The sequence below is a fragment of the Trachypithecus francoisi genome, unplaced genomic scaffold (genome assembly GCF_009764315.1).
Source record: "Trachypithecus francoisi isolate TF-2019V2 unplaced genomic scaffold, Tfra_2.0 Lachesis_group11, whole genome shotgun sequence".
Lineage (NCBI taxonomy): Eukaryota > Metazoa > Chordata > Mammalia > Primates > Cercopithecidae > Trachypithecus > Trachypithecus francoisi.
Window position 1 is genome coordinate 3,335,276 of NW_022681456.1, and position 1,129,586 is coordinate 4,464,861.

A 1,129,586-nucleotide genomic window follows, 5' to 3' on the forward strand; every position below is an offset into this window, starting at 1 on the left:
ACATAAGACTACACAGAAATCTTTCCTCTTTTCTGGGGAGGACAGCTGATTTCACACAAATCCCAATGTTTTTGCATTCTTATTTTCTGTCAGCTCTTAGGACACAAGCTTTATGCGGAGGGTGATCCTAGCAAGGCTCACTAACATTTTGCTTGAATGGGAGATTTTAAGGCCTGCTTTAGCAAAGTTGATATTTTAAAAAGCATCATTATAAGGTAGAAAAATTAAGGTGTCTAAAAAAACAGAATTCTTCATTTTAAAAAATAACTGACCAACAATGAACTTAAAAATACCAGACTCCCTGTGTTAATGTGAGAGGCTGTACACTTTGCACCCTAGTCTCTGCAAAGAATTGACCAACAGTGGACTTAAAAATAGCAGATCCCCCGTGTGAATGTGAGATGCTATACACTTTGCACCCTGGTCTCTGCACCCGTAACTGTACAGGGAGCAGGTGTACTCTTCGATTCCCTTGGGAAGAACATGGTTTTGCATCTGGAAAACCTATTAGTTTCCATTGGGGGCTCGGGGTGGGGGTGGCCGGCTAGCTGATTCCTTAGTGACTGTCCACAGATCCATGCCTCCCAGTTCTGTAAGGCTTCACCGCAGTGCTCTAAGACAGACACCAAGGTCTGTAATTTATACTTTTGCCCAAGCTAAAAATTATAGTGACTTTCATGTGACACAGCCCACATTTGTCTGATAACCGGCCTGTTCCTACTTCCAAGCCCAAGCTCCTCCGCAATTTTCAATGCCTCGGTTCTCTGAATGAATTGATGAATGGCCTTAAGTTCCCATTTACATCTGCCCTGGAATCCCTCCCTCGCTGAGGAAGGCGGAACTGCACCAGCCAGCGCCGTTCAGTTCCATCAACATGCAAAGCATGTTGTGATGTGTTTCTGTTCTGTGGCTGGGCTGCTATGGCTTTTTTTTTTTTTTTTTTTTGGACGAAGCTAATCTTGCTGCTGCTTAAACATCAAGCTTTTAGTCTAGGCTGTGTCAACTTTCAGTGGTGTTTTTATTTTATTACAATGGAATGGTTTTATCCAACATGGGGGTAAATGGCTTGGCTAAGTGCTTTTGAAGCCCAGACTCATTCTCTGTGTATACTTGTGTCCACTCTTAATGGAATTCAAATAAACAGTCCTCCGGCATGAAAGGCGCTCTATTAGATTTATTTCTAAATTCTTTTAAGGATGTCAACATGCAGCCCTTGGATGTGATGGGAGAGGCATAGCTGATCAACCCCCATGGCTGCCGCGAATTAGTCTGAACCTATTGGAAATGGAAAGTTCAGAGAGCACAGATGGAAAAGATTGAACTGGTGGCTCAGAGTGAATTGAAAGGGCAGGTTTGCCCTGTGCAGAGAGACACCTGTGCAGTGGAGTGTCAGCAAACACACAGCCCCCTGGAGAATGCCTTCGCTCTTGGCTCCTGAAGGCTGGATCTGCTTTCAGCATGGAAATCCTCAGGCAGCCCCAGAAAGGATTAATTTCCCCAAGTTTGAGGTTTCCACCTGATTTGAGGCTTGAAATTGAGAGTTGAGAGCATCTGTATTCTGTGGCTTCCTAAACCAGCCTTCAAAACCATTCTGTAACTGACCAACAGGTTTATTTTGCCCACTTCCCAGACAGACCTGATTTATCAACCCAGGGGAATTGCAAAGGAGAAAAAGTATCATACACTTAAAGCCAGCTAAACAGGAGACGGCAGCTTTATTATTACTCAAATCAGCTTCCCAGAGAATTTGGAGGCCAGTGTTTTTCAAGGATGATTTGGTGGGCGGGGGACTAGGGAAGGGGTGTGCTGATTGGTTGTGAATGCAATTGTAGGGATATGGCCCTTGTGTGCTGAGTGTGGCTACGGGAGCAGTGAAGTCAAGAGTCTTGGGTCTGAGTGGGACCATCTAGTCCTCAGAAATGCAGAAACCTGAAAGGACATCTCAAAAGGCCAATCTTGGGTTCTACAATAGACATCACTATTGTAGATAGTGATGTAAATAGATAACATCATATCTGCCAGAAATTGGGGAAATTGCAAATCTTGTGACCTCCAGAATAATGGCTGGTAATCCTTTTTTTTTTCTTCTTTGAGACAGAGTCTCTCTCTTGCCCAGGCTGGAGTGCAGTGGTGCAATCTCAGCTCACTGCAACCTTCACCTCCTGAGTTCAAGTGATTCTCCTGCCTCAGCCTCCCTAGTAGCTGGGATTACAGGAGCGCATCACCACGACCAGCTAATTGTTGTATTTTTGGTAGAGATGGGCTTTTGCCATGTTGGCCAGGCTGGTCTTAGAACTACTGACCTCAGGTGATTCACTCACCTTGGCCTCCCAAATTGCTGGGATTACAGACGTGAGCCACCGTGCCCAGCCTGGTAATCATTTAACTAAGCCTACATCTTAGTGGAATTCAGGCTCCTCTCATTTTCCTAACATGGCGGCCTTTCACTGGTTTTACCAAGGAGGTTTAGTTTTGGGGAAGGGTTATTATCATTCCAACTATAAACTAAATTTCTCCCAAAGTTAGCTTGGTCCAAGCCCAGGAGTGACCAAGGGCAGTTTGGAGGTTAAAGGTAAGGTGGGGGTTAGTTAGATCACATCCTCTATGTTTCTTATAATTTTCTCAGTTATCAATTTCTAACTGTTAAAATGTTTGGAAAAGTGGTTTCAACTCTACAAGGCAGATCATTTTTCATTTCATTCCGCTGGAATAGTCACAGATTTCTCAAAGTATAATTCTATAAAAAAGATTTTCAGAAAGTTAGAGTTTCAAAAGGTTAAAAACATAACACAGTGAAGGAGTTTCCAATAATTGCTTCATTTATTGATATGCAAACTGATGTGGTTTGGCTGTGTCCCCACCCAAATCCCATCTTGAATTGTAGTTCCCATAATTCCTACGTGTCGTGGGAGGGACCAGGTGTATGTAATCGAATCATGAAGTCAATTTCCCTAATGCTGTTCTCGTGATAGTAAGTTCTCATGAGATCAGATGACTTTATAAGGGGCTTCCCTCTTTGCTCAGCTCTCATTCTTCTTTCTCCTGCTGCCCTGTGAAAAAGGAGACGTTTGCTTCCCCTTCCGTCATGATTGTAAGTTTCCTGAGGCCTCCCCAGCCCTGCAGAACTGTGAGTCAATTAAACCTCTTTCGTTTATATAAATTACCCAGTCTCGGGTATGTTTTTATAGCAGCGTGAGAATGGACTAATACAGAAGCCAACAAGATGACATAGCTAGATAAAATTAGGTTATGAGAAGTTTTATATATATACACACATATGTATATATATTTATGCATACATATACACAGCGAAAAAGAATGCTTCAAGAGATTGAAAAGTTTGATGCAGAACAGTTTAATGCCCTAGGGCAATAAAACAGTCCCGTTTGAGGCTTTCTTTCCTATAAGACATAAATTATTCTCATCTCTACTGGACAAAAGTCATTTGTAATGTATCAATCTACTCCAAGTTAACATCTAAATTGACAGAGTCTGTGCCCTGATCAATAGTAAATGGTATGTGAAAGTTCTCTTTCCCTAGAGTCTCCCATGACATTTCAGTGGACTTGTCGAATTTTCTAGCGTGATTTTGAAAGGGCATGCAGCAATCATTTTGCCTTATTTCCAAGTTTTGCATAGTTTTCTTAGCAGGTTGCAGTCTTTTTTTTTTTTTTTTTGAGATGGAGTCTCGCTCTGTTGCCCAGGCTGGATCTCAGCTCACTGCAAGCTCCGCCTCCCGAGTTTTATGCCATTCTCAGGCCTCAGCCTCCTGAGTAGCTGGGACTACAGGCGCCCACCACCTCACCTGGCTAGTTTTTTTGTATTTTTTAGTAGAGGCGGGGTTTCACTGTGTTAGCCAGGATGGTCTCCATCTCCTGACCTTGTGATCCGCCTGTCTCGGCCTCCCAAAGTGCTGGGATTACAGGCTTGAGCCACCGCGCCCAGCCTAGCAGGTTGCATTCTCAAACGTCCACAGAGGCAGAGTGGGGCCGTGTTAGTCTAGGGTGTGTGTTTTCTGTCCAGGGGCAGCTGCTTCTCAATGCCAAGGGCAGTGTGAGTCCTCTGTGACCAGGACCCCAGAATTTCCATGAGAAAGTATAAATGCACATGTTTATGTGAAATGTTCTGTATGAGTCAGGGTTCTCCAGGGGGACAGAACTAACAGGAGATGTACACATGGAAGGGAGTTTATTAGGGAGAATTGACTCACATGATCCGAGGCAAAGTCCTGTGATAGACTGTCTGCAAGCTGAGGAGCAAGGAAGCCAGCAGTGGCTCAGTCTGATCACAAAACCTCAAAAGTAGGGAAGCTGACAGTGCAGCCACCAGTCAGCCTGCGGCCAAAGGCCCCAGACCCCTCAGCAAACCGCTGGTGTAAGTCCAAGAGTCCAAAGGCTGAAGAATCTGGAGTCTGGGGCAGGAAGCATCCAGCATGGGAGAAAGATGAAGGCCAGAAGATTCGGGAAGTCAGCTTCTCCCACCTTCTTTGCCTGCTTTTTTCTAGCCGCGTTGGCAGCTGATTGGATGGTGCCCACCCACACTGAGGCCGGGTTCCCAGCCCACCGACTCAACTGTGAATCTTCTCTGGCAACACCCTCACAGGCACACCCAGAAATAATACTTTACCAGCTATGCAAAGTCTTATAGGCATCCTTCAATCATGTTGACATCTCGTATTAACCATTATATGTTTTAATTTTAAAATATTGGCAATTAATTCAGAGAGAAGAAAAGACAACATTGTCTTAATCATTTTGAGCCGAGTATGTTGGTGCAAAAGTAATTGCGGTTTTTGCTTTTAATGGCAAAGCTGCAATTACTTTTACACCAATCTAATAAAATTCCATAGACTGGTGGCTTATAAACAACAGGGATCTATTTCCATGGTTCTGGAGTTTGGGACTCCAGGATCAAGGCAGCTGCAGATTCCGTGTCTGCTGGGGACCTGCTTTCTGGTTCAGAGAGGGCACCTTCTCACCGTGTGCTCACATGGTGGAAGGGATGAGCACACTCCCGCAGGACTCTGTCATAAGGGCACCCATTGCGTTCCCCCAGACTCTGTTGTAAGGGCACCCATCGCGTTCCCCCAGACTCTGTTGTAAGGGCACCCATCGTGTTCCCCCGGACTCCGTCATAAGGGCACCCATCGCATTCCCCCGGACTCCGTCCTAAGGGCACCCATCGCGTTCCCCCGGACTCCGTCCTAAGGGCACCCATCGCGTTCCCCCAGACTCTGTCGTAAGGGCACCCATCGCGTTCCCCCGGACTCTGTCATAAGGGCACCCATTGCATTCCCCCGGATACCGTTCCCTGATTGTCTTGCACAGGGCTTGCCGTCTAAGAGCATCACCTTGGTTAAGATCTCAGCATTAATTTGGGGGAGGGGCATAAACATCCGTTGCAAATTCCATGTGGGCAAACAAAGCAGGTCCAAGGTTGCTGGATGGTCCCTTCTGAAAAGTCATCTGGTAGACCCGAGGCTGTTTCAGAAAGGCAGCACAGTCAGGAGTGAGGGAGTCTCCAGCCAGATGGCTCGGCTCAGATCCCAGCTCTGGTGCTTGATAGCTGTGTGAAGATGAGCTGGGATTTTATCTAACTGTGTCTCATTTCCATATCTTTAAAATGGGTGCTAGCACAACACCTACCTCATCCACTTAGGAGGAGCTGATGAGTATCAATGATCCAGAGAGTTTCTGGCCCGCAGCTGGCACGCAGTCCACGTTACTGTCAGACAGTGCGAGAAAAGAGTTTCGTCATTCTCCTGGTGGGCCGTTCTCCCTGCAGTGTTGCTTTTGTTCCACGAGGTCAGTTTTTTCTCACTCTTTCATGAGACTATTTTTAGAAAACGCAATCCATTTCAGTGCTTTTCCCGAAGGACTGTGGGGAGTTGTGGGGAATGATTTGCTCGCCCCACTTGACGATCAGGGCTTGACATCCCACTCGTGGGCAGTGACTGTGTGCCGAGTTCTGGGGCTGACTCCTGCTCCTCTGAGTTCCTTGGCCTGTGACATTGGCTCCGTGTCGCATTTCCTTTTCTGTAAAATGAGGCGATGGTCAAGCCTGCCTCAGAGGTCGGAGCGATAATTTCAAGAGTGAAATTTGGAGACAGCTAAGGACAGTGCCTAGGACATAGTAAAAGTTCAGTGATAGCTGAACGTTTTGTGTCCCCAGGGACCGCTGTTTAAGCCTTAACCAACTCCTGCTTTATTCCCCACATTAAGCATTGTGCGCTCAGAACAGTCAGTGACGTAACATGGGAAACGGGGGGTAAAAGTGACAAGGACTGCCGTGGGCATCAGTAGAATCCCCGCTTGGAGTTACCGAAGAGGAAACGGAGGCCCATCCCCAGGACGTGGCTTTTCTTTGCGTTATTGCATTGCTTTTCCACCTGCCCGGGACTCTGATTCAACACTCTGTTATGTGGAAACTTCTGTGTGTTTCTTGACTTGCAGTAGGTTCAGTCCTGTTGCATGTGGAGGGATGCAGGGGAGTTGTGTGGTGAGTGTATTCCAGTAAACTTACGAACCAAATCTAAGACTTCCCTCTTCCCCAGAACACATCCTCCACTCCCTGGAAGATGCAACTCCTAAGGAAACTGAGTCCAATGATCAAAGTCATTGGCATTTGGAGGGGACCCACTGACAATTGCCACCTGCACAGGAGGTCTCTTCCGTAACTCCTCAGAGAGCATGTGGGCCGCTACAAATGCAAATCCAGCTCAGGCAGGACCTCCCGTGTGCCAAGTGTCATGGGATTCATGCTTTCAAACCATCGGTTCTGGTTAAGACTCATATAATGAAACAGATGGATTCACAAGATTTTAGTTTATATGGGAAGAAGCTTTAGACTAAAGCAGAGGGAAGTAAACTTATCGGCAAGAAGGAAGGCTTGAAGGCTTGAGTGGTCTTGGAGGCTCTCGGCTGGGTGCAGGCTGACCTTGGGTGAGAGCCCTCGCTCATTGCCCTATGGCGCTGTCCTTCCCGTGGGTTCAGACAGCCCCTTGTTTCTGGTCAATATCCTCTGTGCTTCTCTTTGGGGATTTAGGACACCATGGCATTCTCCTCATTGTCCAAGGAAACCATTCCCCTCATCTAGAAACACCATCAATTTCTGAAGTTAAATTGAGACCAGAATGGATTCTGCACATCAGTCTCCCCTTTCCCTCTGTGACTGTGGACTCTGGGAGGGTTAGAGAGAGGTGGTGCCAACAGCAAAGGCAAGCTCTAATGGGGCGGCTTTTTCACAGGCCTTTCTTAAGCTGGGACTGGGTCTCAGATCTTTCTTCAGACATGAGGGATGTTTAGAGTGGAGAATGTTTGCATCCATCAGTCTTCCATCATGTTACACTGGAGTTTCGTGGCAGTGACGTGAATTAAAGAGTAGTATTTTAGATTTGATATTTTATTGCTGCATAGTTTATTGTAATTTTTAGTGGTCAATCTCAGCATCCTGATTCAGCTTCAGAAAAGTTTGGAGAGTCTCCCAAAGAATGAGGAATGAGTAGCCTACCACAGAATCTTCTTTTGGAGGCACAGTGAAAAGCACATAAAACACAAATGACAGTTTACGATTTACTATAAAGCATTCCCTTGTATAAGCATGATGCAGGGTCATGAATGAAACTTTGTCCTCACCCCTCGATGTTCTGCTTTCAAGATACCACGCCTTCCCCATCTCCAGAGATCACCCCTGATCTGACTGCCGTGGGACTCTCTGCTCTCTAAATACACAGTAGGCTTGAGAACCATTCATTTTTACAAAGAATTGGTTGTGCATTGTTTTTTGTTTTTCTTTCCAGATGGGGTCTTGCTCTGTTGCCCAGGCTGGAGTTTAGCAGTGTGATCACAGCTTACTTCAGCCTCAACCTACTGGGCTCAAGTAATCCCCCCACTTCAGCCTTATGAGCAGCTGTGACTACAGGCGTGCATCACCAAGCCCAGCTCATTTTTGTATTTTTTGTAGAGACAGGGTTTCGCCATGTTACCCAGGCTGTTCTCAAACTCCTAGGCTCGAGTGATCTGCCTGCCTTGGCCTCCCAAAGTGCTGGTATTACAGGTGTGAGCCATGGCACCTGGCCTTGGTTGTGTATTTCTATGGATAAAAATATATACACTCAGCAAATAAAATAAAACTTGTATCCTCTTCATCCTCTCTCCCCGTCCCCAGACCCTAGAGGTACCAGCTGTTCAGAATTTGGTGCAGTGTTTTCAGGCTTTACACATTTGCACAAGGCTTTTGCGTGAGGTTGTGCAGGTTGTGGGTGACGTGACTTCAGTTGATGACATCCACATAAACCAGGGGCTGCAAGCTGTGGCTCGAGGGTCAAGTCTAGCCTGTGCCACCTGTTCTTGTATGTTCTGTGAGTTTAAAATCTTTCCATTTTTTAAATGGTTAAAAAGTCAAAATAAGGTTTTACAATGTGAAAATTGCACAAAATTCCAATTATGGTGACCAAACACAAAGTTTTATTAAAATGTAGCCATACTCATACATTGGTGGCAGAATTGAGTAGTTGTGGCAAAGACCCTATGACTCACAAAGCCTAAAATATTGACTCTCTGGCCCTTTATGGAAAGTTTGCTGGCCCCTGACATAGAATGTATTTGGAGTTTTACAGTGCGCAGCATGCACCGCTGTAGGGAAGCAGGGCTGTGAACATGGGCACACACATCATTTAAAAATAAAACAGTGTTAATGTACTGTAATTCATTGTATTACTGCTAACACTTTGGTTGCCTTGAATTTTTCACTATTACAAATCATGCTGCAGTAAACATTCTTGTACTTTTGTACAGCCCTTCGCATGTCACTGAAGTTCCACTTATCTCCAACCGAGAGCAGTGTTAATGCTGGCGTGTGTACAATTTAATCTACAATGTGGCAACTTGTGGTAAATGAACAATTTTTCAATTTAATATTTATTATCGTAGCCTGCGAGAAGGAAATCTGTTCTGACTGGTTTAAAAGAGTCTCTATAATGAGCTAGGAGATTTTAAAATTCTAAATGTGAAAAGCAAGTCAACTAATTTCCAAATAATTGGGAAACTGTTCAGCATAAAGAAAATGTAGTTTTCATGTGCTCAGATTGGCTGCTGTATATGCAAATTTGATGCTGATTAACTTTCTAGAAGTCGGTTTTCCCTGTGGATACCAACATCTACTTGACTATATCTGTGCTAGATATTTGGAGAGAAGCATTCAGAATGAAAACTATATTTTCCGAGCTAATATTTGCATGAATATTGAGATGTTGTTCCCTTTGTGAAGTAAATATTGACCTCAGTTTCACCTTTATTTCTATGCTCTGATCCCCACGCACCAGTAACTGCTGATGACTGGGTGTTCCTCCTGGTGGAATCTGCTGGAACCAATAAAAACTGCCTGGCTGCTGTTATTTTTGGTGAGCTTTTTCTTTCAAAGGAATCTAATTAAGAAAAGTATTTATTTTGTGTCCTCGCATGGAAAAGTCCCCCCCACCCAGTGTGTGTGGCATTGCATAAATATGAATAAATTGTCATTGGTAACAATTAAAAGCATTTGTACTAAACATGTAGCCTCAGCTTGTCCTTTTACTGGAACATGCTGGTGGATTTGCAGAAAGCTTTCTGATAGAATGTTGCCAATTTCTGATCTTTATTCAACTCTAGGAAGTATTGTAGATAATGTCCTGATTCCTACAGAAGACATATGTATAAAATACCCTGTCCATACCCAGACCCCTGCAAGCAAACAAACCAAAGCAAGATAATGTGAACAACAACGGGAACCAACCCTTACCCACCCCGACGCCCTTGAAATGTGCATTGCATACTGACAGGAATCTTGATGTCGCCTTCGCTGATATTTTTGCCCCACCCACATCCCTTAACATGTTTCATCTTTGCATGGCCAAGTTTCCCGTGAGCTTGGAAATAAGTGCCTGGGCACATCCGCCATGCGGGCAGGCCTGGCCCCAGTAAAAGATACGTCTATTAAAGGGCTCAGGGTTGAATGATGACTTGGGGGCCCTGTGGAGTGTTCACCCAGAACTGGAAAGAACTCCCCTAGCTCCTTCCTCCTGTCTGTGAGTCACGTGTTCCTCGTCCTTCCAGATTGGAGCTTTGCAAAAATCAATGTGAGCACAGGAGACATGGCGGGGGGGGGGGGGGTAGAGAGAGAGAGAGAGAGAAGAGAGAAGAGAGAGAGCGAGAGGGGAGAGAGAGAGAGAGAGAGAAAAGAGAGAGAGAGAGATCCACCACTTCTTTCCAACTTGGGCCTTTCACTTCCTCAGCTCTCACACAAAATACCTTCAGAAAGAAACTAGGTCTAGGATCATGGTTTTCAAATCTACAAATATATGGGAATTCCACACTTCAGTGGAGGCTCTTACCAAATAGAAGACTATTGCTATATGCTTGAACATTTTTCTCTTGCTGTTAAGAACTTCTGCAAATATCCCCATCCGTTTGACAAGACCGGCAGGGTGAGGTGGTGTGGAGTAGCGCGAAGCCCCTGGGTTTATTCAGGGGTCACGCAGCACCAAGATAAAACCTTGGCTCTGGTATTTATTATTGTTTAATCTGAACATTTTCTGACTCAACTCCCTTATCTGTGTAATTGTGTATACTGATATCATAATTTGTAGGACTGTTGAAAGATTCAGAGGAGAGAATGTTTATGCAATGCCTACCGCATTGCCTGGCAGGGAGCTGACCTCGGTAAAGCTCAGTTCCTTCCCTGCACTTTCACTCCCCTGCTTTCCTCACCAGCAACAGTCATGGAGTGACCAGTTAGCTTTTGTAGATGATGAAGCCATATCCCTTTTTTGGTGGGAATGTCAATGATATTGCAATTTAATAATTATGTGGTATAAATAGTCATCTATAGCTGTGTTCACATGACTAGCAGATTCACATTCAATTATTATATATAAAGGAATTTGATTTTTGTGAAGTCAGAGCAAACTGCATCTCAAGGTTTTTATCTTCAGTTTTGGATTGATGACTCAAACTAAGCTGGGAGATTTGCTTTTCCCCTAGAGAAACAGAAGTATGGTTTATGCTTGTATTTTTTGGTATTTAGGTATATATTTTAGAAAAGCTTGCTTATATTCTTAAAAATGTTTTAAAAAGCAGCATATTTATATAGAGAGATATCAAAATGGAATACACTTGGGTTTGGGAAATGACAGTTGATTAAACATGACTAGACCACTGTTGAAGCTCTGAGATGTCCCTTTGTAAAAGTGGAGACTGGAAAACCAGGGATGCTTAAGGTCTAACTGGTTGCATTATAAACTCCTGTCGGTGATCACATAGAACATGTTTTTCTCTGGAACATTTCTCCTTAATTACTAAGCCCCTACTCCAATCTTGGGAGTGAATGAATATTCCAGCCTTAAAATAATAATTTGCAATTCTACAAGAGACAGGAGGGGGAAATACACTTGGCTGGGATGAGGCAAGAGGATGTGAACAGGAACAGTGGGATGAAGTTGAGGGACGCAAGGAGGAAGATGAGTAGGACAGATAGTGGTGATAGAAGAATTCACTTCTTCACATGGCTGTCCCTCCCACTTCAAGGATGTGTTGACTCACATGTGCTGATGGGACCTTAACAACTCATTGGTTTCAACTCAAGATACTCTAAGAATCAATCTTTGGGAGTAACTAAAATGATCCCTCAAAATTATTTTGAATTTTTGTGATTTATGAAATTGAGAAACAGGAGAAATTAAAATAACTCATCAAAAAGACAAACCCAGTGAAAACACCAAAGTGCCCACATTTTCCTAAACAGAAACTATCTAATTTGCAAGTGACTATCCTACACCTCTACCCAGTACAGGATAGTCCTTGCTAAGAGTCAATGTAGACTATTTTACCTTCTCGATACCATTTTCTACGTTTTCCCCCATTGGAAAACGAGTCTTTTTGATGTTCAGAGTTTTTAAGTGCTAAGACCAACCTACCCAAACAAGACATTGTTATCTCAAGACTAAGCTGAAGCATTCCTGTACTGGGAAACAGTTCTCGTTATCTATTGAAGAACAAAAATTGTCACTTCTCTGTCCCAATTCCTTCATGCTTCATTTCAGGACAGATCCTTTAGGGACGATATGCACTTGAAATCTTTACAGAATCGCTGTGATGGTTTCCAAAGGAACCATTAGGAAATTATTTTTGAGTATTTTATGGGCAAAAAACTGCAATTACTTTTGCACCAACCTAATAGATGTCAGAGACAAAGGACACACTCTTGGTTCGGAGAGGAAATCCTGCTGGAATAAATCGCCATGCTCAGCATCCAGAGGGGAGTCAACTCTCACTTAGTTGAGTTAATTGAACACATCAATCAACACATTATGCAAAATCATTGCTAAACTAGAACTTACATAGAGTGCTTTTAATTTGAGCAGACACACCCCCATTTCAGGTTCTTGGAGCTGATGAGTTCAGCTGTGTCATTCTGCTTGGCGTCCCTAACACTATTGCGGCCAGGTGGTGGATGTGGCTGGGGTCCTCTGAAGGCTACCCCATCCATGTCAGGTAGCTGCTCCCGTGGCTACCTTGGGATTCCTCATTGCATGAGTTTTAGGTTGTCAGACTTCTTGCACGACATCTCTTTTTTTTCCAGGGCAAGTATTCCGAAAGACAGGAAGTGGAAACTGCCAGTCTCTAAGGCTTGAGCCAGGAGACTAGCAGAATGTCACTTCAGTCCCATTCTGCAGGGAGGTCAAAGCAGTCACAGAGCAAGGACGTAGACCTCACCCCTGAATTAGAGGATTGTCAGATATCTGTACTCCACTACAGCATGGAACAGCAGTGAGTGTTCCTAATATTTGGAAATGCCTTTTGAACCAATGCCTTTGCTGATTTTAAGCTATGGCCAAGGGTGAACAGAGCTGACGGGAGCTGTTGGAAGCCCCTCAGACATGGGAAGACTAAAATTGAAGTTCAAGGCTACCCCAGCAGCCGAGACTGAGGGTAAGAACCTGGAGAAGAGGGAAAAGCCTCGGAGTGATTCCAGCATTTTGCACCCCTGTTGCTCTTGAAACATTTCCAATTTATCACAGCAGACAAAAGGCTGGGGAATTGAACAGAGAGTGCCAGCTAAGAGGCCGAGGAGGTAAGCAACAGCTCATAATAATGTTGACCTACAGAGACAAAAATGAAGTTCAGGACCTGCCCAGGAGGATGGGCCAGTCAACATTCGGGCTCTTGGTTGCAGTTCCCAAACAGCCAGAAGCCTGGAACATGAGTGAACCAGAAGCCTGGAACATGAGTGTACCAGAAATAATTCATCCTCACTGAAACTCAACATCTACTTTGAAATAGTTCAAGTACAGCCTGGATTAAGAATCTCTCCTCTTACTCTATTGCCTGCTTGCAACAAAATAAATTCTCTCTGGGGTAAATTAATGTAATCCACAGTATTTATAATTTTTCGTGTACATTGTCTGGCGTCCAGTGAAAGATTTCACAGGCATACCAGAAACTAAGGCCAAGGGAGGGGGCCAGAAATTGACTCATGAATGATCCAGATACTGGAATTTTCATAGTGGATTTAAAAATAACTATAATAAATCAATAAAAGGAAACATGACAAGATTAGCAGGAAATTAAAATATATACAGAGAATCAAATAAAAATTCTAGAACCAAATAATAGAATAACCAAAATTAAAAATATGGTACTTTGGCTTAAGAGAATTTTAGAATTAGTGAACTGGAATACAGGTCAGGAGAAAATATTCTGAAGAGCAAATATGAAAGAGAGAAACAGAGAATTTTCCAAAGCTAGTGAGCAACATCAAGCCACAGATTCAAGAAGTGGTATGATGTCCAACCAGAATTACTGTAAAGGAAATCACACCTGGGTATATCATGATGGATTTGCTAAAAAGAGGAAAATGACAATTAACTTATAAGAAGCAACAATAAGATTAAAGTTGACTTTTCAACAGAAATAATGACATTCAGAAGACAATGGAGTGATGTGTTTCAGATGCAGAGAACCCAAGGACCTAGAATTCTGTATATAGAAAATATATTCTTCAAAAATGAAGACTAAATAATAGTATTTTTGAAAAACCAACCAGAAAGACTTTGACACAGCCTTCAGTGAAAAAGATGCTAAAGTCATTTTCAAATAGAAGGAAAACCAGCTCTAAGCAAGCATGCAAATGCAGGAATGAATGAAAGGCTGTGATAAGTGCATGGGTAATTAAATGAAAATTGATCACACAGAGTAATAATTAGATAAACTTAGGTCAGTTTGAAGTAGGAGGTGAGACTTGACTCCAAAGGTGGGGCTTAGGCTCTGGACCAGATTGAAGACTACCTGAAACAGGGACAAGGCAGAAGCACCTCCCCATAAGCAACGCCCACCAGTCCATGTCAGGTTATCATTGCCATGGTAACACCCAGAAGTTGCTTCTCCTTTCCATGGCAATGACCCAATGACCTGGAAGTTACTACTCTCTTTCTAGAAACTTCTGCATAATTTGCCCTTAATTTGCATGTAATTGAGAGTGGGTATCAGTACGACCACAGAACTGCCTCTGAGCTACTGCTCTGGGCACACGGCCTGTGGAGCAGCCCTGCTCTGCAAGGAGCAGGACCTCTGCTGCTGCTCTTCACTGCTGCTTCAGTAAAAGCTACCACTGATTCACCGTTGAATTCTTTCCTGGGCAATGCCAAGAACCCTCCTGGGTTAAGCCCCAATGTGGGGGCTCACCTGCCCTGTGCCAATTTGATTTGAATTTTACTGAATATTGTTTATAATATAGTGATATTGCTTTGAGAATCAGTTTAATTTGGGTTAAATCTAATATGAACTTGTAATGAAATTTTGAGACAGACCTTACCAGAGGGGCAGCTGAGGGGCTTTTGTAGGATAATATTTAAACACAGTCAGTATCTCTGGAATTTCCATGTAGTAAGAGAAAAAGCAAGTATAGTGATTGCAAGCGTGACCCTTTCCATCTCAGATGTGTTTCATTCCCCAAAAAGGTTGTGAATGGTTTTGTTGTGATTTATTTCTGACTAATGTAAAATATGTTGCTTTTGATACCTCCAAAACAGCAGCACAAAGAAAGACATTCAGGTTTTCTCTGCCTTTAGAAGTTCTTCTTAGGCTATGACATTTCTCAGGAACTTAAATCTGCATTTAAACATTCTTATAGGGAAATGTTGTTTTGATTATTAGTTATCCCTGGGATATTAGCCACAAAACAGATTTACTTGGTATGCATATTTTAAATACATGCATCCATACGTATTAATTTCATGTTTATTTCCCTTGAGTACATATATTTTTCTTCTAGATATTGAAATAAAATGAATAAGGAAAGTACCTGATCTCACCAGTTCTCTGTACACCAAAAGGTAAACTTCTCGTTTTGAAAACACAGGGAAAGGTAGCACTTTAAGTATTTTACCAGCTAGCTCCATGGGAGTTTGTTTGATCGTGTTGCACTTGCATCAGAGGTAAAGGAAGTAGAAATGTCAGCTGATTATAGAGCATAATCATCACCAGATGTTTTGAAATCCCTCCTGTCTCGTGAGTAGATGACTCTATCCTTCCTTCAAATGGATGGTGCTTAGTGTGACCTCCACCACTCCAAGCCCAAATGGAAAGTGGATTTTATGACTCAAAATTCTGTTGTGACTAGTTCATTAAGGACTGTGATTCAGCCCCTTGACAATGCAAAAGATGAGTTCTGGGACCATAGAAGGGAGAGGTTATGATTCTGTTGGAACTGAAAGCATTGATTTCACTACGTGGCCTTAAGACACCTGCTTATACTGAAGAAATTTCTCCAAGTGCAGCGTTGTTCTTCTCGTTATTTAGAGGTGCATAAGGGCTCACAGGCTTTGCTCAGAAAGTCCAGCACTGCAAGGTTTTCTTTTAGACCTGATGAGCTTTGTCTGTTCCGATGAACATCAGTGAAATTGTTGGACTCTTTAATAGTGGTAAATAATCTCCCTAAATATTGGGATTACATTCGTCTTGGCAAGATACATTACAAGAGAGACGAGGGATCCTGAAAGTAGAATGGATAGGCATGAGACCTCATCTCATACACACTCCAGGTCAAATGCCCACCTGGCAGAGTGACTTGCAGGCTCACCTCTTCAAATTATATGCTTCTCATGCAAGCGCTCTCTCCTTCCCCCTTCCCTCAATTTTTTCAAGCATGTAAAGTTAAATTGGCATAAGTTACTGTATTTCATTAAAAATAAGATGTCATAAGATTTATCCCCTCTTCAGATATGTTGAAATATGCAGGCTAGTATTGACCCAATGTAAGAATGCCTGTTCCATGACATTTCATAAGTTTTTTTTATTTGTTGGTTTCCGAGACAGAGTCTCACTCTGCCACCCAGGCTGGAGTGCTGTGGCATGATCATGGCTCACTGTAGCCTCCACTTCCTGGGCTCAAGTGATCTTCCTACCTCACCCTCCCATATAGCTGTAACTACAGGCACATACCACCATGCCCAACTAATTAAAAAATTTAAAAAAATTTTTAATTTATTTTTTAATTTTTTAAAATTTTAATGTACTATATTGTCCAGGCTGGCCCTGAACTCGTGGGCTCAAGCAGTCCTTCCACCTCGGCCTCTCAAGGGGCTGGGATTATAAGCAGGAGCCATCATGCCTGGCCACTTGATAAGTTCTGATAGGTTCAGGGAGAGGGCAGTTAGATGGTTGTGAAAATGTCTTTCAATATCTCTTTTGTAGTGTGTCAGTAGTAGTTTTTTGTGTAGCTGGTATTTTTTTGGTTACAAATGTGACATGTTTGTATTATAGACTCTAATACTGTGAGGTTCTCTTCCTGCCCATGCTCTTGTTTCCACTCATACAAGGTCAGCACCTCTTGAGATTGTTTGCTCATTTTTGTTTCTGCAGGTTAGTTTGATCCTTTTCCCTTTTGATTGCATAAATAATCTGTCAATATCGTTTAGCATGTAGTGGTTTTCAATAAATCATTTTTGCGTTCTACATTCCGTGTGTTTGATTTCTCTCTTGTGATTCAATGCAGTTATGATCACTTACGGGGTGGAATCATGTCATAAATTTGACGTGTTCTATATGAGTAAGAATATAGTAAATATTTGACAACGTATTTATAGACTAATATTTTAGATAGATTTGTCTTCTAATTGAGGCTTTCAGAAAATTCTTAATCTATTATTTGGTCATATTCTTTTTTTATTAAAAATTTTTTTTTATTTTGGAAAATAGTAGTCTTATGTGGATTAATTATATGGAGATTCTTCTTCAAAAAGTGGGTTCTATGGGCAAGTATATTGAAGAAATACTGTGAGAATTAAACAACGTCTTAGAGGCAGTACTATTGGTATAATACACTATGTTCATAACATTGTCAGAGATTTGCAAACTTAACTCATTTGTGTTTTACATTTTTTGCCATATCCGGAACTAACAGTACTATTTTTTGCTGAATGTTCTCTTTTGTAATGAGATACTTTTTCTTTTTTTTTTTTTTTTTTTTTTGAGGCGGAGTCTGGCTCTATCGCCCACTTTTTCAATAATAAAATATTTTATCATAAAATTTTACATAACTAATATAAGTGGAAATCCAGGATTATTTATGAAAAATAGAGGCTAAAAATTGAGCACAACAAAAGCAAACAGGATGACTCGTCTCTTAGTAGATACGGTGTCCTGCTCTGTCTCCACTAAAAGGGGAGATTGGCAATGCTAGGGGAAATTAAAGATGCACCAGCAGGAAGCAGAAATCTCTCCCTTGCCTCAAATCTCAGATCTTTGGGAGGTCAAGGCTGGAGGATCTCTTGAGCCAAGGAGTTCTAGACCCGCCTGGGCAACATGGTGAGACCCCATCTCTGCAGAAAATTAAAAAATCAGCTGGGCGTGGTGTCATGTGCCTGTAGTCCCAGCTACTTAGGAGTCGGAGGTGGGAGGACCGCTTGAGCCCAAGAGGCTGAGGCTGCAGTGAGATAAGATCACACTAATGTGCTTCAGCCTGGGAAACAGAGCAGGACTCTATCTCAAAACAAAAAATAAAACAAAGAGAAATATTTCTGCATCAATGGCATCAATAGGATTGGCAAGAGATCGGAAAGAGAATGATTTCTTCACAGAATGACCCAGTCCTATTTAATGCCAGTTTTTTAAACCACCTAAAATCTCTGTGTCTATCCCCAGGGTCTCCATCACTTTGAGAAAATGAGATGTTGCAATTGTGGAGTTAGACATCCAGGTTACAACACACGCGTGCTTAGAGCAGGGGCTGGCTCTTAGGAGGCGCTTAACGAATATCAGCCATTACGATTATTACTTAATGTTCCTATATATTAGTTTTATTTTTATTAAAGGGACCGGAACCCATTTATCCAGTAGACTATTCCTGAGTTGATTGCTTTGGTATTCTGGGGAAAAGAGAGGACATTCTCATTTAAATACAATTAATATTTTAGCAGCGACACATTCACCTTCACCATTTCCTCGTTGATTTCTCCATCTGTGCCTCTCACTTCGCAAAACATCACTTTGCCTATTAAAAAAAGAGAACTTAGGGCAAAAGTTTCAGAAAGAGTTTAAATGAACATCCCAAGTAATATTAACATTTCAGGGCACCTCATTACTATTACAGAGGGAAGAAGGAAATACAGAAGCTAAAATTAACACACTCTTGGCAGAAGTTCATGGTTTTGAGAAAAAGTTTTTTTCTGAGCAGCCCTGGGACCAAGGGTTGATTAAACTGGGATTTCATCATCTCTCGGCCCTGAATGAATGAAATAAAAAGTCATTCAATCTAATTAGACAATCTTACGAGGGCTTCGAAGCAACCACCTACGGCAATTTCTTTTTTTTCTTTCTTTCTTTTTTTAATCTTAAAAATAGATTTTTTCAGAATTATGTGAATCTTTTCTGTCTTCCTTTTGAGATTTGATACTCTCCAAGGGGGAAAAGAATAATTCAGAGCACGTTGAAAACTTTTGGTAACTACATTGTTGAGACTTTAAAAAAGTAGAATTACGTATATACATGGGTGTGTGCATATGTCAAATACAGTATTTAATATGTAATGTGTTAACTCTGTGTGTTTATACATCGCAGTGCCCAGATTTGATTATTTTTACATTTCATTGTGATAAAGTTGAGTACAATTCATCTGTATCCTGCTAGAGACTCCCCCAGTTCCGCAACCAAACAGCACACTCAGCTAATGATTGTTCTTAAATTTAGTCATCATTGACAATAACAATTCTAGGTGATAATTATTAAGCATTTCATGCTTTCCTTATTAAGCTGTAATGCTCTATTTATTAAGCACTAAGCAACCATTGCATTCGAGTGTTGTCGTATTTAATTGTTACAAGTCCCATGAGGCAGGGGCCCTTGTTGCATGTTTGAGTATTAGGAACTGAGGCACTAATGGCTTCAGAAGCTCGCTGGCGTTGCTCAGGCCGCCAGGGTCAAGCTGGAACACAGCCTGGAGCTGGCCTGTGAAGCGGGCAGCCTCACCGGGAGCCGCCTTGCTGGAGGAGGGCCTGAGGGCGGGCTGCAACAGGCCCCGCGCTGGCCGTTTTCCTTTCCGTGTGTGCATTCTCCAAGGTCTGGATTACCCGGAGGAATAAAAAATAGATATATAAATATTTTTAAAATTATAGAAACTTAAAACTAAAACATTTTATTTTCTCATTATAATTCATTGTATGGATTGAAGTTAGAGAATGTTTGAATTTTGATGTCCACGGAACTGGTCACTGAGAGCTTACAATGAAGGGCCACAGGACGGGTGCTCAAATGAAGGAATTCAACCCTGGGTGCCCAGGGACTTGGCATAGGCACTTTCGTGAACCCTCAGACAGCCTGGGAGGGGCGTCCTTGGGGCCGTAGTCGGGGAGAGGCCAGAAGCTCTGTGTAGGGGTCAGTGCCCAAGGTCACTGGAAAGCCCGGCAGGTGTGCTCCATGCCTCAGCCCACACCTTTCACCACACCAGGTGTGTTCTGCAGAGGAAGAAGAGCCTCCGGGAACGGCGGTCTCTCACCCAGGGAGTGTACAAGGAAAATAGAGCTTTGATTTGTATGTAATTTACATTTTATCCTAAACACTTAAAAACTTGAGGTTATATTTTGTAATGTGCATGATATATTAGTACATTCATGGGTGTCATAATACACATATTTAGGGACCGTATTAAAATAGTCTTTACTGATCAGGGGTGCATTTGAATTTGGCAATGAGGAGTGTAGCTGCCAGTGGGTGACACACTGCATGAACCCTGTGGGAGTCAGACACTCACGGACGTTCTGTGTGGGAGCTGGGTTTGATCAGTGCTCACCTCACCTCCCAGTCGCCGCAGGCTTGGCTCTGCAGCGGGTGATGGCCTCAGACATAACTGCACAGCATCCACGTGGTTCCTTTGGGTCCAGATCGCCTCTGTGGAAGCTCCTATTCTCTTTCCCTTCAGATCTTCCAAGTGACCTGCTATGGACTGGCTGGGTGTTTGTAGTGTTTTTAATAGTGTGCTATGATAGCTCTCCTTATATTCATATATGTTTTTCAAAATATGCTCCATCTTTTTTAAAGGCATATTCCTAGAAGGGGAATTCCTGGGGCCAAGACTACCTACCTACTTTAAGAGTTTGAAGTTTAAGGCCAGGTGCAGTGGCTCAGTTCTATAATCCCAGCACTTTGGGAGGCTAAGGCAGGCAGATCACTTGAGGTCAGGAGTTCAAGACCAGCCTGGCCACCATGGTGAAACCCTGTCTCTACTAAAAATGCAGAAATTAGGGCCAGGTGCAGTGGCTCACGCCTGTAATCCCAGCACTTTGGGAGGCCGAGGTGGGTGGATCACAAGGTCAGGAGTTCAAGACCAACTTTGCCAACATAGTGAAACCCCGTTTTTACTAAAAACACAAAAAATTAGACAGGTGTAGTGGCACGCACCTGTAATTCCGGCTACTCGGGAGACTGAGACAGGAGGATTGCTTGAAACCGGGAGTCGAAGGTTGCAGGGACTGAGATCACATCACTACACTCCAGCCCGGGTGACAGTGTGAGATTCCGTCTCAAAAAAAAAAAAAAAAAAAAATAGCTGGGCATGGTAGTGGGTGCCTGTAATCCCAGCTACTCGGGAAGCTGAGTCAGGAGAATCACTTGAACCCAGTGGTGGAGGTGGCAGTGAGCTGAGATTGCACCACTGCACTCCAGTCTGGGCAACAGAGGGAGACTTCATCTCAAAAAAAGGAAGAAGAGTTTTAAGTTTAAAAGTTCCTATTCTAAACTGACCTCCAAAAAATGACGGTAGTTTATACTGCTAAATGGAATATACCAGTGTGTGGAATATCAGTTACATTGTTCCCTTGCCAACAGTAAGTATTATAATTAAGGGGAAAAAAGAATATCTCATTATTCTTTTAATTTGCTTGTCTTTGATTACTACTAGGTTAAATCGTTTTCTTGTTTGCCGCTGGCATTTTTTTCTTTGGAGAATCACTCTTTCCTATTCATATCCTATGAATACTATTTTTTAGTGTTAGGGTATTTCTCTTTTTGATTACTTTCTAAGAGCTCATTCTGTATTTAAAATAACACTTGATCATATATGGCACAAATATTTTTTACCCAGTTTAACCAACAGTTACAGAGCCACATCTGCATTAAGCCTGTCTTTTCTTACTTCTCTTTCCTTGGATTCAGTGGAAGGGCGATGGGCAATCTAAAATCTAAGTAACTAAGAAATCAGATCTAGGGAAAGGTGCAATGCCTGAACTGGCCATTCTGACAGACAAAGTTTTACAAATGTTTTGTCTCTCTCCTTCCAGATAAGAAACCGTTGCATTCTCTCAAATTCCATCTAGACCATAAATGCAGTCTTTCAGATGTTTAGGAAGAGACTTGGAAAGACGCTTTCTATTCTGGAGCATACCTTGGGCAATCCTTTTTCCTTGATCGTACCTGGGTTGATGAGTGATTTAGAAAAGACAGTGTGGACATTCTGAGTTAATAGCAGCTCACCCATGGCTTTTAATCCTGATTTATGGTCATCCTTTAAAAAGACCAGGAATCCAGTGTAGCAGTTTCTGTAATGGAGAGAGCAACTCCTCCTGAAAAGCACATTGAATGATCAAATTTTATTGGTGCATGAAAACATCAGAGGTGAATATCCTTGTTTGGTGGGGCAGCTGTTTAGGCTTAGGTCTGGGTAGTTGCTTTATTTTTGTCTGAAGAGAGAAAGAAAAAAATAGATGTTTTGGATTACATTTTGTGGGTAATTATATATGACAGATGTATTAAATTAGCCATTCCAGGGTTTTTGGAAATCTGCCTCTAAACTATAAATTTTATTTGACTTTCTCATTTGCAGGTGGCACAAAACCATTTCATGTATATTTCATGGGCTCCGGAGAGGCAGGAAGTCCAGGAACTATTGCGATGTTTTCGTTCATTCATTCTGAGAGAGACATGGGCGGGTGGTTGGGAAGTAAATCATCTGCGTTTATGTTTTGGGTTAAAAATATTAACAGCAGATCAAAGACATTGAAAGCAAGCTTTTCATTTGGTGGGGGGAAAATCACTATTAGAAAGGTCTGAGCAACTTTGGAGTGGGAATAAATTACTTCTCCTTAGTTTTCATCTTTTAAAGCATAAATGCTTCTGTTTGGAGAAGTTGCCTCATTGAGGAAGAAAAAGGTGCTATTCTTTTTTGTGTATGTGTGTGTTTTTTGTTTGTATTTTGCCTGCAACTGTAGAAAATTTTAAAAAGCAATTGTTTGTAAACTTAGCAACTTAACAAAATTCATCTGGACATATGAATTTTGTACTGAGGTCTTCAGTACAGTCCTCTCTGCCTTGTAAATAGCACCGTGGACCTGTGTTTACTTTCGGTATTTCCAGCTCCCATGAAAAGGGAATATCCTTGAGAATAAATTATTTTAGGGAGATGTCAAGAAAGAAAATTGTCACAAAATACTTTCCACAAACATGCATATTTCAAATAATGCAAGGAGTATCTATAAAAAAAAATTACTAGACTTAGGTAGCACATATGTTACTGCCTAGATTACATAATTATTTCTGGAATACATTCCTTTAAGTGGCAGTGGTCTCACAGTGCTGTGTATTGACAACAAACATGTGTCCTGGTTTCCATTTCCTAGAGAGTGTCTTTGAACCCAACTCCTTTCTCCTATAGGTTGGGAATAGATTTCTTTTCTTTTTCATTTACATTTTCTTCTTTGCTTTGCAAAATTTGGAATCAATTAGAGGGATAGATTTGTTAATGATTTCCTTAATTAGTCTGTTAACGGCTAGAACTACAATGTATTTTTTTAACAAGCTGTCCAAATCTTTAAGTTTGTAGAGATGTAAGTACTGTACAATAATCGTTGCCTCAGACTGCTGGATTTTAGTAACTGTGTGTGTAAATATCAACAGACGCCTAGAGAGTCATTTTACTGTAGTAATTCATCTCTTTTTATGATTTTGGGGACCGTTTTTATGATTTAATGATTCATGGGAGATGTTTATTTTATGCACATAGAAGGAAGGTAGTGTCATTATGTTGTTATAGAAGCACTACTTTTACTTCATAAACAGCTAATGTATACATCTTTACATTTATGAAATGTAGCATGTACTTGGGTAATATGACATTCTCTCAGTTAGTATTCGGAGGTACACACACACACACACTCTCTGCATTCCTGGAGACACAAGCAATCCACTTAATTATCAGAATCATTTAGTTAACAAACACCAATTCTGTTGATCATAGGAAACACTGCATAGATATTGAGATTCAGCTGATGGAGAACTCTCTCTCTCCTGTCTCGAGAGGATGCTGAGGTCACAAGGTCTCAGCTCCAAATGTCTGCAGAGGTCAGGGAGCACATTAGACCAGAGGATTAAGCCAGATGTGAAATGGTAGTTGGAGCAGACGGGGCTTTTTAAAGGATTTTGCAAGATCTAACCATCCTTCCTTTGAGAGGCTCCATCACAGGCATATTAAACATGTGACATGCACTCACCCTCCATATGAAATATGACTAATAGGTAAATATATAGCCATTCCATGGCAGTTGATGCATTGACCCAGCTACATGAGTTGGGATTGTTAGGATGTGCTGGGTACTGGGCCATCCCAGGACTTCACAGAGTTGTATTTCTCAGTTCAGTTATATGTTTAGTACAAGACAGTGAAGTCCTGCTGCTCAGAGAACAGGCTGATGGAAGCTTGAGCATCTGGGAGTTGTACCATCTGTCCCAGGAGGGCTCCACGCCTTCCCATAGTGGGGAAGAGAGCCCCTAGAGGGTCAGACTCAAGCTCTGAGGTGCTCCAGCAATGAAGGGGCTGGACCATTTCTGCTCAGAGTGTGTAGGAGCACAGCTGGTCCCAGGGACTCATCCCTGCAAGGCATTGGGAAAATATGGGAAGACACGTGAGTATGAGGTGTGCCATAGATGTCCCTGCCCCATTTAATCAAACAACTATACTATACATTTAAAGGATTTAGCGTTTTTCCAACCAACATAATAATTTTTCATATCACAGTCTTTTTTGCCCATGATTTTTTAAAACCTCATGCACAGGCTGGGTGTGGTAGCTCAAGCCTGTAATCCCAGCACTTTGGGAGGCCGAGGCAGGTGGACCGTTTGAAGTCAGGAGTTTGAGACTAGCCTGCACAACATGGTGAAACCTTGTCTTTACTAAAAAGAAAAAAATTAGCAGGGCATGGTGGTGCTTGCTTGTAATCCCAGCTACCTGAGGGGCTGAGGCAGAAGGATCGATCGCTTGAACCTGGGAGGTTGAAGCTTCATTGAGCCAAGATCGCGCCACTGCACTTCAGCCTGGGTGACAAAACACAAACAAAAACGAACCCCCCAAAACCCTAAAACCTCATGCACAGAAAATTGAGTTAACCTCAGTTTGAGGTCAGACTCTCATTAACCCCAGCAAAGCCCTTTCCTTTCTGTATTTTCTACTTTTCCTGCATCTCCTTGCACTGGGGCCATTTCTCATCTCCCATGGGTGCCGATCCTAATGCCTTTGCTATCAAGCCTCAAATATCCCTGCGTCTTTGTAAACCAAAGACAGACGCCATGTGCGCATGTGTCTTAGTGCGTACGGCTGATGTTACAGTCTATCCTGTCTTCCTTTTTTACCTGCTTCATTCAGTAAGCAAGTGTTTCCTAAGATCTGGGCACGTTGCTGTTTGTTCATCTCCCTTCTCTTCAGTTCTCCATAGTATCCATCTTTATCAGTTCCTGTTCGGATACCAAAAAGCTCATAGGTTCCATCCATTGTGCCCCAAGTTCCTGATGAGTAAAACGGCCCAGAGTGCTGCCTGTGGGGAATAGAGCGTGTGCTTTCCACTTCAGATGGTGCGATTCAGATGATTTTAAGACAGTGCTGGCCTGAGCCCTCTGTGGACGGGGTTCCATCTGTGGGTCTGCACTGTGAGCCCTGCCGCCTGATGCCTGCATCACAGGAATTGTGCTCATCCTGACACAGACTCAGGTCCTGCTGCTCACAGCCGGGGGCCAGAACAGAAGCGAGGAGTGGTGAAAGGAAAGCGGCTTTATTCAAGTGCTAGCAGCTGGGGCATGGTTAGGCTTAGGTCCTTGAAAGACCATTCGTCTTTCAGGGCTGAATGAGGGGTTTAGGAAGAAAAACTGTATGGGAGGTATGCAGGAGTGGTATGGGGCGCGGGGTGTAGGTCCACGGGCCCTATTCCAATGGCTATCTTGAGAAATTGCCTGTGCGGAGGTTTGCTTGCCATTCTCTTGATGCTGGCCCGATGGTGGTGGTGGACTCATTGTCTATAACTCCTTTTAAGCAGGAGGATTCTGCAGCTGGGTCTCGGGACTGGTTTGTGTCAAAACGAGCCTCTAGAATTTCTAAGCGAGTGCATACTTAGAGGAGCGAGCATAGCACATCGGAGTGCCTGGTGGAAAGGAGGGAAGTGAAGTCTGAAAGCGCATTTCCAGGCTACGTTCTGAGATGAAGAAGGAAAGGAAAAAGGAAAAACTGTAAAATGTGTTTCAAGTCTGGGCCACTCGGTTACAATTCCTTATGGAGTGGATGGGTCTCAGTCCTTGAGCAGTGACTCGAAGGGTCCTGGGGAGGAAGAACAGAGCTGACACCCCCTCAGTGATTCCCCAACCAGGCTGGGTGTGGAATCTTCTGGAGAGCACATTTGAAAGTGAGGAATCCTAGGAACTGCTCATATGTGACATGCTGGAATTAAAAAAAAAAATAGTTTTAGGCATGTAGGCATTAGAAACAACAGCCAAGATCCCCAGACCTACTTATGCTATTTGCTGGAGAGGAATTTCTTGTAGACGACACCGACTTGTTAAATGCCTTGCCCGTGGGCAGAGGAGTGGAAACTAGAGCTGAAATTGGGGACGGTGCCTGTGGCAAAGGGCTGCGAATTTCACATGGGTAGAGCTTTACTCTTAAAAAAAGCACAAATTCACATTAAAAACAGGAATGAAATGAAACAGAAATATTCTCAGTTTTTTGATTTTTTGAGATAGGGTCTTGCTCTATTGCCCAGGCTGGAGTTCAGTGGCGTGGTCATAGCTCACTGCAGCCTCGAACACCTGGGCTCAAGCAATCCTCCCACCTCCTTCTCCCAAGTATTTGGGACTACAGGTGCACACCGCCACACCTGGCTTTTTTTGTTGTTTGTTTGTTTTCATTTTTTTGTAGGGATGGGGTTTCATCACATGGCCCAGGCTGGTCTCAAACTCCTAGGCTCAAGTGATCCACCCACCTCAGCCTCCCAAAGTGCTGGGATTACAGGCATGAACTACCATGCCCAGGCCAGAAATATTCTTTCATGGTGAAGGAAGGAATTCCAAGAGCAGAAAGGAAACAAGGTTTGCCTTTGTGTGTGTCTGAGTGTGGCTTACTTGAGGTATGTATTAAAAACAATTCAGTTGCACAGGTCATGCATAAATGCAAGGACAGTTTATCTGGAAAAATATGTACGGGGCCTACGAAAGCCAAGTAGAATTGTGTGTGGAGCACACACTAAACCACAGGACAGCTTGGACTCAGGCACAAGCATCTTCAAGGTCAAACTCTGGACATCGGCCAGAGGCATTTGTAATTTGCAAGAGACAACGGTGTGAAGAATCCCGTAGGTCAAGGGTGACTTTCTGAGAGTGACCAGCTAAGGTAGGGAATAGAGGCGGATCGCTAGAAAGAGTTAAATGAGTTTATTAGTTCTTAGCAAGGTGGAACTTGGATTGAAGGGGTTGAAAGTAAATTCAAAACAAGCTCTCTGACAGGTAAAAGTGGGATTATTGGAGACAGTGCCTTTGAACGACTTTCCCAGGATTCAGAAAAGTGACAGCTCCATAAAGAAAGCCTTCCTCTCAGATCATGGCTGGGTTTGGGGCAACAGTGACAGGTGGAACGGAACAAATCCCTGCAGCGGCCCCTGGCCATCTCTGAGCCTGCGCACCTCAGCGCTTCACCTGTGGGGCAGAGGCCTGGGAGGAGGCAGAGGTGGCCATGCTGGCATGGACCTAGCGCTGCAGAAGCCACAAAAATACTCGGATATGCATCATCTTGTTTGATGCTCCCAGTCGCCCTATAGGGGAAGCTGGGAGGATGTCGTCTCCCCATTTCATAAGCAAACAGGCTCCATGGTTGAGGGAAGGGTCTGCAAGCTTTTTTGTCAAGAGCTATGTAGTAAATATATATCCTATTTGATATGTTATATACCATGTTAGAGAATATAATATATGTTTATGATATATCCCTTTACAAAAATATTATATATGTGTGTGTGTGTATATATACACACACACATATATATATATAATTTGTAAAACACATGTGGTCTCTGTTACATCTCCTCCTCCTCTGCTTCCTCCTCATTCTTTCCCTCCCACTTTTTCCTCTCCTCCTGTTCTTTCCCTTATTCTAAATCTCTTCCTCCTTTTCCTTCTTCCAACCCTTTAACAATGCTACAAAATGGCTGGGCGCAGAGGCTGACACCTGTAATCCCAGCACTTTGGGAAGCTCACGTGGGCGGATCACGAGGTCAGCAGATTGAGACCAGCCTGGCCAACATGGCAAAACCTCGTCTTCACTAAAATACAAAAAAAAAAAAAAAAAAAAAAAAAAAGCGGGCATGGTGGTGCTACTCAGAGGCTGAAGCAGGGGAATCTCTTGAACCCAGGAGGCATAGGTTACTGTGAGCCGAGATTGTGCCACTGCACTCCAGCCTGGTGACAGAGCAAGACTCAGTCTTAAAAAAAAAAAAAAAAAAAGAAAAAAGAAAAAAAATGCTACAAAGCATGCTTAGTTGGAGGTCCTGCACAAACAGCCTGGGGGTTGTTGGGAGGCTGGAGGGCTTACCATAACTGAGTTTAATGGCTTGCTCCAGTTTTCTGCTGGTCAGTAGAAGAGCTGAGAGCTGGTGAGGTCTGTCAGCTCTAAATCCAGCTGTTTTCTACTGAAACTAGATGCAGGTGGCTAATCATTGTTTTAACTGTGTATTCATTCCTTAGAATACAGAATAATAGAGAAAACTGCTAGGTCATGGTCTAAAGCATCCACACGTGTTGTCTCCTTTGGAATCCACCCTGTTTTATTTTTCACAGCCGAGCTGGCCGAGGCACCGGGTGCATAATCCCCATCTGGGGTCGGAAGCTGTCTGGCCTCAGAGCGCCTCTCAAACCCACACTCACTTGGCTTCAAAGACCACAGCCTTTCTGTGTCAAACATCATTGCGCCTTGTGATGGAAGCAGACACACACAATCGCATTTGCATATTCAGTGGTGTGCGTGTGTGGGGGGGACAATGGCTGTCTGCCCTGAGGACTGCAGCCTTGACAGCGTCATCTGTCAGTGCCCATGTCAGCGTCTGTTCTCTCTTCTCTGGATATCAGGGTCTGGAGTTCCCTTTGGGAAACCACCTTTCTCCAGCCCTTCAGTGATGTGCGGGTGAGTGGGCTGGGTCCCAGTTCCTGGCTCCAGAGGTGGGTACGTGACTTCGGGGGCAGGAATAACCAGGCCAGTGAGATTCCATTTCAGGACTCGTGGTGGAACTTCTAGAAACTAGAAGCCTAGAGAGAAAGACCTTGGAAAGAGAGAGTCTGCCTGTGGGTGGAGCCAGCTCCCAGCCTGAGCCTAGGAGGGAGGGAAGGGGAGGAGGAGAGCCAGACAGAGAGTCCTGGGGTGTCTCCAACACTTGACTTAGAAATTTGAGTAGCATGCAGTAGTAAAAATCACTTCTCAACTTAACACCCAACCAAGTTGACTTTTCTATCACCAATTATTGAAAGTCCTGAGTTAAACACTCAGGTTTGAGTTTTAAAATAATCGTTGTAATAATAATAACTAACTTTTAGAAAGTGCTTTCTACATAGAGAACAATGACGAGACAAGGCCCAGTCATTTCGGGAGGTTTATTTCCCAAAGTTAAGGACGAGTGCCCATGACACAGCCCCAGGAGGTCCTGACAACTTGTGCCCAAGGTGGTCGGGGCCCAGCTTGCTTTTATACGTTTTAGGGAGACAGGCGACATCAATCAATTTATGGAAGAAGGATACTGGTTCCATTCAGAAAGGCGGGGACACTGGAAGCAGGGCGGGGGCTTCCAGGTCACTGGTAGGTGAGAGAGGAAAGCTTGTGTTCTTCTGAGTTTCTGGTAAGCCTTTCCAAAGGAGGCAATCCGAATATGCATCTGTCTCAATGAGCAGAGGGCTGACTTTGAATAGAATGAGAGGCAGGTTTGTCCTGGGCAGTTCTCAGCATGAATTTTCCTTTTAGCTTTTAGTGATTTTGGGGGCCCAAGATATTTTCCTTTCACAGCTCTTCTGGATGACATATTAGTGTGTGTGTTGTCATCTCTCTCTCTCTCTCTCGCTCATGTGTCTGTATGTATTGATGGATATGTGTGTGTATCACATATATATGTATGCATGTGTATGTGTGTGTGTATGTGTATGTGTGTGTATGTGTGTGTATGTGTATGTGTGTGTATGTGTGTATATGTGTATGTATATATATGTGTGTATGTGTGTGTGTGTGTGTGTATGTGTGTGTATGGGTATATGTGTGTGTATGTGTGTATGTGTGTGTGTATGTGTATGTGTATGTATGTGTATGTGTGTATGTATTGTGTGTGTGTGTATGTGTATGTGTGTGTATGTGTGTGTGTGTATGTGTATGTGTGTATGTGTATGTGTGTATGTGTGTGTGTATGTGTGTGTATGTATGTGTATGTGTGTATGTGTATGTGTGTATGTATGTGTATGTGTGTATGTGTGTATGTGTGTGTATGGGTATATGTGTGTGTATGTGTGTATGTATGTGTATGTGTGTATATGTGTGTATGTGTGTGTATGGGTATATGTGTATGTATGTGTGTATGTGTGTGTGTATGTGTATGTGTATGTATGTGTATGTGTGTATGTGTGTGTGTGTGTGTATGTGTATGTATATATATGTGTATGTGTGTGTATGTGTGTATGTATGTGTGTATGTGTATGTGTGTATGTGTGTATGTGTGTATGTATGTGTATGTGTGTATGTGTGTGTATGTGTATGTATGTGTGTGTGTGTATGTGTGTATGTATATATATGTGTATGTATGTGTATGTATGTATGTGTGTATGTGTGTATGTATGTGTGTATGTATGTGTGTATGTGTGTATGTGTGTGTGTGTGTGTGTGTGTGTGTATGTATGTATGTGTATGTGTGTGTGTATGTATATGGTTCTTCAATCCTTCCAGTGACTGAATGGAGTAGATATTGCCGTCAGCCTTAATTTGCAGTTGGAGGATGGGGGTATGGGTGCAAATACCCTGTGTCTAAGGAAACGGCTCAGAGCCTGAGTTCTGTGCCACTCTGTATCTGAGAGGCTTAAAGCTGAGTGAGATCACACTCGAGATTCTTTTTCACAAGTAAGTAATGAAATATAGCCTGAAAGGAGACAAATAAACTTAAAACCTGAGGTTTTAGCTGGAGATTTGCTTCAGCTGGTTGCAGCAGTCTAAGATCTGACCTGGGTGAGCATCATTCTCATTGATGGTAAAAGCTCTGGGCTTCTCAGAAAAGACACCCTTATTTTTTGCCCTCTTGACTTTGGGTGATTTCAGATGAAGTGTGGAGAATCACCTACCCTTCTTTCAGGCAACAAGGTTGATGCTTCAAAAGCTTCCCCCTCTCCTACACTCTGTAGTGAAGCTTTCCAGCCTCATTTCAGTTTGCACCTGAGACTTGGTCCTGGCATTTCCTGGCAGAAGCAGGAATGAAAACCAAGGGGCTGAGGTGACTCAGCTGTTACCCAAAGTCTGGAGACTGTTCCAGGAGTGGCTCAGGACAGACATTGACCTCTGTAGACAGGGAGACCCTGAGTTTGGGTGAGCTGGTGTGCTTGGCGAGCTTTAGTGTCATTCCGTAGGGGAGCTTTGGGTGCCAACTTCTCCACCTTTCCAATCCCATAAAAGCATATTTGTCATAGCAAAAATTGTGCTGTACTCAGTAGTGGAATTGGATTTCACAAGCTTTATTGCCACCACCCCTAAATTCCAGGGAAGAGGAAGAGGAAGTGTCTCTTTCTGGGGTGATGCCAATCCCTGTGGCCATCATGTTTCAGAAGAACCACTGAACTGTATAATAACCACGATTATTATAGCCATGATTCTGTTTTGTTTTTTTTTCATTTTCTGATTCTCATTGTGCTTTGATGCCACTGGTTTGTTACAGGAAGAACATATCAGCTAGGAATGTCACTGGCTGCAAATAACAGGAAATTCAATCAACAGAGCCTTAGCCATCTCTGGGCTTGTTTGTCTCACATAAAAAGAAGTCTACAAATCAGTAGCTGCCAGCATCCTTGGTTCAGAAGCACAGTGGCGTTGGAGATTCACATTGGTTTCTTGCAATTAATTCCCTCAGCCACGTCCTCACAGCGACAGTATGGCTTCATACCCTTCCACCTCTGTCAAAGGCAAGGTGCAGAAGGCTCTGGGATAGAGAATTTTGCCTGTTTCTCTCTTGAAATAATTTTTTCCTCTAGAGGATACCTTTCATCCTTCTCTTCTCCCTCCCTTTTTTCTCCCCTCCTTTCCTCCCATCCTCCCCCCTTCCCTTCCTTCTTTCCTTCCTTTCCTTCCTTTCCTTCCCTTCCTCCCCTTTCTTCCCTTTCTTCTCTTCCTCCTTACTTCTCATTAGTCCACAGGGAGGATAAAATGTATTTGAGTAGCCAACCAACCATATCTCCCACAAATAACATGAATTTAATTTGAGTGCTCATATTGTACCAACATAATAGGTAATGGTTGTGATATTGGGAGGGGAAGGAAGACTGCTGTGAATGCTAATAGATATTTGGGGTTTATCTGCATGGATAAATCAGAATTGTTAACATTATTTATACAGATAATAATTACATAATTTCTAAATTCACAAAAATAGTTTGGCTTAATGATTTCTAAATGTATGCAATATAACATTAGGTGGCTTTTATTAATTCTGTTTATGTAATGGAGAAGCAAAGACTAATAATCCTGAATCTTAAATATGCCCAAAGAACAAGCTAAGGAAAATTCTCTGGCTCTGTGAGATGAATTCCTGAGCCTTTGCAAAGAGGGTGAGAGATCATTTCACAGAACCTTTGCCAATAATTTCTCTGTCCCAGGCCCCCTGCTTAGCCTTTATTTTGCTACTGTGGGTATCTTTGCATATGATTTGCATACAATCATTCTCATTGCAGTAAAAGAATAAGTTATTAATGTTCCTGCTGTAAACTGGGTGAGCATAAGCTTTCATTTGCAGAGTCTGTCTTTAGGGCACACTTCATTTTACTTAGAATAAATTATCATACATTTATCGTTAGTTAGCAAGTTATTAACATTAATATAAACAAATATGTGGCCCATTTCTTTAGGAAGATTATGGTTTTAATCACTTAGTGGCTGTAGCAGGCAGCTTATACATATTTTATTTTTTAATGGATGTGCTTTCTCAGTTTCCATACTCACATTAAAAACATAATTCCAAGCACTTTGCATCTGTTAGCTCGGAATGCACTTAACTGAGGTGAGGGGGCTAAAAATTAACTTCTCCAGTGACAAACAAGAACTTCCTCAGACCCCTTTTTACACTTGAGGCTTGCTGGAATTGGTTTGGTAAGGATGTCTGGGTCTATGGCAAGGAATGTTTTGAAATTTAATTTAGTGAACTGTTATAGTGGGAAACACAGCAGGCTTGATACCTGCTCAGAACTTGGGTTCCAGCAACCGCTAATGAGGAAGGACAGAAATGACCATGGACTCAGTCTAATCAGCCGTAACACTAAAATATTTAAAAAGTTGCAAAATACCCATTAGTATTGTGCAAATTCTAGTCCTTGCTTATATGAGGACCGTGGATGGGAGAAGAAAGCCCGTCTTGGTTCAGCTGCTTACAGTTTTTAGCCAGTGCTCCAGGGTTCTGCCTCAGGGTGTGAGCATGAATTTGGGGCTTAGAAACTGGAGAGGACTCTTTGTTAATTGGGTGCCCTTGGGCAAGTTACTTAGTTCTTCAAGCCTCAGTGTCTTCATCTGCAAAATAGGAATAATCATAGCACTTACTGCATAAGACAGCCTTAAGCATTTAAGAAGGTCAAGCCTGGAGAGAGCTTAGCAGAAGACCAAATATAGAGACGTGCTTAATTATTAATTGCTATTATTAAGAGTGATTATTATGAGATGTTAAATTGCCTTCTGAACCACCAAATAAGGATCACTAAAATCAGTCCATAATTTAGTATTTTGCATATTTCATTATGGTGTAATTTTTAGAATAGTTATTAGCGCAGACCCTTTTTATTTTTGCATTTCAGTTCAAGACGACTTATTTAGTCAGCTTCTGAGAAAAGACATCATCAAACAGCTTTTCACTCTATTTTTCTTTCACAACTAGGTCAAAGCAGGGTTTTGATTTTTTTCCTTTTTTCCTTTTTTTCTCCATCGTTGTTGCTGGTTGACCAGTGAGGCTTCTCCCGACACTTCGATTCAGCCAGTCCTCCGATGGATCTCGCTGTCTCAGGCCTCTGGCCCTGCTAGTCCATTCTATACCTTGTTACCAGGCTAAAATGTGTCCGTACCTACAAAATCCAGTCCAATCCCTATCTGTTGGCTTTTGAAATTCTTTAGGCAAATAGCCTTCTGGTGTGGGGCATTGGAATCATTTTCCTGACTGGGTCGCTATCACAGCGGGAGGATTCCAGCACTTCATGAGTACAAAGTTAAGTTCAAAGGAGATCTTTTTCTTCTTGATAAAAGACTCTTGTGTCCCAGGAGCAAGGCGGGCTGAACTCATTCTGTGCCTTTACCACTAGAGACACGAGGAGCTACAGGCGCGGTGAAAGGCTGACTGAAGGGAACTTGTCATGTGTACTGTGGGCTGTTTCTCTTGTCTCTTTTCTGTCAGGAAATCAGCTGTGTCATTGCTGTATCAAACAAAACGTGTGACACTTCTAGGCGGTTTAACTCAAAGAAGATTTATTTCTCACCCATGCTGTGTGCCCAGCTCTGGTCAGCAGGATGGGCCCCTCTTTTGAGGGTCACTCAAGGACTCAGGCCGATGAAGGCTGCCTTCTGGCCCCTGCTCCTGCGGTCACAGTGGAGACACGTGTGGCCCTTGAAGTTGTCACCTGAAAGTGACATGTGGCTCTTCTGCACAGTTCAGGGATGCAGCAAATCTCAGCAAATCTGACTTTATACTTTTTATTTTATTAACTTGGTTTTTTTAGAGACTGGGTCTTGCTCTGCTCCCCAGACTAGAGTGCCGTAGCGGAATCACAGCTCACCACAGCCTCTGCCTCCTGAGCTCACGATTCTCCTGTCTCAGCCTCATGAATAGCTGCAATGATAGGCATGCACCACCATGCCAGCTAGTTTTTAAAAAATTTTTTGTAGAGATAAGGTCTTGCTGTGTTGGCCAGGCTGGTCTTGAACTCCTGGGCTCAAGTGATCCTCCTGCCTCATCCTCCCAAAGTGCTGGGATTGGAGGCGTGAGGCACTGCACCTGGTTACACCCCTCACTTTGAAGTGTCGGCCTGGAAGGAATGTCTGTGTGTAGCCTGGATGGCAGCCACGGTGGGCATCCCGAGGACACAGTCCACCCATACCATGCAGCCCCTCCTGGGTAATTGTCTGAAAGTGGTGAATCCACCCACCCAGCAGCACACACAATGGCTCCAGATGCATGAAGTGGCAGAGAAGAGACACTGGGCTTGGGAGAGTGCAGGTGGAGGGCCTTGTGTCCCCAGGGTATGGCAGGGGAGGCTGGTGTCTCCGATGGGTCAAGAGGACATTCTGGAAGGTGGGTGGAGCTTAAGCCTCTCACCAGTAAACCTGTTAGCAGAGAAATTGATGAGTAAATGAGGGACAGCAGCGGTGGAGTGCACTGCCCAGCTGGTGGATGGGAGAGGAGCTTGAGCCTGAAACAGTCGCCAACCCAGGGAGACACAAAAGAAAATGGGCTGCGTGCAGTGGCTCACACCTGTAATCCCAGCAGTTTGGGGGGCTGGGCAGTGCGAGCAGATCACCTGAGGTCAGGAGTCTGAGACCAGCCTGGCCAACATGGCGAAACCCCATCTCTTCTTAAAATAAATTACAAAAATTACCTGGGTGTGGTGGCCTGTACCTGTAATCCCAGCTGCTTGGGAGGCTGAGACAGGAGAATCGCTTGAACCTGGGAGGTGGAGGTTGCAGTGAATTGAGATCATGCCACTGTACTCCAGCCTGACAGAATGAGCCTCCATCTCAGAAAAAAAAAAAACAAAACTGTCCTTGTGTGTTAAAGGAACAAAGTGAGCAAATCGGAAACAGTTATTAAAGATCAACAGAGAACAACCAGTTATCCAGGGGCCATCCCTTAAAGAAAAAGGCCTCTCTCGCCCGCTGTCTGCCTCAGCAGTAGAAGAAATACTTGCTGGATAGTGGGAGGGTGATGGAAGAGTAAGATCCTCTTACCCATCTGGGCCTTCAAATGGCTAATCTGTAAGAGTCAGCTCAGGCGGTGGAACAGGTGCCACAGACTGGGCGGCTCAAACAACAGACGTTTATTTCTCACGGTCTGAAGGCTGCAAGTCCCAGATCGAGGTGTCTGCCGATTGTTTCTGCTGAGGGCTCCCTGCCTGTCTTGCAGACGGACACTTTCTTGCTGTGCCCTCTCATGGTGGAGAAAGGAAACTCTGGTGTTTCTTCCCCTTCTTATAAGGAAACTGGTCCCATCCCCCGTGGGCCCCCACTGTTGTGACCTCATCTAAGCCTCATCACCTCCTAAATGCTTCACCTCCTGAATCCGTCACACTCAGGGCCAGGGCTTCAACATAGGAATTCCGGGGGTTGGGGAGGGCACAAGCATTCAGTCGGTAACATAATCTAACATTGGTTAGAAGCTGATAGCTTAAAATATGATGAACAGGACTGAGTCTTCCTAGCCATAATAAACATTTTTTAAAAATCAAAAAGTGCCTGAAAAATTATGGAGTTGCCTGAAATATGGATGATAGAGCCTGCTACTTAGTAGAAAGAGCTTTGATGGAATACAGTTGAGAGCCATTACTGGAAGAAGACTAAAACTGCTTCAGAACTTTACCGTATGAACTGAAATTTGGTAATCCAGCTGGTTTTGTGTATGCTGTGGTGGGCTTCCTGGCTTTGGGTTCTTGCGCAGCTCTCAATAGCTATGTGATCCTGGACCAGTGCTCTGTGCCTCAGCTGTCTCACCTGGAAACAGGCCCACAGTAGAGTGTCCCTCACAGGGCTGTCATAGAATGGGATGACTTCACCGATGAGAAGCACTTTCTTACATCAATGCCTGGCTCATGCTGAGGCCTCTATTCATGTTAGTTATTTCAGTGGGAATGAGATTGAATCAGCCCTCAATTTAAAACAAATAATAAGATTTACTATATTATGTTTTAACAAATATGTGGGCACCCTGCTTAATACCTTACATTAAGACCTGTGAAATAGGGATTGTTCCCATTTTCCAGATTAACAAACCGAGGTTTGGAGAAGTTAAATGTGACGTAGCTAGCAAGTGATGGAACCTCGAATTTGTTCTCAGTTCCACCTCCACCTGCTTCCTCTCCACAATTCTTCCTACAGCTGAGTTCTGAACACACAGGCCTGCCTCTGTGTTCCTGGCCGTCTGCTTTTGCTTCCCTGGGGCCCTTGCACAGAGGGAGCATCATGGCTGAAAGGCCAATTTGCATAAAAGAGTTTGCATCACAAGCCTGAGCCCACCCTCCTTACAAAGGCTGCTGGCAAGGCTGGCCCTTGGCTGGTCCGTGGAAATGTGGGTTTTAGGAGGACTCTCAGCATTCCCTAACTGATGAAAGGGGCTCATCATGACTAAACTCTTTGCATAAACAATATGGCTTATGCAGTACACGTGCTTTTCTTCTAGGAGTCTGGAATTTCAGCATATGCTGGGCAGAGATGTCCACATGACCAGCCCCCCAAAACAACTGTGTTAGGCCATTCTTGCATTGCTATAAATAAATACCTGAGACTGGGTAATTTAGAAAGAAAAGAGGTTTATTTGGTTCACAGTTCTGCAGGTTGTGCAGGAAACATGGTAGCTTCTGCTTCTGGGGAGGCCTCAGGAAGCTTCCAATCATGGTAGAAGGTGAAGGAGGAGTAGGCATGTCACATGTTAGCAAGGCCAAGAAAGAAATGTGGGAGGTGCCACATACTTTTAAACAACCAGATCTCACAATGTCTCACTCACTACCTCGAGGACAGTACCAAGTGGATGGTACTAAACCATTCATGAGAAATCTGCCCCATGAGCCATGTCTCACCAGGCCCCATCCCCAACATTGGGGATGACAAGTGAACATGATCTGCGTGGGAACACAGAGCCAAACCATATCAGTGTGGATCTGTGTCCCCCGAAAATCGTGTCTTGAATTGTGATAATCCCCGAATGTCAAGGGCAGGACCATGTGGAGATATTGGAATCACGGGGGTGGTTTCCCACATGCTGTTCTCGTGATGGTGAGTTCTCACAAGATCTGATGGTTTTATAAGGGACTTCCCCCTTCGCTCGGCACTCATTCTCTCTCCTGCCGCCCTGTGAGGAGGTGCCTTCCACCATGATTGTAGGTTTCCTGAGGCCTCCCCAGCCGTGTGGAACTGTGAGTCAATTAAACCTCATTATAAGTTACCCAGTCTCGGGTATTTCTTCATAGCAGCTTGAGAATGGACTGATACACAAACCCTATCAACAACTCGGGATGCTGAGTCTCTGACAAGCTTCCGTGGTAGGGGACACTTTAGGTGTTGTCAGAGCTCAGTGCTGAAGAAGTTAAGTGCCTCCTGTGTGACTCCCTGGGGAGGGACTCTTAGGAGCTTGAGCTTGACTTGCCCTGACTTCCACTGTGTACCCTTGTCCTTTGCTGATTTTGTGGTCTGACCCTCTGTTATAATAAGTCCCAGCTGTTTGTGCAACCATATGCTGAGTCCTGTGAGTCCTCCAGTGAGACAGCTAACCTGAGGGTGGTCTTCAGGACCCCAGCATATCTCTCAGCTCCTCTAGCCACTCAGCCCTTCTCCCCTCCAACCCTGCTGCGTGCCCCATCCTCAGAGATGGTGCCCCTGGTCACCCTCTCCATGGCTGACTCTTCCACTACTGTCCTCTGTCCTGTCTCTTGGTTTTGTTTCTGTCTTTGATCCTCCAGCATGTGTCTCAGATTCTCTCTCTGATGTATTTATTTCCTGTCACCCCCTACTGAATTTGCTCCATGAGTACAAAGATCACGTCTGTCTTTTGCACTGTTATATCGTCAGCACCTAGCATGGTGCCCAGCATACAATAGGAGATGAAAAAATATTTCTTCAACAAAGGAAACCTGTGGTCTTGGCCATTTAACAGCAGCACTCCTGCCCCCCAACTTCCAAAGACCAGCAGGCTTCACCATTCCCTAAATCCCAGGGGTCGTCCAGTAATCAGTATCACATATCCTGGAAACTGGCAAGAAATGCAAGTTCTTGTCCTTCTCCCCCAGCCCGCAGACTGGCAGAGTCACAGGCTGCATTTTAATAAGATCCCAGGTGATGCACCTGTGTGTTGAAGGGCGCGTGGCACTGTCCAAATGGGCTGTGTGCGTTCTGCTGCACGTTTTTGTTGGCACTTTTGCCCCTGCCTGAAAGGCTGTTCCAGTGTTTCCGTATTTCTTCAGATTGAATGGGTTTTTGAGGCTTGCCTGCAGTCCAGCTTTCCCTGTGGGAAATCCTTATGTGACTTCCTTTCTAGGCAACCGATGTGCAGACCTTGAAATTATGGGCTGGCAGACTGACCTCTGGTGCCTTCAAAGTAGTTCCATTGGCCGGTTTTCTGAGGACGAAGATTTGATCTGACAGCTTTGCCACCTGTTAAAATTCAAACCCCCTAGAAGGCCAACCTTTTGGAGTCCTTTAGTCATTCTCCAGCTGCGGGGAGCATCTGACGTGTGTTTCAGAGAACACCAACACCGTGGAATTCTCCAGGAAATTAAGTTCTCTGTGCCCAAAGATGCTTGACAAATGCAAACTCACAATACACACCATTGTGTTAAATAATCTAAGTCTTGCTGTGAGAAAATCTGTCTTAATTTCTCGAACCCACTATTTCCTCAACATTTTTGATCATGGAATGTTTTCACTCTGGAACACAGAAAATCAGAATTGGAATCAGAGAATGTTGCTTTACAGTGGCTGATTTCAGATCCATTGTTAGAACGGGTTTAGATAGGAGAAAGGAGGAGGGAGAAGAGAATGAAGAGAGGTGGTTGAGAAGCAGGCCAGAGAGGCTGAAATATAATCTTTGCTACTTGTCAGACTTACCAGCACTTGGTTTGAGCCTTTCTTGCGTCCCTTAGGAATTTTTAATTAAAATCTGGGGCAACCAGATGTGTTGGTGCACACTTGCAGTCCCAGCTACTTGGGAGGCCAAGGCAGGAGGATGGCTTGAGCCCAGGAGTTTGAGGCCAGCCTGGGCAACGTAGCAAAATCCTATCTCTAAAAACAAATAATAAAATAAAATAAAATTTGAGGAACAGTTTGTTCAGTTTTGCCTTTTCCTCTAGCTTTTGCATGCATATAGATCATTTCTTTATACCTGAACTATGAGCTCCTTCATGATGGAACCATTCATCCCATATATTTTCAGTCGATGCTTCCAAAAGGCTGCTGAGAGTATCAGGCATAAAAACATAAGTAAATATATTTTTAATTAAATGGGTTTCTGGTATACCTCCGATTAAGAACACTCCACTCAAATAAACCTGTGGCTGTATCTGTGCTTGAGATATTTATAATGTATGGTTAAATGCTCCAGAGGGGTGCCCACGCTGAGTGTGCCTCAGAAAACCTGGCTTGTGCCGTAGCTCTGCCAGACCCAAGTAACCACGTAGATTCTCTGTGTCTCTGTTACTTTACCTGTGAAAGAGCACTGATGGTCCCCATTGTCACACACAGTGGCTGGGACCTGCAAATGGAATAATGGGTGGAGGGGGGCCTTGTAAAAACATCGAGTGGGTGGAAAGCATCATCTTTCCAACAAGTGGTGCCTAAATTCCTAAGGGAGGTCTTTGAAAGGAACTCCTGAAAAGGACTCGGGGTGCTTGAGGGACTTGTCTCTGCTATGGCCAAGGTTGCAGAGATGGAGAACTTCCCTGTGGAAGGTAAGGAGCTTGCTTTAGCTTCAGACAAAAAAGAGTGCCAGGTGAGAGGAGCCAGGGGAGGAGGAGGTGCTGGGCTTTTCGTGGAGGAAGGCCTGAGAGAAACCTCAGCTGCCATGAACAAACTTCTTGAGAGGCATGTCCATGGTGCGCGTACAGTCTTGGAATTCTGTCCCCTGCTCCGGCCTCAGCCCCAGGACATGGCGTCTCCCGCTCATGGGTACTTTGGGTAGTGGCAGCACTTTTCTTTCTGGTTGAATTCGGTGAAAGACCTGCCTAGAATAGGAGGAAAACATGTTTATTTATTATTATTTTTTTTAGTTTTCTCGATTGCGTGATTTTTTCACATTACCTTACAGAGGTCACAAAGCTGATTCTGCTGTCCTAATTTTTTTTTTTATATACTTTAAGTTCTAGGGTACATGTGCATAACGTGCAGGTTTGTTACATATGTATACTTGTGCCATGTTGGTGTGCTGCACCCATCAACTCGTCAGCACCCATCAATTCGTCATTTATATCAGGTATAACTCCCAATGCCATCCCTCCCTCCTCCCCCCTCCCCATGATAGGCCCCGATGTGTGATGTTCCCCTTTCCAAGTCCAAGTGATGTCATTGTTCAGCTCCCACCTATGAGTAAGAACATGCGGTGTTTGGTTTTCTGTTCTTGTGATAGTTTGCTAAGAATGATGGTTTCCAGCTGCATCCGTGTCCCTACAAAGGACGCAAACTCATCCTTTTTTATGGCTGCATAGTATTCCATGGTGTATATGTGCCACATTTTCTTAATCCAGTCTGTCACAGATGGACATTTGGGTTGATTCCAAGTCTTTGCTATTGTGAATAGTGCCGCAATAAACATACGTGTGCATGTGTCTTTATAGCAGCATGATTTATAATCCTTTGGGTATATACCCAGTAGTGGGATGGCTGGGTCATATGGTACATCTAGTTCTAGATTCTTGAGGAATCGGCCAGGCGCGGTGGCTCAAGCCTGTAATCCCAGCACTTTGGGAGGCTGAGGCGGGTGGATCACGAGGTCAGGAGATCGAGACCATCCTGGCTAACATGGTGAAACCCCGTCTCTACTAAAAATACAAAAAACTAGCCGGGCGTGGTGGCGGGCACCTGTAGTCCCAGCTACTCGGAGGCTGAGGCAGGGGAGTGGCGTGAACCCGGGAGGCGGAGCTTGCAGTGAGCCGAGATCGCACCACTGCACTCCAGCCCAGGCCACAGAGCAAGACTCCGTCTCAAAAAAAAAAAAAGAAAACATGTTTAAATAATACTGATGATTATGTTAATAATAGTAGCAGGCCTAGTGCTGGTACTAGGAATAATAACACGAACAGCAGCACTGGCAGCAACTAACACTTAGCACTAACTATATGCCAGGCACTGCAGAGCATGCCACATGTACCATTAGCAATGAGGGTTAATTTGATCCCCATTTCATACAAGGAGGAAATGATGCATGAAGAGGCAAAAGTGTGACTCTGGGTCAGGGTCCACAGACTCCAGAGTCTGCACAGTGAATACAGTCTACACAAGCAAGTTTTGTGCTGAATGCTGCAGGAAGAACTTGGGGTGTGTTATGTGTGTACCTCCATCCCTGGTGGAACTGGGGGCTTGCTTGCACTGGGATCTCAAGAGACAGCAACTCCCCAACTTAGCAGCTAAAGTAACTCGTATATGGTATTATGATATTTTAGCATGTTTTATTTACCCAATTACTATAAATATCACAATTGATGGGGAAACTAGATACCAGTTCTCCTTTCTAGCTCCTTTTGATACTCTCATGAATCCATTCATCAAATGCTATGATCAAAGTGCAGTGCTTGGCACTGTGGGGTGGGTGTGAGAAGGGATGAATAAATGTCATTATCTTTATGGAATTTCCACTCTGAGAGTGTGTTATCGTGTGGGGCAGCGTGAACCTATGTTTTCATTCCCTTTCTAGGCTTTCTCCAGCAAGACAGCAGTTGTGAGCATTTAGCAGAGGAGGAAAAGAGAGATGGGCATTTTTTTCTTTCTTTTTTTTGAGACAGAGTCTCGCTCTGTCACCCAGGCTGGAGTACAGTGGTGCAATCCTAGCTCACTGCAGCCTCGACCTCCTGGGTTCAGGCAATTCTCCTACCTCAGCCTCCTGAGTAGCGGGGGCTACAGGTGCAGGCCACCATGCCCAGCTAATTTTTGTATGTTTTGTAGAGACAGGGTCTTGCTATGTTGCCCAGGCTGATCTCGAACTCCTGGAATCAAGTGATCCACCCACCTCGGCCTTCCAAAGTGCTGGGATTATAGGTGTGAGCCACTGCGCCCGGCACGTTCTGCTTTAAGTGTCTAATTCAACCGCAGTCTGTGTGTGCAGGTACATACGCCCACTGATGTGGCTGTTCAATGAAGGGCAACCTGCTGTCTTGAAAGAAAGTATATACATACACACACCTCCTACACCACACACACACACACATACAGACCCCACACACATACACATACACACATACACCTCACCACATACATGCATACACCCGAACCACATACACACAGATGCACACACATGTACACATACATACACACACCACATACCACACACACATCCCAAACCACATACACACAGATACACATACACAGACACACCCCCCACACCACACACATACACACTTAAAACCACACACACACCCAACACACACCCCACACACATACACCTTACACCACAAACAACCCCAAACCACATTCACACAGATGCACAAACGTAGACACACACATCACACATACACCCCACACTACACACACATATACACACATACACCTCACACCACACATACACACCCCAAACCACATACACACAGATATACATACATAGAAACACATACACCCCACACCACACACACCCGACACACATACACACACACCTCACACCACACACATACCCCACACCACATACAGATACACATAGATAAGACACACCACACACACATATACTGCACACACATACACACACACCTCACACCACACATACCCCACACCACATACAGATACACATAGACAAGACACACCACACACACATATACTGCACACATATATACACATACACCTCACACCACACACACACACCCCAAACCACATACACACAGCTACATACACGTAGGCGCACACACACACATACACCTCACACCACACACACACCCCAAACCACATACAGAGATACACACACACACGTACACATACGTACATACACACCCCATACCACACACATGCACACACACGCCTCACACAACACACACACGCACCCCAAACCACATACACACAGATACACAAACATAGACCCCCGTACACACACCACACACACCCCTAAACCACAGACACACACACATAGACACACACACCCCACAGCACACACAGATATCTTACACCACACACATACACCCCAAGCCACATATACACAGATACACACACATACACACACTACACACATACACACACACACATCCCACCACATCCCCCCAACACACCCCATGTTACAGACACACCCATTACACAGATGCACACCCCACATTACACAGATGCACACCCCACATTACACAGATGCACACCCCACATTACACACACACACACAATCTTATCTTTATGATGTGACTCTTTCCATTGTCCCAGCTTGCTAAAATGTGGCTTTGGGTTCTCAGACTGAAAATGGAAGGAGTGAGATCTGAGGTTTTACCAAGAGTTCCTGGAGAAGTGGGGACAGAGAGCAGTTGGTGCCCCAGAGTCAGACTTTGTTTCTCCACGCTCTCCATTGCAGAGACTAAATTTATGAACTTCTTGTTATGGCTTCTGATTCTGTGTGTTCACGGTGAAGGCTGACTTAGCAGAACTCTGGGGACCTGGTCAAGTGCTCAGTTCCTTGGTCCTTGCAGAAAGAGGTCATCTGCACAGCTATGGAAAATCCCACTATGTCTGATGCTGAGCAGGTCTTCAGTAAATGCACACTAAGTGCATGGATGCTTGAATATGTTGAGGTGCAGTCAGGATTGGACTGCCAGGAACTTTGACTGCAGCCATTGCATATTTAGGAGAAACTCATTAACTTATCATTGCTCCAATTTCACGCATTATACCAGCTTTCACCATTCTTTTGCAGTCGTAAACAATTTTTCATAGAACCCATTTCTATTCTTATAAATGCCAGCCAGTTATTAAACTGACTCCTGTCTAATTAGCCAAGTGCTATTCTTGATAAAATTAGATGACTATAATAAGAGCTGACTCATTATTTGAATAGGAAAATATGGTATCTATTTATGTTCCCGTTTGTGATTAAATTCCAGAATTCTTGTCTTTGATGAAACTATCTCGGTATTTTAGAAATATTCATTCACACATGGGAACATCATCTGCATTCGTTTTAGCAAATGCTGTAATCAAAGTCTTCATATCAGTGAAGAAACATAAGCTATGGAATAGATGGTGTCAGGATGAATTCACAATAAGTCCGTGACACACGTCTTAGAAATGAACTTTTCCCTAAGACTCAGGGGGACTTGTGATGACAAAATAGATCTTTCTTCCATTTCGTCTCATAATTATGGTTTTTATCATTTGTGTCTTTCGTTTATGGGCTCAAAGATGGAAATTGCTGCTCTTTTATTTTGACTTTTCTGTCTGTGTGTGTTTTATTTTACTCCTGTCTTCCTGTTATGAATACTTAGGCTTTCTGTGATATAAGCTGGATAGGCAGTTGTGTAGGCCTTTTGCAATAAATAGGCCCAGAGTTTTTCAGAAGCAGGCGTTGGTGATCTCACATACGGAGGAAGTCACCCAGCTGTTCTGTCTGAAGTGGAGCTCATGTTTCTCCCGGTTCCACTTCACCAGAATTTATTGTGTATAAATGACAGATATTTTAACAAGTGTAATAAATGATAATCAGAGGATGTTGAAGTTTTTATACAAATATTTTATACAAATATTTGCATTCTGACTGACATCATTTTCTGCATTCTCAAAAAAGATGAACATGGTCCTAGCAAATATATTTTTGAAGTGTTGAAGTGGAACTAGGAAGTTTTTTTTTTTACACCCCGACTCCAGTTGCCTGCATGGCAGGTTTTATTGTTTGGATTAAATGACAGGCAAGTGCACACCGTGAGCAGAACAGCTGTCCTGCAGGTACACTGGGTCACCAGCGTGTTCCACACAACATGGGCAAGGAAGGGTAGAAAAACGAAACCCAACAAAATGCCATCTATCATTTGACTTGCGGTCACCACGTAGAGGTTTCCTGGACTATCTGGATTTAGATGAAGAGCTAAGCCTTCCTTAACTTACACTGAATTCATAGGAGTATTCAATCATGGCATTTGTCCATATTTCCAAAGGCAAATAGCTTCCATTTCTAGTTATTAAAAAATACAAAGTAATTGTAGAAAATTCAAACAATGCAGACTAAGCCAAAAGCAGAAAATAAATAATACTTGAAATATCATCACTTGGAGAAAATAAAACTAACTTTTGTAATTGGGGGAGCATTCAGACAGCAACACAGATCCCCCACACACATAAGCACATCCTGTAATAAAGAAAAATTAAGTCCTTGACATCTGTTGCATATGCATGCAATTGAAAAGATGTGCTTGCAATGGTCTGATTTAAAATGTCGGCGAGATGGTATTCTAGAAACGCGATCGGACCCTTGCAGGACGGGGGTCGCACCTGGAACGGTTAGACAGTCACCCCCCAGAATAGCTGTACGCTTGGGTTGGGTTGTGATTTCTGCACACATGTGCAACTCTATGTAGCTGTACCGCTGTGAGAAGTGGCAGGGAATTACTTATTTCTTGTGTTGCTTAATGAGTCTCCCAAGCAATGCCTGGGAGAGTCACATGTATACTATTTTGAAAACCTGCTATTTTCACTCAACAATACATTCTGGATTTTTTTCTGTGGCTTGTTTTTTTGTGGTAGAACTAGGAGCTAAATTTCTCTCTTAATAGCTGCATATGAATCCATCACATGTATATACTAACCTTGACTTAGCAAACACCTGTAGGTTAATTACTTAGCACAATTAAAATCCTTGAAGACATCTTAAAATATTGTTACCAACAGATATTCATTAAGCATCTAATATGTTTCAGGAAAAGGCTCCAATCTCAGGGAGCTCTTAAGCTCATGAGGGAGCTTGATGACAGATTTACAAACAGATAAAAAAGTAATTACAAATGGAAGGGAATGAGGATATAATTTGATTGAGAATGTGGCATGTGGGGGCTTATGCTAGGCTTGTCTGGAACAGCTCCTGTGAAGGCAACATTTAAGCTGAACCATGAAGGATAAGAAGGTAGCAATTAATTGAATAGCAGGAGAAAGGCATCTTAGATGTTGAGAACGGAGCCACAGTCCTGGGAGGAGGAAAAGCTTGGTGGGTTAGACCTAAAAGGAGCTCAGAGTGGTGAGAGCTCAGTTAGAAGAGAGGTTGGTTGCTCAAAGGAAGGCTTGGAAGCCTAGCTGAGTTCAATACATACTCATAGGACCCTACACCAAAAACTTTAGATGTGTTTTACTTAGTTTTTTTTTTTTTTTGAGACGGAGCTTGGCTCTTGTTGCCCGGGCTGCAGTGCAGTGGCGCGATCTTGGCTCACTGCAACCTCTGCCTCCTGGGTTCAAGCCTCAGCTTCCCAAGTAGCTGGGATTACAGGCGCTTGCCATCACGACCAGCTAAATTGTTTATAGTAGGGACAGATTTTCTCCATGTTGGTCAGGCTGGTCTCAAACTCCCAACCTCAGGTGCCCTGCCTGCCTTGGCCTCCCAAAGTGCTGGGATTACAGGCATGAGCCACCGCACCTGGCCTTAGTTTTTTTTCAAATTGAGGTGAAAGATGCATAATTAACTTACCATCTTTACTATTTTTAGGTGTACAGTTCAGTGCTGATACCAGTTAGATTCTTTTTTCCCCTTAATTTCTCACCCCTTCCTGGCCTCTGGTCATTGCCAATCCAGTGTACGCTCTAGCTCCATGAGAGCCACTCTTTTAGCTCCCACGTTTGAGTGAGAGCATGCAGTGTTTGTATGTCTGTGGTTGGCTTATTTCGCTTAACATAGGGACCAGTTCCGTCCATGCTATAAATGATGGAATTCCATTCTTTTTTATGGCTGCATAATATTCTGTTATATATATATATATATATGATGAGGGCAGTGTGGACTAGGGTGGCCGCTGTGGATTTAGACACAATTGAACAGATTCCAGAGGTATTTAGCAGGTGAAAATGATAAGATTTACAGATATATATATATGACATTTTCTGTACCCATCCATCCATCAGTGGGCACTTAAGTTGATTCCATGTTTCGCCTATTGTGAGTAGGCTGCAGTGAATGTGGGAGGGCAGATTTGCCAGAGTGGCTGGACTCACTACTTTACATTCCCACCAACAGTGTATCAGGTTTCTCTTTCTTCACATCCTCACCGGCATCCATTACTGCCTGCCTTTTATTTTATTTGCAGGAATACCTTAGATTTTACTCACAGGAAAATGGGAAGCCAATGAATGGTGTTAAGCAGGGAAATTGGATGGTCTTATTTATGTTTGTTTCAGGTTCTCACTGACAGTTGTGAAGTCTGCATTTGGCAGAGGTCGGGGGTATGTGAGGAAACCAGTGACACATTTTGGCAACGGTCCACTGTGAGATGAGGACAGCATGGACTAGGTTGACCACTGTGGATTTAGACACAACTGGACAGATTCCAGAGATATTTAGCAGGTGAAATTGATAAGATTTACAGATGGATTGAATGAGAAAGTGGGAGAAAGGAAGAAATCAAGAACGACTCAACTATTTCTGCTTTGAGTAGATGTTGCTATGATGGTGCCCTGCGCTGAGATGGAAAGAAGTGGAAGATGTAGGAGTAGGGAGAAATGCATAAGATTTTTGTGGACATTTCAGAAACTTGTGTGACTCCAAATGGGTATGTCTCCTAGGCATTACATTTACAAATCTGGGGTTTAGCAGGATTGTCAGGCTTGGGGACATACATTTGAGAGGTGACAACTTGTAGATGGCTTTAAGAGTGAAAGAACGGAAGAACTGTCTTAGGGAGACAGTATGGAGAGGTTAAGGGGGGCCACATCTTGGTTGGATCACAAACGATGGCCCAGGAAAAGAGATTGGCAAGCGGTGATCTGTGGAGTAAAAGAAAAGCCAAGAATTTGTGGCATTATGGATTTCAGGAGAGAAGCATGTATCAATACAACGAAAAGAAGCAATGGTATCAAATGCTGTTTAGTGGTCAAGAGAAGACAGACACTGTCCGTTTGGTTGGGAGACACAGGTGAATAGTTTTAACTATGTGGTGGAGACAGAGCCAGACTGGAAAGTTTTGAAGACTAATGAGGAAACGGGGACAGCTTCTGCAGACGATTCTTAGAGAAGTTTGCCAAAAAGGAAGATCGAACCATGGCAGAGTGTTAAAGGGAAAATGCATTTTTTAAAAGGTTGCATAACACTAGAAGATGACTGTATTAGGTTTTTAGATGCCAACAAGATAACCCATCCTGGCAAATTTCAGCAAATGAATGGTTTCAAACATTGATGTTACACATGGTGTCAGTGATAGCACAGTCTTTTTTGGTGAAAACACCACTGTCAGAGACACACAGAGAGAGGTCAGTAAAGGTGGAAGAGAAAGAGATAAGTAGAAGAGGGAGAAAGGTTGGGACTGGAGTTGATGGTGATGACACATTATGGGAATGTATGCGTTTGGTTTGTAGGGTTGCATAATGGTGCATTCTCAGAATGTAACTGTGGAAGTAAAGGTGTCTTAGTTTTCTATTGTCGTGTAACAAATCACCACCAAATTAGCAGCTTGGAACAGCTGGTGCTTGTTAGCTCCAGTTCTGTAGGGCAGGCGTCCAAGTGGGCTCAGCTGGGCTCAGCATCTCACCAGGTTGAAATCTCTGTATCAGGTGGGTGGGTTCTGAGATGTGGGCGCTGGAGGAGAGCTGGCTTCCAGGCTCACTCAGGCTGCAGAAGAATCCAGTGTCTTGGAGTTGGGGGACTGAGGTCCCAGTGCTCTGGCTGGCCATCAGCTGGGGTGGCTTTCTGCTCCTAAAAGTCCCCTCCATCTTCAAATACAGCATGCTGCGCCCTGCTCCCCATATCGGTCTGGCATCTTCCTCTGGCTCATGTGACAGCATCGGGTTCACAGGATAAACCTGGAGGATCGCCCTATTTTCAGGTCAGCTCATCGGGAACTTTCTTCATATTTGCGAAGTCTGGCTTGCCAGATAAGGTCACACACTCACAGAGGTGGCGGCTTTGTATGCACAGGCCCTGGGATTTGGGCAGGAGTCTTCTTGGAGTCCCAGTTCTGCATTCCCAAATGATAAAGATCGGGGGAAGGAACTGAGAGCCATGAGTTGGATAGTCCTCTTGCTTGAGGTCCCTGAGAATGTGGTCCTGGAGCATCTGGATGACTGGAAGCCAGGACTTCAAGCGTTGGGCAGTGAGGGATGGAGGGAGGGGCCTGAGGCAGGAGCAGGATGAAGCCTGCTGGGTGTGAACGTCCAAGGAGGAAGAACGAGGAAGGAGGCAGGGCCGAGCCCGCCCCACCTCATCCCTGACACTCACTAAGTGTCAGGCATACAGATTGCCTTAGGAGAGAATGGATATCTTTATAATATTGTACCTTTTTACATAAATCCAGGCCATTTTCCCCAAACATTTTGTGTTCTTCAGTGAGGCCTAAACATTTTCTTAAAAAGATATGACAAATTTCTTGTTAACTCTGTTCATTGGTATTATATTTTTATTGAGTATTAAAATGGAATATTTCTGTCCTTGCATTTATAACTGCTTATGATTTTAGATAAACACATTCTTGCTTTTATTTTAGTTGTGTTGATGCCCTTGTTGAATGATCTTATTGGCCATAACTTTTCTGTTACTTTGAATTTTCTAGACACGCAATACCATCAGTGCCCAATATCCATGGATTAATTTGCTCTTGACAAATATCTATTTCTTGTATTTTGCTTGGGGCTTAATTTTTAGTTAGGAATAATTTTGATTTTCCTCAACTGGATTTTTAGGACATTGCTCAAGACTATGTTTTTTTTTTTTTCTTCAACCTATTAACGTGTCGAAAGATAAAGTAATACTTGTTTGAATGTTTTGTTATTCCTAGAATGATACCACTCAGTCAAGATACTGCTGAAACTTATTTAGATTTTTAGAAAATTTTATTTATTTTGCACATCTTTGCATTGGTATTTTGGGGGCTGCTCTTCTTTCTGTATGGTAAGGTGCAGGTTAGAGAGAGAGAGTATGTGTGTGTGTGTATGTATATATTTTTCTGGAATATGTGAATTTATTCATGTGGAGAACCACTAGGGCCTCATTTCCCATCCTCATTACCTTGTTTTTGGTAAATGTTACAAAAACAATGTAGCCGTCACTCATTTACTGACCATCCAAAATGAATAAATGTTAACATTTTGTGATTTTTTTCTTTAGATTTTTTTAAAATAAGGAAAAACTTTTCAGACTTGTCAGTGGAGTAGCTTGCATTTTTAAAAAATATATGGACAATCATTTTATCTGAAACTAGTGATTTTTTATCTTCCAAATTATGTTGCTCATTTATTTTTTATTGGTTTCTTGTCTTCGCTACAACCTCCAGTGCTGAGTGCTGGCGTTGGAGATATTCTGCTTTTGTTCCTAATAAAAATGCTAGTGATATGGCACTGCCAACTTAATGTTTGTGTGTTGCTGCGGGGTTTTGGTAGATTACGCTGGGAAAATTGCTTCTCCCTTTGGCTAGCTGGAGGTTTCCCTTTCTCCTCCTACTAATTATACGTGCTTTTTCCATAGTGAGGGCTCCTTGATAGCTTTTTACAATTTGTTAGACATTGACTTTCCATTTTAGTCGTGTGTTTTCCAGAGTGCATTTTTGTGTTCTACAGTTTCCTAGAAATATTTCTTTCCTCCAGATTTTCAAATTTATTAACACAGGGTTTTTTTTTTTTTATGATAAGTCCTGAAATTTTCAGAGCATCTGTGTTTATTTACCCTCACTCATTGCTAATTTTCATCATATATATTTTCTGCTCATATTTCCTAGATTAGGCTAACTGGAGGCTTATTTTTTTATTATTAGACTTTTTAAAGAACCCTCTCTTTTAAAAAAACAAATATATACATCGGCTTCCATTTTCCTCAGAATTTCAAAATCACTTACAAATGAGCTAGAGTAAGGTCAGAAAATTCACAAAAACAAAGGACTTGATAATGTTAATGATGTGTTCACTTAGAAGCGAAATCTTCGAGGAAAACTGCCCCACTTCATGCAGGAAGTGGCGGGAGGTTACCTTCCAGCCCAGACAGTCGTCTCAGAAACCCCGCACGCACTGACTCTCCCAGCTGGCACCTCGGGGTGTCCATCCCGGCTCCCATGTTCCTTTCCCTTGGAGTGATTTATCCCCAACCTGCATTCCAGTTTTGGTTTCCAACTGGACCCAGGGTTTGCTTGGAGCGTTCATAAATCTTTTTCTTTCTTCTTTTTTTTTTAATGGTGTCTCGCTCTGTTGCCCAGGCTGGAGTGCAGTGGCATGATCTCGGCTCACTGCAACCTCTGCCTCCCGGGTTCAAGCGATTCTTCTCCCTCAGCCTCAGAATAGCTGGGACTACAAGGCGCCCGCCATCACACCGGGCTAATTTTTGTCTTTTTAATAGAGATGGGGTTTCACCACATTGGCCAGGCTGGTCTGGAACTCCTGACCTCAGGTGATCCACCCGCCTCAGCCTCCCAGAGTGCTGGGATTACAGGCGTGAGCCACTGTGCCCGGCCACATTCATAAACTTCAAGTGGTTGGCTTATTGCTGTTATTTCTTCTTCTTTTAAATTAACTTATTACCACATGGCAGTCCAAAAATCTATTCTATCCTAGTTTTACTTGAGGGAATTACTGATGTTTCTTGTGGTCAGTTTTTCTAAATGTTTTTGGACACTGAAAAACATATTCTCTAATATCTTTGTCTTCTTCATTAAAAAAAAGGTATTCACTCAACTTTATTGCTTATTTTATTCCTGTTCTGTATGGCTTCCTTCCTTCCCACCTTTGTTCATTCTGTTCTTCCTCTCCACGACCTATCAGAGCTGAAAGGAGTTTGTTAAATATCTGGACTTTTTCTCGGTTTCTTGGTTTCAGGTTTGAAAATACTCGGAACTTCTCTTGTGTTCTGGCCAATCTCTCCTTTTCCCATTCTTATCAGCTGTTGCTTTATACATTTGAGTGCTCTTCAAGGAAACCCTGACGAGGTGATATTCCCTGTGTCTTCATCATACGCTTTATCCTTCACATTCATAATGTGACTTTCTTGGTGTTGTTTCTTTTGATCTGGAATTTAACTTTTTCTCATATTACTGTTGCAGCCCCTGCTTCCGGAATATCCCTGTACCCATCTTTATTTTTATTCTCTCCCAGTTTCACATAGAGTTTGTTTTTCTTTTAATATGTGATTCTGACAATGTGGAGTCCCCAATTTTATTCTGCATCTAGATTCTCGATCTAATAGTATTGACTTCTGCTATTCTCATGACTTAAATAAAGGGTAGGGCTCATTCGTTAGAGACGGTGAGAGAGAGTGGTGTTGATGTGTGTGATTAAGCTGTGCTCCACGATTTTTATGTAATTTAAATTTCTTTTATCATGAACAATCATGTTTGGCACGCACCTAGTTCCTTTCAGCTTAGAATCTAAATCACCATTTCCTAAATCGAGTTCTCTATTTTGTAATGACATGGTATTAAATAAGAAGACAACCCTACTCTGAGTTTTGCTAGCAAAAATAATTACATTTCTTATGGTTTTTTCATGCAAATGCCCAAGACTTGCTGCTGCTTTGGAGCTCATTGTTCAGTCTTCACCAGCACCCTTAGGTAAACGTCCTCCTGTGATGCTGAATACTAAGCCAGGACGCTATCTCAGCACAGATTGCTTTAAGAGGAGTAATAGTGGAATAATGGAGGGTGGCTGGACGTGAATGGCTATTTGGTTGTTTATCAGCTGCAGGTGGACTTCAACCAATGGGCTATTTCCATCTAGATTGGCCGAACCTAATCAGAATTGCTCCAGCCTGCCCAACTTTCACACCTGAATTGCTTACAGGTAGAAGACAAGGAGAATCAGAAGACAGATGTTAACAATCAATGCATTGTCTCTTAACTTTGCAAAAATACACATATTAAATTAAGCATCAGCAAGTGCCAAATATAAGCAGTTCATACATGAGCATCGTGAGAGAGAAGAACTACAACATGTGGCCTGTGGATAAGGAACGTCCTAGTTTTATTTTAGTAAAGGAGTCTGGAGACTCGGGCCGTGGTGGGGATTGGGATGGTGATGTCTGCCCACCTGTGAACTTTAGTGGAGACTGAGGAGCATTGTGGCCTCTTTAGTGGCTGCCACCTGGGGGAGACATTGATGGCCAGAATCACAAACTCAAACCTGTCATGGCCAGGCAGGTGACAGAATGCAGGCGCAGATGGAGGCCAGAAGCAGGACACTGGGGAGAGTGTGGGTGGGCTCCGCTCCCTGGGGACAAGCTTGTCCTGGCTACAGGGGTCGCGGTTCCAGGGTCCTTGCTAATTACAGTCACAACTGAATGGACTTCCATTGTGGTCACGTTGTCCCATCCTGTGTGCTCAAGGGAATTCAGAAAATCTGCATGTTCATGTAAAATCCTCTCCCATTTTTTTTTTCATTTGGTAATTACTTTATTCATGTATTCATGTATTCATGTATTCATTCATTCATTCATTCATTCAGACAGGGTCTTGCTCTGTTGCCCAGGCTGAAGTGCACTGGTGCAGTCTTGGCTCACTACAACCCCCATCTCCCAGGCTCGAATGATCTTCCTGCCTCAGCCTCCCAAGTAGCTGGGACTACAGGTGCGTGCCACCAGGCCTGGCTATTTTTATTTATTTATTTATTTTTGTAGAGTTGGGATCTCACTATATTGCCCAGGCTGGTCTCAAACTCCTGGGCTCAAGCAATGTGCCCCACCGTGGCCTCCCAAAGCGCTGGGATCTCAGGCCTGATCCACTGCAGCTGGCCTGGTAATTACTTTAAACAGGCAAATAAAAACCTGCTGGTTTCAAGCCAAAGCATGTTCTAGTGATCCTGCAGTGATGTCTGGGAGCAAAGGCGCTTGGGGGGAGGGACGTTTCATTTACTGAGTCCTACAGCCTCTAGAAGGGGTAGCCACCTATTATAGCATTCTATGGCCTCCACCGTTTCCATTTTGTAATACTAATAGAGACATAATTACATATTCAGCATCTGGGTTTATAACTGCACAGCTCCCTGGAGAGGGGCCAGGGCTCTCATCTCTAGAGCACCTGAGTCTAGCCCAGGACCTGGCATATCATAGACTCAATATATAGCCCCTGCCCTGCTTTTTTTTCTTCTTTGCTGCTTTAACCCTTGATTTTCTTCATCCTTTTGACACTCTCTGCCCCCACTCCCTTAAGCTAGGAGCTCAGGACTTGAAGTTTTGGTTCTGAATATACCCTGTTCTCTATGCATTTCCTCTTCCCCTTTAAAAACTCAGAAAGATCATAGCAAGATTTGTCCCCTACTTAAATCCACATCCTTTCTGGGGAAATTCCTATCCAGCCACAGATTAAATTATATGATAAGAGACTCTCTTGTTAGGAGAAATTCAGACATGGCAGGGGAGACGTGCTGGGGCTGGATGCTAGGTCACCTAGAAGACTTTTTGAGGATTCGATGATCAAGGACATTTTCAACTCTAAAGCTCGTATAATGAGTGTATGCAAGTGCCTGAGGCAGCCTGTCCTGTGACCCAAGTATTTTTGTGCCACCATCTCAGGATGGGATGAGTTTTGGCAGAAAGATGACAGACTCCTAGGGAGAGCCTCCTAAAAAGAAGACAGCCTGTGCCCCCAGGCTGCAGAGCTGTCTAACATGCGAGATCTTCAGAGGACAAGCCCCAATCCCTTCTGTGCCCAACCCTTGTCCGCAGGGGAAGAGTCTCCCTCTGCCCTTCAATGGGGTCCTGCCAGTTTTCCTGCTACTCCCCAGTACCAAAGCCTGTAGATTCTTTTGCATCAGGGATGGAAAACACAGGTACTAACGAGGACCAGGCAGATCATGAGAACAAGTGAAGTGTGCAAGTGTGAGAGACCGACCGGCGACCTGGGTGACCCATGGCAGCTGACACAAAACACCATCTGTGCCTCACTGTGGGCCACGTGCTCTGCAGAGAGGAGGAAAATCCGCAGCTCCAGATGATGGCTGACCTCTGAATCTGAGCCCAGAACTTTCTCCATCCAACAGAAGTTTGACATCTATATATATGGAGATATATATATGTGTGTGTGTGTGTGTGTGTGTGTGTGTGTGTGTGTGTGTATTTTTTTTAGACGGAGTCTCGCTCTTGTCGACCAGGCTGGAGTGCAGTGGCGCAATCTCAGCTCACTGCAACCTCCACCTTCCAGGTTCAAGCGATTCTCCTGCCTCAGCCTCCTGAGTAGGGATTACAGGCACCTGCCACCACACCCAGCTAATTTTTGTATTTTTAGTAGAGACGGGGTTTCACCGTGTTGGACAGGTTAGTTTCCATCTCCTGACCTCATGACCCACCTGCCTCAGCCTCCCAGAGTGCTGGGATTACAGGCGTGAGCCACCGTGCCTGGCCAACATCCGTATTCTTATGTGAACTCTTCCAGTCGTTAAGAGTTTGTGACTAATTGCAAAAATGTTTGAAATCTTGTACAGACTAAGCGAAAACAGTTGGTACATTGGATTTGGCCTTAAGATTGTCAACTTGCAACTTCTGCTCAAGCCAGAAACTAGGAATTCTGGAACAAGCCCTCTTTGGAAAGCCAGAACCCTGACTTCCTTCTCAGTCTCATCTCCCTCCACCCCATCTCTCTTCTGCACATTCATTGCCTTCCAAGGATGCTCGCCCAGGTAGGGCAACATGGGCAGGAAGACCCAGGGAGCTTACCGTGGATCCTTATCTTTCATCTCCTAATGGGCACAGTGCATGTGCCAATTACATTAGCATGTGGTAGAGGACAATGATCCTGTACCATTGAACTTCTTAATTTTGTTTGCTTTAATTTAGCTGATTTCATATAGTTAAATTTATAAAAATTAAAGAAATGTAGAATATGTTTCTACTCCATCAGCTTAGCTCTTCTAATTATTTTACAGACTTGAAAAGCAGTTAACCTGCTTGGGTCTTGCAGAGTGTTTATAAACACACATCTATTTAACCCTTTCCATGTCTTCTGCTAAACTATTGAGAAAGACCTTTAAAAAATCTCACTTTGTTTTTCTGTAAAGGATTGTGTTAGGCCATTTTCGCATTGCTGTAAAGAAGTGTCTGAGACTGGATAATTTATAAAGAAAAGAGGTTTAATTGGTTCATGGTTCTGTAGGCTGTACAGGAAGCATGGTGCTGGCATCTGCTCAGCTTCTGGTGGGATCTCAGGGAGCTATAGTCATGGCAGGAGGGGACTGGGAAGCCAGTACCTCAGATGGCAAGAGTATGATCAAGAGAGAGAGGAGGAGGGTGCCACACACTTTCAAACAACCAGATCTCTCAGGAAATCATTCACTATTTTGAGGATGGCACCAAGAGGATGGTAGTAACCATTCATGAGAAATCCATCCCCATGATCCAGTCCCCTCCCACCAGTTCCCACCTCCAACACTGGGATTACAATTCAACATGAGATTTAGAGGGCACAACGATACGAAGGATGCGTCGTCCACTGATATGCCCGAAATCTCCTATCTCCAGCTTCATTTACACACTGAGTGTTCACCGGATACTCTTAGCAATCTAGGTGTGCAGCCCAGAATTCAGAAGCTGTTGGCAAAGCTTGGATGAAGCCCCCAGGCACAGTGGTTTCCACCTGGGTTGGGGAACAACACAGAGGAAGACTGGATCTCCATAACTCAGAACCATGTGTGACGAGTGCATCCAACACACATAGGGTCTCTCATGTAAGTCACAGCCGGGACTTTCAGAACTTTACCTGCCTCCCGACCCGGAGCCCCTCCATGAGCACCACTCTGGGTCTGAGTCAGCTGTGTAACGAAGCATCCTGCAGGTGGATGCACGCAGTGACCCCTATGGGAAGGCTGAGCCCGGCAGGTCCCTGCAAACTGTGTGCTCTGGGTGTTCCTGTGCAGGGAATGTGAACGTTACATGGCATACGTTGTATTGTTTGCAACTAAGACTCCATGCTTCAAGGAAAGGCTGCTATACAATGGAATGAGGGAAATTATTCCAAAGGGCAGCAAATTCACACAAAACAGGTAACTGAAAACATTTAGCTGTGGGTAGCCCTCCAGGGAGAGACGCAAGTGGAAGACCCTGAAAATAAAGAGGAGACGGCAAGACAGTGTCCTCAGAAGCCATTGCCACCCTCCCGCGACGCCTGGGCTGGGGAGAAATTCTACTCACCTTTGAAGAAAGAGAAACAGAAACAGAACTTTGAAATATGAAGTGATTTGGTCACATGAAAGATGAAGAACATAGTGTGGAGAGGAGGCACAGTTTGGAAAGAAAGTGTCCCTGCAGAAAACAGGTCGGTGTGGAAAGATGCCTGGCTAACATTTGAGACAGGCCTTCTAAAGCAAGAGATCGTTGTTGAGATGAGGTAGTGGAATAAGATGAAGGCAAGATTAAAAGAGCTGGATTTATTTATTTATTTATTTATTATTTTATTATACTTTAAGTTCTGAGGTACACGTGCAGAACATGCAGGTTGGTTACATAGGTATACACATGCCATGGTGGTTTGCTGCACCCATCAACCCGCCGTCTACATTAGGTATTTCTCCTAATGCTCTCCCTCCCCTTACTCCCCACCCTTCAACAGACCCCGGTGTGTGATGTTCCCCTCCCTATGTCCATGTGTTCTCATTGTTCAAATCCCCCTTATGAATGAGAACATGCAGTGTTTTGGTTTCTGTTCCTGTGTTAGTTTGCTGAGAATGATGGTTTCCGGCTTCATCCGTGTCCCTGCAAAGGACGTAAACTCTTTCTTTTTTGTGGCTGTATAGTATTCCATGGATTAATTAATACGTACAACAAACCTGTGTGACAGGAGTTTTCCTGTGTAACAAACCTTCACATGTACCCCGAACCTAAATGTTTAAAAATACATAAATTAAGAAAAAAGAGTGAGATTAGATTACAAAGGTATTTATAGAAATGAAAACAACAGAAGCAGTAAATGTTATCCATAGGTTAACTTTTTTTAAAAATAAAAACAAAAATTGGAACAAATGAGTAGGTGGGAAAGATTAAAACTGAATAAAAATATTGTTACATTCATCATCCTCCGCCAAAAAAGATTTAGCCCAAAGAGTTTTATATGATGTTTTCCTTTAATTTTAACATTCATTAATTTTTATTTACTTATTTATTTAGAGACAGGGTCTCAGTATGTTGCCCTGGCTGGTCTCAAACTCCTGGGCTCAAGCAGTCCGCCCTCCTCAGCCTCCCAAAGTGCTGGGATTAGAGGCGTGAGCCACCGCACCTGGCCATCTTTAATTTTTAAAGGGATATTTATTTCCATTTGATGTAATTAGGAAATAATAGAAATGGAACATGGGAGAAAAAGAAAAAACATTTTAATGAATTTTAGGAAGCCAACATAATCCAGGCACTGAAATCTGAAAATTATAGTAAGAAAAATTGTGAAGAAAGATCTCATTTATAAAAATCATTAAACTCATCCATAAAGCCTCCAAAAAAATAATAACAAGTCAGGTGGGATAATATAACACATTCATGACACCAAATGGTGTTGACAAGCATGTAAGAACGATGTCATATTAAGAAACGTGTTACTAAAGGAGACCTCTAGATGTATGTCAACTACAATTCTGATAAAACCCTACATACGTTTTTGATGTAAAGAGATAAAAACTGTAAGATAGGAGTGGACTCACACTTTCCCCACATTACACACAGTGTCTGTCTCAGTCCAGCAGCCGGCGTTATATGTTACGGCAAAATATAAGTGACAACAAAATGCAGGAGGTTGACCCCAGGATTTAGCAGGACGTTTATAGGTGAAGCCAGCAGCCTTGGCACCATGAGACACTGTTTTGTCAGAGTCCGTTGTAAGTCTGGTCAACATGAAATTTTTAAAATATATATCAATTTCTTTAGATGACTGACTTTAAGGGATCCAGTGGAATCTGTCTGATTGTGTCATTCCCACCCGGGTGAGAAGATGCAGGTTTTGCTTGGGAAATGCTGCTTTTAGCCATCGCCAGGCCCAGTGCACACTGGGAGGGCTTCCGTGAGCCAGTGTCCCATAGCATTGGTGCCGAGGTTAAAAACACGCAAGACACTTCGTTATAGTCAACACAGTGACGCAAGAAAAGCATCATGACCAACTCCCGGAAGGGATGAAAGAAACTGTAATTGAAATGGAGCATCATGTTAAGTGGTTAACAATGTGTTTCAGGTAAGGAGGTTTTCAGCATAAAGAACACTATGAAATAGTCAACTTCCTCAACATTAAAAAGTATTCAAACAATACATATGCGGTTTCGAATATTCAGACAAACCTGCGTAGGCTGGTGCCAAAGGAGAAGCTGAAAACCACGTTCCCTCTGCCTGCTCGCTCGTGTGGCACACTTTTAGTATGATTTACATTTCTCCCGGAAATGCATATAGTGTGTCTGCTTTTCTGTTTACATAGGAGGAAATCGTTCTTAGCAGTGATATGATTCTCTTTATGGGGAATTAAAAAAAAAATCAAACATCTGCAGCAGAGCCACAATCATCATTTTCCCATTAACAACCAAAATTATTTTGCAAATAATGTGGATAAAAGATCTCATGCACAAATAGTAAAAATATAAATGATCCAGAAATAATGGAATACAATGCACAAAACTGAAGGAACTGACCAATAATACTAAAATCTATAAAACATAATGGGGAAAACAACACAAATTATGGAAGGCTCAATATCATACAATATCATTTTCTGGAATTAATCTATAATGCTACCTTTTTAATCAAAATAAAAGTATTTTCTTTAAGGTTAACCTGACAACATGATTCTAAAGTTTATCTAGAAATAGAAATGAGTAAGTATAACCAGGCAAATGTTTCAAAGAAGAATGTTGTATACCTGCACTGTAAGATATTAAAACACACTAAAGGCTGGGCGTGGTGGCTCATGCCTGTAGTCCCAGCACTCTGGGAGGCCGAGGTGGGCTGATCACCTGAGGTCAGGAGTTTGAGACCAACCTGGCCAACATGGTAAAACCCTTTCTCAACCAAAAAAAAAAAAAAAAAAAAAAAGCTGGGCATGGTGGCGCATGCCTGTGATCCCAGCTACTCCAGAGACTGAGGCAGGAGAGTTGCTTTAACCTGGGAGGTGGAGGTTGCTGTGAGCCAAGGTTGCACCACTGCACTCCAGCCTGGGTAACAGAGCAAGACTCTGTCTCAGAAAAAATAAAAAAAAAGAAAGAAAAAAATCCACACACTTTAAAAAAATAATAAAATACTGCAGTATAAACTCAAGAATAAGGATCTCCATGGAATAAGTTAAAAAATCCAGTATGTGTGTGTATGTATTTGTGTGTAAAATAACACCTTTTAAACATCTTGGTAGTTCTTAATACTTAGAAACAAAAATTAAGTTCCTATGTGTCTAAAACACAATAGACAGAATTGAAAAGTAAGTTTCAGGTCTGTGATGTTTTTAGAACACCGACAATATGTAATGTGGGCCAACTCGGTGCCGTTTTCAAGAGAAGTTTAAGGCATGTTTTGGAGAAGGGTGAGAAGGGTACTCCTAAATTTCAGATACGTAGAAACTGGAAAATGGTACAAACATTTTAAAAGGCAGTTTGGCCGTGCTGATTCGTGATTTAAAAGTATTCCTATCCTGGCTAGGTGTGATGGCCCACTCCTGTCATCCCAACACTTTGGGAGGCCAACGCGCGAGCTCAGGAGTTTGAGACCAGCCTGGGCAAAACATCATCTCTACAAAAATACAAAAATTAGGTGGGTGTGGTGGCACATGTCTGTAGTCCCAGCTACTTGTGAGGTTGAGGTGGTAGGAGGATCTCTTGAGCCGGGGAGGTTGAGGCTGCAATGAGCCATGGTCTTGCCACTGCACTCCAGCCTGGGTGAGAGAGTGAGACCCTGTCTCAAAAAATAATAATAAAAATTTCTAACCTTTCGTTTCCCACCTCCAGCTGGTGAATTTATCTCATGGGGAAAAAACCCAGGAAGATATGCTAAGATCCAATTTCAAATATATTCTCTATATTACTAGAGAATTCTTGAGGGCATAGGGAATTGTTGAAGATATACTACGAAGATCAGGCTGGGTGAGGTGGGTCACGCCTGTAATCCCGGCACTCTGGGAGGCTGAGGTGGGAAATCACTTTAGCCTAGGAGTTTGAAACCAGCTTGGAAAACACAGTGAGACCCTGTATATTTCTTTAAAAAAAGAGAGAATAAAAAATATTAATTTAAAAATGATGTATTTAATACACACATACACGTGTATAGTCATCAGTGTGTATGTGTGTGCACATAATATTGTCTAATCTGTATCGTCCCAGAAAGAAAGATTGAGTAGAAGGAACACCAATTTCCCTCCTGGTAGTAGGATTATGGGTGGCATTAGTTTTCTTCTTTTTATTCCGTGTTTTCCATACCTTCTAAATGGAAATTCAGTAAGTTATGGTCAGAAAAACATGCCAAATGTAAACTCTCACCAGCTCTTCCCTTTGATAATGTCTGTTCAATTTTTAGTCTTCACCTTAAACTTACTTCTTAAAGAACTTTTTTTGGAACCCCCCGCTCCAAGTTAGTCCTCTTACAAAACTCTCAAGGAAAGAACCACTTTCTTTTCTCAGCACATATCGGAGATATTATTTATGTATTTACTGGTGGATTGATGTATTTACTGCCTGACCATCAACGCCCCATTGTAGGAGGCACTGTGTCTCATTTGTTTCCCATGCTCAGCACAGCGCCTGGTGCCTCCCAGGGTTTCAGTAGATATGTACTGGACGATGAATGAGACAATCCATGGAATAAACACTCAATGGTTATAAAAATAGCTAACATTGATTGAGTTACTCTCACATGCTTATTTAATATTTTCTGTCTCATTCCAGCAATAACCCTGTACATACACATTGATCCCATTTTACAGGTGAGAGAGTTAAGGCCCGTAGAGATGAAATAGCCTATTCAGGATGATATCAGTGGTGAGAGGCGTGGTTGGTGTTTGACATGAACTGCAGAGCGGGGCCTTTTAACCACTATCCCCTACTGTCCCCAACGCAATAAGAAGGAAAGCAAGAGAGCAACCTATGCATGCTAAGCAGGGCTGGCCCCGGCAAGAGCATCGTTGACATTGGGGTGTTGGGTCCCTCCCGGAATCAGTCATGGATCTCTCTTGCCTTTCACTCAGAGCAATTCAAACATTTGCTTTGGAATGTGAATGGCCCCCTGAGAAGTCAGTCCACTTATCCCCAAAGCTTTGCCCTCTCACAATGTCACTCTTGAGAAATAAAAGATGGATTCCTTTTCCTCTGCCAGGGACAGCATCAGCTGAGGAGGCTCCATAACTTCTTTTGGTCTTTGCCCTAATGTTTAGGAAATACAGGAGTGTGTGTGTTAAACAGCCTTCTGGAAAATAGATCTGTGGATTGTCTAAGTCTGCTGATGGCTGTTTGACTATTTGCTTTTCAAATTGATTTTTTGCAGCCAACATTCAAAGAGGATCATCAGTAGGTAACAAACTCAAAGCTGGGCTGAAATGGGGACATTCATTTAGTAACTGGATTTGGAAAAATCACAACCTTGGTTCTGGAAATGTGTGGAGAAGCACAGATTGGTGACTGTGGAGGTTAACTCTGTGTCTTCCTTCCAAGCAATAGGATATCTGTGATTGGAGGGGGAAGCGAATCTCAATTAAAATATCTTTCTTGCATATTTTAAAGTGGTCAGAGTTCAAGGCAATGACAGCTTTTTAAGCCGTTTAAAATTTTTTCACCACCTCTGTTGCTTGACAGTGAGTCGGAATGAATAGCTGTATTATTCTCCACTGTTTTGCTTTAAAATCAATATTTATCTTAAAAAGATGAAACATTATGTAATTTGATGAGCTATATTTAATCTATTCCACAAAATTGTTAGAGGTCCATTTCTCTTTTGTTGTCAGGCTGCAGGGATATTTCCATAGTTTTATTCCTACTTTTTTATTTTTGATCAATATATTTTCAGGCCATGCTTCCTAACACAACTCACATAAAAATGTAGGCTTTTGTGATTCTAATGAGATAGGACCTGCTGATTTCACTCTCTTGTCTGCCCTGCCTCTGACCAGGCACTCCTAATTTGATTGTGCCTTGCTGGGCAGTATTATGCAAGCTATTGAAATTAAATAAATGTATGCAATTGACATGAAACTTACAACACCTCCAGTGGAGAATGAAATAAAGATATGTCACTAGAATAGAGATATCGGAAATGAAATACTAAAGGTCTTCGTACTTTTGACTCTTTGACAATTGCTGGCTTTCAATTTCTTTCCATTGAAAACAAATGCAGCAATTTATAGATGCAGATAGCCTGAATATTGGTAGAGTTGTTAAAAGGCATTTTAAACAACATCTATTAAACATATTTCTGGTTTAGACACTGTGCTTGCTATGGAGGATACAAGATGTTTATTTGCAGAGAAAACAGAATTATGACTGATAGGGACAGGAGGCAGAGAAATTCTGAGCAGAGGAGGGTGGATCCCTGGTAAGGGCCCCACCCTCAAGCCAAAAAGCCTCATACTGTGGCCCAAAGCGAGAACATGCATTCCCGTTTTCCTGCTCAAATGTTACCTTTTCCAAAACTACCCTTGGCCTGCCCTGCCTCCCATACTGTGCCATAAAAACCCCAGGCTCCACCTGTAGGGAGCAGAGGAGAAGAGAAGCAGTTGGACATTAGAGAGAAGCAGCTTGAATTCAGAGGGACAGCTTGATGGTGTTGCTTTGGAGAGCAGTCATACTCCAGGGAAGGATTATATTCCCACTCCGTACCCTTTTCAGCTCGCCTTCCGGCTGAGAGCCACTTTCATCGGCAATGAAACCCCCCACATTTACTATCTCCAATTTGTTCATGTGACCTCATTCCTCCTAGAGGCCAGACAAGAATTCAGGTGCAGGTGCAAAAGGCTGCCACGCTGACCCTTCACTGAGCTGTTAACACTTAAGCCATCCACCAACGGCAAAGCTAAAAGAACATTGACTGTAACACTCCTACTGGGGCTTCAGGGGTCGTGGGCACCCCCCTAGATGCGGCCGCAGGGCTACACAGAGTTTTGCTCCTGCTGGTACCAAAAAGCACTCACCCCAGCTCCTGCATCTGCTCACTTGTGCTCCCCCTTCTGCAAAGGGTGGAACACAGTGGGACCGAACGAGTGGAGTCCATCCCTACTGGCGCTGTAGCAGCCCGCTAGTGCTAGTACCTGTGCTTCCAGTTCCCTTCCACAAAGGGGTCAGAGACATTTCCTGCTTCATGATCATAATACCATACCTAGTGCAAAAAAAAAAAAAATCTGATTTGTGCTTATTTGTGGATTTTAGAAACAAGTGATGTCCTAATAGATGACCCTATGATAGAAAGATTAAATGGTTTCTTAGATTTAGAAAGGTTATAGAGCAATTTTCATGGATAAAAGATTGTGTGGCTCCCTATGTTGTCACTAAAGGGTGAAAATGTAGGCAACACTGTGCGTCTTCTCAGTGTGTCCCAATCCCTGGCTGCTGCCTGCTGGTCCCATCTGGACTCTGACCTTATCCATCATATTCTTGCTTGACACGTGTCAGAGACTTCTCAGTGGTCTCTTTTCTTCAATCCATGCCCTCTGCAGTCTTCTCTGATCAGCAGTCAAAATCTTTCAAAGTATACAAATCGAAATTGTTGATTCCTTCGTTTATAGCTGGGTGGTGTTCCATGGTATATATTGCATATACCACGTTCTATTTATCCACTCTTTGGTTGATGGTCATTTGGGTTGGTCCCGTATTTTTGCAATTGTAAATTGTGCTGCTATAAACATGCGTGTGCAAGTATCTTTTTCATATAATGGCTGCTTTTCCTGTGGTAGCAACCTGGATGGAATTGGAGACCATTTAGAATAGTGAATTAACTCAGGAATGGGAAACCGAATATTGTTTGTTCTCACTTATAGGTAGGAGCTAAGCTGTGAGTACGTAAAGGCATAAGAATGATATCATGGATTTTGGGGACTTGGGGGGATGGTTGGGGGGTGAGGGATAAAAGACTACATGTTGGGAACAATGTACACTGCTCGGGTGATGGGTGCACCAAAATCTCAGAAATCCCCACTAAAGAACTTATTTGTGTAACCACAACCACCTGTTCCCCCCGAAAACTATTGAAATAAAAATAAAATAGTTGATTCTTGATTAAAACCCTCTGATTTGCAACCATATTTAGAGCAAAACCCCAGATCCTCCGTGTTGCTCAGCACGTGCGCTGCTGTTCCTCTCTCTGACATCTCCTGTCGTTCCCCCATCACTCACGGTATCCCCACCTCATTGCCCTCCCCTGTTCCGCACACATGCTAGACTCCCTTCTGCCCAGGGCTCTTCCATCTAACTGGGAGGCTCTTCTCCGAGGTCTCTCCCTATCTTGGCTACCTGTTATTTATGTCAATTGCCAACTCCTCAGAGAGAATCTTGGCTCCACGAGAGCAGAGACCAGTGTCTTGTTCCTTGGTGAGTCATCATACCTGGCACAGTGTCTGGCACGAATTTATACTCAAAATGCTTGTTCACTGCATGAGTCAATCAGCCCATCCTGTAGTTCAGATTTCTCTCTCCCTGAAATAAGCTTAGTCATATTGGCTTAAATGTTTTGTGGGCCAAAGTCTTTTTGAATACTTGAGACATCCATGTTGATTTTTCTTCTACTTTCAGTTTGATGATCTGTATTTATATCTATAGGTATCTCTCTATATCTCTTCTGCTGAAAAATCTTGATTATTTCCTTTGAAAAATAGGTTGAGTGGCGATCAGAGGGTCATTGGTTTATTCTTTATGTTTCTTACAACTCTGTGCAAGCAACTAAACAATATGCATTTGAAGATGTAAGTATTTAAAAGACAAAATCCCTACCCTCACAGAGCTTTAATCTGATATTTGGAATTGATCCCGGGGCGTTTGTGAGATCACAGGAAATAGTAGGTTAAACTGAGAATGCAAGAGCTCTCATAAACTACCTTTCAGGAAAGTCCAATTCTAGAAGTCCGTGCAAGTAAAAGAGAAAACAAACATACTCTGTTTCACCCGCATTCCTACTGTTTGCCACAGCTTAGTATCCCCAGCTGTTGATGAATTCAGAGATTGCACTATATCGGTCGCTTGGTTTCCCTCACATTCAAGCTTGTGTACATCCCCTGTGCCCGAGTGGTTGGGCCAGGATGCCTGGGTGGGGGCATCGTCCGAGGGGTCTGGATGGTTGAGTGCGGAGGTGTAATGAACCATCTCTTCTGTTTTCGGAGTCCTGCCTTGTCCAACCTGCCCTCTCATCTGATGGTTTGTTGGCTGGGCCTTCAAAGGGCCGCTCCTCTGTCCTGCAGCAGCCTCCTTCTCTGCGGGATCCAGCTGCTGTGGATTGCTCCAGGAACCCAGCTGTCCCTGCCTCATTAGCATTTCTCTTCCCCCAAGGGTGGTGAGGCATCTGGTGTGGCCTCCATGCCCTCTCTTTTATGCCCCCGGTGGCGTCTCCCTCGCTCAGCTCTGTTATGCTTTGTCCTGGTGATGAAATTTTGGGAGGGAGCAGATATGACCTCAGGAATTCCCTCCTGGTTTGCCAGATACCTCGGGGATGGTTTGCAACTCATTTCTCTGGAGGAAAGTGGCCCTTCTTGAAATGGATAGGACTGAGGTTTTGGGAAAGAGAAGTAAATATTATTTCTACTTTCCATCTGATTCAGGCAAATAAAACGTCGCTCTTTCTGTAGATTACGAGACAGAATTTTAGAGATGATCTAAGTGCAATGCTTCCATTATCTGAGGGGAAACGGAGGCTTGGAAAGGAGATACAATACCCTCAAGGTCACAGAGCTTGTCTGCTGAGCTGGTTCTGGAATTCAGAGATGCTCGAATGCCATCGGTGACATGAGAAGGTCTTTTCAAAGAAAAACATTCTTTTTCCTTCTCTCCTTCCTATCTTCTACTTACTTCCCTTTAGTCTCTCCTCCTTCCTGACTTTGATCAACTGTAAGAAGCCAAAAGGTTAATATCTATAAATTAAGGGTCAAAACTGAATAAATGAAGGAATTTCAGAGTAGCATGGTTCACATTTTGGCAGGGGGATAGAAATTATAATGAGGAAGGGGAGTGGCATTTTCTTGGTTGAATTTCCCCTGATTTGGGGCAAAGCTTTTCACAGCCCCCAGTGTCCTGCACAGACCCTCTCACTGCACCAGCAGGGAGCCTGGTGGCCTCACAGCCCCTCACCATTCTGCAATTTGCCTGTCACATTCCGATGCTCCTGGAGCTTATGCCGTCACTGTTCCTCTCATGCTCTCTTTATATCCCCTTCCCCTTCCCCTTCCCTTCCCTTTTTGAGACAGAGTCTCACTCTGTCGACCAGGCTGGAGCACAGTGGCACTATCTTGGCTCACTGTAACCTCCACCTCCCAGATTCAAGCGATTCTCCTGCCTCAGCCTCCCAAGTAGCTGGGATTACAGGCATGTGCCAGCACGCTCAGCCAATTTTTGTATTTTTAGTAGAGACGGGGTTTCACCACGTTGGCCAGGCTGATCTCAGACTCCCAACCTTAGGCCGCCCGCCTCGGCCTACCAGAGTGCTGGCGTTACAGACGTGAGCCATCGCGCGCAGACACTCTCTCTTTATTTCTTATGGCAACATGAAACCATCCAGTTGGATGAAGAGCATTTCATGCCCCTGGAGTGTGGGAAGAAACACAACATTATACATAATGCCCATGAAGGTTCTTCTTCGCTCCTTTCAGGAAGCTGATTAATTACAGGTCCCTTTTCTGTATGTTTTTTTTTTTTTCCCTTGCGACAAAACCAGGCCCCTTTCTCACCATGAAGTGTTACCTCTCTTGTGCATTTGTGTTGCTACTGGGCCTTATGGGGCCACTGCTGTGGAAGTTCAACTCCACACCTATAGTACAGGGACTCATTGGAGCCCAGATTTAATCAGAGGAACCAGAGCTTCTACAGGTCTAGGCAGGTTGAATGTGGGCCCCAGGGCTGCTGCAGCTCCCATTACAGGGGAGCAAGGGAAGCGGGGGGCATCCAGCCCTCCACCTGGAAGAGGCAGGGCAGCATGAGCCTCAGAGGAAAAGGAATTCTGATTTACAAAGAAAGGGAAGAGGGCAGGTTAAAATTTAGAAAACAAAAAACTGTGCACCAATCATAAACTGCTATTTCGAGTGATAAAGTTATTTTTTATCTGATATTTATGGTGGCACTTGGTTGAAAGAGTTGGCTTAAATACTGACCACAAGAAAGAGCCAGGTGGTCCCTTTTGCCGACATACATTCCATATAAGGTGTTACATAAGGTAGCTCAGGCTGCTGAAACAAAAATACGATAGGCCGTGTGGCTTAAACAACAGAAATGTATTTCCTCACAGTTCTAGAGACTAGAAGCTGGAGATCCAGGTACCAGAAGGATTGGTGCCTGGCTGGGGCTGTCTTTCTGGCCTGCATTTCAAAGACCCCTCACACAAACACCACATGAGGAAAGCTGTAAATCTAAGCAGACTCTGGTTTCTAAAAGTTACTTGGCTTAGTGCATACAATGTTCATTGACAAATTTGGGAAGTGAGGGAATGATGGTGATTGGAGTCAAGAAATAACATTGATTTAGCTTCTCCTGTGTACTAGGTCATCCTCAGGGTATCTTAATCCTTACAAATCCCCCAGAGGTAGATTTTGTTGTTTCCTTTTTACCTATGAGAAAGCTCAAGTCCTAAAGCTATATAAATGCAAACGTCAAACCCAGTTAGTGGCAGAGTTGAGAGGGGAACTCGGTAGTAGCAGTGGTTCTTAGAGTCTGATACTAAGTAGAGCAAGGAGTATGTCAGGCTGAGGATGACCAACCTGGCTGAGGGCTCCCCGAAGGCCAGGGTGCTGTCTGCTTGGCTCATTGCTGCAATCCTGGCCCCTAGGATGGCAGCAACACACAGCAGCACTCAGTGATCTTCACCATAGGAGCCCACTGGTCCCAGCTGGTGCAAGGGAATTAAGAAAATTGAATTTTAATATGAAAGCTCATGGTTGTGAAAGTTCATGATACGTCAATGGCAAAACAATAAATCTGCCACTGAGTGGGCTTAAAGAAACACCCCCAGGCCTCATAAAATTCACACTGCTGAATTTTAGCCTTCGTTTGCCATTGCTGGTGCCATAGATGATAGTGAAGTTAGACAGAAAGCTGTGATCCATCCCTCAGAAAATTGCCTGTGTGCATTCAGTGTGACATTTTATATAGAATGGCTTCCTCATCATGTATGGACAGTGGCGTGGAAATTGCATTCCTCCGCTCCACACCTCAACACTCCCCACTTCAGGGTGAGCCTCCTGGAAGACTGGGAAGGACAGAAAAGGATGGATCTTCAGTTCACCCAGGGGATGCTTCCTGCTAATACGAGGGAATGGAGTGACACACTTTTCAGCCGAACAGACTTCAAATAATATACTTTCCAAGGAAGGAGAGAGAAAACAAAGATAAGAGAAAGAAAAAGCGATGGAAATTGTGTGGGCTTTGTACACATGGCCAGCACAGGTGCTGAAAATGGACTTACCTTAGCCCTAAGGCACGCAAAGAATCATGTGCTCCGCCTTTTGTCTCTGGATTTATGAGAATAAATAAGTCTGAAAAACATTAAGTAAAAATAAAATAGATTTTTAAAAGTTAATTTAAAAATTGAAAAAAGAAATATTTAAAAAATAAGTCAGTGACCTCCACTAGTGTCTATTTGTGACCCAGAGTGAACGTGAGATGGGACACGTGCTTTGCTTTTTTCTGTTTTGATATTAAGTTTGCATTTAACATTCCTGGAATGAGCTTCTTCCACTCAGAGAGTACTTTCAGGATTTCAAGATGAGTTTTTCCCACAGAGTGAGCCCTAAATGCCGGCCGGTGGTCTCACCGGGGGATGGCCTCAGTTACCAGATCTTCCAAAGCTTGTGTCTGTTATTTTTGCAGTTGTTGCAGCAGGTGGGTGAAGCCTTTGCTAGTTAAGGTCACCCTAAACTTAAAAATCATAACATCATTCTGCTTCTCTGAAATAATAGCTCCAATTTCCAGGGCTCTTGAATCATCTAGGATTTCAAGTGCTTCAATGCCGGAAGAGGGAACGGGATGGGAAAAAACCGTAAGAAATCAAACTCTGTTCACATTACTCAAAGATGTGATGATCATTTAGAATGGGGTGGCTTGCTCAGAGACGTTCAGATAGAATTTACGACCCTTTCTGCCTCACAGGCAGAAGTGATCTTTGCTTATATGCGAGAACACACCTTACAGCGAGCGAGGATTTAGCCAGTCGCTAAATATCACGGATATTACTCCTGCTTACACGCTGGTCTAGTGCCATCCACTGACTTTATTTTCCATAAATCTCAAATAGAGATATTTGGGCTCAAACCAAAATATTCCAAAGGGCAGACGTTCTGAACATTTGGTTCTAGTGGAAACACCTATCAGATCTTGAATAAATGAGACCACTTTTCCAATTGTGTTTTTCTCTTCAGCACTCCCTCCGCACATCAGGGCCCTACAATGAAAACACGTATGCCCGGAATGTCATTCTGATTTTGTCACACATAGGTCCTGTGAGGAAACAGGCAATTCCAACACCAGCACATGGGAGTGTTCTAAGAATACTGTAGGATGATTTGTATGTCGCAAAGGAATTTATTAATAGTAACATTATTTGCAGAATTAAGATGATATTTATAACCATATGTGTCTCTGAACATGAGACTTTCTAGAGTGTTACCAACCCTCTGACCCTCCAAAGGGTGATGGATGCTCAACCATCGTGACTTATCTGCACATTCTGAATTGACTTAAACAGATTCTGGGGCTCTCAGGGTTGTACATTTAAAGAGTTTTACAAAGAGATCTGTGCATCTAAATGTGGTGGCAGTTCTTCCTCTAAAGCACTTGCATTAATGTTGAAATCCTAGTGCTTCAAGAGCCTGAGAAATTGGAGCTACTGTTTCAGAGAAGCAGAATGATGTTTTGATTTTTATGTATAGGGCGATGTTTACTAGCAAAGACTTTACCAACCTACTGCAACTACTACAAAAATAACAGACACAAGCAAGGAGAATCCAGCTCTGAAAATATGATTAGGGGTTTATCATGAACATGAATTGAGCCATATTACAGAGAGCCTGTCTCCTTCTCAGAATATTGAGAAGGAAAAAAAGTGCTAAGGTGCCACTTCTCTGCCTCCCACACCTCGAGGGGAGGCTGTGTGACTTGCCTGGATTTATCAGGAATACATCTGAGCTTCCTTTTCCCTTCCTCTTTTCCTACTGGCTGGGGCACAGGCAGGATGGGACTGAGACCAGGCACAATTTTAGGGCCTTTGCAAGCATTATGTTACTTAATTCTCATGATATCCTATGGGCCAGGTACCACCAGTCAGCACCCCCATGGGCACCCCACCACATTTTTACAAACAAAAAACAAAGGCCTGGAAAGGTGAATCAACTTGTCTGAGATCAAACTGCTACAAGGTAGTAGCAGAAGCAGTATTCCAAAACAAGGTTTCCAATTCCAGAGCCCATGGTCTAAAATACAGTTGAACATCTCCTGATCCGAAAATCTGAACTCCATCATGCTCCAAAATTGGAAACCTTTTGAGTGCCGATGTGATGCTCAAAGGAAATTTTCAATGGAGCCTTTCAGATTTTGGATTTTTGGATTAGGGATGCTGAACCAGTAAGTGTTATGCAAATATTCCAAAATCTGAAAAAAATCCAAAATTGAAGACACTTCTGGTTCTAAGCCTTTCGGGTAAGGGATACTCAGCCTGTACTATGCTATATGTTTTCACATGTCTTTTCTTACATTGGGGATCATATGAGGCATTAACCTCATCATGAATGCTCCCCCATCCTGTTTTCCAAGAGTTAATATTGCATTACATACAAGGTTGTGTGCAGAAAGGATAGCATCTTGAACTTCTTAAAAAAATTCAAGGTCTCCTGTCTGTAGTGTAAATGTGACTGCTAGTTGCCAAACAGGATCCTTTCTCATGTTTTCTTTAATAGGTTAACTCCCAAATTTTAGCTGGGCCCATGGATGCCCAGCTAAAGATTACATTTCCCAGCCTCTGTTGGATCTCAGTGAAGCCATGCTGCAATTAAGCTCTTGCCAATGTGATATGAGAAACAATTCACGTACTACTTAGGCCTTTCCTTTAAAAAGACAAAATGTGTATTGCTGGGTTCTTTGCTTCCTACAGGCTGGGATGTAGATGTGATAGTGGGAACCAAGGCAGCCACTTTGGATCCAGAGGTGGAAGCCATATGTTGGGAGTTTCAGAACTGCCCTATTAGACCAGGAGGACTCTCTACATGAAGGGGAAAAAAGAAAGCAAACTTGTGTCTTACGTAAGCTATTGTGTTTTGGGATCACTTTATTATCGTTTTAAATTGATAAATAATTGTATGTATTGATCATATACAACATGTTTGAAATAAATTACAATCACTTGTTTATGGTACCCCAGTTAACATGCTGAGAAACATGTCTCATACCTGACCATCATCAGAGGTTTCTCAGCCTGCTTTGTAGTGTCTGTCTGATTTGGTGTTTAGAACTATTTGTATGAAACACGAGTCAGAAATCTTGCAACACAACCATAGATTAAGACAGATGAACCACTAAACATTTATGTGTAAAGAGCCAAGAAGAAGAGATGTAGTGGTTTCTGTACTGTTAGTATCTGTACGATCATTAAGAGACTTAAAACCAACCTCTGCTCTTAGGATGTTATAGATTGAAAATATGTTTTACAACAAAGCTTTTGATGACATAACTCCTCATCATTCACTTTGTGTCCCCCAAAATATGCCTTTGAGCCCACAGAGCTCAAGCTACTGTCACCTCCCAGCAGGGAGTGGCCGGACAACTCAAATCATCCTCTCATTTATGGATTCAGGAGCTGGTTAGAAATTAACTTACTACGAGTGTTCCTGACAATGGCTGTTACTGGAATACTGCTAAGTTCCGTGTTAATCAGCTCTCTCCCCAGAAGCATGGTTATTAACATCCCTTTGCTGTAGATCAAAGAGAGATCCCAGCCACTGTTTCAATTTTCTCTTCAATTTAATGATGGTAAAAAGGTACTGGATGAAGAGCCCTGAGGTCCTTTTCAGTTATTTATCGATGCAGCAGGTACAGGGGGCTTGTGGTAGCCTGAAATTCAGCAATTACAGACATTTCCCGTAGCATAACTATCTGTGTCTTTGCTCCCCGCTTCCCACGGGTCAGACACTCAAATGCCCTCAAAGCCAGGCAAGCAAAGCAAAGTTCGGTGAAGCAGCCAGGTGGTAGCAGGGTCTCCAGAGAGACGCCTCCTGGCTGGGAGTGACAGCTGCCCCTCAGCTCCCACAAAAGTCGCTATCCAGGAATGAGGGCTCCAGGTTCCTGGATCTTCCTCTCTCCTGAGGACAGGTAGATGTTGAGATTTCTATGCAAAAACTTCCCATTTTAAAAGGTAAATAATTTCCACAAAAGATTTAAAAACATTTTTTGCCCCCCTACCCCCAAATTCTACAAGCTAAGCCAAAGCCCTGAGTGTCCTCTTTCAGACCTCTCTGCCCGCCTGTCCATACTGCGGGGAGGACGGTGTACACTGTCCACAGTGCCCGGCACGCAGCGGGACGGGGTGATCAAACTGTGTCTTTCAAGTGAGAAATTAAAGGCATGAAAGTGACCAGTCCTTGGGTTTGGGCAAGAGGCATCTCAGGCCCTTTGCGGGTGGGTGTGGGAGAAGCGTCTTAGTTGAAGCTAAGAAGGCTGCTCTTAGCTTCAGGGTGTGGAGTCGGCTCTTTACACTCCTAACTGTGAAACCTGGGGCAGTTTAGTCTTCTGGGCTCCTGATTCCTCATGGATGAAATGGGGCTGACAGTGCTTTTTGGGAGGATGGTGATAAAGATTTCTAGAGCCAATGCACATAAAAGCATGTGCTTAATAATAGTAATGTGCTTTACCTGCAGATTCTTTTAATTATTGTCATCAGAGCTCAGTTCATTTCTCTCTGTCTTCCCCAAATGGCTTAGACCTTAAGGCCATCATGAGTTTGAATGGGGAGGCGACCCCTTAAATCCTGTTCCTATAATAAACCGTAAGTCATGAGATTTGCCAGAACAGGAGCTGTGTCTAAAAAGGGGTGGGGCCTGACTATGGAGGAACCTTCTGATGGTCTCTTCCAATACCTGTTCTTCTCCCTTTAAAGAAACAAAACAAACAAAAAACCCCAAAACAACAACAAAAACCTGGGCCGGATGTGGTGGCTCACACCTGTAATCCCAAAACTTCTGAGGCAGGCAGGTGACTTGAGTCCATGAATTTGAGACCAGCCTGGGGCAACATGATGAGACCTCATCTCTACAAAATATTAGCTGGGCGTGGTGGTGCACACCTGTAGTTCCTGCTACGTGGGAGGCTGAGGTGGGAGGATTGCTTGAACCCAGGAAGTGGAGGTTGCAGTGAGCAGAGATAACACCACTGCTCTCCAGCCTGCGCGACAAAGCGAGAGCCTGTCTCAAACAAACAAACAGAAATCACTGAGCACACGGCCAGCTGGAATAAAAACTTCATTTCCTGATACTCCTTGTAGCTGGATGTAGCCATTTGACTCTGCATGTTAAAGCATCAAATGGGACCTTCCAGATGGATCCTTCCAAAGGCTTTGTATCCTTCCTGCTGGGTGGATTTGGAATGTGATGTCTGGAGCTGTTGCAGTCGCCCTGTTGTATGAGAATGCTAAGGACATTAATGGAAAAAGAGGCAAGGGGCCAGGCTCCCTCCCAGCCTGGGAGGCACAGTTCTAACCTAGGAGTGCTTAGCACTAGGTAGTATTTACATGAGAGAGAAAGAACCTTTTATCTTTTTGAAGCCGCTGTTCCTTTTTGCTCATATAACCTTTATCATTGTCCTTTTATTCACAAATCCAGAATCTCTTGCCACATGCAGAGGTAAGGGGCTATATAATGATGATGGAGATGCCCAGATGTGGCTAATAGAGACATAGAAGAACACCTCCCTCCCAAGACAAAAAGCAAAATAATACAGAAAAGTTTAAGCAAAGTTTAAGCACCACAGTATTAGGATTATAGCAATTCCCTCCACACTGCATCCTATCCAAGTAAGCCAAAATAAAACCATGCCTGGGTCAGAGTTCAAGCTACATTTATTGTTCACAGTCACCAATTCTGAACATGTTTTTAGTGTTGAAGTCTCAGATTGTCTAAAATTATCCCAGTGCAACAGCAACTTGCAAACAATTTTCTAAAGCATCTTCAATGCCCAGGACGACTGTGCCCAGTAGTGGAAGAGAGCCGAACTGATGTGTGCCTGATGGTGCCAAGTGCTCACGCGTCTTTTGGGAGTCACAGAAAGCTGGAAAGAACGGCTGCAGAGTCTCCAGATGCGTTTTTCTTGTGCATCAGCAGCTGCATTGAATCCAGATCAGGGCAGGTTATGAAGCCTTTTATAGGATGGAGCTAAAAGTATATTCTGGGTTGGAGCATCAGGTGTAGGGATGATATAATCAGTGAGGTAGGAGAGTTGGGATTACACAGTAAAATTAGGAAAACTTTGAAATTTAAAGGGGGCAATTTCTGGTTATTTTTTTTTTTAAAGAATGGGGGAAATAAAAAATATTTGTGTTAGTTTATCTTTTTTTTTCTGATTCCTTCTTTTCTTAGATTGTTAAAAATTATATAAGGCTAAAGAGTGATTTTTTTTTTTTTTTTTTTTTTTTTTTGAGACAAGGTCTCACTCTGTTGCCTAGGCTGGAGTGCAGTGGCATGATCATGGCTCACTGCAGCCTTGACCTCCTGGGCTCAAGTGATCCTCCTGCCTTAGAAGTAGCTGGAACTACACACCTAGCTATTTTTTTATTTTTATTTTTTGTAGAGATGTGCTATGTTGCCCAAGCAGGTCTTGAACTCCTGGACTCAAGTGATCCTCCCACCTCGGCTTCCCAAAGTGCTGGGATTACAGGGCTGAGCCTCCGCACCCAGCCTAGAGTGATTTCTGATCTGTCATTTAAAATTTATTTTTTGAATGAAATGAAATTTGATTTATTTGTGTTTGAGATTTTTTTTGTTTTATATGTGGGGTGCTCTTGGCAGTAATTATAACGCTTGTGTTTTGTAAAGGGGTGGTAAAACATTGGTATATGATAAGAAAAGAGGAAATTCCTCTAAGTTATTCTATAAAGTCCACACAGATTACCATATATACATGGTAAGTGGTTGTTCTCTTTATGTTTACAATAAACCCCTGATCATATTTCCAGAGCTGGGTTCTTCTTGTATGTGTCTGTTATTATTTCTGCAGTATTTACAGTAGCTTGCTGGAGTCTCTGCTTGAACCCTAGGAGCCAGGATGAAGCAGGCTGGGTGGCTGTTCTGGTACAACAAGGAAGCTGTTAACCAGAGGTTGGGAAAGTAGGAGCTTGCAGCGTGAATCTAGCTCACAAGTGGATTCTGTTCTTCCCATGCAGAGTCTGTTTTAAAGTTTGGATTAATCGCCAATTTAAAAATTGTCTAGGTGATATCACATAGAAAAAAATGGGTGTCTGGCTTCTTGATGATGAGCAGGGCTGAGCCCCAGCTTTCCTCTGAGACAGGGCGTGTGCCCTCATTCTCTGCACCTCCTGCCTGACTCGCTTTTCACCTTCGTGGTGTGGGACCAGGCCTGAATCGCCACTCTAGGAGACAGTTTCCTATTCCTGGTTAAATAAATGTCATATGAAATAACAGTAACAAACATCCCAAATGGCACTTTGCTCTGGGGAAGGTTTACAATTTATAGACCCAGCTGCTAACAACCCTCGGCCATTCTCTAGGGGTTTCTAAAGTGACTAAATCAAATATATATATGGGACAGATATTTAACAACACCTTTGTTAATAAAAAAGAACACGTCTCAGAGCCTCACTCTCTTGTTGGAAATGGCACTATTCAAACATATAGATTTATTTTCCTACCCAAAGGTGTAGATATCGATTAAAAACAGCTCAAGAAGGAACAGATTTTGTGAAAAAGATGTCTTTTTTTTTCCTCCTGAAGAGAAAGGGATTTTGTTTTTGAAGCCCATTATTTAAAAATGTAGCTACAGACCTGACATGTCGTTCCCACTATTTCTCTCCTAGTTAAGAAGCTAGAACTTGCATAAATGATTAAGGAACACAGTCTTTCATTGCTGAAATATTCAGTTTAAATATGTTTATCACCAAGTGTGTTACTGCTTGGAAATGGATTAAGCAGTTTTTCCAAAATACAAGCAGCAAAGTAGAGATGTGGTTTCCTTGTGTTGGGTGAAGCATGAGGGGTGAATATTTGGCTCTTTCCTTTTTACTAGTAATCAACCACTGGTCCCTGAGAAAGAACCAGAAAAGAGATGCCTTGGGAAATTGGGGTGAGGTGGGTGACAATGAATATTTGACAAATAAAATACAGCATCAGGCCGGGTGCGGTGGCTCAAGCCTGTAATCCCAGCACTTTGGGAGGCCGAGACGGGCGGATCACGAGGTCAGGAGATCGAGACCATCCTGGCTAACCCGGTGAAACCCCGTCTCTACTAAAAAAATACAAAAAAACTAGCCGGGCGAGGTGATGGGCGCCTGTAGTCCCAGCTACTCAGGAGGCTGAGGCAGGAGAATGGCGTGAACCCGGGAGGCGGAGCTTGCAGTGAACCAAGATCCGGCCACTGCACTCCAGCCTGGGCGACAGAGCGAGACTCCGTCTCAAAAAAAAAAAAAAATATATATATATATATACAGCGTCATTGGAAGGGGCTGAGCTTCTCTGTTTTAACTTCCAAACAACTTCCCGAGCACCACCTTCCATCAAGTCTTTTTAGCAGTCGGCCTTAGAACCTCAGCTAGCAGAAGGTTTACCTGTACGCCCAGGGGCAGTGTTTACTCTCACCTTGTATCTCATGCTTTTTGTGGTTATGGAGCAGCTGGCATGATGGATGAGGTTCCAGCCTTTACAGCCCAGGATTACCATCTTTACTCTGGACTTCTTTCTCATGATTTTGCTTTTAGGCAACCAAAGGGATGAAGATAGACCCGTTTTCCAGCCTTCCTGGAAATATTCGGTTGAAATCACCAGCACAACACAAAATTCATTACAGCTCAATTTGAAGGCTCATTAGTTGCTGAATCTTGTTTTTTCACCAAGACAGAGGAAAATGTTTTTTTCTTATTATTGCAGCAGGATAGTCTAGGATACTGATTATCAAATGGATAGACGGATTGCTGCATAAAATTCCTTATGGATAGAAGATTGATGGAATCCTTTACAGTTAAATAGACAAATGAATAGATAGATAGAGATAATTATGTTTTCACCATATTTGGGACTCTGAAATTATGGCAGGTGCATATTTCTGTGCAATGGGTTTAATGCTGTAGGTGCTGATCTGTGGGGACAGAGTGTAGGAGGAGGGGCCTGGAAGGCAGGAATAAAGTCAGAACCCTTTTAACAGATCACGACTGGATGCGCTTTATGGCTGTTTTATCCTTTTCTCTTCCTTGATTTTCTCCTGCATTTTTCTGTTTTTATTTATCTTCTGGCATCCCTTCTACAGACACTGGTTCCATCCCTTTGTTAATTGGCCTCACTTTCTGTGACAGAAATGCTAACGGATGCAGAAATGTGACAGCCTGGAAAACTGCAGCGACACTCACCAACGAACAAGGGCGATTTGTACTTTTCTCCAGCAGCTTGAGAGGGGCCTCTGCACAGTGCTGGTGGCTCTCCCATGCCTGGTTCTGGTGGAGCGGGAAACTCACTCCGGCAGGAGACTGGGCAAGATCGCTGCTTGTCATGTGCAGCTGGGGTGGCATTCCGCCCAAATGTTTGATATTTCTTGGTGTTCTTATGAACATCCAAAGCCTCACTTGCAGAAAATCAGGAGTGGCATGGATAGGAAAGAGAAGGAATACTTTGAATAAATACACGATAAAAATCAGAATCAATAGCAACACTTTTAATGATTAAACAGCTAAAGAATACATCTTTTCCTCTTTAGATTATTACCCTTTTATGTGGATTAAGGCTAGGCATTTATTGAGATTGTTTTGTTTTGTATTTTAAGAAAAACCTGAAGAAAGGAAGCTATACTCCAAATAAATGTATCTAACAATAATGGTTAACATTTCCCTAGTGCTTTCTGAAGGCCTGACATGGTTCTCTGCCCCTGATTCGTCCACACTTACTGAATCCTTGCACTTCTGTGAGGTTGGTGCTGTCACCATCTCCATTTTGCAGCGGGGGAAACTGAGGCACATATCCATTACTCAGCATGTCCAAGGTCAGGCTGCCGAAAGCGGTGGACTGGTTAGAATCCCAACAGGCTGACTGTAGGGGCTAATGCAGGGACAGTTTGGGTCCTGTAGAGTGTCTTCATTTTTGCCTCTTCCTTTGCAGTCTTGGTCCACGTCTGTGCATTCTGCCTCATAGCTGTGACCATTGTGTATAGGAGCTTTCTGCTTTTGTTCATGTCACGTTCTATCAGAGACTTGGTCTTAGTTTCTGCTCTTATTACAATTACTGTGTAAATGCAGCAGTCATCTATTTGGAGTATCTGCCCAGGTTAAGGTTTGCTCCCTCACTGTTACTACTGATCTCCGGTATTTACTGCCCCATTCCACCATCGACGTGATGCAATGGACCCCCCACCTACTTGGTGAAGATGGACCTTACCTTCTTCAGGTTACACCCGATCTAGGCAGCAGCCATGAAAATTCCTTCCTGGCAAACACAGAGTTGAAACCAAGACAGGTTCGGTCACTGTTCATGAGGTCGGACCCAGGGCAGGTCACCTTGAGATCTGAAGGGTGGGCCCAGAAAGTAGAGGGAGATGAGGACATAAAGAGAAAGAAGAATGAATCCAAGCCCTCAGAGAGGCAGAGGTGAAAGACAGAAAATGTATCCCAATGGCCGTGTACGATGTGTTCCCACGTGGCCATGAATAAACTGCCCCTTCTTTGTGGGGGGCCTGGGACACACCCCTGATCAGGCAACACTCCCCATGTCCTGCAATTCTCATCCACAGAACTGAAAACAGACAGAATTTTACATTTCTGTGTGTGACTATTTTAATAGCCTCCTGCTTTTTGGTTCACCATGGTTTCCCCAACCTCATCTTAGGATATAGTAGCAGACATGTGTTCAATGTGTCCTGTGTTCCGGGCACCATGCTCCAGGTTTATATGCATCGTCTCATTTAATAACCAGAGGTGTATGTCTTAGCATTCCCATTTAATGGATGAGAAAATGGAGGCATTAAGATATTTGCCCAAGTCTTCATGGCAAGTAAGTGGCAGAGCTGGGATTCAAATAAATACCTCTCAGTGAGGCACCATGTTCTGTATAGCAGCCCAAGTTGATTTGCGTTACTTCTGACCAAGAATGTCCTGGTGAATGTGAAGTATTCTATCCAGTGATGTGCTCTTATTGTTTAACCATTCATAGACATTTAAGGGTGCTCTTATGCTGACTTGGTCTAGTTAATCCTGCTCTGAGCATCTTTAGCGGTGGAAAAAGATACCCTCCGTACATACCCTCCAGACACGCAAGCCTCTCTCTGTTCTAGGGAGAAGTCAAGCTTGTCTCTCCCTCTGTGATTTTGCACTAATTGTTCCTTTGCCTGGAACATCCTGCTGCTTCCATGTCTTCACTCAACCAACCACCCTTTCTCAGTACCAGCCCTCACCTCCAGTGTCTCCAGTGAGTGAAGACTCTGCTGAGTCCACTGAAATCACCACCACCACCCTTACGTGTCGCTCATCTGCCATCTCATGTTGTTGTCTTCATAACACGTGGCAGTCTCCACAATTAAGTTGTTGGTTGTCTACCTGTTTGTGTTCTACCTCACTCCACTGCAACGCTTCTGCCTTGCTCACTGCTGCCGCCCTCGCACCTGAAGTTTGCATAGCATGCAGGAGGCTCATGATGTCGAATGCGTTAAGTGAATGACTGTGTCTTTTTTTAATGTAGCCCATTATTTCGTCAGAATGAATCCCCTAGGAATGGAATGCCTAAAGGGCATTTGTATCCTAGATCCTTGGGTACCCAGGAGTGGCTGCTGCCCAGAAAAGCAGCCTGTGTTTCCCCCGGTTTGTTCTAACAAACCCCTGACTCTTCCCCTCATGATTTTCTGCTCCGCAGGGATGAAAAGAGTCCTGTCTGCTCTTGCTTCCATTTCTCAGTGGTACAGCAATGAATCTTGCACACTCTGTCAGCATCTGTGTCTTCTCCATTCCTCAAAGATGCTAAATAAGATCAATGATGCAGGAGGAAGTCCGAGCCAGGAGTTGCCTCAATGCACAGCAGCTTCCGCCCTCACGGGTCCCTAGGACCTGGGCTCAATGAGCTTTGAAAATGGAAGGAAAGCACTTACAGTCCTGGGCCTCCTCTGGCTTAGAGGCTCTCTTTTGAGGCTCTGATATGTCCTTTGACTTTCTCTTCTGCTTTTAGAAACATCTAGATGCTGTTATCAGGGGAAATGGAAGAGTAGGAACAGACAGTAACTCACGGTATGCTGCAGGAGAGCCCTGTTTTCAGAGGACCTTTGCAGACCATGCCGCTGGATTTATGACTCATGGGAAATGGAATGCAAATGTTATGTGGATAGGAAGCCCTTTCCAGGAGTCGTTGACTGGATTTCCGTAGTTAAAATGGAAAGACACATTTGCTTTCTTTAAAATACGCAACTTGTCCTCCCTATGTGATACTGGACTCTTCTTCCAGTTTAAATGACTTAAATTTCTTACTATGTATGAAGTCCACATCATTCAATTAAAAAGTTACAGTTTGTCTTCTTACAGAAGTTGTACTTTCTTACCGTAAAGCCCTCAAATTATACCTATTGAATTTTTGATGCATCTCTTAATAAATTGACATTGTAAGTGTGTGAAAGTATTCAAAAAATTCTGTTGCAGCTATGCTTTAGAGTGGTGTGTACCTGTTGAAAAACGAGACGGGTCAATAGTGTATCACACAGAGGTAGTTTTACAATACATTACATTTTACAAGCGGTTTCAGCCTCTGTGTGTTCCCACTTGTGAAGGATGAAAGGCACACCTCCGGGCAAGTTCTCCCCTAGGGTTGCCACTGGTGGAAACGCAGCACTCTGCTTTCTTGGGAGATGTCACTGCTGTCCTCTGTTTATATAAGTTAGGTTATTTAAGCTGTATGTGACTCAGTTTCTTTGTCTGTGTTATAAGCATAATAGTGCTGACTTCGTAGAGTTCTTGTGTAAATGGATGAGCTAATATTTGTAAAGTCCTAGAGGTTCTGTTAAACTTTCATGCATGTATATGTGTGTGAATATGATTGACAGGTTTACCTGAATTCTCATCATCAGAGAACCACACACTGTATTCAAGGCAGAAGTAGTAAACGTCCCATTGCTAGCTGGGATTACCCAATAAAAATGGCTGTTGAGTGCCGAGTGCATTGGATACCTGGGATTGCAGGACCATTTTGACACTCTTCTTGCTCTTGAGAGTCGACATTCTTGGTGTTAAGGAACAAGGTGCCTTTAGCAAACATGAACTCTCAAAATTACTCCAAAGCACACACATGGCCCCAGTTTGCAAATAGGCAGTCAGCAGTGGCAAGATGAATAGCTCCATCCATTCAAGTAGCAATTAAGGCCCATTGCTGTGTTTTGTCATGCTAATGATAGAGGCAGATGCTTACCTGGCAATTACTAAGCACCCAGTGCAGGTTAAGCAGCTTAGGTATGTGATCTCCTGGAACCATCACAGAAGCCCATTGAGGCAGGGACTGTTATTATCCACATTTTACAGATGAGGAAACTGAGGCACAGAGTGGTTAACCCCCTCAAAACTGCACAGTTGGTATGCGGTAGAGCCAGGAATGGAACCACTGTCCTGTGCTGCCTCTCAGGAAGGACAAGAATACATCATCCGCCTGGGGGGTGCTGTTGTCATTAGTATGGTGAGCGTGCTTGTGTACGCACATTCTTTAGACCTGAGCTCTTTGGGGAGAGAGGAACACAGCCGGAGCCCGGGTGCGGGTTGCACCCTCCATTCTGCTCATGAAACCCTGAAAGGAGCGCAAGATGGAAGGCAAGAAGGGGTCATATCCTCAGGGACCTCCCATCACCTGTGCCTCTCCCATCTCAGTGAGATGCCAGTATTTTACTAAACACAGGACAACTACAGACAGTCCTCGGCTTATGATGGTTTGACTTACAGTTTTTCTACTGTACAATGGTGCAAAAGCAGTACACATTTAGTAGAGACCATACTTCGAGCAGCCATACAACCGTTCTGTTTTTCACTTGCAGTACAGTATCCAATACGTTTCATGAAATATCCAAGACTTTATTATAAAATAGGCTTTATGGTGGGTGATTTGCCCACCTGTAGGAAAATGTAAGTGTTCTGGGCCGGGTGCGGTGGCTCAAGCCTGTAATCCCAGCACTTTGGGAGGCCGAGACGGGCGGATCACAAGGTCAGGAGATCGAGACCATCCTGGCTAACATGGTGAAACTCTGTCTCTACTAAAAAATACAAAGAAAAAAAAAACTAGCCGGGCGAGGTGGAGGGCGCCTGTAGTCCCAGCTACTCAGGAGGTTGAGGCAGGAGAATGGCGTGAACCTGGGAGGCGGAGCTTGCAGTGAGCTGAGATCTGGCCACTGCACTCCAGCCTGGGTGACAGAGCAAGACCCCGTCTCAAAAAAAAAAAAAAAAAAAAGTAAGTGTTCTGAGCATGCGTAAGGCAAGCTAGGCTGAGCTGTGATGTTCTGTAGGTTAGGTGTATCAAGTGCATTTCTGACTTCTGATATTTTCCTCTCTCATGGGTTTAACAGAAGGTAGCCTTATTGTAAGTCAAGTGGCATCTGTATTTCCCTGATTCTCAGTGATATGTTCCAGTGCCATATTAGATGAATTTCTGTCTCCATTGTGGTGCATAAATATGGCTGAAAAAAAAGCACCTTCTCCACTGTCTCAAAGGAATCCTGGGGGGACACCGTGGCTCAAGTCTGTAGTCCCAGCATTTTGGGAGGCTGAGGCAGGCAGATCATGAGGTCAGGAGTCTGAGACTGACCAGCCTGGCCAACATGGTGAAACCCTGTCTCTACTAAAAATACAAAAATTAGCCAGGTGTGCTGGCATGTGCCTGTAATCTCAGCTACTCAGGAGGCTGAGGCAGGTGAATTGCTTGAACCCAGGAGTCAGAGGTTGCAGAGAGCCGAGATTGCACCACTGCACTCCAGCCTGGGTGACACAGCGAGACTCGATCTTGGAAAAAAAAAAAAAAAAAGAAGAATCCCACGGACCCTGTGCAGTGGCTCACACCTGTAATTCTAGCATTTTGGGGGGAGGATTGCTTGAGCCCAGGAGTTCGAGACCAGCTTCAGCGACAAATCAAGACCCCATCTCCGCAAACATTTTCTAAAAAAGAACATTCGTCGGGTGCGGTGGCACAGGCTTGTAGTCCCAGCTTTGATCACACCACTGCATCCTAGCCTCAGCAATACAGCAAGACATCGTCCCAGGGGTTAAAAATCCCAGTCTAAGTGTGTACAATCCTAACTCATAAGCAGATCCTTAGTTTTCTGCTTCCCTGGACAATTATGTGAGTCCTTCACAACTTTGAATATTTTTTTTTTTTTTTTTTTTTGAGACGGAGTCTTGCTCTTTCGCCTGGGCTGGAGTGCAGTGGCCGGATCTCAGCTCACTGCAAGCTCCGCCTCCCGGGTTTTACGCCATTCTCCTGCCTCAGCCTCCCGAGTAGCTGGGACTACAGGCGCCCGCCACCTCGCCCGGCTAGTTTTTTGTATTTTTAGTAGAGACGGGGTTTCACCCTGTTAGCCAGGATGGTCTCGATCTCCTGACCTCGTGATCCGCCCGTCTCGGCCTCCCAAAGTGCTGGGATTACAGGCTTGAGCCACCGCGCCCGGCCAACTTTGAATATTTTACCCCCTGGATAAACACCCCTTAATAGATTCAAAAATCCTTACCGGTTAAGACCTCTTTCAAATGCTTGTGGCCAGCGCTTGTTTTTAATAGCCTTCCCAGGATTGGTTAACTTACAAGATAATTCTTCCCCAAGACTCTCTTTTCCTGAGAGTCAGGGAGCTTTTATCCCTCCCTTCAACAAGGTTGCTTTGAAGGGCAGTATTATGCACACAGGTATGGAAGAAAGCCTGACCTTCTGATACGTTAGGGACTGACATGGGTTGGCTGTGTCCCCACCCAAGTCTTACCTTGAATTGTAGCTCCCATAATTCCTCTGTGTCATGGGAGGGACCAGGTGGAAATAATAGAGTCATGGGAGCAGTTTTTCCCATACTGTTCTTGTGATCTCGTGGTAGTGAATACGTCTCAGAAGATCTAATGGTTTTATAAGGGGTTTTACCTTTTGCTTGGCTGTCATTCTCGCTTGCCTGCTGCCATGTAAGACATGATTTTTGCCTTCTGCCATGATCGTGAGGCCTCCCCAGCCATGTGGAACTGTGAGTCCATTAAACCTCTTTTTCTTTATAAATTACCCAGTCTCAGGTATGTCTTTTTAGCAGTTTGAGAACAGACTAATACAGGAACCTAGGGGAGGGGGCACCAACTTCAGGCTAATGAGTACGTCCCTTCCCTCCCTACAGTGAAGTTCTTATGAAATGCTGAAATCTTCTCTTCAAACTCTGAGTCTGTAAGCATTTTCTCCACCATGGCCACAGCTGAACAGTCCTACAGGTGCTGATTTACACGCACCAGTCTTACTGTACTTGATGTGGGCTCGAGGAGTGTTTCAAGGATAATTGGAAACAAATGTGATTTTTTTCCTTAGCTGGTACCTTTAGAACTGAACTGCCAACATCAGGTGCAATCTCACCATATCCTAGAAGTTTGTTGAAAACCCACAATATATCTATATCACCTGATGTACGTAAGAATGCTTTTGGCTAAAAATAGCAGAAAGCCCAATTTATATGTGGCTTGAGTAAACAGCAGTGCATTTTTATAACTTAACAGGAAGTCTGGAGGGAGGCTGTTGGCAGCGTCGGCGGAACTGCTGACAGGGCCATCAGGCTCCCCAGCGCTGTCCCTGTTTTGGCTCCACCATCTTTCATGTTGATTTCCTTCTCATCCTGTCATTGTGAGGTCTGGAAGTAATGATGTATAACTAAGCCTCATTCCAAGCAGAAGAAAGAAGAAGAGGTGATTCTGTTTTCAATTCTTTTGGATATATACCTAGAAGTAGAATTCCTAAAGCATATATTAATTCTACTTTTAATTTTTTAAGGACGGTTCCTTAAATTTTTTAAGAAACCGTCCTTAAAAAATTAAAAACCACCTTATCCTCACCACAATGAGATAACTGCCACCTTACACCCATTATGATGGCCACTGTCAAGAAAAGAGAGGATGTGATGACAGCAGAAACCTTGCATAATATTGTTGAGAATGTAAAATGGTAAAGCTGCTATGGAAACAGTATGGTATTACCTTAAAAAATTAAAAGTAGAATCAATATATGATCTAGCAATTCTACGTCTAGCTATATATACAAAAGAATTGAAAACAGAATCTCAAAGAGAAATTTGTGCACCTTTATTTTGTAGCAGTATTACTCACTGATATGGTTTGGCTGTGTTTCCACCCAAATCTCTTCCTGAACTATAGCTCCCACAATTCTGATGTGTCAGGGGAGGGACCCGGTAGGAGGTAACTGAATCATGGGAGCAGGTCTTTCCCATGCTGTTCTCATGATAGTGAATAAGTCTCACAAGATCTGATGGTTTTATAAAGGGGAGTTTTTCTGCACAGACTTCTGTTCCTGGCAGTCTGCTGCCATGTGAGATGTGCCTTTGCTCCTCCTTGCCTTCTGCCATGACCGTGAGACCTCCCCAGCCATCTGGAACTGTGAGTCCGTTAAACCTCTTTTTTCTTGTGAATTACCCAGCCTCGGTAATCCTTTATGTCTTTATCAGCAGTGTGAAAACAGACTAATACACTCACAATAGCAGAGAGATGGGAGCAACTCAAGTATCCATTGATGGATGAATGGATAAAGTGTGGCATATCCACATAGTGGAATATTATTCAGCGTTTAAAAACTCTGACACATGCTACAATGTGGATGATCACGGAGGGCATTATACTAAGTGAGAAAAGCCGTTCATCACAAGACAAATGCTGTGTGATCTCAGCCATTTGAGGCTCCTGGAGAGAGCAAATGCATGGAGATTAGAAGTAGAGTGATGGTTGCCAGGGGCTGGGGGGACATGGGGAATAGGATTTGTTGTTTTCTGAGGACAGAGTTTCAGTTTCTGAAGATGAAAAGAGTTCTGGGGGGTGGGTGGTGGTGATGGTTGCAAAGCAATATGAATATACTGTAGGGAAAGCTGTGGATCACCTCTACCCATCTTACTTCTTAACTGGGATCTTCAGCTGGGTCTAGGAACCAACATGACAAGACAGATTAACTGGAGAAAAGCATACATGTTTTATTAATTATGCATGTACAACTACATGGGGACCCTCACAAGAGAGTGAAGGCCCAAAGAAATAGCCAAAGCAGAAAGCTTTTATACTTTTCAGAAAAAGAACAATACATTTTGTGGAGCAGTTGATACAGGGCAGGTTCTTGGCTTCTCCTGGAAAGGAATTCATGGTGGTAGAATGAAACAGCCTCATTGAGGTGGCAGCAGGGTAACAGCTCTGTGACTGCTTCTGCAGAGCAGGGCTACCCCATGGGCAGTGTATGGAGAGCAGCAGCCCAGAGGCGCCTCTGCAGTCATATTTATACTCACTTTTAATGATATACTAATTAGGGGGTGAGCTATTTGGTATTAGCTGGAAAATGGGTGGTAAATTCTGGGTGTTGCCATGGCAATAGTAAACTGTCATGGTGCTGGTGGGTGTATCTTATGGATCGGGGCTTCCTGCACCTCTTTCAGGTTTATCCAGTCTTTAGTCTGGAGTCCTGCCTGCCTCCTACCTCACAACGGCAACACAGAGGGGTCTGGGCCAGGGATGTTGACTTTCAGGACAGTCACTAGGAGGTGCATAGAGGGGGTATAAGACCTCATAAAGGATTAGGGTTATTCAGTAAGTTTATTTATACAGACCCTTGCAGCCCCAATTCCCAGCCACTGGAGACAAGGTTATCTCCCTGTGTTGATACAGGGAAGATTGCTTTCTCTTAGGAATTTTTGTGGCTTGCTATAGGTAAGAAAGGGCAGCTCAGATAGACCTTTTTATAACTTCTGCTTCTTAAGTGCTTTCAGCTCAAAAATATTTGTGTCAAAGAGGCATATTTTGGGGTGATAGATTCTGATTTCCTTCAGTACCTAACACTGTTAGACTATACACCAGGAAATGAGGAAGATAGTAAATTTTATAGTATGTGTATTCTAATACAGTTCAAAATTTCAAAGAACACAGAAATGAAAAGTTACAGGCACACAGAATTCTCCTGAAAAGCCTTTACCATTTTATTGTGGGGAGGGAATGGATTCTAGTCAGTATAAGTCAGGGCTAATAACCTCTAAGTAGCAGTAGCTAAAAACAAGTAAGGCTTAATTTTGTCTCATGCTTCATGTCCATCATGGGTCAGCAGGGAGCTTCTGTTCCTGGCAGTCAGTAGGGGTCCAGAAGCAGCGCCCCCATTTCAACCTTCCTGGACAATGTGTAGGAAGGAATAGAAGAAGTCAGCATAGTGCAGGAATGTTTAACTTTCCACCCAGAATCATACCCTGACCAGAGGACAGGGTACTTCTGGTCCTCCTCATTGGCCAGAACAAGTCCAAGGGCTCCACCCATCCACAAGGAAATCAGGAAGTGCAATTCTACCATGTTCCCAGAAGGAACAGAAAGCAGACACTGGTGAGCAGAACAGCCTACTGCAGAGCCCTTCCCAGCACATGCTGCTGCACAGCTCATCGGCCATGTTAAAAGATGATCTTCAAAGAAGGGCAAAATCATGATTCTCCTGTGGATATCAAAATGAACATGGTGTAAAATTTATTTAACTCATTAGGACACCAAGAAGATGTTATAACCAGGACAAAAGAGAATCCAAAGAACAGGTACAAGTGTAGATGAGTGATATTGAAACACATTTAAAAAGGAAGTACACAAGGATATCCACAAAAGGAGATGGGAAGAGGGAATTTGTCTTAACCTCTTGTGAGCAGAACAGAATTTGAATTTCTTTTTCTGTTTTTTTTTTTTTTTTCTTTTTTTTTTTTTGAGATGGAGTTTTGTTCTTGTTGCCCAGGCCGGAGCACAATGATGCAATCTCGGTTCACCGCAACCTCCGCCTTCCAGGTTCTAGTGATTCTCCTGCCTCAGCCTCCTGAGTAGCTAGGATTACAGGCATGTGTCACCATGCCTGGCTAACTTTGTGATTTTGGTAGAGATGGGGTTTCCCCATGTTGGTCAGGCTGGTCTTGAACTCTCGACCTCAGGTGATCCACCTCCCTTGGCCTCTCAAATTACTGGGATTACAGGTGTGAGCCACCGCACCTGGCCCAGAATTTGAATTTCTGTAGACAAATTATTTGCATTGCTATAAATTACCTACAACTTTCGGAGTTGTAGAATCACCTCCACAGAATCAGATAACTGAAGGATGCCCTCTAGAGTCTAGAAAATCCGCACTTTTCCACTGAAGCACAAATATTTTCCTACAGCCAGAACTAGGTCAAGTGCCCACCTTTAGATAATCACAGACCAAGAGGGATGCAATCCTCATGATTGAATTAGAGCAATGATTTGACTTTAGGGCTCCTGGAGGGCTAGCTGGTGCCTGACAAAGGCTGTGTTTCCTCACTGGTTGAACAAATAGGGTATTTTTCTTCAGGACATAAATGGGGTATTTTCTTTTTCTTTTTGAGGCAGGGTCTCACTCTGGCCCCCAGGCTGGAGTGTGATGGTGTGACCACAGCTCACTGCAGCCTCAACCTCCCAGGCTCAAGCGATCCTCCTGCCTCAACCTCTTGAGTAGCTGGAACTATAGGCATGTATCACCACACCAGCTAATTTAAAAATTTTTTTTGTAGAGATAGGAACTCACTTTGTTTCCCAGGCTGGTCTTGAACTCCTGGACTGAAGAAATCCTCCTACCCTGATCTCCTAAAGTGCTGGGAATACAGGTATAAGCCACTGTGCCCAGGCAGGGTTGGTTATGAGGAGGCAATGAATAGAGTTTTCTATATTATCACATAAACACACACACAGAAACACACGTACAAATACACATACGCTCATGCACACACACACACACACATAGTAGCATTTTTTTCACGAGGAATGTGATATTGATTTCTCAGAAACTGGTTGTTCCTAAAATCTTTATAACCATTTTGTGTGCAATGAAAAGATTACCAGAAAGAAAAGCCTGTAATTTTTGAAGCTCTTTTAAAATTATTTTCCTGTTGTGCTGAAATAATTTTGCTTTCAACCTTTCTTAATCCTACTGTAATATCGTCGTTTGAGTTTTGGGTACAAGTCCAGGAAGACGTCCTACAGTTTCACTTTTTCCTTCTTCCTTTCCTACGCTGAAGGGGTATCAACGCAAATTGGAATTATATATGTCACACACTTCTTATGAGGCAAGAGAAAGAAAAATTAATATGATGACATTATCACAGCTTTGTGTTTCTAAAAGCAGGAATGTTGTTACCAAGTGATGGGCTACCTGATGACGTCATTAGTATGGTGCATGCTTTTGAGAAAAGAAAAGGCTTTATTGAAAGGTTAACTGGCAAGGAGATATGAGGCAATACTCAAAGCTGGGGCAGGGGGGCAGGTTTTCTAGGCAGAGGGTAACCATGAGAAAGGTAAGAAAATGCAATGAGGCGTGCTCTGATTAAATCATACCAGGAGGCTGTGCAAGTCCTTGGTTCTAAAGTTCCTACTGCAGCAAAACAGGGCACCCCTCGATTGTTAATTTGGTTCCTGTTCCTTTATCTGAGCACTTACGTTCCACCTGTGGTTGACTTTTTCATTCATGCCAGCTCTGAGGTCATGAATTGGGCACCTTTGGTTCATCTGGACATGCTCAGGTGACAGGACCTGCAGCCTGGGGTCCATGGTGACTGAAAAGCAACTCATCATTGAATCCCATTGGACTGAGTCTGTAGCTACAATGTCATTGGGAAAACTTTTCTGGGCAGTCAAATCTCTAAAACCCAGAAACAGTAGCAAAAAATACTAACAGAACATGCTTTAAAAGAAGGTGCTATCAACTTACATAATCTCTGGGGCCAGTTACCCACGGAGTGTCAGGTAGGGCTTAGAGCTCAATGTTAGTCAATTATTGGCATTCCAAGTGCCAAACCTAAATCTGCTGATATTTTACTGTTTCAGAAAAAAAAAAAAAAAAAAAAAGCCAGAAATCGAGATCCTCATTGGAAATTTCTCAATTTTTAAAAGTTGAGTACTTGGTTGGGCATGTTGGAACATGCCTGTAACCCCAGCACTTTGGAAGGCCGAGGCAGGAGGATAGCTTGAGCTCAGGAGGTTGAGACCAGCCTGGCAAACAAGAAATACAAAGATTAGCCAGGCATAATGGCACGCATCTGTAGTAGTCCCAGCTATTCAGGAGACCGAGGTGGGATGATCAGCTGAGCCCAGGAGGTCTAGTCTGCAAGGAGCTGAGATTGCCTCCCTGCACTCCAGCCTGGACCGCAGAGTGAGACCCTGTCTCAGGGAAAAGCAACAACAACAAAAAACTAAAGATGGCCAGTTTACAGCCTATGGTTTAAGAACTGGGAGGCGTATTTCTCCTTTTACATGCAAATATTAGAAAAGGTGCCTTGGGGGCTCTGAGTTAGTGGGCTGTTGATTCCATCTGCATAGAATGTTTCTTTTTGTACATTTCAAGCAAGGTGTAGGAAGAACAACAACTGCAAAGTTCAATAGCTGCTTTCCACCCACCCTAGCGAGTTTGCACGGGTGGTACAAAACATATTAGACAGCTTTTTCAGCTCCTCCATGCACAAAACTGTTATAGTGATAACAGTTGCTTTCAATTCATCTCCCCAAACAAGTATAAACCCATTGATTTGTACAATATATGTTTAAAGGCTCCAGAAACAGACTTCCTGGCTCCGGTGAATTGGGCCAGGTTCCGTGTCAGGAGAAGTTATGCATGACAGAAAGCCCCAGGGTTTGCAGCTTTGATGGTGCATCCTCAGCCATTAGTACTGTCTGTTTCCCCTCTGTGCTTATGAAGGCAGAATGGTAATGCTGCGCTTAAAATGAGTCTACCTGCCTGAGACTTCAGAAGCGTGAAAAGAAGACAGAGCAAAACACCTACACAGAACAGGGACTTGAAACATCCTGGGAATGATGGTCTGCACATGGATGGGCTAGCCGCTGAATAGTGTCTTGTTCTGGGATTTAAAGAAACAAATCTTTTTGGAGAAGTATCAGCTGATTTTTTTGTTTTTTTTTTTGAGACGGAGTCTGGCTCTGTCACCCAGGCTGGTGTGCAGTGGCCGGATCTCAGCTCACTGCAAGCTCCGCCTCCCGGGTTTACGCCATTCTCCTGCCTCAGCCTCCCGAGTAGCTGGGACTATAGGCGCTGCCACCACGCCCGGCTAGTTTTTTGTATTTTTTTAGTAGAGACGATGTTTCACCGTGTTAGCCAGGATGGTCTTGATCTCCCGACCTTGTGATCCGCCCGTCTTGGCCTCCCAAAGTGCTGGGATTACAAGCTTGAGCCACTGCGCCTGGCCTCAGCTGTTTTTTTTTAAATTCCATCTGTCTATCTTAACGAAGCAGAGATTGGCAGTTCACGTTCCCAGTGGGAGTAGGAAATCAGTTTTGAAGTACTTTAGTCAATCACGTATCCGTCCCTGCCCTCAGCTAGGATGTTGTGTTTGCAAATAACAGAATAGGCAGCTCAAATCGGTTTAGACAGTAGAAAAAAATGGACACACATAATTGAAACATTTAGAGCTCTTTTGGCATCAGGGACAGATTGATCCAGGGGCTTCAGTGTGCAATCAGAGTCCCGGGTTCCCTTCTCTCGTTGTCCTGGTCCTCTTCTTCAGGTCTCATCTTTCTCTGTAGGCTGGAGTTTCTCAGGACAGAAAAATTGCAGTGCTGATTCCAGGCCTGAGGTGTCGTGAGCACTTTAATCCAGTATTTGAATATAACATCCTGACATTCACTCTCCTAGGACCCATTCTTGCCATGGGCTTACTTGTGTGCCAGTTGCTGCCGGTCAGGAAAATTAAACAGTCTGGTGACTTGGCTGAGATCTTGCAGATTCATTTCTGGGGTAGGAATGTTGAAGCAGCTTCCTAGGAACCTGTTGTAGCTTCAAACAGAAGTAGGAAGTTAAAAGGGGATAGAGGCTTATTGGAGGGCTTATTGGGAACGATCTTAGCCCCAATTCCCTAAAAAAGCAGACCGTGTGGGAATACTTACATGTTACACTTTATTGTGGAAGGGAGGGGAGCTGTGGCCAACCCTGGAGAACCGAAAGAGCAGAAGAGTGACAGGGAACAGGGAAGTGAGTGGGAAGCGTTGTCCGGGAAGCTGCCAGACCTTGGCCAGAAAACACAGCAGGGGCTTGTTCACGCACTTGTGTCCGGAGAGGCCCTCAGAGGCCGGGGAGGATGGGAATGGCTCATCGTGCCAACCTTCCTGACTCCCGAGTATCGCTAGTTGAAAGCTCTGTGGACAGTGACTTCTCTATAGTTCCAGGCAGTTACTGGCCCTTTGGGGCAGCCAGGTGGGAGATCAGTTCCATGGTGGTGCTGAACCTGCCTCCTGAAGTGGTGCAGGAGCTGTGCCTGCCCTCGTTCATCATGGTAGCCCAGCCCTAGCGCCCATCCTGGGGTCTAAGATGGGGGCTGGTGATGGTGACTGAGGCATTGAACAAACAGTCAAGGCTTACGGATCCAAGTGACTTTAGGGATGAGGAGGATGACACGGGAACGAGGTCCTTTATGGGAGGCAACCAAACCAGTGTTCAACACATTTCCAATCTCTCCAGTTCCTCCCGCATCCAGTGTCTGCTCCTGAATGAAAACCCCGCCTGTTTTTTTTTTTCCTAACATTAAATCAGTATGTGTAGAACTTACAAAGAAACTGTTATGGCCTTTGCAGGGACATGGATGAAGCTGGAAACCATCATTCTCAGCAAACTAACACAGGAACAGAAAACCAAATATCGCATGTTCTCACCCCTAAGTGGGAGTTGAACAATGAGAACACATGGACACAGGGAGGGGAGCATCACACATCGGGGCCTGTTGGGGATTGCAGGGAAAGGGGATAGAGAGCATTAGGACAAATTCCTAATGCACCCGGGGCTTAAAACCTAGATGAGGGGTTGATAGATGCAGCAAACCACCATGGCACGTGTATACCTATGTAACAAACCTGCATGTTCAGCACGTGTATCCCAGAACTTAAAAAAAAAAAGACTGGGCGCGGTGACTCACGCCTGTAATCCCAGCACTTTGGGAGGCCTAGGTAGGTGGATCATGAGGTCAGGAGGTCGAGACCATCCTGGCTAACACAGTGAAACCCCGTCTCTATTTAAAATACACAAAATTAACCGGGCATGGTGGTGGGCGCCTATAGTCCCAGCTACTCTGGAGGCTAAGGCAGGAGAATGGTGTGAACCCGGGAGGCGGAACTTGCAGTGAGCCGAGATCATGCCACTGCCCTGCTGCCTGGGCGACAGAGCGAGACTCCGCCTCAAAAAAAAAAAAAAAAAAAAGAGTTGGAACTTATGATTGGATCCTCCAACTCCATGTGGAATGGGTTATTCACTTACTACGTGTCGGGCGTTTATCCCCTGATGGACTGAAGAAAGTAGATGTGTGAACTGTGCGGTGATGAGTGCTTCCTAAATGCCTTCCCTGTGCTGTGTGCTGTACCAGATGCTGTTCAATACACTTAGATAAATGGGCCCCTGCCGGGACGGGGATTTGTCTCATTATTCAGATTCCTGTACTTAGAGCCCAGATACTCTTCCTCATCACATCATCACAGCCACACGCATGATTTCTCTGTCTCCTAGCACCGTAATGACTCCGATGAATTTAATGCCAAAAGTTTACCCCCCACAGTGGATTTGGCTGGGTTTGATTTTATGAGTGTTTATTATTGGTATGATTTATTTTGAAATTAAATATGACTTGTTTATGCAGGCTGTATGCAGCATAATAGACAATGGTTATGATACGGAAAAAATAAAGAACAAGAAAAATTCACTTAGTTTAACACTCAAATACTGTTAACGTTTTGCTGAACATCCTTTTTCTATGCCTATTTATGGCTTTTTATCAATCTGGGATCATAAATACTTATTTACTTGCTATTTTATTGTATGTAATTTTGACATAACTTAATGAAGATAGGATAGACTGCGTTGCGGTAACAAAACCCTAAGATTAGTCATTTCATACGACAAATATTTACTTCTTAATTATGCAGTGTCTTCTGCATGTGAAGTTTCTGGTTGAAGGCCATCTCGAGAAGAACTCCTCCAAGCCCTGACCCCAATATCTGGGCTGCTCACCTTCAAAGTTATTCATCTGAGACATGTGGCTTCCAGGAGTAAAGTGACAAGGGACGAGTGGGAAATGCGGAAGGGGATGGTGTTAAGGGCCAGGTTTGAAAGTGGCTTACATCATTTCTGTCTCTTGCCCTGAGACTTAAGTCACATGGCATCATTCAGTTTTCAGGGGAAACTGGGAAAGGTAGACTTCCTGTGTGTTCAAAAAGGGGACATGGGCTGGGTATGGTGGCTCATGTCTGTAATCTCAGCACTTTGGGAGGCCAAGGCAGAAGGATTGCTTGAACCCAGGAGTTCGAGGCCATCCTGGAAAGCATAGTGAGACTCCATCTCTACAATAAAATAAAAAAATTAGCCAGGTGTGATGGCACACACCTGTCGCCCCAACTACTCAGGAGGCTGAGGCAGAGGATTGCTTGAACCCAGGAATTAGAGGCTGCAGTGAGCTATGATTGCACCACTGTATTCCAGTCTGGGCAACAGAGCAAGACCTTGTCTCCAAAAAAAAAAAAGGCAAATAAAGAGGCATCCATGGCCCACAGCACCACCACGTATTTAAATGTCTTGAGAATCTGATTTTCATGGCTTATCTTGTGTTCTCCCATTGCTCTAGAAAACCTGTGGTTTCATGGTTTATGAAAATGACTTTGCTTCTAGTGTTTATTGTTAATAATACGTCAGTAACGTGGTGGTGTACATCAACATTTGTCTATCTCTGATTTTTCCTTTAGGATCTATTTAGGATAGATTTCTAGATATAGAATGGATACAAATAATAGCTAAAATATATTGAATTATGGAATATGTCTGGCACTGGCACTGTGACTTTTACCTACTGTCTCATGTAATGAGCAAGGCATTGGAATAAACTCTCTTTTCCAGAGAAGCAAACTGAAGCTTGAGCAGTAAATGAACCTGCCTACCTTCCCATGGTGACTAAGTGCCTAATCTAGCATTAGCATTCTGGTATCTCGGGAGTAAGGCTTCCTTCCATTCTTAGCTGCTAGTTCAAAGGGCCTTTGGATCTTAAAGCTGATTTCTCTCTCATAAAGATTGTCCTAATTTATGCTCTTATCAACAGCATGTAAAAATGAATGAAGACCAAACCCCAACACATTTTTTTCTTAATTTTTTTTCAAATTAATAGTCACAATACAGTAACAGAGCTCACTGGCTAAGAAATGAAACACTTGGCCAGGCGTGGTGGCTCATACCTGTCATCCCAGCACTTTGGGAGGCTGAGGTGGGTGGATCACCTGAGGTCAGGAGTTCAAGACCAGCCACCAACATGATGAAACCCCATCTCTACTAAAAATACAAAAATTAGCCGGGCATGGTGATGTGCATCTGTAATCCTAGCTACTGGGGAGAGTGAAGTAGGTGAATCACTTGAACCTGGGAGGCAGAGATTGCAGTGAGCTGAGATTGTGCCATTGCACTCCAATCTGGGAGACAAGCGTGAAACTCTGCTAGAAAGAAAGAAAGAAAGAGAGAGAGAGAGAGAGAAAGAAAGAATGAGAAAGAGAGAGAAAGAGAAAGAAAAGAAAGAAAGAAGGGAGGAAAGACAGAAAGGGAAGGGAATAAACATGGAAGGAAGGAAGGAGGGAGGGAGGGAGGGAAGGAAGGAAGGAATTAAACATGCACCACAAAGGATTTATTGCCTTTTGAGTGATTCAGTTAGGGAGGGAGGGAGGGAGGGAGGGATTAAACATGCACCACAAAGGAATTATTGCCTTTTGAGTGATTCAGTTTGTACCTCTATAAAATTACTAGATCACCTCAAGAGATTTGAGGCTAGGACATTATACAGTACTGCTCTGAGGCTCCAAAAAATGTCCTCCAAAAACAATAGCTATGAGCAGAATTTTCAAGGCACTGAAATTTTAATACTCCTAATTCTGGAGCCCTTTAGAAAATATTTAGGTTGGAAGGATTTTAAACAAGTACAAAAGCTGCCAAATTTCCTGTTATTAAAGGAATTGGCACTACCTATAATATGTGTTAGATACATTCATTCACTTTCTTATACAACAAGTGTATACTAGGAGCATGTATTACCAGGCACTTTGGAATACTCTTGGAAATAGAGAGGCAAGTAAAACAGGTGTGACTTCTCGTGAACTGTTTATTCTGGTGTTGAAAGCAACAGACAACATGCTAGAAGGGTTCACATTAATAATTAATTTTATTAAGGAGAAGCTGTAAGAGCTTACAGCATGCAATCTGCTATAATCCGGATAAGAGAGCATTTCCCTGAGTAACTTCCACTTAAGTGGAATCATAAAGAATAAGTAGGAATTATGCAAATTGAAGAGGAAGAAAGATCTTCATGCCAGGCAGAGGGAATAACATAAGCAAAGGGTTTGAGGCAGGAGGAAGAGTGGTGTCACTTAAAAAAAATAAAATACAATTGGGCCAGACGTGGTGGCTCACGCCTGTAATCCCAGCACTTTGGGAGGCTGAGGCAGGAGGATCACCTGAGGTCAGGAGTTTGAGACCAGCCTGGCCAACATGGTGAAACACCGTCTCTACTAAAAATACAAAATAATTAGCTGAGCATGGTGGTGGGAGCCTGAAATCCCAGCTACTTGGGAGGCTGAAGCAGAATAATCGCTTGAACCCAGGAGGCGGAGGTTGCAGTGAGCTGAGACTGTGCCATTGCACTCCAGCCTGGGCAACAGAGTGGAATTTTGTCTCAAAAAAATATAAATAAATAAAATAAAACAAAAATAGAGCCAGTATGGCAGACACAGAGAGGGTAGAGGCGAGGGGCAGGTCAGCAAGGTTCTGGGTGGACACATTTTGGATTTTTTCCTAAGCTATGCGATCCTGTTGAAGGCTTTCCAGCCAAGTGGAGACATGGTTATATTTGCATTAAACACACAAAACATCGCTCTGGCTGCATCGAGTAGTTTTAAGGAAGGACCTCAGGAAACCCTTTAGGAGGTGGCTGCTGTAGGGTGGCAGCTCTGGAGACAGTGATGAGGATTTGTCCAGATTTCCACCTTTTCCTAAGAAAATACTGGAGAAGAAGTAGGTGGGAGTGGAAAGATCATGGGGCTGGCTTTGGGCACGTGAAGTTTGGGAAGCTATCAAGACGCCCAAATGGAACTGGTGTGTAGGCAGTGAGATGCAAGGGTCTGGAGCTCGCTGGCAGAATTTTGGCTGAGGGTGGGAATTTTTGAGTAATTGGCATATAGATGGCATTTGAAACCGCAGATACATAGTCAGAAAAACAAAACTGGCAGCCTTTAAGCAACGACCCCTCTGCAAATGCATGAGATTAAGGGAAAAAAAGACATCTCATAATGGGTTATTCTTTAATAGCAGAATTCCATCATCCCACAGGCATTAGTAATTTCTGAAATAATGACAGGGTCTGCAAGCTGGTAAACTGGGGCAGCATTTAAAGCTCTTTTTTGATGTGAAAACTTTAAGGCATGCTTTATAGTTGCAAAAGATGAGTCAAATAAGCAAATTGGAGAACGTTGTTCTCGTTTTTCCTATGACCCCAACTCCAGCCTGTATTCCTTTTCATAATTATTGCAAAAGATGATGTTCCCTTTCTGTTTATTTTTAACCCCCAAGTATCTGCCATGACAGGACCTAGCATCTATTAAGGAATAGCATTGGTTGGAAAGGTGGTATGGGAAGTGCTAACAGGAAGAATAACGGAGACAAACGTGGGGAGGGAGAGAGACTGACGTCTACCATCTACCAGAAAAGGGAACACCAGGGCACAACCTTCCACAGCCTGAAGGTAAGCAAGGGTTGCAGAAAGTGGAATGCTGGAGCGGCATGGACAGTTGTGCTGGATAGCGAGGCAGGTAGTAAACAAGCTAGGTTTCAATTATTCTGGAATATAATTCTTCTTTAGAGAATCGGTTCTCTTTTCTTTTTAAAATTTTAATTTTAATTGTAGTAAAATATACATCCCACATAATTTACCACCTTAACTAATTTTAAGTGTGCAGCCCAGTGGCATTCGGCATGTTCACATACGTTGTGCAGCCATCACCCCCATCCATCTCCAGAACTCTTGCATCCTCCGAAGCTGCAGCTCTGTACCCCTTAAACACGAACTCCCTGTTTATGACTTCCCCAGTCAGCCCTTGACAGCCACCATGCTACTTTCTGTCTGCATAAATTTGACTAAGGATCTCTTATAAGTGGAATCATACAATATTTGTCCTTTGTGACTGGCTTGTTTCACTTAGCGTGGTGTCCCCAAGGGTCCTCCATGTTATAGTGTGTGTCAAAATTTCCTTCCTTTTTTTTGAGACGGAGTCTCGCTCTGTCGCCCAGGCTGGAGTGCAGTGGCCGGATCTCAGCTCACTGCAAGCTCCGCCTCCCGGGTTTACGCCATTCTCCTGCCTCAGCCTCTCGAGTAGCTGGGACTACAGGCGCCCGCCATCTCGCCCGGCTAATTTTTTTTTGTATTTTTTAGTAGAGACGGGGTTTCACTGTGTTAGCCAGGATGGTCTCGATCTCCTGACCTCGTGATCCACCCGTCTCGGCCTCCCAAAGGGCTGGGATTACAGGCTTGAGCCAAAAATTTCCTTCCTTTTTAAAGTTAAATAAGATTTCATGGTGTAGTTATGCCTGATTTAGAGTTTGTTTTTCTCTTCTTTATTATGGTAAGGACATTTAACATGAGAGCTACCAACTTAATAAATTCTTAAGTGTACAATATGGTATTGTGAACTCTAGGCACGTCTTCACGCCTTCCAGCAGAAGATCCCCGGAACTTACATATTTTGCATAGCTAAAAAGCTAAACCTGTTGAACAGCAACGTCTCATTTCTACTCCCTCTATCCCCTGGCTACCACTATTCTGCTCTTCGCCTCCCTGAGTCTGACCAGCTTAGCTATCTCCTATGAATCGAATCATACAGCACTTGTCCACCTCATTATCCTGGGTGAAATAGACCTGTCACAGGACAAACAGGGCACTTGTTCTTGATTTTATTCAGATTTGTGTATTATGGACATTTTTGGATTCTATGTGAGCTCAACTACTCTGGGGAATTTTCCTCATGTGTGTTGGACATAGGGTGGGCAGGACCAGAACCTGAGAAAGTTCGACTCTAAGAAGAGAGATGGGGCATTGGCGAAAGGTAGGTTTTACCAGTGCTTGGGGCAGGAACAGGTGAAGGTGGAGAGAGGTTTCCTCATCTGCTTTACCTTCTCTGGAACAGAGTATGTTCTCTAAAGTCTAGCCCATTCCCTTCCCTATCTTTCCAGATTTGAATTAATAAACTAATGACAGGGTGCTAGAGAAACAGTCTACTTTCTTTCTTTACCTAATAATAGACAAAAGGGGCATAAAAAGATAACTAGTGCCTAGAGGCCAGCTCTGAATTTTCATGGCACCAATTTGCTTTGTTTGCCTCTGAAACCACCAGGCCCTGATGAGTGATCGGGTCATAGGTGCTCCCACTCCCAGGACCCAGATCACCCCGATAGTCTAAGGGCAGCCATTCCAGCTGCTGTCCATATAACGCACTAATCCAGCAACCTATCCCCCTTGTAATGTCAAAGCATACTACTCCAAAGTGTAATAGCACACTTTTCATAAAAATAGAACATCAGTATATGTTAAAGATTCTATGCACCTCATTCATTAATGAGAGAACCAGAGAGATGGTAAGACTGGCTCAAAAAACCTTTGGAGAGGTAGACATTTACCAGCAATTTGGAAAAGGAATATGATACTGATCTTGCCAAATTAGCTGCAACACTAGTTAGTGTCCAGCTGGGCAAAAAGCCACAGTTACAGGTTAGCATGTGGCTTCACTGTGTATAAACTCCAATGCAGTGGCAAATAGCAAAGTCAAACACAGGTGCGTTCTCCTAGCTAATTAAATAATCCTTGGGGGAGCCTAAGAAACAATAACATCGAAAGGACAGGAGTCACCATCTTGCTTTGATTCCAAGTTTTGGATAATTTTTTTTATATTATTGCAATAGGAAAATGCATAGATGTCACTGCGTGGTCGTGGTGACAAATGTGGTGGCCTTTTTCAAACCCATTTCTGCTTGACTTTCTAGAGATAACGCAAGATGCCTCCAGTCCTCATGTAAGTGTCAGTTGAAATGTTTTTCTATTTTAGTCTCGGAGTCTTTGTCTAGACTACGTGGTATCAAAGGCAAAATCACTGTCCCTTTGGTCTTTCTTTGAACTTCCTGAATGTAATAAATGTGATTTTTCAGGCTCCTTAAGTTTAAAAGCACTTTGGTTTTAAACTTAATCTTTCGAATTTTATGGCCATCTCTTTTTCTCTGGAAATGCATCTAAATTTCAAGTCAGGGGAAGGTGTCCTCTACCCTCTACTGTGTCCCGCCTGATCTCAGCCATGACTAACCTCTCCATGTTGACGTCATCCAAGAACCCCACCTTCTTGTCTGGTCCCTGGCTGTGTCTTCTTGTCTGGTCCCTGGCTGTGTGGTCCAGATCTCATCCAATCACAACCTGGATTCTTTCAGAGCACGAACTCTTTTGGTAACAGCTCTCCTGTTCTTCCTTGGGGTCATGAGATTCTGAGTGTTTTTGCCTTAGTTTCTCAAAGTTCCAGACTTAGCATCCAGACATATCAACTCTCTGATTGTCTTGCTATGGTGGACTGGGGGAACTCTGATCGCTTTTGATGCCTACGATTCTGCATATTAATTTAGGGCATATATTCTTTCCACTTTGGACCTGGATATCTGATAGGGATTCTGTTTCTTCTCTATCCAGCTTCCCTTGAGGGAGCTTTAAGGTCAGGCGGGGTGAAGAATCCTTCTCGGAAGCTGTTGCCGGCATCTACTTTTCCCGCTGTTTTCTTCATATCTCTTCCTCTTCTTCAAACCAGAGAATTAATCTCTAAGACTTGGGATAAGACCTGTATTCTCCAAAATCTATTGCATAGGGCTGGATGGACCTTGGTGTTTAAAACTCAAAAGTCAAAGTTTGCTTTTTATTCTTCACATCTATGCTAGAACATAAAGGGGAATTTGAAGCCTGGAGGTTATCAGGCTCTAGTGGAGGAATAATAGGGAAAGACATCAGGAAAAGGAATAAAGCGAAAGGTTATGACAAAGATGAGAAAGAATTATAGGGGGAAAAATGAAGTAATCCTTGAAAATATTTTCCCAGCACGGTTAGCAGGATGCCCTGCATGCAGAGAGATTCCTGTCCTGTATAGTCATCAAGTGGCAAATGTGTCTTGCATAATAGGAAACACACAAAAAATGTACCATTTTAATTTCCTTTTGATGAGATTGATAGATTTTAAGTGTTTCATTTCCAGTACTTGCTGAATATCGTATGATTGTGTATTAGTGTGTATGTCTTTTTTCAATTAACTTGTCAGTCTACCCTTATTTTTAGGGGATAAGAAAAGCATTTTAAATTATTCTAAATTGTTTAAATAAATGTGCTCACTGATTTGTGAAAGTCCAGGATTTGGGCTGCAGCATTTTCACCAGAATCTTTTGGGATTTGGAGAACATTTGCAAGACTTGTACAAAACAATTCTTGCTTTAATCAGTTAGATTAAGTTTAGAGAAAAAGACACTTTCTGATTTCTTTTAGATCTGAATAATGCAAGAGCCATTGGCTTTAAAGGCCTCTTTACATTGCTTGCATTTGCGAATTTTTCAGTGTTGCAACCCCTTGTACACTTTTTGGACAGGGATGATGAAAAACATCACCCATGAGGCCTTCGCCCCAGGAGGTTCTGATATGAATGCTGGACACATCCTTAGATCCCCGGATAGCTGCACCAATAGACAGGGTTCTGGTAGACCCGGGTTTACAGAGAAGCCCACGTTTAAACATCCATCTACAGCGTTGTAGGAGATGATGTTTCACTTCACTTGTCCTGTTAGCCATGTCTTTTGGTCTTGAAAGTCACATATAACAAGGGCATGAAACTGGACTAAAATCCTTTTGCATAGGGCAGAGGACATCTGTGTCTTTTGCCTGTCCAACATCCACTCTCTTTTTTTCTAATAACTTCTCACCAAAGTTGCTTTGAGGGGACCACCCTTCCTCTTTGGATGAGGTTTTGGTGGAAGTGTCAGTTAGGATACTTCCTTCCTCCTCGCCAAGAAGTAAGTGGTCCCATCCGAGCCACTCCCCAGTGGAATGACATGTAACACCAGCCATGATGAGAGCTTATGTATCACAACTGTGACATCTTGGAGATGATCCTTCCTGGTTCTCACACCTGGATCCCCATGCACATGCACAGGGCCATGTCCTTTCCCGCAAGTTTAGTTTTGTTTCAGAGACCATTGTCCATAGCATAGCTGAAACTTCCTCCCTAAGTGGCATAGCTTTGGCCAGCACTGTTGCTCTTGCTTGCAGCTAGACAGGCAAAATCAGGGCATTTAATTTGAGTAAAAGAGAGGAATAGTATTCACAAAGAGCCATTTGACTTAAGGATAGATTATCGTATATGCTTCCTAACTGAAGCATAGATTATCAGGTAAAACCTTCTGGATGAAATATGAGAGGTTTCAAATTTCCAAATCTCATGGAAGGATGCTTTGACAGAGCTCACCTGAATATAAAGGTCTTTTGACTTATTCTACACTGTGTTCTGATGCATGAACATTCACTTTGTTGGCTTTCTTTAGAAATTCCTGTGTAGAGATGTTGGCAAAATCAGGGCCTTTAATTTGAGTAAAAGAGAGGAATAGTATTCACAAAGAGCCATTTGACTTAAGTCTCACACTCTTGGAGTGTTTTTTACATTTGTATATTTTCAGTTATATTCCAATAATGCTATACATGCTTTGAGGGTGTGTGTGTGTGTGTGTGTGTGTGTGTGTGCATGTGTGTGTGCCTGTGTGTGTGTGAAATTGTAAACATTGCATTTAAAATATAGCAACATTTTCACACCTTTTTGATATTTCTTTATTAAATATTGAAGTCATATAGATTTGTCTCCCCATCTGAATGACTGGGGTTATAATCCATTAAAAAATCTTTCCAGTAGTGTGAAGGGATGGTGTGTGGGCAAATTGATATTTCTCTCATTATCATTTTAAAGAATTGGGATTTTGTTAAGCAAATAATAGTTGAAGTTCGATGACACATTATACAAGATTAACGTTGTATGAATTAGAGTCCCTGATGAGATTAGTTTTAATTAAGATCTCAAGGAAGAGAAAGTATTAAGAAGGGAGGATAGTGCAGCGAAAAGACGTGAGACTGTACTAATATCAGCTTTATTTCCAAAAGCGCTTTTTAGAAATGCCTTTAAACTCTCCTAGGATTCCACTTTAACAGAAGACAGTCATCCCGGTGTTTGTAGCAAAGTTGCAAATCCTAGTCAATTATGCAGACATGGCTTTATTGGACAATCCATATTTAATGCACCAAAAAAATGCACTTCTTTGCAGTTTATCACAGAGTGATAATGAAAACATCTGCCACCCTGGCTGGGGAGCCCCAAAGCAAATGCCTTTGAAAGTTATCTTTATGTTTTAACCAACAACGTGAGGGCAGAGTCCTGAGTCCGTGCCTTCCAGGACTCTGGTGGATGCAGGGAGCATGGAGGCTGGTGGGGCAGGCATAGGAAATGCTGTGGGCACTGATGGTTTGGCTGTGTGTCCCTACCCAAATCTCATCTCAAATTGTAATCCCCGTGTGTCAGGGGAGGGACATGGTGGGAGGTGATTAGATCATGGGGCGGATTTACCCCTTGCTGTTCTCATGATAGTAAGTGAGTTCTCACAGACATCTGATGGTTTCAAAGTGCGGCAGGTCCCCGCTTACTTGCTCTCTCCTGCTCTGCCATGGTTAAGACTAGCTTACTCCTCCTTTGCCTTCCACCATGATTGTAAGTTTCCTGAGGCCCGCCCCAAGTCATGATTCCTGTACAGCCTGAGGAACTGTGAGCCAGTTAAACCTCTTTTCTCTATAAATTACCAGGTCTCAGTCCAAACCTTCTGAATTTTCAGAAACCAGAAATCAAAAATTTTAAATGTGACACTCTTGACTTTTTTTGTTAAAGTATGATTGACACATAATAATTGTACATGTTTATGGGATACAACATGATTTGATACATGTACACATTGTATGATGATCACTTTCATTGCCTTAAACATTTATCTTTTTTTGGTGAGACAAACATCCAAAAACCTCTCTTCTAGCTACTTCAAAATATATATTATTGTGAGCACTAGTCACCCTACTATGGTGCAGCACAGCATAACTGATGCCTCCTCTAGTACTGTAGCTTTGTACCCGCTGACCAGCCCCTTCCCAGCTTTCCCTTCTCCTCCTCTCCCATCCTCTGATAGGGAGTGAAATTCTTGGCTTTTAAAAGTCAGCCAGTAAGATAATTCCATCACCATCACACAGCTCTTGTGGTCTCTGAATTCCATTCTTTACCACTCACGAATAGGCCTGTTATTTGGAAAGACTGTGATTCCGCAGTGTTGGTCCATCATAGTCTTTCACCGTATTAATGGAACCGAGAGGTCAAACCATAAGTAGATACAGAACCAACACCATTTATGATGAAAATTCTTAGAACACTAGGAATAGAAAATAACTTTCTCCATCTAATAAAGGGCATCCTCTGACAAGCCACAGGCGTCATCCTCAGTAGAGATGCACTGAATGTTTTCTATCCAGGAGAGGGAACAGGGATGGGATGCATCTTCTCCCACTCCCTTCAACATTCACTGGCTTTGCTAACCACTGCCACAGGAAGGGAGAAGGAATACAAGGCATATAGACTGGAAAAGACGCACTAACTGACTTTCTTGGCAGATGACAGAACAGTACACAGACAATTCTCAAGAATCTACAGTGCCGTGAGCCAGGTCTGCATACTCCGTGTCTTTCTTGAAGAAAGTTTCACACATTAAGAGAGAGATTCTAGGCTGGGCGCAGTGGCTCGTGCCTGCAGTCCTAGCACTTTGGGAGGCTGAGGCAGGCAGATCATTCGAGGTCAGGTGTTTGAGACCAGCTTGACCAACATGGTGAAATACCATCTCTACTAAAAGTATAAAAGAAAAATAATAATTAGCCGAGCATGGTGGCTCATACCTCTATTCCCAGCTACTTGGGAGGCTGAGGCAGGAGAATTGCTTAAACTTGGGAGGCAGAGGTTGCAGTGAGCTGAGATCATGCCACTGCACTTGAGCCTGGGTGACAGAGTGAGACTCAAATAAATACATAAAGGCGTCTTTTCACTTCATTTGTAAACAAAACATGCTAAGAATTAAGCTGTTGCCTCACCTGAATAGACACCTCTGGCTAATGACAGTTCACGAAGGTTTTACTTGTCTGAAGGTGCCTCTATGCACATGTGTGTGTGGCCTCCACACCTATAGAGAGGCAATTGTAGTTCAGCGTGGAGGCTCTGGAGCTGTGCTATGAGCTCTGGCTCTGCCACGTTCTATCTGAGGCTACATTTATGGCTGGACTTTGACTCTGATGCAGTGTGTCAGTGTGCACGTATGCAGAGTCAATTAGCATCCATCTAAGTGTGAACGTTCTTAGAAATACAATCAGTAACCATGATAACAGTTACAAACCAATCGTAGCAACTTAAGAACTGTGGATGGAGTACAGCAGCATCCCTTTCCCACCGTTCCTCTCTGCTGATCTCTCCTGTGTGATCTCCCCTCATCTGTCTCCTTAATTAGCCTTTTCTCATCAGTTCTTTCTTTAGCTCAGAGGTCCTGAACACAAATGGACGAATGGTCCAGGCAGGTGTCTGCAGTGTTTGGAGGTGCAGGTACAAAAAGTAAGGGATTTGGTGAGGGGTACAGTGAACATGAGCCCTGTTTCTCAAACCCTCTGTGGTGAAGGACTCACTTTTATTTCTTAATTTCTTGGATAGACACCTGTCCACTTCCAAAATTTTGAGCAACCCTGAAGGAGAAGGTGCTTGTCAAATCATACATATCTGCAGCCCACTGGCTCAGCAGGTGTAGGTTGTGGTTGCTCTGGGAGCCCTAGTTTTTCTTCTCTTCTTACTTTGTTTTTCCTCCATCAGGGAATTCACCCATTCCTCTTCATTCCAGAACTTTCTTTCCAGCTATATATTGAACATCTTGGTTGAAATAGTGCTCATATACTTCAAAGTCAAGAAGAACTTGTACTTTTCTATGAGCCTTGCTTCTCTTCCTCGGACGCTTTCTCTCTGTTAATATTTAAGAACATCACATGTACTCAGACAAGGTCAAAACCGTGAAGTGCTTCCTCTTTCACATCCTCCCTGTCAGTGTGTCCTCAAAGCCCATTTGGTTTACCACCACAATGAAAAACCTCCCTCCTCAGTCTCATTCTCTGTCCTCATTGCCAGGACATTCAATCAAAGCCAGTCGGTATCTTCATGCTTTTGACTCCCTCTTTTTCTCCCCCACGATCTTTCTTTCTGCAATGCGCCTGGAAAATCCTAATTCATTCTTCAGACTCAAATGCCTTTTTGTATCATTCTCTAATTCCAGCAAGCAGAGATAGCCATTGTTGCTTCTACGCCAAGGTTGTTCTGCAAACCTCCATTGCACTGCTTACCACTGTCTCAAGAATCATCCATGTATCTGAGCAATGCTAACATTTATCAAGCAGATACCATGCGCCAAGCCCTGTTACAAATGCACAGAAAACAGGGTCTTTCCTGCATGGATACTGCATCCTAATGAGGGGGAACAGACACTACCCAAATAAATAAGCAAATACGCATCACCTGTCCACGGTGATGAGTGCTAGAAAGAAGAACAAAGCAGGGAGATGAGTTCAGCTGTGTGTGTGTCTGAATGTGTGTGTGTCAAGTGTGTGTGTGTGTCTGTGTGTGTCTGTGTTGGTCTGGTGTGTGTGTCTGAGTGTGTGTTGAGTGTGTGTGAGAGTGCATGTCTGCGTGTGTGTGTCTGTGTGTGAGGGGGTGTCTGCGAGTGTGTGTGTGTCTGTGTGTGAGTGTGTATGTGTGTGTCTCAGGGTGTGTGTGTGGAGCTTTCAAATGTGTAAAAGTGAGAAACTAGCAATTGGGCAATGTCCCGAAGGAGACGTTAGAATGAGCTATGTGGACATCAAAGAAAAGTCAACTTGAGGCAGATGGAAAGGTCTAAGCTGGGCTGGCAGCTGCCTCGCCTGGGTCACTGTGAAGAGGACAGGGTGGCTGGAGGGAGGAGTGAGAAGGAGAGGGAGGAATGGGAAGGAGAGGGAGGAGTGAGAAGGAGAGCTGTTGGACAAGCGACAGGAACCGGATGGGCTCAGGACCTTGTGGACGGTTATGAGGACCTTGGCTTTTACTCTCAAGGAAGTAGAGCACCCTGGGCTCCACAAACTGACTGACCTCTTAACGATTCACTCTGGCTGCTGTGCAGAGAAGGGACTATCAGGTGAATGGGCAGGAGCAAGGTGCCCAGATGAGAGATGGGGCCAGAGAAGTAGCAGAGCAGTTGGGCAGACGTGGTGAATGTGGAGACGATAGGATTGGATGATAAATTGGACGAGGAGCGTGGGACAAAGAGAAGAGTGAATGATGGTCGCTAAGCAAGTTGGATGGGTAGAATTGCTGTCTCCTGAGTCGGGAAGGCTGGGAAAAGCAGATTCAGGAGGGGAGACAGCAGGAGTGCAGAGAAAAACTTCTTCAGGTGTGTCTCTTCACGACACTGTCGCTTCTGCAGGGTATAAAATTTTTTACCCTTATCACCAAAAACGTAAGTCTTGGGAGACCCTCGATAAAGGGTTACATAAGTGATGAAATCTCTTTCCTCTTACCAAGTGTGGCTTATGTATATAAAAAATAGCATTTCTTTATTGAGAGAGAAAAAAGTAGAACAGTAGAACATGCTTTGTTCAGTGCTACAAAGCATTCCAACCCACTGGCCACCCCCACGCCTGGCAATGCTTTTCAAGTCCTGAGCTCTCCTTTAATGTGTTTTAAATCTGGTGACATCCTCCCATCTCCTAATTTCATGACCCTGGTCCAGGATGCTGTCTTCTTACTCATCAGCCTCCTAATTGGTCCTCCCAGTTCTACCTTACAAGCCATTTGTCTCACAGCAGGAAGAATGATCTCAAATGCAAATGAAACCACATCACTCTTCAGTTTGACATCCTTGGATAACTTTTCATTGCAGTAAAGAAGAGACATAGACTCTTTACCTGTCAGGTCTTGTACACCTGGGAACTGCCCACCTTGACGCTCTGCCGACTCTCTCACTTGTTCCCTTTGCACTGGCTCATTCTCCCCGCATCGTTCAAACCTTTTGTTTCACCAAGGCCTTTCTAAGTGTTGCTTCTCTACCTGCAAAGTGGATTCATTGGCCTTTGATCATTCATTCGTAAATGTTGTTCTGGAAAGCTCATTCCTCCTTCTGGATCTCTCTTATGGTCCAGGTCCCTAGGTGAATGTCACCCTTCTAAGAGACCTCCCCAGACCTGGGCCTGAGTCACCAAAGAGTTTCTCCAGGATTCTCCTTCCAAAGGACTGGGGTGGCTCTGTTTGCATGTGGGGAAGATTGGTTTATGAATCACAGAATCAGAGACCTTAACTCTACACAGGTGAACAGTTTACATCATTTTTACTCTTTGCTAGTTGGTTCCTCTGTTTATTTATTTGCTTTTTGTTTTGTATATTTAACAAATGTCATGTTAAGTGTACCTGGTGCTGTATTTCAGAGTTATCTCAAGGCAGGAACTCAACAGGTGATATTTTTTATGGTGATACAAATAACTGGCTCTAGACAGTCCTAAGTGCCAGACCCACATGGCAACTGTTTAATGTTAATGGCCCTGTGAAGTGGGCTATCCTGTTATGAGTTCCATCTTGAAATGAAAGAAGTGAAGGAGGGAGAGATTAGTAAGAGATAGAGGGGGGTTGATTCCGTGCACTCACAGGTTAGAGGACACTTGGGGGATGGCTGGAGTGAAAGGGTGATCTGGGGGCCTGGTCATGAGAAGGTGGTTATAACCAAATGACCTGGTATGTATCACCACCCCCCCAGATCTATGATCTATGGACTTGGGGTCTTGTAACAACGACCACATCCGCATTTGCAGATGTTGACTTTGGAAGACTCACTATCACAAGGAAATATTCTAAAAATGAGCAAATACTATGAAGTAGAACATTGTCTGCCCAGCACTTCCAACCAACCTCTAAGGATTGGTTTTGAAGGGATGTTGTATAGGCATATTAGTTCTTTTTCACATTGATATAAGGAAGTAGCCAAGACTGGGTAATTTTTAAAGGAAAGAGGTTTACTTGACTCACAGTTCCACATGGCTGGGCAGGCCTCAGGAAACTTACAATCATGACAGAAGGGAAAGCAGGCGTGTCTTACATGGTAGCAGGACAGAGAGAGAGCATGTGTGTAGGGGGAACTGTCAAATGCTTGATAAAACCATCAGATTTCATGAGAATTCTCTCACTATCACGAGAACAGCATGGGGGAAACTGCCCGGATGATCCAATCACCTCCCACCTGGTCTCTCCCTGGACATGTGAGGATTATGAAGATTATAATTCAAGATGAGATTTGGGTGGGGACATAGAGCCAAACGATATCAATAGGGTTATATATTAATAATTTCCTTGCATTTGTGTCATTGCATGCTTTCTCCTAGCAGACTTTATGAATCTCCAGTTTGAGGCCTTTTCTACTCATTTGTGTTTGCTCAGGACCTAGATTAGGGTGTATTAATCTAGTGAGGTACCTGGACACAAAATTTAGGGAAGTGCTCACTCTCAAGTTTACGCAGTCCAGGGTGTGTGCCTGAGAGTGCGCTCCATAAATTTTGAGGCCTAAGCAGCTCAGTCTCACCCTAATCCCAGCCCTGTATTTGCTAGAAGCCCGGAGAGCTTAATGACACTGTGATATTGGCAGGGCTGCAGAATACACATTGTTTGTACTGAGCACTACTTTTTATAATTACTTACAGGCATATATTTGTCACAGGCTCCATTTCAGACAGTCTGCTCCAGCTGGGGGCAATATGAAATCTTCCCACACCCACTTTTGATAATTAAATAGGAATCTTTGGGGCACATGAGATTCTGGAGTGGAAACTATAACACTAATACCTTTGGTACAGAGTTGAGGAAAGTATATCCCTGTAGCGATCTCAATGTTGTAACATTTGCAATAGTAAGCAGTTGAACATTGATATTAAATATCACAGTAATAGCTAACGTTTATGTAATACTTGAAATGAGCTGCATACTGTTTTAAGGATAATGGCCATTAAAATAACTCATGCGACAGGAGCCACTGTCACCCTGTTTTACAGATGTAGAAGTTGAGGTCACTTATCCACACAGTTAGTGAGCATCTCAGACAGAATCCACACCCAGTCCCCCTCCTGAGCAAGGAGGCAACACTGTAGTTAGCTGTATGGGTTTCCTATGGCTGCTCTAACAAAATGCCATAAATGCAGTGACTTGAAACAGAACACACTTTTTTGTCTCTGACATCTCACAGAGCTAAAGTGGAAGTGTAGGCAGAGCTGTGTGTCTTCTGGAAGCTCAAGGGGAAGATCTGTTTCCTTGCCATTTTCAGCTTCTAGAGGCTGCTCCTGTTCAAAGCTCTGCTTTCATCATTATGATGTCCCCTCTTTCATCATGATGTCTTCCTCCTACTGGGGCCTCACTGATTTGAGCCCACCCTGATAATTTAGGATAATCTCACATCTCAAGATCCCTAACTTAATCACATCTGCAGAGTCACTCTCACCATGTAAGCTAACATGTTCACAGGTTTCAAGGATTAGGGCATGAACGTATTTTTTTGGTTGTAGGGGGATGTATTAGTCCATTCTCATGCTGCTAATAAAGACATACCTGAAACTGGCAAATTTATAAAGGAAAGAAGTTTAATTGACTCAGTTCAGCATGGCTGGGGAGGCCTCAGGAAACTTACAACCATGGTAGAAGGGGAAGCAAACACGTCCTTCTTCATATGGTGGCAGGAAGGAGAAGTGCTGAGCAAGAGGGGGAAAAGCCCCTTATAAAACCATCAGATCTCCTGTGAACTCACTCACTATCATGAGAACAGCAGCATGGGGGTAACTGCCACTATGGTTCAATGATCTCCCATTGGATCCCTCCCACAACACGTGGGGGTTATGGGAACTACAGTTCAAGATGAAATGTGGGTGGAGACATGGCCAAATATATCAGGGAAATATTATTCCATTTGTCACCATCATTAAGAACAAGTTGGGAATTTTCCAATACTACAGAGGCTGTGTGGACGTGGGAAGATTTTGGAAGATGCAGAGAGCAGATTTCTGAACCCAGGAGGGCAGAGGAGGTTGGGATGGAAGGCCCAGGCCATGAGGGCAGATTATTCCTTGTGGATTGGGATGTGCTTTCTAAAAACTTTCCTTGGGACCCTTACACAGTGTGATTCCCCCAGTGGATCTTCAGTCAATTTAGACAAAAGCAATGTGTTCATTTTCTCAATTTTACCAGGTCAGATTACTTGGTCTGGCTTCCCAGTGGGTTCTTATTCTGGAAGCCAGAAGGCAATTGAAATTGATGAAATTCTTGCATTCCAGTGCTGCAAAGACTTGGACTTTCATCAGTTTTAATCACAGGGATGGAGCCTATCAACAAAGTCACAGAGCTGGAAGACACTGGGTCTGTCTCAGGTGCACGCAGACAGCAATTTGTTTTAAAGAGTTCTGAGGGGTAAAGCTCACAGGCACACCAGGGACACAGACTCATGGCACACAGTGTTTGTGTTGTAAGTATCATATTTTCTGCAGCCACTCCTGGAGCAAAACTTAATTGTTTAAGAACCCAGAATGAAAATGTTTTCTGTATTGCCTACTTTTTTCAGATGGTGATATGGTTTGAATGTGTGTACTTTAATCTCATGTTGAAATGTGACTGCCAATGTTGGAGGCAGGGTCTGATGGGAGATGTGTAGATCATGGGAGTGGATCCCTCATGAATGGCTTGGCTTGTTAATGAGTTACCATGAGATCTGACTGTCAAAAAGAGTCTGGGACCTCTTCCTCTCTTGCTCTCTCTCTCACCATGTGACATGTTGGCTCCTTCTTCACCTTCCACCATGAGGAAGAGCTTCCTGAAGCCTCACCAGAAGCTGAGCAGATGCTGGTACCATACTTGCACAGCTGGCAGAACTGTGTGCCAAATAAACCTCTTTTCTTTATAAATTACCCCGTCTCAGCTATTCCTTTATGGCAATGCAAAATGGACTAACACAGATGGCTATTATTAGAACCGTTTAGTATTTGAACACTAAAACTTATTTCATTGGAAGCCGTTCTGAAGTCTCTGACACAGCACACTAAACCTTTGTGAGGACAGCACACCAACAAATCACTTAACATTCTCTTACTTGGGGTCATTATTTTGCATACTTTGTGGTATGCTAAATGTGTAGGTGTTGTTAGTTTGGGAATAAGTTATGACCCCAGTCATGGACGTGAATTCAGCTTTCCTTAAAAAGCCTCTGAAGTCAGCAGTGATTATTTGCCATTTTCTCTCAAGGATGAAACTTCAAGACTCCCTAGTCGGTGTATCAACATCTCAGACATTCAAAGCTAAAATAGCACCTTGAAGACTTTCCTCATTTTGTAAATAAGCTACGTAAGCCCCGAAGACTAGCATCACTCATGTAAAGTCTCACAGATAGGACTTAAAGTCTTACTTCCCAATTTCCAATTCAGTGACCTTTTCAAAAATCCCAGGCCTAATTGCCACAGTGGTGTGATTGTAGGGATGCCATCTTGCAGATTATATGAGTTCACAGTGAGGTCGCTTCTTCCCTTTTATTTTCTTGCCATCCAGGAAGAGAACATTCTTCACAGTTGCTGTGGTTGAGCATTGACTTATTCATATTCTTCAGTATACTATTGATTCTTTCAGAGTCTCTCAAGACCCTGTTATTTTCCTGCTACTCCTCTTTTTCTCACGAGTAGCAGGTGGTTAAGGAATGCATTTTTCTTTATTGTTCTATAATAATAGCTTCTACATATTGAAGACTAATAAACAATGTGTCAGGCATTAATTTTCATGGATTAACACGTCCAATGAAACAATCCTAGGAACCAGTTTCTGTTAATACCCATAGTTGACAGATGAGAAAACTAAAAGAGAAGTCAAGGAAAATTATCAAAATTACAGAGCAAACATGAGCTAGAGCCAAGATTTGCAGCCAGGCAGTGTAGTACCAGGGTCGATAAAATGAACTACTGCACAGTATACCCTCCTTGTGACTTGAGGCCATTTCTATTCTGTATCCCATTTCACAAGGGTGGCAGAGATGGGAGATCAGGATTTTGGTCACCCCAGTGCCTCTCTGCACCCCCAAGGCTTTGTCTCATTTCTGGGGAACATATGAAGGGTGCCAAATTGTGTCTGAGGGTGAGTGTCTGATTCCTTGTGTCATTTATCTCCATTTGCATCTTTGGAAATGTTCATCACCCCCACTCCAATCCTTGCACATTGATCTGTGCGTCTTCCTGCTAAATCATATGTCATTTTGCACAAGTTTCTTTCAGAGCTGGTGCGTATTTCAGCTGCATCCTTGCTTCTCAAGGCATGGGAGCTTCCTGGAGGTTCTCTGAGGCACTGATTGCCATTCCCGCTTGGATGTACTCTGGAGTCAAAGACAGGTCTCCTCTGCTCTCTGGTCCTGTAAAACTAACTGGGACTTTTTCCCTCCCCTTTCCTGGCTTAGTCTAGGAACAAGGCATAGGATGCCTTCCCAGGGAGTTTCCATCGAAGTCTGTCCCCTGTTTCCCCATTCCCTGTCCTGGATGCCTCACTGTCCCTCATCTGTGGAGCACTCTGTGGCTCCTTTCATTTCCTTTAGAAGCTTTTAACTAGAGAAACAAACCTTTCTTTTTCTCTCTCTCTTTTTTTTTTGAGACAGAGTTCTGCTGTTTTTGCCTAGGCTGGAGCTCACTTTAACCTCTGCCTCCTGGGTTCAAGCGATTCTCCTGCCTCAGCCTCCCGAGTAGCTGGGATTACAGGCATGCGCCACCACCCCGGCTAATTTTGTATTTTTAGTAGAGATGGGGTTTCTCCATGTTGGTCAGGCTGGTCTTGAACTTCCAACCTCAGGTGATCCGCGTGCCTCGGCCTCCCAAAGTGCTGGGATTGCAGGCGTGAGCCACCGCGCCCAGCCCCTTTTCTCTTTTCCTCCTTTGGTGACCCTTTCTGTTTTCTTGATTACAGAGTTAGTGTTCAGTGGTTATGCAAGATGAATGAGTCCTAAAGATGGGCTTGTGCACTTCAGTATTCATTAGGAGGTTAAATCTCACCTTGTGTTCTTACCACAGAAACCAAAACTTTGCATCTGTGCCCTGGATTGTGGCGATGGGATCATGGGGGTTTTCAGTGGCCCAAACTCATCAAATTGTGCATGCGAATATGTGCAGCTCTTTGTGTATCAACTGCACCTGAAGAAAGGTGTTTAAAAATACAGAGAAGAAACTCTCAGGCTGTTTTCTCTCCAGTCTGTCTTCGTGTGAGACAATAAGCATGAAATGGTATATTAATCCCATTCATATATTACTCCCCACTAGAAAATCGAGGCTGAAGGTACCAAAGGCTTATGGCCATTAAGAGAAGAGATCTCTTGATGTTTCAAAAATACTATCCTGCTACATTTGCCCTGTATGTATTTGTCCATGGGCTATGAAGTAACATCTGTCAGAATTTTAAGAAGTTGTGCCCTGCTACATGGGGAACACTTGACATCAAAGTCAATGTAGAAATTCTTCAGGAGATGACACTTGGACTGAAATGACACAAATCGTCATTTCCCCATAGCCCTCCATAAAGCCTTCTGTTGGACATAATTCAGGACCCTAAAATGTGAAAATTACATCTTTAATGTCATAATTAAATTGAAAGGCCTGAGGACACCTGAATAGTGTGTACAGTAAATCCTTGAGATTACAGACAGTGGCAGGAAAGTATAAATACATTCTTGCACCATCCACTTACTTTATCAGTGTGAGCCCTATATCATCTTATCATAGAATTACCCTACTAATTTTTAAGGAACTGAGTGGTTTTGAAGTGATTTTTTTTTTTTCAGGAGGTACAAAAAGAGTGTGTAGCACAAACCAGAAAATAATATAGTGTTCTACTCATGCTTTAATCTGCGCTTTGTAATGTTGGGTATGTGGCATCCTTGAAAGCCTTGCAATATTTTCTTCAGTCATAAATGATTAGGTTCCAATCAGTAGAACTAGTTTGTGCAAGAATATGAAAGATACTTACACCTGAGTGATTAAAATTTCCACAGCTAGTCAGATAGACATGGAGGTATATCGTGAGAAGAGAATAATATTCCCAGCAAAGACAATGACCACCTTCAGGCAAATACCTTGCATTATCCATTTAAATATATAGGGCCCAGCAACAGTACCTGGGCCATAATAACTACTAAAAGCATGGATGTTTGTTGAATGAATTGTAGACAGGTTTCTTAAGATAGAGAGACCTGACTATCTTCAAGTTTTGAACTATGAAAGTCACAAAGTTCTTCTGCACTTGTGTTTTAGTCAAAATCCTAGAAAGAAATGGACACCATCCTCCAAGGGGTGATTGAAGAGATTTTGATGATGGGGCTGATTACAATGATGTGGTCAGGGTTAAGGAAACTGACCCCAGGGTAGCAGGAGTGGTTAATAGTCACTACCATTTGGCCAACAAAGGTGGGAAAGAGAATGGGATACTGAGACCAGAAGAGAGAGGCCACATTAGGAGAGGGGCCAGTCCATGGGAGCTGCGGCCATACGTTGAAGAACATCGTTTCGGCCACAGCTGCAACTAACAAGGAGATATGATCATTAAGACCAAGGCTCATTATTTTTAGGGTTCTTTAGCATGAAAGAAGGCCCAGGAGAGAAGTAGGTACTCCTCAAGCACAATAGCACCAGAGATGTTTATTACCAACGGAGAAGGGTCAATGCCATCTTAATAGTAGAACCGGCTTGCATTTTGCTAGACGACTTTATTTGCAGAAGACCTTGTATCTCCTGCCAGCGCCTCCCACTGCCTGAACTCAGCCAGAAGCCAGAGGACAAGGAAGCCCAGTTGGCACAGTCCATGGGGACCAGGCCTCCGAGGAATGAATGTAAATGCACAGAATATCCATCTCATTCATTGGCATGCATTTACCAAGTGCAGCTTTCTAAAGCAGCAACTCACTATACCTTGCCATAAAGGAATTTCAATTAGATAGCATTATAGGCGTGACCCAGCAGTCCAGGAAATCCCATTTCTGTCCCCAGCAGAGGGTTATTCTTCTTCTATTTTGTTAGAAACAGAAGAGAAGCTGAGGTGGGTCAGCTTGCATCCATCTGTTCTTGTCCTGCCTGGTGAACCACAGGGGAGAGTTGATGTCTTCTCTGTCTTTCTGGCCGCAGCCCCCTCCATCCCTCGCCTTGCCTTGGCTGGAGGCTCATCAGTTCATCAGGAGGTGGGAATTTTTCCCACCTGGCGTCCACCCACACCTGTTTCCCTGAATGTGAACTTGGATGTGTGTTGAAGCGATTCTTGTTCTGAAAGGCTGTGCAAGAATTGAAAGCAGAGCAGGGCAGGTTGCAGGACTGGGACCTGGGAGCCAATATCCATAACCCACCCACCTCCTTACGACACCACCTAAGAGTGAGCTGGATTAGGGCAGAGGCCAGTCCTGTTCCTTTTTCCAGCTCAAAAACACTGCCCTTGGGCTGGAGCAGATGCTGATGGAGCTTTTGTCGTCATCTTAAGAGGAATGGAACAGTCTCTGGCCCCATGATTTGGGGTAAGACTATGAGAGATTCTGTGCCAAGTAAGTCTCCCTACCAGTTATGGCACCCCTCACTCCTTCTAGATCACTATACCCATGAGGACAAGTATTAATTGTCTTCTACAGATAAAGTTATCTCACAGAATGAAAGCAGGTTCTACTATTAAACGGCATTGACTCTTCTCCTTTGGTCATTAATATCTCCAGTGCTACTGTGCTCAAGGAGTATTTACTTCTGTCCTGCACCGCCTTTTGTTTTCAAGGGCCCTAAATCGCTGAGACTTGGTTTGAAAGAAAATGGGTCTGACTGAATCATTCAGGACAGCTGGCTCTGTCTCCAAGAAGAGATCTATAGATTTCCAATTTCCTCCCCCAATATACAGTGAAGTTTTGCAATGTGTCTTGCCACATGAATGTTTTCATGTCTTGCTACAGCGTGTTGGGGTTTTCTCCTTTTCTGCATCTCTGCAGTCTTTACTAAGGCTACACATCAAAGACTTGCTGTCTGTTGTTGCATTCACACAACCAGCCTCTTTTGTTTTCCTTTCCCACCCCTTCTTCCTTTTTTCCTTACTTTTCTTTGTTCTTCCTCCCTTTTCTCTCTCCTCCCTTTTCTCCCTCCTCCCTTTTCTCTCTCCTCCCTTTTTCTTCTCCCCTTCTTTCCTCCTTCTTCTCTGTCTCCTGTTTTTCCTCCTGCAACAGAGTCTGCTCTATGTATTTGGAGGAAGTGTGCACTATGGAGGCAGCTAGTGATGATTTTCATTTCATTATGCAGCAAGGAATAACATGGCCCCTTAAGCTTAGCAGGAAGATTTCTAATCTCATTGATTTTTTTCCCCTGGTATTTGGTAGAATATTATAGCAGAGACATTTAAAATAAGATTTTGAAAAATGAATGGAGGAGTCATTTAATCTCCTTAGCTTGTTCAGTAATAGCCGATCAATATGGTGCATTATTGGCTCTAGAATTGCTGTAGACTTTGTTGCGTGATGAATGATCCTTATAAATTATCAAATGGCAACAGATTTTTAATTATAATTGTATTGGTTGCAGGTGAGTCTTTGTGGCATTGCCACAATAGATACAAACCAAAGAGTTGAACCATCAGTGAAAGCATGGTGCTCATTTTCACCCAAAAAATCAGATCCTGGGCAGCTATCCTGGGCCTCTGTGAGACCACGATGAGTATTTTGAATGTTGACTTGAGATAATTTCCATTACTGCTCTTTGTATTTTATTTGCTAAAAAGTCTATATTTTGCTTATAGCAGAAGTTTCTAGGTCCTTTGCTTTTAGAGTAGATGCTGCAAATTCAGATTTTACAGGGGTCAGAGATGGTTTGTACATGAGTGAATCAGGCAGGTGCAAGATGAAAAGGACAACATCAACTGAGTGGTGCGTGGCAGTGGACACAGTTGTGAGACAATAGGGAGTGGTGTGGACAGTAGGAAACCAGAGGATGCGTACCCTTTCTAAGTGGGGCTAGGATTTGTGTCTAGCTAATTTTTTCTGCAGTGGAATGCAAGCCTGGAGATTCCATATCTTCTGATAACTCAAGAGAGAGAAGAAATTAAGGTTTCAGTGTGAAATATTTCAAGTGTTCGATCGTGTCAACTAATTAGGAAATATTAAAATACCACATGAATAAGCATTGGGAGGGCCAAGCAATACCTCTTGCACGTTAGTGGTTGTCACCTGAGGTGGGTATTTGGCAATGCATGGAGACATTTTTGGTTATCACACCTGGAGGTGGGCTGGTGGCATTTGTGAGTAGAGGTCAGTAATGCTGCTAAACATCCTACAACATCAGGACAGCCCTCCACAACACAGAATTCTCCAGTCTAAGATGCCAGTCATGCTAGGTTAAGACACCACATCTTAGGTTGACTTAATGCATGGACCACAAATATATTAATGCTCCTCTGAATATTTAGGCCTAAAACTTTTTTCTGTCTTAAGAGGTATGAATTCATTTTCATGGGAAGCAGTGAACAAGAGCATTTTTGTCTCTCCTAGAACATTTTTTTTCTTAAAATTTATATGTGGCAAATTAGAAAGTTCTTTTTCAATACTGTAAAACTTATCATTGTTTTTCTTTAAAGTAGTAATTCCTCAAGAAGCCTTGTGGCTCCGCCTTCAGCTGCCAACCTTCTGTCTCACTGGACAATGAATGACTCCTGAATTACCAGATCCCTTTTCATGTTAATTTCCTTGCAATCCCTGGAACATAGTATATTTGTTTCTGAATTATTTGACATTTTATTTTATGTGTAAAGTGCTTATAAAAATACTTGGGAAGAGTGATATTTCAGATACAAAATACATTTCTCTCCACGTGAGTTGTATTTCTATAGCCAGTAAAGTCATATTTACTTCTGTTTATGTGAAACCAACATCAAGAGAAAATAGTTCTACGTACCATAAAAAAGAAGTATCACACTGTTATAAATGAGAAATCTATAAAGAAGGAGACTTTTGTAGGGCATGTTCCTCTTTAGAGAAACAGCAATAAATGCAATTTGTTTTCAAGATTGTCTATTACCTAAAAGAAAGGAAACAATGGAAATGAAAGGAAAACACCATTATTGAGCAGATATCTGGAGACAGGCGAGATGAGGATGCCCATTCTCAGTGCAGGGAGAGGGAGGGGTAAGCAAAGTGTGTGGCATCCATGGCCCAGGTTCCGTGGCCTAGGACAGGAGACAGTGGAGGTGGGCAGATGTGCTGTAGTGGGGGTGGTCAGCATCCTGTTGCTGCCACTCATTCCTGCTTCAGCCATCTCCACCTTGCTTTATGCCTCAGGAGGATGATCTTTATAGGTCTGTAAGGACAATGGCATGCATAAATGGTTGCAAAGTCACGTATTCATGGTCAAGAGATAGAATATCCTTGATACCCTCCCCTCACCTAATTCTAGTAATCACCCCTTGTTTTCAAAGATAACTGTTATTCTGACCATACATTAGTTTTGCCAGTTTTTGAATTTTATATAAATGGTGTCTTACAGCATTTGCTCTTTTTTCTATGGCGTTTTACACTCTACGTTATTTTTAAAGAGTTTTATCTAGGCTGTTATGTCTATTTAGATCTTTGGCCTAAATTCCTGTTTTCTATTTTGTTAATAATGTGTTCTTTCATACATGTTTATTTTCATAAGTATATAGGGTCCTGCATGTTTGTTTCTAAAATATAGTATCATTTATACATATATGTTTATTGAAAATATTCCCACACCATTACATGTTTTATGCTAATGTATAATTTGAACGGCTCCCTAATATACATAAGTACTGTACTTTATTCAACAATTATATATTGGATGGGGGCCTTTTAAGTGCCAGGTGGTGTGTAGGATGCTGGGAATAAATGTTGAGCAGGACAGGTAAAGTTATTGCCCTTTCAGTATTCTGTTCCCAGATCATTAAGTAAGCAGTCATGCAATCTGTGATCAAGACTGCAATAGGGAATGTAGCATAATTTCATTAACCGGTTTTTCATTTCTCTGTAATTAAGAGGTGTCTAAACACTTGCTCTGCATTTGGTGAATTTTTTAAATTGTAATATTTTAAATATTTAACTTTTCTGAGAAAATATTATTTTCTCAGAAAATCTTTCTGGCCTTTAACTTTTAATTCTTTTTGTCGTCATACTGTAAAATGGGCAATTCCTATTTATTTCTGCATCTAATGGACGATGGAAGTAACCTTGAATCTTGATCCGTTTTGTTTCTATGATTATCAGGTTACTTGCCTTTTATATTTCCAGTTTCTTTGTTACTTGTCTTCTCATCTTTTTCTGCTGTTACCACTGAGAAACAGGATGTTTGTTTAAATTCAGAAATTTAAGTTAGGGATGCTTTCAGTGGGAGGCTACTTTTCTGTGATTAAAGAAACCACTTTCTCCAGTACTTTAGAGTTTAACCCCTTGCTTTTGTTTCCTGAAGCAATCGTATGGACTGGAATTAATTTATTAATTAATTTGTTTAATTAATTAAACAAAATTATTTCCATTTTTGTTTATATATATTTTTATTGTAATCAATGTGTCCAACTAATATAAGATCTCAGTTGGGCAAACTTGCTTTTGGTTGAATTTATGGGCTTATGGATTTGATAAAGTATTGCGTTACTCAAAGCGATGAGTAATCTAAACATCAGTTCTATAGTAATAGAAGGAATACCACACGGAACTCTGGCTAATTCCACATTGTACTGAACAAAGAGTAATCGCTATAGAAGTTTAGAGAAAAATAGGGATGGTCAGAAAGAAAAGCTTCACTGAGGAGATGGCATTTGACCTTAAAAGTAAAGTAGAATTTTGGTTAAACGAGCAGAAAGTCAACTTTGAGGAGCTAGAACACCGAAAACAATCGGGGAAGGTTCTTTTGGACATCATGGTGGCCTCTGTAAGTGCATTCTCTTTATTCACGACATCTTATACTTTCCTTAGGTCAGATACCAGGGCAGGATGAGTGGCGTGGACAAGACAGCTAATTAAGGCAATTAAGTAGCAGGTTGTTTATTCCTCCAGAGGAACAGGTACAGATCTCCCCTTGCTGGCCAATATTGTTCTTTTTCAGTCTTGAGCAACCAATGTTCTTAGTGCCAGCCTGTTTAGAGGACATCTTCTCTGACACTGGATTGCAGCTGTGGGAACGAAGGAGTCAGTGCTCCATTTCTTCATCTTCTAGTTCTTCCGTTGTACCTTGCAACGGAAGGAAGATACATCCAGACGATGGAATTCAAGCTAAATCTGACAAAGACCAGCTTGGCTGCGTCCATGGGGAGCGTGCCTCACACAGTGTGTCTAATCCATCAGCAAATCCTGTCGGCTCTGCCTTTGAAACAAACCCAGGTTACGGCCCTTTCTCATCACCTGCCCAGCGACTGTCCCAGTCCAGGGCACCATCCTGTCTCACTGGAATTATTGTGACAGTCTCCTGACTTATCTTCCTTCTTCACTTTTCTTCCCCCATCTCCACCTTGTCTCCATTTAGTAACCAGAGCAATTGTTTTCAACATGTCAGATCCCATCACTCTGGTCTAGTTATCTAATGCTACATAAACATCAGATATGTCAGGTGTGCCCAAGACGCCCATACTTTCACTCAGCTGGCTGCAATCTGGGCCTTCCTACACCCCCTCCGGTTTGATAATTCACTAGAATGAAACTAGACGAGAAATTCACTAGGCACACAACTCAGGAAATGCTGTCCCTATGATCAAAATTTTATGGTAAAGGACACAGATCAGGACCCACCAAGCCAAGAGTGTGAGGTCAGGGGGCGGGTGACACAGAGCCTCTGTCTCTCTCCCCATGGGATCCATGGCACCCAGCACAGCCATGTGTTCCCCAGATGGGATGCTCCCTGGAGCCTCCGTGTCCAGAGATTTTATTGAGGTTTCATTACAGAGGCCTGATTGATTACATCATTGGCCATGTGATTAAACTCTGTCTCCAGCCCACCCCCTATCCCCTCCCTGGATGTGGGCCTGGCCCCAAATTCCCATGCCGTAACCAAGGTCTTGGTCTTTGTGTTAGGCCATTCTCACATTGCTATAAAGAAATACCTGAAGCTAGGTAATTTATAAGAAAGATTTAATTGGCACATGGTTCTGCAGGCTGTATAGAAGGCATAACACCAGCATTTGCTTCTGGGGAGCCCTCAGGAAGCATTTATACCTCATGGAAGGGGAAGTGGGAGGGAGCAGGCATCTCACATGGAGAAAGCAGGAGCAAGACAGCAAGGTAGGGGGAGGCACCACAAACTTTTACGTGACTAGCTCTGGCCTTTTTACTTTACTCTTGTGAAGACAGCACCAAGCTCTGAGGGATCTGCCGCTATGATTCAAACGCCTCTCACCAGGCCCTACCTCCAGCATTGGGGCTGACAATTCAACCTGAGGTGTGGGTAGGGACAAATATTTAAACTATTTCAGTCATTCTGGTGACCAGTCCCCATGGTAAAGCTCTCCTGGGGCCATTAGCATAACAAAGACACTCCTATGACTCAGAAAATCCCAAAGATTTTTAGTAGCTTTGTTCCAGGAACAGGGACAAAGAACAGATACATTCTTTATAATACTGCCAGCATTGCCACATGTGGCTTCCCCATACGATCTGGGGAATGGCAAGTGGCTGGGTTGGTGGTAGCTGTGTTCCCAGGGCAAGTGTCCCGAGAGAGCAGGTGCCATTTTGACAGCCTTGGGAGTTGGTCAGCATCATTTCTACTGGAGTCTATGAATTAGAAGCAAGCCCCTAAGGCTGGCCTATACTTAATGATGGTAGCATCTGAAAACCTGTGGAGCTGTTTTAAAACCATCACAAACTCCTATACTAAAAAAAATTTCTGGCTGGGCGCGGTGGCTCACGCTTGTAATCCCAGCACTTTGGGAGGCTGAGGGGGGCGAATCACGAGGTCAGGAGATTGAGACCATTGTGGCTAACACAGTGAAACCCCGTCTCTACTAAAAATAGAAAAAATTTGCCGGGCGTGGTGGTGGGTGCCTGTAGTCCCAGCTACTTGGGAGGCTGAGGCAGGAGAATAGCGTGAACCCGGGAGGTGGAGCTTGCAGTGAGCCGAGATAGCGCCACTGCACTCCAACCTGGGTGACAGAGCGAGACTCCATCTCAAGAAAAAAAAATTTCCAGTTCCTTCAAGTCTGAAAACATTCAAATTCCTTATATCGGCCCACTGCATCTTCCATAACATGTTGCATTTCCCTCTGCTCTTCTCGCAACTTGGATCTCCTTGCTATTATTCACACACACCCAGCAGGTCTTCAGTGTCCTCTCTGGATATACCCTTGGTTCCTTCCTCCCTTATTTTGGTTTCTTCTCAAATGCCATGTCCTCTGAATGGTCACTGCTAGCCACATTGGAGAAAATAGCATCCTCTTCCCCCTGTCCACTGTACCCTCTTATCTACATTACCTGCTTTTTCTCTTTTTACAGCACTTTGAAACACCTGAGATACTCTGCATTTTTTTTTTTTTCAGTTGTCTGTCTGCCTCTGTGAGACAGTATGTTTCAAGAGGACGGTAGTCGTGTGTTTGGGTCATTGCTGAGTCTGGCGCATAGGATATTCCGTCAGTGGGTACTGAGTGAACGAATGAATGAGTGAATGGGCAGGAAGCCAAGGTGTGATTCAGACCCTATAAAGCATTACATAAACCTTCCACCGTGGACTGAGTGGGAAAGCTCTAAACCAATTGAAACAGCATCTACCCTTAGGGAGCACACCGCTGGTGTATGAGTCAGGGTTCTCTAGAGGGACAGAACTAACAGGATAGATATATATATATAAAGGGGAGTTTATTAAGGAGTATTGACTCCCACGATCACAAGGTGAGGTCCCACAGTAGGCTATCTGCTAGATGAGGAGCCAGGAAGCCAGTCCGAGCCCCAAAACCTCAAAAGTAGGGAAGCCGACCATGTAGCCTTCAGTCTGTGGTTGAAGGTCCAAGAGTCCAAAAGCTGAAGAACTTGGAGTCCGATGTTTGAGGGCAGGAAGCATCCAGCACGGGAGAAAGGTGGAGGCTGGAAGACTCAGCTAGGCCATTCCTTCCAGGTTCCTCTGCCTGTTTTTATCCTGGCCGTGCTGGCAGCTGTTAGATGGTGCCCATCAAGATTGAGGGTGGGTCTGCCTCTCCCAGTCCACTGACTCAAATGTTTATCTCTTTTGGCAGCACCCTCACAGACACACCCAGGAACAATACTTTGCATCCTTCAGTCCAATCAAGTTGTCACTCAGTATTAACCAAGATATTCAACCAGTGTGTGCTGAGTGAATGAATGAATGAGTAAATGAGTTGTGATTCAGACCTTACAAAGTCTTATATAAACCTTCTACCATGGTCCGAGTGATTGACGGTTTATATAAAGCTCTTCACCAACGGAAACAGCATCTACCCTCAAGGAGCGCACCCCTGGACTGGGGATTTGTAAATGCATAATTACAATGGCAGAGTATATTTATAATAGAAATTGGAGATATCCTGGAGGTACATACAAATTACTAACAGCATTAAAATAAAGTGTACAAAAAAGACAAACTATAAACAATTCATTGTCACTTCCTTTGTCCAAATTAGACTTTGGGCTCCTCAGAGAAAGGAAGGACATGACTGAGAGAGTAGGAGGGAAAAATATGACATTTCTTAATTATTACATGCATCTGTCCATATAAGGGACCATCTGAGCAGGCTTAGTGTGAGCAACAAGGCTGTTTATTCACTAGGGTGCAAGGGGTCTGAGTCTGAGAGAGGAGTCAGTGAAAGGTAGTTGGCTTATCATTGGTTCTTAAAGTTTTGGGATAGGCGGTGGAGTTAGGAGCAATTTTTTGCAGGCAGGGGATGGATGTTAGAAAGTACATTCTCAAGGGTGGGGAGGATGTTACAAAGTATATTCACAAGGACAGGGAATATCACAAAGTACATTATCACAAGGGCGGGGGAAGGTCACAATGGCTTGACCATGGTGCAGCCAGCTCAGAAGACCTTACATTAATGTTTTGGCTTCCAAAGCGTCAGGTTCTGGTGATTAAAACTATTTAAAATAATTTGAATGGCAATTTTGATCATATACAGCATTCACTATACACCCTAACCAACTTCCTTGTAAACTGTAACACAACTCAAAGTCATAGTCAGAAAAACATAAACACTTTATGCCAGTAGAAAGATAAGCATTACGGAGGAGGGAATTGTGGAGCTGGGTTTTGAAGTATGACTAGGAGTTTTTCAGGCAGATGTTGGAGACTCAGAGCTGGAAAAAAAATTGCAATCTTTGACAGGAAAGAAAAAAGCGTATTTCAGTATGGCTAAACCAGTGTTTTTTCATCTGGGAGTGATTTTGCTTTCCGGGGGCAATGTCTGGAGACATTTTTATTGTCATGACTGGGGTGCTACTAATGTGTATTGATGAGAGGCCAAAGACGATGCTAAGTTTCCTATAATGCATAGAACAGTCCTCTCACACCAAATAATTATCTGGTCAAAATGTCAGTAGAGTCAAGGTTGAGAAACCCTGGACTGAGTTATTAAGCATATACAAGGGAATAGAACTGTATTATATTAAGTGTTTTTGCAAATGACTGTATGGTTCAGAGATTTTTTTTAAATGCCTGTGGTGGAAAACAGGTAATACAAATGAGGCATAAGGGCTGGGTAGAGACTGTGGAAAACTAGTGAGTTCATGCGCTCAAGGGTGCTATTCTGTTGATTTTTGCAATATGGAAATGGATTGACAGATTTAACAAATCTTGAAATGTTTTAAATGAAAGCTTAAGTCAAGATTTTTACATAAAATCTTTTGTTTTATAAATACTGGCATTAAAAATGAATTATAAATTTAAATAACTCCCTGCAAAGTCAGATAAAACAAGCTTTGGAGCCAGATTCAGCTCAGGGGCCTTCAGCTGGTAATATCTGCTGTGGGCAATGAGGACATTGTGAAAAGGGAGTACCATGAAGACCCGAGGGGCTGCCACAATCTACCTGGGTTTCCTCCTAAGCACTGAGTTTTGGCAATGTCTGTTTCCTCCTGGGATGGCCAAGAACCAGGGCTGCATTTTTCCCTCTTCACAACTATAGAAGCCCTTTTACCAGGTGAAGGAAACCCTGAGGTTTAATCATTAGAATGTAAGGCAAAAAAGGATTTGAAGTGAAATGTTTTTCCTTCCACATGGCCAGAGCCTGAACCTGGGGAAACAGAATTTACTCCAAAAATTAAAGGAGCCATTACTGCTCAGCTCTTAGAAATTCGAAATGAGACTCATGCCCTGCAGGCTGTGGTTTTGTTCATATTCCCCAGTTCCTTACTGCGTTTTGCTGTGTGGTCAGGAGTTCTCAAAAGAGAAAGTGGCTGTTTGTTCTAGAAGAAAGAATTTCCAGGCAAAACTGAGTGGACACCCCATTAATTATAATTACTCATATTAAGGAGTGAAAATATGCTGTTCTCACTCAGAAACAAAATGTGTTGGCAAATGAATTTGGAAACAAGAAAAATATGTCAGATGTGAATTTTTGTCATTGATAAGGCATTAAATAAAATACAGTTTATTTTATTTCTGTCCTGATTTTAAGGAACTTTCTGTGCTGATGGATTTCACCCCTGATTTATTATCCTATTGCATTCTTTATATTCAGTGTCTATATTCTGTTTTATGATGGATGTTTTATGATGTGAGACACTCTTGAGAGACCCTCCTGCTCCCCACACCCAGTACCGCCAAAGGGGTGTCCATCCTTCTAGCTTCTCACTCTTTTTAAAAATAGTTTTTAACATGCAATACAAAGAGATGCAAAAATAGAGACAACATAATGGACCTAGTAGAGAAATGCTGGCAAGCTGGATACAGCCGGTGATCAGAAAAGAACATAATTTCCTGATTGAAAAGGATGGTAGTGGGAGGGTAGGGAGATTGTATAAACGTATGCAGGGTTAGCTGTCTGCAATGTTAATAGGGGTCTCTTTTTTTCCTTGCTTTTGCTCAGGAAGCTTAGCATTTTTTTTCATCATTCAAAATATATGTAAGGCTTTTAAGGCTGCTATTTCACATTTTCTTCCAGTGATACCTATTAATCCACCCACACTTAACATTCCACATTTGAATCATTCATTTGACTGCAAATCACCTCAGGAAAAAAGTTGTCATGCTGGGTAACTGGATCTTAGCAATGAAAGTCATCAGGAAGCTCATGGGAGCGGGAGGAGAGACCCACTGTTCTTTCCAGCTCTCTCTCTCGCCCTTTCTCTGACCTGGGATATATGCCCTTTCTTCCTTTCTTTTTAGGGTTAATTTTGGTCATTTCTATGGTTTGAATATTTTCTAGGAAATTCATGTCGAATTTTGTGACAGCATTAAGAGGTAGGACCTTTAAGAGGTGATTAGATAATGAGGGCCCTGCCTTCATGAATGCATTGATACCATTATCGTGGAAGTGGGTTAGTTATCTTGGGAATGGCCTCCTTACAGAAGGACGAAGTTCAGCCCTCATTTTTCTCTCCACCTTGGTGCTCCCTTGCCCTTCCACCATGTTTTGACAGAGCACAGAGGTCCTGGCAGGATGCCAGCGCCATGCTCTTGAACTTCCCAACCTCCAGAACCATGAGCCGTATAAACTTCTATTCTTACAAACTCCCAGCGTATGGTATTCTGTTATGGCAGCAGAAAATGGACTAAGACATTTGACAAGTCACCAACATAGGGACAATCACGCATCAAAGTAAAAAATCTAGAATGGAACTTTGGAGATCATCTAATTCATGGCTATCCGTCCTAACTAGGCTTTAGAATCACCTGGGAATTTTTTAAACTTCTGATGTTTGGACCACGCCCATAGCAAATAAATCCACACTGAGGCAGGGAGGCACTAGTATTTCTTTATAACTGCCCAGCACACAGCCACAGTGGAGTATCCCTGCTATAGCTCACTCCTCTCACTTGATAGACAGGGATACTGCTATTCAGGGTCGGAGTTGGGAACAGAACTCCTATTCCTAGGCAGGTGTATCAGCTAAGAGAGCTTCTCAGACCTGCTTCTGTGAATTTGCTACAGTTGGCGACTTATCCCCCCAGGGCTCCATGCTAACTCTTGTTACTGGTTGTTCTCACTTGGATTCATTACTACAGTTGCCACCTAACTGTGCTCCCCACTTTACCCTCACCTCTCTATCTACCGTCCTGCACACAGCAGCAAGACAGCCTTTCACGTCATAAATTCAATTCCTTCACTCTCTGGCTCTATAATCACATGTAGATTAAAGTCCAGCATCTTCACTATGGTCCACAGACACTTTGTGATCTGGCCCATGACCATGTCTCTGACCCCATCTCTCCCTCTTCTTTTCCCTCCACACACATTCTCTTTTTACCATGCCTTTCATGAGCTGAGGCTGTTCCTGCCTCAGGACCTTTGCTCTTGCTGTTCCCCTAATCCAAAGGCACTTCCTTCTGTATTTGCATGGCCACCTCCTAGCTTTCTCTGGGTCTTTTTTCAAATGTTATCTCCTCAGGGACGCTGTGTCCAGGGTCCCACGTCCACCTTTAGCCTTGGGGATTTATTGGAAGGACTCACGGGGCTGTACTCATGGCTGTGATTTATTACAGTGAAAGGGTTTAAGCCTAGTCAGCAAGGGGAAAAGGTGCATGGGGGATCCATGAGAAACCAGGCCCAAGCTCCCAAGAGTCTCTTCCCATGGAGCCACACAGGAGGACTTTAATTCCTCCAGCAATGAGTTCAGACAGCAGCTGGGAAGTGTTGTCTATCAGGGAAGCTCATCAGAGGCTCAGTACTCAAAGTTTTTACTGGGGACTGGTGACATGCATACCCTCTACCTGGTAAGTACCAAAATTCCAGACTCTGAGAAGGAAAGCACGTGTCTGGACATGCATCTGCTTAGTAAATATTGTGCCAAAAGACTATGCACATTGAAAACCACTATTATCATTTAGGGAAAGTCTTTTATTAATGTAGAAAACTGCTTATCAGCCAGGTTCCCAGACGTCAGCCAAGGGCCAACCTCGCAAGGAGCCTTTCCAAGGAAAGGAGTCTCTGATCTGCTGTGTTAACTTTTCTGCACAGGTGCCCGCCTTATCCATTGGAAATAAAATAGTGGTTCTCCATTTCTCTTTATCTCCCCAAATCTTGTCCTTACCACTCTTACTATTGCCTATTATATGTGCTTGTGTGTATGTGTGCCTGTGTTTATACATATATTGGTACACATATGTACACTGTAAAATTATTTTCCTTGTAACACTTTCTCTACAGTGTAAGTCCCATGAAGGTGAGGGCTGAGTTTGCTTGTTGCTATATTCCCAACACGTAGCACTTAATAGATAGGCCAAGGCCAGCTTATCCTAGCATGAGAGCCAACTGTGTGCCTCTCCTGCCAAATCCAAGTTCAGTGGCATCCCCAGTGTTGACTGAAACAAGTCACAGTGATGATATTTACACCACAGAACTTGGAAAATGCTACAAATAAGTGAGCTTTTGTTTTTTATTTTTTGTGATAAGCCAGATAACACGCTTATTAGCACACTATCTGTAGGCATATACAAATACATATTGAATGATAGGCTCCTTGTACCATTATTTACTTTGTTTCCTTAAGTTGACTTCTTAACCGTAATGAGCTTATTCAAGGATACTTGCACCTTTACACCACAGTAAATGAAAAGCCATGTCGCTTACCAATGATTCATATCTAATCATGGTTGGTTCCACAGAAACATTCAGGGACCCAGGCTGATGAAACCTCCACTGTCCTGGGCACAGTTATCTCAAATGTGGCTTCTGCGCTTAGTGGAGTAGGGAAAAGACAACCAGAGGGTGGCCCAGGGACTCTGTGGCCAGGCCTGGAAGTAGTTTCTATCACTTTCGTCAATATCTCATTGATTAGAAGCGAGGCACATGATCCCCCACCTAGCTGGAGGGGAAACTCCACAATGCTATCTTCCCATGTGCCTAGCTGTGTAATTTCCTATTGCTGCTGTAAGAAATTGCCGCAAATTTAGTAGCTTAAAACAGCACAAGGCCAGGCACGGCAGTGGCTCACACCTGTAATCCCGGTACTTTGGAAGGCGAAGGCGGGCAGATCACCTGAGGTCAGGAGTTCCAGAGCAGCCTGGCCAACATGGCGAAACCCCATCTCTACTAAAAGTACAAAAATTAGTCAGGCACAGTGGTGACAGGCACCTGTAATCCCAGCTACTCAGGAGGCTGAGGCAGGAGAATCGCTTGAACCCAGGAGGCGGGAGTTGCCATGAGCCAAGATCACGCCACTGCACTCCCGCCTGGGCGACAAGAGTGAGACTCTGTCTCAAAAAGCAAAAGCAAAAACAAAACACGAAACAACAAAAAACCCCCAGCACAAATGTATTACCTTATAAAGTTCTGCAAGCCAAAAGTCCGAAGCCACTCTCCCTGGGATAAAGTAAAGGTATCATATGGATTTTGTCTTTCTGGCATCTTTAGGGGAGAAGCCGTTCCCTTTTTTTTCCAGCCTTTAAAGCCACCCACGTTCTGTGTCTCCTGATCCTTTCTTCCATCTTCAGTACCTGTAGTATTCATCTTCAGATCTCTCTCATGGGATGGGATTCCTACCTTCGTCATCAAGGATCGTTACACCACAGTAAACGAAGAGCAGTGCTGCTTGCTCAAGGTGCATATCTAATCAGGGTCAACTCCATAGGAACATTCAGGGACCCAGGCTGATGAAGCCTCCACTGTCTCGAGCACAGTCATCTCAAATGTGCCTTCTACTCAAATGTGGCATCTCCTCCTTTGACTCCGACTTTCCTGTCTCCTTCTTATAAAGACCTGGTGATGTTATTGGACCCACCCGATAACACAGAGTAATCTCCCCCATCTTAACATCATCAGAGCGGCAAAGTTCCATTTCAGGGGTAAGTGACATAGTCCTGGGTTTTGGAATTCTTTAGAATATGGACATCTTGGTAGTGGAGGGCAGGCGTTATGCAGCTTGGCACACTTGGAAAAGGAAAACCACACTGTATTTTGTGTCTCTGTCTACCTTTGTCATCAAGGGATGGTAACTCCTTTGTGCTGGTTCCTGGCATGGACAGAACGGACTGCAGCTTCAGTGAAAGGACTACTTCAAGAGACGAGATGTAGACAGGATTAAAGAAGAGAAGAAGGACTGTGAGGTGTCCAGAGGCCAGCAACAAGGGAGGCTGTTATCAGCCCTGCGAGCAAAGGTGGGGACAAGGTCAGGGAGCTGCATCACGGACCCCGGTGAGGACAGAGCCGTGGAGGAAGGACTGTTGGCAGCAGCTGAAAGTACCGGGGTCTGCGATGGTGGCCAAAACCTCAGGAGGGAAGAGAAATACCCAACCTCTTTGTCCCCTAGTCCTGTGACAGCCTGCTGGTTCCTCTCATTGGCCAAACCCCACCGGAAGCCAGAGAGCAAAGGGCCTGGGTGATGCATCAATAGAGGACGGCTTCCTGGGTGCAGAACAGGGCAGCGGAGGGGCAGAGAGAGCATCTGCATGGATGGACAGAGTGACCAACACGGTCACTGAAAACCAGTCCGAGAACGCAGAGGTACGAAAGAGCTGGCTGCTCTTGTCTAGACAAAATGTCGAGCTTCTCCATCTTCTGTTAAATGAAAGATTAGCAAATGTCGGGAAGCATTAAAAACATATTAGCACAAAACTGTAACATTCTCCTAGACTTAAACAGAGTGATGGAAAAGTAATTGAAAAGGGATTTTTATTTCCTGCCAGTCCACGTTAAGCCGTTTCCAGAGACCACTTAAATTCTTCTTACTTGCCTGACGCAGAGGGTCATTGGAAATAGCAAGGATTGGCCAAGCACAGTGGCTCACACCTGTAATCCCAGCACTTTGGGAGGCTGAGGTGTGCGGATCACTTGAGGTCAGGAGTTCAGGACTAGCCTGACCAACATGGTGAAATCCTATCTCTTCTAAAAATACAAAAAAATTTAGCTGGATGTGGTGGCACATGCCTGTGGTCTCAGATACCCGGGAGGCTGAGGCAGGAGAATCTCTTGAATCTGAGAGGCGGAGGTTTCAGGGAACTGAGATCACACCACTGCACTCCAGCCTGGGTGACAGAGCAAGACCCGGTCTCAAAAAAGGAGCCAGGATTGATGAAAACAACCAGGAATATGGTCGTCACTCCGGTTCTCCAGCAGGACCATGATTCACAGAGCCACAGTCCTCACCCCGGGGACCCAGTAGGTTTGACATTGAGAAAGACCGACTGAGTTACACCTAACTCAACGGGGAGAAGCAGCTTAGGTCCATGTTCTGGTGTCCAGAATCCCAATCCAGAGACAGAGGACCAGGCCTTTCCCTAATCTCCAGATGTTCAGTGTTCTTCGCCTTCTCCCATCTTAGAATTCCAGTGCTGGGGGTAGATTTGGAAAAGCCTTGGGAATTTCACACCGATGTGACGGGGGCTTGCAGCAGGCCAAGGCTGGTGTGGCACCAGCTGGGGGAAGAGTGACAGGCAGTCGGCATTTCGTCTTCTACCGGAGGCACAGCCACGAGCCAGTGGCTCCCTCGGCCCCACCCGGATGGGCTCTGACAACAGATGGTGCGTCTGCAGCAGCCTGCGCTTCAGGGATCCCACAGTTTCTCATTGGAAAGGAGGAGTTAGGAAACTAACGGCTTATTGATAGGGGAGAGGGGAAAATTGATAAGATTAGTTACAGGAAAAGCAGTGTGGGACCTAAGTAGGTTTTCTGTCATGTGGGTTCTCGGGCACTCCATCTCCAACACACCCACCATGAAGCTGGCCACAGCAGCGAGGCAGGGAACTGCAAAATGACTGAAATTAAGTTTACTCCATGCTGCAGGATTAAAATTTACATGGGCAATTAAGTTGTGGTTATACACAAATTAAGAAGATTGGGTTTCCTGGGACCCATATCTGAGAAGTAAGCTTTATATCTTCTACATAGGAGGATGGCCGACTGGCTGGCGATGTGCGGGAGAGCCGGCTTGGAAGCTGGCTGGCTGGATGTGCTCTGTAATGGGATGGATTTGCTGGGGTCGGTTCTCTGGGATTAGGCCCATGGGTGATACCCCCAGGACTCTGTTGTGAGGGTCCGTACATGCGAGATCCCCACGGGGCAGAGCTTCTGCATATCTGCCTCCCATGCTCCCATGGTCATCTGTCACTGAAGCCCCCAGCAGGCAGTCCTGGACCCAGGTTCTCAGAGGAGATCAATGGGAAGGCCCAGGGAGAGGACGGGCTCGGCGAGACCACTCACCTAGGGCATCAGCAGCACATCCTCTGCCCACTGGCCCCACCCAGGTGACCCCAGGAGCTAGTTTCAGGGACCTGCTAGCATTGGTAAGACCTCCCCTTTCTGGGCAGGACTATAATTAGTTTCTTATTTGTATCACCACAGTGTTGGTATTTCTGGGCACCAAGAGAAAGACACTGTGAAGGCATCCCACCCTTCTTTTGCATCCCATAAAATTCAAAGCACATCCAGGTAGGACTCCCTTGTGGTTGGATTCCTTGGTGGACAGGCAGTCCTGGGCGTGGATCTGATGACTTGGTGATGAGAGGGAACACCAGGCCAGCCTCCTGAAGTCACAAGTGGGTATCCTTTGCAATGGTACAAGTAGGATGAAAACACATGTGCCCACCTTCCCTGATGGCCCTGTGTCCCTGAACTCTACCCCTTTACTCCTTTACTCAGTTATCACCCTCAAAAACACCTCCCCAATACCTATCCTAACTGAATGCCAATGTCCAGCTCAAATGCCACGTCCTCAGAGGACTTCTCTGCACCTGTGGTCCCTCCACAGGCAGTTGCGGCCCCATCTTCCCCTGCAGTGATTCCTCACCTCTGAATCCATGACCTGACTGTCAGCTCCTGGAGGGTGGCGCGCATGGTGAGGAATGCCTTTCTACCTCCTTCAGCCGGGTAGAGCGCCTTCCCTGAGGCTGGGAGATCACTCAGTTCATCTCTGTTAGAGGAGTTGATTATTGATTTATAGGTGATTAATGATGATTGATCATTGATGTGCTGATTATCACCTCTGTGGAATCCCAGATCTAGAAGTGAGAAAGCATCACAGTACTCTGTTAAGCAGATTCTGTTCATTGCTGGCAGAAATTCAGAGAGGATGACTAGGGAGATGTGTCTGGAGTGGAGGTCTAGTGTAGGAGGCACATCTGCAGCCCTGTTTCTGTAAACCAGCTTGTGCCAACGTCTTCCTAGAGGGCACAGCCATGGCACTGTCATCATTTCAGAGCAAGCAAAGGTAACCTCTGTATCTTAACATTCACAAAATGATGAACAGGCTGCCTTTGAAAGTAATTCAGTCAGAATAATCTTTCAACTTTTTAAGACTTTGGCAAATTGTTGGCATTACTTATGCTCATTTTTTCCCAGTATTTGCTGAAGAAAATGCTGCAACCAAGCAATGCCGGGCAGGTTCTAGAATCCTTAAGTGAGGGAGTGCCAATGTTGAATGTTTAGGAATCAGTCCGAATGGGAATGTTCTTCCTCTCCACGAATTTCTTGCGTAGTGACTGAAAGGTAGAGGGTATAAGAATAACACATTTTCTGGTCCATCCACGCGAGTCACTAGGAATGTTGCTGCATCACTCCAATATTTTATTTTAATTTAGAACTTTGCTGTAATTAGCCTGACACCAGGGAAGGACACCGTTCCTGTGTGCAAGGTTTTATTGAAACCATGATTCTAAAGAATGGTGTGATGCATGTCTGACATGGATCCCTTCCACATTTAGGGCAACTCCAAGGCTTGGTTCTATCAGAACATTTACTGTACTCTTGATCTTGAGTCTTTTATGGCCCACTTGAGATTTTTTATTTTAAAGTGGAATAAGACACCCAGATCACTCATTATAAAATTTGAATGGTAAATTCCAGCCGTTAAATAGCTTTGAAGAAGTCAGTAAACAAACAAGTAAGCCACAAAAGCCCTATTTTTAAGAGACTCTCATAAGCTTAGAACCAGATATTTCCTTTGTCAGGGTGAAATAAAGTTGTCACAGAGAGGCATAACGTTTCATCAAAAGTTTAAGGTGATGATGGTTACTGTTTAAAGCAAATTCTTCACTGCAGAGCTGCAGGCTCTGAAATAGGCACTTTCTGGTCGAATAGCTAATTTACTGACTCATTTTCAAAGTGTTTCAGCTACCTGATGTTTATGGAATTCAGCACTTACAGAAGGGTTTTCCATATGGGAAACAATTGGCTATTTCTCAAGGCCAGAAATGTGTCCTGTGTGGTTCAGTGTCTCCCGGGAAAAATAAACACGGTTTTCCTGCATCTGTCGCTCATATGAATTCAGACCTTTACAGACAGGAGCTACTGAAAGATAAATCATTTTGTTATTGTGCTGTACAAGCACAGCATGCCTCTAGTTCTGTTGTATTTAGAGTCTAGAACATTTTTTTTCCATTCAAGGAAATGTATTTTTATATTCTTGAGCTGAATTAGATGGAACAATTTTTCACCTCTTTATTTTTTTTAGGTTACATCTAGAGTATGCAGGCAGCTTTGGGTGGGGTTTTTTTGTTTTGTTTTGTTCTGTTTTGTTTTTGAGACAGGGTCTCACTCTGTCACCCAGGCTATACTGTAGTTCTGCGATCTCGGCTCACTGCAACCACCACCTCCTGGGCTCAAGCGATTCTCCCACTCAGCCTCCCATGTAGCTGGAACCACAGGTATAGGAATGCGCCACCACATCCAGCTTTCTTTCTTATTTTTTTTCTTTTTTCTTTTTTTTTTTTGGAGAGAGGAGGTCTCGCCATGTTTCCCAGGCTGGTCTCAAACTCTTGGGATCAAGCGATCTGTCTGCCTTGGCTTCCCAGGGTGCTGGGATTACAGGCAAGAACCCCCATGCCCAGCCCTCAGGTGGCCTTCATATTAAGATAGATGATCATTTCTGAAAATATTAATATTAATAGTATACTAACTAAAATGTATTGAGTATCACATGGAATAACTTGTATAATTCTTCCAACAACTGTGTGAGGCAGCTACTGTTGTTATCCCCATATTATAAATGAAGAAATTGAGGATAAAAATGATTAAATGATTTGCCCAAGCTACAAGGCTAGCAAGAGGGAAAGCCGGCAAATGGCTGTGCTGGGATATCGTTTTTTTACCCTATAAAATGAGGATAATAAAACACCACAATATTATGGTGAGCACTGAACAACATAATAAATCAAAGTGTCTGACATTTGCAAAAACACAGGAAAGCTTTCACGGTAACATGGGCACCAGACGTCAGTGTTTTGTTAGGCGTCAGCTCGTTCCTCCACCTCCTGGGGGGAGCCCCCTTCGCCCTCCCTCCCACCTCGGTCCAGGGACATGGGTGAGACTTAGTCCATCCCCAGGGTCAGGTGGGCATGTGACCCAGCCTGCGTGACCCGTCCTGGCCACTTGGCCCATTCCATCTCCCTGACCACTGCAGTTGGCTTCATGATGCGCACAGGACCCAGTTTGGGCTAATGATCATCAGCCCCCAGATCTGAATCTCTTCCAGGAAAGAAGCCTTCGTTTTCGCTGGACTTGTCCTTGGCAGGGGTAGGAGATCAACCTGGAGCTGCTCAGGGGCCCTAGCAGGAGTGAGCTACCCTCCTAAGAAATGCATTGATTTTGAAGGCAACAGCCTCAAGAGATGGCATTGCTAGAGTTCTTGGATCCTAAGTTTTGATACCTCTGGGTTTTTTAGATTTTGATAAAACCTAAAATTTTATTAAATATTTTATTTTATCAAATATGTTAACTATTTTATTAAATATTTTAATATAATAAAGTATTAAAATTTTAAAAATTGTTTATTTTTCCAGGGAGACATTGAATCACACTGGACACAGTTCTGTGGGCCTTGAGAAATATCCAGTTGTTTCCCATATGGAAATATTTATTAAATATTTTATCAAAATGTGATTTTATTAAATATATTAAATATTTTATTAAATGTTAAATATTTTTGTTAATTTTATTAAATAAATTTCTAATTTTGTTTACATTGCTTAGCTTTTCTGCCAGTTTTTACCCAAAAAAAGGCAAACGAGAAAGCAACATATATGAAATACTTGGGATATCATTTCCGTGTAACTTCAGTGCAGATTGTAAAGAGACACATGAAGAATCCATGTGTCAAATCTGAAGAGGGCTACAAGGTAATCGATTGGGAAGCACAGAATGACGATGTCACATCACCTAAGAAGCAAAACACACCCTTCTTTTTAGAATGCAGATTAAATTTCTTCATCTGTACGCAGAGAAATGGCCTTCCGGGATTAAGATGGCTATGCTTCCCTCGCAGGGCTGTCATGTACCGTTGTTCAGGTTGTGAATGCCTCAGGTGTGCTTTGTGCTGGTGGAGTTGAAGGCCAGTCTCCATTCTGGTCACTGAGCTGTGCTGGTCACCATGAGACTGCACTGGCCTGGATACAAGGACACTCCTAATCAACACAAAGGTGTGTTGCGTGTTAGCTGCGGGCCTGGCACAACTCCACCTCAGAGTTGGCCTGCACCATTTCTACCTGCAGATACTAAATGTCTTTCTCCACAAATGCCTATGACCATGAAGATGGGTGCCACTGTTTGTTTCTAGTTGTCTTCTAGATTCGTTTTCTATTGGTTCTGTAGCAAATCACCACAAACTTTGTGGTTTAACCCAACACACATTTTTTATCTTACAGCTTTGTGGGTCCCGGCTCCACTCCTACCTCGCTCTTCCACTCTTAACCACCCTTGCAGATTACAATGAGCCCACCTAGATAATCCAGGATAATCCTCTTGTTTTATTTTCCTGACTTAATCCTATCTGCATGGTCCCCTTTGCCATGCAAGGTAACTTACTCACAGGTTCCTGGGATTAGGACATAGACATCTTTGAGGGACCATTGTTCTACCTACCACTCTACTCTTAGGAAATCTGGTCAATGATATTAGGATTCATTTTGGCGCTTCTAATTTCTGGGCTAAATTAAGTGCACCTTGTAGCTCAGCCATGGTTTCCAAAGAGATGCATGTTCTAATTTAACTGCTTGTTCAGAGAGGTTGCCTTGACCCTCACAGGCGTTCCCACATGTTCTCTGGACTTCTGAAGCCCTTTTTACAGGCTGTTTGGTGATGGGAACCTCGTTGACCTTTCCAAGGAACTGAGCCAGAGCATGTGCCTGAGCAGATCTGATCGATTATGGGGGACTCCCTTGCATACAGGAGATTGGACCATTTCCCAGGTGGCATTGTTTTCCTTCTGTCCAAGTTTCATCTCTTTAAAATTGCACTCAAACCACACTTCAGACTACAAGTCTGAAGCTACTCAGAATAGAAAAGCAGTTCCTGAAATTACCCCAGACGCTGCCTTTGTCTGGAATTAGGAGACTTTAGGACAATGCCCATGAAAAAGTGAGATTTAACTACCACTTGGTACCTGGACACTTACTGGTCCAGTTTTTCAGAGAAGGACTTTCGTTTAGGTTGATCGTCTATCGCCTCCTGCAATTGCTGGCCTCATGACTCTGCATGATGATGTGTGTGGCCTTAACTACAGATCCCTGATGTGCCCCAGTGGGTAATTCAGTGGGCAGCAGGCATGTCTGGCAGGAGAGAACGGAGTGAGACTCCTAGCATCATAGCCTCACAGGCTTGGACACTCGAAGATGCCACCAGCATCTCCTCTTTCTCTTTGCTAAAAGACGATTTTCACAAAAAGGTAAAATCATGAACTCATATAGATATAAATAAGCATACATGAACATTGTTGTTTAACTCATTAATTGAGGACATCAGGCAGATGTTATACCCTATTCAAAGGAGAAGTCGAAGAGGCACAGATTTCCGTGGAGAAAAGGAACGTTGAATTGCACGTGTGCAGGTTGATCCCACTCTGTACAGGTGGGTTATTCCTGTACCAGATAGAAATGATTTGCATGACTAGGAGCAAGAATCATTTTGAATTTGTATCAGTTATCTACAGTCTTAAAATAACTTCCATACAATCAGAACTGGAAAACCTAGAAAGGTGTGCATCATTTTTCACTGAAGCACAGATTTTTCCTTCATTCTCTCCTGGTAAATAAACTCTCCTCTGAACCACCCGTGAAACGATAGACACCTCTGACCTTTTCCTGATGCTGAGTTGGTCTTGGACCTCAGCATGAACTTGGCCTGGGGAAGGTAGCTACTTGCTATCATTTCTGTTTTGTGGTTTGTTCCTTTGTCTCTCCTCCTGCTCACGCTCCTCTTCCTCCTCCCCTTTCCTTTCTCTCTCTCTCTCTTTTACATTCATTCAGGAACTGTGGCATATTGATTGCATCCCTCAAAATGACTTTGCCCTCAGAAAATGGAGAAGGAAAAAAGTTGTTTTGTGGATTTCTTTAGGCTGTTAAATCCCTAAACAAATTAAACATTAATATAAGCCATTTTTAAAAAATTATGAGATGTAACACTCTACTAGTTTTAATATAAAGCAGCTTAATGAAGTTCTTTCACTGCATACCTGATGGGGTGCCTGATGGGGGTGAGGACGGGGAACGGCTTACGCATTGTTAGGCTAGAGACAAGGTAAAGTCAGCGCTCTGTGTCCAAACTGCACCCTCCTCACTAGACTTTGTCTTGATGGGCTTTCAGGGGGATTCCGTGTTGATGACATTCCCAAGGACAGGCCTGTGGGCTGCTGACCGTGAGACAGAGCTCTGAGTTATTGTCTTCAATGTCTGTTCCTTTATCCATTCATTTCTAAAATTTATTTCCCAGATTTATTGAGGTATAATTAGCCTCAATAAAAGAAAAATTCTATATATGTACAGTGTACAGTGTGATGTTTTAGTATGCATATACACTGTGAAATATTACCAGAATCAAGTTGATTGTTATGATCTGATACTTTAGCCAATTGCAAGTATGTGACACATATTAGTCTGTCTACTGTAGTCTCTATGCTGTACATTAGCTCTCCAGGACTGCTTCCTCCTGCATGGCTGGAAGTTTGTACCCTTTGACCAACACCTCCCCACTTCCCCACCTGTGTTGTTCAAACCCTGGTCCGGTGTCCATCTGTGCCCTGGCATTGTCCTGCAACTGGAATGACAGTCTTGAATGAGGCAATCCAAATCTCTGCTTTCACTGACCCATGAAAGGGGGCTCTGCAGATTTTACTTAAGAAAAAAAAAAACAGAAAATACCATTTCAGATATGAATGAACTAACCAGGGCATATGGCAGCAGGAGGAAGGGTTACTTCAGGGGTCGTGGAGTGCTGCTCTGGGGAGGGGCCATTTGTATTGAGACTGGATGAGGTGAAAGAGCTCATGCTGCAAAGGGCCTGGCGATGGGCACTCCAGGGGCAGGAAACAGCCAGTGCAAGGGCCCCGGGGGCAGGACTGAGCTCAGTGCACGTGAGGAAGAGGATGAAGAGCAGTGTGGCTGGAGGGAGGTGGACAAGGGCAGGATGCCACAGTCAGAGAGAGATGCTTCCTCCTGTAGGACTTTGTCCATCCCCGTACCCGGGGTCCCAAGGGTGCCACTAAATCCATCAGTCTTCTCTCTTTCAACAGTTTCGAGGTGAGTTTCTAGACCTAGGAATGTAGTAGGACTTGATTCTCAAAGCAGGGTCCCTGGACCAGCCACATCAGCATCACTTGTTAGAAGGCAAATTCTTGAGTTCCACCCCAACCTGCTGAGCAGAAGCTCTGGGGGTGGGGCCCAGCCACAGCAAGCCAGCTGGGTCGATGAGTCACATGCAGGCCAATGTTTGAGAAGCACTGAACTCAATGGAGACCAGAAGGTTTTGTCTCTCTGTTTGTTACTTTGCAATCACACAGACGGTGGCTAGGACTCACATACGTGCCTCTCACCCACAGTTACCAGCTGAGTTCATCAGTGCAGCTGTGGAAGCTGTAGGTAAAAGCTCAAGCAAGACACACAAGGTGAGGACGGGACCAAAGCTGCCCATCAGATTGTCTGCTATGTCTGGCTGGTTCTGGTTTTAGAAAAAAAAGTTGCTTTGGATATATTTTCCCTCCTTCTTTCCCAAAACACACAAAGCTCCTTTGCATACATTACTTGAGGTAATCTTGCAAAGTTTATTAAAAAAAAAAAACCAAAAATCTGAGATGAGAGGGACCTACATTGAAGCAATAAAAACATTCTTCTGCAAATGGATTTTTATGTATTTGTGTAGTCAGGTATCCATGTTTACATACTACTCTACAGAAATTGGCTTGAATAGTGTTTCTCACACTTGAGCACATATCAGACTCTTGGGATATTCTTAAAGCAAATACTGTGGAGGTTGGACCTGTAGAGCATCTGAATCAGTGGGTCTGGGGAGGGGCCTGAGAATGTTCCTCCTGGTGCGTTCCCAGGTGCTGCTGCTACTCCCGTGAAGACCACACACAATTACGTGGCCTGAACATAGTTCCTCAAAGTTGGACTCTGTCTTAAAGTCAGGATTAGGCTCAGCTGTGAGTGATGAGGCCGCTAAGTAACAGTGGCTAAATCGAAGTAGAAATTCCTTCTCTCACGTGAGCATCCAGGCTCCCATGATGGCACTGAGGTCACTTGGGTTTGCAGCCCTTTTGTGTCTTGTCAGTCTTCTTTTTTCAACATGAGGCTCCCTCCTCAAAGTCTGAGATGTTCCTTCCGGCTGCAGCCATCCGGTCTGCTTCCTACACAGCAGGAAGGAAGAAAGTGAAGGAGAGAACGCAGCCCACAGCTACCCCACCCAGCTACTTCTCGGACATTCCAGACACCACGCTGCCCACGTCCCATTGACTAGTGGTATCCAGTATGGTAGTCACTGGTCGTATGTGGCTCTTCAAATTCAAGCTTGAATTAGTTGAAATTGAAAAGTCAGTTTCTTAGTAGCACCAGCCATATTTTCAGTGGCCAGTAGCCACTGGTGGCGTGTGGCCATTCCACTGCACTGCACAAAGACGTTTCAGGAGTGCAGCAAGCTTCACCAGGCAGTGACGGAGGTGGCCACTCCTACCTGCAAGGGACACTTGGAAATGTAGCTCTTCCCTTAATTAAAACTTGAGTTCTATTGTTAAAAAGAAAGACGAAGGCCGGGGGCGGTGGCTCACGCCTGTAATCCCAACACTATGGGAGGCTGAGGCGGGTAGATCACGAGGTCAGGAGATTTAAATCATCCTGGCTAACACAGTGAAACCCTGTCTCTACTAAAAATACAAAAAATTAGCCAGGCGGTGTGCGCATGTAATCCCAGCTACTTAGGAGGCTAAGGCAGGAGAATCGCTTGAAACTGGGAGGCAGAGGTTGCAGTGAGCTGAGATTGTGCCATTGCACTCCACCCTGGGCGACAGAGTGAGATGCCGTCTCAAAATAATAATAATAATAATAATAATAATAATAATAAATAATAAAGATAAAAACATATTGTGTGGAATAGCTTTTTGTTCCTGCCACAGAGCCCTGCCAAGGGTATTTACTAATAAGAAATAACCTGAGGATGTACTGAAGGCCTTCCTAGATGCGCCACAAGGTGGTTTCCGACTCCAGGGCTCAACATTCAAGAAGCCCTTGACTTCTCTCACTTTTAGCACAACCCTGGGACTTTGATCTGAAGGACACTATCAACTTTTACCAATTATCTTCCTATTTTCATTCATTATACATATGGATTTTTAATAATCCTTTCTATAATAAATATATAATGTAAATATACAATATTTTTATAATATGAATATATGATAATCCCACATCCTTTATATAATCCCATCCCTCTTTTTTTTTGGAGATGTAGTTTTGCTCTTGTTGCCCAAGCCTGAGTGCAGTGGCCTGATCTCAGCTCACTGCAACCTCCACCTCCCAGGTTAAAGTGATTATCCTGCCTCAGCCTCCCAAGTAGCTGGGATTACAGGCCTACACCACCACGCCTGGCTAATTTTTTGTATTTTTAGTAGTGATGGGGTTTCACCATGTTGGTCAGGCTGGTTTGGAACTCCTGACCTCAGGTGATCCACCCCCCCTTAGCCTCCCAAAATGCTAGGATTACAGGCATGAGCCACTGTGCCTGGCTTATATAATCCCATTTTTAAACAACCGCCCATTTGAGCAGGCCGAGTGCTTTCCAACTGGAACCTGATAGATACAGAGCACTGCTGGGAGTGGAGAGGAGTTCAGATTCTAAATATGTTTATCACATAGAACCGAGAGCTTCTGTGTGTGGATTGTACACGGATATGAAAAGCAGAGAGGAGCCATGCATGGCACCAAGGTTTTATCATGTGATACTGGAACAATGGAAGTTGCATTTTCTGAGCTGGGACAAAGGTGAGAAGAGTGGTTTTAGGGAGACCCATGCAAATATATTTAGGGGCCATGAAGAGTTACATGTCAAGTTTTGGATGCTTGTGAGATCTCTGAGGGAAGGTGCTGAGAAGGACGAGGGATGTTTTAGTGGAGGTCGAGGAAGCGTTCCAGTCTGGTGATGCAAATGGAAGCCTAGAGAGTGGATGCGGTTACCCAGGGAAACGCACGGTGGGTATGGGAGAGGCAGCATGCGCACTAAGGCTGAACACACCCAGGGAATGCGCATGGGTATGGGAGAGGCAGTGTGTGCACTGAGGCCGAACACACCCAGGGAATGCGCCTGGGTAGGGGAGAAGCAGCGTGCGCACTAAGGCCGAACACACCCAGAGAACGCGTGTGGGTATGGGAAAGGCAGCGTGCGCACTGAGGCTGAATACACCCAGGGAATACGTGGGTAGGGGAGAGGCAGCGTGCGCGCTAAGGCCGAACATACCCAGGGAACGCGCGTGGGTAGAGGAGAGGCAGCATGCGCCCTGAGGCTGAACACACCCAGGGAATGCGCGTGGGTAGGGGAGAGGCAGCGTGCGTGCTAAGGCTGAACACATTGACATTGAAAGGAGGAAGTGGCAGGGAAGAATACCAAAGCGCGAAGCGTGAGGGGAGAGGACCATGGCTGCAGACTTTCAAGTATTCGCCCCTCTCTCTCTGGACCTAGTTTGTCTTACATTCAAGTTTTAAAAGTGATCCTAAGAAAGACACTCCGAAATACACTTAAATGTTTGCAATAAAATAAAATAAAATGAATGGGCAAGAGATATTTTGCATAATGTTTTTTCCAATTAAAAATAAATAATGGGCAGGGCATGGTGCTCACACCTGTAATCCCAGCAGCTTGGGAGGCTGAGGTGGGTGGATCACCCGAGGTCAGGAGTTAGAGACCAGTCTGGTCAACATGGCAAAACCCCTCTCTACTAAAAATACAAAAAATTAGCCAGGTGTGGTGGCAGACACCTGTAATCTCAGCTACTTGGGAGGCTGAGGCAGGAGAATCACTTGAACATGGGAGGCGGAGGTTGCAGTGAGCTGAGATTGTGCCACTGACTCCAGCCTGGGAGACACAGCCAGACTCTGTCTCAAAAATAAATAAATAAAAATTAATAATGACCATTAGTGATAATGGGAAAATTTAAAGGAAAACACAACACTTAGGAAGAAAATTAACACCCCAAAACCCACCAGGCAGATACAACTATTATTCATGGTTGGTATACTTCTCCCTGGTTTTTCCTTTATGTGGATATATACTATATACATTTCAGTGATTCTGAGACTTTATTTTCATATGTGCTATATCTGAAATTGGAATATGTCTTAAAATTTATGGTGCTTTCACATTTCTTTTGTCCTGAAATTACTTGGGATTCAGTTCAATTGCTAGGGTTGGTCATAAATGTTCATGTTGTCAGCACTTCTATATGTAAATGCTTTTAAAATAAATTTTCTATCAGTATAAAGTAAAAATTCTAAGAGATTACAATTTTTGTGTCATAGCTTAGCCTCTTCGTGGTACATAAAATAATGGTTTATTTTAAATTAATAGGATCTGAGATTCCATGAAATATGATACACATTTTTGTGTTAGAAGCTAAACATCCTCTTTCTTTTTTCAGTCAATAGTAATTTATGTGATATCTGCTTCAGGCCACTAGGTCAAACCTCCTACTGAGAACAAGTAGAAAAGCTGAAGAATACAACAACAAAAACACATGCATTAAAGGCATGAGAGAGCTTTGGAGGCACAGAGGATATTAAAAAGCCAAGACGTCAGGAGGAAGGAGGCGCACTCTGGTGAATCCAGCGTTCGGAGATGTTTTCCTTGGGGGAACATTTGCTTCTACTTCTTTGGTGCAAGGCAAAAAAAAATCAGAATCTGAGGAGAAGGTGGTAGTTAAGAGGAGGCTGAATAGAGTTTTTTACAGTCTTATAAGACAAAAATTGTAGTTCTTTTTTTTTTTTTTTTTGAGACGGAGTCTCGCTCTGTCACCCAGGCTGGAGTGCAGTGGCACAATCTCGGCTCACTGCAAGCTCCGCCTCCCGGGTTCACGCCATTCTCCTGCCTCAGCCTCCCGAGTAGCTGGGACTACAGGCGCCCGCCACCTCGCCTGGCTAGTTTTTTGTATTTTTAGTAGAGACGGGGTTTCACCGTGTTAACCAGGATGGTCTCGATCTCCTGACCTCGTGATCTGCCTGCCTCGGCCTCCCAAAGTGCTGGGATTACAGGCTTGAGCCACCATGCCCGGCCTAATAGTTCATTTTCTACCAAGAAATAGGTTTACCTTATCTATTCCAATAAATGGTTACATATCCTTTCTTTGGATCTATATTTTGTAGCTGATTTTTCAACTTTATGGCTGGCACTGCACTCAATATTCTTATACATTTTTCAGAGTATTTCTGTATTTCCTCAGAATAGATTCTTAGATATACAATGAATGGGTCAGAGAGATGGGAAATTTCAAGCCTCTTTTAGGTATGGTCAAATCATCTCCCAGAAATTTGACTCTGACTATGATTCTTCTGGAGTTCCGTGAGAGCGTTGCTGTGATGAGACTCACAGCAGTGTGGTCCATCGCGGTGAAAAAACTCTTGGTCAATTTGTAAGGAAAAAATGCATCATTCTGAGCTTGGCTTGACGTTTGTTTCTATCTTGAGAGTCCGCTGTAATAGCGCCTGATCTCCATGGTCTCATTTGAGTAGGTCTTCTACACACATTCTGTCTGGAAGTTCTGATACAGCCATTCCCTGTCTAATCTGCACGGTTAGGACATGTGATGTGGTTTTTCAATGTATTATCCATGACGTGCCATCTAGGTATGTACTGTCTCCTCAGCTGTAAAGCAGAAGCACCGGCTCTCCAAGTGGAGTGGTTTTTCTCCCTCAGTTGTGTTGCCCGATGAAGCAAATGAAAATACATCATGTCCTGTAAAATGTTATTTTCAGATAAAAATAATGTTCCCTGGGATACTGGGGGACATACCCTACAAAGTATTCGAAATTCCTGGTTAAATGGGTGCTTTTTTTTTTTTTTTTTTTTTTTTTTTTTAATCTGAGCCTCTACCTGGAGGGGACACTTGACAAGGTCTGGAGACATTTATGATGGTGACAGCTGGGCTGGGGGTGGCGGCTGCTGGCACCTAGGCAGAGGTCAGGGAGGCCGATAAGCATTCAGCAAGGCACAGGATGCCCCACGACCAAGGCTGGTCTTCAGCGGTGCTGAGGCTGAGAATCCCTCATGGAGGGTGTCTGGTTTCCACTTTAATTTCCAGGCTTTGTATTTAGCTGGTGAAGGCTCAGGACTCACAAAGGCTAAATAGGATTAGTTTGTCTGGGAATGGATCACTCCTCTCTTCCTGTCTCAAGTTGGTCTTCAGCGTATTTGATTGGCTAGATAACTTTTTAATCCTCTCACCCTGTTTTCTTTTTCTTTTTTTCTGTTTTTTGAGATGGAGTCTTGCTCTGTCATCTAGGCTGGAGTGCACTGGTGCTATCTCAGCTCACTGCAACCTCTGCCTCCTGGGTTCAAGCGATTCTCCCATCTCAGCCTCCTGACTAGCTGGGATTACAGGTGCGTGCCACCACGCCCAGCTAATCTTTGTGTTTTTAGTAGAGACGGGGTTTCAACATGTTGGCCAGGATGGTCTTGATCTCCAGACCTCAAGTGATCTGCCTGCACTTTGCCCAAAGTGCTGAGATTACAGGCATGAGCCACCATGCCTGGCCCTGTTTTATTTCATACTTACGGTTTTATGAAATTATATGACAGGTGTTTCTTTTCTTTTTTTTTTTTTTTTGAGACAGAGTCTCTCTCTGTAGCCCAGGCTGGAGTGCAGTGGTGCGATCTTGGCTCACTGCAAGCTCCGCCTCCCGGGTTCACACCATTCTCCTGCCTCAGCCTCCTGAGTAGCTAGGACTACAGGCGCCCGCCACCGCGCCCGGCTAATTTTTTGTATTTTTAGTAGAGACGGGGTTTCACCATGGTCTCGATCTCCTGACCTTGTGATCCGTCCGTCTCGGCCTCCCAAAGTGCTGGGATTACAGGCGTGAGCCACCACGCCCGGCCGACAGGTGTTTCTTTCTTTCTTGATATTTAATTGGTCCCCCTCACTCCAATGGCAGCCTCGTGAGGATAGTGGTCAGGCTCTTCCTGTTGAATTCCATTTCCCCTGCACCCAGCACTGCATCTGGCACAGACATCTGTGTTGGGAATGACATCATGAATCGATAAAGATAGAAATGTATCTTGCTTTTGAGATACCTTCATGATCTCCAAATACTCACCCATAAGAAATTATTCTGTATGCTCGAGGGCTTCTCCCGTGGATGCCCCCGCAGAGGGGCGCTCTCTTGACCCCTGGCTATGCTCCTAGCCATCGCATACTTTTTTAGGAGATGTGATAAAATACTGCTGTCCTGTATCATTCAAAGTATGAAAATGTACCAGAGAGAGAAATGAAGACAAACTCCCTGCCAAAATCTCTAAAACAACACATTTAAGTGTTTCAGAAGTGAAGTGAGGACAGTGTGTGTCACATCATTGGGTCTGGCCTCCATGGGAGCTGCTCCAGTACCCCCAGCGAAGGGAAAGTCCTCTAGGAGCGTTCTCAGGTAGATGCGGATCTCCACAAAATAACTTGTGCATTTGCCTGGGGCTAAAATTTTCTCCATTCATGAATATGAGATAAACCCCTAAAAATGTCCAGCTCTGTCATCACACGCACCATCTTCACAACTTTTGTAGCAGCTACGTCTCTTTCAAACCTTCCACCTGTAACTCACGCAGCCAGTGTAGACAGATGACCAGAGTACCACCTTTAGCCTCAAGCTAAACAGTGATACCTGTGAATTTTGGGCTTGATGTGTGAATTATAATTTTTTCTAAATTCATTGAGAGAGGCATGGACAATCACAATTTAACGATATATAGACAGTCCCTGACTTATGATGGTTCAACTTAATGATTTTAACTTTATGATATGCAAAAGCAGTATGCATTCAGTGGAAACCATGCTTCGAATTTTGATCTTTTCACGGGCTCACAATTTGTCCAAGGGTACCCTCTCATGCTGCTGGGCAGCGGCCACCCAGCCATGAGATCACGAGGTCAAATGACTGATCCTCTGCCATGTCCTGTGCTGCCAGGGGATTTTGCCCACCTGCAGGCTCATGTGAGTGTTCTGAGCACACTGAAGGTAGGCTGGGCTGAGTTATGATGTTTGTAAGCGAGGTGTATGAAATGCACTTTTGACTTCTGAGATTTTCTATTTGTGATGGGCTGATTGGGAGGCAACCTCATCATGAATTGAGGTGCATCTGCATATGTTTTTCTGGGGATCCCTGGGAATTATTAGCATAGTGCTGTCGGTACTTACACCACATATTGAGAAGGACATGATTTGAAGTGGAAAGGAGAACAGCACAGGGCCGGATCCAGAAATCACTCATTGAAAGGACATGTTGCTAACCGGTCACGGAGCCAGAGTGTCAGGTTTGAATCCTGCCTCTGACACCTAGCACCTGTGTGACTTTAGGCAAGTCACTCAGCCTCTCTGAGTCTCAGTTTTGTCATTGTGAAATGAGGATAATAGCGCCTAACACATGGGCCTGGCTAAGAGGATTCAGTTTGCTCATCATTGTAGAGCATACAGAACAGTGTCTGGAATAGAAATGTAATCATTAAATAAGTTCTTTGGTCGAGAAAATAAAATGAACTCACTTAACTCCACTACAAAGCATAGTTTGCTACACCCCCCAAAAGAAAAACAGAATCACAATTTTGCATAGGCGTAGAGATCCCATTAGTCCAGGGTGAATGGGGAGGACCTTTAGAGGGAGAGGTCATAATATGCAATGTCCCAGAACAGACAGTAGTCTATCTGCTAGAGATTTGATTTAGAGGAGAGGGCATTGCAACTTGGAGAGTAGCAACATCACCGAGGGAAAGGAGTGGCTATATGGTGAATGTCCAGCAGCGCAAACTGGTAGAGCATTAGGTGAAGTGCAGCGAATCAGCCAGGTCCCGAGGAAAGGAAGGACAAGTGTAAATAGGGGAAGGTTTTGAATGCTGAGCCGGAAAACAGACTATTACATGGGAATCATTGGAGAGCCAAGAAAAGTTTCACAATAATGAAAAAGGTGACGGGATCACAGTGGAATGAGGTGAATACAAACCCAGGCAGCAGACTAACAGGGTAAATGTTTAACAGTAGGCTCCAGGAGGAGGTAGGAAGAGCCACATGGGATTTGTGGGGTTTGCCAATTTCCATGGTGTAAATACTCCCTCCATGGCTGATATAGAGCTGCCCACCTGAAGTCACTGAACGTGGAGCTGAAAGGAGATTCACAGAGTCAGCTTGTACGCATCTGTGTGTACCAGCTCTTGCACTCTAGAGGCTTAGATCCACAGTCCAGTCCCAGCACGGGCACTTACTAATTGCACAAACTTGGTTGAGGTCAAAGGGTTGTTAATCCCTTTGGCGTTCAGTTTCTTTATCTGCAAAAGGAAGAACATAAAATAAAACATCAGAAATGACACTTCTGATTATTAAAACAGAAATCGAATGAGGCTAGGAGCTTAAAGTTGAGCCTCAGGGTTGCATTCCTTCCAGATGCTTCAGGGGAACATTTTCCCTGCCTTCTGTGGTTTCTAGAGGATGCTTATATTCCTTGGCTAATGGCCCCTTCCTCCATCCTCAAAACCAACAGGCAAGCATCGTCACCTCACCCCTCTGACATTGACACCTTTGCATAACGACCCTGTGATTACATCTGGCTTACTCAGGTAATCCAGGCATATTTGTCCATTCTCACACTGCTGTTAAAGACATACCCAAGACTGGTTTATTTATTTATTTATTTAGAGATGGAGTTTTGCTCTGTCGCCCAGGCTGGAGTGCAGTGGCATGATCTCGGCTCACCGCAAGCTCTGCCTCCCAGGTTCACACCATCCTCCTGCCTCAGCTTCCCAAGTAGCTGGGACGACAGGCACCCACCACCATGCCCAGCTAATTTTTTGTATTTTTAGTACAAATGAGGTTTCACCATGTTAGCCAGGATGGTCTTGATCTCCTGACCTTGTGATCCACCCATTTCGGCCTCCCAAAATGCTAGGATTACAAGCGTGAGCCACGGCGCCTGGCCGGTAATTTTTTAAGAAAAAAAAAAAAAAAGAGGTTTAATGGACTCACAGTACCAGGTGGCTGGGGAGGCCTCACAATCATGGCAGAAAGTGAAAGTCACGTCTCACATGGTGGCAGACAAGAGAAGAGAACTTGTGCAGGGCAACTCCCCTGTATAAAACCATCAGATCTCGTGAGACTTATTCACTATCATGAGAACCACAGGGGAAAGACCTGCCCCATGATTCAGTTACCTCCTACCGGGTCCCTCACACAGCACATGGGGAGGGTGGGAGCTACAATTCAAGGTGAGATTTGGGTGAGGACACAGCCGAGGACAATCTCCACAACTCAAAATGTTTAACTTAATCACATCTGCAAAGTCCCTTTTAGCTAGGTAGGTAATATAGTCACAGGTTTTAGTAATTGGGACATGGATAGTTTAGGGAAGATATTCCCCAAAATAGGTATTCAGACTGGCACAGTGACCATAGAGTGCCCTGTATGTGTGCATACACACATATTTGCAAAGAGCTATTTATCATCACTGACATAAATACACACATCTCTCTATAATACATGTTTCTTTATAAAAGTGTGTATATACATACATGTGTGTAGTAGGTGTGTGTGTGTTTGAAGAGGGAGATATCTATGTGTGTGTGTGTAAATGGTAGATGAGTCAGGCATAGTGGTTCATGCGTGTAATTCCAGCACTTTGGGAGGCCAATGTGGGAGAATCCCTTGAACCCAGGAGATCGAGACCTGCCTTGGCAACAGTGGGAGACTCTGTCTCTATATATAAAAAAAAAAAATCAGCTGAGTCCGGTGGTGTGCACCTGTAGTCTAAGTTGTGTGTGAGGCTGACATGGGAGGGCTGCTTGGACCCAGGAGGTCAACACTGCAGTGAGCTGTAATTGTGCCACTGCACTCCAGCCAGGGCAACAGAACATGCAGGAGTTTAATAGGGAACAAATGTAGGAACTTAAGCATTGGTCTTTAAAGGAAACAGAGGCTTTATCATAAGAGGCAAAGAGTGTTTGAAGTTTGTAAGTAGACCGTGGATTTAGGGGAAGGAAGATAAGAGGTCCTTTCTGGTGGGTTCTGCTTTCTGAATGAAGTGCAGGTCATCAGCTGAGAATGGGCTAGGTGTTGGGTGGAAGGTAGTAGGTCTGACTGTTTGGTTATTGTTAATCTTTGGGTGGGGCAGTCATTGGTGCAGGGAAATTGGAAGGAGGAAGGGAAGTGAGCTGAGGTGAGCGGGAACTTGGATGTGGCCCATGATCCTGAACACCTCCTACCTAAGTTCCTAGTGGCATACCTCTCAGTCTGGAGCTCACAGGACTTGGGGTGGCTCATGGAAGATCTCTCTGTGCTGCTGTCTGCTACAGACGGTTTCCCCTCAGTCCCTGCCTCTCCTCACCTCTGATCCTCTCACTGAGGCCAGGCAGGGTCCGGAGCCTCAGCCTTTTGTGGGGCATCTGCCTCACCACTGGGCTTTGCCATTCTGAGCATGTTTGGACCCATCTGGTCTGGAAGGAACCCCTCACCCACTGTTGAGGAAGGCTGCCCAATTCACATTAAGTTGGATATTCTTTGTAGTTTGGGGTTTTGGGTCACATTCCTGTTTAATTGAGGATTGGCTTTTCTCCCTGTAAGATGGTGTTGTTGTTTTCAATGAGTTGTAAGGGAGATGAGTAGAGTAAGGTCAAAGTTCTTTATTTGGACTTATTGAATGGAAATTCCAGAACATTCTTCCGAGGTATTAGGTTACAAGCCTTTTCAAATTTGTATATTTTCTGCTTCTTTATTAGCCAATTTGATTGCACATTTTCCTTGCCAATAAATAACTAATGCAGCATTTACAACCACTAGAAAGAAAAAAAAAATGTAAAGATCAACCCAACCAGAGAGAAGAAATTTTAAAAAACTAACAACACAAATTTGTAATAAATTTAAAGCATAAAATAAGATAGCAGGAATAAATCTAAACATATGAATAAAAGAAAAGCCCACAATCAATATCTGTTTAGATACTGACACTAAAGACAAGTGACACAGAATACGTTAAAATAAAAATGACCAAATATAGTGAGAAATTGTCACAAAGGAAAAACAGAAGGGATGACTCTTTTCATTTCAGAAAAAAAAATGCAATTCAAAATTAAAAGGATTTAAAAAGACAAAAGGAAAGTTTTTTAAAAACAGGAGACAAACACACCAAGAAAATATAATGGTGAAGATACTTACGTACTGTCCAACATACTGATGACACATACGAGTCAACTGTTTTTCCAAAAGTATTGGGGACAACTTCAACACATTCTTTTTCTCAGAAACTGATAAAGCAGACAAAAATAAGAGATTCTATAGAAAAATTGAGAGTGCAGTTACCAAACAGGCCCTCTATGCTGCTGTATGTCTTTTAGAATTTCATACCAATCTTTGGATTTTAACTTTTACTTGCTTTCTAGAATGATACAATTATATTTTTCTTTCCCTTCCTTTTTGTTTATTTTATGGAAATTTTTGTATGAGAGACGATATAAAAATGCATGATTTGTTCATTTTTAACAATCTATTACTATAAAGGTATGATTTGTTCATTTTTAACAATCTATCACATATATAGATATATAATATATATTATATACATATGTACATGTATTATATATATAATATATAATACTATTATATGTTATATTACAATGTTATATTATTATATTATACATATATATTATATATAGTTATATATATTTTTCCTAATGCAACACCTCTTTGATTTAATTCTCAATTTTGTTGTCTTGCATTGTTATTTTCCTAACTTTGTTTTTATTAATGCTACTTTAGAGATCTTCATTTAGATTTTGTTTTGGGTTTCTCATTTTGTGTGTTTAGTTGATCAATTTTATTCGGTTTAATAATGATACTATTGAAGATTATGAATTTGCTTTTGACTCCATCTTTGGCTGCTTCACATATGTTTTGATGTGTAGTATTGCCATTATCAGTAGCTTGTAAATATAGTATAATGGTAAGTTTTATTTTGATTTTGATTCAAGAACTGTTAAGTAGTTGGGTTTCTCTTCCCAAGTAGATAGCAGTGTTTCTATTTTGCTGTTGTTATGAGTTTATATTCTAGTGTATACGATCATAGAATATAATTTAAATTATTTCTGTAATTTTTTTATTATTGTTTCCTTGTGGCCTTATATATGATTAGTTTATGGGAAGGTCCCATGAACACTTTAAGTGAGTATATTCTCCATAGAGACTATCATAGCATTAGTTATTTATATCTTAATGTCATTTTTTACTTTCCTATACTTCATAAGTCAGAGACTGAAAAAGGAGGTATGTAACATTTAAGCAAATTTTAGTTACTATTAATTTCTACTTGTAATTTTAAGAGATTTTGTTACATTTATTTGGGGGCTGTATATACTTGCATAAAATATCTACAATATTTATGCACTGTGAATTGTGTCTTTTAATGAAATTTAGACCTTTAATTCAATTACTTATTTTTACCTTGAATTTTACTTTTTTTTGCATTAAAGTTGTGACCCCAGTTTTTCTTCTCTGTAGAATATCTATGCCTATTCTTTTTGTTGTTTACTTATTTATTTATTTATTTTTAAAATACCTCAGTCAACTTATTTGAGTTCTCTTGGAGACAATTTATAGCTTAACTTTTTTTTCTTTTAACTTTTGAGCCAGCTTGAGAGTCTTAGTCTTTTAATGGGAGAATCTAAGCCACTTATATATAATATCATAACTAATAAATTTGTTCTTCTGTTATATTTTGTTTTCTATTTTTCTTGTTTATCTGTGTATTCAATCGATTATTCAGTAAACTGTTTCTGTCCTCTCTTCTCAGTTCTTCCCACTAATCTATATGCATAAAAACCAAAATTTAAGTTATCAGAAAAGTATAGTTGGACGTATTTTTATTTGGTTATCACTGACTAAAATAAAGCCATATCTACTGATATCTCTTATGAAGATACAAATTTGGTCCACTTTAACTTTCTTTTGCTCCCTACGTCTATTGCCATTTTTAAGTTTATAGTGTGTGGATTCTGAATTTTTTATTACTATTTTCAATGTGTGGGGTTTTGCCTGCATTTAAAACTCTATCTGAACGCACTCTAAATTTAAATGTTTTCAGCGCTCATCTGGTTCTCATTTAACATGGTTTTCCTGTTCTTGAGTACTACACTTTGATTAACCTTATGGTGTCCCGGATAATAGGCTGCAGTGATTTTTCAGCAATGGAAGATACGGTATACATTTTTGTTTCTTTCTGTTGCCCTCACAATTACCAGAAAAATCCTCAGGGCAAATAATTGTTCAATTAGATAATTGTTCAGTTAGAACATTCTTCATCGTATTTCTGTGAATATGTATCAGTATTTTTTAATATCTAATTTTGTACAGTGGCTGCAAATGAAGACAATCTGATTTTTTTTTTAGTTTTTAAAATTTTACTTTTAAAATAAATGCTTATAGAATTACCTTTCACCCTTGATGGGAATGTATCTTCAAGAAATACCTAAAAGGTGGTGTTTTCGCTTTTCTCTGGAATCAGTGAAATATCATGATCTCCTCTGAATATGTGTGTGTGTATAAACCCAGGAATGTTTTCTTTTTCTGCCTTTTAATGCTGCTGCTTTTGCATTTTCCTGGTGTCTTCATTAGGAGCTGTGTCCTCTGAATGTTGAACATCTAAGATGCGTCTCACATGGTTACAGCCTCTTACTGATCATTTCCATTCCTTTGCCTTTTCTATTTAGCTGTAGGGAAAGCTTCAGAAGCTCCCCTTCTCAGATGATAAATTCAATTTTCTGCATTTTTCAAATCTGTGTTATTGCATCTGAAACCACTTTAAATTCCTCACTTTTAATACTGCAGGATCTTCTTCCATCTCAGTCTTATTTCATTACAAAACCACAAAGGCTCTGCTTTTCTTGACGATTGTGAGCTCCAAAGTCATTTTGTATAAAAGGTACTTCAATATTCTATGGTAAATACTCTTCAAAGGTATGTTATTCCTCTACTTCTTGAATGTCTTTCTGAATTTCCTTCTGTTACTCTGCAACTTTTATTGGTAGGTCCTGTTCTCCTTCTGTTTTTGTTTATTTACGTATCCTTCACTGTGGGCGGCGTTTTTTGCATTAGCGTTGCATGTTACCATCTGACCCAGCATCCCCAGGGGGACGGTAAGGATGCTGCGGGATGCTGACATGCCCAGCAGGGGAGATCCCTTGCCCCAAGGTGCCTTCTGTGAGTTGGGTGCAGGGGCCGCATGGGCACTGGTTTCCTGTAGGTGGTTTTAGGTTTGGACTCATTCCAGGAGCACAGTGTGGTTATGTCAGACCTCCTGCCCCATCACTGCCTCTGTTAGGGAAGAACAGCATCAGCAAGATGCCTTGATGTTTTAGGTCTTTCTGTGCAGCGCAGCGTCCCCCTATGCTTGAGTCTCTGATTCCGCTGATGGCGAAGCTGGTTGGCTCCCAGCACTGGAAATATTGTCAGGTGTGGGAGCACCCACGTGGCCTATGGCCTTTGCTCTTACAGATATCAGGGTAGATTGGTCAGCTGCCTAGGTATCAGATATCTTACAGATATCTACTCAGTTACAACTATTTTCTTTCTATGACAACATCATGCTGAGGATTGCCAGATTTGGGAAATAAAACACAAGATGCCTAGTCACATCTGAATTTCAGAAAAACACAATTTTAAAATATTTATTTTTAATTATAAGCATGCCCTATGGAATATTTCTGTTTACTGGAAATCAAAACATAATTAGGTGTTTGTGTTTTGTCTGGCAGCCCTAATCATTCTGTTTTCTGTGTGAGGTATTTGAGTCCCTTGTGACTCCCAGTAATTCTTGCAGTCTATGGCATGCAGGTTGTACCTAATTTTCAGCATGAATGTAGAATTTTTTTTTGCCTATTACCATATTCTGTTAGTTATTGCTTTTGAGTCCACATAGGGGAAAATTGAGAGTCTTGTGCTCAAATTGCCTTCTTCCCATATTTTTAAAAAAAGTATTATTCAGGGAAAAAAAAGATCCTTTCGAAAATGTTAAAATTAATACAAAATCTCTCCCAGACCACTGAGTTGCTTCAAGATGTGAACACGCCACTCTCCCTCCAGTAAGAATTACAGCCATGGCACCCAATCAAAGAGTAATTTTTGTCCTTAGCAAATTATTAACTGACATTTACTGTGTATAGCTTCTTTGCTATTTAACACTTTGCTAATGTTTATGTTAAACATAAATGGTGTCCTTTAGTGATAGGAAGCACTCCTGTAGGGATGAGAGGATAATGAGTTTTACGATGCACTCTGTGCATCATGGAATATAATTGGCATTATTTTTGTAGTATTATTTAAAAAAAAAACAAAGGAAGTGACAGTAGCTTGAGGTCGATATGGAGTAATTGTAAGCAGTAAACATTTAGGTCAGATACCAGGCAAAATGACTAATAGACCATTTGTGGAATAAAGCTAAGAAGTTACTTCCTTTCAAATGATGTTCGCAGTGACCCCTGATTGCCTTATTGCTTTCCTGAATAAAATCAGAGGACCCAATGTCGTTGCCCTTGGAATGTGTAATTAGCTGCACAATTAAGTTTTGTGGCCTCAAGTAGTTGGGGTCAGATGTTTAACAGGGAAGTTCACGGAACCTTGGTATCTGGCATTAATGTTTAACCGTCTGCAATTTGGTTGTCTGGCTTTGGCTGTTTCTAGCACGAATGGCAAAAGATTGCCGAGGCAGCTCAAGGTACTTGTTCTAAGTGGGGCCAAGATATGTTTTTAACAATAGGGCAGGCTGTATCATTGATGTAGGTCTTATAGGAGTCTCATTACACGGAGAGGCCCATCTTCCTTAGTCGCATATCACCAGGATTACATGGAACTCTTAATGGGATAAAAGGATCCAGGATTCTGATTACAGGGATGGAAGCGAAGAGGACAGTGAATAACATCCTAGCGTAAAAACAGAATCTGCTCTTTGTAACATAAAAAGCATAATACACTTGTTGATTCATTCATTCACGTGTTTATCAAATATTTACTGAGTACCTGATATTTACCAGGCACTCTCTTAAAGACTGTGAATACAGCGGAGAAAAAAGCCCTCTGTATCATTTCTGCTCCCTGCCTTATCCCACACTGGAGTGCATAGAGAATTACAGCAAAGCATCATGTGTTTTGATGCAGGAAGTTGGGGATGCTGCAGAAAAACCCAGATGGAGAACATAACCCAGAATCGTACAGTCAAGGAAAGGATCCTAGCAAGGGGACTTTGATAATGCAGCCAGAGAGGTCACAGAAATGTGGCTAGGCAAATGGGGAGAGGGTACCGAGAGAGGGGGTGAAAAATTCTCTGCCTCTTCTTTGTTTTTACTATAACTCACATGTGAAAATACAAGTGTAGAGATAATATAAATCAGGAGTTATTTCCATAAAGTTAAAACATGTCATCTTTTTAAGGCATGAAGTCCCTTTTTATATCTATGATATTTTGATTTTTGAAAACAAAAATCCATATTTATGACATTGAACCCTAGGAAATTGTCCTTTGGGTGGGTGCAGACTGCTTACTTATAAGCAGTCTCAAATGGTTCAGCCCAAGACAAGCCTTAATTGTTTAAATGGAAGCTCAGCCTGCTCTGAGTTTGGTAATGCCGTTGATTGGAGAGATTTTTTTCATCCAGGGCCTTCTGTAAACTCAAGTTGAATACATCTGTTGAACTTCTTATCTAGAAGTTAAATTGGATGCAGCCTAACACAGTGCGGTATCACAGCTAGGCTGAGGCTACAGTGCTCCAGTCAGCCCCCTCGTGCTACCAATGAGTCCACGGGAAGCAAGGAGGGTCAGTGACCTGCTCATGGTCTTGCAAAGCCAGAAGCAGGACCCCTTCCTCCGAGCTCTTGGCTCTCTCAGCTGCTGGCAGACGACTGCCAAAGAAGGGTCCTGACTCGGGTAGGCATCATGCTTCCAAATGTGTGTTTGCGTGGGCCTTTGAGAAAGGTGACGCCATGAGTGTCCGAGTTATCAAAGATAATTACATGGTGACTGACGAGAAGGGTTTCAGCGTAACTTGTGGAGCTTTGCCTAGAAAGTCAGCGTTCCCGGAGCCAATAGTTTCCATTTCTAAAACTCCTTACGTGGGTTCTTTGGATTATGCAATTGCTCTGCCTGCATTTTTCTTACAGCATGTAAGACCACCTGTAAAAATAACATTTTGGATTTTTCTCCCACTGAGGGAGAGATACGTTCAGTGCGGAAAAATGAACAATGGTTTTTGTTTGTTGTTGACCGCGTAGTGTCCACAGGATGTGGCTGGGATGGAAGCGAGGTGCTGCCCTTGCTTCTTAGGTTCTAGGGTCCAGTGTTTCACAGATGACTTGGAGCATGTGCTTTGTACACCTGGCCCTGGCACATTGGTGTTGTGGTCACATCATCTCATCTATTTCTGGAGGGCCCCTCCCAATATATCCTTCCAAAGTCTTTTCTCTGCATCTCTCCCCTTAACTCCAAGCGGGGGCGGCTGTACACTGTGTGATTTATGATTGTGCATCTGCATCTATTTTTGCCTCAAGTCTGTTACCATTTCCCATTGGACATGTCTTTAAATGCAGCACGTGTGTATGGGTGGAACACACACACACAAGAATCTGTATTAGGTGAAATGTGGACATAGCATTGATCCATGTGTTGAGAAAGTCATTCCTGTTTTTACCAATCTCAGTCTGTGTTGATTGAATTGACGGTGCCTCACTGTCGATGCTAGCTTGTTCGTGACAGCTTTCTAACACTTGCTCATTTCTCCTTTTATCAAAAAAAAAAAAAAAAGCAAGTCTTTACCATAACCCCATAAAAACACCATTACCACGAGTTGAAATTTTACAACTTCATTTGAATTATATTTATTTGCATGCTCAACTTTTTTGTAGGTTAAATGATACTGGTTTTCTACTTAGGTTGGTGGCATTTATTTCTTCTGAAACAAATCATATGAAGCGAGTAGACTGGATTAAGAGGTTTGGTTAAGGAATTGCATAATTGGCATGAAGACAGGGTCCTCTGTGAGGAAGGGGCCACGCAGATGTCTGAAATACCGGGTAACAGGACCTTAGCATTACTAACACCTGCACTGCGATTCCCTCTCCACAGTGACGGAAGGTCGAGGGATCCTTGAGAGCATCCAGAGGTTCTCCTTGCTGCCCACCTACCTCCCCGTGACCTACCACATCAACAACGCTGACGTCTCCTTTTTCCTGAAGGAGGCCAACCAGGATATCATGAGGAACTCCAGCCTGCAGTCCCGGGTGGAGTCGTTTCTGATTTACAAATCCAAGAGGCTGCCTGTTCTCAATGCCAGCTACGGGCCTTTCTCCATCGAGCAAGTGGTGCCCCAGGATTTAGTGCTACCTTCCAACCCGTTTGGATTCACCAACAAATTTTCTCTGAACTGGAAACTCAAAGCCCACATCCTGCGGGACAAAGTCTACCTGAGCCGGCCCCAAGTGCAGGTTCTGTTCCACATCGTGGGCAGAGACTGGGACGACCGCAGCGCCGGGGAGAGGCTGCCGTGCCTGAGGGTCTTCGCTTTCCGAGAGACCAGAGAGGTGCGGGGCAGCTGCCGGCTGAGGGGGGACCTGGGGCTGTGTGTGGCCGAGCTGGAGCTCCTGGCCAGCTGGTTCAGCCCCCCCACGGTGGTGGCCGGGAGGAAGAAGTCCGTGGAGCAGCCGGAGGGGACCCCCGTGGAGCTCTACTACACCGTGCACCCCGGGGGTGAGCGAGGGGACTGCGTCAGGGAGGATGCGAGGAAAAGCAATGGGATCCGGACAGGCCACAGCGACATAGACGAGTCCGGGCCCCCCTTGCAGAGGATCGGGAGCATCTTCCTTTACCAGACACACAGGAAACCTGCCCTGAGAGAACTGCGCCTGGACAACAGCGTGGCCATCCACTACATACCAAAGACCGTGAGGAAAGGAGACGTGCTGACTTTCCCTGTTTCCATCTCCAGAAATTCCACGGAAGATCGCTTCACGCTGAGGTAAGTCGTTTCCCAATGTCTGTCTGTACCCGCCCGTCGATCAGGTGTTTTCCAGAAGCTATTTGGCCAGAAGAGTTGTGTTATCACTCACCAAAGTGGAGCCGGCCTTCCCATTTTCACAAACTCCATCTGCACTGCAGAGACCAGTCTGATCTTTCCGGGTTGGCAATTTGGTTGTGGGAATATTCGTCTGAATAGATGTTCCAGGCCATTGATAGGGCAGTCAGGGAGATGCTGATGGTGTGCCTTTTGCCTTAGCTTAGGGTATTATCAGCAAGTTTGGGGAATGCTAAAGTTATCCAAGAAGGCTTTTCAAAATTGGAGAGTTAAATGCCTCCCAGCTGAAATGAGATTGCAAATGAAATGGCAACAGTTGTCAGAAAGGACAGGGAACAGGGTTTTGCCAACTCAAAATCTATTCCAGCTATGTAAGTTCTAAGTATAATATGGTACCAACCTCAAAGTTATCATTTTGTGTCTCCCTGGAAATAGAACTTAGTGTTCAAAAAAATAAATGAGCATAATGTGTGAAGAATATACAGTAGAATTTGTTGAGTTTCTTATATAAGAATATACCAAAGACAAGACATTGAAAATAGGCTCTGTGTACTTTAGAATAAATATGGGCTGCTTTTTACTTTGGAATATAATGTGTGAGAGAAGCTACTTGCCTAGGCTTGATTGTATTTTCATTATATAGTTTTAGTTTTATTTTCAACACAGGCAAGTTTGATTATAACAGCTGTTTAGTAGAAGTGTTACTGGGTTATTAAAAATGTCCTAGCACTGCTGTATAACTCAACAATTTGACCTGAGGTGCGATGTAATAAAATGTGTGTTATGACTTCCGAAATTAGGAGTGCAACTGTATGTAAGATATATTTCATATGTGGGCTTACAAAGTTCATCCAATAATGACCAGCTGTCTGTCCCCTTCATATGGGAGTTATGGTTGCCTTTTCTAGCTTTTCTTTTCTTCTATTCTTTTCTTTCTCCCTCTTTCTCCCTCTCTCTTCCCCCCTCCCCACTCCTCCTTCCCCTCCCCCTCATCCCTCCCCTCCCCCCTTCCCCTGCCCTCCTCCCTTCCCCTGCCCTCCCCCCTTCCCCTGCCCTCCCCCCTCCCCTGCCCTCGCCCCTCCCCGCCCCTCCCCTCGTCCTCCCCGCCCCTCCCCTCGTCCTCCCCGCCCCTCCCCTCGTCCTCCCCGCCCCTCCCCTCGTCCCTCCCCTCGCCCTTCCCCTCTCCCCTCCCCCTTCTTCCGTTATGTTTAAAGGGTGGATGCGTTTAAGAAAATCACCGTTTTGATTCTGTGTTGCACATTTAAGTTTATTTGATTGTGACCGAGTATTAGAAATGCCTTTTTGATTTTAACTAAGGAAACAACCTAATGGGCATGCCTCTAATGACCGAACTTGGCTAAATCCTGGAAGGTAAAAACCTTTGGCCTGGTTGGATGTGCCATTCCTGGATTAGCCGCAGGGATTTAGGGCACAGGAACACGTCTGTGGGGCCGAGCTTTCGTGAGCATTCCCTTCCATCCTCTGGAAATGGGATCTAGATCCAGCTGGCCACAGGTCCTCAGCGAGGTCTGCTAGCTTTGTGGTTTACTTTTCTGGGTCCAAAAGTCTCACATAGTATTCTCTGTGAGGATGGCTGCTTGTATAGAGAAATATTTTGGTGGTGGAAACAAAAGGTTTGAATAGGTGAGCTTTGTTCTTACGCCGTTTCATACTCTCTGGCATCTTTTAGGTCTGCCCACGACTGACTAGATTTTCTGAACCCAGGATGAAACACTGCAATCCCCTGAAGCTTTGACTGTCAGGAGATGAGAGCCACATGCGGCTTGTGTGTGTGTGTGTGTGTGTGTGCGTGTGTGTGGAAGCAGTGATATGTGTAGCACTGAATTTCCCAGAAGGCTTTGTGTCTCATGACTTTATTAGACACTAAACATATCCATTAGGGTCCAAGGTGGCTTTTATCTGTAACAAAAGCGAGATAAATTCACTGTGCTTGGCTGCACAATATGAGGCTCCAAGTCTTGGCAAATTCAGAAGCACATGCATTTGAAGCTTCTAAATTTGGTGGCTCCACTCACAGGTCAAAGTTTGGAAAATTTGGGAAGTACAGCAAAAGTATATTTGTTCAGAGCCCATCAATTAGAAATGTCAGTTCGATTTAAAAAATCCGTTTTACAGATAAGAACAACAATGAAGGAAATGTTTCAGGAATGTGTGTTTACCTCGGTACAATGCTACACAGTTTCTTTAAGAGGTTGCATTTATAATGTGCTTGCTGCATACTTAAAACGCTCTGATTACGGATGAGTCTCATGTGTTTATGTAAACAGCTGGAGGTTAACTTGGACCTGGCAAGATTATTCTTTAGCTTGAATCCCTATAATTAGAAAATAATAAAACTGTATATCTTTTTAAATGAAGCAATTGAACACTAATTTAGCATAGCTTCCAAATATTTAGAATGGGTGTGTGTCTGTTCTCTCCGGCCATCTGCTATAAATAACCCTGAAGGATCCAGCCAAATATCCTTGGACACTCTTCTCCGAATTGTGACTGTGTTTCCAGACTCTCTGTGTTGAAAGTGCTGGCATGGCCCAGCGTCGGGCTCCTGTTTTATGGGTCGGGTACCAGTCAGACATCCAGGGCCCGTCAAGGATGACCAGAGTGAGAGGGGACCAGACTAACTGCCACCCCTGGGAGGGATATATGCAAATATGCATCATGCACATTTGCAAATTGTGGGCTGATGCAGCGGCTGCAGTTTGAGTTCTTTGTTGATAACGACTGAGCAGCCACTGTACAGCTCTCCTGCGGCGTGCCTGTGATCTCATGGGCACTCAGGGGCATGCAACGGCTGAAGCACAGGAGTTAGCTTCTTTCTCTGTGTGTACTTGTATGCGTGTATATGTGTGTGTGTTTCACGCTTTAAGAACAAGAAAACCCAGGTGGGGCTGTTTGTCATCTTACAACTTCTGTTCTCTCCTGGCGCTTCTATCTTCTGAAGGTGACACCTGCAGGAAAAGAAAAGCAAAACGCTGTCTTTCATTCCTGAGACATCTAACGATCTCATTCAATCCCAGAAAATGTTTTCCTTCAAGTGAACAACTGAAGCATCCCACAGCACTGGAAACCTTTCTTCTATATTTTTCTAGCCACACATTCTCCTGTGTCCCTCCCCCACTGAGAGCGAGGCTCAGATGCATCCCAGTCTCTACTTACCTGCCATGGGCCTGGAGGAAGATAAGAACTGGGACTCTTTCTTTCACGTCCTCACCAGTTATTCTTCCGTTCCTTTTCATCACAGGGAGTCAGTTTCCAAAGAGTTCTGGTCTTCAGATCCGAATGGAAGGCTGGAACCCAGTATAGAGGTAGCATTCCCTTGGTTACCTAACAGTCCAGAATAATCAGCCGGGGGGCCTACAACACTGGAACAAGCTCAGAGAAGGGGCTGTTCTTAAAGGGACATCCTTCAGTTTCTTGAATGAATGAATGAATTGCTGATTATTAACAAATATGTGCACTTTGCTGAGGTCTTTGCAGTTTTAAATGCTCAAGAATTTGTTAAACGCCATATGCCTAGCCCTGTGATTGGCTTTAAGTCCAGGTCAGATTAAGACATTACCAAGGAGATATTCTTGCAAAGGTGAGACTTAGAAAGGAGATAGCAAGATAATAAAATACGAGTGTTTGACAAGGGGCAGAAGTGAGCCTGGCATTGATGAGGCTCGGACGATATTCTTTGGTGGTTTGGGCAACCAGATATGCAGCAGATTTAAAGCTTGTTAGGAAATAATATGGTGGTTTGAGATTGACCCTGTGAGCTTAATTGATGTGAATGATGTAACCTTTGAACCTGTGTTGACCCAGAATAGGATTTCTTCTTATTCCGTTTCAGGTAAAATATGCGGTGGTGTATCCAATGATATTCTAAGTTGCAGGCCATAAATCACCCTCCAGCTAATTTAAGAAAAAATAATAAATAAAAGGGTTTACTGGATGGATATCATGGGACCCAGCTTGGCCATGCAGATTCGGAGGGAGGTTGGAGGCCAAGTGTGAACACGGCAGCCTCCTAGCAACTCTCTCCTGCCCTCACAGTGAATTCCTTCCATAGTTCTCCTGGTTATCTGCACGTCAGCTGCAGAGACCTCTATGCAGCCTCTGCTGAATCACCTACCTACTAGCTGGCCGTGCCAGGGGTAGGAGAGGGACCAGATGCGGCTTCCATGAAGTAAAATCGTTCCTCGAATTACCTTTCACTAAGAACACGTCCCATGAGATGAGGCATTTTCCTCTTGTGAAGACTGGTACACTGTTACAAAGAGGACAGATGTTGGTGTCTTCAAATTATACCAATGTCCAGTGACATGTGGTCTGTACCTGGGATTGTACATCCCCTTATGACCTAGTGGGGATTAACAGAGCTGCTTGAAATAGAGAGAAGGGCGAGAGGCAGACGGGCTTTTAATTTCAGAACTGATTTGACTTTACAAAAACTTGTGAACTTACTGCAGTGTTCCCATATGTCCCCGCTAGTTTCCTCTTTTATTTATTTATTTATTTTTTTTTTGAGACGGAATCTGGCTCTGTCTCCCAGGCTGGAGTGCAGTGGCCGGATCTCAGCCCACTGCAAGCTCCGCCTCCCGGGTTTAGGCCATTCTCCTGCCTCAGCCTCCGGAGTAGCTGGGACTACAGGCGCCCGCCACCTCGCCCGCCTAGCTTTTTTGTATTTTTAGTAGAGACGGGGTTTCACCGTGTTAGCCAGGATGGTCTCGATCTCCTGACCTCGTGATCCGCCCGTCTCGGCCTCCCAAAGTGCTGGGATTACAGGCTTGAGCCACCGCGCCCGGCCTCCTCTTTTATTAATACCTTACATTCGTGTGCTACATTCGTCCCAACTAATGCACCAATATTGACACATGATGATTAGCTAAAGTCCATACTTTATTCAAATTTCCTTAGTTTTTATCTACCGCTCCCCTTGGCTGTTCCTGGATCTCATCCAAGAGACTGCATTACATGTAAGGGTCGTGTCTCCTGGAACTCCTGTTCAAAGAAAAACTTCAGCTGAATTAAATTCAAAGCAGTTCAATTGAGCAATGAATGATTTGTGAATCAGACAGCTCCCAGAATCACAGCAGATTCAGAGAGACTCCAGGGGTGCCTTGTGGTCAGAACACATTTATAGACCAAAAAAGTAAAGTGATACACAGAAATCGGAAGTGAGGTACCGGAACAGCTGGGTTGGTTAGAGCTCAGTGTTTGCCTTACTTGAACACAGTTTGAACACTCTGCAGTGTATGACGGGTTGAAGTGTGGGCGCTGGGATTGGCCAAGACTCAGCGACTGTTACAGGCGCATACTCCAAAGTTAGGTTTTCAATCTTGTCTACCTATTAAGCTAGGTTGCAGTTCATCCACAAGGACTCAAACGTGGAAATCGAGTCCTTCTCAGGCCATATTTATTTTGCTTTAACACTCCTGTAGCTGTGACCATTTTTTAGACTTTCTTTGGTTTTGGTGGCTTTGACCATTTTGCGACTTACCGGTCGGCTGTTTTGAGGAATGTCCGTCAACTGGGATTTGTCTGGTGCTCTTCTCCTGATTGCACGGGGCTTGGGGGAGGAAAACCACAGAGCCAAAGTGCCGTGTTAGTCACATCGACGGTGCGTAGAGCCCACGTGACTTGCTACTGTTGATGTTCACTTCCGGGGCTGACGGCTGCTGTGAGACCCCAGTTCTTGCCTTTTTAGTTTAAATGGATTTAAACAAGAGACACACAGCAAAGGAGATGCACTATAGAGCAATGTATTGCAAAAGAAAATATTTTGAAAGTTAAGTTCAGAATAGATAGTACACCAGAGAGTGAGAGCATTCAAGGCAGGCTGCTGGTAAGGATGAGACAGCAAAGACGGGCACTAGGGAGACTCCCTTTATGGGAGCCTTACATGATTATTCATAAGCGGGTGGGAAGAGGTGTCACTAGGAAGCACGTTTGGAGGAGGTCCTCTGGGCGCACATGCGCAGTAGCTGTACGAGCTTGTTCATACCTCGCATGTCTCATTAGTGTCCAAAATCTCCACCCAGGGCTGTGTTTTTTTACTATTATAATGAGCAAAGGGTCTGCCTGAGGACAGGTAACATCAAAATATGCATGCTGTCTACAGGGGAAATTCCCTACTGGAGATTGCTCTGCTTGAATGAGTTTGAGTTTTATTGTGTTGATCCTAAGGTCCCAAGGTTGCCATATCCTGAGGACATGGTCGCTTCCTCGGCCACCTATCCCGCCTCACCAGCACCGGGCTGGGGCTGGGTTTGTCAGGTTTCTCCACTGTAAAGTTACTTTTTTCCCATTCTTCCAAGGCTACACTTTGCAAGGAAGTGCTTATCCCCAGCTCACAACTGTAAAGAGGGAAGTGGTGCTTCCCCGCCTTGAGGGTAATCTAGCTGCTTACGTTATTTAGAATTCTGCAGGTGACATTTGCTTATTTTCCCTCATTTATGTATTTATTCAATAATATACTTATTTCAGTGAGAACACCTGGATATTTATTTTATACTTTGGGTTATATTCTAATATTATTTTATGAATTTTGTTGCTCAAATTTTCCCACTCTGGCTATTGAGAGCTTTTTCATTTGGCTCCAGTACAGTGTAAAATAGGAATGATGAGAAGGGCTTGCCGTGCTTCATTCCTCTTCTTAGTGAGTAAGCATCTCGTTTCTCGACATTCTGTACGATGTCACCTATAGGCTGTTTGTTCATGTTCTTTATCAAGTTGAGAAAGTTCTCTTTCCTTCTTAGTTTGGTGAGAGTTTTTCCTTATCAAGACTTCCTGTACATTTTGTCAAGTTTGTTTTTAAATTATATATTGTTAAGTTCCAGGGCACAAGTGCAGGATGTGCAGGTTTGTTACAAAGGTAAACATGTACCATGGTGGTTTGCGGCACCTTTCAACCCCCCACCTAGGCATTAAGCCCAGCAAGCATTAGTTCTTTTTCTTAATGCTCTCTCCTCACTGCCCTCCCATGATAGGCCGCAGTCAATGTTGTTCCCCTCTCTGTGTCCCTGTTTTCTCATTGTTCAGCTTCCACTTAAAAGTGGGAACATGTGGTGTTTGGTTTTCTGTTCCTTTGTTAGTTTGCTGAGGATAATGGCTTCCAAGTACATCCATGCCCCTGCAAAGGATGTGATCTCATTCCTTGTTACGGCTGCACAGTATTCCGTGGTGTATCTGTACCACATTTTCTTTATCCAGTCTATCATTGATGGGCATTTGGGTTGATTCCATGTCTTTGCTATTGTGAATAGTGTGCATAGTGCTGCAATGAACATATGCATGCATGTATCTTTATAATAGAATGATTTGTATTCCTTTAGGTATATACCCAGAATGGGAGAAAGTTTTTGCAATCTATCCATCTGACAAAGGTCTAATATGCAGCATCTACAAGGAACTTAGGCAGATTTACAAGAAAAAAACAACCCCATTGAAAAGTGGGCAAAGCTTCTTTCCTATGCCAGTTGACATAGTTGTATGATCTTTCTCCTTTAGCCTGTGAATGCAGTGGAAGAATTATCTTGATTAAGTTTTTGAACATTAAATCAACCTTGTATACCTGGAATAAATTCCACTTGTGTGTGGTGTGTAATTCTTTTTATATATTGTTGGATTCCATTTAATGCTTTATTGAGGATTTTAATACCCATGTTACTGAGAGATATTAGTTTGTACTTTTATTTTTTCTTGAATGTCTTCATATGGTTTTGGTAATATGGTTAGAACATCGTCCCTCTGCTTCTCTTTTGCTCGGACACAGTGTGTAGAAATGGTAATTTATATCTTAAATGTTTGTAAGTTTTCACTGGTGAATCCATCTGAGCCTGGTGATTTCATTTTTTGGGGGGTTATTAATAATTTACTCACCTTTAATAGATAGGGCTATCCATGCTACTTATTTTTCCTTGTGTGAATTTTGTTAGTATCTTTCAAGGAATCCATCTATCTTATATCCAAGTGATAAAATTTGTGGGTATAGAGTTAGCTGCTGTATTCCTTACTATTTTTTGGGAGGAGTTGTTTCGCTTGTTTTTGTTTTAATTTTTATTTTTATTATAAATTGAAAGAGTATAGCTGTATATATGGGTACAAAGTGATATTATGGTTTATGAATACAGTGTGGAATACTTAGCTAAATAACATATTCATCACTTCAACTATTTACCATTTCTGTGGTGAGAACATTTAAAATTTAATCTCAGCAATTGTAAATGCACACTACATTATTATCTACTGTATTCACCAGGGTGTGCAATAGATCTCAAAGAAGAAAACTTGCCTTTTAATTTACATAGGATCAGTAGTGATGACTCTACTTTCATTTTTGTTATTGGTAATTTTTGTCTTCCCTTTTTCCTTGTTAGCCTGAGTAGGATTTTATCAATTTTATTGATATTTTCAAAGAATTACTGTTTGGTTTTGTAGGTTTTCTCTATTTTCAATTCCATTGATTTTTTTTCTCTAATTTGTATAATCTCCTTCTGCTTGATTCAGGTATAATTTGTTCTTTAGGTTGTCTACACTTAACATGAATTAATTTTAGATTAGGTTATTGATTTTAGATCTTCTTTCTAGTATATATTTTTAATGCTATAAATATTTCTCTAAGCACTGCTTTTCTACGTCTCAAAATTGTGGGTAAGTTATATTTTCTTTTTAATGTAGTTTAAAATACTTTTAATTTTTTTGAGATTTCTTTGATTCATATGTTATTGAGAAGTGTGTTTTTAATTAACAAATATTTATTGGACTTACCATCTGTCTTTCTAGTATTGATTTCTAGTTTAATTACTACTGTGGCTTGAGACAATACTTCGCATAATTTCTGTTTTACATGTAAGGCTACATGGCACAGAATGTAATCTTTCTTTGTAAATGTTTCATGTGATTTTGAGAAGAAAGTGTATTCTGCTTCTTTTGGATGGAATGTTCCATAAATGTCAATTAGATCAAGTTGATTGATAGTGGGTTCAGGTCATCTACATCCTTACTGATTTTCTGCCTGCTTGATCTATCAGTTGCTCACAGAGGAGTGTTAAGTTTCCAACTATAAGAGGGGGGTTGTTTATTTCTCCTTCAAGTTCTGTCGGTGATTGTCTCATATGTTTTGATGTGCATTTGTTAGACGCACACACATTTAGGATTGTTGTAACTTCTTGGATAATTAACCCATTTGTCATTATTTAATGCTTCCTCTTTACCCCTGATACTTTTCCTTTTTGTAAAATCTGCTTTGTCTGGAATTGATGTGAATACTGAAGGTTTTATTTATTATCATTAGCATGACCTTTCTCTATCTCTTTACTTTTAACCTGTAAAAGTCTTTTGAGCTGAAGTGGGATTTTGGTAAATGTTATATAGGCACATCATGTTTTTAAATCTACTTTGACAATGTCTCTCTTTTAATTGGTATATTTAGTCTGTTCCTATTTGAATGCTTTTCATATAGCTAGATTAATATCTATCATGCTTTTAACTATTTTCTATTAATCTCATATGTTCTTTCTTTTGTATCTGCTCCTTTTTTCTACCTTTTCTGATTCCAATATTTTATGTGATTACATTTGCTATCCTCTCTTGGTGTACCAATTCTACTTAAAATATTAATTGTTTCTCTAAAATTTTTAATACATATGTTAACTAATCTGAGTCAATTTCATATAACACTGTCATGCTTCCCATGTAGCACAGGTAACTTACAACTGTGTTTTCCCAGAGTTACCCTCATGTCCTTTGTGACGTTGCTGTGATTCATCACTACTATTCCTGCTTTGAACGAACAGTATATGTTGATCAATTAAGAAAAATAAATTTCCCCTCATGTATTTCTTCCTTGAATGTATCTGTCTCTCCAGATTTGGGAGTGGCATTTTTTTTTTTTTTTTTTTTTTTTTTTTTTTTGAGACGGAGTCTCGCTCTGCCGCCCAGGCTGGAGTGCAGTGGCCGGGTCTCAGCTCACTGCAAGCTCCGCCTCCCGGGTTTACGCCATTCTCCTGCCTCAGCCTCCCAAGCAGCTGGGACTACAGGCGCCCGCCACGTCGCCCGGCTAGTTTTTTTTTTTTGTATTTTTTAGTAGAGACGGGGTTTCACCATGTTCGCCAGGATGGTCTCGATCTCCTGACCTCGTGATCCGCCCGTCTCGGCCTCCCAAAGTGCTGGGATTACAGGCTTGAGCCACCGCGCCCGGCCTTGGGAGTGGCATTTTTGTCCTACAATCTCACTTCTCCAATGAGTCTGAGAAAATGTAGTGCTTTTCAGTTTTCCATCCTTTTTCTTGTAAGAATAATTGTGATGACTTCCAAGCCGTGTACATGTCAGAGCTGAAACCAGTAGTTCCCAGGACTGTGTTTCTTAACACCTTTTTTTTTTTTTTTTTTGGATGTTACAGAAACACGATTTGAATCACTTTAAAGAAAAATGAGAATTTATTATAAGGGTATTGGTATGGCTCATGAAGCCCTAGGACAGTATTGATCCTGACCTAGAACCCAGAAGCTAATTGGCTTAGAAGAAACTCATCCAGTGCCCTAAATCAAAGGTGCAAGAAATAGGTAGAATTGAAGTTCACATGTAAGAGGGAGTGTTGTGTGAAATGTGACTGGAAGAATTGGGAGTTAGTTTACAAACAGTCATGCTGCCGGCAGTTGGGGAGCATTTAGGTTTCATGAGTGGGGACATGACATGCTTGTGTTCACTTAAAGAGGCAGGGAAGGCAATTCTGGGCTGAGAGAATCTGCATTTTCTTCTGAGAACTTGTATAATGTTTAGAATAAATCATGTCTAGATTTTTGGTGCCCCATTTTTTCTCAGCTATAAGAATATATTTTCTCTATATCTGATCAGGAATCAAGGTGCAATTCAGAAGGAGACGCTTTTAAGTAAAAACAGTGGAATTGTGATATTTAAGTGCTGCCCCTGTTCCATGTTTTGCTAGAAGGTCACTGTGTGACCTTGGAGAAGTCAGGCAACCCCCAAGGCTAAGTTTGAATAGGGTTGGTTTGAGTAGACTAGGTTCCTCAGCCTCATACTGTTGACATTTGGATCAGACAATATTTTGTTGTGAGGCTAGTCTGTGCATTGTAGGACATTGAGAAGCATCTCTGGCCTCTAATTACTAGATGCCTATTAACTGCTACCACCCATTGTGACGACTGAAAAATGTGTCCAGATATTGCCAAATATCCCCCAGGGGACACAATAACCTCTAGTTAGAGACACCTGGACTGGATTATGGTTGTGGGAGAAAATATTCATAAAGCAAATTCACCTCTTGCATAGAGGAAGGTTTTGCATTCGAATTTAAGGTGACATTCTATTGTTATTTTTTCTTGGAAATTCTTTAAATTGCACGTCATATTTAGTTTTCCATCCACTAGAAGGTCTGCTCCATAAGGCAGAAGACTTGGTCTGTTTGCTGCTGTTTCTTCATTATCTAGTACAATACCTCACACACCACAGTCACTCTTGAGATATTAGAAGGATGAGTGGATGTCACTGTCCCCATAAGTCCACCCCACCTACTTTCCATGTAGCATTGGGCCAGACACTAGGTTCTTTGGCTAGGCTCGCCATGAAGCAATGGTGTGGGTTTCAAGGCCATGTGTGGAAAATAACCCAGAGTCAAATGCAAGCACATGAAGGTGTTTGCATAAGGTGTTTCTGTGAGAGGAGCTCAGGAACTGAGATTCACCGAGGCGGTTGTTTTCAGTAGCAATGGCTCATTAGGACCATCTGACCCCAACATTGGTCTGGGGATGAGGCCCTGGTTTCAGAATTTTTAAAAAGCTCTCGCAGTGATTCCTATGTGCAGCTGGAGTTGAGAATCACTGGTTACATTTCTACCAACTCATTATTATGGAGATAAGCTGATTAGGTAGATTGGGAAAGTAACATTTAAATAAACTATTTAAACTTCTCTCTGTCTTCTATGATTGATTCATATAAGTAAAAGCCTGTTTGTGAAAACACCACCATATAGCCATATGCACAGCCTCTTTGCACACAGTTTCGTGAATTCTCTTTTCAAGTGTTAATCCCCAGTGGCTCCAGCTCAAGGCCCTCTCCCTCAGCTGACTGCTGTGGCTCCTTTGGAGCTGTCAGATGTTTTTGGTCAAGGCTTATGGCTACACACACATTTATGTGTCAAACAGTGTGAGTGCTCTGATCCTCTTAGGGAAAGGGGAGGAGAAAGGAATGTGATAACAGTGAGTGCCTACCATTTTCCTGGATTTGTACTGGGTCCGTTTTCTGTGGTTTCATGTAATCTCCCTACAATGTCCTAACAGGTGGTTCATTGTTAGTCAGCAACAGAAATTCACTCTGACCAACTGGCAGGCTCTTGGGAGTTCCAGAGATGAGTGGAAAGACAGGGAAGAAGATGCAGAGCCAAGCAGGACCCAAAACTGCTCCCTAGACCTGGGAAGCCTAAACTGAGTTTTGTAGCGAGGAGTGCCTATACCAGCAAGCCTCTGCTACAGCCCTAGATGCTCCTATGAACATCTGTCCAGACTTTGTCAGTGGCTCAAACTTCAGAGTGCTAGGAAAAAACGTCCTCTGGGCAAGCTTAAGTCACATTTTCACCCTCTGGTTGTGCCAAAGGAAGGAGAGAAAACAACCTAACTCTTCCAGTAACCCAGTTGGAAGTGGCTCCTGCGTTCACCCTCCCACCAAGATCAACACCAATAGGAGGCAACTACTACCCCTCCTCAGATAATTCAGGGAGCTCTCAGGATGCAGGCATAGAACCTGGGTGACTGAAACATGACTAATGTTCACTGCAGACTCCTCAATGAACTATCCTCCCTATGGTAGAGATGAGGAAATTGACATTAATTTGTTCCCCCAAAAAAAGGAGATTTGAAATGTGTATCTGCATACTTTCGACCTCACATTCTTCCTTTCTATGCTTTGTGTAATGTTGCCTGAGTATTCCTGAAGACCCCACTGTTCTTATGTTGCATAAATTTCTGTTGCAAGTACAGAAGAGACAGGTGCCATAACTCAGTGCTGTGCCATCCACAAAGCCCCCAAGAGTCTGCAGATTGATATAGACAGTACTCAGGACATTCCTGCAAGGAATTTGAGATAAACACATTTGAAAGGAGCAGTTTGCTCCTACTGCCTCAAAGTTTATAACATCCGAGGAAGCTTAAAGGAGGCTAGTGCAGTGAGATTACTATACCCATTTGATTGAAAAACAGCTAGAAGGAAAAACCCGAAAAGCATGTAGAAACATTTCATCCACAGTCTTTTCATTCCTCTGGGAGTTGAGATAGGGCCATTGATGGGGTCCTGTGGGAAGCAGGGTCTCAACCCTCATCTTCAAGTATTCACCTCTTGATGGAACATCCAAGAAATGTAAGAAGAGAAAAATCAACATGAATGGATGCGAACATAAATGGTGTTACTGGCTCCTTTGTGGCTTTAGGAAGTTCTCCCAGGGAGTGGTTGTGTGGGATTTGCTTTGGCAAAATATGAAAGTAAAACACCTGAGTATCTGCCACTGTGTCCTTAGACTATGGGGTTCAGTCCGGCTGTTTTTATAAAAGGAATTTTTTAAAGAGTGTTTAGTCTTTGTATTAGTGTGTTTTCATGCACTATAAAGAACTGCCCAAGACTCGGTAATTTATAAAGGAAAGAGGTTTAATTGATTTACAGCTCTGCAGGACTGGGGAGGCCTCAGGAAACTTAAAATCATGGCAGAAGGGGAAGCAAACACATCCTTCTTCACATGAAAGCTGGAAGGAGAAGTGCTGAGCAAAGGGGAAAAGCCCCTTATAAAACCGTCAGATCCCATGAGAACTCACTCACTATCATGAGAATAGCAGCATGGCATGGGGGTAACCACTGCCATGATTTACTTACTCCCACCGGGTCCCTCTCACAACATGTGGGGATCATGGGAACTACAATTCAAGATCAGATTTGGGTGGGGACACAGCCAAACTGTATCATTCCACCCTGGCCCTCCCCCAAATCTTGTGTCCTTATACTTCCAAACATAGTCATGCCTTCCCAACTGAGTCCCCCAAAGTCTTAACTCATTCTAGCTTTAACCCAGAAGTCCAAGTTCAAAGTTTCATCTGAGAAAAGGCAAGTCCCTTCTGCTTAGGAGCGTGTAAAATCGAAAGCAACTTAGTTACTACCTAGATACAATGGAGATACCAGCATTGGGTAAATACACCTGTTCCAAATGGGAGAAATTGGTCAAAACAAGAGCTACAGGCCCTATGTAAGTCCAAAATCCAATGAGGCAGTAATTAAATCTTAAAGTTCCAACATAATCTACTTTGACTCCATGTCTTACTTCCAGATCACACTGATGCAAGAGGTGGGCTCCTATGACCTTGGGTAGGTCTGCTCCTGGGGCTTTTCAGGGCACACCCTCTTTTTCAGCTGCTTTCATGGGCTGGCATTGTGTCTGCAGCTTTTCAGGGCATGTGGCAGAAGCTGTTGGTGGTCTTCTGGGGTCTGGGGGACAGTGGCCCTCTTCTCACAGCTCCTCTAGGCAGTACCCCAGTGGGGACTCTGTGGGGGCTTCAATACCACATTTCCATTCTGCATTGCCTTATCAGAGGTTCTCCATGAGGGCCCTGCCCCTGTAGCAGTCTTCTGCCTGGACATCCAGGCATTTCCATACATCCTCTGAAATCTAGGCAGAGGTTCCCAAACCTCAATTCTTGACTTCTGTGCACCTGCAGGCTCAATACCATGTGGAATCTGCCAAGGTTTGGGGATTTTACCCTCTGAAGCCATGGCCTGAGATGTACCTTGATGTACCTTGGCCCCTTTTAGCCCTGGCTAGAGTGGCTGGGATACAGTGCACCAATTCCCTAGGCTGCATACAGTAGGGGGGCCCTGGGCCCAGCCCAAGAAGCCACTTTTTCTTCCTAGGCCTCCATGTATGTGATCAGAAGGGCTGCTGTGAAGGTCTCTGACATGGAGACATTTTTTCCCATTGTCTTGGTGATTAACATTTGGCTCCTTGTTACTTAGGCAAATTTCTGTAGCCAGCTTAAATTTCTCAGAAAATGGGTTTTTTATTTTCTGTTGTATCTTCAGGTCATTAATTTTCTGAACTTTCATGCTGTTTCCCTTTAAACATAAGTTCCAAATCAAGACCATATCTTCATGAATACATAAAACTGAATGCTTTTAACAGCACCCAAGTCACATCTTGAACACATTGCTGCTTAGAAATTTCTTCTACCAGATACCCTAAATCATTTCATCTCTCTCAATCCACAGATCTCTAGGGCAGGGAAAAACAGCTACCTGTTTCTTTGCTAAAGCATTGCAAGAGTGACTTTTACTCCAGTTCCCAAAAAATTCCTCATCTCCATCTGAAACCACCTCTGCCTGGACTTCATTGTCCATACCACTGTCAGCATTTTGGTCAAAGCCATTCAACAAGGCTCTAGGAAGTTCCAAACTTTTCCACATATTCCTGTCTTCTGAGTCCTCCAACTCTCTAGGAAGTTCCAAACTTTGCAACATTTTCCTGTTCTTCTGAGCCCTCCAAACTTTTCCAATCTCTGTCTGTTACCCCAATCCGAAGTAGCCTCCACATTTTCAGGTATCTTTATAGCAGCACCCCACTCTCTGTTGTGGCAATTTACTCTATTAGTCCATTCTCACACTGCTATAAAGAACTATCGGCGACAGGGTAATTTATAAACGAAAGAGGTTTAATTGACTCACAATTCTGCAGGGCTGGTGAGGCCTCGGGAAACTTATAATCATGATGGAAAGGCAAGCAAACACGTCTTCCTTCACATGATGGGAGGAAGGAAAAGTACCAAGCAAAGGGGGAAACTCCCCTTATGAAACCATCAGATCTCATGAGAACTCACTCACTATCACTAGAAGAGAAGCATGGGGGTAACCACCCCCCTGATTCAATTATCTCCCACTGGATCTTTCTGATGATGCATGGGGATTATGGAAACTATAATTCAGGATGAAATTTGGGTGGGGACACAGCCAAACCATATCCACCTTGTTTATTTAAATGGAATTTTTTATTATAATAATTATTTGGAGGATTTGTAGACAGAAGAGGTTGCTTTGCAACTAAAGTTCTTTGTGGTGTTCTTCCGCTATGTCCAGTCCAGTCATTGATGTTCACACTTTGTTACCTTGCAGAAGTAGCTCATCACAGCTTCACCTTGCATCATAGGCCTACCTGATAGTCTGCTTTTCAACAAGACTCAAAGCAACTGAGGGGAAAAGGCCCTTGGTTCCTTCTTGTGTCACCACTACATCCAGTCAAATGCTAATATGATGACTGGTATGAATTCTGGTCTGCAGATTTGAGTGGGCAAGGATAGATGTGTGTTTGGTGAGAGAACTCAGTCTCAGTCATCAGAGTTTAATTTCCCCCCACCTCGGATACATTACTACCTTCTGGGGTGGTGAGGGGTTGGGAGTGGTGGATGACTATATAGTGCCATGGCAAGGAGGAAGTGGATTGGGCTTGGGTCCTACATGTCATCTGTCCATGTAGGCACCCATGGGAATGTTCCACCCAGGTTGTAGATGGAATGTCTTCATATTCTCCTCATCACATCCAGGTTTAATTTTTCTGTGTACCACTTCTGGGTTCCTCTTAGGAACACAGGGATCATGGGCTTGGTTTGGGAAATTTTGTGAGACTTCTGAATGCAATAATGATAGCCAACACTCATTAAATATCTATTTGTGCCAAGCAATGTTCTAAGTGCTTAATGTTTTAAGCACATTTAATCCTCAAAACAATTCTATGATGTAGGTGCTATTATTACTTACATTTTTCAGAAGAGGCGCAAACTGAAATACAAAGAGGTTAAACAACTGGCCAGAGGCCCTATAATTTATAATTTAATTTAAGATATTGAAAGCCTACCCTTTCTAACATGCAGCCCCAGAGCACATGTGTTGGAAAATTCATCTTCATAAATGCAAAATAGGAAGGAAGGCACCGATACTGCGAGATTCCTTTTTTTTTCTTTTAAGAGCACTAAAGAGACTGAGCTAACTAAAATATTTTCTTTATTTAACATATATTTGTTGAAGATTAAGCTTGGTGCTGGGGATTACCAGTGAATAAAGCATGCTGGCAGGGCCTTTCCTTAGTGATTGATGCTGTGAGAATGAGCATGTGGTGTTTGCATTGGAGGGACAAAGTGCCAACTTAAGTCAGTACTTCTGAGAGCAGATCAAGTGAAGTTGTATCCACCATGAGCAAAACCTGTAAGTCTTATTTTATATTTATTTATTTATTTTTGAGATGGAGTCTTGCTCTGTTGCCCGGGCTGGAGCACAGAGTGCAGTGGTGCAATCTCGGCTCACTGCAAGCTCCACCTCCCGGATTCAGGCCATTCTCCTGCCTCAGCCTCCCGAGTAGTTGGGACTACAGGCGCCCATCACCACGCCCCACTGATAACTTTGTGTTTTTAGTAGAGATGGGTTTCACCATGTTAGCCAGGATGGTCTCGATCTCCTGACCTCGTGATCCACCCGCCTCGGCCTCCCAACAAAATCTGTAAGTCTTATTTGTCACTGCAAATTACAGTGACATCCAAGGGCCATTACAAACTGCAGTGGCCCTTCCAAGCATTTTACGCCCTAATAATTATCAGGAGAAATGGCATTTTCAAAACAAAAGGGCAGTGTTTGCCTGCTGGGGACCACATGGGGTTTGTGAGGAACAGCCCAGAGTCACCGAGTTGGAGCTGTGGGCACCTGTCTTGACACTTTCACTACTTATGCATCGTGGGAGGGTCGCTGAAGCTCCCTGAGCCTCAGTTCCTGGGGTCTTACCTTGTCCAGGTGTCGTGGAGTAGAAACGAAGAGTAAGGTGAAGCTCAGGCACACTCAGTGGTACCACATTTGCTTCAGTACATGATCAATTCCATCCACCAAGAAAGGTATCAGGGACCAGCGGAAATGTGAACAGATTACTTAAGGCCATTTCAAGCTAAGCAGTGTTGATTTGTTTTCCAAGAGGGCTGATGTTGGCAAGTAGCAGATTACCTCTAACTTAAACTATAAAGAAGAAACAGAAAGAGGACCATGTTCAAAGCTGCTTAGGAGGCATTTTCTTTGATAACTCAGGGAAGCATCTAACTCAGCATATTCTAGTGCAAGATAGCAGAGCAAAGTGAGATGTCACCTTCCCCTCCCTCCTTCAAATCTGAAGGTATAAAAAGCAAACTGATTTTTTTAAGTGAAAAACACATTATCATCAACAAAGACTGGGGGAAGGAGTCAGCTAAAGAGTGAGACAGATGTTTCCAGAAATCAACTCAGTGCATCCAATCACAGCTTCAGAGTCCCCTCCCACTCAAGGCCTCATGCAAGGTGGGATGAGAGTGTGTTGGATTGGAGATAGTTGCATATTTTGTGACCCTCTAGCTGTTGAGATATGGGTTCTGATCCCCTGCTCTTGAATTTGTACTGGCCTTAGTGAATTGCTTACTCAGTGGAATATAGCAGAAGTGATGATCTGGAACTTCTGAGGATAGATCAAAGGAAGCTTTGACTGTTTCCCAGCATCTCCAGGATCACTTGGTCTTGGAACTGTGAGCCAGCATATAAGAAATCCAGCTGTTTTTCTGGGAAACCATGTAAGAGACTCTGAGACTACATGGAGAGGAAGAGGAACCAGGTGAGCTCAGTCTTCCAGCCTCTCCTGTCAAGCAACCAGACACTTGGGTAAGACTGTCTTGGATCCTCTAAACCAGACCATCCGGCAACTCAATACCACCAAGTGACCTCCGTCAAGCTCCATGTGTAGCAGAAGAATCTCCCAACTGAGCCCTGCCCATATACCTGCTACACCACAAAATCATGATATAGAATAAAGCTGTGGCATTTTAAGCCACTGGGTTTTGTAGTAGCTTTTGAAGCAGCAATAGATGAGAAGTGATAAATAAACAGTAGTCATGAAAAGTGTCACTAATAAGCCCTACTTGCAAGAAGACAGATGAGAGTAGATACACCAGCTCATGATCTTTTTTGTCTTCATTCTATTTTCTACTGTTACCTTGCTGTGCTGTGCTTTTCACTGAGTGTACCTCTGCAATCTACATTTCCCACATTCTTTACATCACCCAGCTCTGGCTTTTGATTACATTTGGTCAATTGAAGCCACTGATAGGAAACTTGTGGGTTGGGAAAGGGTGGAGTCAGGATAATTCTCTCCTCTCTCACGCCATAGTCCCTACTCATGCCAAATTGTTCCTCCACCTTTGGGTCCAGCTCCCACCAGGTAGTCCCTGCCATGCCTCCAATTTTCTAGTTCCTACATGAAGACCTTACTCTTGGCCTCTTTTAACACAACCTCTTTGCTTTGTCTTTTTGACCCTAAGAGCAGAGGCCTCCTGTGTTTATTCATACTTGGGCTGTGTCACCATCCTCTAGTTGCTGTTTCAGCAATTTCAGCACCTCTGTAACTAGTTCCTGATACTAAAGTTCTGGTCAGTTATCTGGGATGGCTCATGTTCCCTGACTTGGCTATGAGGGTATAACAGTTTGAGGAGGTATTTTCTTTTCTGATTGACTCTATCTCATACCAGAGGCAGAGACAATCACTGGGCTTGTCATTGTGTCAGTCCCAGCTGCAATCAAAGGCAGATGGATCATAAGCATTCAGAAATGAAGATAGTCAAACAGAAGACAAAATAAATATGATAAAAACTTTGGAAAGACCCAGAGGCAGTGGAAAAAGAACACAGAGGGAACAAGGTAATATTTTTCTTTCTACTCAGTGAACTTGTTATGCAAAGGTGAGAAATCAATTTTTATATTTCTTTTCCCTTTTATCTTTTTGGGTAGTTGAAGGATTGATAATAAAAAAAAAGAGATCATCCAAGGATGTCTTTCTCTATCAAAAGCAGGGATCTGAGACAGAGAGTTAACTTGGAATGATGATCTGAAGCCCAAGATTATCCAAGCGCATGGAAGAAATATAATACTAACCTTTCGCTCTTATTTCCATTCCCCTTCTCAGCACACATGCACACACAGCGTTGAGTGAACTCAGGCACAGAACATCTGAAAACATTACAGAAAGGGAGACTAGTACTTAGTTATACCAAACAGTAAAACTGTATAATTGACAGTGTTGATACATGTTTTGCAAGATAAAGCATAGACAAGTGCAATTTATACACATTATATCAGTACGAAAAGAAATTCTGAGCAGAGTTGTTCAAGTTGAGCATGAACCAGAAGAAAATGGCAAATGGCAGTCCATTCCTGTAAATATATTGCTCAGAGAAAGGAAGAAAGGAAGGAAGAAATGCAAAGCATGTAAGAGACAAAAATAATTGATTTTGAAAGAAAAACAAAAAAAAGCAACTTCTTGTGAGATTTTAAAGTGGGTGGAATTTTTTTTTAAATACAAATTTAATAAAACCTAAAGTTCAAAGACAGAAAACAAAGAAGGAGATAGTAAAGTCGATCAAAGAGCCAGTACATGCATTGAGGACTGAAATAGTGCAAAAGAAAAACTGAAACTGAGGAATAGCCATTGGTGAAAACTGGAATTATTGACATAAAAAATGTTTGAGATAATCTTGGTTAATTTAAGCCAAAAGGCAAAGGGATTAAAATAATTAGAAAGAAGATGATAGGCATGAATAAAAGAGGTGATCCAATATAAGAATACATTCTGACCTTGGAGCTGAGAATCCCAGAAAGAAAATAAAAAATATATTTACAAATAAAAGTTTTTGAATTTTTGTTTTTTATTTATTTGATTTTGCTATATTAAGGAAGAGCTAAATCTGTAGATTGAAAGGGTATCCTGTGTTACAGAAAAATTTATGACACAATATTAATACAAAACATATCTTGATTATAACATTTCAAAAATACATAATTTGCTAATAATTCAGGTAGAATAAACATTCACAAAAAATTGAAGAAATGGATATACCATGTTCAGGGATAGAAATGCATAATGATAAAAAAGTGTCAGTCTCCCTCCAGTTAATCCATAGAGCCAATGTAACTCCAACAACAACAAAAAACTAGGTTTTTTAGGGAACTTGACAAGTTCATTTTTAAATTTATATGAAGACCAAAGGGCTGCTAATAGATACAACACTAAAGAGAAAAATGTATAGATGGGTTATAATTTTTTATAAAATAAAAATTAAAATAGTATGATACTGGAATACAATAGATAAATAACAAATGAACAGAAAAAGCCCAAAAGTAGAACTATGAAAATGTGAGATTTTGTATAGCAACTACTATTGCAGATCAGTGAGAAAAAATATATTTTTCAAAAATGACACTAGAGTACTAATTATCCAAATGAGAAAAAAGGAATGAGATTTCTACTTCATGCCATTTATAGGCATTAATTTCATATTAATTGGACATTAAAAGGAAAAAGTATATCAATGTAGAAGAAAATATCAAAGGATATCTTTATATCCTCTGAGAGAAAAGGATTTAGACTTTCTTAATCTACCAAAACACTGAGCACTGAGGGAAAATTAATACATTTGACCACATTTTAAAAATAACCCCTTTTTAAATCAAAGACAAGCCATAAGTTTAGGGATGGTATTTGTAATAAATAAACCAACAATTAGAATGCAGTATATATGAAGAATGGCTATTGTTCAAATAAATAACCTATAATTCAAAACAAATAGCCAAATATAAAAATGGGCAAAAATATGAGCAGACATTTTATAGAAGAAAACAAAAATAGACAATATATAAAAAGGTACTTCATCCCATTAGTAACCAGGGAAATACAAATTGAAACAATAATGCTTCAATCTTGTAACTACCATGTTGCCAAAATTAAGCAATCTGATAATAGCAAAAGAAGTTGTTGAGGATGTGGAAAAAGGAAACCATAATATTATTGCTGGTAGGAGAAAAAAATGGTACAACTCTTTTAGAAAATAATTTGGAATGACCTGGTGATGTGATCCCATATTTCCACTTCTAAGGTATCTGAGAGAAACTCTTACACTTGTTCACCAAAAGATATACTTAAATATCCGTAGAAGCACTGTCTATATCAACAAAAAACTGAAAATGGCTAAAATGACCATTGAGAAGGTACTGGATAAATACATTTTGACATATTCCTACAATAGAATTCTTACGTTTGTGAAAATAATTCAGTTACAGCTAGACACATCAATGAGCAATCTCTGTATTATAATATTTAATTAAAATGTGAAGAAAATACATTTATATAAAGATACAAATGTGCATCAAACTAACAATATAATGTTCATGGATAATGGACCAATATGCTCATTTAGGTAAAACTATAAAAAAAAAAAAAGACAAGAAAATCACTAGAAAATTTAGGACAGGAGGCCAGTAAGGAGGATGAAGGGTGTTACTGGGGAGGGTCATGCAGGGACATCAAAATACTAAATGTGTTCTAGTTCTCAACTGGGTGCTAATTTCATGGGGTGTTTATTGTTGTCCTTTAAACTGTTCATATATGATATATACTCTTTAAACTGTATACATGGAATGTCTGTTAATGTTCTAGTATGTATATACGTATGTGTGTTCTTGTGTTTGTGTGTGCTTATTTTTATGTAATACATGTCAAAATTTTAAAGTTTGGAAAGAAAAACCAAGTCAGTTTTCACTTATCAGGGATAGAAATCCGTGCTGGCTTTAGACCTCTTCACAGCAACATTCACTGTTGTATCAGTCTGCTCTCACGCCGCTGATAAACATGTACCTGAGACTAGGCAATTTACAAAAGGAGGTTTAACTGGACTCACAGTTCCACATGACTGGGGAGGCCTCACGATCATGGCAGAAGGCAAGGAGGAGCAAGTCACATCTTATATGGATGGTGGGAGACAAAGAGAGAGAGCTTGTGCAGGGAGACTCCTCTTTTTAAAACCATCAGATCTCGTAAGACTCATTCACTATCAGGAGAACAGCGCGGGAAAGACCTGCCCCAATAATTCAATCACCTCCCACCAGGTTCCTCTCATGACATGTGGGAATTGTAGGAGTTACGATTCAAGATGAGATTTGGGTGGGGACACAGCCCAACCGTATGAACTGTCATTCAATGCCAGAAGATAGTAAGGCAAAATCAGCAAATCACCAAAGTGCTCCATAAAGGGAGTTTGATTATGTACATTCACATGATACTATTCACAGAATACTATATAAGCGATTCTGATACGTAACTTTTCTAAAACATTAGGTGGAAAAAAGTGAAGTGCAAAAGGCATGATAGGATAGTTAGGTAGATAGATAGGTAGGTAGATGGGTGGATGGTTGGATGTGTGCTTGAGTGAGTAGATGGATGGAAAGATGGATGAATAGAAAGATAGATTAGGTAGATAGATGATAAATATAGATAGATGATGATGGATTACATAGAGAGGTGATAGACAGTGATACAGTTGGGCTGTTTGTCCCCTCCAAATCTCCTGGTGGGATGTGACTCACAATGTTGGAGGCGAGGCCTAGAGGGAGATGTTTGAGTCATGGGGTTAAATCCTTTATGAATGGCTTGGTGCCCTCCCCGCAGTAATAAGTAAGTTCTCACTCCGTTCGTTCACACAAGAGCTGGTTGTTTAAAAGAGTCTGGTGCCTCCTGCTCTCACCATGTGAAACACTGGCTCCCTTCCCCCTCCTCTGTAAGCAAAAGCTTTGAAGCCAGGCAGATGCTGGTCCCATGCCTGCACAGCCTGCAGAACCGTGAGCCAAATAAACCTATGTTCTTTATAAACTACCCAGTGTCAGGTATTCCTTTACAGCAACGCAAAACAGACTAACACAGTCAGATGGATAGATGACAGATTACATTAGATAGATGATAGATATGATTAGATGAATCGATACATAGATACATAGATAGATGATAGATGAGATAGACAGACAGATATCAGGTCTTTACTACTTCTCAAGTAGCATTCCTCCCTGTCCCCATCATCTTGATGTAGTTTGTTTTTTGCTAGAGCTTAACACTGCCTGAAATTCAGCAGTTTGCCTCGTGTGTGCTTTGGCCATTGTGGTCTCCCTCTGAGCTCTGTGTGAGCAGGGACCTTGTCTTCCTTGCATATCCTTGAGACCACAGTGTGCAGTGCTTGGCACATAGCACACACTAAGTGTCTGTTGACTGGAAGATTTGATTAATTTAAAGCCAAAGGCCATGACAAATTTGAAGGCACCAGAAGATTCTCTGTGTGTTAGGAGAGCCCGGGTTTGCTGATGTGAAAATGTGACTGTTTTTCCCTCATGGTCATGGATCTCGGACTCTGTGGTTAAGTTTTTCCCTGCAAGTCCACTCCAGCGCAGGGCTTCTCAACCTTGGCACCACTGACATCTGGGACTGGATAATTCCTGCTTGTGTCTATGTGTGGGTGTGTTCTGAGCAGTGCAGGATATTAGGCAGTGTTGCTGGAATCCACCCACTAGTTTCTCCCCCTTGAGTCCTGACAACTCAAAATGTCTCCAGACATTACCATCTGTCCCCTGGGGCCACATCATCCTTGGTGGAAATCATTGCCCTAAGAAAACTTTTCCTTCTTATCGTGGAATGAAATAGTTGAATTCCAGATTCCTTTTGTAACATATACAATAATTTTATTTTTAGGTTTTTAATTATACTGTAAGTTCTGGGATACATGTGCAGAATGTGCAGGTTTGTTACATAGGTATACATGTGCCATGGTGGTTTGCTGTACCCATCAACCTGTCATCTAGGTTTTAAACCCCGCCTGCATTAGATATTTGTCCTAATGCTCTCCCTCCCCTTACCCACCGCCCCCCGGCCCTGACAGGACCTGGTGTGTGATGTTCCCCTCTCTGTCCATGTGTTCTCATTGTTCAACTTCCACTTATGAGTGAGAACATGTGGTGTTTGGTTTTCTGTTCTGTGTTAGTTTGCTGACAGTGATGGCTTCCAGCTTCATCCATGTCCCTGCAAAGGACATGAACTCTTTTTTTTTTTTTATGGCTGCAGTAACGTATACAATGATTTTCAGTAAACTTTGTATCCCTTTTCTTGCTGCTGCTTCTACTTGTGATTTAAATTCTTCCACTATCATCTCACTGTTTTCTCTGCATTTCTTATTCCTTACTGGTAGTAAAACTTATTTGGCTCTAAAGACAATCATATTATCCATTTTCTAGATGCTGTTGAGAGGAAACAAAAATAGAGGACACTTTATTCAGGATCCAAAACATACATGCTGAAAACAATCGGAATTTAACAGAAAAATCTCAACTCTGTTATAGTGAATTGCAGTACAAATCCTACATGAGAAAGTCCCCCAAACTAATATGGCTAAGGGTTAAAACATAAAACAGGCCAGGCTAAGGGTTAAAACATAAAACAGGCCATGGTGGCTCACGCCTGTAATCCCAGCACTTTGGGAGGCTGAGGTGGGTGGATCATGAGGTCAGGAGTTCAAGACCAGTCTGGCCAACATAGTGAAGCCCCATGTCTACTAAAAATACAAAAAATTAGCCAGGTGTGGTGGTGTGCACCTGTAATCCCAGCTACTGAGGAGGCTGAGGCAGGAGAATTGCGTGAACCTGGGGGGCGGAGGTTGCAGTGAGCTGAGATAGTGCCATTGCACTTCAGCCCAAGCAACAGTGCGAGACTCTTGTCTCAAAAACAAACAAACAAACATAAAACATATGTAGAGTTCAGACTTGATATATTTTTTAAACCAAAAATTATACAAATAAGAGAATAATTTTGCTGCGATGGACATGATTTGTTAGGAAAAGATGTCTGAAAATAGGGTTACTTTGGTGAGGATAAATGTACATTCTTAGAAGAAAATAAAATTCCTGACATTCTCTACCTAAGTGAAATCTTAGTGCATGAAGAGTCACATTTTAAGGTGAATTTATCCATTTTATTTGCCAGAAGGGACATCTATGCCGACTGCTTCAATTCAGATCTATGCAGGCTGAGTGTGCTCCTCAGAAAATGAGTCTCTTCCAGAGCCTATTTCAAATCTTCGATGCCTCTGGAATTAGCACCGGATGCTCCTTTGCATAGGCTTGAGGAAGATTTATTTTAATTCTGCTTTTCAAACTCTTGACTGTATTACAGCAAAGAAAACTCAGAGGGGCTTGCATTTCAGACAAGCAGAACTGGAGAATTGCTGGGAGGCACTGATTTCCGTCTTCACATGTCATCTGCAAACTGTCAGCAGGGGTTTTCTGTGTGCTGAGCTGACGGGGTGACCGCACTCGTGCCTCGAATTACGTCTCTTTTCCTTGCAGACCTGTGTCACCTTGGAAAAGGGGCAAAACCCACTTTTCACAGAAGGTTTCCATCATTTTAGTTAACATCCATTTTATAGAATTAAATGGCCTATTTTTGTTCTACAGAGACTTTGAATGACACTCTTAAGGTACTCTCAGATTGGTAAGGAGCAAAGGTTGGATATTGGTTTTTGCAGGAGAAGTAGGACATTGCAGATTGCTCCATTAGACACTGGCAGCGTCAGAGCCTGCAAGTGCAGACCCAGAAATTGTCAGTATGGTTCTTTGACTGTCTCCTCGCTGTCTCTTGCAAGAATGTAGGTGTAATTCCAACCCCATTTTATCTGGACTGTTCTCAATTTTATTCAGACATGAGAAGACTAGGAGAATGGGGTCTAGTTTTTTCTCAGTCCTGGATCTTTGATTTTTCCAGATGTCTTTGAAGCAGAAATTTCAGGTTGGTACATGACTGATGTACAACCGTTATCTTTTTTCTCAAAATGTAAAGACTTTGTATGATTGAAATTTCCACACCTGTATGAAAGTAGAAGGGAATAACGGATCCGTACATTATCCAGATCCAGTCATTGTTGTTCCCTGCCAGTTTTGTTTCATTATTCCTCTTCCAAATGCTTTCTAAAAATCAACTTTAAAGGCAACGTTCTGAATGAAAGAAGTCGGTCGTAAAAGACCACATGTTGTATGATTCCATTTATGAGACTTTCTGGAAGAGTTAAATATATAGTAATGGAGAACCGATGCATAGTTGCTATGGCTTAGCAGAGGAGGAATATTTCTCCTAAAAGGGGAAGCATTAGAGAGTTTTGGGGGTAATGAAACTGTTTTCTATCCTGACTGTGGTAATGGCTACAGGAATCTAAACAAATCTTAAAACTCATAGAACTGGCCGGGCACAGTGCCTCATGCCTGTAATCCCAGCACTTTGGGAGGCTGAGGCGGGCAGATCACCTGAGGTCAGGAGTTCAAGACCAGCCTGGCTAACATGGTGAAACCCCAGCTCTACTAAAAATACAAAAATTTGCTGGGCGTGGTGGTGCACGCTTGTAGTCTTAGCTACTGGGGAGGCTGAGGCAGGAGAATCACTTGAACCCGGGAGGCAGAGGTTGCAGTGAGCCAAGATTGTGCCATTGCACTACAGCGTGGACAATAGAGAGACTCTGTCTCAAAACAACAACAACAAGAAAAAAAACCTACAAAAACTCATAGAACTGTATACCAAAATATTTATGTATACATACATGTATATATGTAGATTGCATGAGCCTATAAAATTGTCAAAGCTCACATATTCTTAAAATGTGTGATGTCATTTTGTATTACCTGACACTGACCTATCTTGCACCAATGCATCCTTACCCAGCTGTTCTCTTGCATCCTCAAGCGTACAGGCTCTGGGGAACTTTGCTTACCTAAATCATATTCTTCCCCTTTGTTTGGGTCAAGGTAAGGAACACTAGCTGTTGTACCACACCAACCCGGAAATCTCAGATGCCTAACAGGATAAATGTACGCTTGTTGGGCACACGAAGTCCAGTGTTCATTGGGGAGCCTTCCATGGGTAAGGTGAGGACCTGGGCTCCCTTTGGGGCTCTGCCATCCTTCACATCCAGCCGATAGATAGGAAATGAGAGTATGCAGGATTACATAGGACATTTTTACAATCCTGGAGATGGGCATTGCTTTTGCCCAAATGCCGTTGGCCGTAACTCGGTCACGTGGCTATGTGAACCTGACAGGCCATGAAGACGGGAGGCCTGGCTGTGGGCTTAGAGAGGAGAAGCTGGCTTGGTGCTTACCAGCCTCTCTTTCACCTCCTTCAGGACTTTGTTCTTGGATTTCCAAGGTCGATGAAATGAATCTGTCTTCACCCTTGACCGCTGTCCACCTTTTTTGCATTTTTGCATTATCGGGTCATTACCACGAGGGAGAATTCTTTTGATGGAGCAGCCTGGGGTCCGCAACGGCCAGACTCAGCCCAAGCCTTAACATTTCTTTGTATTTTAACTCTTAGTCCTAGGTGGTCTGATTCCCACTGTGCCGCTGCGTCCCTCAGGCGGGCGATTTGTAAGAATCCAAGCCATTCTGCCACTCTGCTCTTTGCCGCCTTGCTTTTTCCTTTCCCCTTCTTTCAAGATCTGATCAAGGACAATATCTCCTTAATTTACAAATTGGTTTTCACTTCTTTAAATAGCTTGCCCTTCTCTTGGTCCATAGACTGCCCTTCCTCTCCGTGCTCCCACTCAGCCTGCGTCTTTCTGCTCTGGGCTTTCCTCTCCCCTACCACAACCACACCTCTCATCACGCACCCTTCCCCAGCCCTGCCCCAAGTTTCAAAAATGCTTCAGCCCTCCTCATCTTATCTTTTCCATATAGCTGCCCTCACCACGTTGGCTAGCTGTATTTTCTTATTTTCTTACATTTCCTGTGGCACCTAACCAATATTCAATCTTTGTTAATTCACTTAAACAGCTGGTGTTTCAGGTTCTGAGAGTGCTAATAAAACCTTCCCTGGTTGGTGTGCTGGCCATATTTACTTATTCTTAAATGTGTCCACCTTCATTTATTAGGGCATATGGCTTTCATGGAAACTCATTTTCAATTCAGTATTGGAAACCCACTGCAACCACCGTTTTACAGTAAGATATGCCAAAGACCTTTTAAGTTGCTTCTCTTCCCCCAAGAATAACACAAGTTCCTGAAGATGAAAAGTGTTTTACAAGTTGCTTCTATTCTCTGGCCATAAATTTTTTACTTTTCCATTTTCTTTGCAAGGAATATTATTAAATAATTATTTTTTATATATTATCTCAATATTCATCTTTTCTTTGCTTTTTTCCTCTCTTGCTGAAGGAAGTTTTTAGTGACTCCTCACTCCACAGAGAAGAAAACATCAAAAATATTTCCAAGATTTTTTAACAAAAGCTTGCAAATGCAAATTTTTTCTTTTCCTTTTGGAAATGGGAAGGAAATATTGTGCAAACTTCTGCTGAATGTAAATATGTGTATCCTCCCCACTTTCTCTGAGCTCTTGGTTGCCTCAGGCTCATAGCTCAGTTTAGATTTTTGGTGGTACTTTGAGGAGGACTTTCGAGCCATTGTTTCAGAAGTGTGCCTAAAATAGAAATGTTTTATTTCTTTATAGAGTTAGTTTTGTAACCACCCAAGGGGTCTACCTAGCCTACTGCCTAGACAGAACCGATTCATCAAGACAGGGGAATTGCAATAGAGGAGGAGTAATTCACACAGAGCCTGCTGTGGGAGACCAGAGTTTTATTATTACTCAAATCAGTCTCCCCAGGCATTCAGGGAGCAGAGTTTTAGAAGATAACTTGGGGGTGGGGGGAAACCAGTAAGCCAGGAGTGCTGATTGGTCAGGGATAAAAAAATCACAGTGAGCCAGGAGTGCTGATTGGTCAGGGATGAAATCTCAGTGAGCCAGGAGTGCTGATTGGTCAGGGATGAAATCACAGGGAGTCCGAGCTGTCTTCTTGGCCTGAGTCAGTTCCTGGTTGGGGGTCACAAGATCAGATGGGCCAGTTTATCAATCTGGGTGGTGCTAGCTGATCCATCAAGTGCAGGGTCTGCAAAATGTCTCAAGCACTGACCTTAGGGGCAGCTTAGGGAGGGTCAGAATCTTGTAGCCTCCAACTGTGTGACTCCTAAATTATAATTTCTAATCTTGTGGCTAATGTTAGTCCTACGAGGCAAGGTAGTTCCCCAGGCAAAAAGGAGGTCTGCTTTGGGAAAGGACTGTTACCATCTTTGTTTAAACTAAGAATTAAGTTTCTTCTAAAGTTAGTTCAGCCTACACCTAGGAATGAACGAGGACAGCTTGGACGTTAGAAGCAAGATGGAGTCGGTTAAGTTGGATCTCTTTCACTGCCTCAGTAGTAATTTTGCAAAGGTAGTTTCAATCCCTTTCCTTTGGGTTTTATAACATCTTAATCTTAAGGTGTAGGCTGTGAGATGGGAAAAGGCCGTCGATCGCTCTGGCTTCTTCCAGTTGACAGGGGACATAGTGGGAATGGGAGTGAACCCCAAGGTGAGAAGAGTGAAACCACTTTGCAACTCTCTGAGCGACTCATGCAGGCCCGGCTGGGTGTTCAAGACTTGCATGGCAAAAACATTAGTACCCTCATCTATAGTTTTACTCCAGTGTTTAAGTGACCACTGTTGTAAATAATGTAGTAAATAATTAGGGAAATAATGAGTCCTAGGATGAGGAGTATAATTCCTGATTTTATTTATTTATTTATTTTTTGAGACAGAGTCTTGCTCCGTTGTCCAGGCTGGAGTGCAATGGCACAATCTCAGCTCACCACAACCTTTGCCTCTTGGGTTCAAGCGATTCTCCTGCCTCATGCTCATGAGTAGCTGTGACTACAGGCATGAGTCACCATGCCAGCCTAATTTTTGTATTTTTAGTAGAGACGGGATTTCACTATGTTGGCCAGCCTGGTCTTGAACTCCTGACCTCAGGTGATCTGCCCACCTCGGCGTCTCAAAATGCTGGGATTACAGGTGTGAGCCACTGTGCCTGGCCACAACTCCCAATTTTAAAAGCAAAGATTTGAAAGCATTAATTTGGGGACTTCTAACCCACAAAGAATTTAGGATTTAGTCTGAACTGTGGAAAAAACTCAACAATAGCTAACAAGAGGGTGCTAAAATTTTCCTTTTGAAGCATAGTTTTTCTCTCTCCAGTCCCCATTTTTATTAAAAACAAATCATGATAAAACTGATTTGTTTACAAAATAAACTTTAGCTTTACTGAACTTGGCCTGATTATTTGCATAAAATGCAGCAAGAATAATTCTTTTTTACTTAGGCTTTTCTAATAGGCTTTGATAGAACTCTGTCCTATGAAGAGTCTCAGATTAAGACCTTTTAAAAGCCGAGCCCAGCCATGGGTTTGTACCCTCAAAACCTATGAGTTAGGCAAATTCTTCTCCTCTTGAGAACCCAAGATAATGTGGGGTTTCTGAGCCTGTTAGAAGTGACATTCTTTACTTACCACAGGTCAGGAACCTTGTACAGGGACTCTGGGTGGACAAGGTATGAGACCAGATTCCCCAATAGGCTTTATTTGGCTCCATAAGTCAACTTTGATTCTTGAAGGGGAATATACCATTCCAGTCAAAGCCTTGGTAAAATAACCAATTTCTCCAATTGTGCCCTGTTACAAAAGAAAACAGATTCTTATTGCACATATGCAATTAACTGTACCGCCATAAATTGAGAATATTCGCAAATAGTTTCCAAATTCTGGAGAAATCAGGTAGAGAGGAGCAAATATGCTTCAAATTTTTTTGACAGGAGTATATTTTACTCACTTGTTAAAAGTTACAAATAGCTCTAAAGAAATAAGTTCTCTTGACTCTGAAAACAAAAGGTTTAGCAATGTTTAGCACATTAGCTCTCCATGAGAATGCTAGAAGTTTGTTTTTTTCTCTATTCCAATAGCACAATTTTAAAAGTTGTCTGAGACCTGCACTCAGAGTCCTATATCTGATTATAAACTGTCTTTTGAAAAGGACCAAAGCAAGACAAAATGTCTGTGGGTGACAAAAGTCTATAGCCACTATTTAAGCTACAATTGACTGGGAATTTTGGTTATTTCTGTGGCATACAACAATTTTACATAACAATTATAATTATTAATGTACACTAAATTATATCAACATTATAGAAGTTTCCCCTAATTTTAGGATGCATACTAATAACATATTTATACAAATACAGTCCAAATAAACCAAATGCTATTCACTTTTCTATTTGAAGGTTTTCCTCTAATGTCACAATCTCCAGTATTATTAGAATCCTGCATTTAAAGAGCACCTGATAAATTTTATAGCTGATTATAAAACTGTCTTTTAAAGAGGACCGAAATGAGACAACGGTGGTCTGTGTTTAGCAAAAACATATTAGGCTAGTCAGTTAAAGACACGATTGACAAGGACATTTGTTACCTCGGTGGCACTCAGTCTGTTAATAATAATTATTACTGATAACATAGACTAAGTCATATTAGAATTATAGGAGTTGCACATAATTTTGGACCATATACCAATAACACATTTGCACAAATATAGGCCAGTGAAAGCCAAGCACCATTTCATATTTGACAGTGCTTCCTGTATAATTTTTTGCACCAAATAAATGAAATGTCATTTTTGGACTTTAGGTTAAAAAAATAGTTTTTTTAGGACTTTAGGTTGGAAAAAAAATATTTTGCTAACCTAAAATATTAGGTTAGAAAGAGACATAATTTATAATTTGATTTTGGAAAGTTTGTCAAATATCAAAGGTTTGAAACACTGGAGATCACAAAGTAGAATCCCAGGTCATCGTATGTCATTCGTTTGGCCAAAATGATAACTCCAAAATCTGAAAAGAAAAACCTTTACTCTGATAGGAGACTTAGCTTTCCAAATGAGACCCGATGAAGATAGCATGAGGCTAACTGAATTTGTCTTTTCTCTCTCCTCCCATTTTTCCCCCTGCCATTTATCCATAGGAGAAAACAAAACCCTTTCATTATCTTGTAACATTATATAAAAATTGTCTTCAAAAGAAAAAACCAAATTTCATGTTTTCATTAGTGCATCTTTAATGTTAAAGCTAGTTTTTAAGATAAAATTTTATTTCTCTATCTGGTTTTAACTAGTTTGACCATAAGGTAAGATTTTCATAAACTTTTTAGAACCCATTACAATTTTCCATAAAACAGCAGATGAATTGTCTAAGAAAACCCTGTTGTTCAGACACAGGGGCCCAGATTCTGGCCCCACATCAGTATGATTTTAATGTTTTAACCTATGGAAATTAATTTCTTTTAAATCTTAGCCACCTGGTTTATACCCACAGAATTTTTCTTATAAGATTAACCCTTGGTGCTGGGAAAATTGGCTAGCCATAAGTAGAAAGCTGAAACTGGATCCTTTCCTTACTCCTTATACGAAAATTAATTCAAGATGGATTAGAGACTTAAATGTTAGACCTAAAACCATAAAAACCCTAAAAGAAAACCTAGGTAATACCATTCAGGACATAGGCATGGGCAAGGACTTCACGTCTAAAACACTAAAAGCAACGGCAACAAAAGCCAAAATTGACAAATGGGATCTGATTAAACTAAAGAGCTTCTGCACAGCAAAAGAAACTACCATCAGAGTGAACAGGCAACCTACAGAATGGGAGAAAATGTTTGCAATCTACTCATCTGACAAAGGGCTAATATCCAGTACCTATAAGAACTCAATCAAATTTACAAGAAAAAAACAGCCCCATCAAAAAGCGGGCAAAGGATATGAACAGACACTTCTCAAAAGAAGACATTTATGCAGCCAACAGACACATGAAAAAATACTCATCATCACTCGCCATCAGAGAAATGCAAATCAAAACCACAATGAGATACCATCTCACGCCAGTTAGAATGGCAATCATTAAAAAATCAGGAAACAACAGGTGCTGGAGAGGATGTGGAGAAATAGGAATACTTTTACACTGTTGGTGGGACTGTAAACTAGTTCAACCATTGTGAAAAACAGTGTGATGATTCCTCAAAGATCTAGAACTAGAAGTACCATTTGACCCAGCCATCCCATTACTGGGTATATACCCAAAGGATTATGAGTCATGCTGCTATAAAGACACATGCACACGTATGTTTATTGCGACACTATTCACAATAGCAAAGACTTGGAGTCAACCCAAATGTCCATCAGTGACAGACTGGATGAAGAAAATGTGGCACATATACACCATGGAATACTATGCAGCCATAAAAGAAGATGAGTTCATGTCCTTTGTAGGGACATGGATGCAGCTGGAAACCATCATTCTCAGCAAACTATGGCAAGAACAGAAAACCAAATACCGCATGTTCTCACTCATAGGTGGGAATTGAACAATGAGATCACTTGGACATAGGAAGGGGAACATCACGCATCGGGTCCTTTTGTGGGGTGTGGGGAGGGCGAGGGATAGCATTAGGAGATATACCTAATGTAAATGACGAGTTAATGGGTGCAGCACACCAACATGGCACATGTATACATATGTAACAAACCTACACATTGTGCACATGTACCCTAGAACTTAAAGTATAATAATAATAGAAAAGATTAACCCTTTACAAACTCTTTTTGCTTTGTTTAAACCTTCAGTTTCGTCCCATTACTTTTTTAAGTTAAGAAAATCTTTAAAACCCTCTGAACTAGATAAAATCACATTCCCTTTAACAAAAGCCATATTCTTATGCCTTCTTATTTCTTTTACCAAAAACACATTCCCTACACACCTTGTATGTAAAACTGTTTCTCCAGTAACTCAATTTCATGTTACAATGTTAACTCTTAGCAACTTTTATTTTTAGTGAAAAACCTGATACGTAAGTGATTTTAATTATGTGCTAGGGGTGGAGCCTAGGACATCAGATAGAAATGAAGATAAGGTCTGACTGTTTTCAGCATAGGTAGGGGCATGGCTATCCACAAGTCCCCAGGCCTCGTCTATAATCTAATGCTCTAAAGTAGGTAAATTGACAATTTTCAAAAGTCAAGGAAATAGTTTGACCTTAAAGCATTTAGCAGATTTGATATCTGACCTTAATTTAGACCAAATGTCTACATTTTCAAGACATTTTATTTTACCAATAGTCTTTAAAACTGTCTTTATTTCCAAAAGATTACTAAAGTTATGTGAATAAAAAGGCATTAAAGTTTCTATTTTTCTGACAAAATACTTGATTTAAGCACTTATTTTTCTAAGCCAATTAGAGCTGTTTTATATGTAAACATCACACACACACACACAAAACACATATAAATGCAGACAAAAAGAAGATTCAGCAGTTGTAAGATTTTTCGTTTGCCAGTTTCTTAATTGGATTACTGGCTCAGGGTGGAGCCCTGATAGAACAGGGCCCGGAAAGCACGCATTTCTGGGGCCTAATCATAGCTGAAGGCAAAAACAGATCCCCAAAATTAAGGGTGCCATTTTCTACCAGATCCTGGATCCCCAAAAGGAGGGAAATACTTTGGGAGAAGACAGTGCAGTGCTTTTACTGACTGTGCATTTCATTGCAAGGCAACCCAGAGCCCATCAGCCCATTTAGGTGGTTTCAATTTAAGAAAATTAAAATACAATTTATTTCACATAAGAAGAGAGAAAAGATCAAAGGTCCCTTAAGGCTTCTCAGTTTTAAACTGGGTAATTCTCAATTACAGAAAACAGTTATAAAATGACAGTTATTCAGATTTATTTTCAAAATAGCTAGAACAGATCATGATGCGGAAGTTCTTCACTATTAGACAATAAAGACATCAAAATATATTTAAGCATCTACGATGTGCCTAGCACTGTGTATAAAATACATGTTTTGTATATTATGAAAGTTAATATAAACTACGTACGAGATAGGTAGAAAAAGGTGATATCGCAAGTCTCTACCCATAAAAACTGTCTTTTAGCCTCGTTGCAAAGTCTAGAAACCCTTATGAAATAATTTACAGACTCAGCAAATAATGAAGTCTTCAGTGACTCCATGTGTGAAAGAGGTCAGTATTTTAAGCAGACTGTTCAAATGCAGCATGTGTTCCTTTTGGACTGAAAAAAAAAAAAGCCTAGAGGCCCTCTGCTTCCTACTTTTAATTTTCCACGAAGATGGCCTTTTGTCTGGTTTCGTCTTTGCCTATGCACTCATTGCCTGCTCTTCTCCCTTGTTAAGGAGCTACTGAACCCTGCTTGCATCGCTCTGAAAATTGCAAATTCCATTGAAGACATGAGCAGCTTCCAATGCTGATGCATCTAAACCTCTTTCTCGTTCTTTGTTTTCTAATGAGCTGAGGTTTGGGCCAGCTTTTCTTGGAGAATCACTGCTGTTGCATGAGTTGTAGCAAATTGCCACCCCCAAGATGCCCCCCACACTGTCAGCGAAGCTGGGGACCTCACTGGTAGGTTTGAGGTAGGGTCTGGGGCCTAAACCTTGCCCATTTTTACACATAGAGGATGATAGAATTTTGCAGCTGGTGAATAACTGTGTTACTGGGTGAAGAGCCAGTAATATGACAGTAGTGAAGCGTGTAGGCTCTGGCTACAGGGTGCCTGGATCCTCTGTACATCTGATCCTCAACCACAAAATAGGGATAATTACAGCATTTACTTTTTGTAGTAGTGAATGTATACGACTCACTTAGAACAGTGTCGTGCGCATACAGCTGTTCAGTAAGGGTTAGTTGTCATTGCTGTCATTGTTTTTGTGTCCAGGGGTTGAGTGATTTTGTGTCTGCAGTTTAATTCCACAGTATTTCAGAACCAACCAAAATTAAGGATTTCTACCTTCTCTGAACAAGACTACTCTTTGAAATTTTAAAACTATTCTTCTAGGCTGGGCGTGGTGGCTCACACCTGTAATCCCAGCACTTTGGGAGGCCAAGGCGCGCGGATCACGAGTTCAGGGGATTGAGACCATCCTGGCTAAAATTAGCCGGGCGCGGTGGCGGGCGCCTGTAGTCCCAGCTACCAGGAGGCTGAGGCAGGAGAATGGCGTGAACACGGGAGGCGGAGCTTGCAGTGAGCCGAGATCACGCCACTGCACTCCAGCCCGGGCGACAGAGCGAGACTGCGTCTCAAAAAAAAAAAAAAAATTCTTCTAATTTTACAATGTCAAGATAGAAAAAGCATTTCAAAAGGGTTTAAATTTCCCTCCATTAGCACATTCTCTTTTTCTACCAAATCTGGTTCTAAGCGAAAGCGGGTTCCCATTCATACAGCCCTTAAAGGTAGGATTCTTCACTTGCCCGAAGGGTCCAGAGGCCAGTGGCCCGAGCCCTAGGCTTGGGCTGCCCTTCCAAGGAAGGCTGTGTATTGCGATCACAGCCTGATTTTTTAAAGATTGCTCTAGTGAGTCCTTGATACATCTAATTGCAAACTTCTCTCTATTTTTTTTTAAATAGAAATGAAATAGTCGAGCAATGATGATTTCCTGCACCAAAAATGCCATGCAGGAGATGTGTGAACGCTACAGCTCTCCTCCTTTTGAATGTATAGGCCACTTTTTTAAAGGGCCCCCAAGTAGTGATTTTTTTTTTTTTCCTAATTCGACAATAATGACCAAAATCTCTCAATTCCATGCGACTTGTTTCTATGCAAAGAGAAAAGTAAAATGTGCCACATGATTACATGGAAAAAGTTTTTCTCCAAGGATCTCTCATAATGCAAAGCAATTTATTTTGTGGAAGGTGGATAGAAGCATTGCTTGAGATCAAAAGTCTTTTTTCTCCTCTTGTTGCTTTACTTGGGTCACCACAGATGGAGGCATGCTGCTTTGCCATCACTTATTCAGAAGTAATTCCTGGTCACCCTGCCAGAAACTGCTTCCAACAGTTCCCAACATCCATGTCCCTCTTTTTCCTTGCTTTTACAGTTCTGTTTTAGCCTACACACTGGGGAACAGTGGGTCCAGTTAAAATCTCTACTTCCTGGAGGACTTTGTGGCTAGGGTTGACTGTATGATTCAATATGTTCTGGTGAAATATTAGTGGAAGTCTTTGGAAGGGGTTTTGTGGACCCCAATGTTATGAGGATAAAAATGGGCAGACATGGCCAGCCATGGTGGCTCATACCTGTAATCTCAGTACTTTGGGAGGCTGAGGTGGGCGGATCACCTGAGGTCGGGAGTGCAAGACCAGCCTGACCAACATGGTGAAACCCCATCTCTACTGAAAATACAAAATTGGCCGGGTGTGGTGGCACATGCCTGTAATCCCAGGTACTCGGCAGGCTGAGGCAGAATAGCTTGAACCCAGGAGGTGGAGGCTGTGGTGAGCCAAGATCATGCCATTGCACTCCAGCCTGGGTAACGAGTGAAACTCTGTCACACACGCACACGCACGTGCGCGCGCGCGCACACACACACACGCACACGCGCGCACACACACACACACGCACACACACAAGGGCAGACGTTGCTAGGCTTTTGCCTTTCATCTTTCTTCTGCCTGGAGCAGTGTCATATTGACTGGGTATAAAGACTATAACCTTCAGACCAGGCGACTGAAAGTCAGAATCTAAATAGCATAGCAGGAAGCTGGAATGGGCCTGGGTCTGTGGTGCCTTCCTTAATCCATCTCACTGGGTCTAACTGGATCATCTGCTTCTGAATTTCTTTTGTATGAGAAAAATAAATCATTGTTTTTGTTAAACCACTGTGTTTAAGTCCAGTACTTGCAGCCTAATGCAATCTTGTTAATAACTCATATTTCTTTCTCTCTCTCTCTCTCTTTTTTTTTTTTTTTTGAGACAGAATCTTGCTCTGTCACCAGGCTGGAGTGCAGTGGCACAACCTTAGCTCACTGCAACCTCTGTCTCCCAGGTTCAAGCGATTGTCCTGCCTCAGCGTCCTGAGTAGCTGGGACTACAGGTGTGTGCCACCACACCCAACTAATTTTTGTATTTTTAGTAGAGATGGGGTTTCACCATGTTGGCCAGGATGGTCTTGATCTTTTGACCTCCTGATCCACCTGCCTTGGCCTCCTAAAGTGCTGGGATAACTGGGATAACGGGTGTGAGCCACTGGGCTTGGCCAATAACTCATATTTCTACCGGCATTCTTAGGACAGTTGATTTGAGTCTTGGCTGAAAAAAGCCAGGATTATGGATTTTATCCATATAGGTCATTAGCTATGGTGAATGAGAAGGCTGGTGTGCTTGAACCTGACCACTCCTTGTAAATAACTTGGTGATTGGAGGGGAAACAAATAATGGAAGATTGCTGGCATGGATAAGTCAGCCACGTTCCTTGCCTGTAACAGAAACACCTCCAGACACAAGTTGAATGTGAGTTTGTTCTATCTTCACTGTGAAAAAGACCTCTAAATCTAAGACCAAAGTTGGACATATCTTCATCCTCTTTGTGGGATTTATGTCCTGGGCTGCAAAGAAAAAAGAACGCTCACACTTATGTTCACCTGATTCAGATCATGTATGATTGAAGACCCAGCCCTGCTAGGATTGCTAACTCCACCTGCTCTTATCCAAGCAAAACATTTCCTCACTCAGAGCTTCTATTACACTTCTGAGCTGTACTGCAGATCAATTGAATAATCAAGGTTTAGTCATTTTCCTGTTTATTAAATATTAATTACATTTACTCTTCCAGCTCATCAAGTCTGTGAAGATATGACCAGCCATATTTTATACCACTTGAATATCCTATACAACACACCTAGACGGTACTGACTTGTAGACGCAATAAAATCTTGTTATCTGACCAATCAAATGAGGGTCGATTTGCAAAACAGAGATAAAATGTCAAAGACATCTTTATGAAATTACTATTGTTGAATTTTTCTTATTCCTTGCCATTGATGACAATGCGCTTGCATTTTCATAGGTGGAGATCTATATTACCACCTATGAAAGAACTACTTTGGAGGGAATGTGTTAAGGACAAGTGTAGCTGTGCTCTAACCTAGTATCTGAGAGAAGTATCAGATTCATCAAGTCACCCTTCCATTGTTTAGATGTGGACAGCAGTTAGGTCTCCGTGGAAGTTTAATAACATGGAGGTTCACTTTCCTTTCTGATGGGGCTGCAGGGACTAATAGGTTAGTAGTTCACTAAGGCACTGTGTTTTCAGAGCACCAAACAACCTTCTTGCCTTTGCCTGTTCCATTTCTGAAATGTGCTTTGCGATCTGTGAAAATTAGGTTTTCAGTAAGTTTCTTTCGTTGTTAACTCCAGAAGCTGCTGAGGAACAGGAGTCAACCACTGCCATTTGCAGCCTCATTTCCAAAAAAACGTAACAGCCCTGAGATCGCCACTCCAGTGTGCCTGATTCTGTGGCTTTCAAAACACTCAGCTCCAAGATAAAGAAACTGTATGCCGATGTATGTAACTGTTGGGAGGTCCCGTTAGCCCAGCACAGCTGCAGACCAAATCTCCTAGAAGTGACATTTTCCCTCCTTTTAGATGCTTCCCCCGTTTACCACATGAGTGGTGAGTGGCTTATGTTTCAGCAGTGTTGTTTGTAAGTGATTCAGTAAGACTGGAGAAATAAATTGGGTTTTGGAAAAAATAAATTATATAGGATTGTTGTTAATAGGAGTGCATTTTAATCACCCAGGTACCTTCTGCCTCACTCCTGTTGGAGACACTAGTGAGGATCTGACCAGGGTGTGTCTATTTGAGAACATGAGGATGTGAATTTGAGAACATAGGATAGAAACTATCTGTCATGGAGAGTCATTTGCTAAGTCCCATAGGCGTGCCTCTTCCCAATACCAGGCACACACCTAGGTCCACAAGACAGGAGTATTGTGATTGGTACATTTTGGTACAAAGTGTGCAGAGTAGCTCCTGTACCCCTGCACTTGAGTGACTCCTCATGTTTTGCTGGCACCCCAGTTTTTACATGCAGGTTCCATGGCAACTTAGCCTGCCATCCTGGACACATTTAAGTGAACCAGAGTTTGGGGTCAGCACAGAAACCAACAAAAGACAGACTGGACATAAAGGGTGCACATCTGTGAGTTATGTCACAGACAACATTGGACATGACAGTCCACGCAACAGGGTTCTCCATGTCAGGTGGCCACAGCCAATTCAGTCAGACCTCTGTCTTGAGTATTATGAGCATGAGAGGCCAGGAGAGGAGGCAGGAGAGAGGAAGAGGCTGTTTTGGGGTGATGGTAAGAACACTGCATCATGATGTCTTTCCCTGGTGCTGTCCTTGAATCCTGGACACAGTGAACCACTGTATGCTTCTCTAGGAGGTCTCAGAGCAGCATTTGGTTACAAAATGAATTGCATTCCCCATTTGTTGATCGCTTTTCCATGTACCCATATGATCATATCACTAGCAGTAATTTGGGCCTCTCTGTCTGTCTTTTTTGCAGTACATATGTCATCCGTCTCCTGGCCTTAATCTCCTTTACCAGTTGCTCTGCAGGGCTTTCCCATCACCCTCCTGGCAGGCATAACTCTTTCCAGGGAATAGAGATGGTGACTCAAAACCATGACCCAGCAATAATTTCACTGAATAACTCAGTTCAGTGTCTTCCCAGGCCCAAAGGGGTTCTTCTTCTGCATCAGTGCCTCCTGGTAATCCCATCCACTTTACCCGTAACTCACAGGTGCACCTATGTAAAATTCCTCAGTCTGGACCTAGGGATAGGAACAATTTTGTTTCTTAGTTGATAATTGTAACTTCTTTGAAAATTTAGAGAATACCATTAAATAAATCCATTCTCTAAAATAGCTGTTTTTTAAAGCTAGATTATATTTCATGTAAAAATGCTTATAAACAAAATCTATCACACTGTATCATTTAGGATAATATTGCAAGAGCCATTAAAATATTCTACAAAAAGAGTATTCTGTATTCATATTACTAATTACACAACATTTCACAGAGAAGAGTTACTGGTTTTTTTACTTATCTATTATTTATTCATTATTAGAAGAAAATAAAATTGTTTCTCAATTCACAAAATAACAACTTTTCAAACTGACTACTTTCTTATGCTCAATTGAAGCAGAAGATGAGATGTGAGTAAACTCTTATTTGCTTTTGAGAATTTCCAAAAAATTTGAATATAAGAAAGCGACTATTTTTTGTTTTCCTGCCAGACATTTGAGGAAGGTTCTTTGTGAGTGGCAGCCTGATAGAACAACCAGTTTTGTCATGCTGGAATTCTTGCTCAAACAGTTACATGCTGGTTATCTGTCACTGTATCAGTAACCACCCCACACTTAGTGGTTTAAAACAGCCATTGATTTTTCTTGACAACTTGTTGTGTCAGAAATTCAGGAAGGGCTCAGCTGGGTGGTTCATCTTGACTCCAGGTGGCATCATCTGGGGCAGCTGGTGGAGGATGACCCACTTCCAAGATGACTGCTAAAGTTCAAGACCAGCCTGGACAACATGGTGAAACCCCATCTCTACAAAAAAAATACAAAATTTAGCCATGCATGGTGGTACATACCTGTATTCACAGCTATTCAGGAGGCTGAGGCAGGAGGATCCCTTGATCCCTGAAGTTGGAGGTTGCAGTGAGCCAATATTGCACCACCACACTCCAGCCTGGATGACAGAGTGAGACCCAAGACAGGGGTCTCATTGCTAAAAAGACTGCTAAAGTCACACATCTGGCACCTTGGTGCTCCTTGGCCTCTCTCTCTTCCACATGGCCTCTTGTCCTTCATTACCTGTCCATGTGGCTTGACCTTCTCATAGCTTGGTGGACTCAGAGCAGTCATGATTACGTTCTGAATTAATAGTTGAATGCACAAAGTAAAATGCAGGTACCAAGTCACATGCAGGCTTCCAAAAATGAATATTTTAAGGAATTAGGCTGAAGCTTCAAGGCTTCTTCTTAGGATGCAGTCTCCGAAGTCCCAGCAAGTCACTCCCATTCTACTCTATTCATCAAGCAGTTTTCTGAAGCCACCCCAAGTTTCAGGGAAGACTCCATGTTTTGATGGGAGGATGAAAGAGTAGCAGAGAATTTGAAGCCATCTTTAATCTACCATTTGGTGTTTGCTAATCTAATCTGTAAATGCTTGTTTGTAGAGGTGGCATTTGTAGCACACAAAGGTGCAAAACTAAGTAAGTAAGAAGGTTACAGGAATAGAATTAAACCATGCACTGTTTTGTAGCAAGTAATACACCCCTATTAGGCTAAGGGGATTTGTTGAAGCTTTGTAGGAGAAATGAAAGAAGAAATATCTAAGACATTTCTAGGTTACTTTATGTAAGTTATTTGCAACTGTTTATCTAAATTACTCAAGTTACAGTGGTTTCTCTAACCAAACAGGGGTTATTGGATTACTGATGCTGCTTTCTTTTCCTAGAAAGTTTATTCCCTATTGTCTTTGCATAGTTTGTACTTTCTCCACGTGCAGGTCCCATTTCAAATGTCACCTCCCCAGAAAAGCTTTTTTTCTGGCTACTCTCTCAAGCACTTGTTACTAGCTGAAATTGCATTATTTATGCATAGTGTTTATTTCAATGCTCATCTATCCCAAGCTGCTGAAAGATAAGTTCTACTAGTAGGATTCGTCTGATTTGCTTAGTCTGCAACTCAGAGCCTAGCCCTGTGCTTAGCGCACAGTGGCAATGTCATGATTATGTTCTGAATTAATAGTTGAATGCATGAAGTAAAACACGGGTACTAGCCTCCTTTTCAGGAACAAATGCAATTTAGCTAGAAGTTCAGAAAATTACACATTCTCAGTGACCTGTGTTAAACATCCAGTGTCTAAGTTTAAGGACACACTTAGGCAAGTTTTCTTTCCTTTGGCCACAGCTGCTTTCCTGCAGACCATGGCTATCCATGACTGGTTGCCAAGTGCTTTTCAAATGAGAGAAAGGCAAATGGCCCATTGCGTTTGCCATTAACTTACCCATACAGTTTTATAAACTGCAAGGCATTGTTGCCTCTAAGGGGAGGCTGCCCTCCAAAATGATGACTTTCAGCATTTATTTTAACTACAAAACTATATTCGACTGATGGTTAAGGGGCTGCTTAGAGACTTTATTTCTTTGTTGACGGTGGAAATGTGAGATCAGCCCCATCCTATCCCATTGTTCCCTAACTTACCAGTGCCAGCTATCTCTGTTCATTCATGAGCCTCTGGGGCTCTACTTGGGGTGGCACCAGAGACTGGCACAGTGGAGACATCATTTCCCGTACAGATGTAGCACCATGTTACTGGAGGGCTGGGGAACTTGTGCATCTCAGGAGAATTCCCTTTGTGATGAAAGCTGGACTAGAAATTACCAACACGTTTATCCTAAAGGATTTGACTTCTGTGAGTCTAAGCTAGGGATTACAGACTAGCGACATCAAAGAGATACTCTTTTGGATATGTGCGATGTTCCTGTTCATCTGTTTTATATCTTTGAGATAGTAGATATTCAAAAATCCACCCTTCAAAAAGAGACAGATTTCTGGCTTCTTGAGAAAATTTCAGAGAAACAGTATATTGTGGTGGTTAGGAGCACAGGTCTCCATCAGAGAGCGAGGGTGCCTGAGGTTTAGTCTGAGCTGGGTAACATCAGGTGAGATTTAATGTGTCTGAACCACATTTTTTTAGTAAAATAATAGTCCCTATCTCTTATAGGTGATAACTATTAAATGGATTCATATGCAAAAATTTAAAAAGTGTTTCAAGCACAGTAAGTGCTTAAAAGTTAATTCTGATCATTATTTGTCGACACCAGGCTTTCATTTCCGCATGGCAATGGTGATCTAGAGCTGAGAGGTAGCTGCCAATTTTAGGTAGGCACATGTTCTCTATCCAAATAGTCTTTCCCCCTCTACTGTATTACATGTGTCCAGATTCATGCTTTACCACACCTAGTACAGGTGTAAAAATCAGACTCTGAGGCCAGAGTCCTTGAGTGCAACCAGTGAGCTCAGTGTCCTAAGACAAGGGCTTAAATGTCTTGACTCCTGTGGATGTGGAGCTTTCAAACCCTTGAGTTCAGCCGTTACATGATCACCTGTTTCTGCCATAAAGATTTTGGTTCCACATTCTGATTCCACAGGGCCAGGGGGACCTCAAGCCCTCCATACTTTCTCTCTCCCTCCTCTTTTCCCTGCCTCTCTCCTTCCTTCTCTTCCCTTTCCTTTCCATCTCTTCGCCTTCCTCCTTTCCTTTTCTCTTTCCTTCATTCTCTCCTTCCTTGTCTCCTTGTTCTCCCTCGCTCCTTCCTATCTTCCTTCTTTTCATCTTTTATTCTTAGCAACCACAACCACACCAGGTAAATCTCATCATAGGGTATGTTTGGGAAACGTGAGTTGCTGGATAGCAAATGGAATTTATGGCCTTCCTAAGTGAATAATGGTTGGGGTTGCACTCCGGTTGTAGAATGGGAAATATACTGCTTACAATAAAGTGGGTTTGATGTGGGCTTGGTGAAGCAGCTTCAGCTCTAATAACATTGATGCCTGGCAGTAGCCTTGAGAGGAACCGAAAGAGAAGCTTGGTCACTTCAGGTTGTATTTCCATGGCCAGTTTTTTTGTCTGTAACCCGAGGGGCTCCGAATGCAGTAAGTCACCAACATGTCCCCTTCCTTCTGTGTGTTAGCATTTCTTTCACAATATAGCATTATCCAAACAGGACTAAATGCAGCTCTGTGCCAGAAATGCCTCTGTTAAGATGATGCTATTTTCCAGTTCAACAGATAGCAGTGCTCATTTGCAGCCTCCCAGCCAATGACAGAACAAATGAGGGGCTTTGCTGCAGTGGCTGGGAGGATGAGAACCACATCTTTGTGGTTTTGTGGAGTCAGCTCTCAGTGGCCTTAGGTGAAGTGTGAAATCTCAGAGTCCCTGCACCCCACCCCCCACGCCGCCATGAAGGATAAGTAGAAAAGGAATTTAGGGACCAGGCGTGGTGGCTCATGCCTGTAATCCCAGCACTTTGAGAGGCCGAGGCGGGCAGATCACCTCAGGTCGGGAGTTTGAGACCAACCTGGTCAAGATGGCAAAACCCCGTCTCTACTAAAAATACAAAAATTAGCTGGGCATGGTGGTGCACGTCTGTAATCTCAGCTACTTAGGAGGCTGAGGCATGAGAATTGCTTGAACCAGAGAGGCAGAGGTTGCAGTGAGCCAAGATCACATCACTGCACTCCAGCCTTGGCAGCAGAGTGAGACTCTGTCTCAAAAAAATAAAAAGAAAAAATGGCTAGGCGCGGTGGCTCACACCTGTGATCCCAGCATTTTGGGAGGCTGAGGCGGGTGGATCACGAGGTCAAGAGATCGAGACCATCCTAGCCAACATGGTGAAACCTTGTCTCTACTAAAAATACAAAAAATTAGTCAGGCGTGGTGGCAGATGCCTGTAGTCTCAGCTACTCAGGAGGCTGAGGCAGGAGAATCACTTGAACCCGGGAGGTGGAGGTTGCAGTGAGTCAAGATTACACCACTGCACTCCAGCCTGGCTTCAGAGTGAGACTCCATCTCAAAATAAATAAATAAATAAATAAAGGCAGTTAAAGGAAATTAAATGAGAGAAAAATGGAAGGACAATGTTTTGGGTGAAAATGTGTTTGTTTGTGTTTTTAGAAGTTTCTCTGTTTGAGGGGCCTTCTTTCATTTCTGTCAGATATACATATTTTTTTCTAGATGTCAAATGTCCAAAGTCTTTGACTAGCTCTTGAGAGTAAAAAGGAGAAGCCCTAAATTGGCCAGAGAACAGTATTTATCCACTGGCCTTGGGAGACTGTGTACTTTCAGAAAGCCGAGGGTCCAAACAATTGCCCCCTCTGGAAACTATATACAGTGACCTGGCATCACAAAGCATGGATTTGGTTGGAGGCTTCCTATTCTGACGTCTGTTAAAAAGTGTAAGTGTAAACATAGATACTGATGATACATTTTTCAGCGGGGTTGAAATTGTCACCAAGGGCATAACATTGGTTCTTGGGGGTAAAAAAGTCTTACTCTTTTCACGTACAAAGCATAAATCTATTTATAGAACATAAGAGTTATACGGTACATCTTTAGGCTTAAAATTTTCTGGATAACAGTGATTAGGAAAAACACCACCAAAGTTTCTGAGACCAGGAGCATGTTCTAGTGGCAAAAAGGAAGTGCTCAGAACACACACACACACACACACAGAGAGAGAGACTGATGGGAGCATATCTGAGAGACACAGGAGCCCAGGGAAAGCGCTCCCAGTGGCCAAAGCTCAACATGTATCCTTGATAGAATGTGAGGAAAATATCACTTTACATCTATGGTCTTCCTCCCAAAGATTAATCACCTCAGTCTCTTCATGAGAAACACAACGGACAAATCCCAGTCAAGGGACATTCTACAAAGTACCTGACCGGTGCTCCTCAAGACGATGTAGATCCTCAAAAGCAAGGAAGGTCTAAGAAGCAGGCACAACCAAGAGCCTCCTAAAGAGATGAAGACTCAGTGTAGTCTGGTAGCTTGGATGAGATTCTGGGACAGAAAAAGAACATTAGAGAAAAACGGAAGAAACGTGAATAACGTATGGACAGTAGTTAATAATCACTTCCCACTATTTGGTCATTAATTGCACCAAATGTACCGGCTCATGTAAAATCTAAAGGAAGAGGAAACTGTGTGGTGTGTGTGGGAACATTCTGTGCTATCTTAGCCATTTTTCTATAGATCTAAAATGGTTCCAAAATTAAAAAGGTTTATTTTTAAAAGGAGCTCTGTAGGGAGTGATAATGGAAACAATAAGGGTTGGGAAGCATGGCTACAGATACACAGCCGGTTGCCGTTGGTGGCATTGCCGTTGGTGGCATTGCCGTTGGTGGCATTGCCGTTGGTGGCATCGTGGAGATAGGCTGTTCATATTGGTGGGCGACTCATTCCAATGCTGAAGTCGCTGCTGGTTTCTCTGATACGAATTATCTTATCCAGATTTCCTGCTCTCTATTTTCTCCTCTTATCAGTTAGTCTCAAAGAAAAAGTAACAAAATAGAGTGAATTTAAAGATAACGTGTGGCTTCTTCCATGGAGAAATATCTTTCCTGATGTGCTGTTGTTCATGGGCCCCATGCCATACATCGGCCATCACCAGGCTTGGCTGTTCCAGCAGCTTCACGTTGCACTTAGCCGGAAGCCCTGGCTGTGTGATGATGATGTTGACCTGGCATGTGATCCCTGCCTGCCTCTTAGACTTCATTTGAGCCTTTATCCCCTGTGTATGCCCAAACCATGTAGCCCCTCCTCATCCTGGTTATCAAATCACCCAAAGCCTTGAGGCCTTGGGACTCTGCACCTCATGACCTCCAGTGTGGAATTCCGATCTCTTCCCCTCACATGGTTGGGCTGGCTTCAACACCACCCCATCCAACAGAGCTTCCTTGACCATCTGAATTAAAATGCATCCGCTGGTGGATTATTCTTTAACATAACACCAGGTTCTTTTCCTTTCTAAATGTAAGACAATTTTAAATATGTATGATTGTTTTCTCAGTCGTCATCTGCCTTCTGAGAGGGTGGGTGGGATGTGGTGTGGTAGGCAGAGACCATGTGAATAGACACCTTGGGTCATGACTTCATATCCAGTTCCTGGCATGCGTCTGGCAAAGAATGATGCTTATGTTAGTTTCCTGTGGCTGTTACAACAAACTACCACAGCTTTGGTGGCTGAAAGCAGCCCAAACGTGTTGTCTTGCAGTTCTGTGGATCAGAAGTGTGAAAGAGAGCTCACTGGACTAAAGTCAAGATGTTGGCAGAACTGCATTTTTTCTGGAGTCTCTAGGGAAGAATTTGCATTCTTGCCATTCCAGCAACTAGAAGCTGCCAGCATCCCCTAGCTTGTGGCCCCTTCCTGCATCCTGAAACCCAGCAGGGTGACATCTTCAAATCTCCCTCTGACTCCAGCTTCCTGCCTTCTTCTTCCACATTTAAAATACCCTTGTCATTATATTAGGCCCACTCAGAAAATCCAAGATGATCTCTTTATCTTAAGGTCAGCTGATTAGCAACCGTAATTCCCCCTTCAACCTTAATTCTCTTTTGCCTGGTAACATAATACATTCACAGGTTCCAGGGCTTAGGATGTGAGTATCTTTTGACAGTCATTTTTTCTGCCTACCACCAGTGCTTAAAATATAATTGTTGAGCAAACGAATGAATGAGTGCTCTACATTAACAGTTCTTAGACAGCAGCGAGCCCCACGGTTGCCAGCTGAACTTTATCAGAAAATATATCCCCAAGTTCTATGCCACTCTTCCATGTTGGAAGAACCTTGAAGGGATTCCAAAGTACTGACTTGATTCAAAGCAGATGTGTTGTGCAAGTGATTCATTAACTAGTTTTCAAAGTCCTAAAGCACTGTTAGAGATTATACATGCTTCTTCCTGTGCTGGCTGACTGAGAGCTGCATGTCCTTGCTTTGGTTCTCACAGGGAAATTATTTGGAGTCTCACCGACTTCATTTTTGCATGGGACTAAAGTTTACCTTCTAGGCATCTTCTAAGTGGGTTATCAGAATACAGAAATCTGGAATTCAAAGCCTAAAATCGGTATTTTACTGCGATTTCCTAAAGGCTTTTGCTATTCTCCTGGGAAGACTACAGTTTCATGACCCCTGGCAATTTTACAGAGTTCCTACTGTATACATGTATGCCCAGAGCTCCTACTGTATACATGCATGACTCCTCAAAGATGCTCAGGTGAACAGGATAGCAGGGAAAGGATGTCTTGGGTTGCTTGTGCTTTCCAGTTGCTGCTGTCCTTTCTTCTTAATTATGAATAACTGTGCTAATTTTACCATTATCAGCTTAATTTGTTTGGAGTTGTTTAAAGTGATTATGGTGCCAGATAAACTATTTCTTTAATAGCCTATAACTTTCCACTAGGTGCTCTTTCAGGCACGTCATGGTTTAAATATCAATGTATTTGTATCTTCTTTGCTTGAGGTGTATATATATTTCCCCCAAGTTTTGCTTATACAAAGGTTATTACTAGTTCAATGCACTCCCTTCCCACATTGGAGAGTACAAAATGATGAAGAAACAAGCTGAAACAAGGGTCATTTTCCTAAATGAACCAAGGTTAAAAATAAATTGAAAAGCACTGATGCAATTCTTCTCGTGCAGTTCTACTTCCCTGTAGTATCAATGCGACTTGGTCACAAAAGAAGAGAATATGCTCAGTTAACAAAGGGATTTTATGTTTTTGAACCAATAGAATTAAGTCTGTGTTTTCTGCATCATGGTTGCACTTTGCTGGATGGGAGAGAGGATTAAGTATTCAAAATCATCACGCACACAAGCACGCATACATACATACATACACACACACACACACACACACGATAACAAACATACTGGCAGATCCGGAAAGGAATACAGCAACTAGTCAAAGCTTCATTCATTACCTGGGATTGATAAATAGATAAGGAACACCACCATCAGATGCTTATAACATTTTGAAATGATGAGTTGGATTCAATAGCTAGAAGGTAATATGGGGTTTGAGAGCCCCGAGGGCTTAGACATGCCTCCTTCTAACTTTTCTTTTTTTTTTTTTTTTTTTTTGAGACGGAGTCTCGCTCTGTCGCCCAGGCTGGAGTGCAGTGGCCGGATCTCAGCTCACTGCAGGCTCGGCCTCCTGGGTTCACGCCATTCTCCTGCCTCAGCCTCCCGAGTAGCTGGGACTACAGGCGCCGCCACCTCGCCCGGCTAGTTTTTGTATTTTTTAGTAGAGACGGGGTTTCACCGTGTTAGCCAGGATGGTCTCGATCTCCTGACCTCATGATCCGCCCGTCTCGACCTCCCAAAGTGCTGGGATTACAGGCTTGAGCCACCGCGCCCGGCTGACCTCCTTCTAACTTTTCTATCCACCCAAAAGTCAGTCAGCCATTACCAACTGCAAATAAGGTAGTAGTAACTTATACATAAAGTATTAATGGCTCAAAAGTTATCGCTTGGTCTATGGTGAATAATATTAGAAATAAAATGAGTAAAGACACATGAACAGGCAGTTCACAAAAGAGGAAATCTGCATTGCCAGCAGACTTGAGAGGAGCTGATCAGTTTAACAGAGAAATTAAATGAAATAAAGCCATGGCAATGGAAAACTCAAGTCACACCAGAGCATCATTTCACACCCGTTAGATTGACAAAAGTTAAAAAGCGTGGAAACACCAGCTGCTGGTGATGAAACGAAGCAGCCAGGACTCTCACCTTCCGCCGAAGAAGGGATGAATTGTTACAACTGTTTTGAAAGTGATTTGTCGGCCGGGCGCGGTGGCTCAAGCCTGTAATCCCAGCACTTTGGGAGGCCGAGACGGGCAGATCATGAGGTCAGGAGACTGAGACCATCCTGGCTAACACGGTGAAACCCCGTCTCTACTAAAAAATAAAAAAAAAAACTAGCCGGGCGAGGTGGCGGGCACCTATAGTCCCAGCTACTCCGGAGGCTGAGGCAGGAGAATGGCAGGAACCCGGGAGGTGGAGCCTGCAGTGAGCTGAGATCCGGCCACTGCACTCCAGCCTGGGCGACAGAGCAAGACTCCGTCTCAAAAAAAAAAAAAAAAAAAAAGTGATTTGTCATTGTTTAGTAAATTTGAAGATACAGCTGCCAAATAACCCAGTGATTTTTATTCTAGTTATTTATTCTACAAGTAACTCTTGCTCACATAAAATATGCTAAATATAAGAATGTTCAAAACACCATTGTTTTTAATAGTAAAACACTGGAAGCAACTTACAAGCTCATCAAAAATATGTCTGAATAATGCAATATTCATTCCATATGTATTCTATGGTAGCAAAATGAATGAATTTCAACTGTATCAATATCACAAACATATTGAGCAAAAAGATGAAATTACAGGTAGATGCATATAATAGGATAGCCTTTATATAAATGTTGAAAACTTGCAAAACAATTATATATAAAATTAGATATGGATATATGTATGTATTGTGCATTGACAGTGTATTTGTATCTGTATAAGTGGCAGGTTTAGGATAGAAAATACCTTAGAGTGGGCAGAGAGGTGTGTGAGGGAAGCAAACGCAATGCAAGTTATATGGAGGTTTCGGTTTTATTTGCAACATTTTATATTCTGTTTCCTCTGAGTATTAGGTATATGGGTGCTCATTCTCTATATACACATACACATGCACACACACACATACATATACATAAACACACACATGCACACACACATACATACACACGTACACATACACGCATACACATATAAACACACATACACATACAAACATACACACACATGCACATACACACACATGCACACACACATACATACACATATACACATACACGCATACACATAAACACATACACATACACACATACACATACAAACATACACACACATGCACATACACACACATATGCACACACACACATACACTTATATGCACACATACATATATGTGTATATATATTCTATATATTATATAGAATGATGACATATATGTATTATGCATGTATATATACCTTTTTGTTCTATATCTTATATAGAATATGGTATATTCTATAGTTTGTTTTTTACATATATATGAATATATTGCTATACCCTATGTATGTTTAAAATATTTTGCAAATCTAAGAAAAGAATTTAAATAAGTCAATAACTTATGAGAGTTAAGAACTTACCGGAGATGAGAGAAAAACAGTTATGTTTATCATAATTATTTTGCAAAGACGGTAGAGTAGTGGGGAGTATCAGGTTCCCAAAGGATTACAAAATTTGTCTCATTTCATACCCTGTTTTACCCTTTGTGGGGGCACTTTCTTAAGGTTACATCTGTATTTAACTTTACTTGGTGGCTTGTGGAGGTATTTTATATTTGAGAAAGCAATTCCGAGTTTTTCTGTACCGTCCTCCAAGCTGGAGATGGATACCAAGGAGGAAGTGAAGGAATTTGGAATTCACTTCCTGATGACACCTTGTTCGTCTCTGTTGTCAGAACCCTGTATCTGACTGGAGTAAACAGACGGTTGTTGAATAAGAAATGAGAGATCTGACTGTGAATCCCGACTTGATCATTTAGGGAGTGACTTGAGGGAAGTTTCTCATCGCCTCTTGCGTATTGGTTTCTTCCTTTGAAAACATGGGGTTAAAAACCATCTCTTTTGTAGGATTACTGTGAGGGTGAAATGAAAACCCTATAACCAAAAGCATCCGGCGTCCTGCCATCCGGAGACGTTTGCCTTCCCTCTGGAATCAGTGGGAACTCTGAAGTGTGCTTCACATGAGGCTTGGGAGACCCCTCCAATTTGGCCCGCATTCTACAGTTCCTTCATTTTGAGGTTTTAATTTACCAATTTTATATATATACACACACACACATATATATATATTTTTATAAAGGAAAAACAGTATTATAGATGGTATTTGAATGAAAATGCATATCATATGAAAAGTTTACTGCTGAATTCCCCATTTATTTGATGCATTATTCATTGAAATCAAATTCATAGTCATAAAATACTGTGGTTTAGGTATCACTTTGGTGATTTGTTGCCAATAAAATTGACTTGCATACCAATTGAACATAAATAGATACATTGTTAAGAGTGAAACAATTATTCATCAATAAATATTTTTTAATGCACAGGTTATGTGCAATGTATGTGACACGAGAAGCATAAAGCAGGCTTTGCCTTAACCTGTAACTGTCCAGGGGGCTCATCTTGCCTATTGCCCTGATAGAGCTGATTTATGAAGACAAGAGAATTGCAATAGGGAGAGTTCAATACACGTAGAACCACGAAACAGGATACCGGAGTTTTATTATTAGTTAAACCCGTCTCCTCAACAATTTGGAGGCTAGGGTTTTTAAAAGAAAGTTCTAGGGCAGGAGGCGAGGGAATGGGGAATGTGGACTGGTTTTGCAGGATGAAATCACGGGGAGTCGAAGCTGTCCTCCTGTCCTCCTGCCCTCCTGCACTGAATCAGCTCCTGGGTGGGGGTCACAGGACCAGACAAGCCAGTTTACCAATCTGGGTGGTGCCAGCTGATCCAGCAGAATGCAAGGGCTGAAAAATACCTCAAACACCAATCTTAGGTTTGTCAATGTTGATGTTATCCATAGGAGCAATTGGGAAGGTTAGGAACCTTGTGGCCTCTGGCTGCAGGACTCCTGAGCCGTAATTTATAATCTTGTGGAAAATGCATTGGTTTTACAAAACGGTCTGGTCTCCAAAGAAGGAGGGATTTTGTTTTGGGGAGGGGTTATTATCATCTTTGTTTCCAATTTAAACTACAAACTCAATTCCTCCCAGAGTTAGTGCAGCCTCTGCCCAGAAAGGAAATAGCGCAGCTGGGAGGTTAAAGGCAAATGGCTTAGGTCAGATTTTTTTTGCCATCATAATGCTCTCACTGTCATAATCTTTACAGAGGTGGTTTCAAAACAACAAAAATTATTAGCCAGGGTGCGTAAAGATCTTCTACAAATCAATGAGAAAAAGCAAAATAACACAGTAGAAAAATTAGTAAAGGATGTGTGAATTAATTCACAGAAAAAGATACCACCAGCCAATAAGCACAGGAAACAATGCTCAAGGTCTCCAGTAATCAGGGAAATATAAAATAAGCAACACCATTCCACAATCACTATATTGGCAAAGGTAACATCGTACAAAAAGAATACTGGGAACTCTCCTGCTCTGCACGTGGCAGTGTAAATTGGTGCAACCGCTTTGGAGAGCAAGCTGGCAATATCTAGCAAAGCAGAAGGCAGCCTTCTTCCATGATCTAGCAGTTCTGCTAGACATACACCCAGAAGCTCTCTTACATCTGAAGCCAGAGGCAACTACAAAAGCTTCACTGATTGTAGTGAGGGAGCCTTGAAAACAACCTGAGCATCCCTCGAGGAAAGAGTACATCGAAGTCTCAGGGCGTGTGCATACAATACAGCAATATACGTGAGTGAAAATGAATAAACTAGAGCTGCATGTGCACAAGTGGACAAATTGAAAAAAAAAACAGAAAAACAAAGGAACAGCAAATAATGCGCATTGCAGAAATATCATGTTATGACAATATAACAATTTGAAAAATGTGCAAAATAATACTGTTTTGTTTGTAAGTATATATATGTGTGTGTGTGTGTGTAATTAATATAAAAACATAGTTGGGCGCAGTAGCTCATGCCCGTAATCTCAGCACTCTGGGAGGCTGAAGCAGGTAGATCACCTGAGGTCAGGGGTTCGAGACCAGCCTGGCCAACATGGGGAAACCCTGTCTCTACTAAAAATACAAAAAATTAGCTAAGCATAGTGGTGGGTACCTGTAATCTCCGCTACTCAGGAGGCTGAGGCAAGAGAATTGTTTGAACCTGGGAGGCGGAGGTTGCAGTGAGCCAAGATTGTACCATTGCACTGTAGCCTGAGTGACAAGAACGAAACTCTGTATCCAAAAAAAAAGCATATTATTTATATGTGCATTTATATCTTTGTGCGTGAGTGCATGTTTATATATATATGTATATATTACATATTTGTAAATATTGTATGTATACATGCATACACATGTATTTCTATAAGGACACAACTAGGAATGATAAACGCAAGTTGATGATTATAATTATCTTGGCGGAAATAGAAAGTTCAGTGGAGGGAGAGTCCAGAGAGTATTTGGGAGGAGTATTTATCTCTGGGTGGTGGGGACATGAATGTTCATTATACTACTCTCTACTTCTTTTGTATTCCTGAAATATCCCCTAATACAAAAGCCTTTGTCCCTGTCTCAGCTTGACACCCTAGATGGGAGGCACCCTAAGAAGCTCTAGAAGGTGCTGATGCAATGGCTGGGAGAGGCATGGCCGAGTAGCAGAAAGGTTAGGAATCAGACTGGTGATTCCTACCAGCATCCCCTTAGACAGAGTCCTTATCTTCTTGGACCACACTGCATACCCCTCTGCAAAGTGGGTAAAATAATACCTGCTGAAAGGTGGTCGTGGAGAATAAAAGAGACAGTGCAAAATATGCTTTTGTGAACTCTGAAGCAGCAAAACGTAATGGAAGCTGTTTTCGGCAAGTGTTCCCCAAGACTGGGGCTCAGCCTGGGAAGCCAAGTGGGTTTTTGGCTTCATGCGGGAAAGAATTCAAGAGCAAGCCAACAGAGTAAAGTGAAAGAAAGTTTATTAAGAGAGTAAAGGAGTAAAAAGGCGGCTGCCCATAGGCAGAGCGCCCCGATAGGCTGCCGACTGGCTACATTTACAGTTGCATCTTGACTGTATGCTAAACAAACGGTGGAATATTCGTGAGTTTTCTAGGGGAGGGATGAGGAGTTCCTGGAACTGAGGGTTCTACCCCCTTTTAGGACATATAGGGTAACTTCCAGGAGTTGCCATGGAATCTGTAAACTGGCATGGCACAAGTGGGAGTTTCTTTTAACATGCTAATGCATCATAATTAGCGTATAATGAGCGCAAGGGTAACCAGAGGTCACTTCTGTCACCATGTTGGTTTTGGTGCATTTGGGCCAGCCTCTCTACTGCATCCTCTTTTATCAATGGGGTCTTCTGACTGGGTCTTGGGAAACTAGTATTGCTGAACTCCTATCTCAGCACTGGTTATAATTACCAATAATTCTAAGGGTGTTAAGCATGAAATGAAGACAAAAATCAGTGTGAGTTAAAAATACATTGATTGATTCCTTTGTTCCTTCATTCATTTTGTGAGGGACCATATGAAACTTGGCCCCCTCAAAGTTCTCAGAAAAATCACCAACATGAGACAGATTGATCAATAAGAGAAAAGGCATACAAAGTTATTCAGCATGTAGATGTGGGGGCCTTCCAAATGAAGACTCAAATGAACAATAAGTTATAGAAGCTTCTATACCACCCTGAGGCCATAGCAAGGAAGGCAAACTCAGAGCACAGCCAGAATCAAGTTATGTTGGAAAATCAGGTTTAGGGGCAAGACAGATTAAGAGAGAGAAAGGAAAAGGCCTGGTTAGCACAGGTAGCCTTGATATGTAGGTGAAGCCTCCCTCAGAGATAATAGATGGTAAATGTTTCTTTTCAGACTTTCAGAGGTATCAGACTCTCCATCTCTCCCGATTCCGGGAAAGGGATGGAAAGCGGAGGGGGCTTGGCTGCATTCATGGAGATTCTCCAGGGATGCAAACTTTCCCCACAAAAGACAGCTTGGCGAGGCTACTTCTCTTTGCTGGCCAAGCAGCAGCCATTTCAAAATATGTCAAAAAATATATAGTTGGGTGTAAAATATGTTAATTTCCTTCATTTTATTCACTGAATACTCATTGAGGGGGATTATAATGTGTGTGATGGTTACATATAGTACTCTCTTATTGTCATAATGACACTGCAAAATGGTAACTACAATTCCACTTTGAGATAAGGTGTCTCCTGTGGGTGGGCAATATGTCCCCATTCACACTGCCTGGTCTCTCTCATTCCTACGGAAACAGCTTTCCCGGGGTCCACGTTGCCCTCGTGGGGCTGAGAGTCTATTTCTGCTGCGAGGGCAAACAGTTATGGCCGCAGGGAGGCTGTCATGGAAATGTGTACGTGGAGCAAAGGAAGCCTGGTCAGGGAAGGGACTTGAAGAACTGAAGATTCTCTAAGAATGGTGAACCCTGAACATCTGAGACATGTCTCAGTTAATTTAGAGAGTTTATTTTGCCAAGGTTGAGGATGCAGGCCCATGACCCAGCCTCAGGAGTCCTGATGACATGTGTCCGGGGTGGCTGGGGCACAGCTTGGTTTTATACGTTTTAGGGAGACATGAGACATCAATCAACATGTGTAAGAAGTACACTGGTTCGCCAGGACGTTGGAAGGCCGAGGCGGGTGGATCGCGATGTCTGGATATCGAGACCATCCTGGCCAACATGGTGAAACCCCGTCTCTTCTAAAAATACAAAAATTAGCTGGATGTGGTGGCACATGCCTGTAATCCCAGCTACTTGGGAGACTGAGGCAGGAGAATGGCTTGAACAGGGAGTCGGAGGTTGCAGTGAGCCGAGATCGCGCCACTGTACTCGGCCTGGCGACAGAGCGAGACTCTATCTCAAAAAAAAAGAAGTATGTTGGTTCAGTTCGGAATTGGTTCAGGCCGGAAAGGTGGGACAACTTGAAACATTTAGGGGCCTTCCAGGTCAAAGGTAGATAACAGACAGATGGTTGCATTCTTTTGAGTTTCTGATGAGTCTCTCCAAAGGAGGCAATTGGATATGCATTTGCCTCAGTGAGCAGAGGGGAGACTTTGAATAGAATGGGAGGCAGGTTTGTCCTAAACAGTTCCCAGCTCGACTTTTCCCTTTAGTTTAGTGATTCAGGGGCCCCAAGATTTATTTTCCTTTCATAGTATTGTGTCCATCCACTAGAAAAGGGGTCAGCAAATCTATTCTGTAAAAGCCAGGTAGTAGATAGGTTTGACTTTGCAGGGTATGCAGTTTCTACTGTGGCCAGCAAATCTGCTGTTGTGCAGAGAACACAGCCAGAGAACATATGTCAGCACGTAGGCATGGCTGTGTTCCAATAAAACTTTATTCGTCAAAGCAGGTGGTGGGCTGGGTCTGGTGAGTGGGCTGTAGTTTGCCAAACACTGCACTAGTGGTGCATCACATGATTTTAGGTGAGGCCACAACATAGCACAGGTGAAGTTGTAGCCCAGAGTAAGAAAGTAGTTCCTCTTAAAATGATTTGTGGCTGGGTGTGGTGGCTCACGCCTGTAATCCCAGCACTTTGGGAGTTTGAGGTGGGCGGATCACGAGGTCAGGAGTTCAAGACAAGCCTGGCCAACATGGTGAAACTCCATTTCCACTAAAAATACAAAAATTAGCCAGGTGTGGTGGAGTGTGCCTGTGACCCCAACTACTAGGGATGCTGAGGCAGGAGAATCGCTTGAACCTGGGAGGTAGAGGTTGCAGTGAGCTGAGATTGTGCCATTGCACTCCAGCCTTGGTGACAAGAGTGAAATTCCATCTCAAAAAAAAAAAAAAAAAACGATTTGTAAATTCTTTGGTTATGTCTTGGAGAAATTCTCCATCGTTGTCAGAATATGTTTAACATTTCTCTGACTTTGGGTAATTTCTGATTGCAGCAAAGATAGGAGGTAAAGGTACACCATCACCAAACGAAGACTTTTCTAACAGTGCTGTCAACTTTTAGTTTACAATACTAAGGTGAGGTTTCTTCGCAAAGTAAATGGATTCAAAAATCTTGAAGGGTTTGTTTGAATATCTAAGGTTTGGAACACAGTGTTCTTGCCCAATTTCCATATTTTATGGTAAATGAAGAAAAATAAGCTCAGAATTAGGCGGCCTACCCCAAAGGGTAGAGCCAAATAGAGAGAAATCAATCTGCAGGAGAGAACTGGGAGCCGAGCTGGGGACTGGAGGCTTGGTCTGAGTGTGGATGGAAGGAAGAGCTGAATCCAGGAGTCAGGAGTGGAAATGAAGTGACAGGTTGGCACGAGAGAGTTTACGGGTTGATCTGGCCCCTTGAAGCAGCCACTCGGCGCCCTCGAAGGGGCACTTCCAAATGCTGTGCTTTCATGCTGGACCCGAACCAGGCTCTGTGTTGTACTTGGGCCTAACCCTGTCATAACATTGCAGCCTGCCAGGGCCCTTGGCCTTGATATCTGATGGTACTGTTTTTAGCAACCACAGAAAGTAGAATTTAGGGGTATTTGGTTTGGCCAGGGAGGTAAACGATTGCCTTCGTTCTTGTGACTGTTCAAAGACTGTCATCAAATCTCTCCTCTGACAGCAGAGGCCCCTTCCATTAGACTTTCTCAATTAATCCCGGGTCGTGCAGCCACAGCCCTCCTGGCTAGCGTCCCCTCTGTCTGCTAGGAATACTGTCATCCCCACGCTTCGGAACTGCTGCGTTTTCTGCTTGGTTTAAGATGGGATGGAGCTGTAAAGTGTTCTCTGAGACATGGTTGGTTTGTATTTGGAGAATCTGCATGATATAACATAGCTCAGTAAGCTATAAAATGAGCTGCAATGAGACATTTGCACTGTTAAAATCTGAAGATAGAATAATAGGTCCTTCAGACGCACTGCTGCAGGACTCGTCATTGTGAAAGGAAAAGCACCTTCCAAGCTGGTCAAACTCATCTGGAAGATATGTGTGGTGGGATGAACCTCAGCCTGTCTCAGCCCTCTCTGCTCCAGAAGCAGGGACAAGAGCCCAAGAAATGGGAGTCACAGGGCTCCATGTCACTCAGGCCCTGGCAGAGAAGATGCACTGAACAGAGGGATTTGTCTGGATGAAACCACCTTGGGCCAACATGAGATTAGGAACCATTTTCTACTGGGTCTCTGGAAGGCTTTTTGGAAATCACATGAAATTCGTGAGATAACCTGACTAGTTTTGGAAGTTGTGCGGATGTACCTTAGTAGCACCTTGTAATCTCTTCTGGATGCTGGCTTTCTGTTGCTTTCAGGATTCAGGATGTGTTCACCAACAGTATTTAGTGAGAACCTTTCACAGGCATTCTTCCAAGTTCTGGAGATGCTGAGCTGAAATAGGGTGGTTGCTCGCATGGAGCTTACCTTCTAGGTGGGTAGAGAATGAATAAATCGGTGAAAAGAAGTAAAATGAAGACAGAAGTCCTGAGTGCTATTTCTTTTTCCAAGAGTAATGGGATAGAGCAGGGCTTCCTACTGTCTTTTTATCATGCCTCATGTAGCAACAGGCCCCAACATTTTTGGCACCAGGAACCAGTTTTATGGAAGACATTTTTTCCTTGGACCAGAGGCAGGGTGGGGGGGGATGATTTCTGGATGATTTAAGCACTTTACATTTATTGTGCACTGGTTTGTATTATTATTACATTGTAATATATAATGAAATAATTTTACAACTCACCATAATGTAGAATCAGTGGGAGCCCTGAGCTTGTTTTCCTGCAACTAAATGATCCCATCTGAGGGTGATGGGAGACAGTGACAGATCATCAGGCATTAGATTCTCATAAGGAGCGTGCAGCCTAGGTCCCTCACATGTGCAGTTCACAGTAGGGTTGGCACTCCCTTGAGAATCTCATGCCACCACTGAGCTGACAAGAGCTGGAGTTCAGGTGGTAATATGAGCCATGGGGAGCAGCTGTAAATACAGATGAAACTTCACTCACTTATCCATCACTCACCTCCTGCTGTGTGTCATGGCTCCTAACAGGCCACAGACTGGTACTGGTCCTGGAGGTTGGGGACCCTTGTTATGTAGGAATTAATGTCTGTGTGTCACAGTGGGGGAAGTGGATGCAGCAGGTTATGACCAGAGGTAAGAGATGGGGCTGTGGCCTCTCCAGTCCCTACTAGATTCCCCAGGGGCTGGGGTTGCCCAACACCTTAGCATATCTGTGGTTCTTTCCTGCATCGCTCACTGTGAAGCTCTTAAGTAGCACTGTCAGGAGGTTCTTGGGCGAATGTGGTCAGGAGAAGGTGAATCTCAGCAGACATCTGATGATGATAATGGGTGCCCCATGGGAACGTGGAGCGTAGAAGAAGCATCCCATGCTTATGGCAAACGAAAGCAGCAGGACAGTGAATAGGAAACATATTCTTTTGTCCAATATGGATTTTATGAAAATAACAATTTGTAGAGACACAACCACACTTTTATGTTGTGTCTGTGTTTTTTTTTTTTTCCTGCTAAACCCTCAAAGCTGAATAGTTACAAAGACGGTTCCATGCCCTGGAGAGCCTAATATATTTACCATCTGGCCCTTTCCAGAAAATGGGTGCAGGCCCCTGAAGCGAGTGAAGGAGAAACGGTAGGGGATATATTAATCGGAGAGTGACCTGAAAGGCTGTGCCATATAGCCTAGTTGCTTTGGAATTTCTACGTCTGTGTGTGTGCATGTGTGTGTGTGCACATGTGTGATTTTTATTTCATGCCAAGAAACATGTGGCAGCATTCTGCATTATGTTAGTATTGTGGGATTTGATACATCACAGTCTTACATCTGTGGCACATAGCACCTTTTCTTTATTATGGACACTTTGTAAACGCAAATTACTATCTTCACCGTCTGTTTCACAGTTATCCCAAATCTTGACATGGTCTTCAGCCATCAAGAAGAAAATGGAGAAAAAAAAATTGACTCTGAAGAAAGGCAGGTTCAAGCCAGACTTTTGGACCCAGGTTCTCATAGTGCGTGCCATATAGAGCCATGTAAACTCCATTTGAGGAGTTTTTTTTTTTTTTTTTTTTTGAGGTGGAGTCTCGCTCTGTCGCCCGGACTGGAGTGCAGTGGCCGGATCTCAGCTCACTGCAAGCTCCGCCTCCCGGGTTTACGCCATTCTCCTGCCTCAGCCTCCCGAGTAGCTGGGACTACAGGTGCCCGCCACCTCGCCTGGCTAGTTTTTGTATTTTTAGTAGAGACGGGGTTTCACCGTGTTAGCCAGGATGGTCTTGATCTCCTGACCTCGTGATCCGCCCATCTCGGCCTCCCAAAGTGCTGGGATTACAGGCTTGAGCCACCGTGCCCGGCCTTGAGGAGTTTGAATATTCCTCAAAGTGGGCACAGAAGCCACTGGAGGGTCCTGAGCAGGTGGAGATGCATCCTGACTTGCACTTTTATAAATGTGGCTTGTTGTTTGCTGTGTAGAAATGGTCTGTAGGGGACCCAGCTGCAAACGCTGGCCACAGGTGGGAGGTTCTCCCCGTGTTCTAGGCCACTGGGGACACTTAGCTGGACAGAGCAAGTATCAAGAAAGAAAATGAGCAGGAACTCCAAGGAAGTAATCATTTAAAGCCCATGGAGTAAAGAAGGACATTGTGTTCATGCACATACTGAAATTTGACATAAATGTTTCCTGATTTCTTTTTTATTTTTTTTTAAAGACAGAGTCTCGCTCTGTCACCCAGGCTGGAGTGCAGTGGCTCAATCTCAGCTCACTGCAACCTCGGCCTCCTGGGTTCAAGTGATTCTCCTGCCTCAGCCTCCCAAGTAGCTGGGATTATAGGCACCCACCACCACGTCCAGCTATTTTTTGTATTTTTAGTAGAGGTGGGGTTTTGCCATGTTGGCTAAGCTGGTCTCAAATTTCTGACCTCAAGTGATCCCCCCGCCTCAGCCTCCCAGTGTGCTGAGATTACAGGTGTGAGCAGCCATGCCCGCCCCTGATTTTTAATAGGTCTCAAAGTTAGTAGTTTTCTCAAAGAATTAGAAACTGCCAGGTCCTGTTGAAGTCCATTTCCAGTTGACCTTTTTCCTTATTATCTTGATGGTCAGAAATGTATCCTCTAGGATACTTTAACCCGGTTTGTTTTTGCCATTTGAAACTCCCGACTTTGTATATGCCTCATCAGTCTGTACTTAATCTAATGTACGCTCTCATTTGCCCCTCTAAGTGGGAAACCAATGTGGACACCTTTGGTGTTAGTTACCTTTTAGATTCATAATTGCAGGGACTGCTTACAGCATTGGACCTGAGTGGGACTCGTGTTCACAAACATCGCACCTGCATAGTTGATGCACTCCCCTGCCAAAGCTGAGAAGATATTTTAGCAAGAGATACTGGATGATACTGAAAACTGCTAAAAAGAATTCCATGGGCCCAATTGCTAAATGCCGTCAGAGATTCAGAATATATATATATATATTATATATATATATATATTATATATATATATAGAGAGAGAGAGAGAGAGAGAGAGAGAGAGAGAGAGAGAGAGAGAGAGAGAGAGAGAGGGAGGGAGGGAGGGAGGGAGGGGGAGGGGAGGGGGAGGGGAGGGGAGGGGAGGGGAGGGGAGGGGAGGGAGGGAGATAATTTTTTTTTCAATGGAAGTAGGAAATTTAATTTTAAATTGCCATTTGTGGCTTTTACTTTACCTTTATCTGTAGTATAATCCAGGTAAGTGAGCTGAACGTAGAAGAATGTCTGTCTTACCCTCCGATGTGTCACAAAATTTGGGGGTAAAGGTTGGAGGTAATTTTAGCCAGTAGGCAGCATATTTGGGCTTCCCATGTGATATGGTGAAACCAAGATGATGCCACCAGAGCAAATTAATAAAATGGGTAAGGACACATGGTTCCAACCATTCTCCACTATACTTTCTGCTGTACTGTGTCACTTTGACATTTCTATGGATGGTGATGGACGATCTCTTCCAGCCCCTGGCTGGAGGGCTGATTCGTGTGTCATTTCACTTACACAGAAATTGTTCGGGGAGTGAGTATTGAATGACAGCTCAATACTTGCTCTGTCCTCACCCAAATCTCATTTTGAAATGTGATCCCCAGTGTTGGAGGTGGGGCCTGGTAGGAGGTGTTTGGATCATGGGGGTGGATTTTCCATGAATGGTTTGGTATCACCCCTTCGTGCTATGCGTGTGATAGTGAGTGAGTGAGTTCTAACCAGATCTGGTGATTTAGAAGTATGTGGCACCTCCGCCCCCCAACCTCCCTTGCTCCTTTTCCTGCCATGTAAGACCCTGCTCCCCTTGCACCTTCAGCCATGATTGTAAGTTTCCTGAGGCTTCCCCAGAAGCCAAGCAGATGCCAGCATCATACTTCCTGTCCAGACTGCAGAACCATGAGGCCATTAAACTTCTTTTTTAATAAATTACCCAGTCTCCACAGGCTGTACAGGAAGCATGGCTGGGGAGCTTTTACTCATGGCAGAAGGCAAAGCTGGAGCAGGCATCTTTACCCGGCCAGACCAGGAGGAAGGGTGGGGCAGTAAGGTGCCACACACTTTTGACCAACCAGATCTTGTGAGAACTTACTCACTATACAGTACTGAGGAGGATGGTAGTAAACCATTCATGAGAACTCCAATCCCATGATCCAGTCACCTCCCAACAGGCCCCTCTTCCAACACTGGAGATTACAGTTCAACATGAGAGTTGATTGGGGACACAGATAGAAACCATGTGAATAATACTCTTCCCAGTGTATTCAAAAACACTATGAAATTCTGAGACAAAGACAAATTCACAAATTTGTTTTTCAGTGTAAGTTTTAGAGAGACAAAGAATAGATTTGAGTACAACATACCTGAAACAAATGAACAGGGTAATTTCTATTTCAATAAGGTTGACATTTTCAAAAAGGCTATTGTAGGTAAATCTTTTTAAGAAAAAAGCAGTTGTAGGGTGATGTGAGAGATTTTACCTAAAGCAGTTAAACTGTCAACACCTGAGTCACCTTTGACTGGAAATTTAGCATGTGTGTTTCCAATTCATGCTGAAAATTAGGTGTGTATTATTTTCTACTGTGTTTATATTGGGGGAGTTAGAAATGGGAGTTTTGTTTCTTCTATGTACATAATTATTTATTATGAGTATGCTATAAATTCAGGTTGCTAGTGGAACTGTCTGGTCCACATTAGTCCTAAATCTTGACAATTCCAATTGTCAAATACGGAGAAAAATTCACTCTGAATAAAGGGAGGTTCATACCAGTCAGGTTCATACCAGTCTTTTGAACCAAATTGATATCTCTTTCTTTCTCTCTCAGTCTCTCTCTCTCTCTCTCACACACACATACACATTTCTGTATGAATTTACTTGGTCATTACCTGGGAAAATGTCAGGAAATAACCAAATCACAGGAATTTAGACAAAAGTCTTTGCTTTGACAAATGTAGACCAAACACAAAATTCTAGGACCCCCCGGCTGACTGAATGAATGCCTTCTCTTGACCGAGGAGACTTCAAAAGAAACCTATAAAAACGAGTTCAGGCCATGACAGGAAGGGGGTTCCAGACAGGCCTCATTGTACCCTCCTTCGGTTTCTCAGGCACAACTGACCAACATGAACATTAACACAGAGATCTGAACACTGAGAAAATAGACTCTTTGTAGCAATAAAATACCAAATTCTAACCCAACTCTACTATAGCATTACATGACAGATAGCAGGCCCTGGAAGAAACCAAAGCATTTTACCCAAAATAGATTTCTTTGACGTATTTTAAAATGTCCCTGCAAATCTGTCTCTTGTGGGAAAGGCCTACGTTCCATAGAGAATCCCCTTCCCTCTCCAAGGCTTTTTTTGATCCTGAAGAGATTAGCTGAGAGTCTGGCACCTTTTAAAGATCTACACAGAAAATATTGCCATCTATTGCCTCTAAGGATAGCCACCCAGGAAACTTCATCTACATAATAAGTACCTTGGTCTCCACAAATACTTATTTTAACCCAGACACTGCTTTCTATTGATTCTAGCTCTTTAGATAATAACTCTTTCAAGCAAGTGCAAATCAGAAAATCTTTGAATCCACCTATGCCCTGTAAGCGTCCTCAGCCCCTGCATCAGGACAGTTGTCCTGTCCAGTGTTTCTGCACTGAACCAATGTATACCCTACATGTATCGGTTAATGTCTTATGTCTCCCTGAAATGTATCAAATCGTGCTGCCCCTCAACCACCTTAGACACACATTCTTAGGACCTCCTAAGGCTGCGTCATGGGCCATGGTCACTCATATTTGGCTCAGAATAAACCTTTATAAATATTTTACAGAGCTTGGCTCTTTTCCTCGACACTATTTCTCCAAATATTTCATTGTCGTCTCTGCATAACTTAATAATACTTGCTTGGACTTTGAGTAATGAGAGCACTCCACCATTAAATGAAGACTGAACACATGTTCCCTGAGCACTGGTTTCAGTGTTAGCTGTGGCTGGAGTATAGGCATCAGCTGGGGAACAGACAGTGCAGCTTCCCTTGACCTGAGGCTTCATGGAGGTGTTAACGAGGACGACTGCACAAGGATGCTTTCCCTCACTTTCCTTTCAGGCTGCTGCACCAATGCTCTGAGCATCCTCCCCCTCTCTGTGGATGACTCTCCTTGCCATTTCTTTTGTTTGTTTGTGTAATCTGAGGACTTACCATCACAGAGATCCCACCAGAGATCAAGTTATAAACATCAGCTCTCAAAAAAGAGAAGGAGGGAAGGAAATGAAGAGTTTGCTGTTTCCATGACTACTAAAGACCTCAGGTCAAAAACATTTTCAAAGGCAAATGAGGTAGCAAAACCACATCAAAGTGTGTGGATGCTGGGACAGTGAGGGCAGGTGAGGCTGTTGCATTTAGACAAAACATTGACAAGCGTTCTTCTTTACGATCATGTTTATTAAGTAGATGTAATTACATATATGCTAATGATGTAGGTACTTTGTGGGGAAATGTTTCATTACAGTTTTGAGTTTGTTTAAAAATGTAAACACTTCAATAAAGGAATGGTATAAGGAGCCAAGAAAGTAAAAATTCTTACACAAAATGGTTCTATAGAAGCACAATGTTTCTAAATAGGTAAATTGTGAAACAGAGAATAGTAGCTTAGAATTATTTATATTTTTAAACTCTTAGCTGTTAATAAAACTATAGGGCAAATTTTAAAAGAGGCAAAATTAAAAAAAATTAGTGCAGAGAATACTAAGAAGGCAAAAATAATAAAATCTTTTCTATAAAACAAAATAACAACATAATTTTAAAATACAGCATTCAAACTCTGACCTGCCAAGGTTTCATTTTCCTTGTCTCCGACATTTTAATTTAGACACAAGTTGTTTGATTACATGAATAATTTAGCATAGTCCAAGAAAGACATATAAAAAGCATCAGGTTTATTTCTAAGACTTAGATACTATTGAAGCTCTACAAATAATTCAATGAATTCAGAACTTTTAAAATACAGTGCTAGTCCCATCGTGAATAATTTCTTTTTTTTTTTTTTTGAGACAAGGTTTCACTCTTTCACACAGGCTTGAGTACAGTGGCACAATTACAGCTCACTGCAGCCTCAACATCCTGGGTTCAAGCAATCCTCCTGCCTCAGCCTCCCGAGCAGCTGGGACCACAGGTGCAGGCCACCATACCCCGCTAATTTTTTTTTTTTTTTTTTAATGTAGAGACAGAGCCTGGCCATGTTGCCCAGGCTGGTCTCAAACTCCTGACCTCAAGCCATCCTTCTGTCTCGGCCTCCCAAAGTGCTGAGATTATAGGTATGAACCACTGTGCCCTGCCTGGACAGTTTCTTAAGTACCCAGTGCATGCCCCAGACTGAACTGAGTGCAGGGGACACCACAAAGCTCCAGGACGTCCTCCGCAACACGGAGATATGTGTTGGGGGAGAAGGTGTTTTTCTTTTTTCCTATTTTTAATATTGTTCTATTAACTTAGGTGGGAAGGCATGTCTCAGAAGTTATTGGCTTAACTGCGTTGGGCTGAGTATTTTTAAGTTTCAGGAGCAAAAGACTCCAAATCCACTGTGTTTGCCTTCCCATTGTCCCTGAGCTTCCTGTGAAGAAAACATTAGTGGTTTTTGGCAATGAGAACATGAACCAATATGAGAGAAAGCTGTCAGGCCTGGGGGCCAGTAAATGGGAGATGGATGGGGAAAGTGATGGGTCCTGACAGCCTGGGAGTCTCCGGCCATCCATCACACTCTCACCATGAAAGAGAGATGCCATTCAGATGTACTTAAATTCCCAAAGAGCTGACGAAAGGAATCCAGTGGAGGAAGGCTCCGGGCATGAATTGTGGTCCCCTTGACTTCAAACGGTATTAATGCACATGAAGAAATACAAACCAGCAGACTCAATATTTGCTAAACCCTTAGTAGGCTCAATTTCCTGAGGAATTCAGTTCTACTTACGCACCTATTCATTCTCAGGTGACAAATAAGAAAGCTGTAATGGGTTTTCTACTTACTATGGTATTGGTCGGGAGTTCCACAAAAGTAAGCTCATTGGATTTATATTGTTTCTTGAATTTAAATAGGTAAAAGCTCCTTGTAAGAATTGGAAACAACGTACCTTGAAAACTTTGGATTTGTCTGATTTTCCACATGTCCGTAGATGGTTGATCTATAATTCATAAGCGTTATGAAACATTGGAGAAAAATACAGAAGAGAGCCAACCAAATCCATGGGGAAGACGTTCGTCTCTTTGTACATGATTTTGCTTTGTCTGTAATGCAATGGTAAAGTGGAGTTTTTTGTTCCTTTCGGAGGACAGATGATGTTTCTGTTAAGATAAAAAATTTAGTTGTATTGAATACAGAAAAAAAAACATTTAAGCCAAGCATCCTACTTGAATCCCTATGTGTGATTCAAAGTGAATCGGACATGGTCCTGGCCCTGAATGAGTTTTCTGTCTACTTAGGTGGGATAGAGGGGGACAGTCAAAGCAAAGAGAGAACTACATAGAAGATGCATGAATGCGCCCAAGTGGCTGGGACAAAGGTCATCAATAGTTAGTGACTTCAGGTATTAATAAGGCAGCTTGGGGTCCGTAGTGCAGGAGATGGGATGGCTGTAGGAAGGGATGGTGTGGAGAGGGGAACTCATGCGTGGTTGGTGGAATAAAAGGGAATCCAAAGATTATTTTTGACAGTTTGGTAGGATTTCCACAGCTGCGAATAGAAAAGAAAGCAGATGGAGTGGCCTCAAGGGAGGGACTGGCAAAGTGCTCAGAACGGACAGCCATGTCTGCAGACCGGTGGCCCACCCGGGTGGAAGAAAACACAGCCAGGAGGAGACAGGTGGTAAAAATGAATGGGGAGGTCAGAATCTTTTTATAATGGGTCGTGAAGACGGAGCTCTGAAGATTGGATCTAATTCCACAGGAAGACAGCAAAGAAGAGGGTCATGAACAGATTTTGAACTGAGAACTTATCTTATCAGAACTGAGTATAATATGTCTTCCTTGTTTTTACTGCCTAAAAAGGTTTCAGAGAAAAGACAATGGAACCCCCAATCCTGCCATTCCAGCCAAGCAAGCTGTAGGCACCTGTTTTGTGTTCTCCTTCCGTCTTTGGCCACCGAGGACAGGATTTTTACCGAGGCATGATTATATATACACACGACTCAGGCTCAGCGTCTCCACTTATATATAAGCATTTCCTAAGGTGCTAACTTATATTCCTAATTATGATTTCCAAAACCCTTTAATAGTCTTTCATAAGTCAGCACAGAAATACCTGAAGTCATTTTCCAGTCCTAGTGTATTGATGTATAATGCTCCTGTTGTGTATAATGCTCCTGTTGTAAATAATGCTGCAGTGAACATCCTCCTGGAGTTTCCTTTTGCCTTTACTTATTCGTTGGAATAGGTCCTGTTGTGTGTGTATGTAACCTAACTCTTACATTATAAGGCTCTTATGTGGTAACTTTGAGGATCTATTGAGTTTTTCAAGGTACAAGAGTTATAGTCAAGTTACAACATATTAACCAGGGTGTGGTGGGGGGATCTTTTTCTTTAGGATGCCAATGGCTCACCAGTTCTGCATCCCTGTGGTTGTCAGTCAGAAAGGTATTAGCAATGCACACTTATTCTGTGACAATTCCAGCTCCCTGGGAGACAAGACTTTGCAGAATCACTGACACTCACTTTGTCTCCAGGTGATCCTTTCCCAGCTCAGGGTTTATCAGATGCATCTCCAGGGATCATCAATCGTGCGATTCTGTCTCCACCCCATTTCTTCTGCTCCTATGAGACAGTCTTTGCTTTTCTAAGTGTATGAGGAAATTAATCACTCAGTTTGGATACTCAGAATTTTTCCTCAGTAATTCTCATGAATACCTTCCTTTGTTAGTGTGCAACTTCTTGGGCCAGGTCTGGGTTCGTTTCCTCTGTTGTTTTGGAGGTTTGTGAGATTAGGAGTAGCCCAGGATCCTTTCTGCTCCTCTCTGTTAACCGAGGCGTGATGACTGCAGGTTACATTTTGCTGGTTTCTGTTCTTTTTCATAAGATAGGCCTACTGATAATTTGGGGATGGTGCCCATGGTTTTATGCAGAGTTCTTTAATCTTTATCCATTAGCACCTGAGCATTTATGAAAGAGAAAGACGCAGTCGCACTGAAGGAAGCAGTTCCTGATGTCAGACAGCTCCGGGCTGAATCCTGGCTTTTGCACCTCCTCCTCAGGTGGCCCTGAGCAAGCTAATTAGCATCTCTGCACCCCATTCTTCTCACCTATGTAATGGGAACAATAATGATAATTCTAGCATCCTACCCCATACGGGGTAGGTCATCATCAGGATTAAGAGAATAATTCTTCATCCAATCTGTCATGGATGGGCACTCAGATTGAATCCATGTCTTCATGCAGAAACAGAAAGCCAAGTACCTTATGTTCTCACTTGCAAGTGGGAACTAAATGATGAGACTCATGGACACAAAGAGGGGGAACAACAGACACTGGAGCCTGCTTGAGGGTGGAGGGTAGGTGGAGGGAGAGGAGCAGAAGAGTAATTATTGGGTACTAGGCTTAGTACCCGGGTGATGAAATAATCTGAACAATAAATCCTCATGACACAAGTTTACCCAGATAACAAACCTGCATATGTACCCCTGAACCTAACATGAAAGTTAATAAAAAGGAATAATTCACATAGCGGATTTACTATTCTGCTTAGCGTATCATGAGTATTCAATAAATACCAGTTATGACTAATTCCTACCATGATCATTTGAATAACAGATGTCATGGCAATTTCTGGGTCAGGCTAACTTTTCCTATCTCTATTTGCTTGCTTTCAGTGTTTTGAATTATTCCTTCTTAGAAATATTATAAGAAACCTTCCAGCAAACCTCCAAGAAATGTTCTAGAAAAACTCCAATCCTTTTTGTTTATTGCAAAACAACCCCCATATCAAGAATGTGAAAATGAGCCATTTTCAGCCTTAATAGTCCTTGGTTACCCATTATCTCACCTGATGGTGAGATATCAACTCAATCTGTGTCCTATGGTTTTTCTTTCTTCTTTCTTTCTCTTCATGTCCAGCTGCCTTGAAGTCCAAATTTAAAACATTTAGCCCCACTGTTCACAGCTGCCTGTTTTCCTCCAACACACACATGACATATAACTTATGTTCCATACTGGAGCTCTTTGAAATGAAAGTGGACAGCTCCCATTTTTATGACAAGAGAATAGAGTGAACCAGGGGTTCCAGGCCAGCTGGGACATCTGGAAAATCTACATGCAGAGGTCATGTGCAAGTTTTTTGTGTGTCTGTTGTGTGTTCACATATACCACTTAAAACAACAACAACAACAATGGAACCAGCCATCCAGCAAATACGAATCAACTTCCTGCTACCTGCAAAGCTCCTTTTCAAGTGCTGCCTCAATTCAAAGATAAAACAGAAGCACATCTTCGTCTTGGGTAATAGATTATAATTTCACCAGATCCACATCTGACTACACAAATTCAACTCTGTGTGCTGCTTTAAAGATAGAAATCAGCTGCCAAACACAAGCCAAGCTAGGTCATGTGGCAGCCACCACAAAACTCCTTCGTAATGGCCATATCAAGAAACAGTGTACACAAAGGTTTGTATACAACGTCATGTGTACGGAGCTTATTGGCTGTCTGGGGGATTTTCACAGATGGTTTTTGTTTGTATAGTGTTTTTTTTTTAATTAGGCATTAACTGTAGGGCCTGAATCCTAAGTAAAATGCAACACCATGAATAAAGTAACAAGAAATGAAACACTTGAAGATCGGTAACTCTACGGAAGAATTTGGAAGATGGACATCATGGGAGAGGCAGAGACAAACTGCGATGGGATGGAGGGTGGAGAAGATTTCCTGGAGAAAGCATTTCAATTGAGCTTTGAAAGATTGGTTTTTGAAATCTTTGTTGAGTATAACTCTGTCAGACACTGGGCTAGATGCTAGGACTGAAATGATGAGCAAAAACAGAGATGGTGAATAAAGATCTTAAATATAAGATTATAATTCTGGTAAGTGCCACCAAGGAGCATTAGCTGGGGCTCTGAGAATGTGCAGTGGGGTCTGAAGATGGGCCGGACAGAGGAGTTTCCCAGGGGCAGGGATGCTGCAGACAGTACCTGGAAGAGAAGAAGAGGCCAGTGAGGGGAGAGGAGGGAATATCCCAGATGGAGGGGGTGGCAGGTGCGAAGGCGCTGTGGTAGAAGACAGGTGGTGAGAGCCAAGGGTGGCACGAAGGTGGGTAAGGTGTGGGTAGAGGGAGAAAGGGGCATAAAGATGGAGAGAAGGGATAGAGGGAGAGAAGCAGGTAAAGATAGAGGGGGAGAGAGACAGAAAGGGGCAGAGAGAAATGAGAAACAGAGAAGAAGACATTAGAAAGAAACAGAAAGAGAGAAGAGACAGTGAAAGAGAGATATATAGAAATGAGGGAAGGAAGATGGGGAGAGGGAGGGAGACAGAGCAGGAGAAGGATAGGAAACTGATGAGGATAGCAAGGTGGTAGAAGCCAGGCCACGTGGTAAGGGATTCTGGCTTTATTCTAAAAGCAACAAGCATCGAGGAAGATGGTCACGGAAAGATGAGAGAGGGAGACAGAGCGTGGCCATCACACTGAGTATCCGCACACTGTGCTTCTCCTTAGTCACATTTACCATGTTCTACAGTTACCTTGATTGCTCATTTATCTCCTCGTCCACCGAAGGATCCCCCGACGAGGTAATGTGCTCAGCAAAGGTGGGATCTGTGTCTGTCTGGTTCACTGTGGAATCGCCAAAGTCTAGCATCGTTTCCAGCACATAGTAGCGTTCAGTGTTTATTTGTGGAATGAAGAAAAAGCAAGAGAATGTCTGGGCAAGACTTCCTGCCTAGTGGTCAGCACAGTACAGACATGTCCCTTATAGAGACACCTCTGCCCCTGCCGAGACACCCCAGGTGTCCTGGCTGAACAGGGTCTCATCCACCCATCTTTCCTAACTCCTACAACATTGCCCTGCTCTCCTTTGGATCTGTCACTCAGAAACTCAGCACACAACTTATGGCTGATGTAGGCAGCAACCACCAATTTCCTTCTAATCAAGGTTTTCTGAAATTGCTGGAAGTTCACATTCTAAAGTCATGATCTTTCCACAGTCCTCTGGGAACACATGTAATATTCTTGTTAAATACTCATTGCTTAACACTTGCTTTATTGACATTTCCTCTCATTTACCAAATGATTTCTAGTGAATTTTATCATCAACAATATGAATGATCAGAATTACAATTTAGTCTTAAAACACTGTCAGTAATAATGTGTTATTCCTCCTTTTATCAGAAATCTTTTGTGTGATATAAATTACTGTTTTTAGGAGACAAAATCTCTTTGTCACCCAGGCTGGAGTACAGTGATGCAATCTCAGCTCACTGCAGCCTTGACCCCTGGGCTCAAGCAATCCTTCCACTTCAGCCCTGAAAGTAGCTGGGTTTACAGGCGTGCGCCACCACACCTGGCTAATTTTTTTTATTTTCTGTAGAGACAGGTTTTGCCATGTTTCCCAGGTTGGTCTTGAACTCCTGAGCTCAAGCGATCACCTGGCCTTGGCTTCCCAAAGTGCTAGGATTACAGGCAGGAGCCAGCATGCCCGGCCTAAATTATTATGTTTCTTATTTTTGTGGGTAACATAGTTGGTGTATATATTTGTGGGGTACTAAATTATTTTTTATTATCTCAAAAAAGGTTTCTGATTTCTCCCATTGGTGTTCAGCAGCGTCGTGGGATACTTTGTATACAGTCGTGGGTCACTTAAGGATGCGACATGCTCTGAGAAACGTGTCACTATGTGGTTTCATTGAAGTGCAAACATCACAATTATATATACACAAACCTAGCTGTTCCAGTCTACTGCGTACCAAGATATATGGTAAAGCCTGTTGGTCCTCCGTGACAAACCTGTGCATCATGTTACTGTACTGAATATGGCAGGCAATTGTAACACAATGGTAAATATTTGCCTATGTAAGCATAGAAATTGTACAGTCAAAATGTGGTATTATATTCTTACATGATTCTTATGTGACCACCATTATATATGCAGTCTGCAGTTAACTGAAATGTCCTTGTGCAGTGCCTGACTGTGTTCGGGGAGGTCTCGTTATGTCTAAAGATGGTGTAAGATCTCGTGTTTTGGGTGTAGTGATACCATCATCTTACTTCACCTTTGATGGCTTGACTCTGCCACACTAGACACAATCACCAACGTAACATGCTCCCTGTCCCAATCTTCACTGCGCATCTTCCTCCTTTTTTGAAACAGGTGGTTCTGAGTGCAAAGAAGTAGCGTATCCGCAATAAAAATCAGTCTTATAACCAATGCTGACTTGGCTGATCTTACAAGTTGATGGACTTTGGGGCCATGGATACTGCCCTTTTAGTTCCAGACATCTTAGTGATGAGGTTAGAGAGTTTCCTAATAAAAGCCATGAGAAAATTAAAAAGAAAAAACATTAGCCAGTTTAACAATTGTCATAATCAGTGTTGCACTTGGCCGGCCTGGTGGCTCACACATGTAAATCCAGCACTTACGGAGACTGAGGAGGGCGGATCATTTAAGGGCAGGAGTTGAGACCAGACTAGCCAACATTAGCTGGTGTGGTAGTGCATGCCTGTAATCCCAGCTACTCGGGAGTCTCAGGTAGGAGAATCACTTGAACCTGAAAAGCAAAGATTGCACTGAGTTGAGATTGTGCCACTGCACTCCAGCCTGGGTGACAGAGCGAGACTCCATCTCAAGGGAAAAAAAAAAAAAATTCACATAAAAGTAGAAAAAAGTACATGTGAGTAGCATGCAAATACTGTACACACAAGGCTGTTGAATGTTGATGTTTTCTTCCAAAATAGTCTAAAACCTGGTTTAAGTATTTATATTCCTAAATTCTGGGAAAATTGGACATCACATCTTTGATTATGTTCTTTGGGATATTAGGGGTTTCATAAACAAAAACAAGCAAGTAAGCGTTAAATAAGTTTGGAGAATAATACATTCCTTATCTTCCTCCTGGAGATTCCCAATGCCTGGGACCAGTAAAGGCTCTGAGAAGTTGAGCAGAGAAGAACCTGCTGGCCTTTATTTAACCAGTGTTTCTCAAAATTAATAGACTGTGGAGCTTTTTTTTCCCCCAGCTCAACACCAATTAAAATTCTATTAGGAACAAGATTTCCAGAAGACACAATTGAAAAACAACTGTCAGTTACTATGCTTAGAATAGCCTTATGCCACTTGCTGCTACTGTGAATTCTATGCTTTTAAACCTTAAATCGAAGAAGACTCATACAAGTGACATTGTTTAAAGCTGGACTGAATTGTGTATCTAATTTTTGACAACAGCCATCAACAGTAAATATCCTAAATTGAGACTTTACACATACCCCCTCTGAGTGAGCATTATTTAAATGCAACTGCACAGATTAGGGGGCTTTAAAAACATCCTACAAGTATAAAGTGATAAATTGTGTTGAAGGTAATAAATCCTGCCTTTAAATAACGCAAGTGCTGTGCAGGGCTTCCTTTGAAATGCCTCATGTTTGACTAATATTCCTAAAGCATTACAGATCTCAGCCACGCTCTGTCAGAGACACAGTAATTGCTTTGCTGGTCTGTGGACTGAAAAAACCTGTAAAAACTGTGAGAATAACGTCAGCCTAGAGCAATGAAAGCGTCTCGTATTGGGGAGACCAGAGCTAGTGAACATGTCAGTCCAGGAGAAAAACCTTGGGCTTCAGGAGGTTTTAGTTTACATTTTCCCAGCTCTCCTGGGTTTGGAAATGATGAAAACAAACCTTTTGGTGTGCAGGAGCCAAAGGTGGAAGAAAGAACAATAATTTGTAAAGAGGGAAAACAGATTAAAAGAATAATGTCACTTTATTAGGGAAAATTATGTTTCGTGTCTTTTTCTTGAAACTTACAAAAATGTTGGGTACCTGTGCTGTAACTTGATGATATTGAAAAGAATGGCTAAGTAGTATCCAGAAAATGTAGAGACCTCTTAAAAATGAATGGAAAAGTATCAATACCAAAAGGAAAACGAGCAAAAGGTATGAATGGGCAAGGTCCGAGAGGGCCCTGGGAGAGCCAATGAGACTGAACAGATGAGGAATTTCAGGAATGATCAGGGCACGTGGAAAATTACCTGCACAGTGAGACAGTAGTCATGCCTATCAGGTTGAAAAATGTGAAGGCATCTGTTAAACCAGCAATAATGCCAAGTATTGTGAGGTATGGAGCACTGGAAATGCTCACACGTTGCCAGAGGGGAATCACTGCAGCTTCCCAGAGGCATCTGGAGGGGACCCCCCATTTGCACCTCCGGACGCCTTCTCTACTCTGCCCTGTGCCTGAGAAGCTGACCTGCATGGAGCACAGCATGGACTGCCTGACTGTCTGGTTCACTCTGCCCTGTGCCTGAGAGGCTGACCTGCATGGAGCACAGCGTGGACTGCCTTACTGTCTGGTTCACTCTGCCCTGTGCCCGAGAGGCTGACCTGCATGGAGCACAGCGTGGACTGCCTTACTGTCTGGTTCACTCTGCCGTGTACCTGAGAGGCTGACCTGCATGGAGCACAGCATGGACTCCCTTGCTGTCTGGTTTCTGGGGCTTTCAGCCCATGAGAGGCAGTGGCAGGAGATCAGAAGGCAGAGAAAGGTGAGCACTGGGTGTCTCCCCATCTCCTTCCTCACTGGCGTGGGCTGACAGTGGCTGCACTCTTCACTGGACACCACTGTGCTGTCTGCAGTAGTCTTGTCCTGCTGGTCCAGCTAAGCTCTCATGACTGTTATCTATCCCCAAGCTACTTTGGGCCCCACACAGCTCCTAGCCTGGGGATGACTCATTGGCCCTCACTGGTTCTTCTTCCTCTCACATCTTTATGAATTGGCTCTTCATAAAAATCCTCACAATTGTCCCATTTGGGGGTCCCAGCTTTGTTCTGCCGGGTCTCTAAAGGAAAGTTGAAGGCACGCAGTCCTTCTGACCCTTTAATTCATTCTTAAAGAGAAGCTTTGGCATTGGACTCCTAAAAGACATGGAGATGGATATCCACAATAGTATTGAAATAGTGAAAAAGTGTAAACAGCATATATATTCATCAAGTGATAATTAGCTAAGGTAGATTATAATATATGCAGATCAGAGAGACTTCTGTAGTCTCTGCTCTATAGTTTTCCCAGCAACACAAGATAAACAAAGGCAGGGGATATGACTAAGTCACTCATGTATTATTCCACCAAATATTTGATTTAGGAGTGGCCTATAGGCATGACATTGTGCTGTGCACTAGGGTTAAGATGGAGAGTTATACAAAAGTGTATTGTGAGTTTCTCGACTCTCCAGCAATCCCACTACTGGGTATCTATCCAGAGGAAAATAAATCATTATATAAAAAAGACACTGGCATGTGTATGTTGATCGCAGCACAATTCACAATTGCAAAGCTATGGAATCAACTTAAGTGCCCATCAACAGATAAGTGGGTAAAGAAAATGTGGAATATATATACACACCATGGAATACTGCTCAGCCATAAAAAAGTAATGAAATAATGTCTTGTGCAGCAACTTAGATGGAACCGGAGACCATTATCCTAAGTGAAGAATGGAAAACCAAGTACCACGTGTTCTCACTTACAAGTGGGAGCTAAGTTATGGGTGTGCAAAGTCATAGAGAGTGGGATAATGGACGCTAGAGACTCAGAGGAGGGGAGGGTGGGTGAAGGATAGAAAAACCACCTCTCAGGTACACTGCACACTATCTGGGTGGCAGGTACAGTGAAGACCCAACCTTCACCACTGCATAATTCATCCATGTCACCAAAAACCACTGTACCCCTAAAGCTATTGAAATAAGATACAAAATAAAAAGCAAAGAATTCATCTAGAGTAAAAACACAGTAACAAAAAGTGCTAAATAAAATGTGTAGTTAAGGATAGTTGGTGGTTGTTACATATTATCTATGAGAGAAAACTCAAATCCGACTGGTTTAAGCAAAAAGCATGCTCCTTGTTTCAGGGACAAGTAAATCCCGTGAATCCCATGCTATCCTTAGAAATCTCAGTCCGTTTCACTCCATCTCTTTCTCCCCTTCCCCCTCCCTCTCAGCTCTGATTTCCTCTATGTGTTATTCCCACTTTCTTCTATTGCGGATGAACTTACATTACCTCGTATCTGGAGCGATGCCATCTCCAGCCCCAATTTGTATTCCCCCATTAGCCAAAACCAGGTTAACCCCACTAGCTTTAACTGAGAGTTTAAAGAAGGGGTCTTAGCGTCCTTGATGGGCTCCTTTGCCCATGTCTGAACCAATCACCATGGCAATGAGAATGGATCACTCTAATTGGCCACCCAAAGTCACATGATCACTCCTGTGGCTGGTGGGAAGTGCACTGTGATTGACAGCCCCATTGGGACCACATGGATAAGAAGTGGATGGTCCCCACCAGGTTCTACCTAGATGAAACCAAGCATGTCTGCCCTACAGAAACAGAAAAGAGCTCTGGCTTGTATAACAACATCCGGTAGAGGAGTTCAGAGCAGAGGGAAAGCCCTGTTTGCTGATGTAGTTATGGACATATTCCTGGGGAGTGAGTGGTGACCTGGACTTTTCCACATGCTGAGAAGTTAGATCTGGCTAGGGTGTAGGATATAGTAGGTCAGCTGGACTTTTCCTTGAACCTGTACCTAGGTATAGTTCCCCCCAAAACTATCCACATTTCAGTTTTGGCATTATATATTAGATATCCAAAGATTCCCTAGTGACCCTTGCGTGGCATAAGAGCCCCCTCCTGCGTGCTGACTGCCCTGCACGCGCCCACTGTCGGTGCCTGTTACAGCACATGTGCAGGCTTCTCGTCACTGCCCACACGGAAGCTCCCTGGTCTCTCCAGATTATGCCTGTGGGGCTAGTGGATGAGTGGGGCTTGTGGGCTCTTGCTGACTTCTGCTCTTTGCTTCGAAATGCAGACTTTGGGTGACCTCACGATTCACTTCTTGTTTCAAACATTTCCACTTTCCCTGGATTTTGTGTGTGTCACTGAAAAGAGAGAGTTCCCCCATGAACCTTCTGAGGCCCTTTTTGAGAAAGGGAGAAGTTGCCTTACTAAGACTGGGTAACACTTGGGCGTTTCCATCCAGAGACGAGCACCACCTTCTCTCCTTCTCCAAAATCAAGTGGGCGCTAGGGAGAGAACAGACCGTAGCATAGACAGCAGGAAGGAAGGAAGGAGAACAGAAGGAAGAAAAACATGTAAGAGCATCCATAAAGGGAGGTGGTTTCACACGCACGGGGGGTCTCATTCCAGACTACCTGGGTTCAAAGCCTGCCTCAGCTAAACAGCTGTGTGTCTCTGAGCAGATCATTTAGCCTCTCTGTGCCTCAGACTCTTTGTTGGAGATAGTGATAGTACCTACCTCCGTGGTAAGATGTAATGTGTTAATTAAACAGGCTGGCATAGTAGTTGAAATCGTTAACGTGTTGCTCTTTAAAGCTCTGGGAGCAACACTTGCCTCACTCTCTAGTGCTTCCTAAGCATTAACTCACCTTATTTGGACACCAAGGCAGAGGAGTGGGGGGAGAATGTTCACATCAAACATTCATTGGGTGTATCAGTGGTGCCAAGCACAGCGTTTTCGCCAGTGGGGCTGCGGCAGTGAGTAAAGAGACAAAGTCTTGGCCTCATTGAGTGTACATTCTAGCGGAGAGGGAGAAGAAATGTGTATGAATAGACAACACCTGGCGGTGGGGGTTGGGGAGCGGAGCTGAGCTCCCCAGAGAGCGTTGTGGCAGCACGAGAGGGCCAGCTCATGGCAGGCGAGGACAGTCAGGTGCTGTTTGGGCAGGAAGGCTCCCTGGAACAGAGCTGCAAGGGAGAGAGGGACAGTCAGGGAGGGCACACTGTGCAGAGGGCATAGCCATGGCAAAGATGGAGCCTGAGTGTGCTTGGTGCCTTCTAGAAAGTAGAGTGTATGTTCTGAGATGAGGAAGGGCATGGGGGACAGGGGTCAGAGGAGTGGGAGTGACCGGAAACACTGAAGGTCACCAAAGCCACGGAAGGGCGTCGACCTCCACTTGGAACCACGTGAGAAGACACTGTGGGCTTGGATCTGGGCATGACGTGGCCTGACTTCTTTATGTTTTATTTTTATTTTGTTTTAAGTTCTGGGGTGCAAGTGCAGGATGTGCGGATTTGTTCCATAGGTAAACGTGTGCCATGGTGGTTTGCTGCGCCTATGAACCCATCCCCCAGGTATTAACCCCAGCATGCATTAGCTATTTTTTTCTAACTCTCTCCCTTCCCCTACCTGACCTCCCAAGAGGGCACCAGTGTGTGTTGTTCTTTCCCATGTGTTCATTTGTTCTCATTGTTCAGCTCCCACTTTTAAGTGAGAACGTGTAGTGTTTAGTTTTCTCTGCCTGTGTTAGTTTGCTGAGGATAATGGCTTCCAGCTGCATCCATGTCCCTGCAAAGGACATGATCTCGTTCCTTCTAATGGCTGCATAGTATTCCATGATATATATGTACCACATTTTCTTTAGACAGGATCTTGCTCTGTCACTCAGGCTGGAGTGCAGTGGCCTAATCTTAGCTCACCGCTTAGTGTCTAAGCTTTCTGAGCAGCTGGGATGACAGGCATGCACCACCACACCTGGCTAAGTTTTGTAGTTTTATCAGAGATGGGCTTTTGCCATGTTTTCCAGGCTGGCCTCAAACCCCTGGAATCGAGATCCTCCCACCTCAGCATCCCAAAGTGCTCGGATGGCAGGCCTGAGCCACTGCTCCTGCTGGCCTGACATATTTTTAAAGGAGGTCTTTGGCTTCTGTGTGGCGAATACACTAGAAAGCGCAAAAGCGAAAGCCCAACAGCAGGGAAGAGGCTGCCACAGTAACTCCAGCCTCCAGGAGACGGAGCTTGGCCAGAGCAGTGGCCGTGGAGTGGCCATAGGTGGCTGTGGTGACCTTCCAAGTTGAGGTGCTGGCTTCAGCCTGGTTTTGGACTTGAAAGGATGTGCAGAATCCAAGGTGGCACCATCGATGTGGTGACAGCAACCTGCGGATAACTTGGAGGATGAGCAGGTTTAGGGACAGAAGCAGAAATTGATGTGTATGGTTTAGACATGCTGCTGACCTGGGCTGGGTGGCTTTGGGCTGTGGTTAGGGTATTGTAACCTAATAGGACTAATTCTGGATGCCTTTCTAGAGACAAGCTCTGGTTTTCATATCCTGAATGCTCCTGTTCTGTTAGGATAACACATTCAATTGTAAAATGAAATGTCCTTTTAAAATATTTCCAATGATATTTAAGTTAAGAAGAAAATGATTACGGAAATTCAGTGTGAGTCAAAGGAAGTGGTTTAATGAGTTTCATTAACACTCCTGATTAAGACCTTTCATCCAAGTGTCAGATGATCTGAGAACCGGAATTTATAATGGGGACATTGCAAGAGTTTAGTTCAGCAAATGGGATTACAGTGATACCTTTTCTGTGAAAAGTTAATTGAGTTTAAATGAAGGCAATTTGGCTGAAGTGAAAAAATCAAATGGGTGGTGGGGCTGGGGGAGCCAGTGGATAACCTGAGACAAATGAATCCCATAGGAATAGGGACAGTTTGGAAAATGATCTAGACATAGGGAAATTGGCTAAGTGTTCCCATATTTAATTAGATAATAAGTCGTTCATTGGCAGGGACATTTCTGCACAAGCATTTAAGTCACGGCGGGGATCTGTGCTATCACAGTGTGATAAAACTTGCCCCTTTTAGAGCACCGTTTTTTATCGGAGAATTTCAACAGGGATGCGGATCATTTCTGTTCCTGAGCGTATGCCTGCGTCGTACACTAAAAGTAAAATGCGAAGGCCCCCTCAACCGTCTGAATGGACCCCTCCTGTAGGCCAAGGGCGTTTCACAGTTAACCTGAAAATCGATTTTAGGCCATGATGGAAGAAGGGATGGGACATGCCTCATTATCCCCTCCAGCAGTCACCTCAACTCTGACCTTAAGTCTGATAAGAAACATTGACAATCGATTCTCTCTAAAGCCTGCTATTTGGAGGCTTCACCTGCATGATGAAAACTTTGGTCTTCACAACCCCTGATCTCAACCCAGTTATTCCTTTCTGCTGATAATAAGTCTTTCAGCCCATTGCCAATCAGGAAGTTTTTCATCCACCTATGACCTGGCATCCCCCACTTCGAGTTGTCCTGCCTTTCCAGATTGAACCCATGTAAATCTTACATGTGTAGATTGATGTCTTATGTCCTCGTCAAGTGGCACGCTGTACCCAACCATCTGGGGCACATGTCAGGGCCCCCTGAGGCTGTGTCACAGACACATCCTTTATCTTGCCAAAATAAACGTCCTAAATTGGTCATGACCTATCTCAAATACTTTTGGGATCACAGTATATATTTGTATGTATGTACACAGATGTGCATTTTAAATAATTTAAATACATGGTGACTTTAGTGATCAGAAGGCTGTACAATTTTTAAGGAATTTGATTCTCACTATTTGATTCCTCTTGTCTTCTGGTTTTTGAAGGTTAGCTGTAGTAGAATTGAGTGGTTTTAAGAGAACATATTGTCTGCAAAGCCAAATATATTAACTGTTTGAACTTTTACAGAAAAGTTTGCCAAGCCATAGGATGGAACATTGACTAGCACCAAACCAATAGTGCAAAAGCAGTATCTGTTAAGCGAACAAACACATCAAGTAAATTTTGCCCGGGAATAGGGTTCCAATTGCTTTCTGATGTTGGTATGATGGCTGAAGCATGACTACTCTGGCCTCATTATTATTTTGCTTTAATAATGTAAAAATGATTTTAGATATTATTATTTTTTAAAACAGCAAAAACAAAACCCTCACAATTACGAGTCCAGAGATGAGCACGTGAGCACACAATCTTTTAAAAAACTTACTGGAATAGGACCCTCGCAGCTGTAACATATTTTATATTCATGGCATTTCACGTTGGCTTATGTAATTAAATTTTACGCCTCCAGGCACTGTGTTTAGCAGGCTCCCTAGGTCGTCTCGGGCCCCTCATAACACCGCCCAGTAACTGTGGCTTTCTTCATTTCACGGATTGAGAAGTGAAAGCACAGGCAAGTGAAGTGCCGAGGTGGAGGCCACAGAGCTATGAGGTACCAGAAAGCATCAGACTTGAGATCTGAAATGAGGCCAGTCAGCTTCCAAAGTCATGTCCCCATCTGCTGTGCCTTGAATATGTGCGTCCCCGCAGTATTCATATGAACCCCAGGATGATGTATTAGGTGGTGCAGCCCCGGGGAGGCGATTAGGTTAGGAGGGTGGAGCCTCATGAATAGGATTACTGCCCTTATGAAAAGACGCGTCAGAGAGATGCCTCGCCCCTTCCACCAGGTGAGGATGCAGCAAGAAGGTGCCATCAGTGAACCCGAAAACAGGTCCTCTAGTGTGAGGCACCATCGATGGCACCTTGACTGTAACTCTTGATTCATCAATGGCACCTGTGACTCCATCGCATATCAACAAACAGAACCACACTGCTGCCCCCTTCAGTGAAAAAGAAGCCTCAACACCCCTCAGGAATGGTGTATGCAAGATCTGCCACATCTGAAACTTCCAGCCTCTGGAACAGGAAGACATTTCTGTTGTTTATGAGCTACCATGTATGTGGCATTCTGTTAAAGCGGGCAGAATGTACTAAGACAGCATCTCATGGATGGACAGCTGGGGTACAGGGAGGTGAAGTGAGAACCTGAGGCCTGACGCAGCAACCGGGTTGAGTAGGTGGGAGAAGGCCTTCCTGGGAATGTCTCTTAACCAAGTCTAGCGGCTAGGGTTTCTCTTTTTAGGATCCTTTAATTCTTTTCCATTCTTCATTTTCTACATTAACCTTGAAAGCAGAGCCAGTGGTTCTGAATCGTTGGCACCATGGCCTTGTTTTTCTCCATCAGTTCTTACCTGCAGGCTTCACCCACACCCATGGGGTTCACAAAATTCTTTTTTTATTTTGCATCTCAAGGACAAAAGAAAAATTGCTTCCAGAACTCTGGCGGTACAGGAGTCTGAGAAACGCACTGCCTGGCCTCCAGGCCCGGTGATTTGGGGAAGACAAAAGAAGGGAACACGAATGATGCATGCAAAAAACAACAACAAAAAATAAAAACCCACAAACAAATATACAACAGTAACAAAATCCACTGTACTTCGTCTCCTTGTCTACTCAGCCTCCTTACATCAGCTTTTGCTCATACAGTACAAACTTCAACAATAACAAAAACCACAATGCACATAATTGTATTAGTCCGTTCTCATGCTGCTAATAAAGACATACCTGAGACTGGGTACTTTATAAAGGAAAGAGGTTTAATTGACTCACAGTTCAGCAGGGCCGGGGAGACCTCAGGAAACTTACAGTCATGATGGAGGGGGAAGCAAATACGTCCTTCACATGGTGGCCGCAAGGAGAAGTGCCGAACAAAAGAGGGCAAAGCCCCTTATAAAACCACCAGATCTTTTGAGAACTCACTCACTATCCCAAAAACAGCTGCATGGGGGTAGCCACCCTCATGATTCAATTTCCTCCCGCTGGGTCCCTCCCACGACACATGGGGATTATGAGAACTGTAATTCAAGATGAGATTTGGGTGGGGACACAGCCAAACTATATCAGTATTTAAGTCTATCATGTCATCTCTCATATCAGCAAATACAACCACACTGCTGTGCCTCTCAATGGAAGAGAAGGCCAAAGACCCCTCAGGCATGGTGTCCCTCTGTGGATAACATGTATTCCTCCTCTGGTTCCGTGCCAATCTGCCTTGGGTTTCATGTAAGCAAATACTGAATGATGAGATTGGGGCGCTGATGCATCCGAAGCAGCTGAAAGCTACCACAACTTCTTCAGCTTTCACTTAATTCATTGTGAGTCTCAGCATGCAGGTTTTCTGGCATTATGGCATCTATCCCATTTATAGTGAAACGATAATTTCGGCTTTCTTCTATATTTACCCACAAAACAAGGAAGTAGAACAAAAGTGTCCCAGCCTCAGCCTCTTGTTTTCTAATGTGTTGTTTTGTTTCTCCTGTTTTGTAAGGGTTGACTTTGCTTACTGTTTCCTGAAACCGGTCATTGCATATCTAAATGCCTTCCTGGGCCAGGCAGGTGACAGGAATGTGGGAGGGGCCAGTAGAGAAGAGAGGAGCTGCCACTCAACTCAAGCCAGTTCTGGCTCTGGGACAGTAGCAAGTCTGTGTTCTCACAGCCATTTTGTTTTATTTTATTTTTATTATTTCATTGAGACAGAGTCTTGCTCTGTCATGCAAGCTGGAGTGCACTGGCACTCGACCTCCTGGACTCAAGTGATCCTCCCACCCTGGCCTCCCAGGGTGGGACCACAGGCATACACCACCACACCCAGCTAATTTTTCTTTCTTTTTTTTTTTTGAGACGGTGCACTTTTTTTTTGAGATGGTCTCACTATACTGCCCATGCTGATCCCAAACTCCTGGGCTCCAACGATGCCCCCACACCGGCCTCCCAAAGTGCTTGGATTACAGGTGCAAGCCACCATGCCTGCCCTCATGGCCTTATTTTTTTTTTTTCATAATTTAAATGTAATTACAAATTAAGCTATTTCTGGGCCAAAGTCACCATATCTGTGATGATGAACTAAAAACCCTCCTTTTGTAAACTTTCACCTAAAAAGCCAGATATCAGGAGAAATGAGCTTGACAGAAGACTCCTCCCTGATGATGAGGTTGCTATGGACTCCAGAGTCTGCCTAGAGGTGAAATAATTCAGTGATTCATCCCCAGACAAAATCCACCTTTCCCTGTTCTAGAGCCTGCCTAGGAGTGAAATAATTCAGTGAATCACTTCCAGACAGAATCCAAATTTCCCTGTTCTGTGTTTGTGCCGTGTGACAGTAGATAGTAGTGTCCAGTCTCACGTTGGCTATTGTGTTGCCATATAATACACTGTGAGGTAATATTGTGTGTCGGGGGACTTATTTTCATTGGAACCATGAGACATTTATTCAAGTGTGCTTTTGATTGCAAGAGATATACAGACGGGAATGCAGGGGCCAGGGTAGATGTACTGATTCAGTTAGAGGTTAGAAATGGAAGATTCTCAGGGCAAAGAGATGTTTAGTTTGCCCTATACATTAAACGTTAACTAGAACATGGCTAGCTTTTAAGAATCAAGATATGTCACATGAAATGCACATATTTCATATCATTTGGATTCTGGGGAGAGCTGGAATTCCTGCGTGTGCACAGCTGTGACTTGCAGCTGCTGCCGTGGTTAGGCAGGGCATGTGAGTGTGGGTCCTCGTTTTCCATAGTCCCCGCCCAGCCTGCTTTCACTCATTTCTTCTGTTTATCTGGACCCTGTAGACATCTGAGTTTGTAACTAGTGGATTCGGTTTTGCTTCTTCCTCGAAGAATTTTGTACTGCCGTTTGCCATGGCAAAGATACTTTAGAGACATCGGTGATTGGGGTTTAAACTCCAAATAGAACTGTTTGAACTAAGAGGGATTATAGCAGAGTGTTTGCATCTGACCCTATTGGTTATCAAGCATTCTATTATATTTTTCCTTTGCAAATGAACTCAGGGTGACCCAGGCCATTCGTGAGTAAGATTTCACCCACCTTCCCATCCTCTTTGCAGCAGGACATCACTCCCTCTGGCTTTGAGCTCACTGAGCTGTGGGAACTATCTCAGAAACAGCTTACTTTTGGACATCCAATGATGTGAGAAAAATCAGTCCCTCTTTGGGTAAGCCACTTGACTTAGGTTTCTGTTGTTTGCAACAAGTACAGTCCTCACTAATAGAGGGTTCAAGAGCATGGGTTCTGGAGCCAGTCACCTGGGTTCTCCAGACAGTACCCTGGGTTCTGGAGACATTCCTCTGGGTTCTAGAAACAGTCACCTGGGTTTTGGAGTCAGTCCCCCAGGTTCTGGAGCCAGTCCCCCAGGTTCTGGAGACAGCTATCTGGATCAAGGAGTCAGTCGCCTGTGTCCTGGAGCCACCCCCTAGGTTCTGGAGACAGTCCTCTAGGTTCTGATGCTGACTTTTCAATTCCCTAGAAGTTGCTGCAAACCACATCCATTTACTTCCTGCCATTTCCAGCCTCCTTCATAGTTTAAATTGGGGACATGTGACTGAGTTCTGGCAAGCAGCGATGTGAACAAAAATGACATATTGCTGCTGGTCCTGGACACATCAGAATGGGTGTGCCTTCTCCAATCTTATCTTCCCCAATCACAACAAATGTGGAAGACGCTCTGTTGAGACGACAGTGCGTGTTATTCTCTGTTTGCATGAGGATGGAGCAGATCCAGGAGACAGTGGATAGAGGAGCGGCTCCAGCAACTCACATGAGACCTCTGTTACAATGCAGGAGTTCAGGGTTTATCTCTTATAATATTTAGGTTAAATTACCAGACAAATTCAGAAATCGATAATAGAAGTCAGGTGCTTTCAAAACAAAAACCTAAACCAAGGCAGTGACTTGGCAGTTACGTGCCAAAGTGACGGGGTGAGCTGTTTCCTGAAATGTGTCTAACCACCTGGGACCCTGTGCCTAACCAACTCATAGTTCTAGGAGAAAAGGTTTAATATCAGATTGTTAGTATTTTATGTTTGGCAAGTTATTAAACAGAACAGAGGGGCTCAGGACAGAATCATGTTTGCAAGAGGAAATGAGGGATAGAGGGATTTCTGAAATTCAGGGCCTTAGAAAGTTAAAAAACAGACTTTGTCTAGACATGAAATGTTAAGGTATTAGATTGACAAAGCCTTTGGGCAACAAAAGCCCAGGTCTTTTTTTTGGCGGGGAGTGGGGTGGACGGAGTCTCACTCTGTCGCCAGGCTGGAGTGCAGTGGTGCAATCTTGGCTCACTGCAACCTCTCGCTTCCGAAAAGCCAAGGTCTTTGATTCAGGGGCAAAAGGTCAGACTAAGTGTATATCAGATGAAATGCTTGGGGGCAAAGGCCAAATTAAGAACATGTCTTCCCACTTTTTGGAGAGAGGTATGGGACTAATAAAGAAATAAGGTGAATCTCAGAAATATATATTTTTTAAAAAAGAACTCTGGGTATAATTAACAGATTATAGAACAGACCAGAAGCAAATACATTTTACGTTTACTAAGCTTTAATCCTATAAGAGTAAGTCTACTACATTACTGTATTTTTAAGGGAATTGCCCTGTCAAATAAGTCATTAGCCCAGTTTTAAAAGGTTTTCACTTTTATTTTTATTTTTTATTTTTATTTATTTTTTTACTGCTTAAGACGTGAAACAATTCTCAGTCCCCCAAGTGTCCAGCAGCAGGAAGCAGACTGAGGAATTGATGTAACTTGGCCAGGAGGCATTCCTTATTCCTCAGCACCTACTGTGGATATTGACAAGCGGGAGGATGGAAAGGGCAGAGCTGCAAGAGAGCAGAGAAAAGAGCCACAGGCAGTGATGGACAGGGAGTTCCTCCCCTTAGTAAGATCAGCCAGTGAACAAGGATACCCCCCAAGCTCAGTGTAGGGAGACCTTACAGGGCCTGTCATCGAAATGTGATGGGTGTCACAGCCCATAGTCTGCTGTGTGCTCCGCAGCTCTCCTTTCGCAAATGAGTGCATCTTCCTTCTTCTGTCCTTGGTCCACCATTGCAGGTTGGGTCTAGGGTGGAGATCAGTTGTCTCCTTTCTATGAAGAGCCACACCTCCACAGGGTACTGCAACCGGCCATGGTCCAGTGTCTGCGTTGTGAGCTGGATGGAGTGAGAGCATGAGACCTGGGGATGTTTCTCTTAGTGGGAACAGAATGGGAGCTGTTAAATGTATTCTTCAATGTGTAGGAAGAAGGGGCCAGAAGATGGTTTTTGCTGAGGGTTTATGCTCATCCAATAGCCCTGTGCTCCCCTACATCTCCAGACTTTCCCTGCAATTGGGTTGAGGCCACAAGGTGACATTCTAGCAGATGGAAATATGAGCATAAATGATGAATTATCTCTAGTTCAGGGAACTTCAGTATCAGGGTGCCTCCTCCATTCCTCTCCTCCCATGATGGAGTGAACCTGGAAGCCCTGTGTTGAGATGGTGGCATTATAAGGTAGAGGGAGCCTGGAGCCTTAAGTCACCAGATGGAGGAGAGCCCCAGTCAACACCCACTGGACTTGTAAGTGAAAAAGTTTGTTGTGCTAAGCTACTTACACTTAAAATATGGGCCCCCAAGCTTCCAGGAGTAAAGAAGTAACTGGGAAAAGTATCCATAACCCCCATTTCAGACGTAGACAAGGAGGATCATAGAAAAAGGAAGAACCTTTCAAAATGCCAAGAGCTGTGGACATTTACAGATAAGGGAATTCTTCCCGAATGGCACAACCCGTATGCGAACTGAGGGTAGCTAGTGTTAATTACCATGAAAAATACACTCGTTAGATGATCTGGCTGAAGAAAGTTAGGTCCCCTTTCCACGTCTTTGTTTTCTTAAACATAAAATCTAGACACGATCGTACCTACATCATAGGATGTTCTAAGAACAAACTATGTGGAGAGAGCTTTGGTTAGGGTCTGACACATGGTAAATGCAAAAATAAAAAGAAAGAAGGGAAGAAAAAGAAAGGAAGGCAGTGAGGCAAGCAGGCTTCTAATGTTTTTCAAGCAAACCTGGTTTGAATTCTGCCACAGATGTTTTTGGACTCCTGGGGTGCAGCTGAGATCTTGAGTTTGGGGATTAATGAATATTACGATTCTCCCTGATCTAGGTGAATGCACGCTTCTCCCTGGGGAGCAGTTTGGACCAGTGCCTTGATCTGTCTGTTATCAGAATGTTTGTTCAGTGTCAGACTAATGCACTTTTGCAGTACTTAACCTAATTGCCCTGTAAATCCCTGCGATTATATGCTGTTTACTTCCTAATATGTCCTAGGAACAAGTTCGTAATTCACTTAAGGAAGAAGACAGCAGCCTTCTAAAGTTGTTTTTTTTTTTTTTTTTATGTTAACATCATCAATTACTTACTTGCTTGTAATTCAAGAAATAGAGCCCACATATTCATAAATCTGACGATTTAAGTGATGCTGGACATGGCTCTATGGAAGCAATCAGGGCTGCTTCCTCCCAGCCAATTGGCTGGATGGTGGTTTCTCGGAGCACCTTTAACAGAAACCCAACCCCATGAGAATGAGCCAGACTTCTAGAAAAAGAAACTCCAGTATTTTGAGTTGTTTTAATGCTTTATGGAACTAGGTGATCAAGATGAAAGTAGAAGTGAAACTCCTATGTTAGAACAGGAAATTGACTCAATATGTTAGGGAATATAGTTGTTGAAACTATTTAGGGAGATTGGGGTACAGGGTTTAAGATAGAAGAAGGTATAATGCACGTGTCAATTCAATCAATTCAATAATGTACGGCTTTTCTCTCTCTCTCTCTCTCTTTTTTTTTTTTTTGAGGCAGAGCCTTGTTCTTGTCACCCAGGCTGGAGTGCAATGGTGCAATCTCAGCTCATCCACCACAGCCTCCGCCTACTGGGTTCAAGCAATTCTGTTCTCCTGCCTCAGCCTCCTGAAGTAGCTGGGATTACAGGCACCCGCCACCACACCCAGCTAAGTTTTGTATCTTTTAGTAGACACGTTCATTCACTGTGTCGGTCAGGCTGGTTTTGAGCTCCTGACCTCAGATGATTCTCCTGCCTCGGTCTCCCAAAGTGTTGGGATTACAGGCCTGAGCCACTGTGCCCAGCCTTCCCCTCTCTTTTCACTTTATTTAGTCCTAAAGGAAAGAGGATGTCACTGTTGTCATGAGCTGTATGTAGCCCATGCCCCTTTCTAGGACAAGGATTGAGGGACAAAGCCCCAATGGGGAGTGTGTTCCCTGAGGCCCTGGTCTGTCTGTGTCTTTAATCCTATTGTTTTTTTACTGGCAGATCCACGCTGTAACAGGGGTGTGGTTTCCATTCCGCATCGCTGTCCAGGGCAGCGTACAGAGATCCAGAAGGGTGGGCATCTGACTCGGGAAGAGGGGCCCGACCTCTTTGTGTGATGAGGAGACCCTGGCCCTTGTCCAGTGTGTGGACCAGAGCATGAACAACATAGTACAGAACCTTGGCTCAAACACTCACCTGCCAGTCCAGCATTTGCGGTTGGGAGAGCACCAGCCCTTTCCCTGGTTTGATCAAGGCTGAGTCCAAGCCTTGCTAATGACCAGGATTGACTGCCCAGTCATGGCGTCATTGTCAGTTTTCCTGTCGCTTTTTAAGAGGCCTTTGTCTCTTTCAGGATGCCAACCATGCCACGGGGGAAAAGGATGGGATGAGTCCTCGGCACGACTCTATGTAGCACTATGTCCTACTCTAAGAAGGGTAGACTTTTCTTTGTCATGATGTGTTGATGAGTCTTTCCTATAGTGGTTCTCAGAAGGTGGTTCCCAAACCATCGATAGTAGCATCACCTTGGAACCTATGAAAAGTGAGCAACTTGGCTGGGCGCAGTGACTCACTCCTGTAATCCCAGCACTTTGGGAGGCTGAGGCAGGCAGATCACCTGAGGTCAGAAGTTCAAGACCAGCCTGACCAACATCTTGAAATCCCATCTCTATTAAAAATACACACATACAATTATCCGGGCATGCTGGCAGGCACCTGTAATCGCAGCTACTCAGGAGTCTGAGGCAGGAGAATCGCTTGAACCCGGGAGGTAGAGGTTGCAGTGAGCCGAGGTTGTGCCATTGTGCTCCAGCCTGGGCAACTAGAGCGAAACTCTGTCCAAAAAAAAGGAACAATTTGAGGGCCCAGCTCAGAGCCCAGACCTACTGAGTTGGAAAATTTGGGGTGGGGCCTAGGAATCTGTATTTGAACAAGGCCACCAGGCAATCTGAGTGCAAGTGAACTTTGAGAACCGCTGTTCTTATAGGTTCCTGGGCAGCCAAATCAGGAGGAGGTTTGTTTGGTAATTGTAGAATAGGAAGAAATGAGGATGCTAAGCATGACAGACGGAGAAAGGCCGGAGCTGATGGCTTCATCAACTTTGATATTTTGGGCGTATCCGTAGAGGCTGCCTGCTTTTCTATGGAATACGTAGGTTCTTTCTTACCTGTGAACTCGACGTGATTTTCTCAGAAACAGTGGCTATCAAGGAGAATACTTAGAGGTTTCAGAAGAAAATCAACTGCATTTCCATCCAGCGAACAAGCCAGTCTCTCATCAACAGTGCCAGAGATTTGCCAAATACGGAGCTTTGGTTGTCTAAGCTCTGTCCTGTCTCAGAGCCTTCTTACCCTTTTTAATGACAACTGAACTTTCATTCATCATCCACATAGTTAGGCCTCATTTTTGCAGATTAAAAACAGCAACAACTCGTAGTCCACACTGAAATTAGGACAGGCTTCTAAAGGGAGACTGTGTGTCTCCTGGTCTGGGCATCGCAGCTCACTCCCTGCAGAAAAGTTGGTATTTTGATAGTCTTTGCAAACTCTTCTGGTCTGTTAATTGAAAAGCCAGTGCATTTCAAGTGAGTAAACAGAGTTCTTATTTCCGCTGCTTCAGGATGAAGAGGGGTGAATAAAACTCCTTAAAACATGCTTCGCTGTTCCTTCACAGTGATTTTAGTTTAAAAGCCAGGGATTTGTGGGTGATTATTCTGTTCTTCTTGCAATGTGTTATCTGTTTTTCCCCCACAGCAATCAATATTTCACAGATTCTACAGAAACAACGCTGATCTGTCAGCTCCTCCCCTGCCACAGTCAGCACATTCACTGGGGGCTGAGTGTGATTATCTGGTACAATACACTTGAGCAATAGTGATTCCGGGCTTGAAAAGTATGTTGGAAGTTGATGGGTGGAATTAAAAGCTGGATTTATGCCATGGGAAACTCAGCAAGCAGCCTCTACATCTTAGAGGGTGGTGGGGGAAAGCCGGTAAGAAATCTACAGGTACTGCAAAACACAGAAAAAGGCATTTAAAAATACGCCTTCGTTTTGGAATTGGTCTCTATTCATCTGTTCATTCTGTGGTCGGTCATTCTATTTATTGAGTGAACACTCAGTGTGTGCAATCAAGGATTAACTGCACCAGAAAAAGGCTTGGCCCTTTGTCTAGGCTCCTGCATGGTAGCCTCTAAGCCCTTGGAATTGCCTGCCTGTTAAGAGTGTCTTTGTTTACCTGGAGACCTTGGCCAAGACAGATAGTCTAGGCTAAAAATGAATTTCTAGTGGAGGCCTTGATCCACCCAACATCAACTCATCTCTGGAGGAGCTAGAGGTTGAGGTCAGCCTTGCAGGTGGTCAGCCCTGACTGTGGGAGCAACTCTTTGTAGGGAATTCTGCACACCAGGCTCTGGAGGGGTTTCCCCAGTTAGCAGTCCTCTGTGCTTGTGATCACAAGTTTTTACTGCGAGGAATGAGCCCTCTCTGCGTGACCCACTGGGAGATAACTGGAAGTTCCACACCCAGGCTCCCAGAGATCCTGCCCTAAGCACCTTTTCTTTCTTGTTGCTGATTTTAATCTGTATCGTTTCGCTATAATAAACTGTGATGGTGAGGATACCAACTTTGCCACACTCTGAGTTCTTCTAACAAATTGTTGAACAAGGTAATCTTGTGGCCCTCCCCAGTATGCAGAGTGACTATTCAAAAACAAAGAAAAGAAAAGAAAAAGAAACTAAGGTAGCAGTGGAGACACAGATGAGAACACAGTTTCTTCATTTCCAAGATAGACAAGGAAAGTAACAATGGCAGAAAAGCATAATAAATGCTCTTTGGAAATCCAAGAGAATGAGCAATGCACCTGCCACCTCTCACTGTCTGTTCTGTGAGCAAATGCATTCTTTAGAATAAGGTAGCATTCTGAGAGTTACACTATATAGCAAGCATATTGGTAGAGAGTTCTTGAATCAGATAATATACTCAGATGTTTGAGATAGGTAATTTTTATTCTCCCCAATTTAATGTGACTTCTTTTTCTTGCCTCCCACTTTCTACCCAAGTGGGCAGAAAATTATCTCAGTTACAAGTAACTTAGTGTCTTTTTGTTAGTCAGTTCTGAGTTCTCCTTATCCTTCCCAAAAGTTGCTTCTAAGTTTCAGGTATTTTTTGTAGTGCCTGTAGTGGGGTTGGAGTGACGGAGGATGATGTTGGTGGGGTCACTGGTTCATCTTGTCCAGCCTGATCGTTTGCTGTCCGTCTGCTCACATCAGAGCCTTATCATTGCTCTGTTACTTGCCAGGTCTCTCTCTCACTGAGCTCGCCCATACCATCTCAGGGATGCAAGAGATCTTAGCTGCTTCTGTGTGTGGCTCCGGGGCTGTGGCAGACTCTGAGGCTAACTTAGGGACTCTCTACCTACATACATATGACAGACCTAGATATCCCCTCATGTATCTTTTGTCAATTTCCCCAAGCCCTACTCAAGGAAGACTGTGGAGTCCGTGGATCGGCTCGATCAACAATTGCCCCAAGCTCCTCTGTAGCTTTCTGAACTAGAGTGGATGGAAACTAAAATGACATTTCCTGAAGACTGTCATAGCTGGGGTTCCATCTAGAATCAAGGTACTGTTCTACCCTGAAGGCACCCCGTGAAGACCCAGGGAGAGATGTCAGCACCATCCCAGGGAAGACTATGCTGTGCAGAGAAAGTGTCTTTTTTGTTTTATTTTTGTTTTTTGATTTTAGTAAGCACAGTAGCTGAGGGCTAAAGTTCTTCCTTCCACCTCAATGGTATGTTGACTGTTAATTCTCGAACATACACAGCCACCCAGGAGGCCACAGTACAGCAGGGGACTTGCAGCTGGAGCAGCTCTGTGGGGTGGCTGAGCCAGGTTCCTGGCTGTTTTCTTGGCTGTGTTGTTTCTGGCTTTGTGGAATCTAAGCTTGTTTACTTGTGCCTTGCAATATGGCTGCTGTTAACTGCAAACCACAACTCTGACCCATGAAAAAAAGATGTATGAGAAATCCCATTGACAGTTTATTAATTTACAATGGAAAAAATGACTGTCAAGGGTTCCACATGAATATTTGCCCATCAGCACACTTTCTATCTACAAATATATATATGTGTATGTGTATATATAATTTGTGTGTGTATGTGTGTATATATATGTATTTGTGTGTGTGTATATATGTGTGTATGTGTGTGTGTATATGTGTTTATGTGTATATATGTGTGTGTATATGTGTGTATACGTGTGTGTATATATGTGTATATATGTGTGTGCATATATGTATGTGTGTATATATATTTGTGTGTATATATGTGTGTGTATATATACTTGTGTGTGTATGTGTGTGTATATATGTGTGTGTATATTTGTGAGTGTATGTATATATTTGTGTGTGTGTATGTGTGTATGTATATATATGTGTGTATGTGTGTGTATATACATATGTGTGTGTATATGTGTGTGTATGTATATGTGTGTGTATGTGTATATATATATTTGTGTGTGTATATATGTGTGTGTATATATATGTGTGTGTGTATATATGTGTGTGTATGTATATATGTGTGTGTGTGTGTATATATATATGGAAGCCTAATTTCCCATAATAATTTAAAGGCTGCTTGTGGGGCATAAGATCATTCCAAGAGGAGCTGCTGTGTGATTTTCTAGTGCTGGATGCAAGTGTCATTCAAGTACTATTCAGAAGAATATAAGATCAGGGCCGGGTGTGGTGGCTCACGCCTGTAATCCCAGCACTTTGGGTGCCACTGCACTCCAGCCTGGGCGACAGAGCCAGACTCCGCCTCAAAAAAAAAAAAAAAAAAGAATATAAGATCAGACAAGACCATTTTTTCCTGGATGTGAGAGAGATGATAGAATTTCCATATAACGTGAAAGATTTAAAGTAGGGTGCATGGGTGTTCTCCAGAGAATAAGTGGCCTCTTCCTTTGTGTTTTGCATATGTTTATTTTAGGCATGAATCAGTAAGGAGTCAATCTACAATACCATGATAAAACTTATGTCCCCACAAGTGCACATCAGTTTGATAACCATGCCCATCATGTTCCAAGCATTTGGTGGCACACTGATGGGTTTTTGGCGTCACACAGGAGAATACAGACTACAAAATGCGTGGCCAAAAATCTGAAACTGAAACAATGATGAAAACATTTAAAAATGAGCCACAATGAAGGTGTCTCATATTTATATCACTAGTATATTTTTAAGGGTAAGTGATTTACTTTTATACATATCTATACAATGAACAGAAAAATACTAAAATTAGCATACTGAGAGATTACTAAAGTGGGAAAGAGGTTCTAAATAAGTATCTCGCATCTCCTCTTGTTCACTGCCCCTTCTCTCAAGGCCAAGGCTATTTTAATTAAATTATTTTCTAGTAAGGTATGCATTTGTATTGTTTAATATTAAGCCTGTAATATCGTCTTAATTTTGTGTCTTGGCTGAATCTCTGGAACTTGGAATTCATTTGAAGCTAGTCAAGCTTAGATAACGATAATGATAATTAAATCTCATGCTTCAGTATCTAAGTATGATAATGCTTCAGGCATAAGGGGAGGGAGTTTTCTTCCATCAATGCCACTTTCCAATTGGTTAGGTGCATTACAGTGATTTGAATGCATCTTTTCTTTCCTAATTCAACTGAAAACAATTACCAGAGGCTGGAAAGTTGGGTCAGGTCTGGAAATGATGACATATGTAGTGTTGAATTAAAAATGACCTAAGCTACCATATGATCCAGCACTTGTGCTCCTTGGCATTTAGTCAAAGGAGTTGAAAACTTATGTCCACAAATAACCTACACAGGGAAGTTTATAGCACCTTTATTCATAAATGCCCAAACTTGGAAGCAACCAAGATATCCTTCAGTAGGTAAATAAATAAACTATGATGCATCCAGACAATGGAATATATTTTTTTAAAATTTTACTTTAAGTTCTGGAATACATGTGCTGAACGTGCAGGTTTGTTACATAGGCATACATGTACCATGGTGGTTTGCTGCACCCATCAACCCATCATCTAGGTTTTAAGCTCCACGTGCATTAGGTGTTTCTCCTAGTGCTCTCCCTCCCCCTTACCCCCAACTCCTCGATAGGCCCCGGTTTGTGATGTTTCCCTCCCTGTGTCCGTGTGTTCTCATTGTTCAACTCCCACTTATGAGTGAGAACGTGCAGTGTTTGGTTTTCTGCTCCTGTGTTAGTTTGCTGAGAATAATGGTTTCGAGCTTCATCCGTGTCCCTGCAAAGGACATGATCTCATTCTTTTTATGGCTGCATAGTATTCCATGGTGTGTATGTACCACATTTTCTTTATCCAGTCTATCATTGATGGGCATATGGGTTGGTTCCAAGTCTTTAGTATTGTAAATAGTGCTGCAATAAATATATGTCTGCATGTGCCTTTATAGTAGAATGATGTATAATCCTTTGGGTATATATCCAGTAATGGGATTACTGGATCAAATGGTATTTCTGGTTCTAGATCCTTGAGGAATCGCCACACTGTCTTCCACAATGGTTGAATTAATTTGCACTCCCATCAACAGTGTGAAAGTGTTCCTATTTCTCCATATCCTTGCCAAAATCTCTTGTTTCCAGACTTTTTAATGATTGCCATTCTAACTGGCATGAGATGGTATCTTATTGTGGTTTTGATTTGCATTTCTCTAATGACCAGTGATGATGAGCTTTTTTTCATGGTTCTTGGCCACATAAATGTCTTGTTTTGAGAAGTCAGGCAATGGAACGTTATTCAGTGTAAAAAACAAAGGAGCTATCAGGCCATGAAAAGACATGGAGGGAAACTAAAAAAAGAAAACATTTACCAAGGGCAAGAAACCCATTAGAAAAGACTACATGCTGTAAGATTTCAACTGCATCACATTTTGCAAAAGACAAAACCCCGGAGACAGTAGAAATGTCAGTGGCTTCCAGGAATTGGGTTGGGGAGAGATAGGCAGAGCACAGAGGATTTTTAGGGCAGTGAATCTACTCTGTATGATATGGTAATAGTGGGTACATTGTCATTGTACATTTGTTCGAACTCGTAAAATGTGTAACACCAAGTGCGAACCCTAATGCCACCTTTGGTCTTTGGGTGATAATGATATGTAGAGATAGGTTCCTCAGTTGTAACAAATGGATATGGTTTAGCTCTGTGTCCCCACCCAAATCTCCTCTTGAATTGTAGTTCCCATAATCCCCATGTGTCATGCAAGGGAGGGACCCAGTGGAAGGTAATTGAATCATGGGGGCGGTTACTCTCATGCTGTTCTCATGAGAGTAAGTGAGTTCTCACGAGATCTGATGGTTTTATTAGGGCCTTTTCCAACGCTTTTGCTCAGCACCTCTCCAGCGTGCTTGCTTCCCCCTCTGCCATGATTGTAAGTTTCCTGAGGCCTATCCAGCCCTTCATAACTGTGAATCAATTGAACCTCTGTACTTTACAAATTACCCAGTTTGGGTGTGTCTTTATTAGCAGTGTGTGAATGGACTAACACACACATGAACCCTCTGGTGCGGGATGTTGATAGGAGGAGGGCTGTGTATGTGTGGGGAAAGGGATGTATGAGAAATCTCTGTACCTTCCTCTCAATTTTGCTGTGAACTTAAATCTGCTCTAAAAAACAAGGTCTGTTGAAAAACAAAACTCATATGCCCCTGTGACTAATATCAATAGCAGGCCAACACATGTCTGCCACAGGAGTTAGATGGGATAGGTATAAATTACTATCTCCAGTTCGTCTTCTCCTCCTGATGTCTTTATCTACTCTTCAATTTCTCTTTTGTCTTCGTTTGCATATTACCATTGCCTTTTCTCCACAATTTAAATAAACCAATGAAGTTCCGAGCAACATTTCTATCTGCTTTAGGAAATAAAATTCAGTGAGATCACTGATAGCGATTTTGATATTTTTATTTCCTAGTATCCATCTTAGTTTTGGTACTCTATTTTTGGAAAGGTGGAATACTGAGATATGGGTAGATGTCTGCACATTCTTAGCCTACGATGTGGATATAATAATTGCATCCAGATGGTCTAGTTTTCAGGTTTTACTTTTCTACCTTATGGTTTTTTTTTTTTTTTTTTTTTTTTTTTTTTTTTTTTGAGACGGAGTCTCGCTCTGTCGCCCGGGCTGGAGTGCAGTGGCCGGATCTCAGCTCACTGCAAGCTCCGCCTCCCGGGTTCACGCCATTCTCCTGCCTCAGCCTCCCGAGTAGCTGGGACGACAGGCGCCCACCACCGCACCCGGCTAGTTTTTTTTATTTTTTAGTAGAGACGGGGTTTCACCATGTTCGCCAGGATGGTCTCGATCTCCTGACCTCGTGATCCGCCCGTCTCGGCCTCCCAAAGTGCTGGGATGACAGGCGTGAGCCACCGCGCCCGGCTAGTTTTTGTATTTTTAGTAGAGATGGGGTTTCACCGTGTTCGCCAGGATGGTCTCGATCTCCTGACCTCGTGATCCGCCCGCCTCAGCCTCCCACAGTGCTGGGATTACAGGCGTGAGCCGCCGCGCCCGGCCGCCTTATGGTTTTTAATGAGAGAGTTGCCCCTTATACCTGTTCTGCCAATGAAGAACCAAATCTTTGCTAAACTCTGTCCTATGTACTGAAGGTGGGAGTGAATGGACTCCAATGAGAAAGACACATAAATCGTTGTAATACTACTCAAAACAAGTGATACCAGCATAACTTATTTTATGGTGTTTTGCTTTATTATGCTTTGCAGATACTTTTTTTTTTTTTTAATAAATTGAAGGTTTATGGCAACCATGCATTGAGCAAGTCTACTGGCACCATTTTTCCAACAGCGTGAGCTCATATCATCTCTGTGTCACATTGTGACAATTCTAGCAATACTTCAACTTTTCAGTATTATTATATTTGTTATGGTGATCTGTGATCTGTGATATTTCATGTTACTGTTGTTTTTGGCTCCATGAACCATGCCCATGTAAGATTTTAACCCTAATTGATAAATATGTGTGTTCTGACTGCCCCACAGACCAGCTATTCTCCTATCTCTCTCCCTCTCCTCGTGCCTCCCATTCTCTGAGACACAAAAATATTGAAATGAAGCCAGTTAATTACCCTACAATGATCTCTAAGTGCTCAAGTGAAAGGAAGAGTTGCACATCTCACATTTTAAATCAAAAGCTAGAAATGATTAAGCTTAGTGAGGAATGCCTGTTGAAAGTGGAGACAGGCTGAAAGCTAGGTCTTTTGTATCATATAGTTGTTTTGAATGTGGAGAAAAAGTTCTTGGAAGGAGTTAAAAGTGCTACTGCAGTGAACACACATGATAAGAAAGTGAAACAACCTTCTTGCTGATATGGAGAGAGTTTGAATGGCCTAGATAGAAGATCAAGCTAGTCACAGCATTCTCTTAAGCTAAAGCCTTATCCTGAGCAAGATCCTAACTCTTCAATTCTGTGAAGGCTGGGGGCAATGAGGAAGCTGAAGAAGAAAAGGTGGAAACTAGCAGAGGTTGTTTAATGAGATTTAAGAAAAGATGCCATCTCTATGACATAAAAGTGCAAGGCAAAGCAGCAAGGGTGCTGATGGGGAAACTGCAGCAAGTTCTCCAGAAGATCTAGTTAAAATCATTGATTAAGGTGGCTACACTAAATAAAAGATTTTCAGTGTAAATGACACAACCTTCTATTGGAAGAAGGTGCCTTCTAGGACTTTCATAGCTAGAGGGGAGAAGTCAATTTCTGGCTTCAAAGGACAGGCTGACTTTCTTGTTGGGGGGTCATGCAGCTGGTGACTTTAAGTTGAAGCCAACACACATTTACCACTCTGAAATTCCTAGGGCCCTTAAGAATTATGCTTAGTCTACCCTGCCTGTGTTCTATAAATGGAACAACAAAGCCTGGATGACAGCAAATCTGCTTACAGCATACATCTGTTTACTGAATATTTTAAGCCCACTATTGAGATCTGTTGCTCAGAAAAAAAGATGCTTTTAAAAATGTTACTGCTTACTGACAATGCACCTGGTCACCTAAGAGCTCTGATGGAGACACACAAGATTTATGTTATTTTCATGCCTTCTAATGCAGCATTCATTCCGCAGCCCATGGATCAAGGAGTAATTCTGGCTTTCAAGTCATACATTTTATAAGGCTATGGCTGCCAGAGATAGTGATTCCTCTGATGGATTTGGGCAAAGTAAGTTGAAAACCTTCTGGAAAGGATTCACTATTCTTGATGCCATGAAGAACATCGGCAATTCACGAGAGGAGTCAAAATGTCAACATTAACAGGAGTGTGGAAGAAGTTGATTCCAACCCTCATGGATGACTTTGAGAGGCTCAAGACTTTGGTGGAGGACGTCACCACAGATGTGGTGGAAACAGCAAGAGAACTAGAATTAGAAGTGGAGTCTCAAGAGGTGACTGAATAGCTGCAATCTCATGACAAAATATGGACAGAGGAAGAATTGCTTCTTATGGATGAGCAAAGAAAGTGGTTTCTTGAGATGGAATCTACTCCTGGTGAGGACGTGTGAACATTGTTGAAATGACAACAAAGGATTTAGAATATTACAAAGACTGATTTGATGACGCAACAGCAGGGTGTGAAAAGATGGATTCCAATTTTGAAGGAAGTTCTGCTGTGGGTAAAATGCTATGAAATGGCATTGCACGCTACGGAGAAATCTTTTGTCAAAAGAAGAGTCTATTGATGTGCGAACCTCATTGTTGTTTTTTTTTTTTTTTTGGAGACGGAATCTCACTCTATTGCCCAGGCTGGAGTGCAGTGGTGCGATCTCAGCTCACTGCAAGCTCCTCCTCCTGGGTTCACGCCATTCTCCTGCCTCAGCCTCCCGAATAGCTGGGACTACAGGTGCCTGCCACCACACCCGGCTAATTTTTCATATTTTTAGTAGAGCCAGAGTTTCACTGTGTTAGCCAGTATGGTCTCGATCTCCTGACCTCATGATCTGCCTGCCTCAGCCTCCCAAAGTGCTGGGATTACAGGCATGAGCCACCGCGCCCGGCCTTGTTGTCTTTTTTTAAGACATTGCCATAGCCACCAGAACCTTCAGCATCCCTACCTGGCTCAGTCAGCAGCCATCTACATGGAGCAAGACCCCCCCCCGCCAGTCGCAAAAAAGTTAGGTCTTGTTGAAGGTCCAGGTCATGATGATCAGTTTTAGCAATAAAGTATTTTTAAATTAAAGTATGTACACAGTTTTTTTAGACATTAATGTTGTACATTTGATAGACAATAGTATTGTGTAAATGTAACTTTTATATGCACTGGGAAACCAAAAACAAAAAAAATGTGACTCACTTTATTATGATATTTGCTTTATTGTGATGATCTGGAACCAAACCCACAATATCTAGAAAATATGCCTGAATGCACTAGATATATGTGACACACTTAAAATGTGTGAATTATACAATACATGAAGCCCAGTGCTTCATGACAGTCAACAGTTTTATGGTTCTAGGGTTATGTTTAAAATGTGACAACTTCAAAGCAATTATAAATTCTGACTGATGAAACAAATTGTGTGATCTCAGTAGTCATGTTTTAGGTTTAAATTCACTGTCATTTGACTGGAAGGAAACCCTGTTTGCAGAATCGATAGCGGTTGCTGTGTAATGCCTCTGTAATTCAAAATCACATTTTATTATTTCTTTTGTCTGATTATAAACAAAGGATTGCTAATAATTCACTGAAATACATTAGTTGTAGATATGTTAATTGCAAGTGACAGAAACCCTCCTCAAACTGGGTTAAGCAAAATGGGGAATTTATTGGTTCATACACCTGGGAATTCCAAAGGTGGTGCTGCTTTCAGCATGACTGGCTCTAGGATTTAAAGAGAGCCACGGTCATAAATTGTTTTCTACTTCTCAGCTGTGCTCTCCTCTCTGCATCCTCAGCTTGGTCCTCTCTTTGATGGAAATTTGGCTGCCAGAAACCCCAGGCTTGTGTTTTCTCTCTCAACAAACCCAGGGGAAAGAGATTCATTCCAAACTCCTTCAGAAGTGTAAGCATTTTGTGTGATTGGTTTAGTGGCATTAGATATTCATTTCTGAGCAAGTTACAATGCAGGGCCATGAGATGGTCTGACCAGCCAGGCCTTAATCAAAGACCCACCTCCACTTAGAATACAATCAACCCACTCATCCTCATGTACTCCCAGTGAGGACAGGTGGAAATACAGCTTGTGGTATCAGAGAAAGAGGGAATGAATTCTTGAAAAGCAGAAAAACAAATTTCTACAATCATTACCAAAACATAGATCTTTAGAAATCAATTCAGTTTTTCTGTGAGGTGTGACTCTTCTGTGCCTGTTTTTGTTTTTAATTTCTTTTCTTGATAGTATTTCTTTGGCTTTTATTTATTAGGATTATAGTATTTCTTTGGCTTTTACTTGTTAGGATTATAGCATTTCTTATTTTCTGTCACTATTGCTGGTAAAGACTTAGAAGCATAGCAACAACAACAGAAAATACAAACACATAATCTATTTCTAATTTTGTGGTAGAGCTGGGAACATGCTCCAGAGGATGAAGGAAGCAATGATTCCATTTGGGGTGGAAATTCCATAGAAAATCTTTTTTCAGATGTCAGTCACGTCCATCAGAGATAAGCTTGGTGTGTTTATATGGCCAGGGGCTTTGACCTGGAGCCTGCCTGTCTTTACAGCCCTCTTAAAGAAGGTCCCCTGAGGTATTCCAGAGTAAACTGTGCTTCTCAATAGCTCATAAAAAAATAAGCAGCATTTTATAGGATGCCTTTTCCTCATGGAAGATGTAATGTGTGAACACACTTCTGAATTTTATAAGAATCTGTCCAGGAAATCTGGCTTATAATGTGCTAGAATTCTACACCTTCCAAATGTGTACAATTTATATTTGTGGTTGAATTCCTTTGTAGTTTTTTTTTTTTTTTTTTTTTTCAAGTATGTCATGGCTGGGTTCCTACTTTTGAATTTCTTCTTCTATTTCTCCACTCACTGCTTTTGATTGAATTCTGTATGCCTCTGACCTCATTCAAATGGTGTTTTTTTTAAAAAAACAAAACTTCTGTTTGAATGTGCGCATCACCCCATCCACCCCCACCAATAAAGCACTTCTAAATATAGGACCCAGTCTGACTCGGTAGGAAATTCTGCGATTGTTTGAGCTCCACAGGTAGTCCAAGGCAGATGGGATAATCCTGCCTCTGGGGCATTTGATGATGTGCAGAGAACACGTCAACCAATGTACCTACACGTTCTAAATGCTGTGTTACGGTTGAAACGCAGGTGAGAATGTGAATACAATAGTTTGGTTCCCCGACTATACATTTTTATTTTTAAAGGGATTTCTTTCATGTTTCACTTAGGGGAATGACATTTTAGTCCTTGGAGTGCCTGAGGGAACATGCTTATATGATGGATTGAGAGATAATATTACTGTCTCGGGGGGACGGTCCTACTTGTACTCCTTGAATGTTATTTGCTTTTGGGGAATCTTGATGGAACATTTATCTTTATAATCATTTTACTTACCATGCTGGTAAGTGCTACAGCTCTGTCTGATGTAAATATGGGGTGTTCATTACAGGAAAGTTGTTTTTATTTTATTTATAAATACTCTTTTTAACACTTCAGGGCCTGAAAAATATTTTATGACATTCTGGTTACCAATGTGTACAAATAAAGTAAGAGGAGAATATCGCTGTTTAAGTACCTCTCCCACTGAGAGCAGCACAAATGTCCTCTCCTATCTTGATTGTATACAGTCAGCTCTCCATATCTGTGGGTTCTGTGTCTGTGGATCCAACCTACTGTGGATAGAAAATATTTGGAAACAAAAAGTCTGTACTGAACAGGTAAAGACTTTTTCGTCATTATTCTCTAAACTATACAGTATAACATGATTTATATCACATTTAAATTGTATTAATCGTTACAAGTAATCTAGATATGATTTAAAGCATACAGAAGGGTGTGCCTGCATTACATGTACATATGACACTATTTTCTATCGGGGACATGAGCATTCTCAGATTTTGGTTTCCACGGATTTTGGTATCTGCAGGGAGTGCTGGAACCAATTCCCCACCAACACCAAGGAACAACCGTATATTAAAAATGCATAGAATACATCTGATCACATAAAAGTATACATGTATATTCATGTGTATGTGTACACACATAGACACACACACAGTATACTTCAAGGAAAAGAAGAAAAGTATCATCTCACCAGAGCCATCACAGTAGCCTCCTTTCATCTACCTGGGTCTGTTCTCACCTGCCAGTGTCCCATTACCTACAGAATAGCTCATTATCATGAGTAAGAGCTGTAGATCAGCTAGTTTCTCATTTTATAACTTTCCAGTGTTTTTCCATTGTACTCATTAGATAACATCTCCACCATGGCCCACAGAACCATACCCAATTTATCTCCTGTGTACATCATGTCTGAAATCGTGTTCTATCACATTATCACACATTTAATGAGCTTCTCAGTCATACTGGCTGCCTGTCTATTTTTCAAACTCTAGCCAGGACTTTGTTTCAAGCCTTTGAACTTATTGATACCTTTTTTTAAGAACACCTGCTTCCAAATTCTTCACAAGTGTATCAGTGAGATATAGCCAAACAATGATGTAGAACAAATGTTTACAAAATGTGTGCAGCGTAAAAATCAGCATTTATTTAGCTCATATGTCACTGGGAGGCTGAGGGGTGACTGGAAATTGACTCATGCAGGCTGGGCTCAGCGAGGTGGCTCTTCTGGCCCTCCCTGGGCTCCCTCCCATATCTGCAGTCAGTCAGCTCCTCTGCAGGTGGCTCTGTTCCACCCACCTATCATCTGGCCCTCATGGTCAGAAGGCTGCCCTTCCATGTTCTTCTTACAGCCATAGACAAATTGCAGGGACACAGATGGCAATGCACAAGACTGCTTGGGAACCAGCTTAGAGTCATGCCTGCTTTATTCTGTTGACCAAAGCATGACCCACGGGTCTAATTCAGAGACAAGGGATGGAGAAATATCCCCTGCCCCTTTTCTGGGAGGAATTGGAAAGTCACAGTAGCAAGGGTTGTGGGTACTGAGAGGTGTAAAGGATCAGGTCCACTGTTTCAAGCTACCACACCTCTTCTCTCCCCCTCTGGTCATTCAGTTTTTAGCTCATTTGAGACACGTCACAGAAGTAATCCTCATCCTTACATTGCACCAAGGATATTTCTGCACATCGCTGTATTTTATTTCCTCAAATCATCTTGTCTACATATGCACTATCTGTGTTCCTCCCACCTCACTAGAATATAAGATCCATAAATCTACCCTGAGGAACTGGAGCTGTGTAGGTACAAGATAAGCACTCAGTGCAATGTTGTTGAATGGATGATAGGTTTAAATGTCAGTTCCTGTTCACATTAATTTTTGCATATTATCTGATTTCACTTAGAATTAATGAGGAGATTAGGTTTCTAGTCTAGAATCTGCTTTTTACATGATCTGTGTCTTGGAGCAAGTTATCTCTTTATCACATTTGCTTCCTCCTATGTGAAACAAAGCTATTAACCTATATAGGTTCATACTTTGCTTTCAGCTCTACCTGTCTGTGATTATAAACCCTGAGTTTATTGAACAAGGTATATTTGCATTGCGTTCATTCCTGAGTGCCATGGGAAGTGGTATGTCCACAAACTAAGCAGTAGTCCCAGATATTGCAAGCCTTCTCAGCAAGTGTCAGTGAAGTCCCTACTATGTACAGAGGCCATATTAGAGAGGGGAGGGGGAGTCCATGGATGGCAGGGAGGCGACGTTTCTGCTACCGGGAACTTACAGGAATAGCAAATGTGAAACGTCAGGATAAAAAGGCAAAGTGCCCAGAACTGAGAGAGAACATCCACAGGACTTAGGAGAGCTTTGCACACATTGCTACAATGATAAGTATGATTGCTTGCTACCATCATTTTGGGCTATTCATATATTCTCTAATCTTAGGGAGAAATTATTTAGCCACTTTTTGAGTAAAGGCCATGCTTTCCAATAGTCTGTATATTTTGGCTTAATGTACAGTGTGTGTATATCCCTATTTACATTTTCCTCATAGAAACCAAAAACAACTTACTGTGCATGACTGAGGATCTCTCTTGATTTTCACTCCTCCTGACAGCCATGAAAACAACATATTAATTTCCCCTGGACTTTGATGTGACGTTAATGTTCATTTAGCTGGCCATCTATGTGATAACTGTCAAGAAAATCTCTTGACTCACCTTAAATATACAAATCACATGGAAGCGAATCATCATCTTAAATGGGGCCATATGGCTTTTGAGGTTGCTAAGCTAAATCAGCTTTAAAAAGCTTTTAAACCCCCTTCTGCATAACCAGGGGAAGTGCTGGGAAGTGCCCCATGGTTGTGGCTCTAAACTATTCCTGTTTGCTTAACGTCCCCTCCATGTCAAAGTGATATATGCTGTTGCACTGCTGGCTTACACAGGAACCAGGGAAGTCAAAAGCAAGCCCCTTGGTTTTCTGTTGGCATGCCTTGGAAATCTATCAAAGTGAGGCCTCTAAGGACGTATCTTAGTGTGACACTAAATGATACGTAACAGGGGGTTGCCTAATATGAGGATACGTGCAAAGATGAGGGGAAGAAAAAAGCATGAGTGAGTTGTAACTGAAATTATACAAACTTTAAAAACCCTACAAGTATTAAGGAATTTGATATTTTTTAAAAATACATGTCAAGAGGAGTAAGTTCCCCATGACGTTTGATCCCAGCTGCATTTCTCTGCACCTCCCAATGCTTTAAACGGTGTGAAGCACAGACTTTACATCAGCACAATGCCAATTGATTTTAGTCTACAGTACTGAGTATTGAGCAAGTGAAGGAAAAACGTCTTCCTCTCCAAAGTGGGCCTTCATTCCTTGGTGACAATTGCTGGTCCTCCCCAAAAGCCAAAACTGCAATATTTCAGTGTTTGTCATCAATAATTTTTTTTTTAACTCACCCTTCACACCTTTACTGCTTCCTGCTCCCCACCCACTTTCCAGCACATTTAAAATCAGTCCAAAACCTTTGCTAGCCTTCAAGTGTCTGCGACCTGATTTATTTCATGGATATATTAAAACACACTTGGACCCAATGTATGTGACCAGTTTTACTTGTCTTTCTTCTATGCTTGTAATAGAATTTTTATAGTACAATAAAATATCTGGAATCACATCACATTTTTTTTATCTTCTGTTTCCTTGAGTTGGGATAGTTTTGCCAGGATGCCATTGAAGAAAGTTACTTCACCATGATGGTGCTAGGAAGAAAACCAAACAAACAAACAAAAAGTCCAGGATTCTTGCAGCTTCTAAGCCTGAAGGTTAGAGAGACTCCAACCATTTAGTTTCCCTGATTTTTTTTACATACCCTCGTTTCTAAATGATTAACCTTTTTTTTCCCCACAGTGATTAGTTTTATAGAATGTGTATTTTGACTTCTGGAAGAAAATTCAGACAACCTGAACCTCATAGGGCTCTCTATAACTTCCATACCTCCATGTGGCATCAGTTTGGGAATTTACTCAGGTGTCCATCCTCCTGTCTCTTCCTCTTCCTCCTCAACCTTCTGCTCCTCATTGCTATTGAATAGACAGCACATGTACATGGAAACAGTTACAAACTACAAAGGTTTTTACTCATAAAATAGTCCTCTTTCTTGTGTCTTCCAGAAATCCTGCTTTGAAGCTGTGTCCTTTGTCTGCATCTTCTTTCTGAGACCCACTTTTGCACACAAAGACCTGTAATCCTTGCTCCATCTTCACAAACGTTCACATAGCACACACTGTTTATTTTGCGTCTTGCTTTGAGTCCATGAAAAATGCATCTTACATAGCATTTCCATATCATAACATGTAGAGCTGGCTCATTCTTTTTAATAACTGCAAATAACTTCATTGGGCATATGTACTGTAATTTATTTAACCAGTCTCCTACTAGGGTATACTTAGCTTGTTCCCAAACTTTATTTCATATCATGCCACAAAAAGTATTTTGTGTACATATCATATTTTATGTATGTATCCATATGTCTCCTGAATGCTTAGAAGTTGAGCCAAAGAGATTGTCAAATTTTATAGACCAATTGGATTATCCTGTGAAATGGAAGATTCCCAAAATAAAAATAATGCCATAGTACTTAGAATAGGCAAGAGAAGTATTTCAAATGGCAATAATTTGGGAGTGCCTTTTAGTTTTTCTTGCTACATCTTGGTCCATCTAGAAGGCTGATCCATGGAACCTGGGAAGAGAGGGCCATATCTTCCCACTTCCAAGTCAGCTATTTTTTTGCTCCCTAAAATCAGATGGACATTCCATTCAGTAGTTTCTTACAATTATATTCTGCAGAGTTTTGGCGAATATTTTAATGTTACACGAATTAAGACATGTCTTATAATCAGTGGGGTTTAAATTCTAATAAAACGTACTTTTTATAATGGAAATCAGAACAAATTTTTGTGGTTTAGAAAGAAAAAAGCTTTGTTAGTGTTTTTTCAAATATGTTATTTAGATAAGGTTTCAATTTAGTGCAAAATCTTTAGGTTAATAACTCAATACTATTTTTATTATCAGTGCTGTATTTTACTGTCAGTTGGACCCATCTTGAATTTTTGAAGAGATGAATTGCTACTCGTTCTTGTGCTTATTTATTAAGCAGTCAGAATTATTCATTTAAATATGCATCAGGTCTTGCACTCTCAAAATTTTTCATGTTTTACATTTTCTCACTTCTCTTTGAATTAATTCTAACTAATTTATTTGCAAATAATTCCCCTCATTAGAGGGGAGAAAAGCTTCATGAAGTGAGGTTTCGTTTCTTTCTTTCTTTCTTTCTTTCTTTCTTCCTTCCTTCCTTCTTCCTTCCTTCCTTCCTTCCTTCCTTTCTTCCTTTCTTTCTTTCTTTTTTTTTTTTTTTTTTTTTGCTATCACTGTACCTTCAGGGACTGGCTTGGAATACACACTTGATAAATAAATATATGTTGCGTGAATGTATCATGTGGCCCCATCATAGTTCCTAAAACTGAAAAAAAACAAACCCAAAAGCCAGTTTCACTCCAAATGCTGATTGAATGACAGAATCAATTGTTTCGTTGGAATGTTATTTTCAGAAAGAAAGAATGGAATGTACGAAGCCATTGCAAAGTGCAGCATGGATTTACATTTTTCTTGAAGCCTTCTTCCAAAGCAGAGTTCCTCTGTTCTGAAATTATTGATGTTTGATGATATGGATGATGCATGCTCTAGGAATTTTACCACCATCACCATCCTCCAATAGAAGGGATACGTAGTAGATAATTAATGTTGTCATTTAAGGGTTGCCCACGCATCTTTGGAAGCCATGATGAGAATATGCCATTGACTAACCTTTTGGTCTGACTCTCCTGGCCCTGAACAATGCCCCCTTCTTCCTCAACCTCCATTCCTGGCCTTCTCCCTACTATTCAGAGTTTGTATATATCTCTTCCTTTCATGCCTTGGGTTTGGAGACATTCTACCCTCATTCCTTTTGTGGATTCTTGAGATGTCCAGATGTATTCAATATTATTTTTCTTTCTTTTCTCTCGCCATAACACAACCATATCTTCACATGGTCAACCTGACCACTGTGAATAAAAGACTTGACTTTTTAGCTTCTCTTTCGCATGAATGATGTCAGATGCTGGTGGTCTGTTCAATGGAAATATGACTGAAGATGATGCTTGCAATTTTCAAATTGGACCATGACAAGGGGGAGGTGAGGTCTCAGGACCTCCTCCCTCCTCCCTGCTAGTTAGAAAATGAGGTGTCCTGGGCTGTGTGGATGAAGGAGGACAAAACAGTAATGACAGTGAAGCAAAAACACAGGACTCCCAAGCCCTGTCGCCATTGAGCTCTGGGCTGCTTGCATCCTGGCAGCCTAAGGTAAAACAGACAGCTGTCTTATTTAAGCCTCTGTGATTTCTGGTCTTTGCTGCAGCAGATGCAACTTTCTTCTAAGCGATCTTCTCACCCATCATTTACACAGCCAGTGAAAAAGAAGCATAATTCTGTGTCCTGTTCACTGGACATGTTGCCAGACTCTTACAAGATCCATGAGAAATAGGGGCAGAAAGTGGAATAATGTTTGGAGGCATTTACCACTTAACAGTGCACTGTGGGAACAGCAATATGAAAAGTGGGTAATTGGTAGGAGGACGCGCCTTGCATGGTGATTGTGTTAGAAGGGACTTGGTGGAGGCAAGCGTGCTGGAACGATCTGTTCCAGCCGGGGTGGTGTCAGAACGTGGCGGTCCTGACATGGTGGTCCTTTGTGTCTCAGGAGCAAAGTGGCAAAATGGCAAGGATGGGGGTTGCTCATCTCACGCTCACAAATGAGACGGCACCTGGAGAAACACATTTCATCCCAGACACCTCATTAGCAGAGAGACACAGATAAATTGGACAGCGTTTGGAGAAGAATAAAAAAAATTCAAAATATAAAAAGAACAACACATTAAGCAAGGTACTGAAGGAATTGATTTATGAAGAAAGATTAAAGGAACTAAATATGTACTCCTGGCTAAGTGGTATCTAAAAGAGAACATAATAGAACATATTTGAGAGGGTAGAAACAAGACCCATGAAAAGAGATGATTTAATTCAGTCTCAGAGGGGAGTGAGTAAAAACAATGAAATTCAGAAAAGAGAAATGTACTATAAAAGTCCAGGGAACAATCCCAAAGATGAAATCTGTTTGATCACACTAATCTTGCAGCAGGAGACTCACTACTTAATAGACTTAATCCTACTGATAAGAACAGAATAAATGTTTTTATGTTGAGCGGCGATAACTCTGTCTGCTCGCCGAGGGACTGTGGCTGTAGATTTGCTCAGCCACCCATGATGACAAGCTTTGGTCCACCTGCCCACAAGTAATAAAGCAGGCAACCAAAGGAGATTCACTAGTTGTCCTGAGGAATGTATATTACCTGCATTACTGTTCTTTCTCTAGGGTATTGGTTGACTGGTTGAAATATGTGTGGGGGGCCGGGCGCGGTGGCTCAAGCCTGTAATCCCAGCACTTTGGGAGGCCGAGACGGGTGGATCACGAGGTCAGGAGATCGAGACCATCCTGGCTAACACGGTGAAACCCCGTCTCTACTAAAAAAATACAAAAAATTAGCCGGGCGAGGTGGCGGGCGCCTGTAGTCCCAGCTACTCGGGAGGCTGAGGCGAGAGAATGGCGTAAACCCGGGAGGCGGAGCTTGCAGTGAGCTGAGATCCGGCCACTGCACTCCAGCCTGGGCGACAGAGCAAGACTCCGTCTCAAAAAAAAAAAAAAAAAAAAAAAAAAATATGTGTGGGGGTCTACAATGGGGTAGGAGCAGGAGATAGCAAGAAGGACAGCTGGAAATGAGTATTTGTTTGTATACTTGAATCATCTGTTCTTGCATATGCAGATAGGTACCAATTGTCCATCTCTTTCCCCATATATTAGTCCGTTTTCATGCTGCTGATAAAGACATACCTGAGACTGGGTGATTTATGAAGAAAAAGAGGTTTAATGGACTCACAGTTCCACGTGGCTGGGGAGGCCTCACAATCATGGTGGAAGGCAAAAGGCATGTCTTATACGGTGGCAGACAAGGGAGAATGAGAGTCAAGTGAAAGGGGAAACCCCTGATAAAACCATCAGATCTTGTGAGACTTATTCACTGCAGTGAAAACAGTATGGGGAAAACCACCCCCATGATTCAAGTATTGCCCACGGGGGTCCCTTTACAACATGTGGGGATTATGGGAACTACAATTCGATATTTGAGTGGGGACATAGCCAAACCGTATCACCTCACAAAATAAAGAACTTCTGACTGATGTCTCCCACTTGTTTAAAAAAAGGAAAGGAAAAGATGAGTACTTCTAAGCCATTCGAAGCACTGCAGGAAGGTTTCTTCTGTTTGAAACCCCAGATCGTGTCTCACAAGGCACAGCTGAAGAAGGGCATTCTGATCATGCTTTCAGGAATAGCACCAGCGAGTAATCTTGGAGCTGCTTTCCATCTAGGGGTACGATTCCAGAAGCAAATAATTAATATATTAAAATTAAACATTATTTGGATTTATCAAATGAGTATAACATGGTGAAACCCCATCTCTACTAAAAATACAAAAAAAATTAGAATGGTGGTGGGTGCCTGTAGTCCCAGTTACTTGGGAGGCCGAGGCAGGAGAATGGCGTGAACCTGGGAGGCGGAGCTTGCAGTGAGCCGAGATTGTGCCACTGCTCTCCAGCCTGGGCAACAGAGCAAGACTCTGTCTCAAAATAAATAATTAAATAAATAAATAAATAAATAAATAAAATAAAATAATAAAAATAAATAAATAAATAAAAATGAGGAAAAAGCCCCACAATTCACCTTTCATCCACCTTCTCTCTCAGCTCCATCCTATTTCAGGCCTGTTTCCTTCCATTGCTTCTATTTGTCTTAAGGCATTTATGTTTACACCATAAATGTAAGTTTATGGTGTAAAAAGAGTAGGTTCCCAGTAATTACAAGCTTAACATTTACAATTGTGAATATGCATTGACGAGTGATTCACGTCTGGAGATGATAAACTTGTTGAGTGATTCCGGAGCACAGTTGAGTCATGCTGGTTAGCTATGGAGCTCAGTCTCCTGTGGAGGCTGAAAAGGGCCCCTCAAAGAAGACTGTGGCTTAACCCCTAGAATCTGTAGATGTGCTGCTTTAGGTGGTGAAAGGAACTTTGAATATGGAATTAAGCGAATGATCTTGATATATGGAATTTTTCTGAATGATGTATGTAAATCCACAGAAATCACAAGCATTCTTATGGAAGGGAAATAGCAGGGTGAGAGTAAGAGATGGAGACTAATAAGGCGAGTTGGCTGAGTGATATGGGGCCACCAGCCAACGAGTCTGGGCAGACATCAGAAGCCATGAAGGGTGAGGAAGTGGCTCCTCTCCGGTGCCTCTAGGAGGAGCTCAGGACTGTCTGCACCAGGATTCCAATCTACTGAGACTCATCTTGAACTTCTGACCTTCAGAGCTATAACCTGGTTAATTGCTGTTGGTTTAAGGCACCAAGCATGTGATTTCATTTTTTGTATCAGCAATAGGAGAATTGTATACCCCCTGGCCAGCATCCTCATCTCACTGAAGGTATGTTTCTTTGTTTGTTTTGTTGTCACACTTTGTGGTGACACAAACTTGGCTCCTTTGTGGAAACTGCCCATTGAATAGGGATGGTGAGAGCTGAGAAGGCCTGAGGTGCATGTCAAGGTATCACATTTGAACTTTAATGGAAATATGACTCAGGAGAAAGCTAGGCATCTGCACAAGTACAAACTCTTCCATATTTACAGCTTTGGGAATGCATTTCCTGAGGTCTCTGGAGTGCGTTTTTTTTTTTTTTTTTTTTTTTAACTTTTAAGTTCAGGGTACGTGTGCAGGTGTGTTACATAGGTAAACCTGTGTCATGGGGGTTTGTTGTACAAATTAGCTCATCACCCAGGAAATAAGCCTGTACCCATTAGTTATTTTTCCTGATCTTCTCCCTCTTCCCACCCTCCACCCTCCCTTAGGCCCAGTGTGTCGTTACCCTCTATATGCCCATGTGTTCTCATCATTTAGCTCCCACTTATAAGTGAGAACATGTGGCATTTAATTTTCTGTTCCTGGCATTAGCTTGCTGAGGATAATGGCCTCCAGCTCCATCCATGTCCCTTCAAAGGACATGATCTCATCCTTTTTTATGGCTGCATAGTATTCCATGGTGTATCTGTACCACATTTTCTTTATTCAGCCTATCATTGATGGTCATTTAGGTTGATTCCATGTCTTTGCTGTTGTGGGTAGTGCTGCAATGATAGGTTTTACTCTAGCTGAAATTGCTATGTACATACTGTTTTTAAATTCTTTATTTCATTTGATTTTTTGTTAGCATTTTCTAACTTATTTCATGGCCTTTACATCTATATCCTACTGTGATGTGAGGGATTACTATATTTTGATTGTGTGAAGTCAGTGGACTTTGTTTATGATTCATGGCATCTATCTCATAGCTTCTTGTTTTTAACATGCATAGCCATTTACTGAGTCTTCTATCCTTTCCAGAAGGTTGATCTGGAATGCCACCTTCATCATGTTATGTACCTGAATTAGTCAAGATAAGCTAGCCTATGGGATTGTAACAAATAAGCCTTGAAGATCATTGCTATGTATGATGGCCTGAACGTTCACTCCCAAGTTCATATGTTGAAATTCTAACTCCATGTCACGTTATTAGGAGGTGGGACTTTGGGGGATAGATTATGAGGGTGGAGCCCTCAGGAATGGGATTAGTGCCCCGTGGACCTCAGAGAGCTCTCTTCTTCTTGCCATGTGAGCGTTCAACTTGAGAAGTCAGTTGTCTACAGCCTGGTAGAGGGCTCCCCTAGAACCTGACCATGCTGGCAGACTCACAGGCTCCAGAAGTATGAGAAGTAAATCTCTGTTTTTCGTAAGCCACCCAGTCTGGGGTACAGTTTGGTAGCAGCCTAAAGTGACTAAGACACTGTAGCAAAAAAAAAAACCCTGAATTTGTCCCACAAGCACAATCTAAGGTAGGTCGCGGTTTCATCTTAATGTTATTCTGTCTGTAGCAGATGGCCTTGAAGGCAGTCACAGGATGGAAGGTGTGACTGTAAGGTGTAAGGCTGGAGGTGGCTTACATGATTACCATCACATTCAGGAGGCAAAACTCAGCTGGACGTCCCCAACCTAACTGCAGAAGAGGCTGGGAGCTTTTGTAATTGTGTGAATGGAGACAGGAAGAACTAAGGTGAACACATAGCCGTGTCTCTGCCATAGTACAATGTGTGCCTGGTTCTGCTGCTAGACCCTCTATTTTATTCCAAAGAACTATTTGTCTATTCTTATTTCAGCACAATTCTCCTTTAATTACTATTATTATAATTCTGCAGGACATTTTGACATATAATAGGATGAATCTTTCTCTATTATGTTTTTCTTTCCACCTCTCCCAATTATTTTTCGCTTTCCTCTTGCAAAATTATTTTTAAAATGTATCAAGATATACTCCCACCCCCACTCTCTCTCTCTCTCTCTCTCTCACACACACACACGCGCGCGCGCGCATCTCATTGGTATTTTGATTGGAAATGTATTATATTATACTTTCATTTTGAGGAAATATCAATCTTTTTATATTTCTCATCTTTGTGCTAGATGCTTCTAAAATGACCAGTTTGAAATCCTTTTGAAGGAATTCCAGGAACATTTAACATGTGATAAAAATTAATGAAATTTTGAAAAGTCTAACTTGGAAATCCATGTCAGCAAATCACACAACTGCCCGGTCACTTGTGCATTTGAGGAATCAATTGAGACAGCTCCTTACATGCCAGTCATCTCCACAAGTGCCTCCGTGACGGTTAATAACGCATGGAACGCGCGGCCCACGCGCAGCCAACCAACGACAGAGCTCCCGCCCACCCTGCGTCTGCTCCACTTTCAAATGTGTTGAAACCTTGGCGATCTTTTCTGCAGATTCCTGAATTGTGACTCCGAAACAAATGGATGGATTTGAGTGCATGGCCACCTTCTTTCTCTTCCTCAGAAAACTGCATCCCTGCTATGTAGATCATGGGCGTCCCTGGCTGCGTGGAACGTGGGCGTGGCAGCCTCTAACACTCTCGGCTTTTTCCCTTAGCGTAAACTGTGAGTAGGCCGGGCGCGGTGGCTCAAGCCTGTAATCCCAGCACTTTGGGAGGCCGAGGTGGGCGGATCACGAGGTCAGGAGATCGAGACCATCCTGGCTAACACGGTGAAACCCCGTCTCTACCAAAAAATACAAAAAGTCAGCCACGCGTGGTGGTGCGCACCTGTAGTCCCAGCTACTCGGGAGGCTGAGGCAGGAGAATGGCGTGAACCCGGGAGGTGGAGCTTGCAGTGAGCTGAGATCCGGCCACTGCACTCCAGCCTGGGCGACAGAGCGAGACTCCGTCTCAAAAAACAAACAAGCAAACAAAAAAAGTAAACTATGATTATTGTTAAAATGCCTCACTCATTAGTAGCTGGTTGGCTTTATTCTGCATGTTAATAACATATATTGTAAAGTTTTCTACCATTCTGATGATTTTATTTATTTCCTTAATATGGATGAAACTCCATTGCCTCTCCTTAATTCCTGATGAAAATCATAATAAAGCCACTATGTATTGAGCAGTGTTATATGTCAGCACTGTTTTAGTGACTTTATTTGTATCCATTTCTTTAATTCTCAAATCCATACCTTAGTGATGCCAGTGTTTTTTTCATTTTGCAATTGAGGAAACTGCCGCATCCACTTTAAATAAATAGCTCAAAGTCTCTCAGATGTAAAGCAGACTGCACATGAAACACCCCACAGTGGCTGTGTCCCCACTCGCCTGTTGCCACATGAGAGAGACTCCCTTCTCTTTGGCTAACATACAAACACATGTGGAACTGTTCTTTCCACCAGTAATTTCATTATGTATGATTGAATGGCTGGAGATCTTTTTAACACCATCTGAGAACACGCCAATCTTTTCTAGACTAAGAATATCCTTTGAAATAATCCAGTGGTTCCAATCCGCAGATTGGAGCCAAGCCCCATGGAGCCTAGGCTAGGCCATCTGGTTCCTTCCTCCTCTTTAGACCAATGGGTTGGCCAAGAAGTGCTCTCCACTGGGGTGGCGGAGGTGCCATAAGGCAAGTCCAACCACCCCAGCCTGTCTCTGGGTGGCTTGCTTCCTACTTGCCACGTCCCAGAGGCCAAAGCAAGTCACATGGCTGAGCCTAAAGTCAAAGGGAGGGGGAGTAATTCCTACCCACCATGAGGCCAAAGGAGGTCACATAGCCACGTTTGAAGGTCGTGAAAGTGGCAAATTATGCCTCTTGCATAGAAAGAGTGGAAAGGAGACTATTCTTTTTTTTTTTTTTTTGAGACAGAGTCTCACTGTGTCGCCCAGGCTGGAGTACAGTGGCCTGATCTCGGCTCACTGCAACCTCCGCCTCCCAGGTTCATGCCATTCTCCTGCTTCAGCATCCTAAATACCTGGGACTACAGGCTCCTACCACCACACCCAGCTAATTTTTTGTATTTTTGGTAGAGATGGGGTTTCACCATGTTAACCAGGATGGTTAGCCTGACCTTGTGATCCGCCCGCCTCGGCCTCCCAGAGTGCTGGGATTACAGGCGTGAGCCACCGCGACCGGCCAAAAGGAAGCTATTCTTTTAAGCAAGAAGCGGTATGAACAATCTGTATCAATCTCTAGGGTTTGCTATTAAGTAAAAACATTAGTACTGAAAATAAGAGAAAGCTATGACTTATGTTAGCAATAAACTAGAGACAGAAATTGCATCTGGGGAGAGATATTGGGTGGAAGAGGAGGAAAGATCTTACTATTCTTTGAAACTTTTTGACAACTTCATTTTTTTTTTTTTTTTTACCTTGTACTCCTTTAGTAAAAACTATAGCAATCAAAAACTTTCAAAGTAAGGATGAATTGTGACCAACTATTTATTAGCCTTTTCTTTCTATTACTACACAATGGGATTTAAAATTTCTAACTTTTGAGCCATGTTTAACTGAAGGTCTAATACAAAATTAACTGTTCCCTAACTGAACAAAAGGCTTACAGGTTTCAGAAATGGAAATATTTATTTATAAAAGAGAAGATTTGTAAGAATACTCTGTTCAACTAATAATCAAAGAGGTTGACTTAAAACAAAAACAAACTACCTTTTCTTCCTGTGGTCCATTGAGTCGGGGCATAAATAATTAAATGAAAACTCTCAGTGTATTGGTGAACATCCGGTGAAGCGGCTGCATCCTTTTCCCAGTTCTGCACTTGGCTGATTCTTTCTCGCCATTTATGTCTCCGAGGGATTCCCTGCTCAGAGAGACCTGCCTCGTTCCTCTAAGGCAGGCTCATCCCCCGTGGGTCTTTCTCTGTCCTCATAGCCCGTGTTATTTTCTTCGTAGCATTCATCTTGTTTGTTGGTCTGTTCTCCCTGGAGTACAAGCTCTGTGGCAGCATGCGTGTTTACCTCTGCACCCGCAGTGCTAGAATGATGACTGCTTGTTTCAGTGACAAAAGCAAACTACCATTTTAAAATTCAGGTTTTTAATTTACAAAGAGTAAACGTGACCTGTTTTGGTGCGTAGTTCTGTGAGTTTTCACAAATGCACAGATTTCTGTACCTGCCACCATCAATACACGAAACACTTGATCCTAAACCTTCCTTCATGCTGTCATTCCACAGTGAAATCCTCACCTCCCTCCCTCTCCACTTGACCAGAGGCAACCAGTGATCTGTTTCTCATCACTGTAGCTTTGCCATTTCTAGACCATCGAGTTAAGGTCATCATAGAGCACGTAGCCACCATGAACATCTTTTGAGACTTACCATGTGCCAAGCATTATTCTAAATGTTTCATATGCGCACAGTCTCCTAAAACCGCTTCTAAATTATTCCCATTCATTCTGTAGATAATGAAAATGAGTCTCAGGGCCGGGCAAGGTGACTCACACCTCTAATCCCAGCACTTTGGGAAGCCGAGGTGGGCAGATCACAAAATCAGAAGATTAACAATAGCCTGGACGATATGGTGAAACCCCGTCTCTACTGAAAATACAAAAAAAAAAAAATTAGCCGGGTGTGGTGGCAGGCGCCTGTAGTCCCAGCTACTCGGGAAGCTGAGGCAGGAGAATTGCTTGAACCCGGGGGACGGAGGTTGCAGTCAGCCAAGGTTGCCAAGATTGCACCACTGCACTCCAGCCTGGGCAACAGAGTGGGACTCTGTCTAAAAAAAAAAAAAAAAAAAAAAAAGGAAAATGAATCTCAGGTCTTATAAGTAGTACAAATACTATTTACCTAAGTTCTCAACACTAGGAAGTACCAAGCTAAATGCCAGCAGCCAGCCCTCAAGCTAGAGCTCCTCACCCCCCTGCCTCACAGACACAGAGCAGTGAAATTAGTGAGTATGCACACGTTTCCAGTGCCTGGCACTCTGCATTGAGAGCAATAAAGTTACTCATAACCCTGTGTCTGTGACCCCTTCTCAGGGGGTAAGTACCAGGGCCACACTCCTAGGTAAACTAAGTGTCAGCTGAATTCCACTGCAGCATGGCTGATAAAAACAGAAACAAGCCAAATACCCAACAACGTTGAGGGAAGTACAGCAGCCATGTGCTCCCAAAACATCTGGAAGGAAAAGGGAATTGGGATGCTGTCAAAATTGTGATCACAGTGTCAAAAATACATGGGATTGGCCATGTGGACTGTGATGTGTAAGTCATTGTTCTGACACAATGTAAAAAGCAGACATGTTTCATCAAGACAGGAAATAAAACCAGAGAAAACTTAAGACTCTCTTTGGCATAGCACAGCTGACACTGACCCTCCTGTCTGCACCTGCTGTGTCTCACTGGTGCTCTCAGTGTTAAACACACTGGCCAGTGATGGTGTTCTGGACAAGTGGGATGAGTTGCAAATGATGTTCAAACAAAGTCTGTTTTTGACTGTCTCAGTCTGTGTGTGTTGTTATAAAGGAATACCTGTGGCAGGGTAATTTATAAAGAAAGAAGTTTACTTGGTGTGATGGTTAATATTGCCAACTTCATTGGGTTGTAGGATGCGAAGTATTGTCTCTGGGTGTGTCTGTGAGGGCGTTACCAAAGGAGATAGACATTTGAGTCAGTGGACTGGGAGAGGCAGACTCACCCTTAGTCTGGGTGACACCATCCAATCAGCTGCCAGTTTGGCTAGGACAAAGGAGATGGAAGAAGGTGGGAGAAGCCAACTTGCTGAGTCTTCTGCCTCATCTTTCTCCCATGCTGGATGCTTCCTGCACTTAAACATCAGACTGCACGTTCTTTGGCTTTTGGACTCTTGGACCTACACCAGTGGTTTGCCAGGGGCTCCCGGACCTTTGGCCACAGACTGAAGGCTGCACTGTCGGCTTCCCTAATTCTGAGGCTTTAGGACTTGGACTGGCTTCCTGGCTCCTCAGTTTCCAGAGGGCCTATTGTGGAACTTCACCTTGTGATCGTGTGAGTCAATATTCCTTAATAAACTCCCTTCCATATATACATCTGTCCTTTTAGTCCTGTCCCTCTAGAGAACCCTAGTACACTTGGCTCATGGTTCTGCAGGCTTTGCAAGAAGCATGGCACCGGCATCTGCTTTTGGTGAGGACTTCAGGTGGCTTTCACTCATGACCAAAGGAAAAGGAGAGCTGGCTCTGTAGAGATCACATGGGCAAGAGAAAAAGGGGGTGCGGTTGAACTCTTAGCAACCATCTCTAGAAAGAACTCTCGAGGGAATAGAGGGAACACTTACTCATTGCTGCAAGGATGACAGCAAGCCCCAATGATTCAAGCACCTGTCGGCAGGCCTGACCTCCAACATTGCAGATCAAATTTCAACATGAGGTTTGGAGGGTCAGATATCCAAACTACAGCATTTGCCACTAATGTTGTCAGTGCATTGCAGAGTAATGCCAATTGAGAAAACTGGTACAATTGATTGCTATCACTATAAATCATTAATCATTGTCTGATGTCAATATGGAGGTATAGAGTTTCGTATCAGATTCCTGCCCATGATTTGAAATTTCTGAATATCAGTGATGAACTATGTCAATCTAATTTACACTAACAGGATAAAGGTCAGAACAAATAGTGATTTTTTTGGTTTTTGTTTTTGAGACTGAGTCTCACTCTATCACTAGACTGGAGTGCAGTGGCGCCATCTTGGCTCACTGCAACCTCTGCCTCCTGGGGTTCAAGCAATTCCCCTGTCTCAGCCTCTTGAGTAGCTGGGACTACAAGTGCATGCCACCATGCCCGGCTAATTGTGATTTTTAAAGGATCTCAGTATTTGTTTCTGTAGGTTTTTTAAGATGATACTCAAAAGATATAGACTTCTGTTACTAAATGAAGATGACTGTAGATTCCCACAAACCTTCCTTCAACATTTTATGTGGGGAACGTTCTTTAATAACACAAGACATTCATGTTGGTCACCTTTGGGTGCTATTTCAAGTTCTCTCAAGTTCAAGTCAAATCCAGGCATGGATATGGTGACCAGTTCTGTACAGGCTTCAGCTAGATGGGTGCAGGTGTAGTCTGATGGCTTCTTATTTCATTTACATGCTATTTTCGACCTGAGTTTTTTTCACCTTGAAGAAAAGGTGTGTGCATCCCAGAAAGGTGGAAGAGTAAGTGCTTTCTGGGACAACCTTGACTAACTGGGGAGTTAGAGCCAAGAGATAAACATCCTTCCTCTCCTTCCTCAAGAGGGCAGCTCTGCAGTGACCCCTTAAGGCCCATTGGGAAGTACCAGGGACCAAGTAGCCACTTACCTCTTTGGATGGTCAATATGATGATGTGCCTTGTCTTGACTCTCCCTCTTCCTCTGTTCTTGCTAGTCTCTCTCCCTCCTGCACCCTGAGATCATGTTTCCAAGTAAACCACTCATACCCAACTTTACCGTAGACTTTCCCTTTGGCAAAATCCAGGTTCATGTGTCTCTCACTGTGGTGGTTAATATTGAGTGTCAACTTGATTGAATTGAATGATGCAAAGTATTATTTCTGGGTGTTTCTGGATGTTGCCAGAGGAGATTAACATTTGAGTCCAGGGACTGGGAGAGGAAGACCCACCCTTAATGTGGGTGGGCACCATCCATTCGGCTGCCAGCATGGCTAGAAAAAGCAGGCAGAAGAAGATAGAAGGAGCAGATTTATTAGTCTTCCAACCGTCATCTCTCTCCCATGTTGGATGCTTCCTGCCCTCGAACATCAGACTGTAGGGTCTTTGGCTTTTGGACTCTTGGATTTACACCAGTGGTTTGCCAGGGACTTTCAGGCCTTCAGCCACAGACTAAAGGCTGCAATGTCGTTCTCTACTTTTGAGGCTTTGGGACTCGGACTGAGCCACCACTGGCCTCCTGGCTCCTCAGCTTGCAGATGGTCTATCGTGGGACTTCACCTGGTGGCTGTGTAAGTCAATTCTCCTTCATAAACTCCCTTTCATATATACGTATATCTGATTAGTTTTGTCCCTCTAGAGAACCCTAATACACTAACTAAAAACAAAAATCTCTGTAGATTTTAAGGACATGTGAAAGAAGGTAGGTTTCACTGAGATTTCAATTTTCTCTTGTGGCAATATTGCCCATACATTCAATGTTTCTCTCTTTACAAAAGGCAGCTAATAGGATAGGATCAACATTCATGGTTCAAAAGCATTTTTCCTTTGGAAAATTGTTTTTAATATTAAAGAGGCATTCATTCATTTATTTCTTTCAACAAATATTTAACACCTACTATCAAGTACTGTTCTGAGCCTTCAATAGTAATAAGACCAAGTCCCTGTGATGGTTAATTTTTTATGTGGTAACGTGACTGGGCCGTGGGATGCCCAGATAGCTGGTTAAACATTATTTCTAGGTGTGTCTCTGTGGGGTTTTCTGGAAGAGATGAGCACTTGAATCAGTGGACTGAGTAGAGGAGATCTCCTGTCAGCAGAGTGGGTGAGTATGCTCCAACCCATTGAAGGTCTGAATAGAACTAGAGATTGAGGAAGGTTGAATTAACTCTGACCAGCTGCTTAAGATAGAACATCAGTCTTCTCCTGCCCTCATCACTCATGGTTCTCAGACCTTCAGACCCAGGCCAGAAACGACACTATCAGCTCCCCAGTTCTCCGGCCTTTACATGATATCACCACCTTTCCTGGGTCTCCAGCTTGCAGATGGTAGATCGTAGGATGCCACAGCCTCCAGATTGTGTGGGCCAATATGCCAATACTGCATAATAAATCTCTTCATTTATATGTGTGTGTGCACGTGTGTATTGTGTGTATATATATATATAATTTTAATATCCCCTATATATAATATTAGTCATATATACATATATATACATACATATATATAAAAAAATATTGTATTACTCAGGGTTCTCCAGAAAAACAACCAATTGGATATACATAGAAATATGCAAGGGAATTTATTACAGAATTGTCTCACATGATCATATTGGCTGAGAAGTCCCACAACCTACCACCTGCAAGCTGTGGCCCCCGGGGAAGCCTGGGGTGCATTCATTCTGAGTCTGAAGGCCTGAGAGCTAAGACGGCTGCTGATGTAACTCCCAGCCTGAGACCGAAGGTTTGAGGACTGAGGATGGGGAGAAGAGGATGCACTGATCCAAGTTCTGGAAACTGAAGACCTGAGAATCAAAAGCTGCAATGTCCGAAGACAGGAGAAAACAGATGTCCCAGCTCAAGAAGAGAGCGAGATAAAATTACCCTTCATCTGCCTTTTTCTTCTGCGTTGGCCTTCAGCAGACTGGATGGTGAACTGGCGAGGATGATCTTCTTTCCTCTGTCTGCTGATTCAAATGCTAATCTCTCCAGCCTGTAAACACTTTCACAGACACGCTCAGAATTAGTGTTTTCTCAGCTGAGTATCCCTTAGCTCAGTCAAATGGACACATACAATTAACCATTCTCTCTCTCTCTGTCCACACACACACACACACACACCACAGAGTTGACCTTTGAACAACACAGTTTGAAACTTCATGGGTCCACTTATTTTATTTTATTTTTAAATATTTTTAAAAATTATTTTAAAAATTTATTAAAAATTTATTTTAAAAATTATTAAATATTATTTTTAAAAATTATTTTATTTTTAAAAATAAACATAGTGGAAATTTTTTGAACATTTGAGACAAATTGAAAAAAGTTGCATGTGAACCTTGTGGCCTACAAATATCAAAAACTGAACGTTAGCTATGTCATGAATGCAAATAATATATGCAGATACTAGTCTATTTTTAGTATTTACTGCCATAAAATATATACAAATCTAATATAAAAAGTCAACATTTATCAAAATTTTGCATACACAGGCAGACTTTCACAGGGTCATTTGTAGTCAAAAGAAATGTAAACAAATGTAAAGATGCAGTGTTGAATATTTATATTTTACTTCTATAAATATAGATATATAATTATATATATGTAAAATTGTATGTATTTCAGGGTTCTTTAGAAAAACAGAACCAAGAGGATATACGTAGAAATATATATCACAACCGCATAAAATTAACTGCAGCATACGCCACAGTACTGTAGTAATTTTGTGGGCACCTCTTGTTGCTGTTTTGGCAAGCTCAAGAGTTGTGAGTATCCACTGAAATTGCCGTGTGCTCCTAACCATCTTCTCATAGGCAATTCATCTCCAGTAAATTGCGTATCACAATAAAAAGTGATCTCTAGTGGTTCTCAAGTATTGTTCATTGTGTTGAATGCAATACTGTAAACCTTCGGTGGCACCATGGGGCCCGTACCGAGGGCCACTGGTGATGCTGCAAGTGCTTCCAAGAAGCAGAGAGAAGTTATGACATTGCAAGAGGAAGCTGAATTGCTTGGGATGTGCTGTCGACTGAGGTCTGCAGCTGTGGTTGCCACCGTTTCAGACAGACAATTCATCTTGTAAACAAATGACACAAGCGTACAGGATCGATAAATACAGTAAAGTGCTGGAAATGTGTTTTCTCTTTCTTATGATTTTCCTAGCGCTCTCTTTTCTCTAGCTTGCTTTATTCTAAGAATACAGTATCTAATACGTATAACATATGAAATATGTTAACTGGCTGTTTTTGTTATTGGTGACGCTACCCATCAACAGGAGGCTGTTAGTAACTAAGTTCTGGAGGAGTCAAAAGTTCACAGATTTTTGAAGGTGGGGAGTTGGGGTTGGCACCCCTAACCTCTGAGTTGTTTAAAGTCAACTGCATATATATAGAGATATATATGTGTATGTGTGTGTATAATATATAGCCTACATATTTGTGTATCTATACCTACACACATATATGTATATATGTAAACAGAGCCATGTACACATATGTATGCATATGTTTACACACATATACACATACGTATATACACACATATACAAATATACACATATATATGTTCTGTTCTGTTTCTTTGGAGAACCCTAATATAGTCACCATTTTCATGGAGCTCATTCTGTGAATCTATTTTAATTACAAATCCAGATAATTATTAATTGTCAATGTTATAGTAAGAAAAACTCAAGCAACACTTAAGAAGGAATTGTTACAGTTTCGACCCACCCCATTTGGAGTTAATTTGTCAGGCAGCATTATCACGGAGATAGTCAATGTAGGTAGGGTAAAGCAGAGCTTGCACCAAAGACGCATAGGCCGAAATTGGCTCCCACATGTAAGGACTGTCCTAAAAAATACTTAGAATGTATCTATATGCTGATACAATTGAATTAACCACCCAGAAATCTACAGGTTTCATTCCAGAAAAAATTTATTCCAGAAAAATGGAATTTTTGCCTTTCATTAAATAGTCCAGCCTGACCATGAGGCCCGCATTTCCCCTTGGTAACAATTGGTCTGAGCTTTCTAGCATTTACAGATTTTAGCAAGGCAGGACTTCTCAGTCTGGCACACGGATGCAGCGCTCACTGCTTTCTCTTTGATACCCAGTTTGTTTACCTTACCAACCGGCCTGTGTAATCACTTCAGGTTTGACCATCGCAGTCAAGGATAACTTCACGTTATTTAGGGAGAGATGTCTAATACCGGCACGCAAGTGAGTGGCAGTAAATTATTTCAGCAAGCTGCCTCTGGGGAGCCATAATAACGCAGAGGCCATCAGCCATGCTGAGCAGGACCGGCGGGATGACATGGTGCAGGGGATTGAGTGTTCCAGGTGGTAAGAGGCTCTCCTTAGACTCACTACGTAACACCGAGCAGATGTGATGAGAAAGTGAGCTGCCTTCCTTAGGAGCGTTGGCTGCATTGTCTCTCTGGCTGAGTCTCTGCAGGCAGGCAGAGTGCTTCGTGGAGTTTTGAGCATCTGCATCTCGTTTTCCCTGGCAATCCGGCTGCTTCTGAGGTTCCATCATTTTGACCTGGCTGCTTCCTTAGTTGGAGGTCTTTCTCATTGACTTTATTTTGTATTGCGTCTCCCATCATTTGATATCTGAGAACACGGAAGGGCACAGCAAACCATAGATTTCTCAATTGTTCACATGTAGGACCCACTGTGGTGTGAAAAAGTCTTGAGCTGGATTCTCGGAGTTTCCTCTCACTGTGGATGCTGACTGCTTATGTGAGCCTGGACACCTCACCTTTCTTCTTGAGTTTCAGCTTTCTCTCCACTCAAAAGCGCGTTCATAACATCTGACCCCTGTGCTCCTCACCCTTGTTCAACAACGTAATAAACACGAAAACGTGAAATGCGTTTTGCTCTGCACACAATCGCTGTTCTTGCTAATGTAGCATCGTTTTGCCCCTTGTCAAAACAGAAATTCAAATTCTAGTGCATAGGATGCCTTTGCTCTCTGATTGCTTTTTAAGTTTTAGGGTTTTAATATTCCCAAAGATTCTGATTCAGAGTAGAGGAAACGCAGCATGTATATTTCCTCCAGTATTTTATTACAAAATATTTTAGACATGCAGTCATGTTGACCAGATTTTATACTTAACACCCATATACCCATCACCTTGATTCTGTAATTAGCATTTAAACTACATCTGCTTCATCACATATCTGTCAATCTGTTCATCCTTCTTGCATCTATTAATCCATCTGACTTTTGATATATTTCAAAGTAAGATGCAAACATGAATATACTCTACCCACCTATTTCAGCATGCCTCTCGCTAACTCGAGTTTAATGTTTGTTCCTCTTATTGTAAACGTTACACACAGTGAAATGCAGACACCTAAAATGTACCAGTTGATGAGTTCCAACGCATGCAAGCTCCAATTGAGACAAAGATCATTACCCTGGCCCCATGGAGTTTCCCTGTGCCTCTCCTTAATCAGTTCCCGTCCTTAGCCAACAGAGGAAATTTTTGCTCTTTTTTTCATCATAGAGTAGATTTGCCTTTGCTAGAGTTTCTTATAAATGGAAGGATACGCCCGGCGCGGTGGCTCAAGCCTGTAATCCCAGCACTTTGGGAGGCCAAGACAGGCGGATCACAAGGTCAGGAGATCGAGACCATCCTGGCTAACACGGTGAAGCCCCGTCTCTACCAAAAAATACAAAAAACTAGCCGGGTGAGGTGGTGGGCGCCTGTAGTCCCAGCTACTCGGGAGGCTGAGGCAGGAGAATGGCATGAACCCGGGAGGCGGAGCTTGCAGTGAGCTGAGATCCGGCCACTGCACTCCAGCCTGGGCGACAGAGGGAGACTCCATCTCAAAAAAAAAAAAAAAAAAAAGGAAGGATACAGTATCCATGCTTCTGTGTGATACTTCTTTCACACAGAATATTCTGAGGCTCATCCATGTAGTTGCATGTAGAAGACAGTCTGTTACCTTTCCCTGCTGTGGAACTTTTCATTGCCTGCCCATGCCATCAGCTGTTTATGCATTTTCTTCTTGGTGGACACGTGGGCTTTTTCTAGTTTGAGGCTACGCTAAATAGAGTCATTATGAATATTTGAACAGAGAAAATCTACACTCAGTCACACATCCAAATTACCATGATCCACAATTGTACTTTAAAAACTATCTTTGGAGCATTTGGACTCTAGAATTTGTCATCAGAGAGATCTAATGATCCAAGGGCAAATTCTACTTACTTCTCCCCACTGACTAACTGGGTGAGCTCATACGAGTCCCATGACCTCCCTTGGTCACCTTCTGAGATGCATGGTGGATGCTCCACACGTGGAAGCTGCTAAGGCGAAATGATAAGCATGGATGAATGTTGTCTGGGCAATGGACGCACCAAGCCTCCCTCTTCTCTCAGGTCTGGCTTCTCAGGCCTCTGAAAAATAGGAGCTTTCATCTCAGCTCTCCCTGGAGTGGTCCCCTGTGGACTTCATCTCCGGCCCTCTCTGTTCATTCCTCATCCCTGGCCAGGCCCAGAACCATCCTCAGTAGCAAGTCCAGTCCAGGGGCTGGCTGATGATCCCTGGGAGACATGTCTTTGCGTAGGTGCAGGGTCTCCATGGCTGCCCCCCGCTGTGCAGTCACCCCGGCACCATGACACAGAGCTGCTTTGCTCTCCTGAGTCCACCAGATGGATGTATTTATTATTTTTAAGTGTATAGCCTATGAGTAATATTCTAAGTAACATCTTTTCAATGTGTCTGGCTAACCCTTCATTACCCACATTGCATCCATTCACTGAAGTAACAGTTCTCAATGAAGTATAGAAGTCACATTCTAAGAAACATTTACAAAATTAATTTAATTTTCATCAGACTGATTTTAAAAAGAAATTACTTGGAAGCCATGAAATTGGCTTTCCTCAGAATCCAAGGAAAAGAATCTAAGGAGTAATTATTTCCAAGCAGAGGTACTGGGGTTAGTGCACCCCCAGGTTAGAAACAGACCCTCTGGGCCGGGCGCGCTGGCTCACACCTATAATCCCAGCACTTTGGGAGGCTGAGGCGGGCAGATCGCCTGAGGTCAGGAGTTCGAGACCAGCCCCAACCAACATGGAGAAACCCCATCTCTACTAAAAATACAGAATTAGCCGGGTGTGGTGCCGCACGCCTAGTAATCCCAGCTACTCGGGAGGCTGAGGCACGAGAATTGCTTGAACCTGGGAGGCAGAGGTTGCAGTGAGCCAAGATCATGGCACTGCACTCTAGCGTGGGCAACAAGAGCGAAACTCCATATCAAAAAAAATAAAAATAAATAAAAAGAAAAAGCAAAGAAACAGACCCTCTGCCCTCGGTGCAGGCCTGCCTGCTTCCCAGATCCCGTCTCCCGCTTCCCGTCTTAGACACTGTGTGGGACACCATGCACTGTGCAGGGCAGGCCTCCCTCTGCCCGCCAGCTTCACACAATTCAGCAGGCGGCATTGAGGCAGCGCAACCTTATTCCCAACACCGTGCACAGCATGAAGCTTCACTCACGTTTGTTACATTGATGTCTCTCCAATCTACGTGACTCCAGTTCACCTAAAATGTGATTGTGCCCTGTGTCTGAGTCAGTGTGGATTCCACTGTGTGTTGTCGGGAAGGGGCAGTGAGGCCCGTTGTCACCCACAGGCAGCGAAGGCTCCTGTAGAGGGGAGTCTGTCATCCTAAGTCCCTGCAGTGTGAGTATCTGCGGATCAGGTCACCTCTTGATAGCCCGTTAGCATGCATTGCACGGACACCTTGCTGCTTTTACACGTTGCATCTAACAAGTGAGCTTTATCCTCATTTCCAATAAAAAGCATTTACCCTCTGGGATTGTACTGTCTAAAACCCATAATCAGGGAGGAGCTTTTGCTTTTTTTTTTTTTTTTTTTAACTTTTCTTTATTCACAGTGGTCTTTAAAAAAATCCCTAAATATTTTCTTTGTCTAAGGTAATGTGTGCTTTCTTCCCTTTCCATTGGGAATAGCAGATCAAAAATGGAGTCAATTTACTTCTAATTGGCTACTCCCTAAATTCAAAAAGACGCATTTTGGCAATGCCCCTTTTCCGAAACGAGCCCGCAGCACACATGCCAGCCACTTGTGCTGTTTGTGTCTCCTCTCCCTCCATCTTCAGGTGTGTTTTCAATTTCTTTTTATTTTTTAATTTTTTTAGTATTATTTTTGAGACAGAGTCTCACTCTGTTACCCAGGCTGGAGTGCAATGGTGTGGTCTCGGCTCACTGCAAGCTCTGCCTCCTGGGTTCAAGTGATTCTCCCACTTCAGCCTCCGGAGTAGCTGGGATTACAGGCGCGGGCAACCATGCCTGACTTAATTTTTGTATTTTTAGTAGAAATGGGGTTTCACCATGTTGGCCAAGCTGGTCTTGAACTCCTGACCTCATGATCCGCCTGCCTTGGCCTCCCAAAATGCTGGGATTACAGGCGTGAGCCACCGCGCCCAGCCTTAAATTTCAAATTAACACTTAGATAATAAAGAGTAGCCTGCAAATAACTCCTAGCATTCATAGAGGTTTTGTGGTCCCCTGCAGTAAGAATGGGATTAAATTCCTGTTCAACAGTGTCCATCCAGGCACAGGAAGGAGGGCGATCTCCTTTTGGCTACATTCAAATCGAATAGAATTACCTCTAACATATGTCTACATTCAGATGTAATAGAATTGTCTCTGACATAGTCTACTTACAGCAAACATGATTGATTTCTGAACCATCAGCCCCTCTGCCTTCCTTGGTGACTTCACAGCCACACTTGGCTTCTACATGCGTCCTGTCCCTGGCTCTGTGCCAGGGGAACATGATCTCCCAGCCCCCATGGGCGAGTCATTGTTGACTAAACCCACCTCAGGGATCTCCTTGTTCGTGTCAGTGACTGGTCCAGTTTCATGTGACCTGAGCGAGTTCTGGGGATGTTTTCTTATTTCATAATGTGAAGGCTACAGCCACCAATACCAACAATAATTGAATACTTCGGAAATAAATACGAATAACCACCACCAATAACAGCAGAAATGGAATCCTACCAGAACCAACCACCTCTCCGTCTAATCTGGGCGCTGTCTTTAGCCACCAGTCCAGGACGCAGATTGCACTGGAATTATCGCGCCTCGCAGCAGCCCTCATCAGACGCCTGTGGCAGTTCCATTTGCCCCAGGGTAGCTCTCAGCTGTGTGTTTCACACTTGCTCCATGGGTCCCAGTGGGACTGACCTGGGATCAATGGATCAACCTCCAATGACCCATTGAGGCAGTTTGGTCATGAACCTGTGGTTCCTTTTAGGTCTTACTTGTCATCTTTTCCAGCAATTCTTGGATTCACCTCTTTAAAAAGCTTTCTACACATGAATCCTTGTCTCAGGCTATCTGTTTGAATGAAACTACATGAAGGCAGATATCCTTGTGGCACCATGAGATGCTTGGAACCACAATGCACGTCTTGGGACCAGGAGGAAAGCCAGGGCCCACAGGCTCACGTGGCAGAGAGTAGAGCCTTGTTGAGATATGGAATTGGCCACCAGTGAGACTGCTCCTCCTCTGGATGCCATGGTTTGTAAGAGGATAAACCCACTATTTACTTAAGCGACTTCTAGATGGTCTTCTGTTACTTTACGCCACAAGCATCTTCACTGGTCTGCTAATATGTGCTCTAGACTCTTGTATCCTACCATTGAACTCACGATGGCACTTCTGGTTGGTTTAATCAGCCAACAGAAAACTGCTAAAAATTGGTTCCATCATCCAGCTTCTTTGAGTCTCTTCCCATAGAATTGAAGAAACAGCTGGCTTTATTTGCCATTCAGCAAAAATCACACACCCCCTGCTTTGCAGGGACTTAGAGTTGAAGTAGGATATGTCCACTTCAACTAAAAACGTTCAGTCTCAGTTTCCATCCACCCACCACCAAACCCCCAGTAGAAAAATTAAAACTTTCCTCCTTTTTATATGGTAGCAGCAAGTGGGTGATACTTTAACTTTTGTTTCCAGATTTCAGTTCTCAGCAGCCAGTTATCTCACAGTAGAGCTGGGTAGAATTAGGCTGGCACTTCAGTGGAGTCGTTTCATAAAGCCTGTGGGGTCAGCGTTGAGGGTGTTATGTAAATCGGCATGCTGCTCAACGTTGAGCAGTACTTGTATTTTGTGCTTACGTCTTTTGCAAATTCCATTGTAAAAATCTAAATAAAATTGTGTTTACCACTTTGAATCCTAAAATGCCTTAATACTATGGTGTGATACAGAGGAGAAATGCCTTTTTTCTCCTTTGCCTCTCTATACCCCATACTTCGTATAGAGCCTAGCACACAATAGGATCTCAATGAATATTTATGTTATAGATCAAATCCAAGGAGATGGTGGCACTTACATTCTTGCTGAACCTGGTGGCAGGAGTAGTACTGTAATGTCAACCTGAAGACTTGTCCATTATTTTGTGCCTGTGCAATAAAACTCTCCCCAGATATCCAAATTTACCTTCAGTTTGGTTCCAGCTACCAGTTGTCCTGAGCATTTTTGCACTTGTAGTGCAGTGATATGATAGAGAGATTGATCTATTGAGTCAGAAGATCTTTAGCATTGTGTAAGCCTATTTGACATCTCATTGATCAGGTTATTAGGTTAGGATGCCTGTTCTCCCCATTACCTACTGCAAATCTTTCCAAATGTAGCTGTCAGCAGCTTTAGCAGTCAGCAGCTAACCATGTCATCTCACACTAAGCTATTCCAGGGCGGTGGCTCTCAAAGTGTGGACCCAGGATCAACAGCATTTGTTAGATGTACAAATTCTCCTGTCCCACCCCAAACCTGCTAACTCAGAAACCTCAGGGATGGGGCCCAACCCTCTGTGATTTAATCCCTTCCAGGTGACTCTTGTGGATGCCAGGGTTTGAGAGTCACTGCTTTAAGAGTGGAGATTGTGCCTCTATTTATACTGACACCTCAGCTTCCTGACCTGTGATTCCAGTTACTATAGAAATCTATGGTTAAATGTGTCCCCATGTGGTTTTCATTTATGCTGAACCAACCAAACAATAAAACCAAACAAATTCAAGTTCTCCTCAAACATACTATTAAATATAATGAATTGGAGATAGCAATAAGATAGCATGAAATACAGAATAATGAACCAAACATAAGAAGTTTATGCTGCTTAATATGTTTCAAGGACCTTTGTTTCAGAATCACACTTCTTAGGAAATGACTTGCCTCTCCACCAGCAAGTGGGACTGCTTACAAAAGAGAATAGTTCAATTTGAGATTTTTTGAATGCAACAGATGCATTCACATATAATGCTGTTGATATAATAAAAGATAATTCCCAAGAGACAGAGAGAAAACTGTGTCATAAAACAATGGTTTCTTAGTACTCTGGGGTATGTCTGCTCCCAAGAAATAAAACTGTCCTCCAGTTCCACTCACAGGGAATTGGGTTTGTCGGTGCGTTGGATTATAGACCAGGAGGTGACAGGATCTCCTCCAGGCTGTCGTTTAAGTTAGGTGTCTGCTAGCAAGTGACAGAAACATGCTCAAGTGGACTTAATAGCCAAGGGAATGCCTGCCTTGGGAAACTGAAAATTCCAAGTGTGAGGTGGCCTTAAGGAGACTGGACTCAACACTGCAGCAGCGCACCTGCAGGAACTCTGCCTTTGCAGGTAGCTAGTGTATCCTCATACTGCTCCGGGCATCCAAGCAAGTTCCATCTCCCTGCTTAGAGCTCCTGTAATCGACACCTCATGCAAGCCTGAACAGAATGGGAGAGAAATGAAAACTCTTTTCCTTTTTAAAATGCCCAGAACCCCTCCTTAACTGCTCACTATTCAGATGGCAATCCATCCCTAAACCACCTATGCTGGTCAGACATCAAGAGATATGTGAGATATGCTGATTGGCTTAAACCAGTGGTTCTCAAACTTTTTGGTCCCTGGCTCCTCTTTTTCTGTTCAGAACTATTGGAGATTCTGCAAAGTCATTTGTTTATGTAGTTTATACCTGTAGATGTGCACCGTATTAGAAATAAAAACTGAGAAAATTAAAATGATATATTTATACATGTATTTTAAAAAGCAATTGTAAAGCCATTGAATGGTAACATAAATGATATAATTGTATGAAAAATAATTATATTTTCCCCTCAAAAGAAAATTAATGTGAAAGGTGGTACTGCTTACAAGTTTGCAAATGTCTTTAATGTCCGACTTAGCAGATACCACCTAAATTCTCATATCTGCTTTTGCGTCCAATCTGTACACCTAAATTCTAATATCTGCTTTTGCGTCCAATCTGTAGCAAAAACGTGTTTTTATTGAAGTATAGGTAGACTATTCAGCCTCACATATATGTGTAGTTGGAAAACAGAATATTTTAATAGCTTTATCAGTTTATTGCATATATTCTTTTTTAATACTATACTAAAACTTGTCATGTGGCAGCTTCTTAAAGTTAGTTGCAATGTGGATTCTAAAATCTTATCCATAAACTTCTGGTCTATCTTGGATTTTGAATGGTTCTTGTATCCACACATGATTGAATAATATCATGAATTGGTAATTTGGAAAATATTAATTCACTAGTGATGTTGCACTTCCAAATGTTGACCCATTTCATTTTACAGGATCAAAGTCACCTTTTCTTTTAAATATCAGCACCAATGTCATCCAAAAAGCTTGCAAGTATTATTGACAAAGAGTCAAATTCTGTACAATTTTGAAGAGATTTATTCTGAGCTCAATATGAGGACCTGTGACATAGCCCCAGGAGGTCTTGAGAAATCATCACCAAGGTAGTCCAGCTACAAGGTGGTTGTATACGTTTTAGGGAGACATGACATCAGTCAATACATGTAGGGTGTACATTGGTTAGGTCTGGAAAAGCAGAACCACTTGAAGCAGGAGTTTCCAGGTCATAAGCAGATTCAAAGATTTTCTGACTGGCAATTGGTAAAAAGAGTTGTTATTTAAAGACCTGGAATCCACAGACGGGAGTGTCTGAGTTAAGATAAGGGATTGTGGGAATCAAGGTTCTTACTAGGCAGATGAAGCCTAGAGGCTTAGGTAAATAGATGATAAATATTTTTTATCAGACATAAAATGGTGCCAGGCTCTTAGTTAATTGTCTCGTCAATCAGGAAAAGACCTGGAAAGGGAAGGGAATTCTCTACAGAATGTAGATTTTTTCCCACCAGAGACAGCTTTGCAGGGTCATTTCAAAATATGTCAAGAAATATATTAGTGGGTAAAAGACTTTGATTTCTTTCGAAGTCTGCTGTCACGTTGATATCTTATTGCTACAAAGAGTCTGTTTTGTCAGTCTTACAGTCTCTTTTTTAATATTAATGCGGGTCATTTCTGCCTGAAATCCAAAGGGAGGAGAGCATAATGAGGCACGTCTGACCCCTCTCCCCAACCCCGTTCCACCCCTGCCTGCCGTTTTATAATGGCCTGAACTAGTTTTTCAGGTTTAGAAGGACCTTGGCTAAGAGGAGGGGTTCATTCAGTTGGTTAGATGGCTTAGAATTTTACTTTTGGTTGGCAATGCTGAGATGCTTTCAGAATCACAGTAGCAGATACCAGTTTTCCAAAATTCTAATTTTTGCCTTCAACCTGTAATTTGATAATTGGTAACAAATATTGCCAGTTTGTTTATTATTTTTTGACATGACTAGCTCACTTTGTTCATTTTTCAGAAAATGTTTGTCAAATACCTAATAAAAATAACTAATTTCTCAGTCATTCTTTTCAGTGAAAATGGTGTTCCATGAAAAAACTAGCTAGTTTAGCTTGCAACTCAGTCACCCAAGTGCTTTTCTTCAAGACAGCTATAGGAATTCAGTATGCAGTATAGTGCTATATGCATTTTGTCACGGACCAGTGAAAAGACGTGCATTTGAAGACAAATATGTAATAAAAGTAATAATGTTTACTGCATCTTCAAGGACATCCCTAAGTGAAACTGGCATTTCTCACATTGCGAGTGTGCCTCCGTGACGAACGCTCTCACTGGGAAGTGGGGTCCTTGGTTCTCAGTCTTCTTGGAAGAAAGAATTCGACCAAGAGTCCACTCAGTAAACCAAGCAAAAGGTTTATTAAGGAAATAAGATTCCTCTCCAAGAAAGGAGCAGGCTGACCCAGTGGGGAGCTGCAGTAGCAGTGAGGGTTAAGTAGTAACAGAGTTTGCTTAAAAGAGACGGTTCGCTCTGAAAGACCAGGCAGAGTGGGCTGCTGGAAACCAAAAATAAAATTCTCAGCCACCCAACCCATTGAATGGAACCCCTCCTCTCAGCCAAGGGCATTCTAAAGTTAACCTGAAAAACTAGTTCGGGGCATAATGAAAAGAGGGGCTTGCACCTGCCTCATGATACCCTCCTCCCTTTGGAATTCAGGCACAGCTGACAAGCATTAATTTTACAACACCTTAAGACTGACCCATCAACTCGTCATTTACATCAGGTATAACTCCCAGTGCAATCCCTCCCCCCTCCCCCCCATGATAGGCCCCGGTGTGTGATGTTCCCCTTCCCGAGTCCAAGTGATCTCATTGTCCAGTTCCCACCTATGAGTGAGAACATGCGGGTTTGGTTTTCTGTTCTTGTGATAGTTTGCTAATAATGATGGTTTCCAGCTGCATCCATGTCCCTACAAAGCTGATGGGTGCAGCACACCAACATGGCACAAGTATACATTTGTAACAAACCTGCACGTTATGCGCATGTATCCTAGAACTTAAAGTATAATTAAAAAAAAAAAAAAAGACTGGCCAACAGGCTGTTTGTAGCAATAAGATATCAACATGACAGCAGCCCCGAGAGTTCTTTCCTGTGGTTTTCATTGGGTCAAACTCTTTCCTTAAGTCCCTGCCTCTATCTCAAGTCCCTGCTTTTGTCTAGGTCTAGTTTCCTGCTTCTGTGTGAGGTTTCTGTCTTTGTCCCACCTATTTCCCACCCAGGTTTGTGGGATTCTTCTTTACTGTCAACAGATGCACCTGCCCGGGCTGGTGATCGATATGAATCTCACCGGATGGCGGCGTTGCTCCTTTGCCGCCACCCCAGGAAAGGCATAGAGCAGGGAAATCTGTACTTACTGCACTTGTGTGTCTCTTAGGAATTTCCCCTTTACCCGTTTTTCTTCTCATCAGCACGTGGCTAGCCATATTCTGACAGTTTAATCACAGAAAGAGTCATTACTAGGCATCTTAAGGGACATTTTGGGGCATTCCTTCCTGCATAGGTATTTCCCCTCCTTCCTTTCTCAGGGACTCCCCACTTTCCTCATACCTAGTCATCTGCCTACTCCAACAGTAAACCAGTTCCTAGTGCAGTTGGGTTTTGCTACCTTCCATGGTCACGCCAGGCTGACAGCAGTACTCATCATTGCCTTTGTACCATCAGTACAAATGGAAGCACAGTGACAAATGTGAAAAACATCTTGGTTTCACGGTGAAAATAGTTTTGACTTTGCAGAACCCTTGAAAATACCTTGGGGTTCTCCCAGGAGTTCACAGATATTTCATTGAGAATCCCTGACTTAAGCCATTGAGAACATACTTGTAATTAAGAGTAGGGTCATTTCCAGCCAATCCACAAGGCTTGAGAATGGCCGAGGGATGTGTTCACTGGAGAAATACAAGTGAATTGCTTTAATGAAAGAAGGGTAAAAGAAAGTTGAGTGGCAAAAATCGCAGACGCTCAAGATAACTGTCCAAGGAGACTGTGGGCTTCTTCATCCACAAAGCACTTAAAGAGAAGGGAAAAGATGACCTTGTTCCAGATGATTCAGTGATTTCCTTGCCAGAAGGCAGCAGGTCGTCATATAATGTTCCTTGTAGTCTGTTAATTGTGTCAGATCTTATGAACATGCAGAAACTTTCTGCCATGTGTTTTGCAGGAACTATGCCACATGACGTATCAGAAAAATCCCTGGTTTTGTTTTAATACATTTGACAAGTCAGGGAGACTTAGATTCTAAGACCAGAGCTGCCCTTAATTAGCACCTAGACTTTAGGCATGTCATCAACTTCGAGTATCAGTTCTCTCCTCTATATAAGATTTAGTGATTACCTAGGCAGGTCAGCTAGGTGCTCATTGCAACTGCCATGTGCCTGATACTTTGGGACTAATTAATGAAAATCCCCTGAAACGTCTTAGTTATACCGGAAATATTTTCAATGTTTAAAAGTAACTGTTGCCCGTCTTCAGAAATAGAAGCTGCTTCCTATCAGCCAGGAGTTTGATTCTGTCTTCGCTGTCCTTTGCTTTTCCCCCAAACGCTGTCCCAAGGCTAACATTTATCTGGTGCAATGCAGTACCGCCAGGTCAGTACTCACGGCCATCCTGATTGGCCCCTTAATGTATGGATTGTTCAGTATTTTTTGAATATCATTCCTGGGTGCAAGATTCCATCTCAGATGGGCGTTTGTCTGTGGGTTGAATGTCTGTCTGTGGGTTGAATGTCTGTGGGTTAACCCTCCCTCTTGTCTTCCCCACAATCCCAGATCTTCTTCCAGCCAGGCTGTCCTTCCCTCAGGGTCCTGAATCTATCCTAAAAGGACAACTTTACTTGACCTTTGATGTTTAATGGGGTGAGAGCCTTGATGCACTTCAGATTTTTCAGAATGAAATCTCTACCAGAAGCATACACATCTCTCTTGTCACCTCCCTCCTAGGTTGACCACAGTGCTTGATTACGCTGCCAACACTGTGTGTCTAAGCATGTCTTCCCACTCTCCCCTCTTAGAAGGATTAAGAGGGAGATCAAAGAAAGATGGATGGGAAAAGACATCCATCTATATCCTCAGCTGTGCACAAGTGCACACATCCCCAAAACCAAGAGCACTGAGGATCAAAAACACATACAAGAGCTCACGCTGTGTGCCTTCTAAAAATAGCAGAAATTTATGTCACTGTATCCCTTGAACAAGATCTTGAAGGTTTTATAAAAATGGACAAGAGAAGACAGAATAATATGTTTAAACATTACTTTGGAGAGTTATATGTTGCAGTTATTCTCTATTGCCTACTTTTAGCATTCCAGGTATATGTTTGGAATAAACGAAAGCACCCCCAGCCTCAAAAAAAAAAATTAAAATGTGATGATTTTATCAACATACTTGTTGATTACGTAGTACACACAAGGCCAGGGCTATCTTGATGAAAAGTGTACAGATAAAGGTGCTTGCTGTTTCCTATGATAAATTAGGCCTTGGTTATATCAATTACAGCACAAGGTGGTAGGTGCCATAATAGAATTATCTACAGAGTACTACTGGAGTACAGGGGCACTTACATGATTTGGTCAAAGAAGAGTAAATCAGAGAAGTCTTCCCAAGAAGACTTTCTGTAAACCGGATCTTAAAGGAAGCATGGGGTTTCTCCAGGTGGACCAAAGGTTGAAGGATATTCTACACCCATGAATAGCATGAGCAAAGGCCCTTTAACATACATAGAGCGCATGGGTGATTTGGGGAGTGGCAGAGAGTGCAGTGGTTAAGTTCTTGCACACACAGAGTCTTAGTTGATCCTCACAATCATCCTGTTATTTGGGCTAAGCAAATTGTTACCATTTCCCATATTAGAAAATCAAGGTTCAGAGACATTGTGATCCAAGGAGAAAGAGCTGGTAAATGCCAGATCTCTGGATCTTGAATCTCGGTCTTCCTTCTGCAAGAGTAAAGATACTTACACCCTTCTATGAGGTTCCAGAATCCATGCAGGGACTCAGGGCTTGTTCACAACCTCCCAGATTGAATCCGTTCTCTGTTGATAGGTTATCTACCTGTAAAATAATTTGTTTAATAACCTGATGTGAAGGAAAACTGCTTGCTAGGAGGGAATGGTGTTCGAGCTGGGTAACTTGGTCTGCAGCGAAACTCTGGTCTTCACTAAGAGTACAGTGTGCCCCAAATCCATTACAATCTACTATAGAAGAATTTGCAAATCCATTGCCACTTTTGAAACACATGAACCCAAATATGACCTGGATCTGGTGAAATGATGAAAATCAACTGAGATGGATTATCTACACTCAAATACCTGGAATTTTGGAAAAATCCTTATTTAGCTGAAGCCCAAGTCCTTCATGAATTTTACGAATTAATTAATGTATACATGGTATATTCTATACAAAATTTCAGTGTTTCACTGTAAAATGTTTCTCAGGAAGGTTTTTAGAAAATACAGCAGTCATTAAAATAAAGTGGCATTTCTATTTCTGGAGATAAATCCACTTATGTTCTGAATTAATTTGCATAGAAACTTTTCACCTTCCTTCAATTCAAACAGATAGTGTCCAGAGCGTCTGACTCTAACTCACAGCGCCAACAATTCATAAGCTGAGCCCTAACTGGTCTTCTGCCCTTTTGATAATTAAATTTATTTCTGAAAACCTCCTGAGATTTATATTTTTAATATCTCAATTTGGATGAGGGTTGATTTCTTATCTGGACAGAATGTTTCTCTTTCTGAAATGTTAATTGGGCAGAGAACCCAGAGATAAACAAATTGATTTAATTTTAATCTTCTTTCATGGTGATGCATAATGATAACTGGTTTCTGTCTCATAGGGTTGAAAACCACAGCCTTAATAAGAGTTTGTGGGTATATTATGCAGCTTTAAATAGCTTGTGTTGTGCTAGACTGCTCTCCATAAATTATTCGAACTCCAGCACTATCTCAGGGACTCCCAATTCTTGTCTGCTGTGGATTTTCAATCAGTGAAACTATTAGTGTGACATGAAGAAACTCTGAGCCCTCTGCTATGAAGAACAGCTGAGATTCCATGCCTAGTGTTCCATGAATAAGATTCGTTCTGGAGGACCTACATTGGTCTCTGTTGCCAAGTGAAAAGCAGTGCTTGCTGTCAGGCAGGATTCAAAGCCTAGGCTTCCAGGCAAGGCATTTGAAGGATCTGTGCATAGCTCTCATATTGGTTGTGGTTCCGACTGTTTATCCTAAGTTAGGGATAGTTAGAGTCTGGTTAGACTCAGGATGGTAAGTCATAGACTCTTACAGACATATTTTTATATCCCATCGTAAGTATCACCTCTCAGGCATTCCCTGAATCCTGCAAACCAAATTAAGTCCCCAATTTACTTTCTCATGGTACCTTTCACTTTTCCTTCATTGCACTCTCTGTTATCTGTCATCCTAGGATTATCTGTTTAATGCCTGTCTCCCTGCAGTCTGCTGCTACCATTTACTAATATCTACTGGGCAGAGAAGTAGTTCACACTTCTCCATCACTGTGACGCTAGACATTCTCATAGAATTTTCTCTAAGAAAGGAAAAATAAATGTGAAGGTGATATGTGGCTTACAGGGGGACACCAGGATAAGTAACATGAGAGTTTAATCTTCTCCAATGGAGGTGTCTGGCAGCATTCCCAGTGGTAGAGCCACTCTTTACTCTCCCTGATAAAGGATGTCACCCACCCTTGGTGAGCAAGTACCTGAATGGGAGATAAACTTTTGTTGTTTATTTTATAGGTGGTATTTGTTACCACAGCATAAGCTAACTTCACCTGCCTGATCTATTCCTACCTGGGTGATAAGCTCCGTGACAGTATGAACCAGGACTATTTTGTCTTCGGGTATATCTCTAGCAATTAACAAGTGCCGGCCGGGCGCAGTGGCTCATGCCTGTAATCCCAGCACTTTAGGAGGCTGAGGTGGGTGGATCATTTGAGGTCAGGAGTTCAAGACCAGCATGGCCAACATAGTGAAACCGTGTCTCTAATAAAAATACAAAAAAAAAAATTAGCTGGGTGGTAGTGGTGCACACCTGTAATTCCAGCTACTCGGGAGGCTGAGGCAGGAGAATTGCTTGAGCCTGAGAAGTGGAGGTTGTGGTGAGCTGAGATCACGCCACTGCACTCCAGCCTGGGTGACAGAGTGAGACCCTGTCTGAAAAAAAAAAGAAAAGAAAGAAAACAAAAACAAAAAAGCAACAACGACAAAAAACAAGAGTCAGAAACAAAGAAGATGCATGTTAAATGTTAAATGTTTTCATAGAAGATGTACATTAAGACCCCTGGACGTCTTGCTGGGTGCCCACCCATGAAGAGTTGAGCCCACTCCTAGAAACCTACATATTGCCACAGACTTTATATAGTTGCCCATAGAGCTGTCAGCGTGACACTTTTCATGTTGAATTAAAATATGCCTTCCTGTAACATTCATGCATTGTTCTGGCCTCAACAGCTGTTGGTTTTCCATCCAAACCCTCCTTCCCCTGAACAGTACTCTTTTCACTGGAGGCCAGCAGCTATATTCCACGTGCATGCTATCCTGTTTTCCCAGGGAGTTTTCTCCATGAACATGTTCCTTGGATGACTGGATTTAGATTCGATTCCCATGACAGAAAGCAAGAGTATGCTTGTGCTTTTTACATTGATAAATATTGTAAAGAAATTGAAGTATTTTAAAGCAGGCTTAATATTAAAATTCTATCAAGTTGACTTTTTTTGCTGGGGGGGTTGTATTCCAGCACAGAGCCCAAGGTAGAAGGACTTTTAATAAATACTTCTGATTCAGGAAGCAAGAAGAATTCTAGGTTACATCATGACACTATGTTAGATAAAGAGGAATGAAATTAAAATAGAGATTTACCATCTATGCTCTTAGCTGGTAATAACTCATGAAATCTCTCACACATGTAAAATATTACATGTGCGTAAGACTCACAGGCTTTTGTACCTGCTGGAGAAAATAACCGGCGTCTTCATGTTTGCGTGGGTGAGTTGTGCTGTGATTGTTCATCTCCCAGACCTCTCCTTTCAGACCCCTGAGGAAATTTGCTAATGGCAGAGGTCTTAAATTGGGCCACATGTATACCTGTTGCTATGCAAAACCATTCAAAGGATATATGGACGTGAATAGTTTCAAGAGTATCTGTTTTCTGAGTTCTCTACTTCTGTGTATATTCTCTTTCCTAAAATTGATCTGCCTAAGAAAAATACCTCAAGTTAAAGAACTCAGCTCCACATTTGCCTTTGTACCTACTTTATAAATAAAGCTGTTTTGTCACTCATCTAGGTGGATTGCGTTGGGTTGTAAAACCTTATGGGCTGACAGCCCTGTAACACATTTAGGGATGCTGGTATCTTTGAGAAAGTGGATTACTTGAATGACTGGATATCAACTCCTTTGGCATCCATGTAATTTCTGATTCTTTGCTTTCAACAAAGTAGGAGGAGAACATGTTCATATTGTCAGATCTTGAAACATCACTCTTGATGATGGATTACCATACAGTTTTTGTCGTAGGAGTTCCAATAATTGAGTGCCGTTACTATGACAAAGTACACTCCATTCAACGTTTCTCAGGACAGCATTTATAACATTGAAATGTAGGGATTGAGTTGAGACTATGCTTTCTCGCTCTTGGAGTAAATGCAACGCTTCTCCAGTCCATGGACCCGTGTCTTTAGGGGAGAATGCCTCAGCACTAGAACATCAGTTATCAGTCATTGACACTCCCTTTACATTCTCTTCTGCATTTCAGAAGAGCACCTTACACCTGACTTTCCCAGACTCCCTTTTCCTGTGTGGCCCTGGGTTACGGTCTGCCAATGAGAGGCATGAGGTTTTGGAAGGTAGACAGGAAGTCACTGTTTCCTGTGGCTTCACAGAGATTGCTGACGTTCCCAGCAGCTTGGGAGCCCATGCTTGAAATCACCCACTGAGCTGACCTAGTCTGCTGTAGTCCCCTGATCCCGTCGCTCGCCGGTGGTTTCTAATTCCTCATTTTAAACACTCTCTACTTGAAATATTCTAGAGCCGCTTTGGTTTTTCTGTCCAGATGAAACCCACAGGAATGGGACCCTTCCCTGACCACATGAAGTAGGCTGTGGCCATGTGACTTGCTTTGGCCCAAATGATGTGTGTCACTTCCATGTAGAAGCATTTCTGAGCCAGAATGTGATCTTTCATGCTGTCTCTTCATTTGGTTGGGAAATTCCAAAGCAGTGTGTAGTGAGGGCAACATCCTAAGCTGGGTTCCATCAGTCTGGATTCTTGCCTGTCCACATAAACATCACATTTGAGCAAATGATGCATCTTAGTTAAGTCAGCAAGAGTTGGGGTTGTTACTTCAGCATATACACCACCCTGACTATGTAATTCCTGATGGCAATTCATTTCTGATAAACATTTCATTGTATTATGTTGAGTAATTGTTCTTTAAAATATATAGTTTGTTTTACTGTCTTTTTGCTTGTGTGTATACTGAATATATTTATAATGAAATCTCAACATAGAATGTTATTTATTTTAAAATATTTAGTTGACAAATAGATTGTACCTATCCAGGGTGTACAACGTGATGATCTGATGTATGCATATGTTGTATAATCATTGTCACCATCAGATTTACCCATCCGTCACCACCCGTGCTCAATGTTAGAACCATCGCTTGTCCATGCTTTTGTTTTGTTTTGTTTTTGAGTCAAGGTCTTGCTCTGTTTCTCAGGCTGGAGTGCAATGGTGTGATTACAGCTCACTGCAGCCTCCATCTCCAAGGCTCAGGCAGTCCTCCTGTCTCAGCCTCCCAAGTGGCTGGGACTACAAGTGTGCCTTACCACATCTGGCTAATTTTCTAATTTTTTGTAGAGACAGGGCTTCGTATGTTGCCCAGGCTAGTCTTGAACTCCTGGGCTCCAGTGATTTTCCCGTTTCAGCTTCCCAAGTTGTTGGGATTACAGGTGTGAGCCATGGCACCCGGCCATAACGTGTTCATCTTGTAACTGAAAGTTTGTACCTCTTGTCCCCTTAAAGACGTCTCCTCATTTCTCTCATTTCCCAGACCCTGGCAGCCACCATTATGCTCTCTGTATTTAGGAGTGAACATTTAGAGCCTGTGTGCACAGATAAAAAAATAAATTTGAATCTATATGCATATTTTTGCTGCTGAGAAGTATGACAGAGTAATCAATAAAAGACATTTGAACGTAAAAATAGAACACATTAGAGCAAAATTCTGTGGCATAAGTAAAATAAAAATGGAAGCTAAAAAAAGTAAACTGCTATAAAACTTAACTCTGGTAAGGAAGAGGTTGTCTATGTATTTCTTTAAAAGTGAATAATGGTGAGTATCAAATCACCATGGTATTTAGATTCCAGTGAATAGTTTTAAAAGGAGGATATAACAGTTTAATTTTAAAATGTCAATAGTTACAATATACTGAAAATTTCAACCTTTGCAGCTTAGGAGGGAAAATTTTAAATGTCAACTTTAAAATGTGCCTGGGGATACAAAGTTTTGTCAAAATTATTCTGGAGCATTTCTCTCTCATAGAATTTTCTATGGCAATGGCAGTGCGCTCTAACTTCGCCTAATGTGGGAACCCCATTCACATGTGGCTGCGTGTTCTTAAAATGTTGCTGCACAACCAAGGAACTGAGTTTACCTCATTTTATTTTAACTAATTGAAATTTAAATAGATTTCCATTACCAGGGGCTATCGTTTTGGACACTGGATTTCCCAGGTGTATGCAAATAAGGTAACTAGGTTATTGGACCACCAGGTATAAAAAAGCTCCAAGTAAAATTGCAACGTTATTTCTATTCACTGCTTTAAAAGGAAGGCAACCTACTATATTAGTATTTCAGGTTTTTCCTACCATTTTCAGTCACCACAGAGACAACCCTCTGCTTCTCACAAAAACACCTCTGGGGGGGAAAATAAAGCTCCACCCCATTGCCAAGGGAAGACGTGAAAAGAACCAGTGTTCTGGGGAGAGACGTGTAGGATTTGCACTCAGCTTGGACCCATGGAGCAGAGTCTTCGGGACCTGCCTCTGCTCGGTGCCGATCCAGGTGCCAGGTGGGCAGGTGTTGGCAGGGGTGGTGGCAGAGGCAGAAACAGCACCTTTTTCTCTAATGTTGCTGCACGGACAGCTGCTGGGTGAGATGAGCAGCAGTGGAATGTTTGTGTTAGAGAATGAAACAGAACAGAGCTTGACTGTTCTTCCCGAAGCTTTGCACCTGCCTCGGGACTGAATTAAAGCAACCTTGATACTCGTGCAGTGAAGGCAAAGGGAGTCTGGAGCACCCTGTGGCCTGTTCCATGCTTTGCCTTGGTGTCTAGTTCATGTACATTCATGACAAAATTTTCATGGAAAAACCGTAAGTCAGAAGATGTAAATCCCCTGTAACCCAGTCACCCAAGAATGTCAAATTTGATGTGTATATCCAGCTTTCTTAGACATTTCTATATTTGTACCTAGATTATCTACCGAGGGAGACACAGACAATGAAAGCCATAACATCTGAAAATCTGTATACTTAAATCTTAGGTTGGTTCTAAAGCGATTGTGGTTTTCTCCATGAAAAGTAGTGGCGAAAACCATAACTACTTTTGCACCAACTAATGTATATCAGTGAGTTTTTTCTTTATTTTTACTTTTTGTTTTTTATTTTATTTGGGTTATAAAAGGATATGTGGTGAATGAGCAGAGTCACATTGAGAACTTGAAAAGGCCTGGACATTGACGAGCATATCACACTTACCTTTCCCTGACAATTAGTTTGAAATACCAATAACAAAATATGATCTACAAAATCAGTTTTAGAAGGTCCAAAAGGATTTTTCTTCTGATGATGACTTTTGAATGTCATTTTATACATGAAACGCTTTGAAATAAATGTGTGGCTGCTTCCCTAACTATTTTAACATGTTCTTAAAGCCTGAGATAATCCAACTGCTCAAGCAGGGTCATCCCAGGGTAATTCTATGTCTGTAGACCCAACTTTCATCCCACCTGAGGCTTGTTCCGTGAAAGGTACTGCCTGAAACAGACCTACTTTTTTAGTGGGGTGGTCTCGAATTCAAGTCTCTTCTGTTGTAGGCTGAGTACATTTCCATGCATTCAACACCGGTGCTATGGAGCTAGCTGTATGTGGATACCATCGGGCTGTTGAGTACTAATAAAAAGGAGACTAAATTCTGTGCAATCAGCTTCCTTTTCCAATGTGGAAACGAAGGCATTGCAATCAGTTTAGCAATGTGCTACAATCCTGTTATTGTCATTGTTTTCACTGACAGCCTAAGCACTGGCAGGATATTTGGTGTCTGGGAAGGACAGAGAGACACTAAAATAGCTGGGAGAATATGTTCTTTGGAGGGCTGGAGGTTTTAGGCCACAGTAGGGCTAGAGGAGAGAATTATGCAAGCGACTGGAACTCCATCAAAAAACAGGGAGAAAGCACCAAGGGAGACCAGGCCGTCAGCATTTCAGAAACATTTTGTTGCCTGATGAAGGAGAATCTGGTCTAGCTGGAGTCCACCTCTTTGAGAAGTTGTAGGAAGCTGGACTCAAGTCTGACCCACCTGGTGCGCCTAAGCCTTTGGCCTCCCTCCTGCAACAGCTTATGTGATTCCCCCTGAAAGCAGGTCTCCAGGATTTTCTTCCCAATAAAGGACAGTCACTAGCTGGAAAACATCCAGTTCAACAAATGGTCCCATGTTATAGGTGTCTGTGTAAGAGGTAACAGTAGAGAGAAGGTGGTTATAGGTGGACAAGATTCAAAAGAGAGGGTTGTCTAAAGAAGGAAGAAAATCACATGGCTGTTCACGAACGTCAAGTTCTGTACCATGAGGCCTCTTGGAACCACAGTAAGCAACTGTGGTGCCCTTGGGAATCAAGGGTCACCTTTTTCTTTCTCTCTCAGTGTCTCTGCTCCATGATTCTCTCTCTTGACCACCGTTCTCTTCCACTTGCAGATGGCTGGCCATCCTAGGTCACACTTGCATGAATTTTCCATGTGGAAACCCAGCACCACCTGGCTCCGTTACTTAGTACCTTTGGTTCAAATTATTGGGAGAAACAAAATCTGATTAAACATTTTGAGCTGTCATTAGAGTCCACAGGCCACAAGCCAGATGAGAAAGGGCAGTCCTAAGATGAGGTCTCTGACCCTGGCTTGGTGTGACCAAAGAGTGGTGTGATGATGCAGGGTGAGCCATGAGCACCACTGTTTTAAGGAATAGAAACTGTGGAAGGGACATATTCGCACAGAGAGGGGTATGGAGCAGACAGAAATTCTGACACATACCTAGTTGAGGAGAAACTGGGACTATATCTAGCATTTTGAGGAAAGACCAATGAGATAGTGTTGATTAAAGGGTAATCAAAGATTTGTGGGGAGACCCGGAAAGAAAGCTTGGAGAGTTTCCTTTGAGATGGGCACTGGCTTTTGGACATATGGAAAACATGGGGAAGTGACTTTTCTCCCATCAAGTCCACTGGCGTTAACTTACTTAGTGGTTGAGGATCCTCATGGGTAAAGAATTTGAGTTGTATCTGTGATCATGATGACACATAAATAGCATGTCCAGTGAACTGGAAAATGGAAGAGGACTGTGGAATAGATGGGCTTTCTAGAGTGATGCATTTAGGGATAAAAGGAAGATGAGTGCTTGTGGTGCTGGAGCTGGGGGAACCCAATGTGTACATCTCTTCCCAATGACACATTCAATGGTGCTATGTTGGGAATTTGAAAACAGTCATGGTGGGAACATTTACACCATGGAAATTGGCAGGTGTTGCAAATCAGGCTTGTAGCCACACTCCGTCTCCCTGCCAGCTGCAAAACATTTTCCATCCCACTACCCAGTCAGCCTCATTGCGTGAAGGCACAGACGAACAGTGTTTCTAAGTGACAATGTGGTAGTTTCTTCTTGAATCTTTCCTAAAAGAGTGCCTATCATGGGGAAAATGTTCCATATGGAAACCACGGAACTGTCAGTGCACAGACAGGCACACAGCAGAAAGGAAGGGAGCAGGGGGATGATGAGCCTAGCAGCTGCAGCACACGTGCAAAGCCTGGTGGCCCCAGGGTGGGCTCATGCAGCCAAGGACCACGGGTCACTAGGACAGAGTGGAGAGCTGGGCATCGGGGCAGCAGTGGTGAGAGTGACCAGCAGGGAGCATGATGGATGAGCCACAAACAGTGACTCAGGTGGATTTGGGAGCAAATGTGAGACACTCTCGGGGTCTCAAAAGAGGAAGAGCCTGGCTTTGAAAGGTTGAGGAACTGAAGCTGCCCAGGTGGATGCTGTCAGACCAGCCAGGCTAGGGCTCAGATGGTAGCTTGACCTTTCTTGTCACCAGAGACTCGGATTTGGGGCATGCATGTTGTAGTTGTTGGATCTGGACTGTAGATGACCTTAAATGCCAGGATCAAAAGGTGACACTTTATACTTGGAGAACAGTGAGTCACTAGCTATGATCGATTGACAGATAGATAGATGATAGGTAATATAGACAGATAATAGATAATGGATGTAATCCAATAGGTAGATGCTAGATAGATCAGTAATAGGTAGGTATGTAGCTAGATAGATGCTAGGTAGATAGGTAAATGACAGATAATAGATGATAATGTAGGTAGATAATAGATAATGGATGTAAACAGATAAATACTAGGTGGATAGATATCAGGTAAGTAGGTAGGTAGATAGATGCTATGTAGCTAGATAGATGACAGATAAATCATAGAGAATAAATAATATAGATAGAAAATAGATAATGAATGTGAACAGCTAGATGATGGATAGATTGGTAGATAATAGGTAGGTAGATGCTACATAGATAGATAGATGACAGAGAGCTAATAGATGATAATGTAGAGATATAATAGATAATATAAACAGATAGATGCTAGGTAGGTAGATATTAGGTAGGTAGATGGATAGATGCTAGGTAGATAAGTAGATGATAGATATATAGCTAGATAATAGATAATGGATATAAACAGATGTTAGGTACACAGATAATAGGTAGGTAGCTAGATATATAGATAATAGATTGATGATAGATAATAGACACAAATGCATAGGTAGACAATATGTTAGATTTTAATATGGAAGAAAACAGTTATAAAGTTACTTTCTTGTTGCAAACTCAGTCCTTCAATTGCGGTTCTACATGCAGTGTATTTAAATGGTTTGACTTGGAGTTGTCCAGATAGCACATGGATATACCTCCTTCATTTCTTGGTGATATTTCTTCTTGAACACAACTTATTTATTTACTCTCAGGCCCAACACATATACTCTTTCCTGATGTTGTAGAAAGGAATTTAGAGCAAGAGAAACCCTTCCCTCGCCTATGTACAAGGACTTTCTGGTCAGAAGAGGACTTAGCTTCATTTCTGCCCATATATGCTACTTGTCATATTCCCAGTGATATATCCCTCACTCCAACTGAAATAACAGAGGATGTTGAGTTATCTTTATTTTTTTAATATCAGGGGATGATAATCAATGTATTAAAATCTGTGGTTACTCAGGCATTAGCACTTTCGAGCCTTGGTGAATTCTAAGGGCAGAAGCAGAGGTTCCCAACTCTATGACCTTCAGGGAGACAGGCAGGTAATACCATGAAGTGAATTAGGCAGAGCGAGTAGAAGAGAGAGGTTTGTATTTGGAGGTGCCCCAGGGAATCGTGAGAACTGGCACAGATGGAAGAAATCATGCACTGTTTATAGGTGGCAGCCCCAGCTGATTGGCGCTATACTGAAGTAGATAGGTCAAGAATTATTGAGTTATGTTCCAAGACAAGCCAAAATTCTGGATTTTTTTAAAGCAAATGTCTTAATTAAATGATTGGCTCAAATGATCAAAATGGAGTAAAATTACATTAGGGAAAATATTTGTAGGACACATTCAGCCTCTGAGCTGCCCTTTAATGACTCCCAAGAGACAGACACGCCTTCCTGAGTCCAGCCTGGCTGCTGCAGACCCAAGGCAGGCAGGCAGTGATTTTCCAGTTTCACTTCAGAACACTGTTGTTCCACTTTTGCTCACTGCATAACAAAGCACCCAAACTGAATGCTCTAAAAAGCCACCATTTTCTTATGCTACTGGATTCTGTGGGTCAGGAACTGGGAAGGACTAGAGTGGGTAGGTGCCTCTACTCCACAGTGGCTGCGGCCTCAGCCAGGAAGTCTTGGAGAAGCTGGCAGACCCCTGAAGCTTGGGATCTTCTGAAGGCCCACTCCAGACATGTGTGATGGTTGAGGTTGGCTCTTGCCTGGGACCCCTGCTGGGGCTTCAGACTGACTCATGGCACTACTTCGTGGTGTGGTGGGCCTTCCTCACAATATGGCAGCCTTAGACTTCTTAAGTGGTGGCTCTGAGCTCCAAACATCACAGGAGGATGGTGGAGGCTGATCTTTCTCTCAAATGGAACTCACAGCCTCATAGCCTGGCTTCTACCTCAAGCACAAACTTTCCTCCTGCTCCTGCTTGTTAGGAGGAAGGGTGCAAGGGATAGGAGACAGATACTGTTGTGGTCATCTCTGGAAATACAATGTGCCATATCTGCTGAACACCAAGTGAACTGAAGTGGTGAGAGGAAAGCTGAGTGGAGATTTAAACCGGTCAATTAGAAGGTACAAGCTTTCCCTTCTTGTTTATCAAAGTGTCTGTCTTCACCTCCCCTGGTGTTCTTTGTAGTTTACAACCAGTTTAGCACTTAGCTTTCACCCAGTGTCATTACTGCAGACTGGTAATGGCTGTGAAATGGTTGCTTAAGTGTTGTACAGAGTGGAACAGCTGGCTCTGACAAATCACGGCATGAGAGCACGTGGACTGCTAAGTGCCAAGACGCAATGTCAACAGAGGAGCAGCCCGGGAGTGGGCTGCCAAGCAAGAGGCTGGGAAATACGGAATACTCTTCAGAGGGCCAGTCAGAGAGGGGGAACACAGTTATTAATCCCTTGTTAGACAAATCCCATTTTACAGTTGTGAAGGCAGAGGAATTCATTCTCCCCTTTAGCTCCTGAAGTTACAAAATCCACAAGTTGCTCTTTCAGGGTTTTTTAGTGCAAAAATATAGAAAAAAATACCAGTATGGAATAATTATTAGCTTTGTCAAAAATAAGACGTGCCGTCTCTCTTTTCATCCAGTGCTTGCTGTAGAATCTGGAAAATTATCTCTGTTCTACTCAATTAATCTTTCTCATGACAACCAGGTCAATTTGTCTCTTATATAATCAGAGCTGGGTAAACATCCACACATTCTTATTCCAGCTTTTAGTTTGTATGTTTATATCCTAACAGGAAAGAGAGCCAGAGAAGGTTTTCTCTAAAACACAATTTGTCCAGGTTGGGTTACAGGAACAAGCAACCCGAAGACCTTCATGTTTTGAGGCCGACAATGTTTACTTCCCTCACACATTACAGATTTGCCAAGGTCTTGTTTAGATTGTCCTTGGCAAGGGCACAGGCTAATGGAGCAGGCACCTCCTAGAACATTTACAGTCACGGGGTGAAGGAAAAGATGACATAACACAGCTTTATCCCTCCTAGCTTCCACCAAAGGTGACAAACAGGCCTTCAGCTCACAGTTCATTGGCCAAAGCAAGACACGTTACCACACCCAGAGTCAAAGGGAGTAGGGAAGTGTATTAGTCCATTCTCATGCTGCTGATAAAGTCATACCTGAGACTGAGTAATTTGTAACGAAAAAGAAGTTTAATGGACCCACAGTTCCACATGACTGGGGAGGCCTCACAATCATGGCAGAAGGCAAAGGAGGAATAAAGGCACATCTTACGTGGTATCAGGCAAGAAAGAATGAGAACCAAGCCAGAGGAGTTTCCCCTTACAAAACCATCAGATCTCGTGAGACTTATTCACTACCACGAGAACATGACGGGGGAACCCCCCCCATGATTCACTTATCTCCCACCAGGACCTTCTAAATAAAACACATGGGAATTATGGGAACTATAATTCAAGATGAGATTTGGGTGGGGACACAGCCAAACCATCTGAGGAAGTGAATTTCACTGTGTCTGGAGGAAATGGTGATACAGTCCTCACCAATCACCTCATCCGGCGAGTGATGTAAAATTTCAGAGGTGCTCCTTTCTTTCACATGTCTGGCAGTCTACTCAGGTGAGTTAAGAAAATATCCAGTTTTTGGAAGCTTTTAAAATCATCTGTTTTCTTGTTTGTAAAATGAGAAAGGAGGTCGTTTGTTGAAATACTTAAATGTGCTTTCCTTTCTGCATTTCTGAGTCAACCACTTTCTTCTTGGCCAGTCCAACACATCCATTCACCTGGGTGGGGGTGGTAGAGTTAACTGCCCCACCCACCTTGATGTTAGGTGAGGTCACATGTGACGTGTGAGCCGGAGAGGCATGTGTCACATTCAGGTGGGAGCTTTGCGAGCTTCAGCAGACTCCTCTGTGATGTTGGAGAGCTGGTTCTACAGCAGGAAGTTGAAGAGAAAAAGAACAGGCCATGGACCCAGGTCCTAAGATCCAATATGGGATTTTCATCCTCAGTGGGAAAGTTGACTTGAAAGCCAGATTTTATGGCGTGACTGAGAGGAGGATCTCTTGAAAAATCTTCCTATCCCTTCCCTTTTTAATATACCATAAGGGAGACCTAGCAGATTACATTAATAGATTTTATTATACTCCAAGAGCAGGGAGGAGGAGAACAGGATGGGCGAAGATCAAACTCCAGCTCTGCCGACATAAATTCAGGCCTGAGGGACTGTGGAAAGAGAGAAGGGAGGAGAGTGCTGCGGACTGCCTTCAGCACTGAGTGAAGCAGGTGTCTTCCCTGCCCCTAATGGGCCAGAGACCCTAAACTGGGAGAGGGAGATAGGCAGGAACCCCAAGGTCAGGCCTCCACTCTAAGTAATCTGAGTTCTGGAAGGAAATTGTCCCACAGGGGTGATTAAGCAACAACTAAATACTCAGGGTTTATTGAAGCCAGATCTAAATTCTTATCAGCAGAGGCTGACTCTACTCTGTAGCCTAGTGGTATCCATGTACTCAGATCCATATGCCCTATAAAGAGACGGGAAATAGGGCACAAATTGTCACATTTGCCAGCAGAGACCCTCCAGTGACCCAAAGTAACAGCATAGCGTAGTGCGTAAGAGCAGAGCTCCTGGAGTCGGCCGCCTGCTAGCTGTGTGACCTGGAGCAAGCTACTCAACCTCTCTGTACTGCAGAGAACTTAATCTGTACCATGGGGTAAAATTTCTTTTCATAACAGCTCTTGCAAAGTGATACCAGTTTTCAGACAAGACTGTTTCAGTAGGGTATTGATTTTTCACTCCAAAAGCGCACTATGAGAAGTGCTAGTTCAGCATTACAGGTTTAAGCAATTTACTCATTTCACACTTTCTAGTTGGAGAACATCCTGTCGAACAAATTTTAATTGTGCATCGTGTTTGGGTGGAAATGGCGTCCATGAGAGGCTGCCCACTGACGTTTCCAGAGAACCCACTGAAATGACCGGGGTCGTGGGTTCAACTGTGCTCCCGAAAATGCCCTCAGCCCTTGCACCTGTGGATGTGACCGTCTCTGCAGATTTAATTAGCTTCAGATGAGGTCACACTTAGGGTGAACCCGAAACCCAAGGTCCAGTATTCCTTTGAGAAAGCCACATGGCCAGGCACCGTGGCTCACTCCTGAAATCCGAGCACCTTGGGAGACCGAGGCAGGAGGATCACTTAAGCCCAGGAGTTGGAGGCTGCAGTGACCTCTGACTGAACCACTTCATTCCAGGCTCGGCAACAGAGTGACACCCCGTCTCTAGAAAATATTTAAAAAGGAAGGCCCCAGGAAGGGAGCTGTGTAACCATGGAGGCAGAGCCAGGAGTGATGCTGCACCGGATGAGGAATGCCAAGGTGTGCTGGTTACCACCAGAAGCGGAGGCAGCAGCTGGAGGATTCTTCCCTAGAGCCCTGGAGGAAGCATGGCCTTGCAAGATAGTGATTTCTGATTTCTAGCTTTCTGAACTGTGAGAAAATCAATTTCTTTTGTTTTATGCCACCCAGTTTGTGGGAATTTGTTATGCTAAGTCTGGAAAACTAACATAACCTGTATATATCCTAATTAACTTATTAATAAACTGTATGGAAATAGACGGTTCTAAGCTGCTTGCAAAGATGTCTTTCAGAAGTCTTCAAACTTCTCCTTGCAATGCTAGCTACCCTTGTCTACAGCTTTTTTCTTTTCTTTTCTTTTCCTTTTTTTTTTTTTTTTGTTTTTGAGATGAAGTATTGCTCTGTTACCCAGGCTGGAGTGCAGTGGCGTGATCTCAGCTCACTGCCACCTCCACCTCCCGGGTTCAAGCAATTCTTCTGCCTCAGCCCCCTGAGTAGCTGAGATTACAGGTGTGCGCCACCATGCCTGGCTAATTTTTGTATTTTTAGTAGAGACGGGGTTTCACCATGTTGGTCATACTGGTCTCGAACTCCTGACCTCATGATCCACCCACCTCAGAGCTTTCTTCTTAATTTAAATCCTAGCCTTGCAATGGATCCTCTCCTTGCTTGCTGTGAATTACTGGGGCTTGATGACGTTAATATACATTGCTCTAAAGGAGAATGCAGGAATAGCTTATGTTTCTAATGTCTAGGGAGCTGCCTGTTGGAAATGGAAAACATCATCTTTCCTACTAACATGAATAATATACACACACATATATTTTCAACAACATTTCATTTAGCAGCAGGGTTTCAGGAATGAATCAAAGTTGTTATTTACCTCATATGAGAAAAAACAAGTGGATGTTTGAAGCTTTTTTGGCACGTGACAAGGGTTATATAAACATTTGTTAAATAAAATAAGCACATTGTTGGTTATGATTGCAGGGCAGAGTACTGGGGCATGGGGACAGGGAGTAGTCAGGCCAGTGGAAATCTTAACCAGACTTTGAGGATCCCATAACACAAATGAAACCCCAAGGGACCCCAGCCACTGGCTTCTGCAGAAGATGCACCTGTGATGATGGAACCCCACACTAGCTCAGGCAACCTGAGAACAGACAGTGCATGTATCCAAGAGGCACCTGGACACGTCCCTCCTTCTGCTATGATGCTCATGTAGACCATGTTCCTCCTCATATTCTGGTCCTCTTGCTGGAGAGAAGAGAGGCAGCTCCGAGAGATGGTTTTACCTGAAGAGTTACACCAAGTGTTCTTGCCAGAGTGGAACTACCCTATTCAGTGAACATTTAGTTTTGTTCCCACTTCACTATAAAGTGGGAACTTGTATAAAAAGGCTCAGAAGTTGTAAAGACAGCAAGAAACCACACTTACTCTCTACACCTAAACGGGTGCTTTCAGCTGATGGTGTCAGAAAATGGTTAAACTCGTAGAAGCAGAGAGTAGTGTGTTGGTTGCCAAAGGCAGGGAGTGGGAGAATGAGGAGCTGCTGTTCAATGGGCATGAAGTGTCTGTTATGCAAAACACATAAGCTCTAGATATCCATGGCACAGCACTGTGCCTATAGTCAACAATACTCTACTGTACTGCACACCTAAAAATGTGTTGAAGGCATAGATCTCATGTTAACAGTTCTTACCACAATGAAATACAAATATTAAAAATGTAATAAAAGAAAATACAAATAAAAGAAAAAATTCTAACTTGAAATGACTAAAACATTTAAAAAGTGGACTAGCAGAGAACTGGATGTGTCCTGTAACTAAAAGACAGGCATAGACTTGCTTCAGGAATGGTTGAATCCAGGGCCTCAGTGTGAGTAGGACTTGATTTTTCTCCCTTGCCATGAGCTGACTTCATGCTCAGCCTCTTCATGGTGCAGTAGATCAAATCTCACACTCTCCCAAGTCAAGTCAGGGGTGAGGAAGCTGGGAGGGAGGGGGTAATTCTTTTCTTCTCACGCCTGGAAAATTCCCAACATTCGTCAATATGTGTGAACCCAATCACAGTGACCAGAAAGAAGAAGAGCGCTCATTGTTGGAGGCCGACCTCATTGGATGCCTGCAGCCAAGGCTGTCGCCCAGGGTGGATACTGTGAACGCAAACCACACGTCACTTAGGGATGCAGCTGTTGTAAAGGAAGCTATGCTGGGTCGCTGGGGCGTGTTCTGACTCAGAGTCATCCTGATGTCCATGACAACACATCTGCCAGTTACCATAGTCTCAGAGAATTACCAGTGTGGGTCATCACCAGCATAATTGACTGATAAGTGTTACTTTTAATCTTTAGGAGGAATGTTGTCCCAAAGTCTGGTAGCATGTTTTGATAGTCTTCTGTAAGTTTTTTTTCTTTCTCCTGTTTTTCTCTTCATTTCTTTTCTTTCTGCAAACTGAAAGGTTACCTTTAAAAATGTGCTAACTGAAGTGGTTCTTACTGAAATATGAGGTATTAGTATATTCCTGAAAATAAAGAAGCAATAGCAAGAAAATAGCCCTACCAGATATTAAAATACGTCGTAAGCTATTGTGTTTAAAGCATTTAGGGACTGGTGCATGAGAAGGCAGACAGATTAATAAAGGCAAGTGGATAGTCCAAAAAATAAGCCTAAAAACACAAATAAACTTAGTATATTTTATCAATGGCATTTATGCCAACAGGTACTGGATGAATCATTTAATAAGTAGTGTGATTTTAGAAACCATACAGGAAAATACAAAGCTGGATCTTTATTTCACGCTAAAACAAATTCCAAATGGACCAAGAGATTTTCCTTACAAATCAATTTCCTAATAAACAATAAAAAAAAAAGACAAAGCAACAGGGAAATGCACAAGGGATTTGAGCAGATGTTAAATTTAAAAACAAAAATTCAAAGATATGTATGTGAAAAAATGTTCAATACCACTCAGACTTCATGAAATACTGTGTTCATCAGAATCGCAAAGATCAAAAAGAAAGAAAACAAGGACTTTAAGACACTGTCAGTGGATATAAACGTGGGTAGAATCTTTCTGAATGTCAGTTTCGCAAGTTCTATACAAATTGCATCTCTTTTCACTTGGCAATTCCTTTTTTAGGAATTTGTCCTACACATACATGTGTGTGCTGAGTTGTGTGGACATGGCAGTTTCCTGAAGCCCTTGTTATGGTATCAAAAATTAGGAACCACCTCTGTGTCCATCAGGGGGTCGCCAGTCGAGCAGATTTTGCTCAAATACTAGCACACAATGGATTAGTATGTGTAGAAAAAAGAATGCAGCGGATCTATACATGCTTTACATCGACACATTCCCAAGATATGTTTTTATGTGTATATTTATACGGGTGGTCTTAGCTTACGGTGGTTCACTTTACAATTATTTTACAGTGGTGCAAAAGTGATAAGCACCCAGTGAAAACCATACTTGGGCCACCCATGGCACCAATTCTGTTTTTCACTTTCAATACAGTTTTCAATAAATGACATGAGACATTCAACACTATAGATGATTTTGCCAAACTTTAGGCTAATGGAGGCACCCTGGGCATGCGTACAGTAGGCTAGGCTAAGTTCTGATGTTCACTAGGTAGAGTGTAGAATGCACTTTCAATTATGATATTTTCAACTTACAATGAGTTTTATTGGAATGTAACCCCATCATAAGTTGAGGAATATCTATCTATCTATCTATCTATCTATCTATCTATCTATCTATCCATCCTTCCATCCATCCACCCACCCACTCATTCACCCACCAACTTATCCATTCATCCATCCATCCATCCACCCACCCACCCACTCATCCATCCACCCACCCACCCACCCACCCACCCATCCACCCACCCATCCATCCATCTACTCACCCAATCATCCATCCATCCACCCACCCACTCATCCTCCATCCACCCACCCACCCACTCATCCATCCATCCACCCACCCACCCACTCATCCATCCACCCACCCATCCACCCACTCATCCATCCATCCACCCACCCACTCATCCACCCATCCACCCACCCACCCACTCATCCATCTATCCATCCATCCATCCATCCATCCATCCATCCATCCATCCATTCGTCTATCCATTCATCTATCTACTGTCATGCATTGCTTAATGACAGGGGTACACTCTGAGAAATGTGTCATTAGGCAATATGGTCATTTTGCAAACATTATGGAGTACACAAACCTAGGTAGTATAGCCTACTCCACACCTAGACTGTATGGTATAGCCTATTGCTCTAGGCTGCGAACCTATACAGCATGTAACTGTTCTAAAACTATAGGTAACTGTAACACAATGGTAAATATCTGTGTGTCTAAACATAGAAAATGTACAGTAAAAATACAATAGTATAATCTTATGGGACCATCGTTGTACATGCAGTTAATTGATGACTAAAACGTCGTGCAGTGCATGACTATGTGCATGTACGTATATGTGTGTGTATATATATTATAGATATACCTACATATGCATATATATAGTATAACTGTGTGTAAAGTGTGTTGTCACTGGTGTACATATATTTTAAATCCACATATCTAAGTATGTTAATCTCTTAGAAAATGTCCCACTAAACTCAGGAGGAGTTTGACAATAGATGTCTGTAGCAAGAGGAACTTCTCCTGTATCCCCATTCATGCCATTTGAATATTTATAACATTTCTCTACTATTTTTCAATGAAAAATTGTTAATAAAAAATTAACAACCTCCCAAAAGACATCCCTGAGAATTTACGTTTATTCGTTTATTAACCATAGTTCTGATTTTGATTTAGAATGCCTTCTTTAATTAAAGAAGTATATTTAAGCAATCTCTCTGAAACACTAGTAACCATGAAGGCTGAGAAAATAGCAATACAGTTCAATTATGTAATGTAATGAAATTAGAGGGTTGTGGTTCTTAACAGACAGTAAAATTAGGTCTTATCCCAAACCCTGAAAACTAGACACATCTCAGCCCCCTGTGAATCGTGGAACCCTGGGAACATGGAAATTAGTTGAGTGTTCTGAAACAGTAGGTGCTGGGGAGGTCCCCTGAACTGCTTGTCTGCAAATATTTGTCCTGCTGGCTCTGCTGAGATGATTGACTTGGCTACATTTGGAAATTACAGGGCTGATTAGAACTTTGAGCTCACATCTGATATCTCCCATTGGAGGGCAAGGATTATGTTTTGTTTCGCTTTGTTTTGTTTCGCTTTGTTTTTGTTTGTTTTAAGAAGAGTCAGGACTTTGGTTAGTTATTGCATAGATGGGATGGAAAAAGGGTAAAATTTTGTTCAGATAGTCAAGCATCCAGGTTTCTGTGTAACAAAGAAGATAATGGTAATAATCGTCATCAGAGCTAAAATCGATTTTCTACCAGGCACCGTGTTAAGGACTTGACATGGCTTAGAGTTCCTTATGTGCTGCAGGAGTAGGACTCTGGTTTTGCATGTCTGCTGGTTTATATGACGACCCCATGATGGGAGACTCAGTGACATGCGAAGATTGAGGTCTCCACATTCCAACCATGGACACGTGGGCAGTTCAGAAAGTGTTGTCATTTATTGGTTTAGTATCAATGACGCAAACCGTTTGCTCTGTGTTTCTGGAAATGGTGATGAACGAATGCAGGTTCATCCTGCATACCCTCTCTTGCCGACCCCTCCCAATTTAGCCATCCATTTCTGGGAGGGAATGTTGAGGGTGCAGCCCATATCAAAGTTTTGTTTTTCCAGATGAGAAAACCTGTTCTGCGTGGAGTCATAACGATTCCTTTGAATGCATAAACAATGTTCCCACATAACAATTTGTAAAATATTTAAATAACATCCTTGACTGTTGTTGGGTGGTGGTCTGTGTTCAGCAGGAACAAGGAGAGTTCTTTCTCCTCTCCCATATTAGGCAGAGGGCAAATCAGACCTAAAAGGCATCTGCATGTGTCTATGTGTTTCCCTTCTGCCTGCCTGCGTGTGTTCCTTGCTGGCTTTACGGTTTTTCAGAAACGCAAGTAATAAAATAAGGTAAGTGGTTCTAAGTAGCCGCTCCTTACACTGAGCCCTCTGACCTCTTGCTTTGCTTCATTTCTTCATGGAACTTATCAGTGTAATAAATGTGTGCATGCTTGCGTTCCGTCTCCCCTACTAGAATGTTAGTTCCATGGCAAGAGAAAACGTATGGTTCTTTTCACCTGCATATCCAGTGTGTGAAGAGCATCTGAAAAGAGGGAGCACTCAAAAAGAATTTGTTGAATGAGGCAGAGAGTGGTGATGGCTCATGCCTGGAATCCCAGCACTTTGGGAGGCCAAGGCAGGAGGGCTGCCTGAAGCCAGGAGTTTGAGACCAGCCTGGGCAGCATAGTGAGACCCCATCTCTAAAAAAAAAAAAAAAATAAGAGTATTTGTTGAATGAGGCTGGTGTGGTGGGACACACCTGTAATCCCATTACTTTAGGAGGCCAAGGTGGCAGGTGGATCACTTGAGGCCAGGAGTTCGAGACCAACCTGGTCAGCATAGTGAAACCCCGTCTCTACTAAAAATACACAAAATTAGCTGGGGGTAGTGGCACACACCTGTAATCCCAGCTACTCAGGAGACTGAGGCATGAGAATTGCTTGAACCAGGGAGGTGGAGGTTGCAGTGAGCGGAGATCACACCACTGCACTCCAGCCTGGGCAACAGAGCAGGACTCTGTCTCAATGTTTTAAAAAAGTATTTGTTGAATGAATCAGTGAATGAAGAAACACACCCAGAGGCAGATTGGTTTACTCCCCTCAAATTACTCACTTCAGTCCTTTATAGCCATGGCTTATTATGTACTTATTTTTAATAGTAGGGGTGGGGCCACTGACTTCAAAGCCTCTAACAGCTGGTGTCCCTGTCCATCACGCTGGCACAGCTCCTGGCTGCTGTGCAGCCCCTTCTACCCTGTTTCTACTCATCCCACATCCCTCCTGAACTAGCTAGCACCTGTAGGAACGCCTGGCCTCGGGGACCCTCCTCATACACTGACTGTCAGGAGGGAAACCAGCTGCTTGGAAAGACTAAAGATGATGTGCAGAAAGCATGTAGCTCTAAGATGGCTTTTAAAAGCCATTGAACATCTGTCTGCGCTGGTAATTAAAAAAAAAAGCCCACAGACTAGGCTTAATGGAGTGAAATAGGTGGATTCAGATGTACTCCAGGAGAAACAGGAGGTCCCCAAAGCCAGCAACTGGCCTGGCCAGAGACTTGACACCATGCATGGCTCCCCCTCTGGGCTGTGTCACTTGCTCTGTGCCTTTGGTCATTCTCCCCACTGGGCTCCCCTGAGTTGGCAGGTGCCTAGCCCGTTTCTGGCTTTGAGCTGCTTTGTCTCTTGAGCTGGTAGAGAAAAGAGACCAGGATGATCTGTGATCAAAGCAGCATGTTTAATATACAGTAGTGTCCTTTAATCCAAGGTTTTGCTTTCTGGAGTCCGAAAACATTAAATGGAAAGTTCTAGGCTGGGCGCGGCAGCTCACGCCTGTATTCCCAACACTTTGGGAGGCTGAGGCAGGCAGATCACTTGAGCCCAGGAATTTGAGATCAGTCTGGGCAACAGGGTGAAATCCCATCTCTGCTAAAAGAAGAAAGAAAAATAGAAAAAAATTAGCCAGTGGCGGGCTCCTGTAGTTCCAGCTACTTGGGAGGCTGAGGCAGGAGAATGGTGTGAACCCGGGAGGCGGAGCTTGCAGTGAGCTGAGATCGCGTCACTGCACTCCAGCCTGGGAGACAGAGGGAGACTCTGTCTCAAAAAAAAAAAAAAAGAAAAAGATTAGCCAAATGTGGTGGCTCACACCTGTAGTCCCAGCTCCTGGGGAAGCTGAGCTGGGAGGATCACTGGAGCCTGGGATGCAGAGGTTGCAGTGAGCTGAGATCGTGCCACTGCACTCCAGCCTGGGTGAGAGAGTAAGAGTCTGTCTCAAAAAAAAAAAAAAAAAAATCCAGAAATAAACATTTCGCAAGTTTTAAATTGCATGCCGTTCTGAGTAGTGTGAAGAAGTCTTGTGCCGCCAGCCCCATCCTTCCTGGGACGTGAATCGTTGCTTTGTCCTGTACTCGCAACCCTCCTGCATGAGATACCTGCCCCCTTGTCACCGACATGGTCTCCTGACATCCAGCCATCGACATCAAGATTCTTAGCTCCAGGATCACCTGCAGCAGAGGCTGCTCCTTCTGACCTATCACGAGGGGTTACTAGCAGTCAACGCTCCTTCTGACCTATCATCAGGGGTTACTAGCAGCAGAACGCTGCATCACAGGGCCTATACCAGCCACCTCCCTTCATCTCATTATGCAGAAATTTTATTACCTCTCATCATCATCCTAAGAAAAAGGGTGAGTACAGTGCATGAAGATATTTTGAGAGAGACCACATTGCCATAACTTGCATTGCAGTATATTTTCATAATTGTTCTATTTTATTATTAGTTATTATTATTAATCTTCTCCTGTGTATAATTTATAAATTAACTTTATCATAGGTATGTGTAGGAAAAAAAAATAGTATGTATAGGGTTTAGTACCATCCATGGTTTCCTATATCCACTGGGGGTCTTGGGTTGTATCCTCCAAGGAAAAAGTGGGGTTACTGTCATCACAGCTGCTGCGCACAGCTGTGCGGGTTGTACACTGCTCCACTGTATGAGGCCCCATTCATATCATACTCTATATGAATACAGCCTCCTGGGGTTGGCCAGTCCCAAGTTGCATGGCCATATGGCAGCCCTAGGCATGATCCTATTTGTATAAAATTATAGATTGGGTGTGGACATGTACACAGAAGAATGATGACTACATTATGGCTAGCTTAGGTGGCAAGTGATGGAAGTTCAGGTTTTTTTCTTTCTTTCTTTCTTCCTTGTATCTTCGTGTGTGTCCATTGATTCAGGCATTCATTCATTCTGAAGATATTTAACTTCCTCATTTACAGCTCGCGTAAATCTCAGAAGTGACAGATGACATTGCTCTGCTTTAAATCTTTAGATGTCTTTTTGTCCTGGACAGAGTCTTCAAATGTTGGAATTTCACATAAAAGTCAAGATTTGTCTTTGGCAGCCCCTGGCCTGCATGCCCCGTAGATGCGACCAGGACTCTGCAGTTTGGGTTGTCAACGTTAGTGTATTTTGTGCTTTCTAATTAATGACAGGCTGAGCTTTGCTTCCAGGGATTTTAATTTTCTATGAATCCACCAGTTATTGAAAACTCTTCTCATCATTTTCCCTCAGTGCAGTGGAGGTCATACCCTCATGCTTCCCCTTTCTTGGCTTCCCTCGTGGGGGTGTGGAGACCCCCCCATTTCTTCTGTGAACCAATTCCTCTTCTCTTTGATCGCCTCAAACTATTCTCTACATCCTTATGTCCATTTAGAGCCCTTGTAATGCCTCACGGTTAGCAAGACAGCAAAAATGGGTTGCATTGAAGTCACAGGTCTTACTTGTAAATTTAACTTTACCCACTGGAAGGGCAGTGGGAAAACAGATTCCCTTGTACAAGTGAGGGTATAGGAACACTTAGAGCTGAACTTCCTTGTAACATGACTTCTGCTGCTGTGTGTCATGCCCCCCGTTCTTGGGAATTCAAGGGTCTAGGGGATTCGAGTGGCCTCCTTTAATGTGAGGTGAGACATCCTAAGGGGAATGCAAAATGATTCATTGGAGGATAAACTAAAATCAGGACTTGGCAACTTATTATTTTTAATCCATTTGTATGTATGTTTTGTAGCACACATTATTTCAATAGTCCAACCCATGGTTCAACTGTAAAGTTTATAAACATACAAACCTATATAAAGGTTGCATATGAATTTTTTTTTTTTTTTTGAGACAACGTTTTACTCTGTTGCCCAGGCTGGAGTGCAATGGCACAATCTCGGCTCACCGCAACCTCTGCTTCCCGGGTTCAAGCAATTCTCCTGCCTCAGCCTCCTGAGTAGCTGGGTGGGATTACAGGCATACACCACTACACCTGGCTAATTTTGTATTTTTAGTAGAGACAGGGTTTCTCCATGTTAGTCAGGCTGATCTTGAACTCCCGGCCTCAGGTGATCTGCCCGCCTCGGCCTCCCAGAGTGCTAGGATTATAGGCATGAGCTACCGCGCCTGGCCACATATGAAAATATTTTTACTGATAGGGGTACATGACAAAGAATTTGGAACCATATCATTCCGATTGTTACTTTAACTAGGCTTAGCTCTTTCTTCTGCGTCACTGTTGGTCTTTAACTGGCTATAGTGGAATAGTCACAAAGTAAGGAGACTTAGCAAAGTATATTCCAGTAATAGAAAGAGGGGCCTAGTGTCTCCCAAAGTGAAAAGTGGGACATGATTCCTAAAATACTGACAGTGGCACCGTAAGCAGGCATATCCATGTAACTGTTGGTGAGGGCAGGGCCAAGACGTCCAGATGGGGCTGGAAGTGGTTCATCATATAAGCAAAATGTTATGTGCTATATCAACATGTAGATTTAGTGGAAAGTGGCTTTGTCATAATTTTTTTTTCTGGTCAACCAGAAATTAGAAGCCAAGAGTGATTTCAAAATATGTTAATACAGCTACGACCTATAAAAAATGAAGCTTATTTTATGCTTTGACACTATTAATGAGAGAAAATAAGTAAGGAGACAAGGAGCAATTCGAAAAAGCTTTACTGTGACCCAAAAGGGCACATTTCCATCAATTAACTGGGAGGAATGCCATCACCAAATCTACATGCGTAAGCATGTGGCACCCTTTGGTGGGTGCACACTGTGTATTGTTCCATAGATTGAGCCTATATGGGACTCGAAAATGGAGATACCAGGTTTTACCAGGGTTTGATCTACTCAGAGACTATGTGGCCACATGAATCTCTGGGGGAGAAACATGTAGACAAATCCTTCATTTTAGAAGTGAGAGAAGCAGTCCAGAAGTTTGGATCTCTTCCTGTCTTCCTTCCTCCAATTCCCTGGAATTCTACAGTCAGTTATTGATTAAGGCCAATATTAGCCTGTGGATAGCTGATTAGCCAGTAATAGTTTCTAACAGGACTACGTTCATTATGAACAAATAGCCTGAGACTTACACACAATCCAAATTTCTCTTCTTGGGCTTTGAACCCTATATATCAAAACTTCTCTCCCCATCCCCCTTCCTTTCTCTTTGCTCTCTCTTCCTCTTTCATGTTTTTCCTAATACCACACACGCACACACACACACACGCACACAAATCTTAAATAAATCTCCCACCAAACAAAACACTGAAATTCCCTTTTATCCCACTTTTATCTCATCCATTTTGCTTTCTGTCCCTATGCATTCTTTATAGCACACATTTGTATTAGTTCAATAGCCCCAGTGTGAAATTCATAAATGAATATGCCTGTATTCAGGTTCCATATTAAGAACACTTCCACTGACAAGATTGCGTAAGTAGGGAGTTTCTCTTTGGGGCAATGTTGCCTTCAGCCTAAGTCTCTGCATACAGCGATTTGGAGAATAAACTCAAATTTATAGTCTTTAGGAGGCTGACACCTCCCATCAGTTGGAGTCCCCTGGTGGTTGTGGTGGAGGGAGATGCAAATCCTCCACCCAAAGCCATCTCTCTTTCCACCATAGTGACAGGGCCACAGTGAGGATATGGCTGTCCAGGTAAAGACTGACTTCCCAGCACTCGCTGCTCTTGCAGCCTTGTGTGGCCATAAGACTAGGCTCCTTGCAATGGAAGGTGAGTGAATTTGGGCATGCAATGCCCACCTCATCTGCTTAAGAGGAAATCCCTGGCTCTGGTCTACTGCTCTTCCCTCTTCCCCTTGGCTGGGATGATCATGAGCACAGAGACTTTAGAAGTTATAGATTAAAAACAGTAGAGATGCCTTCAGCCTTGATCCCCGAATGACTGAGTGGAATAGAGCCACCCAACAACCTGGGTTACCAGCAATGGATGTTCACAGGAGGAGGAAATACACTTCCTTGTTCTGGAAGTCACTGAATCTTAGCCTCCCCTTGTTATATAATTGGAAATGATCATAAATAACTCAGGCTACATTAAACAAGAAGGGACTAGATGGGAAGATGGGGAATATTTATATGCCTAAAGGAAAGGCTGAGAACCAGATTCAGAAATGTTAGCTGTGTTAATTTCTGCAAACCAGAGAGAAGGAAGTAATAGACAGTTGTACCAGAGCCACAAGGCTGGGTGAATTTCCCCCAACCTTTTTTATTTGCTGTGTCTCTTTGTTCAAGATTATATTCCAGAGAGAATCGTTCAGCTGGACTGGCTTAGGTCATGTGTCCACCTCTTGTCCAGGGTTGGAGGGAGAAACTCTTGACTTACAAATCCACCGTGGTGGTATACAACGGCAGAGGGGTGGGTCATATAAGCAAAATCAAGATGTTGCTACCCAGGAAAGGGGAGATTGGGTAGAGGGAGCAAAAGCAACAACTACGCACCACATTTCTGAACCCTGGATGCTATACTTGAAAATGTGCGTGTGTGTGTTTATAATATATACATATTCCACATTATGTAGACATATATGTATATACACATTACATATATATATTTATATATATATGTATATAAAATATACACAGACCCTGCAGTTCTATTATGTTTTAAAAACACAATATACCCTTAACCCCAGGCAGGTTTTGTTGATACCCAGTCACAGTGCATGTGCATACTATGGGGAAAATTATGGCTTTCCCCCATCACCATGGTAGATATATTATTAAGAATAAATCTACAGCAAATTATCTTCAGAAATCAAGTGCTGTGTTTATCTCTGTGTAATGAGGCTGTCAGTGTAACCTGTATTTATTGAACCACAAGTAGGTTATAAAACTTCCATTAATGAATGTAGGTAACTCAGTTGTCATAACGGGAGAAACCAGCATTCGGTTCGGACCCAGTGGAGCCCATGGCATGTGTTCTAGGAACTACTTGAATGGTTCCAAATGGTGCCACTGACAGCTCTGAGATTCGCGCTTCAAAATTATTAACCCAGCACACACTGTGTTCCGTAAATACCGTGTCTACACCTCCGAAGAATGACTGTCCAGTTTATTGCATGCATTTTACTTGATATTCACACACAAGGATACTTCTTGTGCCGGGTGCGGTGGCTCACGCCTGTAATCCCAGCACTTTGGGAGGCTGAGGCGGGCGGGTCATGAGGTCGGGAGATCGAGACCATCCTGGCTAACACGGTGAAACCCTGTCTCTACTAAAAATACAAAAAAATATTAGCCGGGCGTGGTGGTGTGCGCCTGTAGTCCCAGCTACTCAGAGGCTGAGGCAGGAGAATGGCATGAACCCGGGAGACGGAGCTTGCAGTGAGCCGAGATCGTGCCACTGTACTCCAGCCTGGGTGACAGAGCGAGACTCCGTCTCAAAAAAAAAAAAAAAAAAAAAAAAGATACTTCTTGAGTGAGTATGCCTTCTTCAATTCCGAACATCTAAAACATGCCCTAGAAATGTGTCTTCTCTTATGAAAATGCTCTGTGTCTCTGAAAGACAATTCCCAGTGTCCTGTATAAAATTCTAGGAAAAAACGTTTTTGCAGAAATAATGCTACCGATTATAGCTTCATTTGCTACTGTAGAATTATTAGCAACAAGTGCTGGATACTTCATGGGTTAAACAAGCCACCGTGTCCTTCTTAAGAACTTGAAAAGGATTCATTGGAGAAACATCGTCTGAATTCCAAATAGCCTAGTTATGAATAAAATTTCAGAAAAACATATAAGCCCATTATATATCAGAAAAGGCCTATGTACTGATATCTCCTGTATAATGAAAAGGTTGTCACAGCCAGGTTGATGACCTATTTATTTAAAGCAATGTTGATTCAATAAAATTCCACTGCAGAGTAATTGGGGCAGCCTTTAGAATTCATCTTAACATAATAGTAGCTGTCCACAGTGGATTGCACTTTTGTTCGCTGCCATGTCTTGGTTGCCTACAATTTAAATGAGTTTCTGCAAGGCAGGAATCGTAACTATTCTCTGAGTGTCTCACCTGAGTATCCAGAAAGGTCAGATGGCTTTTTGGCATCTGCATGCAATTCCCAATTTTTAAACGACTGCATTCAAAGTGTTTGCATGCACAATGATTATTTAAAACATAAAAGATGTATTTTCCCCCATAGAAATAATGTTATACATGATGATTGTTTTCTAAAAATGCTAATGTTTGCAGTAGGGCCACACCTCAGAAGCAATTCTTGCTCTCTTTGTGGACTAGGCAAATCAGTATGTGTGCTGGGGGTTCCTAAGACCACCCCCAGGTCCAATGAGTCGCTAGAACTGACAGGACTCAGCGTGTGGTGAGAATCACTGCTCTGATGTCTTAGCCAAGGAACACAAAGCACAGTCGCAGGGGGGAAAGGCACCGGGGAGGAGACCAGGCTCACGCTCCCAGGAATCCTCTCTCTGTGGAGTCATGCAGGATGCACTTAATTCCTCCAGTTCCTCCAGCAAATAGCTGGGACAGCACTGCCAGGGGAGCTCACCTGAGCCCAGGAGTTTGGGGTTTTCACTGGGGGACTGCTCACGGGGGCACCCTCTGCCTGGCACATACCAAAATTCTACGCTCCCAGAAGATAAGAAAGTGTCCAGCATAAACCACCCCGTTTGCCCAGTCTAGGCAGCGTGAGCCCCTCTGACCATGAAAAGGGAGGGAACTCTCCCCAAATCCAAGTTCCCAGCCACGCTTGCCAGCAGGTTTTCCTAAGGAGGGCTGTCTCAAGCCTGCGGCCTCAGGTCTTTCCTGCACACTCCATTTTAAAACTGTTTCCATGGGAAAAGACATGTCCTGCTTTTTCTCGAAGCCCTGGTCCCTAGGACTGTCATCTCCTCCTCACCTTCTGTCCCTAATATTAATAGCAGGAGGTGGTCTCACTTTCTCCTGTGGCATGGCAGAGGGCATTCTGAGATGCGGGCTGCAGCACCACTGCCTTGTCTGCATGTTTGTGTGGGCACAGTGATTACCAGTCTGGAGGAGCTCCGTGTGCGCCGCCCCCACCGTCCTCTTCTGCCCAGGTCCCATTGACGTGCTCCAGGTTCCCCTTGGTACTTTTACTTCAAGACTTTTCCTATTTTCCACTGAAGGACTAAGAGAAAACACAGCAGAAACATTATCTTTTTCAAATGTCCAGGCCAGCTTGTAAATAAAAATCAAACCGTTTGCATTTTATTTTATATTTTATTTATTATTATTTTTCTTTTGAGGCAGGATCTCACTCTGTCACCCAAGCTGGAGTGCTGTGGGTCGATCTCAGCTCACTGCAGCCTCCGCCTCCCAGGCTCAAGTGATCCTCCCATCTCAGCCTCCCAAGTAGCTAGGACTACAGGAGAACACCACCACCCTCAAATAATTTTTGTATTTTTAGTTGAGATGGGGTTTCATTATTCTGTGTTTCTTTTAGAAACTTGAGTTGGAAAGAACATATGGAATGGAAAGCATACAGTAAGAAGACAAGATTATAAAACGTAAACAGGGCTGGGCACAGTAGCTCCCACTTTGGGAGGCTGAGGCAGGTGGATCACTTGAGGGAATCATTATTCCCTCCCCTGTCTGAACCTCAGCCTCATTTTGGGCTTGGAACCTTGCTAGGAAGAGTAGGTAATAGAGACAAAATGTCCATCAGTGCCTGGCACTGGGAGGCATTCAGTGGATGTGCGTTCTTATTTCAATCTTTACTTTTGTACTTTAATTGCCTTTTTCTATTGAGTTTGGCCAGGCTAAGGGGTTTCAGGTAGTTTTGTGTTTGTGTCTGGCTTTGGCTTTATTTAAAGACACAAGCTAGTGCAATGATACTCTGTTTCTTTCTGTAACTAATGTTTGCTGGCTATCAGTATACCATCTCTAGCTCTTTATTAAAGGCAGGAAAAACTGAAAGAAATTAGGACAGATGGATTGGAAGGTGACTGCAAATTTGTGTTTAAATCCTAGTATACATGAGCTTACACCTGCAAGGCAACAGTGAGCAATTAAGCTCCCTGTGTTCCCAGAACCAGCGTGACCCGGGGATTCCCCAGAGCTGACTCAGACCCACACGTGCTGTCTCCAACAGGGCAAAGGTGAAGAAAGGCGTGAACATCATCGGCGTGCGAGCCAGCAGCCCTTCCATTTGGGATGTCAGGGAGCGCACGGATTATACTGGAAAGTATGCACCAGCTGTCATCGTTTGTCAGAAGAAAGCGGCTGGCTCGGAAAACAGGTGAGTCCCAGCTGGCCTCTGATATATTCAGATCAGCTGCAAATGTGGCCTCTTTTTTTTTTTTTTTCCTGGATTGCTAACAACCGTTTCCACTGTGGTTTGCGTTTGGTGTGTGTCATCTATTCTATCAGGGCCTCCAGGTAAGATGAATGGAGGCCTTCGTTTGGGAAAGATGGGCTATTATTCACAGCAGACCTACTTAACACCGCAGCAGAGCACCGTGTCACCTGCAAGGACTGCACCATGCAGATGGAATTGACCCACAAACCATGTTCCTCTTCAACATGACCTCTTTCTAGTCTATGTTATTAGATGAACTGAAACTCTGCCTGTCTCATAAAACGGCCCATTTTGCAAGTGTTAGAAACGAAAGCCTATACGTCTCTCTTCACATGGGTGCACTCCACGTTTGCAGTGTATATTTAAATATAATGCATGTGATTGTATCCATGGGCAGGCATTTTCTGATGGTCCAGTGAACTATCTGCAGTAGAATTGCAGGAAATTGTGGATTACTCTAGGGAGAAATTAAAACCTGAATCTGTCTCTGATAGCCACCAAATTAGAAACAATCAGTTGACAGCTGGGCAAAGGGAGGCTTGAAACTCAGTCGTTCTTGTCTGATTGCACTTTCCTGAAATCTCATTTGTGGCTCAGGGGATTTCCTAGTCTGGTCACATATTTTTGTCACCTGTATGTTGCTTTATGCTCATGATACTATTGAAAATCTCAACAATAATGAAAGGACGAATTCCAGTATGCCATGCATTATTTCTGGAGTGCATTTTTAAACTTCATAGCTCAGTGTCGGGAAAATATCCTTATTTTTTATTATTTATTCTAGCAGGGAGCTCATGAATCTGAGCTGACAGCTATTATGATATTTTTTTGGCTTATTACCAAGGAGCATTTGAAACCAATGTGGGGATGATTTGATCTGGATTCCTTTCTGTGCTGCTTTACTCAACGTTGGTTTTTAGGAATTTGGATTATCAGCAGCTCTCGTTTGGGCCTTTCCTTTTTATTCCTGAAGATTTGCTTGTACAGCAAATGAGAGGGAAAAGAGAAAATCTGTATTTGAGTTCAGTCCTAGATATTTATGTAGTGATATATTTCTGTAGTGATAGTGTGCCAAACTGGTGACCTGGATGAACTTACGGATACACACATTGAAACACGTCTGTGCCAGTAATATAGTTTGGAAATAAGGTGCTATCTCAATAAAAGATTTCTTTTGTGTTTTGTAGTTAGCAAAAATTGGGATAGATGGACACATGGATGGACGGATGGGTAGACGGATGGATGAATGGATGGATGGATGGGCAAATGGACGGATGAACAGGTGGATGGATGAGAGGGTGGATGAACAGATGTGTTTATTCTTTATCAGAAGAAAAGAATAGATTTAGGGAAAGAATCTCAACCAATGAACTTTTATTCTCTCTTGTGATTTCTTTTGCCATCTATTGTTATGTATTAGTAGAAGTAGTAGTTGTAGTCTTGTCTATAGAGGCTGAGGGAATTGAACCATTAGAAAATATTTATGCCTTTTTTATTGTTAATTTCTGACAAATAGTTCAGTTCATCTTGGACACAGAGAGAGACCATGGGTGGCCTCATGGTGGCTCCTTCCCATTGAAATGTCAGCTGCCTTTTTATATTTCCAGGGGCTTCCAGAATCTCAGCACATTCAGAGCACATCCAAATGCAGAAATGCATGGTGTTTGCCATTTTTTTTTTCATCTGTGTCAGTATCTTCTTTAAGAAACAAGTACCCTGAATAGAATATAAAGCTCTTCTTTTAAAATCCCTAATTCTTCATTCTAAAGGAAGAACATTCCTTATCTCTTTGTGGATTCTGATGCCAGTTTTCTGTTTCCTTTTTTATCTTTTTTCTTCTTGTCTTCTGGAGGCCAGGATATGTTTCCTCGTACTAGGAGTCTGGATGATGGAAAAAGCTTATACATGTACAGATACACACATGCGCAATATGTTATATGTGTGTACATGCATACAGCTTAGTATAAGCATATAGAACATATATATGTGATATAGATATGCAAATGCATGCATGCATATAGATGTACATTTCACAGGTTTTTGTTGATAGACATATGTATTGATGTAGGGATTTTACACGGCAGCTAGAAAGGCTTTGCTTAATGAGGAAGCTCTAGAATGGAAGTCTTGTAGTTTTGGGAGCAGGTCTTTTTCTAGCTATGCTCCAGCCCATACAGTAGTGTCTGGCACACAGTGGGCTGTCTATAAATATTTGTTCAATTTGATATTTGTTCTAGAATTAGACCGTATCTCTAGTATTTATGTATTATGATACAGATCTGTATGCACACTTATTTAGTGGTTTTCTGTATACTTGTTCAAAAAGTAAGGTGCATCGCTGCATGTATAGTGAGGCAGCATTTGGGGAAACCCAGAGAAGGGTACTTTTGTGAGCAGACTATGTCCCAAGAAGTCTACACAAAGGACTGGCAACTGTGATTTCTACGGAGACAACTGGGAAGCTGGGGGAAAAGGCTGAATGTAAATTATTTTTTAGAGTGAACCATTTGAACTGTTTGATTTTTTTTTTTTTTTTTTTTGCTGTGTGCATGTATTACCTATTTCATAAGACATCCACAACTAAAATAGAGATTTTAAAAATATGATGTATTCATTCCTCTACTCAACTTTTATCTTAGCTTTAAAACTGTTCATTTTACTTCTGTCTTTGGAGAATTAAAGAAAAATCATGCTCCATGATTACAGATAGTGATGGACTGCAATGAGATGTGTTTTTCTTAAGGATAATTGGAAGATGTATTATAGATTAGATGTTTTAATAATATTAGTAGGTTTTGCTTCAGAAGGTGTTTTGCTTTATAATTTCCTCCTACCTTCTTTGAATGTTTTCCAGTTATTCTTAAAAGTCAGAATCTGATCATCATAATGCAAAAGAAGCAGTTTTAATTAGCTTGAGAGTCATAAATTTGGTATTGCTAATAATTTGCCATGGATCAGGAAGTTGCGTTAATGAAGTTAAGTCACTGTGACAGGTTTAATTTTATGGATGAAGGAGACACTTTTGTGCTAGTGGTGAACTCACCAGGAGTGAGGAAAGATCTCTTATCTAAGTTGAAATGCATCCTTCCCTGTTTGAAGAAGTTAGGTTGCTGAGAATGTGATCATAACAATATGAACTTATGAACGCTATCACAGCTATCAGATCTGTTTTGACTAAGCATTGCCTGCAGAATAACCAGTTATGCCGTGTCCATCAAATTGCAGTTTGCATTTTCAGAATCTTGCTCACTATACTCCTATGTTAACTTAGATAAATATGTAACAAAAGCCACATATTATCATTTCCTTGTAGTTCTCTCCACAGATAAGTGTTTCCCAAAGCTCACCACAGTTCATATGTAAATGATTTTAGGTGTTACGTAGAAATGAGGTTAAATATACTTGAATGACAGAAACTTACATTTATTTAAGTTCTCCAGCAAGACTTGATTGAAGAGAAGTTCATCTCTTTTAAGGGCTAGTAACTCTTTAAAGCTTCTATCCTTAGCTGATCGATACATTATAGATAGGCAAGAATACATAGCTAAATTTAATCTATTTTCATAATTATCTATTTGTTCATTGTAATACTGATTTTACATTTTTGATAATTAACATTTCATTTTAAAACAAATGTTTTGTTTTGTTTTGTTTCCTGAGACAAGGTCTCACACTGTTGCCCAAGTGGGAGTGCAATGGTGTGATCTTGGCTCACTGCAGCCTCTGCCTCCTGGGTTCAAGCGATTCTCCTGCCTCAGCCACCCAAGTAGCTGGGATTACAGGCGTGTACCGCCACACCTGGCTAATTTTTGTTTATATATTAGAGACGGGGTTTTGCCCTGTTGCCCAGGCTGGTCTTGAACTCCTGAGCCCAAGCAATCTACCTGCCTTGGCCTCCCAAAGTGCTGAGATTACAGGAGTGAGCCACCATACCCGGCCTTAAATAGACTGTTTTCGGAAACAAATAGGAATATCTTAAACAAGACAGAAGTTTTTTCTTTCTCACATAAAAGAAGCTTAAGGCTGGCCACGGCTGGAATGGCAGTTTTCCTGTATCACTGGGGTCTCAGGACCCTTTCCTTCTTCAACACCATGTGAATGGAGGGCTTACATCCTCATAGATCGAGATGGCTTCAGGAGTGTCAGTCATTACATCAGCATTGCAGGCAAAAGAAAAGTGACAGAAAAAGGTCTTCTTAACTGGGTTGACTCTTTTTAGGCAACCTTCCTGGAAGCTCTTTTCACCCCTATTTCTCTCTCTTGCATCTCATTGATAAGAACTTAATCACATGACCAAACCATACTTCAAAGGAAAGTAAGAAACACGATTTATTACCAGCAGTGTGCCCAGTTCAAAATCAGTGCTCTGTTCTAAAGAAAGAAGAGGCTGGGCGTGGTGGCTCACGCCTGTAATCCCAGCACTTTGGGAGGCCGAGGCGGGCGGATCACGAGGTCAAGAATTCGAGATCAGCCTGGCCAATATGGTGAAACCCCATCTCTACTAAAAATACAAAAATTAGCTGTGCGTGATGGTGTGTGCCTATAATCCCAGCTACTGAGGAGGCTGAGGCAGGAGAATTGCTCGAACTTGGGAGGCAGAGGTTGAGGTGAGCCGAGCTCATGCCATTGCACTCCAGCCTGGGCGGCAGAACAAGACTTTGTCTCAATGAAGAAAAAAAATAAAAATGAAAAATAAAACAGAACTGCAGCCTGGGGAAGTGGGACAACCAGCAACCTCTATTTCATCAATTTATAAAGAATACACATATGGGAATTCCAGTAGTGATGAAAAAAGCATAGTACCTCACTAACCGCCTTCACTTTAGTAGGATCCTTTAGAAATTTGCAGTACAATGTAATAGGGTGGAGAAACTCACATTAGCACTGTACCAGAACAGTTCTGTGTATGTTAGAAACTTAAAGAAATGCTTGTTAATTTTCCAGCAGACTGTCATCCAATAAATGAAACAATCAGTTCTGCTAATGCCCAGAATCTGAGTATCAGCAAACCTGAGACAGTGGTATGAAGTCATCAAAATGGTGTGACTTTCCGTTCGTGGGCAACTGTGATTTATGATACCTTAAATAATTTCTATATCCTCCCTATTGACTATGGATTACCACAGTTGTATTTATTACCATCTGATTCTGCAGAGAGAGTGGGAAGAACATAAATGTGAGATCCAGAAAATCTGATGTTTAGTTCTCATTTTTATGCTGTGTGTCGCAGTGATGTCTGTCTGGCAGATGACCAGAGAGGAAAAGCAACTTCCTCTTCTGTAATACTGGCATAACAATGCCAGCCTTCACTGAACTATTGTGAGAATCAAATACAGTCACACATGTGCACACACTTTGAAATAATTATCAGAACCTTCATCATTTTTAGATTGTTAAAACACCCATGTAGTATATGCAGCACACATACCCAAGTCCTCTTAGACTATGAAGGAAGCTTTTATTTCCAGAGTCTAAATTTAAATTTCCCAGAGTACAAGATGAATCATATTAGTTGTATACCGAGACTGTATCAAAGATAATGAAGTTTCCCCATTATGTTTAAATTTAGAATCTGTCAAAAGTATTTCCATTCAAGTTTGTTTTAATAACTTCTGCATTAGCGATACAACAGACCAAGATGTTGTTTTCAGAACTATTAGATATCATTTCTACTAATTATATTAGCAAAAAAAAAAAAAACTCGGCTGGGCACCATGGCTCACACCTGTAATCCCAGCACTTTGGGAGGCCGAGATGGGCAGATCACAAAGTCAGGAGATCGAGACCATCCTGGCCAACATGGCAAAGCCCCATCTCTACTAAAATACAAAAAAAAAAGTTGGATGTGGTGATGGGTGCCTGTAGTCCCAGCTACACAGCAGGCTGAAGCAGGGGAATCGCTTGAACCCGGGAGGCGGAGGTTGCAGTGAGTCAAGATCATGCCATTGCACTACAGCTTGGGTGAGAGAGTGACAGAGTGAGACTCCTTCTCAAAAAAAAAAAAGAAAAGAAAGAAAAGAAAGAAAAGAAAATGAAAATAATAAAATGGTTTTCTGAGGATGAGGGAAAATAGAGAACTCTATTTTTTTTTTTTTTTTTAAGACGGAGTCTCGCTTTGTCGCCTGGCTGGAGTGCAGTGGCGGGATCTTGGCTCATTGCAAGCTCTGCCTCCAGGGAGAACAGAGAACTCTTTTATCCTTCTGGGGGATTTGTGAAATGGTTCTTCCACTGTAGAGATATATTTGTCGGTATCTGGCTGATAAGATTTAAAACCTGAATCATAGGACCCTGAAATTAGGGTTCCAGATATATATGCTCTAGATAAAAACTTAGCCATCAGTCTGGAGAGATGGGCTATAATTGCAGCATTTTTTTTTTTTTTTTTTTTTGGTAATAGCAGACAGTTAACAACAGTCTAAATGCCCATCAAGATGTGAATGAATTTAAAAAGTTGTGTTCATGTAATAGCATTTTTGCAGCAATTATGAGGGATGCCATTGATTTGTATATATCAGCAAGAAATTAACCTGAAACTGTAGTGTTGAACGGGGAGAAAATCTTGAATAGTAGCATGTGTAATATGTTACCACTAATGTAATTAGGAAGAGAACCCCCACAGCAATGTGTTGTTTTAGAGAAAATTACTGAGTTAATACAGGTATAGATGGGTTAAGGACATGACTGTTTCTTGAAAAGCCAATGTGTGAGAAATGCAAGTTCAGGTGAAGTACGCAAAGATATTTTCTAGACATCGTGGGGAACAGAGCTTTAGAATCTTCCTAAGATAGCACTGAGTTTTACCCCAGTAAATGTAAGCTTATCTACATTGCCTCCCTGAAAAACATTTAAACTAAGCCAGGAGGCAGCAGTAATTCAAGCATATGGCCTGGCAGTCAAGCGGAATGATGAACCCCATTCTCTGTGAAATCAGACTTCAGGCTGACTCACTCAACATTTCCTGACACTCATTCAATCTCATTATACAGTAGCACGAGGGAGTGTGAGATTTGCCTTAATTTACCCTTGTATTGCTTTGCTTTTATTATATCCATATATCTGGTATTTAATATCTTCTGTTTCCAAGTAGAGCACCAAATTTAGAATTAAATTATTGAACATCCACTTTCCGTGGGTAATGGCACTGAGTTACCGCCGAGCGTCTTTGCTAGTGGAAGCTGCTGTGGCTTTTTGATAGGATCTCCAGAGTGCCATAATACTAAAATACCGACTGCTTCTCTTGCTATAGCTGCAAGAGTCATGCATGTGGCATAAATAATAACCTAATAGCAGCAATAATTACATTATGCCACTTGCCGCTGTTCATCAAAATGCTTCATCAATACATTCCAGGGTTGTAGATCATGGCTGATGTTTGGTTGCTGTCGCTTTGTGATTTCGGAGTCCTATGAAGGCCACTAGATGTTGCTTTGAGGAGAGAGAAAGCTCCCTTTTCAATGGAACTACCAAACACATCTGCAGTGGCAGAAATATCTAAAGTGACACATGACATTCCATGTAGAAAACCGTGTGCTGCTATCTGTCTTCATGTACATGTCTGAACTTGCAACTTCAATAAGTGTGTGTGTGTGTGTGTGTGTGCATGTGCACGTGCATGCACATATGTGCAGGCCTTAGTGTCCTCTCTGAGCATGGAAATCTTCAGTAGCAGTCCTACAGAGAAGGAAATGTCTATGTCTATGTCTACATACAGCTGTTTTTCTATATCTAATCTATGTATAGATACTGAATCTATATCTACATATATATCTAATCTATATAGTTTTGTCTATAGATCCATATTTATATCTATCTTATCCATACCCATATCTATACTTATATATGTATTAGTAATATATACACACACTGTAAAATCCGAAAGTATTTTTTTATTTGTTAAGGATCATGAACATTTGCAGTCACTGTTTCTGATGGGTGTTCATTGTCAATACGTGAATAGATTTCTGCATCGCTCCAAAATAGCCTTGGATGTTTTTGATGACGAGGGAGTGTTCTTTGTGACAGCCACTTCCTTTGATCACTTGACTGTGTGGGCCACACGGTCTCGGGTCTGTCCCTTCACACTTGGTGACAACCCTTTACCATGAGGATTTGATCAAACTTGCTGAAACCTCCAGATTCCCCTGGTGTGCTTAGCTTGATGGAACAAATGCTGTGTTTGGATGATCTGTGGCTTGAAGGCCTGGGGAACAGTTTAGAAAGATGATAGTATTTCATGGAACATTAAAAAAAGAAATGAAAGAAAAATTATAGGATCCATCTGAAGAAGCTTTATTTACAGTCCCACTGATACAAACTATCATCTTGTTTCTTATGTCCTAAAAATCTCATTCTAATTGTTGTTTCTCATGGACAGGATGTCTTATTTTTTAAGTATTAATATATACAGTTTGGTAAAGCAACTTTCTTCTGACAGCTTTCACCTGCCATGATGTGTGTCATTCAGTGTAAGAACTTTCTGTGGTGACTTCTTAGTCCTTTAACCCTGGTGACTAACTGTGACATCAGTTAGAGAAACTGGCAATATGGGCATATGACTTTATATTCCTACTTAGAACCTTTTTAAAGCTCTTGTGTTATAAATTACATACTGTCAAATTGACCTATTTTAGGCACACAGTTAAATGAGTTTTAGAAGATGCCTTTGGTTGTCCAGCCATCACTGCAATCCAGTTTTCCATCACCAGAAAAAAAAAAAATCAGCTTTTACTCATTTGCATGAAGTTTTTATTTCTATCTCAATTCTAGGCAATCAGTGGTCTCTTCTGTCTATAATTTTGCTGTTTCCATAATAGCCCAAACTGTAAATAACCCAAATGTCTGCCAGCTGGTGAGAGATAAATAACTGTGGTACATCTAAGCAGCAGAATACTACTCAGCAATGAAAAAGAACAAGCTATGGAAGCACTGAAAAAACGTAGATAAGCCCTGAAGTGTGATGCTGAAGGAAGCCAGACACAAGAGAACATGTTTATGATTCCATTGATATTCAATTTCTAGATTGCATTTTAAATTAGTAGATTTTCAACTTCTCAATAGGACCCACTAAGTTACGAAGTACCTGGTGACCTTAATTCTTTCTCAACTGCTCTTTTATTTTCTACATAAGCTTGCTCTTTTCCTTTTAGAACTTTTTCTAAAAGGAACACTTAACCTCCATTTAAAAGCTCTGTGATCAGCAGTAGAAGAAATAAATGATCCATTCACCAGCCATTCTAATCAGGGGTAGCCTTAAAAGCTATTTCACCTTGCTATTTTGAAGAGGTTTATTTCTTTAAACAAATGATTCCAATTAATAAATGCAGGTAGTTCTAGATACTTAATCTTTTGTCTTAAAGGTAGATCCAGTTTTTCTACCATAGAAAAGAGATATTGGGGGTAAATTCAACTCATATCACAAGACCAGTGACCCCTTTCCTATAACCTGAATTTGAAAATCCTCCAGGGTAAAATGGGTTTCTGTCTTGTGGACAGAATACCAACATGTGACGTAATTGTATCAGGATCAAATTCAGAGTCTCCGAGAGACATCAACTGGGACTCTGTAAATATAAGAAAGTATCTCCTCATTTCAGTCAATATCAATTTCAGTCACTGGGTGTTTCTGTCTGTAATTACTCAGCATTGTTTTTGGATAACTCCCGAAGTCTGGGAAACTTGCTAAATGTGGTTTTGATTACTCACTCCTGGAGGCAAGTGTAACATGGATGACAGCAACATTTTGTTTGGTCTACAGGTCCTTATTATAGCAGATCTACAGGCAGAACACCTGTGCGAAAGTCTTGAAAAGAAATGAGAACACGTGGGTGCTTGAAAGCACTGATGGGAGAGGATGATTGAATTTGGTTTTTAATATCGAGACACAGAGATGATCTCAACATATACAGCTTAATCATGGCGTGCCTTGGTCATTCTTTTACCTGAAATCATTAAAAAGATGGAGGGCTTAGGGAATAAAAATGGTGAAGCTTGGTCCAGGTTTCCTGAAACTCTGACAATAACAATATTTCTACAGTATTTGTCATGTCTACGTCATACCTGCAAGGTCACTTCCATGCTCCTTTAACTCCTTTTACTTTTAATTCAAGTAAATTTATTCCAAAGGGAAGTTATAAAAAATGGAAAAACTAGGATAATTTGGATTTAGAAGTTAATTGTGAAAATCAAATAATGAAAGGAGTCACTACTAATGATTTCCATGTGGAGACTATGGTTTGCAGCCAGTTTCGGGGGCTTTTTCTTCTGTGTTAGAACAGATAGTTGGCAGGTCTTACAGAAGGATTAGAGACATATGCACCCGAGAGTATACCTTTCTCCTTAAGAGAATCAAAGGATTGAAAGCAATATGTCATGGTATTAAGCATTTCACTATGTATTATTGTTCTCTCCAGCTAAACCCACAGCTGGAAAGAGAGTAGGGGGGTTGGGAGGCCCTAAGATTATTTAATGTCTATTCTGCTTAAACACCCACCAAAAATCAGGTTAGGCCTCACCAAACGCTGTCTTGCACACCTATGGTGACAGATGCCCCACACAAACAAAAACGGTACTGTGCAAAACACTTATCTATCTATACATATATGTGCACATACATCATATTCCTAGAGGCCTTTATAAGTTGCAAAATGTCTTATATGGGAAATTTATGTTTTCTCCTGATTGTTTCCTTGATACCTTTAAAACAAGCATTCTTGGCCAGGCACGGTGGCTCATGCCTGTAATCCCATAACTTTGGGAGGCCGAGGCGGGCGGATCACCTGAGGTCAGGAGTTGGAGACCAGCCTGGTCAACATGGTGAAACCCTGTCTGTACTAAAAATACAAAAAGTAGTTGGGCATGGTGGTGGGCACCTGTAATCCCAGTTACTCAGGAGGCTGAGGCAGTAGAATCGCTTGAACCCAGGAGGCGGAGGTTGCAGAGAGCCGAGATTGCACCACTGCACTCCAGCCTGGGCCACAGAGTAAGACTCCATCTCAAATTAAAAAAAAAAAAAAAAAAAAAAAGCATTCTTATCTGTTTTTGGTGTCATAGATTGCTTTGACAATTCTGTGACATTTATGAATCTATCCTCAGAATAATGTTTTTAATTTCCTAAAATGAAATTCACAGGAATCCTGAGGAATGCAGCTATATTGAAATGCGGCTTTCAAAACATTTTCTAAATTGTGATAAGGTATTTTATGAGCTTCCTTAATAAAACTCTGAAAACAAAGCCTAGCCGCACCTATAATAACTACTGTGATTTCAAGTAAGTGTTCAGGGCAGGGCACATTTTGAAATATCTTTTACAAATCCAATAGACTCTGAAGATCGCTGCGGCTCCTGTTGGTGAAAAGTCACAGCTACTCTGGTAGTCACCGAGGTTCAACCTTGAAGGACGAGCTGATTTTCAGTTCCAGGGTAGAAAAAATAAAGGGCTGTTTTTTTTCCCAGCCAAGTTCATAAAACCCTGAATTCTAAATCCATTCACACCAGACTAATAACCCCTTCCTTTAAAGGAGCTCAGATTTCTTAAAATGCAATAAGACATAATTAAAGGGAAAAAGTATCTTTAGCATATAAAAGCCTAAACCTCCTTGGGCTATAACTGGGAATGTGTATTCTAGTAAAACTTCACATGAATGGAAGTGTAACCAACAGAAAGCTTCAAAGAACGTCCTATATAGAAAAGCAATATGTCAGTGTGTGCCAACGTTCATTAAAATTTTTAATAAACTTTGTTTCTACATTTTAGGGTTTATCTTAATAATCAGGAGTGTTATACCTAAGCACGGTGTTCACATTGTTACTGATAACAGAAAAAAATTAGAATCCTTAAGTGCTAGGAATACAGGCGTGATTAAATAACTATAGCATTTCACAGAGCAAAATGTAACAGAGCTGATAATGGTGTTTTAAAAGATTTGTTGGCATGAGGAAACGCTCTCAATTTACTGATATGTTAAAAACGACATGAAATAAAATGTATAGAGCAGCAACCTGATTTTGTTAATAACCAAATGTATATGTGCATATTTATACACATATATACATATATATACACACACACATATACACATATATACACACACACACACACAATATAGTCAACAGGCTAAAACTGAAATATAACACAACTTTAATAACAGTGAAATTATGACTGATATTTATTTCCTCCTGAATTCAAACCATAAAATGTTGAGAAGCTGCCGTGTGCTAGGCACTGTACTGTATGACACCAATGGCAAACAAAACAGAGTGTATGTTCTCATGATCTTAGAGTCTCATTCTTTCGTTTGTTGACACTTGCCAAATCTTTTGCAATAAACATGCTTTAGTTTTATTAATTAGAAAAATATATGCCAGGGTTTTGATTCTTCTATTGTTCTTATAAACTCGCAGTAGAAAAATGATGCATTTCCTTCAAGTGTGAAATTGAGGTTGACATGAAGGGAACTGTCAAGGTATTAGAAAATGAAATTGTTTATCCTCCTTAGGGTAAAAAAAAAAACAAAAAACAAAACTTTCTTTGAAAGTGACTGCCTTGTGATGATCTTGTAGTTATATTCATCAATACATTTTTGTGTTGGCATTTAAGTGACTATCTTTTTGCCAGGTAAATTAGAATGAATCGATTCTATTGTACAATAATCTTAGGCTATATATTAAAAGAATACAAAGAAACTAAGGACGTCAACAAGTTCCAAGGCGGTGGATGTATTAGAAGTCGGATTTTCTTTTATAGCATAAATATCATCAGAAAGAAGCCAGGCTTAATTTCTCCTTGTTCCTTATTCAACCGTGCCTGCCACATAGAAAACTACCTCCAAACTAATTTCGGAATGACTTTGAGATGGGGTTATGGGCCTAAGAAATTGTATCAGAAGCCTCAGGCAGGATTTATGAGAAGATGTGGATTGAATTTTGCATGGGGAAGGAAAATTTCATTTAGTATTTATTGTCCAGTGCTATTTTAGCATCAGGCAATGAAACAGCTTGACACCCTTAAAGATGCTCCCATGGGTCCACCCCACTCAGGGGTCGGCAGGTGCCATCCCAGAGAACCATAGGAACAGCAGGTGGCTAATGTTTTCCCCACTGAATGGCCCTGGCTTCTCTGTCTCCCTCACCCCCTTTGATTGTAGACATGCTCAGACCCTACGACTCACCCCTTTTCATTAAAGTATTATATCTACCTTTAGACCTTTTGAATTGGTAATCTGAGTACTAATACCTCACATTGGTTAACAGATAAATATGTACCAGCTTCTTCAAACGGTTTTACCTAGAGCTTATTTCAATTTAACCAACTTGATTCTTCTAATGCTAAGGGTAGGCAAAAAAATCTCATTGCCATTTGATGGATCTTGAAGCTGAGGCCCAGCAAAATTTAGGTAACTTACATTACTTTCTGTAGTGGGCTGAATAATACCTCCCACTCCCACTCCCACCCTCACCCCAAATATACCTGTGTCCGGAATCTATAGCCTGTGAATATATAGCTTACATGGTAACAGTCTCTGAAGATGTGATTAAGTTGAGGACCTTTAGATGAGACTAATCTGATGGGTCCCATGTAATCACAGAGGAGAGAAAGGCAAAGGGAGATTCGGTGTCAGAAGTAGGAGATGTGGTAATGGAACTAGAGGTTTGATGGATTTGAAGAAGGGGCCAGAAGCCCAGGAATGTGGAAGCCTCTAAAAGCTGAAAAAAGCAAGGCAATGGATTCTCCCCTGAAGCCTCCAGAAAGAACCAGCCTGGCCAACACCTTGATTTCAGGCTTCTGACCTCCAGAGATGTAAAGTAGTCAATCTGCATTATGTTAAGCCTCTGTATTTGTGGTCCTTTGTTACAGCAGCCATCGGAAGCTAGTACATCTCCTTAGTTCAGTTCTGCAGTGATGGTGTGTTATGGTTTGGCAATGCAAGTCTCATCCTGAATTGTAGCTCCCATAATTCCTACATGTTGTGGGAGGGACCCAGTGGGAGATAATGGAATCATGGGAGCGGTTTCCCCCATACTGTTCTCATGGTAGTGAATAAGTCTCATGAGATCTGGTAGTTTTATAAGGGGAACCCCTTTCACTTGACTCTCATTTTCTCTCTTGTCTGCCACCATGTAAGATGTGCCTTTCACCTTCTGCCGTGATTGTGAGGCCTCCACAGCCACATGGAACTGTGAGTCCATTAAACTTCTTTTTCTTTGTAAATTACCCAGTCTTGAGTATGTCTTTATCAGCAGTGTGAGAACAGACTAACACCTGGTAGAACTAGGTTTCAAACACTGGAGAGGCAGGTTCAGAGCTGGATCCCTCAGTCAGACGTTGCACTTACGGACTTTTGGACTTGGTCAGATCCCCTGGAGTGAGGAAAGCAAAATGATTAAGTGAATGTTAATGTGGGTTCACAGGGTCTGAGTCCAAGTCCACTCCCTACTACCGATCAGCTGTGCCATTGTCTAGAATGTGTAGCCTCTTGATGTCCACACACATGGAATAGATGTAATGATGACACATCAAGCAGTCCTGAGGATGAGGAAGTGAATGCATGAAAAGCACCTTGCGTGGTTCTTGTCTCATTGTCAATGTGATTGTAGGGGAGAGAAAGGAATATCTTTTCCTCACTTTCTGCATGGTTCATGGCTGACACCCCATAACAAAAGACAGATTAACAAGAGAAAAGCATAACGAATTTATTTAACCAAGGTTTTATATGACACGGGAGCCTTCAGAAATAAAAATCGAAAGAAAACTGTGGCTTTATGCATAGGTTCAATGAAGAATGGACAGTTATGTAGAAGGGTGATTGGACAGAAAGGGGTATGGTCTGTTGGTAATAAACTGGAGGGGGGTTTGGGGTATAGCAAGGCTATTTGTTTAGATTCTCCCTGGCCTTCAGATATAGGGCAGGACCCCTCTGGAATGAGGGTATTACAACCTCTCTTTGGAGAGGTAGTCAGAGAATTCCTTTATGACCATGGCTCAGGGGAGAATGGCAGGAGGAGGTATAGTGGCGTTCTTGCTTCTGCTTCTGCGGTATTCTCATCACCAAAGTTCCGTATTTTGGGGAATTATGTTCTGGGCCCTAGGATCATGGCGACATCCAGTAATAGAATAAGATTTTATAAAGCCAGAAGGGTTTGAAATGTCAACTTTCAATCACATTGGTAGTGCTCTAAATTTATTTGTTCATTCATTTGTCTATTCATAATCATTTTATTTGTAACTGTTAGGTTGGGAAAGGTGTATGTACAAAACATCTTTTCTGAAATTAGTTCAAAAAATCATGCAGGGCTAAAAACCAGTGTACTGACAGCAACAAGACACAGCGTTCTGATTTCTGGGGAGCATTAAGTATGTGGTTGCCTGGTTTCTTCTGGGAAAGTCAGTGGGCATCTAGATTAAGAGATAAGTAAAATAAAGTGGGTAGTCCTGTATACGTGGTGCTTACAGAGCAAATACTGATTGAAAATATGCTGAACTGGGGCTCTGGGGAGATGCAAGAGTTAATGTTCTTCCAGAAAGGCCTCATGCTGTAAAGCAGCCGTTTATGCTAGCAGGCTTTGATTAAATGAGTCTCTCTGAATGACTAAAGAGCAATTCTATTATAGGCAGTCCTTGTTTTCCATCACCAGGCGTTCTGGAACATCACTAATCATGGAGCATATTGTCTTACACTGGACTGTATTTTCCCATAGGAACAGTGCTGCAATTTCAGGGGGTTGGAGGGTGTTGCATTCCTTCCTGAGGGCTTCAACTTCAGACAAATCATAGCTATCAAGAGAATGGATCATAAAAGCAACATTCTAACCATCTTCAACATCAATGATCATTTCACGCAGTGAAATTGCATACGTTCTCTCCTGTTCAGCAAATGTATATTAGGCATCTAATTTACACCACATACTTTGTTAGGCCCTAAGGATGCAAAGATGAATGTTGGGGATGAACGAACAGTCCCGCGTGTTCATTCAGCTCACCTGCACAGATAAATCATTTCAATTCACTGAGGTTAGCGTGATCAGAGATGGGTGTACATACTATTGATGTTCTAAGAATCCCCTGGGCTCTACGCACAACATAAAAATCTAGCCCTTCAATGTCAAAACTCAGACCATAATTTGTCAGCTGTGGTTTATCAGTAGGAACACTACAGTTAGAGTGAGAAGATACATTTTTGATTTTTATATCAGTTAAGAATCTATTGAAAGAGACAGAAAATCCAGCTCCAACTACTTTATTCAAGGGAGAAAAAAGAAGAAACAAAGGAAAAGATTTAATGCAGATGATGGTGGTGGTGGTGGTGATAGAATTATGGGCGCATGAAACAAAAAGTCTTGAAGTAGACTACTGCGGTTGGATATGATTTGTTTGCCCCCACCAAAATTCATGTTAAAATCTGGTCCCCATTATGGCAGTGTTGGGAGATGGAGTCTAGTGGGTGATGTTTGGGTTATGGGGTCAGATCCCTCATGAATGGCTGAGTGCTATGCTCATGGTAGTATGTTCTCACCCTCAAAAGACTGAATTGGTTCTTGAGGGAGTAGTTAAGTTCTCTTAAGAGTAGGTCGTTACAAAGCCAGTCAAGTTTTCTCCTCTTCACACATGTATGCTCCCTTGTTGACCTTCTCCATTGTGTTGTGATACAGCCTCAAAACCCTCACCAGAAGCCAGGGCCATGCCCTTGAGCTTCTCAGCCTACAAAACTGTGGGATAAATAAGCTGCTTTTCTCTATTAGTTACCCAACCTCAGATACTTTTTTCTAGCAACACAAAATGGACTAAGACACTGACCTTCAAGTATGGCTGGTGTGGTGGTTTCCAAACACGTCTAGAAATTCTTTGACACTCCTGCCTTCAGAAGGTGGAGTCCAATAACCCTCCTTTTGAATGCAGGTTAGATGTAGTAACTTGCCTCTAATGAACTCCTAGCAGAATGAAGCTGGGTCCTAAACTACATTTCTACTTCTGCTTTGCTCTTTCTTGAGGGACTCACTCTGGACAAGCTAGGCAGCTGCCATGACATGTGGACATGCAGGCAGCCAGTAGAGAGGCCCACGTGGGGATGGACTGAGGACTCCTGCTATGGTCAGCACAAACTGACCAGAAACATGAGTGAGCCTCCTTGGAAACAAAGCACCTAACCCCTAGTCGATCACAGTCCTGGCCAACTTCAGATGGTAACCCCTGAGCTAAAACAACCCAGCTAAGCTGCTCCCAAGTTCTTGACCCTCAGAAACTGTATAGCTAATAAATATTTATGTTGTTTTGTTACACCACAATATTGCTCCGTTTATGGCTTAGAAGATGTCACCAATGTTCAGTGTCTCTCTGTCATCTGATTTGTCTCTGTGCTAGCTATAATTCTCAGAAGGGCTCACCTCTTTTGATGATAAGTGGAATATAACAATTCTGACATCAAACTGTCCCATTTTCGAATTCAGTAGAAAAGATACTACAAAGTCTGTCTCCAGTAGTTCTTCCAGAAATCTTGAGATTTACTCTGATGACACCAGCCTTTGTCCTGTGCCTCTCCCTGGGCCAGTCCTGTTGCTGCAATTTAGGTGCATGCTGGAGACACAGGAATAGGGTCAGTGCCATTGAAACTCAGAAAGTAGTGGGGTGAGAGGCAGCTTTCTATCTGTCAGACCATGGTCTTATTAGGAAAAGAGGAGTTGAATCAGGAATTATTTGAGTAGCTACCATTTTTCAGGCACAGCTCTAAGCACTGCAGATGCTTCAGGATAAAACAACAACGAAAGAAGAAAAATGCCTACATTTCATAAAGTTTACATGCAAGTGGATGAATTCTGGGTAAACACACTGTAAATGCAGCTAGTCATCCCATATTTATTATTTAACAGCTGTGTGACATTAAATGGGCAACTTTCTTCTGAGTCTTATTTTCCTCATCTGAAACATTAAGGTATAAAACGTATTCTCCCTCCTTGGCAAGATTTTTCTAAGGATAAAATGAGGTAATAAAAGTGAAAACAATATATAAAGCAAAGAATATTATTGTTTTCCATATTAAAACTGATTTTGCAGCCCAGGAGGAAATATTTGCAAATCATAATGCTGACAAAGGACTCATATCCAGAATAGAAGACAAATGACCCAGTTAAAAAATGGGTAACATATTTGAACAGAGATTTCACAAAAGTAGATGTACAGATGGTAAATAAGCGCATGAAAAGACTCCCAGCACCTTTGGCTATGAAAGAAATACAAATTTAAACTACCATGAGTTACCATCACACATCCACTACAATGGCTACATTTTAAAAGACTGACAAAGCCTTATACTTGCAAATTCATAGTAGTTGTTTCACAATAACCCAAGTGTCCAACATCAGGTGAATTGATGAACAAATTTCTATGTATCCATAAATGGAATAAGACTCAAAAATAAAAAGGAATGACACACTGGTGCACATAACATAGATGCATTGCAAAAAAAATTTTGACTGACTGAAAGAAGCCAGACACAAATGATTATATACTATACGGTTCCATTTATGTGAAAATAGAAGGCAAGTCCAATCAATAGTGACAGAAGGCAGGTTAGGGATTACTGAGACCAGAGAAGAGAAGGGAATTGAATTAACAGGTGCACGAAAGAAATTGATGGGTTGGTGGCTATATTTTATATCATGATTATGATGTGTTTACATGACTATATACATTTATCAAAGTTCAACCAACTATATGCTTAAAATGGGTGCACTATTTATGTGGAACTACAAAAGACCTAGAATAACCAAAGCTATCCTAAGCAAAAAGAACAAAACTGGAGGAATCACATTACTTGACTTCAAATTATACTACTGAGCTATAGTAACTTAAACAGCATGGTACTGGCATTAAAACAGAGACACAGATCAATGGAACAGAATAGAGAACCCAGAAGTAAATCCACATACCACCAGTGAACTCATTTTTGATAATGGTGTCAAGAACATGCATTAGGGAAAGGACAGTCTCTTCAATAAATTGTGCTGAGAGAAACTGAAAAAAATAATCATTAGATACTGGAATACAACTATGGGAGAAGACTATTTCTTAAACAGTTTTACATGGATTTGGAAAACTGATTATCCATGTGCAGAAGAATGAAACTAGACCCCTATCTCTTGCCATATGCAAAAATGATAATCAAAATAGATTAAAGACTTAAATCTGAGACCTCAAACTATGAAACTACTACAAGAAGACATCAGGGAAACTCTCCAGGACACTGATCTGGTCAAAGATTTCATAGGTACTAACCCACAAGCACACACGCCAAAACACACACGGACAGATAGGATCACATCAAGTTAAAAGTCTGCACAGCAAAGGATACAATCAACAAAGTGAAGAGACAAGCCACAGAATGGGAGAAAATATTTACAAACCACCCATCTGACAAAGCATTAATACAGAATATATAAGGAGCTCTAACAACTCTATAGGGAAAAAATCTAATAATCTGATTTAAAAATAGGCAAAAGACCTGAATAGACATTTCTCAAGAGAAGTCATACAAATGGCAAACAGGCATATGAAAAGGTGCTCAACATCACTGATCATCAGAGAAATGCAAATCAAAACTATAGTGAGATATCATCTCACCACAGTTAAAATGACTTTTATCCCAAAGAGAGACAATAATAAATGCTGGTGAGAATGTGGAGAAAAGGGAGCCCTTGTACACTGTTGATGGGAATGTAAATCAATACAGCCACTATGGAAAATGGTTTGGAGGTTCATTAGACAACGAAAACTAGAGCTACCATAAGACCCAGCAATCCTACTGCTCGGTATATACCTGAAGGAAAGGAAATCAGTATATCGAAGAGATATCTGCACTCCTCTGTCTCTTGGAGCACTGTTCACAATAGCCAGGATTTGGAGGCAACCTAAGTGTCCATCAACAGATTAATGGATAAAGAAAATGAGGTACATATATACAACAGAGTACTACTCAGCCATGAAAGAATGAGCTCTTGTCATTTGCAACAGCATGGATGGAACTAGAGATTATTGGGTTGTAAGTGAATAAACTAGGCACAGAAAGACAAACATTGCATGTTCCATCTTATTTTGGTATCAGAAAGTCAAAACAATTGAGCTCATGGAAATAGTATGATGATGGTTACCAGAGGCTGGGAAAGGTAGTGGGGGGCAGAGGGGGAGGTAAGTTAGATGGCTAATGGGTACAAAAAAATAGAAAGAATGAATAAAACCTAACACTTGATAGCACAGCAGGGTGACTATAGTCAGTAATAACTTATCTGTACATTTTAAAATAACTAAAAGAATATAATTGGATTGTTTGTAACGTAAACAATAAAAGCTTGAGGGGATGGACACCCTATTCTCTGTGATGTAGTTATTATATATTGCATGTCTGTGTCAAAATATTTTGTGTACCTCATAAACATATATACCTAGTATGTAACCACAAAAATTAAAAATTAAAGTGTACACTTATATGTAAATTGTGATTCAATAAATTTAACTTGAAAATAAATTAATATTTGACTACGCCCTCATTGACCTTCTGAGACTTCAGAATGGCACTTTGGAGAAAAGTAAGAGAGAACAAGTTTCTCTAAAAGTGGCCTCAGAAAATTTCAGCTGGCATAGTTTTCCACATTTCTGCCCAGCAAGCTGAGGCATTCTGAATCATTCAATTGGCTCTATTGCTCAAAGTGGTAGGTTCAGTAAATAATGTGTGTAATCAGGAATTGCGATATGGTGAACTGCAGGCCAGATCGGGTCTTCAGATACATTTTAGTTCACCCACACTATGTTTTCACATTGGGACATTTTACATCCAAATGTAGACCTCTGGCTTCTCATGCAAAATGATAAGATCTGCAGCACTGGGTCTGTCACTCTGTAGCAACCATCAGTGGGAATGGAGCCCGGTACCCTATGTAGGAGGAATCATACTGCAATTTTCATCAATGCATATCCTGCTTAGACCCAGCATTCATCACTCATTTTTTTAATATGTGATTACTCATTGATTTTTTTGAGACTCTTAGTTTATTCAGTATGTGTATTTTGGGGGATACATTTACAAGAAGTGTGATATACGCAATAGCTCCTTTAATTTTTATAATAATCTGGTGAGATCGATATTCTTATTTCCTCTTTATGGGGGAGAAATGTAAGGACAAGAAATGAAGCAATTTTCCTAAGGTCACTGAGGGTAGGATGTCCTAGTTTTGAAATTTGAATTGTCTCTTTCTCTTCTGCAATACTTTCTATTGGCAACAAGAAGAAGTAGGAAGAGGAAGAGAAGGAGAAGAGCAAATATTTTACTAATAAGAGCTAATAGAGTAATTATCTGCTTTCTTTATACTTTTGCATTTTCATTTATCCAGTGCTTCAGCTAGCACACAGTTCGTGCCTAATTGTTGCTGCTGTTGCTGTTGAACCACATTTATTTTCTCCATAAATATTCCCAGTTTCTTTTTTAATAAAATATTTCTTCTATGCTGACACTTGAGAAAACTTCCGAAGCATGATGGTTTCAATGGATTGTATAACTCATGAGAGTATTTTATAATATAAGTTAAACTCTATAGCACAATATTGATAACACTTTACAGTCTAGATTCTAATACTCTGTTCAACATGTTTTGCCCATCAATTCCACCAAAGCTGCCAGCTGTTCCCAAATCTAGTGAGAGCTTCCATTGCCATTCCCATCTTCCTAAAGATAGGATAAATTAGCTTATCACAAATCTGATGGGTTGGAATTGTATACTCAGGAGTACACAAAAGAAGGACAGTGTGCACGCCATGACGCTGAGTTGATAGTGGACCAAATAGAATATGTGGTGGAGTTTTGGTGTCTAGCCTATACAGTGTTAGACATGAAAATCCATAGACTTTCTATTTTTTCATGTTTTTTTATTTCCATAGGTTATTGGGGAATAGATGGTGTTTGGTTACAGGAGTAAGTTCTTTAGTGGTGATTTGTGAGATTTTGGTGCACCCATCACCCAAGCGGTATACATTGCACTCAATTTGTAGTCTTTTATCCTTCACACCCTTCCCACCCTTTCCCCTTGAGTCCCTAAAATCCATTGTGTCATTCTTATGCCTTTGCATCCTAATAGTTTAGCTCCTATTTATGAGTGAGAACATACCATGTTTGGTTTTCCATTCCTGAGTTACTTCACTTAGAATTATAGTCTCCAGTCTCATCCAGGTTGCTGTGAATCCCATTAATTCCTTCTTATGGCTGAGGATGTCATTGTATATATGGGCAACACTTTCTTTATGCACTCGTTGATTGATGGTCATTTGAGTTGGCTCCAAATTTTTGCAATTGCAAATTGTGCTGCTATAAACATGCATGTGCAAGTACCTTTTTCGTATAATGACTTCTTTTCTTCTGGGTAGATACCCAGTAGTGGGATTGCTGGATCAAATGGTAGTTCTACTTTTAGTTCTTTAAGGAATCTCCACAGTTTTTAACACAGTGGTTGTACTAGTTTACATTCCCACCAGCAGTGTAGAAGTATTCCCTGTTCACCACTTCCACACCAACATCTATTATTTATTTTTTATTTTTGATTATGGTCATTCTTGTAGGAGTAAGATGGTTTTACATTGTGCTTTTGATTTGCATTTCCCTGATCATTAGTGATGTTGAGCAGTTTTTGATATGTTTTGATGGGATTGTTTGTTTTTTTCTCACTAATTTGTTTGAGTTTGTTATAGATTCTGGATATTAGTCCTTTATCAAATGTGTAGATTGTGAAGATTATCTCCCACTCTGTGGGTTGTCTGTTTACTCTGCCTACTGTTCCTCTTGCTGTGCAAAAGCTCTGTAGTTTAGTTAAGTCCCAGCTATTTGTCTTTATTTTTATTGCATTTGCTTTTGGGTTCTTCGTCATGAAATCCTTGCCTAAGCCAATGTCTAGAAGATTTTTTCTGATGTTATCGTCTAGAGCTTTTGTAGTTCCAGGTCTTAGATTTAGTAATTGATCCATCTCATGTTGATTTTTGTATAAAAATGAGAGATGAGGATCTAGTTTCATTCTCCTACATGTGGCTTGCCAATTATCCCAGCACCATTTGTTAAATATGGTGTCCTTGCCCCACTTTATGTTTTTGTTTGCTTTGTCAAAGATCAGTTGGCTGTAAGTATTTGGGTTTATTTCTGGGTTCTCTATTCTGTTCCATTCGTCTGTGTGCCTACTTTTATGCCAGTACCATGCTGTTTTGGTGATTGTCACCTTATAGTATAGTTTGAAATAGGGTAATGTGATGCCTCCAGATTTGTTATTTTTGCTTAGTCTTGCTTTGGCTATGTGGGCTCTCTTTTGGTTCCATATAAATTTTAGGATTATATTTTCCAGTTATGTGAAGCACAATGGTGGTATTTGGAAGGGAATTGCATTAAATTTGTAAATTGCTTTTGGCAGTACGGTTATTTTCACAATATTGATTCTAGACAAACAAATGCTGAGAGAATTCGCCACAACCAAACCAGCACTACAAGAACTGCTAAAAGAAGCTCTAAATCGTGAAACAAATCCTGAAAACACATCAAAACAGAACCTCTTTAAAGCGTAAATCTCAGAGAACCTATAAAACAAAATTACAATTAAAAAAACGAGGTATACAAGCAACGTGATGAATGGAATAGAACCTCACATCTCAATACTAATGTTGAAAGTAAATGGCCCAAATGCTTCACTTAAAAGATACAGACTCACAGAATGGATAAGAATTCACCAACCGACTATCTGCTGCCTTCAAGAGACTCACCTAACACATAAGGACTCAGATAAACTTAAAGTAGAGGGGTGGAAAAAGACATTCCATGCAGATGGACACCAAAAGCCAGCAGGAGTAGTTATTCTTATATCAGATGAAACAAACTTTAAAGCAACAGCAGTTAAAAAAGACAAAGAGGGACGTTATATAATGATAAGAAGCCTTGTCCAAAAGGAAAATATCACAATCTGAATATATATGCACCTAACACTGGAGCTCCCAAATTTATAAAACAATTACAACTAGACCTATTAAAAGAGATAGACAGCAACACAATAATAGTAGGGGACTTCAATACTCCACTGACAGCACTAGACAGGTCAAGACAGACAGTCAACAAAAAAACAATGGACTTAAACTATACCCTGGAACAAATGGACTTAACAGGTATTTACAGAACATTCTACCCAACAACCACAGAATATACATTCTGTTCTCCAGTGCATGAAACTTTCTCCAAGATAGACCATATGATAGGCCACAAAACAAGCCTCAATAAATGTAAGAAAATTGAAATTATATCAGTCACTCTCTCAGACTGCAGTGGAATAAAACTGGAAATCAACTCCAAAAGAAACCTTCAAAACCATGCAAATACATGGGAATTATGTAACCTGTTCCTGAATGGTCAGTGGGTCAACAATGAAATCAAGATGGAAATTAAAAAATTCTTTGAACTGAACGACAGTAGTGACACAACCTATCAAAACCTCTGGGATACATCAAAGGCAGTGCTAAGAGAAAAGTTCATAGCCCTAAATGTCTACATCAAGAAGTCTGAAAGAGCATAACAGACAATCTAAATTCACACCTCAAGGAACCAGAGAATCAAGAATAAACCCAAACCCAGCAGAAGAAAGGAATTAACCAAGATCAGAGCAGAACTAAGTGAAATTGAAACAAACAAACAAAAAAATACAAAAGATAAATGAAACCAAAAGTTGGTTCTTTGAAAAGATAAATAAAATTGATAGACTATTAACAAGATTAACCAAGAAGAGAGAAAATCCAAATGAGCTCAATTACAAATGAAACAGAAGATATTACAACTGACACCACAGAAATACAAAAAATAATTCAAGGCTACTATGAATACCTTTATATGCATAAACTAGAAAACCTAGAGGAGATGGACAAATTCCTGGAAAGATACAACCCACCCAGCTTAAATCAGGAAGAATCAGATACCCTGCACAAACCATAACAAGCAGCAAGATTGAAATGGTAATAAAAAATTACCAAAAAAAAAAAAAAAGGTTCAGGACCAGATGGATTTATAGCTGAATTCTACCAGACCTTCAAAGAAGAATTGGTACCAATCCTACTGACACTATTCCACAAGGTAGCAAAAGAAGGAATCCTCCCTAAATCAATAGACTTTCAGATGAATTTTTAGGAGGTATGGAAACTTTGGAATTCTTAAAGGACAAAAGAGAATCAACTGAAGAATTAGAGGATGATGATGATGGCAATGGTGATGATGGTGATGATGAGGGTGGTGATGGTGATGGCAGTGATGGTGACAGTGATGAGGGTTATGGTGATAATGGTGATGATAGAGATGGTGATGATGTCAATAATGATGATGATAGTGATGCTGGTGATGATGATGACAATAATGTTGATGATGGCAATAGTGGTTATGATAATAGTGATGCTGGTGATGATGATGACAATAATGATGATGGCAATAGTGATTATGATAATAGTGATGCTGGTGATGATGATGACAATAATGTTGATGATGGCAATAGTGATTATGGTGATGATGGTGATAAGAAGATGAGGAGGAGGAGAATCTGGAAAGTTGTGTTTCAAAACTGAAGAAAAGAAGAAATAATTATTAGATGCTCAGATGTAACTGCAGAGAGAAGAATAATTGTTCCCTAAACTTTGGGTCAGTCTTTTTGCTTGTCTCCCATCTTGTTTTAAACCTGTGTTTAAACTCGCTCCTTAATATATTAGTAAAGTAGGTTAAAAAGTTAACCTTGTAGATTATTATGGATATTATTCAGAGGATGAATGACCTGTGGGGACTAAATTATGGTGCTGTGATTTGCAATCTATAAATGACTGCAGATTCTAGATTTAAAATGTGTGAATAAAATGTTTTAAATTGTTTAAAAACAGTCACTGTGTACTTACATAAGTTTTTTTCTTTGCTTGGAATGTCTTCCCTTTCTTCTTTCTCTCTCAAAATATACTCATCCTTTATCATTCAGCTTAAATTCCTCATTTCTGAGAGTCCCCAACACCCAGTCCCCTAAACAAAGATACAAGCACCTTATTTTTCCTGCCTGCTTTCAGAATACTCTATCCATAATCCATTTGCTTCTTTGGGGTTTTACCTTCTTATATAGTCTTGTGGACTCTTTAGATTTCTTCTGTCGACTTTCTACATGTGACATATAAATATTAAAGGTGCCAAGAAAATAGCAAATAATATAAAATCACTTTGACTTAGTCTTTATGACCTGGAAGGAAGTACAGGTTTGTCACCTGCAACAAGATTCTTCATACTTACTGTGAAGTTATAAATTTTCTGCAGTACTGGGCATCCATGACTTTTAAATGACCATCACTCGTTCCCCTTTTCATTCACTCATTAAATATTTATTGGACACCTATTGTGTGATAGGTACTATTGCAGATACCAGAGACATAGCAGTAAGACAGACAGTCAAGATTATTGCCCTCATGAATGTTATTTTCTAATGGCAAAGGACAGACTAATAAATAAAGAAGCCTGGGAACCACAGCTCCCCAATGTTCTGTTCATTTTCTTGGGGTAGAGCTAACCTCACCATCTGACTGTAGGGCAGGGAGTGGCATGATCTATATCTAGCTAATTCCCCTGGCCATGAGTATTGGTCTGTAGATGAATGAGTGATATATTTAGGTCCAATGAATATCAATGCCAGAACTTTTGCAGGGAATAAACTTTCTTTCTTTCTGTTTCTTTTTTCTACCTGGAGCTGGTAGAATGGAAACTTGAAGCTTCTAGAGATTAATTTGATGTCATATAGCATTGCTCTCTGCCTGTAACGAGTACTCACAGAGGAAAGAAAGAAATTAAAAGAGAGGTGACGAATACTCATGACCATGTTTGAACACCTAGATCTATCTAGTTATGCCTGAAGTCAATATTTTTTCCAAGACTTTTCATGTACATAAGTCAGTATATACATATTTGCTTAAACTGGTTGAAGCTGGGCTTATGCCATTTGCAGTCCTATACACCATGTTACAATTCTGACTATAAACTAAGTAATTAGCATGCCTAATTGAGAAGCCATTATCTGATGATTGATATGCAATCTCAATGATGATAGCAATGGTAGCAAACTTGGATTAAGAAAGTCACAGAAATTGGGAACAGGGATTATAAGTTCTAGGATATTCATTTCACAGATGGAAGACTTGAATGTGCAACGGATTAAGGATTTTGTTCTGTGCCTAGATTCTTAGAAGCCAGTTTTGATGACACCCAACACAGTGATGATCACAAGCCCCACGTGGTTGTTATTCCCTGTTGAATTTAGGAGCTGCTGCTGGCGGGGCATGGTGGTGCACACCCATAATCCCAGCAATTTAGGAGGCCTAGGTGAGCGGATTAGTTAAGCTCAGGAGTTCAAGACCAGCCTGGGCAACATGGTAAAACCCCATCTCTACAAAAAATTATTAAGAGTTGGCCGGGCATGGTGGTATGCACTTATAGTCCTAACTATCTGAAAGGCTGAGGCAGGAGGATTGCTTGAGTTAGGGAGGTCAAGGTTGCATTGAGCTGTGGTCACACCCTGCACTCCAGCCTAGGCAACAAAGTGACACCCTGTCTCAAAAAAAAAAAAATTAAAAAATTAAAAAAATAAAATCTGCTGCTAACATTTAATAGTTTTTCCCATGTGTTTCTATGAGGATATTCTGGAAATTTGAAAGTTTTAGAAAATTTTAAGATGAAACATGAGAACATCTCTCCAATAAAATCAGATTTTTTTTTTTCAAAAGAGAAATTGCAGGGTGGTTCCCTAAGCTACTTTTCTTAGCAGCCTCAGAAATCATGAGACATGAGATTGTATTTTAGGATCATCTAAGTAAACTTCCATTTCTCCCTCTCCCGCCTCCTTTTTCTAATCTGAGGGGATAGATCGTGAGTCCTTCAATCTCTGTGAAATGCTTTTCACTTTGGTTGTCATTTTAAATATGAATTTTCCCTGAATCCTAGAAGCTTTATTTCATTTTGTACCTTTTCCTATAGCCTGGGAATTACATTTTGTCTTGATGCTGCAATTTCAAGATTCTATTCTTTATGTACGGTATCATAGACAAAAGGTGCTCAAACTTTATCCTCATTTACAGGGGAGACTAAAGACAGAACAGGAAAGATGTAAAGACTGTTATAATTGAAATTACAATGTTTTGAAGCGAAGTTCATTTTACTTGCCCAGTTTTCTTGTAATCCACTGGAATCCATCACGAAAAGCTTATTACTGCTTGGTGGGATGTTTTATCAGATATCTACAAAGGACTGGGGTCATCGGTGCAGGAAATGAAGTGCATAATAACACAAATACAATTAAGCTTTTGGGTCATTTGGGCTGTTCAGGAACTGAATGTCTAGTTTCTTTTATCACAGAGGAATGCAGCCCAGGAGCTATTAGACACTTTCCTTCTGTTTTTCCATTTGGATGGGGGAAGGAGGAAAAGTGGGTCATTGCGTCTAAAGTGATGCCCTTATATACCTAATAGCATGCTTTGTTTATCAAAAGTTGAACAAGGCACGTCAGTATCACCTTCTGTCTAAGGTAGACCCCACCCAGGTCCCTTTGGGCAGGTTTTACCCACTGTGGTAACAGCCAAGGGTAGAGAAAGAGCAACGGAGAATGCAGTCTACACAATTGTTAGCAATCTAGGCAGCTTATTAAAGCCATCCATAGACTGAGCAGTTTCCTCCAGGCTAGAAGCACCTCAAGCCAGCTGGAGACAAGGGGGACAGATGAGTCAGGTGAATTGCTTCCATCCTCAGGGTATGTATTGGAGGTAACTGACTGAAGAGGGGGACAGATGAGGTCAGGTGAATTGCTGTCATGTTCAGGGTATGTATTGGAGGTAACTGACTGAAGAGAGGGACAGATGAGGTCAAGTGAATTGCCGTCAGGCTCAGGTTATTTGTTGGAGGTAACTGACTGAAGGGGGGGACAGATGAGGTCAGGTGAATTGCCGTCATGCTCAGGGTAGGTGTTGGAGGTAACTGACTGAAGGGGAAACAGTAAGAACCCTCAAAGCCAGGATAACTCCTTAATCGCCCCATGACTCTGCCTTATACGGTCTTACTCTGTGTTTTCTACTCAAATTCCTTCCTCAAATTTAACCTAAACACCCTCTGAAGTGGAGTTTCCCAAGCCATGTTTTCACTGTCCCAGAACACCTGTTCATGTGTTTCATTTCATTTTCCTAGTGATGTCACCAGCACAGGGAAGATCCCCATTACTGGGGCCCTAGGAGGGAATCTCACAGTGGGTCTCCACTCCATCTGTGTCCTCAGTGTGTATGTTCCTATGGGGGAAAGGGGTCAAAACTCTGTGTCCTCCTGATCTTGCCTGTGTTCATCATTTGTCTTACTGGCCAAAATCAACGGGTAGAACATCACGTTTCTATTACTGAAACAGAATAGCTGAAGCATACTTATCTCATATTCATGGCTTTCCTTTTATGTACTCATTTCTGATCCCGTTATGTTCATTCCCCTCGTTCAGCAAGTTTCTGTTTTGAGTAATGCCAGCCCTCACCTCTTCACCTCTTTCTAGGGATTGGTTTTACAAATGCAAAGACCATATGAACCTTAAACATGCTACTATCTGCTTTTATTATGTTATTTGTTTTATAAGGGTAAATTAAGTGCAATATTTTGCATTTTTTTTTAGTATTGTCTATCTCGTCTACTGGAAGATAAGGTTCATAGAGCAATAATGTTATTTTCCTTTTTCTCTTCCTATACTAGTGCCAGCTCCCAGAATATTACAGAGCACACGATAGGCAATCCATATATATTTCTGAAGGAATGAAGGCAGGCTGGCACTTTACCCTATTTGGCAGGCATATTATTCTAAGGTAGAGTAACAGAAGGAGCTGCTAGAGAAAGAGAGAAATGAAGTGATTCCCTGGAGGGAGCAGAGATGAGGAGGGAGAGAGCCCTGCCCATTTGGAGCTCTGAATTTTAGTTCTTTTCGGAGTCCCCCTATGTCCCCACCTTAGATCCATAATATAGTAGTCCTACATTCTCATGTTAGACTTCTTACACAACTTTACATAGAATTCTCTTACTTGTAACCAAAGAACCTTAACTGATGAAAACATACAGGAGGATCTTAATGCAGACATCCACCTACACCAAGTGGAATATTTCATTTGCCCCACAGTGTATTTGGATTTGATGCATCTATCCAAAACGCTGCGTTCTGACCAAGTTAACCAGTAGAGAATTCTGAGAAGAAAAAAGATGTTGGAAATTACAGTTATCTTTGTTTCTATTCATCAAGATTTTGGTGTAATTAATGCCTGTAATCCCAGCAATTTAGGAGGCTGAGGCGGATGGATCACTTGACGCCAGGAGTTCAAGACCAGCCTGGCCAACGTGATGAAACCCTGTGTCTACTAAAAATACAAAAATTAGCTGAAGGTGGTGGTGCATGCCTGTAATCCCAGGTGCTCAGGAAGCTGAGGCAGGAAAATCTCTTGAACCCAGGAGACAGAGGTTGCAGTGAGCTGAGATCATACCATTACACTCCAGCCTGGGCAACAGAGTGAGACTCCATCTCAAAAACAAACAAACACACACACAAACAAAAAAAAAAAAAGATTTTGGACAGATACGTCTCATCTTGGAGCTTAAACCCCTGCAGTTCTTCATTCTGACAGTGCTTAGAGATATTTATGCCACTGAGAAGTCATTGAAAACATTTCATTATTAAAGCTTCCTATGTACTGTTTACTCTCTGGGTTCACATGAGAAAGTGAACCATGAGGGAGTTATGTTAGTGTGAATTGCTTTTTCTATTTAATTTTCACTGCTCAAAGGAGAAAAAAACAACCAAAGCAGGGAAATGTGTCAGTATTTTGTGGCCCTATAAGGGGAAAATAAAATCAGGTTGGGCATGGTAGCTTACGCCTCTAATCCCAGCACTTTGGGAAGCGGAGGTGAGTGGATCACTTAAGCCCAAGCGTTCAAGACCAACCTGGGCAACATGGTGAAACCCCATCTCTACTAAAAACATAAAAATTAGTTGGGCATGGTAATGTGCACCTGTAGTCCCAGCTACTCGGGAAGCTGAGGTGAGAGAATTGCTTAAGTCAGGGAGGTCGAGGCTGTAGTGAGTCGTGATTGCACCACTGTACTCCAGCCTTGACAAGAACAAGACCCTGTCTAAAACAAACAAAAAAAATCAAATAACAGTATTGCTCCAATAAGCTTTTCAAAGCCAATGAACAACTGATTTCTGCTTTTAGCCCTAGATAGACATTTGCCATTTCCAGATCAGACACGATTGTAGTGAAGAGAATAATTAGAGAGGTTAAAGGAGGAGAAATAGCCATGTGGATGCGCCTGGAGGTCAGCAACAGCAGAAAGCTCTTACCCTCCCGAGGCCTGGAGGGACAAAGGCAGGGAACAGTGTTACTGTGCTCAGTAAGAGGTGGGGTCATGGAGGAGGGGCGACTTCTCACCAGCTAGAGTTTCAAAGGAATTCAAAGGAATACAGGCACCAGCAGCAATATGTGTTGTTTAATTTTTATTTATTTATTTATTTATTTGAGACAGAGTCTCGCTCTGTCGCCCAGGCTGGAATGCAATGGTTCCATCTCAGCCCACTGCAACCTCCGCCTCCCAGGTTTAAGTGATTCTCCCGCCTCAGCCTCCCAGGTAGCTGGGATTACAGGCGCCCACAACCACGCCCAGCTAATATTTGTATTTTTAGTAGAGAAGGGGTTTCACTATGTTGGCCAGGCTTGTCTCCAACTGCTGACCTCAGGTGATCCACCCGTCTCAGCCTTTCAAAGTGCTGGGGTTATAGGCGTGAGCCACTGCACCCTGTCAGCAATATGGTACAACACAGAGACGCAAGAAGGAAAACCCAAGCCCATCCGGCCCCCTGTTCTCCTGCCAGGAACTCCCACTGGCAGAGTCCAGGTGGGAGCTGGAGGCCCAAGCCTACCCATTGGTGTGACCCAGCATGTCTCCCATATGGGTTACTCCCTGGGTGCAAAAGAGGGTGGAGTATGAATCTTAGTGAGGGGCAGCCCAGGGTCAATAGCACGAGTGATTGTCAGTCGTCTTCTGCACCTCGGGTTCGGTCTGTAGGTCGTGGTCGCTCTGGAAAAGGCATTCAAACCTTTTGCGTTTTTATTTCCCTCTCCTGGTGGCTCATTGCATTTTTTTAAAAAGTAAGCTGCAATAGGGAAATATAATAATATTGTTACCACTAAAGCATATATTTCTCTTTCCTCCCATGTGAATATTTCCTGTGTTGACTTGCCTATTACCATCTTTGGAACATTTCCAAAATCCATCCTTACCTTGGTCGTTATTCATGCCTGAGTCACTTCTCACGTTGAATATTGTAATTTCCTCCTTTATGATCTTCCTAAGCCCTTACTCTTTAGACATCAGGGGGTCGCGACTGAGTCAGCCAAGTATTTCTTTCTTCACCAAGCCAGCCTTGTCATCGCCAGTGATAGATATCCTGCCCATTGCTCTCTAAAACCAGTCTGGAATGGCTCTTCTGCTTTTAAAGATTCTCCACTAAGGTGCTTAGTAATTTCTGTGAGTGCACATATACCTGAAAACTCACCCCTGCCATCCATCTTATGAATACTTCTCACTATCTTAGCTCTCATTCTTAGATAGCTTAGTATGCTTTTAAAAACTTGTGCAGGTATTCACTCAATAAGCTCATTCAAGAAAGTATTCATTGCATGTAATATTACATCTGGTACTCCACTGTGAGGAATAGTAAAGTGAATGAAACCACTCAATATCTTCATGAATGCAACCTACAGACAAATCTCTTCCCACCACATAAAAGGGTGCAGGATTCTCTTTGTGTTCCTATTGAATTTCTAAGCCCCTTACCTTACTGAGTTTGCTATTTATTTTATAATGCACTTGTAAAAATAAAACTGAATCTCCCCATTACTTTGGAATCACTTTGACATTTATCTGTCCCAATCTTACAGCAGAGTGGGACACACCTGGAACCCAGCCCTTCCCTCCAGGAACCTGAAACAGTGCCTCTCTTCAGGCAGTGAGAGAGACATCCCCAGGAAACACAATCAGAGCCCATCACTATCCCGTCAAAGCCCTCAGCACTCCCCATTGTCTTAGGCTTGTTAAATACCCATTGCTCACAATGTGTTCTCTCCCAGTGTGAGAGCGGAGTGGTGGGAGCAGCTCAGGGAGGAAGGGAGGTGACTCAGTGTCACCTTCTGTCAGCTCACTCATGCCACCTCTCTGTACCTGCTGGTGGGCATGGCCTTGTCTGGCTCAAGCTTTTAGCAGGTTGCACCCGTTGCCCGGGAGAACGGATTGCAAACAGCTATCAGCTGGAATGTGTGAATGTATGGGGCGTGGCTCCTAGGAAAATCCTGTCCACTATGTAATCCTCTGAATGTAAAACAGGTGCTTGAGGACCGACCTCTCCTTCTGTCTGAGTGCCATCACTGTGGACACCACTGGGAGGTCTCCATCATCAGCCTGGGCCAGGTGTGTGCAGAGTGAGGCGGAAGACCTCAGATAGCTGCCTCACAGCCCTGAAGTGCTCCCTTTTTTTTTTCCCTAACACCTGTGGGTTGCTTATATCCTTGAAATTATTAGTAAGGCTTAACATTGGCTTTGATCTCTTGTTTGTGTGAATCTAATAGAAGAGCCAAGTTTTTATATTATCTTAAGGCTAAACTCCTTCCCCCTTTGTAAAGATAACAAGGCTTTTCAAAATACGACCAGAGCCGACCTCTGCCGAGACTCCCTTGTTTTTCCCTGTCAGGCAACCTATGTTTCTGGCATAGAAAGTCTCTTGTCAGCCCTAACTCACCGGGCTTCCCTCAGCACCAAGCATCTGTGCCTGCTCACTGCTCGTTTGCTCAGCTGTGATGTGTTAAGCATGTGCCATGTGCCATCACTGCTGTAGACACTGGCATTCCCTACTGAGTACAGGGCATATGTCTGAAGTGTTTGAGGATCCCATAGAGGCCAGGATGATTGTAGCTGAGAGGGAGGGAGAGAGGCAGGAAAAGAGGGCAGAGAGGTAGGTAAGGATCGGATCACATGGGGACTCAGAGGCCAGGATGAGGACTTCCGATCTGATTCATTTGCAGGAGGATATGAGAACTTTTGGAGGAGGGACATGTCATGTTCCATTCTCTTTTTTTAAAGGGAGATGGTAATTATTGTCAAGTGGTATCAAAGACCAGCAGAGGCAGAGGAATAGAAATTGAGGCAATGCCAATGATCAAAGCTGAAAAATCTATTATATATAAGCCGATTTACACTGCTTTGTACATTTCTTAATATGTAAATGTTATAAAATTTACATATCCTGTCAACACAGCAGGCATATGCTTGTAATGTTAAGAAAATTGGATGCATGAGTAATGCCAGCAATAAAAAGTGTGTCTACAGGTGGCCTCGGCTTTCCACGCAGCATATTTCTGGGAAGAAGCTCATCACAGTAGAAGCAATGCACTTTTCGGAGCCAGAGATTTTCTGGTCCTGCCACTTGACCTTAGGCACATCTAAGTCCTCTGCTCCTTATTTCCTCATAAACCAAACAAGACGATGCTAAAGAAACACCAATCGCTTACCCTGGTTTCCACACAGAGGCACAAGAGAAACGTGGCTCTCTAACGTGCTTGGTAATTGACTTCCACTGGTTCAAGTTTCTATGTAAATGCCTGACCCCAGGGGATTTCTCTCTTCAGTGTCCTCTCCACTCCCCGGGAATGTGAGGCAGGCTTGTTGGATGAGCATGTGTTCGTGGATGCTCACTTTTCACCAGGTGGAACCCCTGAGCTCCTGACTGGATGGTGGAAGGGAACACAGAAGGGAAGAAGCTTAGAATGTGCATTCGACAATATAACTAAGGCACATCTTGCCACCCAGCCCTAGTCACAACACAGCACAGTTTGAGCTTCGAGTCTCTGATGCTTTTCTCTCTTTCTCAGTTTCTTGCAAACCCGGGTGGAGAATGGGGATTAGTTATCGATCCCCAAACATGTCAACAGAGCAGGGTGGTTGTGAAGAATTCATGCTCCCAAGGCAGCCTGCCTGGTTGGTTTTTCCCAGGTTAATCGGTGTCTCAGCCCCAGCTTCCTCCAGGACGACCTTCCTCCTGCGTTGGGTGAGGATTCAGTAAGATAACAGGTGCACTGTCTTGTGCTTGGAATCGAACCCAGCACATGATAACCAGTCCGTCTATATGGCAGCTGGTATTGTGTGTGTCAAAAATCAATACGTGCATACATATAGCTGTATTAGTATAATGCATTTTTATTTACGGCATTTGTTTATTTATCCTATTGATTGTACAGACCTGCAGGAATACAGAGTAACTGGTTATGGTACTGATTCTGAAGAAGGGAACTAGGAAATGAGGTTTCTCCCGACTTACTTTTAATGGAACACCAATTTGTTCTGTTTGGATATATTTAGTAGTGTGTATTTATTACTAACCACGTAAATCACTTAGAATAAAACCTGGTGTGTAGCAAGTGCCTCAGAAATGTGAACTAGTATCATCTTCAATGCTGTCTTAGATATTAAAGTGAGTTGTATTAATTGTGATGAGTTAATAGACTCTCAATAATGGTAGCTGTAAGAAAAGATTTTTTCCATTAACTGTTGGATTAATTTTTGGATTCTTTGGTTGTTAGTTACAGAATCTTAAGATTAAGAGAGAGACATGAAGCTAGAGAGAGAGAGAGAATTTATTGACTCAAGAACCTGGAAACAACAGGCACATGTTGACCTTCAAGTACAGCTGGATACAGGGACACGAGTGGTTTAGGAGGGCATGGGTTCCCTAGCTCCAGGCTAAGAATTCCTCCTGTCAGCTTAATTTTCCTCAGGAGGTTCTGCAGGGTGACTTGGTACTGCTATCAGTCTACTCGTTTCAGGAAAAGGGGATTAGCTATTTAGCAGCAATCCCAGGAAAGTTCTAGGTGCACATCTCTGTGAGCTGACTTGGATCATATGCCTCTCCCCAACCCCAGCCTTAGAGTACAGCAAGCCCTGATGGCCCGTGCTTTGTCCATGGGAAGACCTCAGTGACTGGAGGCTAAATCAGTCCCACATGACTCTAGAAGTGGAAAACAGAAAACTCTCCACTTGCCAAAATAACTAGAAAGAAGAAGGTACTGTTATCAGATGAAAGAGCAAAACTCAACCAGCAGCATCACTGAAGTCAACTTTTGACAGCATATGTACTGTATTTTCTCTGCTCTTTTGAGAAAACAGAACTTCTAATGAGCAAAGCCGCAAAAATAAAATTACAAGATGTTATTACTCCACTTGGGTGTAGTGTGCAATGGGATTTTGAGAATGGGGGCTACGTGTAGTTATATTTTGTGCACCAGTTGTCGTGCTATTAGAGTGTATTTAATGATCTGATGTCTAATTAGATGTTCTCTACTATATATTTAAGTGTCCTTATGTTCCATCACTTTATAGACAAATTTCTTTCTTGATTTCATTGCTTTGTACTGAAAATCTCTCTCATGTTTTCTTAAAATAAACATTAATTGCTTTTCAGGAAACTCTGTAAGCACAATGATGTGTCTCTCAGGAAGTGTTTCCTAGTCAGTCGGTTTCCAAGTACTGCATTTGTAACCAAAACTACTTGTAATTGGTTTGAAACTGACATTTGCTAATTTTCTGTACTAATTTTAACTTAAGAAAAAAAGAAAAAGAGAAGACACTAAAACTAAATCCAGGAAGTCTGTCAACCTGACACTCTTTTAGACCTTACAAATTCTTAGGTAAGGAACACTAGTGTGTTAATAAACAAACCCCCAATTCATAATGCCACTTGCCCAAGTAAAGTTTCTAACTTGTATAAAATTGAAACAAGTATTCTTTATAGATAACTTTCCAATAAGCAAAGATTTTTTTTTTTTTTGAGACAGAATCTCACTCTGTTGCCCAGGCTGGAGTGCAGTGGCATGATCTCAGTTCACTGCAACCTCTGCTTCATGAGTTCAAGTGATTCTCCTGCTGCAGCCTCCCAAGTTGCTGGGATTACAGGCATGTGCCACCATGCTCAGCTAATTTTTGTATTTTTAGTAGAGACAGGATTTTACCATGTTGGCCAGGCTGACGTTGAACTCCTGGCCTCAGGTGATCTGCCCGCCTCGGCCTCCCAAAGTGCTGGGATTACAAGGCCTGAGCCACAGCACCTGGCCCCAGTAAGCAAAAATTTAAAAACCCAGGCTCCTGCAAGATGATGGTATCTCCTCTTCAAATGCTGGTTCCAGTGTCTTCAATGCATGGTTTCCATGGTTACCTAAGTGACTGCTTCTAGTGAAGGGTTAGGAGATGGCAAGGAGGACTGGGGGAAGCTGGTTGGCACAGCCTAAATGTGGGAGCACGGCTTCCCTTCACTCCGTCGTCCATCCACAGATCTCAGTCCTGGGGCTACCTCTACCGCAAGGGTGGCTGGAAACTGGAGTTTAGCTCTGGGCCACAATGAAAAGAAAATGGTTTTCGGTGAACAGCCCAACAGTGTTGGTGACATCAATGTGATAAAATCCGTGGGGCTTTGCTGTTGTTGTTTGTCGCCGTGGGCCTTTTATGGAGCTGTACATACTGGCAGTGCAGGAAGAGCCTCCCCTGGGCAGATGAGAGAACCACGTGTTCGTTAGCAACTTTTCATCATGAATTGCCACATTTGGTGCTCACAGGCCCCATGCGAGTGAGCCTCACCAGGTGATGGTACCAGAAGGGCAGCTTCCGTCTCAAAGAGGCTCCCTTGTATCGAGTCGCATATCTGGTACGTTTAGAGTTGGGAACCCCATATTTTGGCCCAGATTCCAGCATTCAAAAACTGCCGTAAAGTTGGTGTCATTAAAGGACGAAGAAATCCTGGGGAACCAGCAGGGGTCACACAGCAACATGCCCGATCAGAGCAGGGGGTAGGCAGGAAATGTAAATGAGTGAAAAAAACACAAACTGGATGTGAAGCTACAGGGAGGACGTCGTGGCAAACGGGGGCACACGAAAGGGGTGGCCGAAACTCAGATCTGCCAGCTGGTGCTGTTTGGGACTGAGGTTGTGGGTCACCAGAGTTCTTTCATGAAAAGGAAATTACGATGCTCAGGTGAAATTTTTTTTTTTTTTTTTATTATACTTTAAGTTCTAGGGTACATGTGCATGACGTTTATATCATGTATAACTCCCCAATGCAATCCCTCCCTCCTCCCCCCTCCCCATGATAGGCCCCAGTGTGTGATGTTCCCCTTCCCGAGTCCAAGTGATCTCATTATTCAGTTCCCACCTATGAGTGAGAACATGCGGTGTTTGGTTTTCTCTTCTTGTGATAGTTTGCTAAGAATGATGGTTTCCAGCTGCATCCATGTCCCTACAAAGGACGCAAACTCATCCTTTTTTATGGCTGCATAGTATTCCATGGTGTATATGTGCCACATTTTCTTAATCCAGTCTGTCACAGATGGACATTTGGGTTGATTCCAAGTCTTTGCTATTGTGAACAGTGCCGCAATAAACATACGTGTGCATGTGTCTTTGTAGTAGAGTAATTTATAATCCTTTGGGTATATACCCAGTAGTGGGATGGCTGGGTCATATGGTACATCTAGTTCTAGATCCTTGAGGAATCGCCATACTGTTTTCCATAATGGTTGAACTAGTTTACAATCCCACCAACAGTGTAAAAGTGTTCCTATTTCTCCACATCCTCTCCAACACCTGTTGTTTCCTGACTTCTTAATGATTGCCATTCTAACTGGTGTGAGATGGTATCTCATTGTGGTTTTGATTTGCATTTCTCTGATGGCCAGTGATGATGAGCATTTTTTCATGTGTCTGTTGGCTGTATGGATGTCTTCTTTTGAGAAATGTCTGTTCATATCCTTTGCCCACTTTTTGATGGGGTTGTTTGTTTTTTTCTTGTATATTTGTTTGAGTTCTTTGTAGATTCTGGATATTAGCCCTTTGTCAGATGAGTAGGTTGCAAAAATGTTCTCCCATTCTGTAGGTTGCCTGTTCACTCTGATGGTAGTTTCTTTTGCTGTGCAAAAGCTCTTTAGTTTAATTAGATCCCATGTGTCAATTTTGGCTTTTGCTGCCGTTGCTTTTGGTGTTTTAGACATGAAGTCCTTGCCCATGCCTATGTCCTGAATGGTACTACCTAGATTTTCTTCTAGGGTTTTTATGGTATTAGGTCTAACATTTAAGTCTCTGATCCATCTTGAATTAATTTTCGTATAAGGGGTAAGGAAAGGATCCAGTTTCAGCTTTCTACTTATGGCTAGCCAATTTTCCCAGCACCATTTATTAAATAGGGAATCCTTTCCCCATTTCTTGTTTCTCTCAGGTTTGTCAAAGATCAGATGGCTGTAGATGTGTGGTATTATTTCTGAGGACTCTGTTCTGTTCCATTGGTCTATATCTCTGTTGTGGTACCAGTACCATGCTGTTTTGGTTACTGTAGCCTTGTAGTATAGTTTGAAGTCAGGTAGCGTGACGCCTCCAGCTTTGTCCTTTTGACTTAGGATTGTCTTGGCAATGCGGGCTCTTTTTTGGTTCCATATGAACTTTAAAGCCGTTTTTTCCAATTCTGTGAAGAAAGTCATTGGTAGCTTGATGGGGATGGCATTGAATCTATAAATCACCTTGGGCAGTATGGCCATTTTCACGATATTGATTCTTCCTATCCATGAGCATGGTATGTTCTTCCATTTGTTTGTGTCCTCTTTGATTTCACTGAGCAGTGGTTTGTAGTTCTCCTTGAAGAGGTCCTTTACATCCCTTGTAAGCTGGATTCCTAGGTATTTGATTCTCTTTGAAGCAATTGTGAATGGAAGTTGATTCCTGATTTGGCTCTCTGCTTGTCTGTTACTGGTGTATAAGAATGCTTGTGATTTTTGCACATTAATTTTGTATCCTGAGACTTTGCTGAAGTTGCTTATCAGCTTAAGGAGATTTTGGGCTGAGACAATGGGGTTTTCTAAATATACAATCATGTCATCTGCAAACAGGGACATTTGACTTCTTCTTTTCCTAACTGGATACCCTTGATTTCTTTCTCTTGCCTGATTGCCCTAGCCAGAACTTCCAACACTATGTTGAATAGGAGTGGTGAGAGAGGGCATCCCTGTCTTGTGCCAGTTTTCAAAGGGAATTTTTCCAGTTTTTGCCCATTCAGTATGATATTAGCTGTGGGTTTGTCATAAATAGCTCTTATTATTTTGAGGTACGTTCCATCAATACCGAATTTATTGAGCGTTTTTAGCATAAAGGCTGTTGAATTTTGTCAAAAGCCTTTTCTGCATCTATTGAGATAATCATGTGGTTCTTGTCTTTGGTTCTGTTTATATGCTGGATTACGTTTATTGATTTGCGAATGTTGAACCAGCCTTGCATCCCAGGGATGAAGCCCACTTGATCATGGTGGATAAGCTTTTTGATGTGCTGCTGAATCCGGTTTGCCAGTATTTTATTGAGAATTTTTGCATCGATGTTCATCAGGGATATTGGTCTAAAATTCTCTTTTTTTGTTGTGTCTCTGCCAGGCTTTGGTATCAGGATGATGTTGGCCTCATAAAAAGAGTTGGGGAGGATTCCCTCTTTTTCTATTGATTGAAATAGTTTCAGAAGGAATGGTACCAGCTCCTCCTTGTACCTCTGGTAGAATTCAGCTGTGAATCCATCTGGTCCTGGACTTTTTTTGGTGGGTAGGCTATTAATTGTTGCCTCAATTTCAGAGCCTGCTATTGGTCTATTCAGGGATTCAACTTCTTCCTGGTTTAGTCTTGGGAGAGTGTAAGTGTCCAGGAAATTATCCATTTCTTCTAGATTTTCTAGTTGATTTGCGTAGAGGCATTTATAGTATTCTCTGATGGTTGTTTGTATTTCTGTGGGGTCGGTGGTGATATCCCCTTTATCATTTTTTATTGCGACTATTTGATTCCTCTCTCTTTTCTTCTTTATTAGTCTTGCTAGCGGTCTGTCAATTTTGTTGATCTTTTCAAAAAACCAACTCCTGGATTCATTGATTTTTTGGAGGGTTTTTTGTGTCTCTCTCTCCTTCAGTTCTGCTCTGATCTTAGTTATTTCTTGCCTTCTGCTAGCTTTTGAATGTGTTTGCTCTTGCCTCTCTAGTTCTTTTAATTGTGATGTTAGAGTGTCCATTTTAGATCTCTCCTGCTTTCTCTTGTGGCATTTAGTGCTATAAATTTCCCTCTACACACTGCTTTAAATGTGTCCCAGAGATTCTGGTATGTTGTATCTTTGTTCTCATTGGTTTCAAAGAACATCTTTATTTCTGCTTTCATTTCGTTATGTACCCAGTAGTCATTCAGGAGCAGGTTGTTCAGTTTCCATGTAGTTGAGCGGTTTTGATTGAGTTTCTTAGTCCTGAGTTCTAGTTTGATTGCACTGTGGTCTGAGAGACAGTTTGTTATAATTTCTGTTCTTGTACATTTGCTGAGGAGTGCTTTACTTCCAATTATGTGGTCAATTTTGGAATAAGTGCGATGTGGTGCTGAGAAGAATGTATATTCTGTTGATTTGGGGTGGAGAGTTCTATAGATGTCTATTAGGTCCGCTTGGTGCAGAGATGAGTTCAATTCCTGGATATCCTTGTTAACTTTCTGTCTCGTTGATCTGTCTAATGTTGACAGTGGAGTGTTGAAGTCTCCCATTATTATTGTATGGGAGTCTAAGTCTCTTTGTAGGTCTCTAAGGACTTGCTTTATGAATCTGGGTGCTCCTGTATTGGGTGCATAGATATTTAGGAGAGTTAGCTCTTCCTGCTGAATTGATCCCTTTACCATTATGTAATGGCCTTCTTTGTCTCTTTTGATCTTTGATGGTTTAAAGTCTGTTTTATCAGAGACTAGGATTGCAACCCCTGCTTTTTTTTGTTCTCCATTTGCTTGGTAGATCTTCCTCCATCCCTTTATTTTGAGCCTATGTATGTCTCTGCATGTGAGATGGGTCTCCTGAATACAGCAGACTGATGGGTCTTGCCTCTTTATCCAGTTTGCCAGTCTGTGTCTTTTAATTGGAGCATTTAGTCCATTGACATTTAAGGTTAATATTGTTATGTGTGAACTTGATCCTGTCATTATGATATTACTGGTTATTTTGCTCGTTAGTTGATGCAATTTCTTCCTAGCCTCGATGTTCTTTACATTTTGGCATGTTTTTGCAATGGCTGGTACCGGTTGTTCCTTTCCATGTTTAGGGCTTCCTTCAGGGTCTCTTGTAAGGCAGGCCTGGTGGTGACAAAATCTCTAAGCATTTGCTTATCTGTAAAGGATTTTATTTCTCCTTCACTGATGAAGCTTAGTTTGGCTGGATATGAAATTCTGGGTTGAAAATTCTTTTCTTTAAGAACGTTGAATATTGGCCCCCACTCTCTTCTGGCTTGTAGAGTTTCTGCCGAGAGGTCTGCTGTTATTCTGATGGGCTTCCCTTTGTGGGTAACCCGACCTTTCTCTCTGGCTGCCCTTAAGATTTTTTCCTTCATTTCAACTTTGGTGAATCTGGCAATTATGTGTCTTGGAGTTGCTCTTCTGGAGGAGTATCTTTGTGGCGTTCTCTGTATTTCCTGAATTTGAATGTTGGCCTGCCCTACTAGGTTGGGGAAGTTCTCCTGGATGATATCCTGAAGAGTGTTTTCCAACTTGGTTCCATTTTCCCCCTCATTTTCAGGCACCCCAATCAGACGTAGATTTGGTCTTTTTACATAATCCCATACTTCTTGCAGGCTTTGTTCATTTCTTTTTCTTCTTTTTCTTTTGGTTTCTCTTCTCGCTTCATTTCATTCATTTGATCCTCAATCGCTGATACTCTTTCTTCCAGTTGATCGAGTCGGTTACTGAAGCTTGTGCATTTGTCACGTATTTCTCGTGTCATGGTTTTCATCTCTGTCATTTCGTTTATGATCTTCTCTGCATTAATTAGTCTAGCTGTCAATTCTTCCACTTTTTTTTCAAGATTTTTAGTTTCTTTGCGCTGGGTACGTAATTCCTCCTTTAGCTCTGAGAGGTTTGATGGACTGAAGCCTTCTTCTCTCATCTCGTCAAAGTCATTCTCTGACCAGCTTTGATCCGTTGCTGGCGATGGGCTGCGCTCCTTTGCAGGAGGAGATGCGCTCTTATTTTTTGAATTTCCAGCTTTTCTGCCCTGCTTCTTCCCCATCTTTGTGGTTTTATCTGTCTCTGGTCTTTGATGATGGTGACGTACTGATGGGGTTTTGGTATAGGTGTCCTCCCTGTTTGATAGTTTTCCTTCTGACAGTCAGAAGGACTGTCTGTTGGTCTGTTGGAGATTGCTTGAGGTCCACTCCAGACCCTGTTTGCCTGGGTGTCAGCAGCAGAGGTTGCCGAAGATAGAATATTGCTGAACAGCGAGTGTACCTGTCTGATTCTTTCTTTGGAAGTTTCCTCTCAGGGGTGACGCCACCCTGTGAGGTGGGGGTGTCAGACTGCCCCTAGTGGGGGATGTCTCCCAGCTAGGCTACTCAGGGGTCAGGGACCCACCTGAGCAGGCAGTCTGTCCGTTCTCAGATCTCAACCTCCGCGTTAGGAGATCCACGGCTCTCCCCAAAGCTGTCAGACAGAGTCGTTCGCGTCTGCCAGGGCCCCGCTCTTTCCCCTAATGGACTGCAGCTGTGCGCTGTCCGCAGAGGTAGAGTCTACAGAAACAGGCAGGCTTCCTTAAGCTGCTGTGAGCTCCACCCAGTTCGAGCTTCCCAGCGTCTTTGTTTACCTACTTAAGCCTCAGCAATGGCGGGCGCCCCTCCCCCAGCCTCGCTGCTGCCTTGCGGATAGATCGCCGCAGATGGCTGTGTTAGCAGTGAGGGAGGCTCCGTGGGCGTGGGACCCTCCCGGCCAGGTATGGGATATATTCTCCTGGTGTGCCTGTTTCCTTAAAGCGCAGTATTGGGGTGGGAGTTACCCGATTTTCCAGGTGTTGTGTGTCTCAGTTCCCCTGGCTAGGAAAAGGATTTCCTTCCCCCTTGCGCTTCCAGGTGAGGCGATGCCTCGCCCTGCTTCAGCTCACGCTGGTCAGGCTGCAGCAGCTGACCAGCACCGATTGTCCGGCACTCCCTAGAGAGATGACCCCAGTACCTCAGTTGAAAATGCAGAAATCACCGGTCTTCTGTGTCGCTCGCGCTGGGAGTTGAAGACTGGAGCTGTTCCTATTCGGCCATCTTGCTCCGCCCCATCCGCTCAGGTGAAATTTTTAAATATTTACAATATCATCAAGGCCAAACAAGACATACCTGTAGGTTATCAGGTTGTAACCTCTAGCACAGACATCAGACACATAGACATCTAAACCAAATAGTTTGGCAAATACTGTTGAGTGCGCTGAGATGGATGTAGAAGGGTTTTTTGGTTGTTGTTTTGTTTTGTTTTGAGTATTGTATGGAGTCGCTCCATACCAGACAAAAAACAACTTAAAAATCCAGTCATATGAAATGGACAAAATGAACTACAGTAGCTACATTTAAGAGAACACAATGTGTCCATTAGATGTGATAACATACATTTGGAAAGATACTTTGGATGTATGGTTAAGCCCAAGGCATTTTAATAAAGAGCACCCTCATCCTAATTCCATGGGACATATAGATTTAGTCTGTGTCCCCAAGGGCCTCTGATTGGCTGGACAATTTCTCCCTCTCTTCCTCTCTGTTATTGACAGATGTGTAGTGAACAGACGAGCTTAGTCTCTTTCGTCATGTTGGCAGGTCAACCAGTTGTCTGGAAAATTATTGTATGATGGCTAGAAAAGACTTTAGAAGAATCTGTACCAGAATATTAATGTAATTATCTCTGAATGGTAGGATTATATAATAATGATTTTTTAAATCCACTCGCTGTCAGTCATTATAAACTCATTTACTATTTAGAAACAGTATTTGTATATTTTAGAAAATAATAAAAGTTTTAAAAGAGACAATTATATTCCACTGTAATGATTTCCATTTTCCTCAAATGGTCTCTTAGGAATAAAATACATGAGGCCGGGCGCGGTGGCTCAAGCCTGTCATCCCAGCACTTTGGGAGGCCGAGGCGGGCAGATCACAAGGTCAGGAGATCAAGACCATCCTGGCTAACACAGTGAAACCCCGTCTCTACTAAAAAATACAAAAAAAAAAACTAAAAATAAAAATAAATAAAAATAAATAAAAATAAATTTAAAAAAAAAAAACAAAACAACAACAACAACAAAAAAAGGAATAAAATACATGAAACTGACATTATTTAAAAGGCCAAGGCCAAATACCACTTACAGCTGCAATTGTCAATACCATAGGGCCCAGTAAATGTGCGTTGCCTGATGTATGTGAGTATTCTTTATCATTTTATTGTAGGCACATAGCAGTATCTGAAAATTAGGAGCCAGGTCAGAAAAGACAGCTTACACCTTGTCTTGCTTCAGTGGCTAACACCAGGCCCAAACACTCCACACTCGATAAACATTGGTCAAGGATGATATGTATTCCCCAGACCCCATAGATTCTTTGAGACCAGAAATGCCAATGCCTGCTATTTCCACGGTTCTAAATTGGCTCTGAGCCCAGCGTGGAAAATGACCCAATATTTGTCCCATGGATGTGACACAGAGAAAAGAGTCATTCAAGCAGACCCATTTGCCTTATCGCTTACTTATGGAGAAAAAGGAATCCTTCAAAATAATTTTAATTTTCAGAGAATGTTAAGAATGAGAGAAATTCTGAGTCAATACCTATGTCCCCTGGTGTTCAGTTTACACTTTCCTTTGATTTGCGTTTGGCTGTATTGTTATTGACAGCTATTGACTATCAATGACTATTGACATTATCGATGACTCCGACAACTCCCAAGAAGGCTTGCAACTTTAGCCTTGGCCCATGAAGTACTGCTGCTCTGAACGTAACAAGGCCTGGTACAGATGTGTACTATCTATCACCCAGGCAGGCTGGCCAGGGAGCCAGATGAGGCGGAAAGTGCTCTGGGGAGAAGAAGAGAATTTATTGTTTTGGCTTTTTTTTTTTTTTTAATCATGCAAAGTCAACTCATGGCCTGAAAGATCCCATATCCTCCTTGCCCCTAGCCCCTGCCCACCTGTCTGGCCACATCTTGAAGAAGTTTCCCCTGCCACAGTCCTGAACACCAAACATACCTGAGTTTTTTTTTTTCTTTTTTTCCAGACAAGGTCTTGCTGTGTTACCCAGGCTGGAGTACAGTGGTGTGAACTTGGCTCACTGCAGCCTCTGCCTCCCAGGTTCAAGGGATTCTCATGCCTCAGCCTCCCGAGTAGCTGGGATTACAGGCGTGCACCACCACACCCAGCTATTTTTTGTATTTTTAATAGAGACAGGATTTTGTCATGTTGCCCAGGCTGGTCTCAAACTCTTGACCTCAAGTGATCCACCTGCCTCAGCCTCCCAAAGTGCTGGGATTACAGGCCTGAGCCACCACACCCGACAATGAGAAGATAATTGAAAGTACGTGTTAACATTGTGTAGTTTAGTGATTGGAATGCAGGCATTCAAAGGGAGCTACAGGGCTGGTGCCAGGAGACAAACCAGGCCCATGGACATGAACCCCGAAAGTGGGGTAGGGTGAGTCATGATGGAGTCTCAGCTTGTTTGTGTTGGTGTAACAAAGTTCCACAGACCATGTTATTTATAAAGAACAGCAACTTATTTCTGAGAGTTCTGGAGGCTGGGGAGTCCAAGATCAAGGTGCTGGTATTGGTGCATGGTGAGGGCTGCTCTCACTTCCAAGATGGCACCTGGGCACTGTGCTGGGAATACTGCGTCCTCATGAGGTACATGGGATGGAAGAGCAAACAAGGAGCCGTTTCTCCCTAAAGCCTCCTTGATGACGGCAGATCCACTCTTGAGGGCAGAACCCTCATGTCTCCATGACTTCCTAAAAGTTTTCCCCACCTCTTAAGACCGCCACATTGGGAGTCACTTTCAACACTGACTTTGGAGGGGCCACATTCCAGCCATAACAGGTGGCCTCACCAGGTTCTGTACGAATTTCCAGGCACTGCCGTCCTAGCCAAGCGTGGGAATGCAGGATGATGGATGTCCCAGGGCGAGGCAATTGTCCTAACCAGTCTTCCTCATCCACTCCTGCTCTCATTTTTATACAACAGTGAGTGACTTTATAAAACTTAAATTATATTTTGTCCCTTCAGTTCCTCCTGCAGTTCCCGCTGCGTTCATTATGAAAGCCAAACGTCGTATACCACAGTGTATGAAGCCTTACGAGATCCAGCCCCGCCTGCCTCTGTGACACCATCTGGGGCCGCTTCTCCTTCTGCCCTGGAGCTGCAGGTGCAGCTCCGCACCTTCTCTCTCCCATGCATGCTGAGGCTGTTCTGCACATCCTTACTTCCTCTAAAATGCTGCCACAGTCTTCTCACAGCTGGAGTGGCTCTTTATCGTCAAGGTTAAGCTGAAACATTACCTCTTTAGAGGTAATGTTTCAGACCAAAACCAACTGTCACACGCATACACCCACACTGCCCCCCCTACACAAACATTCACAGACATCAACTCTCCAGCCACGCTGCAATACAGGCCTCTCATATCCTTCATGGCATTTATCGGTAGCTAACTATTCTTATTTGTTTGCTTATTCATTCATTTATTTCTCTGAGAAGGCAAGGACTTACTGTTTCGTTGTTCAAGTCTGTTTCTATCAGCTGGAACAGGACCTGCCACATAGTAGGTGCCCCCATGTACTTAATAATGTGCTTAATAATGGGAGGAATGAGGAAAGGACGAAGGGAGGGAGGGAAGGAAGCACGCAAGAAGGAATTGGTAAACAAGTGAGAAGAACCACAGGCACAGCGGTAAGCGCCTCATTCCGTGGTACTGGGGTGGTGCCTACATGGACATCACAATCCTGATATCCGTGGTGTGACTTAGAGTAGATCATCCCTGGACACACAGTGAGTAGCAACAGAGCTGAGATTTCAGGCTTTATTTTTTATTTTTATTTTTTTTTTGAGACGGAGTCTCGCTCTGTCTCCCGGGCTGGAGTGCAGTGGCCGGATCTCAGCTCACTGCAAGCTCCGCCTCCCGGGTTTACGCCATTCTCCTGCCTCAGCCTCCCGAGTAGCTGGGACTACAGGCGCCGCCACCTCGCCCGGCTAGTTTTTTGTATTTTTTTAAGTAGAGACGGGGTTTCACCGTGTTAGCCAGGATGGTCTCGATCTCCTGACCTCGTGATCCGCCATCTCGGCCTCCCAAAGTGCTGGGATTCAGGCTTTATTATTATCAGTATTATCTTATTTATCAGCTTGGGACCTTGGACAAGGGACTCTAGGGCTCAGAGACTCGGTGTCAAAGGAGGATCATGATACCACCCTCCTCATTTGGCTTCAGTGAAGAGCAGGAGAAGAAGTGGCGAACACACAGGCCCACCCCTGACATGGATGGGGTCTGGGCAAGTGCATAACCAGGTCTCTGCCAGCTTGGTTTGGATTCACCCAGAAGCGAGACCTAAGATGAGTATTGGAGGGCAATTCTTAAATTTTTTTTTTTCTTTTTTTTAATTTTTTTATTTTTATTATACTTTAAGTTCTAGGGTACATGTGCATAATGTGCAGGTTTGTTACATATGTATACTTGTGCCATGTTGGTGTGCTGCACCCATCAACTCGTCAGCACCCATCAATTCATCATTTATATCATGTATAACTCCCCAGTGCAATCCCTCCCCCCTCCCCATGATAGGCCCCGGTGTGTGATGTTCCCCTTCCCGAGTCCAAGTGATCTCATTGTTCAGTTCCCACCTATGAGTGAGAACATGCGGTGTTTGGTTTTCTGTTCTTGTGATAGTTTGCTAAGAATGATGGTTTCCAGCTGCATCCGTGTCCCTACAAAGGACACAAACTCATCCTTTTTTATGGCTGCATAGTATTCCATGGTGTATATGTGCCACATTTTCTTAATCCAGTCTGTCACAGATGGACATTTGGGTTGATTTCAAGTCTTTGCTATTGTGAATAGTGCCGCAATAAACATACGTGTGCATGTGTCTTTGTAGTAGAATAATTTATAATCCTTTGGGTATATACCCAGTAGTGGGATGGCTGGGTCATATGGTACATCTAGTTCTAGATCCTTGAGGAATTGCCATACTGTTTTCCATAATGGTTGAACTAGTTTACAAGCCCACCAACAGTGTAAAAGCGTTCCTATTTCTCCACATCCTCTCCAACACCTGTTGTTTCCTGACTTCTTAATGATTGCCATTCTAACTGATGTGAGATGGTATCTCATTGTTGTTTTGATTTGCATTTCTCTGATGGCGAGTGATGATGAGCATTTTTTCATGTGTCTGTTGGCTGTATGAATGTCTTCTTTTGAGAAATGTCTGTTCATATCCTTTCCCCACTTTTTGATGGGGTTGTTTGTTTTTTTCTTGTATATTTGTTTGAGTTCTTTGTAGATTCTGGATATTAGCCCTTTGTCAGATGAGTAGGTTGCAAAAATTTTCTCCCATTCTGTAGGTTGCCTGTTCACTCTGATGGTAGTTTCTTTTGCTGTGCAGAAGCTCTTTAGTTTAATGAGATCCCATTTGTCAATTTTGGCTTTTGCTGCCGTTGCTTTTGGTGTTTTAGACATGAAGTCCTTGCCCATGCCTATGTCCTGAATGGTACTACCTAGATTTTCTTCTAGGGTTTTTATGGTATTAGGTCTAACATTTAAGTCTCTAATCCATCTTGAATTAATCTTCATATAAGGAGTAAGGAAAGGATCCAGTTTCAGCTTTCTACTTATGGCTAGCCAATTTTCCCAGCACCATTTATTAAATATGGAATCCTTTCTCCATTTCTTGTTTCTCTCAGGTTTGTCAAAGATCAGGTGGCTGTAGATGTGTGGTATTATTTCTGAGGACTCTGTTCTGTTCCATTGGTCTATATCTCTGTTTTGGTACCAGTACCATGCTGTTTTGGTTACTGTAGCCTTGTAGTATAGTTTGAAGTCAGGTAGCGTGACGCCTCCAGCTTTGTCCTTTTGACTTAGGATTGTCTTGGCAATGCGGGCTCTTTTTTGGTTCCATATGAACTTTAAAGCCGTTTTTTCCAATTCTGTGAAGAAAGTCATTGGTAGCTTGATGGGGATGGCATTGAATCTATAAATCACCTTGGGCAGTATGGCCATTTTCACGATATTGATTCTTCCTATCCATGAGCATGGTATGTTCTTCCATTTGTTTGTGTCCTCTTTGATTTCACTGAGCAGTGGTTTGTAGTTCTCCTTGAAGAGGTCCTTTACATCCCTTGTAAGTTGGATTCCTAGGTATTTTATTCTCTTTGAAGCAATTGTGGGTAAAGGGATCAATTCAACAGGAAGAGCTAACTATCCTAAATATATATGCACCCAATACAGGAGCACCCAGATTCATAAAGCAAGTCCTTAGAGACTTACAAAGAGACTTAGACTCCCGTACAGTAATAATGGGAGACTTCAACACTCCACTGTCAACATTAGACAGATCAACGAGACAGAAAGTTAACAAGGATATCCAGGAATTGAACTCATCTCTGCACCAAGCGGACCTAATAGACATCTATAGAACTCTCCACCCCAAATCAACAGAATATACATTCTTCTCAGCACCACATCGCACTTATTCCAAAATTGACCACATAATTGGAAGTAAAGCACTCCTCAGCAAATGTACAAGAACAGAAATTATAACAAACTGTCTCTCAGACCACAGTGCAATCAAACTAGAACTCAGGACTAAGAAACTCAATCAAAACCGCTCAACTACATGGAAACTGAACAACCTGCTCCTGAATGACTACTGGGTACATAACGAAATGAAAGCAGAAATAAAGATGTTCTTTGAAACCAATGAGAACAAGGATACAACATACCAGAATCTCTGGGACACATTTAAAGCAGTGTGTAGAGGGAAATTTATAGCACTAAATGCCCACAAGAGAAAGCAGGAGAGATCTAAAATGGACACTCTAACATCACAATTAAAAGAACTAGAGAGGCAAGAGCAAACACATTCAAAAGCTAGCAGAAGGCAAGAAATAACTAAGATCAGAGCAGAACTGAAGGAGATAGAGACACAAAAAACCCTCCAAAAAATCAATGAATCCAGGAGTTGGTTTTTTGAAAAGATCAACAAAATTGACAGACCGCTAGCAAGACTAATAAAGAAGAAAAGAGAGAGGAATCAAATAGACACAATAAAAAATGATAAAGGGGATATCACCACCGACCCCACAGAAATACAAACTACCATCAGAGAATACTATAAACGCCTCTACGCAAATCAACTAGATAATCTAGAAGAAATGGATAATTTCCTGGACACTTACACTCTCCCAAGACTAAACCAGGAAGAAGTTGAATCCCTGAATAGACCAATAGCAGGCTCTGAAATTGAGGCAACAATTAATAGCCTACCCACCAAAAAAGTCCAGGACCAGATGGATTCACAGCAGAATTCTACCAGAGGTACAAGGAGGAGCTGGTACCATTCCTTCTGGAACTATTCCAATCAATAGAAAAAGAGGGAATCCTCCCTAACTCATTTTATGAGGCCAACATCATCCTGATACCAAAGCCTGGCAGAGACACAACAAAAAAAGAGAATTTTAGACCAATATCCCTGATGAACATCGATGCAAAAATTCTCAATAAAATACTGGCAAATCGGATTCAGCAGCACATCAAAAAGCTTATCCACCATGATCAAGTGGGCTTCATCCCTGGGATGCAAGGCTGGTTCAACATTCGCAAATCAATAAACGTAATCCAGCATATAAACAGAACCAAAGACAAGAACCACATGATTATCTCAATAGATGCAGAAAAGGCTTTTGACAAAATTCAGCAGCCCTTCATGCTAAAAACACTCAATAAATTCGGTATTGATGGAACGTACCTCAAAATAATAAGAGCTATTTATGACAAACCCACAGCTAATATCATAGTGAATGGGCAAAAACTGGAAAAATTCCCTTTGAAAACTGGCACAAGACAGGGATGCCCTCTCTCACCACTCCTATTCAGCATAGTGTTGGAAGTTCTGGCCAGGGCAATCAGGCAAGAGAAAGAAATCAAGGGTATCCAGTTAGGAAAAGAAGAAGTCAAATTGTCCCTGTTTGCAGATGACATGATTGTATATTTCGAAAACCCCATTGTCTCAGCCCAAAATCTCCTTAAGCTGATAAGCAACTTCAGCAAAGTCTCAGGATACAAAATTAATGTGCAAAAATCACAAGCATTCTTATACACCAGTAACAGACAAGCAGAGAGCTAAATCAGGAATGAACTTCAGTTCTTAAATTTTTATGGAGATGAAGAAAAATACCAGTAAAGGAAAGAAAAAGACAAGGAAGGAACCTGTGGCCAATAAAAGGTGTGTTATCTAGCAAGGGACTGTAGCGGACAGCTGTAGCTTTCTCTCCTCCTGGAGCAGCTCAGGGCTGTCTCCTCCTGGGGGTAAGGAAGGGGACAGGTAATACCAGCACCCATCAGTCTTCCATGGAAGGTGGCTCCCACGAGCTTGGCTCCTCTGCATTTTCCACCTGCTGTTCTGGCAACAAAGCAGATTCTGGCATCAACTGGAAGCCCCGAGGCAGGAGAAGCAGCCCTCGCTGTTGGACATCGGGCTGGGTGCACCGAAGCGGAGAAGCCTGGGGAATGTAGAGGCTCACCAACAGCATCTGCTACACACAACGTATGTCTAGATACTCAGAAGTTATAAATCAGGCTGACAAACTGATAAATAAAAGATGTTCTGTCCTCCCACCATGACAAATACACCTTCCTAACTAGGATGCCAGGTAAGGATTCTGAATCCTTAGACTCAACTCCTCAGATTCTGCCTTGGAACCTGCTGGCCCCAGAAGAACCAGCCTCGGCTGACCTCTTTTCCTGCCTCACCTCCTTGCCACACAAAGGGGCACGTGCCTGTGGAGAGGTCTACCTGCATTGATGGCTTCTGGAGTGCCCTCTACAAACAGCTGCCACCTGGTCTTACGTTGGGTCCTGTAGGGAGTACTCTGGCAGCCTGCCTCATCCTCAGGTGGGTGGACCCAGGAAAGCGGGATGCATAGACTTGGAAGTGGGTTTGGCCCACTGAACAACACATTTTAGGGTCTTGCAATGGCAGACACTGATGGTGCCTGACCTGTAGCCTCCTAGCACTCACTGTAGCCCCAGATGTGGGCCTCAGACTCCAAATGCGAGTGCCTGTGATTTCTCCTGGGAGTTTTCCCTGGTGGCAGGAATCCATTCTGCTCATCCATGGGCAGGCTGAAAGTGTGGGCAGGTAATGCCTCCTGGAAGCACCTTCCACCTGTGACTGACAGGAGATGATGGATAAAGATCCCTGCCTCCTCACCTCCTGTTCGGTTGTCTGAGGTATGTTTCCTATTGTCTCCTGGAGTTCCCCAGGGGACTAAGCCTGGCACCCTGCAGTGACCCCCACATGCTCAGTAATACACCACATATATGTGTTTGCCTCCCATCTCACCACCACACTCTCCTGCACTGGTTTCTGGGATCACCTTCCAAATTGAGTGCTTGCACCTACAAGTTTATCTCACGGTCTTAACAGGCCTTGGCACCTGGAATGTTGGCTAGAGGGGAGTGACAGGCTGCAAGTGACCACGTCCCTTTGGCCCTATGATGTGAAGAAACAGAGTCCTCTAAAACGTCGGCCCCAGGGGCAGCCCCACCCAACCACTTAGTAAGAACCCATAAGTGGTCATTGTTTTGTAATCACTGGTACCTTTAAAACATTTTGTTTGTTTGTTTTTTTGTTGAGACGGAGTCTCGCTCTGTTGCCCAGGCTGGAGTGCAGTGGCCAGATCTCAGCTCACTGCAAGCTCCGCCTCCCGGGTTTACGCCATATACACACCAGATATTTCTAATAAATGAAAGATAGCCGTGTTTGGGTGTGATTTTAGTTAATGATCTTCTTTGAAGTTTCCATGGAGAGCATTCCTTAAATGAGCTGAGAAGGCTAAACTGCCTCTAACTTTTCCAGAAACTGAGGACAGAAGAAAGAAAGAAGGTTCCATTGTGTCTCCACATTCAGTGTTGGAAGAGAGCGTGTTAGATCTTTGGAGATCAGCAACAAAATGAAGTCCATTTCACCGCTGATACAGTAAATATAGTAACTTGTCAAATCCATGGAGAGCTAGGTGACTTTCTCCAAATATGCTAGAATCTTTGCGACCTTTTTAGGGCACGAGATGATATTTTATAGCAAACAAAATGGCTGAGCAAAAATATGAATCAAGGGAGCAGACATTTATTTACCCTCTCATGTGCCTAGCCCTAGAGAGAACATAAAGTTACCCTTGGACAAGTTTTTGGTCCAGGTGAAAAGTTAAGGGACAGTTGATGCACAAAGCAAGTGCCCAAAACATGATTTTAGAAATAAGTAACTGGGCCAGGAGCGGTGACTTGCGGTGACTCACGGTGACGCCTAGCACTTTGGGAGGCCAAGGCAGGCGGATCCCCTGAGCTCAGGAGTTCAAGACCATCCTGGCCAACATGGCGAATCCCCATCTCTATTAAAAATACAAAAATTAGCCGAGTGTGGTGGTGCACGCCTGTAATCCCAGCTACTCAGGAGGCTGAGGCAAAAGAATCGCTTGAACCCAGGAGGTGGAGGTTACAGGAAGCTGAGATCGCGCCATTGCACTCCAGCCTGGGCAACAGAGTGAGACTCTGCCTCCAAAGAAAGAGAAATAAGTAACTGAATAAAGATCAATTCAGAGCAAGTTCAAGATTTTAAATATAGTTTGTATACATATGTTTTGGCAGGTGCAAACTAGATTCGAGCAAAATCATTGAGAAATTCAGATATTTTCCTCAAGAATGACCCTATGGAAGGAATTTTGTGAATGAAACACTACAATTCTCCTGAAATGCTCTCACACAGCCATGAAATGCCCCCTAATTGGAGCACTGAGTTCAGCACTGACATTTGCGTCACCACGAAGTGGAGCATTGACGTGGGTATTTTGGCAGAAGCCACACGTTTCGTTTCAGCCTCTGTGAAAAGCCAATTGCTGGCAGTGTTTGTGTTCACTTAAAATGATGTTCCAAGCTAACTGAATATTCAGATTAAGTGGCTTTTTCTTTTACCAATTTTCAAATGACTCAACTTCAATTAAGTATGGTTAATAGTAAAACTGTGTGAAATATAATTTGATGGTGTGACATTGATTCAGAAGACACACGGTTAGAATATTTTAAGTGTTCCTCGAGAATACGTGTTACTCAGATTCATCCCAGACCAATGTCTCTCAACTTTGGGTGTGTGTTAGAATCAGTGTTTTTCAAATCCCAATGTGTAAGCTTCATCCAAATTAAAACAGAATTTCTGGGATGGGGCCCAAGCGTCTGTACTTTTTCAAAGCCTTCTGGAAGCTTCTAATAGGAAACCCAAGGTGAGAACCACAGTATTAGACAAAAGAAGGAAAAAGTCAAGCACACTGGCACAAATTTGGCCAGATTCTATCGTACATGCAGACTGTGCCTTCACAAAAGATGCATAATGACACGTATCTGACAGCAGATTTTGTGTTTTTTGTCATTTGTTTAATGAGAAGGGCATTTAGAAAACACAATTTTCTTTTTTTTGTTAAGCTCTCAGGTCATTTGAATTTCACAGTAAAAGGAGTTTTTGAAGGTTTGATTATTTGGCATGCCTCGTGCATCCTCTTACACACACACACACACACACGCACACGCACACAGTAAATATGTTCTCAGAGATAAAACCAGATGTTTGCCCTTTTCAAAGGAGCATGCTAGGAAGAGAGCCAAGTAACTGTATTAAATAAGTCTTCAAAACCCAGGTGAAAAAAGGCTAATGAAACTTTTCAGAATTAACCTAAATCTAAGGTTGGAAAAAAAATGTATTTAAAATTATTAAAATTAGTAAAATAACTTTGCAAGTACCCTCATTTATTCTCAAATTTATTCTCAGAATTTGTTTGAAATTGATAGACAAGTTTTCAGATACTGATCTTTTTTAACAACTATTTTGCGGTACCATTTTCTTCATTTGATTTTCTTTAATTACCAGAGTAGTACATATAATGGGTAAAGTACTTTAAAAACTTCTTTAGAAATTCAGCAATCTCCACCTCATCCCACCCTCCTAATACGGTGTCAACAACCTGGTGAAGTCTTCCACTATTTTCTACACTTCTGTAAACATTTATTTTCCATTTACTTAAATATTTAAAAATATTTTTACAAAACTAGAGTTGTATATGATGCTGCAATACGCTTTTTCCTTTAATATAGCATTGGCATGTTTTATTATGCCTTCAGATTGGTGGACAAAAGATTTCTATCACTGTAATTCTCACGGAATTCTATAGCATGTATGTAGCACAATTAATTTAACGATTCCTCAACCAAGGGACATTCTGGTTACTTCCAGTTTTTTGCCATGCTACACACAATGATGCAATAAACTCGTAGGCAAAGTGGAGATGGCTTGGCTGTGCTCCATGCACCTGGGGGCTCAGCTGGGGATGCCCGTGCATCTGGGGGCTGGCTGAGACAGCTCGGCTACAGCCATATGGCTGGGACCTCCTTCTGGCTGTCAGCTGGGTACCTCTGTTCTACAACAGATGGCCTGTCCACATGACTGGCTCTACGTTCCTAACAACATGGCGGTCTTGGGGTTCCAGTTGGGAGAGGTCTGAGAAGATCAAGCCTCTGAGTCTTCATGCTTGCTGAAGTTCCAGCAGCCAAAGCAGGCCTCACGGTCAAGCCCAATACCAATGTATGTGTGTGTGGAGGTGGTGGCGGCGGGGGTGGGAGGGTTACCTAATGATGTGAATAGTGGGTGCCTGATTCATTAAGGGCTAAAAAGAATAAGGCTACTGGGTTCCAGGATATGTGCAGTTTTAGTTTTTATAAACACTACTAGATCACTCTCCCAAAAGGTTGTGGCAATTAACATTATCACTAGTAATGGATAAGAGAGCTCATTTCCTAAATTGATGCTCATAGCAAATGTTATTTTTTTTCTAATTTGACAATATTACAGCTGAAAACTATCTTTTAAATTCCCATTTCCTTTACCATTAGTAAGATTGGAACTCTTTTCACGTATGTGTTGGTAAATTGCATTTCCTCTTGTGTAAATTGTTTTGTATTTTTCTCTGTTTATAGGATAGTTTGTCTTATAGTTTTGTGGGATTTTTTTTTTTTTTTTTTTTGAGACAGGGACTCATTCTGTCACCCGGGCTGGAGTACAGGGGTTCTATCAGAGCCCACAGCAGCCTCGACCTCCCAGGCTCAAGTGATCCTCCCACCTCAGCCTCCCGAGTAGCTGGAACTACAGATGTGCTTTACCACACCCGGCTAATTTCTTACATATTTTTGTAGAGACTGTGCTGCCCAGGTTGGTCTTAACTGATCCTCCCACCTTGGCCTGCCATCGTTCTGGGGTTACAAGTGTGAGCCACCAAGCCCAGCAGATTTTTTCTTTCTTTCTTTTTTTTTTTTTTTTTGTATGTTAAACTCTTCCTTAAGTTCTGCTTTGGAAGGAATGGCCTGTTCTAGAATTCTGGACTTGAGATGCACCTCAGACCTTGTTCTGCTTCCTCCTTTTCTCATGTGGCCTTGTGCTTTCCCAGGCTGATTCACATTCCTGTGCGCATTTCAGGTCAGTTGATTCTAGCTGCTGCATAATATTCCGTAGCGTTCATCCACCATATTTCATTACCTGCTCCCCAGCGAAGGTGCCCAGGTTGTCTCCAAAGCTCTGCTCCACAAATGATGTTGCAATGAAAATTCTTGCCCATGTCCCCTCTGGTCCTCTGTGACAATTGTTCTGGGACACATCTCAGAAGTGGATTGTGGGGCCACAGGGGACACATGCACTTCATTCGAGCAAGCTCTTGCAGTTACAGCAGCATGCAGAAGAGCTACTGTTTCTCTACATTCTTGCCAACACTTAGCATTGCCCAACTTTCTCATATTTGCAACACATTTATCTGGAGTCCCTGGAAACTGTCATCCTCCAACTGTCCCTAAGGTAGATGGAATGTGGGGTTTCAAAGAAGATATGACTGAAAACCAGATGGTCACATGCTAGAGAACGTCCCTATTACTGCAGAAAGGTCCGTGGGACAGCATTGCTGCAAAGCTTTACCCGGGGCACTTTGATGATTTTACTCATTCTCAGAGCATCACTCACCCAGATGACCAAGGAGCTCATCCGGTCATCTCTCTCCTTCTCTCTCTGCTCCCTGCATTTGAGTCCCAACACAGCAGCCAGAGGATGCTGTTAAACTCTCCTCAGGTCACTTCTCTGCTCCAGACCTCAGTGATTCCTCACTGCACTCAAAGGAAGCACCAAAGTCTTTGCAGTGGTGCACAGGGGTTTGCACAGTCTGGCTCCCTTGTTCTTTCTCTGACTTCGCTTGGTGCTCCCTGCACCCCCTGCACCCCGCTGCAGCTCCATGCACCTTCTTCCTCTCCCTAGCACACGCTAGGGCTTCTGGCATTGGCACCTGGGATTTCCCTCTGCCCGGAGGCTCCTCTGCCAGGAGGCTTGCTCAGATCTCTAGGACACAGTGGGAACTTTCTTCACTCCTCCCTTAACATCACCACCCCCAGCATTCTTCAAACACTCACATTAGCTTTACTTTTTTATGACACTGTCAGCTTCTCACATACCGTAAGGTTAACTTCTTTATCAGGTTCTTTTCTGCACTCCTACCTTTGTAAAATGTCATCACCATGAGGACAGGCATTGGTTTTTATCCTGTTTTGCGTTTTGCTGTTTTATATGCTCCCGTGTCCTCAGTTTCATGCCTGTGATGGCAGGATCTCAGCACTTATGTCAGAGAGCAATGAAGGTCAGCCGTGTCCAGCCAGGATTCCCCCCACCAAGAAACTCCAGATTCTGATTCTCTCTCCAGAGAAGTTCAACCAGTAATAAAGATTCTCTGTCTTCTGGAAATCAGGATATATAAACAATAGCCCAGGATCCTTAATTTTGATGCCAATGTTTTTTTCACCTAAGCTTTTCACATGGTACAATCTCATTCTACTCCCTTTAATGAAAAGAACGTGGTCTTCAGCATGCCTTTCAACAAATGAAATCAAATTCATGTAATGTCCATTGATTAAGCATCAGCCCTATACTGGGAACTGTGTTGGGCTCTTGGAATTCAAAAATGGTTTAGAGAACACTCTTGTCCTCAAAGAACTCTGTCTGAACACTGGGTACTGCAGATGGTCTCAACTAACTATAGTGTAAAGTACAAAATCATGCACTAGAAGTCCACGCAGAACGTAAGAGAACAAAGAGAAGGGAACAATTAATTCTGCTCCAGCAGTAGTCCACAAATACATCTTCATGCATGTGTAGGTCTTCTTTGTAATTATTTTTAACATATTTTAAAAGTCAGTGTGAGTTTGGAGGAGCAAAATGCCAAATACACAAAACGACAAGCAGGTAGCTTCTTATTCTAGCTGCAGTCCCTTTCAAGGAGCACTTCTTTCTAAAGCTTGGATTCTAAAAGTAGGTGTCAGCATCCTGCAGAACCCTCTCCCAGATTTGAAGGGAGGGGATCAGAGCACATTCCAGCCTCTGATCTAAAGAGTGGAAAAGGGTGTACTGAACACAACAACATACCTAGCCAACTCTGAAACCAAGACGATCGACGTGCCGCAATTCTCTCAGCAAATCTCAGAGGGTTTGGGATATGGGATGGAGAGAAAACCCTATCTGCCCTAGTCTCTTTCCAAATGAAATACTTGGCTGGATGTTCTGAACTGTTCCAAAACTCAAGGGCCATTTAAAAGTCAGCCTTGTTTAATTTTATTCCTTGAGTCTACATATACAGTCATGCAATGCATAGTGATGCTTCCGTCAAAGCTGGACCGTACGTGAGACGGTGGTTCAGTAAAGTTATAATGGAGACAGAAAAGTCCTATCACCCAGTGATGCCCTAGTCATCATAATGTTGTAGCACAATTACTTTTTTAAAAAATTAATGTAATGTAGCCTAAGCGTAGAGTTTTTATAATGTCCACAGTAGAGTTTAGTCATCTCTGAGGCCCTCACATTCACTAACCACTCACTGACTCACCCAGAGCAACTTCCAGACCTGCAAGATTTATTCATGGTAAGTGGCCTATACAGGTGCACCTTTTAAAAATCTTTTATACCCTATTTTTACTGTAACTTTTCTATGTTTAGACATGTTTAGATAGACAAGTACTTACTATTGTGTTATGGTTGCCTACTGTATTCAGTACAGTAACATGCTATACAGACATGTAGCATGGTACTCAAACACCTACAGAAGCCATAGGCTATATACCACATATCCTAGGTGTGTGGTAGACACGACTATCGTGGTTTGTGTAAGTCTGCTCTATGATGTTCAAACAATGAAATCGCCTAAGAACATATATCTCATAACATGTCCCTGTCATTAAACAACACATGACTCTTTGTGTGTGTGTGTGTGTGTGTGTGTGTGTGTCTATTTTTAACATGATTCTAAGTTTAGGCCTTAAAACCAAGGTTTAAGAGGAGCAGATATTTTTGGAATAGAGCATGGAGACCAAGTAAAGCAAAAGGGACACTTTAACAAATGCCTAGTGTATTGGTCTTGCCATTGGCCTCTCCCTTTGGGTCTGGAGCATTAGATGAAAGCATCATATCTCAACATGCCGAGCTTACAAAATACAGGATGAGGAGAGGGGGTCTTAAAGGAACTGAAGAGTCTGCTTACCTTATTTTCAAAAGAAATCAAACGTCTCACCTTACGACAGTGGTTCTCAGCTTGTGTCGCTTTGGCAATGTCTGGAGACATTTTTCATTGTCATGACCAAGGAGAGGGGGTTGCTGCTGGCATCTCATGGGTAAAGACAAGGAATGCTACTAAACATCCCTGTTAAAAATAAAATCAAATGAAACTAATTTTTAAAGTTCTTGTACATAGAAAAGCACCCTCCTGAAACCAGGAGATCGTAAAACAAAAATGATAAGAGGCATGGATTATCAAGCAAGAATGAGGAAGTTGTTTATCCTTTAAAAAAGTTGGTTGTCACAATCAGGGTTTTTGGATAAAAGATGATTGGTAGACAGTGATCATCTTGTATTCGAAGGCAATGTAAGTTTTGTTTGTGATTATCAGAGGCATTTATAAGAAATAATCTGAGTTAAGCTTCCCTCACATTTGAGATTGAAGCTAGATTAAGGTTTGCTTACTTTGCCAGATTGGTTTTATCTGCCAGGAGATTGTCCAGCCAGGTCCCCATTTAATGGATCTGAGCATGCTACGGTGCACTCCAATCCCCACCACAGATACATATCTGTCCCAGAATGTCGAGGTGGAGAAACGGCGCCTTATGGTATTTCAACTTGGCAGGCTCAGGTGGGTCCTCCTTCTTAATGTAGAGAATGTGAGCCTCAGCATGAACTTGGGCATGAGGGGCCATCCCTCGGACCCAAGGAGTGATGGGAAGATCAGTGTCTGAGTGACCTGACCCCAGGCTCAGCACACTCAAGCAACTCTGTGACCTCAGGAAGGTGCAGGGCACCAACAATGTCAGAGACAAGCCTGTTGAGAGTCACTTGGCATTTGTGCAGTGGGTCCACAATGATGTTTAAATATGGCTGTGGGTGACTTGGTGTTGTAGAATTTGAGAAGTTGCTCTTGTCCCTTTCTTCATTCTGATCCCTGGCAGCAGTACTCCTCAGCATAGTGATTTCCAACCAAAGGCAACAGCCCTACCAATTTCAGAACGTTTCCTCCCACTGTGTGCACATTCCTATGTGGAGGACACACACATGCCTGGGGGCATTTTATTAACATGGCGGAGGCATTATTTTTGATTGCCACACGTGCTAGGTGGTGCCAACTGGTATTAGCAGACAGAGAGCAAGGATACTAAACCCTGCACAGTGTGGAGGACAGTCCCATTCAACAGAAAGCACAGTCCTGTGCCCGGACATGGTACTCAAACATCCACAGGATGCTGATGGAGAGGGAACACCCACTTACAAATACATGAGTGTAAAACTCGACTCCATTCTATATATAAATAGGAAGTATTCTTGCATAATTTTAATACAATCAAATTATCAAGGAATGTAATCATCAGTTAAATCAAGGTCAGATTGTATTTTGCTTTGTCCAGAACTTTTTCAAAAGTTGTTCAGCTTTCCAGAAAATTCCATTACTGCACACCAGGTCATGCTCACAGTGTCTGTCTTTACACGGTGCAGACCCCTGACTCCCTCACTGTGTCCTGCAGCTCTGCTGGATGCCTGCAGATTGGGATGCACATTGCTTCATTATAAATCACTTTCTTTTTGTTCATTATTGTACGATGAAGCCATTATACCTCTTTTGAATTATGTAAGCAGATTATTATATAATCTATAGATTTCATTGTAGAGATGAAAGAAGGCAAAACAAAATATTTGTTTTTAATAAGGTGACATGAGATCCAACTGTTTTAAGAAATATTGCCTTGGACAGATTGAAAACACATTCTCTTTTTCAAGAAGACCTGACCCCATTATTTTCTGTCTCTGTTTCTTAGACTTGTCCTTCCTATCTTTTATAGATTGAGGAAGCAGTTTGTGGAAGGAGTCCCTTTCTTATAGATTCTATTACATGAAGAGTTGTAGGCATGAAATTCACACAAGGATGGAATGCCTAAGTCCAGTATCCCACTGCTCTCACCATGGTCCAGTAAGGTCCAGCCACAGTGGCCTTCTTTGTGGTTCCAGAAACATCCAGCTGTTTCCAGCACCAGAACCTCTGCTATGTGTTCACCTGAGTCTGGCTTCTTCTTTGTGCCTCAATTTCCATGTCACTTTCCTAATCATCCTAGATAAGTGGATGTCCTATGGCTATTCTCTATCTCACACTGGTGTTTGATAGCAATTGCCCAGTTTATAGTAATACGTATAGTTTTTGTCCTCTTGTGTGTTTTCTGTTAACCCCTTCGAAGTTCAAGCTTCAGAAGGACTTTTATGTACCTTTGTGTCTCTACATCTAGCAGGCCATCTCAGGCACACAGTAGGTCCTGGATAAATATTCACAAAGTGAGTGGATGATGGCACACAGCCTGGCCAAAGCCCCAGCCTTCCATGCAGTCTTCTCTCTTTCTCTGCTTCTCTCAGATGTTTTGAAACTACAATATGCTGTCATCCTCTGGAGAGCAATGTCATCGCTTCCAGAAAATATCTGCTGGCGTCATGATCAGAGACCAGAATTGGATGAGATAGATGGGCAGATGGAGCCTGTAGAGCCCTCCCATGATTCAGCCCTCACCTTTGCACTCCCCCAGTTCACTCACGCTGTGGCCTATAAGTTAACGATGACAGCATCCAAGTCAATGGGGTATTCAGCTGTCAACGCAAAGGGACGAGAAGGCTGGTAGTTCAGTGCTCTGTCACTGGGTCTTGTCAACTTCTGACAGTCAGTCAGTAGAGACGGCAGATTTAGTCCCAGCAGAAGAACACTAGGCTGGAAGTCAAGCCTGCAGACTGCGATGTCGTGGACCTCCTTTGAGGATCCAAGTGATCCTACTTGTCGTCTGTGAACTTAGGCAAAATAGCTCACCTCTGAGTTTCAGTTTCTTCAACCTCAGCTGAGAATCATTACAATGACTTCACCCAGTTAATGGGTTGATGTGAGAATTAATTGTAATGATGTACTTAGCATGCCATTGTACATGGCCCAGAGCAAGCACTCAATAAATTGATAAATATGTAATGTGTTAGGAGGGAGCAGAAGCACATGCATCTTTATTAATAGTAAAAATATTACTAGGGTTTTGGAGACTCCTGTTCCCAAGTCCCCTGGGACAATGCAGATGCCTTTGAAAAGATTGGTTGGCACCCAAAAAATGACTGTGTTCCTCAATGACCTGAATTAATACAGATATTGGAACTATTCGGAGGGGAGGGGTTATTGAAAAGAACAAGTGAAAGCCAGTGATCTGCTTTGCCAATCACTGCATTTTTGAAAACCCAAGCCGCGTTGTTGAAAGTCTCCGAAAACAACACAGCTCAGGGGTTCATAGATGCCTGGTTTGTAAGTTATACAAGAACGTGGTTTCCAAAAATATGTACTTAATGAGTGAATTGCTCATTGGTACATTTTTGTTGAGCATCTACTATGTACCAGGTGTTTTGCTAGGCATGTGAATAAACAAATATCCACCGTGGACATGCCTCAGAGATACTGCTAGTTCAGTTCCAGATCACCATACTAAAGTGAGTCACACAATTTTTTTGTGTGTGTGTGTGGTTTTCCAGTACATAGAAGAGTTACATTTACACTATTCTATAGTTAAGTGTGCAATAGTGTTGTGTCTGAAAAGCAATTACATACTTTAGCTAAAAATAACTAAAACCAGGCCAGGTGCAGTGGCTCGTACCTGTAATCCCAGAACTTTGGGAGGCCGAGGCGGGCAGATCACTTCAGGCCAGGAGTTCAAGATCAGCCTGGCCAACATAGCAAAACCCCATCTCTACAGAAAATACAAAAAATTAGCCAGGCATGGTGGTGCATGCCTGTAGTCTCAGCTATTCAGAAGGCTGAGGCGAGAGGATCACTTGAACCTGGGAAGTGGAGGTTGCAGTGAGCCGAGATCATGCCACTGCACTCCAGCCTAGGTGACAAGCATGACACTCGGTCTCAAAAAATAAAAAATAAACTAAAACCACTTTATTGCCAAAAACTGCTCCTGAGCCTTCAGTGGGTCCTAATCGCTTTGCTAGTGGAAGGTCTTACCCAATGTGGACAGCTGCTGACTGAGCTGGGTGGTGGTAGCTGAAGGTTAGGCTGACTGTGGCAATGCCTTAAAAGTCTTGCCTGAGTGCAGTGGCTCACGCCTGTAATCTCAGCACTTTGGGAGGCCGAGGCAGGTAGATCACGAGATCAGGAGTTCGAAACCAGCCTGACCAACATGTGAAACCCCTTCTCTACTAAAAATATGAAAATTAGCTGGGCGTGGTGGCACATGCCTGTAATCCCAGCCACTCAGGAGGCTGAGGCAGGAGAATCACTTGAACCCGAGAGGAGGAGGTTGCAATGAGCCAAGATCACTCCACTGCACTCTACCCTGGGCAACAAGAGTGAAACTCTGTCTCTAAAAAAACAAAACAACCAAACAAAAACTTAAAGTAAGACAACAATGAAGTTTGCCACATTGCTTGACTTTTCCTTCCATGAAAGATTTCTCTGTAGAATGTGATGCTATTTGATAGCATTGTACTCACAGTAGAACTTCTTTCAAAATAGGTGTCAATCTGCTCAAATCCTCTTGTTTTATCAACTAAGTTGAAGCAATATTCTAAAACCTTTGTCGTCATTTCAACTATGTCCACAAACCACCTTTTTCATGCATAAGAAACAACTTCTTTTTTTGATTTTTTTTTTTTTTTTTTTACTTTTAAGTTCTGGGATACATGTGCTGAACGTGCATGTTTGTTACATAGGTATACATGTGTCGTGGTGGTTTCCTGCACCCATCAACCTGTCATCTAGGTTTTAAGCCCTGCATGCTTTAGGTATTTATCCTAATTCTCTCCCTCCCCTTTCCCCCAACCCAATGACAGGCCCCAGTATGTGATGTTCCCCTCCCTGTGTCTATGTGATCTCATTGTTCAACTCCCACTTATGAGTGAGAACATGTGGTGTTTGGTTTTCTGTTCCTGTGTTAGTTTGCTGAGGATGATGGTTTCTAGCTTCATCCTTGTCCCTGCAAAGGACATGAACTCAACGTAAAGTCCTCAGCGGCATTAACCCCTAACAAGAGAGTCAGCATGTCCCTTGAAACTTTGAAGACAGGTATTGACTTCTCCTCTCCAGCTATGAAGGTCCTAGATGGCATCTTCTTCCAACAGAAAGCTGGTTTCCTCTACATTGTAAATCTGTGGTTCAGTATAGCCATCTTCATCAGTGATCTCGGCTAGATCTCCTGGAGAACTTGCTGCGGCTTCTCCATCAGCACTTGCTACTTCACCTTGCACTTTTATGTCATGGAGACAGTTTATTTTGTTAAGCCTTATTAATCCACCTCTGCCAGCTTCCAACTTCCGTAGCTTCCTCACCTCTGTCAGATTCACGGAACTAAAGAGAGTTAAGGCCTTGCTCTGGAGTAGGCTTTGGCTTAAGGGAGTGTTGTGGCTGGTTTGATCTTCTGTCCAGACCACTTAAATCTTTTCCCAATCAGCAATAAGGTTGATTGTTTCACATTCTTATCATTTGTGTATTCACTGGTGTAGCACTTTTAGTTTCCTTTAAAAATGTTCCCTTTGCATTCACAACTTGGTTAGCTATTTGACACAAAAGCCTAGATTTTGGCCTATCACCTCTTTTGACATGCCTTCCTCATGAAGGTTAATCATTTCTAATTTTGATTTAAAGTAAAAGATGTAGGAGTCTTCCTTCCCCTTGAACACTTAGAGGCCATTGTAGGGTCAGTCATTGGTTTCATTTCACTATTGTTGTGTGTCAGAAATAGGAAGGCCCGAGGAGAGGGAGAAGGGTGGGGGAACAGCTGGTTGGTGGAGCGGGCAGAACACAGATGACATTTATTGATTAAGTTCTTCATCTTATGGGCACAGTTCGTAGTGCCCCCAAACAATTACAGCGACACCAAGGATCAGTGATCACCATAACATATACTATAATACTAAAAACTTAAAATATTGCCTAAATTATCAAAATGTGCCACAGACACAAAGTGAGCACATGGTGTTGGGAATCAGGAGCCAATAGATTTGTTCAATGCAGGGTTGCCATAAACCTTCAATTTGTTTAAAAAACAAAAAAAGCAATATCTACAAAGCACAATAAAGTGAAGTGCAACAAAATAAGAGGTGCTTTTCTTACAGCTTAATTAAGTGAGATTTGACTGCAAGGAAAAGAAACTCACTTCTGCTCGCTTATGCCATGAGGGATTTAGAGCAAAGATCCAGATAATAAACATGAGTCAAAGACGTGTGGTCAGCTTTCCTAGATCCCAGAAATGCTCATGCACCTTTTTTCTCTATCTCAGCCTCTCTGTGTTCTCATGATGTCATCTCCACTCTGTTCTATGTCTTTATTTCCTCTTATTCCACAGACCAACTTTTGTGGTCATTTATTGACTTAGGCGTAGCCCATCCTGGTTACCTCAAAATTCTCACAACTGACAAGCTTCCTCTATGTTTCTAGGGACAAAAGGTGCTATGACAACTTGTGGGTCATTTTTAGGCCTTTAGAGGAACAACCAGTTTCAAAAATGTCAATTTCTTTTGTCAGAAGTAGTTTATAGAATTGTAAAAATAATTTTCATGTTGTCAATTTCGTGTCGTCATGAGACATGACACTGAAACTCTTTACGATTTCCGCAATATTTATAACCTCCTTAAACAATGGGGAGTTTTGGAGACACAAATAAAGCCACTTTATTTGTGCAAGCAGCGATGTCCTCACCTGAAAAATAAGAACAAGAAAAAGTACCCATCACAGAGAATCACCAGGAGGATGACGTAAATCAAGAAACGTAAGCCTAACCCCTAGTATATGTCTGCCGCACAGTAGGGAGGGCTTTACAAATGATCATTCTGAGGACCTCAGAGGTCCTCTTACGTAAACTACACTACACGTGTTGGCAGGCACCTCAGTTGCCTAACATAACTGACCACACCAAAAATTTAAAAAAGCGAAATCTTCAAAGCTGCCTTGGTAACTTTACAAAGAAACCTGCTACAAAATCTTGCACAGTTGCCCAGGGAAATTGTCTGTGAAGTTTATCATCCAAATGCATTCATCTTCTATGACTGTTCTCCCAAAACAAATCGCTTTTATAGTCCACACCACAAATGTAGACCTTTTGATCAATACCCCCATTTTATGAGCCGTCTATAGAGATATCTGGAGATGCTGCCCTGCTTGATTGCCTAGGAATAAAGATTGATCAGTCCAATATCTCCCCACGTATAGATTCCAGGTTGGTTCACATACTGTACACAGGCCCCGCAGCCAGACTCCATCCCTCTTGAAAATTACAGTCAATACCTTTTCCACTCAGCATATCTTACAAAGGCTTGAAGGGGATTATGACCCCCCAGTGCAGACTTTGGAAAGGAGCAGGCAATTCACAGAAGTTAGCTTTGCATCCAACGGAGACCTAGGGTTTTGACTTCAAGTTTCTTAGTATCACAATGCAAAAATATTTTTGGTATTTCACTTTGAAGGTGGCTATCTTCAACAGAGACAACAAAGGACGAAACTAAAGGACAGAAGCTAAAGTTAGTCAGTTCTGTTTTCTAAAATCTCCTTTTTCCCTTATAGGAGAGGGAATGCCACACCAGAGCAGCAGCAATGAGCAGTTACTAGTTCTCACTCTCTGTGTCGGGTGAGGTGGTCACTGCCATATACCTGACACAGAACAGGTGCTTGGCGATTGCTTGAGTGATGGAGTGTACATTGTGTTATCTTGTTAGAATGTTCTAATGTTAAAATTCCCAGTTAGCCTATAGCAGAGGTTCTCAAAATTTAACATTCGTCCATATCACTTGAAGGTCTTGGTAAAACACAGATGGCTGGCCCCACCTCCAGAATTTATGATTCAGTAGTTATGGAGAACTTGCATTTTTAACAAGCTCCCAGGTGACACTGGGTGCACATCTTGAGAGCCTGAGAAAGTTTATCACAGAGTTGGCATCCTAGGAATAAGTTTCAAGGGTCAAAACCAGAAACGTCTACCATGCATGAAAACCAAAAATGGAAGTCTCTTTTCATCTCTTGATTCAAGGAGTGAATAAAGGGCTGCTCCACTAATGGAAATCGGAAAGTCCCTCTTGCTTTCTGAGTGATTGAGCAGGTCGAAGAGACTTTTGAGGCACTCAACAGTGCTCTTTCTCTTAGATCTTAAGGTCCTTGGTTTAGGGAGCAGTTTTCTTCATTAAGTTGAAAATAGAAAAATTTATTTTGTTGTTGTTGTTGCTTTAATGTCTTAGGCGATGTGCAGGCTTGGTGCACAGTGTAGGAGACAGAGTGTCTGTCACTCCACCTGTCATTACCACTTGGCTTCCTTCAGAGAATACCATATGAAAACAAGTAGTGTCAAGAAACCAAAACATCTGTTTCCATCCGGAAGAAGCCTGATTTTAAAAGCATGACATTAAAATTGATTTATCACATCATAAAAATGAAGCAAAATAAAAGGCACCAACACCTTCAGCTTGGAGCAATTAGAAATATATGACTGTCAGAGGGAAGAGTTGTTTTCAAAGTGTCTTGTGTAAAATATTTTATGAGGTAGAGAGACAGAGGAGACTGCTCAGGGCATTGAGAGGAAAAAGTATAATCACTGAGATAAAATTGGGGGACTATTTATGGATCAGCTTGCATTTTTATTAATGTCTGATGACTTTTATTTTGAGGATACAAAAAGGTAAAACAACAAAAAATCTTATTGACTGAAGGATTTCAGGACAGCCCTTGGAGCTTGTCTGAGGCTGGAGGTGTAGGCAACTTGTGTGTGTTTAATTGTCCTGTGGATGCAGAGATGCTGCTTGATGATATTTGCATCCACATCTTTCAGGTCTTTTTTACAATACAGAATGCTAATAGGTGTCTGTCAGGGAAAGAAATTAGGGATGTGGTTTTCTGTCTTCGTGTCTCCAGTTGTCACAGTGTGCAGAGGAATCAGCCAGGGTCAGAGTCTGCAGTCAGAGATGGAGCTCATTTCTTTGCTCACCACCCCTCTTCTCTCTGCAACAGAAAGAAAAAAGCCACTCCTCCAAGTCAGAAGCGGGGGGTGGGGGGGAATACACACACACACACACACACACACACACACACACAGCTTTGTGTAATGCACAGTAATGATAGCCCTTGAAAATGTCTTTGCTTTGTCTCCTAAATGCCAGCCTCAGATATAGAGTGGCTGAAGTGGAGGAGCTGGCCTGGGTAGAAAAATATATTTCAGGAGTGTCAATTCCGTTCCCAGCTGTTCCTGAATCCAAGTATCACGTGTGTGCTCTTCTCAGCACATTGAGAGCTTCGTTATCTGTTACCTGGGCTATTGAAATGCTTTTCGGACATTTACCCAGTGTATTTTACACACAGCTGCTTGATTAATCCCTCTAAAGCATGGTTCTGGGCTTGCCTCCTTCGAGTGAAAAGCTTCAGTGGCCTTCCATTGCCTTCTGAGCAAATTGGAATCCTGCTGCCTAGTAATCAGGGCCCTTTGGGACCTGGATCTAACCTGTATTTCCAAACATTGAGTCCATTACAGTTATTCAAGCACAGAACAGGTCATTCTGCCATGCCTTCCCACACAGAGTCTACCCACATGCCTAAATGCTTTCTGGTTTTCAAGCCAAATTCAAATGCCTTGACCTTGGCATGTCTGCTCTGTCATCATTTCAAATTCCTGTGATACCCGAGGGTGCAGAGGAACCTCTTCCCTTTTAATCTCCTCTGGATCCCACCACAGTGGCAGGTGCAAGTGATGTCATCCAGCCCCAGCCAATCAGAATGCTCAACCTCTTGGTCACAGCGATTGGTCAGGGGTGTTCATGTGACTCAAGCATGGCCAATGAAATTCCATCCCAGGACATTGGCTGGAGCTATAGGGAAGCCGTCTGTCTTTCCAGTGGGGACCTGGAGCTGGTTTCCCTTAAGCCCCGAGCTTCCTTTCACCATCTTTGAGAATCTGCTTGGAAACTGAGTTGGAGAAAGGCAGAGCCAAGAGCATGTCCTGATGATAAAGTTTCAATCCTGGATTCAACCATGTTTGGATCCAGACCCACCCTTAGAATTTCCCAGTCATATAATCCAACAAATTCCTATTCTTTGGTCTAAGCCAGAGTTGCATTAGTGTCTGTTTCTTCCAAGTACTTACAAAAAACAGTACTTATTTTATCTGTTGGATTTTAATTACAGATGCATATTTTAAATTTTATTCTGTTATTCATTTGATATATATTTTTATTAGGCACCTACCATGTGTCAGATCACAGATTCAGCTCTGAGGGACTATTCCTGCCTTTTAAGGACTATTCATCCAACCAAAGCGGGGAGATGTAAATAATTACAGCAGTGCAGAGTAGGTCAATAGACACATTGGAGGACTTACTCTGTTCATGCAAACCTAGATATATCTGCATAGTCTTACTGGAGATGGTGACGTAGAAGCTGAGTGTTGAAGGATGAAGAGGAGCTCCAGAAACAAGCCACAGGGGGAGGATGGAAAGAGCATTCAAGCCTAAGGAAAGAATACATGAGAACAAGTAAACCATGAGCAGAGTGAATGGGAAACTACAAGTCATTCGTCGTACTCAGAAGACTGTGTGCTCTTCTCTCCTGGAGCCTGAAGTGCATGTAGAACAGTGTCTTCTCCAGGGAATGTACCTAATAAGTGTGTGTTAAGTGAATGCGCTAATGAGTGAACATTATTGGCAAGTGTTATTATAGGAGATAGAGGATTCATAACAGTTGTTATGAGGAGGAATGATTAATTGAGGCTTAGCTAAAATAATTGTTATTTAGAAAGGAAAAGTTGCCAGGCATGGTAGTGCCTGCCTGTGGCCCCAGCTACTTGAGAGGCTTGGGGCCCGGGCAGGGAGGATTGCTTTAGCCCAGGAGTTCAAGGCTGCAGTGAGCCATGATCGTGCCACTCCCTGCAGTCCAGCCTGGGTGACAGAGTGAGCCCACATCTCTTAAAAAGAAAAAAAAAAAGAGAGAAAGAAAAATCTACCAGCCACTGTTATACCAATTCTCCATGTAACACCAACTTTCTGGTGACCTGCATGAGGGAGCAGAAACATTCTTCTTTGTCATGTATTTGGAGTTAATCTGCAGAAAATAATGATAACAGTAACAAAAGCATTATCAATAATAAATCTATAGTAATGACTTGTTCTTGCTTGTTATGTGCTAGGAAATGTGCCACGCAATTTACTTGCATTGTGTCAAACACCCTTTACATTAATCTTGTGCCATAGATACTATGAATGTCTCCACTTTTAAAATGAGGAAATGAGGGCCAGGTGCCATGGCTCACACCTGTAATCCCATCACTTTGGGAGGCTGAGATAGGTGGATCACTTGAGGTCAGGAGTTTGAGACCAGCCTGGCTGACATGGTGAAACCCTGTCTCTACTAAAAATACAAAAATTAGCCAGGTATGGTGGTGCCTGCCTGTAATCCCAGCTGCATGGGAGGCTGAGGCACAAGAATCACTCGAACCTGGGAGGTAGAGGTTGCAGTGAACTGAGATAGCGCCACTGCACTCCAGCCAGGGTGAACGAGCAAGACTGTCTCATAAGACAAAATAAGACAATGGGGCTCCAAGATGTTGTGCAACTTTACACAGTTCACTCATCTTCAAAGTACATGCGCTTATTCAGAAGCTCATAAGAGAGAAAAGCAGAGTTTGATTCTGGACAGGACTGTGTAGGTTCAGAGCTCTTGTCCAGAGCAATATGATAGAATGTCTTGGAAAGAAGTGATGCTGCCTACATTCAACTTTCCTGTGTGTGTCCCTTGGATCACGTTCTTTTTGGATCAGATTCTTTAAGACTTTCACATGTTAGAGTCAGTTTGAAATCTCTGGGGTTTATTGTGTGCTCTGGGTTCATTGAGTCTCAGGCGAAAGAACCCACCTCTGTCTTTGCCCTTCTCATACAAGCAGTGGGAGACAAGAGACTGGCCTGCTTATGGAAGACAAGTCTCATTATATGGAAGGCTTGGAATCCAATGGGTTAATTCTCTATTGCCTCAACCTCCCATTCTCAAAGTCCCGTTTGTAATCAATTTGAAATCATTAATTGGACAAAATAATTATTTACTACCATATCCCCAGGGTAGCCAAAATTTAATTGCCAGAGCCTTGTTTGTGCAAGCAATTTCTGTTTAACAAAGAGGGATATTTAGTGCCATTGTAAAATTAATTGGGTATGTTATACTTCTCCCCCCCACAATAGTCAGAGGGCTGTCAAAGTGGTAATGTGAACAGTGTTTGTTAACTACATAGCTTTGATAATAATTTCCTTGTAAGAGCAGTGGTAAAATCCTGTCCTAAGCACTGTAGAATTTTTATCTTATGAATGTGAAGATTAGAACTCAGATTGTAACAATTTTTTTGTCTGTAATACCATTTCAATTTTTAAAACTCCTGGCTGAGTCTAAGGTGAAAATGAAGCCATACTCCTTTCTTCAGGTTTCCTTTGAGCATCTCTTTCTGTGTTCCTGTCTCTGACTCAGTCGGTCTCCCTGTTGCTCTGTTTCTCTGAGCCTCTCTTCCAGTGAAGCGTGCTTCCTAAGTGTGTCTTTATCCCATGTCCCTCACACTCCCTTTTGTCAATAACTTGCAGAACAAGAAGCGCCTTGACTTATCTTACCCCAAAGATTCACTCACCTCAATTTGTGTATTTCGCCCCTTTCTTCCCACCCCTCCTGTCTAAGGACTTTCCTTACAGTAGAAAAGCCTGGGTTTTTCTATTATTTAGAACTTACTGAAATCACAGCTCACAGCCTGTTGGCTCTGTGGCCTTGAGTGAGTTATTTAAATCTTTTTTGCCCAATTTTTGAAATCTGTAACATGAGATAATAATACCTTCCCCTAAGATTTTCAAACATCAAAGGAGATACGTTTGTGGAATTCCTAGAATGTCTCCTTGTTCTTTGTCTTTCTGAACGTATCCATATTTGGTAAGAGTATACATGTATGTGTGTACCCATGTGGCTATTTCTCTATCTATGTACCTGCTGATTATCTCTCTACTGATTAGCTATCCTATCCGTCCATCCGTCCATCTGTCCATCCATCCATCCATCCATCCATCCAACCATCTACCCACCTCTCTACCTACCTTCCTGCCTACCCATATCTTTCAATCACCTATCATTTGGTTCCTCTTTTCTCCTCTTTCCTTGGTCTCTGTAGCTGAGCTCACTCATATGTTCAGCTCCTCTAGTCTTCCAGTTTGAGGTGAAGACCTGTAAGAAGATGAATAAGTCAAAACAATGATGAGATCCTAGATCAGTCTATTCATGTGATACAAGGAAAAATAATCTATCTTGTTTTCCTGGGCTCTCTTTGTCTTCTTTACTTTTTCATACCAGTCCCTCTTCATCCTTCTACAAACTAAACACTTCCTTTCCCCTCTTAGGCAGCTGGGCTAGCAGAGCCTTTCCGTCTGGTTTCTCAGTCCACATTTCTACTCCTGTTCTTTGGCATCTGCATCCCCTGAAATTCTCGGGTCCGATTGTACCTAGGCTTGGTTCCCAGAGTCCCCTTTCTGAGTCCTTCTCCTGGGTCTTCTGTCATCTTCCTGAACTGAGCCTTTCACCCTGGGTAAGATCTCTTGAGCTGCAAGCCTCTGTGGGGGATTTTTCTGTTCTTCCCCTCCTCCTCCCAGCTCATTCCTTCTGCACCTCTACTCTTTATAGTTCATGTTGACTGTGGCCCCCACCATCCTGAACCCTTATCAGCAGAGTAGCATTAAAACTTCCAGCTCCGCCATAGTTCTAACCCGTACTGGGAACCTCTACCCATATCAAGGATCACTAAAGTCCACCTCTGGCTGGCCAGTATCAGCATAACCCACATAATCCACCCCTGATATCCATTGATATGCAATCACATTTGCTTCTCAAATGCACTTTGTCTCTAGCAGTCTGGATTGCCTTTAAATCCATAGTCATCTATAAATGAAGGTGCCCATCAGTGCCCCAATGGGAAAAAAAAAAGTTCTTGATGATCCCCTTAAGCCATTAACTAACTGAAGTACATAAGGACTAATCACACACATATATAGAAACACATAAGAAATATGTCATATATAGCACTCTATCTTCAGAGATCCATCTCTGGCCATCTACATGTGGTATTTGGCTCTCCCGAATGCAAGCTTTTTAATAGGAGCTAACATTTTTTTGAGTGCTAACTGCTTGCCAAACACAGTTAGAACTAATTTATATACATTAGAGAATTTGATCTACTGCAGTCTCATGCCACATGTGCTAATTATGATGCCATTTCATGGATGATGGAGCAGTCATACAGAGGTAGGTAGCAAACCCATCCTCACCAAGCTGGTGTGTTCTAATAGATGGCACAGCTGCTACTCAGACCCAGGCAGCCTGAGTTCATGTTCCCATGCAGGAATCCCTTCCTGACATTTCTCAAGGACCTTATCCGCTTTTTCAAATCTCCAATCCTGGAAATAATCAGTGGAGAAATTGAGGAGACATGTGACAATTCTCAAGTGTGAATTAAACCTTAACTATCCACAGAGATGTGTCTGGATCAGAAGAATCCACAGACGCCACATGAATAAACAAGCACAGCAAACACAGAGAAGGGCATCGAGCATCGAAGTTAACATTTGGGGTCACTGGGACAGTAGCACATAGAAGCAGAACCCGTATGATTTCATGGGTCGGTCTTGCTCGTAGCTGTGGCTGTACCGTGATGTCTGCTGGTGGCTCTGTCTGCTGCCAACAGTGAATCATTGTTGCTGATAAAAGAAAAGCTAATACACTTACACACATAGTATGCTTTATACACATTCCAGGAAGGATATATCAAGAATAACACAGCTTAGAAGCAAGGAAGTCCCTAAATTGGCAATTTTGATACCCAATTCTATGCTTCTATGCATCGCTGCTAATCTTAATATGAAATCCTAATAGGACGTTATCTAGAAACTGATGTTTTACTGTGTTTGAATGTGTGCTGGTGTGTTACAGTGTTTGCATATCCACTATAGGCTACAGATATTTGTAAATGCAACTTCATTGAATATTTCTGATCTGTGATACATGCATAAAAGTGAGTGAAGGTTATGAAAAACATTAAAAATGTTTTACGAATAACCCATGATTTCATGAATCCTTGAGAATTCCCAGGAATTTCCATTTCTTTTCCGAATTCCAAGTATTTATATCCATTAAAATTCAAAAACACTAACATGTTCAGAACACAGAGCCTTGCTCCTGACCACTTCTCTAGAATTCCTCTTGGCACACTTTTCTCATTGTTCAAAATAAGTGTTCCCATCTGAAATGTAACTCATCTTGTTATGGTCTGTCTTGCTCAGTGGAATGGAGGCTTCAGGAGAGAAGGGCTCTATCTCGTTACCTGTGTAGCATCAGTACCTAGGACAACTCCCAGGAAGTTCTCTGAGCTCCGTAAACATTGGAGAGATCAGTGACTGAATTTGCCTGACTCATTGTTAAGTGTGTCCAAGGAAATCATCGCAGAAGAGGAAAGAGGTTCTAAACCTGATCACTGCAGAGGTTTCTTGATATTTTGACTGCAGAAAGGCTCCTTTTATGAAAGCCCAGTGATTACCAGGCCTCACCCTGCCCTCATTTCCGGGTACAGTGCTGAGCCGTCCTAGGACGTTCGTCAAGCAGGGTCTCACCATGAGCCAAGGTGAAGGGAAAGTCACAGAGACCTTCAAGGAAGAGGGAAGAAGTGTTTCTGGTGCCATTACAACCTGCTGAGCTCAGAGCCCCGACGTGCTTATTCTGGAAGCATGTGATGTTCCAAATCTAGCTCAGCAAAAGCTAGCCTTAGGATTTTTCTTGGTAATTGAGAAAAATGCCTTTTCTTTTTCTGTAGAATGGAGAGAGTGGAGACTGAGGTTTTTGAGATGCCTTCCAGCTCTGACATCCAAGATTCAGTGGGTCTTGGATACAGCCCCCTGAGCTGAGTGTCGTCTCTCTCCACGTCAACTGGGTGAAACCATGTCAGAAGTCGAGAGCTGATTTATGTGTGTGTTCCTTCCCCGTCTTCGAAGCATCAGCCGAATGTGAGCCTGCTCAGGGAAATCCTTTAGCACCTGCTAGGGTCCCGTCTGAATTCCATTGTTTAGCCCACTGCCAATTTCCTGGAATATTTAATTCCTCGCTGTAAGGTTGTGAGTTCAAATCCCCTTAGGTCCACGTTTCATTAGCGGCTTTTGCAGATCTATTTCTCTCTCTGTGTGATGCCCACAGCCTCACTGTGTAATTATCCTTATCAGACCAGACACATCTGACTAAACAATTTGAGAAGGTCTTTTCTTAGAAAAGGCAGCAAATCTTAACAAATTTAGCTTGTGTCTTACGGTATCATTATCAGTGAACTTAAACTGTATCTAAAAAACAGAAAACCTCTGCCCACTCTGATATAGGCAAATGCTAGCTTGTGAAAGGTCAACGCCATTCTTTTCTTGTTTTTTTTTTTTTTTTAATATCCTTTGCAGTGGAGAGGGAGCACTTACACCCAAAGATTAGTGGGCCCAGCTGAGGTTTTTGCCCCTTTTATTGTTGTTGCAGTCTAGAACACAGCAGGGAATAGAGGAGGCACCCAGCTAGGGAATAGAGGGAAATTTAGTGGAGGGACCATTTACAGAGATGTGGGTACCACGAAAGACCTGAGAGGGGATGTGGAGGCACCAGGGACTAGACGAGCTGTTTCCTCTGTGTCTGAAAGGGCAGGGGGGAGTATAATATTATCAGAGGCTCATCAGAGCTGGAGGCCCTGGAGGAAGTGCCCTTGGGTCGGTGTCTCTCTAACCATGGAGCAGCACAGCTACTGTCCAAGATCAGGCGATGCGCCGGGGAGGAAGTGGGGAATACGTGCCCGATATGGTCTGGATCTGTGTCCCCACCCCAATCTCATGTCAAATTGTAATCCCCGGTGTTGGAGGGGAGACCTGCTGGGAGGTGATTGAATCGTGGGGTCGGATTTCCCCCTTGCCATTCTCGTGATAGTGAGTGAGTTCTCATGAGATCTGGTTGTTTGAAAGTGTGTGGCACCTCCCTCTTCCCTCTCGTTCTGTCTCCTCCTCTGCCATGGTGAGACATGCTTCCTTTTTCTTTGCCCTTCCGACATGATTATAAGTTTCCTGGGGCCTCCCAGCCATGCTTCATGTACAGCTTGTGGAACTGTGAGTCAATTAAACCTTTTTTCTTTAAAAACTGCCCAGTTTATAAAGTTCTTTATAGCAGTGTGAGAAAAGTCTAATACAATGCTCCCTACTCTCTTTTCCTTTACCCTTTAATATCCTGCTAGTATTTTTCCTTTGGCTGAAACCCACCAGAAATGCAAAACCCAGGAACCTGAGAGATGCAGCTCATAGAGGAGAGAAAACAAGGGTGGATTGGGATGACCATTGGGTGGATGAGGAATCAATAGAGAAAAAACAGCTCCATCTTCCATTTATTGGTAAAAGAGAGCAGAGGAAGAAGACATGGTTGCCTATGGCTTGGTGATTTGGCCACTTCCCTTTTCCGGGACAAACTCAGATTCTCAGTTTTGTGAACAAAGAACAGTGTTTTCATTCTACCTGCATCATGAGAGCCACATGGGGGGACAGCTCCATTTGTCCCCAAAGAATCTGGCAGGCACTGGGAAGGCAGCGATAAGAAAGAAGCGAAGATATTGCGGTTGGTCAGTGTCAAGCCATAGCATCCCCCCTCAAAGAATCTGGCAGGCACTGGGAAGGCAGCGATAAGAAAGAAGCGAAGATATTGGGGTTGGTCAATGTCAAGCCATAGCATCCCTGGAGACAGCTTCACTAGGAGTGGGAGAACTAGAGACTCAGCTTCCATCTGTTCTCTCCCCACAGCCATGGTCGCTGGATTATAATAATAATGACAACAGTGATAAAATTGGTGGTAACAGCAGGTAATATTTGCTGAATGATGTCCATGTACCTGGCACTGTGCTCATATACTCTCTTATTGGTGACCCTGAGAAAGGACCACTGAACTTATCTCTAGTTTAGACATGCAGAAACGACATTAATGAGGACAATAATATATACACACATGATTAACAAGTGGCAAAACCAAAGTCTAAGACAGGATTTTTTATTTTATTGCAAAGATTTTGTTTTAACTTCTCCAATATCCTACCTGCCCATCCACCCAGTCACATGGCTCTGTCTACTAACATCTCCTGAAATCTTCGCCTCCTGCCATTGTATCTTGCCTGGATTATTGCAATAGCCACTTAAATCATCCCCCTACCTCCACTTTCTCTCCTCTTGAGTCTATTATTCACATAGAGAATAGGGTTGTCCTTTAATTAAAAAATGGAGTCAGTGTATAACCCTGTATTAAAAATCTCTGGTTCCCCAGAGGACAGTTTAACCTCCTTTTTATCAGACATGGTCTCTTATGATATGGTCTAAACCCATTTTACTGGCAACATCTCCAGACATGCTCCTTCATGCTCTCTAAGCTCCAGCTGTACATTGAGCTTCTTTCAAGACACACGATGTGCTCCTGAGCCACCATGCCTTTGCACACACTGTAACTCCTATCTACAGTCCCCTCCTTCCCTTTCTGTCCACGGAGAATTCCTGGTAATATACAATACCCAGTGAAATGGTGCTCTCCTTAGAAGCCTTCCCCAGCCCCCTCTCCCAAAGCTATTTTCCTTCCCTTTCGTGTTTTCACTACTATTTATGTTTTGTCATCAAATTGCATTGTAGTCGCATTATATACATGTGCATCCCCCTCAAATCTGTGCTCTTTAAAAGAGTAACTCTATCATTCTACATACATCATCTCATGTGGTTCAAAACCACCTTATAAGATAAATATTATGATTATCCTTCATTAAAGTGGATGAAATAGAGACTCAGAAAAGTTAAGTACCTTGTCCAAGGATGCACAGCCTGTACATGATGGAACTGGGGTCTGGATCCGGGATGTCTACCTCCAGAGCTCTGCCCATTCCTACTACTTTAGGGCATTGTTCTTGTCTCAGTGCTCTGGGTGTCTTATTCCCATGGCTTTATACGCCTGTCTTTGAATACACGCTCATAATGCTGCAACCTAAAAGCATGCTTATTGAATAGATGCAGTTTCCCTCCAGAGTCAGCAGCTAGAGCCCAGACACTTGAGTTATTCACTGATGAGCATCGAACTTTCCGTCACTTGCATCTGTCTACCGCAGATGTGCCACATGTGGTCCTGGGAGACTGGACCGAACCATGAGTGTTGATTTTCTCGTGGACCCTTTTTAAGTGTTCTTTGGCTTGACTGTTAGTTAGCTGGGTTTCTTCCACTTACATTTGGTTGTCCTTAACTAGAGATGGGAGGTCACTACCAGGATATACAGCCATGGAACTCATTGAGGAAAACAGACTGACTGCCTGCCATCTTGGATTGTAATGACATTCTGAGCCATGTAGATAGCTCAGAACTAAGTGATGACAAACTGGAGATGAGAGGCAGAGACAAGCACAGGAAGTCAATCCTCTTATGGTGGAATCAGTTCTTTTGTAGACCCAGCTGTCCTTGGCTCATGCAACAACCAAAGAGGTGATTTCTGAAGGGAGACCTCTTACTGTTTTGAAATGCAAATGCAAGGCTTCTTACACTCGACTTACACACCAACTCAAGGGCCATTTGGTTTTGCATGTTGTTAAAAATATTGTTCACTTGCCTGTAAAGTGTCTAGGATGCCTTAGCTTAACCATCTGAGAGTTCCTTTATCCCCCAACTGGAAGAAAAATAAGAGACTTCCTAAAGCCAGTTACAGCCCCCTATGGGATGTTCTCACAAGGAAAAGTCTGCATAAGAGACCTCCGCCTTGACTGCCTCTCTGACATTATTGATCCTGTTGGCTTTGGTTCCCGCATCTGTCACCTGAGCCACACCCTCTACACCATTAACATGGAAATGGAACTTTGATACCGAGAGGAGTGCCTTACACCAAGACCTCTAAATCTGAAGTCTAATCTTTTCTATAATTCCATAATGTAGTCTCAATAGCAATGCTTGGAACTGTCATTCAGTTAAGTGCGTAGTATTCAGTGCACTCCACTTAGCACTTGATAGGGAACAAAGTTCAACGGGACACAAAAGCTAACCTCAAAGAATTAAATTCTGGGCAGAAGGATAATCAAACTCGACAGAGATTTATAATACATGGTGTAAGCCAAGTGGTGCTGTAGTTGCTGCCTGGTATGCATTTTAGAAGATAACTCCAACTAGTCTTTGGAAAACCATCCTTCTCTGTCAGTTCATCTGGTTAAGGGATAACTGGCACTAAACCAGCTTTAGGGCAGATGTGAGAACAAGGTGACACCAAACAGCATCAAACACAGACTCACACAGACACACAAACACACAGACGCACATACAATAGTAGCAGGGATTAGTTCAAGAGTCAAAGAGTCAGTGTAGGACCCAAGCCAAGTCAAGGAGAGGCAATGAGACTCCATTCTAGGACTGTTAGGGAACAAACAGAGAAGAGACATCTTCAATCCCTGGATCCAAGATCGCTGAAGGTGGAGCCTGGAGCTGCCGCGGCCTGCCCACAGTGGTCAGCATTCGTGCACAGGTGAAGTCAGAGAGAAGACAGCACACCCTCAACACAACCAGAACTTTGGGTCCAACCACTGCTAGAGTTTTTCATCACATGTCAATAAATCCCTGTATAAATTACTTTTTTGACTTCAGAGAGTGTGAGGTTTCCATCATTTGTAGCCAAATAATATAAAAAATATGCTATTAGTAGAAAAGGACCTCTCCAGTTGAAAGGAGCGGGCTTAGTCCTTTCTTTGAATGCAATTTGGATTTAGAAAGGATAGGACACTGTGGGAGAGAATTCCAGGCCCTGTGCAAAAGCCAGTAGCCCATGCTGCAAAAGCAAGCAGATGTGGGCTTCGTTTAGTAGGCACGCCTTCTTAGATCATCTAAAACAGTGGTCCCCAATTTTTCTGGCACCAGGGACCGGTTTCCTGGAAGACAATTTTTCTGTGGACTGCAGAGAGGTGGGTGCTGGCTTCAGGCCATCACCCTGTTTTAAGCACATTACATTTATCATTAGATTCTCATAAGGAACACACAACCTAGATCCCTCGCATACGCAGTTCACAATAGGGTTTGCGCTCCTGTGAGAATCTAATGCTGCCCGTGATCTGACAGGAGGCGGAGCTCAGGCAGTAAAGCTCCCTCACCTGCCACTCACCTCCTGCTGTGGGGGTCAGTTCCTAACAGGCCACGGACCAGTATGGGTCCATGGCCCAGGGATTGGGGACCCCGATCTACAACAGGTCTGGATTTATACTAAGACTTGGGATACAAAGATACTTTTTAAATGTTACGAAAGAATCTATATGTTATACCTGATTTAACTATTGCACAAGAAGGGAGTGCGGGGAGAGAGGTAAATCAGATTAAACTGGCAGAAAAATCAGCAAGTTTCTGCCTACCCCTTTCTCTCTCTCTCTCCCCTCCTTTCTTTTCTTCTTTCTTTCTTTCTTTTTTTTCCTTCCTTTCTTTCAAAAATACCAGAAGCCATGGATCAACAAAGGTTTTAGAAAAAGAACAATTATCAAATTATGAATTCCCAGGATGTTTACATTAGGATAATGTTAGTGCTGACCTGATAACCCCCTTAATTTCCCTGTACATTGACAGGGACCTTCAGTTGTAGTCTTGGCTCCCAGAGTATCACTGATGAGGTGTGATGAGGATAAAGCCACTTTCAAGAATTAAGTCAACATTCACTAAAACTAAGAGGAAGGAATGTGAGCAGAATCACTTTGTAAACATGGAAGATGAAACAGCAGCTACCATTTCGGAGATGGCTTCCAGGTTTGACTGACCAGCTAGAAAGTTTGAAATGTTTGATTCTCAATCTGTCAAACCCAAATATGTTCATAGTGGTCCTCACAATTAGCAGAGAAATGCCTTCCTTCCAGTGTTTGGCATGCTATTTATTTTTTCCAAGACAGGCGCTATTACGCACTGCCGTTTTCTCAGGCAAAATCCAATCATTCTCTTCACTGTTCTGAAAAATGGGCCAAATGGAATGGTGTGGAGGTATCATCTATCATGATTCCTGCATGGTGTCTCAGAGGAGATGAGGAGCCAGGAAGAATTTACCAAGGCTTAGAAATAGCATTTCATCTCTTTAAACTGACCTCCAGGAACCCAGAATCAAGACGTCCTATTTATCCTGGGCTGTATGTCTCTATGGCAGATTGCTACCATCCTTCCTACCCTCATCCTTATTCACTGTAAGAGGTAGCAATGCCACCAGGTAAAACAACTTCCCAGGTTCCTTTGCAGCTAGTATAGCCATGTGACCCAGATCTTGCCAATCAAGTGCAGGTGGGATTTTCTAGGTGAAGCTTCTAGAGGGATAGTTTTCAGGGGCATACTTCTTCTGCCTTTGCCCTTTCCTCCTGTCTGGGTTTCTGTTGATATCATGAAGCTGCCATACTAGTCCTGGCTGTCTTTTCTCTGGATTTCTTGCTACATGAGAATAACCTCAATTTGGGCGTGCCTCTGTGGTCAGGTTTTTAGTACTTGACATCTTTAATAAATCCACTTTACCTCTGCTTTATTATTCAAATTTAGTCTTTGGCTTTCCACATTTTATCATGAGATTTTGGCTTAGTTATCCACATGCTCGTTCTCCTATTTTTCAACATTTCATTAATTTACATGATTTATTTCCCTGTGATTGCTACCCAAACTTCTGTATAAAGCATCTAGTCACTGTAACTAATGCTCATTCTGCGGGAACCAGATATGCAGCAAAATGTTCACATGAGAAAGCAAGACGCATGCAGGGGTGCGGCTATGCAATTGCACAGATCTAAGCTTTGGCAACACATCTACCTGATTAATGCCTGCTTATCAGAGTTCTAACTTGCCAGCTGGGTAAATGCTGGCATATTGTTTTCTGATGTATATTTTTTAAACACTCTTTTCTAGCATCTGTGCATTTTATTTACCTTAGCCACGCTTCACTTTGTAGGAAGCCCATGAGGTGAGCATTTCTGAGAGGGCTGCACCATCATTTGAATTTCAGTGCATCAGGAAGGAAGAGACAGCACACTTGCCAGAGCCCAGGGAGGCCTGATAAGAAGTGATGGAAATGGGCCGGGCGCCGTGGCTCATGCCTGTAATCCCAGCACTTTGGGAGGCCGAGGCGGGTGGATCACGAGGTCAGGCATTCTAGACCAGCCTGGCCAAGATGGTGAAACCCTGTCTTTACTAAAAATACAACAATTAAGCAGGTGTGGTGGCAGGCACCTGTAATCCCAACTACTTGGGAGGCTGAGGCAGAGAATTGCTTGAACCCAAGAGGCAGAAGTTGCCGTGAGCTGAGTTCACACCACAGCACTCCAGCCTGGGTGACAGAGTGAGACTCTGTCTCAAAAAAAAAAAAAAAAAAAAAAAGAAGTGATGGAAATTTCTTGTTGCTGAAATGCCCTTCTGGGTGCTAAGTGATTGCCTGAATGAGCTCTCATGAGTGCCCTGTTGCAGGGATGCCAATGAACTTGCAAATCCTGATTTCACAGCTGATGCTGCCAACAGCACATTAACGTCAGTATTTTTTGAAGCATAGTGCTGCTTGTCTTTTCTCTTTTGAAACTAGAGTGCATTTTACTCCTACTTGAAATTTCATGTAACCTCTTCACTTACATGGGATTAGACTATGAAATCCAAGCATCATTGAAACTCTTTCTTAAAACTTTTATTTTAAGTTCAGGGGTAGGAGTGCAGGTTTGTTACATAGATAAACTTAGGACACGGGGGTTTATTATACAGACTGTACAAAAATTAACTCAAGATGGATTAAAGCCTTAAATGTCAAACCCAAAACTATGAAAACTCTGAAAGAAAACCTGGGTAATACCATTCAGGACATAGGCACGGCAAAGATTTCATGACAAAGACATGACAGTTGCCAAAAGCAATTGCAACAAAAGCAGAAACTGACAAATGGTATCTAATTAAAGAGCTTCTGCACAGCAAAAGAAACTCTCAACAGAGTAAACAGACAACATACAGAATGGGAGAAAATGTTTGCAAACTATGCATCTGACAAAGGTCTAATATCCAGCATCTATAAGGAACTTAAACAAATTTACAAGAAAAAAAAAAACATATAAAAGTGGGCGAAGGACATGAAAAGACACTTTTCAAAAGAAGACATACATGTGGCCAACAATCACATGGAAAAACCTCAACAGCACTGATCATTGGAGAAATGCAGATCAAAACCATAATGAAACTCAGTCAAAATTGTTTTTGAAAATCTTTTGATCACAAGACCCATGCACTCACTTCCAGCTGATCTAACATATCCAGATGTCATCCAGCACCAACAGACCATTGCTTCTGTCTGGAGAGTGGGGGTTCCTGTGTGTTGTGTGTATACCTGAGATTGCTTCTGTCTGGAGAGTCGGGGTTCCTGTGTCTTGTGTGTATACCTGAGGAAGTAGTTGGCTTTTCCTGAGGACCACACAATATAAAACGTACAAATTTTAAAACACTGGCTTCACACTTGGTATGCTGAGATTTTTCACACCATGAAACACTTGAAAATGAGACATGACTTCCACCTCATAGCACTCCTGGCGTTGTATGATTTAGAGAATGGCTAGCCAGTGGTCAATACCATCTGAAGTTGAATTTGGACGAGTAAACCCTCATGTGAAGAGACTCCGTGTGCCCGTATTGCTGTCTAGCCTGACCAAGGAGAGACCTACAAACTTCTGAAGCTGTCAATATGTGGTGCACCGCAGTACCTAGAACTCCTGCTCTGCAGGCTCGGAAAGTCTGGTGGGTTTAGTGGAAATTAGACCACAGTCTTACCTAACTGTGTATGGCGATTAGAAGCTGAAGTGGTTGGTTACTCATACCTTAATTATTCATTCCTTAACACCAGGCAGGGCTAAGCAGGGCCCTAAACATCACCTAACTTATTCTCAAAGCACTCCTGAGAAGGTGACTTATTTCCATTGATATCAGTGAGTAGGTAAGGATCCAAGAGCGTCCACGCTTTTCCCCAGGACAGACACTGAGGCGGTGACTGCTCTCACGTTTGAACTCTGGATCTCCTAAAGCCAGTGCATAGGGTCTTCCCTCTTAACGGTGCTCCATTCCCATTGTGAACCATGAAATCTCACTGTATCCAGAAGATACAGAAAGAAAAACAAACAAGAAGCTGGCCTGCAGGTAAAGGCAGAGCTGCAAAGTCTTCCTCATTATCTTATCCACTACTGATGCCTGGGGGGAATTCCAGGAGGCAATATCTTTCTTTCAGAGATCCAGGACACCTACTATGTCTCAGTACTTCTGAGCATTTAAAAATATTTGATTTCTGATATGTTCCTGGCATTGGGTCAAATAGTAAATACAGTATAGAAATTACTCATATGATTCATGTAAATTACTTCAAAATACTTTAGGCTTGGGGCATCAGATGAGCAAACATGGTAGAACTCACATGGCTGTTCACATGCAGGGCAAGCATTCATTGTATCAGTCCCTCTATTTTTCCTGTATGATTAAAGTTTCTTAAGACAAAAATGTTTTTAAAATATACTTCACTGTATTATATACTTTGAAAAAATTGGAATCAACGTAAATGCTCACCAGTGGCTGACTGGATAAAGAAAATGTGGCACATACATGCCATAGAATTCGATGCAGCTTTGAAAAAGAACGAGATCGTGTCCTTTGCAGCAACATGGATGGAAGAGTAACTCCATTATTCTTAGCAAACTAACGCAGGAACAGAAAATCAAGTTCTCTGAATGTTCTCACTTATAAGTGGGAGCTAAATGATGAGAACACATGGGCACACAGGGGGAACAGCACACACCGGGGCCTATCGGGGAGTCAGGGTGGGAGGAGGGAGAGGATCAGGGAAAATAACTAATGGGTACTAGGCTTAGTGCCTGGATGAGGAAATAGTCTGCACAGCTCCCCGTGACGAGTTTACCTATGTAGCAAACCTGCAGATATACCCCATAACTTAGAAAAGAAAAGAAAAACTCATTTAGCCAGTCTAAGCCTCAGTTTCTGCATCTGTCAAACAAACATAATGGACACCACACTGTGTGATTGTAAAGAATAAAAAGATTAATGAGTGAGGTGCTTGCTGAAGTGTCTGACATAGACTAGTCTGGACCATATTCCCTCATTCGTTCATTACGTGGAAACTTCCTGAGCATCTACGAAGCCAATCACTATGCTGGAAACGCTACAGACTATCTCATTTCACGCTTATCCTGAAGATTTAGATAAATAAGACATAATTCTTGGTGTCAAGCACTCACTGTTTGCTGGAGGCTGAAAGACAACTTGCAGATTATAACAAATCAGATAAATAGTACCCAGACGGGCCAAGTGATTAAGCCGGCATCACCCGCTCCCTAGTGCTGGAGTCGACAAGGAATGAAGGTCTCCTGGACCTGATGCTCTTTCCACATCACCACACACTCTGGTTTGCGGAAGGACTGTGCGTGTATTTTATTGCATGGGTAGAAACCTTAACTACTATCCCAGTGTTCTTCAGAAGAGAGTGAGCTAATTTGTACAGTGCGCAGACATCGCTTAGATAGCAATGAACCTTTTGCTAAGAAAGTTAACCTCTTTTCAGCTTTCTTTTCCCCCATCCTTCTGGTTACCTCAAGGAGAAAGGCTTTGTTCCATACAAGATGTCTTTAAATCCCTGTTTTTGCTTACGTCCTTCTTCACGGGAGAGTAGAGTCCAGACGCAGAGCCCTCGGCGGGCAGTATGTAATTAGGATTAATAACATCGCTGTATTTTCTTATTGGTTGTATGTAGGGCTCCCTTCTATTTATTGCAAATGATACCAGTTTTCACTTAACAGTAGTGTAATAATGCTTCCTTTCAAAATGAATGTATTAGTAAAGAAAGCAAGTCAATTGAATGAAAGGGTTACGTTTGCATAATAGTGCCGGTAACAGTGACTGAAGAGGGAAGACTGACCTAGACAATTTCCTGAGATAGAAATGCCTCTTCAGTGAGAAAGTGAAATTGGATAAACTGCTGGGTTTTGGATGGCGGTTGGAAAAGCAAATTGAGTGTGACTGCAATTGTTTCTACTCCAGCAAGTCACTTTGCCAGTGTCCGGGAAGGTGAGAGGACAGAGACAGAGAGATGGTTGGTTTGGGCTGGTGAAGGGCGGGTTCTGCACTCCGGACTCTGGTGGTGAGCAGCAGGATTCTCTACACTGCAGATTAGCTTGTTTTAGATTTGAAATGGTGGTTAGATAATGCTCTGTGGGGTCCACTTGGGGACTCTGCTGTGTGCTTGCTAATACTATGCTCCATATCCGAGGCATTTATTTCCTAAAGACAGTTAATGCCAGCCGGGTCTCACGGCCAGGCGAGTTGATTAAAACTTGGCAGGCACAATTGCTGTTTCTAATAAAGAAATCACCACCGCAGCATTTTTTCCTCCTTTAAGTATGAGAGGGGGAAATTGTGAAAAATCAAAGCCTGAAATATATTTTTGACAGCGGCTCTTAATTTCCCTCTTTTTTTTTTTTCTTTTTTTTTTTGAGACGGAGTCTTGCTCTGTCACCCAGGCTGGAGTGCAGTGGCCGGATCTCAGCTCACTGCAAGCTCCGCCTCCCGGGTTCACGCCATTCTCCTGCCTCAGCCTCCCGAGTAGCTGGGACTACAGGCGCCCGCCACGTCGCCCGGTTAGTTTTTTGTGTTTTTTAGTAGAGACGGGGTTTCACTGTGTTAGCCAGGATGGTCTTGATCTCCTGACCTCGTGATCCGCCCGTCTCGGCCTCCCAAAGTGCTGGGATTACAGGCTTGAGCCACCGTGCCCGGCCAATTTCCCTCTTTTAATCAGTTTTACGCAGCACCTGCCCTCACCATGGCATGGGAAGCAGTAATGCTGTGAATATTTTTACCATTCGTCTTCACTCAGGAGGTAGGCAGGAGTGAGATCTTCAAGAGCAGAGATTTGAGAAGTGTTAATGGGACAAAATGGACATTGAACATCAATTAATAAACATGGGTTATGTGTGTAAGGATTTAATGCCTTTATTCCCCACAAGGACAGAGATCTTGTCTCTCTCATTCCTGCTATGACCTCAACTCCTGAGACATCGTATTCTCCATAAGCATCTTTGAATGAATACACAAGAGTGTTTCTGCATGGGAATCAGCAGGGAGGATGAGATGCACAGCTCTGGAGGGCACAATGCACAACACCTGGGGTTCCAGCTATGCAAACCCTGACATCAATATTCTGCAGGGACACCCGATATTCCTGGGAATTAGGGATAGAAGGGCTCACCAAGTCACACCACATCGGCTCCAGCAGTGCCCCCTTCTGTGTGCACCCCCCCATAGGCCCCAGTGTGTGCTGTTCCCCTTTGTGTCCATGTGTTCTCATCACTCAGCTCCCACTTATAAGTGAGAATATATGGTATTTGGGTTTCTGTTTCTGATTAGTTTGCTAAGGATAATGGCCTCCAGCTCTATCCATGTTGCTGCAAAGGACATGACATTGTTCTTTGTTATGGCTGCATAATATTCCATGGTGTATATGGACCACATTTTCTTTATCCAGTCTTTAATTGATGGACATTTAGGTTGATTCCATATCTTTGCTATTGTGAATAGTGCTGCAATGATCATTCATGTGTATGTGTCTTTCTAATAGAACAATTTACATTTCTCTGGGTATATACCTAGTAATGGGATTTCTGGGTCAAATGGTAGTTTTGTTTTTAGTTGTTTGAGGAATCATCACACTGTTTTCCGCAATGGTTGAACGAATTTACATTCCCACCAACAGTGTATATGCGTTCCTATTTCTCCACAACCACTCCAGCATCTGTTAATGTGTGACTTTTTCATAGTAGCCATTCTGAATGGTACGAGATAGCCTCTCATTGTGGTTTTGATTCGCATTTCTCTAATAATCTGTGATGTTGATCTTTCTTCATATGCCTGTTGGCTGCATGTATATCTTCTTTGGAAAAGTGTCTGTTCGTGAGAACACATGGGCACAGAGAGGAGAACACCACAACTGTGACCTGTCAGAGGAGGGCGGGGAGGGGGAGAGCATCAGGAAAAATAGCTAATGCGTGCCTGGCTTAATACCTAGGCGATGGGCTGATAGGTGCGGCAAACCACCATGGCACACGTTTACCTATGTAAGAAAACTGCACATGTATCCTGGAACTTAAATAAAGTTTAAAAAAGAATATTCGTTCATGTCCTTTGCCCACTTTTTAATGGGGTTGTTTGTTGTTTTCTTGTAAATTTGTTTAAGTTCCTTATGGATGCTGAATATGAGGCCTTTACGAATGTGTAGTTGCAAAAGTTTTCTCCCATTCCTTAGGTTGTCTGTTTACTCTGCTGGTAGTTTCTTTTTGCTGTGCAGAAGATCTATTAGTTTAATAGATCCTGTTTGTCAATTTTTGCTTTTGTCACAATTGATTTTGATGTCTTCATTGTGAAATCTTTGTCCATTCCTATGTCTGGAATGGTATTGCCTAGGTTTTCTTCCAGGGTTTTTATGGTTTTTGGGTTTTACATGTAAGTCTTCTATCCATCTTGAGCAACTTTTTCTCTTCAGTGGAAGGAAAGGGTCCAGTTTCGATTTTCTGCATGTGGCTAGCGGTTCTCCCAGCATCATTTATTAAATAGGGAGTCCTTTCCCCATTGCTTGTCAGCTTTCTTGAAGGTCAGATAGTTGTAGACATGTGGCCTTATTGCACCCTTATTCTTAAGAAAGCAAGTCTTTTCCTTGTCAGTTCAGAGAAATAAATTTTGCAGTTGTAATGACTGCAGTCGTTGGGCCACATGGCCATAGCAAAAAACAATCATCATCGGCAAAGAATGTGAAACTTGTGTATTGGTCAGGCCTGGCTTGCACACTCGTATTCAGCTCTGAGGACGCACATCCTCTGAACACGTGCACAGAAGCAGGGAGAGACGGCTCTCCAGAGAAGGGGGAGCTGAGAGCAGGGAAAGGGAGAACAATGTTGTTTAGGAAATTAAGAAATATATCAGTGTTGGGAGAAAGAGGAATGAGGGGTGAAAGGAAATGGAGATGGAAAGAATAGAGATAGAGGAAGGGAGAAGGGGGAGAGCCAGAACTGGAGCCAGGGACGACGAGTTCAGGAACGGGAGGGAGGGAGATGGAGAGGGTGGCCAAGGACAGCCTGGCATCGCGGTTCCTCGGCTGTGGGCCATTGCTCACCAAGCTCGGCTTTTATCTTCTCCTATTTATCATCAGATCAGAGTGTATATAAAGCAGTTTTTGATGATATCAGAATGGGACTTAACGGTTCAAATACTAGAGACTTGCGGTGCCCAGAGATTGAGATAGACCCTGAGGTGTGGGATACGGTCCGGGAGGCGGCTCGCCTTCAGAATCCCACTGCTGAAACACACTCGTCTTCGGAGGACTAGCCCAGGAAGCAGGCTCTGAGATGGAGATTTGTGTGCAGGGTGCTTTGGGGGTTTTACCCTTGGAAGCCACTTGTGGAGGAGAGGAGGAAGCAGGATTGGAAAGAGGCAGGAGCTGAACTCTGAGGCAGTTTCAACAACAGCCTCAGCCGACCCCAAGGGGAGCTCTGGAGTGGACTGGCCCTTCAGACATACCCTACCCTGAAGCAAGGGTGCCTGGCCTCTCCACCCCACACTCAGGAGTCACTGGAGGAAGTGTCCACCTAGGAGGCAGCATGATCTTGGGCCAGGTATGCTGTCTTCAGCTGGGGGAAATGTCAGAGGTTGTCAGCCACCGTCACCTCCCTCCTACAGGAGTGACCTGGGCAGCACACCATGGCGTCCACGACAGTACCTCTTGCAGACACCAAGATGAATACAGGTAAGGCGTTTGAAGGACTTTGGGTCGTACATGAAATGTATTTGACTCCTTTCTGGTCCAGTCTTAGGCTGTATCCAATCTTATCCAAGCATGACTTACGTGAGGCTGGGCATGGATTCCAGCATTATTCATCAGAGAAATGGCTTTCTAGATTTTGCTGAGCTTTGAGACTATAACCACTTCCAGCACATCCTGCTCCATGCTGGTCATACCACTCAAGATACTCTGACAAGATGGAAGGAGAATGGGATGCATATGCAGTAGATATTCAGAAGACTCCACCACTCGCTAACCACTTTCGGAGTCCTAGCTTCCCCCTTTAATTTGTGTACTTCATCTCTCAGGAGGTGGGGACTCTTGAGTGACTTACCTGAGGTTTCAGCATCAGGAAAGGGTAAGGTCTTGTGACTCTTAAGTCCAGGATCATTTCTCCATTAACACATACGCGTGGAGCCTTCTCCCAAGAGCGAGTGTACTAATTAACCAGGTAGATGTAGAACCAGGTGTTTCCCACACAGTGCTCACATATCCCTTCTCCACACTTACCCTTCTCTGCTCTGAATCTAATGGAATGTGTCACTGCAAACTCTGATTCTCAGGCTCCATTGCCCACTGGCTGCTGGAAAGATTTGGCCAGTGAGAGGCAAGAGTTGCAGGCTTTTGTTTTTCTTTTGCAACTTTTGTTTTAGATTCTGGGGGTACATGTGTAGGTTTATTACATGGGAGTATTGGGTAACACTTGGGGTGCAATTGAATCTGTCACCCAGGAAGTGAGCATAGAACCCAATGAGTGGTTTTTCAAGCCTTGCCTCTCTCCTTATCTCTTGCCTCTAGTAGCCCCAAGGTCTCCTGTTACCATCCGTATGTCCATGAGTATCCAGTGCACAGCTCTCAGAAGTGAGAACGTGCATTATTTAGTTTTCTGTTTCTGCACCACTTTGCTTAAGGTAACAGCCTCCCACTGCATCGATGTTGCTGCAAAGGCCGTGATTTCATTATCTTTTATCACTGTGTAAGATTCCACAGTGTATATGTATGACATTTTCTTTATTTACTCCACTGTTGCTGGGTACCTGGGTTGGTTCCATAGCTGCTATTATGAATAGTGCTTCAGTGAATGTATGGGCACAGGGGTCTTTTTGGTAGAACAATTTATTTTCCTTTGAGTATATACCCAGTAGTGGGATTGCTGGATCAAAAGGTGAGAGTTTTAAGGGTGAGGAGAAAGCAGAAGTCAGGCTACTTCTCTTTCTCTCTCCTTTGGACAGCGTCTCACACAGTAGCTGTTTCTCCTCGGTACCTCCAGCTCCCACAAACAGCCTCTGGTTTGATTTCAGCTCCTCCCAGGCGTCTCTAGTTTCTGGTTTGGGTAAGATCACATCCTGCCTGTTGCCTTCATCACTAGAGATGCAGCATTCACAAGTTGCCTGAACAGTTCCTTTTGTGGTTTCTAGTTCTTCTAATACAGTGTGGGAAACACCTGGTTCTACATCTACCCAGTTAACTAGTGCCTTCGCTCTTGGGAGAAGGCTCCATGCATGTGTGTTAATGGAGAAATGATCCTGGACTTAAGAGTCACAAGACTCTACCCTTTCCTAATGCTGAAACCTCAGGTAAGAGGTTGTTTAGAAGTTTTTACAGAAATGCTGCACATATACAGGTATGTGCACGCAATTTTGCACATCTTAGTGAAAATCCAGCATCTTCTAAACCAGTACCCCGGATTAAATTCACTCTATTGAACTCTAGATGGTAGCTCGACGGAACCCTGACTTACATGTCATTGAATGCATCAAAGTGCTCAGCAAAGCTGGACAAGTGAAGACCTCAAGGATGATTGGTAAATGTCATAATAATGGATGCAAATCCAATCCAAAAACTCACATTAACAAGACTTCATATATTGTTTCCATGGTTATTTTTAACTTCTGTTGCAAACATCCATTCTGTTGCCCAGATGCACATCAGTCTTCATTCTCTGAGGTTCTTCCATGCACTCCCCCTGCCCATCCAGGCTTTAAGCCTGTGTGCAGAATTCTCTCTACATCCCATGTGGCTTGCCATCTTGGGGATTCAAGAGGGAGGTAAAGGGGTATCTGCATTTGTCATGTAGCCAGCGGACATCAGCAGGCATCTTGTGTCTGCCTGGGCTTCAGCTGTGGGTTGGTATAGGTTTATCTACATTATGGATCTTTCCCATCCACAAGTCACCTCCAAATCCAACAACCTCTTAGATATGCCCATGCTATTATGGGATATATGAGAAGTGTACTCTGCTCGTAGGTCACCAAGCCTAGAGAAACTCCACACTGTGGTTTAAGATCTTATTTGCCTCCAGGTGCCATGCGATCATTTCCTGTCTGAGTTCTGACTTCTAAGTAAAAAGAGAGTCCCAGAATGACCGTCTTTTCACTCTCCAGATCTCTTCAGAGTTTGTAGCATCCTCTCTCTGGAACACAGGGAAACAGAACTGGCCTTTTGGTTCAGACACTCACCATCTCTATTCCCCCCTTGTTTTCCTCTCAAATATCCACTTTGCCCCTTTTGCAGAAGTGTTTTCTCATCCTGAGAACAGGAAGTCCCACGCTCATGCTATCATGGAGACTCCAAAATCTTTGACTTCTTCTGCACACAGGCGCCTTTTCTTTCCTCTTGGACTTGCTTTGGTAAAAGTGAGTTTAGGTAAGAAGTGTGCTGGAATCACGGAGGCTCATGACAACAGAGGTTGGCGTTGTCCTCTCATTGCACGCCCGTACTTGGTCAGGCTTCGCCACATGACACCTCTTTTTCATTCTGGGATGAGAGCAAAGTAGCTCCTCCCGATGGGAACATGTTTGTCTTGGGGAACACGGAAAACAGATCTTGGAACCATGCCATAATCCTTCAAGCATCTGCTCTAGATGCCATACGTCACTTTTGCTTACCTCTCATGGGTTAAAGCAAAGCACATATCCAAGCCTGAATGATTTCCATAAGGCAGGAAAGGATAATCCTACGAAAGAAAGATCAGCACATATTTGGAAAAGAAAATTTAGTAAAATTTACCACACTTAAAAAAAACTCCGTGCCAGGCACAGTGGCTCATACCTGTAATCCCAACACTTTGGGAGGCCGAGGCGGGTGGATCACTTGAGGTCAGGAGTTCGAGACCAGCCTGGCCAACATAGTGAAACCCTGTCTCTACTAAAAAATACAAAAATTAGCTGGGTATGGTGGCGGGCACCTGTAATCTCAGCTACTTGGAAGGCTGAGGCAGGAGAATCACTTGAACCTGGAGGGGGAGGTTGCAGCAAGCTGAGATCGTGCCACTGCACTCCAACCCGGGCAATAGAGTGAGATTTCGTCTCTGTCTCAAAAATAAAAATCAAAAAACAACTCCAGTGCTAGGAGAACAGTTTGTGTCCACTCACCTTTATGCTGGACATTGAGAACAGAATAGAATAGTTGATGCTTGAATGGAGGAGAGAAAGGGGGTAAAGAGAAAAAAAGGGAAAAACTAACTTAATGTTTTAAAATAATGACTCATTATAAAATAGAAACAGAATATTGGCCATCAGATGTTTGGACTGAGCTATTCTTACTGGGATTTGTCTGTTACCAGATATGAGCATTTAGTTTAGACAGAAGCTCTCTGACTGCTCTCATTTATTCAGTAATTCCCAGTGTCCCAAATCCTCCCTCTCTTCCTTTTCTACCTGGCTCCCAGCAACATTGACTGTCGAAAGTTCTGCAAGGAAAGTGTGCATCTTGTAGCTACTTGACTATTTTTAATCCTATGCTGGGCATAAAACCTGGAGGCTTAGAATGAGAAGATCATGGACAGCAGAGATGGCCAAAGTGTTCGTGCAGAGGATTGCAATAATAAACCTTCAAAGCAGATTCCATGTGTCCTATTATACATGGAACTGATGAATATATTTATTGCTCTGTGAAATTATGTCTCAGTGATCCTTTTCGTGTTTTGGTTGCAGTTATATTTCTTTTCGATACTTAATTGAATGGTGATGTAGGGATATTTAAAAAAATACTTATCATTGAGTTATCACATGTACAACGCAAGTAAAAAAGCTGTAAGTATGCGGTGCAATGAAATGGAACATATGATGCAGTCACTAACGCAGGTGTCAGATCTAAGTACAGGACATCTCCTTCCTTCCAACAGATGCCCTCACATCCCCTCCAAGTCGGTACCTACCCCCACCCAAGGAAAAGAAGTATTCTGACCTCTAAACCCAGAGACTTGTGTCTTTATTTTTGTACTTCATACAAATGAAGTCATATAGTACATACTCTATTATGCGTGACTTCTTTTCATCAAAATAGCATCAGTGAGATGTATCTATGTTTTGGATAAATGAATATTTTCGTTTTGTTGTTGTTGCTGCATAGTATCCATTATATGAATATACCACACATTATTTGTCTATTCTATGGGTGGATATTTGAGTTGCTTCCAGTGTGGGACTGTTATGCATAACTTGCCTCTGTACCTTTCTGCACATGTGTCTTCAGGATCTAGAACCAGAAATACCGTTTCACCTAGCAATCCCATTACTGAATATATACCCAAAGGATAGTAAATCATTCTACTCTACAGACACATGCACACGTATGTTTATTGCAGGACTATTCACAATAGTAAAGACTTGGAACCAACCCAAATGCCCATCAATGATAGACTGGATAAAAAAATGTGGTACACATACACCATGGAATACTATGCAGCGGTGAAAAAGGATGAGTTCGTGTCCTTTGCAGGAACATGGATGAAGCTGGAAACCATTCTCAGCAAACTAACACAGAAACAAGAAACCAAACACCACATATTCTTGCTCATAAGTGGGAGTGGGACAATGAGAACACATGGACACAGGGAGGGGAACATCACACACCGGGATCTGTTGGGGGGTGGGGGACGGGGGGAAGGATAGCATTAGGAGAAATACCTAGTGTAGATGACAGGTTGATGAGTGCAGCAAACCCCCATGGCACCAGTATACCTATGTAACAAACCTGCACGTTCTGCACATTATCCCAGAACTTAAGGTATAATTAAGAAACAAAAACAAAAAAAAGAAAAGAAAAGAAAAAGGAAGAAAAGAAAGGAGCGTTCAGCTCCTGAAGGTACACGCTTAGGAATGGGATGTCTGTGTCCTATGGTATAGGGATGTTTAGCTTTAGTACTGCCAAACATTTTTCCAAAGTGGTTGTGCCAGTTCACATTCCCACCAGAAGTGTAAGAGAATTCTCACCACTTCACTTCTTTACCAACATTTGGTGATGTCAGAAGGTATTGTTCAAATTTTATTTCTAAAATTTGAGAAATTCGAAAACGTACAAAGTAGAATTCACCATTGGCCGTGCCTCTTCATTCATACTTAACATTTAGGCATTGTACTTATCCAAGAATAGGCTGTTATACCCCAAATACTTAAAAATGCAGTAGCTCTAAGCAGACAAAGTGTATTTCTCTCTTATGGAGCTGTTTGGGAAAGGTGGAAGGGCCCTGATCCCTGGGAGTGGTCAGGGCTCCAGGATGGTGGGGAGGCTCTGTTGTCCCTAACCTGTGGCTTCAGAGTCATTATAGTTGCTCTGTTCCCAACTGGCAGAAAGACGGCATCTTCCTCCTCAACATCCAGGGCAAAGGAACTTCTCTTCCATGAAATGATTCAAATTCTCACATTCCATTGACCCTAACTCTGTCAACAGCCACACCTGGCTGTAAAGACGTCTGGGAAATGTGGACTCTGGCTAGATGACGTGTCCCCACATGAAATCCAAGAGGTTTTATGATGGAAAAAGAAACAAAGGGTTTAGAGGTGGAGTAGTCTCTATCATAGACATTTACCTTCAGTAATTGTTCTGTGTATAAATGTGATAAATACATTATTTACTCTATTTTTTTAAATGTATCAAATTATAGGAAAACCAAAGACCTTTTTAATCTCATTTTTGCTTTTTCCTCAGCTGACCCAAGCTGAGGAGGTAACTATAGTAAGTTTAATGTATATACTTCAAGTCCATTTTTATATCAGTATATATGTATGTGTACCATTATTAAAAAATCACAAATGCACACACTTGGTTTTCTGTGACATGTTAAAATATTTTAAAACTTGCTTTTGTCCCTCCTAATGTGTTTCTGAGATCTACTCATGTGGATACAAAGGCATCTAATTCATTCCCTTTATCTGCTAGTGAGTATTCCATTATATAAATTGTTTAAATACCACTCAGAAGTCCCCTCTTGATGGAAACTTATAGTGTTTTTGAATTGTCACTATCACAAATAATGCTGCAACTAAGTCTTGCATATCAATGCTCATCCTCACCCAGCTCCTCACACCACTCTTAAGCTTGGTCTTTTGAAATACAAATATGACCATATTATCCTGTTTTTAAAACTCTTGAGTAGAAAATAAAGCATAATTTTACATATATGAACATATCATACCTTTTGATGATGCATGTGGCAGCTATGATTAGTTTTGACAGCCTGTATCAGAAAACCCAAATAACAATGTTTTTTAAAAAAATGGACTGACAGAATACTATTCTCTCACATGAAAGTAGTCTGCATACAAACTTTCAAGGGATTCTAGAACTGTTTTATGGACTCCATTAAATCATCAGGATACCAGATTCTGAGAAGATACTGGCTTTTTCCTTTGCCAGATTTAGGCTGAGATTCTCATCCATGTGCCCTCAAGATAGCTGCCATGGCTCCAACCATCACAGCTGTACTTCAGACAGGAAGAAGGGGGAAGACTGAAAAGTAAATTACACATATCGGCTGAGCCATCCATATTCAAAGAGCTGTTCCTAAAACCTATTCAGTGTGGGCTCCCCACTTGTATCTTATTGACCAAAATGACATCACAATTGTTCCTAGGTAGAAGGGACACTGGAAAATGTAGTTTTTGGTTGATGAGAGTAAAATCAGAATTCTCCTAGTAGAAAATACATGAAGAATGGATATTTGATAATCATCTTGTAGTCTGCACTGCCCTCATTCCTAATAACATAGACATTCCCTTTTTATGCAGTGCATTGGTCAGAATTTTAAATACAAGCAACAAACATCAACACTGAATGACTTAACCATAAAATGAAGATTAAGAAGCATGATGTGGAGAATCTTCAGGGGAGAAAAACTAGGCTTGGGATTAATCATCCTGGAACAGAAGTGAACATCGTACTGCAGAAGCAGAAGCAGGACACCTTTGCTCTAGGTAGCAAGCAGAAAATGCTGAGCTTTTCTGGCTAAAACTGCAGCACCTGCTATGGGAGGTCGCCCCTGGGGGAGCCAGGCACCACACTTTATTGCCGCCCCTGACTGGCCTCCTTCACTCAGCCATGTTACACTCCCAGCCCCTGCAGGCGACTGAAGTTGATGCTCTGATCAACACTAAACTTGGGTTCTTCCCTCTTTGCCTTTTCTCATTCCAGGTCCGTGCCTCAAACAACATGGTCTTGTATACAGAAAATCCTACAGACTCCACCAAAAAACTGTTACAGCTAATGAACGAATTCAATAAATTCAAGATTGCAAAATCCACATACAAAAATCAGTAGCATTTCTATACACCAACAATGAATGATCTGAAAAAACAAATAAAGAAAGCAATCTCATTTACAATAACTGAAAAAACATAAAAATAAAATACTGAGAAATTTAACCAAGGAGTGAAAGATCTCTATAATGAAAAGTGTAAAATATGGATGAAAGAAATTGAAAAGGGCTGGGCGTGGTGGGTCATTCCTGTAATCCCAACACTTTGGGAGGCCAAGGAAGGTGAATCACGAGGTCAGGAGTTCAAGACCAGCCTGGCCAGCATGGCGAAATGCCCTGTCTCTACTAAAAATACAAAAATTAGCTGGGCGTGGTCGCATGCACCTATAGTCCTAGCTACTTGGGAGGCTGAGGCAGGAGAACTGCTTGAACCCAAGAGGAGATTGCAGTGAGCCAAGACCGTGCCAGAGCCACTGCACTCCAGTACTCCAGCCTGGGTAACTCAGTCTCAAAAAAAAAAAAAAAAAGAAAGAAAAGAAAAGATTCAGTCTAAAAAAAAAAAAAAGAAAGAAAAGAAATTGAAGAGGACACAAGTAAGTGGAAGGATAGCCTGTGCTCTGTGCTCATGGATTAGAAGAATTAATATTGCTAAAATGTCCATACTATCCAAAATGATTTACAAATTCAATACAATCTCTATCAAAATACCAATGACCATTTTTTACAGAAACAAAAAAAAAGAATCCTAAAATTTGTATAGAACTACAAAAGATGCTGAATAGCCAAAGAAATCTTGAGTAAAAATAACAAAGCTGGAGGCATCATACTACCTGACTTCAAAATATACTACAAAGCAATAGTAATCAAAATAGCATGGTACTGGCATAAAAACAGACGCATAGCTTAATGAAACAGAATGGAGAACACAGAAATAAGTCCAGGCACTTGCAGCCAGTTGCATTTCTACAAAGACACCGAGAGCACACATCAAGGAAAGAACTGTCTCTTCAGTAAATGGTCCTGTGAAAACTGGATATTCACATGCAGAAAAATGAAACTAGACCCCCATCTCTCACCACTTACAATAATCAACTTAAAATGGGTTAAAGACTTAAGTGTGAGTCCTGACACTATGACACTACTAGAAGAAAGCATAGAGGAAATGCTCTGTGACATTGGCCTGGAAAAGGATTTTTTGGGTAAGACCTCAAAAACACAGCAAAAGGCAAGATAGACAGATGGGATGACATCACACTAAAAGACTTCTGCACAACAAAAGAAGCAATCAACAGACTGAAGAGACAGCCCACAGAATGAGAGAAAATGTTCACAAACTATGCATCTGAAAAGGGATTAATATCTAGAATTTATAAGGAACTCAACCACACGCACAAAATACTGATTAAAAATGGGCAAAAGATCTAAATAGATGTTTCTCAAAAGAACACATGCCAATGGCCAACAAGTCTATGGAAAAATGCTCAACATCACTGATCATCAAGGCAATGCCAATCAAAACCACGATGAGAAATTGTCTCATCCCAGAATGGTTATTATCAAAAAGACAAAAAATAACAAATACTGGCACAGATGTGGAGAAAAGAGGATACGTATACATTGTTGGTGGGACTGTAAATTAGGATAGCCACTATGGACATTAGTATGTAGGCACCTTAAAAAATTAAAAAAGGTATGCCCGTAAGATCCAGCAGTTCCACTTCTGGGTATGTATGCAAAGGAAATGAAATCCGGATGTTGAAGGGATTATCTGCACTGCAATGTTTATTGCAGCAGTATTCACAATAGCCAAGATATGGAAACAACCTAAGTGTCCGTCAACAGATCAATGGATTAACAAATGTGGTCTATATTATACACAATGGAAAGCTGGTCCACCATTCAAAGAGAATAAAATCCTATCTTTTGCAACATGGAAAAACCTAGACATTCACTCAATATTCAGTGAAATAAGCCAGGAACAGAAGGACAAATACTGTACATTCGCACTCCTGTGCGGAATCTAAATAAGCCGATCTCATAGAAGTACAGAGTAAAGTCGAGGTTACCAGAGGTTAGGGAGGGTATTGGGGCTGGGGGATGATGAGATATTGGGCCATGGATACAAAGTTACAGTTAGATGGGGGAATAAGTTCCGGTGTGCTGTAGCACTGTAGGGTGATATAGTTAACAATAGTGTAGTGTGTATTTCTTTTTTTTTTTTTTTGAGACAGAGTATTGCTCTGTCGCCCAGGCTGGAGTGCGTGGCCGGATCTCAGCTCACTGCAAGCTCCGCCTCCCGGGTTCATGCCATTCTCCTGCCTCAGCCTCCCGAGTAGCTGGGACTACAGGCGCCCGCCACCTCGCCCGGCTAGTTTTTTGTATTTTTTAGTAGAGACGGGGTTTCACCATGTTAGCCAGGATGGTCTCGATCTCCTGACCTCGTGATCCGCCCGTCTCGGCCTCCCAAAGTGCTGGGATTACAGGCTTGAGCCACCGCGCGGAAGAGAAGGTTTTGAATGTTCTCACCAAAGAAATGACAAATGTTTGGGGTGATGGATATGCCAGTTACTCTGATTTCATCATGATGCAAAGTATGCACATATCCAAACAGCGCATCGTACCCCATAAATATGTGCAATTATTATGTGACAGTTAAAAACAAACTACAACTTTAAAAATGTCTGCCTCTCCTTTTTACATGGCTAAATCCTGGATTTGTCTCGGGACTTACCTCCTCTGGGAGCCTCCTCTGCAGCCCTGGATTAGGTGGCCTGGGTCAGTACTGAGACACGCCCTCTTAGCATGCCATCTGTTGTCTGGCTGTGTTTTAAGAATTTTACGTAAAACAACCTGTAACAGTCACAGCAAAGGTGTGAGGCGGGTATTGTTATTGGCGCTCTCATTTACAAATGAAGAAACTGACACAGAGATTTCAAGTAACTTGTCCATGTTCATTTGGCAAAGAAGTGGCCGAGTCACAATTTGTGCTTGAGCTACCTGGCTCCAAATTTCAGGTTCTCATCCATTCCCTGATGTTATCTATTGTACACTACTAAAGCTGGTTGGTCTACTGAACATTCTCATTCATTAGTGTGAGAAATCCCAGAAGGGAGGGATTTTGTCTCTTCCGTCTTCTTCTGTCGCTGGACCTCCTCTTCCAACCTAAGTGGAACATTTTTCCTCCTACTCGTTGCTCACCTCTGTTATAAACGAGATCTAGAATGTTGCTCATATTTGCATAATCCTAGAAATAATACGAAGAATGATGTTCCAACCTGTTTCCCTACGAAAGTGTCCCTAGTGACACTGCTCTTCTTCCTTAGTTACGAGACCTGAGTCTCAAGTCACAAATTTAGTAGTGTAAGAAATATCAATTTCTCTGTTTTCTGCAACTCAAATTAATTTCTGCTTCCAGACTCTGACTGTCAATCTGGTTGGGCATATGGTGCTTTCAGGCCCAGTGACTCTGAGATGCACTCCTGCCATGAGCAGCTGTTATCCAAGACTAGGGAACTCCATCTCCATGTGTCCCATCCTGGTGATGGGCATCCCTTTGCGGGATTTCACCACCTCCCTTAGCACCTCCTGGCAGCCATGCTCTGGCCTTGTTCTTGGAGACCCTGGGTCTTCTCTCTGCTTTCCCAGTTCTGGGGAATGTGTTTTGAATTTCTGGGGGACACTCTTGCTTCTCTAGATGTTTCTTTTAGTGGCAACATGTGCAATCTCCACTAAAGCCCAAACCAGAGGAAAGAAGTACCAGCAAGGGAAAAATTGTAATTGTATTTGGTTTATCTTTTGCCCATACCTCAAGCTGTCCTGACACAAGGAAGATCAAGGAGAAATGCTTGAACCAGGTGAAGGAAAAGAAAGCAATGAGGGGAAATAAACAATTTTATATCAAATATTATGAACTCATGGAGAGTGTGGAATTACTGGAAACTTCATGCGCTGCTTCTAGGAGTTTAAGTTGGTATTAAACATTGGAAAAGTGTTTGGTAATAATTACTAAGGTTAAACAGAGGCAGTCTCAATCACTCAGCAGTTTTACTTCTATATATATACCCAAGAGAAATGTGTATGTTTGTCCCTGGTATCACTGTTTGTAATAGCTAAATCCTGGAAGCAATTTAAAGTCCATGACCAGTAGAATGAATAAATAACTTGTGGCATAGACTAGTATGCAGCGAAGATGAAGCACAAATGATAGGGATCAAGATGGATGAACCTCAGAGACATCATGTTGAGTGCAAAGGAGCGAAATACAAAAGTGTACACATCATGTGATTCTACTTCTATAAAAGTTTAAAACAGACAAAACTACCCTATGTTGCCAGAAGTCAGGGTATTGGTTACCTTGGGGGTAGGTTCTGCCTGTAAGGTGACCCAAGGGGCCATGGGTTTCTGGCAGGGTTCAGCTTGGGTATGTGTGTTGGCTGTAACATTGTTCACGTTGCATTGACCCATGCATCTGCACACTCGTGATTCATGCATTGTATGTTTATTATACAAAAAGAAAAGTTTCCATAGAAAACATGTATCCTCCTTAATTTGCCCACATAGAATTAATACATGTTTCTTTTATCTGAGCTGTGGGTAATTGAGACTTGAGTATTTTTTAAATTAATTAAAAGGAACTGGTCCAGAAATAGTTACTGCAAATGTCTACTCTTGGTATCTATTACTTGAATTTCATGCCAAAGCTGTCTCACACCAGAGTCACATAAGGGAATGCTGAGACTACTCTCATTCCTTTACGGCCCATGCCAATGAAGAAAAGTTGTCTTACTTATTCACCAGTATTTGGCAAATGACTGCTACGTGTCAGACATGATTTAAGGCACTTGTGGATGCAGCATTGAACAAAACAAACAAAAACCCACTCTTCTCTCATGGAGCTCACATTATAGTAAATGGAAACAAAATCCATCCACCCATCCATCCATCCATCCATCCATCCAACCACCCATCCATCCATCCATCCATCCATCCACCCACCCACCCACCCATCCCTTCAACCATCCATCCATCCACCCACCCACCCACCCATCCCTTCAACCATCCATCCATCCACCCACCCATCCCTTCAATCATCCATCCATCCATCCATCCACCCACCCACCTATCCATCCCTCCAACCATCCATCCATCCACCTATCCATCCATTCATCCATCCATCTATCCATTCATCCATCCATATGCAACATATTTGTAGTGATAAGAGTCTAGAGATGGGTACAGCAAGGTGATGATGTAGAATTGTAGTCAGGGTGAAATTTTATATTGAGTGGTAGGGGAAGTTCTCTCTGATGTTGCAACATCTGAGCAGAGATCTGAAAGATCTGCATGTATGTGGAAGAGGAGCACTGAAGACAGACAGAACTGCAAGTGCAAAGGCCCTGGGGCAGGCATGTGCTTGGTGTGTTCAAGGAAAGCAAGAAAACTAGTGGGAGGGTGCAGAAGAGCAACAGGGCTTGAGAAGAGGTGGACCAAAGACATAGGCAAAGACGAGACCTGATAGGGACTTGAGCATGTGGTGCGGGCTTAAGTTTTTACCCAGAGTGAGATGGGAAACCCATGGAGATTTCCAGCAGGAGAGTGGCATGATCAGAATTCATATATGGATGCTACATGAACGGTAAATTGCTGGGCTCAAAGGTAGAAGCAGCATGAGCAGGTGGTTGTTGTAAAATGCAGGATGGAGGTGACCTTGGCTTGCAACAGGGCAGGAGTGACAAGGCTGGTGCGATGTGGTTAGAACCTGGATCTACTTTTGTAAAGTCGAGCCCACAGTATAAAACTCAGTCCCCAAAAGGCATCCCATGTGCATAGTTCTGGAGAAGCCAAGAGACACTTCAAGCATCTGGCTGTGCAGGCTCTCAGCCTAGATATGACAGATGTGTCTTTGCCATAAATCCCCTGTGAGAGATAAACAGGGAAGAAATTTGGCTTCTGGAAAATCTGAAGCAGAGAGGAAGAACGATTTGGGAAATCCAGAGATGTAGCACGTGGCAGTGGGAACAACACAGACTCCAGGCTCAGCTGCTGGAACTGTCGAGTAAGCCACTGAAGCTCCATGTCCTTATCGGTAAACAGGGAATAATGGCAGGAGCTTCCTCAAGGGCTACTTGTGAGGACTAAACGAGGTAGAGGCTGGAAGGCAATCATCCCAGCTGCTGTCATAGCATTGCATAGCAGCAGCTCTCATCTCCATTCCTGGAAGCCCCCAGCACAAGGCAAAGAACATGAGTCTGCATTTCTGGGATTGCACCCAATGGGCCTCAGCTGACCGTGATTGATATTTAATCATAGAAAAGATTCCCTCCACCAGGCATGTGCCTGGCAACCCAGACAGAGGATGATGCCGGTATCCAGCTAATTTGGTTTCAAAGTATACCTGTCTCCCTGACTCTCCTGAGCTCTTTCCCTATCCACCTCCCCCATTTTAAGGAGTGAATACAAGAACACCTTTTTCTTTCTGTAAGCCTCCATCTCATCGACTGCAATTATTGGCAGCTGGGGAATGCAAGGCATAGGGAAGGGCAAGTTCACCAGTGTTTATTATGCATCTGCCTGATGTCAGGAACTATTGAATTCTCATAATCAACCCTCTAATGTCACCGTTTCACAGATGGGAAAAGTGAGGCTGAGTGGGATTTAGGGATGTTACATACTAAAGAGTAGAACTGGACTGGGTGTGGTAGCTCACTCCTGTAATCCCAGCTCTTTGGGAGTTCCAGACAGGAGGATCACTTAAGCCCAGGAGTCTGAGACCAGCATAGACAACCTAGTGGGACCCCATTGCTACAAAAAGTAAGGAAAGCAGGAGCCAGGTGTGGTGGCACACACCTGTGGTCCCAGCTACGTGGGAGGCTGGGGTGAGACAAAGGTTTCCCAGTTTTCCTGTTTCCCTGTGGAAGCCAAGGCAGCAGCTCCCCGGGGGGGCCTCTTCCTTGGGGTTTTTCTGGAAGTCACCCCGAAATCCCAACCCATAGCCTGTTTCTTCATCACCGACGACAAAAAAAAAAAAAAAACTGTAAAGCAATTTCCTCTATTAAATATCTTTCTGCTTACGCTGCTGGAGTGGTTTCTGTGAATGGCATCTGTCCCCTGACTGACAGATTCAGCTTGTCTAACTCTAAATCCAGGCTCTTCCCATAAAGTGCAGAGCAGAACCCACAAATACTTGGTTGGGCCAACTTGAAGGATTTTGGACTACAGTGAGTAACTTGAAGGATTTTGGACTACAGTGAGCAACTTGAAGGATTTTGGACTACAGTGAGTAACTTGAAGGATTTTGGACTACAGTGAGTAACTTGAAGGATTTTGGACTACAGTGAGTAACTTGAAGGATTTTGGACTACAGTGAGTAACTTGAAGGATTTTGGACTACAGTGAGTATAAACTGCTTAGTGCAACTAAGTGGCAAAATTCACACTTCCTCATTTACTTTCAAGGAGTCTTCTGTTTCCAAAGGAGATTTCTGCAGCTATGCCCAGGTCAAATTCTGGGAGCCTTCCAAGCAATTGCTGAAGCAATTTCCCCGGTCCCCTCTCTCTCAGTCGTGATATTAATTCATGGTTCTCATCAAGTGCTTTCGTAGGGAGTACAGACCAAGTGATGAAACAGCTTTTCCCTTGAGCAAATGCCCACATCACACATTTACATAAAACACATAATGCCTCTGGAAGCCAAATATTGTTTTATATCAGCTACCCTGAATATGTAAAATGGAGAGTGATGCTGGCTAATATATTTCTCTGCTGAAGAAAACAAGAATTTTGTCTCTGGGCTAAAAATAAATAAATAAATAAATAAAAAATCAAAGTCTCTGAATTCTCTCCAGCATACAAAGCAGTGAAATTCCTCCTCCAAGTAATAACACAGGTTAAGAATGCTTTAACATGGGTCACATTAGCCTCAAAGTGGCAAAGTTGAGAAATGCAAATTGGAATGCTTCACCGCCTTGGCATTCGGCCTTTACATTTCACACTCCAGCCTTGATGGTTTTTGTTTCTTGTTGTTACTACTGTTGTTGTTGTTTTACACAAAAAAGAAATTTTTCTGAATATTCATAAAGTAAAAAGATGCTATAGTACCGTAACATCTCTACGCAAAGCGCACCTGGACGCTGAATGATCCCATTTAAACAACAACTTTTAAAGTATCCAATTTTAAAATGGATTTCCATATTTGCAAGAAAGAACAGATTTCTTATTTTCTGATGACATCACCTCTGACCTTTCAACTTCCTGGCTTTCTGTTTTGTGTTTGTTTTGCTTGTGGTCCTTGTTTCCTCTCTTCTCTTTATGAATTTTGTGTTTTTGTTTATTGGGTAGGTGGAATCATTCATTATTATATATGAATTTTTATAGAAATGTAAATTTCCCCTGGAGAAATTTCGGTGAATCCGAGAGACAATTGAAAACACAGAACAACTGCAGCAGAGAGAAGATGAGAAGGTGTTTAGGATTAACTCAGCAGGACTTAATACCTGAAAGATCTGTTAATACAGCAATTAAAGTAAAATTTACCCTTAAAGTAAAATCAGTCTTAATATCTATTGCGTTGCAACACCCTAAGACCTGGTTTTGTTTTGTTTGGGTTTGATTTTTTTTTTTTTTTTTTAATTTTTCTCCTCTAGAAAATTTACAAGATTTTCAGCCAGGTGCAGTGGCTCATGTCTGTAATCCCAGCACTTTGGGAGGCCAAAGCAGGCAGATCACGAGGTCAGGAGTTCAAAACCATCCTGGCTAACATGGTGAAACCCTGTCTCTACTAAAAATACAAAAAATTAGCTGGGCAGGGCAGCGTGCAGCTGTAGTACCAGCTGCTCGGGAGGCTGAGGCAGGAGAATGGTGTGAACCCAGGAGGCAGAGCTTGCAGTGAGCCAAGATTGCGCCACTGCACTCCAGCCTGGGAGACAGAGCGAGACTCCATCTCAAAAAAAAAAGAAAATTTACAAGATTTTCTTTCTTCTAGGAATGTGATTGTTTTAAGTGCACTTTAGTTTTACCTTTTACTAATAAAAACTGGGATGCATAGTGCATCCAAATGACCAGGACCAGTCTCAACACAGAGGCTTCCTTTTTTGATGCATCCTTAATATTGAACTTCATCTGAAGAAGAGAAGGAACAATGCTGCATGATTATGATGCCCCACCCAAGGCTTCACCCCCTGTTATTTGTTTTCCTGTCTTTTACCATCCATGTAGTTTTGTTTTAACTCTATCTAGGATTCAAATCCATACACATAGATGGTAAACATGAAAGCGAGAGTGTATTTGAGCACTGACAAGGCGAGGATCATCCAGCATATGTGCTTCCCATATGGGGTCGTATTTATTTCTTGCAAACATCCTTTGAGGTTGGCTCCACTGCCCCTGTCTTATAGGAGCAAATTAAGCTTTAGTAAAGGAAAGTGACTTTCCCAAGGCCCTATAGCTCTCTAGCTGTGTATGTCTAAGCTAGCCTGCACATTCTGCCTATGAGAGGCCACCGGTGAGAATGAGTAACACATACACTTTGGAGCCATGCTTTATGCACAGTGCCACAGCTCCCACTTCTGCCACCTCCTAGCTGTATGACTTTGGGGGAATTCTTTCTCTGTGCCTCGGTTTTCCCATTTGAAAAACGGTGATAATAATCCTTCCCTCCTGTGATTGTTGTGGGATTTAAATTTAGTTAATATGTATAAAGAGTTTGGCTTAGAGTAAGCACATGTGTCAGCTGCCATTGTTGGTATTATTATTTAGAACTTATGCTCAATAAATGCTTTCTCCAGTGTTTTAACCATCTGAGGCATGATAGAGAGGGAGTGTGCTCAGCCTCAGCACGATGATGGAGATTTCTAAGATAGTTCTTGGACCTTTGGAGCCTGAAGATGACCTGATTGAGATATCAATGTGGCAACCACTGCCAATTGCTTTCCTCACACCCCTTCTATCCTTCTTACTTACAGAATCCTGAATACGTGCAGGAGAATAACAGGCATTTAAACTGATTTATGTCTGAGCCTGCTTTGCTCCTAAGTGTGGTCATAGGAAACAGTTCCCCAGCAGTTTCTGGAGAGGTTTTGCTTTTCTGATTAGGGAGCCTCCTTTCTCCTGTTGTTTTCTTCCTCATAACCTCCCTTCCTAAATATTGGCAGAGGGAGGGAGATAGTGCAGCCATCTCGTAACCATGAGGCAGTCATGGGATGAAAACCGTGCAGGAAAGACAGCAGGACATGAAGACAGAAGGAGCTGCCATGCAGACCCTTCGAGAAAAATGAATTCTTCCTCTGACTTGAGTTACGGGCAGCTGAACACAATCGCCATCTAATACAAATAGCGGTCTTCTATTTGTGCAGCTGGCTGGAGAAGTGGTTATCTTTGTGCTGCCAGTGTTGCAGGTTCTGCAAATACTGGGCACTACACATAGCAACGTCCTATTCTCCAAGCATCTGCCATTTGTCATATTCTCCTGCCAAAGCTTTCATGATAGAATAGCTTTTCTTCCCATGTTGGCTCAATGCTCCATTACCTATGTGGTGTTGGAAAGTCTACTCAACTTTTCCAAACATTAGTCTCCAAGTCTGTAGACTAGAGACGATTATCACTACTTCACATGGGTCTTTATTGATTACACACAATGAAGCAGGTAATGGCCTCAGTAGAAACCTGTTCTTAGAAAATGTTCAATAAATGTCAGCTGCAAATACCACATACTCCGCGTCCGCGTTCCATCATCACCTCTATTGATTGGCTGTGTCAGATAGGAGCAGCATTCCACGCCAGAAACAGAAGGTATGTTAGGGTGTGTTAGGGGGGTATGTGGCCACTTTGTTCTTGACTGCCAGGTTGTTCATTAGTCATATGCATGTTTATTGTGTTTCCAAAATGTTTTGCAAAGAACATTGAGCCGATCATGTCAATTAATGTAAAGTCAGGAAGATTGTAAAGGTTTCTACTGTGATGGAAGCAAAAGCAGGGATTAGAAAAAAAAACAAAGTGTAAGCATCTGGGGAAACAGGAGCCCTCATATGTTGCTGGTGGGAATGGAAAATAATGCAGCAACTTTGGGAAACTTTGTCAGTTTCTTAAAACATTAAATATAAAAATTTACCGTATGGCGCAGCAGTTTCAGTGCTAGATGTCTGCACAACAGATGAAGTTATCTACCTAAAAACCTGCACATGAATGTCCTTATCACCATTATTCATAATAGCTGAAAACTGGAATGAACACAGATTTTTCAGTTGATGTATGTTACATCCATAAAATAGAAAACTGTTCAGCAACACAAAGTAACGGACTACTTATATGTCCTTTGACATGGATGACCTCAAACTCGTTACCCTAAGGGAAAGAAGCAGACACAAGAGACCACATGTCCAAAACAGACACATCTATAGAGACAGAAAGTAGATTGAGTAGTGGTTGCCTGAGACTGCGGGTGGGGATAGGGATGGACTGTAAATTGGCATAGGGAATCTTTCTAGGGTGATGAAAACATCCTAAAATTCACTTATGATGATGGTTTCATAAGTTGATGAGTTTAATTAAAGTCATTTTTACATACTTGAAATGGTTGAATTAAATAATGTTCTGAATATGTCTCAATACACTTCTTTTATAATCCTCAAACAGATTCAAAGTGAGGTGTTCCTTGTGTGTGTTGAGATGTTCTTGAAAACAAAACATCTTGCAAGGTAGAGAGTGTCACCCAATAGGTGGAAAATGCCTTCATAAACAAAAATCATGGAGAAGGAAAAAACTATGTATGGGAAAAATTTGGAGTGTGTGACTAGAGAATACGACCACCTACATTCTTGGTGTGAACTCAGGAGAAACTAAGACTTTATTGAGAAACAGTGTTTAAAATCTTTGCTTCCCCCTTACGAGAGAGATTTGTCATCGTTTTTTTTTTTTTTTTTTTTTTTTTTTTTTTACAAAAAAATTTACAGATTACTTCTTGGAAAGTAAATCATCCATACAGAGAGATGCTCCTGCATTTCATTAGAATTATTCGTATGAATTATAGTTATAATGATGTATGTTAATAATAGTCAACTGTCATTAGTATCAAAAAATGTAGTACTTATAGAAGACAATAAAGGCTTCTTTGCTGAACGGGTAACAGAAGGCTGGAAAATGTTTATGTAATTTTCTAAAAATGTCAAATATTTTCTCAGCCAAAGCTACCCGGGAGGCCTGACCTATGAGGCTGGTATGAACTGAAGGGAGTTAAGACTGATGATCTCTTTGTCATTAATGAAATTTATTTCATGCTCTAAATTGCTCTGATTGGAAAGATTGTTTTTTAAAAATCAGGAAGCAGTGGGTGGTAGCTTTCCTTGTCAAAAGCAGTGACATATTTCTAGTCCGAGTCAATGGATATGACCATAAATAATATTGAAAGTTCTTGTTTAGGAAGGCATTTTCTAAGGGTCTGTCCATATTAGCATACTAGCTCTTCTATTCAGGAGTACAACTTCTTCCCTTTCCCATCATAAAATGCCTACCTGAACAGCATCTCGGGCTGGGTGAGTGACACAGACTCTCATCCACCAGTCCCCTTCCCCTCCTGTGGAAGACATTGATAATTAATCACAGTGTCCTTTTCCATCAAGCCCTACAACCCCTCCAACCCCTAAAATCATCCAAATTTGGCTCTTGAAATCCATTTGCTAACCCAACCCTAGAAGAACCAGACCCCCAAGAGCATGTTGCTGGATGTTGCAGAAGAGAGTGGCTTCCTCTGACGAGGCAGTGCAGACACAGTTATCAGTGGCTGTAGACACTTTGCCAAGTTATTCCACCATGGCTGATTTTCCTTAGTTTTATTCTAGTTTGCAGAGTGCTGTTTCCTGTTTATGTGTAGGAAAAGGAAAACAAAGGAAATCATCACGTGATAGATTTCAGATTTAAAATGTCAGACACGTGACTCTAAATGAGGGTTTGTATGTGTGTATGTGTGTGCATATGAATTGGGATTTATTTTTTTAACTTAGAAATTGTTCTGTGTACTCTTCCAGATAAATATATAGAAATATCTGTATATAAATACACACAGATATATAGATATGTATATATACATGTATATGTGCTTTGTCTGATGAGGCAGTGAAGACACAGTTGTCGCTGGTTGTAGACAGTCATGTTGTTCCACTGTGGCTTATTTTCCTTACTTTGATTCCAGTTTTCCTTAGTTTTATTCTATATGTATTATGTATACATTGTGTATACATTATTATACATTATACCTATACATAATACATATAAGTATATATACATCTACATAATACATATACATACATACACATATGTATACATAATACATATATGTAAACATAATACATATACATACACATGTACGTACACATACATACACATACATATACGTATACATCTATATGTACCTATACACACATACGTATACATGTATGTATACATACACACATATACATGTACGTATACATACACATATACGTCTACATACATACAATATATGTATACCTACGTGTATGTATAGAGAACGATTGAATTCTTTCTCTTTGAAATATCTGCATAATAACAGAATTATTTTATCATAATGTATTCAATCATTTACCTGTTGACAGTAGTCTTTTCCTGATATTTTTATCAGTATAAATAATTCTGCACTTATCCTTACTTGTGATTTTCTTTGTGTAGATAAATTCCCAAGTGACATTTATGGCTCAAAGAATATGTAAATTGTTGACGTTGATAGACATGGCGAGATTGATTTCCAGAAAGTTAATGCAGTTTATTTGCCTGACAATGTTGGCAAGACACTAATTTACTCACAACCTTTTCAGACCTAGACGTTAATCTAATTCTTGCTAATCTGATGAGGGAACTGTTATCTGTGTGGTTATATTTTGCATTTATGTGACCACTAATGAGAAAGCGCATTCTTCAGATGTTTACTGGCCTTTCCTCCTCTGTGACTTGCCCATTGACACCCTGCGCTACATTTTTGTTCTGTCAAGTTGTTTATCTTTATCACTTTGGAGGTGTTCTCTTCTTATTATGTGAGAAGCAATATTTGTGACATTGATATTGCAGTAATGTACTCCTCTTTCTGTTTTGTTTATGGTGATTTTCGCCAACAAAATTTTAAAAAGTGTATGGATATTCTTTTTTGTCTCTTGCTTCGAATGTTTCCTCAAACCCAAATATGTAAACATGCCCTGAAGTATCCACATTAGTGTCAGTGGAGATGAGAAGAAAAGTGGAAAAGCTTTTTTTTTTTTTTTTTTAACATTGCTGTATGGTTTAATTGCAATGAGCATGAGTGAATTTTATAATTGAAAATATAGTTTCGAAAAGGGAAGATAGGGGAGGATTTGCCCATGAAGGCACAGCAGAAGGAAACGATCTAGGGGAATGATGGCCCTGTTCTGTACCTTCACTTTGGTAGACACACACCTGTGCATTTGCCACAACTCAGACTGAATTTTATTGCATGTTAATTAAAATTTCTTTTAAATAAACTTAAGACGAGGAATGATTTTCCATTCCTCTATGAGTCTGGCTTTACCATGATGACAAACCTTGGCAATCATTCGAAAACGAAGAAAAATGTTTGCTATGTCATTGATAAACAGGGGTACAAAAACCATACATAAAACATTAACAAATCCAGCAGTGTATCAAAAATTTAGCCAGGTAAAGTTTATTTTAGAAGGTAGCTCATTAGGAAGTCAACACTAGGACATCAGGAGTACTAGTAGAAAATCTATCGATTCACATTTCTCCATGTCAGCACTGTTGACATTTTGAAATAGATAATTCTTGTTTCTAGGGGTTGGGAGGATAGTTGTTCTGGGAACTGAAACATGTTTAGGAACATCTCTGGTCTCTTCCCAAGTAGTGTCATAGCGTGCTCCCCCATGGGGTGTGACAAGCACAAATGTATCCAGACATGTCTCCAGGGAGAGCAAAAATCTCCCCCACATGAGAACCACTGGATTAGTATAGCTGATTTGTGAAATAAATGAAGAAACCTTTGGTTATTTCAGTGGATGCTGAATACAAATGTCTCATAATGTGTAATATGACCTCTTCACTTTAAAAATAGATCTACTAGGCCAGGCATGGTGGCTTATGCCTGTGATCCCAGCACTTTGGGAGGCTGAGGCGGGCAGATCGTTTGAGGCTCGGAGTTCGAGACCAGCCCAGCCCACATGGTGAAACCCCATCTCTACCAAAAAATACGAAAATTCGCTGGGTGTGATGGTGGGAGCCTGTAATCCCAGCTCCTCAGGAGGCTGAGGCAGGAGAATCTCATGAACCCGGGAGGCAGAGGTTGCAGTGAGCTGAGATCGCGCCACTGCACTCCAGCCTGGGTAACAGAGCGAGACTCTGTCTCAAAAAAAATGTAGATCTACTAACAGCTTGGACTGTTAGATAAATAAGAGTAGAGGGGAATTAGCCGATTAGAGATTATATCGAAAACCTACATCAGATTCCACACCTAACGCTTACATTGGAAACACAGAAACATTCCCGGGTTGTCTCACCGGCGCATACATTCCCACTGAGTGTTAAATGTCAGTACTCAAAACGTGTTAGAGGCTGCCGTTAACTGTGTGTGATTTTAGTTGGAGACAAATTTCAGAGTGAAGCCAAAAATGAGGGTGCTCACCAGGGGGTCTTTATCACAAGCAACCAGCCTTGCTGGGTGCTGGTCGGGCTCCACACATCCTTGGCAGTGGGGTTAATTACTTGCCTTAGTAACTTCCTGCAGGACTTTAGATTCTTGAGAAGCACACAACGAACCCAGCACAAGAAATTGCTTTCCTTTTGCCTGTTGCGGCTGTCCTGTTGGGTAGAATTTTTCCCCTGCTGTTTTCTTCATTTATTTGACAGTCTTCGATGATAGTCTGGCTGGAAACTGTGCTTCGCTGTGTTTGAGATGGTTTGGGACCGGACAGCACTCATTTGTAAGCCTGTCAGAAGCAGGTTTTGTGGGAAAGATGATGGACAGTTATCGTTACAAATGGCAGTGGGCCCAGATATTGTTAAAAAAAAAAAAAAAAGCATAATAATTTGAAATTAACTTCGTAATGTTGTTTGGGATACTTCGAGAATATAAAACACAGTACAGTGTCTTGGCTGTGTGTTTTCTGTAGCAGGGACACCATCGGTGGGAGCATTCTTCCTGCCGGTGCTATCGCAGACACCAGCAACTGCCCACAGCACACCTTTCCTCTGAGCTGGTGTGGGCTCAGGTCCTCCTCCACACAGCTCTCTGGGACCTCAGTACCAAGCTCCAAGTGTGGCCTTTCAAGATGAAACTGATTCACCTGATGTGCCTTAAATGTATATTTACAATCATGTTAATGTTCTGAGTTCATTTTGGGCAGATGATGAGTTATGGTCAACTGGGAAAATTTAAAAGCTTCCCTAGAAAATAAATTAGCCTCAAGTGACCCACCCCGCCACATAAATTAGTTTACCTTAAGATCGGTTGAGACACAATTCTATGAAATCTCTAAGCATAACTTGCCACATCTAAAAAAAAGGCCATAGACTTGGCATTTTATATTCATGTAGCAGACAGCTACTTCCAGTGGGGTAGGATTCAATTGTAGATTGAATATGAAAGTGCAACTGGAGGCAGATTAACCATAAAAAATTATATTATTAGCTTATGCAACTGAAAAGTTAAATGGTATTTCTGGTTTCCAGCAAAACTTTAATGAATGTTTTAAAGGATGTTATCAGGAACAGTCTCTCTCTCTCCCTCTCCCTCCTTCTCTCTCCCTTACCATCCTCCTTCTGCTAAAGTTTTCATCCTTACACCGTACACAGTGCCCCTCCTAGTACCTGTCTCCCTCATGGTGGCAAAATATTTGCTGCTGTTCCTGCACACACATCTTCATCCCCCAGTATGCAGGGAAAAGAGCCTCGTGCAGGAGGTCCCATGGAATTGCTAGGATTTATTCTTGCTGGCTGAGACTGGTCACATTCCTGTTTCTGAACCCACCACAGTCAGTACTGATTGGCCAGGCAGGGGTTCGGTGACCCCACCCCCAAGAGCATGGGGACAGCCTGATTCCCACCCAAACTTGAAGGTATAGCTTGGAGTTGGGGACTCTCAAGGAAATACAAGAATTAGGGTATATTAGTTATCTCCACCCATTTTTGACATAACAAAGTCCCACAGACTGGGTGGGTTAAGGCAAGAGAAGTTTAGTGTCTCACTGTTCTGAAAACTAGAAGTCTGGAATCAAGGTGTCCATGGGGCCCTGCTCCCATGGAAGGCTCTTGGGAGGCTCCTTCCCTGCATCCTCAGGCTGCGGTGGGACAGCCCTTGGCCCGCCCTGGCTGCCATGGCTTCAGCTGATTATCATTCGGCATGACTCTGCCATCACATTGCCCTCTGCCCTGTGTCTGCGTCTGTATCTCTCCATCTTTACCTGGCCTTCTTATGGGAGCACTGACTGTTGACTTGGAACCGGCCCGTATACAGCATGGCCTCAACTTAGCTAATTACAGCTGTAGAGGCCCCATTTTCTTTTATTATTATTACTTATTATTATTGTTATTATACTTTAAGTTCTGGGATACATGTGCAGAACGTGCAGGTTTGTTATATACATATGCCATGGTGGTTTGCTGCACCCATCAACCCATCATCTAGGTTTTAAGCCCCACATGCATTAGATATTTCACCTAATGATATCTCTCCCCTTGCCCTCCACCCACCGACAGGCCCCAGTGTGTGATGTTCCCTTCCCTGTGTCCGTGTGTTCTCATTGTTCAACTCCCACTTATGAGTGAGAACATGTGGTGTTTGGTTTTCTGTTCCTGTGTTAGTTTGCTGAGAATGATGGTTTCCAGCTTCATCCATGTGCCTGCAAAGGACATGAACTAATTCTTTTTTATGGCTGTATAGTATTCTATGTTGTATAGGTGCCACATTTTTTTATCCAGTCTATCATTGATGGGCATTTGGGTTGGTTCCAAGTCTTTGCTATTGTAAATAGTGCTGCAGTTAACATACACGTGCATGTGCCTTTATAGTAGTAGAACGATTTGTCATCCTTTGGGTATATACCCAGTAATGGGATTGCTGGGTCAAATGGTATCTCTGGTTCTAGATCCTTGAGGAATCGCCACACTGTCTTCCACAATGGTTGAACTAATTTACACTCCCACCAACAGTGTAAAAGCATTCCTATTTCTCCACATCCTCTCCAGCATCTGTTGTTTCCTGACTTTTTAATGATCACCATTCTAACTGGCATGAGATGGTATCTCATTGTGGTTTTGATTTGCATTTCTCTAATGACCAGTGATGATGAGCTTTTTTTCATATATTTGTTGGCCACATAAATGTCTTCTTTTGAGAAGTGTCTGTTCATATCCTTTGCCTACTTTTTGATGGGTTTTTTTGTTTGTTTGTGTGTTTTTTTGTATATTTGTTTAGGTTCCTTGTAGATTCTGGTTATTACACCTTTGTCAGATGGAGAGATTGCAAAAATTTTCTCCCATTCAGTAGGTTGCCCATTCACTCTGATGATAGTTTCCTTTGCTGTGCAGAAGCTCTTTAGTGTGATTGGATCCCATTTGTCAATGTTGGCTTTTTTTTTTTTGCCATTGCTTTTGGTGTTTAAGTTGTGAAGTCTTTGCCTATGCCTATGTCCTGAATGGTATTGCCTAGGATTTCTTCTAGGGTTTTTATGATGTTAGGTCTTATGTTTAAGTCTTTAATCCATCTTGAGTTAAATTTTGTATAAGGTGTAAGGAAGGGGTCCAGTGTCAGTTTTCTGCATATGGCTAGCCAGTTTTCCCAGCACAATTTATTAGATAGGGAATCCTTTCCCCCATTGCTTGTTTTTGTCAGGTTTGTCAAAGATCAGATGGTTGTAGATGTGTGGTATTATTTCTGAGACCTCTGTTCTGTTCCATTGGTCTATGTATCTGTTTTCATACCAGTATCATGCTGTTTCGGTTACTGTAGCCTTGTACTACAGCTTGAAGTCAGGTAGCATGATGCCTCCAGCTTTGTTCTTTTTGCGTAGGATTGTCTTGGCTATACGGGCTCTTCTGAAATTGAGGCAGTAATTAATAGCCTACCAACCAAGAAAAGCCCAGGACCAGACGGATTCACAGCCGAATTCTACCAGAGGTACAAAGAGGAGCTGGTACCATTCCTTCTGAGACCACTCCAAACAATAGGAAAAGAGGAACTCCGCCCTAACTCATTTTATGAAGCCAGCATCATCCTGATACCGAAACCTGGCAGAGACACAACAACAACAAAAAAGAAAATTTCAGACGAATATCCCTGATGATCATCGATGTGAAAATCCTCAATAAAATACTGGCAAACTGAATCCAGCAGCACATCAAAAAGCTTATCCACCATGATCAAGTCGGCTTCACCCCTGGGATGCAAGGCTGGTTCCATATACACAAATCAATAAACATAATCCATCACATAAACAGAACCAATGACAAAAACCACGTGTTTATCTCAATAGGTGCAGAAAAGGCCTTCAATAAAATTCAACACCCCTTCATGCTGAAAACACTCAATAAACTAGATATTGATGGAACATATCTCAAAATATTTATGAAAAACCCATAGCCAATAACATATTGAATGGGCAAAAGCTGGAGGCATTCCCTTTGAAAACCAGCACAAGACAAGGATGCCCTCTCTAACCACTTCTACCCAACATAGTATTGGAAGTTCTGGCCAGGGCAGTCAGGCAAGAGAATGAAATAAAGTGTATTCAGATAGAAAGGGAGGAAATCAAATTGTCTCTGTTTGTAGATGACACGATTGTATATTTAGAAAACCCCATCATCTCAGCCCAAAAACTCCTTAAGCTGATAAGCAACTTCGGCAAAGTCTCAGGATACAAAATCAATGTGCAAAAATCACAAGCATTCCTATACACCAATAACAGACAAACAGAGAGCCCAATCATGAGTGAACTCCCTTTCCCAATTGCTGCTTAACTTTGGGGGTAACCTACTTACCATTTTCCGTAATGCCTGTACCAATTTACATTCTCAGCACCAGTGTGAGCACCAGAGAATAAAATACCTAGGAATGCAACTTACAAGGGACGTGAAGGACCTCTTCAAGGAGAACTACAAACCACTACACAAACAAATGGAAAAACATTCCATGCTCATGGATAAGAAGAATCAGTATTGTGAAAATGACCATACTGCCCAAAGGAATTTGTAGATTCAATGCTATTTCCGTCAAGCTACCATTGACTTTCTCCACAGGATTAGAAAAATGTACTTTAAATGTCATGAGGCCCTATTTTCAAATAAGACCTCATTCTCAGGTCCTGAGTAGGCATGAATATTTGGAAGACACCACACACCTCAGTACAGAAGGGAGAAGAATAGCGGTGTTAAGACGAGGAGAATGTGCCTCTAAACTGAGAATGGCCAATGATTAGCAGAGAAGAGCAAAGATCTGAACTCCCCAAAGGAGAACCAGGCTCTGGTTGAAAAAGAAGGGGAGGGTTGGGTGCTGGTGTCAGCCGCCACACCAGTCTGATCAGTGGACTTCCCTGTGTGGATGGTCCTTAAAGATGGTCATTGTTCGCCCTCCCTGCCGTCCTCAGTGAGCTTTGTGACCTGACTGGAGACCGAGAGAGAGAACATCATTGCAGAGGAGGTGTTTCTGTGGCATCACCTGCGCCCTGACCTGAGCTGACGGGATGTGCACAGGTAGACTCTGCTGAGAAAGCAAAGCACTTCCACTTTGGCCTGAGCATAGCAGGCATCTTGTGAGTCACAGTTCCTGTGGGTCAGATGTGGTTTGAGAAGCGAGTTTCGTCTCTGGCAGAAAATAGACATCTGTGTCTGCTCATTTGTGTTTCTTATGTATTTTTCAAATGGTAAGAACAGAACTTTTCGGCCTGGGCAATTTTTCTATCAAAAATGGCCTGTGTATCAAAACCACCGTGAGATAGCCCCTCACATACCTGTCAGAATGGCCATTACCAAAAAGGCAGAGGAGCCAAGTGTCGGTGAGGATGTGGGGAGAGGGAAGCCTTGTACACTGGTGCTGGGAATGTAAATTGGTACAGGCATTATGGAAAATGGTACATAGGTTACCCCCAAAATTAAAACTAGAACGACCACATGATCCAACAATTCGAGTTCTGAGTGGACATCCAAAGGAGATAAAATCAGCATGCTGAAGGCACACCTCCACTCCCACACTCATTGTTCATCACAGCGTAATTCACAGTAGTCAAGATACGGAAGCAACGTAGGTGCCCATCAGCGGATGATGCATAAAGGAATGTGGTGTGCATACACAATGGAATGCTTTTCAGCATGAAGGAAGAATGAAATGTCATTTGCGACAGCATGGATGAACCTAGAGCACGTCGAGCTCAGGGAAATAAGCCAGGCACAGAAAGACAGATATGGCATGATCTCACCTATATGTGGAATCTAAAAAAGTTGAATTCACAGAAACAGAGAGTAGAGTAGTGGTTACCAGAGACTGGGTGGGGGGTAGGGGAACAGATACGAGGAGATGCTCGTCAAAGTGTCCAGCAAATTTTCGATTATAAAATGAGTAAGTTCTGGAGATGTGTGGCATAGTAACTAGTTAGTAGTCATGTATTATAAAATTAAAATATGCTAAGAGAGGTGATCTCAAGTGTTCTTACCAAACCAAAAAAAAAGTAACTAGGGGATTAATGTGTCAGTTATCCTGATTGTGGTCATCATTTTAAAACATATGTGTCTATCAAAACATCATGCTGCATGCCTTAAATATATACAATTTTTATTTGTCAGTCACTCTTTAGTAAAGCTGGGGGAAATGGCCTCTGTGTCAAACAAGACCTAGTTGCAAAGGAAGGAGTGACTTCTGAATAAAGTTAAATAATGACTATCATATATTCACAACTTTGAAATGAATTCATTTTATCCGCCGTATAGTTATTGAATGCATCTTGTGTGTTTGCTGCTAGGAAACCATAATGAACTGGAAGATTCATTCTCTCTCTCATAAAGATTTCAATTTAATTAGGGTAATGATCACAAAAACAAACGTATAATTTAAAATTGCCAATAAGTGCTAAGAAGAAAAAAGTGTATGGTATTGAGAGAAAGAATAACACAGCCGCCCACCTTATGCGGAGAGATTCAGCAGGGTGCTCACATGGTAACTGAGTTGAAGTTGGCAAGGCAAAGAAGTTTAATTTTGGTGACCTGATTTTGTTTCTGCATAAGAAAGCACCACAGTGCCCTTGTCCTCATAGATTTGTGTAGGTTGCATTCTGGCTGGAAGTAGGGTCAAATATTTTAATTTCATTTAGACAATCTTGTGTAAGCACCCACTGAGTATGAGGTATTGTCCATTCATGTCCAGCTAAGTTGTTTCTAATATTTTGTATGACTTTTTATGAAAGGAATATTACTTCTTTCTGGGTATTTCAATAGTGCACTGTGCAAGCTTCTATTACAAAATTTACCGTGTGGTTTGATTGTCCCCTAGAATTGAGTGTAAGCTCCCCCAAGATCAAGGTAAGAGTTTCTTACTCGCTTTGCAAAGTACTTGGCATGCAGTCAATATCTGTGGAACTCAAAACCTTAGGGATCAGATTATCATTTTCAAAAGACTAATGTTACTAGGAGGGTGCTTGCCAAAAAAAGAAAGGGATGTATCTAATTCTCTCCAATGTCACCTATGTTTCTCTGGGGTGAGAAAATCACACCATCCTCCCACATTCATTGTATGCCTAAATTGTTGGAAATGACATCACTTATTATATTAGTCTGTTTTCCTACTGCTGACAAAGACGTACCCAAGTCTGGGTAATTTATAAAGAAATAGATTTAATGGGTTCACTGTTGCACATGGCTGGGGAGGCCTCACAATCACGGCAGAAGGCAAAAGGCATGTATTACATGGTGGCAGGCAAGAGAGGAAAAGAGAACCAAGTGAAAAGGGTTTTCTCTCATAAAACCATCAGATCTTGTGAGACTTATTCAGCACCACAAGAATAATATGGGGGAAACCGCCTCCATGATTCAGTTATCTCCCACCAGGCCCCTCCCACCACACATGGGAATTATGGGAGCTACAATTCAAGGTGAGATTTGGGTGTGGACAGAGTCAGATCATATCACTTATGTTCCTTAGAAATTTTAAATCTCAAACTATTGAATATTGAATAATTACTAGAGAATGTGTTAATTAGATACTATTTGACTCTCAGTGGCAGAAACTGGATTACTGTGGTTTGTCCTAAGAGAAGATTATTTTTCTCACGGAAATGAATCCAGGTGAGGACTGCTCAGAACGGGCACACGAGTTCTTCAATGTCATTGGAAGTTGGCTCTGCCTTTCCATTCTTCCCTCCTAAAAGTGTGGCTTTCTTCCTCATGTGTTGTTGTTGAGATGGAGTTTTGTTCTTGTTGCCCAGGCTGGCATGCAATCACACGATCTCGGCTCACTGCAACCTCTGCTTCCAGGGTTCAGGCGATTCTCCTGCCTCAGCCTCCCGAGTAGTTGGGATTACAGGTGTCCACCACCACACCCAGCTGATTTTGTATTTTAGTAGAGATGGAGTTTCGCCATGTTGACCAGGCTGGTCTCAAACTCCTGATCAAGTGATCTGCTCACCTTGGCCTCCTGGAGTGCTGGGATTACAGGCGTGAGCCACCACGCCTAGCCCCTCATGGTTTTAAGATGTCTCCTCCCTCTTTTTCTTTCTCTGTAGGAAGAATGAGGAGGAGGGGATGGCACTGACAGCAGGAAAGCAAAATGTTTCTGATATCCCCAGTAGACTTCTGAATTTTAAAACATTAGGTAAAACCACAGCCACCCCCCATCATAAGGAGGGCACTTGTTGTTTGTTTTTCTTAAGGCTAGGCTCATTGCCAACCCAAACACGATTCATGTTAGGTTAGTAAAGGGCAAAGAAGAAAATGGATTTTGCATAGACAGCTAGTGATGCCTTCCACAGAAGGTTCCTGAATAAACAAATCAATTTATTTAAGCTGTTCGTGCTTCAGGGAGACAGCCCCATCATATCCCGTCACATTGTCTTCAGGACGGGAGTTTGGACTCCGCACAAGCAATGGGTGTTTTTTTTTTTTTTTTTTTTTTTAAATAAATTTGAATGACAGAGAAATATTTTGTATTTTTTAGTGTGGCTTTGTAATAGGATTTTCTGATAACTTGGCTAATTGTTCTAACATTCTAACGTAGATTACTGGTAACAGAGTGATTTTCAAAAAAATAATCAATAATGTGGATTATTAGAGTACTGCACTACAGTCAAAATTTCATCTGGTAATTCTAGCTGAAGGAGGAGGATTAAACAACCCTATGCACATCCTACCCAGCCAAGGCACCATATGCAATATGGGAAAGAAAGGAAGAAAGCAGTGAAGACGACCCAATGAAAACAATGGGAGTGAGAACATTAGGGAAGAATTGATCTCGAAATGTTTGTCGAAGACGGACTGCCGATGAAAGGGAGATGATGATGTCACAGAATGAGGGGAGAGCTAAGAGACGTTTTGTCCCCTCAGAGCCTCAGAGAAGGTTATGGCTCAGAAGTATTAACTCAAGCTGAAATCTGCTGTTTAAAATAGCAATAATTAGGCTGGGCGTGGGGGCTCACACCTGTAATCACTTTGGGAGGCCAAGGTGGGAGGATTGCTTGAGTCCAAGAGTTCAAGACCAGCCTGAGCAACATAACAAGACCCCGTCTCTATAAAAAAATAAAATAAACATTTGCTGGACATGGACCCAGCTACTTGGAAGGCTGAGGCAGGAAGATCCCTTGAACCCGGGAGGTAGAGGTTGCAGTGAGTCAAGATCACACCACTGCACTCCAGCCTGGGCAACAGAGGGAGAGCCTGTCTCAAAAAACAAACAAACAAAAAACCCCAAACCAAACAAAGCTGAACCAATAACTAACTAAATAAGAGTAATTTACTAAAGTCAGGAACATAACAAAGATGGCTGCTGTCTCCACCGTCATTTAACACTGTGTTGGTGATAACAAATTCATCAGTCAGACAATTAAAAGCAATTATAGGCATAAGAATGGGCAAGGGAAATGTTATGCTATCTCTGTTACCGGTGACATAATTATGTACCCAGAAAATTGCCAGGAATCAGTGGGAAACATTAAAAAGCAGAAAGAAAAATTAATAAAATAATGAGTTGATAAAGATCAGCATGAAATTAACAGCATTCATATTTATAAACAACAAAACAGTTAGCAAGACCTCACTTAAAATGATAAAAAAACTTAAAATCAAGTTCTTACTCATAAACTTAAAAAAATTTCAAAGCCTAAATATAATAAACTAATAAAATGCCCTTAAATGTCCAACAAAACTGCTAGAAATGAGATAATATTCATGTCCTTGAATTAGAAGTCTTAATATCATGAAGGTGTCAGTTCTTAAGATACCACAAACCCCATGACACAAGTTTACGTATGTAACGTATGCACAGATGTATGCACATGTATGTAACATATGCACGTGTACTCCTGAAGTTAAAAGTTAAAAAAAAGATAACATATAAATTAAATTCACTTCTGATAAAATTTACATCAGATTTTTTTTCTGGAGTCAGACCAATGCTTTAAAAGTTCGTTGAGAAGGCCAGGCATGGTGGTGGCTCATACCTGTAATCCCAGCACTTTGGGAGGCTGAGGTGGGTGGATCATAAGGTCAGGAGATTGAGACCAGCCTGGCCAACATGGAGAAACCCCGTCTCTACTAAAAATAAAAAAATTAGCTGGGTGTGGTGATGCGCATCTGTCATCCCAGCTACTTGGGAGGCTGAGGCAGGAGAATCACTTGAACTCGGGAGGTGGAGGTTGCAGTGAGCCAAGATTGCACCACTCCACTCCAGCCTGGGCGACAGAGGGAGACGCCATCTCAAAGGAAAGAAACAAACAAACAAACAAAACACTTCTTTTTCTTTTTAAATTACCAAGTCTCGGATATGTCTTTATCATCAGTGTGAGAATGAACGAATACACTATTGTTGCATGGCAGCAAACTCTGTACTATGTTTCCCTGTGTGGAAATCCCTGTCCCTCTGTGGCCATTTGGGTTAGAAGTAACTAGAATGAAAAGCTCAGATCCTCTGTGGCTCTGGCCACCTCGCGAGTGCTAAGGATCCAGGTGGAACTCATGGTCGCCATAGTGGATGGGCACACTTGGGTCACACCTGTCACAGGACAGCGTTCCGCTGGGTAGCAGTGCCCCAGAAGGAACAGGGCAGAGGATTCCATGTTCTGTTTAGAGGAGGGTTTATGCTCTAACGAAGCATTTTGAACCTTTAGGTGACGTTCCTAGGGATACGCATACTAAGATTCAAAAGTCTACATTAACTCATAGTCCCCATCAAGCAGAGTCTCAGACATGGAACAGCTTTCTCATGCAAGCGTGGTGCAGCTTCCTCATGCAAGAGTTTGCAGATCAGAGGTATTTACACTCCCTGGAATAGGCAATGGGGAAGCTCGGTAACACAACAATATGAAGTAATATTGTGTTCAAATATGTGTATTTACTCTTTACCGTTTATAGGTACCTCTCGTTTTCACACTCCATATGCAAAGAAATGCTTTTATTTATTTTATAGGAGTTAGAACAATATAGGAGCATCTCATAATGTTGGTGACAAATCAGTCTCTCAAATTGCTGAAAGTGAAAGTGGTAATTCATAATTTACACGAGTGATTCATCCACCAGGTTCTCAGCTCCCACAGGATGAACATTTCTCTCACATGGTGTGTTTAGCTGCTAGAACGTAAATGATTAAAAAGCACAGAAAGCTTTTACACATTGTTTGAACATTTTCTCCAGAAGTGCCTCAGAGGCTTGTCTTCTTCTAGGCGCGCACACGTGTGTGTGTGCGTGTGTATCGGAATGTAGTGTTGGGTGAGGGTCCGACACGCAGATTTTTACCTTAGCTTTATGCCTTACTCTTTCTTTTGTCCCAGGAGAGACATGAGTAGGCTAGAATACACACAGACTTATATAATGAACACTTCAAATAAAAGAGAATTTCTGTGACCAGGTGCGATGGCTCATGCCTGTAGTCCCAGCACTTTGGGAGGCTGAGGCGGGTGGATCACCTGAGACCAGGAGTTCAAGACCAGCCTGGCCAGCGTGGTGAAACCCCATGTCTACTAAAAATACAAAAATTAGCCAGGCATGGTGGTGGGTGCATATAATCCCAGCTACTTGGGAGGCTGAGGCAGGAGAATCACTTGAACCCCGGGAGGCAGAGGTTGTAGTGAGCCAAGATCATACCATTGCACTCCAGCCTGGGCAACAGAGCAAGACTCCATCTCAAAAAAAAAAAAAAAAAAAAAAAAAAAAAAAAAAACCACACACACACAGAGAATTTCTCTCTTTGTTTGTGTCCCAGTGTCTCTCCTTAAAATGTACTGTAGCAGATTTACCGAAGTGTGGTACATAAATAGGCTTGGAATCCATGAAACTCTGACAAAATAAGATATACACACACACGCATATTTGTGCACATGAGTATATATACAAACACAGATACATACATACCTTTATTATTGCAGAGAGTTCATAAATATCATAAACCATCATATTCTCAAATAGGTTCATGGCCCAGAAATGTTAGGACCCATGGACTTGGAGCATACTTTTTTTTTTTTTTCTGAATAGCTCTCAATGGTATATTAAAATTGCCTTGTGTAAAAATTTAAACGACCAAAGAATAACCTCAAGAAAAACATGTCAAAAACAATAGAAAAAAAGCACTCCCCAACTTTGCTAAAGGGGGTAAGGATGAAGACATCAGTATTGGCATTTCTTATTTCGAGATGATAAGCTACTATCAAAAAGTGGTTGATTCACCACAAAGTAATCTATAAATGCAGTATGACACTCATTCAAATGCTAGCCGTTCCGTGTTCTTACTACAACTTTAAAAAATTCTAGCAGAGTATTCAGAAAAATAACAAAATAATTCTAGAATTCCTCTAGAAAAACAGATGCTTAAAATAGCCACAATAAGTTATAGAATAGACATAATGAAGAAAAAGCACTTTCTCCAAATAAGTTATAAAACTACGTACTTAAAACAACATGTCATTGATACAGGGATAGAGAACAACATGTCATTGATACAGGGATAGAAAAACTCCTGTTTGGTGAATGTGTGTTAAAGGCTAATGCATGTCAGGTGCTATCCCACATCCTAACATTAAGCTAGAGAGGAGATATCACTTAGATTGTAATACAGGGAGATGGAGGGACGCTGGCAGCAGAAAGACTGTGAGAGTATCATGAAGACCCAGGGTAAGAAGGAGGTGGGGTGAAGGTAGGCTACGGGTCAAAGCTGTCCAGTCTTATCCAGTCCATCTGTGGCCATTACCTTAAAATTAGCTAATTTTTAACTTAAAAATTAAGAAGAATGGGTCACTGGCTTAGATTTTCAAAATCCAGAAACAGATTCATGTATTTTAATAATTTAGTATCTATTAGTGGTGATATTTCAGGTTATTCCACTAAAGTTATTTAGCAATTTTTATGCGTAGTCCTGATAAAATAAATAACCGGAGTTAAAGCTCTGAAGACTTTTCCTCTAGGCTTCCCAGAGACTCATAGAGGATAGGACCACTTCCCATTTCCAAGGAGCCCAGAATTCTGACAGACGAAGGAGTGACAAAGAGTGTTACAAGTGTTGTGTTGTATTTTAAAGGTTTATGCTTCACAGATTAACATTTTTATCCTCTGTATTCATTGTATTAATTGGATACGGAGTTGGGCTGCAGTCTTTGTGTTTTTCCTGAGAATTAGCCTGCAGTTGTAATTATAACCTAAATGTTGCTGAAGTGCCATGAAGCAAACTAATTTAATAAGTTTAGCTTCGTTGTCCAAGTCTTAATCAAAGCTTTAAAAAATTTCTTTTCATTTTTGACTTTGAAATGTTGGAACCTGGTTTAAAATTCATTCAGAGTAGCCTTTTCCTGTAGCTGTTATTCTTTGATCAAGTACCTTCTGCTTTATCTAACAGAGACCATTGTTAAAGGAAAATAAATCTGTCATTAATATGCACGGTGGATTGGAAGCAGGCAGATACCAGACAGGGAGGAAAATTAAGAGGCTGGAAACAAAATCCTTAAGTTTTGTGCATAACCAGAGATACTTCTGCTAGGAGTACAGGCTGTAAGATAGCTGTGTACTTGCACAGCTCAGGGTGGGTGGGGGCTTAGGGCTGCCATCCACACTGGAGTTTAATTTAATTACACAAGGCACATCCTGTGAGCCGTATGAAGTAACTCATTTTCTGTTATCTCTTTAGTGAAAGTCCATGTGCTTGCCCAGTACATGGTGTGTATGTGTGTACACATGTGTGCATATCTTTTTTTTTTTTTTTTTTGAGGTGGAGTCTCACTCTGTTGCCCAGGCTGGAGTGCAGTGGCACCATCTCGGCTCACTGCAACCTCCACCTCCCGGATTCACGCCATTCTCCTGCCTCAGCCTCCCGAGTAGCTGGGATTACAGGCACATGTCACCACACCTGGCTAATTTTTTGTATTTTTAGTAGAGACAGGGTTTCACCGTGTTAGCCAGGATGGTCTCGATCTCCTGACCTCATGATCTGCCCGCCTCAGCCTCCCAAAGTGCTGGGATTACAGGTGTGAGCCACCGTGCCCAGCCCACGTGTTTTCATATCTACATTGCATTTACATATGTGTACACATGTATATACTCATGTACGTATGTTTGTCTATGGATATATTTTTGTAAAAAATACATCTTGAAGACTCTTACACAACTTTCTTTGTGTCTAATTCACTTGGCTAATGTATACAAACGTGCTGTTTTCAAAAGGTGTGTGTTGTAAAGCTGAAGTTGAGTTGCTCTAAAATACAAATATCTGACTGAAGTCTTAACATGTACAATATTTTATTTTAATCTGATCATGAAATGAATGTGTGTTTAAGAAGAAAGAATCCTTTTTTATAAGGTTTCTGAGTGAATTAATGAATTGGGTTTTATAGATGTTTGAGGGATTTAATTGATTTGTCTAACATGCTATTATCTAAAAAATGAGTGAGAATCTGATGAGATGTTTCCCTTCAGACAAAAGAAAGCTTTTACTAAAGAAAAAGAGCTGGTATCTTTCATGAAATCTTGCCCCCCAGTTTTTTTAAGATTCAAGGGAAGTCACCTCAATGTTACAGTGATGAACTATGGGAGGGGTTGCAATGGAAGCAGGACTAGTTTTCCTAATGAAATCCTCCGTCTCTTCTCATAAGGGCACCAGAAAGAAAGAAATCTGTAGGTCTTTGAAGGAGTCACCCTGACTACTTCACTCACCCAAGCCCACAGAAAATCCTGCTGCTTCTGCTCGCAAAAAGACATCCCAAGTCTGCCATTCACCATCTCCTCCCAGCACCCCTGGTCCACACGGCAGCACCCGCACTGGGTCCACTCAGTGCCTCCTGACCCACCTCCCTGCCTCTGTCCTGGGCTCACAGCCTGCTCCCCCCACAGCAGCCAGGGGATCCTCATATTTATGTATTTTTTTCAATCCCTAATTGTTATGGGCTGAATGTTTGTGTCTCCCTGAGATTTACATGTTGATGCCCTAACTCCAGTGTGGGGCCTTTAGGGTGATTCGATTTAGGTAAGGTCATGAGGGTGGAGCCCCATGATGAGATTAGCACCCTTATAAGGAGAAACACCAGAAAGCTTTCTGTCTGTCTCCCCTGTGAGAGCACACAACGAGAAGGCACCTGTCCACAGGCCAGTAAGAGAGCCCTCACCAGGAGCCGAATCAGCGGCACCTTGATCTCAGGCTTCTAGCCTTCAGAGGCTTAAGGAACAAATTTCTGTTCCTTAAGCCACCAAGCCTCTGGTATTTTGTTATAGCAGCCTGAGTGGACAAGAACACAAATACATTTAACTTTTCAAAAATTAAAATGATATGGAAAGATATACATGGAGGAGTCCTATCCTCATTTCATTCACATCCACCCTGTGGCCCCACGGTCAGTCTCTCTTACAGCCCTATGCTTCTTTGGCCACCATGTTCATGTTTAAAAAATAAATGATCTTTTTAGCATGCAAGTCGGGTAGCTTCCTGATGGGGTTTGGATCTGTGTCCCTGCAAGCCTCATGTGGAAATGTGATCCCAGTGTTGGGGGTGGGGGCTGGTGGGAGGTGATGGGATCATGGGGGCAGGTGATGGGATCATGGGGGCAGATTCCTCAGGAATGGCTTAGCACCATCCCCTTGGTGATGAATGAGGTTTTGCTCAGGTAGCTCACAGGAGATCCGGTTGTTTGAAAGCGTATGACATCTCCCCTGCACCCACCTGCCCCCCGCCATCTCTCCCTTGTTCCCACTCTCACCATGTGATGCCGCCTTCTCCTGCTGCCATGACTGGGAGCTTCCCGAGGCCTCCCCAGAAGCAGGTGCTGGCTCTATGCTATTCGGATAGCCTGCAGAAACAAACTGATTAAACTTCTTCTTTTCTTTATAAATTACCCAGTCTTGGCCGGGCATGGTGGCTCACACCTGTAATCCCAGCACTTTCAGAGGCTGAGGTGGGTGGGTGGATCACTTGAGGTCAGGAGTTCGCGACCAGCCTGGCCAATATGGTAAAACCCCATTGCTACCAAAAATACAAAAATCAGTCGGGTATGGTGGTGGGTGCCTGTAGTCCCAGCTACTCAGGAGGCTGAGGCAGGAGAATCACTTGAACCCGGGAGGCGGAGCTTGCAGTGAGCTGAGATTGCACCACTGCACTCCAGCCTGGGCGACAGAGTAAGACTCTGTCTCAAAATAAATAAATGAATAAATAAACAAATAACACAGTCTCAGGTATTTATAACGATGCAAAATGGCCTAATACAATTCTCTGCTAATTTTTTTTTTTTAAAAAGAAAGAAAAACCTCCAACTGCATCCTCATCCTGTGTTACTCAAGTAAAACCTTAAGTCTTTCTCAAGGCTGTACAATTTCTGACTCATTTTCTCTCTGACCCCATCACCTATCAATCCCTTATTTTCTCATTTCTTTCTATGCACACGGGCATCCTTGCTAACCCTCCACCACGCAAAGCACGTGCCAACCTCACAGCCTTAGCTCTTGCCACTCCTGCCTGGAACAAGCTCTTCTTTGATATCCCTTGGCTACCCCTCACCTCATTTAGGTCTTTGCTTCAATGTCATCTCTGCAGAGTCTCCTCTGCCTAGCTTCCTTTGTAAACACCCTCATTCTTCTCTTTTCTCTTCATACATGTAGCATTTACTAGTTTTTTGAATTAATTTTCTAACTCCATGCCAGTCAACAGAATGTCTGTGGCAGGGGCCTTGTTGCTCTCGTTTTCCCTGTGTTCTTGCCTGGCACAAAGTAGGGGTTCAGTGAATGGTAAAACTGCATGAATATTAGCCAGTTGCTCATGCAGCGTCCTTGCTTTTGTCTGATTTGCTTTTCCCATTTCAAGTTCATTGCACTTTCCATAACAGATGTGTTCCTCCAAAGTTGTGTGTGAGCTGAGTTTTCCCAGGTTAAAATCTGTTTTACATGCATCAATGCAGTTTCCTACTCACTCCACATGAATGCTTTGCAGTCACCCCTAACATCTGTGTTGTGAATTTAGTCCTTGCTGTACTCTCTTCTTTCAGCGAGTTTTGTGTGTATTCTAGAGTATGTGTCTAAATTCTCCTAAGAGAGACATGCCAGGGAGTATTTTCGAAAGCTGGTTGTTGTTTTCCAGCATTCTAGATGGATGTTCTAACCTCCCTGGGCTGGAGCAATCACCTTCGCTGGCAAGTCTTTGATATCAATGGAGAGGAATTACTCAAGTCACGGGACCTCTTTCCTCTGGGCACTGAGTTGGTTTGGAAGGAAAGTTCCAGATGAAGAATAGTGTTTGGTTATAACTAATTCCTCTAATTATTTGTATGTAGCACTGAGTTTTAATTTACAAAGTGCCTGCCACAATCCTGGAAAACTTTTCTATCAGTAGCGTTTCCTTCAGTGGCCCATGGCTGAAAACACAGCCCAAACAAGCAAAACAAAGCAGAATTTACTGTTTTACCTAAGTGGAAGTTCTGAAATAAAGGTGGCTGCAGGTGCTACGAGAAACACCCCCCAGGACCCAGTCCTCAGTCTCACACAAGTTCTCCCATTGCTGCAGATGGGGGCTGCCCCACCCCAGCACCCAGTCCTCAGTGTCACACAAGCTCTCCCATTGCTGCAGATGGTGGCTGCCCCACCCCAGGACCCGGTGCTCAGTCTCACACAAGCTCTCCCATTGCTGCAGATGGAGGCTGTCCCACCAGACCCCTCACCCATCCTCTTGACATCACCATCAGTGAGAAAGAAAGAATTTCTCTACCCTTCAATTTAAAAAACTGACTTAGGAGGCTGAGATGGGAGGATCGCTTGAGGTTGCAGTGAGCTGTGATCACACCACTGCACTCCAACCTGGGTGACAGAGCAGGGCCCTGTCTCAAGACAAAAAAAGAAAAAGGAAGAAAAAGAAATGGTGCCTGTCCTTGTACCAAAGGGTTAGGGCATGTTGATGAGTTGAGAGGTAACATTTCCAGCTGAGCACTGAAGTAAGGAAGTCAGTCTCACAGACCCATGTACAGTGCAGTGACCCATCCCTCACTGGACACGTTTACAGAGGGATTCTGAGGGACGATTGTAGCCGATCTTCCTACTTTCCTGTGAAAATGCCATGGAGCTGCCATGGAGCCTTACAGGCTTACAGAGCTGTACAGACTCAAACAAAGGCTGGTTTCTAGACAATACCTGGATTTGATTTCTTTTGAGCAGACCTCAGGGACGTACTTCTGGGAAAGCTGCTGAAATTCATAACCAGGACTCTCAGAAGAGTTCCCCGTCTTTCTCTCTCTGCCGTTCTCTAGCCATGCAGCAGCATCAAGTTCCGAAGGCAGATTATCGAGGTATGCATAGGAAACCTGAGGTTTCAACAGCACATCCCGCCCTGGCAGCCTCACGGAGTCGCTTCTTGCCTTCGGAGAGTGTGGGTTGTAGAAATGGAAGAAAATGCAGCCCTCGTGGCCGGGCTTCACCAAGAACGCACTACCCTCCCTCATGTCCCCTGGTTGTATTGAAATGCAGGCTCTCATTGTCACAGAGCCAGGGGACCTGTGGAGAGGAGAGGAAGCACGCCATTCCTCAGGCTGACCTGGCTGGATCAATTTAAATTTTTACACGTTATTGAACACCTCCAGAGTACAGGGCCCTGTGCTAGATGCTGAGAATGAGGAGGCAGGAGAACAGAGGTGGGGGTTGAGGAGTGGAGAGAAGGACACACAGACTGGAGTCAGAGGGCTGGGCTCCAACCCCAGCTCATTATCTTGGTGAGCTTGGAGGAGCAGCTTAACCTCTCTGTGCTTTCACTTCCTTATTTGTAAAGTGGAGAATAGCCAACCTGCCTCATATGGTTAGGGGGAGGATTAAATGATTTGATGTACATAAACCACACCATTTTTTCTTTTTCTTTTTCTTTTCTTTTCTTTCTTTTTTTTTTTTTTTTTTTTTTTGAGGGAGAGTCTCGCTCTGTCACCCAGGCTGGAATGCAGTGGCCGGATCTCAGCTCACTGCAAGCTCCGCCTCCCGGGTTTACGCCATTCTCCTGCCTCAGCCTCCCGAGTAGCTGGGACTACAGGCGCCCGCCACCTCGCCCGGCTAGTTTTTTGTATTTTTTAGTAGAGACAGGGTTTCACTGTGTTAGCCAGGATGGTCTCGATCTCCTGACCTTGTGATCCGCCCGCCTCGGCCTCCCAAAGTGCTGGGATTACAGGCTTGAGCCACTGCGCCCGGCTTTTTTTTTTTTTTAAGACATAGTCTTGCTCTGTCACCAAGGCTGGAGTGCAGTGGCGTGACCTCAGCTCACTGCAGCCTCCACCTCCCAGACTCAAACCATCCTCCCTTCTCACCCTCCCAAGTAGCTGGACTACAGACTCAGGCCACCATGCTCAGCTAATTTTTTAAAACCTTTTGTAGGGATGACGTCTCACTATATTGTCCAGGCTGGTCTCGAACTCCTGGCCTCAAGCAATCTTTCTGCCTCAGCCTCCCCATGTGTTGGGATTACAGGCATGAGCCAGCCTGCCTTGTCCTTATAAACCACATCTTATCCCAAGACTGGCATAGGGGGTAGTCCTGTAACTGTTGCCTTTATGTAAACACCTGCTCTGAGGGTTTCTGCAGAATCCCAAGCCTTTCACTGTAGCCTCCCCAATAGGTTATAGTGGTGACATACGGCAGTTTCAGAATGACGTGCTTTCATTCTGCAGCCAAAAATCATGCAACTTTGTCATGGCCAGGCTCGGTGTAGGAAAGTGAAATGGACAGTGAGATTCAGGGTACACTTCAGTGGTGTAATGGAAGAGGAGAGTCTCATGGCCCCTCACTCCAGGGCCACAAAAGGACACACACTTAATTGTGTGTGCTAAACTTCTTTCACCTTTGCAAAACCACACCTGAATACGTTTTGCTATATTTTTCTTCATGGAATACTTTCTAAATGACCAACATGATATGACTCACATTTTTCACACCAAGATATTGGTCGCTTTCCCACTCAAATGGAACAACTTAGAGTTAATTTGAAAAATATTATATATTTAGCTTGGCACAAAGATTATATATTTTCCCCAAGAATTTTTCTTTGAGAAAGTATGCATTTTACAACTCTCTTTTTATCATACTGATTTGAAAATGGTGGTGCTGAGTAAATTGGATGCTGAGGTTCATTCATTGGATGTTTGAGGGGCAGAACCAATAGTTTCTGTTGTCAGAATAGTCCAGGCGGCTCTCTATGTGAAGAGGATCGAGGACCATGTCCGGCAGGGATGTCCAAAGGAGAGAATACAGTCACGGGTTCTTAGTTTCTGTTTCTGGTTGGACCAGTAAAGCCTTTTCCTTGTCCCTCTTTTCCACTTATCACTAGAGACAGAAACTAAAAACCACGGCTTCAGGCTGCTAAAAGCCTAAAAACAAAACAAAACAGAATAACAACAACAAAATAAGCCAGGTTTGACAAGCTTGGCACTGTAAACCCCCTGGCAGGCCACAGGTTTGCCAGGCCTAGCAGATGCCAGCAGGTTTTAAATTCAGAGGACACGCTCTTGACTAATGTGTCTGCAACTGAATACTATTTTTGGAGTTTTGACCTTATGTGTTTCTTCCCACCTCACCCTCTACTTGACCTTTTCCTCGTTCTGAATTTGAGGCCTCACTTATCATTTCTGGGACACAAGATAAGCTGTCAGGGTTGCTCCTCATTCCTTGGAACCCATTCTTGGAAAATGCTAGCTGAAACCATATTTCTCTGTCTAGAAGGTATTATTGTAAGCAATTTGAGAAAATTGTAATTTTTCTTTTTATATAATGATCTATCATCACAATCACACTTTACCAAATATTTATGAAGTAATGTTTCCCTACTAATTTTGATATCACCTTCTGTAATATAGATATTCATTATATGAAAAATGTATATACATACACACACAAACACACACGCGCGTGTGCACACACACACACACACACACACACACAACTCTTTCCAAATTGTTGTCCCTGTTCCTCAGTCTATATTTGTTCCTTTGAGCCACACAGTTTTACCTATTATGGCTTTGCAATATGTGTTAATTCCTCTCTCTTTCCTTTCTATTTTCAAAATTCGTATAATTCTTAGTAGAACTGCATATCTTATTCATGCATATAATTGTTATAAACACTGTTTCTCAAATTCCTTGTAGAATCTTACTGGAATTTTTTTTTGAGATGTCCTCGTTCTTTATTAGATAGGTAGATAGGTTCTGTGGTGTGAATGTGTTACCCAAAGCTCATGTCTGGGAAACTGAATCCCCAATGCACCAGTGTAGAAAGGTGGGGCCTTTGAGAGGTGAGAAGGTCATGAGGGCTCTGCCGCCACATGTGGATTAATGCAGTTATTTCAGGAGTGAGTTAGCTATTGCAGGAATGGGTTGGTTATCATGGGAGTGGGTTAGCTATTGCAGGAGTGGGTTGGTTATTGTGGGAGTGGGTTAGCTATTGCAGGAGTGTGCTGGTTATCATAGGAGTGGGTTAGCTATTGCAGGAGTGGGTTGGTTATCGTGCGAGGGGGCAAGCTATTGAGGAAGTGTTTGGTTATTTTGGGAGTGGGTTAGCTATTGCAGGAGTGGGTTGGTTATTGTGGGAGTGGGTTAGCTATTGCAGGAGTGGGTTTGTTATCATGGGGGTGGGTTAACTATTGCAGGAGTGGGTTGGTTGTTGTGGGAATGGGTTAGCTACTGCAGAAGTGGGTTGGTTATCACTGGAGTGGGTAAGCTCTTGCAGGAGTGGGTTGGTTATCATGGGAGTGGGTTAGTTATTGCAGAAGTGGGTTGGTTATCACTGGAGTGGGTTAGCTGTTGTAGAAGTGAGTTGATTGTCATGGGAATGGGTTAGCTACTGCAGAAGTAGGTTGGTTATCACTGGAGTGGGCTCCTGATACAAGGATGAGTTCAGTCCCCATGCCCCTGTCCCGTGTGTATGCTCCTTTGCCCTTCCACATCCTGCCGTGGGACAATGCAGCAAGAAGGTCCCTGCCAGATGTGGCCTCTTGATCTTGGATGTCCTAGCCTCTGGAATCATGAGCCAAATAAGTCTCTATTTATTACAAATTACTATCCTCAGGTATTCTCTTATAGCAGCACAAAACAGATTAAGACAATCGTTGGATGGATGGATGGATGAATGGATAGATGAATAGATACATATAGAAATAGATATGCATCATCTAAGAAGTGTCCTCCTTGGGGAGAGAGGAGTAAACTCTCAGATTAAATATTTTCACAATTAAAGCTTCCCCATGGAATGAGTTGCTTGGTGGCTAGGAGGTAACAGAAGATCTTTATTTGGGTGTCCAATCTTCCCCAGCTATAATATTTACTACAATTACAATGTACATATCACGTGTCTTTCCCTAAGGTGAAGATGTGATCCTCATCATGCATAGCTAACCCCCTCCTCCTTTGCCTGTCCACATTATTCGGGCCAACCCAGATACTTTTCCATCATCTCTTATGATAGAATGAACAAGTTTCCTGATACTGCCTGAGGAGACATAAAGCCATGTCTGCTGATTGTCTTTTTGGAAAGATTGTGCTTCTCACATACAAGAAGTGAGGCCTAGAGGAGAGCTCTCTCTTGCTCTGCTCCCTACAGTTTTAGACACAATCAAGTGAGGAAGTGATGTCTGGAGCTTAGGAGCCATCTTGCAACCATGAAGTGACAAGCTTCAGGAGGAAAAAATCGAGCACTAAAGATAGTAGTTCAGAAGAAGGGAAAGATGATGGTATCATTGAGCTGAGACCATTTATCTCCAGACTTCTTTTAAACAAAAAATTTCTCTATGATTTAAGCCACCATCTGTTGTGCTTTCTCTTACTTGCAGCTAAAAAGTGTCAGAGGTAGGCAGAGTTTATGTCTGTTTGCCAACAAACGTGTCTCCTGTCCTCAGCACAGTGCTTATCAAACAATGGGCATACAATTAATGTTTGTCGCATAAAAGCAACATGGGGTGTTGGGTCTGGCTGAGAGAACTGAAGCACATAACTTTCAGATGCTACATACACCTGTTTTTCTAGGATTTTTCCATGTAGAAAGGCTTTGGCCCCAAATAAAAGTCCCTGGTTGCAGAGGCCATCAACTCTGCCTCTTACTGTGAATTGCTGGTGTCTTGAATGCTTTCTGGCTCCACAGCCTGAGATGAACCAAAGTAGAGCTTAGTGCAGCCAATGCAGGTGTGAATTCTCAAAACTGGATACTACTGTGGAACTTTACTTTCAGTTCTATTCTAGGAAAATTTTGGAAAGAAAAGCTTTGACAGATAAAGGACAGTGAAATTATTTGTGAAAATCATTCGATCAACCAATCACAATCCCTGATTATGTCAGACACATTTCTGGGCACCGGAGAAGAGATAGGAAGATACCATTCTTATAGTTTTCCTGAATTCTAAGTTCCCAGTTTCCTTTCTCTGCTTGTCTTCCATCCAAAAACGGGCTTAAAGAAATCATTTGGACCTGAGTGAGAAAATGTGAAGTTTCTGATGGATACCACTGTGATCACTTTCCAGAGCTGTATTTCATTTAGTTTTATGGTGTTTGTCAGAAAGTGTAAATGCATAACATAATTTAGACTGGGCATGTTTTAAAGACTCTTGTTCATCAAGACCACAATTAAATCTAATTTCTGACCCCAAGTGACAAACGCATACTTGGTGAGTGATGGGTATGGCAAACTCGGTCTCCCAGACAAGCAATACTCTCTTCTGAAAGCTCACAGGGCAAAGAAGAATTTACAAAAGACCATTTGAAGAGGTTAATAAACATCTATTAAGTTATCTATATTCAGATGTTCTGAGAGAGGTGAGCTATTGAAAGTCGAAAATGGGCTGTATATACATCTTTGAACCAGAAAAACAGGAGAATATTGTTGACATGCCTATGAGATTAAGAATGGGGTTATTTTTCTGCTTAGGACTTAGGAGAAGATATGAGATATTGAATAGATTCACCCACAAACCAATAAGTACGTTTAGGTGATATATTCCTAGTGAAACAAATTTTAAGTCACAGTCTCAGCTGTGCAAGCAATGTGACTGCCTTTATACTTCTTGGATACATTGTCAGGTTACAAAAACCTAAAGACATAGCGAACAAATAAGCAATATAGACATATATTACCTCCATAAAAATTAACAAGAATGTGATTTTTTTTTGTATTTGCTCTTGGATATTTTTAAGAAATGGAAATTTTTGGTTATAAAGTCATCTTTAAAGATGCCGTGCCTTTATGTAGAGTGTTGAGTTTAGGCTCTTTAAGAAAGAGTCATTAGCAATGTGTGAGGAAGATCACAGGTTTACTTCTGTCTCTTAGAGAAACTCTAGCTGCTAAGCTCCCACCAAAGGAAAGCATATCTATTCTCCACGGACTTCCAAAGTCCTAGTTCCTTGCATCCTGCGGGTCTCCTCCAGTCTCTTAGTGACCTTGTCCACATAGACAACAATGGCCCAGCAGCATCGAGTCCTCCTTCCAGCCAGTAGGAAAGGAAAAGAGGAAGTAGCACACAAGGCGATTTCTCTTATGGATGTGACTCTGAAATTGTACAGACGTTCGTTCTCATCTTCCATTGGCTTGAACTTGGTCACAAGTCCACCCCTAACCATGTGCCTGTAGTGCGTATGTGCCCAGTCTACAGCTCGGGGGCTTTAGTGGTAAAAGAGAGGATGGGAAATAGAATGTGGGAGATAATTAAGAGTCTTCGCCACAACCATCATCTCCAATCTCATTCTTCTACCCACTGTTCCATTGGGCACTTCTGCCAGTATGTTTAATGTGTATCTTTTACATAAATGTGTTTATGCTAATTTTACATAGTGATAGTGGTATATCACTCCACTATTTCTTGTTGAATTTGGTTTTGAGATTTATTCATACCAAGGCATACCTGTATCTGTATCTATAGATACAAATGTATAACTGTCTATAGCTGTATAGATAGGTATATAATATATAGATATATATACTATGTCTATATTATATATAATATATACTAGATATCTATATAATATATAGATATGTAATATCTGTATGGTATATATTAGATCTATATAATTATAGATATCTTATATGCTATATATTATATACTTCATATAATATATACTATATTTATATGATACACTATATTATTTTATAATATGTATAATATATTATGTATTATATTATAAATATTATATAAATTATATATTATAGCCCTATGTACATATCAATGTATCAATATAGATATAGCTATATCAGTATGTTATATATCTAGATATCTAGATATCTAGATATATAGATTAGTATATAGATATATATTTATCTATAGATATATAGATATCTATGTACATCTCTGTAGATGTAGATATACAGATATATCTATATAGATGTAGATATACAGACATAATAGTATTTTATCTTATAAATACATCTCATACCCTTTTTATATATAAAAATATATATTCGGCCAGGCGCGGTGGCTCAAGCCTGTAATCCCAGCACTTTGGGAGGCCGAGACGGGCGGATCACGAGGTCAGGAGATCGAGACCATCCTGGCTAACACGGTGAAACTCCGTCTCTACTAAAAATACAAAAAATTAGCCGGGCGAGGTGGCGGGCGCCTGTAGTCCCAGCTACTCTGGAGGCTGAGGCAGGAGAATGGCGCGAACCTGGGAGGCGGAGCTTGCAGTGAGCTGAGATCTGGCCACTGCACTCCAGCCTGGACGACAGAGCGAGACTCCGTCTCAGGGGAAAAAAAAAAAAAAAAAAATATATATATATATATATATTCATTTGCAGTCCACAGAAAAGAATGCCTATTCTTTTATTGCACATTTGCCTGTCTGGACATTTTTGTTGTTATTCCTTTTTCATTAGGATAAATGTTGTTGCAGTGAACATCTTTGTGCAAATCTCCATAAGAACATTACAAAAATATTCATGACCTGAATGAAGTCCAGTAACTAAGTATATACCCATAAGAAATCATTTAGATGGGGCATCAAGACCACAATTAGATCTCATTTAATTGTGAATGCCCATAAGAAATGGGTATATACTTAGTTACTAGACGTCAGGTTATGAGTATTTTCTGTTTTACCAAATACTGACAAATTCCTCTCCAGTGTGGCTTTACCAGTTCAAAAACCCATCAGCCTCATATTAGAGCCCCATTCCTCATTCTTGCTATCCTTAATACTGTCAAACATTTCCATTTGTACCAATCTAATGGGTAAAAATTGCTACCTCTAGTTTTCCATAATGAAAATTAATTTCTATTTTGTGTCTCCCATTATATTTGCTGATAGAATTCTCGAGGTAATTTGGGGGTACTCATATTTTTAGAGGAACACTTATATAGCGGTGTGGTGGATGGACTACGTATAGCCTCCATGTGATTATTTTTAAGAGCTTTATCAAAGCATAATTTACATCCCATAAAATTCACCCCTTCTGAGTATACAAGTCAAAGACTGTTTGTGTATTTCCAGAGGACTGTAACCATTACCACAATTCCATTTCAGAACCTTTCTATCACCCCCAACAGATTCCTGTGAGATTTTGCAGCCAATCTGTCACCTGTATCCCCAGTCAGCCACTAAAGTTTCTGTGATAGATTTGCCACTTCTGGATGTTTTCTGTAAATGAAATCATGCAGTATGTGATCTTTTTAATGTTACGTGTTTGAGCTGGCGTGTGTCACATGTCATTACTTTCATTTGTGGTCATTGTATGTGCACAATCCAGCACCACTGAACCTTGCACGCTACCCAGCCTCTACGCTGCTAGACCCTGCTTCTCATAATCCTCCCCACGGGCATCCCACTGTCTCCCCCTTCTCCAGGATGGCCTATATTTGGGAGTACTTTATTCTACCTATCACAGGAACTCATAATAGTTTCTAAGAATTCATGCAGGCCCCGAGAGGTCTAGCAGTTTCCTTAGTAGAGATTAGTGAGAAAAAAACGTATTGTCATTTTCGAGCCAACTGATCTCAATAATTGTATTGACCAACTGGGTCAAGTACTTGAGCTTCAGGGTAGTATTTCCATCCAGGCAGGCAGTCCTCATGGGCTCCTTTCATGTTCGGGGTTTGTATTCCCAGCTTTTACAAAAATGTATTGAGGGGAACAGTAGACAGCAGAGGATAAAATCTCTCCATGTGTCTGAGCAGAAAGTGTAATTGGCAGTAATAGCTGCAACTCCCGCTCAGAGGCCAGGTTTTTTCCACCCATCACTGAGGATTGTACAGTTTGATCAATGGCATGGCATCCTCCACCCATTGCTAAAAAACCTGCAGGGTCACAAAACCACTTTGAGAATGAAGCCATTTCATTCCATTTCTAATTTTGCCTTGTTAAGGGGGACATGGTGACAATGAAAATATTGTTGCTTTTTTAAATATCAATTTTAACATGATGATCCTGTCCGGAAAAATATTTCTACTTGACAGTGGGGTGGGTGTCTTTTCTGAGAAGTCTGACAGATGAGTGTGGGAGTTTCTGGGGGGATGTTTCTGTTTCCCTGGGAATGTCCCAGCCACAGTAACTTCGGTAACATTTCTCGGCTCTTTCTGTTGTATACCTGTCACTCCAAGTTTTGATGGGCATTTCTGAGTGATATATATTACCTGCAAGAGGAAAAACAACCTCCGTTTGGCGTGCGTTGCTTGCTCAAGTGTTTAAGCTCGCTGGAGTTTATTTCTCTTCATGCGGGGAAGCCACTCAGGACTTTTCAGGATGAGTTTTTGAAAAGTTTCTTAGGGGAGGTGAAAGACAGTGGTTCTTATTGAGCCAAGTTTCTGAGCAGCAGCCTAAGGCAATTATGTGAACTTGGCTCTCCTCAAAAAGAAAACAGGAAAGTCAAAGACTGGCCTGTTGCTATCTAAACTGAGGCAGGTTAAGTGTGCCTTCAGCAAACCCCTTAATGCGCTCTCAGCCACCACCTTCAGCCACCGCGATTCTGGAAAGAAACAGGAAAGCATCCCCAAGAAGCCCCTGCATGTAAGTTTTGATCCATTAAACCAGTTGCTCCCCCCAAAAAAGATGATTGACACTTTTAAACAACATCCTGGATAGGGCAAGCATTGGCTCATCCATTCCTTCACTCACTCACTCACTTACTCACTCATTCATTCACCCAATGTGTATTGCAAGCCTTCACAAACACACACACTGGGCAAACATGGTAAGGAAGACAAGGCCTTTGCCTTCAAATCCGAAATTTCAAGCCATGGGCTGAATTTGTTGCACAGATAAAGCTTTGACTGGCCCATAGAGTGTGGTCTGAGCCATTTGAAAATGTTAATTACATGCCTTGTTTGAAAAATCAGGAACTTTCCCTCTAAATTTCTGAGCTCCTAGCATCTTAGGAAAAAACAAAATCTGTTCATTCCAGGACTGTCTTTGTGCCTGTAACATAGATTGGAGGCACGTAGAGGTTGCCCTCTCCAGATGGGATGCATAGCCTCCAAGTTTATCATAATCTGACATTGACAACAGGAGTGCCATGCATCCTCAATGGGTCTTGTCTTTTATTTTCCTTGTATCTGGCCCTGTTATGTACTTGAATTACCCATCAGTTTTTGCGGACATTCGAGTTTGCCATATTGGGTGTAGTGTAGATGTTTACAAATGGGAATATCACATCACAATGGCCCCAGAATATATGTGCATCAAAATCACTGGGGTGAAGGTTTGGGGGGGGGGGCGGGGCTTGTTCCATCAAGGGTGATGGGCCCTGGTCTAGAGTCCCTGATTTTGTGTATATGGTAGGGCACCGCGAGTCGGCATTTCTAACGAGGTCCCCAGCAACACAGCCGCCTCTGGCCCGGGGACCACACTTTGTGAGCCACTGACCTCTCAACATTTTTGCAGGGAGGGTGTTGTTAACAAATGCATGCTGCATGTGGGTGTGCAGGCCCATGAGACCAGAATCTCTTTGAGGAGGAAGGATCAGAGGAAAGGTCTCTAGCGTGCAAGTTCTGAAAATGCCTCCAGGGGACTCTGATTCCCCCAGTCTTGTTGTTCAATCAGCTGGGAGCTTTTAAGAAATACTGAGGCCAGGCAGGGGGCGGTGGCTCGTGCCTGTAATCCCAGAACTTTGGGAGGCCGAGGTGGGTGGATCATCCTGAGGTCGGGAGTTCAAGACCAGCCTGACCAACATGGAGAAACCCTGTCTCTATTAAAAATATAAAATTAACTGAGTGTGGTGGCACATACCTGTAATCCCAGCTACTCAGGAGGCTGAGGCTGGAGAATCGCTTGAACCCAGGAGGCAGAGGTTGCAGTGAGCCATAATCACACCAGTGCACTCCAGCTTGGACAGCAGAACGAGATCTATCTAAAAAAAAAAGTAAAAAAAAAAAAAAGAGATGTTGATGCCAGGGCTCTACCCCCACAACAATTTAATCAAAATCTCTTGGAGTAGGACCCAAAAGGATATGCTGAGTTTTTGTTTTTGTTTTTAAAGCACTGCTGATGATATTAATGTGTTACCAGGGTTGAGAACTACTGGACTGGGGTATGACAAATGACGAGATCTTAGTCTACAGGGCAGGGGGAGAAATGCTGAATTCTGAGACCTCACTGGGCTTGTCCAGGCTCTGCCCGTACAGGAGAACCTTTGAGGGTGAGGTTCTCTGTCTCTCATTGCTCTGGCTTAAATCTGAAGATAGCCATTTTGTTACTTTCTAAAAACTCTCAGTCCCTCTTCACATACCTTCTCCCCTCCTAGAACTCCAGTTAGAGGCATGCCAGACCTTCTCCTGTTCCATGTGTCTCTTTCTCTGCCTTCCCTTATCTCCCGAAGTTTGTTGTGGGAATCAAATCAGTTAATGCACTCAAGTTTAAACAGGTGTATTGTAAGCACACAATACATGTTATCTGTTGATAATTTTATTATTATTCCCTTATTGTTATCATCGTGTGAGGAAAAGTGAGGGCTGGGGAATGAACAACTTCACTTAAGGAAAACAATGAAATTGCAAGAAGTGCATTAATGACAAAAGATTGGGAATGACTTTATTAGAACAAGGGAGGAAGCAGCCATGAAAAGAATAAGGATCTAATGATTCAGTAGTTATAAGAATTAACAGTTATAGAGTACATACTGTACTATGTGCTAGATATGCATGTGTGTGTATGAGTATTAGTGCATTTTGAATCATTTAAATCTCGCAGATCCTGTGAGGGAGGGAATATTAAGCTCTATATTTTACAAATAAACTAAGATGGAGATAATGAAAGTCATGAACACCACATCCAACCAATAGCATAGAGCCAGGTGTTACTGCTAGGTGTTTTTGTTAGTGTCAGAGAATGCAGTAAGGCCCCTGAGTTCATGTCCTCCCTCCTGAGGCCTCCTTTCCATACAGTGCCCTGGGATGGAAGGGCTTAATCGAGGTAGGGTCAGGTGATATGGACAGGGCAGAGCAAGTGGTCCCACAGTCACCAGCAGGACGAAGAAGGAGGACCAAGGAGAGAGGCCTTTGGAAGCAGCAGATAGGAGGTAGTTGCAGGCATGTGGAGACCAGGGGACCTTCTGGCTCCTTCTATATCCAAAATCAGCATAACCCTGAACTTCTCAGGAACACAAACCACTCACTTTTTCTTTATGGTTAAGCCAGTTTAAGTCGAGTTGATGGACATTTTATCCATATGCTTTCTAGCAAATTCAGAAAGATCAGAAACCTGTTTCTGGTAAGGAGTGTGGACTCCAGCTTGCCATGGAAGGAAAGGTGGGAGGTGAGGGTATGGACATTCAGCTAGGTAATTGTAGACAAGAAGTGGTCAGAGAGCAAATACTCTGGGCTTTGTGGGGCACATGGTTCCTGCCTCAATTATTCAAGTGGGCCGTTGTAATAAGAAAGGAGCCATGGATGATCTGTAAATGGAAGGGTGGAATGGTGTTCCAATAGACTTCATGAACAAAAACAGACAGAGGACCCGAGGTGGCCCATGGGCCAAGATTGGTCAGCCACTGGTGTAGACCAATGGTTCTGTAGACCATGGTCTACAGAAAAGCTATTGGCAACTGGAAAGATAAGGAGCTTCCAGGAGCACTTGAAAGTGCGGCACACAACAGCGACAATCCCTGTCACACAGCCTTCTCCCTCCCCAGCTGGTCCTGTGGCAGGATGACAACAAAATGCCAGTGTGCGCCAACAGGAACGGCCACATCACAGCTCTCCTAGAAACACGTCAGTGCGATGAAGGCACAGCTCAAACTGCCCATGGTAGAAGAGCAACTAAAAGCCTCACCATAGAATCAAATGGACTGTTTTTCAATCTTTACTCCTCTCCTGGTCAGCTATTTGGCCTTGGACAAAAACCTAGCCACTCTCTGCCTCTGTTTCTTCAACTGTTAGTGGAAGAAGTAATAGCCTCTACTTCAAAGAGTTGTTTAGGAACGAAGTGAGTAAATACTCATTTAGCACTAGAACACATACAGGAAAGGATCAATCTATGTTAGCTGTTATTATTTATAACATGGTATGACTGTTAGTATTTGCATTTGCATTAGTGCTGGCATAGTGTTAGCAATGGCATTGTTGGTGTTAGTGTTCATATTAATATTAGTATTAGTTTAAGTGTTGGTATTGGTGTTTGTATTAGTGTTGGTGTTAGTATTCTTGTTAGTGTTGGTGTTGGAGTTAGTGTTGGCAACACTAACATTCGTGTTGGTGTTAGTGTTGGTGTTGGCATTAACATTAGTGTTAGTATTAGATTGGTGTTAGTGTTGGTATTATTGTTAGTATTGGTGTGGGTGTTCCACTTAGTGTTGGCACATAGTATTACTGTTAGTAGTTTTGGTGTTAGTGTTAGTATTGGCACTTGTGTTAATATTAGTGTTTGTTAGTGTTGTTGTTAGTATTAGCCTTAAGGTTTGTATCAATATAGTGTCAGTGTTGGTGTTAGCGTTGGTGTTAGTACTAGTTTTACTGTTAATGTATTAGTCTTGGTGATAGTGCTTGTATTAATATTAGTGTTAGTGTTAAATTCGTCTTGGTGTTAGTGTTAGTCTTGGAATTAGTGTTAGTGTTCATGTTAGTGTTAATATTCGTGTCAGTTTTGGTGTTGAATTTAGTCTTGCTATTAGTGTTTGTATTAGAATTAGTGTTAGTGTTAATAATATTATCAGTGCTGGATTGGTGTTAGTATTGGTGTTGGTGTTAGTGTCGGCACATGGCATTAGCATTAATGTTAGTATTATTGTTAGTGGTGGCATTAGTGTTAGTGTTATATTGCCACTGATGTTAGTATTATTGTTAGTGTTAGCACTAGCATTAGTGTTGGCACATAGAATTAGTATTAGTGCTGGCGTTAGTGTTAGTGTTGGCATTAACATCAGTGTTAGTGTTAGAGTGGTGTTAGTGTTGGCACATAGTATTACTGTTAGTGTTGGCGTTAGTGTTAGTAATATGGTTGGTGTTGGTGTTAGTGTTTGTTAGTGTTGGTATTAATGTTGGTGTTTATGTTAGTATTAGTGTTAGTGTCAGCACTGGCATTGGTGTTAGTGTTAGTATTGGTGTTGGAGTTAGCACATAGTATTAGCACTAGTGTTAGTATTAATATTCGTTTTGGCGTTACTGTTATATTAGTGTTGGTATTATTGTTAGTGTTGGTGTTGGAGTTAGTGTTAGTGTTGGCACATACCATTGGTGTTGGTGTTAGTATCAGTGTTGATGTTGGCATTCATGTTAGTGTTAGTATTATATGGGTGTCGGTGTTAGTGTTCGTGTTGGTGTTTGGTGTTTGTCTTAGTGTTGGCACATAGTATTACTGTTAGTATTAGTTAGTATTAGTGTGAGTATATTGTTAGTGTTGGTGTTAGTGATAGTGTTAGCATTGGTGGTTTTGGTGTTGGTGTTAGTGTTAGTGTTGGCATTGGTGTTAGTGTTAGTATTGTTGCTGGTGTTGGCATATAGTATTTGTGTTTGTATTATGATTGGTGTTAGTGTTAGCATTGGAATTGGTGTTATTGTTAGTGTCAGTAGTGCTGGCATTAGTTTTGGCATTGGTTTTAGTGTTAGTGCTGGCATTAGTGTTAGTGTTAGCATTTGTTTTGGTGTTGATGTTAGTGTTAGTATCCTCCGAGGGTTGAGAAGTAGACAATTATGTTGTTCTTATTTCATGGTACTTTAGCAACTGATACAGTTTCCATCAATTGGGCAAGAGAATGTTCTCAGTTCCATTAAAGAGTGTCGCATATCCTCCTGTAAACATGAGATCAAGAGTGTGTGCTGCCATAAGCTAGCTGGTCACTCAGGCCAGTGCCACTATGAGCCAGCAGGAAAGTGACGGTCCCAATAAGCCATTTGTAAAGACAAATCAGAGACAGGAGCTAAAAGGAGCAGGTGGGGAACTGTGTGCAGTGTGAGGTGCCCCGGCTGCGGTGGATGTTAGCTGAGAGGTCCCAGCACTCACTCTAAGGTGTTGATCTTTCTGGGGGCCTCTGTGTGCAATGTCAGAATTGATCCCCAGCCTCTTCCCCCATAGATCTTTTCTCTGGAGAGTCAGTTAAGTATGCACCAGGGGTTTGGCTGCTGGCTTGTTGCTCTCTGAAATTCACAGTCATAAAATATGCAACAGAAGATATTGTTTGCCTTCTGAGCAAACAATTCAAACTCTAAATTACTAAACCTGAAGATAAAATGGAGAGACATTTTTAGCAGTTAATCTTGCGTCCTTTACTCTCTTGTCAGAACATGGAAAATTTGATTTGTGTTTTCAACTAATTCTTGCTGCATAGTTAAAGAAAGAAGGGAATTCCAATTTTTTTCTCTTGTAAATCAACCAGTTATATAGCACTCACTAGGCTGGTTGGTGGTCAGGAGGTAAATGAACAGTCTGTTTATTTTCAGGTCACTGGGAATAACCAAGATGTAAAACTCTTTTCCTCTAAGTGTCCTAGTAAATGTATAATCCAGTATGTTTAAGAAGTACTTTAGGGCCAAGCGCGGTGGCTCATGCCTGTAATCCCAGCACTTTGGGAGGCCAAGGCAGGCAGATCACCTGGGGTCAGGAGTTCGAGACCAGCTTGGTCAACATGGCAAAAACCCTATCTCTACTAAAAATACAAAAATTAGCTGGACATGGTGGCATGCACCTGTAATCCCAGCTACTCGGGAGGCTAAGGCAGGAGAATGGCTTGAACCCGGGAGGCAGAGGTTACAGTGAGCTGAGATCGCACCACTACACTCCAGCCTGGGTGACAAGAGCAAAACTCCATCTCAAAAAAAAAAAAAAAAAAAAGAAGCACTTTAACAGTTTAAAATGCTCATTTGGATGGCAGGATGGACAAAACTGTGGATTCATAGGCTGTTTTGTTATAATAGACAATTGGAGCTGAATGGGACTGTTTCAGACTGCGTGAAGAAATCAACCTTTCTGTTGCGGGGGGCTGATGGGCTCAAATCTAGTCAATGGGAAAGCTGCTTCCTTTTATAGAAACTCAGAAATTCTTAACTAGAAATTCTTCACTAGGATTTTGACATGGAAGCATGTGCTCTGAAAAGATGGGAATACGGGGGAGTGTTGCCCCATGCTTCACAGATCGTCACGTACGTGGGAATGCATCACCTGGAGACTGTGTCTGAATGCAGCTCCTGACTCAGGAGGTCTGCAGTGGACCAAAGTCTGCCTTTCTAACCAGGTCTAGGGATGCTGGCCTATGGCGCACACTTGGAGTAGCCAGGGACTTAGCTTGGGAAGAAGTGAAATGGATCTCTTTTCCCTTCTAAAATAATGCGGACGTGGTTACAGCCCCTCCTGGGACACTTCATCATCAATATCATCAATCCGCAGAAAAAAAAAAAAAAAAGAAAAGCAGAGGACTGTTATTTCATTTGTTTTCCAGGAGCCATGAGTTTTGAGACTTTTTTTTTTTTTTTTTTTGTCTGAAGAGAAGACTTTAAAAAGTGGTCTACAGCCCCGGGAGTTCTGCCTAATGTTATTTATGTTTTTATTTATTTTGTCTTTTGAGATTTACCTCAGACAGTGTGGTGGAGCCATCCATCCGTGACATAATTTGTTGCCAGCCGCCATTTGTTTATTTTCACTTGTTTGTGTTGTTGTGTTTAAGTCACTGTTAAAGTTTCAATAAGCTCTTTTAAATGTTCAGTAGTTGACTTGGCAGCTGAGTGCTGCATTTTCATTTTTATACATAAGGTTTGGCTAATTAAAATGTCCTCCACTGTTGGTGCAACTTCTCTTTACTCATGAAGAGCATGTGTTGTGCAAGCCTTCACAGCATTTCTCAGATCTTTTTTTTGCAATGTGTTATGTATTTTCAGCAATTCAGTCCTGAGCTCAGTGAGAGAGTCTTCAACAAAGTTTATGAGGTTCTACAGCTTTCGGGAGGCAGAGGATACTGGGTGACGGCGGTGTTGTCTGACCCAGTGTCCCTCAATTCTGGGTCCTTATGGGAATTATCCGGGGATGACCTGGGCCTGTCCAGACTGAGTGAATCAGGCTCTCTGGAATTTGGGACCTGGTCTTCTGTACTTCTTAAGCTCTCCACGTGAATCTGATGCCCAGTGAAGGCGAGAACCATTGTGCTAATCAATGCAAATCTCAAATTCAAAAAAAAAAGGTTACCTAGAAGCCAGTCATGGTGGCTCACACCTGTAATCCCAGCACTTTAAGAGGCCAAGGCAGGTGGATCACTTGAGGTCAGGAGTTCGAGACCAGCCTGACCAATATAGTGAAACCCTGTCTCTACTAAAAATACAAAAATTAACTGAGTGTAGTGGCATGAACCTGTAATCCCAGGCTGAATCAAGGGAATCACTAGAACCCGGGAGGTAGAGGGTACAGTGAGCCAAGATCACGCCACTGCATGCCAGTCTGGGCCACAGAGTGAGACTCCCCCTCAACAACAACAACAACAAAAAGATTATCTAGAGGATTGACTTGAAATGTAAAAATGTAGGGTTTACATGAGGTCTCAAATGGGCATTTCTGTATTTCTGTTGATTATGTGTCAGTGCTACACACTGAGGGCTGGTGGGCTTAGTATTTTTCAGCCTTTCCAGTGAGCAGCTAAGAACTGCATTTCCAGGCCGGGCGTGGTGGCTCAAGCCTGTAATCCCAGCACTTTGGGAGGCCGAGACGGGCAGATCACGAGGTCAGGAGATCGAGACCATCCTGGCTAACACGGTGAAACCCCGTCTCTACTAAAAAATACAAAAAACTAGCCGGGCGAGGTGACGGGCGCCTGTAGTCCCAGCTACTCGGGAGGCTGAGGCAGGAGAATAGCGGGAACCCTGGAGGTGGAGCTTGCAGTGAGCTGAGATCCGGCCACTGCACTCCAGCCTGGGCGACAGAGCAAGACTCTGTCTCAAAAAAAAAAAAAAAAAAAAAAAGAACTACATTTCCCAGGGTCCCTTGCAGTGAGGCTTTCTGGGTGTGACTTAGATTTCCCCAACCAGAGGCACACATACAAATTTACATTTGGAACGTAGGTTGCATGGGGAGAGAGGCAGCATATCTTCCGTTGCTGGTGCACACGCTGGTGGGCAGCTCAGATGGGCAGCTCCTGATTTGGTGGGCAGCCTGCTGGACTCCACAGCTCCGTAATGGGGTCAGAAGCAGAGAAGCAAACTCCTCATTGTGCTTTGGGACTTATTCCTAGAAGCTAGAAACAGCCTAGCGACCCAGTGATCCTGTGTGTCATTAATATTTTTCCACAGAGTGGGTTGTGTCCTCTGCCACTAGGCCCAGACCAACAGCAAATACACACAGGAAGGTCCAGATTGAATAACAATTCTACCAAAAGACTGAGCAGAAACACAGACTGCAACAGCACCACCGGCCATAAAATCAAACCAGGACTTCTCCTCCTCCTCCTCCTGTCTTCGGGGATATGGCTCTCAGTGCAATAGATTGAGGTCTAAACATGTGTTCACCCCAAATCTCACTTTTGACTTTTTCAAAAGCCTGCATATTCCTAAAAAAGAGCCCAGCTTTCTAAATCCCTTGCAAGGTAGACAAATGAGACGCTATGGTGTAAAAATGGACTTTTTGTGCTTAGAATGAGGGCCTCCCTCTTCCCTCTTTGGCCAGTTCCCTTGAATCAATATTTTCTTTTACACTTGAGATTTAGGACTGTATGGTGTGTGTTATCGAATGATCAGGATTCCTGCAGTAGATGGGCTGCACCTTCCATAAACCACCTACCTAAAAGCCATCTTGCTGGAGGATCCTCAGATCTGGTACCATCTTTCAATATGATGGACAACTAACAATTATTATTTTGCTAGAGCAAGTCTCTAAGCTGTCAGTATTGCCTGGAGATGCTTTTCCAGTGATGATTATAGTAATACTTGGTAATTGAATACCCCTTGTCAACTTAATGGACGGGAAGGAATTTAAGTGCTAAAAAAAACTGTGATCAGATGTTCTCATCTTGATTAAAATGGGAGCAGCTTGAAAGGTGATACGTTTCAAAGAAAGAGCCTTGTAAACCAGTCTCTGAGTTTATGTTTGGTTACCAGATAAAAGTGAGAAGGTTTGATATTTAAATGGACTGCGGGATTTAAATCAATTTTTGGTGGTAGAATGGAAATTTCACTTGCTGCTGAAATTTAATAGGTTTTCAAAATACAGACTTGTACCACCAGCAACAGCTTTTTAAAGAACACAGTAGAATGAGAATTGATGATCTACAATCGCACACAGCAATAGCTCATGTTCAGTGAAAGAAGCCAATCACAGGAGCACACGGTCTGTGTAATCATTTACATAAAGTGCCCAAACAGGCAAAACCAATGGATGCTTTCAGAAGCCAAGGAAGTGGTTATGCTGGGCAGTGGGTAGTCAGTGGAGAGGAGCCTCTGGCACCCTGGTGATTTCCTGTGATTGGTGCAGATGCTGATTACAAGAGGAATTCATTTGGTGCAAATTTGTCAGGCTCCATACCTATACCACATGTGCCTTCCTGTAGGTTTAATATACCTCAGAAAGAAAGGAGAGGAGAGGAGAGGGGAGAGGGGAGAGGAGACGGTCTGAGAAATACAAAGGAGAGTGCAGAGAACTCTGAGTCAGACTGCGTGGAATCTGATCCTGGCTTTCCACTTCACAGCCACAGAACCTTGGGGAAAATCTCTCAACCTGATTGTGTTTGAGTTTACATTTCATGCAAAATGGGAATCAATACAAATTTACCTATGAGATGGCAGTAGGCTCTCTGGAAGTGTTTCTTTAATAAAGTCTTAAAAAACAAAAAGGATGTCCCAAACCTGATTACAGTGAAAAGCTGCAATTTCGAGTTGCTTGGAAATGTGAAAAGAAGTGTTTTCCAATATTCTCAAAGGTAGATAATCCTTTCATGAGTCATTCAGAGACTAATCTCCCTCTTTTTCTAGGTTTTATTTGGCAACTTTATCACTGCTTATTTGTATAGTTCTAAGAGCTCATAGGAGAAAAGAAGAAATAAAATACTAATTGGCATAGTTGCTCTCAATATCAGCTTTGGCTTAAACAGAAAATGCAGAGGCAGCAACGATGGTTTTGAACGCAGTGGGCTTCTGGGATTGCCTGGATTTGATCCATATCCTTTACTCCTTTTCTCATTTCACTGGAGTGATCAAATGACTGGAATGATTTGTATCAAAGTTGCTACTACCAGGCTTGAAGGAGGTCTTTGATAATTTAGGAGGCCATACAAATCACATTCTTTACACACTTATCCAAACAGCCAACTGACACAATTCTCATAGGATTCAATATCCATTTATTTATTTAGAAAGATTTCCATCTAGCAACAAAAAATGGATTGAACTAATGACATACAGAACAGCTTGGAAGAATCTTCAGAAAGTTATGCTGAGTGAAAAAAAATTCTAGTTCTAAAAGGTTACATACTGTATAATTCCACTTATGTAACATTTTTGAAATGAGGTAAAGTTTTAGAGATGGGGAACACAATAGTGGTTGCCGGGGATTAGGGATGATGGTGGGGAACAGGAGAGGGCGAGGTGACTATGGAAAGGTCACAGGAAGGAGCCTTGTGGGGATAGAACTGCCAAGTGTCTCAACTGTGGTGATGGAGACACAAACCAACACATGTGATGATATGGTATAGAACTAAATAGACACAGACACACACACACACACACACCGTCTGCAACTAAAACCGCGAAATCGAAGATCTGTGGATTATTTTAGAGTCCATATGCTGACTGTGATATCGCACTGCAATTCTAGAAGATGGTACAATTGAGAGAAGCTGGGCAAAGGGCGAAGGATCTTTCTCTAATATTTCTTACACCATCATGTGAAACTACACTTTTATCAATATAAGTTACAATTAAAAATACTTAATTATCAATATGATGAAAGTGGAGACTTTGAGTATCCATCATTTTAAAATCACTTCCTATTATAAATGGACATTTTTTTCTAGACGTTTGCCTGCTAAGTGAATTCTGAGGTTAATGAGCAGTTTATTATGCATTTGTGTAAGTTTTTAAAGCTGTATCTTGTTATTAATTGCAGTTTCATGTAAATGGATGTTATTACCATATTCTATTGACTCTAAAATACCATCAATAATAAAATGCATTATTACGTTGATGAGCAATAAGACGAAAGTTGTGTCATTTCAACTATAGCACAATGTTTTATTTTTGTACTTAATGAAAGGTCTCTTTTAGACTCATTTAGACTCAACTTTTTGAAACATATGTCACTCTTATGTATACATAAAAGTGAAAAAAAAAGTAAAATGAATTGCTTATGGCATTTCCAACCTCTCCACGTTGAGTGTAACTTTTCTGAATCACAACTGTAAATTATCACAACCCGTTTCCCAAAGTGCGGTCTTCTTACCTCAACAGGCAGCATTTTGTGAAAAGGATTCTCGACTATTGTCTTCAGAATATCTTTCCCAGAAATCACCACTCCTACACGTCAGATGTTGCCACTATGTTGGTATTAACAGGAGATGTGAGTAGACAGATTTCAGAACACACCAGGACTTGTGCTCCTCCCTGAAAGGTTCCTTGCAGTGGGTTGATGATTACATTGTCAAAGGGTTGCAGTCGCCCAGTGACAGCACCAGTAAAAACAGTCAGATTCACACGTGCACAAAGACATCATCATGCCAGGTTCAGAGATGTTAAAGACTCAACTCTGCCAGGATAGGATAGGCCAGGGTGTACTGAAATCTGGACATACGTCATTACCACTACAAATGTGTCAGGTAATGTAGGTCTTACGATTAATTCTCAAACAGCTCGACAGTTGTGTTTGCCAGTTATTATCAGTCCAGATGTCTTGCTGTGGACAGAGACATCTTTTCATTCATTCATTCATTTATTCATAGTTCATTAGTGGTTGCTGTCTCCTAGGAGACAGGCGCTGCTCTAAACACTGTGCAGTCTCTTTCCTTCTTTCTGTTCTTATCAAGTACAATGATTAAGCCTGTAATTTAACCACCCATATATTCCTGACTCTGCGTGTGTGTATGTGTTTATCATTGACAGCAGAGTTGTGGCCAAATTCAGATCTCAAATAAACAGTACTGAAAGACAGGACTAACTAGTGTTTCCATGACATTAAATCACATATTAGAATGAAAGCTTTCCCCAGGATAACATATTTCCATCATTTATTACCCATAATCAGATTCATTAAACATAATCCATTGATGAATTAAAAGCATATTCTCAGGAGGCCTATCTGATTAAGTGTCCCATTCTTCTTGAGTGATGACTCCTGACAACATCCGCAGGCACATTGTGGTTGAAAAGAATGCTTAGAGATTGCATTTGTTATTTACCTCTCTGAAGCTGCTTAAGACATTTCAAAATTTACACCATCAACGGCCGCCATTCCTGTTGACTGAACTTTCCAGTGGAATCTAAGTCCCCATTGAAAAAGCACAGGAAGCAATAATGGTGCTGATGGCTACATTTTACAATCACTCAGCTCTGCCACAGTTCACCGAGCTTCTATAGCAAGTAAATGGATTCCTGCAAGTGGCTGAATGGAAAACGGAGCGTCACTCTTCCATTGAGAACCAGCCAGGAGCTATGACCATATTTGCTTCAGGGCAGACAGCCCTGAGAAGGAACTAGCAAAGCATGGAGAGACCCCATTATTTAATTTTCTGTTTCAGCCAAAGCTCTCTAGCTTTCAACTACCTTTGAAATTATTCGTCTCAGTTTCCCCCTAAAACCTTTGATTAGCTCCTGAGAAATCTACTCCTAGCTATTGAGGAATTTAAAAGTGTCTGCATTTCAGAACACAGCCTGACCACAGCTTTCAATTAGTTTCAAGAGTGCTGGGTGGTGAAACTGCTCCCGGAGAGCTACCTAGCTGAAAGTAGCATTGCTTTGATCAGTGTTGGAATATCCATGTTAGACATGGAAGATGCCTCAAAGGCTGGGCTCGCCTGCCTCTACAAAACTGGGCTGATCACGTGCGCATTCTCACCAGTGAAACATCCTCTCATCTTTTAATTACAATCCCCTTTGAGGTGTGGGGTACCTAATTGTTCTCCAATATTTTTTGAGGTTTCACTTTGAGGAAATGATTATTTCAATATGGTCTTAAAAGAGAAAAGAGGCTGTAGTGATTAAATGTCTTTGAAAGGGATATGTGCAAATTTCAGGACATTGTTCATCAATAGCAGAAACTGTCAAGATGACAGGTTAACACGATGTGTTGACTTTGTGTGAAGATGGTGATCCCAGGTCAAAAATACTAAAGATAATCTTTTATCGCTTATACCTGACTTCATTCCACAAATGATTTAAAGTGACTAGGTTACCATATTTAACCATAGAAAAGTAAAATAATTACTTAAGGGTGTCCACATGGAAGGAAAATATGAATGGAAAAAAGGAAAACCAAGTCAGGATGCATAACACTAATCACACCATGTGGGTCTGCACAGTCAAGGAAGGTGGACCATGTATTTCTTTGTAAATAGACTCATGCTCAACAGACAAAAGAAGGCAATTGAGTCAAAAATTTACATTCACAAAATGAAACCAGCCTAGTTCCTGGAGAGATGCACAGTTCCTCTTAATATCAGGACCAGAACAAGATTCCTTTTGTGGATCCTCACAAAAGGGACACTGGAATATGGTAGACCATCCCCTTGGCAACATCTCAGCAAGTACGAAGAACAGTTAATTTTATTCTGCTGTTTGTTTTAACAGAATTTCTCAATGGAAATGGAGAAATTATTGCATATGCTTTTCTCAAAGCTTGGAATGCTCTTCGTCAAGACAACCCTGTCTTGAATTATGACACTTTGGAAATGCCCAATCCCTACAGAAGCCTTCTGTATGAGTTTGCTTGGGCTGCCAAAACAAAGCACCACAGGCTGGGAGTGCTTCACCAACAGGAGTTTATTTTCTCACAGTTCTGGAGGCCGGAAGGCCAAGATCAAGGTACAGGCAGGGTTGGATCCTTCTGAAGCCTCTCTCCACAGCTTGTAGATGCTGCCCTCTCCCAATGCCTTCACATGCTCTTTCCTCTGTGTGCGTCTGTCTCTTAATCTCTTCTTTTAAGGTCACCAGTCGTATTAGGGTAGGACCTGTTAAAAAGGTAAACTGAGACACAATACAATGTTTAAAGAGTTTGTCTGATGAAACAGGAATTCATGAATTGGGCAGCTTCAAACCAGAAGTGGTTCAGGAGCTCCACTGAGCAAATGCAAGATAGAGGCTTATGTGACACACATGGAAATAAAGCAAAGGAAACATTGAATTGGTTACTTTTGTATAGTTGCCTTCTTTGCTCTGTTCCGTTGGAAAGCCCTTAGTTGTATATCTGTTGGTTGCTTCTGACTGGTTGAACTTAAGTTCTATTTTTCTTTAACACACATTTACAAGAAATAACTCAAGTTTCATTTATGTTTGCAAACCAAGCAAGATTAAGGTCACTTATGAAGCCTAACCACTTCTGTCTGCTCAGGGATTCTTCAGGACTAGTCTGCATTTTAATTTACTTTTAACAGACCTGACCCTAATGACCTCCTTTACCCTTACTTATTTAAAAAGCCGTGTCTCTAAGTCATCACATACTGAGGTACTGGGGATTAGGGCTTAAACTTACAAATTTAGCTTGATATGGTTTGTCTATGTCCCCACCCAAATCTCATCTTGAATTGTGTCTCCCATAATCCCCTTGTGTTGTGGGAGGGAGCTGGTTGGAGGTAATTGAATCGTGGGAGCAGCAATCTCCCTGCTGTTCTCATAATAGTGAGTTTGCATAAGATCTGGTGGATTTATAAGGGGCTTTGCTCCTTTTACTCATTCTACTTTTCCTTGCCACCACCATGGAAAGAAAAAAGGACGTGTTTGCTTCCCTTTCTGCTATGATTGTAAGTTTCCTGAGGCCTCCCCAACCATGCTGAACTGTGAGTCCATTAAACATCTTTCCTTTATAAATCACCCAGTCTTGGGTATGTCTTTATTAGGAGCATGAAAATGGACTAATACAGAGCCCATGGCACCTTTCATGGCCACCCTATTAAAAATGGGATTGTTGTATTTCCCCCTGAAAAGTTATAGCTGTCTTTTTTCTCCAGGAACCAGAGTCCCGATGCCCACATTTATCTCTGAAATGTTAACATCACATTCTCACCCTAGTTCCAACCAAGCATCACTGTTTCCGCCCTAAAATGTTTAACACCACTTGTTTCCAATTCTGGGTGCTTGTAAGATTCCTTGGGAAGCTTTAAAAATAATTATTGTCAAGTCTCTAGTCCAGATCAATTTAAAATAAGAACTTCTGGGGCTGGGGCTCAAACATGAGTTTGTAAAACTCTCAGCTTATTTTAACATACTGAGAGAGCTGAGAACCACAGTTTAAATCGGTAGCGCCACGTTGCAGTCACCCAGATGCTTTTGAAATCCTGGTACTAGGCAACATCGCAGACGAATGGAATCAATACTTCTGGGATGGAGACCCAGGCTGGGTCCTGGCATGTATTTGCTGTATGTTCTCATGTCCTGGTATATGGTTCTACTGGGCTGTCCAGGTTGAGGACAACTGATTTCAAAGGCATACTCTCCATCCTTCCTCCACAAATCTCAGAAGATTAATTCCTCCATACATTTGGGTTTCCTTTACAGCTAAAAATACAAACAAAAACCCAGCAGTTCTCAAATGCTTTACGTTTGAATCATGGGAGGAATTTTTTAAAATACCAAGGCACACCCAATACATATCCCAGACCGATTAAGTCAAACTCTCTTCAGGGTGGGACTCCAGCATCAGTCTCACCTGATTACACAGATGATTCCCAATAGGTAGCCAACATCATAAACCACAGTTCTAAACCCCAGTTTTGTCTGCGGTGTAGACGCAACCACAGATGCTTAGCCTGAACCGTAAAATCTCATGATTGGGCTGTTTGTCAATTGTTCTGTGTTTACTAACTGCTGTACTGAATAATTTATTGAATTATTAGAAGGCTGAGCATAATATATTTGATGTTGATTTATCATCTCCCTTGCAGAAAGTGGCACATTCCTGTTGAATTTGTTGTGGGAGAAATGATGGGAAATAAAGAAAGCTGGACTGCAGAGCAGAGTGTTGTGGCTGAGATTTACGCCACTTTGAAAATCCCTCTGGTCCATCATGCAGGGATATGGTTCACTGAAGTGTTTAGAGTAGGTCAGGCCCCTGAGAAATGTGCCCCTGGTAGGGAAGGTGCCAGGTAGGGACTGCTCTGATGTCCTCTAGCTAGAAATATTTCACCTCTCATGGCTTGTGGGCGGACTGTTCTCCAACGAGTGACCTTAAGGCCCTGCCCAAGTACAGTTTTTGCACCAGTGTATTCCAAATCACTGCCACCATACCAGCCTCCATCCTCTTTCTCTGAGGCGTCTTGACGTATTGTTGGGTCCTCAGGTTATTGATGTTGAGTAAGGCAAGCTGTGTCTAACAGTCTTGGAGCAAACTTTGGTGTCCTTGCTGGCCACGTGGAAAGCTTCATGCTGTGGCTGCTAAGGGAAGTACTCACAGGCAGCCTCTAGAAAACGTCTCGCACAGCCCTTGGGTGGCACCTTGCTTCCTGAAAACAAGGCTGAACGTCTGTGTCATTGTTCTGTTCCTCCACCTGCTCCCTTTGGCTCCAGCCTCTCACTTTTCACCACAGAGACCTCCGAATCCTCTCTAAATTCACCTTCCACTCCTTCCACTCCCAGCCCAAGGCATCTGTTATGCACTGAATGTGTCACTCCCCAAATTCATCTGTTGACACCCTAACCCTCAATGTAACTGTGTTTGGATATAGAGCTTTTTTAAGGTAATTAAGGTTAGATGAAGTCATAATGGTGGACCCTAATATGATAGGATTGGAATCATTACTAGAAGAGGTGATCTGTCTCTCTCTCTCTCCTTCCCTCTCTCTGTCTCTGACATGTGAGGTTATAGTGAGAAGGTACTGCGCACAAGCCAGGAGAGCCCTAATCCTCACCTGACCATGCTAGCAATCTAATCTCAGGCCTTCTCTCTTCCAGAATGCTGAGAAATAAAAGTCTGTTGTTTATAAACCACTAGTCTATGGTATTTCATTAGCTACTCTAACTGACTAAGACAGCATCTTTACTCTTTGGGGAATGAGGGAACCTCATTCTTACACATTCCTTTTTATTCTTTATTTCTTTCATTTATGTATTATGTTGATATTTCCCTGAGGCCTTAGGCTTTAGAAACCAGGAATTGACATTTTTTCTTGCCTTCCCAGAAGCACAAATCACCAAGTAGTCTCTCTGCCCCAGTGGAGCAAAGGGAAGAATGGGAAATCAGATGATAATCAGTTTTTCCAAAATGTTACTTCGCCAAATTTTTAGGCCATTTGGCTTTATTTTATATCTTGGAGTTTTTAAGGATGCATGTGGTCTTTTCTTTCCAGACTTAGATGAAATGCAGTACAGATGAACCCACTGAACATAGGAAGGAAATGTGTATTGGCATGTCTGCTTTTAAACATGCTTCCTGCCTGCGTTTAAATTTTTAAAACAAAATTATGATGCTCCAAGCAACTAGTCTAACTTTTTATGAGGCCCAAACTTTTATCACTTAAATGCAGTTATTATTGGAATGAGGGTTGGAAGGTGGGGTGGGGGTGAGTCAAGTCCATTAGAAGGATTTGTTCACATAAAAGATGAAGTGCTGTCATATTCCACAAGGTCCTGTTTCAAATGCTCTTGTTCAAATACACCCACCTGCACAGGAGCTTGGCACCTGACTCTCTACGTATTTGCAATAGTGTGTTATTCCAGGCTTTGACCTAGGAAGTCGGTCTCTCTAACAACAAGCGGGTTCCTGGTTGTTTTTTTTTCCCCCTATGATCCTTGTAACAACCACAAACTTAGTGGCTTAAAGCAGCGGTCCCCAACCTTTTTGGCACCAGGAACCAGTTTCGTGGAAGACAATTGTTCCACAGACCAGTGGAGTTTGGGGATGATTCTGGGATAATTCAAGCACATCACCTTTATTGTGCACTTTATTTTTATCCTTCTTACATTATATTATATAGTGAAATAATTATACAACTTACCATAATATAGAATCAGTGGGAGCCCTGAGCTTGTTTTCCTGCAACTAAATGGTCCCATCTGAGGGTAATGGGAAACAGTGACAGATCATCAGGCATTAGATTCTCATAAGGAACACACAACCTAGATCCCTCACATGCATAGTTTGCACTACAATATAGTATCCCTGTAGTGCAAACAACAGGGTTTGCACTCCTTTGAAAATCTAATGCCACTGCTGATCCTGATCTGATAGGAGGTGAAATGCGGGTGGTAACATGAATGATGGGAAGCAGCTGTAAATATAGATGAAGCTTCCCTCACTAGCCTGTGGCCTCCTACCATGTGGCCTCTAATGCCACTGCTGATCCTGATCTGACAGGAGGCGGAGCACAAGTGGTAGCATGAACGATGGGGAGCGGCTGTACATACAGATGAAGCTTCACTTGCTAGCCCACCACTCACCTCCTATCTTGTGGCCCAGTTCCTAACAGGCCATGGACTGGTTCTGGTCCATGGTGCAGGGATTGGGGACCTCTGGCTTAAAACAATACATATTTACTCTCCTGCCGTTGTTCTAGAGTCAGAAGTCTGAAGTCAGTCTCACTGGGGTAAAGGAAAGCTGTTGACAGAGCTAGTTCCTCCTAGAGGCTCTGAGGAATAATCTGTTTCCTTGGCATTTCCAGCTTTGGATTGGAGGTTGCCCACCCACCCTGCTAAGGGTCCATCTTCTTTACTCAGTCTGCTAATTCACATGCTAATCTCTTCCAGAAATATCTTCACAGACACACCCAGAAACAACATTTATCAGCTACCTGGACATCCCTTAGCTAACTTAAGTTGACATATAAAATTACCATCACACTGGCTCACATGCTAACTATCACAACAACAGGAATGCTGGCATCTCAGGATCTGGGCTGTGGCATGTATCTCATCCACCAGAACATGCCTCACAACTCATGGCTGTGACACAGCAAGAAACATGGGGACAGACAAGACTTGGAAAGTCTCTTGATACCACCACACACGGAACTAGGTTCAGCAGATATGTACAGCTATGTATAGACGTCCATGTTTTCCAGTTCTAAACACCCCATCGTATCATCATCATCATCATCACGATCACCATGATCACGTTATCATTGTCACCGTCATCATTATCATCAACACCATCATCACCATCACCATCATCATCACCACCATCATCACCATCATCACCACCATCTATCATGATCATTGTTACTATCATCACATTATCATTGTTACCAACATCATTATCATCACCATCATAATCATCACCATCACCACCATTGTCATTGCCACTGTCATCATTATCACCATTAGCACATCATCATCGTCATTATATCATCATCACATCATTATTGTCACCAACATCATCATTACCACTATCATCAATATCACATCATCTCCATTATCACCATCATCATCATCATCACCATGACCACCACCATCATTATCGTCATCATCACATCATCATCACCATTATCACATCATTATTGTCACCATCATTATAATCATCATCACCACCATCATCATTATCTCCATTATGATCATCATCACGACCACCACCATCATCATCATCACCACCACCATCATCAGCACCACCACTATCATTATCATCATCATCACATCATCATCACCATTATCACATCATTATTGTCACCATCATTATAATCATCACCACCATCATCATTATCTCCATTATGATCATCATCACGACCACCACCATCATCATCATGACCATCATCACCACCACCATCATCACCACCATCATCACCATCATCATCCTCACCACCACCATCATCATCACCACAGTAACAACAATAATTTAAAATGTAATATTTTTGAAAACTTAGTCAGTGTGACTTTGTTTTAGGAAGTCTTTTGTACTTTTTTATTGATTTGTCATAGTTGTACATATTTTGGGGATACCTACAACAATATAACAATCAAATCAAGGTAATTGGGTCTATCACATCAAACATTTTTCTGTTCTTTGTGTTGGGAATGTTACAATTTTTCCCCTATGGCTATTTTGTAACCTATAATTGTTGTTAACTATACTTTTTCTATTGTACTATCAAATACTAGAACATAGTTCTTCTATCTAACTGTATTTTTGTATTTATTAACCAACTTCTCTTTATCTCCCCTCCCATCTTCCCTTTCCAGCCCCATGTGACTATTATTCTACTTTCTACCTTTATGAGAGAGACTATGTCCGCTCCCACATGAGTGAGAACACGCAACATTTGTCTTTCTCTGCCTGGCTTATTTTACTTAACATAATGACTTCCGGTTCCATTTATGTTACTGAAAGTGACAGAATTTTATTCTTTTTTGTGGCTCATATTCCACTGTGTCTGTAAACCACATTTGTTTATCCATTTATCCATTAATGAACACTTAGGTTGATTGCATATCTTCGCTGTTGTGAATAGAAGTCTTTATGAAGAAAAGTGAACTCATAAAATCTGGAGGGGAAAGAGTATACCTTCAACACTAAGGCTGGAACCTAATGGAGGCCCTTCGCAAATGAACCTGACTATACAAGTTGTTCTGTGTGCAGGGGGCTCCGAATCCCAGCCTCCCACCTCCTGCCTCCCACCAAGCCTCACAGCTGGCAGAGCTGCCGCTATGGAGTGAAGGAGCAATTCATTAATTCACACGAAAGACCAAACAGGCTGGCCTCATTTGGGAACCATGAATTTGTGAAAATAAGGAAAATTCTTTAAAAATCATTCACTGTCGTGGCTCCAGGGCAACAAAGGATGAAATGTTTCTCAATGTCTCTTTGAAGACATTGCACATCAGAGGACTTTGTGCCAATTCCTGTATGAAGGCATATTTGTTTGGCCTGCATGGTGTTTTTAAGAAAATTTGAATTTGTGAACAGTGTTTAAAAATCAAGGCTTTCAATGTTTGAGAACTGGATTTGTGACTTTCTCCTGGAAAACAACACCAGAAGACACTGACCCTGTATGCCATCCAACAATGACAGGTGGATCTGGGTAGGGGAGCCTCATGAATTAGGGCCACAGTTGGCCACAGCCCCCACCCCTGCCACTGTCCCGCACTGGCTGTGATCCCGCTGTGTGACCTACCTGGCTTCCGCAGCATTTGAATTTGAGATCCCTTCCCCAGTACCATATCCTTATATGTGTGACGAGATACAGAGAGCTTACAAGCATGCGAAAATTGCTTGATCTCACCTGGCTTTAATCTCTTTTTTAAGGAAGCTTCTCCCCTCTCTTTTCCTGTTTGTAGCTTCAGTGACAGTTTGTACTTCAGTTGTTCTCTTTGCTGCTGAAAAATCCAATTGTCGTGTCTCATGTCACTCTCATCACACAGCAATCTTTGCAAATTAGCCCTCTGGCAGACAGAGCCCCGCTATTTAAATCTGCCCCAAGCACCTCTTAGTGGCTAGGTGGGATGTTTAAAGAATGAAAGACAGAGGGCAGCCAGCTTCTGCTGGTGAGACCCGGCTTCCTGTGAGCATTTTAGACCTGACGGTCAATTCCTATCATCATATCCCCAAGCGTTCTAGCAAAGATGAATGTAGCATTTCATAGGATGAGTGCCATGTTTCCCACCTAATCCACCCGGCAAGACTGAGGTGTCCGACTGTGAATACGGCAGGACCGATATCTGAAATAATTTTTTAAAAAAAAACAGCGTGAGGAACAGATAAGTTTAATCAAGTGAAGTTTTTTAAGAGTTGGATCATTGATGAGGGAGGTGGGCAGTGAGCTCTCTGTCACTTTGTGTCCTGGAAGACACGCCCTATTTTCCCAGCTTTGTTTCCTGTATTTTGGCAGGTCTGCACACAGACACCACAGATATGCACAGACACGAAGAGAGGCATGTGCCCTCTATACTGTTTGGATGTCAGTCAGCTGCATAGAACCAAGATCCAAGTGGAATAGCCTTTAAACATTGGGATTTGTGTATCTCAGACAAGAAGATGAAAGTAGCTACTCCTTGGCTGGTATCACAGCTGAATGATACCTTGGGGTCTCAACCTCCTATCTTTCTGCTGTGCCATCTCACTGTCGCAAGACGGCAGCTGAGCCTCCTACATCACATCAGTATTCCAGGTGGGAACGAGGAAAGAGGGAGGCTAAGAGGCATACATGTCCTCTAAAACTGCACCTCTTTATCTGGCAAAGAACGTGTTTTCGGAAAATGATGTGAAATAGATTTGTGCTTACAGCTCATTGGCCAGAAATATACACATGACCTCATGTCAGAGCCTTTTGGGGTTTTTTCTTGGTGGAAAGGTTGACAACTTGAATGAATTGGTCTCTGTTGGTGAGGAGGAAAGAGGGAACAGATTTTGAGTCAACAGTTTGCAACACTGCCCACAGTCATTGAATCAGGTAATCATTGAATGCTCATCGATGGAGAACCCAGAACATATGGGGTCTGTACGGTTGAGTGTGAAAAAAAAAACAATAAGTAACAGTTCAGATGAAAGGAAGGAAAGGAATGAAGAAGGGAAGGGAGGGAGGGAGACAGGGAGAGAGACTCCCTATCCTCAAAGCATTCACTTGCAGCTAAAAGAAGCCAATATGCAAATAGGTATTTAAATTAAATGAACAGAATGGTAATGCAAAAGACATGGTTATAGGACACAGTTTATAAGCTCAAACAAGAATGGAGAATGTGGAAGGGGTTAAGGAATATTTCACACGGATATACAGACATATGTGTAAGGTATATTTATACATGATATGTGCATATATACATATGTATTTGTGTATGTGTACACACACATTTTGCATATGTAGATCTTCAGTTGGAGTTTTAACTGCATGACAGACATTACACTTCTTTAGCTTTGAGCTACCAGACAGATACCAGGAGTGTTACTCGGTATTTTAATTATAAACAACAGCAACCCAATTTTTAAAGAAACAGAAAAAGAGACCAGGCTCTGTGGCTCACACCTGTAATCCTAACACTTTGAGAGGCTGAGGTGGGTGAATCACTTGAGGTCAGGAGTTCAAGACCAGCCTGGTCAACATAGTCAAACCCCATCTCTACTAAAAATACAACAATTAGCCAGGCATAGTGGCAGTTGCGTGTAATTCCAGCAGGAGAATTACTTGAACCAGGAAGGCGGTGGTTGCAGTGAGCCAAGATTGTGCTGCTGCACTCCAGCCTGGGTGACAGAGCAAGACTCTGTCTCAGAAAAAAAAAAAAAAAAAAAAAAAAAGGGAAGGAAAAAGAAAGAGCTTCCTTAACCTATCTATCTAACTAAAAACATCCAGGGCTGGGACTGGCATCAGTTCTGGCTGGATCCAAGTATTCACATTATGTCCCCAGGCCTTTCTCTCTGCCTCTGGCTACCACTCAGCCTCTTGGCCACAGAGAAGGCCACAAACAACTCCATCCATTTGACCTTGCAGCCCGTCACACTGAAGAAGACCCCTGCTGCCCTGGCATCCACACCAGTGCCGTATTCCCCAAGGGACTCTGAAGACTGGCAGGGCAGGGTCTTTGGGACAGCCTGGGTCCATGCCCACACCTGTAACGAAATTGGCTGCCGCATTTGAGGCACATGGATCAGGGAGGGGACGTTCTCTAAAGGGATGGTTCTATGGACACTCAAGTAAGCGAATGTGTGTAGTGTTTATTCTCATGCCACCTCTCTCACTCATGCCTTCCTGCCAGCCACTAGCCACTTGAAAGTGGTAAGTACACAGATAGATGGATAGACAGACAGATACTGTGCAAATAAATAAGTAGATAAATCCCACAAACAATAAACACTTTATGCACTAGCAAATGAAGGCGTAAATTGTACTGAGGCTTCTCCAGCACCATGATTCGTCCTTGGCTGAGGGTCATCTTGGGCAGGTCTTGCTAGTTGCATCCATCAAATGGGCCACCCTGTCTTCAGCCGGTGTCCTCCACGCAGTTGGTTTTCAGTGCCTGTCAGCATGGTGTGGCATGGTCCATTCATTGTCTCAGAGGCTGAAGATCCTTGTTTTCTCACCCCATGCTTCCTCCAGGACAGCAACTCTTTTGTGAGCAGGCAAGCATTCCCACTGAGCATAGTGCAAACTCCACCCTAAAGCCCCAAAACCACAGCATCTTCCTAGAGATTCATCCCATCTGTTTACAGCCCATCTCTGTGTGTGTGGCTCCGGGAGAATGAGGGTCATTTGTTCTCTGCACAGGTATTCTCAGCCCCCTCCTGTTGAACCCTGCCCTGCCTCTAACTCAAAGCCATGCTGGCCCTGTCTTTCCATACTTGTGGCTCCTTTCACACCAGAAGACCTCAGTTAATGCCTGTTGAATCACATCTTATAACAGGAGCATCCCAGCGATGCCTGGTCCTAGAGCTCACACAACATATTAGTCCATTCTGTATTCCTATAAAGACAGACCTGAAACTGGGCAATTTATACAGAAAAGAGGTTGAAATCGCTCGTGGTTCTGCAGGCTGTGCAGGAAGCACAGCACTGGAATCTGCTTAGCTTCTGGGGAGGTCTCAGGAAGCTTTCAATCATAGCAGAAGGCGAAGGGGAAGCAGGCATGTCACATGACCAGAACAGGAGCAACAGAGGGAGCAGGGAGGTGCCACACACTTTTAAACAACCAGATCTTGTGAGAAGTCACTCATTAATGTGAGGACAGTGCCAAGGGGATGGTACTAAACAATTGATGAGAAATCCACCCCTATGATCAGTCACCTTTCACCACACCCACCTCCAACATTGGGGATTACAATTCAACATGAGACTTGGGTGGAGACACAGACCCTAACCATAACACAGGGCTTTTCCCTAAGATTGTGTTTACTAAAACAAAATATACAAGATGATATGATAATATCCGGGTGAGTGTTTTTTTTTTGTTTGTTTTAAGAATTTAATTATTTTATTTAAAAATTTTTAAGATGTTTTTATTTTAAGAATTATTTTTATGTGAGTTATTCAAATATTGAATGAGTCCATCAAGCCTTGAATGACTAAAGTTTAGGAAAATTCCCTCTGAGGGGCTGCTGTCTCGGTAGGTGTGGGTGTGGGGGGTGGGTGGACAGTGCTGGGTAGGCGTTGCAGGGGGAAGGAGATGCGCTGCCTGGATTCCCTGTCCAGGAAGGCTGTGCTGCTCCCCTGCAGCACGTGTGCTCAGCAGACAGCCTCCATTCAGCTCCTCTCAGACATCAGTTCTCCTCCTAGTGCCAGGAGCTGCCTCATCCAAGGTCACGCCCTTTCCAGAGAAGCATACACCCAGTGATTGACACATTGAGGTAAGGTAGAAAGACCGACCTGCCTCAGCCCCCTCTGGGACCCTCGTACAGGCAGTTCTTGTTCCAAGGCTCCCTGCGGGGCGACAAGGGCTTGGTTGGGCTTGCACCTCAGTGCAGAAGGGGTCTCCTCCCCCTGCTCCATCCTGGTTCCTCTTTCTTCCTTTGACATATGATTATCCCTAACGAACACCTTGCATCCAAAACGCCACCCCAGTGTCTGCTTTCAAGAAACCCTCCTAGGACAGGCATTTATTATTCTCCAATTTGTTCTTCAGGCCTTAGCTTTGGATAGGACTAGTCAAGTCTCTTAAGACAAATTCTCTCGTGACAAGGGTTTCTGGTGCCAATTCGTAGGGAAAGTGGTATCTTAGCTCACCTGTGATGGCAGCTGGACTGCCTCTAACAAGCTTGTGTCCCCAAACATCTACACCTGACAATTAAATTGCATGTGGACTCCGAAGCACATAAAATCTAACACCGTCAGCTCAATACTGAAATAAACGACAAGCAAAGGTGATTTTTCTTTAGCCGTGATCTCTTTAAGCATGCAGTTGAATTGCCTGAGTAGAAGGCAATGCTGTGCATTCATTTGAAAATGCAAACAGAATTATTAATTGAGAGTGATGATCATCGCTAAATCTAATCATGGTTTTCTCAACTCCCATCTGACATGACAAATGAAAGTGGAAAGTGTTTGGATACATATAAGCTACCCTCTCCAGTCTGGATGAGACTGAGTTTTTCCCTTCAGTGTATTTCGATCGGAGCTCTCACGTCCACTGGAATGTGCAGTCTCCATGAGTGCAGAGACCTTTCCTGTTGTGCTCATTCCAGCACCTTGAACAACACCTGCTATAATGAAGCCTGGAATTAATGCACCTTCTTCAAGGAGTAAGAGATGTACTCCTTCCATTTTTGTATAAGGGTCCATGGTGAGGGGAGATGCCAGACAAAGTGAGATAAAAGCACTAACTTTCCTGGGAATAGCAATTAACATCACCTCAGTCCCCATAAACACTTACAAAACTTATCTCAGGCTTGATTCCCAATTGCAACTACAAAATTACACTGTATGTCTCCCCAAATCCCTCTGCAAGTTTTCATAGGCATAGTCCTAAATACTTTACATAAATGATCTCAGTTCAGCACTCTGAGTGCTATGACTGCCTCATACAGTTGTACAGGTTGTACACTGAACAATTTAAAGATGTACCACATTAACTATGTGAATGATACCACCCAGAGTTGTTCAGTGCACCATCTGCACACCATACCCAGAGGACTGACCGTCACTCAAAGAGAGTTACAATAACTGACCATTTTATTGTTTAAAAACCTGAGGCTCAAGGAGTTAAGTATTGTATAACACAGCTAATACCATATCGGGATTCTATTCCAAGTGTAATTCACTCTAAAGTCCATTTACTCAACCGCTGCATTTCAATGCTTATTGTGCTATCTTATCTGGAGAGTGTTCATGATGAACAAATGACTTTCCACACCGTAAAAACTCTTTGTAGAGTGACATGAACTGTTAAGGTTAATAGATGGATGTTTGAAGCCTGAGATAAAAGAAGATGCAGTTCATTCTGTTTCCTTCACATGAAGCTGATAACAAACACACCTAACTGGTTGTATGAGAAAAGCAAACTTCTTGATCAAATTCTTTTTCCCTGCGGCTTTCTGAGATTTTAGTAAATCACTCACCATACCCAAAACGACAAAGGCAACATTGACTTAAAGTTTATCTTTAATTATATTTAAATCACAAGGCTTAACTGAATGTATTGACATTTATACCAAGAAATTAATTGACATTCTATTAACCTCAACCAGCAAATTAATTCTTCAACCTCAGACCCTGAGCACTTGAAGGCCGAAACACAATTATGTATTGATCATAGATGTGGCATAGCTTTTTCACGTGGGAATTTAACAGCTAAGCCTAAAGAAACAGAATCATCCCTTTCATATGAGGAATCAACTAGATACATATTTGAATTATTTTTTTTTTTACCACAAAAGAATCAAACAGAAACATCTCAGCCTCTCAGCACTTTCATTTGTCATGTCAGATGGGAGTTGAGAAAACCATGAGTAGAGTTAACATGATCATCACTATCAATTAATAATCCTGTTTGCATTTTCAAATGAATGTAAAGCATTTCTTTTACTCTAGCAATTCAGCTACATGCTTAAAGAGATTGTGGTGAGATAAGGAAAAATGGTCTTTGCTCATCATTTATTTCAGTATTGAGCTGACAGTGTTAGATTTTATGTGCTTCAGAGTCCACGTGCAATTTAGCTGTCACATGTAAACATTTGGGGACACAAGCTCACTTGTTTGCTGGAGACGGTCCAGTTACTATCACCTGTGAGCTATGATATCGCTTTCCCTAAGACTAGGCACCAAAAACCTTGTCAAGCAAAGCTGCCTTCTTTTGACCTGGTGATGTATCCTGCTTAGATGGAGTGTAGAGAAATCATTCCTCATGTGTTTTCTCCAAAAATATTAACAAAATAAACAAAGATGGAGGAAAGGCTATACGAAGAAGCACTGAGTTACCAGATGTAGCAGATGGAAAACTTCTAATTAAAAATTCTCGAGAACAAAGTCAACTGGGAAATGCTGTACCGTGTCAATTAAAGTTAGAAGGTTGAAGGAGTCTGCAGGCGGAGCTGGTACTTCAAAGACAGACCCTTTTTCTCATCCCTAAAGAGGAGAAATTTAGATATTCAGAAACTAATTGTGTATAATTGGTTTGCTTACCTTCCTTGCCAATTCTACAGTATTCTGATTTTGTGTTTTCTGCTCAAGTCTCATCCAGGGCTTCATCACAGATGCTGAGCAGAAAGAGTTTAAGGCATCCCAGATACCTGTTTATGCAGACAAGATGTGATCTTGAACAGTCTGCAGCCCTAGCAAGAATGCTAATGTGTCTGTGGCATGCAAATTTTTTTTAATAGGAAAAAACTCCCAACAAAAAAGAAACATATAAAAATAAAATATATCTTCATTTCCAGGCGAATATGGTTTTTTTGAAATGTCATGATGTGGAGATGAAAGAGTTAGCTTTATTTTCTTTCTATATTTGTCTGTAGCAGAGATTCCAGCACACGTGCAGAAAACACTTTCAGACGGGGGTGGGCGGGAGGGTGGGGGCTGCTCCAGGAGGACTTCAAGGACATTTCACTTTTAAATAGAATGTTGCCTCTCTTTTGAGGCTCCTAGTTCTTCATCCCTCCCACCACAGCCCTACCTCCCTTGTACTTCTGAATGTTGGAAACTCTCTTTAACCAGGAATAATAGGTATCCATGAAAGATCATTTAAAGTCACTCTATGCAAGACAGAAGTCGAGAGGGTGTAATAAAAATAGGAATCAACAAGATTTGATTGGGAACCGATCTTTAGAAATCGACACTTGAAACCAAAAAGATAAGGTATTTTATCTTAAACAAGAGTTACAATTAGAACCACAGGTTTATTCCTGGGTAAAGACTGAATGAAACCAGTATGGATTGCATGGGAGAAGCAGCCTCTCAGAAAAATAAGTAAACAAGTAAATGAACAGCCTTCGGTTTTGATTGATTTTGAAAAAGTCATCTATGTCTTCATCAAGTTTTCTAAAAGGCTCCTCTTGAGCTTTTCTCAGGCACATCACGTGTTTTTGAAGTGCCAAATGTGTCATCATCCTTGTTGATTTGCCTCTTTTTTGAACCCTAACATATTTAATTCTACCCTATTCCTGTTTGTCAATCATTTTATGTGGGGATCAAGTAGTACAAGTGGTTTTCTCCAAGATTTCACTCACTGTTTTTATTAAGTATGACATCTTTTAAAAGATTCTAAATATCCCTTTGCAATAGAGTTGTGTGATATTTGCATGTTATTGTATTGTGTATGAAGGCAGCAGCCAACAGTAGCATTTGTGATAGACATTTGGGTCACAAATACTAAGTGAGAAGAGATCATTAAGTGGGGTCTGACTTTATGTCAGTGGAACATTCCATAACTCAAACTAAGACACAAGAAAACCCTATATTTACTCACATGTCTTCCCTGCTTCCAGTTTCTCCATTTGCCCTTTATTTCTGCAGGGAAAGCCACTCTATATGCTTTAAAAGTTTTGTGATGATGGGGCCAGGCACAGTGAATACCCCTGTGGTGTCTGCTGCCTTGCAAATCTGCAGTAAGCAGTAGCCAGTGGAGAGAGACACTGGGCAGGAAAAGGGTGACTCTATCAGCAGGAGCTTAGAAAGATCTAAACAGAATCTCATATCTATGCACCATGAGCATCAGTCCTGCCAGTTCCCCTGCTGTCCACGCAAGCTCACCTGTGTCTCTCCTGCAGTCTTAGTTCATTTGAATTTCTTACCTGCTCTACATACATCCTCTCTGGTTTGCCTCTGATGCATTCCCAACACTCCAAACACTGTGATGTTTTCAAGCCATTAACCGTTTGAGTCAAGTCATTCTCGGGACATGCCTTTGAATGTGGAGGACTCAAGGGGGCTGCTTTGCAGGTGGAAGTGTCCCGGCGCATCCCAGGATGCCGTGAACACAGGAAGCTGCGTTTGTGTTTCTAGATGAAAAGGCTTCCATTCACGGATTGACTGCTTGCTTGGCCACACCTTTTCAGCCCCCAGCGGTGAGCCTACACAAGGAGGAGCTGCGTGCCACAACACAGGCTCAATAAGCCACCTTCCTCATCAGGGCAAGGCAGGAAAAACCCGCCATTGCAGAGCGGGAGGCGTCCAGGAAAAGGGTCAGGAATGACTTGGCTAAGAGGATGACAGCCATGTTGACCTCATCCCTGTTTGGACGGACTTCCTGACAGCAGCCTTTCCTGATCTTCACGATTCCGTGGACTGATCTAGAGAGCATTCCTGCTGCAAACACACTCAGCATCCCCTGGCCAGAGTCCCCAGGTGGGTGATCAGATGGAAGGTGGTTGTGGCTACGAGTTTCAGGTGGAGACTGTCCCACCATCCCATTGTGAAAAGAGCAAAGAATCCCTGCCTGCTCCCCTCGTCTCCGTTGCCTCAAGGAGACTCCCCACCTGGTGCTTTCCATCCTCATGGAACCCACCTTTGGGTCTTTACATGAAAGATCTCAGTGCATAAAAGTAGCTTTTTCTGCTGGAGGAAAGAACATAAAATGACCACTTCTGAACAGAAGCCCACCCAGGCCGGAGAAGAACCCCCCTAAGAATAATTAAAGTCACCTGAGGATCTTAGACACAAAGCAAGTCCAGCTTCTCTTTGGAGGTTGCAGGGGGTGTCTCTGGCCGTGATCATCAGTGGGGTTTGCTGCTGGCCATTATAGTAGGCAGGGCCTGGGTTGACAGGTGTCCTGCAGCATGTGCAGTGGTTTCGTATCATGAAGAATTGTCCCTTACTCTGTGTGACATTCCAGTGTCCTGCGGGCAGTTCTGTAGGACCCATAGCTCATCTGAAACAAATGTGGGTTTTTTTTTTTTTTCATTTTTTTTCCCACTGCAACAGGTTATAATTTAGCCTGGCCTATTTTTTCCTGTTTAAACTAAGATTATTTTGTGCTTATTCGTATCTATACAAATAAGCCTGGTCTGCGAATTCTTATCCTTATGGCAATTTTTATTGCATTGACTGTGTGGCTTCTGCCCTTTCATTTCTTTTCCATTTCTTCTTATTCGGAATACTCTCAAGTCAACTCTTACCTTTAAACTTATTCATCCTCAGTGGAAATAAGTATTTGACTACCCCATGATGTCTCCTAGGGAAACTATTCCCAAGCATTTTCATATTGAAATAAATGTTATTTGGTTATTTTTAAAGTTTTAATAATTTCCCGTGTCTTATATAGTAAAGGCCAGGCATTGGCCAGCTTTCCCTGGAAGGGGTGAGATAGCAACATTTCAGGCTCTGTGAGCCATACACTTTTTATGCTGCACATTCTTTTTAAGTTCAAAAATATAAAATCCATTTTTAGCTCAGGAGCTGCGCATAAACAAGCTATGGCTTGGATTTGACTGGCCAGAGTTTTCTGACTGTGAAAGAGACAACGCTCAATGTGACTTTAAAAGACTTGAAATGTCCTTAAAATGTGCCGTTTTAGCGATTTTGAAGTCTACAATTCAGTGAAATTAATTAGATTCACCATGTTGTGCCACCATCTCCACTGAAGCTTTTTCATTACCCCAAACAGAAGCTCTGTATCCATCAGCAATAACTCTATTGTCCCCACCCCCGCAGCCCCTCTAAATATACTTTGTCTCTATGGATTGGCCTACTGTCGATGTTCCGTATTAGTGGGATCATGCAATATTGTACTATACTATGTGTCTGGCTTATTTCACTTCGCGTGATATGTGCAAAGTCCACTTGTGCAGAACCATGACTTGGAACTTCTTTCCTTCTTGTAACTGAATAATTTACCATGATGTGGATATACTACATTTAGTTTATCCATTCATCTGTCAGGAGACAGGTTGTTTCTACCTTTGGCTACTGCGATACTGTGAATAAAGTTACAATGGACACTTAAAAAAAAAAAACTTGAAATTTCTTCTACCCACAGCTCAACCCCATCTCCTGCCTCAATCCCAAGCCCTCTGGGTAGTTCAGCCACCTGGTTTTTTGTCTTTGTTTTCTGGTCCATTTGCCAGCAACAGAGCATTTGTGCCTACAGTTCCTTCTGCCTGGAATTCCCTTTGCCTCTACCCATTCTTCATTGGGGTTCACATCCCAAGCATGATCTCCTCTGAAAAACTGTCCTTGGCCTCCCTGGCTACACTCAGGTCCTCTGAGATAGACTCTTATTTCACCAAATACCTCTGCTCTTCATCTTTTCTTACAGTTGCCAATTTACATTGGTTGATGTGATTTTTTATTTAATGTCCACCTCCCCTACAGACTGTGTGCTCTAGAAAAGTGACAGTCTTCAGCAGTGTCCTCTGGGAGCTGGAATAAAGAAGCCCTGATTTGTGGTGTCTGCCAATTTTCATAGTGTAAATACTCCACCGTGGCCAATTTCAAACTACCAAAGTAATGTCGCTGCACGTGGAGCTGGAGAGAGCATGGAGCTGGAGAGAGCGTGCAGAATCAGCTCCAGGAGCCCGTCCCAGGCCACCACCTGATCTTCATCTTCTTTTAGCTCATCGTTAACCCTACCTCTCTGTCACCAAGAACAATAACTGGCAAACAACAAGCGTTCCAGAAATGTCATTGGAATGACCGAACGATTGAATGAATGAAGAAAATAAAGGAAAACCGAGCAATGAAGCCCAGGAATAAAAGGAAGATGTGTAGCACGACTTGGCTCAAGCTATAACCTTTCCAGTTGTTTTTTTCCAGAATAACTCTGGTTACCAGACCTCAGGGTATTGTAAGGTAGAAATAGAGGATACAAGAAGACAAATTTATGACGACAAAAATCTCATTATAAAGTACATACATTAAAAGGATCATGCATATTTGACTTCACAGTGAAAGGTTTTTATACTGAAAATACTGATGAAAAAGTCAGAAAAAGGATGTCAGTAATGGGAAACTTTAATCCTGTGATAATGTCCAAGAGGAAACAATTTGTTTGAGTAATATCTTGACTTTAATCTTGATAATGAGACATGGAAGCGGGAATGGGAGAGGATGACAACAGCTCTTCCACTGGGGAGACCTTTGGTAGCCCATGGGCATGTCTGATGCAAATTTCCAAAGTGCCATTGCCGATGAAGATTGACTCAGTCCGGAAAATTCTTTCAAAGTGGAGCTAGCACCTCTTGGGACCTGAAATAATGGCCTCCTTGCCACCTCACTCTCTCTCTCTCTCTCTCTCTCTCTCTTTCTCCCTTTTCTCTTTCTTTCGATCTGAAATAATGACGACCTCCTTGCCACTTTACTTTCTTTCTTTCTTCTCTTTCTTTTTTCTTCTTTCCTTCCATTCTTTCCTTTTTTCCTCTCTTTTCTTTATTTCCTTCTTTCTTTCTCTTTCATTCCTTCCTTCCTCTCTCTTTCTTTCTTTCTCTTCCTTCCATTCTTTCTTTCTTTTCTTTACTTCTTTCTTTCTCTCTCCTTCCTTCCTTTCTGTTTCTCTTCCTTCCTTACATTCTTTCTTCCTTTTCTTTTATTTCCTTCCTTCTTTCTCTCTCCTTCCTTCCTCTCTCTTTCTCTCTCTTTCTTTCTCTTCCTTCCATTCTTTCCTTTTTTCCTCTCTTTTCTTTATTTCCTTCCTTCTTTCTTTCTCTCTCTCCTTCCTTCCTTTCTGTTTCTCTTCCTTCCTTACATTCTTTCTTCCTTTCTTTTATTTCCTTCCTTCTTTCTCTCTCCTTCCTTCCTCTCTCTTTCTCTCTCTTTCTTTCTCTTCCTTCCATTCTTTCCTTTCTTCCTTTTCTTTATTTCCTTCCTTCTTTCTTTCTCTCTCCTTCCTTCCTTTCTCTCTTTCTTTCTTTCCTTCTTTCTCCCTCCCTCATTCCCTTCTTTCTTTTCTTTTTTTTTTGTTGAGATGGAGTCTCACTCTGTCAGCCAGGCTGGAGTGCAGTGACAAGATCTCAGCTCACTGCAAGCTCCGCCTCCCGGGTTCAGGCCATTCTCCTGCCTCAGCCTTCCGAGTAGCTGGGACTACAGGCGTCCGCCACCACGCCCGGCTAAATTTTTGTATTTTTTAGCAGAGACGGGGTTTCACCATGTTAGCCAGGATGGTCTCGATCTCCTGACCTCGTGATCCGTCCACCTCGGCCTCCCAAAATGCTGGGATTACAGATTTGAGCCTCTGAGCCACGCCTTTCCCTTTCCCTTTCCTTTCCTTTCCTTTTTCTTTCTTTCTTTTCTTTCCTTCCTTTCTTTCCTTTCTTTGTCTCACTCTTTCACCCAGGCTGAAGTGCAGTGGCACAATCTCAGCTCACTGCAGCCTCGACCTCCCAGGCTCAAGCGATCCTCCCACCTCAGCTTCCTGAGTTGCTAGGACTACAGGCACATGCCACCATGCCTGGCTTATTTTTTTTTTCTTTTTTTTTTAGAGACAGGGTTTCATCATGTTGTCTGGAATAGTCTCAAACTCCTGAAGTCAAACAGTCCTCCCGCCTAGGCCTCCCGAAGTGTTAGGATTACAGGCATGAGTCACCGTGCCTAGCCTCGTTTCTTATTTATTGCCAGAACCTTTCATGTAGCATTTGTTAATTGACTTTGGCATCCTCCTTACTTTAAAAATCCCTTCAGTTTCTCTAGAAGCAGACTTTGAGTTTGGGATTTGTGTGCAATTGATTTATGAAGGAAGTGCTTCCAGGAGAACCCAGTAAGTGCTAGGGAAAGTAAGACGGGAGTGGATGGAGAACCCAAATGAAGTTTCAGATGAAGTCACGTACAGCGTAGCTTCACCCTGATCCCACGGGGGCCGGCTCTGGAGGGCAAGCGATCCTGCTGCCTTTGACCCCCCAGCTAGACGCACAGGAGCAGGGCTTTCACCTCCAGCATCTACTCTGTGTGAGGTCCCCTCCAAGGGACAGGAACTCTCAGGCACTTTAGGCTCTTTGCACTTGTGGGCAAAGAGACTTCAGAAACTAAAAAGTGTCATCAAGGAAAGTTGCAGGTACATACAGATTGTTAAGAACAAAAGCACACATTGAAGCCAGTGTGAAGGAACACGGGAATAGTTTTTTAAAGAGAAAAGCAGAGATTTGATTGGAATGCTGACACCATGCACCATAATTTGCTGCCTAAATATTGTCTCATTCAGATAACCTTTGGAAGGTGTTCTGAATTGTTGGGAGAACATCTCCAAGGAAAGGGTCGTTCAGATACTAGATTTGCCTTGTCTCTAACTTCACTTTTGTTTTCAAAATTTTACCAATTTATGCTTTAGAGTACCATCTGGAAAAACTTAAGTTGGAAATAGAATTTCACTCTCCACTTCCCCCACCCACCCCTCCACCTTACCCCAAGCACTTACACAGGCGCTGGCAGCCGATTGCCCATGTAGGCGGTTGCAGAGTGAGGTTTTATTGTTGGTATGCTTTTTAAGGAACTATCCTACTATGTTGAGTTTCTATTCTGGAAAAAAAAAAATGCAGGTAGCTTTAAGATGCATTGACTTGCATCTCAAATACTTAGCTCTAAATAGTTCTTCTGTTCAGAGGTCCATGTCTACATTGTTGTACTAAGTCCACAAGGTCTCTTTTTGATCTCTCCAAATGAATGGTAAGCTTTCCTCTCTCATATGGTGGTTTCCACAGCTTCATTTGATTTTTAGACACATTATCAGACTTAAAGAGTTGGTAGAAGATTTTAAAGGCAAAGCTAATTGCAAAGTCTCTGGTGACAAAAATGTACCAGCTTTGCTTCAGCAGAATGTATTTGAAGCATTCATATCAGGTTTAGGGTCTCAGGTAAGCTCCTGGGGCATAGAAAGGTGCCTCCGTGGTCTTCTTTCTTCTAAGAATACCTGTTCTTGCACTGGAAAAAGAGGTGGGGGCATATCAGGCAGAAATCAAGAGTGAACATTCTGCCGTCAGATCTCTTGACTCCTCCATGTATTAGCTGAGTAACCCTGGACAAATGTTTAGCTTCATGGAGAGTAGATTTCTTACCTGCAAACTGGGAGTAATAATGTCATCTTATTCATTGGAATACTGTGAAGATTACATGGGGTAAGACATAAAAAGCTTTTAAAGCAGTGTTTGGCACATTAAAAGAATACCCAATAAAGGCTGGGCACTGTGGCTCACATCTGTAATCCCAGCACTTTGGGAGGCTGAGGCGGGCAGATCATGAAGTCAGGAGTTGGAGACTAGCCTGGCCAATATGGTGAAACCCCACCTCTACTAAAAATACAAAAATTAACCAGGCATGGTGGTTCACACCTGTAGTCCTAGCTACTCGGGAGGCTGAGGCAGAAGCATCTCTTGAACCCAGGAGGTGAAGGTTGCAGTAAGCTGAGATCACGCCACTGCACTCCAGCCTGGGCGACAGAGCGAGACTGCAAAAACAAAAACAAACAAATACACACACACACACAGTAAAGTGTAGTTTTTGCATCATTCTGGAAATAGATGCAGGAGAACCCTAAAATAAGATTTATCTTATTCTTTTGGAAAAGATACTCCTTTTTGGCCTTGAGGTCTGCTGAAGGGGCCTCAAGGCTCACTTTAGCTTTTGTTCTCAGGGCTCTGAGCCTCGGCCCTGAAGGACAGGGTCCTTGTCTGTGTCTGGGCTGAGCTGGAGCCCTGTCTTCTAAAAGGACATTTCAGACTGTTGCTTACGGCCAACGGTTTTGACTTCATCTACTTACGTGCATCCCTTTCTGGTGGAAAAGTTCAGATTTTGAGTCCCATGCACAAAGGAGTCTGCACAAGTGAGCATTATTGGGGAGTGAGAGGAGCTGTCTGCGTTGGGAAGGAGCTAGTCATTGTCCCTGTGCGAGAAGATTAGACCGCCGAGAGATGCCTCCAAACCACACCTGTGGAGTCAGCCAGGCGGTATTTGAGCTGCATGTAGAGACTGGGCTCCCTGCTGTGCTTCCTTTTTTCATTGCCCTCCATACAATGGATGGTGGCAAGCAGGTGAGGGAAGCAAGATGTTTGATTTACCCATGCTAAACACAAAATAGCAACCACACCAGTGGGCACAACTAAACTACGGGCAGGTCCCATTCCCAGAATGCTTCCAGGTTCACAAGCCTGACATAGCCCCGTGCCTTTCTCCTGGTGATTGCACTTTGTCCTCCAAGCAAAACCTGCCCAATCTCAACCGCAATGCTGCCTTCTCCATGGAGCCCCCAAATCAAGCCCTGCCCACCCTGATTGCTACCTATTTGACCCATTGATGGGGAGGAGAGGAGGGAGGCTGGCAGGATGGGACTCTGTTTCTGAATCCAAACTGTTCGAAAGTGATGTTTGAACAGTTTGGGTTCCTTCAGACCCTATGTCCCCTTGCCTGAAACTCTATTATTGTCTCCTCTTCACTCATTCTCACAGACATCTAAAATTCATGTTTTTTAAATTTTCCTTGCTTCGTACATTTTACCAATCATCTCCCCCAGATAGACTTAGTACATTCTACCTCTAATGCTGTTGTTTACTGAATACTTCCGAGCGCACAGATATCCATATAATTAAGCTTTTATAAACCTCTTACATAGTTGTTCACAATCCTGTTTGCATGTTGGAATCTTTCTGGATAAAAAGAAGAGTCAAGGAAGGAAGGAGGGAGGGAGGGAGGGAGGGAGGAAGGAAGGAGGAAGGAAGGAAGGAAGGAAGGAAGGAAGGAAACTGATTGCTGTGTTACAGGAAAGAGGTCCCGATCCAGACCCCAAGAGAGGGTTCTTGGATCTTGCACAAGAAAGAATTCAGGGCAAGTCCACCGTACAAAGCAAAAGCAAGTTTATTAAGAAAGTGAAGTGGTAGAATGATTTGTAATCCTTTGGGTATATACCCAGTAATGGGATTGCTGGGTCACGTGGTATGTATGGTTCTAGATCCTTGAGGAATTGCCACACTGTCTTCCACAATGGCTGAACTAATTTACACTCCTACCAACAGTGTAAAACCATTCCTATTTCTCCACAGTCTCGCCAGCATCTATTGTTTCCTGACTTTTTAATAATTGCCATTCTGACTGGCATGAGATGGTATCTCATTGTGGTTTTCATTTGCATTTCACTAATGATCAGTGATGATGAGCTTTTTTTCATATGTTTGTTGACCACATAAATGTCTTCTTTTGAGAAGGGTCTGTTCATATCCTTTGCCTATTTTTTGATGGAGTTGTTTGTTTTTTTTTCTTGTAAATTTGTTTAAGTTCCTTGTAGATTCTGGATATTAGACCTTTGTCAGACACATAGATTGCAAAAATTTTCTCCCATTCACAGTACGTTGCCTGTTCACTCTGATGCAAAAAAAAAAAAAAAAAAAAAAGTAAAGTGGTGAAAGGGCAGCTATTCCATAGACGGAGTAGGATGTTCCTGAAAGTAAGAGGAGGAAGGCGTCCACCCTAGGTACGATGCTTGTGTATGTGGGGAGATGTGTTCTGCTACAAGGGTTTGTGATAAAGCATTAATTTTCTTAATTACTGTATTTTCCAATAATCAATATTATTATCTTTAAGTAAAATTAGGAATGCCTTTGCTCTCAAGATATTGGGATATCAGGACACTCCAAGTCTGGGTCTGTTTAGTAAACATTATTAATTGTTCCCTTACCCATAAACATCTAGAGGCTGGGAATGCCAAACTTTCTGGGAATGCAGCCTAGCAAGTCCCAGCCTCACTTTCCAGCCCTCACTCAAGATGGAGTCGCTCTGATTCTAACGCCTCTGACGTATCTGCCCCCTGCCTTTACAACAGGACCCTTAATCCGAAGGGTTGTGAGGGATGAAGATCCGTCTTTAACTTCTTCAGGCTGAATAGGGGCGATGGTATTCCTGCCTAACTATTAGGGTCTCTTGCATTCAGGGTAGAGAGAAGCCCAGTCAGAGAGCATTGGTATGGTGAGGGTTGTTACTCCAAGTTCCAACAAAAGGTGAAGAAAGAGAGCATTGGTATGGTGAGGGTTGTTCACAACTCTTCAGTTCCAACAAAAGGTGATATCTGGAAGGTTAATAAGTGTCCAATTTAAGAAAGTGTTGAGTGAGCTTGGCTTGCATTCCCACACAAAGAGCACAACTGCAATATATTCCACAACAGCAAAGCAAAATGAGGAAAGTCATTCTAAGTAAACGAAACAGGAAGGCATTCCAAGAACTGGGCAGTTGTTGGAACCCAACTGAGGTGGGGTTGACTGATAGTGCCTCAGTGACAGAGATGTAATGTCTAAAGCTTTGATAGCCTGGGTAATCTTATGTGAATAGTCTGGAACATACACACAACATTTGGTTGTGATCACAGCACAAGTTCACTCTTGGGCCGCTATTAAAATGTCCAAAGCCATAGGGTTTTGTAAGGCTTCCTGCCTAATCTGAGAAGTTTGCTTAGTTAGGAGGATACGGCCAGGGCGTGTATGATTGAAAGCTGCAGCAGTGTGCTTAGCTAAGGCTTTAACTTGTAACTGGATACTGATTGTACCTGCCAGTGGGGAAAATATAGCCATCGGATAGAACCACGAAGATGCCCATTTTTGTCACCTATGGTGAGCTTTTACAGTTTCCCAGTTAGATGGGAGAGAGTCCAATCTGGTGAGGATGTATCCTGGGAGATAAGCACGACCTCATGTACATCTTCCAGTTCAGTTATAAGGTACATATGGCCAGCCATGTGTTCCACAAGCCCATAACCATCCCCAAGGAGAAGGGTAGTCACTCATTTTTGGCAAATTATCTTGCCATCCCATCCACATCTGGTCTGTTAGAAGGGTCTGATTACATTATTGAGGTGACAGCCATCCTATATCATGGGTTTTCAGTCTGGTGGTGACTATTATTATGCCTTTCACAACATACAGGAGCTTGCCTGATACCTGCATTGAAACAGCTGTCATTCACCCGAATTCATCATGTATAGCATAACCTAAAGCTGGGGTGGAGTTTAGCTGTTTTCTAATTAAATTAAAATGGTGCCTTCTTATCTTTTCATAGGAGGGGAAGGGGCTAAGGCCCATGTGACTATGATACATGGGAAAAGAGGGATTATGTTTATGATGTTCAGTTTCCCAGTCATAATAAAATCCCCATAAACTTGGGTTGGTTGGTTGAATATGCCAGGGCTACTGGACGTGGAGGAAAGTGGCAATTCTCCACATACCCAATAGTTTGTCTGATTATGCAGAGAGGCGAAAGTCTGGGCCCACTCAGTAAATAAGTCACTCTCTGCATGATTCCAACTTATACCCGAAAGTAGAATACCAATCCGTGTCTTTATGTTACCCATCCTTTTCATTTCTTCTGAACAGGAGTCCGAGGTCACTGATTGTCTCACGGGAATAAACGGGATCAGTCTCTTGTGTTCCGTTGGCCTGTGGGACTTCATAAGAGAAAGGTTTAATTCGAGATAAGTGGACCCAACTATTTATTCCCAGAAGTTTAACTACAGTTGGGGGGTACTATAGAAAACTTGATAGGGTTCCTTCCATTTTGGGAGAAAGTTGATCTGGGGATCCTTCCTTCCAAGTATTTAATAGGACCCAATTTCCCAGGTGGGTTGGAACAAGATTCTCTTCCTTAGCTGGGGAAGGGAAGTCTTTGATTTCCATATTCAAGGAGTGTGTTTTGCACTTGTTCTAAGTTGATCACATAATTCTGTAGCTTGAAAGTATCTATGTCTATTAGGAGGCCTATAGTTAAGAAAGGTCTTCCATTCATTGTTTCAAAAGGCTGAGGTGCAGATTTCCTTTAGGGGCCCCTCGAACCCGTAATAAGACTACAGGTAATAAAGACAGCCAGGTTTCTGATGTTTCTTGGCATAGTTTAGCAAAAGTCCTTTTTAGAGTTGGATTAGCTCTTTCTACTTTCCCTGAAGACTGTGGCCTCCACGCCGAGTGAAGGCGGTGCTGAATTCCTAGGGCTGAAGATAGGTTTTGGGTAATTGTGGCTGTGGAAGGTGGGCCATTATCGCTGTGTAAGCTCTCAGGCAGCCCAGATCTAGGCATTCTTTCCTTTAGCAAGAGGTTAGAAACCTCAATTGCCTTTTCAGACCGGATAGGAAAAGCCTCAATCCAACTGGTCAATGTGTCAATGAATACTAATAAATATTTAAACTCTTTACATGGGAGCATCGGAAATAACCTACTTGCCCGTCTTTGCCAGGGTGTGCTCCTCTATGCTGAGCAGGCCTTACTAGAGCAGGAGGTGAAGCTTGGTTATTTGGATTATTCCTGACACGTAGTTCACAGGCCCGAGTTACCTGCTTTACTGTTTTAAGTAAGCCTTTTCCTATAAAAAGGTGAGACGTTAATTGAAACAGGGAACCTCTTCCCCAATGAGTAGAGCCATGCAAATGCTTAACTATTTTCCACTGATTCGCACCTGGTGTTAACAGTTTGTTGTCCTTCCCTGGTGCACAGAGCTACTTCCATCTGTAAACCATTCTACCTCGGGATTATCTAGAGGCTCATCTTCTAAATACGGATGGCTGGAGTAAACTTGCTCCATCACTTGAATACGAGAATGACCTAGGGTGCCTGTGGGTTCAGGCAAACAGGTAGCTGGATGCAAAGTCTGGCATACTTGAAGTGTTCTATCAGGAGCGTCTAGCAACAAAGCCTGGTATTTATTCACAGGAAAGGAGAAGGAGCCATTTCTGTCTGCCTTATCATTTCAAAAAGATACTACTGTTCGCAGCTGAGTTAACAAATCCTTTCCCAACAAGGGGTGGGGCATTCAGGAGAAAACCAAAGTCCCCGAAGAGCAGCTTAAAGGATAAGTAAAATGGCATCCATGGACTTGTCCATCTATCCCCTTGACCGTACAGTTTTTGGGGTGACAGAGGCCCCCTATAATGGATGAAAACAGAGTAAGCATCCCAGAAGGAAGTTAGTATTCTTACCTGGCGCATCAAGGGTTACCCGAGGCTCCTCCGGGGATATGGCGAGTTGTCCAATGGGAGCTGTGGCGGAAGGTCTCGGGCCCGTCACTCAGGATTGCCCGGCTATTTCGGTCATCATCAGTTCTGATACCAGTGGCTCTTTCTGGGATGCTGGGCAATCCCTCTTCCAATGACCAGTTTTCTTTTCTTTATTTTATTTTAGTTTAAGTTCTGAGGTACATGTACAGAACGTGCAGGTTTGTTACACAGATATACATGTGCCATGGTGATTTGCTGCACCCATCAATCCGTCATCTAGGTTTTAAGCCCCGCGTGCATTAGGTATTTCTCCTAATTATATCTCTCCCCTTGCTGTCCACCCACCGACAGGCCCTGGCATGTGATGGTCCCCTTCCTGTGTCCATGTGATCTCATCGTTCAACTCCCACTTGTGAGTGAGAACATGTGGTGTCTGGTTTTCTGTTCCTGTGTTAATTTGCTGAGAATGATGGTTTCCAGCTTCATCCATGTCCCCACAAAGGACATGAACTCATTTGCTTTTATGGCTGCACAGTATTCCATGGTGAATATGTGCCACATTTTCTTTATCCAGTCTATCATTGATGAGCATTTGGGTGGGTTCCAAGTCTTTGCTATTGTGAATAGCACTGCAGTAAACATATGTGTACATGTGTCTTTATAGTAGAATGGTTGATAATCCCTTGGGTATATACCCAGTAATGGGATTGCTGGGTCAAATGGTATTTCTGGTTCTAGATCCTTGAGGGATCACCACACTGTCTTCCACTATGGTTGAACTAATTTACACCCCCACCAACAGTGTAAAAGCATTCCTATTTCTTCACATCCTCTCCAGTACCTGTTGTTTCCTGACTTTTTAATGATCACCATTCTCACTGGTGTGAGATGGTATCTCACTGTGGTTTTGATTTGCATTTCTCTGATGACCAGTGATGATGAGCTTTTTTTTCATGTTTGTTGGCCACATAAATGTCTTCTTTTAAGAAGTGTCTCTTCATATCCTTCGCCCACTTTTTGATGGGTTTGTTTGTTTGTTTGTTTCTTGTAAATTTGTTTAAGTTTCTTATAGATTTTGGATGTTAGACCTTTGTCAGATGGATAGATTGCAAAAATGTTCTCCCATTCTGTAGGTTTCCTGTTCACTCTAATGATATTTTCTCTTGTTGTGTAGAAGCTCTTTAGTTTAATTAGATCTCATTTGTCAATTTTGGCTTTTCTTGCCATTACTTTCGGTGTTTTAGTCATGAAGTCTTTGCCTATGCCTATGTCCTGAATGGTATTGCCTATGTTTTCCTCTAGCGTTTTTGTGGTTTTAGGTTTTATGTTTAAGTCTTTAATCCATCTTGAGTTAATTTTTGTATAAGGTATAAAGGAAAGGGTCTGGTTTCTGTTTTCCACATATGGCTAGCCAGTTTTCACAGCACCATCTATTAAATAGGGAATCCTTTCTCCATTGCCTGTTTTTTCAGGTGTGTTGAAGATCAGATGGTTGTCGATGTGTGGTGTTATTTCTGAGGTCTCTGTTCTGTTCCATTAGTCTATATATCTGTTTTGGTACCAGTACCACACTGTTTTGGTTACTGTACCCTTGTAGTATAGTTTGAAGTCAGATAGCGTGATGCCGCCCGCTTTGTTCTTTTTGCTTAGGATTGTCTTGGCTATACAGGCTCTTTTTTGGTTCCAGGTGAAATTTAGAGTAGTTTTTCCTAGTTCTGTGAAGAAAGTCAATGGTAGCTTGATGGAGATAGCATTGAATCTATAAGTTGCTTTGGGCAGGATGGCCATTTTCACGATACTGATTCTTCCTCTCCATGAGCATGGAATGTTTTTCCATTTGCTTGTGTCCTCTCTGATTTCCTTGAGCAGTGGTTTGCAGTTCTCCCTGAAGAGGTCCTTCACGTTCCTCATAAGTTATATTCCTAGGTATTGTATTCTCTTTGTAGCGATTTTGAATGGGAATTCATTCATGACTTGGTTCTCTGCTTGTCCATTATTAGTGTATGGGAATGCCTGTGATACTTGCATATCGATTTTCTATCCTGAGACTGCTGAAGTTGCTTATCGGCTTAAGGAGTTTTTGGGCTGAGACAATGGGGTTTTCTAAATATACAATCATGTCATCTTCAAAGAGACAATTTGACTTCCTCTCTTCCTATTTGAATACCCTTTATTTCTTTCTCTTGCCTGATTGCCCTGGCCGGAACTTCCAATACTGTGTTGAATAGGAGTGGTGAGAGAGGGCATCCTTGTCTTGTGCCGGTTTTCAAAAGGAGTGCTTCCAGCTTGTGCCCATTCAGTATGATACTGGCTATGGGTTTTTCAAAAATAGCTCTTATTATTGTGAGATATGTTCAGATCTAAAATTGACACCCTAACATCACAATTAAAAGAGCTAGAGAAGCAAGAGCAAACAAATTCAAAAGCTAGCAGAAGACAAGAAATAAGTAAGATCAAAGCAGAACTGAAGGAGACAGAGTCATGAAAATCCCTTCAAAAAAATCCGTGAATCCAGGAGCTGGTTTTTGGAAAAGATTAACAAAATAGAGACTGCTAGCCAGACTAATAAAGTAGAAAAGAGAGAAGAATCAAATAGACAAAATAAGAAATGATAAAGGGGATATCACCACTGATCCCACAGAAATACAAACTACCATCAGAGAATACTACAAACACCTCTAGGACAATAAACTAGCAAATCTAGAAGAAATGGATAAATTCCTAGACGAACACATCCTACCAAGACTAAACCAGGAAGAAGTCGAATCCCTGAATAGACCAATAACAAGTTCTGAAATTGAGGCAGTAATTAATAGCCTACCAACCAAAAAAAGCCCAGGACCAGACAGATTCACAGCCGAATTTTACCAAAGGTACAAAGAGGAGCTGGTACCATTCCTCCTAAAACTATTCCAAACAGCAGAAAAAGAGGGACTCCTCCCCAACTCATTTTATGAAGCCAGCATCATCCTGATACCAAAACCTGGCAGAAACACAACAAAAAAAGAAAATTTCAAGCCAGTATCCCTGATGAACATTGATGTGAAAATCCTCAATAAAATACTGGCAAACTGAATCCAGCAGCAGCACATCAAAAAGCTTATCCACCACAATCAAGTCGACTTCATCCCTAGGATGCAAGGCTGGTTCAACATATGCAAATCAATAAATATAATCCATCACATAAACAGAACCATGTCTAGCTCTTTTTCTTCTTTTCCTCTCATCAAACATGCACACAACTGCTGCAGAGGTTTATCCTGACTGAGCAGCAAAAATGCTTGACCATAGGATATTTCATCCCGCTTTCCCTCCCGCTTACAAAACAAACTCACTTGAAGTATAGTATTGAAGGCCATAGTTCCAGTAGGAGGCCATTTCTCTTGCTTTTCCAAATAATAACAAAGCCAAATACCAGTATTACATAAAAACACCAGTTTTCTGTTCTTAAGCCCATTCGGTTGAAACTGGTCCCAGTGTTCGAGAATATATCCCAGTGGTGAGTTCTTTGGAACCGATGCTGTGGTTCCCATGAAGGAAGCAGGTGATGCTGAAAGAAAAGTTCCAAACCTGTGAGATCGTATTGCCGCTGGCCGAGTTCCACTAACAAGGATAAGACAGGTTTTGAAGGCCAGCTGCATTAATGAGGGGATCCCTGCCAAAAATAGAATTCTCTTATTCACATTATCCAAATAACATAAGTGAACTGAGCCAGGAATCTTAGATAAACCACAACACGGACTTTGACAAAAATGTCAAATAAGGCAAAGGAAATGAAGAGGATTTAGATGAGAAGGACCAGAGCAAGCAGATTCTGGGCAATAGCAGACAAGCAAAGCTGGTTTGCCCAAATCCAAGAAAGGAAAGAAGTTTTTTTAGTGTGCAAAATGAAACAAAATGGCAAAGGGAAGAGTCCCCTGATTTCCATCCTTGTGCTTCTCAATCACACCTAGTCAGCATAGTGACAACAAAACACAACCACATCTATCTAATCTTACTGCTCATAGCTGTTAAATACCAAATCTCAATCAGCAATTTTAGAGACAGAGCCATCAATGCTCTTTTCTCCTAGTGTTTTGCAGGCAGACAGTTGGAAATCGGGAGGCACATAGGAAAAGACTAAGTTAAAATCCCTAAGACCCTTTAAATAAAGTCTCCTGAAAATGACAGTGAAACAGAGACAGCAACCAAGAAATTGATTCATGCAGCAATAGAAAAAGGCAGGTTAATATGAAGAGCAGAGCCTGCGGTGCCAAACCTGCTTTTAGCCGAGAGGGACTTTACTGAGAGGAGCCTCTAACCCCCTAAATCTTAGAAGCAACTAAATCGGGCCCTAACCCAAGATCAGGCCTCTAACCCAAGGTTGGTCAAGCATCCTTGCCTTTTATTAAGAGTGGCCTCTAACCCACTCTGTCTTAGGAGAGACTCTGACTCCCCTAAGTTGGGCCTCTAACCCAATCCCATTCTGTACCCAGGTATATGCACCCCACTTGCCCAAAGTTAGCCAATTGGTGCATGCAGATGATTTTCCTTTGGATCGGGGGTCTCTTCAGTATCATCCGTTTGGGGTTTGCCAGAAATATGTTACAGGACCCCAACATTTACCCAAAGGTAGTCATTGGGTCAGGGTTTCTGCACTCTAGTCCCATCTGTGGTCACCAGAAATATGTTACAGGAAAGGGGTTCTGATCCAGACCCCAAGAGAGGGTTCTTGGATCTCATGCAAGAAAGAATTGAGGGCAAGTCCAAAGTGCAAAGCAAAAGCAAGCTTATTAAGAAAGTAAAGTGGCGAAAGGACAGCTACTCCATAGACAGCGTAGGACATTCCGGAAGTAAGAGGAGGAAGGTGTCCACCCTGGGTACAATGTTTGTGTATACGGAGAAATGTGCTCTGCTACAAGGGTTTGTGATAAAGGATTAATTTTCTTAATTACTATGTTTTATAAGAGTCAATATTATTATCTTTATTTCTTTCTTTGAGACAGGGTCTTGCTGTCACCCAGGCTGGAGTACAGTGGCACGATCTCAGTTCACTGCAACCTCTGCCTCCTGGGTTCAAGCAATTCTCCTGCCTCAGCCTCCCCAGTAAGTGGGATTACAGGCACATGCCACCATGCCCGGCTAGTTTTTTTTTTTTTTTTTTTCTTAGAGGTGAGGCTCCACCATGTTGGCCAGGCTGATCTTGAACTCCTGACCTCAAGTGATCCACCCGCCTCAGACTCCCCTAAGTGCTGGGATTACAGGAATGAGCCACCACGCCCGGCAACATTATTTTCTGTAAAGCAAAATTAGGAATGTCTTTTTTCTCCAGATATTGGGATATCTGGACACTCCCAAGTCTGGGTCTGTTTAGTTAACATTAATTTGTTCCCTTAACCGTAAACATCTAGATGCTAGGAATGCCTAACTTTCTGGGAATGCTGCCCGGCAAGGGCCAGCCTCATTTTCCAGCCCTCACTCAGGATGGAATTGCTCTGGTTCAAACACCTTTGATCCTGGCTCCACTCAGGAACAATCAGAAATCTCTAAGGATGATGCCTGGACATTGCTTTATTTGTAAAGTTCCCAGGCAATTTGAATGCATGGGAGGTGGAAAAATCACTGCTTTAACCAGATATATTTTATAAACTTCTCTTTGACTGACTGTATTTATCTCCTATAATACATCAGATTCCCTTCTGATGAATATCAGGAATTGCATTCTATTATAAGCACAAAATGCAACAAGATAAACATGACCATTGTTTTCAGGATATGTACCATCTGTCAGACATACAAACTGCAAGGGCACAGTCCTTGTCTTCAGAGTAAAACGTGAAGAAGTGATAAATATTGCCTACTATGCAAGAGTTTGGGAAGTTGTTCAGTGCTAAATATTTACAAAAGGGCATTAAAATTAAAATTTCCACTGTTGCACTAAGATACACGTGATGAGATATTCCAACGAGATCACCGTGTGCAGCATTTATAAAGGAAATTGTCGGGAACTCGGTCCACAGCCCTACTGTAGATGAACTATTGGAGAACTCAAGAACTCAGTCCACAACTGTAGATGAACTATTGGGGAACTCAGGAACTCGGTCCACAACCCTACTGTAGATGAACTATTGGGGAACTCAGGAACCCGGTCCACAACCCTACTGTAGAGGAACTATTGGGGAACTCAAGAACTCGGGCCACAGCCCTACTGTAGATGAACTATTGGGGAACTCATGCAAGCTAAGGCATCTTTCCACAAAATCACACGCATGCAGCGTTTTCCCCACAAGTTCAAGGTACAACCTTCCTGAACGTTGGTATAGTCCTGGGTTAAGAATTCTCAACTTAGAATATTTTCATCACCACTTCTTAGAGAGGGCAGTTGGCTGAAAAAAGACATTGTTGCTTTTACATCTTGGCCAGGAAAACGATCTAAAGAAGAAGGGAAAATCTAAATTTATAGAACAATCATGTAAGGTTATAGGAAGAGTAAAATTAGATGAAGTAAATGGAGCACTTATTACCTTATATTTATTGAATGGTATTATAGGTGGGTCTTCTAGGATGGCAAGAACTTACATATATGAAGAGATTTATAAGGCTTTTCTGATAAAACAAACTCTAAAAACAGAAGTATGGGGCTGTGGGGTGGGAGGCCTCCAGCATTCCAGTGCAGGCAAGGTTTGTCGATTTTTATTTCAGGTCAAGGAACCTGGAAGGAAATAGGGGTAGAATGTGATGTGGACATATAAGCAGTTATTGTGTACAATGAACTACACTCATGCAGGTGTTCACACGGCTCAAACACAAGTCATGCTAATTCTGTTCTATAAATTCCTTTTCTCGTGATTAAAAACAGAAGGCGAGGCCCAGCACAGACAAGATGGAGATTATCCCATTTCTTCAACAGGAAAGTCATACCAAAATTCTTATCAAGTTCAAATACAAAAACAAAGATGCATTCTAGCATCTTAATTCCAAGTCCCCTCTAGCTGTGAGTAGAAATGCCAGTCAGGGGCTTCAAAGAGACGGTGGCATCCTTTTTTTTTTTTTTTTTTGAGACGGAGTCTCGCTCTGTCGCCCGGGCTGGAGTGCAGTGGCCGGATCTCAGCTCACTGCAAGCTCCGCCTCCCGGGTTCACGCCATTCTCCTGCCTCAGCCTCCCAAGTAGCTGGGACTACAGGCGCCGCCACCTCGCCCGGCTAGTTTTTTTGTATTTTTTAGTAGAGACGGGGTTTCACCGTGTTAGCCAGGATGGTCTCGATCTCCTGACCTCGTGATCCGCCCGTCTCGGCCTCCCAAAGTGCTGGGATTACAGGCTTGAGCCACCGCGCCCGGCCTCCTTTTCTTGTGAAAAGAAAGGTGTGGGAAAAAAAAGCCCACCATGGCCTAGGGAATTTGTTGACGATTTTGATCACACCAGCTGCTTCTCAAAGAGTTAAACAACTTTCTTTCAGGAGCCAAGGAGTGCATTTTGTAGGATTCAAAAACCAGCCGTCATCTTTTCCCCATCATTACTCATAGCCCATTGCAGCTATCCCGTTCCATGGAAGAGATAGCTGCTTAAGCGGAAGGCTGATCTCCGCAATTGGGGTTCTTTCTTTTGGCAGTTCTTCTCATCTCATTTCTCTGCCCCCCGCTTCCTCTCCTCTTTCTTTTCCCCCTCCCCGTCGTCTTCTTCTATCTTTCTTTTTCTTTTCTTATTGTTTCTTTCTTTCTTTTTTTTTTTTTTAGACCTATTTTCATTCTGTCGCCCAGGCTGGAGTGCAGTGGTATGATCCCAGCTCACCACAACCTCTGCCTCCCAAGTTCAAGCAATTCTCATGCCTCAGCCTCCCGAGTAGCTGAGATTATAGGCACATGCCACCACACCCGGCTAATTTTTTGATTATTAGTAGAGATAGAGTTTTGCCCTGTTGGCCAAGCTGGTCTCAAACTCCTGACCTCAAGTGATTGCTTTCATCTTTCCTTTCTTTCTACTTCTCTCTCTCCTTCCATTTCTCCCTCCCTCCTCCTTTCTCTCTCTCCCTCCTTCTCTATTCATTAGAATCTCCCCTGATATTCTAGTTTTCCATCTCATCCCTCCCATTGAGAACAAGGCTCCCTGGAAGCCCCACCATTTATCTCTGAGCTTCTTACTGATAAACTTGGGTGAGTTTGGCGGTGTAATAAAAAATGTCAACAGCTTTGTCACATGTAAAAGAACAAACCTTATTCTCCTAAATGTCAGAGTTCAATGATCATTTCTCAAAGGTTTAAATTCAAATCTTTTAGAAACAGATCTGACAGGTAGACGTTGTTTGTCCACTGAGGCTTTAAAATGCACCTCTCTCAGCGGGTTCCTCTGTTCATTCTCACCTACACCCTGTTCATTTCCTCTTCAGGCAAAAGCAGGCACTAAATCTACATTTTTCTACCTGTCACATAGAAGAGCAGATATTATACCAAAAATCACTATGATGAGGCAGCCAGCTAATTAATTACTTAAATAGCTGTAAAAATAATCCAGAAAGTCCTAGGTGGATTTGTTTCTAGATGTATGCTTATAGGAAAATTGAGTGTCTAGCAACCAGTGTTTGTCTCAATGACTCCCATCTCCATGTAGTATCTGGCGACTTCTCCATGCTCATCACAGCAACCTCTTGACCCTGCTTTGTTGTGCACACCTTGCCTGCTTCTCTGCAATTCTGTCTTACCACTGCCAGATAACAGAACCGTGTCACCCTCAGACATCCTTAAAATTCACCCAACTCAATCTGGCTGTGGCTTTGGAAAATCCAATAGAAGTTGCATAGACATTTGTGAGAGTGAGGAAACGTGTTCTCCTAAATGGAGAATGGGAAAGGAAGCGTTTAAGAAATGCAATCACTATTTCCTGTAATTATCCACAAATACCCACTCTGGGGCAGCTGAGCAGCCCACAGACAGAAGGACTTTGGAACCTGGAGTGATAGTATCTAAGACCAGGCAAATGCTGCAGAGCATATTAAAGCTCCTTTGTTCATTTTGGAATGGCGTCTCTGAATGCTCTTTGCAGAGATGTGTGCACTTGATTTCATGTGGAGGTACATAGAGAAATGGCCAAGGGCTGCCCACTCTCTGCCAAGCATGCTATGCCTCATCAGTCCCTGAAAGCTGTTCTCCTCTGTGTCTTCTCTCCAGTGCGGATGGCGCCTCTTACGAGGTCATGCAGATCGACGTGGAGGTGGAAGAGCCCAGTGACCTGCCAGCCACACAGCTGGTCACGTGGCAGGTCGAGTACCCCGGAGAGATCACGTCTGACTTGGGAGTGTCGAAGATCTATGTGAGCCCAAAGGACTTGACTGGAGTTGTGCCACTTGCTATGGTAAGCAAGCCCCTCCTTGGGCTGTTAGGACTGAACTCGGGGGAGGGGAAGGCGCTGTACGGTGACCCAGGCTGGGTGGGGAAAAGTGGAGGAGCCAAGAACCGGGACAGTGAGAAATGAAACCACAAAGCTGACTGCCAATAGCCAATTGTTTTGTGTGTGTGTGTGAGTGGGTGTGTGTGTGTATCTATCATCTATCTATCTATCTATCTATCTATCTATCTATCTATCTATCTATAAAACAATTTTCTTAACATATTATTTAGAAAATAACTTCCAGGTGTTAGATTTGGGTCTGCTATTGTGTGAAAATTATTGATGATAGATGTGTTTGTAGCTTATGATGTAGACACCTGTGGATCTCGAACCCACACAGCTGTGGAGTTCATGTAGCTCAAGTATAGGAGTGAAATGTGCTGAGACGTTTGTCAAACACCTGCCTGGTCCCCCAGACCACCAATTAGAAAATATTGACCAGTGTTCTTATGATATGCTGAAAGAACACCAGAAATCAGTTCTTCAATCCAAGGCAATTGAACAGCTGCCTGGTGACACTAAACTGGTTACTGTGTTTGTTGTTCATTAGGAAATGTAAAGGTGTTTGGGTGACTGTAGTTGACAAGGGCTCTTACTCTTTTATTTGAGAGGCACTGAGCATTCCTGGTTATTATTTTATGTGAGACGGTCGTGCCCTTTGCTTTGGACTCTTAGTGGTTCTGTCACAGGGAATAGCAATGCTTGAACGTTGAGGGAATAGCAAGGAGAAAGGCTTGAACCCGGGAGGTGGAGGTGACAGAGCCAGCCTGAGTGACAGACGGAGACTTCATCTCAAAACAAAACAAAATGAAATATGGTTGGCTGAGTTGTTAGCAATGTGCGGCTTCCTCTGGAACTAAGTGGAGAGCCAGAGTCCTGTCTGATCAACCTTTTGTACTGGGAGTGTTCTGACTCTTTCCAGAGCAAGGTACCTTATTTTAACCTTGACTTGGTTGGTAAAAGAGTGTTGTCATGCAAGGGATGTGGTTGCCATTATTAAATTACTTTGCTTTTGTTCATTCTATCTTTATTGAGAGATATGTGAAAGAAATGTTAGATCCATGCATCCATTGATTGATTGATTGATTGATTAATGTCACACATCCCTGACACAGAAGAGAAAAGGAGGAAAGCCAGCCTGCCTGGACGGCGGGCAGTGAGTGAGTTGAGTTTAGTCTCCGGGGAACTTGGAAGCCAGCATGAGGAGTTGGATTGTTGCATGCAGTGGGAAGCCCCTGTGAGGGGTCTGCAGGGGAGCCACATGGACTGACTTATGTTTTCAGAAGATCAGTGTGGCTGTACATGGAGAATGAATTCAAGAGGGTAAGGGAGCATTAGGGGACTGTATTCTGGCTTCTGGAAGAAAAAAAAAAAAAGACCTTATAATGCCGACCTACAGAGCTTGATGTTTACTTGGCTCTTGACATCCTGTGTAAATTTCAGCAGCCTGGGACTCATAAGGTGGCTCCGGCAGGTCAGGGTGTGGCCTCTTTCCATCCTGTTGCTTTGAGTAACCCCAAAGACATTGACCTAATCACTCTTACTCCAAACTAATGACAACCATACCCACGTTACAGTGATTTTCTAAATTTTCACATTTCATGTTGATGAAGTTGCAGGAAAATGGGAATCATTACACAAAGCAGGTGGAATTTTATATTTGTTAAGCTTTCTGGAAGTCAGTTTGGCAAATATTATTTAAAAGGTAATACCATATCGTATATTGTATTACTTTAAAAAATTTGTTTATTATTTATTTTTCTTTTTTTTGTGAGACAGAATTTCACTCTGTCGCCCAGGCTGGAGTGCAGTGGCGCAATCTCAGCTCACTGCAACCTCTGCCCCCCGGGTTCAAGTGATTCTCCTGCCTCAGCCTCCTGAGCAGCTGGGATTACAGGCACCTGCCAACATGCCCAGCTAATTTTTGTGTTTTTAGTAGAGATGGGGTTTCACCATGTTAGCCAGGCTGGTCTTGAACTCCTGACCTAAGGTGATCCACCTGCCTCGGTTTCCCAAAGTGCTGGAATTACAGGCATGAGCCACCATACCTGGCCTATAAATTTTCATAATATATTTTATAAGTGGAAAAGGGAAGAGTGTGCTTCTGTCCTTCTGGAGCACCCTACCTCTGTTCCCACTCCATCAGCCTAGGAGCTCCACCAAGTGCTGACATCTAGCTGCAAGGGAGCCTGGAGAGAGTGAGCTATTCCAGGAGCCAGATGCCCTGCTGCAAGCATGCAGCAGTGGGAGAAGGGAGTGCACCTGGGGAAATGTCTGGGGCTGTCCTGGCTGAGATAATAGCAGTGGAGCAGCAGCATCCACCTTAGAAGACGAGACTTCCGGATGCACTGCACACGGGTGTGAAGAAAACACATGAATAAAAGATGTCTCCTAGCTTTAGGCCCAAACAAAAATTCCTGGTATATATCCACGACGCTACCACACAAGCTTAAAATTTAAGGGCTTTTGGCCAGGTGCGGTGGCTCACGCCTGCAATACCAGCACTTTGGGAGGAGTGGATCACGGGGCGGGCGGATCACGAGGTCAGGAGATCGAGACCATCCTGACTAACATGGTGAAACCCCATCTCTGCTAAAAGTACAAAAAAATTAGCCAGGTGTGGTGACGGGCACCTGTAGTCCCAGTTGCTGGGGAGGCTGAGGCAGGAGAATGGCGGGAACCCGGGAGGTGGAGCTTGCAGTGAGCCGAGATCATGCCACTACACTCCAGCCTGGGAGACAGAGTGAGTCTCTGTCTCAAAAAAAAAAAAAAAAAAAAAAAGAATTAAGGGCTTTTTGTTATAAAATAACCTATGATCTATATTTTTGTACAAAAATCTTTGCACACATTTTTAATGAACTCCTTCAGGTGAACTTTTAGAAATAAATTCAAATCAAGGGATATGCAATATTGTATTACCTTTTCTATAATGTTTGCCAAACTGCCTTTCAGAAAGCTTAACCAATTAAAAATTCCGCCTGCTATATGTAATGATACCCATTTTCCTGCAACTTCCTCTAACATGAAATAGTAAAGTTTAGAAAACAGACAATTTATTCAGCAAAAAGTACATCTCAGTGTTGCTTTAATTTGCCCTTCTTAGATGACATTTTATTTCCTATTAAGCATTTGGTTTTTGCCCATTTTCTTTTCTCATTGGGAATTCCATTTCTTCTTATAGCTTTGTTAAAATCTTTTTTTTATTATGGTAGAAATCATATAACATTCAAGCTACCATCTTAACCATTTTAAGTGTATCGTTTAGTAATGTTAAGTATTTTCTCATTGCTGAGCAACAGATCTCCAGAACTTTTTCATCTTTTAACACTGAAACTCTAAAGCTACTAAACACAAATTCCTCCTCCCTCCTCCTCAGACACTGGTAACCATCTGTCTATTTCTATATATTAGTGATCCTAACCTTTACATTGACATACTGCAGGTACTCTTACTAGTTTACCATTTGCCGATTAACTGCTGGTCAGACTTTTTTGGCTTGCACAGACTTCTGTCTGTTTGTTTAATTTGTATGTAGTCAAATCCATTATCTTTTCCATAATGGAAATCCCTCATCTCCCTCTAATTATATCCAAGACCAAAAAGGCATAAAATCTCCAAATATTAAACTGTTCACACACAGCACAACTGTCTTCAAAACTAATGCTGAAAGTGAGTCCAATTGTGGTAATTTCGTGCTGTTGTTAAGGATTTCAGGTCCGCTTGGGCTGGAGCTGGTGGCCTCTCCATTCTTTGTGTGCTGTGCAATTTCATCTCCAGGAAAGCTCTGGGATGAGATGAGGTCAAGTGTTTGCATTGAAAGCTACTTTTTAGAAGCACGTTTTTTTCAGTATTTTGTATTTTTTTATTGAAGTTTTCTTCAGTATTGTGCCTTTTTTCCCCTAATGTCTAGGGTCATGAAAGTTTTTAGTTTCTTAATCCAGTTATAGGTTTTTATGAGATTTATTACATTGTTTTTTCAGTTCAGGAAATCATGCCTTACTATGTTGTAAGTAAATATGTTTTTGTTTTTAGGGAGGCAAATTCTGAGGGAAAAGGTCATTAAAGGTGCATTAGCATTAATCTATTAAGTGCTTATCTGTAACCACATTAGTGTCTGAATCTGGAGAGTGGTATTGGCTCTTCTTTTTTTTTTTTTTTTTTTTTTTTTGGAGACAGAGTCTTGCTTTGTCGCCGGGGCTAGAGCGCAGTGATGTGATCTCAGCTTACCGCAACCTCCGCCTCCCGGGTTCAATGGATTCTCAAGCCTCAGCCAAATAGCTGGGATTGCAGGTGTGCACCATCATGCCTGGCTAATTTTTATATTTTAGTAGAGATGGGGTTTTGCCATGTTGCCCAGGCTGGTCTCGAACTCCTGGCCTCAAGCAACCCACCCGCCTGTGCCTCCCAAAATGCTGGGATTAGGGGCATGAGCCACTGCACCCAGCCTGGTGTTTGCATGTCTTGGAAAAGTTGGAGTCCCGTTTGTAATGACACAGCTTTCCAAGGAGAAAGATCTCCGTTTCTCAAAGTTCTTCAACGTCCTTCTGTCCTAACTGCCTCCTGAGTTTTGGCTAAAACAAGTGTTTCAAGTTTACACCAGTGTTCAGGGGTAATGGCACTGATATATATATACTTTATCAATTTTTGAATGCCTTAGCAGCTAGTCCTTTAAAACATTGTAACAAGTCCTCTTCATTTTAAAATAAAACAAACATTTTTCTTCCTCTTGGGTAGTGGCTGTTTGGATATTATGCTTGTGGCTAATGTTGTAAGTGCAGGATATGGAGGTGAATGACTGTGCTCTCCTGTGGGATTTTAAGAACATGCCCTCCCAGGTGGGTCTCTTGACCAGCTTCTCATTTTGCTTTGGGTCTCAGCTATGACCACTAAGTTTTAGTTATTAGAATGGATCTGAGACTTCACATAAAACTTAATCAGGAGACATGGTCAGGACAGACAATGTCTGTATTATCCTTGAAAATCATCAAAGGAGAACTCCAGCCCTACAGCGACCTGGTGCTGATGGCGTTATGTGGTGTTCACCATGGCATAAGGATACACACAGACGTATCTGCCAAACCCAGCGCCAAAGATCCTGGAGAAGACCACAGAGCTCTTAAACAAACGTGAAGAATCAAATGTGCCATTGCTCTTTAGGAATGCAATTCGATGTCACATTCTGAGCATTTTCTCAAACGTGATTCTGATGGAAAGGCAAAAAGCATCTCAGAATTGTCTCGTTAGAGCCCAGCTCCCATGCCACATCCTCCACAGGGTCTTCCTTGATCCTCGGGCTCAGACAGGATCCACATTAACTCCTCTACTCTGTGCACCCATGTTTTCCTTGCACACAATGAGGGCAGTAGGCAAGTCGGAGGGTTCTGACACTGCAGAGTTGTTCTTGAGGGTTGAGATCATGTGTTTGGAGCTGTCATAGGTAGGGGTCGTACCCAAGAAGCTTGGGAGGACATCGGCTCAGTATGTCCCTTTGATTTGCACTCTAAGTCCTTCCTCGTCTCGTTTTATTCTTTGAACCCTGCTGTATTTGTCTATTTTCTGTTGCTTACAACAGAATGCCTAAAACTGGGTGATTGATAAGGAAAATTATTTATTGAAGTTCTGGAGGCTGAGAAGTTCAAGGTCAAGAGGCCACAGGTGGTGAAGACCTTCTTGCTGGTGGGGAACTCTCTGCAGAGTCCCAAGGCGGAGCAGGGCGTGGTATGGGCGTGGGTGCTGAGTATGCTAATGTGCGGTCTCAGGTTGCTCCGCCTCTTCTTACAGTGCCACCAGTCTCGCTCCCATAATAACCCATTAATCCATTCATCCATGAATGGATTAATTCACATCCATGAACGGATTAATTCACAGTCACAAATGGATTAACTCATTCACGAGTGTAGGGCCCTCATGGCCCAATCACCTCTTAAAGGCCCACCTCTCAGTATTGCCACATTGGGGATTAAGTGCCAACGTGATTTGGGGAGGGAACATTTAAACCATAGCACCCACCTAAACCTCTCCAATCTCCAAGCCTTTTTTCCAAACTGGAAGCTGCTAGACTCCAGTGAACCCCTCCTGACGCATGGTATTTCATACTCAGATGCTGTGTTCTCATCAGCACACGTAGGGGACTCCATAACCTGGGTAACTACAGGTGAAGCTAAGCAGATTATTCTCGGCCTGACCCTCCACCTACTTGGTTGAACGCTGAGTTCCTTCCTCATATGATTCTTGGGATTACAATAATGTAATCATTAAGGAATCTCTCCCTCCTTATCTCACCTGCGTCTTCCTAAATCTCCATTAAGCCTTGTTCTCCTAAATCTATGATTCGGTAGAAAATTTCCGTTTCTGTCATCTTAGCAGACAAAACTTACTCATATTTTTAGAACCATACAATTTTATTATTGTAAACCGTCTGATGAAATACATTTTAAATAAGCTTTACTGAATCAAGTACATTTCTCTTCTTAAATAAAATGAGCTTCCTTTTCACTAACCATACTCTCCCCTCATCTTCAGAATCTTTGGGACGTATTCCCCTGGCACAGTCACTTGGTTTGTGTTACATCCTTCCAGTACTGTGATTATGCTCAAACCCTGTCCTCCTGACATCACCCAGCAGAAAGCACAGGATCAGCCGATAGCTGGTGCTCAGTAAAGGCTTGTAAGAGAACAGCCTTATCCCTCACTGGAATATACATGAGTTTGCGAGGAGATGGTAACCCAGGCCACCTATCTCCCTGCGGTTTTGAAGTCAGCACAGGTAATGTGTGGTGACAGTCACCCACTAAGATCGAGACTTAAGAAAAGGCTGTCAAATTAGGGAAAGAAGCTTCCTTTCCTGGCTTGAGTAATATGTTTTTTTGAATTTTTGGCATAAAAGCAGATTCTTGGCTCTTTTTATTGGACTGTTCATAGCATTCTTTTTTTGTGTGAGAGCCTGTTAATTAATATGCCAGATACCCTCTGTTGTTTTACTCAAACTTTTTGAAAATTCAGTCACACTGCACAGCACACTATGGCTTTCATTTTCATACTTTCTCAACCACATGCAAATTAAGATAGCCCTTGAAAACATTTCTTCCCTAAAGCACCTTCTTGCATTGTGTTCACTGAGTAGCCATTGCTCCCTAAACAGCATTCACAGTAATTACACCAAATGCTTACTCTTCATTAGGTACCAGGTATGGTTCTAGGAACTTCTACACATATATGGAGGATATGAGGTCAGGGTAGGCAGGAGCTGGGTTCTAGAGACCCCATCAGCCATGGTACCTGCAGCGGGATTTCTGATTCAAGATGTATGAAAGTGTGTATTCATATATATATATATATATAGAATTTAATTCCCACAATGTCCCAGTGAAGTTGACATGACTATTATCCCCATTTCACAGATGGATGAGGCCACACAGAGTTGGAAAAATGGCCCCAGGCTGCCCAGCTAAGAAGCTGAGCCGAAATTAGGTTCCAGATGGATGAACTCCAGAGTCTAAGCTCATAACCAGTCCACTCCACCCCTCACACACGGGAAACAGAGCGTAGGCTGTTGATCAGTTCCATATGCAAAAAGACCTTTGGAAAATGCAAATGCAAGGCGGTGCACTCATAAAAATACGAAATTGAGAAGTCTTATTGAAATAGAAAAAGTCATCTGAAAATGAATTATTTATTATGCACAAAGCCCCTGCCTTTTCTTTTCAGCCCACTCTGTTGCCTCTGATGTTCCCTAATGAGCCATCCTCTCCAGAGGTGATTTATAATGAGACGGCGGTGGTGGCTGAACTTCAACGCTTTTAAAGGCCCATAGTACAAAACAAATGCAGGAGAATTCTTGCTTTTGTTGCTCACCGTGTGGTTATTACAGCTCTAGCTGTTGTACAACCAGCTGCTATCAGTGAACAAATAAGCTATGATGTAACTCATTTTAGAGGCACCACAGAAGCACAGTCCATTCAAAAAGCATTTCCTGAGCCCGCTATGTGCTGGGCACTTGCCTTTGTCTTGAGATTTAGCAGAGCTCATGCCACTCAGGGGAAGCAGCTGGGAAACGTGTCAAAAATAATTGAGCAAGATAATTTCAGAATGAATACATGCTTGGAAGAAAAGAGAACAGGGCATCATGGAGGGAAAGACTCATTGAGATGTACTCTTTCGGACTAGGTTATTCCTGCAGAGATGACATTTGAGCTCAGACATTGCTCCAGGAAGGGCCCAGCCTGGAAAGTTGTGAGAGGAGCTGGCTTTCCAGACAGAAGGAAAAGTGGGTGCCGAAGCCCAAAGCAGGGGCCAGCCCTGAGTGCTTTTGAATGGAAAAAGGGCCAGTGCAACTGGAGATAGTGAGTGGGGAAACGGTACAAGGAGATGAGGTCAGGGTAGGCGGGAGCTGGGTACTAGAGACCCCATCAGGCGTGGTACATGCAGCGAGATTTCCGGTTCAAGATGTTTATATCTGATATGATCATGATTTATTTTTTAATATCACTCTGAATGCTATGAGGAGATCAGATTTGCAGGGAGAGATCAATGGTGGAAATAGGAAGACCACTTGGGGGCTCCTTTGGTGGTCCAGGTAGAAGGGATGACAACTTGGAATAGGGTGATGATGGGGACGGTGAAGACAAGCGGAAGGTCTCAGGATGTATTTCATAAGTATAGCACCAGGACTTGCTTATAGGCTGGGCAAGGAGGGTATTTGAATAGCCGAGAGCCAATGTGAGTCTAGACTAGACAGACTGTCCAGTGAAACTTTCCGAGATGATATGAACGATCTATAATCTCAACCATCCAATATGGTGGCCACAGCCACATGTGGCTATTGGGTTCTAGAAATGTGGATTGTGTAACTGAATAACTAAATGTTTAAAATTAATATGAACATAAACAGCCATGTGTGCTAGTGGCTGTCAGGTTAGACAGTATCTAAAGGTTTGGCTGGGGGATCAGGAGAATTCACATGGTTTCTGAGATGATGGTGGTTGGGATACTCTCCACTTGCTGTGCAGACCCACTGTTTGTTCTTCTCCACCCTGCTGTGTGTTCCTGAGGTCTTTCCTTTATGGATTATGTCAAACAGACTGCCCTGCCCACTGGCTTCTGCTTGGTTCAGCCAGTGTAAGGCACTGAGAGGAGAGAGGAGGTCAGATAGAAGTTCCTTCCCTAATAAACACAGTTTGTCGATGGCCGTGCACTCCATCAAAAGCACCTGCTATTGTCAGTGAACTCTCTCCTTAGGCAACAGCAGCGGTGCCAGTTGTGATGTTTGGGTTGTCAACGCAGCTACGTGTGTCAGTCTGTACTTACAGCTGTCTCATTCACCCCCTTTACACAGAGGCGCAAGTATCTGAGTGCAACATTATGACTTACAGTGCTGTTCTTGCCCCCAAAATTTATGTATTTGAGTACCTATTATTTTATTATAAACTATTTTCTTTTATTTATATTTTATATTTCAGTGAAAATATTAAAGCAATTTTTAAAATATGTGTATTGGTAGATTATATTAATTATTGTTCTTATTTCAGGACAGTAAAGTAAGTGCTACTTTATTTGTTACATAAATATTTGCTATATAAAAGGAGCCATAGCTCAGATAGAGTTGAAAACAGTGGGGTTGGCAAACACTTTCTGTGAAGGGACAGGTAGTAAATATTTTCAGGCTTGCAAGCCACACAGTCTCCGTGCAACAATTCCACCCTGCACGTGGGGCTGGAAGGCAGCTGTAAACATGTAAGCAAATGGGTGTAACTGAGTTGTAATAAAAAGCTGGAACTTTGTGAGAGCTGAAACTTGAATTTCATATGATTTTCATGTGTCACAAAGCAGTGTAGTTCGTTTGATTTTTTTAACCACGTATATGAATGCATAAAGCGTTCGTAGCTGCAGGACATAGAAAAATGACAGCTTTTGCAAGCTGTGATTTGCTTATCCCAGGTCTAATGTCAGTGTAGCCTTTGCTTATCCAGGCCTGAGTTCCTCCTTTTGGGAGTCGAAAATTCCCCCCTACGATCCCCAATTATGATATACATTTTTATCTCCTTGAATGAAGAATTCCCTCAAATAAAACATAAAAAAAGTAGTGTTATTGTAAGAAAAGTGTATTTTCCACGGAGAACAGAGATGAACTCTGACTATACATCACCCCATGGAGAATGTCCGCGAGATTAACCGAGGCAGGTAGCTTGAGCTGCATTTTGCCTTGATCATTCTGAGGGCACCTCGGGTTTGATAACTCAGCCCCGAGCCGGTTAATCCCTGTCAGGAGCAAACCCTCCCGATGGTATAGGCTTCCACCCTTCCAGAGTCCTGGGGGGCCTCAGCACTCACGATGCCTAGTCTTCTTTCATCTTTCTTCATGCCCCTCACCTTCCTTGGTCAACTTCATCGTCTTCCTCTTGGGTGGTGTCCACTGGACAGCATCAGAGCTTGTTTGCTCTGTAGCTGGCAATGACCTTTGAATTAAACTCATATAAAAGTTGAAGGAAGAACTGGAAAGAGACCTGGAAACCGATTTAAGGGCATGTTTGTGACTAATTCTCAGGGTCCTAATGTGACTAATTGCTCAGAGCCAACGCTTCCTTGCCTCTTGAATTGCTTTCTAAGGACTGACTCACTCCGTAGCATCTAAAACCTTGTCAGCAACTACCAGAAGGTGAAAGCACCTTTCACAAAGGCTGGAGTGCCTGGGGGATTCATATTTCAGGTGTTACGCCAGCTGCCAAGCCCACAGTCCTCTCTTGTATCTGTGAGACTTGTTGTATTTCTCGTAAGACCACCTAAAGCCCAACTCAAAATTCCAGCAAGCCTTAGGATCCATCTAATTTGCAGGTACCATCCAGCTTTGCCAGGCTTATGTTTTAGGGTGAATTTGATTTTGGTGTTCTGTAATGTGTGGTTCAGATCATGGCACACAAAATCCAGCCTCAACAGGAAGGCCTTTTCTGACCACCCCGTCTAAAGAGCATCCTGCCACATTCTGTATCCCCTTATCCTCGCTTACCTTTTCTCCGTGGTATTTCTTTGCGCCTAACATATCTTGTTTCTGTCCAGCATCTGATCCCCAAGGGAATGGGGGTAATTCCTGTTGTGTTCATGTTGTGTTTGCAGCACTTGGACTGCTGTCCATCCCGCGGCAGAAGCTCAGTAACCATGCTGGTGCTGAGGAACGAATCAGATGGAGCGAATTCAGATACCTGGCCTGAAAGTCTGTAACTGAGCAGACTCTGGGCGAGGTAGATGACCTTTCTGCACCTCACTTTTGTCATCTGCAAACTGGGGATAATCATGGTGGCTCTACTTCACAGGGTGATGTAAAATGTAGTGAGTGTGGAAGTCACACACTTAGCATGAGGCCTGCCACTCAGTGGCTTTACAGTAAATACATGTGCTGCTCTCAACAGCAGTGCCAAAGAAGATGTGTTTGGGGATATTCACATGCAAAAACATAAATAAATAAAGTAGTTATCACTTTTATTTATTTGTTTATTTTTTTGGAGACAGAGTCTTGCTCTGTCGCCCAGGCTGGAGTGCAGTGGCGTGATCTCAGCTCACCGCAACCTCTGCCTCCCAGGTTCAAGCAATTCTCTGGCTCAGCCTCCCGAGTAACTGGGACTATAGGCACTCGCCACCATGTCTGGCTAATTTTCTGTATTTCTAGTAGAGATGGGGTTTCACCATCTTGGCCAGGCTAGTCTTGAATTCCTGACCTTGTGATCCACCCTCCTCCACCTCCCAAAGTGCTGGGATTACAGGTGTGAGCCACTGGACCTGACCATCACTTTTTTCTTCTACAAATTTTTGAAGAAATTAAGGTAAAAGTAAATGTTGAATGTCCTCTAGAGATGAAGAGACTAAATAAATCTATGATATTTTACATAGTAAGTAATAATGGCTGTGCTGTGTGTGTGGAGCCTAAGCTCTTCTACCAGGCAGGTACCAAATGGCAAAATGCTGCATCTGTTAGGACCTTTTCAAATTCAAACCAAACTGGCTTATGCAGAAATCAGAATTTATTGGTCCACTGTTTAAGACTGGATTCGCTTGGCTATGTGAACAGTCAAACTGTGTCCAATTAGGCCATCAACCTACCCTACACTGGTAACAATCACCAGATACCCAGGTCAGGCTAAGACAGACTTCCTAAACTCATCATAACCATGGGGACAGTATCGCCAAAACGCACTAAGATCAGCTTCCTCCAAATGCAGGCAGTAAAAGATGGATACTCGGATAAATTCAGGCTTCCAATAGAAAGGAACAGAAGCTGGGAAACACAGTAAGTTTGAAAAAAAGAAAATCCTCAGCCAAAAAATTACAGGACAGATATGGTTATGTAGAATTTTGGGTGAAGGAGGTAACTGCTTTTCCATTTATTTACAAAACAAATCTTAAAACCTTCAAAAAAAAAAAACTACTTCCTGTAGAAAATGTGCTTGAAAAATCAAAATAATACAGAGGCATGTGAAGAAAGGACCTACCAGTATTCCTCATCCATGAAACACACGTGACTAGACAGGGAAGCGATGACTCCCACCTTCAGGGTGACATGGCTAGCACTATGAATGCTGTGAACGAAGCCAACATACCTGTCCAGTATAGACCTAAATGAAAGTGCTTGGTTGGTGATATTCAACACTGAAGAGTAGGCTTTAGCTAAGATTTAAAGCTTTGAAATGTATTTTTTTATAACCTGTGAACTTCCCATCAAAAAGGATTTGAGAAACATGTAGCAGGGTTTTTTGACAATCTTAAGCTCAAGGCCAGTCTACCTCTAATCACATTTTCCTAAAGAATCAGCACTTTTCTTGAGAATCAATTTAATTTTCTTTGGTTCACCAGTAGTGATTTTGGTTTATTAATTCATCTAATGCCAGATTTTTTTTTCTGTTTGTTTTTCTCTTTGCAGAATGTTCACAGAGTTTGGTGTTAATCCCCAAGGCTATAGCGAGTGGATATATATCAATTTCTCTAATGAAAGGATGGTGTGTGTCAGAGAATATTATGTCTAGATCAGAAAAGATGGGGAAAAAATGCTATTTATGCTTTTATTTTTTAATTGTAAAAACATGAGTAACATAAAAGGAATGGGAAGAAGGGACATTCTAATGCCTTATGGGTAGCTATATCATTAAACAACAGAAAGGCCACCCTGCAGTAGAATTTTTTAAAATTACTGCCTAAGGGATATGGTAGTTACAGTTCAAAGTGACTTTTTACAGAACTTATTCTTCCTAAACCTGTCAGCAACAAACTGGAAGGAAATATTTAAACTGCACTGTATGGTTCCACGTAGATCTGTTTTCCTGACAATTTTTAAATGGAAATGGAGCCTATTCGTTTTCATGAATTTGCAGTTATATGCAAGTATAATAAGACAACATATGGAAAAGCAATGCAATGATTAAGGAAAGGATTTTGCAAAGCATGTTAGCAGAGATGAGAGTCCTATCTATTAAATCTGTCTTTTTCATTTTGAAAATGTGTGTGACTAGCCAGTTAACTATTTTAGCTAATGTGAGAGTATTAAGTATTACACACCTCTTAGTGTATGCAACAGATTCATCTTTGAAAAACAGAGAAAAGTTAAATTCCTTTCTAAGATATGAAACAGGTGGCAAATTTACCCTTCTAGTGTATCAACGTTGTGTAATGATGGAACCCAGAACCCGTATCTTTCTAGAAAAAAATCCATCCTGGATTGAAAGGAATTTGCTTTGTTGTAATAAAATTGGGAGATAGTAATAAACATGCAATTCAACCACCAAGAAACGATTCTACTCTACAAAATAAACAGACTGTCTTCTTTATTAAGTGTCTGGACAGTTGTTGTATGTTGCTACCTGGTTCACACCATGCAGCCTCTTCACAAAACATTTTATCAATGCTCTACCAGTAAGAGAAATGTCCATCGTGGCCATTTTGCAGATGAGAAAATTGAGGCTGGTGGAAAGAAAATAAGTTACTGGAAGTCACATGACTACAGTGGATGTCTGGCTCTAAAACTGATGCTCTTACACCACCAGGATTTAAGCATGGAACTATACTGGTAAGAATATACAGGGCCAATGCAGCAAAAGGCACAGACATGTCTGTGTGTCTGACAAAGAGCAGGAAGGAAACATTCGTCCCATGCATGGATGGATTGGAAAGGTCTGCCTCATGCCATGGTCCTGAGGCGTGAGGACCACATTTATCTTCAGATTGGAAGATGACAAAGTAGAGCTGTGACATGACTAAGTTATAGACATGGAATGTTAGAAGCTTTCTGAATAATGGGAGAAAATAAGTGAGGCTCTCAAGAAGAAAAACCCATGTTTCTGTCACCCCTTATCACAGTAACTTTGGGAAGTTTCTATTTTGGTACCTGCCTCTTCTCGTCTATGGAATAATGTCACAGTGACCCCATCTACTTAATATAATTCTTGAGTTTTTGTTAGGAAGATCAGTGATAATATGTTTTAAAACAGCCTATGAATTTTCCATAATATAATGGAATTCTCTCTATAACATCTCCACTGGGAAATTGTCTAGCTTTCATTGATCTCTTGAGACAGGAAATAACGCATTACCTCTTAGGGAAACCCATGCCTTTCTATATAAATAGACATAATAGATAAATATGTGGGTAAAGTATGGTTATGAATATAGATGATAGAGAAAAAGATAATAAAGCTATAAATGTTATGTATACAGAGATAGATGATAGGTAGGTAGGTAGGTAGATAGATATATAGATATATAGATAGATAGATAGATATTGTAGTAAATAATGTCTAGTGGATGGCTCTCTTTAATTTTATTATTCATTTAAGTCATTATTTGTATTCTTCTTTCACATGTCCTTATATCTAACCCAATACCAAGTCCTGTTGATTTTACCTGAAAAAAAGATGGATTTATGTATTTTTCAAATCTATCCCTTTCTTCCTGTATCCACTGCCCCTATTGTACTCCAAACTATTCTTTTTTCTAGTGTAAACCATTATAAATGTTTCAACTACTCTTAATCCCTCTCCACACTATTTTCTACACTGTAGATCGTTATCTTTTATGACTTCATTTTGATGATGTCCTTATCTCATACTTAAAACATATCTATGACTTTCTTTGGCTCTTAGAAGAGACATCAGAATACTTCACATGGCAAACAAAACCTAGCCTGTGTGGTCTAACCCCTGCCTACATTTCCAGCCTCTTCTAGTATCAGCTTTTTCTAGCCCTTCCTAACTATGAGACAGCTGGAAAGTATAGTTTTTCTTGCCTAAAAAGGTTTGGGAAATTCACAGTAGTGTCCTGCATGGTGTCCCATAGAATGTCTCTTTCTCGGGTTTAAATAACTCTTGGTTCTACCAACTATTATTATTCTGTAGCTACTCTGCACATTCTTCTCTGGATACCCTTGGGTTGATTAGTATCCTCAAAGATGATGGTTTATCTTCTTTTCAGCATTAAATTGTCCATTAGTCTCAGTTTTGGACTGAAACTTCATCTGTAGTCCCAGAACTGAAAATAGTGTTCCAGGTGTGGATTGACAAAGAAGAGAGTTGAACTAGACTTTAGTAGCTCATTTTAAGCACCCTGCTTTATTAACCCCAGCCAACTCTCTGTGACTCTTCTTGGAAAGGTGCATTGCATTATTGACTCCCAAGTCCTAAGTCTCTCTCTGTCCTTTTCACAGGCTGGTCCTCAGCTACATCTTCATGGTGATTGTTCTTATATAGTCAGGGTTTTGAGCCTGAGAGCTAAATTTGGCATTTCTCTCTAAAATATCATCTCACTGGACACAGTCCATCGTCATTGCAGCCTGTTGAAATATTTTAGGATCTTGGATCTGTGATAGAGCATTTTTATTATAACTCTCAGTTCTATATCATGTATAACTGAGATTCACATGCCATCAATTTCTTCACTCAGCATATTAACTGACATTCTGAACAGGGATGGACAATACCTTCTGTGGAATTCCAAGGGTTCTGGGACAATGTGCATGTTACATCTTCTTCTAACCTCATGAGCGTCTCTTTTATTTTAATCTCCTTTCCTCGTTTCTTCTTATCTACACATCCCACAAACACTGGAGTGCTCTGAACAGTCCAGAAGTATTTTCTGCCTGTTTCGAGTCCTTGAGTGATCTCATCCTTTCTTGTGGCTTTAAATATCATCTCTTTATTGATAATTCAAAAATGTGATCACATTACTCACAGTCACTTTAAGAACCTAGTGGTGAGGCCCTCTGAAGGAAGTGGGCTGCTCCTGCAGGACCAGGAGACACCCCAAATACTGTGGGTGCCCCAACTGTGAAAGTGGGAAAGGGAGACCCTCCTCTCCCAAACACACACCCCCACTGGAGAAGCTGAAGGTCTGATTGTAGAAGAAATTTCTAACTTTACCTGGGGCTGAGTCAAGTAAGAGAGCCAAGCAAAATACAGGGGTAGAGGAAGCAGCAGAAAGGCCCTAGGAGCTCACTGGGTCCCCAGGCAGCCCATTCCTGCCTGACACCACAGGGATCTATGGGGAGGATGGCCAGAGGAGCAGGGGGTAAAACTCCATAGGGAGAAGGAATTCTCTAGGTGAACTTTGTAACAATTTGAACGGGGCGAGAAGCCTCCTGGCTAGAACTCGGGGGAGGGCTTGTGGACTTCATAGACAGGGAAGAGCCAAGACCTTTTTTTCCGCAGCTGGAAAGCAGGTAGTCCAGGGCAAGTTTTCAAGCCATCTCACCCTCTGCCTGGAAACAGACTCGGGGCTGTTGCGGGGGGCACAGTGGGAGTGAAACCGGCCCTTCAGCTTGCGTGGGAGCTGGGTGAGGCCTGTGACTGCCAGCTTTCCCCCTTCCTGACAACCTGCGTGACTCAATAGAGGCAGCCATAATCCTCTTAGGTACACAACTCCAGTAACTGGGAATCTCACCTCCATCCCCCACAGCAGCAGCAGCAGCAGCAAGACCCACCCAAGGCGAGTCTGGGCTCAGACATGCCTAGCCCCGCCCCCACCTGATGGTCCTTCCCTATCCACCCTGGTAGTGGAAGACAAAGGACATGCAACCTTGGGAGATCTAGGGTCCTTCTCCACACTGCTACAACTGATGCTTTCTGGGAAGTGCCACCAGCACAAACGTAGAGCATTAAGCAGCCAAAGCTAAAGATCCTCACGGAATCCATTGCACACCCCTGCCACCTCCACTGGAACAGGCACTGATATCCGCAGATGAGAGACCCACAGATGGATCACATCACAGGACTCCGTGCAGACAACCCCCAGTACCAGCCCAGAGCCAGGTAGACTCCCTGGGTGGCTAGACCCAGAAGAGAGACAATAATCACTGCAGTTTGGCTCACAGGAAGCCACATCCATAGGAAAAGGGGGAGAGTACTACATCAAGGGAATACCCCATGGGACAAAAGAATCTGAACAACAGCCTTCAGCCCTAGACATTCCCTCTAACAGAGCTAACCCAAATGAGAAGGAACCAGAAAACCAATCCTGGTAATATGACAAAACAAGGTTCATCAATACCACCCCCAAAATCATACTAGTTCACCAACAATGGATCCAAACCAAGAAGAAATCCCTGATGTACCTGAAAAAGAGTTCAGGAGGTTAGTTATTAAGCTAATAAGGGAGGGACCAGAGAAAGGGAAAGCCCAATGCAAGGAAACCCAAACCATGATACAAGAAGTGAAGGGAGAAATATTTAAGGAAATAGATAGTTTAAGGAAAAAACAACAAAAAATTCAGGAAATTTGGACATATTTTTAGAAATATGAAATGCCTTGGAAAGTCTCAGCAACAGAATGGAACAAGTAGAAGAAAGAAATTCAGAGCTTGAAGACAAGGTCTTCGAATGAACCCAATCCAACAAAGACAAAGGAAAAATAAGAAGAAAATATGAACAAAGCCTCCGAGAAGTCTGGGATCATATTAAATGACTAAACCTATGAATAATCAGTGTTCCTGAGGAAGAAGAGAATTCTAAACACTTGGAAAACGTATTTGGGGGAGTCATCAAGGAAAATTTCCCCGGTCTTGCTAGAGACCTAGACATCCACATACAAGAAGCACAAAAAACACCTGGGAAATTCATGGCCAAAAGATCTTCACCTAGGCACACTGTCATCGGTTATCTAAAGTTAAGATGAAGGAAAGAATCTTAAGAGCTGTGAGACAGAAGCACCAGGTAGCCTATAAAGGAAAACCTATCAGATTAACAGCAGATTTGTCAGCAGAAACCCTACAAGCTAGAAGGGATTGGCCTTCTAGCCACTGCTCAGCCTCCTCAAACAAAATAATTATCAGCCAAGAATTTTGTATCTAGGAACACGAAGCACCATATATGAAGGAAAGATGCAATCGTTTTCAGACAAACAAATACTGAGAGACTTCTCCATTACCAAGCCACCACTACAAGAACTGCTAAAAGGAGCTCTAAATCTTGTAACAAATCCTGTAAACACATCAAAACAGAACCTCTTTAAAGCATAAATCACACAAGATTTATAAAGCAAAAATACAAGTTAAAAAGCAAAAACTAAACAAAAAGTACACAGGCAACAAGGAGTGTGTTGAATGCAAGGGTACCTCACATTTCAATAAACGTTGAATGTAAATGTCCCAAATGCTCCACTAAAAACCACAGAATATGTAAGAACCCAAACAACTATCTGCTGCCTTCAGGAGACTCACCTAACACATAAGGACTCATATAAACAAAGTAAAGGGGTGTCATCCAAATGGACACCAAAAACGAGCAAGAGTAGCTACTCTTATAACAGACAAAACAAACTATAAAGCAATAGCAGTTAAAAGAGACAAGGAGGGAAATTATATAATGGTAAAAGGCTTTGTCCAACAGGAAATCATCACAATCCTAAACATACATGCACCTAACACTGGATTTTCCAAATTTATAAAACAATTACTAATAGACCTAAGAAATGAGATAGACAGCAACACAATAATAGTGGGGGACTTGAGTACTCCACTGACAGCACTGGACAGGTCATCAAAACAGAAAGTCAACAAAGAAACAATGGACTTAAACTATACCTTGGAACAAATGGACTTAACAGATACATACAGAACATCGCATCCAACAACTGTAGAGTACACATTCTATTCAATAGCACATGGAACTTTCTCCAAGATAGACATATGATAGGGCATAAAAATGAGCTTCAATAAATTTAAGAAAATTGAAATCATATCAAGGACTCTCTCAGACCGCAGTGGAATAAAACTGGAAATCAACTCCAAAAGGAACCTTCTAAACCAGGCAAATACATGAAAATTAAACAACCTGCTCCTGAATGAGCACTGGGTCAAAAACAAAATCAAGATGGAAATTTAAACATTCTTCAAACCAAATGACAACAATGGCACAACCAATCAAAACCTCTGGGATACAGCAAAGGCAGTGCTAAGAGGAGTGTTCATAACCCTAAATGCCTATATCAAAAAGACTGAAAAAACCCAAACTGACATTTTAAGGTCACACCTTAAGGAGCAAGAGAAGCAAGAACAAACCAAACCCAAACCCAGCAGATGAAAGTAAATAACCAAGATCAGAGAGCAGAACTAAATAAAATTGAAAGGACTACAACAAAAATACAAAAGGTAAATGAAATAAAAAGCTGGTTCTTTGAAAAGATAAATAAAATTGATAGGCCATTAGCAAGATTAACCCGAGAAAAGAAGTGAGAAAGTCCAAATAACTTCACAAAGAAATGCAACAAGAGATACTACAACTGACACCACTGAAATACAAAAAATCATTCAAGGTTACTATGAGCACCTTTACGCACATAAGCTAGAAAATCTAGAAAGGAGGAATAAATTCCTGGGAAATTACAACCCTCCTAGCCTAAATCAGGAAGAATTAGATACCCTGAACAGACCAATAACAAGATGCAAGATTGAAATGGTAATTTAAAAATTACCAACAAAAAAAAAGTCCGGGACCAGACAGATTCATAGCAGAATTCTACCACACATTCAAAGAAGAATTGGTAGCAATCCTTCTGACACTATTCCACAGATAGAGAAAGAAGGAATTCTCCCTAATTCATTCTATGAAACCAGCATCACCCTAATACAAAAACCAGGAAAGGACATAATCAAAAAACAAAACTACAGACTGATATCCTTGATGAAGATAGATGCTAAAATCCTTAACAAAATACTAGTTAACTGATCCAAAAACGTATCAGAAAGATAATCCACCGTGATCAAGTGGGTTTCATGCCAGGGATGCAGGAATGGTTTAACATACACAAGACAATAAATGTGATACACCACATAAACAGAATTAAAAACAAAAATCACATGATCATCTCAATAGATGAAGAAAAAGTATTCAGCAAAATTCAGCATCAGCATACAAGGAACATAATATAGTAAAAGCCATCCATGACAAACCCACAGCCAACACAATACTGAATGGGGAAAAGTTGAAAGCATTCCCTCTGATAACTGGAACAAGACAAGGACGCCTGCTCTCACCACTCCTCTTCGACATAGTACTGGAAGTCCTAGCCAGAGCAAACAGACAAGAGAAGGAAATAAAGGGCATCCAAACTGGTAAAGAGGAAGTCAGACTGTCACTGTTTGCTGACAATATGATCATTTACCTTAAAAATGCTAAGTACTCCTCCTGAAAGCTCCTAGAACTGATGAAAGAATTCAGTAAAATTTGTGGATACAAGAATAATGTACACAAATCAGAAGCTCTTCTATACACCAACAGCAACCAAGTGGAGAATCAAATCAAGAACTCAACCCCTTTTACAATAGCTACCAAAATAAATAAATAAATAAATAAATAACTTAGGAATATACCAAACCAAGGAGTCGAAAGACCTCTACAAGGAAAACTACAAAACACTGCTGAAATAAACCATAGACAACACAAACCAATGGAAACACATCCCATATTCATGGATAGGTGGAATCAATATTGTGAAAATGGCCATACTGCCAAAAGCAATGTACAAATTCAATGCAATCATCATCAAAATACCATCATCATTCATCATAGAATTAGAAAAAACAATTCTAAAATTCATATGGAATCAAGAAAGAGCCTGGATAGTCAAAGCAAGACTAAGCAAAAAGAACAAATCTGGAGGCATCACACTACCTGATTTAAAACTATAAGGCCATAGTCACCAAAACAGCATGGTACTGGTATAAAAATAGGCACACAGACCAATGGAACAGAATAGAGAACCCAGAAATAAACCCAAATACTTACAGCCAACTGATCTTCAACGAAGAAAACAAAAACATAAAGTGGGGAAAGGACACCCTTTTCAACAAATGGTGCTGGGATAATTGGCTAGCCACTTGTTGAAGAATGAAACTGGATCCTCACCTGTCATATTATTAAAAAAATCAACTCAGGATGGATTAAGGACTTAAACCCAAGACCTGAAACTACAAAAATTCTAGAAGATAACATTGGAAAAACCCTTCTAGACATTGCCTTAAGCAAATATTTCATGACCAAGAACCCAAAAGCAGACATACCACAGAGGCGAGAAAACTTCACAATCTATACATCTGACAAAGGACTGACATCCAGAATCTACAACAACCTCAACCAAATTAGTAAGAAAAAAAAATCCCATTAAAGTGGGCTAAGGACATGAATAGACAATTCTCAAAAGAAGATATGCACATGGCCAGCAAACATATGAAAAAAGTGCTCAGTATCACTAATGATCAAGGAAATGCAAATCAAAACCACAATGCAATGCCACCTTACTCTTCCAAGAATGGGGATAATAAAAAAGTCATAAAACTGTACATGTTGGTGTGGATGCAGTGAACAGAGAACACTTCTACACCGCTAATGGGAATGTAAACTAGTACAGCCACTATGGAAAACAGTGTGGAGATTCCTTAAAGAACTAAAAGTAGAGCTACCATTTGTTCCAGCAATCCCACTAATAGGTATCTACCCAGAGGAAAAGAAGTAGTTATTCGAAAAAGATGCTTGCACATGCATGTTTATAGTGGCACAGCTCACAATTGCAAAATCATGGAACCATCCAAAATGCCCATCAAACTGTAATATTATATTATATATGTATATATATAATCATATACATATATATAAAATCATATACATATATATGATGGAATATTACACAGCCATAAAAAGGAATGGATTAACAGCATTTTCAGTGACCTGGATGAAATTGGAGACTATTATTCTAAGTGAAGTAACTCAGGAATGGAAAACCAAACATTGTGTGTTCTCACTGGTGTGTGGAAGCTAAGCTATGAGGATGCTAAGGCATAAGAATGATACAATGGACTTTGAGGATTTGGGGGGAAGAGTAGGAGGGAGGCAAGGGATAAAAGACTACAAATATGGTGCGGTGTTATACTGCTTGGGTGATGGGTGCACCAAAATCTCACAAGTCACCACTAAAGAACTTACTCATGTAAGCAAATACCCCCTGTACCCAAATTACTTATGAAAAAATAAAATATAAAATAAAATGTGTGTCTCTTGTTTGGGACTCTTCCTTGAACCCCAGGTTCAACAGTTCTTCTTGGCTCTCTAGTAAGCATTTCAAACTAGTGTGTCCTGAATCAAACTCTTGATCTTCATATTCCAAACATGTTTCTGGAACCTTCCCCATCTCAGTCAATGATATCTCTCTGGTTGCTCAGGCCCACACTATGGAATTTTTTGTTCTTAGACATGAATTCAGTCTCGGTTGATCGTAATAGTTCCACCTTTACAATATACCTCAAATCTGACTGTTGCTCATGCAAATACCCTGGTCTAAGCCAACATCTGATGCTTCATCTGTTTTATTTATTTTTCTGTTTATTGTCTGTTTGCTTGAACTAGAATGTATGTCCATTCTAGTTTGAATTTCTTCATCTACAAATGAGATAATATTATCAAACTTTCTTAATTTTGCATGGATGTTGTGAAAATAGATATAACTACAACACTTAGATGTGCTTTTTAGCTTTTGGTAACCGAGGTGTTATATAAACCCCAGGCCTTGTTTATACTGTGGTTATAATAAGCAGTGTAACTTTTCTACTGGGGAGCCCTGAGATAACATTGTCGGAGAAAAAGAAGTGGCTGAACAGAACAACTTCTCTGAGTTAAACCCGTTCCCTGACAGCTGGCTGGTGGGTGAGCTGCTGAGCTCTGAGATTTGAAGTGGCATTTACAGAAGACCTTATTTTGAGAAGGCACCATGGAGAAATTATAACAAGTGTTATTTAACAGTTCTAATTATGATTTTTTCTATCTCTGTTTTGTATCTACAATTTGATCCAAATTAATATTTATTTATACTAATAATAGCAAACCCAGATGGATCTTACTATGCACCCAGCACTGCTCACAAAGACCTTGTGTGGACTGGAGGCCAAGGTGGGCAAATCACTTGAGGTCAAGAGTTCAAGACCAGCCCGGCCAACATGGCAAAACCCTGTCTCTACTAAAAATACAAAAATTAGCTGGGCATAGTGACACATGCCTATAATCTCAGCTACCTGAGAGGCATGACAATCACTTGAACCTGGGAAGTGAAGGTTTCAGTGAGCTGAGATTGCACCACTATACTCCAGCCTGACAGAGCAAGACCCTATCAAAAAAAAAAAAAAAAAAATCCAAGTATGGTATTCAGGGGTGTGACAGGGGAACTTTTGCAAGATGTCGCCATATAAGTGAGAAGGAGCTAAGAGGATATGGGATTGTTCAGGCTGTGACCTAGATTTCGCATGGTAACACCAGGACATGGTATTGTTCAGGCCATGATGTGGACTTTGCGTGGTATTGTAGGATATGGGATCGTTCAGGCCATGACCTGGCCTTTGCATGGTAGGGGAGGATATAGGATCATTCAAGCCGCGACCTGGCCTTTGCATGGTGTCGCAAGTATAGAGTTGTTAGGCAAGGAGTTGACATTTTGAAAGATCACACCAGCCACTGTGTGGAGTCAGTGACTCTGCTTACAGACTGCAGTGGCTGAAATGTGGCAACTGGATTGGGCTCCTGGATAGCCAGGTAGTCAGTAAGACATTATTTCTGGGTATGAGTGTGAAGGTGTTTCTTCCTTAGTTTCCAGAAGAGAATAGAATTTAAATCAGTATACCAAATAAAGATCCACCCTCAGCAGTGTGGGCGGACACTATCTCATCCACCGAGGGCGCAAGTAGAACACAAAGGTGGAGGCAGGGTGAATTTCCCCTCTGTCTTCTTGAGCTGGGACTTCCATCCTCTCCTGCCCTCAGGCATTGGAGCTCCTGGCTCTCAGGCCTTTGGACAGAGAGATTTACACTCACCCCATCCCCCCAACCCACCCACCTACAGTCCTCAGGTTCTCAGGATTTCTGCTTGCAAATCACACCACCAGCTTTCCTGGGTCCCGAGCTTGCCAATGGCAGAGCATGGGACTTCTCAGCCTCCATAATCATATGAGCCAATTTCCATAACAAATCTTTTCGTACACATCTGTGTATATCCTGTTGGCTCTGCTTCTCAGGAGAACCCTGACTAATACGGAGGCTCTGCAGAGTGCCGGCGAGTGATGATGGTGGTGGGCTCTAGAGAGTCCTGGTAGGTGATGACGGTGGTGGGCTCTGCAGAGTCTCGGCGAGTGATGATGTTGGTGGGCTCTGTAGAGTACTGGTGAGTGATGACGGTGGTGGGCTCTGCAGAGTCCTGGTAGGTGATGACGGTGGTGGGCTCTGCAGAGTCCTGGTAGGTGATGACTGTGGTGGGCTCTGCAGAGTCCTGGTAGGTGATGACAGTGGTGGGCTCTGCAGAGTCCTGGTGAGTGATGACAGTGGTGGGCTCTGTAGAGGTGAGTGATAACGGTGGTGGGCTCTGCAGAGTCCTGGTGAGCGATGACGGTGGTGGGCTCTGCAGAGCCCTGGTGAGCGATGACGGTGGTGGGCTCTGCAGAGCCCTGGTGAGCGATGACGGTGGTGGGCTCTGCAGAGCCCTGGTGAGCGATGACGGTGGTGGGCTCTGCAGAGTCCTGGTGAGCGATGACGGTGGTGGGCTCTGCAGAGTCCTGGTGAGCGATGACGGTGGTGGGCTCTGCAGAGTCCGGGTGAGCGATGACGGTGGTGGGCTCTGCAGAGTCCGGGTGAGCGATGACGGTGGTGGGCTCTGCAGAGTCCTGGTGAGCGATGACGGTGGTGGGCTCTGCAGAGTCCTGGTGAGCGATGACGGTGGTGGGCTCTGCAGAGTCCTGGTGAGCGATGACGGTGGTGGGCTCTGCAGAGTCCTGGTGAGCGATGACGGTGGTGGGCTCTGCAGAGTCCTGGTGAGCGATGACGGTGGTGGGCTCTGCAGAGTCCTGGTAGGCGCTGATGGTGGTGGGCTCTACAGAGTCCTGGTAGGTGATGACGGTGGTGGGCTCTACAGAGTCCTGGTGAGTGATGACGGTGGTGGGCTCTACAGAGTCCTGGTGAGTGATGACGGTGGTGGGCTCTGCAGAGTCCTGGTGAGTGATGACGGTGGTGGGCTCTGCAGAGTCCTGGTGAGTGATGATGGTGGTGGGCTCTGCAGAGTCCTGGTGAGTGATGATGGTGGTGGGCTCTGCAGAGTCTGGTGAGTGATGATGGTGGTGGCTGCAACGGACACCCTGGTGGTGAGAACCGGATGGCACTGGTTGATGTGTTGGCTGTGGAGGCATCAGTGCTTGCTGATGGATTGAACATATGTTGGGAGGTGGAATTAAGGACCCACACTTGTAAGTGGGGTAGAAGACATTGGTTTCTAGCCCTCGGTTCTTCCGCCATTGGAGCAGACGTGGGATTGAGATCCTCATAGCAAGAAAAACAAGACTAGGAACGCACAGCTGGCATTGGGCTGTCTTTGGGATCCAGGCCTCTGTCCCTTGCTTTATATCCACATGTTTGCTTTGGTCTCACGTGGGCGGAGCCTCTCCCTCTCCCACTGACTTTGAGCTGGAGCTTTGCTGTGTGAGTTGCTTTGGCCGAGGGGCTGTTGGCGGATGTGAAAGGAGTCGACGCTGAACACGTGCTTATGGGGTAGGTTTTCCCTCTGCTGCTTCTGCCATGGTTATGAGAAAAATACGCTCCAGTGCCCTGCTGGTCCCGGAAGAAAAGGCAGCATCTGGAATGGGCCTGAGCCGAACCCAAAAGCTAGAACCAAGGCCCACTGCCTTCCTGAGCCCAGCTGACCCGCAGACCCCAGCCTGCAGCAGAGCATCAGTAGCTGGCCCACAGATCGGGGCTGGAGGGAAGGTGAACTTTATGTTGTGTGCCAGGGGCTGTCTAATGGAGAGGCCTCAGAGACGCATCCTGGCCTTGCCATAGAAAAGGTGGCAGAGGCCAGGTATGGTGGCTCACGCTTGTGATCCCTGCACTTTGCAAGGCCAAGGCGGGCAGATCACTTGAGGTCAGGAGTTTGAGACCAGCCTGGCCAACATGGTGAAACCCTGTCTCTACTAAAACTACAAAAATCAGCAGGGTGTGGTGACACACGCCTATAATCCCAGCTACTCAGGAGGCCGAGGCAGGATAATCACTTGAACCTGGGAGGCAGAGGTTGCAGTGAGCCAATATCACACCATTGCACTCCAGCCTGGCAACGGAGCGAGACTCCGTCAAAAAAAACGAAAACAAAAACAAAAACAAAAGGTGGCAGACAAGCCTGATGGATGTGGATAGACCTTGTTCTTGCTTCTCAAGATTTTGAGCCCAGAAAACCTCTAGGATTCCCAGTAGCTGTAGTTTATGTCCTTTAGATAGATGCTATAGACAATAGTTAAAAAAAAAAAAAAAAAAGACCTATTGGTGCTATTATAGTCTTTTCCAATGCATGGGCTTAAAATATTATATTCCCTTCAGCAGCAGCATCACCTGAGACAATAGAATATGGTGCTTAAGAACTGGAGCCTTGAAATCAGACTAAGCTGATGGTAAATCCTGTGTCTGTTCTGGTGTTGGGCATTTTATTTAATCACCCTAAACCTCAGTTTCCTCATTCGTAAATGGAAACAATGACCCTCACCCACCAGGCTTGTGGAGGAGGGTGGATTTCATTAAATAATGCACAAAATCATCTAGAATAGTGCCCAAGACAAAGTGGGTACTCAATAAATGTTAGCTTTTGCTCTTACGGTGGCGGCTGTGATTGTTACTGTGACTGACTTTATGGATGAAACTGAAGGCCCCATATTCTTGCCTAAATGTGTATGAGTTCCCAATTTGGAAAACTGGAGTAATGTCTGTGCTTTTGAAGCAAGCTGTATGAGGAAGTAATTAGCATGGACATTTAAAGTTCCTAGGTGGGCCTCTTTTTTGTAAACATTGCTAACGGCATCTTTGTTCAACATTTACTGAGCAAATGTTAGGAAATACAGGGAGAGAAGGAGGTGAGAGGATGTAGCTTTGAGCCCCCATAGCTCATATGGTGTATGCTGTATACAAACTCCTGAAGGGAGATTCAGACATTTATAATATAGAGACTAGATAAGACCAAATCTTGGAAGAAGCTTAAAGAAACAGAACAGCAAACCAGGAAGTTTGTTCCAATGGGAGGGTCCTTTCTAGAAGAGGAGAGTTCCTTGATTTCCAGCTTCTGCTCTCAGGACAGTGGTAGACTAAATACCTCAAATTGTTTGCATCCTAAACCCTTGGAACCTATGAGTGTTGACTTACATGGCGGCAGGGACTTTGGAGTTGTGCCTAGAGCTGTGAGGTGAGGAGATGATTCTCGATCATTTGTATGTATGTAACCACAAGTGTTCTTGTATAAGAGGGAGACAGGAGGCGGGTAACGGCAGTAGGGAGTGTGAGGATAGAGGATAGGTTGAAGTGAAGCACCAGATTGGAGGAATGAAACGAACAGGCCACAAGCTATGAGATTCAGGCAACCTCTGCATGCATTTGACACAATATTTGTAACAGCAACTATAATTGATTTAACTATTAATTTCTGTATTACATTTTCCTAGTTTTTCTATAGGTATAGCTTCAAAATGTTTATGTTTTAAAGCATCCACTACAAATGTTAATGTCCAAAGCAAGTCTTTAGAAATGTGAAAACTCCAGTTATCTCTTTGTTAATAAATAGTCAACATTGATAGGAAGAAAGAAAAAAGACAAGGGAAGAGATTCTCCCCTGAAGTCTCCGGAAGGAACACAGTCTTTCCAACACACCCATTTGATACCGCTACCCTCCTGAAATGAAAAATAGTCATTTGTTGTTTCAAGTCACTAAGTTTGTGGCAACATGTTACAGCATAGGGAAACCCTTAACAGGTGCATTGCACGTGTGTGGACTCCTAAGTGAGGTGGGTGCCCAGTGATATTCATGGTCACATTTCTTCATCCCAAGTCCTGGCCACTGAGCAGTCATCGAATGTCTTTTTATCTTAATAGATCGATGAGGTTCCCATTTTTATGGCTCTCAGAACCCTCTCCTCTTATAGGGTTCCTATGTGGCAACTGGCCTTGTTTTGCAGTTAATCACTTCTCTGAGTGTTGGTCGGCCTTGAGAGTATTGGATTCAGACCACACACTCCTGCATCTTAAGTAAGTAGCTGGCTCAAGTATTCTCCATCTCCTCTGCGATGACTTGGTTCCCCAGTACATTTCAAATGGCACATTAGAACAGCCGCTGTTCTAAGAATCTCCTTTGTGCCCAAACTCCAAATGTGCGGAGACTCACAAAAGAAAAGGTCTGAGGTTTATTTCTTCATTTTTTCACCTTTAAAAAAAATCAGCCTTTTAAGCACCAAAGATATGTTTATGGCTTTGAATAATATCAGATTTCAAAGCACAAGGAAAGTCCTTGAGGTTTGAAGTTGCCTATGAAAATGATTAAGCGTAATTGGAAAGCAGTCAGTTCAGCATGGTTCATTGAAGAGACCTGTTTAACTTTACGGCACAAAAGGTTCATAGAAATATTAGCTTCCTCTTTTTTAGCACCACTGTGAGAACACCCTGAAGGACATCTGGAAATGGTATAATTCCCATTTCCCTTTTTTCTCAGCAGTAAATTAAATCTAATACCAATAAAGCAGCGAAAATTATATTTTGTCGTTAATAGTCTCTACATGTTCCAAGAGCTTAAAAAAAAAGAAAAAAAAGAATCTGATTGTTCAATGTGTCCAGTTTGATGAGATATAGGGTGGGGCACTCCCATGAACTGTCACATATAAAACATTCTCTGGGCTTTCTTAGCTATCTGTAAATGATTCTTTAAATTGTTTGTAACCCATATGTGCTTTGGAGAAAATCCATTAAATGAAAAACAGTTAAATTTTTTTCTTGCAATTGGGAAAAAACAAAAAAGGTTCAACTGTATGAAACAGAAAAGAGACACTCATTGACTTCCATAAAAAAGTCTGCATGTGGATTTCAGGTATGGCTTGATGCAGGAGCTCCAACAGTATCATCAGCACCAGTTTTGCTCTTCTCACATTTTAGCTCTGGCTTTCCCTGTATGGTTGCCTTGGCCACCCACAGGCTGACCCCAGCACCTCCAGGTTCCTACCATTCTTTCCATTCACAGTCCTTGCAGAAAACAAAATAACCTATCTCCCAAGAATTCCAACCAACATCTCATGGCTCTGTTTGACTAAATCAGATGTCATATCTGAACCACTTTGGCTCTGATGAGCCACACCTAAGTCACAGATCGACCCTGGGAACTTCCTTCTGAAGCGCTTGGCCTGAAAGTGCAGTGAAGTTGGTTTTATGAAGGAAAGTTGAGGTTCTGACATCAAAGTTATTAATAGAACAAGTGTTTTGAATGGCAAAAACCCTTGCCAGTGACCATGTCTTTTAAGTCTCATGCTAAGAGGAGGTTTATCGTCAGCACATTTAATAATGAGTGGTCATAAAGGAGAGCCTTTGACGGGGGCCACCTTGTCCAGTGCCTGTCGCTGAGCCACCAAATGGCCATTCCCCTTCTTTGGGTCTCGATAGATGGGCCTGGAGGATATCACATTAAGTGAAATAAGCCAGACACAGAAAGACAAATACCGCAGGATTTCACTCATATGTGAAATCTAAAATTAAAATAAAAAGAGTTGTATTACAGGAGCAGAAAGTAGAACCGTGGTTACCAGAAATAGGGGAGCCAGACAGAAGGATTTGGGGTGGATGGGGAGAGGTTGGTTAATGGGTACACAGCGACAATTGGATAGGAGGAAGCAGTTCTGGTGTTTTACTGTGTGGTGGGGTGATGATGGTTAACAGTGGGGACTTGTATATTACAAAATAGCTAGACAAGAGCTTTTGAATGTTTTGACCACAAAGAAATGATAAATGTGTGATGGACATGCTGAAACACTCTGGTTTGACCATTGTACAACATACATATGTATCAAAATATCAAACTGAACACTGTAAACATATACAATTGCAATGTGTCGATGCATTTTAAAAAATAAAAAACATTGAAAAGCAGGAGTGTGACTTTGCAAGCTGTAGGTTTACTTTAGCTCTAAAATTCTGAGATAAAGCATTCAGTCTTCCTCAAGCCTGTCGTTGCTTATGATAGACCTTGATCATTTTCTCTGCCTTATCATTCCTTTATCTTCTGCTGGAAATGATCCTACCCTCTACACCCATGAGTTGGTGATATGTATTAATGTTGGTTTTCAAATGTTTCCATGTCTCCCCACCTCTAGTAAGATTGTGGCATGATCCTTTTCTTTTCCCTTGTGGTTGAGTAAAGTCAACTGACCAGTTCTTCCTTAAAAAAAATGTAGTTACCAGCTCAAAAGCCTCCAGAGCAATCTTTCTGTCTGGCTTGGTGTCTGACGATGTTCAGGATACTGGCTGCTTAAGTAGCCTGGGTCCCAGAACATGGGTTCAGGGAGAGCAGCGTCCCCAGCTGACCTGTGACAGGTATGCAGCATGACGAGGAAATCAACCTTTGTTAAAGCACCTGGGCGATGAGATCGTTTGATAATGACCTGATAACCTTGTTTACCCAGACTGACGCAGGATGCTCACAGGGCCGCCCTTCATCCACCACCCTGGACCCTGGCCGCAGATGAGGAATTAAGGCATGGCAATACCATGTGCAGCTGACCCGATCAGACTCTCTCCTGAGCACCTTGAACTAGAAAGGAAAACCACAGAGTCTGGAGTGCTTTGAAGCTGATTTTCACTAACAGCAGACATGTGAGCTGCTGCTGGGATCCCTTTCTGGTCCTGGTTCTTACCCTTCCGCAGACCTGCTTTCTCAGCTATTTTTTTTTTTTTTTTTTTTGAGAAGGAGTCTTGCTCTGTCGCCCAGGCTGGAGTGCAGTGGCGCGATCTCGGCTCACTGCAAGCTCCGCCTCCCAGGTTCATGCCATCTCCTGGCTCAGCCTCCGGAGGAGCTGGGACTACAGGCGTCTGCCACCTCACCCGGCTAGTTTTTTGTATTTTTTAGTAGAGACGGGGTTTCACCGTGTTAGCCAGGATGGTCTCGATCTCCTGACCTCGTGATCCGCCCGTCTCGGCCTCCCAAAGTGCTGGGATTACAGGCTTGAGCCACCGCGCCCGGCCTCAGCTATTTTTTAAATTCTCAAGTTTGTCCCAATATCTTTCCTGTAAATCCCTGCATTGTTTAAATGATCCAAAGTTGCTTTCTGTTGCTGGCAGCGAATGGCTTGCCTTGAACCCACTGTGAGGCCTAGCCAGGCCAAAATCACTCGGGATGGTCTGTGGGGGTCAGGATGAGAGAACTGGACTAAAGAATGTGCACAAATGCATCTTTGCTCTATGTCAGAATCTCTGTGCCCCACCTGGTTCCAGGACCTTCAGCTAGTTTTCCCAGCCCTCTGCTACAGTGGCAACACACTCCACATTGACTCTGAGGACTTTCCTCTGACAGTAACGAGGCGTCTCCCTGCGTGTCCAGGCTGTCCTTCCCCAGGGCTCTTCTGTGGATGCTGAAACAGGAAACCTTTTCTGGACAGGCACATACATTTTACCCAAAGGCAGAGAGGAATTAGCACCCTGCACAGCAAACGACTGACCAATTGACAAATGGAAACTGGTTGATAAATTCCTCCCCAAATGAAGTGTTCTGAAAAGCATTCCTTTGTACTGTCTTCCAGAAAGTCTGGCAACAATGAGCGAGCTCTGGCGCTTGATACCAGTTACTAATGAGCTTGGTAGTGTATACTCACACCAGCCTCCTTGATTCCCTGACTCACCCCTCCTTTCCCCAGTCCCTGCTCTGGGGGCTGACACCCCCTCAGACGTTAATAGCACATAACCTTTGCTGGCTTCGGGCTCTGTTTTCCAGGAAACACAGAATGAGCTACTGTCTATGAGTTAGTCAGGAAAAACTGGCACTTCGTCTCTCTTGAATGCCTTTAACGTATCTCACACCGTGGATGGGAAGGTGTAGGAAACTTCAGGAAAACAGAATTACAGCCTGTATCTAGATTTATCTGTCACTCGGGGAAACAGGAATAGGGTTCAGAAGCTGCTGACACTTGTCTACTGATCATGAAGACAATAAAGACAAAGTCTGTAACACAAAGTATTCTCCTATTCGGCAGGAAGAACATCTTGTTGTTTCTAGGATGGAACTAAAGGTGATTTAGGAGTAACCAGGGAGATAACTCTGTTGCAGTGAATAGAACACTGTGCTTAGATTAAAATACTTGTTCTTCCATTTTGCCTTTTGCAAACCATTTAACCTCGCCAAGCATCTCTTCACAATAACATCGGGAGGTTTAAATGAGATAACGTACTCAAAATCACACAGTGCATAAAAAGCAATCAGAAGAGTGTTGTTGTTCAAGCTAGACTTCTAGTGAAGCATGGTGGAATGTTTACTTATATTTACAGTTGCATGAGTCAGGCTCTCCAGAAAAACAGAACCAATAGGATGTGTGTGTGTATGTATGTGTGTGTGTGTATGTGCATGTTAATATACGTATGTATATATACATGTGTGTGCATGTTCATATGTATATATGCATGTGCATGTTCCTATATATGTATGTGAGTGTATGGGTGTGTGCTCATTTGTGTGTGAGTATAGTTGGCCCTTTGTATTTTCGAGTTCCACATTTGTGGATTAACCAACAACGGGTGGAAAATATTCAGAAAAATAAATACAGAGTAATAGTACAACAAAAAAAAGAATACAAGATGTAAAAATACATATAACAAGTATTGACATAGCATTTACATTGTATTAGGTATTGTAAGTAATCTAGAGATGATTTAGATGTACATAGGTTATACGCAAATATTAAGACTTTTGTATAAGAACTTGAGCATCCTTGGCTTAGCTATTCATGGTGTCCTGGAACCAATCCCCTGTGGATACAGTGGAATGACTTTTTATGTGTGTATGTGTGTATATAAATAATTATTATATAAAGAATTGGCTCAAAATTAGCTGGGCATGGTGGTGCATGCCTGTAACCCCAGCTACTCGGGAGGCTGAGGCAGGAGAATCCTTTGAACTCGGGAGGCAGAGGTTGCAGTGAGCCGAGATTGTGTCATTGCACTCCAGCCTGGGCAAAAAGGGTGAGATTCCATCTCAAAAAATAAATAAATGAATAAAAGGCTAATATGATTTCAGAGGCAGAGAAGTTCAAAATCTGCAGCACAAGTCTAGCCGGCAGTGTCCCTAGTGTCTAGCCAGCAGTGTCCCTAGTGTCTTGCCGGCAGTGTTCCATCGTGTCTAGCTGGCAGCGTTCCGTCGTGTCTAGCCGGCAGCGTTCCGTCGTGTCTAGCCGGCAGCGTTCCGTCGTGTCTAGCCGGCAGTGTCCCTAGTGTCTAGCCAGCAGTGTTCCATCATGTCTAGGCGGCAGTGTTCCATCGTGTCTAGGCGGCAGCGTTCCGTCATGTCTAGCCGGCAGCGTTCCGTCGTGTCTAGCCGGCAGCGTTCCGTCGTGTCTAGCCGGCAGTGTCCCTAGTGTCTAGCCAGCAGTGTTCTGCCGTGTCTAGCCGGCAGTGTTCCATCGTGTCTAGGCGGCAGTGTTCCGTCGTGTCTAGCCGGCAGTGTCCCTAGTGTCTAGCTGGCAGCGTTCCGTCGTGTCTAGCCGGCAGTGTTCCGTAGTGGTCATGTTCTGTGGAGCTATGATGAATCAGTGTTGCAGGTAACATGCAAAGGCAGTCTGCTGAGAATTCTCTCTTCCTTGCAGGAGGCCAATCTTTTTGTTCTATGTAAGCCTTCAACTGATTGCATGAGGCCCACCCACATTATGGAGGGCAATTTGCTTTACTCAAAGTTCATCTCATCAAAAAAACACCCTAACAGAAACACTCAGGATAACACTTGACCACATTTCTGGGCACCCTGTGTTCCAGGCAAGTTGACATGCAAAATGAACCATCATAATAGGAAATGATTATTTCTCAAAAATCCCACCAAACTGGAGAAAATAGTACATAGTCATAGGAGATATTTCAGAAAACTTTGAAAGATGGAAAGTACATTATCATTTGGTAACTCGATTAGCAGAGCAGAGGTAGCTAACTGCCTGCAGGGGTTGATGGGGGCAAACATTGAAAAAAATAGAGAAAATAAAAATGCTTGGGACCTGGAGGTTCCTGGTATCTTGGATAGAGCTGAAAACAGGAAGGCAAGTTAAAACTGTATGTAAGAAACATTTTAGACTCCACAGATCCCCTCTCTTAGCCCTTGCATCCAGTCACCTGTCCCTTAAACTCCCACTGGAAGACTAAAGGTACCTGTCTGGAAAGGGTAAATGAGAAATGTTCTGGCATCGGGGCATCTGTCCCAGCTGAGAGACAGGGTGAGGTCCCGTGTTGAGCATGGGACACAGCTGTAAAGATTCATATATAATAGTGAGATTCTCCCCAGGCTACCTTCCTTGTGTAAGCCCCAAATCACTAAGACAGATAGGGAAGGCAATTTATGATTTTATTACAAGCTTCATTGCATTGTTTCACTTTATAACATATTTTGTCTGATGACCTTGTTTTACAGATTAGGGGATAGACATAAAGACCTGCCAGCCATTGATTACCAATACCCATAATTTGTATTCAAGGCATTGCAAATCTTGAAGGGTATTCTGAATCATGGTAAAAAACATTGAACTTTAGTTCATATACTTCCCTCTGTTCTAATTATATAAATATTGATGATCCATATATGGAAATAATGTCCTGCACCTCAAACATAAAAATGCAAGATAGTTCTACAACTTTACAAGGGTGCAACCCAATTTCTTTTTCAAGTTTCCAAATGCTGCTCGTTTTCAGGAATGAAATCTGTTACTGTGGGCGCCCCCCTCTCCTTTTCATTTTTGGTTGTGTTTATGCTCTGGGAAGCCCCAGAGCAGGAGTCCCCAACCCCCAGGCTATGGACCAATATTGGTTGGTGGCTGGTTAGGAACCGGGTCACACAGCAGCAGGCAAGAGTGAAGCGGGCAAGCAAGTGAAGCTTCATCTGTATTTACAGCTGCTCCCCATGGCTCACATTATTACTATCCAAGCTCTACCTCCTGTCAGATCAGTGGCGGCCTTGGATTCTCTTGGGAGCACAAACCCTACTGTGCACTGCACATGTGAGGGATCTAGGTTGTACTCTCCTTGTGAGAATCTAATGCCTGATGATCTGTTACTGTCTCCACCACCCCCAGATGGAACCATCTCGTTGCAGGAAAACAAGCTCAAGGCTCCAACTCCTTCTACATTATGGTGAATTGTATAATTATTTCATTGCATGTTATTATGTAAGAATAATAGAAATAAAGTGCACAATAAATGTAATGCACTTGAATCATCCCAAAACCATCCCGCCACCAGTCTTTGGAAAAATTGTCTTCTACAAAACTGGTCCCTGGTGGCAGAAAGGCTGGGGACTGCTGCCCCAGAACACACTTCCAAAGCATGTGGGGATGGAAATATCTGACTGAATAACTTCTTCATGTAAGTATCTTCTGAGACCCAGGTGTCCATCTGGCTTTAATGCATTGGCTTTGCTGCTCCCAAATCATCAGGATGACCTCTTTAACCCCCACCTACATGGTGAACTGGGTTTTCGGGTCCAGAGGCTCTTGTGGCTACTTCCGTGATACTCCTGGGCACATAAGGATGCTTCCACTGCCTTCGTACCACCCTGGGGCACAAGAAATCTTCAGGATGATATGCAAAGCCCTGTCAGGCTAGTCAAGTCTCTGTCAGTTTCTCTCTCTGGATACCCTCCACCTCCCTGGGAACAGGTAACAGGACGCCTCTACTCTCAGATCCTCTCCCTCCTTGGCTCATTCTGGGAAACAGACCCACCAACATCTCTACTTCTCTGCTAACTACCCTCCCTCCCTTTGAGTTTGAGGACTACGTTGTGGACGTGGAGTAGCCCTTGTTATTAGGCACCGAGTCTTCATTCAGATCCTTAGCATTTCCTGTACCTTTGTTCTAGACTTGTGAAAATCGAAACCCAAGAAGGTCTTTCTCTCCTTTTTTCATTTTCTCCTCTACTTTCTCACATCTCATCCCATGCAATGGTGTAATCAACTGTGAATACGTCTGTGTTATTGGTAATTATATGTTATTAAAAGTTATTTCTTTGTAATCTTCGATAATATCCATTGTACTTTCTGAGTGAGTATCCTTTCATGTATCTATACTCATCTCTGAGTGATTATCCTTTCATGTATCTATACTCGTCTATATTAACAATAATCGGTGGCAGGATAGGAGGAACCAGAGGTTAGGTTTATAAATCTGGAACTGAATTGAGATGCTCAAGAGGAGGGTAACAGTGAGCTAGTCTGTTTTCCTTTGGTCATTAACCCTGGCCCTTCTCTAATTAAAGGATCCTCCATAAAGGATGGATCAATCTCATTTGCGCTCATGGCTGTGATTTGATTAGCAATGAAGGGCTTGCATAGCTCCCTCTTCTCTTTAAGAATCTTTGGCTCCTCGGGAGTCAGTTACGGCTACTTTCAAACAGGCTAACGGGGAGCAAGATGACAGGCTTCTTCCATTGTTTCTCTGCTGACCACATTAGGACTACATTTTGGAAAGAGCAGAGAAAATGTTATTATGAAGACCAAGCTTCCTGTCTATCAGTGTAACAAAAAGGAAGACTTAGTAATCTTCTTATTGATGAGGATGAATTTATTGTGCTCAGTCATGGAGAAAATGTGAAGAGGGCCAATAGATGTGAATGTTGATCCTTATTATTCTTCCAGCTCATGCTTATTAATTTCATCCTAACATGATAGGCATGCCCTTAGCATAACAACCCATACTTTCTCCCTTCCTGGAGGTGGTGGGGGCTGTGGACTCGTATGAAAAGGCTTCCTGCCCCATCTTCTATCTCTCATTTTACTCCCCCCATCCCCCTTAAAACCCATGTATTCTACCCTTCTGATTCCTCCTAGTAAACCTTACGTCCTTCTCCATTCTTCCCTTATTGTGATGTTGGCTTTGACCTTCCCCAGCCTCCCAGCCTCTGCTCAGAACAGAAATCAGGCTTTCTTTCTCTGAACCTCAATAGCCCCATAGCCATTTCCATCCCCTTTTCCCCTAGAGTTTCTCCCCCTTCTGACTCCTCCACCCACACACCGTACACAATTCTAGAGGGAAGCAGGGGGATCTGGAGGAGAAACCTGTTGACCACGTGCTGTCAGAATAACTAAATCAAGATTTCTTTGCAGAGAGCTTGGATTCTAATTCCATAGCCTGTGTTCCAACTTTTACAGACAGTTTCCATAGCCTTTGTTCTGTTACAAAAGTAATTAAGTTCCTTGAAAGTTGACCCATCCAGGTGGAGGGGGAAGAGATGGAGGACTTGGTCTCAGTTTAATAGCTCAGTTTCAGGCAAAAAGACATCTAGAACAAGAAGAAAACAAGAGAGTTGCAATTATTTGAGATCATTGTAAGGAGGAGCCAAAGGAAAAGATTATAGATAAGATAAATTCCTCTTTAAGAAAGCCTAGTAAAGTTGCACCATAATTACTTTTAACCTACAAGCTGCCTCTAGAAATGAACCCCAGGAAGACAAAACCTCATTATTTAACTTAATTCCTCAATAATGAATACATATATTAGCATGCATTAAAATTCGAGCTGCAGAATATTAAAACAAAATAGAATAAATCCTGCAGAGTATTTCTCCAGCCACGCCCCACTGACTGATGGGGAGTTTATAGTTAACTTAAAATCAGAGGATTTAGTCCAGATACCTGCAACTAAAACTCCGTTTGGTGTCTCTCTTTAGTGTAGCCCAGTAGTTCTTTAATATTCATGTCCAGGAAAATCACGTTATTGCTTTGGATACATGAAACCTTCGACACTATACTTTATGGGCAATTTAAGGAAGATTTTAAGAGTAACGGACTTTATGCAATTTCTGCCTTAAGCTCTGACTCTGGGACTGAATCCTCTGGGAAAATGCAACTTCATTATGCAGTAAATAGAGAATCTGGCCCTACCAAATTAACGAGGTCTACACTGAAAGTGTATCCTTGCCATGGGTTACAAATCATTTAGTTGAGGTCAACAACTTAGCAGACTGTCCGCATTTATTGTGAATGTTAATTACAGAAATGATTCCTGAATCTATTATCATGTTTAAAATATTGCAAATAAGGCTATCGCCCCACGTCCTGAAACCTTGTCCTGTCATTAGAAATGAACAGTTTCAAACTGCATATCCTTCTAAACCTTTTTCTATACTTTTATACACATTTGTACACACATAAAACCTATACCAAATTTTCATGATTTTATTTCAACATAAATGGTTTCCCTCTGTAACTGTTGTTTTGCAACTTATTTTTCTTTTGATCCACAATAATTCTTGAGATCTATGCATGTGTGTACACAAAGACCTAGCTTATCTCTGCTAGCTGCAGTTCAGGTGTGTTAATTAGAATAGTGTAGGTTATGCTTCAATAACCTGTTACTTGAAGTCTCAGTGTCTTAGCACAGCAGAAACCTGTTTATCACACATGTAAAGTTGAGTCTAGGTGGTCAGAGAGGCTCTTCCATGTAGTGACTTGGGGATCTAGGCTTTTCCCTTTTCGAGATGCTCCTACCTCAGTGCATGGCTTCCAGGATTAAACTGGAAGGGAAACAAAGAGGTGAGGAAAAACATTGACTCTCTTGTGACCTTTTATTTTAAAATAAGTTGAGCTTAAATATACGTCACAAAAATAATGGAATTCTGGCCGGGCGCGGTGGCTCACGCCTATAATGCCAGCACTTTGGGAGGCCGAGGTGGGCGGATCATGAGGTCAGGAGATCGAGACCATCCTGGCTAACACGGTGAAACCCCGTCTCTACTAAAAATACAAAAAAGTTAGCCGGGCGTGGTGGCAGGTGCCTGTAGTCCCAGCTACTCAGGAGGCTGAGGCAGGAGAATGGCGTGAACCCGGGAGGCGGAGCTTGCAGTGAGCCAAGATTGCGCCACTGCACTCCAGCCTGGGCAACAGAGCGAGACTCCGTCTCAAAAAAAAAAATGGAATTCTCAGAGTTCCTTTACTAAGCTTCCCTAAATGTTAACATGTTACGTAACCACAGTACAATGATCTAAACCAGGAAATAAACATTGATACGAACCTATTAATAAATACAGACCCATTCAAATTCCACTGGTTGTCCCTTTTCTGGCATGCGTGATCCAATCCAGAGCTGCACATTGTGTAGGGTGGCTGCATCTGCTTAGTCTCTCTCAGTCCAGAATAATTTCTTACACTCTTAGTTTTCTATGGCCTTGTCTTGATTGATGGATTGATGGACAGAGATGAGGTCTTGCTATGTTGTCCAGGCTGGACTTAAACTTCTGGGCTCAAGTTATCCTCCCTCCTCAATCTCCTGAATAGCTGGGACTGCAGGCAGTTGCTAGACCCCTGACCTTGTCATACTTAGTTAGCACTAACCAATTAGTTAGTATATTACCCCTCAATTTGACTTTGGTTAATATTTTTGGTGATTGAAGTCCAGTTGTGCTTTTTGGATTTTTCCGTTGCAGCAAGAACAATTAACATTAATTCTTTTTGCTTTTCCTTTTTTTATTGAGATGGAGTTTCACTCTTGTCACCCGGGCTGGAGTACAATGGCCCCATCTAGGCTCACTGCAACCTCCGCCTCCAAGGTTCAAGTGACTCTCCTGTCTCAGCCTTCTGAGTAGCTGGAATTACAGGCGCCTGCCACCATGCCCAGCTAATTTTGTATTTTTAGTAGAGACGGGGTTTCACCATGTTGGCCAGGCTGGTCTTGAACTCCTGAACTCAAGTGATCCACCTGCCTCGGCCTCCCAAAGTGCTGGGATGACAGGTGTGAGCCACGGTTCCTGACCAGGACAATTGACATTAGTTCTACCTTTTCGACAAAATCTCAAGTACACAATACATTACTGTTAACTGGAGGCACAAGATTTTATGAATCTCTCGAATTTTTCCACTTTACATAACATAAACTCTATGCCTATTGAGCAACATCTACCCATTCCACCCAATACCCCCATCCCTGGCACCCACCATTCTACTGTCTGCTTCTACGAGTTTGACTGTTTTAGAGACCTCCATTCATAGAAGGTCTCTAAAATAGTACAGTACAAATCATACAGTATTTGTCCTTTGTGACTGGCTTATCTGACTTAGCATAATGTCCTTAAGGTTTATTCACGTTGTCACATGTTGCAGAATTTTCTTCTTTATTAGGCTGAAGCATACCCCATTGTGTGTATGTATTACTCTTTCTTCATCCACTCATTCACTGATGGACATTTAGGTCGTTTCCGTGCCTTGGCTATTGTGAACATTCTGCAGCAAACAGGGGGAGTGCTAGTATCTCTCCCAGATCCTGATTTCCATTATTTTGGATAAATACCTAGCAGTTCTATTTGTAATCCTTTCGAGGAACCTCCTTACTGTTTTTGCATAGCAGCTGCACCATTTTGCATTCTTACCAAAAGTGTACAAGGGATCCAGTTTCTCCAAATGCTTCTCAACGCTTGCTGTCTTTGTCTTCATAATAACAACTATCCTAACAGGCATGAGACGATATCTCACTGTGGTTTTGATTTGCATTTCTCTGATGATTACAGACATTGAGCACCTTTTCATACACCTGTTGGCCATTTGTATGTCTTCTTTGGAGAAATGTCTATTTAAGTCTTTAACCCATTTTAAAATTGGGTTCTTAGTGGTTTGTTGTTGTTGTTGCTATTGAGCTGTATGAGTTTCTCATTTTAGGAATTAACCCTGTATCAGATATATGGCCTGCAAATATTTTGTACTGTTTCATAGATTGCCTTCTTACTCTGTTTATTTTTCTTCTTGCTGTGCAGAAGCTTTTTAGCCTGATGCAATACCACTTGTCTGTTTTTTCTTTTATTGCCTCTGCTTTTGGTGTCATATTTATGAAATCATTGTCGAGACCAATGTCATGGAGCTTTTCCCCTATTTAACTCTTTAACACATTTTGAGTTGATGATTATCTTGCATGGTGCAAGATAATGGTCCAATTTAATTCTTTTGCATGTGGATATCCAGGTTTTAAAAACTTATGTGGAACCACAGAGGACACCAAATAGTCAAAACAATCTTGAGAAAGAAGAACAAAGCTAGAGGAATCACACTTCCCAATTTCAGAATATATTACACTGCTACAGTGCTTAAAACCGTATGTCTCTGGCATGAAGATGGATACATAGACCAATGCAACAGAACAAAGAGTCCAGAAATAAATACACACATGTACAGTGAACTGTTTTTTGATAAGAGTGTAAGAAATACCAATGGGAAATGGATAGTCTCTTCACCAAATGATGCTAGGAAAAGTAGATAACCACACACAAAAGATCAACCTTTTTTGACATGAATACCATGGAAGTTTTGCTGGGCAGTTCTCAGTGCATCAGATCAAAAGGAATATGATGCTGATATGTCCTGTTACAGGTGATGTTAACTTGGAGCATTTGGTTCAGGTGCTGTCTGCTAGATTTCTCCACTATAAGGTTCCTACTTTCCCTATGCATTAAATAAATGTGGAGATACTAGGTTGGTGCAAAAGTAATTAAAATAATTGTAAAAGTAATGGCAAAACCTGCAACTACTTTTGCACTAACCTAATGCTTTGAGGCTATGTAAATATCCTATTAATTGCCATATTTTGCCCACAAATTTTAGCATCTATTGATGATTCTTGTCCAAAGCAGTTACTGCTGTGCTGTTTGCCAAGTGGTGATTTTTTATTACCGTCATTCCCTTCCTGTTTATTAATTGGAATTAATTGACATTTTCAATTCTGTGTTTACATCAGCTCTGAACTCATGGATATTTGTTTTATGCCGTGGATTATAGAGCATTACTACCATTATTTGTTTTCTTCCTCAAAGTGTCCCGGATTCATCAATTCATAGCACTTCAAGTCATCTCCCACCACCATTCTTTTTTTGAGCACTTCCCTTGTTTTGTGCTGTAAGAGGTCCCGGCTTATCACATACATTTTCTGTTTTAGGCTGGAATCAGTCATTGCTCCAAAAAATCCCTGGCCCCTTTTCCCTTTTTTTTTTTTTTTTTTTTTTGATAGAGTCTCACTGTGTTGCCCAGGCTGGAATACAGTGGAGTGATCTCGGCTCACTGCAACCTCCTCCACCTCCCAAGTTCAAGTGATTCTCGTGCCTCAGCCTTCCAAGTAGCTGGGATTACAGGCATGCGCCACCATGCCTGACTAATTTTTGTATTTTTAGTGGAGACGGGGTTTTACCATGTTGGCCAGGCTGGTCTCAAACTCCCAGCCTCGAGCTATCCACCTGCCTTGGCCTCCCAACATTCTGGGATTAGAGGCATAAGCCACCATGCCTGGCTCCCGGCTCCTTTTATTGGCCAATGTTATTTAGACTTTAAGGTCTAGATGCTAAGGTCACACATTTGCTCTTAATGGTTTTTGAACAGAAATGATGCGTCAAGACTTACTCACATTCCTGATTGTCCGGAGCTCCAGCACATGTTCCCAATCTAAGAATGAGAGAGGCTGAGAAATCTTATTTTTCTCGGTGCCCATGAAGAGGTAAACAGTGATGAACACATAGCACTGTCACTTCTGCAACAGAATCCCATAGTGTTATTACCTTTCTGTTGATTTAGCCATATACTGTGCTCTTAAGTTTTCATGCCTGAAAACAATCCTACGATGTACTCATTTGAACCTGTCTCCTTGGTCACAGTCCCAGTAGACTACCCATACCCAGCATCCTTAGAACATAGCTCAGCTGAACTGTAGGAAGAGGAGGACAGCTTCAGATATAGCCATGGTGATATGTTTTCTGCATTTTGTTAAACACCATACGTGAAACACCAATGTCCACGTGTATTTTGGGTTCTGTACTCCTTCTGCTTTGCCGTCAGCTCTTTTTCCTATAATGATCTAAAGTAGATTGTGGCAGGCTGGTATGTCTGAAACTCAAATTCTAGTTCTTTTATTTTTAGTTTCACTTCCTTCCTAATGAACCTAAAACTAGAGAAACTTTCTTTCCAGAATTGGACGCTGAGGAGGTTGGTTGCCACAGCCTTCTGTGTACCGTTCATCTAAAATAAATCTTTCTTGTTAGCAAGAAGAAAATCGTGGATTTAATAGGATATTTTTTTTAAAAGCATCTTATCTGAATCAATAGAAATGTGGGGCTGTGAGAAGTAGGTAATAAAGTTATATCATGCCAACACACTGTGACTAAGCAAATCTAGATTGGAAGACTCATCTCTGACAACAGGTCGTGATGGACTGATGGGGGAAGTGGAATGGAGAAACTCTTGGAGTGAGAAGAGTGGTATGGGTTGAAATTACATGTTTTACAGTGATGGAGGGAGGAAAAAAAAGTTACTTTTCACACCTGTATTTTAGGCAACTTGATTTAAATGTAAATGGCTGTGCCATATCAAAATAGAAACTTATTTGAAAAAACAATGATGAAAGTAAATTTTAGTCATTCCACTTTTAGTATAATATTTTTTCCCCAGTCAAGTAATACACCAATGGTAGCTGGTCTGGGAGTGGTTATCCCATTTCTGGGATGATAATGGGAGCCTCTCTCTCGCTCTCTCTCTCTCTCTCTCTTTTTTTTTTTTTTTTTTTTTGAGACAGACTCTCACTCTGTCACCCACGCTGGAGTGCAATGGCATGATCTCGGCTTCCTGCAACCTCCGCCTCCTGGGTCCAAGCAATTTTCCTGCCTCAGCCTCCTGAGTCGCTGGGATTACAGGCACGTGCCACCATGCCCAGCTAATTTTTTTTGTACTTTTAGTAGAGATGGGGTTTCACCATATTGGCTAGGCTGGTCTTGAATTCCTGACCTGAAGCAATCCACCCACCTTGGCCTCCCAAAGTGCTGGGATTACAGGCATGAGCGACCACGCCTAGCCTAGAGCCTCTCTCTCATCTTCCTGTTGATTTGCTTCTGTGTGATGGTCCCAATCTTGGATTGCAGCACTAGCTGTCCTTCCTGTACAAAGGGCCACATCCCCTCTTGGGGATGTTGACTCAGTGGCATGGATAAAAAACCTCCATTTCTTTTGTAAATATAACTTATTGCAGTGAAAGTCAAATAACGTCAAATACACATTGAAGAGAACAACTCAGTGGCATTCAGTACATTCACAATGCTGTGCAAACATCTCTCTCCCAAACGTGTCCATCACTCCATGGTACAGCCATGTACCCCTTAGCAGTCTTTCCTCACTCCTTCCTCTTACCTCGACAACCACTAATCTAACTTCGGTCTCTACGGATTTATGTATTCCAGATATTTCCTATAAATTCAATCACACAATATGTAACCGTTTGTGTCTGATTTCTTTCACTTGCCGTAATAATGTCCTTGAGGTTCATCCATGTTGTAGCGTGTATTAACACTTAATTCCTTTTTAATGGCTGAATAGTATTATATTGCATTTATATGCTATATTTTGTTAATCTGTGCATCCATTGATAGGCATTGGGATTGTTTTCACTCTTGCCTATTGTACATAGTCCTGCCGTGAACATATGTATACATGTATTTGTTTGAACACCTGTTTTCAGTTATTCAGGGCATATACCTTGTCATGGAATTGTGGGGACAAATACAAATCTATATTCCATTCCATCTTAAACTGAAGGCCAGTGTGGCAAATGTCATGGTTTCGTGGTCAAAGAATCCTCAACCTACAAGTTTGTTCAGAGACATCACTAGAAATTAAAGAATTGTTTTAGCTAAATATTACTGACTGCCTTAAAACGACTCTTTTATTATTCTTGCATGATTCTGTAGGTTGACTGAGACAAACTGAGTGGTTTTCTGTTTCAGATGATGCAGATGGGTCTTCAGGCATCTGGGGACTAGATTAGGCTGAAATGTTCCCGATGGTCTAAAGGCCTCATGTGCACATCCAGCTGCTGGCTGCCAGCTGTGAGCTAAGCCAAGGCTGCACAGGAGAGCCTCGTCCTCTGTCAGGTGCCTCCCACATGACTGGATTCTAACAATGAGTTTCAAGAATAAGAAAGAAGCTGCTCATCGGCTTAAGGTTTTGAATGTCACTCCCAGTGCTTTCCATTGGTCAAATGATGTGGGCAGGTTCATATTCAAGGGGCTGGGGGGAAGTTAGCTCCTCCCCCACAGTATGCATGTACACAAAGAGGAGGAATTGTTGGAGGCTGTGTTTGGAGGCTCACTACCACCGGAGGCACAGTGTCAGTGAGGGAGAGAACAGAAGCACTTGGACAAAAGGCCTCTGTCTTAGGGCAGTGGACATTCTCATCTTGTGTATCGGCCTGAGAGTGTTGGAGTATAGGAGCCCCGCTACCTAATAATCTACAGTCACCTGCCTCACCTGCCCTATCTCCCCATCATGTCGAAGGGAGGACAATTCCATTTTCAAAGACATATCTTGAAAATCATTCAGTACTTTGGGAAAAAAATTAAGTAGAGATATGCTTTTATATTTATGCAAGCATGAGAAAACATTTAGGAGATAAGAGTTTAAAAATAGCTAATATAAGGCCAGGTGTGGTGGCTCATGCCTGTAATTTCAGCACTTTGGGAGGCCAAGGTGGGAGGATCACCTGAGGTCAGAAGTTTGAGACCAGCCTGGCCAACATAGTGAAATTACTAAAAATACAAAAATTAGCTGGGCATGGTAACATGCAGCTGTAATCCTAGCTACTGGAGAGACTGAGGCAGGAGAATCACTTCAACCTGAGAAGCAGAGGTTGCAGTGAGAAGGTCAAAGGTAATTTCTACAAGGGTCACTCTTTTTCTGTTGTCATCACTGCTGAATGCCCAGAGCCAAGAAGAATGCCTAGTTTATCATAGATGCTCAATAAGTGGTTGTTTGATTCCTGAATGCCCAAATGAAAAATTAAATGGATGAGTGAATGAAGGAATGAGTCGGTGAATGACAGATCTATAGATATCAGCTCCTGCCTGGCAAATCCCCTCGGACACTTAGTATAAGTAGAGCCTCTGAGAAGACTTGGGAATCAGAAGTTCTTTATCCTGCTGTACCCAGAAAACTCATGCATTCTGGAACAGGTGACCAGAGATGCAGACATGATGCCCACAAGACTTTACTGACCAAAGTGCATTCATCTGGCCCCACAAGTGAGAAAAGCATCACCAGTCCAGCAGTCACAGTTGAGATTCTTTCTTTTTCATTGCCCGTGCTTTTGGCCATGCCCTCCAATAGATTATCATGATTTGAAGTGCTCTTGAGGTCTCCTGGGTACAACCATCATCTCAGTAACTCAGATATGCAAGAAATGTAAATCTCTCTGGAGTTTTCTAATTTTCAACTTAATTTCCATTTTCACCTACATTCCACCTACCTCCCAGATGATCCAAAATCCAAACTCACACTTGCCTCAGGATTGAATATAAACTCAGTGCAGTTTTCTTATTGCCACACATTGAGGTCAGGAGAGGGTCGCCAGATCTCCAGGAAAATAATTTGTTCCACCTGGTCTTCAGTTGTTAGTCTGCCCAGATCATAGCTGGTGTTCATCTGGACCTCAGATGTGTGTCATCCACAGATGTGAGGGCTTTCACTGCTATGCCATTGGGAGCTGCAGGAGACTCTGGATCTGTCCCCAACCTCACTTTCATGCAGATATTTTTTTATGTGCTCAGCTGCTGTCTTCCAGGGGTACTATGAACCTTGTCAGCAGCCAGGCTCTGCCTGGGTTGGAACTGGGGGTGGGGGGAGGGATAAGCCCCCTCTGCTCTCATATTCCCAGTCTCACGTGGAGATACCATTATTCCCCTTAGAATTCAGACCAGGGTTGAGACAAGTAGTAGATGCCTTCTCAGCAAACCTCAGTGTTTCCTCACTCTTATCTCATCTCTTGGTTGTGGATGTTGTAGCTCTGACTTCATCTTAGGTTGGGTTTTGGAGGAGTGGAGGCTGGCCTGAGGTTTCTTGTGGAAGGGAATGATGGAGGGAGTATTCTCAGGAGAAACCTATGAGGAGACAAGGAAGGGAATCAGGCAAGGCAGGAAACCAGGCAACAGAGTGGGTTCATGGAGGTCTAGCCTCCACCAACCCCACAGGGAGGGCTGGAGCATAGATATGATCACTGAGTTGAGCCCCCTCGAGGAAAGACACCTGGTCTTTTGTTTTCTCTTTCAGCCAGGCTTTGGCGGTAGTTTGGGGAGGTTTGAGGGAGGGCATAACCTCCCAGATAATACCAGGAGAAATAGCTTGCATTGGCCAAAGGCAGGTCTTGGCCTTTGGCCAATGAGAACTGGGAGCTGGTATCATCCAGCCTTCACAGTGGATGCAGAGAGGGTGGGGAAGAATTTATTGTACTGTTTATGCTATAATAGAGGATAACCAAATACATATAAGCAGTGTGGTCTACTATGGGGACGTCAAGAAGATTCCTTCTGGTCTCTGAGTTTATGATGTAGATTAACCATATTAAACCAAAGAATGCAAAACAAATGTGTCTCCATCAACAGAATTCACGAACAAGTCTCTGTGGGTGTCAGGACATAACCACAAGCAGCCTTGGCAGGAACTCTGCTCAGCGGACTTCTCATTTTCTTTCTTTCTTTTTTTTTTAAAGATGTTTATAGATTGACAGTAAAAAAAAAAAAAAAACAAACAAAACTGAAACATAGAAGTGCCGCAGTTGTGTGAGTGTTCACATCCTGACAAGACGCAGGTTACAAATGACACCTTCCTGGTTAAGATTATAAATCTGAAATGGGGGTAGGATAAAGTGGGGATCAGGACAGTATGGGGCATCCATTGGGTTTGTATTCAGTGAAAGACAAAGCTCTTAATTCTTGGCCTGCCTTAATGACAGTCCGTTTCTCTGAGAATAGAGTATGGTGAAGACAATTGCTATCCTGAGTTATTTTCTGATTAACAAAGAAGGCCTGGTTGGTCTATAGAAGTAAGAAGAGTCTCAGAAAGTGGCCTTATTTCTAATGGTTTCATAATCGCCAGAGAAGGAGTGAAGAGTACAGATGGCCCACATTTTAAGAAAATAAATTTCCAAACATTTTGGAGAAAATGACCTTAGATATTACCAGCCCATCAAGAGACCTAGGAAATTCCAACAGTTGACATCATACTAGAATCCTGTATTAGGTTTCTCTAGAAAAACAAAACCAATAGGATATATGTTTGTGTGCATATGTATTATATATATGATAGATAATAGAAGATAGATAGATGGATAAATGGGTGGATGAATAGATAAAATGGATAATTAGGTAGATATGTAAGCTAAGATAGAAGATAGTGGACAGATGATTGATAGATGATAGATAGATAGATAGATAGATATCATAAAGAAATGGCTTACATACTTATGGAGGCTGAGAAATCCCAAAATATGCAGTCACTAACCTGGAGACCCATAAGAGCTAATAATATAGTTCCTGACTTCTCACTTTCTGTGGTAGAGTAAGGAAGGTGCTTTTGACTTAGTAAAGGTCCTAAGGAAAAGTCTGTTCTATAAGGAAGCCATCATCTGATTTTCATTTATTTGTTTTGGAAAAAAAGCAAATCTTATATTATGAATCCACTGCAGGCACTGTGTATAATTATATTGTTTTAAATTGTATCTGCAATAATCAACCCGTTTTGTGCATTCCCAGGGTAAATGTATGTGTCATGGATATTGCACATGTTTTATAGATCAGAATCTTTATGTTAAGATGATTCCACAAGTCTTTCACTCCTTTTATGAAATGTCTAGTTACAAATGAGAGGGATGAAGAGAGTACTTAAAGAATTCAACAAGATGGCACTCACGGTTTCTATCTCTCCTGCACGATGTGTATTTCACTGTATTTCCTCAATATTCAGCTACATTGTTAGGCCTTAATTAGAACATTAAATACTATAGTTTCCCTTTATGAAGCCAGCGGGGTTTTCTTTGCTGTGAAATGAGCGATTCAATTACCCTCCTACTAATGGATAAAGTGTAATTAACATTGTCTTGAGGCTAATTTTCATTTACGCTGCCATTCCTTATAAGCCGAACATCATTCTCTGGAAAAGTCAATGTGTCACTTTTATTAGCCTAGTTTGCACTTTAACACCAAGAAAATTAATTCAGCCACATTAACGTACTTAACTTCAGATACAATAGAATTATCTGACTCAGTCCTTTATGAAGTCATGTCATTTAGAAGTGAATTGCACGGGGCTGCGTAAAAAATGAGATCACCATCGGATGCTTGTGCTGTTACTGATTTTTCTAAGTTGTGTAGCAGTGCTGGGGAGAAGAATGAACAGATTCCAAGTTTTCACTCGTGAGACCAAGAGCTCCACATCTGAGGATGCTGGGATTGCCAATGGGTGTATTCCCTTAAAGGATTCGCTCTAATTCATTACCAAATCTCTCTACTGAAAGATGGTGTAGGTTTTTTATTTTATACCCCACCCCCCCCAAAAAAATCAAGTTAAGGAAATCAAATATTAAAGAATATTGCTATTAGAGAATTCTCGGACCCCTTTTCCAAAGACTGTAAAACGTGGCTTCCTACTTCTGTTCCAAGTTTCAGTTCTCTCCTAAATAAGTAAAAAGTCCTCATTCCCAAAAAAATTCTTTAGGAAGAAGAGGAAGTAGAAAAAAAGAATCCTTTTTACAAAGTTTAGTATTTTGCCAAGGTCCATTAGAGTGACACTTACTAAATGTGTTACCACTCCACTGAAGTTTAGGCACTGACTGTTATCCTCCAAGAGAAAATCCTATTTCCTATGTGTGTTTCTTAAACATTAATTAGACAATATTAACTTTTCCCTTTAAATTGAAAACTGCAGACTGCTGTCCCGTGAGTCAGAAGTGTTGTATTTGGGCTACATAGGTTCTTTTTGTGTGTTTTGTTTTGTTTTTAATTAAATTGCATGGCTAAATTTAACATGAGAAAATTTTTCTGAGTTCTCTTACGAAACTAGAAACTGCCACACTGGCTAGAATCCTGCTTGAAACCAACCAGCTGAAGCTTACAGGAGCATCCCCATTCAGATTATAATTTGCATTTGGCCTCAGGACCTACCTAACCAAATTCATTCTTGGCCCCATTCAGGCCTATGTCTGTGACTTTTGATCCAAAGAAGAAGAAGAAAATGGTATCTAAATATTGCCCCCAAATTAAGCTAGCTGTTAACACCCATGACACATATCCTGTCTCCTGCTAATTTCTCTGCATTTCTTTTATCCTCTGGACAGTCTGGGACCCGTTTAGTGGTTTCCTTAAAGGAAAAGGAAGCTTGATCCCTTTTAACAGGCAAAATTGCCTTTATTCCTCCCAGAGCCAAAGCCCACAGAACTTCTTAATATTGGAGGGACCTCATTTAAATGGCAGTGATTTCATGTTTCCTAAAGCGGAATTCAAACATAGTCAAATGGCTTTTTGGCCCTAAACAGTCAAGAGTTCTGTCCTCTCCTCCTGAAACCAAGCCTAGCTGAGACCCAGATGCAAGACGGGATTAAGATGGAGCCTTGCAGTGCATGACGTGAGATAAGATCATGGTGGCTTCTTTCTGAACCAGATTTTTTGTTGACCTTCCAGATGTCCCCAGCAGCTACATAACAGTATGACCTAGGAGAGCCTGGCTGTATATGTTCAGTGTGGTCTGTGTTTTATGTGCACGGTGACCCCATTATCACTGGGTCATTCCCAGGCCAGGAAATGATTGCCCCCGGGTCTCCCTTGCCCAGCACCTAGGAAGTCCATCACTGCGATATGAACTTGACTGCTGCATTTCTCAGGCCACAGGGAACACCCAAAGCAATGCACGTTTATCATTTCCATTGGAGATGGGAGCCTGGAGCTTATGGAAAGGGTGAACAGTTAGAACTGGGCCCTAGCTAGCTGAAGACCAGCTCTGTCTTTGGGAAGACTCATCCTTTGCCCAGTCCTTTTCTGCTGATTCCTGGCTTGGTTCTGGGCTCTCTGATCTCTCACTCCAGCTTGGAGTTTCTCATTGCAAAAGAAAGATGGGCAACCAGAAGACTGGTGGTCATTTAGGACATTTGCTGCTCTCTGTATAGAGAGTGGAGTTTTAAAAGATGCCGTGAGATGAACCAGGGAGTTCTTAAGCCTAAGGAACCATCCTCTGCATCAGTGTTTTCCAAAGTTTATCATATTCACATCATGAGTGTCACTAGAGGACATAGGAGAGGCTTCCGGAGAAATTATGAGGCTTCCTGGAAATGTTGGTTTTTTTCTTCATATGATATGATTCTGATAAGAAAAACACAATACTGGCAATTAAAAAAAATTTAGATACTTAATTTGTTGATAACTTTCAAACACAATCTTTTAAAATTTTAAATGAGCAACTTTGGTTGGCATGACTGAGCACAACTTTTAAATATCTGGCTTTATTCTTGAAATGACTACGTCAAATCATTTTTAACCATTCCTCCAAATTCCTGACAGCATCGATGAGTAAGGGATAAAGAATTTTAAAAATCATTTGTACAAGCATTCAAAACTGGACAGCCGTTGAAATGGTCTCCTTTTCTTTCCTCGACAAATTTAATGTTGAAATTCTTTGTGGCAGTAAGAGTAGATCTCTATGTGAATACAACTTTTTCATATCAAACATTTCAAAATAAAGTTGAAGCCTTAATTTGACACAAATACCTCTAAGTCTGGATCTCATTGTTGAGGAAAATACATCTCTTATTCTAAAGAGACGCAGACACACAAGAACAAATAGCTTTAGTGAGAAAAAATAAAAGAAAAGGAAAAAACCAGGCTTGTTTCCATAGTTTTTGTTCTACACACACCTACTGTTCTCTCCCACACCCAAGTTCTAAGACGCTGAAATTCACCTTTATATTATTAAGCTCCCTTTGTGCTTGCTGGTCCATTATGCTGGCTTTGGAAGCCCTAGCCTTTGGTCAGACTTACAATCTCCTGCAAGACTTGGGTTATTTTCTTGCTTTAAAGTCTTAGGCAGCGGGATTCTGACGGACACAGCAGCCAGTCACGAAGGGCACCTGGCACGGACACATTGAGATACATTCAAGTGAATAGCAATGGTTTTGATTTTGCATAATGAGGCATGATGTACCCAGAGCATTTTGCATAATGTAAGAACAATAAATCCTTTGGCCTTGTCATTAATTCTCAGGGCTGTGCATTAGGTAAACAAATTGCATGTCATTATACTTTAAAAGTTTGCAGGAAACGAGGAGGCAAGGATTCTGTTATTGTACTTTTTAAACAATAAACACTTAGTAATTGTTTAAAACTATCAGTGGAAGTGGGCTGTGATTCATTTGTATTTTCTTCTTTCTCTGGTGCTGAGAGGAGACACAAAAAGCCACCTCCATGAAGTGGCTGCATGCCTGGAACTGATAAATGTATCACACGCCTGCACGACTTTATCTGAGAAACAGACTTTGATAGCTTGCTAGGATTTAGGTCAGTGGATAATTCCACACAAACAGCAAATCTTAATGCTATTGACAAAGAAAGGGACACAAATAACTGACAAATTCCACAAATCCCTGGCTTATAAGTAGCTCTCTTTCATAGATTTATTGTAAGTGTCCTTCAAAGCTATCTGAGAAAAAAAATGGCACGCTCACCACGCTTTGACAGTGTAACGTTCAGAGTTGCCGATAACTGAGTTTCCCATAAAAGCTGCTATTGAAGAAAATGGTGCCTTGGGTGGCAAGTGTTTTATCTTTGGGTAGTAATACAAAGAGAAATCTCATGTGGAAGAAAGTACATTTTCCCAAGTGGACAAATCCTTGGCAATTTCCTTTAGGGGTTAGGGAGGGTGGACGATGAAATCTAGTTTGGGGAAAGAACCTGGCCATCATGTGTTAATATTGGAAGACCTGCTTCTGTCTTGAGAAAACAAACAAACCTGTGCATCCACCTGCCTGGAAAGCAGACTGCGGGATAAGAGATTGAACTCCTGCTAAACACGCCTGGACTGCAGCATGGCCCACACTGTTCCCATCTACACGATCACTCTTGATTTCCAACTCGCCCTCACAGCCCTCTAGGCTTGCTTGGTGGGGTCACTCTAGAAGGTCTGAAAATGTCAAGATCCCAAACGAAGCAACCTTATTCTCTTATTTCTGGGATCTGCTCTTATTCTCCCTTTTTTTTCTGGGATACTTCTAGATGGTGCTCCTCCACGCAGGTGAGATCCCTGCTTTCAGGCATTGCTTTAGCAACTCACGTGGAACCCGAGCCTGGGAGAAGTCGGAAAGTGACTGCGGAACAAACATGGAATGCAGGCGGCCCTGACCTTGCTCTCCTTATTCCACCGTCCCCTGAACTGTGGTGTCTGGGCTGCCGGCTATCCGTCTAGAATGACTTATTTTGTGGTCTCAGCTCCAGGGGATGTGAAGTTTTCTGAGCATGTAGTTTGTGTTTTTAGTTTCTTTTCAGAGTTAGCAAGAAACACAGAAATATGTCTCTACTAGAGAGTGAATCGATATATCATTCTTTCATCATAGCAGCATTACCCAAATTTTAATTATTCAAGTATAAGTCTCATGATTTGGGGTAGTTCTATGTTCCTATTTCTGTTATAAACTTAGTGCTCTTCTTTTTTTTCTTTTGAGACAGAGTCTTGCTCTGTTGCCCAGGCTGGAGTGCAGTGGCACGATCTCGGCTCACTGTAAGCTCCGCCTCCCGGGTTCACACCATTCTCTACCTCAACCTCCCAAGTAGCTGGGACTACAGGCACCCAGTGCCACGCCCGGCTTATTTTTTGTATTTTTAGTAGAGACGGGGTTTCACCGTGTTAGCCAGGATGGTCTCGATCTCCCGACCTCGTGATCCGCCCACCTCAGCCTCCCAAAGTGCTGGGATTACAGGCGTGAGCCACTGTGCCCGGCCAGTGCTCTTCTTTAAATAGACTTGACTTATTTTTATTATTTTATTTTATTTTATTATTTTATATTTTTTAGAGACTGAGTTTTGCTTTGCCACCCAGGCTGGAGTACAGTGGTTCAATCATGGCTCACTACAGCAATTGAACTCTTGGGCTCAAGTGATCCTCCTGCTCAGTCTCCCAATTAGCTGGGGTGACAGGTGTGTGCCAGCATACCTGGATAATTGTTTAATTTTTTTACAAAGGTGAGGGTCACACACTGTTGACCAAGCTAGTCTTGAACTCCTGGCCTCAAGGAATCTTCCCACCTCTGCCTCCCAAAGTGTTAGGATTACAGGCATGAGCCACTGCATCTGGCCAATGGACTCAACTTTTAATTTAATAAATATATTTCCAAAGATATTTTACATCACTTTCATTATTGTTATCATTTGTAGTAAAATAATTGTTAAAATGAATATATTATAAAACAATTCCAGAGCATCTTCTTGCCAGGAAAAGGCCCACTGCTCTTTGTTTAAAACAACAACAACAAAAAAAAAGATGAGGAAGTAGGATTGGTAGGATGAGCAGTGATTAAATAGCTGTGAGGCCGTGTGGGCACCAAACTGATACCATCTCTGTGAAAGACTCAGAACCATGGCTGAAATGGGGGAAGGAAGACCGGTACCTCGCCATGTATCTCAATGCTAGTTTAATGCGCTATCCGTGTGCTAAGTAAAGTCGCTTCTAATTCTATTTGCTGACGAACTCTAGACCCAAGAATGCTGCTGCAGGGACTCCATACATCAGAGCACACATTGTTCTGGCCTATCCGCTGAAGACCTGGCAGGTTTGAGAAAAGAGCCCTGGTTGGATGGAGACACAGGGGGAACAGAGACTCTCCCAGTTCCTTTTAACTCTCATGCCCATAAGACTTCTGGCATCATCTCAGCTCCATGTTTTTTTAGAGCAAATCTGGTAATTTAATCTTTTTTTCCTACAACTATGAAACTCACATCCAAGAGAATGTATCTTGTTAACTGCGGGAAGTATAGGGTATGTCTAAATTAGTGGTATTTTCACATACCTACAAGCAGCAACATAAAAACATATTGACTCCTGAATTAGAAATCAGATGCAAATGATCTTCTGTTTTTTTCAACTTTTGTTTTAAGTTCAGGGGATACATGTGCAGGTTTGTTACATGGGTGTATTGTGTGATGCTGAGGTTTGGGGTACATTGATCCCGTCATCCAGGAAGTGAGCACGGCACCCAATAGCCAGTTTTTCCTCCCTACCTCCCCATTCGACTATTCCCCAGTATCTACTGTTCCCATCTTTATGTTCACAGGCACCCGGTGATTAGCTCCCGCTTATAAATGAGAACATTAGGTAACTGGTTTTTCATTCGTGCTTAAGGTGCTTTCATTCAATGGCTTAAGGTAATGACCTCCGGCTGCATCCATGTCGCTGCAAGGACATGATTCCATTCTCTGTTATGGCTGCATAATATTCCATTGTGGATATGGACCACATTTTCTTTATCCAGGTCCGCCGTGGCTGGGCACCCAGGTTGATTCTGTCTCTTTGCTATTGTGAGTAGTGTCGCAGTGAATGTATGAGTTCATGCATTTTTCTGACAGACTCGTTTATTTTCCTTTGGGTATATACTCAGCAGTAGGGTTGCCGGACCAAGTGGTAGTTCCTTTTTAAGTTCCTTAAGTTCTTTGAGAAATCTTCAAACTTCTTTCCACAGTGCTTGACAAATTAATTGACATTTCCACCAACAATGAATAAGCATTCTCTTTGCTCCACAGCTTCACCAGTGTCTATTATTCTTTTGCTTGTCTTTTCTTTTGTTTGTTTTGTTTTGTGGATTTTTTTTTTTTTTTTTTTAAGACAGAATCTCACTCTGTCACCCAGGCTGGAGTGCAGGGGTGCAATCTTGGCTCACTGCAACCTCCACCTCCCAGGTTCTACTGACTCTTGTGCCTCAGTCTCCCAAGTAGCTGGGATTACAGGCATACGCCACCATGCCCAACTAATTTTTGTATTTTTAGTAGAGACAGGGTTTCACTGTGTTGGCCAGGGTGGTCTTGAACTCCTGACCTCAAGTGATCCACCCACCTTGGCCTCCCAAAGTGCTGGGATTACAGGCATGCACCACCATGCACGGCTAATTTTTATATTTTTAGTGGAGACGGGGTTTCACCGTGTTGGCCATGCTGGTCTCGAACACCTGACCTCAAGTGATCCACCTGCCTTGGCTCCCAAAGTGCTGGGATTACAGGCATGTACCACCATGCCTGGTAAATTTTTGTAGTTTTAGTAGACATGGGGTTTCATCACATTGGCCTGGCTAGTTTCAAACTCTTGACCTCAGGTGATCTGCCCACCTTGGCCTCCCAAAGTGCTGGGATTACAGGCGTGAGCCACCGTGCCTGGCCTATTTTGTTACTTATTAATAATAGCCTTCTAACTAATGTGAGCTACTATTCCACTGTGGTCTGGATTTGCATTTCCCTAATGCCTCCAATTAAGGTCTAATATCTAGAATCTATAAGGAATTTAAACAAATCAACAAGCAAAAAACAAATAAGCAGGCAGAAGATATGAACAGACACTTCTCAAAAGATGAAATCCATGCAGCCAACACATATAAAAAATGCAAATACTCTTAATAACAATATTGTGTCACAAAATAAAGAAATATCCTATTAAGAACCTCGTGGGACTGCATTGTTAAAATTTGTGGCATTTCAGATTAGGAACTTAATTAATCATGTTTCCAGTGAATTCATCCAATGAAGCTTGTAGGTGACGCTCCAATATTACAGTCAAGACTTACTGATGGCTTGGTTCCCTGGCTTACTGGAGGAGTAATTCTCAGATTCGATGTGCACACAAATTACTGATCTGTCTAAAATGCAGACCCTGATTGAGCAGGTCTGGGGTGGGTCTAGGATCCTACATTCCTAGCAAGGGCCCAGGGCATGCAGTCCCTGCTGGTCCTAAAACCACACTTGGAATAGCAAAGCGCTGTGTGGTTTGAGTGTTCTTTTCTTTAGTGTAACATCACTCTTGAGATGTTTTAGTACCTGGCATCCAATCACCCCCAGTTTGCTGTAGAAAAACTGTCCTATGTGGAGAAATAGGAACACTTTTACACCGTTGGTGGGAGTATAAGTTAGTTGCAGCATTGTGGAAGACAGTGTGGCGATTCCTCAAGGATCTAGAACCAGAAATACCATTTGATCCAGTGATTGCATTATGGGGTATGTATCCAAAGGATTATAAATCATGCTATTATAAAGACACATGCACATGTATGTTTATTGCAGCCCTGTTCACAATAGCAAAGACTTGGAACCAACCTAAATGCCCATAAATGATAGACTGGATAAAAAAATGTGGCACATATATACCATGGAATACTACGCAGCCATAAAAAGGATGAGTTCATGTCCTTTGCAGGAACATGGATACAGCTGGAAGCCATCATCCTCAGCAAACTAACACAGAAACAGAGCACCAAACACTGCATGTTCTCACTCATAAGTAGGAGTTGAACAATGAGAACACATGGACACAGGGAGGGGAACATCATACACCAGGCCCTGTTGCGGGGTCGGGGGCAAGGGGAGGGAGAGCATTAGGACAAATACCTAATGCATGTGGGGCTTAAAACCTAGATGATGGGTTGATGGGTGCAGCAAACCACCACGATACATGTATACCTATGTAACAAACCTGCACGTTCTGCACATGTGTCCCAGAACTTAAAGTAAAATTTAAAAATAAATCAAAAAGAAAAAAGAAAACCTGTTCTGGGGTCTCTTCTTCTAGAGAAGAGGTCTAAGATTTCGAGTCAGAACACCACAGGACAGGGTTGTGTTCCTGATTTTAGCTTTGGTATCACGAAGCCGAAACTAATGATCTTGAAAATCCATGGAGGGGCTGCCAGTCTTCCAGCAGCAGGTTGTCTGGGCGTGTTATTTTTTTTCCTAACAAATCCCCATCAGTCAGTCCCAGCAAAACACGGCCTGACTTTTTTCTTCAAGTGAGTCTCACAAACATGACTTAAAACCTATTGCTTGGGGAAAAATGCACTCCCAAAATAGATTTGTATGTATGTCTCTGGCGTTATAAAACACAAACGTTATCATATTACTCTGCTCCTAACAATAACGCCTTTGAGGCAGCTGTCACAGGGAGCAACCACAGGTGACAAGAACATTCCTGCCCATCAGAAAGCAAGACACACAGATGCCATTGCAAGATACTCAACAACAACCATCTTTTCACAATACAAGTTAAACCTTGTCGTGACTGTAATTATCTGTGATGAATTCCAAAGGGATGCCAATATTTTGACATGTACCAAATTGGAGGATGAGCACTCATTAGCAAGCACCTCAGCCTTTTGTTAATGGAACACTTTAGAACCCAGTTGCACAGAGAAACAAAAAAGTGCCTAATTGTTCTGACTTAACTTGACCTGCCAGCTGCCTGATACACCCATTCTCCTGACACGCTCTCTCACACACACAAATGATGTGGAATTTTGACTGTAAGGATGTAATGCACTCCCAGAGATCCAAGGGAAGCCCTTGGAATATGCAATTGCATTTCATTCTCCCAAATGACGGAGATTTGTCTAGACGTGATTCAAATGGCATTTGTGTACGGTACATTGCCACACGTTGTTTTCAGGGGAAATATGTGATAAGATTACATTACACACTAATGCCATCCTGTGTAATGATGCAGTCATCTCCCAAATAAATTGTCTAAATACTTTAATTTTCCAGAAGTCATCTTTGACTCTTGAGTCTGAGAATTTAAACTCAATTGGTACCCTGCGTTCTACAGGGTTTCTATGGCAACCAGACCAGACTTGTGGGAGCTGAGCTTCTGGTCTCGATACAGCTTTGTAGCTTTGCTTAGAGGAACCTGCTCTTGACAACACTTACCTTTTCGGCAGAGACACAGATGATAAATTATTGCTAGAAGAAAAATGAGAAAAGAACAAAGGGAGAAGCAGGACAACCTTATCTGCATACAGGACACTGGAACCGATGAAGGAATCAAGACTTGACTAATTGAGACTCTGAAAAGCCAGAGCTTACAGATTCCTAGATCCTTTCATTCTCGGCCTACGGCTTTTCCCGAGTGGCTCGTTTGATTGTCCCATTCTGTTCTGGCTGCCACTGTCACTCACTCATCAGATGAAACCCCTCAGGTTCATGTCACTGCCTTTCCTTTCGGACGCCTTGGTAACATTGCTTTCCATTATTAAGTGGCAATAGCTGAAGCCCTGTTCCCACATTTTTACTAACAAGAAGCTAGGTTCTACATACAGTGTGAAAAATTAGACCCAGCTTCTGCTCTGAGGAAGCTCATGCACCTGCGACCAAATAATGAGACACAAGAGACGAGGATACAAGTGAGCTGGAGCGGAGGAGGCGGAAACAAAGCAGACCCTAGAACAGTGGTAACTGGGGGGTTTTGCTAAGTAAGAAGGTCTCCAGGCTCCTCTTTCCTTTTTGTGGGTCATCCTATCCTGATACTCTTTCTCCCAGTTCTGTCTCTCACTACCATGGCCTCCGTGAACATACCTCACATCTAACAAATACATTCACTCTTTCATTCATCCAAGACTTATCGAGTGTCTACTATATACCAAGCACCATTCTAAGCCAGTGTTGAGACAGGGCTAGCAAAAGTCCTGCCCTCATGTACCTAGGAATCTAACAGGGGAGATGGAAGGAAGAAGGAAGGGAAGGGGAGGAGGAAGGGAAAGAGGAAGAGAGGAAGGGAGGGAGAAAATGTATCAGAAAAAGTACTGTGCAAAAAGTACCATAAGGTAATGGGATAGAAAGGACCAACTTAGACTTGGTGGCCTGGAGGTTTTCCCTAAAAAATCACTACACAAACTGAGATCCAAGTAAAATGAAAGAACCAGTTACACAGAGATCAGAATGCAGAATAAAAACAAGAGGGAAGAATTTTTTTTTTTAAAAGACAAAGATAAAACCCTCAACAGGGACCAGATGAGCCTGTTAAAAGGATAAAAGAAGGCCAGTGTGGCTGGAGTATAGCTGGAGTATAATGAGGAAGAGAAGGGATGAAGTGGCACCAGCCCAGAGACTTAGGAAGGGGCTTGATTGTGGGGCTTGTTAGGACCTCAGTTTGATCCCAAGGTGTAATCAGAAGCAGCTGGAGGACTTTCTGCCGGGGAGTGGTAACCATCTTAAAGGCCATCCTGGTGCTGGGTAAAAAACAGACTGGGGCTGGGATGTCCAAGAATGAGAGGAGGTAGAGCTCTGTTTGGAGACACTTGCTTAGCCAGGTGAAATGTGATGATTCTTTTAATTTGAGTGGTGATAGCAGAGACAGAGGGAGTAGAGGGATCTGTGGCACATTTAGGTCAATCTTAATGTTGGCCAATGGATTACATGTGGGAGGTTGGCTGTTAAGAACTCTAAAAAGTTGAGAAGGGAGATAACAGATGTTGGTCTCGTTGGCAGAGTGGTCCTGTTTAATGCTGGTAAATGGGGTGAGGTCACTGGTGAGAGGGGACAGAGAGAGGAGAGGAGAGAAAGGCAAGGGAGGGGAGGGGAAAAAGAGGAAGAGGAGAAAATGGAGAAGAGAGGAGAGGAAGGGAAGGATAGAGAGGAGAGGGGAGGGGAGAGGAGATCAGAGAAAGGGAAAGGAAAAGAGAGGGAAGAGGAGGGGGGAGTGGAGGTGAGAAAAGAAAGGGAAGACAGGGGAAGGGCAAAACAGGAGAAGAGAAGAGGAGAGAAGAGAAAGGAATGGGAGAGGAGGGAAGAGGAGAAAGGAAAGGAGAGGGATAGAAGGAAAGAACCAAGTCTTGATGCACAGGTACCCAGCCCCTGGCAAGCTGTGCAGAGGAGGAGGAGCGAGCCAAGGAGGCTGAGAGGGGAGCCCCAGTGTGGCCGCAGGACATCCATTAGCTAAGCCAAGAACATATTTCAAGGAGGCAGGAGACATCTCTGCCTAATGCTGCTTCTTGGTCAGTAAAAATAGGAGTACTGAAATGACCATCCAATATGGCAGCACAAAGGCCATCAGTGGCCTTCACAAGAGGAGTCTCCATAGAGGAGCCAAGACAAAAATCTCTCAGAGCAGATTGAAAAGAGAGTTCATTCAGTCACTCAGTGCACCTATTTATTGGGCACCCACTACATGCCAAGCCTGGCAGTAAATGTCACAGACAAAGATCCCCCACATTGCAGTGCTTATATTCTCCTCGGGAAGAGATCATGAATGAGATGAACGAGTAAAATGCGTGTCCTGTGAGGGATGTGTGCTACAAAGTAGAAGAGAAACCTTGTAAGAGGGACAGCTGTGCCTGGGAGGGGAGGAGATAGAAATTTGGGCTAGGCTGGTTTGAGAAGACCTGGCTGAGAACATGGCATGTGAAGGAGAAGAGAGACTGAGCATGTGGATTTCTGGGGAAAGAGCGCTACAAGCAGAATGTGTAGCAACCGCAAAAGCCCTGAGGTGGGAGGGTGTTGAGGAGCTCCCAGCAGGCCAGGACAGCTGGAGTTGAAGACATGAGGGGAGAAGAGGAGAGTGGCATCGCAGAAGCCATGGGGAGCCCAAAAGGCAAGACCCTGCGTGCACAGCCATGAGGGCCAGGAGGGACATCGGGGCTTACTCCCAGGGCAATGGAGAGTGTGTGCATGAGGAAGTGCAGGCAGCTCTTTCAGAGGGCATGGTAGATTACTGACCATGCATATAGTTCTATGTGCCATATTCGGACCGAAATCACATTTCTCCAGGAGATCCGCCCCATATTGTGTCCATTTTCAAGAGCCACCTTGGCTCCCCTGTCTGCCACAACACTGGACATTTGTTCTTTTAGCTTCCTGGCATTCAAACCACTTTTTTTTTTATTGACTCAGGCTGCCCCACCCTAAGTCTACATGGTTCTGATGGGACTAACTCCACTTCCCAGCTCCAGGGTGTCACATGACCCCAGCTGGTCCATGGGAGCCTGACATCCCTTTGGCCGTAATGATTGTCCCATGAATGAGTGTGTGACCCAGCCTGACAGCTCAGAGGTCATTCCTGGATTTTGTAGGAAACATTATGAAAGAAAAGTTTTGTTTTGGTGGATTTTTTTTCCATAAGTTATTGGGGTACAGGTGGTACTTGGTTACATGAGTTAAGTTCTTTAGTGGTGATTTGTGAGATTTTAGTGCACTCATCAACCAAGTAGTATACACTGCACCATATCTGTAGTCTTTTATCCCTCCCCTCTCACTCTTACCCCCAGGTTCCCAAAGTCAATTGTATCATTCTTATGTCTTTGTGTCCTCATAGCTTAGCTCCCACATATCAGTGAGAACATATGACGTTTAGTTTTTCATTCCTGTGTTACTTCACTTAGAATAACAGTCTCCAATCTCATCCAGCTCCCTGCAAATGCCGTTAATTCATTCCTTTCTATGGCTGAGTAGTATTCCATCATATATATACCACAGTTTCTTTATCCACTTGTTGATTGATGGGCATTTGGGTTGGTTCCACAATTTTGCAGTTGTGGATTGTGCTGCTATAAACATACGTGTACAAGTATCATTTTCAAAGAATGACTTCTTTTCCACTAGGCAGATATTCAGTAGTGGAATTGCTGGATCAAGTGGTAGTTTTGCTTTTAGTTCTTTAGGGAATCTCCACAGTGTGTCCATAGTGGCTGCACTAGTTTACATTCCCACCAGCAGTGTAGAAGTGTTCCCTGATCACCGCATCCACGCCAACATCTACTGGTTTTTGAGGAGGATTTTTTTTTTGAGACAGGATTTCGCTCTGTCACCCAGGCTGGAGTGCAGTGACACAAAATCTGCTCACTGCAAGCTCCACCTCCCAGGGTCCAGTGATCCTCCCACCTCAGCCTCCCAAGTGGCTGGTACTACAGGCGCATGTTACCATGCCCAGCTAATTTTTGTATTTTTTAATAGAGCCTGGGTTTTGCCATGTTGCCCAGGCTGGTCTTGAACTCCTGGCCTCAAGCGATCCACCTGCCTTGGCCTTCCAAAGTGCTGGGATTAGAGGCACGAGCCATCTCGCCCTACCAGAAAAGTTCTTAAGGACGATGTCCACCTGGAGTATGGGGCTGCCTGCAGGTGATAGCCAGTGCTGAAGAAAGCACTCAGTCAAGAGACAGAGTGCAGAGCCCAGTGGCCTTACCTTGGCCATGGATGTCAACATCCCTGAAGCTGCATCTTCTCCCTATCTTCAGTTAGAGGAACCAAGTCCCTTCTTTCTCTTGCTTCATCTATTGTTGATTGATTTTCTGTCACTTGCAGCTCACACAGTACTGAATGTACTTCCTGTCTCACATTTAGGCACTTCCTTTCTGTTCTGAAGAACCCTGCCTGCAGGTGTCTTTCTGCTTGCTACTCACCTCCTGCTTTCTTTTCCTCTACTTTGGGATATGTATTTTCCTCCTTTGGAAGCACAAGTGCCTCAGTAGCCACACATCCCCAAAATGCCTTCCTCTGCTCATGGCAGTCTGCTCTTCCTCCCTTCTCCCTTCCTGCCTCCCTATCTATATGCCCGTCCTTCAATATGCGGTTTAGATCTTCGCTTCATCTTTAAGGTCCTCCGGATCACTGTGGCCTCCTCAGATCTTTCTCTCCCCCTAACTTCCCTCCATAGGTGGTCAAGAGCACAGAAGTTGGAGCTGGCTTGCCTGGGTTTCAATCTCAGCTCCACCACTTGCCATTCGGGTGATCTTGGGCAAACTCCTTGCCTTCTTTGTATTTCAGTATTACTTTCTGCAAAATAGAAATAAGATAGTATCTGGTGAAGTAAGCTAGGCACTTAGAACATTGTCAACCTTATTGTCCAAATTCTTTCTGAATCCTACCAGAAAAGAAAACAAAGATACCCAAGTTAGGTCATTAGAACAGAGTATAGTAAAGGAATATCAGGACACAACAAAGCAGAATGTTGTGCAGCAGGATTAGGAACAGCAAGGAGACGTCCCACCCTGAGGTCTGAAGAAGCAAAGACAAAGGATGTCCTGACCCAGAGAGATTGCTTTGTGAAGTGCACAACTAGAGGGGAGCTCTGGCCTTTAGACAAAAGACACAGCCAGCCCACAGTAACCCTGCAGAGAGTCAGTGCTCGGGGAAATGGAGAATATGTTCTCAGACGCGATTTTCTTGTTCCTGTCTGCTCTGTTGGAGCTCCCCATTGGCCAACCCCAACCAGAAGCCAGAGACCAAGGGTGCCATTGATGGTTCATGCTGTCAGCCTCCTGGTCATTGAGCAGGGTAGGGGAGGGTAGGAGTGTTCTGGAGAAGATATCTAGAACTGAAGTATGAGTCGTTGTTATCCTTTGTCCTATATTCTGAGTGCCTCATGCATAGACTTTGTGACCACACCACTTTCCTTTGTATAGATTGTGAGCCCCTGAAAGGAGCAATAAAGACCCAGTGTCTGAGTTACAAACTGGAGACTCTAGGGTCACAGCATTTGAATGCATCTTACTTGGGCCATGTTGCCTTGTTTTAAAAGTTGGAATTACTCATCAGTATTCAAAACATAAGAGATTATGTATAAAAATACAGATTTGTGGTGTTTCCTGTGAGACCACTCAGACATGTTGTTCTTCCTTAACAACATCTGCTGTTGCTTCAGACATGGCACGTGCTCTCCAGAGTCCCACAGCTCTTACCTGGCTGCCTGTCCTCATCCATGCTCCCCTCACAGCCCCATAGAAACTTGAGTTTGGGACATCTGCGTATTCCTTGAAAATGCTGAAAACTCAGTAGGTACCTAGCAAGCTAATGATATACCTATAAGGGTTATAATGTTACTACTAAAGACTAAATCAGCTGATGTTTTTGGCAGGAAAGAATAATTAGCAAATTCATTTGTTATGCTTTTCTGTGCGCCAATATTTTCAAAGATAATTGCTTATTCAATGACAGTCCTTTGCCTTGATCGAGGGTATTACCATAAGAAATTAGCTGATGTATATTATGCTTTATCGGTGCATCCTTTTAACAGATAGAACATGGGAAGCCATCACAGGCAGGGGCATCCAAGGGCAGGCTCTGGATGCAAACTTTCAGCCAGGGGTTTCCAGAAAAAAGACCCATCCCTCTGCAGGTGCCCCCAAGCCCATTCTCTCCCAAGGATGCCTCCACTTGACATTTCTCCCTCTCTCCTGAATCATCAATTTCTCCCTGTTCATTATCAAGAAAATATGTTTTAGTATCCTGTTATGGACTGAAAATGGGTCTCCCCTCCAAATATATTATGTTAAAGTACTACCCTTCAGGACTTCAGAATGTGACTGTATTTGGACATAGGGACTTTAATGAGGTAATTAAACTTAAATGAAGTCATACTGGCATGCCCCAATCCAATATGCTTGGTGTCTTTGTAAGAAGAGATCAGGATGCAGACACACACAGAGGGAAGGCTTTGCAAAGACACAGGGACAAGGCCATCTACAAGCCAAGGAGAGAGGCCTCACAGGAAAGAAACACTGATGGCACCTTGATCTTGAAGTTCCAGCCTCCAGAATTGTAGAAAATAAATTTCTGTTGTTCAAATCACCCAGTCTGTATTAGTCCATGTTCATACTGCTGTAAAGAAATACCCAAGACTGAATAATTTATAAAGGAAAAATAAATTAGTGGACTAACAGTTCACAATAAATTAGTGGACTCACAGTTCCACATGGCTGGGGAGGCCTCACAATCATGGAGGACGAATGAGGAGCAAAGGCATGTCTTACATGGTGGCAGGCAAGAGAGCGTGTGCTGGGAAATGAATTGCCCTTTATATCATCAGATCTCATGAGACTTACTCACTGTCACAAGAAGAGCACAGGGAAACCCACCCCCATGATTCAATTACTTCCCACCAGGTCCCTCCCATGACACATGAAGATTATGGGAGCTACAATTCAAGATGAGATTTGGGTGGGGACGCAGCCAAATCGCATCACAATCTATGGTATTTGTTATGGTAGCCCTAGCAAACTAATAAACAGCTCTTTAAAAAAAAATCCCCCTTAGAACCCTTTTACACTACTGGTGGGAATGTAAGTTAGTACAACCACTGTGGAAAACAGTGGGAGATTCCTTAAAGAACTAAAAGTAGACCTACCATTTGATCCAGCAATCCCACCCTTGGGTATCCACCAAAAGGAAAAGAAGGCATTATAAGAAAAAGATGCATGCACATGCATGTTTATAATAGCACATTTTGCAATTGCAAAGATATGGAACTAACCTCAGTGCCCATCAACCAAGTGGATAAAGAAAATGTGGTGTATATACACCATGGAATACTATTCAGCCATAAAAATGAATGACACAGTGTCTTTTCCAGCAACTTGGATGCAGCTGGAGGCCATTATTCTAAGTGAAATAGCTCAGAAATGGAAAACCAAATATCATATGTTCTCTCTTTATAAGTGGGAGTCAAGCTGTGAGGATGCAAAAGCTAAGAATGATATAATGAACTTTGGGAAAGGTTGAGAGTGGGGTGAGAGACAAAGACTATATATTGGGTATGGTGTACACTTCTCCAGTGAAAGTGCACTAAAATATCAGAAATCACCACTAAAGAACTTATCCATGTAACCAAAAACCACCTGTACCCTAAAAAACTGTTGAAATTAAAAAAATAAAAATTAAATCTCCTTAGATCCCTGCTTTTTGAGCTACAGCCATTTTCCTGTGAACATTTTAAAACAAGCTTCTAGTCACTGTTCAGCTTTCATGTTCTTCTCTGCGCAGTCTGGGCTAGTTGTCACCCCAGCCACTTGACTGAAGTCACCCTTCTCATGGCTACTGATGCTGTCCAGGGTGCTGAAGGAAGGGGTTGCTCCTCTTCGCTCATTTCACCCCACCTCTCAGGGGCATATAATCCAGTGGTTCCTCCCTTGTCTGTCAGACATAGGATGTTCTCTCAGTTTCTGAATCACCCTAATCTCTTGCTGTTTCCTCTCCTGCCTCAAGGACTACTTCCTTGTCTCCTTGGCTAACTCTTCTCCACCCTCCAAATTTAGAGTATCCTAGGTCTCTGTGGTAGACTCTCTCCTCTTCCATTTCTAAGCTTTAACTCCCAAATGTTATCTCCAGCACAAACTTTCCCATGACTTTCAGACTCATTTCAGACTCAACTGCCTATCTGATAGTTCCTTGAGGATGTCTAATGGTCTAATACATCTCAAACTTCACATAGCCAAATGAAAACACTTGGTTCCAGTTCTTCCCAATTTGGCCCTTTCCCTCATCTTTCCCATCTCCGTAAATTGCACCAACCTCAGCCCCATTGCTCAAGTCAAATTACAAGAAGTCAACTTGAACTCTTCTCTGATCCCTCACACCCAAATGTTACATTAGCTTTGCTCCTAAATAATGTGACTTTTCAAGTCACATTAGCTTTTCTCCTAAAATGGTTCCCAAATCTATCTACTTCCCCACCCCCTATCTTCACAACTGCCAAATTAGTCCGTATGACCTCCATTTTACACCTAGGCCATTGCAAGAGCCTCCTACCTGGCTCCCAGCTCCATCCCTGACTCTAATTACCATCTGTTCTCCTTAAATATGTAAAACTTATTATGCACTTTCATGCTTAAACCTGCCACTAAGATTAAAAACACACTCCCAGCACTACAGGGAAGAGACGGTCTGGATCCTGCCTTCCTTTCCAACCTCATCTGCACTTCACTATGCTCTAACCCTGATCATTTTTTTTCCCTAACATACCAAGTTTATTTATACTTTAGGGCTTTTGCAGTAACCACTGGGTTCCTCCCTTGCCTGGAACAAGTTCTCCCAGGTTTGCATATGCCTGGTTCTTCTTTAGGCAACAGCTCAGATGTCACCCAGGCATGGATGCTGACCATTACCAGATGAGCTTCCAACAGTCACCGTATGGATACTGCTGATGCTCAGCCTAGATCCTCCTGCAGCGAGTGTTGGCTGTTAAGGGCACACAGCTGCCCACTTTCTCTGGAAAATGACCCGCAATGTTCAGGAGCCACCTAACCATGAAGGAAATGGCCTTACTGAGGGCGGCTGAAAGATGATAACTAGATAAGAGGGCCTGGGGTGTCTACAACCCTGCTGTGTGGTTAAAGCTCCAGAAGCCCTAATGCTCAGCCATGGCTAGACTCTACCCGAGACACATCCTGGCTTACCTCATTATCTCACCTCCTTATAATTGTTCCCTCAATGACTCATGCACACCCAAATCCCCACCTCAGACCAGGCTTATAGGAAACTGGACTAAAGGCACACATCACCCAACTTTTCTTTTTGTTTATTTTGCAACATGTATTATTATTTGAATTCATCTAGTAGATTTATTTGCTTGCTTATTTTCAGTCCTCTTATCTCACTATAAGTTCTTAAAGGTAGATGATCCACGTCCAGGGTCCTTCAAGCCTAGCACCGTGCTCGGTACACAGTGAGTGTCCAGTGATATTACAGGAGAAAACGGAAGAATGAACAGAAGAATGCATGCAAAGCAAGCCACACATATTACGTGAATGACTAGCAAAATGCCTGTCTTTTGGCACAAAGGTAAAAAGTGAACACATGGCCTGGGTCGTTACCCTTCCCTTCACAGATGTCAATTTGAATTAATTTAGGACAGTCACATAACTTCACCACTCAAAAGATATTTCTCCCAATGGGTATTCATAAGCCAATGTATATTATGAGTGATTTATTTCTCAGTTTGAGGATAAGCAACTTTTAGGCGTAGACTGGAACATTTCTATTTTTGCAGAAAAGATCAAAAATAGTGTCATCCCACAAATATGTGTGCTTGATGCTCCAATTACTATCGATAATGATTATAATAATAATTATCTTTGCTAGCATGTTCTGTGCCTTATATATTTATATATGTGCATAGATTATCTTCTTTAATCCTTGAAACAACCCTGTAAATGAAGTGGGAACTAGCCCATTTACAAATGAGGGTAATGAAGTTCAGGGCATTTAAATGACTTGCTCAAGATCAGCCAGCCGGAAAGGATTAGAGTCAAATAATTCCAGCACATGCATCTAGCTTTATGAGCAAACGGGTCCTGTTTAGACGGAAGGTGGTGGGATTGTGCATCCCTCTTTTAATTGTTGCATCAGTTTAGTTGCAAGAGATAGATAACCTAACCCAAAATGGCTTGAGCAAGAAAGGCTTCTGTGATTCTACATCTCATGTAAGTTAACATGCAGTGGTACTGTCCAGGGAGCCTCTGACATCAGGTGTTGGTGGACCCAGGAGCTCAAGCAGTCGCTAGGGTCTGCTTTTCTCCATTTTTTTTTTTTTTTTTTTTTGAGACAGAGTCTTGCTCTGTCGCCCAGGCTGGAGTGCAGTGGCCGGATCTCAGCTCACTGCAAGCTCCGCCTCCCGGGTTCACGCCATTCTCCTGCCTCAGCCTCCCGAGTAGCTGGGACTACAGGCACCGCCACCTCGCCCGGCTAGTTTTTTGTAGTTTTTAGTAGAGATGGGGTTTCACCGAGTTAGCCAGGATGGTCTCGATCTCCTGACCTCGTGATCCGCCCGTCTCGGCCTCCCAAAGTGCTGGGATTACAGGCTTGAGCCACCGCGCCCAGCCTGCTTTTCTCCATTTCTCAGAGTTATCTCCATGTCCAGACAGCATCTCCACACGTGGTACTGGGATGCCTGCTGTAGGACAAGCTCACACCCTCCTAGACTCACTGCAGTGGCATTTCCTGGAAGCCCTAGTGAAATTCTTGTGTTTCCCTACATCTGTGTGGGTAGCATATCCACCCCCAGATCCCCGCTGCATCCAGAAGAATGCAGAGCCCTGACTGGCCAGGCCTGAGTCACACACTCACACTTGGACTAGACTGAGAAGGGAAGGGGCATAATTCCTCAGGTGAAAATCCAGGTGCCCTGAGCAGGAGAAAGGCAAATCATTGTCAAAACCAGGGGATGGGCTGGGCGCGGTGGCTCACTCCTGTAATCCCAGCACTTTGGAAGGCCGAGGTGGGCGGATCATGAGGTCAGGAGATCGAGACCATTCTGGCTAACACGGTGAAAGCCCGTCTCTACTAAAAACACAAAAAGAAATAAGCCGGGCGTGGTGGCGGGCACCTGTAGTCCCAGCTACTCAGGAGGCTGAGGCAGGAGAATGGCGTGAACCCAGGAAGCGGAACTTGCAGTGAGCTGAGATCGTGCCACTGCACTCCAGCCTGGGCGACAGAGCGAGACTCCATCTCAAAAAAAAAAAAAAAAAAAAAAACCAGGAGATGCCCATAAGAATGCATCCTACCTCCATGGTCAGTTGACTCATCTGCCACTGGCCAGCTCAGTTTACCTTGACTTCATTTCTCTGAGAAACACCCTTCTTCTCAGACACCCATGGTATGTTGTGTGTGGACTGATATACCTCACTTGGATAGGCCAGGGGAATTCTGATGCCACGTGCCCCACCATACTCTCTGACCAGATGCTGAAATATCAGAGTGAGTTCCAGAAGAATCTGCTCAACAAATTGCTTTTTCATGGTACCTGGGATCTCAATAAGGCTCAAAGCTAAAATTCCTGTTGAGAATTAAACAATAAAAATAGGCTGGGCATGGTGGCTCATGCCTGCAATCCCAGCACTTGGGGAAGTCAAGGCGGGTGAATCACCTGAGGTCAGGATCCTGTTTGAGACCAGCCTGGCCAACATAGTGAAACTCTGTCTCTATTAAAAACACAAAAATTAGCTAGGCGTGATGGCACATGCCTGTAATCCCAGCACTTTGGGAGGCCGAGGCAAGAGGATCACCTGAGGTCAGCAGTTCGAGACCAGCCTGGCCAACATCACGAAACCCCATCTCTACTAAAAATACAAAAATTACCTGGGTGTGGTGCCATGGGCCTGTAATCCCAGCTACATGGGAGACTGAGGCAGGAGAATCACTTGAACGCTGGGAGGCAGAGGTTGCATTGAGCTAAGATCCTGCCACTACACTCCAGCATGGGCAACAGAGCAAGACTCTGTCTCTAAATAAATAAATTTAAAAAAGGATTTTACTCTGGATACCCAGAATCAGCTACAGCTACATCACACAGCAACCTTACCTAGGCAACACAACTGTCACCCAGGTGCCCACCACCTCATTCCCCCACTGCATGTCCTCTGCTCCCTTCTTGTCTGTGCATCCTTTAGGAGAGCAAGACAGATGGTGAGCAAACTAACAAATGGACATAATGATTGCAGATAGTATAATCGTGTGTACTAAGAGGCAGGAGAATCGCTTGAACCCCAGAGGCGGAGGTTGCAGTGAGCTGAGATTGCACCACTGCACTCCAGTCTGAGACAGAGTGAGACTGTCTCAATCAATCCATCAATCAATAGTACAAGTCAAGCCCCTGACATGTTTTGTTTGAAACCCACTCCCGTCCCTCTCCTTATGGAATAACACTTCTTCCTTTCCTTTACCAGCCATGTGGCTTGGTGGTATTAACTCTCTCCCCCCTGCAGAGGTGGTCCTGCTCTGATCAAAGCCACTCCACCCTCCCCAAGGGCATAGCAACTGATTCGTGAATAGTGTTTACCTTAGTCATAGTCAGTGAGAGATAAGGAGATATCTCCTGATGCTTCTGTAAAAGAGAACCCTCTTCCTCTATTTTTCCCCCCTCTCTCTCCAAGTGTGTTGTTTGAAAATGTAGAATCTGGAAATGCTGCGGCTGTTTTACTATCAAGAGTGCTGAGTGCTGAATCCGTAGAGCAGAGATGGGATGGGTTTAGGGGGTGGAGTGAGGGACAGGTGGAGGTTGAGGACACATAAAGTCATAAGATTGCCAGATATAAACACAGATAAACAAAAAATATTTTATGCACCATGCAAAATGTCCCATGTAATTTTAGAACATAATTGCATTAAAATTATTTATTCATCTGAAATTCAATTGGGCAGCTTATATTTTATTTGCTGAATTTGCAACTCTATAAAGCTGACACTGTAGAAAGCATAGTTATGAGAGGAAGAGAAATCAGATTCCTACTGGGGCACCAGCTTCAGCCACTGGGTCAAACCTTGCCTGAACACATCAGTAAAAGGAAATAATAAACTCTCTTGTTGGTTTAAGCTTGAGCTGGATTGTCTGGGTCTTGCCTCAAAAAGAGTAGGACTTGGTCAAGTTATTTAATCCCTCTAAGGTTGTATTAGTCCATTCTCACACTGCTATAAAGAAATGGCTGAGGCTGCATAATTTATAAAGAAAAGAGATTTAATTGGCTCACAGTTCTGTAGGCTTTACAGGAAGCATAGTGGCTTCTGTTTCTCGGGAGACCCCAGGAAACTTACAATCATGCAATCACGGTGGAAGGTGAAGGGGAACTAGACACATCTCACATGGCTGGAGCAGGAGGGAGAGAGAGCGGGGGAGGCGCCACACACTTTTAAACAACCAGATTTTGTGAGAACTCTGTCATGAGAACAGCACCAAAGGGATGGTGCTAAACTGTTTGTGAAGGATCCACCCCCACGATCCAATCACCTCCCACCAGACTCTATCTCCAACTCTGGGGATTACAATTAAACATGAGATTTGGTTGGGGACACAGATCCAAGTCATACCACCTAACTACTGCATATGGACAGCCTAGGGTGAGAGATGAAAATTTAAGACCAGGAAGCCTGGAATGCAACCTGGCAAACATCTGCAAAGAAATATCATATAAATCAGAAGAGGACGAGGGTATGGGGGGGGGAAATGAGAAAGGAGAAACAAAGAAGCATGCCTTGGCAGTGCCTGTGCTGGATGTGGGCAGAAGAGCCCAGTCTCCATGACAGATGGGACCCTCTTAGGAGAAGCAAATCCCCTAACATTCACTGAGTCCTAGCATGTCCCAAAGCACTGTGTTAAGCTCTTTACAGACATAATCTCATTTAATACTCTCCCAAATCTATAATTTAGATACTCATATTTATCCCTATTTGATTACGGAGGGATCTGAGGCTTAGAGGGATTAAATAACTTGACCAAGTCCTACTAAGTGACAGAGCTGGGATTGAACCATGGCACTTGACCCTTCTGCTTAACCACTCTGCAATTCTCAAGGATGCCAGGAAGCACAGACACCATTTTATAAATCCTTTATAATTTTTGTATGGATATATAATGGTTGCACATATCTGGGGGTGCATATGATATATTGATACCAGTTTACAATGTGTAATGATCAAATCGGAGTAATCAGGATGTCCATCACTTCAAACATTTATGTTTTCTTTGTTCTGGGAACACTACAAATCTTTTCTCCTATTTTGATTCCGACGTATTCTTTCAATTTTCTGATTTTTTGGTTGCCCACAGCTCCCCGAATGGGGGGAAAGCCCTGGCTAGGGGATACATGTATTTAGGCATCTTGGGCCCTGCATCTCCCACAGTAAATTAAGACATGGGTCATATCAATGCACCAAGTCCCTTTTTGCTTTATCCAAGGAAGTCAGCATCCCTACGCCTGGTCACTTCTGAATCAGAAAGGTTTCCTTTTTCCTTTTGGGCTTTTACATTGTTCACTGTCTTCCAGTTCTTTTCAGATAGCTTTTTAGATTCAAATGGATTTGGTAGGAAGTTAATTTTTTGCTACCGTGTCTGTATTTCTCCCCATGTTAATTCCTGTGGAAGGACTCACCAGACCCAGTCTCCCCTGGAAGTGCATCCACTGAGTTAGGTATATTTAAGTTTACATGAGAGTAGGTCCCTCCCCAAGCCACAAAAAGAAAAGAAAAGAAAAAGGCAGCCCCCAGATAGCACCAGAAGTGATCCAACTGAACCTATGCTTCTTTTGCAAGATGCTGAGTTCAGTTGAGACATGGAGGAGAAAACTCACTGCTGGCTGGTAGACCTAAGGTAGCCCTTTTCCTCAAAGTCAGAAATAGTAGATGTAAAGCCCAGTGGACAGACACAGTTGATCAAGAAATATTTATTTCTTTGTTTTTCTGTAACTCAGTTACTTTTCCAAGACGCTATTTTCTATGGGTTGGCCAGAAATTAACCTCAGCCTCTTTGTGTTTGCTTCTGAGGTCATGTAAAAGGTTGTAGTGAATGAGCTCATAGTGCTCAAGCTTTGGATGGGGTAGGTGCATCTAGTCCTCAAATTGTCTGCCATTTAGCTACTGGACAACCACTGTCTCAGTCATCTTGGCCACATGATTCAGAGGCTTTCTGGTAGTTTCTAGGCAATACTGAGGAATGTAGAATCTTTCTAAGAGACAATTCTGGGTCTTATCTTCCTGGCTTCACCACCAGCTAGTGCCCTGGATTCTTGCTGCTTCCCACTCAGGAAGAAGCTTCACCAGGAACCTGGAGGAGCAAAACTCATCTTCTCTCTTTTATTATCCAACACCCAAGGAAATTGCTCCTCCACCTCATGTGGGAGGAACAAAGCCTACACCCAATCCTCTGCTTCTAGACAAAACATTTTGCTCACACCCTATATTACTTCTCCTTCTTTATTGGGCTGAGGTGGTATGTCTATGTCCCAGCTCCATCTTTTGGTTTTATTTTAAACAATCCTACATTTCTAAGGTTTTGTGAATTTGAAATATAAAAGCCAGAAAGGGTCTTAACTACTCGTGTAGATCCAGATACATAAATTATTATTCAACATGTGTATGATTTGAATATATATTGTTTTGCTAGGTTAAACCAAACTGCTGTAACAAGTAAGTCCCAAACTGCAATGTCTCAAACACAATAGGGGTTTATTTTTCATAAAAGTATGAGGTGGGTGTTCCAGTTACCAAGGAACTCCCATCCACAGGGTGATTCAAGAGCCTAGGTTCCTTCCACCTTGTGGTTCTGCCTTCCCACAATGCCTCATTGTTGCCTGATGATCAAGGGGTCACTGCATCCAAGGTACAACTAGCAGAAGTAGAAAAAGAACATGGAGTAGACACACTTGCTCTCTGAAAGGCCCTGGTCCTGAAATAGGACACATTATTTCCTCCTATTCCATTCTTAGACACATGACGACACCCCACCACAAAGAAAGCTGGGAAATGTAGTCCAACTTTGTGACCCGAAAGAAGAGGAGCGTGGAGTTGGAAGCCATACATTGTCAAAAACACCAACTTAAATACTCATGCTACATGCAGCTTCTGTACCCTATTTAGTCTTCAAAAAGAAACAAATTTGAACAAGCTTTAAAGTTTAAGTGCTTAGTATAAAATTGAATGCAGAAATGCCTGCACGCAAGCAGGAACACTTTAGAGTTTTTTTATTATTTTTTTTTTTATCTATCCTTCCTTTGGGCAAGGGATATGATAGTTAACTCAAAGCAGAAGAAGAAGAGTTTCAATGACCAAGGGTCTCCATAACAGCTTCCCTTCCCCTTTTCTCTCTTCTTTTTCTTTTTTTTTTTTTTTTTTTTTTTTTTTAGATGGTGTCTTGCTCTGTCGCCAGGCTGGAGTGCAGTGGCACGAACTCGGCTCACTGCATCTTCTGCCTCTCAGATTCAAGTGATTCTCCTACCTCAGCCTCCTGAGTAGTTGAGATTACAGGTGCACGCCACCATGCCCGACTAATTTTTTCTATTTTAGTATAGATGGGGTTTCACAGGCTGGTCTCGAACTCCTGAGCTCAGGCAATCCACCTGTCTTGGCCTCCCAAAGTGCTAGGATTACAGGCGTGAGCCACCGCACATGGCTCTCTCTTCTTTAGTCTTGCTCAGTGTTTCCAAATTGTAGCATGCATGGTGATTGCTGTGCAAGGCTGCACAGTGAACCATGCCAAATAAAATGTATAGGCAACTAAGCACATCTTCAAAATGAATTTTGATTATACACAATACCGCTTTACGCACCTGCTGACATAAACTACCTCTATGTAAAACATTATTCCTCTGCACAAGGAAATCCTGGGCGTGGAAATAGTATGATTTGGTATCCCACTACATTCTCTCATTTCATGAGCATGGATAGGTGAGAATTACCCCAAAAGACCAGAGCCAGACTCCAGTGGGGCTCATGTTCTTGTCTTTGGAGGGCTTGGTCATCCTCCCCAGACTCAGCCACTGGAACAGTCCCATGAGTGTGGGCAGCTCTGTCATTAAATCACTTTGAACAAACCCCTAGAGAAAAGAGTGAATCACGCGTTGTATTAAGCATGAGTAGATGTTCTATCTAAGAGGAAGGGCAGTTGAAGTCCTCACAGCTCTTTATCCACCAGGCACAGGGGTGTTCTGGTTCATCCCAGAACCTTGTCAGAGACATAGGAGGAACAGAGTTAGGAAGGACTGGCACTGTTGAGCAAATTAAAATGAGTGCTGGTCTCCATGCAATTTACACAAATAATAAATTGTTCTACTCTGTAGGTCATTCCAAAAGAAGAATTTCAAGGAATATCTTGAGCAATAAAATAGATAACTTTCTCTTTAATGGAAACGGTGATAACTTTGAAGGACCTAGAATGTATCTGCATAAAATTGTGATACATACATTGTGATATCAGCCTCATTTTCTTAGCCATACTTCATTCATGCATTCACTTATTCATTTAGTCATTCGACAAATATATGTTGAATTCCTACCAAGTACCAGTCTTCATAATAGTGCAGGTACAGTCAAGGGTCCTGCCCAGGGGGGATTTATCAATCTCCATGTCAGTCAGAGTTCTCAGTTGCAATAAAGATATTTACTTTGGCCGATGGAGACAGAAACAGAGTAGAGTTTAATTAAAAGACACCGAGTAGCTCACATAATTGCTGTGAACATCTGAGAACCACAATTGGAAAAGGAACCGTGGATCAGCCAGGGTCCCAGCAGGAAACAGACGGCACACTCAGGGTAATTTGAAGCAAGTTTAACAAGAGTTTCAAAAAAATGTTAGCAGGGTGTGACAAGGGCAGGAACAGCAGGCCCTGCGACCTTACAGGGCAAGGGGAGAACGTCATTACCAGAATCCGGAGAGCAGAGAGGGCGGCGTAGAGGAGGTGGGCGTACCCTGCTGAGACCTCCAATCAGAGGAGCAAGCCACCCAGACGAGACTCTGCAAGGAGGTAGGCTGGGTGCCAGATGCCCCAAATGGAGACATCAAGCAGACATCGATGGAGAGGGAAACCCTGCGTAGCAAATACCCCGATTACACCCTCCTCCTGCCCTCACATCTCCTCTGGCTCTTCTCATTGACTGAGCTCAACCAGAAGCCAACAGGGCAAAGGAATTCATGACTGTCGTCCATGCAAGTTACCACCCGGCCTAGTCAGCTGGGAGCTACGTAAGGGGCTAGTGATCGGAAAAGGATAAATGGAGGAAGGCCAGCAGGGGCAGGGGAAAAAAGGCTGGTCATGGACATAAAGACAGGAATAGTAGACACTGTGGACTCTGAAAGGAGAGAGGGAGGGAGAGGAAAAAGGGCTGAAAATTTACCTAATTGGGTATAACATTCACTACTTGGGTTATGAGTTCTCTAGAGCCCAGACATCACCATCACGGAAGTTACCCACGTAACAAACCTGCGTATGTTCCTGCTGAATCTAAAACCCTTTTTTAAAAAGGAGGCCAGGGCGGGCGCAGTGGCTCATGCCTGTAATCCCAGCACTTTGGGAGGCTGAGGTGGGTTGATCACTTGAGAACAGGAGTTCAACACCAGCCTGGCCAACATGGTGACACCTCATCTCTACTAAAAGTACAAAACTTAGCCGGGCGTGGTGGCGCGAGCCTGTAGTCCCAGCTACTCCCAAGGCTGAGGCAGGAGACTCACTTGAACCTGGGAGGTGGAGGTTGCAGTGAGCCGAGAGTGCACCAGTGCACTCCAGCCTGGGTGACAGAGCAAGCCTCTGTCAATAAATAAATAAATAAATGGATTTTTTTCTGGGTAGCCAGAATTAGCTACAGTGATGTCACACGTCAACCTTACCTAAACAACACAACTGTCACCCAGGTGCCTGCCGCCTCATTCCCTCACTGTATGTTCTCTGCTCCCTTCTTATCTGTGCATCCTTTAGGAGGGCAAGACAGATGGTGAGCAAACTAACAAATGGGCATGATGGTTGCAGGTAGTATAATAGTATGTGCTACAAAAGCATTCTTGAAGCAACTACTAAGTGCCTGGACATGAAGGAGGAAGGGAGCTCGTGAAGTCGAGGGAGACTTGGAAGGCACATTAGGTATCTGTAGGAAGTGCCAATTGTAAACATGATTTTTAAAATGTACAATTCAGTGCCCATTCAATATTGTAAAACATTACAAAGCATCTACGCTGGCCCAGGCTCCTGGCAGGTCCTAAGCTGATTTCATTATTGCTGAATGTGCTGTATTCAACATCCTGGGATCTTTAAAGATGAGTTCCTCTGATCACTGTTATCATCTGAAAAGAAATTTTAAGTGCCACATTTTCTTTATCCAGTCTATCATCGATGGGCACTTAGGTCGATTTCATGTCTTTGGTGTTGTGAGCGTATGCCTATGTGAGTCTTTATAATAGAATTATTTATATTTCTTTGAGTATATAAAGTGGTACATATACACGATGGAATACTGTGCAGCCATTAAAAAGAATAAGACTGGCCGGGCGCGGTGGCTCAAGCCTGTAATCCCAGCACTTTGGGAGGCCGAGACGGGCGGATCACGAGGTCGGGAGATCAAGACCATCCCGGCTAACACGGTGAAACCCCGTCTCTACTAAAAACTACAAAAAACTAGCCGGGCGAGGTGGCGGACGCCTATAGTCCCAGCTACTCGGGAGGCTGAGGCAGGAGAATGGCGTGAACCCAGGAGGCGGAGCTTGCAGTGAGCTGAGATCTGGCCACTGCACTCCAGCCTGGGTGACAGAGCGAGACTCCGTCTCAAAAAAAAAAAAAAAGAATAAGACTATGTCCTTTTCAGGAACATGGGTAGAGCTGGAGGCCATTATCCCTTGCAAACTAATGCAGAAACAGAAAACCAAATACTGCATGTTCTCACTTATAAGTGGGAGCTAAATGATGACAACAGATGGGCACAGAGAGGGAAACAACAGACACTGGGGTCTAACAGAGGGTGGAGGGTGGAGCAGGGGAGCAAATCGGGAAAAATAACTAATGGGTACTAGGCTTAATACCTGGGTGATGAAATAATCTGTACAACAAACCCCCATGACACAAGCCTACCTGTGTAACAAACCTGCACGCGTACCCCTGAACTTAAAATAGAAGTTTAAAAAAAATTTTAAATGGGTACTCTAATAAAAAAAAAATCAGCCCCTGTTTCTAAGTTTGTTATGTAGCAGTAAATAGCAATTGAGGGGATCTAGCAATTTCAGAAATTTCCATGCTACAGCACCAGGAGGTTATGCATTAGATTTGAAGGTTAATCCATTCGTGTTACCTTTATTTTACTTTTTGGATATTTTACTTGCAAGGAAGAATGACATCCCTATTTTAAGACTTTCTGCAGAGTCCTTTCATGAGAGTTCAGTTAATTAGTGTGGGATCAGCAGGTCATATTGAGTTTATTGTCATAAAGTTGAAGGGGAAATCAGCCACCTATGACATGGTTTCAGCATTAAGTGAACAAACGCTATTTTCTTCAGCAAACACTTCAGCAAATAAAGGTTCCTCAGAAGTCAGTCTTAAAATTCCAAGTTAAAATTACTTAGAATTATTAGATATTCCAATCTATGTGAAAGCGCTTTGCTACTCTTTGTAGCAGACTTAATGATATCGAGGTAGAGAACAATGGTAGATTTGGCTTGAATTTTATGTTAAAGACATGCAAATATTCAATCAGTGCAACCTTACTTATCTATTAAGGTATAATTGCCATTTGGGAGCTTTGTTGCCTTCCAAGTACCCAAGTTTCCATTTCTTCAAATTTCATTATTAAAAAAAAAAAGTGCTCATTGAAGCTGGCAGCCTCCACCTTCGGCAATGCTTTTCTATCCAGGCAGAATTAAAAGCTATGGGGCACATTGTTTTCTGTTTCCTTGCCAGCCACCTCCTCACCTGGACTTCAGATGGTGAGGGGGCACCCCACTAGTACCATTACGAAGGGAAAGGACAGCAGAGCCCTCACTGGGCTGAGAACCTGACTGTTCTCTCCACTCCGGAGAATACTGTGTCTCTCCTGTGTTCCACAATCATGTGACTCTTACCAGCACGATTTGTAGCAACACCTTGTCTCCTGTCTTTGTGAAGACAGAATGAGAAACCACAGAACACCATTACAGGTGAGAAAGCTGCGGAGGATTTGGCTTTTGTGGTCATCCAAATGCTGGAAAAGTCATGTAGCTGCCAAATCCAGAGCGTGACCTATTTCAATACCATTTCCCACGTTAGATAGGCTGTCGTGTACTGAGAATCCCAAAAGCCAGAGAGGGACAAGTTGGGCGTTTCGTGTACTTGTCCCTTATAAATGGCACCATTTTGGAACCAGATCATGACACTCACCATGGCAAATGTGAGAACTGCCTACTCATGCTCCAAGGCCCGAAATGTAGGAAAACTCTAGGAATCCCAACCCCAATGACTAACCCCAAATTTGAAGAGTTAGAAAGATATAAAGTGATAGCAATTTGTGTACTTCCCAGAGAAAACCTGTACATTGACTCTCAGGATTTTAGCCTTAGCAATATCCTGATATATACTTTGCAGAAAATAAAATCAGCTACCTAGAAGGCTTTTGAAACATCTTTTTAATTAAGGAGGAAGAAACATAACAAGAAAGTCCATATTATAGCTGGTACAGTTTTCATACCTTTGATACCAGCTTAATGAACAGAAAAAAAAAATGGTTGGATGAGTATGAGTATATAATTTATTGTGGACCTTAAAAAGGTCCTTCATTTCCAGTAAATGAACTCAACTAGCATATTACTAAAGAATAATACGTTGGATATGTAACCTTTTCCTATTGCTACAGAAGATATGTCTGTCTTACATATCAATCCTCTTGATACCATGTGCCTACTTTCTTTCTTTCTTTCTTTTTTTTTTTTTAGATAGTCTTGCTCTGTCACTCAGGCTAGAGGGCAGTCAGTGATGTGACCTCAGCTCACTGCAATCTCTGCCTCCCAGGTTCAAGCGACTCTCCTGCCTCAGTCTCCCGAGTAGCTGGGATTATAGCTGGGATATAGCATGTGCCACTACATCCAGCTAATTTTTGTGTTTTTAGAAGAGACGGGTTTTCACCATGTTGGCCAGGCTGGTCTCGAACTCCTGACCTCAAGTGATCTGCCTGCCTCGGCCTCCCAAAGTGTTGGGATTACGGGTGTGAGCCACTGTGTCCAACCCCCAGGTGCGTACTTTCATGTGTGACCTTGTTGAGTTATTATCCCATTCCTTCCCATCAGGTTCAGCTTCTTTTTCTACCAGCTTTGGCCTCTTATGTGTAAAAGCACAGGCGGCCATGGTGCTCATCCTTGGTGCTGTTAGGCCAGCATGCATCATTCTGCCTCTCTCTTCTCATGGGCACTCCTCCCCAGATGTTGAGTACTGCCTCTGTTTCCTCATTTTTAATTTTTATCTTCTATATACTCACAGTTGATGTTGGGTATGTGTAGAAGGAACAGGTTCTGTTCTTGTGACTCAAGACAGCAGCAATATTCAGTTTATAATCTGCACATGAGGATAACTTTTGATGGACCTGGTGACTTACTTTGTGATAGGAAAACTTCAAGTGCTTACAGGAGCCTGTGGATGCTGTGAAGTGGGCCGGGGTGGGAAGAGGGTCCAACATGACAAACCAGCAACTACGTCTTCTAGTTCATGGGGCAGGTGGGGCAGCTGCCTCTCAGTGCAGACAGACGACATCATGCCAGAACTGTACCCAAGAGTGGCAGATTTTCTAGTTTTTCCATAAAAGCCAGAATTGTGTATTTTCATATGAAACATCTTTATTTATAGGCTGGCGACTAACTCTGTTTCTTTTAAAACACTAGGGTAACCAAACAAAACACATCTGCAGGCAGATCTGGTTTCCTGGATGTCCGTTTTCATGTTCTGCTTTGTGTTCTGTGTGTTTTCTTCTTTCTCTACCATCTGATTTCCCACTCATTTTTAGCCACCACGGTGCTGGGGCCTGCCCTGTCGGCCACTCTCACTGCGTTTTACAAACACATCACAACCCCATAAATATAGGAAAAATGGAAGTTGGTAATGTCTCAGCTGATATCAGAAATCTGCTGAGGGAGAGAGCAATCTTTATTCAGAAAAAAAAAAAAGTTCTAATGTAATAAAAAGAATATTGGCTGCACACAGATGTTTATAGCAGCTTTATTCATAATTGCCAAAACTTGGAAGCAACCAAGATATCCCTTAATGGATGAAGAAATAAACTGTGGTACATACATACAATGGAATAATATTCAGCACTAAAAATAAATGAGCTATCAAGCCATGAAAATACATAGAAGACACTGAGAGTCATATTCCTGAGTGGAAGAAGCCAGTCTAAAGCTATGGCTACATACTATATTGATACAAGAATATGACGTTCTGGAAAAGATAAAACTGTGGCGATTATAAAAACATCGGTAGTCGTTTGGAGTTAGTGGGAGGGAGGGTTGGATAGGCGGAACACAAATTTTTACAGCAGTGAGACTGTTCTGTGGGATACTATAATGATGGATACATGATACTATGCTTTGTGTATATAGAACTATACACTACAAAGAGTGAACCTTAATATAAACTATGGACTCTAGTTATTAGTAATATATCAGGATTGATTTTTCTGAAAAATAAGTATTAATTAAAATAAAAGAATATTGTCTTAGAATTTGAATTAAACTAAGCTCCTATTAAATTCTGTGAGCTTTATTGTCCTCATAAAAGAACACCAGGCCAGGCTTGGTGGCTCACACCTGTAATCCCAGCACTTTGGGAGGCAGAGGCTGGTGCATCACCTGAGGTCAGGAGTTTGAGACCAGCCTGGCCAATATGCTGAAATCTCCACTAAAAATACAAAAATTAGCCAGGTGTGGTGGCCCACGCCTGTAATTAGAGCTACTCGGGAGGCTGAGGCACGAGAATCACTTGAACCCAGGTAGCGGAGGTTGCAGCAAGCTGAGATTGTGCCACTGCACTCCAGCCTGGATGATAGAGCAAGACTCTGTCTCAAAAACAAAACAAAACAAAACAACAACAACAAAAAACACCACCACCTAGTTGGATGGGTTTTGTGAGTGCTAAACACAAATACTCTCACAAATCCTTTGCATGGGTGTTTACAATTTCTAACTTTTAACTTTCTAGCCATAGCGTAAGCATCATCTATGCACCCCAGGGGCGAGAAGTTTGCTGAATGAACAAATGAATAAGTGACCTTGTTCCCTTTTTTTTTTTTTTTTTTTTGAGACAGAGTCTCACTCTGTCACCCAGGCTGGAGTGCAGTGGCGTGATCTCGGCTCACTGCAAGCTCTGCCTCCCAGGTTCATGCCATTCTCCTGCTTCAGCCTCCCAAGTAGCTGGGACTACAGGCACCCGCCACCACACCTGGCTAATTTGGGGTTTTTTGTTTGGTTGGTTGGTTTTTTTTTTTTTTTTTTTTGGTATTTTTAGTAGAGAGAGGGTTTCACCTTGTTAGCCAAGATGCTCTCCATCTCCTGACATTGTGATCCACCCACCTCAGCCTCAGAGTGCTGGGATTACAGGCATGAGCCACCGCGCCCAGCCTAAGTGACCGTGTTCTTAAGAGACAGCTACTAAGTTGCTCCTTAGATTTTTATTTTCTGGCATAATGAATGAATCCACCTCAAGTTTGCCCTCTTCACTTTTTCTCCTTTCTAATTCATTTGCTTGTCCCTTTCTAATTTCTCTACGTCTAACTCAAAACTCCTGAAGACACGTGAATTTTTACTGTGGTCTGTGGCAAGCCACTTTCTTGGCTTCCTTAGTACACGAGTATTCTGGAATAATTCTTTTAATTGTTCATGGCTCTTCATTTCCCTCACTGCTGTTCCAGTCCTTGGAAGAATGACTATCAACATAGGACCCCCATCCAACATAGAACCCCTCAAAAGCACTTCCTCCCCCTGAGATTCCAGGTATATACCTAAGTCAGGTACCCACTTCATTTACCAAAGAAAATAAAATCAATAAAAATGAGAACATTTAAACAGTTAATTAAAATGCCAAGATGTAGCATTAATAGAAGTAATTATCTAAGGTGTGTTCAATCAGTTGTTAACTAAACCAATAAAAAATTAATCAAGAATAATTTGCTATTTGATATTGACATTTTATATTTCTCATTCATGCTAAAGAAAATCCCATTAAAGAATCTAATTTACTTTGCATTAAATTCACCTTTATAAGAATTGAAATCAAATCTTTTCAGATGATAATAATGAAAGCAGCAAAATCATTGTGGAGATGAAGCCCTGTGTTAGGAAGGAGATAAACCAAAGGCCAGACTCTTTCTAGTTGTTCTAATCTGGTTTGCAGAAAATATAATTGTTCAGTAGCTGCATGCATATGTAAAGAATAGGACAAGGTTAAGCTGGACTCTGCACCCCCAGAGCTTCTAACCTATACAAACAGATCCACAAATATCAAGTAATTATGCCACATATGCAAATGTATGCAAAGTATGCTTAGCCTGCAATTGCAGTATAGTAAAAATAATAATAACAATAATAATAGACTTGTTCATAAATCCAAGGTCTGATTCTCATGAATACAAACTTAAAAATCCTCGTGTAAAATAGAATCAGAAATACTACAACGAATAACTGATGAAGTGAAAGTGTTTTCAATCACTACAAATCAAAGGGTCCATTTGCTTACATTACATCTGATAAAGTACTTAATGATTGGTACTAAAGCTCATTTGTTTTTGACCTGAGAAGGCTAAAGTGTATGTGTGTGCACGTGTGTGTATACACACGCGTTTGCTTTGCTTTGCCTTGTGTTGGAGAGCTAACTCCAACCATTGGTTTTTAACAGCATTATGAAGCTATGTCTAGACTTTGCAACAAAAATGGGATCCATTAGCAATGACATAAACAGACAAGATATGGGGACAGGCAGCCTTCAGCCTGTACTTGCTGCCTCCGGCTTAGAAATACTGCCTCTCTTACTGGACTGAACTGTCCTCAAGCCTGTTGTTTTATTCACTTGTATATTCTTATTTTCTAGCGTTTTGGAAGAGCTCCATAACAGTTTAAATGATTAAAGAACTTATCAGTGGACTTCATTAGAAATAAAATCTCAGGGATAATTACTGAAAATAAGAAAAAATATTGTGTAACTTCTTAAAATAAAGAAGAAAAACTGAAGGAAGAGAGAAAAATTTCATCCAAAGGAAAACAAAACAGAGAAGAAATAAATTAAGCTTTAAAAGCCCGGGTAATTAGAAATCAAAAATAAATAATAAATTGAAAAACACAAAAAATGAATTCAAATATACAAGTGGTGATAACCCATGAAAAAGAATTATACATTTAAAAGACCAGTGTTGTCAGGGAAAAATAACTGAAAAATAAGGGCATAAAAATATTGAAAATAAAAGTTTGGAAAGTTATATACTATACTAATCAAATTCTAACCAAAAGAAAGTTGGTGTAAATATATAATTATCAAGAAAATCAGACTTTAAAGCAAAAAGTCTACATAGACATAAAAATGATCACTGGCTATCTATCCATATACTTGCATTCTGTGCACTCACTGTGTACTTAAATATTCAATCAAAAATAATATGCTTCTACAACTTTGCTCCTCTTCTTGGTTGAAAACAACTTTATTAGACATAAGAAAGCCCATTGAATAATGGAGGGTTAAACTGTAGAACTTGTCAATGAGAGGAGTTGTAAAACCCCATTCTTCTAAAACCCAAGAAACCTAAGGAAACAGGGCCAAGGGCCATTTTCGGAATGGCATTATGGTTTAGGGACTCTAGTGTCTCAATGGAGATCCTTGAGAATACTTACAATGGATGCCACTAAGTGGCCCTTGGCCGAATCCCTGGAGCCAGTTGCTTAATACTCAAGGGATTTTTCTCTCACACACACAAGAGCCCTCAGAATAGTGCAATTATAGGGTCCAATCCATTTTTTTTCTGTTGCTTAAATAAATTTTGTCTCCCTTTCATGCACTCATCTTATAATTATGGACACCTAATATGTGCCATCCATTCAGCAAATATTTTTGATCATCTACTCCTCTCCAAGCATTCTGTTAGGAACTGAAGACTACTCTTTTGTTATCAAAATGTAAACAAAACATGCATCGTCTATGCCCTTGTGAAGCACAGGATCTGGCAGGAAAGATAGATCTTAATCAAATAATTACAGAAATAAATACAAAATTTTATCTATGACAAGTGCTAGGAAGGAGAGATACAAAGCCAGAGCTACCATTGTTGGAGTTGGCTTATTAAGAGAAGTCAGAAGAGACTTCTCCAAGGAAGTGGTGCTTAATCAGAGATGTAAAGGGTGGATGGGAGGGAACCAGGGTAACAGGGGAGGGAGAGGGTGTTCTAGGCTGAGGAAACAGGATACGCAAAGAATCTGCAGTAGGAGAGGGTGTGCAGACACAGATCAGAAAGCAGGTCGATGGGGCCGAAGAAGAGAGCAAGAAGAGTATTGTGCAGGTGTGTATGGAGAAGAGCGAAACATACGTGCCGTTCAGGGTCTCGTGGAATCATTTTGCCATTCCAAGGCAATCGGATTATTGGTTTTTTGCCATTGAGTTGTTTGAACTCCTTATAAATTGTTGTCATAAATCCCTTGTCAGATGTATAGTTTGCAAATATTTGTCTCCCATTCTATGGATTGTCTCTTCACTTGTTGATTGGAAAAGTATTTCATTCGCTGTTTTGGAGTTTTTTTCTTTCCTTTTTTTTTTTTTGAGGGAAAGGGCTAAAGCATGGTAAGGGCTTTTCTTGGCTGGAGTGTAAAGAACAGATGATTGAATACGATTTAGAGTTGGAATTGCCCACTAACGAGCTATTCATATCACCCAAACACAGGCAGGAGAAAGTGGCAGCATGAATGAGGGAGTCTGGGTTGGGGTGGACATGATGGATATGGAGGGAAAGGTGTGGACTAAACAAGGATTCAGAAGGCAGGATAAAGAGGATTTGGTGATGGATTGACGGGGAGCTAGAGGGATGTCTAGAAGCCTCAGGCTATGGCTTCAACACCTGGCTAGAAGGTGTTGTCTTCCTCTGAGACAGAAAACCTGAAGTGGACCGAGTTTGTGGTGGAAGAGCATCAGGCTGAGGCATGAGTACACTGAGCTCTCAGTGCCTTAGGAATTAGACATGAAATGCGAATATGAACACGTTCCAGTGCCTCAACCTTGAAGAGTTCTGTCTTGGAAGACAATATCTTTACAAGGACAAGGATAACACAGGTGAATTTAACATTCAAAATCATAAAGCTTTTTATGATTTTTAAATCACAAAGAAATTATTCTGCATGCTGGTCTTAACAACCTTCTTCAGTCTTCCTTTATATGATATTATAGTTTGAAAACAATATATGGTCTAGATTGATACCTCCTCATTTGTGACAATTCTAACCTTCTTATTCATTTAGCAGAAATTTTCTAAGATTTTACTATATTCCAGCTACGTCAGCCTGAATTTAATACAGCGTCTACTTAAGTATCATAATAATTGCCACTGTGGGGGGATATTCAAACCAGTTGTCTCAAACTGAAGACTATCATTGAACAAACTTATATGAGCAATAAATTGGAAAATGGAAAGTATCCAGTGGCATAAAAGTGAGGCAGAGAGTCATTTTATACATAAAGCAAATAAATATACACGTACATTAAAAGGGCCCTGTAGGATACACAGCGAAACTTTAACAGTGGCTCTATCTGGGTAGTGGGACTACTGCTCATTGCTGTTTTATTCTTTATGTTTGTATATATTTTCCAAGTGTTCTACAATAAATCTGAGCCAACTTTTATCCCTAATGTTAGAAAATGGAAGTCCACCTATTTGGACTGGAAGGCAGACATCATTGATTGCCAAACTAACAGCCATTTCTCCCTGTTCTTGGCAAAGAGAAAAACACTTTTGCTCAGACACTGAGAGTGAACATCTGGGCCCAGAACCAGGGAACTAAAATCAAAATTGTTCTACACGGAGTATATTGGTGTTCTAGGGCTGTCGTTACCAATTTCACAAACTTGAATCGCTTGAAGCATTGTAAAGTATCCTCTGTCATTTCTCAAGGTAGAAATATGAAATCAATGTGTTAACAGGACCATGCTCTGTCTCCTAAGACTCTAGGGGAAGATCCTTTTTGCCTCTGCCTAACCTCCAGTGGTTGCCAGCAATCCTTGGCATTCTTTGGTGCCTAGATTCATGACTCCCTTCTCTGCCTCTGTGATCAGATGGCATTCTCTCTGCTTCCATGTCTATTCCCAAATCTCTCTCTTCTTATGTGCACAGCAGTCATTAGATTAGGGTCTTAACTTGATTACATCTGCAAAGACCCTGTTTCCAAATAAGGTCCCACTCATAGGTACTGAGGGTTAGAACTTGCACGTATCTTTTGCGAGGACACTGTTCAGTCTTATTTCATCAACAAATGGTGTTGGAAAAGCTGTATGTCTACACACAAAAGAATGAAGTTGGGCCCTTACCTTATACCATCTACAAATTTAATGCAACATAGATTAAAGACCTAAATATAAAACCTCTCAAACTATAAAATACTTAGAAAGAAACATAAGGAAAAAGCTTTGTGATATTGGATTTGGCAAGGATTTCTTAAACACATAAAATTAACCATTATAGTGTTAATGTCTGGAATATATAAATAATTCCTCCAACTACAACTCAACCACACAAAAAAAATTAAAAATGAACAAAGAACATGAACAGACATGTCTCCAAAAAAGATGTGCACATGGGTAATAACAAGCATGTGAAAAGATGGTCAACATCCTTAATCATTGGGGAAAAGTAAATGAAAACCACAGTGAGATGTTACTTCAAACCCACTGGGATAGTCACTGTCAAAAAATAAAATAAAATAAAATAACAAATGTTGATGAGGATGAGAAGAGACTGAAAGTCTTGTGCACTATTGGTGGAAATGTAACATGGCACTGCTTTTGTGGAAAACAGTATGACAATTCCTCAAACAATTAAACATAGAATAACCCTATGATCCAGAAGTTCCACACCTGTATATATATATATCCCAAAGAATTGACAGCAAGGTCACAAAGGGATATTTGTACACCCATGTTCATAGCAGCTTTATTCACTATAGCCAAGAGGTAGAATCAACCCAAATGTCCATCAGCAGATGAACAGATGAGCAATATGTGATCTACAAATACAGTGGAATATTATTCAGTCTTAAAAATAAGTGAAACTTGAGGACATTTTTCTAAGTGAAATGAACTAGTCACAGAAAGATAAATACTGTGTGATTCGACTTATACGAGGTACCTAGAGTAGGCAATTTTATAGAAACAAAAAGTGAAATGGTGGTTGCCAGGGGCTTGAGAGAAAAGGTAAAGGGAAGTTGGTGTTCAATGTGTGTAGAGTTTCAGTTTTGCAAGGTGAAGTTCTAAAGATAGGTTGCACAACAATGTGAAGATACTTATCATTATTGAACTATACACTTAGAAATGGTTAAATTGTTAACTCTTATGTGTATTTTATCATAATTTAAAAGTTGTTTTAAATAATAATTTAAAGTTTAGTTGGAAGTTGACTAAACTCAGATATCAAATACAGAAGATTTTAGTCTTAAAAACCTTATATTGCATTGAATAAAAATGGCCACAAGTCTATGGCCATCTTGCCTGTGTGCAGCCGTCCACCTGTAGTGCTCATTATCACCACCATCAGGAGGGCAAAACCCACAGATTTCACAGTGACTAGGACAGGGGAAGAGGCAGATTTGATCTGGGGATGGTGGTGAAGATCAGGCCCTTTATCAGCCAGAAGAGACAAACTCATCTGAGATGGAGAGGCAAAACCCATCAGCTTTCCCTGTTAAAAGTGAGAGCCTAGCAATCACCTTGACCTAACTCACATATTTAGAACACTCTGTTGAACCACATCAGGATGCACATTTTGGGGGAGAGTTTAAGCGATTATCCTGCCTCAGCCTCCCAAGTAGATGGAATTACAGGTTCCTGCCACCATGCCCAGCTAATTTTTGAATTTTCTAGTAGAGACAGGGTTTCACCATGTTGACCAGGCTGGTCTCAAACTCCTGAACCCAAGTGATCCTCTCACTTCAGCCTCCCAAAGTGCCGGGAATACAGGCGTGAGCCACTGCACCCAGCCAGGATGCACATTTTTAAGTGCGCATAAAACATCAATCAAAGAATATCCTAGGCCATAAAACAGATACCAATACAGTTTTTAAAATTGTCGTCCTACAAAGTATAATATCAATGACATCAAAATTAAATTTAAGATCAGTAACAGAAAGAAATCTGGGAAATTTGCATATGGAAATTAAACAATAAATTTCTAAATATCCAATGAATTAGAGAGGAAATCCCAAAGGAAATTAGAAAATATCGTAAACTAAATAAAATTTCAACACAATATGTCTAAATTTATGGAATAAAGCAGAGCTCAGAAAGAAATTTATAGCATTATAAAAATTAACTCAATATCAACTTTTTTCATGCATTAAACTCTGCCCTGTGATTCTTCACACTTAGAAAACAGAGGATGGTAAATGTATTGCTTCAGGGAAGATAGGGCATGACAAAAAGACAAAAATAAGAATTCTTTTACTTTTGAGTTTCAAAAAATTGAAGAAGAGGTAACTACTACAAGAAAAGAAAACCACAAGTTAATATTCCTGATGAACCTAGATGCAAAAGTCCTCAAGAAAATACCAGCAAACTGTATTCAATAGCAGAAAATACCAGCAAACTGTATTCAATAGCATATTAAAAGGATAGTTCAACATAACCAAGTGGAGTTTGCCCCTGGATGCAAGATGTTTCAATATATGCAAATCAATTAATGTGATACACCACATTAACAGAATGGAGAATAAAAATCACATGATCATCTTAGATGATGCAGCAAAAAAAAAAAAAATTCAACACATTTTTGTGACAAAAACTTTTATCACAGTAGGTATAGAAGGAATTGACCTCAACATAATACAGGCTGTATATGAAAAACTCACAACTAACATCATACTCAAGGGTGAAAAGCTAAACACATTTCCTCTAAAATCAGGAACAAGACAAGAATACACCAATACTGAACTATCTGAAAAAGAAAGAAAGAAAACATTCCATTAGTTCTCTCTCTCTCTCTCTCTCTCTCCCTCTCTCTCTCTCTCTCTCTCTCTCTCCTCTCTCTCTCTCTCTCTCTCTCTCTCTCGCATACACACACACACACACACACACAAAATAGCATCATAATAAAATACTTTGGAATAAACTTAAATAAGGAGTTGAAAAATCTGTACACTGAAAACTACAACACATATGTGAGAGAAATGGAAGATGCTGCAAATAAATAGAAAGATATTCTATGTTCGTGGATTGAAATAATTAATATTGTTAAAATGTCCACATGACCAAAGCAATCTACAGATTCGATGCAATCCCCCTTGAAATTCCAATGGCATTTCTCAAAGAAATTTTTTTCTAATTCTAAGATCTATATAAGATCACAAAAGACCCCAAATAGCCAAACAATATTGTACTGAGCAAAAAGAAGAAAGCCAGAGGTGTCACACTACCTAACATTTGGCAGATTGTAAAAGTTACATAAACTTCCATATGACCCAGTGATTCCACCTTCAAAAAGAAATGAAGACATATGGCTACACAGAAATGCATAGGTTCAGTATTCAAATCAGCATTATTTACAGTAGCCTAAATGAGACCCACTAAATGTCCATCAACTGATGAATGTGGAACCGAGTTGTGATATAACCACATAATAAAATGTTATTCGGCAACAAAAATCAACCACTGATACCTAACAGCAAGGATTAACCTCAACATCATCATGCTAAGTGAAAGAAATAGTCACAAAAGACTATATAATGTTTAATTACACATATATGTGATTTCCAGAAAATGCAAAGCTATAATAAAATAAAAACCCATTAGGAGTTGAGAGAAAGAATTGCCCACAAAGAGAATGAGTGAACTTTTTTGAGGTGATGCAGTATTCTAAAACTGGGTTATAGTGATTGTTGTACAATTGCATGCATTTATTTCTATTTATTCTTATTTTATTAAAAGTGATCTCTTAGAAGAAGGAAAAAATGCATAAATTTAATAAAACTCACTGAACTGCAATATATGAAGGATGAGTTTGTTGTAGGTAAACTATACCTGAATAAAGCAGTTATGAAATGCATAGCACAGCAGAGACTTGTGTGCTGTGGGAAAAAACTCAATGTAGTAGTCTGCCCTCAAAGATGGAATGAGAGTAGCATAAATTCTAGTTTTAATTTGACTAGAATTTTTATTAAAGTTATGCAGGAAAGCTCACTGTGTCACTCTTAATGAAGTGTCTCAAATATGGCTTAAACACATTTAATGTACATCTAATGAGGTTCTTTGGCCAACTAATTATTGAGCATGTTTAATGGAGTTTAACAATTGCATATAAGATGCTTAACTCTACATAGATCTATCCTTATCAAAATACTTTTAAGATAATGGATTTCACCCACATAGATGGCCTTTGTGAATAAAAATCATTATATTCTCCCACAATAATAGTAGTTACATTTCTATCTGTTATTAAAACCTATCAGATTAACATATATTAATCATTAGTATTGACATCCTGTGTGGATTTGTGATTCTGTGAGCTTACCATATTTTAAAGACATTTAGACAAAACAGGGAATTTCATGCAATATGCTTCATTTTGGTAAAAGCAGAAAATATATACTGGTTTTGTGTTTGGCGCAGGTGAGAACAAGCCTGCAAGTCATTATAAATCAGATGTGGAGAAATGTAGCTTTTTCAAGGCACACATTTTGAAAGCCAAAGTCAAGCCTAGATTTATTTTCTTGAGCACACAGAGTGGGCATTAACATAAATTCTCCTGGAATGGGTGTAAAAAGATTAGTGATTTAACAGTTGCTACGGAGCCTACAATGAGACAGGATCGGAATATTTTACTTGCGCGTCAGTTCTAAGAATTTTATTACAAGACAGATCATGTCTCTTCATAATAGCTTCTCGGGTTCCACATTTTCAAACCCCCTCGGTTTGCAGATGACCAGCAGTGCATTCTCCATGCCTGTTCTCTCCTTTTAATTTCCATTCCTTAATTTCTTAGCATCCTTCCTGCATTGCATTAAAGCAGCTGTGGAATACATTTCTTATTTTCTCCTGCAGTCACTTTTATGAAGTTTTCTAAATGTCAACTTCTAAAGTCATATTTTGCCAGGGAGAATTTACATTTCAAAACCTATATTTATGCACATATCTGACTCAATGAGTGAGAAAATGAAATAATCTTTACAATCCTCATTAAAGATGTGGTTTGAAAGTCAGGATGTGCTTTTACATTTGATATGGTTTTCTTTCTCTTTTGCTTGGAACATCCTTTCCAAAAACTGGGTAGGTTGCGATTTTTTCAAAAAATACACACTTTACTTTTTTTACTGAATCCATTGACCCTTAAAAACAGAGAACCAATGGTGTAAAAAAATAATAATAATAATATCATCTATAGGCCAGGGTTAGCCGGGCGTGGTAGCATGCGCCTGCAGTCCCAGCTACTCGGGAGGCTGAGGCAGGAGAATCCCTTGAAACTGGAAGGCAGAAGTTGCAGTGAGCCAAGATCACACCCCTGCACTCCAGCCTGGGCAACAAGAGTGAAACTCTGTCTCATAAATAAATAAAATTTAAAAGTTAAAAAATAAAAATTAATAATATCAGTTTGTGATGTCAACCTGTGCTTCCATGTTACATTGACATAATTACTTTGTTCTTTTCAGACTTCCTCCAACAAAGCAGGAAGCATGTTTTACAGAATCAATCCTGCCCTCACCAAAAATACATCTTATCATGAGGCAGGATATAAGAGCTTCCAAAGCTGCTACAGCAGAACATCATTTTAAAAGGGTAAATGATCATTTGGGGGGCTTAAGTACAGGAAGGAAGAATAACTCAGGGAAAGAAAAGAACCCTTTTCTGAAACTGTGGTACCATTCATTCATTCATTCATTCACTCAAGAACTGTTGTGTGCAGATGATGACAGCATATACTGTGATGAATTCAGCAGCTGCTGGGGACACACAGGGCCCCCGCCCTCATATATCTTGTAGTCTAAAACAGGAGATGGACAATTTTAAAAGTAATTTAAACATAAATAAACAAAATAAATAGGCATGTACTTATATTAACATAAGAATAAGATAATTTCTAACTAGGGGCTGCAAAAATGAAAAAGGAGGCATCGTGGTGGGGATTGAATGGGGAGGTGACATGGTTTGGCTGTGCTTCCCCACCCAAACCTCATCTCGAATTATAATCCCCACGTGTCAGAGGAGGAACCTGGTGGGAGGTGATTGGATCAGGGTCGCGATTTCTCCCATGCTGTTCTCATGATAGTGAGGGAGTTCTCATGTGATCTGATGGCTTAAATAAAACCTCTTTTGTTTATAAATTACCTAGTCTCGGGTAGTATCTTTATAGCAGTGGGAGAACAAACTAATATAGAATGTGATTGTGAGCTGGGGACCTGGGGCAAATAGTAATAGTTCAGTGGTCACAGAAGCCCTGGGAGGTGAAGATATTGGAGCTATGAGGTCATGCTCTGCACCGGCATCCTGTCTCATGTGGATGGCAACTTAGAATAGAATCTCCCTAGACCAGGAGGCAGTCTGACCTGCAAGGCAGAGCTAGCATGGTGCTTTCTAACCTCGGCTCTGGGCAGAGTGTTTTCCCCTCACTTCTGTGTTTACTTTATGGCACGATCATTGTCTTTTACCATTTCTGAAGCATTGAACAGAAAACATTTTGCCTAACACTAGTTTGCCAATTTGCCCTCTCTGTCCAGTCATCTGTCTTGAACCATGTCTGAGTGTATGTGTGTTCACAGGTCCAGCAGAGTGGAAGGCACTCTGGAAGCACTAAGGAAGGTGACCATTTTTCGTGGATAAAACTCATTCTCACTGGTGCTCACACTTTGCTGCCTATTAGAATCTCTTGGGAAGATTTTCAACCTCCCAAGATCCGGGCTGCAACCCATGACAACGAATTCAGAATCAGAGTGTGAGACCCACTGCCAGTATTGTTGAATCTCCCCAAGTGATTCCAACATCCAGCTAAGTTTGAGAACCACTGAGTGAGAGTTACCTGCAAAGAAATGAAAAATAAATGCTTACTGGTGCCCGAGTCCCACTCCCCAGAGGTTCTGGTATAATTGGAAGAAGTAGGCCCAAGGCATTGAAATTTTGTCAGAGCTCCATGGAGGGTTATATTCTGTAGACTTGGTTAAGAACCACTTCTCTGGACCAACCTCAGGTGCCCCAGGACCTTAGGAAGAAAAGATAGTTTGGTTCTGATATGTTCATATTTGCTCATGTAATTATTAAGCTCTTGGCCATTGTTAGGGTCACCATCTCAGCCGGCTGATTTTCAGCAAACCCATAGCCAAGTGGGGATTGAACCCACGACCTCAGCCTCATTAACACCGTGTTCCCACCAGCTGAGCTCATCCGCCACAGCTGCTTTCTTGGCTGAACGTCAGTTGGGATGCTTCTGTCAAAGCCCTGCTTAATGAAATAAAAATAATAATAATCATGATGTAACACAAAGTGGCTATAGTGTGGACCTCCCAACCAATAAAAGAACAATTGGTTATTTTCTTGCTGTGAACTGGAGGAAATCTGATGACGTTTGACTGCTGTAAACATATAACACATTTTATACCTCTAGCTTCAGGAATGGGACAAGATTTCCCAATTCCAGCCAGAAAATATAAAGCCCTAGAGATATGCACAGGGACCCACCAATGATATATTTTGCTTCCAACATGGATTAAAATATCAAAGAGAACATGGTCATAATGCACATTCTCTGTTACAAATGGAAATTAACTGAAAAAGGCTTCAATGCTGATTCAAGGAGTGCCCCAAGAGCCCTGTGTTATGGCCAAGGACACGCTTGAATCTGGCATGCCAGGAAGGGCTTGCATGAGGCTGCCTGAACTTAGCCCTAGGCTTCGTGTTGAACAGCATGAAAGACCTGCCCGTCTAAAGGTTATATTTTGATGTGGTTGAACAGACAGCAAATTCATAACAAAAGAAAAGGGAGGATTTCTGAGAGTGACGAATGCTATGGAGTAAATAAACAAGATAAGTGGTTTCAAAGGTTTTTCCTAACCCTGGCTACATATCATGATGGCTTCATTGAAGGTGATTACCGGAATGGAGGGAAGTGGCTGGCAGGTTTGCAGTCCATTGAGCATAGTGCTAACCCGATGCTCTCATGGATATGGCATAAGCCATCACTCTGAAGGTTTCAGATTGAGCAACTAGGGTACTGTTGCCCCGTTTGCTGAGATGTGAATACTGATAGCAGAGCAGATTTGAGAGAGGATGTCAAGAGTTGCCTCTTGAACCAGTGAGACACCCAATGGGTCTGAGACACCCGGTGGAGACATCAGCTAGGCAGAAGAATGCTCCTGAGTTCATGGCAGCCCTCAGAGGAGAGATCTGAATCTGGAACTGATCAGAACATCAACACCCCGGGACTGGATGAGATCACCTTCTAGGGTATGGTCTCCACAGTAGTGTGGCTTCACCCCATCCTGCAGAGACCCCGAAAATGGAGCTGCTTTGCTGTAGCATAAATTTCTCTGTCGTTTCAGACAGTTGAGAATGAGACCAGTGTCCATAAACTTGATCACGGAGCTTCATTTTGAAGAAGGGTCTAATAATCATCTTCATTTTCTCCAAGCCCCCGTGACTTTCTTCTGTCATCAGTGGGGTGGAAGGACAGGATGTGAATCATAGAATCGCAGCCCCACACACACAGAAAGAGCTGAGGAAGGGGATGGCCAGGCTGGGGAGCCCCCACACTCAGAAGGAGCTGAGGAGGGGGATGGCCAGGCTGGGGGAGTAGCAGAGAATGCTGATGTTCTTCCTTTCCAAGGAGTCCCCCTTCCCGGGGTGCATTTCCTTGGTCAGCTGGTTAGGAAGTCTAAGTCAATGCATGGGTGACCGTGACCAATATAAAACCCCAGATTGATTTTATCCTGCCTCCCAGAATAATCTTAATTGCATCCACCCTCTTCCCAATTAGTGTGGGCAGAAGACATGCAAATTCATTTTTACATTAGCCTAAGAGAAACATAATTAAGAAGTTGTCTGGTGAAGGCAAGAAAATGCACTTAATGTATTCCAGGGCCAAACTGCAAATGACTTTTGGGCTTTACACTATTTGGGATTAGCCACACCACTGCACCCTCATCAGCATAGATAAACAAGACTTGGCTCCCAGCCCCACCAATACATCTTGCTGAAATCCCTGTGGCTTGCAGGTTAAAAAAGGACTTCTAAGCACTTTAGGTGCCTCTGGAGGGTTAAAATTCTAAACAAGACCCACTTTTAGGTTTACTGATTTAGTTAAATGAAGTCTGAAAGCAGTTCTTTGATGTTTATCAATTTTCTATGTCCTTTCCATACCAATTGAATTAATTCCTTCGTTTCATGTACCATGAGACCGATAGGCTTCTCCCAGCCTATGGAAAATTCTGTAGCCTTTGACAATTTGATATGCATTTTTCTGTAGTGATATAGTAGAGGGCTGAGAACCCATTTACTTAGAGGCTGCAGGCAAAACCTCCCCCCGTTTCAAAGAGCAGACGCTTTATGCTATCAAGAGGACTCTATCAACAGACACAAATTAAATATTCATGCTGGGTTTCATGGAATTGCTGTTTGGAAACTATAAATGAAGTGTACGTTTCTTAAAAGAACCTTCATTATCAACATCCGTAGTTGTCAATCGTTGATATATGCGGAGTGTACTCACCAGCATTTGTGTCATACTGTCAGACTTTTCTTATCAGGGAGACTGATACATCACCGGGTTGAGTATTTCTGATACAAAGAGTAGCTTGTTATTTTAAAAAGTTACACCTGAAGCTGAGTGTTCACGCTGTGCCCGTCACATTTCTTATAAGTTTTAGCCTCCGCTGTTGGAACTGGACAGCGTTTGGCACAGCTGGATCACACGTGTATTGCTGGTCTAGAGGCATCTCAGCAAGGGAGCCTGGATTCAGACCCTCCCAGAGAATCTGAACCTCCCAATTCAATGGAGGAGTCAGCTCTGGAGAAGCGGAGAGAGAGGCCACATTCACTGTGAATGTGAAGGACACATTCACTGAATGATGCTCCGGAATTGCTGAACTTCTGATTTTCCAAGACAAACCAGAAGTCCGGATCTTATGCATATTTTCTCATTTTCAAATGTTGTGATCCACTGAAAAAGAATTAAATCTGTACAGTCCAAACAAATCATTTCCATGGGCTGGATGCTGTCCTCAGAACCCTAGCTGATTAACTGATTGTAACAGCATCAGAATTGATTTTTGTTACATGGAAAGCATTAAACCTGTGTGCCTTGAGGAGTATTATTCAGCCGTGAAAGGAAGGAAACACTGACCTGTGCTGCAGCATGGATGAACCATGATGGCATCACATTATGTGAAAGCAGCCTGTCTGAAAAGACCACATATCACATGATTCGATTCGGGTTGAATATCTGGAACTGGAAAATTCAGGCAGACAGAAAGTAGATTTGTGATTGCCAGGGCTGAAGCGCGGTGGTAGTGAGGGGTCGGGAGGTAGCTAAGGACATAGGACTTTTTTTTCAAGGCAATAAAAATGTTCCAAAATTTTGACTGTGGTAATACTGCACATACTGTGGTAATACTGCACATATCTGTGAATATATTAAAAACTAATGAATGGCACACTTTAAACAGATGAATTTTATGGTATATGAATTTCATCTCAATAAAGCTGTCCAAAACAAAAACCCAAAATGACACAAAAATGGAAAACCTCTAGGTCTTGAGCAAGGAACTGACATTTTCAGCACAGAAAACCAGCCCACGAAATCTGTGGGTTCCGCACCACTCCCCACCGGATTACTAGACTCATCACGCTAAACTCAATTGAAAAGTTAAACTACAGTTTCTAACAACCTTAGGTCCACGCAGGTTCTCCAAAACACACATCTCACGCTTTTTGACGCTGTCCACACCAGGTTTTATTACCATCCACCCAATGTTGCCCAGCTAAGGATTATAAAGGGGCAAAAAAATTCATCATCTTGTGCACAGGGTCAATGTCCTGGAATGCCCAGGCAGCCTCCGCCTCACATTTAAAATCAGGTAAATATTGTGGTTTCCTCTTGGAAATTCCACTTTAAAATCATTAATCTTAAGAATAAAACTGGCTTCAAGTCTTAAACTCATTCACGTGGCTTTGTCTTATTAATGAAGAGAAGGATGTACAACCCCATTACGTGGGGGTCCAAGGTTAATCCAAACCCCTCTCCTAACACAATGCATTGAAATGCCTGGGATTTATAACATAATCAAGTGTCTTCGGAAAAACTCTCACTTGTGCCATATATATACGTATATATGTGTATGTGTATATATACGTATATATGTGTGTGTGAGTATATATGTATATATTTCCTAATGCAGGACAGACGACAGATTTTCTTAGTGGATCAAAAGAAGTTCTTGTTATTATTATCACGTGGCATCTTCTGTAGCAGTTAACATAATAAATAAAAATCCGTATTTGGCCACATGCTTGAGGATGTCAGGAACATGTGGTCGATTGGTTTAGCAGCTTACTAAATTTAAACAGAGGCAGTAACATGGCCTAGGTTCTCCCCAGAGTTAGAAACTCCTCCTTGAGAGGATTTCGGTACCGCTGCCTAATCAGCTTAAGGAGTTAATTAAACAGCTGTCACTTAGCTTCTTAATTCTGAAACTTGATTCTAAATAAGATTTGAAATTAGTTATGCAAAACTAAGCGGTGTGTTTGTGATACAGGAGATTTCTTCAGGCGGCTCAGAATGAAGGACACCTTAGTCCCAGACAGCAGGGGTTGTGGGGTGACCCAGAGAAATGAATCGGGGGTCCTGGGAAAACGTTCACCTCGTTGTTGCGTCGAGACAACAGGGCAAGAGTTCCTAATGAAGCCACAAAGGGGAGCCCTTAGGTCAGTGCACCCTGCAAATGTATTTGTTCAAACTCACAGTGCATTTCACAAAAAGGAAGCCAAATGTAAAAGTTAGGTGATCTCACCTACAAATATTGATTCTTGGCTCCTCTGGGAAAATCAGGACATGGGTCAGTCTGGTTCACATTCCTACAAGGCAGCAATTACCTGGAGCTGTCACTTCCCCCTCTGGCTTAGGTGTGAGGTCCTGGGTCACCAGGTGACCATTACCACCTCCAAGGCCCCGGGTGGAACCAGAGTTTGACACCACATCCTAGGACGATTGTCTGGGCCAAGGTCTGGTGCCATGGCAGACAGGGGCAAATGGTATGAGAATCTTCCTGTCCCTTGAGATGCTTCGTAAGTCCTCACCTGTGGGCTCTGCAAACCCACGTGAGTAGGTAGGTGTGCATGAGAAAAGATGCTCAAGGCCCATGCCCAGGGGCACTGCCCTGTGATCCTGGCCAGGCATTTCCTCCAGAGAGAAAGCAAATGTCAATTTGCGTAGAAATGAAGGTGGCCAAGAACTCATATTCCTATAGTTCATTCACCCTTTCTTATCGCAAGCCTCCAGTGCTTCACTGAGAGTTCACTGTTCTTGGCAAAGAAGTCCCATCCCAGAAAGAAGTTTAGTTTCCAGAGCAAACACATGATGCAAAAATAACACACAATCAACATCACCCTTGAAAGTCCCTCAAACCACTCATAAAATAGAGCTTATAAGGCTCAAAACTTCCCATCTTTCTTTTAGCATTGACACATTATCGTTCCTTGGCTGAACACCAAGTGGAGTTATTGGCTCACGCTCAGGGATCCTGGTTGTGACAAATATGTATCTTTAATACTGAAGCTACTGACAGTGCAGCGAGATGCTCACACTGTGAGTGACTGTAGGGTCTGAGGGCCACTGGGGAAGCAGCAGGTTCCTGCCCCCTATACTGCAGGACAAACTTGAGTGCATTGAAAAGCACAGCAGGTTATATCTCCTCTCCTCTTCCTCTCCTGCCCTTCCTCTCTCTCTTGCTTTTTCCTTTTGCCAGGAACGTACTGAATCCATGTAAGTCATTGCATATGTTAGGATACTACTAACAAGCAGCCTTATTTACAAGTTAATAATGCCTAGCACAGCTTGAACACTTTGCCTACATTAACTCGTTGCGTTCACATAAAGACTCTCTGTGGTAGATACTACTTGGAACCTTGTTTTTCAGATAAGAAAAATGAGATGCAGAGAGTTTCAGTCACTTGCAAAGTCACAAAACACAGAAGTGACAAAGCTGGGATTTGAACACAGGCTGCCTGGGTCCAAAGGCTGTGCGGGTGGCACACAGAAAAGATTCTCCTGCATCTCATTTAACTCCACGGTGAAGATGGGGAAACTTGGCCTCCCAGAACTGACATACCTTGGCCAAAGTCTCACACTGATGCTGTGTAGAGCTAGGACTCAGATCTCTCTCACCAGGTCCCTGTCTCCACTCCCAGGCTGGTTGAGGAGGTCTTAGAGTCAGGCAGTGTGGATGATGCCAACAATGGTGAATATGGAGCTTTGCTTAGCATGTGCCAGTTGTGGCAGTAACCACCTTTCACGCATGAAATCCTTCCCATGAACCCAATAGCATGGAAACTTTTCCAGTCCCTGTTTTGCAGATGAGAAAACAGACACTGTGCAGTCACTATTTTGCCGAAAGTCACAGAGCTAGTCGGCATAGGAACTGAGATTCAAAGCCAGGCTGTCGGACTCCAAAGCTCGCACTCCTCACCCTAAGTTCTCCTGCTTCCCTATTTATTTTATATAATATCTTTAATAAAATACAAACAATGTGCACACTGATGATTTCCACTCGGGGAGATTAAGGAAGATGTAGCATTTGAGTTGGGCCTTGAGTTTGCTTAGGATAATTAACAACAACAAAAAAAACAGTTTCTACCTCCCAGGTTCAAGGGATTCTCATGCCTCAGCCTCCCGAGTAGGTGGGATTACAGGCGTGGCCACCATGCCTGTCTAATTTTGTATTTTGAATAGAGACAGGGTTTTGCCTTGTTGGCCAGTCTGGTCTCAAACTCCTGACCTCAAGTGATCTGCTGCCTCAACGGCCGAAGTGCTGGGATTACAGGCGTGTCCCACAATACCCTGCCTGCTTGGTGTAATTTTTCATAGCAAGCTCCACTGGTACAATAAAATATTATTTCTAAATAGACTATATTCTGTTCTTGGAAGGTATGTCTGTTACCTAAAGCCAGCTCTGGTTGCACAAAGCTCACTGTATACAGTGGAGTCCATACTTGCTGGTGACATGAAGAAAATCAAGAATTTTAGCTGGGCGCGGTGGCTCAAGCCTGTAATCCCAGCACTTTGGGAGGCCGAGACGGGTGGATCACGAGGTCAGGAGATCGAGACCATCCTGGCTAACACGGTGAAACCCCGTCTCTACTAAAAAATACAAAAAAAAAAAAAACTAGCCGGGCGAGGTGGCGGGCGCCTGTAGTCCCAGCTACTCGGGAGGCTGAGGCAGGAGAATGGCGTGAACCCGGGAGGCAGAGCTTGCAGTGAACTGAGATCCGGCCACTGCACTCCAGCCCAGGCGACAGAGCAAGACTCTGTCTCAACAAAAAAAAAAAAAAAAAAGGAAAATCAAGAATTTTTGCATTATTTTCTACATTTTGAAAACTTCTCCCATTTTAAATGTGTGTATTTAAAACAAATCTTGTATCAAGTAAAGAGAAGTCCTGATCTATGCAGCAGGTCTAGAGAACATATTCATTGGAACAGAAGACAAAAGATTCTGATGGGTGGATCCCCGGGAAAATGGCAAGGTCAGTGAAGAGCTTGGCAAAACTGAAGATTATGAACAAGGTAAACTGTATTAACAAAAGAGGAAAAAAAGAAAGGCAATGAGTAACTCCAGGAGACACAAAGTGTTATAATGAAAGGAAATAGAATCCAAGGACAAGTCTTCACCCCACCGCAGTGGTTCTTAGCTGAGAGTGGTTTTTCTCCCTCAGGGGACATTGGCGATGACTAGAGAGATTTTGGGCTGTCCTACTCAGGGGATGAAGGATGCTACTGGCATCTAGTGGGTAGAGGCCAGAGATGCTGCAATGCACATCTTACAAGGCACAGAACATCCTGATAACAAAGAATGATGCAGCCCAAAATGTCAATAGTGGCAAGTCTGAGAAAGCCTGCTCCGCAGCGAACAATATTTGTAAGAGTATAATAGATATATTAGTGGATTTCAACTCTGAGAGCCAACCTTTGTACAAAGCACAGATGATTTCATTATGTTTCAGAACACAATGTAGACGTTATCATCCTTGAGAGCACAAAAGTAAAAGTTAGAAATGAGAAAAGTTAGGAAGTTAACACCAGAGATGAACCAAAGAGGAGCTTTAGCGGGGCTAATATTCTCATCTTGCAAAGCGGGAGGTGGGGGTTATCAGTTATCTATTGCTGCACAAGAAACCAGCAAACCATAGTAGCTCTTATGAATAATAGCTCTTATGTTTAATGTGGAAGAAATAAAAAACCCACAGCCCATCATTATTGCAGTGTTTGCTATTTATTTGGGAGGCCAGGGGTAGGAGTTGGGGGTAGGGTGGCTGGAGTAACAGAGGTTGGCCAAACAAGCAAAAGACAAGGACAGGGTGATTAGTCATTATTCTACTGATTAGGTTACTGACCTTTGTTGGGAAATGAATTGAAAGGGTTTTTTTAAAAAAGTCAACCACAGTTAGGAGGACATATTGAGGAATAAAGGGATGTCAGACCTCCATACTAACTTAGGCTGGACCTGCCTAAGCTCATTACAACAGAAATCAGAGCAGTCAACCAGGAGATGAAGGGCTAGCCACCCAGCCCATGGAGGAAATTTTAAGGTTTCATACCTGAGCAATCTATCCCACAGCCTGGGAGGAGAGTCCGGAATTTAATGATTATGTATAGAGCGAGTTGCTGAAGCTCAATTTGGAAAGTGTTGTGTATTAATCAGGATAGGTTGGGTTATATTGGAATAAAAAGTTGCTCCCAAATCACATTGCCTTAAGACGAGAAGAGCACAGTTATTCCTCCCGCTATATGTCCTGTGTGGGTCAGGCGGAAGCTCTTCTCCACATAGTGACTCAGGTGACCAGGCTAATGGAGGCTCCAGTGTCTCCTCACTGTATCATCTGGAACACAGAGCCTCCTTGGTGGCCGTGTCAGGTGAGGAGAAAGAACAGGCAATTGAACATGGAAGCTGTATTGCTTCAACCCACAGGTAACAAACAACATTGATCCGTAAATTTTAGTGGTTTGAAGTGTTCCCAGGTCTCTTCCTAAATGCAAGGACCTGTAAAATATGAAGGAACAAATGGCGTATTCTCAGAGCATCCTTTGTCCTCTGTAAACGGGAATTGACCTGCGTGGCTGGCCCAACACCACCCAGCATGGTTGCCCAGGCATCACCTCTGATTGGTCAGTGACTATGCCATTCCTGGGGTGGTTGTTGGGCTTTTTTTTTTTTTTTTTCATTTTTAAATATTACATCTGAATATGATATAACAGGAGGAAAAAAAATATATTTTTATACCTGATCTGGACATCTGTCTTTAAGAGGTATATTTCTTTTTCCATGAAACGTAAATTCACAATTCTTATATCCCTTTGACATGTAATGTCCTCAAATTTAGTCTGTGGTGGACAAAAGAATCTTACAAGGTACCATTTCTTTATGTCCTTGGGAGGTGGGGTCAAGCATTAGAGGGAAAATAATTCCAATATTTAAGAGAACGAATAGACTTAGCAGAAAATGCATTTCTGTACTGTAACATCAGGAGAACACAAGGCCACGGAGTGTTGACGCATGTAGTGGAAAACTGTTGCAGCTGCCCACAAAGCACTCTCTGAGCTTTGAGGGCTCTCTCCACTGTGTACATCTCATCCCCCCAAGGTGCTTTCGGAAAATCGACTTGGCTCAGATTTTCCTGAGAGGAGCAAGGTGTCTGTGAGCGTATATGGGCTTGGCTCGGATTTTCCTGAGAGGCAGCAAGGTGTCTGTGGGCGTATATGGGCTTGCAAGCCAGTCCCTGCCGATTGGATGCACCTGTGTGAGATTTGTTTCCAACGTGGGGAGAAGGAAGTATGTGGGCATCCATTTTGCTGGCTCCGATGGTGGGAGAAGCAATGAGGTTCTAGAACCATCCGTCTGATTTGTAAGCTTTCTAGTCATGACAAGTAGCAGGTTCTTGGCGGCCCCCTCTCTGGTTCCAGGCATTGCTCTTGGGAAGTCCGTTGAAATCTGTTTCTTCAATCCCATCCGTAATCCTGAAGAAATCCTTTTCCACTTGAAAGAGGTAGAGTGGATTCTGTTGTCTGCAACTAAGATCCCTGACTGATGCGATATTCTTAAAACTGAATATTACGTGCAAGGGTTTTGAAGAATGGGTAAATATGATGAGAAATGAAGTACCTATTTTAGAAAACAAATATATTAGCAATTCAAGAAGTTGCCCACATACCGGGAAGAGAGTAAGAACGTTGGAAATGGCAGACAGAGGTGAACTGTGGTCCCAAAAGGTGCAAGGCCAGTTCCCTATATGGTGTCAGCCCTACTGATGTGGAGCCTTCATCCAGGGCATGTGCAGCCTTGATCTCTGGATGACCTGTAGGGCTACCACCATGTTTGTGTCCTTGGTTTAATGAAGTATTTGATATGGTCTTATCAAGTGAGTTTTCAGCCTCTCCAAGGGTTATAAGCACACGAGTGAAGAAGTATTACTTCTGAAACCTGCTGTTTAAATCAGTGTAAATGCTGGCCACACACCTCCATGCAAATGGCAGGCCCAGGTGTGCCCCCTTTTCAAAAAGTCAGTCACATTTTTGTTCCCTGCTTTATGGGGAATTTCTCTCCCTGCGTGGGAGCAACTGAGTCCATTTCTGGAGCTGCTGTCTCTGGTGCCCTAACACACCCTCTTGGCCCTCGTTCATGCTGGGCAGTTGCACCCACGTGAGCGAAGACTCGTCATTCCCTGATGTATTAGTCTGTCCTCACACTGCTAATAAAGACATACCCAAGACTACTGGGCAATTTATAAAGGAAAGAGGTTTAATGGACTCACAGTTCCACATGGCTGGGGAAGCAAGGGCATGTCTTACATGGTGGCCAGCAAGAGAGTTTGTGCAGGGGAATTCCCGTTTATAAAACCATCAGCTCTCATGAGACTTATTCACTGTTACAAGAACAGCATGGGAAAGACCTGCCCCCATGATTCAACTACCTCCCACCAGGTCCCTCCTGTGACATGTGGAGATTATTACAATTCAAGGTGAGATTTGTGTGGGGACACACAGAGCCAAACTCTATCACCTGAGCGGGCCCACCTCCAGGCATTAAGGGCATCTTTCCACATTTTGCTCCAGGCTTTTCTGACATCATGGGAACCCATTCCTAAGCATGGAGTTTACACATCCAGGGAAACCTGTAACCCCAGGAATGCAGGCTTCTAGCCTTTAATCAACCAGTTCTGGGAGAATCCTGCCTCTGTAAATCGAGTTCCTCTGGGCACAGCTGCAACCTTGACAACACACGATTGTGTTGGCTTCCCCTGTCACTGTCTCCTGCTGCTCACGCCTCACTCCCACCTGCTGCAAAGAGGTTAACTGCACCCTAGCCCTTTTCTAAGCGTGTTTTGGGGGGAATTCAAATGAACAAGATGTCCACGATGCACAGTGGTGACTGAGGTTGCTAATTGCTAAAGAAACAAAAAGTTTGCATCTCAATGACAGTTTAGAATAAAACCTCAAAAACCAACATACTTTCATCTAATCACCTTTCTGGTCAACTTCATTCAGTAGGGTACAGTTATGTGCCATATAACAACATTTTGGTCAACAGTGGACTGCGTATACCACTGTGGTTCCATAGGATTACACTACTGTATTTTTATTCTGACTTTTCTATGTTGAGACACACAAATACTATTTACCATGGTGTTCCAACTGCCTGCAGCATTCACTGCAATCACCTGCTGTACAGTTGTGCAGCCCAGGAGCAACAGGCTGTGCCATATGGCCAGGTGTGTAGTAGGCTCTGCCTTCTAGGTTTGTGGAATATACTCTATGATGTTCACACAATGATGAAATCACCTAACAATGCATTTCTCAGAATGTATCCCCATTCTCAGCAACCCCTCACTGTTCATTGTAAGCAAAATAAACCGATTCTCACTACCTAACATTTTTTAAAAAATGAATTTATTGCAAGAATATGGGCTCTCTCAGAGGATGAATTAAAAAGCTGGACAAAAAGCCCTCAGAAAAGGTAGGAACCAGGACAATGCTAGAGATAGACCAGGGTAAATGGCATAGAGTTCTCAGGTGCCACAAATGAGACAAATGAAATCCAACTATTCTTGACCTGGCTTCACTCCCTTTGAGTGAAATTCAAGTCCCAGGGAGAGAGGCTGCTGGTCCTAGCTCCAGAGATGCCTGCCTACTCTGCCTACTTCTGAAGAGGGGAGAGAGTTATTGTGCCCCGCCAAGCGTCATGCAAAGGAGAGGTGATAGCTTCCCAAAGGAAAATGGATGTCATCTTATACAAAAGGAGGTAGGAAAGGCAAAAACTATGTATCCTAGTGACTCATTGTTTTCCTTTAAAAATGTTATGAGGAAATGTCTCAATATGTAACTCAAATCCTGTTTGTTTGAAAGTTTATGCCTACTGTCTCATGTCTTTATTAAACAGTTAACCCCTGTAAAAAAAAAAAAAAAAAATGCTACCTTTTTGCAAGTCTCCAAGCTTAATGGGCCAGTTAGCTTTTATGTCCATTTCTTCAAAATGCCCATTTCTTAAATGTGCCTCACACAGAGTTAAGTGATGGGAACACACTGCTTGGAGGTTGAGGTGTCGGGCTGTGAGCTGTTCTAGTTGGATAAGCCTCCATCTTCCTCTGATGCCTTCCCCAAGCCAATTTTCCACAGGGCAGGGAAGGCTGGAGGTTCAGCTGGCGCTCCATTTCATTTGCTGTATGGAATGTTTGCTCCCTCTAACCTCCTCCAATGGAGTGCTCAGATTAGGTGTGTTAATCACTGTGATGTTGAGCCCTGTGTCCTCTCTGTGACACCTCTCTGTGTCCATGTGTTCTCATCATTTAGCCCCCACTTATAAGTGAGAACATGTGGTATGTTGTTTTCTGTTCCTGTGTTAGTTTGCTAAGGATAATGACCTCCAGCTCCAACCATGTCCCTGCAACGGACATGATTTTGTTCCTTTTTATGGCTATATAGTATTCCATGGTGTATAGTTAAGCACTTTGATGCTTTTGTTTAGGAAGGAATCAGTTGACGCAGCTCACATTACACTATTTTTATTTCTTCTAATGTTATTCATCTATTTTAACATATATGGGATCATTTCACAACCATATATTAAAACGGCAAGTGATCTCCAAAGAGGCTGTAGTAACTTTAGGGACAAAAAAGAACAACAGCAACAACAAAATGTTTTTTCTCATTACAAAAAAATAAGTCAATTTAACTTACTCGTTTTGACTTAAGACCGATGAGAAATCATGAGGAGGTCCCCTCTCAGGTTGCATCAGTTAAGATGGTGATTATCTGTGAGTAACAGAACTTGGAAATCAATGGTTAGAATGAGCAAGCTCTTAATTCTGTCTGCAAACGTGCTTGGAGGTGGATGCCGAAGGTGAGTGTGGCCATGCTTCTAGCATCCAGCCACTTCCTTTTTGACTAGTCACTGTATTCGATTCCTAGTGCTGCTGTACTGAAGTGACGAAGTAACACAACGTGGTGGCTAAAAACGAGAAACTCACTCCATCACTGTTCTGGACGCTCCAAGTCTAACATTGTGGTGTGACCAGGGCTGTGCTCCCTCTGGAGGCTCTAGGGAAGAATCCTTCCTACCTCTTCCAGCTTCTGTGGGTTGTGCCAATTCTTGATATTCCTCAGCTTATGGATGGATCATCCCAATCTCTGGCTCCATCTTCCTGTGCCATCCTCCCCGTGTGTCTCTCTGTGTTTTTTTTTCTTGTAAGGACACCCACAATCCCACCTTAATCCATTAAGACCATGTCTCAACTAATCACATCTACAGATATACTGATTCCAAATAAACACACATTCTGGGTCTCCAGGTGGACATGAACTTTGTATTCAATCCACCATGGTCATCACTCATCTGTGCTTATGTATCAGACATTTCGGAGGGCATTTACTAGTTACCAGGCGCTGTTCTAAACACCCTACAAATATTAATACACCAAATCTAGGGCAAACCCAAGAGGTACATTATTATGCTCATTTTATAGCTGAAGAGAATTAGGCACTAAGAGTTAAGTAACTTGCTTGGAGCCACCCAGCTAGTAGTGTCACAACCAGGATTCAAACGTAGGCAGTCTGATATGGTTTGGCTGTGTCCCCACCCAAATCTCATCTTGAATTTTAGTTCCTATAATTCCCAGATGTTGTGGGAGGGACCTGGTGGGAGATCATTGAATCATGCATTCGGGAAGTTTCCCCCATACTATTCTCATGGTAGTGAATAAGTCTCAGGAGATATGATGATTTTATTTGGGGTTTCCCCTTTTGCTTGGCTCATCATTCTCTCTTTACCTGCTGCCATGTAAGATGTGCCTTTGTTCCTTCCTCACCTTCCGCCATGATTGTGAGGCCTCCCCAGCTACCTGGAACTGAGTCCATGAAACCTCTTTTTCTTTATAAATTACCCAGTCTTGGCCATATCTTTTTTATCAGCAGCATGAAAACAGACTAATACACAATCCCATGAGAGATTCCCTGCACTTAACTATTAATAGTTCACTACACTGAAATCATGTGTCTTTTAACCACATACCACCACCTTTGAGTCACAAGATGCGGTTTAACTCCAGCATTATCCGTGCCTAGTGGGCAGGAAGAAAGGAAAAAGGAAAGACAACTTTCAGAATCTGCTTAGTTCTTGTTATTTTTTTCATTTTAATTTAATTTTTATTTAACTTTTATTTTAAATTAAGGAGTACATGTGCAGGTCTGTTACAAAGGGAGACATGCCATGGAGGTTTGTTGTACCAATTATTTCACCACCCACGTATTAAGCTACCACCTATTGGTTGTCCTGATCTTCTCCCTCCTCCCAACCTCCACCCTCCCATAGGCCCCAGTGTGTTTTGTTCCCCTCTCTGTGTCCATGTGTTCTCATCATTTAGCTCCCACTTATAAGCGAGAACATGTGATATGTTGTTTTCTGTTCCTGTGTCAGTTTGCCAAGGATAATGGCCTCCAGCTCCAACCATGTCCCTTCAAAGGACATGATCTCGTTCTTTTTAATGACTGCATAGTATTCCATGGTGCATATGTATCACATTTTCTCTATCCAGTCTACCATTGATGGACATCTAGTCAGTGGTAGATTTCACGTCTTTGCTATTGTGAATACTGCTGCAATATACATGCACATGCGTGCATCTTTATGGTAGAATGATTTATATTCCTTTGGGTATATACTTGGTAATGGGATTGCTGGGTCAAATGTATTTCTGTTTTTGTCTCTTTGAGGAATTGCCACACTGTCTTCCACAGAGGTTGAACTAATTGACACTGCTACCCACAGTGTATAAGTATTCCCTTTACCCCACAATGTCACCAGCATCTGTGGTTTTTAAAAATCTTTTTAAAATAGCTATTCTGACTGGTGTGAGATGGTATCTCATTGTGCTTTTGATTTGTATTTCTCTAGTGATCAATGATGTTGAGCTTTTTTGTATGATTATTGGCTGCATGTCTGTCTTCTTTTGAGTTTTTGTTTTTTCACAAAATTTTCTGGAAGTCTCACTAAATGACTTTTATTGATATCTTCTGGGCCAGAAATGTGCCACAGATTAAGGGCAGCCAAAAACTATAGCCATTTTATTTAGGCATATCACAGCCACAAATGAAATTGGGGTTTTGTTAGGAAAAAAAGGGAAAGCAGGCATCGAATGGGCAACAAACTGTCTAACACAGAGATCAGTCTCTTAAAGTGTTTTAAAACGTGTGCAATGTTTTCTCCATTATTTTCCTCATCTCTGTTTTAAAATTAATTTTCAAAGGTAAACATGAATAAATGACTATGCTGATACTTGAAGCATAAAATCAGGACACCGAAAACATGAGGAAATTTAAAAAACAAAAAATCAAAATAAAGAAACACTCTAATTCTGGTTCCAATCCATCAGACCACCGCATGACAGATTACTTTAGTGATGTAGCAGACTCGGTCAGGGCCCTACATATTTCCCTTGTACCCTAGCACAGCAGTGTGCTCCTGACCAGGTCCAAGTGCCACCCTCCATCGGGAGCTTCCTTTGAAACCGTAGAAGTCTGTTTTGCCTGCACATGCAGTGGGCTGGAAGTGCTAAGCAGTGGTCTGTTTAGGAGCAGCACTCAGGATTTGGTGTATAAATACCCCAGCTCCCTCAGTCCTCAATGAAATTATTCCTAGGTATATATTCCAGAGAATTTCCTTGTGGGGAAATACATCATAATATATTTCAATCCATTGAAATACATACACATTTACACACTGCTATGGTTGGAATGTCTGTTCCCACAAACCTCATGTTGAAATGTGATCCCCAGTGTTGGAGGCAGGGGCATGGGAGGTGTTTGGGTCATGGGAGTGAATCCCTCATGAGTAAGTAAAATCCCTCTCTGGTTGCAGTGGGCGTGGGGCAGCGATGGAGTTCTCAGTGTTGTTAGGAGCCTGACACTTCCCCTGTTCTTCTCCCTTGCTTCCTCTACTGCGGGGTGCTCTCTGCACATGCCTGCTCCCTTCGCCCTCCTCCACAAGGCTTTCTCCAGATGCCCAGTCTTCCAGCCAGCAGAATCATGAACCAAACAAACCATTTTTTCTTATAAATACCCAGCCTCTCTAGGTTTCTTTGTTTGGGTTTCTTGGTTGTTTGTTTGTTTTGAGAGAAGGCCTCGCTCTGTTGCCCAGGCTGTAGTGCAGTGACACAACCATGACTCACTGCAGCCTTGACCTCACTGAGCTCAGGTGATCCTTCCACCTCAGCCATTCAAGTAGCTGGGACTACAGGCATGTACCACCACAGCTGCATAAACTTTTTTCTATTTGTTTGTGGAGACAGGGTCTCACCATATTGCCCAGGCTGGTCTCGAACTCCTGGGTTCAAGTGATCCACCTGCCTCAGCCTCCCAAAGGGCTGGGATTGCAGGTATGAGCCACTGCACCCAGCCTGGTATTTCCTTATAGCAATACAAATGGACTAAGACACACACAGAATATACAATATATTTCATCATCCTCTGCAGGATCCGCTCCAGGTGCCCACTGTGGTAACTGGTTTAATCTACACAACTTGTTAGTAGCCTCCTTTTCCCTGTGTCGCTTGCACACTCTCCTATTGAAGTTTCCTGAACGTCCCAGATACATTTCTCTTGAATCTTTGTCCCAGGATCTATTTCCAGGCTGGCTCAAACTAAGACATGGGTCATTATTTCTCCAGCAAGACAGGGACTGTTACTGCTTCCCTATAATGGATGACAGTGGGTCAACCCCCAGGAAAAATATCTGAAACCTCACTTTAATGGTTATACCTTTCTCAGTGCCACATCCAGTCTATTCTCTGCTATTGTACCTCCTCCTCGGCTCTGGAGTGCCGAAAGTTCTGTAGTGCTTTGTCAGAGATCCTTACTGGCACACAGATAATGCCCAAGTAGCAGAAAGGGTGTAGGAAGTGACAATAAGGATTATGATTGGCTGATGGGAAGGAGATATGTTTTCTAAAGAGAGTCTGTGCCTTTATTTCCTAGGCTCTGAGGTGCTGTGATAAGGTGAACACACAGCAATAAGGAAGCTGAGCTTTCAAGGGTTTTCTGGGGTCCAAAAATCGAGCAGTTATAGGTCATATCTCAAGCAAAGCTAAGGCTTTGCAGGTACTTCTGCCCCTGAACAAGGATCTCCTTTGTCCTCCTCTTATCTAAATTAAAGACTTTTGTGAGTCATCCCCGTACCACTTGCCTCCTGGAAAAAGCAAAGCTGTGCAAAAGAGAAAATTCTTGACGTCAAAGAATTGGAAATACACAGAGGAGGCAGGGAAATACCAAGCCTGAAGGCTCAGTCACTCAGCCTCACTGAGATCTTTGTGGGCAGAAAGACATATGCTATTCAGAGAAAAAGGCAACACCCCAGACACATGGGCTTACAGCTGCTCGTCAGTCATTCCCAGTGTCATTTCTCATGATATTAACCTGAATGTGCAAAAACATGAAAGGCCTTTGGATTTTATCGTTGGAGTAGAGATGCTCTTCACTTTTTACCACGAATGTGAGAAATTGTGTTCCCCGAGACTGATGTCAGAAGTGGCCACACTGCTCCCTTGTCTGTCTCTCCCTTTTGTGATGAGCCAGTTTTGGCCAGAAAGTTAAACAGCATTGTTCCACTTTTTTCCAGAGTACTACTTGTTCCTTTTGATCCTCACCCTTTAGAGGAGAAAAAAAATATTAGGTTGGTGCAAAAGTAATGGTGATTTTTGCCATTAAAGCTAATTTTTCCTGCCTAGAGCAGGAGGAAATGGTATCATATACTGATTTTGCCTCTTCATTTTTGTGCTATGTTTTTATTCGAATTAAAATAAAATCAGGCTGGGAACCCAGAGAGGAGAAAAAGTGTATGGATAATGGGACTTTGAAGGCCTATGCATATTCCAACAGTTTAAAGCATGGTCTCTGAAATTCGGGAGCATTCCAAATTGGAGTCTTGTCTGTTAGAATTAAAATAATGAACAATATATGTATTGCTACATCCAAAGCCTAACCCCAGTGAGCTGGTTATAGACAAATCTCATCCCATAAAGAAAAAATAAGAGCTTATCTAAGAAATAGTTAACATAGGGAAAATAGTTATGTAATTTTAGGATGATAAACTTCTATTCCTTCTGCTGGCATTCTACTAACAGGCATTTTACATTCCACATGAAAATCAAAATAACAAGAATCTTTGCAAGCTCATCTCTCAAAATGACATGGATACAGACCTACTGAGCTCGCAGTCTTAGAAGGAAAATGAAACGATTGAATAACTATGAGCGAAAGTAAAATGACAGTTGTGTTAGATCCACCCTAACCAGCTCCTAGCACCCACCCAGACCTTTTGCTGTTATTCTGTCAAGGAAAAGACAGATACATTCAGAGTTAACAGAAGAAATGCAATGTGGCATGTTGATAAAACACCTCTTAGGGACACCACTGGCCTGTGGTGAGCTGAAACTGAGCAAAGAACGTCGTGCACGAGGACTTGGAAGTTGTATTATACAGAGATGTGTGTTTATATTGGGACTTCTACGTTTTTGTGATAGAAAACGCAATCTCTGCCGAGAAGAGTGAGATTTGCTTACCAGGTCTTGAGGCTCAGTTTTCTTCATCTAAAACATGGGCTCCTATGATCTCTCAGGCCCCCACCAATTAAAAAATCACAAGAATTCTAGAAGAGTAACTGAGGATGGGCATGGGTACCTTGGAGAGAGAGAGGTGGGGTGTCATGAGATCCAGAGATGCTCCATGTCTGGGAAGCACCACCGAGGCATAGGTGTGCCTGAAAAAAAGGGATTCGTGCATAGAGTGTGAGGAGCTGGGGAGCAGGAAGGTGAGGATGTGAGTCCCAATCCTTTCCCTGTTGAGTGCACTCAACAAATATTAACACCGTTCATTGTAGCTAAGCTCTGTGCCAGGTGCTAGTGAGCAGAAAGCAGATACAGCCCCATGGAGCTTACAGTCTGCAAGAGAGATAAAGGGATTAAATAGCTATAGGTAAAACAGCAACTGTTAGGTACTACCAAGGGGAAAGGTTCAGGGCATTCTTCATTCTGAAAGCAGATACTCGGGGCAAGCTGGGACACCCCTAAAGACACACGTCTTGAGCTGCTCTATGAAAGAAGGGTTTGCAGCAAAATGCATGTTGGAGTGAGTGTGGATCTGTGTGGTGCAGCGTGGATCACATCAGTGGGGATGTGGGAGTGCTGCTGGAGCCACAATAACATTCCAGACACGTCTGGAGGCCAGGACCCAATAAAAGCCTGGAAAATTGAAACAGAGTGAAAGAAAGCCAGAGCAAGAGAGCACGGAGAGCGAGGGCTCTCTCCCTGCCTCTGTCTCCCCCACATGCCACACTCGGGCGGTGCAGTGCTGCTCATCTAAGCTTCTTGCACAACACCAGGCCCCTCTAGCCGTCCATCGGCTGCTGAAGCCACCATCGTCGTGTCCATGTTTAGACCTGTTTGAGTTAACATGGACTCAGGAGCTGGATTTCCCAGCCTCAAATCCTGCCTTCATTGATTTCTACCTGGGTGACCCTGGGCAAGCCACAAAACCTCTCTGTGCCATCTGTAAACTGGGAAGAAGAAGAAACTTTGTCTTATCAGGATGCCATGAGGATTGATGAGCTGGTATTTTTAAAGCACTTACAAAGGCGCCTGACACATAATTGTTCGCCAACACAATATTAGTAATAAATTTTCTGCACCACTTTTTCTATCCTCCACCCCTTCGCCATCATAGTTGCCCTGCAGGAATCAGGGTGAGAACAGAACATGATCCCTTGGCTGCCACAGTCACCCAGTGGGTGCTGCCCACCGGGATTTCTGAGCCTGCAGAAGAGGCCAGTGCTGTTTGCAGGGCGGCTGAGGAAAGCAGGCAGCATACTCCCGGGGGCTGGGCCATCTCAGGAGGGGATGTGATGGAAGGGTGTGTTTGGTCTTCCAGGAGGCAGAAATTCTGAACACAGCCATCCTCACGGGGAAGACGGTGGCCGTTCCGGTGAAAGTGGTCTCCGTGGAGGACGACGGCACAGTGACAGAGCTGTTGGAGTCTGTGGAGTGTAGATCGTCTGATGAAGACGTGATTAAGGCAAGTTGACACCTCCCCGCCCCTGCAAAAACCTGCTGTCATGTCAGCTTCTGTGCTCCTGGACCAGCTTGGGACCTCTGGGACCTCTGGGTCCCACAGGATCGCTCCCATCCCATTCTGGTTATCCTGCCACTTAAATCAGGAGACTCTCCCTGGCACAAATATTGGACAGAATGCAAAACTGCTCTGGCTGATGACTCCGAGTCTGGGAGGCTGTCCCTTGACACTCTGTGTTTGCCGAATGCCCTTGGCCTCTTCCCAGATCCCCAGGGAGACTGCGGTGGGAGGCAGGGACCAGCTTACCCTCCACCCACCCCAGGCCAGGGAGATGAGGGGAGGGAGCCCCAGAGCCTAGGCGGATGGGTGTGTGTCCACACACTCCGGGATGATTCTCTAGCACACAGCATTTGTGTGAAATCAATGGTGGTATAAGGTATACAACTACTCCCAGCTTTGATTTACAATACTGGCCAAGGGAGAAAGAGGAAATCGTTCTCTATTCCTCTGCTCAGCCCACAAAATTCCACGTGAGCTAGGGATGTGGATGAACAGCGCTCACCCCTCCTTCCTTCGTCTCGGCCTCTCAAATTGAATGCAAAAATGATTCAAAACAAAGACACACTGGGAGACAGATGGAGGAGGCCGGGGAGATGGAGTCTTGCTCTGCCAGGAACCTCATAGAACACTTCCAGCCTGCGGGAGGTAAATGGGTTCCTCAGGCTGCCACCGCCCACTCCAGAGCCAGGGCTGCAGTGACAGAGGCAGCAGGCACCTCCTTGAAGGAGGAGGCTGCCAACAAAAGCCCGGGACACCGAGAAGGGCTTCACGAGGCTCCGGGAGACTCCTTCCGCGTGAGTCCCAGCCAGGGCCGGGGCACGGGACAATACCCAGGCAGGAACTGGTGTGTTGTCTGCTCTAAAGCAAATGTTCACGGAGCATTTTTGCTTCACTGAAAACACAGTCAACACACGCAAATCTAATCCCCACTAAGTGCTAGATACTGTTCGAAACTCTAGGACCGCACAAATGAGACGGAAAACACAGTCAACACACGCAAATCTAATCCCCACTAAGTGCTAGATACTGTTCACAACTCTAGGACCGCACAAATGAGACGGACAAGCCCCATCCTTAAGGTTTCAGAGAGAAGGCAGAGATGTCAGAAAGCAACAGGGCAGCAGGAACACATGACATCATGCAGCACTCCTGCCTACTCATTCCAGAATCTTCCTCACATCATCACAGGGAGACTTCCTTGACTGGCTCCAGCCAATATCTAGGCTCATCTTACATTTCTCCCCTCTCTGCACTTCCAAGCCTTCAGCAAATCCTGTTGGCAATGCCTTCCAAGGTAATAGCCAGGATCCAGTCCTCCTTCACAGGTCCTGCCACCACCCCGGTCCCAGAAACAGTCACCTCAATCAAAGCACTGACCACCTGGCTGGTGTCCTAGGTCCCATCCTTGCCTCCTCTCCCATAACCCCTCTTTAGTGCCACAGCCAGGGCGGCCACAGGCGATCTGATCATGTCACTCCTCTGCTTGGCCCCTCCCACTTCTCTCACATGATGACCTCCAGGCTGATGAGTGGACACGGATGTGCAGTTTGATAGAAGAAATCAGTCTAATCATGAGGTTAGAGATCTATCTAACCTCATGTTAGATAGATCAGTTGGGTGACGACAGTTTACAACAATCTATTACATATTTCAAAATAGCTAGAGAATAATACAAATGTTCCCTGCATAAAGAAACAACAAACACCTTAGGTGGAGGTTATCTTAATTACACTGATTGGATCTTTACAAATTGTATGAATGTATTAAATGGCCACGTGGACCCCAAAATAGGTATATTTATTATGGATCAATACTGTTTTTATAAAAAAAAATTCACTGGCTTCCCCTCCTCCAAGGAAAAGCCAAAGTGTTTACAGAGACAGAATCAAATCTTTGCAGCCACACCTGCTGTAACGCTGACCTCACGCTACGCACAGCCCCTCTGGTTCCTTCCACTCTGGTCACACTGAAGTCTTGGCCGCTCCTGTAACAGTACAGGCATCCCCTCCCCTCCCTCTGCCTTTAAATTTCTTTCCCTAGATGCCTGCACGGCTCCCTCACCTCATCTTCTCCCCAAGGCCTTTCCTGAGCAGCATCAGCAAAATCTTTACAGACACCCACAGCACTGCCTTCCCCATCCCTGCTGAACTTCTATTTATATATGCATATATGTCATACATAGCATATGTTTATGTATTCACAGATACACTATATATTTTTGTTTATTGTATTCATCGTCTGACTGTTCTCGTTGGAACCTAAGCTCCATGAGGGCAGAGCTATATTCATTGTCTGACTGTCCTCGTTGGAACCTAAGCTGCGTGAGGGCAGGGCTGTATTCATTGACTGTCCTCATTGGAATGTTGGAATGTAAGCTCTGTGAGGGCAGGGCTGTATTCATTGTCTGACTGTCCTTGTTGGAATGTAAGCTCTGTGAGGGCAGGGCTGTATTCATTGTCTGACTGTCCTCGTTGGAACCTAAGCTCCCTGAGGGCAGTGCTGTTTGGGTCCACTTTGTTCGCCACTCTATTCTTATCACAACAGTATTGGGGGGTTTTTTGTTTGTTTTGTTTTTTGTGTGTGTTTTAAACTTTCATTTCAGATTGGGGGTACATGTACAGGTTTGTTATATATTAATAGGCCACCTGCGTGTCACAGAGATTTGACGTACAGATAATTTCATCAGCCAGGTAATAAGCGCAGTATGCAAGAGGTATTTTTTTCTGATCCTCTCCCCCTCCCACCCTCCACTCTCCCATAGACCCCAGTGTGTGTTGTTCCCCTCCTAGTATCCATGTGTTCTCCTTGTTGATCTCCCACTTGTAAGCAAGAACATGCAGTATTTGGTTTTCTATTCCTATGTTAGTTAGGATAATGGCCTCCAGCTCCATCCATGTCCCTGCAAAGGACATGATCTCATTCTCTTTTATGGCTGCATAGTGTTCCATGGTGTATGTGTACCACATTTTCTTTATCCAGTCTAGCATTGATGGTCATTTAGGTTAATTTCATGTCTTTGCTATTGTGAACAGTGTAGCAATGAACATTCACATGTATGTATCTTTATGGTAGAATGATTTATATTCCTTTGGGTATATATCCAATAATAGGATTGCTGGATTGAATGGTAGTTCTGTTTTTAGCTCTTTGAGGAATCACCAAACTGCTTTCCATAGTGGCTGAACTAATTTGCATTCCCAGTTTGCACCGTATAAGCATTCCCTTTTCTCCACAACCTCACCAGCATATGCTTTTTTTTTTTTTTTTTTTTTTTGACTTTTTAATAGGCCATCTGACTAGTGTGAGATGGTATCTCATGGCGATTTGGATTTGCTTTTCTCTAATGATTAGCGATGTTAAGCATTTTCTCATATGCTTATTGGCTGTAGATATGTCTTCTTTTGAAAAATGTCTGTTCATGTCTTTTGCTCACTTTTTAGTGGGGTTGGTTTTTGCTTGTAAAATTGCTTATGTTCCTTACAAGTGTAGGATAGGAAACCTTTGTCAGATGTTTAGTTTGCAAATATTTTTTCTATTCTGTTTGTAGGTTGTCTGTTTACTCCGTTGAGTTTCTTTTGCCCTGCAGATGCTCTTAACTTTAATTAGACCCTGTTTGTCAATTGTTGTTTTTGTTGCAATTGCTTTTGGCATCTGCATCATGAAATCTTTGCCAAGTTCTATGTCCAGAATGGTATTTCTTAGGTTATCTTCCAGGGTTTTTATAGTTTTTAGATTTACATTTAAGTATTTAATCCATCTTGAGTTAATTTCGTATGTGGTGTAAGGAAGGGGTAGGTCATTCAGGAGTAGGTTGTTTAACTTCCATGTAATTTTATGATTTTGGGTGATTTTCCTTATATTTATTTGTATTTTTATTGTGCTGTGGTCTGAGAGTGTGGTTGGTATGGTTTCAATATTTTTTTGAATTTGCTAAGGATTGTTTTATGTCTGATTATATGGTTGATTTTGGAGTATGTGCCACATGGTGATGAGAAGAATGTATATTCTATTGTTTAGGGGTGGAGAGTTTTGTAGATGTCTATGAGGTTCATTTGGTGAAGTGTTGAGTTCAGGTCCTGAATATCTATGTTAATTTTCTGCTTCAATGATTTGTCTAATACTGTCAATGGGATGTTGAAATTTCCCACTATTATTGTATGGGGATCTAAGTCTCTTCCTAGGTCTCTAAGAACTTGCTTTATGAATTTGGATGCTTCTGTATTGGATGTAGGTATAGTTAGGATAATTAGGTCTTACTGAATTGAACCATGTACTATATAATGCCCTTCTTTTTTTTATCTTTGTTGGTTTAAAGTCAGTTTCTTTTTCTGAAATTAGGATTGTAACTCTCGCTTTTTTTCCCATTTTCTATTTCTTTGATAGATTTTCCTCCATCCCTTTATGTTGAGCCAATGGATGTCACTACATGTGAGATGGGTCTCTTAAAGACAGCACACCATTAAGTCTTGTTTCTTTATCCAGCTTGCTATTCTGTGCCTTTTCATTGAGGCATTTAGCCCATTTACATTCAAAGTTAGTATTGATATGTGCAGATTTGATCCTGTCTTGGTGTTGTTAGTCATAGACTTGTTTGTGTTGTTGCTTTCTAATGTCACTGTTCTGTGTATTTAAGTGTTTTTTCAAATTGGCTGGAAATGGTCTTTCCTTTCCATATTTAGTGCTCCTTTCAGTAACTCTTGTCAGGCAGGTCTGGTGGTAACACATTCTCTCAGCATTTGCTCGTCTGAAAAAGGGACTTATTTCTCCTTCACTTATGAAGATTAGTGTGGATATGAAATTTTTGGTTGAAAATTTTTTCTTTATGAATGTCAAATATAGGATCCCAATCTCTTCTGGCATGTAGGGTTTCTGCTGCAAAGTCCACGGTTAGCCTGGTGGGGTTCCCTTTGTAGGTGACCTGCCCCTTCTCTCTAGTTGCCCTTAACATTTTTCCTTTCATTTTGACCGTGGATAATCTGATGATTGTGTCTTGGGGATGTTCTTCTTCTGTAATATCTCCCAGGGGTGCTCTGCATTTCCTGAATTTGAATTTTGGTGTCTCTAGTGAAGTTGGGGAAGTTTTCATGGATGATATCCTGAAATATGTTTTCCAAGCTGCTTGCTTTCTCCCTGTCTCTTTCTGGGATACCAGTGAGTTGGAGATTTGGTCACTTTACATAATCCCACACGCCTTCCTCAGAGGCTTTGTTTGTTCTTCTTCATTTCCTTCCTTTATTTTTGTTTGACTGAATTATTTCAGACAGACAGCCCTCAAGCTCTGAGATTTTTTCAGCTAGGTCAATTCTGCTTTTAGTACTTGCAATTGCATTATTTAATTCTTGTAGTGTGTTTTTTAAGCTCTATCACATCAGCTTGCTTCTTTTTTATAACGGCTATTTTCTTCTTATATCATTTTATTGTGATTCTTAATTTCCTTAGATTGGGTTTTGATGTTCTCTTGAATCTCAGTGATCTTTGTTTCTATCCATATTCTGAATTCTATTTATATCATTTCAGCCATTTCAGCCTCGTTAAGAACCTTTACCAGGGAACTAGTGTAGTCATTTAGAAGAAAAAAGGCACTCCAGCTTTTTTGGTTGCCAGAGTTTTGTGTTTGCTCTTTCTCATTTGTGTGGGCTGATATTTCTTCAGTTGGGTCCTTTGGATGGGTTTTTTTGCTTTTTTCTTATTTGATGAACGTTCTAGGGGGTTTGATTATGGTATAAGGTGTGTTCAGTTGACTGGCTTCAATTCTAGTCTGCTCCTGGGTCTCTGAGGAGCCCCCTCTGATTACTGTTTTCATGCCTGTATTTCTTTTGTTCAGTATGCTGGTCCATGAGGCTCCCTCAGGCAGGAGCCGCAATTGGCACACAAGCTGTATACTTGCCAGGTTGGTCCTAATCTGCTGTCCATATGCTCCCTGGGGAAATATGGGGTTGTGCCTGTCCATAGAGCTCAGGCGGAAACAGGACTGCTGTGTTGGAAGCTCTCTGGGTGTGACACATCTGGCTCTGGGAGGCAAGAGAGGGTGGAGTTCCCTGCCCAGCCATCCACATGTTTCCAGAGCAACAGGAGGCTGTGCCCCTTGGCAAATTTAGGCAGAAGTAGGACCACTGAGCCAGAAGCTCTAGCAGGAGTGACTTGCCTGGTTACCAGTGGCAGGGGTGGGTAACAATGCCTGCCTGCCATCCAAATGCTTCCTGGGACCACAGGAGGCTGCACCCACCAGCTGAGTTCCCACAGAAGCAGGGCCACTAGACCAAAAGCTCTAGCAAGCATTGCCCTCCTGGCTGTCAGTCAACACTGGTGTTAAAAGGAAAACCTGAAACAAATTAAATATAACAGAGTTTAATTGAGCAAATAATGATTCACAAATTAGGGAACCCCCAGTATCTGAACAGGTTCAGAGTGACTCTGGAGCTGCTATGTGGTCAGATGACATTTATAGACAGAAAAAGGAAAGTGGACCACAGAAAACAGAGTGAGGTGCAGATGCAGCCGGATTGGTTACAGCTCAGCATTTGCTGTATTTGAACATGGTTTGAAGTATTGGCTACCTGTAATTGTTGACACTCAGCGATTGGTACAAGAGCACGTTGCAGCATGGTTGAACATGCAGTTAGGTTACTGTTCAGTAGGCATGGAGAAATCTTTGAGCCAAACTTAAGCTGCATGCAGCAGCTTTAGGCTAAGCTTAACACAAGGCACATAGTAGGTGGTCAAGAAATGTTTGCTGTCAGCAAACATTTGCTCAAATATGTTTGACAGCAAACATTTCTTGAGCAACTACTATGTGCCTAGTGTTAAGTTTAGTCTAAAGCTGCCTCACATAGTTTAAACACTGAAGGGAAAACATAACTACATCGCTCAAGGTTTCCCTGGGGGTGTAATACCTGAAGGATGAACCTGTGCCCAGTCTGCCCTGCCAGCAGAGGAAATGGCATGAGGAAGGGGAATAGGAGGTGGTTCTTCCGGCTTGTGGCCACACTTCCAGCCTCCAGGAGTGGTCATGTGATTCAGGGTGGCCAATCAGAGCATTGCAAATTCTGGACATGCCACTGGCTCAGAGACAGACATATTATCCAATCAAAGCCAATGAGATGCAAGCTTGAGACTTGGGCTGGAACTCTTGAGAAAGAAATGTTTTTCCTCCCTTTGTTTCTGAGAATGACTCATGAAACCACCCTTGGAAATATAAAGGGTGCAACGAAAAATGAAAAACCTCGCAGCATTTATTTTACATCCACCAATAAGCCTCAAAGCGCGATGCACAACTTAAAAATCAAAACCCACAGCTCACACAGTTGTCATTGTGCTGCTCTGTGAATCACAGATGTTGACAAAGAACCACCTGGTACGTGTGATGTTTTGGCGTCATTTGGAGGCTGTTAAGAAAGAAAGCCAAGGGATTCTCAGAGATGTGTCACAGCCACCTGTGCAGCCCCTGGAAAGCCTCTGAGTGGAGAAGGTCTGCCTTGAAAGGCCCCAGTCTTTTTATTTTTATTTGCTTTCTCTTCTTTCCTCAGCCAAAAGCCCAACAGGCTGGTGTGGGCTTCCCCAGCCACATCAAAACCTCCTCTCAGGAAATCTACTGAAAACTCATTCATGTTGAATTGTAAATTGCATAAAGGCATGCTCTCTTCTGCCTTTCAATGATGCTCGGTTGTTGGTTTTTTTTTTCTGAGAAGGCAACAGGTCCCCAGTGAAGGCATTTCAGATGTTTGCAATAATATCCATTGTGATTCTCAGAGGCTGGAAATAATAGGAAATGCCACCTACATTAACAAGTTAAAAAAAATTGTCACATGATTGAGAAGTCCAGCTTGGGGCTAGCTTAGGGTGTTTTATTTAGAACTCCAAAATATATCACCAGAACATCCCCTCTCTCCCTCTCCCTCCCTCCTTCTCTCTCTCTCCCCCTACCCCCACTCTTTCTCACTTTTTCTTCCCTATAGACACTCTTCTGTATGAGTTTCATTCTCACAGAGCTGTCCTTGTGGGAGCAAGATGGATGCCTCAGAACTGGCCCACATCCAATAGAAAAGAGTGTTTGTCTTCTAGGACATTCCTGTATAAATCCTGGGATGTGTTCTTATGGGACCTATTTAGGTCACCTCCTTATCCTTGAGCCCAGCACTGCAGCCAGGGATCCAAACATACTGGTTGTCCAAACCCTAAGTCATCTCAAAGCACATGAACTCAATGAGGAGTTTGGGGAGTAGGGTCCCCCAGGGCCAACCTGTGTATTGTCACTACAGAGAAGGGCAGTGGACTCTCTGCAGCAAGACCAGCCCATGTCCCCTGCAGCCTCTTAGGAGTGGGATAGCCTCGGGGTTGGGAACAGTGGAAGAACCCACAGAGCAGCTGATGGGAGAGCTGCTCTCGCCTAAAGCCAGCCACACTTCAAACACTCGGAGGAAGACTGACTTGGGCTCAAGTATTACTCTTGAGAAATTTGCTAAGGTTTTTGTTCTTGTTGTTGCAACTTACAGGCTCAGGTGTTCATTAACAGTCCTGAATAAACCAGTATCCACCAAATATTTCAGACATGTCCACTGATAAAAATCAAAGGGGGCAGGCCGAGGCGGGTGGATCACGAGGTCAAGAGATTGAGACCATTCTGGCCAAAATGGTGAAACCCCGTCTCTACTAAAAAGTACAAAAATTAGCTGGGTGTGGTGGCTTTCGCCTGTAGGCCCAGCTATTCAGGAGGCTGAGGCAGGAGAATTGCTTGAACCCGGGAGGCGGAGGTTGCAGTGAGCCGAGATCATGTCACTGCACTCCAGCCTGGCAACAGAGAGAGACCGTCTCCAAAAAAATAAAAAATAAAAAAATTCAAAGGGGGCTGTAGCCCTACCTGATTACAGCTGCTCTTGGTGAACCTGCTTTATTTTACAGCATTTCAACAGCATCAATATCCACCCTTGCTTCTGCACCAGAGACACACACCAGTGGAAATCAGGTGTAATAAAGCTTGACACATTCCCCTAAGGTGGATCAAAGTAGAATCTTTCTCTCTGTGAGAGTAGCAAACTGCCGTGAGGAGAAGGAGTATAATTTTGGGGATGGGAGCACAACACATAACAAGCTGAATAAACAACTGGGAGGAAGAGAAGAGTGGAAAATCAGAGAGGCTCTTCCGCAGCTATTTTCAGCATCCCTGGTGGAGCGCTTCAGTGTTGGGGCCTGAATGGCCTGACTCCTCTTCCAGCAGCCTGTTCCTGAGGAGAGGAGAGCCGTGGGGAGCTGGCTCCCGTGCGGTTCTGTTTCAGCAATCCAGCTGGACGCCCGACCACCTGCACCGCCACAGGGACAGCCCTCAGGAGGCAGCTTCCTAATTAGTCGCTTCTTTTTTTTCCTCCACCTGCAGATCCTATAACTTCCGATCAGCTTTTTTGTCCGCATCCCAAGAGTTTAGCCAAATGGCTTCAAATATTCAGCTAAGGAATGGAGAAGTTGCAGGGATTGCGCCTCCTCACTGACCCCTGCTGCCTCCTTTGAAGACTTCCTGTGTCACCTGCGGGGAAGAGTTCTCGGGAAGCAGACTGGCCACATAACAATAGCATCCCCCATGTACGAGCTTGATACCTTTGATGCACTGACACAGGAGATGCACTTTTGATTAGTGAAGGAGTGTCTCTGAGGCTCTTTTATTCAGGGGGGGTAATGGTTTAGACTGACCTCCCAATAGACACTTTCTTCAATCCATCATGTGGCCAAAGGGTGGTCATTTTGATAGGAATCCTTCAATATTGGAAAGGACTCTGTAGCTGCAGAGTGGGAGTGACCACCTGCGGAATACAGGGATTGACCCTATTGGTCCCCCCTCCATCCAATGGAGATCCAAGTGGATTCATGGCAGGGAGAGTTAGGGGGAAATAAAGATGCACTGTATCACATAAACTTTGCATACTCACCTGGCATTATTACTGATTTTCAATCATGGCATTCTATTTGGACAACAAATAGTGGTGATTCTTTCCTAAAGTTGACTTCCTAATGTTACGATTTTGTTATTGCTGGATTAGCAGTTGATATGGTTTGGCTGTGTCCCCACCCAAATCTTATCTTGAATTGTTGCTCCCATAATCCCCACGTGTCATGCGAGGGACCCAGTGGGAGGTAATTGAAACATGGAGGTGGATCTTTCCCATGCTGTTCTCGTGATGGTGAATAAGTGTGATGAGACCTGATGGTTTTATAAAGGGCAGTTCCCCTGCACAAGCTCTCTTGTCTGCCACCGTGTAAGACATGGCTTTGCTCTTCCTACACCTTCTACCGTGATTGTGAGGCCTCCCAGCCATGTGGAACTGTGAGTCCATTAAACTTCTTTTTCATTGTAAATTACCCATTCTCAGGTATTTCCTCACAGCAGTATGAAAATGGATAATATGGGAGTAAATGTATTAGTTTAGAGAAAACAACATTTCTGCTTCCTATCCATAGGCTCATCTTGTAAGTTCTTCTTCCACTATATCAATCTGTTTCTAAAACCTAATGTGTGATTTCAGAATTGTTAGTAGATTATTTCACTCCTGATGCAGATTAAAAGTAGTTAGATATAGCCAAGAGTGGTGGTTCACACCTGTAATCCCAGCACTTTGGGAGGCTGAGATGGGCGGATCACTTGAGCTCAGGAATTCGAGACCAGCCTGAGCAACATGGCGAAACCCTATCTCTACCAAAAATACAAAAATTAGCTGGGTACATACCTGTTATCCTAGCTACTAAGGATGCTGATGGAGGAGAATTGCTGGAACCTGGGAAGTCGAGGCTGCAGTGAGCCATGATGGTGCCACTGCACTCCATCCTGGATGACAGAATGAGACCCTGTTTCAAAAAAAAAAAAAAAAAAGTAGATGGACATGTTATAGCAATAAGAATAGAAATTGTGATGTTTTTAATACTTATTGGATGGTTACGTCATAGCAGGTAAGGATTTGCTTCTTTAATCCTCACAGCAACCCTATGAAATAAGTATTTTTATCAGTTATAGTTTAACACATATATTTTCTGTTTTAATTTTTACTTTATTGTAAATTAACAGTTTATAAGTATATATATTTACAGAGCACAAAGTGATGTTATGGTTGATGAATAAAATGTGAAATAATTAAATCAAACTAATTAATATATCCTTCACTTCAGATACTTATTTTTTGTAGTGAGGACAGTTGAAAATTACTCCCTTGACACTTTTTGAAATGTACAATATACTATTATTAACTATATTCTCCACACTGTGAGATAGATTTTTAAAAAATAACTTATTCTTTCTGGCTGAGGCCTTGTACCAAAACCTCAATGTCTGTAATGACCATTGTACTCTCTGCTTTGATGAGATCCATTGTTTTAGTTTAGAGTCCACATATGAGAAAATGTAGTATTTGTCTTTCTGGGCCTTGTGTATTTCACTTAGCATAATGTTCTCAAATTTCATACATATTGTCAAAAATGATAGAATGTTTTTTAATGTCTGGGTAGTATTCCATTGTTTCTATGTGGATGGATTTACCTATCCATCTGTTGATGGACACTTAGGTTGATTCCCTAACTCGGCTCTTGTAAGTAGTGCTGCAGTGAACGCAGGAGTGCAGACATCTCTTCGACATGCTAATTTCAGATCTTTGGGGTATATACCCAGCAGTGGGATTGATAGATTATATGGTAATTCTATTTTCGTTTTTCGAGGAACTTCCATACGGTTCTCCACAATGACCAGATTAATGTACATTTCCACCAACAGTATACAAAGGTTCCCTTTTTGTTACATCTTTGCCCACACTTGCTATATTTTTAATAATTCTTAATGATTTTTTATAATTTTAACAATTCTTAATAATAGCCATTAAGACAGGTATAAGATGATAGTAAAACCAAGGAATGGTTTTAATCTTCATTCCCTAATGCTTCATAATGTTAAGCATTTTTAAATACATCTGTTGACTATTTGTAGCTCTTCTTTTGTGAAATGTCTACTCGGTTCCCTTGCCCATGTTTTAATTGGATTGTTTTCTTACTATTGAGTTGTTTGAATTTCTTATATATTTTAGATGTTAACCCTTATTGGATGTATGGCTTGCAAATATTTTCTCCCATTCCACTGTTTATATCTTCACACTGTCAATTGTTTCCTTTGCTATGCAGAAATATTTATCTTTCATTCAATTTCATTTGTCTATTTTGTTTTTGTTGCCTGTACTTTCAAGGTTAAGTACAGAAAATTATTGCCCACACAAAACTCATACAGTGTTTTCCCTGTGTTTTCTTCTAGTCATTTTGCAGGTTCTGGTTTTGTGTTTAATCTATTTGTCTTTAATCTATTTTGAGTTGATTTTTGGATGTGATATGTGATAAGGGTCCAGTTTTATGCTTCTGCGTGTGGATACCCAGTTTTCCCAGTATCATTTATTAAAGAGACTGTCCTTTCCCATTGTGTATTCCTGAAACCTTTGTTGGAAATCAATGGACTTTACAAGCATGGATTCATTTCTATGCTTTCTGTTCTGCTCCATCGAAAGTGGTATTATTTTTATCCTCATTTTTGAGGTGAGGGAATTGAGGCACAGAAAGTTCTGACGCTTCATCACAGATCACATACATGGTATCGATTTCCAACCCTTTTCTATCTTCCTCTATCACTCATCTTCTAGAATAGGGGTTGGCAAACTATGCCTACTTGGGGATGAGATTAGGCATGTTTACCTGTTGAGTATTGTCTATGGCTGCTTTTGTGCTACAGTGACAGAGTGGACATATAAAAATTATATACAATCCAAAGTTCAGTATCCATAAAGAAAGTCTCATTGCAGCACAGCCACACCCACTCATTTATATCTTGTTAATGGCTGCTTTTGCATGACCAGGGCAGATTTGAGCTGTTGTGAGAGAAATCATATGGCCTGCGATGCTGAAAATACTTACCCAGTCCTTTGTAGAGAAAGTGCCAATCTCTGCTCATGGACTTTACTGGGCCTTTTCTTCATGGGTGGTGACTTTCATGATTATTTACTGAAACTTACTCCCCCAGCCAAAAGTAACTCCTCCACAGATGCTTGCAATTCTTCCAACAAGACTTCATGACATTGGATTAAGCATTAATCTCTCCCTACAATCCTTTATTAAAGTTAATACATTTCTAGGTGAGATTGTATATATCAATTCCTGGAAATTTTTGTCATGATGAATTGTTTAGATCACTTTTCTTTTTGATAGGCAAATGTGGACAAGCAGAGATTAATATCCTGGAGAAATGGGAATACCTCAAAAAAAAAAATGAGAGAAAATGGGTCAAAGATGGACCAACCTTGCCCTATATCTTAAGGTTAGTCTAGAACAGCACCATCAAATAAACCTCACACAAGGTACTCCTCCCAGTACCATACCCAGGGCAGACATCACCAGTCAAATACACCACACCATTTTACTGTGTTCAGACATGGGTTGACAATCCCCAATACTGCCAATCATGGGGCATCTTAGACCTAGAAAGAAACCGCATGACCTCCCCATGCCACCCCACTTACATAGAATTTGCATAAAGGATTTTGGAGAACATTTAGACCAGGAATCACAAGCCCAGAAGAATACAAGAGCCAGGAGATAATTTAAATGAGTAAAAGCAATAAGGAATCATGAGGATTGCAGCAGACTGAGGGACATATGCCCTTTCTAGAGATAAAGCCACAACTGCATCCTACCTGACTGTTGCTACGTGAAAAGAGTGTAACATGTTGCTTAAGCATTTTAGCTCCTGAGTCAAATTGCATGGATTTAAATCCTTGTTCTGATATTTATAAAAAACAACAACCAGGGCAAGATCCACAAACTTTTTTTTTTTTTTTTTTTTGAGATGGAGTCTCGCTCTGTCGCCCAGGCTGCAGTGCAGTGGCACAGTCTCAGCTCACTGCAGCCTCTGACTCCTGGGTTCAAGCCATTTTCCTGCCTCAGCCTCCCAAGTAGCTGAGATTACAGGCACCTGCCACCATACCCAGCTAATTTTTGTTTTTTTGGTAGAGATGGGATTTCACCATGTTGGCCCGGCTGGTCTCGAATTCCTGACCTCAAGTCATCCGCCTGTGTTGGCTTCCCAAAGTGCTGGGATTACAGGTGTGAGCCACCACGACTGGCCCCCATACACTCTTTATTCCTCAGTTTTTTCTGTTGTTGAAGGAACATAATCCATTTAACATGAGAAACTTTGATTCTAACAGACTTTCAGTTCTGTGACCAGAGAAAAACACATGTGGTTGTGTTGGAAAATTAATCAGAATCACTTCAATTATGTGTAAATTCCCTTATAAGTAGGAATATGCCTTCAGCTATGTTCTTAATTTTAGGACTATCTGCACAAATCCTTCCCTGGTTTAATTATTTAGAACCAGATAAGTGGGTCAGGGTCACAAGGTAATATGAATTTCCTATAAGCTTCTCCTTGTTGCTTTTGATCTTGTCCCCCACCCCAAAATCTACTCTCCACTCAAGAGTCAAAGTGATCCTTTTAAAATATGGGCCACATCACATTATTTCTCCACTCAAAATCCTCCCATGGTTTCTGTCTCCAACTCAGTGAAAGCTACATTCCTTACAAGTGCCTCTAAGGCCTATTCCATCTCCCTGCCCTTCCTCTTAGCCCCTACCATCCCGACCTCATTTCCTGCAACTCTCCTTCTGGCCACACTGGGCTTCTTGATGACTCTTGGAGCCTCCCAGGCCTGTGCTTGCCTGGAGACCTCACCCTGCCTTTCTTCCTCCTGCTGGATGCATGCAGCTCCCCCTCACTGTCTTTGGATCTCTGCTCAAATCTCCCCAGTTTCAATAGCAATGCCCCATCTCTGACATTCCCCATCCTTCTTCCCTGCTCTATGTTTCTTCATAGAACTTATCACCAAAGCCTTCCTATATTCTTTGCTTGTTATCTGTTCATTGTCCGCCTCTACAAGGGTAAGGACTAGTTGGTTTTGATCGTTACTGATTCCCCAAGCCTGGAACAATGCCTGCTGCCCACTGGGCTATCAATATTTGTTGAAAGAAAGATCTTATCTAAGAAGTCACAGTGGATGAGGATGGAGAGGGCCATCTCTCTTGGTTGTCACATAGAGGATTCTGATTATCATGGGGAGGAGGAAGACTCCTCTCTTCAGTGGAATAAAACATAGAAACAACTCTGAACAACATTTTCTTCATTTGGATGAGGAGACACCTGTATATTCACTGTAGGGTGGATTTTTCCTGAACCTTCACATAAAAAAGTGAAAATATACCCTGGATGGTGGATGAGACTCCCTCCAGGCCCAAAGAAAAATAAGCACAAGTTTCAAGAGCTGAATTAATGGATAATGTTTCTTTTTATTTTTATTCAACTTTTATTTTAGGTTTGGGGGTACACGTGAAGGTTTGTTACATAGGTAAACTCATGTCATGAAGATTTATTGTACAGATTATTTCATCAGCCAGGAATTAAGCCAAGCGCCAAATAGTGATCTTTTCTGCTCCTCTCCCTGCTCCCACCTCCACCCTCAGGTACACCCCCAGGTCTGTTGTTTCCTTCTTTGTGTTCGTAAGTTCTTATAGTTTAGCTCCCACTTATAAGTGAGAACATGCGTTATTTGGATTTGTATTGATGGGTAATGTTTAGGATTGTATTCAGATGGCTCTATCAGTCCAGTTCAGAAAAGATTAAACCTATGGTGAGAATAGCTGCAGAGTTAATGTTCTGGACATAAAGGTAAGACAACAGGGACGAGGTTAGGAAGAGAGGGGCCCAGCCCTAATTGCTTCTCCATATTTTCTGTTTTCTACATGGAGAAGAACAAATGGGACAGCAAATTAAAATTCTTTATCAGTCTAAATAAAAACAAGGAGCCATGGGCCAAGGATTCCTTTAACAGGTACTGGGTAGATAATGAAAGTAAACCATGAGGATTGCAAATGGTTGCTTCCCAACCCCTGAAGGTCAAAATGACAAAAGTCGGGCTTTAGAGTCCAAACAAGAGACCTGGTCAGAAGAGCTTCAGTTTAAGAGATGTTCAAGAAAAATCTTCACTATAGGCAAATTTTGCCTTTCTGTAGACTGTAACTCTTAGGTAAAATGTGACTTCATTGCACTTAGCACATTGTAGTCCTTAGTTATGTATGGGTGGGCGAATCTGATAGAGTTGGAGGAATTCAAGACTGGGGACATGTCTTACTCATTTCTATATTCCTAGACTTACCAGAAGGCCGGTATGTAGCAGTTGCTTAATAAATAGTGATTTGTTGAATGAATGAGCAACAAACCCATCTTTGTATTAAAAATTGATAAATATCCCATGAGATATAAAGTATTAGATCCTTCATTTGCCTTTTATGGTATTTCCAGTTAGGCTGAGTTTTTAACACACATACTTTGTGTTTAATGGGTTATTTTAGTAAAATTCGATTTTGGATGTGTTATTTGCAAAATGCTCTAAAGCATGGTTGGCAAGATACTACGGGTCAAGGGATTTGTAATGGGTGCCACCTGGTGGCAGCAGTCCAAATTGCAGGCATAGCGCCTTCTGGGTTTCTAACATGCCTGTAAGGGTGAACCTTGCTGATTTGCCTCCATTTCTGTGATGGAGAATTATTTACTTGACTTTTAGTTCCGTGACCACAAAAGAAAATTGCTATATGAAGAAGAAAAACATATTGGCAACAGCTGCATTAAAACATGAGTTATATGCCATAGGTCACCTTAAAACCTCTAACTAAACATGCAGGGAATTAAACACTGTGTATCATGTACAGAGTGCATGTAATTGGCATAAAGCTATTATATGATTTTTGAAGCCCAACGTTAGAATGGTAGTGTTGTATATAGTGATTTAGGATTTGAACCTCCTTTGGTGCTAAAATGAGGCACACAGCTGCCACCAGGCACATCACAGTTAAAATGTGTAACATACCCGCTGTACTTCAAACTTCCCATTTATGCCACAAAGTCTCACCAATGGAAGCAGTGATAGATAGTTAGTACCCAGCCAGCCCTGTCCTCTGAAACAAGAAAATAAAGATTAATAAGAGGAGAAAACAATGGCAAAAATATTTGTACAACCCTAAATTTGAGATTATATTTATCCAAAGGGGGTATTTTTCATGATTAGTCTTTCAGAGCCTTACAGTTTCTGTCTTATAAGAATTTGCCACAGAGTCTTGATTTCAATTTTAGAGACAATTACAGAAGCTTCTGCCATCTTTCCCCTTATGGGAAGGTCTTTGATCCAAGACCAGAGGAAAAACAAGTATCACATAATGAGTGTGTGTGATCAAGATGAAAACCAAGCTCAAAGTTCTTCTAAGTGAAACTAGTGATGATACATTTCTTACTTTGGAGGTCATGGCTACAGTCAAGGAAGAAAATCAGTGGATTTCAAATTCCAAATAAGGACTCCTATTTGGATTCTGATGTTCCTGAGCAAAATTTCTTAGGACAAATTGCCCAGGATGGAGGCCCCACGGGTCTCTTCCAGACCTCTCCAGTGAGTGTAGACGCAGGTCAAGGTAGTAGCAACCATTCGAGGTCCAGCCAAGAGTAAGACTCAGGCCCTGGTGAAGACCAGAAATGAGCACTGTGCCTCCACTAGATGCGAATTTTTTTTCTATGGGGCCAGGTTCAGACTTTAGAGACCCAAGGTTTAGAAGATATGATGGAGGCTCTCATACAGAATTCAAAATTAAAATGTTTGTAACTGATTTAATGAAGAGTCTTCGGCATAAACATAAATAATTTAACACGTGTTTATTGAGTTTCTGATACATGCGAGCCACTGATCAGAGTGCTGGAGATTAAGCAGTAACAAAAAAGTCCCTGCCCTAATGAGTTTCTAACTGAAGGATGAAAACAGGATACTGCGTGTGTGTGTGTGTGTGTGTGTGTGTGTGTGTGTGGTTCATTATACCCTATGATACAGTATCATATATATAGTTTCCTCTTTAGAGAAGAAAAATAGGAGGCATAGAGATATATATATAATCTTTTATTGAGATACATATAAATATACATATATATCTCCTGTATCTTATATAATTAGTATCATATATGTAGTTTCTTTTACAGGGGAGAAAACTAGGATACACACATACATCCACATATATCTCATCTCCTATATAACCTATATAGAGCTATATTTATATATATTTTATTTTCATATATATCCTTATAATAGTTTCATATATACAGTTTCTTCCACAGACAGGAAAATGGGAGATATTTTCATATAGATCTCTCTGTTCTCTATTCTATATGTGTAATTTCTTATACATAACCTATTTTAAATATACGTGTATACATCCCATATCCTGTGTAGAACAGTGTGTGTGTGTGTTGTGTGTGTCCTGTTTCCCTTCTCTGTGTCTGTTCAGCAAGGTATGTGTATGTGTGCACACATATATGTGTAGCATATGTTATATGTGCCTCCCTGGAAAGGTGGCTTTGAGTAGATTCTACATAGGCTAAGTGAGCAAGTCATGTGACGGTCAGAAAGGAAGAACAGTCCAGGCACTGTGGCAGGAAGCAAGGCCCACGTGCCTTGTTGGGGAAGTAGCTAGGTCTGAGGAGCCCGAGATCAGCACCACTGGCAGTGACCCAGAGGGGGCGTCTGGAGCCGGGTCTGGAAGAAGGGGAAACAGCTTGCTAGGAGCCCCTAGCCACACCTGGGGCTGCACCTTTTGTGCCGAGACAGCACCCGGGGCCTGTCCTGAGGTCTGAGGAGGTCTCACCAGCAGGACAGCAAGAGCTCTGGGCTGCTCCATTGAGAACAGAGAGCTGGGACCTGGGCTCGGAATCTGTATTAGTTTCCCACCACTGCTGTAAAGAAGGACCACAAATTTAGTGGCTTAAAACAACACAAATGTATTGTTTTACAGTTCTGTAGGTTAGAAACCAACCTGAGTCGTGCTGGGCTAAAATCAAGGTCTCAACAGGACTGTGTTGTTTTCTGGATGTTCTAGGGGAATATCTCTCCTTGACTTTCCAGCTGTCAGAGGCCCCCACATGTGCAGGCCCTAGACCCCCCACTCCATCTGCAGGCCCCCAAGACCCCTCCCTCCATCTGCAGGCCAAGTCCACTCCCTCCATCTGCAGGCCTGAGACCCCTCCCTCTATCTGCAGGTCCCAGACCCCCTCCCTCCATCTGCATGCCTGAGAGCCCTCCCTCTATCTGCAGGTCCCAGACCCCCTCCCTCCATCTGCAGGCCCCCAAGACCCCTCCCTCCATCTGCAGGCCTGAGACCCACTCCCTGCATCTGCTGTCCATCCCAAGACTCCTCCCTGCATCTTCACAGCCAGCCATGTTGCATCTCTAACTTTTTTCCTCTAGTCTCACCTCCCTCTGATTCTCATTTTCTGCCTCCCTTTTCCACTTTTAAAGGCTCTTTGATTACACTGCCCTACCTGAATAATCAGGATAGCTTCCCCCCCAACATCAGCTGTTAGCAACCCCATTTCCATCAGCAACCTCACTTTCCCCTGTCATGTAACCTAACACATTCACAGTCTGCAGGGGAGAGGACACTAACGTCTTTGCTGAGCTTGACTCTGCCTGCCACAGACACCCTTAACAACATCCCAGCAGACCAGACTTGCTTCTCTTGAAATTTAAACGGCGTTGTGCCACCTGAACCTTCCTTGTGCACTAAATTCCTCAGTTTTGAGGTGACAGAATGAGAGAGGGAAATGTTAAGTGCATTCTCCTGATTTCCCGTGGGGATGCCTAGCCTTCCTCCGGATGGACCTCACACACCCTGGGTCAGATGCACAGTGGGCCATGGGCCAGCTCTCCAGGCCACAACAGCCCTCACAGCCAGCCACGCTGGCAATGACCCTGGAGGGTAGCCCTCTTTCCTCACCATGTGCAGTCCTCACCCCCCACAAAGTCATCTAATCTCTTGGTCCTGATTCTGAGGCCTGAGCTTGGGCCATCTTCCTTACTTCCCAGGGATTGGAAACTTGAAAGAGAGCTTTCCCATCAGCCTGTCGTTTTGTTCTTTCATTATCTCCAGGCAACATCGGGTACAATAACAGCCTGGGCTCCCAAACTTTCAGACTGGAACTGGTCCCCTGTTCCTGAGGCTGAAAAGTGGTGGTTTAGACACCTCCAAAGGCTATGAGCAAACCTTTAGGGCTTCCCTCCAATGGCTTAATGAAAACTCACCTCTGAGGGACTTCCTCCTCCTCATGGGGACCTGAAGGCCAGATGTACTTCCCCTTCTGGATTCCTCCCATCCCCTGTAAAACAGCCTCTCTTGTCCTGCAGTCCCTACTTTTTTGTTGACCTTGTTGACCAGTAAAGGGTGCGTAGCATCAATTCTGTTGTAACCAAATGGCACTGTGGGTCCTCCAGGAAAGTGGGTGGTCTCAGCCACTCAAGCACTCAGAAGTCAGAACGGTGCTCGCCAGGAACATTATACTCTCAGCTACAGCCTTAATCAATTCAAGGGACATAGAACTCAGCACCTAACAACACTGTTTCATTTCTGATTAAGCTCATAGAGGCTGAGATCTCTCTCTCTCTCTCTCTCTCTCTCTCTCTCTCATATGTCTCTCCCTCACTCCATCTCCCTCTCCCCCCTCCCCTCTCGCCCCTTCTCCCTCTCTCTCCTTCCCTGTCTCTCTCATTTATCTCTATTATCTATCTATCTATCTATCCATCTATCTATCTTCTAGTTTCATCTTTTGCCCTTCAAATATCCATCCTGTGCTTCAGACACACCTGTGCCTGACAACTAGTATGTGTCTCCAGAAGCCCACTGGGGACCAAAACTGTCTCTAGTTGGAAACCACAGGGCTAGGAAGATATGCCTGGGTCAGAACATATGAAGCCAGCATGCCATATTTGCCCATGTGTATCTGGTATCTCTTGTCACAATAATGCTACAGAACAAAAATCACAACCCCTAATGACTTGAAACAGTGAGCATTTATTTCACCAAGAAGCCTGCGGGTCAGCTGGTCTATGCTTGAATCTGCAGTCAGCTGGAGTATTGGCCAATCCAGAAAGGCTTCATGCATACGTTGGTGGCTTTGGCAGGCTAGGTGTTGAAAGGTGACTGGGCCCCCTGAGCTGCACCCTCTAGGAGGCCAGCCAGGACCTGCTCACAAGGCAACAGCAGAGTCCTGGAGAAATAGAGCAGCTTCCAGAGGCTTGTGGGGCCTTGTCTCAGGGCTGACGCAAGTCTGTTGGCCAAAATTTGTCTCCATGCCCACGTTCAAGGGATAGAAAACAGACTTCAACTCTTGATGGAAGAAGCTGCAAAGTCCTGTTGCAAAGAGGATGGGTGAGTTGTGGGAGGGAGATTAAAATTGCAGCCATTGTTGCTGTCAGTGTACCGCGTCATTTTAAGACAACATATATAACATGTATTTTGCACGTCCAACTATGATTTCCTGAATATTCTTCTTTCAAACCATATTAAATTGTAAAAGTAGTTGATGTAAAGAAACATATTAGTAAGTAATAATACGGGATAGGGTGACAGTGAGGGTAACACACAAGTGGCCAGAAAAGACTTCTTTACTATGTGACTTCATAAAAGTGGAGAAAGTGTTTCCGTCAGTGGTAAGTGCAGGTAAATCTCTTCGTGGAAATGTGTGATTACTTCATTTTGTCCTATTTGGAAGCATGACTCCACAGGAAAAGGAACAAGGGAAGTTCCAGTGCCACAGGATGACTCACCATTTCTTAGAAGGAGGTGAGAAATAGGATGTCCTACTGACTGTGACTATGCAGCAGTACAAAGAAGACACATTCCCATTGCACAGCTGCGTCCGTTACGATTTGAAAACATTAAATGACTCTGGCTTAGTAATTATGATACAGAATGATAACCTGTGGTAGTTTTTAAGTAACTCTTAAGTAACAATATTTCAGAGTTTCATTCTGGTTCTCTCCTGCTCTTCCACTACCACGTCCCTGACACCCTCAGCCAAGTCCTCCCAGACTCACCTTACCTCCAAGTTCTTGGCTGGTATCGTGAGTTAGTTTTCCCATCCCTCCTCCTCCCACTATATTTGTTAGGGAGAGGCTCGCTTCTATAACAAATAAATCTCCCCAATATTTTGTGTGGCCTAACACAATTGGAGTTGATTTACCTTTTGTATAACAATCCAATATCAGTATTTTTTATCTTCCTCCACTTGATGACTCAGGGATCCAAGCTCTTTCCATCTTGTGGCTCTTCCATCCCCCTTAGGACTCCTCTATCGCCCTCTAGTGGAAAATCACACACAGTGTTTGATGGTCAGTCCTGAAGGCGATTCACTTCTGCTCACATCCCATTGGCTAAAACACAGTCACATGGTCTTACTTAACTGCAAGGGAGACTGGGAAACCCAGGCTACCTTTGTGCCTGGGAAGCAGAACAGAGATATTCTTGGGTGGAGGGGATTGAGATCCAAGAAGTAGGAGAGCCCAGAGCAGGTAATTATTTATATTAAATTGACAATAGTTGTTCAATATGCATTACATTAGAAATTTATGATTTACCTCATATTTTATAATATGCAAAAATAGTGTGTCTAAAATGTATTACTTAGGTTTTTTTTAATTTTGTAATTGAAATGTTAGCATTAGACAAAATCAATTCTGAAAAAATGTGTCACTTTCATAATGACGTTGTTGTTGTTATTACAGTTTAGCAAAGAACAATTACAATGCTAAACCTCCTGCGGAGTGATTGTTCTGATCCTGGCACTGTTAGAAACACTTACATGTGTTAGCTCATTTCATCTTCATAACGTCCCTATGGGGTAGGTTCTGTGTTACAGATGAGGAAACTGAGGCACAAAGAAATGAAGTTGCATGCCCAAGCTTGAACCCAGGCAGTCTGGCTCCAGGGTTCACAGGGTTGCCCATCACAAATAAGCACAGCTCGTGATGACCCAGGAGCAAAGGAAGGAAAAGCCAGGAAAGGGGCCGAGTGAAAACTGGGGAATGGCGTAGAGGGTCAAGTGGGGAGGTGTAAGAAAGTAAAGCCTGGGCCCCTCTACTACATAGAGGATGTCTGGACCCCTCTCAGTGGAACTTAAGGAAACTAGGGGGGCTGGGAGGGATGACGGTCAGAGTCCTTGCGTCAGCAGAGGCATGGAAGGAGGCAAAGCTGAGGGGTCTCTGCATGGGGCTGCCAAGGGAGCTGCCAACCTGGATAAGTTACACAGGACTCCAGAGGAGCAGGATGTGGGCTGGAGATGTACCAAGGTGGCCTTTTACCCACCTGAATTTCACATGTGCAGAGGCTTCTGCACTCTCAATAGATGAGAAGAGAGCATCCCCATGGGGGCCTTGGGTGGACTCCCGCCAGCGGAACACTCAGAGGCTGCTAATGGAAGAATCCAAACATCTCTGTGCTCTGTGGTCAGCAGGGGTCAAGGAGCTCAGAACCACATTCTGATTGTCTGGAGCAACCCTCCAGCAGGTCTGAGAAAGTATGGTTTTTGGCAACTCAAACTAGAGGTTTTTCTAGGGTGTTGTCAGAGCAAAATAGCTTTATTAAAACAAGAACGTTTCCAGGGCTCTGGATTGTATCAGAAGTTGTATATGCACTCCATTTCAGAGCAAAGTGGCTTAACCTCACTAGTAAGAAGAAAAACATGACAGATAGATAGATAGATAGATAGAGGCAGGCAGATAAGATATAGATATTAAATGTTAACATTTCCTAAAGCAAAATAACCGACTTTGAGAAGCCAATTTAGAATATCGGTCACACTAAATTATCTGTTGTTCTGTAGGCCAGATGAAAGTAAAATAAAATAATATAATAAAAATAATAAAGTTAAAATAAAATAATAAAAAATGATGAAAAGTAAAATAAATCATCTTCTGTTGATGACTTGCTAAACAACTGGGAAAAATATTCACTTTCTGGGTGGACAAATTAGTTGGGAATTTAACATGCATTAACTTGTTTTCACCCGTTTTTATTTGTTTTGTTTTGTTTTCAAACGTTCTTTTAAATAGAAAATAGATTTTTTTTTTTTCTGTAGCTACTACACTTTTATTCTTGGTGATGACAGACCCCAGAAATCTCATTTCTTTGAAAGCTTAGAGATGTGTTTTGGAAGGCCAGGGTCCTCACGCCCTGGATGGCCTGTTTATCTCTGCTGTAGTTCTGTGAGGTCGCACAGATGGTCTCCAGGATCTTCTCTCCTGGAGGGAGAACTGGGGATTCTAACCTTTCAGATCGGCAGCAAGTTTAATTCAGAGAATATTCTGTAATTTTAGAAAATAAATAAGTTCAGCGCAGGTTCAACTCAGCTCACGATAATTGGTTTTCGACTTGAGATTTAGTGAAATAATTTCCACCTAGGTTCAGTTTGGTTTGTTTAGCAAATTAGTTCCTTCTCTTCTCATGTGAGACTCAGCTCTGGGGCAGCTCGGGTCCTGATTGTTGAGCCCAGAGCCTGAAGCAGAAACACAGGCTCCCGCCCCCACCCTCACCCCAAACACTCATCCTTTCTTTCACCTGGAACCCAGAGCATCACATTTCTGATGAAACAGCCCAAGGTGCTTGTCCAAGAAAGAGAAAGTATATCCCATGTCATCAGAGCTCAGCACCTCAACTGGATTAACCATCTCCATCTCTGTGCAACCCGGGAGAGACAGGAACACTGAACAAAGACAACAGCCGCAGGCGCTGGCGCGCACGTTGTATCTTCTGAGAGTGGGTTGTGCCTGAGGCGTGAACTTCGTGTTGTAACAGCCACAGAGAGACTAAATTCCGTGTGGGCTACTCACCCCCGCCCGAAATCCACCGCCCTGGCCCTTCTGGGCTGGTCCCATAGGTTACGGGAATCCCATGAAATGTGCCCTGGAGCGGCAGGGTGCTGAGATCAGCCAGACGGCCCAGAAATCAACCCCATCCCGTAGTCAGGTGCTTTTCTGTTTTGTCTGTAAACAGTCTGCACAAAGGACAGCCTGTGGCTGAGAACAGCTCTGGCTAACTCCAGCCTCTATTTAAATGCACACACAGGCAGGCCCTCTTGGAAGGCGACTGATTTCTGGGTTGACATTGGTAATTTATCAGAGGTAAAGAATTCTGACAGTGAGAGCATGAGATAAGGAGAGACTCCCCACACCCCTCCGCCTGCATCGCTGCTGCGGGTGGCCTGCAGAGACCTGGCCTAGATCAGATGTTGTCTTAATGGAAACTGCAGACTCGGTGGTGACAGGAGTGAGCCGGTGACGTGAGTGGGTGACATAGTGGGTCTTCAGAGGTCGTACCTAAGGAACACACTGTCCTCCCAGCCTAGCTTTTTTTTTCTCACTTGTAATAAAAACATGGCCACAGAAAGATTTGCCCCTCCTAAAAGGAAGCCACAGCATTAGTGCAATGGCAAAATACAATGGACAAGCACCTTCGTTTCAGAGACAACAGGGAGTGGTTGGGTCTCTGTTGAACTGACAGCACAGTATGCCCCTACCCGAGGGGACAGCCATCACCCAGCTCCAAAGAATCGTCCCTTTGACAAGACACTGGCTCAGTACTACTAGAGCTAGGGACTCTTCAAGAGAAACAGAAACCCAGACTTTTAGGCAAAAATCTCTCATCGTTTAGATAGCCGCAGCAAATGCATGTTCAAAAACAAAACAAGTCCTGTGTGGCTGAAGGACTGTTGGCATCAACCTCAGACCCAAAACACTAGCAAGGCCCCTTCTAGAAATCCTGTTGTCCGGGAGCTCAGGTGGTGTGAAGACGGAAATATGCCCGGGCTGCAGGAAAGGATGAGTTGAGCTCCTACCAACAAGACAGAGTTTTGAAAACCAAGGTTAGAAATGCCTTTCGGCCACAGAGTGCTTTGACCACAGGCACAAGATAATGACGGATGAGCAGGCTGTCTTTTTAGGAGCAACCCCACGGCAGTGGCCACTCTCACCTGTAACAGGCCCCCCCGTGACATGAAGGACTCTTTGGTTCAGCCATGTGTTGACTGGTCTGGTAGACTGTTACTTTGGCTGTTCCAGACTAACCAGGCCTGCTGGCGGTTGTCCCATTCTGGAGTCTCCTCTATGTTGACCCTGGTCTTGGCCATGTGGCCTGGCCAGCTTTGGCCAGAGGGGTATGAACATGAGTGGTGCACCCAGAGGTTTGGTAGGTGCTTGCACATCGGGGCTTGTTCTTGGAGCACTCATTCTTGGAAGCCAGCAGCCACATGAAGAAGCCTCATTTAGCCCCAAAGAAGGACAGAGAGAAGCCTCAGCCATCCGTGCCACACCTGCTGCAATCTAACCACCGCCCCATGAGCAGCTCCAGCGAAGGCCAGCAGAAGAACCTCCCAAAGGAGCCTCAGTCAACTCACGTGGTCCTGAGAAATCATACAGTGGTGGTGGTTTTAGCCGCTCAGCTTTAGGATTATTTGTTTCTCCACAGCAGATAAACAACTGGAAGATCCAATTCCCTTCTGTGTTGGTTAATTTTATGTGACTGCATCACGGTGCCCAGATATTTGGTCAAACATTATCATAAGTATTTCTGGGAAGGTGTGTACTTAGATGAGATTAACATTTAAATCCATAGACTCAGAAAAGCAGATTAGCCTCCATTGGGTGGGTGGCACTTGTCCAATTAGTCCAAGGCCTTCACAGAAAACACAACTGACTTTTCTCCAGGAAGAGGCGACTTTGCCAGCATGCTCCCTTTCGCATGGTGCTGCAGTGTCTGCTCTTCCTGAGTCTCTCCTACCAGCCTGCCCTGCGGAGTGTGGACCTGCACAAGTGCGAATGGTTTGAGACTTGCCTATGTTCTGGTTGCAGGATGAAGCAGTCAGTGAGACGACTAATTGTCCATGGCTCCACTTTCTTTCTTTTTGCAATGGAATCTCGCTTTGTTACCCAGGCTGGAGTGCAGTGGCACAATCTAGACTCACTGCAACCTCTGCCTCCCAGGTTCAAGCCATTCTCCTTCCTCAGTCTCCCAAGTAGCTGGGATTATAGGCACGCACCACCACGCCCGGCTAATTTTTTGTATTTTTAGTAGAGACGGAGTTTCACCATGTTGGTCAGGCTGGTCTCGACCTCCTGACCTCAGGTGATCCGCCCACCTCGGCCTCCCAAAGTGCTGGGATTACAGGCATGAGCCACTGCGCCCAGCCAGCTCCCCTTTCTATCCATAATGGTTGCAGATGAACCCCTCATCCCTTCATTCTTGCCTGTAGCCACCTTGATTCTGTGTCTGATATTGTCAGATACTTTGCTAGGTGCTAGAGACGCTGAGATGAATTAGACACACCAGTGGTGGCGAGAAAACAGAGAAGTTTGTCTCTACTGAAAGAAAAAAAGTTTTTCAGATCAGCGCAATAAAGTTTCACCAGGAGATGAAAGAAAATGGACACATAGAGGATGGAATCGTCACTTCTACGTAGGGGAAGAGGAAGATCAAGAAAAATATCACAGAGATGATGACTTGGACACGGAATCTTCTAAGAATAAATAGGATCTCTTCCCACAAAGGCATCCTAAGCAGAGGAAACAGCTTTCACGAGAACAGACAGGGAAGAAAGATCCTGGACTCTGTGCCTGGCAGGTTTGTCTTGAGCTGGGGTGGGGCCTCGACAGGAGATGGGGTGGGAGAGGTGGAAAGGATCCACACAGGAGCACTGTGAAAGGATCCATACTCTGCACATCAAGCCAAGGTTGGGATTTGTATCCTGGGAGGACTGGGGGAGCCATTGAATGTCCTTAGTCAGTGGAATGACATGTTCAGAGTTTCGTTTCAGGAAAGTCTCTCTGCTGTTGGAGGATGAATCCCAGCAGGGGGAAACCATAGGCAGGGAGATCAATTCAGATGTGACTGCGATTATCTGGGCAAGAGTTGATAAAGCAGAGATGGAGAGAAGGGGGTGTCTTTCAGAGGCCTGGGGAAAGTGGAATCTATCTTTGATGACTGATTGGATATTGGAAGAAATGGAGGGGGAGGGATTTCAGAAACCTGGCTCAGGAGACAGGGCAGAGAACAATAGCTACCATTTAGCCAAATAAGGAGCAAATCTGGAGAGAAAAATTGGACTTAGTTGGGTTTGAATTGAGTATGAGGTACCGGTTGTGTTTCCTGGATCTGTCCACGTCCCCCGTCTCCACAGTGACTCCTGAGTCCAGCCACCACCTTCATATCCCCAATAATGGCAGCATCCTCGTAACTCATTTCTGTATCTCCTCTTCTGGCCCCGTAACCTCCATCGAATTATGCTCTACCCCTGTTGAAACTCTCTTAAGTCTTCTCATCCCACCAAGACAACATTCTAGACTCCTCTCTGTAGCCCAGAAGGTCCAGGATCATCTGGCCCCTGTGGCTCTCCCCAGCCCTGACTCGTACCACGTTCCCCTTGCTCACCATGCTCCAGCCACACTGGCCATCAGAGGCCAACTCCTGATGAAAGAGGAGACAAGAGAAGCAAGTTAGGGACCTAGCCCTGTCTTTTTCCTGTCTGGAAGATTCTTCCTGCAGATCTGGAAATGGCCTCTTTCGCGTCATTTGGGTCTGATCGTCACCTTCTCAAAGAGACCTTTCCTGACTGCCTGCTTCTTTAACTCCCTCCTTACTCACCCCTATAATCTCCTTCACAAATCTTAGCACTGCCTGAAATGTTTCCCGTAAGATCTGTGAAGGCAAGGACTGTGTCTGCCTCGTTTTCATCATATTCTTGATGGCTAGAACCCTGCAGGGTATACAGTGGGTGCTCAGTAGGTAAACATTGAACAAAATACACATGAATGGATGATTGAGTATGTGAGCAAATGAATAAATGCATACACAGGAACCCGTGTACATGAGTGAGGCAGGGACTCATCACAGAACCATGGACTGCATATAGAAAGCTGGGCATTGTAATCCTGTAAATTGGCTATGGACACCATGTGAATGAATTGATTCCCCAGGAAAATCATACAGAGTGAGAAGAAATATGAAGTGCAGACTGCCTCCTCCTCCTCCTCCTCCTCCTCCCCCCCCGCCCCCCACTATCTGTGCTGCTTACGAATCCACTGGACACCCATTGAATTGTGCTTGCTGGGTTAATGGTCCAGAGAGAGTGGTCAAAGTCCCAGCATGTGGCAGGTGTCCAGCAGGCCAGATTCTGCCATTCATGACAGTGGCTCTTGACCTCCATGGTGTCGCTTTTTTTTTTTTTCTTTTTGAGACAGAGTCTTGCTCTGTGGCCCAGGCTGGAGTGCTATGGTGCAATCTCGGCTCACTGCAACCTCCGCCTCCTGGGTTCAAGCGATTCTCCCACCTCAGCTTCCCGAGTGGCTGGGATTACAGGTGATAGCCACCACGCCTAGCTAATTTTTGTATTTTTAGTAGAGATGGGGTTTTGCCATGTTGACCAGGCTGGTCTTGAACTCCTGACGTCATGTGATCCGCCCACCTCAGCCTCCCAAATTGCTGGGATTATATGCATGAGCCACCAGGCCTGGCAGGTGTCACTTTTTTTAAGCTGGTGACAATGTAAAAGCTCTCAAGCCATCATCCAACCCAAGTTCACATTTCATTAAAAAGAATTAATAACCAGGTTTGTCTGTGAGCACTGAGAAGTAGAAAAGTCCGTGAATTTTGTGGTTCGCTGTGAGTTTATTTTCGACAGGGAAACAATTGTACTACCCGTGAACTGCCTACCAGCCTTCGTGGAATAAAAGTTAAAGTAGTAGCAGCAATATCGCCTGCAGCTCTGGATATGAAACAGCTGGGGAGAATTACTCCATCTCCCTTGTCTCCCACAGAAGAGACACCAGGAATCCCCTATCTCTTGGCTTCCAAACTGGGGAGGCTCTGGAATCTCTTTACAGCTGTCTCTTTGCACCTTGACCTTCTTAGGAAGGGGGGAAAAAAATGTCTCTGGAGGGACCACTCTTCCCCCCGTCTACAAAGTTGTGTCTCAAGCTTATTTCATCATTGGAGCAATACAACAGATAGTCACTCCTCCTGCTCACCCCTCGCCCATTCCATTTCTTCTGCAAATGGCTTTTCCGTCCTCCTTTGAGATCACACTTTGAACATCCTGTTTCTGTATGCTGACGGGCAGTTCTACTCCGAACTCTCCGGGCTCACTCATCTGTTGGCCTATAGTCCCCAAGCAGCTCATGTGCTCTTTCACCCATCTGGCATTTGGCCCCATTTGGTGTGGGTGTGATTTGTGGCTGCATGATTTATGATAAAGAAGCCTCGCGTGGGCCGTCCACACAGTGGTCCCAGAGTCCTGGGTGTGGCGAGAGCGAAAGCTCCATTGCACCAGTGCTTTGTAACCTCTTGCTTGTATCACATCTGCTGACCCACAGCAGTCACCTGTCCAAACCCAGGTTCAAGGAGTGCAGACATAGACTTCACCTCCTGATGGAGAATCAGTAAAGCTCCTGGTTGCAAAAGCATGTATCCATAGGCATGGAGGAATTTGGAGCCATTTTTGCAATTGACCACATCATGTATACTATAATTGGTAAAAGCAGTTTAAGTGATTTTCAGCAGTAATTTCTACTGCCCCCATCTTTTACCCTCTTGAAGTGTTTGCCCAAATATCACCCCAAGAAGGCCTGTGTTTCTTGTTTTTCCTTAAAATCACATGTGCTTTTATGTTATTTAATTTATTAATTTTGTAAGAGTCAGAGATCTCCATTAGAGAAATGGAAATTAAAACCATAGTGAGATACCATCTCACATCAGTCAGAATGGCGATTATTAAAAAGTCATGAAAAGAACAACAGATGCTGGTGAGATTGTGCAGAAAAAGGAACACTTTTACATTGTTGGTGGGAGTGTAAATTAGTTCAACCATAGTGGAAGACAGTGTGGCGATTCCTCAAAGACCTAGAGGCAGAAATACCATTTGACCCAGCAATCCCATTACTGGGTATATACCCAAAGGAATATAAATCGTTCTCTTATAAAGATACATGCACAGGTATGTTCACCACAGTACTATTCACAATAGCAAAGACATGGAATCAACCCAAATGTCCAACGGTGATAGACTGGGTAAAGAAAAGGTGGTCCATAGACACCGGGGAATACTATGCAGCCATAAAAAGGAACAAAATCATATCCTTTACAGGGATGTAGATGAAGCTGGAAGCCATTATCCTCAGTGAACTAATGCAAGACACAAAACCAAACACCCCATGTCCTTGCTTATGAGTGGGAGCTGAGTGATGAGAGCCCATGGACACAGGGAGGGGAACAGCACACACTGGGCCCTGTCAGAGGGTGCAGAGGGAGGAGGCAGAGCTTCACGAAGAATAGCTAATGGACACTGGGCTTAATACCTAGATGATGGGATGATCTAGCAGCAAACCACCATGACACACGTTTACCTAGGTAACAAACCTGCACATCCTGCACTTGTACCCAGAACTTAAAATTTTAAAAAATTAAGAGTCAAGGAACTTACCTATTCTATTGCCCAGGCTGGAGTGCAGTGGTGTGATCATAGCTCACTACAGTCTCCAACTCCTGGGTGCAAGCAATCCTCCCACCTCAGCCTCCCAAGTAGCTGGAACTTCAGGTACACACTGCCACGCCTGGCTAACTTTTTTATTTTTTGTAGAGATGGGGTCTCACTATATTGTCCAGGCTGGTCTTGAACTCCCAGGTTCAAGTGATCCTGCCACCTTGACCTCCCAAAGTTTTGAGATTACAGGTGTGAGCAGTCATCCCCGGCCACATATGCTTTTTAACATCCAAATCTATGTTTCCTTATCATTATCACTTTCTGACATACGATGTAATTTGCTGATTTATTCTAGTGATTGTTTATTGTCTCCCTCCCCTCCATAGAATGTATTCTTCATTGGAGCAGGGTTTTTGTTTGTTTTATTGACTGACATAGCCTATAGGGGGATGTATGTCATTAGGCACTCATTAGGCCCCCAGTAAATAGTGGTGATTTTTTAAAAATAAATGAACGCACTGACTTCAAAATCTAAGTTACAAGCAAGAATGAAATACTCTTACTTGTAATTCCACTTATAAGTATTTTCATTTTTTCCTTTTGTCTAATTAATTCCCCATTTTCTAAAATTCTTGTGGTTTTACTAGCCTGTTACTTTTCAGCATGGTGAGCACCTCCATCCGTGAGGGATTTTCAAGCCATGCACCAAACCAAAGAGAAAGCTCTCAGCATGAAGCACGGTCAAGATGGCTGGGGGCAGTCCTGGCTGTGTTTGCATTTTCCCTTCCAATATGCTCAACAGGATCTTTCCCAAATCGCAGCATTTGTTCTCAGACTAAATACACCTCCGTGCCTGGCACTTTACTTCTTAACAGCTGTCACTGGGCAATGCCCATGGCACATGTCAGGGAAAGAGTTCTGTTTCTTAGGAGTTAATCGCTCAACTTGGTCCTCCCACCTGCCGTAAGCGATGCCCAGCCTGCTCTCATTGGCTGCCCTTCAATGAAGTTAATTACCAACAGTAAGACATTTCGTGTCCTCTCAGAGGCCCTGGCAAAAGTCTTGAAGTGGATTTTAATTCACTGTAATTATTCTCTGCAGTGTTGTGTGGTAGAGAAGCCATCAAAGCAATTTGGGGAGGATACTGCAAATCCCAGGAGGCAAGGAGTCCCATTCCTAGATCAGAGAAGAGAAGACCATCTTCCTGCTCTTCTACTTCCCATGGTGGCTCGCCTTCTTCTGTGGCCTTGGCCAAGCAGAGGGAAAATTTCCTGAAGTCCCAGGAGCTAGAATTATGGGTCCCAACAACGGCCTATGGCAACCCAGTGGTGGCTACATCCCTCTGTTCTTCAGTAAAATAATGACACCTGCTCTTCTAGGCAGTACGGTGGAGTCACACTGTATGTAAATTTGTTGCGGGAATCCAATTGCTTACGTAAGCATGGGGGGGTGGGATATACAGGGAGAGAAAGAATAGTCCCAGCAGTGAGGGAGATTTTGCTACCACTCACACTGAGGAGCTACCTGGTGGCAAAGGGAAGAATGGAGTTGAAATCTGCTCTCCTCCTGATAGTCTGCCTTCCCAGATGCCTCTGGAGGTGTGAACATCTCTCTGCATGTGCATTTGAAGATGTCTAGTTCCATGCAATGTGGTCCTCGAACATAAGCCCCCTCAGTGGCTCCCACGTTCAACCATGGGAAACTGTGACCAATGTACTCACTGGAAGGGAGCACACCTATATTGGAATTACTCCAGACTCCACTTGATGTTTTGCAAGGGTAAGGAGTAAGGAGTTTGCAAAGGTAATGTGGACTCTGCCAGATATTTTACTTCACATCCTAAACCCTTTAAGAGTTTCAACTCTACTAAACCTAGAAGGATTTTGGACATAAAAAAAAAAAATTTGCAAACTAAGGACACTAACTCTGAGAAGTTAGATGGACAAAGTACCATTACGTTTGCAAAAATAATAAATTGTGTAAGCTGCACAGGCCAAGTAGGTACAACAGCAAGATGGCTTTGCCTATTTATTTATTTAGAGATGGAGTTTCGCTCTTTTTTCCCAGGCTAGAGTGAAACGGCGCTTGGCTCACTGCAACCTCCACCTCCCAGGTTCAAGTGATTCTCCTGCGTCAGCCTCCAAGTAGCTGAGATTACAGGCATGTGCCACCATGCCTGTTTTTTTTTGTTTTTTGTTTTTTTGTATTTTTAGTAGAGATGGGGCCTTTTCATAATGATGTCATTTATACAGAACTTTACATGATCTGAGATAATTTTCTCTTATAACCTTTTCACTTAAAATATTTGTAATACAAATAAGGAAACTGAGATACATGCTGTAAGTGGCATACTCAATATCAGATTGGCAATAAGTGCTAGTATCAAACCCTTGGTGTCAAGTTCTGGGCTCCCTTCACTCCAGTGTACTACATCACTCTTGAAAAGCGGGGCATCCATATGCAGAAAACTGAAACTGGACCCCTTCCTTACACCTTATACAAAAATTAACTCGAGATAGATTAAAGACTTAAATGTAAAACCAAAACCATAAAAACCCTAGAAGAAAACCTAGGCAATACCATTCAGGACATAGGCATGGGCAAAGGCTTCGTGATGAAAACATGAAGAGCAATTGCAACAAAAGCCAGAATTAACAAATGGGATCTAATTAAACTAAAGAGCTTCTGCACAGCAAAAGAAACTAGCATCGGAGAGTGAACAGGCAACCTACAGAATAGGAGAAAATTTCTGCAATCTACCCATCTGACAAAGGTCTATATCCAGAATTTACAAGGAACTTAAACAAATTTACAAGAAAAAAGAAAACCCTCAAAAAGTGGGCAAAGGACATGAACAGACACTTCTCAAAAGAAGACATGTACACAGCCAACAGACCTATGAAAAGAGGCTCAATATCACTGATCATTAGAGAAATACAAATCAAAACCACAATGGATACCATCTCATGCCAGTCAGAATGGTGATTATTACAAAGTCAAGAAACAATAGATGCTGGTGAGGCTGTGGAGAAATAAGAATACTTTTACACTGTTGGTGGGAGTGTTAATTAGTTCAACCATTGTGGAAGATAATATGGCAATTCCTCAAGGATCTAGAACCAGAAATACCATTTGACCCAGCAATCCCATTACTGGGTATACACCCAAAGGAATATAAATCATTTTACTATAAGGACACATGCACACGTATGTTAATCCCAGCACTATTTACAATAGCAAAGTCATGGAACCAACCCAGATGTCCATTAATGATAGACTGGACAAAGAAAATGTGGCACCTATACACCATAGAATAATACACAACCATAAAAATAAATGAGACCATGTCCTTTGCAGGGACATGGATGAAGCTGGAAACCATTATCCTCAGCAAACTAACACAGGAACAGAAAACCAAATACCGCATATTCTCACTCATAAGTGGAAGTTGAACGACGAGAACACATGGACACAGGGAGGGGAACAAAACACACCAGAGCCTGTTGAGGGGTGGGGGGCAAGGGGAGGGAACTTAGAGGACAGGTTAATAAGTGCAGCAAACCACCATGGCACACGTATACCTATGTAGCAAACCTGCACATTCTGTACATGTATCCTGGAACTTAAGGTAAAATAAAATAAAATAAAGAAAAGCGAGACATTGTTATTTCAGATGCTCTAATTATTATGTTGGCTGAGTATTCATGTAACCAGGCTACGTTTGTTCTGGTCCAATTTTTATTAAAATAAATTCGTATTTCCCTCTTCTCTTGAAGCACAACTTAAAATTACTCCAAAATTTGAGCAATTTGGAGATATTCCTGTCTCTCTTCAGAACATCTGAAAACACTGAAAAAGAATGACACATTTTCATCACCTCCTCAGCACATGCAGATAGTTAAAAATGCTGGCAACTGGGGGATGAGTGGCCTTGAAGCGGAGACTCCGTCCTAAGGATCCAATCAATGCATTAGTCATTATGGATATTCACAAAAATAAAGTAATCACATGCCTTACCTCTCAGTTCATAAATGCAAAGTGACAGCCTATGACTTAGCTACAAAAATGGAATTATCGAGACAAAAAGAATCTGAGAGGAAATTGAGAATGCAGGAAGGAGAAGGTGCTAGAATTGAACACTGGTGTAAACATAAATCACAAAAGAAAATTGGTTTAATGCAATATGAGAGTCAGAAGCTGAAGGTGTTAAAAAGATCATCCACTCATCAGATGAAGAATCCCTTAGGCTGAAAATCTTTGGCGAGAAAAAGCCAGACTTTGGACAAAAAGAGCCAGCTAGACAGAGGCTGTTTAAGCCTATATGAGAAATAACCTATCATTAGAGAACATCCTATTTTATACATTTTAGGTACAAGGTAAGAAATATTTCTAGGAGTACAAAGTATCACATCTTTTATCTCAAAAGTAGTTTTGCTTAAAACGGCCCATTTTGAAGACTTTTCTTATATCCAAGGCTTATTAATCTTATATAGGCTTACCTAGCTTTACTGTGCTTCCAAGATATCGCATTTGTTGTAAATTGAAGGTTCACGGCAACTCTGTGTTAAGCAAGTCTGTCAGCACCATTTTTGGAACAGTTTGTGCTCACTTCGTGTCTTTGTGTCACCTTTGGGTAATTCTCACAATATGTCAAGCTTTTTCTTTGTTATTATACCTGTTATGGTGATCTGCAATCAGTGATCTTCGCTGTTACTATTTTAATTGCTTTAGGACCCCACAAATCCCACCCATAGAAGATGGCGAGCTTAATCAATGTTGTGTGTCTTCTGACTGTCCCACCCACCCACCATTCCCCCATCTTTTTCCCTCTCCTCGGGCCTCCCTATTCCCTGAGACACAATATTGAAATGAGGCCAGGCCGGGTGCAGAGGCTTACACCTGTAATCCCAGCATTTTGGGAGGCCAAGGCGGGCAGATCACCTGAGGCCGGGAGTTTGAGACCAACCTAACCAACATGAGAAACCCTGTCGCTACTAAAAATACAAAATTAGCTGGGCGTGGTGGTGGGCACCTGTAATCCCAGCTACTCAGGAGGGTGAGGTAGGAGAATCACCTGAACCCGGGAGGCAGAGGTTGTGATGAGCTGAGATCCCACCATTGCACTCCAGCCTGGGCAACAAGAGCATCTCAAAAAAAAAAAAAAAAAGAAAGAAGAAAGAAAAAGAAAAAGAATTGAGGCCAATTAATACAGTGGCCTCTAAGTGTTCAAGTGAAAGGAAGAGCCTCTCACTTTAAATCAAAAGCTAGAGTGAGGAAGGCATACGGAAAGCCAAGATAGGCCAAAAGCTAGGCCTCTCGCCTCAGTTAGCCAAGTTGTGAATGCAAAGGAGAAATTCTTGAAGGAAATTAAAAATGCTTCTTCAGTGAACACACAAATGATGAGAAAGTGAACTAGCCTTATTGCTGATATGGAAAAAGTTTTGGTGGTCTAGATAGAAGATCAGACCAGCTGCAACATTCTCTTGAGCCAAAGCCTAATCCAGAGCAAGGCTATGTGGGCTAAGAGGAGCGAGGAAGCTGCAGAAGAAAAGCTAGAAGCTAGCAGAGGTTGGTCCGTGAGGTTTAGGGAAAGAAGCCATCTTCACAACATAAAAGTGCAAGGTGAAGCAGCAAGTGCTGATGGAGAAGTTGCAGCAAGTTCTCCAGAAGATCTAGCTAAGATCACTGATAAAGGAGGCTACACTAAGAAAGAAACAGCCTTCCAGGGAAAGAAGATGCCATCTACTGCTTTCATAGCTGGAGAGAAGAAGTCAGTGCCTGGCTTCAGAGCTTCAAAGGACAGGCTGACTGTCTCGTCTGGGATTAATGCACCTAATAGTAACTTCAATGAAGCCAGTGCTCATTTAGCGTCCCTCACATCCTAGGGCCCTTAAGAATTATGCTGAATCTACTCTGCCTGTGCTCTGTAAATGGAGCAACGAAGCCTGTATAACAGCATTTCTGTTTGTAGCGTGGCTTACCAAATATTTTAAGCCTACTGTTGAGATCTACTTCTCAGAAGAAAAGATTTCTTTCAAAATATTCCTGCTCAATGACAATGCACCTCATCGCCCAAGAGTACAGATGGAGATGTGCAAGATGAATCTTGTTTTCACACCTGCCAACACAACATCCACTCTGTAGCCTATGAAGCAAAAAGTAATTCTGACTTTCCAGTGTTACTGTTTGAGAAATACATTTTGTAAAGCTAGAGCTGCCAGAGACCATGATTCCTCTGATGGGCCTGAGCAAAGTCAATTGCAAACCTTCTGGAAAGGATTCCCTATTTGCCATTAAGCACATGTGTGATTCATGGGAGGACCTCAGAATATCAACATGAACAGGGCTTTGGAAGGAGTTAGTTTTTTCCAGCCCCCCACCGGATGACTTTGAGGGGTGTAAGATTTCAGTGCAGGAAGTCAGTGCAGATGTGGGGGAAACAGCAAGAGAACTAGAATTAGAAGTAGAGCCTGAAAGTGGGACTGAATGGCCACAATCTCATGACAAAACTTAACAGAAGAAGAGTTGCTTTTTATGGATGAGCAAAGAAAGTGGTTTCTTGAGATGGAATCTACTCCTGGGGAAGATGCTGTGAATGTTGTTGAAATGACAACAAAGGTCTTAGGATATTACATAAGCTTAGTTCATTAAGTAGCAGCAGGATTTGAGAGGAAAGATTCCAATTTTGAAAGAAGTTCTGCTGTGGGTAAAATGCTATCAAACAGCATCGCATGCTACAGAGAAGTCATTTGTGAAAGGAAGAGTCAATGGATGCAACAAACCTCATTGTTGCCGTAAATTTTAAGACATTGCCACAGCTGACCCAACCTTCGGCCTCCACCGGCCTGATCAGCCAGCAGCCATCAACCTCAAGGCAAGACCACCAGCAAAAAGATTATGACTTGTCGATGGCTGAGATCATCATTAGCATTTTTATCAATAAGACTTTTTTTTTTTTTGACTCGGAGTCTCACTGTGTCACCCAGCTGAAGTGCAATGGTGCAATCTCAGCTCCCAGGTTCAAGCAATTCTCCTGCCTCAGCCTCCCTAGTAGCTGAAACTACAGGTGTGGGCCACCACACTCAGCTTGTTTTTGTATTTTTAGTAGAGACTGGGTTTTTACCATGTTGGCCAGGCTGGTCTCAAACTCCTGACCTCAAGTGATCTGCCTGCCTCAGCCTCCCAAAGTGCTGAGATTACAGGTATGAGCCACCATGCCTAGCCCTCAGTAAGGTATTTTTAAATTAAGGCATGTATGTTGTTTTCTAGACATAATGCAATTTCATGCTTAATAGACTACAGTATAGTGTTAACATAACTTTTATATGCACTGGGAAACCAAAAAATTCATGTAACTCTCTTTATTGAGATACAAGCTTTCTTGCAGTGGAGCCAACTCCACAATATCTCCAAGGTTCGCCTGTATCCACAAATATTTTCAGGGCTTATTTGCTTGCTCTCTGCACTGCAATTCATACCCCAACTCTGTTGGTGAATTACTTTCTGCTCCAAGGACCTTTGCTGCCAGCCCGAGATCTCATCATCTTTTATTTATTTGCAGTTTGCATATGGTAAGAGCATGTGGGAACAGCTCCCGCTCTTTGCCTCACCCCTGACCTGGAAGGAGCAGCTCTAGATGAGAAAGGGATTTGGAGACTTTATGATTATTCATGAAGAAGTCAGACTGCCTGGACCCAATTAAGCCCTGGCTATGGTCCAGCGTGGCATCTGAAAAGTATAGACATGATCAGAACCACAGCAAGCGTGAGGATTGCAGGTGCTAAATAGATATTTTTGAAATAGAACATTTGTGTATTTGATGTAACGTGTTAGAGAATTTAAGTACCATATCAAAACTGGGATTGTAAATATTTTACTTAGAAGAAGCTTAAGGGTGTTTTTGTAAAAGAAAAAAAGGTGGAATAGTGGAAGTGGTATTTCCAAAAAAATGGCATTTTGAAAAAATAAAAATAAATGTGAAGATGGTATACACAGATGCTCAAAGCATGAGATGGCCCCTGCAGTACAATTCATTCACTGACTTAAGTGCTTCTTGAATCCCCTCTTATGTCAACCCCTCGTCTTGATGATGGAAATATAGAGGTAAACAACAACAACAAAAAATGATTAAGTAGCTTGTCCCATTGTATTTGCATGATAAGAGGTGAATGTGTCATTTAAGATGCAATCAGATAGAGAACAACAGAACAACAGACTAAAAGTGGTTAATAATAGGAGTTATCATCCATTCTGCATGACATCAAGCTCAGAGATTGCCAGTCCTAGATGTGACTATGTAGCAGTACCATGCAGGGGCAGCCAGGCTGGCTTCCTGGGAATTCCTTTGACTCAGTCCTCACTGTCACATGATGGCTGCCATAGCTCCAGCCACAACATCTTCACACCGTCATGTCTCACAGTTGTGTTTTCTGCCTGGCCACCACAGAAAAGGTGTTTGAGACTCCCAGTTTGCAGACAAGTAAAGGATGAGTGAACGCTCAGATGGTTGTTCTCAGAGCGGGACCCCCAGACCAACTGCATCAGCACTACCTGAGAACTTGGTAGAAATGCAAGTTCTTAGTCACCACCACAGACCTACAAAAGCACAAACTCTAGGGTTGGGGGCTGGAGATCTGTGTTTTAACAAGCCCTTTCAATGATTTGGTTGTGGGTTGAAGTTTAAAAACAGCTTTACAAAAATGCTATTTGGGTAAAAAGCAGCCTGATTTCAGCAAAGGTATATTTGAAAGGTAGATTCCTAGAGTGATACAAAGTAGATATCAAGAGCTAGGGCTCTAGTCCCTCTATTGGCCACTAGTTAACTGTGGGATTTCAGGAAGTCAATTAACCTTCCAGGGTTTTGTTTCTTTAAATGGTGATGGGAGTTGGGTAGTGTTTGAGAAGAGAGTTGGTTAGGTCAGCGGTTCTCAACTAAGAGTGATTCCCCACCCAGGGAACATTTGGCAAAATCTGGATACATTTTTGGTTCCCATCAAAATAAGATGGGATGCCACCAGCATCTGGATGGTAGGGGACAGAGATGACACTAAACAGCCTATAACTCATAGGACAGCCCCACAAAACATAGAATTATCCAACCCTAAATGTCTATAGAGCCCAGGTGGAAGCCCCCTGAGGGAGGTGAACTTGAGGGTCCATCACAGCTCTGGGAACCACAACACCAGTGGACCTTGAGGACGTCACATGAAGTGAAGGAAGCTGGACATGCAAGGCATGTCTTATATGACTCCATGTATATGACATGCCTAGAATAGGAAAATCCGTAGAGCGGAAAGGAGATTGGGGTCCAGAGGGGTTGGCAGGAGCAGGAATGAAAGTGACTCATAGTGGATTCTTTAGGGTGTGGCAAAAATTACATAGTGGTCATGGTTTCATGACTCTATGAATATACTAAAAATCACTTAATTTTATACTTTTAAAGGATAATTTGTATGGTATGTGAATTATATATCAATAAAGCTCTTATTGGGAAAAAAAATCCCAAAAGAGGAGATGGATTGAGCCCAAATAGCAGACTCCTTCGTGGAAATTACAGTTGTACCTCTTAGAGAAATCTGCAATTTTTCCAGGGATAATACCTTCACTGTTTTGAAAAGGGAACACGTTTTCCAAGAATCATCATGACTTTTCCTTCTATTAAGTCTGAACTTGTCATTTTATCTCAGTGAATATGGCTATAATTTTTACCTTTTGCAAAAAGCTCGATTGTTTTGGAAACCACTCAGAGGAAGCCCAGAAGAGAAAGACTTCTTTTTGACAACTTTCTTCCTCTAAAAGATTCCCTCCAACCATGCATAAACATTTCTTGATGGGGACAGTGTACCAGTCCTGATGCTCAGTGCAGCCTCCCTTAGGATTCTGAATAAAGTGAGGTTCTTTGCACTTCCTAGAGCTCCCTTATCTTAGAAACACTGAATTCGGGGCTTGGTGGGGCGGCGGGGGGTGCATTGTGGGGGACTTCCAATGGGGCAAACTGCCATTTGAATTCACATTTAAATTATTTTAATATTAAATAGATGTACATACTCTAGATCTAAGCTGTATCTACTATTGTGCAAATTCCACAGTGTCAGAAGGTATGTGTTAAGGAATAGTCTTCAGTGAAGGAAATGATGAATCAAGAAGCACCAAGAGAAGACAAAGGTCCCCTGATCTTTCTTCATCCTATGGAGAACCCATGCCAGGACCAGTGGCTCCTGTACTCCTGCGGAAGCCCTTGACTCCTGTCATTCCTGCAGCTTTTTCCCAGGCAGGTGTAAAAGCAATGTTGTCACTTGGTAGAGAAATAGACTGCCCAGGTACCAACAGTCTGGTTTTAGATGCCAGCTACTTAGAGGAGTTGTGTAGGGAAGCCAACAGCCACGTAGCTGGAGACTTCTAGCAAATGGACGTTTCTGCCCTTCCTGCTATGGAGAGTGGGCCCCAGATCCTGGGAGATGCTAATTGCAGTGATTCCATCTGCTGGGAGATGGTGAGGCCTCCTCATTCCAGCAGTCTGTGCTTCAGGGAACTTCTAGATTCCTGAACTCTGTTTGCTACCCATGCTGGCACTGGTGCTTTTTGTTTGTTTGTTTTTGTTTTTGTTTTAAACCGAATCTAACTCTATGTCCCAGGCTGGAGTGCAGTGGCATGATCTCAGCTCACTGCAACTGCAGCCTCTTGGTTTCAAGTGATTCTCCAACCTCAGCCTCCCAAGTATCTGGACCTACAGGTGTATACCAACACACCTAACTAATTTTTGTATTTTCAGTAGAGACGGGGTTTTGCCATGTTGGCCAGGTCGGTCTCGAACTCCTGACCTCAAGTAATCTGCCCACCTCGGCCTCCCAAAGTGCTGGGATTACAAGTGTGAGCCACTGCACCCAGCAACTGGTGTGGTTTCTAAGATGCTGAGCTAGCCCAGGAAACTGTACTTGTGTCTCCCAAGTTGACAACTGAAGTGTGTGTGTGTGTGTGTAGTCTTTGTTTCTATGTTTTAGTAATCACATAGCATTGGCTGACTTACAGTGTCTTAATATTAAATTAGATGACAACATTTAAATACTTACACATTTCAGGATAGAATCTAAATTTGGCCTTTACTTGAGATACTAAAAAGCCTGCCACATCCGCCCACATTCATGCATGTCAAACAGTAGCCAGAGATGAAACATATGAAGCCCTTTAGACGGAGCAGGGGTTCTCCACCTTCCCACAGTCCCCTGGCCCCATTGTAGCCCCAACACTCAGTCAAATGAGAGTTAGCAGGTCCCATCGGGTGCATCCATTTACATAGAGCCCATGTCACTTATTTTTACCTGCCTAAGCCCTGTGGGCATTTGAGTTTGTGAAGCCTGCTGTGAAAATTAGAAAGACCAGTTGTCAAGTCCCAGCTCCCCTAATGGTTTGTTCTGTAATTGGGCAACTTACATAACCTTGCTTAACCTGACTTTCATCACCCACAAAACAGTGATAATAATAGCTGCTGTTTCCAATGGTGGTCATGAGAACTAAAATAAGATGCGTATAATGCATATAAACATGATAACCCAGGGTTCAGCCCATAGTCAGCATCACGTGAATAGTCACTATTATTCTTATTGTGAGCATCGTGCCCGGGGTCATGCCAGCATCCTTTTAGTGATTTATTTTTTTCTGTACTTACACAAAGGAAGACAACCTAGAAAAAGTCTAGCCAGAAGGAGTCAAGGCTCTGTGGGATGACACACTTCGTATCATGTTTTCACTTTTTGTCATGGTTTGTTTTTAACATGGCAGAGTATGTCTTTTGTAGGGAAAAAAAATAAAGAATAAGAAAAAGAAGAAGTGTCTGACACTGCTCTGCCCATGGCCAAATTTTTATTTTTAACACCGGTCAATTTCCAGTTCAGAGGAGAACACATGTGGAGAGTGGTGTTAGAGAAATGGGGTAGAGACAGGCTCAAGTTTTGTTTTATTTTGCAATGAACATTTTGCTGTGCTTGTTTTGTCACACACCTAGTGATCCCTGCAAGAACTGACTCATTTCTTTGTCCATTTCAGTTAGTTGCAGACATCACAACACTTTATCTATAAAGTTTTTTATCTATCATTATGTAGAGTTCAATGTTTTTATAGTTCATTTTTATGTAGACTTTACACACCATGAAATGCACAAATCTTAAGAGTACCCAGTGATGAGCTTTGAGACACGTGTACACCTTTGCATCCCAAACAGCCATCCCGATGTACATTACCATTGCTGCAGAAAGTTCTTTCAGCTCCCTTCCAAGCCCATCCTACCGTCTCCAGGGGCAACCACTATTCTGACATCTTCATAATAGATTAGTCTGCCTATTCCTAGAATTTCATATAAATCAGATCATTTGGTGCATATGGAGGGCTTCTTCCATTCCATGCAATATTTTTGAGATTCTCTCATGTTATTTTGTGAATCAATAGTCCTTTCCTTGTCGTTGCAGAGTGATTTTCTCATGTATGAATATACCACCATCTATTTTCCTCAGAGGATTTCAGCTTTTAGCTCGTATGACTGAAGCTGGTATGAACATTCTAGGTGCAAACCTTCATGCAGATGTATGTTTTGACTGTTCTCTAGTAAATACCTGTGAGTAGAATAGGTTGGTGATATGACTGGGCTTTGTATTCCCACCCAAATCTCATCTTGTAATGGTAAAAGTCCCCATGTGTCAAGGGAGATACCAGATGGAGGTAACTGAATCGTGGGGCAGTTTCCCCATGTTGTTCTTGTGATAGTGAGTCCGTTCTCATGAGATCCGATGGTTTTGTCATGGGCTCTTCCCCTTCGCTCAGCACTTCCTCCTGCCGCCTTGTGAAGAAGGTCCTTGCTTCCCCTTTGCCTTCCTCCATGATTGTAAGTTTCTTGAGGCCTCCCCAGCGATGCTGAACTATGAGTCCATTAAACCTCTTTCCTTCATAAATTGCCCAGTCTTGGGCCGTTCTTTATAGCAGTAGGAAAATGGACGAATACAGCTGGGTATATGCTTAACTTTACGAGAAACTGTCAGACTTCATGCTATCAAAGCCTGAGAATTCCAGTTGCTCCAGGTGCTTGCCAACATTTTAGCTGTTTAATTGCAGCCATTATGGTGGGTGGGTAGTGGTATTGCGTTGTGGGGGACAAGCCTATTTTAACCATACAAGGCCAGTGGAGAGCAGTAAGCACCAGTGAGGCTAAGCCTTGACTAAGGTCAGAGGAAAGGCTGTCATATTCCACTTTTGACATGAGTTGACCAGGAAATGCACTCCTGGGGGTCACAGAACCTGGGGCTGGATTATCTCCCACCAGCTTCCAGGCTGTGTTGTGGTTTTTTTTCATCCCAGGCTTTTTTGTGGGGCTTTTTCTGAATAATTTGCATATAAATCGAGCTGCATACTGGGTCACTCCTTGAAGAGCTGGAGAAAGTCAGGCACAGTATTTGGATCCTCAGTTCCCATCAGGGAAGGCCGAGGAACTCATTTGGTGTCACTCACTTGAATAAAGAAAAGACAATAATTTGGTGTCCACTTCCAACCAGCTGGGACATCTCAGTGTTTCTCTTCCCTAGGGAGTAGATTGCAATTCCAGGTGAGGAGGATTAAGGGGTAAACAAGATAAGCTTGGATTAGAATAAAGTAGACAGTTATCGCTGTATCAGTCTGGACTGACAGGAACCTCACAGAAGTGACTGGAAAGAATTGCAGGAAGGGGCATTTTCAGAGGGTGTGCGGGGGTGTGTGGGGATGGGGAAGCACCCAGGGATTCAGAAAAATGGGAAGCCATTAACAACCCAAGGCCTGGAGGGGCAGGGAGCGGGAGCTGGAGCTGGAGCTGGGCCCCAATACAGCAATAGCAGTGAGGGAAGCCTCCCAGGGACCGGAAGCTTTGTCCATGGAGAAATAGAGGCACCCACCACTGCTCAGCAGCAGTCCAAGAGCAGGGAAGGAGAGGCAGCAAACACCCACAGCCTTTCTGTCCTCCTCTGATCCTGTCAATGCCTTTCAGTGGCCAAACCCAACCCCAGATCTCGTGGGAAGAGAGGATCTGGTGATGTGACCCATAGAAGCCTGCCGCCTTGGGGAGGTGGGGGAAGAAAATGACAGAGGATGAATCTGCAGAGGCAGAAGGTGGGGAAACAGCCGAGTCCCAGAACTCATTTAACTCATAATAGCTGTTGTTTGAATGTAGAAGGGAGAAATGAAAAATGCTATTTCAAACAAGAATCACTGCAGCTGTTTTAGCATTGTTAGCTCATGAAACGCTTCATCAATTTTGAGACACAAACACAATTACAACTTGTATTGTTGAAAACTAATTTCTTAATGGTACACCTGCCTTATTATTAGTTTGTCTAGAATCTTCTCTCCAAAGCCCACCCCTTCCGTGTCTTGCCCAGGAATTTCAGGGGCCTGCAGGGTTCAGGTGAGGTCTTGGGGATCCACCCCCAGGATGGGATGTCAGAGGTTCCCTCCTGCTGTTGCACCTTGCAGCCACACAGTGTCACTGTTGAAAGCTGGTCCTGCGCAGTCCAGTGGCCACTTGGCTGAGGCTGGGGGAATGACTGTGCTAGCCCAGGTCCCTGGCAAGTCTGCACAATGATACATTGTTAGACCGTTCTTGCCTTGCTATAAAGAAATACCTGAGAGTGGGTAATTTATAAAGAAACATGGATTAATTGGCCGACAGTTATGCAAGCCATACAGGAAGCATGGCTCTGGCATCTGCTTCTAGGAAGGCCTCAGGAAGCTTCCAAACATGGTGGAAGGCAGAGGGAGAGCAGGCACATCACTTGGGAAAATCAGGAGTGAGAGTCAAGGGGAGGTGCCACATAGTTTCAAATGACCGGATCTCATGTGAACTCAGATCGAGAGCACACTGATCACAGAGGCACTCATGAGGAATCCACCCCCATGATCCAATACCTCCCACCAGGCCCCACCTCCAACACTGGGGATCATATCTCACCATGAGATTTGGAGGGGACATCCAAACTACATCACTCCTGACTGGTGCTAATATTAATGTTCACTTTACTTTCCATGTTCACTGTGTTTGTCAGCTCTGACTGCCATAACAAAATACCATAGACTGGGTGGCTTAAACAACAGTTTTGGAGGCTGGATGTCTAACATCAGGATATCAGCAGGGTTGGTTTCTGCTGAAGGCTCTCTTCCTGGCTTGTGCACAGCTGCCTTCTCTCCATGTCCTCACAGGGTCTTTCTTCAGTGCATGGAGCATGCAAGCTCTCAGAGGCCTTTCTTTTATGTAAGGACATCAGTCCTATCAGATTAGGGCCCCACCCTTATGACCTCATTTATCCTTAATCACTTCCCTAAAGACCCTGTCTCTGAAACAGCCAGATTGGAGTTAGAGCTTAAATATAGGGAATTGAGGGGGGACACAGTTCACCCATAACCCTCACCCATTATTCTCCAAGACATCACACTGTGCAAAAGGAGGAACCACATGTTTCCCAACAAAATTGTCAGGGCTTTGTGCTAAGTAAGAGTCACAGGTCTGCAAGCGTGACCTGCTTTGCACTCCAGAGGAATCCCCCTCTCTGGGTCATTCAATACTTTCATATGATTTTAGAAAGTCTGCCTCCTCCCCAGCAACAAAGTGGCAGTGTGAGGATCCTGCTTTAGAAGACTACAGCGTTTTCAATGCTCCACTCTCAGGACATAGGTGCTTGCCCACACTACGTTTTCAGAATTAAGTGATTCTGACATGGCAAAGTAGGTCAGCCTCCAGGGGGCCTATGGCGACTACACCTAGACAGGGGAGAGGCTGGTGCAAGTTGGATAACAATCTCAGTGACTCTCCAAGTTAATCTCTGTCCAGCAAAAGGACTCAGAGGGGGCAAAAGCCATAACAGAGAAGATGGGTTTAGGACACTATTTTGATAGATTTAGGAAATTACTTTAACAGCTGTTTGAGTACAAAAAGTAAATCAGTACTTCACTCCAACCCTGCACCATCTCCCCACTTCTGCGATCTTAAGTTTTCCCCCAGTCCTCTGAAATATTTCCTGGAGATAAGTCAGTTATGATACTAAATGTCCACAGAAAGCTCAGTTCACTGGAAAGTCCTCGATTTTGATATTTGGAAGCCAACTCTAAAAGTCTGAGGTGTTCAGTTAAATACTTCTGCTCAGGTGTTTTGTTTTCAGAATTATTTTAAACAAAAGGAATCAAGGTCCTTTTTACAATTTATTTAGAATAAATGATAACCCAAAAAATGTGCACAGTCTTTCCTAATGGACTCTCCCAAGAAGAAGCCAGAATGACGTCCCTCCTTCCTGCTTTTCCTCAGAATGTGTTTCCAAACAGGTTTGAGGAAGGAAGCAGGCAGATACCAAACAGAAGAGAGAGATATTTAAATAATTATTTTATAAACTTTTAATCACATCACTTTTTTACTCATTCAATGAGTTTTTAGCACATAGTATGCTCTGGGCATAATCCATCGAAATGGTATTTGCAAATGCTGGATGAATTTTTCTGCAGACAATGATGCAACCACATCTCAAGTCAGTTCATCTAAAGTCAAACTCATCTCCCTCAACTCTTGGCCTGAAATTTCTTTAAATGGAATCAGCATCATCTTGGTCACCCACACATGAAAATTCTAAAAAATCACTTTGACCACTCCTGTCTTCCGTCTCTGATACTCAATTAACCCCCAAGCCCTGTTTCTTTTTTCTTTGTAGTAACCTCTAAGAACTTTCCATTTTTGTGACCTATCTATCTATCAGGCTATGTCCTTCTAAAGTATCCAAGACTCCTCATTTGTAAGGTCAGAAAACTTAAACATGAGGGAAATTGTTGGCCCTTGTAACTAAAAAGTCAAGGGCTACATAGAATGGCTGGGTACATGGGTTCAAACACTACCATCAGGAATCAGTCTCTCTTTATGTCTTGTCTCTGGCTTCCTTCATGTTAGTTTCATTCTTAAGCAAGAGGGATGTCAGCAGATTCAGTTCCATGATCTATTGTGTCAGCAACACAATGGAAAGAGACATTGTTTCACCTACTAATGCAAACTAAAGTCTTGGGACTGAGTCTTTTTGGCTCAATATCGGTGGTTTGTCCATCTCTGAACCAGTCAATGCAAACAGATGGAATGGGATTTACTGATTGGTGAGGCCACATGCCACTTCCCAAGCCAACTATTCCAGCCCACTCTGCCTGGGAGTAGGAGAGAGATGATTCTACAAGAAAAATGTGAATTGAATTCTGTGAAAAATAGAAGACAAAATGGATGTGGTTAAGGCCAAAACAAGTGTCCATATGACCCCAACATACACCAGCAGTTGATGGAGTAGCAAAGCATAGATTCCTTCAGAAACACAGTCCACTGACATAAGTGATTTGCAGCCCCAAAATCAGAGCTCATCTCTGTTCAATAAGCTTTTTCCTCCCCTTTCAGTGGAGGGTGTTTCACCCTTGCTCCATGCTCTTCTAGTCTTACTGTCCCATCTCTTCTACCTCAGGCAGCATCTCAGCTGTTACTTCACAGAGAGATAAGAAACTGTTGTAGAGAAACAGATTCTCTGGCTGCCCACTTGTGTCCACAGCCATTCTAACTCTCCCCTCTCGTCACAGTGGAGGAGGCAGCCTCCCTCCTGTCTTAAAACCATACCTGTTTTCCTCTGAATCCCCATTACTCTTGTCTTATCAATTTCTTTCTTTTTCTTTCTTTGTTTTTGAAACCGAGTCTCAGTGTCAACCATGCTGGAGTCCAGTGGCATGAGCTAGGCTCACTGCAACCTCTACCTCCCAGATTCAAGCGATTCTCGTGCCTCAGCCACCCAAGTAGCTGGGATTACAGGCACATACCACCATGGCTGGCTAATTTATTTTGTAGTTTTTAGTAGAGACAGGGTTTTGCCATGTTGGGCAGGCTGGTCTCAAACTCCTGGCCTCAAGTGATCTGCCCACCTCAGCCTCCCAAAGTGCTGGGATTACAGGTGTGAGTGCCCGTGTCTGGCCAGTTTTCTCTTTTCTATTACGCATATGTCTTTTGTCTTTCTTCATGCATTTCTTCCCCCGTTATGAACATGTTCACATTTCCTCCATGTTAAGGGAAAAAACAGATTGACTTTCTATGTAAGGTGTCCCTCCAGCCACTGCCTGGTTTCAGGTTTTCACAGCTCATCCACATGAATGCATCACTTGCACTCATGTGGTTCCTTGTAATCCACACCCACTCTCAGCCTCAACCTAGTGCACTCAATGTATCACTGAATTAAAATTGCACTTCCCAGGGTAACAGAACCAAATACTTGCTGTTAAAACCAAGAAATACATTGTCTATCCTCATCTACTTGAAGTGTCAGCTGCATTTGAAACTGTTGATGATATAGTTTGGCTCTGTATCCCCACGCAAATCTCATTTGGAATTGTAATCCCAGCATGTCAGAGGAGGGACCTAGTGGGAAGTGATTGGATAATGGGGGTGGTTTCTCCCATGCGTTCTCATGATAGTGCAGGAGTTTTCATGAGACCTGATGGTTTAAAAGTGGCCATTTCCCCTGCTCCCTCTCTCCTACCGCCTTGTGAAGAAGGCACTTGCTTCTCCTTCACCTTCTGCCATGACCATAAGTTTCCTAAGACCTCCCTAGCCATGTGAAACTGTGAGTCAATTAAACCTCTTTTGTTTATAAATTACCCAGTGTCAGGCAATATCTTTATAGCAGTGTGGAAATGGACTCGTACCTTTGATCACTGCCTCTTCTCGAAAGACTCTTTTTTCTGAAATTCCCCAATGTGCTCTTCCAGTGTTTCTCCTAACTTTCTTCATGTGGCTGCTCTTCTTCTGGCAACACTTGAAGACAGATATCCTTTGGGCTTCCATCCTCTGCCTCTTCATTTCTCAGGATGCCACTCCTCTTGAGGGATTTTGTACATTTGCATAGATTAAATTAATGCCTGGATATATATACTTCTATGCCAACAGATGATTCCCTAATAAGAAATTCCAAACCACTTCTATGTTCTGAGCTCCAATTGTCTGTGCCACATACCAGCTTAGTATCACACAGATAACTTAAACTCAAGATATCTAAAAGCAAATGTATTTTTTTCTCAAAAACCTGCTCATGCACCTGTGTTTTATATTTCAGGAACAAGGAGTCCTTCTTGATTTCTCTCTCTTCTTCATTTTGCCTCCTCTCCCCTGCAAATCATGCACATGTGTGTGCAAACACAGAGTCAGTCACTAGGTCTAATGTACATATGTATTCAGTTTCTTTATGCATCTTAGAGCAGTCCTCTCCTCTCCACCTTTATCACCATTCTTCAAAGCCCTGCCACCGTCATCTCTCACTTCGGTTTCTACAACTCCCTATGTAACTTTTTGGTCTCTGAATGGTACCCTTCCCAAACCACTCTCCATGTGGTAATCTTTCTCTAAAATATAAACCTCACCTACCCCTCTGTCAGCATCAGGTGCTTCATGATGTTGCCCTGCTTTATCTCATGTCTCATCTCATCTCCACCCCTCTGACAAATTCTATTTTTCCATGCAAACTGAACAATACCTCCACCAGCGTGCCATGCTAAAACATTCACTCCCCTAATAGGGCTTTCACTCCCTGATAGATAATATCAAGCATTCTAGCAAGTGGATTGACAGCTGCAGAGGAAAAAGCAATGAAATTATATATGTCATAAATTTGAAAGATAAGATTAATTACGATTATCAAAGAAGCCACATTATGTTCTTAATAATCATTACTATTTTAAAGTTACGTAGGCATTACAAAGACCAGATGGTCTCTGGTTTTATTTTCAGCCAGCATTCAGTTATCAGGCTAAAATTATTATCAGCTAATGGAATTTTATATAATTTGTGTGTTTCATTTGCATTTGTAAAGTTTGCAGTGTCTGTTGCTTCCATTGCGTTTGTATCATATTTTCAATTCATAAAAATAGATCAATGGCTTAACACAGGTTAACTGAAGTGAAAAACTTAGTAACTAAGGTAGTAATGTCAGTTTTATGTCCATAATGACGACATGAACATAAAGAGTGGACCAATCTCAAGTGTAAATAGGAATATACTGAGGCAGGTGTATCTGCAAGTATGATGATCAAGCATTGAAAATAATAGGGTGTGCTCTAGTTTGAATGTGTGCCCCAGAGTTTATGAGTTAGAGACTTGATAGCCAATGCACCAGTGTTGAGAGGTGGGACCTTTAAGAGGCGATTAGGTCATGAGGGCCCTGTCCTTAAGAGTGGACTAATGCCATTACCTCCAGAGTGGGTTAATTATCTCGGGAGTGGTTAGTTATCTTGGGAATAGGCTACTTACGATGGGAGTGGGTGAGTTATCTCGAGGGTGGGTTAGTTATCACAGAAGTGGGATAATTATCTCTGGAGTGGGCTAGTTATTTTAGGAGTGGGCTAGTTATTGGAGAAGTTGATTAATTATGGTAGGGGTGGGTTCATTATCTCAAGAGTGGGTTGATTATCGTGGGAGTTATCGTGAATGAGTTATCTCAGGAGTGGGCTAGTTATCACAGGAGTGGGTTAGTTATTTGGGGAGTGCGTTAGTGATCTCAGGAGTGGGTTATTTATCTCAGGAGTAACTTAGTATCTCAAAAGTGGCTTATCACAAAGGTGGGTTAGTTATCTTGAGAGTGAGTTATCATGGGAGTGAGTTTGTTATCTTGGAAGTGGGCTAGTTATCATGAGAGTGATTTGATTATTTGGGGAGTGGGTTATCACAGGAGTGTGATAGCTGTCTCAAGAGTGTGCTGTTTATCTCGGGAGTGGATTCGGTATCACAGGAGTGAGTTATGATGCGAGTGGACTGGTTACTTTCAGGAGTGGATTCATTCCATTGGGAGTGTGTTAGTTATCTGGGGAGGAGGTTGGATACCACAGAAGTGGGTTAGTTATGTTGGGAGTGGGATCGCTATCTTGGGAGTGGGTTGGTTATATTGGGAATTGGCTAGTTATCATGGGAGTAGGTTAGTTATCTCAGGAGTGAGTTAGTTCTCATGAGAGTGGGTTGGTTATCTTGAGAGTAGGTTTATTATATTGGGAGTGTGTTATTTATCTTGGGAGTGAAGTGGGTTGATTATCATGGGAGTATGTTCATTTTATTGGAAGCGGGTTGGGTATCACAGGAGTGGGTTATTTACTTCAGGAGAGGGTTATCATGGGAGTGGTTTGGTTATTTTGGGAGTGGGTTAGTTATCTTGGGGGTGAGTTAGTGATCATGGGAATGGGTTGGTTATCTTGGGAATGGGTTGGTTTATATTGGGAGTGTGTTGTTTCTCTTTGGAGTGAGTCGGTTATTGTGGGAGTATGTTCATTATATTGGGAGTGGGTTGGATATCATGGAAGTGGATTAGTTATCTCAGAAGTGGGTCAGCTGTCATGGGAGTGGTTTGGTTATTTTGGGAGTTGGTTACCACAGGAGTAGGCTAGTTATCTTGGGGATGGATTAGTTATCATGAGAGTGGGTTGATTGTCTTGGGAGTGGATTCATTATATTGGGAGTATGTTAGTTATCTTGGGAGTGGGTTGGTTATTGGGGGAGTGGATTCATTATATTGGGAGTGTGTTGGGTATCACGGGAGTGGGTTAGTTATCTCAGCAGTAGTGTGATTATTTGGGGAGTGGGTTATCACAGACATGTACATGTGTTAGCTATCTTGGGAGTGGGTTGATTATCATGGGAGTGGGCTCCTGATAAAAGGATGCATCCATCCCCTCCTGTCTCTTACTCTCCCACCTGCTCTTGGCCTTTGGCCGTCTGCCCCCTGCTGTAGGAAGATGCAGCATGAAGGCCCTTGCCAGATGACAGCACTTTAATATTGGACTTCCCAGCCTCAAGAACTGTGAGACATAAATGTCTTTTCTTTATAAATTACCCTATCTGTAGCCTTCAGTTATAGCAACACAAAATGCCTAAGCCAGAGTGAGTAGGAAGAATGATAATGACTCTCTGAAAATTGGATTTTATTAAACCAGCATAAAGTCATGACAATGCTCACAACATTTCAAAAAAAGTACCTCTCTACTAAGCAAAAATAATGCTTTTTATACAAAACTAACATTGTGGTTAAAGGTAAAGAAAATAAAATCACTCTATAATCACCATCAAAGATACATGTACTCCTTGTAGCATAAAATGAGTACAGATCACACCAGCCCGGAGAAGCTTGGAAAGTCAGGTGAAAACTGAATGCCAGAGATGGTTGCAGAGAAAGTGCAATATGGTATTAGTGAGTTCCTTTATCAGATGGCATTCTGTGTGGAAAACCAATTACTGGCATCTGTGCATTCTTGCAAATGTTTTGTTTTACAAATGTAAGGAATCATTGATGTGTGTGCTTTACACAAAGCATCTCGTCTGTGCGCTGTACGTCTATGAAAGAGAAATTCTGGCTGACTTCACGTTCTGTTCTGTATTTTGTAGTCAACAATATGGTTCCTGATCTTGATCCTGTAATGCCAGAAAAGTGTAAACATGATCCAAAACATACTGAGAATGTGTCTTTTCAGTGGCATGCACAGAGAAATCAGCAGCAATTGCATAATTCTCAGAAAACAATTGGCAACTAAAAGCCAGGGCAAATGCTCTGGGTCTGTGGGCATTTCAAGCTTCTAGAACTGTGAGAACCAACAGACTCTGGCTGCCATCTCTAAGGAGTCAGAAAGTTCTAATTAAAAAAAAAAAAAAGATAAGAAAAGGAACCAAGTGGTTGAGAAAAACGGCTTAGAGGACCAACCATCTGTTGCTGAACCAGATATAGATATCACAGGGAAAATCACAAACAATATGATCCATCCTGGTAATATAAGTATCATCATTATTAAGTTTTAAATACAAAGTTATGGTTTGTACTCAGTCGCCAAACACTCATTAAGTGACCTCGGGATGCTGGATGTCAAAGACACATTCCCCCAAAGCAGGGGATTTTTATACAGTTCTAGAAGCCTGGTATCACGATGGGTGCTAAGCAGTCCATATTTGTTGAATTAATGAATACATCAGTATCCTCTCACCCTAGCTCCCTGAGTTGCAAAACTGGGGAAATGTAAACATATTTTCTGCAGTTTCTAAAAATGAGAATGAAGGCAGCACTCTGACATGAGTAGAGTGCACAGCCCTCCGGTGTCTGCTGCCTGGTTCTTCTCCTGATGCTCTCTCCCCACCTCCCTCTGAGTTGTGTCCCACTGAGCTGTCATCCTACAAACGCACCACCTCACATTCACTCCCCTTCACTGGATCCTCGGAGCACCTCCAAATGAGGTCTGTGGATCATCATCCATCTATCAAGCTGTTCTCAGCTACCAAAGAAAAGATGATGAAACGCCCTGTGTCACAAATTTTAAATAAGAGTAATGGTGATTTCCAGAGAAGATTTTGACATTGAAAGAGGAACCAGGAGCTGAAGGAATGTCGTGAATGGTTTTGCCTGGAATGGACAAAAGTCTCAGCCACGCTGTGTCATCTCCTTCCGTCTAAGTGTCCCACGCTCCTGATCAGTGCACTTTTGGGGAAACCTTCCAGAGCCGGGAAGTGATTCCCAGCTGAAATGAGAGGAGAGTCATCCAGGACACATGGGAAAAAGTGCAGAACCACCACCCCGGCAAGCCATTGCAATCATGTCTGCCTGATGCTTCTCTTCTGTCATTGAGGTGCACCTGAACCCCTGGCCCTACTGCTGGAGGCACCCCAAACCACTGAGCTTGGCGTTCTATGAAATGTCACCCTCCTGATTTTGGAGTTCTGAAAAGTCACTTATATAATTTTGAGGTGGAATATTTTATATTTGTTTGGGAGTATGAAAATGCCTCATGAAATCAGCTTGTGAAAATCATTAAGAGATGCACAGAAAAGCTGTAGGTAGAAATAATTCGTATGTACCACTCTCCTTCCATTCTTCACAGCAGAGCCTGGAGTGTTCTGACATTTCACGGTGACCCAAACACTGAGACCTGGCATTACAGGGGAAACAGTAAAACCTTCAGAGCATTTATTCCCATTTATTGAGGCCACAATCTCTCATTCCATCATTTTCAACCTTTGTATGCCATGAGCAACACCACATTTAAATTCTGCATTTGGTGAGCACCAACTCCCCCAAAGAACCACAGGCATAGCTCTCTGACTTGTGGCTACTGCATTTGATCATGGCTGACTCCTTCTCTCCCAGTGTCTGGCACAGGGCTGCATGCAAAATAGGTGTGTGGAGCAAAGTCCAGTCAGGACAACAGAAACAACAGCAAAGGACTCAAGGGATGGGGTTTAGGATGTGGAGCCAGTGTGGACGGGCTGTAAGGACAAAGAGGGGAGCCTGAGACACCCTAGAGATAGTCATAGCAGGAAGCAAATACCACTGCCCAGGCTGCAAAGAGAAAGGGAGGAGGTGGCATTGCCAGAGCTCGGAAGAGTTGGCAGCAAGTGCCGGGTGGGAGCTGGAGGGATGGGAAGGACTCAGCTCCTAAGAGACACTGCCCAAAGCACAGAAAGAAAGAAGGAGAAAGATACCCTGGCATCTCCCCTCTCACCAGTGCCTCCCGTTGGCTGAAACTACCAGGACACCAGTTGACAAGGAAGCCCAGGAAATGGTTTGCAGAACCTGGGATTCAGAGCAGAGCAGGGGAAGGGAGAGGAACGAATGTGAGGGCAAATGACCAGCAATGTCAGGTGTCCAGGAAATAATCTCTGAATTACAGAAGATCAAAACGAGCCTACATCCAGGCCCACAGGCTCTTCCCCGGATTGCTCCAAATTCCCTCCACCTGGGAGACCTCTTGCCCCTCCTAGTGAGCAAAACGCCTGCAGGAGTGGTTGGAGATTATGGAAATGGCCCTCAGCCAAGGCAAACTGCTCATTATTAGAAAGCCTTCAAACACCAGCCCAGGCTCATTTCAGGTCAAATCTGGGGGATTTTTGAGCAGCATTTTGTGCCCCTGAGTTACTGAGCAGGAACGTGATGAACAGTAGTGAGATAACAAGCCAGCTGCTCCTGCCTTCCCTCCCCTGACATTGATTACAAGACAAATTGGAGATGAGATGGACGTGGGGCTCTGCCTTGTTAAAACCCAGGCTGGGAGAATTTTTAGGTTAGCAGAGATGTGGAGAAATGCTCTATGACAACACCCCCATTACCCAGTGTGATGGAGTCTGGAGAAAAATTTTCAGCCTGGCCATGGAAGCCTAGAGCCTCTTGGTTGCTTGTTTTAGGTGAGTTGATTTAAAAGTACATTGAAAGCCATAATCTATGCCTATAATCCCAGAACTTTGGGAGGCCAAGGCGGGCAGATCTGGCCAACATGATGAAACCCCATCTCCACTAAAATTACAAAAATTAGCTGAGCATGGTGGCGGGTGCCTGTAGTCCCAGCTACTTGGGAGGCTGAGGCAGGAGAATCGCTTGAACCCAGGCGGTGGAGGTTGCAGTGAGCCAAGATGGTGCCACTGCACTCCAGCCTGGGTGACAGACTCTATCTCAAAAAAAAAAAAGTACATCGAATCACATGGTCCATATTAACTAATTATTGTGAATGGCATGTGGATTTGTCCAAGTAATATACAAATATTAACAAATGAACCAGAAGAGCACAGAAAAATCAAAAGAGAGGCAGACAAGACAGGGAGCAACATCTGGAAAGCTCCTGCCCCTCCTTTTAGCTGCTGGGTAATGGGGAGGTCTAGCAAATCCCAAGAAAGAGTCTGAAGAAGCTGAGGAGGTGCATGGAGTCCTTGGGGAGATGGAGGGCTGTGCCTACTTCTCAGTTATTAGAGAAATATTCCATAATAATACACATGCTGTGACCATACGGGTGCCTTCCAGCCACATGTCACTCCTGGGTGTGGTGAGCGTCGCATCACAATGGCAGGTTGGAACTGAGGCATGTCAGGGAGACAACACAGGTGTGATGGTGTCGGAGACACCGAGGGTGAGCCGTTCCCAGCCCCCTCTCTGCACCTCACATCCCCTTCAGTTGATCATGCTCACTGGGTATCTAAACCAGAATAAGGCAATCGCAACAAATGTCACTGGCTGTTGAAGAGAGTACTGGCTCACTTTTCCCAATGTCTTTAATGAAATAAACTAGGAGAATAACCCCACCTGAGTCATGTTGCTGGAAACCAGAGCTACTCCACTATTAACACCTCTGGATCGCTGTGGCAGAGGCAGGCTGTGTTCACTCATTTGTCAGCATAGCAGTCCATGCCCTGAGTTAGGACAAAGGCTTCGATAGTCTTCTCTTGGGGAGATTGCAGGATGCGCCTCGTGAAGTTGGGAAATTAGATGCATGCTCTGCAAACCCTGGAGAGTGACGTGACCACGTCCATGAGAGCAGCCCTGGGCTTCTGGGATCCTCCAAGGGACAGATGCAAGCCGGCAGCCACTCAGGGCAGGGGAACAGGGCAGGCCTGGCCACCACCAGCCAGGGGAGAGGACAGCAGCTGGCCCTCCGGGGTTGGGACAGACAGGAGACAGGGTGAGGCCAGTGACTCCTGACAGGCCAAACCCCACCTCTAGGTCACTTTAGTCCGAGGCCACAGCTGACCCTGTCATGGGGACAGTGAGAAGAGAAGCAGGGAAGGCTCTGGGACTCTGAACAAAAGAAGTGAAGACTTGGCCGAAGGTGTAGCCTGCCAGCCTCTCTGTGACTGAACCCTCCACGTCTTCAGTGTCTGTGGCTCTCAAGTGGAGAAGCCCAGGGTCAGGAGCACGAGCTCTGGGATCACACCGCCTGGCTTTGAATCCCACCCCTCCTGCTGGTCACCTGGGTGCCCTCTGCAGGTTTCCTTCACCCTGCGAGGCCTCAGTCTTCTCTTCTGTGAAATGAGGCTAGTAAAATCGCCTCACTTTGGGGTATTTTCTGAAGACTAAATGAAATAATGTACAAGTAATAAACCATAAATCATTATAATATACTTATTTTTATGAAAAATAATAAAAACACAAATACATTATAAAGATGATTTGTAAAGCACTATGCAAAATGCCTGATAGGATGGAGTGCCCAGTGAGTGGTGGCCGTTGGCATTGTTGTCTGCCCCCTGTTCATCGCTGTTCTAGGAGTTCCCACCCACGGGGTCCTGGGAAGCTGGAGTGACTTCTCCTCCACCCAGCACACTCTGGATGGAGCTCCCCTAGCATCAAATAGATGCTGCAGTAGATGGCTTTGTAATATACCTTTCGTTCTTAGGTCTTCCCAGATTGCTGGGAGTGAACCCCAGCACCCACATATGTGGGCTTGCCCCTGGCCTGTGCTATCATCTGGGACACAATGACCCTCCTCTGCAGGAGGTGCAGCTTCCTGCCCACTGCCATCTGTAATTTACATCTGGCAAAATGAAATCAGTACCTCAGTCATTGCTCCCCTCTGCTGCTGGGCATGTGTTAGGTTTTAAACAAAGAGTACTGGGCTATTCCCAGAAAGAAAAACCAACGAGCATGAATGCCTTATACCTTGGAGAAGCCGGTAGTTAGCGACAGGAGGAGTGTTCAGGACACACAGGAGCTTGGTCTCACTCCTTTTCCATCTCTGCTGTCTATCTACCCCCATAGCCAGACACCAGAATGAGGTGACCACCCACTGTGGTCGGCTCCCAGCCCCCGGCGTTGCGCGGCTCATGCTGTTCTTGGAGTGAGTGAGGCAGGACTGGAAAGGGGGGCTGGAGCCCTAGTGTGATTGCCCGGATCTCTTCTTCTACCCTGTTTTACTCTTCTCTTCTCCCTTTTGTTTTATTATCAAAGTCAGCAAATCCACACGGTCCCCAGTGCCCTGAGAGGTGCCACACACACTGGACATGGACAGAATAAAAACACGTCTCCTGACTTCTCCAGCAATGTCTGACTGTCCGATGTTTTCTAACTTCAGTCCCAAGCAGTCATAAAAATGTGGCGTATGCATCTTCCTGCTTTTGTTTCAGGGACAGAAAGCCTTGAGCTCTACTTCTCAGGGACAGCATTTTTTTTAACTTTAAGTTGTGGGATACAGGTGCTGAACGTGCAGGTTTGTTACATAGGTATACATGTGCCATGGTGGTTTGCTGCACCCATCAACCCATCATCTAGGTTTTAAGCCCCGCGTGTAGGCCCGGCGCGGTGGCTCAAGCCTGTAATCCCAGCACTTTGGGAGGCCGAGACGGGCGGATCACGAGGTCAGGAGATCAAGACCCTCCTGGCTAACACGGTAAAACCTCGTCTCTACTAAAAAATACAAAAAAAAACCTAGCCGGGCGAGGTGGCGGGCGCCTGTAGCCCCAGCTACTCAGGAGGCTGAGGCAGGAGAATGGCTTAAACCCGGGAGGCGGAGCTTGCAGTGAGCTGAGATCCAGCCACTGCACTCCAGCCTGGGCGACAGAGCGAGACTCTGTCTCAAAAAAAAAAAAAAAAAAAAAAGCCCCACGTGCATTAGGTGTGTGTCCTAGCGCTCTCCCTCCCCTCATCCCCCACCCCCCGACAGGCCCTGGTCTGTGATGTTTCCCTCCCCGTTTCCGTGTGTTCTCATTGTTCAACTCCCACTTATGAGTGAGAACATGTGGTGTTTGGTTTTCTGTTCCTGTGTTGGTTTGCTGAGAATAATGGTTTCCAGCTTCATCCATGTCCCTGCAAAGGACGTGAACTCATTCTTTCTTATGACTACGTAGTATTCCATGGTGTATATGAGGGGCAGCATTTTTCTTCTTTTTTTACTTATTTTTTTCTTATACTTTAAGTCTAGGGTACATGTGCATAACGTGCAGGTTTGTTACATATATACATGTGCCATGTTGGTGTGCTGCACCCATCAACTCGTCAGCACCCATCAACTCGTCATTTACATCAGGTATAACTCCCAATGCCATCCTTCCCTCTTCCCCCCTCCCCAAAATAGGCCCCGGTGTGTGATGTTCACCTTCCCGAGTCCAAGTGATCTCATTGTTCAGTTCCCACCTATGAGTGAGAACATGTGGTGTTTGGTTTTCTGTTCTTGTGATAGTTTGCTGAGAATGATGGTTTCCAGCTGCATCCATGTCCCTACTAAGGACACAAACTCATCCTTTTTTATGGCTGCATAGTATTCCATGGTGTATATGTGCCACATTTTCTTAATCCAGTCTGTTACTGATGGACATTTGGGTTGATTCCAAGTCTTTGCTATCGTGAATAGTGCTGCAGTAAACATACATGTGCATGTGTCTTTTATAGCAGCATGATTTATAAGCCTTTGGGTATATACCCAGTAATGGGATGGCTGGGTCATGTGGTATTTCTAGTTCTAGATCCTTGAGGAATCGCCATACTGTTTTCCACAGTGGTTGAACTAGTTTACAATCCCACCAACAGTGTAAAAGTGTTCCTATTTCTCCACATCCTCTCCAGCACCTGTTGTTTCCTGACTTTTTAATGATTGCCATTCTAACTGGTGTGAGATGGTATCTCATTGTGGTTTTGATTTGCATTTCTCTGATGGCGAGTGATGATGAGTATTTTTTCATGTGTCTGTTGGCTGTATGAATGTCTTCTTTTGAGAAATGTCTGTTCATATCCTTTCCCCACTTTTTGATGGAGTTGTTTGTTTTTTTCTTGTAAATTTGTTTGAGTTCTTTGTAGGTTCTGGATATTAGCCCTTTGTCAGATGAGTAGATTGCAAAAATTTTCTCCCATTCTGTAGGTTGCCTTTCACTCTGATGGTAGTTTCTTTTGCTGTGGAGAAGCTCTTTAGTTTAATTAGATCCCATTTGTTGATTTTGGCTTTTGTTGCCATTGCTTTTGGTGTTTTAGACATGAAGTCCTTGCCCATGCCTATGTCCTGAATGGTATTGCCTAGGTTTTCTTCTAGGGTTTTTATGGCATTAGGCATTTCTAACATTAAGTCTCTAATCCATCTTGAATTAATTTTCATATAAGGGGTAAGGAAAGGATCCAGTTTCAGCTTTCTACTTATGGCTAGCCAATTTTCCCAGCATCATTTATTAAATAGGGAATCCTTTCCCCATTTCTTGCTTCTCTCAGGTTTGTCAAAGATCAGATGGCTGTAGATGTGTGGTATTATTCTGAGGACTCTGTTCTGTTCCATTGGTCTATATCTCTGTTTTGTACCAGTACCATGCTGTTTTGGTTACTGTAGCCTTGTAGTATAGTTTGAAGTCAGGGAGCGTGATGCCTCCAGCTTTGTTTTTTTGACTTAGGATTTTCGTGGCAATGCAGGCCCTTTTTTGGTTCCATATGAACTTTAAAGCAGTTTTTTCCAATTCTGTGAAGAAAGTCATTGGTAGCTTGATGGGGATGGCATTGAATCTATAAATTACCTTGGACAGTATGGCCATTTTCATGATATTGATTCTTCCTATCCATGAGCATGGTATGTTCTTCCATTTGTTTGTGTCCTCTTTTATTTCACTGAGCAGTGGTGTGTAGTTCTCCTTGAAGAGGTCCTTTACATCCCTTGTAAGTTGGATTCCTAGGTATTTTATTCTCTTTGAAGCTATTGTGAATAGGAGTTCATTCATGATTTGGCTCTCTGTTTGTCTGTTACTGATATATAAGAATGCTTGTGATTTTTGCACATTAATTTTTTATCCTGAGACTTTGCTGAAGTTGCTTATCAGCTTAAGGAGATTTTGGGCTGAGATGATGAGGTTTTCTAAATATACAATCATGTCATCTGCAAACAGGGACAATTTGACTTCTTCTTTTCCTAACTGAATACCCTTGATTTCTTTCTCTTGCCTGATTGCCCTAGCAAGAAAAAAATCCCTTTTTGTCTAAGCTGAAGAGACCCACACTGGTGAGCACCTCCCTTCCTACAAGAAAGCAGCCAGCCCCATCTGGGGCTGTTTAGGCGGATGCCCAGTGTTCTGCAAGACAGTTTGGAGAACCAGAAACCCCCAGGGATATCCTCATGGGGGGGCTGGGGGGGGTGAGGGTGTCCCCTGGCCTGCAAGGAAGCCTCTGTTGCCCTACCAGCCGTGGCGTGCAGCAGTGGAGGAGCAGGTAAGGAGAAAATTTCCCCCTGAAGTCGGTGTGTTCGATTCATATTGGTGCTGTAACAAATAACCACACACAGGATGGATTTTTTGAAAATGCACAAAGTTATCATCTTGCAGATCTGGACGTCAGAAGTCCAAACATGGGTCCTGTGGGGAATAAATCAAGGCACTGGCAGGGCTGCGGTCCTTTGGGGGCTTAGGAAGAGCCCTGTCCCTAACCTTTCCCAGCTTCCAGAGGCTCTTCACTTTCTGTGGCTCATGGCCCCTCCCAGGAAAACCAATAGCACAGCCTGCTCCGTCTTCTCTGACCTCCTGCCTCCGCCTTTTAAGGACCCTTGTGATGACTTTGGGCTACCCAGATAACCCAGGATAACCTCCCCATTTTAAAACCCTTAACTTAGTCACATCTACAGAGTCCCCTCTGCCATGTAAGGTGACATATTTACCGGTTCCGGCAATTTGCGCGTAGACCTCTTTGGGGGCCGTTATTCTGCCACCCACATGGGGCTATAGATTTTATCTTAGTCAGAAGCAAATACTGAGCACCAATTTTAGGATATGCTCCTCATACATGCCGTGGATACAAAGAGGAAAAAAATGGGGTGCTTGCCCTCAATAAGTTCAAAAGCTTAATGGAGAAGGAGGTAGACAAAGCAATAGTAAAACAGGCCATTACTATTATGGCAACCTGGAGATGTAGGTGAGGGTGTCTAAGCCTACCTGGGAGAAGGAAGGAAACCATGGCATCCTGTTTAAGAGCGTGGGCTCTGCAGGCACCCATGACAAACACGGAGAAAGTACTGGAGGTGGAACATTCTGATTTTGAAACCATCACATGAAAGTTGGCTAGGCCAGTTCATGATTCGTCAGTTCATGCTAAACCCAAGGTGGGGAATAGGAAATCTGATGTAGCAGGAGTTCCTGTGGTCTTAAGTATCTCCCACAAAAGGCTTGCTGCTTACAAGAAAAATTAAATAGCAACTACAGAGTGGATGTAGCAGACAACACCTTGACCAGGTGATCAAGAGTAACGAAATGACTGAAGGTCAAATAGACATCTTGCACCTGAGGAGTATGATACCCTAGAAGAATACAATACCTAACACCAATACGATGTCTACCACGAACACGATATCCAACACAGCACCCAATCCAAGGCTGGGTCTTGTACTAGAGGGAGAAAACAACTGTAAAGACATGATATGTTAGTTGACAAGATTGGAAACTGGATGGAGTAATGGATACATTTAATAAAGTGTTCACTGAATCTAATAACTATACTGCAGTTGTGAAAGAATATACTTATTTTTGGCCATGTAAGAGTGTATACTTACGTAAGAGGATTTTTATGCTCACGTATCATCTAAGGGCAAAAGGCCAAGATAAATGTAATTTATGCTCAAATTGTTCAGAAAAAATATATGTGTATATATCTACACATATATGTGTATATGTGTAGATATATACACATGCATATATGTATATACATATACGTAAATATATTACGTGTATATGTATACACACACATACTCTCTTATACAGAGAGAGAGAATAGTTTTAAAAATAAGGCAAATGGGTAAAATGGCAGTTGAATCTGGGTCAAGTGCATCCAGGTATTCTTTTCTTTGCGTTATTCTTGCTACTCTTCAGTGGGTTTGAAATCATTTTCACATGAGTTTTCTTTTTTTAACAAACAATGTGGATTCCAGAGTCAAATTGCTAGGTTTGAATCTTTGCAATGCCCACGCGTTCACCGTGTGACCTTTGGCCAGTTTCTTCATTCCTCTGAGCCTCAGTTTCCCCTCTGTAGAGTGAAGATAGCAGTAGTACTTCTCTTACAGGACTGTTGGGGGTGGCTCAGTCAAATTCACCCATGTGAAGCCTTTGGAAGAGTGTGTTGTGCCCAACAAATGCTCATCACCGAAACCTGTTGTTATTAGTCCCAGAAAAGGTCAAACATAGGCTGAGATCTGGAGGATGTGTAGCAGTTTGCCAGCTGGGTAAGCAGGGTAACAGCATTGCAAGAATTGTGTGCAAAAATGTGGGAACATAGTATGCTGGGGGAAATATTGCTGAAAACAACAGTGTGTGTTGAGTCTGGACAGGTAACATGTGGCCAGATCATGAAGCACCCCTCACCCATGCAAAGGAGTTTCTATTATTTGTTACTCTGTCGTGTGGACTATATTTGGGTGACATTTAAGGGTTGATGTGATGTCATAACACCTAATTTTCAAAGACTACTTTGGTGGTCATAGTAGAAATGGGTCTGACCATTGAAATTATATACCTGGAAACCAGTAGGGAAGCTCTAGTGACAATTTGGGAAAGAGATGAGAGGGCTATAAGCAGGAAAATTGCAGAAAGGCTAGATCAGAAAAAAGAACATGAAAGATATCTAGCAGGTAGAATCGGTGGGATCAACACAATTTGGGTGACTGTCTTGATGCATTGAGTGAGTGGTGAGGAGAGATCAGGAGTGAAAGGGGAGAGAGTTTTAGTTATGCTGGACTAATAAGTTCTGGAGAGGTACAGTATGATGACAGCAGTTAATAATAACATGATAGACTGGAAAATCGCTGAAAGAGTAGATCTCAAAAGTTCTTGCTACAAGAGAAAAAAAACATCAGTAAGTGAGGTGATGGTTATGCTAGTTACCTTATGTAATCATTTCACAACATATATGTGTACCAAAACATCCTGGTGTACCCACCTTATTTTGTTGTTGTGGTTCAGTTTTGTTTTGTTTTAGGCTTTTAGCAGCTTGGAGCCATGGTTTTTAGTTTCTGTCTCTAGTAATAAGTGGAAAAGAGGGATGAGGAAGGGGCTTTACTGGCTAAGAACCCGTGAATGTATATCTTTCTTGGCCACCCCTGGGCACACCATAAATAGGTACAATTTTTATTTGTTAATAAGACTTTAATAAAGCTGGGGACGGAGAAGGATGACTTCACAGGCTTCTGACTTGGAAAGTGACTGAAAAAGCTGGGTTTTTGGCAGAGGGTATGGGTAACACAAAAATGGAAAAATTTGGAAACGAATATCTTTAGGGTGCCTTGGGGACATCCAGATGGAAATGTCTGGTAGGCTGTTGGCGCTGAGTCGAGAGCTCAGGCAGAAGATCTTGGCAGGAGACAGAGATTCGGGATCATCGCCTGACAGCTTGTGACGTTGCGACCACGGATGCCATACCCAGGCAGAGTGCACGGAGCTGTGGGTAGTTCTTCACATCTGACAAAAGTCTGTGGCCTCCCCCAGCAAATGCACCTGCCCATGCTCACAGAAACTGTGTAGAAACTGAAGGAACAGCCCCTTGAAGCACATCCCTGAACCCCTCACCCACCAAGTAAAAAAAACCTGTACTCTAGAGCAGGGATTTTCAAGCTGGGAGTAACAATCCTGTAGTAAGTTGTGAAATGATTTTAGTAGGTTATTAATCAGAGTTAGTAAGAGAAACAGAAGAAGCAAGAGAGAGAAAACAATGAAAATGAAAAGGAAAGAAATAGAAACTATTATGAGGCATCGTGTGTGGTGAAAGGAAGTCTTACTTTTTATAACTTTTCTTTTAATTATATGTGTTTATATATATGTATACTGTGTCTTAGCCTATGAATATATAAAATAATATAGTCCATAGGTTTCTATAAATAGAAGCATATATGTAAATATGTACATATACGTAAATATGTGTGTGTATATATACATATTACTGCATGAAAAACTACCCTAAAGTGACTTAAAACACAATCACTTTAGATAGATTAGATGATAGATATATAGATAGAGCAGGATAGATAATAGGTGAATGATATAGATAGATAGATAGATAGATGGAGCAGGATAGATAATAGGTGAATGATAGATAGATCATAGATAGATAGATAGATAGATCATAGATAGATAGATGAGAGATAGATAGATAGATAGATAGATAGATAGATAGATAGATAGAGCAGGATAGATAATAGGAGATAGATAGATAGATGGAGCAGGATAGATAATAGGAGATAGATAGATAGAGCTGGATAGATATAGCTGAATAGATAGATGATAGATAGATAGATAGATAGATAGATAGAGCAGGATGGATAATAGGTGAATAGATAGATAGATAGATAGATAGATAGATAGATAGAGCAGGATAGATAATGGGTGAATGATTGATAGATGATAGATAGATAGATCTATAGATAGAGTAGGATAGATAATAGGAGAGAGAGATAGAGCAGGATAGATAATAGGTGAAAGATAGCTAGATCGATAGAGCAGGGTAGATAATAGGTGAATGATAGATAGATCGATAGATAGAGCAGGATAGATATAGGTGAATGATAGATAGAATAGATGATAGATGATAGACAGATGAATGATAGATAATCAATAGAGAGCTGGATAGATAGATGATAGGTGAATGACAGGTAGTTCAATAGATAGATAGATAGATAGATAGATAGATAGAGCTGGATAGATATAGCTGAATAGATAGATGATAGGTGAATGATACGTAGGTCAGTAGGTAGGTAGATAGATAGATAGATAGATAGATAGATAGATGAATGATAGATACATATGTAGATTAGATAATCAGGAGAGAGCTGGATAGATGATAAGTGAATGACAGGTAATTCAGTAGACAGATAGAGTTGGGTAGATAGATGATAGGTGAATGACAGGTAGTTCGGTAGATAGATAGAGTTGGATAGATGATAGGTGAATGATAGGTAGGTCAGTAGGTGGGCGGGTAGATAGATAGATAGATAGATAGATAGAGATAGATAGATAGATAGATAGATAGATAGATAGAGCAGGATAGATAATAGGAGATAGATAGATAGAGCAGATAGATAATAGGTGAACGATAAAGCAGGATAGATAATAGGTGAATGATATAGATAGATAGATAGATAGATAGATAGATAGAGCAGGATGGATAATAGGTGAATAGATAGATAGATAGATAGATAGATAGATAGAGCAGGATAGATAATGGGTGAATGATTGATAGATGATAGATAGATAGATCTATAGATAGAGTAGGATAGATAATAGGAGAGAGAGATAGAGCAGGATAGATAATAGGTGAAAGATAGCTAGATCGATAGAGCAGGGTAGATAATAGGTGAATGATAGATAGATCGATAGATAGAGCAGGATAGATAATAGGTGAATGATAGATAGAATAGATGATAGATGATAGACAGATGAATGATAGATAATCAATAGAGAGCTGGATAGATAGATGATAGGTGAATGACAGGTAGTTCAATAGATAGATAGATAGATAGATAGATAGATAGAGCTGGATAGATATAGCTGAATAGATAGATGATAGGTGAATGATACGTAGGTCAGTAGGTAGGTAGATAGATAGATAGATAGATAGATAGATAGATGAATGATAGATACATATGTAGATTAGATAATCAGGAGAGAGCTGGATAGATGATAAGTGAATGACAGGTAATTCAGTAGACAGATAGAGTTGGGTAGATAGATGATAGGTGAATGACAGGTAGTTCGGTAGATAGATAGAGTTGGATAGATGATAGGTGAATGATAGGTAGGTCAGTAGGTGGGCGGGTAGATAGATATAGATAGATAGATAGATAGATAGATAGATAGGCAGGCTCAATAGATAGGCTGAGAGAGAGGGATGATTTGGCAATTTGGGCTGGTCTCATGTGGGATTACTTGAGTGACCACAGTCATCTGGAAGCCCAGCTAGGGCTGGATGATCCCAGGTGCCTCCTTGCCATGTCTAGCAGTAAGCTAGGGCTATCTAAGCTGGGGCTGTCTAAGCTGGGGCTGTGTAAGCTAGGGCTGTCAGGTGGGTGTCTGAGTTCTTCTCCCTGAGCTTTAACCACATGACTAGCTTGGGCTTTGACACATGGCACCTAGATTCCTAAAGAACAAGCACTTACCAAGCCTCTGTTCTTATCATGCTTGCTGATGTCAGATTGACCAAAGCAAGTTAGAAATCATTTTGACATTACACCTAGAGTTAACGTAGGAAGGAAACGCACAAGGGTCTGGATACTGGGAGACATGATTTATTGGAGCCGTTAACTTACCTCTACCACAGAATGACAAGCACATAATTCCTTGTGTTCTGCTTGGTCTAGCAGTTTGGGGCTTACCATTCATCCTAGATCGTTCTTGCCTCCCACCCTTCTTTTTTGTTTCTCCCTACCTTACTTCGTTAAGTGAGAATCTGAAGCTAAACCACAGGGCTAGAAGTAGGGGAGGATGTAGCATCTCAGCCCTCAGGTCACTGATAACACTATTTGAGCAGATAAGCGTCCCGCAAGAAAAATGTTAAATAATAAATCAAGGCAGCTGCTCAGCTGCAATTAAATGGCCCAAAAATGGTCCAGGGAATTTCCTCTGGGAGTTCAAAAGTGGGCAGGGTCATCGTGGTCCTCTAGCAGATCTGCTCACCTCATTCTGAAGGGCACAATTTGAGTTCTCAAATTGTATCGACCTTCAGGAGAAAAGCAAAAACAAGACCAAAGCTTAGGAATTCAGTAAAAGGCTTCCTATCTGTATGTATACCGTGCTACCCAGAACTCAGAACCCAAAAATGGCATTCCCTTCTCTTTTTCTGCAGTTTTATGTAAATATCGGATTATTGGCTCTGCCTGGCCACCCCCCTCAGTTTCCTATACGTATATTGGTTTTTATCCACAAGTTCAGGCTCATCACTCCCATAGTTTTTGTTACAGTCTTCTGTTATAATATTGGATATATTAGGCTTTAGGAAACAGAATCTCTCTGCTGTCCTTTTTTCACCAGCCAAAGGCAGGACTCTAATTGATTATGGGTCCAAAGACCCTCATTCCAGAGACAGTCCTGCTGCATATGCTAGGGGAAGGAATGCTGGTATCATGAAGCTTCTGAGGCCTGGGCTCAGGGAACTTCCTGGTCACTGAACACGTGGAGATTTCTGGAGGGCGACATCCAGGGAAGGCATGGAAGCTCCACGCCCCTCCCCCATGCTTCACCCTATATGTCGCTTTGTCTGTATCCTTTGCAATATCCTTTATAACATGCCGGTAAACATAAGTGTTTCCCTGAGTTCTGTGAGCCACTCTAGCAAATTAATCCAACCCAAAGAGGGGATGGTGGAAACCCCAAGTTGAAGCCAGTCAATCAGAAGTTCTAGAGGACCACACTTGCCACTGGTGGGAAGGAGGGGACAGTCTTATGGGACTGAGCCCTCAACCTGTGGGATCTGATGCTATCTTTGGGTAGACAGTGTCAGAACTGAATTAGAGGATACCCCGCTGGTGTCTGCTGCTTGGGGTGTGGGAAAAACAACAGCTTCTTTGTTGATGCTTGTTTTGGTTGGAGCAGAGGAAAACACGGTTTGCAAGATTTTTTTCCTACGTAGACCACAATGAGTCGTTGAGGGATGGTCATGTGACCCAAGGGGGTCCAATGGGACTCCATCTGGAAAATTAGTGGATGCTTTGGGAAAAGTAGCTAGAGCTGCTGGTGGCCGTCTTCCACCAAAAGGGGCCTGCCTGCTTGAGAATATCTATGACTAGAGAACAGCAAAGGCTTGGACAGAGATAACTTCCTCATGACATCATTGGCTTTGAAAAGCAGTCCTCATGACTACCTGTATTTTGTCTCTTGTCCAACTTACCAGTCTTTAAACAGTGAGCATTTCTCTAAACAATGACGTGTTAGTCGCACAACAAATAAGTTTAAAACTGCTGAATTTAACAAATTTTAAAGATTAGCTTTAATTTAAATGTTGATTATAGACTTAATCATAATTTTCTAAACGTATAATTAGAATCACAAGTCTAATATATCAGATCTTCGTACATGCTTGAAACGCTTTAACAAGCAGACAGAACACACAGTAATCAAAGGATATAAAGCCAGCCCATAGATGACAAGGGTGCATATAAATGAGATCTAATGCTGTGACTGTCCATGTGTTCATTATCTCTAGTTTCTGTTTTTATTTCTTTGGGGGATATGATCTTATTCATCGTATCCAGAGAATCAGGGTTGCTTTCAGCTGAGGCTGAAGACATACATGCAGATGATGGTCATCAACGTAAGACAGGGTCAGAAAACTCGCTGCATCTTCCAAGGGTCTTGCACAAATCTGTGACCAGTTGAACAGGATTTTCTTTATAAATACAGTATATTCACATGGAAGGGAATATATGATTTATTACCTATGGCCAAACTTTTTATTTTTTGACAACCTTGTCTTTTCCATCAAATTGGTACTTGTTTTGAAAATCTTTAGAATGCAGGCCAGTATCAGTCTATATATATATGTGTGTGTGTGTGTGTGTATGTGTGTATATATATATATATATAATATAAAATATTATAAGAAGGAAAAGTTCAAGGACGGTTTAAAAATGCATGTTTCTGACTGGAAGTGGTGGTTTATGCCTTGTGGCACCAATAGTTCTAGCAATACCAATGAAGAGTTTGCAGAAAGCAAAGCTTTTTTCCACTTCTCTATTTCTATATATGCTAATGCAAATTAAGATCTTCAGGGTCATCTATAGTGTGTGCAGTGCTAAAACCAAGCCAAAATGCAGGGCCTGTAATATTATTCCCAATAACCGAAACCTGGAAGAAACTCTAATGTCCAATAACTGAGGGACAGATGAACGAGTTCTGACATGGGCTTACAAAAGAATGCTTCCTTGTGATCAGAAGGAAAGAACTATTGATACCTGCAACAATATGGATGAATCACAGAAACTTTTTTTTTTTGAGACAGAGTTTTGTTCTTGTCTCCCAGGCTGAAGTGCAATGGCACAATCTCGGCTCACAGCAACCTCCGCCACCTGGGTTCAAGCGATTCTCCTGCCTCAGCCTCCCTAGTAGCTGAGATTACAAGCGCCTTCCACCATGCATGTCTAATTTTTGTATTTTTAGCAGAGACACGATTTCACTATGTTGGCCAGGCTAGTCTCGAACTCCTGACCTTACATAATCCACCCATCTCAGCCTCCCAAAGTGCTGGGATTACAGGTGTGAGCCACTGTTCCCAGCAAATCTCAGAAACACTATGTAACGTGAAAGAAGTCAAACACAAAAGACTGTATACTGTAAAATTCTGTCTATATGAAACTCTAGAAAAGAATAAAACTACTGTGACAGCAAACAAGTAGTTGCCTGTGGTCAGGGCTTGGGGAGGGGACCAAGCACAGAAGTGCATGGGGAAAGGTTTGTGAGGGGAGACTGTGCCATATCTTTCTATTGTATATATTTAAGGTGTGCAACATGATAGTTTGATACACATGTACACAGTGGAATAATTACTACAATCAAGCAAATTAACATATTCATCTTCTCACATAGTTACCGTGTGCGTGTGTGTGTGTGTGTGTGTAAGAGCGCCTAAAATCTCCCTTGGTAAGTTTTAGTACACCATACAATTGACTGTGGCATTCACAGAATTGTGTATAATTACCCAAATGCATCGAAGTATATGCATAAGATTGTTGCATTTTATCGTATGTGAACAGTATCTTTAAAAAAATGAAAAAGAAGGAAAAGTTCAAGGATGGTTTAAAAATGCATGTTTCTGATTCGAAGTGGTGGTTTATGTCTGTAATCCCAACACTTTGGGAGGCCGAGGCAGGAGGATGGCTTGAGCCCAGGAGTTCAAGACCAGCCTGGGCAACATGGTAAAACCCTGTCTCTACACAAAAATACAAAAATTAGCTGGACATGGTGGCACATGCCTGTAGTCCCAGCTACTCAGGAGTCTGAGGTGGGAGGATCATCTGAGTGCAGAAGAATTGATTGAGCTCGAGAGGTCAAAGCTGCAGAGATCTGTGATGACACAACTGCACTGTAGCCTGGACAACAGAGCGAGGTCCGGTCTCAAGAATAATAATTATTATAATTATTATGTATGTTTATCTGCAGACATTAACAGGTAATAAAATAGGTATATAAAGACAACAGCTTATTTGACCAGGCACCAGATCCACAGCAGAGACAAGATTTGAAATGTACTTTTGCTTGGTGTTTTCTATTAGTGGCCAGTGGAATTGGTTGGGTAAAAAGATCACTTTCTCTCCTGCTGTCCTGACTCTACTGGGAGTCCCTGTGACCCTATGAGCAAGGTTGATGCTCAGCAGGGTTGCACTGGTGCTGCTGAACAGAGGGTTTGTGGCTGGTGTCTGATTGGTTAGGCCATCATTTCAACTGGTTGATACCCGTGCTGTACTGAGAGTTGAATATTTTGTAAATTACCACTGCATGTCACAGCAACTGAAAAACCATTCAAATCTCTTAACACATGCACTTTCTTTGAAGTCAGAGACTACTGGAAATGTTTTGCTCTCTACTGGAAAGAAAGGATTTTGAGAGTCAGGCAGCCCATCACTTGCTCTGGGCAACACCAAACTTCCTCCTTTAAGACTTGAGACGGTTGACTTTTCTCCCCTCCCTGTTTTCCTGTCTGTAAATTGGGACTCATCACTCCTACTCCCTGTGCGCCTTGTGTAATTTTGCAAACCCTATTTCAAAGTTGGGGGAAGGGAAGATTTTAATGTGCTTGTCCTGAAATAGTTTGACCAGGCTGCTGCTTCCAGAGCTGAAAGTCAGGATGTCAAGGTTGAGTCTGTGGGTAGTCATTTGTCATCAGAATGAAGGTAGGATCACGGGGTGGGTGCTGCAATTAAAGATGCTGCAGAGACTAGGCGAACCAGCTTCCTGTCACCATGTTTCATGGTTTCCAGCCTCCGCATTGATGAATGATGGCAATGTGAGGAAATCCTATTTGTCAGCTTGTTTTTGCTGTTTGTTTTTATTACCAGTTCAAAGATCAAAAAAGTTCTAGCCAGCTTTCTTTTTGAAAAGGAGTCTTGCTCTGTCACCTGGGCTGGAGTGCAGTGGCATGATCTCAGCTCATTGCAACCTCCGCCTCCTGGGTTGAAGTGATTCTCCTACCTCAGCCTCCTGAGTAACTGGGATTACAGGCGCACGCCACCACACCTGGCTAATTTTTGTATTTTTAGTAGTCACGGAGTTTCACCATGTTGGCCAGGCTGGTCTCAAACTCCTGACCTCAGGTGATCCTCCTACCTCGGCCTCCCAAAATGCTGAGATTACAGGCATGAGCCACCACCCCTGGTCCTAGCCATCTTTCTTGCAATATTTTCTTTGGTCTATATCCCTAAAATAAATAAACATGATGATGTTTGCGATTGCAAAGTTTGCAAATTGAAGGTCCTTGGGTCATATCTAGCCAATACTTTACACATTGTGTTTGGTCTTCAGGGTTTTGGATAGTGGCCAACATTTAAAAATCTGAAATTACTACTTTAAAATTTACATTAAAAATAGAATTCATCATTTCTCTTAGAAAATGGAATGCCTGCAGCACTGAGCCCTTTTTTTGCAAGGCAATGGTAAGGTGATCTAACAGTTGCCCTTCTTTACCCTGGGAGGGTAACTTCTAGATCATATTTAACTCATTTATTTGTTATTTACCCTCTATAGTTGTATGAATTTGTGATCCCCAAATTAAACTAAAATTTTAGAAAAAAAAATTTTAATTTTCGAACCTTAAGGAGAAGAGAGCTTTATTTGTGTTTAAGCCTCAGTAAAGACCACACATGGCTGAAAATAACATAATGCTTCCCAGAATACCTGACAATAACAGCATTAAAATAAAAAAACCTCTTATTTGTGACTCATGACAAGGAGTCCAGGGCTATTGTGACTGCTCAGCAATGTTTGTAGGGAGTCAGGCCATTTTTAATCTCTGCAGGACCACCTTTAGCAGGTTGGTTTTCTTGCTCATGTCTGTTGCCTCATGGTTGTAAGATAGCTGTCATGCCTCCAGCCACAGATCTACATTCCAAGGATGAAGAATGAAGCAGGAAGGGCAAAGAATAAATCAGAAAAGCTCAACATTCCCAGAAGCCATAAACTATTTCCTACTGTCTAGAAGGTATCACAGAGCCACTACCACCTGTAAGGGATTACAGAAAGCTGGAAATATGCAGCACATCACTGAACATCAGACTCAAAGAGGGGTGAAGGATGAAATTTTTAGTCACTAAGACTGGCATTCAAGTTCTAATTTAACCACTTACCACCAGTGTGACCTTAAGCAAGTGACTTAGCCTCTCTGACCCTCAGTTTCTCCCTTGATAATGGGGGTAGTATTAGTACCTATAGTGTAAGATTTTCAGGGAGTTTATTGAGTTAGTGACTATGAAGTAATTTGCATAGCACATGATGATGATGATGGTGATGGGGATAGTGATGTTGATGGTGGTGATGATGCTGACAATCGTGATTGTGATGATGATGATGGTGATGATGATGGTGATTGTGATGATGATGGTGATTGTGATGATGGTGGTGATAATGGTGATGGTGATTATGGTAGTGATAACAATGATAGTGATGGTGATGATGATGGTAATGATGATGGTGGTGGTGATGGTGGTGGTGATGGTACTGATGGTGATAGTGGTGATGATGGGATGATGGTATTGATGGTGTGATGATGGTGATTGTGATGGTAATGATGCTGATGCTGTTGATGATGATGATGATGGTGGTGATGATGGTGATGATGATAGCAATGATGGTGGTGGTGATGATGATGGTGGTGGTGATAATGATGGTGGTGATGATGATGATAATGATGATGATGTTGATGTGATGATGATGGTGATGGTGGTGGTGGTGATAATGGTGGTGGTGATGGGATGATGGTGTTGTTAGTGTGATAATGGTGATTTTGATGGTGATGATGATGATGCTGTTGATGGTGATATGATGATGGTGGTGATGATAGTAATGATGGTGGTGGTAATGGTAATGATGATGGTGGTGACGATGATAATGATGGTGTTGATGTGATGATGATGGTGATGATGGTGGTAGTGATGATGGTGATGATGATAGTAATGATGGTGGTGGTGATGGTAATGAGGATGGTGGTGGTGATGATGGTGGTGATGATGATGATAATGATGATGGTGTTGATGTGATGATGATGGTGATGATGGTGGTGGTGGTGATGGTGATGGTGGTGATGATGATGATAATGTTGATGGTGTTGATGTGATGATTATGGTGATGATGGTGCTGGTGGTGATGGTGATGATGATGGTGGTGGTGATGATAATGGTGGTGGTGATGGGGATGATGATATTAATGATGGTGATGTTGATGATGATGGTGGTAATGATGGTACTGATGGAGTGATGGTGGTGGTGTGATGATGGTGATCGTGATGGTGATGATGGTTATGATGATGGTGATAATTGGTTTTAGTTAAATGGAAGCCATAGCTTTCAAATAGTGTTGTTAAAGTAGTGCCAATATATCCTCTATATCATGTACTGAAAAAGGCAAATCATCTCTGTGGTACTCTTCCCAAGAATGCCTAACCTCAATTTAATCCTGAGAAAGCATTGAACTATCCAAATTGAGGAACATTCTACAAAATAACTGACCAAACTGGTAAGGTCAAGAAAGATGAGGAAAGACTGAGGAACAGCCCCAGATTGAAGGCGAGTAAGGAGCTCTGACAAGTAAAGACACTTGGACAATCCCAGATTGGATCCTGGAACAGTAACGGAATGAATGTGTCAATTAACAGCATTTGAATAATGTCTGTAAATTATTCAGTCAATTTGGGTGGAGCTGAGTAGAGGTTATATAGGAACTCTCTGTTCTATATTTTCAACTCCTCTTTAATTCTAAAATTACTTCAAAATTAGAAGTTTAAAAATCATAACAAGTGGTGCCAAGTAAGAAGTTAATAAAAATTGTTCTTGACATTTCCTGGCTCTTAGGTACTCTGAGGGGGTTTTGTAATGTGCCATCTGTTATGGGTTGAATTGTGTCCCCAAAAATTCACATTTTAAAGTCCTAATGACAGGTACTATAGAATGTGACCACATTTGAGAATAGGTTCATTGCGGATATAGTTAGTTAATTACTGAAATAAGGTGGGCCCCTGATCCAATATGGCTAGTGTCCTTATAAAAGAGAACGCTGTATAGAGAGGCAGACACCCACACAACGAGAACACAAGTGACATGAAAGCAGAGACTGAGCTGATGCAGTCTATAAAAGTCAAGGAACACCAAAGATTGCCAGCAAATCAGTGGAGACAGAAGAGATGCATGGAACAGATTCTCCCTCACTTCCTCAGAAGGAACCAACCCTGCTAATATCCTAATTCCATAATTCTAGACCTTCACAACTGTGCAGCAAAAAAAAAAAAGCTATTTGTTCTAAGGCACACAGCTTATAGTGCCTTGTTACAGAAGCTGCAAGAAACTGATACACCATGATTTACTAATCTACAAAACTATCATGCTGAGCAAAGGCCTTTATGCTCAGATAAAACCTTATGCATCACCCACCTGTGCCAGCCATTGCTAACCTTGATATCAGAAGAGCAGAGATGGTCTCCCCAACAGTGCTTCCCTGAAATGCCACCTTCCTGGAGTCAATCCTGTGGGCTCTGACATGTTACCCGGGTAACAATGTAACTAGCTTGAGAGGAATCTAACTCTAGAGGAGTCATCCCTTAATCAGTGATTCCCATGAGGTCATGACCATCATTCCCATGTCACTCAGAACTCTTGGCTTCAAGAGACAGAAAAACAGGGAATATATTGGTTTATATATCCAAACTGCAGGCAGGGGAGATCTGAAGTTTGGCTCTGGGGTTACCTGATGCACAGACCCAACCCCAGGTGCCTCCGTGGTTCTTCCCTACCTCTCCATCTTGACATTGTCTCTGCCCACAGGGCTGCCTCCCACATTCAACAGACTTTTCCATATCACAGGGGGTATGACCACACGCAATTCCATTGATTTCCTCCACCTGTCCCCAAGAACAAGGAGGAGGAAATAGAGACTTAACTTTGAAATAATATATCAGGTGAGGACTCTGATTTGTCCATTGTGGGGTTGGGGCACACCTTAGATCAGTCACTGATGCTGGGCATGATGATTGGCCTGGCCTATGACATGCACCAGGATGCTTGACCTTGCTTGCGACATATGCCAATAGATCTCACCTGGAATGAGACCTATTTTAGAAGAAGAAGGAGAATTAAAGACATAGCCACAAGAGGAATCACTTAGGTCTTTGCCTAGTGCCCCACACCACCCCTCTAACAAGTGATAGCACCAGACCTCAAACCCAGTCTGTCTGTTGAAACTGGACTCCATCAATTACATTCTGAATCACATTGGATAACTTGTTCTCTTGGATCTTCAGTTTTTTAATTATTAAATGGGAAGAATAATATAAATTATTTCACACACTAGTCAACTGGCCTCTGTAAGATAATATATACAAGATCCTTGGAAAAATGCCTGACAGAAATAGGGGCTCTAAATCATTTCCACCCCCATCGAGGTCAATGAAAAAAATTCTCTTGAGCTGAGGATATTGACATAAGGAAGAAGAAGAGCCAGCCCTGAGCCACAGAGTGAGCAGGGGGACAGCAATCAATCACATCCCTCCACAGTTCCACGCTGTTTGTCTGTAACCGTGTCCTTAAAGAAAACAAACATATCCAAAAGTGGATAAAGAAAGTCTGGTGCCTGATGTCATTGTGTCATTTGTAATTTGGGTTTTGAGAACACTTTCTTTGGAAGTCACAAAAACCCAATTCAAACTAGTTTACACACATACACACACACACACAACACAATACTCTGTGGGTTCCTATGAGCTTCAGGTGTTGCTGGAGATATATATATATCTTCATCTCTTAACTCTGCTTTCCTACCCGCCAACTTCTTGCTCAGGTGGGCTCCCTCCCCATGAGGTGGCAGAGATGGTCTTCAGTAGCGCCAAGCGTGCATTCTACCAGTGTACCAACTCCAGAGGAAAGAGCATTTCCTTATTTTCACCACTTCATAAAATAGCCAGGATATAACTTATATTGGCCTAAGTTGCCTATTCCTGACCTAACTAGAGAGTACAAGGAAATGAAGTACTCCACTAAGTGAGACCTGAGCCAAGTGCCTATGCAGGGACTGGGGGTCTACCGCACACCAAATTCCTGGGCTAAGTAGTGGAAAGCAGAATGTCTGAAAAAATAACTGGGATAAATGCAAGAAAGACAAAAGCAATGGATGTCCACCATAATAAAAGCACCACCACCATAATAATCAGACCCAGTCCATGTCTATCCTCAGGTCCTCCAAGAAGCAGATACCAAGACAGACTTCCATGTTTAATTGATTTACTGGGAGCATAAAGGGGGAAGAGCAGGATAAAGGCAAGGGAGGCTTCAGATCAAGAAGCAGGTCTGCATGGTGCTCTCCAGGTTCATCTGCATTGCTGCAAATGCCAATAGTTCCTACTTTTTAAAGGCTGAAAAATATTTGATTATATGTGTGGACCATATTTTGCTGGTCCATTCATCTACTGATGGACATTTGATCTGAGAAGATGGGGAATTGCTGTTCACCAGGTGTAAAGTTCTTGTTATGCAACATAAATAAGTCCTAGACATTTGCTACAGCCTTGTGCCCACAGTTCACAAGACTTATTCTGTGCTTAAAAAATTTGTTGAGGGTAGATCTCATGTTAGGTGTTCTTACCCCAATTTTAGAAAAAAATAGATGCAGATGTGCTGCCTGGGAAAGGAGAGCAGGAAGCAAGAAGGATTGGGGAGGAACCTCTGACTGCGGCACAGGCTGAGGATGTCTCAGGAACCCAGAAGAGAACTCCGGAGCAAAGACTGAGTTCGGAGGAGGTGCACTCAGGCTTCACCTGCCACAATCAGACATCAAAGGAGACAGCAATCTCTGCATGAACATTCTGAATGCTGAGTCAAATCCAACATGACGGCAACTGGAGTGAAGTAGAGTCCGCTACCCTCTCTACAGCAAGCTCTCTGCAAGGGACTCCTCATCTCTGTATCCCCGTGGCCACCACAGCCTAAGCCTGCTAATCCAGGGTCAATTAAATCCTACTTTTTTCCCAGGTTCATTGAAGCCTGATTGAAAAATAAAATGTGTACATAGTTAAGGTGTACAGTGTGGTATGTTGATATACCTGTATAAAACAATTACTACAATTAAACTATTAATAATTAAGATTTCCATCAGCTTACACAGTTACAAGTTGAATTCATAGGCACTGAGAGTAAAAGGCCAGTTGCCAGGGTGAGTGAAATGCAGGGATTGGAGTCAAAGGGTACAAACTTAGAGCTTTAAAACAAGTACCTTCTGGAGACCTAATATACAGCATGATGACCACAGTTAATGATAATGTGTTATATACTTGAAATTTGCTAAGAGAGTAGATCTCAAGTGTTCACAAGTAAATCCTACTTACATTCCCAAATGGCCTATTTTTCTGTTTACAACCAAACCCTTACTTGTCTTTGGAAATAGAAATTGTTGCTTTGAACTCACCAGAGAAATGACTGCTCATAATTTAAATATTCCAAGAGGTATAAAGACCATATTCTTGTTTCCTCAAAACAGTATCTTTCTTATATATTTGGGAATTTAGGATGATAGACAGATAGGTAGGTAGGTAGGTAGGTAGATAGATAGATAGATAGATAGATAGATAGATAGAGATTATAGAGTCTCCTTTTGAACAAACAGGTTACTGCAAGCATTTTTAAAGAAAAAATTTCTAGAGCAATTAACTGCCCCAAATTTTCTTTCCTGTAAAAATGCCTTATAAATTACTTATTACAAATAAGAAAACAGTGAGGTGGAGGATAAAACTTAGAATTCACTCTTTTGTAAATAGAGATAACTACTTTGTCCCAGTGAATCTCTGAGGTCTTGTTTTCATCAATTTAGGAGGGTTAGGTTTGAAAGTCCTTCAAGTGAAGCCTATCTAAAAGTTTACCCTGTGGTCTCCTATAAAAGTTTGGAAAATATTAAGAAAATATTTGCTTTGTTTTTTTTTCATGTAATGTCTCCAAGAGCACATATTGTGTGCTTTTAGTGGGAATTTAATTATTTGACTAAATTATTGGGGTCTAACAGGTCTCACTAAAGTTCAGAAAAGTCGAGCATGATGGTATTTAAGTGTGACATCATCTATATCACCTGGTGATCCCATTATCATAGCTTTCTTTATGCTTTACTGAACAATCTTGAGCGTGCTGGATTCTCATACCTGATAGTAAAACTTTTAGGATTCCTTCCTTCCTTTCTTCCTTCCTTCCTTCCTTCCTTCCTTCCTTCCTTTCTCTCTCTGTCTTTCTGTCTTTTTTTTTTTTTTTTTGAGACAGAGTCTCGCTCTGTCACCCAAGCTGGAGTGCAGTGGCACAATCTTGGCTCCCTGCAACCTCCACCTCCTGGGTTCAAGCAATTCTCCTGCCTCAGCCTCCCAAGTAGCTAGGATTACAGGCATGCACCACCATGCGCAGCTAACTTTTGTAATTGTTATACAGATTTGGTTTCCCCATGTTGTCCAGGCTGGTCTCAAATTCCTGGCCTCAAGCAATCTGCCCATCTCGGGCTCCCAAGTGCTGGGATTACAAGCGTGAGCTACCGCACCCATCCAGATAATTTCTTGTATGTGGTTGTTTGCTTTCTCCAACAACAGTCATCTTTGGACACCAAAATCAGGAAAACGCACTGGAGTCCAAAATGCTCCCTTAGGTGCCCTATTTGTGTGTGTGTGTGCATACATACTTATGCATACATACATATAATGCATATGACTATGCATATATAATTACATGTGAAAACATACTTGGTTTTCAGGTTTTTCATTAGGACCCTTTTTGATCTGCATGCCATGATCTTGCCAATAGGTCTCCCAAATGAGTGTTTGGGTCGCTGGTGTTAACCCGGGAGCACAGAAAAACACTTTGGTCACTTACGGTGCTGATGCCTCAGCCGCACCACTGCCCAACTGAATCAGAACCTCTGGGAATGGGACCTGAGAATTGGCATTGTTTAAAGCTCCCCAGGCAATCCTAGTGGGTGAGACCACATTTGGTGAGCTAAGCTGCTACATAATCTTATTTGTGGTCAGCATCGAAGCATGCATTGGTATAGTCCATAGGTATGTTTTCCAGCTAATTTCTGTAATATGCACCGTTGTACTCCTGATCTGGACATGCTAATTCCTCTCTAGGTCATGGCGTTTCAAAGCCTCCCCTGACCACACTGTCTCCTCTCACTGCCCCAAATCCACTTCTCCTTTCTCAATAGTGTGTCCTACTGCCTGACACTACGCTCTGGACCTGTTGGTCTCTGGTTATTGTCTGTCTCCCTTCCCAGAATGTAAGTTCCATTGGAAAAAGGCTCTTTGTTTTATCTGTTGTATCTCAAGTGTCAAGAACATTCTAGAAAGTGGCAGGTGAGTCCCCTTGGGCAGCAGACCCCGGATGCTGGTTAGCACGCAGGGCATTCATTCTGGAGTGTGCTTGGGTTCCTCTGCAGTAGAAGGGAGGGGCAGAGGCAGGATGGGATTCAGGGAGAAGTCGAGGGCATGCAGTCCCCAGGAGCAAGGATTCAGCAAGTCCCATGACGGGCGGGGAGTAGGGGTCTCTTCAGAGCCTCCCTGAGCTGGAATGAGGAGGCTGAACCTCTCTATCTCCACAGGCATCTCCAGAAGGAGATGGGACCTTGGGTGAGGTGGTTTTCTTCAGCTGAGGCCATCGCTAGCATGCTGCCTGCAGGGTGTCACCCTCCAGCAGAACTCCTGGAGGTTGAAGGAATCCATCCTTCCTTCCTAGAGAGGGGGTTCCAGGGGTACATCACAGTGAACACCCCAGTGGTCAATAAATATTTCAGCAAATGTCTTTCTAGTTCCCACTGGATAAACACACACAGACACACACACACACACACACACACAGCAGAACCTTGATATTTGAGCTCGCATGCAGGTACTTTATCTTGGAAAATAATCACAAAGAATAGGTTGGCCTAGGGAGAATAAAGCAGGGAATGAGATAAGCAAATATGAGGACGTGTTCATCAATAACGCTGTGGCAACAGGGACTCGATCCTGCTGAGACCTGAGGAGGCATAAAAAGTGCACTTTAGAGTTGTGTTCATGAACAGGCACTTCCCAGTAGAAGACATACCAGCAGCCAACAAGAACATGGAAAGATGCCTCATATCACTCATCATCAGAGAAATGCAAGTCAAAGCCACAATGAGATTTCATCTCTCACCAGTCAGGATGGCTAGTATTAAAAAGTCAAGAAAAAACAGATGCTGGCAAGGCTGTGCAAAAAGGGAACTCATATTATACATTGTTGGTAGGAATGTTAATTAGTTCAGCCACTGTGGAAAGCGGTATGGAGATTTCTCAGAGAACTTAACCCAGAACTACCATTCGGCCCAACAATCCCATTACTGGGCATATATCTGAAGGAAAACAAATCATTCCACCAACATGATATATGCACTCTCATGTTTATTGCAGCACTATTCACAATAGGAGACATGGGATCAACCAGCGAGCTCATCAACAGTGGATTGGATAAAGAAAACATGGTACATATACCGTGGAATACTATGCAACTATAAAAAAGAATGAAATCATCATGTCCTTTGCAGCAATGTGGATGCAGCTGGAAGCCATTATCCTAAGTGAACTAACAATGAAACAGAAATCCAAATACTCCATGTTCTCACTTATTAGGGGGAGCTAAACATTGTATACTCATGGAATTAAAGACGTCAACAATAGACACTGGGGACTACTAGACAGGAGAAGGAGGAAGGGAGGCAAAGATTGAAAAACTAACTTTTGGGTGCTATGCTCAGTACTTGGGTAATGGGATCATTTGTATCCCAAACCTCAGCATCATGCACTATACCCAGTTAGAAACCTGTACATGTATTTCCTGAATCTAAAAGAAAAGTAGAAAAAAGAAAAGAAAATGTGGCACATATACACCAGGGAATACTATGCAGCCATGAAAAAGGATGAAATCATGTCCTTTGCAGCAACATCGATGCAGCTGGAAACCATCATCCTAAGTGAACTAGGAAGCAGAAAATAAAATACTGCATGATCTCATTTATAATTTGGAGCTAAACAATGGACACACATGAACATAAAAATGGAGATAAACACTGGAGACTCGCAAGGGTGGGGGCAGGATGGGACGGGATGAGGATTGAAAAGTTACCTATTGGGTATAGTTTTAACCATTTGAGTCATGGGTACACTAGAAGCCCCACCATATGCAATATACCCATGTAACAAACAAGCACATGTATCCTCTTGGTATGGTTTGGCTCTGTGTCCCCACCCAAATCTCATCTTGAATTGTAAACCCCACATGTCAAGGGAGGGACCTAGTGGGAGGTGATTGGATCATGCAGGTGGTTTTCCCCAAGCTGTTTTAATGATAATGAGTGAGTTCTCATGAGATCTTATGGTTTAAAAGTGGGGCACTTCCCCAGTTGCTCTCTCACTGCTGCCACCATGTAAAACGCCACCTTACTTCCTCTACGCCTTCCACCAGGATTGTAAGTTTCCTGAGCCCTCCCCAGCCATGTGGAACTGTGAGTCAACTAAACCTCTTTTCTTTGTAAATTACCCAGTCTCAGGTTGTTCTTTATAGTAATGTGGAAATGGACTAATACACCCCTGAATCTAAAATAAAAAATATTTTGGGAAAAAGGAAAAGGATTTTCTGCCCAAGCCAGGAAAATAGGGAGTGACCATTCACTAGCTCTTGTCTCCACTACTCCAGGTTTGCCTAGAGTCATGAACTCTCTACTTTCCAAGTTTGTACATGCAGCCTCTAGCTGAGCAAGAAGGAGACCAACTGTCCTGGTTTGTCCAGAACTGACCTGGTTTTACCACCGAAAGCCTCACATCCCGGGAAACTCTTTATGCCTGGGTAACGTAGGATAGTTGGTCACGGTCTAGGCAGCTTCCCCCAGGTACCCATGTGACAGCTGCACAGAAGCCTCAGGCCAGAGCAAGAAATACTTGAGGCAGCAGAGGTGAGTGCAGCCTCATCTGCAGGTCGCTGGCTCTGGCGATAACCACAGCAGTTAGAGGGTGACTGGGGGAGTGTGAGACGGGAGGCAACAGGCATCGGGTACAAAGTGTCAACCGCTGTCCTCTGCTCCTCGGTCAGACAGGCATCTCACATTTGGAAACTTAGGTCCTGCAATCTAGGCGAATACCCGTCATGGTTTTGTTGAATGTGTTCCTTCTTTCTCGGCGTAGAGTTCGTGTTTATGTGACCTAATCCCTTCAACCTGTCCAAAAACCTGGGTGAAAAATGGAGACGTGTTTTTTAAAGGCCCTTGTATTTAGCAAATGCCCAGAGAGTGGGCTGTTCACATTGTCTTTTAAATGACAGATTTTCTTGCGCATTGGTCTTGTTTGCTTTCGTTCGTAGATGAACAAAGAACAAAATTTGGCTCTTGGGAAACCTTCTGGACCTGCCGGAAGCGATGGGTGGTTGCCAAGCTTACCCACATCTGACTGTTAATCGAGTCCCAGCCACTATAATGAAATTAGCCTCAGCTGCTCTGGAGTTGTTTGGATTTGGGGCCAATGAGGCATTTGGCACAAAGAGGTATCAAATGTTTGTTTGCGCAATGTTCCACAGTGTGCGTTAGTCTTTCTTTAAAAGATCACAACGTGAGGAGGAAAAGTGCTCTTTGGCTGTGAGTGATGGAAAAAAACAAAAACTCAATCAAGAAAATGTGTGCTTTGGTACATTTAGTGTCAGTGTGGTAGAGCAGCCTTGAAGCCAGTGTGTTCAATCCGGTTATGAATCCGTCTCTCTCGCTCTCAGACTGCATGATTGGTGGGCAGGTCCGTCGTTCCTCGGTACAAAATGTTTTCCCTCTAGAGGTTTCTCTGAAGCAAACAAGGTAGTTCAGACTGCATCCTTGTCTCTCAGCTGGCTGTCCCCAACTGCAGGGCATCACATGCTCAACGTCACTGAGGTGCTGTTCTCTACCCCTCTGGGCATGCCGGCATGCCAGTGTCAGATCGGTTAGCAATAATGACATGTCCCTTCATGGAACCGGGCCCTCGTTTGTCATTGCCTGACACTAATAACAAGGAGGAAAGCTCTTTGCTAACTGATAAATTCTGTGCTACCAAGATACAAGAAAGCTGTACATTACTACCCCATTTTGTCAGACTCCTGGAAAATGTATTAAAGCAGAACCCTGCGTTAATTTGAGGAACGCTAATTCCATACGTAACGTAAACCCCTGCCAAATGCGTATGTATTTTACTGATTATCCCCATACCATTCACCCCCTACCCTGACAGCGCTGGCATATTTTTGCTCTTCAATTAGCCAGATCCCTCCATTGCAGATGGGATGCTCACAGCCGTGAGTGGGTTAGTGTATATGAGATGTTATCTGAGCTAATTAAACTAAGATAGAAGACACCCACTATAACACTGCTCTCTGATGCTTTTGACGTTTCTCTTCCTTATATGTACTCCATGCTGGGAGAAAGGTTGAAGGGGCCAAAAAATGCAAACAGGATTATTGCTAAAGAAAAAAAAAGAGAGAGAGAAATCGAAGCAAGAGAATGAAAGTGATAGCCACAAGATGACAGAGCCACCAAAATATTTTTAATTGGCTTTGTAATGCTTCTGAGACAGAAGCCACAGATAAGAGATGAATATGGATCCATAGATGTAAATATAGAGAGATTTATAGATATTAATATAAGTGGATTTAACTTCCCTGTATGTTTTCCCTTGGCTAATTTTAAAGACACGTACCTTAAGTGACACATGGAGCAAAAGGAAAGTTTGGAAAACGTACAGGCAGAGAAGCATCTGAACACAAGCAATCCCCAAGTGCCCCTTATCTCACAAAGAGGGGTGCTCACATTGGGCATAGCTGGCCCCCCACGAACATTCTCCAGCCTGACCATGTGCTGTATAGACTTGCAGGAAAATTAGGAAAAGAAAGGAACACCCTGCTGACTCTGTTTCAAGAGGAAATTTCTGACCAAGCAAGTGGCCACGTCACAGTGCTCTGCAATGTGTGGTCTGTGCATGAGCCCAGGTTTGCAGGCTCCACATGACTGGTGCTCAATGCGGCAGGTACAGAGTCAAGAGTGAGTATTTAGAAATGTTCACAGTGCACTTTGGGAGGCCAAGGCGAGTGGGTCACTTGAGTCCAGATGTTCAAGACCAACCTAGGCAACATAGTGAAACCCCGTTTCTACAAAAAAAAAAAATAGAAAAATTGACCAAACATGTCTGTACACACCTGTAGTCCCAGCTACACAGGAAGCTTGAGCCCAGCAGGTTGAGGCTGCAGTGAGCTGTGACTGTGTCACTGCACTCTAGCCTGGGTGACACAGCAAGACCGTGTCTCAAAAAAAAGAAAAAAAAAAGGCCACAGCAATTCAACATCATCACATCACCTAAACACATTTTTATTGTATTGTACAAAAGTGTTAGTCTACACTGGGTTGGAAATTTTTTCTTAATCACGCATCAGTTAAGAAGATTTGAGCTAGGGGAATTGTGTCTTACGTCAAAATACCTCAGAACTGCTGAACCAATTCTAGTGAAATTCTGAAAGGGTGGAGGGAATCCAGAATATCTCCTCAACTTCTCCTTTCTGATCACACACAATTTCTATTAGGAGATAGCGTCTCAGAAGTGTGTTTAATAGATGGTCTCCATGTTTGAAATATCAAAGTACGTAATTCCTCTGGAAATGAACACACTTCCAAGAACATGTCACATTATTTCTGAGCGTATTTGCATCATCACCTCTGCAGACCTACAGAAGAGCACGAAGCATCAATAATAAAATGCAGACATCCCCCTCCAGCCTTGCAAGAATGGGCTTTATCCCTGAGGTAAATACGCCATCTCTTCATGTCTTCCTCTTAGGATTAGTTACAGAGGCAGTCGCTTAATTGTAATGAGGTGGGGAAATGTAATTACATTAATAGCTTGCACCAGAATTCCTCTTAGAGCGGAAACTGAGTTTGTTGGCTCAGAGGGAGGAGGAGCCCTTGAAAGTTCCGGCGATGAAGCATAGGTCTTCCCAAAGACCAAGCAGTTTCCAAAAAATGAGGGCATATACTCACCAAAAGTTATGTACAAGGATGTTCACCACAAATTCATTCATAATAGCCCAGAGCTGGAAATGACTCAAATCTCCATCAATAGGTGAACACGTTCGGTGCCCATTCAGTGAAATACTACCCAGCAACACAGAACAGTGAACTACACTGAAGGCAAGAGCATGGATACATCTCACAGGCCGGACGCTGAGCAGTGAAGCCAGAAACAAAAGCTAATAGGTGGCACCGTTTCTTCCATGTGAAGTTCTAGGATGAGCAAAACTAACCTATGGTGAAAGGAACCAAAATAATGGTTAACTTGGTTGGAGGAAGGATGGAAATAAGCAACTAGAGAGACTTTAGGAGAGCTCAAATGTTCCATGTTTTGATCTCATGGATGATACTGGGCTTCACAGACACAAATATTCACTGAGTTGCACAATTAAGATGTGTGCATGTAAACGTTTTAAGGTACAGCTTCCTATTTCCAAATAGAAGTACCTGTACATGCAAGGTGAGTCTTGGGGATCCTGGGTGTGGGTGAGATTAGTCTTCATGAGATGAAGAGAGCTCTGGGCTTGTCATTTTGAGGGAGGAGGCAGAAGTGGAGCAAAGAGAGGATGTGAGGCCACACGGGAGCCACAGAGCCCTTCCTGTAACCCGGTAAATCTGCAGAAAGTTTAACAATTTGTGGAAAACTTACCATGAGGCTACCTGTATTAGTTGGGGTTCTCCAGAGCAGGAGAACCAGTCGGCTGCACGTAGATAGATGGGGAGATTTATTATAGGAATTGGCTCACACAGTTATGGAGGCTGAGAAGTTCCTTGATCTGCCATCTGCAAGCTGGAGACCCGGAAAGCCGGTGCTGGAGTTCCAGTCCAAACCCAAAGGCCTGAGAACGAGGAAGCTGAAGATGTAACTCGCATTCTGAATCCAAAGACCTGAGAAGCAGGAGGGGCACTGTTCAAGGGGAGACAGCGATGGACGTCCCAGTAAAAGGAGAGAGAGAGAGAGAGAGAGAGAGAGGGAGAGAGAGAGGGAGAGAGAGAATGAGAGAGAAGCTAGAAAGAAGCTTTTCCTCCATCTTTGTGTTCTATTTAGTCTCCTAAGAGACTGGATGAGGCCCATCTGCACTGGGGAGGATGAATCTGGTTTACTCGGTCCACTGATTCAAATGCTGGTTTCTGCCAGAAACACCCTCACACACACACCCAGAAATAATGTTTTACCAGCAATCTGGGCATCCCTTAGCCCAGTCAAATCTACACATAAAGTCAACCATCACAGTATCCTTTGCAGAAATCACCGAAGGATCGTTTCCTGAGTTGGCTTGGGATGGACCCTGGAGACCCCACGTAGACAGAACAAAGAGGAGGACAGTAGCATCCCCAGAAATTGCGGGATGTGGTGGACGCAGACCCAGGTTCTAGGGGACTTGAAGCTTCTACAGTTCACCTGGGGGCACATGTCTAAGAAAATAAACACAAAATTATCTACACTGAATGACTGAATATTTATTTAGGTTGAACAAATAAATCAACAACAAATTACAAACTGTTAAAAGCTGGAAAATTCTATAGGCATCACAAAGTATATAAAATATAACACAATATGTATATTAAGTAACAGCTTGAACCACCTGTGTAATACCTTTTTCTAAATTGTTTGGCTTTGAACAGTCATGGCCATGATTTTATAACTGCTTTATTTATGAAAGAACTGAAAGATTGCTCATTTTTTATTTTAGCATAGTCAACAACAATTTATTTTTTATTATTGGTAGTTTAGAAAAGTTCCTTTCTGCTTTATAACTCCATATTTTTAATGTTACATATTTTTATGATTATCCTCAAATTTGAGAAAAACCTATCAAGTATCTTTCTTATATGTAAGCTGTAAGATTTCAGGATCTTTCAAGTTTTTTATGCAAGGTGACCAATCTTAAATACTCTGTACTTTCTGTACTTTCCTGGCAATCATTCACTATAATCAGTTTGTTATCAATGTTTCTTTGGTGTGATGCGTTATGAGTTTTATGTTAACTTCAATATTTCATGTCAAATAAGTAAGAAATGCAGAAATTCTGATAAAATCTATTTTGCATAATTCCCACAACAAAAAATGTAGATTACGTTTATTATTTCGTATGCTCCATTATCAAGTAAATTTTGATGAGAAGGAATTCATGTCTTATGAAGCACAGAGGAGAATAGAATCTTCTACTTCCGATTTCACAGGGAGCATGATGGGAACAATTTTCTGGAGTCGAGCTTCTGATGCCTCAGTTTTTGCCCTCTTGGGGTTTGACTTGATCATTCAACAGATATATATTGAGCATCTATTGAATGCCGTATACCAAGTCCTGGAGATACAGAGATAAATCAGGCAGAGTCCCTGCTTTTGAGGAGCTCATGGTGTCTAGCAGCAAATTCACGGGTGCCAAAACCAATGGTAGTACCAGGTTGTGAGCGTTGAATGTTACTCTCAAGACATTTCCAGTATGTCCTCTTTACCCAGCTAGAGCAGAAAAACTCCTTTAAGCCACTTTACTTTCCTTCTATGTCACCCACTTTCTTTCCCTCACAGCATCTGGTATGCCTGGTGTGTACAATATGCCCGAAGATGAGGACTACATATTCAGCTCTGGAAGGATGGAATGTGAGCTCTGGAAGGGCAGTAGGCCATGTGACCCACATGCTAAATTTACAACAAGGACACAATTAAACTAAAGTCATCTAAACTTAGGGACAGCCACATGGAGTCACACTGGCGGGTCACCCAGCATCACTCTGCAGCAGTGGTGAAAACCATGGAGATGAGCGACTGCATTCTAGGGCTACGTCGGAAGAACAGGGCCAGAATCGGCTGGCTACCATGAGCCCACCACCCCCACCACCCATCTCTTCTCCCTCAACCTGCCCGTTCTCATCCACCCACTTTCTAAAGCCAAAAACCAAAGGCTCAGTCTGGAGCCCTCCCTTTCTTTCACCCTCAATATCGAATCTAGCTGCAGTTCTTGTTGACTCCACCTCTAAAAATATCAAACCTATTTTATCTCTACAGCTCGTCCATTGTCCAAACCACCCACATAAATGTCTCCTGGATGCCTACCACAGCTTTTGAACAGCTTTATCCCTCCACACTACTTTTTGTGTCTGCGTACTGTGGTGACTGGGGTGTGGTGCATTGCTGTATGGGTTTTCCTTCAACTGAATTTTCCTTCTGTGGGTCCTAAGAGAGAATGTGCTTCCTCGCTGCTTTGAATTTCAAGAATCCATCTGCATTCCTGGGCTCGGGGGCCCCATTCTCCATCTTCAAAGCCAGCAACAGTGGGTGGAGTCCTTCTCAAAATTATTCACTCCTACTCTGCATCCATCTTCGTGCCTCCTTTCCCAACTGACTCTTTTGCCCCTTTATAACTTTAAGGATCCTCAGTTCCACCTGGATAATTTAAGCCAATCTTCCTGTTTTAAAATCAGCTGACTAGTGGGCCAGATGCAGTGGCTCATGCCTGTAATCCCAGTACTTTGGGAGGCTAAGGGTGGGGGTGGATCACCTGAGGTCAGGAGTTCAAGACCAGCCTGGCCAACATGTTAAAACCCCGTCTCTACTAAAAATACAAAAATTAGCCAGGCATGGTGGTGCACGCCTGTAATCCCAGCCACCTGGGTGGCTGAGGCAGGAGAATCACTTGAACCCAGGAGGTGCAAGTTGCAGTGAGCCGAGACTGTGCCATTGCACTCCAGCCTGGGTGACAGATCAAGGCTCTGCCTCAAAAAGACAAAATAAAATAATAAAATAAAATAAAATCAGCTGACTAGCAAACTTTTAATTCCATCAGCAGCCTTACTTCTCCTTGGTCATGTAACCTACCTAGCATTTTCACAGGTTCCAGGGATTAAATCGGATGTGAACATCTTTGGGGAGCCATTATTCTGCCTACCACAAAAGCCTTATTGTTTATACCGGCATTTTTATTTTACTCTTTAGCATTTTACCTGGAAATAATTTTAAACTAATAGAAAGTTGTAAAACAAATACAGAAACAAAAAAAGTGAACTGCACTGTGTAAATTAAAAAATAATTTGAAAACACTGTACAAAGAGTTTATGTGTACCTTTCACCTCAGTCTTCCTAATGTTGACAATTTATATAACAATCATGCAATTATCAAAGCCAGGAGAATTATATGAATATTGTACTTATCTATCTATACTATTAACTAAACCACAGGCTGGTTTTTCACCTAATATCCTTTTTCTGTTTGAGAATCCAATCCAGGACCCCACAATGCATTTAGTGGTTGTGTCTTCTAAGTCTCCAATTTAGGACAGCCCCTCAACTTTTTCTAATTTTTCATCACCTTGGTGCTTTTGAAGAGTATGGCCAGGTAGATTTTGGAATGCCTCTGAGTTTGGGTCTATCTTGTGTTTTCTCGTGATTAGACTGGACTTATACTTTCCCAGTAATAACCTCCCTGTGTGATGCTGGGATGTGGCATCAATATGACTAATCATTGGTGAAGTTAGCTTGGATCACTTGATGGCCGTATTAATCTGACACCACACAAGCATCCTGTTCCTTCTCAGACTTTGACCCACTAATGTTAGCATCTGCTGATGTATTTCACTCTTGCCCCCATAGACTGTACCTCGCCATGTAGCTGTAGTGGCTTCTTAAAAATGTAAAACAAGCCATTTCACTCTCATGCACAAAACGCCCTAATGGTCTTATGCAGTGCTTCTAATACAATACAACCTCCTCACCATAATGGTCTAGGATTCATGTGATCAAGCCCCTCCAACTTCCTCTCTCTTTTACTTTGGCTCCAGCCATAGTGTCTTTTTTAAATTATTTCTCTGATTTTGCCCTTGATTTTTCCTCTTCCTACATGCCCTTAGCCTAGGTTTTTCACAGTTGACATATGACTTAAAGTTTGGGTCTCAGTGAAAACATCACCTCTCTCCACTGTCTCCTTCCCCTCCTGCCAGCACCCCTTGCCTCATACCTTTACAGTTTGTCGCCCTATGTTATTTTTCTTAGAGCCCACCACTAGTTGAATTTACATCTGTTTCCCTGACTAAGCTTTCATTAGCTTCTTGAAATCAGAAACTTCATCCCTAGCATTGACTGCTTTATCTCCAGTACCAAGGACAGCGCCTGACTCCCCTGAGGTGCTCATCAGACATTTGTTGGATGAATAAATTTTTTTAACATTGTGTGGTCTTTTTATAGCTCTAGTTAGTGCTGAATTTGGATTAATATTATTGATTCAAATGGCCTTTCTCAGACTCTCAGGTGGCTCCTAATTCTAGCACCTTCAGGTTTGGCAACTAAGTCTCTTTGTGTAAGGCCTGGTCAAGAAACACCATTTCCTTAGGATAATGGCCTCTAGTTCCATCCATGTTGCTGAAAAATGATATGATTTCATTCCTTTCTATGGTGTAGTAGTATTCTACGGTCCATACACACCAGATTTCTAATCCCGTCATTCATTGGTGGACACCCAGGTTGATTCCATGACTTTGCCATTATGAATAGTGTCATGACTGATGTATGAGTGTGGGTGTTTTTTTGATATGTACACTATTTGGGTGATGGGTGCACTAACAGCCCTGACTTAGCACTACACAGTATGTCCATGTGTAGTCCTAAATCCAACTGCATGCATTCCCCCAAATCTATAAAAAGATTTTAAAAAGGAAATTCCATTTCCAAGTTTTGATTTTCCAAGCTGAAGGTCTTTCTGTCATTTCTGTGGTCCCAGCAGCATTCTCCTAGTCGTGGTATCCACCACCTCTCATGAAACAGCCCATGGAAAATGCTTAAAAGGCAAGGGCAGCATAGATGTCATTGTTCCTCTCTTGAGAAGGCTGTTCTGGGGGCAGGTAAGCCTTTCTAAGCACAGTCCATTTGTCAGAGCATCCAATCTGCCCTGTAGAAGGCCCTCTGTTGGAGAAAGAACACATGAGCTGCATGTGAGTAGCTGAGCAGCAGAAATAGACACGCTGTGTTTTCCTTGAAGTTCTTCCCTCCAGGGCCTGAGAGGTGCCCTCCGATGTGAGCTACAGCACCCTGCCACATCCAACGCTCTTACAGCAAAGGCAACACACTCTGTTAGACTTGGACTCTTGCCTGCAATGGCCAGGACATTCAGTGAATTCGATTGATTTCATGGCCATTCATCCAAGGACATTTCACTAAAGATCTTTTTTTGATATCAGAACAGCAGTGCCAGGTACGTTTTGCTTTGATGTTAATTGGAAGTAGCATTGTTTAATTCAGTGCCCTCTGAAAGTCCCACAGGTTGATCCCTAAATGTAGGCATTGTAGAACACATGCCATTTTAATGGGCCACTGGCCAGCTTGCCGTTCCTGTGTTGATGGGCCACTGGAAACTGGAGCTGTCTCGGTGTCATCCCTGGAGTCTAGCAAAGCAGAAGGCACACACAATGAAAGGGGAACACACTGCCCTGGCTCCAAGGGAGCACTGGGGCTGATGAGGGGTGTATCCTGGGCACCAGGTGCTGCCTGAGACCATGTCCTGCAGAGCTTGGCAGAGGCTGTCCTGAGGCAGCTTCCTACCCCAGCTGTGAGGGATGTTTCATAATAACTCAAAGCACCACCTTTTTCATCTCCATCTACTATGTCTAAAGAAAAATTGATATCCATTTTCCATTTATCTAACTATCATTGTCAAAAGTATGGTTTTGAATGTTTGACTTCAGAATGTTAGAATCCTGAAACTTATTGAGAAGTATTTTGCAATATCTCTAAGCTGTATTTTTAGGAGAAAAGCACAGAACATACACAGGTGGCCATTATGTTTCAAAAGAAGGAGAATATATATGGTTAAATACTGGTATATGCATAGACTCTCTCTGGGCAGATGCACAAAATACCAGTAGCAACAGTTACCTTCAGGTTGGGAGCTGAGGGGCTCTCGCCAGGACAGGAGGGGCTGATGTGTCACCGCACATGCTTCCTGCTGTTCAATTTCATTTTAGTCATGAGTTGATATCAACTCCCCATTTTTATGACAAAAAGTAATTAACAATGGAAAACAAAGTCTCCAGTGGTCAGACTTTAAAAGCAAATACGAAACATTTGTAAAATATGACGAAGCTTTGTGAATGAAAGAAAATATCCTTAAAAGGAGACATGTAGTCTTTGTTATAAGTATACTTCCTTTCACTGCCATAGAGTCTGAGATCACACATCATCATTTCAGAGCCTACTGGTCTTTTGGAGTTAGAATACCCAGGGCAGGATCGTACAATGCCTAAAAGTGCAGCCCCCGTAGAAAGGCTGGGTCCCAGCTTTGGCCTTGGGCTATTTCCTTAAGGTCTCTGTGCCTTAGTTGCCTCTCAAAAAATAGTCATGATAATAATGCTTTCCTCATTGGGTTGTCTTGAAAATTAAGTAAACTGATATGTGGAAAACACTTTATATTAGTTCCTGGAACATAGTAAATACTATATAAATGTCAGCTTTTGGGGCAGACCTAAACTGATCCTTTTGTATTTACCAAAGCTCATATTAGGGTTCACTTGTATTGTAAATTCTAGGGTCTTGACTGATACATGACGACATGCATTTACCGTTATAATATAATGCAGAATATTTTCACTGCCTTAGAAATCTCCTCTTCTCTATCTATTCTTTCCTCCCTGCTCCTCCCCCTGAAACCCTAGTAACCAGCAATCAGTTTAATGTTTCTATAGTTTTACCTTTTCCAGAATGTCATACAGAATATATACAGAATATAATATAGAATACAGAATATAGCCATTTCAGACTGGCTTCTTACACTTGGTAATATGGATTTAAGGTTCTTCTATGTCTTTTCATGGTTTAACAATTCACTTCCTTTCATCAGTTAATAATGTTCCATTATATAGCACACCACAGTTTCTTTATCCATTCGCCTACTAAAGGATATCTTGATTGCTTCCAATTTTTGGCAATTATGAATAAAGCTGCTCTAAACATTCACGTATAGATAATTTTTTTTGCAGAAATTTTCAACTCATTTGGGTAAATGCCAAGGAGAATAATTGCTTGGTTTAATGTCAAGAATATGTTTAACTTCATAAGAAGCTACCAGACTCTCGTCCAAAGTGGCTGTGCACTTTGCGTTCCTACCAGCAATGAGTAAGAGTTCCTGTTGCTCCATAACCCCAGCAGCATTTGGTGCCGTCAGTATTTTGGATTGTAGCTGTTCTACTAGGAATATAATGGCATCTCATTGTTGTTTTAATTTGCAATTCCCTGGGGATATACACAACACTGAGCATCCTTCCTTAGGCTTATTTGCCATCTGTGTATATTCTTTGGTAAGACGTCTGTTCAAATCTTTGCCCATGGTTTAATTGGGTTTTCTTATTGTTGAGTTTTAAGAATTCTTCGTATGTTTTCTATACTCGTTTTTATTTAATCAGATATGTGTTTGCAACTATTATTTCTCAGTCTGTCTGTGGCTTGTCTTTACTTTCTCTTCCCAGGGTCTTTCTAAACATTTGCTTTTATTACTATCATTCTCCATTGGGCATACAGATTTAGATTTCCAATGTTAATGTGCCTTTCTCTCCAATAAATGACGAGGACTGGCCAGCTGTTGTCTTTACCTGAGAAGAATAGTAGTGAGATGTGACCATGTATCATTTCCCTCTATGTTCCATGCCATAAGGTCTCACTACCTTCCGTCAGATCTTCCCACTTTAACCAGTCTCTCTACCGCTCACCTGCCAGGTGAGCACCTTGGACTCCCCAGGCGAAGCTTCTCAGCTCCATAGATGGAGACAAACCCTAGACTTCTCTGGGTTAGGTCTTCCTCTGGAGGAGGCCCTGGCTGAAGGCAGGAGTCTCAGGGGTGCCTACAAAGAGGCAGCGAGGGGGAATTTCTCTGCAGATGGCCTGCAGAGGCATTTTTATCCTGAATTCAGCCAAAACCAAAGAGTGTGTGCCTGTGGTTTCTGAATAATGCCTGTGTCCAGTACTGCTCCCTTTGTCCCCTTTGTGAGGGCCCCTCCATATCCTCAAGAAGGCTGTATCCAGCCAAGGGGAGGTGTGGCCACCACCACATGCCCCCTGAGAGCGCCCTGCATTGACTTCTCCAGCCAGTCCTTCCAGGAAGTGGCAGACACTCATCCAGGTGAGGCCCACCTGTCTCCTCTGCCTAGAGCTTGTGACGTAGGCATCCCGGGCCCTGGCTTCCACTGGTGTGGGAACAGTGCTCACTTGTCCTGACTGCCCAGTGTGCCTGGGGGCTCCCGGTGTCCACCCAGCCCTTACTCACTGTCCCTGTCCCACTTTTTTCTTCTGCATCTGAAAATATATCTTCATCATGGCAGGACACATACTTTCCACTTCATACACTCCGAGTATCATTATTTAATAACACAGGAATATGTCCTGACCCCAGCTCTCTTTAGTAAGAGATTTATAGTCCATTCCACTGAGTCTCACGATGCATGCATTTGAACAAGCAGTGCCTCTCTCATATCCACAGTCTTCTAGTTCCCCCAGACCCGACCTCCATCTCAAAGATTTAATCACATCCTGGGGTCTTGATAGAGACGCTCTCCCATCATTCCAAGTTCAGGGAACTAGAGAAGGTGAATTGCATCGTCCAGGAAGATAATCATGTTGGCTGAGCTCAAAGATCCCAGCAGAAGCCAGTTCATGCTTGTGGGTCCTGCTAAGAATTTGATGTCTTATCCTAAAGCAATGGAAAACAATTGGTGTGTTTTTAGACCATGTCTGGATAGCGACATGAGATGTCATTGGTAGTTATGTGATAAGTTCATGTTTTTAAAAGAAGGCTCTGGGCACTTTTGCAGAAATAAAGCAGCTTGAGTGAAAATAAAAGAGGATGTATATGAGCTCTGTGACCCTTCCATGCCAAGTATATACCCTACAGAAATGCCTAAGTGTCTTCATCAAAAAATACGTACAGGATGGTTCATGGCAGCATTATCAGTCATAGCCAGAAGCTGGAAACACCCAGATGTCCAGAAATAGTAAAATGAACAAATAAATTGTGATATATTCACACAATGGAATGCTATCCAGCAACGAGAAGGGACAAAATACAACCACACACAACGATGCGAACCAATCTCACGAACATTCTATTAAGTAAAGGGAACTAGGGAAACACATACATCTGGTGTGATTCCATTGACTCCAAAGGTCAACAGCAGGGAAAACGAGGTGGTGACATTCTAAAGCAGGTTAGAGTTTACTCAGAGGATAAGAGCCAGAGTAGCAGCTGGAGGGCATGGGAGGGGCTTCTGGTGGGATGGCAGTGTTCGGGTTGTTGAAGTAGGTCTGGAGGAAGTAAGTTTGTTTGCTTCATGAAATGTCATTGACCTGCACGCTCATGATTTGTACACTTAGCTGTATGCAATAAAAAGTTAAATAAAAATAAATTAAAAGTTTTGTTATAGTAATAAAAGGAGGGAGGGAGAAGAGAAGAAATGAGAGAAAAAGGAAGGGAGGGAGGAAAGGAAGAAAGGAAAGAAGGAAGGAGAGAAGGAAGGAAGGAAGGAAAGAAGGAAGGAAGGAGAGAAGGAAGGAAGGAAAGAAAGGAGTTTGCAACTGTTTCTCAAACTTGACACCATGGACACTTGAGGCTGGATAATTCTTTGTGGTGGGGGCTGTCCTGTGCATTATAGAATGTTTAGCGGCATCACTGTCCTTACTAACTAGATGCTAATAACATCCCCCTCCCCATTGTAACAATGGAAATGTCCCCAGACATTGCCTTATGTCCCCTGGGAGCAGGGAACACATAATTCTCATCCAAGGATCCCTGGCCAGGAGTGTATGCAATGCTGGGTGAAGCCCCAGGTATCAGGCAGGTGTACCTCCGATGCATGGACAACTGGTATTGAACTGGCTGTTGCTGAGGGATGTCTGCACCTGAGGCCAGAAAAGGACAGTTCCTTGGCCCTCACAGCAGGGAAAATGAATGGTCTCCAGGCACTTCCTGGAGCTTGCGTGGGTGGTGGTCTCCTCCTGATGAAGCCCTTACTGTCCACTCCACCCCCTACACAGCTGGCAGAGTCTCAATTTCATCGACATGCTGTGAACTCTTGCTGCGAGTGGCCCCTTGGTCTTCTGTCAAGATCAATGTCTGTGGAATGTCAGAGCCAAGAATGCCCCAAGCCATGTATTGCTCTCCTTCTACAGAGACCACCCAGCCTGGCCTTTCCCCGCCCAGAAGATGACTCTTATCTCTTCCCCCAATACTTACTTTGCTTTCTTCCTGTCTCCTTTCTGGTCTTGACTCAAAGGACACTTTTTCAGTGGGGTTTTCCCTGGCTAACAGGTCTACAGCTACAAACTCTCCACCCTAGAACACTTTAGCACTTCTCACTGCTTTATTTTTCTCCTTAGCACCTGTTGCTAATACAACTTTTTAAATGTGTCTTTTTACTGATTGTCATTTGTTCCCCAGTGTGTAAGCCCCATGAAGGCAGACATTTTTGTTTCTATTCTGTTTCCTCCTGTATCTCCAGAGCCCAGATGTAATCCTGGTTCATAGTTGGTTCTCAGGAGGTTTTTATTAAAAGAGTGAGTGAATCTCTAACTATTTGAAATGGGAGTGTTGCTGAACACCAGGGGTTCAGCCTAAGTCCAGTTGCTCCCTGGACAGAAAGCCAATCACTGAGACAATGAGTATTGCCAGGGAAGAAGGCTTTATTGCTGGTGACATCAGCTGTGAGACAGAAGGCAAATCTTAAATCCGTCTCTCCAACTGACTGAAGTTAGCGGTTTATATGGGAATTGGTCAGCAAGCAGCAGGTGGCCGGATGAGGGTTCTGTTGTCTCGATGTCCAGATGCCATGATCTTGAAGTTCAGTTCCATGATACTCTCTGGGAGAAAAGTTGGGCTGGTTTCAGAAAGAAGACCTTTAGAGTAGAAGTAAAAGCATTTGGCTCAGAGGAAAAAAGAAAACCATGTCAATTAATACATCATTACATCATCTTCCCTTAATAGCAATAGCACAAAGATTGCAAAACCTCGGGACTATGGGATATTTCACATAGTAGAATCAAGGTGGCTTCTCCCTTCACACTCACAGCAAAAAGAGGATCAGGGCTTTCTTGGGTCACAAGGAAGAGAGCTTTTTCTTTTATTCTCTAAGCTAGCACTGTTCACCAGGACCTTCTGTGATGACAGGGATGTTCTCAACCTGTGCAGACCAATGTATCAGCCCCCAGCCACTGTGGCTTCTGAGCACTCCTAGTCTCCTAGTGCAGCTGGTGCAACAGAGAAAGTCAATCTTTAATCTTACTTAATTTTTTTTTTATTTTTGAGTTGGAGTTTTGCTCTTGTTGCCCAGGCTGGAGTGCAATGGCGTGATCTCGGCTCACCGCAACTTCTGCCTCCACGGTTCAAGCGATTCTCCTGCCTCAGCCTCCTGAGTAGGTGGAATTACGGGCATGTGCCACCACACCAGGCTAATTTTTTAATATTTTTAGTAGAGACGGGATTTCTCCATGTTGGTCAGGCTGGTCTCGCACTCCTGACCTCAGGTGATCCATCCACCTTGGCCTCCCAAAGTGCTGGGATTACAGGTGTGAGCCACCATGCATGGCCACTTAATTTTAATTAATTTAAAATTATAGAGTCACATGTGACTAGCAGCTACTACCTTGGACAGCACAGGTGTAAACCCTGGTTCCTACATGGGCTCAAAGCCTGAGGATTCTGCCTGTCCTTCCCAACTTTTCATACATTCACCCCAGAATGCATCCAGACAGGCCTCACTAATATACCCAATCTTTGTCATTGTTAGAATCCTCATTTGCAAGCAATAGAAAGCAACTCTGGCTGATTTATGTAGAAATTGAACTTATTAAATTTATTAAAAGGGTATTGACTACCATGAATCTCCAGGAGGGGTAGAAAACCAGATAAAGAGGCTATGGAGCCAGGAATGATGTCAGAGATACAGCAGACATTTTTCTAGTCTGACACTGCCACCCTCCTCCACCAGCAGCAAAACACGGGCATCAAGAAGAGTGCCAGGGACCTCCGACTGCTGGTCAAGACCTCCATGCCACCCGGGATGGTACCCTTACTGGATAAACACATTAAATATGTAATGCTGGACTGCAAACATGTCACGAGGTTGTGTTTGAAATGCACATTTTGGGCAGCATTCCTGTTAGCCTAGTAAAGATTACTGTTTAGCATTGCTAGATATTAAGCAGAGAACACTCCAGCTCAAAGCAAACGGCAAAGCTAGACTTTTGTTGAGAGACGGAGAGGGAGGGAGGTTTTCATAATCAGTTATCACCCACCTTGGAAGACAAAATCAAAACTGAGCCATTCTTTTTTTTTTTGTATACTTTAAGTTCTAGGGTACATGTGCATAATGTGCAGGTTTGTTACATATGTATACTTGTGCCATGTTGGTGTGCTGCACCCATCAACTCGTCAGCACCCGTCAACTCGTCATTTACATCAGGTATAACTCCCAGTGCAATCCCTCCCCCTTCCCCCTTCCCCCTTCCCATGATAGGCCCCGGTGTGTGATGATCCCCTTTCCAAGTCCGAGTGATCCCATTGTTCAGTTCCCACCTATGAGTGAGAACATGCGGTGTTTGGTTTTCTCTTCTTGTGATAGTTTGCTAAGAATGATGGTTTCCAGCTGCATCCATGTCCCTACAAAGGACACAAACTCATCCTTTTTTATGGCTGCATAGTATTCCATGGTGTATATGTGCCACATTTTCTTAATCCAGTCTGTCACAGATGGACATTTGGGTTGATTCCAAGTCTTTGCTATTGTGAATAGTGCCGCAGTAAACATACGTGTGCATGTGTCTTTATAGCAGCATGATTTATGATCCTTTGGGTATATACCCAGTAATGGGATGGCTGGGTCATATGGTACATCTAGTTCTAGATCCTTGAGGAATCGCCATACTGTTTTCCATAATGGTTGAACTAGTTTACAATCCCACCAACAGTGTAAAAGTGTTCCTATTTCTCCACATCCTCTCCAGCACCTGTTGTTTCCTGACTTTTTAATGATTGCCATTCTAACTGGTGTGAGATGGTATCTCATTGTGGTTTTGATTTGCATTTCTCTGATGGCCAGTTATGATGAGCATTTTTTCATGTGTCTGTTGGCTGTATGAATGTCTTCTTTTGAGAACTGTCTGTTCATATCCTTTGCCCACTTTTTGATGGGGTTGTTTGTTTCTTTCTTGTAAATTTGTTTGAGTTCTTTGTAGATTCTGGATATTAGCCCTTTGTCAGATGAGTAGATTGCAAAAATTTTCTCCCATTCTGTAGGTTGCCTGTTCACTCTGATGGTAGTTTCTTTTGCTGTGCAGAAGCTCTTTAGTTTAATTAGATCACATTTGTCAATTTTGGCTTTTGCTGCCATTGCTTTTGGTGTTTTAGACATGAAGTCCTTGCCCATGCCTATGTCCTGAATGGTACTACCTAGGTTTTCTTCTAGGGTTTTTATGGTATTAGGTCTAACATTTAAGTCTCTAATCCACCTTGAATTAATTTTCATATAAGGAGTAAGGAAAGCATCCAATTTCAGCTTTCTACTTATGGCTAGCCAATTTTCCCAGCACTATTTATTAAATAGGGAATCCTTTCCCCATTTCTTGTTTCTCTCAGGTTTGTCAAAGATCAGATGGCTGTAGATGTGTGGTATTATTTCTGAGGACTCTGTTCTGTTCCATTGGTCTATATCTCTGTTTTGGTACCAGTACCATGCTGTTTTGGTTACTGTAGCCTTGTAGTATAGTTTGAAGTCAGGGAGCGTGATGCCTCCAGCTTTGTTCTTTTGGCTTAGGATTGTCTTGGCAATGCGGGCTCTTTTTTGGTTCCATATGAACTTTAAAGCAGTTTTTTCCAATTCTGTGAAGAAAGTCATTGGTAGCTTGATGGGGATGGCATTGAATCTATAAATTACCTTGGGCAGTATGGCCATTTTCACAATATTGATTCTTCCTATCCATGAGCATGGTATGTTCTTCCATTTGTTTGTGTCCTCTTTTATTTCACTGAGCAGTGGTGTGTAGTTCTCCTTGAAGAGGTCCTTTACATCCCTTGTAAGCTGGATTCCTAGGTATTTTATTCTCTTTGAAGCAATTGTGAATGGAAGTTCATTCCTGATTTGGCTTTCTGTTTGTCTGTTACTGGTATATAAGAATGCTTGTGATTTTTGCACATTAATTTTGTATCCTGAGACTTTGCTGAAGTTGCTTATCAGCTTAAGGAGATTTTGGGCTGAGACAATGGGGTTTTCTAAATACACAATCATGTCATCTGCAAACAGGGACAATTTGACTTTTTCTTTTCCTAACTGAATACCTTTGATTTATTTCTCTTGCCTGATTGCCCTAGCCAGAACTTCCAACACTATGTTGAATAGGAGTGGTGAGAGAGGGCATCCCTGTCTTGTGCCAGATTTCAAAGGGAATTTTTCCAGTTTTTGCCCATTCAGTATGATATTGGCTATGGGTTTGTTGTAAATAGTTCTTATTATTTTGAGGTACGTTCCATCAATACCGAATTTATTGAGCGTTTTTAGCATGAAGGGCTGTTGAATTTTGTCAAAAGCCTTTTCTGCATCTATTGAGATAATCATGTGGTTCTTGTCTTTGGTTCTGTTTATATGCTGGATTACGTTATTGATTTGTGAATGTTGAACCAGCCTTGCATCCCAGGGATGAAGCCCACTTGATCATGGTAGATAAGCTTTTTGATGTGCTGCTGAATCCGGTTTGCCAGTATTTTATTGAGGATTTTTGCATTGATGTTCATCAGGGATATTGGTCTAAAATTCTCTTTTTTTGTTGTGTCTCTGCCAGGCTTTGGTATCAGGATGATGTTGGCCTCATAAAACGAGTTAGGGAGGATTCCCTCTTTTTCTATTGATTGAAATAGTTTCAGAAGGAACGGTACCAGCTCCTCCTTGTACCTCTGGTAGAATTCAGCTGTGAATCCATCTGGTCCTTGACTTTTTTTCGTGGGTAGGCTATTAATTATTGCCTCAATTTCAGAGTCTGCTATTGGTCTATTCAGGGATTCAACTTCTTCCTGGTTTAGTCTTGGAAGAGTGTAAGTGTCCAGGAAATTATCCATTTCTTCTAGATTTTCTAGTTGATTTGCGTGGAGGTGTTTATAGTATTCTCTGATGGTAGTTTGTATTTCTGTGGGGTCGGTGGTGATATCCCCTTTATCATTTTTTATTGTGTCTATTTGATTCTTCTCTCTTTTCTTCTTTATTAGTCTTGCTAGCGGTTTGTCAATTTTGTTGATCTTTTCAAAAAACCAACTCCTGGATTCATTGATTTTTTGGAGGGTTTTTTGTGTCTCTATCTCCTTCAGTTCTGCTCTGATCTTAGTTATTTCTTGCCTTCTGCTAGCTTTTGAATGTATTTGCTCTTGCTTCTCCAGTTCTTTTAATTGTGATGTTAGAGTGTCAATTTTAGATCTTTCCAGCTTTCTCTTGTGGGCATTTAGTGCTATAAATTTCCCTCTACACACTGCTTAAATGTGTCCCAGAGATTCTGGTATGTTGTATCTTTGTTCTCATTGGTTTCAAAGAACATCTTTATTTCTGCCTTCATTTCGTTATGTACCCAGTAGTCATTCAGGAGCAGGTTGTTCAGTTTCCATGTAGTTGAGCGGTTTTGATTGAGTTTCTTAGTCCTGAGTTCTAGTTTGATTGCACTGTGGTCTGAGAGACAGTTTGTTATAATTTCTGGTTTTTTACATTTGCTGAGGAGTGCTTTACTTCCAATTATGTGGTCAATTTTGGAATAAGTGCGATGTGGTACTGAGAAGAATGTATATTCTGTTGATTTGGGGTGGAGAGTTCTGTAGATGTCTATTAGGTCCACTTGGTGCAGAGATGAGTTCAATTCCTGGATATCCTTGTTAACTTTCTGTCTCGTTGATCTGTCTAATGTTGACAGTGGAGTGTTGAAGTCTCCCATTATTGTTGTATGGGAGTCTAAGTCTCTTTGTAAGTCTCTAAGGACTTGCTTTATGAATCTGGGTGCTCCTGTATTGGGTGCATATATATTTAGGATAGTTAGCTCTTCCTGTTGAATTGATCCCTTTACCATTATGTAATGGCCTTCTTTGTCTCTTTTGATCTTTGATGGTTTAAAGTCTGTTTTATCAGAGACTAGGATTGCAACCCCTGCTTTTTTTTGTTCTCCATTTGCTTGGTAGATCTTCCTCCATCCCTTTATTTTGAGCCTACGTATGTCTCTGCATGTGAGATGGGTCTCCTGAATACAGCAGACTGATGGGTCTTGACTCTTTATCCAGTTTGCCAGTCTGTGTCTTTTAATTGGAGCATTTAGTCCGTTTACATTTAAGGTTAATATTGTTATGTGCGAACTTGATCCTGCCATTATGATATTAACTGGTTATTTTGCTCGTTAGTTGATGCAGTTTCTTCCTAGCCTCGATGGTCTTTACATTTTGGCATGTTTTTGCAATGGCTGGTACCGGTTGTTCCTTTCCATGTTTAGGGCTTCCTTCAGGGTCTCTTGTAAGGCAGGCCTGGTGGTGACAAAATCTCTAAGCATTTGCTTATCTGTAAAGGTTTTTATTTCTCCTTCACTGATGAAACTTAGTTTGGCTGGATATGAAATTCTGGGTTGAAAATTCTTTTCTTTAAGAATGTTGAATATTGGCCCCCACTCTCTTCTGGCTTGTAGAGTTTCTGCCGAGAGATCTGCTGTTAGTCTGATGGGCTTCCCTTTGTGGGTAACCCGACCTTTCTCTCTGGCTGCCCTTAAGATTTTTTCCTTCATTTCAACTTTGGTGAATCTGGCAATTATGTGTCTTGGAGTTGCTCTTCTTGAGGAGTATCTTTGTGGCATTCTCTGTATTTCCTGAATTTGAATGTTGGCCTGCCCTACTAGGTTGGGGAAGTTCTCCTGGATGATATCCTGAAGAGTGTTTTCCAACTTGGTTCCATTTTCCCCCTCACTTTCAGGCACCCCAATCAGACGTAGATTTGGTCTTTTTACATAATCCCATACTTCTTGCAGGCTTTGTTCATTTCTTTTTCTTCTTTTTTCTTTTGGTTTCTCTTCTCGTTTCATTTCATTCATTTGATCCTTAATCGCTGGTACTCTTTCTTCCAGTTGATCAAGTCGGTTACTGAAGCTTGTGCATTTGTCACGTATTTCTCGTGTCATGGTTTTCATCTCTGTCATTTCGTTTATGACCTTCTCTGCATTAATTATTCTAGCTATCAATTCTTCCACTCTTTTTTCAAGATTTTTAGTTTCTTTGAGCTGGGTACATAATTCCTCCTTTAGCTTTGAGAAGTTTGATGGACTGAAGCCTTCTTCTCTCATGTCGTCAAAGTCATTCTCCGTCCAGCTTTGATCTGTTGCTGGCGATGAGCTGTGCTCCTTTGCAGGGGGAGATGCGCTCTTATTTGTTGAATTTCCAGCTTTTCTGCCCTGCTTTTTCCCCATCTTTGTGGTTTTATCTGCCTCTGGTCTTTGATGATGGTGACGTACTGATGGGGTTTTGGTATAGGTGTCCTTCCTGTTTGATAGTTTTCCTTCTAACAGTCAGGACCCTCAGCTGTAGTTCTGTTGGAGATTGCTTGAGGTCCACTCCAGACCCTGTTTGCCTGGGTATCAGCAGCAGAGGCTGCAGAAGATAGAATATTGCTGAACAGCGAGTGTACCTGTCTGATTCTTACTTTGGAAGCTTCCTCTCAGGGGTGTATTCCACCATGTGAGGTATGGGGTGTCAGTCTGCCCCTAGTGGGGGATGTCTCCCAGTTAGGCTACTCAGGGGTCAGGGACCCACTTGAGCAGGCAGTCTGTCCCTTCTCAGATCTCAACCTCCGTGTTGGGAGATCCACTGCTCTCTTCAAAGCTGTCAGACAGAGTCGTTTGTGTCTGCAGAAGTTTCTGCTGCTTTTGTTGTTGTTGTTGTTGTTGTTTAGCTGTGCCCTGTCCCCAGAGGTGGAGTTTACAGAGACCGGCAGGCTTCCTTGAGCTGCTGTGAGCTCCACCCAGTTCGAGCTTCCCAGCGGCTTTGTTTACCTACTTAAGCCTCAGCAATGGCAGGCGCCCCTCCCCCAGCCTTGCTGCTGCCTTGCGGTTAGATCGCAGACTGCTGTGCTAGCAATGAGGGAGGCTCTGTGGCTGTGGGACCCTCCCGGCCAGGTGTGGGATATAATCTCCTGGTGTGCCCGTTTGCTTAAAACGCAGTATTGGGGTGGGAGTTACCCGATTTTTCCAGGTGTTATGTGTCTCAGTTCCCCTGGCTAGGAAAAGGGATTCCCTTCCCCCTTGCGCTTCCCAGGTGAGGCGCTGCCTCTCCCTGCTTCAGCTCTCGCTGGTTGGGCTGCAGCGGCTGACCAGCACCGATTGTCTGGCACTCCCTAGTGAGATGAACCCAGTACCTCAGTTGAAAATGCAGAAATCACCAGTCTTCTGTGTCGCTCGCACTGGGAGTTGGAGACTGGAGCTGTTCCTATTTGGCCATCTTGCTCCGCCCTCAAAAACTGAGCCATTCATAAACAATGGGTGGATTTCATCTTGGTAAGAAGCACTCATTTCTAGGAGTGCAAGGATTATAGAACAACTCTTTCTCTGGGCGCCAGATGCCCACCCATCAGGCACTCACGGTGATCGGTGCAAATGAGAAGCTATCCGTCAGAATGCACATTCTCTGGCCTGGCTGAGGTGTCTCACTTAGTAGCTGTTGCATTTCTGGGGCTGCTGTAACAAATTGCCACAAACTTAGGTCACTTTCCACAGCAGTCAGTTGTTCTCTCACAGTTCCAGAGGCCAGAAATCCAAATCAAGGTGTGGGCAGGGCCGCACTCCTTCCAGAGGCTCTGGGAAAGGATCCTCCCTGCCTCCTCTGTCTCCTGGTGACCACAGGCATCCCCTGGCTTGCAGCCCCATCCCTCTTCCTCCCCTGCTTCCTGTAGGTTTTGTTGCTTCCCTATGTATCCTTATGGAGGTCTTAAGTCAAATACGACTGCATAGCCTTACTTTCCTCTGCACTATGGCATTCTATGCACAGATTCCTGAAGGACTCCCTCCGAGCACCTAAATCCTTTCGCTACTGAGTCAAAGGGACAGCCAGGGGTCCTGAAGGTGGCAGGGGGCTGCATCTGGAGGTTGAGGGCAGCGACAACCTAGAAAGCAATAGAAAGGAATCCCCATCAGCTGGGTTGGTTTTCACAGTGGGAGCTGGGCACACAGGCCCTCCTGTATTGCCTCTGACTTTTCCACTTTGAAATCTGCCCTGGAAATCTCTCCATATGGGTAGGAAGAGCACCGGCTGGCTTCTTTTCATAGCTGTGTTGTAATCCAGAGCTCACTGAAGGTGCTTGTTCAGCCAGCGCAGTGACTCTGATGGAGGGTCATGGGTCCATAGTGTGCGGCGTGGCCCTCAGGCTGATCTGTGCCAACAAGGAGAGGCCAGGCAGAGCCAGGGGGCTGAGCCACAGAGTACATCCTTGGTCCTTCCCCTGGCAGCTCCTCTCCCCATCTTCTCTCCTTACTTAGGCACCTCATGGGGAGGGGGTTATTATTCATGGATTGTGGATGCTTCTGGGGCTGTGTGTTAGGATGTTTTCACTTGCTGGTACACAGTTTGCTTTATATTTATTCATACAACCCATTTATATATCTGATGTTCATTAGTATATATGTTGTATTTTACAAACAAAAAACTCAGAAAATTAACTCAAGGTTAATAGGAATCAAAAAGCTTCATGGTCCAAAGGAATGAATCTGTAATGGGGAACTTTCTCAATGGTTGGGAGGGAGGGTAGACAGTGGAGCTGGCTGTTTTCCTCCCCCGCCCCTGACTGTCACATCACAGCACGTGGGGAATTCTCAGAATCCATGAGCATCTTCAGGAAGCAGACAGAGTTAAATGCACCAGAGATTAATTGAGGACTGCAGTTGTGAAGGATAAAGAAAATATGGAGCAGGAGTAGGAAGGCTGAGCTTCAGGATGCAGTGCAGGTCTGGTCCCTGGGAAAGGAGGATGGGAAGGAGGGAAAACTGGGCAGGAAGTACCTGACTGCAGGAAGCCCTGGGAATTCTCGGGCAGCCAAGCAGGAAGTGCTACCACAGAGGTTGTCCATAGAGGAGCCTCGCATGGAGTCCCAGCAGCCACCCTGCACCTTGGCCGTGCTTGGACACTGACCAGGTGCCTTCTGAAGGCCCCTGAGGACAGAGGCTGTGGTGAATGATTCTCCTTCTGGTGACTCCCTCTTGAAGGGACATTTAAACAGCATTCTTCCATGGCTGCCACCCTATGCTGCCACATAGACCTCATCAGACTATACCTGCTGGTAGAGAGAGGGTATATTAGTCCATTTTCACACTGCTGATAAAGACATACCCAAACCTGGGAACAAAAAGAGGTTTAATTGGACTTACAGTTCTACATGGCTGGGGAGGCCTCAGAATCATGGCGGGAGGCGAAAGGCACTTCTTACATGGTGGTAGCAAGAGAAAAATGAGGAGGAATCAAAAGCAGAAACCCCCGATAAACCCATCAGATCTCATGAGATTTATTCCCTATCACGAGACTAGCACGGGACAGACCGGCTCCCATAATTCAGTTACCTCCCAGTGGGTTCCTCCCACAATATGCAGGAATCCTGGGAGATACAATTCAAGTTGAGATGTGGTGTGGACACAGCCAAACCATATCAGAAGGTGACTGCGTGAATTGGATGTTTGCTACATGCAGGCAAAGTCTAAGGAGTTTGTATATATTAACTCATTTACTCTTCAAACCACCCAATGAAGTTGGTCCCATGATCGCCGTCCCCATTTCGCAGAGGAGGGAACCAAGGCACAGAAAGGTTAAGTGACTTGTCCAAGGTCACACAGCCAGAGAGCGAAGGAGCTGGAACAATGTTAACCCAGGACATCCAGATCCAGAGCCTAGCAATGCCTCAGCTTTATCTAGAAGGAAAAACTCACATGACCATTCAGGACTGAAGTATCTTCCTCCCTCAGAAGCTCTGAACACATCCTACTGGTGTCTGCTAACACTACTGTGTTTTTGCTGTCCTTATTTAAAAGGAGTTAATTGTGTTTATGTTCGGTGATAGTCGTCTTCCATCTCTGGTAATAGTATAAAGTTGTGTTTTTTATGTAAAACAAGAAATTGATTATTGAAGTCTAGTTAATAGCATGCAGTCTAGAGCATCGAGATGTTTGCAACCTCCTTTGAAATGAATCACAAAAGAAGATGAATAGAGAGCTGGGAAGTGGACAGATATGCAATAGAGCAAACACAGCAGAATGTCACTTACGGAAGCGAGGCCGTGGGTATGAGTGGGGACTGTACAATTTATCTTTCTCTGTGGTTAACATTTTTCATAATAAAGTCTTGAAAAATAATCAAAATATTGAAAACTCAAGACGATGTGTGGGTATGGCAGTAATTCTGCATGTAGATTGAGCACTGCTGAAGTTTGGGAAAGACTGCATACATCTGAGTGTGTCTATGTAAGAGCCAGGGAGTGCTTCCCCAGAATTGGCAGAGGAGATAGAAGAGTCTGAATGAACCAAGCAGCTCATTATGTTCCCTAGCACCTGAGCCAGCCACAGCCTCTGGGGATGATTCACCTGAGCCAAGTCATCTCTGTTCTGCTGAACATCACAGCCGCAACCTAAACAGGACCAGGGACATTGTCTGCAAGCACGTCATCTACTATCCAGGACTTTGAGATATGAGTCATCTCCCCAAACACAGGAATGCAAGCAAGAAACCAGGTCAGAAAATAAAGCAAGCAGCCTGTCTCGGCCCCCACCTGCCAAAATCAGGAGGAAAATAAAACTTTCAGGAAGTTTTCTAGGTACCACACAGTGGACATGGAGCAGCCAGTAATGCTCAGCGTGCGGGTGGTGTTTGTTTAGGAGAGACAGCACGTGAGCGCCAAAGGCTGGGAGGCGGGAATATTCTGCAGCAACAAGGAATTAGTCTAGTCTTAAGAAATAACTGCCTTACCAGTTGGTAAGCACAAAAACGCTGCCAAATGCTGGTAGATGAACTCTGCCTAATAGCCACTGAGTGCATGCTATGGATATACTACTCAGACTCCATTTCCTGGATTCCAGCCATAAGGATTTCTGCCATATCTGAGGACCGCCTGTATTGTTATCAATACTTGTATTGGTGTATTATTATCTCATCATTAGTAGTAATGCCATGAAACCATAAGCTGACATTCATTATGTGCATTAGTTATGAACATGTGTTCATTTTATGCGTTAGCTATGAACTAGGTTCATAGCTAATGCATAACATAATGAATGCCCGCTTCTTATGAATAAGGACTCTTACAACCATATTAAGTCACTGAACATCACAGTAACCCTAAAATGCAAGTACTGTTATTATCCCAATTTTACAAACGAGGAGACGAAGGCAAGAAGAGATTAAGCAACTTGCTCAACTGTAGCCACAGGGCTACCATTGGGCTTTGAACCCACGCATCCAGCTCCAGAGCCTGTCTCAGATTCTCTGCACTAAACTTCCTTATGCTCATCCACCTTCAAAGTCTGGTGTGCACCACCAGCCACACTTGTCGAGGAGCTGAGAAACACTCCAGTGAGGTCACTGGAAGTCAGACAAGCTCTTGCTCTCATAGTCCAACAACCTGCTGCCCTCTGAGATGTTGGTGGGACTTCTTTCCTTAGAGGTTGGAAAAAGTCACAGATATCTATCTGCAAAGCCAAGGAAGGCTTCCTACTCAGGAACTGGCAGAGAGTGCCTTGGCAGAAGCAGATGAACTGAAGCAGTTTGATAGATGGTCTCTAGTGAAAGAGTTGGTGGTCCCATTGGTCAATAAATACTGAGTAGGAGTAAGTCTTAAGCAGAAGTCCCAGAATGCTTTGTGCTTCACAGCCTGCCAGGGTGACCATAAAACCAGAGGGGAAGCCCAGCACGTATAATGCAGGACAGTTTCTTTCCAGAAAAGTGTTAGAATGAAGGGCCCATGAAGTATTTGGCAAAAGAGCCAGTGGTGTGATAAATCAACATTATTTTTCACTGTTATCAAGTCAAGAACTATCTTCTAGAACCACTGTGCATGGCTGAGCAGGTTGTGCATGGCAGGAGTTGGGCGGAAGGCTGCCAATCACACAGATGTCCAAGTCTGGAAGAAGTAGCCCTCGCTCCTTCTTTCTGAAGGACACCTTGGAGCAATGACCTGGGTCAAGCTTGGGCACCCTCTACCAACAGGATCCACTGGTACAGGGGCCAAAAATGGCCATTTCCTATTACCTAGGAGATTACAAGCGTGGAAGAGGCTGTAGATGACCTCCTGAATGTAGATGGACCATCCTGTTGTTGCGTCATGCTGATTGTAATCACACAGGCAGAAGGTCAGGGTGAGGGTTGATGAAGAGAGGAAAGCCACGCAGAGGAAGGCTGACTCATTCCCATGCACATAGAAGAGAAATATGTTTTGTCTGTGACGTTTCCAGAAGCATCGTCTTCCCTCTGAGGCACACAGGCTCTCCCACCCTGCCGCACCTCCAGGACTTGGTGAATGAAAATGCACTCTTCTTTGCTCATCTGTCCACACTGAAAGCAGTGGATTCTCTTCCTCTTCTTTCCTCTGTGGCCTCCCTTTGGTCACTGTGAGGCAATAGCAGTGACCACGATGTGATGACTCACTGCCCTCTATGGACTAAGATGGGGGAAGGTCTGTGTGTGATGTAGGGACCCTCAGGGATAGAATATTCTATTTAGGGCCACAGATCTCAGTAGGGACATAACTGTCCCCACAGCCATGGAAGTGTTTGGCACATTTTCAGGACTGATTATATTTCACAAGGATTAGGGCATACTCTTGCATTTCATGGTCAGAAGTCAGAGGTACTAAATGCCCTGCAATGTCCAGGACAGTCTCATGTAACAAAGAGTTGTCCTGTGTTCTGGTCGGGTGCAGTGGCTCACACCTGTAATCCTAGCACTTTGGGAGGCTGAGGCAGGAGGATCACTTGAGTCCAGAAGTTCCAGACCAGCCTGGGCAACATGGTGAAACCCCATCTCTAAAAAAAAAAAAAAATTTGCCAGGTGTGGTGATGCACACTCGTAGTCCCAGCTACTCAGAGGATGAGGTGGGAGGATGGCTTGAGCCCAGGAGGTCAAGGCTCCAGTGAACTGTGATTGTGCCACTGCATTTCAGCCTGGGTGACAGAGTGAGACTCTATCTCAAAAAAAAACTGCCCTGTGTTATTCACAACTTGTCAATGTCCCATCAAACTAGAAGGGAAGCTGTAGTTATCTGCACTGTAGTTTAACATCAGAACCATGAATTTTTCACAACTGTAAACTCAGGGTTAATCAGGGAATATTTTGTCTTCGTTATAACTTTATAGAGAGTTGTTCCCCACATGGGAAAATGTCCTCAGCAGCTACTAAGTGGCAACCTGCATTCAATCTGCAGATTTACAATGACTGTGAAGAGGCGTTTTCTCATGTGGTCATGCTCAAATGGCATGTTGAAATATATCTTATTAAATTACAAATGCATTTTTACTTGATTTGATATCCAGTTAGAGCATTATATTAATCTTAGTGAAATTACCTTGTATATATGTGACATTATCTGTGAATTCCATTTCAGTGTTGTAAAAATGGAGCTTTAAAACATTCATTAAGCAATGGAGATCTCATATCTGATAGGGCTGCGAACCACTGCTTTCAGAAACTTTCTGTTTATTTTTCTCTTGTTATGGTTTCAGAAATTTGGTGCCATTTCATTGCTCCTATTAGAACTCTTCCACATGAATTCTCACTTTTATGCATTCATTCATCACCTCTTTCTTGTGTGCGTACTGTATGCCAGGCACTGTTCTAGATGATGCAGTAGACATCAAAACAGCTAAGGTCTTGCCTGCCATCTCAGTCAGTCAGGATCAGTTAGGGGACGCTGAGGTAACAAACAGCACCAGAATCTCAGCATCCTTCCACAACATGCCTCTATTGTTCAGGCAAAGACAGCAGTGGTGACTGTCCAGGGCAGGCATTCCCCATGCAGTGATGGCTCAGCATCCCAGATGGCCTTCATGTTGTGGCACCTACATCGTGGGCCTCCTGGGTAGGAGAAGGAGACAAGAAGAGTGTGCACTGACTCTTAAATGTTTCCAATCAGAGGTGACATCCATCACTTCTACTCCCACATCACTGGCCAGAGCACGCCACATGCCCATACCACACGTAAGGAGGCAGAGCATGCCCTCCTCCAATGTGTCTAAGAAGGCAAGAGAAGTAGGAGGAGATCTGTGTCTGGTCATTCTCAACCTTCTCCCAAGCCCACAGACATCTTTCAGGTATGGTGACTGCACCTGATAATGGCAGTTTCCATTGTATTCATCAGAGTATAACCAAAAGACAGAATCTTCATCAGTCATTTGTACAGAGAGATTTTAGCATAAAGGTGGTTAACTAGGCCAGGCGTGGTGGCTCATGCCTGTAATCCCAGCACTTTGGGAGGCCGAGGTGGGCAGATCACAAGGTCAGGAGGGGAAGCAGAGGCCTGAATGACACCCTGGAACTTGATGCATAAAACAGCCACCATCCCTGGTGCTGAAGGAACAAAGAAAAGGTTGGAATTATCCCAACCTGGAAGCTTATAGATGCCCTGTGGGTCTGGGAGCCCCCTCCAAGGAAAGCTGCTCCTCCACATCTGGGCGTGGAAGCCAGGCCTCCGATGTGGTGGCATGGGCTGGCTGATGGTATTGTCCATGAGAGAGTGAAATGAGGCTGATTCTGCAAGTGCTGGAGAAACTGTGAACTGGATCCAGTTGCTGCTGAGGAAAGGACCTGATGCTGTGGGGTGAAGCATTACTGCCCTAATGCTCATGGAAACAGCAAGAAGACAAGGAGCCCAGAAAGAAGAGATGAAGGAGCAAATGCCTCCTCTTCCTCCAGCCTGGAGGCCTCCTAATTTCCCTTACTGGAAGAGCCTACAAGAAAACAGCTGGTAAATCAGACATATGCTGATTTTGGAGGGTCACAAAACAGAGCATGGAAAGGTGGATTTGCAGCCCAGAGATAATAACTGCCTTCCACGATGTTTAGTTTTGTAAATGTGCTGATATGTATGCTTCCTGTGTCTCATTTCTACAAAACAAAATGCCGTAATTGTTGTTGGCCTATGCTGCCACACTCTGCTTATGGTTACCCTAAATGTGCTGGGAAATGCAGCCTCTATCTCCCCAAGACCATCGCCTTGATTCTGCCAAAGTTTCAAGGGCTGTAAATAGGAAAGTGACATTTGGGCCGCATATGAAGCATGTATTAACTTCATCTTCACTTTTGCAGCTGGTTCAGTGTCGAGAATATTTTATGATCCCAAAGAAAAGAGAAAGATCTTCAGTAGTTTTCAAAAATGGATTGTGGGTTTTGTTTCCAAGGAGTACTAGGCTTAGAGCAAGTTTCAGCAAAAGGAGAAACAAAATTCAACACCTGGTAGCAGAAGAAACATCAGTCCATTTAGAGATTTTTTGAGGTTTCCAGTTTTTCCTCTTTATCTATATTTTTGTCCATACATGTCTGTATGTGTGTGCATGTGAGTGTGTGTGTGTGCATGTGTGTGTGCATATGCAAGTGTGAGTGTGTGTGTGCATTGTGAGTACATGTGTATGCATGTGCCTGCATGTGTGTGTGCGTGTGTGCATATGCTAATGTGTGTGTGTGCATGTGTGCATGTGTGTGTGTGTGCATGTGTGCATTGTGTGTGTATGCATGAGCCTGCATGTGCTTGTGTGCATGTGTACATATGCAAATGCATGTGTGTTCATGTGTAAGTGTGTGCACATATGTGTGTATGTGTGTGATTAAAGGTAAGGGTGTTTTTCCAGCAGGCTCAGAAAGAGAAGAGTGAGTTTCTGCGTATGCAAGACTCATTTGCCAGTTCACTGGCCTGATTCATGAATGCAGCCTCTGTTTACTTTCCTTTGTGCTCCTTGGGGATGAGAAAGGTATCAAGAGCACAGAGGGAAATGGACTAAAAAATATCCAGGCAAGGGTCATCTCTGCCACGTTCTCCATCTCACTTCCCAAGTGTCTAGGTTGTCATGGACCTGGCTTGTTTCCATTTTCATTCCATTCCATGGAGAGAGAGAGAGACAGAGATAGAGAGAAAGAGAGAGAGAAAACAGCAGCTTTGAATCACAAATTTTATCATCTACACAGAGAAGCGGGGGATTATGAATCAGGGAGTCCAACAGACCGGTGGTTTCTCTATATTTTCAAAAATATTGTTTGCATCTAATTGTTTTTATTTATAGTCAGAGATAAGTCAAAGGACCTGGGTTGCTGTCAGCGTTTTTCCTCCTATTTTCCACGATTCTACTATCAGTACAAATGCCATTGTCCCTGGAATCTCACTGTCCTGATAAATTAACTGTCACAGCCTAGGTGGAAAAAATAAAAACAGCATGAGGTAATGAAACAAGCAACAACCTTGGAGTGAGAAAGCCTCCGCCAGAAAGCCCGCCTTCAAACCCTAGATCTGCAGCTTAGTAACTAAGCAACCTCAGGGAACGCAGGGTGTAGCTCTATGAGGAGTTTCAGTTTCCTCTTGTAGACAGTTCTCTAACCCGGAATGCTGGATGTGGAGCCAGCTGGGGTTGTTGATTCTCTTCTTGCTTGGTGCTCACATTTCCAGGGCTGCAAATGCAAGTGCTGGTAGCAAGACAAGAGGGAATTGTGGGGACACCAGTAACTGGAGACCACTGAGCTGGTCATACCATCTACCAAAAGCCATGGTGCCACATTTCTTCCTAACTCTGCATTCAGTGACTTTGGGTTGGCAGCATGAAATCACGAGTGTTTATACTACAGGAATTGGCAAATTGACAAATGCTTGAAGCAAAGAAGCTGCACGGGGCTGTTTGTTGGAGGCTCGGCCAGGATGAACCAATGGGCCATAGGCGCTGCAGAACTTAGATCTCTGCCACTGACTGGCACCGCAGAGCTTAGATCCCTGCCATTGACTGGCACTGCAAAGCCTAGGCTCCTGCCATCAACTGGTGCCACAAAGCTTAGATCCCTGCCATCGACTAGCACTGCAGAGCTTAGATCCCTGCCACCGCCTGGTGCTGCAAAGCTTAGATCCCTGCCACCGACTGGCACTGCAAAGCTTAGATCCCTGCCACCGACTGGCACTGCAAAACTTAGATCCCTGCCACTGACTGACATTGCAAAGCTTAGATCCCTGCCACCAACTGGCACTGCTGAGCTTAGATCCCTGCCACCCACTGGTACTGCAAAGCTTAGATCCCTGCCACCGACTGCACTGCAGAGCTTAGATCCCTGCCACCGACTGGCACTGCAAAGATTCGATCCCTGCCACCGACTGTGCTTCTAAGCTTAAATCCCTGCCACCGACTGGCACTGCAAAACTTAGATCTCTGCCACCCACTGGTGCTGCAGAGCTTCAATCCCTGCCATCAGTTGTGCTGCAGAGCTTCGATCCCTGCCACCGACTGTGCTGCACAGCTTCGATCCCTCCCACCGACTGTGCTGCACAGCTTCGATCCCTCCCACCGACTGTGCTGCACAGCTTCGATCCCTGCCACCAGCTCCCAGACAGCTGTCCTTTCCTCAGTGCCTCCCCCTAGGACTTGACCCTGAGCATCTGAATTCCATTTCATTTAGGCTTAATTTTAAATTGACCTTTATTCTTTGCATAAAAGAAAGTTAATGGCCAAGGGAGTCTTAGATGATAGTTTTCTTAACTAATGAGACCTTTTACGTCAGGAGACCTCTACAAAACCAGCAAGATGGCTTATCCAAGTCACTTAGCCTCAGCTGCCTCATCTGTAAGACATAGGCAATACCTTCATTCACTCAAGAAAAAAGTCATTGAGGCCTTATTATATGTCAAGCATTGCTGGAAGGTAGAATTGGGCGGGATGATTTTTTTTTTTTTTTTTTTTTTTTTTTTTTTTTTTTTGAGGCAGAGTCTCGCTCTGTCGCCCGGACTGGAGTGCAGTGGCCGGATCTCAGCTCACTGCAAGCTCCGTCTCCCAGGTTTACGCCATTCTCCTGCCTCAGCTCCCGAGTAGCTGGGACTACAGGCGCCTGCCACCTCGCCCGGCTAGTTTTTGTATTTTTAGTAGAGACGGGGTTTCACCGTGTTTGCCAGGATGGTCTCGATCTCCTGACCTCGTGATCCGCCCGTTTCGGCCTCCCAAAGTGCTGGGATTACAGGCTTGAGCCACCGCGCCCGGCCGGGCGGGATGATTTTTTAAAGTAACTTTGTCTTCAGATAAGTTCTGCACATTCACTGCCATCCTCAGCTGACTGCACTGCATCAGTCAGATGTAAAAACCCACGGCGGGGATTCTCTGAACTGACCTCAGATCACCATGAGGCACAGCCTGTCAGCCAACCCGTCAGCCTCTCGGACGCTCTCCACGTCTTCTGCAACTTGCTGGGGTCACCTTGACCTTCAGTGACCTATTAAAGTGGGTTTGGCCATGCACAGTGGCTCACACCTGTAATCCCAGCACTTGGGGAGGCCAAGGCAGGTGGATCACCTGAGGTCAGGAGTTACCAGCCTGGCTAACATAGTGAAACCCCGTCTCTACTAAAATTACAAAAAATTAGCCAGGGGTGGTGGTAGGTGCCTGTAATTTCAGATACTCAGGAGGCTGAGGCAGGAGAATTGCTTGAACCCGAGAGGTGGAGATTGCAGTGAGCCAAGATTGTGCCACTGCACTCCAGCCTGGGCGATGGAGTGAGACTCTGTCTCAAAATAATTAATAATAATAATAATAAAATTAAATAAAAAACAAATAAAGTGGGTTTCACTCCCACTTTTAATGGAATGCAGCATCTCTCCTCTCCAGTATATTGCAGATTTCTGCCAAGGTGGGACTGAACATAGAAGAAGGTTTCCTGCCCTGCATCTGCTGAGAATTCGTGTGTTCCTTCATTTTCCCACAGACCACATAGAGCCACCGGGAGGTGGAACTGTGCTGATGTTCAACACAGTCGCCCGTGTGAGTGGTAGTTGTTCTTGGTGGACTGAAGGGTCCACTTGTGGCTCCTCAATCTGGCCTGGGCTTCCCATGACTCAGAGGCTGGCGTCTGTGAGGGAGCATCTGAAGGGCTAGCATTCCGGGAGCATAGGTAGAAGCTTTTTCATGACCTGGCACGAGAAAGCTCAGACTTCTGTCACATTCTATTGGCCGAGTGCAGGGGTCCAAAGGAAAACTTCTGCTTTGCCCTCTGAAGTTTTGCTGAAAAAATCAACTCAAAAAAGGCAGGTTAATAGGAGAAAATGGCATAAAAGTTAATTTGCGTGCATGGAGAGAAAATCGCAGACTGGTTACCCCCGACCTGACACAATAAGGCGTACAGACAGTTATACACCCTTCTTCTTAGGGGAAAGGAAGATGGGAGAATGTGGATGATTTTAGAGGGGTAGTAAATGGTTTTTAGAGAAATTCAATGGGCTTGAGGAATGTACAGTGACCTGGGGCAAAGTCTGTTGGACCTGCACAGCAGGAAATGCTTTGTGACAAAAGTCTGTCCAGCTGTGTTAACAGAGTTCCATCTTTCTTCCTGCAATATGAGTTCAGTAGATAAAAACTCAGGGAAAGCACCAGAGGCTATTATGTTCTTCCTGTGGGGTGCAGACTTTGGGCAGAAAAGGGAACATCAGAGAACTTGATCCTGTACTTTAAGGGAGACAGAGGAGTGAGAGAGGGTAGGAGGGTGATGGTTGGAAAGTCAGAGAGACCTTGAGGCTGCTGCCTCAGCTCAGCATGTGAAGGGAGCATATTTTGAGATGTCAGTTTCTGAGCCCCAACGCAAGCAACTCACTAAGGCCAGCCCAGATGCAAGGCGAGGGCATTAGACTCCACCTCTTCAGTCGGATGTAATAAGGTCACTTCGGGGAGGAGGTGAGCAGGCAGGAGAGACTGTTATGGCCATCTTTGGAAAATGCAGTCTGCCATGTACGTTCACCTCCCAGAGTCTCAACGTTCTTTATCCAGAAGAAAAGGAGATGTAATAGCACCAACCTCACAGGGCTGTTGTGAAGAACAGTGGAATTCTAACTGGTGTGAGATGGTATCTCATTGTGGTTTTGATTTGCATTTCTCTGATGGCCAGTGATGATGAGCATTTTTTCATGTGTCTGTTGGCTGTATGGATGTCTTCTTTTGAGAAATGTCTGTTCATATCCTTTCCCCACTTTTTGATGGGGTTGTTTGCTTTTTTCTTGTATATTTGTTTGAGTTCTTGTAGATTCTGGATATTAGCCCTTTGTCAGATGAGTAGGTTGCAAAAATTTTTTCCCATTCTGTAGGTTGCCTGTTCACTCTAATGGTAGTTTCTTTGGCTGTGCAAAAGCTCTTTAGTTTAATTAGATCCCATGTGTCAATTTTTGCTTTTGCTGCCGTTGCTTTTGGTGTTTTAGACATGAAGTCCTTGCCCATGCCTATGTCCTGAATGGTACTACCTAGATTTTCTTCTAAGAAGTCAGGAAACAACAGGTGTTGGAGAGGATGTGGAGAAATAGGAACACTTTTACACTGTTGGTGGGATTGTAAACTAGTTCAACCATTATGGAAAACAGTATGGCGATTCCTCAAGGATCTAGAACTAGATGTACCATATGACCCAGCCATCCCACTACTGGGTATATACCCAAGGATTATAAATTACTCTACTACAAAGACACATGCACACGTTTGTTTATTGCGGCACTATTCACAATAGCAAAGACTTGGAATCAACCCAAATGTCCATCTGTGACAGATGGATTAAGAAAATGTGGCACATATACACCATGGAATACTATGCAGCCATCAAAAGGATGAGTTTGCGTCCTTTGTAGGGACATGGTGCAGCTGGAAACCTCATTCTTAGCAAACTATCACAAGAAGAGAAAACCAAACACCGCATGTTCTCACTCATAGGTGGGAACTGAACAATGAGATCACTTGGACTCGGGAAGGGGAACATCACACACTGGGGCCTATCATGGGGAGGGGGGAGGAGGGAGGGATTGCATTGGGGAGTTATACATGATATAAACGTCATGCACATGTACCCTAGAACTTAAAAGTATATAAAAAAAAAAAAATCAAAAAAAAAAAAAAAAAAAAAAAAAAAAAAAAAAAAAAAGAACAGTGGAGTTAGTGGAATTCAAATACCGCTTTATCTTACTGTAAGACTCGCTTCTTGGTAGAGACCCTAGAAAAACAGGCATCTGCGCACAGTAGGTAGGCACAAGGACATTTGTCACACAGCGTGGTTTGAAAAAGCAAAATACATGAGAATGCAAGCTCTGTGATCCATTTCATCGTCATCTTTACTACCATTTTTACGAATTTTGATGCCCCGTTGTTCCAGCACAACTTACTGAAAAGGCTGTCAAAAGACTTTGGCTCCATTGAGTTGCCTTTACTCCTTTGTCAAAGGTCAGTTGACTACATTTATGCAGGTCTGTTTCTGGGCTCTCTTTTCTGCCCTATTCATCAATTTTCTGTTCTTTCAGCAATACCACATTGTCTTGGCTATTACGGCTTTCCAGGCAGTCTTGAACTTGAGTCATGTCAGTCCTCTGATATTATTCTTCTGGGTTGCATCCTCACAAAAACTAACTGAAAGTGGGCCACAGAACTGAATGTAAAAATGCAAAACGATAAAATTCCTAGAAAATGACATAGGAGAAAGTCTAGATATCATCGTGTTTGGTGATAACTTTTCAGATACAACACCAAAGGGCAATCCATGAAAGAAAGAATTGATCACCTGGAGTTTATTAAAATTAAACACTTCTGCATATGCAGTTTTTGTTTGCAATACAAGCTTTCAACTTGAGGGAAATCAGAATGTCACTCAAAAATATGTGTTTTTGCCATAAGAATTATGTTGAGTTAAAGGGAATTAACAAGAAACAAAGGTAGGAAAAGTTCTCTCTACCCTCTCATTTTATATCTAAATGGACAAATATAAACTCTCCTTTACTGGATATGACGCTAGACGATGATTAGCCCAGAGTTGACACAGAAAAAATCTGCAAACAAACCTTTCTCCATTAGTTTCCCCATATATTTACCTTTCTGTAGTTTCTCAATCATCGGAGGCCTAAGGCCATTTCCTTTCTCCTGTCATTTCTCTATAAAATTATTGTTTTTTGTGGAAGATGCTACATACACTCGAATTTTAGTCATCTCTTGGAGTTCCTCATTCCTAAGTTTCTTCCATGGATATAGGTGATGTAAGTGTTCATACATTTTTATGTTTTTTTTTAAGAATGAAAAAGAAAAATAAGAATGTCCATTCATTTACAGAGTCCCTTCATCTGTCTAACAGAGAGTCATAGAAGATGTGTCATGGGGCTTGAACAAATACATTTACAAACAGGAGTGAGAATAGTGGTTCTCAACCGGGGGTGCTCTTGCTGCCCAGGGGTTCTTTAGCAATGTCTGGAGACACTGTTGGTCATGACCGCTGGAGAGAGGGATGCTACTGGCATTGGGAGGTGGAGGCCAGGGGTGCCGTTCAGCAGCCTACACTGCCCCGGGCAGCCTCCTACAGCAAAGAACTCTCCAGCCCCAAATGTGGACAGGGCAGGGGCAGAGAAATGCTGGCCAGGACCAGTGCCTGGCACATGGCAAGAGCGACTTGGTTGGATTGTTTTTAAAATGATTTCCTATCAGACTGCTCATCAGTGACTGTGAGAAGACAACTGAGATCTTATGACCCAGGCCACATGGTGGACAGTTTTGAGGACAAAGAAAAGAGAACATTCACTGAATGCATTATTTCCTCTGACCCAGGAAAGGACTGAAAGTGAAAATTTGAGGTTGTGTAAAAATGTTCTGTTTTCATTTTAAAATAACAGAGCTTCCTGGGAATTTGAATTTCTGATTTTAGAAGAAAATAGGCTAAAGGATATGGACTATATACGGAATCTTCTGGTATAGATGATTCTAGAAACACCAGAATATTCCCGTTCCGTGTCATAACTAAGAGGTCCACTGTGGCTGACAGGGAAAGAGACTCAGACTTTCTTCCAGAAAGCACTGTCACTCAGCCTCAAGGAGTTCTGGTAGCGGCGCTTAGCTGCTTGGGGGTTCCTGTGTTTTGAGCTGAGTCCTGCTCTTTTTCGGGTAGCCTCAGCTATTAACAAAGATGGTGGTGGTTCAAGGGTCTGACCACTTTCACCACAGTGGGGCTCCTCCCCACGCACGCAGTCTTTGCTCCAGACCCCTCCGATGAGCTGGCAGAAATGTTGTTGAGTCTTCCTCTTGATTCAAGAGCTCCTGCTGCCTTCCTGGGTCCTTCCCTTCCTCCTTCACAGATATTATGGCCTAATGGGCCTTCTGTCTCAGCCTCTGCTCCCCAGAGACCTCACGATCGCACTGTGGCATGCGAGGGATATGAGGGCCGACTCTGGACCCGGAACAGCCTGTATTCCAATCCCAGACCCAAGGCATCCTAACTGTGTGAACTTTAGCAAGTCACCTAATCTCCTTGTGCCTCAATTTCTCATCTGCACAATGGGGACTGTGGTAATGCCTACCTTGCTGGGTTATTGTCAAAATCAAACAACTCAGGGCATGTGCACAGCTGGGAAGGCTGCCAGGTAGACAGTTGTCCTCGATGGCAGGTTTAACACCTTTGATCTAAGAAGCTCCCACTGCACGCTGGCTCTCCCCTAAGTTTCCAGCTAGCCTCCTCTCCATGCAATGCAGGCTGGCAACTTCCTCCTGGAATAGGAAAGCAGGCTCTAGGGACTGAACGGCTGACTATATTTGTCTGCACAGTTGATTGCAGTTTCCTAGGGTTCCCATAAAAAAAAATGCCAAGGAGCAGGTGGCTTACACAACAGAGCTTCATTTTCTCACAGTTGCAGATGCTGGAAGTCAGAGGTTAGGTATCTGCAGGTTTGGTGTCTCCCTGGCCTGTGGGTGGCTGCTTCTCGCTGTGTTCCCCCATGGCCGCTCCCCTGTGCATCCCTGGTGCCTCCCTGCCCTGAGTACCCTGATGCCCCAATCTCTTCTTAAAAGGAAACCAGGCCAAGCGCAGTGGCTCACGCCTGTAATCCCAGCGCTTTGGGAGGCCAAGGCAGGCAGATCACCTGAGGTCAGGAGTTTGAGACCAGCCTGGCCAACATGGCAAAACCCTGTCTCTACTAAAAATACAAAAATTCGCCGGGCATGGTGATGCTCACCTGTAGTTCCAGCTACTTGGGAGGCTGAGGCAGGAGAATCACTTGAACCCGGGAGGCGGAGGTTGCAGTGAGCCAAGATTGCGTCCCTTCACTCCAGCCTGGGTGACAGAGTGAGACTCTGTCTCAAAGAAAAAAGGACAGCAGGCATATTGTGTTAGGGGCCCATGTTAGTGACCTCATTTTTACTTAACACCCCTGTAAAGACCCTGCCTCCAGATACAGTCAGATTCATTTGAATTTAGGGAGGGAACCAAATCCAGCCCACAGTAGGCTCAAGTTGCCCCTTTTTCCCTCTGCACATGGAGCATCCCTGCTGGCCCAAAGCTCATGTGTGGCATGTCCCTGCTCCCGGCTGCAGCGTGTCCTCCTCCAGGGCGTCCACTTAAAACTGTGTCAGCGTGTCCTCCAGGGCGTCCATTTAAAACTGTGTCCAGCGTGTCCTCCAGGGCGTCCATTTAAAACTGTGTCCAGAGTGTCCTTCAGGGCGTCCATTTAAAACTGTGTCCAGAGTGTCCTCCAGGGCGTCCATTTAAAACTGTGTCCAGCGTGTCCTCCAGGGCGTCCATTTAAAACTGTGTCCAGCGTGTCCTCCAGGGCGTCCATTTAAAACTGTGTCCAGGGTGTCCTCCAGGGCGTCCATTTAAAACTGTGTCCAGCGTGTCCTCCAGGGCGTCCATTTAAAACTGTGTCCAGCGTGTCCTCCAGGGCGTCCATTTAAAACTGTGTCCAGCGTGTCCTCCAGGGCGTCCATTTAAAACTGTGTCCAGCGTGTCCTCCAGGGTGTCCATTTAAAACTGTGTCCAGCGTGTCCTCCAGGACGTCCATTTAAAACTGTGTCCAGCGTGTCCTCCTCCAGGGTGTCCATTTAAAACTGTGTCCAGCGTGTCCTCCAGGGCATCCATTTAAAACTGTGTCCAGCGTGTCCTCCAGGGTGTCCATTTAAAACTGTGTCCAGCATGTCCTCCGGGGCATCCATTTAAAACTGTGTCCGGTATTGAAGGCACCCCTCCCAAGGAAATCTCAACTGCACAACCCCTGCTATGCCCCAGGTCAGCAGGAAGCAGTTAGAGTGGTCATCGGCCAACCTCCCCAACAGCACTTGGGTTTTCCTGTTGAGAGCGGGGACTGAGCGACAGGACTAGCTGGATTTCCTAGGCCGACTAAGAATCCCTAAGCCTAGCTGGGAAGGTGACCGCATCCATCTTTAAACACAGGGCTTGCAACTTAGCTCACACCCGACCAGTCAGGTAGTAAAGAGAGCTCACTAAAATGCTAATTAGGCAAAAAGAGGAGGTAAAGAGATAGCCAACCATCTATTGCCTGAGAGCACAGTGGGCGGGACAGTGATCGGGATAGAAACCCAGGCACTGGAGCCAGCAACGGCCACTACTTTTGGGTCCCCTCCCTTTGTATGGGAGCTCTGTCTTCACTCTATTGAATCTTGCAACTGCAAAATAAATAAATAAGTAAAATAAAATAAAACTGTGTCCAGCATGTCCTCCAGTGCATCCATTGAAAACCATGTCCAGCATGTCCTCCAGGGCGTCCATTTAAAACCGTGTCCAGCATGTCCTCCAGGGCGTCCATTTAAAACTTGCTTATCTCTTGGCCGAAAAGTGTGTGTTGTTCATTAACAGATATACCTGAGTTAGGAAAAGTTGTTTTCCAATAAATAGCCTAGTATAATGAGCTAAAGTTCTCCTCTGATTAATTAGCCCAGTGTGGCACTGGCTACAGGACACTGAGCTTCAATTTTCTTGTCTGGAAAATAGGGGTAAGGGTACCAATCTAATAGATATGTTGTGAGGATTAAGTGGAATAAGTTATCAACACTCAGTACAGTACCTTGCATGTAGCAAACAATGAATATTAGTCACTACTATTATTATTACCACTATTATTAATGTTATCTTTGTTTTTTTGTTTGTTTGTTTGTTTGTTTTTTGAGGCATAGTTTCACTCTTGTTGCCCAGGCTGGAGTGCAATGACACGAGTCTCAGCTCACTGCAACCTCTGCCTACTAAGTTCAAGCGATTCTCCTGCCTTAGCCTCCCAAGTAGCTGGGATTACAGGTGCCACCACCACATCGGGCTAATTTTTTTGTATTTTTAGTAGATACAGTGTTTCACCATGTTGGCCAGGCTGGTCACAAATTCCTGACCTCAGGTGATCCACATTTTTAATCCAAGATCGAGACTAAGTACAAAAAGGCACTACCTAACTTGGAAATTGGATGCAAGCATTCCCGTAGGATGTCTACTCCTGCCAAGTTTGAGGGGGAAAAAAAAAACAGAAATTCAACATCCGTAGCTTTAGCTCTTGAAAAAAAAAAAGGAAAGAAATATTAGAAGAACATAAATTTAACCAAGAATGTTGGTGATATTTAAATAAGATTTAAATTCATACAGCATTTAAACAGAAAAGAAGGAAATGGCATTAAATTCACATAAGTGCCGGATTATGCACACTAGAGCCAGAAATATTAACTGTATCCCCATAATGGAACAGTGCGACTGGCTGGAAATGGATTATGAAAGAAGTTCAAGAATTTTAATAGATCATCCCTTCAAACCATCAGCATTGTAAAGTGGTAGTTAATAAATTATGTGACATGTACAGTTAGTCATATTTTAACAAGAAGTAATGAACAGGTCTTGCCGGCTCACCTAGACCGTTACATTTCTCCAGTTCATCTCCCAGAGGGGGAGTTTGGAATGTCTAGCAATGTAATACAATGAACAGAGCTATGAAGGAAGGATGGATGTCAGAATATGCTGGAAGAAGTTCTGCTCCATCCAGCTGTTTCAGGAACACATCTCAGGTTGTCTCTCCAGACCAGGATGGAGTTGGGGCCAGGTCCACTCATGGGGGACTAGGCTTGTGTCTTCCTAAGCTCACCTAGGCTCAGGATCCTGGGTCCCAAGAGCCTAGGTGAGCTTAGGTAAGGTCTCCAGAGCCTAGATGAGCTTAGGTGAGGTCCCCAGAGCCCAGGTCAACTTAGGTAATATCTCCAGAGCCCAGGTGAGGATAAGTAACATCCCCAGAGCCCAGGTGAGCATAGGTAAGGTCTCCACAGACCAGCCTGATGGAAAATCATAGCAGCATCTTCAGTTGTGTTCATTAGTCAATGACATTCTATTTTTGCCTAGGAGACGCACAGGAATTTTCTTCCCTCTCATAAAACAATGTGCTCTTTCTGAATTATCTTGGAAACACATGGCTCCCTCCCTTTCTGTTTTCTCCACTTTTGGGTGGAGACATGACTCGAGAGAAACATTTCTCTATTCGAAGAGTGGTGAGATAGACCATAAATAAAGCTGGTCAACTCTGGAGTCAAAAAGACACTGTGGGGTAGGAAGGACTGGAACCCTCAGCACCACTCTGCCCCATCAGGGCCAAGTCAGATTGGAGGCTCCATTTCACCAGTGTCTGAATTCTTAAGCGATGCTAGAAATCTAAATTTCTAAGGTGAAATCATAAAAGTTTTGAATGTTGACTCAATGTTCTCCATTCTGCAACCCGTTTTATTGACTTTTTTTTTTTTTCTTTTTGAGACAGGGTCTCACTCTGTCACCCAGGCTGGAGTGCAATGGCACCATCTTGGCTCACTGCAGCTTCCACCTCCTGGGTTAAAGCAATTCTCCTGCCTTAGCCTTCCAAGTAGCTAGGACTACAGGTGCATGCCACCATGCCTGGCTAATTTTTAAAATATTTTTAGTAGAGACGGGGTTTTGCCATGTTGGCCAGGCTGGTCTCAAACTCCCGACCTCAGGTGATCCTTCCTCTTCGGCCTCCCAAAGTGCTGGGATTATAGGTGTGAGCCTGCGCCCAGCCCTTTTCTTTCTTTTGAGAAGTCAGCTCACCTATGAGGATTCAGTCTGAGTTAGAAATGGAAGACCTGAGAGAGAACAAGCCTCCTATTAAAGACATCCTGGCCCCTGAAGCAAGGAGAACTGTGGCCGGCCACAGATGATTAGCCACCGGAGCTCGTGCCATTCAGCTTTTTAATCAGATTTAAGGACTTTTGCTGGTGGCAGATACTGAAGACACAAGCAGCTCCCACTCATAACCGGACCTGGGCCCACGTTTCTCCTCAGCGCCATTGGTCACCCTGGAGACTGAAGCTCATAGCGGCTGCTCTCATGCATTGACTGACTGCCTCATCGTGCAGGTGAAAGAGGCCTGCATGGGAAATGCTCTTTACAATGTTTGAACAACCAAGTAATTTCTGCTGTGCTTTTCCTCACAGCCCTTTAAGTGCTAAAAGGAGGTTTTTATCCTCTAAAATGACAGAATGCAAGAGAGCCCTCCTGTGAGGAAGAGACCACAGGCGCCCGCTTGGGCTGAATCTGGTCTACACCCCTTCCCTGCCCTCCGTGTCCTGGGAAAAGGTTACGTGGTATCTTGGGGCTCTGGCTCCTCACCCGTGAAATGAGGACAGTAACAGTGCCTGCCGGGGTGGCTGTGAGCGCTAGGTGAGATGAGCAGGAAGCGTGTTCAACCTCCAGCCCTGACACATGTTAGGGGCTCAACAAGCAGGGGTCCTAGCCCCTCACGTCCCCCTCTAAGCTTAACCAGCAAGGCCCCCGTCAGGGAGGACACCCCGGTCAGGGAGGACACCCCGGTCAGGATACCCCGGTCAGGGAGGACGCCCCCATCAGGGAGGACGCCCCGGTCAGGGAGGACGTCCCGGTCAGGACACCCTGGTCAGGGAAGACACCCCAGTCAGGGAAGACGCCCTGGTCAGGGAAGACACCCTGGTCAGAGAGGACACCCCAGTAAGGGAAGATGCCCCGGTCAGGGAGGATTATCCAGGTCTCTGGAGTGTGTCACTCCAGGACACTGTGGGGTGTGTCCTGCAGCTGTGATAACAAATCATGACACCACAAACCCAGCAGCTTTGTGAGACGATGGACACCCATGTATTCTCTTCCAGTTCTGAAGGTCGAAAGTCTGAAATCAGCTTCACTGGGCCGACATCAAGGTGTTGGTAGGGCTGCCCTCCCTCCGGAGGTTCTAGTGGGGAACATGCTTCCTCGCATTTTCCAGCCCCCAGAGCTGCCTCCTTCCTTCCCTGGCCTCTGCCTCCATCTTCCAGCGTCTTGTTTCTGTGGTCACAGGACCTGCTTCTCCCGCTGCAGTCAAATCTCTCTCTGCCTCCCTCTTATAAGCACAGTCAACTCCACTTAGGGCCCACCCAAGTACTCTAGGATGCTCTCCCTATCTCAAGACCCTTAATTTAAATACTGGTAACAGCCAAGACATGGAAACAACCTAAGTGTCTCTCAGTGAATGAACGGATAAAGCAAATGTGGTGTCTATACACGGTGGAATACTATTCAGCCTTAAAATAGAAGAAAATCTTAGCATTTGCAACAACGTGGATGAACCTGGAGGACATGATGCTAAGTGAACTAGAACAGACACAGAAGGGCAGATCCTGCATGATATTGCTTATATGTGGGAAAAAGCCCAACTCACAGAAACAGAGTCAAATGGGGGTTTCCAGGAGCTGGGAAGTGGGGGAAATGGAGAGAGGTTGGTCAAAGGACAGAAAGTTTCAGTTATGCTGGTGAATACATGATGGGGTCCTAATGTATAGCATGACTACTCTAGTTAATAATACCGTATGGTAGACTTAGGATTTGCAAAGGCAGTGGGTCTTCCATGTTCTCACACACACTATTGATGGGAATATAACATAGTATGGAAAATTAATTATGGAAAATAGTATAGAGAATTCTCAAGGAACTAAAATTCTCTACAGCAATCCCACTACCAGTATCTACCCAAAGGAAAAAAGATCAGTACATTGAGAAAACACCTGCACTCATAATTTAGACACACACTACATTTTCATAACATTATATACAATGTACATAAATATATAATTCACATTTATATACAATGTATATAATACTATGTATAAACATATATGTATATATAATACAGTAATTTTGTATATAATACAATTTTGTATTATATATTATATGTTGTGTATTATATTGTGTATATATAATACAAATATACAATATACTATATATACAATATATAAACATACAATATATATGGAATAAAATATTTTTCAGTATAAAGAAGAATGAAGTCACCTCTTTTGCAGCAACATGAATGGAACTAGAGGTCATTATTTTAAGTGAATCAACTCAAAAGCAGAAAGTCAAATACCACATGTTCTCACTTATAAGTGGGAGCTAAATACAATGGACACATGGACAAAGAGCGTGGAATAATAGACACTGCATGTTCAGAAGGGTTGGAGGTTAGGAGGAGTTGAGGAATGAGAAATTACTTAATGGGTACAGTGTACATTATTTGGGTGATGTTTACACTAGAAGCCTGGATTTCACTGCTGTGCAATATAGCCATGTGACAAAACTCCACCTGTACCCCCTAAATATATACAAACTTTAAGAAATATCTTACACACACACACACACGTGACTATGTGAGGTGATGGATATGTGAGCTAACTTGATTTGTAATTATTTCACAGTATACATGTGTATCAGAACATCATGTGGTATACCCTAGATTGATGCGGTTTTGTCTGCCAAGTACTTACTTGCCAGTAAAGCTGGGAAGGGAAAAGATGCTTAATTTGGTCACACCTACAAAGTCCCTTTTGACGAGTAAGATAACGTTTACAGATTCCAAGGATGAGGATGTGGATATCTTTGGGAGCTGTGATTTAGGCTCCCCCACTCCCCCAAAGACATGTCCCAATTCTTGTTTAGGATGAAAACTAAAGGACTCATTGCCTTCCCCCAGGAAAGCTAGGAGACACAAGACAAGAGAACAAAGTCCTTCCATTGAACTTGGTTCTTCCCATCAGCGCTGGCATGGAGGAGCCATCTTACACTGGGCAGAAGTTGAGAGCCTGGGCTCTGGGGCCAGACTCCCAGGGCTGAATCCTGGCTCTGCCCTTCCTGGTAGAGGAACATAGGCAGGTTCCCCTGCTCCCGGCTTCCTCATCTGGAATGTGAGAATGGCAGTGGTGCCTAGTGCTGTGGTTGTTCTGAGGATGAAATGAATCCACGTTTGGATTCCCTGAAAAGCGGAACCTGTGATGTGCCCTTCAGAGTAGGCGGTTTATGTGGGGAATGATCTCTGGATGCAGAATGAGGGAATGAGCAGCAAGACAGGACACATTTCGGAAAACCAGCAGGAGGTGCATCACTGAGCTAGCGTGCGTGCTGAGCAACTTCTGTGGAATCCCATTGAGCCCCTCTAGGGAACTCTGCAGGACGGGCCTTAGAATCCACCCCGTGCCTGCGGGGAAAGTGGTCTGCACATGCGCTGTTGAGGACGTTCGCAGGATACACCCGCATGGGAGTGAAGAGAGTAGGAGCGGAAGAGGAGGGGCCAAGCAAGGTCGGCTTCCGGTGCAGCACAGCCAGCCCCCTGAGCAGCTCTTAAGCATGAGCTGTGCTGTGTGTGGGTCCCTCCTTGAGGCAAACAGCCGGGGCTTCTCACCCCACCAGGTAGTCACTGGGCAGAGAAGCGGGGTGAGCAGGACATAACTCCCAGGTAACTCTGAGGGACACAGCTCCACTCACCTAAGGGCAGTCTGCTATGGAAGATGTGGCAGGAGCTGTCGGCAACACACACGCAGCCCCTGGGGAGGAGTCCACCAACCTAGCCACAGGGACCCCAGGAAGCTTGGGTACTCAGAGAGCACCTATCATAACAGTGTCTGCTATACTCAAAAGCAACAGCCAATATCTGCTTCATACCAGGACCTCCTCCCCATAGTAAGTGACCTCTACCAGCCAGGGTGCTTCCCTTTCCCCCTCCTTGGGCCATGCAATGGGATGAAAGCTCACCTTCCCCTCCCCTTTTCTCCCTCACCTCGTCACAGGTTTCTGACAGATGTGACTACGTCTTTGTCAATGGGAAGGAAATGAAAGGCAAGGTGAACGTGATGGTGAACTTCACCTACCAGCACCTGAGCAGCCCCCTGGAGATGACGGTGTGGGTGCCCCGACTTCCGCTGCAGATAGAGGTCTCAGACACCGAGCTCAATCAGATCAAGGGCTGGCGAGTGCCCATCGTCTCCAGCAGGAGGTGGGTGTGCCCCTCAAACTCCATGACAGACTAAGAAGGAAGTGTACAGGGTGGCAAATTCGGGCATGACTGGGTCTGAGGATGCGTATGGTACCCTAAGGACCAAATCTCCCTCCACCACTCAGCTTTGATTTGCTCTGTGTTGGCTTCATTCTCTATCAGTGTCTTTTGGGAGGTTCCAGGCTTTCATCCTCTCTTCTCTGCAGCTCCAGCAGGAAGTGCCTCCTCTCCTTCCCACTAGTTCCAGCAAAGTCCTGGATTTAAGTCTTATCCTCACTGGGATTTTGTGGCCTCCCTTATCTAGTTACTGTAGCCAAGGCCCTGGAACACACTGAGTGGCTGGACTCCCCCAACTAGAGCCAGAGGAGCTAGACGAAGAGGTGCACCAAGGCTGAATGAATGGACAAATTCTAGGAGGAGGGAAAATTGATGCTGGAAAGAAGAAGGCAGCAGATGTTCCCTGGAAGGACATCTGACAGGATCAGCCTGACCTGAGCTGCCTCTCTGTGCTCCAGTCCAGAAGCTCTGAGCTCTCTGCCTTGGTGAAATGAGGTCGGAGGCTTGTCCACTGAGTGTCTGATACATTACTCCAATGGTGCTTGGTAGAGCCCCAGGAGTCTCTACCATCTACCATCGGGAACCACGTGAGTACCATGTAAAGACAGTGGTAGGAGCTCAGGCTCTTCACTCACAGACTTTGTCATCTCAGAGAAACGGTGTATAAGAATTCAGGTATAAGGACATGTTGATTGCTAAAAGTATATGTATTATGAGACAAGGAAATATGCCTGGAGTCTGTGTACTCGGCAGGGGGTGGAGAATTGGCGCTCATCTGAGGGATAACTTATATTCCCTCCCCTGCAAGTTCATTCCTTTGGTCCCATGACCCCTGGGAGAGGGGATGCTTCAAGGACAAAAGCTTTGGGTCTCAGGGACAGTTGGGAGCTGGCTTCAGCAATGATTCTTTCTCAGTCACTGGGGTTTCTGGTGTTGAGTTGAGGGCGTGGATTAGAGGGTGACCGTTGGTGCTGCAGAGGGAAGAAACTGTAGGGGAAGATTCACCAGAGACCTGGTTGAGTCTCACCGCAGTACATCCCACATGCTGTCACAGCTGCCTGGTTCAGACATGGCAGCGGAGTGAGTGTGAGAGGGAACAGCTGCTGTTCTGATGGAGACCGAGACAGTGCCATCAAAGGGCCGACTGCACAGAAGGGACCAGATGTTGAGGGAGCAGCTGACATCTGTCTCCTTCCAAGCATCCTGGCCCTCTCTGCCTTTCTTATCACATTTGACCTCACCGTGGGTTCCATATTCACCCGCTTTGTGTGCTGGGTTACAGAACCACACCATTCATCCCTGGCCTTGTTGTGTTAGCTATATCCATTCTGTCTAACATAGTGGCTTATCCCAAAGCTTAGTGGTTTAAAAATTATCCCCAATGTTAATGTGGCTTACAAGAACAACATGCCGGCCAGGCACGGTGACTCACGCCTGTAAGTTCCAGCGCTTTGGGAGGCCGAGGCAGGCGGATGGCTCAAGCCCAGAAGTTTGAGACCAGCCTGGGCAATATTGCGAGACCACATCTCTACACAAAATTTTAAAAAGTAGCCGGGCATGGTGGCTTGCACCATAGTCCAAGCTATTCAGGAGGCTGGAGTGGAAGGATTTCTTGAGTCCAGGAGTTCGAGGCTGCAGTGAGCTGAAATCGCACCACTGCACTCCAGCCTGAATGACAGAGCAAGACACTGTCTCAAAAAGAGAAAGAACAACATGTATTATCGAACAGTTTCCGTGGATCTAGAATCCAGGCATGGCTGAGCTGGGTCTTCTGAGCAGGGCCTCTTACAGGCTGCAGCCCAGGTGTCAGTGGGGCTAGGGTCCCGTCTCAAGGCTCACGTGGGGAAGGATCTACGTGCAGGCTCACTCGCGCCGGTGCTGGCTGGTCTCAGTTCCTCGCTGGTGCTGGCCAGAGTTCACTCTCAGTTTCTAGCTGGCTGGAAATCTCTACAGCTTGGCTCACAGCCTGCAGCTCGCTTCATCAGAGTGAGCAAGTGCAAAGAACCAAGGAAAGAAAACACAAGCAAGACAGAAGTCACCGGCTTTTCAAGTCTAGCCAAGAAAGTGACCATCCAATCACTTTCGCCCTAACTTTTTCACTGGACGAAAGAAACTAGGTCCAGCCCACACTCAAGGGGAGAGGTTTACACAAAGTAGACACCGGGAGGTGGGGGGCCACTGGGAACACCTTACATTCTGCTGGTCACACCAGAGCAGTGGTTAGTATGTCAGGTTCACCTCTGCGTGTCTGGATGTAAACTCCTTGAAGTCTCATGGCCTCCTTACCTCTGCAGCCCCCACCAGGCTCCACACACAGCCCCTTACAGAGAACCAACAAGTAACTGTCTGCAAACTGCACTGCTTCTTTCACAGGCCTGCTGGGGACAGTGAGGAAGAGGAGGACGATGAGCGGAGGGGCCGCGGCTGCACCCTGCAGTACCAGCACGCCATGGTGCGGGTCCTGACGCAGTTTGTGGCTGAGGCGGCTGGCCCTGGGGGACACCTGGCCCACCTGCTGGGCTCAGACTGGCAAGTGGACATCACAGAGCTGATAAATGACTTCATGCAGGTGGAGGAGCCCAGGATCGCCAAGCTGCAAGGTGGACAGATCCTGATGGGACAGGAACTTGGGATGACCACCATTCAGGTAAAAAAAAAAAAAATCCCCAAAGCAAGATCTCTCTGTCTTCCCACCTCTGCTCCGCCCAGAGGAGAAACCAGCTGTTTGTCATTGCTAGGAATGGTATCTATTTTTAGAATGGCTAAATTCAAAGAAATTGTCAAGTAAACAATACAAGTGATGTTGGCTGGGTGCAATGTCTCACGCTCATAATCCCGGCACTTTGGGAGGCCAAGGCGGGCAGATCACCTGAACTCAGTAGTTTGAGATTAGCCTGGGTGACATGGCAAAACCCCATCTCTACCAAAAAAACAAAAATTTACCCGAGTGTAGTGGTGCGCGCCTGTGGTCCCAGCTCCTGGAGGCTGAGGTGGGAGGATCGCTTGGGCCTGGGAAGCAGAGGTTACAGTGAGCTGAGATCGTGCCACTGCACTCCAACCTGGGTGATGAAACGAGACCCCCATCTCAAACGAAACCACAATACAAGTCATGTAATAATGTGACAAGAATCTCGAAATTCCTCACATATTACTTATAGGTGAGAAACTCTGGGCTGACTCCCATGGTGGGTCATGCTTGAAACACACTATTTTGCCCAAGCCATGGTAGGTGTTACTATCTTGGTAAACAAGCTTTTGAGGTGAGCTCATGTGATCTGAATCACAGGCACGGCCAGCAACTTCCTGCTGAGCCCCTTTCCGCCGCCGAGCATGGTCACCTAAACCTTCCCATGGCTTCAGGATATTGTGGCCGCCTCTACCGAGTCACAACCAGCGGCTTAATGAGAACCTGAACAACTCAGACATGTGCTGAAGGAAGGAACGAAGTTATGATGCCTCCATTTGTCCCGTGGGCCCCTTCTGCTGGGGAGCGGGTGATGGAGAGGACCAGCCGCGACACTCGGGTTTTGTAACAAACACTTTTACAAAACAGTATTCTGGGAGGCTTGTAAGGGTTTGGTCATTTACCTCCCAGCTGAGAACAAAGCAGGAGTTTGTTTTCTTTCTGTGTACATGTAAGGGGTGCAAGTGCAGTTTTGTTACCTGGACATATTGCGTGTCTGCCTTGTTAGCGTAGCCATCACCCAAATAGTGTACGTCATAGCCAAAGGAAAAGTGTATTCCCCAGCAGCTGCCCCCTCTGCAGGCAACGAGATTGTCTTATCAGGCAATCTGTGAGGCTTCTAAAACAGCTGTGCATGAAGAATCATCATAACTGAGACTAGATTGGATCGTGGAAGATTTAAAACATATCCATTCTAGAAAATTGGCTGGTATATCTAAAACTTCCTTTTATCCAAGGAGGAAAATCAATGGGTTTGGGCTGTAGACCAGGAGTCACACACTCTAAAGGCTGAGAAGCTACCGTCAGTGAGGAGAGTAGGCTGGGTGTGTGCTGAAAGACAGCAGCTGATTTTCCTCTGAGTGTTAGAGAGACAATAAGGAGTGATGGGGCCTGTGGAAAAGGGGCAAGCTCTTACAGCCAAAAGCTGCCAAGAAGAAATGCAAGTCCACTGCGGCCATATGTTCCAATTTGCTAGAAAAGCTGGAAGTCTGTGTTTTTATATGAGATCTTCCAGCTCTCTAAATGATGATCATTAATTCTACCTTAAAATATGACTTATGTCAGACAAAACATATCTGCCTCATAGATGAGCGCTTGCAACCTCCACAATTGACTAAGAAGTTGAAGGACCTGAATCCCTATCATAAATCTAGAGGCTAAACTGAAACTGATGCCCAGAAACTCACAGTGAGATGAGAATTTGGTATTAACATCTTCCCTTAAGAGACAATTGAAAGGCAGAGGGGAAAAGACATACCGTTCTGAAATCAAGTGTCAGGGAAGAGGAAGTAGGCCAGCTTCGCACACGTTAAACGTGAACATTATTTTGGTGAGGCATCTACTCCTGTGAGCCTTGGTTCTTTTTTCCTTTTTTCTCACTGCGTCCTCCTGAGTCATAAATTCACTTGTCCACTTTCTTCTGGGGACGCATCTCTCCTGCTCGCCACCATTTAAATTGTCCCAATCGAACCAGAAAGTGAAGGTGGCATTCGAATAGAAGTATGGAGCTTTGATTCCTGGTCTTAAAGGGTCCTGGGAAAACTGCTGTCTTGACATACATCATAAATATCACCAAAAACTTGAAAAGAGAAAGAGGTTGAGAAAGCAGGAGAACAGAGAATGAAGCCCTTCCCTTCCAGAAGGTTGAGTTACATGGGGCCGCGAGGCGTCCAAGACAGCTCTTTATCGTTGGGGCGAAGGGTGAGAGGAGGAAGAGGTGATTCCACAGACGTTCCTCAAAAGCAGGATTAATCCCAGCACTTTGGGAGGCCAAGGTGGGTGGATCACGAAGTCAGGAGATCAAGACCATCCTGGCTAACACGGTGAAACCCCGTCTCTACTAAAAATACCAAAAAAAAAAAAAAACAGGATTTCCTGTCCAGGGTCTAAATTGCACATAAGCCTCATTTTCCAGGTCATTCCAGGTGTCCACAGGAGAAATGAGGCTTTGGGTTGTTGGCGTTAGGCATAGACACTCAGAACCTACGTTTATCAGAACATGCTTGACGATATTCCACATCATCAGGCATCATACGCTGTGTTTCCCAAAGTATACAATGTGGCCTCCAGTGACACACATGATTGAGATGGACCAGCAGGATCCACCTTCCAGTTGCGCATTGGTTTTCGTGTGCAAGAGAGAAAGCCGTCAATATGTAACCAGTACACCCAACCCATTGTTTGCTGGTGATAGAAAGGCTTTTGAAAAAACAAATTTTAGTAAAATAAATACTTTTAAACAAAATACACACTGAAGAGTAGAGAGATGATCTGTGATGTAGAAGAATCGTAAAGTTAATAGTCGAATGAAAATGTCAGTTCCTCCTGTCCAGGATGGAGCATGGTGGGAAATGGAGCTGATGTGTGGGGTGTGGGGAGGGGCCAAGCCCTACCTGCCCACTACTTGACACCACCTTGCTTTAGGCAAAAAATGCATTCCATTTTCTCAAGCAAAATATATGATTTAGAAGGCGGTGTGAGTGGGAAAGACCTGTTCTCATACTTTCTGGCTCACACATTGCCCTGTCGCAGCCTGAACACCTGGCACTTCCTCTGCAACTGGAGGCAGTGCCTGGACCACAGAAAGCCTTTCCTTGTCATGTCGCTTCTGCCCTCCAGATCCTGTCTCCTCTGTCAGACACCATCCTCGCTGAAAAGACCATCACCGTGCTGGACGAGAAGGTGACCATCACAGACCTCGGGGTGCAGCTGGTGACAGGGCTGTCGCTCTCCTTGCAGCTCAGCCCAGGAAGCAACAGAGCCATCTTTGCCACTGCAGTGGCTCAGGAACTTCTGCAGAGGCCAAAACAGGTATGGAGGAGGGCTTGAGACACACTTCAGCAGGGGTCCCACACCAAGTGGATCACACACCAGGCAGGCACCACGCCAGGCAGGTCCCATGCCAGGCAGGTGGCACAATAGAGTGGGATCACATATCGGGTGTTTCTCCATCTGCAAAGGGCTCTTATGAAGCAGGTGACTGCTCTGCCTCATGTTTCCCAGCTCCCTCATGCAGAGATGAAAAAAATAAATACAAATATACATAAGTATTGCAACATGTAAAAAGGAGAAGCCACTAAGGGGCAGGAGCCCTGGAGGAAAGGCCCGCCCCTCATCCACCACAGTGCAGGTGCATGCAAGTGGTCACCTGTGCTCTCCACATCCTTCCGGCTTCCATGAGGGCATGAGGGCACGTGCAGGCTCAGAGCAGGTGCACAGCCTGCTGCCGAGGTCCTGATGGAGCGGAGCGTGACAGACCTGCTGAGTGGGGAGCCCGTGGCGGGAGATCGCTTCCAGACCATTCATTGTTCAGCTCAAGGCAGAAACAGAGAATTCATGGGGATGTCAGTCACAATTTTCTTTTACTTTATTTGGAACCAGTGTGAGCTAATGGAGTGTGTTGTGTGTTTCTGTGTGTTGTATGTGTGTATTGCATGTGTCTATGTATGTGTGTTGTATGTATGTGTGCATATGTATACGTGTTGTGTCTGTGTTGTGTACATGTTTTTTGCTTTGTGTGTCTATGTGTATGCATGTGTGTGTCTTGTGTATTTTGTGTTGCTTGTTTTGTGTGTGTTGCACGTATGCTTATGTTATATAGGCACCTGTATGCATGTATATGTGTTGTGAATGTATTGTGTTGTATGTATGTATGCATTGCATGTGTCTGTGTCGTGTGTATGTATGCATATGTATATGTGTGTGCTGTGGGTCTATGTATGTCATGTATGTATGTTTTTGCTTTATGCATGTGTATATGCATGTGTGTCTTGTGTCAGTATTTTGTGTTATATGTTTGTGTTGTATAGGCACCTGTGTGCATGTATATGTGTATGTGTGTTGTGAATGTATTGTGTGTTGTGTGTATGTGTGTGGTGCACGTGTTTGTATGTGGATACAATGGCTTACAAAGGGGACTGTTATAGGGGAGCTTTGAAAGTAGTATGTTCTCCCTCATTAGAGGTAGAGAAACATTATTTCTTAGAACATAGGAATTTGGGTGAGGCTCACTTAACAAAACATGGTGGTTGCAGGTCATTAGTTCTTTGTGCCCCATGAAAAGGGATCATCTTCATGTGGGCAGCTGGAATCCCTCCAGCCCAAATGGGATATTGTTCTCACTGCTTCCCTTCGGGATCCGGAGCCTTTTCTGCACACTCTTCATCAGCAGGATGAGGTACCAGGCCTGCCCTGCCTTCGTGCACCAGCAGCGACTGTGACCACATTCAGAGGAGGCAGGAGTGCTACACTGGACTTGCCAAGAGGCACAAAGAGCGTTCCCACTTTCCCAGCCTGCACCTGTCATGTAATGCTCCCCTCTCAGGCATGAGCTAATCTCCTAGTCCTTATACTACAGTCTTTGTTTGCAGAGTTTTGGATTAGAAAACACTTGAAAGTGGATGATCCCAATAACAGAATCGAATTCTTGGCCAAAGCAAACCTCCTTTTCTCAAGGAAGAGTGCCAGCCGAGAGGCAAGTTACAGATGGCAATGAAGAAATAACCTGAGGCTTTTCTCTGTCTTTGTGGGTGATAGCATCAGCTGACCACCAGCTAGGCGTTAAGGAAGGGATAAGATGCAGCTAGGAGAAGGCCAGAAGGCTAATCCGTTCCTGACATGCAGAGCTAAACATGCTACCCTGAGATTTGCTCCATAGCTGGTTTGCAGGGCTCTCACTCCCTGCCTGCAACTTGGCTCTGACCGTGGTAGTTTCAAGAAGTCCCTTGTGCATTTGAATGCTCTGCTCAGATTTCGTGGCAGATTGAGAGAACCTGGTAAGTCAGTGTCATGTCCAGTAGCTTTTGCACTGTGCCTTGGCAAGGTTCTCTGCTTAACAGGGAGTCCAAGCCTATGTCTAACAGCGTTAAGTATTTCTTGGCTGAGCTGAAGGAAGGAGCAGAGGCCACCAGCCACATTTGAGGAGCCTTTCTTCTTACTTCCAAAGACTAAATAACAACTGTGTAAAATTACTTCTGTCACGGTCAGGGGCCAGTGGGTTGTAAGAGAAAAAAGTCCACCCAAGCAAAAGCTTAAATAACACAGGATGTCTTACGAGGATTGGAGGGATCTCACAGAACCCAGCTGCAAGACCTTGGAGGAAAGGGAAGGTCAACACTCTCATGCCCACTCTCTCTCTCACCTGTGTTTTTACTTTGGTCTAACTCATTATTGTCTTCCTATGGCCATGCCCAAACATTTGCTTACACATAGTCCATCAGAGGGCTTCATTCCCAATTATATGAGCCCCCACTACACATCTTCCCAACCTAACTTTGTCAGTCTTGTCTTTCTGGTTTCAAGTTTGAGAGAGAACGAGAGAGAGGAGAGAGAGAGACAGAGGGTGAGAGTGATGCTGGCTGGCTCAGCGTTGCTGAGATTGATGGCTCTAATGGCAGCAGCTGTCTCATTCCAATCAGCTGTTGCTGTGGCCCAGCGGGCAGGGTCAGGGGCCGCCTAGTGCTATTCATCATCTTGGGCTTGGGGCGGAGCAGGTTCTCCGAGAGGGAGGGAGGAGGGAGGAAGCAACGGATCTGCCTCTGCGCTGTAAAGCATAATGACGTCTTCACTAAAATTAAAGGCTGGCATGAAATTGGAGGTTGTCTCCAATGATCTGCCTGATCAAACGATTTGCAAAGAAAGTTGGTCTAAATCAACAGAGTGAAAACAGCAAGAGACTGAGAGGTACACAAACCCTGGCTCTGGCTGCTTTTTGGTCTTCCAGTTTCCTCCAGTTGGGCTGGGTGAAGAAAGAGACGAAGACTCTCCAATCAAGATGCTTCTCCCTCTCCTGCTGTCAGGCCTAACTACTCCCTCCAAGCCAAGACTATGTCCTGAGGTCAGGACAGATCTACTCCTGCAGGCTCAGAAAAGGCAGGGCTGGCAAAACCACAGCCTGCAGCCCTGCAGTGGGATCTCATCTAGATCAGAGGCGTTTATCTGTGTTGCCAGTAATCAGTGGAGACTCAGTATTACAACTTATAAATAATGTAATAAATATTTTTCATTTGAATGCGTAACACTTGTAAATGATTCCACTAACCAGTAATTTCCTTTGTCGTGCAATTTATTATTGTTCAGAAGTCGATTCTGAACAGCCCAAGGGCCCATCTTCCTTTTAACACCTTCGGGAGGAAAAAAAAAAAAGCAAAATCTTCTTATGGATTGTTTAATACCGACCCTCTTTTGTCATTTTGTTGTTGTTTTATTTTGCTTTTTTGCATCTTTGTGAGAATTCGTTTTCTTTTATACTCTTGGTACATCTTATCGCTTATTTCTACACTGTTTGAAAGGTTTGTCTTTGTTCTCGTAGCAATATTTTTCCATAGTGTGTCTACTAAGACTTGGGGCTCAATGAGCCTTTTGGCCCATTTTAATTAACTTACTTACATATTTTTCTCAATAGGAAGCAGCCATCAGTTGCTGGGTCCAGTTCAGTGATGGCTCAGTCACACCCTTGGATATTTACGATGGGAAAGACTTCTCCTTGATGGCCACATCTTTGGATGAGAAGGTGGTCTCCATCCACCAAGACCCCAAATTCAAGTGGCCTATCATTGCTGCGGAAACCGAAGGACAAGGCGCCCTGGTCAAGGTAGAAATGGTTATTAGTGAATCCTGCCAGAAATCCAAGCGGAAGAGTGTGTTAGCTGTTGGAACAGCAAACATCAAAGTTAAATTTGGCCAAAATGATGCTAACCCCAACACCAGTGACAGCAGACACACAGGGGCAGGGGTTCACCTGGAAAACAATGTCAGTGACAGAAGGCCCAAAAAAACCATGCAGGAATGGGGGAGTCAGGAAGGACAGTACTATGGCAGTTCTTCCATGGGACTCATGGAGGGACGGGGCACCACGACAGACAGGTCCATCCTGCAGAAGAAGAAAGGCCAGGAAAACCTTTTAGATGACGACAGCCACTTGCAGACTGTCCCCAGCGACCTCACCAGCTTCCCAGCCCAGGTGGACCTCCCCAGAAGCAATGCGGAAATGGATGGGAATGACCTTATGCAGGCATCCAAAGGGCTGAGCGACTTAGAAATTGGGATGTATGCTTTGTTGGGTGTCTTCTGTTTGGCCATTTTGGTCTTCTTGATAAATTGTGTGACCTTTGCATTAAAATACAGACACAAACAGGTTCCCTTCGAGGAGCAGGAAGGGATGAGTCACTCTCATGACTGGGTTGGGTTAAGCAACCGGACAGAGCTGTTGGAGAATCACATCAACTTTGCCTCCTCGCAAGATGAGCAAATCACTGCCATTGACAGGGGCATGGATTTCGAGGAAAGTAAATATCTCCTCAGCACAAACTCCCAAAAAAGCATCAATGGGCAGCTGTTCAAACCTTTAGGACCCATCATCATCGATGGGAAAGACCAGAAAAGTGAGCCCCCAACATCCCCTACCTCAAAAAGGAAAAGGGTGAAATTTACCACCTTCACCGCCGTCTCCTCTGACGACGAGTTCCCCACCAGGAACTCCATCGTGCTGAGTAGCGAGGACGACATTAAGTGGGTCTGCCAGGATCTGGACCCTGGGGACTGCAAAGAGCTGCACAACTACATGGAGAGGTTACATGAAAATGTGTAAGCCAGACACACACAGACATTGGTTCTCACTCACCTTTCAGCCTTTAATTCCAGGATGTGTAGCAACGGTGCCCCCGGAAGAGAAACAAAGCAACAGGACAAAATAAGGATGACACTGTCCATGGAGCCTCAGCCAATGACCCCAGTTCAGCGGCGAGGCCTGGAGTCCACATCGACGCACACATTCCAGAGTACAGTGTCTTGCTTAAGAGGTTTATCATGCATGGCAAGATTTTTCAGACTTGAAACAAAAACGAGTTTGGAATCACTGAGCATCTGAGTTTCCAGGAAAGAATAGCCTCTCTCTCTCTCGAATCAAAGCAATTTGGATATTGTAAAATCCACATGGCTCCAATATTCGCTATTGCAGACTACGGGAGAAAAGCGCAACTCAGGTGGAGCATCCGTGGATCAATGGGAGGAAGCGTGTCCTCGAAACTGGAGCAGCACATCTCGCTGTGAGCGCGATCACAGGCGGTCCAGTGCCGCCGTCCGCCGTGGGAGGCATGACTGGGAGTCATTGTCTCTCAAAGGCTGGGCCAGAGCTGGCTCAGATCATGGGCAGGCCAAGGCAGTGGCTGACAAGGACTGAAAGGGAACATGTGGGCTAACAGGCCACAAATACCTTTGTAACTACATGCCAAGGACAAACACATGGACGCAAATCCTCTGAGCCCTTCAGGGTACTTCTTTATTTGTAAACTAAGGATACTGGGCATAGAATTTGAATCAGGTTCAAAGAACCAGGCTCTTTTGATTCATACCAAGTTCACAATGTACCCATTTCTATTCCTCCACTGCATTGCCACCCTCCCCAAGGCCGCTGGTCACCTGTGGGTGGGGGAGGGAGAGGGCAGTTTCTAGTGTTTGCTGAGTCTTTTTTCTCCCTCTGGGTTTTGTGCCAACTCCCAAGTGACATTCTGTAGAGAAGCTCCCCCACAAACCTGGGCATCTGTCCCATGCCGTCCATCTTTGAAGTGGCTGGTCTCTGGGCATGGGCAGTACTCACAGTGAACTCCACCCCGGGGCTATTCATTCCCTTGCTTTTCTAGAAATAAAACAGGGCCACTTGGGATGGGTCTTTCACTGTTCATGGCAGATCTCCTGTCCAAGAATGTGCCCTCGAGGCTGTTGAGACAAATCTGGGTGCCTGTGTGGAATGTGCAGGACGTGTGGAGTTGGGGGGTTCTGGGTGTGAAAGTGGTGGGTCCAGCAGGAAGCCTGGCCTCGCACACACCGGACAGCACAGAAGCCTTCTTCGCCTTGGAGGTGTGAAGGGATGAGGGGTATCTGCGTGTGGTGGAGATGCAGGTCTGCAAGCACTTGGTCCTGTAGTCAGCCCCGAAAGGTTTCGCATTGCTTGAGATCAGCATGACTCGGGATATCCCTGAATCCCCTCACTTATGGAGCCTATGAAGATGGGGGGAAGGAGACATCAGAGAATTTCTGCCCCATCTCATGCTCACTCCAAGGTAGAGAATGGTGTGTTGGGTGATTGCCAGCCAGATAGGATCCTGAGAAAGATGGTAGGGGGCAGCGGGTGGAGGGCAGAAGAGGCCGTGCTGTTGAATCCATTCCATTTTTCCCTCTTTGTCATTTTCTTTCTCTCTGCTCTTTCGATGTCTGTTTTCCAGTCTGTTTGTGTGTCTCTGTCTCTCTCTCCTCCTTTGAACCTATCTCCCTGCTTCCTCTCTGGCTCTAATTTTGAGTGTCTTTACTCCTTCTCCCTCTCCATAGAATTGAATTCTCTTTAGATCATGTGTGTGTAAATTTCACCAGTTTACCCTTCCAACCTTAGCCCTCTCCCCTGCAACTGTGGTGCTATCAGTTTGCTCTTGAGACTGGGGTTTCTGCAGCCAGTAAGTCACCTGCTCCTGTCCGCAAGCTTACCTACCTTGTTTGGTTGGGTGATTAAGCTGTCACCCCTTTTGATGAGAATCCTTTGCTTTCAGTAACATCCTCATATTTCTTTCCATTCTTACCTGTGTCATGTTCTGTTGAGTACTGCAGCCGCTGCCTGCTCCCAAATCCATCTACGTGTAGAATGTACTGTAGATTGTAAGAATGTAATATATATTTATAAACTTACTGACTGTAAATATAAAGTTTGCATTCAGTGGCTTTATGGCTGTCCTTTGTCCTTCTCCACGCTGACCCCCTCCAAGGGGCTTGCATCAACTGCAAATGGCTCTGCAAAAGCTGTGGCTCTAAATGAAATGCAGATTTAAGGATCCCAGCACAATCCAATTACACCCTTACATCGTGTAGTAATGCTCTCTGCATTGAGGGGATGTTGACACGTAATGACAAAGTGCATTGTGTACTAAGTATCTCTCCTTCAGGACCTGAAAGGATTTGCAAATAAATCACACGTGCAATTCTCTCCTAAAAGCCTACTGACTGATAGTGGTAAGTGGAAACTGTGGTAGGCAAGCATGTATTCCAGCCTCCTTTTGGGCTGGAGTGAGGAAAATTTTCTGTCCTTCCTTTAGGTCTTGAGTGTACATACACACAATAACTCTGGGCTGGGTTAAAAAGCTGATTGTAGATTCCTTTATCAACTGCAGCCCCAAGACAATGCTACATAACAAGAAGTTGCATGGAATCCTTATATTCATGCAAACAATAGCAAGTGATAGATCACTCATTTACTCAGCCAGTATTTACTGAGCAGCTACTCTGTACCAGGAATAGCTGTGAGCACTAGAGACAGAGTCATACATACAGCAAATGCACATGCACTCTCAAAAACCTTACATCTATTTGGGCGGGGGGAATAAACAGCACACAAAATAATTTCAGATAGTCTGGGGTTTTTGTTTTGAGACAGGGTCTTGCTCTGTCTTGTCACCCAGGCTGGAGTACAATGGCACAATCTCAGCTCACTACAGCCTCCACCTCCTAAGCGCTGAAGCGATCCTCCCACCTCAGCCTCCCAAGTAGCTGGGACTACAGGCACGTGCCACCACACTCAGTGAATTTTTGTAATTTTTGTAGATATTGGGGGTCTTGCTATGTTGCCCAGGCTGATCTTGAACTCCTGGGCTCAAGCAGTCCTCCCACCTCGGCCTCCCAAAGTGCTGGGATTACAGGTGTAAGCCACGGAACGCAGCCAGTCATAAGTTTTATAAAAGACAATGAAACGGGTTGCAGAATGGAGAAAATTGAGCCAACATTCAAAACTTTGATAATTTCACCTTAGAAATCTAGATTTCTAGCATCGCTTGAGAATTCAGACACTGGCGAAATGGAGCTGCCCATCTGACTTGGCCCCGATGGGGCAGAGTGGCACTGAGGTTTGAGTCCTCCCCACCCACGATGTCTTCTGGACCCAGAGTTGACCAACTCCATTTTTGCTCCATCTCACCACTCTTCTAATAGAGTGGTGTTTCTCCCAAGTTACGGCTCTACCCAAAAGTGGGGGAAACAGAGAGGGAAGGAGCCGAGTGTTTTCAAGATCATTCAGAAAGAGCTCATTGCTTTATGAAAGGGAAGAAAATTCCTGTGTGTCTCCTAGGCAAATAGAGAATGTCATTGTCCAGACAACACAACTGAAGACGCCATTATGATGCAAACAGTCATGCGGTCTATGTGCCCAGAATCCAAGACAGAACTGATAGGAACGTCTGAACTGAAATGTCCACGAGGTGTCTTTTCGAGTGTGAATAAATACATGATGCCGGGTGGTTTCTCTCGCACCTGGCTGGTTCGCTCTGACGCCACCTGCGGGGCCCCTGGAGGCACTGAGTTTCCCAAACTCGCAAGGAAGATGGTGCTGGAAGCTGGAGGGCTGCCGGCCTCATGGGCGTCTCTGTGGGGGTCTGTCCCTCATGGCTTCTCAGTTCCCTCCCTGGACTGAGGCTACAGGTACTTTACCATAACTAAGTACCACAAACTGAGCAGCTTAAATAACAGAAATGTATTGCCTCACTTTTCTGGAAGCCTGAAGTCTGAGCTCAGTGTGTAGGCAGAGCTGGTTGCCTTAGAGGGTTTGTGGGGGAACTCCTGCAGGTCCCTCCCAGCTCCTGCGGTTGCTGGCGTCCTTGGTAGTCCTTGGCTTATAGAAGCATCACTCTGATCTCTGCCTTCAGCTTCATGTGACAGACTCCCTGTGTGTGCGTCCACGTTCAAATTTCCTCCTTTTTGTGAGCTGGGGATCTCACTTCACTACCCAGGCTGGAGTACAGTTGTGTGATCAACTCTCACTGCTGCCTCAACCTCCTGGGCTCAAGCAATCCTCCCACCCTAGCCTCTCAAGTAGCTGGGACTACAGACACACACCACCACACCTAGCTTTTTTTTTTTTTTTTTTTGTAAATATGGAGTCTCACTATGTTGCCCAGGTTGGTCTCAAACTCCTGGCCTCAAGCAATCATCCTGCCTTGGTCTCCCAAAGTGCTGGGATTACAGGATAAGCCACCATGCCCGGCTCCAAATTTCCCTAAGGAAACTAGGGCCCACTGTACTCCCATATGACCTCATCTCAACTAATTACATCTGCAGTGACCCTATTTCCAAACAAGGTCATCTTCTGATACTGGGCGTTAGGACTTCCACTATGAATTTGGGGTGGGGGAGACACAGTTCAATCCATAACACCAACCACTGGTCCTAAGGTCCTAGGCAGCTAAGCCTGTGCACAAGCCAAGGGCAGCCAGTTGTGATTGCCCTGGCACTGGGCTGGTGGGGCCCACTGGCCTTCCAGGAATGTGTCTTATCCCTCAGAGCCTCGCCCTACCCTCGGTTTCACACCCGTTTTACAAATGAGTCTCTGCTAAGGACACCCTGGCAGTGTAAGTGAACAATTTATCTTTTTCCTTCTGGGAAAGCTCAGAACTGTGAATTAATTACCCAACTGGCGCTTCCCAAGGTGCAGTCATTAGCTCCTTGCCACCCTTTGTTTCGCACTTGCAGCAGCAAATGATGCACTGCCAGGAAGATGGGGGAGCCTGGGGTGTCCCCCAACAGAGACTGGCATCCTCTGAGCCAGTGATTACTGTGGATGACTGCTCCGGCGGGTGGAGAGGGGAGGCAGAGGTGAGACGTGCTACAGGCCAGAGGCCCGATGCAAGCGTGACTTGGATCGGCGGAATCTCTGCCTGGCCAACAGGTCCTTCTTCTCAAGCACACTGTGACACGCCTTCCCCACATCCGACCCCACACGATATGTGTCTATGGGAAAACATGCTGATCTGTTCATCAGAAAGTCAGAGATGGGAGAGTGCGGGGTCTGTTCTTAGTACAAAGGCTACCTGTGTTGTGGGAGATGTATTGGTTTCCTGGCTGGTGCACACATCACTCTAGTCCTTGCCTCTGTCATCACATGGCCCTATCTCCCTGTGAGTCTTTGCTTCCAAGTTTTCTTCTCTTAAGCAATTCAGTCGCTGGATTTTCAATATACCCTAATTCGTATGACCTCATCTTACCTTGATTACATCTGCAAAGACCCTATTTCCAGATAAGGTCACATTCACAGGGACTAAGAGGTAAGACTTCAACATATCTTCGTGGGGGACACACTCCCATCCACTCCAGGGAGAAAGAAGTCCCCATGGCAGAGAAGTTGTTCTGTCTTCCTGTTTGCTTTAAAGAGAATCCTTTCATTGCAAGTGATTTAAAAACTAAAGTGGGCTTAAGGGAAAAATAGGAGGAGTGAGGAAGAGGATGTGTTACTTTCTAGGATGGAAAAAGCAGTGGTGCATCCAACATCTGTCCGGGATAGTTGGTCCAGGGGCTCCCTGTCTCTTCTCTCTGTTTTCCTCTGTATTTGCCTATTCGTCTTCATTCTCGGACAGCCCATTCTACGTAGCAGCCTCCGGAAGTTCTAGACTTGGTATTAAAGTCGTGCAGGTAACAATCACAGAGCAAAGACGGTTAACTCCCAACACGTTCAGAAAAAGTCCTCCATTGCCTCCTATTGGCCGGCGTGAGTTACTGGCTAAACATAGTCAGATCTGTTGACGGAATGGCCTGGTCACAAGTACCTTGCCCTAGCCCTGGCACCTGGAGAATAAGGAGCAAGTCCTCATCTAAACCGCAGCAGAGAGACTAGGAGGAGAGGTTCCAAAGGCAGCATGGAGACACTTTGCCGTTAACTGGGGAGATGTATGCTGTTCTTGCAAAGCAATGCACCCCAGTGCGCCCTTTCACTGCCTCCTCCTGGCTTCTGTGCCCCCAGATCCCATCCCCACGAGTTTTGCTTTCTAGACATTCAAGAAGATTCCTGCGCCAATATTAAAGGACCCCAGAGAATGCTGGGCCATGGTGAAGAGTGGGAGTCAGCCTCTTCACAGAAAACCTCTGTGGGGGCCCCTGCAGAGACCCCGTCCTGTCTGGCCCAGTGCCTCTGAGCGCCCCCTGCAGGGCCGGCACTCTGTGCAGCTGTTCTTTCTGCCAGAAATTCAAGCCAGACCTTGAATTTCTCACAGCTGTTTTTCCTGATGTTGAATCAAGCCTGACTCACCAATTATGCTAATGGACTCGGAGCCGGGTGGCTGATGATTGTCTTATGACTTTAAAAGCTTCCGCCTGGCTCTTCTGTGTTCCCCCTGCAGGCAGAGCATTGCGAGGCTCCTGGGTGAATCTTCTAAGTGGGCAATGTTTTCTAAATGAAAATTAACAGAGTGACCTTTAAAAAACATGATTTAAATCATGTCACTCCTGGCTTAAAACTCTCCAGTAGAGGCCCATAATTCCTGGAATAAAATCTGGACTCCATCATATGACCAAAAGGTCTTACATGATACAGAGCTGCCTGCCACCCACCCTCACGCCCACCGCCCTCCCACTCGCTCACGGCAGCTCCAACCCCACCGGCTTCCTTCTGTCTGTTCCTCTGTCAAAAGAAGCGCACTCCCGGCCGGGCGCGGTGGCTCACGCCTGTCATCCCAGCACTTCGGGAGGCCGAGGCGGGCAGATCACCTGAGGTCAGGAGTTCAAGACCAGCCTGGCCAACATGGCAAAACCCCGTCTCTACTAAAAATACAAAAATTAGCCGGGCGCGGTCGTGGGCGCCTATAATCCCAGCTAGTTGGGAGGCTGAGGCAGGAGGGTCGATTGAAGCTAGGAGACGGAGATTGCAGTGAGCCAAGATTGAGCCACTACACTCTAGCCTGGACGACAGAGTGATAGTCCATCTCAAAAAAAAAAATAAATAAAAGAAAGAAAAAAGAAGAAGCGCACTCCCACCTCAAGGCCTTTGCCTATACTGCTTCTTTCTGGAACTCTATTCCCTCAGATTCTCAAGGTCTCACCCCTCCCCATCATGCATGTCTTGGCTCATACTTCTATTCCTAAGAGAACACATTAGAGCAGCCTCACCCCTCCCATGCCATTTTCTTCCATTCTGATCATCTTATATAGTTCATAGCATTTAGAGCACCCTAAAATTGTTCTGTTTGCTTTTAGCTTATTGTGTGTCTTCCCTAGTAGAATGTGAGTTCCAGAGGAGTAAGGAGATAGTTCAATCTGTTCCCTGCTATATACCCTATGACTAGAGTCATGCCTACAAAGAGTCAGCAATCAATAAACATTTTTTGAGTGAATGGTTGCATGGCCAGATGATGGTGGATTGGTGGATGGGTGGATGGATGAATGGTTGAAGGCTCATTGGATGGATGGATGGTAGATGGTTGGATGGTGGATGGATAAATGGATGGATGAAAGTTGACTAGATGAATAGATGAATGGTGGGTGGTTGGATGGATGGATGGATGGATGGATGGATACAGGGATGGATGAAGTTTGATTAGATGGATAGATGGTGGATGATGATGGATGGATGGATGGACAGACAGATAATAAATGGCTTACAGAGCATGAGTGATGAAAGCACAATCTGATAAATTTAAGTGAGCCACCTAGTGAGAACCAGGAGACTGAATGCTGCCTGAGGATTGATTTTATATAGTCCAATTGCTCTGCTATATGGACGTGACACTGGCATCTTTCATTGGGCCAAAGACAAGCCTTCATTATCTCTGTACTGGTCATTTCAGGGGAGACAAAAATAAATTAGATGCAATTTCTTCCCTCAAGAGACACATAGAAAATGAAACCTCTTCTCATCTCTTTCTATAGCAACCTTGCTGGCTTTCTTTCTCGGCCTAGCCCTCTGTGAAGGAAGCATGGTTTAAACGAAACATCCCTTCCTCCCCAGATTAACCTGACTTAATGGAAGCCTTCCCCTTAGCCAGGTTTCTGCCAGTCATATTCCATACAGTTGATAACTCCAGTCTACTGGTGAGTAGACATTTTCGTGGCTGTTTCAACTTTCCAAGAAAAGGGAGGAGGCTCTCTTCTTCCTCTATAGCCCCCCAGTACTTGATACACGTTTGGACCTGGGAGTTGAGGCACAGACAGTGGTGCCCAACGCATTTCCCAGCTGCCTTGCAGTTCAGGTGGGGGCACGCAGCTAATTCTTGGGAATAGCCATGAACAGTAATGAGAGCTGTCACTTCCAATGAGAACAGGTAAGAGCCAGTGTGAGCTCTCCATGTGCATGTTGACGCATGGCATCACACGAGGGAAGCTGGAGAGCACCTCGTCCTCATCAGACTCTTTTCAGCAAGAAACAGACCTTTGTTCTGCAATACCACTGGTATTTTGGGTTATTTACTACTGTAGCAGCCCGCCCCCTGACCTGATGAATACAATACTTCTTAATTTATCAGATGCTGCTCGGCTTAGTGAGTGGCTGCACTCTGACGAGCACATCTTCATGTGGAAGCGGGAACTTGGTGGGAAAGGTGAGGGTTGGATTCAGGCCAAACTTGGTTACTTTTCCCTTTTAAGGTTCTGCCTGACCTGGGCGCCCATGAAGTCTTGATGTGAAGGAGCAGAACAAATGCATCATCCTGAGCGTGAAGAGGTCTCCCAAGGCCTCATTGTGATTTTTGTTAGCAGCTGCAGGAAAGCGACAGTTGCCTGCCTTGCTCCTCGCACTCATGGCGGGTGTGAGCTCATTAGTCCGCTCACTGTCTGCTTTGCTCTGTCTGCAGTGATGCTACCCAGAAGCCTGACTTTCCCCAGAAGGCCCCTGTGCTGGCCAGTCCTCCAGCTGTCCTGCCTGCCCTGCTCCCTTCCTGCTCCATGCAGATGTGCCTTAGTGCGGGAGGGGCTGACCCAGCTCTGAAGAGTCAGGCTCTTCTGGGCTGCACGTCCTTGCGCTTCCCCACAGCTTCCTGGACATGGCAAGCAGCTTAAGGTCAGGAAACAGCAGACCTGAGCTCCGTGCCAGCTGCCTCTCCTTCTGAGAGTGGCAGATGCGAGCCACCTTCCAAGCTCAAACCTCAGCGTGGCCTCTGCTGCTCAAAGAAAAGTGGAGGCTGCCTGACGGCTCCTGTGCTCCCCATTCGTTTTTGAAGTATTTTATGATGCTAAGATCTGATTCCATAAATACAGCCAGGAAACAAACACAAGTCACTCTTGTCCCTGAGCCTCCAGTTCATCACTATAATGTGGAGAGAATGTCACTCGGACTGGGCACCCCTTGAAAAGGCCTTGCAGCTGGTAAAGGTCTGTGTGCACCCCCCAACTTTTCACAATGTATTGGTGGCTCTGCCTGAGCACGCCTCTGTGGACCCCAATTCCTGTGGTTTGGTTGGTAGTTACCGCTGCTACTTAAGACACACCCTTTTCTCATCTGTACGTCCAAAGCTTTTTTTACTCCCCAACTTCCACTTCCGTGACCCCAGCTGAGCCCTACGACTTCAGTCTGTGCCCGCTGCTTCCCTGTGCCAAGCCTTTGCTAGAGCAGGTGAGTCCCATCCTACCACAAGTCTGGACCACCTCATTAAAGTGGCTGGAGTGACCTTACAGGGGCAGCCACAGGACCTCCACCAAGCAGCAGCCTCTTCTTGGCATGCAGGAAGAGCTGTTCAAACCAAAAACCACTCAGCAGAGGTGACCATCTTGAACTGGATACAAGGGTCCCTGAGACTGTGTTATGTGGCATCGTCTGGCTGAGAGCTGGCTCTACCTTGGCCAGCCCTTGGCCTCCCCCTAGCCTGGTGGGTCTGTAGAGAAGCTGGAGTGACGTAAGCCCACTGCCTCAAGCCAGCCTTCTCTTGAACTCCAGGCCTTGTAACAAAACAGATCATGGTCTTCCAGCCTCAAGAAGGGTAGTGAAGGCTACACCCCAGAAGAGAGATGAATGCCAATGAAAACAGAGATTCTTGTCCTTCCCAGCAGGTCGACAGAGGTCCCAGAAGACAAAATCACCGGCGCCTTCTTCTATCCCTATCATTTTAGGAGGATGTAAACCAAGAATATCTCTCAAGTCACCAGATTAAGCTAAATATCTCAGTGCATAATTTCCCTTTTCAAAATTTCCATTGCTCCATGAAAAGGAACCATCCCTATCTACCTTCAGAGTGGTTTTTCTGGGTGCCTCTGTCCTGAAAGGGCGGGAGGTTCCTTCCCATCCTCCTCCTGCCCTGGCACCTGCAGTGGCTTCAGACACCACACAAGGTAGACTTTGCTGCTCTCTCGGGCTGGTTCCATCCATTCCCAAGGGGCATTCTCCCCGCCATGACTGTCACCTATGATTTACCGTGGGGAGGACAGTTACCGAGCCTGGAGGGGCCCTGGAGCAGAGCTCAGACACCTGTGAGATGACTTCCCGAATTATATTTTTCTCCTTCGATAAATAAACAAAATCTAAATCCTCCCAGTTTTAAAGAGCCTCGAGGAATATGCAGAACTCACTGTTGTCCCTTAGGTATTTGAAAATAACTATGCTTAACAACAGCAACAAAAATCATCTGGATCCATGGCCTAGCAAATCCCTGCTTCTTCCCTACTTTTGAGATGCTTTAAAGTATACCAAGGTTTTGAAAATAATTCCCCATCTGTCTTGCTGCTCCTCAAATAACTGAGATGTAATCAATATGTGCAATTAAAATTTTCCATTTGTTGATATATAATTGGACAGACAAATAGCCTGAGCTCTAAGTGTCAATATATAGATCTTGGCAAGGAGGATCATCTGCTACGAGCAGCTATTAATCATATCGTACACCTGCTTGGGAAGATTTCAGTAACTTTGTGTTGGAGAATATGAATCATTGGAGATTCCAGTCCATTAAAGATTCTAGTCTTGATCTTCAGGCTCCAAATGTCGAAGGAATTTTATCAGAGTCACACAGTAAGTAGCAAAGCTACACGTTTTGGGTAAGCAGTGATTATTGGGTAGGGGCATAATAGCTTCCGAACCCCTTTTTTACCTTCACAAATTCCCTGGGGCATCACTTGTCCTCCTTGGGCATATTCTTGATAGAACAGTAAAGGCCAGGCCGGGCGCGGTGGCTCAAGCCTGTGATCCCAGCACTTTGGGAGGCCGAGACGGGCGGATCATGAGGTCAGGAGATCGAGACCATCCTGGCTAATACAGTGAAACCCCGTCTCTACTAAAAAATACAAAAAACTAGCCGGGCGCGGTGGCTCAAGCCTGTAATCCCAGCACTTTGGGAGGCCGAGACGGGCGGATCACGAGGTCAGGAGATCGAGACCATCCTGGCTAATACAGTGAAACCTCGTCTCTACTAAAAAATACAAAAAACTAGCCGGGCGAGGTGGCGGGCGCCTGTAGTCCCAGCTACTCGGGAGGCTGAGGCAGGAGAATGGCGTAAACCCGGGAGGCGGAGCTTGCAGTGAGCTGAGATCCAGCCATTGCACTCCAGCCTGGGCGACAGAGCGAGACTCCATCTCAAAAAAAAAAAAAAAAGACCAGTAAAGGCCAGTGGCTGAGCTTTTGCCACTGAAGTTAAAGGGTTGGGGCCTTCCTGCCAGCACTGGGTGCCCGGCCAGCAGGTGGGCGCAGCCTGATCCAGGGGAACCAGGCAGATGCTCTTTCGTGGGCCAGGGACTCTCAAACAAATGACCCAGAGACAAAGGAGCAGATAGAATGCCCCCATCCCACCAGGAGCAACTTGCCCAGTTGTTCCTGCTTGGGATCATTCTGCAGTGTCTGCCTTCCAGCCTCTAAAGCCACCTTGTTCCCTATTTCCAAACACCCTGGTGATTCTGCGAGTTCCCAGTGGCTGTCCAGTAAAGTGTATTTTACTTTAGTAATGAGGTCCATTTCTTGCTTACAACTAAACATCCTATCTGATAAAACTGGTCTTCCTCTCAGATGCTACCTGATAAGAAAAGGACGTCTGTTCTCTATGTGACATCCAGGCCACCATCAGCTGGGGAATCTCGGATGCCCTACATTTTGATAAGGCCCCATATCACATAGGGTACAAGCCACACCTCCAGGGAAAAGAAAATTGAGATATTTATTTCAAGTGCTAGTTTAGAAAGGAATGGTCCATGGCCAGGGGAGGCTCCGCCTCTGACCCACAAGCTCATCTAGGGATGCATTTCCTTCTACCAAGATGCTTCTCCAAGAATCACCCTCACCTACAGCCTTGCTCCACCCCAGCACTGCTGGCATTTTGGGGTGGGTGATCCTCCGTAGGGGGACCATCCCTTGCATCACACAGTTTGTTGTAGCACCCCCTGGCCTCCACCCCCCAGAGCCACGGTCACCCCTGCCACTGGGACAAAACTGTGTCACAACCTCAGTGCCCTCATTCCAGCCCGCAGGGAGAAAGGAGGAAATAAAAGGCAGTGGTGGCTGAGCGAGCTCTTTTGGGACCTGGCCAATGCCAGGCACCTCCCTCTGCTCCATTAGCACCAACTTGTCCCGGTCACTCCAGCTGGAGGAGAGGCGGGAGGTGTCTCCAGCTGAGCAGCGTGGGCCTGGCTAAAGCACAGGGGGTCTTTTTGCTAAATGGGGGGGAGAAGTCATAGATTCTGGAAACAAACAGCAGTCTCTGTCGCAGGCCCTGACAGACCACTCCAAATGCCCTCTCACGGGATCAACGAGAGGCAGGGCAGAGAGACCTGAGTTCAGGTTATCTCAGCTGGATATGTGTGGAGATAATTATGTATGCACATGTGTTTAACACACATACACACAGCACACATATAAAGCATACATGTACGTAATACATACATGCACACATATACTTATGTTTATATAACATCACACATATACATTGTACCTGCATGTACATTGTTATATTTACATTCATGTATATACATAGAAAACTCCCATGTACATAACATACATGCACACATATATGCATAAATAACACACATATTTAACATATATGTATACTCTGTTTCTTGGGTTCTCTAGGGACGGGAGACCTAGAACATAGAGAGATTGTAAGAAAAGTCAGTGGGCATCATTTCAAATGGGCAAAAGTATACTCGCCATTGCTGCAGCAAAGCCAGTAGGTTCAGAGCAGGAGCTTTGGGGTCATAGGGACACGGATTTGAGCTTGCTGCTGGTGCTAATAAACCCATGGTACAGAAGATGCAATGAAGGTTTAAAGAGCGGAGGTTTTGACGGCGGACAGTCACTGGTTGGAATCTATGCTCTACCACTTCCTAGCTGAGGAAGTTTACTGACTCTCTATGCCTTAGATGACTATTCCCTTGTTTACTTCACTCTAATCCTCAATCATTTCATATGTGAAATGGGATGATAGTTGTTCAAACATCGTAGGGTTGTGAGGAGGGGTAAGGAAATGGTGCACATTGGCTGGCTATAGGAAGCGTTCAGTCAACAGGAGTTATCACAGCTGTAAATATTACCAGGTTAGCCCTTCACGGATGCTGAGGGGTGGATTATGGCACTGGGCTAGGTCAGTGGTTCCTGAGACCTACTTGGAGAAGAGCTTTTACAAAATCTAGATAGAAAAGCACCCCCTGCCCAAGGAATCTGCAGTTGATTGATTGGGGCAGGGCCTAGGAGTTTGCATTTGTAAAGGCTTCCCCAGCTGATTCTGATGTACAGCCAGGTTTGGGAATTGGCCTTCCATTGCTAAATTTTCTATTCCAATTATTTAACTTCACTCTCTGCCCTTTTATCTTCATGCCAGAAATCCCAACCTTGGTCCCTTCCCAAGCCATTAATAAGCATTTACGACTCTCTGCCGTCCTTCCTCCTTCCAGTCCTAGATCAATAGTTCTCCTCTTAGTATTTGGCACTCCTCTTCATGCACTGGGCAAGCTCTCAAGGCCAGTGATGGGCAAAGAATCTTCTCTTTAAACAATAGTGCTGACCTGCAGGATTCTGTGTTCTGAACCATTCTGCGGTGACTGGATTTAAAGCAGCCCTCTGCTCTATGTGCATGGCAGCGTGAGACAGAAGCCACACCCAGTGGAATGCTGTTGGGTAGACCAGCGCTGAATGCTGCAGAGGTGTGGCGAGCAAATGAATTCAGTGCAGAGGGTGGCTGCCGGCCCCAGACACTGCTGCCACCGATGAAGAATGAGCCTCCAGACGCCGGCTGCAAGGAGCTCCGCTCCTGTATGGACCCCACATGCAGTTACTTAAACAGCTCACCAAGTGACCCCCAGAAAAAAGGCAAGACTTGACTCTTCAAAGTACATGAGGTAATTTATCCTACAATTGGACCTGTGCATTTGCACAACAGATAAAGGCATCAGGTTATTTCCTGCAGAGCTTACTGTCCTGATGAAACACTGGGAACGACCTAAATGGCCTTCAGCAGGAACCTAGCGAAGGAGTTCATGGGGCCTCTGCTTCTCTGGGGTTATGACAGCACCTCAGTCCCCATGGACATAGTACTGGTTTCCAAGGCTGGAAAGGGCTGATATGGGCTCTCCCGGCCTTGTGTGGACCCCATCAGTGTCTCCAAGCTTCGAGGCCAGTGTGGACTCCATTGTCTAGTGGTGTGGACTGGTATAATGGGTTGATTACATCGAGAAGCCCCGATTCTTCTCCCCAGGTGCACACCACTTCCCTCTTTTCAGTTTGAAATATTTAATAAAGATCCTATGTACTCAACGCATACAACATGATACTTTGATATTATATATACGTTGTGTAGTTATTTTCAATATATCTCTGAACTCTATTGGTGGGGTGGGGAGTGTATTTCTCCACGTTTGGAATCTCAGCTGACCTCTCCACTTGCCTTAGTTCACAAAATACAGTCGATGTAACATTGTGCCAGTTCCAAACCTACGTGTCAAGAACCCTTGAATGCTTCTGCTCATTCTTTAGAACTTTCTGGCTCCATATTCACAAGTCCAGGCTAGCTTGCTGAGGAATGAGTCATGTAGAACAGTTGCCCTTGTCAAGGCTGCAAACATAAGACAGCGCAGCCAGCTGACCACAGCAACCTCAGTAAACTCAGCCAAGATTTAAGAACTGTCCAGCCAATGCACAGATGCATGTATTGGATAAATGTTTATTAATAGTGGTTATAGCGCTTGTGGGTTTAGTGCTTGTATATCGGGCTTAGTGCTTGTATATTATGCAGCAGGAGCTAACTGATACACCTGGGTAGGGCTATGGTGGTTCCCTAATCTTTATTATAGAGTCAGTGTGGCTTCCTGTTATCACACAGCATTCTATAGGACCCATAGTATAAAGGATCTGTGGAGTCTGTTCTCTGGACACATAAAGTCACCCCAGGCTTCCAGGACCATATATGCCCCAGGAGCAGAAGATTCAGACCTCACCATCATCAAAATAAGTGTCTCTGGCACTATGATGATCTCTGGGGAAGAAGGCACCGGCAGCTGTGATCCAGAGCCAGCAGAACAGTGGCTGTCATTGTGGCTGGCTTTTTCAGTGGGAATATTAAGGTTTACAAGGGAAGTCACTCTCATCAGTTTACACGGGTGGTGATACATGGCAAAGACAAGGTTGGAATCGGGATGGCAACATTGTCTCCATACTGTCCCCCTGGGGCAGAAAACTCAAGCACCTACCAGGGCCAGCCAGGTAATGAAATGTGTGAGTCGTCAGACCTGACTGCATTTTCTTCAGCACAGAAGCACGTTGCTTGCATATTAAACAGCTGCACAGAATCTTTACTTACACAGAGAATTAGCCTCTCTATCATTGTTCTTGGAACACAAGGATGATTGGCTTCCCTCTTGACTCTCCCATAAGAAACACATGAGCACACACATCATGATATATAGCAACTGACAATTGGGTTTAGTGTCAGGAAGACAATTAAGAGGGGTAGGGACTGAGGAGATGTTTTTCTAAAAGGGGTGACCACCCCCTACACACTGGGCATGTGGAAATGCAAGCTCAGTGTCTTCAAGCTTTTCAAATTTTCAGGAGAATCAGGAAGTTTCAATCTGTATGTGAAACTTTCAGATAGGCAATTCTTCGTAGCTAACAAATAAATCATGTTGGGATTGTAGGAAATAATAAATGAAGGAGGTTATACTCTTTGACAGTGTGGTTAAAATAAAAATAACAGGTAAAGTGAATTGAGTGCTCATAAACACAATGTTAAGCAAAAGAAGACACAAAAGAGCAATATACTATATGATTGCATTTGTCGGAAGGTCAACAACAGGTGAAATAACATATAATGATATGAGTCCAAATAGTGATTACTGTCAAGGTTATATTGCCTAGAAGGGGTATGAGAAAGCCTTCAAGGAGTACTGCTAATGTCTTATATCTTAATCTGGGTGGTGGTTTCATGGGTGGTTACATATTTAAAAATTTGTAGGCTGGGTGCAGTGGCTTATGCCTGTTATCCCAGCACTTTGGGAGGCGGAGACAGGCAGATTGCTTAAGCTCAGGAGTTCAAGACCAGCCTGGGCAACATGGAAAACCCTGTCTCTTCAAAAAATACAAAAGTTAGCCAGCTGTGGTGGTACACACCTATAGTCCCAACTACTTGGGAAGCTAAGGTGGGAGGATCACTTGAGCCCAGGAGGTTGAGATTGCAGTGAGCCAAGATCATGCCACTGCATTTCATCCTGGGCAACAGAGTAAGATTCTGTCTCAAAAATAAAAATAAATACAAATTTTAACAAATTAAAAATAAAAATATGCAGTTCTGTCCATTTTCCTAAACTTAAATTATAACTCTATCAATATAACAAAAATAATAATATGAACTATAAACAACTGTATGTTATAAATATGAAAAAAAGAAAAATAAGCAAAATGTATAGAGCACTATGTGGCAAACACTGATCAAGGATAGTTCACATATTTCATTCTCACAACTACCCTATGGTGGCAAATTTTACCATCCCTAATCTATAAATGAGAAAATCGAGGTTCATAAAAACCATGGAACTTTCCCAAGTTCATGCAGCTCATACATAGCAGATGTGGGCTATGAAATTAGTGCACCTGGCCCCAGAGCCTGCATTCGTAACCCCCATCCTATGCACAGACGTGGTGTGCCTGCACACTCTCGCACACACACTCTCAAGGTAACAAACCCAACTTATATCTCTATATGCCCACTATAGAGAGGACCCAATTTAATTTCCTCTTTTTACATTTTTGTTTACAAAGCATTCAGCTGTTCAAGTGAGGCTATAACTTCTAAGTGATTCAGAGTTTTCCACAGCTGAAAACAATGCATGTTTCCTGTCATTTATATCCATAGATAAAATGTCCTGTGTGAAAAGTTATCATATTAATTGCAGCCTCTCAATTTGTTAACTGGGCTGGGTGAGTAGTGACCATGCATTTATGATACCAAGGCTGAGCCCAGAAGTCACCCAACTTGGTCATTACCACAACAAGGCAGGGGCCGATGGGCAGATCTGTCCATGGTGCTGATTGATTCACTAGGGAATAAACAAGGCTATTCCTGCCCATCCAGACGCAAGCTCTGGTATTTTCCCATGCTCTGAAGAGGAGGAGTTTAGGATCAAGATCACTTGAGACAAATTGGATTCTATTTTCCAGCCGGATCAGGGTGAAGTTGGCTAAGCTTTTCCAAAAGCTGTACTTGAGGAGAAGGTGGCAAGGCAAGGCTTAAGTAGACCCATGAAGAACAGAGGTTGAGGCTTGATTAAAGAAAAAAAAAAAGAGAATTAAGAAAAAGTACTTTGGCTGGGTGCAGTGTGCAGTGACTTATGCCTGTAATTCCAGGACTTTGGGAGTCCGAAGTGGAGGATTGCTTGAACTCAGGGGTTCAAGACCAGCCTGGGCAACAAAGTGAATGAAAAAATTAGCCAGCCATGATGGTACATGCCTGTAGTCCCAGTTACACGGGAGGCTGAGGTGGTGGGATTGCATAAGCCTGGGAGGTTGAGGCGGAAGTGAGACATGATTACGCCACTGCACTCCAGTCTGGGAGACAGAGCAAGACCCTGCCTTCAAAGAAAGAAAATAAAAGAAAGAAAAAGGAAAGAAAAGGAAAAGGAAAAAATAGTAATTTGATGCATAAATCTTATGCTAGTTACAAATTCTGAAGCACAAATGATACGTTGTCAGCAAAGGATTATATAGGTCTGGTCAGGAGGACATTTATTACAGTCTCTTAATTCCCCACAGGAAATGGTATTCTGTCTGTTCCGGATTACAGGAAGTCTCATATGGGGTTTACCAAGGCTCTTGCAGCCCCGGCTATGTTACTCTGAAGTAGTCGTGAGGTAGCAACCTCAAAACTCCCTTTCCTGGTTTCAAAAATGACTTAAGTAAGCCACAGCTCCTAAATCTCACATGCCATTTTGAGTGTAATTTTTGGTATCTCCCTATATTGTCCACAGATTATATGAAAATGACAAAGCATCACCTGTGCACAGTTATGCTTCAACTATTTAAGAAAGAACTATTTAAGACAGAAAGAATTCAAATTCTACAGGGCTTGAGAGGGACTGGGCACAGTAAGCCTAGCCAGGACCTACACAGAACTGCCATGGTCACCAGATTATTGCAAAAAGCAGCAAATATTTTCTCCACTATTCCCCAAATAAATAATATATCTAGCCTACGTTGCGATATTAATGTTATCGTATGGCGTATACATACAATTGGCAATAGGGGAAGTAGAATTGCTCTCAGGTATTTTATTTTGGGGGATGTCTAGGGAACCCCAGTAGCACCAAAATCAGCTGCATCCACCAAATCAACCACTATTCTTGTGGCCACACTGTAAGAGACTCTCCCCACTGGCAGACATGTGGTTTGCAATCATCCTGAGTATGGGCAGTTTTATTGTTTTGTAGAGGCAATAGAATATGGCACTTAAAAAGTTAAACTAGAACCAGACTACCAGGGTTCAATTCTTGGCCCTTCCCTTCCAGTCCTATACACCAAAGTAATTTATCTACCATCCCTCTGCTTTAGCTTTCTAACCTGTAAAACGAGAATAATAATGAATGATCTCAAAATATAGTTGTGAAGATTGAGTAGATATGAACTATTTAGAACAGTTCAATGAAGTAAGAGTTAAATGAAGTCGTTGAACATTGTCTTCTTATCTTTAGCCCCTTCAGGATGTTTATAAGATACCTTGCCTTTTTTTTTTTTTTTCATCTGAGCCAAAATAAATAGCATTTGCCACTACAAAGCTTGTTGGAGATGGCCAGATTTCTTGGTTGCAGGCAACAAAAGTTGACTCATTACTGAGATGAGAGGCTCAGAAGACAAATGACTAATGATAAATGCTTGGGAAGTAAACAGAACCAAGGAAACAGCAAAGAGTGAGATGTTGGATACCACAGCAGAGGAAAAAAAAAAAAGCCACTTCTATTCCTGCCATGGGTGTGACCTCCTATAGCCCTCAGCCTCCCTGCACTTCTGGTTCAAGAATCAAAATTCCTGAAGAAAGACTCAGGTTGACCAAGCCCTAGCCATGTACTGACCCAGCTGTGAGAAGAATCTCACGCCTTCAGCTTCCAACTCTCTTGAAGGGATCATTGGTGTTCAACAGTCAAAAAGTGACAAAATCCCACTGGGATGACAGGCACAAACTTCCGAGAAATGTTCTTCCCTAGAGCAAAAACATTTCCCATGGGTCATCCACCAAGAGATCTAGAAGAATTAAAATACAAAAGCAGGTCTGCTGCTATCTCATTAAATGTAAAGCAACAACTTGAACATGAAAGGGCTGTAACTTTTCTTCACTCTTTTCCCATTTCTTCTCAGTTCCTGGACTCCAATAATTACTGAAATTAAATATAGCAATTGAGGCTGCCTATTGTTTCTTGCTATGTAATACGTTACAGAGGCACCTTCAAACTCAGCCATCTGTCTGAATTGCCTCTGGTGTGTGGCTCACACAATGGTTATTGTTGTAAAAAAGAGACCCAGGAAAGCGTTCTTGCATTATTCACTTCATTTATTTTGATACAATATTTGGAGCTACTTCATTAAATTTGCTTAGAATGTCCTGTCATTTTTTCCTCTGCCAGCATCTGTTTCACACAGATAATATAACACACAGAGAGTGAAAAAAAGTTGCCTGCAGAAGGGAATAGAAATTATTTAACTTGATTTATAGATTTGGGTTAGCTTTTTTTTTCTTCTCCTCTCAAAGAATCCAAATAGCATAAAACATTTCATTAATGGACATATCAATGTATTTGGTTACTAAATGGTTACTAAATGGGGAAAGCAATTAAGCTGCTGTTCCCTAAGATGAAAAGAGGCAGTGTTTGGCTTTGTGTGGGGGAGGGGTTTCATCTAACTAAAGCTGGCTCTGACAGCAGAAATGCTAAACAGGAAGCCCACGTGTGCACTTTTAACTTTTTTCGACGTGAGAGACTGAAATCTTCAAGTTCTGGGAGATTTTGCATCTCAGTCTAACAAAACAAGCAAGAGACAAGCAGCTGTCTTTTTCGGAGACTGTTGCTTTTTTACAGTTAATACATTTGTCACTTGTGGTTGAGAGATGCTAGGCAAACAGGAATTGAATTTCACTGAATATAAAGGTCCCCAGTCTCACGTTTACGGTAGGAAAATAGACCAAGATAAGACAACAGGACCCAGTTGAAGAAGAAGAGTTGAAATGACAGAATGTCAGAATCCCTAGCCCAAAGCTCTCCTGGTTAGACACACTGGTTCCAAAATTATCCAGAGATGAATATTTAGGAAGGAAAGACAATGTAAATAAGAAACCAGTGTTTTTTAATTTTTACTTCTCCAGCTTTGAGAAAAAGAAAACTAAATTCTTTACAAGTGAAAACTACGTCTACCCGCAGCTGTGGCTGATGTTCAGTTCGCATCCCCCAACAGGGGCATCCCAGATGTTTATGGCCAGTTCCATTCTGATTTGTCAGTGTTCATACTAGTTATTAAACATTCTGAATGCAATCCCTCTGTCAACCAAGAGGTCAAAGAGGATGGAGTAGTCAGCTCCTGTTTTGCTGTCAGGATGTATCCTGTTTGATGTATCCAACATCTCACTCTTTGCTGTTCCCTTGGTTCTGTTCACTTCCCAAGCATTTATCATTAGTCATTTGTCTTCTGAGCCTCTCATCTCAGTAATGAGTCAACTTCTGTTGCCTGCAACCAAGAAATCTGGCCATCTCCAACAAACTTTGTAGTGGCAAATGCTATTTATTTTGGCTCAGACAAAAAAAAAAAAAAAAAGAAAAAAAGGCAAGGTATCTTATAAACATCCTGAAGGGGCTAAACTTTTCCACCTTTTTCTGGTAATAACATTCCAAATTTCCTTTGGGGCAGCTACTTTTCCCCTCTCAGATGCAGTCTGGTGAAGCTCTCAACCAGGATGCTTTAGTTTCCTCCACTACAGGATGTCTCCTTGGTGCCCTCAAGAGACCAGCCATTGGTTTCTATTTCCTATTCCTGCTCTGCTACCTGGATTTTCTCCTGTCCATTTTAAGTCTCATTTTCATTCTACTTTTCCATTTTGTAAGATACCCTCTAATAAAGCCCATTCCTCTCGAAGTTAGTCAAAATCCATTTCTGTCACTGGCAACCCAAAGAACCGTGGATGAACCCCAAAATATAAGCCCCTTAGTCTTCTAGAAATGATAGGTCAATCCATGAGATAATAATAGTAAGTCACATCCCACAGGTGGAATTAGCTGGCTGCAGGAATGCTTCCCAAAGCAAACCTTCCTGAAAATGTAGCTTGGAGACAAGTTTTTGATGAGATTAAAGTGCCTCTCTATGTCATCAGGAAGCATCAACTAGGAAGAAAAGTCTGTAACAATGAGACTCTTAGTATGTTATTAAATGTCTGTTGAAAATACAATACTGACTGACAAGTGTGGGCCTCAGATCAAATAAGGTCTGGGAAGAATTTAATCAATATTTATGCAGAACTGTGCAGAAAAACTGTTGCTTATTTTATTTAAAAATTATTTTTCAAAGGCTTGCATGAGCATACTTGAAGGCGTCTGTCCATCTGCATTTGTTCTGTTTCCTGATGAAAACAACCCTCGACTTGCTATTAATGATACTCATGATGCCTAGATTGATTAGGATACACCCAGGCAGTTGTAAATGACAGAATCTTGGCTCAAATTGTTTTAAGCAGAAAAGGGAATTCATAGGCACATGTAAAATAAAACGGTGTCCGGAGGGCACCAAGACTTAGATTCTCTTAGTCTTCTGGCTCAGCTTTCCTCTGAAATGACATGACTCTCAGGAAGCCTCTTCCAACATGGAAATTGCCCCAGAAGCCTCACACACACACATTCTCCTGCTTTCATTCTCTAAAGAAAGGTTCTCTCCTCTTGGCATTTCCATGAAATGTCTAAGAATTGAGCCTCATTGACCGACAAGAGTCATGTGCCCATCCCTGAACCAATCACCTTGGCCATTTAGATTCTACCTTCTGAGTGGTTAGGTAGGAGCCTCCCCTCCCCTCCTGGGGGTGGCCTAGAGGCCCATGCAAGAGGAGAGCTTTCCCAAAAGAAGGCCAGGATGCTATTACCAAGAAAAAGGGCAAACTTAAATGTCCACTGGCCTCTCTTCACACTAGAACAAGACGTCTATGGTTCATTTCTGAAATGGCTTATTAGTAATTGTCTTTTTGGATTTATACGGAATTATTTTTCTTTTCTTTTTCCTTTTTTTTTTTTTTTTTTTTTTGAGACAGGGTCTTGCTCTGTTGCCCAGATTGGAGTGCAGTGGTGCAATCATGGTTCACTGCAGCCTTGACCTCCCAGGATCAAGTGATTTTTCCACCTCAGCCTCCAGAGTAGCTGGGTCTACAGACACACATCACACCCAATTACTTCTTTATATTTTGTAGAGTCTGGGTCTTAGTATGTTGCCCAGGCTGGTCTCAAACTCCTGGTCTCAAGTGATACTCCTGCCTCGGCCTCCCAAAGTGCTGGGATGACAGGCATGAGCCACCACACCTGGCCAAGAATTCTTGTAAGCAGGAGAAACAAATATTATTTTGCTTGGTCCTGAAGTCTTCCTATTTCTCTACCAACTACAAACTGGGTAAAATGAAGCAAGTGTGATTTGAAATCCTCACAGCTGAAGGTGTCTTTCTCCTTAGCCTTTCCTGCTGAGTGCCTTTCCTCCAAACAGCAAATGCCATCCATGGTGTAAGACTCTTCACTGGCCGCACCTTTCCACCTGCCTTTTAGTCCCCTTTGCCTCCTTGGGCCACACTCCTGAAAGATTCAACTCCTCTCTTCATCCTCTGCCTTTCAAAACTTGTTTTCATCCAAGTAATCGCGAGCTTAAAAATGTCCAATGAGGTAAACAGCAGTAGATAATAGATGTTTATCTACTAATAGAGAATAATGAAGCATCAACTATATATTGTGCTTTTGTCCCCAGTCCCCCATAAATGTGCCTGAAGTATCTGCTGTTTACTATATAACCAGAAGGATTGCCTGTGGCCATGGAAGTTTTAGAATTGAATGGGGTTGGGGTGGTCACATACCCACAGAGACTCTGCGATGGTGATAGGATGGGGTGCTTTGAAGTCTGAGCAGTTTTCGCCAATGGGAGATATACTTACTCCTGGGTTGCTTTTCATGATTTCAGCAGGCAACATTACTTCATTCATAGAATGACCTCAAGGGGCTTCCCTGGGCATCTGTGCCCAAGAATGAGCCTTACTAATCTGACATTTTGTAATGGAAACAAGGGGTCTGCCATCAAGGTTCATTCTCCCTGTTCGTTCTCAGCCCAAAAGATGGGCAAGGAGGCAGTGTCCGTGGCCCCATTCGCATAATGGCCTGTGTAGCAGGCCACCCAGCCACACTCCTCTCATTCATTCACCATGTGCTTACTCATTCAACAAATACCAAATCCTTCCTCCTCTCATTCATTCACGATGTGCTTACTCATTCAACAAATACCAAATCCTTCCAGCCTCACACCGTGATCAGAACCCCCTAGAGGCACACAGTCATGTGAAGGATGGCAGTGGCATGACCAGGATGACAAGCGGATAGTCAGCGGGTTTCCTCCTACTCCTCAGACAGCATATTCACTTCTTAGGGTTGCCATAACAAAATGCCACAAACAACAGAAATGTGTTCCCTCATAGTTGAGCCTAGAAGTCCAAATCCCAGAGGTCAGCAGAGCCCCATGCTCCCTCTGCAGGGCCTGGGGAGGGAGCCTTTCCCTCCTGCAGCTTCTGGGGCTCCCTGAATTCTTGGCTTGTGGCCACGTCACCCCAATCCCCACCTCTGCCATCCTATGGCCCTCTTCTCCCTGGGTAACCCTCTGTGCCTTTTCTTTTATCCTTAGGCCTACTGGCCTTGGGAATTTTTTCTTTTTTTTTTGACAGAGTTTTTCTCTGTCACCCAGGCTGGAGTGTAATGGTGCAATCTCAGCTCACTGCAACCTCTGTCTCCCGGGTTCAAGCGATTCTCCTGCCTCAGCCTCCCAAGTAGCTGGGATCACAGGCACGCACCACCATACCCAGCTAATTTTTGTATTTTTAGTAGAACTGGGGTTTCACCATGTTGGCCAGGCTGGTCTCAAACTCCTGACCTCAAGTCATCTGCCCATCTCAGCATCCCAAAGTGCTGGGATTACAGGCATGAGCCACTGTGCCCAGCCTTCTCCTCTTCTTATAAGGATACCGAGTCATTGGATTTAGGGACCATGCTAAATCCATGTCATCTCTAGACCCAAGATGATGTCATCTCTAGACCCTTAACTAATGAATCTGCAAAGACCCTAATTTCAAATAAGGTCCCATTCTGAGGTTCTGGGTGGACATGATTTTTGGGGGAATGACATTCCACCCACTACAGACAGGGACAAGCCCAGGAGTAGTCAAGGGAGCGATATGGGATGAGGAACAGAAGAAACATAAGAAGTCCTGCTGTCAGGCGCTGAGTCATATTGAAACTCCAAAGAAAATCGAGCAAACAAGAATCTGAAACTAAGATGACAATGTAGCACCTTGCATCCTAGTAGCCACAAAAGGCATTTCACTGACAAGTTGTTTTCCTGGTGCTGATGGGTGCTGAGAGGGTGTATGTGCACCTGTGTGCATGCGTGTACATGTCTGTTGCCATCAAGTCTGTGTGTGAAGGGGGGTGTCCGGGGACAGAGTAGCAAATCAAGGAGGACGAATCCTACTTCTGTTTTTTTGACTGTGCAAATACTTTCCCTTACTCTAGATTTTAGAGTAAAATCTGGGATCACTGCCTCTCCCAGCAGCACTCAATGTAGCTCCACAGACAGTTTCTTAAAACCAGTGCTGGCTGGACACAGTGGCTCACACCTGTAATCCTAGCACTTTCAGAGGCCAAAGTGAGTGGATCACATGATCAGGAGTTCGAGACCAGCCTGGCCAGCATGGTGAAACTTCATCTCTACTAAAAATGCAAAAAATTATCTGGGTGTGGTGGTGTGCGCCTGTAGTCCCAGCTACTTTGGAGGCTGATGCAGGAGAATTGCTTGAACCTGGGAGGCGGAGGTTTCAGTGAGCTGAGATTGCACCACTGCACTCCAGCCTGGGTGACAGAGCGGGACTCCACGAAAAAAAAAAAAAAAAAAGTTCTTCATCCAGCTGTATCTGTAAAGAATGCACCTCCATTTATAGATTCAATGCCATCCCCATCAAGCTACCAATGAGTTTCTTCACAGAATTGGAAAAAACTGCCTTAAAGTTCATATGGAACCAAAAAAGAGCCCGCATTGCCAAGACAATCCTAAGTCAAAAGGACAAAGCTGGAGGCGTCACGCTACCTGACTTCAAACTATACTACAAGGCTACAGTAACCAAAACAGCATGCTACTGGTACCAAAACAGAGATATAGACCAATGGAACAGAACAGAGTCCTCAGAAATAATACCACACATCTACAGCCATCTGATCTTTGACAAACCTGAGAGAAACAAGAATGGGGAAAGGATTCCCTATTTAATAAATGGTGCTGGGAAAATTGGCTAGCCATAAGTAGAAAGCTGAAACTGGATCCTTTCCTTACTCCTTATACGAAGATTAATTTAAGATGGATTAGAGACTTAAATGTTAGACCTAATACCATAAAAACCCTAGAAGAAAATCTAGGTAGTACCATTCAGGACATAGGCATGGGCAAGGACTTCATGTCTAAAACACCAAAAGCAACGGCAGCAAAAGCCAAAATTGACAAATGGGATCTAATTAAACTAAAGAGCTTCTGCACAGCAAAAGAAACTACCATCAGAGTGAACAGGCAACCTACAGAATGGGAGAACATTTTTGCAATCTACTCATCTGACAAAGGGCTATTATCCAGAATCTACAAAGAACTCAAACAAATATACAAGAAAAAAACAGACAACCCCATCAAAAAGTGGGCAAAGGATATGAACAGACATTTCTCAAAAGAAGACATTCATACAGCCAACAGACACATGAAAAAATGCTCATCATCACTAGCCATCAGAGAAATGCAAATCAAAACCATAATGAGATATCATCTCACACCAGTTAGAATGGCAATCATTAAAAAATCAGGAAACAACAGTTGTTGGAGAGGATGTGGAGAAATAGGAACACTTTTACACTGTTGGTGGGATTGTAAACTAGTTCAACCATTATGGAAAACAGTATGGCAATTCCTCAAGGATCTAGAACTAGATGTACCATATGACCCAGCCATCCCAATACTGGGCATATACCCAAAGGATTATAAATTATTCTACTACAAAGACACATGCACACATATGTTTATTGCAGCACTATTCACAATAGCAAAGACTTGGAATCAACTCAAATGTCCATCTGTGACAGACTGGATTAAGAAAATGTGGCACATATACACCATGGAATACTATGCAGCCATAAAGAAAGATGAGTTTGCGTCCTTTGTAGGGACATGGATGCAGCCGGAAACCATCATTCTTAGCAAACTATCACAAGAACAGAAAACCAAACACCGCATGTTCTCACTCATAGGTGGGAACTGAACAATGAGATCACTTGGACTCGGGAAGGGGAACATCACACACTGGGGCCTATCATGGGGAGGGGGGAGGGGGGAGGGATTACATTGGGAGTTATACATGATATAAATGATGAATTGATGGGTGCTGACGAGTTGATGGGTACAGCACACCAACATGGCAAAAATATACATATGTAACAAACCTGCACGTTATGCACATGTACCCTAGAACTTAAAGTATAATAATAATAAAAACACACACACACACACACACACACACACACACACAAAGAATACACCTCCATTAAGGGTTTCTGACTATTCCACTAGCTAATTGTAATAACTAGTCCTTCAGAAAAGACTCATGGCCAAAATAGGCCTGTTTAGATCCGTTCATTCCTGTCTGCTTTTCACAGAACAGGGAGAAATTTATCTGCCTTTGCAACAAGCCAAGAGTTACAGAGTAAGCCCTGTGCCAGCCATTCAGTTGCTGCATCCTACAGCAACATAAATTCTCCTGTGGGACAGGGTAGAAAGCTTCATAGCCATCGGCAGCCCACACGCTTTTTCATCCTAATTGCTCTGCAGACTACTCCTGCTCAGAGGGGCCCTCCACTGAGTTACTGCAGGAACTGTAAATTGCATGTGCACGGAAAGGCTACAACCATCATTCGGCTGTTAGAGGCTGGCTTGGCCCACATATGTGAGGCATGGTGGGGAATGAGGGGAGATCTAGGGGCTGGAAGTTAGGGATAAGGAGTTCTTTGTTGTTCTCTGCTTTGAGGGGTGACGAGTCCTGGTCATAGCTGATGGGGAACAGCAGTGCCCAAGAGCTTCTTGTTCATCCTCCGGTCTGGCAGTTAGACTCATATTTGTCCCCATCCTTCTCCAGGCTAACCGTGGAGTGCTGGAGGCCAGGGTGGGATGCTGCCTTCTTACGGGCAGGGAGACTTCCAGGCATCTGAGAGCTAGAAGGCAACTAGGATTTACGGGAAGAGTGGACTCATCTCACTTGCAGGCTGGGTGCAGGGAGCTGGTGGCTGGCAGCTTCCTGGAGGGGAGGCAGCCGGCCAACATCACCCACCATCACCACATCCACAGACCCACTGGGGCTGCTTCAAGCAGAAAGAAACCCCAAGGACACTGCTCTATGGCTCAGACCAGAGAGCTGTGCGGGGTCCAAAACTATATCTGTGGCTGCAGAGGAACAAGGAAAAGGAGTTTGGGTTTTCTGCAGGCTCCACACCCCAAGCCAGCCTCTGCTTCAGAAACTAAAACATTTAAGAATCAAGGGACTGGGCACAGTGGCTCACGCCTGTAATCCCAGCACTTTGGGAGGCTGACAAAGGAGCCCAGGAGTTACAAACCAGCCTGGGCAACAGAGCAAGACTCCCTCTCTTCAAAACATAAACAAAATTACCCAGATGTGGTGATGCACGCCTGTAGTCCCAGCTATTCAGGAGGCTGAGGTGGGAGGATCTCTTGAGCCTGAGAGGTTGAGGTTGCAGTGAGCCATGATTGCACCACTGCACTCCAGACTGGGAGACAGAGCAAGGCCCTGTCAAAAAAAGAAAAAGAAAAAAGAAAAAAGAAAGAAAGGAAGGAAGGAAGGAAGGAAGGAAGGAAGGAAAGAATCAAGGGTCCTACTCTGATTGCCACATCTCCATCCATCATACAAACTCAGATGCTACCAGGGCCAGATAAAAAGCAGTGACAAGGCTGGGAGTGGTGGCTCACACCTTTAATCCTGGCCCTTTGGGAGCCCAAGGCAAGAAGATTGCTGGAGCCCAGGAGTTTGAGACCAGCCTGGGTCACACAGCAAAGATCCTGCCTCTACAAAAAGAAAAAAACGTAGTGAGAGTGGTGGGGGCTGCTGTGAGCTGGAGACACACTCTCATCAGATAAGAGCAGGCAGGTGCCACTCGGCACCAGCCAGTGGTGGTCATGTGAAAGGTGAGGCTGGTGTTGACAAATTTTCTGATTTTGAAGGATTGCAGGCCTCTGGAAAACTATTTAGAAATCAGGATTTAACATAAACCCCTCCAATGCTTTCATATCGGTTAAATTTTTAAAAACATTCTGAAATACAAACCAAATTGGTCTGTGGCTCAGATTTGACCTGGAGGATACCAGCTTGCAGGCACCGCCTCCCAGTAAACCCTCTTAATAATGATAGTCAGTGCTCACAGGACACCAGCTTCACATCAAAGCCTTGCTGAGAACCTTGCATGAGCCATCTCATTTAATTCTCTAGCAACCCTGTGAGGTGCTTATTCATGTATTCATTCTTTCAGATCTCTCTTGTGCACCTACGATGGGCCCAGCAGCACTCACAGTGCAGGATCCAGCAGCAAACCCAGTATTACCCCTTCTCTTGGCAGCAGCACCCTGGACTTCCTTTGAGAAAACCTCCTTCTTGCATGGGCCTCCTAAACCACCCCCAGGAGGGGAGGTGTGACTCCTACCTGTCCAAGCAGAAGACAGAATCTAAACAGCCACAGTGATTGGTTCAGGGATAGGCACACAACTCTGTCAGCCAACAAGGCTCAATCCTTAGACATTTCACGGGAATTCTAGGAAGAGAGAACCTTTCTTTAGAGATTGAAACTAGGAGCACCTAAGGCTGAGGCTTCTGGGGAAATCAGCATTATAAGGGGCAGAGCGAGGGCAAAACAATGAAAAAGGGTGTAAATAAACAAGGTCATCTCGAAACTGATGAGTGGCTCTCCGGAAAAAGTCCTGGGACTGGTGGCTGTTGGGGACAGGTAGTTGATGAAGGTCTGCATGGAGGATGCACATTTGAGCCAGCCTTGTGAGCAGAGGTATGCAGGTTGTTGCAGGAAGGCAGGAGTGCTAGGTCCAGGGGCAGTGTGTCTGGGGAGGCCAGTGAGGCTGGAGGAGAGAGCAGGGAGGACCATGCTGGGAGATAAGAGAGAAGCCATGGGCAGGGCCACATTCGGAGGACCTGGTGGCTATGATAGGAGCTGGAACACAGCTGGGTGCGGTGGCTCACTCCTGTAATCCCAGCACTTTGGGAGGCCAAGTCGGATGGATCACTTGAGATCAGGAGTTCGACACCAGCCTGGCCAATATGGTGAAGCCCTGTCTGTATTAAAAAATTTTTAAAGCAGCCTGGCATGGTGGCAGGCACCTGTAATCCCAGCTACGTGGGAGGCTGAGGCATAAGAATCACCTGAACCCAGGAAACCGAGGTTGCAGTGAGCCAATTGTGCCACTGCACTCCAGCCTGGGTGAGACTCCATCTCAAAAAAATAAATAAAAGAAAAGAAAAGAAAAGAAGCTGGAGTGTTACTGTAAGTGCAGCAAGAAGCTCTTGGTTGGCAGGACCTTGTCTGCAACCTTTGCAGGTCACTCTGAGTGCTGGGGACATGGAATGTTGAGGGGCAGCAAGAAGAGACCAGCTGAGAAGGGTCTTTGCAGAGGAAGAATGTGAGCACTGTGTCTGCAAGGTGCATCCAGAGAAAGCACGTTACCTGAACAAAAACTTCTAGAGGAAAGCAAAGCACCCGCTGTCCAGCCGGGAGCTGCCTGCAGAAAGGGCCGACTGACACCCAGGCGTTACAAGCTGAGACTCACAGAGGCAAACTGAGGACTGAGCATGTGCAGTGAAAAATCCTACTCATTTCCCCAAAGTCTGAAACTCAAATATGAGCCATATGTCTCTCCCTGAACCGAGCGCCACAGACCTACACACTGCAATTCCCCAGTTTGTCATTAACTCGCTGAAAAAATGCCACGTCTTTCAAAAACAAAAGTGACCTTTGAGTGGGTTTTCTGGTTGTTAGTAGGAAAAGGGAGCTGTGAAGGATCGCCTGTCTTTCAGGGAACCTAGGGTTCCCTGGCAAAGCAGCTGCAAGCCGGGCCACTGTCCAGGGCTGAGGGCGCAGCATTGGTCGTGGGCTGCAAATGTGTCTTCGTGCAAAGCTGAGAGATCCGATTGACAATCAAACGTTCTCCCAAGGTAGCTTTCTGACCTTAGGGGGTCCTCAGACTCAAATGATCCTTCCCTCCAACCGGGTAGCTGGAGGCCAGCAATTTCTGCTTTAGAAATTCCTTTAAGTTCAGATGCTTCCAGTCCTATGTGAATGCAAATGTCCTTCCAGGGAAGAGCGGCTTTAGGCCAGTATTTTTGAAATAGCTTGATACAGTTGGCTGTCATTGCTCAGCAGGCCTTAGAAAGATGGCACAGAGGCCTGGGAAGGTCACCGTGGGGGCTGAGAGAGGCAGCAGAAAGGGAATGCCTCAGTGGCGGTCCCCAGATCCAAAGGAGAATATAATTTTCCAATAATGATGAAAGGGCTTTGCTGAACAACTAATAACTTAGAAGAATCCCAGAGTAAAGTAGAGACAATTAAATCCAATGATTTCATCTATCCTTGTTCAGAAGAAAAGAAAAAGAGAGACGTCATACTTCCTCTAAGGGCATGGAGCACGTCAAGCTGAGGACATCCAGGTGTCCGATACGGTGTTCTGCAGACCGTCATTGTCTTACTTGAATCATCTTTTCACCTGTCGTTGGTTTTGCTAAGGGGATGTTCCAAACCCTTCTACCTCTTATAAATTAATATCAATATTTAATTGATACAGTTCCTGCTACATGCCAGAGTTGCAGTAAGGGCTTTTACACAGTATTTTTTCCTCCTAACAGATCTGCAATGTCTTATCCACAATTCTGAAAATTTTTTGAAAAAAAAAAAATCACTCTCAACTTCACAATTTTTCTTCATAGGTTTGCATCAAAATATTGGGTGGGAAAATTTGCAATAATGCAAAACTATATAAAGTGCTTTTACAGCACACTTACTGTTGCTGTCTTACATGTTTTACTACAGAAATACTGTTTTTATATTATAGGGTTCTACCTCAGATTGGAGGTAATCCTGAGTATGATACCATATATTATTATGTATCCATCTATGTGTAGAATTGTGTGTGTGCATACAACTTTAAATTTCTAAATTTTTTTTTTTTTTTTTTTTTTTGAGATAGAATTTCACTCTGTCACCCAGGCTGGAGTGTAATGGTGCAATCTCGACTCACTGCAACCTCCGCCTTCTGGTTCCGAGTGATTCTCCTGCCTCGGCCTCCCAAGTAGCTGGGATTACAGGCACCTGCTACCACGCCCAGCTAATTTTTGTATTTTTAGTAGAGACTGGGTTTCACCATATTGGCCAGGCTGGTCTCAAACTCCTGACCTCATGATCTGCCCACCTCGGCCTTGCAAAGTGCTGGGATTACAGGCGTGAACCATCACACCTGGCCTAAATTTCTAAATCTTAAAGCTCAATGGAGCACCAAGGTTTTCAATGAATGCCTGTGGACCTGGGATAGACTGTGCAATTGTTTAAAATATTCACTCTCGTTCCTTCCTTAAGAACAGTCCCTATGGGAGAATCGTACATCACTGCCCCGCCCACATCGACACAGCCATATGACTTGCTCAGTTCACTGGAATGGGAACAGAAGTGACTTTTTTGCTGCTCCCTGGAGTTTTAAGTGCCATGAAAAGCTCCCCCACTTCCTTTCTTTTTCTTCTCCCACAAGACCAGCAACACCCCAGGCAAGAGCTGTTAACACAGTTCACAGAATGAACAAGATGCGACATCACAATAGATACAAAACGTGGCCCTGAAATAAATCTCTGATGAGTCACCGAGATGGTGGGCGGTGGGGGGAGTCCTATGTTTCTGCAGCATAAACCAACCTAAATTGACTGATATGGGACTTACGACCTCCATTCTCCATGTAGGTAACTGAGGCACAGAGAGGTTAAGAATTCTGCCCAAGATCACAAAGCCGGTCATTGGTAATGCCTGACCTTGAATTGGGGGAATCTACGTCCCAAATATACTTTGTTGAGCATCACACTTGATCACCTCTCTCTCAGCCCACTTGGTATTTTATTATTATTATTATTTATTTATTTATTTATTTTGAGATGGAGTCTCGCTCTGTTGCCCAGGCTGGAGTGCAGTGGCGCGATCTCGGCTCACTGCAAGCTCCGCCTCCCGGGTTCACGCCATTCTCCTGCCTCAGCCTCCCGAGTAGCTGGGACTACAGGCGCCCACCACCGTGCCCGGCTAATTTTTTGTATTTTTAGTAGAGACAGGGTTTCACTGTGGTCTCGATCTCCTGACCTTGTGATCCGCCCGCCTCGGCCTCCCAAAGTGCTGGGATTACAGGCATGAGCCACCGCGCCCGGCTATTATTATTTTTTCAGACAGGGTCTTGCTCTGTCACCCAGGCTTGGAGTGCATTTGTGTGGTCATAGCTCACTGCAGCCTCAACCTCCCAGGCTCAAATCATCCTCCCACCTCAACCTCTAGAGTAGCTAGGACCACAGGTGCCCACCACCACACCCTGCTAATTTTTATAATTTTTTCTGTAGAGATGGGGTCTTAGTATGTTGCCCAGGCTGGTCTCAAACTCCTGGGCTCAAACTCCCACTTTAGCCTCCTAAAGTTCTGGGATTACATGCCTGGCCATAAGCTCACTTTTTCAAAAATGACTTTTCCTTGCCTGCGAAGATCCAAGCTCCCAGGGTCTATTCCCCTCACACTGCCCCCAAGTCCAAGAAAGCTCTCACGTGAGGCTGATTCTAATTCCATGGAAGCCAGTTTGCTTGCTGCCTTCAGACCAGCAAGACCCACGGGGTCTCATCAGAGCCTGGCCTAATGAGGGAAGATTTTCAGAGTGCTGATTTATTTTCCTGCCTCCTGAGGTGTGCGCCATGTGGGTTAGAATAACTTACCCTGGTCTGCTGAAGAGCAATTACCCTTCTACAGCTCCCCAAAGGACAATTGAGTCCCCTGTCCATATGTAAAGGCGGCTGCGGGAATGTTCTGTTCCGCAGCCATAAAAGCAGCACAGAGTGTACCTTATTATCACACTTACAGCAGCCGCCTCCTTCTTTAATGGTAAACTCTCCTGACATCTCCAACCAAGATAATTATGGTGCTTAGGGGAACTTTTGGCCTTACTAAAAATACTTAGCAACAGTTTGCACAGCAAGGAATGCACTTACAGGTGATGCAGTAAAGATGCTGGAGCCAGCGTTTGCTCATTCATCAGGGAGCCCTCGAAGCTGCCGTCTGCCCCCAGCGTAGACGCATCTCCATTCCTCCTGCATGGAGTCCTCCCTGACGTCACATCCCTGCTGTTGAAGCCAGCACACTCAGCCCACCTGGATCCTACCTAACAGGGAGTGGATAGAGAGGAAGGAGATGCACCTGCTTCATTCCACGGCTGTGGCTGAAGCTGCAAGATGTCCACCAAAACCAACTTCCTTTCCTCTTGGGAACGCAGCTCGACAGGATTTCTCAGTCTCCCCTGTAGTTAAAGTGAGATGACTGAGGTTTCATCAGTGGAATGTGAGTGGGAGTGAATTCATGGTTGAATGAAGACCTGGCTTATAAGAACCTTCTCAACCTGATCTCTCCCTTGCCCCATCTGCCAGCTGAATGAAGAAGCCCCACAGGAGGTCAGAGTCCCAAGATGGAAAGGACCTGGGTCCCTGAACACCATGTGGAAGGAGTTCCCCAACGCAGTGGCACTAACTATTATGTGAGCAGGACATAAGGTGTGTTGAAGCGCTATTTACAGCAGTCAACTTTGCCTAACACCACGGCCCTGAGCCAGGGCTGCCCTGACTAAATCCCAGCTGTCTTTAGCTGAGCCATTGGAGAATCCCCGAGGTGCCCTAATTGAGATACTCCTCTAACCTGGGCCACAGTGTTTGCTAAATACATGAAGAGACTGTCTCTTCATGTATTTAGCAAACACTGTGGGTGCTTACAGTTTACCAAGCATTCACTGGGCACCGACTTGGTGCAAAGCACGGAGACAAAGACTCATGGGCAGCCACTGTGTACAAAGATTGTCAGATGGGCTCAGTCTCAGCCCCAGGAGTCCACACACCAGTTCAGGGCAGCAAGGCCATGTTCAACTCACATAATTCTACCCGAAGGGGCTGCGCTCACCTATTTGGTCTCCTGAGAAGGAAGTTCAGCTGGGTTTTTTTTTCTTTTCTTTTCTTTTCCAACTTTATGGAGGCATAATTGACAAATAAAAATAGTATATATTCAAATGTGTCTAGTGTGAGGTTTTGAAGTATGTATACACTTTGAGATGATTGTCACAACCGAGCTAGTTAACATATCCATCCCTTCACATAGTTACCTTCTGTGTGGTCGAAACACTTGAGAGTTATTCTTTTTGCAAATACTGTTAACTCTATCAGCACACAGCACATTAGGTCTCCAGAACTTATTCTTCTTATGACTCCAAGTTTATATCCTTTGAACAACATCTCCCCATTTCCTTCACCCCTGACTCTTGGTCAGCACCCTTCTGCTCTGTTTCTATGGGTTTGACTACTTTAGAGTCCACCTGTGGGTGAGATCACGCCATATTTGTCTTTCCGTGTAGGGCTTATTTCACTTAGCATGATGTCCTCCAGGTTCACCCACGTTATCCCAAATGGCATCATTACCATCATTACCTTCTCTTTAAGGGTGAACAATACTCCTGTGTGTGTATACAGATGCCACATTTTCTTTTTCCATGCATCCATTGGCGGACATGTGAGTTGATTCCATGGCATGGCTACTGTGAATAGTGCTGCAGTGAACTTGGGTGTACAGCTGTCTCTTCAACGCACTGATCTCATTTCCTTTGGATACGTACCCAGAAGTGGAATTCCTGGATCATATGGGAGTTCTAATTTTTTTTACTTTTTGAGGAACCTCCATACCATTTTTCATCAAGGCTGTACAAATTTACATTCTCACCAACAATGTGTAAGTGTTCCCTTTTCCCCCCATCCTTGCCAACACACCTTACATCGTTTTAATACAGTTTTAATACTAATAGCCACTGTATTCGTCCATTTTCACACTGCAGTGAAGATACTACTTAAGACTGGGTAATGTATAAACAAAAGAGGTTTCATGGACTCACCGTTCGGGAGGCCTTAGGAGACTTACACTCATGGCAGAAGGTGAAGGGAAAGTAAGGCACCTTCTTCACAAGGCAGCAGAAGAGAGTGAGAGAAGCCCACGGGAAACTGCTGTTTATGGAACCATGAGCTCTCAGGAGAACTCCCTCACTGTCAACATGAAAACAGCCTGGGGGAAACCGCCCCCATGATCCAATCACCTCCCACCAGGCTCCTCCCTTGACACATGGGGATCATGGGGATTGCAACTGGAGGTGAGATTTGGGTGGGGACACAGAGCCCAACCATATCAGCCACCTAACAGGTGTGAGGTGACATCTCACTGCGGTGTTGATGTGCATTTCCCTGATGATTAGTGAGGTTCAGCACCTCTTCATACACCTGTTGGAATTCAGTTTTCTCCTAATCCCCCTTTAGCCAAGAATGGGAAGCTTTCTTTTCACACCACCACTCTTCCAAGTGTCTTGAGCCCTCACATCGGGCCATCCTGTAAGTCATTTGAGCCTGTCTGGGGTACTGCTCATGCCGAAGAGTCTCACCACCATCTCTCGGTCAGCAGCCCTCACTGGACAGGGGCGAGAAGGAAAGCAGGCCCTGACCCAGCTGTACCCGGCTCCCAGGCTCTGCCACAGCGGGTGCTCGTGGTCTCCATCTTGCTCCTGTGTGCAGGATGCTTCTAGGCCAGCTCCTCCCCCAGCCATGCTGCCTTGTACACAGAGCAGGGGCAGAGAAAGCTTGGCCTGCTAAGGTGCCTCTGCTGCTTTCTTGCACCATTGGCCTTGAATACAAGAATTGATCATCTGCTGCCCTTACAGCGGCCAGTCTCTTTCAAAAGTCTGGCTGTCTTAGGGAGAAGAAAGGGCCTTTAAAGAATTTGAAGAACACACAGGAAGAACATAAAGCACATTGGTTTGTTTAACAAATATGTTCTGAGCACTGCCACATGCCAGGTACCATTCAGGTTGCTAGGAAGAAAGTCATGAAAAAAATACAAGGTCTTGGGCCGGGCACAGTGGCGCATGCCTGTAATTGCAGCACTTTGGGAGGCCGAGGCGGGCAGATTACCTGAGGCCGGGAGTTTGAGACCAGCCTGGCCAAAGTGGCGAAACCTCATCTCTACTAAAAATACAAAAAATTAGCCGGCTGTTTTGGCAGGTGCCTGTAATCCCAGCTATTCTGGAGGCTGAGACACAAGAATCGCTTGAACCCGGGAGGCAGAGGGTGCAGTGAGCTGAGATTGTTCCATTGGACTCCAGCCTGGGCAACAAGGGCAAAACTTCATCTCAAAAAAAAAAAAAAAAGACTTTATATATGTATATAAAGTCTCTTCTCTCTTGGAACTTACATGCTAATGGAGAGAGACAAATACAAGAGATGTGTACATGAGTCTGTGTGGGGGGGGTGTGAGTCTGTGTGTGTGGGGGGATGTGAGTCTGTGTGGGGGGGGTGTGAGTCTGTGTGTGGGGGGATATGAGTCTGTGGGGGGGGGTGTGAGTCTGTGTGGGGGGGGTGTGAGTCTGCGTGTTGGGGGATGTGAGTCTGTGTGTGGGGGGTTGGATGTGTGTGGGGGTGTGAGTCTGTGTGTGGGGGGATGTGAGTCTGTGTGTGTGGGGGGATGTGAGTCTGTGTGGGGGGATGTGAGTCTGTGTGTGGGGGTATGTGAGTCTGTGTGGGGGGGGATGTGAGTCTGTGTGTGGGGGGATGTGAGTCTGTGTGTGTGGGGGATGTGAGTCTGTGTGGGGGGATGTGAGTCTGTGTGTGGGGGGATGTGAGTCTGTGTGTGGGGGGGATGTGAGTCTGTGTGGGGGGATGTGAGTCTGTGTGTGGGGGGGGTGTGAGTCTGTGTGTGGGGGGATGTGAGTCTGTGTGTGGGAGGGTGTGAGTCTGTGTGTGGGGCGGGTGTGAGTCTGTGTGTGGGGCGGGTGTGAGTCTGTGTGTGGGGGGTGTGAGTCTGTGTGGGGGGGTGAGTCTGCGTGTGGGGGGTTGGATGTGTGTGTGGGTGTGTGAGTCTGCGTGTGGGGGTGTGGATGTGTAGGTGTGGGTGTGAGTGTATGTGGGGGCATGGGGGCTGTGAGTGTGTGTGGGTGTGTAGGTGTAAGTATGCGGGTTGTGAGTCTGTGTGGAAGTGTGTGTGGGGGTGTGAGTCTGGGTGTGGGGGTGTGGGAGTGAGTGGGTGTGTGAACCTGTGTGGGCAGTGTGGTGTGGGGGGATGTGAGTCTGTGTGGGGGGGTGTGGATGTGTGTATGGGTGTGTGAGTCTGTGTGAGGTGTGGGTGTGTGGGTGGGTGTCTGTGTGGGTGTGTGTATGGGTGTGTGAGTCTGTGTGAGGTGTGGGTGTGTGTGAATGTGTGCGGGGGGTGTGGGGGTGAGTGTGTGTGTGGGTGTGAACATGTGGGGGCGAGTGTGTGGGGGTGTGAGTGTGGGGGCTGTGAGTGATAAGTGTTACAAAGCAAAATAAGTAAGGGGAGCAGAATGCCTGCAGCAGGGGTGCTCTTATTTACATGGTAGTCAGAGAGAGTATTTGAGAAGATAGGTGAAGGAAATGATGCAGAAAGACACAAAGAATCCCAGGAAAGAGTGTCTGAGGCACGAGTGATGAGCTGGGTGGGCAGAAGGACACGCTAGGAAGTGAGATTAGAGAGCAGACAGGGGTCAAGGATGGGGTAGGGTGAGTTTAACTTTCCCTCTGAGTGATATGGGAGTAATCAGACGATTCTGAAGACAGGAGAGGCACAATCTGGCTGATGTCCTAAAAGAAGCATTCTGGTTGCTCTGCAAAAAATACATGAGAGGGAGTCAAAGATGGGAGAGGGGAGACCAGGTAGGTAGCAGACCATCGCCATAATCCGGGGAGGTTTGGGGCAGAAGAGTGCCATAATCTGACTTATTTTTAGTAGATTTATCTGGAGCAGGGCAAGAGTGCATCAAGAGAGAACAGGCAGAAAATCAGTGCAACAATCCCCAGAGATGAGGGTGGTGAGAAGCCCTCAGAGGCTGCCAGAGCCAGAAGGGTTTGCTGATGGGCTGATTGTGTGGCGTGAGGCAAACAGAGGAGTCCAGGTGACTCCAGGGTCTTCAGTTGGAGCATCAGGATAAATGAAGTTGCCATTGACAGAGATGGGGAAGATGGCTGCATGAGTGCACTAACCCATGAGTTCTGCCTTAAGCATGTTAAATTGAGATCTATGCTAGATATGCAAGGAGAAATATCCGGAAAGGTGCTGCATGTGAAAATCTTGAGTCCGAGGTAGATGTCCAGGCCAGATACATAGACAAGAGAGTCACTAGCCTGTAGATTGTATTTAAAGAGAAGGAAGAGAGGAGAGGAGAAAAAAGAGACCTAAGGAATTGAAAAATGAGGAAGAACTTGCCCACGAGAAGGGGAGGGAGGTGCTAGTGGAGGGAGGTAAGAAACAGGAGGGAGTGGGGTCCCCAAAGGAAGAAGTTGATTCCAGAAACAAGAAACGATCAATGGTGCTGTATGCTGATTAAAGGCAGATCAAGATGAAGACAGAGAATCGAACATGAAATTTAGCAACCCTGAGATCACTGGTCTTCTGGACAGGAACTTCTTTTCTTGAGTTCTGGGAGCAAAAGAGTAGCTTAACAAAAGAGTGAAGAGAGGAAAATACTGTGGACAGTTTTTCTAATGGGTTTTGCTAAAATAAAGAAGAGGGGAGGAAAGAGAAAAGGTGGGATAGCAATTTTCTTAAAAATTAGAGATATTATAAGATATTGCAGGACTGATCAAGTGGTGAGAAGAAACATAATATTGCAAGGGGACAAGAGAACCACTTCTGGAATGTGAATTTCCTCACGTAGTTGATAGATGGAATGTACTGACCAAGGAGAAGGGGTGACCTTAAATCAGAGCGCAAACCATTCATCCATTGTAATAGGATGGAACCTATCTGTAGGTTGAGAGATATGGCTCTGAGAACTCACAAAATTCTTCTCTTACTATTTCTATCGTACTCAGTGAACAGAAAGCAAATGGCTTTGGGAGCTGTAAAGGGGCTTCTAGACTGCACCGAGGATCCACTGAAATTCATGGCCAGACAATTGAAGCAAGGCCAGTAGGCATGAGCGGGTGTTTCCCCAGTTACTTTCAGCTGCCTGCATGCAGGGGCGATGTAGATACACAGTTGGATTTACCTGGAATTGCTGTTTTTGCAGGCAAATCTAACAGATGGAGAGAGAGGCCAGAGCACTGAGGGTATAGACAAGAGTTCAATGATTACTGTGGAACATAGTGTCTAAGTTCAGCACAGAGAGGTGAAGATGGACTGTGTGTGTTCTGATTGGAGGTCAACCTCTCCTCCCCAAGAGGAGAGTGATGAAACATGAGAAGGAAGTAGGAGCAACGGAGTACAGATCCAGGTGAAATAAAAGAACGTCAGGATTTGAAGAACGGGGGGCAGTGAGCTACACAGGTGAGAAGTGGAGACCAGAGAATGATGAAACATTTGGAATTGAGAGTGGGGTGGGTGTACTTTTTTGATAATGCAAAGACATCTAAAGGGTGATATCAACAAGGGGCTTCTTCACGGCCTCTCAGTGTGCAAGGCTAATATCTGTCACAGAGGGTCATGAAAGGGCTTTGGGAGCATAGAAATTGGGAAATTAATTCTAACTCATGCTCACTGAGGACGCTGAAGAAGGCTGCACAAATGAGGTGGGTTTTTGGGGGGTCTTTTTGGCTGGGTCTTGAAGCATGCACAGAATCTAAATGGGTGGGGATTGTGCAGTAGAGGACTAACCTTGCCCCAAGAAAGGCTTGGCTGCTGACCAGCCAGCCTCTAAGTCCTTGGGATGTCCTGCCTGAAAAGAGCATCTTTGTTTACCGGGGACCCTTTTCCCACATTAATCAATGTGGTTCATGGTGGGGGGTCTTGGACAAAGCAGTTATCTGCTCAACCTCTGTAGGGCCTGGAGAATAAGGTCAGCCATGAGGGTGGTCAGGTGAGTCTACAGGACCATCACCCAGTCAGAACTCTGCCCACCAAGGCTAGCGGAGCTTCACTGGCCGGCAGGAGTCTGTGCGTGTTGCCACACTTCATGGCTGGGGGCAGTAAGTGCTGTGCCTGTGACTCCAGCGGGAGAGGACAACTGGAACTCTCCTGGGCTCCCCCATGCACTGCTTCCATATGCTGGGTTCAGTCTGCACACTTTCACTGTAATAAACTGTTGCTGTGAGCATACCTGCTTTGCTCAGTCGTGGGCCTTCTAGGAAGCCACTGAGCCTGGGGGTAGTCTTGGGGGCCACAGTATTGGAGATAAAGATGAAGGCCAAGAAACTCTAGTGAAGGACCTGGTATGAAAAAAAAACCAAGAAACTTGGAAATGTCATTTTCACATGAATAGACAGGACACAGAAAGGAAAAAAAATTACTCTTAAACATATGAAAAAAGGGTCCAACCTGACTTCATAATATCACAAGTATAAAAGCATATTGAGATACCATTTTTTTAACCTAGGAGATTGGAACAAATCCCAAAGCACAGTAACACACTGCATCGTCAAGGCCGTGGGGACCCAAGGTCTCTCACACACAGCTGGCGAAAATGTGAACCAATTTAATTTGGCAATATCCATTAAAATTACAAGTACAAAGACATTTGACCCATCTATCCTGTGTCTGTAAATTTATCCCACCCAAATACTTGTACATGTGAGAATGCCTGTGCATAAGAATATTCATAGCAGCTTTTTTGTGTAATAGAAAAAGATGGAAAGTAACTCATATGTCTATCAGTAGGCGACTGATTGAATAAATTGCATTATACATCAGAATAAATAATGCAATGCAGCACATCTGAAAAAGAGGAATAAGAAAACTGTGTATTACTGTGGAAAGAGATACATTTCAATGAAAAAAAGCAAGTCGCAATACAGTATTAGAGCAGGCAACTATTTATGTTAAAAAGTGTGGAAAATAAGAATACACATTGTATTTGCATGTGTTTGCATAAAGATACCATGTAATAATACACAAATAATGAATAAATGTAATGGCCTCTTTGGAGGTGAAGAGAGGAAGGGGAAGGTATTATTTTTGTACCATGTGAATGTATTATTACATGGATTAAATTTAAAAAGAAAGAACTGCTATTTTCTAAACTGCAGTACATTTTTGAATGCTTCTAAATGACTGAAATGAAGTTGACAGCAGAAATATGTTTTGTGCCCTTTCTGCTGGTTATCTGCTAATGTACTAGGCAGCCTCTATGATGACCCCACAAATGCCTGCCTCCTGGCATTCATGCTCTTGTGTAATCCCCTCTCCTCACATGTGAGCTGATCTTACTTCTAATAAATGGAACATGGCCCATGTGATGATATGTCACTTCCAATGTTGGGTCATAAAAAGGCTGTAACTCCCACCTTGGGTAGCAATGTGAGGTGAAATGTGTCCCTTTACAATTTATATGTTAAACTCCTAACCCCCAGTGTGAATGCATTTGGAAATAGGACCTTTACAGAGCTCATTAAGCTTCAATGAGGTTGTAAGGACATAATCTGATAGGATTGTGTCCTTATAAGAAGAGGAGCCAGGCACTGTGGCTTACTTCTGTAATCCCAACACTTTGGGAAGTTAAGGTGGGAGGATCACTTGAGCTCAGGAGTTGGAGACCAGGCTGGGCAACATAGTGAGCCCCCATCTATTAAAAATACTTTTTTAAAAATTATGGCTGGGTGCAGTGGCTCATGCTTGTAATCCCAGCATTTTTGGAGGCCAAGGTGGGAGGATCGCATGAGCCAAGGAATTTGAGAGCAGCCTGGGCAACACAGTGAAACCCCAATTCTACAAAAAAACAAAACAAAACAAAACAAAAAACAAAAATTAGCCAGGCATGCTGGTGTACACCTGTAGTCCCAACTACTTGGGAGGCTGAGGCCAGAGGATCGCTTGAGACTTGGAGGTTGAGGCTGCAGTGAGCCATGATTGTGCCACTGCACTCCAGACTGGGCAACAGAGCAAGACTCTTTACAAAAAGAAAGAAGGAAGGCAACACCAGAGCTTTCTCTCTCTCTTTACTATGTGAGGACACAGAGAGAAGGCAGCTATCTACAGGCCAGGAGGAGAATCCTCACTAGACACCAACACTCTGGGACCTTGACCTTAGACTTCTAGCTTCCAGAACTGGGAGAAAATAGATTTCCTGTTGTGTAAGCCACACACAGTCCGTAGTATCTTGATATGGTAGCCTGAACGTGCTCCTTCAGGTGACTGGTGTGCTCTCTCTCTCTCTCTCACTCTCTCTCTCTCTCTGTCATTACTGGTTCTAGAGGGAGTCAGGAGCCACATCACAAAACAGCCCCATGGAGAGGTCCAGGTGACAGAGGCCTGAGGCTCATTGACAGCCATGTGAAAGAGCTTGGAAGCCAATCCTCTCCACATCAAGCCTTGAGATGACTTTACCCCCGGCCAGCATCATGAGAGGCCCTGAGCCAGAGCAACTTGATTAAGCTGCTTCCAGGCTTCTTACCTACAGAACCTGTGAGATACTGAATGTTAGTTGTGTTCAGCTGCTATGTTTGGGGGTAACTTGTTACGCAGCAATAGATAACTGATGCATCCACACAGCAAGTTATTCCAAAGCTTAGCAGCCTGAAACAACAACAAACACTTATTACGGCACACAGTTGCTGTAGCTTAAAAATTGGTACTGGCGTAGGCACTGGTCTAGCTCAGGACTCCCCATGGTTGCCATCAAGGTGTTGGCCAGGGCTGCACTATTGGTTCAACTGGGGTTCGGAGCCACTTCTAAGGTGGGTCACTCACAGGCTGCTGGAAGGAGGCCTCTGTTCCTGACTGTGGGCAGAAGGTCTCAGCTCTCCATCACATGGGTCTCTCCACTGGTCTGAGAGTCCTTTCAACATGGCAGCTGGTTTCCCCCAAAGCAAGTGATGCAAGAGAGAGATGAGAGAGTGTGTGGCCCTGGATGTCACGCACTATTTATAATACCCTGTTGGTGACCCAGGTCAGCCCTATTCAGTATCGGGGGGAACTTCCCAATGGAGTGTACTCCAGGATCAGTGACCCTTGGGGAGCAGGTTGAAGACTCTATTGAGATGGGATTTTTCCCTTGACCTTGACCCTTCCGGAGTGTTCATTTCACTCAGCCTGCAGTCTGTGGACAGCTAAGTATTAACAGCTCAGTGAAAAGTGAGGGTGACAGACTCCTCACCTGCCCTTTTTGACACAGTTTTTGTTGGGTGTTCAGGAAGAACCAAATCACATGAACTGTTTGAAAGATGATGAATGTGGAAGGCTTTATTGAACAGTGGAAGTGGCTCTCAGTGGAAGGGGAGCTGGAAAGGAGATGGTGCAGGAAGAAGGTGATCTTTCCCTGAAGCCCAGCCGTCTCTGACTGGGCTCCCCTCCAAAGCTGCATCATCTGAAATTCTCCCTGGCTCAGTTGCTGTTTCTCGGCTCCCCACTCAGCTGCTTCCATCCTGGCCCATCAGCAGCTGTGTTGCTCCCTTCTTTTTTTCCTGCCCGCTGGTCTGGCTTTTGTGGGCACAGGACAGGGGGCAGGGTGGGCCAAAAAGGCAGTCATTTGCAATGGGGTCAGCTGCTTTCATTTAGGGTAGAGGGTCCAGCTTGAGGGTGGAGTTTAGCTGGGAGCCCAGCCCTTCTGTATAAGGATCAGCTGTTTTTACTTACGGCCTAAGGTGAACAGAGCCCGACTAAAAAGCCTGTGTGCTTTGGCTGCAGAGGGAATTTGGACACATAAAGGGATTGTGGCACAAGATAAAGAGCGGTCCAGTATCTCTCACAAAATTGAAGGCTTTCAAGACTTTATTCTTCTCACTGAAGAAGTAGGAGAAATACAGCTTCCTTTCAAGTTCAGTGAATCCTGGGAGCTTTATGAGTTTTGGATGCTACAACATAAAATAGTTTTTTTGCATATCCACTTTTCCTAACGCAATAAGCAGAGAGGATTCTGGAATCATCTTTTTTTGCAACAAACTGCTCAGGATAATTTGTGTTGGCTGCTGCTGCCTCCAGTCATCATACAAGTCAGCTTTAAGTTCCAAGTCAAACTTCAGTTGCTCAAAGCCATCCATGATGAACAGAATTTGCTCTGGCTGGGAAAAAAACGTCTTTGATCTTCTCTGGAGACTCAGGCCAGTCCCAGTCCCTAGAGAGGAGCTCCAGTAAGCTGGTCTCTGTGATACCGTTCGTTTCACAGACATTAAGGAAAAAAACAAATGTGAATCTATCCTTCCATAACATAAGTTTCCCTCTGCCCAGTCCAACACCACTTTTTTTTTTCTTTTTTTTTTTTTTTTGAGACTGAGTCTTCTCAGTCTCAGCCTGTTCTGTCGTCCAGGCTGCAGGGCAATGGTGCGATCTCAGCTCAGTGCAACCTCTGCCTCCCAGGTTCAAGTGATTCTCCTGCCTCAGCCTCCCAAGTAGTTGGGATTACAGGCATGCACCAGCACACCCAGCTAATTTTTGTATTTTTAGTAGAGACGGGGTTTCACCATGTTGGCCAGGCTGGTCTTGATCTCCTGACTTCAGGTGATCCGCCTGCCTTGGCCTCCCAAAGTGCTGGGATTACAGGCGTGAGCCACTGCACCCAGCCCATCACTTTTCTTAAAAGGGTTGTTCTTCCAATTCCATCAGAGCCTTCCAGGACCACAGTGAGTAGTCTAGCTTCAGCAGTATATGCATCATTCAATACTTGGACTCATTTTTCATGGTTTCTTTGTAGAAATGCTCAAGGACATGAACACAGGTTTCCCTTTCCCATACAAGTTGAAATTTTTCTTTCATGTCCTTTCTATATGGGTTTAGCTTATTTCTCATCTCTTCCTGAGCCTTCGTCCAGAGATCTTTCCTACTGATCTGTGGAAATAGGTTCAGTGTCAGCTTCCATGCCTGCTCTCCTGCATAATGTTTGTCCAACAGCTTTGCTACATCTTCTTTGGAAGGCTTCTTTAGCTCAGGCCAGGGCTTGAGTTTAGATGTCAAAGGTTCTTGTCTGAGACAAAACTCTTACATTTCCAAAACTCTTCCTTTCTGAGCTCCTTCAGCTACCACAACAAGCCAAAATCTGAAAAGAAAAAAAAACAAAAAAAGGATTCCACCATATTGTCCCAGATTGTGAGCTCAGATGTCTCCAGAGGGAAAAGAAAGATCCTCAAAAATGAAGAATAAATGATACCCAGTCCTGCTGCTGGTCCTTCTGGCTGGTACTCATCCTACTTTATGCTATTTTAACTGGCATTTGGCATTTCACAGGATGTTTATAGACTGTTTTATGTAACTATTCACTTATTGGTGTACTTTTCAGTTAGTTCACGTTTCGCACTGTGAAAAATAATAATAGACAATCTCCAAAGGTTATGTACCATATGATTCCATTTCTGTGATATCCTCAAAAAAAAAAAAAAGAAAAAACCTATAGTGATGTAGAACAGATGACAAGGGCCAGAGGTAAGGGGTGGGGGAAGGAGTATGTTACTACAAAGGGTTAATGTGAGAAAATTTCCAGTGCCCTGATGGCGGTGCCAGTTGCACCAATCTATACCTGTGTAAATTTCATGGAACTATACAGAGATAACATGTCAACTTTGATAAGTGGTAATTTTTTTAAAGTAAATTGATGTTTTAAAGTAATCATATATGTACAATGCTGCTGTGACCATCTATGTAATGCCCGACACAGGAAGGCTGCTCTAGAGCAGCCCATAGGAAGAGAGATGCCAAGTCACAGGTGATCACATCTTTGATTTTGATATTTTCTGCCAAGTTCCCCTTGAAAGCAGCTACACAGATGGGCTTTTTTTAATTAGCAAATTTTGTTTCATATATTTGAGGTTTACAATGTGATGTTTTGGGGTACATACAGATAGTAAAAATGGTTACTGCAAAAGAAAAAAGAAATAGAAAAGAAAACAATTAGTGCGGTGAAGCAGATTGACATGACTGTCATCTCACATGGTTCCTTTTTTGTGACAAGAGCAGCTAAAATCTACATACTTAACAAAACCCCAATACAATTTTGTTAACGTTCGTCCTCATAATGCACCTGAGACCTCTAGACCTGTTTATTCTGCATATCTGCTGATGTGTATCCTTTGACCCACACTGCAGCATTAGTAACACAGTCAAAAATAACCAAGACACCACACAACCTGAATGCCCATGAGTGGGTGAATGGATACAGACAATGTGGTTCTGTAGGGAGAGAGAACGGAATAGTATTCAGCCTTTAAAACAGCGGCCAGGCGTGGTGGTTCACACCTGTAATCCCAGCACTTTGGGAGGCTGAGGCAGGCAGATCATGAGGTCAAAAGATCGAGACCATCCTGGCCAACAAGGTAAAACCCCGTCTCCACTAAAAATACAAAAATTAGCCAGGTGTGGTGGTGCACGCCTGTAGTCCCAGCTACTCAGGAGGCTGAGGCAAGAGAATCACTTGAACCCAGGAGGCGGAGGTTGCAGTGAGCTGAGATCGTGCCACTACACTCCAGCCTGGGTGACAGAGCGAGACTCCATCTCAGGAAAAAAAAGGAGATCCTGCCATGTGCCACAACATGAATGAACCTGGTGGACATCATGCTAAGTGAGATCCAAACACAGAAAGACAAATCCGGCATCATCTCACTTACATGTGGAGTATTTTCTAAAGAGCTCAAATATGCAGACGTCAAGAATGAAGCAGTCATTACACAGGTGCGGGACTGGGGAAGCAAGGATGTGTGGGTCAAGGGATACACAGCAGATAGTAGCATGGGTTTTTCTTAAAAGCAACATGGCCTCAGGGATAGTTCCTGCTAGGGCTCTATAGGGGACCTCAACAGAGAAGTGAAAATCTATATATTAAAAATCCTAAATATCCCAAATATATTTTCCAAACTGCTGTCCTTTCTTTTTACTGGGGTAGGTTCACAACGCAGGGACAGAATGAGAAATAAAGCAGAAAAAGAGGAAATGAGAGGAGTTGAAAACTCCAGTACCTACCAGGCCCAGCTGGTAACATGAAAAAACAATTATTATCATAGTATAGCCAACATTGAGAGAGATCTTTCAAGATGTCAGGCACTGGCTGATAGGGTTTGCCTCTGTGTCCCCACCCAAATCTCATCTCAAATTGTAATCCCCACATGCCAAGGAGGGACCTGACGGGAGGTGATTGGATCTTGGGGATGGTTTCCCCCATGCTGTTCTCATGATAGTGAGTTCTCAGGAGATGTGATGGTTTAAAAGTGTGTGGCTTCCTTCATGCTCTGTCTCTCTCCTGCCACCATGTAGACTGCCTTGCTTCCCCTTCCCCTTCTACCATGATTGTAAGTTTCCTGAGGCCTCCCCAGCATGCAGAACTGTGAGCCAATTCCACCTCTTTTCTTTATAAATTACCCGGTCTCAGGTGGTATTCTTTATAGCAGTGTGAGAACAGACTAATTCACCGGCCAAATGACTTTCCACATCACAATGGATTTGATCCTCACAACACACCTCTAAAGCAGGTTACCTTCATATCCCATATATTACAGGTGAGGAAACTGAGGCACGAAGAGAGTGAGCAATATACCTGATATTACACCTAGAAAATGGCAGAAGCAGAACTCAATACAAGGCAGTTCAGAATGCACAACCGTACGTGGATGAAATCAGCCAGGAGTTAGAATCCTGACGTTCCATGTTGCATTGTCAACACCACACCTGACAATCAGAGTGAGGATCGAGGAGGTGAGGGCAGATGCGGCAGGCAACAGCTCCACACACGGCTGTCTTTGGAAAACACACCCTTAGCATCAACAGATATTTCATCTTTTTGTGGAAAGAGCTCAAAGTTAGGATTTCTTTATAAAGTGTCTCAATTTTAAAATATGGACTCAGTTGACTTGTAATAACTGTAGATCTTCTTATGATCTCTGAATTAGAACTAGCTAATGTTGTATTGACACAAATTGCCAGCCCTCTGTGATTCATTTAGACCCAGCTTGAGGAACTCGCCCAAGGATACCCTCTCTTTATCTGTTATTGCATCACAAAACTAACACATTAAGTCTTAGTGACTTACAGTGAAAACAGTTTGCTTATTATGATGGTTTATTGATTGTAATTTATTATGATGGTTTATTAATTACTATAACTATTGCTCATGAGTCTACAGCTCTGCTGATCTAAGTCATGCTCGGCTGGTTGTGACTGGACTCACTCACACATCTGTGGTCAGATGCCTGGTCAGCTGGGGGCTGGCTGGTCTAGAATAGCACACAAGACACTGGGTCTACTGCATGCTGTTAACAAAAGCAAGTCAAGGGACCAGGCTGTGTTTTCCACTCAGGCATGAAGAAATAGACAATGAAGTCCTAGGTGTGGAGCCCAGGCAGGGGAGGTGATAAGGCTGCAAAAATAACCCCACTTCCTTGCCACTGCACTAATTTTGTGGCCTTACCCCCTCCTTGCCCAGGCTCTGCACCTAGGACTTTGTTGATTGCTTTAATGAAAGCCAAAGGCTAGAAATGAACAATTAAACTTTCACAAGTGCTAGTAAGTGAAATTATTCATTGACATCTGATAAATTCAAACTATTCAGGTCCAATTTTATTGTTTGCTCCTATTCCCATTGAAATAGTCATCAAAGGAAGCTGAAGGTAGAAGTCGAGCCCTATCATGAGTTAATTCTATGGATTGTATACCTTAAAGGTAGTAGGAAAAAAGTGAATAAATAGCCTTAGCTGAGGCAGAAGTTCAGCACTATACGAAGACCATCACCCTCTGAGAAGGCTTTTCCCACCTTCCTCCTAGAATGTGTGGAGTTGTGTGAATCTAACATGCTAACATATGCAGAACAGTGCTTAGAACAAAGGGAGGACAATGCAAGTGTCAACTATTCCTCTTATTTCTAAGTCCCACCATGTTTTACTAAGAACCTACTTACTGCACGATGTTGTGATAAATGTGTGTTGTGGGATTTAATAAATGCTCCCTGAGTTGAAAGGAGCCTGTCACTTTCGTTTGCTGCTTCACTTTCCTTCCTTCCTTCCTTCCTTCTTATTCTTCTTTTCTTTCTTTCTTTCTTCTTTCTTTCTTTCTTTTCTTTCTTTCTTTCCTTTCTTTCTTTCTTTTCTTTCTTTCTTTCTTTCTTTCTTTCTTTCTTTCTTTCTTTCTTTCTTTCTTTCTTCTCTTTCTTTCTTCTTTCTTTCTCTCTTTCTTTCTTTCTTTTTCTCTTCTCTCTCTTTTTCTTTCTTTCTTTCCCCTTCCCTTCCCTCCCTCCTCCTTCCTTCCTTCCTTCCTCCTTCCTTCCTTCCTCCCTCCCTCCTCCTTCCTTCCCTCCCTCCCTCCTCCTTCCTTCCTTCTTCCTTCCTTCCTTCCTTCCTTCCCAGACTCATGCTGTATCACCCAGGTTGGAGTGCAGTGGTGCCCAGCTCAATGCAACCTCTGCCTCTGGGGTTCAAGAGATTCTCATGCCTCAGCCACTCAAGTAGCTGGGATTACAGGCACACATCACCATGCCCGGATAATTTTTTGTATTTTTAGTAGAGACAGGGTTTCGCCATATTGGCCAGGCTGGACTCGAACTCCTGGCCTCAAGTGATCCACCCACCTTGGCCTCCCAAAGTACTGATATTACAGGCATGAGTTACTACATGTGGCCGCTGCTTGACTTTCTAAGTGAGACATTCACATTCTGGACCTGCAGTAAACAGATTTGCAAAAGCCAGGAAGGCAGATTAGTAAGGTTAGTTCCACGTTCTTCTCCCCCTCCACACACACATTCTTTAGATTATGTGGTAAATATAAAATGACACCCCAGAGATGTCCACATCTTAATCCCCGGAACCTGTCGAGGTGTTACTGACATGGCCAAATGGATTTTGTAGGGGTGACGTATTAGTCTGTTCTTGCACTGCTATAAAGAAATAACTGAGGGTGGGTAATTTACAAAGAAAAGAGGTTTAAATGGCGCTCAGTTCTGCAGGCTGCACAGGAAGCCTGGTAGCCTCTGCTCCTGGGGAGGCCTCAGGGAGCTTTCATTCATGGCAGAAGGTGAAGTGAAAGCAGGTGTCTTACATGGCAGGAGCAGGGTCAAAGGCGGGTGGAGGTGCCACACACTTAACCCGACCGCATAGGAACTCACACACTCTCCTGAGAACAGCACGGAGAGAATGGTGCTAAACCACTGATGAGAACTCTGCCCCCATGATCCAATCCCCTGCCACCAGGCCCCGCCTCCAACCCTGGGGAGAACAACGGGGTAGGAGACTTGGGTGGAGACACAGATCCAAACCACATCAGGTGATTATGTGAGGAGATCATCTGGGATCATCCCAAGAATCAAAATGTTTGTATTAGGGAGACAGAGTCCCAGAACAACAGGAGATGCAAGGACATGCAGAGGTCAGAGAGACCTGAAGACGCTGTCCCGCTGGCAGTAAAGATGGAAGAAGGGGCTATATGAGTCCATTCTCTCAGGGCTATGAAGACATAGCTGAGACTGGGTAATGTATGAAGAAGAGAGATGTCGTTGGCTCATGCTTCCGCAGGCTGTACAGGAAGCAGAGTGGCTTTTGCTCCGCTTCTGCGGAGGCCTCGGGGAGCTTTCAATCATGGTGGAAGGCAAAGGGAGAGCAGGCACTTCCCGTGGCTGGAGCAGGAGGAAGGCAGGTGGCGCTGCACACTTTTAAATCACCAGATCTCACGAGAACTCACTGTCACCAGGACAGCACCAAGGGCGATGGTGCTAAACCATTCATAGAGGATCCACCCCATGACCCAGTCACCTCCCATGGGGCCCCACCTCCACACACACACACCAGGTATAACCACTCTACATGAGATTTGGGCAGGGACATGGATCCAAACCACATCAGCGGTCATGAGGCAGGGAATTGGGCAGCCTTTACTTAGGAGCTGCCAGAGGCAAGAAACTGATTCTCCCCAAGAGCCCTCAGCAGGAAGGGAACTCTGCCAGCACCTTAATGTTAGGACTTCTGACCTTAGAACAGTCTGATAATAAATGCATGCTGTTTAGAGTCACCAGATTTGTGGTGATTTGTCACTGCAGCAGTAAGATACTAATACAGATGGAAATGGGGTGGCGTACCCTCATCAGTTCTCAGCCTCCCCAGTCCTGTCAAGAAAGAGCCCAGCACAGGGGCTGCCCTCAGGGTCTCTGGGACCAGCCTGCGGGTGTGAATTCCCAGCTCTCACACCAGTCATTTGAATCCCTTGTATCTCAGTTTCCTTACCCACACAATGGGCGTAATACAAGCTCATGCCTCATAGCGTTGATAGAAGGATTTAGCGAATTAATGCATGAAATATGTTTCCAGTTTCCAACACATATAAAAAATATGTCCTGATTTCTAGGGATCTGCAAACCAGTTTGAGAAGAAAGACGTAGTTCTTGGTGTTAGTATTACGTATTTCCATTTCTAATTAAATTCAAAGAGAGAAGAAAAGAAACAACAGCTTCTGCAAACCTGGGTACAGCGTTTCTCTGTGCAAGTCTGAGAGATCTGTGCGCTAGTGTGTGTTGTGTGGGCCTGTTAGCACGTGTAACTTTTGATGGACCACTTATCTTAGTTATTGCTTTCTATTTTATTTCCCCTGGATCCCAGTAATAAATTGGGCCTTTCTGTGGTATGAAAGATCTCTGAAAATAGTTCAGACTCTGTTGGATGCCTACTAAAACATGATTGAATTAAGCTTAAACTCCAGATGGCCTTTATCTAGAGGGGTAACACAAGTAAAAGATTTTTTCATGTAAAAGGCTAGACATCACATTGCTTGCCATCTCCCTAAAGCCCTTGCAGACCTAGAAACATTAAAAAATAAATAAGTTTAAATTAAAAACAATAAAAACACCTCACGCATCTCATTGATGCCCATCCTTCTCTATGGAGAAACATGCATTTGCTCAGATCCAGGAAGAGCCCACCATAGTGTCCCCCTGTGTTGCCCTCTGGCCCTTTTCTCCTCACCCCCACCTCGGTTCAGGTGCTCAGTGGTCAGTGCTGTGTGGAAGGGTGGAATGGAAATTGCCCAGACATTGTACCTATGCAAACAGGGTGACCAGTTGATTTGTAATGGTCATTATGGTACAAATACATTTCATCTGGAACATTTCTTGAAGGACAGTCCTTGTTATTTGACTTTGCAAGCTCATGAGGAAAGTAATTTGTAGGACATGAAAAAGAGACTTGTTTCTTATTGTGTGGCAACAGGGTTAATAACTAATCAATGAATTAGCCCTAAGCTCCATTCACGTGTATGTAATTACCTATTCCACACCTCTGGATGGGGATCTAAACGGCACCTGTAACTCATTCTAACAACACGGGTTCTTGGTTTTTGTTCTACTGTTCATTTCTCCCCCTAAGAGTAGACTCAGTGGCACAGCACGGAAATCACAAAAGAACAGCTGCATAAACATAACGGGCCTTCTTCTCCCACACAAAAGGCATTGAAAATGGACAGCTCAGGCCTGACACAGAGGCCCCATGAAGTAATCGGGGAACGAGGCTTTTTCTACCCCAAGGTCACAAAGTGGCCCCTGAAGCTCCAACCAGCATACAGTCATTCCAGGAAGCCGGAAGGAGAGGCAAGAGGTGGCCCCTCTGGGCTGAACCAGAACCTTTAAAGGCCCTTCCTGGAAGTTCCTTCTGAAGATGCCACTTTTATCTGATTGGCCAGGACTTAGTCACATGCCTACACCCAGCTACCAGGAAATCCAGAAGGTGCAGACTCTTTGATCTCAGCAAGTTGCCACCCCTGAGAAAGGCTGGGCTCTGAGGCTGAGGGAGGACAAGGGAACACCAGCGAGGCAACAGCAGTCTCAGCTACCCCCTCCAAACTGCTTCTCTCTCAGCTACCCTCTCCAAACTGCTTCTCTCTCAGCTACCACCTCCAAGCTACTCTTCCATCAGCTACCCCCTCCAAGCCACTCTTGTCTTAGCCACCCCCTCCAAGTCCCTCCTCTCTCAGCTACCTGCTCCAAGCCACTTCTCCCCAGACTTGCCCACTTCATGAATGGCACCCCCAGCTGCTCCAGCCAAAACTACAGCAGCACCCATGGCTCACTTGCCTGCATCCTCCACACCTAATTGAACAGCAGGATGCACCAATTCCACACCCAAAATACACCTCTTCCTGCCCACGTCTCTCTGCATCCCCGCTGCTAACGTACCCCTGAGATGTTACTGTAAGTGTAAACTATTGCTATTATCGTTCCTAAGTCCCACCGTGTTTTGTTAAGAAACTACTGACCGGGCCGGTGGCTCACGCCTCTAATCCCAGCACTTTGGGAGGCCAAGGCGGGCAGATCACAAAGTCAGGAGATCAAGACGATCCTGGCCAACATGGTAAAACCCCGTCTCTACTAAAATACAAAAAAAAAAAAAAAAAAATTAGCCGGGCGTGATGGTAGGCCTGTAGTCCCAGCCACTTGGGAGGCTGAGGCAGGGGAATCTCTTGAACCTGGGAGGCGGAGGTTGCAGCAAGCAGAGATCGCGCCACTACACTCCAGCCTGGCAACAGAGTGAGATTCCGTCTCAAAATTTAAAAAAGAACCTACTTAGTGCACCATGTTGTGATAAATGTGTGTTGTCGGATTTAATAAATGTTCACTGAATAGAGAGCAGCTGGTCACTTTCGTTTGCTGCTTGACTTGAGACCCAGCTGCTCTCACTTTCCTATAGCCCACTCCCCACAGAGCACCAACATCTCACCATGCCACTCCCCTACCTAGACCGCTCCTATGGCGTCCTTTGAGAGTTAAAAAACACCACCTGGCCACTGCCAGCCAGACCCCCATGATCTCAGACCCATAAACCCTGAGCACGTGTCCTGCCTCCACACCGCTCACTCCTGAGCTCCAGCCACAGGGGGGCCCTTCTTCTCCTGTTCCTCCAACAGCCCAAGTCCTTCCTACCTGGGGTTTCTGCACGTCCTCTTCCCTGTGTCTGGACAGTTTCACCTCAGCCGTGAAAGTACGACCTCATCACAATTCCACCTCAATACAATGCCCCTCCTCACAAGCACCTGCTCCCATCACCTGAGACCAAGTCTCACCCAACTCATACAAGCCCCAGTCACTCTGTAGCCCTGTTTTGTGTTTTTCGATTTTTAATTAATTAATTAAATTAATTATTGAGACAGAGTCTCACTCTGTCGCCCAGGCTGGAGGGCAGTGGCACGATCTCGGCTCACTGCAAGCTCCACCTCCCGGGTTCACGCTATTCTCCTGCCTCAGCCTCCTGGGACTACAGGAGCCTGCCACCACGCCCGGCTAATTTTTTGAATTTTTAGTAGAGACAGGGTTTCACCGTGTTAACCAGGATGAGTCTCGATCTCCTGACCTCGTGATCCGCCTGCCTCGGCCTCTCAAAGTGCTGGGATTGCAGGCGTGAGCCACCGCGCCCGGCCAGCCCTGTTTTATCTTCTTTACAACCTGGCCGGGTGCAGTGGCTCACATCTATAATCCCAGCACTTTGGGAGGCCAAAGCAGAAGGATCACTTGAGCCCAGGAGTTCTAGGCCCACCTGGATAACACAGCGAGACAGGAAAAAATTAGCTGGGTGTGGTGGCGTGTGCCTGTGGTCCCCAGCTACTTGAGAGGCTGGGGTGGGAGGATCGTTTGAGTCCAGGAGTTTGAGGCTGCAGTCAGCCGTGGTCACCACGGCACTCCAGCCTGAGTGACAGAGCAAGATGCTGTCCCAACATAAATAAATAAAACCTATCATTATCTGCAATTCCCTTTTTTCAAATGTACTGGCTTACTGCTTCATAGTTCAACTCTACCTGTTAAAACACAGGCCCCCATAAGGACAGGGAGCCCGTGTTTCTTGAGGTCAGATTCCTTGATGTGTAGGAGTGCATTTGATGCATAATAGGTGCTCAAAAGCTGTTGAATAAACAAATGAGTGGAACCCTTCTGAGGCAAACGTGCATGAGACCAGAACGGATGGGCACTGGAGAGGTGGAATGGGCCTGGGGATAATAACCCACCTCCCTGGGAAAGAAGAACAAGTCATGAAAATGCCGACAAGTCGACCAAGACCAAAGCAGGACACGATGAACGCCAGGCGTTCCCTCTGAGAATGCTGCCCGGCCACTCAGCGGGACGCCAGATAGAGCTGTTGACTTTCTCGTGACTTTGCATCTGACCTGGAAGAACAGGAGAAAGAGGGAAGCTTCCTGGAATGATGAAATTACACCAGACAACTTAATGAAAAATTCTCAGTTCCCACTGAGGCATTAAATAGTTGATTTCCACATGGAAGCCTCCATCGCTTGTGACAAACTATTTCTTTATTTTTCCACAGAAATGTTAGAGATGAAAAAGATGAACCAAGAAGACCTCCTCTGACTGCAGCCTTGCCGGTGAGCTTCGTTGCTCAGCAGTGAAGATCCAGCCAGCAGCGGAAGAACAGGAGCATCCAAAGATGGATTATGCTTTCGCTTCCAATTAGAATGGGCTATTAATTACATGTTTGGAATTGACTTGAGTTATAAATTGCTCATAGGGAAAGAGAGCTGTTTTCTTTTTTCCACGTAGTTCAGCATCGCCACCTTCCATCGGCAAAAAATAAAGTCTTCTCTTGAGAGATTTTCAAATTTCAGTAACTGAGGTTGTTAAACAAGGAAAGGCGAGTTTAGCTCTGAGAGCTCGGAAGTAATTCACATTTGGCTAATTTGGGACTCTCAGGCTGTCCATTACGTCTTTAGATCACTTGGGTCGACTCTGAATTAAAGGTGGCATGCCAAATCGCTGCAATTAATCTGCCAAGTACACTCGCCACCGAATGTCAGGATTTCACCCGGTAGGGTCTTCAAAAAGCTTAGCACGGTTGATACACTGACAGACGCAAAACAGCTAATTTCGACTGAGTTAAGAACTGCAACGGCCGTATTGATCTGTTAAACACCGCGCCATATTTGAGTGGGAGGTTACTCCTGATCTCCCTCTTAAAACCCTTACAGATTAAAGTCACGTGCCGGTCTGTGTATGAAACGAACATTTCAACATTTAATCCCGGGGCACTGTATTTGAGGTGCGCCTGACTTTTATGTCCAGCTCTTTCTCTCTGCCATTTCATTAAGTACTGGCTAGAAGACCAAAACACAGCCTTAAGCCAGAAGCCCGGGAAATACCTACACAAAACACGATTTGAGCTTTGGATCAAGATTTCATGACTTTTTAGGACGAAATACCTCCAGTGAGACACCGGGGAAGAAGAGGGAAAGGTGCCCTTCATTTTATGCCATGCCCTCAGCTAGTTCACTCTGCAAACGACACAGTCGTCTCTCCTATTGGCATTTGGACCTGGTAGGAACCGGAGTCACAGTCACTGAGGGATGAGTCAGAACTTAGTAATTATGTTTTCTGCTTCGTTCCCTTAATTCTTTTTAAAATATCATTTTTTAACCTACCAAAAAATGCTCACTTTGGAAAACCTGAAAAACTACAGAAAAAAATGCGTAAGAAAATAAAAATTACCCATAACCTTATCACCCAAATACACACGTGTGTACCACCACAAGCTCTGGTTTATGCATATATATGCATCATTTCAATAAACATATATGCATGTTTACCTATTCTATATAATAAATATATGTGTGTGTGTGTGTATATATATATAAAACCAAGTAGTTCTAAAGAAAGCTTGTGCCAAGCTACCAATGACAATCCCGCTAGCTGCGCGTGAGAGCTTGGTGATTTTGAGGTGCTTGCGTCTTTAGCCAGCACTTTGATGTCTTCCTTTCTTCCACCAACCTGCCTTCTAATTCCACAGGGCAGAGAACAAATGCTCTGACTGATTCCATCAGGATTTGGTGTAAAATGTCCCCACTCCCCACCCTCTTGCCCCCACCCCTGCTATAGCAGTGGCTAACTGCCTAAGCAATCCACATAGTGGACAGCTTGTTTGTGCAGGGGGCCCAGGTGCATTGAGAAGCTCTGGAGGGTGACATGCACATTTTATTCTGGAAACATGGAGGTCCTGGGTTGGCACATAAATGGATGGTCTTAACTTGGCTAAAACGTATCTGCGCTGGTGTAGATGGTCTTAACTTGGCTAAAACGTATCTGCGCTGGTGTAGATGGTCTTAACTTGGCTAAAACGTATCTGCGCTGGTGTAGATGGTCTTAACTTGGCTAAAACGTATCTGCGCTGGTGTAGTGGGTTGAATCGTGGCCCTCCAAAGATATGTCTACCCAAAACCGAAGCATGAGATCTTATCTGGAGCACGTATCTTTGCAAATATAATTAAGGCAAGAATTTTTTTTTTCTTTGAGACAGAGTCTCACTCTGTCACCCAGGCTGGAGTGCAATGGTACGATCTCAGCTCACTGCAACCTCCGCCTCCTGGGTTCAAACAATTATCATGCCTCAATCTCTAGAGTAGCTAGGATTACAGGCACCCACCACCACGCCGGACTAATTTTTGTATTTTTAGTAGAGACAGGGTTACCCCATGTTGACCAGGCTGGTCTCGAACTCCTGGCCTCAATTGATCAACCCGCCTCAGCCTCCCATAGTGCTGGGATTACAGGCATGAGCCACTGCACCCAGCCAAGGTGAGGATCTTGAGATGAGGTCACCCTGGATTTGGCCCTAAAGCTGAGAATGAGGATCCTGACAAGAGAGAGAAGAGGAGAAGACAGAGAGACACAGGGAGGAGGCCACGTGAACATAGAGGCAGAGATGGGAGCAATGCAGCCTCAGGCCAAAGAATGTCTGGAGTCACCAGGAGCTGGAGGAGGCAGGAGGGAGCCTCCCCTAGAGCCTCTGAAGGGAGTACAGCCCTGGCCACCCCTGATTTCAGATTCCAGCCTCCAGACTGGAGTGACAACCTCTGTTGTTTTAAACTTCTAAGTTGTGGTGATCTCTTTTTTTTTTTTTTTTTTTTTTGAGACAGAGTTTTGCTCTTGTCGCCCAGGCTGGAGGGCAGTGGTGCGATCTTGGCTCACTGAAACCTCTGCCTCCTGGGTTCAAGTGATTCTCCTGCCTCAGCCTCCTGAGTACACACCACTTTATCTGTCCCTCAATGTGCCTGTGGCCCCTGTGGACGCCTGTCCCACCTTCCCTGTCCTGCATTCAGCGCCAGGGACTCACTGGTAAGGATGGATGAGCCGCTTGCTCACCCAGTGGCTTCTAGGAATGGGGGTACCAGCAGCCAAGCAGAAGAAGGAGGAGAGTGGGTGTTCCTCCCTGCGGGGGCTGGGACTGGAGAGGCTGCACCCCTCCACACAAGGCTGCAGCTCCTATCAAAGCACCCTCTCCACACAGCTTTCTCTCTGCAGGTATGGGGACCGCTCCCACCCCTGCTCTTCGGGTCTATAGATTTGAAGCTTCCCCCTCTATTAGTCCCAGAGATGCACCAACCCATGTGATGTTCCTAGACTCCGCCGCAACTGTGTAAGTCATCCTTGTATGAAACTCTTCTCAAAGCTGGATGGGGCCACCTATTTCTGGGGCATGGTTACATGAGTATATCATGGTATTATTGCATGCTTTATGTATGTTCAAAGTTCTCCATGACAAAAAGTTTAGAAAAATATAACAGAAGTTTTTTAAAAAAGAAGGCTGAGGCAGAACACTGCTCCAATCTCCTGCAAGATGATCCAGCTGCCGCCTCCCTCTACCTCCTCATGCTTGCAAGATGACTGCTGGAGCTCCAGCCATCACACCTGAGTTCTGGACAGGAAGAAGGCACAGGCAAAGGGTAAAAGTCATCTGTTTCTGGTAATGTCACATCTAGTAAATTCTGTTTACAACATATATGCTGGGACTGTGACTCATGATCACAGGAAGACCGGAGGGATGTAGTATTGCTACCTGAGCACATTGGCTTCTTTGAACAAAACTGGGGTTTAGTTGGTAAGAAAAGAAGAGACAGTAGGTATTGGGTATGCAATTAGCATTCTCTGCCACTGAGGGTGAATTCACGTAGAGGAAGCAAAAAGGTTACCAGTGAGAAAAGGTCACCAGTGAGAAGATCTCGCAACAGGTTCAGAAAGGCATGAGAGCACCCTCAGTCATGGCCAGAGCAAAACCCATGGATTTAGTGACGGGATTCACCAAACCCAAAGCTTGACTGCACTCAGATGGAAGCTTTTACACTTGACCTGTCAGTGCCTTGGACTAATCCCATTCCAGACTTCCGAATAGCCTTGTTCACCAACAGCGTTCAAGTAATTATAAACCGCTTTCGTTGCAATCCAACCCATACTAACGTAAGCAAAAAGAGAGGTCAGTTGGAACCAAAAGATAAGAACTATCTCAGGAACGACCAGAATCAGGGACTGGAGTGCCTTTGGATCGCTCCCTCTCTCACATTCTGCTTTTTTCTGTACCCTTTCTTATATTTTCTTCTCTCCTTTGTGGCTCCAAATTGTCAGGGAAAGATTCTGATTGCCTGTGGTCTTGAAACAAGCATTTATTCCTGGTCCAACAAACTGTGACCAGAGGAAGAGTTCTGAGGAAGAGGCTGTATATATCATTAATAACCATATTAGTCCGTTCTCACATGGCTATAAAGAACTGCTTGACACTGGGTAATTTACAAAGAAAAGAGGTTTAATTGACTCACAGTTCCACATGGCTGGGGAGGCCGCAGGAAACTTACAAGCATGGTGGAAGGGGAAGCAGGCACATCTTACATGGTGGCAGGTGAGAGAGAGTGTGTAGGAGGAACTGCCAACACTCATAAAATCATCAGATCTTGTGAGAACTTGCTGTCACAAGAACAGCATCGGGGAAATCACCGCCATGATCCAATCACCTCCCACCAGGTCCTGCCCTCAACATGTGGGGATTATGGGGATTATAATTTGAGATGAGATTTGGGTGGGGTCACAGAGCCAAATCATATCAATAACTATAATAACTACATATTGATACATATCAATAACTACAAATATATATATATATATTCTTGATGATAATTCAGACATTTTAAACATTTGCAACATTAAAGACTAAAAATGATCTTAGTCAAAGGGTGATGCAAATGCTTTAGACCAGTCAACCACAAAGATTATGACTTTGATTGGTCTTATTTGACCGTTTTTGAAAACTTCACTGAGAATATAGACATTGGTGTCTCATAATCTTCTTCAGACTGACTTTGTTTTCCACTGGTCCCCTCATTAAGGTGTTAAATGAAACTTAACATAGTTTCATTGAATTGTATTTGTAACATTTTGAAATTTCTATTTGTAACCTTGCTCATGTGGTAATCTTCCACCTTCTGTAAAATTCATGCTTTAACATCTGCCTGGTAAGCACATGCTGGGCATTCCTGGTTCTGGACAGGATATCTGAGGTGTCTAAGGTCACCTTGCCTTGCCTTGCCTCCTCATTCCCTAACCCTCACCACCACTTGCCACCACTTAGGAGCACTTTTCAAATACAAACCAATCAATCCAGAGTCCATACCTACAACTACCTTCCTTATCAGGCTCTCACACCCTAGCGGTCAGTATCCACCTGCCCAATCACCCCAAAGCCAGGCACCAGACAACTAGAGGCAGCCCCTGTGCTCAGCACTATTCAAGCAAGTCAATACTAAGCCTCACTTATTCCTGCCCATGGAAACCACAATAAAGTGTCTTCCTTGCATATTCCTCTCTCTGTGTCTCCTGAGCAACCCTGGTGCATCCTGTGGGGTGAGACGTGTCCCCTCCTCTTAGGAACTGTGAGTGACAGCTATCATTTGAATGGCAGTCATCTCAGATCTGTTGGTCTTGCCATAACCAAAATTTCCTATTCATACTCTGTACTTGAGAATAGACAGCACCAAGATCATCTCTTCCTCCCCTGCCGCAAGGTCACTGGGCCCAACACCTCCCCCAGCTGTGTCCTCTACTCTCAGATCACTGTGTTTAGTTGATCTCAGGGATGGCGACAGAGGGGATGTGGCACACACCCCGCCCCTCCTGCATCCCACTCCCGGCTCCCACCCTGGCCCCTATCCCAGCCTGGGCCACCTTCTCATAAACCCGGGGGACTTGATTCATCTATTTTCTTTCCAATCTGTTAATTAAAGCACAGACTTTAAGCCTGAGTCCTTCAGGATTTTGAGTCTAATACCCATCTAGACCTTGCATTTTGAACATTAAAATCATTCTCTCTCAAAAAAGCCCTGCTTTGCAATTCAGTAGCTTTGTTTCTCAAGACTATTGTTTCCTCTCTCATAACATTCAAAAGCCTCCTCAGACACTCAGAGCCAAGAATTTGACTCTTGATGACCTGAATTTGGCTGTGTTGATGGCCACCTCCACCCCCAAATGCAGTAAGCTCAGAATAGTGTAATTTTCATAGTGAATTATACGTGCATGTATGTGTATATGTGTGCAAAACAAAATACTTACCAGTTAATATCTGAGTTTATTATTCTGCCACTAAAAAACAGAACAAATGTTTACCACAGGCAGTATCATAGCTTATGAGGTTTATCCAAAGAATAGTTATTTGTAGATTACTAAAGACATTCTAAAACCAATAAAGTCTCATTGTATTGAGAACCCAATAATCAAAATTCCTTCTCCGTGCCTCTTATCAACAAATAACAATCGTTATGTCAGAGGCATTTGAACCAGAGCAACTCCATCTTGAACACGGGCTGGCTAAAATGAGGCTGAGACCTACTGTGCTGCCTTCCCAGGAGGTTAAGGCATTGTAAATCACGGGATGAGATAGGAGGTCAGCGCAAGACACAGATAATAATGACCTTGCTGATAAAACAGATTGCATAAAGTAGTCAGCCAAATCCCACCAAAACCAAGGTGGTGACGAGAGTGACCTCTGGTCGTCCTTACACAGCTCATTATGCGCTAACTATAATGTATTAGGAGGCTAAAAGACCCTCCTACCAGTGCCATGACAGTTTACAAATGTAACTTCCTGACATTACCCTATATGGTCTTAAAGGGAGAGGATCACTTGGTTCTGGGAATTGCCCACTCCTTTCCTGCAAAACTCATGAATAAATCACCCCTTATTTAGCATACAATCAAGAAATCACCATAAAATAGCCAACAGTAACCCATACTGCTGCTCTGCCTATGGAGTAGCCATTGTTTATTCCTTTACTTGTTTTTTTTTTTTTTTTTTTTGAGACGGAGTCTCGCTCTGTCGCCCAGCTGGAGTGCAGTGGCCGGCTCTCAGCTCACTGCAAGCTCCGCCTCCCGGGTTCACGCCATTCTCCTGTCTCAGCCTCCCGAGTAGCTGGGACTACAGGCGCCCGCCTCGTCGCCTGGCTAGTTTTTTGTATTTTTTAGTAGAGACGGGGTTTCACGTGTTAGCCAGGATGGTCTCGATCTCCTGACCTCGCGATCCGCCCGTCTCGGCCTCCCAAAGTGCTGGGATTACAGGCTTGAGCCACCGCGCCCGGCCGTTTTTTTGAGACGGAGTCTTGCTCTGTCGCCCAGCTGGAGTGCAGTGGCGCAATCTCGGCTCACTGCAACCTCCACCTCCCAGGTTCAAGTGGTTCTTCTGCCTCAGCCTTCTGAGTAGCTGGGACTATAGGCGTGCACCACCAAGCCTGGCTTATTTTTTGTATTTTAGTAGAGACATGGTTTCTCCATGTTGGCCAGGATGGTCTCAATCTCCTGACCTCGTGATCCACCTGCCTCGGCCTCCCAAAGTGCTGGGATTACGGGCATAATCCGTGAGCCACCAGGCCCGGCCTATTCCTTTACTTTCTTAATAAACTTGCTTTTGCTGCAGGATTTTTCCTTAATTCAGCTAAAGACAGGGTCCTTGTCACATGGCCATGAAAACTTAGGCTTGCAGACTATTTGAAGGGTGAGTAGGGCAGGGTTTTATTGGGTGAAACGGAAGAAAAGAGGAAACAGGGACTCTCCCCAAAGACACAGTCCTGGCTGGGGCTCATTACAGAAGATGGGTCAGGCTCCTCCATGCTGCAAACAGTGTAGACTTTGGTGGCTCCACCCCAGTGTGCACTCCTCCCCGTACACAGGCCGGCTGGAGTTCTGCCAGGGAGGCCTTCCCACCTGTCTTCTCACTGTATGGACTTGCTCCGAATTATTTCTTGTGCAAGATCCAGGAATGCTCTCTTGGGGTCTGGATCAGGACCCCTTTCTGGTAACACTTATGCTATGCACTTCATTCAAAGTAAATGTGAGAATATTGAAACTGATGGTTTCCTTTGGCCTGAGTTGGACATTTGTCTAGCCCATGTGCAAACTGGATATCACAGGGTACAGCTGGCAACTGTATGAGGGAGGAGTTGGGGGAGAGAGAGACAGAGACAGAGAGAACCAGAGAGAGAATGAGAGAGCACAGTAGGCTGGGGGCCATGGCTCACACCTGTAATCCTAACACTTTGGGAGGCCGAGGTGGGTGGGTCGCTTGAGATCAGGAGAACAGTCTGGCCAACATGGTGAAAACCCACCTCTACTAAAAATACAAAAATTAGCCAGGCATGATGGTGCACACCTGTAATCCCAGCTACTTGGGAGGCTGAGGTAGGAGAATCACTTGAACCTGGGAGGCAGAGGTTCCAGTGAGCAAAGATTGCACCACTGCACTGTAGCCTGGGCAGTAGAGTGAGACTCTGTCTCAAAAAAAAAAAAAAGGAAAAGGAGAGACAGCACAGTGGACACAGGCCAGCTGGCCATGCTTCCCAGCTCCTGCCCTTCCTCCCCCCATCTCAGGACCAGGTTCAGAGCCTTGGCTTTCTCACTCGTAAATATATGGGGTGGTTTGAGGATTAACTGAACTATTGTGGATAAGATACTGTCGAATAACAAGTAAACCTGGACTCTGGAAGGGACTTTATTCTAACGGATCCCTAAGGGGGCAGGATGGGATGACGGCAATGTGGAGAGGGGTCTAACTGTGAGTTCTGCCAGTCTCCAGGGTCAGGCAGCCTGGACTTTTCTTTTTCTTGGGAGGCGCAAGCAAGCTAGGAAGAGTTGGTGCAGTGCGAGGAGCTGGTGCAGTGTGAGGAGCTGGGGTGAGGGTGGCAAAAACCAGACAGCAGATCCAAACAGTTTTGCCTTGGGGCTGTCTGCTCCTAGGAGGGGCTGCTGGGGGCCATCTGCGGCTCAGGCTGGGGAGTGAGGCAGGCCTGGGAGAAGAAGAGGAGCTTTAATAAAGTTTGGTTCACATGCATTTTGTTCTGGTCCACCATGGGGGTACAGCTCAGCTCAGTCACCGATGAGGCAAAGATTGAGATTTTGGAGGGGCTGTATCTGGCATTGTCACAGGTAAACATAGGAGTGTCTGCAAGTCTCATCCCATTCGGGGAAGGGGCTCTTTGCAATGAGGGGTGTCCTGACCTTTGCTGTCTTCCAGGGTCAGCAGGCAGGGAACATCTCCAGGGACTATGGGAAGCTAATCCACTTGAGCATCAGCTGGTTTTACAGTCTCCTGCCCCACAGCCTGTTCTTCCCCAAACCCTGGGTAGAATGTGGTCACCTTGTTGGCTGGAATTCTCTCCTGACAGCCCCAGCAACTTATAGATGAGCCTGACTGAGCCTTCCTCAGTGCCGTGCTAAAGCCTCCATCCCGGGAGGCGCTACAGCTTCATCACCATCACACGTGACCTGTGCTGACATGGGAGGGGCCACAGCTTCATCACCATCACACGTGACCTGTGCCGACATGGGAGGGGCCACAGCTTCATCACCATCACACGTGACCTGTGCCGACATGGGAGGGGCCAGAGCTTCATCACCATCACACGTGACCTGTGCTGACATGGGAGGGGCTACAGATTCATCACCATCACACGTGACCTGTGCCGACATGGGAGGGGCCACAGATTCATCACCATCACACGTGACCTGTGCCGACATGGAAGGGGCCACAGCTTCATTACCATCACACGTGACCTGTGCTGACATGAGACTCACTGTGTCTTTGCAGCTGCGGCCCAACCTCTACATGCAACACCACACCATCTCCCCTGTCGCCGACCCCATAGGCCCGCCTGTCACTTCCCCCAAGGGAGACACTGCTTTGAGGAACCCTCCCCAGTGCTCTCCTTACTTCAGTCCACTAGTAAAATTCCTATTGATCAAAACCTGCATTGTGGTGGAGTTATTTATAACTCGCCAGGTGAATGAACCTGGGTATTTTTCAGGCATCACAGAGCTCGAGAAGTTCCATGTTGTCAGCACTGAGCACTGCCTGGCACACAGTAGCTGTTCAGTTAATGTTTTCTGCGGTGGACAGAAGTGGAGCACTGTCCCCATCTGACGGTGTCTGAGTCATAAACGCGGCTTTGTTCCAAATCCTCTCATGACTGGCAGTTGTTGACAGAATGGCTGAGCCCTTGAGTGCATTTAGACATCGGGAGAGACAGGACAGAGAAACAGAGAGAGGGACACTTTCTTCACAAACCCAAACCCCGCTGGTGATTAGACTCAGTAAGCTGTTTTTCCATATATTTCTAAAATCAAGGAATTTGCACCAAATACTGAGTCAGAAACCTATTATAGTCGACTGTACTATCAATGACCGGCCTGTGGTCTGTTAGGAACAGGGCTGCACAGCAGCAGGCAAGCGAGCAAAGCTCCATCTGTATTTATAGCCACTCCCCATTGTTCCTATTACCACGATCCACCTCCAGTCAGGTCAGCGGCAGGATTAAATACTCACAGAAGCGTGGACCCCATTGTGAACTGCATATGCAGGGATCTAGGTTGTGTGTTCCTTACGAGAATCTGATGCCTGATCATCCGTCACTGTCTCCCATCATGCGCAGATAGAACCATCCAGTTGCAGGAAAACAAGCTCAGTGCTCCCAGTGATTCCACATTATGGTGAGTTGTAGAATTATTTCATCATATGTCACAATGTAATAATAATAAAGTGGACAATAAATGCAATGTACTTGAATCATCCTCACACCATCCCCCCCACCCCAGTCCACGGAAAACCTATCTTCCACGAAACCAGTCCCTGCTGCCAAAAAGTTTGGGGACTGCTGAACTATACTGCTTGGCACCCTGATCTCTGGATTCTTGCAAACATCTGGCTATTAACCTTTCTGCCATATTTTTATATGAGATGGTAAAATGAAAATACACATGCTAAAGACAACAATCTGTTTTCAATGAAGCATGACGGTTTTACTAGTTGAGGCTTTCTAAAGTGCTTAGGGTGATTTCAAAGGCCTCTAATGAAAAAGGCATGACTATGGGATTTTTTTTTTCTTCTTCTTCTTTCTTTTTTCTTTTCTAAGGAGAAAACTTTTGAAGCTTTTGTAATTTAGCAGAATTGTGTTATATTTTAGGAGGACAATTCTCTCAGCCTAAATTTTTAAGGACCATTTATGAGTCTGAAAGAAGTAAATTATAAAATAATCTCCTTAAAATAGATTGTGGCCACAGAGGCAGATGAAGTCGTTCCTTTTAACAAACCCCTCCCTTTTTTTTGTATTCATTTTTCCCAGAAATTCCTTTACAAAGATTCTCTTAGAAATTATTTGCAGCATCTTAGATGTGGTTTTTATCCTGAAAAATTGTTGAGGCTGAATAGCCCTTAGGTCATGTTCCCAGTGACTTTTGATCCTAACTTCTTTGTTAGGGATGACTCCGTAACATCGTGGAACACTTTCCATGAGAATGCATTAATGTTCACGCCTGTCATCCCAGCACTTGGGGAGGCCAAGGTGGGTGGATCACAAAGTCAGGAGTTTAAGACCAGCATGACCAAGATGGTGAAACCCCATCTCTACTAAAAATACAAAAATTAGCTGGTGTGGTGGTGGGTGCCTGTAATCCCCAGCTACTCAGGAGGCTGAGGCAGAAGAATCGCTTGAATCTGGGAGGCAGAGGTTGCAGTGAGCCAAGATCATGCCACTGCATTTTAGCCTGGGCGACAGAACAAGACTCCGTCTCAAAAAAAAAAAAAAAGGAGAATGCATTCTGACAAGATTTAATTAATACTAATTAATTAAATTAGTGAAGCACCCCGGAAGGTAACCCCAGCCCCCAAAACACAGCCTGAGCCAATTATTCTAATAAAACCTTATAGAATTAATGAATGAATGGTTAAATAGATGCTGTCAGAACAGGAAAAAATAAACTCCACAGGAAGATGGGAATATTTCCACATTTCCTGCTGGAGATTCAGTTCTGAACCTCAAAACAGAATGGCTTGGAGAGTCAGACGGTCAGAGGTTGACTTTCTTTCATTGAGCTTAGGGGCTGAAAATCTTGACTGTGCATAGGATATGATGTGCAGGGCTGTACATACGTGATCAGACATGTACATACGTGATCAGACATGTACATACGTGATCAGACATGCCATACGTTGGGGAGTTTTCAAGGAGAATTTTGACTATACGAGATTTTGGTTTTAAATGCTACCTCTAGAACCTACACTCTGCCTAAGATGGCCTTCCATTGTATCTCATTTTTAATATCAATTCTTGATTTGTTTTAGTCAAGCTGACTCATGGATCCCTTCAGAAGAGATTTCTATTTCCCAAGATCCTCCAACAGGAACAACAATGCACCTAGTCATTCAGGATAGTCATAAAAACATTCAGAAGGGCCAAAACTGGGCCGGGTTCAGTGGCTCACACCTGTAATCCCAACAATTTGGGAGGCCAAGGCAGGAGGATCATTTGAGGTCAGGAGTTTAAGGCCAGCTTGGCCAACACAGTGAAACCCTGTCTCTACCAAAAAATACACAAAAATTAGCTGAGCATGGTGGTGTGCACTTGTAGTCGCAGCTACTTGGGAGGCCAAGGCAGGAGGATCATTTGAAGTCAGGAGTTTGAGGCCAGCTTGGCCAACACAGTGAAACTCTGTCTCTATCAAAAAACACACAAAAATTAGCTGAGCATGGTGGCGCACACCTGTAGTTGCAGCTACTCGGGAGGCTGAGGCAGGAGAATCACTTGTACCCAGGAGGTGGAGGCTGCAGTGAACTGAGATCATGCCATTGCACCCCAGCCTGGGTGACACAGTGAGACTCTGTATCAAAAAAAAAAGAAGGGCCCAAATTATAAATACAGTTGATACATTTAATTGTGTTGTGTTTTCCAAGATTGTGTCTCACCTAACATGGAGGGACATCTTAGGAGATTCAAATGAAACCCTATGTACTCTTTCACTCTGAGTTTTTAATTTATGAGCTGTAGGGTTTGAAGCACTAATCAATACAAGCAGTTGGCTGAGGACTCATTTTACAAATGAGGCTCTTGGGGAGGAAAGGTGGGCTGTGTCACAGTGGACTCAAAGGCTAAATTAAAACCTGCTGGAAAACACTTTTCTTGGCACTAAAAGGTATTTAGTGATTAATAAAAAGTAGGGGCCGGGCACAGTGGCTCAAGCCTGTAATCCCAGCACTTTGGGAGGCCGAGACGGGCGGATCACGAGGTCAGGAGATCGAGATATCCTGGCTAACACGGTGAAACCCCGTCTCTACTAAAAAATACAAAAAACTAGCTGGGCGAGGTGGCGGGCGCCTGTAGTCCAGCTACTCAGGAGGCTGAGGCAGGAGAATGGCGTAAACCCAGGAGGCGGAGCTTGCAGTGAGCTGAGATCCAGCCACTGCACTCTAGTCTGGGCAACAGAGCAAGATTCCATCTCAAAAAAAAAAAAAAAAAGTAGGATGCCTGTAACCATTGGAGACACTAAACCCAGTTCATCTCAATAGCTGCTGCAGCTGCAAGCTGCCCCTAAAATATGCATTCTCCCTTTGTTTGTCATAGATCCCAGCTTTTCAACCAGACACATGGCTGCTCAGAAAACCCTGCATTTCCAAGATTCCCTTGCAGCTAGGTGTGGCCATGGGAAGTAAGTGGAGGTGGAGATTGTCCTGAAAGGAAGGAGAGAGAAGTTTTCATTCCTGCCTTCCATTTTCCTGCAGCCTGGAATTCAGGCATGATGCTGGAGCATGGGCAGCCACCTTGCACCATGAGGTAGAGACAGCCACATACTGAGGATGGAAGAACAGGATGGAAGGAGCCTGGATCTTTGCCCCATACCTGCTCAGTGAATCTCTTGAAAGAGAGAAAATATGCATCCTCTTTTGCTTAAGCCACTGTTTATTATGGATCTTATGTCTGTTTGAACCAAATGTTATCCTGATGCCCTCCCACTCCATAGCAGTGTCAAGTCGGTCCCTCTTCCTGACTCTTAGGTGTGTAAAATGTTTAAAATAAATACTAACAGGATGTAAATATATTGAAAGGTAAAACTGCAAATGTTGCAAAAGATGCAGGATTTGTTGAAATTGGTGAACTGGATGTTGGAGAATTACTTGGACCACAGGCACGTTAGGCTCTGGCAGTGCTGGAAACTGGCTAAGAATTGAGGACAAACCCAGCAGGAGAATGAGGGGACAGGCCTCGCAGAAGAAAACTCAGTTTCAAAGGAAGAAGAGAATCTCTGAGGGGTATTGATGAGGTCCTAGCACGTTGTTTCTTACTTATTTGTATGAAATATCTCTTGGCCTGGTTGGGCATGGTGGTTCATGCCTGTAATCCCAGCACTTTGGGAGGCCAAGGTAAGCAGATTACTTGAGGCCAGGAGTTCGAGACCAGCCTGGTCAACATGACAAAACCCTGTCTCTGCTAAAAATACAAAAATTAGCCAGACATGGTGGTGCTTGTCTGTAGTCCCAGCTACTTGGGAGGCTGAAGCAGGAGAATTGCTTGAACCCAGGAATCAGAGGTTGTAGTGAGCCGAGATCATATCACTGCACTCCAGCCTGGGCAACAGAGTGAGACTCCATCTCAAAAAAAAAAAAAAAAACCAGAAAGAAAAGAAAAGGAAAAAGAAATATCTCTTGGCCTTATACTCATAATGTCGTTTTCTTTTCTTTTCTTTTCCTTTTTAAATAGAGACAGGGTCTGGCTCTGTCTCCCAGGCTGGAGTGTAATGGGGCCATTATAGCTCACGACAACCTCAAACTCCTGGATTGGAGCAATCCTCTGGCCTCAGCCACCCAAGTAGCTGGGACTACAGGCATGTGCTGCCATGTCTGGCTAATCTGGCTAGTTTTTTGCTATTTTTTGTAGACATGGGGTCCCACTATGCTGCTCAGGCTGGTCTCAAACTCCTGGGCTCAAGTGATCCTCCCACCTTGGCCTCCCAAAGCACTGGGATTATAGGTGTGAGCCACAGGATACTGTTTCTGTTATGCCCACACAAATAAATTTTGTTCAACATAAGACAGATTTAACCTATTTTCATAATTTTGGGCTTCATTTTTCAGTATGAAGTCACAATCCAGCCTTTTCTTAGACTGTCCTTGTTTTCCATGAAATTCTGGTCCCTGTTCGAACGGATGATGTCAGTTAGCAGCTGCCAGCTTCTGCTGCACACGGGGTCCCACTGGGGTGTTTCGGGCCTGGGTCTCCCCTGACAGTCTGATTCCTTTGGTCAGGGACGCCGCCTGAGTATGCAGATTTCTCAAAGACAAGGCTGGGAGCCGCTGTTTCCAGTGGCCCTGCCAGCTGCAGCTGATCCCAGGTAGGCAGATCTCGGCTCACACCATTCCCACATCAGCTCCTACCACTGACCGACCATTTAAAGTGACATTAGAATCACAGAGGGGAAGTGAGGATGGGGACTGGGAAGATGCAAGGAAACAAAAAAAGGAGAGAGGGAGGGAGGGGGAAGACAAACGTTTCTTCATCAGGAAACGGATAAGAAGAGCTAGCTCTCCCGTCTCATAAGAAGCTCCAGATAAATGCTAAAAAAGGCAAGTTCAACCACAGGGACGCGTCAAGGGAAGAGGTCCTGTAGCTCCATGCGAAGTACTACTGCAGAGGCCAAAAGAGGAAAGCAATGAACACCTGACACCAAGACACCTGCTGTGAGCTCACATTTTCAAAATTGCAGCCTTAACTGTATCCGAGGAGGGCGGTCTTCACCACACTTTCCAGATCCGCAGGCCTGGCAAGGTTCTGACTGCGCCCGCGCGACCCCATTGGCAAAGGGAGCCCATGCAGTCTGGTTTTGTAAACTGTAAGACGCACGATGAACCTCTGAAGGTGGAAAAGGTACCCTGTCTTACTGCTTTACTGTGAGAGTGTGGGAAGGGGCTGAAGAGTGGTATTTAAGGAGAAGCTGTAAGCCTCAACTCATCACTCGGACCTGCAACCCAGTGTCAGCCATGCCTCTCGCTACATGACACTAAGTTATTAGATACATATATGTATATGTGTGTATATATGTATATATATGTGTGTATATATGTATATATACCCATAATATATGTATATATACATAAATGTACATATTACATTGTGTATATATAGTGTGTATATACACATACACACAATATATGGTGTATACATATATGTGTATTTATATATACATACACACACACACATATATATATAGTTTGTTTGTGTTTTATTTCTGTTTGAGGCAGTCTTGCTCTGTCACCCAGACTGGAGTGATGTGGCATGATCTCGGCTCACTGCAATCTCCACCTCCTGGGTTCAAGCGATTCTCCTGCCTCAGCCTCCCTAGTAGCTGGGATTACAGGCATGTGCCACCATGCCTGGCTAATTTTTGTGTTTTTAATAGAGACAGGGTTTTGAACCATGTTGGCTAGGTTGGTCTTGAACTCCAACTCCTGGCCTCAAGTGATCCGCCTGCCTGGGCCTCCCAAAGTGCTGGGATTACAAGCATGAGCCACTGAACCTGGCTTAGTGTTATTTGTATTAAAAGTATTTCCCTCAATATGTAAAGGTTATAGTATCTCAGTTTTATCCTGAAATGTATTTTTGAGTCATTCAAACCTGTACATCAGCAAACTAAAAACTACACACAAAATGTTTGAACATTTTATCCACAGGAAAAGAAATCATTATATCCAAAGGACAGCTGTGCTCATATGTTTATTGCAGCACTATTCACAATAGCAAAGATACAGAATCACCCTAAGTGTCCATCAGTGGAGGACTCGATAAAGTAAATGTGGGCCGGGTATGGTGACTCACGCCTGTAATCCCAGCACTTTGGGAGGTCGAGGTGGGCGGATCACCTGAGGTTGGAAGTTTGAGATCAGCCAGGCCAACATGGAGAAACCCTGTCTCTACTAAAACTACAAAATTAGCTGGGCATAGTGGTGCGTGCCTGTAGTCTCAGCTACTTGGGAGGCTGAGGCAGGAGAATCGCTTGAAGCTGGGAGGCGTAGATTGAGGTGAGCTGAGATTGGGCCACTGCACCCCAGCATGGGCAACAAGAGCAAAACTCCGTCCAAAAAAAAATGTGGAATATATATACACAATGAATACTATTCAGCCATGAAAAGGAAGGAAATCATGTCTTTTGCAGCAACATGGATAGAAGTGGAGGTCATTATTATATTCAGTGATACAACTTAGAAAGACAAATCTTGCAAATTTTCCTTGTAAGCGGGAGCTAAATAATGTGTACACATGGAAGCAGAGTGTGGAATGCTGGGCCTTTGAGGGCTGAGAGGGAAGAGGGGAGGATGAGGGTTGCTTGGCGGGCACGGTGTGCATTGCCCAGTGATCGATGCCCCGAAGACCCTGACCTCACCACCGTGCAATGTATCAACAGAGCACAACTGCATGTGTGCCCCATGAATATATACAAATAAAAATAAATACATGTTTAGGTCAGGCGTGGTGGCTCATACTTGTAATCTCAGCACTTTGGGAGGCCAAGGCGGGCGGACCACTTGAGGTCAGGAGTTCGAGACCAGCCTGGCCAACATGGTGAAACCCCATCTCTACTAAAAATACAAATAAAAATACAAATACCATATACAAATAAAAACAAATACATGTTTAGGCCACGCATGGTGGCGGGCGCCTATAATCCCAGCTACTCAGGAGGATGAGGCAGGAGAATCACTTGAATCCAGGTAGCAGAGGCTGCAGTGAGCTGAGATTGCACCACTGCACTCCAGCCTGGGTGACAGAGCAAAACTCTGTCTCAAAAATAATAATAAAAATAAATAAATGTTTAAACATAAAGTGAACCAAGTGTGAAACTGACACCATGTAGAACCCTCATGGAAAAGCCCTGGTTTTACATCTATACTTGGGTATTAAAATAGTGGCTGCATTTTAACCCCCACTTAACTAGATGCTAGAGTGTCTGTGCTTCCTTTGAAGATGTGAGGTCTGGCGGGTGGGGAAGGGATCTGCTCCCTGCAGAACACTGCTGACCGTGGGAAGAAACAGAGGCTACTTTCATATGGCTAATGGTGACAGACTTTATTAATGTAAAAACACGCCCTTCCCCCACAGTGCACGGGGCGTGTGCACGTTTTCCTACAAAGACATAACTGGTGATGTGGAGGTACAGTGGAGGTCAAGCATCTACAGGGTCATTCAAGGAGGAACAGATTCAAGCTTTTGGATGATCAGCGTTTTGTAAATAGCAGCATCTTCAGATCTAAGACAAGACTGGACCTGGCAGGACCTTTTCTTTGGGTGGTATTAATTACTCCAGATTCAGACCCGGCCGTCCGCTCCGGGCCCAGGCTCTGCCTCTCCCTCCTCTGTCCCACGCCTAGACATGAAAGCCATAACCCTTGGGTCCCTCAGAGGACAAAAACAAGGGGCGGGGCTACGATGGGAGGCATTGTTGACCAGCCCTCTCACTGCTGGGAGCCTCTGCTGTTTCCAGCTAACTGCCTTTCTGGAAAGCGATTCTGTTCCACGATGGAGGCAGTAGAATGAAACACCATATTATACGGCATAAGATCCAAGCTAGCTGTTTCTTATCCCCAGGGCATCAGAGTTTAAGAAGTTTCATTTGAGGCTACTTCTTTTAAAAACAAGATGTAGGTTGTGCCATTAAAAAAAAAAAAATGATGGTTGAAAACATGAAAGCAGAAAGTTCAGACATCCTAAAACTTGAAGCCAAGACAGCGCCGGTGGAATCTTCTCCCTTGGCCCTCCTAAGCGCCTGCACCCGCTTTCACTGAATGCTTCCCATGGCAACGCTCTGCCCTGGCTGTGCCTTCTCGCCTCCCTAAAGCAGACTGCTTTCTACCCACAAGAGGTGGGAAACACCGCCTTCCCCATTTGTTGTAAGGAACCTACCGGCATGCAACCATTTCAGTCTTCAGTGGAGGTTTTCCCAGGCAAATTCCAGTAGCAGAGGACAAGGAAGACTGCACGTTCTCATGTGACATGGATGACATGGATGGGGCGAGGCCACCATTACCATGATGGCAGGGCTGGCACGGGCTGACCTCACTGTGTGGCTGCAAAGCCCTGCAGAACTGAGCTCCATCCTGCCAAGGGCTGGAGGCTGGTGACCCTTCCAACACCCATTCCTGGGTTCCTGATGTGGGAAGGGGAAGGGCCCACCCTGGACCCAAAGCCCCAGGCCTCCATCTCAGGGTCACTTGAGTGTTTTCCAGGCTACGTGTGACATGGCACTTGTTCCTACCTGGTTTTCCACTCGAATTCAGCCAAGAGGTGGGCAGGGCCTACAAGCAGCCCGGCCACTTTTCTAAAAAGCACAACTTTCAATTCCACCATTGAAAAGTGAGATGTGCTGGGCGTGAGCTCACTCACAGCACTTTCTATTGTTCAGAGAAGCCTGGGGCCACCCACATGCCTGTCAGAGTCCTGAGATCACAACAAAAATCCTGCTAGGAACCGGCTCAGCTGACATGTCTGTGTTTTGCTTTTGCCTTTCAAACTGGCAATGATGGGTAGAGGTCAGTCAGAAGGCAGGTCGGGGGAGTCTGAACCGTGACTGCTTGAAAATAAGCCTCTATGGTCTGCACCAAAGCCCTAAAGCAGGTAATCAAATTCTCTCCCAAATTCCCTGAAAACCAGTTCCCCTTTCCCTGTCCCAGTCAACCCAGTCACTCATGCACCTCCATCAGGACTGGCCGGTGAACACACCTGGGACAGCATCTGAACGCACAGAAGGATATGGGATAAACGCAGTGGCTCTGGGGACTCACGACCAACATTTTCTAGGATTCTGCTGAGGCTGGTTTTATATGAACGGCACGGGACCCACGTTACCCAGAACTCTGTCTCTGAGTGTCCACCAGAGCCGTGTGTCGGAGAGCAGGTGTCTGATGAGGCGGGGCCCTCAGTCTTCAGTGCTTCCTTCCAGCTTGCTGATGAGCTGTTGGTAGGTGTCTCTTTCCACCTGCCACGAATGATACATTCTCACGTATTCCCGTCCGTTCCCTACAATTTCCTTCTCTAATGCAGGATCACTAACCAGTCTCTTTGCCAGATGAACAAACTCCTGCAGAAAAAGGAAGCAGAAGTAGACATAAATCACTGATGAAGGGAGATTTTGCAAATGCACCCAAGACCCTGTGTCTGCATTAGCTGCTGGTCTTGCCGTTGTCTGCCTCCTGGACCTGGAGAGAGTGACTTTTAGGAGGGATGGGAGTTAATGCAAACATTGAGACTGAATGGGAAATAATATATATGCACAGACACACACACAGAGACACATGCACACACACACGCACACACACGCACACACGCGCGCACACACGCACACACGCGCGCACACACGCGCACACACACGCACGCGCGCACGCACGCGCGCACGCACGCACGCACACGCGCACGCGCGCACACGCGCACGCGCGCACGCGCACACGCGCACACACGCACACACACGCGCACACACGCGCACACACGCGCACACACACGCACACACGCGCACACACGCGCGCACACACGCACGCGCGCACACGCACACGCACGCGCGCACACGCACACGCACGCGCACGTGCACACACGCGCACACACGCGCACACACGCACACACACGCACACACACGCACGCACGCACACACACGCCCACACACACACACGTGCACACCCACATGCACACACACATGCACACACACACATGTACACACACGTGCACACACACATGCACACACACAGACACATGCACACACACATGCACACACACACGCACACACACATATGCTGGGATGAACATCATAAAAAATACTGGAGCCACCAACTCCCTTCCCTAGATCAACAAGACCACTTGTCTTCCCAAGGACTCTCAGATCCACAATTTCTTCCCTCTCATAAGTGGAGCCTCAGATGTGAACTTAGGTCTTACCCCAGAGTCTGAGTCCCACACAACATGACCCCCACCCCATTTATTTTCCTTTGTGTTGTTCTGTCCTCTTCCCTGGGTGCAGAGCCAAGCCTGTCCTCACAATACAGGTAGTGTCTGGTGCAGTGGAAAGCACTAGTGCTTCAGAGCCAGATCTGGGTTCAAATTCTTCTGAACGACCTCACTTTGCTGTGTGGCCTTGGGCAAGCTAGTGAGCCTCTCTGGGTCCCACATTTCCCAACTGTGGAGGAGTGATGGGTACTTAATCGGTAAACCCAGCCCTGCCCCAAGTCCCAGGGGCTCCCAGAATGAAGAAGCGAGGGAGGGGGATGTAACAGCCATTTGTTCTTCTGGTCTTTCTGCAGCTCAGCTTCCGGCTGTGTTTCCGCTTAGGCTCATTACTGAGGAAGGCTTGCAGACCCTTGGCGCAGCCACGAGAGAGTGCTCCTGCTGACCTGGTTTTAATATCAAAGCCCTTCAGGATTTCAGGATTGGAGAAAAAAATTAGAAGTATTTTGACTGTTAAAGGGTATTTAGGGAGAGGAGGGGACCAGTCATTACTCTTCATGCGTGCACATAAATCAACAGCAGAGTTCTTGATGCAGGAGGCACGGGTTTATATTCACACCCTACCCTTCACGTGAGCGGCAGTGGGTCAGTTTCTAACCCTCCCTGTGCCTCAGCTCCTCAACTGTCAATTAGGGGTAATCACATACTTCTTTCCTAGGGTGTTGAGAGGATAGCAAATGAGTTACTGCAAACAAAGAATTTTGAGCAAAGCCCAGCACATACTTAGCTCTCGTTACCATGGTTATTCCCCTACAGCCCACGTAAATTCCAAGAAGGCAGCAATGTCTAAGATCAATACACAATGCTCTTGCTGTTTAAAAGGAACATAAACATATTCTCCAAATTATTGTTAATTAAATGTTGAATGCCTTTTATAGCTGGCAATATACACAGTAATATTTATGGTACAATAGAATTATATTTTTATAGATTATGTTTATACTTTATAGTAAATTGGTGGTCGTTTTATAATATAAATATGTTTATTCCCGTTTCAGGGCAGAACAACATTCTTATTAAAATTATTTCAGATGCTTATAGCTGGGTATATTATTTTATGATGCCGGCCATATCTTTGATTTATCTCACGTGGAGACGTTGGTGGAAACCCAATGCCCTCCTTCCCCACTCTGTTTGCTATTCTTACAGAATGTATGGCCCTTTTACCACAAAATCCTGAATTACAGAGTTTCTAGGAACAGGTTGTGATAAAACATACTCTTCTTTTCTCTCTGCAGAGAAGAGCGAACAAGAAAACATAGACTTAAATAAAGCAAGAGAGAGGGGGGTTATGAGTAAGCAACATCTTGGCTGCTGGCTTAATAAAACCCTGGATGACTGGCAGAAAGAAAGGAAAAGAAAACCACTAGAAAAAGCAAACACTCTCTTGAATCATAAGTCACTCCCTGAAGCTCTGGGATTCTTTTCTTCTGGACTAAAAGCTCCTATGCAGCTGCATTGGGAATCTGCTGGACACGCGCCTGTGGACATGAGAAATCCACGTGGACACAGACTCTGTCGTTTCCTTGCCAGTGTAGACGGTTTGTAAAGGTGGCCACACCCTCTACCCCTGTATGCATGTCTCTTTGCAATATGACACTGCCACTCTCCCCATTGAGCGGGTGTGGTCTATTCCCCACCCTGACCCGATGACTCTGACTTGGTCGGTAATTTGCTTTGACTGACAGGACATATCAGAAGTGATGCGGTCTGCCTTCCACACAAAGCTTCAAAAGTTCTTAGAGCTTCCATAGCCCCCAGCTCTGTTAGAGCCCTGGAGACCGCCAGGTAAAGCAAAGCCTGGGCTAGCCTCCTGGGGGAAGGGAGGCCATGTGAACACGGGCACTGACCAATGACCAGCACCACGAGTGAGGCCGTCTAGGACTATCCAGCTCCAGGCCAGCTGCCAGAAGACCCTCGCTGGACCAGTGGCCCCAGGCCACGCCCCAAACCAGCAGAAGCACCACCCTGCAAACCCAGCTCAAACTGCAGACTCAGAAAATTGCAAACAAATAAAATAGTGGTAGTTGTAAGGCACTGACTTTTGGGATTCTTAGTTACACAGCTATGTATAACCGACACTCTCACCAGGCACTCAGCGCCTCCTCTTCAACAAGAGAACCGTGAATGTTTGAAGTTCTACCCCTCTGCAACACGGTCTGGGAAGAAGACCCTGTCTCCACTTCCAAAAGTTGGTCCTGATTTGTCCGAGCCAGTTGTGGTGTGGCAGATGCACCCTGGGCTGACCCCAGGAACCCCGGCCCGTGACATGAGTGTGGGTGGACTTGCCTCCAACCAGCAGAATATGGTAAAGGTCCGGGGATGTGGCTCCCTCGACAGGGTGATGTCACACAGGACATCATCTCAGCAGAGCAGAGCAGGGGACACCCGTGTTGCCAGGCCGAGGGGCAGCAAAGCACAATCAGTCCTGACTTATGATGGTTCAGCTTCAAGTTTTTCCATTTTCCAATGGTGTGAGAGTGAGACGCTTTCGGTAGAAACTGAACTTCAGGCACCCATACCACCATTCTATTTTTACTCTCAGTACAGTAGTTGATAAATTATATGAGATATGCAAAACTGTACTCTAATACAGGCTTTGTGTTGGATGACTTTGCCCAGCTGTAGGTTAGTGTAAGAGTTCTGAGCACTGTTGAGGTAGGCTGGGCTAAGCTGTGATGCTCCGGAGGTTGGTGTATTAAGTGCATTTTCTCTTCTTCTCCTTCTTTTTTTTTTTGAGACAGGGTCTCGCTCTGTCACCCAAGCTGGAGTACAGTGGTGCGATCACAGCTCACTGCAGCCTCAACCTCCTGGGCTCAAGAGATCCTCCCACCTCAGCCTCCCATGTAGCTGGAAATACAGGCACATGCTTCTTATCTGGCTAATTTTTGTATTTTTTCTGAAGATGGGGTTTCACTGTGTTGCGCAGGCTGTTATGTGCACTTTTAGCTTCCAGTGGGTTTATTGAGATGTAACTCAATCACACATCCAGGGGCATCTGTTCCGTCAGCTTCTAAGAGCTGAGGTGGCCTCTGGCCAACAACCAGGGAGAAAACAATGGCCTTAGGAAACTGAACCCTGCCACCAACCATGCTCTAGATGAGAATGTGGCCTGGCCACCCAGAGTGCAGCCTGGTGGGACTTGAGGCCCTGAGCTGAGGACCCACCTGGGCTGTGCCCAGAGCCTGGACCCGCAGAAACTGCCAGATGGCAGATGGGTGTGGCTTCAAGCTTCTGAGTTTGTGGTGATTTGTTGCATGCAATAGGGAACGAACACTGTCATCCTGTTCTCCCCTGCCAACGTTTGACCCAAGTCTGGCCACTGAGATTGTCAGAGGCGTTTGAACCAGAGGAACTCCATCTTGAATAGCAGCTGGGTAAACTGAGGCTGAGACCTGCTGGGCTGCATTCCCAGACGGTGAAGGCATTCTAAGTCAGGATGAGACAGGTCGGCACAAGAGAGAGGTCATAAAGACCTTGATGATAAAACAGGTCGCAGTAAAGCCGGCCAAAACCCACTAAAACCAAGAGGGCAGCAAGAGTGACTTCTGGTCGTCCTCACTGCTACACTCCCACCAGTACCATGACAGTTTACAAATGCCATGGCAATGTCAGGAAGTTGCCCTATATGGTCTAAACATGGGAGGTGTGAGTCATCCACCCCTTGTTTAGCATATCACCAAGAAATAACCATAAAAATGGGCAACCAGCAGCCCTCATGGTGCTCTGTCTACAGAGTAGCCATTCTTTATTCTTTCACTTTCTTAATAAACTTGCTTTCACTTTATGGACTCGCACTGAATTCTTTCTTGCGACAGATCCAAGAACCCTCTCTTGGGGTCTGGCTCGGGACCCCTTTCACTTAACAAGATGGGAGGGAGAGACCAGCAGTCGGTGTCTTCTGGAAAAAGTGGTTTCCTCCTTCTAAGAGAACACTGGGAACCACTGCCCCTTCCAGCCTCTGAGGCCACCCAGGTCGAGCGGGGAGCCCAGATCCACTGCCGCGATTCCCACCCACCTCAGGACGACGCGGCACACAGGAAGGCAGGGCCAGACACTCACATGGAGGGGGAGAGCCGTGCCCGCCCTGACATGCCACGCCGGACATCAGCAGTAGTTCTGGAATCTGACACCGGACACCTCATCAAATACACTGAAGAGCTACATAGCAGGACTTGCGGCCCTGAGTGTCCCTGAGACAGATCCTTCCAGCCCAGGTGCTGCAGGTTTCACACAGGTTTCAGCCAGGAGCTGCGGAAAAGCCAATTGGCTGACAGCCACACACACGCGCTGTAACCCTGGAGGAGGGGCGTCCACTCAGGATCTTCCACTGGCTATGCAGTGATCTACTCTTGAAAATTATTTATGAAAATAACTCAGAGGCCGGGTGCAGGGGCTCATGCCTATAAACCCAGCACTGCGGGAGGCTGAGGTGGGCAGATTACCTGAGGTCAGGAGTTCCTGACCAACCTGGCCATCATGGTTAAACCCTGTCTCTACTAAAAATACAAAAAAATTAGCTTGTCATGGTGGTGGGCACCTGTAATCCCAGCTACTCAAGAGGGTGAGATAGGAGGATCGCTTGAACCTGGGAGGCAGAGGTTGCAGTGAGCTGAGACAGCACCATTCATTGCACTCCAGCCTGGGTGAGAAGAGCAAAACTCTGTTTCAAAAAAAAAAAAAAAAAGAAAAGAAAAGAATTCACGGGGCATTACAGAGGGCAGACGCTAAAAACTCAAAGCAAAGCCAAGTACGGAAATTCCATCTCTCAAGAGACTTAAAAAACACAAGCCTCACCTCTGTTCCTGATCAGCAGTGGGAGGCGTAAACGCCTTCCGGGGCCCAGCAGGTGGAGTGGGAGGTGAACACAGCCACCGTGGTAAATACAGGCCTATGCTGGTTGCTGCATTTCTTTCTTTTCTTTTCTTTTTTTTTTTTTTCCAAGAGAGGTCTAAATTCTGGATATTTATGTAAAAGTGTTCCATGTTAAATATCAACAAGTAATTCAATATGGTAAGAATACAGCAAACTAAACAAAACACATGTGCAGACCAGACCTAGGTCCAGGGCCACAGGTGTGCCAACCCTGGCTCAGGTAATGCACTTGTGATGTTAAAAATAATAATAATAATGCAAAAGAGCATAGTTTTGTCTTTAGAGAGTAATTACTCAATTAGTAGAGGACCGTCCTCAGAGCTTCTTCCTTTCTGAGGAGTCTGGGGCTGCTGGTGGAACATTTCTCATTGAATCCTTTTGACCTGCTCCATCTCCCTGAGGTTTCACCAAGATCCAGAGGACAAGAAGTCGTGCCCTTTTGTTTTGTTTTGCTTGTTTGTTTTTGCTTTTTTGAGATGGAGTCTCTGTCGCTCAGGCTGGAGTGCAGTGTCACAATCTCGACTCACTGCAACCTCTGCCTCCCGGGGTCAAGCGATTCACCTGCCTCAGCCTCCCAAGTAGCTAAGAGTACAGGCTTGTGCCACCACGCCCGACTAATTTTTGTATTTTTAGTAGAGACAGGGTTTTGCCATGTTGGCCAGGCTGGTCTTGAACTCCTGGCCTCAAGTGATCCACCTGCATTGACCTCCCAAAGTGCTGGGATTACAGGTGTGAGCCACTGCGCCCAGCCAGTACCCGTTTTATAAAATGAATATTAGAACCCCATTACAATCCTTCTCATGATGATGTCACCTCAAAGCCACAGAACAGAAGGGAAAAAAACTCCACGAGAAGAGAAAGCCTTGAGCAGGACGCATGCTGGGGCTGGCAGATTTAAAATGTTATGGTTTTAAAGAGCATTACATTCTGACAACCTTCAGCAAGTGATACATACTTATTTTTCCAAGATGAGCTACAGTCAATCACAGGAAAACTCTGAATTTCAGGCTTGGTGTGTTAAATTAAACAGCCCCGAAGCTCCTCTCCCGCTGCTTCAAATACAACAGCTTATTGATGGGAGACGTTGACAGGGAAGTGTCTCAAGACTGGCACAGGCTGCCGTCGTTAAAGATCTCGGGTGTTCCTCAGGCTTTTCTGGTTGCAGCCTTTGAGTTAATTAAGGCTTCGACGGTGGCTTTGCTTCTCAAACCTTGCTGTAACACTCTCAAACGGAGCTTGTAAAACACACACGCCCCACACACCTGCCCTCAGCCCCCAAGAATACTGATTGGGTGGGTGGACGGTGGGGTTCAGGAAACTGCATTTGCTAACAGGGCCCAACAGCGCCCCCAGGGGGTTGTAGGAAGCCTGACAGGTCTAAGGCAGCCTGCGGTGCCTCCCTCATTTTCCACACATTTGGTCATAGGACAGATTTCCTGTGTTCGAAACCGCAAGTTGTGAGGCTCCTCCTTCAAGACCTCAATGCCTAGAAGAGGAACATGCACCTGACTGTGACTTTTCTCGTACACGACACCATCCCTGTGGTCACATTTTACGGCACTATCCAAATTGTCAAACTGTCACCGCTGACAACACATCAATGTGACCATGTCATCACCCCGACTGCCAGCGTATGTTGATCATTCTCCCAGTGGCTCCTGCATCAGGTAAAGTTGGGACCACACAAATGAACATGCAACTCTTCTCTAAACTCTTCAGCATGAACCCTCCATCCACCTCTTAAAACACAGAGTAGTCATTGATTTATAGGAGAACTGATGTTCATTCACCCTGAACATCATGGTTACAGTTAGGGGCTCACTTTAAAATAAGTATCAAAACCAGCCATTAGGGGGCCGGGCACTGTGGCTCACACCTGTAATCTCAGCACTTTGGGAGCCCGAGGCATGTGGATCACTGGAGGTCAGGAGTTCGAGCCCAGCCTGGCCAACACGGCGAAACCCTGTCTCTACCAAAAAACACAAAAATTAGCCTGGTGTGGTAGTGGGTGCCTGCAGTCCCAGCTACTCCAGAGGCTGAGGCAGGACAATCGCTTGAACCAGGGAGTTGGAGGTTGCAGTGAGCTGAGATAGTGCCTGAGTGACAGAGACCCTGTCTCAAAAGAAAAACAAAACAAAACAAAACAAAAAACAGCTATGGGAATCTTCTGCATATAGAGACTGAGCAAGACAACAGGATAGGGTCAGAAATAACCTCTTGGTCAATGAGCCCTGTGCGTAGCAACTGCTCAATATAGAGCCAGAGGACAAGGTGGCGGGGTGGGGACTCTGACCGCTACTCACGATGCTTGACCCCTCTGCCCCCAGTCACGATGCTTGAGTCTAATGTCCATTCCCAGACTGACCCCCGTGAATCTGCCAGTGGGCCCTGTGCATGCACGCTGAGCCAGGGAGGCTCCATGCTCAGGCCCTTTGCCGGGACAATGCCTGAGCGTGTATCTAACAGGCCACTCACAGACATGGTGGGTGCTCAGGAGTGACGGTACGTGGGAGTCTGTAGCATGCGGAAGGAGGGTTGCAGGTGCAGGTGCAGGTGGGGACACTAAACTAAGGAGAGCCAGCAGGTGAGAACGCTAATTCCTTTCCAGTTCATCTTCGCTGCTGGTGGAGGTGAGGACAGCCTCAATGAGGGGCAAATCCTTTCTTCAACACTTCTTTAGCGAAGAGGGAGCCAGCCTCTGGCCAAGAACCTCCAGTGGAGATCGGGATCCAGCCAGAAATTAACAACAGCAGCCAACCACATACACGGAATGAGGCTTCAGAATTCAGGACCTGGGGGATTTTAGTAATTTGGCTGCTATAGCCTTCTATTATGTATCATCTCCAGCGAGGTCTAAGGCCATGCCTGTCAACAACAGATCCATGTTTCTTAACCAAAATGTATAAAGAGTCCCGTGACGCAGGACAAACAAAGCCCTAGGTAACTTTACATCAGTTCAGAAAGGAATTATGGCACCAAACTCACTAAAAAGAGCAGTCTTATGGGTGGTGAGACAGTAAAACTCCTCTTTCCCTTATGGCATTTGCACACCAGAGGTCAATTGTGCTGGTCAAAGGACAGCTGTTATTTGAGGAGGGAAAACAGTGCATAGACCTGGGTAACTAACAGCAGGGTCATTGACCACGGGAGAACTTGTATTTTATTCCTGCCATTCCCAGGGCTCTGTGGCTCATGAAATACATGGTGCAGGGTTAGTGTGGTTCAAAGGTGTTGATGTGGCTGAGGTAGGAGGGAGCAAGAGCCCTCGTCCTCTGTAAGCCAGGTAGGTCCGTAGACGTCCGTGTGAACAAGGACTCCGGTCATCAGTCAGGTACCTGCTAGTAAAAATTACAGAGCTGGCGGGTGGGCCCCAATCGCAGGTTTTTCAAGCACATGTTTTCGAAGCGCTTTTTGGATTCTGAAATTGCAGAAAAGGAACTAGGAATTTGGACTATTCCTATGCGCCCTCTCCCCCTCCACACACACAGATCAAGAGATGGGAGCCTAGGTCACCCAGGAATCTGCCTGAGGTTAACATCACTGAGTGGCCACATCACCGAGTGGCAGAAAAGGCATCTAGACCCAGACCGTCCCCCTCCGAGCACCACCCTCTGCACGCCTCCTCCGCGCACACACACACAGACAGGGGAAACCTGGGAGCCACCGATGAAACTAAAAAAACAACCTCAGGAATATTTTCTGTGCTTCTCATTCGCTCACTTTCCAGATGATGGGCCAAGCAGAACACTAGCCATTTCAACACACAACTGGCAGGCTGAAAGGTGCTTCTGCTGCTCTGGTGTGCTTTAGGGGTTGGTAGGGAGAAGATGGGCATCTTGAAGGAAAGAAGAAGGTGAGAGGCAGGGAAGGGAGGGAAGAGGGGGCCCGGGAGACTTTCTTTTGGGCTCGTGTGATGGCTTGGTGGGTTACAGCAGGAGGAAGTTGGAGGGAAAGATCAGCCCATTAAAGTGTGGCAGTAAATCTGCCATTCATTCTGGTTATGCCTCGGGGAGAGAAAAGAAACACAAGCAGGCTGGGGTGGTGGCTCACGCTTGTCATCCCAACACTTTGGGAAGCCAAGGTGGGTAGATCACTTGAGGTCAGGAGTTTGAAACCAGCCTGGCCAACATAGTGAAACCCCATCTCTATCAAAAATACAAAAAAAAAAAAAAAAAAAAAAATTAGCCAGGTGTGGTGGCACATGCCTGTAATCCCAGCTACTGGGGAGGCTGAGGAAGGAGAACTGCTTGAACCCAGGAGGCGGAGGTTACAATGAACCAAGATCGTGCCACTGGACTCCAGCCTGGGTGATGCAGTGAGACTCTGTGAAGGAAGGAAGGAAGGAAGGAGGAAGGAAGGAAGAAAGGAAGAAAGGAAGAAAGGAAGAAAGGAAGGAAGGAAGGAAGAAAGGAAGGAAGGAAGGAAGGAAGGAAGGAAGGAAGGCAGGAAGGCAGGCAGGCAGGCAAGCAATGGCAGAGTTGGGCGAGGGGTGGGGGTTTTGGGGGATTCTCAGGCCACATTGAATTCTTGAGAGGGCTCCTGAGCAGCACACCTGGGTGACACTGCCATGGCTCACAAACCTGCAATCGGGGCCCACCCGCCAGCTCTGTCCATTTATACTAGCAGGTACCTGGCTGATGGCCGGAGTCCTTGACTACACGGACATCCATGGACCCACTCAGTTTACAGAGGGCAAGCACTCTTGCTCCCTCCTACCTCCGCCAGAGCAATGCCTCAGGCCACACTAACCCTGCATCATGCATTTCAGGAGCCGTGGAGCCCCAGGAATGACAGGAATAAAACACGGGTTCTCTGGTGGTCAGTCACCCTGCTTTTATTTATCTAGGACTTGCACTGTTTTCCCTTCTCAAATAACAGCTCTCCTTTGACCAGCATAGTCAGCCTCTGGTATGCAAATGCCAGAAGGGAAAGGAGAATTTTACTGTCTCACCACCCTTAAGAGACCAACCAGGATGGACTTGCCATGCATTTCTCTGCCCGACAGTGGTGACAGCTGAGCCCGCATAGCTTCTGGCACGTGCCAAGCAACTGAGAGGCTGCAGAACTCCCTGGGTAGAGGGGCCTTTTGCAGAAAGGATACATCACGCCTGCATAAGTCCTAACAAGAACATTCTGGGAAAATAGGAGGCGGTCTCCAAATTGTAAGTTATGGATATTTTTAATTTGTATGTTTTCAATTTTTCTGTAAAAGTGTTCATATAACATAAAACTTAATTAAGATCAGATTCCACTTATTCTAATATAGACAGTAGTATAATGGTTAAGCACACAGAAAGACATACCCCTGACGCCATTATTATGCACTACATGTCTGTCAAAATGTGAACCTCCAAAACACATATACCTACTATGGACCCACAAAAATTAAAACCTACATTTAAAAAACACAGAAAGATGGGCCAGGCACAGTGGCTCATGCCTGTAATCCTGGTACTTTGGGAGGCTGAGGCGGGTGGATCACGAGGTCAGGAGTTCAAGACCAGCCAGCCTGGCCAACACAGTGAAACCCCATCTCTACTAAAAATACAAAAATTATCCAGGTGTGGTGGCACGAGCCTGTAATCCTAGCTACTGGAGAGGCAGAGGCAGGAGAATCACTTGAACCCAGGAGGCAGAGGTTGCAGTGAGCCGAGATTGTACAACTGCACTCCAGCCAGTTTTGAGACTCCGTCTCAAAAACAAAACAAAACAAAAACCAGAAAAGACAAATACTTCATAATTTTACCTATAGGCAGACTCTTAAAAAGTCAACCTCATAGAAACAGAGTGGGAGGGTGGTTACCAGGGGCTGGGGGGCTGCAGGAGAGGAAACGAGGAGATATTGGTCAACAGTTCCAAAGTTTCAGTTAGGAGGGTCACATTCTGAAGACCTATGGGGCAGCCTGGTGACTCTAGTGTACTTGAAAGTTGCTAAGTGAGTGGATCTTAAATAGTCTCATTACAACAAAAAAGTATGTGTGGGGATGGAAATGTTAATTAGCTCGATTTAATCATTGCACAATTGACGCACATAGCAAAACACTAAGTGGTATACCATACATGTTGACAATCTTTAAATTTGTCAATCAACCTTAATAAAGCTGAAAAGCACAGTATGACCCTCAGCGGCACCTTTTACAAGGCTCTGGGCCTTGAGGAAGTTAACTCCTCTGTGCCTGGTTTGCTCGTCTAGGAAATGGGGCTGGTAAGAGCTCATTTGTCATTGTGCAGGTTAAACAAGATAATCTATGCATAACATTTGTATCTGTAGAGCAAGCATTCAACAGATGCTAGCCATCTTCTTTATGACAGGTCTTGTTTTCTGTTTTTTTCTCCCAGAACACATTAGCCTCAGTCTTTGGGGATGAAAGGAGGAGCACCCAGTCATACGGTTGCTCCCCAGTTCTTCCTAGGCCACAATTCCCAGCCTCCCTCGCAGCGGGCGTGATGTGACCAGGTTCCAGCCAAGGGAGCATGAGCGGAGAGGGGCATGTGCTCCCTCCAGCCCAGGTCACACATACCTGTCTTCTCTCTCCCCAGCGGCTACATACAGACGGAGCTGGAACCAGGTCACGGAAGGAGCCAGGGCTCTGAGTGACTGCATGGGCACTGGTCACAGACCAAAACAACCAGCTCTGACCTCCAGGAGAGCAAGAAATAAGGTCTCCCAATGCTGCCCTCCTGAGGCGATGGGGTCCATCAGAGCAGCTGCCACTTCCTGTTGGCATGCTGGTCATCTCATGGCTTTGCTCCGAATGCAGCCCAGTTCCGCTGCAGTCCAAGGTCCCCAAGGGACAGCTTGCTCATTCAGACACGTGGTAGCGACACTCTACAGAGATTCAGGGAACACCAGAGACCATGCTCCTGTATAAAGTGCAAACAATGGATTCTCCTGGCAGAACTCAAAGGAAGATTGAGCTCACTAATGAGGAATGATGAGAGCAGTGGCCACAGGAAGGGAGAGAGGAGGGGAGGGAAGGAGAGAGGAAGGGAGGGAGAGAGGAAGGGAGGGAGAGAGGAAGGGAGGGAGAGAGGAAGGGAGGAAGAGAGGAAGGGAGGGAGAGAGGAAGGGAGGGAGAGAGAGAGGGAGAAAAGGAGAGAGGACGGGACAGAGGGCGGGACAGAGGGAGAAAGGGAGTAAAGAAGGAAGGAAGGGAGGGAATTAGGGAGGGAGAGAGAGAGGAAAGGAGGGAAGAAGGGAGGGAGAAATGGAGGGAGAGAGGAGGCAAGGGAGGAAGGGAGGGAGGTAGATAGGGAGGGAGGGAGAAAGAGGAAGGGAGAGAAGAAGAGAGGGAAGGAGAGAGTTGGGAGGGAGGTAGAGAGGGAGGGAGGGAGGGAGGAGGAGGGGAAGAAGGAAGTCAGGAGGGAGGAAGGGAGAAAGGAAGGAAGGAGGGAGAGAAATCAAAGAAAATGGGAGCAAAGAACAGATGAAGAAAAGGAGGGAAGAAGAAAGCAGGGAGATGAAGGAAGGAAAAAGGGAGGGAGAGAGGAAGGGACGGCAAAAGAAAGACAATTTCTGAGCCAAAGAGATTTACATGGGATCTAAGCACCCAGGCAGGAGAAGGCAATCCTGTCGTTTTGCCGCGTGGCACTCAGCACCAGTACCTGTGATTGGCATGAAACTGTCAGAGACTACTTGCTAGGCATGGGGATAAAATCTGACAGGTGCCAATGATTGGGCAGGATGACTGCTGTCATCTGCGACTTTGAAAAGAAAAAGAGAGCAGTTAAGTACAACTGTGTGGCGTGCTGCATCGCTCACTATCAGATGAAAATAGCGAAACATGCCCTCTGGAAGGGTTGTCCCTTGTACGCTGGGGCATAACCCCTTCCAGTGCTCACTGACCATCCAGTCCACACTAGGGTCCCTGCGAGGGAGAGCTGATGAGTAAACATGCCTGACTGCTCCCCTCACGAAGCTTCCAGGCTGGGGACTGGGGTTTATAGATGGCGAAGAGTGCAGTGTATTCAGACACACGTGCAGGGACAGAGGAAACCTAAGTGGGAACCCCAGTAACACTGGGTGGCCAAGGAAAGTCCTTCCAGGGTGATTTCAACCAAGAAACAATTGAGGAGGCACCCGCCGCGGGCACAGCTCAGTTAGAGACCGAGGGTGAGCAGAACTCAGGTAGTGGACAGAGAAGCCTGGAACGAGGAGGGGCAGCGCGGGCCGTGCAAGGTCTCAGAAGCCAGGGAAGAAGTAGCATTTCTTCTAGGTCCAATGGGGAAGTCACCAGAGGGATCTCAGCTGCGGGATAGAAGCGGACTTTCCCTTGGTGCCTGTGGCTGTGGGGAGGGAGTGGGCGGGCTGGAAGGGGGAGGCTGCTGAACAGCCGGGGCAAGAGCCCACAGCGCCTCAGTCGGGAGTGCAGTGGAGATGGGGTCCAGCTGCGTTTGGAGACAGAGCTCAGGAGAAGTGGGACAGATGGGAAGCAGGGCTCAGGGAAGAGAGTGCGGCGGGCTTGGGAGCCCAGGACCCAGGACGGTGTGCCTGGCCGCTTGTGCACGCACCTGCAACAAGCAGGGGCTGAGGCTCCAGGCAGGCTTCCCCCTGCGGCGTTATCCCTAAGGCTGCAGCCCACGGGGGTCCTCCACAGGACCCTGGCCCGGCTTCTACCAGTGCCAACAAGTCACCATCCTCCTTCTGAATTCCAGGATACCCCAGAAACGGCCTTCGGAGTTGATTCCTACAGCAATGTTGTTTTGATGCGAGGCAAGCACACCGCCTACCAGGGACTGCATTTGTCAGTGCTGACAGAGATCACCAGGAGGCCTCCAGGAAGCGCACACAGGCAGAGGCAGGGGGAGGGGAGGGTCTCGCCATGCCTGGCCCCTCAACTAATCACAGTTCCCAGCTGGAGCCTGAGGGCTCACACTCCTGGCAGGTGCCCAGCAGGCTTTGCACAGCAACAGGTGCACCCACGCGAGGGCCCAGGAGATGGCGGAAAGCAAGTGTCAGGATGACGCAGAGATGCCTCCTCCTGTTCTCACAGGTGGGGACTGAGCTCACAGCGGGAAGGAAGCTCTTCTCTCTCTGTATTTTCAGAGAATTCCAGACGCGATGCAAGCAGGATGCTCCCTGCTTGGTCAGGAGTGAGGCGGCCAGGAGGAGCCCTGAGGGCCTCTGCACCTTGGTGACAGCCCAGCATCCGTGTCTGAGCAGTGAGCCCCACCTCGTGGCTCACCCGTGTCCTGGTCCTGCTCGCCGCGCCACAACTCAGTGCACACTCAGCTCGGTGCACACCCAGCTCGGTGCATACCCAGCTCGGTGCACACTCAGCTCGGTGCACATCCAGCTCGGTGTGTACCTGCCGCAGGGGCTGCGCAGTCAGCCAGGGGCTTTCCTTCCCACCTCATGCTGCATCCAGGGGCATCTACACCCAGGATGGGGCTCAGAAATGGTCCCTTCTGCCACGAACATAGACAGAATCAGGGTGAGAAGAACAACTTTAGAAAACGGTTAGGTGGAAAACAAAAGCGAAGGGGAGGGAGGGAGACAAAGAGAGAGACAGAGAGACAGAGAGAGCGAGAGAGAGAGCTAGAGACTGAGATAGAGGTAGAAATAGAGACAGAGGAACAGACAATGAGAGACAGAAACAGAGACTGAAGGGGAGGAAGGCTACAGAAACAGAGACAGAGACAGACAAGGAGATGATGAGACAGAGGGAGGGGGAGAGAAAAAGGGAGGCACAGCAGGAAAGGGGAGGCACAGTGAGGAGGAGCTGCCAGGGCAGCAGCAGGGAAGGGGCAGAGCAGGGCCATTTGTGCTCCCGGCCTGAGCTCAGGCTCTGCAGTCAGACCCAGTTCTCACCCAGTTCCTCAACCCACCCAACTGGCCCGAGGCAAGGGACCCACCCTCTCTAGCTCACTGGAGAATCTGTGTCCCTAAAAATACACCAGCCTGGGCACCCAATCACAGCCCCCACACAGGCTGTCCCTACGCTGCTCCAATGAGGTTTACATCTGTTGTCCTAGTATTATTATTATTATTATTATTGAGACGATGTCTCGCACTGTCACCCAGGCTGGAGTGCAGTGGCATGATCTTGGCTCACTGCAACCTCCACCCTCTGGGTTCAAGTGATTCTCATGCCTCAGCCTCCTGAGTAGCTAGGATTACAGGCGCCTGCCACCCTGCTCAGCTAATTTGTTGTATTTTTAGTAGAGACAGGGTTCTGCCATGTTGGCCTCGAACTCCTGACCTCAAGTGATCCACCAGCCTCAGCCTCCCAAAGTGCTGGGATGACAGTCGTGAGCCACTGTGCCCAGCCTGGTGTGCTTGTATTATTATTATTCCACTCTCAAATGCTTCCCAATATCGCACAATAAGCAAACAGGTCACACTACTTCCAAATCCATGTAAGTTTTGCATTAACCTCCAATTTAGTTCACACACGCTTTGCCCCACGTTTCCTCTAGGCTTAACTGGAAATCCAATCAACGCAGCAGGGTCTCCATCTCGGATTTCATGCTGAGGACCTACTGTGTGCTGTGCACTGGCTGGAGCTTACACATCCTGGATGCGTTTAATTTCCAAGAATTATAGCCGTTATGTGAAAACATTTTTTAAAAATGAGAGAATATTTTACGTAATGTTGGCCAGTCACCTCCCCAAATCCGTAAGTAGAACGTGACTCGAAGTGAGAGTGAGACAGACAGGAATTACTCCCTGGGTTCGCAGCGCCCTGCACTAGGCGGGAATCCTGCTGAGGGCTGGTCCCCGCACTTAAACATAAGCGCTTTCCATACTCCACGGCTCCCCCTAGTGCGCAGCACCGCAAGCCGTGAATGCGGTGGACTAGTCTCCGTTTTTGTCCCAGGGAAGAGAGAGGCAATAGTGCATGTGCCCTCCCTCAGCTATTCCCCAAAAAGAGGTCATTATCTCCACTCTCCCGAAGAAGCACCAAACAGAGGACAGGAGGAGCGTCCAGGATCACTCAGCTTCCAAGTGCAAAACTTGAGATCTCAGCCCAGCCCTGCCTGAATGAAAGTTTGGAGGTTGATGTTTTCCACAGGGCCTCACATTTCCCAAACGTTAAACTGTTGATGTTAAAGCCATTAGTGTTTGAAGAAAAATAAGCTATCTTTAGTGAAAATGCCAGTCACGTAGAACACTACAGCCAGAGCCCGGCCCAGAATACCCACTGGACAAATGCTAGCTCTGGTCATTGTCATTATTCCAGAACTTACGCTTTTCTGTGCACCATCCAAACAGAACCTCCCAGCAAAATAGGTTTGAGCTGCACTTTAAAAGTCTGACCCTGGGAGAGTGTATAGATTCACAGTTTCTATTAAATGTCAAATGGATTTTAATTTCGAAGCTATAAAACAGAGCAATAAAATACCTAGGAAAATAGCTCAACACTTTTCTACTTCTTAAAAGGAGAAATAACAGGATTGTGGTGGTAATGAAAAATCAATCTTTAGTAGGTCTGGAAAGCTTTGCTTAAATTGAAGTTTTCCAGGGGTGAGGTATATAAAAATAGAGATTATTCTGTTCCTACCAGGGCTGAATATGCTTAATCATCATTTTTTTAAAAAATGGTTTTTTTATTCAGTTCGGTAGGCTGTCCTCACGAGCTCCCTAAGGCAAACTTCCCTCCAGATTCCCATCATCTTTGCGCCAACAGCTGCCACCCCCACCCCGGGACCCTGCGCTTACCACTCACCTGTCAACACACATTCAGTGCCAGGCACTGCCCTGGTGTTGGGGCTGCACGCAGAAGAGCACAAAACTCCCAAGGGGAGGCCTCGCTTCCCCGTTTTACAGTTGGAGAAATTGCTCTCCTGGATCTAACAGTCTGAGGGGTTTGGGGAGGAGGGTGTGGGGAGCAAGCCAGGACGGAAATAAGAAAATAAGATGGGGAAGGGTGGTGAAAAGAGGCTGCAGACTCAAGTTACCCGTGAGGGAGGAGCAGAGATGCCCATGTGGCCGCAGAGCAGCAAAGGCAGAGTGGTAGGCAGTGGTTAGCTCAGGGACAGCTTGGTGGCCATCAGAAAAAGTCTGGACTTTCTTCCAAGTGCAGCCGGCCATCCCTGGGGCATCTCAGGCAGGGATGCTGGCTGGTCTGCACGCCCTCTCAGCTCAGCCCTGGCTCCCAGGAGCACTCTGCTGTCTCCTCCTCTCCAGTTGCACCAGGGACTCCTACTCCCAGCCCCTCATTGGATAGAGAAAGACGCAGTGATTGCAGGGGAAACAAACATAAGGTTTTCTCCAACAAGACCCTATGAATCCCCTTGAACGATCTTCCATAATCTCAAATGTGATGCATTAATTACCTGAAACAGTCCTCTTTCTGGAGGTCCCATCTCTGCCACTGTGAACACATTCTTTCCTCCTCCGCAGCCAGCTGCATTGGCACCACTGAAAACTCTTCCCCTGCCTTCTTCCTAGAGCTAGTTCTCTTTTTCTTTATTTCTAAGACAGGGTCTTGCTCTGTTATCCAGGCTGGAGTGCAGTGGCAAGATCTAGGCTCACGGCAACTTCCATCACCCAGGTTAAAGCGATCCTCCCACCTCAGCCTCCCCAGTAGCTGGGACTACAGGCACGAGCCACCACATCTGGCCAATTTTCTTTTTCTTTCTTTCTTTCTTTCTTTCTTTCTTTCTTTCTTTCTTTCTTCTTTCTTTCTTTCTTTCTTTCTTCTTTCTTTCTTTCTTCTTTCTTTCTTTCTTTCTTTCTTTCTTTCTTTCCTTCTCTCTCTTTCTTTCTCTTTCTTTTCTTTCTCTTTCTCTCTCTCTCTCCCTCCCTCCCTCTTTCCCTCCCTCCCTCTCTCTCTTTCTTTCTTTCTTTCTTTTCTTTCTAGCAGAGATAGAACTTTGCCATGTTGCCCAGGCTGTTGTTGAACTCCTGAACTCAAGCAATGTGCTTGCCTCAGCCTCCCAAAATGCTGGGATTACAGGCGTGAGCCACCACGCCTGCCTCTGGGACTAGTCTTCTATTGCTGCATAACAAATAGCCACAAACTTGGGACTTAAAATGACACCCATGTATTGTCTCATGGTTTCTGCAGGTCAAAATTCAGGCACAGACATGGCAGAGCTGACTTTTCAGCTCAGCGTCCCACGAGCCTGAGATCAAGGTGTGGGCTGGGCTGGGCTCCCATCTGGAGCTTGGAGTCTTCCTTGAAGCTCACAAAGTTGTTGGCAGAATTCAGTTTCTGTGGTTGTAGGACCCAGGCCATCTTTCTCCCACTGGCTGTCAATCAGGGGCCGCCCCCAGGTCCTAGAGGCTGCCCAAAGTTCCTTGCCATGTGGCTCCCTCCACAGGTCCCAGTCTCTCTGAATTCTTCTGTCCTTGGCCTCTAGATCTAAATTTCAAAGGCTCTGACGACGAGGTCAGGCCCACACAGTTCATATATTTGATTGATTCAAAGTCAACTGACTAGTTACCTTAATCACATCTGCAAAATCCCTCTTGCCACATAACCTACCACAACAGCCGAACACCAGGAGGCAGAGGCCACAGGGCATCTCAGAACTCTGCTCACCACACTCCCCTATGTCCCATGCCCCTTACGTCTGAGTTCCCTTTCACTTAGGCCATTCCTTCCCTAACACCTCCCACACTGCACGACGCCTAACTCTTCCAATGCATTGCACTCTCACACCCAGCTCCCACACTGCACGAACCTAACTCTTCCAATGCATTGCACTCTCACACCTCGAAACTTTTGCCCAGGTGGCTCCCGCTACTGTGAATGCCTTTTCCTGCCTAGGGAGTCTCATCCTTTGAGGCCCAGCTCAATGTCCCTAGCAATCTCTTCACACTAATAACACAACCTGCCAGGGTGACGAGGCTCCGCGTCTGGCTCTGACACTTACAAACTAGTTAACTGGGCTTCTCCATGCCTCAGTTCCCCCACCCGTCCAACGGTGATTATGAAGGTGTTGGCATCATGGCATCATTGTGAGAGTTCATGGAGTCCATCCATGTAAAGCAGCGGGAACCATGTCCATTACAGGGTGAACATTTGACAAGGGGTCATATTGTGGGTTGAATGTTTGTGTCTCTGCAAATTCATACGCTGAACTGCTCACCCCCAAGGGGACGGCAGGGGGTGAAGTCTTTGGGAGGTGACTGGGTCATGAGGATGGAAAGACTGGTGTCTAACTTACTGTTTTGAGACAGGGTCTCACTCTGTCACCCAGGCTAGAAGACAGCCACGCCTTCACGGCTCCCCTGTAGCCTCCACCTCTCAGGCTCAAGTGATCCTCCCATCTCAGCCTCTTGAGTAGCTGGGATTACAGGCATCTGCCACCACCCCAGATAATATTTTACTTTTTTTGTAGAGACAGGGTTTCTCCATGGTGGCCAGTCTGGTCTCCCAAAGTGCTGGGACTATAGGCATGAGCCAGTGCAACTGGCAGAGATTAGTGTCCTTATAAAAGGGACCCCAGAGAACTGTCTCGGCCCTTCCACCATGTGAGGACACAGGGAGAAGACAGCTGTCTATCAGGTGCCCATCGTGGATTGCAGCCTCCAGGACTGTGAGAGATAAATGTTTGTTGCCTAAGTCCCCAGTCTATGGTGCTCTGTTACCACAGCCAGAACAGACTAAGACAGGTGTCACTCATGATGGGCCAACAATGCAGACGGCACGCTACCTGATGCTGTGCTCTGCCATCTGCGCACCACCCACAGCCGACTGTGCATTCCTGAGGACTTGCACCCTTTCTGTTTCGTTTCTTCACCTCCAGGACCTAGCTCAGTGCTGGGAATATAGTAAGAACTCCATAAAAGCTTTCTGCCTAACATGCCTGTGCATGATAGGAGCCAACACATGTTAATTTTCACGTAGAGAGAGAGAAAAAAACACCTTTTTGTTTTTGTTTTGAGATGGAGTCTCACTCTCACCCAGGCTGGAGTGCAATGGTGCAATCTCGGCTCACTGCAATCTCCACCCGCCAGGCTCAAGCGATTCTCCTGCCTCAGCTTCCTGAGTAGCTGGGATTACAGGCACCCGCCACCATGCCCAGCTAATTCTTGCATTTTAGTGGAGACAGGGTTTCACCATGTTGCTCAGGCTAGTCTCAAACTCCTGACCTCAAGTGATCCACCCGCCTCGGCCTCCCAAAGTGCTGGGATTATAGGTGTGAGCCACCGCGCCCGGCCTCCCACTGTTGTTTTATCACATCAAGTCCTTCCTATTTTCTGGCCCGTATGACCCTGGAATCAACCCCACTCCACTCCCGACCCCACAGCAGGCCCTCCTGCGACAGCTGACACCTCTTCTGTCTGGAGTGAAGAGGACACTGATGGCCAGAGGCAGCCCTGACCTGGGACCAGATGTCACCTTTGATGTGTCCTCCTCGGGGAACCCACTGTCATTGGTGTGCACAGTGTACTCTGGCTGAGTTACATTTCTCATTTGTCAGTGGAAAAGGGGTATCCCTGATCCAGAGCAGAGGTCACAGGCTGGCAGTAAATCTCCCCACGAATGTGTAACTAGGTCCCTATCATGTTTAGAAGAATCATTTTGGCCGGGCGCAGTGGCTCACACCTGTAATCCCAGCACTTTGGGAGGCCAAGGCGGGCAGATCATGAGATCAGGGGTTCAAGACCAGCCTGGCCAATATGGTAAAACCCTGTCTTTACTAAAAATACAAAACTTAGCGGGCATGGTGGTGCACACCTGTTGTCCCAGCTACTTGTGAAGCTGAGACAGAATAATTGCTTGAACCCCAGGAGGCCGAGGTTGCAGGGAACCAAGATCACACCACCACACTCCAGCCTGGGCTGGATGGAGAGAGACTCCATCTCAAAAAAGAAAAAAAAAAAAAGGAATCATTTTAGAATTTGACTGAGTTGTCTACATGTATAAATTGGTAATACCCACATAACAATCAGACTTTCAGCTGCTCTTGCAGCAAGGGCTGCACGTCTGACCCAGGGTCCCTAGGGTTGCACCTGACCAGGCCGCTTCACCCCCTGCATACCTGTGTGACCTCCAGACACCTAAGCTTGAACCTCCTGCCCGGCACAGGCCACACTGTGCTCCACTCCCTCCACTCATTCCTTGCCCACATCTGTTTGTCAGGAAGCCTTTCCCTAAAGACCTCAGTGCTGCTGCCCAGGCTAATTGATGCACTGCTATAACCATTGCTGGTGTCTTAGTCCTGTTTCTTCTTAGACGAGATGTGAATATTCATTCCAAGACCCTGGACATGGTGTCTGGACCCAGAACTAGCCCTGCAGGTCTGCAACAGACAGCTAGGAGAACGTGTGACTGCCCCGATCCCACCATACAAGGCAGCTCACTCCACCCTCGAAGGCATGACGTGTGTGACCCCTCACTGGAGCGCATACACACGGGGCCACTGTAGGACACAAGCGCTGGGAAAGGAGGAGGGGGACGGGGCACACACACAAGGCCACCGTAGGACACAAGTGTCAGCAAGGGTGGAGGGGGACAGAGTCCTGGTTACCAGAAAAACTGCCTGACCTACAGAATGTGTGTTATGGTTTCCAAAAAAAAAGGTCACATTTCTTTTCCTTTGTTGGTTTAGTTTTCATGATGGTTAATTTTATGTGTCAGTGTGCCTGGGCTGAGGGACGCCCAGACGGCTGGGGATGCCTTATTTCTGGGTGTGTGTGAGGCTGTTTCTGGAAGAGACTAGCATTTGAATCTGTGAACTGAAGAGGGAAGCTGCACCCTCAGCAATGCAGGCCAGCACCATCCAGTCCGAATAGAACAAAAAGGTGGAGGAAGGGAAATCTTCCTGCTTCTTGAGCTGGGACATCCATCTTCTTCCGCACAGAGACATCTGAGCTCCTGAGTCTCAGCCTTTCAGACTCCAAGAATGTACGATATTCATCTTTCTTTGCCTGCCTTATTCCACTTACTATAATTTCCTCCAGTTCCAGCCATGTTGCCATAAGCGACATAGCTCCTTCTTTTTTATGGCTGAATAGTACTCCACTGGGTATATGTACCACATTTTCCTCATATATTCATCTGCTGATGGACACTTAGGTTGATTCCATACCTTGGCTATTGTGAATGGTGCTTTGATGAACATAGGGATGCAGGTATCTCTTCCATATACTGACCTCCTTCTTTTGGATTCACACCCGATTCTTGGGCCCTTTAGCCCTGTACTGAATTGCACCATTGGCTTTCCTGCATCTCCAGCTTGCAGACAACAGATAATGGAACTTTCTGGCTTCCATAATCATGTCAGCCAATTGCTATAAGAAATCTCCTCACATATTTATATATATATCTCCTACTGGTTCTGTTTCTCTGGGGAACCCTGACTAATACCATTTTATAAAAGATTCACAAAATGAAAAGAATAAGGAATGCCCATTAACAGTCACCCACACCCTTTACTGTATGTAAAATCAGTTTTCTGTTTTGAAACATAGTTAACTGGGGTATTAAACGTACAGTCTAACATGTTGAACCTCACCTTTTTATACCGGGTTTCTTTACATTCTCAATTAGAAAATAAAAGTGAATGCAGAACTACTAACTGTACATTTAACACTGATTTGAATAGCAAGCATGGTAAAATATACTCCTTATGCGTACATCACTAAGGCTGCCGCTCTGACATGGACATTCCTTCTTAAAAAATGGAATGCAGGTTCCAACGCATACGGAAATATTTACTTATTTATTTATTTGTTTTTGAGACACCCAGCTCTGTCACCCAGGCTGGAGTGCACTGATGCAATCTCAGCACAATCTTGGCTCACTGCAACCTCCACCTCCTAGGTTCAAGTGATTCTCCTGCCTCAGCCTCCTGAGTAGCCAGGGTTACAGGCACCCGCTACCACACCTGGCTAATTTTCATATTTTTAGTAGAGACAGGGTTTTGCCATGTTTGCCAGGCTTGTCTTGAACTCCTAACCTCTGGTAATCCACCCACCTCAGCCTCCTAAAGAACCGGGATTACAGGCGTGAGCCACCGTGCCTGGCCTCATATTTAACATTAATCTTGCCAACACTGGCAACCCACTAGTGGTTCCTTTCATCTGAGTTTCTTAGTCAAGATTCATAGAACCATAGTCCCTGACTTATTTAAAATGCATATTGTTTTTAAAGCAACAGCTCCTACCCCGTGCTAGGTAAAACTGGAAGGAGACTGTAAAGAAAACCAAACCAAACCAGGTGCGACATCCATGTCTAGCGCACTCTTTCAACATGTGTTAAGAATCGCAGCCTCCCCCAACATAAAACCAGAAGAGTTTGATTTTTTTAACATCTTTTGTGAAATGAACATGAAAGTGCTGGAATCAAAATAAGTCTGCAACTAGAGTCCCTGAGTGCTGCGGAGCTGTGTCTGATGGCTCACAGGAAGCCGGTAACTAGCAGAAATGACCTGAATACATCGGAGGCACAATAGTGATTTGCAAACATTAAAAGCAATATCTTACAAGAGGTTGTGTGAAATAGGAAGAGCCAAACTGCTTTCATTCTCCTGTTCAGCCTAATATATCCACTTATAAGGGATTGCTATTCAGACGTTCACTGATAAAGTTGGAGTGCTTTCTTTGGTCCTTTGAAATTGAGCTATAAAGTAAATAGACGTTGCCTTTTGGGAGATGGAAAAAAAAAAATCCAGAACACTTTGCCAGAGTGGAGATTAATTTCGCTGACCTGAAGCTTGGCTGGAGTTGATTTCGAGAGATACAGAATATGGTAAAAAGCAATAAGCCTTTGTTTGGAGAATCAACAAGTAACTACTGAAAACTCTTCCTATCCGGATATTATTTGGGCTTTTAGATATTACTATCAAAAGAGAAGCCTTCAGTGCTACCTACACCTTTTGTAGACAATAACAAATGCCTGGGTCCCACCTTTGCTATTCCCTTCCCCTTCCCAGGATGGTCAGTGCATTCATTCACGACTTGCTGATACCTCACGACTTGGAATCTCTATCCCCACCCCCCTGCCACCCCCCACCCCCCGTCACCCCCCATCACCCACTGCCCCCATGACACTTTCATGTTGTTTGTGCTGGAATTTGTTTACAACTCTGTAAGAAGCAGGCAGTGAAAAGCATGACACGTCATCACACTACAGAAAGGGAAAGTGAACTTGAATTAAACATCTGCTGTAGGAAATCTTAAAAACTGAATATCAAGTATTTGAGTTTTCAGTTTAGAAGCATAGCTTTCTGGATTTTGGAATAGCATACGTGCTTTAATAAAGACGGTTAGTAGTAGAAGCTAATTTTTTTTAAGAAGCTAATTTTCACTGAACGTGGTGCTCATGCCTATAATCCCAGTACTTCAGGAGGCCAAGCAGGTGGGTCGCTTGAGGCCAGAAGTTTGAGACCAGCCTGGGCAAAAAGGCGAGATCCTGTCTCTACAAAAAATAAACAAAATTAGCCAGGTGTGGTGGCGCATGCCTGTAGTCCCAGCTACTTAGGAGGCTGAGGTGGGAGGATCGCTTGAGCCCAGAAGGTCAAGGCTGTAGTAAGCCATGATCACACCACTGCACTGTGTCTGGGCTACAGAGTGAGACCCTGTCTCAAAAAAAAAAAAAAAAAAGATTTTTATTTACTAGGGATACGAAGTGACAATGCTTTCCTTTTTTTTTTTTTTTCTTGAGACAGAGTCTCACTCTGTTGCCCAGACACAGTGCAGTGGCGCGATCTTGGTCCACTGTAACCTCCCTCTCCCGGGTTCAAGTGATTATCCTGCCTCAGCCTCCCGAGTAGCTGGAATTACAGGCATGCACCACGACGAGCATTTTTTTTTTTTTTTAAATCTTTTTAGTAGAGACAGGGTTTCACCATGTTGCCCAGGCTGGTCTCAAACTCGTGACCTCAAATGATCCTCCCACCTCAGCCTCCCAAAGTGCTGGGATTACAGGCATGAGCCAGTGCACCACTGCACCCAGCCAACACCTTCCCTCTTGATAACATCGGTGTTTAGTGAGCTCTGAGCACATGTCGTGCACACCGCTAAAGCTCTGCCATCAATGCATTCAGCACGTGTCACAACTCTAAGAGGCGGGTGTTATGATAAGCTTCACTTATCCGGAAGGCAACGTGGGGCTTGGAGACTTGGCCAGGGTCACTCTCTGCAGGAGGCACTCTGGGTGTCGGATGCAGGCAAACCCTGGAGGACGAATCCCCAGAACCATCTGTGGCCCCTACACTGGGCAATACCTGTCCATGCTCCTGGGAGGTGATGGCACACATGTGTACCCCAGAAGTCACCGGATAAGCAGCTGGACCGAGGGACAGGTACATGGCCCTTTCTTCTACTTCCCGGTGTACACATATGGTCATGTATTTACGCAGGAACCCTGCATAGTTTGTGCATCTGTTTCAAGGAATAAAAAGTGATCGCATAAGCACGCGTCCTCTGAAAGCCAGCAGATGTCCCATAAATACAAGGTTGTATCTGAGACTGCCCACGTCAGAAATCGGAAATCCCAACAGCTCAGAGGTGACGTATCTTTCCCAGCTCTGTACAGCAACGTGGCAGCAGAATCAAGAATGGAACTCATGCTCCTGTTCCCTAGGCTTCTGCGAGTGGCACACCCAGGCAGCTGCCCAGGTGGGAACAGAAGATGGCACGCTCTCTGCAGGGCTCCGGCTGGGACAGGAATACCGAGCGCTAACAGAAAGACTCTCTCCATTAAACACAGAGGAAAACTATTCAGACGAGGTGAGTGAATGGAGGGAAAGAACTTTTCTTTACCTGAGGATTGGAAAACAGTAGCCCTGTGACTTCATGCTTCACCACAGCAGCATTCCCGGGGATGTTCCTGGCCAACACCGGAACTTCTAAATCCATCGCCTGGAGGAGACAGGAGGAAAGCGGGCAGAAGGCAGTCACTTCAAGAGCCTCTGTGGCAAGGTGAGCCAGTGTGGGTCAGCATAACTTCTTGGCTTAACTGGACTGCTGGCACCTCACAAAAAATACGCCTTGCCAAAACGATATCCCAATCTCAATAGCACGTTTCAAAATACATCTGAATTGTAATTATTTACTATGTTTGGAAGCTCTGAAACACTATATACTGTAATCGCTTGTCTGACACAATTATTGCAGTGTCACAAAGAACCCCCCTCTCTGAATGCTCATTTAATACCTCGTCACCGACCACCTGGAGGATGTGTTTTTAATTACCATCATCTCTTTCCCTGAGGAGCCATTTCCTTCTAGCACAGGCAAGGGAGTATGAATGCCACAAAAACCAAACTCAGCTCTCTGGCATGCAGACAAAAGTAAAAGGAAAACGATTTATCCTTCCGATGAGTCACGAAGCCGACTCCATTTCTGAAGGTCTGGAGATAGGCACCTGATACCCCACAGCCTGGCAGCAGCTAGCAGCTGGTCCACAAGACGACAGCCCGACAGCACAGTGTGCAGCCCTGGCCCCGCCTGCCCGGACAGGAGGCATTTTGCGAGTTCTCTTTCTACAGTGCTCAAAGCTCAGTGATGTCAAGTCAAAAGGAAACAGAAGCCAACTTCAAGGGGATCCCACCGACCACAGCAGGACAATTTTGCAACTTCCAAAAGAATAATGATTGTAACAGATGGTAACACACTAAATTTCAAAAATACCTGATCCCCTAGTGATGAGACGGAAATGAAAGGAAAGAGGAGGAGGAGGAAGAGGAAAAGTAGGAGGAAGAAAAGGGAAGGCTCTTCTCTGCAGAAGAATCTGCGTGAATACTAAGTATAGACAGAAGAGCAGAATTAGAAAACCATCACACTGTAACCCCCAGTGTAATAAGTGATTCAGGCGAGGATTGGGGATCAACAGTGGATCCCAGTGGATCCGGATCAAATCCATTGAGTAAAAGGTCATCGGGAAACAGGATGGTCTCCGACTTACAATGATTCCACTTAAGATTTTTTTACTTCATGGTGCTGCAAAAGCAACCCATGTTCAGTGAAATCCATATTTCAGCAACAATATAACCATTCTGTTTTTCACTTTCAGTACAGTATCCAATAATACCTTCCATGAGATATTCAACACTTTATTATAAAATAGTTTCATGTTAGATGATTTTGCCCCACTGTAGGCAAATGCAAGTCTTCTGAGCATATTTAAGGTCAGCTAGGCTGACCTTAAAATCTACTTGGTAGATTACGAGTATTTAACGCATTTTCAACTCACAGTATTTTCTTTTTTTTGAGACAGAGTCTCACTCTGTTGCCCAGGCTGGAGTGCAGTGGCGTGATCTCAGCTCACTGCAAGCTCTGCCTCCCGGGTTTACGCCATTCTCCTGCCTCAGCCTCCTGAGTAGCTGGGACTACAGGTGCCCGCCACCATGCCCGGCTAATTTTTTGTACTTTTAGTAGAGACGGGGTTTCACTGTGTTAGCCAACTCACAGTATTTTCAACTTGTGATGGGTTTATTGGGATGCAGCCCATCATAAGTCGAGGAGCATCTGTGTCCCCAAAACCCAAAGCACCACTCCACGGATGACTTATCAGTCACAGAGAAGAGGTAAGGCTTCACAGTGGAGCCATCTGTCACCAACAGCCGGAAGAGCTGACCGATGTGTCTCCCGTTTGACGTGGTGGGCAGCACACATCACCTGCGTGGAATCCCAGCTGGAGGTGGGATGTAAATCCAACCCCAAGGAACGCATCAGCCAAATCTATCTGTATGTTCTCTAGGACAACTGACCAGGGTCCTTCAGAGGGTTCGATGTCATGGAGAGCTATGGGGAGCTGGGCTGGGGGACACTAAAGAGACACAAAGCCAAATGCAATGCATGAATGTTGTGTGGATCCTGCCTGGGGAAAAAAAAAAAAATACAACACTGAGGGAATTACGCATGGCGTGCATATCCAGTGATGTAATTTGACTAACACTGAATTTTCTCAGGTGTGCTCATGTCTTGCCAGGTGCAGGAGAGGACACCTGTTCCGCAAAGTTTCAGAGAGAAATATTAGCTGTGCTGTGATCAACCACCTTCTTTCAGATGATCTGGCAAAAGAAAGAGAGAGGAAGAGAGTGTATGTGTATGGAGAGAGACAGAGGAGAGGAAGAGGAAGCAGGAGGATGAATGTGGGTGAAGCGTACACAGGTATTCACTGCACCATTCTTTCAGTTATTCTATAGATTTTATACTTTTTAAAAGTAAACAAATGATAACATTTGTAAGGGAAGCTTACAAATTGTACCATCTTGGGTCAACATCTCAACCTCCCCCAACTGTCTGACTGTTTCCCCTGAGGTAAAACAGAGATACAAATATCTCCTTCATAAGAGTAGTGCGGAAGATTAAATAACCTTTTTTGCAGGGGGAAGGGGGCACAGGGTCTCACTCAGTGGCCCAGGCTGGAATGCCGTGGCTCAATCTCAGCTCACTGCAACAATCGCCTCCTGGGCTCAAGCAATCTTCCCACCTCAGCCTCTCTAGTAGCTGGGACTACAGGCACATGCCACCATCCTCAGCTAATGTTTTTAAAAATTTTGGGTAGTGATGGGGTCTTGCTATGTTTTCCACACTCATCTGAAACTCCTATGATCAAGCAATTCATCCACCTTGGCCTCCCAAACTGTTGGGATTACAGGGGTGAGCCACCGTGCTTGTCCAGATTAAACGGTTTAATACTACGGAATTTACATCTGTCTCTGGGCATTGTTATAACTGCAAATGAGATTCTAGTAGCAGCTGGGCTTCCTACCTAACTCAGTAAGTTTTATAGAGCATAGTGACCTGTCCTCGGTCTTGAGAATGCACTTCACACCCACAAATCCCAAGTAAAAAACAGGTGACCTTAGAACCAGACATCGAGATAAAGTAAATTAAAATTATATTAAAGCTATATTAGGCAGGGCGCAGTGTCTCACGCCTGTAATCTCAGCACTTTGGGAGGCCAAGGTGGGCAAATCACCTGAAGTCAGGAGTTCAAGACCAGCCTGGTCAACATGGTAAAACCCCATCTCTACTAAAAAGACACAAATTAGCCAGGCATGGTGGCATGTGCCTGCAATACCAGCTACGTGGGAGGCTAAGGCGGGAGAATCACTTGAACCTGGGAGGCAGAGGTTGCGGTGAGCCGAGATTGGCTATTGCACTTCAGCCTAGGCAACAAAAGTGAAACTTTGTCTCAAAAAAAAAGAAAGAAAGAAACTTCCCTTTTTAGCCTCCCCCTCCCCACCCCACACCCCTGCCCAGGGACGTCATTCTCACTTGATTACCTCTATCTCCAAATACATTCCCATTCTGAGACGCCGGGGCGAGGACTTCAACACAGGCATTTGGGGAGGGGCCACCGTTCAGCCCATGCCACCACGGAGACTCCCTGAGCACATCCCCACCGCCCACTGTCCCGTCTGTCTGCTGCTGTGCTTCCTCCTCAGCACTTACTACGTCCTAAAGTTCTCTGTTCACTCTTCCCTTTGCCTGCTTCCTGCCCGTCTCCCAGCTCCTCTTTCAGTCCCTCACAAGGACATGGGCTCCATGATAACAAGGCCCTTTAGCGTCTGTCCGCTATAGCGTCTCCAGAGCCTGGCAGACCTGGCACTCTACCCACTTCTGCTGAATGACAGAAGGCATGAACACACTCATCCCATCTGACAGTCCACGGCACAAGGGGAGACGCAGGGAAGGACTCCACACCATGGAGGGCACGGCCCTGCCTGCAAGGAAAACCGCAGTTCAGCAGACAAGACGCAATGCAACCTGCTCACGACGTTGTGAAATGAACAGAGGGCAAAGAGACTTCCGTGGAATCTGAGGGTTGCACATTTACAGAAAACTAGTTCTGAAGTCACCTCTTGAGAAACCAACAAAAAGTGCCTTTAACAAAGGAAATGTCTTCAGGAGAGAAGAACTCCTGGACAATGGCGACGGTGTGCAGCTGGGCCTGACAGGTGCGGAGACGGCCGGTGCCTGGGCAGATGGCGCACAGAGGTGAGTGTGCTCGCCCTCAGAACGTGCCCCTGAGTCCACAGGGGGGCACCGTGCACGACTCACAGGCTTGAGAGAGAAAGCAGTTCAGAGCCAGCGTCAGGGATCCCACTCTGGAACTAAGACAAATGAAATGTCAGGATCCAAGATGCACCTGACACCTTTGTGTTTGAACTCAATTGATTAGAAAAAAGAAAACCTGACAAGCAAAAATTGCCTACATTTACAGTGTACAACACGATGGGTTTTTGTTTTGTTTTGTTTGAGATGGAGTCTCGCTCTGTCACCCAGGCTGGAGTGCAGTGGTGTGATCTCAGCAACCTCCGCCTACCAGGTTCCAGCAATTCTCCTGCCTCAGCCTTCCTAGTAGCTGGGATTACAGGTGCAAGTCATCACACCCGGCTCATTTTTGTATTTTTAGTAGAGACAGGGTTTCACCATGTTGGCCAGGCTGGTCTCGAACTCCTGACCTCAGGTGATCCACCTGCCTCAGCCTCCCAAAGTGCTGGGATTATAGGCGTGAGCCACCGCGCCCGGCCACAACATGATGTTTTGATACACATCTACCCTGTGGGATGGCTAAAGCAAGCTAATTAACATACGTATTACTTTATACTTGTTTTGTGTGGTGGGAACACTTAAGATCTACTCTTAGCGATTTTCAAGGATACTATATATTGTTATTAACTATAGTAGCCATGATGTGCAGTACACATCTTTTGAACTTATTCCTCCTAATTGGAAGTTCAGGTCCTTCAACCAACATCTCCCCACTCCTCACACTCCCAGCCTCTGCTACCCACTATTCTACTCTCTGCTCCTATGAGAACTCACTTGATTTCTTATTTTCCCTAGATGAGCTCTCCAAGCTCTTATCAGGCAGAGGGAAACTTCAGATGAGACTCTTTGTAAAAGCCTTTGTGGCCAGGATGCCATTTTCAGCAGAGCTGATAAAGGTTTACACAGACACTGCCTCTGTTCTACCCTGCAGAACAGTCATAAGAAACTCAGCAGCCAGGCCCCTCCTCAAAACAAGTGAAGCCTGATTTGTGAGGGGTGGGCACCATCACCTGTACCTATGATTTTTTAGGCTTCAAGGTAATTCTGCTACATACCTGGGCCTGGAAACCACCATGTCTAGATTTTGTTGCAGAGAGGTTGGCTTGCATTTTAGTGGTCTTTACTGGGCGCCTGTCAAGTCAGACAAGCATTGCTTGTCACGTGGCGATGGAGTTGGGCTGGATATACCCACAGTGCATTTGGATCTTACATAATTGGGGTTACAGTGATTCTCAGTGGGGGTGCCAACAGCATTTTGGGTACAACTCTGATGCAATGAATTGATTAGAATCAATTCAGATAGCCAAAGTGTTCAATCATGGGGTAAGTGTCACTTTTGAAGGAATTGATCTTCTGACCTTTCAGAATTAGCTGTATTCTGGCACCTTGAACCGGCACCCCACCTCCCTGCAGCTGCTCCATCCCAAATACATGCCAGTAGCATCTTCCTAATGATGAAAACTCAAAAGGCCCTTCACTTTTCAAAGTGGCAAAGGCATCTCACCGCCGAATCCACACACACACTTACAAACACACAAACACGCTGACACACTAGTCGAGGTTAAAGTGACACAGAGTCACAGAGTCACCTTGAATGACCTCACATCCTATTTCAATCACTAGGGCTGGAGTCTGGACGCCAAGGGGCCAGGAATCACCTCCTTCCTGCAGGTGCTTCTCTCTGCTTTAGAAGATGGACTTCCTCTCTCAGGCAAAGTGTGTGCGTGCATGCATCTGTAGGTGCATGTGTGTGAGCGTGTGTGTGCGCCTATGTGTGTACGTGTGTGTGCGTGTGTGCGCATGTGTGTGTTCTGGGGCCGGGAAAAGAGCCTGATCATGACGGCTGGGATGAGCAAATCATTGTTTATATACTTTTAATGTAATTTTCTGCAGGATTCAACTCTAAAAAAGCACAAAACTGGAAACAACTGATTAGTTGTAGAAGTGTTCACCCCGCTGCCCACGCATCCAGCTCAAGTTTGATTTTCGGAGTTTATCAGTAAGAAACGTGTTTCTGCAAATGGGATGTTTCTATGCTTCCATGGGAAAATACAGCTAATTCTGAAAGGTCAAAAGATCACTTCCTTCAAAAGCAACAGGCACTTATTCCATGGTTAACGCTTCGGCTATCTGAACTGATTCTAATGAAATGCACCCTTACCACTCCTCTAACATCAGCTTCATTCAAAACCCTTTGCCCAAAGGTTATTCGGGAGTTTTCAAAAGGAACACAACATCAACATTTTAAGGCAGTCGGAATTGCCAACAGCTGCCTTTGCTTTGAAGTAAATGAGGTTTGACAGCGGCAGTGAAATGCTGTGTGTGCTGGTTGTAAAATCATTCCCGAATTCCACTCTACCTTTCCTTAAGAAGTTGAAAAAAAATGTATATTTACCTACAAAGGAGCAATTCACAATGGCTCAAATACTGGTACCATCAGCATATACACTTTTAAAGCTAACATATTGCTCGGAGGACTGCAGCTGGGAGCTGATTTGAAAAGACAACGGAGATTAATACTAGTGACAACCCCTAAGCTGAAGTGCTGACGTCTGGCTGAGGATGATCATGTTACAAACTCACACTTTGCACTTTGAAAGCATCCAACAGCAGATTCACGAGCACAGATACACAGCTGCTACCATCTCCCTCTGTGTTTTTTTCTTTTGAGGTTTTTTCTTCTTTTATAAATGATGCCAAATTAAGAGCAAATATTATGCACACAATGTCAGTCATTTCTTAAATGTAAGGAGAGGATTTTTTTCCTACTTTATTTATCATGTTCTCTCTGGACCCCTAAGGTTTGCAGATCTTAACTCCTGTTAGTAAGTTCAGTAGTATCCAAGGGGATACATGGATATCCCAAAGACTTATGATAAAGTAACAGCATTAATTTAAGTAGACACTGATAATAAGAAATCCACATATTCAGAAAGAACACATGAAACCTGGGCCAAAGACCTCGGGAAGCAGTGGCCACATGTTTCTCTCGACAGGAAAACAGGCTTTATCATGTGCCCATCAGTGCATGCTTACGCCATGTCTGTCGTGTGCAGCGTGTGTGCTGAGAACCACCAGGGGTACCATGCATGCGGTACTGGGTGCTCTAATCGCATGGCGAAAACCCAGTGCCAAAGGCTGGTGTTGGCATGAGTGGGTCCAGCCTGCCCTCTTCTGGGTTCATTCTTCGGGAGCCCCCAAGGCAATGAACTAACACCAAAACAAGAGAAGGAACGTCTTTTTCTGTTAGACACAGGCCGGTGATTCTCTCTAGGAGCTAACATCAAGCACCAAAGATCATGGTAAAATGCCCCAGTCAAAAACCTCTCAAGGAGGAGGAGATGTTGTAGGTGGTCCCATTGCAAAGGGGATGCAAGGATTGCCAGGACCTTTTACAGAAGAGGGGACACAGCCCAGCCAGAACCTGCCCAGGTTTCAAGAGCACGGCCTTCCCACTCCAACCTCGGTCCTGAAAACACAGATACGCTGGTGGGGAATTGCAGAGTGGTGCTGGGATAGACATATTTTGTCAAAAAAGATGAAGTGATTTTATAGAGTTGACTGCTAGATAAAGAGATTAGATCCACCCTGGCCCCCACGCCACCCCGTCATCTATGATCACTACCCTGCCCCTGTCTCCTGCCACCTGCAAAGTCCAGCCCTTTCTTCTCCTCCCTTTGGAGTTACAGAAAATATGGAAAAGAAAAAGAAAAGAAAAGTAAAAGGAGGCTTCCTGCAAAAACACCTTCATCTTGTTTCCTGTCCCAATCTTTCGTAACCTTAGCTGCCTTCCTGTCAGAGATATTTAGAGGGTCAGAGAGGCAATGCCATCCCAGTTTTATTTTACATCATTGTTGGCAAGGAGAAATAGCAATGAGAAATGAAATGATATTTTTAAACTTCCAGATAGAACTTCAAAAGTACTTTTGAACTCCAAAGGGTATTCTGCTTGGCCTTTTTAGCTTTGAGAAGTGCAGAATGCTATTGACAAAGACGCCACCTCCATAAATAAGAAAAGGAGTGATGGACAATTTCACACTCCCACTTTCAGTACTCGAGTTACATAATTACCTCCAGAATTGCAGCTGACATGCCTTCAGAGACAGAGCTGTTCACCACCGCGAAGCAATTCTTCACCACCGCGTGCAAATCTTCCTGAGGCATCTCTCCGATCAACCGAACCCCAGCGGCCCTGAAACACAAAGCAGGAAGAGGGGCTCTAATTCCAAGAATCTCGTGGATAGGCAGCTGGGAGGAGGAGAGATGACAATTTGGGTGTCATACTTCAGATCAGCAAGTAAGCACTGTTGACCAAGCGTTCAGCCAGGAGAACTATACTGGGGTGGAAATCCTTACAGCTCATGTCCCTGACAAGGGAGGGGGGAGTTGCTTAACATGTCTGGTTTTGTTTTCAGTATGCTCAATAAAGACACTTGCTCTCAAGGGCTAGGAGAGTCAGAGATAAAGTTTGTGCCATTTTCTCTGTATGATTTAGAAAACATTATTCTAATAATTCAACTTTTTTTCAAATACTAATAAGATAATAGGAATAGAAATAATGGAAAATAGGCCAGGTGCAGTGGCTCATACCTGTAGTCCCAGCACTTTGGGAGACCAAGGCAGGTGGATCACCTGAGATCAGGAGTTCAAGACCAGCCTAGCGAACGTGGCGAAACCCCATCTCTACTAAAAATACAAATATTAGCCAGGCGTGGCAGTGTGCACCTGTAATCCCAGCTACTTGGGAGGCTGAGGCAGGAGAATTGCTTGAACCCGGGAGGCGGAGATTGCAGTGAGCTGAGATTTTGCCACTGTGCTCCAGCCTGGGTGACAGAGCAAGACTCGGTCTCAAAAAAGAAAAAAAGAAAAAAGAATGGAAATAGAAATACTAAATAGTGATGATAATGTCACAAAAGCCCTGTTCTCAGCACACAGCGCTGACACCTATTTTGTCATAGACATTTTGCCTTGTTCTATTTTTTTCACCACACAATGTAAATCTTCGTCTGTCTTTGATCTTCCCAGTCCCCACCACTGGCCACCACTCTCACGGCTCTGCCACGCCTCCCTTCCCCGAGCGGGTGATACGTTTGCACACATGCGTCTGCACCTAGGAGCAATCTGAAGATCCCTGATTATAGATGGGGAAAAACCAGTCTTTGTCATGCCCTTGGCAGTTGGTGTGGCCAGTGAGTCTGGCTGGAATCCCGGGGCTGTGAGGACACCGCTTTACAGGGGGCTGACCCAAAGGAGACCCACATCCTTCTGGTCTGCTCATTCCCATCGCCCCACTTACATCGCAGACTGATGACACAGCTCTAAAGCCACCACGTCACCTTCAGAATGGGAGCCACAGGCCGAGGAAGGCAGGACAGAGAAAGAGCCAAATCCCTGAGGTCTCAGCGAAGCCTCCACTTTGCTCCCTGACTGACCACCCTCAGACTTGTTGATGTGAGCAGTGAAACCTCGATGTGTTCAAGCCCGTGCTGTTGGGTTCCCAGCTGACAAATGCAACTTACAACCAACACTCCAACAAATTGCTCCCCAGGCAGGCTGTGACAAAGGGCAATACCCCTCCATTCTTCCAAACCCTTGAGAGTTTAAATCTTTCCATTTTGGCCAATGTGATCGGTTAAAAATTATAATCACAAAGTGGTTTTTATTGGCATTTCCCTGGGCAAATACCGGTGCCTAGGATGCCATGGGCTCGCTGGGAGGATGCACCACACAAGGAAACACTTGGAAACTGCTTGGAATCGTGTCTGGGACTGGATAAATGTGAGTTCAGGTAACTCAGGGGCCACTCAGGCTTCCCGTTCTGCAAAATGACTGGTCTCCACCAACTCTTACCTTCTCACTTTGGCTTTTACTTCCCTTGTAAACACTGGATCGACCTGAAAAGAGACAAAGATAAATGTCAGTGGTAGCCACCTGCTAGTGGCGCTGCCAGCCGGCCAGCACGGGCCAGGCCAAAGCCCTGGTGCCAGTGTGGCGCGGGCCCCAGTCTGCGGCCATGGGGATGTCCTCGTGGCTGCTGTGCGCAGTGACTATGGGGGCCCCAGGCTCAGGCAAGGGCACTGTATCATCGTGCATCACCAAACACTTGGAGCTGAGGCACCTCTCCAGTGAGGACCTGCTCCTGTACAACATGCTGCAGGGCACAGAAATTGGCCTGTTACCTGTTCTCACTCATAAGTGGGAGCTGAACAATGAGAACACATGGACGCAGGGAGGGGAACATCACACACTGAAGCCTGTTGGGAGGTCGGGGGCTGGAAGAGGGATAACGTTAGGAGAAATACCTAATGTGAATGATGGGTTGATGGGTGCAGTAAACCAACATGGCACATAGATACGTATGTAACAAACCTGCATGTTGTGCACATGTACCCCAGAACTTAAAGTATATATAAACATAGAAAGAAAGAAAGAAAGAAAGAAAGAAAGAAAGAAAGAAAGAAAGAAAGCGAGAGAGAGGGAGGGAGGAAGGGAGATAGAGAGAGAGAGAGGAAGGAAGGAAGGAAGGAAGAAAGAAAAGAAAGAAAGAAAGAAAGAAAGAAAGAAAGAAGAAAGAAAGAAAAAGAAAGAAAGAAAGAAAGAAATTGGCATGTTAGCCAAGGCTTTCATTGACCAAGAGAAACTCATTCCAGATTATGTCATCTCAGCTGACCCTTCAGGAGCTGCAAAATCTCACCTAGTCTAGCTGTTGGATGGTTTTCCAAGGACACTTTCACAGGCAGAAGCCCTAGATAGAGCAGATCAGATCGACACAGTGATTAACCTGAATGCGTCCTTTTAGGTCATTAAACAATGCCTTACTGCTCGCTGGGTTCATCCCGCCAGCAGCCGAGTCTACAACATTGAATTCAACCCTCCCAAAACTGTGGGCACTGATGCTCTGACAGGGAGCCTCTCATTCAGCGTGAGGATGACAAACCAGAGACAGTTACCGAGAGACTACAGGCTTAGGAAGCCAAACAAAGCCAGTCCTGGAATATTACCAGAAAAAAAAGAGGTGCTGGAAACATTCTCCGGAATAGAAACCAACAAGATTTGGCCCTATGGTTATGCTTTCCTACAAACTAAAGTTCCTCAAACAAGCCAGAAAGCTTCAGTTACTCCGTGAGGAAAAATGTGTGGCACTATTAGTAGTAAGATGGACACATCTCATAGTCCTTGCATTTAGAAGCTGTTTTTCCTAAGACTTCCAGTATGTATGAATTCTTTGAAAATTATATTACTTTTATTTCTGCTGATTTTATTCTAGATGCTAAGGATGTGCCAAGTGAGTCAGATACTAAGATTCATCCTTTGAAATCACCTAGTGTGTTTTATGTAGCTAGCTTCAAAAACATCAGTGATGTCTGAACTTTTAAAACATCTGTTAGAGCAAAATTTAAAGAGCGTTTGGTAGTAATCTAACTTTTTGTTCAGTTAATAAGTGGTTGATAAAGTTCCCGTATTTTCCTGCAAAAGTTAAAACAAAGTTACATGCCATTGGGAGAAAATAGGTGATCAGAAATGTTTGCACAGATTGATGGCAAAAAAGACATTTCCAGCATTGTGAAACATGGTGAGACACTATATAAAATTCCAGAAAGAAAGCAACTGGGTTTACAGATTTGTTGTAAGACACAAATTCTCTGCTACTAAGAAATGTATATGCTAACCATACATGCTGTATTTATTCTGTTGTTAAGCATACTTTCAGTTTACTCAGAATTTTCAATTTGCTACAAAAATGTATCCATTAGCATATAGAAAAATATTACTTTAAGATGACTTGTTTCCTTTGAAAATACATATGTACGGAGGGTTATGATTTATGTCAGAAATTGACATTATGAGTCCTTGGAAAAGCACCAAAGTTGAATGAATTTTCTTTTTTTTTTTTTTTCTCTTTGAGATGGAGTCTCGCTCTGTCGTCCAGACTGGAGTACAGTGGCCAGATCTCAGCTTACTGCAAGCTCCGCCTCCCGGGTTCACGCCATTCTCCTGCCTCAGCCTCCAGAGTAACTGGGACTACAGGCACCCGCCACCTCGCCCGGCTAGTTTTTGTATTTTTTAGTAGAGACGGGGTTTCACCGTGTTAGCCAGGATGGTCTCGATCTCCTGACCTCGTGATCCGCCCGTCTCGGCCTCCCAAAGTGCTGGGATTACAGGCTTGAGCCACCGCGCCCGGCCAGTTGAATGAATTTTCAACAAAATGTAATTAAAATCTGTATGTTTTCAGATGTGACTCAGGTTAAGAAATGTGTTTTAGGATCTACTTGCCAGTTTCTCTTTTTGATCCAAATGTATGATCTGCCCTGATAAATAACAAGTTATAGTACCACCCCCTGCCAAAAAAAAAAAGAGAAAAGAAAAAAGAAAACCCACGGTGCTATGTAAATAAAGTAAGCACGCTTTGTCGTGAGTAAATAGATGAGAGATGCCTGGGAAATGCTCCCTTGGCATAAATAGCAATCAATCATAATTAGTAAACAGGTGTGCCAATAAAAAGAATGTACACAATAGGTTAACAAGGACCAGGAAAGTAAGTGAGTTTCCTGAAGGAGTTCTTTGTTCCTGATCAAAGAAATCGATACCTGTGAGCATTCACTGCCACTTTATTTTAAGGGGAAAGAAACTTTGTTGGTGTCATCTGAGAAGCCACTTAAAAACTGGAACGTAGGCCGGGCGCAGTGACTCACGCCTATAATCCCAGCACTTTGGGAGGCCGAAGCGGGTGGATCATGAGATCAGGAGATTGAAACTACCCTGGCCAACATGGTGAAACCCCGTCTCTACTAAAATACAAAAAATTAGCCGGGTGTGGTGGCGAGTGCCTGTAGCCCCAGCTACTCAGGAGGCTGAGGCAGGAGAATGGTGTGAACCTGGGAGCCGGAAGTTGCAGAGAGCCAAGATTGCCACCACTGCACTCCAGCCTGGGGGGCAGAGCAAGACTCCATCTCAAAAACAACAACAAACAAACAAACAAACAAACAAAATTGGAATCTAAAGTGATTCCTGAGTGGGGCAGCAAGGACGGTTGCTGACGTGCTGTGTGGTCTGGTAGAAGTGGGGCAGTATGAGAGGTGGAGGAAATACCTGACGGCGTCTTCCATGGCATATTTACTCTTGACTTGGTGCCAAATCAAATGAAACAAGCCCTCATACAAGCTGTTATTAACTGCCTTTAAAACTCTGTTCCATTTTTTTCCAGGTACTTAAAATACAAGTGCCAGTAAGTTAGTTCTTATGTATTTTGGGGGAAAAATTTTATTTTCCTTTTCTTCTGATATTTTAAAAATTCACCGAGCTTTCAAGATGAACCAAAGTTTCTCAAAGAATTATAGTAAACACTTCATTCTTTATAAAACTTTTTATAGTGCCTTATTTGAATGTTAATCATATGTGCTTTCTAAAAATGTTGCGAATTACCAAACTTACGGATTATTGCTAGGTTATCAGGCATACATTAGTCTTTATCAGAATAATATGCAATTTCATAACCGCGGCTATTACTTTGTCCTTGGTCCTTCCCAGGGCCTGCTCCAGCCCACATTCCTTCCTGCTGCCTCATGTCTCAATGGCTTCTGAATGACTGTGTTCTAAGAATTGATCTTAAAACAGAAAAAAAAAAAAAAAAAAAGAAAGATTCATGTTAGCAAAAGCCTGAAATGAGGCTAAGTCTCCAGCGAATTACATCGAATGGCAGCAGAGCCAGACTCAACAATTCAGAGGGAAAAAAGTAGTAGGAAATGGTACTATGAGCCCAGCTATTAAATAACAAAAATAGTAGTAAAAAAAAAAAAAAAAAAAAAAAAAAAAAAACAGAGAGAGAGAGACCGGGCATGGTGGCTCAAGCCTGCAATCCCAGCACTTTGGGAGGCCGAGGGGGGGGCAGATCACGTGATCAGGAGTTCACCACCCACCTGCTGGCCAACATGGTGAAAGCCTGTCTCCACTAAAAATACAAAAATTGGCCAGGCGTAGTAACAAGTGCCTGTAATCCCAGCTACTCGGGAAGTTGAAGAATCACTTGAACCAGGGGCGGAGGTTGCAGTGAGCTGAGATTGCGGCATTGCACTCTAGCCTGGGTCTCAAAACTCTGTCTCAAAAAAGAGAAAGAAGAGAGAGAATGTTCCAAAGAATACATATAGGCTCTGGTTAGGAGCCTGTATGGTTACACCTGAGTGTGGCGAGTGAGACCCCTTCAGTCAACTTAAGGTCTTGAGACAGAGTTGTTTCCAGAAATGGGACAATTGGACAACAACCGAATTTTGCAGTGAAAGTGTTGCTTACATGGTGCAGAAGGATTTTGTCATAAAATCATTCAGGCACAATAGGTTGGAATCCTTAGGAAGTCTATGACTAAAGGTCTGACCATCAAAATATTTTTTAACAGGATGACTTCTCAGAAACAGTTGGAAAGGCCAGGACCTGATCATCAGCTGATGAATGAGTAATCGTGACATGCCTGTCCATACAAAGGAGGGCCACTCAGCCATGACAAGGAAGTGCTGACTTAAGCCACAACAAGGGTGAGCTTGGGAAACACGATGCCACATGAATCACACCAGACAGAAAAGACCACAGAGCGTACGACTCCATGTCTATGACATGGCCAGAGCAGGCAAACCATACAGACAGAAAGTAGATTAGCGGTTACCCAGGGCTTGCTTAGGATCTAATTAGGGGTTATTGGGGTGAAGGGGAAATGGGGAGTGACTGCTTCGTGGATAGAGGGTATCCTTTTGGGGTGAGAAAAATATTCAGGAATGAGATAGGCGTGATGGTTGCACAACTTTGTGAATAGACTAAAGCCCGCTGGCTTGTGCACTCTAAAATGGTGAATTTCGTGGCATGTGAATTCCACCTCAACTTTTTAAAGGCCGGGGCAGCCTTTGCATTAGTCACAACCTAACATCCTCCAGTCCCAACTTGACTCCTACTTTGCATCTGGAAGGAACAGGTCTTTGGGGCAGGGACTGTGTTCCATCCTGTTGCATCCCTGAAGGCTAATAACACAATTGTTGAATTCACACAAAAATTAATGGCAACGTGTTCAAACTTATTGCTCCTCAAAGACAGGCCACAAATTTTTAAGCAAACTCGTAGTGGATAGTGGATATGTGGAGACCAGAAAGAGGCAGCACCAGACTGAGGGGACTCCGGATACAGAGGGCCAGGGTCAAGTCCCCTCAGGCACCAAACTAGCCTCATGCACATTAACGGACCTCTCCGCGTGTCAGTTTGCTCATCTGTCCAGTGAGAACTCTAGAACCTTGGGATTGCTCGGAGGAGTAAATGACTTAGAAGATGTGAAGTGTGGAGCCTGTATTCACATTCAGGCCCACTCCAGGGGCTGAATTTGTAAAACTATGCTCTGCTGCCTCTCTGGTTGCTGTTAGAACTGTGCCTGGGACATAGTAACTGCTATACGTGTTGCAGAAGAAAAAAGTCAAATGTCAATGTCTTATTAGAAAAATACTGGAAGAAGGCCGGGCGCGGTGGCTCAAGCCTGTAATCCCAGCACTTTGGGAGGCCGAGACGGGTGGATCACGAGGTCAGGAGATCGAGACCATCCTGGTTAACACGGTGAAACCCCGTCTCTACTAAAAAATACAAAAAAACTAGCCGGGCGAGGTGGCGGCGCCTGTAGTCCCAGCTACTCGGGAGGCTGAGGCAGGAGAATGGCGTAAACCCGGGAGGCGGAGCTTGCAGTGAGCTGAGATCTGGCCACTGCACTCCAGCCCGGGAGACAGAGTGAGACTCCGTCTCAAAAAAAAAAAAAAAAAAAAAAAGAAAGAAAAATACTGGAAGAAAATAACAATGAGAGCTACAGACAGCACCACCAATACAAAATAATCTATAAGCTTAATGTCACATATATATGTATATAGTACATAATATGTAATATATGTATTGTATGTATACGCACATGTATATTATATGTATATGTGTACATATGCATATATACACATATATGTGTACATATATAAGATATAATATATATACATATTAGAAATGGGGTCTGATGGTTAGAATCTGTGTCCCCACCCAAATCTCCTGTTAAATTGTAACCCCCAGTGTTGGAGGTGGGGCCTGGTAGGAAGTGACTGAATCATGGGGGTGGTTTCTAACAATTTAGCATCATCCTCCAGTGTTGTCTCGTGATGGGGTTCTCGGGAGATCTGGCTGTTTAAAAGTGTGTAGCACCTCCAGCCTTGAGCTCTTCCTCCTGATCCAGACACGTAAGACGCGCGCCTACTTCCCCTTCGCCTTCGCTGTGATTGAAAGTTTCCTGAGGCATTCCCCGGCTGTTCTTCTTGTACAGCCTGAGGAACTTGAGCCAACTAAACCTGTTTTCTTTATAAATTACCCAGTCTCAGGTAGTTCTTTATAGCAGTGTGAGAACTAATACAGGGTCTCACTATGTGGCCCAGGCTGGTCTCGAACTCCTGGGCTCAAGCGATCCTCCTGCCTTGGCCTCCCAAACTGCTGGGATTACAAGCATGAGCCACTGTACCCGGCCAAGCTTAATCTCAAATGTGTACTTTTTTTTTTTTTTTTTTTTTTTTTAGTAGAGACAGAGTTTCACCATATTGGCCAGGGTGGTCTCAAACTCCTGACCTTAAGTGATCTGCCCACCTTGGCCTCCCAAAGTGCTGGGATTACAGGTGTGAGCCACTGCACCCAGCCTCAAGTGTGTACTTTTTTGATTAACTACACATCTGAGATTAAGTGGCATTGCCACACTTCTGAACACTCCAGAACTGGGAAGTAGAGAGAAGCTCCCTGACTGCCTGAAAGGAACCCCTGTGTTCCCAAGGGCAGAAGCCACACTCCTCACCACCAGAAACCTCACCATGACATGACCTCGTCTTGTGCAACTTCATCTTGTGCAATGACCTGGCCTCAGGTAAGTTTGCTTACTGAGGTACTGAGAGGACCTTCCTAGGGTGCTGTTTCACCTTTTCCAGCCCACTCAGGACAAAGCTGCAGTATATAGTTACCATATCTGGCTCATCCAACAGCAAAGTCTTCAACAAAACAACCAACACCCATGCCTCTCCAGGTGTTATCGACAATGAATAGAACTTTAAAACACTGAAAAAAAATTCCTAAATGTATGCAAGTGTAACACAAAATTCTAAGCATTTATTGAAAGATACAGGCAGAGGGTCTAAACGTATTTTGCTAATGCCATGCCTGCAGTTTCTTCCCAGCTGCTACTCCTGATGAGCCAGGAGTGAAGGCATATTCAATTTCTATTCTCATTTACACTTTACCAGTAGGCATTATGAATTACAAACCAAGTTGGTTTAAAGAATATGATGATATCCCAACAGTTTATAATACTAACTGAAATAATGCTGCTTTTTAGAAACTTTGTTTCCTTTCTTCTGGCAAGGAGCTGTTTCACGTGTTTATTAAATCCCAGCTCCTTCAGTTGACCAGAAAGCCTGAGATTTAACCCAAAGGATTGGTAATGTTAAGCTTGTTGACATCCCTGAGGTCACCAAGTCACTGAAAATTTGCTGTTAGCCTTCAGTAAATTTGGATGCATAAGAAAATTTAAAAGAATTCCTAGAAATCTATTTCAAGAGAAAAATTCATAGCCATACACAATTGTTTTGTTTACTGCTGTTGTTGCTGTTAATAGTCTATACTTCTCGGCCACCTACTCTGTGCAGAACATATGCTGAGTCCTTTACATGCATTAGCTTATTTCTTCCAACAGCCTGGTTATTATTACCTGCCTTTTACACATGAAGACATTGAAGCTCAGACAGTTCTATAACTTAACCAGGATCACACAGCTAGAAAGTTGCTGGGCCAGTACTCACAGTCAGGCTGACTCCTGGGGCTGAATTTGTAAAACTGTGCTCTGCTGCCTCTCTGGTTTCTGTTCAAAGTATTTCATCAGATATAGTTCATAAGCTTTTGTAGATTACGGAAAGCCTACCTACTGATTAATTCACCCACTACACCCCATCCATGTCTGTATTAGTCTGTTCTCACACTGTTAATGAAGACATATCCAAGACTGCATAATTTACAAAGGAAAGAGGGTTTAATTGACTCACAGTTCCAATGGGCTGGGGAGGCCTCAGGAAACTTACAGTCATGATGGAAGGGGAAGCAAATACCTCTTTCTTCACATGGCAGCAACAAGGAGAAGTGCAGAGTCAAGGGGGGAAAAGCCCCTTATAAAACCATCAGATCTTGAGAACTTATTATCACAAGAACAGCATGAGGGTAACCACCCCCACGATTCAGTGACCTCCCGGGACACGTGGAGATTATGGGATTGCAATTCAAGATGAGATTTGGGTGGGGACACAGCCAAACCATATCGGTGTCTGTGTCCCTGCATTCTCTCTACCAGGAATGTCATCCTCTGTCCCCAAAACCTATTCATCCTCTGAGATGAAGGCAATGCCCCCTCTCTGAGACACTTTCCCATCACCCTGTCCAGATGTAACATCTCCACCCCACGCTATCATAACACCTACCACAGGGACCAACCTCTTTTGATACCTGCCCACATTCTCCTCCTATCTGCATGTCCCTCCCAAGGCCATGCACAGGGCCCTGCGTACAGTTCTGTGCTCATAATATCTGCAAAAAGAATGATCTCCGGCTGACCCTACTTTTCCATTTCCCATTTCTGATGCCTTTTGCTCGAATTATCCTAAACAACTGAATTACTCTTTATCCACAACATCTTACCATGAAAAAGCACACAGTCCAATGAAAGCCTTTTTTGGGCTCTATGTATTAATTTTCAAAATCACATTTTATGAGTATTTTTAGTTAGAAATTTCTCTTATTTTTAATGTTATTAGCATGCCTCTGCTCTCATGAATAACTATTTAGCGAAAAATAATTTATCAAGGAAAAAAATCAAATTGTATAAAACCACAAAAACACTTCATCTAAAACTTAACTGAAGGCATAACAGCAACTTTCAAGTTGAAACTAAAAACTGCATTACATTTTTCTGGATTTACCTTCCACATCAGTTCACTTTCAAATTTCTTAGTGAAGCCACGTGGAACCAAGTGCGAGATAAAGAAAAAAAGAAGGGGGGATATTTGTATTTAATGAAAGCACATGTCATGAAATTTTAAAAGGCAAAAGCATCGCAAGCCACAATGATAATTCTCATTTCCTCCTTCCAAGCTTATTTATTTTCTAGAGCAAAATACATTGTTTCAACTGCTAGGCTTAAGGGAAATAATCTTTGATATAAGAAGTTATCGTGGAAAGTCATTAAGCTGTCATGCTCAAACCAAATGTTCATACCCTGCTCCTTATCAAAGAGCATCAGAAAATGCACCCACACAAGATCCCCTGCAAGCAGACACCATATGCTTCGTTGAAATGGTTGAGCTGAGAGATCAAAGAAGCTTTAATAGAAAACCAAAGCCACGCTCAAACCATCCTGCAGCTAAAACAGAATCTCCGCATGTCAAAGCAGAAAAGAAACATCAGCATGAAAAGGTATTTTATTTAACACTCACAGGACACTGCCTAGGAACGAGGCGCTATTCCAGGCACCGTCTAAGTCTTCACTCGTCAACTCCCCGCTGCAAACTGTGAGGCAGGTAGTATTAGCTCAGTCATCCCCATTTTACAGATGCGGAAACTGAGGGATGGACTGTGCACCCAGGTAGCTGGATCCAGAGTCCATGACATGTGTGTGACCACTCTACTACACAGCCATGTGGCTGTGGTCTAGGAGTGTTAACTAACTTGTCAGCGGTTAGCACCGAATGATCGCATGGATTTCCTACGAGACTATGACCCATCTTTTTAAAAAGTTCTTGCTAAGAATTAACACAAAAATAAACATGTGTGTGGCATCTGAAAACTAAACCAGTGCTAGGCATGATGGCGTGAGCCTGCGGTCCCAGTGACTTGGGAGGCTAAGGTGGAAGGGTTGCTTGAGACCAGGACTTCCAGATCAGCCTGAGAAACATAGAGAGATCCCATCTCTACAAATAAATACGTAAACAAACAAATATACTTTAAAAACGCAGCCTCAGCGACATTTTAGGCAATCCAAGAACATCTCTACTACTTTTTTTTTTGTGAGAGTCACTCGGTCACCCAGGCTTTCTTTGAATATCATCTATCTGCTTTTTAATTTGCATTTTCTACTCTACCAGCGTTTTATAAAATGGTAGAGTAGCCCAGCACAGTGGCTCATGTATGTAATCCTTTTGGAAGGCTGAGGCGGGCGGATCGTTTGAGGTCAGGTGTTCGAGACCAGCCTGGCCAACATGGTGAAAACCCATCTCTACTAAAATGTCCAGATTCGCTGGGTGTGTTGGCACATGCCTGTAATCCCAGCTACTCAGGAGAGTGAGGCAGGAGAATGGCATGAACTCGGGAGGTGGAACTTGCAGTGAGCCGAGACTGCACCACTGCACTCTAGCCTGGGTGACAGACCAAGACCCCGTCTCAAAAAAAAAAAAAAAAAAATCAGCCAGGTATGGTGGCACGTGTCTATAATTCCAGATGCTCAGAAGAAGAATCGCTTGAACCCAGGGGGTGGAGGTTGCAGTGAGCCAAGATCGTGCCACTTCACTCCAGCCTGGGCAACAGAGCAACAATCTTAAAAAAAAAAAAAAAAGACTATCTCTTTGAAGACACAGTAAGTCAATGCAATTTTGTACTAAGTGGCACCGAACGTGACCTGGAAAAACTCCAGCCCTCCAAAGTGTCTAGCTGATACCTAAACGGTGTGGTCATTGAGCTCTGCAGTTAACAGAGAAAGAAATGGGCCAAAGCAGAGTGCGCTCCCGTTGGATGTCACAAATAGTGGTGAGATTTAGGGTGTTAAATCTAATGTATGCCATAGTTTTTCCAATAAGAATTTTAATGTGTCCCAAGACTTGACCTCTCACCCACTTCTCAGATCTACCTCCCAGTCTTCAGAATGTACACTAGTCACACTGCAGGCAACAGTCAACTTGAAGCATGAAATCGTCTTAGTCCCCTCCTAGTTCTGTATTCAGAAATGATGTTAAATTGAATGCTTGCCTCTAAAAATTAACCAATGTTTGGAAATGTTCTAATCATGACGGAAGACAGGGAGTTTCAGTTGAGTACTCAGGAGAAGCATATCTGAGAGGGTGACATCTGAGCCAGACTGAGTTCTGCAGAGAGAGAATTGCACCCCAAGGAAGCAGCAAGTGCACTGGCCCTAACCAGAGAATACCTTTGGCAGGTCCAACACACCCACAGACTCACACACAGACCCTCCACCCGGGGTCGCCCAAGTCACAGCTTTTCAAACTACACCCTAGGTAGCAAATTATAAAATCAATTTTGGGGTAAAATGAAAACAAGCATTTCTCAAAATGGCATAGAATAGAATAGCATATCATCACAAAGAGCAGCCCGGAACAGTTTTTTAAAAATCAGAATGCATGAACTGCATGAAGTAAAAGAAAGCGTATTGTTTAATAGAGCTTGTGTCTGACGTGCACGTGTGTGGGTGTGTGCGCGTGTGGCGGGTTACTGTGTAAAATGCGTGCGTGGGAATCGGCTCCGCCTGCGCACGGGCACTGCCTGCGTATACCCACATCGCTTCCCCACTCTGTGTTCAGTGATGTCGGCGGAGGAACTGGAAACTGGCCTTGGTAACGCATTGACACCATGGACACTGAGCAACAGGGCTTTTAGGAAACAGGGCTCCCCCACTTTCTAAAAGCTGTCTCTCCCAGAGAGGAGTGGCACCCTGCTTACAGTTAAAAACAAACAACACGTGAAGACACCAGCCTATCTGCAGCATGGGAGGCACTGAAACACCTGCCCAGAGGCACCCAGTCTGGGAGGCTTCAGTGGGACAGAGGGAACCAAGAAGTAAACAAGTTATTGGATGGGGCTTGTAATTTGTTAGATTCAGTGCGGCCTTAGAAATGTAGAAACTCAAATTATTTCATCCACTGAGATGACGTCAAGGTTTTTGCGGTGGTGGCTGTTACTTCTCCCTTAGATTTGAAAGACCTTCGACGAGGCAGAGATCTTAAAGTAGGGTCGTACCCAGAGCCTTTGCTTCTGCTAAAGGCCCACCGAGGCTGGCAAGACCGGCGGCCTCACTGTAAACCACGACTGGAAGTGGAGGACTCAGTTTCAGCAAAGCCCAGGACAGCTCGGGGCTACGTGTAAACAGGCACAAACCTGGCGCTTATGACCTGTTTGCTTAAGCAACAAATCCATAACCAAAGGGTGCACTTTTCCCTTTCCTAGGACTGCTTTAATTATACATAGCAAAGTGCCTCATGAAACAGGTGCTTTAGAATTCTTAATAATTTATGGCGGCCGGGCGCGGTGGCTCAAACCTGTAATCCCAGCACTTTGGGAGGCCGAGACGGGCGGATCACGAGGTCAGGAGATCGAGACCATCCTGGCTAACACAGTGAAACCCCGTCTCTACTAAAAAAACTACAAAAACTAGCCGGGCGAGGTGGCGGCGCCTGTAGTCCCAGCTACTCGGGAGGCTAAGGCAGGAGAATGGCGGGAACCCGGGAGGGGGAGCTTGCAGTGAGCTGAGATCCGGCCACTGCACTCCAGTCCGGGCGACAGAGCGGGACTCCACCTCAAAAAAAAAAAAAAAAAATAATAATAATAATAATAATTTATGGCAATGAATTAAAAAAACTCTCAGACCACCGTCCTTCCCACCCGGGTCTCGGACACTCTGCTGCAGCGCTGCCTCTCCTAGCCTACCCTTTCCTCTCACTACTTTGTGTTCTCTGCTCCACCCAAGCCAACGAACATGCTGGGCTGGACGTGCAGCTCCAGACGGGGACATGGAGGTTTCAGGGACGGCGATCTAGTTGGGGTGTGGGCTCCAGGGGACTCATCTGGGACCTGGACTTGCCTACCACGTATCTTTTTTTTTTTTTTTGAGACAGAGTCTCGCTCTGTCACCCAGGCTGGAGTGCAGTGGCGCGATCTCGGCTCACTGCAAGCTCCGCCTCCCGGGTTCACGCCATTCTCCTGCCTCAGCCTCCTGAGTAGCTGGGACTACAGGCGCCCACCACCACGCCCGGCTAATTTTTTGTATTTTTAGTAGAGACGGGGTTTCACCATGGTCTCGATCTCCTGACCTTGTGATCCGCCCGCCTCGGCCTCCCAAAGTGCTGGGATTACAGGCGTGAGCCACCGCGCCCGGCCGCCTACCACGTATCTTGTCATCAGATATGTTACAGATGTGTTAGACTAGCTTGGAAATGGAGAGGGGGGCCTCTGGAAACCATGGCGGAGCTAAAGCTTCCCCAGACGGGGCTTTCCATCACCGACAGGAGCCGGCAGCACCTTCAGCCAGCCCCATGCCCCCGACTGTTCCCTAATCCTGGAAAGTCAAGTCCCTGTCAACTCCTCAACAGGCAAAGCCATGGCAATCCTTGCTCAAAACCATTTTGCAATGACCTCCTTCCAGAATTAGGAAAGGAAAGAAAATACAGAGATGCGTTTTGTAGGACATACAAGGCCAACAGGGTGTGTGTGTGTGTGTGTGTGTGTGTGTGTGTGTGCACGTGCACATATGCTCACATGCACACAGTGTTTATTAGTTCCCAGCCCTTGAAAATAAAGGCATTTCACTGGCGTTATTTTTAATAAAAACACACACACATTCACCCCTTCAAATAAAAAGAGGAAGCCTCTGGACTTGTGGCTTGTCCTGAAGAGTCAGCTCCCAGCCCTGCAGGGACAAGATTCCTAACAGCCACTTTAGGAGGGAAGACAAACACTTTTTACACTCACTGTGCTTTCAAAAGCAGGCAAACCAAAGTTAGAGGGGAGGTGCCGTGTTCCATAAAGAAGTGGTAGAAAGGGGCCAGGCGCGGTGGCTCACACCTGTAATCCCAGCACTTTGGGAGGCCGAGGCAGGCGGATCACTGGAGGTCAGGAGTTCGAGACCAGCCTGGCCAACATGGTGAAACCCCATCTCAACTAAAAATACAAAATTTGCTGAGCGTGGTGGTGGGCACTTGTAATCCCAACTACTCGGGAGGCTCAGACAGGAGACTCGCTTGAACCCAGGAGGTGGAGGTTGCAATGAGCTGAGATTGCACCACTGTACTCCAGTCTGGGTGGCAGAGTGAGACCCCGTCTCAAAAAAAAAAAAAACAGGGCTGGGCGCAGTGGCTCAGGCCTGTAATCCCAGCACTTTGGGAAGCCGAGGTGGGCGGATCACAAGGTCAGGAGATTGAGACCATCCTGGCCAACATGGTGAAACCCCGACTCTACTAAAAATACAAAAAATTAGCCAGGCGTGGTAGCACATGCCTGTAGTCCCAGCTACTAAGGAGTCTGAGGCAGAAGAATCGCTCGAACCCAGGAGGTGGAGGCTGTTGTGAGCTGAGATCACGCCATTGCACTCCAGCCTGGGCGGCAGAGCAAGACTCCGTCTCATTGAAAAAAAAGGTGGTAGAAGAGACATATTTCCTCCGGGAAGTGAAAAACATTTCTGATTGCTTCATATGAAAACAACAGCAGCAACGATGGCGTCTCTCCTAAAAGACTATTACTTAAGAAGTCATTAAGAAACAGAGTACCTGCTCCCTCATCAGCAGGCAGCCAAGTTAAAGAGGAAAGACCAACGCAGGCAGTGTCCTTTGTTCCAGCAGCTCTCTCTTCTCCTGCCTCTGCAATCAGCTCACATGTGCCCCGAGTCTTTTTTTTTTTATAGATATATAAATATTATTATTTTTTATTATACTTTATGTTCTAGGGTACATGTGCACAATGAGCCTTTACTTCTCTGGAAGAGGGCTCTGTCACATACCCAGTGCTGTGTACCCCTGCATTTGCCCCCCATACCAGCTTCCTGGAAAGGAAATGTGATCCAGAAAAAGCCAGACGTTGTGACCAGATGATCGTCAGTTCAGTGTTTGGATGTTCTTCTCCAGCGGGGGTTCGTTTTAAGTATTTCCAGCCCACACGCTAATGCCGTACAGAACTCTCCCAAACTTTGGCTAGTCGCATGCACTTTCATAGTTTGTCATATCTACATGCACTGCTGCTTATTTAATACTTTCTGTGAAGTCAATTTATTTTGAAAGGAAATTTTCATAATTGGAAAGCCGGTATCAAGCATTATAAATGGGATGTGATCATCAGAATGAAAACAATGAAAAAGAAAACCACGTTATTCAATGCCTGCTAGATACTGTTGTTGCCTGCCCATGGCTCCATGTCTGAGGCCTTCTCTCTTGATTAGCCAGAATTTTAGCATCAAACTAGAAGTTTTTGTTTCAGTGTTCTTCAAACAGAAAAACGAAACGAGAATTTTTAAAAGTAATAATGATAACCGTACCTCTATGGGACTTAACATGAATGAGCGCACTGGAAATTATCTTGTTACTACTACAATGCTAGCACTTAACGTGTGTGTGTGTGTGTGTGCACGTGCACGCACATATGTGTGTATGTGTATATGTGGGTGTATGTTAACGAACTGCCACATTTAAGCGTAATTTATCTTCCATATGGTATTCAATGTGGCCACACAGATTCTAGCCCTTGGTGTTTTTATTTGTTTGTTTGTGCTGAAACGGAATCTTGCTCTGTCACCCAGGCTGCAGTGCAGTGGTGCAATCTCGGCTCACTGCAACCTCTGCTTCCCAGGTTCAAGTGATTCTCATGCCTCAGCCTCCCGAGGAGCTGGGATTACAGGGGCAGGCCACCACGCCTGGCTAATTTTTGTATTTTTAATTTTTGTACTTTTAGTAGAGATGGGGCTTCATCATGTTGGCCAGGCTGGTGTCAAACTCCTGACCTCAGGTGATCAGCCTCTCTTGGCATTCCAAAGTGCTGGGATTACAGGCCTGAGCCACCACACCTGGCCTAGCCCTTGACATTCTTAATTCCTTATGTGGCCCTTTCTAGGTAAATATTTCCAAAAGCCTTTGAAAATAATGGGAAAAGCTTGTAACGCCATGTTATGCTTTTATGGGTCCCTAGGGAACTAGAAAAAACTATATAAAGAAAAACCACAAAACAGACAAGGCTCCTGGCAGCTGTGAAGTTCCCTTCACTCGGATTTTCAGGGACACTGCTGCTTTAGGGACCGGAAACAGAACGCCCCCTCCCCCCGAAGAAACGGAGTTGTCACTGCCAGTGGTACACCCCATCTGACTGGAAACGCTAAGTGTGTCTTGCTTTTCAAACTGCCTGGAGTCATGCAAGCTCTTTCTCATGAGATGACCAGCGCAGCCACACAGATTTTATTTAACACTGCAGACCAGGCAGCTGTCTTAGTCCATGGGAGCTGCTATTGCAAAATACCATAAAGCAGAGGCTGACAAACAACAGAAACATCGAGGTGCGGGAAAGATGGGTGTCTGCGAGGCCTGCTTCCCATCCAGATGCTTGCTGTGTCCTCGCTTGGTGGAAGGGGTGAGGCAGCTCTCTGGGGCCTCCCTAATGGGCACGAATCTGCCCTCATGCCTGAATCACCCCCAAAGGCCCCACCTCCTAATACCCTCACAATGGGGAATAGGTTTCAACACAGGAATTTGGAGGGATGCACACACTCAGGCCACAGCAGCAACCCTGGAACAGAAACCCCACAAAGAGGCCAGGTGCGGTGGCTCATGCCTGGAATCCCAGCACTTTGGGAGGCCAAAGCGGGTGGATCGCCTGAGCTCAGGAGTTCGAGACCAGCCTGGCCAACATGGTGAAACCCTGTCCCTACTAAAAATATAAAAATTGGCCAGGTGTGGTGGCGGGCTCCTGTAATCCCAGCTACTAGGAAGACAGGCTGGAGAATCACATGAACCCAGGAGGCAGAGGTTGCAGTGAGCCGAGATCATGCCATTGTCAGCCTGGGTGACAGGAGCAAAACTCCGTCTCAAAAAAAAAAAAAGAAACCCCACAAAGACATGGAGCTGTCACTGGCAGCGGTTCACCCTGTCTGGCTGGAAAACTAGGCGTATTCTGTTTTCCAAACCACCTGGAGTAAAGACAAGTTCATTTTCATGAGATGACCAGCGCACCCACAGATTCTGTGAATCCTAAGCGCTTGGGACTTCTGTTAGGACCAACGTGGAACACAGCACGTGTTGGATCCTGATCTGGTGAGGCATGAGTGACTATCCTGGAGTCCCCGCAGAATGGGAGGTGGCGTCTGCAAGCGGCTCCCGGGGGCTCCATTCCTCGGTCACGGCCACCATGGTTGGGTAACAATGTCTCCCATCCCAGCATGTTTCTCGGATTTACAGATACTCATTTTCCACACAACAAGACTCCCAAAGGTGTCACCTGCCATCTGATGCTAGGTGGAAGGAATGGCACCAAGTTTGTCGAGCAATTTAAGGAAATTTCAAAGATAATTTGGATCACATATAATATTTGTCTTATGCAGCAAATTAAACTAATTTTCACTTTATATAACTTTAATTTTCTTTTTATAGGACTCCTATGTATTTCTTTTCTTTTTTCTTTTCTTTTGAGACAGAGTCTTGCTCTGTCACCTAGGCTGGAGTACAGTGGTGCGATCTTAGCTCACTGCAGCTTCCACCTCCCAGGTTCAAGCGATTCTCCTGCCTCAGCCTCCTGAGTAGCTGGGATTACAGGCACCCACCACCATGCCCAGCTAAATGTATTTTTAGTAGAGACGGGGGTTTCACCACGTTGTCCAGGCTGATCTCAAACTCCTGCCCTCAGGTGATCCACCGGCCTCAGCCTCCCAAAGTTGCTGGGATTACAAGCATGAGCCAGTGCGCCCGGCCAGACTCCCCTGTATTTCCATACAAGTTATTAGTTATCCTTTGTAGCAATAAATTAGTCGTAAAGATTCATTGTCGTTGTAATGATCTGTAACCTTGGTCTAGTTTTCATTTTTTAAGAGGCAAACTGACTTCATTTACTTCAAAAGAGGAAAACCCACTTGGTAAGAAGAGTGATGGAGGCCAGACGTGGTGGCTCACACGTGTAATACCAGCATTTTGGGAGATGAGGCAGGCAGATCATGAGGTCAGGAAATCAAGACCATCCTGGCTAACACGGTGAAACCCTGTCTCTACTAAAAACACAAAAAGTTAGCCAGGTGTGGTGGCGGGCACCTGTAGTCCCAACTAGTCGGGAGGCTGAGGCAGGAGAATGGTGTGAACCCGGGAGGCGGAGCTTGCCGTAAACTGAGATCGCGCCACTACACTCCAGCCCAGGCAACAGAGCGAGACTCCGCCTCAAAAAAAAAAAAAAAAAAAAAGAAGAGCAATGTAAACTAATTGTAGAAAACACATGAAAAATATAAAGAGGAAAACAGATGAGATAAATGTTTACTGCACATCAACTTACTTCAGGGCCTGCAATCACCAGGTACACACTGGGCTCCTCCTGATGCCATTCTTGGGAAGAAAAAAGAAGACAAAATGAACACTTAAAATGGTTTTACGTCACAGCTGCAAGCACAATTAACTTCAATATAAATTTCTCAATAATATAAATTAGTTCATGTCATTTGGCTTTCATTCATAGTATTAGTCAATTTAAATTACATTTCTTTAGAATTTCTGTATTTGACATTTTATGATTTTAAGTAGAATTTTTTTCTACAGTATTACCCATTGTCCAGATTTCGAATTTACTGAATAACTAGGACTACTCTCCAATATCACCATAATTCAATGTGGCTTTGGAATATACCAAAGACTATATAGATTACCTTAAACAATAAACAAAACTCCAAATGCATCACACAAATCGGCATGTGTGAAATATTTTCAGGTAAAATTCTTTTAGTCTTTTTTTTTTTTTTTTAAGACAGAGTCTCCTCTATCGCCCAGGCTGGAGTGCAGTGGCCGGATCTCAGCTCACTGCAAGCTCCGCCTCCCGGGTTTATGCCATTCTCCTGCCTCAGCCTCCCGAGTAGCTGGGACTACAGGCGCCCGCCACCTCGCCCAGCTAGTTTTTTGTATTTTTTAGTAGAGACGGGGTTTCACGGTGTTAGCCAGGATGGTCTCGATCTCCTGACCTCGTGATCCACCCGTCTCGGCCTCCCAAAGTGCCGGGATTACAGGCTTGAGCCACCGCGCCCGGCCTAGTCTTATAATTATTTGCTATTGTTATGAATTTCTCAGAACCTGAGGGCACAGGACAGTGGAAACTTAAGTGGAAATTCCTCCAAAGAGCTGCTGATCCCATACATTATTTTTCTGTCTTTTTCCAAAGTAACAATCTAGAAACAGTTCTGCTCATGTGCAAAGAATGAGGAAAGAAAACCCAGTGCCCTGAAGACGGAAATGTTGAGATGGGTGCCCACACGGAATTCCATACACAGTGGAGGAAGGTAGCCAGCAAACGCACCTGAAAATGCATCCACCAGATAGAGAGGATCCTTAACTTGTCGAAGTCCACATATCAGAAGAAATATGTGCAAATTATCAGCACTTTGGTTAATCTCTATAAGAGAAGAGTTCAGAATGTTTTCAGTGGGGAGGGCTCTGGATGCTGTAGCAGCCATATCATGGATGCACTCAGAAGTAGAGGCCTCTGACTTCGAGGCCAGCTGCTCCTACTTTTTTTTTTTTTTTTTTTGGAGACAGAGTCTTGCCCTGTCGTCTAGGCTGAGTGCAGTGGCGCAATCTCAGCTCGGCTCACTGCAACCTCCTCCTCCCGGGTTCAAGTGATTCTCCTGCCTTAGCCTCCTGAGTAGCTGGGATTACAGGCCTCCGCCACCACACCCAGTTAATTTTTGTATTTGTAGTAGAGATGGGGTTTTACCATTTTGGCCTGGCTGGTCTTGAACTCCTGACCTCAAGTGATCCTGGTGAACCACCATGCCCGGCCAAAAAGCCTCATTCTTAAGAATGAGAACAGAGGTTGCGGGGTCAGATCAGAGGGTACTGGTGTGAACGGGGAAGCGGGGAGAGTGGAAAACACGAAGTCTTCCCCGGCCCAGGCTTGGAAATCACATATCGCCACTGCCACTGACTCTATTGGCCATCGGAAGTCCCAGGCCAGCCCAGGGTCTTGGGGTACAGAGATCCGTTCCACTTCTGCTGGGAAGGGCTGCAAAGACTGTGGCCATCCACCACAAGTAGCCTTAGTGACAGATTCCAACCTGGGAAACAATGCTGCTTCTTTCTTTTGTTCGTATATAAACATATTTTTTTATTTTTATTTTTTACTTTTTCCATATTTATTGAGTTATAATTGACAAAAATTATATGTATGTGAGGTGTACAATGTGATGGTTTGATATCTGCATACATTTTCTTTTTATACCTATGGAGATGTGTTTATTTTTTCTTCAACTTTTATTTTAAGTTCTGGGTACACGTGCAGGATGTGCATGTTTATTACATAGGTTAACAATGTGCCGTGGTGGTTTGCTACACAGATTATCCAATCACTTAGGTGTTAAGCCCAAACATCCATTAGCTATTCTTCCTGATGGTTTCCCTCCTGCCACCCCCAACCCTCCAACAGGCCCTGGCGTGTCCTTCCCCCATGTGTCCATGTGTTCTTATCATTAAGCTCCCATTTATAAGTGAGAACATGCAGTGTTTAGTTTTCTCTACGGTAGTCTGCTGAGGATAATGGCTTCCAACTCCATCCATGTCCCTGCAAAGGACACGATTTCGTTCCTTTTTATGGCTGCATAGTATTCCATGATGTATACGTACCACATTTTCTTGATCCAGTCTATCATTGATGGGCATTTGGGTTGATTCCAGGACATGCATTCATTTAGGCGTGTGGATCTCTCTATGCATATATGACTTCATGAGGACATTAATATATAAACCATTTTTCTAGTTTTATCAAGACATTAAACCTCCTATCTGGAATTGTATCTAAATCTTTTCTAGAATGTCTGGCTCCTATTTCAGTCATAGTTCAGTCAGTTCCCCCTTGCCTCATCCTTTTTCTTTGCAGCAGAGATGAAGTTGCATTTTACAGCCTGAGCTCAGCTCCATTTTCCCCACCAGAAATAATTAGTTTACAGCAAGGAAATTAATATAAAAGTAAGAGTAGGGGTGGGACGTGGTGGCTCACGCCTGTAACCCCAGCACTCTGGGAGCCCAAGGTGGGCAGATCATCTGAGGTCAAGTCTCACTCTGTCAACTAGGCTGGAGTGCAGTAGCACCATCTTGGCTCAATGCAACCTCCACCTCCCCGGTTCAAGCAATTCTCATCCCTCAGCCTCCCAAGTAGCTGGGATTACAGGCACATACCACCATGCCCAGCTAATTTTTGTATTTTTAGTAGAGATGGGGTTTCGCCATGTTGGTCAGGCTGATCTCCAACTCCTGACCTCAAGTGATCCACCAAACTTGGCCTCCCAAAGTGTTAGGATTACAAGCATGAGCCACTGCTCCAGGCCAAGAATGAGGCTTTAGTCTGGAGACTCCCGGCTGCATGAGGCCCTGAACACATTATGAGCTCATGCTGGACCCAGTGAGGGTTCAGCCCTCTGTAAAAGTCCAGGTGAGCCCAGCAGACACACATGAAGCAGCCCTCACAGGGCCAAACCCCAACATCAGGAGAAATGCAGGGGTGCTGCTTTCAGCTGGTACATCTTTTTTTTTTAATGAGAAAATATGTTTAATTTTGTAATAAAAGTTTCTGAAAAAGAGGCGTAAATTTAGACACATTTGCTTCACAGTCCAAATTTCCTATATTGCACCTGCTCTCTAAAGTGAGGGATCCTGGCCAGGCGCAGTGGCTCATGCCTGTAATCCCAACCTTGTGGGAGGCCAGGCGGGCGGATCACCTGAGGTCAGGAGTTCGAGACCAGCCTGACCAATGTGGCGAAACCCTGTCTCTACTAAAAATACAAAAATTAGCCAGGTGTGGTGTCGCGCACCTGTAGTCCCAGCTACTGGGGAGGCTGAGGCAGGAGAATTGCTCGAACCCAGGAGGCGGAGGTTCCAGCGAGCGGAGGTGGTGACACTGCACTCCCAGCCTGGGTGACACTCCATCTCAAGGAAAAAAAAAAAAAAGAAAAGAAAAGAAAAGTGAGGGATCCAGACCAAGACATCTGCAGATAGAGGAAAAAGCTAAGCCTTATTAGCAAAGGACTTTGGAGGCATTAGAAGATCCATACCCCCCACCACAGAACAAATGGGAGCAGGTGGTACATCCTGAGGTGGCTTATTACAGCTCAGTACATGACGCATGCAATAGAAATTGCTAATACATTTAACACAAGCAGACCTAAAACTTCAGCATTTATAACCTGTATAATTGGCCATAAAATCATGCAGGTTCAAGGTTTTTTTTCCCAGGACAGGCATTTGTCCATTATTTAATTCAAACACTTTCATTTTCTATATGCTATTCCAAATCCTGAACAGGAATACAACTAGTGTGAATATAATGACTTATGGCGACACCAATACACTCACAAGAGCTTCAAAAAATTAATACGTAACTGGAGAAAATCTTTACTGAAATGTTAAGGTTGAGATGTCGCTCTTAGAAAAGCTTTGGAAAACGGTCACAGCCTCTGAATAAGCCGCTGACAATCTGCATTGCCAATTTTCATTGAAATATGTTGAGTTTTTAATATTTCCTTAAGACCCTTTTTTTTCTTTTTTTTTGAGATGGAGTCTCAGCCCATAGCCCAGGCTGGAGTGCAGTGGTGCGTTGCAACCTCTGCCTCCTGGGTTCAAGCGATTCTCCTGCCTCAGCTTCCCGAGCTGAGACTACAGGCACAGGTCACCATGCCTGGCTCCTTTTGGTATTTTTGGGAGAGACGAGGTTTCACCATGTTGTCCAGGCTGGGCTTGAACTCCTGACCTCAGGTGATCTACTGGCCTCATCCTCCCAAGGACCGGGATTACAGGCATGAACCACCACACCTGGACCTTTCCTTAATATTCTAAGTATCCTGAAGCTAACTTTAGGAATGCAAACCTTAGTGAGTCCTTGTTTCACCAAAAGTCTAAGCTAGATGCTACATGCAGAATTTTGAGTTGGAGGGCAGAAGAATTTGAGGTTAGGCATTTGAATATGAGGTCAAGAGTCAAGCTATTCATTTTAATACATGATTTTTAAAAATGGAGAAAACTTTTCAAGATTGCGATGTCAGGAAGGAGAAACAGTCTGAGCCTACGCTGCTAGGCAAGAGCCACTAACGAAGGCTAAAATTTGCAAGTGAAAGTTTGATGAGGATAGAGATTAAGAGCACCCTCTCAAAAATTACTTATTAATTACAAAGGAAATATAATGCCAGTACAGTACACGGAGAAACCAGGGGATACCAGCTTAACTAAGGGAGGAAGCCTTAGCTGAGCACACATGGCTGGTGTATACACACACACACACACACACACACACACACACACACACAGAGTTTACATAGTCAGAAAAAGAGCTCCGTTATTGGAACAAGCTGATGCTTTACATATTCAGATGTGATACACTGAGAAGAAGCAACGTCACTTCCATCACATTCTTGATGTGCACGAATATCTATTCACATACACAGCAGGAGGAGGAGGGAGAGAAGAAAGGTACAAGGAGAATCACAAATGTGCCAAAAAGAGGGGGAAAGTCGAGAATCGGTATGACTGAACTGGGAAAAAAAAGTAGATGCCAAACAAACCAACAATCTACAAAGATGGCATCCAGAGATGGTATTCAGAGCACTGTGCAAAGAACGCAGGTGACGTCAAGGTGAAGAGACTCTGTTTAATTCTTTACTTTTGCTGTGTGAGAAGTATGAGTGATGGAAACCTATTTTGTTCCTGTACTCTGACACACTTAGCTACTGAGAACTCGAGGTTCTGAAGACACATTGGCATTTTGGTCACGTAGGCTGTAAACAAGTGGCCCTCTAACTACCCCTGTCCTGGGATCCTTTGGAAAGATGGCCCTGAGAAGAGAATAATCCATAAGGTACAATATTGATTTTCAGAGTTTTTTGACTATGACATACAGTAAGATAAACATATTGTGTTGCAACTCAGTCACACGAGATATATAAATACACACATACATAGACACAGAGTATTATATATGATTAAAAACATACTTCAGGCTGACTACATGCAAGCCACTTTGATGTTTTCTATTTGACTTCACTTCAATGTTTAAAAGTGCTGGTCCCTAAAGCCCCTGACAGCTTTAAGGTGGTATAAATTCTTAGGCTTTTAACAAAGAACTATTAAATAAGGTTGGCCTGCTGATGCTCAGAGGCAAGGCACATACCTAACTAATTTTTTAAGTAAATTTTGTCTTCTCCTTTTAGCGCCAAACTTATTTTTATTACCTTTGCCTTTCCTCTAACGTCTAGTTTATCCATGAGTCAAGATTTGAACTCGTCACTTAACAAATGCACACATTTACACGTCTTTCCGATAGAACCATTTCCTGGAGAACGGTGTTTTTATCTTCAAAACAAAATGTGTTGTTTTCACGATCTGGCATATTGCTGCCAAAAGCTACATTCCACATTGCTTCATCTCCCAAGTATGAGTCATGGGCGGGCTCAGGAACAGAAGCCCAATCCATGCTGAGGCAGTCTTTATGTCCTGTATTCCATTCTAGAAGTTGTCTTTATTATTTTCTTTTTTCTTTCTTTCTTGATAAAGTTTCACTTTTGCTGTCCAGGCTGGAGTGCAATGGCGCAATCTCGGCTCACTGCAACCTCCGCCTCCTGGGTTCAAGCAATTCTCCTGTCTCAGCCTCCCAGGTAGCTGGGATTACAGGCATGCGCCACCACACCTGGCTAATTTTTGTATTTTTAGTAGAGACAGGGTTTCACCATGTTGGTCAGGCTGGTCTTGAACTCCCGACCTCAAGTGATCCGCTGCCTCGGCCTCCCAAAATGCTGGGATTACAGGTGTAAGCCACCACGCCCAGCCACTATCTTCATTATTTTTCATTTGTTATTACAAAAAAAAAAAAAAAAAAAAAAAGTACTTCAGTTGAACACATTAGACTTACTAAATTACAGCTGAAAAAGCTGATTTGGGGGGCTGTGCAAGAATAAAGGCTTCTACTAACACTAGTTTTCCAAATGAAAAACAAGTGAGTTTTCTTAGGACTAGCCTGAGGAAGAAAAGTGCTACAATCTGAGTTAGGCAAATTTGAGTTTCCATTATAGAAATACAAATAGAGTTGACAGAGAGATAGAGATAGAGATGAGAGAGAGAGAGAGAAATGAGCAATAAAACTAGATATACAATAAAACAGAAATCAGAAAAATAGGAAGGAGTTACCTAGTCAAATTTAAGCTTTCATACATTTTAGGTTTGATAGCCTGAAAGGAATCATGACTTTAGATTGTGTTGGTCGTTGGAATTTAAAGGCAAAACTCACAGAACATGGAATTATCACACTTAAAATGTATCTGGAAATGCACAGAAAAACTCAAAGACCAGGTAACTAATTTGATGTCTACACATCGATCTTTCAATCAGAATAGCTATTGCCAATATCGTGTGAAAAAACTGTAACAATGCCATTTACTACATTTAACCTGCTTTACTATATATTTGTTCTTAGTTCATCTGTTTGCATGTGATATAATGGTAAGCGTAAGAGGGGTTTAAGGTTTTAAATTAAGGAGACTTAGTAATTTGTTAGCTGGGGCTTAGAGATAGAACTGAGAATGGTCAGAAAATCTGTGACATGCCGCAAGAGGAGAATGCGTCGTGACGCGGACATCAGACATTTAAGAAGCACACTACAAACCCTGGTGATTACTCAATTACTCAACTGTTTACATGCAGTGTTAAATGAGGCTCTTCCCACCCACTCCCCCTGATTTCAAGGTTAACAGTTGGTGAGAAGGCAGAGGGTATTTGATCACTAATAATCTCTGCCAACTTCACTCTATCTTCTGTTTTCAGTGTCTGCAGCTCCAAGTGGGAGGGACAAATCACAGTCACAGGTTTCCAACGCTCCAGAGGCCAAGGGAAGATAAAGTAAGGATGATGAGGACGGCCCATCCCCAGAGCCTAAGAGATGACAAAGACAAATGACAGCACAAATGCGAACAGACGCCTGATCATAAAACCCAGAGACAGAGATTAATCCTACATCTACCCTTAAGCCATTATCTGCCACTGTCAGCTACCAGAGCCACAACCAGTCTCTCTAAGCCCGTATATTCTGAATACATTTACAACTTCTAATTGCACACATTAAGATTAAGCAGCAGCCAAGTAGGTCTCCAGAGGAAAACGCTTTCTAAGGAGTGTTTAAAATCTCCTGGCTGTTCCCTTAATCATTCAATAGCAAGACCAACGGAACAGTCAACCCTGAGACGACGGAACGTGACGACAAATCGTTCTCCTACTGGAAATTATGAATCTTAGTGACAATGCCATTGCGTCCTGTGATAGATTGAAGACAGACTAGCTTTACAACAGGAAATTGAAAATGGGCCCCTCATTCTGAATAATGGGACACGTAACCGACATGACAAAGCAGCTGAGGTCGCGTGGGTTCATCTGTAACACTGAGAACAACCATGCTAGTGTGGCTGAGATTGATGAGTACACTACGAAAATCATTTCTGATAAAATGCTTGGACCTTTTTTTTTTCAATAGAACTTAAAACTGACACATAGAGTATGTGGTAGAGGCTTTGTTTCAAGTCTTTTTTGTTTCATTTTATTTTATTTTACGTTCCGGGATACATGTGCAGGATGTCCAGGTTGATGGCATAGGCAAACGTGTGCCATGGTGGTTTGCTGCATCTATCATCCTGTCACCTAGGTATCAAGCCCCGTATGCATTAGCTAGTTTTCCTGATGCTCTCCCGACGCCTCCACCCCCGCCCTCCCCTGACAGGCCCCGGTGTGTGATGTTCCCTTCCCTGTGTCCATGTGTTCTCACTGTTCGGCTCCCGCTTATAAGTGAGAACATGCGGTGTTTGGTTTTCTGTTCCTGCCTTAGTTTGCTGAGGATAATGGCTTCCAGCTTCATCCATGTTTCTGCAAAGGACATGATCTTGTTCCTTTTTATGGCTGCATAGTATTCCATGGTGTCTATGTACCACATTTTCTTTATCCAGTCTATCATTGATGGGCATTTGAGTTGATTCCATGTCTTTGCTATTGTGAATAGTGCTGCAATGAACATACACGTGCATGTATCTTTATAACAGAATGATCATATCCCTTTGGGTATATACCCAGTAATGGGATTGCTGGGTCAAATGGTATCTTTGTGGAATTGCCACACTGTCTTCCAAAATGGTCGAACTAATTTACATTCCCACCAACAGGGTAAAAGCATTCTTATTTCTCCACAAGCTCGTCAGCATCTGTTGTTTCTTGGCTTCTTAATAATTGCCATCTGACTGACGTGTGATATTCTCATTGTGGTTTTGATTTGCATTTCTCTCATGATCAGTGGGTGATGAACTTTTTTCATATGTTTTTTGGCTGTATATATGTCTTCTTGTTTCAAGTCTTTAGCATGAAAACAGACTTGGGGCGTCTTTCTGTAGGCTGAGGGCAGAGAACTGATTTTGTATCTTCAGTCTTTTCTTAGAAGTTTGCAGCATGAGGCCAGGTGAGGTGGCTCATACCTATAATCCCAGCACTTTGGGAAGCTGAGGCAGATGGATTACTTGAGGTCAGGAGTTCAAGACCAGCCTGGCCAACATGGTGAAATCCCCCTCTCCAAAAATTACAGAAAATTAGCCGGGTGTGATGGGGCATGCCTGTAATCCTAGCTACTCGGGAGGCTGAGGCAGGAGAATCGCTTGAACCTGGGAGGTGGAGGTTCAATGTAACAAGATTTTGTAGAAATTGATAAGTTGAGCCCAAAATTTAAATTGATATGCAAAAAACCTAGAATAGCTAAAATAATTTTGAAACAAAGTTATTGACTAACACTACTTGGTTTCTAGACTTACTATTAACCTATAGCAACAAAACAGCATGGTATTGGAATAAAGACAGGCATAGATAGTGGAACGCCACATACAGTAAAATGACTTTCAACGAAGACACCAGAGCAATTCAATGGGCAAAGAAAAACATTTCTAATAAATGACGCCAGAACCATCTGGATATTGTTAAGAAAGAAAAAAGAAAAAAAAAAGATCCCTACCTCATACAACACACAAACAGTAATTTCAGATGGATTTATAATCCTAAATGAAAGAGCTACAGCACTAAAACTTCTAAAGACATTTAAAAAAGAAAGAAAAACATCTTTGTGACCTTAGGGTAGGTAAAGATTTTCTAGACAGGACTCAAAAGCACTAACCATCAAAGAAAAAGTTTGATAAACTAGACTTCAATAAAATTTAAACCTCTTCTGCTCTTCAAAAGACATGGTTAAGTAGGTGAAAATATAAGCCAGAGAACGGGAGAAAAATTAACGATATATTTATCTGACAAAAGGTTTGGACCTAGAATATAAGGAAGTTCTACAAACCAATCATTAAAAGACACACATACAATTGGCTAGACACTCACCAAACAAGATACATGAATGGCCAACGTGCACATAAAAAGGTGCTGAACAAAATTAATCATCGGGGAAATGAAACTTAGAAGAATGACAATGAGACACCATTTCATTATCTACCTAGAACAACTAAAATTGAAGACTGTCTACTCTACCGGTGGGCGAGAACGTGGAGTAACTGAAGCTCTTGCCAGCTTCTGCGGAAGCGTAAGATGGCACACCTTGGAGAACTGTTTGGATTTTTTTTTATAATGTTAATCATATAGTCAAGCTATTTGACTATATGATTGGATAAATTAGAGGCATTTATCCAAGAGAAGTGAAAACACAGGTCACTAAAAAACCTTGCACAAGCATATTCATAGTAAATGTATTTGTAATGGTTAAAAATGGAAAACAAGCTAAAAGTTCATCAATAGAAGAAGAGATAAACAATTTGTGATATATGGAATGGGATACACCATTCCAAAATAGAATACTAAGAAGAAAAGGACTACAGATACACACAATAGGGATAAATCTCAAAAACATTAGTTGAACAAAGAAAGCCAGATACAAAAAATTATTTAATGCATGACTCCACTTAGATGAAGTTCAAGAACAGGTAAAACTAATCTAAGATAGGAAAAACTAGACTAGGAGTCACCTATAAAGAGACAGAAATCAAACATGGAAGAGGGCATGAGAGAACTTTCTTGACTGGTGGAAATGTTACCTGTCTTGATTAGGGTATTTGTCACATGGGTATATACATTTGTCAAACATTTACCTAATTTTGTGCTTGAGATCTCTTCATTTCACTATACAGAAACTTCAGATTTTTTTTAGACGAAGGATGAGTTCACTCTATTCTACTGACATAATGAGCAAAGAAGGCAGGTTAGAGTAGTAAGTGAAGCCTGATTTTGTCTTTTAAAAATCATGATTTACATGTAAATTGTTGAGAAAGATTACATCAAACATTAATAGCAGTTCCTTTTTTGGTGATAAAATTTCAAGTGATTTAAATTTTTGTTGCATTTTTGGCCAGGCCCGGTGGCTCATGCCTATAATCCCAGGACTTTGGGAGGCCGAGGTGGGTGGATCACCTGATCAGGAGTTCGAGACCAGCCTGGCCAATACGGCAAAACCCCGTCTCCATTAAAAATACAAAAATTAGCTGGGTGTGGTGGCACATGCCTATAGTCCCAGCTTCTTAGGAGACTGAGGCAGGAGAATCGCTTGAACCCGGGAGGCCGAGGCTGCAGTGAGTCTAGATCACACCACTGCACTCCAGCCTGGGCAACAGAATGAGATTCCATCTCAAAAAGAAAGAAAAAAAAAAATGTGTTGCATATTCTGAGATTTTCTCATTTTCCTACAAGGGTAATTTAATTATGTGTGTAATTAGTAAAGTAAAATAAAATGAACACATGAGGTTGTTATACTTATAAAGAACAAATGTCACAGGAAATGGTACTGAAAATTTGGGAAGCAGGTGCTAAAAACAGCATCAGAAAGGGCCGGAGCCCCTGTCTCTCTGGCTTTCTAGCCCTGCTGTTCCTCAAAAGGGTAAAACTACTCATGAAGTCACAGACAGAGGGAAATCAACCTTGTTCTCCCTGACAACCACTTTTTCAAAACCACACGAACGTCACAAGCTCCTGAAAGTAACTGACAAGATGCACTTCCTCAAAATCCTCTAAGAAGACCTGATCTCTCACCGGAGCGTTGAAGAAAGGTATTCCAGTTAAAAGCGGCGTTTGGTGTTGTTGCAATTCCTGGGTCAAAGAAACCAAAAAAGGGCAAATTCACTTTGATGCGATTGCTGAAATGCAAGCAGTTATTTTGTGTTGAGGCTTAGTATTATTATTACTGTAATTATTATCATTTTGAGACGGAGTCTCGCTCTCTCGCCCAGGCTGCGGTGCAGTGCCACAATGTCGGCTCACTGCAACCTCCTCCTTCCGGATTGAAGCAATTCTCCTGCCTCAGCCTCCGGAGTAGCTGGGATCATAGGCACCCGCTGCTACACCCGGCTAATTTTTGTATTTTCAGTAGAGACAGGGTTTCGCCATGTTGGCCAGGCTGGTCTCGAAACCCTGACCTCAAGTGATCCACCCGCCTCAGCCTCCCAAAGTGCTGGGATTACAGGTGTAAGCCACCATGCACGGCCCACTTGTGTTGCAGTTTAAATAATGGTACCAACTGGTTTTTATAAAGCCACTTGATGCTCTGAGTGCGTCACTGAAGTCCCATGAATCCTTCAGCACGGGAGGGTTAAAAAGAGCCCACGGATTCTACACGAGAAAAGACCCACCCCTTTCAGCCCCAGGATCCATGACAGGCCCAAACTGGGTTAGACAAACCATGAGTTCCTTAAAAATGCCAGGAAGTAACAGGTTTCAAAAACACTGTGAACTAAGCTCCATGTGAAAATTATACCTCCCTTTAAAATCCTCACTCTCAACCCTCACCAACTCATGCCTGATGGTCTGTTGGCTATTACTTTCTCAGAGAGAGAAGTTACATTTAATTTTTGCTGAAAAAAAAAAACAAATATTTTACAATTTAGAAAATCCAGAGGCAATATCTAACACGTTATCTTGGTAACAGAAACATTTTGAAATTTTATAAAACGTAAGTAAATCAAGTCGTCTAACCACATCTAAAATCCACCTGCATAATCATTATTCACACTGAATGATACTGACAAGGGCTATTTAACAAGTGTCCGCTTCAAGCCAGCCCTGGGCTCCGACTGCATGTAGGCACTTTCCATACTCCCCTGTAGCCCTTAAAGGCCCACTGAGCAGACTGGTTCCTCCAGTTTATCCAGCTGGACACTGAGGTTCAAAGAGGTTAAACGGGCTTCAAAATGCGCAGGGTGGAAGTGGTAGACGCTGTGTTCAAACCTACGCACTGCCTCAGAGCCCAGGTCTTTCCTGCTGCACCTGCTAAAAATGTCACTGAGGCCAGTGCAGCCAGGACAAGGTGATGACAGGATGGCATGCCTCACGAAGGTGTGCCTGAGCACCATGGAAGTCCTCAGGAGGCACGAACGCCTGGCCTCAGCGTCTGCACTCGTTCTAACCTGAGCTTGGGGCGAATTACACATTCTTCCAGGGATCTAGGCTTTCCATTATTTCTATCGTGTAGTACGGTGGTTTACAAACTCTGTTTAGAGAGGCCAGGCACAGTGGCTCACAGCTGGAATCCCAGCAATTCGGGAGGCCGAGGCAGGCGCATCACCTGAGGTCAGGAGTTCAAGATCAGCCTGGCCAACACGGTAAAATCCTGTCTCTACAAAATATACAAAAATTAGCTGGGCGTGCTGGGGGGCACCTGTAATCACAGCTACTCGAGAGGCTGAGGCAGGACAGTTGCTTGAACCCAGCAGGCAGAGGTTGAAGTGAACCAAGATTGTGCCACTGCACTCCAGCCTGGGCAACAGAACGAGATTCTATCTCAAAAAAAACAAAAACAAAAACAAAAAACGGTGTTTAAACCTCAGAGGGTTTGATGAAGGGCTTCGGATGCCACCATAGGGGTAGGATTGGGCAGGGAGGAAGGGGGAGGATGAAGGGAGCAGAGTTCCAGGTCCCCCAACTCAAGTCAGCCAAAACAGAAGCCCGCATTTGGTTTGGTTTGTTTTGTTTTTTCCAAACATACTGCCGATGGAGTATATCATACTTCTACTGGTGGAAAATGTTAAGTGATCTGCATTTTAAATCATTATTTTATAATTTCTCCTATTTATCTTTTATTCTAATGTTAGAAAAATTATAACAATGTAGCCATTCTCAGGCAGATTGCTTGAGCCCAGGAGTTCAAGACCAATCTGGCAACACGGTGAAACCCCGTTTCTACAAGGAATACAAAAAAAATTGAGCTGGGCATGGTGACTCACGCCTGTAGTCCCAGCTACTTGGGGGGCTGAGACGCTAGAGAATCGCTTAAACCCGGGAGGCAGAGGTTGCAGTAAGCCGAGATCGCACGACTGCACCAGACCTTGTCTCAAAAAAGAAAAAAAAAAAAAGTAGCCATTTCACTGATTATTTTTAAGTAAATCTCAGAAATCATATTATCTCCTTCATAAACATCTCAATATATGTCTCTTAAGGGTGCAAACTTACTCTTTGAAATATATATATTTATCACATATAAATATACATCTATTTATTCATTCTCTATCCCTGTACATAAGTAAATAAATATTTGAAAATGCTTACCTTGACTCTGGACGTAGATCTTACCCTTAGCATGCGGCTTTTGAAAGGAGGGGAGAAAGAAAAGAGAAGTACATTGGAGAGTGCATGACAACTGCTTTTTAGAAATAAAATGAAGGTCATTAACAAAAAAAGCCATCCTGGAAAACATCACTGAGAGTCATCTACACAGCTGCTCACAGACTTACCACTCTCTAAGAGCAAAGCATTACTTCTGCTTTTAATAGGTTTTGCCATTAAAAATACAGCATCTATAAGGTTAAGAAGCACACACAAAGAGTCTCTTAAAATGAGGCCTAATGCAATTTTGCAATGTTACACTTGCTGTGTTAGTGGAGACATTACTGAGGTTCAGCCAGAGAGCATGCCAGAGCCGGCCCAGCTGCAGCAGCTCCTGCCCCAGCGTGGAGGTGGAAGCCTGCGGAAGCACGGTATGACTTATGCAACCCTGAGGGGAAGAGTACTTCCACCATCCCCAGAAAAAATGAAGAAAGCAGTAGGAGGAGAAGGAGGAGCTGCCAATGTGTTGGGAAACCAAAGACAGGCCCTAGGAGGCAGATCCTTCCAGGCAAGGGAGGACAGCGGAGGGAAAACGTCTGGTAAGGGCCTCCCCAAAGGCCTCCCTGGCACCAAGGAAAAGGCGGCCCTTGCATGACTGACTTGGGTATTTGTACCAAGATATCAACTTACTATTCCTTGCCGTGTTTTCTGGCAGAATGTCACAAAACTGCTAGAGAGAAATATAATCCACTTCTCCAGTTCATTTTGAAACAGTGGCAGGAATATTTTTAAGATGACGTTTAGATGGAAAGGTGGAGGCAGGAGCAGAGTGAGGCTCTCTCCGGAACAGCTGGTGGAGCAAGTCCATGCCAAGGATGCTTTCTCTCAAGTGATCAAAATAGGCTGTCATTTTGGTGAAAGAGTCCAAAAATGGATGTCTTTTTGTCATGTGACATAAGCCTAATCAATGCATACAATGACTGAACTAGCTAGATCCCTGGAGGTCACAGAAGGCACACCCCTGTCCTTTCTCAGTGTAGGGATACAGTGCGGTCTTTAGGGTACCAGGGAGCCCTCGGCACTGCATGGGGTATGCTGGTCCACGTTGGAAATTGTCCCCATGTTAGTTTTATATTTTGGGACACAAGCCAAGGGTGAAGCAGCCCTGCCAAGGGCAAGTCAATCAACAGGAAGGAGACTGGCCCTCCCCAAACCTGGAAAGGTTTGGCAGAGGCAGCATCCAGGCAGAAGGTAGGTGGCATGACCAGGCACAGTGGCTCACCCATATAATCCTAGCACTTTGGGAGGCTGGGGCAGGCAAATTATTTGAGGTCAGGAGGTCAAGACCAGTCTGGGCAAAATGGTAAAACCCTGTCTCTACTAAAAATACAAAAAGTAGCCAGGTGTGGTGGCACACACCTGTAGTCCCAGCTACTTGGGAGGCTGCGGCAGGAGAATCGCTTGAACCCGGGAGGCGGAGGTTGCAGTGAGCCAAGATTGCGCCACTGCACTCCAGACTAAGCGACAGAGTGAGACTCTGCCTCAAAAATAAAAAATAAAAAAATAAAGAAGGTGGTGGGTCCACACAAGGCTTGGTGTGGCGTTGGTTTTGTCCTTATCACATTTTGTATTTAACTACAGGAAGCATCTCAAGCCTCCAGAAGTCTTGCCTCTCCTCCCCACTTAACCATGCAAGCGCATATGCGTGGTATTCCAAAAGCCCTTAAAATAGTAAATCTTCAAGAGACAGTTTCAAAAACCTCTTCTCCACCAGTTAAAAAAGACATTAACTTTAATGAAAAAAAAAGGCTAATGGCAACCACTGAAATTAGAAATTGCAGTTCAGAGCCCTGAACTACTCCTTTTGCTGAATTATAATTTCCCTGAAAAGCTGGAAGAGCTGTTACTCAAGTGTAGTGGAGGCTCGGAGTGCTTTTTCCTGAAACAATCCTGTGTCCAAAACACTCGCCTGGCAACATCTTGAAGATGGATGGAAAAGCACTCACAATAGAACACCACGGCATGTAACTTTCAAGTTAATATAAGTGTTTGACAATAACAGATTCAGCATAATCCTAGATAAATATAAGGGAGGCAACATAAAGTTTTTGTCACTATTTTCATTGGAAATATGCTCTGCAATTAGCAATACATAAACTCAAAATGTTCCTGTCAAGAATCTCCTTTTTCCACCAAAAAAAAAAATTGAGTTAAACTTGTATCTCAGCTCTGTAAGCAGAAGGAATTGACTGAATGTGAAGATTTCTGGACTTATCTGCTGATCTTCCCACATCTCTGAGCATCGTTTTTCTAAAGTCAATTGAAAAGCATTTCATAAATGGTATTTTCAGATCTCATCCAGGCAAACAGAGGAAATTGAGTTGCAGTATAACGGAAGTCTAGACCTGAGTTATTTTTAATCATTGCAATAAAAGAAATCTGGCAAAAGCCAATTGGCTTATATTAATTTTGAAAAACATTTTCTATATGAAAATGTAACAAATGCAAATTAGCTTTCTTTGCTCAATATTTATTATTGTTCTATCTGCCTTGAAATAACAAGAGTCAAAGTCCTGCCTTACAGATAAGGTCTGCCTTGCAGATTAGGTCATCAGTGCACACAATGGCAAACACTGAGGTGTGTTTAGCAGCAACTGTTACCTCTTTGGCTCATTACTGGATATAAAAAGCCAGGATCCTATAGGCTAGATACCTATAAATAGACGGACTTCTAACAGACCCAAGGGCTAACTGATGCCTTTTCATGCTGGAATAACATCAGCCAAAGAACTTCCCATTCTTTGACTACATATAAGCCAGAGATTCATCTAAAATTAAACTTTCCGCAAATGGAAACTGCAATAGATTATTTTTGAAATATAGGCACAATTTTATGCTCTACAGATGGCAAAAATAAGTTTTTGTTCTGAAATTATAATACAACTTCAGATTGTGGCTTTGTTAAAACTACTTCTAAAATGATTACAAATCGCTTAAAAGACATGATGGCCCACATACATAAAGTTACAAAATAGATTTATGCCACAAAACACATAGAAACTGGGCACTTTTCAAGGTCATGGTGTCTTTTTTCCTCCCTCTACTCTTTTGCCTTAGAAATCTGTTATCGTGCATAAAAAAAGAAAATAATATTCAAAAGGAAGGGGAGGTGTGGGGAGATTCAGCCTTGCCACTGAACTCCTGCAATGGTACCCGACAAAGAACAATTTTCCTTTTCTTTTTTAATAGGAAGTAATCATTTTTCCTAGAAAAAAAAAAAAAAATGTCCAGACACTAACACTTCACAACATTGTAACAACAAAGAAAGAGGTTTTCTAGAGTTGGGATTCTGGAACATGAGGAAGAAGCACGGGTGTCCTGCTTCATCACAGATGGATGGCACAGGTCAGAAATGGAAGACTGGCTGCAAAGCCAGTATCGAAACCCAGTGGAATGACGCTTGGACTTATCGTGTTTATTTTCCTTCCTGTTGTCCTCCCTGTCCCACAGAAACACCAGTCACCACACAGAGCCCAGTGGCACCTAGCTGAACTGCCAGTCTTCCCTTGGGTAGAACAATTAAAAAAAAAAAAAAGAATATACATGGGTGAGATGAGAAACAAATGTTAAAACCAGTCACCATACAGAGCCCAGTGGCACCTAGCTGAACTGCCAGTCTTCCCTTGGGTAGATTAAAAAAAAAAAAAAAAAAGAATATACATGGGTGAGATGAGAAACAAATGTTAAAACTAGACTGGGATAGGATTCTGTCAGGTCCAACATGAACAGGCATAGAGATGAAATTAACAAAATCCAGCCAGGCGCAGGGACTCACACCGCTAATCCCAGCACTTTCGGAGGCTGCAGTGAGCTGAGATCGCGCCACTGCACTCCAGCGTGGAAGACAGAGCAACACTCGTCTAAAAAAAAAAAAATAGTCAAATAATTTTTTAAAGAACAACCCATGACCCTTCACAAAATCAGAGAAGATTTTCGTTTTTTAAAACAATTAAATGTATGGAGTAAACAACTCAGAAGGCCTGTTCGTTTTATTCAGAAGATTCCCCTACCATGCTCTGCCTTGGCAATTTAATGAATTAGAAACAATTCTTGTGATGGTACCACACATTTGAGCCCCGGGTCATGGAAAAAGTAAACTCAAGATCTATGGTCTGGAATGGATGCATTTTTCATACTTTTAAGTTCCTTTAAAACTTCTCAATTCCCAGGGATCTCACGTGGCGGGAAACAAAAAAAACCCACACAGACGTAAAGAACATTTGCAGTTCCATCCAGAAATCTCCAATGAAGGCTCAGCTTCATAGACGCTATTAAAAAGGATTAGCTTCCTGGGACATGATCCATGCCTGGAGCTTCTCCTGCAGAGGTGCGAGGGCTGGCCCAGAAACGAGGAATTCTAGAGGCGAAGCCCATGTGCTCAGTGCGTTTTTACGTTTCCAGGAGGGTGGCACTCTAATAACAGGTGTGGGCTGTGTCGTTTCAGCTGCTACCAAGATGACTTTCTGAGGTAATCAGACACAAAGCAATGGGCCATGCGGGAAGAGAGAGAAGTAATAAGTAGCTCATAAGACAACATGCTTCTACTGCAGACTTCAGGGATAAGTCGACACGCAGCTCATTCCGATTACGCCAGCGCTAACATCTGCGCTGACTTGTGGAGCTCACCTGTACAGGAACTGCACGTGTGACAGCCAGTGAGATCTGTCTTGCCTTCTATATTTTAATTTCCAAAAGAATTTTGATGAGTCAATGTACACAAAGTAAAATTACACTGTAGGTATTGCCTAATACAACAACTTCCAGAAGTTACTTTTCTTTAACAAGTGCCAAGGCAAAGTAGATAAATTAGGCCCCCAGAAGGTGGTAACTCAAAGTTTCCAGAAAAAGAAAAAAAAAAAAAAAGGAAAACCTCACTCTAAAGATAACACCTGAAAACTTAGCTCCATGCTTGCAAAGCATATTGATGGGCCATTATGAATGGCACTGTGCTTTTTTTGTTGTTATTGAATTTGATAACTGCTTCAAGCAATATTTACTTAAACAGGATTTTAAAAATATAGCTCATATATAAATATTTGAGTTTAGATTACATGTCCTCTTAGAAGAATGCTTATTAGGAAAAAAAGAGTGTGAAAACAGGCATGAGGGGTTTTGAACTCACTGGAGACATATTAAACCATAATCATTGCTTCTCCTGGTAGAAGCTTCCATTAAGATATACATTTAATTTGTTTGTGGGTGTTTTTTTTCTTTTTGGTGAAATTTTTACATTTTCTGGTGAAATGCTGAGGAATTTAGACAAAGCACTCTAAACGTGGACTAGAACTAGAAGTACTCAAGTTTGCATCCTGAATATCTATTACATATTGTAACAAGCAATCAAAATCCTACATAAGATATTTTCAAACTTTCCACAACATATATCTCAGGATCAGAAATGTGAAGTGAATCAAACTCTTGGAAAGGTGAAATCAGTATTATAATATCAGAAACTGGCCAGCACAGAGGCTCACGCCTGTAATCCTAGCATTTTAGGAGGCCGAAGCAGGGGAACTACTTGAGGCCAGGAGTTCAAGAGCAGCCTGGGCAACACAGTGAGACCTCATCTCTACAAAAAAAAAAAAAAAAAAAAAAAAAAAAAAGTAAAAATTTCAGCCAGGTGTGGTGGCATGGGCCTGTAGTCCCAGCTACTCAGGAGGCTGAGGGGAGAGGATCGTTTGAGCCCACGAGTTTGGGGATGCAGTGAGCCATGATCATGCCTCTGTGCTCCACCCAGCCTGGGCAACAGAGTGAGACCCCTTTAATAAAGAAAAAAAAAAAAAAAACACTTAAAAGATATATTGTAATATCACAAACCAACACAGTAATGCCATATCCCAAACCATGACCTACGTTGATCACGTGCGCTAGGCATTAACAGCGTAGCATGCTGACCTTGTGAGGAGCCCACTAGGATTGTATATTTTACAAAGTAGGTACAATGTCAAATTAAGGCTGATATAAACACACTAAAAAATAACGACCTGAGCATAAACAAAGGCATTTCAAATTAAAAGAGATAAAACCATCTTTATTGAAATCCAGTCAAACTAATTTGTGAAGGGTCAGTCAGAGACAGGTAGCTCCCAAGACAACATTTCTGTAAGAGCACCCCTGGGGGCTGAAGTTCACTCACGGGTTACAAACGAACTCTCATTTGGCACATGTCTGTTCATGTGTCCTCCATGATCAGATACCGTGTGAGTAAGTGATTCAGAAATCCTGAAACAGAGCTGCCTTGAGCACACAACAGCCCCCGCCACAGGCGGCTGATCCAAGGCACCTGTAAAGCAGCCGGTTTGAATTAAGATGTGCTGTGAGTGTAAAATACACTCCAGATTTCAAAGACTTCATACAAAAAAAGAGGTAAAATATGTCACTAGTAACTTTCACATTGATGACATGTTGAGATAATGTTTTGGAATATAGTGAGTGTGTACTAGGAAATTTGACCTTGACCAAAGAGAGGCATGATCTGCCCCCTTACCTTCTGGGAAACGGTGTAAGTGGTGTGATACCTGACAGCAGAGTGTTTGTTTAGGGTGGGAAATGGGCCAGGCGCAGTGGCTCATGCCTGTAATTCCAGCATTTTGGGAGGCTGAGGTGGGCAGATCACTTGAGGTCAGGAGTTAGAGACCAGCCTGGCCAACATGGTGAAACCCAGTCTCTATTAAAAATATAAAAATTAGCCAGGCACGGTGGCAGTCACCTGTAATCCCAGAACTTTGGGAGGCCAAGGTGGGTAGATCGCCTGAGGTTGGGAGTTCAAGACCAGCCTGACCAACATGGTAAAACCCCATCTCTATTCAAAATACAAAAATCAGCTGGGTGTGGTGATACACCAAGCACCTATAATCCCAGCTACTTGGGAGGCTGAGGCAGGAGAATTGCTTGAACCCGGGAGGCAGAGGTTGCAGTGAGCCGAAATCATGCTACTGCACTCTAGCCTGGGTGACAGAGCAAGACTCTGTCTCAAAAAAAAAAAAAAAAAAGACTGTTTTCATGCTTTAACCATCACCTGGACACCAGTGACTCACACGTCTGTGTCCCTAATTGTGCCCTCCTCTAAGGACAGTCCCACATTCTCAGCTCCATTCCCCTCTGAGTCCAATATTTGTTTCTAATTCAATACATCTGGAATTAAATGATTCAGTTCCTCTCCTTTTCCCCATCCAAATTATTTTCCATGATCTCTTCCAAACTGTACTGATAAAAACGTTAGGTTGTATGAACATTCTTAAACCCTTCTTTATTTCTTCCTTACTGACTGTGGTCTGCCAATATAAAAGTTACCTGTACCATGGTGTTTATGTTTTTTAAAAAAAGTCTTTATCGAAGTACATTTACAGGTAAAATGGCACCTAATTATAGGTGAAACGACATGATACTTGTGATTTTCCAAATTATTCTAGAAAACATTGTATGTGTGTGTGTAGGTGAGTATAAGTGTGTGTGTGTATTCAGGAGGAAGTCGAGTAAGAATCGAGGAACGGTAAACTGGGTGGTGGGCACCTAAGGGCTCACTCTACTATTCTTGCTACTTTTATGTATGCCCAAAAATTTCTTTAATAAAAAGTTCTGGCCGGGTGCGGTGCCTCATGCCTGTAATCCCAGCACCTTGGGAGGCCAAGGCGAGTGGATCACGAGGTCAGGGGTTTGAGACCAGCTTGGCCAACATGGTGAAACCTGGTCTCTAATAAAAATACAAAAATTAGCTGGGCATGATGGTGGGCGCCTGTAATCCCAGCTATTCAGGAGGCTGAGGCAGGAGAATAGTTTGAACCTGGGAGGTGAAGGTTGCAGTGAGCCTAGACTGCGCCACTGCACTCCAGCCTGGGTGACAGAGCAAGACTCTATCTCAAAAAAAAAAAAAAGTTCTGCCTGAGCGCAATGGCTCATGCCTCTAATTCCAGCACTTTGGGAGGCCAAGATGGGTGGATCACAAGGTCAGGAGTTCGAGACCAGCCTGCCAACATGGTGAAACCCCATATCTACTAAAAATACAAAGAAAAATTAGCCGGGTGTGGTGGCACACACCTGTAATCCCAGCTACTCGAGAGGCTGAACCAGGAGAATAGCTTGAACTCGGGAGGCGGAGGTTGTAGTGAACTACTGCACGACTGCAATTCACCCTGAGTGAAAGAGCAAGATTCCATCTCAAAAAATAAAATAAAATAAATAAATAAATAAATAAAAAGGTTCTAAAGGAGGAGTCATTCCTAATCAATCAATTTAATGGATATTCATTGGGCATGAGACAGTATACTCTTCTCCAGGGATGCACGAGTGACTATATCATATCCCTTCCTCAAGAAGCTCACCGCTTGAGAAGCACAGGGAAGGAAATAAAACAGGTTACACTCATTAGAGACAAGCAGGAAGTGTGGCAGATGGTAACAGAGGCCATCAATTCTTCCCCTCCCTGCATCCACACCCTTTTAGTTTTAGTAAGGCAGCATTAAAGATCTTCTCATTAGGAGGTAGGGACGGTATCTCCACCCGTTGAGTTGCTTTGGTCAATGGGAAGGAGGCAAGCCTATCACAGGCAGAGGCCTGGAATGTGCTTGTGGGTTGGGGCCTGTTCTCTCCTCCTGCTGAGCCTAAAACAGGATGACAGACACCGTGGAGACAGGCCTCAGGGGTCCCCACCATCCCAGCTAAGGTCCAGGCATGGAAGTGAGGCCACCCTGTGTGTTTAAGGCAACTGGTTTGTTAAGCAGCAAAAGGTAACTGACAGAGGAAGGGAACTCATCTATGCCAATTCTGGAGGGTCAAGGAAGGATTTGTGGTGGAGGATGACATTGAAGGCTGACAAGTTAGAGAAAAGGGCAGTGAATTCATGGAGAAGGAGCATGCTTCCACAGGTAAAATATTTCTTTCTTTTTTTTTTTTTTTATGAGACAGAGTCTTGCAGTGGCTCCATCTCTGCTCACTTCAACCTCGGCCTCCTGGGTTCAAGCAATTCTCTTGCCTCAGCCTCCTGAGTAGCTGGGACTACAGGTGCACATCACCATGCCCAGCTAATTTTCTGTGTTTTCAGTAGAGACAGGGTTTCATCATGCTGGCCAGGCTGGTCTTGAACTCTTGACCTCAGGTGATCCACCCACCTCAGTCTCCCAAAGTGCTGGGATTACAGGTGTGAGCCACCATGCCTGGCAATTATTTCTTTAATATCTGTCTTAACCAACACAGTTGGGTTCCCATGTTTGCTGTTTCATTTAATTTGTTGCAACATGTTGTTTTGGTTGAGGTTTATAAAGAACATCTTACATCTTGCAGACAGGTAGTAGGGAAAGAAACAGTATTTTGATAGCCTTTCACATCACGGTAGGCATCATTCTTGGGCGCTGGACCCAAACTCAACAAGTGGCAATTTCTCAAGTTTAGCTGCATTAGGGAACGTTTTATACTCAGTTATATTAAAGTCTATTAGTCTACCTGGTACTTTGAACTGATCTTTCACTTATACCTGATTCTATAGGTCACATATCGGTCATTTAAAACATACTGGCTCGGCCGGGCGCGGTGGCTCAAGCCTGTAATCCCAGCACTTTGGGAGGCCGAGACGGGCGGATCACGAGGTCAGGAGATCGAGACCATCCTGGCTAATACGGTGAAACCCCGTCTCTACTAAAAATACAAAAAAAAACTAGCCGGGCGAGGTGGCGGGCGCCTGTAGTCCCAGCTACTTGGGAGGCTGAGGCAGGAGAATGGCGGAAACCCAGGAGGCGGAGCTTGCAGTGAGCTGAGATCTGGCCACTGCACTCCAGTCCGGGCGACAGAGCGAGACTCCGCCTCAAAAAAAAAAAAAAAAAAAAAAACATACTGGCTCACCGAGTCATGTAGATCTTTCAAATGTTTAAACATTTCATTATACAACATCCAAAAAAGTCACATTTGTTAGTATAACCACCGATCTCATCAGGAAAGCCTTCAGATATTGGGAAACCAACAACCTCATGCTGGCTTTCCAAAATTCTAATCTTTACTTGAAAATTCAAATTTGGCCACATACAGTGTGGCTCATGCCTGTCATCTCAGCATTTTGGGAGGCCGAGGTGGAAGGATGGCTTGAGCCCAGGTGTTCAAGGCTCCAGTACGCTGTGATTGCACCATTGTACTCCAGCCTGGTTAACAGAGTGAGAGCCTATCTCTTAACAAAAAAAAAAAAAAAAAGAGGGACTGGGCACCGTGGCTCACAGCTGTAATCCCAGCACTTTGGGAAGCCAAGACAGACAGATCACAAGGTCAGGAGTGTGAAACCAGCCTGGCCAACATGGTGAAATCCCATCTCTACTAAAAATACAAAAATTAGCTAGGCGTGGTGGTGGGCACCTGTAATCTCAGCTACTCGGGAGGCTGAGGCAGGAGGATAACTTGAACCCAGGAGGCGGAGGTTGCAGTGAGCGGAGATCACACCACTGCACTCCAGCCTGGGCAACAGAGTGAGACTCCATCTCAGAAAAAAAAAAAAAAGAGTAGAGAGAAAAGGTCAGGTGCGGTGGCTCACGCCTGTAATCCCAGCACTTTGGGAGGCCGAGGAGGGCAGATCACTTGAGGTCAGGAGTTCAAGACCAGCTTGGCCAAGAAGGCAAAACCCCATCTCTACTAAAAAAACAGTAACAACATGTATTCAAAGGTTAATATTTGAAAAGCTAATAATTTGTATTTTTTCATCAAGGACATTTTTAAGTGAAATTGACTTAAGTGGGTGACGGTGACTAATCAGTGAATATTAGCACAGATGGGCCTCCTGCCTTTATTAGTATTAAGGCAGCAGCACTTTTACTCATCATGGCGTTTTACACCATGAGAAACGCCAAAAGAAAAGGCTTCGCATTATTATTTAGAAAAGGCTTGACTTGGTGGAGGCCCTGAAAGAGTCCGGGGGAACCTCAGAGCTCCAGGGACCCCATTTTGGTAACCACTGGTTTGAAAACCACCTTAAGAAGCCAGACAGATAGTCCAACAGATAGGCCGGGTGCAGTGGCTCACATCTGTAGCCCTAACACTTTGGGAGGCTGAGGTGGGTGGATCACTTGAGGTCAGGCGTTTGAGACCAGCCTGGCTTACATGGTGAAACCGTGTCTCTACTAAAAATACAAAAATCAGCCTGATGTGGTGGTGCATGCCTGTCTTCCCAGTCACTCAGGAGGCTGAGGCAGGAGAATCGCTTGGACCCGGGGAGCAGAGGTTGCAGTGAACTGAGATAGCACCATTGCACTCTAGCCTGGGTGACAGCATGAGACTCTATCTCAAAAAAAAAAAAAAAAAAAGTACTACCGTAAAACTGGAAACCAGGATGCCTGTTGGGTTTTCTAATACTGAGATTGACAAGTCATTAATTTGCACTAGGAAATACAATCTCCATGCTCTGCCTGGGAAAAGTCTGACATAAAGAGTAAGACTATGTACAGTCAGGGGCGTGTGCAACTTTTTTTTTTTTTTTTTTTTTTGAGACGGAGTCTCGCTCTGTCGCCCAGGCTGGAGTGCAGTGGCGCAATCTCGGCTCACTGCAAGCTCCGCCTCCCGGGTTCCCGCCATTCTCCCGCCTCAGCCTCCGAGTAGCTGGGACTACAGGCGCCCGCCACCTCGCCCGGCTAGTTTTTTGTATTTTTAGTAGAGACGGGGTTTCACTGTGTTAGCCAGGAGGGTCTCGATCTCCTGACCTCGTGATCCACCCGCCTCAGCCTCCCAAAGTGCTGGGATTACAGGCTTGAGCCACCGCGCCCGGCGGGCGTGTGCAACTTCACATTCACAGATATCTAGCATCCTGAGCTTTCGGAAGAGACCACAGATGACTGGGTTCTGCCCTTGTCCCAATGCAGCAGTTCCCAAGTACCACCATTTTGCAAATTGCAATTCCATAAAGGCAGGGCACAGCCTGCAAATGATCAGGGCATACACACAGTGCACAGTGGATGAACCGGCGCAGCACAAGCCCTAACAGCACTGGTGGAGCAGGCTCAGTGCAGTTCCCACCGCCAGAGACAGCAACCTCGCCCACCAAAGGGAACCTGACCTTTGGCTTTTTTCTTTAGTTTTGCAGGCACCAGCTGTATGGTGCATTCACATAGCTCCTTACTGAGAATTCAGTTAGGCTCCCACCAGCTCATATACCTGCCCTCTGAGTCATCATGAATAAAAAGTCAATAAATGAATTAACTTATGGATCTACAAACTCTTGTCTGTTTAAAGCTATTCAAATAAATTAGGTCCAACCCAGGAAACTACCTCTGTCACCTAAGCGATGGTTACTCTCATGTATACAAGGTTGCCGCAACATTTATGCTGCAGCTGATAAATCACCCCATCTGAGAACACAGAAGAAATCAGGGCCAGGTTCGGTGGCTCACACCTGTGATCCCAGCACTTTGGGAGGCTGGGGAGGGGGGGCAGATCATTTGAGGTCAGTAGTTCGAGACCAGCCTGACCAACGTGGTGAAACTCCATCTCTACTAAAAATACAAAAAAATTAGCTGGGCATGGTGGTGCGCACCTGTAGTCCCAGCTACTCAGGAGGCTGAGGCAGGAGAATTGCTTAAACCCGGGAGGTGGAGCTTGCAGTGAGCTGAGATCGTGCCATTGCATTCCAGCCTGGGTGACAGAGCGAGACTCCATCTCAAAAACAACAACAACAACAACAACAACAAAGAAACACAGACACCACATTACTGAGCTATTTTTGTCGTTCAATAACAACATCAAAAAATATCAGGGACATTTCAGGTGCATCTACACACACAAAATCAATCTATGGGAAACAACACACTATTGTGGCCACAACAGGCACCACCCATGGGAACACTGTCAGCTTGGTAAGGCTGCCTTTCAGTTCTCGAATTCTGCAATTTCTCTTTTTTTTTTTTTTTTTTTTTGAGACGGAGTCTCGCTCTGTCGCCCAGGCTGGAGTGCAGTGGCGCAATCTCGGCTCACTGCAAGCTCCGTCTCCCGGGTTCACGCCATTCTCCTGCCTCAGCCTCCCGAGTAGCTGGGACTACAGGCGCCCGCCATCTCGCCCGGCTAGTTTTTTGTATTTTTTAGTAGAGACGGGGTTTCACCGTGTAGACCAGGATGGTCTCGATCTCCTGACCTGGTGATCCACCCGTCTCGGCCTCCCAAAGTGCTGGGATGACAGGCTTGAGCCACCGCGCCCAGCCGAATTCTGCAATTTCATCAGCACGACCAAAATAACACCACCAGATAAACACATACCCACTGCGCTTGTGCCATTTCCTTCATTGACTCTGTGAAAGCGACAGCAAATCTAGTAAATGAACAAAAATAATAGAAATAATTAGGCCAGAATTCAATTAAAAGAACTATGAAACAGCTCTTTGGAACAAATTATGAGAGACAAGGTAAGACACTAAATTTAAAATGCAATCAATCTTTATTACTTGTGGTCATTGGCCATTAGGTTTAATCTCAACTCACATCAAAAAAAGTTGTATATGCAAGAAGTAAACCAAACGAAGTTTAAAACTTCCTGTTTTTTTCTCTTCCTTCCACGCAAGTTCGGAGAGGCAGAGATAAAATCAAAAGCAAGAAATCAAGATGCAGGAGAGAAGCAAGGAACTTGCTTGGTTAATCCACCCTGAACATTCAAGGGCAGCCTGTCCACTCCACTAACTCTGCCAAGGGAAGACTATAGGGACACAATTACAATTTACTGAGTGCACATGGGTGCTCAATGTTATCATCTCCCTCCTTTCAACTGCTTCTTTAGGAAATGCACAAGGGCCCTCAAAATTAAGAATATAAAGGTAATCTATTTATTAACTTTATGTTTGCCATGAAGTGCAGGAGTATTAACAGATACTTTTCCATGGAAATGTGGAGCCCATTCTTAGATGGGAAGCACCAATACTACCGAAACGTCCATTGTTAACAAACTACATGACAAAATCAATAATTCAGACAAAATCCACAAGTGAACTTCCATTGAAATTCGACAAAATAATTTTAAAGTTTACCTATACATATAGTTGGGTGACAAACAATCAGAATACTTTGATAAAGAAGAATTCAGGCCAGGCACAGAGCCTCACACTTGTAATCCCAATACTTTGGGAGGCTGAGGCAGGAAGATCACTTGAGCCCAGGTATTCAAGACCAGCCTGGCAACACAGGGAGACCCCCATCTCTACAGGAAAGAAGTTTTTATAATTAGCCAGGCATGGTTGAGCACACTGTGGTCCCAGCCACTCGGGAGGCTGAGGCAGGAGGATCACTTGAGCCTGGGATGTCAAGGCTGCAGTGAGCCATGATTGCGCCACTGCACTCCAGCTTGGGTGACAGAGGAAGAAGAAAGAAGGAAGAAGGAAGAAGAAGGAGGAGGACGAGGAGGAAGAAGAGGAAGAAGAATTCAAAGATGAGACTTGTATTAACAGATATCAAAATAGATTAAAAATATAATAATTAAAACAGTGTTGGCAGTGAAGAGAAGATAGAAAGATCAAAACCAAATACAAGGCCAGGAACAGACTCAAATACATTGAAGAATTTGACAAAGCATAGGCCGGGCGCGGTGGCTCACACCTGTAATCCCAGACTTTGGGAGGCCGAGGCAGGTAGATCACAAGGTCAGGAGACTGAGACCATCCTGGCTAACATGGTGAAACCCCGTCCCTACTAAAAATACAAAAAAATTAGCCAGGCATGGTGGCATGAGCCTGTAGTCCCAGCTACTCAGGAGGCTGAGGCAGGAGGATTGCATGAACCTGGGAGGCAGAGCTTGCAGTGAGCCAAGATCGCGCCACTGTACTCTAGCCTGGGCGACAGAGCCAGACTCCGTCTCAAAAGAAAAAAAAAAAGAATTTGACATAGCACAAAGCCAGAGAAGTGGTTCAGTACATGGAAAAAGTTAGTTTCCTACCTTATATCACATATCTAAAAAGGTGGTTCAGAAGCTAAGTGAAAAAAAGGTAAGATAACAAGAGGAGTCTGGAATGATACAAGTGACCAAGCAACTGGCCTCAGCCCAGGAAAGGTTTTCTGAGTATTAAAAGCTATGACAGGCCGGGCGCGGTGGCTCAAGCCTATAATCCCGCACTCCAGCCTGAGCGACAGAGCGAGACTCCGTCTCAAAAAAAAAAAAAAAAAAAAAAAACAAAGCTATGACATTATTGGATACCACAGGCAGGGTATGAAAAGGAGAAAGAAAAAATTATGAAATTAATTCTAAAGATAAAAAAGCTTCGATTATATTAAAATTAAAAGACTGGCCGGGCGCGGTGGCTCAAGCCTGTAATCCCAGCACTTTGGGAGGCCGAGACGGGCGGATCACGAGGTCAGGAGATCGAGACCATCCTGGCTAACACAGTGAAACCCCGTCTCTACTAAAAATACAAAAACTAGCCGGGCGAGGTGGCGGGCGCCTGTAGTCCCAGCTACTCGGAAGGCTGAGGCAGGAGAATGGCGTAAACCCGGGAGGCGGAGCTTGCAGTGAGCTGAGATCTGGCCACTGCACTCCAGTCTAGGCGACAGAGCGAGACTCCGCCTCAAAAAAAATAAAAAATAAAATAAAAAAATAAAAGACTACTGAAATACCACAAATTAATGTGGAAGAAATATGTGCAACTGACATGGAGAAAAGAAGAATACTATCCTGGGGCAGGAGCTCTTCAAAATTAACAAGGAAGCCAAACATCCCAAGGGAAAAAAAAAAGGATGGGAAAAATGGGACATTCACAGGAGAGCAAATACAAGGGACCATAAAATGTGAGGAAAAGTAAAATTTCTCTAATAACAAATTAAATCTAATTAGAACAATAGGAAAGAATTGCATCACATATAAGGTTGGCAGTTTTAAAAATAAAAATGCCCAACATTGACAAAGGTGAGAAAATGAAAACATATACCCACTTGGTGAATTAAAATGCAAATATTCTTTCTGAAGAGAAATCTGAGAAACTGCATCAATATACTCACATGTTCATATCGTTAGACCTTGCAATTCTACCTCCATGAATTCAACCTAAAGATAAAATCAGACAACTACACAAAGACAGACACAGGTTGTTCCCTGTGGTGTTGTGTCTAACAAAGATATAAATGCCCAATCTCAAAGGATCGGTTACAGAATTTATGAGAGAATTCTATGCAGCCATTCAAACCATGTTTGGAACCTTAAAATTATCAAAAATGTAGCTGGGTGTGGTGGTGCATGCCTGTAATCCCAGCTATTCAGGAGGCTGAGGCAGGGGGATCGCTTGAACCCGGGATCCTGGCAGAGGTTGCAGTGAGCCAAGATCGCGCCACTGCACTCCAGTCTGGTGACAGAGCAAGACTCTGTCTCAAAATATATATATATATATATACACACACACACACACACACACATATCATATACATATATATACGTGTATATATATATAGTACGTGTCATTCAGCCCAAATTTTCAAAAATAATAACAACGAAAATACAGTCACAATCATACAAATAAAAGTAATTAAAAGATCACCTAACAAAAAGCTAGTCATGGTTAAAGTACACATAAAGTACAAAAAAAATAGGTAATTTGCTTTTCCCTGGCTTCTTCAGTACTTTCCAAACTTTCTTTTTTTTTTGGAAATGGAATCTCGCTGTGTAGCCCAGGCTGGAGTGCAGTGGCACGATCTCGGCTCGCTGCAACCTCTGCCTCCCGCGTTCAGGCGATTCTCCTGCCTCAGCCTCCTGAGTAGCTGGGACTACAGGCGCCCACCACCATATCCGACTAATTTTTTGTATTTTTAGTAGAGACAGGTCTTCACCGTGTTAGCCAGGATGGTCTCGATCTCCTGACCTCGTGGTCCGCCTGCCTCGGCCTCCCAAAGTGCTGGGATTACAAGCATGAGCCACCGCACCCAGCGTTACTTTCCAAACTGTCTACATTGTATTGGGACAGACTTTTTTTAGTTAAAAAGAAAATTCTTAACAAAACATTTTATAAAGTCAGGACTTTCAATCTTTCAAGACTTCCTGTAGATAATATACATCCTCCTACCTTTCTCCCACATCATTATTTCCCCCTCTACTCATTATAAAAATGCTATTATTTCTCTTATCTTAAAAACAACTATCTTAATCCCACAGTCCCTGCTTCAATTACTGTCCTTTTTCTCTTTTCTCCTTGACAAGAAAAGCCCCAATGTTACCTTGACTCAACACCTCCAATGCCTCTCTTCTCATTTAAACCATTCCAGGCAACTCCCCTGACTGCACCATTGAAATTGCGCTCAAGGTCACTAATGACCTCCATGTTGGTAAACTCAACGGTTCCATCCTCAGTCTTCATCTTACTTGACCTATCAATAGCAACAGACACATGTGCTCTCTCCTTCCTCCTTGGAATGCTGCTTCCTTGGTTTCCACCACACCATTCCATTTCATCTTTCTGGCCACTCAGTCTCAGTCTCACTCATTCCTCTTTCTGATTTCTCAAAAATGGGCTGCTCCAAGACTCCGTTCTTGGGCTTCTCTTCTCTGTCTGCACTTACTCCCTTGGTGATCTCACCAGTTTTCAGTTTTCAATAGCATCTGCAAGGCTGGATGCGGTGGCTCATGCCTGTAATCTCAGCACTTTGGGAGGCCAAGGTGGGTGGATCACCTGAGGTCAGGAGTTCGAGACCAGTCTGACCAACATGGAGAAACCCCGTCTCTATTAAAATTACAAAATTAGCCTGGTGTGGTGGCGCATGCCTGTAATCTCAGCTACTCAGAAGGCTGAGGCAGGAGAATAGCTTGAACGTGGGAGGCGGAGGTTGTGGTGAGTCGAGATCATGCCATTGCACTCCAGCCTGGGTGACAGAGCGAGACTCTGTCTCAAAAAAAAAAAAAAAAAATAGCATCTGTATATTGACCAACAAACTCCCGACCCCTCCCCTAACTTGCCCAGACTTCTACCTACTTCTTACTTCCATTTGGATGCCTAACACAAACCCTAAGCTTTATACCTATGTCAAATAATGAGAACCATATTTCTAGTGACGAAATAAAAACACATATAGCTGTATATGTGCATATGTACATACACACATTTCCAAGCTCTAAGAGGGCTTACAAGAAATGACACTGAGTAAGCAATAAGCACAGAGCTTAGTTTCTAAATAGTATTCTCTAAAAAGACAACAAAAATTATAAAGGACCAAGGACTCCTTTGAGAAATAGCCATTTCCAGAAGTAGGACACAGTACAAAGGAGATGAATCAGGAACATTTTATACCAGAAAGTAGAAAAGTGCTCAGAAAATGATGAATGATGAGAGCATGTCAAAAAAACTCAGGCATCAGCTCAAAGCATCTCCTGTGGGCAAATCTGGGACAATTTGAGCAACCAAATAAACAAAAATAGTAACAGATAACCTGTAAAGGAAAATAAGATAAATATCCATGAGTCCATGTTTTTATATATATATAGTATAAATATATTTCATATTTTTATTTTATATAATTTAAATATAAATTATAAATATAATTTATATTTTATATTTTTACAAAAATGTTTTATAAATATATATATTTTATATGCATATATATATATTTTTTGAGATGGAGTCTCGCTTTGTCACCCAGGTTGGAGTACAGTGGCGCAATCTCAGCTCACTGTAACCTCTGCCTCCCGGGTTCAAGCAACTCTCCTGCCTCAGCCTCCTGAGTAGTTAGGATTATGGGCACGACTAATATTTTCTTTCTTTCTTTCTTTTAATTTTTTTTTTTTTTGTATTTTTGGTAGAGATGGGGTTTCACTGTGTTGGCCAGGCTGGTCTCGAACTCCTGGCCTCAAGTGATCCACCCAACTCAGCCTCCAAAAGTGCCGGGATTACAGGCATGAGCCACCACACCCGGCCCCCACGATCCTTGCATACTGAATAACAAATAAATAAATAAGTAAATGGGATCAAAGGGGAAAGTCTTCCGTAAGGTAGAATTCCAGTTAATAAACAAGATGCACTGCGAATGGAAACATCATCACCAGGCAAATACCGCAGGAATAATTACTGCAGACGAGAATCAGGAAAGGACGATTCCTTCCCTGTAGCAGGACCCAGAAATGGCAGATTCTTCCTCCAGAAGGCCCCGCTTCCCCCGCCTGTGTCTGCCCCAAGCTTTCCTTCTGCCTCCTCTACAACCCTGTCACCAGTCGAGGCACATTCCATTGCAGGTCCCCTACTGAAGCAAGAAGTAAGGAAAGAAGGACGGAGAGGAGATCACGCTGGACTTCCCACCAAGGCTCACTTTCATAATCCAAGCGCTCCACAGCACTGATGCGGAAGGAGGCTCGAGCCCAGCACAGGTTGTTCTGCTGGCCTCAGTTATGGGAAGCTCTCCATTTGCTCTGAAAACTAACAAGGGGTGCAAGGAAACTGTGTCTGGGGGAATAGACTTATCCTGTGAAAATAAGATTAAAAAGAAAGAAAAGTAGCTAAATAACAATTGCCTGACAATGGGCCCTTCAGGGGAGTGTATAAACCTTCCTTTGCCAGGAACATTGGAAACTGAGAAACTTAAGAATTGAACAATTGGTGGGGTGCGGTGGCTCATGCCTGTAATCCTAACCCTTTGGGAGGCTGAGGCAGGCAGATCACTGTGGTCAGGAGTTCGAGACCAGCCTGGCCAACACAGAGAAACTCCATCTTCACTAAAAATACAAAAATTAGCCGGGCGTGGTGGTGCACACCTGTAGTCCCAGCTACTGAGGAGGCTGAGGAAGGTGAATCGCTTTAACCCAGGAGGTGGAGGCTGCAGTGAGCTGAGATCGCACCACTGCACTCCAGCCTGGGGGACAAAGCAAGACTGTCTCCAAAAAATAATGAAATTAAATTAAATTTTAAAAAAACACACATTTCTTATGACAAACATAAAGCTACTATTTTTGCACTTTCAGTTGAACATTGCCATTTTGAAATAGATTTACTCACTTTCACATGTGATTTTTTTGTAAAAAATATCTTTGGGCTTAAATATCTACAGCTTAAAACTTGTGAAAACTGGCCGGGCGTGGTGGCTCACACCTGTAATCCCAGCACTTTGGGAGGCCGAGGCGGGCGGATCACGAGGTCAGGAGATCGAAACCATCCTGGCTAACACGGTGAGACCCTGTCTCTACCAAAAATACAAAAATTAGCCGGGCGTGGTGGTGGGCACCTGTAGTCCCAGCTACTCGGGAGGCTGAGGCAGGAGAATGGCGTGAGCCTGGGAGGCGGAGGTTGCAGTGAGCCGAGATCGCGCCGCAGCGCTCCAGCCTGGGTGAGAGAGCAAGACTCTGTCTCAAAAAAAAAACTTATGAAACTACCAGTATTCAGCCATTTTATGCACACAAAACAGCAAATTCACCTCGTTTAACCTATCGTGTGCTATATATTTCCTATTTATGAGGCTATTTTTGAGGTGTTTCATTTTATACAAACTCTCTTGCTCATTTGCTTCACAATAATTATTTCTTTTCTTTTTTCTTTTTTTTTTTTTTTGAGACAGAGTCTCCCTCTTTCACCCAGGCTGGAGTGCAGTGGCGAGATCTCAGCTCACTACAACCTCTGCCTCCCCAGGTTCAAGTGATTCTCCTGCCTCAGCCTCTTAAGTAGCTGGGATTACAGGCATCCGCCACCATTTTTGTATTTTTAGTGAAGACAGAGTTTCCCCATGTTGCCCAGGCTGGTCTCAAACTCCTGACCGCAGTGATCCACCCACCTTGGCCTCTCAAAGTGCTGGGATTACAGGCGTGAGCCACCCACCACACCTGGCCAACAATATTTTCTTCTAATATGTACCTGGATGATCCTTCACCAAACAATTTCCATAGGTTTCAAATACTCTTCATTTAGTTTTGATATTGATAACATAATTATCAAGTACTTATTACACTATAATATGTATAAGCCAAAAAGCTGAAGCTAAAGTAAGTTCAAATACTATATAGAAAAAAAATGTTAATACTAAAAAAACTTCAAAAATAGACCCTATAGGAAAAATATAACTATTTAAAAGCATTTGATTAAAAATTAAATACTCATTATAAAGCTAGACAAGTTCAATACTTGCTTTTACAGAAAAGTGTGCTATATTGTATTGGACAAGGAATCTGATTCATGCCGCTTTCCTGCCCACTAACCTCGATCAATAACCCCCCAAAATAGAAATCAGTGTTTGCTTTAATAACACAATGAATAATATTAATGATAATACTGTAAGATGGATTCATTCAATGTTGTTTTTTGTAAACAGAATTATTTTCCTTCCATAAGGAAGTGTGTTACCAACTACAGGAATCTAAAGGTAATGAATGTGCAGACTGTAAGAACAACAGCAATAAGAAAACCTGTAAGAAAAGATCCCCAAGGTAACCCCAATGTGTTTTAATGCCTTTTTTTATTGTAACACACACAGGCACATGTGTGTGCTCTCTATTATGATCAGGTGGTGTGAAAGGAAAATATCTTGGGACCCCAGATCACTAAGCTAAAGGGAAAAGTCAAGCTGGGAACTGCTAAGGGCAAACCTCCCTTCTATTCTATTCAAAGTCACCCCTCCGCTCACTGAGATAAATGTGTATCTGGCCTCCTTGGGAAAGGCCAATCAGAAACTCAAAAGAATGCAACCTTTTGTCTATCACCTACCTGTGACCTGGAAGACCCCTCCCCACTTTGAGTCTTCCTGCCTTGGCTTCCAGTTGTCCCGCCTTTCCAGAACGCACCACTGTACTTCCTATACATATTGATTGATGTCTCATGTCTCCCTAAAATGTATAAAACCAAGCTGTGCCCCGACCACCTTGAGCACGTGTCATCAGGACTCCTGAGGCTGGGTGCGTGTCTTCAACCTTGGCAAAATCAACTTTCTAAACAGTAACTGAGACCTGTCTCAGGTTTTTTGGGTCCATACTTGCATTGCCACAACATATGTTCAGGGGTTCTCAGGAAGGACTAGGGTCCTAACTGCAGTGATACCTCTCAGTAATCCTGGATTTCAGAAGCGAGACTGACACTTACATTACCAAGCAAGGAATCTGAGGCTCCAGACAGAACTCTGAGTGCTGTCTCCAGTATGGAATAGGGTGATCCAGCTACATGAAGACTTGAAGTGTCCCAAATTCCCTGGCCAGAGCTTCCCAGCCACGAGGTGAGCTACAGAAAACTGATGGCTAGTGATTGATTGGGTTAAAATCAATGATCAGTTTTACTTTGTTTTGTTTTTTACAACGATTCAAAGATTTAAAAAGGTTGAAGGGATAGTTAGGCAGTACTCGTTGGGCCATCTGTAAACTGTGAATTCAGGGTTATTGTTCTAGACATAGGTGAGGCTTTCTTCTAACATCAGCAGCCAGTGAACATGTGGGAGGACAAACTGCACAGAAGCCCCTCGACTGTCTGGGGAAACCCCGAGGAAGCCCACTGAGCACCTCGTGACTCATCAGAAAAGTTCTTTCTTCGGGGTATGCATGTACAGTTAGTTCTTTCTTTGGGGTATGCATGTACAGTTAGTTCTTTTGATTTAATTTCTGCTTTTTTTCACAATTTTCATATGATCATGGAAGATTCATATTGCTTTTATCATTATTTTGTTTGATTTTTTTATTTTTTAAATTAATTATTATTATTTTTGAGACAGTCTTGCTCTGTAACCCAGGCTAGAGTGCAATGGCAAGATCTTGGCTCACTGCGACCACCACCTCCCGGGTTCTTTTGTTGTTGTTGTTTGTTTTTGAGACAGAGTCATGCTCTGTCTCCCAGGCTGGAGTGTAATGGCATGATCTCGGCTCACTGCAACCTCTGCCTCCTGAGTTCAAGCAATTCTCCTGCCTCAGCCTCTGGAGTAGCTGGAATTACAGGTGCAGGCCACCACGCCCGCTAATTTTTGTATTTTTAGTAGAGATGGGGTTTCACCATGTTGGCCAGGCTGGTCTCGAACTCCTGACCTCAGGTGATCCACCTGCCTCAGTCTCTCAAAGTGCTGGGATTACAGGTGTGAGTCACCACACCTGGCCACCTGCTGGGTTAAAGTGATTCTCCTGCCTCAGCCTCCCAAGTAGCCGGAATTACAGGCACCCACCACCATGCCTGGCTAATTTTTGTAGTTTTAATAGAGATGGGGGTTTCACCATGTTGGCCAGGCTGGTCTCGAAGTCCTGACCTCAAGTGATCCACCTGCCTCGGGCCTCCCAAAGTGCTGGGATTACAGGCCTGAGCCACCATGCCCGGCCTGCTTTTATCATTATTTTAATTCTTATTATTGCATTTGTTAGACAAAGAAATGGGAGTGACTTTTTTAATCAAGCCTTTCAATCCACCTTAAATTGCTATACAAATATGATAATTTTCTAAGTATGCCTTGTCAAAAGACACAATGACAACAAATTTAGTTCAAAGATTAGAATGGGCTTTTATTAGCAGTTCTAGAATTGGGCAGCACCTCATTCTTCAAAACAGAATGAGTGTTCTGATGAGCTGAGCAGAGGAGGCGTGTTTTACAGACAGACAAGGGCTGAAGAAAGCAGACACAGAAAACAAAAAGCAGATGGGACATTTCAGAGTTAGTTGCCCCACAGGGTTAAAGCAGAGAAGACTTCCCTATTCTGCTGACTGAAGTTGGCTGGAATTTCTTGCTTTTTAGAAAACTGGCCCATTTCAGGCTGGGCACGGTGGCTTATGCCTGTAATCCCAGCACTTTGGGAGGCTGAGGCAGGTGGATCGCTTGAGGCCAGGAGTTTGAGACCAGCCTGGCCAAATGGTGAAACCCCGTCTCTACTAAAAATACAAAAATTAGCCGAGTGTGGAGGCGGCCGCCTGTAATACCAGTTACTCGTGAGCCTGAGGCACGAGAATCGCATGAACCCTGGAGGTTGAGGTTGCAGTGAGCCAAGATCATGCCACTGCACTCCAGCCTGGGCAACAGGATGAGACTGTCAGGAAAAGAGAAGAGAAAACAGAAGAGATTGAAAGAAGACTGACCCATTTCAAAGTTCAGTTTATTACACAGTGCTCAGCACAAGTGACCCCTTTCTGTCATGGGCTGGTCTGCTGCGGCACAGTGCAGGGGCCAGTGCAGAACAACGGCCTCCGATGAACCTCCTTTTGCCACGTCGACATGGATAAAGTTGGGAAGTACAGCGCAGGAAGGAATTCTCACCTGGGGATAACTTCCCCCCACCGGGGGCATTAGAATTGTAGGCAGACATACTAGGTAGCTGTGGTACCTGGAGGCTGCTGCCCATGGTTAGTATCTGGGATCAGAGACGTGCAGGGCAGCCCCAAGGATTATCACAGTGACCCCTGTGAGAAGCACCACTCACAGCACATAGAGCTGTTCTCACAGCAGCTACCTCTCAGGTCCCCGGGACAGCTAGCGGGACATCCCCAAGGAAAAGGCCTGAGCCACAGTTTAGAAATCCCGTTGGTGACCCTTCTTGCAAATGGCATTTACAGCTCAGAAAGCTACACAGATAAGACCCATGCCAAAGACAGTCTACTTGGGCAAACCTGATGCAAACTAGACCCTAATTTGTGTGCTGCTAAGGCTGGAGTTTGTCTGTGATCTGTGTTTTCTACATTCAGAACACCTCTTTTTTGAGAAGAGGGCTTTGGTCTACCACCCAGGCTGGAGTGCAGCCATAGCACACTGCAGCCTTGGGCTCCTAGACTCCAGCAATCCTCCCGCCTCAGCCTCCCAGGCAGCTGGGACCACAGGCATGCCTCACTATCAAGCGATCCTCCTGCCTCAGCCTCCCAAGCAGCTGGGACCACAGGTGTGCCTCACTATCCTGGCTCCATGCAGACCATTCTAAAGAGGCTTATCTAATATTAACTGTAGTTGAAGACTTCAGTGCAATAACCTGTTAGCAATGACGATTTGTGGCAAAATAAAAATGTACCAAATTAAAGAAAAGGTTACATGAAATTGGTTTTAAGTGATAAGATGTAAACTTTCCCGACAATTGGTGCCCTCGGTCTTTGGTTTCCATTAATTCCATCCACATAGTTTAAATGTTTGGCATGGGTGAAATTCTCGCAAGTATTACCTGGCTTCCTCAAGAACTCTGCCCATGACTGTGTTCTTTTCTCCCTGGTTGGCGTCTTCATTTACATCAGTTCCTCCAAAGATGATTCCAAAAGGGATTCGGTGGCCTGCAAAACAATGACAGTCACAAAGCAGAATTCACCCCTAGAAACAGCCTTCACCCACCATTCCTAAGCAAGGATCTTAAACACTGAAGTTCTCAGATCACAGGAGCTGTGTGTTGCTGCATGTTCAGCTGCATCCACCTCTCCTGGATAGCAGAATGGGTATCACTACAATAAACACAACATCAACAGGAACATGGGAGGCCCTGACCACTGTTGTCAGGGCTATCTTTCAATTAATTCATTTTACACTTTAGCAAATGAAAAATATTGTTAGCCATCATCTATCAAAGCCAAGCTTATCATTCCTAGGAAATGGGCTAATCTGGCATCATCAAAATTCATGACAAAAAAAAAAGGACTCTCCAAACTGAGTCCTATTGTTCATCAACACCAACAGGCACCGTGCTAGCTTGGGACAAAAACAGGGGAGAGAGAGGCACAGACAACCTTGATGATATCCTCAAGAACTGCTCAGTACAGCAGGGATGATAAATTATGACAGGCACAACCAGGATGAGGGCCAAAACAACACAAGGTGCTGAGCGCATAAAGTGGGAAAGAATTTGCAAAGGGAGTATGTGTATTCTGAGTGACGGGTCCTGTGCAGATGGGAGGCAGTGGGTGAGTCCACTCCCTGCTTCCTCGATGAACATTTCATAAGCGCAGATGGGCAGGGCAGGGCATTAGGCCTTTTGATGAGCACATCATAAGCGACTCCCCAAAAGGACTCCCAAAGGTCAACTAAAAATTTCAAAGAGACTATGGCCTACAAATCACCCCATAGACCAGATCTAACTGGAGTTCACCTGGTTAGATTTCTCAAACAAGCTATTTTTATCAAGATATTTAAAGGAGACTATACTGATCTTTCCTTTCATTGGCCTTTGAATTGTTTTTGTCATGTAAATTAGCAGATCCCATCTTCTTTCTCTCTGTCTAGGTCTCTCTCACCCTAGAATTCCACTGCTATGAATTCAGCCTCCAGATATCAAGCCCAACAGTAACACGTTCAGCTCCAGCAAAGCTGCTAAAAGTAGCACAATTTGAGAAGCAACTTACTTGTGCATTGGTGAAGACCACTTTTTTTTTTGGAGCTCTGTGTGTGTGTGCGTGTGTGTGTGTGTATACTCACACAGAAAGACTGGCAAAAAGAAAAACACATATTGGTGGACAAAAGATGCTTGCACAAAAACAAAAGCCATAAACACACATTTCTATATGCACAGAACATCTGATGTGACAGTACACAAAATAATAACTGTTGTCACCTCTGGAAAAGAGACCTGGAAGGCTACAGATCTGGGATGGACCAGGCGTGGTGGCTCACGCCTGTAATCCCAGCACTTTGGAAGGTCAAGGTGGGTGGATCACCTGAGGCCAGGAATTTGAGACTAGCCTGAGCAACATGGCAAAACTCTGTCTCTTTTTGTAAAAATACAAAAATTAGCCAGGTGTGGTGGTGCACACTGTAATCCCACCTACTCCGAAGGCTGAGGCATGACAATCACTTGAACCCAGGAGGCAGAGGTTGGAGTGAGCTGAGATCACGCCACTGCACTGCAGCCTGGGTGATAGAACGAGACTCTGCCTCAAAAAAAAAAAAAAAAAAAAATCTGGGTTAGGAGTGAGACTTACATTTCACTCTGTAACATTTTATATTGTTTGAATTTCTTACTGTAGACCTGTAAGAACTTTTCCAAAAATACAGAGAGATATAGAAATGCCCACCCAGTAGAGATGGTTCATCATGGGTGATGGATTTAGGCTTTGGGAGATGTTGGGACAGAGTGAAGATTTTTCTCATATGGGAAGGACATGAATCTGTGGTAGGGAGAATAATTGCTCCCAGAGATGTCCACATCCTAATTCCCAAGACCCATGAGGCTGGGACAGGGGAGGGGCATTACAGTAGACTATCCAGGTGGGTGGGACAGGGGAGGGGCATTATGGTAGACTATCCAGGTGGGCTCAGCCTAACCACAGGGGTCGTTAAAAGTGGAAGAGGGAGGCCAGAGAGTCAAGTTCAGAGTGAGGAAGACCTCACCAGTCAGATGGCTCTGGAGATGGAGGAAGGGCCATGAGCCAAGACATGTGGATGCCCCTTGAGGCTGGAAAAGACAAGAAAACAGATTCTCCCCAAGAGCCTCCAGGAAGGAACGCAGCTGCTGACACCTGAATTTCAGCCTGGGAGACCCACTTCAGCTTTCCAACCTCCAGAACAGACTCCCGTCTCCCAGCCTCAGGGGTCCTGGGAAGTAGGATGTGGACATCTCTGGGAGCAATTCTTCTCCAGAACTGGTGGTCAGGTGATGAACTGGTGTTGTCTGAAGCCACTGGGTTTGTGGTAAATTATTACAACAGCAGTGGGAAACTGATACACCCTATTGCCAGAAAGGGACTGTATTAGTCCATCTTCAAGCTGCTGATAAAGACATACCCAACTGGCATGGCCATTGGATATGTCTGGGCAATTTACAAAAGAAAGAGGTTTAATGGACTCACAGTTCCACGCGGCTAGGAGGTCTCCCAATCATGGCAAAAGGTGAAAGGCACATCTCACATGGCGGCAGACAAGAGAAGACAGCGTGTGCAGGGAAACTCCCCTTTATAAAACCATCAGATCACAGGAGACTTAGTCACTATCATGAGAACAGCAAGGGAAAGGCCCACCCCCATGATTCAATTACTTCCCACCAGGTCCCTCCTACAACACATGGGAATGTGGGAGATATAATTCAAGATGAGATTTGGATGGGGACACAGTCAAACCGTATCTGGGATGTTCCCCCAGTAAAAACTGCTACTGAAGGAGGCTAAGGAAAACAGTGGGAAAGTCGTTTTCAATGAAATTCCCAAAGACAGAAAAACAGACACCTAAAAAATACACACTATCAACGAGGTTGCTTAAAAGGTGTGAGCATATTTAGTACGTAAGATGACAGCCCTGGCCGGGTGCGGTGGCTCAAGCCTGTAATCCCAGCACTTTGGGAGGCCGAGACGGGCGGATCACGAGGTCAGGAGATCGAGACTATCCTGGTTAACACAGTGAAACCCCGTCTCTACTAAAAATACAAAAACTAGCCGGGGGAGGTGGCGGCGCCTGTAGTCCCAGCTACTCGGGAGGCTGAGGCAGGAGAATGGCGGGAACCCGGGAGGCGGAGCTTGCAGTGAGCTGAGATCCGGCCACTGCACTCCAGTCCGGGCGACAGAGCGAGACTCCGCCTCAAAAAAAAAAAAAAAAAAAAAAAAAAAAAAGATGACAGCCCTTTCTTACTCTATCAGCCCAGCAGCAATAACTCATATATGTCAAAGCTAATTTGGCCTATTTTGAGAAATCACAAGACTTTCTCTCCAGACAGCCCCAGGTTAGAATCCTGCTTCTCCACCTAGAACAGGCATGACTTTGGCCAAGCTACTCAGTTTCTCTGACCCCCAGCCATATCATCTGTGAAACGGAGATAGTAATTAGTGGACTGGTGAGATGATCTATGACATTCTGGTACGAGGCACACCCCGTAAGTGAGAGCCGGTTTCACCACGTTTTACACTAAAGAGGTTTTAAACACATAAATCCAGAAATTAGCACTTAGAAGAATGGAATACGGGATACTTCACTTAGTTTTCTGTTTTTTTTGATGCTCATTCCGTTGTTAAGAAAATAAAGTTTTAAATAAGTAGCATGCTAGCCTTAATGGCAAAAGACTATTATAAGGGTGGGCGCAGTGGCTCACGCCTGGAATCCCAGCACTTTGGGAGGCCGAGGCGGGTGGATCACTTGAGGTCAGGAGTTCGAGACCAGCCTGGCCAACATGGTGAAACCCCGTCTCTACTAAAAATACAAAAATTAGCTGGATGTGGTAGCGCACGCCTGTAATCCCAGCTACTTGGGAAGCTGAGGCAGGAGAATCGCTTGCACCTGGAAGGCAGAGGCTGCAGTGAGCCAAGACTGTGCCACTGCACTCCAGCCTGGGTGATAGAGCGAGACTCTGTCTCAAAAAAATAAGACTCTTATAAATTCACCCATGATTGCAATTGAAAAATTCTGGAAGTCCTGTACTGTAACATGATGTAGATAAAATATTTTTGCAAACTCTCTATTATTGTACATATATGGTGTACAACATGATGTTTTAAAATATGTATACATTGTGGAATGACTAAATCAAGCTAATTAGGTCAAGCGTGGTGGCTCACACCTGTAATCTCAGCACTTTGGGAGGCCAAGGCAGGAGGAGTGCTCCATCCCGGGAGTTTGAGACCAGCCTGGGAAACACGGCAAGATCCCATTTCTTAAAAAAAAAAAAAAAAAATCAAGCTAATTGACATATGTATGACCTCACGTATTTATCATTTATTTTGTGATGAGAACACTTAAAACCTACTACTCTCTTAGGAATTTTTTTTCTATTTTTTGAGACAGAGTCTCACTTGGTCACCCAGGCTAGAGTGCTGTGGTGCTATCTCGGCTCACTGCAGCTTCCACATCCCAGGTTCAAGTGATGCTCTTGCCTCAGCCTCCCAAGTAGCTGGGATTACAGGCAGCGCCACCACGCCCAGCTAATTTTTGTATTTTTAATAGAGACAGGGTTTCACTATGTTGGCCAGGCAGGTCTCGAACTCATGACCTCAAATGATCCACCCACTCAGCCTTCCAAAGTGCTGGGATTACAGGTATGAGCCACCACGCCTGGCCCATCTCTTAGCAATTTTCAAGTATACAATACATTGTTATTTACTACAGTCACCATGCTGTGCAATAAATCTTGAATGCATTCCGCCCAATCGAAATTTTTTTTTTTTTTTTGAGACGGAATCTCGCCCTGTCGCCCAGGCTGGAGTGCAGTGGCGCGATCTGGGCTCACTGCAAGCTCCGCCTCCCGGGTTCACGCCATTCTCCTGCCTCAGCTTCCTGAGTAGCTGGGACTACAGGCGCCCGCCACCTCGCCTGGCTCATTTTTTTGTAGTTTTAGTAGAGACAGGGTTTCACTGTGTTAGTCAGGATGGTTAGTCATGCCATCTCCTGACCTTGTGATCCGCTGGCCTCGGCCTCCCAAAGTGCTGGAATTACAGGCGTGAGCCACCGCACCCAGCCCCTAACTGAAATTTTGTACTTTTAACCAACATTTCCCTAATCCCCTCATAATCCTGAGCACCTGGCAGCCATTCTACTACTCTCTGCTTCTACGAGTTTGACTTTTTAGATTTCACATACAAGTGAGAACCATGTGGTATCTGTATTTCTGTGCCTGGCTTATTGTATTTTATTTTGCATTATGTCCTCCAGGCTCATCCATGTTGTTACAAACAACAGAATACCCTTTGTTTTCCATTACATATATATACCACATTTTCTGTATCCATTCACCATCAATGGACTCAGGCTGATTCCCTGTCCTGGCTATTTTGAATAGTGCTGCAGTGAACATGGGGTTGCAGATATCTCTTCCACACAGTGATTTCATTTGCTTTGCACATATACCCAGAAGTGGGATTGCTGGATCCTACGGTAGTTCTATTTTTCATTTTTCGAGGATATATTTGCAAACTCTTATTCTCTCTTCAAAACCCTATTCAGTCATCCCCTCGTTTCTGAAATCGTCTCCAGGTCTCTCAGAAGCAAATCCTTTTCCTTCTATGTCATGCCATGTATCATAAAGTCTTGGGTTTTATTTGTAGACTGGAAGATTCTCTTATTTATGTCTGCATCCCATGCTCTAATATGATGGCTACTCAAAGTTAGGTCCTCAAACAGTATTTGCTGAAATGCACTGAGAATGAAGAGTGGTACACAAGCTATTTTCCAAGTAGGTTGACTCAGAGCCACCCACGTAACGGGTCTCATTCATAAATCCGTGCTTGTGCTAGAGGTTTGTCTCTCCCAGTCGTCTGCTGAGAAAAACAGAAAATCATAGCTTCCTAAAATTGGCTTCTTTTTTCTTTTTTGAGACGGAGTCTAACTCTGTCACCCAGGCTAGAGTGCAGTGGCGTGATCTCGGCTCACTGCAACCTCCGCCTCCCAGGTTCAAGCTATTCTCGTGCCTCAGCCTCCCAAGTAGCTGGGATTACAGGTGCCCACTACCACACTCAGCTAATTTTTGTATTTTTGGTAGAGAAGGGGTTTCACTGTGTTGGCCAGGCTGGTCTCAAACTCCTGTCCTCTTGATCCCCCCACCTCAACCTCCTAAAGTGCTGGGATTACAAGCATGAGCCACTGTGCCTGGCCCTAAACTTGGCTTCTCAATCATCCACCTGACCCTATCTGCTTCCTTATTAGACTCAAGCCTAAAGCATATTCTTAAAAAGAAACAAGGCTAGGTGTGGTGGCTCATGCCTGTAATCTCAGCACTTTGGGAGGCCAAGGAGGGCAGATAACGAGGTCAGGAGTTCGAAACCAGCCTGACCAACATGGTGAAACCCCATCTCTACTAAAAATACAAAAATTAGCTGGGTGTGGTGGAGCATGCCTATAATCCCAGCTACTCAAGAGGCTGAGGCAGGAGAATCACTTGAACCACGGGAGTCGGAGGTTGCAGTGAGCTGAGATCCCACCACTGCAGTATAGCCTGGCGAAAGAGTGAAACTCTGCCTCAAAACAATAAATAAAAAACAAAAATAAATAAATAAATAAAAATAAACAGGAGGAGCTTCACTAACACACTCTTGGCCAGCATCAAATTAACCTGTAAGTTTTTCCTTGTGTGCCATTTAGGGTACATAGGAAAGAGTCCAGAAAGCATACTACCTGGGAACAGGTTCTAGTCCATCTAAGTTAAGGACACCTATAAAGTTCTGTTCTCATATACTTGAAATGATGGAATGGTATGCATGTCAAAAATATTTTACAGACATGCCCAAGAGGGAGAAACAAATATAATGTGTTACTTTGACGTTCATATAATAATTAATCCAGAGCTTAAGGAATTAAAGTTGATATTGTTCTTTAAAACATTTCCGGCCGGGCGCGGTGGCTCACACCTGTAATCCCAGCACTTTGGGAGGCCGAGGCAAGCAGATCACGAGGTCAAGAGATCAAGACCATCCTGGCTAACATGGTGAAACCCCGTCTCTACTAAAAAAAAGCAAAAAATTAGCCGGGCATGGTGGTGGGCGCCTGCAGTCCCAGCTACTTGGGAGGCTGAGGCAGGAGAATGGCATGAACCTGGGGGGTGGAGCTTGCAGTGAGCCAAGATCACACCACTGCACTCCAGCCTGGGTGACAGAGCGAGACTGCATCTTAAAAAAAAAAAAAAACACACACACACACACACAAACATTTCCAGTCTGGGTGAGGTGGCTCACACCTATAATCCCAGCATTTCGGGAGGCCAACACAGGTGAATCACCTGAGGTCAGGAGTTCGAGACTAGCCTGGCCAACATGATGAAATCCCGTCTCTACTAAAAATACAAAAATTAGCAGGGCGTGGTGGCACGCACCTGTAATCCCAGCTAATTGGGAGGCTGAGACAGGAGAATTGCTTGAACCCAGGAGGCAGAGGTTCAGTGAACTAACATCTTTCCATTATACTCCAGCCTGAGTGACAAGAGCCAGACTCTGTCTCAAAAAAAAAAATGTGCATTACACCTGCAATATATCTGTAATGTGTATTAATGTTGTTAATGTGCTATTTCCCATTATTTGCATACTCTACTTAGCTATTTTATTTAATTATTTGCTCAGCAAATACTGATTTTAAACAGAAAAGCAAACTTCCACTTGTCCAAGATGTTAAGGTTTTACTTAGCAATATTTAATATACACGGTTACATAAATGTGACTAGTTATTACTTGGCAATACGTATCAAAAGCTTTAAAAATGCATATGCCCTTTGATCCTGCAAGATTATTTCTGGAAAATCCTAAAGGAAATGGGCTCCAAAGGTTTATGCAGAAACCTGTTCATCACGATATTATTTATAACTGAGGGGAAAAATGGAAATAGGACGTGACCATTCATAACTATGCTGCAAAAGAACATTCAATGACAGAGGAAACATATACAATCTATTTCTAACACATTGTAAAATAGGTTACGAAATTAGAAGTATATGATTACAATTTTTAAAATATACACACAAACTACAGAGCAAGAGTCAGATAGAGCAATATCTCTACATTCAAAGCATTTATCACAGTGCTTAGCACATACTAAATATTCCACAAAAAATGTTTTTTATATATTATATATAAGAAATATATATTTATATAGATATAGAAATATATTTATTTTTATAAATATATTTATATTTTTATATATTTGATATATTTATATATAACATATTTTTATATATCTGTATCTATAAAAAATATATACATATATATGTATATATTTTTTTCGATACAGAGTCTCACTCTGTTGCCCAGACTGGAGTGCAGGGGCATGATCTCAGCTCACAGCAAACTTCGCCTCCCGGGTTCAAGTGATTCTCCCGCCTCAGCCTCCCAGTAACTGAGATTACAGGTGACCGCCACCACGCTCAGCTAATTTTTTTTGTATTTTTAGTAGAGATGGGGCTTCACCATATTGGCCGGGCTGATCTCAAAATCTTGACTTCAAGTGATCTGCCCGCCTCGGCCTTCAAAGCGCTGGGATTACAAGTGTGAGGCACCACACCCGGACTACAAACATTTTTCAAAAGAAGTTGCAAGCTTATATTCTAAAAGTATACCTTTTTTTGCAAAATTAATTTTAAATACAAAACATAAATAAAACCAAAAACACAGACACAAACAGTGGTCATTTCTGGGTGGTGAAATTGCAGGTACCATATTTTCTTCTTTGTATTTTTACGTCGTTTCCAAGTTACCTCTGTAAGTAATTTAAAAATCAGTAAGTGCTATATATATTTAAATACAGTTTAATGAACAGAAGGCTAAGAAATGCATAGTGTATGCATAGAATGAAATATCACACAGCCAGTTAATCACAGGGTAGGGCAACTCGATGTCTGCAGCTCATGCAGAGAAAGTCCCTGGATACTTTGTTAAGTGAAAACCTCACAGTGCAGAAGGGCATCTCTTCTTACTGACAATGGTTCTGGTGCTTTTTATACATGATGCTCCACAGAGAGACTTTAACCTTCAAAAACATAACTCTGAGGAATAAATACTGTTTAATTTCCATATGGACAACAACTAGGAATGAACAAGTAAAAGTTTAACCACACTGACTAAGAGTAGCATGGCTTCTGTTCTCGCTATTTATTAGACTGAGCAATGTGATTGATTTGTTTCCTCTGGGCAACAGGTTGGTTTTGCAGAGGGCGCTTCTCCTCTTTCAACTGTTACAAGAAGCAAACCTAACTTCAGATGACTTTGTGTTTATTTGAAGCAGAGGTCAAGCACGGTAAAATTGAGAACTGTAAGTTTGAAGGAAAAAACAAAAATCCAGCCATCTGACTAGAGGAGAAATAGGTCCTTGCCCATCTGTTAGAATATGAACTGGAATAACCTTTCCATATAGCATTTTGTCACTATCAATCAAAACAAAAGTTACACAGCCCTTTGGCCCACAGGCTTTCCTAGGAATTTGTATTTCCAACATCCACATACAATGGAGTAAAGACATAAAATAGAAAATACTTCAGCCTTGCTTGGAATAGCAAAAAACCAAGACAGAGACTTATTAATAAGTATGGTGCATTCTCACAGAATACCTCACAGCCAATAGAAAGAATAAGATAGATGTAGCTTTGTGGATTTGGAAAAAAGCTAAGATATGAGTTAAATGTACAGACCTAATCCCACTTATGGGAATAAAATGTTCCACATGTGTGTGTAAAACATTTAAAAATAAATAACAGAGGCCGGCTGCACTTGGTAGCTCCAGCCTGCAATCCCAGGACATTGGGAGGCCAAGGTGGGCGAGTAACTTTAAGTCAGGAGATGGAGACCAGCTTGGCCAACACAGTGAAAGCCCATTTATACTAAAAATACAAAAATTAGCCGGGCGTGGTGGCACGCACCTGTAATCCCAGCTATTCTGGAGGCTGAGGCACAAGAACTGCTTGAGCTTGCTAGGCAGAGGTTGCCGTAAGCCCAGATCATGCCACTGCACTCCAGCCTGGGCCACAGAGTGAGACTCCATCTCAAAAAAAAAAGGAAAAGAAAAAAAAAGAATAATAAATATCACTTGACAGAAAATGACACAGACACAACCTATTGGGGGTGGGGTGGGAGAAGGGAGAGCATCAGGAAGAATAGCTAATGGATGCTGGGCTTAATACCTAGGTGATGGGATGATCTGTACAGCAAACCACCATGGCACATGTTTACCTCTGTAACAAATCTACACATCCTGCACAGGTCCTGCTGCTGAACTTAAAATAAAAGTTGAAGAGAAAAAGAAAAGAAAACAACACAACTCACAGTCAACAGAATCACTAAACTCAGGGCCGAGGCTTTGTGACTGCACAAAAGAGTTGCAACAGTCAGCGACAACCTTTCAAAGGTTCCTACTGAGCTATCGGGGGTTGGAACGTCATCTTGGCCTATAAGGAAAGTTAAACTCTACACTTCTTTCACATTCAGAGACAAAGCTCAGACTGTGTTTCACTACACTTAAAACTGAATTCAAGGCTGGGTACAGTGGCTCATGCCTTTAATCTCAGCACTTTGGGAGGCCAGGGTGGGTGGATTGCTTGAGTCCAAGACTTCAAGACCAGCCTGGGCAACATGGCAAGACCTCGTCTCTAAAATATACCAAAAAAATAGCCGGGTATTGTAGCACATGCCTGTAGTCCCAGCTACTCGATAGGCTGAGGTGGGAGGGTTATTTGAGCCCAGGAAATGGAGGTTGCAGTGAGCCGAAATTGTATCACTGCACTCCATCCTGGGCAACAGAGTGAGATCCTGTGTCAAAAAAAAGAAAAAAAAAATTCAAAGTCATATACTTGTTCAGCAGAAAATAACTCTCTAGAAATAATACTTTCAGAAACACTGTCTACATATACAGAAAACAGTTAGTTTAGATTGTTCAGGCATGGATGCAAAAATATGGAAGTACAGATATATTCTCCCAAGTTCATATGCTATGAGGTCTGCACAGACACACACAATCTAATGGGTGAAATAGAACAATTAAAGACAACATAAATGTTTATTAATTGAAGACTTTAAATGATGGCATCTCCGTAAAATGGATGAGATAGATCTATGTTAAGTGCCATTATGGGAGAAGGTTCCCGGAAGTGTGGCTGAGTGGTGAAAAGTAAGATGCTGAATATATATTCAGCAGTAGGCTTCCATTTGTGTGTGTGTGTTTAAGGTGGGGGAGGAGGTACATGTAAATACATGCCCGGGTCATGAAAAATAAGGCAACTTCCAACTTGCTTTTCTTCTGATGGTTCTCTCAGAGAGAAGCTGGCCATCACATCATGAGGACACTCAGAAGCAAAGCAAAGAGATTATTGCATGTCTCCCATTTCTGAACTGGATAAACAGGAGACACTGTTTCCCATATCATTGGACATTACAGGTGCTTCTGGTTTTCAGAATTTCTGGTGTTTTACTTTTGAAGAGAAAGAGGATTACCTTGCAAAAGCCTGCCTCCCCTGTAGAGATGAAGAGCCAGGGCAGCCTCGCAGTTCTCAGCCAAGATGAGGTTTGCAATCTCAGATGGGCTTTCAAAGTCAAAGGCATCTTTCAAAACGCACACGTGCCCTGCAGCCTCTAGATGCGCCCTTTATCAAAAAATACAGAGAAAGGAGAAGATGAGAGGAAGACGTTAATATGTAACAGGTTACTGCTACAGTAAAGCTTTTTTTTAGTTGTTGTTGTTGTTGTTGTTGTTGAGACAGAGTTTCACTCTTGCTGCCCAGGCTGAGGTACAATGGTGTGGTCTCAGCCCACTGCAACCTCCGCCTCCCGGGTCTCCAAGCGATTCTCCTGCCTCAGTCTCCCGAGTAGCTGAGACCACACGTGCGCACCACCATGCCTGGCTAATTTTTTGTATTTTTAGTAGAAATGGGATTTCACCCCGTTGGCCAGGCTGGTCTCAAACTTTTGATCTCGGGTGATCTACCTGCTTTGGCCTCCCAAAGTGCTGGGATAACAGGCATCAGCCACTGTGCTCAGCCGCTATGATTAAGATTTTGAATGAATTCCATAAGATTACTTATTTACTGAATTGCCCTTGGTAAGCACCCTGCCTCAAAATACAAAAGAAGGCCTAGAATCAATGACATTAACCATACATCTGCCCGTCTCAGATACCCAGGACTATGGCTGCGACCGAGGCCATTGGAAGGAAGGTGGACCCAGGAGGCCTTGAGCTTCAGACATGGGGCACACACTGCCACCTCCAGTGGCATTTGCCGTACCAGACAATACCTTTTCTATTTCCTTAATTCCACGTTTTCTCTCCTGTCCCTGAATTGTGGTATCTAAAGATTGTTTTCGGACCTCTGTTGCTCAGTTCTTTGAAAAGGCTTCAAAAGTCACATATTATCATAGATTCAAAAAATACTTCCTGGTCTTTCCATTCTACCTGCTACACACACACACACACACACACACACACACAATACTTATGTCTTTCAAACATGTCTCTTCTCTTTCTCTCCACCTTAGTTTCACTTCCTGCTAACATAAATATAAAATATCTCATAAACAAAAAAGAAATTTTTTCAATAGTGACAACAACATGAACAAAATTGGAAGACACATGAACAAAATCAGAAAACAAATGAGAAACTGGGGAAGAAACTATTTACGACTCTTACTAAAGAAAAAAGTTCATCTGCTTAATATATAAAGAGCATTTGTAAATCAATAAAGAGAAAAGGCTAACAACACAGTAGGAAAACAGAGATGAGGGCTGGGTGAGGTGGCTCATGCCTGTAATCCCAGCACTTTGAGAGGTCAAGGCAGACAGATGGCTTGAGCCTAGGAGTTTGAGACCAGCCTGGTCAATATGGTGAAACCCCATCTCTATAAAAAAATTTTTTTAATGCACTGGGCATGGTGTCACATACTGGTAGTCCTAGCTACTTGGAAGGCTGAGATGGGACAACTGCTTGAGCCTGTGAGGTCGAGGCTGTAGTGAGCCAGGATTGTGCCACTGTACTCCAGCCTAGGTGACAGAGCAAGACCCTGTCTCCAAAAAAAAAAAAATTTTAAGCCAGCCACAGTGGCTCAAGCCTGTAATCCCAGCACTCTGGGAGACTGAGGCAGACAGATCACTTGAGGTCAGGAGTGTGAGACCAGCCTGGCCAACATGGTGAGATCCCATCTCTACTAAAAATACAAAAATTAGCCAGGTGTGGTGGCACACACCTGTAATCCTAGCTACTGGGGAGGCTGAGGCACGAGAATCGCTTGAACCCAGGAGGCAGATGTTGCAGTGAGCTGAGATCGTGCCACTGCACTCCAGCCTGGGCAACAGAGTGAGAGAAAGAAGAGGAGAGGAGAGGAGAAGGGAGGGGAGGGGAAGGGAGGGGAGGAGAGGGGGACGGGGAGGGGGACGGGGAGGGGGAGAGGGAGGGAGGGAGGGAGGGAGGGAGGAGGGAGGGAGGAAGAAAGGAAGGAAGGAAGGAAGGGAGGGAGGGAGGGAGGGAGGAAGGGGAAAAAGAAAAATAGAGATAGGCACAAAATTGCAGTCCATAGAAAAAGAAATATACTGGACTCTTGAACAAAGAAAATGATGCTCAATATCAGCCATCTTTTTAATCCAGAACATCTGTAAAGATTAAAAAGTTAACTGGAGGCCTCGTGAAATCAACACTCCTATACATTATCTATGCGAGAGCAAACTGGTACAACCTCTCTAGTGGGCAATGTAACAGCAGCTAGAAAATTTTAAATGCACAAACCCTGTGACCAAATAACTCCACTTCTAGGAATTTATTCCAAAGGTATACTTGGATATATGTGCAAAAGCCTGCACCCAGGAATACGCACTGCAGCTGTGAAGTAGCAAAAAGACTAAAAAACTACCTCAACGTGCATCCACAGGGCACTCGTTATATTATGGTAGATGGACCTAATCATGTTCTTTTGCCATCAAAAGAATGCAATAGATCACTATGAAGTATTAAGAATGAATTCCAACATTCACTATTAATGAAAACAGAGCAAAGTGAAGATACTTTTGGGTACATACACTGTGTGCACATAGAATACCTCTAGAAGGATACATTAAAAAGAGATAACAATGATTGCGTCCAAAAAGGAGAATCAGGCCAGGTGCAGTGGCTCCCACCTGTTATCACAGCGCTTTGGGAGGCAGAGGTGGGAGGATCATTTGAGCTCAGAAGTTCGAGACCAGTCTAGACAACGTGATGAAACTCTGTGTCTACAAAAAATTTTAAAAATTAGCTGGGTGTGGAGACATGCACCAGCTGTTTGGGAGGCTGAGGTGGGAGAATCGATGAGACCAGGAATTCAAGGCTACAGAGAGCCATGATCACGCCAGTGCACTTCAGCCTGGGTCTCAACAGAGTGAGACTCTGTCTCAAAATGAAAGAAAGAAAGAGAGAGAGAAAAAGAGAGAGAGAGAGAGAGAGAGAGAGAGAAAGAGAAAGAGACACACAAGCTTTTGTATTGTTGGATAGCTTTTACCACATGCATGTATTATCTTTTTTAATTGTTCAAGGTGTGTGTGTACATGTGTGTGTGCGCGCATGTGTGCATACACAACAAATGGGACCTGGTCTCTTTTCTGATTAAAACCTGCAAAGAGCTCACTGTATCCAGTTCAACTGTCAACCACATAAGAATGGGGACCATTTCTATTCTGCTTAGGGAATAAACTAATGGCTGAGTGTGTCTCTGGGATAAATGCCTCAGCTCAGAACACAGCTCACCCTGCGTGGCAGAAGTGCACTCCACTCCAACCACCCCCCACGGCAGGACCTCTGGCACATCACGCTCCCTTCTTGAGTCTCCACGCCTCTGACATGACACTTTCTAATGCCAGCTCTTTCCAGAGAACTCTCCTGACAGCCCCAGTTCCTACCACATCGCAGTCTCTCAAAATTTCCATTTAGTTTTGAGCCTGTCTCTGTTATAACCCTTCTGTACTGCATTTATATGGAAGATGGAGTTCACATCTTACTTGGGGCATTGATTACAAAATCAGCACATACAAGAAAATCAAGTATACTTAAAATTACCCTTGAATCGGCTGGGCACGGTGGCTCACGTCTGTAATCCCAGCACTTCGGGAGGCTGAGGCGGTTGGATCAGGAGTTCAAGACCAGCCTGACCAACATGGTGAAACCCCATCTCTACTAAAAATACAAAAAGATTATCCAGGCATGGTGGCGTGCGCCTATAATCCCAGCTACTCGGGAGGCTGAGGCAGGAGAATCACTTGAACCTGGGAGGGAGGAAAACCACCAGCCCCAGGGAGACAGGGAGAGCGTGTGCGGTGGAACGGGCTGCCATTTGAGAAGGGTGGGTATGGGAGGTCCCACTAAAGAAGGTGACCTGAAGGTGGCTGGCGTAGTGGCTCATGCCTGTAATCCCAGCACTTTGGGAGGCCGAATCGGGTGGATCACCTGAGGTCAGGAGTTCAAGACCAGCCTGGCTAACATGGTGAAACTCCGTCTCTACTAAAAATACAAGAATTAGCCGGGTATGGTGTCGCACCCCTGTAATTCCTGCTACTCAGGAGGCTAAGGCAGGAGAATCACTTGAACCAGGGAAGTGGAGGTTGCAGTGAGCTAATGTCACGCCACTGTACTCCAGCCTGGGTGACAGAGACACTTGGTCTCAGGAAAAAAAAAAAAAAAAGCCTCAAGGTGATGAGGGAGGAGCCACGTGGATACTGTGGGGGAAAAGATGAAGAGCTAACAGAGTCCAGCACACAGAAGTGGAGAGCAGAATGGTGGCTCCCGGAGGTTGTTGGGGGTTAGTGGGGGGCAGGAGGAGGAACAGGTTGTACAGCATGGTGACCATCGTCAATAACAACATACTGTATTTGAAAATTGCTTAAAAAAAGATTTTCAATGTTTTCACTACAAAAAGTAATAAGTACAATCATCCCTGGGTATCTGTTGGGGACTGGTTCCAGGACCCCTGTGGATAACAAAATCCAAGGATGCTTAAGCCCCACATATAAAATGGCACAGCATTTGCATATCACCTTCACACATCCTCCTGTATACTTCAAATCATCTCTAGATTACTTATAATACCTAATACAATGGAAATGCCCTGTCAATAGTTGTTCTGCTGTATTGTTTGGGGTTTTGGGTTTTTTGGGTTTTGTGTGTGTGTGTGTGCGTGTGTGTGTGTGTGTGTGTGGCAGAGTCTCACCCTGTCACCCAGGCTGGAGTGCAGTGGTGCAATCTTGGCTCACTGTAACCTCTGTCTCCTGAGTTCAAGCGATTCTCCTGCCTCCACCTCCCAAGTAGCTGGGATTACAGGCACATGCCACCATGCCTGGCTAATTTTTGTATTTTTAGTATAGATGGATTTTGCCATGTTGGCCAGGCTGGTCTCAAACTCCTGACCTCAGGTGATCTGCCCAATTCGGCCTCCCAAAGTGCTGGGATTACAGGCGTGAGCCACTGTGCCTGGGCTGTGTTATTTTTTATTTCTATATTTTTTTAACACTTTGATCTGTAGTTGCTTGGAACTGCAGACGTGGAACCCACAGATACGGAATATCGCCTGTCTTCGAGGTGGTAGACATGTTCATTACTGTGATATAATCATTCCACAATGTATTTATAGTCCAAAACACCACACTGTATCCCATAAATATATACAATTACTAGCTGTCAAACTAAAAAAAAAAAAATGTGAATTTTAGAAATAAGTAAATTCAAATAAACAAAAAAATAGTATCAGTGGGCATTATATCAGAATATCAGAAAAGCAGGTGCTATGGGCCTGACGTGGGATGTGCTGGGCTTTGGGAGGTCACAGGGGTCTGGGAAGGGTATGTCACTGAGGGGCCCATAGCGCAGAAGATAGCAGGTCCTGGCAGAAACCTCGGTGTGTGCTGGATGTGAAGCAGAGAAGAGATGCAATCTGGCTGAGCATTTCAGCAGACTCAGTCTGACTGCTGTGTTGAAAGTGAAAAAAGACAAGCTAAGAGGCTTTGGCAATGACCCAGGGAGGGCTGGGGTGGTGACACCTTCCCTCTCCTCCAGCCTCTGCAGTCCTTATCCATCCTGCCACCAGCAGCTCATGGCCTTGCCTCCTCTACAGAGAAAGTTACAGCTGCAAGACAGGCATACTCTCAATTGCCCCCCACCATGCCCACCCCCCTGGCACCTGCAGACCTCTGGGCCTCTCCCAGGGGTCCCAGCAGAGGCCACACTCCTTCTCCAGCGCCCCCCATCCCCCAACCAACTGCTCAGGAGTTAACCACCCCACAGTCATGCCTTCTCCTGTTTCCTCTCCCCACTCACCTTCAGGCAGCATCAGATATGCCCAAGTCCCTTAGAAGGTTCCCCCAGCAACCCAGCAATCTCCCCCAAACAGGCTCTACTCTCTCTCCCCTGCCCATCACAAAAGGACTTCTGGAAATGAAAGGGTGGCACACATTGGCCGTCTCCATCTCCCATGCCTAACCACTCCTGGGTTTCCACCTGCCACTGCCCCTGCAGAACAAGATCAGACAAGATCTCCACGGACCTTCAGGTGCCAACTGCCATTGCCCTTTTGACTTCTTGAGCAGATGGACCTGTTAGCAACATCCAGCATCGCTAACTAGCCCCCCTGCTTAAGAAATTCCTCTTCTTTGGCTTCCATAAGTTTTCTGGATTTCCGGGGCCCTCTGCCTTCCCATCGTATCTCCTTTCTGATCATGTAATATTCCAGTTTGTCCTACCCCTAGTGCCCTACCCCTAAGCTAACTTCATCCCACTCTCAGCTTCTTATCTTCAGCCCAGAAGCCTCTCTGAGTGCCCATGGTTTCCAACTGCCCTAATTCAACAAAAACTTCCAGAGTGTGTCGTCTGACAGGCACCTCACAGTCAGCATGTTATGACTCTCCTGCCCCAGCCAAGCTGGCATCAGCCAGTATTCTAAATGCAGGGACCTGCCCACCGTGCACACAGTGGCACAAGCCAGACCCCGGGAAGTCCCCCTAGTGCTCTTCTCTCCCCGCTGCCACAGCATCGCAGGGTCCTTCCAGATAGGATGCAGATCTATATACTTTTTTCTTATTTTTTTTTTTTTTTGAGACAGAGTCTTGCTCTGTCACCCAGCCTGGAGTGCAGTGGCACGATCTCGGCTCGCTGCAACCTCTGTCTCCTGGGTTCGAGCAATTCTCCTGCCTCAGCCTCCCGAGTAGCTGGGATGACAGGCATGCACCACCTTGCCCGGCTAATTTTTGTATTTTTAGTAGAGACAGGGGTTCACCATGTTGGCCAGGCTGGTCTCGAACTCATGACCTCAGGTTATCTGCCGACCTCGGCCTCCCAAAGTGCTAGGATTACAGGCGTGAGCCACCACACCCGGCAGATCTCTACACTTTCTTTGTTCTTAAAGCAGCAATCTCCATCCCTCATCCTTCAATCCTGACAGCTTTAAACCCAGAATCCACAAGGTGACAGTGACAGTGACTGGATTCCACCCCCGAGCTGCCCACTCAGGTCCTCAGCCAACTGCTCTGCGGGGTCTCACAGGCTCCTTCCTGGCTCAGGGCGTCCTCCACACATACAGGTCCCTCTGCCCGGAATGCGCTTCCCAGCCTCTCCCCTCGCTAACCCTGATGGCCCCAGCTGAAAAGGCTACTTCCCACGTGCAAAGGCTCACAGCAGAGGACTCAGGATAGCCCCAAAGTGGAAATGTCCCAAAGGCCCACCATTCTCCAGTTGAGGAGTGGACAAGGAAAAGTGTACATCTGGCCGACGGGGCATTCCTCAGCCACACGGGAATGAAGGACTGACACTTTAGGCCAAGCCAGCAAAAGGGACCACATAGTGTATGATCCTCTTCCTATGAAACATCCAGAATAGGTCTATTCATAGAGACTAAAGGAAGCTGACCATTTCCCAGGGGCTGGGGGAGCAGTGGAAGAGGAGTGTCTGCTAACGGATATGGGTTTCTTCTGAGAGTCATGGAAATGTCTGGAAATCAGATAGGAGTGACAGTTGCATGACTTTACAAATACACTGAGAACCCCCGTGTGTACATTTTGAAACGGTGAAGTTTATGGCATGTCAATTATATCTCAAAATTTTTTAAAAAACTATATGGGGCCGGGTGCAGTGGCTCACGCCTGTAATCCCAGAACTTTGGGAGGCTGAGGAGGGCAGATCATTAGAGGTCATGAGTTCGAGACCAGCCTAATCAACATGGTGAAACCCCCGTCTCTACTAAAAATACAAAAAATTAGCTGGGCGTGGTGGTGCATGCCTGTAATCCCAGCTACTCGGGAAGGCTGAGGCAGGAGAATCACTTGAATCTGGGAGGCGGAGGTTGCATGAACCGAGATCATGCCAGTGTACTCCAGCCTGGGGGACAGAGACTCTGTCTCAAAAAATAATAAAAATAAAAATAAACTATATGAGAAATAAAATGTTATTTCTTGACAAAGTCTTCCCAGACCCTGGTTGGGGTTCAGAAAAAAAGAAACCCCAAAATGAAGGCCTCGGCAACTCTCTCTGACCCTCTCCCGCCCTCCTGTCTCTGGTCCCTCATTTTCCCCAGAGGTTAACCAGAGAAACTAGAATTCCTCTTCCCCATGAGGGTTCATGGAAACCAGAACTCTTTCTCCCCAAAGTCAGCCATAAAACCCAAAATTATTACTCTAACTTTCCCCTGCCTTCCTGTGTAAAACCATAAAGACATTATCCCAGGCCAAGTGTGGTGGCTCACGCCTGTAATCCCAGCACTTTGGGAGGCCGAGGTGAGTGAATCACCTGAGGTCAGGAGTTCAAGACCAGCCTGACCAATGTGGTGAAACTCCATCTCTACTAAAACAATACAAAATTAGCTGGGTGTGGTGGTGCATGCCTGTAATCCCAGCTGCTTGGGAGACTGAGGCAGGAGAGTCGCTTGAATCCAGGAGGCAGAAGTTGCAGTGAGCCAAGATCACGCCACTGCACTCCAGCCTGGGCGACAAGAGCGAAACTCCATCTCAAAAAAAAAAAAAAAAATTATCCAAACTACCTTGTGTTGATTGTAGATCACAAAGCTCCCATTCCAGAGAGGGCCTGCCTTGCACCAGAAGGAAAGAAGGCTGCACAGAGGGGCCAAGATGAATCCAGACTGACTCGCCTTGCTGGGCTTCCCCAAGCAGTCTATCAGTGTTCAATCAGACCCTTTTCACTGATCCTATTTCCATGTGGCTGTCCATACCTTGTTGAACCTAAGCATAAACTGGCCAGTCTCTCATGTCTCTCTGGGTCTTCATTCTGAAGGCTCCCATGTCATGGAAAACCATGACCAATACAGGTGTGTGCCGTGTCTCTTACGAATCTGTCTTTGGTCAGTTGGTTTTCAGTGAACCGTCAGAGGGGGAAGGAGAAGTTCTTCCTTGGACCCTACACCCTCTGGAACTAGGTCAGCTCTATTCAAAGTCCTCTCTCTGTCGTCACCCAACACTTCTCTGTCACAGCACTGATCATATCACAGTCAGACAAACGTTTGGGTAATTACATGCTTGTGTCTGTCTTCCATGCTAGAATGCTAGACTTGTCTTCCAAATGACAATGCTTAGCATCAAGCTGATGTGCAGAAGTTCTCTGTGGTTGAGTGGCTGCCTCCTGAGGGCAGGGGCTACATGATGCCGGCTCTCTGTGTAGTGCCTACACAGCACTGTGCCCATGGGAGACACTCAAAAAATATCTGCTAAATGAAGATATTAACAACTTTCTTGTTTGTGTGTGATACAGGGTCTCATTCTGTTGCTGCCCAGGCTGAAGTGCAGTGTGCAATCATGGCTCATTGCAGCCTCAACTTCCCTGGGCTCAAGTGATCCTCCTGCGTCACCCTTCTGAGTAGCTGGGACCACTATGCTCAGCTAATTTTTGTATGTTTTGTAGAGATGGGGTTTCACCATGTAGCCCAGGCTGGTCTCAAACTTCTGAGCTCAAGCAATCTGCCTGCCTCAGTCTCCCAAAGTGTTGGGATTACAAGAGTGAGCCACAGAGCCCAGCAACAACTTTCAATGGCTATCTTTGTGTTTGTTTGTTTGTTTGCTTGCTTTTGAGACAGAGTCTCCCTCTGTCACCCATGCTGGACTGCAGTGGCACAGTCTTGGCTCATTGTAGCCTCCGCCTCCCAGGTTCAAGCAATTCTCCTGCGTCAGCCTCCTGAGTAGCTGAGAATACAGGCATGCACCACCATGTCCAGCTAATTTTTGTATTTTTAGTAGAGACAGGATTTCACCATGTTAGCCAGACTGGTCTCAAACTCCTGACCTCAAGTGATCTGCCTGCCTCAGCCTCCCAAAATGCTGGGATCAGAGGCGTGAGCCACACACCCGGCCTCAATGGCTATCTTTGAAGGTGGAAAAATTGGTAACAAGCTCTTAAAAAAACAAACAAAACAAAAGAAGGTGGAGAAAATAAAATAGCCTCCTTATCTCGACGTCATATGCATTCACACTTTCCTTTGACTCCTTGAAAGAAAATCCAGAAAAACTGAAAACTTTTCCTCATACTTTTTTTTTCTTCCCAAATGCTTGGCAATCACAGAGAATTCAGAATGATGCGGCCAGAAAGTAGCTGGGCCTGGAAGGGAAAGTACTGCCTTGCACACAAAGGATGTTTGCATTTCTTCCTTTGCTTTCTCTCCCTTCTGGTCAGTGTCCTTTAGTGCTCCAGTCTGCCCCCATTATCTAAAATGCTTCCCATTCCAACAAACACACTTTTGTACTCTCTGTTCCAGATGGACAAACAGAACAACCACACAGTCACCACCCCGCTGCACCAAGTCCAGCTATCAGCGTGACAACATTTGCCATCATTCTGATGTCAACACACTCCTGGCTGGACTGAACTGCCCCTCGGGCTTCCCTGCTCTGGGCCAAGGAAGCCTGAATGCTCTACTTTGTCCATTCTTTCCACCACCATCTTCATGCATTTCCCCAGTACCCTTGGCAGCTCTGCAGACAATACACTAGGCATGCAACTCAGTTATCTAGCGAATATCTGATATCGTGATGTAGAGCACGGGTCAGGGGGCCTTTCCTGGAAGCAGACAGAGAGGAAATACCTTTGGGTTTGTGGGTCAGAGGGCCTGTGTTCTAACTACTCCATTCTGCCCCTGAGAAGCAGAAGCAGAAACCCAAACAACATGCAAGGATATGGTATAACTGGGGCCACTAAAACTTTATTTACAAAACTGGCAGGGAGGCTGCATTTAACCGCTGGCAGGCAGCAGTTTGTTGCCCTGGGTTTAGAAGATGATTTCAGTGCTTCCAAGGACTAGCCTCCTATTTTAGCCTAACAGGGGGCGCCCTTTGAAAGAACTCCACGACTTACTCTCCACGTGAATATTTTTTACATCCACTCCTCGTGCAGTTTACCCCCCTCCCCAGGTGAAATGAACTTGGTTCTCTAGGTGTCAGACTCTAGTTTTTCACTTACCAGAGCTGCTTTTAATTTTGAACTTCACTGTTAGAAACTGACCTAGACCAATTTCTCCGGTTCCAGGAGGATGGCCTGGCTCTCCTGGCAAATGTTCATTCTCAGGGGATCCGAAGGGGTGGGGACCCTGCTGACCTCTTCCTTCTAACCTCACCACCGGTTGTGCCCTACAATGAGAGGAACTCTCACTCCAGGTTCAGCCGTGCACACACTAAATGGTCTATTCTGCTGGGCTGCAGAACTCTGTGTTCTCCAAGCACCCTGCCCGAAGGGTCGAGTCCACACTGGACCATACTGGCAGCCACACTAGCCAATCTAGTTAAGCCAGATAACAGAGGGTTATGGCAGGGACGCAAGACCAAATAGAGCTGTCAACCTCAAGGGCTGCCCAGCAGGTGAGGGTTCCCTGACTTCTTGGCCAAAAGCCTGTGTCATCTTCCCAGTGAACCACATATCTTAGACACCACTAATTTCTTTTTGTTGAGACAGAGTCTCACTCTGTTGCCCAGGCTGGAGTACAGTGGTGCAATCTCATCTCACTGCAACCTCTGCCACCTGGGTTCAAGCGATTCTCCTGCCTCAGCCTCCTGAGTAGCTGGGACTACAGGTACCAGCCACCATGCCCAGCTAATTTTTGTATTTTTAGTAGAGACGGAGTTTCACCGTGCTGGCCAGGCTGGTCTCGAACTCCTGACCTCAGGTGATCTGCCCACCTTGGCCTCCCAAAGTGGTGGGATTATAGGTGTGAGCCACCGCGCCCAGCCTAATTTCTGAAATACTTTATGCTAATGAACAAATCTTCTGATGTGGGTTGCTAATGGTACAGTGCTTAGGAGACATCTCTAGAGAGTAGGTCTAGCAGAGAATACTCGCTAGCAGCTCACAGGTTATACTTAAAGGAAACTTACACACCCAGAACACTTTATACTGAAGAATATTCAACGTGACACACAGACAATGTAACATCAATTCTCAAGTTATTGATCCCCTAGATTTTTTGCCCAAGAAACACATTATTCCATTCTATCACCTACATCTTCTAAAAAACTACTAGACAGCAGAAGCCTTAGATGTTCCTGTCTTTTTCCCAGTATTTTCCCTCTATCATGAAGGAAATCATGGGTTTTTCTCTCCTTCATTCCCAACCCCGAACTGCCAAGGCCTGTTCGTTTTACTTCTTAAATATGTCAAACCCAAAGGCATACATGATTTCCAAATACACACAAGTCTCATGGCCTTTCATGGTGCAGTCCTATTGTTGGCACAAAATTGAAAGTGTTGCATGGCCCTGTCTCCCTCACCAGCCACATCTCCTGACCCCACCTAGAGAAGGATTCATCAGCAAAGCCCTGTTCACATGTCAAGCGGGGTCACTCTTGGGGAGGGGCCGTCCTGTGCACTACAGGGTGTGGAGCAGCGTCCCACTCAATGCCAGTAGCCCCCAACACTAGCGGTGACGGCGAAATATGTCTCCAGACCTTGCCCAGTGACCCTGGGGGCAACATGACTCCCCCTTCTCGGCACATCCTCTGTGCCCCATGCTCTTCTGGAGAGTCACTGATCTACAGGATCCTGTGCCCTGAAGGCTGTGTGACTCTCAGCTCTGGAAGAGATGGTCTCTTCCCATCCCATTGCCTGACCCTCTGCCTAGGATGCCTCCCCCTCCGTTCTCCCACCTTGCTCACTAAGGACTATTATGCTGATTAATAGCTCACAACTATTGTCCATGAAAAGAGTCCAACTCTGTAAAATATTTTAAGAGATTTATTCTGAGCCAAATATGAGTGACCATGGCCTGTGACACAGCCCTCAGGAGATCCTGAGAACATGTGCCCAAGGTGGTGGGGTGCAGCTTAGTTTTATATATTTTAGGCAGGCATGAGACATCAATCAAACACATTTAAGAAATACATTTGGTTTGGTTCAGAAAGGCGAGACAACTCAAAGCAGGGGGTGGGCTGCGGGGAGGAGGGACAGTTCCAAGCTATGGGTCAATTTAAACATTTTCTGGTTGACAATTGGTTGAGGCTTGTCTTAGTCCCAGCTACTCGGGAGGCTGAGGCAGGAGAATGGCGTAAACCCGGGAGGCGGAGCTTGCAGTGAGCTGAGATCCGGCCACTGCACTCCAGCCCAGGCGACAGAGCGAGACTCCGTCTCAAAAAAAAAAAGACCTGAGATCCATAGAAAGGGAATGTTCAAGTTAAGATAAAAGACTGTGGAGACCAAGGTTCCTTTGAAATCTTACAGTGGCTGCCCTTAGAGACAATAAATGACAAATTTTTCCTCTTCCGATCTTTAAAACGTGCTAGACTTTTAGTTAATCTCTTCAGGATTGGGAGAAACTGGAAGAAAAAGGTCTAACTATGTTAATAGAGTTTTTTTTTTTTTTTTGAGACAGAGTCTCCCTCTATTTCCTAGGCTGGGGTGCAATAGCATGATTTCAGCTCACTGCAACCTCTGCATCCCAGGCTCAAGCAATTCTCCTGCCTCAGCCACTCAAGTAGCTGGGATTACAGGTGTGTGTCACCACGCCCAGCTAATTTTTGTATTTTTAGTAGAGACAGGGTTTCACCATGTTGGCCAGAATGGTCTTCAACGCCTGACCTCAAGTGATCCACCTGCCTTGGCCTCCCAAAGTGCTGTGATTATAGGCGTGAGCCACCCTGCCCAGCAGAGATTCTTTACAGAGGCAGATTTTCCTCCCACAAAGGATGGCTCTGCAGGGCCATTTCAAGATATGGCAGAGAAGCATGTTTTGGGGTTAAATATTTTGATTTTTTTTTTTTTTTTTTGTCTCATAATGTTATGCCAGTCAGATTGGAAAGTAAATCACAATATATGGGGTCAAATAAAACCCACCTAATGAGAAATTATGGTTTATAGGGCATGACTTCCCAGACCCCTTAGATAGGAATCTGGGAAAGATTTTTAAAAAATCAGAGCTTAGTCCTATGTTCCAGACACTGCTTTAAAAATGCTGAAAGTGTATTAGCTCATTTAGTTGCTTTCACAACCCATATTGGCATCATCATTATAAATAAGAACACTGAGCCACAAAGCAAACCTGGTCTGGACTGTGCAATTTTTCAGCAGGGAACGGGCTTGGAAGGCACCAGAAGGCTTTCCCTGACCTCTGATCTGGGATCGGTCCCCACCTATATGTCCCCAGAGGATCCTGTGCTTCTCTGGCCAATACATTTATCAGAATTTTGCACCATTACTTATATACGGGGTGTTGATTTACAATGACCACCTTGTATAAGAATAGAACCACTTCATTTTTTCTTTAAATCCAGTCTTACCTAGTTCTGACCTCCTATTCTGCCAGGCTGACGGGAACTCCAGATTTATGCATTTGGTTTAAATCCAGTCTTACCTAATTCTGGCTTCCTATTCTGCCAGGCTGATGGGAACTCCAGATTTATGCATTTGGGGCACTCCCTCCCCCAGGGTCCAGGGTCAGTTGAGGGTGGTCTCCAGGGTCTTTGGCAGGGATTGTGGAGGAGAACGCCCGGTCCTCACCGCTCACTGCTGATTAGCTCACAGGGACTCTCAGTCACCAAGGGAACCTCCCTCCCTGCCCGTCCAGAACACCAGCATCATTTCCTCAAGGAGCCTAAGCTTTCACAACGCAGAAGATGTCTTCAAGCAACTTCTGCTTTTTTCTTTTTCTTCCGCCAGCAATCCTTCCTGAGGTGAAGGACCACAAAGCTGGGTCTGAATACACATCAAAGCATGAAGAGCAGCCTTTATTCTGCTTCTGCACAGCCAGGAAAAGAAAGAACAAAGTGACTAAATAGCCCTCCACTCCAGTTTAGCTTAAGTCAACCTTCTGCGTAAGCCCTGCCCACTTCCGCCCTCTCCAGAGCCCCAAGGCCTAGGACGATAGACAACTTCAAAAGTGCACCACCAACGAAATGATGGGAGAGGGAATCTCAGGAGAGCAGCTAACATAGTTGTTTTTTCTATTAATTCACCTCTGAGTTGGGACAAAAGTAACGTGGCCTTGTGGGTGGGTGTGAGTTTGGGCCCTCGGAAGATGTGGGTATATAGCTCAAGTTAGGAGCAAAATGTGAAATAACAGGTAATAGTTCTTTCTTGCCTGAAGCTTTTAACTCTGTGCCTGTTCAGGTTCTTTGGTCACTCAACATTTTTTTGGTTTTCTTTTTTTTATTTTTATTTATTTATTTATTTATTTTTTATTATACTTTAAGTTCTAGGGTACATGTGCATAACGTTTATATCATGTATAACTCCCCAATGCAATCCCTCCCTCCTCCCCCCTCCCCCTGATAGGCCCCAGTGTGTGATGTTCCCCTTCCCGAGTCCAAGTGATCTCATTGTTCAGTTCCCACCTATGAGTGAGAACATGCGGTGTTTGGTTTTCTCTTCTTGTGATAGTTTGCTAAGAATGATGGTTTCCAGCTGCATCCATGTCCCTACAAAGGACGCAAACTCATCCTTTTTGATGGCTGCATAGTATTCCATGGTGTATATGTGCCACATTTTCTTAATCCAGTCTGTCACAGATGGACATTTGGGTTGATTCCAAGTCTTTGCTATTGTGAATAGTGCCGCAATAAACATACGTGTGCATGTGTCTTTGTAGTAGAGTAATTTATAATCCTTTGGGTATATACCCAGTAGTGGGATGGCTGGGTCATATGGTACATCTAGTTCTAGATCCTTGAGGAATCGCCATACTGTTTTCCATAATGGTTGAACTAGTTTACAATCCCACCAACAGTGTAAAAGTGTTCCTATTTCTCCACATCCTCTCCAACATCTATTGTTTCCTGACTTCTTAATGATTGCCATTCTAACTGGTGTGAGATGGTATCTCATTGTGGTTTTGATTTGCACTTCTCTGATGGCGAGTGATGACGAGCACTTTTTCATGTGTTTGTTGGCTGTATGGATGTCTTCTTTTGAGAAATGTCTGTTCATATCCTTTCCCCACTTTTTGATGGGGTTGTTGTTTTTTTCTTGTATATTTGTTTGAGTTCTTTGTAGATTCTGGATATTAGCCCTTTGTCATGAGTAGGTTGCAAAAATTTTCTCCCATTCTGTAGGTTGCCTGTTCACTCTGATGGTAGTTTCTTTTGCTGTGCAAAAGCTCTTTAGTTTAATTAGATCCCATTTGTCAATTTTGGCTTTTGCTGCCATTGCTTTTGGTGTTTTAGACATGAAGTCCTTGCCCATGCCTATGTCCTGAATGGTACTACCTAGATTTTCTTCTAGGGTTTTTATGGTATTAGGTCTAACATTTAAGTCTCTAATCCATCTTGAATTAATTTTCGTATAAGGGGTAAGGAAAGGATCCAGTTTCAGCTTTCTACTTATGGCTAGCCAATTTTCCCAGCACCATTTATTAAATAGGGAATCCTTTCCCCATTTCTTGTTTTTGTCAGGTTTGTCAAAGATCAGATGGCTGTAGATGTGTGGTATTATTTCTGAGGACTCTGTTCTGTTCCATTGGTCTATTTCTCTGTTGTGGTACCAGTACCATGCTGTTTTGGTTACTGTAGCCTTGTAGTATAGTTTGAAGTCAGGTAGCGTGACGCCTCCAGCTTTGTCCTTTTGACCTAGGATTGTCTTGGCAATGCGGGCTCTTTTTTGGTTCCATATGAACTTTAAAGCCGTTTTTTCCAATTCTGTGAAGAAAGTCATTGGTAGCTTGATGGGGATGGCATTGAATCTATAAATAACCTTGGGCAGTATGGCTATTTTCACGATATTGATTCTTCCTATCCATGAGCATGGTATGTTCTTCCATTTGTTTGTGTCCTCTTTGATTTCACTGAGCAGTGTTTGTAGTTCTCCTTGAAGAGGTCCTTACATCCCTTGTAAGCTGGATTCCTAGGTATTTTATTCTCTTTGAAGCAATTGTGAATGGAAGTTGATTCCTGATTTGGCTCTCTGCTTGTCTGTTACTGGTGTATAAGAATGCTTGTGATTTTTGCACATTAATTTTGTATCCTGAGACTTTGCTGAAGTTGCTTATCAGCTTAAGGAGATTTTGGGCTGAGACGATGGGGTTTTCTAAATATACAATCATGTCATCTGCAAACAGGGACAATTTGACTTCTTCTTTTCCTAACTGAATACCCTTGATTTCTTTCTCTTGCCTGATTGCCCTAGCCAGAACTTCCAACACTATGTTGAATAGGAGTGGTGAGAGAGGGCATCCCTGTCTTGTGCCAGTTTTCAAAGGGAATTTTTCCAGTTTTTGCCCATTCAGTATGATATTAACTGTGGGTTTGTCGTAAATAGCTCTTATTATTTTGAGGTACGTTCCATCAATACCGAATTTATTGAGCGTTTTTAGCATAAAGGGCTATTGAATTTTGTCAAAAGCCTTTTCTGCATCTATTGAGATAATCATGTGGTTCTTGTCTTTGGTTCTGTTTATATGCTGGATTACGTTTATGATTTACGAATGTTGAACCAGCCTTGCATCCCAGGGATGAAGCCCACTTGATCATGGTGGATAAGCTTTTTGATGTGCTGCTGGATCCGGTTTGCCAGTATTTTATTGAGAATTTTTGCATCGATGTTCATCAGGGATATTGGTCTAAAATTCTCTTTTTTTGTTGTGTCTCTGCCAGGCTTTGGTATCAGGATGATGTTGGCCTCATAAAATGAGTTAGGGAGGATTCCCTCTTTTTCTATTGATTGGAATAGTTTCAGAAGGAACGGTACCAGCTCCTCCCTGTACCTCTGGTAGAATTCAGCTGTGAATCCATCTGGTCCTGGACTTTTTTTCGTGGGTAGGCTATTAATTGTTGCCTCAATTTCAGAGCCTGTTATTGGTCTATTCAGGGATTCAACTTCTTCCTGGTTCAGTCTTGGGAGAGTGTAAGTGTCCAGGAAATTATCCATTTCTTCTAGATTTTCTAGTTGATTTGCGTAGAGGCATTATAGTATTCTCTGATGGTTGTTTGTATTTCTGTGGGGTCGGTGGTGATATCCCCTTTATCATTTTTTATTGCGTCTATTTGATTCCTCTCTCTTTTCTTCTTTATTAGTCTTGCTAGCGGTCTGTCGATTTTGTTGATCTTTTCAAAAAACAACTCCTGGATTCATTGATTTTTTGGAGGGTTTTTTGTGACTCTATCTCCTTCAGTTCTGCTCTGATCTTAGTTATTTCTTGCCTTCTGCTAGCTTTTGAATGTGTTTGCTCTTGCCTCTCTAGTTCTTTTAATTGTGATGTTAACGTGTCAATTTTAGATCTTTCCTGCTTTCTCTTGTGGGCATTTAGTGCTATAAATTTCCCTCTACACACTGCTTTAAATGTGTCCCAGAGATTCTGGTATGTTGTATCTTTGTTCTCATTGGTTTCAAAGAACATCTTTATTTCTGCTTTCATTTCGTTATGTACCCAGTAGTCATTCAGGAGCAGGTTGTTCAGTTTCCATGTAGTTGAGCGGTTTTGATTGAGTTTCTTAGTCCTGAGTTCTAGTTTGATTGCACTGTGGTCTGAGAGACAGTGTTATAATTTCTGTTCTTGTACATTTGCTGAGGAGTGCTTTACTTCCAATTATGTGGTCAATTTTGGAATAAGTGTGATGTGGTGCTGAGAAGAATGTATATTCTGTTGATTTGGGGTGGAGAGTTCTATAGATGTCTATTAGGTCCGCTTGGTGCAGAGATGAGTTCAATTCCTGGATATCGTTGTTAACTTTCTGTCTCGTTGATCTGTCTAATGTTGACAGTGGAGTGTTGAAATCTCCCATTATTATTGTATGGGAGTCTAAGTCTCTTTGTAGGTCTCTAAGGACTTGCTTTATGAATCTGGGTGCTCCTGTATTAGGTGTATATATATTTAGGAGAGTTAGCTCTTCCTGTTGAATTGATCCCTTTACCATTATGTAATGGCCTTCTTTGTCTCTTTTGATCTTTGATGGTTTGAAGTCTGTTTTATCAGAGACTAGGATTGCAACCCCTGCTTTTTTTTGTTCTCCATTTGCTTGGTAGATCTTCCTCCAACCCTTTATTTTGAGCCTATGTATGTCTCCGCATGTGAGATGGGTCTCCTGAATACAGCAGACTGATGGGTCTTGACTCTTTATCCAGTTTGCCAGTCTGTGTCTTTTAATTGGAGCATTTAGTCCATTTACATTTAAGGTTAATATTGTTATGTGTGAACTTGATCCTGCCATTATGATATTAACTGGTTATTTTGCTCATTAGTTGATGCAGTTTCTTCCTAGCCTCGATGGTCTTTACATTTTGGCATGTTTTTGCAATGGCTGGTACTGGTTGTTCCTTTCCATGTTTAGGGCTTCCTTCAGGGTCTCTTGTAAGGCAGGCCTGGTGGTGACAAAATCTCTAAGCATTTGCTTATCTGTAAAGGATTTTATTTCTCCTTCACTGATGAAACTTAGTTTGGCTGGATATGAAATTCTGGGTTTAAAATTCTTTTCTTTAAGAACGTTGAATATTGGCCCCCACTCTCTTCTGGCTTGTAGAGTTTCTGCCGAGAGATCTGCTGTTAGTCTGATGGGCTTCCCTTTGTGGGTAACCCGACCTTTCTCTCTGGCTGCCCTTAAGATTTTTTCCTTCATTTCAACTTTGGTGAATCTGGCAATTATGTGTCTTGGAGTTGCTCTTCTGGAGGAGTATCTTTGTGGCGTTCTCTGTATTTCCTGAATTTGAATGTTGGCCTGCCCTACTAGGTTGGGGAAGTTCTCCTGGATGATATCCTGAAGAGTGTTTTCCAACTTGGTTCCATCTTCCCCCTCACTTTCAGGCACCCCAATCAGACGTAGATTTGGTCTTTTTACATAATCCCATACTTCTTGCAGGCTTTGTTCATTTCTTTTTCTTCTTTTTTCTTTTGGTTTCTCTTCTCGCTTCATTTCATTCATTTGATCCTCAATCGCTGATACTCTTTCTTCCAGTTGATCGAGTCGGTTACTGAAGCTTGTGCATTTGTCACGTATTTCTCGTATCATGGTTTTCATCTGTGTCATTTCGTTTATGATCTTCTCTGCATTAATTAGTCTAGCTGTCAATTCTTCCACTCTTTTTTCAAGATTTTTAGTTTCTTTGCGCTGGGTACGTAATTCCTCCTTTAGCTCTGAGAAGTTTGATGGGCTGAAGCCTTCTTCTCTCATCTCATCAAAGTCATTCTCTGACCAGCTTTGATCCGTTGCTGGCGATGGGCTGCGCTCCTTTGCAGGGGGAGATGCGCTCTTATTTTTTGAATTTCCAGCTTTTCTGCCCTGTTTCTTCCCCATCTTTGTGGTTTTATCTGTCTCTGGTCTTTGATGACGGTGACGTACTGATGGGGTTTTGGTGTAGGTGTCCTTCCTGAAAAATATGGAACGCTTCACGAATTTGCGTGTCATCCTTGCGCAGGGGCCATGCTAATCTTCTCTGTATCGTTCCAATTTTAGTATGTGTGCTGCCGAAGCGAGCACTGGTTTTCTTTTTTCTTTTTGAAAGGCAGTCTTGCTCTGTCTCCCAGGCTGTTGTGCAGTTGCGCCCTGCAACCTCCGCCTCGCGGGTTCAAGCCATTCTTGAGCCTCCGCCTCCTGAGTAGCTAGGATTACAGGTCTGTGCCGCCACAGCTGGATAATTTTTGTATTTTTAGTAGAGACGGGGTTTCACCATTTTTTTTAAAGGGTAATTATTTCTTAAGCACAAAGTGTTTTCCCCACCACATGTACAAGCCAGATTTGGCCTCTCGCTCTGGCTCATTTACTAGCACTGGCCCCAAACTCTCTACAGTCCAGTGACCCTGGCTGCCTTTCTGCTTCTCATATAGCTCATGCTTCCTCCAGCCCAGGGCCTGGGTTCTCACTATTATCCCTTCCTGGGACCGCCCCTCCAGATCTTAGTGACGGCCTATTTGCGGTCTTAGCTTCAGTGTCATCTCCTGAGACAGCCTCCCAGACCACATTCTCTAAAGCATCCCAGCCATCATCATGCCTCTCAATCATTTTATCTAGTTTTGTCAGAGGCGTCTGAATCAGAGCAACTCAATCTTGAATAAGGGCTGGGTAAAATGAGGTTAAGACCTACTGGGCTGCATTCACAGATGGTGAAGGAATTCTAAATCACAGAATGAGATAGGAGGTCAGCACAAGATACAAGGTGATAAAGACCTTGCTGATAAAACAGGATGCAGTAAAGAAGCCAGCCAAGGCTGGGCGCGGTGGCTCAAGCCTGTAATCCCAGCACTTTGGGAGGCCGAGACGGGCGGATCACGAGGTTAGGAGATCGAGACCATCCTGGCTAACACGGTGAAACCCCGTCTCTACTAAAAAATGCAAAAAAACTAGCCGGGCGAGGTGGTGGGCGCCTGTAGTCCCAGCTACTCGGGAGGCTGAGGCAGGAGAATGGCGTAAACCCAGGAGGCGGAGCTTGCAGTGAGCTGAGATCCGGCCACTGCACTCCAGCCTGGGCGGCAGAGCGAGACTCCGTCTCAAAAAAAAAAAAAAAAAGAAGCCAGCCAAGACCGACCAAAGCCAAGATGGCAACGAGAGCGATCTCTGGCTGTCCTCACTGCTACACTCCCACCAGTGCCATGACAGCTTACAAATGCCATGGCAGTGTCAGGAAGTTACCCGATATGATCTAGAAAGGGAAAGTGTGAATAATCCACTCCTTGTTTAGCATATCATCAAGAAATAACCATAAAAATGGGCAACCAAGTCCAGGTGAAGTTGCTCATTCCTATAATCCTAGCACTTTGGGAGGCTGAGGTGGGTGGATCACCTGAGCTCAGGAGTTTGAGACCAGCCTGGCCAACATGGTGAAACCCTGTCTCTACTAAAAATACAAAAATCAGCTGGGCATCGTGGCAGGTGCCTGTAATCCCAACTACTCAGGAGGCTAAGGCAGGAGAATCACTGGAAACTGGGGGGGGAGGTTGCAGTGAGCTGAGATCCCGCCATTGCACTCCAGCCTGGGCAAAAGAGTGAAACTCTGTCTCAAAAAAAAAGGGCATTCCACCTCAAAAAAAAAAAAAAAAAAAAAAAGGGCAACCAGCAGCCCTCGGTGCTGCTCTGTCTATGGAGTAGCTATTCTTTTATTTGTTTATTTTCTTAATAAACTTGCTTTTACTTTAAGGACTCTCCCTGAATTCTTTCTTGTGCAAGATCCAAGAACCCTCTCTCAGGTTCTGGATCAGGATCCCTTTCCAGTAATGGTTTTGTTTTATTTTTTAGTTTCGATCTGCCACCCAGGCTGGAGTTCAGTGGCGCAATGTCAGTTCACTGCAGCCTCGACCTCCTGGGCTCAAGCAATCCTCCTGCCTCAATCTCCTGAGTAGCTGGGACCACAGGCACGCACAACCACATCAGCTAATTTTTAAATTATTTTTTGTAGAGGGTTTCACCATGTTGCCCATGCTGGTCTTTAACTCCTGGGCTCAAGCAATTCTCCCACCTGTCTCCCAAAGTGCTGGGATTACAGGTTTGAGCCGCTGCACCCGCCCGCCCTAGGTTTTTTTTTTTTTTTTTTTTTTTTAGAGTGCAGTGGCGTGATCCCGGATCAATTGTCTCACTGCAACCTCTGCCTCCCAGGTTCCAGCGATTCTCCTGCCTCAGCCTCCTAGTTTTGCTTTCTTAATAGCACCAATCCCTACGTGAAATCACCTCCTTCATTCCTCTCCCGTACTGGTATGCTGGATGCTGATCCATCCAACAGAGCCAGGAACACAAAGGGCTCCTCACTGCTAGACCCAAGCGGAGCATCACTGACCTATTTAATAGAAACCTGCACCATGAAACCTGAATATAAATTTTCCAGCAAACTTCAGAAAACGAATGTATCTTCTCTTGGTCATTTCTGCTTGTGAGCTTTAGGAGAAATCAGCTGAAAGGGACATGAAAGGGTTGGTGGAGTCTCAATCGCTCATTTTAATGATGAGGAGGCCGGGCACAGTGGCTCCAGCCTGTAAACCCAGCACTGTGGGAGGCCGAGGCAGGCGGATCACCTGAGGTCAGGAGTTCGAGAGCAACCTGGCCAACATGGTGAACCCCCGTCTCTACTAAAAACACAAAAATTAGCCGGGTGTGGTGGTTCGCACCTGTAACCCCAAATACTTGGGAGGCTGAGGCAGGAGAATCGCTTGAACACGGCAGGCGGAGATTGCAGTGAGCCCAGATCGCGCCACTGCACTCCAGCCTGGGCGCCAGGAGACTCCATTTAAAAAAAATAAATTGATGAGGAAACAGGCCCGCAGAGGGGAAGTAAATCGGAAAATCTATTTCATGAAGCAAGTCCATTTTTCTTCACACACACACACACACACACACACACGGCTTCTGTTAAGCTGCAGGCTCTAATCCTGGCACTTCCCAGGCTTCGCCTCAAGGAATATGTTTATCCGGCTAATACAGGCGGAGCGCCCGCGGTGCAGGCGGGAGGTGGCGGATTAACGCGGCAGCCCCTCCCCCGGCCCCCGCCGGGCTTGCGCTCCACCGACCAGAACATAGACCAACAAGTAAACAAATGAGACAAAGGCAGAAAAAGATGAGTGTGAAGGAGCTAGGAAGTCGAGAATAGAGAGGGCGGAGGGGAGGTGGGGAAGGGATTTCGGGAGACAGGACTCCGGACGCCGGCACACAGCCGACACCCGATCCGCGAGGGCAAGGCTGGCACCGCGGTCCCCGGCCTGGAAACGCGCCCCCGCCCAGAGCTCCGCAGACCTTGCTGCGCATCCCTGCGAACCCTGCTGCGCATCCCAGCGGATCCTGCTCCCATCCTGCTTCTGCAGCAAAGCCTTCCCGGGCCCCTCCGCGGGCGGCCCCGGGCCTGTTCACCTGCTCAGTCCCCTCCGGAGAGCGCGAGGCCAACGCGCCGGCCGCACAAAGACCCGGGGACACGCGCGCCGGGCTGGAGGCACCGACCACCGCGCGCCCAGCAGGCGGCACCGGCCGGTCCGTTTGTGCGCGCGGCTCGCGGCGGCCCCGGCGCCGCTGAAGGGGGCCTGGCTAAGCGCCCCGCGTCCCCGGGTCCCGCGTCCCCACCCCCTAGACCCCGCTCCCGACTTCGCAGGCCCCGGCGCCTTGCACCTACCGGACGCGCTGGGCCGTGACCGCGTTCCCGGTGTGCGGGCGCAGCACTGCCAGGAATAGGAGGCGCATACCGCCGCCGCCGCCCGGGCCATCGACCAGCCCAGCCGCCGCCGACCAGGCCCCGGGGGCGGCGCAGACGCAGACAGCGGGGGAGCCGGGGCGGCTGGGTCTGTGCCGCCCGCCCCTCCCCGAGGCCGCGCCCGAGCTCGCAGGTTCCGGCGCCAGGCGGGGAGGAGGACGGGAACCAAGGGCCTCGGATGGCGCGAGCTCTGGGTGCGGGTTGGCGCGGGTGCGCCCCGTGGGGTCCATCACCAGGGTAGCCGCGGTCCGCTCCCACCTGGACCAGGATGAGCGGTGACCACAGTCCCTTCCGCGGCGACCAGTGCCAGCGATTACCACGGTCCCTCCCTCGGGGACCAGGATCAGCGGTGACCACAGTCCCTTCCGCCGGGACCAGGACCAGCAGTGACCACAGTCCCTTCCCACAGTGAGCCGGACCAGGGGTGGCCTTGGCCCTTTCCCACAGGGAACAGGAGCAGCCATGGTCCGCTCCCATGGAAACCAGTGATGGCTTCCATGGGCTTCATGGGGAAATCAGTGAGCTTCACGGAGCACCGGGATGGCTGCAGGTCTGTACCCACCAGGACCAGCAGAGACCTCGGGTTCCCTCCCACAGGGTGCTGCAGAGAGGGGCTCTCAGCCTCATTTTCCATGACAACCTGAGTGGGGCCTTGGTCCCCAGGAAGCCCAGGATTCCTTTCTAGTCCCATTCCAGGGGACGTGGCATGATCAGTCCCAAATTCCTTCCCAGGCCAGACTACCCTAAAACTAACCAGAGGCGGGGAACATGGGGACTGTGTGAGGAGACAGTAGAAACACATTTCAGGGCCGCACCTGTGGGGTGAGTAAGATGATGGAGAGGGGAACCCGGGGTTCATCAGGATACATGGGCTGCACCTGGTCTGGATCTCCAAAACAGGATACCTTGAGTGAGAGAAATAGGGAACTAAAGGAGGCCTCTGGCAAAATACCATCTGTGGATTTAAACAAGCACCCCCCAAAACAGATGTTACGTGTTTACAAAGATGCATTCGTATTTACAGATGTGGAACATTCTAGTGGGTGCCCAATATTTTCATTTACCTTCAAACTCGATTTTCTCTCACCCCCCAAATATCTTCCAGCCTCAGAAAGGGAAAGCGGGAATGAAGAAAGTCATGACATGTGATAACCACCATCAGTGGCAGGTCTCTAGCCTCATTATACAGCATGGTGACCCCTAGGCTTATCAAGACATAAAAGTCCATCCTGGAGGGCGCATTCAGCTCCACAGGCCTTCTCCCAGTTAGATCCACCACTCTGTCTCTCAGTGTGGCATGGAGTAGGGGAGAGTTTTATATCATTGTAGAACAATCAAAATCCTGTCCTCCTCTCACTCTCAATAGAACACCCAGGATTTTGTTCTTCTTCCTGGTATTTCAGCTTCCCAGGCACTGGGCAGGCAGGCCACATCCTTTTTTAAGGACAAAAGCAATCTGAAAATATTATCACTCTGCTAAACTATACTTTCCAACAGAATTACACGAGGAAACAGGAAAGGGGACAAGTTGCACAGAGCTGCCACAACCCCCTTCTGATGAAATTTTAGAAAGAGAGTTTTGACACCGGGCGCGGCAGCTCATGCCTATAATTCCAGCACTTTGGGAGGCCGAGGTGGGTGGATCACTTGAGGCCAGGAGTTCAAGACCAGTCTGGCCAACATGGCAAAACCCCGTCTCTACCAAAAATAGAAAAATAGATGGGCGCGGTGGTACACGCCAGTAGTCCTAGGTACTTGAGAGGCTGAGGCATGAGAATCATTTGAACCCAGGAGGTGGAGGTTGAAGTGAGCCGTGATCACACCACTGCACTCCAGCCTGGGCAATAAAGCAAGACTCAGTGTTAAATAAGTTTTGAGTGGACTCCTGCTATATTTGCTACACACCATGAAGAGGCAATAAAACGCAGTGTCTTGTGTGGTGTGCAGAAGTAGAGGGGTGGCATCTGCCCATGATCTTCCCCTATTTCACCTTGCCCATGGGATATTAAAAGCTAAATGTGAATAGATACATTTCTGATTTTACAAAGGCGACTTCAGCATGAGCCCAGAAAGGAACCTCCCTAAGCAGAGTTCAACTCGCAGCCCTGTGGGCTAAATATCATCCTTAGATGTATTGTATTTAGGCTACACCATGTTTTTCATGAAAGCTGAGCTATGATTTTTTGTTTGTTTTAAGACTGTCTCACTCTGTCATCCAGGCTGGGGTGCTGTGGTGTGATTATGGATCACTGCAGCTTTCACCTCCTGGGCTCAGGGGGTCCTCCCACGCAGCCTCAACAGTAGCTGGGACCACAGATGTGCACCATGATGCTGGGCTAATTTTTTGTAGTTTTTGTAGAAGTGGGGTCTCACTATGTTGCCCAGGCTGGTCTTGAGCTCCTGGGCTCAAGCAGTCAACCCACCTCAGCCTCCCGGAGTGATGGGATTACAGGCGTGAGCCACTATACCTGGCCAAGCCACCATTTTTAAATTGGGAGCTTTCATATAGAAGTTGGAATATCTGGTATCTGCTGACAAATGAGAGATCTGATTAAATGAAGCTACGGTCCTGTGGCTGAATGAAGCTGGGAAGCAGCTGCCTGCTTTAGATGAAATCCGAATGCGCCATTTCACACTGTGGTTGAAGGCTCACTTGTATTCCTTGATAACCTCGATCTGGATTCTTGTTTTTAGAAAAACATTGACGTTTATTTTTATGTAAATTAAGTTCAGAAGTAGGTGGCCCAAGCCTAATATAGTGGCTGTACTATCACCAGGAGCCTAGACTTTCCTCTATCTACTCCGTCATGCTAATGTTTGGCTTCTAGTCTCAAGATCACCTTATCAAGGAATTGATAAGGAGTAGGACTGCTGCAGCTCCACCCATCACATCAACATTCCAGGCAGCAGGAAGGAAGGAAAGGCAAAAGTGGTGCACTCCAATGGTGTATTTCATTTTAAAGGGTCTTCCTAAAAATGCAAACTGCCCTATGCCTTTATCGTATTGGCCACGTGACCACTTCTTGCATCCAAGGAGGCTGAGACATGCAGTCTATTAACTGGGTACACTGCCACCTAAATACAATCATGGTTACTAAAGAAAAGTGACAGAATAGGTTTGCAGTAAGTCACCTCTGCCATAGCAATATAAATTAATAGATTAAAAGAGAAAATGGCAGAGGCATTTGAACCAGAGCAACTCCCTCTCAAATAGGGGTTGGGTAAAATGAGGCTGAGACCGGGTGGGCTGCATTCCCAGGAGGTTAAGGCATTCTAAGTGACAGGATGAGATAGGACGTCGGTGCAAGATAGAGGTCACAAAGACTTTGCTGATAAAACAGTTTGCAGTAAAGAAGTCAGCCAAAACCCACCAAAACCAAGACGGCAATGACAGTGACCTGTGGTTGTCCTCACTGCTACACTCCCACTAACGCCATGACAGTTTACGGATGCCATGGCAACGTCAAAACAGGGGAGGCATGAATAATCCACTCCTTGAGCATATCATCAAGAAATCACCATAAAAATGGGCAACCAGCAGCCCTCGGGCTGCTCTGTCTATAGACTAGCCATTCTTTATTCCTTTACTTTCTTAATAAACTTGCTTTCACTTTACTCTATGGACTCGCCCTGAATTCTTTCTTGTGTGAGATCCAAGAACCTTCTCTTGGGGTTTGGAATAGGACCCCTTTCCAGTCACAGAAACACATATGACCCTCTCGGTGGGTGGACTAAGAACATTCAGTAGGATTCAACGCTCATTCTTGATGATACAAAAGAAGTAATAAAAGTAAGAAGAAAGAAAGGAACAAGTGAAGGAAGGAAGGACGGAGAGGGAGGGAGGCAGGGAAGGAGGAACGAAGGAAGCAAGGAATGAATTCAGTAATAGAAGAAACATGAAGAACTTTAAAAACTCTGTTTTTTAAATTCTTGCAGGTAAAAATGGCCTGACTCTGTGATTATCTTTTCTTGTCTCTCTACAGCTTACGAGTGGTTGAACCAGATGCAGCACTGCTCTCCAGAGGACTTTGGGAAATTTGGGGGTGAAGAAGGAAATCTGTTGTCAGAATGATTAAGGAATGTCATCAATATTTCACAACTAGGCCCAGACGTTTTAACACCTTGCAACATATAGGACATCCCTGCCTAAAGAAAAAATGCTCTCCCCCAAATGCCAGTAGATACCTGTATTAGGGTTCTCCAAAGGAAGCAGAACTAATGAGAGATTTCTATTTGTAAATGGAGATTTATTATGAGGCATCAGCTCATGTAATCATGAAGGCTGAGAAGTACCATGATCTGCTGTCTGCCATACGGAGACCCAGGAAAGCTGGGGGTGTAATTCAGTTCCAGTCTGAAGGCCTGAGCAATGGTGTAAATCCCAGTTTGGGGGGTGGGGGGGAATGGTGGGGGTGGAGGCTGAGAGGATGACATGAAATGTGCCAGCTCAAGCAGTGAGGCAGTGAGGAAAACAGGGGCATGGGGGTGCGGCGCAAATTCCTCTCTGCTCCTCCTTTTTTTCTTGAGACAGGGTCTTACTCTGTCACCCAGGCTGGAGTGCAGTGGTGGGATCCCAGCTCACTGCAAACTCCGCCTCCTGGGTTCAAGCAATTCTCCTGCCTCAGCCTCCTGAGTAGCTGGGATAACAGGCAAATGCCACTATACCCGGATAATTTTTGTATTTTTAGTAGAGATGGGGCTTTGCTATTTTGGCTGGGGTAGTCTCGAACTCCTGACCTCAAGTGATCCGCATGCCCGCCTCGCCTCCCAAGTGCTGGGATTACAGGCGTAAGCCACTGCGCCCGACCTTTTTTCCTCTACTTAGGCCTTCAACAGATTGGATGAAGCCCACCCACACTGGGGAGGGCACTTGCTCAGCTGAGTTCACAGATGCCAATCTCATCTGGAAACACCCGCCCAGGTCCACCTTGAAACTATGTCCAATGGGGGCACCCGATATGGGCTTGGATCTGTGTCCTCGCCCAAATCTCATGTGGAATTGTAGTCCCCAGTGTTGGAGGTGGGGCCTGGTGGGAGGTGGCTGGATCATGGGGGTGGATTTCTCATGAATGGCTTAGTGCCCTCCCCTTGGTTCTGTCTTCATGAGAGTGAGTGAGTTCCCGCCAGCTCTGGAAGTTTACAGTGTGCAACACCTCTCCATGCTCTCTTGCTCCTGCTCTGGCCATGTGAGACGCCTCACTCCCCATCTGCCTTCTGCCATGATTGGAAGCTTCCTGAGGCCTCCCCAGAAGCAGAAGCCATGGTGCTTCCTGTACAGCCTGCAGAATTGCAAGCCAATTCAACCTCTTTTCTTTAAAACTACCCAGTCTTGTGTATTTCTTTTTCTTTTTCTTTTTTTTTTTTGAGACAGGGTCTCACTCCGATGCCCAGGCTGGAATGCAGTTGTGCGATCTCAGCTCACTGCAACCTCCACCTCTTGGGTTCAAGCGATTCTCCTGCCTCAGCCTCCTGAGTAGTTGGAATTACAGGCACGTGCCACTGGCTAATTTTTGTATTTTTAGTAGAGATCAGATTTCACTGTGTTGGCCAGGCTGGTCTCGAACTCCTGACCTCAGGTGATTGCCCGCCTCAGCCTCCCCAAAGTGCTGAGATTACAGGCGTGAGCCACGGCACACAGCTTTCAGGTATTTCTGTTTGTTGTTGTTGTTGTTGCTGAGACGAGGTCTCATTTTGTCATCACATAGTCTGAAATGCAGTGGTGTGATCTCGGATCACCGCAGCCTCCGCCTCCCAGGTACAAGCGATTCTCCTGTCTCAGCCTCCCGAGTAGCTGGGATTACAGGCATGCATCCAGCTAATTTTAGTATTTTTAGTAGAGACGGGGTTTCACCATGTTGGCCAGGCTGGTCTCAAACTCCTGACCCCAGGTGATCTACCCACCTCAGTCTCCCAAAGTGCTGGGATGACAGGTGTGAGCCACCATGCCTGGCCTTGGGTATTTCTCTATAGCAGTGTGAGAATGGTCTAATATAGCACCCCATGCTCCCAGTCAAGCTGACATATAAAATTCACCACAATAGGTGATTTTATATCTGGTTAATTCCTCATGGTTAATTCCTCATGATTGAAGAACAAATACAGTGAACACTTTTTTGTTTTGTTTTCTTTTTTTTTTTTTTGAGACAGAGTCTTGCTCTGTCGCCTAGGCTGGAGTACAGTGGTGCTATCTCGGCTCACTGCAACCTCTGCCTCCCAGGTTTACGCCATTCTCCTGCCTCAGTCTCCTGAGTAGCTGGGACTACAGGCGCCCGCCACCATGCCCAGCTAATTTTTTGTATTTTTAGTAGAGACGGGGTTTCACTGTGTTAGCCAGGATGGTCTCGATCTCCTGACCTCGTGATCCGCCCACCTCGACCTTCCAAAGTGCTGGGATTACAGTCGTGAGCCACTGCACCCGGCCACTATTTTGTTTTCTAAAATGGAAGTAGTTCTCTACTGCTGGGCATGGCCTCCTTCTCCTCCAGACTGGACTTTCCCTCACTCAAGGCTTCCTGGGGCTGCATAACAAAGAACCACGAACTCCTCCATGGCCTAAGCCTTTCCTCTGGAAGCTCTGGAGGACAGACGTCTGGGCTCACGGTGTCACAGAGTGGCCCTTCCTCTGGCTCTGGAGGACAGACGTCTGGGATCACGCTGTCAGCAGAGGGACCCTTTCCTCTGGCTCTGGAAGACAGACGTCTGGGATCACGCTGTCAGCAGAGGGACCCTTTCCTCTGGCTCTGGAGGACAGACGTCTGGGCTCACGGTGTCACAGAGTGGCCCTTCCTCTGGCTCTGGAGGACAGACGACTGGGATCACGCTGTCAGCAGAGGGACCCTTTCCTCTGGCTCTGGAAGACAGACATCTGGGATCACGCTGTCAGCAGAGGGACCCTTTCCTCTGTCTCTGGAGGACAGACGTCTGGGCTCACGCTGTCACAGAGGGACCCTTTCCTCTGGAAGCTCTGGAGGACAGACGTCTGGGCTCACGCTGTCACAGAGGGACCCTTTCCTCTGGAAGCTCTGGAGGACAGACGTCTGGGCTTACGCTGTCACAGAGGGACCCTTTCCTCTGGCTCTGGAGTACAGACGTCTGGGCTCACGCTGTCAGCAGAGGGACCCTTTCCTCTGGCTCTGGAGGACAGACGTCTGGGCTCACGGTGTCACAGAGTGGCCCTTCCTCTGGCTCTGGAGGACAGACGTCTGGGCTCACGCTGTCACAGAGGGACCTTTCCTCTGGAGCCTCTAGTGGGGAACCTGTTAGTTGCATCTTTCAGCTTCCAGTGGCTGGTGTTTCTTTTTTCTTTTATTCATCTTTTTTTTTTTTCATGTAATTAGAGACAGGGTCTCCCTACGTAGCCCAGGCTGGGCTCAAACTCCTGGCCTCAAGCAATCCTCCTGCTTTGACCTCACAAAGTGCTGCGGTTACAGGCCGAGTCATGGGGCCCAGCCTGTTGGTGTTTCCTGACTTGTGGCCCCATCACTGCAGTCTCTGCCTTTGGGGTCACATGGCCTCCTCCTCTGCTGGGGCATCCCCTCCTGTAAGTTTGTCTTTTTTTTTTTTTTTTTTTTGAGATGGACCCTCACTCTGTCACCCAGGCTGGAATGCTGTGGTGGGATCTCGGCTCACTGCAACCTCTGCCTCCAGGGTTCAAGCAATTCTCATGCCTCAGCCCCCCAAGTAGCTGGGACTATCAGTGTGTGCCACCACACCTGGCTAATTTTTGTCTTTTTAGTAGAGATGAGGTTTCACCATGTTGGCCAGGCTGGTCTCAAACTCCTAACCTTAGATGATCTGCTTGCCTCAGCCTCTCAAAGTGCTGGGATTACAGGCATGAGCCACCATGCCCAGCCTCCTGTAAGTTTAGGAAGGCACTTATCATTTGATTTAGGGCATGCTGGACAATCTAGGATGATTTCCTCATCTTAGATCCTTATTTTAGTTACAACAACAATTATTTTTTCTCATAATGTCACTGTTGTGGTTTGAATGATGGTGTCGTCTCTAAAATTGATGCTGAAACTGAATCCTCAATGCAACAGCATTAAGAGGTGGGGCCTTTAGGAGGTGATTAGGCTATAAGGGCTCTGCCCTCATGGACGTGATTAGTGTCTTATCAAAGGTCTTCAGGGGTGAGTTCATCCCTTCTACCTCCTCCGCTATGGAGGACCCAGCGTTCATTCCCTCTGGAAGATGCTGCAGTAAGGCGCCATTGTGGAAGCAGAGAGCAGCCTCACCTGCCCCCACAGCTGCTGGTGCCTTGATCTTGAACTTCCCAGCCTATAGAACTGTGAGAAATACATTCCCGTTGTCAGAAAATCACCCAGTCTACGGTATTTTGTTATAGCAGCACACGTGGACTGAGCACATCCGATTTACAGGTTCTGGGGATTACGACACGGACATTTCTTTCGTGGGGCCACCCTTCGGACCACCACAAAATCCCTCTTCAAAGATGACTGCATTTTTTGTTGTTGTTGTTGTTTGTTTGGTTGTTTGTTTGCTTTTTGAGATGAAGTCTGGTTCGGTCACCCAGGCTGGAGTACAGTGGTACAATCTTGGCTCACTGCAACCTGCGCCTCCTGGGTTCAAGCAATTCTTCTGCCTCAGCCTCCCAAGTAGCTGGGACCACAGGTGCGCACCACCATGCCCGGCTAATTTTTGTATTTTTAGTAGAGATGGGGTTTCACCATCTTGGTCATGCTGGTCTTAAACTCCTGACTTTGTGATCCACCCACCTTGGCCTCCCAAAGTGCTGGGATTATAGGCATGAACCACCGCGCCTGGGCAGATGACTGCACTGATGAAGGCCCCCCAATCGCCTCATCTGGGACTATTCTCCATCTTCCCTAACCCTGAGGCTTTTTGGTTCTGTCTCCTGTCCTGATCCCATTGTGCATTATAACCATGGAGCAGTCAGCCCTTCCCCTCAACTGGATAGTAACCTCCTGGACAGCCAAGTCATTTGCACCTATAATCTCTGCTTGCCTGGGACAGTGACATGCCTGGGTAAAGGCAGTCAATCAATGTTTGTTGAGTTTCATCAAATCTTTAAATGTGCACTGTTACAAGATTTTATTCCTATAAGAATGTATTTCTGACTTTTTTCAGATGGTGTCTCGCTTTCTCACGCAGGTTGGAGTGCAATGGCTCGATCTCAGCTGTCTACAACCTCCCCCTCCTGGGTTCAAGCGATTCTCCTGCCTCAGCCTCCCAAGTAGCTGGGATCACAGGCACATGCCACCATGCACAGCTAATTTTTTGTATTTTTAGTAGAGATGGGGTTTTACCATGTTGGCCAGGCTGGTCTCGAAGTCCTGTCCTCAAGTGATCCACCTGCCTCAGCCTCTCAAAGTGCTGGGATTACAGGTGTGTGTCACTGCGCCTGGCCCATTTCTGATGTTTTAATGGGAGTCAGTGTTACAAGGGGATTTGCTGAGCTGAAATTCACATATATCTGGTTGTTCTGGAATACACCTGTTCCACGAGGTAAGATATTCTGACATCTCTTTTGGAACCCATTACTTTACACACTCATGGCTTCAGTTTACCCATTTGTAAAACGAGAAAAAACTATAAACAGTATCATAGTTAATTAGTTCTTTTGATGGAGTCTTTTATGATTCTCTCAAGTAGGTAACATAAAAGGGTACAAAGGCAATGTGTTATTATGGGATAATGTAGAAATAATTACTGAGGAGGAGAGCAGTAGAACAGAAAAAGTTGTAGACATCTCTCATAAGATTTCTCCAGATGATTCTAACATAAGAGTCTTACAATACATGCAAAGCAAAATCTGTTTTTTTCTTTGATCACAGTGTTTGCTCAGACTATTTTTCTAGTTCCTAGCGCCAGGGAAAACAAAACTTTATTATCTACCCTGTATAAAAATGATAGCATTTTCAAGAGAAAGCCTGGTGGGCATACTGACTTCAGAAGTGGCTCTGTGAGAAAAATCAACACAACTTCTCTCCTTTTTTCCTTTAGAGCATTAATGAGAAAGACACTCTGCTTCTTTGCTTCTATCAGAGTTTTTAGTTTTTGTACCATCATTTCTCCCCCATGGTACAGCAAGCTACGAATGCTGTGTGTGTGTGTGTGTGTGTGTGTGTGTGTGTGTGTGTGAGAGAGAGAGAGAGATACAGAGAGATACAGAGAGACAGAGACAGGGACAAGAGACAGAGAGGGGTAAGAAGAGAGAGGGGAGAGAGATACAGGAGACAGACAAGGACAGAGACGGGAAAAGACAGCAGGGGTGAGAGATGGAGAGAAAGATAGAGAGAGACAGAGAGGATGAAGAAGAGAGGGAGGAAAGAGAAATCTGCATTTGAATAAAGCAGGTGCATGTGGAATTGTGGTTTATTGCCCTACTTATGCTTCCTTTTCCTGACTTTTATTAACAGCATTTGAAAGTGACCGGCTGCAAAAAAAAAAAAAAAAAAAGAAAAGAAAAAGACAATGTTATTCTAGAAGTATCTAGTTCCTGCGAGGGTTGTTTAATGAACATGACGATGTCAACCAACCAGAAACAAGTGATTTCTTCCATCTGAGCTTTTGGCAAGAAATCGGGGTTTCAATTCCCACTGCTGTTCTGATGACAGTGCAGACCCAATTCTTAACTTTTCAGCACAAAGCCACTCATCCCGAAGATGGTCGTCCCTGCAAAGGAGACAGTGAGCTCAACAATGCAAGGCACAGTCATAAGGATGAGAGGTTTACTCAAGGGATGATGGGCTCCATTTGAACAGCTTCCAGTAGCAACCTGTTGTGGGCAGAGACCCGTATTTATTGTTTTAACATTTTAACTTATTTTTTATTAAAAAATAAGATATGTTTAAGAAATTCAAATAAGCAAAAAACAATTATAAAAATCACACGCAGTGGCTCGTGTGTAATCCCAGCAATTTGGGAGGCTGAGGTGGGAAGATCACCTGAGGTTAGGAGTTTGAGACCAGCCTGAACAACATGAGAAAACCCTGTCTCTACTAAAAATACAAAATTATACCTCGATGTGGTGGTGCACGCCTGTAATCCCAGCTACTCGGGAAGCTGAGGCAGGAGAATCGCTTGAACCCAGGAGGCGGAGGTTGCAGCAAGCTGAGATAATGCCATTGCACTCCAGCCTGGGCAACAAGAGCAAAACTCCATCAAAACAAACAAAACAAAAAACAAAAAAACCCACCAAATTTTGTTTCCTGGAGATAACTACTATTAATATTTTGGCATCAAGTTTTTCCTGACTTGACATACAATCATCGTAATAGCCCACTTTACTGGGTGTGCACCAGGAGCCTAACATTTTTCTAAGCACTGTTCAGTGTCCTTCAATGAATCCTCCCAAATCCTAAACTTCAGGGACGGTTCTCACCATTTCACAGCTCTTCTCACCATTTCACAGATGAAGAGCTGGAGACACAGGAAGGTGCCATGCCTCCCAGAGGTAATACAAGCAGTGGAAACGCACTGCTACAGTGCTTCTTCAGCTCTGCTGTATAGACACAGTAGGTAATACAGGCAGTGGAAATGCTACAGTGTTTCTTCAGCTCTGCTGTATAGACACAGTAGGTAATACAGGCAGTGGAAACGCTACAGTGTTTCTTTGGCTCTGCTCTATGGACACAGTAGGTAACACAGGCAGTGGAAAAGCTACAGTGTTTCTTCAGCTCTGCTGTATGGACACAGTAGGTAATACAGGCAGTGGAAACGCTACAGTGTTTCTTCGGCTCTGCTGTATGGACAGTATTCTTGTTGGTTCTTGTTTTGTTTGTGTTTGTCATTTTTGCTACAAGAAATAGAAACACTCTACATTTTTGGTATTATGCTCTTTATTACTTAATAATTGTGGTAGGCAAAATTCTAACAGGGCCCCCTAGAGTTCCCAACAATGGTGTCCAACACACCTCCTCCCGATTCCATCACACATCAATCCAGGGGCTGGCACGGAGAGAATTTACAGATGAGACTTGAATCCTAAAATTAATTGATCTTAAAATAGGAAGATTATTGCAGGATAAGCCTCACTTAATAATTGTCTCCTTGAAAGGACTGAGCATTTCCTCAGGTCAGAAAGATTCAAAGGGTGAGAGGGACTTGACGTCAGGGAGATCCTCTACTGCTCCTCCGAAGATGAAGAGGACAGCGTGATGACGGAGGCAGGCCAGCTCCAGGAACTGAGAGCAGCCCCCAGCTGTCAGGCAGCAAGGAAACAGCCCTTCAACCCATCTCCTTCAGGAACTACCTTCTGCCACAACCACATGAAAGAGAGCCCTGACCTCCCGATGAGATCTCAGCCTGGCCAGCACTTTAATTTCAGCTTTGTGAGACCCTGGACAGAGAGGCCAGCCACGCCAGTGCCTAGACTCCAGCCTCCTGAAGCCTGTGAACTCATCAATGGGCGTTGTTTTAAGTGGCTAAAGTAGTGGTTATTTGTTACACAACAACAGAAAACTAATACAATAATAAGTCATGAATACTTTTCCAACTCATAATCCTACATCTGCCGTATCATTTGAATAACGACATAGCATTCCAATATATGTATGCACTAGAACTGATTTGATCTCTGCCTTGTTGTTGTACATCTTTGCCATTTCCAATCATTTTGCGATTTTATGCAACATTGTAATGAACATTTTATTGGTAACTCTGGGCACACATTCTTTAATTTCTAGAAGTGGAATTGCACATTCAAAGTGTAAGCCAATATGTTTTTGATACAAGTGACGAATTGCCTTCCAGAAAAGCTGCGCCAATTTACTTTCCATTGGTCATTTATGAGCATACTTATTTCCCAGAACATTGCCAACACGGGCTATTTTTCAGGTCAAGTGACAAACCATGTCTCCTCTTTTTGCATTTTAAAATTATTGGTGTAATTTGTCTTTTTTTTTCCATGAAAGACATTTGTATTGTTTTCTGTGAGTGTGTATGCTTGTATTGGTTCACACATTTTTAATTTTAAAATTTTTTCTTTTTAATTTGTATGGGTACGTAGTAGGTGTACATATTTAAGAGGCACATGAGATATTCTGATACAGGCAAGCAATGTGTAATTGCATCAGGGTAAATGGGGTCTCCATCACCTTAGGCATTTATCATTTCATTTTGTTATTAACAATCCAATTATACTTTTAATTATTTTTAAATGTACAATAAATTGTTGTTTATTGCTGTGCTATCAAATACTAGATTTGTTCGTGAGTTATTTCATTTTTTTTGAGATGGAGTCTCATTCTGTCACCCAGTCTGGAGTACAGTGGCTCGATCAGTCTCACTGTATCACCCAGACTGGAGTACAGTGGCTCGATTTCGGCTCACTGCAACTTCGGCCTCCCGGGTTTAAGTGATTCTCCTGCTACAGCCTCCCAAGTAGCCGGGATTACAGGCACGTGCCACCACGCCCAGCTAATTTTTGTATTTTTAGTAGAGATGGGGTTTTACCATGTTGGTCAGGCTGGTCTGAAACTCCTGACCTCAGGTGGCCCGCCTGCCTCGGCCTCCCACAGTGCTGGGATTACAGGTGCGAGCCATCGCACCCAGCCAGATCCCTTTATTATCATACACTGAGATTTTCTTTTTTGCTTTATTTTTAAATTTTTAATTATTATTTTTCTTTTGAGATGGAGTCTTGCTCTGTTGCCCAGACTGGAGTACAGTTGCACAATCTTGGCTCACTGCAACCTCTGTCTCCCAGGCTCAAGCAATTCTCCTGCCTCAGCCTCCTAAGTAGCTGGGACTACAGGTGCCTGCCACCCTGCTGTGCTATCAAATACTAGATCGTATTCATTCTATCTAACTATATTTTTGTACCCATTAACCATCTCCATTCCTTCCTTTCCCCCTACTACCCTTCTCAGTCTTTGGTAACCATCTTTCTACTGTCTATCTCCATGAGTTCAACTGTTTTAATTTTTAGCACCCACAAATGAGAACATGCACAATTTATCTTTCTGTGCCTATCTTACTTCACTTAATATAATGTCCTCCAGTTCTATCCATGTTGTTGCAAATGACAAGATATCATTCTTTTTATGGCTGAATAGTATTCCAATGTGTATATGTACCACACTGTCTTTATACACTCATTTGTTGATGGACAGTTAGGTTGATTCCAAATCTTGGCTATTGTGAGCAACGCTGCAATAGATAAGGGAGTGCAAATATCTCTTCGACATACTGGTTGTCTTTAATTTGGCTGTTTATCTAGCAGTGGGACTGCTGTATTATATGATAGCTCTATTTTTAGTTTTTGGAGGAATCTCCAAACTGTTCTCCACAGTGGCTGTACTAATCTACATTCCCACCAATGATGTACAAGGGTTTCTTTTCCTCCACATCCTCACCAGCATTTGTTATTGCTTGTCTTTTGAATAAAAGACATTTTTTTTTTTTCAAGAAGGAGTCTCACTCTGTCACCCAGGCTGGACTGCAGTGGTGTGATCTCAGCTTATTGCAACCTCCACCTCCCAGGTTCAAGCGATTCTCCTGCCTCAACCTCCTGAGTAGCTGGGACTACGGGTGCACATCACCACGCCCAGCTGATTTTTCTTTTTTCTTTTTTTTTTTTTTTAGTAGAGACGAGTTTCACCATATTGGCCAGGCTGGTCTCGAACTCCTGACCTCAAGTGATCTGGCTGCCTCAGCCTCCCAAAGTGCCGGGATTACAGGCATGAGCTACCACACCTGGCCTCATTGTAGTTTTGATTTGCAGTTTTCTGAGGATCAATGATGTTGAGCACCTTTTCATATAGCTGTTTGCCATTTGTGTGCCTCCTCTTGAGAAATGTCTATTCAGATCTTTTGCCCATTTTAAAAATGAGATGATTAGAATTTTTCCTATTGAGTCATTTGCACTGTTTATATATTCTGGTTAGTAATCTCTTGTCAGATGGGTGGCTTGTAAATATTTTCTCCCATTCTGTGGGTTGTCTCTTCACTTTGTTGATTGTTTCCTTTTCTGTGAAGAAGCTTTTTAATTTGATGTGATCCCATGTGTCTATTTTTGCTTTGGTTGCCTTTGCCTGTGGTGGAGTTTTACTCAAGAAATTGTTGCCCTGACCAATGTCCTGGAGGGCTTCCCCCACTTTCGGTATTTGTTTTGTTTTGTTTTGTTTTGAGACAGTCTCAGTCTGTCCCCTCGGCTGGAGTGCACTGGTGTGATTTTGGCTCACTGCAGTCTCTGACTCCAGGGTTCAAGGTGGAGTTTTACTCAAGAAATTGTTGCCCTGACCAATGTCCTGGAGGGCTTCCCCCACTTTTGGTATTTGTTTTGTTTTGTTTTGTTTTGAGACAGTCTCAGTCTGTCCCCTCGGCTGGAGTGCACTGGTGTGATTTTGGCTCACTGCAGTCTCTGACTCCAGGGTTCAAGGTGGAGTTTTACTCAAGAAATTGTTGCCCTGACCAATGTCCTGGAGGGCTTCCCCCACGTTTGGTATTTGTTTTGTTTTGTTTTGTTTTGAGACAGTCTCAGTCTGTCCCCTCGGCTGGAGTGCACTGGTGTGATTTTGGCTCACTGCAGTCTCTGACTCCAGGGTTCAAGAGATTCTCCTGCCTAAGCCTCCAGAGTAGCTGGGATTACAGGCACCCACCACCACAGCCGGCTAATTTTTGTATTATTAGTAGAAACGGGGTTTCACCACGTTGGCTAGGTCTCGAACTTCTGACCTCAAGTGATTTGCCCACCTCAGCCTCCCAAAGTGCTGGGATTATAGGCATGAGCCACCGCGCCCGGCCTCCCCTGTCTTGTGTTGCCTCTTCTTTTTGCTTTTTTTTTTGAGATGAGAGTTTTGCTCTTATTGCCCAGGCTGGAGTGCAATGGTGTGATCTCAGCTCACCACAACCTCTGCCTCCCAGGTTCAAGTGATTCTCTTGCCTCAGCCTCCCGAGCAGCCGGGATTACAGGCAAGTGCCACCACACCTGGCTAATTTTGTATTCTTAGTAGAGACAGGATTTCTCTACGTTGGTCAGACTGGTTTTGAACTCCCGACCTTAGGTGATGTGCCCGCCTCAGCCTCCCAAACTGCTGGGATTATAGGCGTGAGCCACCATGCCTGGCCCTCCCCAATGTTTTCTTGTCGTAGCTTCAGAGTTTTAGGTCTTAGATTTAAGTCTTTTATCCATTTTGATTAGATTTTTGTACATAGCTGGTTGGGACTTTTTCTATTGCAATTGACAGAATCTCACATTTGCTTAACCAAAAACAGAATTTATGGTCTCGCAATTAAAATGTCTAATTTTGAAGAAAAAGCTACTTTTAGCTATGATCAGAACCAAGATCTATAAACAGACCTTTTTTTTTTTTTTTTTTTGTCTTTTGCTCTGTTGTCCAGGTTGGAGTGCATTGGCGTCATTTTGGCTCACTGCAACCTTCACCTCCCAGGTTCAAGCAATTCTCCTGCTTCAACCTCCCAAGTGGTTGAGAATACAGGCAGACACCGCAATTAGCCTGGCTAATTTTTGTATTTTCGTAGAGACGGGGTTTCACCATGTTGGCTAGGTTGATCTTGTGAACTCCTGACTTCAGGTGATCCACCTGCCTTAGCCTCCAAAATGCTGGGATTTAAACTGTCTTTTGAAAACAAGTGTTTCTCTCATCTCTATCTCCTTCTGGGATGCTTAGTTGTTTGGTTTCACAAGATGGCCTCTGGCAACTCCAAGCACGTATCTCCATAATCTCAAACCCAATAGAAAAGAGATTCACTTCTTCCTGCTCATTCCAGAATAAATTCTTGGATTAGCTTTGACCAGCTAGGATCACATGTCCATCTCTGAACCAATTACTTTATTTTTGTTTATTTATTTATTTTTTGAGACAGAATTTCACTCTGTTGCCCAGGCTGGAGTGCAGTAGCATGAACTCAGCTCACTGCAACCTCTGCCTCCAGCATTCAAGTGATTCTCCTGCCTCAGTCTCTGAGGTAGCTGGGATTACAGGCACGTGCCACCGTGGCTGGATAATTTTTCTATTTTTAGTAGAGACGGGGTTTTCTCGAACTCCTGACCTCAGGTGATCTGCCCGCCTCGGCCTCTAAAAGTGCTGGGATTATAGGCGTGAGCCACCGCGCCTGGCCCGAACCAAGTACTTTAGCTCAATAGATGGGATACTACTGATTGGATAGGTGTAGGTCAACTGCCCACTCTTGGACTGGAGGGTCAAGCCGCCCTACCTACATCACAGGCAGCATTGATTAGGTAAGGAAAATCAAGGTGCAGTCACCAGAAGGGAGAATGGATGCTGAATAGGACCCCAACAACTGCTGTCCGCTAAAGAGCCTGGCCACTCACTGTGCCAATATTATTTGCTGGGTGTTTATCCTTTCATAATATTCTTTAGAACTCTTTATAAAATAAGAACATTAACTTTTGGGAGGCTGAGGCAGGAGAATCACTTGAACCGGGAGGTAGAGGTTGCAGTGAGTTGAGATCATGCCACTGCACTCCAGCCTGGGTGACAGAGCAAGACTCCATCTCAAAAATAAAATAAAATAAAATAAAATAAAGGCATATTATGGAAAGACTGTCATTCTGTACATACTTATAATAGGATAAACAGAACTCAGGAATATGGAGATATAAAAAGTTCTGTGAAAGAGAGTTTATAGAATGGGTGGCAAGACTCTGTCTCAAAAAAAAAAATTGTCTTATGTACCTCAATTTTTTTTTCTTAGTTTGTGTGCTCTCAACAGCAATTATTATTTTTTATGCACATAAGTTTTAAATCTTTATGGAGTCAAACTAATTTTTTACTGCATGCCTTCTGCCTTTAGTGTTAGGCTTAGGAAGGAATTTTCTCTCGAAGATTATATATTTGCCAATATTTTCTCCTAGTGTTTTTATAGTTTTAGTTTCTTAATTTTAATATTTAATCCATCTGGAATTTATGTTGGTACAAAATATGAAGCCTATTTTCCCCCATGTTTACTCATTCATTCCAACATAATTTGTTTAACAATCCATCCTTTCCCCATGAATTGATGAATTGCTGATCTTTTCTTTTGGAGACGGAGTCTCACTCTGTTGCCCAGGTTGGGGTGCAGTGGTGCAATTTTGGCTCACTGCAAGCTCCGCCTACCGGGTTCATGTCATTCTCCTGCCTCAGCCTCCCCAGTAGCTGGGACTACAGGCGCCCGCCACCATGCCTGGCTAATTTTTAGTATTTTTAGTAGAGACGGGGTTTCACTGTGTTAGCCAGGATGGTCTTGATCTCCTGGCCTCATGATCTGCCCGTCTCGGCCTCCCAACGTGCTGGGATTAGAGGCGTGAGCCACCAAGCCCGCCTCCCTGTCCTTTTTTTTTTTTTTTTTTGAGACGCAGTCTTGCTCTGTTGCCCAGGCCAGAGTGCAGCGGCATGATCTCGGCTCACCGCAACCTCTGCCTCCCGAGTTCAAGTGATTCTCTCACCTCAGCCTTCTGAATAGTAGCTGGGATTACAGGCTTGCGTTACCATGCCAGGCTAATTTTTGTAGAGATGGGGTTTCACCATGTTGGCCAAGCTGGTCTCAAATTCCTGACCTCAGGTGATCTGCCTGCCTTGGCCTCCCAAAGTGTTGGGATTATAAGCATGAGCTACCACACCCGACCAGAACCCTTTATTAACATACACTGAGATTTTTCTTTTTTGCTTTTTTTTATTATTAATTAATTTATTTATTTATTTGAGGTGGAGTCTCACTCTGTTGCCCAGGCTGTAGTGCAGTGGCACAATCTCAGCTCACTGCAGCCTCCACAGGTTCAAGCATTTCCCCGGCCTCAGCCTACTTAGTAGCTGGGATTACAAGCGCCTGCCACCATGACTGGCTGAGTTTTGTATTTTCAGTAGAGACAGGATTTCACCATGTTGGCCAGGCTGGTCTGGAACTCCTGACCTCAAGTGATCTGCCCAGCTTGGCCTTCCAAAGTGCTGGGATTACAAGCGTGAACCACCGCACCAGGCAGGCTTTCATTATTATTATTATTATTATTTTTGAGATGGAGTTTCACTCTGGTTGCCCAGGCTGGAGTGCAATGGTGCAATTTCAGCTTACTGCAACCTCAGCCTCCCAGGTTCAAGAGATTCTCCTGCCTCAGCCTCCGGAGTAGCTGAGATTACAGGTACCCGCCATCATGCCTGGCTAATTTTTTGTATTTTTAGTAGAGACAGGGTTTCACCATGTTGGCCAGGCTGGTCGTGAACTCCTGACCTCAGGTGATCCACTGTCCTTGGCCTCCCAAAGTGCTGGGATTACAGGCGTGAGCCACCACGCCTGGCCTCATTATTATTTTTAATTGACATGATAATTGTACATAATTATGTGGCATAAGGTAGGGTTTTGAAACACGTACTTTTATGAGATCAACTTTTTTAGCTTCCACATATGAGTGAGAACATATGGTATGTATCTCTCTGTGCCTGGCTGATTTCACTTCATACAATGAGTTCTTTTGTATTAGTGATTCTGTTCTTGTTCTTTGTATTCATTTCCTTCATCTTTCCTGTAAGGCCTAATCTAGAAAACAAATTCACTTATAATTACTAATGAACTATTATATGATTACAGTTTTGGCTAAGATTGCTTACAAGGAATTGTGAAAGTGGTGGTTAAAATAGGATCTTAGGTGTGGTCACACCATCTTGCGCTTCTTGCAATAGAAGGAAGCAGAAGTTCATTTTCTTTCACTTACTCTCTCTTCACCTCCCTGCTTCTATTGGCAAAGCCCAACTTTTGCAAATGTCTTGGGGGTTTTTTAAACACAGGTGGAAAAGTACCCAAGAAACAGACGTTGCTACTCGCAAGGGTCAAATAAAATGAGTGCCTGAAACAAGTCAAATCAAAACCAGCTCCCTGACCGTACACTCTCACATCCTCTGTTAAAATAAATGCCAAGTCATTCTGGGAGCTGAATTAGTTCATGCTAAAAGTAGGTTAGTGTGGCTTTGGTTTAGGCTCAAGGATTTAATACCTGATTCTATTCCGTTGGTTGCCTGTGTTTTTATTGGTTTCACTTTTTATACCTTCTGCTTCTATCAAGATTATTTGTAGCCAGAAAGAAGGGTTGCAACAGCGACTCCTTGAAGTAAACAGAATTTATGGCAACTCTCCGTACCTAAGGAGATTCAAAAGATGTATGGCATGGCCTGTGGCTGTACTATGGCTAATGACTTAGGCTGTGGCCTGACGCACGAAGATGAGGAGGGCCTATCAGAGTCCCTCCCGAGGGAACTGGGAAATCGGAGAAGCCGAAGCCCTGGCCGAGAGTGCAGAGGCTGAGGTGAGCTGAGGCTGAGCTGTCATGACTCAGCGGGCAGGTGTTCAACAGTTGTTTGTTGAGTGAAAGAGTGATGTATGGATGGCACAGAAAGGCTATGATGGCTGCTTGTAACCCGAAGTTTTGAGGAAGCTGAAACTGTGAGTAAGGAGAGGCAACTGTCTGGCAGCGAGGTGTGAGCAACTCAACAGAGATGTGAAACAAGAGGCAGAAATGTCATGAAACAGCCAGAGGAGTCAGGGAGTCCCTGAATGTCCTGTCTCTGACGGTTTCTCAACTCACTGCCACAAATCGCACCCACTTGAGCTCCGCACTGGGTGAGGCTCAGGAGACAAGGGGGTACCAGAGAAGGGAGAACCCTGTGTTTCCAAGTCTAGTCCACACCACGGGCACCTTTGCAAAGAGTGTCTTTGCCCCTTTTCCAGAGGGCCCTTGAGGTGAAGAGCCAACAGACAAAAACGCTATTTTGGAAGACACGGTTACCTATCCCTTAGATGCTGACTGAATGGGTCAGGTCATTTATTAATTTTAGCTGCAAAGGAGAGACTCATAGGATCACTTTTTGGGGCAGGAGTACATTGCAAGCATATCCAATAAAGTGGGAGGAATCATGTTACATCAATTCTTTAGCTATCCCATCACTGGGACTCAGTACAAGGGCTGCGAACCCAATCACTGCAGGAGCCAGGCAGAAAACTCATGGGTCAGGCATGAGAAAAAAACCAGGCTGCCCTGATAGAATTTTGATAGAATTACGATAGGTGGCTTGGGGCCACAAGTAATACAAAGAACAGAAAACCCAACATGGTGGCTTAAACAATGTTAAGACTTATTATCTCACTTCTCCCTGAGTCTCCTGTGCCATCCCCCAAGTCAGTCTCATCCTAAGCTGGTTCATCTCATGGTTGTCAATGGCCATCAGGAGCTATTAGAGCTGCAGGCTTCCTAACTCATGTCTAGTTTGGGAGCATATGTCTCACCCACCGTCAGCAGATAAGTGGCCTTGCCTCTTGTCTGACTGGGTCAACTCATTCCATTTGTCCAATCCTGGGTCAGTAACCACAGGCACCAGGGAAATTTCGTGTCCTGAAGGGTTAGAGTCTGCGTTCCTGAACTAGTCACCGTGAAGAGGCATGAGACTAGTACTGGTGCGGGCTAGTTTCATTTGGGAACAAGGATGAAGTCAGGTTCTCCTGAGCTACACGGGAAGCTGGTAGGGGCAGGGGTGGGTTGAGGAAGACAAATACCTGAAGAGAATCAGGATTGTTTGGAAAAAGAAAGAGTATGGATGTCGGCTAATTAGTCAATCATATCCATTACATTTTAGTATGGAATGGTGTTGCTGGCCGGGCGTGGTAACTCACACCTGTAATCCCAGCAGTTTGTGAGGCCAAGGCAGGCAGATCACCTGAGGTCAGAAGTTTAACACCAGCCTGGCCAACACGGTAAAACCCCATCTCTATAAAAAATACAAAAATTAGCCTGGTATGATGGCAGGTGCCTGTAATCCCAGCTACTCGGGAGGCTGAGGTGGGAGAATCACTTGAACCTGGGAGGCGGAGGTTACGGTGAGCCGAGATAGCGCTATCGCACTTCAGGGGGCATAGTGAGAAACTGAGCAAGACTCCGTCTCAAAATAAATACATGATACATTTATTTTTAATAAATTTATTTATTTATAAATATATAAATAAATAAAGGATGGACTTGCTGATAGAAGTTACTGCAATGATGGTGTGAACTAAACTATGCTGTCCAATATGGTAGCCACTAGTCACAAACCACTTGAAATATGGCTAGTGTAAGTGAGGAACAGAAGTTTTCATTTTATTTAATTTTAACTAGTTTCAATAGCCACACATAGCTAGTGGCTCCTGCACTGGACTATGCAGATATGGAGAATGTTCTCTATGATAAGAAAAATAATAGTGAGTGGGGAGGGTTTAGGAAAGTCAGAAAGTGTCTGTCATCTAAAGACAGTGGCTGCTGCTGAGTGTCAGCAGATTGCGGCTATGGCGGAAGCAAATGTGTTTCCATTACCTGTTGCTACATAATAAACTGCCCCAGAATTTAGTGGCTTAAAAGAACAACCATGTTAGTTGTTTACAATTCTGCTATCTGGGCTGAGGCTCAGCTGGGTGGTTCTTCTGCTGGTCTTTGTGTGGCTGCATTCAGTAGGCAGGTCATCTGGGATGCTGAGAATCCCATCTCCATATAGTTGCAGACTCCTCCTCAACCTATGATGGAAGGTAGGTGGACTTCTAATAGGATGGCTCAGGACACCCCAGTCATGAAAGTGGAAGGTGTCAGACTTTAAGCCTGTGCCCAGACCAGGCCCAGAGACACTTTCGATGTATTCCCTTGGTCAAAACAGGTCATAGGCCAGGCCTTGTGGTGTGACCTGTGAGGAATACACAAAGGCTTGAATACTATGGGGCACGGTTCAGCGTGGTGGGATCATACTAATGTAACAGGTAATCACAAGTCCAGCAGTGCCAGAGCTCCCATTTTCCCCAAATAGCAAGGCATCCAAATTTATACTTGAAACCTTTCAAATTGTAACTGTTAGTTCACTTTCTTTTGGTACCAGCTTTATTGAGACATATTCGCATACCATATAATTCATGTATATAAAGTGTAGAATTCAGTGGTTTTTAGTACATTCACAGAGATGTGCACCAATCTTCCCCTCCCCTCCCCCAGTACCGGGAAACTGTACTAATCTGCATTGTCTGTATGGATTTGCCTATTGCCTATTTTGGCCATTGCCTATAAATGTGATCTTGCAATATGTGGTCTTGGCTTTTTTTTTTTTTACTTAGCTTCAGTCTTCTCAAGCGAGGTAATGCAATTGGATTAGTTACTATCGCCCAAAAATGGCAGAGCGTATTCAGCACTGTTTGGACCTTCAGTCTTCTCAAATGGGGTAATGCAATTGGATTAGTTACTATCACCCAAAAACGGCAAAGCGTACACAGCACTGTTTGGACACTGGGTTTACTATCGCCCCAAAACGGCAGAGCGTATTCAGCACTGTTTGGACACTGGGTTTACTATCAACCAAAAATGGCAGAGCGTATTCAGCACTGTTTGGACCTTCAGTCTTCTCAAACGAGGTAATACAATTGGATTAGTTTACTATCACCCAAAAACGGCAGAGCGTACTCAGCACTGTTTGGACACTGGGTTCACTATCGCCCAAAAACGGCAGAGCGCACTCAGTACTGTTTGGATACTGGGTTATCACGTGATTCAAGGCATTTGCTTTGCTTTCATTCCATGTTTAATGTTACTTTTACTCTAGACTTTGCCTGAGCGTCAGACTTATCAGTCTTAGAGCAAATACTCAAAGATTCTGTCTCATCTGCCAACCACAAAGTGGAAGCAGCACTGGACTCATAGACATAAGCCTTTCACTGACGTCTGAGTTCTGTTGCTTCCTCTATTTTTTGAGACACTTTCGCTCTATCACCCAGGCTGGAGTGCAATGGCGTGATCTCAGCTCACTGGGACCTCCACCTCCTAGGCTCAAGCGATTCTCCTGCCTGAACCTCTTGAGTAGCTGGGATTACAGGTGCGCACCACTATCACCCGGCTAATTTTTATAATTTTAGTAGAGATGGGGTCTCATCATGTTGGCCTGGCTGGTCTTTAACTCCTGATCTCAAGTGATTTGCCTGCCTCAGCCTCTCAAAGTGCTGAGATTATAGGCACGAGCCACCGTGCCACTGCACTCCAGCCTGGGTGACAAGAGCGAAACTCTATCTCAAAAAGAAAAAAAAAAAGGCATATATGTGTGTGTGTCTACATGTACACGTTCAAGGACATATATTAGTATCGAATAATAAGTTAGGATACTAATATATGCTCTTGAACATGTATAGACACACACATATATACACACATATACATACACGTACATATGTATGTACACACAGATATACATATATGTATGCACACACATATATGAAAACATAAGGTGACTTGCATCATTTACATTCAACAAATGGTCAGTCATTCACTCATCCAGTTAATTCTACACCTATTTATCATTGGCAAGCGCTGTGCAAGCCTCTAGAACTACGATAGTAGCTAAAACAAAGATCCCAGCCATCCCAGCTTTAAAGACAGGCATTAAATAGTTGCACAAAATAAGTATAAATTATAACAGGTTCTGTGGGAAAAAAGTATAGGGAGTTCCAAGGCCCTAAAACAGGGGGAGCTAACCTAGTGTGGTAGGGTTAGGAAAGTGATATTTGAGCTGACAGCTGGAAATGACAAGCATCAACAGACAGGTGGCAAAGGTCCAAGTCGGGCATTCAATTATTCTCTCATTAGACATTCATTAAATATATATTGCCTGCAGTGTGGCAGCACTGTGTTGACCATCAGTCTGTCAAACGTTTTAAAAAGCTTTTTAAAAAGAGAATGCATGCAACTTCAAGACTTACTGGCAGAATTACTTCTCCAGATGACCTACTGGCAAGCCAACTTCCCAGGTACTGGCTCCATCCTCGTCTTAGCTGGAGGGAAGGATGATGGAAGAGGAGGTGGTCTTACACTAATCAAATCATTACAGCAGCTGTGGATTCCGATTCCTTTCTTATTTTTTTATTTTTTGAGACAGGGTCTCACTCTGTCACCCAGGCTGGAGTGCAGTGATGCCGTCACTGCTCAATGCAGCCTCTACCTCCCGGGCTCAAGTGATCCTCTCGCATCAGCCTCCCAAAGTGCTGAGATTATAGGCGTGAGCCATCATTCCAGGCCGGGGTCTCAATTTCTGAAGACATGCTGAGGGCCATTTTTGGGCGGCCCTCTTTCACTCCACTATGTGCCAGCGCTGTCCCAGAGGCAGGGGGCATAGTGAGGAACAAAACACAAGAGAAGCCTGCCATCAGGAAGCTTACGCCTGTGAACACATGCAGGCTGGGAAGATAAACGATTAAATTAAAAAATGTGGCCGGGCGCGGGGGCTCACGCCTGTAATCGCAGCACTTTGGGAGGCCGAGGCGGGTAGATCACGAGGTCAGGAGATTGAGACCACAGTGAAACCCCGTCTCTACTAAAAATGCAAAAAATTAGCCGGGCGTGGTGAGCGGTGCCCGTAGTCCCAGCTACTTGGGAGGCTGAGGCAGGAGAATGGCTTGAATCCGGGAGGCGGAGCTTGCAGTAAGCCGAGATGGTGCCACTGCACTCCAGCCTGGGCAACACAGCGAGACTCCGTCTCAAAAAAAACCCAAAGTAACAGGTAATAAGGAGAAAGAGTAACATGACGGAATGAATGGGATACTTGGGCCTCGGATGGGCTGAAAAAAAAGTTTCTCTTTAGTCAACACTTGGTGGAAGGCTGCAGGATGAGAAGCCAGCCACGCAACCATTGATGGTTTAGGGGCAGTCTCCAGGAAAGCCTGAAACGGGCTGGAAGCTTGACTTGTTCTAAGCCTGTGATCCTCAATGGGGGCGTTTGCCCCCAAGAGTCCTTCGGCAAAGTCTAGAAGACACTTTCCGTTGTTAACCTGAGGTGGTAGGGGGTGGAACTGGCCCCTAGTGGATAGCAGAGGTCAAAGCTGCTGCTGAACATCGTGCAACGCACAGGTAAGTCCCGTGGCTCAAAACGCCAAGGGTGCACGGGTTGAGAAACTGGGTCCTCTCTAGGACTGAAGCCCAGGGCAGGGAGCACGGGGCGGCCTGAGCAAACCCGCCTGGAGCGCAGCCGCCGTCTCAGTGTGAGTTTTGGCTGCCTACTGGGCCGAACCGAAGCCCGAAGAGGGGTAGGCTCCGGCTTTGTTTAAACTCCCTCAGTCTGACTGCGTGCAGTGGCTCATGTATGTAATTCCAAGACTTTGGGAGGCTGAGATGGGAGGATCGCTTGATGCCAGGAGTTCGAGACCAACCTGAGCAACACAGCGAGACCCCATTTCAAAAATCTGTTTAAAAATTAGCCAGAGGCGGTGACGAGCGCCTGTGGTCCCAGCTACTCGGGAGGCTGAGGTGGGAGGGCCGCTTGAGCCTGGGCAGCTGAGGCTGCAGTGAGACATGACCGCATGACTGCACTCCAGCCTGGGCGAGAGAGGGAAACCCTGCCTCAAAAATCCAAGAAGAGGCTCTCAGCGGCCAAGCTCCGCAACCTCCAGCTCCCCAAAACAGTCGCTGACCCACAGTACCGGCCACCTCCTCGCCTAGGTTCCGGGGAGGGGCCGGAAGTTCCGGCGAGTGGGGCGTTGAGCGGCGGCGAGCCCGCCCAATAGGGACGTCCCGGGCCCGGCTTTCTCGCGAGAAGGGCGGAGTCGCTGGGTTCTGGGACAGGGCACCCGGCGGCCGGGCAAGGCAGCTGGCGGCGTCGCATGGAGGGCTCGGGGGGCGGCGCGGGCGAGCGGGCGCCGCTGCTGGGCGCGCGGCGGGCGGCGGCGGCCGCGGCGGCGGCTGGGGCGTTCGCGGGCCGCCGCGCGGCGTGCGGGGCCGTGCTGCTGACGGAGTTGCTGGAGCGCGCCGCTTTCTACGGCATCACGTCCAACCTGGTGCTATTCCTGAACGGGGCGCCGTTCTGCTGGGAGGGCGCGCAGGCCAGCCAGGCGCTGCTGCTCTTCATGGGCCTCACCTACCTGGGCTCGCCGTTCGGAGGCTGGCTGGCCGACGCGCGGCTGGGCCGGGCGCGCGCCATCCTGCTGAGCCTGGCGCTCTACCTGCTGGGCATGCTGGCCTTCCCGCTGCTGGCCGCGCCCGCCACCGGAACCGCGCTCTGCGGTTCCGCGCGCCTGCTCAACTGTTCGGCGCCCGGTCCCGACGCCGCCGGCCGCTGCTGCGCACCGGCCACCTTCGCGGGGCTGGTGCTGGTGGGCCTGGGCGTGGCCACCGTCAAGGCCAACATCACGCCCTTCGGCGCCGACCAGGTGAGCCGCGCCCCCGCGCTGCCCCGTCCCTGTCCAGCCCCTGCCCAGCCCCAGCCTCTTCTCCAGCCCTAGCCCCTGCCCCGGTCCCAGCCCCAGTCCCTGCCTCTGACCGCAGAGGGAGCCCGTTGCCCCGGGGGCGTCTGTCTAGTGCAGAGGAAGCCCGCCAGAGGTGGGCCAAGACTGGAGGGACCGGTGTGATAGGTGCTGGAAGGGGTTTGCCTGGGGCGGGGTGAAGTCTATATACACACAGTGATGGCCACAGTGGCTTTAAAGAAAAGAGGCCTGGCGTGGTGGCTCACGCCTGTAATCCCAGCACTTTGGGAGACCGAGGCGGGTGGATCACCTGAGGTCAGAAGTTCGAGGCCAGCCTAACCAGGCTGGCTAAAAATGCAAAAATTAGCCGGGCGTGGTGGCGGGCGCCTGTTATCCCAGCTAGTCGGGAGGCTGAGGCAGGAGAATCGCTTGCACCCGGGAGGCGGTACAAGCCGAGATCGCGCCACTGCACTCCAGCCTGGGCGACAGAGTGAGACTGTCTCCAAATAAAAAAGTAAAAATAAAAATTATTAAATGAAAGGAACCCTCTCTATGTTCAGGCCGTGTAAGTTGAGACCAGAAGGCTGGGAAAGAGCAGTTGTTTGAGAAGCTTTCCAGACATGGGGATTCGCAGGGGCAGGGCCCCGGGCCGGGAAACTGAGGGAAGGGAAGCCGCTATTGTTGCCTTAGCTTCCTTTACAAAGAAGTGGGAAAACACTCATATTGCGTCTTTGTGGCTTTAAAGGAGTTTTGGGCTAGGTTGGATAGGAAAGCTCAGATGAAAATGAGTTTGAATCAAGTTAGCATCAAGCTGCTCCCCTGCCGCTGTAACTGCCAAGAAGTGAGGGAGGAACCACTGCAGCTCTTCAGGAGGGCAAAGGAAATGGCCACCAAGTATTATATGCAGAATAGGCGCCTTTAAGAGCAATAGCAAACTCAGATCATTTCAGAAAATATTACAAAAGTGGGAAGTGAGGTGGAAGGCTGGGGCCGGATCACATGAGGAGTGTTAAAGCCTTCGGGATGCAGTCGGGAGCTTTACTGGGTTCCAGCAGGGAGTGATACTATTTATGTCATGTGCAGAGCAGGCACTACAGCTGGGGTAGCAGGTCAGGTCTACTTCTTCTTTTCTGAGGATTCACAAGCTAAGAATGGTTCTTAATGTTTTCTTTCTTTCTTTTTTTTTCTTTTGTTGAGACGGAGTCTCGCTCTGTTGCCAGGCTGGAGTGCAGTGGCAGGATCTCAGCTCACTGCAACCTCCGCCTCTCGGGTTCAAGCGATTCTCCTGCCTCAGCCTCCTGAGTGGCTGAGACTGCACGTGCACACTACCATGCCCAGCTAATTTTTGTATTTCTATTAGAGACGGGGCTTTCACCATGTTGACCAGAATGTTCTTGATCTCTTGACCTCGTGATCCACCCGCCTCGGCTTCCCAAAGTGCTGGGATTACAGTCATGAGCCCTGGTACCCAGCCAGTTCTTACATTTTTAAGTGGTCGGAAACAGGATAATATGTGAGGAGTGAAAATTTTATGAAAATCAGATTTCAGTCTCCATAAATAAAGCGTTGTTGGAACACAGCCCCACCTGTTTCTGCCACACAGCCACTATGCTCTGACTGCTTTCACTAAGCAGTGGCAGAGTTGAGTAACTGTGATGGACATGGAATGTCTCATAAAACTCAAAATGTGAACTGCCTGCCCCTTCACAGAAGTGTGCAGATGCTTGTTGTAGAGAATGGGTTGTGTAGGAAGTGGTGACACTGGGGATGTGAGGTGGGAGTCTCTCCTAACTAGAGTGGAGGCAGTGGAGGTGGGTGAAGTGGGTGGGTGGAGTTCAGCCATGGAAGTAGAACGGGTAGGAAGTACTGGTGGGTTGTCTAGTCCCTGTTTGTGTTGCTATATAGGAATACCTGAGGCTCGGTCATCTATAATGAAAAGAGGTTTATTTGGTTTAGGGTTCTGCAGGCTGTACAAGAAGCAGGGCGCCAGCATCTGCTCTGGTGAAGGCCTTGTGAATGGGAGCCAGCTGTGTAGAGATCACATGCACTAGAGGAAGTGAGAGAGGGGAGGGAGGTGCTAGGCTTGTAAATAACCTCTGTCATAGGAAAGTTCACTTCTAACTGCAACAGCCCTGAGCCTTTCTTCAGGGATCTGTCCCCATGACCCAAACAGTAAGGCCCCACCAGCAGCACTGGGGATCACATTTCTTTTGAGATTTGGAGGGTCAGACATTGAAACCATGGCATGTAAGCAGTAGGGAAGGCGACTGTTAGGCTTTTGCCTAAGTATCCGTGAGTGCCTGTTTTTTAGGAACATTTACTGAGAGCTTACTGTGCACCAGGCACAGTGCTTGCTAAGTACAGTATTTGGTGAGTCCACATGACACGTATGCTACGTGTCTACAAGACTGCTTGGTTAGTCTACCTGACACGTATGGTGCCCATTTTACTGATGAGGAAACTGAGGCTTGAGAGGCTTAATCATTGGCCCAAAGTTACACAGTTTATATGTGACTGAGCCAGGATTCAAAAGCCTGTCCTTTGAATGTGAGCTTCACTCTGCCTGTGTAAGGCTATCCATTAGTCAGGAGACACCTTAGAATGATGTTAGAAATGATAGTCTTCTAATGTACTGAATTGGAACTGGGTTTTTTGTACAGTGACTTATGCTTTACATACATGACCAAATCTGAACCTCACAGGAGTCTTAGATCCATTTTATTGATGAGGAAACAGGCACAAAAACAGATCATTTTCTTAACTGCCTATAGGTAGTGAGTGGTCAAGCTGGACTTCCATTCCTGTTCTGATTCTTTTTTAACCACTGCACTAAGATGGGCCCAGTGCGCGTGCGTTCCGTAATGCTTCTTCAGGACCGGATCTCAAGACCCAGGCTCTTGGCCTTGGGGTGCCATTGGCTCATGAAGGAACGGGGCTGGTAGCACAGTCAGCCTCTATCTTTTAAAGACTTGGCCGCGCCACACAAGTGGACTTGAAAGCTTCTATTTTGCCTCTTACTTGTGCTTTTCCCACATGATCTTACTTAAGCCTCGCAACAGTTGATGGTGTATGTGCTGCAGTTATGCCTTTTTTTATATATATATATATATTTTTTTTTTTTTTACTTTAAAGAATAACATTGTACTTCCTGGAATAACTTAATTATTACCAGAGGAAGGAATTCATATCTATGCCATATAAGAACTTTCACTTTATTTATTTCTTTTTTGAAATGGAGTTTTGCTCTTGTTGCCTAGGCTGGAGTGCAGTGGTACGGTCTCGGCTCACCACAACCTCTGCCTCCCAGGTTCAAGCGATTCTCCTGCCTCAGCCTCCCAAGTAGCTGGGATTACGGGCATGCACCACCACGCCTGGCTGATTTTGTATTTTTAGAAGAGATGGGGTTTCTCCATGTTGGTCAGGCTGTTCTCAAACTCCCGACTTCAGGTGATCTGTGTACCTCGGCCTCCCAAAGTGCTGGGATCACAGGCCCGAGCCACCGCGCCCAGCCAGTCATGCCTGTTACACAGGGAACAGAGGCCTAAAGGGTTGGCTGCCAAGGCTGCACAGCAAGTGCCTATGGGAGCTGGTTTGGGGCCCTGGCAGCCTGACTTAAAAAAAAAAAAAAAAAAGCTGGTGCTCTCCAGGAGATAATAGGCGAGTAATTGATACTTCTTAAAATGAGGAGGAAATGGTGCTCATTTATCTCAAATGAATCTGACACAGTATGTGCTCTTTCGTCCACAATGAAATGTGGATGTTGAAAGGAGATGTGCCTTCTTCCACGAGGTAGCTGGCCTAATCTCTTCCGATGTAACACTGTCATGGGTAAAGAGGACCTTGTGGGTGAAAGGCTACTCGGGAGACCTGGCCGCCCCCTGCAACGCGTGCTGAGTGATTGGGTCCCAGCTGCTTTCATGGCCATTCTTCTCAGATGCTTGGGATCGTTTGCAGATCACCTATTAGCTAATAACGGACCAATGTTGCCTTTCTTAGGTGTGGTAATCTCACTGCCGTAAAAAGAATGTCCTTATTTCCAGGAGATTCATGATGAAATTTTGGGCATGAAATAGGTTGCTGGAGCTTATCTGTAAATAGATCACCCAGAAGTATTTTTTTTAAGACCGAGTCTCATTCTGTTGTCCAGGCTGGGGTGCAGTGGTGTGATCTCAGCTCACTGCAACCTCTGCCTCCCGGGTTCAAGCTATTCTCGTGCCTCAGCCTCCTGAGTAGCTGGGACTACAGGTGTGAGCCACCACGCCTGTCTGATTTTTGTATTTTTAATAGAGACAGGGGTTTCACCATGTTGGCCAGGTTGATCTCAAACTCCTGACCTCAGGTGATCTACCCACCTCAGCCTCCCAAAGTTCTGGGATGACAGGCATGAGCCACCGTGCTCGGCCAGTATTTTTTATGTATACAAAAAAGAGTGCTGAGGTTCCAAGTGAAGGGTAGGGAAGTGTGCATTTTGCAATTCAACTTTTCTATACATTTGGACTGTTTTTTAATGAAAATATGAGAAAATGTTCACTGATGAGTATATAAACTCAAGGTAGTATATCCATCCATACAATGGTGTATTTTTAAGCCATTAAAAAAGAAACGAAGTACTGATGGGCCTCGAAAACGTTCCACTGAGTGAAGGAAGCCAGACACACAAGGTTCCAGTTGTGTGATTCCATTGATGTGGAATGCCCAGAAGAGGCGAGTCCACAGAGACTGGAAGTAGATTAAGGGTTGCCAGGGGCCGGGAGAGGGGCGTGGGAGTGAGTTAAAGGGACCAGGAGTTCCTGTTGGTATGATGAGAATGTGGACTTGGATGGCAGTGATGGATGTACATCTCTGAATATACTAAACACTACTGCATGGTACACTTTTACAGGGTAAATTTTTCGGTATGTGAATCCGAGTGAAAAAGCATTTGAGGGGAAGAGTGCCCTGTGCCAGGGTGCTTGCCTGTGGCCAGGTGGCAGGTCCCTGTCCTGGTGCTTCATGGCAGGAGGCCTGGCTGGGGACCCTGAGGTGTGCAGGCCTGAAGCACACCCTGCTGTACCCCAGGCGAGGGTTAAATTGTCCTGGTTTGGTCCTTCTCACGGAGAGGAAACCTATTTGTATTTTTAAGGTGCTTTTTGTGGTTCTTTGTCATTTGCCTCTTCATCTCCCAGGTAGAGCCTCTGGGAAACGTTCTGATAGGAGAGACAATGGGGTGAGGCTGCGTGGCTTTGAGGAGGAGGCCTCGCTGGTGTCTTTAGAGGGTGTGCGAGCCGTGGGTCCAAGGGAGATGTATGTTCATGTAAATCATGTCAACCCCGAATCGTCCCCCAGTGCCGCACCTTTTCCAAAAGTCACCCTCGTTCTTGGTGAATGGATTACTTGAAATAGTGTCCTGAAAGAAGAAAATCTTATGTTACGGATAAACAGAGCAAATGATGCATTTTTTTTTCCAGAGGAAAAACTGACACTCCACTTTAAGGAATTCTTCTGCCAGCCAGCTGTTTGCTGTGCTGTACACAATTCTGTTCTTTTAGCTTTTCTTCTCCAAATTGATTTTGGTGCTATCATTTGACCAGTCATGTGAAAACCTTGTTTGCCCTTGGTAGGGCATGTGGCTGCTACTCACACGGTGATGCCATGCAGCCGATGGGCAGGGAGGCTGAGGCCTGCCCGCCTGGGGCTGGGAAGCATGTGATGGCCTTCACAGCAGCCAGCTTCCCTTGGTACAGAAATGCCCACTGTGTCATTATTTAGGGCTTAGTCATTTTGGTTTATAAAGTAATTTTGATGGATTACTCGAGGAGTTGAAATAAACTGACCACCACAATTACACAGGAAATGAGGATGAATGGCATTTTAAGGTTAGGATTTTCCCAGACTAATCAAATACTGATTTTCTCATGCTTCACCTGAAGAGGACATAGATCTGAGACTCTGGGAAGGTGTGTGCAGTGTCACTGTGGGGAAAGGGAAGGTCCGAGTGCATTTCAGTTATGAAATCATTTGTGTGTCTATTAAGTTTAGATATTATGTTTACTGGTCTGTTTTATGCTTCTCAAAAAATTACTTTTTTTGGTTTGTTTTCACACTTCTAGTTTTGTTTTCTCGATAACCATTTCTCTGCTCACATTTTTCATTTTTCTTCCTGGTCCATGTCTAGTATAGCATGAGAATGGGTGTCCGTTGTTGAGCAGTATTTAAACGCGTTGTGTCCTAGTGAAGAAGTGTCTTAGATGTCTAAGAAGTTCTCACCTCATACTCTTTATTCAATAGAGATGTCTGCATTTGGTCTAGGACCTCTATTCATTATTGTCATAGATAGGAGGAGAGTTTGAACTCTTGAGAACATGTGATTTTGTTTTAAACTTAGGTTTTCAGTTTGAAGTGGTGTTACTGTATATAATTAATTACCTATCACCACAGTAGCCATGCTTAATCATTTGGACTTCGAACAAGTCTCTTTTTGAGGAGCACACAATTTTTTTTTCTTTTGCTTTATTTCCTTTAGAGAGAAGCACACAATTTTAACTATAAATTTTACACCTCTGATTTAATCTTTAAAAAATAGAGCTTCAAATACCATATGAAATATATGACTGCTAAAAAGATGCATGTGCTTATTGCATACCGTATCTGTTTTTTTCATTTGAGACAGGGCCTCTGTCACAGAGAGGCTGGAGTGTGGTGGTGCCATCGCAGCTCACCACCACCTCCTTCCCAGTTCAAGGGATCCTCCCGTCTCAGCCTTGCAAGTAACTGGGACTATAGGCACACGCCACCACACCTGGCTGATGTTTGTAACTTTTTGTAGAGATGGGGGTCTCTCTGTGTTCCCAGGATGGTCTCAAACTCCTAGACCCAGATGGTCTGCCTGCCCTGGCTTCCCAAAGTGCTGGGATTCCAGACCTGAGCCACCATGCCCAGCCATAATTGGTTGTTTTGGCCCCATTGAGAATTTGTGATTCAGTAGAGCAGATTGTTCTGTGGATCCAGAAACTAGATCTATTATTGGAATAAGAATTGTCTAACTCTTTCATAACCTGTGTCTTAAGAATGAGACAGTAGAAGTTTTTAAGACAGCAAGAGAGTCTTTTTATGAGATCCAGTATCAGTTTCTCATAAGTTTGTTAAAAATAAATTTTTATGAAATGAAGCTTACTAGAAAGGTCTCTGTCTAGTACAGGGTTCTTTTGCACAGTATCTTATGTAGAGGTAAAAATCCAGGTGGGCAGAGAAGGCTTCTGGTGTGTCTGCCCCCAAATGACCTGTTCCCAGCGCTTGGGCTTCATTGAAGTAGCCTGGTGAACTGCATAAGCCTAGATGTTGCGTGATTACCTCAGTCCTTTTGTTTGAGTCCAGAAAGTCAGTGATCATTGAGCCTTTTGGAAATCCCACCCTTATCAGAATTTCTCCCATTCCATTAATAGCCTGTCTAATCTACAAATAGCATGTGGTTTTATCTTTAGTCTGTAATTTCCTCTTTGCTTCAAGTTTACCGAGATCTCTGATTCTCAGGAGACCAGATACAGTTGGTGTGGGTGGTGGCTTGGCCTCACTGAACACATGTCGCCTGCAGTGTTTCTCTTTGGGGCCAAGCGTATTTGCGGGATGCCGCATGGTACGCACATGTAGCTCAGTAACGCGTGGAGCTTTATAACATCGGTTCTAAAACTTACCTGTGAGTAGAAGTTACCTGGGAAGTTGCTTGAAATGCAGATTCCTGGGCCTGGGCCCCAGAGACGGTGATTCAGTAGGTCTGGAGCGTGGGTCCTGTGACTCTCTTTGTTTTTGTTTTTCTTTTTGAGACGGAGTTTCGCTCTTGTTGCCCAGGTGCAGTGGCACGATCTCGGCTCACTGCAACCTCCGTCTCCTGGATTCAAGCGATTCTCCTGCCTCAGCCTCCCAAGTAGCTGGGATTACAGGTGCCCGCCACCACACCTGGCTCATTTTTGTATTTTTAGTAAAGACGGGGTTTTACCATGTTGGCCACGCTGGTCTCGAACTCCATACCTCAAGTGATCCACCCGCCTTGGCCTCCCAAAGTGCTGGGATTATAGATGTGAGCCACCACTCCCAGCCGACTCTTTTTTTAAAGAGCATTCCAGGTAATTCCAAGGCAAGTGGTTCAGATACTTAGAAAAATTCTATAGTAGGTGGTCCACATATTCGGAAAAACTCTCTAGGATTTGTTGGGATTTAGTGTAATTAAGTGAAACCTACCCCGCTCCTGTAGTAATGAAAAGCGTGGGGTATGTTTTTTGTCGAGATCCGTGAACGTTTCTGTAAACACCATTTTGATTGTGTTGCACTTCGTAAAGGTTGTGATGACAACGGTAATTTTAACCACTTGACTGTGTATGTTTTTCATCCTTGAAGACTGTCATATATTTTCAAGTGTCTTTCCTCCCTGTTATCTTAGGTTAAAGATCGAGGTCCGGAAGCCACTAGGAGATTTTTTAATTGGTTTTATTGGAGCATTAACCTGGGAGCGATCCTGTCATTAGGTGGCATTGCCTATATTCAGCAGAACATCAGCTTTGTCACTGGTTATGCGATCCCCACTGTCTGCGTCGGCCTTGCTTTTGTGGTCTTCCTCTGTGGCCAGAGCGTTTTCATCACCAAGCCTCCTGATGGCAGTGCCTTCACCGACATGTTCAAGATACTGGCGTATTCCTGCGGTTTCCAGAAGCGAAGTGGAGAGGGCCAGAGTAGTGGGTAAGCACTTAATTCTCATCTCGGGCTGTTTGATAGGACTTTATCGATCTCTTTATTAACATCCTAGCTTAGGTGTGTTGTGTGCTTATTGTGTGCTGGGCCTGGGCTGAGGGTTTACATGTCTTCTCTCCTTTAACATTGCATTTCCCCAAGGAGGTGGATGCGGTCTTATTATCCCATCTTAAAGACAGGCCAGTGGCCTGATTCCAGAGCTCATGCTTTAACCCCACATTGCACTTTCTCTCACTGCTAGTGTAGACAGAAGCTCCTTTAGTGCCAGATTATAAAGATAGAAATTTGTGGAGGGCATCGAGGAGACAGAAGACATGCTTTATACACGTTTCTTTTTATTTTAAAAAGCTTTGAAATACATTTGAATGAAAAGCTAAGCAGTTGCTTATGCTGTCAGTACTTGTCTTTGCTCTTTAAAAAGTAAGCCACTGCCTCTCACCTGAAGGTCAGCGTGGGCTCCATCATACAGCAGTCAGGTCTGTCACTCTGACAGGAAGATGCAATAGCAGAATGGTGAGATGCAGTGCGGGTAACCAGATGATCTCATGGGACTTGCTCGGCGTTAGCACCGAAGTCCCATGAACTGGGGTGTTAAAACAGAAAGGCCTGTGTCCTCAGAACCCCTCCAAGTCACTGACCAACTGTGACTCCTGTTTGGTTGGTGATGTTTGATGCCAGTTAATAAAGTCCAGAACTTAAGCCCAAGAAAAGAACTCAGAAATGTTTGTGTTTTTCTTGATTGAGGAATAATTTGCAGGTAGTAAAATTGACCCTCATATCTGTACAGTTCTGTGAATTATGACACACTTCCTCAGGTTGTGTAACCAGCAGTGCAGTCAAGGCATAGATTGTTTCCGTCATTCCGGAGAAGGCTCTGGGAACTTTTGGAGTCATTCCCCTCATGGAATGTTTTGATCAACATAGAAATGCCTGGTGGCTGCTGGGTGGAAGGCTGATGACTCAGCCATCGGAGTGTCCTGTGTCCCTGAGCCGTGCAGCCCACTGTGGCACGGCACAGGTTGCTGGACGTTCTTCTGTAGGCCCACTCACACATCTGCCTCCCTCCGGCTCGTCTGTGTTTGTCTTACTGATGTACTTGCAGCCATAGCCAATGTGTCTAATATGCCTTCCACGTGGTAGATTGAAACTACACAAAAAGGCCCTGTGTGCTTACTTCTTTGCTCCTGAACATCTCTGATTTCTCCAGCTGTCCCTGTGTGGAGTCATGGCAGATCTCACCAGTCTAGATGACCTGTTGGAAATGCTGGTGGGTCATTGTGGCATTCAGACACATAATTCAAAACTGCAAATGGTGGGACCACACTGAAGAATTTTTAGTAATTAAAGTATAGGAGGCTGAGGTGGGAGGATCACTTGAGCCCAGCAGGTCAGGTCAAGGCTGCAATGAGCCATGATTGCACACCACACTCCAGCCTGGGTGACAAAATGAGACCCTGTCTCAAAAAAAGAAAAAAAAAAAAATTTAAGTAGCCCCATCTTAGCTGACATGAGTCTTTTGCCAGGGCCTTAATTGATTAGACAAAAGCAGTGTTTCAGATCCTAGACGTCTTTTTCAGGAACAACCCTTCAAGTTTTAGTATCTGTGTGGGTGGTAGCCCATAGACATTTCTGCAGGAGAACAGCATTGTTTTGTGGACATACTTGGGTTTTAATGCACAAATGGCAGCATGGAGTGGGTTTGGAGTTACTTTTACTTAGGAAACTAATTTCCTCTTAGGATTGTCTTTGAAAGTCTTCTTGGGCAAAAATAAGAGGAAAAAGCGGGGGTTCGCTTACAGAAAAGTTGATGGTCTGAGGAATTCTCAAATTCTGCTGTTTGTACGAACTGGCTCTGTAACCTTGGGCAGGTTACTGGTCTTGTGAAGCCCGGCTTTCCTTCTTGTACAGCAGAGATGGATTCATCTCATGGCATCACAGTGAGGCCTGAGCATGGTGATGTGTGCAAGGCCCTCAGCAGGAGGCCAGGCACACGATAAGGGCCCTGTCAGTGGTGACCACTGTGACGAGAGTGCCTTAAAAAAGTTGGGCCCCCAAAGCCTGAGGAAGCATGACATACCCGCATTTTACAGCCGTGACACTTAGTTTCATCTGGCCCAATCTCAGTTTCCGTCCAGGGTGATCTGTGTCTTGAAGATAATACAGTACTCGCTATTAAATGAGAAATGAAGGCGCATTTGTTCAGTTCATCAGGCCAGAGTAGAAATGGTGCCACAGCTTTTTGAGATACATACTTCTTTGGGAATCCGTGAGAACCAGTAGACTCTCTTCCTGGAGAATAGAAACACGTACATGTGGCTTTCACAGAGACTTGGGCACAGGCGTCCTGAAATGAGCTTGTCAACTTTTGTGGGGAGGAGTGGAGGGCTCTTGTGGGTGTTTGGGTGTCACTGGTGACCACGGCTGCGTGTTGGACCTTTGTGTGTTGCAAAATAGTGCACCTAACAATATGTATAACCCAGTAAAGCTTCAGATGCATATTGATTTCACAGCTTTTAAATATTTTAATTATGTAGAGCTAAAGTAATATAACCAGTAACCTGTGTGAATGATTCTTTGTGTGAAAATGAATTTGTTGTTTGTTATTTAAATGTTTTTGGTGAAACATATTTAATGTGATGTGGTAAACCACTGATAGTATCTGTATTAGGTACAAAAGGACTTTTAATTTCCTTTATGAAAAAAAGCAGTACTTGAAGAAGTTAATGTTTTCAAGTGAAAGTATAATGTCTTTGGAATTTATTTTCACTTTTGGGTGTTTTTGTTTCTGATTATTTTCCCCCACTAGACTAAGTCCGTAAGGACAGGAACTCTCTCCCTTAGCCTCCAGGTAGAGCAATACAAAGCCTACAGCAGGTACTCAATCGGTATTTGTTGAATCGAACTTAGTTTTCTTGTCCAAAATTTGGCTAAAATATTAAGTTATAGTTTTCAGCGCTTTTATTTTTCCCCGCTCTGAATGTCCAGACTTAAAATGTTGGCTTTATAAGATAAAGAATTTAAAATACTGGCACCATAGTAAAATGGGACATGAGTTAATAAACTAGAAAACTGACAGGTGCCATTTCTGTTGGCTTCCCACAGTTAAACACAGTCTAACTCTCTCCTGGTACTTCTTGGCTTTAGAGAATAGTGTCCACTTTGTTTTCCCATTTTACCCCTGAGATCCTTGGTGCCCATTCCCCATTAGAGTGTTTTGGCACTGGGAGAGAGTGCAGAGCTGTCTAATGGGGCCTGTTCATCTTCTAAATAATGAAGCGGGCCCAGAGGGAGTAAGTGAAGCTCATTAGTACAAGGACCTGGGAATGCCAGGTGCATGTTCCTGCTATGACCCGCAGATATGAGGGCAATGGCAGGGAGTGGAGGGGCAGTGGTGTCCTGCAGGGGTCAGGGCCTCAGGCTGTAAAGCCAAGACTGTCTGGGTCCGAGTCCTGGCCATACCTTGGGCAGCCTTCTCACTCTCTGTGCCCAGGCATCTTCCTCTGTGCAATAGGGCCCTGAAGAGTTTTAACACCACATGGTTAATGAGGGAGGAAGTAGGGGCATGGTGCACTGGGCACTCCCCATTTCCTGCTGTCCTGGGACAGAGCCAGGGACATCCTCCTGTCATCACCACCAGCACTGCCCTGCCCCTCAGCTCTTCCTTAACTGGAGAGCTGACAGCTTTCCTCTGAGAATAGAACCCTGCCTCTGTCCTGCCAGTGACTCAGTTTAAAGCAGCAGGGTTTTATTCACAGCATTGGTATTGGTCGTCAGGTCTTGATGTTTGATAAATTAGCTGATTAAAAATTCACACAATCCAGTGCATTTTTTCATATGCTATCCAGTGGCGTAGCTGATGTCCTTCCCAGTGTCGGTGGAGCTGCAGACTCTCCCCACGCGGAGACTGCTGAGCCGGCAGCTGCGCTGGGGCTGCGCTCAGCCATGGTTCAGAATGTCATCACAGATCTTCCGGCCACGCTAGAATTACAGTAGCCCAATTGCACTTTGACTAGAAAGTCCCTTTGTCAGCTGTTTCCGTACATTCTGTGACATTTAGAAATAATTCAGGTAGCTGTGTTGGGTGTGTACAATTAGTAAGTGATGGAATGAGTTGAAGCACATTCGATACAGTGAGCTGGTTTGTTACCTCCAAACTTAATTTGTGACCAAATAATTGATTGCTGGGAGGGGAAGAAAACTAATTCCTTCATTTTATTTCCCAAAGTGAAGGCATTGGAGTCTTTCAGCAATCTTCTAAACAAAGTCTGTTTGATTCATGTAAGATGTCTCATGGAGGGCCATTTACAGAAGAGAAAGTGGAAGATGTGAAAGCTCTGGTCAAGATTGTCCCTGTTTTCTTGGCTTTGATACCTTACTGGACAGTGTATTTCCAAGTGAGTGGTGACAAACAGGTTTAATTTCCTTTATCTTCCTATGAAGTCTTAACCTAGCACTTGTTTTGGCCATGTTTAAAGTAGTTAGGACTAGATTATTTTTTTTTTCCATGAGTCTACAGAATCCTGGCATTTTTGGTTTTAGTTATGGAGTCATTTTGGCTGCTTTAACTATGTTTAAAGCCTCTGAAAAAGAAGCTGAGAACAGGTATGCTTCTGGGTTTTCCAGGCCCCTCTTGTTAATGTGATTTCTCCTTTGGATAACTGGCCGTTCTTTTTCGAAATTGATCTCCAGAGGACTTTACAATGACCAAATCATTGACCTTTCTGTTTTCAAACTTGAGCCGTTGTCTGTTTCTGGGAGTCACTGCTGTCGCATCTCAGAGCCTAGTTTAGGGGAGGGGCAGGATGCTTAGAGTGTTTGAGGGCACAGTTGGTTCACATATAATGATACTGTTTTTTATACCTAGATGCAGACAACGTATGTTTTACAGAGTCTTCATTTGAGGATTCCAGAAATTTCAAATATTACAACCACTCCTCACACGGTAAGAACAATTGTAACGATCTCAAAATTGTCAGTTCGGGCTTATGTAATAAATGGATTCCTTCTACCAACTGTAAATGTGTTATAAATGTTAACAGCACCAACAAAAAGCGTTGTTATTGAAACAGAGTTTTTACTTATTTTAGAGAATAATTTTTCGTTGGTTGTATCATTTACTAGATTAGGTTGACTGACATCAATTCAACGTTACTTAGTATTTTTCACCTGATTATTTTCCCCTCAAAGCACAGAAAAGCAAATGCAGATTCATTTAGAAAGGAAGCTTTTCCCAGTTCCGTTGACTCTAAACTGAAGGGGTTGTACCTTGTGGAGAGGAACTGTTCTTTACATGCATTTCTCCCATTGAGATGTTGATTCTCCAGATGAGTGGTGTATTGCGGGGAGTAAACGCCTCCTCCCGTGTTTCACCCCAGCTCCCTGCAGCCTGGCTGACCATGTTTGATGCTGTGCTCATCCTCCTGCTCATCCCTGTGAAGGACAAACTGGTCGATCCCATTTTGAGAAGAAATGGCCTGCTGCCATCCTCCCTGAAGAGGATCGCCGTGGGCATGTTCTTCGTCATGTGCTCGGCCTTTGCTGCAGGTAAGAGTGGATTCAGAATGTAGTGTTGACACCCAGTCATGCCCCAGGTTGTTCAGGAAGTGCCTGTCTGTGAAAGAGGATGCGTATCAGTTACTTTATAGCACCGATCCTTTATTTTAAACTTTCAAATAAGTTGAAGATTATTTTCCTAAGGACATGTCAGTTTTCTTCTGGTACTAAAACCATTGGGTTGCTCTGAAAAGGGACTTTTGGACTGAGTTAAAGGGAGGTTTTTCTCTACCTTCTGGTTTAGAATTAGGCTGTTGAATGCTGAACAGATGAATTTGTGCAAATTAAAGGTACTGTATCATTCTCGAGGATGAGAATTCCACCTTCAGATTACTAACCTTCGGTTTATTAACAAGTGTCAGGGTGTCTGTGAGTCCTTTGAATTTTTTATGTAAAATTCTATGTGCATTTTTCTGGTGACAAAAATGTTTCTAGATTGTTACAGGCTCATGGGCAGCATCTCCTCCCCCTACAAATAAACCTCGTAAGAACGAATGCCTAAGTCTCTAAACTCTGATGAGGAGAGTTATCCTTTTGAGGGTTTCCATTCTGTTTTCGTAATTTGTATGTGCTGAAATGAGTTGTTTATCTTTTGCTGATAAGGCTGGATATCGCTGACTTTCTCAGTTATTTTGGAGTTCTCCCTTCATTAATATTTGAAAATTATTGAATGATAAAACAGCTTAGTTACATAATAAGAAAAGTTGATATTCTTGAACCAGCTGTATATTATCTGCTGTTATGAGGAATTCAGTGTTAAGTGCTGCTGAAATGGAATTTAATATTCTCAAACAATGCTGCCTTCATAGCAGCCTTCATCTACTTTTGCCAGACTGAACATATTGATATAGTACTTAATAGATTTAAAGAAATTAGTCCCTGGGCTTAAGAAATCTCTATTCTAGAGACTGGGACATTTTAGAAGACGATTGCATTTCCTTTTGTTCAAATAGATAATTAAAGTGAGGTCATGTCTGAGTGAAGTTTTTGCTGTGTGCCTTCTTTATAATTCAGCTTCTCTTCCAGAGCTGTGGCACATGGGGAAATAAGCATAGGCAGAGAAGAACTGAGTGACCGCAGGGCTCTAGCTGCAGGCTGCAGTTCAGCAGAGTGCACACGCAGAAGGGCTGTCTGCAGGAAGTCTTTGCACTGGAGACTGTGTCTGCCTGTCTGTCCTACCTCCCTAAAGCGCAGGCTCAGCTTTGGCCTCAGACCTCTGTCTCCCCCTGGGGCTGGAGGGCCTTCTCTGTGCCCGTCACCACACTGCTTGATGCCAGGGAAGGAAGTCTTCATTCCCTCCCTGTGGGAAAGGAGATCTCCTTGGTTTCTGGAGGCTTTTCTAGTAAATACTTGATTTGGGCTTCTTTCCTAACATCCTGTCTTTCAGTTTCATAAATGGCTGAATCACTTCTGTGGGCTGCCTTGAGAGCCATGCAGGCCACTCTGGTGGTTTCTGTATGTGTTTGTGCAGGATACAAGTGCCAGACCAGTCACTGTTGAGATTTCCCCATTGCGCTCCCTCAGTTTTGTCTTTAAAAAGCGCTAGCAGGCTGGGCGTGGTGGCTCACACCTGTCATCCCAGTACTTTGGGAGGCCAAGGCGGGTGGATCACAAGGTCAGGAGTTTGAGACCAGCCTGACCAATGTGGTGAAACCCTGTCTCTACTAAAAGTACAAAAATTAGCTGGCCATGGTGGCGGGCGCCTGTAGTCCCAGCTACTCGGGAGGCTGAGGCAGGAGAATCACTTGAACCCGGGAGGCGGAGATTGCAGTGAGCTGAGATCGCGCCACTGCATTCCAGCCTGGTGACAGAGCGAGACTCCATCTCAAAAAAAAAGAAAAAAAAAAAGTGCTAGCAAAATCCACAATAGATCAAGTCCAGCACTTTCTGACCAGAGTCAGCCTCTGCACAGTGCTTGCCGCCTTACTGAGTGCTGGCGCCCATGGTGAGGCATGGGCTCTGACCTGGTGTGACTGCTGCAGCACCAGAGCCTCTGAATTGGTGACATAGAAGTGGAAAATTCGCAGCGTGTGTGCGTTCTGAAAAAGGCTTTCTTTCCCAGGTGACCCAGTGTTGGGAAGAAGTTTTACCTGCCGGTAGTTGGGAAGAGTTACATGTATCTTGTAACTTGACATGAGTACAGTCTATTACATTTAATAAAACACCTGCCCATGTTTGATGCGATTTTACTCCCAGCTCTAGTGAGTATTATTTAGGGACGTTAATGGTCTTTGAGTAGAGACTTGAAACCATCATAGCAAACCAAAATTTTAACGGGAAAGAACCTTGATTTTGCTGGTCGCTTACCACCTACACCCATAATAAATCACGGTCTTCCATTTAGTGCCATACCTGTGGAGGCCGCTTTTTCTCTAAAGATGTTCAGATGCAAGTTGGGCAGGTCCAAGGGGCTTCTTCTGCTCCGCTTAAGAAAAAAAGTATGTTAATTTGTTAGATTTAGTTTTTCCCCTTAAAAAATTGGGTTTCTGTTCTGAAATTACAAGAGTAATTTTTTACAAGAGTAAAAGATGCGCATTGGAGAAGAGGAAACTTTAGAATCATAAAGGAGAAAATAAAGATCCACTGTAATGTCCTTACTGATATTTTGGTGTCTGTCTTGTTTGTGTGTCTGTACACATACATCTTTTATGGTTTTGCAAAAGCAGAATCCTATTGTGTAAGCTGATTGGAGCCTGATTAAGAAAAATCAAATGTAAAAAAGCTATGAAAGTATGATAAAAATTATGCATATTAATGGCAAAAAGAGGACCAAAAGGCATATAAGCCATAAAATACACACACGCATACATAAAATATATGCACACACAGACACAGAAACTCTCAAGATTCCACCACCCAAGGAAATCCACTAATAACATTATGTAAATACATGAGGAAAATTATAAAAATACATGATGTGTGACATGTTTATACTGTCCTCTGTAACCTGCTTATAAAAATCACTTAATGTATCATTAATAATCTTCCATGTGACACATTCAGCTGCGTCTAGTTTGCACTGTTTTAGTAATCATTATAGTGAAATGTTTTTACTCATGTTCCTTCTTAAATCCCAAGAAGTGTAGTCATCGTATGACATGAAGGCGTGTGGTATATGTAGCTGAACTGTCTTGTGGGAAGGTGGTAGGCCCTTCCGTCATCACAGGTGGGTGGTGGTCCACCTGGATCGCTCCGCCTGCTGTTCTGCTCTGTCCCACTTTCTGTGTCGTTGGGACTGTGTTAACCACAGCTCTGCTAGGCAGGAGTCACTCCTGGGCTTCAGAGCACGGATGCACATCCTGAAATTGAGGCAGAATCAACCAAGAACCTTTCTCTGGGAAAAAGGTCAGAGCTTTCATTAGAAAAGAGTTGAAAACCACTGGTCTACAGCAAGTTTTTAAAAGTTATTATATGGTCAACTTATGGTCATTAAAAATAGATCCAAAGGGAGGCTTCAGTTCATCCACAACCCTCCATCCAGAGGTGACCACTGCAGCTGTTTTTGTGTCTTTCTAGAACATTTTCTGGGTATGGCTAAATTACTTATTTTAAAACAGAAGTGGAACTCCTGACAGTTTAGAACCTGTTTTTGTTTTCTGTGTGCTTCCCATTTTCCCGTATCAATAGTTACACATTTAAATTGTGCTTTCTAACAACTATACCATGTTCCATTTTTGAATGTTATATCGTTTTTAAAAACCAGCACTCTTCTTAAATGGACATTTGATTCCAGGTTATTCTTATTTCAAACAAGACTGTATTGTCACTCTTTTACATAAGCTCATATGCTCTTGTCTTACTGTTTCCTGAGGGTAACTTACCTGATTGAAAGTAGAGTGAAGTGTGCGAGAATTCTCGTTTTCTGGCATCCTTGCCAGTACTGATTTTTTTTTCTCTGTTAATCTTTTCTTAGCTGAAGGGTTGAAAAATGGTGTATTGTTGTTTTGACATATGTTATTAGTGATGTTTAAGATTCTTTCCCAAAACTTTCAAACTCTGTCGTCTTAGCTGGGTCATGGTTTACCTGGATCCACACGGAGTATAACTGTACACGGTTATATTCTGTGTATAGTTTGTGTTGTACCCATTTTTCTAATAGGTTTTTCTTTTTTGTGTTGTTACATAATAGATCATGGTTGTTTAAGCATTTCACATTTTTATCTCTTAGCTTATGGATTTTTTTTCCCATTTAAAAGATTTTCCCTTGAGAGACCAAGGCGAGTGAGATCACCTGAGATTGGGCGTTTGAGACCAGCCTGGCCAACATGCTGAAACCCCATCTCTACTAAAAATACAAAAATTAGCCGGGCGTGGTGGCGCATGCCTTTAATCCCAGCTACTCGGAGGCTGAGGCGTGAGAATCACTTGAACTCAGGAGGCGGAGGTTGCAGTGAGCCGAGATCGATCGTGCCATTGCACTCCAGCCTGGGTGACAGAGTGAGACTCCGTCTCAAAAAAAAAAAAAAAATTCCCTATAATTTTGTTTATGGAATCTTGGAAAGTTTCTTTAGGTTCTCTACCTTTTATGTTAGGTTTATTCCTAACTACTTTATGTATTTTTGGTTCCTCATATATGGGATTTTATAAAATTCTGTGAGTTTCAGTGAACTGTTTTCAAATGGTCATTCTTTGTCTTCAAATAATATAGTTTCTTTTTCTGTCTTTGTAATAATTATCTCTCTCTTTCTTTCTCTTTTTCTTTGATTCAACGTTAGTCTCATCCTGGATTTTAATGGGACTGCCACTGTTAGCTCACAGCTAAGTTGAAAGTTTATCATTGCCTGTTAAAGTAGGTATTTGTGATGACATTAAACATCTAGCCAGCATGAATGTTGGAATTTTTTTTTTGGTATCCAAGGGTAATGACATCTCTTCCTGGCTGCCTGGGGCTTCTCATGTATTTTATTTATATTATTGTATTAGATTCCTGATATCTAACTGTTCCTGCGTTTTAGAAAACAAACCCTGTTTGTTAAGAGGCTTATGTTGATCATCTGACCTGACTCTGCTGCTGTATCATTGAGCACGTGTGCATCTGTATCTAGAATTGGCCTTGGTCTATGGTTGTTTTTGGCAGGTTTTGGTGGGGTTGATATAGCTTCTTAAAAAGAGTTGGTGTACTCTCTTTTTCTCTGTAGGCAGGAGAATATTTTAAGGGGACAATACTTATCTTTCTGTTCTCAAGGAGTTCCAAGCATTTGCCTAGCTTGAAGTCATCTTGAGTCCATTACCTCTCTGAGAGGAAATTTGTTTGATAACTTTTTCGGTTTCAAGGCAGTCTCCCTCCCATCACCCAGGCTGGAGTGCAGTGGCGCGATCTCGGCTCACTGCAACCTCTGCCTCCCGGGTTCAAGCAATTCTCCTGCCTCAGCCTCTCCAGTAGCTGGGATTATAGGCGCCTGCCACCACGCCTGGCTAATTTTTGTTATTTTTAGTAGAGACAGGGTTTCACCATATTGACCAGGCTGGTCTCGAACTCCTGACCTTGTGATCTGCTCACCTTGGCCTCCCAAAGTGCTGGGATTACAGGCGTGAGCCACTGTGCCTAGCTTTCATTCACTTGTACTTATTTTAGTCTATTTAATAATGAAAAGATAATTTAAGGCTATGAATTTGCTTGTTATTACTGCTTTGGTCAGTTCTCGTGTGCTTTGATTTGTTATAATGTTCTCTTGTTTTCTGTGAATATTGAAACTGGTTTTGGTTTTCTTTTTGATCTAAGACTAATTTCAGAGAATTTTTAAGTTTTACAATATTGATGTTTTTGTTTATACTTTTGCTAGTGGTGGCAAATTTTGCTGAGTCAGGAGAGATTATGGCTTTTATAATTCCTGCATTGGGGATTTCAAGGCTTCCTTTATGGCCAAATATCACCCTCTATAAGTGTTGTAGGTGAATAGGATGATTCATGTATTGTAATACTACCAGCGATATTAATTAGGTGTTTTACAGCAGGAGTCTTAGACTCCAACACTGGCAGCGGGCCTGAAGCCATGTGGATGAGTGCATGGTCCAAGAATAACACAGTGGGTCTGTGGTGAATCGGAAGGCACAGGCAGGTCCTGTCCGAACACTTTCTAACACACCGTGTGGGCTTGAAACATAAGCCTGTCAGAACAGAGCTCCACAAGGACCCAGATTTTTGTGTCTGTCCGAGTCGTCCCAGGCATGTTGTAGGCCTCAGGAATTATTTGTTGTCATGAAGTCGGTCTGGGGCCTGGCTTTCTCTTTGTGTCTGTAGTTTGTAAACTTTATGCCAAACAAAGCTGTATTTTTTTTTCATCTTCTTGTTCTGACAAGGACCAAAAAAAGTGTATTCCTGTGAGATTCTAGCAGCTGGATGGTATTTTAATTCACATTAAAGTTCATGATTTGTGTTTTCTCTGTGGATACTACGTGCCATCCGTAGTGAAACAGCCGTTGGGTTGGAAGGTAGCACGTGTGGCATCGTTGAGAGCCTGATGTGAAGCCTCAGCTCTGCCAGTTGTCTCCAAGTCTCATTCTCCTCATCTCCAAGTGAGCTTGCGTTATTTCTCCCCCAGCTTACTGTGAGTAATAAATGAGGTGCTGTCTGTGAATCAGTCAACAAAAGCGGCTCATCACGCAAGGAACAACTTGTACATGGGACCTATTGGTTATGTTGGTTTTTGATTCTTTTTCTGTCTTCTTGGTATTTTCTTGTCACCTCTTCTCTTTATGATTGTTTGTATGGTACATCCTGGCCTGTCCCCTCCTTTATTTATAATCTTTGGTTTATATTATGCTTTAGTTCTGTGCATTAACCGTAATGTTCAGTTTTGTTTCTGTTTTTTGAACTAAGTGGGTGACTTTTATCTGAAGGATCTGGCTCATTTGTCCTGACTGCTGTGCTGATTATCCAGTGTCGCATCACATGCTTGTTTTTACTGGGTGCCCCCTTGCCATGCCACTGGCACTCAGCCTGAACCCTGCTGCTTTTCCGGCTGTCCCAGCTGTTCCAGGGCTCTCAGTTGTTCCCAGACAGGGTCACTTTCCCCATTGGCTCTGCCTCCGCCTCGCTCGTGACTAGGGGCTCCGGTCCCAATCCTGCTTTCCGCAGTGTCGGCTGTGCGTGCGCTTTTGCCGCTACTCATCTCTCTGCTAACAGCCTCACCGATAATCAGGCTTACTTGTTTTCTCATTTTCTCTTCTCCTAATTCTTGATTTCATCATTTGTGTCTCTCTTAAGCCAACGTCCTGTTTGTTTCTTTGTTACATTTTTCGTCCTTAGTCTTCAGAGTCTGTGTTTTCTTGAATAATAAGAAAAGTTATCTGGTAGAACTATGCCGGTAGCAGTAGTACTGTCTTTCCCATTCAGGTTATAAAATCTACTTACTGTCCACATGAGCAACCTTCCCTTGTCCTGCCCCCTGCAGACACTTTGGTGTGCCGTCCTAAGGCTCTCCTTCCGTCTGAAGGAGAAAAGTGGTATTCAGCTTTCGTGTTTATTTCCAAAATAGATCTCAGTTTCTGCTTGAGTTGCATTGGTTCTGTTCCCATTCAAGGAGTGGCTACAGTCAGCTACGGTCCCAGGGGAGCAGGCGGGAGCTGGGGACCTTGGGTGTCCAGGGGAGGCCATTGCCACACAGTTCATTCTTGGTGTTTGAAGGCACTGATGCCAGGGCTAGGGGTGCAGAGCTATGGTTGCTGTCAGCTGCCCTGTTGGGGAGGAAGGCTGTCATTTGGGGACAGTCCCTGCTGTCACTACCAGCCTTGCCTGATTAAGATGCCCTCAGATGCCCCTTTCCAGAGCAACTAAGGGCTCTAAATAGTTGGCTGTCCTTGCCTGGGTCTGCGTTTACGTTTCTCCCGTGGGGGGCAGAGGGGAAGGACTGGGTTTCCCTGGACACTCTTCCAGGGTGGGCTGCGGGTTTTCTGATGGAGTCAACTGTGGGTCGGCTGGAAGGTCTCTCTCTACCTTGATCCTGGAGAATGTTTTCACTTTGCTTGGCATTTCCGTTGAGATTTGGGGTGGAAATTCCAGAGTTTGTCTTCTCATCGCCCTGTGAATCATATCCGGTCCTTTCTCATGCTCCGGTTTTAGAAGGAACATTTTAAATATTTTCATTCCATTGCCCTCTGACCAGATCTTTCTTCATACTCACATTTTAAAATATATGTTTATATACACTTTAAATATTAGGGCCTGTGACCTAATTTGCAATAAGGATTATTTATAAAACTTGGCGGTATCTTTAACCTAAGGACTTGGACCTACAAGTAGATGCTTTTACACTTTGTTTCCAATGGTTGAGTTTTGTTTATAGAGTAGCAGCTGCTGCCCTTGCTTGTTTTTCTCTTGTCTTTCTGTTGCACTTTACAGGTGACCAGTAACTTAGCCTGCACCTACAGTGAGATCTCAGTGCTGCTGAGAGCAAAGGTTGATTTGTGAAGTCAGCTTACTTTGTTGCAAAGATTAAGCCTACCCTATGCAGGGAAACCGACATCATCATCATCATGATTATCATCATTTGTTGTTACAATAATAAATAAATAGATCACCTTCGATCCACCGCTATGTTTGGAAAAACATTTCAACATTACCTGCTGTTAGGTAAAATAGCACTACTGTTAATTCTACAGTAGGACTATTTAACTTTCTCCTACTCCCCTTTGTAAGAGACAAAAGAGGTATGGGTGAGCAATCCAGATATTTGAGGATTAATTGAAACGTACTGGACATCTGATTTTATATAAGATGCTGTAAAAAGCCAAAGTGAAATAGGTGTGCTATGGCATGACCTCCACTCAGCCTGCTTAGGAGGCTGAAGACTGGGGGCCTGTTAGTCCTGGGGGAAGCTGTGATTAGACATGGTCCTTTCATGCATCAGAATCACGTTCGCTATGAAGTCTTGTAGCAAACATCAGATTTTTAGATTAACTCTAAATGTTAATACATGAATATTACACTAACCTACTTTTGAATTCTAGGAATTTTGGAAAGTAAAAGGCTGAACCTTGTTAAAGAGAAAACCATTAATCAGACCATTGGTAACGTCGTCTACCATGCGGCCGATCTGTCACTGTGGTGGCAGGTGCCGCAGTACGTGCTGATTGGGATCAGCGAGATATTTGCAAGTATCGCAGGTGAGGACCTTTAGTGCCGGAGGTGTCTGAGTCCAGGCACAAGCATGAGCGCTCTGGCGTTCTCACTGTGCTGTTGGAATATGTTGAGACGAGGACAGCACAGCACTTCTATAGTTTTTGGCAGTGTGTGGTTTAGAATATGAATCGCTAAGTAAACACACCACTGAGGTTCTCCTTTCTTTGTGTAAAAACAGTATCGCAAAATATTTTCATGAAAGTTTGTTAACTACCCTATAAGTGCCACAGGACAGAGAAGAAGAAACCAGTCGTGGTTGGATAGTTCCCAGCGGAGCCCTCAGCTGTGCCACCGTGGTGGCTGGGCTGAGCTCACAGCTCTCAGTGCGCTTCGTTTAGATGTACGTAAATAAGCAGATCTAATTTTTAGAAACGTGTTCTCACAGGCCTCCCTTTTCCTATTAGCGAGATCCTGCAGTGGTTGAACAAGTGTATTCTGGGCGAGATCCTGCAGTGGTTGAACAAGTGTATTCTGGGCCGATCTGTCCGGCTGCTGAGAGTGAGAGAGAAGAGAAAATGAGTGATATGCAGAGGTGGATGGATGTGCGGGTAGTAGTCAGTGGTGGTTTTCACTTTAGAAAACTCATCCAGAATTGGCTAATGAATTTGTAAAGGGAATAAATCACAATGGAATGGACTTCGGTTTAGAATACACTACAAATCTCCGTGTCTAGTTATATAAAAATCTAAATTTATAGATGGGCCTGCCAAAATAGTTTTGAAATATATTGCCCTTGTTGCGGTGGCTCACACCTATAATCCCAGCACTTTGGGAGTCCGAAGCAGGTGGATCACCTGAGGTCAGGAGTTCGAGACCAGCCTGGCCAACATGGTGAAACCCTGTCTCTACTAAAAATACAAAAAATTAGCCAGGCGTGGTGGCGCTGTCCTGTAATCCCAGCTAGTCAGGAGGCTGAGGCAGGAGAATCGCTTGAACCAGGGAGGTGGAGGTTGCGGTGAGCCAAGATGGTGCCATTGCACTCCAGCCTGGGCAACAAGAGCAAAACTCGATCTCAACAAAAAAAAGATAAAGTATATTGTCTTTGAAATAGAATCCGTATGTAGATTTCCCAGTTTAGAGTGTGTGCTTTGTTTTCAAACTCCTGTTCCTTGACAATATAGGAAATTTGTTTCTTTAATCTCTTTAAGGAACACAAAAGTCTAAGAGCCAACAAATCACATGTTACCTTTAAGCTTGAGAGCAAGGAGTTTAACTTTTTGCTCATTGAATTTTTTAGGAATTGTCCTAATGGCTAGGAGAATGAACAGTTGGCCTGTAGCCATTGATTTCTTGATCACGAGTAAGGAAAGAAGTTGTGCCTGTCTGCAGGACTCAGTCCCTAGGAGACCCCATGCTTCCTCTGCCATAATAGGTGAAAGCGTTGATCCCATGTGTTAAGGTGCCCCTTTCACTAAAACGACCCTTCCTTTTCTTTCCTCAGGCCTGGAATTTGCGTACTCAGCTGCCCCCAAGTCCATGCAGAGTGCCATAATGGGCTTGTTCTTTTTCTTCTCTGGTGTCGGGTCGTTCGTGGGTTCTGGACTGCTGGCGCTGGTGTCTATCAAAGCCATCGGATGGATGAGCAGCCACACAGACTTTGGTAAGAGTCAGCATCCTGTCCCTTTTGAAAACAGCCAGTGACGGGGAGACGTGGGCGCTCAGGAGATGGTTGAGTGAACGGAGGTGTTTTCACGTGGATGGCCTGTCCCGAGCTGCCTGTCCGCTGCTCCTTCCACAGCACCGCGCTGTGCTGCTTGCATCACTTTTTTTCCTTACATCATGAACGATTTTCAAGAGACAAGCAAGTCTCTCTTCTCATCCCAGGGGCCAAGCCTGCCCTGACCACAGCCCGGTGAGCAGCTGCTGCACCCACCGCTCCTTATGGGGGTGTCCTTGACGGACAGGCACCTTCTCCACCCCCATCCAGCACTTCTGTCTGTGAGTGTCTCCCCCGTACTTCTGAGTATTGCTCCTTTGTATGAGCGGTCCTGAGGCATTTATCCATGCCGTTGTCGGTGGGTGCCCAGATGCTGGCAGTGTGGAGCTGTTGTGAATACCTGTCTTGCCTGTGAGCCTGCGGGACAGATGTGCTCATTCCTCGAGGGCCCAAGAGTCTGTCTTGTCAAATGTCAAAACCCCAGTGTTTGCTGTCTTCCTATGTAATTATCCTTCTGTCTGTGAAGACGCCCAGGAATGCACGGGAGGTTTTCTCCCGGGTGACTTAGGCATTTCCGAATACCCTGTGTAGTGCCACCCTAAGACAGACTCTGACGAGGCGTGGTCTTCATGAGGCAGTCTTCATGAGGCAGCTGAATCTGCACCCCAAGCTTCCCTTTCTTTCACTTCGTGGTGTACTTTCATTTTCGTTTCCTGACAGTACCTTTTCTGATATGAAAAAGACAAGATAGATAGTAAGTTACTTTTGAAAATAAACATATTACTCATGATTAATCATAATGGGTTTTTACAATTAATACCAGTAGTTGGCATCTTGAATGTTGAACAGAACCACTCATAAAAGATGAGTTTTGTTTTCTCCAGGTTTACGATGCTTTTAAATGGACCCAGCAGTGAAGGTTTCTTCTTTCTTTTCCTTTGTAAAAATATTTTATCTACCAAAACAACCTCGTTACTTTTTCTGGTATAATCCTGTGGCATTTGCTCTGGTCTGGTAGTACTTAACCACTTGTAGGTTACAAATCCCCTTGAGAATCTGATGAACATTTAGGGACTTTTCTGCAGAAACTGCAGAATCCCCAGAGTCCTTCCACGAGTATAGGCCTGTAGAGTCCTAATGTAAGGCCCAGAACTCCAAGCCACCAATGTCCCCTGGATACTTGTCACCGATGTTTTCTGGCTGTGGGTGCCACCTCCATGGCCAGCTCAGGGCTGCTTGCTCTGAAGAGGGCAAGTGGATTTGGGGCTGGCATTTCATGTTCGCCTTCTCCTGAAGAGGAATAGCCCGAGGAGTAAGATCCCCTTGTGGTACATGGGACAGACTTCCTTCAAAGAAAGACCAAAGTCCATAGCTCTGAAGACGAGGATTCTGGTTCTTGGTTTGTGTTTTATCTTTACATGTGTCATAAAGGATTGGCTGGTCATTCTCATTGCTTTCTAGTCATTTAATCCTCATTCTTACTTTAATTTCACATCTCATAGTTGACCTTTCATTCATCATTTCTGTCTGACAGGTTGGTTGTGGACTTCCTGCACTGGTGCACTCAGGACGAGTGTGCTGGGGGTGGGCCAGGATCTGTCTGTTGTTTTCAAGAATGGAAAGTGTTCCATGAAGGAGGCGTGTTTGCCAGCAGCCCCCAGGCTGTGCCCCTCGGCTGCATGGCAGCCTCCTTGGTTCACACCAGTAAGGAGAGTTGGAGCTCATCTGTCGAGCAGCCCTTGGCGTCCTGGGTGGAGAAATAAAGGCTGTGACGTGGGAAATCCACAGGAAGCCCTCTCCTCAGAGAGAGCTCTCCCTGCATTTGTGTGGCCTTGGAAGGAGCAGCAGCTCTCAGGCGAGGTTCCGGGGGTGTCTGTGCCACCCTTATCCCGGGCCCTGCCTCAGCATCTCGTGACTGGCACAGGAAATAGCTTTCTGTAAAGTCACAGGACTGTGAAGGGAGAGTCCCCAGAGTTTTGTTACCTTGTTTTTTTCTTGCCTGCCTCCCAGCAGGCTCCTTTTATTAGTGTTATTTAAGCTGGTGAGAACGTGCATACCATAATACTAAAGGTCTCTCATCTTAAGCGCAGCTTGCTGTGTTTGCAGTCTGGATCTCAGTGGAGGCCCTTTTGGAAGCCCTCCTTGCATCTCTCCTTAGTTTACTGCCCCCCACAGAAGGTAAACCTGTGCTGTTCCAGCCTTGGCCCCACAGGTTACCCTGGCCTGGCCTGTGCTGGACTGTGGCTGTCTCCTTTCACGTAGCACTTCTGTCTGTGAGTGTCTCCCCTGTACTTCCGAGTATTGCTCCTTCGTATGAGCGGTCCTGAGGCATTTATCCATGCCGTTGTCGGTGGGTGCCCAGATGCTGGCAGTGTGGAGCTGTTGTGAATACCTGTCCTGCCTGTGAGCCTGCGGGACAGATGTGCTCATTCCTCGAGGGCCCAAGAGTCTGTCTTGTCAAATGTCAAAACCCCAGTGTTTGCTGTCTTCCTATGTAATTATCCTTCTGTCTGTGAAGACGCCCAGGAATGCACGGGAGGTTTTCTCCCGGGTGACTTAGGCATTTCCGAATACCCTGTGTAGTGCCACCCTAAGACAGACTCTGACGAGGCGTGGTGTGTGTCTGCCTGCGGGCTCGGACCGCACCTCCACTCCTGCAGGACAGCGCAGCCTTCGGTTCACGTGGCCTGCCAGCTTTAGCTTGGGAAGTTCTCCGTGACTGGTACATTTGAGGAGACGCGTATTTCAAAATAGGCACATAAAATGATGTCATTGATATTTTGATGACAACCTCGTCTCAGTAGCGTCAAATGCCAGTGTTGGGACAGCAGTGACAGCTAGTGCCAGGCTCCAGGAAGCTGGGGTTTTCATCTCCATTGAGTGCCCAGGACAGAGCCTGGTAAGTCGTAAGGATTGAATGAATATTGTAAAACATCTGTTGAAAAAAAATTAAGGTTTAGTCCGGTAGAATTCAGGATATTAGCAGCTCTCTTTCCAGATCTACTCGTAGACACAGGAAATTGTTACCTTCTTTAATTGGTGTGAATGAGCATTCTTTAAAAATGTGTGAGATCATACAGATGTGTCGGGTTTTTTTTTTTTTTTTGAGATGGAGTTTCACTTTTGTTGCCCGGACTAGAGTGCAGTGGCATGATCTTGGCTCACTGCAGCCTTTCACCTCCCAGGTTCAAGTGATGATTCTCCGGCCTCAGCCTCCCAGGTAGCTGAGATTACAGGTGCCAGCCACCACGCCCGGCTAATTTTTTGTATTTTTAGTAGAGACGAGGTTTCATCATGTTGGCCAGGCTGGTCTTGAATTCCTGACCTGAGTTGATCCACCCACCTGGACCTCCCAAAGTGCTGAGATTATAGTCATAAGCCACTGCGCCCGGCCCCGACGTGTATTATATTGTGTTTATTTGGTAAATGCACTGTTGAACATGCGATATATGTTCAGATAGAAAAAGGAAGTGCCAGAATAACCCAGCTTTAAAAAGATCTTCAGAAGAAAGGAAGTCTCACTTTTTAAAATAAACAAATGAGAAAGTGTTTTTGAAGAGGAGCCGAAAATGGAGTAACTCGATTCCAAAGCACTCGCTTCCCTCGTGATGTTGCCGGCCACATGCACCTGCGACCTTGTGCGGAAACGTGCAGCAGTGCTTTCTAGCCAGTGGCAGGTGATATACGTGGAACGGAGACAGAGGGATGGCCATGGTGGCAGGAGCAGCCGTGGTGGAGAGCACAGGGCGACACTCGGCTTGGTCTGGACGTGTCCTGGATGATCAGTCGTGATGAGCTAATGTCCTGCCATTCTCTGCACACACGTCGTTCCCGTGTCTCCCCACTGAGTGGTGATGTTAGCTGGTGTTGGCCAAACTCTGTTCTCTGATGGAGAGATGCCAGTTTGCAGAGTGGACAGTTCCAGACCTGTGTGAAAGGGGGATTATGACCATGGTGCGTGTCCAAGCTCACCGTGTCCGCACCGTGTCCAGGCTCCTCCTTGAGTGCCGATTTCTGAAACGCTGCTCCTTTTACCGACGAGGAGAAACTGAGCACAGAGATCTCAGAGGCTGGATTCAAGCCTTATCACTTGAGCTGCATGGCCCATGACCTCAGCCTCTGTACTGTCCAGCCTGCTTGGGATGCAAACGTTGCATGTAAAATGCCTCCATAGTGCCTGGGACTGGGTTGGGTATTCAGTGTTATGCTAACTCTTTGTATTAAAGTATGCAGAGGTATCTGCTTGTGTCAGGTTGAGGATGCTAAAACCTGAGCATGTTTAAGACATTCAAAAACCAGCTCATCTCATCCTTTGACACATTGCCCAGCTGCCGGCCCTGGTGAGTTGGGTGTGTGGTTTCCCATCAGTGACCCATGCAGTGAATCCAGAGTTCACGATGTTCAGGCTGTGTTATAGTGTGATCTGTGATGCTAAAAAGCGCACAGGTTCTGTAGCCAAGTTATAAACATGTTCACCTCGGGATTCGACAAGGAGATAGTCAGGTGCTCTTTTGTTACCTTCATGTCTGCCTTCCTCAGCAATGCAGTTCCAGGCCAATCATAACTATAAAGGGAGGAAGTTCCCTTGAAGTAGTTGAAGGGAGGAACACTGCCTGAGAAAAGGCAGGAAGGAAATAACACCAGACCGGCTAACACTTGTTTCTGGTGGCGAGAACACAGGAAGGTAATGTTTTTACTTTGTCCAGGTGTTCTGGTGTGGGGGGTTAGCAGTCACAGGAGGCTGGTTTGGCAGGTGTCCCCTTGCTCCTGATTTGCAGCCTTGTCACGTGGCCTTAGGCACACTCTGCATCGACACTGTCGCCTTCACTACCGCATGTGTCTCTGCAGGCCACGCAGGGATTTTCCTGAGGACTGGGCAGCTACCTTTCCTCTAGTTTCCTCAGGGAACCTCCTCCTTTTACCTTACAAAAGAGGGGGATGGGCTGCTGGAGGCAGGTGGGGGGCTGAAGAGAGCCCACCTCCGGAGCCGCCGTTGGAGATGTATCTGACTTCAGGGAGCTTCTCCAGTGGTTTTGAAAGCAAGATACTTGTGTATTTTGGACTACAGAGAAAACATTTGTTTCTTTTTTTATGACTCCAGTTAAACCTTAGTGGGAACCAGATTGAATAGTAAAGTCTTGAAAAATACCTGTAGCAGTGCAGCTTACCTGCCGCTTTCCTTTTGTTTTTTTCCAGGTAATATTAACGGCTGCTATTGAACTATTACTTTTTTCTCCTGGCTGCTATTCAAGGAGCTACCCTCCTGCTTTTCCTCATTATTTCTGTGAAATATGACCATCATCGAGACCATCAGCGATCAAGAGCCAATGGCATGCCCGCCGGTGGGAGGGCCTGACCTTCCTGAGGCCATGCGCGGTTTCTGAGGCTGACATGTCAGTAACTGACGGGTGCACTGAGAACAGGCAAGACTTTAAATTCCCATAACACGTCTGCCTTCACTGCAACTTGCATGTTGCCTGGATTGATTTCTTCTTTCCTTCTATCCAAAGGAGCTAGGTAAGTGCCTTACTGCAGTGTGTCTCCTGGCACGCTGGGCCCTCCAGGAGGAGAGCTGCAGATTTTGTCTCCTGGCGCGCCGGGCCCTCCAGGAGGAGAGCTGCAGATTTTGTCTCCTGGCACGCCGAGCCCTCCAGGAGGAGAGCTGCAGATTTTGAGCATGTCGTTTGTCATTCAGGGTCTCTGTGAACCCTCTAGCTGGAGACTGCAAAGTCTTGGGAAACTACACGTTAGTCGGCATCCCAGTTTCTTAAACAAATGTATCACCTGCTTCCCATAGCCGTGTGATCTCACCGTAAAAAAAAAAAAAAAAAATTAATAAACTGCTACTTATATTGAGGAAAGTGAGGGTTTTTTTTTTTTTTTTAAAGATAAAAGCATGGTCAGATGCTGCAAGGATTTTACATAAATGCCATATTTATGGTTTCCTTCCTAAGAACAATCTTGCTCTTGCCATGTTCTTTGATTTAGGCTGGTAGTAAACACGTTTCATTTGCTGCTTCAAAAAGTACTTACTTTTTAAACCATCAACATTACTTTTCTTTCTTAAGGCAAGGCATGCATAAGAGTCATTTGAGGCCATGTGGCCCATCTCAAGCCACAGAGCAACTCACAGGGTATTTCCCACCTTACCTAGCCAGTGCTTATGTATAGCTTTATTATGGTACGATTGGGACTAAAGACCGATCATGGTTGTATGTAAGGAAAACATTCTTCTAAACAGAAATAGTGTAATGAAAAATAATTGGAAGTGTTAAATGTGAACTTGAGCTGTTTGGTCACATTTTTGTACTGTTATTGTACATGTATCTGGGGCTTCTACGTTTGTTAATAATGTTTCTGTATTTGTTGCTGTATTTTTGGCATAACTTTATTATAAAAAGCATCTCAAATTCGAAATCCATGAGCCGGTTCTTTGCGTGGTTTGTCCTCGGTCGCTGTTGGTGTGGCGTGTGCTCACGGGTGTCGTGAGGATTCCTCCCCACTGCATGGCAGGCACAGAGCTTCCCGAGTCGGAAACTGAGGGGAGGGTGGGGAAGGGCGCTGCTGCACAGCCCTGGGATGCTCCGGGCCGTCTGCTGATTCTGCAGCCTCCTCTGCATTGAAGGATAGTTTCAGCATTTGGAGAAGACAAAAAACAAACCAAAAAACCCTCACGTTGTTGTTCGTTGCGTAATACAAAGTATAGAAGAACTACAGAAAAATACAAGGAAATTTCAACCAATGGAGGTAGAATAGAGTGAAGACAGATGACACTGATGGCATCACTGGATCCCAGAGGGGCCGGAGGTGTGAGCCCAGGTTCAAAACAAGTGGGGCAGGTTTTGAAAAGCCTTGTGCTAGGAAGGATACCACTTTCCAGAGACAGAATTCATGTCTTCAGGATATATCAAATGTAAAAGTAACCCATGGTGTCAAACGGATTTTCTTCATAAGGCCTTTGCACGAAAGGGGAAAGGCAGGTGGTGTTGGGAGAGCTCTCGGACTCCTCCTCCTGTGCCTCGTGCCTCCGATGCACGGGCTGTGTGAACAGTGAGGGAGCCACCACATCCTTCCGCCTGTCCCGCCAGCTCCCGCTCCTAGCTAGATGCACCCTTGATGTTACGAGGGAAATTCTCTCCAGAAAGTCAGTTGAAGGGTTGCGAGTCATCAGGGTACCAGCCTGTGATACTGTGATGAGATAAGAAACAGATTTGGTCTGGGCCCTAAATCCCTGGGACAAAACTCCCACAACCCCTGTAGATAGGGCACTAGGAGAAACCCTCATTTTCATATTTGCTGTTTGACCGTTTGACCCCAGCTCCTAACCTGGAGCTGCTAAGGCCTTTGTAATTTCCTGGGTGATGGGAGCATCTTTTGTTCTAATGAGGCCATCTGTGGTGGCTCCTGGACAGCCTCAGGAGCGGGGCTGCTTGCTTGGGGAGCCAGCCTGTTGATAGGAGGTGGGGGACTCGTAGCCCTCCCCGCCCCCACCTCCAGGAATTCTTGACTCCATAATGAAGCCTCCATAAAACCGCCGAGGCCTGGGGTTCTGAGAACTTCCTTGTTGCCGAACTCATGGGGCTTCCCCAAGGGTGGCACACCCGGGGGCCTTCCCGGTCACCTTCCCACACACTTCACCCTGCACAGCTCCACCTGCTGTTCCTCCGTGTCCTCGTCACAGCCTTGATAATAAACGGGCACACGGGAGTACAGTGTTACCCGAGCTCACAGCCGCTCTGGCAAATCAGCTGAACCTGAAGAGGGAGTCCCTGCTTTGTCGTTGGTCAGAAGCGTAGGTGACAGCCCACTACTTGCGCCTGGCACCTGCCGGGGGGCAGCCTCGTGGACCTGAGCCCTCAGCCCTGGGATGCTCGTGCTGCCTCCAGGTGGGTGGTGGCAGGGCATATTCCAGGACGCTCTAGGATGCTTGTGTCCCCCGGAGCATCGTGTGATGCGGGGAAGGAAAGCCTCTTTCCCACCGGCGTCGGAGGTGTTCTGGGAGAGTAAAGCCTGTTCTTTTATCAGGTAACTTTTTACATTTTCATCTGAATTTAGATAGTAGTTGATGAGATTCACTCTACAGCATGAAGCAGTCATTGAATAAATAAGCACAAAACATGTGTCTGCCCTGAAGGCTTTGGTGTGTGTGTAACTGGCTTTCGTTGGCCTCATGAAGCAAATGTCTTCTCACTCCACGTGAAGATGCTCACCCCGACTTTCTATTCGGGGAAGCTGGGCAGGACAGGGCTTTTCGTTTCTCCATGGTGTCACGGGCAGATGTGGAGAAAAAGTTCTTCAGACTGACGGGACCCACCAGGCCTGTGGTCAGTGACCCCAGGGTGAGACTGCCACCGCACGTCCTGCCTGAATTTGCTGACGGGCTGTGCAAGTTCAGGGTCCCTGGGGCCGGCCTCGTGCCCCCCACACCCAGGGGCCGAGATGCTGCTTCCGGGAGGATTGGGGAGCGCACAGCACCACATCACACTTCCCCACAGCCCAGCATCTCACAGTCATACCAGGCCTGTCCAAAACCCTGATCACTTCCGAATTCCAGGTAATAAAAAATGTATGATCCTCAATATCACCAATTCTTTCACTTGGTGCAAAATCCCATCACCTGGGGAAAAAGCACATAAAGCAGGGGCCAAGTGCTGCAGTGATAGGAAGTCGCTGTGCCACAAAGTGATGCAGTTATTAACACGCGCCAGACACCTTACGGGGATTCTCAATGAAGTCACTTGAGTAAATATTTTACAATGTTCATTCTCACATGTTGTTCTTTTGGAAGCAGGGCCTTTTAAAGGAGATAATGCCTACCAAGTGATTTGTTGGACGAGGATCTATTAAAGCAAATGAAAAGTACAGAATGTAAAGGGCGAAAGAAACAGCCGAATGATGGAAAGCTGGATGGTAACAAGAAAACTCAGCATTTGCTGGTTTCCAAAGGAGCTAAGCAAGCCCAGGGTGTCACAGGGCTGCTTGGAGTGAAAGCCAGCCCAATGCCAGGGGCCTTGTTTTTTCTGTTTGACCTAATCCCAAACCAATGCGTCGTGAGAGATGTGTCTCGAGACGAGATGAGCAGACACCCCCAGATGTTCAGGGACTAGGCTTGGTCACAGCCTCGCAGCAGTGAGGACGCCACAGAAACCTGTGTGCTGGTCTCTGTGCTGGTCTCTGTGCCGGCCTGTGTCTCTAGTGCCATCAGAATTCAGCCACAGAACGCATAGGGAGTTGAGGAGGCCGACAGGTAGCACTGCATTTCCCAGAAGCGCAGGATGAGCCCCTTGACCTCTAGGGCTTTGATGGTGGGAGTTGAAGTTGGGCAGGTCCATTGCATAACTTCCCTTACCCGTCCCTAACATCTCCCTGTTGCTCAACCAGAGCTGCCGTCAGGGCGGACTGCTTGGGGTCAGGAGTTTGAGACCAGTCTGGCCAACATGGTGAAACCCCGTCTCTACTAAAAATACAAAAAATGAGCCGGGCATGGTGGTGCATGCCTGTAACCCCAGCTACTCAGGAGGCTGAGGCAGGAGAATCACTTGAACTTGGGAGGTGGAGATTGCCGTGAGCCGAGATCATGCCACTGCACTCCAGCCTAGGTGACAGAGGGAGACTCCGTCTAAAAAATAAATAAATAAAAACTGTATTGGTATATTAATCCTTTTCTGGAACTCTCAAGTCAATCACGAATCCCTTCTTTCAAGCCTAAAGGGCTTCTCCAGACAGATGTCCAAAAGCAGCTCTGCACATCTGATTGCAGTGATTGAGGTTGGAAAGGATGCATTTGGAGTCACCTGCGGGTAGACACCTGTCGCCTGAGTTTGGGTGAGCTCGGCGAGGGCCTGGATGTTGATGGAGTAGGGACCTGAGGTTCCCAGGCTAAGGAGTTGTCTTGGAAGCCAAGTGAAGGGAGCATGTCCAGAGGATGGGGTGGTCCACGCTGTCACAGGCTCCTGCCGGCAAGCTGAGCTCTGTGTGGGGTCCTGACAGGTTGCAGACAGCTGGAGGAGAGAGGAGACTCCCTCAAGGGACTCACAGAAAAGAGGAATGCAGGGCAAGGGAGGTTTCCACTTAAGAATGGAGAAATGAAAATAAGCTTCTTCCTGAAAGTCTGGCATCGGAGTAAAGTGGCAATTTTTTTTTTTTTTATTTTTTGAGACGGAGTCTCACTCTGCCGCCCAGGCTGGAGTGCAGTGGCACGATTTTGGCTCAGTGCAACCTCCGCCTCCCGGGTTCAAGTGATTCTCCTGCCTCAGCCTCCCTAGTAGCTGGGACTACAGGCGCCCGCCACCATGCTTGGCTAAGTTTTCTATTTTTAGTAGAGACAGGGTTCATCATGTTGGTCAGGCTGGTCTCAAACTCCTGACATCAGGCGATCCGCCCACCTTGGCCTCCCAAAGTGCTGGGATTACAGGCGTGGGCCACTGCACCTCGCCTTTTTTTTGAGACAGAGTTTCGCTCTTGATGCCCAGGCTGGAGTGCAATGGCGAGATCTCGGCTCACTACAACCTCTGCCTCCTGAGTTCAAGCAATTCTGTCTCAGCCTCCCAAGTAGCTGGGATTACAGGAATGTACCACCACCCCAGCTAATTTTGTATTTTTAGTAGAGATGGGGTTTCTCCATGTTGGTCAGGCTGGTCTTGAACTCCCAACCTCAGGTGATCTGCCCGCCTTGGCCTCCCAAAGTACTGGGATTACAGGCATGAGCCACCGCGCCCGGCTTTTTTTTCTTTTCTTTTGAGGCAGGGTCTCGCTTTGTTGCCCAGGCAGGAGTGCAGTGGTGCAATCATGGCTGGCTGCAGCCTCAACCTCCTGGGATCAAGCTACTCCTCCCACCTCAGCCTCCGAATAGCTGGGACTACAGACTCACATTACACTCAATTACTTTTTTATTTTATATTTTGTAGAGTCACTGTCTCACTATGTTGCCCAGGTTGGTCTCAAACTCCTGGTCTCAAGTAATAACTCCTGCCTCAGCCTCCCAAAACACTGGAATTAGGGGCATGAGCCACCGCACCTGGCCAAGAATTTAGTAGAGATGGGGTTTCACCATGTTGGCCAGGCTGGTCTCAAACTCCTGACCTCAAGTGATCCACCCGCCTCAGCCTCCCAAAGTGCTGAGATTGGAGGCAAGAGCCACTGCACCCGGCCATGTGACTATTATTTTTGTGGGAAAGGGCTGGATTCCTGACCTAGCTCGCTGTGTTGGGTGAAGGCTGGGGTTTGGATTTAGTGAGTGGAAAATGAGGTGTAAATGGTGCAGATGCTTTTACTGGCCCCTACACACAGCAGGATCCTGAGCCTGGCAAGAAGATGCCATTCAGGGAGAAAGAAGCCTCCAGGTCCTCACTGTTAGCAGAGTCTAAGGGGGAAACGCAGGGGCCTGTGAACTTGGAGGAGAAGAAAGAGGGAGTGGAAAAAGCCATGCATCCACCATGGCTCTGCAGGACTTGGGGCCAGGCAGGCCCAATCCAGCATGAATGTTGGAGGTCATGGGGGCCAGCCTTCCTGTGGCATAGCCACCTCTCAGCATCCATCCTGGTAGAGAAGCAGATGGCTGCTGTACTGGGTTGACTAATACAGTCCCAGCCTTCATGTCCTTCCAGAACCTGTGACCTCATGTGGACAAAGTGTCTTTGTGGATGGAATCAAGATGGGGCCACACTGGATCAGTGTGGGACCTAAATCCAATGTGACTGGTGTCCTCAGAAGAAGGGAACTGGGACCTCCTTAGAGGCTGTGATCCTGCCTGTTCCAGTGGCACAGAAACCAACCTTTGCTGCCTGGCAGCCAAATTCCAGGGTGTCGAAGCCACCTGCGTGAAGCTCCTGGAGCACAGGAGAAGCTCATCGTCAATCAAAAATGCCTTCTGCACAAAGCTGGTAAGAATGCTAAAACTGCGCTCTCCAGGACCGGCAGTGCTAATAGCTTACAAAATCAAACTTTTTTCCTACAGATCTAGACATGAAATTTTATTCTTTATATTACTGCACAGATTCGCTTCCTGAGTACAGATATGGACATGAACAAGATGACCGGCTTCAGAGAACTGAATTAGGAAGAAAGAAAAGCCCTCCCTGCTCTCCAGTCATCAAACTCCCCAAGCAGAGAAAACAGGCCCCAGCAGGCCACCTTATTTCCTTTTCAGTTTTGGTCTAGGACTTTAATTTTTCTACATCCCGAACACAAAAGTCGTATGTTCCTGAAGTCAGGAAAACCGCAGTAGCCCATTTATACCCAATCAGAAGTTAAACCTGTGCTCTGCGCGTTCGGGCTGATGAAGGATCACTTTGTTACGCCGCTGTAGCCAGAATCCCATCTCCGCCAGGCAGAAGCTCTTCTGGAGAGCTACTCTTCATGCTCACACTGCAATTTCACATCCCTCAGGGAAATGGGAAAGAGCCACTCAGAGCTGTCACTCAGTGATGGGCCGCAGGGTTTGGACCGCCAGTCCTTTCTGGGAGGGCACGGCCTTCTACACAGAAACCTCCAGCAGGCGGGAAGACGCCGTGAGATGGGACGAGGGAGTGAGTGTGCGCGGGACGGGCACAGCTTTCCTCGGGAGCAGGTGGACCCTTGAGGGCTGGTGCCCAGGACCACTCCTGCCCAGCACCGACCCCTGAGCCCCACCCCTGGGCCCTCGCACCTCCCGATGCCCAGGCCGGGAAATCGTTCCCTCCACATAGGTTTCTTGGAGGGATTGTGAGGTCGGTGGGCCGGGGAGGGGCACCCGTTTGTAGATGTCTGATCCTGCTCAGGCACTTTGCAGCATTTGACTACCGGTGCAGATGGAGACCAGTGTGAAAACGCCTGCTCCAGGGAGCCAGCTGTGCCCCCTCTCCAAGCGGGAGCAGGCCCCCTGGGCCAGGAGGACTCGCCTCTGGCATTTTTTGCCAGCAGCCTCCGGGATCCCCTGATGATGCTGTCAGCATTCAATCTGGCAGATTTGTCACCCACCGGAAGCCCCTCATTTGTTTATTTTATTTTATTATTTTTTGAGACAGAGTCTCGCCCTGTCACCCAGGCTGGAGGGCAGCGGCACAATCTCAGTTCACTGCAACTTCCGCCTCCCAGGTTCAAGCGATTCTTGTGCCTCAGCCTCCCGAGTAGCTGGGATTACAGGCACCTGCCACCACGCCTGGCTAATTTTCGTATTTTTAGTAGAGACGGGGTTTGCCATGTTGGCCAGGCTGGTCTCGAACTCCTGTCCTCAAGTGATCTGCCCGCCTCGGCCACCTAAAGTGCTGGGATTACAGGTGTGAGTCACTGTGCCCAGCCAGGAGCCCCTCATTTAAAATGACCTGCCGGCCAGTGCCAGGAGCAGGGCAGCTGAGGCAAGGGCCCTGTCCTAAGCAAGTGCCTCACAGAGTCCTTCACCCATGGCAGCCTCTTAAAGTGAGTGAGTGTTGGGAGCAGGCATTAGATCATGAGCTTGTTCTCCATTAAAAAAACTTACTGAATTGACAAAAATTGTATATATTAATATTTATTGTGTACAACACATTTGGAAACATATACCTGGTGGAGTGGTTACATCGAGCTAATTAATATGCATTAGTGCACATATTTTACTTGTGATTAAGAACACTTGAGACCTCTCATCAATTTCAAGAACATAATACCTGGCTGTTAACTAGAGCTGTGTTGTGCAATAGAGCTCTTGAATTTTTTCCATTTCAATTAACTTTGGGTTAGGATTCAGACCAGCTTTGCTGTGAGCTGAATAATTACCGCCCCCAGCCCCCAACCCCAAGTGTCCTGCCCTGATCCCAGAACCTGTGATTGTCACCTCACATGACGGAGGGCACCTTTCTCGTGCGATTATGTTGATGCCGTGGAGATGAGCAGATTGTCCTGGACTAGCCAGGTGGGCCCCAAGGTCACAAGCCTCTTCGTGAGTGAAAGATGGAGGCAGGAGGTCAGAATCAGAAGATGGGAGGACGAGGGCCAGGTGGGAGTGACGTGCTCGGAAGAAGGAGGGAGGGGCCACAAGCTCAGGGGTTTGGGCGCCTCTGGAAGCTGGAAGAGGCCGGGAAATAGGTTCTGCTCTGGGACCTGCAGGGGGAACACAGCTCTATCAGCACCCTTGATTTTAGCCAATGTGTTAATTCGCTCAGGCCGCTATAACCGGAATATTATAGTGGCGGCTTCAACAATAGGAATAGATTCTTCAGAGTCCTGGGGGCTGTGGTGTCCAAGGTCAAGGCGCTGGCTGATTGGACGGCCGGTGAGGCCCCTGGATTTGCCCACTGCCTGTTTCATGCTGTGTCCTCACGTGGTACCGAGATCCTCTCCTTCCTATCCCTTCTCATAAGGGCACTAACCCCATCACGAGGGTGCCACCCTCGAGGCCTGGTGGCCTCCCAAAGCCCCACCTCCGGATACCATCACCCTGGGGACTGGGCTGTCACATAGGAATTTTAGCAGCACAGTGTCTGGAGTGACCAGTGAGTCCATTTTAGACTCTGACCTCCAGAACTGAAAAATAATACATCTGTGCCGTTGTAGGCCACAAGGTTTTCGATACTTTGTTGAAGCAGCAATAGGAAATGAATGGAGAATATTTGTTTGAATGTAGTTAATCTTCCATGCTGCACTCACATGCTTCCTCATGTTTTTGAAGCTACAGAAGTAAGTGACCATCTCACAGCCCTAAGGTAGTTCAGCGTTCTCTCCTGGGTCTTTTGAATTTGGAGAAACCAGGGACTTGTTCCCTACCCCAGCTCCTCCGTAGGCCGCGTTGTGAAGCTGTCCTGTGCCCCAGGGCTGAGATGGGGAACGGAGTTGAAGGAAGTGCCAAAAATCTCAGTAGCCAGGATAAAAAATACTTAACTCAAGATTTTAAAAACTCAAAAGTAATGCAAAAAAAACTCCATGATGAACAAAAGGCTGCAACAGTGAACAGAGGCAGGACTGTTCCTGCTCTTTCAGACTCAGCCGCCCCCACCTCTCCTGCCAGGCCCTGCTGCACACGGTCACTCCGCTTCTCAGCCCTTGGAATTGTCTATTTCCAGGCTGTAACATCCCTGGCACTCCCCCACGCCCAGCTCCATCTCTGACTACTCTGAATGTAAGTGGGTGACGTATCCAAACCCACCTTCAAATGAACCACCATTTACAACTTCACTTCTATATAAGTCATTTGTCTTTTCTAGAGGAAAGGAATGGACACAGTTCAGGACACAGTTCAGGGAGGGTCAGGGAAGCTTCAGAATGGATTTATGCTCAGCATTTAAAATCTTTAACCCAAACCAAGCCTCGTACACCCAAAGGACTTCCCGCTTACTGCTCTTTAGGGCTCAGATATTTCAAAGACATAAACCAAACCACACAGGTCAGCATTTTTCTAATGTTCCAGACACCATGCTGAGTTCAACCGGACTCATCCACAGTGAATCATAGTAACATTGGAAACAGCACCAAGAGAGTCAGAGAGGCCGAGCGCAGAGGCTCACGCCTATCACCCCAGCACTTTGGGAGGGCGAGGCGGGCGGATCACTTGAGGTCAGGAGTTCGAGACCAGCCTGGCCAGCATGGCAAAACCCTGTCTCTACTAAAAAAATACAAAAATTAGTCAGGTGTGATGGTGAGCACCTATAAGCCAAGCTACTCAGGAGATTCTCAAGTCTCCGCTGAGGCAGGAGAATCATTTGAACCCAGGAGGCGGAGGTTGCAGTGAACCAAGATCACACCACCGCACTCCAGCCTGGGCAGCAGAGCAAGACTCCCTCTCAAAAAGAGAAAAAAAAAATAGCCAGGCATAGTGGTGAGTACCTGTAAGCCAAGCTACTCGGGAGGCTGAAGCACGAGAATCACTGGAACCCGGGAGATGGAGGTTGCAATGAGCAGAGATCGCACATCTGCACCGCAGCCTGGGCCACAGAGAAAGACCCTATCTCAATAAAAAGGAGAGTCAGAGAAGGAGATTCAGCCTGGTTCTTATTGTGCATCAGAGGTTGTTCATTCATTCGCTCCTATCATTCAGTCACTCAACAAATATCCCTCAGCCACCTGTCAGTTTATGCTGTAGCTCCCTTTTAGACAGGGACGCAGCAGTGAACTAAACAGGAACTCAGCTTTTCTGGAGCTCACATTTTCGTGCAAGAGACAAATAATAAACGTGTCAGCAAACAGTCACATTTCAGAAAGTGAAAGGGTTTTGAAGAAGCAATCGAAGATGATGTGATGCATGACGAAGTTGAAGGAGGGGTTCTGTCTTAGGTGGGCGTGTTCAGGGACACCGAGGGACCAGAAGCTGCCTTGCTGATATCGAAGGACAGAGTTTCAGGCCGGGAGAACTAAGGGAAAAGCCCAAAGTTGGGAGAAAGCTTGATGCATGCAGTGAACAGAAAGAAGGCCTGGGAGGGAGGTGAGGGAGGCAGGGCTGACGCGTAGAGGCAGTGAGTAACTCCACACAGAGCAGGACTCCGGAGAAAACCACTGCTTTTTTTTCTTTTTTTTGAGATGGAATCTTGCTCTGTCGCTCAGACTGGAGTGCAGTGTCATGGTCTCAGCTCACTGCAACCTCCGCCTCCTGGGTTCAAGCAATTCTCCTGCCTCAGCCTTCCAAGTAGCTGGGATTACAGGCGTGCACCACCATGTACGGCTAATTTTTGTATTTTTAGTAGAGACCGGGTTTCACCATGTTGGTCAGGCTGGTCTTGAACTCCTGACCTCAAGTGATCTGCCTGCTTCAGCCTCCCAAAGTGCTGGGATTATAGGCATAAGCCACCGCCCCCAGCGGCAAACCACCTTTTTTTTTTTTTTTTTTTTTTTTTGAGACAGAGTCTCACTCTATCACCCAGGCTGGAGTGCAGTGGCACGATCTTGGCTCATTGCAACCTCTGCCTCCCGGACTCAGGCGATTCTCCTGCCTCAGCCTCCCAAGTAGCTAGGATTACAGGCGCCTCGCCACCACGCCTGGCTACTTTTTGTATTTTTAGTAAAGATGGGAATTTCGCCTTGTTGGCCAGGCTGGTCTCGAACTCCCAACCAGGTGATCTGCCTGTCTTGGCCTCCCAACAAACCACTTTTTAAGGACAGCCCCCACCTTCGATCAAGCAGTTGGTGAGATTCCCATTAGCTGTCCAGCATTTCTTATTCAGCCTGCTATCTAGTGGCCGAAACATAGAACTACAGGCTGTTTTCAAAAACGGCAAAGGAATTTTCTTGAATGCCTCTAATAACGAAATTGTGCAGAGAAGAAAAATACCGTTAGCTTTCGCCAGAACGTTTGTATGGAACCTGGTCACTCAAGTTGTTTTTCCAAAACCTCTTAGGTTCAAAGTCAGTACGATTTTGAACACACCAGTCGTCTGTCATGTGCGGGGATATGCGCCCTTGCAGATTTGCTCCTGCACTTTGAGAGAATGACCATACCTCAAGCCTGGGCTTCCCTGGAAGACAGCCTGAGATGCGGCCTCAGGAGTAGGAGTGAGGATGAGGGAGTGAAACCAGGGAGGAAGGAGAGCAGGTGAAAGAGAAGTTCCAGAGCTGGTGGCCACCGTGGGTGCCCGGGGCCGGACTCCCTGGGTCCTTTGGAGGAGCCTTGTCGAATGCATCTCAGAGCTGTCTGCTTGGACACAAGATGGGGTAGGCAGGGGGAAGCTATCCATCGGTCCCATCCTCCCTCCACACGCAGGGTTCCTTGAGCATAGCTGCCAGCTCCTGGGTTAGCCAAGGGCCAGGGCTGAGCAGGTTTCCAGGCATCCCCACTGTGGAGTCAGAGGCTGAGTTCTGGCAAGTTTGTCTTGGTGAACTGAGGGCACTGCCCGCATGGGCAGACCTGAACAGAGACGGCCAACTCAGGGGCACACGTGCTGGAATTGTTCCCAAGGCAGAACTGGTCTGGGAACCACGAATGGAGCACTTCCCAGAGCGCTGGATCCAGACACCCTCTCCTCATTCATCTTGTTCTTCCAGGGACACGTGTTTGCCCCCTGTGAGTTTCACGAGCCGGCGTTTCCACAGCTGCTTGCTGTGCTGGAGGAAATTTCCATCCTGAGCCTTGGACCAGGTTGGGGCGGGTCAGATCCTGAGCCTACAGGAGGCTGAGATCACCAACAGGCACCCTCTGGCTGTGTGTGGCGTTCGGGGCACCCTGCTCAGCTTGGAGAACATTTTCTTCAATTGACCTAATAACTCAGTGTCCTCACTAGGGCTGCTGCAGGACCAGATTTCCACTGACTTCGTGGCTTACACAGCTGGAATTTATGCTCCCTGTTCTGGAGGCCAGAAGTCTGCAATCATGGTGTTGGCAGGTCTGGCTCCCTCCAGAGGCTCTGTGGTAGGAGCCTCCTTGCCTCTTCCATTTCCTGGTGGCTTCCAGCGTCCCTTGGCTTGTGGCGGCATTGCTCCCATCTCTGCCTCTGTCTTCACGTGGCCTCCTCTCTGTGTCTGTGTCCTTTCCTGTCTTTTAAAAGGACACTTAGCATTGGATTTAGGGTCCACTCCATTCCCAATGATCTCATCTCCATTCTCTTTATTTTTCATTTTTATTGTTTTATTTGAGATGGAGCCTTGATCTGTTGTCCAGGCTGGATTGCAGTGGCACGATTTTTGCTCACTGCAACCTCCGTCTCCTGGGTTCAAGCATTTATGCTCCCTGTTCTGGAGGCCAGAGTCTGAAATCACAGTGTTGGCAGGTCTGGCTCTATCTATGTTAGGAGCCCTTCTTGCCTCTTCCATCTCCTGGTGGCTTCCAGCATCCCTTGGCTTGTGGCAGCATTGCCACCACTCAGCCTCCTGAGTAGCTGGGATTACAGGCACCCACCACCACGCCCAGCTAATTTTTGTATTTTGAGTAGAGACAGGGTTTCACCATGTTGGCCAGGATGGTCCTGAACTCCTGACCTCAGGTGATCCACCCACCTCAGCGTCCAAAGTGCTGGTATTACAGGTGTGAGCCACTGTGCCCAGTCCTCCTCTTCAGTCTTCATGATACCTGCAAAAGTCCTGTTTCGGAATGAGACCACATTCTGAAGATCTGAGTGGGCATGAATTTTGGGGAAACGCTAGTCACACCACTAAACACCACACTGGAGAAAGAATCACGAGATTTTTTTACATTATAAAATCCAGACTTCTGGCCAGGTGCAGTGGCTCACACCTGTAATCTCTGCACTTTGGGAAGCTGAGGCAAGTGGATCACCTAAGATTGGGAGTTTGAGACCAGCCTGGCCAACGTGATGCAACCCCATCTCTACTAAAATTACAAATTTTTTTTTTTTTTTTTTTTTTTTTTTTTTGAGACGGAGTCTCGCTCTGTCGCCCAGCCTGGAGTGCAGTGGCAAAAATTAACCAGGCATGGTGGTGGGCGCCAATAATTCCAGCTACTCAAGAGGCTTAGGTACGAGAGTCACTTGAGCCCGGGAGGCGGAGGTTGCAGTGAGCCGAGACTATGCCACTGTACTCCAGCCTGGGTGATAGAGTGAGACTCTGTCTCAAAAAAGAAAAAGAAAACAAAGAAAATCCAGACTTCCAAAGACATCAGAAAATTGGTCAAGATTGGATTCTAGGCCCTAGGCTGTCTCCTTTGGAAGGGGCATCTCTTCTGATTTGTTGCAGTTCTGGCCCCTCAGAGTAGGCACAACTATACCCTCTCCCTGGCTGGTTAGTGAATTGGCATCACCCACCCGGGCTGGGCAGGGTCTGAGTGTCTGGCCATTGATGTGAGAGAAGTTAATAGTGGGCAGAAAGTGCTGAGTAAGCTGCTGGCTTCATTATGGCCGTTCAAAGAGAAACAAAATTGCTGTGCTTTGAAAAGTCCAGCATCAGGGGAAAACAGACCCTTTGCTTCAGAACCTTTATAATGGTGTGTCACAGGTTAGGACAGAACACCTCCATGAATTTCTTTCTAATGGTATGTCACAGGTTAGAACAGAACACCTCCATGAATTTCTGTCTTGTGCAGACAATTCACATTATAGCAATTTATATCATTCCAATTAAGTAAAGCCATTACTTCCTTTACTCATTAGTTCAGGTGGCTCTTACCTTGTTGAGAGAAGTTCATCCAAGACACAGAGACTTTATGTGGTCTAACCTTGCCCGCAGTAAAAAGAAGGTCTGTCTGCTGTTGCATGTAACCCTATGAAGGTTCATCAGTACTGGAGAGAGAGATTTCTATATAAGGCTAGAAGCATCAGAAATCCAACACAGTCTGGCTTAAGCATGATAGGAAACTAAATGCTGCAAATAACTAAAAGCCTACACATGGATTCCAGGTATGGGTGGATCCAGCAGCTCACGTCATGGTACCAGCACTCTGTCTCTTCCCATCTTTTGGGTATGATTTTATCTGTGTTTACTTCACTCTCAGTTTATCCTACAAGGCTGCAAGAGCTTCTGGTCACCAGGAACTCCGTGCTTTTATTCTGTCAACATTGAGCCCTGTGAAAACCAGGTTTCTCCTTCCCACAAGTTCCAATAAGAGTCTTAGAATTGATCTCATTGGTTCTAACTGGAAGGGTTACAGACACATGCTCATCACCACAGCCAGGAATGTGCAAACCTCCCACTGGCCAGGACTGGTTCACACCACAGCCCTGGAAAGCAAATCAGGACCAGCTCTCCCAAACCACATGGATAAAGACTGGGGGACTGTGGCTCCCCAAGGAAATTCTGGGATATGTTTTGTTTTGTTTCTAGGGATGGGGTCTTGCTCTGTTGCCCAGGTTGGAGTGCAGTGGTGCAATCGTGGCTCATTGTAACCTCAACCTCTCAGGTGCAAGCAATCCTCCCACTTCAGCCTCCAGAGTAGCTGGCACTACAGGCATGCATCACCATGCCCAGCTTTTTTATTTTTATTCTTATTTTTGTGGAAACGGGGTCTCACTATGTTGTTAAGGCTGTCTTTGAACTCCTGGACTCAAGCAATTGTCTCGCCTCCGCCTCCCGAAGTGCTAGGATTACAGGTGTGAGTCATTGCACCCGGCGTTGGGATGGTGTTTCCAAAGTAAGAGGAAGGAAACTTCAACAGATTAACAGATGTCTGCTACATATTGTGTTACCCATTGATATGGTCTGGCTCTGTCCCCAGCCAAATCCCATCTTGAATTGTAGCTCCCATAATGCCCACGTGTCATGGGAGGGACTCTGTGGGAGGTAATTGAGTCATGGGGGCAGGTGTTTCCCATGCTGTTCTCGTGGTAGTGAATAAGTCTCACGAGATCTGATGGTTTTATAAAGCGCAGTTCCCCTGCACACACTCTCTTGCCTGCCACCGTGAAAGATGTGCCTTTGCTCCTCCTTCACCTTCTGCCATGACTGTGAGGCCTCCCCAACCACACGGAACTGTGAGTCCATTAAACCTCCTTTCCTTTATAAATTGCCCAGTCTCAGGGATGTCTTTATGAGCAGCGTGAGAACAGACTAATCCACCAGTTTTACCTATTTTTGTCTGGATCTCAGGCTTTTGTCTGGATCTCAGGCTTTCATCCAAGTCCACAACCCTCAACAGCCAAGCTCCCAGCACTCTGGGGAGTAGTTTACCAACTCAACACACAACTCTGCCTGCACTGCTTTACGTCACCACCCACAGGTGGTCCCTGATCCAGGGAATGGTTTGTGCTAGTCAGTTTCACCTTGTGCTAGTGAGTTTCAGGCAGAGCCACTTTGCCAGAGGGTTGGTTTGATGGTGGCTTTTGAATGGAGGACCAACCAGATCCTGCCCAGAGATAGTCACAAGCTGATGCAGGGCACAAGCCTCAGACCCTCAGACAGTGGGGTGTGAGCTGGGTCATCAGAGGGGACCATGCAAAGAGGTGGTACAAGAAAAGGGACCCAGGGCCCACCTGGAATGCAGCGTTTCCAAATCAGACCCATCTGTGCCACTATCATTGTTGCTATGTCCACACGTATGAGTTTCCTGGGGCTTCCCTAATATAGTACTGCCAGCTTCATGGCTCAATATGACAGAAACTCTGTCTGTTCTGGAGGCAGACACGACTATTCTTATTACGCAGACAAGGTAACACGCACAGAGATACACAGCCCCTTCCCTGCATTGCTCATTTAGGAAGCAGGAGAGCGGGGGTTTGACCAGAGAGAGTCTGCTCTGAAGACCATGTTTCTTCTTTTTTTCACTTTATGTATCATTTGTATTCATTTTTAAAGTATATATTTAAGACATACAACATGATGTTTTGATTACTACTGTCAAACATATTAGCATACCCATTATCTCAAATAGTTACCTTTTTTTGAGTGTAGTAAAAGCACCTAAAATCTACTGTCATCCCATTTTCACTACAGAAAACACTATTATTGGCCGGGCACAGTGGCTTACGCCTGTAATCCCAGCATTTTGGAGGCTGAAACGGGTGGATCACCTGAGGTCAGGAGTTCAAGATCAGCCTGGCCAACATGGTGAAACCCCGTCTCTACTAAAAAGACAAAACATAGCCAGGCATGGTGGCATACACCTTTAGTCCCAGCTACTCAGGAGGCTGAGGCAAGAGAATCAATTGAGCCTGGGAGGCAGAGGTTGCAGTGAGCCGAGATCACACCACTGCACTCCAGCCTGAGCGACAGAGCGAGACTCTGTCTCAAAAATAATAATAACAAAGAGAAACATACCAAAGATGAAAAATAATTGTAACATTAAATACCATAAAAACAGCTAAACTCAGTTGCCTGCCTATTTCAAAATAGCTAAAAGACAAGACTTGAAATGTTCCCAATACAAAGAAATGACGATGGAGATCCTAAACACCCTGATGTAGTCACTGCACATTGTCTGCATGCATTGAAAGATCCTGTGTATTCCATAAACATGCATAATTATTAGGTATCAGTCAAACATTTTTAGAGAAATTAGCCAGTGTTGAGGAGGTGTTAAACTATACACGTACCTGAGTGAGACTTGCTCATTGATTTCCAAAACATGATTGAAAAGAAGCTTTCTCATTTTCTGGGTCGATGTTATTTCATGCCACAGATGTGCAGCTGTACATCATTTCCCGATGATGGTGGCTTGCATCCCGCCTGTGTGGAAACTGGAATCAGGCTTCATTTGGCTTCTAGTAGCCAGTGATTAGGGCTGTGATGGAGGGTGGGGTGCTGCCTGTGAGTCCTCATTCCAGAGGTTATAAAAACGAAGACGGGCAGCCTCCTTCCAGCCAAGCTGGGTTAGCAGGCCCATATATCAGGGCCGGCTCAGCTGTCTCCTGGGGGACTTTCCAGGGCCTCAGGAAGAAGGGATCCTCACTGACCCTGGAGTGGGGTGGCTGAGGTCAGTCCTCAGCCCTCAGCCACAGTCCCTCCAATGCTAGATGCTGGAGCCCATACAAAGACCCCCTTTCGTCTCCCGATTCTGCAGCGAGTGTAGGACCTGCCAGTGGCACAACCTGGCAACCGCCTCTTCATGTGCATACACATGCATGCACATGCTTCCACATATTTGTACACACAAACTCACACAGGCGTGCATACATACACCACACACACAGCATGCGTACACAAACACATTTGCATATAAACAACACGCACTCCTCCCTCCAAGGGTCAGTTTTATTCTCTGGCTACATTTTTTTGTTTTGTTTTGAGACTGAGTCTCGCTCTGTCACCCAGGCTGGAATGCAGTGCTGCGATCTCGGCTCACTGCAACCTCCGCCTCCCAGGTTCAAGCAATTCTCCCACCTCAGCCTCCCGAGTAGCCAAGATTACAGGTGCGCGCCACTATGCCTGGCTAATTTTTGTATTTTTAGTAGAAACTGGGTTTCATCTGTTGGCCAGGCTGGTCTCGACCTCAAGTGGACTCCTGACCTCAAGTGATCCACCCGCCTCGGCCTCCCAAAGTGCCGGGATTACAGGCGTGAGTCACCTCTCCTGGCCAATTTTCTGGCTACTTTCATGTTTCTCCTCCAGAAGCCATGCCCAGAGCTTGGACAGGAGGGATCACAATCACTCCTCTTATATCATTTGGAAAGCACTGTAGGTGCAAGAGTAAAGGAAGTGAAGATGCGTAGACTGGACTGAACTTCAGTTCGTCGCCATCGATGACGTCCCCTTCCCTCCAATCATTAACACCCTTTGGGCTTTGCAGGCACATTCTCGACTAATGGACAGCCCCTTCTTATTTAGTTACACAAGTTATACAAAACTTCATACTTTAAAAATGATATAAAACATAGACATTGCATAAAGAGGAATAATATGAGAATAATATATATATATTTTTTTTTTAAGACAGAGTCTTGCCCTTGTTGCCTAGGCTGGAGTGGAATGGCACAAGTCTCAGCTCACTGCAACCTCTGCCTCCCAGGTTCAAGCGATTCTCCTGCCTCAGCCTCCCAAGTAGCTGGAATTACAGGCACCTGTCACCATGCCTGGCTAATTTTTTGTCTTTTTAGTACAGACAGGGTTTCACCATGTTGGCCAGGCTGGTCTGGAACTCCTGACCCCAGGTGATCCACCCGCCTTGACCTCCCAAAGTGCTGGGATTACAGGCGTGAGCCGCCGCGCCCGGCTGTATGTCGTCTTTTAAGATTTGCTTTGATATTTCCCCCGTGAGATTCAGCCCTGTTGATGGACTTAGCTGTCGTCCATTCATTTTCACTTTCATTCGATACCCTGTTATAGGAAGGTACCATAATTTCACCGATCCCTTCTCCAGCGACTGGGTGTTTGGGTTGTTCCAGAACAGGGCTGCATGTAAAGAGTCTGAGCCGGGTCTCAGGTATGTTTCTCTCCAGCACGGGAATCGGTGGACCGTCTTCCCTTTTTTAGCTGGTGAATACCTCATCAGCTTCTAAGACACTGTCTAAAAGCTGCCTCTTCTGAGAAGTTTTTGGATCATGTCTCTGTCCCTTGGACCTCTTCCCTCTGCCCTGGGCTAGTGGCAAGGACTGTGGGCTCAAAGAACAAACCATGGCCCCAGGCAGTGTCCCAAGAGTGTCCTGAGTATAAGCCACATCTCTCCAAGTGGACTTAAACCTCCCGAATTAACTCACAAAACATTAATGTTAAGAACTTGGCCTCTAGAGCTAGACTGCCTAAGTTCAAATCCCGTACTCCCAATGGTTAAGTTGCACCTGGAGGACGTCACCTAAGACAATGATGATGGTCCCTTCCTTCCCGAGTCACTGAGGTTTAAACAAATCACTATGTGCCGCATGCTTAGACTGGGGTCTGGCACATTGTACGTGCTACACGTTTGCTATCTGCCTCTCACAGTCCATGCGCAAGTCACAATAATCCTATTGCCTTCATCTTCAAAGTAAGCCACAAATCTGACCAAGCCTTCACCACAATTTCCATCCCAGTCACACCTTCCTCGTGCAGTACCTGGACCCTTTCTTACAAGAGCCTCTGACCTCGATCCCAAGATTCTACCCTTGCCCCCTAGAGCATATTCTCCACCCAGCCAAGAAGACAATTCTTTTTTTTAAAAAATAATTCATTAGTTAATTCTTATTGCATTTATTTAAGATGTACAACATGCTATGTTGATGCACATGTACATGGTGAAATGATTTTCCTACAGGAAAGCAAAAGAACATTCCCATCACCATCCATAGATACCTCCTTTCTTTTTTCTTTTAATTAGAGTCAGGATCTCACTCTGTCACCCAGGTTGGAGTGCAGTGGATCATGGCTCACTCACAGTGGATCACGGCTTGACCTCCCAGCCTCGAGCGATCCTCCCACCTCAGCCTTCCGAGTAGCTGGGACCACAGGGGCATGCCACCATCCCCAGATCATTTTTTATTTTTTGTAAGAGAGTCTCACTGTGTTGCCAAGTCTGGTTTCAAACTCCTGGGCTCAAGTGATCCTCCCACTTTGACCTCCCACCATGCCCAGCTATTTTTATTTTAAAGTTTTTGTAGAGACAAGGTCTTGCCATGTTGCCTAGGCTGGTCTGGAACCCCTTGACTCAAGATATCCTCCTGTCTCAGCCTCCCAAAGTGTGAGACGGCATGAACCATAGTGCTGGCCCAGAGTTCCCTCTTGTGTGTGTGGTAAGAGCACCTAAAATCTACCCTTAGCTAATTTTCAATTTAGGATACAGTGTTACTGACTACAGTCCTCCCGTTGTGCCTCCATCTCTAGACTTATTCCCCCTTCATAACTGCAACTTCTTTTTTTTTTTTGAGATGGAGTCTCCCTCTATTGCCCAGGCTAGAGTGCAGTGGCACCATCTTGGCTCACTGCAAACTCCGCCTCCCAGGTTCAAGTGATTCTCCTGCCTCAGCATCCTGGGTAGCTGGGATTGCAGGCACCTGCCACCATGCCACCTAATTTTTATATTTTTAGTAGAGATGGCATTTTGCTATGTTGGCCAGGCTGGTCTGGAACTCCTGACCTCAGGTGATCTGCCACCCCGGCCTCCCAAAGTGCTAGGATTACAGGTGTGAACCGCAGCATCCAGCCATAACTGCAACTCTGTTGTCTTTGTTCTGTGCCTCCCTATCTCCTCCCCTCCCCCCACCGGCAACCTCACTCTGTTTCTCCCTATTTACTTTTTATGTTTTTATTATTTTTTTTTTTTTTTGAGACGGAGTCCCGCTCTGTCACCCAGGCTGGAGTGCACTGGTGTGATCTCTGTTCACTGCAGCCTCCGCCTCCGGGGTTCAAGCAATTCTCCTGCCTTAGCCTCCCGAGTAGCTGGGACTACAGATGTGTGCCACCACGCCCAGCTAATTTTTGTATTTTTAGTAGAGAAGGGGTTTCACTATGTTGGCCAGGCTGATTTTGAACTCCTGACCTCAGCCGATCTGCCCGCCTTGGCATCTCAAAGTGCTGGGATTACGGGCGTGAGCCACCGCGCCCAGCCTGTTGACTTTTTAAAGATTCCGCAGGTAGGTGAGATAGTGCTGCGTGTTTCTTCCTGTGCCTGGCTTATTTCACTTAGCATTGTGCCTTCCACTGCATCATCTGTCATCACTGGAGACACACTTGCTTTCTGATGTCATGGGATTCTGTATTCGCCATTAGAATGTGAGCGCCAGGATTTTGCTCTGTTCTGCATTGCATCCGTGGCACAGGGCAGGTGCTCAATAAATATTTGCCCATGTGAATGAATGGACAGATAAGATCCAGATCTTATACACTGTCTGTATTAGTTAGCTATTGCTGTGAAATGTGTAACAAACAACCTAACGTATGAGCAGCTCACGGGGACACATGTTTAAGGGTCTGGGAGTCTGCTGGGAGGCTCCCCTTCGGCTGATCAAGTTCAGGTTGGTTCAGGTTGGTTCCACCTGTCTCTCTTCCCAGAACTCGGGGTGAAGGAGTTGCAGACAGCCCCAGGATGCATTCTTCTCACTTTACAGGACAGGGACCCAGGAGACCACGCCAACCACGTGGGCCTGTGGAAAGCCTTTGCTTGGAACCTCTGTATGTCCAGTTGGCCAAACAGTCAGGGCTCATGGCTTAGCTTCATATCATGGGTTGAGAAAATATACCGCCATCCCGGGAAAGTAATAGCATGGGTGAGGAGGGATGGAAGGGTTTCGAATATGCAGAGAGACTGCACCGTACTGCTGATCTAGTGGTACCGCCAGCCCTGGGTGAGGAGGGATGGAAGGGTTTCGAATACGCAGAGACTACACTGTATTGTTGATCTAGTGGTACCGTCAGCCCTGGGTGAGGAGGGATGGAAGGGTTTCGAATACGCAGCAACTACACCGTACTGTTGATCTAGTGGTACTGCCAGCCCTGGAACTGTCACAATTCATGGGGAGAAAGAACCCAGGCTGGCCCCTGTCACTGCAGCAGCGAACTGGGGGAGAGGAAGAAGAGGTGAGAGAGCCAGAGGTGCGACTGGCTTATGCAGGGATTTGTTCTGGAATGTGATTCTTTTTCTTTTGAGACAGAGTCTTGCCCTGTTGCCTGGGCTGGAGTGCAGTGGCGCGATCTCGGCTCACCGAAGACTCCTCCTCCTCAAATAAAACATTTGAAAAACTATTAAAAAGAAAACTTACATATGTACATTATAGAAAAAAATGTTAAATTCTTTATGTTAACTAAAATATTTTGGCCTGGTGTGGTGGCTCATGGCTATAATCCCAGGACTTTAGGAGGCTGACGCGGGTGGATCACTTGAGATCAAGAGTTCGAGACCAGCCTGGCCAATATGGTGAAACCCTGTCTCTACTAATAATACAAAAATTAGCCAGGCGTGGTGAATTGTGCCTTTAATCCTAGTTACTCAGGAGGCTGAAGCAGGAGAATCGCTTGAATCCAGGAGGCAGAAGTTGCAGTGAGCTGAGATGCATCACTGTACTCCAGCCTGGACGACAGAGCAAGACTCAGTCTCAAAAATTTTTTTTTAAATATTAATTTAAATAACAGACCAGGCATGGTGGCTCATGCCTGTAATCCTAGCACTTTGAGAGGCTGAGGCAGGCAGATCACTTGAGGTCAGGAATTCGAGACCAGCCTGGTCAATATGGTGAAACCCCATCTCTATTAAAAACACAAAAATTGGCCGGGCGCGGTGGCTCAAGCCTGTAATCCCAGCACTTTGGGAGGCCGAGACGGGTGGATCACGAGGTCAGGAGATCGAGACCATCCTGGCTAACACGGTGAAACCCCGTCTGTACTAAAAAATACAAAAAAAAACTAGCCGGGCGAGGTGGCGGACGCCTGTAGTCCCAGCTACTCGGGAGGCTGAGGCAGGAGAATGGCGTAAACCTGGGAGGTGGAGCTTGCAGTGAGCTGAGATCTGGCCACTGCACTCCAGCCTGGGCCACAGAGCGAAACTCCATCTCAAAAATAAAATAAAATAAAATAAAAAATAAAAACACAAAACTTAGCCGAGTTTGGTGGCATATGCCTGTAATTCCAGCTACTCAGGAGGCTGAGGCAAGAGAATCACTTGAACCCAGGAGGTGGAGACTGCAGTGAGCCAAGATCGCACCACTGCACTCCAGCCTGGACAACAGAGCCAGGCCCTCCCTGTCTCAAAATAAATACATTAAATAAATAAATAATAAAAAATAAACAGGCTAATTATGCTTACTTCAGATTCATACACTTTCATTATTTTCTTAGTCATATATGCCTCTAATACTGTACTAGTGTTATTTTTCTAGAGAATACATTTTTTTAATGTAATCTAATATTAGCTCAGAACAAGAGCTGCTACATAAAGTTCTTTCACTAACTTTTAAAATATTTAAATTAATAATAAAATATTCAGCCCAAATCTTTTCACAGGAAAGGGTCTTTTTGCCTCTATTCAGGGAACCTTTCTTTAACAAATATTTTTCCAGTAGAGAACCTATCAAACAAATTACCTCTACTTAAGATTTCTTGATACATTTTACCAAATTTAGATCCAGCTGAATGGTAAGCTTTCTCAATTATACTTCATTCTGACACAGAATATAAATTTATATAATTAAATATAGGAAATCTATCAAAAGATTCTTCCTCCAGGTCAGGATATTTCAAAACACAATCCCATGATTTCAAAATTAGATCTCGCTGCGGGTTCATACTCTCATCCTTCAGTTTGTTTTGTTCCTCCGGTCCTTCCGCAGGGATAAAATTCGATGTTTTTCTGCTTTCCAGCTTTTCTTTTTTTCTCAAGGATTGTTGTTTGTTTAAAGCTCCAAAAAGCTAAGGTTTGTGATGTGTCATTGTCTGAATACTCTGATGAAAGATTTCCATGTGATTGTGAGCAGAATGCAATTCTAATCTCAAGCTTTTACAAAACAGTTCTCTATCATTGTGGGACACTTGGGTGGATTTACAAAGTAGCTCTTCAAAGACTCAAACGGTCTGGAATCTGATTGAATCATAGCACCAAACAGAAACTGATCACTGTTTTGAACATGGTTTTTTATCCACCTCAACTTTATGGAAACGTTTTGAGGCCCACTTACTCTGCATGTATAGAAATAGACCTAAACAGGGCGCAGTGGCTCCTGCTTGTAATCCCAGCACTTTGGGAGGCCAAGGCAGGAGGATCACTTGAGCCCAGGAGTTTGTGATCATCCTGGGCAACATAGTGAGACCTCATCTCTATTAATAAAATAAAATATTATTTAAAAAAATATATATCTTTTACAGCTAGAACTTTCTATTTGTTATCTATTATTGTGTAACAAACTACCCCCAAATTTAGCAACTTAAAACAATACACATTCATTGTATCACAGTTTCTGTGGGTCAGGAATCCAGGGAGAGCTCAGCTGGGTTCTCTGGCTTAGGGTCTCTCACAGGTGGCGATTGAGATGTTGGCTGAGTCTGCCACCAGGTTCAACGGCGGGGAAGATCCGCTTTCAAGTTCACTCACAGAGCTGTCGGTAAGACCCAGAGTCTCCCTGGCCGGTGACTGAGGACTCCGACCCCTCCATGGGGTTTTTGCAACATGGCAGCTTGCTTTCCCCAGAGCGAGAGATTGGAAAGAGAGGGCCCAAGGAGTACTGAGAGAGCCTGTGCAACACGGAAGCCAGAGACTGACTGGAACCGATTTCAGAAGGCATATCCCATCACTTTTGCTAGATTTGATTGTTAGAAGCAAGTCACTCCATCTAGCCTGTAATCAAGAGGAGCAAATCTCACAAGGGCGTGGACACAGGGGGTGGGGGCCATTGGGGTCCACCTTAGAAAGGTCGGTCACCGCTTTGACTTGCTAGACTGTTGCAACTCGACTGGACACAATCATGAACCGTGCAGACACCTCGATCAAACCAGCTAAGATCTGCTCTGTAAGGGTTTGCAACATCATTTCAAAGAACAAACATTATATATGGTTATTGTATAACAACGTATTTTGAAATAGGTACACATTGTGAAATGGAATCGGAGTCTTCAGTCGCTGGCAAGTTGGGCAATTAACATATGCATGAGCTTGACCTCACATACTTAGCATTTTTGTGGTGAGAAGACAAAATCTCTCTTAGCAATTTTCAATAATATAATACATCGTTAACTCTAGTCACATGTTGTATAATAGATCTCTTGAACTTCTTCCTCCTATCCTCCTATCTAACTGAAACTTTTTAAAATTTTGAGCAAGGGTCTCATTCTCGCCCGGGCTGGTGTACAGTGGTGCGATCATGGCTCACTGAAACCTTGAACTACTGGGCTCTGACAGTCGTCTTGCCTCAGCCTCCTGAGTAGCTGGGACTGCAGGTGCATGCCACCATGCCCAGCTAATTAAAAAAAAATTTTTTTTGGTAGAGATGGGGGACTCTCCATGTTGCCATGGCTGGTCTTGAACTCCTGAGCTCAAGCAATTCTTCCACCTCCTGGGATTACAGGCCACTGGGCTAACTGAAGCTGTATAGAAACATATCTAAGCTGGGCGTGGTGGCTTATGGTTTTAATCCCAGCGAACCTGGGCAACATGGAGAAATCCCCATATTGCTGGCACTACAGGCACCCACCACCATGCCCAGCTACTTTTTTGCAGAGATGGAATTTCACCATGTTGGCCAGGCTGGTCTTGAACTCCTGACCTCAAGTGATCTGCCCACCTCAGCCTCCCAAAGTGCTGGGATGACAGGTGTGAGCCCCCGTGCTCAGCCTTTTTTCCCTTTTTAAAAATCAGGCCAGGACTTTGACTGCAGGTCCTGGGCTGCATCAGGCCTTGAAGTTCCTGCCAGCGGCTTGTCTCTCTCTGGCACTGGGATGTTTCAGTCCAGCAAAGGGATGTTCCCTCTCCCCAGAGCAGGGGGTGCATCGTGGCTGCGTTGTTGTGTTTTGTTTTTGTGTCATCTAAATATTGACTCTCTAGAAGCAGCAGATGCTAGAACAACCTTCTTTCCAATCACTTCAGACTAAGGAAGCTCCTGGAAAAAGAGCAAATATTTTGTTGAAGTGCATTGAGAGTGAAAAGGAGAGGGGAGGGGCGGGGAGGGGAGGGGAGGATGAGCTTTAGCTGGAGGACTTCTTTGTCAGACTGGCAATTCCCAGAGGTCCCAAAGCCTGGGAGATGAGGCTGGACAAATTTCAAACACATATGAGGGGTTTATACGCCTCTAGGACCAGCCTTTTCCATTCAGGTGGCTTTGAATAAATTGGGAAGAAAATGGAATAATCAGAGGAAAAGCCTCAGCAGGCAAAGTTGCTCTCAGAGAAGTGACAAAGAAACACACACGCAAAACCTCCAATGCTGACAGAGGACGGGCTATAGCAGGGCTGCCAGCATTCGTGAGCACTTCATTGGTGCAAGATTTTTATGGGCAAGAGTATGTTTAACTGTATGGCTGTGTGACGCGGATATTGTAACCTCTATTGTTTATACGCAATCCTAGGGGTCAGGAGTATCTATTTCAGGAAACCAAAGAAGACATTTGGGCGCAGATAAATTTGCATAACTTTTATTCATTCAATAAATATGTGCCCAGCCCCTGTGATGTGCCAGGCATTGTGGAAGGCGCAGGAAAGAACACAGTTTCCAATCTGCTTTCATGGAGCTTAAAATCTGGTCGGAGGCTGAGGGAGGGGAGCTGGAGAGACGATGAACCAGTAAAGAGGTAAAACGAGACAATGTCACAGAGAGATTAGTGCTGCGTGGGAGCCTGAAAAGGAGCCATAATGGTGGTGGAGGGGCAACTCCCTCAGATTGGGGAAGCTTCAGAGGAGAGGGGAATGGGAGTTAAGAAATGGTGAGAACCCACAAAACTGACCCCCATTTGCCCTTCCTTGGGGGAAGAGTCCACCAGGCAGATAGAAGAACAAAGATCTCCTATCAGGTCTGTTTGAAGGATACAAAGAAGGCAAATGTGGTTTAGTAAGCAAAAGGGATGTGGTAAGTGTTGGGAGGATGGAGGCAAGCTTGTAATCCCAGCACTTCAGGAGGCTGAGGCGGGTGGATGGCTTGAGCCCAGGAGTTCATGGAGGCTGAGGTGAGATGATGGCTTCCCTTTGGGAGGTGCAGGCTACAGTGAGCCATCATCATGCCACTGCACTCCAGCCTGGGCTACAGAGAGACCTTGTCTCAAAAAATAAAATAAAATAAAATAAGTAAAATAAAATAGAATTCTGCATGGAAGCATATGTCCCATATCACTTTTATGAGATGAAACTCAGCCCCATGGCCACAAGGGAGCCAGAACGTGCTGTCTATTTGTATGCAATTGTGGTGGGTTAAAGATGGCGGCAAATCTTTTGACACTCCCATTGCAAGGGATCTGTTTCCCTTCACCTTGGATCTGGGCTGGCCCGTGTTTGTGTTGACCAGTGGGGTACAGTGGAAGGGATGCTCTGCTCTTTCTGAGGTCAGCATGAAGAGGAAAGACAGCCTCTGGCTTGACCTTATTGGAGCCCTAAACCTCTGTAGAAGAAGCCCAGCCGCTCTGTGGTTGCCATGTTGTAAGGAAGCTGAGGGAGTGGGAGATGCTCGCTTAGACCCAGCAGGTTCTGCCACCACCATCTAAGCCATCTCAGCGGTGCCTTATTTGAAGGACTGACCCACAGACACATGAGGTATGATCATAATAAATGGTTGTTTGAGGCCACTGAGGTTTGATATGATTTGTTAGGCAGCAACACGTAACTGAGACAACAAGGAAGGAGAAGACGCTGACAGTGGCAGGCGTCACCAGTCTCCGTTCCATTTCACGTTTCCTCTGCCTCGGATGGCACATGTGCAGGAAACACTGCAATGGCCGAGTGTGGCAGCTCACTCCCGCAGTTCCAGCACTTTGGGAGGCCACAGTGGGAGGATCACCTGAGCCCAGGAGTTCTAGACCACTCTGAGCAACGTAGTCAGACCCCATCTGTATACAAAGTGTACAAATTAGCCAGGTGTGGTGGCATGTACCTGTAGTCCCAGCTACTCGGGAGACTGAGGTGGGAGGATTACTGGAGTCCAGGAGTTTGAGACCAGCCTGGGCAACTAAGTGAGATCCCCATTTCTACCAAAAATTTAAAAAATAGCTGGATGTGGGGGTGCACACCCCTAGTCCCCACTACCCAGGAGCTGCGGTAGGAGGATCACCTGAGCCTGGAGGTCAAAGCTGCAGTGAGCTATGATCACACCACTGCACTCCAGCCTGGGAGTCAGAGTAAAGCCTTGTCTCTATTTAAAAAGAAGAAGAAGAAAAAGAAAAAAAATTTGCAACCTCTTTGTCCCTGCACTGAAGCTACTAGCTGCTACTTTTCCCTGATTTTTCTCCATAGCACTTACCACCTTGCACATACCATATAAGGTGTTATAGGATTTGTTAATTTAGCAACCATCTTACCCCACTGGTGGATTTGAGAGTGTGGACTTAGGAATGCAATCCATGGCCAACTGGGCTTCCTACTTCCTCCCCTCAGTTGGAATTCTCTGGCAGGCCCTTGTCGGACTAGTGTGGCTCTGCAGCTCAGACCCATTTTCCCAAGCAGCAGCAGGGGAATCCTCTGCAGAGGGCGTGGGAGGAGGGCAGGGAGAGAATGGGCGCTCCCTTCCTTGCTGTCTGTCCCAGAGTTAGACATCCTTACATTAGAAGCCCAGGAGGAAACTCGGGAAGAGCAAGAAAATTGTCTTGCAAAAGCTGAATTGTTTGTATTCAACAAATTGAAAAGAAATATTAGAAAAACAAACGAAAAGAGGCATTTCTTTCTTTTCACTTCCAGGATTTATTCTTCCTGTGACTCCCCATGGCCTGGTCTTTCTCTCGGTGATCTGGATGCATCCCAGCCATCTCTGTGGCTAAGCAATTTTACAATCAGTTTACAACTATCCATCTTAGTTTCTTTCAAAGAGAGCTGTTTTGCAAGCACAGCTGTTAGTGGCAGATCCCCCATCTTGAGAAGACAACCAGAGAAAAGTAGTGGTTTGATTTAGTTGAGGCAGTACGGGGCGGTGGGGAGAGTCTGCCGTAAGGTAGAGACGGAGCCATTCCTCTCAGTCCAAGACTGGCTGCTGCGCCCTGGGGGATGGCTTATGTCAGCAGAACCACTGCTCTTTAATGAATTCTGAGCCGAGGGACATGTCTACAGGTTTGTAAACAGATTATTGCTGTGTCGAAGACAGCTTTGATGATTTCAATCTGGAGACAGATGTCCACACTCAAATAAGAATGTACACTTCGGAGCGGGTTAATCTTTTAGTCTGAGACCCACCTGCAAATCCCAGGCTCTCTCCTGAGCCCTGCTCAGAATTTCATGAAAGACCTTAGCTCTAACACAAAGCAACTCATTCTCTTTCCTTCATTTTCTCCTTCCTTCCTTCCTTCCTCCTTCCTTCCTTCCTTCCTTCCTTCCTTCCTTCCTTCCTTCCTTCCTCCCTCCCTCCCTCCCTCCTTTCCCCTTTCCTTTTCCTTTCCCTTTCTTTTGTTTCTGTTCTTTTATCCCTCTCTCTCCCTTCCTTCCTTTCCCCTCTCTTCTTCCTTCATTCCTTCCTTCCCTTATTTATTTTTCTTTTCTTTGTTATTTCCCTCTCTCTTTTCTCTTGCTCTCTCTTCCCTTTGTCTTTCTTTCCTTCAACTTTTCCCTTTTTATTTTGTTCTTTCCTTTCCCTTCATTCCTCCCACCCCATCTTTCTTCCTTATTAATTGTCATCTCCCTGCTCCACCCCACCCCACTGGACCTTCTGGAGCAGTGCTCGTCTCTGCTCACCGCTTCTTTCCTCTCCCATCATGCCGTGCACACGGTAGGAGTTCACCACATAGTTGTTAAAACAAGATGTTCAGGCAGCAGCCCTCAGGAGGGTGGGGCACCTTGAGCACAGTGTCCCTGTTTTCTGGCTGAAGGCTTGGGGAGCGTTGCGGGCTTGGGCATCCCTCAGAGGGAGATGGTGTGAGCTCACGGTTATTCACAAAATCCTTGTGTTCCCAGCACCATGCAAAGCACTTGGCATGTCATCTCATCTCATCCTCATAGCAGCCCGGTGGGAAAAGACTTGCTAATATCCCCAAGTTAGGGATAGAGAAACTGGAGCACAGCTGGGTGCAGCAGCTTTCTGAAGGTAGCAAAGCTGATGATGGGGCATCCTGGGTTTTGAACTGAGCTGTCAGATTCCAGAGCAGTTTCACTTAGGCACTAGAGAGAGAGAGGGATTCCACACCTAGCCATCAAGTTGTAGAATTTTTTCTGCTTGTATTTTGAGACAGGGTCTCACCATGTTGCCCAGGCTGGTCTTGAAATCCTGGGCTCAAGTGATCCTCCCACCCTGGCCTTTCTAGTGGCTGGGATTACAAGTACATGCCACCGCACCCAGCTCTTTCTGTGTGTGTTTGTAAAATCAACTTTACTGAGATGTAATCTACATATAACCCATTTTAAGTGTTCCATTCCATGTAGTGTGTGTGGTTCCATGCTGTACCTACCGCCTCTCCTGCCTGGTTATGCATGGATTAGTGCATGTGTATTCCTGTCATAAGGCTTGGACATTATTATCTCCACATTAAGGATGGGGAAACCGAGGTTCTGAGAAGGTGGGTGACTTGCTCAGGGACATGCCACTGGTAGCAGGGCTAGGGTGCAGACCCAGGTTCATGTGAACCTAGATTCCATTCCTATCTCCTTTGATCACCTGCTATTCACCTCATGGGTGAGGGAACTCCCACCCTTGGGTATAAAGATAGCAAATGTGGCACCTGGCACAGAATGGATGAGGTAAACGATGGTTTGTCAGCCACATGTACTCCCCGCAGGTGAGAAGGCATCACATGCCACATGGGGCCACATGGAGGTTGTCGTTGGAAGCAGACTGTGCTAGCAGGGACTGGGAGCCGGCTCTGTAGTGAAAAGAAGGTGTGGGTGCCCTGGTTCCCACAGGAGGTATTGTTTCTGGAATTCCATGGGGGCAGGGAACGGAGCAAAGCCCAGGGCTTGGGACGGGCAGGCATTGTGCCTGGTCTCCACGGTAAGGAAGGTGGAGCAGCTGGGGGGCCAGATCTGTGGGAGCAGAGTGGGAAGGGGGGCTTGCAGTTAGGCCATTCCCTCCACAGTTTCCCCAGAAGTCAAGTCAGCCCATAAGCTGGGGTCTTTCTTTTAGAGCTCACACTGGCAGCCACAACCTCTCAGACTATGAACATGGATGACTGTACTCCTGGAATGCTCGGCCAAGCCCCCTTCTCCTTGACACTCCCACCCAATAACAGCGACTCTGCTGCATTTACTCCATGTCAGGTATCTTCTACAAATCCTGCAACAGCAGCATGGCATGGGGCCCACTTGATAGGAGGAAGCACTAAGCCTCTGGGAGTTTGAGTGTCCTGTCTGTGTACACACAGCAAGGGGCGGGTGGCACTTGCACGCACGTGTGTTCACTGGTTCACTTGAGCCCTGTCTGCCAGCCCTGCTCCCTCCTCCGCTGCAGGTGGCAGCCCACAGGGTGGAATCTGGACACGTCCAGAGCCACAGCCCTGCTGCCTTCAGGGCCTGAATCCCAAACAGCTTTGAAATGGAGTTGTTTCTGCCCAAATCAGATTTTTCAGGTCGGTTGTACACTGAGGACTTGCAAGATGCGGTTAGCTAAAGTGAGAAATGATTGAAACCATCACTCAAGCTTTAAACTGCCACTTGCTGTGGCATCGGCCACTTCTCCCGGTTGGGGGTTTCTTTCTTTCTTTCTTTCTTTTTTTTTTTTGAAAGGGAATCTCACTCTGTCGCCCAGGCTGGAGTGCAGTGGTGCAATCTCGGCTCACCACAACCTCTGCCTCCCGGGTTCAAGCGATTCTTGTGCCTCAGCCTCCCCAGTAGCTGGGACTACAGGCATGCGTGACCACACCCGGCTAATTTTTGTAATTTTTTTGGTAGAGACAAGGTTTCACGATGTTGCCCAGACTGGTCTCGAACTCCTGACCTCAGGTGATCTGCCCGCCTCGGCCTTCCAAAGTGCAGGAATTACAGGCGTGAGCCAGCGCACCCAGCCTGAGGTTCATTTCTACAGAACTCTCTAGGATAAGCCCTGGCCGAGCCTCAAGCCAGGTGTGTGCTGTGCATGTGGGGGTGTGGTGATGGTTCAGCCTCCTCCCCGCACCTGGATGGCGAGAAACCTGAGGGCAGAGTCTGGCTCTGCTCACGTCTGGCCCCACAGTGCCCAGCCCAGAACTGGCCACACGGGGCTGCTCCGAATAACGTCCCAATGCAGACGATCAAAGCACTCGCGTGTTAGATGCTCACCAGGCACTGCCCACTAAACCCTCTGCCCTGGGCTAACTCACTGAATCCTCCTGTCAACCCCATGAGATACAGCCTCTTATTATACACGTTTTCCGATAGGGAAACTGGGGCACCAAGTGTCAACACAGCCCTGGCCACTTCCTGGGTCTGAATCACACATTTCCTTTTGGATGGGATTTCCCTCTGCTTGGAGCTTTTTCTGCATTTCTTCCCCATTTAGGAGGAGGAGCGCCCATTCCCAGCTATCCTGAGTGGGAAAAGGGAAGATGCTGAGAAGTTGGATCACGCATCAGTGAAGCCTTGATTTGGGGCTTCTGGCTTCCAGAACTGTGCGGCCATGCACTTCTGTCATTTAAGCCGCTCAGCTTGTGATAATTTGTTCTGGCAGCCCAACGAAACTAACACACAGGACGAAAGCCACGACGTCAGCAGGGCTGGTTCCTCCTGGAGGTTCCAGAGGAGGCGCTGCCATTCCCTCTTCCAGCTTCTAGCAGCTGCCAGCATTCCTGGGCTCACAGCACCTCTGCTTCCATACTCCATCTCCTCTCTGTCTCTCTGCTGTGCCGTTCATCTCTCTGCCTCCCGTGCACGAGTTCTCTTGTGACTACGTCCTCCCATGTCCCTTATCTTGGACAATGTAGGATAATCTCCCCAACATTGTCCCTTAACCCAATTACACCTGCAAAGCCCCCCCTTTTTCCCCCCCATATAAGGTAACCTATCCGCAGGTTCCAGGATTTAGAGGACAACATCCTTGGCGGCCATTGCGAGCTGGCCACACTCACATTCTGCTGTGATGACTGTGGAGACCACATGCTCTGTACAGCGCAGTCATTAGCAGGACTTCCTGTCTTGCACTGCGTGAGAGTGTGAGCTGTCTTAAGCCCCCGAGCTCAGGGGTTCGCCCCCACAGCAGAGTCTGTTCTTGCCTGTGCTCTACGAGCGACCCCTCCTGGTGTTCTTCATTGTATTCAACAACTGAAATCCAAGAGGTTCACCTTGAATGGGTTTCTGTAGCAAAGGGCCAGAGTTTCAAATGTCTGGGGTATCAGGGTATACCCCAAGTATCCAACATGAATACACCACATGAGAGTAAAACGTGGGGAACTTGCAAAAATAATGGATAACATTTTATGGTTATGAAATAGGGCTATGCACAGTGGCTCACGCCTGTAATCCCAGCACTTTGGGAGGCCGAGGTGGGCGGATCACCTGAGGTCAAGAGTTCGAGACCAGCCTGGCCAACATGGCAAAAACCCATCTCTATTAAAAATACAACAACAACAAAATTAGGCGGGTGTGGTGGCAGGCACCTATAATCCCAACCACTTGGGAGGCTGAGGCAGGAGAATCGCTTGAACCCAGGAGGTGGAGATTGCAGTGAGCTGAGACTGTGCCGTTGCACTCCAGCCTGGGCAACAAGAGCAAAACTCCATCTCAAAATAAATAAGTAAATAGATAAATAAAAAAATAAAATAGGATTGAGGTCAAATTTAACCTTTTCTCTGAAGGACAGTGCGGCTCAGCTGCTATCTGGATTCCATGTGAAATGCACTTAGCATACAGTACATTTTTCTTCCTCCAAATACCAGCTGTTTCTAAATTCAATCCCTCTCTTAGGCCAACCCCACTCTACTATTCTTACAGCAGGGGAAGCCCTGAGGTTTCCTGTGCCATCAGTGAAGAGGGGCGATTTCTTTCCCATAACAATGACAACTCCATTTCCTATGTCTAATTTCTTTGATAGTCATCACCACATCATTTTCTTTCTTCCCAGGGAGCAACCTTCTGCTCTTTGTTTGCCGATGAATTACCTGGTCATCGTGACTTCTGAGAACTACTGTCTGGGGTCCTCCTCCCCCAATAATTATTTTCCCAATACTACATGATCCTTAATTACTTCTGGGTCGATTTCTCTCCCTGGGAGCTGGTTGTTACTGCTAAGATTAAGCTCAAGGCTGATGGAAAATTCAATCCGATTCACACAGTCCCCAGTCCCGCTAAAGACTTTCACAGATAAGAAAGTGTCACTGGGTACTTGTTAAACAGTGCAGTAGTCTGTGGACATCTGATCAAGGTTGGTAAAATGCTGACTACAGGCAAACATCTTGAGATGTCAGTCAGGAAAAATGACTGGAGGCCACAAATTGGGAAGAATGGTTTAGGAGTTCTTAGCCTTAACAAGTCTCAACAGAAGTCACCACTAAATAGTTCTCCAGGACCTTTCATCTGCGTTAGGCTCATTATTCAGGGACCAGCTCGCTACCACCTGCGTGAAGCCTTCTCTCATCTCTCCTTACAGCTCCTGAAGGAACCCACCTAAAATCACTGTCGCCGGGCGCGGTGGCTCATGCCTGTAACCCCAGCGCATTGGGAGGCTGAGGCCGGTGGATCACCTGAGTTCAGGAGTTGGAGATCAGCCTGGCCAACAAGACGAAACCCCACCTCTACTAACAATACAAAAATTAGCTGGGTGTGGTGGTAGGCGCCTGTAATCCCAGCTACTGGGAGGCTCAGGCAGGAGAATCCTTTGAGCCCAGGAGGCAGAGGGTGCAGTGAGCCGAGATTGCATCACTGCACTCCAGCCTGGGCAACAGAGCTAGACACCGTCTCAAAAAAGAAAAAAAAAGAAATCACTGCAAATAGCCACCTCCTTTCTAAAGGAATCTTGATGTTACTGGATTAATGCTCAGCCCCCTCTCCGGAATCATGTGCTTCCCTAAGCCAGTCATGGGAATCTCATTTTAATCACCAGGGACGGGTTGAGGAAATAGAGTGTGAAACGATTCCAGCCAAAGGGGGCCGTGTGAGGCTGCTTGGAGGCACCTGAGAAATGCTCCCATTTTTACAAAAGAGCGATGCATAGGAATGAACAGTCCCTCCTTTCAGTCAGACCCCTCAGTGATGCCTGAGACCTTGGCTGCCATCCTGAGAGCAGGAAAGGAGATATTCCAGAGGGGAATCCACGCTCAAACAGCGGCAGAGGAGAAAGAGGGAAGGGCTGTTTCCCCAGCGGCATTGCTGGCTGGCTGAGTCAGGAATCCTGCACATTTCGGGGCTTCTTTCCTAGGCAGCAATGCAGTTTTCCTACTGCTGGAGCCACTGTGAGCTGGAGGATAATGCAGGAATTCTGAATGCGTTTCTCCTTGTTGGAGCAGACTCCCCTCTGCACTTGCCCGGTATGGAATTACCCACTTTTGACAAATTGAAAGGAGACATGTATTTGTTGTTTTTGTTTTTCTTAGCTAAAAACTTCTTGAAAGCAGTTGCTGGAATATCTTTTCCATCTTCTCCCAAGAAGTCCCAAGAAGCAACTCTTTAAATTTTTTTTTTTTTTTTCTGGGTACGGTGGTGGCTCATGCCTGTAATCCCAGAATTTTGGGAGGCTGCAGTGGGTGGATCACTTGAGGTCGGGAGTTCAAGACCAGTCTAGCCAACATGGTGAAACCTTGTCTCTACTAAAAATACAAAAAAAAAATTAGCTGGGCATGGTGGTGTGTGCCTGTAGTCCCAGCTACTTGGGAGGCTGAGGCAGGAGAATTGCTTGAAACCAGGAGATGGAGGTTGAGATCGTGCCATTGTACTCCAGCCTGAGCAACAGAGTGAGACTCTGTCTCAAAACAAACAAAACCAAAACAAAAAACAAACAAAAAAACCCAGCAAAACTTCTTTATATCACATAGAAAAACAACATCTTGTATAGATCGTCTGGAGTGTACTTCCTTTAAAAAAATCAGACTATTCTAGTTACTGTGGCTGCATAACGGATTACCATGCAAAGTGGCATCAAACAGTCATTGGTTATGCTTACGGATTTCTTCACTCAGGAATTTGGAGAGGACACAGTGGGGACTGATTGTCTCTGCTCCATGGATGGCTGGAGCCTCACCTGGAAGATCCGAAGATGGGTGGCTGCAAGCGTCTGCAGGGTCCCTCACTCGTGTGTCTAAAGGTTAAAGCTGGCTGCTGGCTGTGAGCCTCAGGGGCACTCCTGGGGTCTCCCCATGGAGTCTCTTTATGTGGGTCTCTCTCTGTGTGGGTCTCTCCATGTGGACAATTTGCATGTCCTTAAACCATGGCGAAGCAGCTGGCCTTCCCTAGAGCAAGCATTATCCAAAGAGGGAGCCAGCTTGGAGGATATTATTTCCAGGACCCTCACTAGGAAGTAGCATGGCATCGCTTTTGCCATACTCTGTCGTCTGGAGCTGTCACTGGGTCACACCAGGATTCAACGGGAGGGGCCATAGACCACCAATGAGTGAAAGCAGCGTTTGTCACGCTGTAAGAACAAAGAGGGTGGAGTAAGCGCTGTGGCCAGCCAGCACGTGTGTTCCCTGAGCACGTAGGGTTTGATCGGGTTTAGCTGGGGGCCTGGAACCTGTATTTTTCAGGGTGCTTTACAGTTGGCCAGATGCTAACCCTCACATTCCCCATCCCTCATTTCACAGAAGAATAATGTTCTTAGAGGGCTGGAGAGCTTCCTGAAGGTCACAGAAAAACACCAGACACAACCCCAATGTTCGACTACAGAAACTGGTCAAAGAAGCGATGGCTCATCCGCACAATGTAATGTTAGGCAGCTACTGAATAAAATCAACTTTATGTTCGAAAATGAGAAGATTACATTTTACAGTGTTAATTTATCTTTAAAAAGATGTATAAAAATAAGGATGACGGCTACTCTTAGGGGCAGGTAGAATAATTGTGTGTGTGGGTGCACAAAGAAGGTTTCTCCGTGAGTGGTATGGCAGTGGTTGCCAGGGTATTCAACTTATAATAATATATTATTTACAATTTATATACATTGCTAATTATTAATAAATTATAATTTATATAATTGCTAATTTAATAACAGATTAACAATTTATCAGTTTTTTGGCATTCTGTATTTGTGTTATATTTAACTATAAAAAATTTAAATTAGTTGGGTGCAGTGGCTCACACTTGTAATACCAGCACTTTGGGAGGCCAAGGCAGGTGGATCACTTGAGGCCAGGAGTTCGAGACCAGCCTGGCCAACATGACGAAACCCCGTCTCTACTAAAAATATAAAAATTAGCCAGGCATGGTGATGGCCACCTGTAATCCCAGTTATTTGGAGGGCTGAGGCATGAGAATCATTTGAACCCGGGAGGTGGGGGGAGCAGTGAGCCGAGATCACATGACTGCACTTCAGCCTGGATGACAGAGTGAGGCTCCATCTTAAATAAATAAATAAATAAATACATACATAAATACATACATAAAGCAAATAAAAATAAATAAAAATTAAAAAGTTTTGAATTAAGACCAAAACAGTTTAGCAGACCCTCAAAAAACTGAACAAAACTGCCTTTGGACCTAGTAATTTTACTCTTAGATTCACTCCCCACCAAAATATGGAAAACAAATGTTCACAAAAAAACTTGTACATGAATATTCATAGCAGCTCTATTCATGATAGTCAAAAAGGTGAAAACAGCCCAAATGTCCATGAATGGTTGAATGAATAAACAAAATGTGATATGGCCATACAGTGGAATATTATTCAGCCATGAAAAATAATGAATGGTTGATGTGAGCTACGACATGGATGAGCCTTGAAAACTTTATGTTGAGGGAAAGAAGCCAGTCAGAAAAGGACACATACTATATGACTTCATTTACTGGAACCATCCAGAAGCATGAAATCTGTAGAGACAGGAAGTCGATTGGTGGTTGCCAGGGGTGAGGGAAAGGGGGGAGACTGCTTCATGAGCATTTTCTTTTGAGGTAATGAAACTCTATTGAAACCAGATAGAGGTGGTGATTGCACACTATTGTGAATGTCCCAAGTGCCACTGAATTGTTCACTTTAAAATGGTTAATATTATTTTATTTAACTTCACCTGAAAAAAAAAGGGCCAAGTATATTAAGGGCCCTATCATGGCAGAAGAGATCATGATGGATAAGGAAAAGCAGTCATGAGCTGTCATTAATTGCCCTATGAGGCTGGAGGAATCTATCTCCAGCCTGCTGCCCTGCTGGGAGGTGGAACAGGTGCCTTCTCCATGGGGGGATTGGGGGGCAGCCTCCCAGTACCCACGGGTTTGGGCAATAGCTGCCTTTTCCTAGTGCTTTCTCCTCCACAGATCCCACCCACATGGCCAGGGTCCTTGACCTGCCACAGTTTCCTAGGGGACAGGGCTCCAGGAAGGAAGGCAAGGTGGGAAGAGTATTCTCATTATTTGTTAGGATCTAGGGATTTCATCTGATTTGAGCCTTTCGTTAAGAAGTCTACATGATCCATAGAAAAACAGCACTGGGTCCCAGGGAGTCCAAATTTTAGCTGTAGTCCATGGTAATAGACCCAAGGTGGAATGCCATATCCCAGCAGACTGATCACATCTATTTTGTGAGACCTGGGGAGGTGTGGTGGGGAGAGGAAGCTGTGTGTGTGTCTGCGTGTGTGTGGATGTATGTTCCTATGTGCGTTGTATGGATGTGCCTATGTGTGTCTGTGTGTGTGTTCATGTGTATAAGTGTGTGTGCACGCGTACGTGTCTATGTGTTTCTCTTACTGTGCACGTGTGTCCATGTGTGTATGCCTGTATATGCACATGTGTTCACATGAGTGTGTGCATGCATGTGCATGTGTCTGTGTGCGCACATTCGTGTGCACAAACCAACTAAGCAGCAAGCTTGGGGATAAACCTCAGGGTCTTATCATGCCCCGGAACATCTCATCCAGCTTCTTACTTGAGTTGCTACAAAGCCTCAGCGGAAGGCAGCTGATCTTCCCGAGTCTCAATGAGTCTTTCATTGTCCTTGACCAAAGGAATAAAAACGCAGCCCACCCAAATATTAACAGCATCTTTTTGTCATCTCAAACCAAACTGCTTTATAATAAAAAAGAAAATTACTTTATTGTGTGCAGACCTCAAGTTATTCACTTTCATCCCTCAAAAATTTTTATATGCTCCTAACATATGGAAAGCAGGCATCAATGGCTCATAATCCTGTAAAATGAGAAATCATATATTTTCTTTCCTACGATAAAAAGGCTCAGCTCTGTGAGGAGAGTGGCGCAAGCTGGCTGCTTTTTTTTTAAGCCATCATGCTGAAGGTCACTCATTTGCAGGTGAAGGAACGTGATGATCCATGTTGGAGGAGTCAAGCCGAGAGGGGGCTGTGGCCTCTGGGGACAGGAGGGGTCTTGAGCCTGTGGTCAGCAGGGTTTAATCCTAGACTTTCTCCAAAGCCCTGTCCGTGGTCCTTCCCTCTGGCTTCCCCCTCCTTTCCTGTCTCTGGAGGCTTTGTCTCTCTGCACCCTGGTCCCCAGGCTGGCTCATTAAGAAGTCATCTCCTTCCCTGAAGACCAGTCTTGGACTTTGTTGTAAAGAATCTGACTCTTTCTTTCTTTCTCTCTCTTTTTCTCTCTTTCTTTTTTTCTAGATGGATTCGTGCTCTGTTGTTCAGGCTGGAGTGCAGTGGCACAATATCGGCTTACTGCAACATCCGCCTCCCAGGTTCAAGCTATTCTCCTGCCTCAGCCTCCCGAGTAGCTGGGACTATAGACATGCGCCACCACACCCAGCTAATATTTGTATTTTTAGTAGAGACAGTGTTTCACCATGTTGGCCAGCATTGTCTCGAACTCCTGACCTCCAGTGATCCACCCATTTTGGCCTCCCAAAGTGCTGGGATTACAGACGTGAGCCACTGCACCCAGCCTATTTCTTAAATAATGGAATAACATGGAGGATTAGTTTTCTAGGGCTGCTGTAACAAAGCGCCCTATGTGCCTTAAACCATCAGAAACATATTTCCTCATAGTTCTAGAGGCCGCTAGTTAGAAATCCAGGTGTTGGCAGGCCGGTTTCTCTTGGCTTGTAGACACATCACTCCTGTCCCTGCTCTGCCTTCACACAATGTTCTCCCAATCTCCCAGGTTTTTCTGTGTCTGTTTTTTTCTCTCTTCTTTTTCTTTCTTTTTTTATAATCTTTTTTATTTTCTGTTGAGACAGGGTCTTGCTCTGTTGCCCAGGCTGGAGTGCAGTGGCGTGAACATGACTCACTGTAGCCTTGATCTCCTAGGCTTCAACAATCCTCTCATGTCAGCCTCCTGAGTAGCTAGGACCACAAGCATGCACCACCACACTCTACTATTTTCAAACATTTTTGTAGAGATGATGTCTCACTCTGTTGCCCAGGATGGTCTCAAACCCCTGCGCTCAAGCCATCCTCCTGCCTTAGCCTCCCACAGTGCTGGGATCACAGGTATGAGCCTCCACACCAAGCCTGTTTTTCTGTCTTCTTAGAAGAGCATCAGTCATTGGATTAGGAAGCAGACTAATCTAGGAGGACCTTATCCTAACATGATTGCACCTATGAAGACCCTGTTTCAAAATAAGGTCACATTCTGAGGTTCTGGGTCTTTTGAGGGACTCACTTTTCAACTCAGTATACACAGGGATAGTTGCATAGATGGAGCATAAAGCAAAAATCATGCATGGTCAAAATAAGCCTCGAAAACCGTTTGAAAAGGAGACTAAAGGGCTTGTTGTGCAGCTCTTTCTCTCTGAGGGAAGAAATGCTTTCTCAGAGACCCTGGCGGACTCTCCTTACTCGTCATTGGTCAGAACTGTGTCACATGTTTCCTCTGGATGAGTCATTGGCAAAAGGAATGAGACAGTCTTGCTGGGCTTGGTCCAATCATGATTCATTGCCTGGGACTGGGAACATTGTCACCTGTAACAAAATCAATGCAGGCAAAAAGCAGTAAATGAACTGATGCTGCTGGGTAGACAGTTTACCAAAATGGCCTCAATTTTCCCCCTTTCTGTATCCACGCTCCTTGCAATTTGACTTTGCAGCTCCTTCATAAACACGTGGAGCCTATTTCAAAACTATGCACCTCTTAAATGTGAGGCATCCCTGCAACAGGATATTACACATAGCCCTAAAAAGAAGGAAGCATTGATTCATACCACAGTATGGATGCATCTTGAGAACATCATGCTAAGAGTGAAGAAAGCCAGACACAGAGGGCCTCGTATTCTATGATTCCGTTTATGTGAAATGTCCAGAATATGCAAATGCATAGAGACAGGAAGGAGATTTGTGGTTGCCAAGGACTGTAGGGGAGAATCAGGGGGACTGGGGAGTTTGGGAGTAATGACTAGAGGTGAAGGGTTTCTTTGGGGATAATAAGAAAGTTCCTAAGTTGACTGTGGTGGTGTATGCAGAACACTGAATTTAGTAAAATCTGTTGAATTGTATTCCTTAAATGAGGGAAGTCGATGGGATGTGAATTACATCTGATATTGTTTGACTATGTCCCCACCCAAATCTCATCTTGAATTGTAGTTTCCATAATCCCCACGTGGCATTATCCCCAGGTGGAGATAATTTAATCATGGGGGCAGTTTTCCCCATCTGGTTCTCATGATAGTGAATGAGTTCTCCCGAGATCTGATGGTTTTATAAGAGATGTTCCCCCCACTCCATTCTGCACTTCTTTTAGCTGCCACCATGTGAAGAAGGACATGGTTTTTTTTTTTGTTTGTTTTGTTTTGTTTTGTTTTTTTGAGACGCAGTCTCACTCTGTGGCCCAGGCTGGAGTGCAGTGGCCGGATCTCAGCTCACTGCAAGCTCCGCCTCCCGGGTTTACGCCATTCTCCTGCCTCAGCCTCCGGAGTAGCTGGGACTACAGGCGCCCGCCACCTCGCCCAGCTAGTTTTTTGTATTTTTAGTAGAGACGGGGTTTCACCATGTTAGCCAGGATGGTCTCGATCTCCTGACCTCGTGATCCGCCCGTCTCGGCCTCCCAAAGTGCTGGGATTACAGGCTTGAGCCACCGTGCCCGGCCAGAAGGACGTGTTTTCTTCACCTTCTGTCATGGTTGTAAACTTCCTGAGGTCTCCCCAGCCCTGTGGAACGGTGAGTCAAGTAAACCTCTTTCCTTTATAAATTACCTAGTCTCAGGTATGTCCTTAGAGCAGTGTGAGAAAGGACTAATAGAACATCTTAATAAAGGTGTTAAAAAATAATCTACACCTCTCGTCTCAGAGCTGGCCTTGTGACTTGCTTTGTCCTAAAGGATGGGGCAGAAGTGATGCTGTGTCTGTTCTGAGGCCTCCAGAAACCTTACACACCACTGACATTTCTCAGAATCCTGGGGGTGTCATATGCACAAGCCCAGACTGGCCTGGGGACAATGACACATGGACCTGGTAACCCCACTTGCCCCAGCAGACAGCAAGCCACCCAGCAGGCATGTGAGTGAGCCCATCCTGGGTTACTCGGCCATCTCTCCAGATGACTGGACCGTGAGCAACCAGCCAAGATCCGCTGAGTCACGCAACTGACCCAAATTCTCAGGATCAATAATGAGGATGTGTTGCCGAGTCATTACACCTTGGGACAGCAGGTGCCCAGTGATGACTTACACAGCTACCATCCTAACTCTTGCTCACCAGCTTCATCGAGATATAACTCACAGACATCACAGCACATCTATTTCACTAATTAATCAATTGTAGAACCATTTTCATCACCCAAGAAGGAAGCTCAGTACCTATGAACAGCTACTCCCTGTTTCTCCCTTCCCATTCCCTGAAAACCATGAATCTACTTTCTATTTCTGTGGATTTGCATGTCTTTGGTGGTTCACATAAATGGGATCATTCAATATGTGGGGTTTTTTTTTTTGGTGACTAGCTTCTTTGACTCAGTGTAATGCTTTCAAATTTCTTCCACATTGCAGCATAGCCTCATAACTTTTTATGGATAGTATCATAAAAATACTTATTCTCTTCCTTATTCTCTATCTTTCTCTAGTAAAACTGAAGATCCATGACCTCAGGAGTTTCCTTGTTTTGTTAATTGCAGCTTCTTTTTTTTTTTTTTTTTTTTTTTTTTTTTTTGAGGCGGAGTCTCGCTCTGTCGCCCGGACCGGAGTGCAGTGGCCGGATCTCAGCTCACTGCAAGCTCCGCCTCCCGGGTTTACGCCATTCTCCTGCCTCAGCCTCCCGAGTAGCTGGGACTACAGGCGCCAGCCACCTCGCCCGGCTAGTTTTTGTATTTTTAGTAGAGACGGGGTTTCACTGTGTTAGCCAGGATGGTCTCGATCTCCTGACCTCGTGATCCGCCCGTCTCGGCCTCCCAAAGTGCTGGGATTACAGGCTTGAGCCACCGCGCCCGGCCATTAATTGCAGCTTCTACCTTGCCTAGAACTGAACTTTGCACATAGAATGCTTCTTGAATGAATGAATGAATGAATGAATGAATAGGCAAATCAGTTTGTTTCCCTCCTCCTATTAAAAACAATGTTGAATGACCAAAGAAGCTGAACAGGCACCGAGTTAAAAACTTGTCTGGGTCAGGGCATGTCTCATTGTCTCAGGGGGCAGGCCAGGGACTCAAATCCAGCTCAGACAAGCTCCACCAGCTGCCTCTGCACTTTCATGAAGCCACGGGGATAACTGCTGCTTTCCCCAGCCTGGTATATTTTGATTCCAGGCTTTTGCAAAGCAATGTTATTTTTACTGTTGCATAACAACAACAAAATATTCTTCTTTTTGCTTCTGGCAAAATCGACAAAATTGACAGTGGAAGACAAAGGAAATTTTCTTACTTGGTAAAGAAACTGGCTTTGCTTTAGGTGGGAAAGGTTTTCCCAGCTCCATTCCCTCTCGATGTGTGTTAACAGGGACAGCGGAGGCCTCGCTCCCTACTGACTACCTGTGTATTTACTTTAATTCCAGGGTCCTGGGTGTAAATGAATTCCAGGGTTATTTAAGCCTGTTTTGCCATAAACCTCGACAAACTCTTTCATTGAACAAAAAAGTGTCTTTCATATATATATATATATATATATACACACACACACACACATACACACATACACACACATATTTTGAGGTGGAGTCTCACTCTGTCACCCTGGCTGGAGTGCAGTGGTGCAATCTCGGCTCACTGCAACCTCCACCTCCCAGTTCAAGCGATTCTCCTGCCTCAGCCTCCTGAGTAGCTGGGATTACAGGCACGTGCCACCATGCTTGGCTAATTTTTGTATTTTTAGTAGAGACGGGGTTTCACCAAGTTAGTCAGGCTGTTCTTGAACTCCTGACCTTGTGATCCGCCTGCCTCATTCTCCCAAAGTGCTGGGATCACAGGCATGAGCCACCATGCCCCGCCCATCATTTTCAAAACTCTCTGTTTGGCAGTGGAGGGTGCAGCCTGCAATCCTTTTATGCCGTGGTGTCTGTTCTCCATGTGACTAGAAACGTCTTTATTGGCATCATCTTGTCTAACTGGGGAAGAGAAAGAGACCCTGCCTCAAATCACCTGGATGAGACCCTGATTGCAAGGGGCAGTCACATCCGAACTAATGCTGAGGTCTTGGGCTTGGTGACAGCCCGTGGCACGTTCCCAGTTGTTTGTAGCATGTCCAGCAAACTTTTGGAGGTCAGAGCCTGTCTGCTCGGGGTGTTCACCTGGAGAAGGACAAACATGTTGGGGAGAGTAATAATTCGCAGACCTCTGGAGAACATTCGGTGCTCCAGCAGACACATGCCCCACGCTGTGACCCGCCAAACCATTTTGTATTGGATATGCTTGGTGCACACCTGTAAGAAGCATTTTTAGGCCTAGGGCTAAAAGACTACATCACAATGAAGAAAGATGGTGGCAAGATACATGGGCCAAGAACTGGTAATTCACCAACGCTGAAATCATAGCCAGCCATTGAGGACTCTGTGGAGGAAGGAGAAGGGAATTTGAATTGCAGTGTGGTCTCTTAGCTGAGTGTCTCTGGGGCTGGCCCAGAGGTGTGAATGCCTTAAACCTCCCAGTAGCTTTGCCTGGCGGGTAGGACTCACGTGGCCTAGCTGAGGACACTGAGACGAGGAGGAATTACTGGAATTAAAAAAAAAAAAAAAAACCTATTTCCATTTTTTCTTTGCACACAATACCTGCTTGCTGTAAAAACACAAACCATTAAATATATATACAGTAGAAACAAAGCCATTCCTCACCAGAGCCCACCAAGAGACAGCCACTGAGAGTTGCTTGTCATCTTCCTGGCATGCTTCTATCAGCACATGTATACATCAGTGTGTGTATAAAATGCATTATTGTTTTCACTCAAATGGGATTATAATCTTTATATTGTTTTTCATCTTACTAGAAAAAAATCTTTGTATAACTAAATTTTTTACACCTACACAAAAGTAGAGAGAAGAGTATGATGATGTTCACCCACTGAGCTTTAACGCTTGTCAATGTTCTGCCAAGCTAGTTTTATCTACCATATCTCACTTTAAAATTTTTTCTATTTTGGAAATTTCTAGACACAAAGGTAGAGATAAGTGTGTCATGAGCTCTCCTGTGTTCCTCACTTAGGAATACAGTTTCAGCAGTTTTTATCATAGAGCCAACCCCAAACCCTTCCTACTAAACCTCCACCCTTGGATTTTTTAAAAGGCAAATCCAGGACCTGGCACAGTGGCTTATTGTAATCCCTGTGGTCCCAGTGCTCTGGGAGGCTGAGGCATTCGAGACCAGCCTGGGCAACATAGCAAGACCCCATCTTCACAAAAGATAAATAAATTAACTGGCGTGGTGGCATGCACTTGCGATCCCAGCTACTTGGGAGGCTAAGGTGGGAGGATTACTTGATTCTGGGAGTTTGAGAATGCAGTGAGCTGTGATTGTGCCACTGTACTCCAGCCTGGGTGACAGAGTGAGTCCCTGTCTCAAAAAAAAAAAAATCAAATCCTATTTCACCCATAACTCTTTTTTATTTTTTTGCAATAGCTTTATTGATATATAATTTACATATGATACATTTCACCCATTTAAAGTGTAAAATTCAATAGTTTTAAGTATATTCACAAAGCTATGCAGTCATCAATCAATGAACATTTCATCACCTAAGAAAGAAACCCCTTGCCCATTAGCCCTTCTGCATGTACCCTCTCCCAGCCCCTGGCAAGCACTGATCTCCTGGATTTGTGTATTCTTCGTATTTTATATGAATAGAATTGTACACTATGTGGCCTTTTGTGTCTGGCATCCCATATCTCATGTCTTCGAGGCTCATCCACATTGTGGCGTGTGCCAGTGCTTCATTCCTTTTTATGGCTGAGTCATGTTCTGTTGTATGGATACCCCACTTTTTGCTGATCCATTCATCAGTTGAAGGGCACTTGTGTTGTTTTCACTGTTTGGCTGTTGTGAGTAATGCTGCTGTGTACATTCGTGGACAGGCTTTTATGTGGATATATATTTTCATTTCTCTTGGGTTTATACCTAGGAGTGAAATTTCTGGGCCATATGGAAAGCGTTGGAGGAGCCGCTGGGCTGGTTTCCACAGCAGCCACAAACACTATGTTACATCTCCATTAAGCTGTGCGTGAGCGTTCCCATTTCTCCACATTCTCACCAACACTTGCTAGGATCTTTTAATTAATTAATTAATTATAGAGATGGGGTCTTACCATCTTGCCCAGGCTGGTCTCAAACTCCTGGGCTCAAGCGATCCTCCTGGCTTGGCCTCCAAAAGTGCTGGGATTACAGGTGAGAGCCACCCCACTGATGTGTCTTTTCAAATAAAGTCATCTTAGTGGGTATAACTTTCTTTTAAATGTATTGACTTATCATGGAAATATTACTGGATCAGTATATATCCATATATACTCACATATTCACTGGCTGCTTCCTAATCCGTTATATGAATGTATCTTTACCCCTTTTGGCTAAACATTTACGTCAGTCATTTCCCATTTTTCAGCATCACAAACAAAGTGACAATGATTCCTAGACATCTACAGTTTTCTCAACCAGTGTTCCCAAGAGAATTCCACTCTCTTGCCTTGAGCCATCCATTGTATGTAAGGAATGAACTTTTCTCCCAGGGGTCTAGAAAGGTGTTAGTTATGTAACCACCCTCGAGAGAATTGATAAAATAGTCTCTTAAGCCACTTTCTATGTTCCGTGATTCACATGAGTACCCCTGGTTGGGAAGACTGCATGGGTTCAAATACCATTTCATATTGTTAGAGTTGAATTGTGAGTTGAGGTTTCCCTTTGACATTTGGGGCTATTCCTAAATTGCCCTCCGAACTGGTCACATCTATTCACATGACCACAGTGTCCAGTATATGCCTGGAATATTATGTTTTACATCTTAATTTTTTATATTTATATAAATAGAGATGGTGTCTCACTATGTTGCCCAGGCTGGTCTTGAACTCCTGGCCTCAAGACATCTTCCTGCTTCAGCCTCCTAATGTGCTGGGACTATAGGCATGAGCCACCATGCCTGGCCATATTTTAATCTTTGTAACCCTAGAAGCCCCAAATTATTTGTTATAATTTTTTTCCCTCCCATCCTTAGTGCAATTGAAAATCTTGTCGAATGTTTAGCAGTCATTAGAATTTCTGTACTTGAGAATTGGTGTTAGAATTGAACTTAATTCCTCTTTGGGGAAACCTGCCTTTCCAATACGTGGGTGTACTTCAACATTTAATTCAAGACTTTCCTGACAACTGTTGGGGGCTAATTTTGTCCACCTGGTAAAATACGGTACCAAAATGTGTCAGTAGACAGCAGACAGGTCTCAATGGACTTTATTTGACAGCTTTAAATTTATGTGACTCCTGATACATTTTTGACCTAAGGGATTCATATTTTAAAAAATATGGCTGATAATTGATCTGCTCAACTATTTTTTTTGTATTCACATAATTCCAATTCATTTTACTTACAACCCAAACTCTAGTACTCTTAAAATAACCAGAGAGTTGTGGAACTTGATGGAAACATAGACCCACTGGATTCCAGAACTCTCCATCATTTCATCCCAGGCAGCCCTGCATCCTCCTACCTAATTACTGAAAATATGGTCAAAAGCCAAACAGTAGACTTATGTGTCAGTAAACCTGGGACCTGGGAAATGCGCGTTCTCAGTAAAAAATCATCACATGACATTCTAGGATCTGTAGTTATAGCTCATCTTCCAGGCACCGTCTTTATGATGTATTTGCAGCAATTATTCACATACCTGAAAACAGTCACCTGTCCTCACCTTGATTTTATTAAAAACATGTGTCTTGTGGCCATATAGTAACCATATTTTGCATTTTTAAAAACCATTTTCTCTATTTCATAAAGCAAAAGCAAAAGATACTCCAGAAACATCAAATAATTGCTTTCACTGCATGGCTCCAAATAAAGAACTTTTTTTTTTTTTTTTTCACTTCCATCCTCTTCCATCTACAGAGAGTTCTATTTTTTCCAGGCGAGTTCCCAGGTGGCATGGAGGAAAGGCTGGAGAGAAACATGGGAGGGCGGAGGGGTTCAGGGGAGAGGGCTGTGATGGAGAGAGACTGATTTTCATCATGCTGGGGTCCCAGAGGTGCCTACAAAGTGGAAGATCCAGCAATGGAGAGAAGCAGAGAGCCCCGACTGAGCCTGGAGGAACTGGGTCCCCTCACCTGGGTCTGTGTCTCTGCTCCCCTCCAGAGCAAGGCAAGCGCACCTTCCAGAATGATGCTGCTATCCCACCCACCTCACAGGCCCTATGCGGCTTGCACTTTCTAGTTTTGTTTTTGTTTTTGTTTTGTTTTGTTTTTTGTTGAGACAGAGTCTCGCTCTGTCCCCCAGTCTGGAGTGCAGTGGCACGATCTCGGCTCACTGCAACCTCCACCTCTGGGGTTCAACTGATTCTTCTGCCTCAGCCTCCCGAGTAGCTGGGACTAGAGGTGCCCGCCACCATGCCCAGCTAATTTTTATATTTTTAGTGGAGATGGAGTTTCACCATATTGGCCAGGCTGGTCTCGAACTCCTGACCTCATGATCGGCCTGCCTTAGCCTCCCAAAGTGCTGGGATTATAGGCGTGAGCCACCACACCCAGCCTGCACTTTCTAGTTCTTATGCATTCTCTTTCGAATAGCCTTTTTACATTTAGGGGATGTCTCAGTTTCCCATTGCTGCTGTAACAAACACCACCAACTGAAGTGGCTGAAGAGGACACACACTTAGCGTTTCACAGTTCTGCAGGTCGGGAGTCAGAATGCATCTCAAGGGGCTGCTCACCCTCAAGGTGTCTGTGGGGCTGCGTTTCTTCCGGAGGCTCTGGGCAGGAGCCCTTTTCTTGTCTTTTCCAGCTATGAGAGGCTGCCAGCGTTCCTGGGCCCATGGCCCCTTCTGCATTCTGAAACCAGCTAAGTGTCCTCTCTCTGCATCCTCCAGCGGGAGTCTTGCCTTCTTCTGATTGACGCATGTGCCTCCCTTCTATTGCAAGGACCCCTGTGACTACACCACGCCCACCTGGGAACCCAGGAGACTCTCACAAGCCTGAACTCAATCACAGCTACCAAGTTCCTTTGGTCATGAAGGTGACATTTTCATAAATTCCAGGCTGCAGGACATGCACATCTGTGTTCAGCCTCTACAGGGAAAGCCTCACATGAGGAATCTACTTTCCCACTTTAGGGGTCAGAGCCCAGACATTCGGACGCCCCCACCCTGCACTGTTGCTGGGACACTGGCCATCGGGGAAGGGCCCTAGCCTCACAGAGGAGAGGAGTGGGAACCAGGCCCCAATGTCAATGTGGAGGCTAGCCAGCAAGTTGCCAAAAGTAGACATCAAGCTGGAATCGGAGCAAGGCATTTGTCACTCACAAGGCACAGGAAGCAGAGAGAGCCTCAGCGTCGTAGAGCCCACTTCTCTGTCCCAAATCCCACGGTGTGGCTACCCACAAAGCAGGTTGCCCCGCAGCTGGGAAACCTAGGTCTGCAGGCCTGTGGTAGCGTGCGGCCAACAAGCCAGTCCCCTCCCTGTGGAGCCCGCAGGTGCCTGGTAGTGACTCTGCGGGCACCTTGGCCTCCTTGGTTGCCTCCATACCATCTGCAGAAACTGCTCGGTGTCAGGGGACGATATCCTTGCAGCAAAGACACACAAAGAAGCCCCAGGGCCATGGCTGATTGCTTCCCCTAGCCAGCGTGGGCCTGAGCTAACTTGATGGAATTCCCTGGGATGAGACTTTAGTTCTAAGGGGAACGATGGGAGAAGGAAGCCCAGCCTGGCACTGCCACTTTTTGTTGGCCCCGTTGGTTGAAGATGGGTTTGGCTTTTGGTGATGGGAGAAGCAGTGGCTGTTCTCTCGGTGACGATATATATGGTCAAGTTCCTGGTGCAGAAGTGATGTCCCTGGGGCTGGGGGCGCTGTCTGTGCTCAGCTCGTCAGTAAGAGCTCTCTAGCCAGGCCTGCTGTGGGATTGCGGACATGTTTCCTGGAAATTGGCTTTGGTGTAAGCTCTCTGGTCCCGCCAAGGATTCCACGAACTCCCCGATATGCTCAAAAGAAACTGTACCGAGCTCAGTAGCTGCAATCAACCTCTAATCTTGGCAACAACAACAAAAGTTTGATCTTAATTAAAGCTGTTCTTGAAACATTACTTCTAGCTGCTGAACTGTTCTATTTTTGCTTCTATTGTTAGTGTGTGGCCCTGAAGAAGCTGAGCTGTCTGGGATCCTAGAATGTGTGTATGTGTGTGTGTGTGTCTCAAGTCCTCCTGGTTCAGTATGTAAAACTATCTTCTTAAATGCACCTGTCTCAGTGGGGCAGGGTGAACATTTCTCCAAAATGCACCGTTTCTTCTGCTAACTCTTCTAAACCAGTGTGTGCAGAAATGTAATCAGAGGAGGAGCATGGTATTAACATTGTCTGTCTCTGAACCAGGAAAAGCCAGTCTTCAATTGCTATTGATTTACTTTCTGTTTGGAGAGGTTATTATTTGCTCTGATGAAGGCTGAACACAGCTTTATAAACTATTTCAGCGTTGCCCAGATGAGCACGTGCAGACCTTCCACCTCACTGATCTGACAACATCCCAGAGCTGTCCACCTAGAAAAACCCTGTACATTTATATCATATTAAAGACCCTGTTATCTTTTCCAAGCACCTTGGGCTCACAAACAGCTGGGGGTGAAGAGAAGGGAAATAAAGAGAGCGATGTGTCATCTTCTTAAAGACAGGGTGTCAAAACCATAAAAATATTAACTAGGGCAAGAGGAAATGTAGAAATAAACATAGCCACTTCTGAATCCCTTTTGCAAATAAACAAACATTTTCTTAATACCAGTGTGTGTAGAGTCCAGGAGTGAATGAGACGCGGATGCTTAAAATCATTCCTGCGCCAGGTGCTAGTTGGGAAAGGGAGGCAAACGCAGCTGGAGTCGTTCACAAACAGTCGTGGGGTTGTCGGGGTCAGCAGCATCTGGCATCTGAAACATACTGATTCTCTGAGGGTTAAGACATTAGGTAAAGGCCTGTCGTCTTTATCTCTTCTGTTCCTAGTCCTGCATGCATTCTCTCTTCTCTTAGTAACAAACCCATATGATGTTTTCAGGAATGAACCCCCTCCACGTTTAGTCCATGAGGTTTTCTTTGGCTCTGGAGGTAGACGTTGGTCTAGGCAATCAGAGCACCAAATACCCTTAGCCAGGATGACTTTATCAGTAGACATGGGATGCAGCGATCTGAAACTATTCAATTATATGTATTTTTTTTAATGGTTAGGGAAAAAATGGTTCTTTTTCCTGGAAGTACGGAGAGGCTGTGAAGCAAGCCTGGCATTCCCAACAGCCATGGTTCTGCCCGCCTGGAAATGGAGGTAACACAGGAAATGACAGAACTGAGAGGCAGAGAGAGTGACCACACTCAGACCTTGTATGAGCACCTGGATCCAGCTATGCCTGAAGCGTCATAGATTTTTAATTTCAGTTAGCCTCCTCCCGCCACCCCCAGACTTTCTTTTCTTTAGGTCCCTTTGAGTTGAATTTCTTATGTCTTGGAACCAAAAGAGTCTCGACTCTTACAGAAATGAGGTAACACTTTCCATTCTTTCTCCCCTCTACTCCTTGTCTCCCTTTCTCTCTTGTTTTATCTTCTCCAGTTCTGCTCTTCTTACCGTGTTTTCCCTTCCACTCCATTTTCTAGCTCTCTGCTAATAACATCATCATGTTTCCTTCAGAGACAAAGTGAATGAATGGCCATTGGTGTTCTTAACCGCATTAAAATGAAGACAGGCAGGGGGTTGATCCTCAGTCCAAAAGCTCTGCAGAGATTTCCAAATTAGGCTTTACTTACCAAGTATGAATCTTTCCCCTTGAAAGCCAATTTGTCACACACAGAAGGACATGCACTGAGGAGCCCTGAGATATCTGGGAGTTAATTTTATTTTTGCCTACTCACCAAGGTTTAATATTTAAACTCAAGTTTGCACTTCCAAAGGGGGAGAGGTCATCATTCTCACTCTCTGCATTTCTGTGATTCTCATGAAATGGAATTATATAACCCTGAAGCCTGCAGTTATGAGTGAATATGTTCCAGTGTTATTCCGGGCATTTGTGTAGTAAATGTTCTGCTGGAAAAAATAAAGCAAGCTTGCTTTAGAATCTCTCCTTTCTTACAGTAGAAAAACCCTAATGAAGGCTACTGTAACTGCAGCCTCACCCAGGGACAATACACATCTGCTGTGCTTATTCCCTGAAGAAGAGGAAAAAGAACTTTGACCTTCTGGTTTGGGTAGATGTCGATGAAAGTATCGATGAACTTGTTTCTGAAATAGGCACGATTACACTTTGGCCAGGAAATGCAGGGAAACTGTGTTCTTTTACATGAAAATCAATTACGGAGGCAGCAGCTTCAGAATAATTAGAACATATCACAATTTTTATGAAATAGAAAATTTGGTCTTCATGCGTGAGAAGACCCTGAGTACAGACACAGAGCCCGAAAGAGGTTTCCATGGTAACACCGCTTCCCTCTCAATGCTGACACGTCCCGGCCATTGTCAATGAGAGGCAAGCTCTTCTGAGTTCAACCCACCTCCCTGGCTGAAACCCCCCTTTTCTGTCTTGCTCCTGGAGAGGCCATCCCAGGTTTGCTTTTTAAAATATCGCTTCGGCAAATATCACCTGTGACTCCTCAGATGCGTTGGGCTTTTCTATTCAAGTGGCTGGAAGAGGCAGCCTGAAGGTTCCAGAGTGTCTCTTGGCCCAGGTCACCATCAGGATCAGGAAGACGAAAATGGGGCCGCCCAAGGGCTAAAGGAGTCTCAAACTCCCATTCGATTGGGTACCATTGGCCTCACCCCTGACATTTGTGAGGCCCAGTGAGAGCCTCAGTGGAGGGTCACCTGCCACAGATGCAGATGCTTGAAGGTTGCTAATCAGGAGAACAAACAAAATGTGTTCCCTATCCCTGCCCTCAGTGTAGGACAGGTGAGCCCCAAAGCTGGGTTCCCTATCCCTGCCCTCAGTGTAGGACAGGTGAGCCCCAAAGCTGTGGCTTAGGTTGGAAGGGTTCTCAGCTTTGCCTAGGAAAGAATTCCAGGGCAAGCTGGTGGTGTGAGACAGGAATATTTTATTGAATGGCTCAGCTCCTTGTAGGGCAGGACTAATTCAGGCAGTGCACCCAGAGTGGACAGTGTATGGGCTCTTGGCAATTGCATTTACACCAACTTTTAATTATGTGCAAATTAAGAGAGGGCTAAAGCAAATTGAGGGGTGGGTGAGTTAGAACTTTCTAGGAAAGGGACAGTCATTTCCAGGTTGTTGCCATGGAAAGGGATGATAACTTCCAGTGTGCTCCCATGGCATTTGTAAACTGTCACGATGCTGCTGGGAGCCTCTTATGCCAATGAGCAATGAGGGCAGCTAGGGACGGCTTCTGTCACCATCTGCTGGTTCTGCCGGTTCTTTCACTTTATCCTGACTGCACCAGATCCTGTTTTGGTCAATGGGGTTGTCACCGGAAAACAAGTCCTGCTGGTCTCTTTTCTCACTTTGACACTATGCCTGCATAACAACCCAGAAAGACAGGCTCCAGTGGAAAACCCTTTGACTCCCTGTAGTTGCATAGGACATGGTACATACAGCAGGGAAAGCCAGCCTCAGCCTTGATGCCCGGCAGTGGGCTGCTCACCTTCCCTCCCTCCCGCATCTTTCTCCTGCAATTGGAGAGTCCTCACCTGTCTGCATGCAAACACCTGTCCTGCAGAAGCAAGCTCTGCGTGGACTCCCTGCAAACAGCTACTCCCTGGGTACCTCTCTGGGCCAGGCTGAGTACATGGGCTTCATGGTCCTGTCTTGGGAGGTCAGCCTCAAGGTAGAGGCCCTTACTGGTCTGGAAATAGGCCTGGGGCCATTGTGCAGAGGATTCTGGGGTCCAGCTCCATGGAGCATAGTCTAGAAGTGGGTACCAAAGCCTTGGTGGACACATCCCGTTGGCCTGTGAATTAGTCTGCTGGGGTTGCCATAACAAAATGCCACAGACTGCACAGCTTTCGTAACAGAAGTTTATTTTATCACAGTCTGGGGGCTAAAAGTCTAAGATGAAGGTGCCAGCAGGTTTCGTTTCTCCAGAGGCCTCTCTCTTGGTTGGGGTCAGCCTCCTTCTCTTCTCACTGTGGTCTCTCATGGTCCTTCCTCTACGGGCACACACGTCACTGGCGCCTCTGTGTGTCCAAATGTCTCCTTCACCACACCAGCCAGACTGGATTAGGGCCACCCCAAGGGACTCATTTTAACTTATTCACCTCTTTAAAAGGTCCTGTCTCCAAACACAGTCACATTCTGAGATATTGGAGGTTAGGGCTTCAACAGATGCATTTTTATTTTTTTTATTTTTATTTTTTTATTATTATTTTATTTTTTTTTTGAGGCGGAGTCTCGCTCTGTCGCCGGGACTGGAGTGCAGTGGCCGGATCTCTGCTCACTGCAAGCTCCGCCTCCCGGATTTACGCCATTCTCCTGCCTCAGCCTCCCGAGTAGCTGGGACTACAGGCGCCCGCCACCTCGCCCGGCTAGTTTTTGTATTTTTAGTAGTGACGGGGTTTCACCGTGTTAGCCAGGATGGTCTCGATCTCCTGACCTTGTGATCCACCCGTCTCGGCCTCCCAAAGTGCTGGGATTACAGGCTTGAGCCACCGCGCCCGGCCAACAGATGCATTTTTAAAGAGACATAATTCAGCTCATCATAGCCTCCTTCACAGGGAGGAACACGGGTAAATGATAATACAGAGGAGCACTGGAGCAGGGTCCTCCGAAGTGTGGGGCCAGGGCAGAGACCCACCTGGCCCAGGTGTAAAAGCCAGACTGCACTTTTTATTTGTTTGCTGCTGAAGCTAATGGTCTGGCTTCCCTGCTTTCGGTGACCTCTTTTCACTGCTGGACCATTTAAATGGCATCCTCAGATCCTAGGATCATATCTGTCCATCACACTAATTCCGTGATGAGCTCTGCTCTGGGTAAATCACAAAGCTTTCTTCATAGATCCTCAGGTGGGAGTGCAGCCAACGTTAGGCCAGTATTAATGGGCCATCAGCACAATTGAACGTGGTCAGCTCATAGAAAGTCACCGAATCTGTTGTTAGATTAATCATTTTTAGAACTAAAGAAAGGAAAAAAAATCTGCCAGTGATATTGATGAGAGAAGCAGATTTCCAGTGGTTTCCAAAGGAGAGGGCATTTTCTCCACAAGGGAAATGCAGAAAACGCTCGTTTCGGATAGAAAAGCTTTTCTTGATTGATCAAACGATTCAGAGTTTACAGTTTAGGCCAACGGAGCACTGAACTGAGGTTGTTTTTTTTCCCTTCTCTCAAGAGACAGCTGAGTTTGATCCTTTGCTAATATGGAAACATTAGCGAACAGTCGATTTTCCTTTGCAGACGGCCGGCGAAGTGAAAACCAGTCCAGCAGACACATGCTTAACTTGTCCATCTGCACCGGTCAGGTACCATTGTCTAACAAATCCCTCAGGATTACATCTTGTCCAAATTTTCTCCCCAACAACAAAGATGATATGATAGAATTTGCTGAATGCAGATACTCAAAACTCCCCACCTGTAGACACGTCTGTGCATTCCCGAGGCCCCCTGCGGAGGTTTCTCATCTCATTTCAACACAAAAATAAAGAACAAATAAGCAATTCTTTGTTGTAGCAATTAGGAGTGCTACTAGTAATACCAATAACTGTACTGAGTAGTTTCAAAGAGCTGAGCAGTGGGCAATGTGTTTTGCTTGCATTAAATGAGAATATCTTCCCAATGACATTTGAAGTGAGCCATCACTCCCATTTTACAGCTGAGCAAACTGAGGTTGAAAGTCACTGAGTAACTTGCTAATGGTTACTCAGCCTATAGGAAGTCCCTGAGCCATCCAGATATTGTTTTCTTTTCTTGTTTGTTTTTTTGAGACGGAGTCTTTTTTGAAATGCCCAGACTGGAGTGCAGTGGCGTGATCTCGGCTCACTGTAACCTCCACCTCCTGGGTTCAAGCAATTCTCCTGCCTCAGCCTCCCAAGTAGCTGAGATTATAGGTGCACATCACTATGCCTGGCTAATTTTTGTATTTTTACTAGAGATGGGGTTTCGCCATGTTGGACAGGCTGGTCTTGAACTGTTGACCTCAGGTGATCTGTCCTCCTTGGCCTCCCAAAGTGCTGGGATTATAGACATGAGCCACTGAGCTCGGCTAGATTTTCTTTTAAGTGTACAATGAAATGGTTTTTAGTATATTTACGGAGTTGTGCAACTACCACCAGGGTTAATTTTAGAAAATTGTCATCACTCCCCAAAGAAACCCCATACCCTTTAGCTGTCACTTCCCCAGTCACCATTCTCCTCAGCCCAAAGCAAAAACCACTCTACTTTCTATCTCTATGGATGTGCCTGTTCTGAACATTTCACACAAATGGAACTGTACAGCATTTGTCCTTCTGTGTCTGCCTTGTTTTTCCTCAGCGTCATGTTTTCAAGACTCCTCCATGCTCTAGCATGTATCTGATTCTGATTACTTTTTTATGACTGAATAATATTCCATGGCAGGAATTAGACCACATTTTGTTTATCCACTTACCTACTGATGGACACTCAGGTTGTGTCCACCTATTGCTACTGTGAATAATGTTATGAACGTTATATATAAGTTTTTATGGGAGCACCTGTTTTCAATTCTCTTGAGTATATACCTAGGAGTGGAGTCTGAGCCAGGGTTTGAGCTGGGTTTGTCTGATTGCTTATTTTATTTTTATTTTTTGAGATGGAGTCTCACTCTGTCGCCCACACTGGAATGCAGTGGCGCAATCTTGGCTCACTGCAACCTCTGCCTCCTGGATTCAAGTGATTCTCTGGACTCAGCCTTCCAGGTAGCTGGGATTACAGGCACCCGCCATCAAACCTGGCTAATTTTTGTATTTTTGTAGAGCTGGGGTTTCACCATGTTGGCCAGGCTGGTCTTGAACTCCTGACCTCAGGTGATCCGCCCACCTAGGCTTCCCAAAGTGCTGGGATTACAGGCGTGAGCCACCACACCCAACCTGCTTATGTCAGTAACCAATAACTTTGGGAAAAGCAAAGCTCTTCTGCATGTGAAATAGCTCAGGTGGAAATTCGTTGACTCCTGAAGAATCTGGTCAATATTGGCTATCCAGATGATATGGTTTCGCTCTGCGTGTCTGTCCAAATCTCATCTTGCAGCTCCCATAATTTCCACGTGTTACGGAAGGGACCCAGTGAGAGGTGATAGAATTATGGGGCCAGGTCTTTTCAATGCTATTCTCGTGATAGTGAATGAGTTTCAATATGTGGTGGTTTTAAAAATGGGAGTTTCCCTGCACAAGCTCTCTCTTTGCCTGGCACCATCCATATAAGATGTGACTTGTTCCTCCTTGCCTTCCGCCATGATTGTGAGGCCTCCCCAGCCCATAATCACGTGGAACTGTAAGTCCATGAAACCTCTTTCTTTTGTAAATTGCCCAGTCTTGGGTATGTCTTTATCAGCAGTGTGAAAACAGACTAATACATCAGATGTGACAAGTGCCCCACTCATTATTTTTTTTTTCCACAACCTTCCAGCTGGACATCACATACTACCGACTTCTGGCCAGAATCTGGCCATCAGGCAAGTTTTGCTTTTCCCTTAGAGTATGTGTACATTATTGTTGTTAGTAATTGAAATACCTTCAGATGGACCATCACCTCCCTGGTCCCCTACTCCCTATCACTTCTCACCTAGCTTTTCATGGTCCCTGCCTTGACCCTGGAAGCCCTCATTACTGAAGGTGTCATCCCTGGATCAGCCACATCACGTCAGTATCCCCAGGTCGCTGATTCTCAGGTCTCCAGGTGCAGAATCTCAGGTCTCTGCCCCAACCCCTCCGAATGACAATCTGCATTTAATTAACAAGATCCCCAGGCAATGCCTACACACTGGAAGGGTTGAGAAGTGCTGGTTTAAGCAGCTGAGTTTGCAACCCTTGCTCTGTGTGACTTCAAAAGCATGAGTTAAGATAGACACCTGGGTTCAGGGGTTCTCAGCTTCCTAGACACTAATTTTTCAGCCCTGTCAAGATCTTAGAACAATCACATTTATTTCTATCTGGCTGGATGGGTCTAATAATCGGCTCTGATGTCCTCAGCTTATCTGAGACAGATCATACAAACTATTTCTTACCTTTGAGTACTTAGCAAGCTCTTCTAAGGATTGGAAGGAACTGAAAAGTTCTTGGACAGAATGTGAGAGATCCAACTCATTAGCTTGTTTCTAGAAACAGTCTCTTCCTTGGAAATTTTGTAAATAACTTTTTCTGATTATACGAACAATCCATATTTATTATAGTAAATTTAGAAAATAAATAAGAGCATATAGAGTAAATAAGAGTTAGTCTTAGTGCCACATAGAAGGCACATTACCTCCAAATAGCTAGTTTCTTTTTTTCCTGAAAATATACTTAACACACAGCATGCATGCACACATACACACACACTCTTTAAAAATACAAAATTTAGATCATATGGTAGGCACTGTTTTGTGAACTACTTTTCCCTCAAAGTATTTTGTAAAGAAATTTTCAAATTCACAGAGTGATTTTTTTTTCATTCAGATTACTAAGGTAATACTAGTCTGTGGTAGGCAGAATAAAGGCCCGCAAAGATGTCCACGTTGGCCGGGTGTGGTGGTTCACGCCTGTAATCCCAGCACTTTGGGCGGCTGAGGTGGGTGGATGGCTCGAGGCCAGGAGTTTGAGACCAGCCTGGCCAACAGGCTTATTTTTGTCTCCACAAAAAACAAAAAAGTTAACTGCTATGGTGACACATGCCTGTAATCCCAGCTACTCGGGAGGCTGAGGCAGGAGAATTGTTTGAACCTGAGAGGCGGAGGTTGCAGTGAGCCAAGATTGCACCACTGAACTCAACTCTATCCTGGGCGACACAGCAAGATTCTGTCTAAAAAAAAAAAAGAAAAGAAAAGAAAAAAAGAAAGAAAGATGCCCATGTCCTAATCCCTGTGACCTGTGACTATGTTACTTTACTAGGTTTTCTGTGTGAGTCTAACGTAATCACAGGGAAAAAGTGAGACAAGAGTCAGAGATGTGCCGACGAAAGCAGAAAACTGGTGTGATGCACGGTGAGACAGATTTAACCAGTCATGGCTGGCTTTGAAGAGAAGGAGCTTAGAGTCTGGAGAAATCTGCGGATGGGACAATGCTGGCTTTGCAGGTGGAGGAAGGGGCCATAAGCCAAGGAGTGCAGGTGGCCTCTAGACACTGAAAACAGCAAGGAGACAGATTCTACCCTGGAGCCCCTAGAAGGAATGCTGCCCTGCCAATGCCTTGATACAGCCCAGTGTGACCCATTTCACACTACTTCCAGAATGGTCAGATAATTTAAGCCAGCAGGTGTATAGAAATTTGTTATAACAGCAACAGGAAACGAACACATGGTTTGTGGTGTTACAAATTCAGAAGAACTATTAACGAGAAGCAATGTTCTTTTGCACCCACCCCAAACATTCCCTAGTTCTACTGACAATTTTTAACCATTTCTAATTTGTGTGATTTGGTGCCTATCTCTATAAAGCGTCATTTACATATACTGTGATATTTTCTTGTTTTTAATCAACTTTAGACATTATCTAAGGACTCTCAGCTATGCAGACTGTCACTACCTCCCTTTCCAGGTCTCCTTAAATTGTTGATGGCAATATACTTACTTTAAATTCCTTAACTGGTGAGATATATACATGTATTTAACATACAGCAATCTCCCCTTCTTGACCCATCAATGCTAAATTTTATCTTGTGATGGCCACGCGACGGATGGGAATAGAAGTTCTTTTGATATATTTTCTGCCTCGCTTTTCTTTCTTCAGGCAGCTTACCTTTGGGCTGATCACACAAAGTTTAATAAGATTTATTGTTTGACCTCCTGGATAAAAAACTGCTTAAATATACATTGATTCTAAAAGTTGAAAATTGTATAACATTTGTACATTATTGTGTACATTAAAACTTTTTGCACTACCATAGAGAGTCCTAGAATATAATTGTTCATTCTTCAGTTCTAATAAAATGAGCCTATCCCATCCACTAAGTCAACAGTCACTCGTGGTCTCAACATACAAAGAACGTGTTATCTTCATATTGCCATTGAGAACCCATAGATCCTTACTGCTTAACCCAAGGCCATGATTTTTTTTTTTTTTTTGTACAGTTTGTTGTTGCTTCAGAGTTCATGAATTTCTTTTTCTTTGTCTTAGAGAGAGAAAATATATGCTGTCACCATGTTGCTAAGATCTTCTAGCCTTCTCCTCATTCCAGCTCCTGAAATAAATTCCTCCATTTTTCTTCCTAAAGATATTCTCCCATGAGACATTGACTTCTTCCTTCAGTTTCAATGGATGCTTTCTGTCTACTGCAGAGATGTTATTGTTTTCTTTCTGATGGAGGCCAAGGTTAGTCCAACAGTTTCTTGCGTCCTGTATCTTCTTCTCTAGGAATTTTTTCTAAGAATTTTTTTTTCTTTTTTAGTTCATCTTCTGCACAATGAAAGTAGGTAGGTCAACATTATTGGCCGTTTTTTTTTTTTTCTTTTTTGAGACAGGGTCTTGCTCTGTCACCCAGGCTGGAGTGCAGTGGTGCAGTCATGGTTCACTGTAGCCTGGACCTCCCTAGACTCAAGCGATCCTCCCACCTCAGCTTCCTGAGCGGCTGAAACTATAGGAGCACACCACCATGCCCGGCTAATTTTTTTTTTGAGACAGAGTCTTGCTCTGTGGCCCAGGCTAGAGCGCAGTGGCGCAATCTCGGCTCACTGCAACCTCCGCCTCCCAGGTTCAAGCAATTCTCCTGCATCAGCCTCCCAAGTAGCTGGGACCATAGGTGCCCACTGCCACATCTGGTTAATTTTTTGTATTTTAGTAGAGACAGGGTTTCACCGTGTTGCCCAGGCTGGTCACAAACTCCTGAGCTCAGGCAATCCACCCACCTTGGCCTCCCAAAGTGCTGGGATGACAGGTGTGAGCCACCACACCCGGCCATGCCAGGCTAATTTTTAAAAATTTGTAGAACTGGGGCTTTGCCATGTTGCTCAGACTGGTCTTGAACTCCCAAGCTCCAGTGATTTGCCTGCCTTGGCCTCCCCGAGTGCTGGGATTACAGGTGTGAGTCACCGCACGCAGCAGGATTTTCATCTATAAGGATCATCTTCATAAAAGGGTAGGATCTGGGGGTCTTTTCATGTCTAAAAAGACCTTACTTTGCACTCCCCATTGCATGATCGTAGGCCTGAGTTTAAATGTCTAGTCCTGAAGTCGTTTTTCCTTGAAGTTTGGAAGACATTGTTCCACATTTTTGTGGCAGTGAGTGTTGCTGATGAGAAGTTTGACGCAAGTCTGATTATTTATAGGTGAATTTTTTCTTCTCTTGGAGCTTTTAGGATATTTATTTTATCTTTAAAGTTCTGAAATTTCATGAGGGTATGTTAAATTCGTTTAGTTAATTTTAATTAATATGTAAAATTAATTTAGTTCTGAAATTTATGAGCATAGGTGTTTTAAATGTACTGTGTTCACAGAAGGTGACCCATATCTCTCCCTACTTCTGGACACTTTAATTATTTCTTTAATATTTTTCTCCCCTCTGTCATCTCTAGTGTCTCTTCTTTTTTTTTTTTGAGATGGAGTCTCGCTCTGTCGCCCAGGCTGGAGTGCAGTGGCCGGATCTCAGCTCACTGCAAGCTCCGCCTCCCGGGTTCCCGCCATTCTCCTGCCTCAGCCTCCCGAGTAGCTGGGACTACAGGCGCCCGCCACCTCACCCGGCTAGTTTTTTGTATTTTTTTTAGTAGAGACGGGGTTTCACCGTGTTAGCCAGGATGGTCTCGATCTCCTGACCTTGTGATCCGCCCGTCTCGGCCTCCCACAGTGCTGGGATGACAGGCGCCGCCACCTCACCCGGCTAGTTTTTTGTATTTTTTTTAGTAGAGACGGGGTTTCACCGTGTTAGCCAGGATGGTCTCGATCTCCTGACCTCGTGATCCGCCCGTCTCGGCCTCCCAAAGTGCTGGGATGACAGGCTTGAGCCGCCGCGCCCAGCCTGGTGTCTCTTCTTTGAGCTTCTTATAGTTTGTGTCTTGCATTTTGTTCTAGGAGAATTCCTCCAGTTTATTTTCCAGCCATTCAATTTAATTTTTAATTTTGGCAACGTTATTTTTAAATTTCCAAGAGCAGAGCAGTTGGTCTCTGATTGTTTCTTTGCAGTGTTCTTATTTTCTGCATATAGTTGCTCCAAATACGATTATTAGCGTTCCTTTAAGCTGTCTTCCATCTTTAAGAGGCCGTGTCTCTTGTGAAACATGTCTGTGTCCCACGTGGTCAGCTGAACTGCTTGCTTTGATTGTTCTCTGTGTTTCCTCATATGCCTCACCAACGTGCAGCAACGTCAGTGAGACGGTTGCAACAACAAAAGAATTGCCAGTTTGGAAGGTAACAGAGGATGGACTGTTTTCATTTGTCATCCTGAACATCTCTTAGATGCTTATTGATTCTTTGTATTTCTCCTTTTGCCAGGGAATGGGTCACTAGATAAAACACAAAAATGAAGCTGGAAAGGGATAGCTAAGAAAGAAATTCTCTGGCATCCCTGAGTCCTCATTAAATGCTGCATGTCTTTCCCTGCTCCCTGAGTCTAAATCTCCTCGCGCTCCACCTTCTCCCTTCCCCTCAGTGATAAGAAACAGATCCCCGGGATGAGTTACTCCATTCATCCAGGAAGGGAGATGAATTAGTCAAGACCAAATGGGAAACAATGACCTCTATGAGGCTTCAGAAAATACTCAGCTAATGAGAAGAGAGATTTTTTGGCAGCTGCCCTCCTTTATCTTCTCTGCTCTCTTCGTGCCATGACATCAAGCATGTCTACCTTTTTCATTAGATTGCTCCAAATGAAGAGAATTCACCAAGCTGCAGAGGTTCCTCTTTGGAAGTTATGTGGTAAGCTCTTTAGAAATGCAGGCATAGGCTGAATCAGACAAAGAAAGCCCTCATTATTTGGGCATGCTTGCAAGATTCCAACCCTTGTGCATGGATTGGGGTCAGAGCAAGCGGACCACAGCAGCAGACACAGATCAACTCCCTGTGTTGTGGAGATTCTTCTGCTGGAGGAGCTTCCTGCACCTCCCATAACACAGTGCCACAAACTGGGTTGTACTTTGCTTAAAACAACAGCAAGTTATTCTCTCACGGTTCTGGAGACCAGAAGTCTGAAATCAAGGTGTCAGCTGGCTGCCCTCGCTCAAAAGCCTCCAGGGTAGAATTCCTTCTTGCTTCTGGGGATTGCTGGCCATTCTGGGCTTGTGGCTGCCTCACTCCAGCCTCTGCCTCCATCTTCACAAGCCATCTTTCCTCTGCATGTGTCAGTGGCTTCAGATGGTGATGATAGAAGGATGCCAGCCCTTGAATTTAGGGCTCACTTGACGGCAGAATAACTTCATCTCAACTAATTTACCTGCAAACACTTGAAAGAAGGTCATATTCTGAGGTTTGGGTGACATGAATTTTAGGGAACACTATTCAACTCAATACGTGTGCCAAGGATGACTTCTTTTTCTACGACCAAAATTCAGGCATCACCCCCTCTTTCTGTTCTCTTTATTGCTGCAAAATTCCCAAGTATGACTGATTGCATGTTGCAAAGATGGCTGCACTACTACATCTCCCATCCCACCTGCTCTAATGCTGTGACAGGGTGGGTTCATGGCTGGATGGTCTCAATCTGACCTCGTGATCCACCTGCCTTGGCCTCCCAAAGTGCTGGGATTACAGGCATGAGCCACTGCGCCCGGCTGTGGCTGACTTTTTGGTTCTGAGGTTTTATTTTGGAACTGAAACGGAGCTTAAGCTCTTTCTTATACAACAGGTGCAATTTTGCTAATTTATGCTTGGGGCTGTTGGTAGGTGGGCTTCCCTGTGCACAATGGCATGGAAAGCCTGCTTCCTGCAGACTGTTTCCCGGTCTGCAGCTAAAGATCTGCCAGGTCATGAGAGGTAGTGAAAGCAAGGAGCACAGGGCTGGGGGTTTGGCTGCCCTTGAAAGCTGCATAGAAGAAAAATCCGTATCTGCTTGTCGCCTCATCCCTCCCTGACTCAGGGAGATCAGAGAAAACACACCAGGAGTCCATATTTACTGAAAATTCCTCATATTTACTGAAAATTCCTCAGGCATTTAGCATCATATTGTTATAGGAAAGGGGTCCCTATTCAGACCCCAAGAGAGGGCTCTTGGATCTTATGTAAAAAGAATTCAGGGCCAGTCCATAGAGTAAAGTGAAAGCAAGTTTATTAGGAAAGTGAAGGAATAAAAGAAAGGCTACTCCATAGGCAGAGCAGGGTCTTCCTGAAAGTAAGAGGGGGAATGCGTCCACCCTAAGTATAATATATATATGTGCGTGTGTATATATATATGTATATGATTTTAAAGATCATGGGGAGATGTGCTCTGCTACAAGGGTTTGTGAAGAAGGATTAATTTTCTTAATTAGTATATTTGCAAGAATCAGTATTATTATCTTTAAAGCAAAATTAGGAATGCCTTTGTTCTCAAGATATTGGGATATCAAGACACTCCCAAGTCTGGGCATGTTTAGTAAACATTATCAATCTGTTCCCTTAACCGTCAACATCTAGAGGCTGGGAACACCCAACTTCCTGGGAATGCAGCTCAGCAAGCCCCAGCCTCATTTTCCAGCCCTCACTCAAGATGGAGTCTCTCTGGTTTGAACACCTCTGACAATATGATGCTAAATATTTTGCTTGCAGAATGCTTCTACATGAGGAATAGTGAGGCACAGGGGGTAGGAACAGGGCCACTGGGTCCAGGCTGCTGGAGTTTGAATGTGGACTTTACCTCTTGATAGCTAGAAGACCATGAGTAAGCTGCTTGGCCTCTGGTTGACTCACTTTTCTCATAGGTAGAAGGGTGGCAGCAATAACACTACTGTTACAGTAGGTAGCTAGGCAGACATGAGCAGGGCAGGAGAGGCCCACCCTGCCCCAGGAATGGTCAGAGGGTTGTTAATGATCTCTCTAAAATAATAATTGGTCACAGCCAGTGCCAGGGAAAGGCAGTCTCCCAACAGATGGAAACACTGAAACTGGGGATCAGCAGCTTCCCGATGACACCTCACGGGCGAGCGGACTCAAGCATGCACACTAAGAGGCAAAATGGTGGGGTCAACTGGTATATGATCTTCCTCTAGGAAGGCTCAACTGGTAAACAAAAAATGCCTCACGTGAGCATGCACTCAACTCCAGTATACACACTGCGCATGCGGTCCCCTGCAAGGCTGGCAGGCCACTGAGCATGCGGACAGCCCGCCCCAGAGAAGAATCAGGGGAGAAGAATGTGGACTCCAGAAGCCTGCCCATGTATAAAACCGCAAGTCAAAGATCAAACCACGCACCCGGGTGTCTCCAGTCGCCCACTTGGTCCTCCTTCAAGTGTACTTTGCTTCCTTTTGTTCCTGCTCTAAAGCTTTTTTTTTTTTTTTTTTTTGAGACGGAGTCTGGCTCTGTCGCCCAGGCTGGAGTGCAGTGGACGGATCTCGGCTCACTGCAAGCCCCGCCTCCCGGGTTCCCGCCATTCTCCTGCCTCAGCCTCCCGAGTAGCTGGGACTACAGGCGCCCGCCACCACCTCACCCGGCTAATGTTTTGTATGTTTTTTAGTAGAGACGGTGTTTCACCGTGTTAGCCAGGATGGTCTCGATCTCCTGACCTTGTGATCCGCCCGTCTCGGCCTCCCAAAGTGCTGGGATTACAGGCTTGAGCCAACGCGCCCGGCCTCTAAAGCTTTTTAATAACCTTTCACTCCCGCTCTAAAACTTGCCTTGGTCTCTCACTCTGCACTATGTCTCTTGGACAAATTCTTTCCTCTGAGGAGGCAAGAACTGAGGTTGCTGCAGACCGGTACAGACTCACTGCTGCTACCACTACTTCCTACCCCATGGATTTGTTGTAGGGAATAAACCAGTTAATATTTTTAAAGCTCTAGGAACAGACTCGTACAGTGGTACATCAGCATCATCTCTTACGTGATCATTTAATCCTCATGGCAACCCTATGGCAGAGGTATATGAGTTTCCAATTGCTGCTGTAAGAAATTATCAACTTAGTGGCTTAAAGCAATGTACACTTATTATCTTATAGTTCTAAGAAGTTATCAACGTAGTGGCTTAAAGCAATGCACATTTATTATCTTATAGTTCTAGAGGTCAGTAGTCCTAAAATTAAAGTGTCAGCAGGACTGCTTCCTTCTGGAGGTGTCAGAGGCATGTAAACTATGTGCAATTTTGCTGATTTTTCTTGGGGCTGTTGGTCGGTGGGTTTCGCTGTACACAATGGCATGGGAAGCCTGCTTCCTGCAGTGTTTCCCAACCGGTAGCTAAAGACCTACCAGGTCATGAGAGGGAGTGCAAGCAAGGTGCAGAAGTCTGTTTGCAACTCCATCTTGAATAGGGACTGGGTAAAATGAGGCTGAGACCTACTGGGCTGCATTCACCGATGGTTAAGGCCTTCTAAGTCACAGGATGAGATAGGAGGTCAGCATAAGATACAGGTCACAAAGACCCTGCTGATAAAACAGGATGCATTAAGAAAGCTGGCCAAATCCCACCAAAACTAAGATGGCGATAAAGAGTGACCTCTGGTCCTCAGTGCTGCACTCCCACCAGCGCCATGACAGTTTACAAATGTCATGGCAACGTCGGGAAGTTACCTTACATGCTCTAGAAAAGGGAGGTATGAATAACCCACCCCTTGTTTAGCATGTCATCAAGAAGCAATCATAAACATGGGCAACCAGTAGCCCTGGGGGCTGCTGTGATATGGAGTAGCCATTCTTTATTCCCTCACTTTCTTAATAACCTTGCTTTCACTTTACTCTATGGACTTTCCCTGAATTATTTCCTGTGTGAGATCCAAGAATCCTCTCTTGGGGTCTGGATTGTGACCCCTTCCCTGTAACATCAGCTCTAGGGGCAAATCTGTTTCCTTGCCTGTCCCAGCCTCTAGAGACACCCACATTCCTTGACTCAGGGCCCTTTGTTTGTATGACTCTGACTGGCTTCCATCTTCACATTCCTTCTCCAACTCTGACCCTCCTGCCCTTCTCTTTCCCTTATAAGGACACGTGTGATGACATTGGAGCCACTCGGATAATCCAGGAGAATCTCCCCATCTCAAAATCCTTAATTATGTCTGCAAAGTTCCTTTTGGTATGTAGGGTGACATATTCACAACCTCCAGAAATTAGGACATGACATCTTTGGGAAGTCGTCGTTGAGACTACAGTGGGTAGATATTAATATACACTTGTGACGTTGGCATGTCTTTCTGAAAGATCACAGGAAAAGGTGATTTGGGCCAAGTTCTGCTGAAATTACTGCTTAGTCAGTGGAACATACAAGTGGTGCATACGAGATTGTGCCAAACAATTCTGTATTTCAAGATTAAGTTGTATGTGCTAATCCATTCAGAACTATGTGGGATAGGGTTTTGCAAGTGGCTGGATTATTGGATCCCACCATTCCCAAGAGACTAGTGCTTGCTCTAGACTGTTGAGTGCCCACACGGTTATCCTGCTGGTGGATAAAGGGGAGCCATACCTGTCCTCTGTGGATGGCCTCTCTTTTCTCCCTGCATGCTCTGTCCCATTTACTCATTATTCCTTCTGCCTTCCCCACTCCCACCTTTTCTTTAAGTAAATTTCTCAAGGGAGATAGCAAGAAATGATGCCCAAAGTCAAGGCTCAAACACTGGTTTCTCTGATCTCAAAGCTTACGCTCTGAAGTCTTATGAATGCTCAAGATAGCTCCAGGGTTTGAAAAGAAAGGTTTTCCCTCCCAATCGCCATGCAGAACAGGTAACTGACTGTGCCCCACCTGCCCCGGGTGTGTGAAATTCCAAAAAGAACGCACTGAGCTGAGTCTTTGTTCCTGCCGTCACCCTGATGGTACAAGTTATTTGGGTGATGTCAGCAACAAAAACACTGGACTGACAAACAGCCACCAGAGTTTGTATAAAAACTAAACTGGAGGCATTAGAGTGTAACTCCTGGCTGCACTGGGTGGATGCTATGGCTCACGCCTGTAATCCCAGCACTTTGGGAGGCTGAGGCAGGCAGATCACCTGAGGTCAGGAGTTTAAGACCAGCCTGGCCAACACGGTGAAACTCCATCTCTACTAAAACTACAAAAATTAGCTGGACGTGGTGGTGTGCACCTGTGATCCTGGCTACTCAGGAGGCTGAGGCATGAGAATCGCTTGAACCCTGGAGGCGGAGGTTGCAGTGAGCCGAGATTATGCACCACTGCACACCAGCCTGGGTGACACAGTGAGACTCTCTCTCAAAAAAAAAAAAAAAATTCCCACTCCTAGTCTTCCTTAAAGACAGCAACAGGATGCTGGGGAAGTTGTGCACATACTTAAGGTGAGGCGCACTGAGGTGGAGATGGCAGAGTGTCCACCAAACCACATTCCTGGCATAGCCAGGCTGCCTCTCCCTGCTTCCTCTGCCACCTGTGTTGTCTATGTAGGAGGAAGTGACGGGCCTCACATCCAGGCCTGGCCCATGGAAATCCCCCCATAGCGTCTTTTTTTTTTTTTCCTCAGCTTCTGGTTGATTCGAGAGGTCATGGGGGAGCCTGGAGCTGCAAGGTAGAAGAAACTGAATAAAAGAGAAAACAGGGCCTCCTTCCACCTTCACCCCATCCCCATCCCTATGGGACTGTGAAGTGAGTGAGAAATAAACCTTCTGGGGTTATAGCAGTGAGCTTTCAGGATTATGTGTTACAGCCCCTGGCTGCCCCAACTAATGCATCCAAGTGTTTCCAACTCCATGGTCTTGTTTCAGCCTTTCTACAACCTCGTGATGTAGGTAATGGTAATTCCATTTCTTTTTTTTAAGGCAGGGTGTCACCCTGTCACCCAGGCTGGAGTACAGTGGCACCAGTACAGTACACGGCTCCCTGCAGCCTCAACCTCCCAGGCTCAAGTGATTCTCCCACTTCAGTCTCCTGAGTAGCTGGGAATACAGGCACGTGTTGCCACACCTGGCTAAAAAATAGGTAATACTAAAATACCTATAATACAGGCAATATTATAATACTATGGTATTATAATAAATAATACCATAGAAGATTAACTTTAAAGATGAGCATCCAAAGGGAGGAAGTGAGTGAACACTGGCAGTCTTCATCCCAGCTCACCCTGTCCTGGTTGCTTTTGTGGGATGGGGTAGAGGCCTTGGGGCCAAGGCAGAAATGTTTCCTAAGCCTGATCTGTTACTCTACAAGGCTTTAGCTCCAGATGACTTAGACCCAAGACAGTCAGTGAGGCAAGCGCTATAGCTCCCCAAACCCCAACCAGGGCACTCCCTGCCCTTCCAGGTCTCCTGGGTGATGGCTGGAAAGAAAAGGGAGCCGCTGTACCCGAGAAGCAGCTGAGTGGGTGCACCCTGACATGGAGGGTGATTGTTTAGCAAGGCACCAGAAATGCAAATGGCTTCAGACACAGTCCTTGCCCCTGGACTGTAACAGTCACAGCCAACACAGACTGAGCGCTGACCTTGGGCTGGGCACTTTGCTCGGTGCTCATCCTGCAATACTTCATGGAGCCCACACAAGAGCCTTGTTGGGGAGAATGTCCTGCGGGAATCACTTCCACTATGGTGGAAGGAGAATTGTGTGGTGGTTAAAAGTGCAGGCTCTGGAGTTGAAGCAATGCTACCACTCTCTAGCAGGGCAATGCTACTCATGTTCATTCGCCTCTCTACTCCCGTTTTCTCGTACAATTGAGATAATGAAACTATCTTTATCCTAAGGTTATTGCAAAGTTTAGGCAGAATGAGGCTAACAACGAGGCTAATGCTGCAATGGAATAAGAACACTACGTGAGCTCCCAAGTTACTAAGGAGGTTAGGGTGCAGAAAGATTAAATGCTTTGTCGAATGACACTGAGCTGGCACGGTCAGGATATGCACCAAGTCAGTCTGACTCTGGAATCCACTTTAAACCACCTCATGGGAGGGAAAGGAATTTGTCAGGGTCATGAAGAACAAAAATGTGCACTGGGGGCCAAAGACTCACCTCAACCAGACTCACCTTATCTGATGCTCATCTGTTCGGTTGAGATCTCCCAAGGCGTTATGCTAAGGGTATAAATGCAAGTGTGCATTGACCATCCATAATCCACTCTATCCTTCTCGCTGCCTTTTATAACCTGGTGCACCTTTCTCTACGTACAAGCATTTTCCTGACTATTTTGTGTGGGACAAATCACATTTGAAGCATAGCTTGGATGTTTACTCGTCAAAGACTACTCCAGTGAGTCCTTTCATAGAGCAAAGTTTTGGGGAAGATGACTAATGACCCTTAGGGTAAAAAAGTCAACCTAGTAAATGCAGATTTCAGTAAACTCAGGTCTGTGACCACACACTTTAATTTTTTGTATAATAATTTAATTTATTTTAAGACAGACATGACTTGAAGACCTACATCAAATAATTCCTTAATACCTGGAATGGTTTGGTAGCAATGGGTTCTGATCCATACAGGAATAGCGTGAAAGGGGACTGTCTTAGGTAATGTCACATGGTATTCTGCAGGCTCAGTAAGGTGTGGGAACACTGGAAGGATCGTGTGACTGCCACAGCAGCTGGGGAGTAAATGAACATGACCTGGACCTAGAACAGTGTTGCGTGGGGATCAGGAAGGACCAGCTGGGACAGCAGATGCCTGCATTAAGAGACTCAAGGCAGCACCCTCTCCCCAACTCCTGGTACAATTTCATACATCACTTTAACCTATTGGAACTTAGACGCATCTCTGGGGAGAAAGGAGGAAAATCTGAATTGTTTGAAATTGAATTCTTGTTCCTAAAGGTAAAGGACTACATCAAAAAACAATTTCAGTAAAAAAAAAAGAAAATTATATTTTTTATGCACCTGAGTCTTTGGCCTGAAGAGCATTCTACCAGAAATAAGTTTTCATATCTTGAGGTTTTAAAATTGGGATCCCATTTGCTTTTACTATGGTCATTTATTAAGAATCAGAAGATTCTAGAAACTTCCATGTATGCCTGTGGCCACGAGTGCCCTTGATTTAAGCAGTGGATAGTAATTTGGGCAGAAAGGAGGAATGTTTTCTTATTTTATACTTCTGAACTTAAATGGTCTGGATAATTACAGCTTTTCTTTTTCATGAGATTGATCTTCCTTTACTGGAAGATGTCTGATACCTGTTTAAACACTGCCAGGTGCCCCAGTAATCTCAGTCCTCAAATTTTTATATAATTGCAGGGTCTGTTGCAATTTGTACCTATTTTCCTGGGAGTGAAACTAAGACTCCACTAGAAGGCAACACCAAGCACAAAGGCCAAGGAGGGTGCTGGGGACAGAGTGCTACTTATTCAAACCAAAGCAAAACACTCACACTCAGTGTATTAATCTGTTCTCACACAGCTATGAAGAACTACCTGAGACTGGGTAACCTATAAACAAAAGAGGTTTAACTGACTCACAGTTCTGCATGGCTGGGAGGCCTCAGGAAACTCAGAATCATGGCAGAAGGTGAAGCAGAGGCAAGGCATGTCTTACATGGCAGCATGAGAGACAGTTAAGGGGGAACTCCCAAACACTTTTAAAACCACCAGCTTGGCCGGGCACAGTGGCTCACGCCTGTAATCCTAGCACTTTGGGAGGCAGGTGGATCACTTGAGGTCAGGAGTTGGAGACCAGCCTGACCAACATGGTAAAACCCCATTTCTACTAAAAATACAAAATTAGCTGGGCGTGGCCAGGCATCCCTGTAATCCCAACTACTTGGGAGGCTGAGGCAGGAGAATTGCTTGTACCCGGGATGGAGGTTGCGGTGAGTAGATGTTGTGCCATTGCACTCTAGGCTGGGCAACAAGAGGGAAACTCTCGTCTCAAATAAATATACAGAAAAATAATTAAATAAAACCATCAGCTCTTGTATCAGTATCATGAGAACAGCATGGGGGAAACCATCCACAGGATCCAATCACCTCCCGACAGGTCCTTCCTTCGACACATGAGAATTACAATTCGGGATGAGATTTGGGTGGGGATACGAGCCAAACCATATCACTCATGCACTGGGAAGCTGAAGGGTGAGGGTAGCCGCTTACCCTGATCCCACATGGAAATTGCCTTCTGCTATGACTCTGCTGAGAGGATTCCACAGAGGAATTTCTACAGTACAGACACCATCTGATGAAGGCTTTTTCTTTTCCTTTTTTTTTTCTTTGAAACAGGGTATTGCTCTGTTGCCTAAGCTGGAGTGCAGTGGTGCAATCATGGCTCACTACAGCCTTGACCTCCTGGGCTCAAGTGATCCTCCCACCTCAACCTCTTACCAACCAGTAACTGGTACCACAGGCACCTGCTACCATGCTAGGCTAATTTTTGTATTTTTAGTAGAGATGGGGTTTTTTCATGTTGGCCAGGCAGGTCTCCAACTCCTGGCCTCAGCTGATCACCTGCCTTGGCCTACCAAAGGGCTGGAATTACAGGCATGAGCCACTGCACCCAGCCAGTTTTTTTCTTTTAAGTCATTCGATTATTATCTCAGTAAATGGATGAACCATCCACTAGTTGCTCAATTAAGAAATCCCAGGATTCTTTTGTTTTTTATTTTTTTGAGACAGGGTCTTTCTCCATCACCCAGGCTGGAGTGCAGTGGCATGTTCCTAGCTCACTGAGCCTTGAACTCCCAGGCTCAAGTGATCCTCCCACCTCAGCCTCCTGATTAGCTGGGACTACAAGCACATCCCACCTCATTCAGCGATTTAAAATTTTTTTTGTAGAGATGAGGTCTTGCTCAGCAGAGGCCCAGGCTAACCTCAAACTCCTGTCCTCAAGCAATCCTTCTGCCTTGACGTCCCAGAGTGCTGAGATTACAGGGATGAGCCACCATGGCTGGCCCCAAGATTCTTGATCTACTGGCAAATCCTTATGGTCTTATGTCTTACATTGAATTTCTCCAGAAGTAGAACCTGGGACAAAGGTTTGAAAGCAAATGATTGATTTTGGAGCAGTTTATTCCAAGAAGGCACCACTACAGAGTTGGGCCATGAGGTCGGGAAGGGAAGGAAGCCAATGCAGGCATGTGAACAAGCATCTCACCTCTGTGGCTAATGGAACTCAGTCCTGTGGGGACCCTCGGGGAGACAGGGTCAGTGGTGTGCTGGTGAATGGCTCTGAAGGAAACTCTGATTTGTAGTTTAATGCATTGAATGGTGTCCTCTCCCAAATTCATGTCCACCCAGAACCTCAGAATGTGACTCTATTTGGACATCGGGTCTTTGTACATGTAATTATTAACGTTAAGTCATACTGAATTAGTGTATCCAGTGACTGGTGTTCTTATAAGATACAGCAACCTGCAAACCTAGAGGGAAGGTACCGTAAAGATGGGGCAGAGACTGGAGCAGTGCAGCCACAAGCCAAGGAATGCTGGAAGCCACCAGGAACTAGAAGAGGTGAGGCAGGATCCTCCCCTAGAGCCTTTGGAGGGAGCACAGCCCACTGACACCATGATTTCAGATTTCTAGCTTTCTGAACTGTAAGAGATTACTTTTCTGTTGTTTTAAGTTTGTGGTAATTTGTTACAGCAGCTGTAGGAAACTAATACATGTAATGTGATATGGTTTGGATCTGTGTCCCCACCTAAATCTCATGTCGAACTGTAATACCCAGTGTTGGGGGGAGGCCTGGTGGGAGGTGACTGGATCATGGGAGTGGAGCTCTCACGAATGGTTTAGCACCAATCCCTAGGTGCTGTTCTCATGAGCGTGAGTGAGTGAGTTACAGTGAGATCTGGTTGTTTAAATGTGTGGCACCATCTTGAGTTAATTTTTGTATAAGTTTACAATAGCAGAGACCTGGAACTAACCCAAATGCCCATCAATGATACAGAAAATGTGGCACATACACACCATGGAATACTATGCAGCCATAAAAAGAATGAGTTCATATCCTTTGCAGGGACATGGATGAGGCAGGAAACCATCATTCTCAGCAAACTAACATAGGAACAGAAAACAAAACACTGAATGTTCTGACTCGGAAGTGGGAGTTGAACAATGAGAATACATGGACATAGGGAGGGGAAGATTACACACTGCCTGTCGGGGGATGGGGGACAAGGGGAGGGAGAGCATTAGGACAAATACCTAAAGCATGAGGGGCTTAAAACCTAGATGATGGGTTGACAGGTGCAGTAAACCACCATGGCACATGTATACCTATGTAACAAACCTGCATGTTTAGCACATGTATCCCAGAGCTTAAAGTAAAAAAAAAAAAAAAAAAAAAGGTGTGGCACCTCCCTGCCCTTTCCTCCTGCCCCAGCCATGTGAGGTGCTTGCTCCTGCTTCTCCTTCCACCACTAGTGAAAGCTCTCTGAGGCCTCCCCAGAAGCAGATGCCACCATGCTTCCTGTGCAACCTGTGGGACCATGAGCCAATGAAACCTCTTTTCTTTAGAAATTACCCAGTCTCAGGTATTTCTTCATGGTAGTGTAAAAATAGATTAATACAGAAAGTTGAATCTGTATGAGTCAGGGTTCTCCAGGGAGACAGAACCAGTGGATCTATGTGTATATGAAAGGGAGTTTATTAGGGAGAACTGGCTCACACAATTACAAGGTGAAGTCCCAGGAAAGGCCATTTGCAAGCTAGGGAAGACAGAAGCCAGTAGTGGCTCAGTTGGAGTCCCAAAGCCTCAAAATCAGGGAAACCAACAGTGCAGCCTTCAGTCTGTGGCCAAAGGCTCAGGAGGCCCCAGCAAACCACTGGTACAAGGACTAAAGTCCAAAGGCTGAAGAACCTGGTGTCTGATGTCCAAAGGCAGGAGGAGTGGGAGTGAGCATCCAACATGGGAGAAAGAAGCCAGGAGACCCAGTAAGCAAGGTCCTCCCGCCTTCTTCCACCTGCCTTGTTTTGGCCATACCAGCAACTGATTGGACGGTGCCCACACACATTGAGGGTGGGTATTCCTCTCCCAACCCACAGACTCATATGTTTCTCTCCTCTGGCAACACCCTCGCAGACACAACCAGAGACAACACTTCACTAGCCATCTAGGCATCCTTCAATCAAGTTACCATCTAATGTTAACCATCACATAATGTTTTCCAGTTTTGATGGTGTAAATATCCCTCCCACGGCTGATTTTAAGCTACCAGTGAGATGTGACTGAATAAGATGTTTATGGTCGTACTTTGTGAGCCAATACCACACGACTCCAGCTCATGACAGAATGGCATAGATCCTACACTGTAGAACATGCCTCTGACTTATTCCATCTGAGGAACATAAATGCTTACTTTCTTTTGCTGCATAGCAAATTACCCCAAACTGAGCAGCTTAAGATGACAAACACTTATCTCACAATTTCTGTGAGTCAAGAATTTGGAAGTAGTTTAGCTGGGTGGTTCTGGCTCAGGTTCTCTTACAATGTTGCACTCAAGGTACCAGCCAGGGCTGCATTTACCTGAAGGTTTGAATGAGGCTGGAGTGTGTGCTCCTACATGGCTTTTGGCAGGAGGTCCCAGTTCCGTACGGGCTACGGGCAGGCAGCCTCAGTTCCTCACCACAGGGGGCTGTCTATAGAGCTGCTTGAATCTCCTTACAACATGGCAGCTGGAATCCCCCAGAATGATAGACTGCAAGGAAGAAACCACAATGTTTTTTGTGACCTAGTCTCAGAAGTCACTATTATCACATCTACCTCATTTTATTCACTGCACAGTGTGGTATAAATTAGGGGGGAGAGACCTATGCAAGGATGTGGACATGAGGATGCTCCTAGATCCTCTGTTTCCTGACTATCATTGGCTGAGGGCTGCTCACCAACATGGCAACTCTCTAGCTATTCCAAAAGTATTCAGTCATGTTTTACATGCTTGTGTTAGGGTGCTGTCGGCAGGTACTGCACCTGGAGTGTGGGGGAATATGGGTGGGGCACCGACAGGATCTGTTGTATTCTTGCTGCAAAATGCATCCTACATTTTACCAGTTCTTTTCATCTCCCCTGCCACTGCCTCTGAGCCACCGCAGTCCTTCCCCAGTA

General features: G+C 43.9%; 4 protein-coding genes, 4 long non-coding RNA genes, 1 other non-coding gene and 2 pseudogenes across 13 annotated transcripts; 6 read left to right on the plus strand and 5 right to left on the minus strand.

Moving 5' to 3' along the window:
- Window positions 1–5,420: 5,420 nt before the first annotated feature.
- On the plus strand, window positions 5,421–8,126 carry LOC117089182. Its single transcript, XR_004439491.1, has 2 exons — window positions 5,421–5,804; window positions 6,554–8,126. It is a non-coding gene; the product is annotated as an uncharacterized LOC117089182 (long non-coding RNA).
- Window positions 8,127–21,021: 12,895 nt separating this feature from the next.
- On the minus strand, window positions 21,022–28,683 carry LOC117089179. The gene is made up of 4 exons (XR_004439488.1): window positions 28,360–28,683; window positions 25,146–26,220; window positions 21,939–22,087; window positions 21,022–21,048 (listed from the first exon to the last, which is right to left on the minus strand). It is a non-coding gene; the product is annotated as an uncharacterized LOC117089179 (long non-coding RNA).
- Window positions 28,684–161,318: 132,635 nt separating this feature from the next.
- LOC117090770 (transmembrane protein 132D-like) lies at window positions 161,319–645,961 on the plus strand. Its single transcript, XM_033223371.1, has 6 exons — window positions 161,319–161,498; window positions 161,607–161,703; window positions 162,457–163,345; window positions 335,024–335,170; window positions 529,434–529,617; window positions 645,809–645,961. Exons 1-6 carry the CDS (start codon window positions 161,319–161,321, stop codon window positions 645,959–645,961), a joined length of 1,650 nt encoding a protein of 549 aa, XP_033079262.1.
- Window positions 354,876–362,850, minus strand: LOC117089180. Its single transcript, XR_004439489.1, has 3 exons — window positions 362,839–362,850; window positions 359,316–359,323; window positions 354,876–355,084 (listed from the first exon to the last, which is right to left on the minus strand). It is a non-coding gene; the product is annotated as an uncharacterized LOC117089180 (long non-coding RNA).
- Window positions 645,962–745,058: 99,097 nt separating the features above from the next.
- On the minus strand, window positions 745,059–754,976 carry LOC117089181. The gene is made up of 3 exons (XR_004439490.1): window positions 754,811–754,976; window positions 753,407–753,552; window positions 745,059–745,291 (listed from the first exon to the last, which is right to left on the minus strand). It is a non-coding gene; the product is annotated as an uncharacterized LOC117089181 (long non-coding RNA).
- A 17,590-nt stretch (window positions 754,977–772,566) lies between these two features.
- On the plus strand, window positions 772,567–790,639 carry LOC117090771 (transmembrane protein 132D). The gene is made up of 5 exons (XM_033223372.1): window positions 772,567–772,576; window positions 777,396–777,690; window positions 780,121–780,394; window positions 783,551–783,742; window positions 787,335–790,639. The coding sequence occupies exons 1-5, from the start codon at window positions 772,567–772,569 to the stop codon at window positions 788,517–788,519; spliced, it is 1,956 nt and encodes a 651-aa protein (XP_033079263.1). The 3' UTR covers window positions 788,520–790,639.
- Window positions 790,640–862,786: 72,147 nt separating this feature from the next.
- Window positions 862,787–995,427, minus strand: GLT1D1 (glycosyltransferase 1 domain containing 1). Of its 5 annotated transcripts, XM_033220117.1 has the most exons (13): window positions 994,806–995,423; window positions 970,810–970,958; window positions 959,172–959,277; window positions 947,393–947,444; window positions 938,804–938,851; window positions 934,121–934,157; window positions 931,613–931,669; window positions 920,832–920,927; window positions 919,824–919,873; window positions 901,362–901,405; window positions 899,583–899,703; window positions 891,267–891,365; window positions 862,787–864,815 (listed from the first exon to the last, which is right to left on the minus strand). In XM_033220117.1, the coding sequence occupies exons 1-13, from the start codon at window positions 995,345–995,347 to the stop codon at window positions 864,654–864,656; spliced, it is 1,563 nt and encodes a 520-aa protein (XP_033076008.1). In that variant the 5' UTR covers window positions 995,348–995,423; the 3' UTR covers window positions 862,787–864,653. The 5 variants fall into 5 exon arrangements, with proteins under 5 accessions (XP_033076008.1, XP_033076003.1, XP_033076005.1 ...); XM_033220112.1 differs by lacking the exon at window positions 938,804–938,851 and having other exon boundaries at window positions 994,806–995,421; XM_033220114.1 differs by lacking the exons at window positions 920,832–920,927; window positions 938,804–938,851 and having other exon boundaries at window positions 994,806–995,422.
- On the plus strand, window positions 901,519–902,637 carry LOC117089184 (annotated as a pseudogene).
- Window positions 991,092–991,198, minus strand: LOC117091302. The gene has a single exon (XR_004440393.1). It is a non-coding gene; the product is annotated as a U6 spliceosomal RNA (small nuclear RNA).
- A 5,849-nt stretch (window positions 995,428–1,001,276) lies between the features above and the next one.
- LOC117090939 lies at window positions 1,001,277–1,002,435 on the plus strand (annotated as a pseudogene).
- Window positions 1,002,436–1,021,412: 18,977 nt separating this feature from the next.
- SLC15A4 (solute carrier family 15 member 4) lies at window positions 1,021,413–1,052,681 on the plus strand. Its single transcript, XM_033220118.1, is given in 9 exon segments — window positions 1,021,413–1,022,018; window positions 1,030,465–1,030,760; window positions 1,034,998–1,035,166; window positions 1,035,637–1,035,714; window positions 1,036,148–1,036,316; window positions 1,045,275–1,045,430; window positions 1,046,888–1,047,046; window positions 1,052,300–1,052,317; window positions 1,052,320–1,052,681. Coding segments are annotated over 9 exon segments (1,731 nt in total). The 5' UTR covers window positions 1,021,413–1,021,472; the 3' UTR covers window positions 1,052,460–1,052,681.
- Window positions 1,052,682–1,129,586: the final 76,905 nt, after the last annotated feature.

Coding starts and splice junctions, on each gene's coding strand:
- LOC117090770 (XM_033223371.1), top strand. CDS start 161,319: ATGAGTGTCCGAGTTATCAAAGATAATTACATGGTGACTGACGAGAAG. Junction 161,499..161,606: donor CTGCATTTTTCTTACAGCAT/GTAAGACCACCT, acceptor TTGACCGCGTAG/TGTCCACAGGATGTGGCTGG. Junction 529,618..645,808: donor GAGTTGTGCCACTTGCTATG/GTAAGCAAGCCC, acceptor TTGGTCTTCCAG/GAGGCAGAAATTCTGAACAC.
- LOC117090771 (XM_033223372.1), top strand. Junction 777,691..780,120: donor CCCATCGTCTCCAGCAGGAG/GTGGGTGTGCCC, acceptor CTTCTTTCACAG/GCCTGCTGGGGACAGTGAGG. Junction 783,743..787,334: donor TTCTGCAGAGGCCAAAACAG/GTATGGAGGAGG, acceptor TTTTCTCAATAG/GAAGCAGCCATCAGTTGCTG.
- GLT1D1 (XM_033220117.1), bottom strand. CDS start 995,347: ATGGCTGCTCCTGTTCCCTGTGGGAAAGGGCCAAGGCCACCCCTGGTC. Junction 920,928..931,612: donor TACCTTTCTTCAACGCTCCG/GTGAGAGATCAG, acceptor CTTCTCTTATAG/AGATTAACCAAAGTGCTGAT. Junction 891,366..899,582: donor TGTCAGCTGCAATTCTGGAG/GTAATTATGTAA, acceptor TGTCTCCTCCAG/GCGATGGATTTAGAAGTTCC.